Source organism: Camelus dromedarius, chromosome 23 (assembly GCF_036321535.1).
Source record: "Camelus dromedarius isolate mCamDro1 chromosome 23, mCamDro1.pat, whole genome shotgun sequence".
Classification (NCBI taxonomy): domain Eukaryota; kingdom Metazoa; phylum Chordata; class Mammalia; order Artiodactyla; family Camelidae; genus Camelus; species Camelus dromedarius.
In genome coordinates this window covers 19,953,742-21,089,110 of record NC_087458.1, presented here as the reverse complement: position 1 = coordinate 21,089,110, position 1,135,369 = coordinate 19,953,742, and the positions used below count along the sequence as shown (strand labels likewise).

The 1,135,369-nt window shown below is 38.5% G+C and overlaps 14 protein-coding genes, 3 long non-coding RNA genes, 13 other non-coding genes and 2 pseudogenes across 60 annotated transcripts; 21 read left to right on the top strand and 11 right to left on the bottom strand.

Moving 5' to 3' along the window:
- The first annotated feature begins 36,976 nt into the window (after nt 1-36,976).
- LOC135318941 (uncharacterized) lies at nt 36,977-43,464 on the top strand. The gene is made up of 3 exons (XR_010377410.1): nt 36,977-37,200; nt 39,810-40,087; nt 42,896-43,464. It is a non-coding gene; the product is annotated as an uncharacterized LOC135318941 (long non-coding RNA).
- Nucleotides 43,465-47,295: 3,831 nt separating this feature from the next.
- Nucleotides 47,296-47,368, top strand: TRNAG-ACC (transfer RNA glycine (anticodon ACC)). The gene has a single exon. It is a non-coding gene; the product is annotated as a tRNA-Gly (tRNA).
- An 18,571-nt stretch (nt 47,369-65,939) lies between these two features.
- LOC135319002 (uncharacterized) lies at nt 65,940-68,130 on the top strand. Its single transcript, XR_010377557.1, has 4 exons — nt 65,940-66,168; nt 66,531-66,693; nt 67,286-67,358; nt 68,009-68,130. It is a non-coding gene; the product is annotated as an uncharacterized LOC135319002 (long non-coding RNA).
- A 219-nt stretch (nt 68,131-68,349) lies between these two features.
- On the top strand, nt 68,350-100,641 carry KIAA0040 (KIAA0040 ortholog). Its single transcript, XM_010992883.3, has 2 exons — nt 68,350-68,603; nt 97,079-100,641. The coding sequence occupies exon 2, from the start codon at nt 97,211-97,213 to the stop codon at nt 97,508-97,510; it is 300 nt and encodes a 99-aa protein (XP_010991185.1). The 5' UTR covers nt 68,350-68,603; nt 97,079-97,210; the 3' UTR covers nt 97,511-100,641.
- An 8,988-nt stretch (nt 100,642-109,629) lies between these two features.
- TNN (tenascin N) lies at nt 109,630-159,373 on the bottom strand. Its single transcript, XM_064477647.1, has 18 exons — nt 158,961-159,373; nt 157,179-157,553; nt 156,431-156,694; nt 152,755-152,940; nt 151,349-151,438; nt 142,145-142,408; nt 138,450-138,713; nt 137,534-137,797; nt 134,335-134,598; nt 132,310-132,573; nt 127,704-127,967; nt 125,306-125,436; nt 124,100-124,232; nt 123,496-123,647; nt 119,354-119,450; nt 118,364-118,531; nt 112,566-112,729; nt 109,630-110,516 (listed from the first exon to the last, which is right to left on the bottom strand). The coding sequence occupies exons 1-18, from the start codon at nt 159,364-159,366 to the stop codon at nt 110,376-110,378; spliced, it is 3,891 nt and encodes a 1,296-aa protein (XP_064333717.1). The 5' UTR covers nt 159,367-159,373; the 3' UTR covers nt 109,630-110,375.
- A 36,747-nt stretch (nt 159,374-196,120) lies between these two features.
- Nucleotides 196,121-211,614, top strand: MRPS14 (mitochondrial ribosomal protein S14). Its single transcript, XM_010992882.3, has 3 exons — nt 196,121-196,252; nt 206,630-206,788; nt 211,142-211,614. The coding sequence occupies exons 1-3, from the start codon at nt 196,208-196,210 to the stop codon at nt 211,322-211,324; spliced, it is 387 nt and encodes a 128-aa protein (XP_010991184.1). The 5' UTR covers nt 196,121-196,207; the 3' UTR covers nt 211,325-211,614.
- A 7,423-nt stretch (nt 211,615-219,037) lies between these two features.
- CACYBP (calcyclin binding protein) lies at nt 219,038-228,768 on the bottom strand. 3 transcript variants are annotated; one of them, XM_031435735.2, is made up of 7 exons: nt 228,514-228,768; nt 227,465-227,520; nt 224,495-224,714; nt 222,650-222,746; nt 222,329-222,428; nt 220,871-220,968; nt 219,038-219,621 (listed from the first exon to the last, which is right to left on the bottom strand). In XM_031435735.2, exons 3-7 carry the CDS (start codon nt 224,598-224,600, stop codon nt 219,465-219,467), a joined length of 558 nt encoding a protein of 185 aa, XP_031291595.1. In that variant the 5' UTR covers nt 224,601-224,714; nt 227,465-227,520; nt 228,514-228,768; the 3' UTR covers nt 219,038-219,464. The 3 variants fall into 3 exon arrangements, with proteins under 3 accessions (XP_031291595.1, XP_031291592.1, XP_031291593.1); XM_031435732.2 differs by having other exon boundaries at nt 227,465-227,530; nt 228,514-228,676; XM_031435733.2 differs by lacking the exon at nt 227,465-227,520 and having other exon boundaries at nt 228,514-228,729.
- Nucleotides 228,769-233,247: 4,479 nt separating this feature from the next.
- On the bottom strand, nt 233,248-796,743 carry RABGAP1L (RAB GTPase activating protein 1 like). 14 transcript variants are annotated; one of them, XM_031435736.2, is made up of 26 exons: nt 796,591-796,743; nt 740,146-740,316; nt 738,465-738,657; nt 730,365-730,575; nt 727,710-727,884; nt 720,749-720,906; nt 719,434-719,544; nt 704,661-704,727; nt 700,078-700,180; nt 697,058-697,224; nt 680,539-680,680; nt 655,262-655,355; nt 646,909-647,059; nt 481,098-481,211; nt 455,363-455,437; nt 441,991-442,116; nt 439,610-439,753; nt 409,809-409,850; nt 363,277-363,405; nt 264,210-264,302; nt 254,085-254,195; nt 247,452-247,556; nt 245,016-245,099; nt 241,785-241,856; nt 239,510-239,707; nt 233,248-238,469 (listed from the first exon to the last, which is right to left on the bottom strand). In XM_031435736.2, exons 2-26 carry the CDS (start codon nt 740,281-740,283, stop codon nt 238,317-238,319), a joined length of 3,156 nt encoding a protein of 1,051 aa, XP_031291596.2. In that variant the 5' UTR covers nt 740,284-740,316; nt 796,591-796,743; the 3' UTR covers nt 233,248-238,316. The 14 variants fall into 14 exon arrangements, with proteins under 14 accessions (XP_031291596.2, XP_064334076.1, XP_064334075.1 ...); XM_064478006.1 differs by lacking the exon at nt 796,591-796,743 and adding an exon at nt 795,967-796,142; XM_064478005.1 differs by lacking the exon at nt 796,591-796,743 and having other exon boundaries at nt 730,365-730,545.
- Nucleotides 578,117-578,188, top strand: TRNAA-AGC (transfer RNA alanine (anticodon AGC)). Its single transcript has one exon. It is a non-coding gene; the product is annotated as a tRNA-Ala (tRNA).
- On the bottom strand, nt 607,783-613,099 carry GPR52 (G protein-coupled receptor 52). The gene is made up of 2 exons (XM_010992879.3): nt 611,965-613,099; nt 607,783-610,907 (listed from the first exon to the last, which is right to left on the bottom strand). The coding sequence occupies exon 2, from the start codon at nt 610,686-610,688 to the stop codon at nt 609,603-609,605; it is 1,086 nt and encodes a 361-aa protein (XP_010991181.3). The 5' UTR covers nt 610,689-610,907; nt 611,965-613,099; the 3' UTR covers nt 607,783-609,602.
- Nucleotides 796,744-819,816: 23,073 nt separating the features above from the next.
- LOC116148241 (U6 spliceosomal RNA) lies at nt 819,817-819,919 on the bottom strand. The gene has a single exon (XR_004131760.1). It is a non-coding gene; the product is annotated as a U6 spliceosomal RNA (small nuclear RNA).
- Nucleotides 819,920-847,650: 27,731 nt separating this feature from the next.
- Nucleotides 847,651-847,735, bottom strand: LOC116148246 (U6 spliceosomal RNA; annotated as a pseudogene).
- Nucleotides 847,736-886,555: 38,820 nt separating this feature from the next.
- On the top strand, nt 886,556-951,890 carry RC3H1 (ring finger and CCCH-type domains 1). Of its 3 annotated transcripts, none has more exons than XM_064478000.1 (20): nt 886,556-886,844; nt 912,985-913,364; nt 916,508-916,628; nt 917,872-918,111; nt 918,618-918,793; nt 921,411-921,611; nt 924,879-925,011; nt 928,389-928,507; nt 930,191-930,303; nt 933,600-933,881; nt 934,207-934,421; nt 936,048-936,418; nt 936,916-937,083; nt 940,782-940,934; nt 943,091-943,304; nt 943,779-943,869; nt 943,993-944,125; nt 946,169-946,312; nt 947,233-947,348; nt 948,384-951,890. In XM_064478000.1, exons 2-20 carry the CDS (start codon nt 913,134-913,136, stop codon nt 948,532-948,534), a joined length of 3,372 nt encoding a protein of 1,123 aa, XP_064334070.1. In that variant the 5' UTR covers nt 886,556-886,844; nt 912,985-913,133; the 3' UTR covers nt 948,535-951,890. The 3 variants fall into 3 exon arrangements, with proteins under 3 accessions (XP_064334070.1, XP_064334068.1, XP_064334069.1); XM_064477998.1 differs by having other exon boundaries at nt 946,142-946,312; XM_064477999.1 differs by lacking the exon at nt 886,556-886,844 and adding an exon at nt 898,952-899,507 and having other exon boundaries at nt 946,142-946,312.
- ZBTB37 (zinc finger and BTB domain containing 37) lies at nt 944,742-1,004,148 on the bottom strand. Of its 9 annotated transcripts, none has more exons than XR_010377556.1 (5): nt 1,001,231-1,002,331; nt 999,663-999,762; nt 992,339-993,654; nt 982,695-982,737; nt 944,742-944,827 (listed from the first exon to the last, which is right to left on the bottom strand). XR_010377556.1 is itself a non-coding variant. In XM_031435742.2 (5 exons), exons 3-5 carry the CDS (start codon nt 1,002,151-1,002,153, stop codon nt 993,166-993,168), a joined length of 1,512 nt encoding a protein of 503 aa, XP_031291602.1. In that variant the 5' UTR covers nt 1,002,154-1,002,190; nt 1,003,286-1,003,482; nt 1,004,015-1,004,148; the 3' UTR covers nt 976,445-993,165. The 9 variants fall into 9 exon arrangements, 6 of the variants coding, with proteins under 6 accessions (XP_031291602.1, XP_031291601.1, XP_064334073.1 ...); XM_031435742.2 differs by lacking the exon at nt 944,742-944,827 and adding exons at nt 1,003,286-1,003,482; nt 1,004,015-1,004,148 and having other exon boundaries at nt 976,445-993,654; nt 1,001,231-1,002,190; XM_031435741.2 differs by lacking the exon at nt 944,742-944,827 and adding exons at nt 1,003,286-1,003,482; nt 1,004,015-1,004,148 and having other exon boundaries at nt 976,445-993,654; nt 1,001,231-1,002,187.
- Nucleotides 966,017-976,161, top strand: SERPINC1 (serpin family C member 1). Its single transcript, XM_031435744.2, has 7 exons — nt 966,017-966,156; nt 968,181-968,550; nt 968,881-969,096; nt 969,777-969,914; nt 971,568-971,958; nt 973,184-973,248; nt 975,908-976,161. Exons 1-7 carry the CDS (start codon nt 966,116-966,118, stop codon nt 976,082-976,084), a joined length of 1,398 nt encoding a protein of 465 aa, XP_031291604.1. The 5' UTR covers nt 966,017-966,115; the 3' UTR covers nt 976,085-976,161.
- LOC105092781 (uncharacterized) lies at nt 1,004,049-1,008,230 on the top strand. Its single transcript, XR_010377605.1, has 11 exons — nt 1,004,049-1,004,108; nt 1,004,217-1,004,481; nt 1,005,060-1,005,112; nt 1,005,303-1,005,335; nt 1,005,540-1,005,581; nt 1,005,847-1,005,878; nt 1,006,195-1,006,231; nt 1,006,509-1,006,547; nt 1,006,736-1,006,765; nt 1,006,953-1,007,967; nt 1,008,160-1,008,230. It is a non-coding gene; the product is annotated as an uncharacterized LOC105092781 (long non-coding RNA).
- Nucleotides 1,004,701-1,004,780, top strand: LOC116148253 (small nucleolar RNA SNORD74). The gene has a single exon (XR_004131771.1). It is a non-coding gene; the product is annotated as a small nucleolar RNA SNORD74 (small nucleolar RNA).
- On the top strand, nt 1,005,172-1,005,233 carry LOC116148266 (small nucleolar RNA SNORD75). Its single transcript, XR_004131784.1, has one exon. It is a non-coding gene; the product is annotated as a small nucleolar RNA SNORD75 (small nucleolar RNA).
- Nucleotides 1,005,392-1,005,473, top strand: LOC116148248 (small nucleolar RNA SNORD24). The gene has a single exon (XR_004131766.1). It is a non-coding gene; the product is annotated as a small nucleolar RNA SNORD24 (small nucleolar RNA).
- LOC116148263 (small nucleolar RNA SNORD77) lies at nt 1,005,711-1,005,779 on the top strand. The gene has a single exon (XR_004131781.1). It is a non-coding gene; the product is annotated as a small nucleolar RNA SNORD77 (small nucleolar RNA).
- LOC116148254 (small nucleolar RNA SNORD44) lies at nt 1,006,057-1,006,119 on the top strand. The gene has a single exon (XR_004131772.1). It is a non-coding gene; the product is annotated as a small nucleolar RNA SNORD44 (small nucleolar RNA).
- Nucleotides 1,006,368-1,006,432, top strand: LOC116148264 (small nucleolar RNA SNORD78). Its single transcript, XR_004131782.1, has one exon. It is a non-coding gene; the product is annotated as a small nucleolar RNA SNORD78 (small nucleolar RNA).
- Nucleotides 1,006,805-1,006,889, top strand: LOC116148251 (small nucleolar RNA SNORD79). The gene has a single exon (XR_004131769.1). It is a non-coding gene; the product is annotated as a small nucleolar RNA SNORD79 (small nucleolar RNA).
- Nucleotides 1,007,049-1,007,129, top strand: LOC116148255 (small nucleolar RNA snR60/Z15/Z230/Z193/J17). The gene has a single exon (XR_004131773.1). It is a non-coding gene; the product is annotated as a small nucleolar RNA snR60/Z15/Z230/Z193/J17 (small nucleolar RNA).
- On the top strand, nt 1,007,780-1,007,857 carry LOC116148252 (small nucleolar RNA SNORD47). Its single transcript, XR_004131770.1, has one exon. It is a non-coding gene; the product is annotated as a small nucleolar RNA SNORD47 (small nucleolar RNA).
- LOC116148250 (small nucleolar RNA SNORD81) lies at nt 1,008,010-1,008,086 on the top strand. The gene has a single exon (XR_004131768.1). It is a non-coding gene; the product is annotated as a small nucleolar RNA SNORD81 (small nucleolar RNA).
- Nucleotides 1,008,231-1,011,063: 2,833 nt separating the features above from the next.
- LOC105092800 (ADP-ribosylation factor-like protein 5A) lies at nt 1,011,064-1,011,690 on the bottom strand (annotated as a pseudogene).
- A 3,694-nt stretch (nt 1,011,691-1,015,384) lies between these two features.
- Nucleotides 1,015,385-1,036,860, bottom strand: DARS2 (aspartyl-tRNA synthetase 2, mitochondrial). 4 transcript variants are annotated; one of them, XM_010984543.3, is made up of 18 exons: nt 1,036,449-1,036,860; nt 1,036,144-1,036,305; nt 1,035,364-1,035,463; nt 1,034,313-1,034,379; nt 1,032,616-1,032,717; nt 1,032,132-1,032,227; nt 1,030,509-1,030,632; nt 1,029,363-1,029,409; nt 1,028,597-1,028,703; nt 1,027,438-1,027,507; nt 1,026,521-1,026,700; nt 1,025,041-1,025,148; nt 1,023,464-1,023,526; nt 1,021,391-1,021,543; nt 1,019,126-1,019,344; nt 1,018,904-1,019,014; nt 1,017,118-1,017,193; nt 1,015,385-1,016,302 (listed from the first exon to the last, which is right to left on the bottom strand). In XM_010984543.3, exons 2-18 carry the CDS (start codon nt 1,036,265-1,036,267, stop codon nt 1,016,088-1,016,090), a joined length of 1,962 nt encoding a protein of 653 aa, XP_010982845.2. In that variant the 5' UTR covers nt 1,036,268-1,036,305; nt 1,036,449-1,036,860; the 3' UTR covers nt 1,015,385-1,016,087. The 4 variants fall into 4 exon arrangements, with proteins under 4 accessions (XP_010982845.2, XP_010982846.2, XP_031291600.2 ...); XM_010984544.3 differs by having other exon boundaries at nt 1,036,722-1,036,859; XM_031435740.2 differs by having other exon boundaries at nt 1,036,144-1,036,592; nt 1,036,722-1,036,857.
- A 290-nt stretch (nt 1,036,861-1,037,150) lies between these two features.
- Nucleotides 1,037,151-1,050,429, top strand: CENPL (centromere protein L). The gene is made up of 5 exons (XM_010984541.3): nt 1,037,151-1,037,583; nt 1,041,468-1,041,644; nt 1,043,997-1,044,248; nt 1,046,831-1,047,373; nt 1,049,496-1,050,429. Exons 2-5 carry the CDS (start codon nt 1,041,471-1,041,473, stop codon nt 1,049,565-1,049,567), a joined length of 1,041 nt encoding a protein of 346 aa, XP_010982843.1. The 5' UTR covers nt 1,037,151-1,037,583; nt 1,041,468-1,041,470; the 3' UTR covers nt 1,049,568-1,050,429.
- An 8,286-nt stretch (nt 1,050,430-1,058,715) lies between these two features.
- KLHL20 (kelch like family member 20) lies at nt 1,058,716-1,095,514 on the bottom strand. Of its 3 annotated transcripts, none has more exons than XM_064477996.1 (13): nt 1,095,364-1,095,514; nt 1,094,375-1,094,438; nt 1,081,981-1,082,554; nt 1,074,665-1,074,823; nt 1,074,063-1,074,157; nt 1,071,664-1,071,779; nt 1,070,956-1,071,000; nt 1,068,586-1,068,769; nt 1,066,615-1,066,758; nt 1,065,233-1,065,366; nt 1,064,125-1,064,333; nt 1,062,504-1,062,610; nt 1,058,716-1,060,263 (listed from the first exon to the last, which is right to left on the bottom strand). In XM_064477996.1, the coding sequence occupies exons 2-13, from the start codon at nt 1,094,395-1,094,397 to the stop codon at nt 1,060,179-1,060,181; spliced, it is 1,875 nt and encodes a 624-aa protein (XP_064334066.1). In that variant the 5' UTR covers nt 1,094,398-1,094,438; nt 1,095,364-1,095,514; the 3' UTR covers nt 1,058,716-1,060,178. The 3 variants fall into 3 exon arrangements, with proteins under 3 accessions (XP_064334066.1, XP_064334067.1, XP_010982842.1); XM_064477997.1 differs by lacking the exon at nt 1,095,364-1,095,514 and adding an exon at nt 1,094,766-1,094,784; XM_010984540.3 differs by lacking the exon at nt 1,070,956-1,071,000 and having other exon boundaries at nt 1,095,364-1,095,512.
- Nucleotides 1,095,515-1,100,932: 5,418 nt separating this feature from the next.
- ANKRD45 (ankyrin repeat domain 45) lies at nt 1,100,933-1,134,450 on the top strand. Its single transcript, XM_010984537.3, has 6 exons — nt 1,100,933-1,100,988; nt 1,107,368-1,107,737; nt 1,113,700-1,113,867; nt 1,123,023-1,123,117; nt 1,125,171-1,125,309; nt 1,130,675-1,134,450. The coding sequence occupies exons 1-6, from the start codon at nt 1,100,956-1,100,958 to the stop codon at nt 1,130,704-1,130,706; spliced, it is 837 nt and encodes a 278-aa protein (XP_010982839.3). The 5' UTR covers nt 1,100,933-1,100,955; the 3' UTR covers nt 1,130,707-1,134,450.
- On the bottom strand, nt 1,117,637-1,119,310 carry TEX50 (testis expressed 50). Its single transcript, XM_010984548.3, has 2 exons — nt 1,118,987-1,119,310; nt 1,117,637-1,118,079 (listed from the first exon to the last, which is right to left on the bottom strand). Exons 1-2 carry the CDS (start codon nt 1,119,308-1,119,310, stop codon nt 1,117,867-1,117,869), a joined length of 537 nt encoding a protein of 178 aa, XP_010982850.1. The 3' UTR covers nt 1,117,637-1,117,866.
- Nucleotides 1,134,451-1,135,369: the final 919 nt, after the last annotated feature.

Sequence of the window (1,135,369 nt, the reverse complement as noted above, 5' to 3'; positions counted from 1 at the left end):
CGTGCCTTTCTCCCTGACTGGCCGGCTTTCTCCTCCTGTCCTCCCCTCAGCGTTTACCCATCACTTCTGCCAACATGTCTTCCCTGAATCACCTTTTTTGGATAATGAAAGGGTTGCTGGACGCAATTCCATCATGTGTGTGTGTGTGCGTGTGGTGTGTAGGCTTCCCCACATCAACAAACAATCCTTGGACACTATCAACCCAGAGACAGAGTCAGGTAAAGGGCTCAGTCCCACAAGAACCCCTCCGCTTCAGACTCCAGTCACAAGCCCAGGTTGTCGCTTCCGCTTCTGAACAACCGGCTACAAACTGGAGATTCCAGCAACCCCCTCCTTGGGTTTGATTAATTTGCTAGAACGGCTCACAGAACCCAGAGAAACATCTTACTTACTAGCCCGTTGGTTTGTTATAACGGGATGCAACTCAGGAACAGCCAGATGGCAGAGATGCGTAGGGCAAGGCGTGGGGAAAGGGGCACGGAGCGTTCATGCCCTCTCCAGGTGCACCGCTCTCACCAGCTCTCCATCTGTTCACCAACCTGGAAGCTCTCCAAACTCTGTCCTTTTAGGTTTTTATCACCTAGTTATGACTGATTAAATCACTGGCCATTGGTGACTGTTCCAGCCTCCAGCCCCTCTCCCTTCCCTAGAGGTCAGGGGTGGGACTGAAAGTTCCAACCCTCTAATCCCGGGGTTGGTTCCCTTGGCAGCCAGCCCCCATCCCTAAGAGCTTTCAAAAATCACCTCATTCACATAACAAAGACACCTTTATCACTTCTCGACATTTGGGAATTCCAAGGGTTTGGGGAGCTGTGAGCCAGGACCAGTAGATAAAGACAAAGACATATTTACTATAAATCAAAACAGCACAGGCAGGCTGTGTTCATTCTGTGTCAGAGACGCCATCTCTGTCCCTTGCCTCCCCATTCTCTCATTATATCCTTGCTATCTCTACCCACCCCCAACCCTTCTCCCAATCTCCTCCTTTCTCCTTTTTTTCCTGGCTCTCTCTTCCTTCCCTAGATCCCACTCACTTTGAATTCTCCATCTCACCCTTTCATCATCAGAAAAGGTCACTGATGGGTGGCAGCCCCTGCCGGATGCTTCAGTATCCCCTGGACTGGTCCTGTCTGTGGTTTTGAGCCCCTGATTAGCCACAAAGACTGACCCATGCCCTGTGCGGCTCCGTCAACCCTGGAGTGCCCAGTGGTAGGCAGATCTCCAAGACTCTTTGCCATCTATGGGCACTACTGGAGATATTTAACAGGCCCCACTCACTGAGCCTGCCGACCACGGCTCAGTCAGTCTCCAGCTCCCAGGACCACCTGCCTCTCAGACTTGGTCACCTGGGATAACACTCTCCCTTTCTCTCCCTTGAAAATGGACCCAGTGCACATTGTAAGATCAACTCTAAACTCCAGGTGACATTAGGTGAGACCCAGCCAGGTAACAGCCCCAAGAGGAGGGTCATGAGGGAAACTTCCATCCAGCTCCGTTCCACAGGCACACAGAGCCAGGAAGTACAGAGATAACCGCGACAGGGCAGAAGGTACCACAGACCCAGACGGGCGCCTTCCCAGCTGGACGGGGCAGGGAGATCAACCTGGCTGGGCCTTAGGACAACAGGAATTATCCAAGGGGGAAAGCAGAGCGGGGAACAGCATGAATAGGGGTCAGATGGCACAAAACAGCATCACCTGTAGGAGCAGGGCCAGGAGTGGCGGAGCATGCATGTTTGCCTGGCTGTCTGGGGCCCTGAGCAGAGTCTGATGACAGAGCTTCCCACAGGGACAGACCGAGCACTGTGAAATCCCATGGCCAACAGGGAGAAACTTCCCCCCACATCCCCATTAAAAGGGAGACAGAGTGAGTACTTTAAAAGAGGGACAGAATCCCAGCCTTGGAAATCTTTTTTTTTTTTTTTTTTTTTTAAGGTTCCTTTCTCCTGGACCTTCCTGGGCACCAGCAGGCCTCAACTCTGGGGCCATGTGAGAAACAGGGACAAAATCCCAGCCTCTATTCACATGACAATCTTCCATGGAAGGCGCCCTACATGCACAGGGGGCAGAACACTTTTCTTAGTCTTTCCTTGTGTCTTATTTCCTAAAAAAAAAAAAAAAATTCCATAATATCAGACAGGAAAGGCCCTTAAAAAAAAAAAAAGCCACATTTCCTGGACCTATTTTAAATAAGCCACCCTGGAAACCCATACCTCAGAATTGTGTCACCAGAGGAGTGACCTTCCCCCCTGTCCCCTGAATCTCATCCTGCAAGGTGTCTGGGAAAAGCAAACGAAAGGGCTATGATGGAACTTAAAGAAATCTCAGTAATTTGTATTTATCCCTGAGGTGGCTGAATGCTAACAATATGTTCTAACTTAAATGAGTATAATTCACCCATTGCTTAAGACCTCTGGGTGCATTTATAACCATTTGAACACAGATTTAATCATCTCTGTGCCGTGGGGACGAAGAACTGCCACGGGTAAAATTAAAAGTGGATTATTAAGCAAGAGAAACGTTCGCAGCACTAGTAATCAGGGCCATTAGCAAGGACCCGACCCAAACACAGCAGCGTCTTCTCTCCGTAACAACCCCAGTGGCCCACGGGCACACGCCTCAGGAGGGACCTCTTTACCAGTCAGTCAGCAGCAGGGCATCATCGTGGAATCAGGGCCCAAGGGGCCTGCATCTCTCCTCTCAGGTGAGATCTGTGCAATCTTCTCCACTGCCCAGGCTTTCAAGGAACATGCGTTTGACACGTAGAGCCACACATAACTGCATCTCTTATCCCTCTTCCTTCATCCCACCATCTGCATTCAGGGAGCACCGCTCATGGACCAGACCCAACGCTGGCCCAGAGTGTGCCGAGATGAAAGGGCTGGCCCCCCTTGAAGAGATTTAGTCTCCTTTTTGCCTCTTCCCATCCACTTGTACCAAACTCCCTACTCCCCCAACCGATACTCCACACATATGTGAGTGAAGCCCCTCACTTCAAAGGATTTTAAAATGAAATAGAGTCAGTTTTCCAAATTTACGTTTATGTGTTCATGAGGGACTGGAAGGTGTTATACAGTAAAAGAATTCAGCTAATTAGGATGAGGGCTGTCATTTCAATATTGACTATATATATACATATATGTGTATGTGTGTGTGTGTGTATGTGTATATATATATATATATTTAACATATATATATATTAACTCAGACACATTTCAAATGCTTCAAACACTAAGAAAAATAGCAATTAAGGAACTTCTTAGATCCAAAAAGCTAACAGAAACTTCTCAAAGGATTGATTACTACAGAGTCTTCCTTGGGAGGGTGGAGGGGGAAAAGGGCAGCAGACAAGGTTCTGGTACTTTCAGATGAGGATGGCCTTTGGTGCCTTGAGTAAGAATTGCCAAGATCAGAGATGACTCCTGAACACTCATTCATAGCTTGTGTAAAAGCTTCGGGTCTGCTCTTTATGACAAACCATAAGCCCGTTAGAGGTTTCTGGGAAATGAGTATAAATTACAAGAAATGCAATGGCAATTATGAAAATTCAATACACTAGCTGTACAGGAAATTTAAAGATCCAAGGAAAACAGAGAGAACTCTGAGGGAATGTGTACATTATGTCTGGGTGCAGGCAATACCCAGCGTGATTTGTGACCCACACTCACTTTTTATGACTTTTTCCCCCACATAAATAAAACCCAGAGTAATAACCAAAACTTGTATTTACAATCAAAGCCCCACTGAAACAGTGGGCAGCAGTGACTACCTGCATTGCTATTAAAGGTAGCTCGGCTGGCTTGCTGGCATGGAGGAGTGAGGGATCACTGGAGAGGTCCAGATGGAACCACCTGACTTCCCACCCTTCCCCCAACCCCATCAGGTGCCATTCAAAGACCCTGAGAGCATTTATGTAAATCTAATTTTTGACACTCCAACCACCCCAAAGAAATGACCTGAATTTTATCTCAGTTTGAAATGTCCATGCTTGCTATCGGGCGTTTCAATACAGCCATGATATTGACATTTTGGTCAGATAATTCTTTGTTGCAGGGAGCTGTCTTGTGCCTTGTAGAATATTTAGCAGGATTTCTGGCTTCTACCCACCAAATTCCAGTAGGACCACCACCCCCTCTTAGCTGTAACAGCCAAAAATATCTCCAGACATTGCCAAATGCCCCCTGGGGGGCAAAATCACCCTCAATTGACAGCCCTGGATAGGGAGATTTATCAGAAACAGAGTATGGCTTCAATCCAGACTTCATTAAAGCAATATTTTCAGAAGCTTCAGCCAGCCCATTTCAGTCCAAAAGAAAAAGAGCCCCCCAGTTGAACACTGCTATAGGTTTTCTATTGAATTTCTTGTTATATAATTTATAAGTGTCTGAAAAGCATATATCTGTGTTTTATTTTAGTTTCATTTTGCTGGAATTACTCTGGATATTTTTGCGGCATGAGATTAGATTCCAAGGTAGGAAGCAGAATTTGTAAGGTGGTGCTTACAGAAAATGAGACCTACAGTGGTTCAGTTTGTCACGGCTCTCCAGGAATCAATTAAGTTTCAAATCTAGGGTCGCTAGTAAATTAGACCTTTGGCTCTGTTGCTCCACCTGAGGGACAATAATAGGCGGGATTGATTGTCTAAGATCCCCAAATACCTCACAATCTCATATGTCCTAAAGGTTTCTTAAGGAAAAAAGAAATCAAGGGAAAGTTAGGCAGCAAAGATAGGAGGAAGGGCAGGCTTTGTCCCCAGATTCTGCCCAGGTCTAGGATTCTGGCCAAGTAAACAAAGACGGCCAGTGTCACTGCCCATGCTCCCCGGGAGGATGTGGATATCAAAGTCACCTGCCCAAGAGGGCGCTCTGTGGTGTTAGGGAAAGCAAAGGGCTAACCAGAACCCCAGCCAGGGAAAACCTTAACTGTGTCACAAGAATAGAAGTGGAGTAAAAGGGAAGAGTAGATAGTGGTCCATGGAAGAAATCTCCTGCAGCCTCAGCATGTGGCAGAGACACACACCTGCCCCTACCCTTTCCCCAGCTCACCATCCTAAACAAGCTCTTCCAGACACAGGAAGGTGGGAGGGGTGCAAGGAAGGATGCCATTTTGACTTCCAGCTTTTTCAGAGAAGTCACCACGTTGATTTTTCTTTCCTAGTGTCTCAGCCATGCCTGTGGGGCCACTTGGCCTGGCTTTGTGCTTAGAAAAAGCAATCACCATAGCAGATCTTTGTAATGTTACATTACTTGTAAAGGTCATCTAGGATTAAGAGAAGATCAACATGCAAGTGTGACTGGCAGCTCTCTTGGTCATATGGGACAGGTCTGGTTCGTTCTCTCAAGGAAATCTGATGAGGTCCCCTTCCTGCAGGGGCATGTTCAGCCACAGAGCTCACAGAAAGAGAGGAAAATTGGGGGTTCACATCTTGATGCCAAAGGAAACATACTGCTCTCCATCATGACCTTTTTCACCACAATCCTCTTTCAGAAGCAGCTCAAAAAGTGCCTCTCCCAGTAGGGTCTGGCTTTATCAGATTTCCAGACCATATGCTCCTCTTCCAAGACCAGGCCACTCCGAAGAGTCAGCCCTCCAGTTTGGCAGAGTAGAGAGTGTAATTTCTTTCCAAAGGCTTGGAGGGGACTGGGAAGGGACTTGTGAAGTACCAATGAGACGAGCATTCCCTTAATCTGTGGGATCCTTGAGGGAAGAGCCTGGGTTTTCCATTTCTAATCCCCAAATTGAGCCCCAGCCCTCTGGATGAATTCAACATGGAATTGATGTAAATTGAATCAAATAAATCCCATCTTTTGTCTATAAAAGAGTCTCAGTTAACAACTTCAGATATGTTAACATTCAGGACAGATCCCAAAATAGCATACTTGGAGACCATCTGAGGAACAGAGGGAAGAATGCTGGACATTAGGACAAAGGCCTATGTGATCAAACCGTTTCTGCCACTCACTGGTAACATGCCCCCATGGTAAGTCCTCTTGCGTCTCTGAAGCTTAGTGTCCTTATCTCTAAAATGGGAACAAGAACACAGTCCTTCCTACTTCACAGACTGCCATGCGGGGCAAACTTGAAAATGTGCAGAAAGTGCTTTCAAGTAAGTGTCCTCATGACTGGCACTGCGCTACCCTGGGGAAAGTTTTAAAATGTTGAAAATCATCCCGAAATCTCAAACACCTTCCCAGCAGTGTTAGGATCTAAAATTTCACCAACCTACTTCCCTAAAGCAACTTATTGCCTTTAAAAAATGCCCTGGGCAAAGTAAGAGCATAGCTGCTGGCTTCCCAAGAGCGGGAGGGGACAAAAGATGAGAAGCCAGAGAACAAGGACCAGAGGACACAGGAGTGGAACAGAGCAGCCACAGCTGAGGTCCGCCCACCGGTGACTCTCCTGGTGGACAGGGATGAAAAGGACCCGGCTGTGCTGAAAGCCAGCCCTGCATGTTCCAGAGCTACTGGCTAAGGACAGTCTGGTTCCAGTCTACTCCTTCACCCCACCCTACCCTGGGACAGAGAGTCAGGACCAGAGAGACCCTGATGGGCCCCCAGCAGCTACCAGAGATGCTTAATTGCACTCTCTCGGATGTGTGGGTGAGGGCTCCTCACTGAGACCCTGTGTTTATCAGAACTCCTCCCTGGAGACCACACCTGGTTGTGGCTGAGGTTCCGGCTTTCTGGGTTCCGGCTTTCCCTTGCAAAGGCATAGATGATGGCTCCTAGGGAGGGGGGCTCCCATCTGGCTTCTGAGTTGCTGACTTCAGTTGTGCCAGGTGGGGTGTCTGGGGGGGTGGTGCTGAGGGTTGAATCAATCACCAATGGCCAATGATTTGATCACTCCTGCCTATGTAATGAAGCTTCCATATAACCCCAAAAGGACAGGGTTTGGAGAGTTTCCAGGTGGGTGAACACGTGGAGATTTGGCGAGAGTCATGCACTTGGAGGGAGCATGAAAGCCCCTGCTCCTTCCCCACGCCTTGCTCTGTGCACCTCTTCCATCTGACTGTTCTTGAGTTATATCCTTTTGTAATAAACTAGTGATCTGGTTAGAAAAAAAAGAAAAGTGGGGTGTCTGGGGCTAAAGCTGAACTGCGCAGGGGACAGAGAGGCTGAGCACTGCCATCAGCCTCTCCTACATCCCCCTACATGGGGCTCAGGCTCATATCCCCACTTCTTACTGAATGTGAAACAGATGTTTGAAGAATATTCATTTGAATAGGTCATTATTCTGGATGCCTACATGCCTCAAACTTTGCTTAGAAGCCACACATAGGAAAGAGTAGCTGTTTCTGCCCCTCAGAATGTACCCAAGACTTCCTGCCAACAGGAGCTTGGTCTGTCAGAGAAGGCCCTGCCCGAACCCTGTCCCCAACCCACCCCAGGAGCTGGACACTCACCTCTCCCGCAGACCCTCTCTGGGGGCCTCGGATTGGGAGAATAGCTTGTCAGAACCCAGCTCTGATAACATCTGGTGCTTTGGGGTCAAAGGGCTCATAGCCACCTTCAGAGCCACTCATCTGTCCCAGGTCCTGACCTATAAAAAGAAGAGGAACAGAAATCGCCCCATTCACCCTGTCCTCAGCTCCTGCTTACACCAGGGGCGCAGACAAATTTGCGGTTCATCGAGCTGGTTGTTTTCCCTCTGGTGTTGTCACATGGACAGCAACAGATGTGCTGGGGCACTGGAGCCCCCCTGCTGCCGTCTTCCCCATCAAGGCACCATACTGCACACTGACAGCAAGAGTGCGCCTCCCCACACATGCAACCCCCTGCCAGCTAGGCCCTGCAGGGCAGAGAGGAAGACGTGTCCTTCCATGCAGCGTCCCACCTGAGTCAGCCAAGCATTCCTGACCTAGAGCATTCATTCACTCGCTCTTTGACTTGTTTGGGCATTCATTCATTCATTCAACAAACAGCCATTGCACACCCCTCGTCTGCCCCCATTGTACAAGGAACTGCTGGGAAATCAGGGTGGCTGGAGCTCAGCTGGGTGGTAAGTGGGTAACACAGATGCAGCCATGAAGGAGGGCAGGCCCTCATCAGACAGGGCCTTGCGAGACACACAGGAATTCGGATCTATCGTAAGAGTAGTAGGAAGCCACAGAGGGGGACTCTAAACAGAGAGTGAGATGATCATACATGCATTTAAAAGTGCTGGCTGTGGCTGTCAGAGATGATTAGGGAGTGCACAAAGTTTGGGGGGATGTCAGGAGTGGTTCAGATGAGAAATCAGTGGCTTTAGCAGAGTTGGGGAGATGGGTGTATTCAAGAGATGTTTAGGGGGTAAACTGACAGAACTCAAACATGTGGATGAGAGATACCGAGGTCACAAAGAAGGTGTGTAGGATTCTGGTTGGCATGACTGGATGGGCAGTGGCCACACAGGAAGGAAGGAATCACTAGGTGAGAGTCGAAGGCAGAAACCCTATTTTGAACGTCAGATAACGGAGCTCTGAGATATCCAAGCAAGAGGCAGCTGCACATATAGGCCTGAAGTTCAAGGAGAGGCCTGAGCTAGAGATGTTTGGGGATCACATACAGCGCCAGCTCTATGGGCATGGGACCCATGAAGCCACACAAGGCCCCACACTTAGAAGAGTCCCTCTCTTGCTTCAATGCTCTGCTGTCACCATCTTGAAATTTTTGAACAACAGGCTCTACATTTTTATTTTGCATAAAGTCCAGCAAATTGTGTAGCTGGTCCTGAGCAAATGTCATGATATCAATAAGGATACTGAGAGTAATTGAAGCCGCAGACATGGATTCATTTGTTCGTTGCACAAATACATGCTGAGAAGTCAGTGTGTTCCAGGCATTGTTCTGTGCACTGGGGATATAACAGAGAACCGAAGAGACAAAAATATCTGCCCTCATGGACCTTATGTCATAGTAGTTGGAGAAAACCAGCAAACAAGATGAATTAGTGTAATACATAGTATGTGAAACGGTAATAAGACTTGATGATAAATAAATAAATACAGGGGATGTATTAGTCTGCTCAAGCTGCTGTAACAAAATACCACAGACTGGGTGGCTTAACTAACCGAAATGTATTTTCTCACAGTTCTGGAGGCTAGACATTGAAGATCAAGGTACAGAAAACCCAGTTTCCAGGGAGACCTCTCTTCCTGGCTTGGAGACTGCTGCCTTCCTGTTACGTCCTCACGTGGCCTTTTCTCTGTGTGCACAGGGCAGGAGCGGAGAGAAAAAGAGAGTCCCCTGGTGTTTCTTCTTATAAGAACACTAATCCTATTGGATTACGGTCCCACCCTAGAGACCTCATTTAACCTTAATTATCTCTTAAAGGGCCTTTACTCTAAAATGTAGTCACATTGTGGGTTAAGGATTTCACAAATGAATTTTGGGGGACAGTTCAGCCCATGACAGGAGTTAGGGAGTGCTGAGGGTAGAGCAGAGGCTGTCAGCTCTCCACCTATATCTGATCAGCCCACCTCTGAGGTCACCTGCAGCTTCTGTGATGGTTCCCATTCACTCAAACAACGCTTTACCTCAAACTCCAATTTCCTTTATAGAAATGATAAGGAATGAATGCCCCCAGGAGCAGCCCTCAAGCAGTTAGGGAAAGATGTCCTCAAGGCAATGATGGACATACCCCAGCTTCTGAGCAGGATCACTCTGAAATGTGTGTGTTCCATATAGTTTCTCAGAGGGTCTGCTGCCCACAGCAATTTGAATAAAGTCCCATGAAGAACGTGAGGGAGCAAGCCATGAGCGTATCTGGAGCTGCAGTGCTCCAGGCAGAAAGATGGCAAGCACAGAGACCTCGAGGGCACTAGCTCAAGTTCTAGGTGCATCAGTGAGGCTGGGGGAGAGCCGGAGGGAGAGCAGCAGGAAATGAGACCAGCTCAGTAGTGGGAGGCTGCTCAGAGAACAGCACTGGCCAAGAGAAACAGGATGAGAGCCATGTGTATAATTTTCAGCTTTCCAGTAACATTAAACAGGTAAAATAGATTCAATAATACATCTTACTTAACCCAACTTATCCAAAATACTATTTATCAACATGTAATCACTATGAAGGACTGAATTAAGAGATATTTGATTCCTTTTTTATACTCTATCTTCAAATTCTGGTATATATTTTACACTTACAGTACATCTCAATTTGGATACTCAATTTCCATCAGACATATTTAACCTGTATTACGGGCTGAATATTATTTCCCTCAAAATTCATATGTTGAAGCCCTAACCACCAGGACTTGTTGGGGCTGGAGGCGGGGAGGAGTAGGCTGTTCTGTGCACTGAGCATGGGAGGATTCTGAGCAACATCCGTGTTCTCTGCCTACTAGGTACCAGCTGCAGGCATGTGCACACGCGCGCGTGCACACACACACACACACACACACACACACCAGTTTTGACAACCATAACTGACCCCTGGGGACAATACCATTCCCTGCCCCTTGAAAAATCACTGCTCTAAGGACAGGGCCCAGTGATTCAAACCTAAGCCAATTAGCACAGTCCTACGCTGGCCCACAGGTGTTGGTTCAGGGTGAACACAAGTCCCAGTTCAGTTCCAGAAGATTTGAGCAAATGGTTTTTGGCAGCTTCCAGGAATGCGGTATATGGATGAAACTCTTTGAAGCAGAGCATTCTCTTTCTCTCTATGAGAAAAGGCAGGCCCAGAATGAACCTGACACGTGAGGCTGAACAGAGACACTGAAAGAAACTGGGTTCTGATTACATTGTTAAATTACTGAATCCAGCCTGACCTGGATTTGTCAATACATCTTTTTTGTTTCAGACAGTTTCAGGGTTTTCTGTTATTTGATACTAAAAGAATCTTAACCTATAAAACATGGTATGTAGGTTCATGACACTTAGGCCCCAGGAAACTTCTGACTTAGTATTAAAAATACCTACCAACAACTTTTAGTTTTGTAAAAAAAAAATTAAGAAAAGTTGAAATTGCCTCTTTCCATCTTTGACCTCAACTGCATCCATCCCCAAAGTCATCTCAGTTGTAAGTTCAAGTGAATAAAGTCAAAGAGTTCCATCAGATAGCTCCCATCAAAATGCCCTTGATTACCAGCTCATCAAGAATGGTCCTGAGAGACCCTATAGAGCAGAAAAGAAAGATAAACTGGACACTTGAATTTTAGATGTTTGTATTATAGCCTCGCTGTTGATATTGGGGAAATCACCCATCCAGGTCAGCTGGTGTCAAAAACTGTGGTCCACAGACCCTCAGGGGTCCATGAGACCTTTTCAGGGGACCCACAGAATCCAGACTCTTTTTATAAGAATACTAAGATAACATTTGCCATTTCTACTTGCATTGATGGTGGTAAAACCACAGACACCTCAGCACAAATCAAGGCAATGACAACAAACTACACCCATAGATGCATTTTCCCCTCACAGTAAAAAGAAAGAAAGTCACTTTCACTTAAGAATGTCCTTGATGAAAAAATAAAAATTATTAACTTTGTTGTATCTTGGCCTTGAGTGCATGTCTCTTTAATTCTGTGTGACTAAATGGGAAGAATTCTTTAAGTACCTCTGCAGCAACCGAGACACCATCATCTCAGAGAACTCGTGCGATGGTTTGAGTCGCCAGCTGAACTAGTTTTTTTGTTTTTCACAGAATGCCATTTTTACTTGAAAGAACAACAGACAGACCAACTATGGTTTTTCAGACTTGGGTATTTGGCAGAACGTTTCTTAAAAATGAGCCAAGTGAGCCTGTCATTTTGAGGAAAACAATTGACAGCACTTGTAGCTCGTGATAAAAATTGAGCTCTCAAGAGAAAATTAGAATTTTGAAAAACTTGTATCCACCATGCTGAGCTTGACAGCTTTCCGATATTTAAGAATGCTACTGATGAGATCAGCAGTGATGCTTAAAAATGTGATTGTTTGATTTTGTATAATAAAATATGTCAAATTTGGAAGATCTGCATAACTCTTTGAAGGGTTTTTCTATTATAGTTGTGTTTTCTATGATGTCATTTTCTTATTGATCTCAGAAGTAATTTCTACATATTCCAGACAGAAAGCATTTGTCAGTTATGTGCATTTCAAATGTCTTCTGGCACACTGTTGCTTCTCTTTCCGCTCATTTATGGTGTCTTTGATAAAGAGAGTTTCTGATTTCAATGTAGTCAGATTTATCAATCTTTCTCTTAATGGTTAGTGTTTGCTGGTCTTGTTTTCTGAGGCATGAATACATTCTCCTGTGTTATCTGTAGTTTTATGTTTTACATTTAGGTTTTTAACCTACCTGGAATTTTTTATTAGGTAGAATTATATGAAATTGCCCATAGTGGACTGTTTTGGACCTATAAAATAATAGTTCTCTATGGTTCAACACAATATATAAGGCAGGGATATATTTTCATCTTTTTTTCCTGTGAATAATAAATTTTCATATTTACTTAAAAGTCTATCATTGCTCATCGATCTGTGATGCCATCTTTCTAACATAGGTCTTTTTGTTTATCCCAACCCTGATACCATATCATCTCAATTATTGTGGCTTTAAAATAACTTCATATCTGTAGGGCAAGACCTCTTACCTTTTTCCTTTTCTTCAAGAAAGTTTGGCTATTCTTAACTTTTTGTACTTCCAAATAAATTTTAGAATCAGTTTGTCCGTTTCCACCAACAGTTGATATTTTTCTTGGAGTTACATTGACTCTATACTTTGATTTGGAAGAATGGGTCTCTTCACAATGCTGAGTATTCCAGTCAAAGGACACAGAATATCACTCAACATATATCTTTTTTAATGTCTCTCAGTAAAGGATTACAATTATCTTCTAAGAGGTTTTACATATATTTTATTAGATTCACTGCCAGGTACTTTTTGGCTCTGAGATTTCACTTCACCCTACTTACAAGCTAATGTTACACTATTAGTGTTCCATGAATGCTGGTAGAAGACATGAGACTTCTGTACAGATGAAAAACTCTTATTATTCCCAATAAGCAGCTGTGCATTGATTGGTTTTCCTTGATCCAAATCCCGTGAAGGAGCCCAGATGGAGTCTGTCCACATAGTGGGTTTGCTTTGTGGTTAAGGATCACTGAGCTTGAGAGTTATTTTATTGCAAGCAGAGGGGAAGATGTTATGTCATCCCTCAAGAACTCCTGATGCAAAAACCACCTTAAGATCAGACTCACGTAAAGAGTTGCCAGGACCTTGCATTCTTGACATATTTGGTAAGACATGCAGGAGTGTGAGAGAAGTATCTCCCAACAGTATTTCACATGACCTTTTAAAAATTTCATTTTCTGTCTGTTGCTAATGTATAGAAATATCATTGACTTTTGTACATTAACTCACTATTTAACAATCTTACTAAACTCATTAATTCTAATGACTTATCCTTGGATTTTGCAGAATTATCTACATACAAAATCATATTATTTTTGAATGATGAAATGTTGTTTCTTTTGATCCAAACCTTGTATCCTTTATTCTTTTTTTTTTTCCTGCTTTGTTTCACTGGCTAAACTAGACCAACGTTGAGAGAAGGGATGCTGCTAATGCTCTGATCTCATTCTTCATGCCAGAGAACGCTTGAAAGTTTTCACCATTATAAACGATGCTTTCTCTAGTCCTCTTTTCCCTCCCCTTTTTGCCAATACTCCTTATTAAATTAAATAATTACTTTTTATCCCCAGGTTGCTGAACATTTATAATAAATGGATAACCTTTTTCTGCATCTATTGAGATTATTGTATGATTTCCCCCACTCATCTAGTACTGTTAAAACAAATTTAATTTTCTAATGTTGAAACACTGCTTTATTGAGATAAACTCAACTGTGTCATGATACATTATCATTTTTATAAACTGTTAAATTTGATTAGCCTTTCTTTTTACTTATGTCAGTATCTGAAGTATATAAACTCCTCAATTACTGCTTTAGCTTCATCTCACACATTCTGATTGGCAGTATTTTTTTTATTATCATTCAGTTTAAAATATTCTCTAATTTCTATGAGCAATTCTTCTTTGAACCGAGGATTATTTAGCAGTGTGTTTTCCAATTCTAAACATACTCTTTTAATTACCATTTGATCACTGATTCCCCGCTTAACTGGATTGAGCTGAGAAGACCCAATCTACATTATTCACCCTTTTTAAATTTGTTATGGCTCAGCATATAGCCAATTTTTTGTAAATATTCTGTGTACTTTGAAAAAATGCATATCCCGGTCAAGTCAATGATATTTGTCCATGATTTTTTCACCATGTTGTTCAAATATTCTATATTCTTACTGATGTTTTTATCTGCTTATTCAATCAACTACTGAGAAAGGGTTATTAAAATGACCCACTATGACTGAGGATTTGTCTATTTCCCCATGTAGTTATTATTTTTTGCTTGACTATTTAGAAGTCTTGTTATTAACGTACACATAATTTTAAATTATTATATATTTTTGTGAACTGAACTTTTTTTGAATGAAGTGATCCTCCTCAACAGTAGTAAGAATTTGAGCTTAAAGCCTATATTTTCTGATATTAAGATAATTGCACCGGCTTCCTTTTGGTTAAATTTTGATCAATATATCTTTTCCCCTTTCTACATCTTTATATTTTAGATGCTTCTTTTATTAATAGCATAAAGTTGGATTCTGTATCTCATTCAACCAGACCATCTTTTTTCTCTTAACTGTAACACTTATTTCTTTTTGTTATTAACAGACTTCATTTTTAAAAAGTAGGTTTAGATTTACAGAAAAATTGCAAAGATACTACAGAGAGTTTTAATAATATACCACACCCAGTTGTCCCTATTATTAACATGTTACATGCATATGGTCCATTTGTTATAATTTGATGAGCCAAAATTGATACATTATTATTAACTAAAGTCAGATTTCCTTAGCTTTTACCTAACATCCTTCTTCTGTTCCAGGATCCCTTCCACCACTTACTCTTTTCACATTTAATGAAATTACTGATATATTTCTATATGTAATCCTTTACTTTATTTTGTGCTTTCTATTTATTCCACTCTTTCTTTCTTCCTTACTTTCCTTCTTTTTCTTTCTTTTTTCTTTCTTACTCTCCCTTCCTTCCTTTTCTTCTTTCTTTCTCTTTCTCTCTCTCTCATTCTCTCTCCACCACTCCTTCAAAGTCTAAATTTCAACGACATCTTTATTCTTCATCTACACAATGCAAAGTCTTCATAACACTTTACAACTTACTATTTCAATTAAAGCAGTTTAATTTTATCTTGTTTAAAAAAAGTAAAACCACACACAGGATGTTACTGGTATTGTTTTATGAGTGTTTGAATTTGCCCACGTAGGTACCATCTCCTCGCCCTGTAGCCCGTCTCTGACTGTAAGCCTTCCATCTAGGAGTGCTCTCCTTTTGCTGGCAGTTCATCCTTTTCCATTGCCTTTTGAGAGGTTCCCCTGGCAACAAATTCTCTTCATTTTTGGTTTTCTGAAAATGTTTGTATTTTGTTCTTATTCTTAAAATATATTTTCTCTGGGTACAGAATTCCAGGTTAGTGCCTTTTTCCTCAGCACATTGAAAATCTGATTCCAGGTTTCTATGATTTCTTTTGAAAAAAATCAGCTTTCTGTCTGACTGTTGCTCTTTTAAGGTGAGTATTTTTTTCCCCTTCTAATTGATCTTAAAATTTCTCTATTGCTGATGTCCTGAAGTTTCATTACAATATGCCTAGATGTACATTTGTTTTAATTCATTCTTCTTAGGATTTGTGACAATTTTTGAATCTGTGTCATCTTTAACAGTTATCAAAAATTCTCAGCTATTATCTCTCTGAACACTTTCCCTATCCCATTTTCATCTCTCCTTCTGAATGTCAATTAATTTTTCGTTAGAGCTTCACATTCTACGCGCTGCGTCTCTGGAGATCTCTTTCGTATTTTCTATTTGTGTGTGTTTCTATGCTACGTTCTAAATAATTTATTTGACCTATCTTTTAGTTCACTCATTCTCTCTTCATCTCTACCCAATTTGATATTAAACTCCTCCATGGGGTTTTAAATTTTTATTATTATCATTTTCATTTCAATAAATTATATTTGGTTCTTCTTCAAATCTGTGGTCAATTAATTAAACAAGGAAGTCATTACACTGAGGTGGCTCTGTGTATGACAAGCCAGAATCTAAGCCTATAAATGCCTCCAGGTTATGAAATCGAAACACTAAGAACAACCAATCACAAACAGCCAGCTAGGCTTCAAGCCGCAGCCCATTAAATAATTTCCTTTCTTTGCTTCCGTACTTACTCCATACGAGTCTGTCTCCTGCTCCTCCTGGTGGAGCGCTCCGAAGCACTTCCAGCTGGCTGCTGCCTGACTTGAATAGCTTTTTGTTCAAATAAATTCTTTTAAAATTGGTAACACGCCTCAATTTACCTTTTACTATCTGCTCAGGCTCTCACAGTTTTGTGTTTTCTATGGACATTTTAAGCTTGTCTTTTATTTCTTTAAAAGCAGTAATCAGATTTATTTGGGATTATGAGATGGATATTCGCAATATCTGAAGTCTGGGCAGATCTGTTTCTTCTGTCTGCGTATTTAGTGCTTATCCGCTGTTAGTTACTCCTTTTCCTTTTCCTTTTCCTTTTCCTTTTCCTTTTCCTTTTCCTTGGGGGAATTCTTTGAAGGCCTGGATGGAAGTGGATTCCTTCAGAGAGGATTTGCTCTTGCTTTTACCAGCTGGTGGGGGCATTGCCATTCTGGGAATACTTGAAAATCTGACTTGAAGTTTTCTGGGCGAGCTGGGTCACATGAATTTGGCTTATATGTCCACACAAAAGCCAGCTTAAGATTTTAATGATCAGGGAGAGTTTTTAAAAGTATTATTGTTAGCCCCTGTTTCATCTGGTGCTTAGGCATCTTGCCTTGAAATTGTGTGTGTGTGGAAAGAGTACAGTTGGGATTCATTCGGGCTCACACTGATGCTTAGCATGTGTCCCATTGGGGCTCCAGGATTGGGAACAGGCACTGGACTTTGCGCTCTCTCTCTGTCTCCCCCCCCACTCACACACACACACACTCACACACACACACACACACACACACACTCACACACACACTCACACACACACACTCACACACACACACACACACACACACACACACACATACATGCAGGCGCTGGTCCTAAAAAAGCATGGAAACTGAAGCCCAAGTTCAAGTTCAGCAACAGCCCTCAGGGTAAAAACTTTGCTTACTTCTCTTGCTTCCTGCCTTCCCTTAGATGTTGGACTGATAAATCCTTGCTGCTATATTTTACCGGTTCTTCAAAGCTTTTAAGAAGGTTTTTAAAATATACATTAACTAGCATTTTTCATAGTTATTAGCAGGAAGATTGCTCCAGATACCTAGCCGTTAGATTACCAGAAACAGAGCTATGCATTTTCTAAATGTGCAAGTTTGTAGCAAGGAGATAATTCAGAGTGAATTCCTACTAAACAGGACAATGCAATTAACTGTGCCTTGACAGTTTTTCAAAGGGAATTTAGAGAAATATGATGGCAATTGCTTTTATACACAATATACACCGAGGTAGAAATGTCAGGCTGGTAGGGATTGGAGGGTCAACCTCTGTCTGTGAGGCCCAGCAAAAGTAGCTCTTCTCTAAGGAGACAGATTTCATTAATTCTACAAATATGCAACTATTCTGCATCCCGAGGATACAGCAGTGAAAAAAACCAGGTCTCTATCCTCATTGAATATAAATTCGAATAGAGATTCATGCCTGCGCCTTTCTCAGGACCATGTTCTAACCAGCAGAGTTATGCAGCACCATTGAAATAGAGCTATCAGTGAGTGTCAGATTTCCTGGGGCCAACTCAGCAGGTGCAAAAAAATAATAAAGTGAGAAGAGTTTTTTTACCCAGTTTTTCCTTTAGCAGACAGTGCCGCACAGATGATCCATTATTTTTCTTTCCTGTGAGTTAAGTTTTCTTAAATCTCTGGTCTCTCTACCGTGGGCATAATTGGGAGCAACAGGGATACTGAGTCATTTGCATGACAAACTCTGCTGCAGTCAGTCCGCTGCACTTGAAGTTTCTCCCTTTGTGGAAAATCAGGTTTTCTTTTGTCCTTTATAGTCTGTGCCAGATCATTGTGCAAGGTCTCATCCTTACGTCTGGGGAGTGGATGGGAACATGGATATGCTCTTTAGTGAGTTGGAAATGCCCAAACAAATTAAGTTTATTTTAGGATTAGAAGGTCTTGACCCTAATTTCAAGTCCTGACAGCCTGCTTCTACCAGAATACACATGAGCAGAGACTAAGCACCAAGTCGTGGTCTGCTGGCTCAAAGCAGGGGTCCCTAACTTCTCGCCTGCTGGGTGATGTCAGGTTCACACTAAGAGACCCCAGAGACAAAGGGAGAGACGCTTCTTCCCTGCAAAGTCTTGCCCCCAAAGCCCCTATGAGACAATCAGAAGAAAGCAGGGCACGAAATGGCAAGTGCCCTCTCATTACCATTATGTAGATCCCTTGCATGTGAGGAAAGGGCAGAAGGCAGCATTTAGTAGCATGTGCTCCTCAAAAACCTTGAAATGTCCCAAGGTAGGGGCGGGGGATGTAATTGTTTTATCTCTTTCTTGAATCATCTCAAAGTGCACTTACATACTAAAGATTTTTAGAAGTTACGTATTGAAGTAAAGAAAACTATAGAATGGTGTTAAAACATTTTCCAAATTTCCAAAATCATTTGATGTGGCTTTTTCTGTCCACATGACATCTAGCGTTCCATGGAAACACTCTGAGGAAGTGTCACAAAGGAAACATAAGTGTCATTATTTTTGTTAAAGTGACAGGATTATGGGTGCTTTTTTACCCTTTTCAAACCTTTTGTAATCTAAATTGCTTGATGATTTTGCTTGCTTTTCTTGGTGTTAAGGTTCTTAGTTGTAAGCTCACTGATTCAGGCAGAGAAAGAATTATTAAAACATACTGGGTTCCCCATGAAGGCTCCAGGAGGACCAGAATCAGGCTTAACTACCACCTGTCCAAGAGACACATCCAAAATTCTCTCGTAAAACTGATGCTGTGAAGACATAGTTGTTGCTTCTACTGGACACAGACCCAACTGCTTCTTCCACTGACAACACTGATACTGGACACTGGTCCCTGGTGCTAGAACCATTACCATCATGGACTCTGGAACCCGGATCCAGCTTCCACTGGCACCATTAGCCTCACCAAGATGGTGTCTACATAGCCCCAGGTCTTTTTGACTCATAATTTCCAAGTTAAAGCCAACTCTGGGTGACTCCAATTCATGAATTATTAGCCATATGCCTATGGTCCAGCTGTAAGAAAAACTACAGTGATGAGCATCTAGCATCTACAGAAAGAGGAAGACCGCTCTCTGCCCAGGCAGAGAATGTTTCAAAGATAAAGCGGAGAAGGAGAATGGGTAGGCAGCCAAAAATAATTACAAATAGCCTCCTTCCCCTAGTATTTTCCACTCCCCCCTTCTTTCTTCCTTCACATTCTGTTATACCTTGTTCTCCCATCTTCCCACAATACACACATCCTACCTCCTCTCTCTGTTACAAATTTTACAGCAACATGAAAAGTTTCAGAGGCTAATCCACAAACAGCTGCGAGTCTGCAACAAGCTACAACAGCACGTTATCTTATGAGCCAAGCTCACGTAAACCTATGCAGCTGCCATGGCGGGCAGTGACTCAGGTTTGGAAGTTCCAAACAAAACCTCCCGTGTTTTTTTGTATGTCCACTGCACCACCCACTATCCCAATTAGCCCTTCAAGTTTTCATTATATGGTTTGCATTTTTAAAGAAATTTCTATTGGTTTCCACAGCACTGAAAGAAAACTGTAGCCCTTCTTGAAACTCTCCCCTTAACTGGGGAACACACACAGCTGTGTCAGTGTTGTGAAGTTGGGTTACACCTTCCCAAAGAAGTTCTTGGGATTCCCTGAGCATGTCTGAGCAACTTCTTAACTGCCAGGAAATATTCAAGGACCTCACAAAAGCTCCCCAGGAATAGCAACTGGTATTCTTGGAGCCCAACAGTAACAACACAAAAGTTAAGACTGAGGTTGGTAGCAGAATGAACCTGGGCTCGGGAGAAGCAAACGCTCCAGAGAGGTGTGATGTGAAACCCAACATCGGGCAGCCACACCCCTCCTAGACGAGGGGTCCACTCAGGGAAAACATGGGCTATGGGCAAAGAGAGACTATGTTTCCAAGGTCCAGTAGCTCTTCTGTCCAAAATCCTTCTGAAAGAGCTGGTCAGAAGAGAAATGCATTTCCCACACAACCAGAGGGAAAAGTGTTCCAGAGGCCAACAGGCCATCCAGACATACACACAGCATCCCTCGTTGGCCAACATCTGTGGCCAGCCAAACACAGGGATGTCAGAGCTGCTGGCAGAGCTCTGATTATAGCTGTGAGAAACTGTTGTCCCCACATAACACCCTACACAGGGTACTCCCAGGAGACCAAAGGAAGAGTCGAGATGCGCGACCAAAATCTGAGGGAAGGCCCAAAGATATCTGGAGAGTGAAATGCATGGAAGCAAGAGGACTTTCCTGCCTGTCAAGAATGGATGATGGGCTCTGGGTATTGATATCTGAGGTATTACTATACATCCAATTTTATTTCATTGCCACATATCTGGTTATTCCACAATAAGATATAGATCTTCCAGTAATAAGGACTGGAACTCCCTGTTTAAATTTTAATACACCCCTTTGAGTAGCCAGCAGGCCAGAATTATCATTTTATTCATAAACCCCCATTTATAATCCCTTTACAGGGAAAGAACATTGTAACAAACTCCAAACACAAGCTTCAGATGGAACCTTCTCTTCACCCCCCCTTTGTATATGTGGCCTGGCTACTCCATCTGGAGGTAGCCCTGTAGGTTGAGAGTTCACAATCCACACAGCTCTAGAAAGACTGGGGTCACACTCAGCTCGGGTGAGGGACAATGTCAAGGCAAGAACTACTGACACACTTCCCAGCAGATCCCACCTCCTTTTAGTTCTCCCATATATGGCTGATTCAGATTGAAGACCCTCCATAAGAATAAGGCTCCTTAGCCCTCTTTACCTTGTACTGGTACTATTTGGGCACACAAACCATTCCTTTGCCTCTACCGTAAACTTCCGAAGAACACAAGTCATATCTTCTCTTTGTTTTTATCTCTGTAACTCCTAGGATATTGGTAACTACTGGAAGGAAGGAAAGAAGGAAGGAAGGAAAGAAGGAAGGAAAAGAGGGAGGGATGATGGATATTTGCAGCAGCAATGCTGTACTGCCAGAGATTCCAGTGACATATCGAAAACCCATTCATATTATAAAGAAGGTTTACTTTTCCTGGTGAGGAGTTCTTGGCTCATGTTGAGAAATACCTTGAAGGACAAGGTAATTCAAGAGACTCTCCCCCTGGTCAGTTTCAGCAATTCATCCCACTTAAGGTTTCACATTTAAAAAACATAAAAATAACCAATCTAAAGAATGCAGTAATAGGATTGGCCAGGGCCCATGAATCCTTAGCAATGTTCTCACAAAGTCATTGTAGAAACTCAATGTTGTGTGTCTAAGTAGTCCCCTGGGTGAAAACAAAGCTCCCTCCTAGGGGATGTGACTTAGAGCATGAATGGAGTTTTAGCTTGGGTTAGAGAGGTGGCATTAAGAAAGAACTAGTTTCAGCTGACTGATTCCTGGATCCCACGTACACTGCAATCTAGCTTCTGAATATCACCTACTCCAATAAAACTGCTCCAACTAAGGTCACTGATAACTTCCTTATAGGTAAAATCAACAGCCCCCTTAAGTCCTTATTTCATATAATCTTTCTGCAACTTTCGGCACCTCCCATGTACATGCTCCTTCAGATCTCTTCTCTTTTAGCTTCTGGATGCCACATTCTCTTGAGTTTCTAAGTTTCTATTCTAGTTGCTCTTTCTTAATCTCCTTGCAGTCATCTCTTGCCCTCTTCATCTCTAACTTGTTAGTGTCCTCTAGCGGTTATCCTTGGCCCTTTTCCACTTTACTCCTCTGACGATGACTCCAAATCTCTACTTCCCACCCTACTGACCAACCCTGAGTTCTCAGTTGGCTCCTATGACAGCATTAGGCCCTAGTGCATCAATTGTATATAATTAATTTCTCTGTGTCTAGAATGGAAGTATCTATTAACTATCCTGGGGGAGAATTGAGAATATAGTCACTCAAATCATTTCCTGTAGGGCTTAATTCTCTCCAAGAACCTTTATTGAGGCAGGTGGCATTGGACCCATAGAGCCAACTGCTTAGAAGGCAGCTCTACTTGGCTGTTTCACAGATACCTCAAAAACCACACTTTAATACTAAATCTATTGCCTTCTCTCTCAATTCCTCTTCTCCTATGTTTCCTAGTTGGATGAAGACCATCACTACATTACTACTTTCTGATTTTTCTATTTTTTTAGACATAATCTACTATTGAAGATAAGGATAGTGTGTTCTCTCTCACACACACACCCCTGCTCCCAACATACTCTTTCCATCCCTTTATCTACTTGCAATTTAGAATTTTTGTAGGATAAGTATTCTGTGTTTGTATTATTATAATTATGTAAACACACTTCATAACTGAGCCATGTAACACACTATAATGACTTTTCCCTTCTTGCACAACTTTCTGTTTTCCCTGGAGTTAATTATTACCTTTTGTTTGTTAATTTGCTTATATTTCTAGAAATATACCCTTAATTTTTTTCATGTACTCATCAGTAATGCAGCTCCAAATTCTCCTCCAGTTGTGTGAACATCCTAGGTGTATTGGGCTTCCTGTCAAGTTGACTTTCTTAAAGAAATTGTCAATGGATGGATTTTATTGTTGATATCTCACTGGGCTCCTTATGGAAGCCCTGGTGTCAGTACCTTTAGATAATTTTTCTTGGGTTGATCATATTTCCAAAGGCTCTTTTTTATCTCTGATAAAGATGATGTGAGAGTCTAGTAAGAGCTGAAGATTGGGGGTGTCTCAACCTCAGCATGTAAACTTTTACTAACTCACCGTATTTGCAGTATGATATCCCCATACTCAACGCTATATGGTGTCTGTTTTACCCCCTCAAGGGAATAACTCTCTAGTCTTCTGTCAGAGTGAAAGTGGGACATCATTTTCTTGACAAATGGGGAAATAACCTGGGGATCCAACTCTTTCTTTGAAATAATTTGAGCCAGTTCTCCTGGTTTTATATCTTCCTTTACTTCTACTTCCAGAATATCCATGACCTTTGATTCCTGAGACTTTACAGGGCAATCTCTGGTTCAAATCAGGTTCCTATTTAGCTTTTCCCACTGCTTACTTAACATTAGAATTCCACTTTCTCCAGCACGCTAATCAATTACCACTCTTCCATCTACTGCCCAGCGTTTAAGATTTGGTTACTGTTGTGTTTTTCCTGTTCTGTTTGTTTTTATGGTTTATGTATTTATAAAAATCCCATTATCATCTCTTTAACAGAGTTTTGGCAGAGAGAGATATAAAGCATGTGTTCAATTTACCTTCTTTAAATAAAAGCCCACGAGCCTTTCAATTTTACCTCTTTCTACTCTTCTAAACACAGTCTATATGTGGTTCTTCAAATCTACTATTCTCTCTCTCTCCCTCTCACATACACACACACAACACACACAAACACACACACACACATTTTTATGTTGCTCTTTCTCTGCCATATTGACTTTCTTACTCCCCCTCGCCCCACCTCTGCCTGAGGAACTCCTGCTTATCCTTCATCAAGAGCTCTCCCCTCCACCAGGACACTTCCCAGACCCCCTCCTGTGATCCTGTAGCTCCCTAGATACCTCCTCACCACAGCACTTATCTTCCTGGATAATAACTGCTTATTTGCTTTTCTGTCTGGACTTTAAAGACACACTTATGGGTCTCTCACGAGGCCTTCTTCCTCCAGGGATGCCTCTGGCAAAAAGAGAGTTCTTTTAACTAAGTGGGAAATGAGAAACTATATGAGATGCTCCCCTAAGGCAGTGTTCCAAACCAAGAGCTTCAGTGAAAACCATAAAAATAGTATTATTATTATCATCATTATTATTATAAAAGTCTTTCTCCTAGATTAGTTCTCAAAGTTAGACCAGAAACTAACTGTCCTCGAAATGATGCATAGTGTTTTTTATCAAAGTAGTTTAGCACTTATCGATTAATTATGGTAATTTACCATCATTAGCTAGCTAATTAAATTTGAAACTGAACCTCTAGAGGAGAAAGACCAATTTGGAAATATCACTCCAGACAGATGTCCATAGGCCCAGCTCCTAATTTCTCGACCTTCCATTAAAAAATTGTGGGCTCTGGGACAGAATTAGGCCAAGCAATCATCCCATGGGTTCCTCCTCCTCATTATATCATCTGAGCCCAGATCCTCTCCAGAGTTTCAACAGCAAACATCTCTGAAAGTGTCCTCCCAGGTAACGTACTCATCAGAATCACAGCATTCTTATTTTCAGTCAGAAACAAAAGGTCATCTCTCACATAAATACACACAAAATGCAGAGCTTCTCTGGCTTTACTCTTGCAACAAAAAGGGGAATAAAATGGCTAAAGCTGTAAACCACACAAGTCCTGCAGTGTTTGAGGACTCCTTGAAAAGTGGTTATGTCAGTATGTCGATAAAATGGACAACCTAGAAGAAACAGACAAATTCTTAGAAAGGTACAATGTCCCAAGACTGAACTAGGAAGAAATAGAAAATATGAACAGACCAATTACCGGTAGTGAGACTGAATCAGTAATTTAAAAACTCCCAACAAAGGTCCAGGACCAGACGGCTTCACAGGTGAATTCTACCATTTAGAGAAAAGTTAACATCTATCCTTCTCAAACTATTCCAAAAAATTGCAGAGGAAGGAACACTTCCAAACTCATTCTATGAGGCCAACATCACCCTGATACCAAAGTCAGACAAAGATATCATACAAAAAAAGAAAAAAGAAAATTACAGGCCTATATCACTGAAGAACAGAGATGCAAAAATTCTCAACAAAATATTAGCAAACTGAATCCAAAAATACATTAAAAAGCTCATATACCATGATCAAGTGGAATTTATCCCAGGGACACAAGGATTTTTCAATATCCACAAATCAATCAATGTTATACACCATATTCACAAATTGAAGAATAAAAACCATATGGTCACTTTAATAGATACAGGAAAAGCTTTCAATAAAATTCAACATCCATTTATGACAAAAACTCTACAGTAAGCGGGCATATGTGTTTGCGGAATATGCTTCAACATATTAAAGGCCATATATGACAAACCCACAGCTAACGTCATACTCAATGGTGAAAAGCTAAAAGCATGTCTTCTAAGATCAGGAATAAGACAAGGATACCCCCTCTTTCAAAACTATTCAACATAGTTTTGAAAGTCCTAGCCACAGCAATTAAAAAATAAAAAGAAATATAAGGAATCCAAACTGGAACAGAAGAAATAAAACTGTCACTGTTTACAGATGACATGATACTATATATAGAAAATTCTAAAGATGCCACCAGAAAACTAGAGCTCATCAGTGAATTTGGTAAAGTTGCAGGATACATAATTAATATACACAAAATCAGTTGCATTTCTAGACACTAATAATGAAATAGCAGAAAAAGAAATTAAGGAAATAATCCCACTTACCACTGCACCAAACAGAATAAAATATCTAGGAATAAACCTACTCAAGGAGGCAAGGACCTGTCCTCCAAAAACTGTAAGACACTGATGAAAGAAGTTGAAGATGACACAAACAAATGGAAAGATATACTGTGTTTTTGGATTGGAAGAATCAATATTGTTAAAATGACCATACTACCCAAGGCAATATACAGATTCAATGCCATCTCTATCAAATCACCAACAATGTTTTCACAGACCTGGAACCAAAAATGTTAAAATTTGTATGGAAACACAGAAGACCCTGAATAGCCAAAACAGTCTTGGAAAAGGAGAACCGAGCTGGAGGAATCATGCTCCCTGATTTCAGACTATACTACAAAGTTACAGTAATCAAAAAAATATGGTATTGGCACAAGAACAGACACATAGATCAATGGAACAGGATACAGAGCCCAGATATAAACCTACACACTTATGGTCAATTAATCCACAACAAAGGAGATAAGAATATACAATGGAGAAAAGGTAGTCTCTTCAATAAGTGGTGCTGGGAAAATTGGACAGCTACATGTAAAAGAATGAAATTAGAACATTCTCTAACACTATATACAAATATAAACTCAACATGGGTTAAAGATCTAAACGTAAGTCTGGATACCATAAAACTCCTAGAGGAAAACAGGCAGAACACTCTTTGACATGAGTCATAGCAATATTTTTTTGGATTTGTTTCCTAAAGTAAAGGAAATAAAAGCATAAATAAACAAATGGATCCTAATTAAACTTAAAAGCTTTTGCACAACAAAGGAAACCATCGACAAACAAAAAGACAACCTACTGAATGGGATAAAAATAACTGCAAATGATATGATCAATAAGGGATTAATAGCCAATGCATATAAACGGCTCTCACAACTCAACATCAAAAAACCAAACAAACCAATTCAAATGGGCAGAAGAACTGAATAAACATTTTTCCAAAGAGGAAATGCAGCTGGCCAACAGGCACATGAAAAGATGCTCAACATCACTAATCATCAGGGAAATGAAAATCAAAACCACAAGAAGATATCACCTCACACCTTTCAAAATAGCTATCATCAAAAAGAACACAAATAACAAATGTTGGTGAGGTTGTGGAAAAAACGGAACTCTGTACACTGTTAGTGGGAATGTAAACTGGTACAGCCACTGTGGAAAACAGTATGCAGGTTTCTCAAAAAACTAAAACTAGAACTACCATATGACCCAGCAATTCCACTCCTGGGTATATATCTGAAAAAGAAACAAGAACATTAATTTGAAAATATACATGCACCCCAGTGTTCATAGCAGCATTATTTACAGTTGCCAAGGTATAGAAGTAATGTAAGTGTCCATTGACAGATGAATGGATAAAGAAGATGTGGATACACACACACACACACGCGCGCGCGCGCGCGTGCAATGGAATACTACTCAGCCATAAAAAGAATGAAATTTTGCCATTCGCAGCAACATGGATGGACTTGGAGGGCGTTATGCAAAGTGAAATAGGTCAGGCAGAGAAAGCCAAAGGCTGTATGATATTACTAATATGTGGAATTTTAAAACTACAACAAACTAGTGAATATAATAAAAAAGAAGCAGACTCATAGAGAACAAACTAGAGGTTACCAGTGGGGAGAGGGAACAGGGGAGGGGCAAAAAAGGGGTAGGGGATGAAGAGGTACAAGCTATTAGGTATAAAATAAGCTATATGGATATATTGTACAATGTGGAGATTATAACCAATATTTTATAGTAAGTGGAGTATAACCTTTAAAAATTGTGAATCACTATATTGTACACCTGTAACTTTTATAATATTGTACAGCAATTATACTTAGACAGAAAATAAATAAATATAGTAAATCATCAAAAAAAGTGCTCTTGTTGGGGGCAGAATTTGGGGGGAGAGAATAGAAACTGTGGAATGCAAGAAGGCAAGCTTCTAGTTGGGGAACTAGTATTCTCATAATACAATATAGTCAGACTTTCAGATTTATTTCTCTTCCATACATAAGAGACATGACCTTTCACCTGAAATGTGTGGAACTCTCTGCTTCTTAATGCAAAGGAAAGTGGAGAGGAAAATTACCTGGTGTGTGCTGTAGCCCCCCATAAGCACTGAAACTGCTGGAAACATGCTCATGGAACGTTAGTTCCAGAAGCAGTCTGATAAGCCCCCATTTGTTTATCCTGAGATGTAGTTCCCCTATTCCATTAAGGAACTTCCCTACCCTAAACCGTAACCATCATGGCTTTTTCCCCTTAGGAGAAAGGGGAGGTATAAATGTCTCAGGATGCAGAGATTTTTCTAAAAATATCGAAAGACTTCAAGACATTTTCATTGCAAATGGCTCATGATGGAGTCTGGTTATGATACTGTTATATCACATAACATTAATAAATATAACAGTAAGAATAATAGCAATAGTTTTCAGTTTACATTAGAGCTTGTGAAATATTTGAGAAATATTTCATTACCTCCATTTTCACATGGAATTAGGCTCTTGTAGAGGAAGTGACTTCCCAAGGTCACAAAGGTAGTTGGTGATACATCTGAGACTCCAACCTTGGTTGTTTGATGCCAGTTATGACAGAGCTATTCTGAGTTTCTCTATAACCATTGGGATGCTTATGGCTACAGTTAAAAGAGATCCCAGCTAAAAATCCAAAAAAAGAGCAGTTGATTCAGTGCAGTGATTAGTGGCTGAATTGGACTAGATCTCAAGTCTTCTGATTACTGAAACTGTACCACACTACCTCTTAAATATCTGTGATTCATTTTTGTTCTTAGCTAGGTTATCCAGCTTTCATTTCCACATAGGATAGTAGGCACCGGCATAAAAATACACCAGTACTTGGATCTCAAATTCACTACCTTTACTCACTACTATCTATTATTTTAATAACATAGCTTCATTGTTTTCTGCAGCCTTATTATCTTTCATTCCTTGATGTAATTAATTCACCAGGACTTGTTCTGGTCCAGATAATGATGTGAGTAAAGTTTCCCCTTAATGTCTTCTACTCACCTCTTCCTTTCCCTCTGTTAAGGACTTCATCAACTGGATTGACAACCAGTCTCTCTAACTAATAATATTTTATTTAGAATTCCTGTACCTATGTCTATAAATTAAAATAAAGTTGTAATTTTAGTTTAGTTCTTGGCAAAGATCTTGAGATTAAAATTATGGTTGCTTCATACAATGAATTGGGGAGTTTGATCATTTATTTTAAAATCTATGAATCTCCTACATGAAGAATTTGGGGGGGTCACACATACTCTGTGTCTCACCTGTATTTCGAACACTTTTATAAGATTATCCTATTTGTAGGATCATAACTCTCTAAAATCAAAAGCAAAACAATTTTTTAGACAAAATGTACTTCTATGTTTGTATCTTTCTGGTACCACTTGAGCAGACTGAGGCAAGGAAGGAAGAAAGGAGAAGGGGTAATATGTCCCTCAGACCTCCCACTCTATCCCCAACTGTCTCCATCCTGAAATAGATAATCTCATGTATCTGTAATGCTGTTTATCTACCCCTTACCTCCACCCGTGGCCCATCCATTAGCATTCTTTCAACTTCTTAAATCTTATACTAAGCAACTAAAGAAACACAGCCATACAAGTCCCAGATCCCTCTGCAGTACACTCTTGGAATTTTTCCATTTCAGTGCCCTCCAAGTAAGGAAGGAGCATCTGTACAGCTCACAGTCACACTCAGGCCATCTGATGAGGCATATGTCAGCATGCACGGGAGCATCGATGGGTGATTCTGAGGCCCTCCCTGATCTGGAAAGATGTGGTCATCACTCATGTTTCTGCAGCAAGTGACAAGAGGAAGAACAGACTCTGCCATTTATTAGTAAGCGTCCCTGCTGTCTTGTCCTCACACACTGTATTGCCCTGTTTAGAATTGTCTTTTAACCTCAGGAACAGCCTGCATTTAGAATTTCCTGTGCAACAAAGAAAAACCTACAATTTTATCACTACCACCCCTGCCCCTCAGTTTTCTTTGAGAAATCTTTGTGATTGGAAAAAGCTAAGGAATATACATGAAGTCGGAAGAATCTTAAAATGTATTGCTCAAAGACAAATGTTTCTCTAACTTGATTAATAGGTCAAGTAGGCAATTGCTTCCGTAATGTGGTCTGAAGACATTAATCAACCAAAGGTCTGCCTACCTCATACATTTCCCTTTCCCTGGCCTGAAATTCTGCCACTAATTTGCTGGTGGGAGGGCTCTCCTTCTCTTGCTGTGTCGCAGTGGAAGGGACATGAGGCAATGCGTCTAAATCCGTGTATTCCTCAGTTCGCCCAGAACTACCCTTGCTCTGAAATTTTCACATATGTTCAGGAACGTAGAGGGGGTCCCAGGTGGGTGCTGGGGCCTGTGGGGAGGAGGATTTGGGGGGAGAGCTGGGAGACAAACATTTCTAACCTGGAAGACTCCCACCATAATACAATACTCTATAAAATTCAAGAAGAAGCAAAGTTTGCAGTGTCTCTCAGCCTCCTCCAGCTCCAAGAATTTCCCTCTCTTGACAAGGGAACCCTTCTCACCTGGCAACTGAGTAGGAGAATGAGGAAGCAGAGGGGGGAGAAAAGAAAATCAGCAAGCAACATTTTCTGAGGTAGCCTGAAAATAAACGTAGTTAATTTTATACAATAATCCCAGAATTGTAAGTTGCTTTTACTATTTCCAGCATGTGGATCCATGGAGAAATCCTCCTATTAGTCCAACACCAAAGGAGTGATGAAACAATTTGAGAGCTACAATAGGATGTAAAATATGGGGACAGTGACAAAGTGGTCTTAGAGGTATCCACAGCCACAGTTGTTGGTTCCCTCTTCATGTTCTGAGTTGAAGCTGCAGAGCGGCTCCATCTACACAAACAGATCCAGGAGACTGAACTCCCTAATGACTATGTTTACTCACCCCTTCGTTCACTCATCAAATATTAAGTAATCTGTACTCTGAACCAGGAATCCCTACTATGGGCTGGTCACCGGTAGCCCAGATATTAATAACACGTTCGCAACAGTCAAAAAAACCTGAAAATTACAATTGGATGTGGTAAACTATAGTGGTAGAAATGTCAGAGTCTTGTAGAATTAAGAAATGGCATCCAGCTTAAAGAATTTGTTAGAGTGGGGTGTGTGTGTGTGTGTAGAAATAACAAGGCATGCAGAGGGAACAAAAGAGACTTTTCGTTGCTAGAGAATAAATTGTAAGGATGCCAGGAAATAAACCCGGAGAAGCCAGCAGGAACCCCTCATGAAGAACAGCATATGCCAAGTTAAGGAATGTGCACTTCACCCTGTAAGTAAAAACTGGGGAGCCATGGACAGAATTCAATCAAGAGCATATCATAGTCAAACTTAATTATGGAGCGCAACCCCTACCAGCTGTCTAGAAGAGCTGGAGGAGTAAACAACGGAGGTAGGGAGGGCAATTAGGAGGTCACTGTTGTGGTCGGGAGAGAGGTGACAGGGGCCTGAAGTGGGGAAGTGGCTGTGGGGATGACGGGACAGGAATAGAACTGAGAGCTCTGTGGGACGCAAACCCAGCCCTGTTTGGAGGTAGACTGGATGTGAAGGGAAGGAAAGGAGAGGTTCAGGATGGCCCTCAAGGGTCTTACTTAAGTGATTATAGTCAACGGCGGGGCCCCCCACCTAGCTGGAGAGTACAGGAAGGAGGAAGCTGATGATGAATTAAGCATGGCCATGTCAGGGTTGAGGAGGCTGAGTAGAGCCCTCATGTAGATTTCTAGCAAGTCATTCAACAAAGGATCTGAAGGTCAGGCAAGAGGTCTGGATTTAGGAGTGAACAGCAGCAAGGTGACAACTGAAACCATCAAAGTGGGTGCACTGACCCTGAGAGAATATGTAAGATGAGAAGAGAGCTGAACTAATGATGTAACCTTTAAGCAACACCAAAATGTAAGGGGCAAGAAGAGAGAGGCGTGTCCATCCGCAGAAGATCTAGAGGAAGGGTCATAAAGAAAACCCAGAAGAGTGAGAATACATGAAAGCCGGAGTAGTAAAGAGATTCAGTCACCTGCATCAAAGGCAGCAGAAGCACAGCAAAACAGATCTTACACAGCCCACTGGATATGGTGGCTAAGAGATCATTAGTAATTTTACTGGAATGACGGAGCCAGAAGCCAAGCTGAGTGACTTAAACAGAAATGGGAAGTGAAGAAGTAGAGACAGAAAATACAGTCCCCTCTGTAGAGTCTGCTCAAGAAGGGAAGAAAAGAGGTTTGTTGAGAGCTGGCAGAAGATGCGGATTCAAGGGAAGCTTCTGACATTAGATAGAGGCTAACTTGAGCAAGTTGATAGACTCGGGGAGGAAGGGGTGGGAGAAGACCTGGGCTGGAGGGGGATGAATGATGTGACCAAGTTCCAGAAAAGGCAGGAAGCAACAGGATCAGGAGCACAGGGGAAGGGGTTCACCGTGAAATGAGGTGAGAGTCAGAAGAAAGGCAACTGTTCTCCTGGGAGGTTGCTGCACGGAATAGAGCTGGATGGGCAGCCTCTACTGGTGGGGATCCGGGAGAAGTTGAGACTGAGCCGATCCAGGTCTCAGTGAAGGAAAGGAGGTTGAGGGGTTTTCTGAAACCTCTTTGGGGACGAAGAAGACCATGCGTTAACAATGGAAGGGGGACTAAATTTCACCAGCACCCCCCAAAGAATTCTCAGGTCCTTGGTAGGGGTAGATGGCAATCTGACTTAAACTCAGTAGACGCTTCAAAAAGCGTACAACTAGTCCACCTAATGGGGAAGGATTTCAATGTGACCGTGACTTCTACATCCTATAAAACATTAACAGTGTCATTACTAATGCAAGGAAATCTTCTTATGCCAGAGTAAATTTAAAAAAAAGGTGTGAGTTTAGATATGGGACAGTGCGGCTCTGAGCAGGAATTTATGCTTCTCCTAAGCTCACTGCTGCTCACTCACACTCTTTGTCTTTTTCCATTTATATTTCTGGGTCCTTTTCTCATTATGGCCACTATTTACTTGAAAGATTATAGGAGGCCAGCCAAGGATGGAGTATGATTATCATATAAACAGGATTTTAAAATAGCTGGAACAGAGAAGGACTTTACAGGCTGCTAATCACTACAGACTTGGACTCGAGAGAAAGGGCACTTGGGCAGTCGCCAGCCAGCCCTAAGAATGCCCTGCTTGCCTCGGGTGACCTAGAGTGAGTCACCATTCAACTTGGCTATAAGTTGCCACCACGTTTTTAATTTAGCTCTAACATTCTAAAAAAGAACTTAGAAGCAAATACAGAGTGCTTGAAGGAGATGTGGAGTATTGTAAAAAGCGAAAACTTTGGATGCAGACAAACCTGAGTCTGAATAGCAGTTTCTACGCCAAGCTTTATATCCCTGAGCAAGTTACCTGAGCTCTGAGTAAGAGAAGTCACCATTCACGGTAAGTCAGCTGTGGGTCAAGTTATTTACGAACATAACCAGAATATCCCCAACTCTACCAGCTTCCTGGGGCCAGCCTCCCCTACTGTCACAGTCTGAGACCCTCCCTAACCATACTAAATTAGAGAAGTCTCCTGTCTTTTCCAGAATTTCCCGAGTGGGTGCAAATGTTCTTCAAACTCCTGTTGTCAGCTCATTTCTTACCTCTTCTCACCACCTCCCTCCTGAGATGCTGTCCTCTCTCCTTTTCAGGGTTGAGTGGACATGGCCCCTCCCCCTTAGGCCTCCACACAGCACCAACGCAAAGCCTCTCCTGAAGGTCTGGGCTAACGAGGCAATTACAGACCAGAAAGCAGACTGAAGTGCAACGTCACACACCGGGCCAGGCAGCATCTCTTGCTCCATGTACCTGGGATCTCAACCTCCCATTGTGAGCTTTCCCCCATCCCCTCAGCCCTCTCAGGCTCAGGGCCAGGAAACAGACATTTCCTCTTACTTTCTTACGCAGGGCACTGCCAGGTCCCCTTGGTGCACTGCCTCCTCCCCCGTGCACTGCCTTCAACAGCCACAGAAGGCTCTTCGATGTAAGCTTCTACTCTAGGCTCCACCTCAAACAATGCAAAGAATGAGCAGAAGCTTTGGAACAGTGATCTTCCTTGCACAAAGCCCAGATCACAGGTCTGGACAGAGACCACTCTCCCATAAGTAACTCTCATAAGTAATCAGGAAGGGAATAGAAAAGTGGTTCTCTCTCTGTCCTTGCACACTCCTGGGTCCTGAGGTTCTGGGATTCAATTTTCCTGCTACACATAAATCACTTTAAACCCTCACAACAAGTCTGAGTCATATATTATTATCCCCAATTCACAGATGAGGAGGTTTAAGCTTAGAGAGTTGAAATATTTGCTCTGGGTCACAAAGGTATTAAGTAACAGGGTCAAGATTAGAACTTGGTCGGCTGCTCCCTCTTGGGAGTCCAACTAGCTTGAGACCGCCATGCTGTGAGGAAGCCCAGCCAGCCACGTGGGGGGGGGGGGGGGAGACCAGGCACGTGAGTGAAGCCTTCTAAGGCTTTCCAGCCCATGTCAGGCCTCAGGGGACTACATGCAAATGAGTGACCCCAGTCAATGTCGTGCTGCACAAAATTATCTGCTCAAAACCTATTCAAATTCCTTACCATTTCTGTTTTTAAATTATATTTCTGTCTACCATTTCATTGCTACAGTGTGTGTGTGAGTATGTGTGTCCCTATGCTTAACGTCCTCTACCACACAGACAAGCCATTTCTCCACTTGTGTTCCATCTCCATAAATAAGAGAAATGGCCTCCTACATTCATTCACATAAAACAGGTTATGTTCACGAAGCAGCTTCTGTGTGCCTGGCATTGCTCTAGGCCCAGTGGATTCCACCACAGAAAGGGCAGACACGACTCTGCCTGCCCTCAAAGAACTCCAGCTCTAATGCCAGGAAGACAGGCAAGACATAAGGAAATAAATCAATAAAATATAAAAACTAGGGGGTTCGTAGTACAAAGGATGAAGAAAACCAACCTGTGACCTAGGGACAGAACATGATGAAGGAGGGTGGGGTGTGGCAGGGGGCAGTGTCTATTTTTAAAGTCCCCTCTGAAAAAATGACTTTGGAACAAAGACTTGTATGAATCAAGAGAGGGAACTGTGTGGAGAAATGGAGGAAGAACATTCCAGGAGGAGGGCAAAGCACATGCAAAGGCCCTGAGGAAGAACGAGGCTGGGGCTACGCAGGGCAGAGCAAGAGGGCAGAGTGGCTGGAGTGAGGAGGGGAGGGGGTGAGGGTGGGGAGGCGCACGGGGTTCCATACCACAGTGGAGGGTGTGGAAGTCCCAGCACACTGGGGAAGGCGTTGGAGGGCTCTCTGCCGCACACACGCTCTGGCCTGCTTTGTGAAAAGTGGACTCTAGCAGGGAACATGTGGAGGCAGAGAAGCTGGCTGGGAGGTGACTGCAACTGTCTTGAATGGCAGTGACCGTGGCCTGATCCTGGGTGGTAAGAAGTGATAAGACATGGAATGTGTGCTGAAGGCAGAGTACCTCAGTCAGACACACAGAATTATTATTCAGATCCAGTGCCCCAGCTCTGAGATTTGGAAGCCTTTTCATTTTTCAAACTGATGATTAAAAATGCTGAGCTGGGGACTTCATCAGTGCCCCCAGAAGACAGTGTTTGGCATTTCAAGCCTGCCCCCTGAGCACAGAGAGGCCCAAAACACCAAGACAGCTCTAGGGTGGGGAGATGAATGGCTTTTATTTGGTCCCAAAGGAAAGCTCCACATAACCTTGTTCCAGGGCTGCCTCTTGGTTCTCTGCCTGCCTAGGTGGACAGATCAGGCAACTTTCCAGTCAGTGACAAAATCATCCACTGAGTTTGTCCTATTTGCCATCTTAGAGGAGATCTGAGTTTTGTGACATGTTCCTTGGGGAACGATGTAATTTAATTTTTTGAAGCCTGACCAATATTCTTGGAGAAGCTGAACTAGTTTTGGATAAGCTGAAGTAGTTATGCAAATCAGAACCCAGGGTCTTCTTAGAAGGAAGCAACCAGGACCCCTACACGTTTTCCCTCAAGATTTTAAATTAGAGGGAAAAAATGGAAGTCTGACCATGATTCACTGGTGGGAGAAGATCCCAAAGGCCCAAAGACAGGAAGGGCAAAGGGCCACCATGCTGGGGAGCCAGGCTCATCACAGGAGCCTGAGGTGCAAGGGGCTGGGCCAGCTCCGGGAGAGCAGTGGCCGAGGCACTATGCCTCACAGCACAGCTCCAGGGCCCAGGGCTCAGAGAGCTGTGACTTTAGAGCCCAAGCATGGGGATCCTCAATGGTAGTGGTGAGTCTAGACCCATGAAGACAACACGAGGCAGTGAGAAAAACAAGCAGCATGGACCCATCAGAGCCTGTCTTGTCACCTCCTGGTGTTTGAAAGTATCCCTGGATTCCTCAGGACTGAGTGAGCCCCTGGTTTCCACAGACAGTGGGAGAGGGAAGGGCCTTAAGATGAGCTCCTGTACTTTCTGAAAATAAAGACAGATGAGGACCCTAGTGATTAACTGAGGAAATACAAAGCACCATTTATTTGGTAATGGACATATATACGGTATGGTGCATGGTAAGTTATATATATACGGTAAGTTATGGCTGTATGTAGAGAGAGAACAGACTGCTTTACATCATAAAAAAGTGGCACCTGCTATCTTTACTGGTAAGACAATGGTGATTTTATCTGTCTTTTAACTTGCTTTGCAGATTTTCTACAATGAACATGTGTTACTTTTTCAAAAAGAAAAAGGAAAAAAAAAAAGTAAATTGAAGAAGAAACTATTTAGTCCACACCCCTCATCCTGCCAGCAAGTGCCCCTGTGGGGGACCCCAGGAACCTATAACCACTGATGACTTCCAGGGGTTTTTGTGGCTTCTGTGATGGCAATAGGCGGTAATTCTTAGGCCAATGAGTAGCCATCGCCTGCCATCCTCTCGGCAGGAATCCTGGCCAGTCTGCCTTCTGAGCTAAAGGGAGCTTCCCCAGCCCAGGACAGGATGGTGGCAGGACCTCCTCCACCTCCTGTTACTGATCAGGGCTCCCCCAACCATCCAGGGGGCCCCAGGAGGTGATCACTGAGGGATGTCAGACAGGAACTCCCACACAAGCCCTGCGGCCCCACACGTGTGCTTTACAGAGAGAGTTTCACTTCAGGTGCCAGGCATCACACCCACAGAGTAAGAACCAGAACCTCCCTGTGTGATTTGCATACCACAGCCTATCCTCCCGGGGTCACTTGGTTGCCACAAACATTTAATATTATCTTCCCATGGTCAGAGTTCTGAGCTGAAGGCTGAAGGGGACAGAAAGATGAAAACCCTGACAGTCTGCCTTCAAAGAACCTCCTGACCAGAGAGGATGTAGAAGAAGGGAGAGGTAGAAGAGCCTCTGACACAGGAAGAATGCACTGTTAAAACAGACCAGCAGGTCAACTCAGGGTTGACTTCCTCCCACATCAACCAAAAGCATTTCTGGCATCACATCCTGCCTTCAACACTTTTCTCAGGTGAGTCTCCTCGCATCCATTCCCACTACCTCTGCAACGGCTCTGCCCTCTCCAGTTCTCACCAAGACTTGCACACCAGCCTCACACCACCTTCCAATCCAAGATGTACTGCCAGGATTTTTCAAAAATCCCCTGCCCTCCTTTAAAACAGTCAACAGCCTCCTATGACCTTCAGGAGGGAGTCTTAACTCCTTAGCATGGCATTCAGTGCCTTTTCCAATAGAGCCTATCTTTCCGTTCTTTTCCTTCCTGCCCTCTAGCCCCCAGCAAAACCCTACAGCCATCCTCCACTCCTGTCATGTCCCCTACCCCTGCCCACATACGCACATCCAGGACATTCCAACAATACCAGACTCCAACAAGACCATTCCTCAAAAACAAAACAGCCCAGAAGATCCTTTTCCTTAATCTCCGCTTGTCAAAATTCTATTCATTCTTCAAGGTGCAATTTAAATGTCTCCTTTTCCACAGAGCCTTCTCCAGACCTCAAATCAGAATTAATCCTACCTTGGACCATAATAGCGCTTTGCTTATATCTTCCTAATTGCACTCATCACATTATTCTTTGCCATCCTCTGCTTAACCTTGAGCTCCTAGAAAACAAACATCATGTGTCATTCCCCTCTGTATCCGCCCCCAACCCAATACAGGATCTAGCAGACAGCAGACATTCGTTTGCTACATATTGAATCAAAAAGCAAGTCATTCTTAAGTTTTCAACACACAAAAAAAGTTTTTTTTAAGAAACATTATGGCTCAGGCAATGGTCCACAGATCCTAGATGATTAATGAGGTAATATTGGTCCAAAGATTGATATCCTGATATAAATCTTTATAATTTAACTTTGTTCAGTGAATTTACTTACATTGATTCCCTCTTTCTCTCTCTCTCCTGCACCTGCCACACACACACATAGATACATAGATATACATACACACACTACTGATTCTGCAGTTTCCCTAGAGAACCTCGACTAATGCAACAATCAACGCTTGACAGTCTAGAAAACCAAGCAACTCCTGCCAGTACGGAAGGCTTGGTCCCAGTGGGCATTGCATGTCAATTACATACAATTACTCACATAGGAACGTTTTTTCCCTAGCCCTGATATTTCTTCCACGTGAAGGGACATCCATTAGTGTGACACTCCTGACCCTCTCCACCCCTCACGCACCTGGTTGGTGAGTTAAATGGAGAAACCAGAAGAGTTACCCACCCCCTGCCTCTTCCGCCTGTTCCTCTCTGCCTTTTTAAGCTCTAAGCCTTGCCTGAAAAAATGTCCAGCTGTGCCTGTGGCAAGATAGCCAGGTCTGCCCAACTGTGGGCTCAATTAGCAGGGCCACTTGTTTCTCATTATAAGCTGTATCTTCCAACCTGGCCTCTATCAGTATAAAGAAAATACTTTTTTTCTCCTTATTTACTGTCTTATTTCCTGTTCAAGATCCTAGGCAGAGAAGAGACCCCCAGGCAATGTTCCTATCTTGACTTCACAGCTTCTGAAGTGTATCTACTTAAGGAAGAGTCCACAGTGGCTCCTTGGACTTCCCCTAAGGACCCTGGAGTGGCCTTGAGGCTGCTAGTCCAACCCTTCTTGGTACCAAGGAGGATGATCATACTTGCTTCTGCCTGTGGGGAGCTATGAGGAGCAAATCAGAACCTGTATGTGAAAATTTCCATAAAGCCTATCCTAGTATACAAATACAAAGTGAATTATTGTTGTGGCTGGTGCAGTCCTGTTGATGTAGGATCCCAGAGGCCCACTGTGCTAAGCTCCACCAACAATTTTCAGGTAGCCTCGGGAGCTGTCTTACATACATGTGCTCTGCCAACATCTGGATTAGCTACCATGCGCCTCGGCGAAGCCCTTCCCATGACATCCTCCATGTCCCGCCAGACACTCAGTTACCTATGGCAAGACATGGAAGAGCATGCCTCTCCTCCCCATGTGGTGTTACAAAGGTTCTCAGGACTCCTGAAGCAGGAAGCGCCTGCCCAGTGTCTAGTGGAGTTTACAAGAACTCTTTCCATTGCCTCTTGCCGCCAGTTCCCTCCCCGCTAGGGCACGGGGCCCGGGGCTGGGACAGGTTTGTGTAACAGATGCACGCCTCCCCACAGAAACCTGAGGCCCTGTTACCAGGCCAGGATGGCGGTGCTTGGTTCCTGCTTCCACAGGACAAGGAGTCCCCTAGGAGGCTCCCAAGTCTTTGGCTGGATCATTGGACCAATTTGCCAGAGATGCCCAGATATGTCTGAATTCCAGAGGTGGATACAGTACACCTTATATTATAATTAGCAATTGACATGACCAGGCCTCAAGTCCCCTTAAGGCAGCTACACAGAAGCCCTCAATAAAGAGGGCCCTCCTAATCTCATCCTTCCTTCCTGGCCAACCCACTTTCAAACCCAATCTCTGGCCTCCTCCCCTCTCCTTCTCTCTCTCTCTCTCTGTCCCTCTCCTTCCCTCCCTCCCTCCATCTCTCCTTCACACATCCAGGTAGAGGGGGTGGGGTGAGATGGGTGAGATGTGGAGGAAGGCACAAGTGAGAATCAGCCTGGGGATACTTTCCCTCCACTGCTCAAGCAGATAATGTATTGTATATTTTTCCAGTCCTCAGAGAGAGCTGGGAGCTTTTACCCTGTGCTGTGTGCACTCACCTCCCTTGGGAAGAAGGCAACATTCCAGCATAGAGCGATTCCACGCCCACAGTAAGTCCTGCAGCCTTAACTCCCAGGCAGACACGATTTCTGTGGATGGGGCCAGGAGGATGTGAGATGAATGGTGCACCTGCCCCTTTAAACTTGGCCAGAGAGAAACTCTGCTTCCTAGGTGGCAACAGCAATGCCACCTCCAGCTGCTGGCTCCACTCCGTGGAACATTCTTGCACAGTAAGTCTCATCCTGCCTGCCAGCCTGAGCCAGCTGGTTTCCTTCTCTGCAGGTCATTCTCTAGGGATGGTGAGGGGGCGGGGGAGACTGGGCAGGAGAAGGGTGTTTAGAGCATAAAAAGGTTCAGGAAGGGTTTCATTCTCTTCCAAAAAAGGCCTGAGCCAGCAGAGCCTAGGAATTCCCCTTCACAAGCCGGTGGTGTTGACGGCACAGACAAGGGATGCTGTAAATTTAGCACTGATTGTCCCTCATCTGGACCAGAAGAGGTCTCTGATGCCTTAACTTCATCCCTGCTGCTAGAACATATGTGGTTGCAAATTCCTAGGGAATGCAGCCTGGGGGCAAGCTGGGCCCTCACTCTGTGTGGGGGCGCAGGGGCTGAAGCCAAGACACACATCTGGGAGGACACTGTCAGAGGGGGACAAGAGGCCCCCAAGAGCATCCAAGGGGCCCCTAGGATGAGAGGCCTGTGCTGATGTGAGGTTTGGTGTTATATTTCCCCCCCAAATTCTTCCCATCTGTCTCTCCCACTTCGGCAAAAACAAGACATCAAGTAATAGGGAGGAACCCTGGTCCACAAACTTGGCTGTATGAGAAATGTCATACTGATTTATTTACTTTAATTGAAATCTGACGAGGAGTCCCTTACCCTCCAGGCTGGTGGGAAACCCAACCCAGTCATTCCTCACCCCCACCCCTTACGGTTGTGCCAAGGGCCCCAGGGATGCTTCTGAGACCCAAATTTTGGTGAGGCCCCTCCAGCCCACACTGAGGACTGCACTGTACCCTCCACATGACCCCTTGAAATATAACCTCGCTGTGAGTTTCTCACCATCTTAGAGGGGGGACTGGGGAACTGCAAGCCACTCCCCCTGGAGCCTGAGGTCTTGCTCTCCTAGGTGTGCCAGCCCCTCGGAAATTTTGCCAGCCTCCCCCCAAACCGAGAGGCACTGTCAAGGAGAGGAGCAGGGGTTCCCAGTCTTTGAGAGGCTCTCTGGCCAACCCCCACTTCCCAGAAAGAAAAACCTCTCCATCTCTTTTCTCTCACCTCTTTCCCTTCAAAAGTCCTAGTGCTGAGTCACCAACACGGGTCCCCATTTCCCCTCTCCCACACTCCCACACCCCCCACCCCCTGCAAGCATCCCTAATGCAGCATCAGACAGCACTGTCACCACCCAGAGGTGTGTCCTCACCCCGCCTAAGAGAAGAAATCACATGTCTCCCAAGACTATATTATTTGAAATTCTTGGAGAAAAGTCTTGGGAATATAGGTCACTGTAACCAAATGAAACAAGTCAGCCAGTCAACCTTATTTCCAGGCCCTGCATCCCTGACTCTGCCCTGCAGGCCTCAGTCACAGGCCGTCTACCCCCACCCCACCCCACCCCCAGCCCCCGCTCCCTTCTCCTCCCCCCTCTCTCCCTCCCCCGGAGCCCATTCACTGAGCCCCGCAGACTTCCTCAGGAAGGAATTCCTGTGCAGAGTCAAGACGTGTATAATACAAGGCACGCTAATGAGCTGGGGAGGTGGGTGGACTCGTTTGCTTCTCTGAGACAGTGCGAGTCAGCATATCAGATTTTTCCCAGAGCCTGAAGTGTCAGCCAACAATTGAAAGAAAAATGGGATGCTCACAGCTCCGTTTGCCTCCCCGACTGCTACCCAACCACAGGACCCGAAAATCAGGGCCCCGCACGCCTGCCAGAGACCAGGGGGTCAGCTCGGGCCAGCGTGTCCTTATGGGACCTCTCTCCCAGCAAAAAACAGAGTGACACCTCTGGGTCTAGTGACGGCTGAACTGGCAGACTTGTAATGAAACTCTGCTAATGCTTTTCAAGCCATCAGGCCCCACCAACCCTGCCCTCTGACTCTCAGAGCTGCAGCAATCTCCTCCCTCCTTAGATTTACTAAAAGCCTCCTTGCAGTTCCTCTCAGTCACTCCCTCCTCCGGAGGCTGCCAATCTCCCAGTAAGGAGGCCGGCACCTGCCAGTCTGGCAGGAACACCCACACCCGTGGACCCAGGATCGGGGAGGGGGGTGGGGAACAATGTGAATGAATTTAAAGGTGCTCTAGAAAGGAAGACACTTTAGACAAATGTTATTCAGAGGTCAGTGGGGTCACTAGGCTTCTTAGACTATACATCTGGTTGGCTCAAACCCCTATTTTATAGCCTAGGGGAAAATCTTCTGCCTGCCTTGAGATTTCTGCAAATGGCAAGGGAACCTATACTCTGCTCTCACCTCTGCCTCCCATTTCCTGCCCTCACTGAATTCTTATTCTCAGCTCTCCATAATTCTGCACCTCCTTCACACAACCCCATCCTCTCACCTAAAAGCAATCATTTTTACAAGCATTGAACGTTAGCTGAATTCTTATTGATGGTTTGAAGGTCATGAGGGATGGGTTACATTTTCTCACCACACTGCAAACAACCCAACATCTGATACTAGATGTCCCATTTCTTGAACATTCTCTAGGGATTTCTCAGTGGCCATGCCTTCATATGAAGCGCCACGGCTCCTCTCTCCCTCGCTCCCCCAGGAATTCTACCCACTCCTGGCTCAGAGCACAGGCTCCCTCCCTTGCTTTGCATATCCAAAGCTAATCAAGCTGTACAATGGAACCAAAGCCATTTGTCTCCTTTAGAAAGGCCTGCTTTTGAAGACACTTGCTCAAAATGGTGATCCTTTTCTTCTGTTTTTCCAATAAAACAATAATTATAATTCATTAGGAAGCAAAGGAAATTTCTTTCATTTCACTCTGTAAGCTCACTCCGTCATTTGTAGCATTCTCTGCTTGCTGTCTTTTAGGTCCTGAGCTTCTGATTCCATTCATAGCTAAAGAAATGGACTTCCCTACCCTGGATTCCCCCCACTGCACCCCACAACAGGATCAGCTCTCTGGCTCTTATAAGACTTAACCAATTATAACTGCTCCCAATGCCTCTGCCACCAGGTGGTCTAAACTGAGGGGTTAACCTGGGCTTAGGAACCTTTCAAGAAGCTAAGCATAACCGCACAAAATCTGTGAAACCCTAAAACTGTATGCAACTATGTGCGTTTTTCTGACGAGGGGGTTCATAACTTTAATAAGATATCCTCCCACCAAAGGTTTTAGCCACTTATCAGGTAGCCAGAGAACTGGACAGAGCTCTGTATCAACAGTGCAGCCTCCGGTGCTGAGGTAGCCTTAAACCAGGTCACTATTTAATTGGCTGTTTGGGAAAGAGGAGAAATCATTATTCTTAAGAAAGTAAGTTTTCAAAAATAGCTGCTGTGAGAGTTGTAAAAAAAAAATCAACAGGAGTTAGGAACAGGGAAAATGAAAATACAAATTCTTGTTTTTTTATAGAGAGTTTTTTAAAATGTGATTCAGTAAGCGAGTGCCTAACAGCTAATGCCTTTTCACAGACATCGATAAAGTGATTCTGAAATGTAGACATTCACTCCTCTATTTCACATTCTGAAGAGTCTGGTTTTATAATCTTAAAATACTAACCATAAAAACAAAAAGATGAATCAGATACATAGATTTATTGTACTCACTGGAGAAAAACGTAGCTCAGATAAAACAATTGCAACAAATGAACCCAAAGTTAAAGATGGATGGAAGCCTAGAGCCAATTAAAACTAAATGGAAAAGAGATTTAAGTCTGAAAATTGAAGATAAGGATTGGCAATTATCCTACCATCTAACCAAACACACCACTGCTACTGTTCTGGATGACTTGATGTATTTTTAATTATCATATCAAGCATTTGACTGTAGTTAGAAAAAATGAAATTGACCCAAAAAAAAAAAAAAAACCCATCTCTTTTCTCCATAATTCAGCAAGAGAATCATCCCCCTCTGCCCACACAGTGTCCCTACACAGAGCCAGAGTGGTACAGTGCCACTCAAATTATACCATAAATTATAGAGAAACAACGCTCACCATGTCCTGATCTGTGTTTACCTCATATCAATTCTCGACTGAAAGTGGAAATGTTTAGTTTTGCCTCATTTACATTGTTAATAGTCTTACCCTAGATTACGAGAAAACAGATGAGAGAGAAGGCCCTTAGAATGTGGCAAATGGCTTGAAAGTCTTAGCAGAACTTGCCCAGTGAAAGACAGTATTACACTTAGGTCCCAGGCAAGAGGGTCCCTGACCTGGACCTAAGTATTAGAGGGTCTCCCATACCTTACAGCACACACGTGCGTGCACACACACACACACACACACTGAAGATCATGTGAACAACTCTGTCACTCGGGATCTGGTGCTCACAGCTGGCTCAGAGCCACCCACAACCCCAAAGATCCACTCTTGCTTCTAGCACCCGTCAGGCCCCAAGAGGATACTTCACATCTCTTGCCTATGTCCTCAAAACAGAAGGCAGCTGTGTCTGGATGCCAGGAAGGTTTATGGGTTTTGTCCTGCAGACTTTGAACCACAGGGAGAATTTGAGTGACAGAAGCACTTAGGTGTAAGAGGAGAGACAAATTAACTTGTCAGATCCTTCCTCTCGGCATCAATGCAATACTTCTTGCATACCAAGTGGTTGTTTCCTAGTAAGTGCCAGGTGTCTGTTTTCTTCCTTCTCTTTGTATTCTAATTTAAGGTTCCAGAAGTATTCACAAATGATCGCAGTATTTACAACAGATGCAGGTGGCAGCTGAGGAACATTATGCAATATTAAATGAACCACGTTACCCTTAAATTTGTGCAATGAGTGAAGCATGGTATCAATATTTTCATCGGTAACTGGAAGAATATTGAATGTTAAACTGCAAATGGTTTCATTTTTGTAAAAATACTTTAAAATATTTAATTAAATTTCAAGAAAAATCAAATTAAAATTCAGTTTTATTTAAAATACTTACATTCAATACTTCTTCAAGGAAGACAGAGTAGACATACTTAGATACATCTATTTCTTACATTAAAAACCTTGGCTGTTATACATAAAATAAAGATAAGAAGTCACTGAAAGGTAGAGAGACAAAGGCAGACTGACTGGAGACTTCAAAACCCAAAGGATAACAGAGTGATGTGTTCCTTGGGCTTTCTTTTTGCCTCATGAGTCCTACCTAGGCTTAGAGCTGAACAACTCAACAACTCAGAAACACCAACAGGCAGACGACGCAAGCCCCGACAAAAAGCCTTCTCTCTCTAGTCAAAGGAATGGGACAGGGGCAGCCTCGCAGACAGAACAGCTTTTCAGACAGTAACAAATCTACTCCAGCCACACACCGCAGAAAATATCTGTGGCCCCACTCCCACGCATGCCAGCGAAGTTCAAGTGGGAACCTAGACATCCTCCTCATAAGACTATAATTAGGCACCTTAACACCCCCAGGTGGCGTCAGAACAGGTCATGTAGGCTGTTCAGACTTTCATTCTCACTGGCCAGTAATGAGCTCCCCTGAACCCATGGTGTCAGTAGAGACCACTGAGAGCCCAGACTTCCACACCATCCAGTAGTAACAAGAAGCCTCTCTCCCTCGCTGCTCTCTGCGGTGCTGTCAGAGGCGGCCTTGGGGAAAGCCAGGACTTTGACCACTGCCCAGTGGTAACAAGGTCACTCTAACTGCAGAGTCAGTGGATAACATATACAAAGCTGGAATCTCACCTCCTCCTGGCAGTAACAGGGAGCAGCTCTCTCCAGAGTCATTCGTCAACAGAGGACAAGTGGGAAACATGGATTTCTACCTCCACTTTCCAGTAATGAAGTGATGCCTCCTCTTCCCCTGCCAGAGTGGTACCAGAAAAGCCAACAAAAACAGGTTTAAGTAAAATCCAGAGCCTCAGAACACAATATGAAAATTTTCAATTGAAAAATCAGGCATTATACCAACAACCAGAAAGATCTCAAACTGATGAAAAAAGGCAATTAATAGATGCCAACATTGAAATCAAAGAGATATTAGAATGATCCGACAGTTTAAAGAAGCCATGATAAAAGTGTTTCAATAAACAATTGAGAAAATATATAAAACAAAGAAAAATACAGAAAGTCTAAGCAAAGAAATAAATGTGCTGACAAAAAACTACGAGATATAAAAAGGAACCAAATGGAAACTGTAGAACTGAAGAACAATAACCAAAATAAAAGGCTCAGTGGATGGATTCAACAGTGAGCTGGACGATGGAACAACAGGAATTGCTTAATTTGAACAGAGAAAACAGACTGGAAAAAAAAAAAGTGAATGGGGTCTCAGGGACTTTTGGGACTATAACCAAAGTTCTAACATTCACATCAATAGAGCTGTAGAGGAGGAAGCAGATGGGGCTGAAGAACTACTTAGAGAAATAATGCCTGAAAACTCCCCAAATTTGGCAAGAGACATAAATGTACAGATTAAAGAATCCTAGCAAACCCCATACAGGATACACTCAAAGAAATCCACGCCCAGATACATCATAATTAAACTCCTGAAAACTAAAGACAAAGAAAAAACTCTTGAAAAAAGCCAGAGAAAAACATCTTGCCTAGAAGGGGAAAAACAATTTGAATGACAGTGGGCTTCTCATCATAAACCATGGAAGTCAGAAGAGTTTTTATCAAGTAAAAATATTTTACAATATTTTTCAAGTGCTAAAAGAAAAGAGCTGTCAGCCCCAAATCCTATATCCAGCAAAAATATCTAGGATAAAAGAGAAATCAAGATAGTCTCAAATGAAGAAAAGCTAAGAGAATTTGTCACCAGAAGAACTACCCTAAGGAAATAGCTAAAGGAAGCTCTCTAAACAGAAAAGGAACAATAAAAGAAAGGAAGAGCTATCATGCAAAAATATAGGTAAATACAACAGACTTTCCTTCTCTTGAGTTTCTATAGTATGCTTGATGGTTGAAGCAAAAATGACAACACTGGCTGGTATAGTTCTTAATGTATATAGAGGAAAAATTTAAAACAATTATTTTATAAATGTAGAAGGAATAAAAGGAAGTTAAAGCTTCTATACGTCACTCAAACTGGTAAACTGACCACACTAATAGACTGCCATACGTTATGTATATAAAATGTAATTTCTAGAACAATCATTTAAATAGCTATACAAAGAGATACACTCAAAAACACTATAGATATTTATCTAAAAAGTATTTAAATAACCCACAGGAAGACAGGAAAAAGAAAACAAAGAAATGAAAAAAAAAGGGTGAGAAAAAAGAAAATGGCATGTTTCAACCTCATCAATAATTACATTAAATGTAAATGATCAGGGGGAGGGTATAGCTCAATGGTAGAGTGCATGCTTACCATGCATGAGGTCCTGGGTTCAATCCCCAGTACCTCCATTAAAAATAAATAAGTAAACCTAATTACCTCTCCCCAAAGAAAAAATTTTAAAAAGAAATTAAAGAATATTTTTTTTTAATTTTAAACATAAATGATCAAAATACACCAATCAAAAGACGGAGATTGGAAGAGTGGATTAAAAACATGACCCAACTGTATACTGTCTCCAAGCAAGTCACTTTAAATATGACAGTATAAACAGAGGAAAGTAAAAGGATGGAAGGAGATATATAATGCAAACATTAATCAAAGGGAAAGAGGAGTGACTATATTAACATCAGATAAAGTAGACTTCAAAGCAAAGAAAATTACCAGACCCAGAGGGGGATGTTATATAATGATAAAAGGGTCAATCTACAAGGAAGACATAGCAATCCTAAATGTGTATGCACCAAACAACTGAGCTCCAAAATATGTGAAGCAAAAACTGATAGAACTGAGAAAAGAAACAGACAAATCCACAGGTATCATCGGAGATTTCAGTACTCCTCCCTTAACAATTGTTAGCATAACTAGACATAAAATCATCAAGGATATAGAAGAATTCAATATCATTGACCAGCAATATAATCAACATTTATAAAAACACTCCACTTAACAACAGCAGGATACACATCCTTTTCAACTACCCACAAAACATATACCAAGATAGACCTGGGCCATAAAATAAACCTCAACAAATGTGTAGGAAGTTAAATTATACAGTGTGTATTTTCTGAGCACAATGGAATCAAATTAGAAATCAATAACAAAAAGATAAGAACATTTCCAAACACTTGGAAATTAAACAACACATTTCCAAATAATCCATGGGTCAAAGAAGAAGTCTGAAGGAAATTTTTTAAAATATTGAAATGAAAGAAAATGAAAATACAACATATCAAAATTTGTGGGACATAAGTAAAGCAATTTTAACACTAAATGGATGTGTTAGAAATGAGAAAAAGTCTCAAATCAATAATCCAAGCCCCCATCTCAAGAACCTAGAAATCGAAAAGCAAAATAAACCCAAAGTAAGTAGAAAGAAGGAAATAATAATGGTATAAGCAGAAATCAATGAAATTGAAAACAAAGAAAAATCAGTGAACCAAGAAGTAAATTCTCTGAAAAGACCAATAAAATTGGTAGTACCCTAGCAAGACTGACAGAGAAAGAGAGAGAGAGAGAGAAGACACAAATCACCAATATCAGGAATGAAATGGGACGTACTGATACGGACACTGCAGATGTCAAAAGGATAACAAATGAATACTACAAACAACTCTGCACACCTACATTTGACAAGTGAATCAGCTCCTTGAAAAACAAAAACTACCACCATTCACCCAATATGAAATAGATCATTTGAATAGCCCTACAGCCCTACAACTATTAAGGAAGTTGAATTTTTCACTTAAGAACTCCCCAAAAAGAAATCTACAGGACCATACAGTTTCACTGGAGACGTCTACCAAACATTTAACGGAGAATTAACGCCAATTCTACACAATCTCTTCCAAAACACAGAAGAGGAGGGAACATTTCCCCTAAGATCTGGAACAAGGCAAGGATGTCTGCTCTCACCACTTTACTCAGCATAGTGCTGGAAGCTCCATCCAGTGCAATAATGCATAGGAAATAAAAGGCATACAGATTAGAAAATATTAAAATATGAAAAAACTTTCCCTATTTGTGGATGACATGATTATCTGCCTAGACTATCACAAGGAATCTATAAAAATAATAGTAATTTTTAAAAACTCATAGAACAAATAAGTGAATTTAGAAAGGTCACGGGAGTCAAGACAAGAATGTAAAAATCCATTGTTTCATATAGACTAGCATTGAATACACAGACATCTTAATTAAAAATACAATACCACTTATATCCACACATAAAAAGCAAATGGGTGTAAATCTATCAAAACATGTATAGGACTTGCATGCTGAAAACTACACATTGCTGATTAAGAAAATCAAAGAAGATCTAAATAAACAGACATATCATGGTTATGGATTATAAGACTCAAATTAGTAAAGATGTCAATTTTCCCCAAATTTTATATGGGCTTAACACAACTCCTGTCAAAATCCCAGTAAGATTTTTTGTAGATATGGACAAGATTATTCTAAAATTTTTATAGAAAGGCAAAGGAACTTGAATAGCTAAAACCATTTTGAAATAAAGTAATAAAGTAGAAGGAATCAAGCTCTCCTATTCCAGGACTTAATGTGCAGCTACAGTTATTAAGACTGTGTGGTATTTGTGGAGAGACAGACACATAGTTCAATGGACAGAATAGAGAGCCTAGATGTGGCCCACACAAATATGCCCAACTGGTTTTTGACAAACGGGCAAAAGCATTTCAACAGAGGAAATACGGCCTTTTCAGTAAATGATGCTGGAGCAATTCGATATCCACAAACCAACAAACAAAAAAAGAACTTTGACCTGAATCTCACACCTTACATAAAATGTAACTCAAAATGGATTATGGACTGACATGTAAAACACAAAACTAAAAACTTTTAGAAAAAAATGGGAGAAAATTTTTAGGATCCAGTGCTAGGCAGAGAATTCTCAGACTTGACACCAGAAGCACCATCCAAAATAGGAAAAATGATAAATTTCCAAGGACTAAGACGTGAGTGGGAGAGAGAAAGAAGTGTGTGGCTATAAAAGGGCAACATGAGGGATTCTCGTGGTGAAGGCAATGTTCTTTATCTCAGCTATCAATTTCAATACCCTCTTGTGAAACTGCTATAATTTTATAAGATAACATCATTGGAGGAAACTGGGTAAAGGGTACCTGGGATCTCTCTGTATTATTTCTTATAACTGCATGTGAATCTATAATTATCTGAAAATAAAAAATTTTAATTTAAAAGTTCCATTCATTAGTTATCATTTGTGTTCTTTTAATTTTAATATATCATTGTAAAATGTTTTAGGAAAAAACATTTTCAGTAACATACATGAAAAATAATGTCAAATTTTCCCTTTTTAACATTTACTTCCATGTATAACTTGGATGAACATACACTCAAATGTCATTTTGATGACATCATTCCCCTGTTTAACAAATCTTTCTGTGGATTTCCAAAGCCTAAAGCATAAAAACTCCTTAGCTTGGCATTCAAGGCCATCCCTGTTCCAGACCCTTGTCCACCAATCCAGACTCATCCTTCACTCCTGCTCACTGACACATACTCTCTCTCCAATTCTTGATTACTTGAAGTTTTTTAATGTGCCTTGCTGCCTCATGCCTCTTTGCCTCTTCACCCTGCCCCCAAACACCTTCATAGCTTTCAAGACTCCACTCAACCCACCTCTTCTAGGATTTCTTGCCTGTTCCTCCCCTTAAGAGCCCATACCAGAGAGAATCCCCCATCCCTCTGCAGTGGCACCGTAACCTGTACATCTCTCTTGGTACCTGACACTCAGCTGCTGATGTGTCTTTCCCACCTTGCTCTGTGACCACCTTGAGGATGGGGATGTGTAGTGTCTACCTTTGCAGTTCCTGTGCTTCAGAGTGCCGAGCGCGCAGCAGGTGGTCAAAATGTCTGTGGAAAGGCTGACTAGCCAGCTCGCATGACTCCTGCATTCTGTTGGTTTCCTTGTTCTCCCCTTTTCTCATCCTTCTCCCTCCAAATAATTCATTCCTTACTGCCCTGAAGTCCTTTCGACTTTGTTCACAGGATAGTCAGCTGCGTGCATCCTTGCCTAAGAGTTCCTCAAGGACAGGCAGTGTGCATTTTTCAGACACAGCTTAGACACATCAAAAAGCTCAAAGTTTTTTTTTTGTTTGTTTTTGGTTTTTTTGAGGAGGTACTGGGGATTGAACCCAGGACCTTGTGCATGCTAAGCACACACTCTACCACTTGAGCTAAACCCTCCCCCAAAAAGCTCAAAGTTGATTGATAAACAAGCTCTTCAACTGACTGACTGAACAAATGAATGAATGATTTTGAAATACCTTATAAATTACACAACTTAGCTTATTTTTTTACTCCACTCTAGGATCTTTTAGAAAGAGAGAGAGAAGACAGAAAAATACACAAAAACTATGTAACTCACAAGGAAGAGCCCTATGTAGCTGCAGCACAGATGGGAAGGAATGGCTACGTGGTTGGAATCATGAACATCACTGCACAGTTTTTAATTTTGGGGTTGGGTCCTTTGAATTGCTCTTTGAGACTGATGGAAGGAGGGAGGGCGGGAAATCATCACATCATTCCCACCTGTCTAGAGAAGAATCTCAGTGTGAGTCCTATTTCTTGAATATAGGGAAAAAAGAGATACAAAGACATGTCAGATCATCAAATGGCACATTTCAGTTTCATGCACAGTCCCACCCTTAAGGAATTTACAATCTACTTTCCACTGTAATCATACCAAACATTTGCCTTTGAAGTAGATTGATGTAATGAGGAAATAATGTACGGGAAAGAGTGTGGGCTGTAGCTTCCAACGAGCCTTGTCCAGGCCTGGCTTGACCGTTTGCTAGTTATAGGAGCCTGCCACCTAATCTGTTTCCTTGGCAGTAAAATGCTCTGTCAGACCACCTACACATGGGACAGGTGTGAGAATTAAATAAGATAATATATGTAAATTGTGGAGCATATTGCCTGGCACACAGTAGGCCAATAAATTGCAACTGACTGTCCCTTTCCCCATCAAAGGCACCAATCTCTGGATTATGAACTTCAAAACACCTTCAGGTGAAAAATTTTTCTCATTTAAACTATATTAGAAGCCAAAGTTATAATACCAGGAGAATACCTAAGAAAAGCATGAGCTGTGTTAAAAATGTTATGTGAGAAACCCTGCAGGGCTCTCAGTAAATACTTGTTGACTGACAAATGTATTGTCAGATCATAAAATCACAAAGATGGAAAGAGATAACAGCATAAAAAGGTAATTTGGAACCAGCACAGGATAATGATTATACTTCAATAAGTATTTTATTTTTATAAGCAACAGTAAAGGAAACTGGAAATCATTTGGAAAAAAAAAATCAGGTTTTCTTTTACAGCCATAAGTTTATATGAACACCTGAGGCACAGTATCCAAAGTGCTGGCATCTCGCTGGCAAAATCGCTAAATTGGAAGCAGAAGTGTTCCAGGTATTGAGGGGAGTCTGTATTCGTGACATCTGTGGCCACCTCCTCCCACGTGACCCAGGGAACAGGAGACCCAGACGTCCCACACACCCGTGACTGAAGAAGCACCCATTCAAACCTGTCCTGGGGCGTCATGGTTCACGTAACAAGAGTTTATTGAGCTTTGCTGTGTTCCAGGTACCATGCTGGGCTAAGGGACACCAAGAGAGGAAGATCGTGATCCCTGTCCTCAGGAGGAGAGGTACACACGTAAATGATTGCGAGTAGAGACTGACTGGCTATACAAGTACACATGGAGGCACAAAGAAAGGAGTGGTCCATTTAACCTGAAGGATTACAGAAGTATTTCTCAGAGGTGGTAACAATCGAGCTAGACCTTAAAAGATAAGACACTCTACATGGCAACAGAGGGTAAAGGCGGTCCAGGCAGGGGAACCCCTGGGACAAAGGCCCAAAGTCTAAACAAAGAGGTGAACTCAGGAAGCTGTGAACAGTTCCATGAGAACCAGGGCATTTTTTAAGTCATACATAATGTATGTAAAACAGTATTTTACATACATTGTACATACATTTCTTCCTACTCTTGTGAAATTGGCAGCAAATAATTATTCCCATTTTGTTGATGCATGTACCATGAATTTACACTCCGTATTCCATGAACTCATCAGTTGACCTAATTTTTTTAAATTTATTTTATTGTCTTTTTTTAAATGAAGGTACTGGGGATTGAACTCAGGACCTCGTGCATGCTAAGCATGCACTCTACCACTGAGCTATTACCATCCCCTCAACCTAATATTTTTTAATTAAACACTTGGAGTTATTGGTTATAGGTTATTAAATGGCCCTCAGTCATCTATGCCTTGCTCCTCAGAGGGTCTTGAATTTATAGGAGATAAGCTACTCACAGCAATGAAGGTCCTGGGAGGGATGGGAAGGCAGAGAGACTGAAGGATGGAGGGACACAAATTCCCAGTGTGGGCATCTCAATGGTGCAACAAAACAACCCAACATCCTGGAAAAGTAAACATTTTAGAATTGTCAGAAATGTGCTAGAACTGTGAGTAGTACATGAATCAGCTGTGTACACTGTGAAACCTAATACTTGGGTTCTTTATTTCACAATATAAGAATTTCAAAAATTTCCATCAAGGAAAAAAAAAAAAAAGAAAAGAAAGACAAGACATGCCAATTTGTGGAGAGACCCACAGTATCCTAGGGTTTTTTGCCACTACAGATCATCCTACTTATGCTACAGAAGTAGGCAGTATGTCCACAGCAGGCATCACTACATGATCTCAGTATTTTTTCCCACTGAACCTGAGCTAAGGAGATAAGGGGAGGTCAAAGGATAGTGCTAAAGCATCCCCGGTGCTGGTAAAAATAATGCTTTTAGGAACCATTGCAATGGCTCTATGGTTGCATTAAAATAACCACTTCAAAATATCACTACCCAATTTTATGTTCCAGGTCTGCCACGAAAGGGTTATGTAACCTTTTCAAAGGTCACATGATTTCTTTAGGCTTCTAATTCCTCTCCTGTAAAATGAAGACCTGGACCAGATAACCTTCAAAGTCCCATTCGGACAGTTCACAATTCTGACTTTCCTTTCTACCCCATCTGGTTATCCCAACCCGCTATCTGTACTAACAACCACTTGCCCTGGGCAGCTGCGGAAGTCTAACCCCTAGTCCCCGACAGGCATACAGGTGGAACCTTGACCCAAGTAGCACAGCTCAGCTGAAGTGCCCCGTGGGCCCCTCTGATCAGTGTCTCTGCCCCCCACCTCGGGCAAACGTGCACTAGAAGTCAGCCAGCAAGAAAACGATTGCTGCCCTTAAGGTGGTAACTTAAAAATCAATATTTGCCTTGCCCTCTGTGGTTTCATTTCCTGCCAGGAAATGGAGCTCGGCGCTGCACATGGGGCCTGAGATGACAAACACTTCGGAGATAGGTTCTGCATCTAGCATGGTTTCCTTCGCTCTTTGTGAGATATCGCTAAACACTACAGAACTTTTTTCTTTTGTGGGGTCAGGCAGAAAGCTTGCTTTGAATGAACTTTACCTTGGATTTCCTACTTCTGGATGAAGTTAGGTGGAACCCACCCCCCGCCAAACCAAAGTGCTTTCTACAAGGAACCCTTAGGGTAGGTAGGAAAAGAGGAGGCACCCAAGGGTCCCAGCAGCCAGTAGGCAACAGGTGTTAGAAATGCAGCTGCACTGGGCACCCTGCCAGGAGGACCACGGAGTTCCCCTGGGTAGAGCCCACCCCCAGCTCAGCAGCACTGGCTCACAGCCTGCTACTGGGGCAGTAAACTCCATCTGCATTATTTCTAAGGTTATATAAGGCAGGGTTTCAAAGGATGAATTATAAAGCCAAAGACCTGGGTTCAAGTTCCATCCCTGACCCTTACCACCTCTTGTGACTTAAGCTCTCTTAGCTTCAGCTTCCTCACCCATAAAATGATGCTACCAGTAGAATCTAATCATGAGGGTCATTGTGAGCATTAAATAAGACAGTGAATGAAAAGTAATGAGCTGTAATCACTAGCACTAGTGCTTTGCTGAGCTGTACTCGAACCAGAGACCAAAGGAAAAATTAGTACCACTGAACCTGTCTTTGTTTAAAATCTTGATATATTGTTCACCATGAATTCTTTGCATTTTTTAATTTAAAAATGCATTAAAGCATTACTTATCGTGATTACTCACTTAAGAACTCAGTAAATGTTGGTTGCTGTTGTTTTACCATCATCAGGCAATGACTGTATGACAAAAATTAGCACTTAATTATCTAATTTCTTGTATTAGCCAATGCTGTAGGTGCTTATGCCCTGTTTTCTCACCTAATTTGTATACTTCTTAAGGGCAGAAATTATGATCTATGTCTTTTATCACTAAAACGGCTGAGTAATAAGAGATTCAAGTAAGCGCATGTCCAGTGACTGCTTTTAGCCTAACATAGACAATTTCCAGTCCACTGTCCTCTAATTGTTTCATGTGTTTGAAGGTTTTGTTTCTTGATCCTTGAGGGCATGTCTGGCACAAAGATGGGCGACAGAATCAAAGAACTGGCAGGGACCTTTGAGTTCATCTAATCCCATCTGCTCACTTTACAAAGAAATCATCTGATGCCCAAAGAGCCTGAATGATGTGGCCAGACCTCTCAGTGACAGTGCTGGGATGAGAACTCAGATCTCCTGGACTCTTTCCACTCCAGTACTCTGTTAATTTTCTTTTATCTCTCCATGTCCATCAGTATCAAGCACAGAATTCTGCATGTAAGAAAAACTCAATAAACGATGTAGATGGCTGACTTCTGGAACTTGAGTAATCTTTGCTTACAGCGGGAGTAAGGAGTCACTGTCCAGAAACGTGTATGTTATTTATCAACTGTCCACATCTCGTGGCTCAGTGTGGCAAGGTGGTTATGAGAACGTTGGATTTGGAGTTAGATAGCTCTGTGTCAAGTCCTGACTTCTTTACTTCCTAGCTATGTGACCTTGGATGAAATTAAGCTTCTTAATTGAATTTTCCTCATCCAAACTGTGAACATAATACTAGTACTTATCACATGGAATTGTGAAAAATTACACAAAACAAAAACATGTCAAGAGTATGGCAGACTGCCTAACGCATAGTAAAAGCTCAACAATATTAGCTATTATCACTATTATGATATTAGGATATTATGATACTATTATGAAAGTAAGGCCCTCAGCGGTAGGTGGGCTACAAGGGCATAGAGATGGAATTATATGCATGGTTGTGTAATATGCCCACATTTTAATGTAATAGTGGATAAAGACTGGGAATGGGGAGCTAAATTATCAATCCAGCGCCTATGATTATGCTATATCTATTCCATGAAGCCTCGTGAATAACTCTGACCGCCAGTGTATTCTGGGGGATCTCAGTTCCATATAACCATGACAGGGACCCCACACGTACACACACACCAGCTGCCTAGCTCCTGAAACTTTACAGATTTCCAAAAGCAACAGGAGCCCTGGCCAGTAGACTATAAAAAGGGACCTGTCATAGAGTCAAGAATGCCTAACTATAATCCCATTTTTAGTTCCATTTCGAGACAAAACAAACTATATTAGCAAGGATGCCCAATCGATCAGCAGAAGGCCAGACACACATAATAAGACACTCCATGACTTGGAATGGTGCCAGCACAAGCCTGCCACCATGAACAACACATGGAGTAACCCAGGGAAACCAGTCCCACAACTGAGTTCACACGATACTGCACCTACTTTCATTCTCTTTTGCCCTCTGCACAAAGCAGGACTCTGAAACCAAATTTCTATGACTTCACAGGAAGACGTGAGGTGGAAGTCTGTGTGAAAAGTATCCTAGTTTTTAATACTCAGAACTTGGGTGAAAGAAACAGCCTTGGCTATCCCAAATTTCCAATCAAAGACCCTAATATTTTGCATTTTTTCAGCATCTTTATACCCAAATCCACAAACCCCCTCTGCATGTCTGATATTAGCATCTCAGAGAAGCAGCTAAGAGTTTGTTGAAGCCATAGAACTTTAAAGAGCAGTTAATATTCAAAGCACTTTTGAATTTTGAAAGATGAGAGGAAATACAAATAAAATTGTTTTTCATCCTGGGTCACATCCTCTGCTGGCAACCTGAAAGTTCTCTTAAAATTCAAGGTTTCCCAAAAGCAATGTGGTATCCTAAATTTAATCCTAAAATAGGAAAAAAAAAAAAAAAAGGACATTAGTGGATGAAATGGTGAAATCTGAAAAGTCCACAGTTCAATTATTAGTATAATACCAATGCTAACTTCCGAAAGCACCATGGTGACATTAGATGTCAACACCAGGGGAAACTGAGTGAAAGATACATAAGATCTCTGTATTTATCTTTTTAACTTTTCTATAAATCTAAAATAATTCCAGAGTTTATTCAAAAATTTATTTTTAAAAATCTTAAAATTATTCTGGAGCTTATTCAAAAAAAAAAAAGTAAGTCAAGACTTCTTTGCCAAAGAAACTTTGTTTGGTGGATGAGAAGGGTGGGGATTATTTTTCTCTCTCTTCAGTGAAAATTATATTAAAAGGACAAAAATCTCTAGTCTTTCACTAGACGGTGAAACCAAAAGACGGTGGCCAACTCCTTTCCTCCTCAAGATAACATGTTGGGAGGGTAAGGAGAACTGGGATGTGGGCTCTGCAGTCTGGAAAATGGAGACAATGATCTCTCTCTCAGAAGCATCTCTGTGGGGAATCAAGGACACAGTGGAGCCAGCGCACTCGGCATGTGTCAAGGGCTGGGTAGATGGCATGTTCCTTTGCTCCTACTCAGGACATTCCCACCAGCAGCTCCCAGCAGCCCCTCAGGAAACCTTACAGGTGGTCCCTCTGGGCAGAAGGATGGCTCCTCTATCTTGGCAGGCAGAGCTCCCCATTTTCTTGGCCTCAGAGGATCTGCTGGATGGCTTAGCACCTGGACAGTGAGCTATGGCCTCTCAGCCCCACTTCCAGAAGCAGCTGGTATTCTCCAGAGCTCCTGTCAAGCTGTCTGTGCAGGGAGGAGGTGGGGGCGGGGGGGCAGCTCTGTCCTTGCATCACTTTTTTTAAAGAACAGCCCAACCATCACTCTGTGGGGATCGAGAGACCACTTACTTAACTGATTTACTTTTCAGTAGGAGTGAGAAGGGGACAAATGAGTTATGAGCTGAGGCTGGGGGCCCAGCCTTTGCCCCACAGACTGGCACTGTATAACACCGCAAGGGGGGTCATTTCTAGAGCAAATTTTGCTCCCCTTGGCTTGGCCCAACTTTTAGAATGTCCACCCTGACTCACTGTCTTTTGCTTCAAGGAAACTCTCAAATTAACTAGACCTTGTCATTGTGTGACGATGGAGAACCCATACGTTCTCCCTGGGGTTGTCTGGTCTTGCAGATAGAGGCTATTTGGTGAAAGTCCCAAGTTCTTATGTCCTCGCTCCATGGGTTTTTAATTTTCTTGAGTAATCTCTGTTCCAAATCTTCTGCCTTATTAATCTTGGAAACTACCCAAATGTCCCAGAAACTGAAAATGTTTTAGTATGTATTGTCTCCCTGACAGCCTCAACTACCTAAGGTGGCCACGCGCTCTGCCAGCCCATGGGCTTTCTTTAGAAGTGACCAGGGTACCCGTCAGGTATGTGGGTACCATCAAGGACATCTCACATTTTTTTGTTCAGTTAGCACCTGAATCCCCTTCCTATGTTCAGGGAGTCCCTCTCTCTGGGAGGCAGAGCTGGTCTCCCTCTAGGGAGCTGGAAATAGATATTTAGATTAGATAGATATTCGCTTACTAGCCTCCCTTGCAGTGGGAGGGCTGGCCATGAACTAGACTCCACCAATCAAAAACACCTAGTCCAGACTTGGATTTGGAAACTAGTCATACAAGAAAGCAGGAGTCACACAGAATTCATCCTGGCAACGGGAACAGCTCCACCCAGCTTACAGACACAGCAGTGGCGGCAGACTGACGGCAGTTTCCAGCCCTGACTGTCAGTGTGCGTGGAGGCAAGCTGCGGTGTCTGTGTTCAGCAGAAGCTGCACTGGGTCTTCATCAGACCAGCTCTCCAGCACCATTTGGATATTTGCCCTGGCTGTAGAGCCCTGGAGCCTGGTCCTTTGACCTTCCTGGAAATTCTATGAGCCTGAGCCCACTTCACAGGTCAGCCACCAGCATGCTGTTCTTTAAAAATGACAGAGATGCCTGCCCCTAGAGAGCTTGACAGGAGCTCTGGAGAATACCAGCTGCTTCTAGAAGTGGGGCTGAGAGGCCACAGCTCACTGTCCAGGTGCTAAGCCATCCAGCAGGTCCTCTGAGGCCAAGAAAACAGGGAGCCTGCCTGCCAAGATAGAGGAGCCATCCTTCTGCCCAGAGGGACCACCTGTAAGGTTTCCCTGAGGGGCTGCTGGGAGCTGATGGTGGGAATGTCCTGAGAAGGAGAGAAGGAACATGCCATCTACCCAGCCCTTGACACATGCCGAGTGCGCTGGCTCCATGGTGTCCTTGATTCCCCATGGAGATGCTTGAGCGAGAGATCATTGTCTCCATTTTCCAGACCTCTGCAAAGTAGAAAACAATCCATTAGCAGATATCTTGAATTTTCCAAAGGTGCTTCATACCCATCATTATACTTGAGTTCTGAATATATCATTACCCCTATTTTAGAGATGAGGACACCAAGGGTCTGAAAGGCTGAGTCTTGCTCAAGGTCACAAATCAAGGAGGAAAAACCCAGGTTTCCTACCTCTTAGCCCAGTGTCTTTTCCTCTGCCTCTAACTCTCCTATAAACAGATCATAACAAAGAGGAGGCCGTCTCTGAAAGGGAAGCATATTCCCCGCAGATCATCTAAAAACCAAGATACCCACACCCTAAATTTTGGACAGTAGTTGTCGGCTAAGAGAGGAGAGGCTCAGAAAAGAAGACAGATCACCAAATCCTCTGGCCCTGAACAGGCTTCAGTTTGAGTCCCCAACACGGAGAGAATTCCCTTGGCCAGTGACCAACCCAGAGTCCTTCCCATTCCTTCCCGGGACTTAGACTCATAACAACAGCAACAGCAGGAAAAGGGCTTCATGAACATAAAAATAAACAAACTTTCTATTTTTAGCAGGGCTGCAGCTGTGAGAGCTTCATTATTTGCTTTTTAGCTGCAGCACTCTGAGGGAGGAGAGGCAAGGCTGGAGGGAGTAGGGGACGGGGACAACTAGGGACAGTCGCCCTGGGAGCCAAATTTTCCGTTGCTGAACCGAATTACACACAGGCCACAGAAACCCACGTCCAGCCTGGAAGTCTGAGGAGTCTGTAGGTCTGGAAAAACTGGAGAGAGTCAACCAGGAAGCCAGCCTGGGACCGGGCTCTTTTCTGGCCATATATAGAAGTAAATCATCTTTTGCGCACATGGTTTTTAGAGCGACCAAAGACTGTGTTGTCCACTGACTCCATCGGAGGAGTGGAAGGTAATCTTGTAGGTAGAGACCTTTTCCCTCATCACTTAGGTTCTAGTTGGAACCTGTGTGAACGTGGCAGGAACTCAGAAGCAGGCTTTTCTTGGTTTAAACCCGGCCGGGGTCCAGCATTCTCAGTGAGCCTGCAGCGTTTTCTCCCATCCCTGCCCTCGCTGACAGCAGGCAATATCAGGAACTGGAGAAAGGACAACTCTAACGCTGCAGGGAGGGAAGAACTGAAGCTGCGGTCCCTCCTTTCTGTTTGCCTGGAACGGGACTAGACGTTGTGAGAAGGGAGCTCCCAGGCCACCACTGAAGAGGAGCAGAAAGGTCCTTTCTTTTTTTTTTTTTTTTTAACATTTTTTATTGATTTATAATCATTTTATCAATGTCACAGCGCCTAATCTGATTGCACAAGTACCTCTTGAGCTGTGCTAATACCGTCAGCCGTTTAATAACCTTCTCCCATGTCATCTTTAATTAATTACGTTCTTTTCCCCTCTTGTGGCCCTTTTCATGTATAGTCCCAACTATATTTTCAGTCCTTTGTCAGGAGACAGAATTGCAGACCCCAAAGCGGTACTGAGGAAGGAAAGAAAGAAAGACAATGCTTCAGGCACTTACAAGGCAGTAAGTGCACGGCCAGGGCACCGTGCTCTGTCGCGCTGGGAGAAAGCCTCTGCAGCATCCCGGATGTGGCCTTCTGGCCGACGGTCCTCATTTACCGGCAGATGTTTAGCAAGCACCGCACTGTACCGTCCCTGTCCACACACAGCTTGCAGTCCAGTGTGGGGAACAAATACACAAGCAATGTCATTACGGCAGGGCAGGCTCTAAGACAGGTAAGCACAGAGTCCCGTGGGAACACAGAGGACTGGCTTCTACCTCAGTCTTGGAGCGTCAAGCTCTTTTCAGAGGAGACAGTGGCTGAGCTGGCACCCAGGCAGGTAGAGACTGGTAGGGGGGAGGGTTTCTCCTCAAACACTCCCCATGTAAAAGTAGCTCTCAAATAATACCATGACAAGAGGACATAGCAGGGCTGAAATATATAAGAACTTAACCTCAGCACTCAAAGATAGTCAGTTTCTACCTCCCAATAACATTTATCTGGTTATCCAACAACATTACTAAGCAAACAAACTGTTCTTGAATTATAAGACAGTATCATAATCTATCCGAGTGTGAACTTTGACAGGTAACAATGTGAGGTCTGGCAGAGATCACACAGGCTACTGAATCCTCTCACCAGGTGCAGGAATCCCTTCTACAGTGTCCCTGCCAGGTGGTCACCCAGCCTCTGCTTGGATGACTCCAGTAATGCGGAGCTCTCCACAGATCAAGGCAACTAGCTACTTAGTTTTAAAGGCCAGAACTGGTATAGTGCCCTCTACCAGGCTGGAGTTAAGTCTACCAGTCTTTTCACAGTCCTATAAACTCTACAAAAGGCCATCAGATAAACTTTCTTTGAGAGTGGTCAGTTCATTTTTCAAAATCTGCCGTGATTCCAACTACTAACATACAAATTCTAATCTCCTTCTAAAAGACTAAAATAGCCCATATCAAAATGTGAAATTAGTTATCTTTGGTCACCAGGTTTATGGATGATACTTTGTTTTTATCCTTCATATTTTTGAGTCTTTCTCTAGTTTTTTGCTCTAGAGAGCGAGTGTGAGATTAAGAAAGGATAATCAAATAAGTAATGTCCTTTACAAAAAAGTTCTACCATGTTTATCCCTTCATGTTGTACCCAACTTAGAAACCTTTCACTCTCTTTCCTCATCTTCAAAATCTTCTGCACCTCCTACACTGTGACCAACCTACCTCTATCAGAAAGGTTTCCTCAAGTACTCTGGTCCTGACTGCCTTTAAATCCAAGTTATGAAATTGAGTGCTTCATTCATTATAAACAGTATTCTACTATCTGTTAATCATTTCATGGATCAGTTGCACATTAAATTGTAAATTCTTTAAGGGCCATATCATAGTGACTACCTGGCACGCTGCAGAGGTTACTGGAGCTTCTCCATGAATATTTGCTAGTGGTAGATGGATGGAAGAAATTCCACTGGGGTATACTGATTAGCTCAGTTGGTTAGAGCACAGTTCTAATGGTTAGAGCACAACTCTAATTTAAAGTTTTGTATGTCATCTGATCCTATGTTTCTCAAACTAGGGTGCCCACAACTACAGAGGTAAATGGAAAAGTATGTTAAGTGTATATGAAGCTGTAATATATTAAATAATGTCTTCCTAAAGCAAAAATGTCCTGCTTTTTAGGAATACTCTGGTGGAAAAGTGTGAGAAGCACCAGGTGATTCCAAGTGCTGGAATCTCCTCCAAGGCTGACATCCAGATACTGCTTGAGATCACCTTTGCTTCTGGATACTTTCAGACACCAGTAGGTCTATATCCCACCACGAGACGTTCCTGGAATGTATTGTTCATCCTGCATACAATAACATAGAGACCACTGGCTTAAGAGCCAGAACACCTTAGTTGTGGTCCAATTATGCAACCACTATGGGCAACCAGCCTCTTCAAGCCCCAGCCTCTCAACTACTCTGCCCTTCTAACAAACGTTGGGTTAAATTAAATAATACACTTGAAATGTCTTTGTAAACTGAGATTTATGTGCAAGCTCCAGGTGTTATTACTGTTGTCCTTGTCACCCCCAAATCAGCTAATTTGAGTGCATCCCACGGGCACAGAGGCTGCTTCCCAAACCTGTCCAGTTGACTAAGCTCCACTGCTAGGGAGCTCTGAATTCAGAAAGTTCTAGGTGGAAACCTGACTCTAGCGTAAGCTCCACCAGACTGGAGTCTCATCCATTTTTATGTATCTCATGTTTTCATGGTACCTGGAATATATATGTGCTGAATGAATGTGTTTCTAACTATTTATTGGAATCTCTGCCTTCTACCATTTACCTGATCTTTGAAAAATTTTTTAAACTTTCCAAATCTCAGTCTCCTCATCTATTAGATAGATATAATAGTATCTCGTGGTGTTAGAAATTTAAAGGTAATATGCAAAAGCCGCCTGGCACATAGAAAGCAATCAGTCAATGGCAGTTAAAACAAAGGGAGAGGGTGAGTGTACTTGTGCAACTTAGTAAATGAAGGCTAGCTCATTATTTTATGGTTTTGTCAGCCCTTCCTTTTACCTGTCATGAAAGAGGCAGCCTAGGGAAAGGAAGTTTGCAGCAACATTGATGTTCTGAGTCACTGAACTAGTTAAGGAAGCAAATTTCAAAGGCACATTACTTTGTGGGCCCTCAGGGCAAAGGGAATAAACAATTCCGGCCTTCACAACAACTTCTTCCAGAATGAACATGCCAGGCAGGGTGGGCTGGGGTTTTCCAGATGTCTCTCTGACCAAGTGACAAGCAATGTTCTACCTCGTCTGAGGAAATGCTATATAAAACCCGCACAATGGGCTCACTCAAGAAATCAATCCATAAACCAAGAGCAGAAGACAAGGGGAGCCACAAAGAGGCGAGAAGAGAATTCTGTGGGGCTCTCTTGACCCACCCCGAGACCCCCGCCAGAAAATGGAACTCCGTGTCCCTTTGTTTACATGTGCGCTAAGCCAGGACAGCGCTGGAAAAAAACTGCTTTCAAGACACAACGATGCGGGGGTGGGGAGTGGGGGGTTAGTGCTGTGTGACAGAAACAGAAAATGAAAACTGAGCCCCTTCATGCTCCAGAGGTATAAACAAAGGGCCTTCCAAGCCAGCACCAACCTCTCACCAGCCCCGCTGCTGGGAGCGGGGCTCCGTCTCTAGAACTTACTTACAGGAGCACTAGAGAGAGCACAGAGCACTTGGAGCAGACGGACACGGGTTTGGGGGGAGACATGGGGCTTACCAGAGGAGGCACTTCAGAGTTTCCTAAGCTTCCCCCAAGGCCAAGATTTGGAGCTCCAGTCATAAAAGTAACATTTTCCCTGGCATGCCTGATGTAGCACTGAAGACATGCTGGATGGGGCATGAAAAAGAGCTCCCGGGAAAAGTGTACTGTCACTGCTCTTTTTAGAGGAGCTTTTGCAATTAGAGTAATTTATGTCAGAATTAGACAGTTTAGGGAACAGAAATCTAATTGCAAGAGATAAATATAATAACTGGTATGAAACGGGCTCACAAAAATCTGTTTAGAAATCCAAAGCCAAAATGAAAAAGCAATGCATTTGAAAAAGGCAGTAAGGGGTGGGCAAGTGTGAGAAGTGGGCAGAGGTGGGGCAGGGAGGAAGCACTTTCTTAGAATGGCTGTAATTTAGCTGGAAAACTCGCTGGTTTGGGGGTAACCTGCTAAAACTGAACATGCATGAGACTAAAAATAAAAGACAGTATCGGCTGAAAATACTTGGCTAAGGTAAAAAGAACAAGGTTTTGCTACCTTCATGAGGCCAAGGCCACAGAGACAGTAGAATTAGGGAGATAGGCTTGGTGATGCCCATTGGCTCAAATCCAGGCCAGGACTCTTGTCTACAAAGACCACATGTACACACACGCCTGCTGGGCGCCCTGAACTTCCGACCACATGAAGTGTATCTCAGCTTCCTGCAGTGCTCCTTTATGGCTCTGCCATCCACGTGTCTGTCCAAACCCTTCTGGAATCCATTTATGGTGCCAGCTTGCGCCACCTCCGGGAGAGAATCCATCCCATAAATTCATTACCTGCCGCACGGTGTAGTATTTCCGCTGACTTGTCCTGAATTTGCCTCCCTCGTGGTTCCAAGGCGCTGCTACGTTTCAAGATCCAGTGAACAAGCCTGTACTCATCTTATCCGCACCACTTATAGGCTGAGCATCTCCTTCTAACAGTCTGCACCCTGTCAACAGCCCTTCTGCCTTCCAGGAGGCTCCTAAAGCACCCAGGCTGCCACTAAGGGACTTTCTGTAGCCCGTGTACACTTCTAGACCCTCTCCCAAGTGTCGCAGGCAAGAATATACCACAGTTTAAGGCGACGGTAAGATAATGTTCTCAATTTAATATTTTCCATCCCTGAAGAATATGCCCACTTGGGGACAGCACTGTCCTGGGTGCCAACACATTATATTCGACACAGCTTCTAGACTTAGGGAGTTTGCAAACTGATGGAAAAGTGTCTGCAGGCAGCACAAGGTGGACAGATGCTGGCCAAGAGTGTGGGTCAACTTGTCTGAAATGGGGCATTTTCAAGAAAGAAAAGCAAGTGTGGTTAGTCCTGGCCTTCATAACAGGCTATGGTTCTATATTAAATACCCCCTTGATTCTCACAGCACCCTGAGAGGGAAGTAACACATTTGCCCCCAACATATTGATGTGAAACCAAAGCTTAGCAGGTGCTAGAGTGAGCAGGGTGTAGTCACTCAAATCTCCAGTCTCAGTTCACAGATCTGCTTATTTTGGCTATTTTTTTTAATTAGATGTTAATGCTCTGTTTCACTCCATTTAGAGCCCACTAACCTCCTGACCACTCCTAAGTGTCTTTACCAAAAACATGAAAAATAATGAGGATAAAGCACCGCAGGTGCCTAGGGCCATCCATGATGTCATCAGCATTGGGATTTCACTGCCAAGAGAATAAAATAGTAGGTGGGAGCACTAACCTGCTTTCTCATAAGGGATGCATCATCCACCCAGAGTGAGAATGCCCTGGCTGGACGCCCACTCCTTTACTTCTGCCATCATTGCTTCTTCCTATTAATGCCAGTCCCTCAACAGACTCTGCAGCCTTGGTAAGCCCGGGTGAGCAGATCCGCCATCTTGCCTCCTGCTTTCTCTGCCGCTGAAGCTACTGGCCTTCCCCATTTACTAAGACATCACAGAGATACTGCCTTGTGGACAGGCCTCCAGTTTTCTTTCCGCCATTGATAGCCACGTCTGTTAAGCCCTAAGCTCAAGTCAACTACCTCAATTTCTCTTGTTTAGTTTCATCTTGTTCTCTCTTAAAAGCAACCCTAAAACTTGTCGCTGAGGCCACAGCCTATCTGTGATGCTGCTCTAGATTTCCATGAAAGCCTCTTCTGTAACCTCCCCTCAACAGGCCTCATGTCAGGCCTGAAAGTTATCCCCGCTCACGTGTGGAATTCCTTCACAGAAGGTGAATTCCTCCTCTACTTGACGATCCAGTAGATGGACTGAGGGGCCAGGCTTCACCATTAGTTATGTGACTTTGAGGAAGCTACTCTGAACCTCAGTTTCCTCATCTGTAAAACAAGGATGATACTACATCTCCTAACTGCGTTGTGAACGGCTAAATGGTAAGTTATGCGCAAAGCCCTGGCACAGTGCCGAGTGTCCTCAGCAAGGAAGGACATCTCTGTTCCCCAATCTTCATGTCAGCATTCAAGGCCTCCCTCTGCCGCTGACCCAAACCCACCCCTTCCTCAGGGCTCTGTTAGACTCTGGCTTTAAGCTCCAAGAGTGTGAGAGGAACCAACCCTACACGGGTAGACAGGTGTAGGGCCAAAGTGGGACTACAGATTGAAGACTTTGCAGCTCAGTAAGCGCATGTGCTGAGTGAAGCCCCTCAGCCTAGACACTTCCAAGCAGTCCCTCCAGCCCGATCTTCCAACCTCTGCTGGCCCTACCTGGCCACCTGTTAGCCCACCTGCTTCTGGGACCCACCTTTCCCCTCTTCTTGTTCAAATTCAGACTGATTTCCCTCCACCTGGGTTTCTGGGAAGAGGGTCTCATCTAACTTCCATTAGAGCCATTAGAGGAAAACTATTTTTTCTCTTTCCTTAATCATCCCTGGCATTTCTGACTAGAGGGCTGGGTTTTCTCTTTGGTCTTTCAACTTAGTCATTTAGTTTCTCCTGCACTAACAGAAACAGATCTCTTGTTCCTCAGTTGAAACAGCTGGCTGCACCAGTCATTTGAATGCCCACACGCAGAGGCCAAAGGACACTGGCACTCAAGCACGGTAGGTGGAAGGAGGGCAAGACACAGCTCAGCACCTGGGCACTTGGCAAAAACAGTCAAGGGGGCAGCATCTCGAGTCCGTGTCATGGAAAGACCTCCAAGGAGCCCCTAGACATCCCAGGGCCAGGTTCTGTCATCACCCCCCTCTCCCTACACACACAGTAACCTTGGAGACAGTGAGCAAGCTCCCTGCCCTGGGTCATCAGAAACATTGTGTCTGAAGTCCTCCATCCCACGTGGCGTGGCGCAGCTCTTTCATTTCCTAGCTTTCCAGGTGCTGGAAACTTGACCCACGACCTGAGTAAAAAGTGGATGTAAGGCAACTGAGGATGAGAGGGGAAGCACCTCTGAGGACTTTATGAAGGCAGTTTCCCCTCCATCTCTGCTTCCGACAACTCCTGCTGGTGCACAGTGTTCCTTATCACCTCCAGTGAGCCCGGCAAAGGCTTTTCTGAGGTGTTGCGTGCACCCCTCGGTGCACACAGCGATGACCAGGGGAGCCCGTTTCCTTTGCTCAGATAAAGCACTGGAGCCTCCACCCAATATGCCCCATGGCCTCCCTCTCCAACACCTTCCACCTCCTTTCCAAGAAGGCTGCTCTATTAGGAAGGGCTGGGCTGTTTTCACTTAAACCGACTTTCCTCGGTTTAGGGCTCCCGTCCCTGGGAACTTCAGTGCGCCTGTGAAAGCGACTGGGGACTGGCGCCGCAGGCAGGAGAGCGAGAGGCTGCGCCCTGCAGGAGGCGTGCTCCGGGACGACGGGGCACCCACACGTAAGGGCGGGGTCGGGGAGGGGGTAACTGGCGGGAAGACCGCGAGGGTGGGAAGGTGCGTCTGGCTGGGCAGTGTGCGCCCAAGTCCAAGGGCACCCGGCCTCTGCGGGCCCCGGGGAGGAAAGTTTGGGCCGAGCCCAGGGAGCGGGAGAGGGAGTGAGTCTGATTCAGGAAGTCGAGCCTCTGACATCAGGGGCAGGACGGAGTTGGAGTGAAACCTCAAAAATGCGAGGCGTCAGCCAGCGAGAGGGCAGGGAACACAGAGGGCGCCTTTCTCGCAGCCGGCGGCAGGTACGCGCGGCGCGGGGCGGTCCCCGCTGACCCTGCACCCAGGCCTGGACCGCGCAGTACTTCCAGGGGCTTCCGACGAGACATCGGGACCTCGCCCCTGCGCCAGATCGCTGTCTCGCCGGCAGCACCCGGCGGACCCCTGGGCGACCGCGCCTGCAGGAAGCCCTCCGGTAGACTCAAAGGTGAGTCTCAAGACTTTTGTGGTTGTTGTGTGTGTGTGTTTTAAAAACTTGATTTTAATCTGCCTAAGTTTGCAAGGGGACTTCCCACTCACTTCTTTCCTTAGAAGGATGAGACCAGCCCCAGAGATAAGAGAGATTTAAGAATTGTTTCCAAATAGCCTCTTGCCCCTTCACAACTTCACTTCCAGCGTTTCCATTCTTTGTAGGGATTCTCAGCAGCCTGACATCTGCTTCTGTGCTGAGTCCACATGGGCTCCTGGCAGGTTTTGGGGTGGAGTTCCCTGCCTCTGGCTGACAACAGCTGCCGTAGGAGACGCTTGAAAGGGACAGAGGGCCGTTCTGTTTGCTACTGAAAAAGCCAAGGGTTGAGACCCTCCAAAAGCATCCTTGGCTCAGACGTTTCTGAATTATTCCAGGTGAAGCCAAATTGTCTAAGGGGCTAAGAAACTGGCCACAACAAAAACATGGCCTGGAGCCAGGGGTGGGATGGGAACCTGCCTACTATTCCCGGAGCCTTGGGGGAGATCAGCTGTGACACAGACTGCTTCCTAACTTCCCTGCCTCTCTAAGCGGTCCCACTCCCAGCCCCCACCCCACCCATGAAGGCAGAATGGAGGACACAATGAGACCTGTTTCCCTAGTATTTTGAAGAGCTTCACAGGAATACATTATGCAATAATAGAGTTAAATAAACTGTAGACATCAGCTAGTGGGAACAGCGTCCTGCCTAACCGAAAGGGAAACTGAAGCAGACAAGCGCTGCCCTCACTTCACAGAGGACGCTGGCAGCCCATACGCTGGCTACCTTGCAGAGCTGCTCCACGGATTCTGCTGAATGAGGAAGGGAGGTGCACATGAGCATCAGAGGAGCACTTTCCTTCCAAAGCTGTTGCTTTTCATTCACTCAGCTGAAGTCCATAAGAACCTGAAGCTAATTTTAAGGGAGCCTCATTCTGAAGTCCTATTGGATAATGGAAGAGCCTTGGGTTATAAGGAGCTGGACTTGTAGCATTGACACTAGGTTGTTCCTAACCTATACAAAATGGTTTGAGAGTTCCACCAGAGAATTCAGCAAGGATCTTACCATCAACCTCTTAGTCTGATGTGCCTACATTTTGCCTGGTGCTAGGCTGGGATGGCAGCTATACTAAAAAAATCTGATCAAGTCCTTCATCTGAAATTCTGGCTCCCCATCCCCACCCCAAATACAGCTTTAGGAAAGAAATGCATTGCAAAATAAGTGTTTCTCCAGCCTCCAGATTTTGTTAATATTTAGCCTGTGGAATAAAGCAACGATGATTTCTGCCCTTTTCCCTGAAGACCAACCCCAAGAGACTAAGGAACACTCAACAATCCGAGTTACTGATTTCGTCAGAGGGATGTACATCTATCCCATCCATTCATTTCAGAGTTACTGTACCCACTGTGTGCCAGGCAGCATGCCAGGACCTTGGAGTCCAAAGAAAATACAGTTGCTGCCTTTGAGGACCTACAGTCTGGTAAATGAGGTAGAGAAATAAAGTATAGTTCAGAATAGTAAAGCTCATCACAGCAGTAACTATGGGGCGCTGAAACATTCCAGAGGAGGGAGTGAGTAACTCCCCCAGGAATTACCTGCAGATGTGATGGATGAGCAGGTGTTGAAAATGATCAGGTGTTCCTGGGGAAAGGGTGTTTCAGGCAGAGGAAGGAGTGTCAGCAAAGTCAGTGGCGGGTTGGGGGGAGTGCACGTAACAGGGATCCCCCCCCCCCCGCTACAAAGAAGAGTGAGCTCTTTCCTGTCGCAGTGGGAAGTTATTTTTTATTTTTAAGCAGGGAAAGGGTATGGTCAGATTTGTGTTTGGCGAGAGAACTAATGGCCAGATGGAGGCTGGCTTGGAGAGATGGAGAAGAGAGATAAGGAGGCCCTCAATTAAGATAATGGCAGAGGGAACTGAGGAAAGGGCATGGAGTTTAATGGTGTTTAGGAAGTAGACTCAAAGGCACCTGGTGACCAGGTGAACGTGGCTAGGGAGCAGTGAGCGGAGCAGAGGATTATAAGGTGCTGAGCTGTGGATGGAGGGGGATGCATTGTGATGCTTGCCATGGGAATCACATGAACTAGGGAAGGAGTGGGCTTGGGAAGCAGACTGTGGGAGAAGGTGATGAACACTTCAGACACGTTTAAGTTGGATGTACACAGGAGATGTCCAGGTGGAGATACATGGGAGGCAGTGGGTATACAAGGAGTGGGTATACTCTGGGGCCCAAGGACAAGCAGAAGCTGCTCCAGTTTAACTATCCCAGATGCTGCACATAAAAGCAGCGCTGAAGGAAGCTAAAAAGGCCTGTGTTACACTACCAGTGAGACCCCGCTGACGCTGAAGAGTCTTGGATTTGTCAGTAATGGCCTACAGATATTCTCTTCATATCATACAGATGACTCTCTCCAGACTCCCAAGGCTCTCCCCGGTGCCTTGCAGGATGCTACCTAAAATGTTGCCGAGAACCCTGGGTTAATGGCACAGGTGGTACTACAGATGCATTTAACTGAACAAATAAATCCCCAGGAATCCCTCCTCCATGTGAGAAACGAATGCTTTAAAGATCTGTCAGGACCTCTCTAGAACTCATACTGCAAGTCTAGTCATTGCACCTGTGTGGGAGAGGCCTTCCTTCTTTAAAACAAGAAGGACAGCTTTCTCAGACTAATTCTAAACCTCTGTAGAATGGTCCTTTCGGTCTGGCTGCCAGTGTCTGGATCAGGATCTTATGTGACCGGGTGTGGAATTAAAAAAACCTTGAACTTGGAACTAGACAGACATGGGTTCAGTTTTTGCCTTAATCACTTATTAGCTGCCCTTGAACAAGTCTTTGAATCTCTCAGCTTCATTTCCCTTATATTTAAAATGGGGATAATTATAATGCACCAGGGCAATGGTTAGAATCAGAATCAAACTGAAAAAGAAAGTACATTTAATGTGCTACATAAATTGTAAGGTTCTATAAAAATGTAAGGTGTTTTATTATTATTACTACTAATCCTTCCTGCTGAATCAGATGGACTGTGTAGGTGTAGGATCTGGGCAGAATCTTATGCCTGGACTTGCAGCTTTTTAACTGCGTGAAATATTTTAAGTTACAGAAGTCCCCTTCTGTCAGAGCACTGGCGGGCATCTATCCTGGCCACTTTTCTTTTTACTCCTTACCTAGCGAGGCCATTGACCAAAGAAGGGAATGCTCCACTAAAGCTTTTGTAGGTTGAGCACTGCACGAGGGCTCCTGGGAGCTCACAGGGCTGAAAGCAGCCAGGATTCCCCTTGCTAGGCCATGCATGCACCCCATTTGCAGCCAAATCCACCTGGGGAGGGGGCCACTTTTTTCCTAATTCTCACCAATGTGCCAGTTGAACCTTCAGTGACCCTGAATCTGAGCATCTTTTTAAATTTGTTTTATTTTTGTTTCCAGACCAGTGGGTGGGTGCGCATTGAAGTATAGTCAATTTACAATGTTGTGTCAATTTCTGGTGTACAGCATAATGTTTCAGTCATAAGTGTACATACATTCCTTTCCACATTCTTTTTCATTATAGGTTACTATGAGATATTAAATATAGTTCCCTGTGATAAACAGTAGAAATGTGTTGTTCATCTACTTTATATATGGCTGTTAGTATCTGCAGATCTCAAACTCCTAAGTGAGCATCTTTTGCTGGCTTAGATGTCTCTGGTTTTCCTCTGTCCCAACCAGAGAAGCCTGACATATTCCAACCCAGTGAAGCTCAAACTTTATGCCAACATCAAAACTTTCAAGTAAACAGACTTCTGATAGGGGCTGGTTGTTGATGAAGAAAAGGAAGTAACCACAGACGTAGAGACTTCAAATGGAAAAACACCGTAGAAATAAGCCAGCTCCTCCCCCTCACTTCACAGATGAGCAAACTAAGGTTCAGGGAGTGAAGTGTGTGCCCGGGTCAACAGCTGGCTAGTGAAGGGACCAGAATCCTAGTTCAGGAGTAGTGAACACTCTCCAGGGTTTTTGTCACCTGGACCATCTGTGCCTCACACACAGAGACATGCACAGACATTCAAATGCTGGCAGAAAGGCAAAATGAAAAGACTATACTTGAAGACTACATCTTGCCTGAGTGGCCTTCAGGGAGAACCAAGAGCAGATCTTCAAGAAATGTGGGCAGATATCCTTTAAGGCAATCTCCACGCCGCACTCATTCCTCTGTTTCCTCCACATCAATCCTTACTTTTCTCAAGAATTCCCAAAGATCCCTCAAGAAGAGAAACAGAACTGGGTGCCTTAATGAACCAAAACCCATTTAGTGTTTCATGAAACTTGTCATTAAACTGTTTCCATACCAGTGGGTGGGTGCGCATTACACATCAAATATGATACACACTTACCATTCACTGAGAAAGGCTCTAAGTGAATCACAGGAGCTCATGAGACCATCACAAGCACAGTAAGATACAACAGTGGCAGACAGACTTTCTCCCTCTTCAAGCAGCAAAAAGAAAACCTACTGCAAATTCTTGGATAGGCAATCCCCAGGGCCACAGACCAGCTCAGGTATCTGACTTTTCCCCCACATCAGCCCAAGCCAGCTGAACAGAGCACCACCTGGGGACATGAGTGGACCTTTAGTGGAGACCAGGCGAGAGTAGCTGAGTTCCAAAATGAACTCCACACAAACACAAGATTCCTTTCTTAGGGCAACTCCCAAGGGGCCAAGGCAGTGTCCAAACTGAATCTTGGCCATGGGAAGAGACTTACTCCCACGCTTCTAAGCAAACTGCTCCATGGAATTTGTTGCTAAGAAGTGAAAGAAAACCTAATCATTGCCATGTTTCTTCATCAAATTTGAAGACTGTGTTTGTAAGCCTTGCCCTTGGCTGTCTATAACTCCCTCCTTTTAGGATGTTTTGCAGTTGACTTCTATTCTCTTCAAATACAAGCCTAATTTCAAGCCTTAAGGAAAGCCCATCAGCCATTTCTTTTAGTTTTCCAGGCAAATCATAAAGGAAAATTGGCAGAAGAGAAGGGAAAAATATAATAGCAGTCAGGATAGTTGTATGTTATAGTACTCAGTCTTCAAGTTGTCCTGAGAAGGAAAAGTGGGGAGTACCCAGGTTTAGACATGGGTGAGGAGGCTGGGGATTGAGGGCAGAGGAAGAAGCAGGGGAAATTGGGAAGTTTAGTTAGCTTTAGTGTTATGGGAACAGAAGGGCACACAGTGAACACGCTGGGTCTTACCCTAAATGTGGCCGTGGCCACCTTATATGAGAGGGAGAAGTGCTGCACGCAAGTATTCCCACCTCACCCCAAATAAGTTCCTGAGTCTGGGCCCTTTTGCTTGAGGTTTCAGCTCCAACAGGACAAAATGCCAGCTTTCAAAAGCCCCCCGGCTGTAAAGGTCCCGGCCATAGCCTGGAGGCTCCTAACAGCCACTCTGGCGCACTGGCCCGAAATCACCCAAGAACTAATGCTGGGGTCAAAGTGACCTTCCCAATGATCGCAGACTAGGAGCAAACAAATGTCCATCCAACTATTCTAGGCTCCCATGAACCTGTAGTGTGCACACTAGGTTCTCAGTGGCCATTTGTTGAATTCTGGGGCTAAGAATTTGAGGCACACAAAAATGACCGCCACTGCTGCCTCCCGCCCACCAGGCTGCATCACGGTTGTTTACGCAACGTTCTGCTGGGGAGAAGCGGCAAGGCTGGAAGGGGACAGACCACTCTCAGGGCCAACCCTGCAGGCTTACCCCATCTGTCAAGCTCCTTGCTTGTAAGTGACTGATGGCTTCCACCCTCCCTCCCCTCGCTCCACCTTCCACTCCTGATCTGAAATGTTCGCTCCCGCCCAAGGCCGACAATCTGCTGAGTAGCCCGCGCAGCATGGCCATGGCCTAGATTAAAACCTCCAGACTCATCACATGGGTGCCCCCACCCCATCCCATAGCGAAACCTCCCCAGGGAGAGGGGAGCACATTGGCACAGCGCACCACTCAGATGTGACCTGCTTACTCAGGGCGCTCCAAGTTTCCAAATTAGTAAGTCAGACCCTGTGGGATGTTTGGCCCAAAGCTTTCTCTGGTTCAGAAAAAAAAAAAAGCAACAGTGCGCCGTGTGCCTTAGGACACTTGCTGATTTCCAACCACTGCGCTCTTTGTAGTTTTGCACGAAGATATTATTGACCCCTCAGAGCAAAGAGCTGGTTTTTACTGTGTTTTTAAAGGATGGCAGGCCCAGGTTTCCAAAGCTGGATGTGGAAAGAACATCTCATTTCCAGACAGACACTGCATTTCCTCCACCCTGTCTGGGACAAGGGGAGGGGACACAGTCACAGAACATGGGATACGAGGGGGAAGAAGGTTCAATGCACCTGACTGACATTTTCCAGGAATACATTTTCAGTGGTTTTAAAAAAATATTATTCCTTCATTTTAAGGAATACTTAAACCACTGAGGTACATGGTCATTCAACACTTGGTACTGGAGTGAAGGACTGACTACACGCTAACAAGTTAATCAATGACGTTATACTTTTTAAACCATTAATAATGGCAACCATATTATTCTTTTCCATTTACCTACCATGTATCAGCTTTCAAGAAATTTTGCATTATCTCCTCCCACAGGTGAAATTCACAAGATATAAAATTAACCATTTTCAAGGCATTTAGGACCCTCACGGTGCTGTAGAACCACCACCTCCATCTGGTGCTGAGACACTTCCATCACTGCAGAATGAACCCCCAGGCCCATTAAGCAGGCACCTCCCATTGCTCCCTCGTTCATGCCCTGGCAACCACCCATCTGCATTCTGTCTCCATGGATTGGTCTATTCTGATATTTCATATAAATGGAATTATACATGGTATGCCCTTCTTTCCTTTAGCATAATGTTTTCAAGGTTCATTCGTGTCTCAGCATTTACTGGTGCTTCACTCCCAGGTGAGGAGTCTGTACGGGGACCTGGGATCCTAAAACAGAAATGGAATGAACTGGTAAACCACTTTCCAGAATAATGTCTCCATTTCATCTCAAGGTTGTGTTGTTGCCTCAGGGGCTCCTAGCTTGAGGCTATCCCGCATCTGAGGCAGATCACCTCAGTCAGCAGGTGCAAGAAGCAGAGACCTCACGGGAAGGTCTAGACTCTCCCAGTTGGTAGTTCTCGCTCCTCTTTCCCACAGATTTTCAGTGAGATCTGGTACCATCACTTACCTTTGGTGTTGACGCTCAGCTCCTGTCTGCAAAAGGAGAATTGTAAAAACTCTTTGGAGCCCTGCTGGCTTGCTTTAGAAGGCAGAATTTGTCCCAGCCTGGCTCTAGCTGCGCATTTTTTTTATTGAAGTAGAGTCGGTTTATAATGTTGTGTTAATTTCTCGTGTGCAACATAGTGATTCAGTTATACATATATATGTATATATTTCTTTTCATATTCTTTTTCATTATAGGCCATTACAAGGTATTGAATGTAGTTCCCTGTGCTATACAGTAAGATTTTGTTGGTTATCTATTTTATATATGGTAGTTAATATTTTTCCATACACACTTCCTAAACATCTTTGTGCGTGCCTAACACCATACTGGAGGCTGCAGGGAATTTAAAAAAAAACAAAACAAAAACAGGCATAGATCCCACCTGCAGGCCTCCTGTGCCGAGGAGCCTACAAGCCCTTAGCTGCAGTCCTGCCCCCTGGCCCAGAGTGTGAGGAACAGCCTCCTCCCTGGGATTAGAGCCTGTCCTGGGCTCGCTGGTGCCACCATCTCCCCACCCACTGCCCAGGCTCTGGGCGGTGCCGCTCTCAGCATCCCCTGACACCTGCTCCCTCCCTGCGCAGCTGGCTTTCCAGGCTCTGACCTGCTTGCCAAAGCCATAAGCTGCTGCTCGGGGCTCCTACCCCAACTGTGAAAGCTCAACCCACTGCAAGGCCTTCTTGATCTGCACACACCCAAGTCCTGGTCGCCTCCACCTGTTATCGCCCTGCCCTGTTATACTGCCTGTGACCTGGCCCTGTGGAAGCCTGTGCAAAGATTGTGGAGATGTGAGGGCGCAGGTACCAGGGGTGAACGTGGGCACCCTGGCCTGGAGGCAGTACCATTTAGCCTCACACAGATGCTGTTAACTCTGGGTCTTGTCCATCCCATAATCAGTCAGTTCACCAACCAAGCGACAAGCATTTGTTGAGCATCTGCTATGTGCCAACACTGAACGAAGCCTGGGGATTCCTAGAGAAAGAAGCTCTCAAATAGTTTACAGTCGAGTGGGACAGCAGATGTGAAATGCATCTGTGCCACAGTGTCCAAGAAGAATCACACAAGTCTCCCACAATAACTTCACGCATCTCCAGGGAGCTGAGGTAGGAGAGAGGGACGGACATTTTCAACCATGATGATCTCTATGTAACCCACAATTCCAGAAAAAAAAAAAAAAAAAAAACCCAGGCCACTGAATCTTCCTTTCTCTTCCGCTAGCTGGTGGGGGCTGTACACAGGGCAACCTTTGCCTCAGTTTTACAGGCCTGAGCATCCCTCGCTGGAGAGTTAACCAAAGGCATCTTTCCATGCTCCACACAAGAGTCATCAAATACCATGTTCCTTCTGCATCCTTGACCTCCCCACCATCAGATCTTAGGGGGGGTCAGAAGCTCAACCCCCACAGGACCTGACAGATAAGCTCACATTTACAGAACACTTACTCTGTGCCAGGAGCTGCTTTAACCACACGATACAGATTTCCACACCCTGCCCCTGATTTCCACAATAATTCAGTGGCTAGAGTCTACTCTTATTCTTCCTTTATAGTTGAGGGAACTGAGGCATCAAGAGGTAAAGGGACTCTCCAAGGTCAGAGAGCTAGCGAATGGGGGAGGGGCAGCCTCTGGCCTGAGCTGGTCCACCTAACAGAGTAACAAGCAGTGTGGGAATTTAGGGAGGACATGCTATGTGCGCCGGAAGCTGTGGCTCAAACAACTTCTCTTCGCTGGTCACATCTACCTTGTGGGCTTCCAGTTTGCAACCAGTGACCTAGGTTTGCCCTTCTTGCACTATATATATAATAAATATATATATATACACACACACACACATATATACACTATATATATGTATATATATATATATATATGCACACAGACATACACACACATATTCATGTATATATATATATACACGTGTGTGTGCGTATATATAGTATATATATATATGTGTGTGTACATATATATCATTTGGTTTCCACAAACCCTGTGCTAAACGTTAACAGTATTTTTACATGTTAGGCAGAGTCTCTGTGTGTGTGTTTATATGTAAGAGAGAGACAGATCCCTTTGAACTTGTGCCAGTTGGAACCAGCTTTGGTTACCCTCATGGCCCCAGATTTGAATTCAAGATTATCACCAAATTTAGGAATATACAAAGGAATGAAGTGTGTTTGGAGTTGGGAGGGAAGGAGGCAGAAAATTCACTATCCACTTAAGTTTTCTTACATAATAATCTGCTTTCACGGTCAAACGTGGAAAACATCCCCTGAAGGTCCTTGGCCCAGGGCATTGCCAGTCACCTCCTGCCCCGTCCTTGGACATTCAAGTCCTAACAGGTAAGGAGGGAGGCAAAGCTTCCCAGTAGCCGCCCTCCTCCTCAGGCCACAGCCTTGAGGAACCCTCTCCATGGGCCAGGCTGTCCCTGGAATGCCATGGATTAGAGCCACTGGCTGGGAGAGGGCCCGCCTGGAGTAAGCTATTTGAGTGTTGCCATGGTAACAAGGGGAGATGTGAAGTCCCCAGATCTGGGCCTGGTGCCGGAGCCACCTTGATTGGATTCTTTCTCTGAGCCAGCTGTGCTTTCTTAAAGCAGCCTGGGATCCCTTCATGCTCATCCTCACCGCACTTAATCATCCCATTCCCCCACCAGGAGCCAGCTCACATCACACCCTCCTTGAAGCCCTGCCTAGATTCCTCATTGCAATGAAGAACTTCCTCCTTGCTGCTGCCATAACCACGTGCTTGCATTTCCCTTGGGACACTTAACTAGTCATGCTTTATAGTTCCCCTGTGCTGATTCACTTCCTGGCAAAAAATCAATTCCTTGACTTTACAGTCTATGTCTTTAGGTCAACTTGGAGCCCTTTACTCAGGTAGTTGGCAGGTTTCTACTTGTTGCTAGGCAGCATTATCTGGGAGAAAGAGAAAAGGTCCTTGTGCGCACAGTAGGCACTCAACAGAGATGCACTGAATTACCTGCAGCTGTGCTGTAGAGAGGGGAGATGGCAGTTCTTGGCCTCCTTTGTGTCAACAACCCAGGCTCAGGGAAGGAAGAAAAACCCCAGCATAGGGAGCTTCTCCCTCTGGGGGAAAAAAAAAAACAGGGAGAGCTTTTGGCAGCAACAGCAGTGAGGCAGTGAGGCGCTGAGTGCCACACACACATACTCTATTCCATCGGCTTGACAACCGGAAATTACCAAATGGAATGATACCAATTCGTGAAACCAAAACGTGTCAGGAACACAGCCAGTCAGGGCTTTCCAACAACATGGCGATAGCCTCACTTTCAAGTGATATAATCACATTCAATATGGCTCCCCGCGAGGCAAAGGCCTGCATCCGTCTGAGGCCAGCAATCTTGGGAGTCAGGTCTCACTGCTGTCACCTCTGTTTCTTGGCACTGACAGCCTCACTGGAGATTCAAAAGTAGCCAGTCACCAAACGAGGCCTGCAGAGTGTGCCTGTAGTCTGGAATGCCCCAGAATATCTGGCATCTGATATGCTGAGCCCAGGCTGAAAAGAGTTCTCCAAACCCAGAATACTGAAATTCCAGTTAGTGGGTATTTTTTTTCCCCTGAGTATCTTCTATCTGGCCGTAATGCTGATGCTGTGTGTGAACCCAGAAACCAGCGTGGCAGAGCGGACTGAGCACTGGACATTTAGGGGTGGAAGAACTGCCACGTCTCCCTTGATTGTCTGAGAGACCTGGGGCAACTCCTTTAATTTCAGTGAACCTCAGGTTCCTCCTCCATACAGATGTTCATTCATTAATTCAGCAACTATTTTCCAGGAGCAAAACATGTCCCAGATACTGGGGATGCTGTGATGGGAACAGATTCTGTCCAGAAAGGAAGAAAGATGACTAAATAAAACAATGACCCTAAAGCAGGTTGTGGGCCGTGGTAACAGTAGAGGGACAGTGACAGACACAGGGCAGGGGCTCTACCCATAATGAGGTCAGGGAACGTCTCCCAAGGGGGGATGACATTTCAGCTGGGACTAAATGAATCAAGGCCAGGAGACTGGGAGGTACTGGGGTGGGACTGGGGGGAGATAAAGAAGCTTGTGTGAGGCCCCAAAGCAAGAGGGACCACAAATCTCAGGGAGCCTGAGAAATGAAAGGCCTCGTAAACTGGAAGACTGACTGGCTGCCATTGTGTGCTCCTCTCTCGCTGCATTTTAGGAGTTAGTACAGTTTGGAGAGTATCTCTCTGGGAAATCAGAAAACCTGGACCCTGTCCTGGTTTTGGCCACTGACCAGTTTTGCAATTTTAAATAAATTTTGAACATGCATTTCTGTTCTTTATTTTATTCACCTGTGAAACAGGGCCAGAAATCCCTCCCCTCCTCACATTACAGTGAATTGAATGAAGAAATGTTTGCAGAGGCCATTAAAAAAATTAAAATGAGTTACAAGTGCAAGGTCTTTGATAGGACTTTCCCAATCAAAAATAAACCCAAGACCACTCGGGTGTCAGTCTGAAACTCAGAGCGGTAATTGCATCAGGGTTTTTCCCCCTGCCCCCCTTCCCAGGGGATCAGGAGATAAATGGCAGTTTCTTTCTGATTGGTTTGGTGATATTTCATTTCAGTTCATAATCAGATTTTTGTCTAAGGGAGAAAGTATGCTATTAATAAAAAGGTTTTTTTTTTTTTATTGTAATATTTGTGATTACTGAGCCTGGCTGGTTAGGGCAGACTGCCCATGAGCCCAGGGTGGGGCTTAATCCTGCATAACACTGAGCTCTGGGCCAAGGCATACTTTGAATTAGGAGGGATCAGGAGCAAGAATGTAGCCTCTGAAACACTGACGCTGCAACGTCTTCTCTGCTCACCAACGTTCAGGGCTTCCCTGGGGCCCATTACACCAAACCTATGTTTTGTGCCTTCTAAGCCCCCTGTGATCTCACCAACCTTGCCTGTACCACCTCGTTGCCCACTCTTCCTCAGAAGGTTTCTTCACTGCCTTCCCAGTCCCACGCGCTCTCTGTCTGGGGCTCTGTACCTCTGCTCTTGTACCCCTCCCACCCAGCTCAGCCCAGCTTCCCTTCTCCCACCCCCATGTCCAACTGTCCACGTGGTAACACCCAGCATCCGGGCTCACACCACCTTCACCTCCTCCATGCCGTCTCTCCCTTAAAACCTAAGCCAGCGTTGATGGCTCTCCCTTCTAACAGTGCATGGACTTGGGCACTTTTTGATACTTACCTTAGCCTTTGTTTGCTGTTGTTATTTTCAAAAATTAAATTTTAAAGACCACTATCAGTTTATAAAGAATCTCACGTATGTATTATTTGACTTTGACAACAACATGGATAGTGAGTGGTGTCATCTGAGAGGTGGGGAAGCTGAGACCTGGCCAGTCACCTGGCAGGACTTACTGTGTTCTAAGTTTCATTAAGAAACTCTCCTAGGACGGGAGGCAGTTCACCCTCTTCTTTTTTGCCCTCAGGACCATGTTGATCACATAGCAGGTAATTAGCTAACACTTCTTGAAATGAAGTCCATATGCAACTACCTGAAAAATAATTCGAACTGCATATTTCATGGATGCTAATCACTGCTATTAGTACTATTAGCCTCTTCATGTATAAAGAACAACATGCGCTCAGCATTATTTTTATTATAGGAACCCAGGAAACAACCTAAGGGAGACTCACAGGTTCTCTACAAATCTTCCCACCCCCGCCCCTGGGGGTCAATCAGAGGGCAGCCGCCAACACAGGTACCACTCCCTCTGCTCACGCCAAGCAGCATGGCCCCGTGCCGCCTGGCAGAGGATGGAATGTGCTTATCAGAACTCGCTCGGCAGGGTGGACATACTCTGCTAGTCCTTGGAAATCTGGGGTTATCTGGGCAGGTGGGAGGATCCAGGTTATCCAGCACACTGCGCAGCCAGGAGAAAGAGCTGCCCTGGTTGGAATAGGGTGGAGGGGGGGTAAGGGTACGGTCCACCCAGCCATTCTGGGTTGGAAGCAGGAAGACCTTCCGGCATAGGAGCCAATTTCCCAAGAATTTCAGGCCACTCTGACTACCTGGCAGAACTGAAAAGTGAAGTTTTTTGCCATGTCCCTACATCTGCCTGGAATAATACCAATTATGACTCTAAATATTTGTACAGCTTTTAACAGCCTAGGAACTCATTCGCATGCACTGTCTGCTTTGACACAAGGACCCTCCCTGCCAGGCAGGTACTCACTTCCGGTTGGTTGTTGACTTTAGAAAGTGCATGCGTACAGTCAAACCTTCAGAACCGTACCCAAGGCCAGAGAGAAAAGCCAGCCTCCCACCCAGCCCTGCCCCAGGTGTCCTTCCGCAGAGGCAGCCCATGCCATCACTTTCTCCTGTCTCTTCTCAAATTTCCCCCCTTTTTGGAGGTAAAGAAACTGAAGCCCAAAATAACTGAATGACTTTCCCAATGGCACATGCTGAGTTAAGTCAGGGTGAGAATTTGAACTGGCTTCTCACACTACAGTCTATGAAATTCCCCTCACTCATGGCTCCCAGGCTATCTTTCACACAAGAATTCAGCTCATGTGAAACCCTATAAAAATATAAATAAATAAAACCAGATAAAAGTCAAAGCTAGAACTGGAGGCCTGGAGCCCCACGGGCTGTGCACTGACCGCAGGGGTGCCCACCCCTACCAGGGCACTCCACAGGCACTCTAAGCCCCTTCTCTGGCTCTCCAAGCCAACTCCCATCTCCATAGCCATCTCCTGCCTTCCATCTAGCAGGGGCAGGACACACATCCCAACTGTTTTGCTCTACCAAAGTGTTCCCACCCATTGTCCTATTTCTTCAAGACCTTGATAGTTTGAGGGTGGGTCAGTCTGATATTTAAAAATATATATATTCTGGACTGCTCGTGGGAGATAAAGCTGAAGGCTGGTGCTGTGCAGAGCCTGCTGGCAGTCCAGGCCTGAGGCCACGTGCAGAGAGCTGGGAGATAAGGTCAGAGCTCCCTGGCCTCTCCCACCATCCTACCACCTCCCAAATGCCCATGAGCTTTCCAGAGAGACTTCCATAAAGGCCTCCAGGCAAGGATGGAGCAGAGGTGGTGGATGGGGAGGGGAGGAGTAAGGGGGTGGAGCCAAGGGGAGAGAGGGACGGAGGGGGAGAGAGAGAGAGAGTGTGTGTGTGTGTGTGTGTGTACGTTAGTATCTATGGGGAACTCCCCCACGCCCTGCAATCCCCAGCTTAAGCAGTTTCTTCCATCCACACTCCTAAGTCACTTATGGGCAACACCTGCCACCTCTTTTGGGAAGGTCATTTCAGGGGTGAAGAGGAAGTTAACTTATCTGAGGACAAAGGCAGCCAAACAGAGGGCATCGGGGATGGCGTGAAGCCAGTGGCAGTTCCAGAGTTTCTCTGTAACAGGAGCTTAGGGGTAACAACCTACGTGCACAGAAGCACTTAAAGCTGCATCTCATGAGACTGAGCAGATGTCATCTGCATCAAAGAAAGAGGGTACTGAGGCAAAAATGGGGTGCTGCTTGCCTGAGTGGGTGCTCAGTACATATTGTAGTGTACTCATCCATGTCCTCCACATTCACCAACAATTATTTATCAAAACTATAAAAACCAAAACATCTGCATGTGATGTGCAGGATGGAGATGGAAACGCATACAGACAAGAAGTGGAGGTTCATCCTCCAGCAACATCAGCCCCTCTGCACAACCCACCCTCAGACACAGCCTGTGGCCCAAAGCCTGGCAAATCTGAAATACTCCACACCGTGCATTCCGCAGGGGTGAGTTATGACTGGAATGAGAATATTTCTGCTCACTCCCTCTATGACGTGGCCTTTACCTTTTAAGCCTCAATATTACAGTGAGGTAGCTTTTGGCTTTTAATTGCCCTGAACCTTTGTTAACGTTAAATGGAGGGAGGAAATGGAAAGGAAAATAAAACCATATCTCTACTGCTTTTGAGTTGCATGATTGTATATTTTTGCCACCCCATTAGTTTTCAACTATTCCAGCCTATAAACCTCTCCCCCGCCACCACCGAGGAAAATAAATCAGTCATTCGGTTATTGCTGCAAAGTTCACCAAACTCTAAGTTCTCCTCTGTAATATTAAAGAGAATGATGCAACTTTAAATTCAGTCTATTTTTTAATAACCACCTGTGGGAGACCCTGAATCACACAAGCGCTTGGTTGTTTTCTTGCTCTTTCAAAAAACACACCTTCCCTCCAAGCGGATATGACGTGTGAAGACTTAAGCACCAGTTACCGGAGTCAGCCACAGAGTGTCCCCTTTATTTGTGGAACAGAGAAGGCACCGCCCCTCCCCACCCGCTTCTCACTCAGAGACGACCTCAGAGCCTCGGCTCACACGTTCCAAAAATAAAACCTCACCTCGGCGCGTTACCACACCCACAAAAATTGGCTCCAAAATCTTTTACCGAATAGTTTCGAAGAGTGAAAATGAGAACAGTATAACCCGGGTATGTCACTGTAACCATGGCTACAGGTTTTATTAGTACTAATACCAGGATGTGGTCAGTTTGGATATATACAGACGGCAAACACTAGCATGAGTGGTGTCAGAGTGTGTGCCCGTAAATTCTCCAAATTAGAAACGTGGCCCTTAATGACCATGATTCGTAAGGGACCTGGTGGAGAAGGGAGGGGAAGGACGAGGGAGGCAGAGGGCAGCATCAGTAAGAGAAGCTCGGGGTCCTAATTTCAGCTGTGATTCAGCTTTTTAACACAATCCTCTAACATCCTCTAAGTGCAGGTTTCCCTCCTCAGTGGTCTCTCACGTGTCTCATCTGTTCTTCCCAGCAATCTTGAGAGAGATCTGAGATGGCTAATAGCCTCACTTCTCAGTTGAGAAAAGGTCTCAGAAAGCTTAACTGGTTTGCCCAAGGTCAGAGGCTTGGAGGACAACTGGACCAGGACTAGAACCGGGTCCTCTTCACATTCTTTCCCCCGCAGCCTCTGCCGGCCTTTTGCCTTGTGCTCGGGACATTCTGAGATGTATTAATTCCCCTTGTAAACATCCCTCATCCTTATCCCTTATCTGGTTAGCCCAGGACCAGGATCAGTCCATCCAACTGGAGGTTACAGCTGGAAAGTAAGGCTTCCCTTTTGCCTTTTGTCCTCATTTCTTTTTCAAGTCCTCTGCATGGCTCTCCCCTGTACAGACAACAGCACAAAGAACAGGTAAAGCCGTCCCTGCTCCGGAGGGAGTGTGTGGTCCAGGGGCTGCAAGCTTAAAACGCCTCCAGGGAGCAGCAGGGGTCAGGACTGGCGAGGCAGGCAGGGTGCGGACCAGGGTACTGGTTCAGGGAACACTGGTCTTTCTCAAGCTCCAGCCGACTGTGGCTACGCGGGAGATTAGTGTGGCCAAATTTTAGGTCAAACTGAAGATTAAGAATTTTATATAAAATCAGAGGAGGAAAAAAATAAAATAAAGTAGAAGTCCCTGTGGGTCGGCTGTCGCTCCTGTGCTGCCCGTGAGCACGCTAGGGGGGTTATGCCTCTGTGTCCCGAGCACCCACCATCAACATGATACGATATTGTACTTCTCTTCTATTTTTGGTGCTTTTAAGATGTTAGCTCCTGAGGCCCCAGAAAGGTGTCTTAATTCATCAAAAGCGTATCCACAGTGTGTGGCACACGGAAGGCTTTCCGATGTTTGATGGCTGAATGACTGGTGAGCCCCTCTTCGTCCGAGAAGAGAGAATCCAGAGACTGAGGTCCCCAGCAGCTGAAGAACAGACGCTCCAGAGCACAGGGACTCCAGCAGGATCTTCTGCGCTTGAGGAGCTCCATGGCCTTGGGCAAATTACTTAGTCTGTACAATAGGGATTAAAGACCCCGCCGCCCGAGCTGTGGAACGAGGCCACAGGCCACGTCTGTGGAGCCTTGATGACACACACAGAGCTGCGCATTTAGGAAGAACGCAGCAAACGGTGGCTTTTTGATTCAACATATGATCCCCTGTTAACTGTGAAAGGTGATGAGACGGTGCGCCAACCCGCCGTTCCGAGGCTTTGGCCCCCTGAGGCACCTGTGTCAAAAGGGGCCGGTCAAAGCAGAACCAGTGAGCATCTAGCTGAAATGAAGAGGGGAAAGCTGACAGTGATGGCCAGCACAAGGCACCCCCAAGAGACTGGATCCTGGAGGCCAGGAGGGCTGAAAGAGGGGACGAAGCTGGGAACGAATGGAAACAGAGTTAGCGCGAGAGCAGGGGGAAGGCGAGTGGGTCCGGCCCGATTCCCAGGATTGGCTGACGCTCTCTCTAAACCAGTTCACAGGAAAACTGATCGAACTCCGCTTAGAACAAACTTGTTCAGTCATGAATGGATGTTTTCACCTTTCACACAATATGAGCAGTGTAATAATAAACACAGTGCCAAACAACAGGGACCTACTTACTGTACAGCACGGGGAACTATGTTCAGTTTCTTCCAATAACATACAATAGAAACGAATCTGAAAAGAATACACATGTATAACTGAATCACTTTACTGTACACCTGAAACTAATATTGTAAATCAACTACATGTCCAAAAAAAATTTTTAGGTCTATGTTAAATAAATACATACATACATACATACAGTGCTATGTAGTTTTCAGGGCGATTTTAGGGCACCTACTGTGTGAAGTGTACTTAGGCTACATGCTTCACATCCATTATCTGCATACACGTTATTCATTCATTCACTCATTCATTCATTCATCCATTCAGTAAATACCACCAGTCCACTTTCTGCCGGCACAGTGCTGGGTATAAGGGATAAAAGGATGTTACACAGTGGAAAAAACTCCTCACCCTCTGAGAAATGTGCTAGCACCTCTGTTTACAGAAGAGAAAACTAAACTCAAAGTGCTTAAGCGAATGCTGCCCAGACTCCACACCAGTGTTAGCGAAGGAGGCAGAATTCCTGACTGTGTGTTTTCTGGTTTAGGAGAAGAAAAATCTTCAGTTTCCTTGATGATCTAGGGGCGTAAGTATGAGGAAGTTGTTGACTTGCTAAGCGGCTGGGGATATTGCATTTGGTCACATTTAGCACAGTTGGAATTTTCAGAGTATTGGAGAGACATGATTTTTTGTGTTTAATCCTAAGAGTGACTGAAAAACACTAATTATTGTCAGAGTCTAGGACATGGACCCTTTGGAGACAATGTAACTAGGGATAAAGAGAGAGAAAAGGAAGGGAAGAGAGAGGGACAAAGAGTAAAGGGGAATTCAATGGCCAGAGGTTTTAGGCCACCTGCAACAGAAAGTCAGGGAAGGCCCAGATGAAAACCTTTTTAAACCCTTTTCATTGTTCTTAAATTATTCTCTAATCATTTCCCCTGTATCATCTTTGAGTAGAGAGAAGGTGTCTTTTTCCTCCCCCACCTTTCTTAGCATAGCTTAATTAATACTCCATTGATTGAAAGATCGACTCATTTGAACCTAGAGTGAAACGGCGCTTTTTAATTTTCTTTTTTGCTAAACCTGAAATAGAGCATACAGTAATTAGGAAAGGATCCGTTGTTATCAGAAAGTCCCAGCCACAATGAGCTCTTTGTAACCGAGCAAAAGGAAGGTAGGTGATTATTTAGGAGCTGATAAGGCACACTCCCCACTCTCTACTGCTTTCTGTGATATGGGATTTTCTTGATCATTATTTCCTCTTTAAATGCATTACTTGGCTGGAGGGTCTGTCTGGGTGGACGGTGGGCTAAAGGGTGGGTAACCGTCATCAACGTCTGGCCACAGATGTGACTGACTGCCTCTTCCCTACGCCTTTCATTGCCCCTGCTCTCTCCCCAAAGACCTGGGTTGGCCAATTTACGTGGTTTCAGGACCTCTTTTCTTTCAGGACCCTTTGGTTAACCAGCATGACTTCATTCATTCATTCAAGTACATGCCCGATGCTGGGCACCCAGACAGAGTAAGGCAGGCAAGGCAGCATTCTCACTGAGCTCATTTTCCAGAGCAGGAAGACAGTCCATAAATGCACACACTTAAGTGACAAGAGCATCATGAGTGAGTGAAAAATTTCGGAGTGGGAAGAACTACAAAGGCAGGGAGACAGGATGGTGTGGTAGAGGTGGACTGGGGGCTGGGCTTCTTAGATGACTTGGTCGAGAAAGGTGTCATGTGGAGGTGACACTTGAGGTTACATCTGAGTGCAAATGCCTTTGAGCTGAGCTCTGCATGTTATGAAGCAGTGGTCACGCCAAGATCTGAGAGGAAATGTACCAGAGGGACCAACAAGGCCAGAGGGGAGGACAGTTCTGAAGGAGGTGTGTCCTGGGCACGGTGAGTGAGAAGCAGGCACAGGATGACGTCAGAGGGGGAGGCAGGGCCAGCTGATGGAGGCGCTTGTGGGTTATGGCAAAGAGTGTAGCTTTTACTCCACACGTGTTGGGAAGCCATGGAGGGGAGTGGTAGTGAGTGGAGGTGCAGCGGTGGGGGCGATATGATCTGGCTTGTGCGGGGAAAAGAGACTATGATGAGGGAAGGGCAGAACCAGAGAGCCTGGCTAGGAAGCTGTCACGGTAGTCCAGGTGAGGGGCGATGGTGACCTGGCCATGAGATGGAGAGATGTGGATAGATTTGGGGTATGTTTTGGAGATAGGGAGATAGAGCTGATGGGACAAGCTGGGGGGATGGGGGTGTTGTGAAGCAAGAGGGCTGTAGGAGTCTCCGGGGGCTACCGTGACAGGTACCACTGGCTGGATGGAAGGTCCGGAAGCTAGGAATCTGGAATCAAGGTGTTGGTAGGGCTGGTTCCTTCTGAAAGCCATGAAGGAAGGACCTGTTCCAGGCCTCTCTCCGTGGCTTGTCAATGGCCATCTTCCCTAAATGTCAATCTCCATGTCCAAATGTCCCCTCTTCCTGAGGACACCAGTCATATTAGCTCACGGACCCGCTTTACTCCAGTGTGACCTCATCTTAACTAATCACAACTGCAAAAGCATTGTGTCCAACTATGGTTATATTCTTCTCAACATATAAATATATCATATTTATGTCATATATATATGAATCTTTGTGCTTTCTGTATTCTTTTAATTTTTCAAAGAAAACAAATCATTTCAAAATAGTCAGATAAGGGCTGTGGTAGGTTACTGGCTCTATGAGAACTCAGAAGAGAAAGAAATCGATCTGGGGAAGTTTGGGGGCAGAAGGCTAATAGTCACAGAAGACCTCCCAGAGGAATCTGGAAGGACAAGGAGTCCTCCTGTGGGTGGCCCGAGGGAGGAGGTGAGAGGACACTGCAGGCGGGGGAACAGCACACACCAGAGTGTGGCAGTGCGAGACAGCATGATGTCCGGAGAACTTAAGGAAATGTGGCAATAAGGGTGGTGGTGGGAGATGAGGCCAGGATGGCAGCAGGGACCACCACCTCACGAGTGATCTGTCCCCCTCGCTGAGGGATTGTGACCATCATACAAGTGATGAAAAGCCAAAGAGGGGCTGAGCAGGGGGTGCAGGATCCCACTCGGATTTTAGGAAGATGAATTGGAAGAAGGAAAAACTAGAGGCCAGTGTGAGGGCTCGGCCAAGTGCGGTGACAACAGGATGAAGAGGATGGCACCTGTGCCTCTCAGGACCTGTGTGGTGACAACAGGATGAAGAGGATGGCACCTGTGCCTCTCAGGACCCTTCCTCTGCTTCTCCTCCCTCCACCCTCTACACTCAGGCCACCAGAGCTGCCTGCTTGAACCCGCTTCACTTCAGTGCTCTGGGGCCCCAGGTACACGGGTCTCCCTGTCTCCTGAGCCATGCCGAGCTCTCTCCCACTTCCAGGCCTTCTCCCTGCTGCCCCTGCCACCTGCGCACAACTGGATCCTTGTCACCCCTCAACACTCAAAGTGACTTCCTCAGAGGCCACGCCAACTGTTTCCTTTACAGCACCAACAGCAGAGCTTGGTTTCTTTGTTTGTGCACCTGCTTATTATCTGCCTTCTCCCTGTGGAAAGTGAGTGGCTTGACCATACCTGCATCATTCATGACTGTGTCTGCAGGGCCTCGGGCAGGAACTGGCACATCCTAGGGGCTCATTAAATGCATTGGCAGAAGGAAAAGAGGGGAGCGAGCCTGGTGCGGGCAGAGGACAGAGGCTTGTGCCCCACCTGCCCAATGATGCGAGATCCTCAGAGAGAGGGTGAAGGGGCTGTACCCAAATCCTCATAGTACGTGCTTTAATTCTGAAATGGTTGCTTTGAAAAAGAATCATGACTGGAATGGAGTAGAAGTGTCCTTACTACAGGAAAACTAGAGGAAGGAGGGAAAATGCCTTTTAAAGAAGACCTAAAAAATTAAAGTCATGACTCCAGGACCATCCTGAATTCTAAAAAGCAAACAAATCATCACTAGCTGAGGAGTCGAGGGTGTTTCTGTGGCTGACCTGTGCAGTTGGGGTTAAACAATAAGGGTGCACACATTTATCGCCAGGCTTGCCTCTGAGATGCTCTCCATCTGGTGACCCATTTAGTTTTCACAGCAGCCTATTGTTATTATCAGCTCCATTTTACAAACAAGAAAAGTGAGCTCCAGAGAGCGAGATTAAGTAGCCGGTCCAGTGTGATAAGAGTTACTGAAGAACAGAGTCAGGATTCGAACCCAGGGTATCTGGTCCCAGAACCAGCACCCTGAAGCACTTAGGTAAACCCCTCTTGGGTCAAAGCTGTACTACAGGAGAGATGTTAACTGTATCGCATATTTGTGATCATCATTACCAACATTAGCCTTTCGTCACCTGTATGAGTCAGGATAGGCTACCTGCTATAGCAAACCATCCTTAAATCTCAGTGGCTTCCTCCAGCAAAGCCTTCTTTCTCATACGTTCCACTGTTCACTCTGCCAACAGTCATTTGGGAACATCGTCCATCTCTGCTGTCCTGGGGGCCTTGGAGTCCATCCTCCTGGGCCCGGTGCATCTGGCCAGCCAGTGAGCGAGCAGAGAGCAAGCAAGGAGGACCTTGGGGGAGATTTCAGGAGCCAGGCCCACGTACCCTTGGCCAGAGCTCAGTCACACAGCCCCAGAGACGTAAGGGGACTAAGAGGTGAAGACTAGCCTGTGCCCAGGATGAGGGCGTGGTGGGCATCTTGCCAAGTGCTGCCTCAATGCTTAGTTTTAAGGACTTTTGTAGGGGGGACAGACCTGGCAGGAGTGGGTGCTGGTTGTCGGAAGAGTCAGTTGGTTCTGGCCTCAACTCCACCAGCTGTCAACTCTGTGACCTCCAGCAAGTTACAGCCTCACCTGGTCCCAGATTCCTTATCAATAAAGTGAAAGAACCCAACCAGATGACCTGTCTCCAGATTCTTCCAATTCAGGATGTCTACGTATTAAAGCATCACTTTATTATTTTCAATAACCATGATGCCTTATTGATGACCTATTTGTGCTGTTGTTCAAAACTGCAGCCATAATTACAGCATTGATTCTGAGGGAAAGTACTACCTATTTCCCTCCAGCACTCAGTATCTTGTTCCGCGCCACACATGCATGCTTCGGGGCCGGGGAGAGGATCCAACCTGGCATTTAGACCAGTTACCTGAGGCAACAAATTAAATCGGGGGAAACCCAGATATCTATTCCATCATGCCTTCAGCCAGGTTTAAGTTATAAACAAAATACTCCACTAGCAGGTTATTTTCTGTGATCTGACAACTTTTGTACCAAACAGTACTTACATCTATTAGAGAGCATATGAGCCTGCCAGGTTAGCAAGGTGAGAACCATCACTCCAGGGCAGCAGAGTTAGTAACTGCTGACCAAGGTCCCACCCCACGCCCTGGCTGCCCGAGAGCATGGTCTCTGAAGTGTGTGCTATGACTGTATCCTCAGGGATTTTGCAAGGACTGCGTGGTGGTTCTGGGAGCTGGGGCAAGGTTTGGGCAGGCAGGGTGGAGAGACCTGGGGCTGAAGAGGATGTTTTAAACCCCCATGAGGGATGGTGGCAGTCAGCTAGAGCCTATGGGATGGGACTCCTGTTTTATGTCCGAGTCAGAGACCCGAGAGGAGACCAGGGCTAGAAGAGAGAGTAAACACGGCCCGGGAACCTCGCTGGTGACTTAGACAGCCATCCTGGCCAGAAGTCCGTCCTGTCATCACCCGAGATCTTTGGGTGCAGAGATGGAGCAGCACAGTGGTCACCACCACACAGGGTAGCAGCTCAAAGGGACCTTGGGGGAAAGGCCCAAGGGAGGACTCTGCTGCCTACTTACAATTATGAGATGCCACACACACACACACACACACACACACACACACACACACACACACACACACACACACGAGTCTGCAGCTGCAGCAGAGGAATCCTTTAAGGTTCTGAGAGAGACCTGACCCCCCCTGGCCTCACCGCACCCCCAACAAGATTTGGGGTGGTGCAGATTTGGGCCAGTTGGAGATCATTCTGGAGAGGGTCTCAGGGATTTTAATTAGGTACCATCATGAGCCTTATCATTAACGTTTCTAGAAGGCATTTACTCTCCGACAGACACTATTCTCCGGCTTTACCCGTATTATTTCATGTAATGAACAGAAGTAACAGGAGGCTGGTGCAAAGAAGGATGCCCTGCCCCCTTCCTGGGGAGCTCCAGAAGGAACGCCAGTCCGAGGGCCAGGCCTGGACAGAACTGTGGAGCGGCTCTCGGCTCTCAGGGACGGAGCAGATGTCCCTGTGGCAGGAGCCCTCCCTGTACACTCCCGGGGGCTCCAAAGCCTGCAGGGAGGCTGGCGCCTGCGTGGGGCTAGGCACTCTCCGCGGGCCTCACTTTATGAGCTTAACAGCCCTCCAGGCACTGTCAGATGTTCTTCAAGGGACCCTTCTCCATCCCGATTGCTAGAATTACAGCCACAGGCCCGCACACCAGCCATAAGCAGGGAGGCCACCTGTGAAGCCCTTTGCATTTGAATGGGGTGGGAGTCCACGGCTCTTTGGCCATGAGGATTGGCCTTAGAGGGAAGGGATGGGGAAGAAAAGCTCAAGGATAGAATTAGTCCACTGTTATCTGGGGATAACTCACTATTGCACAGACTATGTTTTGTAGTGTTTTACAGTTTACAAAATACATTAAGTGTATTGAACTCTTAATCTTCACAACATCATTACAAGGGAAGCTTAACTGCTTCATTTTGTAGCTGAAGTTTGGTAACTGGCCAAGGTCACGAGAGTTGACCCAGGGCTCAGACCCAGGTCTCCTGGCTCCAGGTTGTCTGTTCTCCATCAGTGCCTCGCCTGAGAGCAGATGGAAGCTTGTGGGAAGAAAGAATGAATGAATGCCTCCTCCTCAGTGAGACACCATGGAGGATATAGACGTGAATGCTGCTTGGTTTCAGGAAAACTGGAAGGAACTTCTCCTCTCTTCTCTCTCCTCTCACCCACCCCCACAACCAAATCAAGGTTGGCTAGCACCTACTGTTGGTTTTACAAGAATAGGTGAATTATTTTTCAAACAGTGTCAGTGATTCCTGAGAGCCAACAAAAGGATGGGGTCCCCCAGGGTGCATTTCTGAGGCTCAAAGTGCGGCTCCTTCTGCAAAAACGTTCCACAGAAGCTCTTTCAATTCATACCACCAAGGAGATATTTGATTGTTTCCTGGAAATGCTAATAATGCAAAGCTCGTAAATACTAATGAAGCACTATAGATTAGCGGAGCTCAGCAAGTAACCTGGGGGAGCCTAGAAGAGAATTCTTAGATTAAAAAATAGAAAGAATACCTTTTAATCAAATTTTCCCCAGACTGGGTTCCCAAATGTTAATGAATACTTTCTTTGGCTGTATGGAGAGCAGACTCCAGTAAGTACCTTTAGGAACCCAGAAGTGAATTATTGACTTAGCTTTCTTTAGCTTGAAAAGAAATCTGTTTATTCAAAGGCTATTTTAGGTGCCACAGGATGGATGAGTTTGAGACAAAGGTTGGAGGTGCAGGAGGACCAGTGACATTGAAATAAAGACACAATTCAAATGCACGCTTCTGTTTCATCCAGCTAAGCAACCCAAGTTGGAATCTGCTTCTCATATTTGTCTGTTGACATGATCCCTCAATGATATTAAGTCTCCTGGAATGTACAAGGCTCCGTGACATCCGAAACCTTTATTCCTGAATCCTAAGTACCTAACACAGCATGTGGCACATAGTAGGTGCTCAATAAATGTTTGCTAAATGGATGAAAGGCTCACTTAAGACATTTTCCAAAGCTTTTCAGACTGTTATCTTTCCCTTGAAGGCGGCAGCTCTGATCTCAACATTCTCCTTTTGCAAAGTCCTCCAAAGAAACACACACCCTACGAAGGCCACTCTCCCCTAGCCACACCCTACCGTCCTCCCCTCTCCCCGCCCCCGAGCTCCAGGCTCACCAGAAGGGCCCCTGCTCTCCTGCCCATGTTCTAGAAGCTTCTCTGCCTGGAATCTGTGAATGTCCTTCCCACACACCTTTCTCTGTCACAATCCCACGCATCTCCCAAGGTGCTCTACGTCCATGAAGGCTGCCCTAAGAGCCTCCGAGGGCCTGACGCCCTTCCTCTCTTGTGGCTGAACCCAAGTGTGGGCCCCTGACTCACATCCGCTCCCCGCAGACCAGCGCGAGCCCTGCACAGGACAGGTGTCAGGCAGTGTGGTTTCTTGCTGTCTAACGTCAAGCACAGAAAAGCAGTGCCAGGAGCACGTGGTCCCCTGAGAGTTTACGAGGAGGGTCCGGTTAGAGGAAAGCACCCAAAGCCTTCCGACAACACAGCAGGGTAAGCCCCCCCTGGATGGGCCAAAAATACAGGGCCGTAGGAGGCTGAGGTCAAGGAAAGGTTGTGGCGGAGGGAGGAGGAGAGCCCGGAGGAGAGCCAGCTGTGTGAGCAGGAGCAGGCAGGGCCACGGCCCCGGGGGGGCCAGGGGGGGCGAGGGGGGGTCTCCTCTGTGAAGAGCCCGTGGGCTTGATGGCGTGTGGACAGACCCTTGCCGCGCGGTGCTCCCAGACCCTCGGGGCTCAGGCAAAGCCTCCAACGAGGAGACAAAACTCAGGATACTCTTCTTGGCTGCATGCTGAGCTTAAGTTCAGGCACCATATGCTTCCTGTAAAGCCCCACTGGGGCAGGACTGGGTTCTTACTGTATGTATCTTCCTGCGTTTGTGAGGAATCTAACAATGGGAAATAAACCTCTTTGTAGTCTTTTTCTACCGCAGACTGGGACCAACATTTAAGTCAATTAGGGAAATAGCGAAGGATCATCAGGTTCTATAGATCCTGGGCTACTTGCCAAAAAGGGGTTAATTCCACAGGAAGGAACAGGACCAAGCCCTGTGAACGGCTCACCCCTTGGGGATCTGGAGCCAAACCTCCCAGAATCCTCGAGGCCAGCTCCGCCCCTCACTCACCGTGTGACCTGTGCCTCCGTCTCTTCAGCTGTAGGGCGGGGGAATAACTGTACCTACTTCATAAGGCTATAACGAGGACTGGGTCAGTCGTGCAAAGTGCCTAGAACAGTGCCTGGCCCACCTTACAGCAAGGTATCAGGCTCCACAGGCCAAATGGCACAGTAGCTGGTGCCAATTTGTACAACTGCACAAACTGTATAAATAATGTCATGAGGAGACGGGTCCATATGCCTGGGGACCAGGACGGAGATGAGGTGGGGCTTGGATGGGCACATGGGCACTGGGTACGTGAGACACTTATCAAGTATGTTATCCAAGGAATTAGACCTCCAAGACAACCGCTAGGACACCACGTGTCACACACTACCCAGGTGTAACACACCACCCACATGTAACACACCACCCAGGTGTAACACACCACCGAGGTGTAACACACACATCTGCACTCCTGTGCAGGACAACAGAATGAAGCCTGGAATTCAGAATGATTCTGGACCCAAGTCCCCCAGTGCTTCCCTCCATTAACCATGCACCATCCTGTTCCTCACTTAGAAGATCTAATTCGCATGAAGGTGATTTAGAAAAGTATTGAGTAAAATACAAACATGAAGTGATGCCATCATCCTTCATTCTTCTGCTTGCCTGGCAGCACTGTTCAGAGGTCTGGGTGTTCATCACAGCTCTGCACGTCCTCAGACACGTCACCTCGCCACTCTGGGCCTCTGAGTCTGCCTATTTAAATGAAAGAGTTGGTCTGGATGATTTCTAAGGTCTCCAGCCTAAAAAATCAATGACTCTTTGATCTTTGCATCCTCGGCAATGTCTTATGCCAAGAGGTCTCTTAATTTCTTTGAATCATGCTTGTCCTCCAAGTCTTGTTGAGACATGAGAACCTGTGGCTTCAAGAACTGAAGGCGCCTCTATGACCTTATCCTTGAGAGCTGAGGCCTGAGATACACGTGGAGAGTGGAGAAGATGCCAAAGGAAGAGGGGCCTCTCTGGACAAGCAACCAGAACAGCCCCAGGACAGGAGTAGGGAGGCATCCAGGGGTCCCATCCCAGTTTCCAAACACCATCACTGGTCAGCCTGCAAAATTCCTTCCATTGCAAAGAAGGCAGCAGGCAGGGAAGGAGACTTGGGAATATTTGGCTGGGGCACAGAAAGCAGGGACAAGGGTAATGAGGGAGAGGAAGGCAGAAACAGAGAGAACTGGTTTCCCACCCAAAGCTCGATGAGTCCTTGCCAGGCACAGGAGTGGGATGGAAGGAGGGAGGAGACATGGAGCAGGGAAGAGGACATGAAGGGACAGGAAGGAAGGCAGGAGTGAGGCAGGATGAGGACAGATGACCTCTTAGCTGGGGAGGTCTGACTCCCCTGTGACAGCCAGCAAGACTTGGAGATTCTATCCTGTGCTTAAGCTTTAATTAGTGTTGCAGGTGGCAAGTTGTGTTCACAGCAGGTCAGATACAGAGCTGACCTACGGGGAGTATGTATTCAACACCTATCAGGTGAGCTGCAGTGGAGAAAAGCTGAGAACTACTCCTGTAGAGGATCCAGGGAGCCAATCCCCAGGCAGAACACTGAATACACACATTAATTTATTTATCCAGCAACTGCTGAGCACTCACTATGTGCCAAGTCCGACATACTATTAATTTTTATATCCTGAGCCCCGCATAGTGTGTACATAGAATTAGTTAATACTTAATTGACTAAATGCATGCATTTATCTTGTTCATTGAGTCCCAATCCAATTTCAGTGAACTCTGGAAATCCTTGATTTCCTCCCCTTTCCTAAGCCTAAAAATCTACGATGTTATTAAAAATTACAGACCATTCCCACTGCATCTCTCTTAAATTATCCGTTTTTCTCTCCTTAGGTGCTATCCGTGGCATGCTCAAGCCCAAAGCTGGAAGAGGAAGAAGTTGCACGTGGGCAAGTCTATGTCCTCTTGCGCCCAGGACTTGCTGCTGAGCTGAGAGGTCTCTCCGGCCCAGCCCAGCCAAGCACCATGGAGAAAATCAGCGCCTTCTTCAGCGCCATCTGGGACACCATCTCAACCAAACACCAGGAGCACCTCTTCAACAGCATCTGTCTGGGCATCCTGCTGGGGCTGCCCCTGCTGGTGATCATCGCATTCCTCTTCATCTGTTGCCACTGCTGCTGGAGCCGTTCGGGCAAAAGCGGCCAACAGCCAGAGCAGAACAAGGGGAAGAAGAAGAAGAAAAAGAAGAAGGCTGAAGAAGACCTCTGGATCTCCGCCCAGCCCAAGCTTCTCCAGATGGAAAAGAGGCCCTCACTGCCTGTCTAGTTAGGCAGGAGGCAGAGGTGTCCTCCCTTGGGGGCTCAGCTGCCTTCCAACCACACACAGGGTAGGGGGCAGAAATCCCTGAAGTGATGCCCTCACATCCACAGAGGAACTACTCAACCAGGGAGCAAACCTCGGATTGAGCATCCTCGTGGAGGGCACTCCCGGGGAGCCTGGGGACAAGTCTTGGGTGGTGTCTCAGCCCCTCCGTGTCCAATCGCAATGCTCTTGACTACAGACTCAGGCATGCCTTCCACCTATCTCTGGCATGTTCCATATGCAAAGCACAAGGAACATCTATCCATATATCTTGACATATCTCCCAAATGCACACATGCACACCATGCACACACCACAAATAAACACACACACACACACACATATATTCAGGCAACATGTCCCTGGGCAAGTATATTCTGTTTATCAAACGTCACTGAACGTCTACTTTATGGAAGGCTCTAAATGAGGCAGAACATTATCTGCTCTTGCAAAAACATCTCATAGGGAGGCCTGGCCGATCCAGGCATACATACACAATTACAGGACCAGGCAAGAAGCCTACTTGCTGTCAGTTCCATTCAGCACTCAGGTTAGAGATGGATGCTTTCCTGTTCCTTTCCCTACATAATCTTTTACTGGAAATCATATTTGGACATTCCAGCCACCTGGTACAGTCCCCATTCCTGTATACACACACACCAAGTTCCTGTGCGTCTGACCTCTCCCCTGGGAGGAAAAGTTTAAAGTGTGATGGATCAAAAGTCATCAAAAGCTATGGTCCTGAAACTCATGACAGGGTCCTGATTACCAGTGATGGGTGTTTAATGTAAACACCCATCATTGCAAAGACCTCTCTTTGCAATGCTAACCCCAGAACCACTCAGCAAAGCTCCCTTCTCCAAGCAAGAACAAACAGCTCCTGGCAGTGACTGCTAGAAGGCTACAGAAACCAGGGGTACTCCATCCACTTCCGTGGACTTCACTGTGCACCTGTGCAATGTACGTTTCACAGATAGAAAGGAGGTGCTACCCCTGAGCCGGGGATCTCCTGTGAGACCACAGGGAAAGAATTAAGACAATCCCTCCCTGGTACAGTCTCACAGAAAGCACACTGGAAACAGTTTCAGAAGGTTGTCGTGGATGCACCGTATGTTGCGGATGGGATGCAGAAGTTACAGAGTTTAAATAAAAGTAGGATGAAGCTATACAGAGATTTATTAATATTTATCTTGAAGCTCAGGCAAGTGCCTTGCACACAGTCGGTACTCTCAGCTGTCTGTGGACGCTGGTGGATACACGATGATGTTAAGGGTAAACCTGTAATACCTCACCAGTTCCCCCAGGTGACCTTCTCTCCTACGTGAGCCCACTAACTGCTGCAACGGATGGAAGCTGGGTATTGAGTTCCGCAGGAGGAGGGCACCTGCGGACTGAGGTCGGGCTGACAAGTGTGCTCTGAGGTCCAGGACATGCAAACTAGGTCCACGGTGAGTTAAGGAGAATGTCTCCCCACTGGACTGCGGTTGGGAGGTCAAATTAATCCACTCATAGGATGAACTGGTTGGTATTTTGATTGTCTCGTGGCCATATCACAAAGATGGACAATTCCCAACGTGGGAGCCAGTTGCGCTGTAAAAGTTTATTTGCAAATCTGCTGGGTAGCTCTCTTGAAATATTTTCCCATGGAAGCTCTTCTAAATGGTGGTGAAATTGCAATTTAATTAATAATGTAGCAAAACTATGATATTTATAGAAGCAAAAACTAAATTCTGTAAGACGGTGTTTATGGAAAAACGTACTCTGCTCACTTGGGCTGGCTGGTGCTCACCTGCCCTCCAGGTAGGGTCCAGGTGTGGTCCTGTGGAGGGGGGGTGTCCGGGGGCAACTCCTGCACCAAGGTCTTCTGACTGGTGACCCTGTGAATCGTAATTCAGTCCTGCTTATATTTTAAAACCAGTCTCGTTCATCCTCTCACCCTAAGTGGCCCTAAGTACCCTGGACACTCAGACCCCTCACTCATAAACCTCTGACAGAGAGAGAAGCACCCTGCGGTGCTCTGTCCCCTTGCCACGAGGAGAGCTGTCATGGAGCATCGGGCTTTCCCCTGCACATACCAGGATGACTCATCTCCCCTCACAACACACACATGCCTCCCCACGTCTCCCACCGCCCACCAGGGTGAGCTGCCCTTTCTGTCTCCAAGTCTCAGCCCCCCTGAAACGGATGACTTGAGGGAGATGTGGGGGCTGACGGCCGAGACTGGTGTCAGATGTGATCTCCAAGAGCGGATCTCCAGGATCGGGGACCGCACAAGTACCATGGTTGCCATGGCAACTGGCTGCTGGTTTGAATTAAGACAGCAGTCAGTCATCATTGCCCTGACAAGGCCTCCGTCTCCAGGTGCAGTGCTGCCTCCTCACTGAACGGACTTGCTGTACCTCTGGGCATGAAACACCCAGAAACATACTTCTCGGTTGCTTCCACAGCCATGTTTGGAGACCCAAACCCTGGAGGAGGCTTATCTTTTCCCCACCCAACCTCCCCTGACAACCTTCACTGGAGTACCCAGAACAGTGCCCGAAGCATGACAGGCCCTCAAATTGCTGTTGAATAAGTGGGTGCATGAAAGGAGCTCAAAGTGATTACTGGGGTCCACTCCAATAAAAGCATCCCCGCTTCGTTCTCATCTGTCCCTCCTCTGTTCCTTTCTCTTATCCCTCCTCTCTGGGCACCACCTGGCTCCATCCCTTTACTCCTCTACACATTACTCCTCCTTCCCAGCCTCTGTCCCAGAACTGCCTCAGGACTGCAGCCTGCTTGGCCCACAGAGGGCCAAAAAGACGGTAAGGAAGAGGCTTCCCAAACCATCACAGGCTTGAGGAGGAGCCCCCAGGCCCGGCACTGCTGAATGGCTTCAGCGAGACTCAGACACCACCAAGAGGCCTTTCTCCTGATGCTCAAAGGATTTGCTGCGGGTTTCTGGGAGGGGAAGATGTAGAGGAAGGGCAGTCACCTTATCACGGAGAACATAAATGGTCCAAGGTGTACAGTATTTGTCAGTATTTTTGTCTTCTAAAAAATTTAAACTCACCAAAAGAAAAAGTTATTTAAATAAAATACTTGGAAAATAAAAAGCCATGTCTGGCCTCTTTACTTCTAGAATCAGACAGTTATTTTCTCGACGTTAGATATTACCCTCTCCCAGACATCACTCAGAATTGATGGTTGCAGCGACTTCCTCAGGGGACACCAGAGGTCCAGCCACCCCCGGGCACTGCCCTCCCCCAGCAGAGTCAGAGGTCAGAGGACCAGGAATGAACGCACGTCGCTGCCTGCAGAGCAGGCACCTCGGAGACTAGGCACCTCAGAGATGCCAGTTGCGGCAAAACACACTGATGTTCCCTGGCAGCACTTAGAGAACATCCCCTTCAGTGAGGTCAATCAATCTCTTCTTAAAGGAAAAAAGGGGAAAACAGCTCCCCCCTCCCTAAAATTATAAACATAGCTTCTTCTTAAAGCTGGTACTGGGAAGGGTAGAGATCAAAAACCTCTAAAGTAGCTGTAAGGGAGACAGGTAGGTAGGTCGGTAGGTAGGCAGAGAAACAGACAGATGATGGGAGACAGACTATATAAAAAGACAGAGAGGCAGACAGACACACACTTGTATGGACGTATAAGCGTACATCTCTCCTTCAAGTCGGCGTGGCTTTGCATCAGTAAGAAATGTAATGATTCAGGTGCTCCTGATTCCTCCCTTGATGACGCTAAGCTGTCATTAAAAAGGAAACCAACCTAGAGCAGCACTGTCCAACAGAACTAGAGTGCTGGAAATGTTCACGGCCTGTCCAATACGGTACCACTAGACATGCAGAGCTATCTGAACTAATTAGGATGAAGTAAAGCGGAAGGTCCAGTAGCTGAGTTCCACCAGCCATATTTCAACTGCTCAGCAGCCTCACGCGGCTGGTGGCTACCATCGTGGAGAGCAAGGGTCTAGAAGCTTGTGGGGGGAGCCATCAAACGCGCCGGCCAAACACCATGTTTGCTGCACTTCAAGGGCGTGGGCAGGCCTGGGCCTCATCGCCCCAAAGGCAGGCTGGTACTTTGTAGTTGCAGCCCATTCCTGGGCTCCCTTCCCCATCATCACACGTTCCATGACAAACTGAGAATGGAGACCCTTCACTCAGCTCTCTGCTCTTCCCTCTTGGGCTTCCAAAACTCTCCACAGCAGGGGAGGGAATGCTGCCCAGGCACCACCTGGGGAAGGAGCAGCTGCCACACACCTGAGGGGATGCCGGAGCTCAGCGCCATCAGCCCCGCCTGCCCAGGCTCAGCCCCGACCTTGGGGATGTGAACGTAAATGTGGACACTGCTCTGAGCGTTCTCAGCTCACCAGAACACGCTGCACCGCGCCCTAGCCCTTTGACGTTAGTAGTATTCCCAAATTCAAAGTCACAGGATTGCAAGACTGCAGAGAAGAGTCCCTTTAACACAGCTTGCAGCCTCTGTCATAGGTTCACAGGGTTGCTCTCAAATACCTGTGATACTTCGCTCAGGGATGGCCGTGTGTGTGTGTTTAACTCCTTCTTGAGGCTGTTTATTCCATGAACTTTTTGACCCCACTACGTGCCAAGCACAGCAGGTGGTAGCCATACAAAGCTGTCTGGAGGGGCTCACAGCCTGGTTTCGGGGACAGACCAGCAAGGAGACCATTAGAGTACGGTGCGGTCACTGCTTCCTAAGAGGGATGCTCCACAGCTGGCATCAGCAAAGGCTGTGGGGGGATCACGCGAAGAGATGCGGAGGAGGAAACTGGAAAAGGACGACACCACAGCACTGCCCACCACCCGCAAGTGCAGCCTGGGTGGCGATGCGGGGGACAGCCTGGTGAGGACCGCCGTGCGGGCGGTGGGCTAGGACTAGGGTGTCCTGGTGCTAAGGCTAACTCCCACTGCCACTGGTCGTGTAAACCAGGCCCCTGACTTAATCTCTGTGGAGAATGAATGACAGTATCTGACAGGGACGAGAGGATTTAACGAGATAATGCATACAAAGCATTGAGCACAGGGCCTGGTTTATTGTAAGTGCTCAGTAAAATGTTCATTATTACTAAGGGCAGGAGGAAGATCATGAGAGAGTCGTGTCCTGGAAGTCAAAGGAAAAGAAACTCAAGAAGAAAGTCAGAGTCCACGGAGTCAAATGATGCAGACAGGTCAAATGAGATGGGGACTGAAAAAAGGATACATCTTCTATTCTTGTTTTTGTGCTGTGTTCCCTAATCTCACCATACGCTGCACTGTTTACAGTATTATTAATACTCCCTGAATTAAGGGCTCCCAGTTTGCAGTATGTGACAGGAGAACTTCTTAAGTACCTAACCTGTCTGGCCTCAAACCCCTCTGCCCACAACCAAGCCGCCTGGGATGACAGCGCCCCCTGGTGGTCAGATTAAGAAACAGCGTTTGAGTCAACGTCTTTTGCACTTACAACAGCGTTTCCCTTAGAACATCAATTCAGCTAAGTCACTGGTCCTCAGACTAAACAGGCTAAAGACTCACTGGGTTTTATGTGACAGTCACAAATCTGTCAGGGTCAATGATGCCATGCTCATTTGCTGGAGAAGGCATTTTTATAACCTTAAGTCTTAATTGTTGTTACAAACATATTTCTGGAGACATATTCCAGACTTCACATCACTGCCTACAAGAAAGTGTCCCTAATCTCGCAAGTCTTTCCCATCACAAGATCAGACCATGTGACAGCTGTGTTCCTGTATTCCCAGCACTCCACCCTCATTCTCACCTGCACTGGAATTAGCCTTTATGAAGCCAGAATTGTAACTCTCTTATTCACCACTGTATCTCCAATACCTAGCACGGAGCCTGGAGCATCCTATATGCTTAATAAATGCACTGATGATGGGGAAAAAAAGAGAAAAAGAATCACTGGGTGTTTCTTACATGTGTAGATCCCTAGTCTCTCTCTGCCCTTCTGCCAGACTGTATATATTCTGGATGGCGCCAGACAACCTGCTCCTCTTACAAGCACTCTAGGCAAATGACACTGGTTTCTGAACTAGAGACTCAGAAACCAAGAGCACTGTATGAGCAAATAAGTTTGCAAAGCACTGCATACTGTGACTCCCATTCCTCCATGGGATCCACAAGGCAGGCATCACATTAAAGGTTCTAACAGGTGCTAGAATAAAGAAACTAGTGTGACTCCACTTCACTCAGAGTTTTCCCAAGTTTAATGGACCATGAAACCTCTTCTTTTAGCACATCTGGAGGGGCAAGGGTTCCAAGGAACACCACTTGGGAAACGCTGCTGTGACGGGTTCCTATAACCACGCCCTGCTTCCTCTGTTCTTGCCTTTCACTGCTTACACTCCAATCCACATCATCCCCAAGGAAACTTTCTGAAACGTGGACAGGTACTTCTTTGACTTTATCAACCTTTCTTTCTCACTCTGCCCTTTCTCTTCCTTCCATTTGTGAGCCATCATAATCCTACCAGTGGCTATTCATATCAGATACACCTCTGAGCTGGCTAGACATACTCCTCTCTCAAGGGGAAAAAAAAAATCCAAAAGTTCTGAGGAAAGTGATGGAAACTCGAGATGCAAGGCCTCTATCTCACCATTCTAGGGTGTTTCTAACACAGAAGGGCACCTTCATTATCTCATTTGATTCTTGCAGCCACTGATGCAGTGAGTACAGCAGGGATTGAGGTCATGCCCATCTCATAAAGGAAGGAAATGAGACCCAGAGAAGGTAAGCAACTCACCCAAACCTGGAATGGAAACCAAAGTCTTCACACTCCTGTCTACTGCCCCTCTGTACACCAGGCATCACCGTCCAGGACAGTCTGCTGACCTGTGCTCCTTAAAGACTGTCAACTTGCAGGAGCACCTCCTTTGGGTCAGAAACTTACTGAAACAATAAAGGGTTCTGCCCACAAGCCTTTAGATACCCAAATGTCTCCTTCAGATGTCCCACCGTGTAGTGTGAGCCCTAACAGTTTCATTGTTCCCTTTTTTATAATCCAAATGCCTGACTTAAGCTTTGATTGCAGAGGCATACATTCCAAAGAGGAATCTACTTCAAAGACCGCCTTCCGGGATAAACACATCGCCAGCCACACAACTAGACAGAGTCAGGCTGCCTCCCTCCACTGCAGCTCCTTTGTTATAGAGATCTTGGTTGATTTCAATAACTGACCATTTGGGCCACTTGGTTGTTTTTTTTTTTTTTCTTTTTTTCTTTTTTTCTTTTCTTCCTGTGCTTTAAATTCCCACTCCCATGTTTTTAATTCACCAATAAAGAGTGAGCCCTCGAAACCCTAGGCCCCCACCCTCGACCCCAATAAAATCAGAACCCCAGGCTCCGGCGCTCTCTCTCTCTCTCTCTCTCTCTCTCTCTCCGTGGCCCCAGGTGCACGGTGTAATTTCCAGGTCTTGTAAGTAATAAACCTTTATTTTTTCAAAGTTCCCTGATGGTTATTGCTGAAGGGTGTCTCATAATAAGAACCACCAGGGCCAGTCCAACCACAACATTGGTTATGGATAGGCCGAGACTGGCACAGAACACACAGCCAGCCTCATCTGCCTCCTTAATTAAACCTAATCTTCCTCACTGGCCAAAATGAAGAACTGTTTTCATTCCATTGTGTTTCCTTCTTTTATTTAAACTGAAATACTGCAATAACTTTGTTTTCTATTTCTGTCATCATAAGTGCACTGCAACTTACCTGTAGGATAGAATGAACAGGCTTTTATGGGCTAATCTGAGGACCTAACTTCTTCATACACCACTGGAATCGGAACTCGACCCACTTCCCGTTTGCCCTGTAGAAAGCACCAGCTAACGGAAGGGCTGTGGGAAGTGGATTCATTTGCACTTTAGGAACTGCCTAAAACCCCTCGGTGGGGTTGGTGGGAGCCCCTCACCTTTCATCAAGCAGACGCCCCGGACCCCTGGCCTGACCAACAGCCCAGTAGGCCAGGTGGGGGAAACAGAGTCGCCGTCGCACTAGGCAATCTCTTCAAGGTGCTTGCTTCCCAGGTACCTGCTTTGAGCAGCAACACTGCCTGCGCAACCACCAAGCCCTGGCTGGACGCTGAGTCGTGCCCCACGGCCTGACCCTCCAGCTCACTTTAACCAGGAAGGAGGAAAAGTGAGGACCCCCCAGCACGTCCCTTTGCGGAGGGAAGGAGAGCGGCGTTGGGGCTAGAGGTTCCCGGTGGGACCACACTGCCACCTGCTGGCCTGGCTGGGCACAGCGCGCTCCCGGCGCCGGGCCGCGGGTCCCAAACACACCGGCCCTCGCTCTTAACTGCCAGGAAGGCCTCTCAGACCATCCCCACCTCCCTGGTGAAGGGCGTAAGGGACCGACTTGGAAATTCTTCCAGAAGAAGACTTCCTCCAGTAAGTGACTACGTTTCACCGAGAGCATTTCATGATTTATACTTGTTTTTCCCCTGCCACGCTGTGCCCCCATTTGCCCTCCACCCGGTCCACCGCCACTCCCTTCACCCTGGACCACACCTGGTCCTTTCCCGTCACCGCATCCCTTTGACCACAATTCCTTAAGTCATTCTTAATCTTTCTCCCTGACTCCTTCAGCACCTTCTGGCTTTAATGATCCTTGAATCCCTGAGAATTCTAAGTGAAAAAGCGGAACCCTTGAAGTCACGTGACAGATGTCAACTCGGGACCCCACTCCCAGAGGAAGCGACTGTCAGGAACAGCAGCTCTAAACTCTGCCACCTCGCTTCCCAACCCTGTTGACTCTTCCTTCTAAATAATATATAATCTATGCTTTTGTCCCCTTTCTAACCGTTTCTGCCGCAGGCCCAGGAAGTCATTACCTATTTCCCATTGCCATAGCCCTTAACTGGTCTGTGAATCTCCACCCTGCCCCCCAGAACGTCCCTCCACACCTCCGCCCATTCCCCGTCCTGCCACCAGACTGCTGTTTCCAAAATACAAGCCCTGCTCCAAGTGTCTCTCCAAGGTTTAAACAGCTGAGTGTTCTCCACCGCCCACCTTTTTCGTTTTAGGTGTGCTTCTCCGCCCTGGTTGCCTGTTAGAATCCCCTGGAGCTTTCAAAAGCTCAGCTGCACAGAACTCCGCTGACACCGGTTGAAGCAGAATCTCTGGAGGTGAAGCGGGACCTGGCTACGTCACAGCTCAGACTGATTCTGATGAGTAGTAAGAGGGCCATCGGAGACGAGCCCATCTCTCTAGCGTGGCTTCCCAGTCCAAGAAACCATCTTCCTTCCTCTCTCAAACACACCCCACTCCATCCTTTCCCATCTTTGCCCTCAGGTGTCCTGGTCGCCAGCTGTCCTGCCTCCCCACCCCCACCCTGGCCTCTCATTTCTCCCCTAGCAAATTCAGGTTCATCTGTCCAGACTTAAAGCTATCTCTCCCACTCGCTCACAGCTCTCCCCATCGCAGGGCCCACCATCCTGGTCTGTCCTGGCCGCGGTCCCCACCCCACTGCGGGCAGGGCTGTGTTCTGCCTTCACGGCTTTGCCAGTGCCTTGCATGGAACAGGCGATGGTTCAGACTCTGTCAACTGCTTAATACACCTGTGCTCGCTCTTACCCTAGTGCCTGGCTTGGCAGCCTGTCTCCTCCAAGACAGCTTTTGTTTTCTTTTGTTTGTCCTAACAGGTAGGAATTGTCCCTTAAGCTTCAAAACCCTGATGGCTCAGAACTTGGCTCTAAGAAAAGCGCTGGACCCTCTGAAAAGCAGTTCTCTCCAGAAAGCTTTTCCTGGGGCCCATATTCAGTTACCAGAGCAGGAGCTGTCAGAGCTGGTGGCAACTAAAATGAGGTTAGGCACGGAAGGTTAGGGCTGGAATGTTCTCCTCAGTCAGACAAGCATCCTTTGAAAAAGGGCTTCCCCCACTCACTTCCCTGCCCCAGTGGAATCCTTGAAGGGTCAGCTGAGGTTTTCTCTGCCCTGCCCTTCAGAGCAGCAGGGGGCCGACAAGCAGAGGAATGCAAGGAACGACTCGCGTTTCCCCCAAGTCCTCTTCTTGGCCAGCGGTGGAAAAATGTCGGGTTGGTGTGTTACCAGGAAAAGGGAAATAAGAACTACCTCGGTTCTTAGTCACCCGAAAAAAAAGAATTTTTGATGAGAGACAAAAAGCAAAAAAAAAAAAATAATAAAAGATAGTACCCTCCCGAGAACTGGGAGCAGGCCAACCCAAGAGAGGGGAAATGACACCATTCCTTTCTTTCTCCAGTTTTTATATCCTGGTTTCATGATTGATTGATTGATTGACTGATTGCCGGCTCAGGTTCCCTGCACCCCGGCACGCCCATCCCCTTTTGGGCAGGTTCATTGGGTCAAGTGACCCCGGGGCCTTCTCTTATGCGCAGCTGCCGCGTTTTGATTTTAACTGGCTTCTTTTGCTGGCCCTCCTTTAGAGAAAGTGAACATTTCTGGAGTCCCTTTTCCTGAGAGCAGGAGTACTGTTATTTTCTGGGTGGTTCCTCCCCTCCCTCTCCCCCTGCCCAGTGCTCATTTCTATCTAACTGCCTCACAGGTGCACCTGAGCAGATAGGCCACGGGAGGTCGCCCACCCAGCAGCAGCCCCGGCCCAGACCTGCCGAGTCAGAAGGGCAGCGGCCCAGCAGTCCTGCCTCCCCAGGCCCATTCCACAAGCATGGTTAGCTTTGGGAGCGCTGCCCACTTTGCGCACCCAAGCCACCCCCTCATCCCGCTCTGAATCATTCCAGGTTTGATCTGCCTTGCAAAGGAGGCTTTTCTTTTCTAAAAAGCCTGCACCCACTGGGATGAGCCCAGGGCTCCTGAGTCACCAAGGTGAGGCTTCTACGTGCCACCAGAAGACCAGAGGCCTCAGAACCAAGAGGTGTGCAGGAGAACCTTTAAAACAGACAAGGAAATTCACTCAGGCTCTGGCCCTCAGGAAGCCGGATCAAGACCAAAGAAATCTGGCTGATCTCTGCAAATATCTGCTGCTCAAAGAGGCTGGTGTAGTCCCCCACCTCTGCCACCAAGCTCTACTTCCACCTCTTAATCCTATTGTATTTTCCTTCCATGGCCCTTATCACTTCTGAGAATTGCACAAGAATCTGCGGTTCATTGTCCGTCTCCACCAATAGACTGTAAGCACAGGGCAGAAATCGGGTGATTGGTTCACTTCTGTAGCACCAGTGCTTAGAGTAGAACCTGGCACATAATAGGGGTTAATCCATATTTGTTGGATGAATGAGGGAGTGAGGGAGTGAGGGAGTGAGTGACAGCACACACACTCCAGGAGTGCAAGGATGGTGTCTGGCTTGCTCACCTCTGTGAGCTCATCCCTGCCTCCCCAGTGCCTAGCAGGTAGACACTTAAATTCTCGCCAAATCAATGAACAACGTGCAAACACGTTTTAACTATCAGCCCCAACACTGGCACCATACTTCATCCAGACTACGCATTACGGGATCCAGCAGTTGCTAGGGCATTGCTCAGTGCATGTGTGTAGGGGGCTGAAAACTTCAGAGGGTGGCAAACACTCTTTTGAGAGTATGACTTGGCATTCCGCCAGAGGTTAAAACCTGGAGAACCCGAGGCAATGAACAATCCCAAAGTCCTGGAGGAGGACTACAGCTTTTAGGGCATTTGAATTCCTTCCTACTCACTCACTTCTCCTGGCTCCAGATACCACTATTTGCCATCACACGAGAGACCACAGCCAACCAAATTCCATTATGATGCACAAACTGTACCTTCACATGCACTTAGGTTAAATTTAGAATTCAAGTGCACTTATGCGGGGAAAACAACACGAGGCAAATTTCTTTTAATCAAGTGGTTTATTATTTTTTTCCTTGAACAGGAATTTAAGTTACTTCGGTGGTCACTGACTTCGCTACAGAAAAACCTTCCAAAGTGATAGGAAAATGAGCCCAAAGGGTCTGACCTTGCCACGCGTCCACTCAAGCAATAAGCCTCTGGTGCTGAGCACTTTCAGAAAACCCAGGGGTCCAACGGAGTGGGGGCAGGGTGAGGAGGGAGGCTGAGGACTTGATGGTATGAAAGGTTGTCACAGAAAAGAGTCTTTAGGAAGAACCAATTATCAAGAGAGTCAGATTATTTAAAGTTGAAATGAGTGAGAATTTATTCACAACATATGCAGATCTATGAAAGTGATTATGCAGATGGCTGGAAAGGGGGCGCTTAAAAGTAGCAGGAACATGGATGCTGGGGTTTCCAGCATGCCGGATACGAGTTGGAATTTAGCAAAATCCAAATCCCTCCTGGTCCCTTTTGGTTCCCTTTATTCTTCCTCATAACACCAGCAATTTTTTTTAAAGGGGAAGATTTACACCTTTTTCCTCAAAACCCAGTGGTAATGGCAGATACGTTCCAGGCTACCTCAGCCCTGTCTTTGGTGCTTCTTTTTAGATAGAAGGTTTGCATTAGCAGAGCTTTGAATACATATATACACCAATTTCCAGAGATTTCGAATTGGTGAAGTACTGGATGATTTTTTTTTCACTTTTTTTCCCCCTAATCCCATATATTTGTTACTGAAGATGGCCCAGGAATCCTTGCAGTCCCAGTCCTGTCTTTCCCATACACACTGTGCAGCTACTTTGTATTGATTTTCAGGTCCCCAATATAGATGGGCAAAAATGTAGGTGACAAGGAAGTAACCTCTATGGTCAGAAGCGTGGTGACATGCTTTGTCCTGCAGGTTATCCAGCCGCCTCAGAAACCAGAGGCTACGAGCATCTCTCAGACTTCCATTAACCAGTCACCACTACCCACCCCGCCCCACACTTCCGCTGCCCCAACCCCGGGCTGGTCTTGTCTCGTGCTAAGAGTGCACAAATGGGTCATCAGAATGTTCTCGAATTTTCTCCCAGTGTCCGCTTCTTTCTGCCCAGGACCTGCTCCCCACTGTAGCCATGGGGGCGGATCTTCAACTCCACAAAAGGAATGGAGAATTCATGTCCTTTCCATGGCTCCCAGTTCACTCCCTAAGTTTAAAAAAAACAAAAGGCAACATCAAGAAGAGGCACTTGGGAGAGGGTAGGGTGGGTTATGGTACAGAGGAATGCATCTTTGCCAGGGAAACCACTCCCTCTCTGCTCAGGAGACAGAAAAAGAAACAGGTGACTGGAATAGTTGTAAGAGAAGTGAGGGAGGACTCTAGAAGCATGTGCCCTCTACTGGACGGCTGAGGTTAGACAGGCTGGCGACTTGGAAGCCCCCAATGGTTGGAAGATGGGGGTGTGTGCCCAGGACGTGGGTGAGGTCGGAGCAGCAGTAAAGATAACAGGGGGTCAACCTGGTCAGCAATGATCAAATTATCTTTGCCTCACTCTTTTTTTTCTTTCCAAAATATTAAGGGCAAAAATAAACATATTAATTGGCCAATTGTGTAAAATCATTTTCAATTTAGACTGTTTAGATATTAGCTCTGGGGTAACGAATAGCCTGCTGAAAACTAAATTTCATTTTATGTCTTTTGACTGGTGAGTGCAATAATATTTAATTCACTTAATAACCTTGCAACCTGGCCAATAAAAAGCCCAAGTGACCAATTTTATGTATTTTAATTTGTGAGGTAAATAATAAACAAGAAGCTAAATGCCTTGCAGACTGTGAAAAGCACATTAACCAGATGAATGTCTTTTATTAGCAAATACGGGGATGGTTTAGGGCATGCTGGCTGCTCACTGCAAATATTTGATCTCTGATCGCAGGCCTCCCCGAGTCGGGCCCCATGCTGCCACCATGATTCATGGGCCCCCCCTCCTTGGCTTCCCTGGGGGCAAGTTTCTTCTTCCCTCTGCAAAAATCACAGAAGGATTGGGAGTCCCTGCTGCCTGGTCCTCACCAAAGGAATCAGAATGTACCTGGTCTTCAGATGTCCTAATATTTGCAGTCATATCGGTACAAGGAGCTTTCTGGGGAGAGATGGCTTCCTGAAGGCTAGGCTCAACACCCAGGATGGGAAATTAGAAACCCAGGAAGGGGACTCTGAGAGTTCATGGAGGGGCTGGATTAATGATGAGTAAGGAACAAAGATGCAATTTTCAAGAAGCTGTGAGGGAGCAGACAGGAGATGCCTGGGAGCTCATGAGGCATGAAGATGACGTTCTCAGGGGCATGAAGATGACGTTCTCGGGGCACAGAGGTTTGAGAAATCACTGATAGGAAAGTTTCAGAGCAAGGGAGGAGCGAGGAGCCCTGGAGAACTCTTGGCACTCCTGAAATGGAGAGACTGGTTTAGCACAAAGCTCCAGGCTCTGGATGAAGTGGATCCGAGGGTGGGTCTGACTTAAGGCAGAAAACTTCACTTTCCCTGTAATCAGAGGACCTAGAAAAATAGCTCTGGTTTAACTTAGAGAACAACCAGAAAAAATATCTGAGGTGTCTGTTATAGATAAAATATTTGTGCCCCCCTCCAAATGCATATGTTGTAGCCGTGCCCCCCAGTGTGATGGTATACACAGATGGGGCCTTTGGGAGATAATTAGGGTTAGATGTCATGAGGGTGGGTTGCCCACAGTGGGAATAGTGCCCTTATAAAAACACGAAGAGAGACCAGTATACTCTCTCCACTATGTGAGGACATGGTGAAATGAAAAGGCAGCCATGCACAAGCCAGAAAGACAGCTCTCAACAGGAAGTGGACCTGCCGGCACCTTGACCTTGAACTTCTGGCCTCCAGAACCCTGAGAAGTAAATGTCTGTTGTTTAAGCCACCCAGTCTATGGGGTTTTGTTACATGCGTGAACTAGCAGGGTGAGATGCTGTGTGACCCCTTTCAGCAGTGGGCAGCCAGAGCGCCCCTATGCTGAGTAAGGGTGCAGCATTGGTGGGAACACAGAGTGTGGAGGGGCTGCAGCAGATGGGCCTGGAGGGCCTTGACCTCAAGGCCGTGGAGCCTGGAGAAGAAGCCCTACTGCCCTAACTTCCGGCATCCAAGGGAGAGGGGCAGCCAAATCCAGCTGGAGGGTGTCGCCCTGGGAACTGAATCTGGGCAGAGCCTGGGGCAAAGATGTTCACCTGTCACCCACCTCACTGTGCTTGGTCTCCCCGTATCTGCCGTTGGGGTTGGCCAAGTGGCAGTTCTTGTACCACCAGCCGCCGTGGTGCGTCAGGGCACAGTTGCTGAGGGCAATGTCGTTGTCTCGGTCGAAGGTTGTAAACTTCCATCCATTGTGGTAAGTAAGAGCGTCCCCTGCAGGAGAGAAGAGGGAAGAGGGGAGAGCCCAAGTTTCACCACTGAGGGGGTGAGGACACTCTGGCCCTAAAGAGGACTCGGCAGGAAAAATCTCCAAGGATTCAGTCCATTGTACCACAAGTAGTCTCCACTTTCTCAAAGTCTCCAAGAAGAGGACACGACACAGATGAACAGATTCTCTTTCCTGGCCTGTCACCCAAACTTCAGACCTTTTTCTCCAATAGCTTTTTTTGTATATATATATTATTTTTTTTTTAATTGAAGTATAGTCAGTTTATAGTGTTGTGTCAATTTCTGGTGCACAGCACAATGCTTCAGTCATATAGGAACATACATATATTTGTTTTCACATTCTTTTTCACCATAAGTTACTACAAGATATTGAATATAGTTCTCTGTGCTATACAGTATAAACTTGTTGTGTATCTATTTTATAAATATTAGTATCCACAAATCTTGAACTCCACATTTATTCCTTCCCACCCTCTTCCTCCCCTACTACAGATCCAATAGCTTTAATAGCAGTTTCACTGTTTCACTCAGAGGCTTCACAGTAAAATACCCACATATCCAAAACCAAACTCCTCGACTCTGGGGGTACAAACAGAGGTCCTTGCTCTCAAGAACATAGTTGCGGGTGGCTGGGAGAGATATATAATCTTTAATTATATATTAAATATATATTAATTAATTATATATTGGGAGATTAAAGATTGTCTCCTTCCTGCCTCACCTGAAACAGCAACCCGACTGCTCCCATTAATTTTCTCCAGTTACAGAAGGGCAAGCTGTCACTTCATTCACAGCCATCTCCTCCTCCCTTCAGAGTTCCTGCAGATAGCCCCCCTCAGCTCAAAATAACACACAGTGGCTCCCTTGGCAACCCCTTTATGAGCACAGCTTACCGAACGTGCATGTAAAGTTCCCAGGGCTGTTTTCTAGGAATCTGTGCAAAGGCTATTTCTTAAAGATGTGTTTGTGGTTATCTAACCTTGGGCGTTGGGATAAGGAAAGGTGAAGCAGGTTGTGGCCTGAGTTGTCAGGGTTTCCCCCACCGCAGATGGATTTTCTACCTTCTAGGAACTGAAGCCACACTAATGTTCAGAGTGTAGATAGCCAGTGTTCTCATAAATCAAAAGTTCAACTTTTCTTTGGTCATCGGACCCTGGCCGAGACAGTGCCCTGATTTATTAAGCTTATCTCCCTAAGGAAGATAAAGTAGAAACGCCAATGGTGGGTAGACTCCCTTCTATTGGAGATTCAGGAGGAAACGCTGAGGAGAGGTAAGTGCCCTTCTAGTATAATAGCGTTGTGGGGGAAGCTCGTTCTTCTCAGGTAGCAGGTGGGAGGGGTTGGTGGCCGGCCCGTAAGAGGTCTGAACCCAAGCCCGGGTGGGGCTGCTGAGCGGGTGAGCACCCACCTCATCAAAGTGCCACTCCAGGACCAACTCTTCTCCTCTAGTGCTTCCTAAGGCAGAAAGATGACCCAGGCAGCTGAGCCATCTCAGACCAGTAGACGCCATTAACACCACAACTCCCTTAAGTCACACACAGGCACAGGACCTCATGTCTGGACCCTGAACACCCTCCACCTGGGACCAGGAATGGGCCAGTGTGAGAATGAGTTGTGCCACCTCTAACTTTATCTTTTGTCCGTGTGCTCAATAATGTCTTCCTTCTTTCCTTTTAAGTGCCACTACTTAAAAATCCACTTCAAAGCTAGGAAGGCACTGGCAGTTGGGGTGGCACAATTCTTCACTGTGGATATTTGGCATCCCTGGCCCCAGCCCACGGAATACTGGTTGTGTTCCTCAGTCACACTTCCGAGGGTCCCCAGGGAGTGGACCATCCCTGGTCTGAGCAGCTCTGAGTCTCCAGCAGGTGAGACTTGAAATCAGCTATAAATGATTGGCTAGCCCACAGAAGTCATTCTGTGCCACTATGAATGTCTACCTACTTATGTTTTCATTATAATCTCTAACTAGATGAACGGCAGCATCTTGAAAGTAGAGTTCATAGACTGCCCCACCTGTCTCACTCCAAGATTCAGAATCCGAAACTAAATGTACATGGCGTGACCTTGCTGGAGCTTCCTTCAGGGAGGAATAGAGGGGTTTCTGATTCAACTTCAGTGGAAGCAAAAGTTAAGGGCAGGGCCCACCTGGAAAGTCTGAGTCGGGTAAAAGCCTGCAACCGCACTTTTCCACCAGAGCTATGCATCCCCAATTCTAAAATGAGCAGTAACAGGGTTACAAGCTGGGGAGAGCTGGCAGGTGCATGGAGATAATCAGAATGTTCACCTTCTATTTGGATGCCATGTCCTCTAAACAGTCCCTCATTATCCAGGACGTGAGTAGCCAGAAGCTTCCTAAATTTCAAAACCCTCCTTGGGGACCAATCAACATATATAAGGAAAATTAAAATGGCACTAACCCCACCACTGTAATTCAGAATTTAATAGTAAGAATGATAGTACATAGGGGAGACTAGACCACTGCCTAAATGCGGTGTGAACTGAAGGCCTCCCAAGGCTTCCCATTAAAAAAGCCATCCTCCAGCGACCAGCACCGTCAGCCTGAACAAGCTCAGAGTGGGAATTACCCCCTAATCACAGTTAAAATGCAGAGTCCCCCGGAGGAGAGTCACAGTAATTCACGAATATGTTGACTCCTTTTCACTCATTTTCCCATTAGCATCAGTTCATTTACTGGATTAAGATGGGCCTCAGAAAAGGTATATTTGACTAATAGAGGAAAGGGGACGGGGCAGCCTGGGAGGGCAGGCCTGAGGCCGATGCAGGCACTGGGTTTCAGGGAGAGATGTGGGCACGGGTGCCAAAGGGAAACAGCCCACTCTGTGTCTTGTCTGAGGAAGGTCCCAAGAATGGAGTCTGTGAAGACTGGGGTTCTTCAGCCTGAGAAAGAAAGGTGGTGACTGATCCCCATGGTCACCAGTGAACAGAGTATTAGAAAGAAAAGTGATTAGATATTTGCCCGAGGAGTCTGATGAGATAAAGTTCATAATTTATGGGAAGACGAGAAACAATTTTAAATAAAACTTCTCCTTGCCCCTATGGACCTCCCCTCTCCCCTTTCGTGTGTACTGTGCACCTGCATTAACCAGGAGGTAACACTCCCTCTTAATCTCATCAAGGGACCCCGAAGGCCCATGACCCGCTGCTTTGAACATGTAGCTCTGGATCGTGTAAACTGTCAATAATACGTCATTTGACTAGAACCCTTTGTTTCAAAAACTTATATAACTGCGCTTTGACCTCTAACAGGCAGAATGGTCCTCAGAGCTTTCTGGAAGACTGCCTCCCGGGTTACAACGCTCAGGTTGGCTCGAATAAAATTTTCCATTTCTTTCTTAGATCAACTATGGATTCTTTTTACCGTGGACAGGTCTAAAGGAGCTTGCAATGCACACCCCTCTTCCCCCTTAACGGCTGGGAGGGCCAATGCAATCCGACTTCAGCTACAGCTAGGGGCCGGGGGAGGGGCGGCAGCCAGCTTAGTCCTACAAAAGGGCATCTTTAAATCCCCCTCATTTGGTTCATATCCTTATAATTACCTAAATTTCCAACTGTGTTTTAACTCTTTTTTTTTTTTTTGCCTATGCCTGACTTCTGCGTTTTGTATTGTATTTTGTATACGATAAAGCGGCGACACAGCCTGCTTCCAGGAGGCAAGAGACCAGGACCAGCAAAGAAAGAAGGAATCCAAAGGGAACCAGAGGACAGAAGTACCCAAAGCAGTACAGACTCTTCTAGCTGCAGTGGCTTTTTTCCAAGGACTGTTTTTCCCTGAATCAATTCTTCGCACACGTTCCCCCCACCCCCCAACCCCTACTCAGAACCCTTGAACAGTTCCCCGCACCCGTCGCCCAAATTTCTCATCCTCCGCTAGGTGCCTACCGCTCCCACTTCGTCTCCTCCCATGTCACCCTGTCACCAAACTCACCCCTTCACTGCCCCTCGGAAAGCTCTCTGGGTCTCGGAGCCTGTCCTTACAGTATGAGACGTCTGTAAGATTATGCAGAAAAGCCAACCTAGCAGCAGCGTCTTTTCAACTCACCTGCTCTGCGCCAGGCTCCCCACTAAGCACCGGGAAACAAGAGCAAATGCAAAATTCATGTGATTTTTAAAAAATTAAATCATGAGACCTGAAACAAACCTTGCACCAGCGGTTGGCCACTTCCGATCATGGCCCCAGACACTCAGCAATGGTTGTTCACAGTCCCCTGCCCTAGGGAGTTCTTAAGTGGAAAGTTTAGAGAAGGCCTGCAAGGCTTCAAGGGTGCACCCCTATTTCCTTGCCTGTGCTCGGGCTTTGCTCACCCCTGGACTCCCCCAAGCCCAGCTACTTTCCTCCCATCTAAGCTGTACCCTTTCAGACCCAACTCCAGCTCCCAGCTGCTTCCTGCAGTCGCCCCGTCCCCAGTGAACCCACCTCTCCACACTCCTGTAGCTCTTTATTCTCTGTACCACTTCTGTGACTCTTTGCAGAAGTTACCTTATATTATTCATCTACTTACATGTGAGTCTGAGGGGAGAGACCATGTCTGACCCAGGCACCCGATTTGGCTGGTAACACATCCCTACACAGTCCCACTGAAGTCAAAACCTTGAAATGCCAAACACTAGACTAACCTGCCAGGCTTTAAAGACCATAAATACAGGTTTAAAGCACAGTATTAAAACAGTAATCGCAGTTTGCCTCTCAAATAAAATACTCAGTGATGTGACTCCAATACTTCCGTCACATTGCTTAATTTTATTCTTTTCCTTCACACCACCAGCTGGCTTAAATCCAGTGAGCAGCTAATCGAGGTTAAGGTTCCCCGACTTTCAGCTGAACTGCTAATTTCTGTGTTGTCACAGTTGTGCGGAGTTAACGAGTCCTACACTTCTTACTGTTTGAATCAGCACTTTCATTCTTCTGTCTTTATTTATGACAAAGTGCCACAAAATATTTAAATCTCACACACACACACACACACACACACACACACACACATACACATACACTACTGCAGTCACACAGCTGAAGTCGAACAAGGGGTGGGCAGACACCATGAACTCGCTCATAACATGGGTCCATCAGCTAACAGACAACAGCCCAAACTGGGGGGGGGGGGGGTAATAAGAGAAGGCAGGGAGGGCATAGCTCAGTGCATGAGGTCCTGCGATCAATGCCCAGTACCTCCTCTAAAATAAATAATTAAACCTGATTACCCCCTAAAAAAAACTTGAAGTTTTTACCCTCCCCTCAAAATAAAAGAAGGGGAGGGTACAGCTCAGGCAGTAGAGCACATGCTAAACATGCACAAGGTCCTGGGTTCAATCCCCAGTTACTCCTCTTAAAAAATAAATAAAGAAGTAAACCTAATTACCTCCCCCCACCAAAAAAAAAAAGAGAGAGAAGGGGTTTTACTGGTGGCGGATCAGTGTGTACATGATGATGATCAAAGATTGCTTTCCCGACTCTATTTACCCTCAACCCCCTGCAGGGAGCAGGGCCTCAACGGATAAGGAGGACAATTCACCTTCGCAAACCCATGGCGTGTGGCAGACCCGTCCCTAGCCACCCCGAGCAGGAGACCCCAGCGGGAAGGGAACGTTCTGTCTTACCTGCTGTGCCTCTGTATTTCCCAACGGAAAGCCTGTACCGCTCCTTGCTGGAGGCCACCTGGAAGGAGTCGTAGATGGCATAGGCTGATTCGTTGGCAGTCTGTAAGTCCACTCTCACCTCGTACCGGGTAGGGGTGCCAGTGGTGAGGTTGTGTAGCTTGTCGAGTCCTAAAAGGAAGGAATGGAATTCCAGTAAGCAGTCAACCCATGTGTGTGAGCACTCACCACTAGCACCCGAGACGTGCACCTCCAAAAGCTGCCTCAGCCTTGACCTCCTTGGCTGATGGGAGCCGTCCCCATACCTTCTCTATGGGGGGCTCACTTTCTCATCCCGTTATTTCTTTGTCACAAAGAATGAGAGTGGGGACCATGTCCTCCCTCTGGGAGGGAACAGTGGGGGATAACCATGGGTAAAGCTGCCCCCGTTGACTCTTTCTCTCTCAAGCAGAAAGCAGTCTATTTATCATCCACTCACCTCACCAAGTGGGAGAGGAGACCAACCACTGACTCTAAGGTCACTGAGGGGATTTTTGTGCCAAGCAAACCACAAACATCATCTATCAGACACTGAGCATCCAGATTATTGCTTTTTAATTCTTCATTTCCCAATTGATGCTTTTGACTATTTCATTCTCTATGAACATCTGCTCCAGAATAGAGCAAAGGGAGAAGGGGAGAAACACCACCATGATGACTGGCATTACCAGCAGAATTTCAGGAACTTGTGTGACCTCCCGGTGAGAGCCCAGAATCCCAACCAATCAACTGTTTTTCTACTCCTGAGATTTCTAAGTTATCCAGGCTCTGGACAGATTGTGTGGGGCTTAGATGCACAAAGACCACCCACCCATGACAGTCCCACCCTCTCCCAAGCCCAGAGACTAGGAGAATCTTCCCAGAGACGTGGCCCCACCAACACTGAGGTCAGCAGGTTCCTCAGAGTGTGGAGGGGAAATCTCTCCCTCCTTTATGGAGGCTCAAAGGTCATACCAAGCCAGAACTCTTTCATGGGGTCCCCAAAGCCTTCCACGTAGGTCCGCCAACGTTTGAAGAAATCCAGCTGCCCAGTGTTCCGCCTCTGGAAGACCTGGAAAGGGAGACGGATGTTTCATTCTGACACATCTGAAGAGACGTGACCAAAAGAAAGAGGACAGTGGTATGGACTGGGGGCCGTCCCGAGGGTGGACAGAAGGTAAAATTCACAGATGGGGTGATGGATTGGAAGTGGAACTGCGAGCAGGGAGGAAGTCAGGACTGCCTCTTGGGGTCTGGGCTTCCAGCGCTGATGGCTAATCACTCAGCCGTTTCTCAGAGAAAGGGGCTCAGAGAAGACAGTACTGCTACTGAAAAAAAAAAAAAAATCCTGCAGGTAGAGCAGGGCATTCAATAAAAAAAAAAGAAAGAAAGAAAAGAAAGAGCCTGGAACTCCAGAAGGCTGGAATGGCGTCTTTCTCTCCACCTACTTTCCTTTGTGTTTACCAAAAGCAGAAGCCCCAACACAGAATCCAATCTCCCTCCTTTCCATCATGCTTCATAGACATGCCTTGAAATAAAGCACTTTATCTTGAATCTGGCGAGGTAAACCTCCTAATACTTGAGCATTCTTGGCATTTTCCCCTGAGAAGAGACATGGAGGGAGGCGAGAGCAGGTTGCCCACGACAATGCTAAGAGCTCACCGCGAACTTTTGAAGCACCAACCCCTTTTTGCTGGCCCAGGAAGCAAGGAATTAAGGCACCAACGCATGGGGGTCCGAGGTGGACCATGGCCCCTCCTTGGCAGGGGTCGGTGAGTCAGTCATTTCTATGCCTGAGCCTCAGTCGGCTTGTTCTCAGACACGGTTAGAAGCGGGAAGGAGGTGTCTGCCTCGGAGGTGCTGGGAGGGCTCGATGAGACCGTATGTGTGCAAAGGACACAGAGCCTCTGAGCAGGACTTAGGGATGGACAGACACGGCAAATAGCAGCTCACCGCACTAACACTGCTGTTCCCCCTCCCTCTTCTCACGTGTGCATCTCAGACACGTCCCATCTCTTTCCTGGCTTCCTTTGTTTCTTTTCTTATTCATTCACTTATGTAACGAGTGTTTATCGAGCATTTGTTAAGGGCTGACTCCAGGGCAAGTGTATGGGTGCCATTCTACAGATGTGAAAGTTCAAAACAGCAAACAGCCAGAGTCCCACAGAGAACTCGTCAGCGGCTGACGCCAGGATAAAACACTGCCTCGTCTTTCCCTGAGGAAGTTGGAAAACCCCAGCTCTACTGAGCCTGCTGTTCAAAAAGCATTTCTTAAGATTCTGAGGCTAACTGTTCATTTCCTAGCACGGCACCTGTTCCCCTCCCCTCCCTGGGACTACTCCTGTATCACGGACAGTGGAATCCTAGGGCAGGTATGGGCACCAATGTTCGGTTCCACACACATCGCATCAAATTCCATTCTCTCTAATGTAATTAGTTACATTAGAAGATCAGGTTCCGTCTGATCCTGCCCTCCGAGGACAGATGCTTTACGAAGGCATTTGGTCTCTGTTTCCAATCAATGAACACAGTGCCCAAGCATTTTGTGTGCATGTGTGTGTTTTATTAATGCTTCAGCTTGGCTGGGGAAACTCCAAAAAATGGCTCTGGTGCTCTTTGCATCATCATTATTTAGATCCAGCTCTATACTTACTAGCGGTGTCCTTGGACAAGTTAGTTAAACTTGACAAGCCTCACTTCTCTAAACTATTAGATCAAGATGTTAATAGCCCATTTGTCATTCTCCTACACCAAAGCTTCAGCAAGGTCATTAATCATGATAAATCATAAAGTATTGAGGCCAGAGTCTGGCACAGACAGAGGTAATAAGTTATTATTATATCTCAATAAAATGTTAGTTTGCATTTTATTCTATCAGATTCCAAATGAACTGACCCACAGGGATCATCTGTGCATCCTGATGGGGCAGACTTCACTGACTCAGTCAGAATCTAGTCCATCCCCTTCTATGAGGTGAAAATGCCTTATAATGAACTATCTGGGATAATGAAAGCCCCTTAGCAAATAAGTCTCAAGGGGGAAAAAAAAAACCTCTGTCTGGTTCTGTACTACAGAGCTTCACTGCACTCAAGAACTTAGTCCTGAAAGACTAAATTGGGAGGAAAAAAAATGAAAATCTCATTTAAATGCCTGTAGAAAGAGCTTCTAATGTAGTCCTTAAGACCTGCAAGATGGAAAACAAAAATGAAAATATTTAAGATACTTAAGTGTTCCCTGATGGTCTTCATTCCACCCTCCCACCCATAGCCTCAGCCACCCTCAAGGCAGAGTTCTTCTGGCCTGTTCATCAAATTGGGTCCCTCCTGCCTGGGATGGAGAAGCATTTCCTTAAAAAGATTTGAGAAGCTCGATTTATAAGAGCCATGTACTAAGACCATCCTTCAGTGACGGAAGACTCTTGAACTCCAAAAAACATGGAGACTGTCAGTAAAAGATTCGGTGGAGAAGTTTTCGGGATTCCGTATGTTTTCTGGAGCGTGGTGGCTTTGAGGAGAACCCTACAGGATCTCAGCTTGTACTACCTTCAGGAGTCTGGGTCAGAAAACAAGGCTTGGGAGCAGGTGGGGGATTGGTGTTGATTCAGACCCAGAGTGATTTTGTTATTTCTGGAAGTGACCAGGTCACACGCATGGGCAAGATGTCCAAGGCCAGCTCCAAGAGGTCAGGGATTTTTGTCTATTTGATTCACTGCTGGTTCTTGAGGATATGAAACAGCACCTGACACACAGGAGGCACTCAATGAATATCTGTGGAGAAAATCACGGGTATTCCCAGGCAGACAGACTCAAGGTCTCCTTCTAACAGTTGCCCTGGACACACATCTCCTTCCCTATGTGAGGCTGGCTTTCAAAGAGGCCACCCGAGACAGTACAAACATCCTGCCAGTGGTCAACTAGGGGGACAAAGGCAGGGAACTGGCTTCACGCCTGAAGGGACAGGACGCTTAGCTGAGAAACAGCAGGTGCAGCCCTGTGAGCCCGGTCAGGTGAAAGGCCTCCCACGTTACATTCTGTTCCATTACTTTCATAAGTCAGTCAGGAATCTCCTCCATCCAACCCAATTACTGCCTTTCAGCCACCGGATGCAGCTGTGCGGATGATAAGTTTTCTTCTTGGTTGCTTATCAGATGGTCTCATTTTATCCACGGCTGCTGGAGTGTCTGTGGTTTCCCAGGCCCCTGAGCGAACGTGTACGTGTGCACAGTTCGAGCTCTCTGAGACCGTGCTTTCTCCTTCCCACAGGGAGTGGTGGATGCACAGCGGGGAAGGCTGCCTTGGGGCAGCGAGAGCCTCTCTCTGTTCAGGCACAGGGAGAAGGGGATCGGGGGTGGGACGGAAAGATCAGATTGAAACTCTCAAAAGCAGCTCATCATATAATTGGACCAGGCGGATGCAATCAAAGAAGATGCCATGTAGTTTCAGCAGACAATGGCCCAAGAGAATAAAACCTCCACGCAGAAGAGGGATGATCAGAACATTGCCAAGCTTCCCTCTCTCAGGCTTCAGCTTCTCCTGTCAAAGCTCCAAAGGCTATGCTTCTGTACTTTGGAGCCAGAGTTCAGAACTGGGACCAAGGACACCAGTTCAGAAGACTGAGCTCCTAAAGAGGCCATGTGTTTCCATCTTGGATGGCCTGAGCTGACCCATTGGGAAGATCAATGATCTAGGAGGCTGGAGTCCTGAAATCTGGTCCCAACTTGGTCATTACCTCATGTGACTTAGCCAAGGCATTTCTCCTTGTGGGCTTCAATTTTCCTATCTATAAAATAGAAATAATAATTTCTTTCACTTACTCTATAGCTTACCTGTGACGGTCGTGTTTATGAGAGTGCTTTGCAGAGAGTAAGATGTAGGTGATATACACGTTAAGGGCATTAGTAGACAGTGATACCCACAAACCTTCCCGATCATCAGCCTTAGTTTAACAAAGCTGAGCTATCCCAGGAGAGAAGTGCTTTGGCCCCGTTCTTACAGTGGGGCGGGATCGCTCTAAAAACAGCTGCAAGCCACCAAAGCTCCTCTCTCCCACCGATGAAGAAGAAACAGAGCTCCCTCGGCTGAGAAACAAGGCACCGCCCAGGGCTCTGTGTGACTCACAATCCAGCCGCCTCCATCCGTGTCCATGTCGCAGTACACCTGCAGGGGCCGGCTGGCGTCCCCGTGCAGGTAGATGGTGTAGAGGCCACTGGCCACGTGGCTGTTCTGCTGAACTTGACTGCAGTCCGCAGGGTGTGGAAAACGGGCACCAACTGGGAGCCAAGCAGAGAGCGAGCAGCATTAGGAGAAGGGCAAGGGTGGAAGGGAGTGGGGCTAGTCCTCTATTTTAAGATAATTTATTTTGTTTAGAAATTATTTCGGAACCTCCTGCTACTTTGCTTCTTCCAACTCTTCACTCACATCTTATTTTTCTCACTCACTCTGCTCTCAACAAACCCTCCAAATGTTCTGGGAACAAGGTCAAGTTCACATCACTTCCTCCCCCAACCCGACTCCCCCAAAATAATACCCCATTTCACTCCCTTCTTGAGTCTCTGTACCATGGATTGGACTTCTTTTGAATCCATAACTCCCCTTCCATTTCCCCATGCCTAGAGAAATCCATAACCCTGTAGGCACTTGCTCCTCCCTGGACACCTTTTCTGGCCTCTCCAATGCTTGTCCTCCACCACATTCTCGTTCCGAGTGCAGGAGTCCACGTTACCTGTGGAAAGGGTAGTGGATACACTCCTGCTCCGGCGATCACCCTTCAAGGCAACCAAGGAGATCGGGAGGGTGACACCCTGCTCGAGGCCTTGCAACTCAAACCTCTGGTCCCCTCTTCCGAGCTGCACCTCCTACCAAACAAAGGAGACAGCAGTCAGTCATTCATTTATCGCGCCCAGCAGCCTAGGTGTCAACAGCACTCCCTGGTGCTCACGACCAAAGCTCCCTGGGAGGGTGGAATTTTGTCTCTTTAAGGGCCACCCAGAACCCCAGGAGGTCCCAGCCCTTCTCCGATCGGCCGTGCCATGGAGACTCAGCATTCCTGGGAGCTCTAGCTGGGAACCAGCACCTGGCACTGCTGCATGGGGAGAACCCACTAGGTCTCCCGGAGACCACTGCCCCCCACCACCCAGATACATGCTGGGACACCAACTACAGCCACCCCTGCCACTCCAGACTGAGAAGATCACAGGGAAGGTGAAACTGGCCACTGCTGTCTGTGAGGCAGGGAAATAGCTGGTTTTTCAACAATCTTTCTTCTGAACCTGTCTGACTCCCTCTGTAAACACAGAGCTAACTTCCCTAGCAGGGCTGTCGTGAGCATTAACTGAGATGATGAGTACATCGAAGGGCTCTTCCTTTTTTCCTCCCTCCCTTCTTTCTTCCTTGCCAAGGAAAGAGAATAATAATTTTCCACTGGGACAAGTTATGAAAATTTGCTGGCCTTCAGGTTCCAGGTGGGAAGTGTAACCCTTGAAATAAGGATTAATTGATTCATTCAATAAATATTTATTGAATACCTACTTTGTGCTTTGTTCCAAGCACTTTAGATAAAATAATAGAATAAAACAGACAAAAGTTCCCTGTTCTCGTGGGGCTAACATTTATTGGGGAAGGCAGACAACAAATAAAATAACATGGGGCAGATGTGTGGCCAGCAGATACGTGATAGTCAGATAGGAAGGAGAAGGCACAAAGGAAGAGGGTGGAACTCCTCTAAAGTGGGACCATACGTACGTTGTTCACAAATGACCGTGTTTAGCCCTGTCGCTTGCACATAGCAGGTGATTGATAAGGATCAACACATTTATCAGCAGGTTGCCATGGAACCAGCTATCAAGCCGGTTGCCCAAGTGAGTTGCTTCACATGGGGGCAGGGCAGGGGCACAAGAGGAAAGACAAGATGCTCCTTAGCATCCAGTACCTTGACAGTGCCGTCTGGGAACTGGTAGGTCAAAACATAGCCATCGATCTGAGCGGAGGGGGGTGTCCAGGTCATTATCCCACTAGACTGTGTTACAGCAGACGGACGAAGGTTTTTGGGAGGGTCGATGTCTGTATATAAAAAGTCAGGTAATTATTATTACTAAGATAACTAGGGGAAAGGTCATTTTTGAGGTGTTGGCTTATATTTTCTCCCTGTACATCCTCCCATTTCTCTTCCTCCCTTCAAGCAGGTAGCAGGCTCCATTCTTCCTTGCCACAAGGTCTCTAGGACCTGTGTTTCCAAAAGTATACATCCACTGAGGACAAGAGGATTAAGGAACAGGGGGTTGGGTAGGTCCCAGAGGGAGTGAACCCGGGCTCCACTTCCCGAGCAGATCCCCGGAGAGTGGTGGATAGGAACCATCAACATTAGCAGACGGGTTCCCTAAGGTGGCAGGGCTCCCCAAGTGGAGTGAGCGAGAACTGAAAAGGCCTGGCACGCAGAACCAGGGGCACTCAGCGAACACCTACCCGGAAAGATGAATAAAATGAGGGATGGGCCCCCGCCCCATGCCTGGCCTTGGGAAATGACCCAAGACTTTACATACAGCCCTGGGGAAGGCATATGACACTAAATTTATTGAGATTTCTAGCCAACAAGGAGAATGGGGGCTTATGATGGAAATGAAGTTGGTATAGAACTAAAAGCTCTATTTCTCACATAACTAAGTAGCAGACTTAGGTGTGCACCCTGTACAGAACGGGGAAGTGGGGGACGTGCTTGTATAAAGGAGGTGAGAAAGGAAGGAAGGGGAGTAGAGATGTGGGAAAAGCAGGGCCTTTCTTCTGGTTCCTACGCACTTTCCCACCCAAACACCAGAGGGAGAGCGTGGGTGTGCGTACGCTGTAAACCATGAAAAGTAAAGTAAAGCTCAGCAAAAATTCTAGTCAACACCACATTAACTGGTCAGATGGCTCATTTTTTTTTTAACCAAACAAGGTATGAGTGGAAATTTCCATTCTGAAAAATCATTATTGTAGAAGGTGATTTTAATTTAGAATTTTCCAAAAAAGATGTCTCCAGGCTATTTTCTTTCCAGTAGCATTTCGGCTGAGAACTGAATTGCAGTGTTTTAATAGAAATCAGGCAGCTGTTGTTTTGAATTAGGATGTTTTGACAAATTCTGAGTTTCTGTAATATCAGCTTTGGTGTGACGTTCTAAAGCGTAGCATCTGGTATGGATTTTATTCCATCCATCACATGGAAAGACTAAATTTCCTGCTTTCAAAATCAAAGCAAAACCTTAACTCTTTATGTGTCTTCAGCTGGCTTCTGCCACCTGTTTGACTGCCCACCCATCTCCCGGGGTGACAGACTTGAGATGTCTGTCTTAGTTACTTCCACAATTCTATGACCAAGAAAGACTGAAACATTGTTGACTTTTAAAATAGGGACAGTGAAGAAAAAAATAAAATAAAATAAAATTGGGACAGTGAAGAAAAGAAAAGATAAGGAAGAAAGAGAGGAAGTAGGAATAAGGGAAAGAGGAAGGGAGGGGGAGACAGAAAGAGGAAGGAGGGAGGGGAGAGGGGAGAAGGAGGAAGATGTGGATTTTCTTAGGACAGCAGCCCTGGGTATTAGGGAGTCTGGAACGTGGAAACAAGTTTTTCTTTCTACACACCTGTTTTAGTTTAAAACTTTTTACTATAAGCATGTGCTACTTTTTTTTATTTAAAACTTCTGTTCATTGTAACTAACAAAAATAATAAAAAATTCAAGACACCTCTAATTCCAGTGGCCGCACATGGGGCACTCGGCCACACAGGGGACGGCCAGGCCTTGCCCGGACTGTCTGAAGAGGCCAGGGTGGGCTCAGTGATCTTGTCAGGTCCCTCCAAGGCCTGTCTCTGTGATGCTCAGCAAGACCAGGGCCTCATCACGCACATAAAATACAAGCAGTCCAGGCCCCTTCGGTCACCAACTGGAGAGGGACAGGGAGGGGAGGAGGCTGCTCCTGCTCCGCCACAGCCCCCCATCTGGAGATGGGAGCAGAAGAGGCCCCTTGCCTCCCTCTTCTCCAGTCTGGAGCTGAGGCCCAGCCGGGTCCTCACGTCCAGGGTGGAGAGCCCGGGAGCTGGGCTGGGTGGTGGGGTGGTGAGGGACCGCCTCCTGCACAATCACCTTGAAGAGTCACACAGTCTGACTTTCACACAGCTGCCGCTACACGCTTTCATCTTAACCTGAACTGTCGCGTCGACGTATTATCTCAAAAAGGTGGAAGAATGCCCTCAAGTGGAACAGCTGTGCTCTCTGCTCCCCTCCCAGCCCAGATGCAGAGGAAGACGCTCTCCTGAGAGGTGCGAAGAGTTCGACGTGTCCCCGTCCCTCACAGCACCTGTCAGGGCCGTGGTGTCGGCCTTGCTGCTCTCCCGGTCTCCCTTCTGGGCCCACACGTGGACCGTGTACTCCACGCCCGGCCTCAGGCCCGTCAGGACGGTGCTGCGCTGCTCCTTGCCCACCGGGACCTCCCTGGCGTCTCCATCCGCGGAGGTGTAGCGCACCATGTACCTGTCGATGACGGCCTGCACCGGGTCCCAGGAGACGGTGGCTGTGTCCTCTGTCACCCGGTCGGTCACCAGGTTCTGGGGGCTGTCAATTTCTTTTTAAAAAGGAAAGGCTGAATTTTAGAGCCCAGGGAGGAGATCCCACCACCCCATCACCATTCAAGTTATCTTTATTAACAATACAATTTCATTTAAAACATTCCCCAGGGAAACAAGCCACCGCATATTAAACCTGGAAGGGATGAGATCTTCTCCAAGTTTATCAACATGGAAATTTTCTCTCCTTCTACAAAAATAAATATAAAAAAAAAAATAAAAATAAAAATCTCTGAGCAACGGATAAGCCACCCAAATTGTGACTGAAACCACTTCTTTCGTTATCTCCATGCTATCTAGTTATTTTGTTTCATAGAATTTGAGAGCTCAGAAGTCATAACTTTCAACCTTCTTGTCTTTCATAAAAGGAAAGGAGAATGGAGACCCAGAGAAATGGAAAGACTTGTCCAAGACCCCGCTGCTTTCTTGTGTTAAAACCTAGACCCTCTTTGCTCTGAATTTTGAGCCCTCCCACCTTCTCGAGGAATTGACTCCCTGTCTTCCATCCCCTCTCTCCTACGTCCTCAGTCTTTCCTCCTCCACCATCACGCCCAGACAAACACGGTCTAGGCTCTCCCTCTGTAACCCCTTAACCGACAGACTTCTTAGGAGAACTGTCTGCGTATCTTAGCTTCACCCCTCACCTCCCATCCACCCATCAACTCAGTGAAGTTTGACATTTTCTACACCACATGCTAAAACCGCTAGTCCAGGTCACCAACAATTTCATGTTGCCAAATCCAGTGGACCCTTGTCATTCTCACCTTGCTCAACCTTTGAGGAGCGTTTGGCTGAGCTGAGCCACTCCCTGTCCTGAGACACTCTCGGCTCTTGGCTTTCATAACCCCACACTCCCCTGGGTGTCTCCCCACTCTCTGATTCCTCCTCTTCAGTTCCCCTTTGTCAGCACCCTGAAAATGTTGGGGCACCCAAGGTTCCCTCTCTTCCTCTCTCTACAAGTGATCTCACCTGTGTCCATAGCCTTAAATGTCAGCCAGATGCTCATGGCTCCCTAGTACGTACCAGTTCTGAGCTTCTGACTTGTATCTACAGCCGCATATCCAAAGCAGTGTATTAGACACTCAACAAATTATTTGTGGGACCAAGAAAGTAGTCATTCAATTAACCAAGGAATCTCACAAGTATCTCAAGCTTAAATATCTAAAAATATTAACATTCCTCCTCAAACGTTTTTATCTCTTAGAAAATGATGCCCCAATCTTCCATGTTGCTCAAGTCAGAAGCACAGGTCATACTTGGTTCCTCATTTTCTTCCTGCCTCACATCTCATCCATCAACAAATACGGTCATTTATGCCTCCAAAATATGTGCCCAAATGTCCCCTTTTTTCCTACTGCTGCCACACTTGTCCAAATCGTTGTCATCATCTCTCCCCCAGCTTTTACCAGACCATTTTCACTAATCTTCTCCCTTCTACGCTTGTCGTCTCTTCCACTTACTCTCCTCGCTGCAGCCTGAATAATCTTTTTCAAATGAATATCGCATCATGTGACTTTTCTTCTAATAAATACAGCACTCCCTCTTTTAGGCACCATGTGGTCCTGTATCATCTGACCCTTCCTCCTTCTCACGTCATTTCATGCCAGGTTCTCTCCCGCCCTCCAGGCTCCAGAAACCCCAGCCTTTCAGTTCTTCAATCATCTCGTGCTGTTCTAGCTTAGGGCCATCACACATACTCTTCCCTCTGCCCCAAATGGCCAGTTTTTCCCAATACCCATTCTCCCCTTCCTCTACAAGCATGCTGCCCAACAGATCTCTCTGCCATGATCAAAATAATCTATCATCTGCACTGTCCAATAAAGTAGCAATTAGTCACATGTGGCTACTGACCATTTGAAATGTGGCTAGTGCAACTGAGATAATAATTTTTAAATTACCATTAATTAATTAAAATTTAAATAGCCACATGCTGCTAGTGGCTACTGTGTTGGATGGGGCAGTATAACAGAATGGTATGCTGGGCACATGGCCCTCCAGCTAAAGACTTTATTTCCCAGGTTCCTTTGAAGTGGGGTCTGGCACCATCTTGGATCTGGCCAGTGGAATGAAGACGTGATGTGTGCAGTGCAGTCACTCTCCCCTTTCCCATGCCCCTTTCTACTGGCTGGAATGAGGGTGTATGATGACCATGGAGATGTAGGTGACGCCCTAGGAATGGCTGAGCAACAATACAGAAGGAGCCTGGGTCTCCTGTACCATGGAGCCACTTACACTCTGACCATTCCACAAAAGAGAAATAAACTTCTTTCTTGTTTCAGCCACTGTTATTTGGATATTTCTGTCAATATGTGCTTAACCATTATTCACCCCAGGCCATCTAAGAAACAGCCATGCGCTGTTCATCTCTATACCCACGCCATGTTCGTCTCCTTCATAGAACTTACTGTAATGTAGAGTTATAAATGTGTTTGTCTGTTGATTGTCTGTCTTTCCCACTGGACTTCAAGACAGTAGGAATCATACTTGTTTTGTTCACCACTGTGTCCCAGGCTTGGCACTTAGAAAATGTTCATTAAAATTTAGCTGCATTTTGAAATGAACGCAGAGCTCCAGCCACCATAAAATTATTCCTTTAAACTGAACACCACAGTTACTAAGTCAAATCCACATAAAATAGCTTGCCATGGAACAATTCTTTAATCCAGCGTTTTTAGGAATTTTATATTAGTTTTACCTTATTCCCTATAAATTCCTATAACTGATAGGCACAGGGGTTAAAAACACAGGTGTTGGAAAAGACATTCATGGGACTGCTTAGTACTGAGCCCATTACTATGCTTTGTTCTTTCTTTAGGTGAACGAAATTTTTACAGCAAACTCTCCTAAAATGGTGCACAGGCCCTGAGGTCACAGTATATTAGCCCGCAGTGATAACCCTAGTCTGTTTTTCTCTTCCCTCCTGTTACCTGTCGGGGCCATGGTGTCGGCCTTCCTGCTCTCCCGGTCTCCCTTCTGTGCCCACACGTGGACCGTGTACTCCACGCCCGGCTTCAGGCCCGTCAGGACGGTGCTGCGCTGCTCCTTGCCCACCAGGACCTCCCTGGCGTCTCCATCCGCAGAGGTGTAGCGCACCATGTACCTGTCGATGACGGCCTGCACCGGGTCCCAGGAGACGGTGGCTGTGTCCTCTGTCACCTGGTCTGTCACCAGGTTTTGGGGGCTGTCAATGTCTGAAAGAAAAAATGCTGATCAACATGCATTACTAACAGGCCACAGAGTGCAGAGACTCATGGCCGTTTTGCTTGGGCTGGCACCCCTTCACGTGTTGTGGCTTTTCCATCTTGCATGCTCTGTGTCATGGACACACACCTTCTCTCCCCAGATAGACTTTGACTCCTCAAGAAGAATGCACAGTAGACCAAGTAGACTATTACCTCTACTAACAGTTCAGCAAAACAAATTTCTTTATTCATTTCATAAGCATACATCAAACATCCACTCTGTACAAGGCAAGAACTGGCAGTGTGCAGGGTCCCGTTGAGAAGACGTGGTCCCTGCTCACAAGCAGCTAATAATTTTGTTTCTAGCATCATGTCAATATAGGCCTCCCATTTCATACAAGAAGATGCTAACTGCCAGATGCAAGTGTAAGCTCCCAGAGGAGGAGGGCTGTATTCTATTCCCCTCGGGGCTCCCACTGCCTAGTAGAAAAACGGGCATGTGGAAAATGCTCAGTACACATTGTTAAATGAATCAACAAAGTTAAAACCCAGTTTTAATATCCTTTAGCATATCATAGGTTCACTGGCAATGCTGGCTTACTCGTTGAATCACTGTACAGAAATAGAGTCATATGTCAAAATACAGTCATATATCTCTTTCTCAATAAGATAAGAATATAACATAGAAGTTCTCCTTATTCTCAAAACCAGAATAATCATATGACTCATTTACAGTAAAGCAAACCACATACATCTACTTGCTCTAGTAGATGTAAAGTCTACTTTTTTAAACTTGAACTTTGAACATATTTGTATTAACATTTGACTTTCACCTCCTGTTACCAATCACAAACTCAATAGGAGACCCTCAACACTGCCCACAACAAAAGATTCATGCTCTCAGAGGAGCAGTGTGGCTGGACATGACCATCCAGCCAGGCCAAACTTGTAGCTTGGAGACTGTCAGGTGGACATGACTTGTAAGGATGCCAGTTAAATGGAAGTAAGGGATGGTGTGTGCAGCCTATTACGAAGGAACACCAACCTGCTCTTCCATAAATCATCAGTTCTGCCAGTGTCAGAACAGGAAAACAAAACTTGACCATCCACAGGCTTAGCACAACAGGGCTAACACTCCCAAAGAATGATGCTTTGTTACCTGTCGGGGCCGTGGTGTCGGCCTTCCTGCTCTCCCGGTCTCCCTTCTGGGCCCACACGTGGACCGTGTACTCCATGCCCGGCCTCAGGCCCGTCAGGACGGTGCTGTGCTGCTCCTTGCCCACCGGGACCTCCCTGGCATCTCCATCAGCGGAGGTGTAGCGCACCATGTACCTGTCGATGACGGCCTGCACCGGGTCCCAGGAGACGGTGGCCGTGTCCTCTGTCACCTGGTCGGTCACCAGGTTTTTAGGGCTGTCAATGTCTGAAAGGAAAAGTGCACTATTAGCAAGCAGCGAAGAGTGAGACCATGTTGCTTGGGGTGAGGCAGTCTGCATTCTTATGCTTTCCCCATCTCCTCTGTGGATATTCAGTTGTTTCATGAACATAGACCTTCTCCCTACAGCTGGACTCTTCGGTGTTCAGGGAGGCAGCACAGAACAGTAGAATGAGCACTAGGTCCTGAGTCAGTAGAGCTGCGTTCTAGTCCCAGCCCGGAGCAGAGGGGCAGCAGCAGAGGGGCAGAAGGAGCCCTGGGCTGGAGTCAGCAGACCAAGGATCTCGGCCCAGCTCCGCCATCAGCCAGGGGCGGCCCTGAACAACTCTGTCTCCTCTGACTGGGCCCCCGTTCCTCACTTGTAAAATGTGGGCCTTGCCAAATGGATTTTAAGGCGCCATAAGATTCTGTGACTATTCCACAAGTCTGACACCATGAATCAGGCGCTAACTTTGGGACTTATAGAAATCATTCACTTCTCTGCCTTTGAGGTTTCTCAACTGTAAAATGGAGATATTGATTCCTGATCTAGCCACCTCAACAAATTCCTCTGAGTACCAACTAAATGAGGAATATAATTCTCATTCATTGTTGGTAGGACTATAAAATAGTGCCACCTCTCTGGAAACAATTTGGCAGCTCCTCAAAAGTTAAACATCGAATTACCATATGACCCCACAATTCCACTCCTACGTGGATTGCCGAAAGAAGTGAAAACATATGTCCACACAAAAATTTGTACACAAATGCTCATAAACATCATTATTCACAACAACCAAAAATGGAAACAGTCCAAATGCTCATCCACTGACAAATGGAAAAACAAAATGTATTATATCCAATAATGGAATATTATTCAGCAATAAAATGAGGCATGGATACAAGCTACAACATGGATGAACCTTGAAAATATTATGCTTAGTGAATGAAGCCAGTCACAAAAGGCCACATGTTACAAGAATCTATTTATATGAAATGTCCTGAATAAGGAAATCTCTAGAGACAGAAGCTAGTAGTTTCCTAAGGCTGGAGGAAGCAAGGATGGGGAATGACTGCTGATGGATAGGGGGTTTGGTTTTGAGGGTGATGAAAATATTCTGAAGCAGACAGTGGTGATGGTGGTACAATTCTGAATATACCAAAAACCACTGAATCATACACTTTAAAAGGGTGAAATTTTATAGTACATAAATTGTAACTTAATAAGTCTGTGCTTTAAAAACAAGGAAACATAAATGAAAGAGCTTTAAAAATTATGAACTGTTATTGTACAAAAGTGCAACCTTAAGATCCTCAGAACGGAGCACACAGCACTCAAAAGAGGCCTGACTGACCCACTGAGAAAGCAATAGCACTTCTTTGCTCCAAAGAGTCGACAGCAGAAGCCATTTCCCTGAAGAGCTTAGCTCACAAATCCTAACATACGTGGTTTCTTTATATTTCTTCCATTTCAAGAAGAAATATTTAATGAGTGACCACAAAGGAAATACACAGCTGGAAGAATAGTGGGTGGATAAAACAAATCACCATTTATCTTTAGAAGATCAAGTACGAGGCCGAATATGAGCTCCTTATTTTGATATAACGTGTAAAAAGGAAGTGAGGGGTAGTGTGTGGTTTAACACAAGTCTGCCATCCTGCTCTTCCATAAATCATCAACTGCCAATGTCACCGCAGGAAAACAAAACTCGACCAGCCATAGACTTAGCATGACAGGAACAACACTCCCAAAGAACGATGCTCCGTTACCTGTCGGGGCCGTGGTGTCGGCCTTCCTGCTCTCCCGGTCTCCCTTCTGAGCCCACACATGGACCGTGTACTCCACGCCCGGCCTCAGGCCTGTCAGGACGGTGCTGCGCTGCTCCTTGCCCACCGGGACCTCCCTGGTGTCTCCATCAGCAGAGGTGTAGCGCACCATGTACCTGTCGATGACGGCCTGCACCGGGTCCCAGGAGACGGTGGCCGTGTCCTCTGTCACCTGGTCGGTCACCAGATTTTGGGGGCTGTCAATGTCTGAAAGGAAAATGGTAATGAATAAACAGTATTAACAGAGTGAGACTTTGTGGCCACGTTGCTTGGGGTGAGGCAGTTTCCCATTCTCACGGTTTTCCTATCTCAGGTGCCAATTTTCAGTTGTTCCGTGGGTGTGGACCTCTTTCCACATCTGGAATTCATGGGTTTTCAAGAATAAGTAGCAGACCCAAAGTCAGAAGAGCTGTGGCCTTAGCTTCTTCATCTGTAAACCTGGGCTTCAGGTTGGACGGACTCTAAGGTTGCTTCAAGCCCTCATGGTCCACGAGTGCATCTCATTTCATAAATTACTAACTTGTTTTGTGAACTTGGGCAAGTCAATGGACTTCTCTGCATTGGCAACATGGGGTTGTTAATAGTTATTGTACACATCTCTCTGGGTGGCTCCAAAAACCAAGAGAAAAAATATCATCTAAAAAAGGGGCTTTGAAAATATTACAGTATTACAGTGTTTACAGAAAAAAGGCAGCTGGAGATAATATCTGTGTATCTCCCACAGAGTTGTGGGGGGCATTCTGTGACTTAATAACACATCCCTGGTGACAGTTTCTGGCACAGAGTGAATGTCCAATGACCATAAGCTACTTTAAATGCTATCAGTTTGTTGATATTTTATGAGTGTTCAAGATTATGTTCCTCCATACCACACACAGAGAAGGTGTTCAGGAATGTATTCACCAAGAAAATAACAGAGCTTCTTTGTTCCACGTACAGGCAGATCGCATCTTACTGTGCTTCACTTTACTGTGCTTTTTACAAATTGAAGGTTTGTGGCAACCTTGCGCCCAGCAAGTCTACCAGGGTCACTTTTCCAACAGCATGTGCTCACTTCGTGTCTCTGTGTCACATTTTGGTAATTCCTGCCATATTTCAAACTTTTCCACTGCTCTTCTGTTTGTTACAGCGATCTGTGGTCAGTGATCTTTGATGTTACTACAGTTCGCTGGAGGCTTCTGTGATGGTTAGCATTTTTTAGCACTAAAGTGTTTTTTAATTATGGCACCTACATTTGTTAGACAACGCTATTGCACGTTTAATAGGCTACAGTGCAGCGTAAACATGTCTTTGATATACACTGGGAAACAAAAAATTCACGTGACTTTACTGTGACATTCACTTCATCGTGGTGGTCCGGAGACAAACCGACAACATCTCCAAGCTACGCCTGTAGCTCACTGCAAAAGCCATTTGCCTAAAGCCTTTGCTCCTAGGTCCTGTCACATAGGTGCAATGGCATGTTCAAGTGGGACTATTCCTACCTGGGCTTAGGCTGCGACCCCAAGAAAACTGGTACCTACATTCCAACCTGAGGAACCTACAGCCAAAGTGGGACCAACAGCTTTGTGGCCCTTGACCGACCAACCCTCTCCAGACTATGAAAGAGGTTGGAAAGCGCAAAGAGGTGGGACTTCAAGAGTGGACTTCTCTGGGGAGAGTTACACTGTGAGTCCCACGGGTGAGATCCAAGCCTCGAACAAGCAGTTGCAGTGGGATCCCTTACAGAGCTGCTTAGGTACACTCTAGGGTCATGGTTCCCAACCAGGGGCCATCAGTGTGCGAGGGGGAGGCTCCCGGCTTCTAATGGGTAGAGGCCAGGGACGCGGCTAAACAACCTTCAATGTGCGAGACAGACCCCTGCAACAAAGAATTAGCCAGCCCACAATATCAACAGCGCCACGGTTGAGAAACCCTGCCCAAAGACTGGGGAGCACCATGGGCTGGTGTCTGACACGTACCCAAAATATCTGAGAGGAGACTAAACGGTGGGCAGCTCTGCTGCAGAGACCAGAGGCTGCAGCCCCGCAGAACATCTGGCTGCACAGACAAAGGACATGTGTGTGTGTTCCCCAGGTCCAGGTGTGGGCCAAGGACAGGAGAGCCCATCTGGGATTGTTTTAGAAGCTGCCCAAGAGGATCACCCAGAGGGGTGAGGTGACCCCCCCCCAACAGAAGGGCACTGGAGTGCACCTCGAGATGTGTGGGCCGAGGTAGGGGAGTAGGTGCCCAGCAGGAGAGGTGCACGTGCCCACGGGATCACCACCGAGAAAGATCTGCGTGAAAGAGGACAGGGGAGGTGTCTCTGAAGAACCAGGGAAGCGCTCCCTGAGGAAGAAGGCGGTTTTAACGCTTGCAGCCCCATGACAGTCCCAAGCCAGCTGTGACTGTTGCCCTCAAGCAAAAGCCCTCCCTCTCCTCCTCCTGACCCCTTACTGCCTTTGCTCCCAGCTGCACCAAACATCAGTGCGTCAGAAGCTGCAGTGAGCACGCCGGAAGGACAGCGCTTGAAGAATAGAAGGGAAGTCCAAGAGGAGCCGAGGCGGCAAAGGGCCCAAGCTGACGGAGAGGAGAGGTTTAAGTTTAAACGAAGGATGTACAATGACACGGATGCAGACATCTTAATCACTAACACGATACACACTGGGGGCTGAAAGTGATGAGATAGTTGCTTATTTTCAGTTAATGAAACACTGATATTATTTCTGCCTAAAACGTTCATCCAAAGGTCAGAAACAAAAATAAGCCCCATGGAAAGGGTTTAAACAAGTGAAGAGAGCAAAGCAGCTGCTTTTGGATCAACTGTCCCTCAGCGTGATAACTCCTTGTGCTTTCTTCATATTTATTCCTTCCCAACCTGAAGCATTTAGGTGTTCGTAACAAAGAAGGTGCACGGGCAGAGAACGAAGGACAATAAGCAATCATCTCAATGTTTAAAGACGAAACTTAGATCTTTAACCAAACAGGAAAAGCTATGCATTCTGGGAGCAGCCACTCCATGGACGTGAGGGGTACACAGCTTACCATGCAACGACACCAGCCTGCTCATCCTTTAACTTCCCTTTCAGCCAAGGTCAGAGCAGGAAAATAAACCTAGACAGACCATGAGCTTAGCAGTGACACAATGACGATGCTCCGTTACCTGTCGGGGCCGTGGTGTCGGCCTTCCTGCTCTCCCGGTCTCCCTTCTGGGCCCACACGTGGACCGTGTACTCCACACCCGGCCTCAGGCCCGTCAGGACGGTGCTGCGCTGCTCCTTGCCCACCGGGACCTCCCTGGTGTCTCCATCAGCAGAGGTGTAGCGCACCATGTACCTGTCAATGACGGCCTGCACCGGGTCCCAGGAGACGGTGGCCGTGTCCTCTGTCACCTGGTCGGTCACCAGGTTTTGGGGGCTGTCAATTTCTTTAAGAAAATGTTTGGGAAAGCCTAAGTTTTGGGGCTGTGTAAGAGATGCCCCCCACCCCATCAGCATGCCATTCATCTTGCAGAGCCCTCCCAGCATGAGGCAATGGTATTCCCATTCCCAGTCGAGGTGGGAGCTGAGGGGAAAAGTAGCCCCTGGTTCTCCTTTTCTAAAGAATACTCATTATAAACTTGACATATGTTCTTGGCTTTCAGCTCCCTAAAATGTGGGGGAGACGTCTTCGTAGGAACATCAACGGCCCATCAAAATAATCCATTAGGCATCTGCCATGACTTCAGGGTATCTAATCTATCATTTTATCTAAAGCTACTTCCTTAGCAATCATTCTGTAAGTATTACCACAAGCATTGCAATGACCAGATCCTAACAGTGTCTTTGCTGAGTCTGGTAAAAACATGGGCATCACCCAGCTTTACTTGGGTCTTCTAGTCAGTTGAGTGACTCCGTGAGCGGCTATCGCCATTGGGGAAAAGCAACACGTGGAGGTCACCACTAGAACTCACTGTCTTTTCTGAACTTTAAGACTTTCTTTGCAAAGTTTCTCAGTTCAAGTCACATCTTTTGGTACCATGTACACCCAAATCCACACCCTTAAAATTCAATTCCAATTGACCATCCTTTTCCTGTTACCTGTCGGGGCCGTGGTGTCGGCCTTCCTGCTCTCCCGGTCTCCCTTCTGGGCCCACACGTGGACCGTGTACTCCACGCCCGGCCTCAGGCCCGTCAGGACGGTGCTGCGCTGCTCCTTGCCCACCGGGACCTCCCTGGTGTCTCCATCAGCAGAGGTGTAGCGCACCATGTACCTGTCGATGACGGCCTGCACCGGGTCCCAGGAGATGGTGGCCGTGTCCTCTGTCACCTGGTCGGTCACCAGGTTTTGGGGGCTGTCAATTTCTTTAAGAGAGATGAAAGAGTGTGGCATTTATCAACTCTCTAATTAGTGAGAGCCCAACACAAAAACAACCCAAATGATGACCTCAACAAATTTCAGAGTCTGTTACATGCCAATGATTGGGATGCTTTAAGGGCTTAATTAAGCAAATGGTCTGAAATTTCCAAGACTGAGCTATTTGCATTTAATAAGAATGGGTTTTCAGACAAAGCCAAGACAAAGTCTCAACTCTATAAACTTTTTCCACAAATTGCCTTTGGTGAAAAAGAATTAGTCTGCATTTACAAATTCCTCCTCCACCCTGGATTTATATATTATACTCTTTCAGTTTCTGACTCCTTGTACCTGAAAGCAATTATACTTCAATAAATCTTTGCATCAGCTCTAATATTTTCCTTAAGAAGAAAAATATCCCAGAAGCAGGAGCTGTCAGTTTTTTCCATATAAAACATTATGTCTGAGGCCAGAGAACCGGGAGACTTTTTAAATGATGATATTTAAGGTCTAGGCTGATAAAAATAATTCTACATGTAGAATCTGCATGGGTTTCTATGCAGCTAAACTAGGTTAAAACCAGGCCTCCACTGTTTCCTGGTTGCCAACTTTGGACAAACTGTATAATTTAAGTTTTGTCTCCTCATCTCTACAAAGAAGGAAATAACAGTACTTACTTCTTGGTTACGGCGCATAGTAAATGCTTAGATATGAGCTCTTTGCTGTTACCAATGTCATCTGAAGTATGAAATACCACTTTCTCCTCAAAATGTAAACACTTAAACAGTCAAAAATCCAAGGAACTGGGCGCAATGATTAGCATGCCTTTATTATCCTGTTTCAAAAACCACCTCCTTAAAAGGCTGAGCCTTCTGTGACAGCGGCTGCATTCAGAAGCCGGGCACCACCACCTGCCACGCTCGGCCAGGCCAGCGTGGTGGGATACATGTAGCCGAGCGGGACCTTGCCAGAAGGAGCACGGAGCGCAGGACGCACCAGACAGCGGACATGTAAGGACAAGCAGCGTGTCTGGGATTCTGAGCAGGCTTCAGTGCTCCAGCCTCATCCTTCCCTACTCCGCCCCTCTCACAGCCGGTCCACCACAAGCACCACAAAGGATGACATACATCATTAAGTGCATATGAAGACACAACAGAGAACCAGCCTGTCATATCCCCACACCTCAGGCCTTGGCAGATGCTGCTCCCACGGCTAACACCCACCCATCCATCCTTCCAGGCCCCGTTCAGGCGCCCCCTCCTTCTGCGGGCTGCCATGACCCCTCCCATCCCAGTCTGTGGTAGGTGCCCTTTTTCCAGGTTCCCATAGTTCCAGGGTTATTTGTTTGCTCTAGAACACAGCTCTCTGCACTTTATCTTTTTCACCTGTCTTCCCTACCTGGGGGATTGTGAACGCCGTATGAGCACAATGTGTCCTTTATCTCTATAGCCCCAAAGCCTAGCTCTGTGCCTGACACCCTCAGCAATGCCACATACCAGTGCTTCCCCAGGACCGGGGCTAATTACTCACACCACCCCTGCCTGTGAGAGGAGAAGGCTCTTCTCTGTTCCCACCTCCACTGTCTCCAAAAGGCTGACCCACATGCTCTTTCTTCTCACAACACTCAAAATCCCAGTAAATGGAAGGCCATGTCCAATATAAACCAGGAGATGGCAAGCTACAGCCCATGGGCCAAGCCTGACCCACTGACTATTTTTATAAATCAGGTTGTGCAGGAGCACAGCCATGCTAGTTCATTCACACGTTGTCTACGTCTGCTCTCTCGTTTCAGCGGCAGAGTTGAGTAGTTGTAACAGACTGTTCAGCACCCAGAGCCAAAAACATCTGCTCTCTGGCTTTTTACAGAAGGTTTTCTGACCTTGACTTTAAACAATCTAGATCTCACCATCCTTACTGTCACCTTCTCCTTCCCCTGGAGATGACAAGGCCCACCTGGACCCAGGAGGTTATGTGTATGAACCACGAACTGTTTCTGTGGACTCAATGTTTGTCCCCACCCCCAGCCCCCCACAAATTCATATTTTGAAGCCCTAACCACCATTGTGATGGTTTTTGGAGGTGGGACCGGTGGGAGGTAATTAAGTTTAGATGAGATCATGAGGTTAGGGCCCACACGATGGGGTTAGCGCCTTCCTAAGAAGGATAGGCCAGAGCGTCCTCTCTCTGCCATGTCAGGAAGAAGGCGGCTGTCTGTAAGCCAAGAAGAGGGCTCTCACCAGGAACCGAATCAGCTGGCACCCAGATTGTGGAACTTTCCAGGCTCCAGAACTGCGGGAAATAAATTTCTGGTGTTTAAGCCACCTAGTGGATAGTATTTTGCTATAGCAGCCCCAGCTAAGACACATTTTAAGGAAGAAGCATGACTATCGACTACGTATGTATATATGTATGTGTGCATGTATTTATGTATTGTGTATGTATGTGTGTGTGTATGTGTGTATGTATGCATGTATGTGTGTGTGTACGTGTTTGTGTGTGTGTGTGTATGCAGCACTCTCTATGTCAGGCACTTACCCAAATTAATTCATGTAACCCTCATGATGTAGATACCCATACGCCCCATTTTACAGACAAGAATTTGAGGAACAGAAGTGAAGGAACTCATCCAGTTAGTAAACGGTAGAGCTGGGATTAAAACCTGGACAGTTAAGCTTCTGAAATCATATTCCTAACTAATTATGTATTCTCAGAGGGTCTCTGCATGAAGTGACTGTAAAAGACAGAACCCAATGAATAAGCAAATCCCTTTCTATGATTCCTGTCAAGTGTTTGGAACCTCGGCGGTCTCCAGGATTAGGCTTCTCTGAGCTCAAGAATAGTGCCAGGGGAGGGTTTCAGCAGCAATGCCTGGGATGTGGCCCAGTGTAGTCTCAGGACACCTGCAGGCCCAAGTTGAGCAGAACAACTGTATGGCATGTGAGCTGTCACAGTTTCTGAAAGCTTAAAGTCAGAATCGGTGCGTTCGGTAAATGTTGACTCAGGAGGCAAACCATTTCCATGGTCTGAAAGAGAGCTCCAGATTATATGCAAAGTGCCTGTACCATCACTGCAAACTGAGATAAGCATTCAAATTCACGGTCAGCCAAATGTTTTGAGTTTTAACATCCAAAAAAATGAAAATTAGAAAGTGTTACTCTACTCCGAGGGAGCTGCCTCTGGAATTCCAACCCGAACAAGCATGACCTTCTGTATCCAATAAAAAGGATGTCTCTTTTGCTTGAGGTTAAAGGGGAAAAAATTTATAATTATTAAACTTGAAATTGCTTTTGCCACGTCCTCTCCCACACCTGCAAGCGTTGATGCTAGGTGGGCATTCGCCTCCTGATTCAAAAATCAACCATCTCCTGGCCATGAGGAAATCTGCTTATTTAGAGATGGGAGAGAGTAGAAAAAGATAAGAACCCCACTCTTCTGTTACCTGTGAGAGCCTTGGTGTCCGCCTTCTTGCTCTCCCGGTTGCCCCTCTCAGCCCACACGTAGACCTCATACGCCTCTCCCGGCTGCAGGCCCGTCAGCACGGTGCTGCTCTGCTCCCTGGGGACTGCGGTGTCCTTGCTCTCCCCGTCAGCAGAGACGTAGCGCACCACGTACTTATCAATGATGGCCCGGACTGGGTCCCAGGAGACCACCGCCGTGTCTTCCGTCACTCGATCAGTGACCACATTGGTTGGACTATCAATTTCTTCATAAAAATATTCAAGAAAGAAAAATTAGAGAAGACACCTGGCTGGCCGAGATCACAGATGTTTCAAGATCTAGTTCATCTGGATGGCCTGGTTTCATAGTCTGTGCAATGCAGGAGGCTCTCTCCATCACCTGTGACAGGTGGACAATGGGCCTCTGCTGGAACCCTAAGGTGGGAAAGGCCCTCCTGATGGAATTCCATTTTTATTTACTTATTTTTAATTCTTTTTTTTTTAATTCTTATTTTTTTAATTTTTATTTGGGGGTTTTTTTGGAGGGGGGAGGTAACTAGGTTTATTTATTTATTATTTATTTTAACGGCAATACTGTGGATTGAATCCAGGACCTTGTGCATGCTAAGCATGCACTCTACCACTGAGCTATACCTCCCCCTCGGACGTTCAATTTTAGATCACTGAGCACATTAGAGAAAACTTCTCCAAGTGTGACCACTTGAAGGACAACTCCTTCAAGTTTGTGTGCCCTCACTAGGCAAATAGGAGACGATCCAGCAAGTATTCAAGAATAATTACCATTTTCCTTCCTAATTCTCCTCTAATCAAAACAGTTCCACCTCTCTAATTTATCCATCCACTTATAAGTTAAAAGGTATTATATAAAGTATATCATATTACATTATAAACTTTTATTATCAACTTCCCAACTTCCAACTTACAGTTTCTAGACCTAGCACTTCCATCTAGACATGCTCCTGTCTTTCCCCTTTCAGAGAAAAATTCCCCAAACTCAGTTCATTCATTCAACAATTCATTGAGCACCCATTTTATGCCACAGAATGTAATGGCGCACGGGAGTCACCAATTAACGAAACAGTCAGAAACCCCTGCTCACGCACAGTTTATATTCCAGAAGGACCAACCCAGAACAACATGCCCTCTACATCCCTGACACTTTACATCCCAATAATATATCCTCAGTCCACAGCCCCGGAAAATCCCTAAGTTTTTTTCACACATGTCCCTGTTAACCCAGGGGTTGTCAACCTTTGTCAACACCGGACACCTATCAAGTACCACCTCCAGAGGGTTTACTTCAGAAGATCTCAAATACATCCTCACAGCTCTGTTTAAAAAACAAATGCACAAAACTCCGCAGGTGATTCCGAAGCACACCAAAGGTTAAGAACTTCCATGTTAAGCCACCTCTTTCCCATGCCGATAATACACGCCCTGGACCCACCATTTATCCTCATTATATTTTGTCTTATGGATTCCATTTATAATTTAGCCTTTCATCCAACATGCCCACTTTCCTTTCCAGCTTATTATCATTTGCAAACGTAATAAGTAAGTTTTCTGAGTACAACCACCCAGGTCACTGATACAGACGCTTGCCCTGAGAACCCTCCTTACACATAGATCAGTATCCTTTTTGGTAAAGACATGGAAAACAGCCTCTTACTCCCAGAAATCTAAGCATTGTTCTTCTTCCCCATGTGCTCTGGTTCTCTTGGCCAAGTTTTCCAGCAAAGAAGTTACAACATTATATAGCTGCATTCCTTAACATCAACTGCAGTGCACCTTTCTTGAGCACAGTGGCTGTGTGTGCCCCTTGTGTACAAGGAAGTGAAATATGTTCCATCACCAGAGACAGTGCATATTTTATTTAATAAATCAACTGACATTTACTGACTATGTATTAAGTGCCAGGTGCTTTCCACTCATAGTGATGACATAAGGCATTTATCAGATTCTCCATGTACTAGTTTGGAAAAATAATCATGGTTATCATTTTTAGATCACTAGTTACACGCCAGGCTCACAGAGATTCAATAATCTGCCCAAGTTAACTCAGATAGTAAAACGTAGCCACTGACTTATTCTTTAAACAATCATTGAGTGCCTACTTGGAGTTGAGGACTCAGCAGTGTTATGAGTTAAATTGTGCCCCTTCCACCAAAAAGATATATCTGAGTGTTAACCCCTAGTACCTCAAAATGTGACCTTATTTAGAAACAGGATATTTCTAGAGGTAAGTTAAAATGAGGTCATTAGGGTGGTCCTGATCCAATATGACTGCTGTCCTTATAAAAGGGGGAAATCTGGATACTGAGACAAACACAAAGGGAAGACAAGATGAAGACACACAGGGGATTGCAATGCTTCATCTGTGAGGCAAAGGATGCCGAGGACTGCCGACCAACACCAGACGCCAGAAGAGACAAGGAAGGATTCTCCCCAGAACCGTCAGAGAGAGTGTGGCCCTGCTGACACCTTGATTTCAGACTTCTAGCCTCCACCACTGGGAGACAATCAATTCCTGTTTTAAGCCACCCAGTTTCTGGTACTTGGTTACAGCAGCCCTAGGAAACTAATAAAAGCAATGAAGAGAATAAAGACTCTCTAACGTGGCGCTCACATTCTCCTGGAGGAGTCAGACACTAAGCAAGTGGTGATGGAATTAGGAAGTTCAACAGGGCAAGGTAAAGGATTTAGAAAATGATGAGCAAAAGATATTTGTGATTTTAGAAAGAAGGTCAGGAAAGATCTGTGTTAGTGAGAAGATAATATTTGAGCAAAGACCTAAATGAATAAGGCAGCTGGCCGTGTACCACCTGGGGAACCTCATTCCAGGCAGAGGGAACAGCAAGTTCAAAGGCCCTGTTCCACGTACGCAGGAACAGAAGGAGGCCAGTGCATCTGGACAGAGTAAGTGAGGGGGGTTGAGTGGCTGGAGGTGAGGCCAATGAGGTGAGGGGGCTGGTGGACGGCTTTGAAATTCACAGTAGTGACTTGGCTTTTGCACTGAATGAGATGAGAAGCTTCTGGGGCATTTGTACAGAAGAATGGCTTGATCTGACTCGTGCTATAAAAGGATCCCTCTGGCTACTGGAGAGAGCACGGACTGTAGCAGGTCAGGAGCAGAGGTCACCAAGGACGCCACTACAGGAGTTTGCAAGTGAGATGACGGGAAGGTGGACAACTGTGGCAGATGGAAGTCACGAGAAAGGATGGACTGGGGAGATTTCAAAGATAAAGCTGCCAGAATCCACTGATGAATTCGATGTGGGATATAATGACTTGTTGGTTTGGGTCTTGAGCAATTTGCACAAAAGGGTGACCACTTACAGAGATGGGAGGTCTGAGGGAGGACAGAGCTTGCAGTAGAGGCAGGGGAGAGGAATGGGTCCAAGAGTTTGCTTTTGGACATGTTAAGGGGTAGAGCCAAGATGTGAACCCAGCTGTATCTACTGAGGATCACACATTTCCACTTCACACCACTATGGGCTGAGCGGCACCATCATCAGCCTCTTCTTACAGAACTACTACTTCTGCGAATGATAATAGCAATTGCAAATACAATTCAGCGTGACCTGAAAATTTCCTACGATCTGAAATCCAGCAAAACTCTTGGATTGGAACTTGGACTGACAACTAGAGAGAGGAAACGGTCCCAGATTGTCGCCTCTGGGAGACAAGCGCTGAGCATGTCTCCCTGGCAGAGCAGACCTCTTGGGACAAAAGGGCAGGGCAGTCAGAACACAGACACCACCAGGGTCATGCCCTGGGCCTCTGGAGGCTCCAGCAGGCTCTAAGAGGATGCTCAGGAGAAAGTGTGCACAGTGACAGAGAGGACTCCCTCCTTGCCCTGTTGCCCTTTTCTGCACAAAGCATGAGCCTGCATGTGACAGGGAGGAATGATTAGAGCCTCCCATGGTGCTATGTCCATCCCAGGAAAGTAGTGCTGAAGTGGGAGTGGGGATATTGGGACTGGAGAAGTGAGGATACTCTTGAAGTCCCCGGCCCTCAACCTCTCCAAAGTGACCCACATCTGTACAACCCACGGTCCCGGAAGTGCCTCCCGCCACCTCTCCTTGCCCCAGACCTGCCACTGTAGCTGCCAGGACCCACGGCACAGACCCACGGCTTTGCAGGCTCAGGGGCCGGTGTGTGCAGCCCTCTCAAGAGCCATCAATCCGCGTGGGTGGACGGAGGAAGCACCCCTGAAGCGCCCTTTCCCCCCAGCAGCCCCAGCACCCTCAGGAGTGGAGAAAATCTGGGAAAAGGCCTCTTGGCTATGAAGAGGGAGAAGGTAGGGAGGAAAAATAGAATCACCCCATGTCAAGGTGACAGAGACCGAGACCAGGGAGGAGATGTGACTTCCCCAAACTCAGTGCCAGTGAGAGGCTGGGCCAGCCTGGAACTCAGGACTCCCTGTCCCCTTTCTCACAATTCCCTAAAAACAACAACTTAAGTCAGAAGGGGGTTCTTCAAAGAGCTGCTCTTCTCCTTGATAAATTTCAGGATGGGAATCAGATGCCAAGACACGTATATAAGAGGAAAGCCCCCATGATGGGACGCCCCACATGGAGGCCACATTATTGGAAGAACCCAGCTTAGCAGGACCAAAACCTCTGTCTCTGCCGAGAAGGAATGTGGGGGATCATAAACAGTTTCTTCCATGGAACAAAGCCTTTCAGTAGCTGCGGCAGCCGGCCAAGTCCCCTCTGAGTCATAGCAGCCACCGCAACCAGGACCCAGGGTCTCCTGCCCCGACCCCAACTTCCCCCTTAGGCTGCAGCTTCACACCTGCTGGACACTAGCAGCCCCAGTGGGACCTTTCTCGGGGCCATTTAAGGCTAGAGAGATTTAAAACTAGACTTACAAGGCTTGGCAGGTAGCAGTCATTTTCGAATGAATGTGTTAGAAAAGGTAAGTCCCGCTTCAAAGAGATCTAACTTACAAAACTGGGTATATAGAGAAAGCTAGTTAAGAGCTCAAGGCACATGGGGCAAGTTTATTCTACTTCATAACCAGATTCACCGCAGGGCTGGGGAGGGTATGGCCGTCATGGGTCTACGCTGGCACATCCAACAGCACCCAGGTCCACACTCCAACCCATGGCCACGGGCATCAGGGAGAGCCCTCTGCATTCACAGCGACCACCTGTTAGTCACGCAGTTGGCAGAGTGGAAGACGGCGCAGCCAGGGTCTCAAATCTACGGGATGTGGGCTTAGGGAAATGGACAGGGGACGGGGCCTATGCTACTGGTTTGAAGGTGGGTTCACGGAAGCAGTGCCTCTGGACTACAGGAGCTATGATTTCCCAGGTCTCCTCTACTGCTTTTCATTTGGCAATAAAAGTATTCAAAAGGTACCATTTGTAGAGAATGTGCTCAGAAGAGATCGTATCAGCCCACCCTCCTGCTGCCCTCTAGCTTTGCTTCTCAGAAACAAACCTAAATTCAAACACCATTCACTAGTTCACCCTGAGTTTCCTAAACTGTGTAGGCTTCAGTCCCCTCATCTGTAAAATGGGAATAATAATGCTTACAATGCTATTGTAAAAACCAAAGATGACGTTTACAAAGCCCCCATGGCGCCTGCAATGCAGTGGGTCCCCAAATGCTGGAGGCCGTCATCATTCTGCAGCTCCTGGGTGTCTGTGTGGGGTGGCTGTGGGAGAGAGAGGAGTTCTGAATGCAGGCAGGAGCTTGTTTTGCACTGTGAAGGAGGCTGCGAAGGAAAGTTTCAGGGGCTGGGCCATTTCAAATGAAGCGCTGTGTTTGGAAAGCAATAAAAAGTGAGAAGCATAATAAGAGTTGCCGAAACTTCTAGTTCTTAGCATCATCTGAGGGGGAAAGTCTGAGAAAAGTGAACAAGTGAATGTGCTAGGCGTACGCTCTGCTGTGCCTGGGAGCGCGTGAGATCATAACAAAGCAAGCAGTCCTTTGTTGCAGACTCACCACGGAGAGGCATGAATCATAGACGTTATTAAATGAATCATAATCATAGGAAAAAAAACAAGAGACGGACTTGCAACTCATTTAATCCAGCCTTTCATTGTACAGATGCAGAAATGAAGTCTAAAAGGAGAGAGAACCACCTCTCAGTTAGGGGCCGGCCTCTCTCGTCATGCGATGGGAAGTGGCCGTGAGGGTCTGATGGAGGAGACGCTGGCCTGGCTGGCGCTCACTTCTCTGGAAGTTGACCTGCTTCTAAGCCCTGCCTTACTGGAAGGCGCTTCAGAGCACTTTGAGTGTGTTCACAGGGTGAGGATTTTCAATCAGCCCTTTTCCTTTTGCGGTGTTAGTTCCACTGAGTGACTTGTTAAATGCAAAATGCCTGAACTGTGCCATTTCCTCCCCACATGTGCTTGTGCATTCGTATATCCCAGTGTGTTTTTCCATCTCCTGGAATGCAAAACATCTGGAGAAAAGAGAGATTCTTTTTTTGCCCTTTACATAATTAACAGTCTAGCCAGGTTTGGGGTGTTTCCTGACCTCAGAAATTATTGTGTCTTTTTTTTTTTTTTTTTTTTTTTGGTTGTTAAGACATATGACACAAATTTATTTGCAATCCAATAAAATAGCCCATCCTGCTTTTTGAATATAATTGACAGTAAAAACACTTCTGGAATGTTCATCTTGTAGTTAGGATAATATACTTGAAAGGTTAACTAGCAATTCAAGGCCACGTGTGATTAATGCTCTAGGAACTCATGGGCAAAGATGGCTGCTATTAAATATGGTCCTGAAGGCCTCAGTGGAGCAACTGAGGTCAGAGCTGATCCTGGAAGGATAAGCGATATTACTGCTGTGAACCCCTGAAGGTTCACAGGAAGGGACCAGGACTTACCTTTGGGAGCATCTAAGGGGACCATATCTCTAGGGCTCAGTGATATTCTGTAATTAACACCCATTGAGCTGAACTAACTGATAGCTAGAGATAACAGTGGAGGATTTTCCAGGCAGGGGAAACAACGTGAACAAACCCACGAGGTAGAGATAAGCCTTCTGTGTTAGGGAACCCCAAGAACAGTCCAGCTGCAGGAAGGCTTCCTGTTGGCAAGTTCTGAGAATAACAATGGTCCACGTTGGACAAGCCCACCCATGGAGGCCGAGATAAAGGGAGTCTACGTCAAAGACACAGGATTCAAAGACAAGGAGGAGTCACAGATTTTTTTTTTAACTTAGGGAGAAAATAGTATGAAAATTAACCAGAAATAATGGACAGAAAAGTAAAAGTCGTGGCATTTTAGTTTTGCATTCACCAAGTTGGACATCCTGGGTTCAAATCCCAGCTCCGTCATTTCCTGACTGGGCAGTCTTGAGCTTTATTTCTCCATGCCTCAGTTTTCTTATATGTGACTTAGAAATCGTAACGGGACCTGCCACACAGGGTTATGATGAGAATGAAATGAGAAAATTCACGAGAAGTGCTTAGTTAGTATAATGCCTGGCACACGCTAGGCTCTCAATTATTTCACAGCTAAAGAGAAAGTCACTGGAAGTGAGGAAGGACTTGCCATTTGCCAATTCACTCACATGTTTCACGAGTCCACCATTCCAGCAGGCTACACAGTCCACATTGCATAATTGGTAAATTAAATTATATTTTATCCTCCGTAACTGCCCTACTATATAACTCCTTCACACTCCAGATGTGCAATCTGTTCGGCAGCCAAAAGAGTAAATTCAGTTCTTGTACTGTCTCACCCTTATTCTCAGCGCCCCAACCAGCTACTGCCAGGACTGAATTGAAAAGAATTACAGAACTTTTCCAAGAAGTCTCAAAATTCAAAGACCCCTTCTTTGCTGGCTCCAAGGATTAGCCTCTACCCGGTGGCATCAGGTTCTAGATCACCGCCTCCCAAGTTGGCAGGAGCACAGTTTAATATGAGCTCAAGCATTGTCTGAAAACTAAAAATTACCTAGGATCTAGCATGTACAACTACCATGATTTCAAATTCTTTTCTGGTTAATACATTATAAACTTATTCTCCAATGTTACTGATTTATAGCAGTGTTTGTCATTATATATTTTCTCAGTCCATAGATGCTAAGTGTGCTGCTACTCCCATGTGAAAGTCTTTTTAATATCTTTTGACATTTTAAAGCAAACTCCCTAAGTGTGTTTGTCAGAGGAAAAAAACACAGGAATGACAAGAAAAAAGCTATAAATCATCTGTCTTGGGTGATATGGAGCTGTGTACCTAGGTTTGAGGTAATAAATGTCTTAAAAATAATCCAGTGATTGAAGCTATTAAAATAAGCAGAAAGGTGTCAGAAGTGGCCTTTCTGCTTGACTCCAAGATCTTGGCAGAAGTTGTCAATGGCAAGAAAAATCTGAAATAAAAGAAGTTTGCCTCCCTTCTCCTACCCCTCAAAATACGTCAGTACAAAAAATAGAGCTGCCAAATGACCCAGCAATCCCACTCCTGGGCATATATCCAAAGAAAACTCCAATTCAAAAAGATACATGCACCCCAATGTACACAGCAGCACTATTTACAATAGCCAAGACATGGAAGCAACCTAAATGTCCATCAACAGATGAATGGATAAAGAAGATGTGGTGTATATATACACAGTGGAATACTACTCAGCCATAAAAAAGAATGAAATAACGCCATTTGCAGCAACACGGATGGACCCAGAGATTATCATACTAAGTGAAGTAAGTCAGACAAAGACAAATACCATATGATATCACTTATATGTGGAATCTAAAATGTGACACAAATAGACTTAATTACAAAACAGAAACAGATTCACAGACATAGAAACAAATTAATGGCTACCAAAGCAGAAGAGGGTGGGGGAGGGATAAATTAGGAGTTTGAGATTAGCAGATAAAAATTAATACATATAAAATAGATAAACAACAAGGTCCTACTGTATGGCACAGGGGACTATATTTGATATCTTATAATAAACCATAACGGATAAGAGTATGAAAAAAGAATATGTATCTATGTGTGTAACTGAATCACTATGCTGTACACCAGAAACTAACACAATATTGTAAATCAACTATACTTCAATTTAAAAAAAGAAAGAAAGATGTCAGTACACAAAGAGACAGGCTCTCTCCATACACAAATCCCAGAGTTTTTATGCAAAGAGGAGTCAGCCAAGCAAAGTATCAGAATGCAAACGTGAGACACATTCACAGTGCCTCCCCGCGGCTCTTACCTGTCCTGCCGTTCAGAAGAATCGGCTTGCCCTCGAGGTCTCCCCTCATGGGGACAACGGTGATGTTATACTCGGTCCCTGGCTGCAGACCTGGAAACGAGCAGCCAGTGCTGGGTGTGAGTACAGGTTCCAGACTCCCAACCCTCAGCCCTGCTCTTCCAGATTTCTCCTGTGAGGAGGAGGGGCGGGGCTGCGCTTCTTAAGACTGTAATTCATCTGAGGCAGACAAGGAGCCGCAGGACCAGTGGAGGGCAGGGCACCACTGAGGGGCTTTTCAGTCATGGGGGGAGGACCAGAGCAGATGAGATGATGTTGACAGAGCTCCCGTTCCTTCCTCGGGCTGCCAAGCATTATTTCCCAGTTTCATTTACAGCCCAAATGTTTTTCTGTTCCCAAGAATCCTTTACCCTCAAGTCTCTTTCCTTCCCATTGTAATAATTAGCCTGATTTTTTCCCTTTCTTTTCTTTTTCCTTTCTTTGCTTTACTTTATCTTTTTTCTTCTTCTCTTTCTTTCTTTTTTGCTTATTTCTCTGTAGCAGCAACTTGAATGACTGTTCCTCATGGCACAAATATTCAGACCATGATGACAAATTGCAGGCAAAGAGCAGCATGTATGAGGCACACACACTATCTGCCACCCCAAACACTGAGCACCCCAGGGTGTCCTCTCAAGACCAAATTCAAGGGGTGGACAGCAGGACAAGGCCCCAGAGGAGGACTTAGCACAGAGCTAAAAAGCCGCAGGCCCCTCACCTGCACCTGCCCTTCCTAAGGCCATGTGCTGAATTCGTGACTGTGTATTACTTTTCTTAAAGAGGGCCCTGAAAACTGTATAAGCTTCAGGTGTCACAAAACACTACCTAGCCCTGCGTGGCCCTGTTTTCTTAGCAGCCGTCTGATTTCCAGCTCTCCCAGCATGAGCTCAGTCACCTGGGACCAGGAGCTCCCCACCACACGCCTCCTAGCTCAACTGCCCCCGCACACGCACCGAACAAACCAACCCAGTCAACCAATTTCTCAATCTCCCTCTCTCTCTGTCTCTCTGTCTCTCTATCTCTCTCACACACACACACACACACACACATACAGTTCTTCCAAAAGGAAAGTCTGTGTGTCATCAAATCCACCCTGAGACACAGACAGGGGCTTCCAGAGGGTTAGCTGACTTGGGAGAACCTTTTGGATGTGTAATGTTACCCAGGAGTGCCGAGATTCAGGAGTCAGGTCTGGGATGCTGGAGCGGAGTCCTCGGGCCCCCACCGTGGGCTCACCTCTGGGAATTCCCAGGGTCAGGGTTCAATGATTCCTGAGGCCCCAGGACCTCCTGTGCACACTTGAGCAGTGCAGATGCTGGCCCCTCTGCACACACTGTCCACAGCTCAGCAACCCCAGCTTTGGCCCTTACCCGTGATGTCGTATCGGCTCTTGGGGTCACTGCTCCTGGGCACGGTGACCTCGGCCACCTCTTGCCCTGTCAGGGTGCCATACCGCAGCTTGTAGTAGTCCACCTCGGTCGGGGGGTTCTCCCACTCCACGTCGAGGGAGTTCTCGGTCTCATCCGTCACCCAGGCAGTGCCAAGCACGGCAAGATCTAGGGCAGGGGGCAGGGCGGGCAGGAGAAAGCAGGTCTGCGACAGGCCGCTGGCTACCAGGTCAGCTCCCTCTCTTGACACAGACAGCAGGCTTCAGCCCCAGGACACAGTCCTTAAAGGGTGTCCTCGAACTGCCAAAGCTGCAAATAACTGCTGGCTTTCACACTGTCGGTGGAGCACAGGCTGTCTTCCGGGGAAGCCTCTTCCCCCTCCCCCCCATCAGATGTCACTCAGCCCTCCCTGTCCACACCACCGTGGGCCGAGCCCTGAACCTCACCTCTTAGGCCAGCTGTCCGACCCACTCGGCCAGGGGTCACGCCGCTCCGAACCAAACACTCAGAGCAGCCCCAACCCCAGGATGAGACGCTCCAGGCCCTCCCATGCAGAGTCTGGGAAGTGCATTTCCACTTTTCTGGGGTATAACACCTGGTAATGCAACCAGCTCCTTCCCCAGCCTCCCAAATTACAGCTCCCTCCCCTTCTCCCAAATTTTCCTCTAAGAGGTGAACCTAGGGAAGCCAGAAAGTAGGGGGACTTTAACTTGGTCCTTGTGACTATTCCTTCTGCACCTTCCACCAAATACGAGCACCTCCACCAACTACCTGGTGTCCTCAGCGGCCCGACCTGTCCATCCTGGGAAGGAATGGAGTTACTGTGCACATTTATTCATGGTAAGGCATTAACGGCTAAATGTTCATCCCTCCACTCCAGAAAAACAATGAAAATACAATGATTAAGACAAAGGACTAGATCGCTGATGTGGCTCTGTGGGAAGAACTTTTGGGTGGTGTTGGAGAGGCAACCCAGGTCTCTGGGAGCACTTTGAATTCCAGTAGCCATATTCCAGGCTGATATCGCCTGGCCTCAAGTTTGGAACAGGAAAGACAAGCCCCCAGACTCTCAGCCTCATTCCCTTCCTCATCTTCAGGGCCTTGGTTCTGAAGGTGTCCCCACCCAGGCTCGCTGACCCCTTGTCAAGGACGTAGGGCAGAGGATTTGTGCATCAGGCGAGGGCTGAACTCAGTACTCTCAAGGTCCCTTGGCTCTGAATGTTCCTGATTCCCTCTGTTAGCGATAAAGAGCCTCCCAGAGCCTTTTCTCTGAAGCATTTCCTCCCGTGCGCTGGCTTCCACCTGCCAGCCTCCAGGTTCCTCCCTCAAAGATGAGAATTCCTTGAGGGAACAGGTCAAGAGTTGAGTAATGAAAATGACTCAAGGATTACAGAAGGGGTCCTATATGGCTTGCAAGTGAAGAAGCAGGAACTTAATGAAAATGTTCAAGATTATTATGGGGCTAAGTGTCTCTCAGGCTGAGGCTCCCCTGAGGAGCAAAGCAGAAGGGGTTTCACTTGCATCAGATTAGACAGAAAGACGGTGTCACAGTTGCAGGATTCTACAAGTCCCTCGAGCAAGAAGCCAAGAGGGGTTGTTAAGACTTTCTGAACAGATGTCACTGCTCTTCCTTGGGAGGCTGTGGGCACTGTCCTGTCTGAAGGCAGAAGAAGCCACAGACAGAAATGGGGAAAGAGAAAAGCAGCCCGGCAGCTGGGAGCCAGGCTGGCCCCCACAGGTCGGCCTCGGTGTCCTGTTACACAGAAACAGCGTCACAGAACATCAGCAGACAAGGCGTTCCGTGGCCATGATAGATTAAGACAAAACAAGACCGTTCCATGATCCTGTCTGAACACAGACACGATCCAAAACATGAACCAAGCACCGTCCACGTCACAAAAACGACTGAGCATCCTCCTTCCCAATATGAGTGGCTGGTCCTTCTCTGCCCATGATAGCCTTACCTCCCTCTAGTCAGCCCTCTTTCTAGGTAAGACTCACTGAGATACCAATCCTAGTTCCTGAACCCCCAGTTCCTGAGCATGTAACCCAAAGCAAACCCCTGCTTCCTTAAGCTTCCCTCAAGTCACCTACTGCAAGCCCAAATTCTGTACCAGTCCTTTCTAACACCGTCTAACTGAGACACCCACGGTCCCCCACGGCAGGTGTGCGTCCACACTGCTCCGGTCACTAAACCTAACTCATTCAACTACAGGGTATTCTGAGGGGTCTTTGGCTGGAGGCATTGACAAAGGCAATCACAAATTGTCCTCCCAGGATGTCCCAGGAAGTCCCTTGTGGCTCTTTCCAACACTGAGCCATCCCTACCCCGCTCTATCCTTACCACCAACAGGACAGGCAGCCTGATGTTTCTGTAAAGACACTGCAAGCCGACAGCCCTTCCACCTGGATCACCCTGGATTTTCCCCAGGAGCTTTGGGCAGCATGGAGGCAGCTCATTGTTGCTGGGTTTTTTGGTTTTTTGTTTTGGTGGAGGGGGCAGGTAATTCAGTTTACTTATTTATTTGTTAGAGGAGGTACTGGGGATTGAACCCAGGACCTCCTGAACACTAAGCACACACTCTACCACTTGAGCTATACCCTCCCCTACAAAGGCAGCTCATTTTTATCAGCAACTGGAACAGTGCCTGGCACATAGTAAATGCTCAATAAAATAAGTTACATGAAGGAATGAATCAGCGTCACTCAATTATCCTTCTTCAGACCCTTGAAGATCTAGGTTGCCTCAGGTACTTTCATGAGGAAACAAGAAGTTCTAAAGAGTAAGCAATGCTACTTGTCCTTCCAAACATTTTGGTAGCATTCAGTGGTGCTGTGGAGACTCTGTCCCTCCAGGTCCATCCTCCTTCCTGCTCTGTATCCCAGATTATGACCTTTATGAAATGCCTTAGCCAGGTTCCCAGGCCCTCTAGTTTCTGGCTGTGTCCAGCCAGTGAGAGTCACCATAAGATCAGAGGGCAGGAAAGAGGCTCCTTCACTTCCTCCTGGTGGGGACACAGCGGACTGCCTGCATCCCCCACCAAAGGCACCTCATCAGGCAGCCCTCTCCTAACGGTCTTTCTGGGTCCCGTCCTGTGTCCCTTCAGGCTGGGGTGAATCCCCCGTGGTGCTAGTCCTAGAGTGTTTCATCATCCAGGTCTTATCTATACCTTTGTAAATAACTTCTTCATTCAACTTTCCCCAACCACTCAGTTTGCTCCCTCCCTTTCCTGCTGAAATGAATCTAATTGATACAAGTGGCTTCTGCAGACCCCCACCCATGCCAACTTGGACTTGCTGAATGGCTTCAGAGGCTCAGTGAGGGCCTGGAGATTCAGGTGTACTCCTTGACTGCTTGTGTGTGGGTGCAGGGTCAATCAGACCTTATTAATCTCAGGGACAGACAAGAACCCAGGAGCACCACCCAGTCCAGCAGCCTCTGTCACTGGCTTGGAGGACTCAATAGTCAGGGAGCAGAGAATGGGGAGTGAGAACTAAAACTTGTACCCAGAACCTAGGATTGCAGTAGCTGTGTTTTTCAACCCCAAATCTAGGCAACAGCCTGAGTAGTAGAAGGGTATTTGTGGGGACAATGGAAAATAAGTGTTTAAAACGGGGCCTCTCCTGGGAAACCTGGGGTACCTGGCTGCTTCCTCACCTGTGGTGGCGAGGAGATGCTGTGGGCTGCTAGACACCTCCTTCTTCACGTTGCGCAGGGTGACTATGTACTTGGTTCCAGGCAGCAGGCCGAGGATCTCATAGCTGTGCTGCTCCCTGGGCACCTGGATCTGCTTCACAGAGAACTCCTTCCCCAGGGGGTAGTAGCTGAGGAGGTAGTGGTCCACGTGGCTGGAGGGCTCCCAGCTCACCAGCAGGGAATCCTCCGTGCTCCTGAGCAGCTGCAGGCCCTGGGGGGCGACCACTGCACACAGAACAGGAACAGGCGTGGAGACGGTGAGGAAAGAGCGAGGGGTGGGAATCTACAGCCAATGGGTACCCACTGAGCACCTACTGTATACTTAATACTACAATGGTGGGTGTGGAGGATACAGAGCCCATGTAAGGCACCATTGTGGGCCCCCAGAAAGTTATTATCTGGTTAGGAGTTAATACTGACACCCTCCCCAACACACACATCTATTAAATCACGTAAGACCAGCATCAGCAGCGCCTTGGAACGTCTCAGAAATGCAGATTCCTGGGCCCCACGTCAGATCTGCTGAATCAGAACGTCAGGGTGGGATCCAGAAGTCTGTGTGTTAACACGCCTTCCACGGGATTCTGATGCAGGCTACAGGTGGCGTCCCCTGCATGGGACGAAGTGTAACTGGTGGCTGAAGGGTGCTGCGGGGACCGCGGGTGCAGGTTAAGGAGAGAGGCGGGCCGAGGCACGTCTGGGCGCTCACCCTGGGCGCAGTCGAGGCCGGTGAAGCCGTCCTCGCAGTAGCACTCGCCCGTGTCGCAGAAGCCGTGGCCGCTGCAGTCGCCGGGGCAGCGCCGCTCGCTGCAGTCCTCCGACATGAAGTCCTCGTGGCACTGGCAAGCGCCGCGCACGCACGCGCCGTGCCCGCTGCAGTTCTCGGGGCAGGCGGGGTAGGCGCAGTCGGCGCCCGCGTACGGCGGGTCGCACACGCAGCGGCCGGCCTCGCAGCGCCCGTGGCCGCTGCACGCGCCGGGGCACGCGGGCCGCTCGCAGTCGGCGCCCTCCCAGCCCTGCTCGCAGCGGCAGCTGCAGGTCTCCGGGGAGAAGGTCCCGTGGCCGCTGCAGTGGCGGCTCAGACCTGCCGGAGAGAGAGGAAAACCGTGCGGCTGCGGCTGGAGGGCCTGTGACTGGGGACCCTAAGAGCAGGCTGGTGATTTCAGGGTCCTGCACGGCTCTTTCGAGAAAGGTAGGGCCCATGGGGGAGACAAGGGATCCACCCTTTTCAACCTGGACCAGATTGGGACCTGCGAAATCTGTATTTTCGGCATGAAAAGTCACAGGAACTACCCTCCCCCTTCCCTTTTTATCCCAAGCTCTTATGTGAATTCTCCTGGTTTCCTCCCCTGTAAATGGTGCTAATAATTTTTACCTTCCTATGAAGGTGCCTTAAATACTCCAGCCTGGTCATGGGGGTAGCATCTTACAGTAAGGAACAGGGATCGTGGGACAGGCAGGAGAAATCCAGGCTGGGAGGGAGCTTGTCCTATTTGGTTGGAAGGCACTGGACCTAGTCAGGCTGGGTCCTTGGGAAATGAGCCCCAATCAAAGCCTGGAAATACGGACCTGCAGAAGCTATAAAATAGCCCAGGCTCATTACAAGGGTAAGGGGTGGGAAAAGGGATTAACCAGGCTCCCCTCTCTAACCCGGGACAGCAAGAGGCAGTTGGAGGGAGAGTCCGTTTGCCGTGTCTTCACCAGCCCCAGCTCCTGCTTCTCAGAACACCCTCTTTCCTTCCCAAAAACTTTTGACATGGAGGCCCCTCTGGGGCAGTTCCACCCTGTTTTATTCATGGTAGCATCCCTAGTGCCTAGTTCTGTGTCTGGCCTATAGAAGGTGCTCTTAATGGTAGCAATTTCTTCAGGCATAAAAATGTATGTCACAGCACCCGCTGGTTATTATTTGGATAGCATGGGCAGTTTATGTTGAAGAAAAAAAAAGGTGATGAGGGCTCACTATTTGTAAAATCAAATTGTAGTACTTTATTACTAATAAAAGAGTTAACCATTTGCTGAATATTGGGCCAGGACTCTTATATACATCATCTGTAGTTCTCAGAATGAGACTGGTTGATAGAATTATCCTCAGTGGACACTTGAGGAAACTTAAGGAATTTGCCCAAAGTCACACAGCTCAAGAATGGCAGAACCAGGATTTGTACCCAATGTTGTCTAGCTCCAAGGCTGTCAATCTTTCCTCTCTAGACTGTTGCTTTCCCTGACAGTAGAGGTTGGATCTACAGGTAAAACGGTACCTGGAAGCATTCTCACCCAGAAGCATTAATCCTAGAGCCCAGACTCACTTTAAGAATTGCTGGTCCCTCTGTACTCAGCCTTGCAGATAACCCCTGGAGCTAGTGCCAGCGATGACACCCCTTAGAGAGAAGTCGGAGTGAGAAGTGGAGAGCTCATGAAGCTGGCAGAACACCTGGTACATAGAAGGTGCTCATTCATTGTTTGTTGATTGAATATCAGACGGTAAACTCACCGGCAGCTCCCAGGCAGCAGTGCTGGGCACTACACCGCTCTTTCACCTCTTCCATTTCTTCCTCCAGCTTCTTCACCCGGGCCAGGAGGTCCTGGATGCTGCCTGCCAGCTCACAGTCCTTCTGTGGTGTCTGCAGGCGGATGTTGTGCCTAAAGATGATGTTCTGTTCCTCAGCGTCCTCCGGGGCCAGGAGCAAGGTCCCATCATCCCTGAGGGATTGAGGGTTGGTTTCCACCTGGACCAGCGCAGACTTGGGCACATCAATCTTGTAGGTGTGGCTGACGGTGACCTGTTGCTCCTTGTCGCTGCAGCCAGGAGACTCAAGAGTGGCTGGGGCCGAGGCCACCAAGAGCACAGAGCCAAACAGGAGCCCCAGGGGGAAGCAGGACATCCCCTGGAGACTCATCCTTGGAGAGACTGGGAGCAGACACTCCAGGAGGCCTGCATCCAGAAAAAAATGCAAGAGAAAGCCATGGAGATTTGCTGATGGAAATTGGCCTTTTTAATGGATTCTAAGAGTCCACAGGAAGCTGAGAAACGAGCAGAAAGATTTCATCCTCTATCTCCTGAGGATCCGAACTAAATTATTTTTTCTTCCTTCTTCACACGTTGCACATTCCTGCCTCCTGTCTTTGCTGACACTGTTCACACTCCCTGGGAGGCCCTCCTCTTCATTTCTACTTGTGTATTTCACCTGCACTTTAATAGTAACTAAGGGAACAGCTTCTTGTGTTGTGGGTCTACTGCGTGCCAGGCTTTGCTTGCCCTCGTCCCTGATCTATACAACAAGCGTAATATCATGACCCCCACTAACCACCCCGGCAATACTGGCTGCACATGGAGCCCAGGCTGTCCCAGGCACCGTTTTAAGTGTTCTACGATTATTACTTCTGTCGTCACAACCACCCTTTGTGGAAATACCGTTAACGCCCATTTTAGAGATAGAAAAAGCAAGGCACTGCTGCCTCAAGTGACTTGCCCGCAGGCACACGGCCAAAAGTGGCAGAATTTGAACCCAGGAAGTCTGGCTCCAGGGTCCATGTTGGGCACCAGGACATCATGCTGCCTCGCACAGATAAGGAGGCAGAGGCTTAAGGGACAGAGCATGTTGACCTGGGTACCACGGCCAGGAAGGGCAGAGCCCGTACTCAGACCCCAGGTCAGTGTCCCGCTCCCCACCTCTGCCCGAAAGCCGGCAAAAGAGCAGAATTTCTAATAAAAATGCCTTCTCCACGAAGTCTTCTCTCACACGTCCCTCCCTCCCCGCAAGCTAGAAACTAGTTCTCCTTCTGCGGAGCCATCAGAGAAATGTACTGGTCCCTCTGTGTGTCTCCTGGTGGTTATTCTTAAGTTGTAATTACTCCTCTGTGCAGCTTGTCTCCATGCAAGGTCTCTTAAGGACAGGACCCAAGGCTGATTGCTCTCGGGCTCCCCCAAAGGCAGGAGCACAGAGTCAGCCTCAGATCTTCCCGTGCTCAGGTGGCCTGATTAGCAAGTCAGGCCAGGCCCCCCACGTCCAACCTGGGCCAGAGCAGGCTGTTAGGCTCAGCCACCCTGCCGCCAGCAGGAGATGTGGGCCTCCAGCACCATCAGGGTACAGGGGACCCCTCTCCCCTAGTGCCCCCAGCCCCGATCTGGGATGGCACATTCTTGATCACAACGAACTAAGGCAGGGCAGACCGCGGGGCCCTGGTGTGTGCCTCACATTCACTCACAGGCACGCAGTCACCAGGACACTTCTCAGTCGGGCTGTCAGCCAGAAACCAATCCACAGAGCTGCCTCTTGACCATGGGCTTCGGTGACCAACTCAAGACTCATAAGCACTTGTACCAGAGACTGAAGCCTGGAAGCCCAGTCCTTACTGGTGGCTGTGTCCACTCAAGCCCAGGCTTTCCCTCCCCATCATGCGAGGCAGCTACGACACTAAGAGGACAAATGGCACAGGTCCGAGGCTATTTGTCCTGCACTTTACTCTCCTCAGTCATACAGTGGGAATGACAATGCTGGCTTGACTGCATTGTATGTGAAAAGCATTCAGTGCCACGCCAAGCACAGAGTAAGGGCTCAGAAAAGGTTTTGAGGTCTGTTTTGGTTTTGATTAACCACTGAGTATGACTTCCTTCTCTCATCTTTTTGTATTGGGAAGAGTGATATCAGTACTGAAAAGCACATACAACATAAATTGTATGATGAATTGTTATAAAGACAATAGCCACGGACCCACCACCTAGGTTAAAAACTAGAATATTGTGGATGGGGAGGGTATTCTACTTAGTGAAATAAGTCAGACAGAGGAAGAAAAATACTGTGTGTTTTCACTTATATGTGGAATATAGCAAATAAAACAAACAAATACAACAGAACAGAAGCATATGCACAGATACAGAGAATAAACTAGTGGTTACCAGAGGGGAGGGGGTGGGGGAAGGGGCAAAACAGGTGAAGTGGATCAAGAGGTACATATAATTAGATATAAAATAAGTCACAAAGATAAAATGTACAGCAGATGAATGTAGTCAATATTTTATAATAACTTTGGATGGAGTATAATCTATAAAAATATCAAATTACTATGTTGTACACCTGAAATAAATGTAATATTGTAAGGCAACTATGCTTCAATTAAAAGTTTTTTAAAAAGGGCTAGAATATTACCAGCATCCTGGAGGTCCCCCACCTGCCCCCACCGGATGCAGCCTCCTCTCCTAACCAGTAGCTGAAGTCAGCGGAATGCCATCAAGAGAACTGACCTGGGCAGATAACTCTGTTGGTCCGAAAAGGAAGAAAACTTCCTAGTCATTAAACCAAATTCTAACTCTGTGTAAAAATTTTAATACTTAATAGTCATCATTTATTTAGTATCAGGAAGCAGAGGAAATAGAGGCTGAAGGGCCCTGGCAGAATTATTGTTAAAAATAACAACAGTAACATAACAATAATATTAAGTGTTATGTGTCAAGTTGCTGCTACGTGTGAGGTTTTGGCCACGTGCATGAATCCTCCTAGCTGCTCTGTAAGGTCGCTACTACTGTCCTCACCCCCGTGAGGAACCAGGTGTTGAAAGTAACCTCACTTACCAGGAGTTGCTCACCTAGCAAGTGGCACAGGCAGGATTCTAACTGAGGTGCATCTGACTGCAGGCCTGTGCTTGTTCTGCACTGATTCAGCATTCTGATGCAAGTAACAACTCAGTTCAGTGCGTACCTATTTCTATGCAATCTCCTCCTTTGGGCAGATGTCCTGTATATTGGACCCAAAGGTCATACCATCCCTGTGAACAGCACCACAGGAAAATTCTTCATGTTCCCCATTTGCCCCACTCACTCCTTCTTGGTTCTTCCCAAAGCATGTATTACTAATAAGAGCAATAACAATAGGGCATCTTTTCTGAGCGCTTACTACGTCCCAGGAGCTGGGCCCGACACCTTGCAGAGGTAATGGAATGGTCGGTGAGACATTTCTTGCTGTCAGGTGATTTGGACAGTGGGTGATAAATGCCCACACATTTTAAGGAAAGCTGCTTTACTGGAGATTTTCTGGGGGTGGGAAGTTGGGGTGAATAGGAAGTGGAAGGTAAGAGACCAGTGCCTGCCCCTTGCCTGGAGGAACTCAGAGATGAGAGTTTGCCTGGAACATGCTGCACAGCAGACACTGGAGGGAGGGCTCGGTGGGAGGGGCTTGTACCCCAGACTTTGGGGAGACAATATGTAGTAAGTCCTGCCATAGGTCGTCTATGCCACAGAAACAAGGCAGCTGAGTTGAGGAGCAGCCCCACAGCTCTGCCCAGTGGGCAAATTACCGGAGACGGTGCCCAGAGGGTAGAATGGGGGCTGTCTGCAGAACCTACAAAAGGTTCCCACAAAAGGGGGCGAGTGGAGCCAGCACTGGGAGCAGCTGCCCTAAGGAGGGCACCTGATAACCGGAGGGAATTACTGCGACAGCCCCTGCTAAAGAAAACTTTCTTTTTCTTTCTCTTCTGCCACTCCTCCCTGCCTCCATCAGCAACCTGGGGAAGCCAGAAAGGGTTGAGCAAGTTGGGGTGGAGGATGGAGGAAGAGACACACCAGTCCAACCACAGTCCCCTGCCCTCCCGCTCATCTGCGGATTTTGCATCGGCCTGAACTGGGTGGCCTGGATGGGAGACAGGCTCTGATACTGGGAATGGACCTGCCTTTCACAAAAGGGTTCTCTTCCAACCCTAAAAGTGACCAGAAAAGCTCTGCAATCCACTTGAGATTTTTGTCAGAGGACGGGGGAGGTGAGGAACCCCAGGAGAGTGAGTTGGAAGGCAGGTGTAGGATAAAAATTACGGTATTTCACAATCACTGCTTCAAAAGTTCAGCCCAGTGATAAAATAGTCACACATATTCTCTGCTTACTTCCTAGGATGGAAACTGAGGCTCAGAAGCAACAAGCAGCGTGCCCCTGATTGTGCATGAGAGGGCAAGGTTGCAGATTGGAACTCAGATGCATGGTGACCACTAACTGAGCCATTAACCCCTGGGTGCTCTGCCATCCCCAGTAACCACACAGATGCATCTGAAAAGCCCTGCTATGCAGCAGCAGCACCTGAGTTTCCACTGTCCAAAACCCCTTCCAGGAAACAAGAGACCTAAACCGGCGGGGTCCAGACCTCTCTGCCAGCTGCTGCCGTCCAACTCCCACCCCCCAGCCCACAGCTCACTACTCTCCAAGACATAAACTGAGTACAGATGGTTTTCTGAAGAAGTTCTGAACGAATGCAAAAGAAAAAAAAAAAAAGCCATGGATTCATGCCATAAACCGCAGCAAGGCTGTGCACAGCCCAGTCTCACAGTGTTTGTTTTTGAAGCCTGGAATAGGAGAAACCCCAGAGGCCCTTGTAGGAGCGTTCGCTGTCACTCATCCTTCTAATTTGTAGCAAGATGTCCTCACTAATTACACCATCTCGGATGCCACGCGTTGAGCTCAGATTTTCCTGGGCAGGGTGATTGCTCGAAAGAAGGTGAGAGCAGGGGAAGTCCTCCACCTAGCACTGCTGTCAAGGGTGATGAGCAGGAGGAAGAGCCTCTGGCTCTCTCTCTGACACGTGGCAGGAGGACCAGCGTAAGGAAGGGGTGACCTCACCATCTCTTTTATGCACAGTGAGCGCAGGCCGAGCGCCACAAGGATGGGGAGGGGCTGGTGAGGGCAGCAAATGCAGGCTAACAAGTTTCTGAGTGGGGATGGCTAATCTGACCCCTCACGGAAAGAGGGGTCAATGCTGTAGGAATGTGTCAGGCAAAGGGGGCTTGCATGCCAGGAATATGCGTGCAGGAAAGCAGACAGCCCCAAGAATCAGTCTCACCAACGGAACATGTCTTGAATTCTGGCTGCAGGAGGGGTGGTGGGTGGTGTGGGGAGATGGGGGGCAGAGGCACATGAACACTCAGGAGGAATGCTGCCTGGCAGTACTTTTTCAAGAAAGGCTTTTCGAGGTGTATACCGCTGCCCATGACCTGGATGGATGGCTGCCCTGGTTCGGCCCTGAGGGGCACACTGTAGACACAGGGCTCTACATTTGTGCCCGATTCATTGTCTCACGCCTACCCCTGTGGCTTTAATTTCCAGCCAAACACTGACAGCTCCCAAATCTGTATCTGAATTCCTAGCCTAAACATCCCTGTAAGCTCAGGGATAGTGTGGCCATGACTGTGTTGATCCCCTCTGTATCCACAGCCCAGTTCTGGCCAAAGTAGTATTTTGTGTATTAAGTAATAATAGGGACTGGTGGTTTTGCATATGTGTTTATTAGATGATGGGTACTGTGCCAAACACTTCATAAACATTATTTTCATTTAATTGTCAAAATCCTAGGAGTCAATTGATATTATTCATTGTTACCGGTGCTCAGAGAGGTTAAATAACTTGTCTAAGGACACACAGCTAATAAGCAGCAAAGCTGGGATCAAATACCAGGTCTATCCATTCTCCATATCTGTGTTCTTCATCTCTCTCTGCTGTGTGTACTGCCTCACATGAAAAAATCCAATGAGAAGATTACCACATGTGAAAAAGAGACCAAATGTCTTCCTTCCTGTCATATTTAAGAGAGGGATTCTTTTGAAAAAAAGAAACCCAAGGCATACTGGGTGCTCAGTAGAACATTAATTGCTTAATAACTAAATCCTATGCCAGTACTTTCTCTGAGCAGTACCAAGGATGACCCCCCTGGGAAGATAAATTTGTCTCATAGGGAAGTTAAATTCTGGTCACTTCTCATGAGAGGCTGGAAAATTCCCTTCCTAGGAAACGCAAAGCAGACCAAGACTTCTGTCTGTAGGGGCAGATATCAACCAAGTCTTGGCCAGAGGAGAAGGATGGACTCTGATCCCAGATGGTCCTCCCCAGTCCTAGGCTGATGGTCTCCACGCAACCTCATTTCTCCAAAGAAGGGCACACACCCTGGTCAGGGATAAAATATGCTACTTACATCAAAGAGATTGGCAACCAATTTCTTAGCCACCATCACAGATCTTTCTACTTAAATTTAGGGCTTTCTCTGTTTCCCTGATTACCTCATCTTGCCCTTATAGTTAACCACAAGCAAATAAGAGTGCTGCTTTGGGTTTTAGAAAAACTGTATTATCTTGGATTTCCAGTGGAATCACTTAAAATAATATTCTGTCCCCAAATGACAGGATGGACATCACTGAGCTATGAAGGAAAGTGATGGAGATGGGTAGCCAGGGGTGCATGTCACAAATGTCACCTTCCCCAAACTCTCTAGGACATACTCTGCCAGCGATCTACAACCTGGGCCCTGGGTAACTCCAGGGTCTTTTGACCCAAATACTCAGCCTAAGAGAGCGAGTTTGTGTGCAACTGAGGAATTGCTCTGGCTCAGCTCATCCTGGACTGGAGACCCTAAGCAACAGATTTCGCCTCTGTATCTCTTCCTCCTTCAGTTTGCAAGTGCACATCATGCACCAGGCAGTACTGTTTCTGTTGGGTCAAACTCCAGACAAACCAAGTATATATGAACATTTTTATTTCCAGTCTTTGTGACCTTGAACTCTGCACAGACATTCTCTATAGGACGCAGAACAGCTAGGTGTGAATGAGAATGAAAAATTCATTGTACGTGGTAAGACTTAATATGGTCACATTCCAGGCATATAAGTGCACACCACCCCACCTCTTCTAGTTCAGTGGAATACACCAAGAGGGTGCCCCATAAATCCTGTGGACACCTCACACTGCTGTGTAACACCCCTTCTCCCAAAGAACTCTTTCCATCAAGTCTGCCTATGCACCATAGGCTGGAAAAGATCGAGGTTGGTTGCTCTGACCCAGCCTCAGGGCTCGATCGCTTTTTCATGGGTGGCCACAGGTTTGTGTGATTATTTTGTTCTATCAACCAAATTGCAATCCAGGTTGTAAAGGCTCAAATGGGTTATGAGAATGGTGGCTACCATTTTCTAAGTATTGATTGTGTGCCAGCCTCTGTGCTAAGCACTTTTAGATGTTCTTCCTGAACATCAGGCAAAGATGTTCATCTGTCCCACAGGAAGGAATCCCTTTCTCACAAAAAGACCTTCCTTTTGCTTTCATGGGAAGGCACAGGCTCATGCATGAGGAGAAGATAAAATGGACACAAAGGCATAGACTCAGGGACCTCGAACCACATCAGACCAAGCACCCAGTCTCCAGAATGACCAAGTATTACCTCATATACAATTAGCCTTCCTCCCCAGGGGCATGAGGGGGGTCTGATGACAAACTCTACTTCAACTGAATGATAAAGAAGAGGGGCACACGATGAAAAAGTTGGAATTCCTTTCTTTAGTTTAACATGCAGGTTTCCACATATTGAAGCAATGTTAAAGTCCCAGCCTGCTGTCAAAGAGGAGAGGCTTTCCCTTATTAATTTCCGAGGACTTGTACCACTCCACCCGCACTCTCTGGGTCTCTCTTTGAAACCAACAGCACGCATTTCGATGATGGCTGGTTGGCATTAGCAGTGAGTCTGCTGTGGTGAAAGCTGGCAAAGCCCCTGCCTGTCCAGGGATCGGGCTTGAGATCTTAGCATCGTCAGTTCACAGACTGGCGGCTCCAGATACTGCCACAGAACCTAAACCGTGACCTCATGTCTGTATCCAGACCCTACAGGAGCCAAGGCTCTGGAATGAGCAGCGGGTGGACAAGAGTTTCCACTGCGTCTGGGCACGGTTTCCTCAGGCATCTTCTTGGGAACAGACCTCAGTCTACCCTTCATTTCAAACCACAGAACGGGGCTGCAATGGAAACCAGAAGCCACATGATGATTTGAAGTCATGCTGTCCTATTTTCCCTCCTCCAGGAGTCAGCTGCAGCCCACAAACTTGGGGACACAGGAGGATTCAAAATTGCATAAAAGAATGTCAGGTGTTTTTCTTTCCCCAACTTCTTCCCTGGGAAAGGGATGCTAGAGCGCGCTTTCCTTCCTGAGTGCCTTCTCCCAACATCACCACCTTGACTCTGAGCCTCCAACAGATGCCCAAACGCCAAAAATCATGGATTTTTTCCACGTAGATCCTGTGCGCTGCCAGCCACCAATCTACAGTCCTGACTGAGCAAATGTCACTTGATACCCTTGTGATACTTTGGCTTCTTCAAGAACCAGTGGACTTTAAGCCCTGTGGTTAACCTATGTCCAGATGTGGGCAGTTTCTCATTTTTATGTTAGGACATGTTCTTTTTTTAATGCTTACATAAGCAACTCAAGTTTTGTGCTTTCAAGCGACTGTTCTCATTTGTTCTATCTCTTTCCTTCCCCCAGCTCTCTCCCAAACACAAAAATGTACGAATAGATGAATAAATTTAAAAGACCTCCAAAAACTAGTCCACCAACATCATTTCTTTAAACGTTTCAAAATGTTTTCTTTGCAGCACTGTGAGGGTAATAGCATGGGCATTTTGGGAAAAGAAGTTGTCCCCTTACAAATAAGAATCAAAACCTGTGAAACGAAATGTTTGAATAAACTTCAAAGCTCTTCCAGCACATCAACAAGCATCATCTTAATTGGTATATACGAAACCCAGAAAAGGGAAACGTTAGAATAGTTTCCTGATCACAACTAAAATAAAAGTTCCATTTTCGAATTTTTTAAAAGTGAGATACAAGAGATAAATTATCCTCCAAAAAGAGGCTTTTGGCATAGTAAAGAAGCCAACAAAGAAATAAAGATGAAAAGACTATGCTAGACTTATAAGAAACATCTTATATAAAAATCTATTACTCCAGGTAGAAATTTCCCTACAACACAGACGCATTTGGCCAGGTAAGGAGACGGTAGTTAGTCCAGTTGTTGGAAGCAAGTATCCTACTGGCTTAGGACATGTTGCTTGGGTCCTGGGAAGTAGTTCCTAATTGAGTTTTCACTCCTCATGGAGGTGACAGAAGACTGGTTACACTGCCTGCATGCTCAGGCTCCGGAAAACTGAGGCACTGGAGTTCGTTCCCACCTGGTCACCTCCCTCCCTCCCGTGGGTAAAACCCTCAGACACTGGCACCCTTACCTTGGAGGCTGCAGGGCACCACTTCCAACACTTCTCCCACCCGAGAGCCAGGCCCCTTGGGCTGCAGACCTTGGTGCTGACTCGTCTCCTCAGCTTCCCTCCCTGGGTTTAAGTCCCATCCAGACCAGGGGAGGAGCCGAGAGGGACTTTTGGGTGTTCCCCTGTCTTCTCGGCAAAGATTCAGTTAAGAGATAATGAGCAACTCTTTCTTATTCTAACTAGCAAAGGAAAAAATACATCTATCCGTTTCCCTCTTCATTTTTACTTTGATTACACAGCAGCTAAAAATACTAGAAGCTGTTTCCATTTAAGTAGATCCAGAATAAGATTATGAAAAGAGTGTGCATGTCTCCTGGCCAAGAACTGGGTCTCGGGGTTTCAAAGTGTGTTCATAAAATCTCTTTCTCTTTTTCCTGTTCCAGGCACTCTGGGATTTATTGCCTACCACTTTTAAAATAGGAAAAGACCTTTAACACAGAAAGAAATGAGCAAAGAACCTCGGGGACAGAGCCTCCTGTGACTCCCCTACCTCCCCCCTCCATCCGCTCACAGGTGTGAGTGGCGGGGCTCTGAGGACACCTGAGAGCAAGAGGAGACCCAGGGATTCCATTCCACAGCAGTCTGACCCCACTCCTTCCCAGAGGCCTCCCACACACCAGCTACAGAAGACCCCCATCACCAGGAAAGCATAGCGGTGCCTTTTCATGCCACTCTTCCTCTTTTGCCATCAGATGGCCAGACCTTTACCCCTTCTGTGAACCAGAGCTATTCCAATAGGTCACGGCCCACCCCTCCTGCTCTCGCTACCCTCACCCGTCTCCTGCCCTGCCTGCGGGAGATTCTGGACTGCAGATCTACAACATAATGGGGGGGGGGGGGAGCCCACATGTTTTCAGTTCACCTCTGGAAACATCAGAGGTTGTCAGCAGGAGAGAAGGAGGAGAGACAGGCCAGAAGAGATGGAGAATCAAGGAATTGCCCCCAAAATTGTGAGGGTGTGTCCAGAGCCAGGTTGCCTGTATCTGAAGCTTGTGTCTGCTACTTGCAAATGATCTCTGACTTCACCTCTTCCATTTATTCATCTCTAAAAGAGAAATAGTACAGTTATGGTGAGGATTAAATGAGTTGATACATGTAAAGAATTTTGACTAGTCCCGGGGACACAGTGAAGGTTCAACAAATGTTGGCTTCCATTACTATTGCAAGCATTATTATTATCATCATTATTTTTTTCTTCTTATATGTCCCATCAAATAGTCTTTGATAATTTCCCTCAATCAAGATGGGTTCATAATTCTCTGTCCTTTGCTCACAACTTCAAACAGTCCTGCTATTTGCCCCTGGAATCAGGGCCAGCTATACGCAGAGGTGACCACTGTGGAGTGAATCAGGGGTCATCAGAAAGTCCCCCAGACCCCAAATATTTCTCTTCTCCCTTGGACCTCTTTTCTCTGCTTTTTAAATAGGAAAGACTCCCCTAGAGGCCCCTAGGATCCTGCCGTATCCTTAAGTTGCTCTCCTATTCTTAATTTCCTTTCAACAATTCTCCCCAAATGAGTGGTCTTTGAAACTCTCTCCATTACCGCATCTTCCGTGCCCTAAATGGGTATAACTAAACCAGTGCAGCTGGTTCCTACGAGGCCGCCCTCCTCCAGCCTGGATCAGTCAGATGCAGGACATGTCACGATCACAAGGAGCCCCACGCACGCACAGTGCAGTCACTCAGTAAGACAAAAGGTGATTTCCCTCTGACGTAACAGTAGAAGAAGGCTGCCCAGGGCTGGTAGGTAGGGCCAGGCCACCTTCCATAGACACAGCCACCACTCTCTAGGGCCATCTCCCAGCCAGTGGGAAGGGTAAAGGAATGAGGGCAGAGAAGAGTTCAAGCCCATTCCTCAAGCACATAAGAACAGCGCCTTTTACTTTATAGTCATTTCAGACTTGCAGAAAAATTGCAAAAATATTACAAAGAATTCCCATATAACCTTCACCCACATTCTCCAAAGGTTAACGTTCTACCACACTTGCTTTATCATTCATCCTCTCTCTATTTTTCCTGAAAACATTGGCATGATTTACCTCTTTACCCTTTACCTCTAAATAACTTCACTGTGTAACGTTTCTCCAAACAGGGACATGATTTTATACAACAAGCTCAATACAATGATCAAAATGTGGAAAGTAACACGGACATAATACTGCAGCCTCATTGACAGACTGTATTCAAATTCCATCAGTTATCTCTCTGATGTTCTTTATAGCAAGAGAAATAAATTTTTACTGACCCAGGATCTGATCCAGGATAACTTAATTACATTTTGTTGTCTTGTCTCTTGAGTCTCCTTTACCCTGAAATGGTTCTTCTGTCTTTCTTTGTCGTCGTTCATGACCTTGACAGTTTTGAATAGTGGAGGTCAGCTGGTTTGCAGAATGCCCTCAGTTTGGGTTTGTCTGATGTTTCTTCACAACTAGGTCTAGGCTGCATTTCAGGCGAGAATACTGCAGAAGGAGTGTATCCTCTGTGCATCTTGTCCGGAGACACTCGATAATCCTCTGCCCCAATGTTGGTGACGTTAAGGTGGTGTCTGCTAAGTTCCTCCACCAGAAATACTTGCCCCCTTTGTAATTAATAAGTGTCTTGTGGGAAGATATTTAGACACCACGTAAATATACTGCTTCGTAGTCACCCACTGGTTTTAGCACCCATTGTTGATTCTGGCCTGAAACAGCTACACAGATGGACAGCTTGATCTCTGCCATGGAGATCAACCATACATCGTTGGTAAGTGCTCCTCCCCCTGGATCATAAAATCACACCATGTCACTCATCTGCCCGAATCCTTCAGAAGCTCTCATTACTTACAGGATCAAGCTTCTGAAGTTCTGTGTAATTGCCTCATCACACCCTTTCCTATATACTCCTGCATCCAAACTCATCTCCCACTGTTTGCAGATACAATGGTCAGCTCTGACCACTCAGCCTCCTCCCAGGCCCTGGTCCGCATGCTGCTCCTCCTCCTTCCGTCATGACAGACTTATTCCTCAAGATGCCCAAAGACTGAGCAAATTCCCTGGACATATCAGGCCTAATCCACGGTGGCAGGCACTGTTCTGTCTGCCTCCTCAGCAGCCTTGCCCTTGCTCCTTCCCAAGAGAATCTGATGTTTTACTTAGAGATCCACTCACCTCCTCCTGACTTGGGGCTTTAGGGACATCTGGGCTCCTTCCCTGCTCCAGGAGGTAGGTCCTGACTGATCTGAGCCAGGATAATCCCATTGTCCTTGACACTCACTGAGTCAGACAAGAACAAGCAACGCATTTGGGATCAGTGCAATGTAAGGAGAGGCTGCTGGCACAGCTTCAAGGAAAATGTTCCTTCACTCAGAAAATAAATAAGCGAACCAAAAAGGAGACAGACATTGTCACATCTTTATATAACACCTGTGTCAGACACCTTGCAGCCAAACTTAAGAGGTTCTAGCCAAAGACATGGAAAACGTATCAGGGATGGCCAAGCAGAAGAAGGAAGGGATCTGGGCTTCTTCTGACCTTCCTAAGCTGCTGAATTAACTGCCCCTCAAGTTTTTCAGAACTTCCTCAAGTCAGGATTTTGTTTCTTAGAGCTGAAAGCATTCTAAAGGATTCCACATTGCTCAGCTAATTACTTGGCGGCAAAGTGATTTATTGACATTCTGCTGAGAACAGAGAGAGAGAGAAAGATGCAGGGAATTCCAGGAAGAAATTGTCACACCCAGGGACAGGTCATAACTTGGAGATGGGGGCAAGGGAGGGCCAGTTTCCAAAGCTTTCTGTTCTTTTAGCTGCATTGTGTTGCCTTTAGGTTGGGAGTCCATGGTGGGTTCTAAACGGCCATGGATTCTTTGCAGCCGTTCTCTGCAGAAGGCTGAGTCTGTTTCCCCCACTGCTTGAACTTGGCCTATCTTTGTGATTTCCTTTGGCCAATAGACTGTGGCTAAGTGACACTGTGAATCTGAGCTTGGACTTCCAGTGGGCTCGTAGCAACTGCTTTCACCCTCTTGGAAGACAAGTGCCATCTGAGGACGAAAAATCGAGGAGAAAGAGACCTCAGCGTCCTAGCTGAGGCCACAGACATATGAATGAGCCCAGCCAGTACTATGTGAGCCATCCCAGCCCCGTCTACCCCAAAATGCCAACCCGCAGAATGATGAGCAAATAAGCAATTATTTCAAGTCGCTGTATTTTGGAGAGGTTTGCTATGCGACAATGGAAAAATCATACAGAGCCTATACTCAAACTAGGGGAGTAATTTCACTTGAAACTAATTTCAACCCATTATTTCGTCCAACTGGTATAACCTATTCCAGAGCAACCTGGAAAAAAACAAAGTTGGTTCGACCAACATGTTATTATATCATTTTCTTTTATTTGAGAAAAATGTAGGAAAAAGCATTCTAACTACAGCTGTGTCCAACTTTATTTGTCCTAAGAAATCACCCAAAACCCAACAGACCAAGGCGCTGGCTTTGAGGGAGCCTGAAGCAGTTGTGTCTAGTTTGGAAAGCTGGAGCTGGTTCCAGCTGGTTTGAGTCTGTCTGAGCTGGTTTGGAAGACATGTCTTAGCATCTTTAATTAGGATTCTGCTAAATCTAAAAAGGAACCGAAACCAACCCTGAATATATCTCCACTGTCAAGATCTCATCTCAGCTCACTCATTCACTCGCTCTCTGCTATAAATTATATCTATTCTGCACCCATAGGAACACCTTCCCTTTGTGGTAGATTCTGAATTCAAACCTCTAGTAGTGTTTACAGAGATGTGCCATCTTTGACTTTAAATGTGCAAATGTTTGCAAAAATAGACAACAGAATATGGTATTCAGCAAACAGGAAGGTTTATTACTGCCTTCAAGACAATGAAAGACCTTGATTCTTCTTCCATCAATATTTCTTTATTTTTTCTGCATGTTCTAGTTAGTGTAATAAGTTACTTTTATAATGAAAACAGCAATGATATCTACAAAATAGTGATCTATGGGCAAGTGATGCATGAAGAGCCTCTTAGAGACCGAACTGCCATTCCCTACAAGGTTATGTAGCCATCACCATTATTTACTCTGAGAACATTTTCTTCAACCCCAAAACAGACCCCACACCCATTAATAGTCACTTTTCATGTCCCCCTCTCCCAGCCTGTGATGACCACTAATGTACTTGTGGTCTCTATTAATTTTCCTATTCTGGATATTTTATGTAAATGGAATCATACAACAAATGGCTTCTTTCACTTAACATAGTGTTTTTAGAGTTCATCCATGCTATAGCATGTATACATACTTCATTCCTTTTCCTGGCCAAATAATACTCCATCACAGGGATATACTGCATCTTGTTTATCCATTCATTTACTGGTGGAAACCTGGGTTGTTTCCCTTTTTTTTCACCTATAATAGATATTACTGCTATGAACATTTATGTACAAGTTTTTGTGTGGATATATGCTTTTGTTTCTCTTGGTATTTACCTACGAATGGAATTGATTGCTGGGCCATATGGTAACTTTATTATGTTTAACTTTTGGAGGAACTGTCTAACAGTTTCCAAAGTGGCTACACCATTTTACATTCCCACCAGCCATATAACTAGAGTTCCAGTTTTCTCAATGTCCTCTCCAATGCTTGTTATTGTCTGTCTTTTTTGTTATAGTCATCCTACTGTGTGTGAAGTAATCCCTTGAAGTTTTGATTTGCACTTCAGTGATTAACGATGTTGAGCATCTTTTTATGTGCTTATTGGCCATTTGTATGTCTTCTTTGGAGAAATGTCTGTTCAAATCTTTTGTCCATTTTTGCATTGAATTATATGTATTTTTATTGTTGAGTTGTAAAAGTTCATTATATATTCTGGACACTAGACTCTTAATAATTTCATGATTCACAAATAAGTTCTCCCATTCTTTGGATTGTCTTTTCACTTTCTGGATAGTGTCCTTTGAAGCACAAAATATTTAAATTTTGATGAAGCCCAATTAATTTTTTTGTTTTGTTTTGTTGCTTATGCTTGAGGTATCATATATAAGAAATCATTGACTAATCCAAGATCATGGATGTACAAGTTTTCTTCAAAGCTTTTTGTAGTTTTATCACTTACATTTAGGTCAGTGATTCATTTTGAGTTAATTTTGGCATGTGGTGTGAGGTAGGGGCCCAATTCCATTCTTTTGCATGTGGATATCCAGTTGTCCCAGCACCATTTGTTAGAAGGACTTTTCTTTCCTCCATTGAATTGGCTTGGCGCTCTTCTTGAAAATCATAGTCATGTGTTTTTTTGAGTATTTACCTCTGCTCACCTGGAAGAAATTTTTATTTATTCTGTCAGCTGATTAGGAGCTCCCAGTCCAACTGTCAGTGTCCACACATCAGTGGGTCCAGTGCCTAACAGTTGTGACTTTTAAGTGCCATGTTCCCAGTAAGTCCATAACAAATACTTTTTGGTAAACTGATATTGAGATTAATCAATTTAGTAAACATAGCATAATTTGTTTCTGATCAAGTTGATTGGTTTGATCCAGGTGGCTCCCTCCGATCAGCCAAAAGGACCAAACTGACCTGTGCAAGCCAACAGTCTTAGGATCAGAAAAGTGGAAAAATCCTTGGGATGACAACTGTCTACCAAGCAGGACCACAGTTTTGCCTGAATGTTTACCTCTCTCCCATGTGACTCGTGGTTAAATCTTGATTTGTTCTAATCTAATCATAGTAATTTAAGTCTCTTTGACATGGTTTGATCTAGCAAAAAATATTTGACTCACTCTTGTCAAATAGGCTTCTGAAATATTTTTCCTGTGTCAGTAGAGTTGGTCCTTCTCCTTCTAATAGCTGTTACCATGCTTGCCTGGAATATGGCGGCATGAGGGGAGCCAAACAGGACACAGGATGACAGCACAGAACTATGAGAGGAATCTGGGTCTTTGATGACATTCTTGAGTCCCTGAGTTAACTCACCTTGGTGCTCTCCTAGCTTGGGACCCAACTGGGTCAGAGTGCTTTGTGACTTGTACTCAAATCATTCTAACCAATACAGATCTCCTGACTTTTCACAGAAAATGCCCTCAAACTGCAAACCTTTAAGGGGACTGTAAAGCTGTAAAACTGAGTACAGTGATTTAAAATCGTCTGATAGGAGTTCGCAAACTTAGCCCCAGATGAAGCTTCCCTGAGATCTATAAGGAAGCCTGTCCTCTAGGCTGATGATGCTGGGGAAAGTATCATACACAAGTTGAACTCCATCCCCAGCACTGAGTTCCAGGCTTCTTCAGGGAAGACAGCTCATCTCTACTGCTTTTCTAAAAAGGAAATAGAGTTTGGGGATTAATGTGTTCAACATATTCTTATCCTCTAAAAATGTTTGGCTATGGGAAGTGCTTTTACATTCTAAGTGGAACAACGAAATCTCAACAGCTTTGGATTGAGAGGGAGACAGGAGAAGCCATACATATGCAGTCTCCTCCCTGACAGTAGTCATCCTGCCCATGGCTGAGACCTCCAGCCAGGGCTGTTCACCAGGTTAGTAGGAAGGAAATTTCAGTTGTATGTTGAAGCCAGCATGTGTGGGTTTTTGAGAGCTTCCTAACTCTTCCCAGGTCCATACTCAGTGACATTACGTTGGTAGCTTAAAAATCAGTGAGAATATTTATGGCATGGAAATCAGCAAAGAGCTTTTTCTCTTTGGAGAGCCAGGTGTTCAATGTCACCAGCACACCACTGGAAATTCCTCTCTTCTGGGAATTAGAGATTCCTTTATACAACCAAGATATCATAACATCTCTCAAATGTCATATCTGTAAATCAAAGAGAAGAGAGACCCCACTGTCCCTCCCTGAGGATGCCTAACTGCTGAAATATGACAGGAAAATTCTATCAATTTCTTTACAAATTGAGTCATAGCCTCCTATCTCAAATTTTCCCTCTAAGGCTAGGTGGTTCAGGCTTTTGTTTTATGGTTTTCATTTTTATTTGTAATACAACGTTGATTCTCCCTAATAACCTAACTGCCAACATTTTCATTTATTTTTTTTTAAATTGTTGTTTTTTCAGAGTATAGGGTTACAGCAAGGCTGCTGTGTGGTAACTGTTCTACTGCAAGCAAGGGCAAAGCCACAACTAATGACAAGGGCTTGCTGTGGAATTGCTGAAGTTGAGTATCTTTTCATATGTAATTTTTGTTTCTTTTTCCGGGAACTGTCCTGGATTTTGTGCATTTTTCTTATCGATTTGTAATTTTTGATGTATCTTGGTTCCTAATTCTTTGCACAACTGAACTACTGATATTTTCTTATTTGTGACTCTCTATTAATTTTTCTTCTGGTATTTTTATACGTAGAAGTTTTTTATTTTAATTTGGTCAAATTTATCAGTCTTTCCCTTTATGATCTGTTCTTTTTACAACTTAAGAAATATTTTCCTATTGTAAGATCAAAACGATAGTCACCTATATTTTCCTATAAAGGGTTTTAAATTTTTGCTTTAACAGACTTAGGCTTTTAATATACTTGGAATTTCTTTTTTCCCTGGGTATAAAGAAAGCATTCAATTTTATTTTATTTCTCTATGTAGATACCTAGTTGTTTTAGCATCATTTATTGAATAGGCCATGTTTGCCCCTCTAATATGCTATGTCATCTCTCATTTATCAGGTTTTAATGTATATGAGTTTACTTCTGGATTTTCTAGGCTGTCCCCTTGATCTACTTGTTTATTCTTATGCCAATATACTCTGCTTTCATTAGTATAATGTTATGATAAGTTTTAATATCCAATCAGGCATTCCCTACCATCTCATTCTTTTCTTCAAAAAAAAAATGTTAGTCTTTACCTGACCTTTGCTCTTTCATATAAACTTAGATTTAGATGGGCAAGTTCCATGAAAAGCCTTGCTGAGATTTGATTGGGGCAGTCCTCAATTTATAGATTAATTTAGGGAATGTTATGGGCCGAGTGGTGTCCCCCTTAAAATTTATACATTGAAGTGCTTATATCCAATACCTCAGAATATGACTGTATTTAGAGAGAGGATCTTTAAAAAGGTAATTAAAGTTAAGTGAGGTCATGAGGTGGGCCCTAACCCAATACAACTGGTGCCCTTACAAGACGAGGACACGAGGACACAGACAACCACAACCACATAGAGACACAGAGAGAAGGCGACCGTCTACAAGCCAAGGAGAGAGGCCTTGGAGGAAGCCAACCCTGTGACAGCTTGACCTCTGGAGGACTTCTGGCCTCCAGAACTGTGAAAAAAACTAATTTTCTATCATTTAAGCTGCCCGGTCTATGGTGCTGTTATGGTAGCCCTGGCAGACCAATCAGAGAATTTTGATAGTCTCCACATTGAGTTTTCCTATCTACAAACACAGGCTCTCTCTCCATTTACCTGGATCTTCTGTTAAGAAAGTTTTACAATTTTCTCCATAGGGATCTTACAGGCCTTTTTTTAGATTTACTCTAAGGCACGTTCTATTTTTGTTTTTCATTCTGTTATTAATTCTAACCATTTTTACATAGATTTTCACAAGTTTCTTTGTGAATACTTTTTTTTTTGGTTTCTTTTTCTTTTATTGAAGTACAGTAAGTTTACAATGTTGTGTTAATCTCTGGTGTACAGTGATTCATTTATACATATATATATACACATATATGTATATATTCCTTTTCATATTCTTTTTCATTATGGACTATTACAAGGTATATGAATATAGTTCCCTGTACTATACAGTAGGACCTTGCTGTTTATCTTGTAAATACTTCTATCATCTAAATAATGACTATCTAATCTCCTCCTTCCCTATCCTTATAATTTTTGACATAGTGGAATGGAAGCACTGAAAGCTGGTGTCCTTGTTTTGACCTTGATCTTCAAGATGATGCTTCTATAGCTGCAAGGATACACTGCATGCTTTTCTGAAGTTTTGCCACCTGACATCCTGCAGCACAAGCTCAGTCAATCCCTCTCCAGCCCCTCTTTCTCTGGCCCCTTCTCACTCCTCTCCCTCCATTACACCCTCTCTGTCCTGAGCCCCATGTCTTGAAAATAAAGTGAAGTAATGTGGTGACCCACACTGAGACGCTGATGACTGATGATTGATCAGGGACACAGTCACATTTTAAGACGAGCATTTAGGTCCAAGGAATAAATGTGACGACTGGGGCCTGAGTGTTAACATCTTCTCAGATCCCAACAGTAATGGGAAACATCCCCAGCCCCTTTACAGCTTCCTTTTAAAAATACCACTTCTCTGGCACTTGCTCACTGGGCATCCAGATCAGACCAGCTCAGAAGGAATCCAGGGAAATTCCAAAGGATGGGGACTTGATGTGTCTCCTTATTTTAATCAAACCACCCAGGTTCACACCCCACTTTGGCCTTGGGCAAGGTGCTTCTTCTGTCCTGCCTCAGTTGCCTGATCTGTCAAATGGGGATCATAGAAGCACGTACTCATGAGTGGAATTAAATGAATCATTGGTGGAACTTACTGGGAACATAGTAAGCACTCGATAAACATTAGCTAAGACCATGGGATAGCCATCTTGGCACTGCCCTTCAGTTACTTAATGGGTTTTTACATTTTTTTCTCTTTCCTTAAAAAAAAATCTCAAAATATGGTAGTTAAGTGTCACCCTATCCTCTGTGTTCCACCCTGCGGCCTGGCACAGAATACCGCTCCAGTTCATTGGTAGGCGTTCATCCAACCCTGCCTGGTGACAATCACACACTACTCTCTTTGCCTTTTTTTCAGTGTTTAGGGTTGAATGCCACTGGCTTTCTATCCACAATGAATGAAATGCCGAGCAAGAAGAAAGCGATTGTAAAAGGACCAAGCCAAACATGACCCTGGAGACGCTGGCACCCTGGGGAAACCCCGGGCAGGGCCCGGGTTACAGCCACATCTCCTAGAAAGTCTGTTGCTCAGTGGGCATGATACGCTTGATGACATTCATGCCAAAGTCCTAGGGTGGGAAGAGTGAGTGACTGGCCTCATTTCTCTTCAGTGATACCTGTCAGGCAGTGAGATTGCTAGACCGTAATGTCTGGGAGGGCAGACAGCTGCCACTCCTGTTCAGCATGTGACTCCAGCACCTCGCACCATGCCTGGTGCATACAGGCACTTAACAAGTAGACACAAGTTTAATTTTCCCTGCATCCTCCCCCAGTTAGGCCTAATGCAGGTCTAGACACACAGTAGGTAGTTAATAAATATCGGTGGGGACTTGGAGTGATGACTGCGCTGCAAAAGCAGCGTCCGCCTCAGTGAGCTGAGTCGCTGACGGGCGATCCCCCGTCCTGCAACACTCTTCTGTTGTCCTGGTTGAAGTGCACACACCCTCGATACGCTGCTGTGGAGGGGAAGGTAAATCGCGAAACAAACACAGCTGTGTCCACTCAGCAAGCTGTTTTGCCCGCAGTGATGAAGACTCAGGTGTTACTGTCATTCTCAGCAGAAGCAAGGCTGTGCTGAGGACCTAAGCTGGGTCACGCACGGTGTGGGTTCACAGGGTATGACAAGGCACCCACAAACGAGCTCAGCAAGGCTTCGGCCCAGGAAAACAGAACCTCTGACACAGAAGGTGATTGGAAGGGGCAGAAGAGCAAAGGCCAGCTCTCAGGTTTGCCTGTAGCTTTTAGAAAAATCAAGAGCTTCCAGGACTGCTGGAAACCACCACTGGTGACCCCAGCTGCCTCCAGCACCAAGGTAGGAAGTTTTCAGGGGACCACCTAGCCACACAAGTGCCCCCACAGCCAGAGGAGCAAGAAAAACACTTCTGTCTCTCGTTCTCCCTCCAAGTCTCAGGCAAATGCCTCTCGCTGGAGGAATACAACTGAGACTGCTGGCTGTAAAGGATTCTGGGAGGGGGGAGGGTCTCAGAATTTCAAACGCTGGGATAAGGGTGGAGTATAGATGGGCTGGAATGATGTTGAGTTGTCAAAGATCATTATGAAAAGCTTTTCAATGTAAATTTAGAAAAACAACATTCGAAGGCAGTTAACCCTTGCTAAGGACTTGAGAAACAATACAATACAAGCATTGTCCTTAAGAGGTACAAACTACTCAGTATAACAAAAAGAAGCTACAAGGATATATTGTGCAGCATGGGGAATAGAGCCAGTATTTTATAATAAACTATAAATGCAATGTCATCTAGAAAATTTTAAATCACTGTATTGTACACCTGAAATAATATATTGTCATATAATAATGAGGGAAGTCAACGATGTCTCAATAAAAAAATAATTTTAAAAGAAAAAATAAATTTCAAAAGAAGGATAAGGATTGCCATGAGAGTTGGAGCCTTTGAAGCGGGCTTTGGATAGAGCCCTACGCCAAGACAAGACTCTGTCAAACAGATACTGAAAAGGAAGGAAAGCGCATGGAAGTGAGTCTGCATGCATTTATTCGCTTGCTGACTCATGCATGTAGCCATCCATTCAGCAGACGTTTTTTGCCAGGCATTGGGCTAGGCTCTTGGGCTTCTAGACAGGAAGGAGACACTGGTTGTTTCTAGGAAAAGAAATAATGAGATTTTTACTACAGGGAGAGCATTCTGAAAACGCGTATGCATATAGACAACTGAAAGGGCCCACACTTCAGAGTCATCAGTGCTTATCTCTGGATGATATGATTGTGGATAAATGTTGTTTTCTTTTCTAATTCTGTCAGTCTTTTCCAAATATCCTGCAATAAATGTGTACAACTTTTTATCAGAAAAAAATTTAAGAAAGAAGATGGGAAGCTCCAACTGGTAACAGTGCAGAAGAAATCCATCACACCTTTGTCCTCTGATGTTTTCTGACTAGGATGCCTTTCCTCTGCTCTCACGTTCTTCCTCTTCATCTGGTTGCCTTCTATTTATTCCTCCATTTTCAGCTGAAACTTTCCTTCACTGAAAAAACTTGCCTGCCCCCTAAAGCTAGGTTAGGTCTCCATGTTTGACACTCTCAGCCCCTGGGGTTCCCTACCTGTCATACTTACAAGTATGGGTTGGATGTCTGTTTTTCTCATCAGAATGTAAGCCCCACAGGGCATGCGTCATACCCACCTGGCTCACAGCTGCTTCCCAGGCACACTGGTGACTCCATAAATATCGCTGGGATAAATCAGCATTGACCATAAAGGATGTAAGACTGAACACAAGGCAGATTAGTAAGGAGGTGATTATGATAGTTTGGACAAGGGAGGAATATTACCCAAACTAATGAAAAGGCAGAGTGACGAAGGGGAGGAAACAGCCCATGGAATTGTTATGGTATCAAATCTGCAGAACTTAGTGACGTCTTCTTGGATTCATCCAATAAGAAGCAGAGGTTGGGGAAACGTTTTGGAGGTAGAACTGACAGGACTGCTGATGGATTAAAGGTGAGGATGCTGCAAAGAGAACTACCAAGAAGGTATCAAGGGTTTTGGTCTTGAGCAGCTGGATATATGATAATACAATTTCCTGAGATGGAGAAGGCATTTGGAAGGCGGAGGGTGGTGATCAAGAGTTCCAACTTTGGATGAGAAGTAAGGATGGGTGAGAAATGTAGGGGGAACTTCAGATTTTGGCTTGGGGCTTACTCTCTTAGGCAGGAAATACAGAAGGTGAACCTAGCTTGAAGAGAAGTATGAATTCAGTTTCGGATACGTTGAGTTTGAGGCGTTCACTGAGATATCCAAGATATCCAATGAGATTATGCAGGTCTAGAATTCATGAGAGATTTCTGGAAAGAGACAGAAATGTGGACTTAGTGGTGGTAGTTAAAGCCATCGGGTGAATGGGAACACGTATAAAATGAGAAGGGCAGAAAGACACTGACATCAAAACCCTTGGGGAACTGATAATTGTGGAAGAAGAGATGTCCTGAAAGGATACTGAAACGGAACTGTCAGAGGGGTAAGAATATCAGATTACCTGAAACGGAGTTCCATTTTGATCAAAGCAAGAATTCAAAGAAGGGAACAGTACATTGGCATGGGAATTAGGTGCAAGATTTTGGAGGTCCTTGATTGCAAGGCAAAGAAGTTGACTATTTATCCAGTGCCTCGTGGTCAGTGGTGATGACAATGTGTATGTTCTAGCTGTACCTGACTGAGCCTCCCAGCCCTGTAGGGAAATTGAGAAACTGGTAGGTCAAGTATCCAAAATCTTGATTCACACAGTCAAGACTTGGAGATTGGGAGTAAAGAGTGGCCCATTACGAATATATTTCTTATCAAACAATGTCATCCAACCCAGGGCACCACTGATCTGAGTTAAGCTGGAGAAGAAAACCCAGACTTTCAAAGGCCATCATTATTTTTGCTTGGTTCTTATAGCCAGTCCCTCAGCAACGACAAAGGACAGAAAACATCCCCCAGGAATCCTTCTGGTCTAGCCAACTCCAAAACCAACCGCAACTCATTCAATAACCTTTATGATGAGTCTCTTTGGCGCCACATGACCCATGTGTTAGTTCGTGTTCCAGAAGGAGCCACCAGACAAGTGCAGAAAAACATCTGTCCTCCTTTCCATTACAGTGTTCCAGAAGAAGAAGAAGATGGCCTGAGGCAAGGGGAAGACAAACACCAGGACTCTTCTAAACCCTGGCAGCCGTACCTTCTACCACATCACTGTAGCCCGGGGAGACGTTTGAAGCTACGCTTCAAAAACAATTGCAAATGAAGGATCTGGCTAACTGTGACCACCGAGGGAGAGGAAGATGAGTTGGATTTTTGCAGAAGCATCAGAGTGGTTGGTGAGTCTGTGGACCTGAATGTTCAGGAAGGCGCCGCAGTTGATGCCTTGGTGAGCTGCGTGTGTTAAGGAACATGCATGTCACAGGAGGGTGCACCGCTCTGTGTGGACTGGAAAAAATGAATAGCAGTTCAGGCTGATGGAAACAGTATCAAAGATGATTAGTAACTGGCTGTGTGTTTATGAATGTCTGCATGAGAGTAAGCTTGGCATAAACACTTTGCAGACACACACTGTGCGGTTGCTTTCAGGAAGCCCCAAGGTTCCAGCCACTGATAGAAGCCAGAAGCTGCAGAGACTTGACCGAGAGTTGAGCTGGACAGGTCTGCTGCCCTCGGGGATATGGGCTAGCCCTGAGAACTCTGTGCTGGGGAGCCTTGTTGGGGAGAATAGGGAAGGTAAGCCCAGCTGAATGGGAGGCTCTTTGATCCAAACTTTTGGCCAACCCTCTCCCAGCCCCCAGTTTCTCTTCTAAGGGAAGGTGAGTGAATAGGCAGAGAAGTCATTTAAAGAGAGAGGCCACCTCTGAAGGATGTAAAAGCCAGAGCCTGAGTAGCTGATGTCCTGGGGATAAGAAGCATGTGATTAATCCCTTTAAGGGCTCTCAAGGTACACCTTGTTGGAGAAGACTGGCCCCTCCTTACTCTTGGCTCAGTGTTGAGGCCCAGTGGGTCCAGTGGAATCAAGGAGGCAAAACAGCCAGACAGAATGTCCCAGGGGAAGACAGACCAAGAGTGGGTCCAGTATAACAATTAAGCCTAAACGTGAGGTCTAAGGCTAGGGGTATGATATCAAATCTGGGGTGAAAGTGGAAGATACACACCCAAGAGACAGTCTCTGCCAGTTCCACCCAGTTCTGTCCTGTCCAACAAACACACAGAGCCCCAGGCACCCTGCTGGGTGCTGCACAAGCCAAAGGTCAAGGGTCCTGCACTCATGGAGCTCACAGTGTTCTAGACAAGGAGGCTACTAAACATCTGCTAATACGCTGAATGCGCCAGGTCCAGGGTGCAAGAAATCAACAGGGGGGCAGCCTTAACCCTGCCTGGGGTCCCCAGAATAAGCCTCCTGGAGAAGTCTGGTATAGGTGCTTTAGTGTGTGTGTGTGTGTGTGTGTGTCTGTGCGCGTGTGTGCGTGTGTGTGCGTGCGCGCGCGCGCATGAGCATGCATGTAATCTATATCCCCCACAGTCCTGTAGAGTATTTTGCGTATGACAGATGATATCAAAGGTTGTTGGGGAGGGGAGGTATAGCTCGGCAGTGGAGCGTGCGCTTGGCGTGCACAAGGTCCTGCGTTCAACCCCCAGTGCCTCTGTTAAGAGGGAAAAAAATAACAGATTGCTGAGTGAACACAAGAATTATTTTTCCTATTTGTATCTTTCTAACCATTCCTCTGCTTTCTTCCTAAATCTTACTCTTCTTTTCCTTTGCTTGGAATGCCCAGAGAGTTTCATTTGGGGGCAAAGGTCCAATACATTGGGTGTCAGCGAGATACAGAAATGGTCACTTTGTGACATGAGGCAATATTGGAGGAGAGGATACCCATGGCCTGCAGTTAGAAGGGAAATCACCACCATCTTAATCATCACAGAACATTTATTGAACGCAAAAGGGCCAGGTGCTGCTTTAAGTATGAAATGTGCTAAATCATTTCATCCTCACAGTAACCCAAAGAGGAGGGCATTATTACAGGTGAGGACTTCGGTAGATGCCCAGAGAGGTCATGTGACTTGCACAAGGGCTCAGAGCGAGTCCACGGTGGAGCCATTGCCCTGTGGCTCTGAGTCTGCAACTCCTACTGCATCCCACCCTCGGGACCAAAAGCTGAGGGCAAAAGCGTCCTGAGCTTGCTCCCAGTGTACCGGCTAGACACCGCTCGTTATTTTAAAACTTTTTTCAGCTACATAGTATCTACCAGTTGATTTTCCCCGATTCCCTCTGTTTCTCTGTAGAAATCGGGAGATCCTACATCCAAGAAGCTTTATAGGTGATCACTTTTGCCTGGGCTTTTATTCCAGGGGTAAGGAACATCAGCTGTAAAAACCAAAGTAATATTAGAATCACGGAGTACATCATTTTCTCCATCAGATAACACCAGCAAGTCAAGGGCCTACTGCTTTCCAGCAGCAGAAGCTCAGGGGGGCCTGGGGACCAGGATAAAAGGCAGGGTAGGACTGGCTTTCTGACCTCAGGTCAGTGTCCATGCTTTGGTGTCACCATCTGAAAAATGGAGCTAATGACCTTTGGGCCACGTTAGAGCACAATGAGGTGAGCAGATTCATGTCTGTATCTGAGAAGTCTGGGTCTTCCCAGAGGAAACAATGATCACCAAGGTTAATTACTCCAAATAACATCAGCAATGACCAGCTGCTGCCAAGTTTCTTTGATTCTTCCCCAGTATTAAAATCAGCATCAATCAGAACCCAACGTATTACTATGGAGGGGTGAAGGATAATTAAAGAAGCAAAAGGAAGAAAGAGAATCCTGTGAAGGGCTTCTGTGGTCCCCATGGCCGCCCCACACAGACAATCACTCTCTGCAGTGAGGTGCCCACGTGTGCTGGCTCGTTCTCCCGTCTTCATTACATCAGCTCTTCCAACTGGGTGGCCGTCCCCCTCCATGACTGCAAACACTCCTGCTCTCCCAGAAGCAGACCCCTGCCTGTGGTTACTGGAAGCATGAGGCTGAGGTTTTGTACCGAGTCCCAGATCAAATCAGAGTGGGAGACACTCAGCTTGAGTCAGACCTCAAGGACAGACTTGAGATGTCTGAGACGACAAGTCTAATTTCTGCCTTGCTGATTACTACAATCTGTGTGGTTACACCGAATTTCACCTGAGCTCCATTCATTCAGATATTTATTGAATGCATACTGTGTGCCAGGGGCTGTTCCAGGAGATGGGGATATAGAATTGCACTAAATAGACCCACGAGCATCGTCATCCTCATCATTACCATCGTCATCCTCAGTGCCCTTCTGGAGTTGACATCTCTAGAGGGAAAGATAGACTAGCTTTCCCTGTAGCAGAAGGGAGTCAATATTAACGAAGCATCGCCCTGTGGTCCTATGAAGGAAGTAAATGAATTTTAATGGCAATTTATGTTTTTCATATTTTTTTAGGGAATATACACTCCATTTCTCAGTGCTGTACAGGATACTAAAATGACCCTACAGCGTGCCTCCTCTGGAGATGTAGCAATTTAGGTATTTACCATTGTACATTTTTCCCTTCTCTTCCCTGAGCTGAAAAGTCAAGAATGCTTGGTCACCATGAGTTACATCCAAGAAGGAAAAAAACAAAACCCCATATGGAACCCTGAAAGCAGATGTCCAGCAAGTCAGACTCAATCCAGTAACTTAGTTACTTGATGACAAGGCGTTTACTAAAGACTGAGTGCCCACTATGCACTGTGCATCGTGAGAAATCCAGGGAAGTGTTATGACATGAATTCTGCCCTCAGAGAGACTAGGCTTGAAACAATTAGCAAATAACACGGAAGATTATATTATCTACTTATGACAGCAAAGAGCAGAGAATGAAAAACACACCCAGAAGCACAATTTTAATTTCCTTTTCCAAAATAAATCAGGACAGAATTCAGAGTCACCCAGTTTGCCTGACAACTGACAAACCCAGTGGGAGACAAGGCATTTCTTGGGGAGAAAGCCATGGAGGGGGCTCTCAGACAGACAGGTAAAGCGGAATTTACAGGAATGGAAAGTGAGTCTGCTCTCCTCTTGCTTCTTCCCAGGCCCCAGAAGGGACCACAGAGATGAAGACATGATACACACTTCTGCTCTGGGGCCACTGGGTGGCCTGCAGGGTCACACCGTGTATCTTCTCCAGGAAAGGGGACCTCTACCTTGTCCTGGCATCATCGGGACACACCCTGTGGCTTTGCAGAGGTTTTCTACCCTTGAATCCCATTAACTTATCGCTCTTTGGTATTTTTTCCCCTATAACTACCAAAAGCAATGCATTTCAGCTAAACTGCTAACATTTTGCCTTTTCATTAAGGTTTGAAATTTAGAAAAACTAGGAAGAGGCGAAAGAAGAAGAGGGATGGGGAATAATGTGAAAGAAAGAAGTTGCTTTCCTATCAACTGTTCATTCCCCCAAGTGAAACTCTATTAAGAACATTGCAAAAGAACACGGATGTGACCTCGTCCCTGGAACCACACAAAACATTTTGTTTCAGCCTGGGCCACAAGCAGCTGGAGGGGAGTGCCTTGGAGGTCTCTGCGTTGGATCCAAAACCTCAGAGTAAGTGCAGACTTTCCTCTGGTAAGAGGAAAGGGAGGCACCCACATGGCTGGCAAGGCAGGAGCGAGCCACAGAATCAGCTTGACAATCAAGGGGACCATGGCCTTGGGCACAGAGGACAGAGGGAAAAGCGAGTGCTGTAGCTCCCTGGGAATTCTGCTGAGACAGGAGATCTGGAAGCCATGAAGGCCAGTAGCCCTGGGGGTCCTGTCTTTCCAGGTGGCCAGGGGGCAGGCAAGGCTCTCTTGGGCATTCCAGGGGGTAGCAGAGGGACCACATCTGCTTGGGTTTCAGCCAAATGACTAAGCATTGTCGTCACCATCTGTGGGTTGTTGGGTCTGGCTCTGGGCAAGCAAGACGCTTGATCCTAGGAATAAGGGGGCTTTGCCTCATCTCTGTCCTCGTGGACTTCACTTTCTTGCCAGGGGGACAAGGCACATGCTTCATGACAGTGTTTTAGGGAGGCCTAAGGGAGCCCTTCACTCTTCCATCGTCCTCTTGAGGCAAATCTGGTTCCTTTCTGTAGGAGACTAAATGTTACCCCCATCAGCACTGCAAGCATGGTGGTCTTTGCCATGCCTGGAAATGGAGAGACAGAAGGGCATTTTTTTTTTTCGCTAAAATACTAGACCAGTAGGTTATATCCATAGCGGCTGGACTTAAAGGGAAATCCATGAGCCATGAAGAGAGAATTTTGTGCCAGTCCAGTCTTTTCCCATGCAGAGTGACAGTGTCTAGTTAGGACATGGTCAAAGATAAGGGTTTGAATCATTTCAATCCAACAAATATTTGTGAGCACTTACTACATACCAGACATTCTGCCAGGAACTTGGGTGTTAAGTTGAAAACAACACATTGTCAAGGAAATTTCAAATAAGTTGGGGGAAGTGAATACAAATATTACATATACATTTATTTTTGGACAGCTGGGGGAACATGTCAACCAAGTACAATATTGAAAGTGTTGTTTGCGGATTATCAGTCCCATCCTCCCTGACCTTGCTTCCCCCCGTAACAAACTTCAGTAAGTCTGTGCTCATCTTCAGATATCTGATTAGAAAGGATGGCCAAACCTTGAGCACACAAATGGTGAGTCACTCCTAATGGAGTCAGATAGGAGGAAAGGAACTTGCAACTGAGACTAGGAAAAGCATTAGACATGGACGAACTGGCCTCGCCATCTCGATAAAGTTGAAGTAGATGAGTGCAACGGGTGGAATAGTGTCCCCCCAGAGTTCATGTCTACCCACAACAGCAGAATCCGGCCTTATTTGGAAATAGGGTCTTTGCAGATGTAATTAAGACAAGGACTGAGATGTGCTCATTGAACTGGCCGAAATGCAAAAGAGAATGTTCCTATAAGAGGCAGAAAAGAACACAAAGACACACACAGTAAAGACGGCCAGGGGCGGATAATGATGCCACAAGCCAAGGAAATGTGGAGCCACCAAAAGAGGAAGGACCCTCCCCTAGAGCCTTTGCAGGGAATGTGGCCCTCCTGAAACTTTGATTTGGGATGTCTGTGGTCCCAGGCTGTGAGAGAATCCATTTCTGTTATTTTAAGTCACTCAGTTTGTGGCAATTTGTTGTGGCAACCACAGGACATGAATCCAGTGAGGAAAAGGAAGCCAGGTCCTCAGGACAGGGAGTGAGCCTGAGAGGAAGGAGGCAGGTAGCTAAGACTGACAGAGGAGTTGGTCATAGGTGCTCCTACACACAGATATCATGCCCAAGGCCATGAGCGAGATGATAAATCCTGGGAGCGGGACGGAAGGGTTGAGAATGACCTGCTGAGCTGAGCCTCATTGGTTAAATAAGATTATCCTAAACCATTTTTATATCAAGCACCAACTTACTTGACATCTCTGAAACACAGCAGAATTTAAGTAATACAGTCACAAGCCAGGGAGCCAGGCCTGGCAAAATGCGTGGGGCCGGACGTCAGGCCATTGCCTCCTTAGCCAGTGCCAACCTGCACACTGCAACCAGCGGCCAGAACGAAGGAGCTGGAAAATCAATAATTCTAGTCCTCCAGTCAGGAAGATACTGAATATACGGCTGGAAAATGAGACTCAGGAGAGAAACAGTTCTTTGTATGCATATTACCTGCAACAAATCAAAACAAATGTGCAAACATCTCCTTGGAACTGCTGGGAAGCAAAGGTAACACACTTTTTATGAGTCAGGATGGTAAGTGGAAATTGAGTACCTTATTCGCTATGACTAATTTAAAGTGCACAAGATGTCAGTCGTACTGCCGTTATGTAGACAGCAGTCTTTATGATTCACGTAAAGATAAAAGGGCTTTTCAGAACCTTGTTTTTCCACAAGATCTCAAGTTCCTCAAACGCGAAGTTTCCTATCTGTCTACCAAAACCCCGGTGGTTCTGGCCTCGGGAAAGTCTTTTCAGTCCCCTCCACTGGGGCGGACTTGCTAAAAGCCTTTACACGGGATTGTGTTGACATGGGACAGATTCTGTACTAACCCCAGTACCTTGTAGGGTCTCCCCCTACCCACCCACCTTGTGACATGCTCCTCACTTGTTGGTGGCAGAAACTACCGTGTGCCTGGTGTTCAATTAAACATCTGATGAACTAAACTGAACTGAATGGAAAGGCTGCCTGAAATAAAGTCTTTACAAGGAAGGACCACCGAGAGGAGCCTGGGAAGGGAGCTAATCCAGTGTGGTTAGAGGCACCTGGGGAGATGGCCAGGGTGCTGCGGAGGGCTGGGCTTTATTGTGTAGGCAACAGGGAGCCACCCAAAGTGAGTAGTTGTAGTGCTTTCGAAAGTTCCCTCTGGAAGCAGAAATGGGTGGAGATTTTGGGGGGAAAGTAAAAAATGGGTTAAGTAAAAAAAGAAATTAGGAATCCAGTTAATACCAGTTCAGGCAGGAGATGAAGAAGGTCTGACCAAGAGGAGCAGAGGTAGGAGAGGGGAAAATTAAAGAGACAATTACAAGTAGAATCAACAAGATTTGGATAATATTTTGGAGGGGATATTTTTGTCTTAACCTGAGTTCCCCCTACTCCCCCACCGCCTGCAAAAGCAGGCTCCGTGACAGAGATTTATGTACAAGAAGTAGATTAGGGCAGTGACCCCAGGGAGCAGGAGTGAAGGGCAAGGACAGAGGACAAGGAATGGGGGAAGCAGCAGGGCGATGCGGTACTACGTTAGCACAGGTGCTCCCCATCTCCCAGACCTTCCAGGAGCCATAGGAGGTGTGTTATCCACAGGCTTCCAACGCCAATTGGTTCAGGATGTCCCCTCGACCGTCTGCAGCCCTGCACTTGGGCGCCGTGCGCGTGTGGGTGCTTGGTACGCCCCTGGTTCCTCAGGTGTCCCGTGTCAACCTCAGAGAAGCCCCAGGGCAAGAAGTGAGAGGTGCCTAAGGTAAGCCCGGGGTGCTGCTCCACGGCACCTGAGTTCCGCTTTATATTTTATTATATTTAACTGCAGCTTTCTCCTGTTTTATGAACAAGGAGCCCTACATTCCTACTTCGCATTGTAGAGACAAATCACGTAGCCTGTCCTGCCCGGGAGTCCTACAGAAGAGGCAAACTCAATCGCAAACACAGGTTCTCCCTGATGATAGGCAACGTGTCATCATCTTTTTCGGAGAACCGCTTTGTGTTTCCCGTTTGCCGCAGGCCGTAGCGCGCGGACGTGCTACTACTGCCACCTCGTGTTCAATTCCGTGCACAGCACGTAGCTCCAGGAGGAGACCCCCTGGCAGGGGCAGCTGCAGCTGCTCCCGCGATTAAGTGCTAAGGCCACCCACACTCCAGGGCCAAGCTGGTACACCAACAGGATTACGATTTAGCTGGTGGTGGTCAATGGGCAGTCTATCCATACACACCATTTCAGAGCCAGGGTTGAAAATGCGCGCGCGCGCGCGTGTGTCTGTGCCTTTCTCTCTCCCTCCATCTCGTTCTTTTCCTTCACTCCCACCTTCCTCCTCTCTGTTCTTGGCTGTCCCCAAGACCACTGAGAGCCTAAGAAGTCCGGTTGTTTTGAGTGAAACCATATTCAGCCTTCCCCGTGGGGGCGGCCTGGCCCTGGAGGGCCCTCCGGGAGAACAGGGTGGTTGGGGAGCACGGCAGGGGTGGAGCGGGGAAGCGTGTTCGGGTGCAGGAAGTTGCTGAGTCAGTCTGGGCCAGACAAGGTCTCTGGGCACTGGCATATGCCAAGTAAATATTCTTACTGCACGACTCTGAGGGCTGCAGCCAGGTTAACCCTGTTAATTCCCAATCCCAAAACAATAAAAAGGAATAACTGATCCTCCCCCCAAAATCAAACCGAGAGGTTAAGAAAATGATCAGTCCTGTATTAGGTATGGACTAGACACCAAAGGAACAACTTATTTGATAGCAGACACAGAGGAGCCAGAGAAATAAAGCCCAAAGGGAGAGTGAATGACTAGTGCTAAATAGGAAGGTAGCAAATGTCCCTGAATCCGTTTCTTTCTGCTTTGTCCAGGGTTCTGACTGTGTCTGTCCCCAAGGCTTAGCACAAGGACCAGATCGTGACCCCCTTGCCTTCATGCCCTCTGACAAACACATTTTCAAATATTTGGGGTGAAGTAATAGAGGCATAAAAAGCCAAGGACAGGTAAATATTTTTAAATAACCTTCAACATTTTTGTGAGTCTAAAAATAAAACATATAAATGATAAGGAAATTGAAAAAAATTTAAAAGCATAAAAACATAACCAATAATCTGGTCACTTATCTGTTACTCTTAGTATTTGAGTGCATTCCCTTCTTAATCTTTTTTTTTCTATGTATCTATCTAACCTATAAATATACCTGTATATTTAAAAATTTGGAACCCATCAGATTTTTTAAACTTAAAGTTATGATAGGTAATTTCTTAATTAATTTAACTCTTCCCCTCATGTTAGACTTTAAGTTATTTATTTGTTCTTACTATAAATAATCCCAGGACATGTGTCTTTATTTATACATTTTAGAGTTTCTCAGGATTTCCTTGGAATAAATTCGTAAAAGTGGCATAATTGGGTCAATAAATAAAAACTTTGAAAAGATTCTTGCCAAACTGCTTTGCAGACAAAGACCAATTTATATTTCTACCACTAGGATATGAAATCATCTATTTCCCCGCACCCATAACCACCCTGAACTTTTTTCGAACCTTTGTTAGTTTGCTAGATTAAATTGTCATCGTTTTAATTTGCATTCTCTTGGAAACTAATGAGGTTGGATACTTGTAATGTTATTAGACATTCTGAGAATTGCCTATTGGGATTTAAGTTTAAAAATATATTCATCTATGTTTTCTTCTTTTTAAAAGCTTTGTTAGCATTTAACTCTTTATCTAAAATTTATTTTGATATATTTAAAACAGTTTTTCCCAGTTGTTCTTTAACCAGTTATTCCAGTACCACTTACTCCATGATTTTTATGCTTCCTTAAATATATAACAGATTGTAATTACACTGGAGTTTCTTTCTGGCCTGTCTAATCTAGTTCAGTTACCTGCCAGTTTTAGCATCAGGACCACACTAATTCAATCACTATGGCTTTATAATATATGACATTTTAATGTCTGGTAGAGCAAAACTATTCATTATTTTTCCTCTTTGAAAATTTCTTAACTTTCTACCTCCCTCCCATCCCACTTATTCTTTTATGTACATTTTAGAATTATTTTAAGAAAATTTGCATTGGGGGTATTGATTGAAATGGCACAAAGCCTGTATTTTAATCAATTGATACATTTTATAAGTAAGGATTCCATGACAGCAGTCAGGCCTTTGTCCTTGAGTGGTTGCTTCTCCAGCGGACAGGGTTGAGTGGGGATTCAGATCATAGCCTTGGCCTGGGACTAGTTCTGTGAGCTTGGCAAGTCAGCTAACCTCTCTGTCCTCAATCTCATCATCTATACAATGGTTCTTGTTACTTTATTAGACCCAGAATCAATGCAGTAACTAGAACAGTCTCTCATGATCAAATCTCAAAACACTTGACTATTAAATTATAACCTGTCTCCCCAAAAAATAACTTTTAAGCCTCAAAGGGAAATGCTATGTGTAAAAAACAAAGGCGATATAACTGGCAGTGGGGGATATCTCCACCCACATCTACATCTATAATGTCCCATTGAATATAAGCATCAGAAGGGCAGGGATTTTTTTTTTTCCTGTTACCCCACCTCATACACATACACCATGGTACACGATAGGCATTTAATATGTGTTTGTTGAATGAATAAATGAATAAATGAGGATGGTTCTTCTGATTTTAGAATTCCAGGGCAGTAAGGCCAACAGCCTTCCCCACTTTCTGTCAAATGCCCAGGGAGAATCGCAGACTCCTCCCCAGAACACAAAAAGTGAGCCTTCTTTGGGCTTTGCCAGGCTTCCCCACACACTGCTGGAGGAGGAGGCATTGGGGGAAAATCTTAGGCTGTTTTTCAAAACCAACACTATTAATTAAAGAATATCCTGGAGTCTTCTCGTCCCATCTCAGTGCTTCCTATCTTACCAGCCATTGAATTGCTTTAATCTCTTCTTAAAGTGAAAAAACAGCCTAATAACATACTAATACTGCTTAAGAGTTTTGCACATACGTGTTCCCAGTGGCATGATTCACAATAGTCAAAAGGTGGAAGCAAAGCAAGTGTCCATCAACAGATGAATAGAGAAACAGTGTTGTATGTCCTTACAATGAGTATTATTCAGTCATAAAAAGTAAGGACATATTGACACATGCTACAACATGGATGAAAATTGAAGATGTTAAGTGAAAGAAGCCAGACACAAAAGAACAAGGGTATGTATTCAAATTCATAGAGATAGAAAGCAGAATGGTGGTTGCCAGGGGCTGCGGTGCAGAGGGAATGAGTCACTGTTTAATGGGGACAGATTTTCAGTCCGGGAAGATAAGAAGTTCTGGAGATGGATGGTGGTGATGGTTATGCAACTATGTGAATGTGCTTAATGCCACTGAACTATACACTTAAAAATGGTTAAGATGGTAAATTTTATGTATATTTTATCACAATTTTTTAAAACTTACTAATGCTGTTTAAAGATGCTTTCAGAACTAGTTTTACAGAAAGTAAAAGGCTGCTGTGTACAAAACTGGCTCATCCATTTCGTGAGCTGATTATATTACTGAGTACAAACTCGTATTGCTTATGGCACAACAGGCCATAAGTCGAGACAAGTTATTGGAATAAGGAATAGCAACTTTATTTGGAAAGTCAGTAGACTGAGAAGATAGTGAACTAGGGTCCCCAAAAAACATCTTCCTGGGGTTAGAATTTAAAGCTTCTCTTATATTAAAAGAGGAAGAGGTAAAGTTCTAGTTCTGGCCAGACTCTGGAGGGGATGTGTTAATTTCTTCCTGCCTGCAGCTATTCACAGGTGGGCCTGGTCACGATGCTTCCCGTGAGCTAAACAAACGTATTTTAGCTTAACACCCACTACCTGGGAGGTAGGGTTCCCAGAGATGAACCACTGTGTATAATTTAAACTTATAGGTATAATATCCCTTTAGTGATTAACTTGTAATAGAATACAAAGGTTGTTCCCTATTACAATTGTGGAAGATGACTGTCAACTGTGGGAGGGGAGAGAAAAGAATTAGAACTGGAATTAGGCATAGATTCCTTCCTGACAGGGGTCCAGGAATTTTCTGATTCTACCATGATAGGGGCTTATGCTGTCCTTTCTTGCCAGTTGGCTTCAGTCAGACCCTTCCCAGTCCATTAGGCATGTTCCAATAAACTTGCACCTCTAAAGAGAGGAGTCTGCACTCAGCTTCCCCTCCCAGAAGGCTCCTGTTCAATAATGTAAACAGCACAGGGGCATCTCACTTAATCAATCAACACATCTAAAACACAGGTCTTTGCCAGGCTAATGTATACTCCTTGATAGTCTTCTACGAGGACGGTAGGTGGGTGGTACTTGTTCTACATCCATACAAAGCATAGGGGCCCCTCAAACGGTTCATTCCAAACCAAGGACATTTGCTATGAAGATGAGCTGAAAGTTCCCTCTACTACAAGACTGAAAACAGCAGTTTTTAAATGGCAATGCTCCTCCCCCATCCCCCCCCCCCCACCAAGTGTTTTAAGCCCTTTTCACCTAAGGCTCCGAAATAGAATATACATTTTTAAAATATATGTATTTTAAAACCCTAGACGTATAAATGTGAACTATATCATCGCCATTATCAACATGATCATTATCACTGTGATAGTGGAGAGAAAGGAGAGATTTGCAAAATCTACAGGAGGGATGACAGAAAAGGAGGAATTGGCCATAATTCTAGGTTTCCGGCAAGTAGCATCCTAAACTAATGGAAGATACAGGAGAAGCAGCTTGAGGGAGACCGATAAGGATTTAAGGGAAGAGAAATTGTTGACAGTAAACTGGTGGGTAGGGGAGAGCGGAAGAAAAGGAGGTGGGTAGGGGCAAAGGTAATTTAAGAAGGTATGTAAAGCGGTCAGAAAACGAGGAACAGGTGAGGAGCGTCACACTGCACTGTAGCACAGCTCCGCTTCCAGGTTAATTTGCCCAAATTCCGTGGGATACCGCGAGAACGCAAATCCAGTAACTATCCCCTCCTTCCTCTCTGCGGGGCCCTCCGCCCCGCCCCCTGAGGCTCAGGCCCCGCCCCTCGTGTCCTCGCGGTATTCGGCGGCGTCAATAAAGTTGCGGCCGTTTGACATTTGCGGCGGACAATATGGCGGCTTCCATGCTGGGCTCTCTGCTGCGGACCGTCCGACAGGTCTGACCCGCGCCCTTAAACCCTCCTCCCCTTCTCCCAGGGCCTCCCAACCCGCAGGTCCCCCACTGTTCTGCCACCTGCAGCGCCGAGTGCTGACCTTTCCCAGGGGTCTCCCTCTGCCCACTTCCCTCCTCCCGCTTGATTCGGGGGGTGGGGGCCGAGCTGCAGAGGTAAACTTGGTATTCCTAAGCTTCTAGCAGACTGGCATTGAAAGCTGCAGATGGACTGCAAAGAAGTGAGTGTAGGTGGAGAGAGAAGGGGTCCGAGGGATGAGGCTTCAGAGACCCCAACAATAAGCCGCCGAGCCAAGGAGACTTGAAAAGAGTACAGCGAGGGAGGAGAGCTTGGTAGTTTGGAAGCACCTGGTCGACTCTCCGCTCAAAGTCAATTAAAAGAAGGGCTGAGAATTGCTTATTGAGTTTAGCAGCGTGGAAGTTGTTGGGACCTTGATCGCAGCAGTTTCGATGGCGTGGTGAGGGCGAAAGCGTTCAAGAGAGAATGAGCGGAAAGAAATTGGAGGCTGCGAGTATAGACAAGCCTTTGAAGACATTTTGTTGCAAAGGGGAGCAGAAAATGGGTCAGTAGCTGGAGAGGAGGTGGGTTGAGAGTGGGTGTTTTATTTTTTAGCATGACAGAAGTAACTGCATGTTTTTGTGTTAAAAGGAAAGATCCTGTAGAATGGAAAAAATGGATGCTTATAGGAGAGGGAAGAATTGCTTTGTGTAGGCAAGAGGTGATGGGTTTCATGTTCGATTGTTTGGTCTTAGAAACATGAACAGTTAGTCTGTAGCAGTGTCGTCCAATAGAAATAAAATGTCAACCACATACCTAATTTAAAAGTTTCTAGTAGCCACATTCAGAAAGTAAAAAGCGGATGATTTAATTTTAATAAAATATTTTATTTAGCTAGGTATTTCCAAAATGTTGTTTCAACTTTTAATCTATAAATGATTTTTGAGATATTTACATCCTTTTTTTATACAAGATCTTCAAAATCAGGTTTGTATTTTACACTTAATAGCACATCTTAGTTTGGATGTTAAAATTCCCACCATTAAAATGGAAAATGTAGTCCTACCAAAACCATAAAGTTGCTTAATGTTTACCTTTCAATTTAAATTTTTAAATTAAATAAAATTAGGAATTGTGTTCCCCTAGTAACATTTCAAGTGCTCACTAGCCTGAAGTGGTTAGTGGCTACTGTAATGGACAGAACAGATCTTTAATAACATGAGGGAGTGCAGCGCACTTAACTACAGATGCTTTTAATCTCATAATTAAAGAGAAAGTGGAGTCATCAGCTGAGCATGGGGATGTGGGAGCAGGTGTTAGGGATTTAAGGAAAGAGGAGATGGTGTGAAATAGTCAAGAGGAGACAGGAGGAATAGTGGCAAGAATTGGAGCCAGTACAGTGAAGTGAGAGAGGGACCAGGGAGTTGACGATGTATGAAAGATAACATCATATTTATGGACCAGGTATTCAGGTTGGATAAGTGGGAGATGGGAAATCAAAAGCTGAGAGACAGTGAAAAGCTGGTAGAATCAATGGATTAAAAGTGCCAGTGGGGTTATTATTAGGGTGTTAGAAGGAGCAAGCTAGAAAGAAATGATGGAGAATGAGATACACACAACTGAGAGAATAGAAAGCTCACACTTACTGGCAATAAAAGACCTAGAACACAGAAGTGAATAGGTAAAGAAGAGTGGAGGACACAAATCACTGGAGGAAAAGAGTTCGAGGAATGGAAATGTTGGAGTATAATTTCATGTATATTGAGATCACTAGGAATTAAGACAGGAAGAATACTGGAAAGAGTGACCGTGAGCCAGGATTTACAGTGAGTGAAAAATGAAAGAGAATGGTGGGAGCTGTGGTAGGTGACTGCAGCAGCGAGGGGTGGTGGGAGTATAGCCCAGCAGCAGGAGAGTCAAAGCTTCCTTTTAGGAAGGAAGAACAGTCTGGAACTGCAGCGAGGAGCAAGGAAGCTTTCTCCCAGTTGTGGGGGAAAAAAAGTGCTATACGGGAAACTATCAGGAGGGATTCAGGATTTCCTAGAGCAAAAGCCTGAAGTGTTAAGAGAAGAAGTTGAGGATTTAGAAGATCTTGATAGTGGACCATGAGTTGAAGAGGGCCCAGTGGAAGAGTTTGAGGAGGTGAAGAGGGATGAGGGAGAGGGGCAGGACTGTGTATATACAAAACAGACTAGAATGCAACCTTAATATATAAAGCACCGTTATAAATTGATGAAGTACTGACAATATAGTAGAAATGAGGGCAATAACAGAATATTTACAGAAGAAATTAATATATAAGACTGATGTTTATTTTAAAAGTATAACTTATAGTCAGAAAAAAATACAAAAAAGAAGTATTTTTCTCTTTTTAGTAAATAGAAACCTCTTAGATGGTAGAGAGGACATTGATTAGAAGTAGTCTGAAAAAGAAGGGGAAAATGTTTTTGTTTTCTAAGTCTCTTTAACTTTCAGTTTCATGGATGAAAGTAGACTTTGCATTGCCCCTGAACATGAATTGTTTCTATCAACCAGAATGATCTCCCTTGATCGTGACTGTTAATCTCTTTCATTTGCTCTTTGGGTTTGGACAGACTTCACCTTCTCTCCCTTCCCCTGCTTCCCAACTGTATCAGAATTGTCAGTCCTTCAAAGCCTTCCTGAAGTCCCCTCTCTGTGACACTCCTTTCCAGCTACAGTGACCACAGTATTCATTTGACTCAGTTATTTGTCAAATTGATAATTGAAATTTCATTAATGCTCTCTTATTTCCAAAAAGATGATTGTAGAGTTGTTGTATTTCCCATGAGACTTTGAAACACTGAAGACATTCAATTTCTTTTATTAATATATTGAAAAATGTTGTCTTTCCAGTCTGGTATTCTCATTTTCAGTTTTATATTCTATATAATGCTGTACATATATTTTTTTCTAAAACAGCCCTTACAAGAGGCCATCATCATTTTCCATAGCTGCAATTGAATTAACATGTAATATTTGCTCTGGTTTGGGAGAGACTTGACTTTGTAGCGGCCTATACTCTCCATGCCTGGGCTGCCAGTCAGAACTGTAAACTATCACCATGTAAACGTACAGTGAGGAGCCTACTGTCTTATTACTGGGTTACTGGACAACTTGTGCTAAGAAATACTAGGTCAGTGATTATTTCATAGTACCCTTTGACCCAGAAATTCTGCTTCTAAGAATTTTCGTGCTGATATGTAGAGATATGTATGGAATGATTTATGTCGGAGATTATTCACTGCAGCATTGTTTGTAATGATAACTGTGAGTTAGGGCCTAGCTGTCCACCAATAGGTTGCAGCTTAATAAATCATGATGTGTCTGTGGGGAGGAAAAAAATAATTTCTTTCCACCCTTTTAACTTTTCAGCTGGGGCCCTTGTAACAAGAGAAAAGCATACAAATCTGTATCTTTTACATGACAAGGGAGGCTTCATAAGGAAACCAAGACCCAAAGAAGCAGTTAAACCTGAGTGGTTTTGTGTTAGGTTTGATGAAGCATGAAGAGCGTGGGAAAAAGTGATAGGACAAAAGGTATGAGCTCCACTAAGGGAAACTTAGCAAGGCCTGTTACTTTCAGATTCTTCTCAGTGTCCCTCAGCCTTCAGAAATAAGGACCCTTCTTTCATCCCGGGGTACAGGAGGGCACTTCTTATGTGAGGGTCTTATAAGCTGCTTCAGGGGAAGGTCAGAAAGTCCCTCCTACACCTGCTGTTTCTCAGTTTCCTTTTGCTTGAAATAGTCACTATGCCAGGTTCCCATGTTTTGAGGTAGTATGTTCTGAACCCAGTCACATCCATATAGTGGAATTTTATAAAACCTAAAAAACTGTGGAAACTTTTAACATATGGATATGGAAAAGTCTCCAAGACATACCTACATATATATATATTTTTAAATTTCTATTTAAGTATAGTTGATTTTGCAATGTTTAATTTCAGGTGTACAGCAAAGTGATTCAATTATATCTATATACATCCATGTTTTCATTTCAGATTCTTTTCTATTACATGTTATTGCAAGAAAATTGAATATAGTTCCCTGTGAGGATGAGTTTTGATGAACATGTTTTGGACGACAGGGTTCAGGTCATGTTCTAAATACTATATAGACTTATACCAACTATTAAAGAAAAACTCTCCCCAACTGTGGGGAGAAAATCAGTTGAGTCAGCAGAGTATTCCTTCCTGAGTGTGCTACAGACATTTCTCACATAACCCTTCAAATAATGGCTCTGGGAAAGGTCTACAACTTATTTTTCAAAACACTCCTTTTCACTCTATATAACTACTTTTTCATCACAATGACACTAAATAGGCTATGGGAAATGATATTTTGCCATTACTGTTTTAGGCGAAGATAACACTCATCAATTTACTCCTCAAGAGTTTCTAATCAGAGAAAACCACTTGAATCTATTCCAGTTGCTCCTGTGCTTGGTTGAGCCTAAAATAATTTGCTGTGCATATAAGTACAGAAGTGAGAAGGTTGGGGAGGTGCCATTTGTGCCTCTTTTTGTTCTGGGTGTGTGTGTGAGAGCTGTTTCAATGTGCTTTGAAAGGCTCTACTTTTTTAATTGAAGTATACAGTCAGTTACAATGTGTCAATTTCTGATGTTTGTTTTTTGCTATTGAGTTGTATGAGCTGTTTGTATATTTTGGAAATTAAGCCCTTGACAATCACATCATTTGCAAATACTCTCTGCCACTCCCTTAGTTGCCTTTTTGTTTTGCTTCTGGTTTCCTTTGCTGTGCAAAAGCTTCTAAGTTTAAGTCCCAGTTGTTTATTTTTGCTTTTAATTCTTTTGCGTTGTGAAACTGACCTACAAAAACATTGCTACGATTTATGTCAGAAAATTTTTTGCTTGTGTTCTCTTATGGGAGTTTTACAGTGTCTTTTGTTTAAGTCTTTAAGCCATTTTGAGTTCATTTTTGAATATGGTGTGAGTGAGTGTTCTAACTTCATTGATTTACATACAGCTGTCCAGCTTTCCCAACACCACTTTCTGAAGAGATTGTCTTTTCTCCATTGTATATTCTTGTCTCCTTCATCGAGAATTAATTGACTGTAGGTGTGTGGGTTTATTTCTGGGCTCTCTATTCTGTTGCATTGATCCATGGGTCTGTTTTTATGCCTATACTGTGCTGTTTTGATTACTCTGGCTCTCTAGTATTGTCTGAAGTTTGGGAGGGTTATTCCTGCAGCTTCTTTCTTTTTCTTCAATATTGCTTTGGCAATTCTGGGTCTTTTGTAATTCCATATCAATTTTAGGATTGTTTGTTCTAGTTCTGTGAAAGATGTCCTGGGGTAATTTGATAGGGATGGCATTAAGTCTGTAGATTGCCTTGGGCAATATGGCCATTTTAACAATATTGATTCTTCCAATCCAAGAGCATGGGATATCTGTCCATTTCTTTAAGTCATTTTTAATTTCCTTAATCAGAGTTTTATAGTTCTCCATGTATAAGTCTTTCCCCTTGTTAATCAGATTTATTCCTAAGTATTTTATTGTTTTGGATGCAATTTTAAAAGGAATTGTTTACTTTCTTTTCTTGCTAATTTATTGTTAGTGTAAAGAAATGCAGCTGATTTTTTTGTATGTTAATCTTGTATCCTGCTACCTTGCCAAATTCTTTTATCAGCTATAGTAGTTTTTGTGTGGAGCTTTTAGGGTTATCTATATATAGTATCATGTCATCTGTATTTAGTGACAATTTTACCTCTTCTCTTCCAGTTTGGACCCCTTTTATTTCTTTTCCTTTCCTGATTGCCATGGTTAAGCCTGCCAAGACTATGTTGAATAGAAGTGGTGAGAGAGGGCATCCTTGTCTTGTTCCAGATTTTAGTGGGAAGGCTTTCAGCTTTTCACCATTGAATATTATGCTGGCTGTGGGTTTGTCATAAGTGGCTTTTATGTTGAGATATGTTCCCTCTATACCCACTTTGGTAAGAGTTTTTATCATAAGTGGATGTTGAATTTTATCAAATGCTTTTTCTGCATCTACTGACATGATCATGTGGTTTTTGTCTTCTTTTGTTGATGTGGTGTATCACATTGACTGATTTGCATGTGTTGAACCATCTTTGTGACCCTGAGATGAATCCAGCTTGGTCATAGTGTATGATCCTTTTAATATATTGTTGTATTTGGTTTACTAATATTTTGTTGAGGATTTTTGCATCTGTATTCATCAAAGATGCTGGCCTGTTTGCTTTTTTGGCATCGTCTTTGTCTGGTTTTTGCATCAGTGTGATAATGACTTCACAGAATGACTTTGGGAGTTCCTTCCTCTTTAATCTGTTGGAAAAGTTTGAGAAGGATCAGTGTAAGTTTTTGTTTGGTAGAACTCCCCAGTGAAGCCATCCAGTCCTGGGCTTTTCTTTGTAGGGAGTTTTTTTGTTTGTTTTGGGGTTTTTTTTTTTTGTTTTTTATTCTGTTTCACTTCCAGTGATGTTCAGTCTGTTTAAATTATCTGTTTCTTCAGTCAGTTTTGACAGGCTGTATGTTTCTAGATATTTATCCATTTCTTCAAGGTTGTCCATTTTGTTGACATAGAACTTCATAATATTTTTTATGATTTTTTTTGTATTTCTGTAGTATTGGTTGTTATTTCTCCTCTTTTGTTTCCTCATTTTGTTTATTTGGATCCTCTCTTTTTCCTTCTTGGTTTAAGCCAGGCCAGAGTTTGTCAATCTTGTTTATCCTTTCAAAAAACTAGCTCTTGGTTTCACTGATTTTTTTCCTATTTTAAAAAATCTATTTATTTACTTTCTCTCTGATTTTTATCATTTACAGCCTTGTGCTGACTTCAGGTTTTTGTTCTTTTTCTAATTCTTTTAGGTGGTAGGCTAGGTTGTTTCTCTGGAATTTTCTTTTTTGAGGAATGCCTGTATTGCTATAACTTCCCCTCTGAGAACTGCTTTTGCTTCATCCCATAGATTTTATACAGTTGTGTTTTCATTGTCTTTTGTCTTGAGCTGTTTTTTAAATTTCCTCTTTGATTTTGTTGTTGACCCATTGGCTTTTTAGTAGCATGTTGTTTAGTCTCCATGTAATCGTTTTTTTTCTCATTTCTCTTTCTGTGGTTGACTTCTAGTTTTCATGCTGTTGTGTTGGGAAAAAATGCTTGAAATAATTTCTGTTTTCTTAAATTTGTTGAGGCTTGTTTTTTGTCCTAGTATGTGGTCTGTCCTAGAGAATGTTCCAAATGTTTTAAAGTCTATTTTGTCTGAATGAGTATTGCTACCCCACTTTCTTGTCATTTCCATTTGCATGAAATATTGTTTTCCATCCCCTCACTTTCAATCTGTGTGTGTGTCGTTCACCCTAAAGTGGGTCTCTTGTAGGCAGCATATTTTAGGCTCTTGTTTTATTTTCCAATCTGCCATTCTGTGTCTTTTGATTGGAACATTTAGTCCGTTGACATTTAAGGTAATTAGTGATAAATGTGTATTTATTGCTATTTTAAACCTTATTTCCAGTTGACTTTGTATTTCTTCTTTTTCTTTCTGTTTTTCCTTTTGTGGTTTGATGGCTTTCTTTTGTATTATGCTTGATTCTCTTTTTGGTTTTTGTGAATCTGTTGTATGTTTTTGATTTGTACTTACCTGGGTTTTCATGCATGGGTATGTTCATCCCTTACTGTATCTATTTGCTTTAGACTGGTAGTCATATAAGCTCAAACATATATATATTTTAAAAATCTACATTTTCTTACTCACCTTCCTCATATTTTATGACTTTGATGTCCTCTTTTACATATTCCTATTTATCCTTTTGTTATTCAGTGTAGTCATAATTGCTTTCACAAATTAAAAAAAAATTAAATCAGTTTATTGGCTTACTCAATCTTTTTATATATTTGCCTTTCCTATTGTAATTTTCCCTTTCCCTGTGGACTCCTGCTGCTTTTCTAGTTAGAGAAGACCTTTCAGTATTTCTTTTACAATAAGTTTAGTATTGTTTATATTTTTTTAGTTTTAGCTTGTCTGAGAAATTTTTATCTCTCCTTCTATTCTCAATGATAATCTTGCTGGGTAGTGTATCCTATGGTACAGGTTTTTCTCTTTCAGGACTTTGAGTATAGCTTGCCACTCCCTTGTCATCTGTGATTATTTCTGTAGAGAAATCAGCTTATAGCCTTATGGGGGTTCCCTTGTAACCAACTCTTTGCTTTTCTCTTGCTACCCTTAGAATCCTCTCTTTAACTTTTGCCATTTTAACTATGACATGTCTTATTGTAGGTCTGGTTTGAGTCACTTTTGGGAGGACCTGCAGTGCTTCCTGTACCTGGATATCTGTTTCCTTTTCACTTTTCAGCCATAATTTTGTCAAATACATTTTCTAGCCCATTTTTTCTTTCTTCTCCTTCTGGCATGCCTATGATGTGAAGATTGGCTCACTTTATATTATCCAGTAGATCTCGTATGTTGTTTTCTTTTTCTTTTTTTTTAAATTTGTCCTTTTGTCTGCTGTTCTGATTGGGTGATTTCCCTTATTCTGTCTTCTAGATCACTTATTCGTTCTTCTGCATTAGTTTGCAGTTTACAGACTTTAGCTCGGTTTTCATCTCAGCAGTTGAGTTGTCTAATTTTGATTGGCTCCTCTTTATAGTTTCTAATTCCTTGTTATAGTGATCTGCATTTCCATCGAGAGCCTTTCTTAATTCCTTCAGCACTTTTATTACCTCCATTTTGAATGTGAGGTATAGTAGCATGGAGAGGTTTGTTTTATTGTTTGTTCTTTCACGGGATTTCTCTTGTTCTTTTAATTGGGAGTAGTCCTTCTGCTTCTTCATTTTACTTATTTCTCTTACTACGAATTTAGGAGAGACAGCTTTCTGTTGTGGTTTTGAAGGTCTGTTTTTATGTGGGAATGACCCTCTGTAGACTGAGTAGTATTTTGGTACAAGGGCTGTTTTTGGTATGGATGCTTGCTACCTTTTTTCTCAGTTTGTGCTGGCCCTAGTCACCTTGATAGTGGGTGTGCTGGTGTAGTGGTGACATGAGCCTGCACTAGATGTTGAGTGGGACCTCCTCTTTTCTCTCTAATTGTCACTGCCCTGTTGGGGGCAGGGTCTACTCCCCAGTAGTTGAAGTAGAAGCCCCCAGTTACAGTTCTAAGCTGCGGTGTGAGGTAGGTGGGATTGGAGTGCTCCTGCTGGGAAGGAGCCACTGTGTGTTCTTTCCCAGGAGCTGTCCACCGTGATGTGTGTGGTGTCGCCTGCCACCCAGTTTGTGTGCACCCACAAAGATCACTGTTGTTGACACTGCCTTTGGGGTCTCCCTCTGTGTAGGAGCACTGGTGATCAGCTCAGATTTCAGCTCTGCCTCCACATGTGTGTGCCCACAACATTTACAGAACCCGGGGTGGCCAGTTTCATGACCTGCTGTGAGCACAGTGACTGAAGCTGCTATGCTGGGCTTATGCCCCTCCCTTCCTCTGTTGACAGTGGCACTCCACTGGCAAGCCTGCACTCTGTTTTGTTTGTACCCCCAGATGCAGCCCAAGCTGCACTCCAGGCTATCTCTGCTCTGACAAACTAAGTCTGCTCTCTGGGTCTGTCCTCTGAAGGCTGAGTTTCAGCACACAGTCGCTGTGTACACCAGCAGTTGTGTGTCACAGGGTAGAAAATACAGCAGTGTGGCAAGGCCCATCTGTGCTGGTCTCTCTCTACCCTGTGGCGCTGTGCAGGCCAGCTCCCGCACTGTCTTCTCCAGCCTCTGAAGCTCCTATCTGTCCCAGCAGACCTCCCAGCTGGTGAAGGAGGTTCCCACATTGAGGGAACATATCCTCTTTCACAGCTCCCTCCCAGGGATGCAGGTCCAGTCCTGATTCCTCTTCTCCCTTTTCCCTTCATCCTTCGCATTTGCATGGGGATCTTGCCTTGCAGCTTTGGTTGTATGAGCTCTTCTGCAAGCTTTCAGTAGGTATTTTGTGAGAATTGGTTCCCCTGTAGATATATTTTTGATGGATTTGTGGGAGGAGGTGAGCACCACATCCTTCTACTCTGCCATCTTGACCTCCTCCCCCTTTCTGTACTTTTGATTTTTGAACCACATATTAGCCTAAGTAAAGGTCAAACAGAATTGTATTAAAAATCTCAGGAAAATTTTCATCTTTCAACCCTTGTTATTAGCACTATATTAATCACCACCATTTTGGCTTAATATATATCCATAAAAATTATTTGTTCTATTATTTTAAATTGTTAAAAGTGATCCAAAATTACTGGGGGGTAGAAAGGTCATGAATAGTGACTAAAAGAAGATCACAGTGTGGGGACACTGGCAGAGCCTGGGTGTGACTGTCCTTCACTTGTTCCTTCTCTCTGTCTTTTAGATGGTTCCTTCATCAGCTTCAGGCCAAGTTCGAAGTTACTATGTGGACTGGAGAATGTTACGTGATGTGAAGAGAAGAAAAATGGCCTACGAGTATGCAGATGAGAGGCTACGGATCAATTCTCTCAGGAAGAATACCATTTTGCCCAAAAACCTTCAGGTTAGCTAATTTAGATGAGTCTCTATACTATAAAATCATTAACTCAAGTCAAATCACTTTTAATACTATTTGTTTTGACTTAGTACCAATGTACTTTCTAAAGAATATGATCAGATACTCCGAGTGAACATAAACAAATGTCCTTATAACTGATTTTGGTGAGTTGCAGATTAAAAAGAACTATTCATTCCTAACTATACTTTGAACCACACCATTAGGTGGTCCTTAGAAAGCACTGACGCATGGTCACCACACGGAGTTGGGTAGTTATTTTTGACCTAAGTTCTCTCCCCATTTCATCCCAGTCTTTCAACTCTCAGGACATTGGGAGGCTTTACCAATGAGTGGGCAGGTGCCCAATGCGTGGCCTACACTGTTCCTTACCCAGCCTGCCTCTCTGGACTCCTTTGCCCACCTCTGTGTGCTGAGGTAGCCTTCCACTTAGGGTTACTTTCTTGTCACACTCTTTAACTTGAATAAGAGTATGTTAACTTGCTTAGCTTCCTGAAACAAAAGGTCCTGCACCTAAGTGGTAACATAAAATGCCTCCATTCAAGAGTCTTATCAGAGACTGTAACTCAAACTCAAGGCTGTTAAACTTATCAAAAGCTCAGAGTTTAAAAAAATAACCATAAAACAAAAAAAAACCCATTTCTAGAAATTGGGAGAATAATATACAGGCCCTTCATCACTATGGATTCTTTTAAATCTTGTCTAAATTAAGCCAGATGAGCAGAAAAACGGAGTGGCCTGGACCACTCTGTTATGGCTTTTACTGTTGTGGTATTAAGCTACTTGCCTAGATTTAGGGAGTGGTAAGAAGTGGCTCCTGAGAAACTCAGCTCAAGATGCTGTGGAGGACATTATTGATGAAGATCCCCAGAGGAGTGTCTGGTAGGAGAACCAGCAGTAGCTGTGCAGAGACTGTGAATCATGGGAACTGATCGTGGTTCTGTGACACCTGCCAACGAGGTTACAAGTCAGATTTATGTACCAGTGCTAACAAACTAACAGACTCTCACAGAATGCTTTTGTTTCATTTCCCCTCTGCCCCAATTTCCTCATTTGTACACAGCCTTCAATCTTTATGTTCGTACACGCATAAAAAATGTGTAGGTATTCTTCAAGATCTGCCACCGTGCAGCTTTACTTCATCCTACCAGCCCAATCATTTCTCCTCTCCAGGTCCTTCTGTAGCGCTCGGTATCTGCCATTCATTGACTTAATCATGTTGTTTTATATAACTCGCTAAGTATTTCATGATAACAACACATGCATAAGCTTTTGGAGATCAGGAACTACTCTTAATGCTTAATAATTGACGTAAATTTAGTGGCTTTTGTATGTTTAGTTGATGTAAATTTAGTGGCTTTCATATGTATTTTGTCATTTATGTACTTCTAATATGTTAGAGCAATTATTTGGCTTCCACCACAGTCTAGTACAGGGTCAATCATAGTTGTCAGATTAAAGTGAATGTAACACACACACAATAATACACTTCTAAGCACATACTAAAAGTAAACTTCTACTGACAAACTTTAGTGCTAGCTACTGCAGTATCTCTAATTTTCTCCCCTCAACCACTTTTGCCCTTACCATATTCATTCCCTGCATTGCACATGATCTTTTGAAAGTGCAACTCTCATCTGACCACTCGTCTTGGCTCCTCCAGCAGTCAGAACCCTTACCATAGATGTCAAGGCTCTGGGGGATCCTGCCCTCCCTCCCTTTTTGGCCTCATCTCAAACCACATTTCTTCCTACTTGATCTTTAGTCCAGAGGTTTCAGGCTTTTATGATTCAAAAATCCATGGGTAAAGTTAGGTTAACTTTACATCTCAAGAACTAGAGAAAGAATAAGCTAAATCCAAAGTTAGCAGAAACAAAGATCAGAAATAAATGAAATAGAAACCAGAAAAACACTCAATATCAATGGAAGCAAGAGAGTTTTTGAAAACATTGCCAAGGCTTTAGCTAGACTAACAGAGTAAAAAGAGATTTACTTAAATAAAATCAGAAATGAGAGAGGAAACATTAAAGCTGATACCAGAGAAATACAAAAGATCATAAAAGACTGATATGAACAATAATACGCCAACAAATTGGCTAACCCAGAGGAAATGAATACATTCCTAGAAACGTAGAACCTACAAGACTGAATCCTGAAGAAGTAGAAAATCTAAACTGACTAATAATAAGGAGATTGAATCAGTAATCAGAAACCTATTAACAAAGAAAAGCCCAGGCCATATGGCTTCATGAGTGAATTCTACCAAACATTTAAGTGCAATTAGTGCCAGTCCTCAAACTCTTCCAGAAAACTGAAGAGGAGGGAAAGACTCCCAAAGTCATTTTATGAGCCCAGCATTGCCCTGGTACCAAAGCTAGATAAGGACACTACAAAAAAAAGAAAACTACAGCTCAGTATCCCTGATGAATAGAGATTTTTAAATTCTCAACAAAATACTAGCAAACCAAATTCAACACCAGGTGGACTACATCACGCTAAAAGAAAGAACAACATGAAAAGGCAACCTACAAAATGGGAGAAAGAATTTTCAAACCATGTACCTGATAAGGGGTTAATATCCAAAATATATAAGGATCTCCTATAAATCAAAAGCAAAAAATAATTTTTTTTATTAAAAAATGGGCAGAGAACCTGAGTAGCCATTTTTCCAAAAAAAAAAAAACATACAAATGGCCAGCAGGTACATGAACAGATGCTCAACATCGCTTAGGGAAATGTAGATCAAAACCACTATGAGCTGTCACCTTACACCTGTCAGAATGGTTACTATCCAAAAGACAAGAGATAAATATCATTGAGGATGTGGAGGAGAGAACCCTTGTGCACTGCTGGTGGGAATGTAAGTTGGTACAGCCACTATTGAAAAGTTTGGAGGCTCCCCCCAAAATTAAAAATAGAACTACCATATATGATCCAGCAGTTCATTTCTGAGTATAAATCTGAAGGAAATGAAATCACTAGGTAGAAACAGAAGTGATATCTGCACCCCTACGTTCACTGCAGCATTATTCACAGTAGCCAAGACAAGGAAACAGCCTGAATGTCCATCAGCCGATGAATGCGATTCTCTGAGAACGTGATTCACTTGCACACAGTACAATACTACTTAACCAGAAAAATGAAGGAAATCCTGCTTTTTGCAGTAACATGGATGTATCTTGAGGGCATTATGCTAAGTGAAGTAAGTCAGGCAGAGAAAGAAAAATACTGTATGATCTCACATATGTGGAATCTAAAAAGCCAAATTCATAGAAACAGCAGAATGGTGGTTACCCAAGGCTGGGGGTTGGAAATGGGGAGGTGTCGGTCACAGGGTACAGTCTTCCAGTTATAAGATGAATAAGCTGTGGGGTTGAATAAGTACAACATGGTGACTGCAATTAACAAGACCTTATTATATACTTGAAAGTTGCTTAGAGTAAATCTTAAATGTTCTCCCTTCAACCCTGGGAAAAAAAGGTAGTTATGGGGTGTGATGGAGGTGTTAACTAACCTTATTGTGGAAGTTATTTTTTATAATATATACATGTTTCAAAATACCATATTGTACATCTTAAACTTATACAATGTTATATGTCAATTATATTTCATTAAAGCTGGGAAAAAATCATTTGGGGAGATAATAGAAATGAATTCATATGTTTTCCAAAAGAGAAATGAGAATGTTTGTAGCAGCTCTATTGGTAATAGCTCAAAACTAGAAACTACCCAGATATCCATCAAGTGTAGAATGGATAAATGAATTATTATTATATTCACACAATGAAAATTAGCACCAATGAGAATGAACAGCACATGTAACAGTATGAAGACTCTCACAGCATTGTATTGAATGAAAGAAGCCAAACAGAAGTGAATAAAAAAGAATGCATGCTCTGTGGTTACATTTGTGTAAAATCAAAACAAGAAAAACTCATCTGTAGTGTTAGCAACCAGGTTAGCTTTAGCCAGGAGGGCAGTGACTGAAAGGAGGCAGAGGTGAGGCTCAGAGTGCCGATAACGTTTCTTAATCTCGTTGCTGGTTATACAGGTATTTTCTGTTTTGAAAACTTACTGAGCTTTACACTTACGGCTTGTAGATTGTTTCAATTAAATTTTGAAAAATTATATTGAGAGCATGTCAAACATTTCTGTCAAACATTTTTCTGGTCTATTTGTTTCTACTCAGAGGTCAAGGTTCACTATGGTGTCAGGGTTCTTTGCAAACTCTTGCTGCATCAGTGAAAACAGCCCTTTGTTCTTTTCCTCTAAGCAATGACTTATCATCTAGAATAGATAAATGCATGTGGTATGTGTAAATGATGTTGTGACTTCCCTTAGGACGTGGCTGATGAAGAAATCGCTGCCCTTCCCCGGGATAGCTGTCCCGTTAGAATCAGAAATCGGTGCGTCATGACGTCCCGTCCACGAGGTGTGAAGCGGCGCTGGAGGCTGAGTCGTATCGTCTTCCGTCACTTGGCCGACCACGGGCAGCTGTCTGGGGTCCAGCGGGCAATGTGGTGATCGGCTCTGGAACCCACTGAGCTTTCGGGAAAACCAGTGCTGGCAAGAAGAGACTTTTCTAATAGACAAAAACCTAGTTTTCTTGGGGATCCAGATTAGGAGTCTTCTCTACCTGATGCTGTCTATGGATAAATTACTTTTAAATTTTAGATGAAGAAATTTGGATGTTTCATTCTGTCAGCGAATTCTGGCTGTCAGTGAATTACCTTTTGTCTTGGACTTAATACATTAAACGTACTGTTCCCAAGCATAGTACAAAGAGTACAGTAATAAATGTTTCTGTGAAAATATGCTTGGTAAACTTACCTTTTCCTTCAAGTTTAATCTTTCAGCAACACGTAAGGGTACCTGTATTTTTTAGGGGCATTATTTCATACAGCAGTGTTATCTTACAGTTAATCCAAGTCATTGAAATGTAGCTCACCCACGGCAATTTTTAATCCTGAGCTGGCTTCCCTACCTGCACAGCTGATTTCACTTTTAGTTCACTTTGGAAGGTAAGCTGATGTTCTGGATTATCTAACTCATGTTCAACCTCTCTGTGTGATGGCTGAGCAAAAACTAGAACCACTAATTGTTTTCTTGTTCCATCTTCAGGGACCCCGTAGAACAAAACCGTTTTTTTAAGCCCTGAAAAATCTATCTAAAGAAGAAAAGTTTTGCTGCAATGGTATATATTCTCTGTATTCATGTTTATTTCATCTAGAACAGAAAAGAATAAAGGTAGCAAAAAGTTTTCTCATGCAGTAACTCGACAGTGCCATCAGCCCAGTGATAAAATGTACGCGGGACAGCATGGAAGCACCTACCTAGCATCGATCTGGAGCTGACACCTGACCTTAAATCAGGAGGCAAGGGGTGAGATTCTTTGCAGAGGCAACATGGAAGCAAAGGCATAAAGGCATCCAACAGTGAAAGCTGTGGTCACTTCAATGTATCAGAACTAAGAAGCACAAGGCAAAGGCAGAATCAAGGAAGATGTCACTTGTGAAGGAGGTAAGGCTTAAATACCAGCAGTTGGGGAGAGTTTTGAGCAAAGGAAGGACATGATAGTTTGCCCTACAGACAAGTGGCAGCGGTGTGGTGGATGGCCGTGAAAGGAAAAGACTGCAAGCAAGATAAACAGCTAGGAGGATGTCTTAATTGTTCAGGAAGAGGAGGGCCTGAACTAAGGTGGTATTAGAGAAGGAGACAAGAGGACAGATTTTAGGAGTATTCTTTAGGAAAGAAAAGACTTAGAAACTTTTAAGAGATAAGAACTTTCCTCTGGGTTCCTGGTAAGGGCAACTATATGGATGGTAGAAAGCAACTCCAAAATAGAAAATTTGGGGGGAAAAAGAATGGATTTAGGGGAAACAGAAGATACGTACTTGAGTTCAGGTTTCAGATGTACAGTGCTTGAGATGCTTGTATCATCCTGATGGAGAAATCTAGTCTGGAAGTCAGGTGAAGTCATGAGAGGGAATTTTCATGATATATGTTGGATTCATATTTCCTGAATTTGTATTACAATTTACAACTGGTGTGCTCTAGCTAATATCCCAACTAGTAACCAGTGTTATTCACATCAATAGAACACAAAACTTGCTGATTTCTAGCATATCACTAGTAACCCCCTTTTTCCTTTTTTGAATAAGAGTCCGAGCATGATCCATCTATTGTTTGGGTTACTACCTCTCACTCCTCCCTTTTTTCTTCATGTCATTCATTTTTTGGAGTAGCCAGGTCATTTGTCCTGTAGGATGTCATTTGTCCTGTAGGATGTCAACATTTGGCTGTTTGCTTCTTCGTGTGTCTTTTAACTTCATCCTCTATTGCTGCCAACTGGTAAGTTACATCCAGGGTTTGACTAGATTCAGGTTCAGTATTTTAGGAATGAATTTTCTCAAGTGTGCTGTGTTCTCTGTCCCATCACATCAGAAGGTATGTAACTGGTCATCCAACGTTTAGTGGTGATTGGTATGTTGAGTCAGGTGGGGTCAGCCTGTTCCCTTCATTTGAAGTTCATCATTTATTAACTTGTCACCTAATGATTTTAGCATTTCACTGATGGTTGTTACCCTGATTTATATTGCAGTAAAGGTTGCAATGATGATTTTCTAAATTCCATTGTTTCTTCTGCTGGAATTAGCTAGAATTTTTCTGTAAGGAATTTTACCTTATTTTCCTTAAATACATTTCTTTAAAGAGCAGATAAATGCATGATTCTCTATCAATTTTTACAGTAATTGAATTGGTGTTCTAGCAACTTCCAAAAGGTACAAATGATTTGTCACTATTATGAATTTGTAGATTTTTTGTGTATGTAATGTTTCAGTCCACTCCAGACATTATTTTGATGCTCAAATTGATCCTCCCACTCTTGAGTCCTGTATCATGTTGGCTTGATAAAGGATATTTGATATTTCCTTGCTTTCTGGTGTAAGATAACCCAGGCTTCCCTTGTATTTTTCCTGCTGCAGAAATTTTTTCCAAGTGTCCCTCTTTCAGTAGGAAATGGCAGTCAGACACTACCTCTGAGCACTTAGGGTGCTGCTCATTGCTTCTGAATTCTGAATTATTGCTTTTAGGCCCTTTTGGTGGGCCTTGCTAGGAAATGTGTATTTAATAAAAATAATGGTAAGTTTATACTGATTTTATACTATAAAAAATATAAGCTTCTAATGACATCAACCTAAGTATTTATTGCCATCATCACATAATACATAAAAATAGTTTCTATATACAACTGCTCCTACTCCTATTAATAGTAGTGATTTCAGTATGAGATTTGTGTGGAGGTTTTTTTGCCCTTAATATCCATCTCAATAGCAGTGGACAAAATACTGTCTTCCAAAGTCACTTGAAAGTAGTATGGTTTTTTACAACTTTATCTGCATTTTGTTTTAGGATTTTTTTTAAGAGTTTATTGAAGTATAGTTCATTTACAGTATTTTGTTAGTTCCAGGTGTACAGCAAAGTGATTCAGATATATATGTATATATATATGCTTATACACACACACACACAGACAGACATGTATACACAGTCGTTTTCAGATCCTTTTCCATTATAGTTTATTACAAGACAGCTGAATACAGTTCCCTGTGCTATATAGGTCTTTGTTTATCTATTTTATATAGTAATACTGTTAATCCCATACTCCTAATTTATTTTGTGTGTGTGTGTGTGTGTGTACGTACTGCATCTTTATCCATTCATCTGTTGATGGATACTTAGGTTGCTTCCATGTCTTGACTGTTGTAAATACTGCTGCCATGAACAGTGGGATGCACATATCTTTTTGTTTTCATTTTTTTCTGGATATATGCCCAGGAGTGGGGTTTCTGGATCATAAGGTAACTATATTTTAGTTTTTTCAGGAACTTCCTTACTGTTCTCCGTAACGGCTGCACCAATTTACATTCCCACTAACAGTATCCATCCCTTTTCTCCACACCCTCTCCAGCATTTATTATTTGTAGACTTCTGATTGTCATTCTGACTGGCATGAGGTGATATCTCGTTGTTTTGATTTGCATTTCTCTGATAATTAGCAGTGTTGGCCATCTGCATGTCTTCTTTGGAGAAATGTCTGTTTATGTCTTCTATCCATATTTTTATGGGTTTATTTGATACTGAGTTGTATAAGCTGTTTGTATATTTGGTGTGCCTCTGAGAGGAGGTGAGCTCAGTCTTTCTTTTTTTGTGGTTTCCCTGGTTTTCAGGTATGTTAACCCACTAGTATATCTGCTTGCTTTAGACTGGTAGTCAGAGGCTCAAACATATTCTTAAAAAAAAAAAATTTACATTTTCTTACTCTCTTGCCTTACATTTTATATTGATGTCCTCTTTTACAACTTCGTTTTTTTCCAGTTGTGATTTTCTCTTTTCTGTAGATTCTTCTTTTCTACTTAGAGAAGACTTTTCAATATTTCTTTTAGGATAAGCTCGGTATCGTTTATATTCTTTCAGTTTTTGCTGCTCTGAGAAGTTTTCTCTCTGCTTCTAAATGATAATCTTGCTGGGTAGAGTGTCCCATGTTGTAGGTTTTCCCCTTTCAGGACATTGGAAACAGCTTGCCACTCTTTTGTGGCCTGCAGCATTTCTGTAGAAAAATCACCTGATAGTCTTTTGGGGGTTCCCTTGGCTGCCTTTTTTTTTTTTTCTCTTGCTGCCTTTAGAATCCTGTCTTTAACTTTTGCCATTTTAATTATATGTCTTGGTGTAGGTCTGTTTCATCTGTTTGGGACCCTCTGTGCTTCCTGTACCTGGAGAAACTGTTTCCTTTAGGTCTGGGAAGTTTTCAGCCATAATTGTATCAAATACATTTTCTATTCCCTTTTCTCTTTCTTCTCCTTCTGGGATGCCTACGATATGTAGATTGGCTCACTTTGTATTATCCTATAGATCTCGTTTTTTTTTTTATTTTGTCTGTCTGTCTGCTGTTCTGATCGGATGATTTCCATTATTCTATCTTCCAGATCACTTACTCATTCTTCTGCATTATTTAGTTTGCTATTTACAGCCTTTAGCTTGGTTTTTCACTTTGGCAGTTGTGTTGTCTAATTTTGATTGGCTCCTCTTAATAGTTTCTAGTTCCTGCAGCATTTTTGTCACTCCCACTTTGGACCTGGGTATGGTAGACTGGAGATGTCTGTTTCATCGTTCTTTCAGGGGATTTCTCTTATTCTTTAATTGGGAGTGGTTCCTCTGCATTTTCATGTTAGTCTTTCTCCAACTGAATTTAGGAGAAACAGTCATCTATTCTAGTCTTGAAGGTTTTTATGTGGGAGTGATCCTTTGTGGAGTGTATGAGTCCATTATTTTTGGTGTAGGGTTTTGTTTTTTGTTGGTATGGATGCTTGCCATGTCTTTCCTCAGGGTGTGCCGGTCATTCCCCTTGATAGGGTATGTGATTGGTGGTGTGGTGACAAGCCTGCGCTGGATGTTGAGTGGAGCCTCCTCTTCTCTGATTGTCACAGCCCTGTTAAAGGAGGGTCAGCTTTCCAATTGTCAGAGTAGTAGCCCCCAGTTCCAATTCTAAATTGTGGTGTGAGGTGGGCAGGATTGCTGTGTATTCTTCCCTAGGAGTTGTCCCTAGTGAGTTGTTCCCCACTGGAACATGTGCTCTGTGACATCACCTGTCAGCTGGTGAACACTTGTTGGCACAGCCCTCCCCCCACCTTCACTCTGGGGACGCTGATACTGGCTTAGATTTCAGCCCTGCTTCTGCGTGTTTCCATGAATCCTGTTGCTGCTGACGCCAGACCCACCTCAGCTAAGGATCGCCAGTAATCAGGTCAGATAACCAGGCACTGCCACTAGCATAAACCTCTGAAGTTGTGCATTCCCCAGGTATTGGCCCCGCTTTCAGCCCTGCCTCCAGGTGTGGGAGCTTCCACGTTCCCAGAGCTCATTTCAACTGAGTCTTGCCTGCTCTGAGCATTCCTAGAATGAGGTTGCTGTGGTGGGGCCCTGTGCCTCTCTTCACGTGCACATTAGCAGTGGGGCTCCATCCTGCACATACCCTCATTTGTAGCCTGGACCACACTCCAAGCCCCTCAGGCTGTCTCCATGCAACCAAACCGAGTCCTCTCTGCAGGTTTGTCCACTGAAGCCCCAATTTCAGCATTCAGTCACTGCACACACAAGGTGTGGGTCTCAGGCTGGGAAGTACAGAAAGGTTGGTAAAGACCATCCGTGCTGGTCTCTGTCCTGCTGGGTGCCGCACTCTCCTGAGCCCAAGGCTTCCTATCTGTCCCTACTGACCTCTAGGCTGGTGAAGGGGCTCCCCAGGGTGAGGAAACCTTTCCCCTTCCCCAGGTCCCTCCCAGAGGTGTAGAGCCTGTCCCTTTGTTTCCCTTTTGTCCCACATGCTTACGTGTTGATTTTTTTTGCAGCTTCAGTTGTGTGAGATCTTCTGCCAGTGTTCAGTACATATTCTGAGAATTGTTACACACGCAGATGTATTTTTTAATGTATCTGTGGGAGGTGAGCTCCACGTCCTTCTATTCTGCCATCTTGATCTCTGCCCCCAGGGTTATTTTTTAGTTAGCTTTTAAATTAGATGGTTCTGAAGTCAAAACTATAGAAAAAAGTACACAGACAGTATTGCTTTTATCCTATCTTTCTTTCCCCTATTGGTAATCGTTTTTAGTAGTTCTGGGTTTAAGCTTACAGTTTCTTTTTGAAATATATGCAAATAGATGTGTGTTGTCACATTTCTCACCTTTTCTGACATTCAGGTAATTAAGTATACCATAAACAATGTCTGTACTTTGATCACCAGGATACAGTAAGTGGAAAAGCATTCTCTATCAGTCTATAAAAATAATCTTCATTTTTTGGTGACTATTAGTGTTTCCTGTGTGGATGTACCAAACTACTAGTTCACACAGTCCTCTGTGAACTGCTATTTCGGTGTTCCCAGTCTTTTGCACCATCATTCCAAATTTTTGGCAGCATTATCCTTGGGAAAGAGCCTAGAAGTAAAATTGTTAAAGGATGAATGCATATATAATTCTGGAAGTTATTACCAACTACTCTTCATTATAAGTTTTAAGCTTCTCAGCCTTATCATTCCATTCCCATATGTGTATTTCCCCATATCCTCAACAGTATATTTTAGTTTTTCCAATAAAAGGTAAAATACAATGTATCTTAAAAACTACTATTTCTCTTCTGAACACGGTAAGGATCTTTTTGTATGTGGAAGGTCACTTACATTTCTTTTTCCATGAACTGTTCATACTTCCGGAATCCTCTCAATGTGTTTTGTTTTTGGTTATTGTGGTTGTTTTGGCCATGTAAATATGTACATAAAATTATCAATATTTAGCTTTATTACTTCTAGATTTTAAGTCATATAGTATATAATCCTCTCACTCTTAGGTCATAACAGAGCCCATGTCTTCCATTACTCATAAGGGCTTCAATTTCACATTTAGATCTTTTGGAATGTGTCCATATGGCTGTTTTTAGTTAGACTTGACTTATCTCAGTAACAACCCATCTCTTCCTCAGTTTTGAGATGCTGTTTACTGTATTCTAAGTTACATACCCTTCGGTCTGTTGTTTCTGTTCAGTCTCATTGGTCTGTTTATTCATGTGCCAACATCACAGCTTTAATTATAGAAAAGTGTGTTCAATAGTTTTTCTAACAACAGCTATCCTATATATTGGGTATTTCTTTAATGTTAATTAACCCCACCAAATTTTACCCTACCACTTTTACCAATTCTCTTAGCAACTACAGTAGTTTTGGATTTCTCCTCTATGCATTTGTGTTCTCTCATTTAACTGCAATGGCAAATACCTCCAATACAACATAATTATGGACAGCACAGCACCTCGCTCTTAATTCTAATACCCTCTTGAATAAAGTCCCCCTAAAAGTCTGACTTTTCTGACATACTCCCAGACAGATAGGTTTTTATTCAGTGGAATAGCTTTACTTACTAACTTTCCCGTGCATAGGAATAGATGGATTTTCATATATTTTTGCTTTATGGTTATTGTTTTTATAAGCCATCTGATCCATGGTGAAACTTACTAATTGGTACTGTAAAAAGATTTTAGTTCCAATTTATTCATAAACAAATATATTTAAGTCTAGAGAAAAATATTTGTGATTATTAGACCATGGTAATGCATATGTGTTACTTAAGCTGCAAATAGACCAACCTCTTTATTACAATTATTACCACCTTGAAACACAGATACAAATTTGCATTTTATGCAAAAATTCAGGTTTTATTTTTACTTACTCTTACACTGGTGGGAGCTGATGTCACGAACTGAAAGGCAAGCAATAACTTGTTTTCTACCTCTTAGCTGAACAAAAATACACACAATATGGCAGTTTCATCAGGCAAAACTTGTTTTTTTTTAACATGTCACACTGGAATGCAACATTACCCTTTTTGAATCAAATGACCCAGTTACTATGGAAACCATCTTTGGAGGAAGGGTTTAATAAGCATACTTTGAATTCTCCAGTAGGAAATGGAGAATTCACTGCCTTTACTTAGAATTGAAGGCTGTGTAAATAGTTATCTGTCAAATCTGTCTGTGCAGCTCACCACCATTTCCTTATTGGAAAAGAAACAACAATATTTCCACATCACAGTTCCCAAAAGGACTTTAAAGTCTCAAAATCTCAAAATTCTGTATCTCCTTTGGCTTGCTTCTCTCTAGATTCCACCCAGGCTTTATTAATGGTTCGCTTCATATCATCATCTCCATCTTCATAAATTTTCTTTAGAACATTCATTAATCCCTCACTAGGATCTGTTTCAGTGTCGTAGGAGGGCTTTCTGTTAAAAAGAAAATGGAGGAGTGTGTATATATATTTATGTAATAAAAAATGTACATATAAATTATTCAATTTAGTGACAAATTTCAGATGTATGATTACTACATATGGAAAGAGACAAATCAGGTTATAGAAAGTACAAGAGTGGAGGTTTAAGAGGAAGAAAGTATAGAAAGATACTCTCACATTCAAAACACGCAAATTTATCTTAATGAAAACAATATACACCTACCTAGAGCATCAAAGTGTGGTTATCAGAAAATAAGGAGTTATTTTGGGACCGTGGGATTTTGTGATTTTTTTTTTTTTTAGCAGGAGAAGTAAATAAGTATTTTTCTGAACAGTTTTAATTTTTTAAGAGCATGTTTCTTCATATAATGTGAAAAACAATTTCATTGAGGGAGAAACAAAAATACATCATACATGGACTGAAGCTCGTTTTTTAATTAGAAAAGCCCTCCTAAGTCTGAGACTCATGAGTTTGGGCCTGGTGGTATAAAACAACAGTCCTCAAAGTGGTCAATACCTCTAGTTCAATCAAGGTGCAAACCAGGCCCACTAAGTATACTTAATTGTTCACTCACCTCATTTGTTGAGTGTAGCTTCTGTACTGGACACTGGGGATACAGTAAGATAGGGTCCTACACTCAGGTAATTCATTCTAGATTTAAAGTCAATTCCAAAGTGCTTAACCCTAAGCAACAACATCCCAAATGCATGCTGTCAGTGGGACGAGTGAGAGAAATGTGGGTGCCTGACTGACCCATTGTAGTACATTACCCCAGCAGAACATTTAGAGCAACGTTACACCTAAAATGGAAGTATTTTTGAATAAATGTTTTTCTGAATAGCCATTATTAAGTAGGATAAAAATATCCTTTTTCAGTCTATACCAGTGACAGTGAAACTCTATTCAGAAACGTCTGGAATTCAGAAACCACGTATGGGTACCTGGACCTCTCCAGAACTACTGAAACGGAATGTCTCAGAATGAGGACAGTATTGATAGAAACACCACTGGCCCAGGGTTAACCAGCCACAAGTACAAAGACCTCCTTAGAAAGCAACTTACTAGACAGATGCCCTCTTCAGGTTGGTCCTGACAGGTGAAAGCAGACGTAAGAGAATCAGGGTAGTCAGTGGATATTAAGAAGTAAATGGTCAAATCGCAGACCGTACAACTCTATTATCTATGAAAATCTATAATCTCAGCAAAGAATACATAACAATCTTAAGGAAAGCAGACTCACTCTTTCTCTTTGCATTCTTTTTCAACCTGAGTCAGGTAGTCCCACCGTGTGTTTTCCACTTTCTTTCTACATAAGATCAAAACTGTGTCTGTCTTGACCTGGAAGAAAAGTGGAAAACAGGTACAACTTAGAACAGATAAGCATGAATATTTAGAAAATAATTATGCATTCAATTAATCAAGTTACTATTATATGTAAGACTATGCTAGTAATACTTTTATGAACAGACCAGAGTCTGAAGATGCAAGGGGAAAGATAAACAAGTAACACTGGAATACCTTCAAATACTAGGTGCTATCAAGATCAAGAGGGTGTTAACGGGGCTGGGGGAGGAACCTGCCTAGGACGGCCTCTCTGAGGTGAAATCTAAGCTGTGGCCTGAAATCTGGGAAAGAGGGCCTTCTAGGCAGTTAAGACAGCAAGGAAAAGGCTTAAAGAAGGGATGATTTTGGTGCATTTGCAAAAAAGGAGGAGGAATGGCTGGATTCTGACGACTGAGGGAGAGAGTAATAAAGTATGAGGGGGTCAGAGACAGGCAGGAAAATCCCATCACATAAGGCAGTTATTGGTGAAGGAGTCTGGAAGATGAGTGAGCAAAAGGAGCAAGAATGTACACTTTTTCAGCAATGATCCACAGAACTCTTTTCCTTCAACGACGGGATTAGGGCTAAAGGGAGCAGGGGGTCACAAGCTAATCTTAAATTGTATTCTAATATCTTTAAGCTGCTACACAACGCCATGTAAACGCAGTGGAATGGCACATCTGTGTACCAGATGCATTAAACTTCACTTATTTAAATTAGGCAGAAAAAAGGGGTTATCTGAATTAGTGAAAAGTATGAATAAGTTTTCTCAAAGATGGTTTGTTTTTATAGCTAACAAGACCAGTGCGCAAGTCCTTTCATGTATTAAGCCTCACATGCAGTGCTTCTAGTAACAGCCACCCTTAACTGAAGCACTTTATACATTTTAGTGTATCATTTCAATCTTGTAAAACAAATTATTATTCCCATTGTACAAATGAGGAAACTGAGATAGAGTGATTAAGTGAGTTGCCAAAAAGGTCACAACTAAGAAGTGATAAAACTGGCATTACAACACAAGTCTGACTCTTAGCCATTTTCAGTTCATTCAATACCCTCCTGATTTTAATGCAATATTCTTATAATTAGTTTTCTAGAGCAAGAGTTGGCAAGCTTTTTCTGTGAAGAGCTAGATAATACTTTAGGCTTTGTGGGCCACATGGTCTGTGGTCTACCTAACTCTGCCATTGCAGTGCAAAAGCAGCCACAAATAACGCATACACAAACAAGCATGGCTATGTTCAAATACAACTTTACTTATGAAACAGGCAACGTGCTGTACTTTGCTGATAAATTTATTCTAGTTCATCTTAATTCTAAATTGGCCAGGTTCGATTCAAAGAGGTTTCACAATGACAAAAAAGATAAAACTTACTTTTTTTGAACTGCCTTCCACAGAGATGGGTTTCAGGAGATTGTTCACAATCATGGAGTAACTCTTCCCATTCAGATTCTTTACCAAAAGATCAAATGACCTACAACACATTAGTGAGTACATCTAGCTGGTTCTGTGAAAGGCGCTCTACAGTTCTTGTGGGGAGAAAAGCCACAGTTTTATTTTACTACATGCATTTGGCCATTCCAGATGAGAAGACTCAACATTTAAAGCAGGTGTAAAGGATAATTCTAAATTTAAGTGGAATTTTAAACTGCAAAGAACCCGTAAGGCCCTGTCCTCCCCATTCCAAGAACTCACCTCTCTGTGAAGTGCACCTGCACATTCTCAGTGGGGACCTGATGAACTCCAGTTAAGGTAATGTAGATTTTCACAAACTTATCTGACTGATCCCATCCTGGTAACAGCAACAAAAAAATGCAACATAAGTAAAGTCTGGTACCATCTCTGAAATAGAAAATGCAGATAGCTCATAATAAAACTCAGTAAAATAAAAAAAACAGTAATAGAAATATGAAAAAGATAAAAATAAAAAAATTCTGACATGGAGAAACTGAGCTTCAAAAGTCAAGTGATCTACCCAAAGTTAGGCATCTTACAAGTAGCAGAACTTGGACTCAAATCTAGGTTTACTGAACACAAAGCCCCATGTTCTTTTTATTCCTTAGAATAAGGAATACAATCATTAAATTCATTCATTAACATACTAATTGCCCACTGCGGATCGGGTGTCCCTGAGGAAGCATAACTGCCACCCAGATTTGTGTGACATGGCAATCAAGGTGTTGAGTTGCTAATTTCCCTTTTTTATGGAAATAATTTTGTTCTATTCCTAAATATAGATAATTCTCCACTAAATTGGATGGCTGAACATTAGTACTGTCTAGTTCCATAATCATTTCTCCTCCTCGAGGCCGTTCAACAAATGCAATCCCAGCCTCAATTCCTTTCCTTGACAAAGTAGAATATAAATTGAAGAGTATTAATTCATCCAAATCTGCCAGTATGACTAACCTATCAATATTTGGAAAATGCTATTTCAGTATATATTATCAAACTGTTCAGTCTCTAACCTAGATGAATTGTTAACAGAAAATATACAAATGTTACATAAAAAGCGTATTATGTAATAAAAATATATATTCATATATTTATTGTATATTATAAATATACAACTTTTCCTTACTTAGTCTACAGAATAGAGATATAGTGTTAATTTTAAAAGATGTCCTAGAGGGTTCTGTAGAACTTCATTTAGCTTTTTCCCATTCATTCAACCTATCCTCCATGTTGGTAAGTTTCTCCCCAAATCGAAATCTAGGTTCCTAGTTAATGTGCCGTAATCCTACCACCTTCAGACTAGTTTCCTACAGTCAGTGAAGTACACAGCCTGTCCCCTGCAGTATACACCGAACCCTGACACATGCTGCTGTTATGACAGTCCTCAAAACATGTGCCTTTCACGTCTCTATTCATGCCTTTGTTCATGCAATTCCCTTCCTTTTTTCATACTTGCTGAACTCATCCTTTAAACTCAAACGTCTCTTCTAATTCTCCCTGAATGTTCCTCCCCTTCAGCAGAATTATTTTTGTCAGCTGTATTCCCATAATACTTTATAAATCTCTATTCAATTATATTAAGTACTTACTATGTGCTAGATACTGTGAGCACAAAGAAAAATAAGATTATCCCTGCCCTCGTGAGAGTTCGTTCCGCAGATTCCAAGTTGCACTGCTTCCAAAGTAAAAGTCTATAATGAATTAAGGGCAAATGGTATTATGACATTGCTATGGTATTAGTGGTGTGCCTGTGTCCCAATCACATGATGATCAGGGACTGGCTCCTGGTCACTGCTGTATATCCACAAATCCAAGAACAATAAAGACACATATTGGGTGCTCACAAATGTTTCTTGAATTTAACCGGCTTCTCTTATTGGTGGTGATTTGGCAAAGTGAAATGCAAAACAGGAAGAAAAAACCAAAAAGCTGTGTTCCATATATACTCAATATGTTTCAGAATAGGTTCCCTCTTGCTACTCATCACTGTACCAGTCACTGAGGTACATAATTGAGTTAGTGGGTCACTACTGAGGAATAGGCTGCTCAGGGGCAGAAAGAGCTGAATGTGGAGGGTAATCATACCATAATTACTGATTTTCACTGTATATCCTGTTGTAATAGGAGCAACCACAGCAGCTGGCTTTTCATTGTCCAGAAGTTCTGCTTTCTTCTGTGATTTCTGCTGCATCTTGTTCTTGATTTCTGTCTCAATCTTGGATTTTTCAGCTGTCAGGGCATCACGTACTCTTTTTCTAGTGGCCTTTTCCAGCAGCACCCTCACTTCTTCTAGATCTTTCTGTAGCTGTATTAAAAAATAAGTTAGCTACGATAAATAATAGTTTGATATTGTACATATTGGTCATTTCAATTTACTGAATAAAAACTAAGAATAAAAGGTTCATTTAAATTTTTTAGGGTTGGGTGGCAACTAGGATTCTTTCCTCCAGCCTACTGAATTGTAAATAACTCAAGCTTCCTCTTTTTTAAAAGAAATCTTAAATAACAATAGGTAATCAAATCAAAATTTTCCAGTTTAGGAGATTGTTATCTGCCTTTGTTTTAAAACATTTTATTTACAAGACACTTTTGTGATTTATAAACATTTTCTGATTTATAAGATGAAGAAATCCAACAAAAAGGAATTCTTGGATTTCCTTTTAACACTAAGTAATAGCCATCAGATAGATATTAGGAATGTTTAAAACATTAAAATGAAAGAGATGAGTGAGTAGGTGACAAATGTGGGGAAATGCTTATCAGCCTGAGACAATCCTCTACTTTCCATCAGTGACTGGTCCTCACAGATCTCCCTGCCCCAAATAATACACACAAAGTGTGAATTATTGAGACAAAAGATAAAAAAATAAAGGCATACTTCTACTTTTAAGAAGTTGTCTGATTTTGAAGCTCCAGGTTAATTTTACCATCAAATGTCTGGGACTTGGTTGTACTGCAGACAGTTTAAAAAAAAAACAAACCCTAGGCAAACAATCCAACATGCAACATGCAACTCCTAGATCACTGAGAAAGCCACCTGTTTTGTCTCATGCCAGTACCTCACCTACCCAAGTTTATTTTTTTCTAGAGACAGAGCCAACATTTTATGAAGTTCAAGAGTTAAAGACATTGTTAGAAAATTAATGGGCTTAACATTTTTCCCCCAATTATCCTCTGATATATTGCAAATGACTTAAGATCTTTATAAACAAGGCATTCATTTTTCTTAAAATGACTTTACATTCTGGTTTGATAATAGCAATTTGACAGGAAGACTCTGACATTATAGCTTAAGGTCATATAAAGATCAACATAAAAATCTTTTAAGCACTTGATAACTGAGTATAACAGAGTTTGAAAGTCTTTATGATTCTTAATAGTCTTAGAAAATGCAAAACAGAAAGAAAAATGCTTGTCTTTTATCCCGAGTCTTTTATCTCATTTAACTCTGATGCCCTTGTTTCCACCTATCTGTAACTGCTAACATGCCCAGTCTCCTGTCCAAACTTTATCCCTGCCTCCCCAAATTCGTATTACTACAAAGAAATATTGCAAACTCATCTTTCGAGCATAGAACCCAAGATGCTTTCAGTTCAAAGCAATCTTTTGTTTTAATGGTTCAGTTCAAAGCAATCTTTTTGGTTTTGATGGTTTAAAAACTTCATACTTATTCTAATTACGGATGATAAAAAATTAAAATGTAAAATGGATATATTTTTTCCAGAGTCAGAATTTAGTTTAAAAAAAGTAGAAAATGTATAAAGTCTAAACAAAAGGTTTTACTTCTTGAATAAGCAATCTTTTTCTAGGAGACTCAGAAAGTAACTCTGAGAATGGAGAAATTCTAAGGCCCTCTTTATAGACAGATGGACTCTACAGTACTCAAAAATAAGATATCCACTACAACAGGCTTGTTTAAGGTAATTCCTCAGTTGTGTGTTATCTGCAGACCTGAAACTAGTAAAATCTATCCCTTTAGTGCTTTTCCTGTACACATATTTAAGATGCCTTAGATACAGCAGTTTCTCACCTAATTTATCTAGGCATTCACTTGCTTTCCTAATGCAAAATCACATTCCCCTTTTATCCCTATCCGTAAACACATTCAAGCTTTCTCTATTTCCAGATTCTTTACTACAAAGCATTAAAACCAAACTGCCTCAAAATAGACAAAGGACTTGAACAGACATTTCTCCAAAGATACACAAATGGCCACCGAGCACATGAAAAGATGCTCAATATCATTAGTTATTAAGGAAATGCACATCAAATCCACAATGAGCTACTACTTCACACCCAATAGGATGTCTAATACCAACAACAACAAAAACTCCAGCAGATAACAACTGTTGATGAGGATGTGTGGAAACTGGAACCTTCATATACTGCCTGCAGGAATGTAAAACGTGTAGCCACTTTGGAAAGGAGTTTAGCACTTTCTCAGAGATAGTTAATACAGGACCCCGCAATTCCACTCCTAGATATATATACAGCCCAGATATTTGAAAACATGTCCACGTAAAAAGCTGTACCCAAGTATTCACAGCAGCACTGTTTGTAACAACCAAAAAGTGGAAATAATCCAAACGTCCATCAATTTATGAATAAACAAAATGTGGTATATCCATACCATGGAATATTATTCACCCATAAAAAGAAATACATGCTTCACCATGGATAAACTTGAAAACATTATGCTAAGTAAAAGAAGCCAAAAAGCAAAGAGCCATATATTGTAAGATTCCATTTATATGAAATGCTCAGAATAGGCAAAACCATAGAGACAGAAGAGGAGATTGGTAGCTTGTGGGGAAAAGGGGTAACAGGAAGTGACTGCTTAATGGCTACTTAACAGGTAGGGGGTGATGAAAATGTTCTTGAATTATATAGTGGTGACAGCTGCACAACACTGTGACTATACTAAAAAGCACTGCATTGTACACTTTAAAATAGTTAAAAACAGTGAATTTTATCTCAAAAATAAAACCTTAAAGTGTCCCTAAACTTACATATCTCTTGAGAAAGCCCCTTACTTTGAACAGAATTAATACTTACGTAGGACTGTAAAGTCACTTCAAAGACTTTCCTCAGGGCACATGGTAACCCAAGGCCTGTAACAAACTTGGGGCAAGTTATCCAGAGTAATACTTAAACACACACGCTTTTTCTTCATTTAAAGCAAATTAAAAAGTCAAATGTGAGATTTCCCAGTCTTGTTCTTACTAAGCAAAAGATTTCAGGAAAACAAACCTAGTTAATGGATACCCGACTCTACTATATACTACAGTATTAAGTATTGGCGTCCTACTTAAGCCAGGAAAAGAATGCAAGTATTTTTATTCCCATTTTGTAACCGCCTAAACTAAGTCTCCAAAAAAGTTAAGCTACCTCTGTTCAGAGTTTAATAGAGCTTAAAAAATATTTACTACCAATAATTACAACTAACTTTCCAATTTATTTTTAAAAAACGCATAGTAAGTTGCTGTTTTGAACATCTATAAGTATTACTTGGTCTTTACAACCCTATGAAATGGATACTCCTGTGGCCCAGAGAAGTACCATAACTCGCCCAAAGTACGTGCAGAGAAAACACAACTAAGAATTAAAATGCTAGGACCGAAGACTTCTCACCTTCCAACTACCCTCTACCCAGGAGCAACACTCAGCTTGGGCAATCAGCTTTAATTTAACGAAGCTTCGTGTCCTCGGGCTGGTGTAACGGGAGCCGAAAGGGTCTGAGGATAACGTGAAGGTGACCAGCTCAGAGCCACCTTCGGACCCACCCGCCGCCGAGACCCACGACACACCCCCGCTCACCTACACCGCCGGCCGGGGCTGAGCGCGGGGTGTCTATCGGCACCTTTCCCGGGGAGGCGGAAGCCCCGCGGCCCGCAGCGGCCGGGTCAGCACCGGGGCCGCTGCAGATGGGCGGGTGGGAGGCCGAGGGGAAGCACGGGAACCCGAGGACGCAGGTAGGCGGCCCGAGAGGCAGGTGCCGCGGGCGGCCGCAGGGCGGCTCGGCACGGGAAACAGGGCGGTGGGGCGGGCGACGGAGAGGAAAGCTCCACAAGGCCGAGTGGGGAAGACGAAGCCGGACCCCTTACCTCTTCCAAAGCTGAAGCCATGGTCGTGCTGCGTCAGGAAGGCCCGGGCTGCAGCGGCGAGAACAGGAAACGCCTCACCGAGCGCGCTCACCCCGCGCGCAGACCTCAGCCGCACGAGTCGCAGTGGCCACAACCCGCGAGCACACCAGACCAAGCGCGAGACTTCAGCCCGCCTCCCGCACGCGGAGCCTCTGGAACCTTCGCGAGTCTGCCGCCACCTTTCCCCCCACCCTCCAGCACTGCCGGCCGAGCTCAGTCCCGCCCCGCCTCGCTCTGACTCCGCCCCACCCGCCTCGCCTCCTAGCAACGCTTAACTCTCGCGAGCAAACCAGCAGTTCGAGAAGAGTGACGCCTCTTCCTCCCTGACCGCGCAATTGTACGTATTATACTTTGACCCCGTTTGCCCCGACAGCGCAGTCGCAGCTCGGAACCGCAGGCTTCTCGTACTTTAACGCAACCCCGGAAATGACGCACCGATATTCGGGGTCCAAACCGGAAGTTGACTAGCGATTCGGCTGTTTCCGTGTGCTCTAGGACCCAGGGTCACGGAGGCCGCCATCTTGTCTAAGGCTAGTCTGTAAACTGTGGGAAAAGGACAAAAACGGGAGAAGGGGAAGCCAATTTATGCTAAAAGGGGAAAGAACGACGACGTTAAGAGTGCAGAACCCTAAAGGGAACAGTTTTATTTTCAGTGGTTGTAGCGCCCTGAAGACGTCACGGTTTAGCATATGCGACATGGTGGCGTCATCACGGACCGCCAAAGGAGGTTGCGATTGTCACGTGACCGGGCCCGGTAGCGCAGAGGGGGAATGACCCTAACGGGGCCGCTTTTTCGGTCCCATTATCCCCTTGTGACTGTTGAAGGACTTTCCTGGTGCCCTGGCCTCCTTCACCTACCATTCTACGAGTTTCTAGTTGTCACGGAGGTTTGAATTCGATACGTGACCATCAAAGAAAACGTGGGCTGTTTCCCTGGGGCTACTTTCTGCGCTCTGGCTCCTGCAGCCTAGCTCAGTAAGGCCCTTGAGAAAGCCCCTTTTCAGATCATTTTAGGCCCTGGCAGTCTCAAAATGTCTGCAACAGGCTAAGAACATACACAGTAACCCCTGAGAAGTCAGCCCACACTCACTTTGTATGTCGACCAAGCTGGCGATTAGAATCAGCAAGTCAGAGAAGGAAAGAAGTATTAGAAAAATGCAGGGCGGACCATTATCTTAGTAAAGAATCCCAAGTGCAGTACAAAAACAAATTACAGCTACACACAACGTGCGTGAATCTCGAACGTGACCTTAAGGAGGAAAAGCCAGACAACAGAAGTTCTTATAGTTCGGTTCCGTTTAAATGATGTCTAAAATAGGGAGACCAATTAAAAATCAGGAGTCTTAGGTGGAGAGGGCAATGACAGAAAGGAGCCACAAGGGGGCTTTTAACGTTAAGCTCATGTTCTGTTTTCTTGAGCTGGATGCTGGTTTCAGGTGTGTTCGCTTTGTAGAAATTTAACTAAGCTGTAATTTGTGTATTTTTTTTTTAAGTATGTTATATTTAACTAAAAGTTATATTTAAGTAGACTCAGGTACATTTTTAATTATACCTAAAGTTTTTTTTAAGTGTTTAACTGGAAGCCTGGCGTTATTTAGGTTATTTAATTAAATATCCCATTGCACTGCGTGAAAACTTGACCTAATGCAGTGATTTTAAATATGCTTTATTATGCACCTGGAGCAACTCTTCCCGCCAGATATCCTAAAGTCACAAATTTTAAATACCACCTGTTGTCCGGTTACTCCCAAATCTGTATCTTCAGCTCCACCACTCCTGAGCTCCAGACTCTGCCTCTGCTTGGAGGTCTAATAAGCACAGCAAATTCATCTTGTCTAAAACAAACAAAACACACGCGTGCGCACACACACAACAAAAATTCTCCCAATTTCTCATCCTTACACCCCAAATCAGTTCTCCCACCTCTCTGAATGGTCACCTCATTCTCTTAATTGCTGAGGCTAAGGAGTCATCCTTGACTCTTCAAACTCAGATCCTACCTCCCATCCTATGGCAAGTTTTGCTGGCTTTATCTTCAAAATACGTTAAGAATAAAACCATTTCTCACAACCTCCACTGCTACCACCCAAGACCAAGGAGCCATTATTTTGTCTGGACTTTCAGCCTCTTAATTGGGTTCTCTGCTTCCCACTGGGCCTTTATGGTTAGTTTTCCACACAGCAGCTTCAAAACCTCCAATAGCTTCCTATTAGGCTTAGACTAAAGTCCACAAACTTCTTACCAAAACCTAGAATGTTCTAAATGGTCTTACATCTCACCTTGATGAATCTCACGTACAGAATTCATCTCTCAGCACTCTCCCCTCTCTCTGGTTTAAACCCTGGCATTCTTGTCATTCCTTGAATCCACTGAGTTTGTTGTCACCTCCAGGTTTATTTTCTGTGTTTTCCTTCTATCTGGAATCATTTTCCTCCAGATCATCACACAGCTTCTTCTGTCTTCCCTTTCTGCCAGCATTTAAAACACCTCAGAATTCCCATTCTTAAGGATCAACAGACTCAATGCTGCTTCTCTCCAGCTGTATCCTGTAACTGTCCTTAACCTCTATCTTGTAGAAGCAAAACTGACTCCTTGCCCTGCTGTCATTAGGAGTAATTGGGCTCATCAGATCCCAAAGTCAAAAACAAAAACCAAAACCAACAAACAAAAAAACCCAAAAACCTTTGCATACTGAGATAAATCAAGACCAAAACAACATCATCAACAAAGCATACACATCAGGGTCATTGTATCTAGTGCTAGTCCCCCAAATAAACGAAACTCTGAACCTGAGCCTTTCCTGTAAAATAGAGGACTCCCTAAAACCAAACACAAATGCTTTATCTCTGACTTTTGCAATACTGATGTCTAAAAATATGGATAATAGTGTGAGAATTGCTGTTTTCCCACCATGAACAAACTAATTATAGACTCAATACGTGGAAACTGCAGTTTTTTTCCCTATAAATATTTGTAATTTTCTGTTGGTGAGCTTGTTCTTTGAAAGCCTGGACTTCCTTGCAAACTTTCCTTGCAAGTAAACTTTTAAAAGATTTTCCCTGAGTGTCCCATTGATTGTAATCAAGTTTTATTAAAGTATAATCTCAAAAAGGTGAAATCCAAATGATAAATGCTGGAGAGAGGTAGAGAAAAGGAAACCCTCCTACACTACTGGTGGGAATGCAGTTTGGTGCAGCCGCTATGGAAAACAGTATGGAGATTCCTCAAAGAACTAAAAATAGACTTACCATATGATCCAGCAATCCTACTCCTGGGCATATATCCAGAGGGAACCTTAATTCAAAAAGACACATGCACCCCAATGTTCATAGCAGCACTATTTAAAATAGCCAAGACATGGAAACAACCTAAATGTCCATCAACAGCTGACTGGATAAAGAAGTTGTGGTACGTTTATACAATGGAATACTGCTCAGCCATAAAAAAAGAATAAAATAATGCCATTTGCAGCAACACGGATGGACCTGGAGAATGTCATTTTAAGTGAAGTAAGCCAGCAGGAGAAAGAAAAATACCATATATCACTTATATGTGGAATCTAAAATAAAAGAAAAAAAAAAAAAGACAAACGAACTTATTTATAAAACAAAGACTCACAGACATAGAAAACAAACTTATGGTTACTGGGGGGAATTGGGTGGGAAGGGATAAATTGGGAGTTCAATATCTGCCGATACTAATATATATAAAATAGATAAACAAGTTTATTACTGTATAGGGAACCATATTCAATATCTTGTAACTTATGGTGAAAATATGAAAACAAATATATGTTCCTATATGACTGAAGCACTGTGCTGTACACCAGGAAGTGACACAACACTGTAAACTGACTGTACTTCAATAAAAATGTATTAAAGCACACTGGAAAAAAGGTGAAACCAAGATTCTTGTGCAAATAAAAAATGAAGATTAACAAGTATTTTATGGAACTCACTGCGTAAACCGATGAGGGAACCAGTAAGTTGTTAAAGCTATCAGAAAGTGCATTTGCTTAACTGGGTGCTTATAGGGAATTTAACAATAGTAAACTATATATAACCTTTAGAGTTCTCTATTCCACTGGAAAGAAAATAGAGATTTTGCATCCCTACTGGACAAGTATAGGTTACCAGGTAGCTTAGGAGAGCCTCTGGCGTTCCACTTGAGTTACGTGATGTCACCTGCTGTGAACTCGGCGAGACCACCAGCGGCCACCAAATCCAGGATTAGCCGAGCAGATTTTTGCAAGATTTTAGAACTGGGACACTGAGATGCTGCCAGTCACTTGACATGTAAACTTGGAAGTTGTGCACTTAGAAGCAGCGAATGCTTCTTCTCAGGGTGAGAAGCAGGAGCAGATAAGCACCACCTGGCAAGAGAAGCAGACAGAGTATGAAAAGAGTTGCTTAGGTTCCTGACGGCGTTCCAGTCCCTTGTCCCCATGCCTCTACAGGCCCAGCGGTTTGGCCTTTGCTATGAGCTAACTGTACTTTTTTCCTTATAATTCACTGCCTTATTATTGTTAAGCTTGCTTGAGAGAGTTTCTGTTACTTGCAACCAAGGAGTCTCTACAGAGGGGAATCTTTCTTTTTGCTAAATTGACTGAAGTCTAATGTCAGATAAGAAGTATTATACAAACGCTGAGTTCAGATGATTCAGAATAAAATCAACCAGAAAAGAAAAAGACACATATGGACCTCAGAACAAATGTTTATTACTGCTTAATGGGGCCAAAGGGGCAACACAAAGCATTGAAAACATCACTGGCTCACAAAAACAGTCACCTTGCCACCTTCTCGGTTGCATTTGTTTGTTTCACAAGGCTTCATTCACACAGAAAAACAAGATACTAAAGCCCAATTCAAGTTCATAACAATTATAAAAGTAAACATTTGTTGGGACAATGTACAATAAATTGCACTTTTCTGAACAAGCATTACATTTACATTTATAGAGTGTACTATACATGATACATGGAATTATGGAAACATCTAATTGGTCAGTACTTATAGAGAGAGGCTGCTCACTAGTATTTCTTCTGTAGTCAATTACCACTGTTTGGGCTAATCAACTCCTTTATCCTGGAACCTATTTTCTTTGGAGAAGCCATAGGAAAAATCATAGAATTCATAAAAGTAGGTGGCACAAAATTACTACTACCTCCTCAGCAAGGGGAAGGTAGGAGTGGGAAGAAAGGAAGTGGGACGGACTGAGAAACTTTTTTCCTTATTCGAACTAAGGATCCATACATTATGCAAAATACCAAAAATAGAAAAACTGATGCAAAGGCTATTGGGCTCTTGGATTCTGGGACCATTTCCAGGCTTTATCCTTGTGCTTTCCTGACACCAGAGTCTTGATGCATTTATGTCCTTATCATTCAGTTTCCTATATTTAATTCCATATATAACATATAGTTATTAAAAGTTACGTTTTAACAGAAAAGATTTTATGTGTTAACTTACTGCCAATGAGATGGAAAGTAACTTAAAATGTTCATTTTCTACTCAATGATTCTTGATTCTTTTTTCTTAAAAGTTTTCAGAATACCACTAATGATAAACCAGAGGTGGAGGTGGGGAGAGTGGGACATGGTGATGAATTCGCAGGCAGCAAATTCATCTGTAGATAAGCTTGACACATGGTCTTTTAGATGGAAGCTGAGAAGGGAACGCCTGACAGCTGACTGTAGTCACTAAGCTACTCGTAAATTCCCACTTTCCTCCTTGCTGTGCAAGATCATCTCCTACTGAGGCGCAGCCCACACCGAAGTATTCATTTTGGTAGCTTTTGAAAGATGAGGAAATTCCTAAGGTAAGGGCTTTGCCTGTGTTGTATGGAAGCCACGATGAGAGAGGAAGGATGTTCTGGAGCAGTTCCACTTCCGTCTGACCATCAGCATGGCAACTAGAGGGAGTTTTGTATCTGGTAGCAGGAAACACAGACCACTGAGCTGTTGTCTGGCCTTCTATCTGATCGCCATGTGCGTATTCAGTTGCATGGTACCTGGGTATACAAAACAGGCAGGGATACTCCATATAAAATTATACCAACCACACACACACACACACACACACACACACACACACACACACACACACCACAAATCTCACAGCATTCAAATCAAACAACAGAGCTTGTCCATGCTCTCATTTACTTGTAATTGAAGCAAGAGAATCGGAGCTATTTTAGAGTAGTTTTTTTAAAAGAGTAAGTTATACAATAGAATCACCTTACTAAGTAATTGAGTTCTTTTTCAGAGAGATAAAACAAACAAGGTATTTAACTTTTTAAAAGCTCCTTTTTTCTCTAAAAGCGTCCCGAAACCAGACAACCACCTTAGCAAAATAGTAGCTAAAGAAATAGTAGCTCATTTCAGCTGAAGAAAAAGAAAAACTCAAACCGCTCCGTTAGTTACATCTGTGATTCTCATCCTCAGTAACTAACCACCTCCTCTCAGGATCTCTCATCTCTCATGCCCTAAATTGTGTAGTCTCTTGTTTTTCTCACTTTAGCCAGAAAATGAAGCCACTAGTTCTTAACTGGAAAATATTTTAAGAAAATGGAGTAAAGGTTTGAGAAAAATAAATATTAATACATAGTATAAGAGAATGAAATTTTTTAAAACAATTAAACAAGATAAATACTATTAAATATCCCAACATCAGTACAAAGATTACTTTTCTACTTTCTTATGGAAATCTAAGAAAGCCAATGAAGAAGAAATTACTAACTCAGTAGCTGGGAGAGGGGAGGAGAGAGACGGTCGCTTGGAAAGGCAGGCCATAGGCCTGTATGACATTCCTGTTAGTGTTTCTGATAGGCACTCATGTACAGAACTTTAGGTAATTGAGAACTTCTTTGCATTAAATTATATGTAACTAAATATAACCAAATTGTGCCATGGCTCAGGATGTGGGAAGCCAGCAAACATATGCACTGCAAAGTTCAGCTTGGTTTCTTTCAGCTTTAAGGAATGTGTTAAGATTCTCAAGATACAAAAGGTAATGACTGAATTATCAACTTGAATTTCATTCCCTTAATTTATTCTGCAGAATTTAATGAAAAGAGAAATCATCACTTTTCAGAATGTTGCAAATGTTGGATTTTTGGAGGAATGTTGATGCAGTGTATCCTAGAAAAAGATTAAAAACACTCTAGAATATTTGAAAATTTTCTGGATATTTGGGCTGGTCGCTCTCTTTCTAAAAGGGATCAAGAAAAAAGAAGCAATTCTCAAATATATTTCAAGATAAGAGAAATTGAAACTAGCTGTTGCTTAATGCTCGGATGCGTTTTCAAACCATACATGGTGACGGACACGTGGTTTGGGACAGCGCTATTATAACATTGTATGAAAAATACCATATTCTTTCGTTCTGTATTTGCTATTGCTACTCACCCAAAAGGCATTGCAGTGAGGGATAATTTAGACTATGGTACCAGTACACATACCTACATATGATATGGAACTGGAGAAGGAAAAAACTATAGATGGCCATTATAATCTTTTAAAAAAGTTTAAAAAAATGCAAAAGATTTATTAAATGTCTGGAATATATGTACCTGGTGATTTTGTTTAAAGAAAACAATGTAAGGGGCTATGAAACTGAGCCAGGGCTACAGGTGAGGGCTGGACCCAGAGCCATCCTATTTCTCTCTCAATTACCATTCAAGGGAAATTAGGCAATTTAGGCATTCTGTGAAATGTAAAAAGAGCTCTGTACAGTAGAATTATGAGATTCACAAAACACAAAAGAACATCTTTAATTTAGCTAGCCATTTGATAAGGCAACTTGTACAAGGCTTCTTGAGATCAAAGCATGAAGTACCAGTAAAGCTAACAAATTATACTAAGTGATTTACAGAAACAAGTACCAAGATGCAATTTTCCAGTCATTATATTTTACAAGAAAAAAAAAAAAGAATTTTGTAAACCACCACAGAGGGAATGTTAAAGTCAACACAGATACTCTGAATGCTGAGTTGTTTTCCTATTGGGTGAAAGGAAATGAAAACTATGATGAAAATGTCAGGACAAAAAAAAAAAAAAATAGAATTCTGTAAGAAAAGTATTATTTGATGAGTGTAATGAAGGATAACAAACAACCACATCAGGTTTACGGCTGTAGATGATATGAACACATACCCACGAACGGGACTTCACTTTGAGAGTTTAATGATCATCTCAGAGGAAAGGACCAACCATAAGCAACCTGTAGTGCATGCTCCGTGCATGCTCCGGAGCGGAGATGGCCCTTATGTGATTTTTACTTCCAAGAGTGTGTTACTTTTAACTGCAACGTATGGCACAGATGAGAATCGCATTGGCACTACAGAGTTTAAGATCCTTGCAAAGAACATGTTCAACAATGAAGCTAAGGATGAGTGTCAACAAATGTTACTATACACAGCTGACAGCAGTTTGGTTGGCTTAAAAGGACCAAAGGCCTCTGTTGTAGCTTAAAAAAAATGGGAAAATTAGTTTTTCCCTTACCAAAGGATTTCCTGCAGGGACTATTTATAAAGACATGTTAAATATAATTGAAAAAAATATTTCCATCAACTTTTAAACAATAGCTTTACCTTTCCATGAGATAAGTATTTCTATAAAGGTTTTATATGCAATCAAAAATGTTACAAATGCATTTGCATCTCTTCATCTAGGGGTACCAAGGGCACATTTTTAGGAAGCTACAGAAATCAGAAAAACTTGCCTAACATTAAACTAAGATGATACGAAGCTGACCTCTATTTCCCACTTCATAACTTTAACAAAGTTACTGTATATTAGTGTTTCTTTAGCAAGTATATGTCAACATTAAATGAAATACTCTGTCTCTGGTCCTATATTCCAGTCTAAGCACAATGGCTGTTCCTGGGTCTTTCTAGGCTTCTCTGGTGAAGGTTCCCTAAAGATGCAACGCACAGAGTCCACTCCTGACTCTGTTTGCCAGAAGTCACAGCTTTCATACATGGGAACTTACAGTTCCTGTGTGGAGTTCTTAAGACGACCTGTTAGAATACCAGGCCCCAAACGATTCATTTGATCCTGCGTTTATGAAAATCAGTTCCTTTTATCTGGTTGGTGTTCTCAATAGCCTATCTAATTCCACAGTTCTTGGCACTTCATCTCCAGATCTCCCCAACAGAAAACAAAAATAAACTCATTCTCTTTGGGAATTGTTCAATCCCAAGTCTGTTCATTCTTTCTTTCAAATGGGATCATCACTATCCAGGGAATCAGTTTCACGAAGAAACCTGCCTGACAGGGGTCACGACCCGCCCCACAGTGTGCTTTATCTAAATAAATCCTGAAAAGTTAAGAGGTTTAGGTTTCAATCTTTTTTTTTTTCTGTGACAAATATCTCCCTATCACTTCAACCTTGGAATAAAAGACACCTCCATTTTTATGCTAAGATAAAAATAATTATGGGTAATTAGTTCTAAGTAAAAAGTATTTAGTTCTGAATTACTGATTTCCAACCAAACATCAGGCATATAAAATGATGTATAATAGTACTATGATGGATCTGAACATGGCCTTCCATGAAGAAGCTCAGAGACAGGTATGCAACATAAATCAGCTTAGTTTAAAGAACATCCCTTTGAAAAGTGTCATACGAGAAAGAGTGAGAGTTACTGAGAGTCTGGCTTGCTCTCTGGCCTCCTTTACTTCCCTTCAGAGGGACGCCAGGGACACGCCTCCCGGGCTTCCGGCGCTCTGATTCTTGTGCTCTTGTGCTCGGGCGAGGCGGGAACTATGTGCTCTCCTTGGGCGGCTGGGCGGCCTGTGGCACCTGCAGCGGCTGCGTGCCCGTGGCCGTTTTGATCGAGTTCAGGGTTTTGCTAAACCAAGAGTTTTTTGCAGCTTGGATTTCATTCATAAGGGCTCCTCTCTGATGTTCAAGTTCCTAATTAAAGGAAGAAAATCATCTGAGTTACGTAAATGTTTTCTCTCTTCCAAAAAAAAAGAAAAATTAGCTTATAGCTTTTTGGAATCCACAGGTCTCTCTACAGCCATGGTTTTCTTCCTACAAAACCCAGGAGAGATTCAGTTTGCTTCTTAATGTAAAAAAAAAAAAAAAAGTGTAGAGTTAAAAAAGTTACCACAAAAACCCAGAATCGGTGCTTTCTCTGAACAGTGAGATGAAACCTCATTTTACCATTTCTTCCCCCTGCAGTTTAGGCCCAAATCTAGGTTTAGGGTGCAACCTGAGGTAACGGGTTTAGAACCAGAAATGAACATAAACGTGTGGATGGAATGAATTTTTACTGATAGCGTGAGGAAGCGTGAGTTCCAAACACACGAGCCTCTGCCCCTGAGAGCGTGTAAGGTCCAGCGTAGGGGCAGTTAAGGGTCCTTACGGGAGCACAGCTGGTGCCACCCCAGGCAGGACACCGCTGGGGGGAAGTGTCACTGATAAAGAGGAAAGGGGAACAGTCCCTCAGAAGCCAGGAGTGTTTTTCTGATTCCGTCATCCTCCAATATGGAAAGAGATCATGGGGAAAGGGATTTGGCAAAATCAGGTAAAGATGAAAAGAAGCTCCACAGGAGAGAATGGGAGTCAGCTAACGTTCAGAGGTCGGGGGGAGGTCACAGAAGGGGCCTGGTCTTTCAACTTTCAGACTCAGCTGCCAAAGGGAGCAATGAGAAAGGACCGAGGCAAAAGAAAAGTCTCAGGGTAAACTAAAAAAGCATACACTTAAGTTCTCACAAGACGTAATCTTAATTATTAAATTGTTTAAAAGTATGTGTTTGTTTATATCAGTGTTTAAAAATAATGCCACGAAATGCAGCTCTGCAGGACTCGTTAGTGGGCAGAAAATGTCCTCGTCATACACAGTAGCATCCTGTGATTCTGAGCTCAACAGGTGTATCCTACAGCACTAGCCTACCCCAGACCACTCGCTGCTCATTTTTTTCTTATTGATCTTTTGTCCAACCACCAACCTGGATTTTACACTTGGCCTCCACCAGCTGCAGTTTGGTTTGTGCCAATTCCAGCTCCATCTCCCTCAGCTGCTTCTTAAGAGAGTCCTTCTCATCATCTGATTCAATTCCCTGGTCCTCTCTGCTTATGGTCGCTACTTTCAAAGCACCCTCCTTGCTGAAAATGTCACTGCAGTGTTTGCATGCCATCATCTTGCCCTGAAATTATTTCAGAGAGAGAACCAACATCAGACTGTATTTCACAGCATGAATCACTTCCTGAAATGATACGATATGATTTTTATTTAGACACTGCTTGTTGTCAACAGGTGCAGGCCCATTTATGAAAGTAATTATTTTTCTTGTCCTACAACCAAAATGGTTATAGTCGGCACAAAACCCAACTATCCGAGACAGGTGCACCTTTTTCTTAAAGTGTCTCTACAGAAACCCTGGGAATAGAAAGTGTTATAGCCTTTCTTTGAAGTCTGTTCTAGAAATTTTATACCACCATTATTCTTTTTTTTTCTTTTTCTTTAATTGAAGTACAGTCAATTACAATGTGTCTACCTCTAGTGTACAGCACAATGTCTCAGTCATGTATATATACACATATATTCGTTTTCATATTTTCCATTAAAGGTTGTTACAAAATACTGAACATAGTTCCTTGTGGTGTACAAAAGAAACTTTCATAATTCTTACTAGATGCTAAGCCCCATGCCAAATGCTCCACATGCATTATCTCATTTAATCCTACAGCAACTGTATAATTATGTACTATTATCACGCCCATTTTTTAAATGAAGAAACTTAAGAGTTAAGTAACTTGCCTATGGTAGACTGAGGAAGGTCATTATGACTAACCTAAATCTACCCTTGCAACAAATAAAGTAGAAGTCCTTTTGTTCAGCTTTAAGCAAGGTGATCATTATACTGTTCAAGATAATAAAAGTAAAAACTCTGCCACATGCCTGGATCGCCCATCAGGCACACAGCACTGAACAGCAGCAACTCTTTTCTAGACAAGAGGGCTACTGTTTTCTTAAAATACCTCCAAAGGGTTTAGAGATAAGAAATATTACAGAATATTTCTATTTTGATGTCCTACCATTACAAGCTCAGTGTGTCCACAACCATAAGTACACCCCTCTCTTCACACACACACAGAGCTCTCCCCACTTCTATGTCACTGTTCATTATTCCACCATTCGGGCCTCAAGACTCTGGTGTCATCTCTCCATTAGCTTCTCCTTCGCTCCATAGTCAGCTGGTCGTTAAATTCTTGCTCTGACATGTGCAAGCCTGTCTCCCAGGCCTGAATCCCGAGAAGTCCCCTTCTCAGAGCAAGGTTTACATGGCTCAGATGTTCAGGTTGTAACTTATAAAAAATATGTATTTATTATGCATTTACTGTGTACCAAGTACCAAACTAAGCATTTTATGAACATTATCATATATAACCTTCAAAATGACCTTATGAGGGAGGTTATATTCTATTTTACAGAATGCAAAATAAACCCGAGAGAGGCTAAATCACTTGTCAATTTGTTAAATGAAATGCTCAAGTGCCTAGAATGCATTTATTTACTAGTATAAACCTGAATATATTCAAGGTTTCTGTAGCCCTGGTCCCAGAGTTGGCTGTGCCAACACTGCTTCTTAAGAATACCAATCCTTTTGGTTTATTGCTGTCTCTCTACAGAATAAGCAATCGCCTTTTTCAAATAGAAAAGCGACATAAGGAGTTTTACCACCAGGGGGCAGCATATCAATAAATGCTGCAGGTTTTCTTTAAAAAACAAATTTCTAAAAATGTGGCGGAAGAATCAGTTACCCAACGCGTTTTCCCCAGCCGAGTTCTACGCTGCCAGTGGTGCTGACTTTTTAAGAGAGCGATGGAGTGATGCTACCGGGTCGCACACTTAAGTCACGTCAATCCAGGCACAGTGGGGATGCATGCAGGCTGCTGAGAGTTCCCAGGTTTCCAATGTTCAAGAAAGCTCAAGGGCCTCTTGGGACAAGGCTGAAATCCTACCTCCTTCCCTGTTGCCTGCCTCCCACAGCCCATACGATGTACGGGAACACAACCTTTCATCTGGCTCACACCCCAGTTAGAAGTGAGACACTGTTTTTAACTTCTAAATCCTTTAAAGCAAAGGTGAGGTGGGGTCGTGTCTGCAGGCTGCCCTGCTGTGGGGCAGGCAGCACATATTGGGGTCCTCCTCTCAGGGACTCACGTAAGACTATGTGAATGGAAGACACCGTATCACAGACCTGTTTCATTCTTCCTTACCTTTACCACCTCCAGCTCCTCCTTGCTGGCTGCTTGCTGTTTCTCCAGTCTGGTACTCAACTGGGAACAGATCTAAAGGGAAGAAAAGAGTTTCTTTACTAGAAACAGAATGACTCTTGTAGCGTGTGACTCACTTCCATGTTACTCCAGCGTCTCTGATGCTAGGAGAAATTCTGCAAGAAGGACGGCAAACGCCAGTCACTCCTGCAGTGAGCAGCAGGAAGCCTGAGAGCGTTCCACGTGTAAAGCACACCTCTGTCTCCACCAGCAGGAAAAACACACGGGGTAGATTTGATTTCTTTCTGTCACGAGCCTTCGTGACTGGTTCCAGTGAGCTCTTGTCCTCACTTTGGGACCAATCTATAGAATCTTTGCAGAATATCTACTTTGGGCAAGGTACTATCCTAGGAGCCTGATGAAAAGAATTCTGAACTAGAAATGTCTCCTGTCTACAGCTACAGAGTTTCTGTTGTCAGCTACAAAAGTTTCCCTAGGAAGTGGCAGAGTGAATTTTTAAAAAGTTAAAATGACCAGAAAATAATAAAGACTTAAAACTCTAATCAAGTGGTTTGGCAACATAGTGTAACATGAAAAGCGTGAAGTCCAGCCCTGTTACTTTCTAGTATTGTGCCCTGGGTCCTTGGGCACATTCACTAATCTTTCTAAGCCTCAGCTTCCTCATGACTGAAAAGTGCTGTGCTGCGCTAATCAATGGGATAACGATACATAAAGGGCTCAGTACCGCGCCTGGCTGATGGTGCTCATTTAACAGCATCTCATCACTATTGGCTCTGAAATTAAGGTGCTAACAAGTATCAAGAACCGATAAGAAAAAAGTGCTTTCAAAGCCCCCAAAAAATGTTTTAAAAAAAATACTGAAGTTCAAGGCTTGCTAAACTTGAGTGAAACAAGAATCTTTTATTTTGGAAAAGGGAATAAAAAAGTTAAAAGATGTCAAATTTTAAGTACAATTTGGACTAAAATCATAAAAGGTCTATCTCTTATTATCAAAACGGTCATTAAAGAAAAACCCCAGTCTACTGGGAAACAGTTCTAGGGACCAGGGACTTCTTGCTGAGCTGTCTCCAGTGTCTCCAGATCGGAGCCTGGAAACACTAAATAGGACTGTACTGGCTGGTGTTAAAAGGAAGAGACTGCAAACCATATACCCTTTTAAGTGAACCCAAACATTCCGAAATCTAGTCAATAATAGCTAATTCCAACTACAGAATGCATTTAGATTATGTTTTATGTTTAATTCTCTTTTAAGAGATGGGTCTGTTGCCTTTTACGTTACTTGAAGTGCCTGCCAGACAACATCCAAGAGCAGTTCCAAGGACTGCTACCTGAGCGGTGCTGCGTCTGGCGGCCACCCACGGCCCTGGGGGCTGCTGGAAGACACTCATCGGCCATGATGGCGAGTTCCACGGCACGTGGCCTTCAACGTTACTTGTGCTGGCTGATGCCTGACCACCCCTTCTCCTCGTTACCCAAATTCAAAACCTCAGGATAACTTTCAGTGTTTCCCCTTCTCTAACAAAGAAAATACTCTTGTGTCTCCCACTCCTCCGTTTTCATTACTACTTATTTGACTTCAGGGCCATATTTTTTTCTCACCTGGGCTCTGCTGTGGGCCCCTTGCTGCTCTGTGTCTTTGCATCTCTCCACTTGAGTCCCTGTTTCTCACTGGGACAGAGTGCCAGTTATATGTCCCTGGTCATGCCACTTTCTGCCAGAATAAAATCCAGACTCCTCAGCCTCTCCCTGAAGACCTTCCTTGAGCTGGGCTCCAAGTCACCTCTGCTTCCCTCATCTGTACTCAAAACTCTTGCCACACGAAACTTCCTGTCGCTAGCCTGCCTCCCGTGCCTTGGCACATGCTCTTTCCCCCTTTCCACCCTCTCCTCCTCCATCTCCAGATCCCCAAACCTCACCTCATCTTTGAAGCACAACCCAAATCACCCCTTCTTCCAGGAAGGGAATCCTCACTTCCCACATATAATAAGTTCCCTTTACTCTTATTTATGGGCAGGATTCACTTCCCCATTCCAAGATTAGCTTCCAGAGGAGAGAAACTGAATGAATTAATTTTTTACCCTCAAAGTACCAAGCCTCACATGTAGCAGGCATTAAATACACGTGTATCAATTATCATAAAAGAGAGTAAGACAGCTCTGAAGCCTTATTTCTAAGCAATCTTCCATGAAGGGGCAGAATCCTAACGGAAGGAGATTCATAACATACAAAATGAACCAGTTCCCCAAAAAGCATGAACAGCATTATTGACAATATTCATACAGCAACAGTGCAACCTCAGTATATTATAATGATTATTTCTAGTTGGCAAGATTAAGGGAGATTTGTTTTCTTTGTGCTTTTCTGCACTTTGTTAATTTTCCACAAGGAATGTAAGTTTCATTTATAAGCAGAAAAACATATATATACTTTTTTTTAAAGTAAGCATTAGACTTTGAACTCCTCTGTGAGGCAGGAGACCCTGGGAAAATTTCTGGATCAGTAGGTAGCATACGGCGCCTTAATAAGTCTAGAAAACTGGAACTTGAACAGTCTGGTTAGGGTCTTGAGCAATAAGAGTAGTCACAGACATGTCCCAGCATGGCTGGCAGGGACAGGAGGACACCACTGGAGCTGGAATGAGGGCTTTCTGGGACCCTCTGGTGTTGGGGCCAGAAGCATCCTCAAGGAGAGGAAGCCCCCATTGAAAGATCACTTTAAGGTTCACAACAGGGGGTATCTTGCTAGCACTGGCCTCTGTCAGGTGAGGCCGTATGGCCATGCGGGGAAAAGGGCTCCCATGTTCTCTGCTGTGACAGCAAAGGACACTGGGATCGCCTAGCTTTCGCCATTTAATACAATCACTAAACTTCAGTCCCTTGGGAAAGTGGCAAATATTACTAGTGTGATCTGTTGGAAATTAGCTTCTGAGTAGGGCAGAGACAGGATCCCAGTGGTAATAAGATCCCTTGTTCCTCTAAATCTATCAAACACTGTAAATAACCAGCAGATTGCTTTGCTCAATTAAACTTCCCGTGTTATCAGCGAGCATGTCCAACCCCTATCTATTTCAGGGGAGAAAATAAGCCAACAGATTTATTCAGTGCGGTGCAGTTACCGTTCTGGAACCTCTGAAAACAAACAAGCAAACTCTCCCCAAAGAAAAACAGCAAAACAATTACTTTCATAGCGACAAAGCCCACGGCGGCACATTACCTGCTTATACTCAGCAATGATCGCCGTGGTCTTCTTTATTTCATATTCTGCCTTCTCTAGCTGTTTCCTGAAGACTTCTTTTAGCTAGAAAGAGTAAGAATGAGAAACACCAAGACCCAGTCAAAATCTTAATAAATTTCCACACACATCCATATTCAACTCTGCCTGATTCACAGTCAACAATGTAAACAACTCTATAAAGTGTATACAGTTTTCCCACTGAAGATGCGTGTTGATCATCTGGAAAACGTAATCATCTCCAGAGATACAGAAATCTTACTTTCTTTCCTATAACGTGTAAGACACGTGAGCAATCCTACTGTAAAACTGCTTATGCTTACTGCTTCATAAATACATGGCTGCATGAGTGTCCACTAAGAAGCTATCTTCATCCTTGTGAGAGTCTAAAACAAAACATCAGGGCAGCATGGCAGGTACTCTGATGCTCTGTGATAAATTACTGAGCTAAGATGTGGGGCCACCTTCTTCACGGTCCCCTATGGACACTGCTGTTAACATCTCTGGGGGCAGGAACAGGAGGCTTTGGGGACTGAAGTCAGAAAAGGATGGAGGAAGATAAGAACTCGAGGTGAGGAGATTCAGGGACTTAAAAAACAGCGACTTTCGAAGAACACATAATGCAGGTACTTGGTACAGGCACAGAGATACTAAATTATAAATGCTAAACTGAAAACCACAGTTATTTCTGTGGTCTGGCAGCTCTAGAATTCTAGGTATAGAAAAAGGGTAAGGCAATAAAAAAGCTCAGGGGCCACCAGATAAAAAAGAAAGGATTCAATTCTCCCAAGTTGTTGACCAAACAAACAGAACTCTGGTTAATCTTTAAATAATCACAAAAAAAAACCCAGGGGATTTCTGCTCTGCAGCGTCCCAAATGATGACTGGCGTATACTCCACACAGATTCACAAATTACTGCAATTTATAAGTGGTCTTTTGATTATTAGATTTCTGAATCCCTTCATGTTTGCTACATTCTACAAGTCTAAGAGCAATTTGTAGTTTATACTGATTCAAACTTGGTTGTTTGTATTGATCTCTGTTCTCTGTCTCACATAGTTCAAGGATGTCAACCATACCCTCCCCGCCTCCTGAGATAAGGCCCCACTGACTCAGGGCAGACTTAGCTGGGGCTTTGGGCAAATTCACTTAATTTCTGTAAACTGTGGTTTACTCATCTGATAAATGAGGAGAATTATCTCTATCTCAAAAGGGAACCACAACAATTGAAACAGGATATACACACATACATAAACATACACACACACACACACAAACACATACACACACGGGACGGGGGTGGGGGTGTGAAGCATGGATTAATTTCATTTGCTAATAGCTTCATTCTTAATCTAAAGTACTGAAGTGGGCCCCAAAAAAGCAGGACGTAAAGAAACAAGCAAAACCCTCAGAGGACCTGGAGCAAACTGGATAATCAGCCCCTGAAAATTTTTGAGTACGTAGAAAGAAGATAATCTTGATCCTGGGTAATCGCCAAGACTCATTTCATCATTTTTCAAAAGAATAAATAAATAAAAGTCATGGGATACTTTTTATAAACCCCGGAAGGTGCTAAACGACACCTCTCTTCACTGGTAACATTATGGGAACTTTTTCTGGTTGCTTGGATGTCGGTCTTTGAAATGCACTGCGTTCTGTTTTATATTTAGTAATATTGATGTCTCCGAATGAAACTCATTAAAGTAAATGAGCTGGTCATGCCGGGCCGGGCTGGCTGAGATGGAGAACATGGGTGAGGCGACCCGCTCCTCCTCAGGGAAGCGAGAAGCTTGGACTCCTTGGGCCCAGAGCCCCCTCCTGTCACCTCTCGGGCTCCTTGGCAATGGCAGAGTCCTCCAGCTGACCAGCCTCACAAGGCACCTGAAGACTGTAGGTGCTAACTCCAAGGCTGGTCCCCAAGACGTTCTTTTTATTCTCCCAGGGAATAAGACTGGAGCCCTCTGCCAGGAGCGACGATGCTCCCTCTTCTAAGGCGTGAATCAGGGAAATTAAGCAGGACTGATGGAGGCAGCGCCCAGCAGAGATCTGTGCAGGCTTTTGGTTAACAACCCTCATAAACCACTTCAGGGAAGTCAGTTATCTTGGAGATACGACACGAAATCTGCAGATCTGTCAAAGCTCCTGGATCCGATTCCGAGTTCCTAACCTTAGAGAAAATGTTAACACTCCTGCTGAGACATCTCAGTGAAGGCAAATTCCTAAAACCTGTTCAAGGGTAGAAATGCTGCCTCCTCTTCGAATACTCTTCCAGAGAAACGACTCAGTGCTACTCACGTGCACGGCTTCAACATCACCGCTGGTTTAGAATGAATTTAACTGTACTTCTCGTGTATAGTATTAACCGGCATCGCGCGCCGATCCACCTGCGTAAAGACGAGCCCACCTATGCCTGTTACCTGCGCCGTCTCCTCCTCTTGCTTCCTCTTCTCTTCCTCAGTCTCCACCAGCCTCTGCTTGGTCAGGAGGAGCTCCTTATTCAGCACGTCTGCCTTGTCCTCTGCCTGCAAACCAGAGCGCATGGCAACCGTAAAGAAGGTGAAGGAAGTGTGTGCACACACTCCCCGACCTCCGGCTCTTACTGTCCCAACATTCCCAGAAGCCTTTCTCCCTCTCGCTCCCCCAGGGGGTGGCTGCTTTCACTGAATGCCGATGAGGTACTGGGCACTTGGCACACACCATGTCTAATCCTCACGACAAAAATTATTTCCCAGATGACGGTCAGGAGGTTTGGAGAGATTAAATAACCTAGCTGGGAAACATGTCTAAGATCAGAGCCTTGATCTCGATTCAGATTCAAGGGGCACCAGAGCCCGGGCTCCTTCTAAAGGCTTCCTCCACCTTCTCAGAAGTCACAACAGCTCTCACTCTGAGACTGTGTGACGGACTGGATGACGGGGTGGAGCCTCACATGGAAGCTTCTGACTGGTGGTGCATAGGGTGGGTTCAGAGAAGACAAGCAGAGGGTGACCACGGACCACAGTTAGGTGAGAAGATTCTAAGACCAGCTGAGGTTACCTGGCCCATCAGGCTACTCACAACAGCAGTGAGAACAGTAAGGAGAAATTAAGACCAAAAGACGCATGAGACAGCCAGCCATGAGGAAAACTGAAGGATGTCCCAGGAATCCAGGCAGAAAAGACCAGATTCCCAGAATGGCCAAGGAAAGCGAGGAAAGAGTACTCTGCTCATAATTTGGATACAGAACCAAAATTCACTACGGAAGCACTCGTGTGTGTGCGTGCGTGTGTGCAACTTAGTTATTAACACGTGACTGTGTCACACTTGAGGGCCCTTACCTCACACTTCAAGTTCACTTCTGCAGTGCAGCGTGGTCTGAGCCCCGTCCCACTCACCCCGTCTACGTCAGTCCCCCACCCCATCTACACTCAGATTTCCCTTGATAACACGATCTGTAATGACACACTGCGCAATTTATTTGCCTTGCCCATTCAACTTCAAGCTCTGGGGGGCAAGAACCCTCTCTCCTTTGTTCATCACTGTATCGTATCCCCAGTTCTGGGTACAGAGCAGGTGCACCACAGCTATTCAGTGAGTGAAGGGATGTGCTTCTCCAAGTCACGGAGAAGGAGACTGGGCGGAGGGGGCCCAGATGAGTTCAGCAGGGAAACTAGTGACACAGGAGCGGCAGCCATCTGAAGGAGCCGTCCCTGGCCGACAGCAGCAAAACGCTGTCCAAGTAGTTGTGAAAACTGGCCAGGTGGCCTTCTGTCTGTGTTTCGCCGTATCTCCCATGTGTCCAGATGGCCAGGCCAGCGCAGTCTGCTGAGTCCTGGCAGAGAAACTGCATTCGAGCTTCCCTGTTCTGTCTTTCAGCTCCTGAGACCCCACATCCCAGTGCTCAGAGCTCTGCTTTCAGATACTTTGGAACTGTCAGGTAGTGAGAGTGAAAAAGTCCCTTTTAAAGACTCTAAAATTTGGTCTGATACGTCAGATTTTAGGGGGTAAATCTACACAGCAAAAAAGCACCCAAAAAGTAGAGGTGGGCATCAAAAAGTGCAACATGTTGCAAGTCAAGTTTTAATAAACTGTAAGATAGCTGATGTAGAGGATGGAAACCCAAAACTGTGAACTCTAGAGCATCAAGCAAGATGACAAGTCACCCACGGAGCGGGAGATCCTCCCCAAGGTCTCTCATGGACGGTCTTCGTGTGGCGAATCAAGAGCAGCTGTCCTGATGGCTTCAGTGTTCTTAAAAATCTTACCAAGTCTGTCCCCCTATAATGGCAGCCCCCTGGTTAAAGTTCCACCCCAGAACATCTGAGCAACAGCCCTGCTAAAAGAGAAGGCTGCAGTTTAACCTCCCCTTAGCGCACCCTCAGCAATTTCCATTTTTTGAAGAGAACAGTCCTTTTCTAATACACATCATGACACTCCGAAACAAAAGTTCTCTAAGTTTGGTCTTGAAGAGAGATTCACCCAAACTATGAGCCTTTTGTGAACTTCTGAATAGTCGATGCCATCCTGACATTCAGTAACAAGCTTCTGAAATTCTAGAGAATGTCTAGGTGTTGTATAGCTTTAGAAATGTCTGTAAAAAACAAAAAAAAAAAAAAAAAGAGGAAAAAACCTCACTTCCCTCAAAACATTTTTAACAAACACTTAAATATTTATGATGAGAGGACCTATTATTTTTATTTACACATTTTCTGTTGCTCATTCTTTACTAAGCCACGGTAGGGCAACCTTCTTCTGTTTCTATTTCCAACATCTGCAGAAATTGGGTCCACGTGGGTCCCGCATCAGAGGAGTCCCAGGAAGGAGCACCCGGAATTTCTCCTCCAGGCTGACCAGCGAAGTCAGAGTAATTCTTTTGCTCATCAAAAACAGAGCTAGATCTGAATCAACCTGGTTCTCCTCCTAAAAATGGTCTTCTGGGTCTCCGTACAGGCAACCTCTCTACCTCACTTGAGTAGAAATCATCTTTAACGTGACAGGACTTTCCAGGAACATAATACTAAACAGATTAGATCCTCAAATTCCATCTTGGAACTCAAATTATAAAACCCTCACGGTAATTTGATGAGACGGAGGAGGCCACTGTCATTACTGCCTTCTCATCACTTACCGACATCTTATAATGCCTTACTGATATGAAAACTTCTGCTTCCTAACACTACCATGACACTCACACGAGAGAAACACGCACTGCAGTTTGTGATTAAGTCATGAGCCAACGGAGAACCTGCTCAGAAAGGCTGAGCTCCAACATCAAGGCTGGGGGGCTTTCAGAAGAGATTTCTCGAAGTCGCCAAGCCAGCTGTTCCATTTACGGCAGAACAGAAGACGGTGCCCCTCATGCTGCACGGGCCCCGCGTGGTCAGGATGGGGGGCCCGGCTGCAGCGGGAAACGGTGGGAAGAGAAAGAACGGGAAGGGCCTGGAAGCAGGGAGCAGCAGAAACTGTGATGGAGATGCTGTATCTTTTTTCACTTCCAAACCCTGAGGAGTCCTTACTTAAAGAGTCTGAGGGAGGGCAAGTTGTCAGAAGAGAAAGCTCTGTCCCAGAGAAAAGGGACGAGCCGCTGGCGCCCAGGGAGCCTGAAACCAGCGCTGAACGGCAAGGGTCAGAGACCACTTATTTCTCCAAAGTACCTCTTACCTAATTAGTGCTTGTTTGCTTTACATATTGTCTCACATACAGTCTGCTTCCATGTTTGCTTAATGTTTGCCAACATTTTGCTATTTTAATCGAGAGATCTGATTTTGATAAACTGGGAACGGAGAAGTCATGGGCAGACTGGGTGAAGGCGGGCGAAGCGGCCCTTCCGCCCTCAGGTGAGGCCCTTCCTTGAGGGCCGGGGGCAGGACACCTGAACCGTGGGATGGTTGTGACGGGCAGATAAACCCGTCTCTGCAGAAACTGCAGAGTCAGATGTGAGGACGGGAGGCGCATGAAATAGCAATTTTCACTCTTTCATCTTCATAATAAGCTTCAACAGGCAGGAGCCAGGTCTTAACTACTTTTTTAAAAAGAGACAAGTATGGAGGGTAGAAATAAAAGAGAAGGAATACTGGAGATCGTCATTCTAAGTGAGGTAAGCCAGGAAGAGAAGGAAGAATATATGCTGTCACTTACACGTGGAATCTAAAAAAAGAAAAACACAAACAAACAAAAGACACAAATGAACTTACAAAACAGAGACAGATTCAAAGGCAGAGAACAAACTCATGGTCACCAGGGGGTAAAGCGGGTGGGAAGGGATACACTGTGAATTCGAGATTTGCAGATACTAACTACTATATGTAAAACAGATAAACAAGTTTCTCCTGTACAGCACAGGGAACTATATTCACTGTCTTGTAGTAACTCATAATGAAAACGAATCCAAAAAGGAATATATGTATGTATATGTATGACTGAAGCATGGTGCTGTATGCCAGAAATTGACACAACATTGTAAACTGACTATATGTCAATTAAAAAAAAAAAGAGAGAGAGAAAAGAGAAAGTATAAATGAAGGAATGAAGGAACCTCTTCTTCAGGGACTGACCTAGTATTTCCATGAGGGACCCAGGGACTCAGTAATCACTTGTATCAGGAGTTCCTTAATAATCATTCCAGACCAATCCACAAAATAGATTTTTTTGGTGGTGAAACAGTTTTTTAAATAATGTTTTTTTTCTGATCTTTAAAAAGTTATAAGATATATTGTTACTTAACCAAGCGTGGTTGAGAAATTTACGATCTTCTTAAAAGATAAAGAATTGAAAAACTAAAAGTATAAAGATGAATATAAAAATTAGATTTACTCTTATCACACAGAGATACTTAGCAGTAACATTTTGATATATTTCCTTGTAGGCTTTTTTCCCATCAGGGTATAGTCCAGCCTTCTTTCCTATGGGATGGCACTATGCCAGCCCATATCCCTTGTAATTTAGATGCAAATGTTATACACAGATAAATTTAATGTTTTAAAAAATATTATATCATTATCTTCCCATTGTTTTTTAAAATGATTCTAAAAAGATATTTTACAGACATTCATTCTCTCCTTCTATTGGACATACACATTATTTCTGTTTTTAATTCTTTTAAGTAACACCTCAGTAAACAACTTTGTACATATATTTCTGACCAAATCTCTATTTTTTTTTTAGGATAGCTTTCCAAGTCAGAGTATATATGTCAGTTTCCTCATTTATAAAATGGCAGATTAAAATACCTGCTTAATGGAGTCATTAGGAAGATTAAATGAGACAATGCTTAGGAATCGTTTACACAACCTGCTTGGTGCATAGTGGATACTCAGTAAATATTTAATCCATTATTTTTGCAACCTCTTAAAGGCTTAATATGTACCGAATACATTTCCCACATGATTTTCAATTTATAACTCTTTCTGCCTTATTTCACTGCATCCCCATTGGGCCTAACTGCTTAAAACTTTTTCGTCCTTCCCGTTTTGCTGGGATATAACTGACACGCAGCACTGTGTAAATTCAAGGTGGACAACATAATGATTTGACTTCCATGCATCATGGAACGGTTACCACAATAGAGTTAATGTAAACCTGTTTTCATTTGGCTAGCTATCTTAAGAAAACTATTGATGGATAAAGTATTCAAAATGGCAGAATTGAGTGTCAGCCAAGGCCATTTGGAAAGCTAACATGGAACCCAAAATGTCATTCTGTCCTGAGTCACCACTATGGTCTCTTTACTACAGAAATACAACAGCTGAGGTCAGGCTGGGTGTGGCCCTGTTGAATGGGGACCCCTCTGCCTTCTTCGGTTCTGAGTCTCTGAGTCACACACCTGTCACACCACCTCTGACAACCTGACGCAGCTGGCGGAGCGGGGTTTGCGGTTAAAGGGCCACCGCCCACCCTCCACCACGGGGCTGCCGCTTCAATCTGCTACATCCTGTGTCCCAAGCAGCACGGTTTTTGTTTTTGAGCTTCCTGGTCTCTCCCTTCAGCACTGTTTTCCTCAACAGCAGTGTTATCTCCCATCTTACTGTGGTTTAAACTTCCAGGCTGCAAAATTAGCTGTTCACGTGGGGAAAAGGAGTTGTGGTGAGGACCATTTTTAAACATTAACGTTCAATTTTAAACATCCAATTATACCTGTATTATTAACGGATTTGTATTTTAAATACCGTCAGCGCACAGCGAGAGCCCAGGCCATGCCTCTTTCACAGGTCCAACAGCCCGAGGCCCCACTGTTCTGACCCTATTCACTTTCTAGAAGTCAGAACACAGAGTGATGTTTTTAAATCTGCACAAGATTCCTTCTTATATTGTCAATTATTTCCAGAGATCCTAACAAAAGAAAAACAGGAAGTCCTAAAGCTGTCAGGACCGTCGGAAAGGACAAGGAAGTTGAACAATTAAAGGGCTTCCTAGGAACAGCTAACGTGCACTGAACACGTACTTCCATAGTTCTTTCCCTCGTTTAATTCTCACATCATCCCTATCGGGTAGACACTTTCTAAAACCTATAGGCAGGTTAAGAATTGCCCTGGGTCACATGATGAGTGAGCACTGATGCCAGGATTCATACCCCGGTGGTCTTGACTCTCAGCCACTAGAATGCCTGTGGACCCAATACTAGGCATATCTCAATGTACATACTTCATATAAAATCCTCACAGTTACTGTAGATGAGAATTCTTTGCGGAACACAAAGTACAGTGCCTACAAATGTTTGGTATCTGTATCCTCTTGGTGACTGATATTCTCAGGTAACTATGCTGGCAGCCCTTGGCTTAGGAAAAGTGCAGATTACGAACACCAGAAAAGCTCAGAGGTATTAAAAGAAAAAAGTATGCTGCACGTGCTGCTTGGAAGGGACTCAAACCTGTCTCAAAGGCTTGCGTTTTCTTCTGTCTCCAATTAGCACAAGCAGTCCCCTCCCCGCCACACCGTTGACCCATTTAGCAGCTCACTCAGTGTCGAGGGCAGAGCAAGCCCTCGTGGGGCTGTTCTGAGAGCCACTTGGTCCTTGCCCCTGCAGGGGTCACCACAGTCTAGTCTTACTTCTGCCTAGTGGATGCCACGTTTACCTGATCCAAGTCATTCCGCAGAGCGATTTTGCTGGTTACGAGTTCATGAGCAAGGTCGTCGTTCTCTTGTTCCAACCTCATGCTGGCCTCCTGTAATCTCCGGTTCTCCCTCTGCAGGAAAAGAGCAACAGCCAGAGGTGGGCGTTAGTGCCTGGACATACTATCAGAAGCCAGTGGAGCTGTGAGGAAAAACAAGCAACAACAACAACAACAGAGTGAACTTCGGAAGGTGTAAGAAGGAGAAGGCGCAGGTGGCACGGGAAGGCAGGACTGCTGTCGGGGAAACAACAGTGGGTTAAGCGAGCGGTGCAGGTGCGGAACTCGACCCAGTGAAACGTACAGCTGTCTCGGAAGCCCTCCAGACAGGAGTGCATCATAAGAACCGTGCCACAAAAAGCAAGATTTCCAAACACACCCCCAGTCCTGTGAGGCTTTCCTATAGACCTAGAACACAGATACAGGCAGTTCTTTGTTTGAAACATGCGCAATGATCCCACCCTTGACCTCAAGGGAAACTGCATGGAAGTGGGGAAACCACTAGGCATTTCTTCAAATTGTTTTTCCCATATCAGGGTTCAAATTGGTTGAGTATGTTTAAGCATATGGTTTTATTTTGTTTCACTATCAACTGACTTTTTCATTCTTTGGCTAAGATTATATTTATTGTTCTGAACACCAATTTTTGTGTTAAAACAACAATTCTTATGATAATGTCTCTAAATGTTTGCTTTTTTTTTTTTTAAACTTCAGATTAAAAGATTCTGGGTAAAATAAATTACTGAGCTGTTTCCACCCCCACCCTACCCCGCCTTGAACTCCCAAGGGAAAAAATTCTGGAACAGTTATACGATAAAAGCAAGTCACTCATTCTTATGAAGCAAGGACTCCCCTTCACTAGCCGTTATGAACAGTACAGCTGTACATTCACAGCTATTTTCCAAATGGCAATTTAGTGTCCTCCATTCCAAAGCATCTTTGCTACTGTTAGCAGTCACAGAAGGTTCAAAAGAGAGCTGACAGGAAAGACATCAATGTGCTGAGACCTTCCTGTTTTTCAGATTTATACTCCTAAAAGTGTTTTCTGCAAGGATGGCAAAAACTTAGACAAAGCAGTGTTCCCCAAGCAGAAGACAAACCTGTGTACGCCCTGGCAGATAGTGTACCAGAGCATCCTGGAGTGGAGGGGGAGGGGAGGCTGGGGATTTTATCTGCTATAGAACAACCTGGAGTTTGTTATATAGAAAGAAGGAAACCTAATTTCTTTTTTCTTTTCTTTTTTTTTTTTATTAAAGAAGGGCTAAGAAACAGATGGTAAGGGCAAAGCTCGAGATTTTCCTGGAGGCAGAAGATCCAAACACAGGGCCAGCAGGGAAGCCAAAGGATGCACCTACACTTTGACTCTAGGCAGCCAACAGGGCCCATTTCTATATTTTCCTTTGGAAAAGGTAGACTGGATAGTTGGGGACGGTCAAAACATTTTTGCAAAAGAGATCTGCTAAAAAAGAAAAAAAAAAACCCCAAATCACTTAATTTTTAAATGAATTAAAGACAGATTTCCATACAGTGTTAAAATGTAAGTGAAAAATATCTCACGACAGAAGAAATGCTTGTGCTACCTCATAGGAAAAAAGACAAGTAATGGGAAAATTCCATTTTCATAATGACATAAATAACATTAACTGTGGGTAATGGATAATTTTTATTGTTGTCTTTGCGCTTTCAAAACATTTCCAAGTTGTCTACAATGAATATATAATATATGTGTTTGAAGTTTAAAAAGTTCTTTAAAAAATAAAAAGCAATTCAGAATTTCAATTTCATTGGAAAGAATAAAATGCCAAAGTCACAGTTTTTTAAAAATCCACTCCTTTTGGTAGCTCATATTCTATGGGAAACCACAGTGGACCTTCCTCTGTGACCAAGGTACAATGTAACCCCTTAATAGTGCTGACCTGCCAGGAACCCTTTCCTAAGATATTCCTGAAAAGACAGCAAACGTATTTGTAGAGGCAAATTATACTCATCAAATCCTCCATCTATAGAACATCTACCCTCTCACAGAAGCATAATAAAAGCGGAAACTAAAATATAAAAAAACCTAGGGTGTCTAGAGCTGAATTTTTCAATCTTTGCTGAAGCAATCCAGATTCGAGCAGAGGCTAGACATTAGTCTTTCATTCTGATACATCTATGACCTCTTTTTGTGGAACCAATTTACATACTCAAACACGCAGCTTCAAAAAAAAAAAAAGGGTTCTGAAACTTTTCCAATAAATTTCCTCCTTGCCAGGGACAAGCAGCAATACTCAGCACAGTTTCATCAGAACCTATTTCATAAGGCAGAGTGTTTAGGCAGGGAAGAGATTTTTCTCATTTCTTGATGAATCTCTTCAAAAGAGACTGTGGTAAGGCTGTTCCAATACCTACTCCTGAGCTAAGTGTCCTGTTTCTACTGAATGTGTACTTGCAGTTCTCTAAGGGACAGAGAGCTCCCTCAGCTCTTTACTTCCACTGCATTAATTTGGCACAAGTGAAAATGCTGCAGCTACCAGTTTTTCAGGTTACAGTCACACATGCTTAGAAGTGAGTTAAAATAACCTTCAGGTAGTCAGACAATGCTAGTGGAAAAGCACTCTGTTCAAAGTACTTAAAAAAAAAAAAAGGCATCAGGTGGGTACTTCATTATTAATTAGAGATAAATGAATGATGGGTTATATTACTTAATACCAGAAATTGACATAAGCATAAGCTCGGCTGAAACTTGACTGGTAACTTCCCATTACGATGACTGTCGCAACCCGAACCTCTCCTCGGAGACACATAGATACGTACCTAAGGGGGTGGGGGTGGACAGAGGAAGATCTGGGAGAAATTATGAGTGTCCGAGGGTCCATAAAAAGCAAAATAGCCTGGGGGCAAGCCTACTGGTTTTCTGCTGTAGCAAGAAGCTTCAGTTCAGTGTCAGCGAAGCAAGCAGCACAGTGGGGAGTGTGACTCCTGCTCTGCACTCACAGACATTTGGGAAAGCAAGCTCTGGGGCCAAAAATGCAGTATCATCCTCCAAAGTATGCACCCCGGGGGCGCCAACGTGTCCTCGGGAGTCCTCCAGTGCTCCCGAGTACTACGGTGAGGCACTGCTACTGAGATGGAGATTTTCTATGAAGAACCTCCCCACACTTACCAAGGGTTAAAGAGAGATGAAATTACTTGGCTGTCTTTTCCAAAGAACCAAAACTGTTTTTAGAACTGGCTGATTCAAGAAAAAGTTTGCCTTTACACTAACAGAAGATGGTTCCGTTTGGGGAAAGGTAGTAATCTTGTTTGGTTCATTTTGAAACACTGGCAAGCGCAGCCCACCCGAGAAAGACGTGAAGTTGGCCCCGTGAACCTCAGCCAATCCGGAGATACCCAACATTCCGTACGTCTGCACAAGTGGATGCACAAGTGCACAGAACAGGCAGACCGCTCCCCTTGCCTTTCAGACAAGACTACAGGAGACAATGCTCACTTAACCCTTAAAATTTCCACCACACTGTCTGAAACCTCCTCCATCTCACACAATAAACAACGTTTGAACAAAAAGCAGACAACAGCTTTCCTCGTTAATTCCCTCCCCTCTTGCATTGGAGATGAACAGCTGGGAAAGTCTGGTTAGTAACTTTTGGGAGGAGGATACTGCATTTTTCAGAGAGACAGACGCCAATATTACAGACATACACAGACAAAAAACTTACCTCCTCAAAGGTCATAGACCAACTACCGTTTTCAATCATAGGTACAAAGACAATTGAAAAAAAAAAAGAATATCCAATGAAATTGCACACCTACTAATACAATTAGGAAATGTCAATAACAAAAAAACAGACACTTGTTAATGCTATTTTGCTATTTTCTTTTTCCTCAGAGTGTCATTTACTCTAAGTTCTCTCGAGGACTGCTAACATTGGGTGGCAGAAAGTATACTTGAGGCAGCCAGTGGGCAAGTCTCAACGCAGGAAGGCTGATACACTAAACTCCTCCCTCTCCATGCTGCTATTTGCAGCTTGCATGACTGATGAAAATGCTGTGTGTGGAACTTCTTGCAACTACGGTGTGAGTTGTTTATGCTGTTATTAAAGCTGGGTGGAAGGAACTTCCTTGTATGACAAAGTTGGAAACTTTGCAGAATAGTTCATCTTCCGGCAAAAGAATGAAATTGCTGGGCAGGGGAATGCAGAAGGAAAAATAGATCCCAGGTCTCCTTGGTGTCTGGGGGTTGGAGCTTGGGCGAAGCAGTAAAAGGAAAGGTGAACGTCATTTTTTCCAAGATGAGAAACTAGAGAAATGTGAACGGGTGATTAGAAGGAAATAAACTCAGCCTTAAAGGAAAAGATGATGGGAAAGGAGGCGGCTTCGGAAACTCCGGCTCAGTATTTTGGGTGTGCTGTCTGCTGCTATAATGAATTCTTGGCACATGCTTTTAAAGACATTTAAGGGTCAGGAGAAAAATGTTTTCCTAAAAGACCCAGTGCAATTTTATTAGCAACAACACACTCAACTCTCAAATCTTTTCTTTTGGATGCCTCTTCCAAAAGAGTTTATAGTCATCACATTCAAATTTCATCAAACAGTTTTTGACATTCAAAGACAAATGCCTAGAGATAAAACGTTTAAATGTCTACATTGTAAATGAAGGTTTGAGAAAGAGAATCTGGATATCTACAATCATTTTAGGTTCTTCTTTTACCCAACATACCCAGTTTTATCTTTCTGGTGGAAATTTAAACAATTTTAAATGTCAAACTAAAGAGAAAATCTTGTCAGTAATAACTAACTGGCAGTTGGCAAACCAGACTGCATTTCTTTTAGCATTTAAAAACAATCTCAGATTATATTCTGGCACAGGGGTCAGCAAACTTTTAATGTAAATGCCCAGACAGTAAATACTTTAGGCTTTGCACGCCATATGGTCTTTGTTGCAGCTACTCAACTCTGTCCCTGCCGTGCAAAAGCAGCCATAGATAATAAGTATGTGGCTGTTCCAATAAAACTTTATTTACAAAAACAGGCAGTGGGCCAGACTGGGACCAAAGGCCATACGGTTTGCAAATCCCTGTACTACTCTAGCAAACAAACTGAATTTTTAAAAAGCAAATGAGTTCCAGATGATGTAGAAACATGTAAGTATGACATAATTTTCTTGGTAATACTCCTTTAACAGGAAACAAAACTTAGCAAAAATTTTCTTAAAATTTTTGGAGAGCTAATTCTAAAGATCACCAATAAAGATTCTTAGAAATTCTTAACACGCGTAACATTTATACTTCCTCTGACAGTTAATTATAACTCAATCAGCAGACAAGCATCATCAGAAACCACCTGCCCCTTCTTAGCTAAGTTGCTCAGAATGCTTCAAGGCAGCTCAGAATTGCATCCTCCACCGTCTTACAAAGTGAGCTCATCGACTTATCCAGGTGCGAAGAGAAAGACTGGCAGCCTTCTGAAGTTTATCATTAAGTTGTCCCAGGCAGATAAAACCATCCTCTTGACTATCACTATTCATTAAAAGCACATGATTTCATAACACAAATATTTCCAAAAGCCAACAACATCTCTGTGATGTAGAAAATAACAAAGTGTAAAGTTATTTTCATCGGAAGAAAAACATTTTTCAAAGATGGATTTCATTTTCTTGACTTCTCTGAGTAAGGAAGGGCCTAACATAGTAAAAAAAAAAATTTTAAAAGGGAGGAGGTGGGGACCTTTTTTTTTTCTAGGTAAGATGTTTAGCGTGATTTAAACTTCCTCACTTACCAAGTTAAAAACAAAGTGTGGTCATTGTTCTAAATTATTTCATTAGATGTGTAAGGATGGCAAATGATACAAGCACAAATTAAGCTTTATTTAAAAGATCCTGTTTGTGTTGTTTGTACTATTTATAATTAAACAGCTTAATTTTAAATTCCATGTAGGGACAACTGCTCTATGAAAATTAGTATGGGCAAGAAAAATTTCCTGTGAACTTACAGGAATCATTTTCTTTCTGTTTGGATTTTTTGATTAAAAAAAAATACTATGTGTAACCTCAAGAAAGAAGTTAAACATTCTAAATTTAATTATACTGAACACAGATAAGATTCTTCAATTAGAAATTATGTATTTATAATACTATCTGTCTCCCAAACCCCAGAGAGTTTAAGCATTCCTGATTCTTTCTAGGATTTGCCCATCTAGAATAGGTAATGACATAACCTTCATTATGCTTTGGGAGATTCACTGAATTTAATTAATTAGCTATGCTTTTTTAAGGCTTAACTCACATTTGTATGAGTAGTTCTTTAATTAAATAAGAAAAGCGTATCATCTTCGAAAGACAGGTGAATGCTGTAGTCTCTAAAAAAGTGCCAACAATGGGTTACATTGTCAGAAAGCTAACCTTCCCCAAACGAAAACAATCCATCTTCTTAAAAGAGAAAAAAATATTTTAATTTCTGAAGCTGGTAACTGCTTATTCGGGACTTGGCTACTAATTTTTAAAATGACTAAAATTTTAAAAATGACTGTGCATATCCATGAATGTTTGCTTTCTAGGGACCTGCAGGAAAATAAAAATACACATGGTGTTTTTCTACAGACAAAGCTTTATCCTGTGCTTCACTTCATTTGAAATCTGTAAGTACATTTACAAACCAAAATACCAGAGTAGATAAATACCACTCGACAAACTTGGCCAGGTCAGACTTCAGAAGGACAAGAAAAGAGGCTTAAGCATAAATACTACATATTCTTCTTCTAATAAAGTTTCCTTTTGTGTCTCAGAACCTAGCCATGAGGATAAACAGAAAGAGTGCGGCAAAGGCTATGAGCAGTCATTACACAGTTCACTGAGTTTCAAATACAAGACCAGGCAGCACCAGCCGTGTGTATATACCCGACGTGCCTATTTATATATGTTTAAGTCTGTGTGCATGTGTATACACAGATGTATACACTACACACATACACACACATCTACGAAAATAAATGTACCACCCGCTTCTGTCAGCCTTTCCCTTATAAACACGAGCACACACAGGATCCCTAGTCACTGATTCGCTCCAATTCTGACAGGAAGGTCTCCCTCCCACACGTATGGCCTCTGCACAGGTATGAATGAGGTTGATAGAAAGAAGACGGCGGGCAGGTGCCAATCCTCTTGCAACATTTTGCTTGGATTTTTTTTTTGTTTGAGATACAATTCACACACCATAAAATTCATCTTTTTAAAGTGTATAATCTGGTGGTTTCACTACATTCTCAAAGTTGTACAACCATCATCACTCTCAAATTCCAGAACATTTCCACTGTGCTTAGGGTTCTAAAATTTAAATGCACACCAACACTGTTTCATCAAGTGTTAGATACAGGTGAGTACAGTGACCTAACCTGAGAATGCAGACAGCTGCCTACGTCAGAAAAATGGACACAAAACACCTGGTTGGACAGACACAGCAAGATTGTGACTGCCGAGAGCGCTGTCTGCAATGTTGGACCTTTAATCCCACCTCTGGCTTCCCTGAAATGGCCCTTTTTGTACCCTACTATGCCCAAGAAAAATAGTATCAAGCTGAAAAATCAGAATATCTTATGGTATGACACCTCTCAGCCTTTTTTAAAAATTGACACAATCTTCCCAAGTCCCTTGCCATATGGCAAGCGAGGGGGTAAACACAGAATTTTAAGCAGTATGGATCCTAATGGTTGATTCAATGCCTTCAAAGATCTCCCCAAGTTCTTCTTGAGAATTTACATAACTAGGCTCACAGTCCAAGACCTATGAATGACAAAGTGCTTATTCCCATGGCAGAGATCTTATTCTTGACTGGATTACATTTGTAAGATGCCAGAAGGTATTTTTCTAAGACACTTTCCTAACTTTAATAAAGACAGTGATAATTAGCTTCTTAAACCAGATACTGAGTATCTGAAAGAACAAACCTATTCATGGTTGGATGCTGTGTTGTCAGCTGTCACCTTGAAAATGTAATTTTAATTTGAGGACTATAACTTTACCAAGTCCAGTACAAATTTCTAGACATTATTAAAAGTGTGTAGAAATAGTAGTTGGATGACGTACTTACACACTATTACAATACAAAAGAAATCGTTATAGAGGGTATCTGATACGCACAAATAGGACATTCAAGCTTAAAAGTTAGTACCTGTTTTCAAAACAAAAAAAGGTTTATTCTACTTTGATCTCTCAGTAACAACTGTATACATCAATAGTCTGTCTATAAATATGCATCATACTATTTATACATACGTATCTTCTTTGACACAAAAAGGATGTAAGAAACAGTAACAAGTTCAGTTCCAGGCTGATGTTAAGTTTACACAGTTTTCATCTTTCATTTCCCTCTCTTCTGTTTTAAAGTATCCTTCCCACATCTTGCTCATAGTGACAGCAGCAGTTAGAAAATTAGAATGATGCAAGCGGTAGGAGAGCTTCATTCTGGATCCTTAACAGTATTTTGTAATCACTACTTCAAGCCTTTCTCAGGCGGCATGTTATATAAGCTATGGTAAAATCGGTTTTATGGGGGGGGCAGGAGGTGGAAATTAGCTTTGAAATTTATCTACGAGCACCTTATAGGGTAATAGTTACCTGCCATTGCAGTATGTGGGATTTTATTATCAGCCAGTTTTATAAACAAGGGGAGAAACTTACTGATGTTAGATTATTGGGCAGCAATACTTGGGAGAAACAGGAGGAAGACGGGGAGAGCTAACCAGTGGGGCAGACACACGCAAGGCGAAGCTGTTCCTGTAATACGTGGGTAATTAGAGGCAGCAGGCCTAATAAGGCTAGTAACGACCATTCATCGAACACCAGCTCTGTGCTGGGTACCAAACATCCAGCATCCCCCATCCTCAGAGCAAGCTTTCAAGGAAGTGTGGATACTGTATGTTTTACAAATAAGGAAAAGGTTCAATAATAGTCCAACACGCTGAGCAATGGCATAAGGGGTTATTAAGGCTCCCAACCTGGATTCCAAATCCTGTCTTCTTTTTTAAAAATTCAGGTTTTGAACTCAGATCTGACTACAAAATCCATATACCCCTTCCACCAGTCCCCTCTGTGAACCTCCCAAACTAGTCAGTTCAGGGACAGAGACAAGTACTGTGTGACTGCAGCTGCCCACGGCCAGCTCTCTGACCAAGCAAGAGCAACTCTCGTTACAAAGGTGGAAGTCATCCCGCGGCGGGGGATTTAGTTAAGTCCCCACAGCACTTTTCCTGGCAGGACATTTCGGCATTGCCGGTGCTCAGTGTACAAATACAATATTCTCTTATCTTAATGTACTGATGTTGGGGGGAACCACCATGCAACTGTAGGAATCCGAAAAATTAAAACATATTGAAGAGAGACAATGATATTTCAGCTGGAAAAAAATAAGTCTGAAATTAGCATTTCCCCAACAGGGCTTCATGGGAACAGCGCAGCTAATTACCACTGAAGAGACCTTTGTGACTAGCCCAATTTTTAAAAAATACTAAAATTAACTAAGATAGTAAACTGAACCCATTTGGATTCTGGAACTGCACACTGTAGTGACACATCACTGTTACTCAGAAATTTGTGGGAAAAAATGTTGCAACAGACACCAGCACTGTGCTCGATACACCTTTGTGGTTTTTATTTTTCCTTTCAAGTGAGTTTGTATTTTTAACATTGGCTACACACAGAGGGAAGTCTGCAACCTTCTCGTGCCCGTCTCGGAACGGCTCGCCTTCTACGAGTCTTTGTGGATGTGAGCGTGCACGGCTAAACCAGTGCTCTGCCATTTTCCTCTTTCCTCATTTTTGAAAATAGTCGATAGCCACTTTCTCTCTTTCTTTTCCCCTTTCTCTCAGCTTCTTATGAAGATTCCCAGTACAAATGCAACAGGTGAAGTTACCTACAAATATACAAACTGAAAGAAAAGAAATATTATGGTTGGCGCCTCAGGAGTCTCCTGAGATGAGAACATACCTGGACACTGAGCACGGTCAGAGAGGGTCTACGTCAATCAAGAAGGAACAGAGGGAAGCGAACTTCCCACAGCTGCAGCTTTGGGGGAAAGAAGGCGCTTTGCTCTGACAGGTGCCCCGTGACTCCCATACCTTGTATCTGTCCATTGGGTCTTCCTGCTGCAGCTGGCTCTCTCGCATGGTCTGATATTCTTTCTCATATTTCTTTAATTTCTTGGTCGGTACCTGCAGGAGTGACAGGAAAAGCATGTTAGACATTCCAGTGTGTTTCCCAATGAAGCTGAAGGAGTGAAAAACAACTAACAAACTGGCTTCCTTGCCAGGAAGCTCTCCTCTCCCTATACATTCTTTACTGAGAAGAGCTTTAACCCAGAGGCTCTGTTCCAGGAAGGAGGTAACGGGCAGATAATCCAGAAGATATTTCAGAAGATAATCTCAGAATATGCCAGGAAAACTCATCGAGGTTAAAAGGAATGCAACACCCTGTAAAACACCCTGATTGTTATCACCTTTTCGGTTCCATAAAGTTCTTCTATAAAACCTCAAGACCCCAGCCCCACAGTCTCTGAGGCATCAGGGTGCTGTGACTCCCCTTTGCCTAAGCAATAAAGTGATTTTGATTTTCTGAAAACTCTGCCTCTTTCAATCCAGTTTTCAGGGTACGGAGGCCAGTTTTGTGGTAACAAAATCTCTGGCATTCTAGTGGAACACATCCAACTCAACGCGGGGGGAAAAATTTAGATTCTAGAGCAGAGTCTGCAAATTTTTTCTGTAAAGGTCCAGATAGCATCTGTTTTAGGCTTTGTGAGCCATATGGTCTAGGTCACAACAACTCCACCGTTGTTGTTGTACAAAAGCTGCTGTTGGTGACACAGTGAGTGAGTGTGGCCATGTTCCAACAAAACGTTATTTACCAAAATGAACTACAGTTTGTCCATCTCTGTTTTACAGCATTGCTCATTTATCATCACTTTTTCTTGTTAATATATTTAACAGTGCTATTAATTCGGTTAAACTGCCTCTCTTTAAGTAAAATTCACTCTTCTACCATGTTAAAAGTGAAAATTATTATTTCATAAAACTTTTAAAAATTGGACAACAAAAAAAAATTTAATGGAGCCTGTGTACTAGAGAGAAAGCAAACTGTAAATTGGCAGGTAAACAAGTGTCTATTTCATAATGACTATCAGGAGAATTAAATCACATAAGTATCTAAAATAATGCCTGCTTCATGGAAATTTTTTAAACTGTGTTTTCAGAGAGCATTCAGTAAAATTAACCCATTGTAATCTATTATATGTTCCATGTAACAGGTTAAGTTTACTTTTAGGCTTTTCTTAGATGATCCAAGTTATATAATCTTTTTAAACATCAGAATCTTTCCTCAATGTTCAAGTCCTAAAGTACGTGACTTGAAATGAAGAAAAAGTACATCCGAGTTTTTAAATGATAACAAGGGCATTACTTTGCTAAATCCTTGGGGACTCAGTCAAGGAAAGGAACACGTGCTGATGTCCCTCAGTATCCACCACGGTACCCATAGCAAAGTAACTGGCCCACACGAGGCCATCAACAGATTGTTTCTTGTCAAGTTCAAAATATGGTATTTTGAAAACACGTACGTGTGTGTGAGAAAGAGACAGAGCAAGAGTGAAAGCACCAGAATGAATATAAAATTATCTTCTTGTTTCCTGGGATGAGGATAGTTTCAGTTCTCTTGAATCTGGCCAGAGAGCATGTTAAATAAAAAGCAAAGACATCAGGTGTCGTCCCCCCGCCACCCACTTATTCTAATCACTCTGTCCCCCCCACCCTCCCCCCGCCAGGAGAACCCCGATGGACTGGAATGATCTGCTTCTCACAACTGGGCGGTTTCACACAGCTCACAGAGTGCAAATCATTCAACAACCACGGGAGGACAACCTTCATCCGGCTCACGGAGGCATGCCTACCCGGTCAAGACAAGCTGGAAGGACACTTTCCAGCGTGTAACCGAATTGCAAAACCAGTGCTGAATATTGCCAGGAGAAACAAATCCTTTATTACTCCATCTCCAGAGACCTTCAGCAGTACACTGGGACCGACGAGAGTGCAAGAGCGAGGGAAACACCACCTGCAGAGCCTGGCCCCAAGGTCATCGATAAACAAGAAGGGAAATACACATGATCATGTGCTGACAAAACGGCAACAACGATATTGTTTTTCCTGACTCTGAGAGGGGCAATTTCCTCCAGTTTTCTCTTCTCTCTGTGCATTAATCATACACTCTGAAAGCCAAAACAGACTCTCCAGATGGAGTGGCCAGTCAGTAGCACTGAAGTGGCTCTGGAGCAGAGGAGAGATGGGAAGATGTCTCAGAGTTCCACACGTAGGCCTAGGAGGAGAGGGCCAGGCGAGAAGGGACAGGGAGCCCACGCCGGCAGCCACTTACCCACAAGATGAGGAGGAGGTCCAATATTTTAGTATTTTTTACAGCTGGATACTGGTACCAGTGGGTACCAGGCTAAAGGTCAGTCCTACGTGGAAGTATTTCTACATGGTTTTAAAATGGACCCATTCACCAATGACTGGATTATATATTGCAAGCTTGTCCCTAGAGAATTTCTTCCAAAACTGTATTTTTTAAATTGCAACTATTACTGAGGGTTTTTTTCTTTTTACATGTGAAAGAGTGTCCTTTTAAAAGTCAATCTTGTTACTTATGTTAGGAGGTTCACTTCAAAGTGAAATTTTAAAAAATGCATTAAACGCCCCTCATAAGCTAATCCTTTCCCATCTGGCTGAGATTCCAGGATGTTTGGCTTCATCTTGTTCAGGGAAACAGAGCAGGTTCCCAGAACAATATGTTGCTAGGAGACCTTCCAAGCTTATTTATCTTGTGCTGTGGGGTGATACTGAGCATCCACCTGTGATTGGCACAAAGTGAAAGAGGAAAAAAAGGCAGAGGAGGAAGGAGAGCTGATAGGAAACTCCTGTTATTTATGAGATAAAGAAAACAGACTGTTATGGCTTCCAAACTATATTTAAGGACAAGTCCATGTTATTTTAGGAAACGTAATATTGAACTTGACTTTTTCTTATCAAAGTAATTTAAAAACCTCTTCACTGTGTAGTTTTAATTTATAGAAACGTTATTAGGAATTATTAAAATTTAAACAACCTATTATCTCAAAAGCAATAATTATTTTTCCCCTTAAGTAAATATAATGTAAGTGTACACTTGAAGAATGAGATTTAAAGCATACGGGAAGATGTGTGTAGGTTAGATACAAATACTATGCCATTTTATATAAGGGACTTGAGTACCCGTAGATTTTGGTATCTGCAGAGGGTCCTGGAACCAATTCCCTGTGGATACCAAGGGACGACTGTAATTACTAATTTGTTTTACCCTTTCTCAGTGTTAATGATGCTGGCCTCAGTTGGAGATACAGAAGGCCAGACTGAAAAAGGTACAGCAGTTCCCCCTTATCCAGAGGGGATGTTTCAAGACCCACAGCAGATGTCTGAAACTGCAGCTAGTACCAAACCCTGCATATATTTTTCTCTATAGACATACCTACAATAGAGTTTAATTTATAAACTAGGCACAGTAAGAGATTAACAACAGTAACGAACAATAACATAGAACAATTATAATGCACTGTAATAAACGGGTTCCTCGAACACGAGCCCTGTCATATCCCAGGAGTCGATCTGATAACCGAGGCAGCTACTTGGTGACTCCCGGGCAGGTAGCGGATGCAGAGCGCATACACCAGACAAAGGGATGATCTGCATCCTGGGCAGACAGACTGCAGTGGGATGGTGGGAGATTTCAAAACCCTCCTCAGAATGGCTTGAAATTTAAAACTTAAGAATTGTTTATTTCTGGGGCTTTCCATTTAATATTTTTGAACTGTAGTTGACTGTGGATAACCGAAGGTAACTGAAACCTGGGAATGTGAAACCACCAGTAAGGGGGGGCTACCGTGTGTTCACCTTTCTTTGTTTCTCACACTCTCTCTCCTTTTCATTTACAGTATCTATGTCCTATTTTTATATATGACTCTGATACAATGAATATAAATGTGTATATAAATTTTGTTATAGATTAATTTTGATGAATTTGCATTAATTATCTCAGTAATCATACCCACCTGCATGATCTTTTTTCATGTTTCTGGTTTTATAATATTATTTTGAACACTCCTTATTAATATCTGAATTTCCTATGCATTAGTTATTTCTAATAAAATATACTTCTTTTACATATATGATTTGGTTGGGTTTCTTAATTATCAAATATGATCTTTATACATTTAACAAGTTCAGGTGCCTTAAAATGGAACAGATCTTAAATTTCTGGCAGTAATTAATGGAATAGCAGAACTCTTAGGTGACAGATTTGGAATACACCTACTATATTAACTTGAGGAAAATGTATACATAGAAAAAGAGGGAAATGACGCAGCACATCAGACTATCTGTGTGGAGATTTTTCAACTTGGCCCATACTCTGCAATATACACGGTATGATCTTTGGCATATGCTGATATTATGAAGTAGTCCATCAATTTTGTGAAAAGTTAGGTTTGAATTTAACTAGAGAAAAGAATCTAGGAGCCACTAGTGTTTCTCCAGGTGGGGGTACTGCTGGCCTTTTGGGTGGAATGCTCTTTGGTGAGTTAGACTCCACTCCCGTCTCTGAGCCCCTAGCATCCCTGGCCCACCTGTCACTTCACCTGTCAGATGTTGGTTGTGGCAGTGAGGATGCACACACACCTTTCCAAACAGAAAGCGGAGGGCACTGGGGGATGGGAGGTGCAAAGGGTAGAAGCTTGGGGAGTGGGATTCCTACTGAAAACCACTGCACTAAAACCTGTCATTGAAGACAAAGGGAGGCCTGGACCAGCACGTGAGGTTTTCAGCATTGTGTTCATACGGGATGCTGCCTGCTTCCCTCTGCTGTTTTTGATCAGCAGTAATTGGCGCTAAGAAAAACACGAAATGCCTTCATGTCAAAGAATTTCCTCAAGTTTTAAAGCTTTAATTTAGAAAATTCTATATTTAAGCCACCCAGCAACTCTGTAAGGTAAGTATTATTTGGATTTCACAAATAAGAAAATGGAAGAGAGGTAACTTGCCCAAGATCATTAAGAGAGTCAGAAATGGGATCCAGGCAGTCTGTCTCCAGAGCCTGCCCTCTTCAACCACTTTGATCTACTGCCTGGGACCAGATGATCAAGGCAAAGCTCGGGAAGTTGACAGTGTAGATGTAATGCCAATTGTGTGCCTAATTACCTTACAGTTTCATAAGTGCAACAGCAGATATTCATAAAAGGTACAAGGGTGATCAAGAAGAAATTTACCGGGGTAGGGGGAGAGCACCTCAGGGGGATTTTCACTATGACTGGTTTATGCAAACTTCCAGCCCAATTAAAAAATACTGCATTTCTCTTGTGTTAAATTTTAACAAGGGGCCAGGAACTTGTAAGAGCTATTTTCTCAGGGTGTATCAATCTGCCTCTCTGTTTCAGAAATAAAAGATACAAAGATACTTATTGATAGATGCAAATGATGGCAAAGTAAATCACAATTTTTAAAAAGGCTGATAAGATCTGGTTAATATTTTCCTGATGGTCAGAGGTCTGACTGCCTAAAAAATTAACAGGCTAAAGGTTTAGCCATTATGTACTGCTCTCACTCACTTCAGATAGTTTCTTAGGATAAATGTGAATGATCCCATTTAACATATTAATCACTAGGCAGGGAGAAAACAGGTAAGAAGTACAGTAGCACGTTTCATGGTGATGGCGGGGAGGGGCAGACTGAGAGTTTCCAATTCAGGGTGATTTCTGCAAGGACCTGTCAAGATCTGGGCAGAAAGTGCATCAGTGGCAATCGAAATTCTAACAGTCAGTCTACAGTAGCCCAAAGGACCCGGGATGCAACAGACAGGAAGGAATCAAGAGGAGAAGACATGTAAGAGGGACCACGTCCCACAGGCTTCATTTAATCCTCTTCACAGCGTTTGGCAAAAGAAGCTACTTCTACTCTTTTTGAGTTTTTAGCTCTAGGAGGAGGGGGGAATAAAGTCAATATTTTACCCCAGAGGACTAGAGGGGAGAAAACTTTCAGAGAACATGGGAGCCTCTAAACGATTACTAACTGTATTCTTTTTCTATGGAGATATAGTTGACATATGACATTATATCAGTTTCAGATGTATAACCTAATAATTTGATATTTGTATATATTGTGAAATAATCACCATAAGTCTAGTTAATATTCATCTCTATTATAAATTTTTCTGGTGATGAGAACTTTTAAGATCCCAGAAGAGAGTAGTAAGAGAGTATCTTATTAACTTTCAAATATGCAATACAGTATTATTAACCATAGTCACCATGCCATACATTACATCCCCATGACTTATTCACTTACAACTGGAGGATGGTACCTTTCGACCCCCTTCGCCCATTTCACCCCACTCCAGCCTCTGGCGATATTAACTGTATTCTAATACTTGAGGGACATAGTAGTTTAAGGAGGTGACGACAAGGAAAGTATTTCTCTCTTGCTGTAACTCTAATGTTAACTCCCAGGGCTTACAGACATCAAGCTGCCAGGCATTCTTTTCCTGAATTCACACAGTGGTCTACAGTGCTGCATTTTCTTACATTTCATCTGATGTGTTCAGTTTCCTCAGTTACTCAAGCCTCATGGCGCACACACCTGTGACAGGTTCCTGTACTCATTCCTGAGTAACTGTACGATGTGAGTCACTTCCCAACATTCATGGCTCACTCCTGAATGCAGTGTGCTCATCAAAGTATCTATGAAAGCTTCTGAAATACTGATTTCTGCTTCCTTTACCATGTTCTAATATGAGCTGTCTGGTCCCAATGCTGGAGCAACTTTAAGAGACTTGTATTTTATAGAAACTGCTTACCTGTTAATTTCTAATTCCTCCTCTCCAGGCCTATAAATCTAATTGTGTGCACTATTTTTATGGAACTCCTTGGCACTGCTGCTCTAGAGCTTTCCTATCAATAAATAATATCTGGAGGTAGAGTAATTTCGTTATTATCTGTGTGTTGACAACTCCTAAATTTATAGTTACCAGCCCAAGACTTCTATTGAGCTCAACCTACATATCCAACTATGAATTTCATATCATCTTTTGGATGTTTCACATTTGAGACATTTTAAACCTGGACACACGACCCACTCCCTACCCTGCAACTTGGCCTTCCATGGTTCATTCTTCTATCCAGATGCTCAAGCCAGAAACCCCAGAGTCACCTTTGACCTCTCCCCCATCAATGATCATGAAATCAGTCACTGAACTCCATAAGGTATGCCTCCAAGTATCTCTGTCTCTTCTTCTGAACCTCATTGGCACTGCCCTAGTTCAAGCCATAATCACCTCTCATCACTGCAGTCACCTCCAAGCTGGTCTTCCTGAGTCCGTGCTTGCTCTGTTCCCAAAGGCAGTCAACTTCTTTTCAGGATGCAAATCTGACGTCACTCCCCTTCCTAAATTTTTCAATTGCTTCTTGTTGTGCTTAGGATAGAGAGACAGACACCTGACACAGCTCTGCTAGTCCTATAGGGTCTGGTCTCTACCTACTTCCCCCCCTCACTTTCTCTGCCTGTATTTTACAGAAGTGCAGTTCACCCATCCCAAGGAGTACATAGAAGGATCCAAAATATGGAGAAGGCAAAAGGCAGTTATTAGAATTTTCAGTTCTATTTATTTTTTTAACCTCATTTTTAAAAAAAAAGTCTGTATTTGTATCTATTTGTTTATTCAAGTACATGTACGTAACTTGTTAAAACTGAACATACGTATCCTGGAGGGATCCTTTAAATTACTTTTACTGACAGAGATGCACCATCAAAAGAGCTCAGGGACAGCCACTCCCCACTCCAGCCACATCCAGTGACGTGTCACAGGAGCTGAGAGAAATCCACAAAGGGACTGGACTTCCCTCAGTTCCTGCGACACGTTACTAAACACTGCCCTGCTCTCAGGGTTTCAAGCCTGCTGCTGCTCCTGCTGGGATGGACCCAGCACGTTCACCTCAAGATTCCAACTAAAAAGGCTGGAGGTGTGGTCGGGCACCTCTATTTTTATAAAGCTCCTCAGGCAATGCAGATGCATTGTCCATCTGCAAACCCACTGAATGAAAACATCAAGTGCTGGAAAGGGGAGAGTGACACACAGGCCAGAGGAGCCCTGCTGCCCTGGCCTGAGAACACCACTGCCAGTTTCCAGGGGAAGAGCCACCTTGAGTTTCAAACAATCAATTCATAAACAAGCTTTAGGAGAGAATGAATCTGTTAAGATCAGGAAGAATCCCAGGAACAACTGATTACTTTTAATGTTCCAAGATATTTCAAGAATCTGTTATATAAACAGCTTGGATATGAGGACAAAATCAAGTTTTAAATAAGGGGAAATCTATACTCTTCAAGAACAATTATTTAAGCAACAGCATTTCTCTTCAGTATTATATGTAGTAGGATGGTTTAGGGGTTAAAGAAAGAGGTTTACATTTGAAACCCTGCTCTGTCCAGTACTAGCTATGTAATTACAGAAGCAAATTATTTAAACTTCTTAATCAGAGCTTCAATTATTTAATTTTTAAAATGAGGGCATAATACAAATAATAACTATCATGATCACCTCCTTTTAGTGAGCACATAGTGCATGCCATGGCACGGGGCTAAGCACGTCACATGTTTTATATCACTTACGCCTTACAAAGTTGAGCTGGGTTTACTACGCCCATTCTATAAAAGGAGTGCACTGAGAAAGACCAAGTAACATACACAGGGACTGTAATAATGGCTGAGCCACCAGGCCTTTTGGACACCAAAGGTAAAGCCTTAATTATGGTATGTTACCTACCTGCCATCTCACTGCCTGTCATCGCTCCAGCACACAGAGCTCTGGAACCCAGGACCCTTGCTACGCCTTGTCAGTTGCCTGTTGCAACTAACTGAGCTGATCAACTGCAAGATGATGGAGATACTTTAACACCTGCCTGGGAGATAGTGAACCTAGGATATCTGCCATCTCACCTAGCACAAAGCAGGAGCTCGGCAAAAGAGGAACACCTTCACCCTGGACTTTCTGGGCAAGCTAGAAAAAGGGGATGTCAAACAGACCCTGTGGTGACTGAACCAGGAGTTTAACTCTGAAAGATGCCTGCTTTAAAATTCCATGAAGTCTCAAGAGAGGGCACTGAAATGATGTATCTTCCTCCTCTCCCCACCTTCTGAAAAAAAGCACTGAGGCATAAACCACCCAGGAAATTTACAGCTTAAAGCAAATTACCATAAGGTATTGGAATCAGTCAGTGCCTGGATGGAACATTTTTTGAGGCCTATAGCTTCATCATAAATGCCCTTTTCTGTGTACTGTTTCTTGTATTTCTTCCTTTCTGTTCCCATTGTTTCACATGCTGATTTGTATAAAAAGTGCCGGGTTCTTTTTTTCATCCACATGCAACCACTGCAACTGGGTCACAGCCAGTCCTTCTATTGGTTTTTAAATCTGTTTCTCAGGTTCTTTGTACTTGAAGGAGAAAAAAAAAAAAGATATTTTGCCTGATTTTCTTTTAAGCAATACAAATTCTTACCTCATTGGTTAACTTCCATTTTAGGCTGAATTATGGAAATTCTATTATTTTTCTCTTTGTAAATATTAAGCAATAATACTGCTGACTAAAAAATGCATAACCTAAAAGTTATGTTTTGAGAGTTATGTTTTATTCAGTGGACTTTCTGAGGACTCGAGCCCGGGAGGCAGCCTCTCAGATGGCTCTAAGAGACTGTTCCCAAGAGGCAGGGGAGGAGCCAGGATATACATGAATTTTTGTAACAAAGACTAGGTAGTCGACACATCAAAAGATGACTGTTAATTAAAGGAAACCAGATATCCCAAGTTAAGGAATTTGGTGCTTTGCTATGTATGGGAAGGTGCAAAAGTCTGGGCTCACTAAAATCATTCCTTTGATAAACACCTAGCTATGTTCTTTCCCATCCTGAGTTTCCTCAAGGTGCACTGTTGAAGGTGACCGCAGTGGCTAATGACTTGATGGCCACAGCATCCTTTGTTTACTGATATGGCAGTCAATATTTGTCATTCACAATATCTTAAGTTGGGCTACCATATTTGATGTTTTTATTTCTTTTGGTGGGAGGTGCTCAAAATCCACTGTAATAGCTCATGTAAAATTCCGCTTCTGAATGAGTTTTTGGTTAGAAATGCATCACTTAAAATGCATCACTTAAGAGTGTTCAGAAAACAACAGAATGACTATCCAGTGCTAAAAATTAAGGCTGGAGGACTGTATGTAATACACTAAATCTGGTTACACGTTGAATGGGATTGGTCTGATTCCGGGAAGTAGATTAACCAGATATAGTCCCCAAGCTGGGCCACAGAAAGCTGATACAGCCACGCAGTCAGAGTGAGCTAATTAAGCTTATTTAAAACTAGACAATGAGACAGAAGGAAAGCATGATGGGGGAGCTAAGTAGGACGCTGTTCTTTATTACCATCAAATGCCACGTTCATCAGAACAGCGCTGGACTTTGCACTGAGGAACACAGACTGAAGCAGGACTTTTATGTCGGTTGTCACTGGCAGGTCAAAAGTAAATACATATCTCTTGCTAAAATCACAGTAGGCAGAAGGCTGTAGATATTTATGCTGTAAGAAATCGAATTCAAGACTAATGTGTCAACCAGGAGCTGTGTTAAACAGTCTGAGTAACTCCGTCTTCGGAGAGATTCACCTTTACGATACCAGACTATGAAAAGGAAAGCGGTGAGAAAGAGAGGGAAATGGGGACCATTTGCTGTATTCATCCACCTCTGAAGGGAGCAGGTCAAACTGGTCAGATGTCACCAGCAGCAGTAATCCACCGCACGATGACTGCACTGCCATTTTTATACATCAACTGTTTACCGCGGAAGAAAATCTCATCCCTACTTTGCATTTTTAAAAATCACCCATTTGCTCCCTCATTTGACAAATATGTATCGATTATCTACAGTTAGCAGGCATAGCCCTCCAGGGACACACGCACAGACGGTGTCCTCTTAAGGAGCTTGGTCTGGCGGGGAGGAAGTCTCTAAAGAAACAATCACACAGTTGAAATAAATCTTGAACTGACAAAGAAAGGTGAGCGCTCTTAGGGAGACGTAACGGTGGAGGGTCAGGGTGCACGCGGCTCTGATTTTGATCGCTTCTCCGAGGAATGACAAGCGGAGGCCAGAAGAGTAAGTCCACCAGTGAAGAGCAGGGAGGGAGGGCGTTCCCAGCAGAGGGGACGACGGGCACAGGGCGGGAAGAGGAAGACCAGCTACATCATTCGCCAGGACTGATACAGAACGAAAATCAAGACCCCGTGTTCAGAAAGTGAGAATCTCAAGGTGACAAGGAGGGCATTTAACCAAATGCAGCGGCCCCGGTCACACGTCCACGAAGCGGGCTCTGGGAGCGAGGGGTGCCGCTGGGGGGACTGCAGGCCAGCTGGAGCCCAGTGAGGAGAGAAGTGGCTAGCTGAGGCTGGAGTGGCCTGAGAGGTCCAGGCGCCAGGGACCAACCCCACAGGCCAGCCTCCTATTATCTCCTTCACAGTTCCACAAACACTTACTAAAGAGCCATTGTGCAAGCTGGGCTGTTACGTGCACACTCTTCTGGGGGCTAAGAGGGAGACAGAGAAGCTAGTCTTTGCTTTTAAGCAGCTTAGGAATAACTGCACAATTTAGGGTAGAACGTGGTGAGTCCCACGAGAGGATAAGCACCAGTTTGTGGGAGATTCAAGGCATAAAATTTACTCATTTGAGGCAGAATGTGTAAATACACAGACAGGAACACTTCAAACTGACTGAAAGTGCCATTCTTCTGCCCTGACAGCAATGACTTGACCACATCACTGTAGAAATAGCACACGTACCAGCACTTCCCTATTCGCCAGGCACTGAATCCTATATGCTTTCCATGTAGTCATTTATTTCAGCCTCACATCTGTGAGGCAGGTACTATTATCATCCTCACTTTACAAAGGGGGAAATAGAGACCCCAGAAAGATTAAATAACTTGCCCAAGGTCACAGAGCTAGCAAGGTGGGGATTCTTTCCAGTCCAGGCAGTCCAGAACCAAAGTCCTTGCTTTCAACTACTGTATGATATGACCACTTACTAACATTGTTTAATTTTGCTTTGTTTTAAAAATCTATATGCTATACTTATGTACCCCTTCCCTTTTTCTCTCTGGTCTTCTGTTGTCACTCAAACTTTTTATGTACTCAGTTAGCTACATATCCTGCTTCAAACTGGCTAAGACATGCACAATGAGAAAAATAATTTTCCTAAAGACATTTCCGTCTTTATTCTCCAGAGCCAGAGCTGACAGAAACAGCAATGTGAAATACACTTAGGTATGAATTTCTAAAGAGGATGACAGAGACAATGCTACTTTCCTCTGCTACTGATGACGGTCCTGGTGGGTCTCTGTAGTGAGGGCCAGCTAGAGCTGATAAAGCTATGGATGATGACTACCGACCCCTTGAGAACTCTGAGCGCTGAATGAGTGGAACTCTGGGACCCCACACATTGGTTCTCAGTGTCCTCATGATCCAGTGCTGGGTCTGTTCATTACAGAATCGGGAATTGCATGTAAGTGCTCATTCATTCAGCAAACATCTACTGTGAGCATGGCCAGGTGGGATACAAAGAGAGCTATGACACAATCTCTTCATCAAGAAACTAGAGAATTTGATTGATGCCAACATAGAATATGAGCCTCATGCTATCAACGTTTAGAGGAGAATGCTTTCACAAATCCACGAGGAAATTTAGGACAGACTTTAAAATGGGGCTGGCATGTAAGCAAGCATCATCTGGAGGGAGTTTTGCTATTGACCATTTGTACGTGTCATGATTTCTCTTTTCTTCTTCTTCCTTTTTTTTTGGGGGGGGGGGATAGATATCAGTAACCTCCAAGGACTGGAGACAAGCATGGCCGTTGGTCTCCTCTCCACTACCTGTCTACCAGGTAGGGAGCATCGTTTGTTAGGCCGTCGTCAACGAGCCCGGCGTGCTTGGCTGCAGGTGCCGTCCTGCAGGTGTCTGACTGCTGGCTTGCCAGAGTCTTACATGCAATCCACGCAAGGCTAGGGGGGCCCATACAGCATTTCTAGCCCATCCAATTTAAAATTACTTGACATCCTTTATGCTAATTAGAAAACCCTCTGGTGTAGATTTAAATATAAGTAGGTTAAATTTATAGCATTTCTCTCCTAATTAGGGCCTTTCCAATGCCAACCAACTACCCCTAGACTGTATTCCCATATCAGGGTGCTATAAACATTAATCAAGTCCAAGGTGTAGACTAAAACTAACACATATTATATCACACTGTGTAAGTTTTAGTATTTTAAGGTAAATTACAGACAGCATAACAGTAGGAGAGGACTGTAAGAGCTACAGAGAGGGGCAACATAAGGAGGGAACAGCTCATTCTGGCTTACTTCTTTCCTCATTCCATAAAGGAAGCAGAAGGAAAGTGCTGTAAGCAAAGGTATGGAGCTAAACACATGGGCCTCCTAACTGTGCAGAACAGCTGTTTGGGGGAGGCGCTAGGTGCCGGGTGTACGGCGCCTGCAGAGCAGGCTGGAAAGGATACACACTGGAGCCAGATCATTAGAGGATCTAGGTCATCACCAAATTGGTAAGAGTGTGAACCTGTTTTGGTAGTTGCTAGTTCAGTGACCGTGATTTCTGAAATAAAAACCAGGCACGTGGTTGTAACAGATGTTTGCATCCATTCTGAACATGAGAAGCAATCTGGAATATGAAAGAACATAAAGTACTAATTTTTTATTGTTTTGGTAAGTTATAGGACTTAGGAGGTTGAATATCTGACATCAGGACTATCTTTTAAAAAAAAAGACTTGTCCCGGTAATGACAAGAAGTCACTGAGGTTTTAAACAGGGCAACAGAATGATGATAACTGTGCCGGTAGGGCTGTTCATCTGGAAGTGGTGTCTATGCTATACTAGAAGGGGGTGGGGGAAGAAGAGGAGGAAGGTGGCAGCTAAAAGACTATTTAGAAAGTTACGAAAACAGTTCAGGAGAAAAGGCCTTTGTTAAGAAGGCGACAGTAGAAATGGAAAGGAAAGACCATTAGAACCAATTAAAGAGAGGTCTTTAAAGCAAGTCTTCCCGGGTCATTTTGGTTAGGCCAAGCGATCTCTCTCCCCGCCTTAAACTTCTTTAGAATTAGTCTGTATCACTCATTTAATAATACATACGAGTGAAATGAGTTTTCCTTGGGGTATGAACTTTCTTAACCCAATCAGGATGCCTTAAGACAAAAACAAAACAAAACAAAAAACACGCCTGCGTTATTTAAATTTGGTATCTCCTGCTTTAATCTAACACAAAGCTGAATACTCAGTAGATGTCTAAGTAGATTTGTTCAGTTATGTATATTTTTCATGTCTCATGGTCCAAATGGATTTTGTTAAGCAGTTAAAATATTGGAATAAAAAAGACAAGATGAAGACTATGCCCGTATATTTTTCTTGAGTCTGGGTATTACAGGAGATATGTGATGACACAGAGTTGATAAGTGGAAAGACAGAGAAATCCACTCAACGCAGGATATTTTTGTTACCTAAGTGAGAAGGCTGTGATAACCAATTAAAAATGGCAGTCTTCCTTGATATGTTTGACAGAACTAATAATTACCTCTGCTCTGTGGGGCAACTTCTAAAGGAGCACATAAGAGACTATTTGAGGAGACTTTTTATGCTATGCAGCTGGATGCCGTCTCCTAAGTTCAAATTCATTTCTTTACTCTTGGGGGGAAAGACATAAGGAAGTAGAAACATCATGCATACTAAATGCTTAACACATAAAGAACAGATACGTGTACACATCTGACACTCAATAAGAGTATGTCTAAGATAATTCTCATCTTCGTAAAAAGGTAACATCCAAGTAACTTTTTAAAAGTTAATTGAATGACTTTTATGTGCAGAGCAAAACAAATAAGAATATATCTGAAATTAGGCCCAGCTGCACACAGGTAAAGGAAAGGCCATAAGACTAGCTGGTTTTCGTATCTGTGTAAGTTCCATCTACTGCTGTTTACACATAAATGACTGCTCTCCAAAGCCTGGGGTCAGGTGGCCTTTATGTTCCCATTTCCATGGGAACTCTGAGGAGGCAAGAAAAATAAGGTATGGGGAAGTGTGTATGTCAAACCTCTCTTCCCTTCCACCCATGCAGCCCTCCTCATTTCCATGGGAACAGGAACTGAGAGACCTCCAGCAGCTGTAGGGAAAGCTCACTCAGACTGCAGCTGTTTGAATGTCAGCCGAGAGCTGCAAATGACAGTTTATAGCAGCTCTTACAATTTTTAAATGATGTTTTCCCTAATATATTCCCCACTGTAATAATTTACGAGGGGGAAACTGACTATAGACGTCACGTGAGGAAGAACGCTCACAGGCATCTTGTGAAGCTTAGCCTGTTGCTGTCTTTCATAACTCCAGTATCATATACCATCTTGAATGACTGCGATAGGAAATGCAGTGACATGAAGAGTGTGCGCATCGAGTCACTCTGACGTCAAAAACTTCCTCCAAACACCGGACGTGGAAAAGTATGGAGGAACTAATTAAACTGGGTGAGGAGAAAGTAGAGGAGAGAGATGGGGAGGAGGGATCTAATTTAACTGGAACAGTTAAATTACATTTTATTACATGACACTATGTGAAGACTGTCAGCTATACCTAGAATTGGAACACCGAGTCCAGTGAAGTTGGTGAGAGATCTGGACTTAAGCATTTGTGAAGAGTTCGATAAACACACAGTCCGGTATCCAAATCTCTTTGGCTGGAGTTCAAATGGAGAGGTATACCTAAATTGTTTTTAGCTACTGTAATTGAAAAGGACAGGTCAGAACTTGCTAAAGATTACTCATAGCATCCAAGGCCTTTAGAACACATATGTAAAGCGAATTCTAGATGGAAATCTGTGTTATAAGCTTTTTAGCTCAAGGGGTAATATCCTTTTCAATAATCTGAAATGAATGCGATCCTTTTAAACATATGTGAAGGTTAAGAAAGGAAAAAAAAATTCTTTTTGTTTTACATGCTGGGAATTCAATTTTTTCTCTGAGATATTTTATCACTCTTTATGGAGATGTTGTTATTCCAAATTGTTCCCCGTATCTTGGCTTCTACTCACATGTGCCTCAGGCAAATACAAAACCTGAACGTTACCTAATACAATTTAACAGGATTATGTAAAGAGCATTAGCCACCAAGACAGGTAGGAATATTAGAATAGACCTTTTGGGGCCTAAATGAGCTTCTTACTTAGTCTTAGCACAATCTCCAAGGTCGGATATTTCTAAAACAAGAATATACGAATAAACCATAGAGGAGCTCCAAGTTAGGATATCTGCCTTTCACAGTTGATTCAAGTAAAGTCTAATGCCGTTTACGTCAGAAAGTACGTAGTGAGAACCTACTCATTATCTAGTTCCAGGTGCTGGTAATACCAAATTTATGGATAAGACAAGAGTTTCTAAGTGCCAGGTATCCATTTTTTTAATGAAATATTACTATTTTAAAATTAATCTCATAAAAAACATGGAGCTCTCTTTCCCCTGCCCTCACTACTACAGACCCTGATGTACATGAGGGCTGTCCAGAGACTGTGTCAATGTCATTTATAATGTAACACATAACTTAAGCTATAAAATGCACACTCATAGTTGAAAAAAATGAAGGCGATCCAAGGTGAATCTATAAATCAGGGACCAAAGTTACTGATAAATTCTGGCACTTTGCATTTCTCCGTAAACTTCTTTCGTTCTCTTTTCATAAGCAAATTTTCACTGGCTAACATAATAGTTAAGACAGTTTCATGAAGCACTTTGCTGCCTATATAAAGTATACAGTGATACAGGCTCACAGCACAGACAGAAAATACTATGGAATTTGACAAGTTAAAGCATACTTTAAATTAATCCAAATTGCTCTTTTTCTTGCTAAAAACCATAATTTCCTGGGCTTTCATGTTATTCTCAATTCTACCATCAACAGTAGTGGCTGGCTTTCTTTTGAAGACATGTTCTACCCAGAAACAAAGTTAAAATCTACAAGCTGAAAAGAAAGTTGGGCTCATCAAGACTTGCTCCTTACCCAGTCTCATGGGGCACATATTAACAATCAGGACTTTTGCAAAATTACAAAATATGACAGTGTCATGGCTCTTAGGGGAATCTCACAAAAATGTTAAAATCCCAAATGATAAATTCATGAATTAAAAAACATAAATTTTGTTATACTAAGTTTCTTTTCAAATGTCCTTTTTCAAAGCTAGTGATTCTTAAACAACAAGTTTATACTGTATAGCACAGGGAACTATATTCAATATCTTAAAGTAACTTACGGTGAAAAAGAATATGAAAACAAATATATGTATGTTCATGTATGACTGAAGCATTATGCTGTACATTAGAAATTGACACATTGTAAACTGACTATACTTCAATAAAAATGTGTATATATATATATATATATACACACACACACACACACACACACACAAAAAGAGTAATGATTCTTGTGATACATTTTCAGATGATTCACAATATGCAAATATGTAAGGATCAGACAAAATTAAGCCAAAGTCCATATTAAGTGATTTACTTCATCTCCTTGACTTTGTAAATTTAAGTGAGTATGTATTTATGTATCTGTTGTTTCTAGTCCAGAAAAAGTCAAAGGTATTATACCAAGACATTCTCAAGATTATTATCTACATGAACTCAGAACAGAGACAGCAGAAACATTCACAAAAATTTTGTGAAACACAGTAATAGAGGCCTTCTTTGAAAACAAAGAAAATGAAAAATCAGAAATATCAATCACCCTCTAAGAAGAGAATCAGTTTTAATTTAAAGGAAACTCGAATGTGAATTGAAAGTATTTTTAATTCAGGTACTGTGTCATAATTATCCCTTTTTGCTGACAGAAAAGCTAAAGGATACAGAAGACATCTGACCCAGGAATCCAAACAAAGAAGAGAGTCCCTGGCTAATCCAGCTGAGGTGAAGGTCACAATACTGAACTGACTATGCTTTGTTCTCTAGTGTAAATAAATACAGACTTTTTGGCTTATATTATCATGGCACTCAAGAAAAAAAAGATGTTTTCCTAGTCACTCTACCAATTTACATTCCCACCAACAGTGCACAAGGACTGTGTAGCGTATTTCTGATGACTACAGAAAACACAGCTAGTATAGGAGAATAATAGCTTATTAATTGTACATTCTTATATCATTTGTAAGTGACCTTCAAATTGAAAAAACTGTACAACCTCCATTGCTTCAATGTTGCTGATCCCTGCTTTAACCGTCTCTGTTAGGCTGTAATAAAAAGGTTTCTAAACCAAAGGGATAAAGCGGAGTTTAATTCTCCTCCAATTTTATAATTTTCCCTAGAGGACTGGGCTTTCCACAGATGGTGAGTTGAACTGGATAGATATTCCAGTCTGACCCAGATGCAAGGCCATAAATGCTGGGATGGCTCCAAAACCCTAAAAATGGTCCCCAGGCACACTTGACAACCAGAGAATCTTCATTATGCAAGAGATAACCCTGACGCAGACTGGAATACTAAGTAGAAAAGCCATCTTCCCCAGGACAGTGGATCTCGACTCTCATGTGCATCAGAAGCTTGTGGAGAACTTGTGAAAGGTAAGCCTTATTCCCAGAGCCCCTGATTGCATCAGGTCTAAAGTGGGGCCCCAAATTCTGCATTTCTAGGATGTTCCCAAGTGATGCCGACACTCTTGGTCTAGAGAGCACTTTCGGAGAACTTCTGCCTTTCGTCTCATGGGGGCAGATTCTTCAGTACTAGTCAGTCATCCACTTTCCTTTTGTAAAGTGTGTTCCCTAAATCTAACCGTGAGAAACCATCAGAACCATCAGACAAACTCAAATTGAGAGGCAGTCTACTAAATAACGAGCTTGTAATCTTCAAAAGTCTCAAGGTTATGAAAGTCAAAGACTGAGCAGCTCTTCCAGACTGAAGGTGACTAAAGACAGAGGCTGAGCACAGTGCCTGGCCCAGAGTTCATCTTTTTAAAAATTCTTCAAAATAAATCAATAAATTTGAAATTTTAAAGGAAAGGACTGACTGTCCAGAGTGGTTCTGATATAATCCTATACAGAGAAAGGAGAAGTACCAGATGCTTTCTCTGGCTCCTTTCTAGTTTACCAACTCAACCCAGTTTACTATCTACCTGCTGATGTGTCACCCAGAGCACACTGAATAGGAGAATTTGAGCCCGTACAGCTCAGAACTGCACTGGACAGGCAAACAACCACATACCAACGAAACATCAGTCTAAGGAAAGTTGCTTTATAATTTAAGCCTTAATGTAACAGCAAGATCTCAAAAATTTACAAACACTTGGACACAAAATGGGAGGCAGACAATGTCTTCACCAAAAGAGGCCAACATATGTAGTCTTTCACATGGTATCTCTGCCACCTGACCGTGGGCTCAACCAGGAAGTAGTCAGGAACAATACATTTAAATGGGTTTTTTAAGTTAAATATTAGCAAAGCCTTCTGGTATAAAATAGGAGTCACCTTTTTGCTGCTTACGGTGCCTAGGGGATTGACGGCAAGTAGTAAACACACACCTAAGTACTATCAGTTTATTTTCTAATTCACTGAGATGGCTACATTTTACCAATTAATCAGAATCTTTCACACCTTTATGCAAAGAGCAGAACAGAGCTATATATGGTATACAGATAAAAACTCCCTGCCTTCCTCCTTCCCTCATGAATACTCCAATTGGCTGAGACAACTACTTCTGGTTCAGCACAGCTGAGTAAGACGTGTGACAATAGCTGCCTGCCTTAATCTCTCTCTTTTTAAAAAAAGTCTAAGTTTTGGCGTGACTGAAGCAAGCTTTGATTTGGCTCAAAGCTCTGGCTTCTATTAAGCTTGAAAAGCCTCACAAAGAAAATCTCTGAAAGAGGATCAGTGAAAACTATATTAACTGTTAGAAGCCATAAGAAATGACCTCACTTATTCAAAGAATTCAAAGCTAGGCTTAGAACGAGAATATTAGAATATCAATCTTACCATTAGCGCTAGGGATTCTGAATTTTATTCTTAAAATAGAATGCGAAAGACATCCCATCAGCCCTCTCCTTTCAAAGAAATGGGAAACGTTCATCACATAAGAAAATACTGAGTTTCGCTGGACACATTCATTCCCACTACCCAGAGAGCCAGAGGAGGTACCAGAGTCCTGTGAAGTGCCCTGAGAATAAACAAAACTATGCATTAAGAGCATCCACGTTGCTTACTTTATCTCTCTGCCATAAAAGAGGGGACGATATTGAGATGATCTTTCAAATGTTTCTGGCTAAAACAAAATCAAAACAACAAAACCTCACTAAAATTGGGGGTTAAAAAAAACCCAAACTATTCCTCACATGGTAAGTTGGAAACAGATAAACTCCTTTACTTTGACTTTGGTGGTTTCATATTTATCTGAATTTCAAAAATGCGCCCACTATTAGATTCTTGGTATTTTTAGTAGGTAATATCCATACTTGGTTATAATTTTAAAGTTCTTATCTGTTAAAATATATACTTAAATACTGATGAGTGAAATGATATGTTTGAAATTTTTATTTAATTCCCCAGCAAAAAAAAAAAAAAAAAAAAAAGCTGAAGGAGAAATGAAAAAAGAAAAGCAAGGAGACTGATGGATTACTGAAGCTGGGTAACAGGCACATGAATATTCATGGTATTCTTCTCCCTACTTTTGTGTGTGTTTAATAATTTCCGTCAAATAAATGAATGTATATGCAAAACAGACTCACAGATTCAGAAAACAAACTAGCATTTGCCAGAGGGGAGGGGGGGAGGGGCAAGTTAGGGGTACAGGATTAAGAGATACAAATGACTATGTATAAAATAGATAATAAGGATGTACTATATAGCCCAGGGAATTATAGCCATTATCTTAAATAATTTTTAATGGTGTATAATCTGTAAAAATACTGAATCACTGTTGTACACCTCAAACTAATATTGTAAATCAACTATATTTCAATAAAAAATTATGAACAAAAATTTTTAAATAAAAAGCTATTTTTAGTGCATTCATTATTAAAGTTTTTGTGTATAATTATGGCAATGACACAATAGATTTTGGTCTGGATTTAAGTCCTTTCCATTAAAAACTGGTTTAGAAATCTAACTTTCCTTGATGTCCCAACCACTTAATATTATAATTAGAGATATTTAACAGCTATAGTCAACCTCAAATATAACATAACTAATTTTCCACCACATTCAGATATACCATGGGGGCAAACATTTAATGAAAGTCCGACATAAAGGCTTATAAATTAAGCTGGTCCTATTTCCTAGTGCCCATGTTGTAAATGACTCAACTATAAATGGATTCCAGTATATTTCAACTTCCGGGTCATAGTTCTCTGGGATGCATTTTTCTTTATCTCCTCCTCAATGTGGAAAATGAAGAAAATAAATGCCAAGTAAATCATCACCCAGCAATGACAAAATCAAGCTCACTAAATTTTGCTTTATCATCAATAGTAATTTACACACTTCCTAAATTTTTTCAACTTTTTCTTTCTTTTTAATTTTTTTTTTTTTTGGTGGGGGGAGTTAGGTTGGTTTGTTTGTTTTTAAAGGAGGCACTGGGGATTGAACCCGGGACCTCGTGCATGCTAAGCATGCACTCTACCACTGAGCAATACCCTCCCCCTATTTCCTGAATTTATAACTTCTAATCTAATCAAAGTACAAAAACTTGTCATGTATTTTTTTTAAACTAATCTGAGGAACAGAAACCTTTTCAATACTGACAGTGGGGAACAGGAAGAGAGCAACAAGTAAAACAGGAGAGTGGTTTCTCAGACAATTTCTCCCCAGCACCCCATCCTCAATCACTTCCAAGTATTCTCTTGTTCACTGAACACAAGTGTTAAAACCCCAGTAAGCAGCAGACTTCCTTTACAAGGTGGAGATCACGGTGGAAAACAAGAGGAGAATTAGGATAAGTATAAAAAAAACACTGCTATATTTGTTTACAAGTTTGTATCCCCCACCAGCCAGCCAGACTCTCCAGGCTGCGGACATGCTCTGCTAGTTCCAGTGCTAGCACTGAGCATGTATACAGCAGGCACTCAGTAAGTATTTATCAACCAAATGCATACATGAATTTAAAAGAAAATAAAATCTCCAAAAAGAGGGAAGGGACATTACAGAAAAGGTTCTCAATAAAGACAGAAAGAAAAATGGCAACAAAGTTGCAAGATACTGCAGACGAATCTGTTTCAATCAGCCAATCAATACACAATCATCGCCAGCACTTCTGGAGTTCCCGAAGGTTCTACTCAGGGCTCAAGGGAGATAATGAAATTAACAGTCATAGTTAAATCTTTATAGGCTTTTTGCTTCTATTATTTTCCTTCTGGAATAACCCCTTTTTCCTTTATCTCAATTAGTGCCTGTCTGTTTCTTTGTTCATCCACCCGATACCTAAGTGAATAAGACCATAAATTGCCAAAGAATTAGTGAAGCTCTGTATGGGGCACAAATCAAGGCAAGTATCACAGAGGTAGGTAAGGCCTGGGCCTAGAAAAGTAAGTGCTGAACAAATGGACAAAGGGAGGTACACTGAGAAAGGCCCCAGGGAATGACCGATTTGAGGGGAATCAGTGGGACGTAGGGTGTCATGCGAAGGGGCCGCAAGGCTGGAGAAGGGCCAGATCCTGAAGGGCCTGTATTATAGGAGTTCAGGTTTCTAGAGACTTTGAATCAGGGCATCACTGAAGGATTTAAAACATAGGAATTTTATGCTCTGGCAGAAATACGGAGAATGATTAGGGAATGAGAAAGGAATCAAGAGGTGAGGACAAATGTTAAGAAGCCAGAAATGAACAGAACTCGGCCACTGAGTAGGCATGAGCAATGCCTAGACAAGTTTCTGAGTTTTTTGGCGGGAGGGTACCATTCTTTGAAACACAGAAGTGAGGAGGAAGAACAGGTTTGGAGGATAAGTTCAGTTTTACATTTTGGATTTAGAACCACATCATTTTACTAATTATTCAAAATATTATTAAGTAAGATGAAATTGTACTGTAATTCACATATTGAAGGAGAAAAATTATAATCATCCAAACAGATGTACAAAAAAAACAGATAAAATTAAACACCTATTAATAATTTACAAAAAACCCTTAAATTAGTAACAGAAAGGACTGTTTTAAACCCAGCAGAAGCTGTCAACCCAAAACTAGAGTAAACATAATATTTAATGATGAAAACTTAGAAACATTTCCTTTAAAATCAGAAACAAGACAAGGATGCTTATTGCCATGGCTATTTTAACAGTTACTGGAAGTTCTTACCGATGCAATAAAAAGGGAGAAAGTAAATACAAGGTTTAGAAATTAGAAAGGTTTACAAGGTTTAGAAATTAGAAAGACATAAAACTATCATTTTTTACAGATGATTGTAATCATTTAATTAGAAGCAACTAAAATAATCTATGGATAAAAGAATAAAACCAGTTAGAGACTTAAACAAGTCTCTTAGACTCAAAGTCAATCTACAAAATCAATAGTATGTCTATCAACTAGCAACAACCAATTAAAAAGCATAAATAAAAATAAAGCCTGTTCATTCTTGCCACAGAAATGAAAAGGTCTCTGGGAATAAATCTAACAAAAAAAAACCTCTGTGGGAAAAATTTTAGATTTTGTTAAAGAACTTAAAAGAGGATCTAAATACAATAGGTGGGAAGATTTAACAGCATTCACATATCAACCCTTCCAAACACAATTACATTTAAAATCCCAAAAGATTTGTTTATTTAAGCCTTGATAAGCTGACCAAAAAGTATTCACACTGAAGAGCAAAGGACCAACAATAGTCAAATTTTAAAGAAAGACAATGGGAAAGGCATATGCCCCTCTTAGATATCAAAGATTTATAATAAGTTTTATTAATTAAAACTGTGTCTTAACAGCTCAGAGATAGACACATAGACCAATGGAACAGAATTAAAGAGCCCAAACACAGGCCCATGTATATATGGGACTTGCTATAAAATTAAGATGGTGTTGTTATAAATCAGTGGGGAAGAGATGGGTTAGTAAATAAGTGAAGATCAGATAACCTGTCTATTAAAAATACAGAAAAAAAAACACTCGATTCCCTACTTCAAACTATAGGAAGAAAAATTTACATAGATGAACTAATACATAGATGAGAAAAACAAATATTTTTAAAACTTTACGTAGAACGCTATCATCTCCATGAAAATCTATTTAAAAAAATAGCTTTTAAAAAGTGCCTGGCACACAGTAAATACTGAATTAAGTATTAACTGTCTTCATCATCATCTATGACTGCTGGGTAAGGAAGAAATTTAAAGTAAAAAGCTAAAAGCACAAATCATAAAAAAAACAGAAACCACAAGCCTTACGGTCTACAAGGCTCTACCCCATCTGGCTCTCCCTCTTTCCCTGTTTCCCTCTCTGGTCCCCTCACCAGGCTGCAGCCTCTACTGTTCCCCAAGTGCACAGGGCACACTCCTGCCCCAGTCTTTTCACGGGCTGTCCCTTCTCCCGTCAACATCCTCCCTCCTACACAGCCGTGTGGTCACTCCTTTGTGCCCGTCAAGGCTTTGGCCAAATGTACCTTTTCAGAGAAATCGACCCTGACCGCCTTCTCTAGCCCTGCGCCCCTGCCAGCGCTACTGAACTCCCTGACCTTGTTCTATTTTTCCCGTAATACCCATCATCTTCTAACATACTATACAGTTTTACTTAGTTACTGTGTTTAGTACGTATCTTCTTTACGTTTTGTCTCCCCTGTGTGCTATCATATTCCTGGAGTTTAACAGTATCTGGCACATAGTAAATACTCATTAAACAGCGAATGAATGAATGAATGAAGATGGATAAATCTAACTCACTAAAATGAAAAACTGGTAAACAGAAACACAAAGTTCACAGATAAGAAAAAAACTGAAAGATGTAACAATAAGCAAGTATAACAAATGTAACCAATAAAGGATTAATATATAAATACCTATATAAGCCAGTAGAAAAAAAGGCAACCCACTAAATAAATGAGCACATCACATGAACAGGCAATTCAAAGAAACCGAGACCCATCAAACACATGAAGAGAGGCACCATCTCACTGGTCATCAGGGAAAGGAGGAAACCACAATGGGAGAGCTCTTTTTTCCTTTCTAACCGCTCCCCATTCCCTTAATCAAGATATAACTGACACATAACACTGTGTAAATTTAAGGTGTACAGAGATATCATTTCACTTACAAATATAAAACTGTCAAAAATTAGAAAGCCTAGAGATACCAAATGCAAATGATGACATGGGTTAAGACAAATTCAGACAGTGCTACTGGAGTATCCACCGGTGTAACCACGTTTGAGAACAAGTGGACAGTAGCTCTCATCGAAGCTGTGCATATCCTACAGTCCACCAAGTCCGTTTTGCAGTATCCACCCTGGAAAAACTCTCGATCAGGTGCACAAAGACATATATTCACAAATGTCTGGGGGAATATTGTTTGTAATAGTAAAAACCGGAAACAATTAAATGTAAATAAGAGAATAAGCCAACTGTGTTACAGTTGTACAATGGATTGCTCGCCCCCAAACCAAGACTGAATGGAAAACATAAGTTTAAAAAGGGTAAGTACAGTATAAAATTACTTACGTAAAATAAGTACAAATACATACAAAACAGCATTTATTACTTATGAAGAAGCAGTATAGCATAGCACACAGAGGTTCTGGAGCCAGGCTGCCTGGGTAGGAATCCTGGTCCTCCCACATGAATCCTATGTGACCTTGAGCAAGTCACCTCTCTGTGTCTCAGTTTCATCATTTGAAAATAAGAATAATAACTGTACACAGGACATTATGATTAAAGCAGTTTATACCTGCGATGGTTAATGTTATGTGTCAGTTTGGTAGACTATGGTGCCCAGATGTTTGGTCAAACACCAATGCAGATGTTACTATGAGATTAACATTTAAGTCAGTAGACTCTGACTAGAGCAGATTACTCCCAATGTGGGTGGGCCTCATCCAATCAGTTGAAGGCCTAAGGATAAAGACCCAGGTTTCTTGAAAGAGAAAGAATTTTCCTCAAGACTGCAACATAGAAATCCTAATCAAGTTACCAGCCTGCTGCCCTGCAGAATTTGAATTCAGGACTGCAACATCAACTCTTGCCTCAATTTCCATCCTGCCAGTCTTCCCTACGGATTTCAGGCTTGCCAGCCCCCACAATCACACAAGATAATTCTTTAAAATAAATCTCTCTCCTGCTTTCTCTCTACTGATTTTATTTCTCTGTAGAACTCTGACTAATACGATAAATGTCAAGTGCTTGAAATAGTGCCTGATCCATAGTAAGTGCCACATAACTGTTAGTTCTTATTATATCCAATGTATTAGAAGAATTAAAAAGTTAAAAGGATGAATACACACCCATTTTAGGATAGCAGAAATCTCTGGAAGAAGGGAAGATAAAGCGATTGAAAGAAACTGAGTGTTTAACTATATCTGCATTCTTAAAATATGATCTCAAATAAAAATGGTAAAACATTAATATCCAGATTTAGTTGGGTCACAAATACATCGATACTTATTCTACAACTATAATGTTTTTGAGCTACAATTGACTGTTGAACATGAGTTTGAACTGTGCAGGTCCACTTATTCACAGATTTTTTCCTACAGTAAATACCACAGGACTACATGATCATGCTGGTTGAGTCCATGGATGCCCAACCACAGCTTCGGAAGAACCACATAAATGGAGGACCAGCTGTAAGACATACCTCGATTCTCGACTGCCCAGAGGGTCTGGTGTCCCTAACCCCCATGTTGTTCAAGGGTCAACTATAGTTCATAATGTTTTTTTAAGCGTGCAAAGTCGAGACAATATAAACTCTTCATTTATGGAGTGTATAAGGGAAGGAGAGAGAGAGGTGATTTCAGTACAAGGGGTCCAAGAACATTCTGACTGGCTTCTCTTGACAAGAGAAAGATAATGTCTTCTGGGTTTAAAGGAAGTCACTAGAAACGAAGTTGAAACTATTACGCCAATTGAGATGACTCCTTGCTGAGAGGCCCTGGGGGAGATGGGAAGGGATCAGACTGGGAACAGGACTGAAAGAATTAATGCTGAACAGCAGGGGGACAAATCTTTTCCTGAGCCTGGAGAAAATAAGTTAAGTTTAGGAGTAGAAAAATGTACCGAGCAGAATCTGATTACCCTACATTTTCTGGAAAGAAGGAAGCAAGGTCATTACTTGCAGCTCCCCACAAATGCCATTTCTTTCATAAAGCCCTCCCTTCTGATTGTGCAATGACAGATGTTCCTTCCCCTTTTCCAGCTTTCTGAAGTATTTTGTGCCTGTCTGATGAAACTGACTGGACTGTCCTATAGTTTGAAAGTGAACCCCTTAGAAGCCTTAGGTACCTCTGACCTAGGTGTGATAGCTCAGTCCTATTTCTATCTCCCAGTGGAACCAATATGCAATGTAAGTTTTAACTAAATGCTTTTTTGATTAACTCTTAGAGGTGACAAAGTCTACAATTAAGCAACTGACTTCTAAATCTTTGTTGATGCTGTATACTCAAATGATTAACATTATTATGTAATTTGACAACATATCATTTATCTAGGCATGGCACTAAGGGTAAGGCTTTGAGCTTTTGTTTACTGGGAAGATTCTAGCAGAATTCAGGACTGTGAAAATCGTGGAGAGGTACTATATACTTAAATAAGCCAACTCTTTAAAACCTGTCATTGCCTTTGAAACAACAGCCAACTATGCAAAAGGCTCCATATGCACTTGACATCGTTTGAACTATTCTGCAACATTCACTGAACACCTACTATGCTTTACACAAACCATCAGCCTAAAAGGTGATTTCGGTTGTTTCTAATATCCAAACACCCAACAGATAATAGTAATGATAATGATGGCTAGCATTTACAGAGCCTTTCCTATGCTGCTCTAAGTATACAACATGTTTTACCTTATTTAATTCTTACAACTTTACAGACATATTCTATTATTGTCCAAATTTTACCAAAGACTGAAGTACAGGGTTCAGTTGATTTGTCTAAAGTCACACAGATGGTAAGTGGCACAGAAAAGTTTGAACTGAGACAGAGCCCATACTTTTAACAACCACAATGAATTTCTTTACCAAAAAATGAAGTTTTAGTATATTTGAGATGGAAATTATATGCAAGTGTTCCAGTTTTTTCAACTGAAGTATACTCAGTTACAATGTGTCCATTTCTGGTGTACAGCATGTTTCAGTCATACTTACACATACATATATTTGTTTTCATAATCATTTTCATTACAAGTTACTACAAAATATTGAATATAATTCCCTGTGCTGTACAGAAGAAATCTGTTTTTTATATATTTTATATATGGTAGTATTTGCACATCTCAAACTCCCAATTTATCCCTTCCCACCCCCTTTCAGTAACCAACAGTTTTAGGATAATGTTGTCTTTGATTTTTCAGTTAGAGGAGACCAGGAAATCTCACAAAATGATCAAAAACCTGGTCCTTATTCAGAAACATCTCTCTCACAGTACATGAGTAGGTCGTGTTCTTAAATTCCATGGTGAGAGAGCAGTGCTGGGAGAGAGAGCCAGTATCCCAAGAACATGTCAGGGAAAGAAATAGTTTAAAAATTGAAGGGCAGAGTGAATGGCTCCAAATAGCACTTAAGTACGGAAAAGAAGTGTCCTTTCCCATATTGATTTCAATAGTGTTTTAACAGTGGAACTGAGAGGATAAATACAATAGCTAAATCTGAAAATCACAATTCCGTCTACATGCCTTTAGTGCCCGCCTGCAACAAACATTATATTACATTACATTTTAGTAACCAGAGAAGGTTCAAAAGGATGCTTCTTTAGGAAGCTTATTGGAGAGGCAAGACATACATATATGTATGTATATATTTACACACACATATATACATACACACACGTACATATATATATGCACACACATATATACACATATACACAGATATTATAACAAGAAATTCAGACAATGAATTACAGTAAAGTAATAAATACATGGTTCAGAGAATAAAGCGACGTTGATGAAGTCTGATTTCTAGCGTATTTGAATAGTTTTTAGCAGTTGGTAACTAGTTGTATAACACGAAAGATTTTCGTGTTGATTTCTGAATTGGTTAATCGATTGACTGATTTAGAGCAGTTCAAGTTCTTTATTTCAATTTACTCTTGAAGTAGCTGTAAAACAGGGTAAAGTGTTTTAAAAAATAACAATCCAAATACGTGGTTGCAGTGACCAGCCTTCCTTTGTGTCTCGTGGAGGCTCAAACTGCACTCTTGGCAGCCCACATGGTTTGAGATGTTCATTAGGTGAAAGAGGCCAAGAATGATGGTATTACTGTCCTTTTTCACTGACGTATAATCGACTTACAATGTTGTGTTAATCGCTGGTATACAGCAGTGATTCAGTTATATGTATATACATATTCCTTTTCATATTTTTTCCATTGTAGGCTATTATAAGGTATTGAATATAGTTGCCTGCACTATCCAGTAGGACCTTGTTGTCTATTTTGTATATAGCAGTTAGTATCTGCAAATCTCAAACTCTCAATTTTTCCTTCTCCCCCCCGCAGTAACCATTATTTTGTTTTCTATGTCTATGAATCTGTTTGTTTTATAAATAAGCTCATTAGTGTCATTTTTTTAGATTCCACATATAAGTGATATCATTTGGTATTTTTCTTTCTCTTCCTGGCTTACTTCACTTAGTACAACAATCTCCAGGTCCATCCATAGTACTGCAAATGGCATTTCTATTCTTTTTTATGGCTGAGTAGTATTTCATTCCATATACATATATAGACCACAACTTCTTTACCCATTCATTTGTCAGTGGACATTTAGGTTGCTTCCATTTACTGTCTTTTATGTCCCAGCCACATCAGCACCCAGAAGCGACTTAACTTCATCATGCAACAGTAATTTTGCTACTTAGGAAATTTAATATTTAAGCACAGGGCTTTGAAATTCTTGCTGTGCTTTGGAAGAGTTGTCCCTACACTATCTCTGATTTTTTCCTATTTACTCTTAAACTCACTCTAATCTAGTTTTTGTCCCCAACCTTCTATCAGAATTCTTTTCAAGATCTTCAATGAACTCCACGTTGATAAGGCCTCTCTCTGTCCACATCTTATTTGTGATATCTGCAGGACCTGACATAATATATCACTCCATCCGCCTTGATACACTGTCTTCATTTAGCTTCCAGGATATGGGTGCTGTTTATACTTCATTTGCTCTTCCAGAGTCATCCTTTACCTTTCCCCATTCCTGCTTTCGGCAGCATGCAGTGACCTGTGTGGCTGACATCAGTAGGTTCCTGTGCCGTCTGCCGTCTAGTGGTATCCAGTCAGTGGGAAGCCCCGGCTTACCTGCACCCCCAACTCTCTCACCCTGCCTTCCAAGCCTGGCTCCACCACCTCTGCCTGCTCTCTGTCTCTCCTCTTCTCTCCACCTCTCTTGCAGACTTCCTATATTTCTCCTTCCAGGATTCCATAAGGATCATATAAAAGAGACGCTTGGCTGGGAGAATATACAAGTGAAGTCCTCACATACAAAACAGTCAGAAGCAAACAGGAAACCCACTGGTAGTGGGCAGTGGGTGATGATGAAGTCCTGGTATGCTACAGCATCCCAGTAACTTGAGTCTCTCACCAGTCACTAATGATGACTTGACACAATCTTGGTGATTCTGCCTGCTGATCTGCTGAAGGTTGATAATAATACCCACATGTGGGTCTGATGTAAGAAACTGCAGTGATGTATGTAAAGTGCTTCACACTGCATTAGGACCAGCCATCAATCAATGAACAGAGCTGTTGCTCCCTGTCTTCTCGACCTTTAATCAAGTGCCAGGCATATTTGCTTTTTCCTTCTCCTTTGTGTTTTTGTCTAGTTTCACCTGTTCACAACGTGCAGAGGCCTGACGCCTGGCCCTTCAGACCTGAGTTCCTTGTGTGAAACCTGGATTACTTTTAAATAATCCTAATTAAGCCATGAAATTTGCAGAAAATAATCTCCTTAAGGGCTATTAATGCGTTCATCTTCCAAAGAGGAAAGTACTCTCATTTTATCGTATAGGTAAGAGTATGTCTGAGAGGTGGGATTTTTACCCTGAAGAACTGTACATCTTTATTATATGCCTCAGCAAGTGATAATGGTGAGTTTGCAGAGCCATATATAAACAAATGAAACTAATAAAGCTAGAGAAGAAATCAGTTATTATGGATTTTGCTGACACTATCTTTGTAAGGGAGAAGATAATCCGAAAGCATGAAATTTAGGCAGATAAAAACATTTATCATCACAAGAAAAAAACTGTACATATGTGTAGTGATGGATGTTAACTTATTGTGATAACTATTTTGCAATATATACATGTTTCAGATCATTAACCTAAAATGAACACAACATTATATGTCAGTATTATTTCAATTAAAAAAAGAGCAGAGTGATCAATTAAAAAAACAACACACACACACATTAGTGTAGTGTTACTAATGGTAATGTTAGTTCGCTTGGGCTGCCATAACAAAATACCACCGTGTGGCTTAAATAACAGAAATTTATTTTCTCACAGTTCCTGATGTTAGAAGTCTGGGATCAAGGTGTCAGGAGAGTGGCTTCTTCTGACTTGTAAACAGTCATCTGCTCTCTGTCTTCACATGGTCTTCACTCTGTGCCTGTCTGTGTTCTAGTCTCCTCTTCTGATAAGGGCACCAGTCATATTGGATTAGGGCCCACTCCAAAGACCTCATTTAACCTTAGTTACCTCTTTAAAAACTTCAGCCACATTCTGAGGCACCTGGGGCTGGTTAGGATTTCAATGTGTGCATTCGAGGGGGAAGGGAGAGAAACACAATTCAGCCCTTAACAGTGGTTAAGCCACAAACTTCGGAGCTAGATCTGTCTGAGTCACAGTTTAGCCACTCATCAGCATTAGAACCTGGACAAGTTGCTTAATCTTTCTAAGTTTGGGTTTCTGCATAAGATTCTTGTGAAGAATAAATGAGATAATCCACAAAACTATTTGTGGAATAATGCCTAGCATACAGTATGCACTCCACAAATGAGTTTTAATGTCCTGGTAGCCTCAGACACACAACTCTACTTACTTGGTACTTAATACTTTTCATATATCTGACTTTATAGATTTTTTTTTATTCCACTAAAATCCTTTAATCATCTCATAAGATAAAACCTTGTTCTTGATAAACACTAGTTCCTGGAGCCCTGGGCTTCCAGGTAAGATACTCAGGTTGCCATGCTGTGAAGCAGCCCAAATCTTCTGGAGAAGCCAAAGAAGGTGTTTCCTTCAATAATTCCAGCTGAGCCCTATGTTTGAATCATCCCATTCCAGGTACTCGACACAAGAATGAAGAACTCGATTCTGATCTGTTCTGACCCCAAGTCTTTCAAGTCATCTCTGAGTCTTTCCCAGTAAAGTCCCAGGTGCTCTGCAGTAAAGTCATGTCCACTATGACCTGTCTGAATTCTTGACACACAGAATCTGTGAGCATAATGGTCATTGTTTTAAAATATGATTGATATGCTTAAGATATGTTTGAAATAGATACACTAGAACTGTAGGTTATAGATAATCAGAACTATAGACTCAGAGAGACATACAGACCATAGATAATATATAATATATATTACATATATAGTACATACATTATAGATGTCAAGAGCTGTAGAATCACACAAACAAATGGGTCTGTGAAGAGTACATAATCAATTCCCTCATTTTAAAGATGAGGAAACTGAGGCTAGTCCTGAGTTGACTGATGAGTGACAGATCTGGGACAGACACTTAAGTCTCTTTGCTTCCAGCCCTGGGTTCACTGAAAAACACAAATGCTTCACAATACAGTTCTATATTATAAAAGCCTCTTATGATTTCTTACTATAATTCAAAACTTCAACTTTTCAGGATAGTCTATGCGCTCTCTATCCATGGCCAAACATAATTATATTTCTGAATACAGATAATCTACCATACTACTCCTGGCATGTGACAGGTACTCAATACATGTTTTTTGAAGAGAAGAGTTACTAAAACAATACAGCTAAAAAAAAAAAAAAAACCTGTAAATGGTGCAGCTTGGATCTCCAGTGATTGTGTGATTTCACTTTTGAAATGAACTTTTCAAGTCATAAAAATATGACTGCCTTCCCTACCACCAATTATTAAATTCTAGAAATCTCACTGAGGGCAATCTTTACAATTCCCACAATAGTGCCTCAAATGTAACTGCTCAACGTTCATCTTCTGATGTATACATAAGTATAACTATATATTTGTAAGTATAAATATATATGCTGCAAATATAATTGGAGGTATCACCTGCTAATTACCCCTAATTTTTTCTTTTCAGTTTGGATCTTTTTGCCCTCTGGACTTATATCTGGCCTATGAATATAAAACTTTGTTTAGCTCCTGTATCACTCTCTTCAGTGATGCCTAAGTGTTATGAAATTATTTTGTTGCGGAAAAATGTGTTACAGCTCAGTTGTGACAGCAACCTGGATCCGGGCGAGAGACCAAGCAGCACTTGGAGAGTTGGAGAACTCAGGTTTATTATGCCAGCAGGCCCAGAGGATTTAACACTCCAAGCTCTGGACCCAGTCTGTAGGTTTACATAGGCCTTTATATAGGCTGCCAGTTTTATACTTTGCAACATCATATGCAAATAAAGTATAACAGAAGTTGACAAACTAGGAACAAGTTTTGTAGAAATAGACCAATCAGGAGTGAGAGAAATAGCCAGTCAGGAGTGAGGGGAATGGGCCAATCAGGAGTGAGGGGAATGGACCAATCAGGAGTGAGCTCCATACAATGAAGTACTACAAATGGACCAATCAGAAGTTAGGGAAGTGGACCAATCAGAAGTGAGAGTAATAACCAATCAGGAGTGAAGGAAATAACCAATCAGAAGTGAGCTCAGGGAACCAATAGAATTTTAGGGGTAAGTAAGCCGTTTCAGAGGCAAAAAGTGAGATAAGAGTCTCTGGGCCAGGGAACCGGATGGTGCTGGCAGGAGAGTAGTGGCCCTGCCTGGGGGGTCCTGCTGGTCTTTTTATGGGGCTTCCCGCCTCAATTTCAGGTCCCATCACTGACTAGACTGGATGACAAAGCAAGAAGGTGAGCTCAGATATATTACCATGAACGTCTTAAAAATTTAGCCAGGTGAGGACAGATGTATAGATTAATGGAATAGAACTGAGAGTCCAGAAACAGACCCTTACATTTACAGTCAATAGTTTGACAAATTTTCCAAGGAAATTTGATAGGTTTTTTTTTCCTTCAAGAAATAGTGCTGGGACAATGGATATCCCTAAGTGGAAAAAAAAAAAAAAAAAAAAGATATGTAGACTCTTATCTAACACCCGTCCATCCAAGAGATAAAAGCAACATACATCAAATACCTATATGTAAGAGCTAAAACTAAAAAATATTTAGAAGAAAACCTAGGAAAAAAATCTTTGTGTTAGATTGGGCAAAGATGTCTTAGATATGACACCCCAGGTATAATCCATTTTCCATTTTAGGAAAACATGGTAAATTAAAAACTTGCTCTTCAAAGGACATCATTAAGAAAGTTAAAACAGAAGTCATATATTGGGAGAAAATATCTATAAATCATATATCAGATAAAGGACTTAGCTCCAGAACATATAAAGAACTCTCATAACTCAAGAAAACAAATAACCCAATTAAAAAATAGACAAAATTTCTGAACAGACACTTTATCAAAGAAGAAATACAAACAGCTAATAAACACATGAAAAGATGTTCAACATCACTAGGAAAATGTAAATAAAAACTACAAATGAACTACTACTGCATTCCACTAGAATGGTCTATAATGAAAAAGGCTAGTAACATTAAGTGCTGTTGAAGAAATGGAGAAATTGGAATCCTTGAATACTGCTGGTGGGAATGTAAAATGGTAGAGCCACTATGGAAACCAGTTTGGCAGTTTTCTAAAAAAATTAAACACAGACTTAGTATACAAATCATCAGTTCCACTCCTAGGCATCCACCCAGGAGAAATGAAAACTTACGTTCACATAAAAACCTGTCAAGGAATGCCCATAGGAACATTACTCATAGGAGCTTAAGACTGAAACAAGTAAAAAGTCCACCCACTAGTAAATAGATAAACAAAACGTGGTATCAATCCCATGGAATATTATCATGCAACAACAGGAACAAGTGACTGATATAAACAATAACAGAGATGAACCTCAAGATCAACCTCAAAATCATGCTGAGTGAAAGAAACAGGCACAAAAGACTACACACTGTTTAATTCCATTTATATAAAATTAACGGAGAATGACAATCTACAGAAAGCAGATTATAATTGACTGGGTCTTGGGGTGAGATGGGGACTGACTGCAAATGATGAGGGAAATTTTGGGAGTGCTAGAAGTATTCTAAAGCTGAGTGTGGTGATGGATGTGACAAGCCTGTAAATAATTATCCTGAGTTTCAACTGGGCTCATGGATACTCATCTAAAGATTATCTTTCCCAGTCTTCCCCCATAGCTTGGTGACACCATATGAATAAGTCTGGCAAAGGTGATGTATGCATTTTGTACCAGTGCTCTTAAAAGAGAAGACATGTGTCCTCCCCTTTCTTTCAACTACTGGCATTGGGATGGCAAAAGCTCTAACAACTCCTTGGACCCAGAGATGGAAGCAGCTTATGAGGATGGCAGAGCCCTCCTCCTAGTCTTGGACCTCTCAATCTTGGGCTGTTATGTGAGAAAACCACTGGATTTTAGGATAGTACAATTACATTTTTAGAAAATGAGGAATGGAGTTCACCATTCAACATTTGTTAACTGTGAAGTATCTTAAGCAGCAGCTATCTTTATGAATGGTTTGCAGACCAGCAAGAAGAATGTTCTTATCTAATTACAGAAGAATTTATGCAACAACTTCTGTTAGTTTTCAATATTTAAGATCTTAAACACTGTAGATAAATATGCTGGGAAATCTATCCTGGACACTGGTATATATCTGAAGTGTATGTATTGAAAGAGTGTTCCAGAAAGTTATTTATAGCTTTATTTATGTATAGCTTGCTTCTCTCTTTTAGGTGTCAATACTCATTTTCTGAAACAATGTATCATCAGTCTTTTACAAATTCATTGGCATTAAAATAGTGCTAAGTAAACATCTGTCTTTTCTCTTTTTCTTATAGTTACTCCAATGAAACTTTAACATAGTTAAATAGTACAAAAACCCTTTTTAGGAAAGCTCACTAATATAAAGAAGGTAGGCACTTCCTTACCTGTCACCTGACTTAACATAGAATGGTGACAGGTAATCAACCTGGAGAGAGCTGAAGGTCAGAAGGCAATCATTAACCCTATAGAAGTTGCAGGGTTAATAAACTTTGTAAAATTTCCACAAAGTAAGGGTTTGGTAAACATATTTACCTTAACAGGAAGATTATATTTTAAAAACAGGTATGTTGTCCTTCAGGCAAGACAAGAGAAGCTGCCTGTCCTAACTGACAGTCCACAGGGACAAACCTTTTACCTCTAAACACAAGATTCAGTGCTGCTACCTTACTCATAAGGCAATGATGTGCAAGTCAAAATCTCTGGGGAAAACAATGAGAATCCTTAGTTTCTTAGACATTTTCTCACATGTCTCTTGTAAATAAGCATGCAGAGCACACTGTGAATCAACCTCTATTTAGAGCCAATGGTATCTGTGTTATATACATTAGAGATACAAGCTTTCACCAAGTGCCAGGCAATAGTTAAATTTTGAATTATTGTGCAGCTTACTGGGTATACCAGATGACAATGAAAACAATCACAGTCAGAAGTTGATGTCATAAAAATGACATATATTTCAGTTATTTTCACCATTTTCTACATTAAAAAAGCTAAAAACATACAGACTATAAATATCTGAGATAAATTTTGTTCTTAAATGAATCCTTTCTTGAAAAATCAGAATTCACAGTTAACTTCAACTGATACTACATGACTTAACTCTTAGATTGATACATCTTTTCTGTAAGAAGTAACCTTATCTGATTAGACACAGCTAGTGCCTTCCCAAACAGATTCAGTTTGTGCCCCACTTAGCTGTCCTTGTTTATACTTTGTTTTTTAATACACTTCTAGATGTGGGTGTGTTCTTTTCTGAGAATACTGAAACTCCTTGAGATCAAAGACCACGTATTTGGCTTTTTTGATATCTCTCGTAATAAGGCATGGTACATACACCCTTGCCACTTATAAATGTACAGCTCCAGCTTGTATAAAGATGAAACAAGTATCCAGTCCTCTGGGTTACTTTCCCAGGGGCAATGGATGTGAGCTGGAATGTTCATATTCTCTTGCCTGGCCCCTTTTGTGAGATAAATACGAGAGGCTACTGGCAGAGAAAAGTAGTAAAATCCACAGAGCAGGACACACGCATCTGTGTCGTGTGGATACGGAGCATATGGGCGAGCACCACATTAACACCTGCCGGCTGTGGACAATGCCGCTGACCCATCTTTTATGTATTTTATTTTATAAAACAATCAGTTCATGGAAGCATAGATGCTAAGCCAGTTCACCTTATATTTTTAATTTATTTTTTCTGTTGGGGAGAAGGTAATTAGGTTTATTTGTTTATTTTTAATGGAGGTACTGGGGATTGAACCCAGGACCTCCTGCATGCTAGGCATGCACTCTACACTGAGCTATACCCTCCCCCTCCTCAATTTATATTTTAAATTTTCAAAAGTAAAAAACCAAATCTTACCTATTTACTCATTTGACCTACAAAGCAAAAACGGGGCCGCCAAGAGTAGGAGCTACTGTGAATAACAGTGTCAGAGACAGCAAGAAGAGGACGTTTCCAAACTGAGCACAGCCCCCTGTATGACTCTGAGCCTCTTCAGCACATCACGGATGCTCCAGGGAGAAAACTGGAATATCTGGAGTAAAACACATCCTGGTTCTGGGAGCAGTTTAAAACTCAGTGTCTCCACTGTCATCTGTATCTCTGTTTTACCTCATCAAGGCAAAAACAGTCTGATGCCTGGAAGCAGTAAAGGTCTCTTACTGTTTAGTCACATGTCTCTATATTCAGCAGTTCAGAAGAATCATAGGAGCAAAAAGGCAGCTTTGATTTTTATAATAAATGATGACTCAGTTACATAATAAGAGTGTCTGAGTGGGCTAGTTTCAACATCTTGAAATCAAAGAAGATAGATGGTATCATTACTAAGCAGATAATATGCTCACAAAATTTACTGTCAGTCTTGCAAGTACCTTCTCAGATTCTATAAACATTAATTAAAAATCTCAAAATATTCTTCACAGGTAAATGGGAACTTTTTTCACAAAAAGATAAAGCTTAGAGAAGGTAATAAAACTACCCAACTCATACAAACTTGCATTTAATTTAGCTACTATATTATTCTACATGTATTCAATTCAATAGTTTGTACTCTTATTATTAAATTGCATAAAGGCATGCTTTCTTAAATAGATGTTTTTATGAATCTTATGGTGCTTTATGCCAATTAAAAATATTTTTGACACAAGAACAAAACAGTAAGTTAGACCATAAAATGAAAAACTTTTGGGCAAATAACATCAAGAAAGTCAAAAGACAATCTATAGAATGTGAGAAAATATTTGCAAATCATATTATCTGATAAGGTTTTGATGTCTGGAATACATAAAGAACTCTTACAATTCAACAAGGCAAATTATCCAGTTAAGAATGGGCAAAGGATCTGAGCAGACATTTCTCCAGAGAAGATACATAAATGGCCAGTAATCACAAGAAAAATGGTCAACATGATTAGTCATCATAAGGAAATGCAAATCAGAACAATGAGATACAACTTCACACATACAAGGGTGACTAGAATAAAAACCAAATAAAAACAAAGAACCAGGAAAGTGTTAAGAGTGTTGGTGAGGCAGGAGAGAAATTAGAACTTTTGCACATTGCTGGTGGGAATGCAAAGTGATTCAGCTACCGTGGAAAAAAGCACGGCGGTTCCTTAATAAGTAAAATCTAGAATTACCATATCAGCAAGCAATTCCACTCCTAGGTAGATACCGGAAAGAACTGAAAACAAGGACTCAAACAGTTATTTGTATACTCACGTTCATTACAGCATTATTCACAACAGCCAAAATGTGGTGACAATCCACATGTCCAACAACAGGTGAATGAAGAAACAAAATGTGTTCATACAGTATATACACACAATTAGAATGTGTTCAGCCATAAAAAAATGAAGCTCTGACACATGCTACAACATGGATGAACCCTAAAAACATTATAGAAAGCAAAATAAGCCAGGCATAAGAGGATAAATATATGATTACATTTATATATAATATCAAGAATAGGCAAATTCACAGACAGAAAGTAGATTAGAGGTGACTGGGGTTAGGAGCAAGGAGGGGAATGGGGGAAGAATTGCTTAATGGGTACAGAGTTTCTGTAGGGGGAGAGGGTGCGTAAAAGTGTTTTGAAAATAAATAGTGGTAAATATAATTAATGTCACTAAATTGACCTAAGAATGACATAGTGAAAAATCAGTTAAAACCTTCAGGCATCTCTTCAAAGTCAAGACACCTACCAGCTTTAATTACTTTTATTTTTCGAACAGGTATTCAGTATTCTTCAAATCAATTGTGTGTTCATCAAAACACGTAATGAATTAAAGATCCCAAAATAAAACTCTTAGTTATGTAGTCAAACTTCATATAATTTAACTTCCTATCTGATGCTGGAATTTCCTTAGTAATATCCCTGAGTGACTACATACTGCTTAAAAGTACACAGTCATTTACTGAACCACCTACAGGCATTCAGAGGAACGTATTAACCTGCTAGTGAACAGTTCTAATTGTTAGTTTTGTTTTTTTCACTTCTGAGTTGAAATCTGTATCCCCAGCAGCCTGTACTTGTTAACCATGCTTCTGCCTTTTACTCCAACTTTCACACCATAGTCCTTCAGAAATAGGAAGCCTATCATTACCGTACCTCCAAAACTTCCCTGTCCCAGCAAGCACTATTTCCCTTGCGACAGGACTTCAGGTCAGTTTTACCAGCCTGACCCTCCCCCCTGGCTACATTCCAAGTGTTTTAGTATCATGGCATCCATTATCATGATTTCCTTCTCATTCATTTTCCACATTTCAACATTTTTTCCAAAATACAATTATATTACTTTTATGATGACAAAATTATGTTTTTTTAAAAAACAGTCTCATCATAGGAGTCATTAGAGTACTTTCTGTAAAATACTGACTAAAATATGCTCCATAACAAAATTTATATTCCAATCCGAAAGGAAGAAGAGCAGAGCAGAGCAGATGAGAAATACTGTGTTATTACTTCCTCGTAGACATGATACTTTCAGGATGTTCACACGCACATTAGAGATCTCTGATCGGAAAGAGCTAACCTGAGTTTCTCACTACAAAGATGAGAAAATTTAGAACTAGAAGGGTCACATGAATTGCCAAGTTTAAATCATTAGCCTAGTGTTTTGACAGCGCCATAGAAATGATGTTTTCCTGGCTTAAAACCTCTACACGGCTGTCCATCGCCCTTTGCATGGAGGCTAATTTCCTTAACAGAGATCTCAGAGCTCTACGTGATCAGGTCCCACTATCTTCTCTAGCTTAATTTTGAGCCATTCCTTGCTCCCCTCACCTGACACTCTATGGTCCATTTATTTAATTTCTTTAAGTTCTTCTGCTCATTTCTGAGACTTGAAATATATTTTCTCCTCTTACTGGAACACTCTTCCCTCACCTCCATTCTCTTCAGTTGACTAAATCCTAGTCATCCCTCAGGTCTCCCCTCACCCCTAAGGCTAGTTCTCCCTGTATGACCCCACAGAACCTAGGCCCCCTATTTGGATTAGATCTCCATATAAATCCCCACAGGACTCAGGTCTCCCTCTCTTCATAAAACTCATAACCTTTCTTGGTGATTGACTGTTTAATGTCTATCCAGCCTACCAGATGGTACACCCTGTGGAGGCAGAAACCTCCTTTACTTGGCTCTCCTGTAGCTTAGCACCAACATTACTACCATTATGGGGCGCAAAGTGCATAGTTAATAAATATTCAATTTTATAAAGGCTTAAGTTGGCTAAAAGTATCTACTAAAATGCTGTTAACATGCTACACTGCACAGAATTCTTTTGGATTCGAATCTCACATACCACCCTTAGCCCTGTTACGGTTCACAGACACACTGTTTCAGCCAGACTTTTCTGGATCCTGATTTTGTCAACCAATATGTTAGCTCTCCATACTGGGTCCTCTGTACATTTGATAAACATGCTACCAAAAAATAAACTGCCTTTATATAATTAAGTGTCCTTCTTTTAAGAAACTGTCCAAAAATAATTTTTAATATGAACCGTCTTTGTATATACCTGATATTCTTCCAAACTGCCAGTTTCTGGACTATGAAGTTTTTTCCATTACACCAGTAAGTTCACAGATGTATTTGAATAAATAGGTTGAAAAATGAGATTCAAGTAAGATGGCAGCAGTTTTGCATTCAGACAATAACATTCACGTTTGGCATATGCCTTCCCCACAGACAGGGAAATTCAAAATACACAGAACTGTTAACTGGTTTACTTATTCATTGTATGTCTGCTTGCTACAGGAAACACAAGGTATGGAGCACAGAGCCAAACATGGAAATTTTGCAATTTAAATAAGCACGTTCACCTTAATATCTACATACCAGGAGAAAGTGAAGAAAAATCTGATAATAACAGTGTCACTCATTGTTAGAGCAATCATTCACCTTCAAGATCCATGCTTCAGAAATTAACAAAACTCTAATTATAGATTTCACGTCTAACTTATCTCCGTCCTCAGAAACTGCTGAAGAATAAAAAGTTCAGGATTCTGATCAACAAAGGGATATATAATCAAAGGAATATTGGCCATAATAACTAATGAGTGAGAACAAAGCATAACACCATGCATTTTGAATAGTGATTAATAGCATTGCCCTAGAGCCAGGGAGCCCGTATCCAAATTCTGACTTTATTACTTTCCAGCAGTGTGTCCTTGAGCTAGTTTCTTAATCTGTGCTTCCACATGACCATCTGTAAAGTAAGCCTAAAATTCTGCTGTGAAGAATAAATGAGTTAAAGAAGAATAACGAGTTGAGTGAATTAAATAAAATTAAAAATTATCTGTGATTCTTCTTATTCTGTGTCATTGTAGCACTATTAAGATGAAGCCGAGACAGGGGACCAAGATGGCAGAGTAGAAGGACCTTGAGCTCACGTCCTCTCACGAGCACAACAAAATCACAACTAACTGCTGAACAACCATCGATAACAATGACTGGAACCTACCAAAAAAGATCTACAACTGAAGACATAAGAAAGGAGACACAACAAGATGGTAAGAAGGGCACACTAGTGATATAACCAAATCTCATACTCCCCAGGCAGGCCACAAACTGGAGAAGTGTATCAAAAGGTTCTCTCACAGGTGTGACAGCTCTGAGCTCCACATCGGGCTCCCCAGCCCAGGGTCCCCACATCGGCAAGAGGAGGCCCCAGAGCATTTGGCTTTGAAGGCCAGTGGGGCTTAACTGCAGGAGTTTCACGGGACTGGGGTAAGCAGAGACTTCACACTTTAAGGGCACATACAAAATGTCATGCATACGGAGCCCAAGGGCAAGAGCTATAACTTCACAGGAGCCTGGACCAGACCTACCTGCTGCTCTTGGAGGGTTTCCTGGGAAGGCAGGGGGTGGCTGTGGCTCACCATGGGGACACAGACACAGTGGCAGACATACCGCAGAGTATTCATCTCCATGAACTTTACTGGAGGCTGACATCTTCCTTGGGTCATTAGCACCTGTCCCACCCAAGACCTGCCCCCACCAACAGCCAGTAGGCTACAGTGCTGGGACACCTCAGCCAAAAAACTAACTGGGTGGGAACACAACCCACAGCCATCAGCACACAGGTGGGCCTACAGCCACCTCAGAAATGCCCAGGACATGGCTCTGTCCACCGGAGGGCCAGGACTCAGCCCTACCCATCAGCAAGCAAGCACCAGCCCCTTCCTCCAGGAAGCCTGCACAAGCCTCTAGACCAGCCTCATTCACTGGGGGCAGACACCAGAAGCAAGAAAACTACGATCCTGCAGCCTACAGAACCGAGTCCACAAATCCAGGCCAGACCCCACCGTGGGACCAGCCAGCCCCTGGCCCTTGTGTGACAAGAGGTAAGCGTACTGCTGGGACACACAGGACATCCCCTACCGAGGGTCATTTTGCCAAGGTTGAGAAACATAACTAAACCTACCACATACATAAAAATGCAAATAGAAATTCAGACAAAATGAGATGGCAGAGGAATGCGTTTTAGACAAAGCAACAAGATAAAACCCCAGAATAACTAATGAAGTGGAGTTAGGCAATCTACCCAAGAAAGAGTTCAGAATAATGATCATAAAGATGAACTAAAAACTCATGAGATGGATGGGATGCACAGAACGATGTTAGAAGTTTTTAACAAAGAATCAGAAAAATGTAAAGAACACCCAAATAGAGTTGAAGAATACAGTAACTGAAATGAAAAACACACTAGAAGGAATCAATATTAGAATAAATGAAGCAGAATGAAGGATCGGTGAGCTGGAAGACAGAGTACTGGAAATCACTACCACAGAATACAATTTTTAAAAAGTGAAAAGGAATGAGGACAGTTTAAGGGATCTCTGGGACAACACTGAGTGCACTAACACTTGCCTTATATGGGTTCCAGAAATATAAGAGAGAAAGAAAAGGCCTGAGAATTTGAAGAGATAATAGCTGAAAACGTCCCTACTCTGGGAAAGAAAACAGTTACCCAAGTCCAGGAAGCATAGAGAGTCCCACACAGGATTAACCAAAAGAGGAACGTACCAAGACACGTACTAATCAAATTGACAAAAATTAAAGATAAAGAGAAAATATTAAAAGCAACAAGGGAAAAGCAGCAAATAACATACAAGGGAACTCCCATAAGGCTCTCAGCTGATTTTTCAGCAGAAACTCTGGAGGTTAGAAGGGAGTGGCACGATCTGTTTAAAGGGGAAAACTTACAATCAAGAATACTCTATCCAGCAAGTCCCCTGTTCAGATTTGACAGAGAAATCAAAAGTTTTACAGACAAGTAAAAGCTAAAAGAATTCAGCACCACCAAACCAACTTTACAACAAATACTAAAGGAAGTTCTCTAGGCAGAAAAGAAAAGGCCATAGAAACAAGAAAATTATGAAATGGAAAAGCTCACCAGTAGAGGTAAACATACAGTGAAGGCAGGAAATTGTCCACACACAAACTAGCAGGGAGGTTGAAAGTCAAAAGTAGTAAAGTCATCTGTATCCACAGCAATCAGTTAAGGGATACACAAAACAATTAAATGTAAAATACAATCTCAGAAACAGTAATCATGAGGGGAGGAGTGTATAAATTCAGGGTATTTAAAATGGAGTTCAAATTAAGAGATCAGCAACTTAAAACATTCATGTATATACACAGACTTCTATACCAAAGCCTCATAGTTACTGCAAACCAAAAAATCTACAACAGATATATACACAAAAAAGGAAAAGGAATCCAAATAGAACACTACAGATAGTCATCAGAAAAAAAAAGAACTACAAAAGCAAATCCAGAACAATTAATAAAATGTCAATAAGAACATACAAATCGACAATTACCTTAAATGTACATGAATTAAAGGCTTCAATCAAAAGACACAAGTTGCCTGAATGGATACAAAAACAAGACCCATATATATACTGCCTACAAGAGACGCACTTCAGATCTAGAGACACATACAGACTGAAAGTAAGGGGATGGGAAAAGGTATTCCCTGCAAATGGAAATCCAAAGCAAGCTGGAGTAGCAATACTTATATGAGACAATATAGACTTTAAAATAAAGGCTGTTTAAGAGATAAAGAAGGATATTACATCATAATCAAGGGATCAAGCTGAAGTTCCCAGATGTGCCAGCTCTCCCTCACTCCCGCGTGCTTCTGAAAGTGCCACCCTCCCCCCCAATCTGGAACATCTTTTCCCTTGACGTGACCACCTGAAATTTTTCTGTTTTTTCTTTAGACTTTTGCTTATAGGTTTCCACGTTTAAATGGACACAGATATACACTGCTGGTGGGGGAAATGATACACCTTTTAAGGACGGCAAGTTGGCCCTATACCTCAGAGTTACAGAACCACATCCCTTTCAACTCAGCAATTCCACTCCTAGGAATTTAACCAACAGATATGCTCACACATTAGTGAAATGATGGTAAATAAAAGATGATTCACTGCACCATTGTTTGTAGCAGCAAAATATTGGGAACAACTCTACATACGCATATATTGGGAGCTGGTTAAACATATTACAGAAATCCATACAGTGAAATACTATGCAGCTGTCAAATGAACAAGGAAATCCTTGATGTACTGACATAGAAAAATCTCTAACACATACTGTTAAGTGAGAAAAGCAAAGTACAGAACATGAATGGGACACCAAAGTTCTGTAAAAAGAAGGGAAAATGCACATAATTCACTTGTATTTGAGTAAAATATTTCTGGAATTATGTTTCTGAAAAACAGAAACATCACTGGGACAACAGGACCCAGTTCACTGGATACCATTTTATGTTTGAGATCTGTTTAAACCATGTGAATGTGCTACTTATATTCAAAAGGTAAAACTGTAAATTTAAAAATCAAAATGCTAAAAAAAGTGTTCACATTTTCATGATAATACCTCTATTTCCCACACTCTCCTCCATCATTCCTTTATTCATTCATTAGAAACTTTACTGACTGCAGATGCTATGTGTCAGATGCTGTGGTAGAGAGGGGAAATAAAAACCTGCAAGGAAACTGAACCTCAAGGTGCAACTCAGAAAAGCAGACAGAATATCTCATTTCAGTGAGCGCCCAGGGTGCAGGATGTGACGGGCACACAAAGGAGAGGCAGGTATCTTACCCACCTCTAATAGTGCTCACATCACTGCTTCATACTGTTTACACGGCTCTTCTCCAGACTAGATTGTCAACTCTTTGAAGATACCTCAAAGGTTAACACAGTGCAGTGCATAAAGGAGGCAGGCATGAACCACAGAATAAGCTATCAGAGAAATCAGCAATGCATTATTTTTTAACAGTTAAGAACCAGTATTTAAGAACTCAGCTAGACTTTAACTGAATTCTACAATCAATTTTATAAGAATTCAATGTAAACGTCCAAGGATAAAAAGATTTTAAAATAACTTCCCCTATCTAACAAGCATTTACGAATGTATTCAATTCTTACAAACATACTATCCACTGTAGACCATGATTATACTTATATGTTGCTTCATTTTTTTCCCCAATACTATCAATAAATACATACAGAGAACATACAATGCACCGGGCTGGGCTGAAGATAAAATGGTAAGCAAAGACAGACACAGCCCTGTTTTCATGGGGCTTATGAGTTAGTGAGAGACAAACAATCACGCAAGATCCACAAGTTTCCTTCTATATGTTGAAGAAGGAGAAGAGAGAAATTACCAGGCATGGCCAGATTTCTCCTTGGCAGCTATAGAGAAAGGAAGAGTTACCTAAAACCTTCATGTCTCAGATCACATAAGTTAAATGTTGTTTTAGGGGATTGTGGAGAGAATTCAGTGTCCTTGAGCTTAGATGGAAAAAACATCTTTATTTTTCTGACTCTCTGAATTTATCAGCTCTTTTCAATTATGAATGCAGGCAACAATCTACTGCAGTATTAGTTATTTTTGTCATCAATAGCTCTTACAGATATCTTCACTCACATTATTGCATATATCTCAAAATATTATTTATATTTATGACTTTCTTGGAATTACAGTAGTTATTCTATTTGCTACCATATCTTGTTATTTAGTATGTTAATAGAAAAGCACATGCTACTGCTTCATAAACCTGATTTTGGGGGATGGGGAGTGGGCAAAATGGGTGAAGGTGGTCAAAAGGCATAAACTTCCAGTTATAAAATAAATACATCCTAGGAATAAAATCAATCCTGGGAATAAAATCAATCCTGGGGATGAAATAGTAATGTTAGTTACTAATACTCTATTGTACATTTGAAAGTTGCTAAGAGTAGATCTTAAAAGTTCTCATCACAAAGAAATAAATTTGTAACTATGTGTGGTGATAGCTGTTAACCAGACTTGCTGTGATTAATTGACAATATATACATATATCGAGCTATTATGTTGTACACCTGAAACTCATGTTATCTGTCAATTATATCTTAATGTTTAAAAATCTTATCTTTCTCTTTTGATAACTATATTTCAGTATCATTAGTTTCCTTTGTAATTTTATGTATTTTATGCTCTTTAAAAGTTTTCTGATAAGGGGTCCACAGACTTAACCAAACTGCCAAAGGAGACCACGACCACAAAAATTGCTAAAACCCTGGGCTTTATATAAAGATGGATCAGGTTGGGATAACAATTTTGGCTCACCATGGAGAAGAGATTTCTGGTTTTAATTACGTTTGGGAGAGATATGAAAAGAGAGCCAATTCACTTTAAGGTTCCAAGAAAAATGAAAACGAGAAAGAGTATTTGCTGTTTGAACTTCAATCAAATTTGATGGTATTTTCAATAATTGTATGTCATTTTCTAATGACAAACTGTGGATATACAACTTTTGTGAAAATGAACCATGTATACTGTTGAGAAACACAGTGGTTGTATATTTTAGATAGCTAACCTAACCATGATATCACATAAAAACCAATTATTATATACGTGGCAGATGACTGTTCAGTAAATACTCACTTCCCCCTCCTCCAGCCTCTAGGGTGGGACATACTTTCCTGCCCCATTACACTGGAAGTGGCCTTTTGACTTGCTTTGGCCAGTGGAACATGGGCAAAAATCACAATGCACTAGCTCTAAGCCTAAGCCTTTACGAGGCATCAAATGTTCCCAACGACCACTCTGGGAACTCTGTCATGAAAAGAGCACACTCTAGATAGGATGCAGAGCTCAGGAGAATAAGAGCTGTGAACAAAAGATCTAACCAAATCTGGCTCCTGAGCCAAGTAAGCTCAGCTATGCCCAGGAATGCCCAGCCATGATCAGCCGAACCCTTGCCACCCACAGACTGGTAAGGCAAAAGATACATGCCTAATATGATGTGCCACTGAGGTTTATGGTTGTTTGCTGTGCAGCAATGTCTGATTAAGGAAATATGATAATAAAATACTCTTTAAAAACTTTGACTGACTAATGCTTTCCATTCTCTCTATCAAAGAAATCTGATACTCTGGGCCTACAGAACTCTTGTGCCTACTAGGCTGTTCCCAAGACTGAATTTATGCTTATAAGAGTTAACTGCACTGGTTCCCAAACATGTTTATGCTCACAATAAAATGAACATAAAAAGAAACCGAGTTGTTATTTCTATAAAAACTAAGTTCAGCTATTTGGAAAGACTTGACAAAGATGACTGGCTAAATACAAAAGTCCTTGTCACATTAAAAGGTGGCAATGCTACCATCAAAGAGGTTGAAAACAGTTATAAAAAAGTCTCTATAAAGTTTGCTTTAGATTGCTTCATAAGTTTATTAATTTATTGCCCCTCTTAAGGAAACTGAAACTAGAAAGCACTATGTATTTTTGAATTCCTATTCAAAGAAAGGGCATTAACGGCCTTATAACAAAATTGCTAATAAATATATATTTATGTTTTAAGTTAAAATAAATGTTTAAGTTAGTACGTACTATTTTTTAATGCTTCATCTAAACGAACTTTTTTTGTTAACCAACCAACTATAGGCCTGGCTGTGTCAAACAAGAGGGCTTGCTCTGTTTCACGCTGCTAGAAATCCTATTGTGGGTATTACAATAAATGGAGCTATGGAATTATTTTTGTTTTGTTGTGAGTCCTGTTCATATGCCAGCTTGTAGTCCTTGCACTGAATTTCAATGCTACAATTTGATTTCATGCTGAGCTTGAGCCCTGAGGTGAGTTTCTGATGCAATACTGGCTTCTCTAACAATGTAATCATCATTTAAAATTTCTGTTAACCAACTCTAAAATCTGATTCATTCCACTTTTAAAATACAAAGACATCATATAAGGAATGAAACCTGAACTTCTTCTTCTGACTTACAAAGTTCTGCATCACGACCTGGCCTCCAACTTCTTCTCCCACCCTCATTGCTTACCACTGTCTACCCCTGGCACCAGGTGCTCCAACCACATGGACACCACTGTTTTGCTAATATATCAAGCTCTTTACCACCTTGGGGACTATCTCTCAGAGTTTTCCTCTGCCTGAGCTACTCTTTTTTCTTATTTTCCCTTGTATGTTATTCAGCTCTCAAATGACACCAGTGAGGCACTCACTGATTATGAAACATAAAGCCTCTAATTAATCACTTCTGATTACACTACTCCATTTTAAGTCTCTGCACAATACTTACCAATGGCTAATAAGTAATATCATTAGCTAATACTTGTGTCTTACCTCTCCCCCAAATAGTATAAGATTTGAAAATGATACGTGTCTTTCTCCTTTACACCTGGACTCCCCAGGCCAAAAATACAGCATAGCACATTAGGAGCACATCAATGAATATTTTTGATTAATTATTAACCTGAATACAAATGTGGGTACTAAAACAAACAGAAAACTAGAATAAGACTTTTCAACCATTGTGGATAAGCTATGATTTTATAAAACAAAAATTTAATGTATTACATGTTTTATATAAACTGCTCCTATAACATCTTCCAAAAAAGATATTATGAATTGACTCACAAATCAACCCCACTCCCAGCATCGAGCATAGAAAGATTATTTCTCAACATCTGAAACAGGATTAAATGCAGAAGAGTTCTAGTTATTGTCACAGAAGCTGGTTTAATAATTTTGCATTTAATAGCAAAATAATCTAAATGATTTTTAGATAGTGAACTTATACAGTCTTGATAAAAGTTAACCTTTTATTTCAAGATTTTGGAATTACATCAGTTTGGCACTATATCAACTAATATACCTATGCCTCTTACTATGTGCTAGGTATTCTTAAGTGCTTCATAGGTATTAACTGATTTAATCCTATAAGGTGCTTATAATATGTTTCCAACTTTACTGATAAGAAAAGAGAAACTCAGAGAGGTCAGGTAAGCTGCCCAAAGTCAGTGCGCTAGCTGGAGGTGAGGTGGGATTTGATCCAGTTTGGCGCCACAGTCTGTGCTCATGGGCTCCACTCTATGCCTCATCACCTCCCCCAACACTCAGATTCTCTCTGGAGTTGTGATCCAGGGATAGCAACTTAACTCTGCAAACAACAGAACTATAAATCTGAACGCTGTGTGGCAGCCATATTCTGCCATGGGAACAGAGAAGCAGAGATCTTGCAGAAAGAGGTAAATATAAGTAGACGCAAGTAGAGAAGTTAATTAGATGGCAAGAGACATGGAGAATGTTTGCCAACGTCAGTCTAGTACCAGCTCTGCTGAACTCCTGCCCTTGCGTTTAAAGGAACACACCCTGATGCCCACATGATAAATTCCTTTTCTCATTTAAGATAGCTCAAGATTTTATTACTTGCAACCATAAGAACCTTAACTCATATCAAAACTGATAAACCAAATGAGGAAAGATTTGGCTTCTTGTATGAAACAGAAGTTAATGAAAGACTACCAAAATATATCCATACTAAATAACAATGAGAACGTCAGATGATAACATTTTTAAAAAATATGGATTAATCTTTTTTGAAATATGGATTAATCTTAATTGGTGTTATAATTTTTATTCTAATCAATGCAGTGAAGATTTAGAAATAACTATTGATTTCATTGTTTTTCTCCATCTCTGGCACAAGGAATTGCTTTGAATTTTTTTTTTTTTTAATTTGGCATGCTAGACAAAATCTGTGTGCCAACCCGATAAGGAGGAAGTAATTTCAGAACCTGTACCCTCATCTCCCAGTTATACAACAGAGCAACTGTAGCTCCCTGAAACAGCTCCCTGCCTTTATTGGCACAGGGCTGCTATTTTGCGATCTGTCAGTTAGGAACATATATCCAGCGCCAACAGAGGATAAACATGTGTTAGTCTGGGTAAACAGCTTTTGTTAACGGACAGTGTTCTAACCACTGAGCGACCAGGTCTCTTACAGTGATGCTGTGACCTAGAATTGCTCGACGTGGAACATGATCAACTCAGAACGGGCCATCTTTTCTCCATTACATTCCTGATATCCAACTTTCCCATTTAGGTTGACACAACAACAATCTTTCCAATTTTATAAGGTGGAAAGCTTACAGTCATTTCCGATTCATCTCCATCATTTCTTCTCCTTGCATAGATCAGTTGCTGCTTCTTCCCAAGTAATACTACTGTACCTATCCACTGCAAGAACTAAACAACATGTGTGGACTAATTTCTTTATTTACACTGCTATTGTTGACAACTGTTTTTACCTGGATTGTTGTAATGCCCTTTAAAATTTTTTTACATGGGCAATACGGTCTGTCAGTGCGTGACTGCCAGGTTACTGCTGCACAACAGATACAGCTACTCAGCAGATGGTTTGGCCCATATAAATCCCTTTTATTAATTCTTCATTGCCTTCCCCTCATCCTGAGGCTCAAACCTAAGATCCTCTGCACCGCTGTTCTGGCAGAAGGCTTCAAGTTTCCTGCAGGACTGATACCCCGATAGTGATTCCCTAATAACAAAGCAATTCACCAGGGTAACACAAGTAGTCCATTTTGTTCACTCCCCCCACCTTCGACATCCCAATGGTGCCTTATCTACTCACCCCACTCCTTCCTTTAGGCCTTCTCCAAACAGATAAAAGGGGAGACAGTTATTAAGAGCTTTTACAATGCTAAATATAAGTGCTGGGGGTGGGTATAGCTCAACAGGTAGAGTGCATGCTTAGCATGCTTGAGGTCCTGGGTTCAATCCCCAGTACTTCCTCTAAAAAAAAATAAGCCTAATTACCTCCCTCCACCAAGATAAAATTTTTAAAAAAGATACAATAGTAAATAAATAAATAAAATATTAAAATAAAAGAAAATAAATAAAAGTGCTCTCATTTAAACCTTGAAGTAATCTAGTAATGTAATGCTACTGTATCCCTCATTCTTCAGATGGGGAAACTGAGGCTTAGAGAAATTAAGTAATTTATCAGTAAGTAGCAGGTGCAAAACTGGAACTGAGGACTGTCTAACTTGAAAGCCCTCCCCCTCCAAATAGCTAACTTCTCGGCCTCTGCACAAGCTGTTCCCCCTGCTCAGAAAGGTCCTACTACGTTCTACTGGCTGGCAAGCAGCTGGTCAGCCTTCAAAGCCTCATTTAATTGCTCCCACTCCCCTATGCAAGTCTGCCTCCACACTGTTCAATCAGTGGTAATTATTCTCCACTTCGTTCTACACTATGATAGTAAATACCACCCCCATAAATATTTATTTTGTTTCTTTTACTTTATTGTGAGGTCTTTGAGGGAAGAGATATTTTCCATTTATACCCAGCACATTGTAGTGAACCAAGAATGCTTGTAATATTACACACTGGCCTCTACTAACATCAGAGAACAATGTCCCCTTCATAACCACTTTATTACAAAGTTGAAATAATTCAGCAGAATGTAAATTAACATTTAACGAAACATTCAAGCTTGCCAGAGTATGCATGGGTTATTAGGCTTATTCACTGTTTAAACATTAAATCATACATTTTGAATTGAAATACATATTCAGAGCTTCCTTTTTGGAATGCACAATAAACACAACAGGTGTGATCTTTTCCCTTTACTTACATTAGTCAAGTATAAAAATAACTAGAAATGGAGGAGGTGGTAGAGAGGAATGCTGTCCAGGAGACAGAAGGCCCTGACTAAGGGGAACTTCAAACTCCCTCCTTCAGTTGTTCTTACTCCTTGCCTGACCGTCTCAGGCTGAACTGAAAGATATGTGAGTTAAGGGGAGGATGGGGGACAGGGCACAATTTTGTCTCAAAATGCGAGAGAGTTAACTTCAGCCAGTGAACAACCAAAGAAAAAGTAATCGGTTGTATTTAAACAAAGGCAAGAATACTGTGTCCAAAGAGGCAGCTTTCTCAAGGTTTCTGAGTCATTCTGATTAGACGGGATTTTCACCTTACATACCAACTTATTCATGCTTTCATTAAAAAGTTCTTAAGTTCTGCCAGTGGTGACTCTAGGCTCTTGTTTAGTTTACCTTAGTGAATACAGTATTCTTATTTTGTGTAATCTTATTTTGTGTGTGTGTGTGGATGATCAGGAAGATAAAAGGAAGTTATGCTTGGCTTCTTTATCCTTTTTTCTTATCTGCCATTTGTCCAAAGGACCTACATAAAGGGATCTGTGATTTTCTCGCATCATCATTCATTTTTAAAGGCTCAATAGGATATAGCCATATTTTCCGAAGTGTGGATCGAGACATTTCTGAAATCAATACTGGCTCATAACTAGCCTTTAAACAATTACAGATAATAGAGCAGAAGGAAAAATTAATACATTGCATGTAGCAACAATAAGGATCAATTAGTCAAATTTTCTTTCAGTCGTGTGTTCAATGTCTTGTGATGTATTTTTTACTATGCGTCTCCATTAAAAATGTCAGAAAGCCACAAGACCACTTATGAACAAGAAAAGAGTCAGTGTCCACATCAAAACCACCATACTTAATGGAATTTTTACCATTTAAGGAATCAAGATACCTCCCATTATGAAACAAAGTCCACTAACAGAAAGATATTTAATTAACCCTGTACTAAGAAAGCTTCTAAATACCCTTTCTAATAGTCAGTATAAATTCAGGGGATTTTATATGTTAGCAAGAATGCAATTTACTTCACAGTGCAGTAATAAATCAGACTGAGAAACAATTTATCTTATACTGTAGAAAATCTGAGCTTTATCTCTTTCATATAATTTAAAGTATTCATCTCAAAGCAAAAAATTTGATAGGTAATCAAAAGCAAATGATAAATACTTTATCTTAGCGTAATTTTAGTACAACTTTCCCAGATGAACTGAAACCAAATATTACCTCCAAAAGATGGTACCAGTAAATAAACTTTTAAATTTCAAATCTGATAAAGAAAACTAAATATCTCCAGAAAGTTGTACAATTACATTTAACACCCCCAACATCTATTTTTCTTAAAAGTTTGCTATACAGAGCAATATTTTGTGTCTTTACTATACCCCTGAGGCTTTCTAAATTAGTGACTAAATTTCATACCAAATAAGCTCCAGGGTTACATTCTTTTTGGGGAAGCTGAAGTTGCATCAGGATATAATGTGGATCAATATATAGAATATTCAAACAACCTACAAATGGAAGATATATGTTTCCTGGTAAGCACATTAATATTCATTCATTCATTCATTCATTCACTCATTCAGTCATTTACTCTCTCGTCCTGTCTCCTGCACACGTGCCTGTGAGCACACACAATGTCCTGTCCTTAGTGAGCACAGGCTGTTCCCTATGACTCAAGTCACTGCCCATCTCATCAGCCGTCAGGCTCCTCTGTCTTCTACACTCTTGTCACTTTACATCTCCCTGGTTTTGTTTCTTCTCCCCTTTAGCCTGGAAAATTCCTACAAGTTTTTGAAGACTCAGTTCAGACTCCTTAAGAGGATCTTTGACAGAACCATTGGGAAGAAATGAAACAGAATTCTAAATTCTCTGGATAAGTTTTCATGGCAGAATATTGTAAAAATTAATGGCTAAAATGAAGTTTAAAGATTATCCACAACCATGAACTAACCTCTCCTGACTTGGTATATATATTTATGGTTAACTAAGGGTTGGTAATAATCCCCATATAATGTATGTAATTATAAAAACAGATATTATGTATATTCAACAGGAAAAGAATGCAACAGGCTGGATGCTTCTATACTAACTTCCAGAAGTATTTATGGCTTTGTGTTTGTTTTGCTTTTGCTTTTTTCTGTCCAGTTGATTCTTTCAAACTGCACCTATAAAACATCTACAATAGTAGAGAGGGTATAATCCTAATGTACATCTCCCAGCTTCAACAACTATCAACACAGTCATCTAGTTTCACCCACATCACCAACCCCTCTACAGGATGATATTGAATCTTTGCAGACATTTCATGTTTAACTACCTCAATTTGAATCTCTAAATCATTTTAAACAAAATCATAATATTACTACAGACAAAAAAAAATTGAATAATTCTCTTAATATCACTAGATACCTAATTAATGATCAAATTTCCCCTGATTATCCTACAGACATTTTTCATGATTTGTCCAGATCAGTAAACAAGGTCAGTACACTGCATTTGGTTGATATAACCCTTAAGTCTTTTAAAATCAACCTATGGGTTTCCCCTTTATTTTTTTCCCCTGCAATATGCTGTTTGAAGACATTGCCATATTATGCTTTGAGGTTGCCATGCCTTAAAACAGAGATTTAGGGTTTCACACTAGCAAGAGAATCATTGTTGTGATGTGCTTGTTTGTTCTATTGCTCATGATGAGCAGTAAGGAACATAACAAGTAAGAGATGACTACAACAATAGTTAGGAAAGTCTGTTTGAAAGGTATGAATCAATGGCCGTTATAAGTACGATATCTACAGAGAAGAAACAGCAAACATTCGAAAGAACTTCATTTTTCTATCATGGCAGGACATGCAAACTAAGACTCTTGCAGAATGGCAAAAACAAAACAAAACAAATATTAAATCCAAACTAAAATTATATTAGAAGTAATTTTCATAAAGCTCGCAGTCATAATGTAAAGACTCTGAAAGTTATTCGATTTTTAAATAGCCCAATTCTTAACATGTCAATGTTATGGCCCACTGGTTAAAACATTCCACTTGAAAAAGGCAGAATTATATGTATGTAAATGTAGGTTGCCCTCAGCTAATAATCACATATATACATACAAGGCAAACTCATGGGACAGAGTGATGTTCTGCACTGTAAAACTCTCAGCCTCACTACCTATGAAAGCATTAACCTAAGGTTTATTCCTAGGACACATTCAATGTACTGTTAAGGTATCATAGTGTTATGTAAATAAATCCTTGAAAGCCTGTGGCCCTTGCTGTAGCCTGTAACAAAGCCAACAGCAATATTTCAAGTTTAATTCCCAGGAAGTTATGCCTCAGTTGCTACAGGAGTCTAACCATCACATGAAAAAAGAAAAACAACAGCCCCAGAGTACTGTGCGAGGCCCCACCTACCATAGACCTGGGCTTGCTGATGGCCACCAGACTAGTGAGGAAGTCTTCATCGTGCAGCTGGCTGAAAACGTGGGCGTCATAGGCTACCATAATGGAGATTTCTTCCATCATCTTGCCAGCTGGCCTTTCCACAGCAGCAGCTGCTGCCCCAGCTCCAGACCAGACTATCCAAGGAAAAATCCTACTGCAGCTCGGTGCCAATGCACACACCCACCTGAGTTTGAGAGGGTGGAGTGTCAAAAATCCAGAAGGGGGGGGGGGGGGGAAGCAGCTGCTATCATAGGCAGATGTCTAGCAGTTCACCCCCAGTAGAAAACTGAGAGGTCTCTTATCTATGGAGGAAGTATATACTATAAACACCTTCTGCATTCTTAACTCAGCAGCTGGAAAATTCAATTTTTGGAAATCTTCTTTCAACTTCAAGACGAGAAATAAAAGTCTCCTAACTGGAAATATGCTACAGCAAAAATGAAAAACCAAAAACCAAAGCCACTAAAAATTGATTTATGTTATGTTCTTGATAATTAGAAATTTTCAAAGTTTATCTTCTTTAGTATTACTTAGAGCAATATTCTTTTTGGAGGAGAAATGAATTTTCTTACTGCTTATTTTTTCACATTCAGAGAAAATAGATGGCAACCCTTAGTTTTTCAGAATTTATAAAAAAAAAAGAATTTATAGAATTCTTGGTGCAACTAAAAATTATCTCCTGAAATATGAAGAAAAGATTCTTTTTTTCCTCTGAGTATTTCTGTTTAAAAAAAAAGTACCAAACTATAAAAATGAAACAGAGACTGTAACATCAGTTAATAACCATTTCCTCTTCTCCTACAAAAAAAAAAAAAAAAGAATATTTTAAGTAGAATTCTTGATTTTGAGAACTTAGTTTTCTGTTGTTCTTCTGAAAGCAACACAGGGTTCTCATTTCTAAACTGATTATTTTTCTCCCATAGATTAAAAAAAAAGTTCTCTTCATCTCTATTTTTAAGCTTAGAAGTTTCTTTTAATTATCCAAATCATCAGATAGTAATGAACTACTGGTTCCTGAGCCACCAGAAGTGTTTTCTTAAGTACAGCTGGAAACCATAAAGGAAACTCATCTCATAATGCCTTGATGAAAAATATGAAAACTGCCCATAATTATCATTACGAGGTTGCCAACATCACCAGAGGTATAATGTATGCTAATTCCATGGAAAAAGTATTAAGCATATTTTTAAAAAAGGGGGGGCGAGGACAGATAAAGCTCCTCCAAAAGCTGTTTTTCCAGTATTTCTAATTAACTTATTCTCTTCTCTGCTTTTCATAGATTATGACGCTGCAGTACTAAGAGAAATATTATTTGTTAGAACTAAAAATCCATTTGGCAATGTTGGTCTGCACTCACATACAGATACTTTTTGGACTTTTTAGACCTAATCACCAATAGCAGTATTTTGTTGTTTAAGTTTGTTTGCTTTTCAGAAAACAAAACTTAGAATAAAATTTATAGTGTCTATTTTTCCTTATTTTTCTAAAGTATTTTCACTAGATTAGCATGATTACTTAAATAGTATCTTGTTTCATTTAAATGCGTTTAAGAGAGTTTTGCAACTGGTATAGCATTCTAGATTACACACACACATGCACACACGCACTCGCGCACACAGGCACACGCGCACACACATGCACATACACGGAAGGGGAAAAGCACTTTATTGCTAGGAAACAGAAGCAAGTCTAATAGGCTTATTTAAACAGAAAATGCAATACTTTAAATAAATCCTCAGGATTAAAACAGCTTCAAACAGTGTCTGACCTTTATTGGAGCTGGTAAAGCATTTTCATTTCAATTTTTCCCCCTAAAATGCAGCTTTGTCTTTTAAGCATTATTTTCTTTAAAAATTCTGCCAGCACATTCACCTACTTAACGCTGACTAACCAGGTAAAAATTAAATGATAATCAGGAGACAAGGTATTATAAGGCGCCAAAGGCAGTTCATACCTTTTAAATTCCTTCTTATCTTTTCAGAAGTACTTTAAAAGATACTGTGAACCTCTTCATGCATTCACTTGCACCAGAAGGTTTCGAATTTTTCTTCCAGCACCATTTTCTAGCTGTGAAAGCAATTCCTCTGGCTTTCACATTTTCCTTTGCTCCAGTGACTCAGAGCTTCCACATTGATATCTGAATCAGGTGCACTGACAAAGACACCTGTTGTGGAAGGTAAAGAAACTACTTCCCACAATGCCTTATTCCCTGCTGGCAACCGCCCAGGGGCAAACAAGAATTATAACCGCATTTGGGCAGTTGCCTGCGCACCCTGGGAGAGCAAGTTCAGTTTAACAATAGGTAATCTTGATTAGGAACAACACCCACAACCAAGTTAAAAAAAAAAAAAAAAAGGCTGGAGCAAACAATATCAAATAGTTTTCGATGCTGTGTATTAAACTTATAAATTATTTAAGGCATCAGGGCTATAAGAGTGTAAAACATTTTTAGAAATACAATCAAAGGCTGTAAAGACAAACAGAAGCTAACAACTTAAAATAATTTTAGAATTCCACACAGGGTCTAAGGTAAACACTTAGGTATTTTATTACCTTCAAAAAACTGTACTAATTAGCCAGAGTGTCTAGAATTATTAACATTTCATGCCTAAGTCCGAGAGGTCCTCTACCATAGTCACAGTGCATGCGTTTTCTAGAGCAAGGACTCCCTAAGTCTAATTTGCACCCTTCATTTTTTGTCACCCTTAAAATGTTCTTCCATACTTCAGAGTCTGAAGTATGTTTTTTCTAATATAGTTAAATGTGTATCTGTGGTCACAGCAAAAAGCATACTTTTTGCAAACCGAAGATATGTTTAAAAAAAACCGAAACAACAGTAAAAACAAAACAAAACAAAACAAAACAAAAACCAGCTGTCTTTGTGCGGCCTTTTTCTCTTTTCCTAAAGACACTGTCTCAGAAAACAACAGCTACAAAACCCTCCCAAACTTCAGGAGTCACTGTACACATCCATGTTCACATAACAATCCTTCACTCCCTTGCAAGAAAGTCATCTTTCTTAACTCTTGCCTTTTCCCAGGTGGACTGAGACCCACTGATCCCCCAGGATTGTTTTCACCTGAGTTTCTGCAGCACGTTCTTCACACTGCGCAGCCGCGTGGAAAAGGGCGTAGGGGTGGGGAATTACCTGCGATCAAGGAGTGTGGTGCCGACAACACAGCTGCTGCTAACATTTACCAGCAGAGGACTGTGTACCAAATGGGTAGCAGAAAACAGGGCATTCGTAGTAGCCAACAGAGGGTCCCCAGTTCAAGCAGGAACCAGCTAGCTGTCTGTCCCAGGGCAAGTCGGTTAACCTCCCTAGGTTTCAATTTCCTCATGGTCATGTAAATTGAGAGGGATGGAACACATCAGAGGTTTTCCCGTGTGCTCATTGTGCTCAGAGTGAGTCAAAAGCAGTGCGTCCTATTTCCCTCCCCTAAATAGGCTCATTGGGGATTTGAGGGTGAAACTACCTTTTTAATCTTTATCAGAATAAAAAACAAAGAGTCATATTAATATCAGATGTTAAAGTGCCCCCCGCCAGGGTTGCTGTATGTGTCCCCACATACGCAATCTACTTTGTACCCTAACTTTGATTTTCTAATATCAACGCTGCTATATTATGAAGACTCCCTGACAGTTGTGACACTTTTTGTTAGTTACTCTTTACAGCCTTTCTATTCAGAAGCTAAACTGGCTACAAAATCATTCTCAAAAGTCTCTCTAGATCTCATTAAGATAAGAGAAAAATATAACAAAATATCTCCAATGATTTTTAAATGCTGTTTTTAAAATTTTACAAAGATTGTACTCTGGTAGGTGATTTTGTTCCAACAGTCATTCTTCTAGGATTATTACTACTTAACAGAAACATACCTGGGTCATACTGAATGAGTGTTGAGTCTAATAAATCATTCCTGGCCTTCAGAGAACGTCTATTCTTAAGTATCAAATTTAGAAACAGCCAGAACAAAAAATCAGAAGAAGCCTGAATAAGGCGTGAACATTTTTCCACTTCTGTGTTCTTCCCAAATGCAGCAAAGCAATGTAGTTTAATTATGGGAGTAGGATTTTTGTTATCCACCATCAAAGCAGCAAAGACATTAAACATGATCACACATCATTAAAAAAAATCATCTCACCTCACAAGAGTGGCTGTAAAGACCCTTTTCCCACGTCTCAGGTTCCACTTGTTGAACATTCTCGTCACAACAGTCATAAAATCAAGACACGATGGAAAGGAGGACAAAACCACCACAGAAATATGGTCCAGAGGGCAGAAAGGTCTTCTGCGTCTCCCACGTGTACAGGCAAAGCCCTGGAGAAACTGTTTGTCCTGCCCAAGTGGCCCTTGTCTAATCATCTTTATAGATATTCCTGAATAATTCAATGTAAACACTCATAAGGTATATATATGACTCAATTTTAAGGGATCTTCATAAAATGTTCATGGTATTGACACAGAGATAAAGAACTCTAAGAAAGACAAAATTCTACAATTACTTTTTTAATCACAGAAAACCAATATTCTAAATAGGTTTCTTTTTACACTTAGGAGTGCACATTGCAAAATCCAAGTCCTCTAAGTGGGGAAACAAAAAATACAATGAGAGGGAAACCATAGAAGTATCACTAGAAGAAAGCTTTTCAGAGTATTTTTGATTTCAGAATATTCCAGTAACATACTGAGTTATTACAAAGGGAAAAGAACAAAAAGTAAAAGATGAATAAGAGAAATCTTAGTTCTCTTGAAAATCACGCAAAGGTAAAGAAAACCATTATTCTTGTGTCAAATTCCAACCATTCAGCTCATTATCTTTCCTATCATTGCTAGTAATTGCTAGGCAAATTCAAAACCTCAGAAAACACAGATTCTTAAAAGAAAAAAAAAAATCCCCAGAGTTAAACTGAGAAAACAAAAACCAGTGGGACATAAATACTTGCCTAACAGTTACACTGGGTATCTTACTTCCTCATTTGCATCTCACTACAAAGAATGAGGGTGAGGTACATTCCAGACAATGAAAGAGGAGTTGCAACTCTTTAACAATTCAGCTTTTTACTTCATTTGTAACTCTAAAATCCAAAGCCAACTGTTAAAAACAAGACAACAGGCCCAAAATGGAGTCCCATGTCACCAAACAAAAACTTTGTTACGTTTTTGGCTCTCCCAGAGATGGAATCTTAAGCCAACCAGGAATCACCTGATCAGCACTAGTTAGAAATGTGCCTGAGAGACCCTGTCATCCCCTGAAGGAAAGTAACCTTGCAGTAACCAATCCACTTTCTCACCTAGTTTAACTTCCTTGCCCTGCCCACTTCTGCCTAACCAAGTCTTTCATTTTTGCACAGCTCCTTGGAGTTCCTTTCCATCTGCTAGATTGGATGCTACCCATTCATGAATTGTTGAATAAAGCCAGTAAGATCTTTAAAATTTACTTACCTGAATTTTGTTTTTAACATAATACATTTTATCTAACCAAAAATAAATGTTTCAAATGCTCCTAAGCATTCACTGATATTTGCTATCACCGGAAATGAGGATGGTTTCAAACACATTTAAGAATATGAGTGATGTGGGGGGAGGGTATAGCTCAGTGGTAGCACGAGGTCCTGGGTTCAATCCCCAGTACCTCCTCTAAAACTAAATAAATAAATCTAGTTACCCTCCTCACCCCGAAAACAAACAAACAGAAAAACCAACAAAAAGAATATGAGTGATGCTTTATCTTGTTTCATTTTGAGCAAAATTACAACTGAATTGTAATTACAAATAACCTGATCTTAATTTCAAAAGCATTCAAATTATTTTTTTAAAGTTTTACTAACAACTAAATCAAATCATTTCACATGGATAATGTTTCAGATTTACAAGCATGAGGAGGGCTTATAAAATTTTTAATACAGCAACTCATACAATCTAGTTATAATAAAGACTAAAATGTACTAAGAATTCATTCATAATAATAAGAGCAGCTAGTACTTAGTAAGTAATCACACATAATCTCATTTAACCTTCATAGTAAGCTGAAGAGCTAGGAACTATAAATACCCTTGCTCTATAGGTGACACCACTGCCTCTCCCACGCTGGGATCTCCTTCACACTCACACAGTTAGGTTATGGAATACAATACATTATGTCTGTCAAGTAACATTAGGACTGAAGAATGAAGTCCCTCTGCAGACAGGAAAGTCTTCATGGAAACAATGGACTGGATTTTAATAAGCAAAGTGAAATTTTTTTTTTTTTTTTTTTTTTTTTTTTACAGAGAAAATAAAATTAGTCTGGCCAGAGTGGTGAACTGATGTTAGGTACAGCAGGAGATAAGGTTTCAAAGGCAGGTTTGAATCTGCCTGTGGTAGGTTTCAAATATCAGGCCAACAAAATATATGGTGTGTAGGCCAAAGGCGGTCACCGAAGACTGCAGGGTTCCTGCTCTCTCCCTCCATCTTGTCACTAGAAGGAGGAAGTACAGTGCAATGGTTAACACGTGGGCTCCGGAGTTCAAAATAAGCTGGCTTGACACAAGGCTCTGCCACACGCTGGCTGCCTGACCATGAACAGGTTGCACAAGCTCTCTCACCCCCGGTTTTCTCATCCACGAAATAAGAAAAAAGTAGTAACAGTGCTGATATTACGAGGAATAAGATAATGCACGTAAAAACCCTTAGTAAGCTGCCAGGCTCTACAAAGTACCTGATTAATGATAGCTGCTGTTATTATCAATATTAATAAAAACGCTGCCTGGAAGGGTAAGATCATTGGCCAAAACTGAGAAGGTGGAATGCAACCTTCAGAAACGAGGCGGGGAGGTGTTCTCTGTATATAAGAACACAGTCGATACCTCCATTTTCTATTTTCTTATCCAATTAATAAAAAGCCAGGAGGGAGAAATAAAAGATATCACACAACTCCAATCTGTACCAGCTCTCCCTACGCAATTCATCTTTTTACATGTTACTTTCTTGGGAACCGATTTGGTAATTTACATGAGTCCTTGTCAGAAATATCTGAGGCAGGTTAGAGGAGGTAAAAGGTTGATAATGGGGTGGGAGGGGATCTCTTGCAGTTTAGCTTTCCTCTCCAGTTTCCTGACTACAATGCAAACAGTTTAATCAATTACCTCTCATTAAATCGAGCAATTGTGACAAGAACAGGGAACAAAGAGAGCATTTGTTGTATAACGATATTCCTCTGTTATAATCTGATCAAGAAAGGCTGTTACCATGGGCTATCACGTGGAAATACATAATCCTTCTTTATAATTGTATTATAATAAGGCTTTCTACAGTTCATTTGTATCTCAGAGTCCAAAGAAATATGCTATGCAACCGTTTAGAGGAGCAGCTTATCCAGAAGCTTAGAACTGACCAGTAAACCTGTAATCCACTTGGGGTGAAGGGGGAAGGAGGAGAGAAGTAACACATATTTAATAGCTGTTGTGCTGGGGTTGAGTTTATCTACACTGTATCTCTTAGTTTTTACGACAATACTGCGAAGCTGGTTTTATTAGCCCCATTTTACTAAAGAGGAAACCTTTGTGCTAAGAGTTTCAGTACTTTAAGTTCATACTGCTAGTAAATCAGAGCCATGATTAAAACTGAAGTATGTGGTTACAAAGGCTCCAGAGTTTTTTTCTGTTTTTTCCACCTACACCAGGCTCATCATAAGATAAATTCAAGAGGGAAGAAAATAAATTCAACTTAGAGATCCTGAAATAGCAGCTTTCAAAATTTCCAAAGTGAGACTCTGAATTTCTCTTAGCATTCTGCATTTAATATTACAGCATTGGATACTGAAAATGTGAACTAAGAACTCACTGCATCTAACAGTATTATTTCTCAGGCATTTGCAAATATAAAGGACAAAGACTGAAGGCAAACTACTGACAAGTGCAAGGCACATATGAACAGTCTGCTATAATAGAGAATACCACGTGGGCTGAGGCAGCATTCTTTGAATGAACTGTCAATGGTCTTTGTCACAATATTAAAAATTGGCTTTTTGTTTGCTTTAAGAGCAGTAGTAAATAGCTTAATTGGCTAATAGTAAAATAATAAACAGGTACGAATAATTTTTACCAGTGGTCATAGCAGCAGAACTGGCAATGCCCAAAGCATTCTAATTGCATTCATTTCAATGAGTTCATTTTTTTATGTTCAGTCTAAAACTTTTTCCCCAAAAGTAATCATTTCAGGTTTAAGAACTATCACAAGTGTCATCATATAGAGTATCTCTCTAATATTAGGAAGATCATAAAAATAGCTAAAATCCTTACGCTTTAATCACTCTTCAAATTAAGCAGGAAGTTGAGACAATATTAGTGCCGACGCAGCTGAGCAAAGGTTTTATTTTCTGTCACAAATTCTAATATGATAACCACATTTAGTCATAAGGACATAGATATTCTGCAAAAGGTCTTTCTTATTTTAAGTGTCCATTTGAGGTCTAAGAAAAGCTTCCAATGTTTAAGTGAAGAAGGCCTGTTTACCAGTTAACCAGATACATAAACAATCAGAGGCAAAACACCCAGCTGTCAAATTGCTGGCTATGCATTCCTTATTGTGTTGTCCTTATTATCCTGCATTAAAATCTTCAATGCAGTTCTTTTTTTATTTTTTTAAATTTGAATAATTTTTATTTTTTAACACTTTTATCAATACAGTTCTTAAATACAAATTTTAAATGTTCAAAACTGCTATGAAACGGCTGTTTTATATTCAACTTAGCATTCATTTAGGGAGAATTTTCATTCTGCAATGTAATACGAGATTATGACTTCACAATACTAAAATGACCAACATTTAACTATTGAAAATCATGGTAAAATGAAAAGTTACCTTCACTAGCTAAGATTGTATGTTTCTATATTAGCAAATCTATATGTGATCAGACCATAAAAGTGAATACAAATATGTATTAAATATTAGTTATTTGCAGAGAATTTTAATTGATGTAAATAATGTCTTTTGCTTCTCCTAATGGCCAACTAATTCTTTGACACCTCGCTAGTTGTATCTTTCTTCCGAAGAGTACAAATAACAGGGAAAGAAAGAAAACCTCTAACTAGTGACTCTACTTGGAGGATATTATTTCTAATCATCTCTATCAAATTACTAGGCTATGGGAATATGTTAAAATTAAGAGCTAAAATAGAGTTTCAGTATTTGAAAATTTCAGTTATCAAATGTTCCACCCATACTTCCAGTTTTCTATTTCCGTGTATGAAGGAGAACTGCCTAAAATGAATGTAACAGGAAAACTGGCTAACAATGTTGGCTAAATAAACTTACTGTTAAACAAAGAGTTGTGGTATTAAACTTTATAAAGAATAAAAGAAACTGACCATTAACTGTGCTTAGAAACACAGAACTGAAGCATTAATAACTGGCTGCTTTAGATAACTATTTTATTCACTATTAACGATCTTGCAAATTATTATTATCATTATTATTTGCTCTGGAAAAACTGAACAGTAAGCTGGTCTTAAAGTTAATATGTAGATGTTCAAAGGGTTTTTTTTTAAACTTCAACCATAACACCTTTTCCTTTGTCTTCTTCCCAATTTTCTATCTCCCATTTTCTCTGTCTCTCTCTCTCTCATACATAGCTCTCTTAAAAGATTATTTTTTGCCCTAAACTATTTGACTCTTTGGCACAAATTGTATTTATATCTGATAATTTACTAAGAATTTGTTTTCACACACATCTTTAAACTTAACTCCAATTATTTTACATTGCTCTCTTTATACAAGGGTTGACAATATAAATGACATATAAACACAGTATATATGGTTTTACAGATTCAAGTTTATAAATGCGTCCTATATTAGCCAATTATAGGTGAATTATTCTATTATTTATAGCTATTGCAGCTTTCAGTAATTAACCATTGCTTTAAAAAAAACCCACAATTTTATGTTAGGGTATCTTTCCATTAAAAAAAATACCTCTGATATTATGAGAGGATAATTAACCATTATGCAAGATGATATTCCAGGAATTCTTTCCTGTAAAAGAAAATAAGCTACAAATTTGCCCAAAGCTTCTCCAAGATAGTGGTTGTTTTGTAAAAGAGCTTCATTCCAAGACAAAAGTTCTTCTGAAAGCACACACAGTTTCTCTTTAACACAGACTGCCTCGGCACTATTAATGTAAGTTGCCTGTGCTCTTTTTATTTATTTATTTATTTTTAAAATTTATTTCTATTTATTTTAATTTTTTTCATTTATATATATATATTTATTGAAGTATAATCAGTTTACAATGTTGTGTCAACTTCTGGTGCACAGCACAATATTTCAATCATACAGGAACATACATATATTCGTTTTCATAGTCTTTTTCACCATAAGTTACTACAAGATATTGAATATGGTTCCCTGTGCTATACAGTATAAACTTGTTTATCAATTTTATATATGTATTAGTTAGTATCTGCAAATCTTGAACTCCCAATTTAACTCTTCCCACTCCCCCTTCCCCCTCTGGTAACTCTAAGTTTGTTTTGTATGTCTGTGAGTCTGTTTCTGTTTTGTAAATAAGTTTTTTTTTTTTTTTTTTTTTTTTTAGATTCCACATATGAGTGATATCATATGGTATTTTTCTTTCTCTTTCTGGTTTACTTCGCTTAGAATGACAATCTCCAGGTCCATCCATGTTGCTGCAAATGGCATTATTTTATTATTTTTTATGGCTGAGTACTATTCCATTATATAAATATACCACAACTTCTTTATCCAGTCATCTGTTGATGGACATTTAGGTTGTTTCCGTGTCTTGGCTATTGTAAATAGTGCTGTGTGCTCTCTTCATTAATATTTTTGTAGAAGTAGTCTTTAACTTTTCAACACCACAGACTAGAAAGGGAGCAGTAAGCAAATTTACTGGTGTTTTGTCTTTACCTCAGGGCAGTTGAATAGAAGCCGAGTGAAGAATATAGGTCTCAGATTTGGGTAATAGTAAAGCTCTATATGCCTTAGTGGAAAGACTGAAACCTCCAACAAGTGAACATACCAAGCTAAGTGACAGGGATCTGACAGGAGATTGCAGTGTGACAGCACCACTTCCCACCTTAAGACCTTAGCTCAGATGACTTTTCTGAGACACTCCTCGCTCAAACAACCAAAAATAAAACCATTATGAGTAACATTAACCATTTCAATTTAATCTCTAAGTATTTCACTCTCCTAAAACCTTCAAAGTATTTCTTCTTTAAAATATTAGCTTCTTAACATTAAAAAGCAATATTGTAGAATTCTGTATCCATTGAATTAGTAAACATATCTTGATTCAGCATAGGGTGTTCTGTTAGAAAAGAATAACTAAAGCAAATGATGAACACAGAGCAATGTTAAGAGGCTGACTGGAGGAAAAAGGACATTCATGTTAAATATACTACGTGTTTTGTTTTGTTTTTGCTACAAAATACGTAGCATATGTAAAATAACAAGAAAAGCAGAAAGCAGAAGAAATTCAAAGTGAAACAAACTTCCTCTTGATTTTAATGGTCCATAAAGAAATATATAAATTTAAAATAAATAAGTCCTTCAACGCTTTACTAGATAGAGGCTTATTTTGGTGGTTGCTAAGCAACTCTCTCTTCTGTAGGGCTAAAGCACATGAAATTAGCAGGTTTTTCAGAAAAAGATAAATTGAAAGCAAAATTAGGGAATAGCATTTGAAAAGCAAAAAGGAAATGCTTTAATTTTAACCAGCTCATCAGGCAATAAGAGAGGTTTAGTGATTTTTCTCAATAACAGTTAAACATTTTGTTTTCCACTAGCACCAAATGAGGCGGTACTTGAGCACATTAATATTTTAATTTTATCAAAATGGTGATCATTACACTCACCTCTACACTCAAAAGCCTACTTATTTAAAATATCTCAAATTAAACCAGATCAGGATATATTCAAATTACTATTACTAACAGTGATCTCTACAGCTCTCTTTCTCTAACAATATTTTCTTCAAAGCCCCAGTTTCAGGGTATGTTACAACCCTGGTTTTTATTTTTTAAAAATGTTATCTTATTGTGGCACAACACTAGTAAAGCTACGGCTTCATGATGCTGCTTAAGTGACTAGATCCCTGAAAAATTTGTTCTTTAATGTCGGCATTCTGGAATAACTCTTTACAGATCTTAGTCTATCAACTCAGTGAGTAAAGTGGAATGCTATTTAATCTATTAGGTATAATAATGGAAACTTTTTTAAAAAGGAAAAAGACATATTAACTGAGGGGAAAATTACTGTAGAATTTCAGCTGATGTTGGGAAAGAAAAGATAGTGAGTAGAATTCCAGTTCTGTCATTTGGAGGATTCAAGGGAAATTCCCCACCCTACCCAAGCACTTCTCCCCTTCCTCATTTTTAATATTATGTTGCAAGTTTTGTGTAAATGGTGTCGGGTTGTAATTGTCAATCCCCTCATTCGCAAAACCAGCTCCTCCTTGAGTTTTCTTAAAGTCCACATTGAACAAACCTTAATGCAGAGGATAGTGAGGGTCAACTTTAATAAATGAGCCAATGAAAAGAACCTACAAATGTGATGAATATCTTCATGGAGGAGAAGGAAGTGCCTTGTGCCTCGGTTGTCATCATGGCTTGTTTTGGTTCTGCAACCAAAGTTCTGCCACGTGAACTTAGACGGGCAGCTTCTTGTTTTATTTTAAAACAACAGCATTGGACTGAATGATTGGTCAAGTACACTTCAGCTTAACAGTCCATGACTCCACTTTGAAGCATACTAGTCTATAAAAATTGTTATCTATAAAAGAATCACTCAATCTTTAAGCCTTCTCAGATGCAACACTTAATACCAAGTTAGTAGGATCTTTTGAATGCTTTCTATTTTCCCATAAAAATAATCTTGCCTCAGACTAAACTCAAGAATCCATTGTGAAGATCTAATTATCCAGGTAAGAGTAAAAGGCCAAGAGTCAGCAAGAAGTTTGTAACGATATGCATGGCTGAGATGTGAGATTTTGACGACCTTTATTTTATTTTCAAGACCTACCAGAGTTAAACACGAGTAGATAACTCCAAACTGCTGAACTCACACTGAGTCATAAAGTCACGTATAGAAAAGTTTCTCAACCTTGGTACTATTCACATTTTGGGATGAATAATTTTTTGTTGTATGGAGTTGTCCTGTGCATTTTAAGTATTTTGTACCATTGTAATAAAAAAAAAGAACAAATCTGACTGCATATTAGATCTGTTCCTTTGGCTTTAACCCTGTGCCTTGTTTTCTAGGGTTAGTCTTGCTAGCTCTGCACTTTCTGTAAAAGAATGTTGCCTATACAGCCTGAAATATACAGGATAGCCTATTCTCAAGGCTCTGACCTTTAAGGTTACTAACACTTTTGAACTCATATAAAGATAAGTTGCAGAATAGAAAATAACGTTTGTTTAGTTGGAGGTTTTACAGGGGCACCATGACCTGACCCACCTGGACAGCTGCAAGAACAAAGGATTTAAAGAACAAAGAATTCCAAGAACAAAGAATTCCTATACCAAGAAGTTTGCAACAACCAACCACACCCCCTCTGCTTTTTAGTATAAAAGGAGAATGAATTCTGACTTGCAGAAGATGGTTCTCCAGGACATTAATCTGCCATCTTGTTGGTATGCTGGCTTTCTGAATAAAGTCACTATTCATTGCCCCAACACCTTGTCTCCTGATTTAATGGCCCGTCATGCGGCAAACAGAACGAGTTTGGAGTCGGTAACATCATTATTGGCCTCTACACACTAGAAACCAGTAGTACTTTTCCCCCAAGGTTATGACAAAATTGTGAAATGTCCCCTGGAAGTTAAATTGCTCTGAGTTGAGAACCACGGATAAAGAGTAAATTAAATTTATGGAGCAGTTATTTTTTATCCCAAACTGACCTCTAACCATCAGACTTTTAAAAATAATTTCTGTGATTACAGACTCAACTGATGTTGCCTCAAACCATTCTGAAAACTGTCAAAGAATGAGTCATTGATTAATAGCTGTGACAAGTTTTCTTTCACTTTGACAAGGTTTTTGCCTTAGAGAATACAACCACAACATTTAAATATTCCTTTTGTTTTTCAGCTTTACTGAGGTATAACTGACAAAAAAAAAAGTATGTATTTAACATACAACTTGATGTTTTGATATTAAATATTCTTAAAATTGGAAAATCACAAATCACCTATGGGTGTTTCATTATTATAGGTATTGTTTATATATCAGTAATAATTATATACATGTTGAAATATGTATTATTCAGCTTCATCAATCAGTTTTATAAAGTAGTGAAAGGGAGCAGAATATGCCACCCTAAAAATGTCTCTTTGGCATAATGACTATTTTAGGGTGATTATGTTCAAGAAACAACAGACAGGAAAAGTTCTGAAAACCAAGTAAAAGTTACCCTCTTGTAAAAGACATTTACACTTACAAGAGAAATCTCCATTTGTAAGTGCATCTCCCTCTCTGTACCAGGAAGAGAAGGATGATTCTAAATCTCTAGAAACTCTTATCACTGGAGAAGGTAAGGACTTAAATCTGCCTAACAGCCTTGCCCTTGTTTACTGTGATTTTCCTGGCAACCTCCAATAAATGGCTGATCCCCTAAACATCTTTTGTCTTTAGCTGGACTTGTTATTTAATAAGCTGGTGGCTTGGGCCATATTGGGAAGTTACTCAGTTTTCCTGAATATCTCCCATGTACACAGGAGGTATGCACATTATTAAACTTTGTTTTTCTCCTATGACTCTGCTTTTATTATAGGAGGTGTCTTAACCAAGAACCTAGAAGGATAGGGGGAAATTATTGATCCCTCCTCCACAGTAGTGTCCATGGATTTCAGAGATGGAGAGTTAATTTCAGAGACAGAGACTTCTTAAGGGTTTTCGGAGTCTTATATTTCTAAAGGTGATTAGAACATACCACCCTAAAATACGCCACTGCGGCATAAGGATTATTTGGAGCTGAAGGCAGCTGAGAAACAGCAGAAACAAGAGGAGATCTCTGCCCTCCCCCATCTGCCTAAAAAGCAGGGCTACATTCCCTTTTGCAAAGGAAATTTCCATTTGTGAAGGTGCCCTCTCTAATAACTCTTATCTACCATTAGTTTCCCTCTCTGTACATTTCCTAGTCATCTTCCCACAGTTCACACCCCTAGAAGCTCCACCCTACTTTCCTTTGTCTAGTCACAGTTTATCACCCTTTGTTAAAATGGTCTAACCGCCTTTTTGGTTTTTCACTTTTCTGTAAAGTTTCCATTCATGTAAAAACAGTAACTCAATAAAGAAACAAATGCCTTTTGTCAGTTACATTCACAGGCCCCAAGAAACCAAACCTGACAGGGTGGAGGAAAGGTTTTCTCCCCTCCCTCATTTCCAACCCATAATTCATTGATATATTTATCATCAAAAAGATGACAATCATATTTATTCATAAGTATATTACTAACATGAGTTCACAGAATACGGGCATTGGCTTTGGAGACTGGTATCTAGTTTTTGACTTACAGATAAGGAAACCAAGCAACTGAAAAAAGCAAGAATAAATTACATTTTTTAAAAATAAGAGGAAGATGAAAGGAAGTAAGTAGCATAAGAAGGAAGAAGAAACAAAGACAAGTAGGAGAAAAGTAATGCCTTTGGTGGGGTGTGGCAGGGTATGGCAAACCAAACCGTGACAAACTGCAGACTCTGCCAGTGGGATCCATATAGGACAAGCATGGGAGAGGTGATGGGTGCAGCTACATAGCTTTGATCAGAGTCAGTGCTTCCTATTGAAACCGAGCAGGACACGGTGGGTACAGATCCTTTCAGTGCAAGAAAAAGACCTCAGCCTCCTAGACTTTCCCTGATTTTCAAAGGGCAGATTCAAACAGTTACTAATTAGGGAAGGTAGGAAATGCAGAAATAAAGAAGCAGTCAAGAAACAACAGTGCAGCAATAGAACAGGGTCCTGGCTCCTCCTCAAGGGAGATGGATATATATATATCACTATACACACACACACACACCACTATATATATATCTATATATCTATATAGATATATAGATATATATATATAGATATATCTTTGAGTTCTTCTGCTGGAACAAAGGCCTCCACCCAGGTGGAGGACAGTAACTTCAGAGTGAGCACAGGAGTCCTGGAACGCATCCCTGCTATCTCACCACCAACAGATCAGAAGAAGGTCAGACATCAGCAGCCCTCACTCCAAATTTTGCCTATAAAAGGGGAGTTTCGGTTTTTTGAGCAGAAGCCACCCATTCTCCTTGATTGACCCTGCAATAAACTTTTTTCTGCACCAAACTCTGTTTCAGTTTGTTTGGCCCCACTGTGCGCTGAGCACTTGCACTGGCATTTCACAACATCACCAAGGGAAACCTGTTGCCGGTGGAGACCTGTAACAGCAGGAGATGGGGTAGAAAGAGCCTCCATGCTTTTGGGCTTATTCCGCTTGATTAACTTGATTTGCTGCTATCAGGTGGGGTGTGTGGTGGGAGGAGAGTATATTGCTTTAAACTTTTAAATTTGGAAAGGTTTTCACATGTGTTTATTCTGGTGCTTTTTAATCTAAAAGTATAACGTAAAAATATAATAAATAAAACAGAGAAATAAAAGGTAGATACAGAAAAATGTAGATGTGGACCACTGGCTGCTTCTGTACAAGTTTTAAGCTGTATTTTAAGTTGGTCCAGGTATTCCAATGTGTTATTGGTCAGTTTGATCTGAGAGCATGTGGGTGGGAATAGGACTATATAATATTTTTAAATTAAGACCACAAATTATCTTCTCATATGAACTGTCCACTTAATGAAAGCTATGCTCTGTTAGTACAAACAAATAAAAATAGGTCATTGCATGGACATCAACCAATCATTAAAAACTGTTTTAAAGCAATTCAAATACTAAAAGCAGTTGATATAACTTTACTTTCTCAAGTGGTCCTTTAGCAAAATTCAGGAGAACACACAGTTACTGAGTGTCTCCTATGCACAGAGAGGAGTGCTAAACACCTGGGGTACCAGAGCAAAAACCTCAAGGAATGTTGATCAGACTTTTAGCAACAGGCTGGAGAAGAAAACGAAAGAAATATCTATACACCATGAAAATAAATGTATTAATCCCTCATATCCTGTAAAAAAAAAAAAATACCTTTTAATTTCATTCCGTTTAAAAGGTCTTGGATTTGAGCCATTCTTTTCACTGCTTTTAACAGTCCCCATTTCTCGAGAGTCTGTATCTCTGTTTAGCAGTTGCAGAAAACAAGGCCCACAGATGAGGACTGGAATGCTTACTTCAGGATTCTATGAAATCACAGGTGGAATTTAGTCTCTTATGCTGTAAGAGCTGGACAGGTCCTCTAACTCAACTGCTTATGTCAAAGCCCCCAAATAAAGCTATTTAGTGGTGAAGTTAGGTGGGAATCAGCCCTCTTGACTCTCACGCAAGGGCCCTGATGGAAGTCAGGCCTGCCTTGCTTTGCTCTCTGCCCAGGATATAGTCACTCCCAGTCTTCCGCAGAGCACAGCCGAACTCTTAGGGCTAAATAAGGTAGGAATGAGCTTCCTCTAGCACCTTTTGGACTGGAGAAGCCCTAGGCTGAATATGTCCATCAGAATGGTCCACGGTCACTGCTCTGGTTCAGATTGCTATAGATTCCCCAAATAAGACCAGAAATGGATTAGTCTCTGCTTCTAATACAAATGATCTAGGCTCAACAGTAATTCGACTCCCCACACATAATACAAACTCAGGCTTTCCTCCAAATATGATTTTAGGTAATTTCTTCTCTTTACTGGGAATATTAGACCTTCAAAAGGGTTAGGAAAAGAGAAGAGGGAACATTTAAAAAACATTTTAAAGAAGCATGTACATTGAGTATTGCAGTCAGAATTTTTAATAGGCAGGAAGTTTTATTTCAAATTCACTGGTGGAATCTATAAATATATTGCTCATTTCCCAGTTGCTCAGGCCATTAAGGGTCTAATCTATTTCCTGAGCTGAAACTAGCTAATGGAAAAATATTTAGAATAGTAATCATCTAGTGAAATGGGCATCTGGCATCTATTCACCCAAAACATATTCTTGGTCATTATTTCCCTTCAGTAATTTATATGGTTTCTAGAGGAATACTCTCACTTCTTACAATGAGGGGTCTTTGCTATTAAACATGGTACGGCTCTTCCCTCTTTGCTTCTATTATGAATTAGAGGACCCCTCTGTATGACATTCTTTAGCTTCAACACTTCTATGATATGAGGTCAGGAAGTGTATTACTTGTTTCCCTACCAAGCAATTCATTCATGACATCACTGAACAAAAAATAAAAACAAAAAACATGAGGTCGATATTACTACCAAAACAACACTGAGATTGTTATGTTTAAGTGATGGAACTCTGTTAAACAAGCTTATTATTCCACCTATAAGAAACACTGATCCAAGGCTGCTGAGCCCAAAATTACTGAAAGCAAACTATGGTGTGCTGACGCTGGATTTACCATGCACCGTCTACAACGTGACACTCACAGTACTTCTGACAGTCTCACTGCCACAAGCTTCCTTCTTCTTTGTGGCTAGCGTATCATCACCATCAGCACACCTCTGACACATCTGTTATTAGGTGGAGGATTCAGATGGCAAACTAATTTTTTATATTGAGCCTAGGAGAAGCATTATTCAGAAGGTAAAAATGCCAGAGGAAAACCCCAAATGCAGGAGAGAGTCAGCCAGGATTTCAGGGTGATCAGTGCCATTCCTCCTTTCCTTTAGCATAGTTTATCAAGAGTGTGAAAATAATCTATCAGAGCCAGGCTTGGGCTTTGGAGCAAAGCTATTTTTGAACTGAGACCTGGGGATATGGCGCTCCTAAATTATGCACAATTCCAAAATCAGAATTTCCACCAGAGGAATTTCTTTTAAATCAGTATCTGTAAGGTATGGCTTATACAGAAGATACATACACACAGTGTATAGTTTTGATTAGATAAAAAGATTACTGGACTTCAAGAAAAACATCCTGCTTTCTTTCAAATAGCATTCTTACATTATACAAGTTACTACCTTTTCATAATTCTGACACCAAACAGTGATAGTCATTTTACACATTTTGGCATAGGGCACTAATATAATTAGCGTGGCTGTTCTAAATGCCTCCATCCACAATAGAATTAGCAATAATACAGTTCCCTTCCTTTTAGAAACCCCTCATTAAAAACAAAACAAAAACGTGTAACTTCAGATCCTTAGGAAAAAATAACAAATTTCTGCTAATAATGACCAGTATCTTATTTAAAGAAATTTGATTATCAAAGCAGAATGGAAACTGTTTGTTCTGTCTGCCATTCACACCCTGCAGAGTCATCAAAATCAGTTGTTTAAATTTTTCCTCCTGGGTTTCACATTTATCATAGATAAATATTTTTATAACGTACTGCCCAGGGGCATTGTACACCAGGCAAGAGCATTTCCTGACCTCAGTAGGCTAGTGACAAACCCCACGAATGGGCCAGGAAAAGAAACTCGCACAACGTAACTTATCAAAAAGAAAAGGCCTCAAAACTCAGCATTAGAGACCGTGTTGCTGCATCTGCTGATGACGCTGCGTGCCTGGGCTCCCGATACTGACTTCCTTGTGACTGTGCTTTTCTACTCAGAGACTGAAGAGACAGAAGGAATTCCTCACGCCCTTGAATCTTCCCTTGCTCTTTGGAGACCTGAACGGAGAAGCTTTTCCTCTGCAGTTCCTAAAAGTTTACGAAAGCCCAATCAATTAATTAAAAATTAAATATTAAAAATTAAATATTTGATTCCCACACCACTAAACTCAAATAATTAACAGAAAGACACTTCTAGTGTCCGGTAACTTAAAAGGTAAACTATCTTCATTCAGTCTCAGATAAAATTGCCATTGGAACAAAACTGGGGCAACTCAAGTAAGACTCTAGAAAAGAGTTACAGTGTCACTGAACTGAACTTTCATGATCAGAAATTGCTCTAATGACAAATTTAAAATCTAGGTCACATAAACAAAGAATTATTAGAAAGGTAGGAGTTAATTTCCTATGATATCCAAAAGAAGAAAATTCCAACTTCCTCTCTGAAAACAGAAAAGATTGTTTAAATTGGAAATGCCAAAAAAATTGCTTTCAAGATTATAATCTGAAAGGAGGGGGGCCCAAGATAGGCATTAAAAAAATGTATTCCCTTCATTAAAATAATAAAATTGTTATCCTACACATTGAGTCCCTGTCCAAAAATAGTAACAGTAATCAAATTGAACTTCTACACAATTAGAGAAAGTAATGAAAAGACAGCAGAATGTAGTTTACTTCTGACACTTATTGGGAATCACACACACAGCCTGACTCTGCATGTGTTCCCTATGCCACAGGCGCTTAAGTTAATTTGCACCATCCCACCACATCCAGGCAGGAGAGAAGACGGCTCCCGTCTCCAAGTCCCCGTAAAGCCTTCCATGTGTGGAGGCTTTAAAATGTTGTCTCCTTCTGCTAGTTTTCTATTACTGTATAACAAATTACCAAAGACTTAGCAGCTCAAAGCAACACCCAGTTATGATCTCACAGCTCTGAAGGTCAGGAGTCCAGGTGGGTTCTGCTGGGATTTACCCAGAGTTAAGGCTGAAATCAAGATGCCTGCGGGCTGGGCTCTTATCTGGAAGCACTGGGGAAGAATTTGATTCAAAGCTCTCTCAGGTTGTTGGCACAAGGTAGTTCCTTGTGGTTGCACGGAGGAGGAGGTCCTGTTTCCTCACCCGTTGGCAGCCGGGGGCTGCCTCCAGCAACTCAAGGCAGCCCTTCTTCTCCTGTCATCCCCTCCATCTTCAAAGCAGCAATTGTACAGGGAGTCCCTCTCTTCCTTCCTACCTGACTTCCCTTCTGCCATCAGCCAAAGAAAGCTCTCCGCATTTAAGGCTCATGAGCTTAGATCAGGCCCACTCAGATAATCCAGGATAATATCTCTATTTTATGGTCAACTGTGACATATAATGGAACATAATCAGAGATGTCATATCTCATCTTATTCTCAGGTTCTAGGAATCAGGGTGGGACATCTTCGAAGGGGATTTAAGAAATTCTGCCTACAAAAAAATTAAGGTAAACAAAATAACAAAAGCCAAATGGTGTTGTGAACCTGTCCAAATGTGAAACAAATTCCTCACACTTGATTATAAACAACATATTATGCAAATGACATAAAATAGTAAAAGTACAAAAGATATTAGTAAAAAATAAGACTTCCTTCTAAGACTGTCCCTTAGCCCCAGTTCCACTTCCAAGGAAGAACAACTGTTTACTAGTTTCCTATGTCTCCTGTGAGAAACCTGCATGTTTGATAAAGCACACATACGTGGGAGGATTTGGATGAACGGCTCCTGAAAGGCCTGAGAGCAGTCCCCTGTTAAACCACCTGGGCCTTACGAAGGTGTTTTCAGAGGGGGTTGGGGGAAGTTACCCTGTGATAAGCAGTCAGTTTAGAGTTCCTAATTATCTGAGGTTGGTAGTGCTTATTTCCGTTTTCCAAAAAATCATGTATATCTTTAAGGTTGTCAAATTAATTTGCACAGGATTGAACAAAACATTTTTTTATAATTCTATTCTTTTCTGCTTTTATCATTTTCCCCTATTATTTCTCATTCTATGCTCTCTTCCCCACCCATCCTTTAATTTTTTTAGGTTATTTTTAGGTTATACATTTATCTATTGAGTTGATTTTTTTTAAAAGAGCCAGCTCTTTTATTTGTCTCATTAATTTCCTTTTTCTAATTCATTAACTTTAATCTTTATTCCTACTTTCTGCTTTATAAGGTTTGTTTTATTGATTATTTCCCTAACTTTTAAAGTGAGATATTTAATTCAGTTATTTTCTTTCTTCATTAAGATTGGTGCTCCTGAAATTCTACTTTTAGCTGTTCCACAGGTTCTGATATGCAGTGTTTTTCCCCCTAGATTTTGTATAACTTGTTTGGTTTCTTCTATGATCCAAGAGTCATTTGCTTTTTTTTTTTTAATTGAAGTATTGTTTATTTACAATGCTGTGTTAGTTTCTGGTATACAGCACAGTGATTCAGCTATACATACATGTATTTGCTTTTTCATTATAGGTTATTACAAGATATTGAATATAGTTTCCTGTGCTATACAGTAGGATCTTGTTGTTTATCTACTTTATATATAGTCGTTTCTATCTGCTAATCTCAAACTCCTAATTTATCCTTCTACCTTTCCTCTTTGGTAACCATAAGTTTGTTTCCTATGTCTATTTCTGTAAGTTCATTTGTATCATTTTTTAGATTCCACATATAAACAATACCATGTGATATTTTTCTTTCTCTTTCTGACTTACTTCACTTAGTATGACAATCTCAGGTCCATCTATACTGCTGCAAATGGCATTGTTTCATTCTTTTTTCATGGCTGAGTAATAGTCCATTACACTTACACACACACACACACACACACACACACACACATATAAACCCACACACACACACACACACACACCATCTCTTCTTTTGGAATTCATTAAAGTTTTCCTTATGGTCTACTTTGTAAACATTTTATTCAGCATTTTAAAAAGTCTATTGTTAGACTTATCATATGACCCAGGAATCCCGCTCCTAGGCATATATCCAGAAGGAACCCTACTTCAGGATGACACCTGCACCCCAATGTTCATAGCAGCACTGTTTACAATATCCAAGACATAGAAACAGCCTAAATGTCCATCAATAGATGACTGGATAAAGAAGATGTGGTATATTTATACAATGGAATACTATTCAGCCATAAAAACCGACAACATAACGCCATCTGCAGCAACATGGATGCTCCTGGAGAATGTCATTCTAAGGGAAATAAGCCAAAAAGAGAAAGAAAAATACCATACGAGATCGCTCATATGTGGAATCTAAAAAAAAACAAAAACAAAGCAAGCATAAATACAAAACAGAAGCAGACTCATAGACATAGAATACAAACTTGTGGTTGCCAAGGGGGTGGAGGGTGGGAAGGGATGGACTAGGATTTCAAAATGTAGAACAGATAAACAAGATTATACTGTATAGCACAGGGAAATATATACAAGATCTTATGGTAGCTCACAGAGAAAAAAATGTGACAATGAATATATATATATATGTTCACGTATAACTGAAAAATTGTGCTCTACACTGGATTTGACATAACATTGTAAAATGATTATAAATCAATAAAAAATGTTTAAGAAAAAAGTCTATTGTTAGCTTTCAGGATACAAAATGACAGATATCAAATAGTTACTTTATTCATTATTTTTATTTGAGTTTTTCTTTTTCTTGTATTTTGTCCACCTGATCTCTTAGAACTAAGAGGCATGAACTAACATTTCCTACCACTGTCATGTAACTGCTTCTCTTGATATTTTCCATAGTTTGTTTCCTAGATGGTACTAATATATTGCTGTTACGAATCACCCTTTTTGATCTATGTTTAAAGTTTTCTCTTCGAAATCTAATCTTGTCTGAAAGGAAAGATGTGCTCCCTACTTTTTTGCTTGTGTTTTCCCAGTAGGCTTTCATTCACGTTTCAGTCTCGCCTGTGTGATCCTTCACGGAGCCCATTAGCCTGCGTCTTCCTCATGCCCAGTCAGGGCCCAGGGAGCTCCTGCTGCCAGCCCACACAGCCCGTCCCATTAGTCTAAACTGGGCATTATTGGTTTTGTCCCTTAGAGAGTTCTTTCAGCTTCGTCTGAGTCTTCAGCTGTGGGGATCTTTCTTCAACTGCACTTCTCTGTTCTTCATCACATACTGTGGTCTGGGGCCGCACACGCCTCTACTTTCTCTGAAGATGAGGTTCATGCTTCTTCTTTTTATTCTTCTAGTGTAGTTAGATGGCACAGTATTTGTTCTTCCTTTAGGAACTAGAATCTGGAATTTGTTTCTGCCAGTTCTCCTCCATGATCCATTCCCTACATCATGTTCTCTGGCCAAAGGCTGTGTTGGACTGTGCTCTGCAGATGTCCCTGATAACAGTATGTCCTGGTCCTCAGTCCTATGAATGAGGAAGGCAGTTTCTTATCTGCCTCTCTGAAATTCTTCCCATGGTTTCTAGGCTGTTCTACACTGTCCACTCTCCCTCTCCCAGAAGCTTCTGGAAATTCTACTCTCATCCCTGACTCATGTCTCTCTCTTCAGTTCAGTTTATTCTTCCTGAAAGTGTGCTTTTACCAGTCAATTCAAAGCTGATACTAAAATTTATGACAAATCAATAGCTAGGCCACACTGTGTGCTCAATTTAGTGTTTCACCTACTACGTGCAAAGCCTTCTCCTAGGCACTGGCGATACATACCAAGATGAATGCCTCAGGAACTCCTGTCTCCTCAAATGTCATGTTTTGTCAGCGTTATCCATCTTTCCCTGGGCCCTCCCTATATCACATCATCTTTCTTAAATTGCCTTTTCCTGTCTAAACGGCCACCTGTTCTTCAGATGGGCATAAAACTGCTATTGTTCCTTAGTCCTTGCCTTGGTTGCAGAGTGAAGGTAACAGAAGTGGAATTCATAGAGCAGTTGTATAAATTAGGATCCTTTGGTGACAAAGAATAAACACAGTCAGCTTTCTCAAGTAACTGTGTGTGTTTGTGTACGTTTGTGTGAGAGAGAGGTGTGTCAGTGGGAGCATCACTGCAAGGTTTCACAGGGAAACATGGAACACAGGTCTGCCATGTGCGTGGAAAGCAGCAATTCAGGGAAAGCAGCTTAACCAGGCCTCACAAGAAGTACAGGAACACAGGCTGAGAGTTTCAAGTCATCCAGGATCAGAGAGCTGTGGAACGCTTTTCATTAGTTCCCGGTGCCTTCGGCAGCAGTAGATTGTTGATCACGTTCCTCCCCACAGATAACCACCCCCACCACCACCCACACACATGATTTTTATAAATTTCACAGCTTAGCTTTTACTTACTCATTATTCTTGCTTACTCATGGCTTCTACTGAGTCATGTCATCTCTGTCTGCCTTTTTTTCTGATTAACTGTTTGACTTCTGTTCCTAATTCTCTCTACCTAAGTTTCAAATTTCCTAAGAGAGAGCATCTGATCAGATTAACTATGTCACCACCATCAGTCAGGTAAAGCACTCGTGCCAGGTCATCTAACGGGTCAGCCTCCAAGCAGCCTGGCTGCTTTAGGTCAAATGTAGATGGTGAGGTCAAGCAATACAGAGCACGGCCACCTACGTGCACTGCCTAGAGTTGATATCGTCAGGAAGGTGCTACAGGGAGGAGCCCTTAGGAAAGTATTGTGGCTATACAGAGACTCCTGGATTTGGCTACCTAGTACCAGTGGTTAAGCTTTCCTCTGTTCTGATGACCAGCATCATGCATTTTACCAGGTTCTCTATAATTTCTAAGAAGCATTAGTTGCTTCTTGGAAGTCGTAGAGAACTGATTATTCTATTGCATTTAAGCTTTTCTTTTATAACTAAATGTAATCACTACCAAGATAAAAGTCCATAAATTATACGACCAAAGGCATAAGAATTTAGTCTAGTCATCTAGAAATTCCTTAAAGTTACATATATAGTATCTACTGCTAGTTTTCCAAGGAGCCGAAGTAGTTAATGTACCTACTTCTGTAAAGGAGCCATCCATTCACTATAATCAAGCACTATTGTGCCGAGAAATTCAGGCTTATTTATAATCACATTTCTGCCATCTAAGACCACATAACAAAAGCTTTTTTTTTATTTCACTTAAGACAATTCAGAACTGAATTTCACTTTGCTTACCACAATCCCTGTGAGAAGAGGTTTCATCACTGTCTTGTAAACTGGGAAAGAAAATAATTCCAGAAGCCAACAATACCATATTCTAGATCAGAGGTACACTGGATGGCTTTAGAATTTCAACTAGGGAATAGCAGTAAACTTCAGCCTGGCCTGACACCTAACCTTAGACAGAAGTGCCTGATTTGGTACAGATAGCTGTTTGCCTAAGCCTAGCCAGATGCCGCTGGAACTGAAGAAGAGGCAGTTATCCACAGGGCCAGAATGTACTCCTTTAAAGCTCCTGTGGGTGGGGGGGCGGGGTGTGTGCCTAACCTGTCCCTGTGTGTGTGATTTGCCTAATTCTTGCAAAATTATAAACTCTGTCAATCTTAAGAATAATCTGATAGCTTTTTTCAGAGTACACAAGTTGAAGATCTATTCATCAAACAAAGGGGATGTACACTTTGATAAATTCCTTATACAACAAACATTATTATAATCATGTTTTTCATAAAAATACTTTCAATTGTCAGGTAATGACCCACAACTTAAAGGTGCAGTACTTAAGTGGTTAAAAAGAATGAATAACCCATATAATGCACACTACAAGGAACACTTTTCATATCAGCCAGACACAAACCATAATAATGTCAGCATTCACATGGTTTTCAACCAAGGAGTTACTAAGCACTTACAATACCAGTACTCCAGGAATTATGCTAGGTATTCAGTATATGGAACTGAATTATATCCTATCTTCCCACAAGGGAAGGAGTTGCAAAGGTCAAGGAAGGCAAACAGATTGATAAATTAGTAATAACAAAACAATGCAAGGGAATGTCTAACTGGCTAACCCTACGGCCAGAGATTCAGAGGGGTATTCAACGTGTCCTATGAGAGATCGACACGTCTCCTGACATATTTTGCATCTCTCCCAAAAGTGTTTACCATGAGAGATCGTGTGGTGTCTACTATCAGGTGTGTAAAGGAGGAAAAGATATTTCTCAGTTTTAATTTTGTGATTATTTTGCATCCCAATGTGTCAATTTGCTTATGTGAATGTTAAATGAGGCAAGGGAGGGCTGGTCAAGGTCCTCATCAACTCTGTTTTGCAATGAGGCTGCCATCAAGAGGTGGGAAGAAGTGGATGCAGGAGCATAAATCTCTGAAATGAATTACTGGGCCAGACAGAGGAGTGATGCTTATACGGAGAATAGGAAGCAATTATATCCTTCAGCTCCTCTCTCATACCTCAAGTATCTCAAATTCCCTCACTCCCTATATAAACCTCCTCACATCCTAACCTACTCAAATTGCCTGGTCACGTGTGACAGCAAACACACATGGAAGAAAAATGAGAAAAGCAATGGATGGGCATGAATTTGGTCCTTGAAATCACCTTGAAAGAAAATCAACATCTTCTTTTAATGTGATGCTAGCTGCTGAAACAGTTAAATCACAGAAGCTGGATTTAAAATTGATTTAAAGTTAAAGCAGTGTATTTTTTTGCTCATGCAAAGTTCAGCTAGCAGGAGAGTGGGGTTGGGGGTTTCTGAACTATGTCGTCAGTTAGGAACTCTGATGGAGATTCTATTATCTTCCACATGTGGTTTCAAGGTCACCTTGGGTGCATCCAGTTGGCAAAAGGGGTAGACAGAAAGCATGAAAGCTATACGGAAGATTTTGTTTTTTAAAGCAGCCAGACCAAAGGAAGACATGTACATCACTTATACTCTCGTTCCTCTGCCCAGACCCAGGCAGGTGACTACAGTTAACTGCAGAGGAGGATGGGAAATGTACTTCAAGCTGTATCAGCAGGAGGAAAAGGAAACAGGTTTGGTGAACAATTAGCCTACCTCTGACAGTGTCTTTCCCAGAATGTTATACTTTATCTGAAAATATACCCAGTTCTTGCATCCTAGGGATGTGAATTTAAATGGTGTATTTATTACAATGAAATTCTACTACCTAAGAAACTTACCTCTCAATTAAATTTACTATGAAGTGGATTGCCTGTGAAAGGTAAATTTCCATTATCATTACACACTGGCTTATTCGAATATGAGTTCGACTACATAAATACATTTCAAAAACCTTTATTCATTACACTGAATAATGGTTCTGTTTCCACTTTGTGTCAAACTTGGTATTTCTAAAACCAAACTCATGATCGTCCCCCTCCTTATACCCTCTTGACTTCCTCAACTCAGAAAAAGATCTCTGGACAGCCAGCTATTCCAGGCAGATGCTTGGGGACAGCTTTATATCTCCCTCACTCTCAAACCCCCAACCAATTCATCAGCAGGTTTTACTTTCAAAATATATCTTGAATCCATGAATGTCTTCCAACTGCCCCTAGCCCAAGCCAGAGCCACGTCTTACCTATATTATTGCTGTTGTTCCATCTCTGCTTCTAACCTTTAGAGTAGTTCTCTACTTTTATATTTTCTCCAATCTATTTTTTCTCACATAAACCAGATAATCTTTTGGAAATCCTTCAAAAGATTTGCATTGTACTTAGGATAAAATCCAAAGCCTTTGAGGACCTGTAAAAATCTGGTCCCTGGTGTCATCTCCAACCCCATCTGCCAGCGCTTATTTTGCTCGATCTCCATCAGCCTTTTAGCTCCTTGAAAAGGTCAAACGCCTCTCTACCTACTTCAAATATTATGCAGTATTGTATAAGCTTAATACAAAAAGTAGTGAGTAAACGAGAGGTGGTAACGCATAGACTCTGGAACCAGATGGCCTGGATTCAAATTTCCGACCTGCCACTTATTAACCAAGTGGCCCTTGTTAGAGACTTAAACATTCTGTGCCTGTTTTCTGATCTGAACAATCGGGTCAATAAGAATGCTTCGTGAGGTTAAGGTGATGATTAAATGATAAACATGCCAGGCATCCAAGGAAGCAAGATGTGACTGCTGTGGCTTTCATTACAAAGTTAATGTTAACCAATGGTGCCTTCAAACAAAGAAAAGGAAGTTACACAGAATCAGAGTGGGGGAAATAAGTAGGAGCAGCAAGCTCCTACTTGGAGTTTGGGGCGTGGAAAGCGTTGTAGATATGCCAGCAAGAGGCAGAAGCACACAGACACCCGTGAGGGAGGCGGGGAGGAGCGGGCTGCATGGGCGCTCGGTGCCAGCTCACAGACGTCACCGACGGTGGCTGGGAGAGAAAGGGCTGCTGCAGAGAGCCCGAGATGGGGCTGCCACCTCCTTGTGCTACCTGCTCACAGACAGCACGTAGCTCACTCAGTCCACCCACCTGCTGTCTGCGGGGAGGATGTCTCTGGGCCTGATCGCAGGCTCAGCTCATCGACTCTCATTGGGAACACCACCAGCCGGCAAGATTAAGCTGTGACCCTTTTGACAGTAGCAAGTATCTCTGGGCATTAAAGGCAAGTTCCAATGCAGCAGCTTTCTGACAAATGCTGTACTCTACTCACAGGTCCTGCTTTTCAAAAGGTAAAATACTAGGTCTTGCCTCATTTTCTTTTGTCTGCTTTCTTTTTTCAACTGTGTTTTCCTCCAAATACTGAGAATATATTACACAGTCTCCTCTCTCGTGTCCATTCCTCACTACCCAGATCCTGGATCCACCTCAGACAAAGTCATTAGAGTTTGGATCTTGTGATGCTGCACCGAATACAGGTCTGATTCTTTTATAAGAAATAAAGTTTAACCCTTTTCTCTAGATATGAAACTAGTCCTTTTTTGTTACCCCTGAAGCCATCTACCCATGGCCCCCCAGGAAAAATTTACATTAAGATGAGTTTAACTACATCCCCCATAGTGACTCAAGTTACATCTGTTGGGATAAAGTGACTATAAGCTGAACCCTGAGATGAATTAAAACAAAAACAGATAAACCAGGCGCAGTGAAGAGTACGCCTACAGCAACGCATTGAGCAGCTAGGTTGTTACCTAGCGGCAGCTTTCACTTGGTTCTACCATATTTCCATTGCTCAGTGTGAGACAGTCTTTCTATCAGATGGTCCTCTCTTTCAAACAGGGTAAACTCATTCTGTCCTCAGAAAAAAGCGTGGGACATTTATCTTGAAAAACCGACTTCAACAGTCAACCTTAACTTTCTAATCAGAATATGTGACTCGAAAGGTCAGCTGCTGCTCTATTTTGGCCAAAAAAGTAGGTATTGTAGGGGAGTCAGTTTGTCTCCAAATCTTTGATTTCAGTATTCTTCTGTGCTACTGTCTTAAGAAGATGCTCATGTTCATTTTGGCAAAAGTATTCTCTTCCCCCAGTGATCTATGTCATCTAAACCATTCTTTTCAGAATCAACAATGTTTGATAGATAACACACAGCACAACTGAAAGAAACCAAAATCTTGTGAAAATGAAATAGAATTAAATAATATTTAATTGAGTTTTTTCCTTCAAATCCCTTTTAAAATCTTGACGGTTATGGAGTAGAAAACCTTAAAAATTTTAAGCTTCCTCTGAACTCTGGAAACCCAGTTTCCTGAAGTATGATAAAAATCAGCATCATAGGCTGGATTTTCTTTGTCATCAGAATATTTCTATTCAAGTTTTATTAACAATTCATAAGCGACCATTGTTTCTGCTGTCAGGGAACCCACACTGATGGTTTACTCATTTGCTTGTATTGCGAAAAAAGAATTTTTTTTCAATTGAAGAAGCAATATCAGCTCATGGAAAAAGAATTGTATAAAATGATATTAAACAAAAAAGTATTAATAAATGCAAGTAAATATATTAAATGATAAGGAAATCTCCTTTCAACATCAAACTCTAAGCTCTCTCCTGAGAAACTAAATTAATGTGTTTTTTTTAATGCACTGAAACATAAATATGCCACGCATGTGCACGGTAGATTCTTACAGGAAAGGCTCCCAATCAATCAGGTCTCCTGGCACCAGTCTCCCTTGTGTAGCCTATTTGAACATGGACCCTCCATGTGATTTGCTTTGGTCAGCGTGACACTGACAAATATGACACAAGCAGAGGCTGATAAGTGCTTATGCGTTGAGTCTTGCCTTCTTGGAAACCTGAGATCACAATGCTGAGAAGCAGCCACGGCTGAAAAAACATGTGGAAAGAGAGATCTTATCCCAAGCTGTCCCCCCAGCTGAATGCAACCACATGAATGAATCCAGAGAAAACAGCAGAACCACTCAGCTAACTCACAGAATGTGAGAAACACTGTTGTTGCAAACCAGTAGGTTTTGGGATAGTTTGTTACATGGCAATAGATAACCGATACAATGTACAAGCATAAATATGCAGATACACTGCTGACATTCCTTGAATTTAGTTTGTAAAGAATAAAATACAATTGATAACTATGAAATACATACGAGATTCCATAGAAAATACAAAACATGATTATTACTTCATACACAGAGAAGAAACAGACTAGTCTGTCATTTGGGATCTATATTAGCAGTCTTTTGATTATAAATTCTATTAATTTGACCATCTATCCTATTTAAAAAGGCTGTGGCATATACATCTTAGCTTCAGTTCTTTCAACACAGTTTTTTTTTCTTACTACAGATAACTGAGAAGTTTATGCAAGTAAGACTAGAAAAGACTTTAAGTATTCTAAAATCACTGAAAAATAATCTAAGATAAGGGAGGGCATCTGGTTACCCAGAGCATCAAGGAAGAAAGCTGACCATCTGTCCAAGTCTTAAAAGTCTTGAAAAGTGGAAAATTCATGAATTTATATTTCATGATCCCTGTAATCTACACAATATCATAGACACCCTTCTTAAAAGATGAATTCAGACCAAGAAACTCACCTATTTCACTTTTCTGTAGGAAGAAACCTGGAATATTATTCATTGTAACATATGAGGGTTTTTCTGTTTATTTCCAGAAGTATTTTCAGAGAGGACTTAAAGCCCAATACTCCTCATCTTAAATGAACAGGATTCATTAACTAAATAAATATTTAATGAGTTACTTCTTTGATCCAGCTACTAGGCCAGGCATTGGATCAGGCCCCAGGCATCTAGAAAGGAGCAAGGTAGAGTTAAACCCTTGAGGAACTCACAGTGAGAGAAACTGACTCAATTATGGTGCTTATGGCTAACTTTTTTTTTTTTTTTTTTTGTATACTAAGGATGCACAGCATTGTGCTAGGGTTCTTATACATTTTATCCCACTTTAATCCTCACAGTAATCTTATTAAATACATAACATTATCTTCACTTTACAGAAGAGACAACTGAGGTACAGGTAACTTGCCAGATAGCACACAGATAATAAATAGAGAAGCCAAGATTTAACTCTAACAAGATGGCTTCAGAAAACCACATTCTTACCTCCAACTATGGTGCTCTAGTAGAGGGACTGCCAGAGCTAGAACAAGTAACAGCCTAGGTTCCCGGAGGAGGTAGTGTCTGTTCTGGGTCTTAAAGGATGAATAGGGGTTTGCCAGACCTCATAACTGCACAAGGAATTGATAAATAATTTAGCCAGTGCATCACACATGTGTTTAGCTTTATTGGTTCTTACAGCATCCTTGTGCAGTAGGTGGTAGCTTCCTTTCATGATGAGAAAAGTCATACTCAGGGAGATTAAGTAAATTTCTCAGGATGGTCAGTAAGAACTGGAGTCAGAACTCAAACCTAGACTTGCCTGCCTCCAAGGCATCTGCCTTTTCCAGCTAGAAGGGACAAGATGTGACAAGGCCAGGAAAGCACAGGGAATACTGATGTGAAAAGGGGGGATGTGTGCCAAGCTGAGCTGGGTGTGGGGTTTACCCTGCAGGGAACAGGGCGCCAGCAGCACTCTTGGAGGCGAGGATTAATAAGATGAGGTTGGTTCTCCAGGCAGAAAACTCTGGACGCAGTGAGTAGAGGAAAGTACAGAAGACAAAAACTAAAGCCAGAGAGACCAGTTAGTTAGTCTGAGGCAGCTCTAATAGTCCAGACAAGCAGTGTCAGGGGCCTAGAACTGAATTCTGAAGGTTCTAACTTCCTACTATGTCAGACAACTTTTTTCAAAAATTTTCCCTCACAGGAACACTGTCTACCATCCGGCTTCTTAAACAATGGTTACCCTAAAATGTGGTGAAATATTTCAGAATAAAAGGCCTTAGGTAAATATGTTTGGAAAAGAAGCTAAGTCCCTTGGTCCTATTCAAATTATGTTGTCGTTTGAAGTAGTCATTCTACTACAATAGAATATAGACTTTCTCCTATCACTGGACATCCTGCTACAACATAACTTACCTACATGCACAACTCACTGCCTCTTTTTTAGGAAAGGAGGGGAATCAGGGAGGCTATGGTTTGTATAAGATATGACACAACACAGAGACAGGCCTATAAGGAAGTTAACACATTCAGACCATACCACAATGCGGTACATAAGGTGAATTAGAACTTACAACAAGCTAACACGCATGCCAGAGAAAACTCCTTGCCAGTCAACTGGGCTGATGGAGGTGGAATTGTGAAGCAAAACAGGATCTTTTAGAAAATCTGAGAGTTTAGGAGAAAACGGGAGAGCCTGAGTATGCTGACAAACACAGGAAACCGTCACGTGTTCTTAGATGTTGGAGATACAGTTCAGGGTTGCCAACTAAGGTTTATATTCAGAACAGAATGTTTTCAGAGCAACTAGCATTCTTTTGACTATGAGAAAGACATTGCTATGAGCTGAATTGTCTATCCTCAAATTTCATGTGTTAAAGCTGTTACCTCCCAGTACTGGTATCCTTCCAAGAAGAGATTGGGACATGGATAACACAGGCAGCGGAGTGACCCTGTGAGGATACAGTGAGAAGACGGCTACCTCCAAGACGGAGAGGGCTTCACAGGAAACCAACCTGCTGACACCCTGATCTTGACCTTCTAGCTTCCAAAACTGCAAGAAAATTAATTCCTATTTTATTATAGAAACCTTAACAAACCACCATAGACATGAAACTGGAGGCAGACATGAGACCCAGGAAAAAAAAAAGTACCACCTATTTAGGAATCAACTTAGTGAGAAACTTCAATGAACAGGAGGAGCTAGTAGGGGGCACAGCGATCCTAAAGTCAGGGGGTAACAGAGGCTAACGCAGTGCCTGGAGAAGAGCAGGAATGAAACACTGCATGGAAGACGCTGACAAAGTCATCAAACCTGGGCCAGACTGAGCCTAACCTGGCCCACGTGACAGAACATGAAGTTCTAGCACCTCTTCCTGCGGTTTGTACTCCAGGAGTCCCTCACATAATGACAGTGATGAGAGGATGACGACAAAACCATCTGAACGACACAGGACAGCAGTTGGGGTAGAAAGTCGCACGGGCACAGGAAAGGAAAAGGCTAGATTTTCCCGACGAAAGAAACCGCTCCCTCCCGCAGGTGGCAGCAATAAAAAGTCCACAGGCCAGAAGAACGGACAATGAGAAAGGAGTGCCTGTTTCATTGCAACTATCCACTACAGCAAGGGATATAATTTGCCCGTCAGCCGTTTGTTCGCCTTTAAGTGGAGTTTCAGAAAGCTTGACAAACAGTTGGAGACATGTGAATAACACTTAAAAATCTTCACTGTCTTTTTTTGGGTGGCTATTCTCATTTACAAGTTGTTTCCATCGTTTCAAAAGGAAAGAATTTTTCATGGTAGGGGCAGAAGGAGGGGAGACAAAGGCATAATTGTAAAATAGTAAGTTCTCCAGAGTATTAACTAGACTCAATTACTTCCCAGCTAAATGCTAAATGGATCCATGAGTCCATGAAAAAAGAGTATGAGTCAGCTAGGTAAATGTAATGTAATTTTACCTACATTCCCCAGAGCAGAGGCACTGACATCTGAAATACCCCCAGGACCCAAGCCTTCCTAACCTAACCTATTCTCAACACCTAAGACGTTGAAATTTACTTCTATTTCTAGCTAAAAAAACAAAATTAAACTATTTCCAGGGAGCAGCAACAGGAGCACAGAGAAACACCATATCTATTTTCTTGTCTAAACCAGATCTCCAACCACAAACTGTCAAGCATCCTTTAAATATAATCTTAATATGCATTCAAGCAGTTAAAAAAAAAACAACCACCAAAGAAATGTGGTTCTCGCTGTAAATAGCTGTGGTAAAATTATTTCTTACCAACTGCTTCCAAAGAACGAAGGCGAGTTCTAACTTTAGTCTCCTACACAGATAAACATAAATCATAACAACTGGATAAAAGGTAATTAGCAAAATACTGCAGAAAGTTACATGAAATATGGAAACTCCCACTTAAGAGCATAACCATTGGTCTTACTAAGCCTTAAAAAGACTGCTGAGAGTGAATTAGCTGCAGGGAAAAAGAATTAAGTGTGAGAAGAGAGAAACCACTAGCTGAAACAGTAGTTCTGAAGTGTCCTTTTTTGTTGTTAATTTTATGTGGAGAGCTAACGATACTGCATCAAGTCTGGGATGCATGTAAGGGCATAATGCTTTATACCTAGGAGGCATTATTTCTTTTTCTTAAAAAAAAAAAAGAGAGATGCCCATATGAAAATCAATTTTTACATCCATTTATCTTATTTTTCTTTGGAGTAGGAAAATTCAATGATTTATTATTTCAAAGGAAAAATGAGGCAACTGTTTTCATGTAAAAGCGAACTTGTTATCAATTCGTTAATTATCACATCAGTGTCGCCTATAACAAAATTAACATTTCCCTGGCAGAAGATTATGACACTTTAAACCAAATATTTCAAATTGTGGTTGTTAATGTGCAGAGGTCTTTACAAGATGGGGTTCCACTGAAAATGAACCCTTTCCGTGGTGCACACAAGGGCACATATTTTAGATTAATGGGGTCAACAAAAGTCTTTGTGTGGCCTCACTGCTAATTCAAAAAGAGCCTTTATTTGGGAGATTACATTCTTGTTTTCACACAGCAACAATAGCCAGGGAGAAATAGCAAACAGCATGAAGAAATTAGAGGTAAATTGCTTTTAATACAAATGTTCTTTATAGTTTTGCTCTAGTGTGAAAGTTATGTTCAAAGTTATAATTCAAATCCATGGTTACAAATATGGAGGTCTTAGAGGGAAAATATTACCTCTCTATAGATAAATGAATTTAGCACTATCCCATTAAAAACATGATTTGTGAGGGGTAAGATCAAACTGTATTAATCCACTTTGGGAGAGTGGATAATTGTCCATCACAGTATATAGGTGACTTAGAGTTTTCTGAGGCAGGTAGTTACCATGGTAACATCTAGTCATTGGTGGCGACCTCTCCTGCATGGGGTGGGATGACGATTTTCTGTGAAAGGAGGATGCTAGGGGAAGACTTTGCTTTTAGCAACTGGGTCCATCCTCTTACTCTTATTTCCCCCGCTCTTACTGCCTCTGCTGTCTTTGTTTATTCCTCCTTCAGTGCATTTCAGACCTCTGTGATTAACATAAAATGGTGGCAGTATTATTAGGACAGAGAGAAGCAAATCATAGGAACCAGCCAGGGATGGCAAAATAGCAACTGGCATGATTTCGCTGCCACTAAGTAACCCGAGCCACCAACTGAGCAAAGGTCAGTATTATCTTCTGACGTCACTGAACTATCTTCAAAATGTAAGCATTTTTGGAGAAAAGATTTTTTTCCCTTGGGTTATCACTGACAAGTCGGTTAATGTCCTCCTCCACCATTCTCCGTGTTCTTAGAGTTCGATGTTTTGGTACCTCCCCACATCCCATTTTCCTGTGACCAAAACTCAATCTCAACCTCATGTCTACTTCTCTCTCTCCTGTACTTAGTCTCTGGTTTGTTGGCTGTTTCTTCCATCTTCCATCGTCTCTCCACACTAACCTCCTTAGAAGAATTGTCTCATCTTCCCTTTTCTATTTACTCACCTCCCATTCATTCCCTGAATAAACGGCTTTTATATATCATCACTCCACTGAAACTGCTGTCACTGAGGCCACTAAAGAACTTCTTCATCATTAACTTTCACGCGACGCCCACTTCTACTCTCAGTACCTTGTGTGACCTCTAAGCATCAGTGACATTTGTTCAACTTCTTCCTTCTTGAAAATAAATACCTTCACCCTTAGCTTTCACACTTCATACTTTTCTGGGTTTCTTTCTGCCTCTTCAGTCTCACCAGCTTCTATTCCTCAGCTGACCTTTTATATGTTAATGAATCTATCCTCAATCCTTCTTTATGCTCCTCTATGAAAATTCATTCATACTGATGACACCCAAATGTCTACTTTTAACTCATCGGAAGATCTGACTTCCATTCTATATATCCACCCGCTTAAGGGACATTTCTATGTACTTGAGTATGAGACTGTTGACTGTGGACCACAAACTTAACATGTCCAACACTTAACTCATTATCTTCCACCCTTGTAATTGGTTCTCCTTTGTTTCCTTTCACAGAGTGATTACTACCAAGTTGCCTAAGAATCCTGAGTGTCATCACTGGCTCTCCTTCTCTGCCCTGATGCTCACATTTAATCCCTAAGATCTGTTGGTTCTACCTCTTGAATATCTCTGGACTCTGTCCATATCTCTCTAGTCCATAACAATACCCTGGTCACTTCTCACCTGGATTACTGCAACCACCCCTGAATTGATCTATTACCAATATACAATCTTATCCATTTTAATCCACTCTCCATACAGCAGCCAGAATGACTTTTCTAAAACAACTCTGATCATTTCTATCTCCTATTTAAAACCCCTTGATGCTTCCCACTGTCCCCAGGATAAAATCCAAACTGCTTACATGGCTCTGTACTAGCTGTCTGGCTCCTCCTCTCTCCAGTCTTCTCTCTACTTCCCTCTTTCCCTCCCTCCTCGAACCCTATTCTCCAGTCATGAACTATGTTTTGGTCTTGAACAACTCCATATTTTCTTACCTCTGGCCCTCTGCATGGTCTCTGCATGGAAGGCCCTTCCGCTTGCCTCCACACACTCCTTAACTCCTGCTAACCCCTCAGGTCTCATCTTAACTCTCACCTCCTCAGAGAAGTTTTCTTGCACAGCTCCTAGCATGCAGTAGACACTCAATAATTGAGCCTTCTTTCCTAATTCCCTTGTTCTAGTTTAACACCAGATGTTGCAGTTTTAATTTTGCCCAAGCTATTTTACTAATAAAAAAGTGAAACAGGTTATTTTTATATTTTAAAACATTCTATTATGAAGATCACCAATAGAATATTTTCAGTCATGTGATGAACTTGGCTGTTATTGAGGTCCACCGTAACTGTGACATTTGTAACATTGTTCCAAATAAAAATCAATGTTAAAAAAAAAAAAGACTTACTCTCCAGCTTTTGGAGAGCAATCCTCAGGAAGGGTTTACCCAGCCGTAGAACTAATATACATGTAGTACATCCACATAGAGTGCTCTAACTTACACTACAGATATTTTACTCTTCTGCTTCATCTTTTTATTTTTATCAGAGCAATGCCCACTAAATGAATTCCATCATGTTTAAAAAAGCCAAACTTTAGTATTTCACTGTCTACATACAGAGCACCTATGTGCAACATTAGAAGGTATGAAATATTGAGTTAAGTCATATACAATGTGTAATATCCTACAGGTTTTGACCAATAAGAATGGTAATTTCATCAATTTAGCCTAATACAACATGTGAGTGATATTAAATAAAAATGTATAAAAAACAGATCAAGAATAACTATAAAGGTTATATGGATACATACTTGAATATATATAGGTATCCCATTCGTAAATTCTTATGCTCTTGAGAAGTACCAATTTTTTTAACAAGTTTATGATTATCCCATCAAAGGTTAATTTTTTTCAGTCACAGAGTTCCCTCTAAAAATCCAATAATGGGGAGAGGGCATAGCTCAGTGGCAGAGTGCGTGCTTAGCATGCATGAGGTCCTGGGTTCAATCCCCAGGACTTCCATTTTAAAAAGAAAGGAAGGAAGGAAGAGAGAAAGAAAGAAAGAAACCTAATTACCTGACCCATCCCCCCAAAAAATCTTTTAAAAAATTAATTTAAAAAAAATCCAATAAAAGCTGTATGTTTTCTCATCAGGAAAAACTAAATGTTTAAATGCTTACATAAAGAAATTCAAATTTATAATGACTCAGCCCATGAAGCCAAGATCCAAGTTTAAGAAGCTCTGCATAACAAAAACTTTAACCATAGGCAAACAACTGAATAATGATAGTCAACAGAAGTTGCCTTTCCGCAAAAGCGCAGGGTATTCATATGCTAAGTAACCAAGTGAATTTTCAAAGTAAAGTCTGATGGGTGAACATATTTTCTGACTGTATCCTGACTGGACCGTATAAGCAGGAGGGAATGTCATCTGCTTATTTTTCAGTGAAAAATATTCCTGATGTTTGGTATCACACGAGTTTCAGGAGAATAAAGATATTTATCTAATCTAATGGGCTTTATTAATAAATCCTTGTTGGTAGGCTCACAGAAACAGATCACACACAGAACTGACAAGTGATTGTTTACCTGTAACTTCTGCATCTATTTTAAATCCAGTCAGCTTACTGAAATCACTGGTTACCTAGTTGCTGGTTAAAGTTAGAGGAAAGTGATTCATTTTGTTGGGTAATTAAATGAGGACATAGCTAGTCAAAGACTATATATAACCATACACACATACTCTGAAAATAATTAAAATCCAAAAAAATTTTATTACTTTTGGCAGAAATTCTATCCTTAATCTTAAACAGGCTGCAGATGAGAAATTGTTGAGTTCAACTTTTTTGCCTATCCCACGCCTGCCATCACTGTGGTCTGTGAATGCTTTGTGTGACATGCAGCCGTGGTCTGTAAGTCCATCGTTCCTTGACATTTCCAGGTGCCGGCATATACTGCTGTAATGATGGCACAATGACTCACATCCTTACCACACTCCCACTGCCATTACTCAGTGTAACACCTCATCCTCCACCACCTCTCACGGGCTGCAGTGTACCAGAATGGGGAAGGGGTTGGGGGGGCCAATGGTGGGACAAGCCTTAGTGTCGTTTCAAAACTGCAAGCTGCTGTGAAATAGATTGAGTGGCCTATGACTAACTTTTTGGTTTGGGGATTACTGGAGGGGAAGGGGAAACATTTAAAATGAAATCAAACATAATACAGTCAGAAAAAAACATCAGAGGGCATCATACATTGTAAGGGTATCTCTTCAGACATACATATATGTGTGTGTGTATGTGTATTTATGCATGTATGTATGTTTACAATCTTGATACAAAAGCTATTTTAAAATATAGGTCTCGATTTAAAAACAATCTTAAACTTTCAGGTTGGAGACCTATGTTCTAGACCCAGTATAATCCCTGAGTACAGCACTATTTATGTCTTTCTTCTTTCAGTGAAACTTCACATCTGCCTCTTAATCACATGTTATAAGTTAAAATGATGTCCCTGTGGGTACTGTTTTAAATATCTAAGAAAAAAGTACTCTCTTTGGATAATGCAGAAAACAAAAAAACAAACAAACCAAAAAACTTAACACAAAACATGAAACAAAACAACCACCCCTTTATTACTTAAAAACTTCATTATCTGTCTGCTCATGTCAAAACAAATCACTCTGGCTGCACAAAGCACTTCCATCCCAAGAACCATCCATTCAGATCATATTTGGAACTTGTTTTCTAACATTCTATGTTTCTGTGTCTTTTAGATCTCATGTTTCTGACTTGACAATTGTCTGTTACCTCCATCCTCTGAGAAATTGCATAAATCATATTGGAAAAGAAATCTTTTCCTGTACTTTTCGTATTTTTGGATCACTTTCCTGGGTTTTTCGTTCTAATGATTTTCCAATCATTCTAGATTTGCCTTGGATGCATTTACCTATACCTCTTAACTCTCTACTCTTTTATTCTTAGAAATGAATGTTTTATTTTAACAGATTCCTACGGCTTTGCCCCAGTTTACAGCACTTCTTCCTGACAGCTGGCTGAAGCCTACCTTTCAAACTTACACCCACAAAATCCAATCAAAGGCACCATGACCACTGGAATGTATTTTCAAAGTCTACAGACAAATGTGCCTTATGCTTAGTCATCTGGCCTAGCCAAATGAAACAGTCAGCCCTAAAGGCTTTAAAAGTTTGCATTTCAGGATGAAGACTTCAGAGGCCTGTCTTTCTTCATACTTGTAGAAAATGATCTCTTTGAATACAGAGTTCATTTGAAAGACAATATATTTTTTTTCTCCTCAAGTTATTTACCTTCAGCATTGTGTTGTACTTTTTAACATTAAAAATTTAGTTTAAAATAACTTAAAAATTCAAAAAATGTGTTACACCAAAAAAGTGTTACAGTAGGTATTGAGCTTAAATGAAGTTGTGTCAAAATACATTTTAAGTAGTAAGTTTAATAAGTCAATCGCAAGTCCATCTTCTAATTGCTCAATCCCAAATCTGTGGAATCTCTTCCTCTCACACTCATGTTTATTTAATACATCATGAAATCCTTCTGGTTCTCTTTCAAAATTATACCCAGGTTCCAACCACCTCCATCTCCATTCCATCTCTGTCCCCACTATTATCACCCTGATTCAATCTGTCATCATTTCTCAGCAAGATTACTGCAACCCCCGCCATCTGATCTCCCTACTTCTACCCTTACCTTCCTATCGTCTGTTCTCAACCCAGCAGACACTGTGATCCTCTAACGTCTCAGACAGATCTTATCACTCTTCCACTCAAAGCCCTGCAAGGGCTCCTCACTTCACTGAAAGCAGAGCCTAAATCGTTATAAGGGCCTACATTTTCTGGCTCCTTGTGAGCTCTCGAACTTCCTCGCCTATTATCCTCACTTTCATTCACTTCATTTCAGCTACATTGGTCTTCTTGCTGTTCCTCAAACTCCCCAGGCACGAGCCAGCCTCAGGGCCTTTGAACTAGCTGTTGACTCTGCTGAAATGCTCTTCTCCATGACTAACCCACTTTCTTCGCCTCTCAGCGAGGTCTACTCTGTCTAACAACAACTGTAGTGTTCCATCTCCCCAACAATCCAATCTTGTTTATTTTGCCCTACTTTTTCTTTTCTCATAGCTATTTACCACCGTCTAAATACAAATTAAATATATTCTCTTTGTAATTGAAGTATGGTTGGTTTTAAATATATTCTTTATGTTAATTGTTTATTGTTTCTTTCTTTCTACAAGAATACAGGGTCCATAAGACCTGGGAACTTTGTCTGTTTGTTCAGAAAGCAAATTTCTATCTTCGTCATGGTTAGGTAAGAAGATTCTCTGGGATATTCCAGAGGTACAAGAATTTGTATCAGTAAATTGGTTCCAAATTTTTTAAAACTGTGTTATCTCACCTTGATACCACAGTTCTCTGGGTAGAGATTTCTATTTCAAATTATTTACAAAAAACGTGTTTACTTTCATCAGGTACATGATAAGGAGCAACGTACCCACAGACATCTGTCAGGTGTGGGATGGGGGTGGGCAAATCAACACCCAGAGCTGTCCAAGCCCCACAGAGAAAAGAAAGTGTTGCCTGAGCAGGCTTTTCTTGCTTTGTCCTAAATAATCTTAAACCAGATGGCAAAAGCTAAACACTAAGTCTGCTGCCATGGAAACCACTATCACAGCATCCCATTCTAGAGCCCCACCTGTAAGATAAATGTTTGTCTTCCTCTTGTTACACTCTGAACCTGCCAAATTTCACTTTAAGTCCTACTAGAAGGTACAGCTACCATGTATACACACCAGCTTGACAAAAATGTCTATGAGAGACTAGTTCATAGACCACACCACACAGTCAAAATCCAGCAACATACAGAGAAAGGGTTTTACATAATTCGTCATGTTATTCCTCATTCAAGTCCCGCCTTTATTGTATATAAATTCATAGACCTTACCTTAATATTGCAAGCCTGCTCCATTAACCTTCTTGCATTTTCCTCTGCCCTGTATCTCTTTGGAAGCTGAACTCTGAAGAACTTCAAAGCACCTTCAAAATCAGCCTGCAGAAGATCTTCCTTTGAGGTCTACAAAATAATCACCAAGAATCATCATTGTATTTTAGCCTGCTTTCAGAACAAACACATTGAAAAAAGAATTTCTATTTTCCTGAATGCACTTTTATAGGCAAGATCCAGGTGAGTTTCAAAAGTTTTTAGGAAGAGATTTCTAACTTCTTTATTATAAGCTGAATCCTAGAAGCAATTAAAGAATTAATTAACAGGCTAATATATTTAATTTATATTACCTGAAGATTAGAATAGTGGATCCTGGCAAAGCTAACCAAGTTATAGCTTTGAGAAAAGAAAAATGCCAAAAAAGGAAAAAAATGTGAACTCTGGAATAATCTGTGACTTTAGCTTGGTGGGCATTTTAAAGATATTTTTACAAAGCTGGCTGAAGACACAGACAATGCAATCAAAGCACATCAGAGTCACATAATTAACACCTAATGAGAGGATGGCTTTTCAACTAGTGACAGCAGCGCTCCAGTGAAGAAAATAAGAAATTGTTCTAGCACCGTAAAGAATGCGATGAAAAAGTAAATGAAGCAAACCACTTAACTACTGAACTTCTCATAAAAACTATTGTTTGCAAAATTTACTTAAGAAATAACAACCGCTTAGAAATAAATACATGAGTGGACAGAAAAAAGACTGAAAGGAAATAAAACATTTCCCTGGAGAGTGGGATCATGTGTTTTTTTTTTTCCCCTTCCTTTTATTTTGCTGTACTTTCTGCAGTAAAGAGTTTGTAAAAAGAAAGGTAATAAATAGTTTAATAAACAACTATAAGCAATCATTGGAAAACACTGAGATACAAATCAGAGACTGAGGCAGACTGGGTACACTGAAGTAGGCCAAAAAGAAATCAGATGCTTTAAAAGTCAGCACTTAGCTGTCAAAAACTGCATAAATAAAATGAAGGGGGAAAAAAAACATGGCGGCTAGAAATCATAGAACTCCACACTAATTCAAAATATTACTTTATTTAAGTTCGAATGTAAAGCTCATTAACATTAAAAACTGCATTGAAAGAGTATAAGGACGTCACAGGAGTTCTAATGAGTCACTGTATCACCAGCGCCCTGGTCCAAGCCTTTGGCATCTCTCAGCTGGGCCACTGCCTGCCTAACTGGTCTCCCCGTTTCTGCTCTTGCTCTCCGCAATCGACTCTCTTTGTAGCAGCTGGATGATACTTTTTCAGATCATATTGCTTTTCTGTGTAAAGCTCTCCAATTGTTCCTGCTGTGCTCAAAACAAAATCCAAAATCTTTACCCCTGCCCACAAGACCCTTCGTGATCTGGGGTCGCTGCCTTCCCCTCCAACTTCATGCTGAATCACATCTCCCTCCTTGGTCTCAAGCTCCAAGCACACCGCCCTTCTTTCTGCCTCAAGTTCATTCCTAACTGCCCTTGCTCTTCACTCTGCCTGGAATACTCTTCTCCCAGAACTCCATGAAAATAACAACTTTTTGTGACCTAGATTTTAGCATAAATATGTGACTTAGGCCTTTTCCGAGCACTTAAATATTTTCCCCCCAGCCCACCAAGTCATCTTCCGCCAGGTCATTTTCCAGTTTCACATCTGTTTTCCTCCTAAGGAAAGGGGCCCTGGCTGCCTTGCTCTTTGCTGTATCCACAGTGATAACACTAATGCCTAGAATATAGGAGGTACTCAATTAAATTTTACTGAATATATGAATGAATTCTACTTTCATTTCTCTTTTGCTATACATATGTAATTTTCTCTCCTCCTTCTAAACAGAAACAGTAAAATAAAATATTGTATTAATTCACAAAGCAGGCATTTTCACAGAGGACTAGGTTGGCCCAACTTTAGATCCACAAACCAGTGATTAGAAAATAGAGCTAGGTTAACAGTGCCAGAGGGAAAAACAAGCCTCAGTACATCTCAGATTTACTTCCTCCCTCACAGGTACTTAGACAAGTGGTGGAGAGAATGTTCAGCGTGACAGAGTGCTATCAACTCACCTTAACTTAGTTGGAAAAGGCAGTTACAGGAAACAACTTCAGCCCCAAAGAGGGCCTCTCCAACTGAAATATCAACTGCTGAATTACTGCGAAAGCATCCACCTACCAGTTACACCGGACATACCACATCCCAAGTATTCCTTTTCCACCTAGAACACTGGTTTAGATGATTATCTCTTTGGTAACTGTTAGGAAAATTCAAGACAGGCTACCTCAAGAGTTTGCAGGAAAACAGGACTAGCAGCTTCCTCATTATTCAAAAGCCCCTAAGAGCACCTCTTCTATTTTCAGTGCAACTAACCTCTAGTCACCTGGAAACAGATGTCCCCAAATGGTGGGGAGCGGTCTCTTGCCTGCAGGCAGCAGCATGGTTACCTTATTTTCTAATAGTGCCCAAAGCCTAATTTCAAGTCCAGCCTCTAAGTTCATACAAAAGCAGAAACATTACGATTAAAGATGAGAAATCACATATCCTCTGCCCTCTGGCTAGGCAGGCGTGGCCACGTACACAGAGATGCTGTTTGGAAGAGGCTCTAGACTCAGGGGAGGTACAGCAAGGAGCTCCCCACCTGGGTGGGGCTGAAGCCCAACTCAGGTCGAGACTCTGGAAACCAGAACTCAGAGCACCCTGTGACTGTCCTTTCCACTGTTGTCAGCGATGCCCAACTCAAGCCCCAGAAGAGAGGAGCTCTGATAATCCTGAGGTAAGTGTGGAAAATGCATTTTATTCAATCCTCTAATCTCAGCCTCTAGAAAGTACCTGGTCAAGCACTTTAAATGTATTCAAGCAAGGCTGCAAAGGATGGAATAAACCCATTCTAATTCTAGCTCTGGCTCATTCACGGTGTCGCATAACTCTCCATTGCTCTCCTGCTTTACAAATGGGAATATCTTCAACCTCAAGTATTTGAGAATGAAGTAAGTTAAGGCACATGAGTGCATTTTGTGAACCCCAAAACAAATATGAGAGATGATAGTTTGGGAAGTTGTCTCTGTGTTGCCCAAATATGCTCAGATACTGGTATGTTAGTAGCTAAAAACAGTATCCTGCTATCACTGACATTTTAAATTCCATAAATCAGGCAGTCTAAGTTGTAAGAATTCATATTCTTCTCATGGACTGAAACAAAGTTAATTTCATTGTGAATGAAAAAAAAAAATGACACAAGACAACCCCATCGGGGGAAAAATGCCAGTAAGCAAAAAACACATTAATAAAAGCCTTGCTTGCCAGTGTTCCAGAAGACAACCTGCAGTCCTACTTTGATTCCGATGGGCTTTCTCCTCCAATTTTCTATCTTTAAGAGACCTCCATAATCATTAAGTATCACCTCAAATGCCTTTGGATGCCACAAGAAGATTACAAGTTTAGAGGGCCAACTCTCCATTTTCTGACAACCTGAAAGGTTTTTCCTTCTATAATTGAGGAATAGATAGCTCTCGCTCTACAAAGATCTGGATGTCTAAAGAATTTATCAGAAAATTGTTTGCTTTTTAATAAATACTTTGTTAAATCATAATTTTTATACATATATGTGTGTATGTCTACATAGTGGGGTCATAGATTTTTTGCTGATAACATGTTCAGTGCCGAAAAAGTGGGAACTATATTTTTCAAAGCCTAAAAGGCCTCACCATCCAGAGATAAACATAGTTAACATTTTGTTATTGCTTATATTCCTTTTTTCTTTCTCTATACATACATCTCATATGTATTTGACAAAATTTGAATCATTTTGTACCTATTATTTTGTTAAATATATGTATTTCACAAACGTCAAGCGTTGATATAATAATATTAGTCCAAACTACAAGTAGGGGTGCTTTCTATGAAACTAAAACATGGCTTCAACCACACATACCAATTTTCAGTGAGCTGATTATGGATATATTAACTTAACTGATGGTTACAATTAAGTTTACAATGACATGTTAACCCTCTCCTCCAACAATGAAGAGAAGTTTGACACATGATCTTGTGATAAGACCCAAGCTTTAAGAATACATACCCCTTAGGGTGGGGGGTTATAAACCAGTGGTAGAGTGGTGCATGAGGTCCTGGATTCAATCCCCAGTATCTCCATTAAGAAAAAAAAAAAAAGGTGAAAAAACTATCTATACCTCTAAAAGAAAGAGTAACAAACATTTCAAGAAGCAAACTAAGTACCCAAAAGAGGGTGTGCTGGCTTCTAGACACTGTCCATCTGTACTCACTGCAGAGAACCCCATCAGGCTAGAAGAAGTGATTTAAACTGGAAAGACTGTTCTTCAACTGGGAAATCCTCAGAGTTTTTCTATATTGCTTTCAGAACCATAGTGAAGGAATAGTCAAATAATTAAAATGCAATTACTTTCCCAACATTATTTGTTAAGTAATGTTAGCCAGAAGGTAATATAAACAAGAATTAGGGAACTTGAATAAGCAAAGAGGTGTTTGTACAATAAAGGAAAGAACTCTACCAGCTCTTGAATAAGAACTAATAAATGGTAACTTTTGAAAAGCAGTGGCTCTACTAACACTCATCTTTTGCTCTCCAAACTTTCTGTCCAATCCTTTTACGTGATGACATGAAACATGTTTACCAATTACATCTCCAAAGGTAACATTACCTCTTTCTTCATTTCTATGAACAGAACTATATAAAAAGATTACCTGGATAATTATAAAAACATTTAATCAAGTCTTATATCTATTTCTTTTCAAGTAGGTAGAAATAAATATCTAGAGGCAAAGGTAAGAGGATGTTAATTTAAGAATCCTTCCCATTGCCCCAGTAAAATGAACTAAGCTCATTGCCAGGCCCACAACAGACATCAACGTATACTTGTTCCATGAATTCATAAAGGTCTGCTTCAAGGATATCTACTATTAAAAAGTTAAAATTTTAAAAATGCAAATTATAAAGTAGATTTAAGGCTTATTTTGATATAAAAATTTATCTTCATATTTTGGGGGGCCTCAGATGTATACACGGTAACTTTTATACTTGAGTCTAACTTCTTTTAAGAGTTACAATCTCTTGAGTAATCCTCGCAGCAGTCAGCAAGAGGTAAAAATGGGAGACAAACTTTCTCCTCTGCTTTTTCATCTCCTCTTTAAAATTAATGTTCTTTTTTTGAAAAGAATTTTCTCTGTTTCATTTTCGTTCTTATTTATGAAGAGGCATGCGGGCATGGGAAATGTAGAAGTATAACTTAAGAAGATAAATTTTGTAAGTACATAATTATGAAATTATGTGCTTCCTGCTCTTCCTTTGTCTGTCCATATAACTTTGTGTTTTAAGAAAGTCAACAAATTATAAAAACAAAAGTAGGATGCAATTTGACAGTATAAGAAATTTGATCAAAATTAAACCTTAAAATGGCTATTAAAGGGACAGCTGGAGCATCTGACTATAGACACATGTCAATCCTCCTTGTCCTGAGAATCCCTTGGATTCACCACGCACAGAGCCCAGATCACGAATACTGAAACGACAGCCAACACTGTTAGATGTTGTTAATATATAATGATCTAATGGAATGTTTATATACGAATTTTTGAAATATTTATTTATTATTGTATAATTATTTTATTTTGGTGGGGAGGGGAGGTAATTAAGTTTGTTTATGTTTAAAGGAGGCACTGAGGATTGAACCTAGGACCTCATGCATGCTAAGCATGCGCTCTACCACTTGAGCTATACCCTCCCCCCGATATGATGTTAATATATAATGATCTGACAATTTCCCATGTCATATAATAGCAAAAAGAAAAAACAAATCTAGGGGGAAAAGGGAGAGAATTTGAACAATAACTAAAAGTTTTTCCTCATTCTCCAAATTTCACATACTTACAGAACATGAACTTTGGCTACATGCCATTGCTAATACCATTCTGAGTGTATTTTTCCCACTGAAAAATTCAGTGCCACGGTATCACATTTTAAAGCGATTAAAAAAGAGAAGGCAGGGTGGGTGGGAATGAACAGCTCTAACATGTGAGTGTTAGCTCCAGATGCTTCTATTCCAAACCTCTCATTATTCTTGGATGACAAATCTTTCTTTAAGGGCCTCTGATAAGCAGCAAAATCTAAGTTTGATTATTTTAGGGGATTATTTGAAAAACAAAACAAAAACCCAGGCATGGTTCTCTTTCTCATCTTCACTATATTCACCACAAATGGCTTTTTCTTCCTTTAGTTATGGTGTCTTACAGGATTTCCATTCTGTTGAGAAATGTGTTTGGAGGTCTGGGAACCGTCTGGAAGCACAGGCTTTAGAACAGGAAGACATTACTTAGCTGGTATCTAGGATACCTGTGTCTCTTGCTTTGGTATTTTAATTTCACCAAAGAAACGTGTGTTTGGCAAGTCTGCACACAGAATTTATGCCTGTGGTGACGTCTAAAATGGAGTGCTTGCACTTGATTCATCAATGGTAAACTATTCTTTACTAGGTGTACCTTTGAAGGAAAATAAACAAAAATTCCAAATGTGCTTGATGTTCTCGTAGTTTGATGGTCCTTCTGTGAATCAGGGAATGATAAATAAGGCTCAGAGTCCATATCTAAACACACTGTCTTGGTAAATCTTCATTTATTTTGACCTGTTCATTAAGAAAATGACCTTGTCTTATATGAAAGAAAGAAAGAAAAAAAAAAAAACTACTGGGATCATAAAAGTAAAATTAGGGATCTGTATGTGTTTAACCCACACACATTCATAATCAAAACATGACTAGAACGCTAAATTTCAGTGCTTGCTCTCTTGACTGGTAATGGAAAGACTGCAACATTGTATATGGCAGGATTCCTCTTAGGACCACCCTGTGCAGATTAGCCATCGATCCAACATCATTAGCCAGTCCAATAACACAAGGCTGAACAACTGCACCTCCCCCTGGAACACAGGCTAAACTTTGAGCAATAACTCATTGGATAGCTGATCCCAATTCACAGCCATATTGCTAATTAAAGGGCATGTGATTTCCCAAAATGTAGAGTACCCTAGTTCTATCGGTAATCTTTTAAGTACAATACTGTGTAACAAAGTCAGATTTCCCAATGGCCCCACAGGCAACCTAGCATATACTTTTCATATATAAGGCAAGTGGCATTAGTACCTGTAATGTTAGAGACCAAAACAACCTGAGGGATGGACCACCTCAGATAACTAACTGGGCAACCAAACTGACTGTATGGTTGTAGCACACAGATATCTGATGCTTGTGAACCCACCTCCCTATGAATTTCATTATTGCAACTTGCTTTACACTAGAGGCAGTTTAAAGTCAGCCCTGATGCAGATTTAAGTATGAGAGATTCTTAGTTAACAATTTTATGTTTTTCTTCAAGATACTGAAAATGTAAATGCCAAAGGAAGGCAGCACTGGATCACTGTAAAGTTACCAATGGAAGCCCCTTGAGATACAAAGTTAAGTAGTCTTAAGAATATGGAGATATATTAGACAAAAACTGATTCCTCAAAGAGATGTATAGAATTTGGTGAAATATATTTATCATTTCGTGGTGTTAGAGCTCCTGAAATAAAATGCTTTTTATTTCACTGTTAAAAAAAATTCCTTTCTAGTAGAATCATGAATCTTCAGTTTTCTCCTTTATTAAGAAAAAAGAATGTGATACAGGGCAACAAAATTCAAGTGAGCATTGATGACCTCACCTAGGCATTAAAACCTAAGTATTAAGCTCTTCTTTCTTGACAATTACATTTCTCAAAAATACCAACCCCCTCCCTATAACTGTATGCTGGTCATTGCATCTAACTTCACCTTGCAATGATAAACAGACTTTCCTCGGGGTGAGAAATCCCTTATGCACATGGCTACTTAATATATCTGTTATGATTATACTGGAGAGACTATATTTACATGCAAATACGTATGTGAAGCCTGAATTAATAATTGTAAGGATAAGTATAAACAGAGATGAACCATACTGGAGGGAGATAAGTAAGCAGAAAGAGTTAAATTCAGTCCAGTCAATATTGTACTTCTGAAAAGACTCAAATATGAGAGAGCCAAATGAGGGAACAGTCTAGAATGGTATTAAATTCCATTGTATACCACAGACAAAGATAAATTATTCTTGTCCAGTCACCAAATAACGGTATAGGACTACTGCAGCCCAATTATATTATAGAACAGTTGCCAGGTGTAGTTCTCAAGCCACTAAAGAGAAACCCCCACACCAGTGATTGTGGGTATTTAATTTTAACCCTTGGTAGGAAGTGAGGAAGGGTGATTTTTCTCTTGTTTAGGAAATCAAAACCAAGCAAGCCAGACTTCCCAGACTTGCAGCACAGACCCACCAGCTTTAAGCCGTTTCAGAGATACACAGTTCGAACATTCCAGGAGAGAAATCTGTAATTTCCTAACCAAGGATTTTTAGGGGGTAAAATTGCCTATAAAAAAAAAACCCCAAAAAACAAAAAAACAATCGAATTGGCAATCAAATGGAGAGGTTAGAAAGCAAACCACACATAGTCTAGATAAGTCACCATAATGTCTGTGGTAAAATTTAACCCTTTGGAGACATAAATAACAGAATGCCTCCATCAAGCACTTGGGTATTCTGCTTCATGGCTGAGCCTAGCCAGCCAGAAAAGCTCTTTTTTTTTCCCCCTGCCACAAAGATAATGCCACTAATGTGGTCCCGGGCTCGGAGAGGAAAGCCTTATCTCCGCTAGCCAGTTAAGGAGTGGCGTGGACCAGGCTCGGACAGAGCCCTAGGGCAGTGGCCGCGCAGCACCTCCTTCTCAGTGAAGTGGGGAGAAGGGGAAGAAAACAGGAGACCGCAAGCCTCGTCCAGGGAAACAAGCAATTCTCACAGAGGGTGGCAGATTCTCTACAAATGAAGTTCAATGAAAAACAGTCTCACCGCCAGAAGCCGAGGCACAAACAGACGATGCCCCATCCCCAGAAGTTCCAGCACTCGACACGCATACTCATTCACCAGCTTGGTCCTCTCGTCGTGCATGTCCTGGGACTTTTTGACAGGAGGTGTAAGCTTAGCAGCTGGGGCTGGGCAGGGCACCCCTTCTTCCATGAGCAGTAAGTAGGTATCCAGAATGAGAGAGCTGGATCTCTTAGCCACAATTTTGAGAACTGTGGTAGGAGGGGAGCCAGGCTTCGGTCTCCCCAGGAGCACGCACAAGCCAGTCTGTGGTGGGAATTTGTCTGCTAACGTCTCCACGAGAAAAACATTTTGGCTAAATCAGCCACTGTGCAAGCGCCCCAAAGTAGACTGGAAATGAAATCAAATGCTGATCTAAATTAAAAAAAAAACGGCAAAAGCAATCGAACGCAAGAGAACGGCCAAGAGTGATGCAGGAGAGTTCACATACGTGTGTAAAAATGGACAAGCTGCTTAGAAAGGTCTAGCATGTGTGTGAGAGAGAGCAAGTGTGTGTGCTGTGCGTGTGTGTGGGTGCGCGCGTGTGCGTGTGTGTGAGCAGACAGCAGCAGCAGTGGCCACGAAGCCAGGGCAGTTGTGAAGCTGCAAGGAGAAAAGGATGAGCTCATTGCAATCCCTGATTCGTGACAAGCAGCGCTGCTGCTGCTGCTGCTGCTGCCTCTCGCTGCGAATCAGTAATGAAGGGGTAGGGAAGGAAGGGGAGGGAAGAGAAGGAGGTAGGTGAATGAGCACGCAGAGTGTGTCTCGGGGGAGAATGCTGTAATAGGAAGCCAATGGCGAGTCTGCCGTTGGACAGATGCGCTTCCCCTCCCAGTCCACCTTCAATCAGTGTTAGGCTGACAGTTTATGCTGTTGAATCCTAAACCCACAGACAGATGAACTAGCTTCTCCTAACGTGATGCTCACAGAAAAATCAGACAGCCTGCCGGCTGAAAGGCTGACCTTTATTCACTCCTGCTTTCTAATAACGGTAACAGATACAAGTCTGGTTTAATACTGCCTATTCAAAGTGGGATGCTCCGATCCTCGGGAGATTCCTGAAATCGCTACGGAAGAGAGGCTTAGAGGGGAAATTAGATAGAGGATGGACAGAAGACCAAGGACTGAGAAATGACACACCCTCAAGTTGAAGTGTTTATGCAATAATGACTTTTTGCAATGTCAGAATGTGCAGAAGTACCCCAGCCTTCTGGGAAGGATAGCTGCAATTAAAAGGAAGATTTTTAAAAATCTATTTTTATTTATTTTTTATTTTTATTGGGGTATAGTTGATGCACAATATTATGTAAGTTTCAGGTGTACAACATAGTGAAAAGGAAGATTTTTATAAACACACAATATGACAAAGCATAAAACCCTGCAACATAATGGTAAGAGTATACATTTAAGGAACTATTCAAGTTGGGATTCTCAAAACACAAATAATTTTCCTAAGCCAAAGACCTTGATAAACACTGGTTAATAGTTCAAAACATGGTGTTTTTTTAAAAAAAAAAATTTTTTTTATTGAGTTATATTTGTTTTACAATGTTGTGTCAAATTCCAGTTTTGATAACTCTCTGATCAAATTAATCCTTCCCTTGTGATAATATAACTGAGAGTTCTCCACAGTTTAAAATTTTACAGTCCATAATTTAAAGTTTTAATTTCCTTGCTGTGAATAATCAGTGATTCTTCACTTATTTGCCCAAATGGGGGCAAAAGGGCAAGAAGATCACATTTAAGGGGAGTTTCTTAACTTTATCCTAACAATTAACTAATATGTATTCAGAATCTTTGTGCTAGAATTCTGTAGTTGGTCTCGTGAATACCAGACCAGTTTCTCCATGCAAGAGTCATGGAGCTGGGAGAGCCAGAGCAAGTTCCTCTGAGCCTTAGTTTCTTACTTTGACAAATAAGAGTTACAGATTCCTGCAGGTAACAATATGGACACATATTTATCAGCATAACTCTGTGATCCTGCTTACAGAAATAGATTAGTCACAGCATTGGGGATAAAGGAAAATATTGCCTTCCTTAACAGAATATTGTTTGGTTTCTTCTTCCAAATCTCAGGAAAATAAAACACTTTTTTTTGGTTAAAAATTTAAAGTATTATTAACAAATATCTTAAATAAGACATTTATATGTTGCTGTCAAGCCTTCTATTTTTTCCAAAAAACGCTTTCTCAAAAAACTATACAAAGTAAAGACTTTAACGTAAAACAATCAAAGCCATTTGAATATGACATATATGTGTATGTATATATATGTGTGTGTGTGTGTGTGTGTGTATTTCAGATCCCTAAGGGTTTAGAGGAAATGTCTGATGGGCTACCAAGGGTGGGAGTTGGTTCAGCCAGCAGTGGGAAGAGGTTCTGGGCCTCTCATACCCAACCTCACCCCACTAACACCACACACAAGGAACAGTGCCATTTTTGTTTTGTTTACATAGCAGAGTTCTGCATGAGAATTTGTTTGTTTGTTTTTGTGGAAAGTTCTGCATGAGATTTTCTTTGTTTGAAAGGAATTTTCATATTTAAGAACAAGGGGGTATTTTGACTTGCAAAAGAAGGAAGAATTAAGTGACTCCTCAGCTAATAGGATTTTTTTTTATGTTTGATCTTTTAAAGGATAGGGGAGATATTTCCATCCAACTGACTTGGTTTCCAAGAACACTGGCAGAAGTATTCTTTTTTAATTTATATAAACCAGAAACAAAAAATTTATTGCCCAAAAGGATTCTGGTGAAAAGAAATAAAATTTAATCAGAAGACGTTGGAACTATACGGTTTGGCTCTGATGCTCACAAAAGAAGTTAAAACTGTATGTACTAAGCATTAAATGTAAAAACTAAAATATGATATTTTAATGCACAAACCAAGTTACACTTAAAACATTTAGGCACATGTAATGAAATGCTATGTAAAAGGCACTACAGACAATGGTCATGTATTTCAGTTTTCCCCATCTCTCCATCATCCTGCTCCCCAAATATGTATATTCTGTGAGGAGGTAAATGGCACAGGTTCGGTCCTGGGCTCTGAGTGGCCCCTGCTAGGACAGCAGAAGTAGTTTTAGGGGGAGGTGGCAGGGGTCCAGAGCACACCCTCCCCAACAGGTATGAGGAACTGGGGCTACACCAGGGCCCCACAGAAGGCACTGGGGATGAAAGCAGTAGGGAGTCTGAGGAAGAACAGGGGGAAATGGGGGCAGGTCCAGCTGATTATTCCTACCAGCCCCTGAACCGAGATCCTGAACCAGAAGGGGCAGAGCTGGCACCAGTGGAGGGGAGGGAGAAGAAGGAGCTGCCGACATCCAAGACTGGAACTGCGCCCTAGGGCTTCACTCGTTAGAGGGTGAGGATGAAAATGAGGAGGGAGCCACAGCCCTGAGCAACCACAATTATATTCCCATGGATCCACAACATGCAGGGTTGGCAAAAAGGGCGAAGGCTGGTGATATCAAACGGTCAGTGGGAAGATGACAGGAGACCCTCCAAGCTGGCAGGTGTCCCCTGCCCAGCAACGACTGCACTGAGAGCTGCTTCACCTCCCTGTGCCCCAGGGCTGAGCACACCCCAGGCTGTAATGTCCATCCTTATGCTCCCATCCCCCTTCCACGGCAAGGTAAATCAGACTTCTTCTCAGAGGCTTGCTTACTCAGTTCCATACATAGGGGGACATCAGCCCAAGCCCAGCCCACCTTAGCCTGAATCACTTTATGGGGAATAAAAGCGCCCTATATACACAGCCCCTCTCCAAAGAAAAAGAACACAAGCAGCATCCTTGCTTTTTAAATTTCCATTAATTTTTCAACCCTGGTCCTGTTTGCAGGTTGTCCCTTGAGAACACGCTGTTGATCAATATGAGGTAAAATAATCCTTCTAGAATATCACTTGATAAAAATGAAAGAATGTATCCTAAGGATCTGTCAAGTCCTAGAAGAGTGACTCATCTCAGGGAGCATTTCCCCTTATGTCTCCCCAGCTCCCCATGTAATTTATTTATTGCTCAATCTGATCAGTATACTTTTGAGACATAAATATTTGAGTTATAAAGTAGTCCAAAAATGAAACTAATGATAGAAAAGAAGCTCTTCTGAATTAACCAGTTAATAATACATGATTTCTCAAATTTCCTGACACTATCATAAAGGAGATTTTTAAAAAATTCTATAAAGGAAGTTCAACAGCAAATTGACAATAATAGGGGACATTTGAATGCATCAGCCAGTGAGGCAGAGTAAGAGGAAAGTAAAGAGGGCCAGGCCATGGTCTCAAAGCCTACAGAACAGCAGCTCTGGAGAGCTGGAAGCAGGTGGGCGGCGGTGCAGCCCTAATGAGAGCCTTGTGCTCAAGTGCTCTTCCTCAGCCACTCCACTCAGTCATGATTTTGGACATGCGCAGGACATAAACAGATCTCCATCGGAAAATGAAAAGCATACTTGACTTCACTTATAGCACTGCAATTAAGAACACTGAGTGCAAAGAAACATGCAGGGTAGTTACTTCAGGGGTTACAAAGGGGAAAGAGGTAAACACTTTCCAACCTGAAGGAGCTTAAAATCAGGGAGGCATTCAAACACAAAGACAAAGCAGGACGTGGACACTGTAAAAGGAGGAACACACTGTTACCACCTAGTCAAGGCTTTGCTGTCCGCGATGGATACAGACAGAAGTGGGCTTATACTACTGGGACTGGCCTGGAACCAAATGCAAGAGTAATGGGAATTAAACACGTCCCTCAGGGCAAAGCAGAGTGTTGCTTATTACATCATCTTTTAGTCACATTTACTAGCTGAATGGCATGGGTAAGTCACTTATCACTGTCTGGGCCTCAGTAAAACAGCAATATCACCTGCCTAGTCACGTTGTCCTGAAAATTTAATAAATTAATGTATATAAAGGAATATCTCATAGTCTCCACACAGGGTGGATATCAGATAACTAGCAATTTCCTTCGTTCCTTCTAGGAAGTCATGCTTCTCAAGGTGGAAAGGTGTGTCAGAGGCTGCTTCTAACTTTAGGGATTATTCAAGCTGCTTGAAGAAAAGGCTAAAATGAAATGTAGTGAGACTGAGCACACAGGTTACATCACAGGGAAGTAAGCCTCATTATTTTGCAGGTGGAACTCATACACCGAGGAAACAGTGCAAAATGAGAAAATACATAGTTAAGTGACATTGCGGTGGGTGGTTCCAGTAAGAAGTCTGTTAGATCTCAGAGGGGAAAAAAAAGATTCCCGCAAAACATTACAGATTTACCCAGGTTTTTTGTTTGTTTGTTTAAAGAATGTTCTGATCTCTTGTGATACTTCAGGCATAACTATCTTAAAGGAGTTTTTCATTTTCTTTTTCTTTTCTGATAGAAAAAAGAACTTTCCCCCACCAAAAGCAATTTAATGACATTCTGAATAGTCACGGTAGCATCGTTCTTACCTTACCACCTATCCTCGTGACCAGATTCAAGAGTAATGCCTTTATTAATGCAAGAACTTCTCTACAGTCTCTTTGAGAGTTGGTCTCTTTGCCTCTTCTCCCTTTTCTTCGTTGACAATTAGCTCAAAGGGATGCCTATTTTTATTACTGGACATTTATATTTGTTTAGAAAGGGCTACCTATGGGAAGCCAGAAATCTGAAACTTCCAGTTACTGAATTGGGTCATGTATTTTATAACAACACAGAATAAGTCTACTTTTTTAATGCGATGTTAGTTAAAATATCTGAACACAACTAATCTCCTTTTCATCAAGCTAACCATCCCTGCCACTGACTGGGCCTCCTATGAGCTGGTTTCTGGACCGTTGTAGAATGCTCACAATCCTACCTCCTGCCCCAAGGAGATGTTTTTGGACAGTATCTCTCAAGAAAGTGGTACCCACATTGATACACTAGATACTCTGGATATGGTAACAGAATCATAAAATAATGCAATGTTGTTAGACCCTAGAGGACGTCCAGGTCTGATACGTTCACCCTACTGATAAAAAGACTGAGGTGGCAGATAAGTGACCTGCTCACAATCATAAAACTTGTTTGAGGCAGAGCCAGGAAGCTAAGATCCCAGAGCCTCACTGCACAGCAGAGAACCTTGCATTTCCTGCTCTGTAACTTGCTATCTTTGAATTAATGCAGCCCATTTTAAAAAAACTATCTCATTAGCAAGACTGTGCTCCCCCATTTTCTTCCACACAGAATTGGTCCAGAGCCTGTGCTTGCCATCTGGCATGAAAGAATCTAGATTCTTAGATTTGAGTTGAGACGGGGCTTCCAAAGCCTGCCTTGAGAGTAGTCACTTCTAAACACACACTTGTGATGACAGAGCACATCTGCCTTCTCAAGTTTTAACTGAGAAGCAGGCTCTTCTTCAATCAGTCAGAGAGGCTACATCCTTGACAGCTCAGCCACGTTGCCCGCATAACAGCGGCTTTTCTGAAGCCACGTGAGTGATGCAGGCTTGATAATGGAGTGCTGTCTCAGTTCATGCATCCTCGTCCCTGGGCAGTCTGTATAAGGCTCGTATTTATTTTCAAGTTTAAGCAGAAGGCATAAATAAATATTAGCACAGCCTGTTTTTTAATTTTAAAATGATCAGGTTAAAATTATGACATATGAAATCTAGACTATTCCCTGATTCTCTTAAGCTAGATCAGAATTTTACTTTTTTTTTTTTTAAATGTATGTGTCTTTTGCCATTGTTGGTGAAAATCATGAGGTGGTATATTCATCCTGATAAGCTGTGAATTGCCTCTACCTCCTTCCCATGGTCCATCTCCAGTTCTCTACTAAATTTGCTATCTCTAGCATCTTCGTGTTACATAGAATAATGCTAGGTGTAGTTTAACAGCTGTCACTGTGAAAAATAATATTTTCAGCGGAGGAGTTATATGGGTCAGCCCACATATTAGCAAGTGAATTTGCTTCCACAAAATGAAAATGTCAAGATGGGGACACTCATTTTTTTTTTGTAATAGACAAGTCCATGTTCTGAAATAAAGATGGTAATAGATTGTACAGCCATACTATTTCCCTCTCCCCTACTTCCCACTCACGGCTTCAAATGGATTCAGCAGAATTTCACAAGTAGCCAACTGGTGAGAGTGGAGGTGATTTTTCCTTACTTTCACTGGAGGTGATCAGTCTCCTATCCACCTCCCTCCTCTGACCTATCTCATATACACATTTGTTCCAAGCAGGACCTAACGAAACACCTTACACATTACAGACCCTTGATAAATATTTCAATGACTGCAAGTATGAATAATAATTACCATTTATTCAGTATCTGTGACAGCCATGAACTATGCCAAACCTTAGAGTATGCGTTACTGCAAGTAATCTTAATAACCAACTATGCCCATTTTACAAACAAGGCACCTGAGCTTCGAAAAGTTAAGTGACTTGCTCAAGATCGTGTAGCTACCAAGTGGTAACTGCAACTATAATTTACACATCTGATTTATAAGTGTTTTAGATTTGAGATATCTGAAACCATGAGGAGGCAGAGTTAAACAGCCTAGATCTTAGAGGCCAATCAAGTTAGCCCAGTGGAAACAAGAGGATTTACATAGTCATGTCTCTGTGAATATATAGCAGGACCAATGTGTCTTGGTTCTAAAAGAAATGACAAAAACAAAACCAAAAACAAAGCAAAAAACTTATGCTCATTGTAATCTTATCCATACCTTTCTTTTTTTTAATTTCCACTGAACAACCCAATCCTGAGATCAGGGCTCCCAATCTGCACACCCGTCTCCTTACTGGACATATGCAGCCTCACATGCAAATTAACCCCAGCATGTCCAAAGTCACCATTTCTTCCCCAGTGCAGTTCCTCCTCCTACGTTTCCTATTCTGGCAAACAGTATCCTTATCCACCCAATCGCCCCAGCAGACACTTGGGTGTCATCCTAGAGTCTTCTTTTTACCTCCACTTACTACTCAATCCATCACTCAAGTCTGGCTGATCTAACCTCATTATCTCTCAAAACTATGTCATCTTCTCCACTCTTGTCTCTTCTGATTTGAGCTCAGCCCTTAGGATGATATGCTGGGACATCCACCATCTGCAATACTCGAGCTCCTGAAGTTCCCCTGCATACACCAGGGAGTTGCGTACCTCAATGTCCTTGTTCTTGCTTTCTCCTTTCCTTGAACTGTGCTTCCCCTCTAATTCACTTCCTTTTCCTAATTTGTTAAAACTCAACTCTGATATTACCTCCTGCAGGAACCCTCCCTCAGCCCCAGGGCTGGGGTCCATGGCCTTCCTGCTGCTCTGGTTCCACCCTTGTTGTCTCTCTCCTAACATGTCTATACTTTAATGAGCCGCACTGAAATCAACACTTAGGGTCTCTCTTCCCTGCTAGAAGGCCCTTAGAGGTTAAGTATCGTGCATTATCCTTCTTTTTTTCTTAAAAACTTAGCAGAGGCAATTACTTAACACACAGTGGCTATCCCATAACCGTTTGTTGAAATGGTTCAGCATTCAACGTGGATAAAATACGATCATTATTCATGGGAGGGATAGATAGGCATTTTTCTGACTAGAGATATTGATGCTTTCAAATTTCTGAGCCTTTTAAAATGTTCTTCCCTCTTTCTGGAATGTTTTTCCTCTGTTATTTTTCCTTTGAAATTTTTTAATAATCCTTCAATTTGCTGTCATGGAAAAAACAAAAGTTGACATGTCAGAGAGACCTGGACTTAAAACTACACTTCATGTGACTTCAGGAAAGTGAACCTCTTTGAGTCTCATTTTTCATTAAGAAAATGAGGCTTAAAACAGTAACATTATGAAGTTGCTAATGTTATTAACATCTGTGACATTTCTAGCTTCGTAAACTGGGATAACAGTAAAGATATTAACTGATAGGGAAAGCACTGAGGACAGGAAAGGATGGAGGATGGATGCAGTGAGCAAGGAAAATGTAGCAATCTGTTGGAGATGTTCCACTGGCCATGGGAAATGTGAATCTGGAGCTGAGAGATGGGTTTAGAAATCACTGGTAGTCATGGGCAAAATGAAATATGGGAATAAATGAAGTAAATGAGGAAAAATATGGAAGTCATGAAGAGATGCTCTCATAGTATACTTGACATTCCTCTTAATCATCCCTGATGTAATTTAATGACTAGTTGGATAATTATACTGCTAGGGAAATCATCTAACCTGCCAGATAGGGTGGGCGCTGCATTAGCTTCACCCACCAGTATGTTCCCAGCACTCAGTACAGTAACTGCCTATGGAAGGAGCTCAGGAGGTCCTTAGTTGATGAATGACTGAATCTCATATAACACTCACCAATGGGCTCGCTAATCACTTGCTTTTGAAATTTGGCGACCTAAATAAATAATAATGTGAGAACATAAATTCCTAATGAAAATGTGCTGAGGTGGGTGTAAGGATAAAAATCTCACAAGTTCTTGTTGGGGCCAGACATTGTGCCATCTGTTTCCATGCACAGTCTCATTTCAGTCCCATAATATGTTGTAGTAAAATTATTGCTAAAGTAAATGATTTGCAGAATCATGATCTGCAAAATCAGTTTGCCCCATCTCGACAACATCCTTGATTTCTCACTTTCCCTCAGCCTTCCAAATCCAGTTTATCTCTGAGTCCTGTCGGCCCTATATACATATTATCTTGAATCTGTCCTCTTTTTCCATCTAAATTGTCTCCACCTTGGTCTAAGCACCCATCACTTCCTGTTTGGCCTTAAAGTAACACCTTAACTTGTCTCCATACTTCTACTCTTGCCTTTTTAAAATCCACATTCCATATATCAGAATTCCTCAATCAAAATGGGCTTAAAACCATAAATCGTATCAAATTTCTCCCTGCTTAAAACTTGTACTAGCTTCCCGTGTAACCCAAATGCCAATGCTTTACTATTCTGTGTATCTACTGATCTGGCTCCTGCCTAGCTCTCTGACCACATCTTCTTCCTCTCTATATCTTGCTCACTCAATCATTTTGCTCCAGTCACGCTGGCCTCCTTTCTGTTCTGAATATACAATGCTTCTGCCTCAGGGCCCTTGGATCTGCTGTTGCCTCTAATTTTCATACGTCTGGTTCCACTGCATCATTCAACTCAAATGTTATTTTGCTCACAGAAGACTTTTCTTGCCATCTTTATCTAATGGAGGGTAATAACACATTAGATCCCTTTGTATTATTTCTTTCATGACATTTATCACTACTTGAAACTGTTTACTTCTTTTTTACGTACTCTCTTTCCCTGCAACTAGAAAGTATCAGGGAGAGGCTCACAGGGGAGAGGAAAGAAAGCTTTTGAAAAATCTCGACTGACAAGTTATTAGAAAAATATAACCATAAAATAAGATTCTTGTCTCAGCTTCATTCATTCATTCATTCATTTTTACTTTAAAAGTTTATTATTTTACAGAGCCTTCTGAATCTCTTTTTTCTTCAGTAACCAATCGTCAACTAAAGGGACCCCTTGACATTTATAGGTGTAGTATTTATCGCTTCAGCTCTCCCTGAGAGACCCCAGGAGACCACAGCACAGCAACTTGTGGGTTTGCTGAGGAATGAAATTAGTTAGTTACTCCCATGTAACAGATGGTGAGTGAGCTTAGCTTATAGTCTTGTTCCTCTCAGTTATTATACATTCTTATGGCAAGGAAGTTATTTCGTCTCACTTTTATAAAGAAACTGAATAAAAAATCATAGTGATATTAAAAAATTAGGAAGTTCAAGAGCATCTTGGAATATATCCTTCATGAATGTCAAGTCGTCTTTTTTTTTCCCTCCAAACCTGTGCCTATGCACATTAAAGAAAGAGACCATACTTCATATTAAATTGGTCTGCCTGGTTAACTGCAGTAATGACATGATTAATAACAAATGTTATGCCTCCAAAAAACCTACTATTAATCTATAACCATCATAAAGACTGGCCACAGACAATGCAGAAACCATTTTAGACATACAAGTAGCTGAATCACTGTGGTTTTGGTAAAGAAGAAAGAGGCTTCTATATTTAAAAACAAAGATATCATATTGGTTTTTAAAGTGTCCTGCGAGCTGTGGATAATATATGCTATATAACTGTCAACTCCTTTAGGGAGGGGAAAGAAATGAAACACAAAACAGCCAGAAACAGCCCTTAAACCCAGTGAGGACAGAGAGGAATAAATGAACCCAGGGGCAAAGAGTAAAAGAGGGAATATTCCATTCTCTGTGTATACACCATGAGCCCAGAGTTGTGCTTGGTGCCAGGTGAATACAAAACCGGTACATAATGTGTTCTCTACCCTCAGTGGCATCATAGCCTTTATGGCAGAGACGAGACCCACAATCAGGACAATTAGGAGATCCACATGACAGTGTGTAATAATGTGCCTGGCAGGCACAGTTAAGGCTGGTAGGCACATCTGAGACCAGAATATGATGAAATTGAAATGCTAGGGGAAGGGCTTACAGCAGACAACAGACAGGTGAATAGTGCAGTGAAGACCATTTTTAGAATGACTGATCTGGTAGCTGAGGGCAGGGGAGTTTCAGAGAGGAAGGTATTGAAGGTAGCTAAGTCATAAAGCTTTTGCAGTAAGCCCAGTGTGAGAAAATGAGAGCCTGGACTGGTGTGGTTGTCATGGAAACAGAGCCATGCTTGAATCTGAGAAGCATCATAAAAGAAAAACAGCCCTTCGTTATCTTTGTGTAACTCTCCAAGTACATGTGGCTTATTATGTCCTCCTTTATATAACTCATTGATACAGAACTGCCAGAGATGATATTCTTCACCAAGTTAGGGGAAAAAGCACACCATGCGGAAAGCACCCATGATGCATGAACACAGTGGTGCTCTCGAAGTTGCTGACTTTGAGGCACAAAGTTTGGTTAAAAGATCAATTGGTTTGGTCACTTTCTCTGAAACTCTAATTATTAATGGAGTCCAGAACATACCGTGTTAAGCAGAACCAAGCAGAAGCTCATCGGGTAGTGCTATTCAGTTGTCTGGGGACAGCCCAGTTATCACTAAATGAACAGCAAGTGAGAGTGTAAGGTCTAGCAAGCTGCCTCCTCTGCAAAAAAACCCCCTCCATATGCAGCTCCGTTCCTTAATGCTGAAGAGGGGACATGACAGGGACGTTTTGGAGAGGATGAGAAAGAGAGAAAGTGGAGAAGAGCAATGAGCCTCTGTACTCATCACCTGGAACGTCCAGCTGTTGCCAAGGCTCCCTGACAGCACCTGGGAAAGGCTGCTCAGTTTGTACCACCCCCACCCCCACCGTTACAGCCTTGGCTAAAGCAGCCTTCATGATTTCTCCCCTTAATAGTCTTCTAACTAGTCTCTGTATGTATTACCAGTATCTTCACATTTCAATCTCCCTCTCACTGTCTCCAAATTTATCTTCCTAAAATATCATATCTGACCCTGTAACTGTTTAAGGGCACCCTCTGGACCGCAGGCTCAGAGGTCAGCACATAACCTTAACTATAAGACACTTTTCAGACAATCTAGGCCTATCCTACCTTTCCAATTACACCTGTTACCTTGACACCTCATGCTCAATGTTCTCATGGAGATTCTTCCCAAACATGATGTATTTCATGATGTTTCTGCTCCTTACACATGCTGTTCTCTTTGCCTATAATACCACGTCTTGTCTTCTCTTGCTAATCTTTCAAGACTCACATGTCACTTTCTCTTTCAAGTAATCCTTGTCATTACTTCCCTCCTCTGCCTTTGCATCCTGTCCCAGGTGTTCATGACCATATTTGTATACACGCCTGCTTCCCCTATTTCTCAGTGAACCCCTCAAAATTAACTACAACATATTCATCTTTTCATCTTCACTACCCAACAGTTCCTAGTCACTGTGGTCACAGATTATTTACATAAACATTGAATAAATCAATAAATGACTGAATCTCAAATGAAGAAGTGAGGTATAATTAGAATTAAATATGAACTTAATTTTTTAAAAATAATGTATTAAACTAGAGGATGGTAAGTAGCTATCTCTTTATTTAATGTCTAAATTTGTAAGAAGAAAGGTCAAAATGAAGACAAGTGAAATGTTTGTGGATTTCTAAAAGAGAGGGAACATACTGATGTAATAAAACAGTGTAACAGCTATAAGAAAATAAACAAAACTCAATGTTATACAGCAACAGTGCTCACTCTCAGTTGGTAGCTCCTTCAGAAACAAATAAATTTGACTTGGGGAAGGTGGAGTCTCGGTCATCAGTCTGGCTAGTTTTCTGTAGGCGGATCAACAGACAGATCTGCATATTTTGCAGGATGGACTCAAATGGAAGTCCAGAAGTTACTGGTTTCATTTAAATTTTGATTTTGTAAAATATATTGGGAAGGGGAGTGTTAAACAAAATAACATTTTCCAATTCATATGGAAGCAAAGCATGTAAGTGTTGATGAAAGTAGTAACTTATTTGCCTATAAGTAATACTTATGCAAAATCAAATTTTTGAAGTTCTGAAACAGCAGTCTCTAAACAATGCCAACATGTACCCAAAAACTAATATTAATATAACATACACTTTTAAGAAAATGTCTGATTGACAAGTTCATTTGCCCAAGAAGGCAGATGCTCAGAATTTACTAATAACAGGACTGAAATCAAACTCAAGAAAATGACATGGAAATCACTGTGGTAAATGGAAGGCACTTCCTTATGTCTCCCCCTTGAGCTATTACATTTAAAGAAGATAAAAACTACAAGTAAATGGAAAGATGTTTGAAATGGAATTAGCCAGGCTAGATAAACAATTAAACCAAAGAATTAAGTTCCAATTTCCATTTGTTTTACATTTGCATATAGTTTTTATTTTTTTCTTCCCCATCAGTGATACCCCGGGTTATAATGCTCTGATCATGGGATACTACAACATTTAAATACAAGTTGAAAAGTCTAGCCAGTCTTCAAGAACTGAAAGTCTAAAGCATAAGCGTTGCACTGTCTGTAAGACAACGGGCCCTAAAGGCAGGTATAACCACTCTAAGGCTTGTGGTCTGCACATAACCCTGGAGAAGCAGTGCAGACTGCAGACAGGACAGACTGAGTAGCTGAACACACACACACACACACAAGCTCCTGCAGGCCCCGAATGGTCCTGTTCTTAAAAGAGGCCTCAGTCCTTTAGCTCTCCAAATACTCGTGTCAACTGCTGTTTTTGCTCTGAAATGTGAACACATTTATTTTCCAACAACAAGGCTTCATCTGCAAGTGTGTACAGCAAGAACTTCTTTGATTTCTTCTCTTTGCCCTAAAATTGCCCAAACATAGCATAAAATACCAAGTAATGACAGCCACAGTTATACACAAAATCCCTTTCCTGAAATTGCTTATTGTATTAAAGTGGTAGTTGGATGAAAAATAAACTTAATCTAAGAGTAAGATTTAATTCTCTATTTTAAAATATATCACCTGTCTGGAAATATAGTACTTTGAAATACTATAGCATATTCTATCCAATAAAAAATAGAAGGTAAGAACTTTCCAAGAGCCTGCTTAAATGTCACCAAAATCAAAAAGGGTCCTATTTGAAAAACACGACCTTCTATTATGTTATAATTAAGGCGGAGGCATTTATAATATAATAATTAAGAATAAATTGATTGGTGGCTTCGACTCCAAGGCTCATCCTTAAAAATGGAGCTGGCTCAACTGTGCAAGGGCTTGCAGAGCAGGTACAAGCCTAGTAGCAGCTAAGCTCCTACTCTGATCCCCACTCCCTCATCCCTCATTCCCCGCCTCCCCATCTCTGGGCTGCCCTCCTTTATACTTATTTTGCTTCCTGGCAGTTCTGTCTGTTCTTAGTACTTAGGTTCCTAAAACTCACCTCAGGCCAGCCTTCCCTGATGGCCCAGGGTTGTTTCAGTTACCTCCTTCTGTTCATCTGCTGAGCTCTCCTCCTTTACAGTGTATTACCATCTCTGGGTAGAAACCCCCACTACCAGCCCCACACCTGCTGGGATCGCCTCTCCCACTTCCTACCACCACAGGGGAGAAATCTCAGGCTGGCAATGTCAAGGAAAGAAAACAAACTTGAGATAAGGTGAATACAATAAGTTGACAAAGAGTTCCAAAAAGAAAGGAGAATAGAGTAAAAGTAGTCAAATCTACAGTTATGCAAATAAGAGAGGAAAAAAAAAAACACCAAAGATGCAAAGATAACCAACTCACCTCTCAATTATCAACAGAGAATGGTGGCACTAATTTCAAATTGAGCATTAACAAAGATTTGAATGTGTATTATAATTCTATCTGAATAGCTCGCTATTAGGAAAAAATTTAGTTTAATGACTGAGGTCATTCAGTGAAGGAATACCTCAGAAAGAGCTAGGAGTGCATTTAGATTTCTCATCTGATTTCCTCACAGCCCCGCTCCAGTCTAGCGCGCCCTCAAAAGTATAACCTTGCCCATGATGCAAAGTGCTACCCATGCAGAGATGCAGAGCTGACCCAGGGAGAGTAACAAATGAACCAAGTAGTTTCAAAGAGCTTTCCTCAAATTCTTTGAACAGCATTTAAGGAAAGGAAAGTAGGTATTTAAAAGCATTTACTTTAGCAAGTAAGCTATAATACAACAGTATTTCCTGAGGGTTATCTCTGTTTAGTAAAAATGGAGGAACAGAAGTGATGATCAGAGGTTAGATGTGAGCTGGACCTGAAAAACATGTAGATTTAGACAGGCTGAAAGGCTATTCCCAGACAGAAAGCAGATGTCTCTGGTTTGGCTGAAGTACAGATAGGTGATAAGGTTAGAACCATCCACGTGAATGGAGTGTGAAAAGTTTTCAGAAATAGACTAAGGTATCTGAACTCCAACTGCAATCTTCAGGAGTCAATGAAGTTCTATTCAATATAGGAGAAAATGGATGGAAACAGAGTGTGAGGCTGTACCTCAGATAATGTTACTTGATAATGTTGATTGAGGAATGTTAATGTTGATAATGTTAATTGAGGGAAATCAGTGCACAACAATTTAAATTAAAAATGTTTAATTTTGGAAACATGACACCTTTGTATTCAAAAGAAAGGAGTTTTCAACATATATAATCTATGTGAAAACATCTGTATTTACTGGATAAACAGTTAACAAATAATAATCAGAAGACGCAAGGGTTAGCGCAGTTTCCATCTTTCCAATGTGAAACTTGAAAACAAAGCACAGATCTTTAGGGAAAAAGCAAAATTACTTCAACTATTGCTTTCGATGAGGTGCAATCTACTTAAATACAACAAATGCAAAAAGGATGAGGTTAATCCTTTGGATCTTTGCTACTCTGTGCCTCAATTCTGGAATTAGGGATGCTTGCTGATCACACAGAAATTCACTTGCCACTTTGAGGGATAAAAAGTAAGCTTCAGACTGTCCCTAAAAAATAAACAGTCTAATTGGAGAACACAGAACATACAAGTATGAGATATCTAAATAAAACCAAAGACACTGAATGATACATTTTGTAATTGCAGCAGACGCTAGTTTCAGGTAGCAAGAGCCAGGAACCATCCTTTAAAGCAGGCAGGGTTTAAGCCAGAACATAGGAGCTAGGAAGGTTCTGTACAAACAGAGAAAAGGGGACAAGATATGTGAAATAAAGATGGTTTTAGGATACAGTGCTAGCTCAAAGACTTGGATGATGGAATGAAAAGATGAATATAATAATCAAGGACACGATGATAGATGTGCAGATTGTTATCTGTGTAAATGGCGCCCCCTAAAGTTGTGCTGTACATGAGCTGCCTTACCCAAACATGAATAATGATAATTACAACGAAAAAGTAGTATCAATGGCCTCTGAAAATTTTATACAGGGTGGCTAAAGATACAAAATTAGAACTTGAGCTAGGACAAAATTTGGGAATTATTTTCCATGGAAAGGGAATTCATGCAATTCAAAAATGCAGAAGCTCCCAAAGACCCATCTATTGCTAAAAAGCTGAGGAAGAAGAGGAACTCACCAAAGGGGTGAGCAGAGAAGTGAGGGTCCTGAAGGGAACAGAACTAGAGAAGAACAGGATGGCACCGTCTCTGAAGAACAATTTTTTCCCCCTGATTAGTCTAACTAGAGAGTTATGACTAAGTAAGTGGGAGGTAAACCCTGAAAACTTCTGTTCTTATATTCAATCTGAGCTGTTTTTCTGAGCAGCTTCTATGTCTTAAGACACAAAATTAACATACCATTTTGTTCATTTGTTGGACTTCGTACCCATGTGACCATGTTTCCATTTCTTCAGTTATTAAAAATTTCAAGTTGCAAAATTAAATGTCTTGTGAAAAGAGTACTGTTTAGTAGATACGAGGGGATTCAGGTGATCTCTTTCTCCTTGAATGAGCTTTGGTCATTTGTATATTTCAAGGGCTTTGTCCATTTCACCTAAGTTGTCTAATTTATCGTCATAAAGTTGTCATAATATTCTCTTATTATCCTTTTTAATCTTCGGAGAATCTGTAGTGATGTCATCTTTTTCATTTCTGTTATTGGTAACTGTGTCCTCTCTATTTTTTTTTCCTGTTCAGTCTGCTTAGAAGTCTTATTAGGTACATAAACGTTTATCACCCTGACATGTGTTCTCTATTATCATGATCCACTCTTTTCTCCTTTTCCTTTTTTTTTTTTTCTGTTTCTTTTAGATTAAATATTTTTTATGGTTCTATTTTATTTCCTTTGTTGGCTTACTAGTTATAACTCTTTGTTTTGTTATTTTAGTAGTTGCTTTAACTTATCACAGTCTACCTTCAAGTGATATACACTTCACACACAGTAGAAGAGCCATACAATGGTCATACTACCATTTCTTCCTTCCTGGCTTGTATTCTCAGATATCTCCTGCTTTTTGAAAGTTCGCTTTATGCCACTTCTCTTTCATGAAAGACCCACATTAGCACCTGTTTTCACTAACTGAAAGGAATCCAAAGAGGACTTCCGCTTTTACGAAAAAAGGCAAAAGTCAAAAATAGCGTTAAGGATTTGTACAGCAAGCCGAGCTGTTATGGAGGCAACACGCACCCAGAGCAGTGAGAGTGGCGCCGCCAAGTGCCTTCCCTGGGAACTACACTCAGCATCTCAGCATCAAGCCACCATAGCTTTGAACTGTTATCTGTGAGCACTTGTGCTTTAACTCGATACATTGTTTTTAACACAATACATTGTTACTATTTTTGCTTAAACAGTGAATTATAAGAAAAAAATTCACTATGGAAAACAGTATAGAGAGTCCTTCAAAAACTAAAAATAGAGTTACCATATAATACAATCCCACTCCTGAGTATATATCCAGAAAAAACTCTAATTTGAAAAGATACATGCACCCCAATGTACACAGCAGCACTATTTACAATATCCAAGACATGGAAGCTACCTAAATGCCTATTGATAGATGACTGGATAAAGATGTGGTGTATATAAACAATGGACTACTACTCAGTCATAAAAAATAAAATAATGCCATTTGCAGCAACATGGATGGACCTAGACATTATCATACTTAATGAACTAAGTCAGACAAAGAAAGATAAATATCATATGATATCACTTATATGTGGAATCTAAAACAATGACACAGATGAACTTATTTACAAAACAGAGAGAGACTCACAGACACAGAAAACAAACTTACGGTTACCAAAGGAGAAAAGGGGGGAGGGATAAATTAGTAGGTTGGGATTAGCAGATACAAACTACTATATATAACACAGATAAACAACAAGGTCCAACTGTATAGCACAGGGAACTATATTCTATAGCTTGTAATAACCTATAATAAAAATATGAAATATATATATATATACATATATATATATATAACTGAATCACTATGCTGTACACCAGAAACTAACACATTGTAAATCAACTGTACTTCAATTTAAAAAAACAGTGAATTGTATTTTAGAGATACTTAATTAATAAGGAGTTCTCTAATTCATCTGTATAGTTACCATTGGAAGTTCTCCATATTCCTTTCTGTAGAACAGATTCTTGTTTCTATCATGTGTCATTTTCCTTCAGCCAGAGGATTTCTTTTAACATTTTAAATAATTCATATCTGGTAGTGATGAATTCTTTCAGGTCTTGTATGTCTTTAAAAGTATTTTTGCCTTGGATATTTAAAATAAATTTTACTTTTTTTTTTTTTTTTGGTTTAGTATTTTAAAGATGTTCCTCTGTCTTACTGCCTACATTGTTTCTAAGGAGAAATCTGTTTAATACTAATCTTTGTTCTTTTGTAGATATTGTGTCTTTCTTCTTTGGCAATTTTAAGATTTTCCTCTTTATCACTTACTGGTTTTGAGCAATTTGATTATGACATGCCTTGGTGTAGTTTTTTTCTTCCTTTTGCTTGGAATTTAACTGAACTTGGACCTTGGCTTTATAGCTTTCATCAAATTTGGAAAAACACCAGCCATTATTTCTTCACATGTTTTTTCTGCCCCTTGCCTCTTGCCTTTCCTTCAGGGACCCAATTACATATCCAGGAGGACTTTTAAAATGTCTCACAACTCAATATTCCTTTCTTTTTTAAAATTCCTTTTTCTCTCTAAATTTTACATAGTTTCAATTGCTAAGTCTTCAAGCCCATTGACCTTTTTTTCTATAATGTCTCATCTGCCATTAATCCCTTTCAATATATTTCTTAGTTTTATCAAACAGTAATTTTTATCTCTTGAAATTGAATTTGGGTCTTTTTAAAATATCTTCCATTTCTTTACTTAACTTTTTGAACATATGAAATAAAGTTATAATTATTGTATTAATGTCATTGCTAATTATAACATCTGGGCCTATTTTGATTGGTTGGTTTTTCTCTTCATTATGGATCAAAATCTGCTTTGACCACATAGATAAAGATGATTCTGAGGTTATAAAGCAAAGTTTCACAACGAAGGGTGATTTTGCCCTCCGGGGGACTTTGGTATTGTCTGGAGATGTTTTTTTCTTTACTAGTGAAGGGCTGCTGGCATCTAGCAGGTAGAGGTCAGAAATCCTGATTAACACCTATACTGCGTAGAACAGTCACCCACAACGAAAAATCAGCTGGCCCAAAGTGTCAATAGTATTGAGTTTGAGAATCCCTGTTGCAGAAAAACAGGATGAGAGGAACCTGGGTCCTTAAATGATCTTATGGAGCTGAACTGCATGCAGGTCTGGACCACAGGCCTATTTCTACAATCTATCACATAAAGAAGAAGGAAAAAAAAAACTTCTTTCTTATTTAAGCCACTGTATTTTGGGTGGATATGGCCGTTTAGCCTCTGCTCTGATACAGAAATTGGTACCCAGAAGTGACGTGCTGCCAAATTAAAACTTGAGACTGAAGTTTCCTGGCTTTGAGGTTGATTGAAAGGCAGGCAAGAAATCATATACTGCCAGCTGGAAACTGGTGACCCTTCTCATGCCGTGTTATTATATGGGGAAAACTGTTGGCCTGGGATCATTTAAAAGGTGGACTATTATGTGTCTGATATTTGTCCCTCTAGAGAAAGTGGTTGGAAAGTGTTCTATAAACTAAACTGATCAAGTACAGTGACTTGAGGTCTTAGAGCTGGAAAATCTAACTTGTCCCTCAAGTAGGAAGATAAACAGGCTCTGCATTTTTTCGTAAGAATACCTCATTAAGACTTAGCTGAAACATAGAGCCAGCCAACAGACAAAAGATCAAAATTAAGGGTGCTGCCTTCCCACCCAAACTTGTGGTTTTAGCTGGCCTCAGCAAAACCACTATTAAAATGGGGGAAGAAGAGAATGGGACACTAAAAACAGACAAACAAATAAAACAAGAACCATGTCTAGAAGAAATCTTGGATCTGTTTAATCACAATGAACTGACTGGAAGCAAAAAACCAAAAGCCTACATTTCTTTAATCACTAAAGCAACTCTCAGGCTCCCAAATCTCCACAAATAGGAAGTGAGCTTTGAAAACTGTACAGCTTCCAAGGAGGGTATACTGAGATGTCACCGTGGAGGACAATGGATGGTGGCACTGCTGCTCGAGATGAGAACCAGCGGGCAGCCAGTGGGCTAACCAGGAAAGCTTCTCCACTGCTAGAGCAGGGAATCTTGGAAATTTCTAGGGACCACTGGTTACGGAGTGTTTCCCGTTCTTCCCTTTTCAAAATGAGAGCTTTCACTGCAGTTACACTTTTCCCTACCACTTCTGCACAATGGATGTGAGATGAGCAGATATCCTGTCCTTGAGCTGTGAGGAACCACGCCAGACCTGTTAGACACGACTCTGCATCATCCGGAGACCTTTGACTCTGAGCAGATGAAGTAACTGATTGGGGCCTTTGAATGTCTCCCTTGGGCGGGAGGAAGTGCTTACATGTGGGAATAAAGGTGATCACAGATACCGAATGGCCAGAGAAGCAGGCAAACTATGACTGACTGTTAATTGTTATCTAAAAAATGTCTCCTTTCTTCCATGGACTTGATTATTTTAACAGGGCACGTAGCTCCTGAGCTACAGGCTGTATTTCCTAGGTCCCATGCGGCTAAGTGCAGCATGGACAAACATTTTGTCATTGGAATATGAGCAAAAGTAATGTATTCAACTTCTTCACTGTTTGCTTAAAAGGAAATTGCTTGTTTTCCATTTTTATTTAAAATTCCCCCCTTCCTCTGAGTTAGAACTTGGATATGGCATGGATCTAGTTTTAGCCATATTCGTAAGGACAATATCCTAGGAGATGATGGAGCAGTAACACATACAGGATCCCAGTCATCGCATGGAGCTGAGCTTCCTGCATTCTGGGCCAGTCTTCCTCTTACTGGTCTGGTATGTATGTGTGAGAGAAAGATTTTGCTCTAAATTCATTTGGCTACACCAAACCCAGATTTCCTTTGTCAAAGGAAAACAGCAAAGAAAGCAAAAAAAAAAAAAAAAAAAAGAACAAGCCTATGGAGTTTCTGGGTACTGTATTTCCAGTAAAAGGAAAATATTTTAACCTTCTCTCCACATGCATAAACCAAGTATCAAATATATTTTTATATGTTTCAGCTGAATTTCCTCTGACTGGTTCCCCTATTGTGGTAATATCTATTGATTTCCACAGTGAGTCATCAACACTGTCAGCACTTTCATGAACAAAAAATTAGTCTGTTTCATGCTGAAAAGCAATGCCAGCAACGCTTGCAGATAAAAAGGGTCATAAAAATTTACTGGGCAGTGACATATGCTCTGACAAACGCTCTTGACAGTATCTCCCTGTGATCAGCTCGCATACAATGACTGGCCAGAGTGAAACAGAGTTTGAGTAAGGCATTAAACAGAATTCAGGGATGGCTTCATACATCTTGAAGGCTATGAAAGAAAAAATGGACAGGTTGAACTCAGGAATCAAATATTATTCTAGCCAGTCAAGAGCAGAGAATATTTTAATTTCATGATCATTCTTGATAGTGAGTTTGTTTTCATCAGCTTACGTTCAATCATTTGTTGACGTGACAAGGGCTCCTAGTTGGGCTGGCTGTTTCTGTCCTATTGAACCAGCGACATTTAAAAATTGGCATGCCTATCTTTAAGCATGCAGCTGAAGGAGTTCAAAGTACACTACCCTAAAACACGGCACCTTGGCGTACTGATTATTTTACTCTGAAGGAGTCTGAGAAAATGGTCCTTCCCCACCTTTCCCCCTGGCTCCTCTCTTCTGCTCTCCCCCACCCTTCTCCCCTGTAGCAGGTCCCTGTAGACCCCCATGTGAGAGGTGCCCTTCCTACAGCTGGAGGGAGAAGCACCCTTATCTCCTAGACAGAAGGACGCTGAAAAGAATTCAAACAGGTCTCGCAAACTGTTTCTCAGTTTATTACATTTAGCTCACACTCCTTTTGGCCTATCATATTTCTCCACGACTATCCACTCTTCACTAAACCTAGGATAAAAACACTCAAAGTTAACCACTTCTTCAGGTCTTCACTTCCTTTTGAAGGCTCCCATGTCATGGAAAACATATTAAATACATTTTTATGCTTTTCTCCTGTTAACCTGTCTTTGTCAATTGAATATTCAGGTACAGCCAGGGACTCTAAGAGGGCTGAGGAAAACTTTTTCCTCCCCTACATACTCGTCAAACAACTTGAATAAAAAATTTCTTTTCAGGGGAGCGTATAGCTCAGTGGTAGAGCACATGCTTAGCATGCATGAGGTCCTAGGTTCAATCCCCAGCACCTCCACTAAAATAAATAAATTAAACAAATAAATAAATAAATAAACCTAATTACCTATCCCCTCACCAAAAAACAACAACTTTCTTTCCATTCACAGTATGATGTCAACATGGATTTGTGAAATGGAAGCTGATTTGACTACAATTTAAGTCTCTTGCTATACAATGTGAAAAATCGTAGAAGTCTGGGCGAGAGCTACTGGGATTGTGCATCAAATGGGAATGATAATCTCTTCTTCACAGGGTAAAAGTGTAAAACACACACACTTCCAGTATAGCGGTTGAGAACACTGATTCTACAGTAAGACAGGCCCAGTTCTCAGTCTGGTGTGTCCTTCACCTAAAGGAGTGACTTTAGCTGAGTTATTCAACTTCTCAAAGCCTTTGCTCCCTCATCTGTAAATGAAGATATTGACTTGTAACAACCTTTACAGGATTACTGTTAAAATAAATTAAAACTTATAGGTCACACATTATGCTAAGTGAAATATACCTGTTACAAGAGGACAAATGCTCTATAATTCTACTTAAATGAGGTACAGAGGGAGGGTATAGCTCAAATGGTAGAGTGCATGCTTAGCATGCATGAGGTCCTCGGTTCATTCCCCAGTACCTCCTCTAAAAATAAATAAGTAAACCTAATCACCCCCCAAAACACCAAAACAAACAAGCAAAAAATGAGGTACCTAAAGTAGCCAAATTCATAGAGACACAAAGTAGAATGGTGGCTGCTAGGTGCTGGGGGCAATAGGGAATAATTATTTAATGGGCTCAGAGTTACAATTTGGAAAGGTGAAAAGGCTCTGGAGGTGGACAGTAATGATGATTGCACAACACTGCGAACGTACTTAATGTCACTGGACTATATGCTCAGAAAAAGTTAAAATGGCAAATTTTGTTATGTATATTTTACTACAAGCTTTTTTAAAAAAGAAAGATATTAAAGGTCATGATGATTAGTTTAAAAGTAAAGCATCAGACACATTTTAAGTGTTTCATAAATAATGAGTGTTACAATTAATTTTATTCATTATTTTTAAAATGCATTTGAGAGCTCATCACAAATGATAAATGCTACACAATCACATAATTATTGATGATAGTCATCAGATTTTTTTTTTTTAAATATGAATCCAACACATTACCTGGGTGTGTGAAAACACCTAGTAAGAATTATGGTAAATACTGAGATGTGTGCATCATACACACCCTCACATACACACGTGCACACAGTAACATCTCACTGGTTCAGAACAAATGGGGAGTTCATATTCAAGGATGGCGCTAAAGGGGAATAAGTAAGACTGTAAACAGTTTGCTGGTATTCATTTTTAATTATGATAGACTGATTATTCTTTTGCACCTAATTTTATTATATTGCTCTGAAAACTCTTTTTTTTTAAGAGAAACAAAGATAAACTTCAACCAAGGAGTTAAACGACAAATGTGATAATTATAAGATGATTCTTACCTATTCATTAAAGGACTCAGATGATTATACGTATCACAGACAGTGTGTGTATACGTTTATACGTATGTGTATATACATATACATTTATACGTATACACACATACGTACATACATATAACCAAAGACTGGCAGTTAGCAAGACAGAAATTTAGAGCCTTAGAAACCATATTCTCTTATCCCCTTATTTTGTAAAGAAGGAAAGTAAGTGTTAGAAAGGTTAGATGATTTAATTAAGATTCTACACTAAACTGGTAGCAGAAATTTAACTAAATCTTCAGAACCTCATTCCATGTATTGCCCTGAAATGCATCACAGCAAAGGACTTGGCTCAGCCATCCTTCCTCACGTCTCTTTTGCATGCTGTTTACTCTGCCTAAAATGCTCTCATCAAAGTTTAGTTGTCTTTGGAAAATCTTTGCTGGTTCCTCCAAGGTGAATTTGGTGCCCTGCCTTTAGGCTCCTGAAGCTCCCTTTTAACAGCCCAAGGCAATCACGCTGAATTAAAACTGTCTACTCCTCTGCCCCCTCCATTAGACTAAGGACAGCTTGAGGACACACGCTGTCATTTCTGGATGCTCCCACACCTGACACTGGACCTGAATGTCTGTTGGACATGTGAACTAACCACCCATCACAGGCTTCTCCAAAAGGAGGCAGGAAAGTTGGGATCAAGAACTCAAGTGGGAAGTTCGCCTTGGAATGAAGGCAGAGGACACCTTCATTAAAGATAGGAGCACAGCAGAGGATAGAGATGGAGAGGGATTTTTTAAGTAAAAGAGAAGAAAGCTCGAGTGAGTTTGTGCTAAGAGTACTTAGCTTTCTCACAAAAACAGAAGGACGTTGAATTTTATTGTTCTTATCTCTTGTCAAGTGACCTCATGTTTCCTAGGGTAGACTGAGTTCATAGTATTTACCGACAACTTGGAACACGGTATGCTTAGTCAACCATCCTCCCTCCTTGGCATTTTATATTGTCTCATGAGAAATGAATAATGAGAAATCACTTCGGCAAATTTATGGTGTTATATACCACACACACAGTACTGTGATGGTAAGTATTTTTTCTGATATAAATCGCTAATCCATAAAATGCATTATTATTTCTGGAACTTTAAATTTCCTTGAGTGCCTTGCACTAGTTAGAAGGCCAAATTTGTGTTTGTTGGCAGCTTTAGCATTTACTAGCTAGCATCCTGAAACCAACCTACCCTCAAACTGAAGATACAACAGAGGAAAGTCAAAAACAAACTGAACATTCAAGCTACAAATTATGTTGGAAGGGGAAATCAATATGAAGGAATACCAATGTCACAGAATTGGAAATGCAGCATTATTAGCTTCTGTGTCCAAAGAAGTAGTGTTTGCTGCCACCAAGAGGGCGACAGGCATTCCTTCATGGAAGTTACGGAACTCACTGAAGGCACAAAAATCTTTGCAGATCCAAAAGAATGTTTATGGGGTGCTTCATTTTTTCAGGCTGTTTTTTAAAAAATCAATTACTTTCATTTTCTTCTTCTTTTTAATTGAAGTATAGTTAATTTACAATGTTGTGTTAGTTTCTGGTGTATAGCAAAGTGATTCAGTTATACAAATACATATTCTTTTTCATATTCTTTTCCATTACAGTTTATTACAAGATACTGAATACAGCTCCCTACACTATACAGTAGGACCTTGTTGCTTATCTACTTTATAAATAGTAGATTGTATCTGCTAATCCCAGACTCCTAATTTATCCCTCCCCCCTCAACCCCTTTCCCCTTTGGAAACCCATACTTTTCTATGTCTGTGAGTCTATTTCTGTTTTGTAAATAATTCATTTGTATCATTTTTTTATATTCCACATATAAGTGATATCATATGATATTTGTCTTTCTCTGATCTACTTAGTATGATGATCTCTAGGTCCATCTATGCTGGTGCAAATGGCATTATTTCATTCTTTTTTTTATGGCTGACTAGTATTTTATTGTATATATACACCACATCTTCTTTAGTCAGTCATCTGTTGATGCACATTTAGGTTGCTTCCCTGTCTTGGCTATTGTAAACAGTGAGGCTATCTATGTACCCTGGGGTGCATGTGTCCTTAATGAATTGCAGTTTTCTCCGGATATGTGCCCAGGAGCAGGATTGCTGGAACATATGGTAAGTCTATTTTTAGTATTTTAAGGAATCTTCATTCTGTTTTCCATAGTGGCTGCACCAATTTACATTCCCACGTTTTTTCCAGCTCTTCAGGCTTCTAACTTCGTGACCTGAATGGCAGCCTCAGAAACTACCGTCATAATTTCAGTCCTTCATTAAATCACCATCTTTAAGCTCAGAAACACCCAATTTTTACCCAAGTTGGTGAATCAAAGACTAGGGAGAACTAAAATCAATTTTCTATTTTCAAGGTGTTTTGCTCTTCACCTCTTGTTCTTTAACCCTGTATGGTTTTCAAATCCTGTCCTGCAGGGAGCCAGCCTCTGGAGCATGAACTGGCCCTTCTTTCTGACGTCAACAGAACAGAAAAGGGAATTGTACTTTGAAAGGTCAAAGGAATCCCTAACAAGTCAGCACAGAGCTAATAGCTGACTTTTTGCTCTCTCTAAATAAGTCCCAATTTTAGATTTTTTTGTTGTTGTTGTTCTCTAATAAGGCTCTTTTCCTGACTTGAAGATATTAATAATGGATGAGTGATGCTTCATAAATTGGGTTTTATGGTTCAAGCAACCCTTGGTAACCCAAGGTGAATTAGCTGAGTCACAATCCACAGCTCAACCCAGGTACTTCTTTTGCCTCTCTTTTCAAGGGGCTCCCCCTAATACACTCCTCAGGAACCCAATCCTCACAGGCCCCTTTGAACAGCTGCTACTAACAAATGGGCACTGAGATGGAGCAGCATAGAGACAAAACAGACAAGTCTGCAATTGCTCATGATGAAAATGAGGACGACCCATTTTCTAAGTGTGACTGTGAATCCTTACTCCAATGGCACATGTGTTTTCTTTTCCTCCTTGCTCCTTCACCATCACACTGTTTGGATAATTTCATTTTGAATGTTTGATCACAGTGTAGTAGCTGATCCTTAGCTGCACACTGGGATCACCTGGGGAGTTTTTTTTTTTTTTTTTTTTAATAATGATGCTTGGGTCCCACCTAGACATTCAAATGAAATTGTTCCGTACAACTCACAATCAGAAACATTTTAAAGCTGACTCGAACATACAGGAGATTCTGATGTGGAGTTAAGACTGAGAAACCCCGCTCTACGTAACACATGAGTGCTCCTACCCTCCTGGTTCTGGAACTGCCTGCATCAGATTTTGAGGGTGGGAGATGGGTGAAAAGAGGCATTCAGAAAAGTACAATTTAAACAAATTCCTTGGGACTTAGGTGATTCTTAAGTACACTAATGATTAAGAATCACTTTGAGCTGTATTGCTGCAGGGACTTACAATAATGTGACATCACTGAAATAAACTGGGACAGTCTACTGCAGATTGGTGGGAAGATTTTTTTTTTTTTTTGAGGGAGGAGGAGGGAAGTCAGAGGAAGATACTTTATTTGCTCACATGTTTCAGAGGGCTGTCAGATACTACTTGAAACAACTTAAGGAAAGGGACTATGTGCCTACTGTTGTATCCCTCTCATTAAGCACAGTGGCTGGGTCACAGCACATGCTCAAAGGCCATTTGCTGAGTGAACAAATAAATGAACAAATGCATTTCACGGGTTCTAGGAGAGTTTTGAGTAGGGAATGGTGGATAAGTTGGTGGCTAACCAGTGGAAGGTTACAAAATGACACGTTATTAAAGGTGAAAAAACAAGGAAGTCCTAAAACGGAATGATAGGGGTCATTTTAGCTGCAGAAGGGACACTGGACAAAGAAGCAGAGAAAGCAGGATGGGACACACAGGGCATGGCTTACGAGAGGGCTTCCAGCCTCCTGATTGCTGGGAAACTGGAAGGCTCTGAAGGGGCCAAAATAAGAAATGTGAAAGGTCATTTCTCCTATGGAATTCCAGACAGACTTCTGGAACTAAGATTCAGTGACATAAAAAACAGGCCTCTAGTAGCAGACGACTACTATGATGGAAGTTTGGTTTAGGAAAGAGGTGTTACAGTCATGCATTTAGATTCTATTTGATATACAAATCAGTACCACAAAGGCTGCACAGGAAATAAAGCAAAAAAAAAAAAAAAGTATTGTAATACAAACCTATTTTCTATTTCTCATGTAATGTGAAATTCTTCCTTTCTAAAAGCCAAACACTGAAGTAAATGGAGTAGGTAGGGACAAATGAATTATCTCTTGAGAGGAAGTTTTTTAAATTAAGTAAGTATTACATGAGCCTCGACATACACAAAAATTCTTCTTTTAAAAATAATAAAGTCTGCCAAAAAAAAAAAGTTAACTATATTTCAACGTAGCTAGGAAAAAGTGGGCTGGAGTTTCCTATAAATCTAGTCTGAATCACAGTGATGACAAGTCTCAATAAACTTAAGAAGATTAAAATCCTATCAAGAATCTTTTCCCTCCACCACCTGAATGAATTAGAAAAAGAAGAACAAAAAGCCCCAAAAAGCAGCAGAAGGAAGGAAATAATAAAGATCAGAGAGGAATTAAATACAATAGAGATTAACAAGACCACAGAAAAAATCAACCAAACCAAAAGCTGGTTTTTTGAAAAAGTAAATAAAATCGACAAACCTCTGGCCAAACTCACAAAGAAGAAAAAAGAGAGCACAAATTAGCAAAATAAGAAAGGAAAATGGAGAAATTACAACAAACAAAATAGAAATACAGAATATCATACGAGAATATTATGAAAAACTATATGGAACCAAACTGGATAACTTAGAGGAGATGGACAAGTTTCTGGAAACATACTGTCCACCAAAACTGAATCAAGAAGAATCTGAACACTTGAACAAACCGATTACTAGAAAGGAAATAGAAATAGCAATTAAAAACCTCCCTACAAACAAAAGTCCAGGACCGGATGGCTTCACCGGGGAATTCTACCAAACATACAAAGAAGATATCATACCAGTCCTTCTCAAACTCTTCCAGACAATTGAAAAGGAGGGAATACTCCCAAACTCATTCTATGAAGCCACCATCACCCTGATACCAAAACCAGGCAAAGACACTACAAAAAAAGAGAATTATAGGCCAATATCACTGATGAACATAGACGCCAAAATCCTCACCAAAATTTTAGCAAATAGAATCCAACAACACATAAAAAAGATTATACATCATGACCAAGTGGGGTTCATCCCAGGGACACAAGGCTGGTTCAACATACGCAAATCAATCAATGTAATACATCACATCAACAAGAGAAAGGACAAAAACCGCATGATCATCTCAATCGATGCAGAAAAAGCATTTGATAAAATTCAACACCCATTTATGATAAAAACTCTCGCCAAAGTGGGTATAAGGGAACATATCACAACATAATAAAAGCTATATATGACAAACCTACAGCCAGCATAGTACTCAACGGTGAAAAACTCAAAAGCTTCCCACTAAAATCTGGGACAAGACAAGGATGCCCACTATCACCACTCCTATTCAGCATAGTCCTGGAAGTCCTAGCCACAGCAGTCAGGCAAGAGAAAGAAATAAAAGGGATCCAAATTGGAAAAGAAGAGGTAAAAGTGTCATTATATGCTGATGACATGTTACTATATATAGAAAACCCTAAAAGGTCCACACAAAAGCTACTAGAGCTGATTGAAGAATTCAGCAAGGTAGCAGGTTACAAAATTAACGTTCAAAAATCAGTTGCATTTTTTTACACTAACGATTAATCAACAGAAGAAGAAAGTAAAGAAACAATCCCCTTTAAAATAGCACCTAAAGTAATAAAATATCTGGGAATAAGTCTAACCAAGGAGGTGAAAGAATTATACACAGAAAACTATAAACCATTGATGAAGGAAATTAAAGAAGACTTTAAAAAATGGAAAGATATTCCATGCTCTTGGATTGGAAGAATCAATATTGTTAAAATGGTCACACTGCCCAAGGAAATCTACAGATTTAATGCAATCCTTATCCAATTACCCAGGACATATTTCACAGAACTAGAAAAAATCATAATAAAATTCATATGGAACCATCAAAGACCTAGAATTGCCAAAGCATTACTGAAGAGAAAGAAAGAGGCTGGAGGAATAACTCTCCCAGACTTCAGACAATACTATAGAGCTACAGTCATCAAGACAGCATGGTATTGGTACCAAAACAGACATATAGACCAATGGAACAGAATAGAGAGCCCAGAAATGAACCCACAAACTTTCGGTCAACTCATCTTCGACAAAGGAGGCAAGAATATACAATGGAATAAAGACAGTCTCTTCAGCAAATGGTGCTGGGAAAACTGGACAGCAGCATGTAAAACAGTGAAGCTAGAACACTCCCTTACACCATATACAAAATCAACTCAAAATGGATTAAAGACTTAAACATAAGACAAGATACAATAAACCTCCTAGAGGAAAACATAGGCAAAACATTATCTGACATACATTTAAAAAATTTTCTCCTAGAAGAAATAAAAGCAAGAATAAACAAATGGGACCTAATGAAACTTACAAGCTCCTGCACAGCAAAGGAAACCAGAAGTAAAACAAGAAGAAAACCTACGGAATGGGAGAAAATTTTTGCAAGTGAAACCGACAAAGGCTTGATCTCCAGAATATATAAGCAGCTCATATGACTCAATAAGAAAAAAATAAACAACCCAACCCAAAAATGGGCAGAAGACCTAAACAAGCAATTCTCCAAGGAAGACATACAAATGATCAAAAAGCACATGAAAAAATGCTCAATATCACTAATTATCAGAGAAATGCAAATCAAAACTACAATGAGGTATCACCTCACACCAGTCAGAATGGCCGTCATTCAAAAATCCACAAATGACAAATGCTGGAGAGGCTGTGGAGAAAGGGGAACCCTCCTACACTACTGGTGGGAATGCAGTTTGGTGCAGCCACTATGGAAAACAGTGTGGAGATTCCTCAAAAGACTAGGAATAGACTTACCATATGACCCAGGAATCCCACTCCTGGGCCTGTATCCAGGAGGAAATCTACTTCAGGATGACACCTGCACCCCAGTGTTCATAGCAGCACTATTTACAATAGCCAAAACATGGAAACAGCCTAAATGTCCATCAACAGGTGACTGGATAAAGAAGAGGTGGTATATTTATACAATGGAATACTACTCAGCCATAAAAACCGACAACATAATGCCATTTGCAGCAACATGGATGCTCCTGGAGAATGTCATTCTAAGTGAAGTAAGCCAGAAAGAGAAAGAAAAATACCATATGAGATCGCTCATATGTGGAATCTAAAAAACAAAAACAAAAACAAACAAACAAACAAAAACAAAGCATAAATACAGGACAGAAATAGACTCACAGACAGAGAATACAGACTTGTGGTTACCAGGGGGGTGGAGGGTGGGAAGGGATAGACTGGGATTTCAAAATTGTAGAATAGACTACACTGTATAGCACAGGGAAATATACACAAAATGTTATGATAACTCACAGAGAAAAAAATGTGACAATGAGTGTGTATATGTCCATGAATGACTGAAAAATTGTGCTGAACACTGGAATTTGACACAACATTGTAAAATGATTATAAATCAATAAAAAATGTTAAAAAAAAAGAATCTTTTCCAACCACAATGATACAAAAATTAGAAACTAATTACAAGAAGAAAATTGGAAAAGACACAAATACTTGGAGACTAAACAACATGCTATTAAACAACCAATGGGTCACTGAAAAAAATCAAAGAGGAAATTTTTTATAACCTTGAGTCAGACAGAAATGGAAACACAATGTTCCAAAATCTATGGGACTCAGCAAAGATAGTTCTAAGAGAGAAGGTCACAGCAATACAAGTCTAACTCAAGAAACAAGAAGAATCTCAAATAAACAATCTAACTTTACATTTAAAGGAAACAGAAAACAAAGAACAAACAAAGCCAAAAGTTAGTAGAAGGAAGGAAATAATATAGATTAGAAGAGAAACAAATAAAATAGAGACTTAAAAAAAAAGAAAAAGAAAAGATTATGAAAACGGAGAGCTGGTCCTTTGAAAAGATAAACAAAACCGATAAACCTTTAGCTAGACTTAAGAAAAAAAGAGGGCCCAAATAAATAAAATCAGAGATGAAAGAGGATTTGCAGCAACATGGATGCACCTGGAGATTGTCATTCTAAGTGAAGTAAGCCAGAAAGAGAAAGAAAAATATCATATGATATCACTTAAATGTGGAATCTAAAAAAGGTAAAAAGAAGACATGAATGAACTTATTTACAAAACAGAAATAGACTCACAGATATAGTAAACAATCTTATGGTTATGGAGGGGTGGGGGTAGAAGGGGGCGGGAAGGGATAAACTGGGAGTTAGGGATTTGCAAATATTAACTAGTATATATAAAATAGATAAACAACAATTTTTTCTATATTATAGCATAGGGAATTATATTCAATACCTTATAGTAATCTATAATGAAAAAGAATATGAAAATGAACATACGTATATATATGTATGGCTGAAACATGCTGTACACCAGAAATTGACACACTGTAAACTGACTGACCTTCAATTTGAAAAAAAAAAGAAATGAAAGAGGACAAATTACAATCACTACCACAGAAAGACAAAGGATTATAAAAGAATACTATGAATAATTATGCACTAAGAAATGAGATAACCTACAAGAAATGGATAAATTCCTAGAAATATACAATCTTCCAAGAATGAATCATGAACAGAAAACCTGAACAGACTGATTACTGGTAATGAGACTGAATCAATAATAAAAATTCCTCAACAACAGTAAAAACTCCACATCCAGATAGCTTCACAGGCGAACACCACCAAACATTTAAAGAAAAGTTAATACTAAACTTTCTCAAATTATTCCAAGAAAAATTGAAGAGAAAGGAATTCTTCCAGACTCATTTTACAAGGTCAGCACTTACCCTGATACCAAAGCAGACAAAGACACTACAAAAAAGAAAAATTTCAGCCCAATATCACTAATGAACGTAGATAGAAAAATCCTCAACAAAATATTAGCAAACCAAATTTAATAATACATCAAAAAAATTCATACACTCTGATCAAGGAGGCTTCATCCCAAGGATGAAGGGGTGGTTTAACATCTGCAAATCAATCAACATGAGGCACCACATTAACAAAACAGAGGCTGAGGCTCCATGGAACTCCAAGTTGAATTGACGACTAGGGACAAAAGAGGAGTGAGCAAAGGAAAATGAGAAGAAGCAGAGAGGGAGATGAAAAATAAGAAGCCAAAGGAGAATGTAAGAAGGAGAAGAAGAGGAAGAGGGAGGGGAGGAGGAGGGGAGAAGAGGGGGGAGGAGGCGGAGGAGGAGGAGTTCTATGTGTAATGATAGCACCTGGGTGCTCTGTAGTACCTACTACGTTACAGGCACAACCACATATTAACTCACTAAACCCTAACAACAAGCCTATCGGATAGGTATTGCTAATATCCCTATTTGAAAGATGGGGAAACTAATTTACCCAAGATCGCTGACAGACTGTCTGAGACGGGATTTAAACCCAACCAGCCTGGCTCCAGCATCCATGCTTTTAATCCCGATATGCGTGTAGTGACATAGGAAGATATGCATAATATATTATTAAATGAAAAAGAGTCTTGTTCAACAGCATTATTTGAAAGAAAATAAATATATGTTCATACTTTTACATTATTCTTCCGGATTTATCTCCTACCTCCCCATCTTCTTATCTGTAATCCTCAAACCCATTAAAAATATTTGTGTATATACCTATGTATATATGTAGGTAAGTAATGTATGTTTACGTGGTCAATAGACTAAAGCATGAGAGAAAGACTTTATACCCAATTTTTATTACGGTTACCTCTGAGGGTAGGATTATGAATGGCCTTTATCTCTGTAATGTTTATAGGCACATAAAAGATACAAACTGAGCTTAGGGAGAGGGGAGATATTCTGTCATTTAATTTTAATCATTGTCTGAAAGCAAAGAACCTATTCTGATTGGAAATTTTCTCTGCCAATATGAAGTGGCTAAAATTAATTCTGACTGATCATCTCCACTCTTATTATAATGTACCAAGTAATATGACTACTTGATGTTTCATGTAATAACTGAATGCGATTTCTGGGACTGTATCTAACCTACCTAGTGAACACGGCCAATATCCCAAATGATTGAATGATGCTACTTACTATAGTGAATCATTCTTTTAGCTCAATAGCTTTCTAGCCACCTGGTAGACTGTTTCTAACCCAGAAGAAAGTAGCTCCCATTCAGAAAGTAGATGTCTGTAAATCATACTGAGCAACAGAGACATTCACCTATGTTTATGCTGGTTAAAAATATTGTAAATTCAGCCTTGCTAAGCCAAAAGACTGGGCAATTTGGGGCCTTGGCTCCCTCAATGATCAACTAAGGGAGAGAATTAGACGGTTTTTCTCTAACACAGTTTATGATCCTCCTACAAATAACACCTGCGCATTTAACGTATGCTAATGAGATAACCGAGGCTAACATTTAGCACAGAGTAAGTGCTCACGAAATGTTGCTTCCCTTTCTGATTCCCCTCATCACAGAAAATACTCCTAATACAGAGAAATCTAAAGTCCCTTGCAGCTATGCTGAAAGTGAGTTGGGCTGCGTTCATAAGCACTTTGAACTATTCCTCAGTTTGTTATTTTTATATAAATAAGTTACATTCTTTTATCTGACAGGTTAGATTAGAAGTTAAAAGTTAGTCAGTGCTGTCGTATGTGTTAGGGGCATTCTATTTCCAGGTCGGGGAAATCAGATCACTTCCATGTATTGCGAGAGAAGATACGAAAGCCCTTCTACCTAGTGGCCAGAGCATGCCCTCTGTGCAGGTCACATCTGGGTTAACATGACCAAAAATAAATGAAAACAATACAAACAAGCCAAACAAAACAAAACAAAAAAAAAAACGGTCAGCCAGGAATGTAAGTTACTAGACGAACTGAGAATTAGGCTGACAGAGTACAGGTCTGATAATCAGAGGGGAAGTCCTGGGTTGGCCCCAAAAGACAGACTAAGCATGTGCTGAGAGCACTAGTAAAGAAAGGTCATTTAAAAAAATGAGGAAAGGCATTTTAGGAAAAATACAGTATCTGAGATTTTTTTTTTTAAGTTAGACGTAACAGGAAAAATCAGAACTTTGTTGGACTTTCTTATACTTACTATGGTTTAATATTGTTTTCAGTCTGAATTATGTAATACTGTCACTGCTTAGGCATTCTAAAAGTCTTACTCCAGCCCTATTCAGAAAGCATTTTAGGAAGTTTTTGCTTTTGATTTGTTTTAAGACAAGGAAAAAAAAAATAGAAGTAGAGATCCATCAATTCATTGAAAGATTCATGCAGTGATGTTTGTGTTACTTTATTGAAAATATTTTAAAATGTTTCCCGTAACTTCTAAAGTAACTTTGTCATAAGAATTGTTCATATCTGAACTCAAAATGATTTAATGAACAATGTGAAGTACAATTTATGAACTTCATAAAAAACAAATGCTTAACACTATAAGAGATGAGGAACAGCAGCCACCTCCTGAGCTGCAGGGGGCCCACGTTATGTGATGTCTTTGTTTTGGATCAAGGTATCTAATGGTTAAGTCTGGCAGCTCTCCTAAAACATCAAGAGGTTCACTGAAGATTCAAGTCATTATCTTTGCGGAAATCTGAACGAATTATGGGGAATCTAGTGACAAATTCTAACTTACCTCATGAATGTAACAGTAATCAAAATAATGATAGCTACCATTCATTAGGCATTACAATTTTCTAGACATTATGTTAAGGACTTTTATGTATCTTCTTATTTAATTCTTACAGCAACCCCATAATTTAGTTTTCATTATTATCTCAAAATTTAGGATCTGAGTGCTGTTAAGTAATTTGCCCAAGGTCATAGGCTAGAGCTGAAATGAGAACCAAATGTCTGAGTCCAGTGTTTGCAAATTTTTTTTTTTTTTTTGCACAGAGGAGATAATCAGGTTTGTTTGTTTGTTTGTTTTAATGGAAGTACTCAGGATTGAACCAGGACCTCGTGCATACTAGGCATGCTAGGCATGCACTCTACCACTGAGCTATACCCTCCCCCAACCAGTGTCTGCAATTTCAACCCTTATGTTTTACTGGGAAAGGATGAGAGTGCATCTTTTTATAAACAAGGCAATTATCACCTTCAATAACAGAACTTCATCTCTGACTGGAAGACAAAAACCATCTAGATTATTTTCACCAACTCTGCAGCAAATGTCTTGCTGTTATCACACTTTCAAAGCTGCACTGATATGTTGATATAAAATCCAACAAGGTAATTATAATTGAATTTTAACATGTCTTATAAATTTCTAGCTATCAGAGAAAGAACTGCAAATTGAAATACAGCAGTTTCTTTTTTAGTCAATGTATTACAAAAGCTTTCTAATAATTCAATCATATGTTTAGGTACCTCCAGGGATGTTATTATGGTAAGATGTATTTTAAGAATAAAGCTGGCATCATTTTGACAGAAAACAGGTTTTAACTTTCTCTCATATCATCCAACTTGAATGAACAGAAACATCTTTATATGTTACTGAAAAGAGTGCTATGATAGCAAGATTAAATGGACTATAAGAAAAGCAAAGGAACAAACTATAAATAAACAGCAAAAAAGGATGGGAGGAGAGAGCATCAGTTCCTCAGAAAAGTCTACTTTTGCGTTCAAGAATCTAGAATGACTCAAAGGCTGTAAATTGAATGATGCCCAGTTCCAAGGTCAGAGAGGTAAACTTTGGTAAACTTAAACATAACAGACTTACCTTTAGGAGAGCCAACGCTACATGAAAGATTATGTTCAAACCCTGAAATAGAAGAAGAGAGTCAAAATCAATATTGTCATTATCACTATTTTATTAAATATTTTTCCAAGATTTCCATATATCTTTAATAAAATCCCTAATTCTTTTCATTTTCACATACAATTACAATTAAACCATGAGTTTTTAAAAAGGTATTTTCCCTCTCTGAGAAGCTTACTGTAAATTTTAGGTGCTATATCATTAATGCTCACATAAAATTATTGTTTTTACAAAAATTATCTTCCTTCAATCTATTTCTGGTATGAGGCTTGCAAAAGTCAAGTTCCTTGATCAAAATGGCAGTGGAACAGAAATCTAAATGTATGAACTGAAATTTATAGGTCTTACTCTGTACATCTGGGTGATATGGTTAAACTGCGGCAGACAAAACAGAACAAAACAGTGTTGCTCATAACAGGACAGGCTCTGAACTCAGCCTAATGGCTCTGAAGAGACGTTGAGATATTGAATTCAAGAGACAGGAATCTTAAATACTTAAGATGACAGAATCAGAAACAAAGTTGCCGTGGAATACACTGTTTCCTTGTCATGGAAGTCATCATATGTGAGGAGAAAGACCTTTTAAGTTTGAGCTGACATCTCCCTTAAGTCCTGGGTCTATTTGATGTGCCCTCTTCAGCTTGGTCACAAGTATAATCTATCTACCTTTCAGATGTGGAGCTGTACTAGATGTGTTATGAAAAGAACTTCGAATAAAACATCCTTTCCTGCCTCCATCGGTCTATGTACTTAAAGTGCATTCCTGTTACAATTTGCTAATCTTTCATATTCAACTACGAAAATATGATGTGATGGTAGAAGGGATGAATGTTAAACACAAACTATTTGGTTTTAGGTTTTGGGTGTACTCAGTTAAGATACCAAAAGCAGCAGGAAGTATAATCAGGCCAGGAGATAACATCAAATTGACGCAGTTCATCACCATGCCAAGCAATGATTCTGGACTGGTTTTGATCACAATTAGGAAACAAAAAAGACTATTATTTTAAAAAAAACAAACAAACACAAAAAACCTGGGTTATAACTAGGCAGAATTTGCTTTCCTAATCTAAATTTGGGTCCTCCCCCACCCCTTCCCCCACTCTCAGCTGCCCACTTGTAGGCCCAGCAAACAAAGACCTGCAGCTCTGCTCCACACCCCGACACCACAACTGCTGGGCGCAGTGAATCCTCACTACCTGAGTGCTTATCCACCTGCCTTCAGGACTAAACCCACAGTGTCTCTGGTTCTTGTTTTTCTAGTCATCGCTCGTAATGTCAGCACCTCTTATCTCTAGCTCTCTAATCCTTGTCATGCTCTGGTCCTTCCTCCTAAGCCAGTCTCCCACTTCCCCTCTCCTTCCCAGACCCCTTCAGGTACCCCACTCCACGTTAAACCCACTCTGCTATATTCTCAACCTCCCTCCCAAACATCCCGCCACAGCGCTTTCACAGGAAGAGTGAAATCTCAGTGATTCTCATAACAACCTGTATTAAGATTCCTCCTTTTCAGAGTATGAACTTGACTGGCCAAAGTTCTAACTTGACTATGTATTTAGCAGCAGGCTAGGATCACCCTCCAAGCTTCCCAATGTGTAGTTTAATGGCATTTTCACCACACAGTGCTGCTATGATGTATATAAGTGCTTATCTGAGACCAAACGATTGAAGTATACTTGCTATCTGAAATTTTCTGGGGTTTATTCTTTTTCCTACGGACCTACCTAGACCAACTTATAGACTCAACGTCAACTTACAGTAAGAAATCCTGTTCTTCAATGATCTCAAAGTCACACTGTTGGACAACTGAGCTATGAAAAACACAAGCAAGAACTTAAAAGGAAAAAAAACCCTCTAAATAGCCAAAATAGCTCTCACTAATACTAAGAAAAAAATTTATTCAAATTTTAACTTCATACATACTTTTAGCTCATTTGGTACTATGATTTTATTGTTTATAGGTATAAGAAGTAGCAAACTATAATACATAGTATGTGCTGGTTGGGGTTAGGGACAGGTAGCTTGTAAAGACAGTTGCCAGAATTAAAATATTAGACCTGACAGAAATAGAAGACAAACTTTTTAAAAATGTAGAGCTGTCTGGGCCCATTTAGTGGGGCCAATAGCCCTTCAACAGCTAACATTATTTCACTGTGATAATCCCAGCAATGTTAATGAATGTTTACATTATGTTTGAAATATTACACTTAAGAAGGAAGCATAGTATGTATTTTAAATAAAAAGTAGATTTTTAAGGTCTGGAAAGCTAAAGAAGTATTCGGTTATCAGAAAAATTTACATATGTAAACTCTTTAACTAAACTCATAATAATAAAGAAGTATTGCATCTGCTTATATGAAACCCCAGACACTACCCATAAAAATCAAGAAAAGTAGAGACTTCACAAGCCTTAAACTAAAGCAGAACAGTGTGGCCAGACTATGCAAACAAAGTATTTTCAGACCTCTAAGTCTTAGAAGTCAGGAAAAACTTGCCATTCTACCAAGTTCTTTACTTCACTACAATGTAATCTGATTTCCTAAGAGGATAATATAAAAAGCAATCTTAGTTGAATATTTTAGAATATCTACTTTCCTCTTTTAAATAAGACTTATTCCCATTTAGGAATACAATTAGAGGTATCATTAAATTATAGTAACATTCCACAGGCCAGCATCTGGGCACTACAAATAGGCTGGTTTTAAGGTTGATAACATCAATGCCAGCTTTGGTCCTCAGCCTGCTAGCCAACAATAAGGTGAATTACAAGTGTACCACCCTTCACTCTTCCAAGCCATCATATGAACTAAATCCCCAGTTAGTTTACTGTCCACCTACTCCTACATGGTCCAACTTTGCCTAATTGATCTGAAATACATTTTTTGAAATACATTTTAAAAAGAAAAAGATGTCATATATTTTCAAGATGCTTCCCCATTTCAGGACTATGTAATCTGTAGCAATTTGTTACTGAGGGGTAAATAAATGTTCCTAATAGGACTGAAAGGGTTAAAGCATTTCAAGAATTATTAAGAGTAAAAATAACCAGTAAATACGTTCTTATGGCTACTTACTATTTATAGTGCAAAGTCTAACTCCAAGCGCCAGACAGTAAATCAGGGTCAATATACACTGAGTATTTTCTATGTGCCAAGATCTAAATTAATTACATTGAAAACAGGTCCTTAGTTAATCCCATGACAATCCAAAAAATTCCATTTTACACCCAGGGAAATTAAGATTTAGAGAAGTCAAACTAACTTTCCCAAGGTCACACAGCTATTAAGTGGATTTCAACCTACATGGTATAACTCTAGAAGTCATACTCTTAAACACTAAGGTAGAGAAGGTGGCTCAGTGAATAAATGAATGAGCCCCTCGGCTGGGTATTATCGAACGTGTCCTCTAATTTCTAAAGGATGAAAGTGATTCTTCGCATTTAAAGGCAAGTACATTTTGAGAGTGGAGAGGAGAAAGATAACAAATAGGTGACTTCTACCAAAATCAAATTTTCTTCTTTGTCTCCATATTGAAAACACTCGCAAAAATTAGCTAGCTGCTGGCAGGATGGGAAGCAATAGAAACTCAGCTTGTGGTGAAAAGAAAGGGTCACCACCTTCCTCCAGTGACAACAGACTGAGATTGGACTTGTGCGCGTGAACAAGTGGTTCCTTAACTGATCAGAAGGCTGCTGTTTCAAAATTCAGTCACAGCCTGGAAAGATCTTCACTTGAAAGAACACCTACGAGTAATTGCCCCAAATTAAATAATTGCTCCAAAGTGCAGATCATTGTGTTCCTGGGTAGGCCAACAACTGAGCACCCACAATCTTGCATAAAGGGAGGCTGATGGCAGAGCACTCCCTGAAACAAAGACACGGAACATTTTGGCTCTGATGAGCAGGCAATCGTGGGCTCAGAGGGAGCTGACAGGCTGTGTGAGGAGCTGTCAAGCACTGCACTGACAGCACTGAGAGCAAGTGCTGAAAAGGCAGTGTCAGCAAGTGGCAAAAGTGCTTCAGCACCTGGGTCCTTGGGGAGCAAAACAGAAAGGAAATAAATAGTACATGGAAGTGGAAATCCACACAACAAGGCAGTGAAAAATGATCAAACCAGGTGAGCGGAGCAGGCTCGCAGGCTAAAGCTAGAGGAGATAGGTGCCGTCCTCCCCTTCTGATCCTGATCCACCCAACTGGGACGCACCACTGCAGGAAGGGGCAGTGACTGAGTGAGGCAGCGTATAAAGAGCACAACAAACGCACTGAGCACTTGCTAAGTATTCAATAAATGCTAACAATTACTATTAGGTTCACACATTTATTGCCTGCCATATCTGATATTTCAATATATATATATATATATATATATATATATATATTCACTAATTCTCTCAACAACTCTATGGCATTTGTGTTGCTGCCACCATTCAGAGACAAGGAAACTGAGGGTCAGAGATACCACACTGTTAGTAAACGGTAAAACCAGGACTAGAATTTATGTCTGTCTGACCCCCCCAAAACAAAAAAACAACCATGCTTTTTCACTGATTCCATCTTTACTGCAAAGTCAGTGAGGTTTTGGTGAGATATGTGTGGTGAATTAAAGATGGTCATAATCCTTTGACACTTCTCCCATTGAGAGGTGGGGCCTTGGTCCTCACCTCTTGAATCTGGGAAGACTATGATACTGCTTTGACCAACAGAATATGGTAGAAGTGAAGCTGTGCCAATATTCTGGGCCCAGGTCTCATAAGAGACTGACAGCTTTCACATCCTGTCTCTTGGAATGCTCGCTCTTGGAAGCCAGCCACCACGTAATAAATGTAATTACACTTAGACTCCTGTGCTCTAAAGAGGCCAAAGAGGAAAGGGCCTGCAGGGCAAGATGCCGTCCTTAGAAACAGAGGCCAAGGATCACTCAGGTGCCAGGTATGTGAGTGAAGATGTCATCCTGAAAGTTTGTCCCCCCAGCCTCAAGAGCCCCCGCTGATGTCATGTAGATCAGAGATGAAGCACATGGCTGAAACCTTCCCAAATTCCTGACTCATTAAATTGTGAACAAAATAAGCAGCTGTTCTTAATTTTAAAAAAATTTTCATTTTGGAATAACTTCAGAGTTAGAAAAAACTTGCAAAAGCAGTACCAAGAGTTACTGCATACCCTTCACCCAGCTTCATCAAATGTTAACATCTTATGTAACCGCAGTACAACTATCAAATCCAAGAAATTTTGTCAGATGTCCCACTCATGTATTTTTTTCTGGTCCAGGACCCAATCCTGGGTTGTACATTGAATTTAGTTGCCAAGTTTCCTTGTTCTTTCTCTTAGGACAGTTTTCAGTCTTTGTCTCTCATGAACTTGACATTTTTTAAGAGTACGGGCCAGTTATTTTGTAGAAGGTTCCTCAATTTGATTTGTCTGATGTTTCTTTATGATTAAACTTAGATTATGTATCCTTTGCACAAATATGACAGCAGCAGTGTCGTGTCAGCGAACCACATCAGGAGGCTACATAGTATCAATAGGTCTCACTGCAAAACCATGATTTTAACATCGCTTGGGTTTGGTGTCGCTTGTTATACACCCATCAGGTAACCAGAGCAGAATTCCTCTGACTTCTCTTTGATAAATTTCTTACTTCTGTGATCTGTAAAATAATGCATTTTTTTTTCCACAGAAAAAAGAAAGTGATAGATAATTACCATGCAAATATAACGAAATAAATACTGGCTGCTCTTAAATATAGGTCCTATGGCAAGAACACTGTTAATGTTAGCCAAAAAGTATTTACTTTATTCTGCTTCTTGTATTGTAATTGCTTTAAAAGTTCAATGTTTCAGGATGACTAAATAATGGACTTTGACGGAGTAATGAGTAATAATGATATGACGTTTTGGGTTTTGGTTTCTGCTTCTGGATTCCCACTAGAGGTCAGTATTGCAGCACTGAAAAATTAAGAAGAAGCTTTAAAAAAAAAAATTCAGGGACTTACACAGCAGCCTTGCATACAAATAAGTCCTAATGTTTTAAAACTCTCATAGCTAAGTCCTCTCTTATATCTACTACTAATTCACTACCGTAAAATACAACAAAACTTGGATGATTCCCACCTTTCCTTTTCCCCAGTTTTAGTAAATAAACATTTGCCATTTTTTAAAAATAGATTCGTTAGTTTTTCATAAGTAGAGTGGTTAAGACGACAGTTCAAGAATGGGGACAGATAAGAAGTAAATGTAACCTGTGAATGCATCTGTCTAGTTGTGGGTAATTTTTTTTTATCTTTGCTTGACTTACATTTTTTTTAATAAAATACTAAAAAGAGGTATATGTACAAGGTCTGAGTCCTTAATTATGAGTGACTATGGGAAGAATTCTTAGAGGTTAGTGATATCTGAAATAAACAAATGTTTCAGAAACATAAAATAAGAGAAAATAAATCAAATTATAGCTTTTGACAAGTATTCATCAAATCTGTGTGCTAGGCATTCTGAGAACTGCTGGGTATATACAAGCATTTACATATTCACAAAGATGGGTAAGTCTTCTCTACACCAAGGGGCTCAAACAGACAACATAGCACTCCTGGGTGTAAAGAAGAGATGTGACCTGGAAAGCACTTTGTGGTTCCTATAAAGATGCCCTATTGGCAAAGAACATTGGCGATCACCCATCTGTTCTTCTCAAATCCCCCCAAGTCACGATGAGCCTTGGATTATGTTGTCCCCTAGCTACAGTTATCAGTCAACCATCCCGGGCTACAGAGATGTTTTTGATGGCCTTCATAGTGACAAAGGATTTTCACCAATTGCTAACTACCAGTTGATCTTGAGTCTCTCCCTCCTCCATCCCTTGCTAGAGTTTCCATTGATCCAACTCACCCAGAAGCCAGAAGGAATAGGGACTCCGCTGTTAGAGTTCTTGTACCTATCCTCTCGCCTTTCTTTTAAAATAAAAATGACCTTTAGAAAACCCTGCAACACATTACTCTAAATTCAATAAATATTTATAGGGCACCAAGTATATGTTCCACATAGCACAGAGGTGTTCTGAAGATTTAAAGTAAATATATTTGTTTCTAAAAAAATCAACATAATTGGGGAGGCAACTTACATGCAGAGGTTAGAGAACAAAGCATTATTTAGCAAACTGTCAAATTACGTTGTAGAGTCCACCTCCCCGCAGAAAAATGCAACAGGCAATCAAGGTGTGGCAGGAATAACTTGAATAAACTGAGAAAGAGCAGTCTCAAGTTTTCTTTGGAAAACTAAACCTTGAACTAATTCCAATGGAAAATGATATTAGCTACTAACATTTATTGAACACCAATATATGCCAATAATTGTTTTCAAAATCTACAAATATCATTTGATTCAAATGTGAGAAATGCAGAAACTGAAGCACATTTGCGCATTGCTGAAGGTTCATTAATTTGCCCAAGATCACACACAAATGGTTGAAGCTGGGATTCAAATGTAGGCAGTCTGGCTTCAGAGATAATATTTAAAATGACCATTGTATACTGTAAATTTTCCTGAAATTTGATGCTATTAATTTAAAGTCAGAATATTTTCAACTAAGTACCATGATTTATATAGCAAACTATTTTTGTTAGTAATTAGCTAACAAAATTAGCTAAATGGAACAAAAGAGCCAGGACTTCAGTTACCATGAAGTAATTTGATTGCTCTAGGATATAATTCGGCTCATTCACAATATGTTAAGCTGTAAAATGGATGGAGGAGCTTGTTCCTTTACTAGGAGCTGACCAAGAGTTAGGTATCTATCTAAAAGAGGCAGGTAACTAAATCACTCATACTAGAAGTTCTTTTCCAAGAAACTACTGGAAATCACAGATCTGCTGCCATAGTAAGGAGGAGACGTCTCTGTTTAAGAAAAGACAGAAGATTTAGTTACTTAATTTGGCCTGAGATCTACTAAATGACAAAGAAACAAGTTAAAGTGAGAGCTATAACAAAGCAAAAAGACCTAATCAGCAAAGGACACTGTAGCAAAAATACAGTAGTTGCTGCAAAAATTCTATAATTTTAGGCGAAAGTTCCAAAAACCCCATGAAATTCATTCCAATTTTTAAACACAGCAATCTAGAAATTCACTGTAGAAATTAATTAATACTATAGACCAAAAGTTTTAGGGCAGGAGTTAAAAGATCTGTATCATAGTTCTGTTTCTGCCAGCAATTGGCCTAAGTGTCTCAACTTCTCTGTAAGAGACCTAAATACTAAAATGGGGAATACTTGCTAAAAATAACAAGGAGGCACATGTGGCAAGTTCACTTCTGGAATCCCATCCTGCAAGATTCTGATTCAGCAAGTCCAGGACAGGCATCAACATCTATTACGTATTTTACCACCCTCCACCGGACTCCACAGATTCTAACCACTGGTGTCCACATTTTTAAAGAGTTAAGAGTAGTCCAAGAAGAGGTCAGAAACACTGGTGTAGGTGAAACTGAGGAGGGCCTTGCACCACAGGTGAGTCAGTCTGTATTGCGCTTCCTCGTTCCACCATCACCATGCTACCTGCGGCCGCCGTCCTGCTTCTGCCCCTGTAACTCATTTCACTGAAGTTGCTGCATAAATGTTCCCAGTGAAATGTCTTTCTGATTATTTCCTGAGGTCTTCCTATCTCTCTACGGGGAACTTAAGTTCCCATTCTCCTTGCATCAGGGACCTCATTTCCTTCTTGCAGGTGGCCGGCCAACTGACCAGAAAGCAAGCTCAGCTCGAGGTAATCATCTCCTTGAAACTCTCCTTGATTGGGAGTCTCCTGACTCTCAAGTCCCTCAAAGGAGATTTACCAATGTCTGCTTATGTTCCTACCATTCCTTGTCCATGTATCAGCTATCAAGATTACTGCTACATTCACTTCATATAGTTGTTTATGCACATTCATTTCCCCCACAAAGATGGGAAATCCTTTCAGGTCAGGGACCATGTTTTACTGCTCTTGACAATCTTACAGTCAATCTAGAGTTAGACATATAATAAGCACTATTTTTGATTAGATTAATTGAGTTGATCCTATTATCAAGGTGATTAGAAATTGGGACGCTTTCTATCCAAGGGGGGACAATCCATGCTTTACATTTATAAATGAGAAAAGAAGGATTAAAAGAAAACAAGACACTATTTTCCCCAATTAAATTAGCTTTCTTCCCACTTCTTAAAAAATAGACTAAACAAACATGTGTGATCCAAAGTCATCTGAAGAATTAGAAGGAAAGGTACAAGAACATTAAAGCATATGAAATAAGTAAGGATGATTTTTCCGCAAATAATTCTCTTTTACTGAACAGCATGAACAGATGTCAACCCATGACTGGCTGCTAGCTCTGAGTGACCCATGATGTGAAGAAGTCTTAGCGCATTTCCTCAAAGGAAAAGCCAGGATTTCTACATTCCAGTATCCAAGAGGCTGAGAATCAAGATAGCTTTGATTCTAGCTCGTCTCCTCTTGTGCCTCATTTATAAAAGATGACATCTGACTTTCTCCAAGACCAAGTTTTTACACCTCGTCCTGAGTTCTGGTTCTGAATTGTTACTTTTGTTTAAGTTACTGTCTTGAGAACTTGCTCAATTCTCCAGACTTTTCTAGGACAGGGACCTTATTTCACTGTTGTTAGCCTCCTCTTTGGAAATGAGATCCTGTCGCCTTAGGTGGGGCTTTAAAAGCTGTACAGGATGTACCTTCTCTTCTGAATACTACCTGAGATCCCGATGGTCATGCCTGATGTTCCAGCTAAGAGCCGTTCCTTCTTTCAGTATGCTCGTATTTACTACTAAAGGTCAACATCTGTACTAGGAGATATAAAGATAAATAATCCACTGTCCAGCCCTTGAACATTACATGCTCTCAAGGCATGAAAAGACTCCCTACCTGGATGGCCACTACCTCAAAGACTCCTTTGCAGGACTCTCCACATTTTCTTGTCTAATGTTGGGTGCCACAGCTTCAATCTTTGATCCTCCTCTATTAACAGTCACTCCCTAGGTGACCCCATCAAGCCCTGTTCAAATGCATACTATATACTGATGACTCCAAAGTCAACATCTTTAGCCTCACTACCTCCTCTAAACTCAGACTCATATATTCAGCTGCCTCAAGATCTCCATTTGGATATCTGTCTAGGAATCTTAGCCATGTCTAAAACTGAACTCTTGATTTTCCCCACAAACCTGTTCTTATTCCAGCCTTTGCCACTCCCATTAACATGGCAACTGCATTCTTCTAGTTGTTCAGGCAAAAAACACCTTAGAGTCATACTCTATTCCTCTCATAACCTACAATCAATCCATCAGCAAATCTTGTAGGATCTACGTGCAAAATATATACAAATTCAACTGTTTCTTATGAACTCTACTGCTCCCACCCGAGCCCAAGCCACCACCCACTCTTGATCTACTGTTAGTGCAACAGCCTTCTGGCTTCCCTACACCTACCTCTTGGTCCCTCACAACCTATTCTCACCACAGCAGCCAGAGTGATTCCTTTAAAAAAGACATTAGGTCAAATCATTTTTCTGCTCAAAATCCTGCCTTTCTCCCCCCTATACTTTGCTTCATTAGGTCAGAAACTTGGACTGACTGACTTCTTCATTGTTTAGAACAGAGCTTGGCACATAGCAGTTCTAAATAAACAGTTGTCAAATGAATAAACAAAGTACAACAGAAGAGGTATGTACATCATATAGAGGGAGCCCAAAGATAAAAGCATGACCTCCTCTTGGGTAAATTGGGAAAAGCTACACAAAGCAGTGGACGCCTGAACAAGATTTTGAGGAATAGAACAAATTGGTCAGGTTAAAGTGTTGAGAGGAAGGCCCTGCAAACCAGCAGCAGGGCACCTGTAAGGGCAAGAGAGGAATAAAGAAGCATGGTGCACTCTGGAGCGGCATGGGGTCCAGGAGGGATGAGACGGAAAGTGTATGTGAGCAAAGACGACTCCTGAGCTAGGGAGGAGGCAGGTGTTCTGCTGCTTGCTGACTTTCCTTGACTCTTGCAACTGTCCAGAACTTGGTCCACCTTACTGACAGCTGGAGAGATACTTGGGTAACAGAAAAGACATAAAAGTCATTAGAGTGAGGTGGGTTATGAGATGGACTCTGGAGCCAGACTTCCTAGGTCTGAATCGATCTCCTACTTTCACCTAACTGGATGACTTAAAGTAGTTATTTAAACTCTCTGCCTCAGTTTCCTCATTAACAGCACCTACTCTCATAGGGCTGTTGTGAGGATTAAATGAGTTATTATATGCAAAGCACTCAGAACACTGCCGGACAGAGTTTAGCTCCACATATCTGAACACATTATTATGGTAAAGTCTTCAAGACTGAACTTCCCAGAATTTTTATAAAGAATTTCATTTACTCAAGTTCCTAAGGAATTTGCTACATATTTTGAATAAAAGCTGAACTATATGTTTCTTAGATAACGTCTTGAAAAATTTTTTCTCCTTTCTCCCAATCAATTCAATCATATCAAAGACTCAGTCTTAAAAGGAAAAGCTTAGATCACTAGGAAATGGAAGTAGCTAGTACCTCGGGAGAAACAGTTCAAAGGATTAATAAACTTTAAAAATGAATAGAGAGGAGAGGTGTTTATATAGTTTTTGTTTCATAGAAAATGATAAAAGCTGACTAATTTAGTCTTTGGCATTTATTCCTCAATGGCTAGTTGCCGTTTTTAAAAATTATTTCCATAAAACAGAGCTTAGCTGCACTGATACTACAGGAAGTCTGCCGCGGACAGGCTGCTGTCTTGCCTTGAACAGGCACTGACACACAGACTGTGCAAGATCACTGAGCTGGACAGGATTCCTGGAGGCGCATCCGGCTCAGGCCTTGAGATTTCAAACCACAGGAAACGGATGCTGATGATAACCAGAGAATGCGGGTCAGATAACCAGGAAGCCGAGCATCCCCTCTCTCCAGTGTTTACTGGCTTCATTGTGTGGACCTGCCTCACATCCAACCGCTGTTCCTCTCACTACAGTACACATTTACTTCCTTTTGTTCTGCCTTCAAAGGAAATGGAGTGCACCTGGTTACAATTTTTCCATGTCACTGAGATACTTTTCAAGTTTAAATATTCTTAATTCTTTTAATCGGTCCTCATATGTAGTAACTGTAAATGCTTTTGTTTTTCACCTATGTATTCTCTTCAAGGCCTTCACACATCTCCTGATAAAAAATAAAATTAGACCGTATACCATAGCACTGGTCCAAATAGTTACAGACTACTTCTGAAGAATTACCTACTCGTTGCAAGAGTCAATTTAAGCCCTAATACCAAACTGCCTACTGCTGCTTTGCACTTGAGATTGGCCACGGGTCTTAGAGGTTGTCCTGCCATACTCACTCAAGTCCTCTTTTAAACAAGGGCTATTGGCTTAAACTACCACAGAATACTTTTCAAGTCTAACAATCCATGATTCTTTATGATTTAAACACAGCAAAAATGTTTGATTTTCTGGTTTCAAATAAAGAACAGATCAAACAGATTTATAGAGAAATAGCTGTCTTTTAAGTGCTAGTTCACCAGAAGATGTAACAAGGAAGGAAGGCCAGAGTCTGGAAACCAAGACTCATTTACAGGATGTGCCTACAGAATGTAGCCTTTTTGAGACTGGAGGAATTTTCAGGCATCTTGCAAACTTAACAAGTTTGTAGTGGGTTTATGAACAAAAGTAAAGATATACAGTCAGAAATGGTATGAAAAAGAAAATTCTCAAGTTGGAGATCTAGGGTATAAAGTTTTCAGTTTTGTTTTCTTTTCTGGATTATCCACTGGGGGAAAAATACTTGTTAAAAAAGCATTACAATCTATTCTTCACAAATGTTGAGAAAAGCAAGAGAATTAAAAATCCTGAAAAAGTAACCAAAGTAGAAAGTTCCTTTTTGAGACATCCTAAACAACAGGACAAAAACCAAATACACAAAAACCAAACAAACAAGGCCCAATAGGATGAGCACTCATTTCAGAGTGGTATTTAGTTGTTTACAGACAGGATGACAGTGAAACCTGTCTGCACAACTCCCATTGGCCCTCGTGACCTCCCAGCAGTCTCACATCAATGCTTCCGAGGGCAGCGAGCTGCGTGAGATAAAAGTAGGATGTTCTTAAAAACAAAGTAGGATATTCTTAGGATGTTCATCCCTCAAGGGATGTAGGCAAAAAGGGCAATATTGTTCTTCCACTTAAGATGGAATTTGGAAAAAAGGTTCTGCCCATTAAATTACTCTCTAGGCAATAATTTTCACTTTTAAAATCAAACTTATATGCCTCAAAGCAAAATTTACTTTATGCCTATTTCAATTTCCTTTAGGACTGAAACTGTGTGACTGGGATAGATGACCCCTCAGGTGTGAACAGCCCTATGGCTGGGAAAATCAGAGGTATTTCTTCCTCAGAGAATAGGTAGACAGACAGTATATCCTGGTGAACCCACACTGGTGCACTGAGTATGCAGGGTTAAATACAATCAACCAGTGGGTGGGGGGAATCCAAACATCAAGACAGAAGCACTGTATATTCAGCACACCAAAAAAAGTCTTCTTTGAGTCAAGTCATTGTTCTAGAATTTATAGTGAGTTAGTAAACTACTGTGCTTAGCTTTTCATTATTTAATGCTGTAAACTTTTAAAGACAAAGTGGATGGGTAACAAATGACAAACAGAAATAAAAGTTGTCGTTCAACTTTGAACTGGTTCCAACTGAGTCTGTGGAGGTTACAGCGCGCGGAGGTCACAGTGCTCGGGCAATAGGTGATTAAGGCTTGAATATAATTTTCTAAACAACGTTACTGCTGAGAGTGGAGAATAAGGAATTAGTCTGCAAGGTCTTCTGGAGAGAGACTCTGGGTTCCTTTCCTTCTCTATAAAGAAATGTAATTCCGATGACTGGTACATGAGATTAACTGTGGGAAAAGGACAACCAGGATCTTTACTGGGTTTTTTTTTTGTCTGTTGTTCTCTACAGCCTTGCTATAAAAGTGTGCTCTGTGGAGGCATCACCTATGAGTGAGACACATGTGCAGGCTCTCAGGGTGTGGATCCTAGAACCGCCAGCTGGAGTCTGAACTGGCATTTAAATAGGATCATCAGGTGATTCAAATGCATAATACACTTTGATACCCACTTGTGAGAGTTCCTTCCGAAAGATTTTATAATAACAAACTCTGACTCTTGACAGAGGTGTCTTTAAAATAAGGTAAAAAGGAACCTCACTGAACCTGAACATAATAACATTTTAATGAAAAGAAAGGACTGTGTCAGGCATACAAGTATTATTTCATTTAATCCTCACAACAACTCTAAAAGATAGGCATTATTATCTTCTTTTTACTGAGGAGGGAACAGAGGTGCTGAGAAGTGAAATGATTTGCTGGAGGCTGAACAGCCTGTAAGCAGCAGTGCCTGGCTGGGAAACCAGGTCTTTCTCACTCCTAATCTTACGCTGCTTCTACACCAATGATCAGGAGAAGGATTTCAGAAAAGGTGCCCAGTGCAGTCACAAAAAAAAAACCAGGTGGGACTTAATCAGCCAACAAATACACGTCTGCCAGTTACTAACTCTGGTTAAGCACCGTGCTACTCTAAGAGGAAACCTCAGGTAGATGAGCAAGAAAACAAAATTCGGACGGAATATAATGAATACTAAGTCTTATGATTCATGTGAATACGAGAGATAATCAGATTTTAAAAAATGATTGTACATAAAAATTAAGCAAGTAAACCACAGGCCACACTCCTGCATTTTTCCATCACATCTATTTTTGCATTTTTCTTTTACACGTTATGTATCTGTTCTGCCTAGTGATTCAAAATATAATCTTCCCACGAACAGCAGATGGCACTATGCATCAGTGAAAGAATGACGAAAAAAGTCATAAAGGTCAAGCTGTCAAAATTGATATCTTTTCAAAAATAACTCAAATTTTCTGATTAGTTTTATAATAGTGACAGGTAATTTAAAAGACTTCATTTTGACAGTTCACTTTAGATGAGGAAGTTACTTTTGATCCAGCCTTGCTGATCAAAAATCGTGCAAGGAAATAACAGAGGGAGGTATCCTACTTTATAAAAAATCTGCTGCAAATCAATTTATAAATAGAGCTTATTAATAGAGGTGTTAGCCTCTATTAATCATAACATGAATCCTAACATGAAACCCCAACCCAGGGAAGATTTCTGGAAGGATAAGAATTCAAAGGGAAAACTGAAGGTGCTAAATTAATAAACAAACAAATCTAATATGCAAATTAAGGACCATAAAATAATTATTATATCTTCAAAACTGATTTCAATCAATAAAGATAATTTGTGGTATTGTCAACTACAGCTCATGCAGATTTTTTTTTTTTTTTTTTTTTTTGCCACCAAACCATATCACAGTTCTTTTCTTTGACTCCAAATGCTCCCAAGCACTGTCCCAGAACACAATAAAAACCTGAGAGGCATGCTAAATCAAAACGAAGAGTGTAAGTGAACTCTTTCTTTCTTTGACCCAGCAAGCCAGCAAGCAAAGAGACATTTCTTCAGAAGCTATTTCATTCCTGGGAGCATAAAGCATCTGAATTATCTTTCTGCAAAGATAGAAAAGAGGTTCCATAGACACAATCCCTATGAAAGTTATAGAATGAAAATGAAAGGTTAAAAGATAAAAAGGGATATAAAAGGTTATACATTATCGATGCTTCCAACTTGTAAGTCTAAATTCCATTAAATCTCTTTTTCCAAACAGAAAACGTGTGGGGGAGAAAACAGGAGACCATGTTTTCAGAAGTTAAAAACAACAATTCATCGGAAAAATTTCCTACAATATTCTCCTCTTTCTCAACCTTTAAACTAGGTATGCGATGCTTTAGGAAGAGGGTGATGTTTTCCACTGTTCCAGACAGGTATTTTTCCTGGGTAAAATACGGCCATAATACTTCTTAAGAGTAACTTACAGACATCTTTGACCTTCATTTGTACAAGTTCATTTTACATCCAAACAATAAATAAAGGAAAAATGAAAACTCATTTCACAAAATGCTCTTGGCTCTAGGTTGGCATTCTTTTCTGGTTCAATTCAATCCTGTTCTACTCTACATCATTGTTTCTCATTGAGCTGTCAGAATCCATCAAAGGGCCCTCCAGTTCTTAACCATGCCCTTAATAACAACCACGGCCTCTTTCCTGAAATATGAATTCACCCACCGCCCTTCATGTCCTCTGCTGACACTTTCAACTAACTACCATCAGCTCTCATGTGGTTAGTAGTCTCTAACTGGTCTCCCTGGTCTCCTTATGCCCCTTAAGTTCATTCATAACAGCCATACCCCTCTCTGAAACACTCAGATCAGACCATGCAATTCCAAGCTTAAAGATTTTCAGTGGCTTCTCACTACACTTGGAACGAAATCCCGTGTCCTCCTCAACATGGCTGCCAAGCTCTTTATTATTTGGGTCCATCTACCTCTTGGCCAACTGCCCTGTGTGATCTAGAAGTTCTGGCTTTATTTTAGTTCCTCCCACCGGAAAGCCTCACACGTGCACTCCGCCCCCCAACACTGGGAATTCTCCTACTCATCTCTCAGATCTTAGCTCCAAATGCTACTCACTCAGAAAGACCACTCCTGAAACCCTAATCTAAAATAGGCTCATTTATTACAAAATCTTGAGGCAGCCTGTACTTTCCCTTTATAACATTTATCAAAATGTATAATCACGTATGTTTTTGTATTTATTTATATTTGTCTGCTCATTAGGCTTTTGGCTCCATGGATGGAAAGATAATGTTTGTTCTATTAACCATGATATCTGTTAGGTGTTCAATATTTATTAAATAAGTGAATGACTGGATGAATGGATAAGACACTTCCCTTTTGTGAGTCTCTCTAGTCCCCTAAATGTTGAATTGATACATTATTAGCTCTTATTTTTAGAGACAAAAGACAAAGCCTCACTTCAAAACAACTTGCAAGCGTGTGCTGCTCCTTTTTTGGCTTTCCTGGCATCCTCCTAGCTGCTGTAAGTACTAGTCTGTCTCATATTCCTATTTGGAATTAGACAGTTGTCTACTTTTCACTCCTTTTCAATGCTTTTGAAAGCTAATTACTCATGAGTCCTTTTAGACTCATATAAATCTTTAATAATCTAACCTTTAAGAATCTAGTTATCCTGCTGACACAATGCAACACACTAACTAACGTATTTTATGAATTCTTGTCCCGCCCAAATATAAGAAACCACACCAAAGAAAAGGCTATAAAAATCTGATTTAAAAAATTTGCATACACTGTATAATGAGTTCCCTCCCTCATAATTCCACAAAAATGTAGTGCTGTTAGACAGTTTGGCATTACACCACATACTCACAAATGTATACTTACTGCAAAAGATAAAAGGAGCAAATGTAGAGGACAGACTTATAAAAGTCACAGTCCACAACGTCAGCATTCATTCTTAATGTCTAATTTTCACTGAATACATGTCAATTGATATTATACAACTATTTCAGTTCTCCCAGAATTACTTTTCTAAAACATCTATTTCGCCATGACATTACCTTGATTTAGAGTTTCAGTGGCTTCCCATTTATATAACTGTGCTTCCCAGACAGCAGATGCCAAATCTGAGGTAGCGGTGAGCTACGTGTGAGGAGGGTTAAAGTCAAAGCTAATATGCTACATCTCCTTGGACAAACAATTTTTACTTAAACATTTGAAGAAAAAAAATATATACTAAAATAGCTCTGGCCCTACTGTGGAGCAAAATGAAAAATACAAATTGAATTTTAATATATAATATGCAGCTTTAAAAAAGCTTTGAGTTTGGGAAACTGTCAGACACATAATAGATACTCAATAAATGTGTCAAAAGGATATCACAGAGGACTTCATTCATTTACTATATAAATAGTGACTACTATGGCCCAGAAATACTGGGCCTGAACAGTGAACCTCCCCCTTCCCACCCCACCCACACTGGTTTGGATACTGTTCCTTGTTGACATGAGCTCATCCATAATGTATCACTATTCTCAACATATTAGGTTGAACCATATTGAATGATTTTTGACTTACAACAATGGCAAATTCCTATGGTTCAACATAAGAAAAGAGTCCTTCTGTCTTATTTGTATGTGATCACCCCAACCTGTCTCCTTCCAAAAATATCTGTTAGTTCTTTGTCTCAATCATCAAGGATGGTGACTAGCCTAAAACAGACCACAATAAATGTTGGCTTAGGGCTCAGCCTGGATCAGTTTGCACACAACAAGCATAAACAAGCATGTGAAAGGCCATATTTTGGGGAAAAAGACTGGTAACAGAGTCTCCTCAGGTTAAGGCATGGAAGACTCCTGTTAGCCATTTAATAGTACTGGAAAGCATGAGATAAAAGAAGTGGGAACGCCAGTCACAGTCATGTTCCCACACCCTAAATGACCAAGGTATTTGCCCTGCCACATGATATTGGGCTTATATATAACAAAACCGTTATAATAAACCATTTATGTAAGTGCAGAATCTTTTAAGCTTGATCACCTATTTCTATTGTCAAAGAAAGAAATAGGCTTAGTTGGAGTAAGAATGCCTGATATCAACTGCAAAGAATTTATTTACTATTAAGCCACACCTCTTTTTTAAAATATATAGACACACATATATATAGCAGTTAGTGATCATGTATCGTTTTCTGGCTTAGTGAAAGTCTGAATAAGCCTCACAAATAGTGTGTACTGAAAAAGACGCAGATTCATTTTATTCACTACTTGACAACTGCTAACACTAAGAGGTTGCATCTTACTCTTCACAAAATGAAATACCTGCCTATTTTAAGTCATAATTTGTCCAGCTGCCGCACCGCCATGAGACAAAACTGATCCAGATACTAATGCTGAGGAAGTTTAACTGTTAAAGTTCACATCTGTTTTCTGTCAACTTGGCTTTGTTGATAGACCCATAGTAACATACGACCAAAACAGTCTTGAAAAAAATCAACAGACCAAGGTTTTTACCCCCAGAGTCAACACTAAAAATACAGCAAGCACAGAAACGTTGCTGGATATTTTCCCTTAAGTTTTGTGTTCCTCTGAATTCATTACCTCGAACTATTATTTTACTTCCTAGAATGTGCCAAAGTAATGAATTCTAAGAAATGAAAAAGTGCACTATCTCACGCTGCCCCATCTCACTCTTCTCAATCCTCCAGAAACAGGACTATGGCTATAATGATTCGATAACTCCCATACGGAACAGAAGGCAGTTCCCCCAATAACTCTTTGCTACTGCTGCTAATGATGATTAAAATGATCAAAAAGTATACACCCTTTAGCTCAAACACATTTCAATGTATAGGTACATAAAACTATTAAATGGGCATCCCTCAAACTTTAGGGAATTTTACAACTTGGGAACATTTGTTGAACATGCAGATTTCTAAGGTCATATCCTCCAAGAATCTTGAATCTAAGATGGGTCTATAGAATTTGTATGTTTAACAAGCATTCTCCCACCTCCCAAGTTATTTCTTCGAAATATAATTCAAATACCATAAAATTCACACCCTTTAGAAGTGTACGATTCAGTGGGTTTTAGCATATTCACAAGATTGTACAGCCACCCCTACTAATTCCAGAACATTTCATCACCCCTAGAAAGAAACTTTGTACCCACTGGCAGGCACTCCCCAGCCCCTCTTCCCCCAGCTCCTGGCAACCACTCATCTACTTTCTGTCTCCATGGATTTGCATATAAATGCATAGAAATCATATACTATGTACCCTTTTTGTCTAGATTTTTTTCACTTAGCACGATGTTTTCAACAGTCATCCATGTTGTAGCAGGTGACAGCACACTATCCCTCTTAACAGCTGAATAGCATTCCATTATGTGGCTATACTACATCTTGCTTCTACATTCATCAGTTGTTATACATTTGGGTTGTTTCCACTTTTAGTTATCATGAATAATGCTGGTATGATCATTAGTATACAATTTTCTTGGTAAACATACTTAGTTCTTAGTTCTTCTCGGTATATATATATAATTGCTAGGTCATATGGTATTTTTAACATTTTGAGGAACTTGAGGACTTTCCAAACTGTTTCTCAAAGTTACTGTACGACTTTACATTCTCACCAGCAATTTACGTAGGTTTCAGTTTCTTTACATCCTCCCCAAGCTAATTTGTGCCCATCTTTTTGAGTATAGCTATCCTAGTGAGTGTGAAGTGCTCCTTCTCCGTGGTTTTAGTTTGTTATTTCCTTGATGACTCCTGATATCAAGCATCTTTTAATGTGCTCACCAACCATTTGTATATCTTCTTTGGAGAAACGTCTATTCAGATCCTTAGCCTACTTTTAAATTCGGTTATTTGTCTTTTTAGTGATGAGTTACAAGACTTCCTTATTTATTCTAGATACAAAGCTCCTTTCAGACATGGTTTGCAAATATTCTCTCTCTCATTCTGTGGGTTGTTTTTCAGTTTCTTGATAGTGTCCTTTGAAACACAGAAGTTTTTGATTTTGATGAAATCTAATTTATCTATTCATTCTTTTGTTGCTTGTGCTTTAAATGTCAGATCCAAGAAACCATTGCCTAATCCAAGGTCATAAAGGTTTACACTTAGGTTTTCTTCTAAGAGCTTTACAGTTTTAACTCTTCCATTTAGACCTATGATCCATTTTTTGAGTTAATCCTTACGTATGGTCTGAGGTCGAGGTACAACTTCATTCTTTTGTATGTCAGTATCTAGTTATCCCAGCAACTTTGTTGGAAAGACCATTTTTTCCTCAATGAATTGTCTCGGCACCCTTGTCAAAAGTCAATTACCAAAAAATGTGCATTTCTGAACTCTCATTTCTAATCCATTAATCCACATATCTATACCTATAACTAATCAGTTAACAGTGAGATTTTTTTCTTTCAATATTATACTATATCATCATGCTGTTCTGATATTAAGAAAAAAGGTCTCACAGAACAAGGAATATGTGCAAAATTTCCATGCAGTAGGCTATCAGACATATACAAAAAGTAACTACACCTAATGGAAAAAGAAATAAGATCTGGGACAAGAACTGGATCATATTTCTAGATAGGTGAGTAGGTAAAGTAATGTCCATCTTCTAAAGATGACCTGTTTTTCAGAAGCCTGATAATTTTGTGCATTTCAAGGTTGACTCATTATATCTGAATGCGATTTCCAGGCAATAGGAAGCATTCAAATACTTTACATAGCTTTGCAGATAATCATTAAAATAATGCATATAAATGGAAGTTACATGCTACCTTTACTGAAAACCCTACCTGGAAAACTATACCATAAAAATGACTTGGAACACTGTTACCACCTCAACCCTGAGGACCATAATTTTTAAGATTATACCCTATATTAAAACTGTGCTACTCCCCATTCTACTTAAATAAATATCTAGCTGGATAATACACTTTTGATCCTTGGAGCTTTATTTAATAAATATTTATCAAATGCCAAATTCGAAAGCAGTCAACACGAATAATTTCAACCCATGAAGTAAATATACCCTAGAAAAGTTTTGTTGTTCCAGATCCACCAAGGACCCTTCTCAGAAAATCTGCTTCCACATACAGTTGAGTGGGCTGTTAGTCATGGGACTCACCCCAAGACCACCCCGTATCACGGGATACTGGACAAGAGATGGACAACTAGCCTAAGGTGACCCACATCTGTGACCTATGACTATGCAAGCTTATTAAAATATGAGCATGACAAGTTAGGTTATTCTTCAAGAGTTTTATCCTAAAAATACATAGAGATTGTCAAGAACTGTTGATACTAGAGTTGAAAGGTATGGGCAGACATTTCTGAGATATTTTAGGCCCTGTACAAACAAAGCTACAAGGAAGTAGGTAAGGGAAGAAGAGAGAACATCCAATTCATAGAGTGATAGAGAGCTATACAGATGAGTGATGGAGTTTCTGTAGGACTTGTCCATCCTCAGGTCTTTTCCTGGACTCCCTCTATGTTTACAGTAAACCCCCACTGCACTGGAGCTACTATGTTAGGGTTTCTGTTTCTTAAAATATTTTAACTAAAAGAGAAGGAATTCCTAAATATATTAATTTATTTTTTTCTCTTAAAACTCAAATGCACAGTTATTTTTCAGCCTACAGGATTTCATAAAAACATTTACATGAAGACAGTAAAAATAACTATACATTAATTCTTTGTTCCCATTTTCCATCAACAAATATTTCACTTGTGCCTACAAGCTGTCTAGGTCTACAGTGCTACACAGAAGAGACATGGCTCCTCTTCTCAGAAACGTATAATCCAGTAGGAGAAACAGGCATTTGAAAAGTAATACATAGTAAATAAATAAATAACCACCCATTACAGGTTTTATCAGAGAAAGAAAAATAGTGAACTACTTAAGAATGGGTGACCGGAGAAAGCTTCTTAGAGGAAAAAACATATAAACTTAGACTTGAAGGAGTTAGCCAGGTAGAGTAAAGAATACATTCAGCAGAAGGGAAAGAATACACAAATGTTTTCAACCTGAAAATAACTTAAGTGCTCCAGAAACAAAACGAACAGCAGTGTTGAAGTACAGTGAGTAAGGAGAAGACTGACCCAAGGTTACCACTGGGGGAGGAAGGAAGGGCAAGATTACAGACCAACTGAAACAATGTGAGTTTTGCTTGGTGAGAAACCACTGGAGGCTTTTCAGCAGAGGAGTGACAGGATCTGATATGGGTTTTATGAAAATTTCTCTGGATGCTACGGAGAATAATGGGATAAAAGGGGTTGAAGTGGGAAGTTAGGAGGTTCCTGAATAGGACACAACACTGGGTTGAAGACACATTTTGCTTTCAAGACATACTTTGCAAGTAAACTTAGTAAACCAATGAGTACAATAATACTTTCCAAATATGTTCAACTGGAAATTGCTCAGAGATACATATATATGTAGCATAAATACAGACATACATTGGAATGATAAACACTGAATTCTGTATAATGGTTCCTCTGAGGAAGGCAAAGGAGGGAGGGGTGTGTCAGGAAGAGGTAATAATAATACAAAGCTAATGCTGTTAGTACTGTTTTATTTCTGAACCAGAGGTAGATACACAGGAGTTCAGTGTATGTCTTTTGCATGTTTTAAATACTTAATCATAAAAATAACAGAATATGTTCAGTTATTTTATTCAATCCATTAATACATAGTTTGACTGCTAGGAGTTTTTCTACAATCAAAAATAGTATAAAGTAACTTCAGTTATTCCAATTCATGATGAACTGAAAGATATTTGTTGGAAAAAAATCTCACTCAACAATTTAAGTCAGTGATTTCTGTTCTGATTATTAGAACTAAATACACAACAACAAATACTATGGGTTACTGAACAGGTTCAAGGTATATAAAGTCTTAGTGAGTCTTCAAAGTAATGTGGGTGTGATTTTATTGAAGTAAAACACCACTTCTATTTTTACTAGTAAATATGTGCTTGTATTTTAAAGTACTAGGTTTAACATGTTTCATTGATTGTCTTTCATAATTATTCCACCCTCTATATTTCTTATTTAAAGATTGACCTTAAATGTTCCCAGGGGCACCTAAACCTGCATCTGGCACAAATATTGCAGAGAAATTGTAATCCAAACATTTCCAGAACAAAGCATGTAACAGTAACATTCCCCAGTTACTCCACGACATCTGTCTGCAAGATGATCCCTGAAGCACAGAAGCTGCAAAACCAGCCATCCTTTCCTCTCACCACTACAGTAAATGAAAACATATAATCAATAAAACTTATCCCAGGTGCTCCATCAGCACATCCTGTTCTCTCGACCTTTGAAATCTGTCCAGAATTCAACCACTTCACCACCTCCACTGCCACTGCTAGGTCCAAGCAACCCAGATTACTGCACCTGCCTCCTGACTGGCTCCCCCTTCTCCCTTTGAACTTGCCCCACGTCATTTTTCAACAGTGCAACCTGAGTGGTCAGGATAAAACATATATCAGAGCATGTCCTTCCCATCAGAACCCTCCTGTGGTTTCCCATCTCAGTCCAGTAAAACCTAAATTCTCTACAATGGTCAAAAGACCCTGTTAAGATTTGCCACATTCCTCTTCCTTCTTTTGTCTTTTTCTATAGCATTTTATTTAACACCTCTGATATACTCTATATTCTACTTGGTTTGTTTACTGTCTGCCTCTTCCACAAGGATAAAAACTTAATGACGGCAAGAGTTTTATCTGCTTTTTCTTTACTATTGTATCCCCAAACTTGAATGGTGCCCAGTATTTAGCAAGAGTTCAATAAACATTTGTTGAATAAATGAATGAATGAATATTACTCTCACAGTCACAGGAAACACAGATAAAGTTTCTGCCATTTTTTAACTTACAGTTTCTGCCTCTTTCTGTAATGTCAAAATTTACAAAAACATAAGAAAGAGCTGTAAGACAACTGCTGTGAGAACCATAAAAACCCTAGCCAGTGGGAAAGATATGAGAATCCAGAAATGAGATTTTAGAGAGAGTTTTTTTCCTAGTCCTGAAGATTTCTATTGATAAGTAAAACATTAAAATAGCCTATACAGTATTCATTGGTCAGTCAAAACATTTTTTCCTTCTCTAATGACCAATTACTACTCAAAGTTTTCAGAAAATTTTACGGTTATGTTCTTAATCTTCCCAACATCAGCCCATCTTGATGTGCTTTAAATTCAATGTGCTACTTGATAAAGGTGTTAGTTAATTCTACTGTAGTAATCACAGTGCAGTAGGTAAGTGTATCAAACCAACATATTGTGATACATTGTGATACAAGCTTATACAATATTATATGTCAATTATTTCTCAATTAAAAATTCAATGTATTATTATTTGAGGGGGGAAAATGGGGGCAAACAGTAAGAATATTATATAATGAATCTATTTAGATAATAGTTTCAGAAAACTGCCCTGAAAGGGGGATTAGATTAGGTGATATTTAATCAGATATCCTGTACTGTCATTTTTTTCTCATCATCCTAAAAAGGAGGGAGAGGCAGGAAATACACTCTAATTTGAAGGGTCAATGATTTCCTTATATTTCATGAAATGCCAAGTTACTATATAAAGCTGAATATATTTGATACTCTAAAAACTGAACTATCTGGGAAGAGTCAGCTTCAAACACCAGCTGTCAGTTAGCTTGTCAAGATTAAAAGAAAGACTGCTTTCCTTACGTCTTTTGAAAGAAGGTGGAAGAAAAAACACTTTTGGAGGACTACTTGACTCACGAGTCAAAAAGAAATAGAAAGAAACTTCTATTAAGGTCAATGGCAAAAATGTTGGTTTTAGCAAAGAAGCATCTCAACTGAGGGAAAAACAAAGGTGGTTAGAAAGGCAATAAAGAACCAACAGCTAGTTAACCCTCTCTTAAGAATCCCGTAAGTCATCTAGTTAACTGAATAAATTGAGAAGCAACTACAGGTGGATGGACCAGAACAGAGGGTAACATTATTAAGTGAATATTTACTATGTATCAGACAGAGTGCTAAGCACTTTATATTCATAATCGCATTTAATTCTTAAAATAAACCCGGGAGATAGGTATTGTTAGCTTCACTTTACAGAGAAAGAAACTAAGACATGCTTTGGTAAAGTAATGTGAAGAAGGTTTTAACTAAAAAATCAAATATCTTAAATTCAATGTTAAGCTGTCTCTGTATTGCTTCTTCTATAAATAAATACAGTGCTGAATTTTCCACATCTGGGTAACTTCTTTCATATAAGCACAAAAGTGATTAAAGTCTTATATCCAGCTCTTAGCTCCCATCTGTATGCAACTTCAGAGATCAAGTGAATGACTTCAGTCACCAAATGAGTTTCATTTTGTTCCATATTCATGAACACTAATCTGATCCAGGACCTGCCCTCTGAAAAAACAAAAGAAAATAAAACGAAAACTGCCCCTGATCACAGGGAAGACTTTTACTGAATACAAACAACTCAAAAGGCAATGTTCAAAATACTTTGCAAAGCTGTTTGGTAGCGTCTACAAAGCCCTAACATACTTATGCCCTAACCCAGAAATTTCACTCCTAGATGTGTACCCACTGAAGTGCATACACGTGTTTATGAAAAGGTAAGTTCAAGAATGTTTATAGCAACACTATTCATAATTGCCCTAATCTGAAAACTACCCAGATGCCCATCAACAATAGAATGAAAGAACAAATAAACTGCAGGGTCTTCACACAATGGAACAAACAAACAACGGCTACTTGCACTATATGGATGACTCACAGACATAATGATGAGTAAAAAAGCTATATGAAAAGATTTTATATTGTATGACTGTTTATTTATATAAAATTCAAAACCAAGTAAAACTAATCTATGGTGTTAAAAGTCAGGATGATTACTTTTCAGAGGAGCAGTGACTGAGGGGGCAGTGATGGGGAGGAGGGCTTAGGAAATGCAGATAAAGTTCTGCTTTTTAAAAAGAATTTTGGGTATTTGCTACCTTAAGATGTTTGCTTTGTTAAAAAAGCATCATGTTTTACACTAATTTTTGTGCATTTCTTTTCATTCTGTTACACTTCAATAAAAAGTTCTTTAAAAACCAATGTTTTAATTGTGGTGTGTTAACAGCATGGAACTGACATTGTAATTAATACTTTTAGTCTTTTTTTTTCTTATCCCTCCATACAGACAGAGGCAGATAATAAAACATATGAGGTTTTGTTCTTAAAAAGATTTTTTTATTCCAATTATTGGCTAAAAGTCAATCTACAGAGCTCCATTCATCTCAATATAAGAAAATGTACTTTCAACTCTAGTTTCAAATTCTATCACCATCCATTCTCACTAGACAAAGGGATTAACCCAAGTCACCACATACTCAGCTTTAAGTAAACATTTTAAATAAAACTATCAACCAATAGGGAGTTCTGGATTCTGACTGCATTGCCAAAGTCTACTAAAATTCTTCCCTCTTCGGCTACTTAATTAACTTCATACTCTTAACCTCAGGATGAATGAAGAAACCCTTAATAGCATTCAGCTTAGGAAAACATGAAATAAGGATATGCTTTCTAAGAGCAACATCTCAAGCTCAATGCCTTTCTCACTTTGCAATAGGATCTTTGGGCAAAACACTCTGTAGACCAATACAATACATGAGGAACTTTGAAAAACCCACATTTTTCCATCTAAGAATTTCCAAGCCTTCCATTTGTATCTAAACATTAATTCATAACCATCAATATTTAAATTGTTTTCTTAAAAGAGAGAGAATATGACAAAAACAAGTATCTATGGAGGATTCTATCTAAGACCATGTTACAATTTCTTCTTGTAGAACATTTTATCACATATGAAAAGAATAGCTTTGATATAAATATTTTATTAAGTACAAGAAGAAGGAGGGAAAAGAGAAAACACAGACAAGCAGGAAATAAAAGTTTATCTAAAAATTTCCTTTGCAAATTAATCCTCTGACAAAGATGAGTTAGTGGAAAGAACGAATATCTTGAAGCATACTACAATAGGGTTCACAATAAAGTTTATTTTAAAACGCTACTTTACTCTGTTAAGGGAAGTTATCGTTTATTTCCCTGGTTACTATGATGCTGATTGTAACCTGCTCTGTATTTTGGAAAGCTATGTAACTTCCTTAAACAGCTGCAGAGCACAGGTTTAAGGAAAGAAAAAGTAACATCAGGTAACATCTATGATGCTGTTACTAATTTAATGAACATTAAGATCTTCAAACACTGTGATTATGAATCAGAGTTGACAACTGATGAGAACGCTTACAAATTTTCTTTTCTTTTCCCTACCATAAATGTTGCTAACTTTCTTAGCAACAGATACCAGAAATTCAAGTATCTTCAAGATGAAATTTCCTGAGGAATTATGAATATGGGTTCCAGAAGACCCAGCGGCAGTGCTCCAATGTCAGGTACGGCACCATTTAGCTAGAGACAATTTTACAAAGTCACCACCCCAGTGTTACTCTACCAAAAGTGACTGAAAAATCCAATTTAAATGGTATGATTAAGCATATGAATTTCATTATATTCTACAGTGAACACTATTGGACCAATCTACTATGAAATTAGATAATTCAGCAAAAAATATGAAGCAATAAGAAGTATTTACAAGTTACTATATATAAAGATGAAATTCTTAAAATGTCATACCCCTATACTTTCCTATTTTTTATAAATACCATGAAATACTAAACTCAGCTCAGTGTGCAATGAATAAGACCTATAAATATTTATTTACCAAAACTAACGTTTAGTATCACCTTGTTTTAAGATTACAGAACTAACAGATATGAATTTGGTTTTTATTTTCAAAGAGTATTGAACTAAATTAGAGGAATCAGAACTGTTCACCGCACCAATTCAGATAATCAGGCAAAGTAGAGTTTTGAGTACAAATGCCCTAATTTGCTTTGTGTTTACTGTGATCACACCATTTTGATTGTGAATAAGGTTTTGGCTCCTAATTCTGTTTCTTCCTTTAGGTTTAATTTAAATAGGCATTTTAAGAACTGATTGGTAAGTAAAACAAATAGGAGAATTAATATGTCATCAATCAGGTTCTCTGGCTGTTGTAATATTCGCAATTTAGGGACTTATTCTGTGACCCTCAGCAAGTCACTCAACCTTTCTTTATCAAAATATGTTACAAGTGTTCTAAAAGTTTACACACTCACAAAACACCCTGCAATCCTCAAACACTGGGCAACTGTCACCTGGAACCTTTGAAGAGTGAAGCCCAGCTATGCTTGCAAATGAAACGGTTAGTGCTGCAGAAGGCTGAGAAATAACAGTGATGCTTTATATAGTTTGTATGTTTTATCTTTTTATCTTTTAAATCTCATTTTTATAATTAAATTTCTAGTTCCTAAGGTGATAAAAGAGTCAGAGTCTTCTTTAAAGAAAGAGGAAACTCTGTGTTAAAATAGCAATACAGTAATACAAAACTGTATAGATTATATTAGGCTTATACCTTTGAGTCTTACTCCAGCTTTTTACATTAAGACAGTTACGTTTTCATATACATTTCTAGTCCCAATAAAAAAAATTCTTCTCATCCAGCAACTTTCTTATCATTACTAAGACTATCAAACATTTTGAAGGATTGTTTATGTCTTTAAAAGAGTCAAGTAAATAAATACAGTCATCTAAGGAACTAAAAACAAGAAACAAACATAGATACCCAAGGAATTCTGCAAATGAATATTTGAAATATTCTACTGTCTAAAAATATAATTATGTGATATAAATGTTTTAGTTTATCACCTTTCTATTATCTGATAGGAGTATCAAGCATCATACAGGAAGAGCTATCTTATGAACTGAGGGTTTAATTACTATAAAATTTTCATTTATATTCACTCTTGGAGTATAATTGCATTACCATTAAAAATACCTGATTCTAATTTCATTTATTTAACTCTACAAGTCCTTTGTATTAGTAATACATAATTACACAGATAGAGGCTTATTGAGAATTTAATGACACAAATTGAATTACCTCATTTTACTCTGTAGAAATTATATATGCCTTAATATTGTCATTTCTCAAGAATAATAAAATTGCAATTAAAACAGTCTACTAAAAATTCAAATAGAACTTTTTGGTCAGTATTTATGGTTTAATGTTCTCTGCTAATTAAAAAAGAAAATGAAGAAAATTGAAACCATTTTAAATAGAAACTATTTTCTGTTTCAGCTTAAGTATGAGGTGGGAGTCACTCTACCTCACAAAGCAGGAGGTCAATGATGTGGAAGACCATGCAGAGTGGGAACTTGGCAGTAAAAAGAGTGAGAAACCACTGGGATGCATACATATGCGCTTCCAGGTTCAGATCAGAAAAGTGGTTGTGCAGGTCCGGTAACTGCTCCTGAAAGTCAAAGTGGAAAACTGAGGGTGAGGAACACTGAAGATGCTTTACTTTCTGCCACAACTGCAATTTACGACAAGCTTGCTATGATCACTCTCAACAGTATTCACTGAATTTTATATGACTACATAGTAGTGACGACAGGGGATGAGAACTGGGGATATGACAGGCAGAGGGAAAGACAGACAGACTTGTCACGGACAAATAACAAAGATCAACTCTTGCTCACTTGACTGTTCTTGTTTCTTGGGAAATGCTGGCTCTGACGGAACACCTGCAGTCTGATGAATATCATGACTCCAGGGTCAAGTCACAGCACCCCCATTCAGGGTTCAATTCCTAACCAGCCAGGAAAGAAACGTATCTTTTCTCTGGAGAACGTTTAACATCAACATCCTCTGGGTTCTATAACATTACTTCGGTACCTTGTGGTACCGAACCTCAGAACATAACCATTTTCCTAAAAATCTATTTTCAACATATTAAAAATGGTAAAGTACAGAAACTGTGCAGGTACATAATGTAGGCAATTGGGTCTCTCCTAAAAATACCTTTAAGCTGGCTCTGTCTTTCCCCCCAAGTTACACAAGTAAATGCTTTTCAAAAGCACGGAAGGCAAAGTATAAAGCATAAGCACAGCTAGTCCCATCACTGAAGGTCAAAGGCAAATGCCCGCTTTAGTCTTGTTTTCATAAACAGACCACAAAAACAAAAACCCACTTCTTGTACAACATGCTCTTTGAAAAACAACATGCCCATCAGGTGCTTTAAGTGTGGTGTCCAAATGGTCATTCAGTGAACAGACAAAAAAGTACTAATAGGAAAATGTGTCTGGGTTTCACAGCACCATGAACTTGCTATTCATTTAGCAGGTACTTTTATTTGACTCTCAAAGCTCTTAAGAATACTGACCTTTGAAAAAGATATGAACTCTTGTAAATGAAAGGTAAAAAAGTGAAGAATCCCAAATATTTACTTGGAAGAATTAAATCTCTAAAAAAGAGCCTATTGCTTTTTTTTTTTTTTAATTTTATTAAATGGAGGTACTGGGGATTGAACCCAGGACCTTGTGCTTGCTAGGCAAGTGCTCTACCACTGAGCTATGCCCTCCCCACAAGCCTACTGCTTTTAATGTCCATAGTTACCAGATTCTTCTACAGTCTTCCCCCACCCCAGTGTCCATCTGTCATTGTGCTTACAGTTCTTCTGACGTCCTCCCCACCCCTACTTCTTTATTTCTTCTTCATACTTGAGGTTTTCTACTCTTCTGCATTTCATTCTCCCAACAAAGCTGTCCTTAATCTCACTGTAAATTCTCCACCTTCTGCTCCCCTGTTCTAGTCTTTCAGTCTTGGCTTCATTTCCCCTTGGACACAGAGGGATCTCCCCACATGTCAATGAGCTCTTACCAGTAACTTCTATTGCCACACCCCATTGCCCTTCCTCCCCAACCGCTTTACCTTTCCCCAGTATGGAATCAATCCATTCATGTATTTTCTTCACATTTCTCTTGGGTTCTCAATACCTCATATAGAGAAAGCCATATAAACATGCTGCAGAGGCCCATTATAAATATAAGATTTACAACCTTAGGCAGAATTTCAAAGCTACTCAGTAATTCCTTTTATCGGCATTCAACAATAATTTTGTCTTTGCTCACAATCTTTCTTATGACCTATATATAAAAGAATATATATTTCTCATACATATCAATTTATACATTTACATTATAAAATAGTGAATATTGACATCTAAAAATTACATAAGAAAAAATTTAGTTATGTCCCTATATTACAATATTTTTGGTGGTTTTTAATTTCATCAGTATCTTTCTGTCTCTTCAAAGTGTTCTCTACATGTGGACATAAATATAGTACTGGTGCTAATTAATATTGAGAAAAATCTTAAAGATTTCAGTTTTTATTCTGTGAATATCTTGATTTCTTTACAAATAATACTTAGCATTCTCTTCATTAACTCAACTCACCAAATTCACACTCCAAAGTGTATTAGAGTTGAGTATTTTAAACGGAAGACTATTTTCATAAATGGTCAAATAGTTAAATAAATATTTTGTGATATTAAGACCATGATAGATATTGGTCAGAAATCAAATCCACTTACATTTTCTGTAACTTTCCACTACATTTTCATAAACCATTGTTGTTCAATTTAATTAGACTTTTCCTGTAACTCAACAAATCCCTAAGTGATAAAAGTTCCTCATATCTATTTACCTGCATTAGTCTCTCCAACTGATAGAATTTGCAATGAAGATCTTCAAAGTTGTTTTTGTAGAGGTCTCGTAAGCCATAGTCATACATGATTTTCACCAACACACAGAACGCTTGTTCCTCTGGCATCTACAGGAAAACACATACATATAGACCATGACTGTGTGGCATTGACCAGAATGTCAGGAACGTTCTTCCATATTAGTAGCCCCCTGCATTGTTGGCTGAAGGCCACGAGTGAAAGAAATTCTTCAGAGCCAGCCTTTCTGCAGTGATGTAGGTAAAACCTGTGTTCCAAGTTTCCAGCTTCCTCACTTCAGATGAATTTCCCTCTTTTGTTAATTTTAATCATCCTGTCATTCATTCATTCATTAAGCCATCTAAAAGTAGGTAATACAGTCACATGTTTCAAAAATCAAAACAATGTAAAATATAAAGGTAAAATCTCACTCCTCTCTACCCTATATACGCTAATCCCTGTACTGCCCTCCTTTTGCATAACCTCCTAACTACTCTTAATAATTTCTCATGTAGCCTGCCAGTGTTTCTTCATGCAAATAAAAGAATTACACTTCTTATTTTATTTTTTCCCTTTCCTACATAAAAGATAGCATTCTAAATACATTGTTATGCACTTGGCTTTTTCCCTTCAATAATATTCCCAAAAGAGGGATTGCTGGGTCAAAGGAAAAAAAAGTGTACGTCTAATTCTGATAGATACTGTCCTCCCTGAATCTTCTTGATATTGCTATTTCTCTTTCTATAAAAAAGTTTTCACATGTTTCAGCAGTTTATGAGCTTCTCTCATTAAGATTTAAATGACAAATAAAATCTAATATACCTTCCCAGAGATATTTTTATCTGAACAGAGAATAAAGTCTGAAGTCAAAAGAGCAAATCTCTAAATTGTGATATCAATAAGCTGAAAGAATTGAGAGGGACATACTCAACATTCTAGAAATTATATCAAGCAAACAGAAAAAGCTGTTGTCCCTACTTAAGATCTTAGGATGTAACTATTATGTAAACATTTACTTTAAATGTCACTTCTTTCAAAGTCTGACCTTGGCTGATTATGGTATTTGACACCTTTGTTAGACTAACTTCCTGCCTGAATAATTGAATCAAGGAGAGGTCTATTTACCCACTTAGAAATGTACTGTTTATTTAAGTTCCTATACAAATTGGCCACTTCTGTTTTCTACTATAAACCATGAAATACATAAATCAGTTACATAAAATTTCTCAAGTTAAATAAGTACAGTTAGCTGCTGTCACTTTGCTTCTCTAAATATTTGCTTATTTCTTTTTTTTTTCCTATGAGTTGGGGGCCTTGGCTTTGACCCCAGCTGTTCAAGCTAGCAGATGTTTTTCAGCTTGTACACAGTTATTTAGAATATAAGCACACTGTATTTTTTACCCCTTTAGCAATCTGTCATTGAAGCCTCAAGGGACATGAACTTGCACACATACAGCCTACAATACATCTCTTATCACCAAGTTCTAAGCCTCTTAGTCTTCCTCTCAGATCTCTACTAAAATGGCGATACAAACAAGCTGCCTGCAAGACAGCTGTAACCAGCCCTAGAGAACCTAATTCCTATAATCGCTCCCTGTTTCTAAGTGAGTGATGATCAGTTAAGTATTTTACCATCTGGTATCTTATAAAAGGGATAAACCTTTATTTCCTTGAATATGGTAAAAATCATTAACACAAATAAAAGTTTCAATGCCCTCCAGCATTCATACATGCAGTCACTGAACATACGAGATGCATGCGCTGTGCTAGGTCCTAGATACAGAAGTCAAGTTTAGTGCCTCCCCACAAAGGACAAGTAAACAGGCAACTCTACTTGATTTTGTGGCGGTTAATGTTGCTGCTAGCATCCTTCAGGACTAGCTTTGGCAATACGGCCAAGATTTTGATTTTCAGTTAGTTCATGTGCCACATGAAAATAGTAGACTGAACCTATAAAATACCATCTAGCTGGGGTAGAATCAATGCTGACCATCTCTGAAGACTAAGGTTGGCCATAATGAGCTCTTAAGGGATCTCAGATACTATCTCATCATGAAAGTGACTAAAAATGAATCCCCGTGCAGACAGAAAAAGACTGCTAACAAAACGAGTGAGAAACTACTGCGAAATAGGTATAACCCTTTGGAAAGTGGAAATGCAACCTTCTCTTTGTAGTTTAAAGACTAAATGGGATCTATTTAGCATGTACTGTTAAGTTTTTCTTGGTATTTCTCTTTCTTCAATTAATGTATTATCTATAGCAGCAACCGGGGTAGCACACAAAAATTTAGCAAAAATGTCAAAGATTTTAAAAATGAAAACAAATATCTAGAAAAAATAAAATGGAGCTAAACAACAAATACTGATTGACACTTGCACTGTAGAGTAAAAAGGAAGTTCACACACTGACTTATAATGGTATTTTGCTTTTGAAGAATAAGACAACGCATATTTAAGAAATATACCTCAGTGAAGTGTCAATAACGGAGTGAAGGCTGATGATATTTTAAAACATAAGATATATGATAAAAATCTATTTTGAAAACTGTAAACAACAATCACTTACTGGTGGCTACAAATGACTTCAATGATGGAAGAAAAACCTACTGATAACAATAAATTATAACTTTGTTAATGCAAATAAATATAATACTAATAATTCCAACAATAAGTCAGGTAATTGGCCATTATCGTAACTCATCAAAAATAGAAAATAAATTAACTGGAGTTAAGAAGTGATGCGCAGCAGCACACTGTTATACTGTATTTCCGTCACACATATAAAACAGATGTAAACAATCTCAAGAGTATAGGAAATAAAATGTGGCAAAATTATCAGTAATTAATTGTCAGTATTAACCACTGTTTTTAATGTAAGCTACTTAATTGTAAGTTTATATCATTTAATTTTTCCCAGCTTCATTGAGAGATAATTGACGTATAACATTGTGTAAGTTTAGATGTATGAAGTGATGATTTATTTTCATATATATATATATATTCACACATATTGCAAAATGATTATCACAATAGTTCAGTGAACATATCCATCACCTCACGTACTTATGATTTTTGTCTTTTTTTTTTTTTGTGGTGAGAATTTCTTGTTTTTTTGTAGGTAAGCAATTTTCAAATATACCATACAGTATTGTTAACTATGGTCACCACAGTGTACATTACATCTCCTGAACTTATTAATCTTATAACTGAAAGTTTGTACCTGTCACCACTCACCCATTTCCTACTTTCCCCCACCCCTGATAACCACCAATCTACTGTTTTTATTATTTTTGTTTTTTTCAGTTTCCACATATAAGTGAGATCATACATGTCTTTCTCTGACTGATTTACTTCACTTAGTATAATACCCTCAAGCTTCATCCATGTTGTCAAAAATAACAGGATTTCCTTTTCTATGGCTGAATAATATTCCATTGTATGTATATATATGTGTGTGTGTGTGTGTGTATGTATGTATGTATATATGTATGTGTGTGTGCGTGCGCGTGCATATATATATATCACATTTTCTTTAACCATCTGTCATTCAATAGACATTTAGGTTGTTTCCATGTCTTGGATATTGTAACAAATGCCACAATAAATATAGGGTGAAGATATTGTTTTGAGTTACTGTTTTTCTTTCCTTTGGATAAATAGCCAGAAGTGGACTTGCTTGATCATCTGGTAGTTCTATTTTTGACTTTTTGAGGAATCTCCATAATGTTTTCCACAGTGGCTGCTCCACTTCATATTCTCACCAACAGTACACAGGGGGTTCCTTTTTTCCATATCCTCGCCGACACTTGTTAATCCTTGTCTTTTTGATGATAACTATTCTAGCAGGTATGAGGTAATATTTTGCTGTGGTTTTGATTTGCACTTCACTAAAGATTAGTGATGCTGAGCACGTTTTCATGTACCTGTTGGCCACCTGTATGTCCAGAGGAAAAGTTTTCAACTTTTCACCACTGAGTATGATGTCAGCTGTTGGCCTGTCATATATGACCTTCATTATGCTGAGGTACATGCCTTCTATATCCAGTATGCTGAGAGTTCTCACGAATGGATGTTGCATTCTGTCAAATGATTTCCTGCATCTATTGAGATGATCATATGATTTTTATCTTTCATTCTAATTAATGTGACACATCACTTTTGTGATTTGCATATATTGAACCATTCTTGCAACCCAGGCATGAATCCCATTTGATCATGGTTTACATTTTTTTTCCCTTTTGACCATGGTAGATGATGCTTTTAATGTGTTGTTCAATCCAGCTTGCCAGTATTTTGTTGAGAATCTTTACATCTACATCCATCAGGGATATTGGCTTATAGTTTTCCTTCCTGGTACTATCCTTCTCCGGCTTTGGTATCAGGGTAAAGCCTGCTTTGTAAAATGAGTCTGGGAGTTTTCCCTTCTCTTCAATTTTCTGGAGGAGTCTGAAAAGGATTGGAACTAATTATTTAAGTGTTCCATAGTATGCACCAGGGAACACATCTGGTCTGGGTTTTATTTGTTGAGGGGGTTTTGATTCCTGATTCAGTCTCCTTACTTGTTATTGGTCTCTTCAGATTTTCTATAGCATCAGTTGTGTGTTCCTTAAAATTTATTCATTTTCCAGGTTCTCCATATAATTTTTCATAGTAGTCTCTTACGACTCTTTGTATTTCTGTGGCATCAGTTGTGATGTCTCCTCTTTTAAAAATTATTTTATTTATTTGGATCCTCTCTCTTTTTTTCTTGGTTAATCTAGCTAAAAGTATGTAACTTTGTTTATCTTTTCAAAAAGCCAACTCCTAGTTCTGTTAATCTTTCCCATTATTTTTCTATTCTCTATTTTATTTGTCTTCTAGTCTTTATTCTCTTCCTTCTACTAGCTTTGGGCTTAGTTTGTACTACTTTTTCTAGGTCCTTGAGGTATAAAGTTAAGTTGTTCACTTGAGATATTTCTCTTTTCTTGTTGTATGTATTTATCACTTTAAAATTCCCTCTTAGAACTGCTTTTCCTGTATCCCATACATTTTGATTTGTTGTGTTTCTGTTTTAATTTGTCTCAAAATGTTTTTTTTTAAATTTCCCTTCTTTCATCCATTGTATGTTCAGGAGTGTGTTTTTTAATTTGCACATATTTGCGGATTTTCCTCTTATTACTAAATTCTAGTTTAATAATATTGTTATAGAAGCTACTTTATATAATTTCTATCTTGAATTTATTGAGACTTTTTCTGTGACCTAACATATGATCTATCCAAGAATATGTTCCATGTATACTTGAGAAGAATAAACAGCAAGTGTTAAATATTTAAGATAATTTCAGCAAAACTCTGAATACATCTGTCTTTATCAATGAAAGCATGTCACTTATACAGAGCAATCTGTTGCCAACAGTAAAGGAAAGAGCCAACAAAAATGTAGAAGGAAAGGACTGGTGTGGAAGTAAGAGGAACCCATGTGTAACTATATTAATACTTGATTTTTAAAATATTATTATAAATGCTAAATATAAGACATTTTTGTATTATTTGTATTTTCTATTGGCTGTTGAGCTCGTCTCTCAATTAATATTAAAAAATCAATCAAGATCTGAGAATCAATACCCAGCTGTACTGTCAAACTTCACTTTACTGCAGGAGTAGGTTCCCTCACTAGGTAATATTTTGGCATCTATTTTTTAAAAAATATATTAAAATGACTAACTTATTATAATGGTTAATATTTCATTGAACTAGACAACCCAATTTATCACTGATATGCAAATGATATGTCTAAATTACAATAAACCACTGAACAATATATTTTAATTTATTTTTTGAAACTTTGCTATTTTTATTGACTTACGACAACAACAGCAGGCATTTACACAGTGCTTAACAATGTGCCAGACACTGGTCTGAGTGCCTTGCATATACCAACTCTTTTAATCCCCACAGAACCCTGTAAAGTAGGTACTAATATCATGCCCACTTTCCATATGAGAACACTGAAGTACAGAGAGGGTAAGCGACTAGTCCAAGGTCACACAGCTGAAGTTGGCAGAGCTGAAATTCAAATCTGGGCAGTCTAGCTCTGGGATAAACCATTAAGCCTTATAGCATCTCAATTTAGGTGTGTTAGCCTCTGAGATGTCCCAATGATCCCACCTCCTGGTCTTCATGCCTTTGTGTAATTCCCTTGTCTTGAGTATAGGCTGACCTAATGATTCACTTCCAATAGCTAGAACACAGCAAAATGATGGAATGCCACTTCCTGGTTAGGTTACAAAAAGACTGTGGCTTCTGTCTTGCTCTACTTTCATGAACTCTTATTTGCTGGCTCTGATGAAGCCAGCTGTTGTGTTGAGAGCTGCCCTTTGGAGAGGCTCATGTGGCAAGGAACTGAGAGTGACCTCTGGCCAGCAGCCTGTGAGGCTGCTGACAACTCTGTGAGTCAGTTTGTAAGTAGATCCTTCCTCAGTTAAACTCAAATGAGACCACAGCCCTGGATGACATCTTGATGGCAGCCTCATGAAAGAGCTTTGAGGCAGAGGCACCCACTAAGCCATGCCAGAGACTATGAAATCATAAGTGTTTGTTGTTTTACACTAAGTTTTGAGGTAATTTGTTATGTAGCACTTGATAGCTAAATAAACCAATAAAAGCATGAGGTTGTTATGCAAATGTGACTTCAAGACACACCCACAGTCCCAAATGCCAATCCAATTGATGTTCCTTAGCCTTCTCAATGTAAAACTTCCAGAGCTGCATAAGCCTCAAGGCCAAAGAACAATACATTTTTAAAAAAATATTAAGGTGTCAGAGCATGATGTGTCTCTTACAGTGAATATCCATCTTTGTTGTGTATAAGAACTTCATCAACAAATCAGTATTATTTTACTGGGAAAAGGGGGAGATAAAGATTTAAATCTTGTAATTTAAGATATCAAATTGTCATCTATGGCTCTCTGAAATACAAAACTAAATACCTGCCTCACATGCACAGATCTGAGAATCAAACATGATGTAATCACTGTTTGGTAACAAATGCTGATAATGATCTGCCATCTGTACTAACAGAGGTCATCACTGAACACAGCCAGTCTCCAAGCTTCACTGCTTCTCTCTGTGATGAACCATAAAACAAAGCAGCCCAGGTACTTCAAAAGTGTTTAAGACTTACCTGAAGTAACATACATCAAGATGTTTTTTGAAGTAAAATTAATGTTGATAATTTGAAATAATTTCGTTATTTAAATTTTCTATTTAATTGTGATTGTGTTTCACACTTGTTTGTAGTCAATCTACCTTTCTCCACGAAGGTAATGAATATTCCACTGATTTTTTTGTTTTCTTCAACAAAGGTGAGACTATCTGAAAATCATAAACTTATGAGTCTTCATTTTTCATTTCCATATTGAAAAGCAAACAGAATGAAAACTTCTGGTTGTTTATTTTCCTTTAAATCAAATACATGCTAAAATACATTTAAATTTAATGTCTATTTGTAAGCCATAAAACATACTGTACAACATATTAGTTTGCTATGTGTGATCAATATAAGCTGGTGGGACCAGGGTCCAAAAGAAAATTGGCTGGGCAAATAATCATTAATTTTAGAAAAAACCAGCAGCAGCTACCATTATTAGAGGCATTCATTCATGACCCCATTTGATCCTTACAAAAATTCTGTAAAGGAGGTTTTATTTTTACATTTTCAATGTTAGACCAGCGAAGTTCAAAGAAGTTAAGTGTTTTGTCAATAACTACACATCTATTAAGCAAAGTCTGGATTTAATCCCATGGCTGCACTCTTTTGGTACAAGATACAAAATAAGACTCTTTACTCTTACACTCATAAGATATTCAGTATTCATAAAAACTCTAGAAGGATGATAATATTATTTCCAGTTTATAAGTGGAAAAAAACTGAAGCTTAGGAAACTTGCCCAAGGTCATATAATTTGAAAGACATTAAATCATAGTTCAGATTCACAGTTGTGCTTTTTACTATCCTTTGAAGGAGTTCAACTTTGAAAGGGCAGAGAAACCTGAGATAGCTAAATGGGAGGATCAAAAGAGAATTTTTTTTAAAAGTAAAATGTCTTGAGCATATTTAGAGGACACAGGGAGAAGATGCTAGGAAATGGCTCCAAAGCACTGATGCAAGAATTAACACAGAACAGGAAAATCTCTTGGGTTTATAAGGAAAAGGTGACTAGGAATAGGAATATGGAAGGACATATTAAAAATATGTTAAAACTCTTGGAGTAAAGAATCACTGTAAGATAATGTGATGTATCTATCGTCCTATCCCTTTATCATCTGATATCAAAAATCTCCTTTCTTGTAGGAAAATCATTCCATTGTTCAGGAGGAACTGACTCATTCACTGAATACAGAGGTGGACTCAAGACCTGGGCTGGGCCAATCAGAGTACCCCACCTTCCTGGCTTCAGTAATTGATTCAAGGATGGCAGTTTCCTAAAGCAGGCCAGTCACAGCCCTTCAGGGTTTGTTTGCTTGTTTGTTTGTTTGCTTGTTTGTTTGCTTGTTTGTTTGTTTTTAAATGCAGGAGCTATAGCAAAAGATGGTCCCTTCTAAATGAAGTTTCAAAGCTGAAAGGATACACAGCTGGGCGAGCCCACAGCCAGGCTGCCTACTCTGTGGCCTGCCCATAAAACTAAGGCAAGAAAATTTAAAACAGATGCGGAGACAGAGATTCCTGACTACAAAATATGAACTCTGGAATTCAACCACATCAAAATTATCTATGCTCTGGACTTCCCAATTATGCGAGCCAATATAGTTCCTTTTTAATTTAAGCTACTTTAAGTTATGGTCATGTCACATGTAGCAGAAAACTCCCAAATAATGTAATGGTAAAAATACCTTTATTTATCAATACATAGAGACACTAGGAAGCCTCTATTTTGTTACTCTGGACTCCACGGAATCTTTATTTTCAGGAAAACGAAAAAAGTAGATCTGCTTCATATTTCTTAAGTCCCCTGGTTAAATCTTATCTTAAACTTGTCTTTTTTGGGAGGAGCACTAAAAGATTTGTAATTTTTAAATCTTATTTTATTTTGAAATATGACATACAGAAAAATATATAAAAGTTAAATTTATACTTTAATGAATAAATGATGATGAAATAAAAACAGCTTTAGAACCAGAACATCGTTAATACTCCTGAAGCTTCCCTATATGTCCCCTTTGAGTCATGACTCCCAGTTTCTCCTCAGAGAAATCACTGGCCTGACTTTAACAGTAATCACTGCATTGGTGTTTTTTATATTTTTTCCATCTATGTAGCATCCTAAAAATAGAGTTTAGTTTTGTCTGTTACTGAACTTTATACTAAATGGAATCATACCAAATGATATACATAATTTGCTTTCCTACTAAAACCTTATATTTATGTGATTCATTGCCATTAAACTCTGTAGTATAAAACATTCCTTACATTGCTTATAGTGTTCCACAATATGAATATAACACAATTTATCCATTTTAATGTCTAATTACAATTCTAATATTAGACATTATAAAAGTGGGCATTTGAGATGTCTGACTATTACAAACACCGATTCTTAAACTATTTTAATAGATCATTTCAGTGAACCTGTTCATAAATTTGACTACAGTATATATTTAGTACATATTTAGGACTGAAACTGCCTGGTATGCATATCTTCATCAGATAAAGCCAAACTAGTTTCCAAAGGAGTTCTGCCTAGTCACAGTTTTTGAAAAAATTAAATACTTTTAGACATTCTCTGTTATCCAAAAATAATTTTTTGCAGTTGGAAAGCTTCCATACAAGGTGATAGTGCACATGTAGTGATTTAACCTTAAAAAGGAGCATAATCTTCTGCAAGTCTAGAAAAGTGTATGTTCAATTAAAAAACTCATAAAGCTGCTTGACAATAAATATGTGAGAGAAATATATTGGGTTAAAAATTACCTAAAATATTTTATATGACTTTTTAGAGTGAAATATATAAAGGACATTATTTATTATACTTCCAACTAAGCACAGGCTAATAATATAATGATGATATATTACTGGTAATTATTACATATTTAACTTCAAAGGCAGATAAACACTATAATGGTTATAAGCAATCTGTTCTGTAACATTTTTTTCCACCTGTAAATGATAAATTTCTTGTAATTCCATCAATACTTATAACTATAGCAGCTGTGTGATAAACACTGAATTCTTCCACTGCTTAAACTGCTGCAAATTACAAAGCTATTATGAAAGCATTTGGAAATTTCCAAGCACTAGGAGAAGATACTTATTGCTTAAAACTATTTAGACATGGAAAAACTTAAAAATGCTAAATTTTTGTTTTTGAACCTACTTTCGTTTTTGGTCTTTCCTTCCTCTTAGGCAGTGACTGTGAAATATAAATGACCATGGGCGAGCATCCCCAAAAGAAGCAGGTTCTGACAATGATTAATATGGAGCTGCCAAAGGACGTCTGGCAGCAAAAAGAAGCAACAGCTTATGTAACTGATAAAAAATTAGTCAGTACGACCCTAACAACGTATCTCCCTGGAACCTCAGTGCATTTGATAAATTGTTTAAACTAGACTGTATTCTTCTATTTGTTTAAACCATGGAGACGAAAATAAAATATGAAAAAGAAAAAATTACAGTTATCTTATTCAAATTGGTTAATGGATGGGTTGGTTAGTAAATGAAATATGCTGTTTAACAGAATTATTGCCATACTTTCAATTAAGAATCACAATATAGTATGTTTTTCGTTAACATGATGCTGACTATCAGTCCATCCTTCCTCCAGGATTCTGAAGGCATCTATATTTCCAGTTATTTTTACAAGTCAGGTACAAGCATGGCAACAACTGCATAATTCTATTAATGCAGAAGGTGTAAGAGACTAGACTGAATTTCTGTTCATCTTGTGACATACTTTGGAAGCAACTTTGTTGAGTAAAGTTTACTATGGTTGACTTTCCATAACCCTTATAATAGGAAAGTAGATAATGTAAAAAAACAAAACAAAACAAAACTGGGTTATTTGAGTTTTCTAGTTATTTGAATCACTGTCTCTCTTTTTTTCAGGGAGGAAGTGTGTCCAAATAAACACAAACTTACGATTAACTAAACTTCTGTTAAGTATGAAGACAGATTTCCTGGAGAGATATCCTTCTCATTGAAACTTAGACAATATATCATAATGTGTGGAACAGGGCTGCAGTCCTAAAATGCTAAACTGTGATATATTCAAAGATTACTCTGTGGAAGACAGAGCTTCACCACCCAAGGCTTGAACATGAGCTTCTTATTGAAGCGATTATAAAAACTCCTTTTAGAAGAACAATGGCTTTGAGCTTTGGTGAATACATCCATGTCATTGTTCACAGTCTCCAGCTCCTTGTGGTAGGAACCTGACTATTCCAGATACTAGATGGGTTTAGTAGTAGAAAAAAGCCCCAAGAATTTGCGGCCATGAAGTGCTTGATTATCACAGGGAACCCAAGAAGATGGGCCATGGGGATGACGAAGAAAGGAGGACAGCTTAGGAGATCAGAAAGACCATAAACAGATGATAACGCCACAGAGAAAGACATGAAACTCGAAGTTAAACAAAGTGAATAATCACAATAGAACCACCATATATCAGTATTATCACTAGAATCATATCATCAGAATTAGGACCATGAATCTATGATAATTGTTCTTCATTTCCAGAACGCAAACCTAAAAGAAATGCTTTTGTTTTAAACTTGCTGGACCCCTCTGCTGCATCTGACATTATACAATGCTTCTTGTCTAACTGAAAATCCAGAAAGTCTTCAAGGATTCTTCTTCCTCATCAGCCCTTCAAATACTCGGCATTCCTGGGCTCTATCCTAGTCTTCCTCTTCTATTTATTCTTCTTACATGGTCTAATCCACTCTCACGATTTCAGCTTTGATTTCTCCCCCACATTAGTCTCCAGTATACAGTTGATTGCTGAATAGCTTTACCCAGATACCCCAAAAAATACTCCGAACAAAAAAAATTCAAAACAAAATGCATCAACTCCCAAAGGGTTTTTCTCCGTTCAGTCTCAATGGACATGTTTTCTGTCTCAGCTCAAAATACCATAATTTACCCAGTCAACAAAGCTAGAGAACTAGGCCTGCTACCTTTGACTTTTTCTTTGTCAGTCCACCCATGAAACCCACCAATTTTGCCTGCTGCATGATTTTAATTGTTTCTTTTTCTCTGGGTCTCAATATTCCTCATTTAGACCGATATTTCCTAACTGGTCTCTCTTGCTACTGCTTGCTCCCTTCAGTTCCACTCTCTACACGGGTGTGATAAGAATTTATCTGAAATGAACATTTGACTGTCATTCCTTTACTTCGAACTGATCAACGGCTCACCATTAGATTTAGAATAAAGCCCACATTGCTTGACATTATTAAAAAGTTTTCATAACTTGGTCCCTGCCCATCTGACCATTTTTACCTCATAACTCTTTCTGCACACAATTTCTATAGCAACTGAATAGAAACTGTCATTTCATAGTGTTCCCTTTATATGCTGTGCCCTTTGGGTTTCCACACACTTGCTCATGTTGTCCCTTTTGTCTAGCAATCTGTGCTCCCTCTTTCCCCCCTCGCCTCCCCAACCTCAATTATTTATGTCTTGGCAAAGCTACCACCTCCTCCAGAAAGTCTCTCATGGTAGTTCTAGCAGAGCTGGGTCGGGTAATTCTCCTCTCTATTCTCTCACTCTGTCACTGTCACTTAGCACAGTGTAAGTTCCTCTATAGTGACCATCAGAAAAATCAACACAGATACATAAAAAGAATAAATACAATAAATACGTGCCTACATTATCTGTGCCCCATCCTCGCCCATAAGGCCTCTGAGAACACAAACGATAAATTATTCATATTTGTAATCCCACTTCCTAGACCAGTACTGACAACTGATTCTCAATAAATGTCCCATTAAATGAAGCTGACGGAGAGGCAAAAGAGAATACAAAAATAAACCACAGAAAAGATAAAAGACTGTCTTGTCACATTCCTTCATAATGGTGCTGGTCCTATTCATATTTGGCCAGTTACATTGACTTCTTTAGTTCTAGAAGGTTCTCGTTAAAAATAACTACAGAAAAGCAATTTATTCCCTTGTAGCCAGCAAAATTAATTCTATTGAGAAACTGTCCTGATTTTGACATCAGATCTCTTACTTCATCACCAAAAGTACATTTCTAAAAAGATATGTCATGTGCAATCTCCATCAGGTAAATGGAGAATGAAAAAGGGAGAACAAAAGCCAAGCAAAAGACAAAATAAACTTGGCAGCACCATGCCATTTATTACACGGAAAACTACTTACGTGCAGCAGCAACACAGCAGCAAGGAAAGACTGTCCTTGACAGTACCCAATGTCTTCATCATAGACAGAGTAGGCCTAGAGAAAAGGTGAAGAGAAAGAAATATCAGAAACAGTCACAGATTTTAACTTAAGTGCTAGCTCACATCGAGCTGCTGCTCATTTTTGTCTCTGGGCTGTCCACCACAATTTCACTGAGCCCTCAACTTGAATGTGTGAGCCATTAGCACAGCGGGATCCCTCAAAACGGCGGCACATTTCCTAAGGCAATTCTAGATGTCCCATCTTCCCCAGGTTCACCGTTAGAGTTTGGAATAGAGAGATGCTCAGAGCACCTCAATTAACTTTTAAAGATCCGTTATGGTTTGTGGTCAGTCAAACAAGTCTGTGGGAGACAGGAGCAAAAGGTGGAAGAGGGTAGGAAGGTTCTACCACTGACGTGGGTGTTCTAATGCACTATGTGGAGGGAGACCTTAATGCTAGCAAAGTGGTGTGACAAATGACCCAAAAAATCACCCTCGGTAGTCTCTATATGTTCTCAACCATCTTCTAAACTACTCTCCCATTTTCCCAAGGCTGAAGTGTAAAAACGACTCCTCCCATCTATACCACTGGGGCCAACCAGAAATATTCAGTATGGCTCTGAATTTTTTTTTTTTTTTCTGAATGGCTGAGAGAGAGCCTCAGGCCACATATACACCCACTGCCACAGGTGTTCTGGCTATTCACCATCTTTAGCATCAGTCTAACCAGGCCTGCTAGTACAGTGCCAAAGAGGCCCGTTCACAGGAAACAGTTCTCCTTGAGAAGCAGCCATTACACTGTTCAACTTAATACTCACTTTAGTCTCTACAGCAAAGGAAGTAAGGTTATATGCTTAACATACACTAACTAGAACTTCAAACTGCTCAGATTATAATTTTTTTAAAAAAAGACACCCTGTTCAAGTTTTCAAGAGGCGGAACCAGTTACAGTAGGTGGACTGTGCTGATCAAAGAGTAAAAAACAGGAATTAGTCAGCTTTCGCTGTGAAAGTCCAAATAGTAAATATTTTAGGCTTTGAGGGATACTTAAACATATCTGCTGCATATTATTTTTCTTTTCTTAAACAACCACTCACAACATAAAAACCATTTGTGACTCATGGGTATTACAAAAGCAGATAGCATGGGGCCATAGTTTACTGACCCCTAATTTAGAATGAACAAAGATCATTCATATACTCCCACATTTATTTTTTAAGAGACAAACACCCCAACTGCACTGCTGAATCCTGGACATGTATCCCATTCCATGTACCCCATCTATCTGTCGTGCTTCATTTTAGTGAGAGGATCTCCATTTAACGTACTTAGTACAATGCACTATGATTTTGTGAGTATAAACATTATTTCTGACCAAGACAATGGTTATCAATGATAGCCAGGAAGGGTGACAATAGGAGGGCAAGTGTGGTATCTGCTACAGCCAAGGTAGCGTACAGGGACTTGAACTTTTTTTTTAATGTTAAAAAAAAACCCTTTCTTCAAATACAGCTTACATTTTAACTGCACAATTCCTTCAGTTGGGTTATTTATGTAACTTCATCATTATAGAATATTTTCATCATTTCAGAATGTTTCTCATGCCTCTTTGCAGTCAAACCACCTCCACCTCAGGATGCTAGTGATCTGTTTATTTTTTTTTTTCTTTTCACAATCTATTATTAGCTTTGCATTTTTAAAGAATTTCATATAAATGGGGTCATATAATATATGTATTCTCTCTTGTGTCTGGCCTATTTCACACACCGTAATGTTTCTGAGATTCTTTCACGTTGTTGCATGCATTGGCAGTCCATTCCTTTTAGTCGCTGAGTAGTACTCCTTTGAATAAACATACCACAAATGGTCTATCCATTCTCCTAATTGAATATTTGGGGTTTTTTTCCCTCTTTGTGGTTAGTATGAATCAGGTTGTTATGTAAGCACACAAGGCTTTCTGTGGATATAGGCTCTCATCTTCCTTGGTTAAATACCTAGAGTTGGAGGTTTGTAATTCAAATGATAAGTGTATGTTTAACTTTATAAGAAATTGCCGAAATACTTTGCAAAGTGGTTTTACAATTATTGTACCCTCACCAGCAAAAGTACGAGTACTCATTGCTTCACATCCTTGTCAATACTTGATTTTGCCAGTATTTTTCTTTTGATTAATTCTGTGATTTTGACTTACATTTCTTGGCTGGCTAATGACATAGAGCATATTATCATGTGCTTTAAGGCAACTGATACATATTCTTTTGTGACTTTCTCTTCAAGTTCTTGCTCATTTGTTTAACTGGGTTTTATACACCTTACTACTGTTGATGCTTGGGAGTTCTTTACACATTCTGTTGACAAGGCCACCCTGACATGCGCATTGCCAGCACTCTCTCCCAGGGTGTGGCCTGCCTCTTCATTCTCTTAGGTGTCTTTTGAAGTATGACTGCTCTCTTTTAACTTTCCTCTGCTAATGCTGATATTATCACACTCTTTTCTAATGAGAGAAAAATTAGATCATGGAATCATTACCTAATGAATCTGAAAGAAGTTTTTCTTCATTACCACCCGTTTCTAAAGCTCAGCCTAATTTTAAAAATTGAAAGATGGATTAGCATCCTTTTACTTATTTAATTTTCTTTGATTTAAATAATTATATTTCTGATTCCTTGTTTGTATTTTTATCCAGAGCTCGTGTGTGTGTGTGTGTGTGTGTGTGTGTGTGTGTGTGTGTGTGTGTGTGTGTTAGGGGCTGGAAGAAGGGTTACAGAGAGAAAAGGAACAAAAAACAAAGAAAGAGGGGAAAGGTTCTGACACTACACCTGATGGTGCTCTGCCACTTTCTTTTCCATGAACAAGGACTCTGGGATTTGCTGATAAGAGACCACGTTACATGAGAGATAAATACACTTTCAAGGCTTCCCATCCCCATGAAAGATGCTGAAGTTGAGGATTCCTTAAAACTGCATCTCTAAAGTCATTCATGCTTCACTGACCCTGATATAACTCACAAAGGTTTGACCCATCTTTATATAAATATATTTTTCATTTATTGAGAACTGTGCTTATTTATACACTCATTTGTGTGATAAGAAAAGTCCAATATAAAATGAAGGCCCACAACACACCAGACAGAGAAGGTATGAATTTAGGGACCCCACAAACTATTCTCTAACTGGAGAGCTGAGGATAAAAGGGCAAGTCAGTAATGTACTGATCTTACTTTCTAGCTGTGTTATGGTTTCAAATTAGGTTAGCAGCAAAAATGACTTTTCAGAGGCCACCTATTGAATTGATTTTATGATTCTCAGTTTGAAAAAACACAGTGTTCTAGCAACTTCTTTCCCCTGGAGTTCTTCCAAGCACTGTTTGGCTTTAGTCTAAGCTTTCTCTGAGTTGAACCAAATTATTTCCCTCTACTCAAAACTTACCGTTTCTCTCCCCACTCCTCACTTTAACTGCTTCTCTGGCCAGATGCCCACTCAGACGGACTTTCATAAACCACCTGAGTACCACTTCTATAATGGAGGAGTAATTTCTACTAGACCAACCTTCCCTCTGGTAACAAATTCAAACTACATCTAGAAAAATACATAAAACAACTTCTTGAAGGCACTGAACAAAAAGCAGGCAGAAACTGGAGGGGAGAATAAACTTGGGAAGAAGAGAATGACACTGAGTAAAATTCTCTCTTTGTGGCTTTGGCTGAACATCATGCACCAGTGGTACCACATTGGATGGCTAAAACTTGAATATAAAATTGCAGACTTATTGGTTTGAAGACTCAGAGAACAAACTAAGGTGACCATAACAACTAAAAAGCAAGAGTGGAAATGCTAAAAAAGAGAAAGCAACAGAAGAGAAGCCTTTTGAACACTTAATGTAAAAGTATATCTAACAATGTAAAACGGATACAAGTATAGACAAATAATAGAACAGAATAAAAAGTCTAGAAGTAGAGTCAGACTTATATAGTCATTTAATCTCAACAAAGTTACCAAGTAATACAATGAGAAGGAAAACTGTTTATGTATGTAAAAATGTAAATTATAAATATTGTTTCAACAAATGTGCTCAATTCGATATCCATGTGAGGGAAATAAATGAACTTTTATTCCTACCTCACTTCACATGCAAAAATTAATTCTAGATGTATCATAGTCCTAAACATAGAACTAAAACTATAAAGTTACTCAGTGGAAACAAAGAATATCTTTACAACTTGGCAAAGGCACAGGCTTCTCAGCCACAGCCACAGAAGTACTAAATTAAAAAAAAAATTAACTAATACTATAGAAATCATCAAAATTTTAAAACCTCCACTGATAAAAAGACACCATTAAGAAAATAAATAGGTGAACCGCAGACTGGGAAAATATTTGCAAATGTATCTAAGCAAAGTCTTGAATCGGAATATACAAAGTACTCCTACAACTCAATGTCAGACAACCCAACTGCAAAATGGACAGAAGACTGGAAAAGACATTTTACAAAGAAATATCTATGAGCGGCCAGTAAGAACGTGGCCAAGTGGAGAGGAGGTGAAGACAGTGAAGAAGTAGGATGCAAAACTCACCTCCTCCCATGAACACATGAAAAACACACCTACATGTAAAACAATTCTCAGTGAAAACTAACTGGAAACTGGCAGAAAGACTCCTGTACAACCAAGATTGTAAGAAAGATCCACAAAGAACCAAGTAGGAAGGAAAGAGACATGATCGCGATGGGGCCTGTGCCCTTGGAAGGAGACTCAGAGAGAGGAAAGGGGAGATTTCATGGGCAGAGATTCTCCCTGGGGAGTGAGTGGTTTGAACCACATATTGGGTGCCCCTGGCTGGCTGGAAGGACTTGTTATTTGTTACCTTTTTGATAACAGCCATTTTGACAGGTGTGGGATTGTAGCTCATTATGGTTTTGATTTACTTTTCCTTGATGATTAGTGATATCATCCATTTTTTCATGTGTGCACTGGCTATCTGTATGTCTTTAGAAAAATGTCTATTCAGGTCCTCTGCTCATTTTTCAGTTGGGTTGTTTTCTTGATGTTGAGCTGTGTTAGTTCTTCATATATTTTGCATATCAACCCATTATCAGATATATCATTTGCAATTATCTTTTCCCATTAAGTAGATTGCCTTTTCTATTTTGTCGATAATTTCCTCCACTGTGCAAAAAGCTTTTTAGTTTGATGTCGTCCCATTTATTTTTGCTTTTGTTTCCTTTGCCTAAAGAGACATGTCCAAAAAGATTCCTAAGACTGATGTCAAAGAGCATACTGCCTATGTTTTCTTAGGAGTTTGGTTTCAGTGATCTTTTCTATTTTTTGTGTGTTTATTCATTTCTGCTCTCATCTTTATGATTTCTTTCCCTCTACTAACTTGAGGTTTTGTTTGTTCCTCTTCTAGTTATTTAGGTTTAGATTGTTTGAGATTTTTCTTGTCTTCCTGAGATAGCTTGTATAGCGATAGACTTCCCTCCTAGAACTGCTTTTTGTGTCCCACAGATTTTGGATCATTGTGTTTTCATTTTCATTTGTCTCGAGGTATTTTAAAATTTCCTCTCTGATTTCTTTAGTACCCACTGGTTGTTTAATAGCATATTGTTTATCCTCCATGTGTTTGTGTTTTTTGTAGTTTATATCTTGTAGCTAATTTCTAGTCTCATGTCATTGTGGTCAGAAAAGATACTTGAATTGATTTTAATCTTAAATTTACTGAGACTTATTTTGTGACCTAGTATGTAATCTATCCTGGGTAATGTTCCATCTGCACTTGAAAAGAATGTATACTGCTACTTTTAGATAGAATGTTCTCTCTCTCTCTCTCTCTATATATATATATATATACACCTATTAAGTCCATCTGTTCTATTGTGTCATTTAATGTGTTTTCTTTCTGTTCTACCTGGATGATCTGTCCTTTGATGTAAGCAGGGTGGTAAAGTTGACTACTACTTTTGTGTTACTGTCAATTTGTCCATTTATGTTTCTCTGTTAACAGTTGCTTTGGGTATTTAGGTGTTCCTATGTTGGGTACATACATATTTATAATTGTCATATATTCTTCTTGGAGCAATCCTTTTATCACTACGTAATGTCCTTCTTTGTCCCTTGTTACAGCCTTTGTTTTAAAATATATTTTGTCTAAGCATTGCTACCCCAGTTTTCTTTTCATTTCTATTTGCATGAAATATCTTTTTCCATCCTTTCACTTTCATTCTGTTTCTTTAGATAACAAGTTAGTCTCTTGTAGGAAGCATATATGAGAATCTTAGTTTTTTAACCCATTCCACCACTCTATGTCTTTTGACTGGAACATTTAGTCTACTTACATTTAATGTAGTTATTGATTAATGTGTACTTATCACTATTTTGTTAACTGTTTTCTGGTCATTTTGTAGTTCATTTTTGTTCTTTTTTTTCCTTCTTTTGCTTTCTCCCTTACTGATTTTTACTGTTATGTTTTGATTACTTTTCCTTTTCTTGCATCTGTATCTATTATAGATTTCTGGTTTGTGGTTACCATGAGATTCATACATAACAACGTGTATGTATATATATAAGTATAGGTTGATGATCACTTATGTGGGAATGCATTCTAACCACTTTGCATTTTTACTCCTCTGTCCCCAATGTTTAATGTTTTTGACATTTTATTTATACATATATATACACATACATACATACATATATATATATATATATATATATATATATTTTTTTTTTTTTTACTTTGTGTATTCCTTAACTACTTACTGTGGCTATAGATGACTTTACTGTTTTTTTCCTCTTAACTTTTGTGCTAGCTTTATAACTGGTTGATCTACTATTTTTACTGTATGTTTGCCTTTACCAGTGAGATTTTTCCTTCTGTAATTTTTATATTTATATTTATGGTCTGTTCTTTTCTGGTTAGAAAGTTCCCTTTAACATTTCCTGTACAGCTGGTTTAGTGTTTAGTGGTGCTGAATTTTTTCTTTTCAGCTTTTGCTTGTCTGTAGAACTATTTGTCTTTCAAATCTGAATGAGAACCTTGCTGGGTAGAGTATTCACTGTAAGTTTTATCCTTTCATCACTACAACTATATCGTGCCACTTCCTTCTGGCCTGAAGTTTCTGCTGAAAAGTCAGCTGACAGTCTTGTGTGAGTTCCCTGATACAGAACTAGTTGCTCTTCTCTTGCTGCTTTTAAGATTCTCTGTTTCTAGTTTTTGACATTTTAACTATAATGTATCTTAATGTAGACTGCTTTGGGTCCATCTTGTTTGGGACTCTCTGTGCTTCCTGGGCCTGGGTGTCTACTTCCTTTCACAGGTTAGGGACACTTTCAGCTGTTACGTCCTCAAATAAATTCCCTTTCCTTTTCTCTCTCTCCTCTTTCTGAGACCCCTATAAGATGAATGTTAATATGCTTAACATTGTCCCATGTGTCTCTTAAATGATCCTTATTATTTTTAATTCTCTTTTTTCTATTCAGCTTAGGTTATTTCCCTACTCTGTCTTCCAGTTCACTCATCTGTTCCTCTGTATCATGTGATCTACTATTGATTCTCCTAGTAGATTTTTTATTTTGGTTATTATATTCTTTAGCTGTTTGGTTCTTCTTTATATCGTCTAACTCTGTTAAAATTCTCACTGTGTTCATCCTTCTCCTAAGTTCATTGAACATCCCTATGATCATTACCTTGAACTCTTTACTGAGCAGATTGATTACTTCCTCTTGGTTTAGTACTTTTTCTAAGGTTTTTATATTGTTCCTTTGTTTGAAACATATTCCTCTGTCTCCTCATTTTGCTTAATTCTCTGTGTTTATTCCTATGTATTATGCAAATCAGTTATGTTTCCCAATATTGGAGAAGTTGGAGAAGTGGCTTTAGACAGGAGATGTCTTATGGGGCACAGCAGCATACTGCGTACTGGTCACTGAAGCTTTATGCTTTAGGGGCACCCCTTATGTGGACGGTGTGGACCTTTCTGTCATGGCAGGGTGTGCTGGTAGTCAGGACTGGCCCCTGACCTGGTTGGCTGCCAGGACTTCCTCATGTGGAGGCTGCCAGCTGCTGGTGGGTGGGGCTGGGTTCTAACATAACTAGTTGTGTGGTGGGAGATCCTGGGGTCTGCAAATTAATTTAAAATGCCTTAAAGTATTAAAATGGATTAATTAATTGAATAGAGGGGTAGGTGTAGGGGTAGATATGTAATTATTAAAAAGGTAACAAAATTTTAATTATAGAATTTGGGTGACAGGTTTATGGATGGTCACTGCACAATTCTTTGAGCTTTTCCATGTATTTGAAAAATTTTCCTGACAGTTTGGGGGAAAAAAATCTGCGTGTTCACTATGTCTCTTCTCTCAGCTCTGGACTATAGACTACTCTTCTGGCTGGGGCCCCAAGAGTACTTTACATAGTCATTCAGCAAGGCACTATTTACTAACCACCTATTATGTATCAAACATTGTGCTGGGTGAGATAGATACAAAGATGAAAATATATAGTCTATGCTCCTCAGCTTAGAGTCTTGTAGAAGAGTTCAGCATATATAATGAAAAAGTGCACGGTTACAGAGCTGCTGATGGATATACGGAAGCTCAGAGGGAAAGGGTGGGTAACCATACTGCAAGGAGTAGAGCTAAAGGCAAGAAAGGCATTTCAGACAAGGTCATGCTGTCTTAACCTTAAAGAAGAGGACATGACCAGAATTGCTGCAAGCTTGGCCTCACATTCTTGAAGGAAGAATTAGAGATTCTTCAGGCATGCTGCAGAGAAAGGGCATGTACAATGGCATGAGAGGGCTTTACCACTGTATTACGTGCCAGACACTGTGCTAAGTGCTTTTTCTGTTTTCGATTAATCCCCACAAAGCCTATGAGATAAGAAAAATGATTATTGGAGAGGGTAATTAACTTGGACAAGGTCATGTAGCTAGAGCCAGGATTTCAATCCAAACTGTTTCAAATATAGAGCTTGAACCCTTTATATATTTATCATATCACTGCTATAGACTGTGTTCCCCCCAAATGCGTATGTTTTGCTCCCCAATGTGATGGTTATTTCAAGGTGGGGCCATTGGGAGGCGATTAGGTCATGAAAGCAGAGCTCTTGTGAATCGTATCAGTCCTCATAAAGAAGACCCAAGAGAGCTCCCTTGCCACTTCTGCCACGCGAGGACACAGTGAGAAGATGGCCATCTATGAACCAGGAGGTGACCACTCACCAGATACCAAATCCGCCGGCACTTTGATCTTGGACTCCCCAGCCTCAAGAACTGTGAGTAAATAAATGTTTTGTGGTTTAAGCTACTCAGTGAATGGTATTTTTGTAATCATAGCCTGAATAGACTAAGACATTCACTTAGACCAACTGTGTGCAAAATTATTCACTTTAGATATTTATGTGTTTGGGTCCATGGAAGAGAGAAAGGCCTATCTTCTGATTTGCTAGGGGTTCAAGAGAAATAGATAATAAGACTCCATACCCTCAAAAGAAGTGACAGTCTGATCAAGGTCAGCTTAATATTTTTCAAACCATAACTTCTGGGTTTAGGGAAGGAGAACTTTTAATTTCTTTATGTAAAATGTTTACTAACATATGACTACAGGCTAAAACTCAGACGTGAAAACATAGATAGTTGTTAAAGCTTAATCTTGTTAGTGCTAACATTTATATATAATGTAAATTCTCCTTATTAAAATGAATATGGAAAACATGACTTTTTTTGCCTTGTGAATAATTGTTTTACACTGATAGAGATGCTAACTTTGAAAATAATCTTCCACAGCGGGGCTTTCTTTACCATCCCAAAACACAGTAACCACTAACTGCTCTTGAATGACCTTAAAATCGTTATGAAAAGTTTTTAGTCTTACAGCTAGATTGTCCAAAGATTTATCTACAATCTTCTTTCTCCTGAAACACTCTCACAGGCAAATCTTTATCAGATTGGTACAGGAAACACAGAATGGTATTCCTCTTTTGTCCCAAGAACGGGCAACATATAGCACTATTTTATCAGACAATCGCACTTAGATAAAGATGAAGGAAGCTCAGACTCACAGGAAGAATGAAAAGAAAATCAGACGATGTTCTCTAACAAGATAGAGAGGCTGCTACGTGGGCATGCAAGAGGGGATTAAACTTCTAAAACAGATTCCCACTTAGCTTCTCCATAAAGCTAAAGTACTGATCTATATGGTGACTTACTACCAGTAGACAGTAGTTACGTTCACCAGTTTTAACCACAATATGTTAAGTGTTTCTCCAAACTCTAACCTAAATATTGATTTGTCTCACTTTTTAATACAGATCTAGGAACAATACTGAAAACAGGAGAGACTAACTCAGATCTCCTCACATTAACGGGAGCTTGACATTTATGTAAAGCAATTTGCCATTAGACAAACTGTTTCATCTGTCACTACAATGAACTTCTGCCAACATGAGGTCAAAACAAACAAACAAATTGCTCTTGGCAGCAGTAGCCCTTAAGTGAGTATGCTAGGGAAAAACAACAAAATATAAAATATGTGTAATAAATTCATCTACAAACTAAAAAGAGATCTATTCTCACACAATCTGAGAGACAGAGATACTAAGGCATTTCTTTTTAAGAAATGCCACCATAAGCTAAATGAAAAGAGGTCACAGGGTGACAACAATCATTAAAACACATGGCTGTGTAAAAGAAACTAGGGTAACGTTTAAATAAAAGATTATTTAATATGGCACTTAAGAATACAAGTACCTTTTCAAATAATTCTGTGGGATTAATTTTTCTAATTGTTTATTGGCCAATAGTGTTTATTTATTAATAATTGTTACCCTTGTTCTAGGTATTTACATATATATTAATTTATTTAATCCTTACAACAACTCTTTGAGGTAAGTACTCTTAATATTCCCATTTTTACAGAGGAAGAAACTGAGGCACAGAGAAAGTAAATAATTTGTTCCAGGTCACCAAGTTAGTAAGGTGCAGGCCAGAATTCAAACTCAGGCAGCTCCAGTCTTCAAAGTAATACCCAGCTCCAGAGCTCAAGGTCTTAGCTTCTGTCACTATATAGCCTCACTGCTGATATATGTGGCAGAGTTCAGGTGAACAACAATAAGATCTAATGCTAAAACATACATTTTTCTTTTTGCTATGTAGTCAATAAATACATATCAACAAATCAGAGAGATGGCTTTATTTAAAGAATGCAGAGGAATGATAATCACAATGCTTAGGAGAGCAGGAACACTGAATCTGAGAAGAGTATCTGGGCGTATTCAAAGATACTGGTAATAATATATTTCCTAAGTTGTATGTACAGGGATGTTATTTCTATGACTGATTTTTTAAAATCATAAATACAAATTATGTTTACTCATTTGAATGTATGATATATTTCATAATTTAAGAAGTTTAAAGTTTTTAAAAAATTAATTAGTAATAGTCCATTAAATGGTTTGTGTTAAGAATTCAGTTTGGGTGACATCTTAAATATAAATATAATGAAAGACACACATCAAGGCTTCACTGGAGTTTAATATAATGATTAAAATAGTGAAATAGACAATGAAAATTACTCTTCTTGAAGAAAACTGTATATATGTACGTTAGATTCTCATAACTTACAGTAGTTATGTTTAATGAAGTTTCTACAAACACCGAATCAGCAGATACTCAATCATTGTCCCCTAGGGGACAGAGCGTGCTAGGCTTCTGCAAGCCCCTGATCACAACAGTTTGCACAACTGATCAATATATTACCTGGTGTTACATGTGCTGCTGTTTAAAGACACTTTAAAAAATATCTATGGTTGACGCATGAGTACTGAACTGATGGTGAATGGCACTGTCACTCATGCCTGAACGAAGTGAATCTGACACACATGCCTGCTCCGTAAGGCGCACTGCAGCCTGCCGGTCTTAGCAACACCAGACAGCACTAGACAATGCTCGGGGGACTTTTTTCACAGCAACATCACCAACACCAAAACCACCCAACGCACAAGGACCCGGCACCAACTGTACTGCAAAAAAGGACACTTGTGTATAGTATGAGAACTGAAACAAGAGGGCAAAGCATTACCTGGTTTCACCTGAATTTGCAATGTGTGCGTCAGGTGACTCTAATTTTTCCACACGGCGCATATAGGCACATCAGTGAATGACCACAAAAGAACCAGGAGCGCTGATTTTGGCGTTAAAAGTAAATCTTAGCAAGTGGGTGAATTTGTAAATGTGGAATTGTGAATACTGAGAACCGACTCTGTGTGTGTGTGTGTGTATCCTGTTGGATCAGTATCTGTATTGATTTCCACATATCTTCTTGAAGATCAGTATCTTTTTAGATACATGTATACACACACACTCATATCCAGAATTGAGTTGCAATGGTTTATTTCTGAATTCATCTATAAAAAGCAAATCAATACAAAGCATTTTCAATCAATAAAACCAAAACTGTTATTGACTAGAATAATAAATTATTTTATGAAGGGTCAAAAATATTAGAAAGATCAAGTAAATGAAAAATTAATGTGAATATATTCCCACACTACAATTTAAAGTTTTAAAATTTGGTTATAAATCAGTATTTTTATTATAAACTTTCAGTATCCAATATTCCTCATCATATTCTTTTCCCCCCAAGCTTTTAGAATATTATAAATGACATGTTTTCTTATATTTTTACTATTCGGTACAGGTAGTCCACAGTAATGAACCACTCATTTACCACTGTTTTCTTTGAATCTCAGCATGTGTTTTACCATGAAAGCAGTATGGTTCTGAGGTTCTCAGATTAGCTCAAATCACGAAATTAGCCCCTAATTACAGTGACCAGGACAATAACTTGTTAATTGTAAAATACTCTAAAATCACTGACTGCTAAAAAATTGACTTAAAAGTTTTCTAGTAGTGGATTTGAATATCAAATACTTCAAATTCCAGTACTGCCATTGATCAGAATTATATAAATTTCCCTAGTTTCAATTGCTTTGAGACAAATATTTATTGAGAGTCTTCTATGTGAAAGACTGGTCTAAGCAGTGAACAAAATGGACAAAACAATCTTTGCTCTCATAAAGCTTATTTTCTAGTTGGAAAAAGACAATCACCCAAATAAATAAATACACACATACAAACATACATTTGAAAGAAACAGGTGCAGTGGCCAAAAGCAGAGCAGGGAAAGAGGCTAAGGAGCCCTGGGCTAAGAGGAGACTGCAGTTTTAAGTAGGGTGGTTAGGGCAGGCCATGCGGAGAAGTAACACTTGCGCAAGAAGTCGGGAGAGGTAAAGAAGCAGGGCATGCAGACCTCTGGGAGAAGACTGCGCCCAGCAGGGGGAACAGGCAGGGCAAGGGCTCTGATGCATGAGCAATCCTGGCATGCGTGGCTGGGGCAGCGTGCACGGTGGGGAGAAGGGTAATACATTAACTTTACAGCCTCACAAACCACTGTAAGGACTTTGGCTTTTACGAAAAATAATACAGAAAGCCACTGAAAGCAGAAAGATCAGGTAAACAATTATAGTTCAGACCAGGGTGGTTGCAGTGGACGTGGTGAGAAATAGGTTCTGGGCATGTTTTGAAGACAGAGTGAAGAAGACTTCCTAATGGGTTAGCCGTGTGGTGTGCTGAAAGGCAGGCACGCACCACCTGTCGCCCTTCGCATGGCTGTGTAAGAGTGTGCCGCAGACCCGGGACATTTCCTCACGAGGAGATAAGGAGCCCTGACAGCTTGCGCTGGGCTTACCGCCTTGTTTGGGAATATCTTTCCCTGTTCTGGGCTTGTTGTGTATTCTTTGTTCTGCTTAAGTGTGTGTGTCATATGGCACCTGACCAATCCCACTGTTACCCGTGTTCTTGGCCAGGAGGGAAAGTGGTCCTTCTCCGCAGCACAAGAGGGGTGCGTGCAGACCATCTCCCCGCGATGGCGGCAGGCCAGGACTTCCTCACCACGGGGGACCAAGACTCACTGCTGAAGCAGATCTTGCTCTCTCTTTTCCATGAGAGTAAAGCATGGCTCCTTCCTGTGCCTCTGTGACTTGGGTTTTTCCTAGTGAGCCCAACACCTGCAAGCCATGCAGTGGGTGGACGGCCTGGGACTGCCGCTCCAGGTGGCAGGCAGCAGTTGCCACTCTCGCAACATGTAGTGCAAGGAAAAGGAAGAAGAGTCCAGGATGGCTCCAGGTTTCTAGCTGAGCAACTGGAGACTGGAGTTATTATTAACTGAGATAGAAAAGACTATGATGATAACTTTATGATATGAAATACCTTTGTTTTCCAAGCAGACCATCTTCAGTGCAGTGACACAGGTAAAACCCTGACTGCAATAAGTTTAGGTAAGAGTTGAAGAAGACTGGTTACAGCAAGTATAGACAAACCTTTTGAGGACTTTTGTGGCAAAGGGGAGCAGATATCTTCACCTGTAACACGATGTAATAATAGAAACCACCAGAAAGCTTACTTGAGAATTAAACACAGTGTCTCACACACAGTGAAGTACTGAATAGATGGTAGGAATAAGCTGACAACAAGGAGGATTATTATGTCCTTCTTCCAAATATCTCACTTGAGCCATCATGAGAATGAACAAGAAGCTGTCTGAATGGGGTCCTGTTCACTACTAACATTCTTACAGATTCTTAGGCTTACTGACTTCTTAAGAATGATCAATTTTCTATAGGTACCAAAAAAAAAAATCCGCAACAAACAACTCACTAATTTTAGAGACATAAGTTGTACCTTTTTTTTTTGCACTCCATGAAGCCAGATACACCGATGTAAGTCTAATAAACCTTTACAAACTCTCACAGGGAAAACTCATGTAAGACAGAGAGGATAATAAAATTCATCTTTAAAACATCATTAAGCTTCCCACTCCCTTCTTGAAGCCACTCGGCAGAGCAAGACAGACATGGCACGAGGGGTGGCCTGGCACTGCGCATCACACCCCAACCAGGATGACAAAGCCATGCGTGTGCAGAAGTGGATGGCCAAAAAACGGACAACTGGTGGTTGACGGGATGAGGAGGAGCACCTGCAGGGTGACACTCTGGGTGTTAGAGTCTGACTGTGGTGAGGAAGCCATCTGTGCAAGAGAAGAGTGACAGCAGCAATGGGAGACTAGTTACATACAGGAATGCTGATCAAATGCTGACAAGTATTTTAAGGATAACAGGAACTCGGTTTCTCAATGTCAGTGGCAAATCCAAAGAAACAGAAAGGTTAATGACCGCCAAGGGCTGAGAGCAGGGATGATGGGATGTGCCCTCTAATGGACACAGGGTTTCTTTTTGGAGTGATGGAAATGTTCTAAAATTAAATAGCAGTAATTGTTGCATTGCCTCCTGGATACACTAAAAACCACTAAATTTTGGACTTATTCAAAGGGTAGAATTTTACGGTACGTGAACCATATCTCAATAAAAATATGGATGCGGAGGTATGTTTGTGTGCATATACATGCATATGTATGTCTATACATATATTCATACATATATATATTTCCTATGCCTGTCCACTAAGACAACTTGTGAGCAATAGCATTCTAATAGCAATGAACACATCCAGCATACAGATCTTGGTTTCTTACCATTTTTGACTAAAGAAAACGGGTTCTTGGAGAAATAGCTAATTGTAGAACTGGGGCAGAGATAAAAGCTAGGTACACCTTTTTGAGCAAGAAAGAAAGGCAGTGCTCTAAGAGTGACAGAGCATGTCAAAACGGCACAGAAGCCAGCTTGAAGGCCTCCCACTGTCTAATTGGGGACAATCTGAGCACCAAAACAAGTAATGACAGTAAGAGAACGTAATCCACTGAATGAGAATTCACAAGTCCACTTGATTATGATAATTAATAAATAAATGGAAAGTCTGACGACCAATGGGATATTTACATAATTTCAAATTATCTCACATAAAATACTTATTAATGACAGAGGGGAAAAGAGTAACTTTGTAGCAGAGAAGCCTGGTAAACTATATCTGATTTATGTAATCAAAGTGATAGTCATCAATTATGGGAAAAACCACAACTGACTGCTACCTGAGAGGAATAAATAAGAACAGATCATTCCTTCTGTGATATTCCTGCCAAAGATGTATAACCTGAATCCAATCATAAGAAAACATCAAACAAATCAAACTGAGAGGCATTCAAAAAAAAATGACTAGCCTATAACCTTCAAAAGTACCACGGTCAATGAAGTAAAGGAAAGAGTGAGAAATTATTTCAGATGGGAGTTAAAAAAAAGAAAAGGCATGGCAATTGAATGAAACCTGTGATTCTGAACTAGATCCCTTTTCTATAAAGGATAATATCTGGACAATTAGTGAAAACTGAATGAAGATTAAAGCTTAGGTGGTAGCAGTATATCAGGGTTACTTTCCTGACTTGGATGTTGTATTAAACTTATGTGGGAGGATATTCTTGCTGGTAGAAAACACCCTGAAGTACCTGGGAGTGATGTGGCATCAGGTTGGTAAATCACTCTCAGAGAGTACAGGAAAAACAAAATTCTGTACTTGCAACTTTCCTGTAAGTTTGAGATTGCTTAAAATATATATAGAAATGTGGAAATATGGATACATAAATATATATATATATATATATATATACACACACATATAAAAATAAATTTGGCAGGATCATTGTGTCTGTTTATTCCAACAATAAAAACCTGGGGCTCAAAAAGGTTATTAAGTTTGCTCTACATGCTGATAAAAAGAAGAGTGTAAGCATAACCGCTAAAAATGGATCCACTGATACGAAATCATCCTAACACTGGTGACAATAAATGCAGAAGGCCAGGTGTACTCACAAAAATCCACTTACAAAGCAATTTTCTTACCTTACATAGCTGGCAAAATTCCTAGACATTAAGTTTCTTTTATATAACACTTTCAAAAAAAAAAAAAAAAAAGCCCTTGGCAACAATTTTAAAGTGAACTGATATACTCGGTTTTTAAAAAAAAAAAAAAAAAAAAGGAAATGTAAAATAACTAAAAAATTTCCTTAATGTCCCTATTACAAGAAACTCCCGTGTGATTATGTTAAATTACTCAGAGTTTTTAGTTTGCATTCTTGGAATTTTGACTTTTAAAAAAAATGGCACATAAAGGACATCATGAAGAAACTCTACAAAATAAAGAAAGGCAGCAGCCTTGCTCTGAAGGAGCTTAACCTGAATAATTTTTATGAATAAAATCACTTCACAGAAGGAGGAAGTGGTAGAAGAAAGGGAGCCTGTTGAGCAGTTATGTGCATTACATTTTCATCTAAAATATTAGTATGGTGACCATAAAAATGCACCTCTCAGGCCTCCAACAGCAAGGAGCATAATTCACCAAGGGTCCCAACTGCCGTGCTCTGAGATTTACCCCTACATCTGCACTGAGGTCGCACCAGCCATGGGCTTCTCCCAACTAATGACTAGCACAACAAGGACCAATAACTTTGCTGCACACCTAAAACTAACATAATATTGTAAATCAACTATACTTCAAACAATTAAAAAAAAAAAACAACACTATAGCAGGCCAGCTTCTGTGAGAAGTGGGATCTCAGAGGTAACCCCAGTGACCTGGCCAAACTTCCCTTAGATGGGCAGAACCATCCAAAGACACTTCCATCTAACCTCTCTTCCTTCCCTCTTCTCTTCCTCCCATGGGGCTGGGCTAGCGTTATGGTCCAATGGCTCTCCCAGTTTCTTCCCTACTTCTTCTTACAGGCATTTCCTCTAATATATTTCTTACGCATTTAATCCTGTCTTGGTGATAGGCTTCTTACAGGACATGGAATAAAACTGTCAGTTTCATCAAATCAAGACAGAGTAGAGTTATGTTATATTGACCCTGGATATCTAGGACTTCACTCTGCTTTCTGGGACAAAAGGAAAAGAAAATGCCAGAGATAGCCTCTTCCCGCAAAGACTAAACACACTGCAGAAATGACTTAAAGGAAATTAATCAGATCATGTTCAAAGCATAATCCATAATAACCTAAATTTTACAGAGTATTTTTAATCTGTAAATCACTGTGGGTAGAAGTGGGTAGGACAAGCTTCACAAAGGAAGTGGGCAACTAAGACTTGGACAGATGGGAAGGAGGAGGAGAGCAATTCAGATTCACACCCTTCCAAGGGTGTCTTTAAAAGATGCAGGAAGAGGTTTGGTTAAGGAGGAGGCTTCAAAGTATAAAGATAGTGCCAACTGCAGAACAATTAGTAAACAGGAAGTAAGTGCCCATAATTCTATAACTAGTTCACTCAGGAATAACTGAGAATTTATTATTCAGGATATTTAAGGCACTTCTGATATAGAAATAGATCTCTTTTTTGAGAAAAATCATAAATTCAGGAGGCACCATAAGTAGCATTTTGTTTGAAGGTTCCTTGCATATGTCTTTGCAGGTTAGTTTAGTTTTTCCTCTTCTATCTAAAAAAGTAATCTTACTTTTCTTCTCTTCCTCAAAGAGTTAATTTTTTTTTAAGAGTGACTGAAATCAAATCTTAGGATATAGACTAATCCCTATATTCTAATTTTATATATTTTTATCATCCTCATAATCCCACCTTTTCTCCTCTTTATTCTAACAATGATCTGATGGCTTCAACTAGCCTTTCAGTTGAGACTACAGCCTCCACAGAAACTACAAAGCTATTTCAAGAAACGCTCCCATGGGACCAAACATATAAAGAAATTTGAAAAATCTCTCCAGACACTCTCAAGAGCATTACAAATCACTTACACTCTTTCCAAGGCTCCAGCTTCACAAACATGACTTTTTCATTGTTACGGTTTCAGAAAACTCCATATTTAAAATAACATTACATCTTCTCAGTTGAGCTCTGACTCACAGGAAGTCTGTCCCATTATTGTGTATATTAAAGAGAACAAAAAGCCACAAAACAACCCCTAAGGTATGGCTTCAGTGGTACCAACAAATGTTTTTGAAAAAATTTGAGCAAAAGCTAAGCACGAGGTAACCCCAAATACATACGCGTGCACGCACACGCGCACACATGAAGTTTTTCAACCTCAGGTGGCTAAGCTTTCTTTATATGTGTATGTATATGTGCAAGTATGCACTTGCTCTTCTGAATGGCTATAAACGTAACTGTCCTTGCAATAAAGCAGAGTAAGACAATTCTCCTAAAATGTAAAATGTGAAGTGAGTGATTTAAAGGAGGGGGGAAAAACTAAATGAAACTCCTACTGAGAGATTGGAGATTTATCAGTATGGTAATCTGGTAAAATCTTTATCCTACTGTGAATAAGACCATTAATGAAAATTCCCCTTCTACTCCGGAAAATCTGAAACTATTAACTGATGACTTGCTCACTGAAAAGTTTGAGGAAAACACTGTGAAAGTCTGATCTCCCATATTTTCTTACAGGAGATAAATAACATCTTGTATAGGGGGAAATCTGGGAGAAAAGTGCCTGCAATAATGCTAAGAATAGCTAAGCAGAGATTTCTGTGGTTTCATAGTATCAGGGACACAGACACCAAAGGGTAGGGCTCATCAAAGAGGAAGAGCTCCAGTAAATATCTCCACTTTTAGCTGAGATCCTGGAAGAGCCACCCTCTAAGCAAGAAACAGTCAAAACTGAGTTAAAGGATCCACCACACTCCATGCCCCTACCAGAGGAACACTGAGTCTGCTCTGGAGTAAAATAACATCAACCAAAGCCTTTCTAATTTTTCATACACAAGATCCAGGATTCTATTGCTTCAATGCAACACCAATCAAAATCCTCAGAGGTATTTTTTTTCCTCTCAAAATCTGCCAAGCTGATTCTAAAGTATGGAACTACAAAGGACCAAGATAGCAAAAAGCAATTTTGAAGCAGAACAAAGTTGTAGGGCCAACACCACTAGACAATAATACTTATTGTAAAGCTACATTAATTATAATAGTGCGGTGTTGGTACAAAAATAGATAAGTAGAGCAATGGAACAGAATGGCCCAGAAATGCAAACAGCATTTTGAAGAGTTATATGCACTCCCATGTTTACTGCAGCATATTCACAATAGCCAAGATATGAAAACAGGCTAAATGCCCATCAATGGATGAACTAATAAAAAGGATGTGGTATATGCACAGTACTGGGATGTTATTCAGCCATGAGGAAGAAGGACATCCTCCATTTGTGACAACATGGGTAAACCCTGAGCACACTATGCTAAGAAAGATAAGTCCGACAAAGACATCTGCTATGTAACATCACATGTGTGAAATCTAAAAAAGTCAACTTGTAAAATACAGTCAGTAAAATGGTGGTTACCAGGAGACGAGGCATCGGGGCGGTGGGAATGATGCTCTTTAAGGGTACAAAGTTGCAGTGGGTAATAAATAAGCTATGGAGACCTAACATACGGTATAATGAATATAGACAACAATACTGTACTATCATCATCAAATTATATAATGTAATACAGGTGCTACACACCAATACAACAGCAATCATAAGTCTATCAAATTAGCATGTTATAAACCTTAAATTTACACACTGTTACATGTCAAATATATTCAAAAACAACAAAAAAGAAATTGAACAGAAAGCCAGATTAAGGAAAAAAAAAAAAAAAGAAGATCTATATTCAGACCCATGTGTACATGGACATGACCCATGACAGGGATGCTGCGGCAATACAATGGGTGCTCAAAAATGATGCTGGACCAATAAGAGATACATATGGAAAGAAAATAAACCTTGACTTCTATCTCATACAAAAATCAATTGTAGGTGAATCATAATCCTCAAATTAAAAAGCAAAAGAGTAAAATTTCTAGATTACATCACAGAATATTTTCTCGACTTTGGGTTAGGTAAATATTTCTTAAATAGGACACTATAACACTAACCACAAAAGGAAAGCTTAATAAATTTGGCCTCTTTAAAATTAATAGCTTCTGTTCATCAAAACATACCAGTAACAGAGTGAAAAAGTCAGCCATAGAGACAACATCTGTAACACACATATATAAAAAAGGATCCATACCCAGAACACAGAAAAAATCTCCTACAAAACAATAAGAGAAAACCCAAATGTAAAAATAAGCAAAAGACAAAAATGTTTGTCATGATAGAGGATCTCCCAATGGACAAGGAGCGTGTGACAAGATGCTGACTCTCAACGGTCATGATGGAAATGCATATGAAACCACGATGAGGTGACCACTCCACAACCACCAAGATGGTTAAAATTCGCTGTTGGGCGAATTGGGGTATGTAGAGTAAAGAACAGCGGACTATAAATTCAGTAAATGCTGTCATTCAAACTAGGCATCAGTCAGAAACCCCAAGGATGAGAGTAGTACTATGAGTAGTCAAAAAGCTAGATAATTATATTGAAAATATTATCAACTCCATGAAAAATAATTCGTCCCTATAACCTCAAATACCTCCCTAAGTCTAGAAAATAACAGAACAATATAAATAATGTATGGTCATACCTAATTTTACAAGAGTCATTGATCATTAGCATTCTTCAAAAGTCATGCAGCAGATCACTCATTATTGGTATCAAAATAACACTTGGAATGCTTTAGTCCTTACATTAAATCCAATCTTGCTTTGAAAGAAAAACATTTGATGAAACAGGGGTTAAGTTTATTTTTGTCCTTCCACAAACCATTATACTATCAAATTATTAGCCCTGATGAACAAAGGTATTGATCTCCATAATATATTCAGTCCTTCCCACTCAATTCACAGCAGTGGCCTCTTTTATAAAAAGCAGTTGCTCTAACCAGAAAATCTGAAAAAGCAATATGCCTCAAATTAAACTGCACACCAAGAGTCACTTCAATCTATACTGTTGTGAACAATATTTAGCTAATTAATTGCTATGACTGGTCTTAGGTCTTATAAAGAGATGTATATCTAAAAGTAAATTGCTAAACACACACCATTTCATGGGGCATGAAACACACACCCAAACACAGTAACAGAAAGCCAGGTGAAGTTTTCAAAGTAAAATCACACTCCTTTATAGCACTGGTATTGAGAGACAAAGCTCATATCTAACATAGAAATTAATCTTTAAATTCTGCATTCATAACGTTAAATTTTATAAATTAAAAAAACAACACTTAAAATCATAGCAAATTGGAACTGGAATAATCTAAGCAGACCCCACACTCTTACTGAAGAGAAAATACAAAAACTGATTTCTGCTTGGAGGAGGAAACAAGACCAGCACCTGATCTCCTGATGTTCAGTCCTTTAAACTGTGCCAGCCTATCTCCTAACTGAAACCAGATTTTACATTATGTGTAAATTAGAAAAGTGCTAATGATACTTGGGCAGGAGGGCAGTGTAGCTTATTTGTCCTCCTTTCAAGGTCACTTTTAAAATATGTTACTGACAGAACTAATAGAAAAGACAGGAGGGAGGGAGGAAGGGAAGAAGGGAAAGAGAGAGGGAGAGAGGAGAGACCAAACCTTCTTATTTCCAGAATCCTGTGAATCCTATTATACTTTCAGTTCCACTTCCACACATAAATTTATGACAACAGAAGAATCTTTGAACCATTTAGATTTCCTCCTAGTCTGAAAAAGGTATTATGAGGCAAAAACTAAAATTGACAGGGCCATTAAAACATGACAGCTAGTTTTTAACAGCCTTCCCTCCAATCTGACAGTTCAGATCGTTCCTCATTTCACCAGAGTCACAGAAAACTTTCCAACTACAAAGTCAGGCTCTTGTATCCTTGAAACCAGAGTTGACTTCTACATTTATTATAACGGAAATTCTCTTAATAATTTCTGTCTCAATTTAAGAGCACAGCATATTATATTTCTGGTATAGGCTCCACTGACGAGCAGCTGTCAGAAATAAATGAGGTCATACGTGTGAAAGTACCCTGTAAACCTGAACTTATTATATAATAATAACACGTGGAAGGCACTGTATTTTAAAAAGTCTGTAAGTGTGTTGCTGATGTAAATAAGATGCACCATTCTTAGTGGTAAATCATGCGATGCATTTCCTTCACAATCAGGAGCAAGACAAGGATGTCTACTATCATTATTTCATTTTAACACTATAATGGAGATTCTGGCCAGTGCAGTAAGACAAGGAAAAGAGTAAGGGAAAAAGAATAAGAATAAGAATTGGTAAAGAAAAAGCAAAACTGTCCTTATTTACAGATTATATAACAAACTGAGTGATTCAAGGTCAAGGTTTTATTAATGCTTATTCAGTTTTGTGCAAGGTATCCAGAATGGAAACTCAAAGGTATAGAGCTGAGAGTGTAAGATATGATGTTAGACATTATTCCAGAAATAAAAATGACAGAACAGGTAGACCACATTCAGTGGCCTTAAAAGTCACACATAGTAGGATAAAGGTTACATGGCTCAACCGGGATACAAAAAGCAAAGGAAATTGGATGTACAAACGTGAGAAGAATATTCAATTCTAAATTACTCATAAATATGTTATTCTACTTGTGATTATCACCACCACCTGAGGTTTCCCTGCATGAGCACTGGACTATTAAATAATGACAGATCCAGAGGAGAAGGAATTATGTCAGTTACAAACCAAGTAGTCCACATGGTAGGACCCCAGTAAATTTTAATTTCTCTAATATTTCCTGATATATTTTGATAATATCCATTTGTCAAAGACTGTTATAAAGTTATGTTTAGGTAATATCTATTTTGGCACAATATTAAAAACCTGATACATTTTTATTTACTACTTTGAAATTTAAAATGTTTTCAATAATATTCTTTTGTTTTTCACATTTTTGCTAAATTTAGTGCAATTTAAGCTACTTAGCAATTTTAAAGTACCTTAGATCTTGATCTTTATATTTTTACTCAGAAAGAGCTTGAAAATTGTCTATCATGTTGCACATGCACACTGTTAATCTAAAACGGTTACACAAGCTGTGTGAATGTACAGTAAATATTTTCTAATGAATTCAGGTTGGATTATTATCTGCAATATCAAAGTAAGGCGTGTCAGCTACTTTTAAAAGTACCAACTATTTAACTTTTATCTTTGTGTTTCATGTTTCAGAAATTTTCCCTCCAAATATTATATAATGAGGTAAATGCTGTTTTTACTACAATGGAGAAAAACTGTAAGTCAGAGGCTGCAAGCACACAGAGCATTCTGTTTTAGTTATGTGGAAAAAAAAGTATATCAATCAGAGAAAATCTGAGAGAAAAGTTACTGATTGGCTGAAAATATACTAAATGCTAGGAGAAAAATGTTCCATATGCTATAAGCGAGATCTTTCTAAATAACTTAGAAACTATACAAATTTTGGTATCTTCCTTACACAAGCCAGAAGCCAGTCTGTAGAATTTCAAAACTAGTAGAATTTTTTAAATAATTACTTTCCTTTTCAAGCATATAATGAATACGTTATACATTTTTGTCATGTTAGATGGTTTTTTGGCATTTTTAAAACTAGATGATATATCACTTTCCAGAAATCAGTACACTCTCAGACTTCAACGACTTATGCATTTCTAGCTCTAAATGATATATCCGTATAAAAATAGATTTCTGATCAGTGTGTACATATATAATCCTGCAAAACTGCTACATCAAGAGAAAGAAAGAAAAAAAGACAAGACAGGAGCAGGCAGAGGGCTAAACCACAAACATGCAAGAAGGAGTTTACTCAAAGTGTGCCATTTGCAGAATTAAACACCAGTCCTTCTTGGTTAGCAATATGCAGGGCAAGGGCTTTTATATGTGTCATTTAAATAAAACAGTAAATATAAAATGATATTGATATGTGCGTATATTTCTGACTACCTACTGGCTAATCTTTACTACTTAACAAAAGAATTATTCAGAAACTTATTACCTAAATTACAAATTAGCCATGGTGTTTGTTTTTCCTCCATATTATTACAAGATTCTTATGTAGTTCACTGTTCACCAACAACCCTATTGGAATGGCAGGGAAGGATAATGCTGAGTGCCCTCACCACACTTTGAAGGGCATCTTAACTTTGAGGATAAAGGGCAAAACTTTGTTTAGTGGAAATTTTGCAACTTTGAGTCTTTGGCCTCGATTAGCATTGACAATATAAGTTAACTACATATATTGATTTGAAAAGTCATTCTGCATCTCTAATATAACTTTGAGAAATTAATAATCTGACACCTATTCTCCACTAATAAACGCAGAGTCTTTTTTATCCAAGCAGTTTACTGAAAATCAGGAAATAGTTTTCTTTCAGAGCTACAAATAATGAGAGAGAAGAAAGATTTCACGATGGGACATAAAAACTGCACAAAGATGCATGATGTGACATACCTCAGAGTATATGAACAATATCAGAGAGCTTGCCAGTATCCAGAAACAGGTGCCACAGTGTTTCTCATTCTTGCTTACTGTCAAAAAAATGAGACAACTGCCACGTTATCTCGTCAGATGGGCAGAGTCATCAGGACTCCTCTGAGCTTTTACTGCAGGAGCCTGAGAGTTCTGGCTCCTTCTGTTCCCTTCCCGTGAGCAGCAGAGTCAAACTGAGGTCAGACCACATATGCCTGCTCCCTCACAAGAAGGCACAGAACACACAGCCTGAGTCACCTTCAGGACTCAGTACTAAGGGTCTGATAGTGTAAGTGTAAAGCAGAGAACGCAGCAGGCTGCAAATAAGAAATGAAAATCTAAAAATCTTTCAGATGGGTTCCTTAGAGCCCTATAAAATAAGCTAGAAAAAAAAGATGTGGAGCGTCCTACCTTGCAGATCTTATAGAGTGATTCCTGGCCATCTCCTCCGGTATCTTTAAAATAATCATGTGCAGGAAATGTACGATGAATATCTCGAGTAATAACACTCTCCTGGGCTGAGTCCTAAAAAAAAAAAAAAAAAAGAGAGATTTAGTCATTCATCTGAAATTTCTTAATTATGAAAAGTAACCTGTACAAGGTCAAAAAATTCAAACAACTCAGAAAAGTACGCCCCTGCCATAAAAAAACAAACAAATAAATGTTGCCTTCCAACCCAGATCCACAGTCCCATTCACCAAAGATAAATACTATCAATGGTTTCTTTTGCACCCTTTCATCCACCTATCTTTAGATGTGTGAATGTATGTCTATGTGAGGGGGAGGAGAAGGAGAAGGAGGGAAGTTGTACACATACATCTCTATCCTTTGCTTTTTAAAGCACAAATAGAAGTAAGCTATCTGCTCCTTTCTTACATCCTTGTAACAGGGTAAGTTATAGAATATTCCTTATCAATATACGCAAATGTATTATAGTCTCTTTAAGAGCAGCTATTAAAAGAATGAGGCACATCTGGATATAGATGTATCGTAATTTATTTAATAGTCTCCTATTAATGTTATTTGCATTTTTTTCTATTTATATCACAAATAATATCACTAGGGACATTTTTATACATACATGTTCAAGACAGGTTCCTAGAAGTAGAATTTCTAGGTCAAAGGATATACGTGCACTTCAATTTAAGGTATGCCCCCTCCAGAATTGTTGTACCAACACATAACCCAAACACAGTGTTTCTCCACACCTGCCCAAAATCACATATTATCTGACTTTTTAATTTTTGACAATATAAGTGAAAACTCATACCACAGTCATTTAAAAAGTAAATAAAGTTATTAATCTTTCCTCCTGATAGGTTAATTACCCAACTTATTCACTTCAGAAAGTAAAAAGCCCCCAAAGTACTATATTAAGATGACATGCACTTTAAAGATAAATCCAGAGGTTTTTTTTTTTTCAGGCAGATTCAAGATCCAAACACTCAAAATTGAGAAAAATTCTAAGCCTTATAAAAATGAGTAACCATTCACTTGATTTTATTTTATTCCTGTAATTGTGTTTGTTTCATTTGTTTAAATGTCAAGAAAACAGGATGGGACGACTTCTACCAAACCTGCTGATGAAAATATTTTGCACGATTTAAGGAAGCATCAATGACTACAAATGCAAATAAAAAGCATTGTTTAGTGTCTTTCTTCCATAAAGATTTGAAGAAGTCCCCTCTTTCAGGTAAAAATCAAGAAAAGAAAAAGACGTTTAATACATGAGTTCCTTTAATGAAAGCTATTTCTCTTTATTTCTCTAGCTGAGATGTACGTAAGAAGGAAGCAGTTGATTAGCACTAAGTCAAGCCAGTGCCTTCTTCGCTGCCTTTTTCATTTCAGCTGCTATATCATGCTGGGTGGTAATTAGATCTTACATCATGTAGAGAAAGGACGAAAACAGAAAGGTTTCAAATATGTTAGCAAACACCAAACATACTACAAATCAGTCCGGGGGAAATTCTGGTGGCTCACAGGAATGGAATACTAAAGCTGAATAAAAATGAAGCTTCAAAAAGTTGCCATAATTTAAGTAAAAGAATACACAGAAGGTTTATATTCATCAAGGTAAATGTAGTTTCTAATGATAAAACTGCAGAGTGAGGTAGGGGGTACAGAATAAGGTAAATACAAAGGTAATGTATAAATATACCATGAAGTGCATGGCTTATCTGGTCTAGTATGGATTCTGAGCAGGGCAATCTGGTACCAGGTGGATGAAAGTTTTCACTGCCCACATTTTCTCCAACAGAAGGATTCTCTTTCCATATGTTAATAGCTTCCAACTACAAATTATTTGAAAAACTGACCAATGAAAAGGTTACTCCTGCCACAGCTAAACTATTTCAAGGGCAAACATGTGCCAAGCAGTTCCCGGGATAACTCTTTGCACTTTTCAAGATGTTAAGGGAGAGAAATCACCGGACAATATATGCCGACTCTACCGGCCACTTGCTGTATTTAAAGGGTACCAACAGTCTGATTCAGAGAAAGGGAAACTGATCAAAAATTTCTAGGAAGTAACTTTGCATAATACTGAGTAATTTTTTTCTATGAATATTTGAATCTTCCTTGTTTGTTTTAAGAAAAAGGGACCAAATCAAATTAAAATAAAAATCATAAACTTTTCCTTACTTAATAAACTTTCCCTTTCTAGGATTACTTTTATTTTTATTGAAGTATAGTCACTTTACCATGTTGTGTCAATTTCTGGTGCACAGCATAATGTTTCAGTCATACATACACATACACATATTCATTTTCATATTCTTTTTTGTTATACATTACTACAAGGTATTGAATATAGTTCCCTGTGCTATGCAGAAGAAAGGATTACTTTTAAATGCTTTTTACACATGTGTTTTCTAGAGCTTTCTTCTAAATATTGCTATCAGTTAGCTAAGGTAACAATTTCTGGAACTTCACTTTATAAACTAAATAAGCTATTTTGCTACATAATTCACTGATCCATTTCATACAAGTGGAGGTCAAGAGGTACACTAGACTCTTACAAATAGACAGATATGAATGAAATTGCATACTAGATAAGAGAAAATAATCATGCTTTCAAAGCAAAAGCTAAAAACACCTCTCAACTACCCATAATATTAAGAATAGAACAGTATATTTTCAGGAATCCACACCTAATCCCCCCAAATTTCACTCATTCACTCATTCAACAAATGTTTGAGTCAGAGAGTCACTGGGTGAGGAAGATAAAACAATTTTTCTCTTCAATAATAATTTCTTTTTAGACTTACTCGAATTACAGCTGTCAATTTTTATAAGAAATAAACTAAGAGAGAAGGACAAAAAGGAAGCCAAATAATTCACAATCCAAATATCTGAAGTTAAGTTTCAAGTGAAAACTTTGTTTTAAATATGGCTAAACACATTTTTTTTTTTTTTTTTTTTTTGGTTTTACAAGGCAAACTGCCTTTATGGCTAAATACATTTTACAGTACAACCAAAACTGATAATGGGGTCATTTTCTTAAAGTGCCCATAAGCAGAGTCTCCTTAAGTCCTGACATTTATCTTCAGAATGAGAAGAGGGAAGAATTCACTCCTTCATGGGCAGCTAATTCACTATTATCTAGAGACTCACAACTTTATCCACAATTTATTTCCCAGTAGACACTCTCCTGTTCTGATCCTCAGTTTAATATAGTGGTTTAGTGGCTCTGGAGCCAGACAAACTCAATGGTTCTACTTCTGGCTATACCACTCAATACCTATAGTGTCTGAGACAAATTATTTAATCTCACTAAACTCAGTTTCATTATCAGTAAAATGGGATGATAATACAAAATGCATGTTGTTTAGAATAAAATATGTCAACTGCTTAGCACACTGCCTAGTATAAATTGAGCACTCATTAAAGAAATAAATAAAAACAGGAATTATTAATTACTATTCCCCTTCTTCCTTAGAATCACATTTAACTGTTTAAAATTTGGGGTGAATGTATATTTCAGACATCCTTCTGTATTGGTACATTTTAAATAATAAATCATTATTTTTCTTTGGATATCATGAACATAATGATTAGGAAACCAATTCCCTTAGAGTTTTCAGCACAATGACGTATTAATCTTATGTGTCCTAATTATCCTTGTTTCTATTAATTCATGATCAAGCAAAAGTAAACAATTATTTGGATGAAGTGATGTTAATATCAACTGATAGGCTCTCTGGCCACAGCTTTACATATATTCATGCAAGACAGAAAGATGTACACAAATACATCCAGAATGAAAACTGGGGAGGACAGCGTAGGGTAGAAGCTAAATTTACCAGTACAGCTACCATTTTCATTCATTACTTTAGAATTCAGTTTCTGAGGATCAGAGAAGGGTTGAAGTCATGGTTAGGGAGTGGACAAATGCCACAGTCACAATTGCATGGCTCCCTTCTTGATCATCACCACCAAGAAAGTAACTGGTAGGCAAAGTCCTTGAGATCATCTCCTATCCTGCCTAAGGAGGGGTCAGGTAGGGCAGCACACAAAAGCTGACTCAGACCAGAATCAGGGAATAGCAGTGAGAGATTTGGAAGAAAGTCTTCAGAGTTGAGTTTTACCGCCTGCCGCAACACATACCTCTGACACACACCCCTGACACTACTATCACATGGAAACAAAATTTTTGTATATTTTAATTTTCAAGGACTTTCTTTCATTTCCAAACCACTAAGTCATAAGACTAAACATTTCTTCAAAAAAGACATTAATCTCTAGTATCATAAAAATCGATAGTCCAACAGAGGATATAATTCAGCTTCTTAAAGATCAGTTTGAAACCAGCTCTAAGAAATCTAAATAGCTCAATTAAGTTTTGATCATTTTAAGTGGACTCAATTTATAGCCTGCGATTGAGAGCATTACATGAGCTGTTCTTCTAATAAAACACACGAACACCGACAACTTTGTAACCCTCATAATATCTATTACTTGCTTGTTGTGAGAAAGCATTCAAATGTCAACAAGTATTAGGAAAACAGGTTTGGGTGACCATATCTCATTATTTTTTATGAAACAACTTCTAGGCTGTCAACAACTGGAAAGGGATGTTAGTGAGGATGACTGTTTTCACATGTGGCCTTAACACCAGATGAACTGCAAAGTAATGCCCTGATTAATGAACACCTTTGGCTGTATCTTAATTTGCTACATTTTTACAACTACGACAGCATTTTTTATTAATCCCTATTGTCAAATCCAAACTATAACTGTATTTTCATTTGTCATCTGCTACAAAATCATTTCAATTTTGTAAATACCCTGTCAATTTGTTAGTGTCATTAGAAATGCCAGTGTAGACCATGCCTAGTCAGTCAGCAAATAAATGATTCAGAGCTTAAAAAAAAATTGACCTTAAAACGTGCCTTCTATTCTTACTCCACAGGGATCCCCCTCCAGTTCTATGCTGGAGCCAGATCTATGGTAAAATATCACAAACTGGTCGGCTTACGTGTCCCTGAAAGCAGATGGGCTTGCAGTGGTGGGTCTGATTTATTTGCCTTGATGTTTGCCAAAAATCCAAAGAGGCAGAGATGAAAGGAGAAAACATAAAAGTTCATTCTAGTTTCAAACATGCTACTAAAATCATGAGCTAGAAACAGTAACACAAAAAGGCTGGAACATTGCTAGCCTTCATTCCTTGCATATGGGGGGAAATCTCAGCACAAGCAGGATAATGTGGAAGCAAAGAAATAAACGTCAACCAAATCATATTGCGAGCAAGCTGCTTCTTGGGCATTGCGCACGCACGCTGCAAATGTCTCAGAATCAAAGCCTGACACAAAGGTCAAAACCATAAGCCACGTGCTGGCTTCAACTAGAAAGAAATCTCTTAGGGGGCCTAGCAACAATGAGACAGGGGCAGGGTGAAGAGAGAAAGAGAGAAGGAAGTGACTTTATAAGACTATAGTCAATATTCATGACAAGTATGTTGGTCCTGAAAGAAGTGCTGGAACTGGAGTGGGAAGTATTTGAATAGAATAAAGCATTACTTTGGGACTAGAAGACTAAGAAGCATTGTAGCCTAGGGGCACAGCCTGGATTTCCCAGAGACCCTATGGAATCTAGGTCAGAGCCAGAGATACCTCTCCATGATGAGTATCTGGGGTTACTTTAAGACTCCAACTACACATGCCAAATGCATCTATGGCCATATTTGGATATGTCCTCATTCCCAGGGTTGCTGACCACTCAATATCCCAAAATAAAGGTTCAACTGGGGTACTTGACAATCTTGGAAACTCGTATCAGTGGGCAATGATAAGCCCTGCAACTCCTATTAGAATGAAGCACAGTAACCAAATTCCACGCTATGATTTTCCAAAGTTAGATGTATTTCTAATTTTGCATTATTTTTAAAATTATTGGTTATGATTTATATTAAACCCTTTTAAAATAAATAAAAATTTTAAGTGCTCCATATTTACTAACCATTGTGTAAAAATAACATTCTTTCGTTCTTTCCCACAGAATTTTCAAGAATTCCTCTGATAATGAGCATTTGATAAACATGCCTATTTTCACTTAATCATTACATTTTATAATTTTAATAACTTTGACCATGTACATACCTAGTTATTGCTTTTATAGGTTGAATATTTTTAAAATAATTTAGAAAACCACTCCTTCAATCATTTTAGATGCTTCTCTGCATCTCTTTGAGCTCAATTAATCTTGAATTGAATGACATAAAAATTGAGTGCACATTAAGAATTAAGCTTTCTACTTGCTATAGTTCAAATTTGTCCATGTATTCAACATATACTTTTCTGAGTACCTATGAAGAATCATACACTATTTTAGGTGCAGAGGATAAAACTGTTAGCAGCCAATGTCCCCCTCAAAAGCAAGTATATAATATTGGTCAGTGAAAAGTACTATGAAAAAAATTAAAACAAGATACAGTGAGGAGTAGGATGATATTTCAGGTAGGTATTTTTGCCTCTCTGAATGAAGGTTCAAATATTCAGTGAACGAGCATTATCAGCGAAGGAAAAAGCATGTGCAAAAGTCCTGAGGTAGGAGCAGAATGGCAATACTCCTCTGGACACTTTCTAGCATTTTGCTGACTTTTATGTTTGCATATGTCTTCAACAAGTTGCTAAAAATAACTCCAATACTCTCTCAGATTAATTTGTGAGTATAAGGAGATATTTTAGCTTATATATTTGAATAGTATGTTCCTAGTTGCACATGTCTATATGAAAGCTTACCATTCAACTATTATCTAACACCATGTACAGGACATTGTACTATGATCTAGAGGATCAGAAAGGTATGAGATACAGTCCATAATGTCCCTACATTGCAAAATGTTAAAATCTACTTGTAAAGACAAAATATCAATATAATATAAATGACATGAGTAATGTCACCTAGAGGAATTCAGTAAAGAGTGGTTATGGGAAGGTTCAAACAGTTAAAGTGGCTTTCCACAGGAGATAGGGCCTGGACTGGGCACTGTAGACAAGATGGGCTCAACAAAATTGAAAAATTTCAGGAAAATACATTGATAGCAAATGTGTGACAAAGGCTCCAAAACAGTAAAGCGCTTGGCATGCCCAGGAAATATGACTCTGACTACAGGAGGGACTTTATAAAGGAGCAAGTTGAGTGGCATCTAGCATAGGAAAGGAAATCTTGAAAGAAGACGTTTTAATTTAACCCTGCAGACAACAAGGAGCCATTTCATCCGCCATGGTCTTGTAGTCACAGTTTCGTGAACTCTAGTTTCAGTTGGGCCTCATCTGCTTTACTACCTAAAATAACTGGTGTGTAGTGAAGCACTAACCTTACCCAAAAGAGGACTGGCCTTTGCCATTGGCGACTAGCAGGTGATCTCCTGGAATGTCAAGTTTAATAGGAGGTCTTTGTTTACATGTGAACCACCGTCACCCAACAGTGTAACAACGTGATGATTACCATGGGGCTTCGGGGCATGCAGTATTAGTTCCATCTATGGAGAGGCTGGAGACTACAGGTCAGTCATGTGAGCAGTATATGAATGAGAGCCCCTATAAAAACTCTGGACGACAGGACTCAAGGGAACTTCCCTAGATGGCAATACTCCACGCATATTGTCATACACACTGATGTCAGGAAAGCTACGTTGTCCATGACTCCAAGGGGAAAGGACAAGGGAAGTGCCTGCTTGGGACTTCTCCAGGTCTCTGCCCAGTGTCTTCATCCCTTGGCAGGCTTTAATCTGCATCCTGGCACCATGAGTATCACAGATTTCACTGAGTTCTGTGAGGGCTTCTAGTGAGTTATGGAACCTGAGGGTGATTTTGGGTGCACCCTGACACAACTGGTGTCAGAAGTGAGGGAAGTCCTGTGTGCTCTACGCTTCTTCTCTAACTTTGAAGCTGGTTAGATTCTAACAAGTTGGCCATCAATAAACATGAAGTTCTCACTGTGGTATGCTCACCCGTAAGTTTTCTCTAGTCAAAGATAACATATCATTGCCTACCTTTTCCTCTGTCTTTGACAAAATATTATTCACACAAAAATAGTCCCCCAATACCACGCTAATTTAGATGACTAAAAAAATCACCTTTAATGTAGAACCTGAAAGGTTAAAAATGTTGGACCATTATTGACCATTTGACTCTCTGTTCACTGAGCTCCTCAAACAACTATATGTAATTAGTGAAGTAAAGATCATTAAATTAAAAGTAGGTCACACAACTACTGATATGATCCTATAATTCACTTGCATAAAGGATCACCTGAAACCTCAAAGGAGAGTGAATATAAGTGAACAATAACTACATCCCTAAGTAAATGTCACTAGTATGCATATTTTTAAAATCCTTTAGGATCAATAAAGTGACTATGCACTGGGATATGGGTTTTGAAAAAGCCAATTAATTGTTGTATCAAGTCAGGTTATATAATTGCCATTTTATTCCTTTTTATAACAGCACATGTTTCTATTAACATAAGGTTTTACTCACGTGGGAGTAGAAGCAGCACTGATCACAACAACAACAAAGGAAACAGGAAGGGCTAAGAACAGAAGGATTTGTTCCCGAGAGGCTATAACAGTTCTACTTCTCAATTATAAAGGTCATTTAAATAAATTAAATATTCTAATTCAATCTAGTAAGTGTACAATAAGGCATTTTTTCATTTTACAAATTCTGGTTAACATCACAACTTTCATTTCTGATACTCTATTAATTTTTCTTTATTCAAGAGGGTCAATTTCTCTCTCTCCCACAGATTTCTCTGGAAGTAGTAGCAATCTTTTTGCAACATGGCACATCTGAAATTTGATTAATTCCTTCTGGAATAAAGCCAAATAATGAGTAGAAACCTCAAGGTTTTTATTCTGCACTGTTTTTCTCTATTATGGACTCAGAAATGAGCATTACTATTCTAAGACTGAGGAGATTTAGGTAAATATATTTCAGCTCCTTGACACAGTGTATTCCTTTTTTAGTTTCTTTGCTGATTCCTCCTCTGCCTACTCTTTATCTGATGGTGTTACATCCTTAGCCTTGTTCTGTGCTCACTCTCCGCACTCTCCCTGGGAAATCATATCCACTGCTGTAACTTCAACTACCATCTGTCTTGTCTCTCCTGGATCTTTACTAAAGTAGATGCCAAACCTTACCGATTGTCAGAATCATCTGAGAAGTTATTTCAGAACCTATATTCCCAGATTTCACCTAGACTTAACCCACCAACATCTCTACAGAACTTCCAGACGATCTGTATTTTTAACAAACACCTATGCAGTCTAAGGCTAAAGTCCACAAACTGTTATTGGTCTAATAGACCTATTATTCCACACCTAAAACTTAACGAGTCAAAAAGTCAGTTCAGAATTTCCTATATTCTGAATCTCAGTGGAGTGAACTTCCATGTCTGAGCTGACATACAGAGAGTTATTCTAGAAGTCTTCTTCTCCCTTTTCCTCCCTTAATAAATTTGTCCTTTGGTCTTCCACTCTGCTTTTTTAAATTACCTGGTGCCCAGGTGTGAATATCCCCACTTGATTGCCACCTCCAGGTAGACCATGATCAGTTCTTATTTGCTTTTGTTTCCCTGGTGCCTAAGATTTCCGTAGGTGCTTCATAAATGGGTGCTGAATAAATCAGAATAAGGGAAGTATATATTCTCTATGATGGAGAGACTCAAGTTTTATCAGTTTTGCTTTGAGTTTTCAAATCTCTTCTAACCTCATTTAGTCAAGAGCAAGTAACAAAAGGAAATAATTTGCACCGAAACCAAAGATGATGACAAAGACTCAGACTTCCAAACCAAAAGTTCACAGCAAAATGCATACCCAAATGTCCTTATTCCTCATACCCCAAATTGAAAATAATTATAGATACTATATAAACTACAGAAGAATCAAAATGGATCTCTCTTTTAAAATAGAAATTAAAAATTCTGCCACTATTAGAATTGCCAAAAATCATCATTACAAAAAGCTGTCTGGAGTTTTCTCACCGAGTTTTACCTCGTTCTACATGAAAATCCATAAAAGATAAAGACACATTCAAGTGCTGTATTTTTAAAAAATTAATCTTTTTACTTTAAAAGTGAGAGGAAATGAATTGCATAATTAATGTGTTCAAAACTCTGCTAGAAGCAAATTACTAAATGTGATGTTTTAGAAATCTCAGGTCTATGCTTCATAGTTTACATGTGAACTCTTTCTCAGTAAAACAGCTTGAAGCAGTAGATGAAGATCAAGGTTAGGTAAGAATCAGGAAGTTCTTTCCTACTGACTGTATCTCTGGATTACAGCAATTAATAGGCTTGGGTTCTTTATTAGTCTTAATATTGTATCAAATCAAAGGAAGATACAAATCCTCCTCTTTTTTGATTTTAGGACCCTTTAGAAGTCATAAATTAAGAAGGACTAACATCTCTTATTTTGTAAGATCATAAAAGACTCATGAGATGAGGATTTGCTTTATCTTTTGAACTGCTAGCTACTTAGGTTCTGTAACACTGACATGAAAATAACAGAGAAACAGTTTACTGGTTGTCATCTGTCTCACTTTTGAAACACCACTCCCTCCCCTTTAATCAAAATATGTGTTTGCTTCTGATTTAAATGCTATGAGGTTCACATATTTTTATGAATATTTTCCTAACAGACTCAAGTTGCTAAGAGAGGATTTTTAAAGTCTGACTTTCTAATAAAGGGAAAGAAAATGCAACTGCTGTAAACATGAAGAAACTATAAAAGTAACCCTACTTATGTCTCATTTATGAAGATGCTACTTGTGAAAGTTACTTTGATTTGATTCAGTGCTGCAGGGGCTGAAAGGAGGTTTCTTCCCAGGCATTTGTCGGGCACTACTTTTTTATTCAGGCCTCGTTCTACAAATAAAACCTCTCATTTTCCCAAAGCTTTACATGGTTAAGTTAAATATACATAATGGTTCCTATGTTGCAAGGGAATTAGGTACAATTGTTAAGTAGTTCATAATATGAAAATAACTAGTATTATTCTTTAGAGAAACCAAGCATTTCTTGGGTCATCTAGGACATGGGTCCCTTTTCTGGCACCACCAACACAGTTCAGGATATTATTACTTTATGCTTCGGCTCTTTCGATGGCCTCTACAGCATCTCAGAGATTTTCTCTCCTTTAATCAGGCTGTGCAGCACTGTCAGGCTGCTCCACCTAAAGCACTGTTTTGTTCCTGAGTAGCATTCAAATCCATCTGCAACACGGTCCCACCTGCTATCCTCAAATAGAAAAAAATCCTTATTCCATTCCATCTGACTCACATCCCATTCCACAGAGTTGGACTATTCTTTCCAACTTGAATACTTCTGTGAACTTTTCTCTCCCTTGGATGGCCTAGTTCCCACATTTTTTTTCCCTACAGAAATCCTGTCCTTTTATAAAGGCTCATGTCAGACTTCTTTCATGGTACATTCCTAAAGGTCCAAATTGAAAATAGTACCTTCTTCCTGTATGCTCTTAAAATACCAAGTTGAATATACTTATATAAAACTTACAACATATTGCCATGGGGTAAGACATTTTACCTCCACTAAGCTCCTGGACACTAGATACAGTGCTTGGTCATAACTCATGCAGTACCCTACATAATAGGGCCTAAACAAAAATACTCGCTGAATAAATGACTCTGTGAAAGGAGAAAATGGTGAACCAAGGCAGAAAAGCAGAGAATAAAGGAGTGTGTGTTTCTTCTTAAGTGAAGGGTGGGTCATGCCCCACACTGAGCCACAAATGAAAACAAGGTTGGGGCAAATTTCCTTGCTTGGGCATTCACTTCTACCCTGTTAAATGCTCTCAACTGGCTCCTCGGGAATAAGGATTATAAAAACCATCATAAGGCAGAATGTCATCTGCCACAGTCAATGCCATAGTTAACATTTCACCCACAAGAAACATAGTTTTTCATTGTTTAAAATCTGCTTTGCCAGGGGTTACCTGGAGGTAACTTTGGAGCAAGTAAATAATCACATCTGTGCTCATGATGCTAAGTAACTTCCTGATGTACAGAAAAGAAGCCTTTACACAGATTTATCATGATAAACAGAAAGCACACATTTTGCTTAAGTCTACCATCAACCTATCATAGGCTGGAATGCTTTATGAAGATGGTGTGATGCTGCAGTTATTTAAGGAGCCACTGAGAACAGCACTCTTCCAAGTTAGTATTTCTTGCTGACTGTGGCTGTGATTGTGTGTTCAAGATCACAAGGGTAAATAGTGCAGCTCTAAAACAGGGCGGGGACAGCATGGACCAGAGAACCTGTCACAAATGTAGCAAACATGACAGCCACAGAGATAGGAAAGAAGTGGTGGCTGATTTAGATTCTTTTAAACAACAAAGATACAGCATTCTGACTCTGTATCAGTCAATAGGACACTTCTGCTTCTGCCGCTAGAGGAATATTATGCACCTCCTGAAAGTCAGGAAAGAGGGAAATGGCATGGGGTAAATGAGGCAAAACAAGTGGTCTGACTCTAACCCTGAAGGCAGGTGAGGCAAGACCACTGTGCCACTGCCCCTAGGGAGAATCAAGGCCCTGTGCGCAAAGTGAGAGGCGGGTGTGTGTGTGTGTGTGTGTGTGTGTGTGACACTGGAGGGGAGGAGGGCTCGACAGTACTCCATGAGTAGAACTTTTGACTTGTTAGCTTTTTGTTTGTGTTTTACTGAAAGATTAAAGTGGGGCATCTGCTACAACAATCGGTGCCCTATAAAGAAAACGTATTCAATTCAATGTGCTCAACTATAATGTGAGCTTTAGTTGTCTCAAAATTTTAGAATTCCGTAAGAGTTAGAAACTACTGTGTTTTGCTCCATCTTTAGGGTTTCCAGATAAAATACAGGATGCCCAGTTAAACTGCATGAAATTTAATACTGCATAGGACATACTTGTTTATATTAAAAAATTAGTTTTTGTTCATCTGAAGTTCAAATATAAGTGGGTGTCCAGCATTTTTACTTCTGCTAAATCTGGCAGCCTTATCCAGATTTCTAATATCACAGTACAGGAAAAATCAATTCCTGAGTACTCCTTATATACCGCTTTGTTCTTGTTTAGGTTGCTTTTAAACACTTGGTCTGAAAGTTACCCTATTTGATATAAACTAGTCACTTTGACTTTTCAAGCAAGCTGTGTTAAATTTACTTAAAAATGAGGAAATATTATTTAAAAGCCACGGATACTGCTATGAATAGAATCAGAAAGATCTGTTCTGAACTACAAAAGACTGAGAGGAAAATGAGGACATCTAGATAACAATGGGTAGACACCATTGTTAGTGAGAATAGCAAGCCTGTGAGGCACAGAAAAACTGAATTGATGACCTGGAAAATAAGATCAAATTAAGACAGAGCAGACTGATCTGAGGTCCCTTAAGACGTGAAGGCAGGGAACAGATAAAGATTCCTTTCAGTGAATAGAAGACAAAGATGCTAAGAACGTTTACTTAGTCAACACTGTCTCTCCTTCGTTCAAATGCCAAGTAAAGATCAATCAATTAACATCTGAAAAACTCTTCTGACCTAAGAAGAAAGTAGCTTCAAAATTAGCATAATGACATAAACCTACAGTTGAGATTTTAGTACTGTGCTATGCCTTCTCAAAGAATGGTTTATTGACCTGGTGTTTACATTGCATATACTGATGGGAAGAAGTATCAGGCACAATCCGGAAGACTTGGGTGTGATGGCCTGGGGACAAGCAATCTTTACGTATAATTCCAATTCAGGAAAAATCAAAAATTACGTGTTGCATATTTTAAACAAATCTTTTTAATTAAAAATTTAAGTAAACAAACATTAGCATCCGCTTAAATATTCTTATTTTTCTGAAGGATTTTAAAATTCTTACTAAAATTTCGTAAACTAAGTAACCAGTAGGCACTACACTGTCTGTTCATAATGGTATACTTTTGAACAAACTGATTATACTGTAAGTTAATTGAAAAATGTGATATTTCTTCTCATGTGATATTCTTTAGGATAATTTTTAATTGAAAACAATCTAAATAGAAACTTCTTTAATACACACACACACGTTCACATCCTTTGAAACAATTTTCAGCAGCTTCTTTTATCTTTTCAGCTGAAACCACAGCAAGAGATTAACATCCAAAGCTCAGGGTTTGACAGCCTACCATCTCAGCCTCTACCAGCTCTAAAGGCCAAAAACGTTTGACCAATACTGCCTTAGGATATAGTAGAATTTCAAGGAGCCTTAAAACTTACTCCCTTCTTAAGAGATACAGATAAGCGGGAAAGAAGAGAGCATCTAACTTCTTTGGAAAGCAGTTTTTAGGGCAACCATGAGACTGAGTTGCCAAATATGGGCTCTAAAGCATGGATACTGGGATAAGGATATAATGAATCTAGCTTCAATCCATATGGCTGTGTTAAGATCGTCTACACTCAAAGGACTATAGACAAAGTATAGCTGGTTAGTTAGATGATATAAACTCCTCATTGAGTAAGACACATTCTTTTTTTCTTAATGACTATTTCTTTTTAAAAGCACTTGGGAAATACGAAAGTTATGGCTCTGGTGAAAGGAATTTTTTGGCTTTATAAACAGAATCTGATATAAATCCTTTCTGTGTATAGAATTAGAGATTTACATAATTTGAGAACAGTAATGTATATAATACAGATGCTACAGCTCGCATTGCTATTTTTGGATCTGAAGAGAAAAATCAGCCTGGATTAAAGCACATTAGATTTAAAATGAAGCACCATGGACTGGAAATCTTTAGATTAAAGAAAAAAGTTCCAGCGTTAAGGCAGAAGAGAATTAAGGAAAACGAGTTTGTCTGTTATGAACAGAACTCTACCATGTCTTCAAAGAAACCCTCCTTCAAACACCTTATGAATTCCACCCTTTAACAATCCACTGAGGCTGCTCATTAAGGCTGCAGTGACACCAACATTGTCAAGCAAAAAGGATATTTTTCAGTGGTCATACTGTGTGAAGTGGACAACATTTGAGACAGCTAACTCTTCCTTTCTTTTTTGTGTGTGTGATAAGAACTTTAAGATCTACTCTCTTAGCAATTTTTTAATATACAATTCAGTCTTATCGCCTATAGTCACCACACTGTACATTACATCTCCAGGACTTATTTATTTTATAACCCATTTCTTCTTTCTTGACTCTCTTGCCCCACAGGCCCCTGAATACCTCTTCCCTGATTTTCCTCTCACCTCTGTACAGCTTTTCAGTCTATGTTGCCAGTAACTATCTTTCTATAAAATTCATACCCTTTTTTCTTCTTACCCAACACCATAATTTTGTGGTTTTGTACATACAAGGCGTCAACTTTAAGCCATTCACTAATGATTCTCAAATAATGTCTACAGGCTTCACACCTATATTTTAAATTGCCTACCAAGCGTCTCCACCTGGTTGTCCCACAGACACCCCAAACTCAGGGTGTCACAAAACAAACTCAGCATCTTTTTCTGAAAGCATTCTTTCACTCATATTCCTGCCCCTTTGTGGTGATTGGCACCACCCTCTATGTAGCCCCCCAAGCAGAAATCCGGGAGTCCTCACAGACGCATCCTCCTGTCTGACTGTTACTGTCAAAATCAGTTACAAAGTCCTATCTGTTCTTTCTCATTATTGACCCTCAAAATCCTTTTATTTTTCCATTTTTATTGTTTTTTGTTTCAGTACCAGAGCTTCCTCAGAATATTATAACCTTTTTTCCTTTGAAAACAGATTTATTGAGATAGAATTGACTTACTAAAAAACTGACCATTTAAAATATGCAATTCAATGGTTTTTAGTATATGCACAGACTTGTGCAATCGCCACCACACTCTTTAAGTCTGGAACGTTTTCGTAACTCCAAAATAAACCTCATACCATTGAGTCATCACACCTCATTAGCCCCATCCCCCTTAGCCCTAGGCAACCCCTACTTTATGTCTCTATAAACTTGCCTATTCTGGATATCTCATATAAACAGAATCACACAATTGTGGTCTTTTTGTGACTCACTTCTTTCACTTAGCATGTTTTCAAGGTTCATCCCTGTTGAAGTATGTACCAGTATTTCATCCTTACTTATCTCTGAATAATATTCCATTGTATGGCTATACCACATTTTGTTTATCCAATCATTACTTTACAGACATCTGAGGTGTTTCCACTTTTTGTCTATTATGAATAATACTGCTATGAACATCTGTATACAAGTTTGTGTGTGAACATATTTTCAGTCCTCTTGAGTATATACTGAGGAGTGGAATTGCTAGGTCATATGGTAATTCTCTTTTTAATCTTTTGAGGAACTGCCAGACAGGTTCTACAAAGCAGCTACTACATTTTCAAATTCCTACAAGCAGTGTATGAGGGCTCCAATTTCTCCACATGCTCGCCAAGATTTGACTTTTTGATTATAGCCATCCTAATGGGTATGAAGTGGTAGCTCATTGTGGCTTTGATCTGCATTTGTCTCCTAGCTAATGATTTGGCGCATCATTCCACGTGCTAGTTGGCCATTTATATATTTTCTTTACAGAAGTATCTATTCGAATCCTCTGCCCATTTTTCAATCGGGTTGTCATTTTATGATTGAGTTGTAAGAGTTCTTTATATATTCTGGATACTAGATCCTGATCAGACATTTGATTTGCAAATGTTTTCTTCCATTCTGGGTTGTCTTTTTACTTTCTTGGTAGTGTCTTTTGAGGCACAAAAGTTTTAAATTTGATGAAGTCAAATTTATCTTTTGTTGCCTTGTGCTTTTAGTTTTGTTGCCTTGTGCTTTTAGTTTTATATCTAAAAAAAACCCATGGTCAAATCCGATGTCATGAAGATTGAACCCTATGTTTTCTCCTAAGAGTTTTATAATTTTAGCCTTTACACTTAGGTCTTTTATCTATTTTGAGCTAATTTTTATATATAATGTGAAGTATGTTCCTATTATAATCTTTTAAGCTTTCTACCAACCTTTGGTCCTGTTGCCAAAATGATTTTTCTTAAAAGAAAACAAACAATTTCTACCCCATCATCACATAATGAAAACCTCTAAGCGGCCTTGTCATATTTTCTGCAGTGACTTTTAACTTTTGGGAATAGAGAATCTGGTGAAAACTATCCCTAGTAAGTGTGGATGTGGATGTACATAAGCATATGTACACTCACACACACACACATACTAACACACACACACTTTTGCATGTAATTTGAAAAGATTCACAAAAGCACTAAAACCTATCCAAAGACCACTAGCCCAAAAAATAAATTCTAAACTCCTTCGCACTCCTTAGGCATGCAATCCCCTCCAGGATCTGCCCTAACCTATTGCAGCCTCCTTGTCTTACAGCCTACACAGGTTAGCATTACACGCTCTCTGACCCTATCCAATATGTCCTGCTACGTTGTAATCACATTTCTTCCCACATGCATGCTATTCCTTTTGCCCAAACATATTTCTCCAACTCACAAGATTGTTTTAAAGATTACGTATGATAACTATGCAAATGTTCCTGGCATTTAGAAAGCATAATGTTTGTTAAATCTGAAAAAAGACTTAGCAAATGTTGGAAAATGTGGACTCTATATTTTATTTCTAGAAATTTGAATGACTTAAATGACTGTGTTATATCTGTTTTTTTTAATTTGATAGTTAATATTGGAAAATCTAATATGTATATGGATGAAAATCATGTAGTAAAAGCAAGATAATTTCCAAGTAATAATAAGCCTAAGGGAAGGTAAACTGACAGCAAAACCATCTCACTTGTATAAGTTTCTCTAATAAGTTTTTAAAGAAGGTTATATTGGTTGAAATATCAATTTGAAAAAAGTAGTAACATAACAGAAGAACTTATCTCAGAAAATCTTATGTTCTCGCTCTAGAAAGAGAGATTCAACTAAAAGCTTACTAAATTTTCACCTATATATGTTCATTCTATTACATCAATGATATTTTCTAAATATCACTTTAAAATGCATCAATTTATTTAAATTTTGTTAAAATTAAAACTACCACTTCTGGGTATATATCTAAAGGAAATAAAATTACTATCTTCAAGAGGTATCTGCAACCCCATGTTCACTGCAGCATTATTTACAATGCTAAGACATGGAAACAACTAAGTGACCAATGAATGAACAGATAAAGAAAATGTGATATATGTATACGTGTATGTATGTATGTGTGTATACATACACACACAATGGAATATTATTCAGCTATTAAAAAGAAGAAAATCCTGCTATTTACAACATGGATAGACCTTGAAGGTATTATACTAAATGAAATAAGTCAGACACAGAAGGACAAATACTGTATGATTTACATATACGTGGAATCTTAAAAAAAAAAAAAACTCACAGAAACAGTGAGTAGATCTATGGTTGCCAAAGTTGGGAGGGTAGGGTGAGGAAATGGGTGAAGTTGAGCAAAAGCACATACTTCCAGTATTAAGATTAATAAGTTCTGAGGATGTAATATATAGCATGATTCCTGTAGTTAAGAATTCTATGTAATATATTTCAAAGTTGCTAAGAGGGTAGATCTTGAAAGTTCTTATCAGAAAAAAATTTTATAACTACATGAGGTGATGGATGTTAACTAAACTTGTTGTGGTAATCATTTCACAATATATGCATATATCAAATCATCATGCTGTATACCTTAAGCTAATGCTATATGTCACCACATCTCAATAAAACTGGGTTAGAAAATCTAACACCAAAGGGAATCAATACCTTGGCAGGGGATAAAGTGTTCTCTTCAAACTACATACAGATCAAGTGTCCACAGTTGTATCAGCTGAGAAGCAACCCTTAAGAATCAGGACAATAGAGCAAACAGCCCCAAGAGTTGGACATATTTGAGAGGAAAAATTCAAGAAGATTGATACAAAATAATTTAAAAGTAACTGGGTGAATTTCAAGGAAGAATAGTTATCAAAGGGTAGTAAGCAAGTATTGCCTTTATCCTGAAGGAACTGCACATGAAATTTGTGGAACTAAGATCAAGGGAAGGCAAAAGAATAAAGAAATATTAGTAGGGAGCCAAGATGGGCTTTCCTTAAAATTTGTAACTTTCTATATTTATAGTCTTAAGGCTTACTTGAAATCTTTAATGAAGAATGTTATAAAACATCAGTATTAACATTTTTAAGCCTTACTAAGGAAATCTAACAAATGAAATTAACAGATTGTGATCATACATTTCACTGAGTTTCCTGTTTAGATTTATCTTATTGTTTTGTCTAAAAAAGGGATTTTGATTGAATTAATTAAATGCCTGATGCTTGATGAATTTCAGAAGTTCATCATTTGTTATATTAAAATATATATTAATCAAGGAAATGGGTAGAAAAAATGAAATCTTGGTAATTACATGCAGGGGCATTGATAAAGCTCAACTCTTCATCAAGGTTCAGGCAAAATCACAAATTAAGAGACTTTGGTAAATAAAATGAAAACTATTTCATAAATTTCATATTATTAAAGCACTCATTCTGGCAACGATGAGTAAACTCACTGATTATTCACTGCAAAAAACAAAATTAACTTCCTCAACCAAACTGCCTCAGTTTGTGACCTTTTGCATGGAAGAAAATAAAATGGTACTTCAAAAGTCATATTGTAAGTAATTATTATTATTAAGATGGAACATCTTATGTTTTTCTCATACTTATTTCTAATTTTTAAAAGTTTCCCAGTTCTATGGTTTAATTTTTTAAACATAATGGATGAAAGAAAATATACAAAAAGACAAATATAAACCATGTTTTCACTTCTTTCATTTTATAATTATATTTACTTCAACATACAAAAAAATGATATTCCCATTATTTAAGCTATTTCCAATTAGAAAATGTTTTCTTCAGCATTTAACCAAGTGTTGGCAATTGAAAAAAAGAGAAGCCAATTGTGATTGGTTAATTAAGATTTCAAAGAACCTGCTGTTCCCTAGAGGGGAGGCTAATTTCTCATTTATAAGCCCATTTATAACTCTAGCCCTGAGAAATGGTCCTAATAAAACTCACAGTTAAGTAGGCCTTCAAATGCACACCAGCCATTAACATTTGGGCTGCCTGCTGCTAGCAAAATATTAATATTTGATGCTACAGCATTTTCATTTTATAAGACTATTTAGCATAAATATGTTTCAGGGTCTTATGAAACAGCTTTCTTTATGTGTTAAACAGATTAAGCTCAGGTTGTAACAGTTGGTTTTTAAACGTAGCCACTAGGAATCTATATATTTTCTAATTAGATTATGGCTACATTCTCTCCAGTAACTGCACTATTTTTAGGACAAAAACAATTTATTGTAGGGTCCTTTGAACAAGAAAAGAGAAGAGGAAAAGAGCCAGGAACACAGTAAGGGAGCAGAGAGCCAACTGAGGGAAATAAAACCACCTGACCTTTTTACAGTGTTTTCTAGTTTATCGAGAACGTGATACATACATTACAACTCATCTAACGCTCGCAGCAAGCTGGTCAGGTGCTCGGGTAATTACCACACCTCACTAAAGGTGAGGAAATAAAGACTCCAGAAGGGTTAAAGTATAACTCAGGTGCATGGCTGGAAAATGCAGAGGAAGATTAGAATCCAGGCCTCGTGATAAGAGAGACTTTGTGCATTCATTCATCTACTATTTGAGCTGTATTAAATCTTCAAAAGCACAGGCTGGTCATGGGGGTGTGTGTGAGAGAGAGGGAGAAAGGAAGAGAAAAGAGAGAAGGTTCCAGGTAGAAGGACTCTGATGGATAAGGCATGAACGCGTGGAACTGTTCACTGGCCCCTCTCCTTCCTTAGACTGTAATCTCTTTGAGGGCAGGGAATGCATTTTTGTTCACTGCTTAACATCCCCAAGACCTACCAAAGAGCACCAAAAATACTGGCTGCACAAATGACAGAGAAAGAAAACAGAAACTACGTGAGAATGGTGATAAGGACATAGAGGAGGAGAAAGTGTCAAGAAAGAGTACTTAATATCAGATATCACAGATACATCTATACAATAACTAAAATATCTCCCTTGGATAGAACAAGGAGATTGGGGCTGACTCTAAAGGGTGGGGGTAGGGGAGAGTAATTTCTAGTGGAGTGATGGAGGCAATACAGCCAATGTTCCAAAGATCAAAGTGATATTCCTCTGAGGTCTAGAGAAAGGCAGGGGGAGAGGAACAAACTATGTACCAAATATCATACACAGGCAAAACGTTATCACATCTAAATAAAAACTCTAAAAAGAAGTAGAAACAACCTAAGGGAGAATCCATTCGACCCTTCCCTTCATCTAATGAAAAAAGTTTGACTGGTTTCTTAGGTACAAGCAATAAAGTCTGAACTTCAGGCTACTTTCATTGTTTGTGCTATTTAGAAAAAAATAAAACATGACCAAAAATTAAATGGCACAACACCAACCAGTTGTTTTGTAATGACACCTAAGAGGAATATTTCCATAGTTAACAGAAGATGCCACATCAGTACCTATAATAATAATGACATAATGTCTTTTCCTAAGTAATAAAAATACCACACCATTTTAATATGTGATTGTTCTACACATGTGAAAGTAAAACTGACACAATTTAAATATGAGCTATATTCTGTAATAATTGAAACTGATGATACGTCCCTTCTGTTTAAGGCTTCAATCTTCACATCAGCAGAACAGATTTCTTTGTTCTTTGCTCCATCAAAGAATGAAAAGATTAGTCCTGAGATCTAAGAAGGTTGTTACTTCCACTCGTTTAAGAACAAGATCAACATGAGCCTTCAGACATGCATCAATTTAAAAGAAATGCAAAGGAGATCTTTAAACTTTCTCATCAAAACGGCAGTGTGGGAAATCAGAGAGTAATTACCATCTTCCTTTTTCAAACATCAGTACTAGGTACTGCATACCAGGAAATGTATGATTATTTGCTTAAAGTTGTTAGTGAGGGCAGTAACATGAGAAAATGATTTACATTTGTGCAATTCTTAATTACACAATAATTATAAGGGAAGCAAATTTATTACTTTCGAGTTCCACCAAGTAACAGAAAGGTCCTGAGGGACCTGCTGCAATGACCAGATAAGGCTTCCTGTAATTAGCATGCCTCTACGTGTGTGTTCATCAGGATGCCCAACTACCGAAGACTGCTCAGAAAGTGCTTTTGTTCTTTTAACCATTTAAAATATTCCCTTTCTAATCTTGCTCACATTATTAGTTTGCACAGGCAATGAAGAAAGAATTCTGGTATCAAAAACAAATTTCAGTTCAGGCACTGTTCACAATCCTTAAATTAATGAGGTCTTTACTCAGTTTGGTTTTATCTTTTTCTAAAAATTTATCTGTTGAGCACTTATTACCCTCAGCTGTTCTGCCTGTTTGTTTCCATTCAATACTTCATGATGATAAAATAAGACAGAGCAAGTTTGAGACCAATAGTGGCCGCTTCTCAAAGTTTCTACCTGTATTTCAAAAGCAGGAACCAAGAAAAACCACTATGAAACAAAGTCTACCATCGCATAGTGTGATAACAGATCACGTTTCTTAAGAGTAAGTTTTTTTAAAGAAAAGACAACAGTACTTGGCATAAAAATTGGCATTTAGTAATTATTATTTTCTGAATTCTAAAAGCAAGGACTTGTTCTTATATAACCACATTATAATGATCAAAACCAGAAAACTATCAGCTGCTTTTAATGGTAATATCTTTTGAAGTCACATTTAACTTCAAATCGCCTCTGACACTGGAAAATGATCTTTAAAGTTTTACATATACTAAAATCAATTATTTAAAAAAGAATAATGGCAAAGTGAAATGAGCAGTGCTTGGGATTCAAGAGTTTCTGCTTTTTCTGTCATGACTAGTTATGTGGCTTTAAGAATGTCAATTAGTCTCTGGATCTCAGTTCACCCAACCACAAAATGAAGGAATTAGCTTCATAATTCCAGGGTCTCTCCCAGTTCCAACAGTGATATGATTCTGTGTAAGGATTACTAAAATTTGTTTTTCAACTCAAAAGTATGAGATCTTCAACTTAAACTCTGCTGCCAAAGCAGTAAGCAAGTTGCAACCAAGTACAGTCATTCTCTCGAGTCTCTAATGTTGAGAAATGAGGACTTTTAAAACTACATGCTCGGACTTCAATGTATTTAAAACACAATGTTTAGAGGCTTTAAAGAAAAATTTAAGATGTTATATAATGTCAGGCCAAGTGTAATAACATCTAATACGAAGGTTTATAAGGAACTTTCACATGTTATCTCATTTAATCTTCTCAACAAGATGGAGAGCTATTATGTTCCCCATTTTACAAAGGTCAACTTCCAAGACAGCACTAGGATTGGGAGCTTTCTTACTCCATGGTCCATGCTCTGACCGTTATACCACATTACCTTAAATGTACATATAAATTCCCTAGATCTCCCTCTGGTTTAGCAGGGAATGTTTTTACAATTAATGTTTTTAATTGTAAGCTGTCACAGTTCCATTGAAGTAAAATCTTGTCCTAGCGTACAACGCCAAAATTCTTTAATTTTTATTTGCAAGCTGTTCCTGAAAAAAAGATTCAGGATAACTTAAAAAATAAATAACTGAGACTAATCCTGAAAAGAAAGAGAAATATTTCTGTTTGTAGCTAAAATGGAGCAAAGTTAGAGCAATGTAAATATGGTTTATAATTCATTTGGTTCTCAACACTGAAATTACATAATTCTTAATGAATTGGGGGTATTTCATATTATCTCAAGATTTTATTGCCCCTCTGAGACTCTGCATAATTCAACTTTAGACTTATGAAGAGTTCTTGTTTGAAAAACTCTGACATAATGTATGACTTAGGAAGACCATATGATCTTGAGATCCTTGTAGGAACAAACATTATATTAATTATTAACTACAACATCTTTATCCACTAGTCACTGATATACAAAGCTCTGTGGTCATTCAAGCTATTCAGAGTAGAAGAAAAATAAAACTCAGTTTTTCTGAAAACCAGCCCAAACCCCTATCCAACCTCTATCACTGTGATACCTTTATAAGTATTGATGACGACTGAATTCTTAGCTTTAGAAAGTATTTCAGGTTGAGGATTTCTATGAGCATATAACACTGGTAACCTTTTATTAGTTCTAGTCAATACTTCAGGACTGCCTATGAGCAACTGATCAACTGACATAATTCCAACATCTTTTAGTTATTGTTAAAAATAAGGATCATAGAATAACAGTTCTGCAGCATCTCAAAGCACATTTACCTTCTATCAATGGTTTTCCAGAACTCACTGTTTTCATAATAACTACAAAGGCCCTTAGCTTAAAGATAGGGGTCACTTTTCCAAAAGCCATTTATAAATCACTGCTCTGGATAATTAAACAAACTACTCTTTAACTTCTTTCCTTTTGTGGGAGGGTGGGTTTCTCAGGATTAGGAATACTTATGCAAAAGATAAAGAGATGCAAGAAATCTTGCCTAGGAGGAGGCAGAAGCTGCAAAGCTTTGAAGTTTCTCTACTTGGCTGAGAGAAAACACTGTTAGATTTTTTAATCCATTCCTGGACACATGCCTAACCTCAATAAATTTGGCTTTCTGAGCTGCAACATCAGAGTTAGTTTTTAACAATTCCTTACAAAACCCAGCAGACATCTGAGGGTTGCCAAGATAAAGAATACAATGAGGCATTTTACATAGTGGTTAAAACAGGCTCCTGAGTCAGACAGCCCAGGTCCAACTCCTAGTTCTTCCCTCATGATCTCTGTTGGTGAGGATTCGATTGGCTAAAAAAAATAGGAAACCCCAGAGAGAAGTTTATTTTTCCTTTTATGTAAATACGCAAAGATTGGCAGTTCAGGGCTGGTGCAGAGGCTCTACTCCCCAAAGCCCACAGGGACCCAGTTCCTTCCAGATTTCTGCTCTACCATTCCTGAGATGCAGCCCTGCTCATCACAGCCTAAGATGTGCATCAACTGTCACATGCCTGCGATGGAAGAAAAGAGGAATAGAGAAGGGAAGAAGAAGGTACAGAGGATGCAAGTCAACTCTCTTTTAAGAAAGCTCCCCCAAATTATGCACAACACTTTTTTTGGCCATAACCAGACACACTTAACTGCAAGGGAGGTTAGGAAATGTGGGCCACGTGCCCAGCTGGAACTGTTATTACTATGAGTAGAAGGTGAAAAGAGATAGTGGGGTACTAGCTAACTCTACCACACTCTCTGTGTGCTCTTAAACACTTTCTGCCTTTCATGTCTCATCTGTAAAATGGAAAAATTAATAGAATCTCCCATCATAACGTTATTATGAACATGACATAATACTAATCAATGTAGAGGGGCTAGCGTAGTGTCTGGCACAAAATACCCAACAAAGTAAACAATCATTTTTCTTCAGATTCTTTCCTTTGCTTACTGACTTCCTTTCAATTGTGATATAAAATATCAGGCACATTTCATATATTAAAATGTCAGGCAAAAGATAAATGAATAAATAAAATGTGCTCTACTCACACAGAGGAATAGTATTCAGCCATAAAAAGAAATGAGATTTTGATATATACTACAACATGGATGAACACTGAAAACATTATGCTTAGTGAAATAAGCCAGACAGAGAAGGACAAATATTGTATGATTCCACTTACACGAAGTACCTAAAATAGGCAAATTCATAGAGGCAGAAAGTATAAGAGAAGTTTCCATGCGATGCAGATAAGGGGAGAGGAGGAATTATGGTTTCACAAGTATGGAGGTTTTATTGGGGATGATGAAAAGTTTAGATCGGTATAGATGGTGGTAAGGGATTCACAATACTGTGAATGTATTTAATGACACAGAATTGTACACTTATAAATGGTTAAAATGATAAATACTGTATTTTAACATAATAAAAAAATCAGGCACATTATATTATAATCATCCTTCAAAGATGCAATTGAAGTCTGATGAACCCTTTTGGGACCAGAAGATTCTAGGAAATTTTTCACATGGTCGGTTTATAGTTCTTTAATTTATGGCAGACAGCAAATGAAAACTACCATTCCTATGAAACACCTAAGCAATAAATCCATAACTATTTCTTGCTTTCCAAGCATGATCAACTGCACCTTTAGAAAAAAAGTTTTGTGTGCACACACACAAAGATGCTCAATAAAATTTTATTTAATTAAACGGAATATTCAAATTCCCACAAAGACAAAAATACATAAATAATCTTTGCGATTATTTCACCAGGAGTCAAAGAAAATCCTATACTCTCCATTTTGTAAACAGAGACTATAAGGCACAAAGAGGAAAAATGGTTTGGATACATCTAAATCTGACACTGAGAGCTAGGTTTCTCTGCCTAGCATTTGTAAGTTACTGGATCATGCAATCTTGAAAAATGCCACAAAACATCAACCATGATACTCGTGCAAGAGATTAAAGCAAAGTAGGATAAGTCCTGACTACCACATGCAATCCTCCTCCTCCATCTTTCCTCCCTACAGCATTCATCATGCCCTACAAATTAAAAGGGGAGTATTTTAAGATGCTAATTCAGGAGAGGTAACCAATTATTACCCACCATGTTGAAAAAGAAACAAAGATGGCACCTGCCCTTTAAGAAAGTGACCTGAACCCCTTCTGATGAAGAGGTTTCAAAGCCTTCTTTAGGTGTGACTACTTGCTCACTAGCCATACTCTTTCCCATCTCTCACCACTCAGGCTCATCTCCTTTCCAGTTACCGATAAGCAGCAACATGGAATCTCTCTTCTTGCTCTCTACTTGGCTTCCATTGGAGGCACGAACCCTAAACAACAATGGAATTAGTAAAAGCTTGATGCCAGAGGGAAAAAGATGCAATAAAAGCTGAAGTATTCATCAACTGAATATCTAATAACCGGAAATAGCACTGAGCTATCTTTGTATTTCTTGGGATGAATTCTAAAGGGACTTAAGAATCCCAATTAGGAATGAGGAATTGTTAATGTAATGCTATACCGTAACGCCAATACCTACCTGTCTGAATGTCAATTTAGGATTTTACATTTACTAAACACGCATAAAGGTTATAGCTTACAGATACAAGGAAAAGGATCCCACTCTAAAGCTGCCAAATCTTCACTAACTTCTCCATGAAGTGAATGGATTTGATCAGCTTGCTGAAGCATCCCACCCATTTTTTATTCCCCCCCGACTATAGCACCTTCCCTGCCTCACTAAATAGTCTGTGCCCAAGTTCTTAACACAAAGCAACTGGGACGTGGGGAAATAAGGCTTAGCTAGAATTTCTCTGGGCTGTGACTGCTGCTTAAGCTACAGTGCAGCACAGCTTTGTTTGATATTATAAATTTAACTTCAGAAGTACCAAGAAAATTCCAAACTCTGTCAAATCCAGAAGAATGAATACCTTGTAAATATTATGACAATCAGCTTAATATTATAACATACATAATTAAAAAAGCATACACAAAAGAACTCAGCGGAGAACAGAAGCAAAGTGGAAGCCAAGAAAAGCCAGAGGGGTCATAAAAGGCAGGCAAAAAAGTAACCAGTCAAAAAAATAAATGTGAAGGCAAATAGCTGGATGTTCAGTAGTCAGGGAATCCTACAACGAGCTTAGGCAATAATTGAAACTTAAGAAGGCAAGATTTCTGGTCAAGATGGCAGAGTGGTAGGACCACGAGCTTGCCTCTCCTCGTGACTGCAACGAAACCACAAACTGAATGCTAAATAACCATTGAAAAAAGACTGAAACTTAGCAAAAAAGATCTTCTGCAACTGGAAACATAAATAGGGAACCACAGCAGGACAGTAGGAGGGGTGTGCTCATGATATAATTGGGCCCCATACCCCCTGGGTGGGCGACCCACAAGCGGATGATTTGTTAAGTTGCAGAGAACCTCACCACAAGGAGTGAGAGCTCTAAGCCCCATGTCAGGCTCCCCAGCTCGGGTCCCAGCATTGGGAAGAGAAAGAGACCCTAGGACATCTGGTTTTGATGGCCAGAGGGGGTTGGCTCTGGAAGCCTCACGGGACTGGGGGAAACAGAATCCATTCGCTTGAGAAGCGTACACGGAAACTCATGTGCACCAGGCCCAAAGGCAGAGGCAGTGATTTCATAGGAACCTGGGCCAGGCCTGCCTGCTGGTTTTGGAGGGTCTCCTGGGGACGTGGGGGATGGCTGCGGCTCATTCAGGGGACATAAAAGCTGGTGGCAGACATTCTGGGAGCGTTAATCTACATGAGCTTTCCTGGAGGCTGCCATCCTGATTGGATCATTAGCACCAAGACCTAGCCCTACCCAACAGCCTGTAAAGAAGCCTCAGGCCAGACAATATACTGGGTGGGAACACAGCCCCATCCATCATCAGACTTCCTAAGCCACAAAGGCCTCTAGACATAGCCCTACCCACCAGAGGTCCAGGACCAAGCTTCACCCAGCAGTGGGCAGGCACTGGCTCCTCCTTCCAGGAAACCTGCATAAGCCTCTAGTCCAGCCTCACCCACCAGGGCAGATACCAGAAATAAGAAAACAACAATCCCAAAGCCTGTAGAAGGAATCCACAAACACACAGAAAGATAGACAATAATGAGGCAGCAAAGGAATATCTCCCAGGCCAAGGCACAAGATAAAATCCCAGAAGAAGAAATAAGTGATGAGGAGATAGGTAATTTATAGAAAGAGTTTAAAGTAATGATGGTGAAGATGTTCAGAGAACTCAAGAGGAGTATAGATTCACAGAGCAAAGTTTCTAGCAAAGAGTTGGAAAATATAAAGAATACCCAACAGAGTTGAAGAATAAAATCACTGAAATGAACAACACACTAGAAGGAACCAGGAACAGACTAAATGAGGCAGAAGAATGGACCAGTGAGCTAGAAGACAGATTAGTGGAAACCACTATTTCAGAACAGAAAAAAGAATAAAAAGGGATGAGGATAGTTTAGGAGAACTCTGGGACAACATGAAGTGCTCTGATATTTGCATTATAAGTGTCCTAGAAAGAGAAGAGAGAGAAAGAAAGGACCTGAGGAAATTTTTGGAGAGATAATAACTGAAAACTTCCCCAACTTGGGAAAGGAAACAGTCACCCACATCCTGGAAGCACAGAAAGCACCACACAGAATCAACCCAAAGAGGAACACACCTAGGCACATAGTCATCAAATTGACAACAATTACGGATAATGAGAAAATACTAAAATTAGCAAGAGAAAAGCAACAAATAACATACAAGGGAACTCCCATAAGGTTATCAGCTGATTTTTCAGCAGAAACTCTACAGGCCAGGAGTGGAACAATAAATTTAAAGTGATGCAAGGGGGAAACTTATACACCCAAGAATACTCTATTCAGCAAGGCTCTTGTTCAGACTTGATGGAGAAATCAAACGCTTAGCGAAGAGATTTTAGCACCACCAAACCAGCTTTACAACAAATGTTAAAGGACCTTCTCTAGTCATCAAACCATAAGAAAAGAGAACAAAAAGAAGAAAGAGAAAAAAAAAGAGAGAGAGAGAGCTACAAGAGATTGCTTTGGCTGTTCGGGGTCTTTTGTGGTTCCTTATAAATTGTGGAACTGTTTGTTCTAGTTCTGTGAGGAATGTTGCAGGTATTTTGATGGGGGTTGTGTTGGATCCGTGGATTGCTTTGGGTAGTGTGGCCATTTTGATAGTGTTCATTCTTCTAATCCAAGAGCACAAGAAATTTTTTCATTTCTTTTTATCATTTCAGCTTTCAGAGTATAGGTAACCTCTTTGGTTAAGTTTATTTCTAGGTATTTTGTTGTTTTTTATGTAATGGAAATGTCTCTGCCAGTTATAAAACTCTGGTTTTTGAAGTGAACAAAAAAAAGTGAATGAAGGGCTGCAAATGGCAAAATATCCTTCTTTTTTATGGGTGAGTTGTATTTTATGGGTGAGTGTATATATATACACTGCATCTCCATTATCTATTTAACTATTGATATGCACTTAGGATGCTTCCATATCTTGGCAATTATAGATAATGTTGCTGTTAATAGCAGGGTGTATGTATCTTTTTGAGTTAATTCTTATTTTGTGGTTGGCTTTATCCCTTTGATAACTATGTAAGTTTAAAAAGTAAATCTCTAAGTATTCTTACAAAAAATGAACAGTACATATATGTAAATTAAAAGATATATGTGCAGTAAAAGAAAAAAGAAAGATCTACCAAGCCATGAAGGACATAGAAGAAACTTAAAAGACATGTTACTAAATGAAAGAAGCCAGTCTGAAAAGGCTACAAACTGTATGATTCCAACCAAATGACGTTCTGGAAAAGGCACAGCTACAGAAACAATAAAAAGATCATGGTTTCCAGGGGTTTGGGGAGAGGGAGGGAGGAATGAATAGATGGAGCACAAGGGATTTTTAGGGCAATGAAATTATTCTGTATGATACTACAGTGGTGGCTACATGTCATCATGCATTTGTCAAAGTCCACAGAATGTACAACATCAAGAGTAAACCCTAATGTCAACCATGGGAAAATAAAAAAAAAAAAAAGAACTAATTCCTGAGTCAAACTAATGCTAAAGGGTTTGGAAGAAAAGTAGAAACCATCAGCGGAGGCACAGAAGGAAAGGCCAGTCAGTTCATAAAAACACAGAAACCAGCAACAAAAACAACTGTAAAAATGGTAGAATGTATTAAACTGGAATCTATATCATATCATGGAAGCACTTCAAAGAGAAAGAAAAGAGAGACTGATTGTGTCAAATGAAGCTGATAAAAGTGTGGATTGAGAAATCTTTTTTTTCCTGTGATAGAATTGTTCTAAAATGGGATTGTGAGGGAGACACAGCTCTGCACATTTACACACACAAAACCCAAAGAATTTTGTATTTAAATGAGTGAATTTATGGCACGTACATTATACCTCAAGAAATCTCTTTCAAAATGAAGGAGTATTTAGCACAGATCTAACCAACAGAGCTGCTCCCAGGTATTCGTCTCACAGGGTAAACGAAAACAGATATTTAGAAAAAAGATGTGTGCATATATATACATATATATATATGCATGTATAAATACTTATTCATCATAACCCACACTTGAACTAAACCAAACATCCATTATTAAGAGGATGGATTAATATTTTGTGATATAATTTACAAGGTCAAATTATTCGGCCCTACAAACAGAATGAATGGCATATTCAAATAAAAACACGTAGCTCTAAAAACATTACTCAGAGCAAAAGAGACAGACGTCAAAGTACACACTGTGAGTTTTTTCATTTTTATCAAGTTCAGCCACCATCAAACTGATGGATGCATGTCGTGAGACTGTGTGTATTTCAACTGAAATGTGACAGAGGGTATACATTCTGTGTTAATGGATGTGATTCAAACATATGGTTCATACCCTGACTTTTCTGATACTGTCAAGGGTTAGGAATTTGAAAGATTTGTGAAATCACAAACTTTACACTGACACATTTCACTATATTTTTATTGTTTACTGATATAAACACAAAAAGAAAGAGGTAAGAAAAAATTACCATTAGACAATATTGGAGAAAATGACATTTTAGTTACAGCCCTCTCCTCTGACAGCCACACCTCCTCCCCACCAACAGTGACCAGATAACTGACCAATCCAGGATGTCAGCTGCTGGTTGGGTTCCAGGGGGAATGTTGGGGTGTCCCCTGGGGCTTGCTGTGGCTGGTGGCTCCACGGTAACTGCGCAGAGCCCTGTGGTGGGTCCGTGCCATGGAGGGGCTGCTGTCCTCTGTGGAGCTTGGCTTTGGGCTGATCCTTAGGAAGCTGAGTGTGGTCCAGGTTTTGCTGCTGCCCAATGGCCTGTGTTCTCAGTTCACAGGCTGGGAGACACTGTTGAGTCTGCCTGTCCTCACCTTATTGATGGGTGTCTCATTTACCTTCAGACTTACTCAGTCTGTTAGAAGTCAACTTAATAGAAGACATGAAAAACAACTGGCAAAAGCACTGACTGCACAGATTGTGGAGAAACGCCACCTCATCAACAAGCTTTGTGTGGCTAAAAAGGAGTGTGCCAAGACGGAGACAACTGTAAAGAATGCCAGGCTACACAAGGAGCCAGTAAGTACACCCAGCCTCGCTGACACTTACAGAGAGTTGATGATGGTCAACCTGAGTTCGAGGAAGGAAATCAGTTTTCTCGTCCAAGAACTGAAGAAAGAGAGATCCCTACCATCCATACGAGAAGAGATGGCAGAGATGCTAAAAGTGCTCAGGTTCGTGGAAGAGGTCATGAGAAGCAGCACATCACACGGGGCTTTTACAAACCAGCCAGGGGACCAAGCACCAAGTCCTGATGGTCCCTTTCCCAGGAATGCGCCCTCATATTAAAGCTGTGCTGTTCCCTCCCCTCCACTCAGGCCTCCCGAGCTGCCAGGCTGCATTCACTCAGTCAGATCTCCGCCTGAGCTGCACAGAGGCCAGTGCATGGAGGGCAGTCCCCTCCTTTGGACCAGAGTTCCTCCAACTTTACCAGTGAGCACAGCAGTGAACTCCTTTATGGTCAACATCTCTCATCTAAAATATATTGGAATTCCCAGAGCACACCACAAAGCATGGGACTTTTTTTATATTCAGCGAATGTTTATATTATCTCTTACCAGTTGCGAAAGAAAGGTTGTAATTGAGACTGATCTTCTACTTAGTTTGAATCTATATTAAGCCTCATTTCTCAAGACAGTTTGGGTAATTATTATATATCAGCAATGTAAATGAAGTGTATACATAGTTATTCTGTGTACAAATATTGCTTTATAATTTGAAAATGTATGCAATTTGTCAATACAATCTTTTACAAGGCCACAGCATTTATTTCTAGAGTTTAATTCTGAAGTCATAAGTTTAAGTCAAAGAGCCTTTTTTTTTACCTGAGTATGTATAGTTTAAAAAAATAAGATGAATTTTTTGAAGATGAAGTTAAATTGTACTCTTATAAGAAATTTTTATCATTTAATTTTTATATTCTGTTATAACAATATCCATAATAAAAAATAAATTTGTTAAATTTAAAAAAAAGAATTTCATTTTCCTCTAATTGGTCTTGTTGGGCTGAGTTTTAAAGTCTTCTCTAGGACTTCAATTTCATTTCTCGAGTTTATTTTCTCATCTACCTGAAACCCATCTATTTGGGTTATACCAAATATATTTTTGGTAAATGTATATTTCTCTTCATTAGAAATAGGTGTCTTCATAGAATTTCTGGTAGTTTGGAAGAAGATGAATGTGCTAGAATCACAGCATGTGTGTCAGCTGCATTATCAGCATTTTAGCTAAGGAGAGGTTATTGTTCCAGTTTAGTCATTATAACACAGTCCTGTTTAACACTGTATGATCTGTGGGTTGCCATAAACTTGGTACAGATTGGAGTGCTAATATAACATGAAATCAAGCGTCTTGTCTGAAGGTCGCTTTTGTTTTGCATTTAACAAATTAGTATGGTGACATTTGTCACTGATGGATTTCATTATTTGCTGAAAGGGTTTTAAGGGGTTTGACAGCATGAATGGTTTGTCCTACAAACTTTAAAGAACTGAGAAAAGCATCTTTGTTCTTTGTACAAAAGCACCACAGATATCTTGATGGACACACAAAAAGAGATGGCTTGTGTAGCTGCAACCTAAAATAAACCAAGAAAATAATTTTTGAGTTACTAAAAAAAAAAAAGAAATTTAAGAAAGCAAAGCCCCTCTATTTTGAGTAGGTGATGTCGTGTGTCCACACACAGCTGGACACATTCATTAAGTGGACTGAAAGTAGGGAGATACTGGGAAAGACCATGTTTCATTACATGTGTCTCAAAAGTAGAACATACGTTCTAGGTTAGAAAATAACTGATTCCAGCTCTTTTATGTTCCTGTTGCTCCAGTGTGGCCTCAGACACCTCAAGCTACCCACCAAACCCATCCCCTTCTATTAATCCCCCCACTAATCTATTAAATCACAAATACACTGTCACTTCAAAGCACACTGTCTACATATCCAACAACACACGCTCTGTCCTTGATTTCAAATAGAATCATTAAAGTTACGGCGAACATTTGATATTCTATGGGAAAATGCTACATTGCCCAAGAGGAGGAGCATGACCTTGTGATTTTTAGTGGAGCATGGGGCGGGGGGTGGAGTTGTATTGTTCTGTGGGAAGTAGAAGACGGTTAATCCCTGGCATGAGTTCCAGGTGGCTCTGCCTTTTTTTCCAGTCGATCACTTTTAAAACAAATTTACCTCCTGTAAGATCTAGAGAGTTCTAAACATACCAAATAAGAGGTTCCCCCTCTCCCAGAATTTCATATGTGCGTAACTTCTCCAACCCAGCAAAAAGTTTCCAAGCCATTTCAGGTGCCAGAAATCTGATCAGAGTCTCTGGCAAGTAGAGTTCCTGTTGGGAAGGAGAGAGGCCCAGCAGCACAGCCACAGGAAACCGGGCCGTGGGAGACAGAGTGCAAGGAAGAGGTGGGAGAAGGCGCTCTGGACCAGCACCTGTGAACAGCTTTCAGAACCCCTCCCACCAGAGACGGGACTTGAAGAGACTATGATGAGTCCCTGAATTGTCCACCCTCCCCACTACTAGATGAACCCCAGAAAGGTGGTCATGCTAACATGTAATGAACTCAAGAGACAGAGAGCAGTATTGCAATTACTGAAAAATTCTTACTATTCTAAAGTTCTTCCTCAGGACTGATAAAGTACCAGACATGAAGACTATCCTACAACTATTTTATGGAAGTAAGGGTTATTCTTCTGGGAATCTCTCCCACAGTGGAAAGCAACAGGAGCAACCCCCCAAAAAAAACCCATTCACTCTTCATTCAGGTACCATCTCCTCCAGAAAGCCTTCCCTGACCCCGTAAGATTGGAATCATAACCCCTTCTATGCTCTCATAACACCTTCTATAAGGTTCTAGCTGAGCACTTAACGCACTAAAAAGCCACGGAAGGTTTCTATCTTCTCAGATTGTGAATGCCTCTAGGAAGAAATTCCCAGCACATGTAATCAGTTAAGTACCCCCAAAAAATTTGTCGAATCAATGAACAATAATCTTTCCTCTCTGACGATATTTTGAATTACATCTGTCTCCCCTGCCCAGTGGATCTGAGATGCTTCAATCAAGCAAGAAAAGAGTATAAAGCGGCAGAAATGGAAAATGGTTAAGAATGTTAGAATCTGTCTGTTAGGGGAGCAGGTAGTTTCCAGAACAAAAAAAAACCAACGCATCTTAGAATCCATAACATGGCTGGGTAAAACGCCTACATGCTACTTTGCCAAAAGTGGGACTCTGAGCAAGCTACTTGCCTATGTTCCACTAGCCTCACCTGCAAAATGATGATAATAATGGTAGCTATCCCACTGGCCTTTGTAAGGATTAAACAAAGCAACATACGCAAAGTACCTGGTAGGGTGGCTGACTCATTCTAAATGGTCAGTAAGTGTTCACTGCGCTACCAAGGAGAACGCATATTACAGCAGAAAGCAAATGACAGCAGAAAGAGGGCAGATCAGGACTTTGGAGACAGATTCTACATTTCCTGGGACTCACCTGCTGTTCACGTGACTTAGAGTTAATAAAGCACAATCTCTATGAGCCTCAGTTTCCTAATTTGAAAAATGGAGACGAGAAAAACTACCTGTTTAACCTCGCCAACTGTGTGAATCAAGTAAAATTACACGTGTGAAACCACTGCAAAATACTACAAGTAGGTGAATTTTTGTCACATGGAGCTCTGCGTGTTTTATTTTGTATAATGTATGTGTGCCTAATAAGCAAATAGTTCTCATCTCTGCTTTCTTCACTGAGGTAATAATTAGTGCATATGTGTACATTATTCTAAGAATGAAAATCTCTTCAAAAAAAGAGAAATATTTGAGAAATGTTCTGCCTGGCAAGTTGTTTAGGTGGAAAAGGAAAAGGATTATTTTAGGACAGACTTCTTTTAAAGCCACATGGATATATTCCCAGGCATTCCCTCAATCCCTTGCATTTTCATAATCTTGATTAAAGCATTTACTATATCCCCGCCTACAGTAGAAAAACAAAAACAAACAAACAAAGATCTCTCTCACCAAATTATAAGGCCCAAAGGAAATACACTACCTTGATTAGGTCTCCAATTTGTAGAACAGTGCCTGGTACTTCAAAGGCCATAATGCTTGCGGAATTCAGGACAAACACACTATAGTCAATTATGAACGGTGTCTTCGCTGAACATGAAATACCCATTGTTTCTACAATTCACTTATAATTATTATGAAAAAAATCACGTGGCATCTCTTGGAATACTTTTAGAATATTGTGCGGTCTCGTGCTGCTATTAAAGCATCTATAAATGTACTGCGGTCCTCTAATTAAGTCGGTGAAGCCCTTGAGGGCAAAATCCAGGCCTTGTATTCTCTTTCAAATTCTGTGTTACTTAGCATCATGTCTCACTATAGAGAAGTTCAATTAGTTGCTAGCTGATACACCACAATATATGTGGCAGCCTGACATAACGTCCAAGGGAAAAAAAGCAGAAATAAAAATTTCACCTTGGTACTTACTGACTTTCTGCTTTTAGTTTCCTATCTAGAAAATAAGGAAACTATAACTGTTGAATATTTTGTAAGAGGAATCATAAGATCATCTGTAATCATCTTTGTGCTTCAGGGCAAAATGATACTCCATAAATAGAAAATTGTATTCAAATGTGAGGAAGCCGGGAAGGCTTGTGCCTGGGGTTCCTGAACACTGACGGATACAAGGCAGAGTTTTACAGGAGCTGGAACAAGCATCCCAGGGAGGGCAATGAAAGTGATAAACATTTTCAAAAAGTCATAATATTTTGTTAAAGGTAATTTATTTTCTACTAGTCATAAGACCTGGGGTGACAACATTTTTTGTATGTGCCTTTCAAAATAATTCTCTTGCTGGCATTAAATAAGTAGCCTGGCTGGACGCTAAATTCAACAACTTTCTCCCATTCATACATTTCTGTACAACTGAACAAACCAGACCAGAATGGGTATATTCTGTGCCACTGTGGATGCTGTCATTAGAGGAAGAAATAAATTACGTGCAAGTATTTGCCCTAATTCTACTGTGAAAACAATGCCTTCATATTCATATCTTTAAACTGCACTGCTGGGTATAGAATTGTAGGGTCCAAATACAAACAGAGTTGATTTCTGGAAACCTTTGGCTAACACAGTAACAAGTACTGTGCTTATTAGATACTAAACACTGTTCTGCAGGCTTTGCATATGCTAATTCACTTTGTCCTCATAAGTTTTAATATCCTCATTTTATGAATGAGAAACTGAGGCACAGAGACATTAAAAGATTTGTCCTAAATCCTACAGAAGAGTAGAGCCAGGATTTGAGTCAAAGACATCTGGCTCATAGTTTTTGTTCTTAGTTAATGTGCTACATTGTATGTCCATGTAACGGCCAACACAGATATATGCAATTACTGCTTGTTAAATTTAATTTTATGCCTAATTTACATACTTACACAAATTGAAACATTTTTTTCACCAAAACCTTTACATAAAACCAAACACCTTTAAGTCTTAGCACTCATAATTCAGTGCATGAGAAAAAACATTCTGTTAAAATACCCTAAAACACTCTAAACTCAGGGGTGGACAAACTGTTTTGGTAACAGGCCAGAAAGTAAACATTTTAGGCCTGTGGCCCAAACATCAGTAAAAGAACTACTCACCTCTGCCTTTGTAGCACAAAAGCAGCCATAGATAAACGTAAATGATGAATTTCAAACTTGACTGTGAAACAAGCGGCCAGCCAGATTTGACCTAAGGGCCTGAATTTGGTCACCCCAGCTCTAAATAAAAACAATATACACAAACAAATGCTCTACTGTGGTGACATTAAAACAGCTGCACCACTAGAACTGTTTTTAAAATAATTTATTTGGTTCAAACTGTGGTTCTCAACCAGGGGCGATTCTGCCCCCAGGGGCAACATCTAGACACCTGGGGATGTCACAACTTGGAAGTGTTACCGGCATCTAAGAGAGAGAGGTCAGGGATGCTGCTAAACATCCTACAGCACACAGGACAGTCCCTACCACAAAGAATCATCGTGCCCCAAATGCCAACAGTGATGGGGCTGAAGAATCTTGACTTTAGAAATGATAATTTATATAGATGATCTGTTCTGTCCCTCTTAAAACAGCTTTTATATTTGGTCCTGAAATAACCCTGTAAAGAAGAACAGGTAGGTACATTTATTTCACTTTCTACAGAAGAAAACTAATGTTCAGAGGAGTTAAATGATGTAAATCAGTTCATAAAGCCAATTATGCATCAGAGCTAAAACTTACACCCAGATGAGCACAGCTCCCTGTGCTATGCAGTAGGTTCTTGTTGGTTATCTATTTTATATATAGTAGTGGGTATATGTTAATTCAAAACTCCTGATTTATCCCTCCCCAACACTTTTCTTTTGGTAATCATAATTTTGTTTTCTATGTCTGTGAGTCTATTTCTGTTTCATAAATAAGTTCATGTGTATCATCTTGACTCCACACATAAGTGATATCATAGGATATTTGTCTTTCCCTGTGTGATTTATTTCACTTAGTATGATAGTCTTTAGGTCCATCCATGTTGCTGCAAATGGCATTATTTCCTTCTTTTTATGGCTGAATAATATTCCACTGTGTGTGTGTGTGTGTGTGTGTGTGTGTGTGTACACACATATATACCACATCTTCTTTATCCATTCATCCATCAATGGACATTTAGGTTGCTTCCATGTCTTGGCTATTGTAAACAGTGCTGCTATGAACACTGGAATGCATTATCTTTTCTGATTAGAGTTTTCTCCAGAAACGTGCCCAGGAGTGGAATTGCACAATCACATGGTAATTCTATTTTTAGTTTTTTAAGGAACCTCCATGCTGTCCACCACAGTGGCTGCACCAATTTACATTCCCACCAATAGTGTAAGAGGGTTCCTTTTTCTTCACATCCTTTCCAGCATTTATTATTTGTAGACTTTTTGACGATGGCCATTCTGACTGGTGTGAGGTGTTACCTACTGTAGCTTTGATTTGCATTTCTCCAATAATTAGTGATGTTGAGTATCTTTTATTTTTTCATGTGCCTGTTGACCATCTGTATGTCTTCTTTTGAGAAATGTCTATTTAGATCTTCTGCCCATTTTTTGACTGAGTTTTTTTTCATATTGAGCTCTATGAGCTATCTGTATATTTTGTCACATTGTTTGTAAATATTTTCTCCCATTTCGTAGGTTGTCTTTTCATTTTGTTTATGTTTTCCTATGCTGTGCAAAAGCTTTTAAGTTTAATTAAGTCCCCTTGTTTATTTTTGTTTTCATTTCCATTACTCTAGGAGACAAATCCAAAAAAATATTGCTGCAATTTATGTCAAAGAATGTTCTGCATATGTTTTCCTCTAGAAGTTTTATAGCACCTGGTCTTATATTTACATCTTTAATCTATTTTGAGTTTATTTTTGTATATAGTGTTAGAGAATACGCTAATTTCATTCTTCTGCTGTCTGGTTTTCCCAGCACCACGTATTGAAGAGACTTTCTTTTCTCCATTGTATATTTTTGCCTCCTTTGTTGTAGATTAATTGATCATAAGTATGTGGGTTTATTTCTGGGCATTCTATCCTGTTCCATTGATCTATGTGTCTGTTTTTGTGCCAGTACCATACTGTTTTGATTACTGTAGTTTTGTAGTATAGTCTGAAGTCAGGGAGTCTGATTCCTCCAGCTCCACTCTTCCTTAAGACTGCTTTGGCTATTCAGGGTCTTTTATGTTTCCATACAAATTTTGATAATTTTAGTTCTAGTTCTGTGAAAAATGCCACTGGTAATTTGATAGAGAATGCACTGAATCTGTAGATTGCTTTGGGTAGTACTGTCATTTTATCTCTCCATCTATTTGTCAACATAGGTCTTAATGTTTTAAAAACCTGTGTTCATTCCCCCATACTTCATAGGATTTTAAGACATGTCTATATAGCTAAACTTGAAAAGGTATTTTAAAAATTGTACTGTCAAAATATAAAGCTAAAAACATTGAATTCCATACTTTAGGTCTTGTTGAGTTGCTTTAAGATTCAATTCTTGGAGGAAAGGTACAAAAGAAATTTAGAAATGTTAAATCGGTTTTCAAAAATATCCGAGAAGAGAACCACCACAATTAAAAGGTAACCTAGAAAGTAGATCCCTCTCCCCTCCCCGCTCCCGTATTCTCTGCTTACTCATTTACAGAGTCACCTATCAGTCTCAATATTCTTTTCTACTCACAGTTCTCAAATTTCTTTCTTAACTCATAGGGTGAGGCACCTATCAGGTGCATATCTCTCGTATGACTGGAAAGATAACTGAATACATTGGATTACAGTGAATATTAAGGCACATTCTTGGTGGAGATGGAGATGTACTTTAGTTTCAGTCCAAAAGAATCAAGGAACTTGGAAGGAAAAAGCTTCCTCCAAAGCCCAGACTACTCTTTCCACTGAAACCCCAATGGGGCTACAACTATCAATCCTAAAATACAGTTTCCATGAAAGGGAATCTTTTTGGACACATGCGGCAACTCACAGTGCAAGAACCACTGGTATATGTAGACTCTGGCAAAATCAAGAACCCATGAGAGTTCCCAGGTCATGCTTTTGGCTCCATCAACTCTAGTTCTCATCAAGATGACTTCACCAGAACCAGAACCAGAACCAGAAAAATTGACTAGTTAGAAGAGGTCTGACACCAGCAGGTTGAACGAAATTACTTCTTTCATCCTATTCTCTATTTTATCTTCACTCTCACTCAATAGTATAAAAAAACTGACTTCTACCATCTTTAATTAGAGACAGATGAACTACAAAGTAATATTTCAGTTCAGGGAATGTTTTAAGTATATTCTCAATATGTTATCAGTCCAGGACAGTTTGGTCTGCAGCACAGAGGAAGTTTATCTAGAGATACTCTATCCTGAATCATCAAAGATGTGGTTAAGTCTCTTAACTAGGCAATGATTTCAGGTCTCTGTCTCTTGCACTCCATATTAAATAATTTGAATTTGCAATTTCTGGCGATCATTTTTTAATGAAGTAAAAGTTCTAAGTGTGTGTGTGTGTGTGTGTAGGTCAGTCAGTATTTGATTTTCTAAGGTCTAGTTGAGACATACTGAAGTTGAAATTTTTCTACTTTGAAATACATAGTTAAAAGTTCTAAGACTTATGTGTTCATGATAATAATGAGCATCAGAAAACACTTTTCAAAAACATATTTAAACAATGGAAAAATAAATAAATAATTTAAATGCTAAAAAATTATAATAATGAAACTTTTGGGGTATAAAATATACGATGAAACAGTATTCTTCAATTTCAGTGAATACTTAATTAGGTAACAAAAGCACAGTTTGAAAAGGATGAGTAAACGACCCACTGCTGGGTGGGTAATTCCTTCTTTCTCTGTCAACAGAGAGCTGGGATGCCGTCTTCAGATTCTCTGCATCACATTCTCTGAGGGAAAAAACACCTCCTTGTGTCTAGAATTTGAGGTTCATAATGAATGAGAAACAAAACCAAAAGAACACACCCACCTGAATCACAAGTCCATAGACTGGCCTCCCCTTTATTTAGCTTCCTCACCAGCTTCACTATTGCCTCACACAACCCTGTGGGTACAGGAGCTCACCTCCCAGCACCACGGTACCAGTAACTGTTCATTACCAGGAGTGATAAATAGAAGGTAGCACTTGGGAAACTATGGGTGAGCAGCAGCACCCTGGTTTAAGAGACATATTATGGTTAAAAAAAAAAAAAAAACCTCAAGAATAGCATCTCTAAATATAACTTGAGAGTTATTGCTCATTATTTTTATGAACACATAAGTCTTAGAACTTTTCACTATGTATTTCAAAGTAGAAAAATTTCAACTTCAGTATGTCTCAACTAGACCTTAGAAAACCAAATACACACAAACACGCACACGCACACTCACACACACACAGAAAGTCCAGCTACTTCTATCTCTTATCAGTGGTTGTTTTCCCTTTGTGTAGAACGATCAGCCAAATCAACTGTGGACGGCAGTAGAATGACAGATGTTACAGACAGAATCTGTGTATCTCTAGGGAAACTTGGCAAACCTTGAAAGTGAGACAAAGTTATATGAGGTAAAGAAGCAATTTATTAAGCCATATGTATTTGATTCAATGAAAATTTTAACTTATTCTGGCAGTAAAAGTATAAAACAGCATAAGGAGTTCCCTCAGGCTGAGGCAAAACCTCATAGCCTTTACAGAAGGCACCAAGGCAGCCGGCGTGCAGCTCCAGGGAGGACCCTTTATATGAAAAAGGTCACAACACAACTGAACTGCAGGAAGATTAACACAGATTTTTAGACATGTCAGGACCTCAAAGAGTAGCAGGAATAAACTGTCCCAGCCTTTAGATGACTTGAAACTTTCTCTGTTCAGTTTTTGGAGAAAACTCTTGAGAGGAGAGAAGAACGTTTTCTTTATTCCTTTAGGTGGAAATGGCTGCAAAAGACTGCAAAAAAATTCTTTGAACTGGGAACAGTTAGAATGCAGGGATTGAGCTAGAGTGCTTCTTCATCTGAAGAAGGCTGAGGTGGTAGCAGTGGGGCTGCCTGCTCTCTGATTCCAAGCTGTTGTGGTCTGTTTGCTTTCCATGGGCTCATCACCTTCCTCAATCAGAATGCAGCCAGTTCTCTGTACAGAGCAATCCTCCTTGTCCAATGTGTAAGCTGAAGGACATGAGACCCCAGCCCCTAAAAATAGTGCCATACTGCCACAGAAAGAGGCTCAGAATTCTCAGGCAACATCCCCAGCTCATCTGAGCTTAGTATGAAGATAAAGGAACCATGGGGAGATCCTAGCTTGAATAGGCTATTTTCATATTTGACCAACAGGGCGGTAAGATGGTGTCATTCAAATACAGCCTCTGACCTGATCTATGTAAAGGAACTATTCAGCAGGAAGTTTGCACCTTGTCTTGGATCACAGCTATGATGGAGATGCAGGTCCACAAAGCAGTAGAACTGGAATGAAAAGGTTGGGGACAGGGTCACAGGAATGAAGAGAAGAATCCTTGAAGGGTGGCCCTGTGGTATATAACATATCACTGGCTACGGCCAGAACTGGCACCTAAGCAAGAGATACACATGTCCATCAGATCAACAGAAGGGACACTTGCATCCAGCAGATGAACGCCCTGCCACTCAGCTTCAATCGAGTCATGCACAATAATTTCAGCAATTTCCAAACTGAAGATATCAGGCCTGCCGTGACCCTGGAAAGTTTACTGGAGAACCTCAAACCTTAGCCTGGGCTGAATTTCTATGTGGTACTTTGGGAAATCATGGGCAACTCAGCATCGTCGACCATGGGCAACTGCAAAGGCTGCTGCACCAGCCAGTCAGGATGACCTTTCCAGATACAGAGATTAGCATGTGGATGCGATTCAGTCCCCCTGTACTAGTTGCGTACTTCCCAATTAATTCACATCATTTAGGAGTGTATATAGATGAGATCAGATTCTCTGCAGACATATGGCATTAAAGAAATACCTTTACATTCCTACAGCTTACTTTCAGTGATAAAGATTCCTTGATTTGCTCAATTCTTTGGATGGCTGAAGAATTGAGAGACATAAAACTCCCCCTACAAACAACACCCATAACTCACTGGTACAAATCTCCAGATTTCTCCTCCGTACCACAAGCCATGCCGCTCTAGTTTCTACTCGACTAAGTGTACACCCGCCAACCAGCAGAAAGCTGCTTTCAAAGCTGAGCTCACTTCATCCATCTACAAATAATTCCCCATTTCTTGAGCCCTCAGGAAAGAACTTCCTCAGGACACAACAAAGAAAATTAATGTGCAATGTCTACTCATTTCAAACTTTAACCTAGTCCTAGAGTTCTAGTCAAATTACATCCTTATCTGGGCTCTGGTTCAGATTTCAAGCTTCTGCCACTATGCAGCCAAATGATGAGAAAGAAGTGGTACAGGGGGAGGAGTGACGAAAACAGGACCACATTAACAGTATCGCAACTGGCCTCCTGTCTTTGGTCATTATTTGCCTTATTTCTCCATTCTGGCTTTCACCAAATTAGTATTTCTAAAAACCTCCATTTCGTGTTTTTATTTTCTACTTTATGCTTATCAGTATATTTTCATCTTTCTAAAATGGACAAATATTAAAAATTATTTTTTAAAGTCAAGAGCAAAACTCTGCTTTCATTATTTCATTCTCAAGGTGTAGTCTCAACTCATAGCCCTCCATTACAAAGGGCCCCAGTACCTCCCTACTCTGGCCATTCATTCTCTTCTCCGGTGAATCCTGCACTCTAATCTAACTGACCTATTCACATTCCTTGAGCACCTATCACCTTTTTACTCCTGACATCTTGCTCTTGCTTCTCTACCACAATGTAGTCCCTGGGCCTTCCCTCATCAAAATCACCTCCACCCACACAGATTCCATCCTCTTTGATGCTATCTACATCTCCTGTAGACCAAAAGTGTTCCTTAAAAAGTCCCACTAAACAATGAGTCAACTGATAATTTATTGGCATAGATTATCAGTTGTTTTCCTATTTAAACACTATATCTACCTGTGTCTTCAATATTAAGGGAAAGGAACATACATTTTTCTTCCTGGCACATAACAGATGGTCAATAAATGTTTCTTGCATGAATCCCTAAACACACTTATAATACTTAACATGTAATTAAATCAAGTGGTAGATAAATATTTGGTGTTTACATGACTAAGAGAAATAACTGCAAGGGCTTTTGCTGTAAAGCTACTGAAGGGTATCCTATCTGTATTACTAACACATTATGGAGCGTTTCAAAGCTTGAGGAATGTTGGTATTACTCAACAGTGCATTAAGCAGTGATGGAAAATAGTTACAATTGCGTATGAAAGATAATTTGTATCTTAGCATAATTATAATCTTTTTTAAAGGTCTAAACATATATTTCATTTGTTTAATGTTTATATTATTTCTTTGCATTGCTTAACTCTAGACAAAGAGTCCTCATTTATAAAGAAAGGAAAATTGTGCAAGAATGCTTGCTATTTCCTCTTGTGTCTTTAACCACAGCCAAGGGAAGCCTATCAGGGCATACTGCAATGCCATCAGCCAGGCACCCTCTCGCTTATTCTAACTGCTGGAAACCTAATTAAGGAGCAATAAACAAATCCCTGCATGCTGGCCTCAGAAACTACAAGTGTAAGCAAAAATACAACAACATGAAAAAGGTTATGTAACTCTCGCTATTTATTATTACCTCAAGAGTTATTAAGCACCAAAAAGCAAAAAGAGTTATGTCACCAAATAAATTTAAAGAGGACTTTTATTTTCTACCTTTAAAACAGATAATGTCTGTGGTAGGATATGTTGGACACCCCACCCCCAGCCCCTGAAAGCATTTTATTTTCAGAGAATCATCACTTTAGAGGGAAAAGGTTAATTTTAAACTTCTAGGAATGTACTATGCCTAAAACTGAAAGAAATTATTTCAAACAAGTACAAGATGTCTTTTTAAAGGAAGGAATTGCATATATAAATCAAACACTTCATCCTAAGGTACATGTTATGCCATATTTGACTTCCAAGTAAATGTACTGCTTTTTGAAAATCTACCATCACAAAATTTCAAGGAGCTCACTTGCAAATGCCATCCAAATTTAGTAGATCATTATAACTCAAAGTGATTTCAGTTTTACAGCCACAAAGTCAGAAAGAGGAAGATTTAACCTAATCATGAATACATTGCAAAACATTTTTGGTTACCTCCTTTAAGGAGAACTTCAGATTAAGCAGATTCAATACTCATTAAAAAAAAAAAACAGACGATTAAAGAAAAGGTACAAAACTGTTATCAGAAAAGACAAATGAGAGAGGCTCAATTTTTTTAAATAAACACCAAGGATTTGGTCCAACTGGCAAAATCCTGTATTTGAAAAATATTGATATTGATATAAATGAAGATAACAAAATGAAACTACCAAAACCCTGCTGAACATGCCTATATAGCAATTCAATTATGAGCCTATATTAGGAGTAACAGAAGGAGCAAGAAATTCACATTTTCACTTAGATGATAGATTTTATTCTTGCTCTCTATGAGGAGAAATACAAGTTGTAATTGCTTGTAGGCCTATGATTCCTGTTGAGGATTTCTGCAACTAGGTACATGAGAAATAATCATCTATAGTTTTCTTTTTCTGTACTAAATTTGTTAGTTTTGGGTATCAGGGTAATACTAGTTTCGAAAAATGAGTCAGGAAGTGTTCCTTCCACTTTTCTGGAAGAGATTGTATAAAAGTGTTAATTCTCCCTTAAATGTTTGGTAGAATTCTCCAGTGAAACATCTGGAACTGAAGATTTCTTTTTCAGGACCTGTTAAGTTACAAGTTTAATTTCTTTACCGGTTAAAGGGAAATTCAGATTATCTATTTCATCTTGGTTGAATTCTAGCAGTGTGTGGTTTTCAAGGAATTGATTTACTGCTTCTAAATTTAAGGGTATAAATTTGTGTACAGTATTCCATTGTCTTTTTAATGTCTGCAGAATCTGGACTGGTATCTCCCATTCCACTTTTGATAATGGTGATTTGTATCTTACCTTTTTAAGTAGTATTTTAAGTGTTTTTAAGTAGTATTTTAAGTATTTTTAAAGTCTTGCCAGAGATTTACCAGTATTATTGATTTTTTATAAGAAATCAGGTTTTTCCATTAATTTTCTCTTTTGTAATACTGAGCTATATATGACAATTAAGATTTGCATATATTTGTATATATTTATAATTGATTATTTGATATATATATATATACATTGTGAGATAATCACCACATTAAGCAAATTAACATATCCATCTTTTAAGATAGTTAGCACATTTTCTTTTTCTGTGGTGAGAACACTTAAAATCTACCCTCTTAGCAAATTTCAAGGACACAATGAAGTATTGTTAACTGTAGTCACACTGCAGTCATTAGCTCTCCAGAACCTATTCATCTTGCATAACTGAAACTTTTTACCTCTTAACCAACATTATTCCATTTCACCCTTTACCCTGCCCCCGGTAACCATCATTCTACTCTCTGCTTCTATGATTTGGACTATTTTAGATTTCAAATCGAAATGAGATCATGCCGTCTGTGTCTTTTTGTATCTGGCTTATTTCACTTAGTATAATGTCTTTCAGGTTCATCTATGTTGTCACAAATGGTAGGATTTATTCACATACATACAGTAACATGTGTATGTATGTGTGCATATATACGTAATTTTTAATTACATCTCCTTTATCCATTCACCTGTTGGTGGACACTTAAGTTGTTTCTGTACCTTGGCTACTGTGAGTTATAATGAAATACACTTGGGAGTGCAGCTATCTCTCAAGATGCTGATTTCACTTCCTTTGGGTATGTACCCAAAAGAGATTGCTGGATCATGTGGTAGTTCTGTTTTTACTTTACTGAGGTACTACCATACTGTTTCCCATAATGGCTATACCAATTTACATCACTACCAACAGTGTACAGGGTTTCCTTTTTTCCACATCCTCATCATCACTTAATATCTTTTGTCTTTCTGATAATAGCCATCCTAATAGGTGTAAGATGATATTTCACTGTGGTTTTGACTTGCATTTTCCTGATGATTAGTGAAGCTGAGCATCTATTCATGTACTCGCTGGCAATTTGTACATCTTCTTGAGGTATATGAAAAGTTTGAGGTCTTATACTCATTTTTAATCAGATGATTTTTTTCTCTTAAGTTATATGAGTTCCTTAAATATTTTGGACACTAACCACTTATAGAGTCTATGGTTTTCAAATATTTCCTCCCATTCCACTGGCTGCCTTTTCATTTTGTTGATTGTTTCCCTTGCTGTGTAGAAGCTTTATAGTTCGATGCAACCTTATTTGTCTATTTTGCTTTTGTTGCCTGTGCTTTTGGTGTCATATTCAAAAAATGACCCAGACCCATTTCGAGGCACTTTTCCCTCCACGTTTTTTTCTAGGAGTTTCATGATTTCAGGTCTTACCTTTAAGTCTTTAACCAATTGTAAGTTGATTTTTTAAAACGGTGTGACTCAAGAACCCAATTCCATTCTTCTACATGTGTATATCCAGTTTTCCCAACACCATTTATTGATAAGACTATCCTTTCCTGATTTTGTGTTCTTGGCACCATTGTCAAACACCAGTTGAACACAGATGTATGGATTTATATCTGGGTTCTGTATTCTGTTCCATTGGTCTATAGGTCTGTTTTTATGACAGTACCACTGTCTTGATTACTGCAGATTTGCAATATATTATGAAATAATGGAGTGTGATTCCTCCAGCTTTGTTATTCTTTCTCAAGACTGCTTTGGCTATTCAGGGTATTTTGTGGTTGCATGTGAATTTTAGGGGTTTTTCCCCCTTATGCTACAAAGAATGCCACTGTGATTATAATAGGGATTGCACTGAACCTGTAGATTGCTTTGAATAGTATGGATGTTTTAACAATATTAATTCTTCCAAGCCATGAATATGGAATGTCTTCCCATGTATCTCTGTCTGCTTTAATTTTCTTCATCAACATTTTATCATTTTAAATGTGTAAGTCTTTCACCTTTTTGGATAAGTTTATTCCTAAATATTTTATTCTTTTTGTTACTAGTGTCAATGGAAGTGATTACATAATTTCCTTTTGAGAGTCTGTTGTCTGTATATAGAAACACAATTCATTTTTGTATGTTGATTTTGTATCCTGCAACTTTAATGAATTTATCAGTCCCAATTATTTTTGTTGTTGTTGTTGTTGAATGTTAAGGTTTTCTCCATATATGATAATGTCACCTGCAAAGAGAGCTAATTTTACTTCTTCTTTTCTGACTTAGATGCCTTTTATTTCCTTTCCTGTCTAATTGTTCTGACTAGGACATCCAATACTACGTTGAAAAGGAGTGGCAAGAGTGGGCATCCTTGCCTTGTATTAGATCTTAGAGGGAAAGCTTTCAGTTTCCCCACGCTGATTATGATATTAGATACGGGATTTTCATATATGGACTTTATTGTGCTGAGGAGAGATCCTTCTATATCTATTTCATTGACAGTTTTAATAAAATACGAGACATTTCTTGTGGGGCAGGTCTAGTCATGAGGAACTCCCTCAGTTTTTGTCTAGGAAAGAGTTTCTCCTTCATCTTTTAAAAATAAATTTGTCAGGTACAGTATTCTTGGTTGGCAGTTTTTTCCTTCAGTATTTTGAACACATCATCCCACTCTCTCCTGGTCTATGTGGTTTCTGCTGAGAAATCCACTGACAGTCTTATGGGGATGCCCTTGGAGGTGATGAGATGCTTTCCTTTTGCTGCTTTCAAATTTCTCACTCTGTCCTTGACTATTCACAATTTGATTGCAATTATGTCTCAGTGAAGTCTTTGGGCTGATACTATTTGGGGACTTTTGAGCTTCATGAATCTGGATACTTCTTTCTCTCACAAAATTTGGGAAGTTTTCAGGCATTATTCTTTCAGGTATTATTTCTGCATTGTTTCAGGCATAATTACTGTTGCCCTTCTAGCCTCTGCTTCTTCTGAGAAGCCCACAGTACATATATTAGTTCTCTTGATGGGGTACCATAAATTCCATAGGCTTTTTTCCCCTCCACACTTTTCAGCTTTTTTATTTCCTTTTATCTACTCTGCCTGGATAATTTCAAATGACCTGATTTCAAGTTTGCAAATTATTTCTTCTGTTTAATTGAGTAAACTGCTGAAGTTCTCTACTGCATTTAAAAAATTCATTCATTGTATTCTTCAGTTCCAGAATGTCTATTTGGTTCCTTTTTATGATTTCACTGTTTTGTTGAACTCTCATTTGGGCCATGTATTGTTTTCCTGATTTCATTGAGTTGTCCATCTGTGTCCCTTGTAGCTCACTGAGAATTATTTTGAATTTTCTGCCAGGGAATTTGTAGATCCCCATTTCTTTGCAATCAATTACTAAAAAAAAAAAAAAAAAATTTCCCTTGGTGGTATCACTTTTCCTGGATTCTTCATGTTTTCTGCAGCCTTGGACTGATGTCTGCACATCTGAGGGACCAGTCATCTCGTCCAGAATTTACGTTGGAAGAGAAAGACTTTCACCTACAGACGGTTGTGAGAGTGCTGGCTGGGTCAGGTACAATAGCTCTGGCTGCATGTGGGAGCACAGCAATGGCCTGTTTCTGGGAGAGTGGAGTGGTGTAGTCTCCATGGAGCTCTGTCAGCGGAGGTCAGCACTGGCAGAGACTGTAGCAGCCAACACTCCGGGTGTCCTCAGTGACAGTAAGGACTGTTGGGGCCTTGGTGGTAAAGGCTTCTGGGACCGTCTTGTTCTTTGTTCCCATGAGGGGGAAGTATTGGCCAAAGAGATCCCTCTTGGTACTGGGTGTGGCCCGCAGGTGCATATATGGCAGCAATAGGATCTGGGGCACTTTTGCCAGTGGTGACACAAATGTCTGGGGCATGGGTGCAGGTGGAGTAGCCATGGCTCAGAGGCATGCAGAACAACTGCAGTTCCGGAGAGGAAAGGATAGGCACACTTACTGTGGCAGTGGCACCAGTGTCCTAGGTGTGGGCACGGACGGAGTTGAGGTCCAGGGCCTGGGGGCTGCAGAACAGATGTACTTGTTGTAAGTGGTAGTGCTGGTGTCCAGGTGTGGACACGTGCTGAGTGGCTGTGGAGACAGGGTCCAGTGGGGTTAACTGGCACTCCTCCTGGGAGAGGGTGGGTACAGCAATGGCTCATTCACTTGGGGTGGGGGGAGATGGGGCAGGGAAGCACAACAACATGGACTCTGGGAAGCTCTGTCAGCTAAGTTGAGGATCAATGAAGATGTAGAGGTCCTCAGTGGTGAAAGCTGCCGGTGTCTACAGAGGTGATTAGGATTGCTAGGGCCCTCCTTTTCCTTGTGGGAGGAGGTCACACCAAGGGGGTGAGGTAACACAGCCAAAATGCTTTCTACAATGCTTTTCTATGGAGGAGTCTCAGTTTCTGTGTTCTGCAGGGTTTTTGCAGCTCCCCTATCATAATCCAGAGCTATTTTCAACACTATGCAGTTGTTTACTCACTGTTTTTGCTGCTTTTGTGGAGGAGATGAGCAGTGGAATCTCCTAGTCTGCTGATATCACTCTCCTCTTCTGTCTTCTTATTTTTAATTTCTTGGTTTCTGTTCTTATCTTTATTATTTCCTTCCTTCTATTTGCTTTGGGTTTGTTTTCTCTTCTTCTAATTTCTTGAGTTAGGAATTTAGATTATTCATTTAAAACCTTTCCTCATTTCTAATGTAGCCATTTAGTGCTACAGATATCCCTGTTAGCACTGGTTTAGCAATCTCTCACATATTTTGATAGTTTGATATGTTTGATTTTAATTTTCATTCAATTCTATGTATTTTACAAAATTTCCTTTGAGACTTCCCCTTTAACCTATAGACCATTTTGCTCCTTGTTATATTTGTTACTGATTTCAACTTTGAATCTATTGTTGTCAAAGAACATTCTCTGTATGACTTCAAATGTTTTAAATTTGTCAAGGTTACTCTTATGGCCAAGAATATGGTCTAATTTGGTGACTGTTCCACTTGTATTCTGCTGTTGTTGGACAGGATAGTCTACATCCGTCTGTTAGATTTTACTGGTTGATTTTATTGTTCAGATCTTTTACATCCCCGAATATCTGGTTAGTAGTTCTATTAGTTGCTGAGAAGAGAGTTCTGGGCCCATTTATATTTTAACATAACTTCTACTTTGTTCTTTTGTCCACTGAATATTCATTAATAAATGTTGAGCAGATATAATGAACGTTATAGTAGCAGCTACTGATTGGCTGATGTTCATAAGCCTGGGGCTATCATTGATTGTTAACTTTCAGAAGTATAGTTATTGGAGTGAGGCTGTTATTGACTGGCTGGTTTGCAAAGGCATGGCCACTGGAGCGAGGCTTTCATTGATTGGCTGATTTTCACAGCATGTGTAGCAGTCCAGAGTTATTTCTAATTAATGATAGTTACTTATTCACAACTTGGGACTTCAGGCAAGAACAGTCTTTTCCTTTCTTGAAAGACATAAAAATTAAATACTTTTATCTCAGTTCCTTTCAGAAAAACCTACAGGAAAGACTACAAAGGACTACACAGATCTGTATTTCTGGAGGTGTCATTTTCAGCTACTATTGCTATTTAAATGATTTAAGTGCCAATTACTGAGGTGGAAAAAATAGCTCTAACTGCCAAATTTTGATATTTTATTGAAGAACATTGAATACGTGATATTTAGTACATCCTAATAGAGTCAACATTGGACACACAACAGAATCATTAAATAAAGGACAACTGGCTGCCCTAACAGTGAGAGAATATGTGTTTCTTGATCAACACTTTAGATTTCAGGCAGTAAGTACCATGGACATTTTTGAAATAGAACAAAGACATGATTACATTAGTATTTAGACAGGCTGGTGGGTAGAGTGGTTCAGAAAGTAATGACTAAAGGAGGAAGATTAGTTTAACTATAACAGTAATCCGGGAAAAACACAAAAAATGAAATCCATCCATTAGTGTAAGAGTACTTTCTTAAACAAAGGTCAGGAGAGAATAGAGAAAGGGATTAAAACTGTAACAGAGCTTGGTGCCTGGCTGGTTTTAGCCTCGAGAGCTTCAGACTGATATAGTGCTCAATTCCTATTTAATAGCAGAGTTAATTCCTCCATACTATTTATAGGAAAAAAACCTAAGCCTCTGGAATTACTCTTAGTTTTAGGGATTCGGGAGCAAGCTGGCTTGGCTCTTCAATAGCTTTGCTTCTGCAGCTTTTTCCACTCCTTGCAATCTCAAGAGCTGTTACTAAAAGCCTACAGCTTTCACTTCATCTCTGCTTAACTCTAAACTTCAGCTTAGAATGGTGACCGAGTTTGTTCAGACTTGTTTTTTCTTTGCCAGCATTCTATGTCTGAATACCTATACAGGACTGCATCACAATATTTAAAATCTAGTCTCCTCTTTTCAAGCATTTTTACTCTGTCAAACCACTCCAACAACCTCCACAAACCAAGAAAATTTTGAGTTTTACTTTCTATAATTTTCATCATGAAGAAAATAGAAATAGTCAAAATAATGCACAGCCTGTGGAAATAAGGCTGCTGCCTCTATCTCCTTTTCAGAGTTACGTGTGTGTGTGTGTGTGTGTGTGTGTGTGTGTGTGTGTGTGTGTGTGTGTGTGTGTGTTTTAAAGTTACATGTTTATGAAGAGTGAGGTGCAGGACGCTAAGCGATGTTAGCAAAAGCTGCCAGCACGGTAGCTTTTGGCTTTACCAGCATTGCAGAGTTGGTGATAACCTAACAGATGGATTTGAGGGCAATAATCTAGTTTTCACAGCTTCACTTCACTGTTCACAGGGGACTCAAGGACAGCGGTTCAGGTATATTGACAAAATGACTTAACATATGCTATATAACATCCACTTATACTATTTGAGGAATCAGTCATTGAATTTTTAAATCTTCATGGAATAAGCACAGTAGTAAGAAATTTTTATAGTTGTGAGATTTTTCTTTTTTCAATCTAGGTCAGTGTTATAGCTTTAAATGATTTTTTAAACCTTTTCAGCACTTTCTAACGAAGCTTATAAAATACCAACTGGAGACTCAGGTATCCTTTTAGTGTTAAACATATGCAGCTAAAATAACAACAAATAGTCACTGAACGTTAAACTTAAAAATGAGAAAAGTGACAAGGAGAAAGAACCTGAACCTTCAGCTGTAGTTAAGCTTTCCAACCAAAGTGAATTATAGTTAGGCAAGATGAGGGGACTCCAGTCAAGAACTGAAATATTGAAAGATGAGTGACATACATATACCCCTGCAAATTTATGTGGAGATGATAAAAGTATATCTCAGAAACAGATGAAGAGTAGAGGTTTTATTGTTCTGAAAAACTTAAGAGAATAGTTCCATTTGGAAACTGGCATGAGAAAATTAGATTGACTATCATTATATTTATCTCAAATACTAAGCACAAAGCAGGATGTGTCCATAAATAAACAAGTTCAGAGTTTCTTGATTATTCATATTCATAGTCTTAAAAGTCCTGGTAGACAGGACTTTTAAAGTAAGCATTATAGAGCACGTGAACAACAGAAACTAGTTTTACAAACAAAGAAGACAAACAATTTAATTGATGTTATATGGCAACAAGTTTAGAAATCTTAAATTGTTTGTCTTTATTCTGTGGATCATGCTTTCTACTAATAACCTTCATTCTGGGAGATGACTCACACAGGTCCTAAAGTGAACATGTGTGACATCAACCCGAGAAATGATCCATAAAGTTACTTCTAAACTCTAAGCTCCCTCGCACAGGGAGCAGCACTCATGTCCAGCCGCCAGGAAGCACTGACGAATTTAACAGGTATTTTAGCCTCCTAACAAGTTGGTGTTTTGGGACATATTTGTACAATTAAGGCTCGTAAAAAGAATTAGAAAAAAAATGTGAGAAATTAGAACATCTAATCTAATGTCAAATGATAGCTGGTGACAGAATGCTAGAGAGCCCTTCACAGAACCTAACCTGCATTTTAAGATCTCTGTTGACTAGGTAACTTGTCTGTTAATATTATAACTTGTAAAGTTAATGTTGCTGAAAGATAATACAAATATGATCCTTTTCAAATATAATGTCATAGGTAATAAACTGATGCGTCTGAAGTCAGTTTAAATACTACGACTGCATATCTCAACTTTGTAGAGAAATTTCCCATCTCTAAAACAGCGTAGGTTTACACTCAATTTTCATTCTTTTAAAGTAAATCAAGCTCTATAGTATAAGAGTATACTCTTTTCACCACCTCTGCCACCAAAACAATAATAAATGCTGACATTCACCGAGAGCTTGCTTGGTATGTGCTGGACACTGTGCAGGGACTCACCACACTAAATCTAGGAGGAAGCTACTGTTATTACTCTCATTTTTTATCCACAAAGAAACATCACTGCTAGCACAATCAAGAACAAGGATTTGAATCCAGGTCTGTCTGCTTTTAAATCACTGTGTTACAACTCAATTTTAAAAAATGAACTTAATGAAAGTCTACTGGCTTTCCGTTCACTTAACTGCTTTATCTTAATCCAACAGATGCAATTTAAGAAAAACAAATAACCAAACAAATCAGCTCTGTGGTACTTTCCCTTTCCCTTAATTTTTTGTAAAGCAGTTCTAATTGCTCTAAGTCCCCCACTTCACCTCGATCAAAGAGGCATCTTTAAAAGAGGCTACTATGCAAAAAGGTTCAGCAAAGTTCTTATTCCCTTTATTATGTATGGCGCATTGCAGGAAATGAAAGACCTGATGGATTTAGAGAACTGAGTAATAACCAAATTATACCGCCAGCAAATATCCAAACTGTGTTTCTACTAGCACTTCTGCTTCATATAGCTATTTTCCAAAGCAGCGGTCTGGTGTGTGCGTGTATCTGGGACTCTGCCTTAATATATTTATACTTGGTGAGTTAGCAATCTGTACTACTGTCAATCTATAAGTTAAATGTTTCTAGATGAAATAAATGTCAATAGATGGTCTAATGTGTCCCCTTATACACTGGGTTATAGTATACTCACTTTGAAGACCACAGAATGAAAGAAGCAGAATTTTTCTAACTTCTTATCTTATTAGGATTGCCTCCAGACCCATCTGCAAAGGAGTTCAAATGTTTTTTTTCCTAGTACTCATGAGAGTCAGTGGAATATCCAATCTCATAGTAACTGAAAGGGTTTTCAGGACAAGTCTGGAAAAGCCTTCCTTTTTTTGGATTTATACTTCGATCTATCCTTGAACTTTTATGATTTTTTACCTTTAAGAGAGAACTCCTTTCTACTTAAAAAATTCTACTTTTATGCTAATATAAATTCTGCACAGAATTGAAGCAGCCTGTGTGAAAAAGACAAAGGCAGAACATCACAAGCATAACCCATTGATAATACTTCTTAAATACTGCCATGTTCCAAGCAATATGCTAAACATTTTACACGTATTATTTTATTCATTCTCAATCTAAGGGAGGCTTGGAAACAATTAGGCAACTCCCACAAAATTATGTATGTAGCACAAGAAGAGCAAGAATTAGAACCCAGGTTTACATGATGCTAAGCTCTTAATCACTCAGCTTGACCTCCAACTAAGCCTAACTATGTATGATTTTTCCACAAAAAGATTATAATAATAATATGTGCTTACTATGTGTCAGTATTAACTTAATTATTCTTGAAAATAATACTCTAAGTAGGAGTAGTTATTATTCTGATTTATAAATGAGGAAACCAAAGCATAAAAGGTCAAAAACGTGTCCTAGGCCACAGAAGGCTAAAAAGTGATTTAAACCTATGCCCTCTATCTCCAGAGCCCAGACTCTCAACCTCTACACTAAAGCAGTATGTTTTTCTCTAACAATTTCAGCTTACTAAAAGTTCAGCAGACAAATTTACCATGGCCTGGTACTGATATCACATTACAAAATAAGGTTGTAAGCATGAAAAGATACATACACATACACACATATGTGCTATCATTGGCTCTGTATTTCTAAAAAAACTTACTTTTGTTGTTCTTGTTGTTGTTGTTTGTTTTTGCAGGTGGGGAGGTAACTAGGTTTTATTGTCTATTTTTAAAGGAGGTACTGGGGATTGAACCCAGGACCTTGCGCATGCTAAGCATGTGCTCTACCACTTGAGCTATACCCTCCCCGTGGCCCTGTATTTCTAGATCATTTGATGTTTAAACAAAATTATCTCTAAGTTGTATTCAAAACTTCCATATTGCAGAAGTAAAATCCTATTATTTTTTTTTCTATAAATTTGACCATTTTCCTCCCAGGGAGTTCAAAGCAGTTCTTCAACAAATAACATAATTTTATAACGCAGAGTGAAATATCATTACACCCACTTTGTGGGTAAAAAAAAAAACTAAGTCATAGGAAAATTAAATGTCAGGCTGCAATTCAACGAGTAAACGGCAGCACTGGGAATAGAATACAAGAGTCCTAGATTAGTGGTGTGTCTATAAGGTTATACTTTGATAAATAATTTTATAACGCAGAGTGAAATATCATTACACCCACTTCGTAGGTTAAAAAAAACTAAGTCATAGGAAATTTAGTGGTGTGTCTACAGAGGTCATACTTCAGTAGATATTTATGGGCACACACTATATAGGATACATGGCAGACAATGTTAGGTTTGGAAAAATGTTAAAAAATTCATTCTTAAATGGCTTATAATCTGGCAGAAAAGAAAAAGGCAGCTGTATGAAGAATCATAAGGGAAGGATGAAGTAAGTACCAATAAAAACTGGGAGATATTTGCAAAGAAACCAAAAAAGGAAAAATTATTCTCAGGTTGAAAAACAGGGGAAAGCTTCAAAGGGAGTTAGCATTTAATCTGGACCTTAGAAACAGTTAAAATATTCACACATAAAGGCAGAGAAACATGATTCCAGAGAGCAGTATTATAAGCAAAGAAACGGTTTTCCCAAGAGTAGTTCTGAGACTTGCACCACGGTACACATGAAGGGGCAGTGACATGTAAGAGTGGAAAAGCCGGCCTGATGCAGACGGTAGGGCTTTTTCAAGCAGGCTAAGGAGTTTGGAGTTTTCTTCTAACCTAAGAAGAACAAGGAAATTACACAACAGAATGTGAGCTTCAAGGAGACTGCTCTGGCAAAATTTTCAGAAGACTGACTAGGGAAGGGGGTAACTGAGTGCATACTTACGGAATGACAGTATGCTTGGGGTACGGAAACCACTGGATATGTATGGAAGATCTTAAAATTTAATCTTATTGGACAATCTGGAGAGTTGAAAACAATAACTTTCTATACTCTTTAAAAGGTCTTTACACATGCATCAGAAGCATACTTTGCACACTGATCACAAAGTGGAAAACTATGTAAAACTCACATGACGACAGATCATTAGGGCGGTGCTCTAAGGGAGAACCACCGTCGTCCTCTCTACTCAACAACTAGGCTCCTTCTCCTTTGCTGGCTGTTGAAAATTCTAAGTTGCAGATGTTTGAGAAACACTATATACAGATTTTAATAATGCAAGTGGGAAGTCTAAAATATGACAATTACCAGCAAAATGGAAAGAGGAAATGGGTGGGATAGATGTTAGCGGTCAGGTTATCTTTCTGCCCAAACTCAGTTAGGTGCCCATCCTACAAACTTCCACAGAACACTGCACACTCTTGGCTCAGCACTTCCACCAGATGGCCTGCATTCCTGTTTGGGTATCCCTTACTTCAGCTCATACCAAATCAGAGACTGCCTTGGCTTACAGCTGTATTCCTAATACCATGCACAAATTCTGGCTTCTAGTGAAAAACAAACATTTTCTTCGTATTTCATTGTAAAGAAAATCAGTTCATAGTCCTTTGAAAAGTTAAATAGGACTCTTTGCACCTCATGGTACAATATTTAAAATTCTATCAGGAAATACTCAGCAATAGGAAAGTGGTTCAATATACACAATAAAAGCCTAATAAAATATTATGCAGTCCTTACACATTAAGTTATGGGAAAATGTTTAAGGTCATGCAAAAATGTTCATAATGATTTGCTAGGTGAAATTTTAAAACATTAAAAGTAGAGCCTAGCATATACAAAATACATATATGATTAGTTAGAAAGATAGCTGTACTTTCCCCATGAAGCATAGAGTTTTTCCTGGAATTTAGGAAAACTAGATTTTTTTCTTTTTCTATGTGAAACGTGTGGCTCTCTATCTCTGGTTTTGCATATTTTCATTCTGAACAACCAACCCTTTATCAGCAGAATGAAATCTTTCCATTTCATTCACCCACAGCTCCATCTAGAAATGTGAAAATAAATTTGTTACATATACGCTTTCTCTGATATCTGAATGTTCATTATCTGAATGACTTTTATTAGCCATCTCCTCATAGAAACAGAGCTGCCAACTTCCTTCTCTTTTATTCTTCTCTTTCCATTTTTAGTTGCCAGTGTTCTGTAAATGGAATTCTTTTCTTAAAACAGAGGCCAGTTAAAATGCTGTTTGCTTTCCTGACCAATATCTAAGCTTAATGTCCAATGGCACATTAATAAGAGTATTAAAATTTCTTGATATGCACACAATACACTTTGCAATATTATGAAACGCTACTACGAAATACAGTGTAGAAAATGGCAGAATCTGATTTAGAAAATTTCATAAAGAAAGGAAAAATCTAAATTTTCTTTCAGAATCAGGAAGTACGAGAATTGACGGTATGGTGCATTTATTTAGCATCTCTGCTGAGAACTGACTATAGAGGACAGAGGAGACAGCCACACGGACATGACTACTTCCCCCAAATCTTTTACCATATCCACTAATGGGAAAGAGGGGTGGCTCCTTAGGAAGACGGGTTCTTAGTAGCAGTGAGTTCAAGGCCATGGGCTCCACTGATTTCCCCAGTTAGCTTTCTGTCCTCTGAGAGGAAGAAATGTGCCTTGATATCCACCTCAGGTTAAAGAAAGGTGATCATTAGTACAGATGTAGCTCCATGTTTCTCAGTCTTACTAAGCTACTTTGCACTTGGTTCAACCTCATAATATGAACTGTCATAGCAACTCATTCAACTGCCTCCCACATACAAGTTTGTAGTCTATTTTTAATTGAAACTTCATTTAAGTCATGGAAAAACTGACAAAATACAAAAGCTCAGCTGGAAAAGCATTTCTGAAATTATTTTTATGGCTTGTTGGGGGAGAAAGGAAAGGTAACTCTATTTCAAAGAAGTCAATAAATGAGATTGTTGGCCTTTTAAAGTTAAAAAAATAGCAAGATAAAATTTCAATATCTATGTTCTGTAACTTAAGAATCTTCTTGGCTTTACATCTGTTTCATCCTATATTAACAAAATTGTTTTAAAGTGCAAAATAAATATACAATATCTAAATCTGCCTTCTTCCTTATTAAAAGAAAAAAAAAGAATTATTTAAAAGGTCTTACTGTGAAACCATACCAGGCAATAACTCAGATACTCTATCTTCTGCTCAAAAGAAATAACAATAGTTCTTGCTAAATGTTAGAGTATTTCCTTAAAGTGACTGTGCAATACTTTTATTTTAATATAATATACACTTTTTCCCAAAAGATAGTTTTCCCTCCTCTAGCCAATAACTTAAGCTATTATCTAAAAGGAACTATCGTTCTGATCTAAAAGTTACCACCTGTTAGCCTTATTACTGCTTGTTTTGATGAAAATCAATTTTTTTAAAATAAAAATGTGTAATCCTCCCCACATTAGAGAAAAATGCTTATTTTTCTTGCTACTTAATCCATCATTCTCAGTCATCCTGGAAATGCGTCACAGTTTCATGGAAGGCACATGTTCATTCTCTCCCTCTCTGTCTTCTCACCTTCCCTTCCTCTATCTCTCCCTCCTCCTCAATCTATTTACATACACACACACACACACACACAGAGTTGCAGAAAGTTAAAATTATTTTTGCTATGGAGTTATTCATTCTCCAACTGCCCCTTAAAGGAAAGTGCTATAAAAATTGAGAAAAGGCCATACACTAAATTTCCAGAGTTCTTTTTTCCCTGATGCTGAATTACTCACTTGAATAAATTCTCTGAGTGCAGACCTCATTAATAATTAAAATACTGATGAAAGGATATTTGCAAAAAGGAAAAAATGTTATGATAAAAACCTGAGATGAAATGACAAGATTTCCTACAGAAAACACATCCACATTATTTTAGCATTTATGAATTCGTTTAACACGAGGCTATCACATTCACTTAATATTCATTAAGTGCCTACCACATGCAGACACTATTGTACAAGAAAATGAAATTGAAGAAAATGTGGAATTTTAGTACAAAATCTTTCTGATTCTTATAAAATTATACACATTCAATTTAATTGTTAAATATGCTCGATTCTTCTATCAAGCCCATGGAAAAACTGAAGTTTTCTAATTCAGTGAAAACATGAGAATCAATTCTGAAAGATGAAAGCCTATTGTGAGAGCATTTTCATAACTACACAAGGAATATTTTTACCTCTGGAAATAATCCTTAGTCATTTAGGAACTATGTTTTATAAAATTAATAATTTCCCCTCAACTATGAAAACATGACTTTCAAGAAGGACAAAGTTGGAAGAAACTGCGAAATGGCGGGCTGTAAAATTGTAAATACAGAAGACATAAGATGTTGTGACTGCATTAAACACCTCAGTTGTTCCAAAAGGATTCTGAACACCTAACAGGCACTGGGTGCATCTTCTGGGGTCCTCTCATAATACTAACTATGTACACTAAAAACAAACTTCCTTTGGCAAATCAGTCACCTACTAATTGGGAATCTGCACACTGGCTAACACATTGTTCCTGTGCATGCCACAAGCAATCATTGCTGATGGAATACATACAACGTGCAGAGCATGGAATTCTCTGAGATCCTAAAAGCCTAGACCTGCAAAGTTCTGGGCCTCAGGGACCATTCTGAAATCGTGAGATATGGAGAGAAGATTTCCTTTTAAAAATGACTGCGTACAATCCTGAAAAAACCTAGAAATGTGGGGGGGGGGGGCTATCATAGAAATTTTGCTTGATTTTATTTTAATTTTGACATATGTGCAGTGGAGGAAAGACATGGCAAACATTGCAGCCCATGAGATAAAACACAAATATTAATTTAGAAAATTCAAGGTCTGGTAAACTAGAATAGTGCTAAATATAGCATTAGGGGTCTTTATAGCAAATACCAGTTATTCACATCAGGAAAGTGTCACTTTAAAGTTCTGAAGTCCCAAGGAGAGAAGCAACATTCAAGCATAATTTCACGTAACAATCATGAAAGCATTAAGACATAGAATTATGACCTAATTTTAAGACAAAAACTCAATCTACTGGAATAGATAAAGGTGATAAACTACTAAAAGCAAGGGCCATAGCTAAGACATTATAAAACCTTTGAATCTCATTGTGTTTCACAAAGATATGCACATGCACACACATTTCCGAAAAGACTCAGAAAACTAAATACAATTAAATTCTACAGGCAGAATGAATAACCATTTCTTTGCCTATTTCTTCTAAATAATAATAAATCTTCAGTAAAATCTAATTCTGAACATCAGAATCAAATAATGCTTAAATTCAAGTGAAAATAAAAGCTTTACAGAGAAAAATTAAATTCATATATATTCTTAACTCTATTACAAAAAAAAAAATAAGCTAGTAAGCGCCCTTCAGAATTGTCTACTTTTAAGATCAAATACCTAAGTAGAACACCAGCATTCATAATCAATGTTTTGTCTGTTTCCACATTAAGCACAAAGGTAAGTATTTTAACTTTTACTCTCCAGATTATATTGATGTCTTTTCCCTAAAGATACTGTGTGTTCATATTGCATTCTGGTCAAAAGTCTCAAATATAACTTTAATAGGTACTATACAGTTATGGAGATAATTATTTTCTGTGTATTGTTTATTTTTGGCTTTCACCTCATTCATTTCTTTTTTTTTTTTTTAACCTTAATTTTGTTGAGACTCATAGGGTCATAATCTTTTCAATTTCCTACCTACACCTGCTAATGGTCAATTATTTCCTTTCATCCCTGAACAACCCCATGAAATCAGAAGTTTCTCTTAAAATATTTAAGTAACCAATTCACTCTTGCTTATTTTTGATACCATATACAGAAACACTTAAAAACAAAATCTTAGCAAAAAATTCAGGAGATAGAGCACATTAGCATCTTCTCTCCCGACAATGTTAGGGAAAGAATTGGGTTCTAATAAAGGGTATGCTTGGTGGGAAGTGAGAATGGAATGATGACTTATACAAATACATGGCTTATAACAAGTGTGAAGCCAGAAAGGAACAAAAGTGTAATTTAGAAAGCTTGGTTTAAAAACAAAAAAAAGCAAAAAAAATAGAGAGAAAGATTCTCCAAGTTTTTCACTCCTATATATTACTCCATACATGATACATAAAGCATTTATATTTTAATTATAAAGAATTTTAGCTGGTAAATAGGAGAGGGAGAAAAAGATTACACCATGGAGCCAAAAAAGGCAGGCAGGGCCATATTTATTCAATGATCAAGTGACAACAGTGCTCTCTGATGATGAAAGGCCTCCTCAGAACTTTCCCAGTGGTCACCTTTAGGCTATCTTTCTGAGTAGAGTTGGTAGATTTAGCAAATTAAAATGTAGGACATCTAGTTAAATATGAATTTCAAATAAACAGTAAATAATTTTTTAGTGTATGTATGCCCCCTGCAAAATTTGGAATAGACACATACTAAAAAATGATGAGTTGCTATCTGAAAGTCAAATGTAACTGAAAGTACCCTATTTTATCTGGCGACACTGGTTCGGATTCTTAGTATTTGCCATTTACTGAATCAAGTTCATTCTGAACTAATGTCAACAATAGTGTTAAACTTGAAATCACAGGATCACAAGTCCAAACAGGCTAATAAGAATTGCCATTTTAAAGACCACAGATGCCAAATGTCTAATTTCCTGTTTGCTAGTAGAAAGAATGGAGACTTGGGTGTTTAAATTACCATCCTGTGTGACCCTGGGCAAATCACTAAACTCCAAGGCTAAAATTTCACATACTACTGAAAGATTTTTTTTAAAAAAGGGTTGTAGAAAAAACTGGAGATGTATATAAAGCATCTTATACTACCCCTCCAGTGAGAAATATTGATATTACCTGAACACATTCTTGCAACTTTACAGTATATATCCACATGGCATTGTCAGTGAAATTGATTTTTATATTTCTATTATAGGTTTCCATTGAGCTCCTGAGATCATATATACATAATAACAAAGGTAGTTATAAAATACATACATTAATTAAATTACAATTATATATCATATATTTAGGATCATGTCAAAGGCAATAACAAAAAACATCCTCTTCTGCTTAGCAAAATTTCTTTTGGCTTACTGATTTAATAATTCCATTTCTAAAAATTAATTGTTATCTTTATCTTTCTAAATCAGCAAAGCTTAAGTATTATAATTATTGCACTAGAAACTATTCCTAGTTTTTCAAAACTATTAATTTAGTTAAAAATCTACTAATTTGTTTATTATAACAATTTACTACAATAATTTACAAATAGGTCAGGCAAATGTTGCTTTCAAGTCAATTACACTCATGGCACTATTTAAGTACTTTGTTGACAAGTCAGTCCCTCAACTAGTGGTTATAACAAAACATTATAACCAATCCTCCTATACCCCTGTTGTACTTACTTAAAACTCTGCACAAAGCCCCAAATCCACCTAAATTTAAAATCCACTGTACTGTCAGATCTGTTCTGGGTAACAATTTAAATTAGAACTACTCTGCTTAACTTGCCGCATTAATATAAAAGCAGCAATGAGCTCTCTTTTGGGGGGGGGGGGGAAGTTACAGGAAAAAGTAGGATTAAAAACTGAAAATTGGGTACCTCTATTTTTAAAAGTAAATTCTCTACAGAAAAGAAAATTCATATTGACAAGGAAATACCAAAAATAAATTCCAGAGCCAAAAATATATTATTTATGAAGTATTTACACCTTGATAAGCTAATAAATTAATAACAACAAGCCTGGCTATATTTTCAAAAGATGTTGTCTGTGAATGACAGGCTAAGCCATACACATTTTTTTACTTTATTTGTTAAAAGTATTTAAGTGTCTATTAGGTACAAAAAGACCAAGGAAAACACTCTTAACGATCCTAGTAAACTATTTGTAAGTAAGCACTTGATAAATGTTAGTTCTGTCACCCACTTCTCCTCTGACTCCATTCAGGTATTATGAGGAATCCAAATGTGAATATAATATAGGTTCAGAAATATACACAATGGAAAGTTAAATATTAAAAGTATTCAAAGAAAACTACAAATCAAGTTCTGTGGGGCTTCAAAGGTAGAGGAAATTATATTCACGTGGAGGTAAGGCATCTGAACTAGGTCTTAAAACACACGTAGTGTTCTGACAGATGGAGACGGTCAAGAGAACTTTAACAATACACACAGCGGTCCAAGCTAACAGTATGAAAACCGGGAAGCATGGGGGATATGCAGAAGTGGAAAAGAATGGAGATGGGAAAGAGCAGAGGTCTGCAAAGCTTTTCTGAAATGGGTCAGATAATAAATATTTCAGTCTTCATGGGCCATACTGTGTCTACCACAACCACTTAGTCCACCCTTATAGTACAAAAGCATCCTTAAACAATAGTCAGTGAATGCATGTGGCTGTGCGCCATTCAATTTTTATTTATGGACATTGAAATTTTATTTCATGAAATTTTCTCGTATCATAAAATATTATCACTCTTTTGACTTTTTCGGACAATTTAAACTGTAAAAAACCATTAGCTTTTAGGCCATATAAAAGCAGGCAGTGAACCATATTTGGCCCACAGGTTCTAAGCTGTAAACCCCCATTTGAAATCCTCAATAACTGGTACTTAAAAATAAAAGTTTCAATTTTCCAAAAATTCATACCTAACAATATTCAAAGTTTATTACTTTTTCTTTCCCTACAATTGAGTTCCCTTTATTTCAAAGAACAGCAGGTCAAAAAAAGTACCCCAGGACTTCACTATTTAACCACCCTTAATTTTACCTCTTAAATCAATAGGCCTATGTTCCCTTGATTTTTTTTTAATATTTTATTTATTTACTTACTATTGTATCATTTCATTTTATTTTATCTTGGTCGGGGGAGGTAACTAGGTTTATTTATTTTTAGAGGAGGTACTGGGGATTGACCCTCAAGCATGCTCAGCATGCACTCTGCCACTTGAGCTATACCCTCCCCTATCCTTGATGTTTAATTACACTCAATGTTTAGGCATCAAATTACTTTTCTTAATTCTTCTACTAGGTCTCATGAAGTGTATTATTGCTTCTTCCTCATTTTCTTTGCTTAGCTTAACTAATTACAGTTATTACTTTTTAGTTTTCTTTTTGATACACAAACTTTTCTCTTTGTCCCTTGAAGCTTTCTTGACAACAATAATTGCATTCCATTTCACTGTACTTTTGATTTTAAGATACTGTAGTCATTGTCTCCACCTTTTGGATCTGAATACTTACAGAATCTTATTTAGAATCCCCAAAGCTTTATTTATTGAAACAGAAATGATGTCCTTATCCTAAATTCATCTATTTTTGTCTCCTAGGATTATTAAGGTCTTTGGTCACGGTAAAAAAAGTTTCATCCATATGGACCTCATAATGATAAAACAAAAAGCTTACCATATTCCAAAGAGAAAATGGTAGACTTAAGTTGGGTAAGGCAGGAAAAATTAAAATGTCTGCTGTTAAACTTGCTAAACTAATCAAAGATATTACCAATCAAAAATAAAAGGAGCTACTCAGTGGGACACAAATCCTTTACCTATGTGCCTGGTAATGCAAATATACCAAAGTTAGGAGAAGAAAACCATTTTGAAAACCATTTTTGAATTATTTTGTCTCAGTGGATTGAGAAAAGAAAATAAAAGATACAACATGGCACACATATCTTGGAACAAACTGTAATAAAAACCACCTCTCACCTTCAAATATAAAGAGCTAATGTACTTAGATTTTATTCTTCACCTTGTAATTACAGAAATCCAATTTTGTGTCCTGCAACAGGACACAATATTGCAAAAGGCTAAATATTATCCACAGTTCACCCAAGTTCAACTAATAACTGTTTGGTCGGTGGGGCAGAAAGGAAGTACCTGTTTATGGTAAGTGACTCACTCTTTAGGAAATAAAATATCTAATGTAACATAAAAGTCCTCCCCGGGGAAAAGATATTGCTGATGACGGTAATTTTAATAATGGCTGTTAATGTTGATTGTGTGTTTACTATGAGCCATACGCCGTTCTTTATTCTTTACATGTAATAACCCTCATAACATTTAATTCTCACAACCACCTTATCAGGTAGGTGTTATTATTATTCCCATTTTATAGATGAAGAAACTGAAACTCAGTGAGTGTAAATAACTTGTCTAAACTCACAGAATTAGAAAAAGGCACAGGCATGCCAGAAACTCGAGCACTCTGGCTTCAAAACCTGAACTCTTTAACAACTATGCTATTCGTTAAATACGCAAAACTGTATTTAAGGCAGAGGATTATGGCTTTACAGACTGAAATTCAAATCACTTTAATTTTCAACGGTGGGAGTTTACATATAATTTCAAGTACAGTAAGGTTTAGCATCTAATCATACTACAAACATTTCATATTATTACTTAGTGACAAGGCTAATATTTACTAGTCAACAGATGGTTGAAAGCTGTTTTAAAATGATGCATGTGTATTATTTTGAAAATGTGACAATTCAGTGTGATGAATACCTTAAACAGGCATGAACTGGTGAATGGCAGAGGAAAAAGCACTGCTACCCTTCAGAATTTAGATCAGTGGTTCTCAAAGTGGGCTTCCCTAGCCAACAACATCAGCCTTGAGGAGTCCAGCTCCTGGTTAAAAACCTACATGTGACTTCCCAGACCTGACCAAAGGCAATTACAAAGACTTTACCAGGGAAACTGGGGAAAGCTGCATTGCCAATCCTAGACTTGGTGCACACCCAATGTATTGCAGTTTCTAAAAGGAGTTGTACTCAAAGACTCAGGCCTCATATTTACAATCCTAGCCCAGGAGTCTTCATTCCTAGATCCCCAGGCAGAGGAGGGGAACATCACACACACACACACACACACACACACACACACACACACACACACACACACACACACCCCTTGAAAACATTTCCCCCACTACTCAGTACTTTCCCACTCACAGTCCTTCCCACTCATCCTCCCCAGACCCCATTTGGAGCCTTTTCTTCAGGGTTCCCTCAACAGTGTGCTTTCTACCTGATCCTCAACCAGTGAACCCTTCACGGGGAAAAGGGGAAAAGGGGAATCAATGTTCCCACCATATCTGGACTCTTGCTTATACCATAGCAGTAAGTGATTAAGGCTTTTTCATTTTTGGCTTGTTGCTTTAATTGCTACTCCGACACTTGGCAGCTCAACACATTCTCTTACCAGCTCAGCTGAGTTCCAGAGAAGCGTCACTTGGAAACTTAGTTAAAAAATGCAAAATCTCAGGCCCTATCCCAATTGGATGAAATAAACTCTGGGGGTACAGCTCAGCAATCTGTGCTTTAACAGGTTCTCCAAGTGATTCTGATAAACACCAAGCTTTGAGAATACTGCTTTAGAGAAACCCTCTCCTCACTTCTAGGTAAATAAATGATTCCTGGTTATTTCTTGGGACTTTTCCTAAGAGCACTTACAAGAGGAACGACCAAATTCACAGATTAGAAACTTGTGAAAGAAATAATGTAAGGTTTATTTCTGTTCCCTTTCTCCATCATCTTTCCAAATGGTTTGCTTCAGTCTTTAAGATCCTTATGTTAATTCCTTCTAGGAAATAAGATAAATTCTTTTAACTTACATAGTTATATTTTGACTGATAATATTTCAAAAGAGAAAACTGTTTATACCTATACATTAAAAATGCATACAAATTATCTTAAATGCAACAGAGTACATGAAACAACACTTAACCTTATTGTCTTAGCTTGGGCTGTTATAACAAATTACCATAAACTGAGTGGCTTAAACAACAAATATTTCTTACAGTTCTAGAGGCTGGAGTCCAAGATGAGGGTACCAGCATGGTCTGGTTCTGATGAAGGCTTTCATCATCTGGTTTACAGATGGCTGTCTTCTCACTATATCCTCATACAAAGGAGAGAGAGGCTAGCTCTCTTCCTCTTCCTATAAGGACAATAACTTCATCATAGGGGCTGCACCCTCATGACCTAAATCACCTCCCAAAGACCCTACCTCCTAATATCATCCTATTGGAGGCTGGGGTTTCAACATATGAATTTGAGGGGGAGAGGAACATATAGTTCATAATAGTTATGGTATCAAGTTAAACTGTGGCATTCAAAATTCGTATTTTTTCCTTAAAAAAAGGGAGGGATATAAACTACCTTCTTTCACCTTTTCACCATTGTCATGAGCATGATCTCAGTGAACCAAATTTATTCATAGGATGCACGAATGGTTCAACATACACAAATCAATGTGATACACCATGTTAACAGAATAAAATATAAAAATCATATGATCTCTTAATAGATGCAGAAAAAGCATTTGAAAAATTCAACATCATTTAATGATAAAAACTCTCAACAAATTATATATAGAAGAAACACATCTCAACATAATGCCTACAGCTAAAATTATATCAATAGTGAAAGGTTAAAATCTTTTCTTTTAAGATCAGGAACAAGATAAGGGTATCCTGTCTCAACATTCCTATTCAGCATAGTATTGGAAGTCCTAATCAGAGCAATTCGAAAGAAAAAGAAATAAAAAGCATTCAAATTGGAAAGAAAGAAGGAAAAGTGTCTCTGTTTACAGATGACATGATCTTATATACAGAAAATCCTAAAGAAGTCACCAAAACAGCTGTTAGAATTACTAAACAAATTCAGTAAAGTTTCAGGATAAAAAATTGATATAGAAAAATCAGTTGCACTGATAATATGCTAACAAGAACTATCTGAAAAAGAAATAAAGAAAATAATCTCATTTACAATTGCATCAAAAACAAAAAAATACTTAGGAATAAATTTAACCAAGGAGGTGAAAGTTTTGTACATGGAAAAACTACAAAACATTGATGAAAAAAACTGAAGACATGTAACTGAAAAAAATATCCCATGTTAGTGGATCAAAAAATTAATATTGTTGTTAAAATGTCCATACTATTCAAAGTCATCTATAGATTCAATGCGATCCCTATCAAAATTCCAATTTCATTTTTCATAAAAATAGAAAAAATCCTAAGGTTTGTACAGAGTCACAAAAGACTCCAAATAGCCAAAGCAATTCTGAGAAAGAATAAAAAACTAGAGGCATCACACTTCCAGATTTCAAACTATATCATGAAGCTACAGTAATTAAAACAGAACAGCACTGGCATAAAAATAGACACACAGACCAATGGAACAGAATTCAGAACCAGGAATAAGCCACGTATATACAGTCTGCTAATATTTGATAAGAGAGACAAGAATACTCAATGAGGAAAAGAGTCTCTTCAATAAATGGTGTTAGAAAAACTGGATGTCTGCATGCAAATGAATGAAATTGGACCCCTATCATAAATCACTCATAAAAACTAAGTCAAAATAGAGTAAAGACTTAAATGTAAGACCTGAAACCACAGGACTCCTAGAAGAAAATACCGGTAAAACCCTTTGACATTGGTCTTGGCTAAGATTTTTTTTTTATATGACACCAAAAGTACAAGTGACAAAAAAAAATCAGGACCACATCAAACTAAAGCATCCATGCAGCAGAAGAAATATCAACAACATGAAAAGGCAACCTACAGAATGGGAGAAAATATCTGCAAACCATATATCTGATAAGGGGTTAATACCCAAAACATATAAGAAACTCATACAACTCAACATCAAGAAAACAACCAACCAGGGAAGAAGAACTAAACAGACATTTTTCAAAGAAGACATACAGATGACAAAAAATACAAATGATCCATTTAAACAAAATGGGCAGAGAACCTGACTAGACATTTTTCCAAAGAAGACATAAAAACAGCCAATAGGGATATGAAAAGGTGTTCAGCATCACTAATTATCAGGAAAATGCAAATCAAAGCCACCATCAAAATTTTAAAATGAAGTATCACCTATCAGAATGGCTATTATCAAAAACACAAGAGATAAGGGTTGGCAAGAATGTGGAGAAAAGGGAACCCCGTGCACTGTTAGTGGGAATTTAAATTGGTACAGCCACTATGGAAAGCAGTATGGATGTTCCTCAAAAAAATTAAAAATAAAACTACTTTATGATCCAGCCATTCCACTTCCGTGTATGTCTGAAGAAAACAAAATTATTACCTTGAAGAGATACCTATACTGCCGTGTTCACTGCAGCATTACTGCACCATTATTCACAATAGCCAAGACATGGAATCAGCCTAAGTGTCCACTGATGGATGAATGGATCAAGAAGACTGATTCACACACATGCATACATACGCAATGGAAATTATAGCAATCCGGCCATTTGAGACAACGTGAATGGATCTTGAGGCCATTATGCTAAGAAAAAACATCCGAACAAGAAAGACAAATACTGTATGATCTCACATGTGGTATATAAAAAAGTCAAACTCAGAGAAGCACAGAGTGAAAGGGTGGCCACCAGGGGCTGGGAGGTGGATGTTTCTTTGGTGAATCCCCAAAGAATATGTAAGCTTTCCTTCTTGGACTTATTACATTCCCTAAAGAAAATTCTTCCAGTCTCTTGCCTTGACAATATATCCCTGATTACCAACATCCCATGGCCTGGCAGAGAAGACTGGAATTCTTGACATTCGACGTCAAAAAATTTCACTTTCTAACCCTGATTTCAATAAAGCGCCCAGCTGCCGCCTGCCTTTCACTGTTTTGTGGTGTTCTTAGTCCTGGTACCCTTATTTTACCCTCTGCAGAAAATACGTCTTTAGACTTTAGCCACATAAGAGAGGCACTGTAGCCCAGCTACATGGTGCGGAGGATGGGATCTTGGAAATAAACTGCTTCTTAAATAGATTTTAAAATCAGTTCTCCAGTTTTTAACCCCATTTTAACTCCCACGTCCAGAGGTACCTAGCGTTTCCAATTCTGAGTGGTGTGAGATCCTGGTATGTAAATCAGAGGTTTCTCAGTGTCTCCACTGCCAACTTATAACTGAGCTCTCTCAGGTCGGCTAAGTTAGCTAGTGCTCATGCATCTGTTTTCCACCGCCCAAATTTCATAATGTATCTCCTTTACCATTTTCTTTGACTTTGTGAGTTTATTTAAAGCATCTTTATTTTCCTGTTACAGAGGCTTTGGGGAAGACTTGAGCTATCAGCATGTGCTTAATCTGTCACATCTAACTAGAAGCCCTTTTTACTTTTTTTCTTTTTGCTGTATTTCAATAATGAATCAAAATTCACAAAGCAAGAAATTAAATTTAGTCTGTAGCTGTCCCTTTCCAAACCTAGATTCCTATAAGCCAGAGAAAAGTGAAAATTTTAAATCAACTGGTTATTTCATCTAAATAAACCAATAAACTTACATGACAAATATTTTACCATGATTTAAAATGGACAAATGTTTTGCATAATTTAGAATGTGACTAAATTATCTGCTAAATTCCAATGCATCCAATCAAAATATTTTTCTTTTATGGCTATGATTGAATCAAATGAATTTCTTCAGCCTATAATAAAAATTCTTTATTTTCTGTGGAATATAAATTGTATTTGCCACTATCATTAACTTGCTGACACATTTCAAACCATCTGGGCCACCTAAACTCTTAAGTTTTTAATAGGTCGTTTATAGTTAGACACATTATATTCTTGATAATCAAACACTTTTTAAATCAGATGCCTAAAAGAAGGCCTGGGTAATCCACATGCTATTTTAATTTTGAATACAAAATTTCTTTCAACGTGCTAACTGATAATATAAAATATTTATCAGAGTTTTAAACAATCTTAAAAAAACAGTATAAAGAATTAAATATGATGCAGTTATTTTGTGTTTTTTCTATGGCAGTCAAGAAATGATTATTGAGAAAGTAAAAAGTCGTCACAGTTTAAATAATATATTTGATGGTATTAAATAATTAGCTCTTATCATAAACCTACTTTATTCTTAATAATAAAAATTCACTCTGCATCAAGCTGCTATGGCTGCATAACATCACCGAAAAATAAATTCCTCAAGTTCTGCCATGAGGGATGCTGCCGACCTGAAGACTTTATTTTGAGAATAAGGAGAAAAAAATAGGTTATTTTCCAGTTCATAAATGTCTCATCAATACTTAGAATTGCTTCCCAACCTATAGCAAGAGCGTTGCTCTCAGAGTCCTGGGGACGGAGGCTTTTCATTTGCCTTTCATTTCCTTATCCCTTTAATAAATGGAAACATTCCTGATAAGAGCCATTTCAGCAGGGCCCACCTCAGGCAAATGGGCTCCAGCTATAAATAGTAAAATCTGCCATCTGCTCTTCTATTCTTGTGCTGAATGCAGTGCTGGCACTGTGTTCACACTTCACTGGTGCCAGGCCTGATGCTGTATAGCCAGCAGCCACAGAAAATAGTAGTGCAAGACAGAGATAATGAGGTGAAGACCAGAAATGGCACTACTATAATTAACTGCTGTTTTGATATTCACCACAATAAAGCACACACAATGGTGTGGAGAGAGCCTAAAGCCACACTTTGCCTTCGCCTCATAAATGGGTTTGAAATCAAACTGTTGTTGGAGACCAGTGATTTTACATCATTGAAGATTAATTAAAATGTAAAGAACCGAAGCAAAGTTAGCAATATATGTTTGTCGTGTTAGCAAGAGGCTCCACAGTTGTACCGTGTACTTTTTATTCTAATGATATTTAATGAGGCATTTCTTTCTATAATCGTGGGTATTTTCCTATTCTGTTTTAAAGAGATAAGCTCTTTAATGATGAAAGATTTTGCCGCACCTGACCCTTACTCTCTCAGTTCTGAAACCCCATGCAAATTTTCATTTCATCCACAGTTCTCATTATTTCTTTTGGGATAGTTTGAATCCTCAGCTGCTGTTAAGATACAGATCTTTCCTCAGTGTTTCACCATTACATACATCCGACCTGTTTTAAGTAGAAAGTGACTGTCAAGGGAGTCATTTGCACTTTGTACTCAGAGAGGAATGTGTACAGGACAACTGCCATATTGTATATCCCTATATTAGTAACACTGTTACTCCAGTATTGGTAGTTACTGAAGCCATTAGCTTATTTATAGAACCAAGAGCCAACTCCAGGAGGCACCATTTCCTCCTGGACTAAGTGCCATTTATACAGAACACAACACGAATGGTTCCTAGGGCTGTGCAGCAGGGCGGTATTAAGTGTGTATCTAATGCCTAAGATGAGATGGCAGCAGAGTAGACAGATGATATAATGCGGTGGCTCTCGACCCTGGGCACACAGCAGAAACACCTGGAGAGCTAGTGAAACATACCCTCGCGTGGGCCTCATCCCAGACCAATTCAATCAGAAACTCAGATGATAGGCTCTTGGTATTGTTTCTTGTTTTGGATTTGTTTTGGGTATGTTTTATTTGTTTGTTTTTAACTTCCCCAAGTGGTTTTAACATACAACCAAGGTTGAAAACCACTGGCCTAGTAATATTAATAACTGACCCAAAGTCTTTCAAGACAGAAACAAATGATTTAACCCTCTGACACCCTAAAAATTTTACCTCAATTTTTTTCCTAGCTTTCACATTTTAAAAAATCAGTAATATTCTTGATTGGTTAATGCTAACAAACATCAAATATAAAACACTATGTCAATGCAAAATAACATCTAAAACAATGTCACTTTTGTAAAGGGATAAAATAGACGATTGGGGAATTACAATGTAGCAAAGTTAAGACTATGAAATATTCTTTGGTGGTGGAACACTTTGCTCCACGAGAAAAATTAATCTACTGAGTGACGTACCATCTGGAAGTCTAAACACATAGCAATTATAATGGCTTACCTAATTTTTTGCTTCCTGACAAGGAGAGGGGAAGGTTAGCAGGTACAGCTCCGGCTGACTGCTGTCACGCACTTCTGCAGGGTCTCTTTCTCTGAATACAGACCCACCTTGCCTTCCTAGAAGCTGTATCAGTAGAACTGGAGGGACATTATTTGTTCGCTCTAGATCTTGATGTTTTACTGCCTGTGTGGTCACTTGCGAGGAGGGAATTTCTGGCTCTCTTAGAAATAAAGATGGAGGATATTATAAGGCTTTTTAAGGACACAAAAATATTGCAAAAAAAAATGTCAGTATTTCTTTCAAATTACTTTTCATGGGTCCTATTTAACCAAGCCCTGCTTCTGCATTTCCCCCTATAAAACAGATTTGAAATGAAATAAATATTTCCCATGTTTGACTTAGTGATATAATAGAGCCAAAGTATTCTATGTTAAAGTTAGATTGCCCCATAGTACTGCACTGATGGCAATAATGTTATATTTTGGTGAAACATTATTCATGTCAGTATCCAAAACTCCCCCATTAGTAAGATTGCAGGGATCCTCCAACTGGTTTCTTTTTGGGAAGAATTCACTAGCTCCACATTTTAAAGGAATTGTGAGCTAAAACTTGAATACAGACCTAAATTTATTAATATGAATTCTATAGTATCTATCATTCAAAAAAAAACTGTTCAAATCCCTGGGTTCAAAACTCAGCTTTGCCACTCACTAGGGCTAGCTACATAACCTTTTCAAGCTTCAGTTTCCTCATCCATGAGGATATTTACAGTACCTAGTTCATAAAGTTGTTCTGAGGATAAAATAAGGCAAATAGCACTCACCACAGTGCTTGGCATACAGTGCACACTCAGTAAATGTCATCCAACACAATTACCCCTTATGATTTAATCAAACTGAACTGGTCTAAATTTTGCCTTTACATTAAGCTGAGAACCACTGTTCTTAGGATGTTCTTCATGTCAACATGGAAAGTTTTCATCTTCGAGCTTCAGTCTTGGTCTCTTGACTTTCATATTTGCCTACATTGTTAATAAGAGCTCAATTTTTTTTTTGCATTTGAATATTGGCAAGTGATCTTCCAAGAACCATTATTCCTGTTTTAATTAACAAAGATTTAGCAGATGCCTAAGAAATCTCCTCAATGGATCTATAACAATAATATAAATCATGTCCAGAGTTATGCATTTAACACCATTGTAAGTAATAAAAAAGACTACCTCTACTTACAGTAAACTTCACCTGAGTATGTCAGTCAACATGCATTAAACGCTCACTATGCATAGAGCACATCAATACAATAGGTCTAGTCATGGTGAGTTACTAGAGTTAAAAAATATTATTGTTCTTAAGGAATTTGCAATTCAACGAAAAATGAAGTAAGCATGGTGGCAACATTAACAAAAAAAGAGAAGGTAACCAACAGCAGGTATGTTTATTAAAGACCACATGTAGAAAACTAGCCATTTGCAAATGAAACAAATCAATCTTCCAACTACAGTGTAACACTTAGGAGCTCTCAGAACTAACAGATGTATGACCTCCAACTACAGACAAGCAGAAAAAAGAACTCTCCTGCCAAGTGGGAGCAAGCTTTATGGGACAGTTTTCTGCTGAATCAGTCACACACACACACCCTTTTTAAAGCTAGAATAACTCAAGTACCTTCTAACTGATTTCAAGATTCTGTCTAATCTTATTAAAGGAGTGAATAGTTTTACTTTGCAAAGGTATTAGATATTTCAGATGAATTTCACTTGGCCTTAGTATTTGTCCATTCCTCTAGATTATCTGTAATTATGGGACCTACTGCATAGGATTATTTTGAGATATAAATGAAATAATCCTTGTTGAGTTTAGCACAACATTCAGTGTCTAGCAAGTGCTCATTACTGACTACTGATTCTTTTTCTCATTGTTATTTGGTAAATAACGTGTAATAGTGCTAGCAGTTTTTATGGAATGACTTGTCATGGCCCTACTGGTCCATAAAATACCTTTGTGCACGTCATAAAAAGCATCCCTCCCCACTGGCCTGGCAGGTGGTATAACCCCAAGCCAAGCTGCACATGTGGGCACATGTGGGTAACTGAGTAGAAACCTGCCTCCTCCCCAGGCTCCCTTCTGCTGGGTATCAGCCCTGAACAGAGTACCTGCAGGTGGATAGGCAGAAACACTACCTGAACAAAATGTGTAGGAGAGGCCGACATGAGGGAAGAAACATTAGAAAAGAGGAATATTAGGAAACAAATCAAAGAAGTTTATTCAAAGGGATGGCATGTGTGACCGTTAAAGAATAATGTATTTCATAAGCAAGATTACTTAATTAGAATAGAGATGAACTCAGACACAACAGGAAAAGAAGAAAGGCATCCGGATGGGGAAGAGAGGGTCCACAGTAAAATCCTGAAGGGACATGGTATACCTAGAACCATACAGATGTAGGTATAATGAGAAATTCAGATGCTATGGATAGAGTATGAACTGGCATGAAGAGGGGAACCAGATCCAGCTCCTGTAAGTTGTAAGTCTTCATACAATTAGTCCTTTCCGTTATACTACAAAATGTAATATATACTGGTGGGCTGATACTCAGGAACGAAGTATCTGTAAACTCATTCACTGGCACTACATCAGCTAATTTCCACAATGAGAACCTCAGAACCTTTGAAGGCAGATTTGCAGAGGCTCTCCAGCAAACTCACACACTGCACCTAGGCACCCTGGATTGGTTAGTTTTGTGAGTGTCTCTAACAACTCTACTTAGTCAAATTTGCCAAGGATCACTAGTTTTCCCTCATTTCCTTCCTCTTTGCTACCTGTATTTATCATCTTTAGCACATTCTGGCCAAATGCGTATCATTATTCATGACTACTCTCCTCTTTACCAGACCATTCTGATGGTACCTGTCATCGGGTTCTTGGGAACAATGAGTTAACTCTCTCATATCCTTCAAGTTGTCACTGATTGTTCCTTTAACAATCTGACTTTCTTTCTCAACCTCTCCAGTGCAAATGATTTCCTGTGCCACCCCCACTCCTCAATTCTCTCATCCTCCACTCCTTAATTTCTCCTTGCCAATCACAGACTACAGTTCCACCAACTTCTCATATTCAAGGCCCAGCCATATACTTCTGCCAATCTATTCCCACCCTCATAATCCTCCCCCTTCCTTCAAAAGTGACCTTAATAGCCACACTGACCACTAGCACTTCCTGAACTTCAGTGACCTTCATTTCCACCCATTCTAATCACCTACCATTACTTCCATCCTAGTAACTAGGACCTGCTTCATATCTCAGACTCTGAGCTCTATAACCTTCAACTCTCTTTCCTCTATCTGGATAGATTCCTCACTCTACTAAACAGCCACCTAATCTCCCATTAATTCATCAAAACTCTTCCGGTTTTACTTGCCTCCTACCCAGCTCCACCTGCAACCATTTCTGATACATCATCAATAGCACCTTCTGTTCCTTTTCCTCTTGAAATTCTGAGAAGCAAAACTTACTAACTTCCAACCTTGGATATTTTCTGGTCTATTTTCTTTATTGTCAGTTCCTTTACTCCCATTTCCAAGATGCTAAGCACCGCTAAAGTCACCAAATCACACTTCTTGGGGCTAAAACAAGGGCACATCTAACCTCAGTATGGCTTTTATTATGGCTGAGCAATCCATGCTGTCTTTTCTTGTGTCCCCATTTCCCATAATGGTCACTTAAAATCTTTTCTACTCTCTTCAGCTCCAAACTCCACCAGACCTACTCTGGGTCTGAGCAGATGACCTCACCTCTACTAAAAATCTGAAATTCTCTCTACTTCCCTCTTGATACCTCACTATTTGTTCTATTTACTGGATATTTAGAAATCATTCCTCCTGCTTTTCAGTGTAAACCCTGGACATGTGATTCTTTACTCAACCCTTTCCACCTTCCGTTATATCCTTTATGAGAACAACCTCTTACACTTTTCATTCCTTACATAGATTCTTCCGCAGTCAAGCAAACAAATAACCCCCCTTAACCTTAAGAGCCCCTCTCAAGATACCATCTCCCCACCCTTTTCTTTTATGGTTTAAACCATGACTGACTGGGCTTCCACAGTGAGAGAAAGGCAACTAGGGAGCATGTGCCATAATCTGCTTGGATGTAGAAAGGAGAAAAAAAAAAAAACTTTTCACATTTATTTTAATTTAATCTATTTTATTTATACTTCTGTACAGTTTACAACATGAGTGCAAAAGCATATGTGTGTAACTCATAAATATATAAATACATGAGTACAGTGGAATATGTAGATAACTTCTAAATAAATGTACAAAGATTAAAATTGTGTGCTCAAATATATTTTACTGACAGGGTACGCATTCAAAAAAGCTTGGAGAACAGCCAGTGGCAGCTCAGAGCTGGAAGGGAATATCTGAGGCCTCTCTTGTCACCCAGTCCAGGATTTAATGCCTCCAATTTCTTTCTGGGCATGGGTTTAAGAACAGAGGCAGAAAATGCTGCTGAATTTAAACCTTCCTTTACAAAGGAGAAGAAGAAAGGACAACAGGCTGGAAAAAAAAAATCCCACTGGTGCGATTAACTGAAAAGCGGGCATAGCAATCAGAGCTTCCCAGCACGAGAGCACAAGCAGAGCACCGCAGGCAGACACAAACACACATGCTAATTATATGGGGGGTGAAGAGGGCAACCGGCAAAGAGCATCAGAACTTAATCCGGGGGCCTCAGGACCCTTTCAGAGTTCCTCAAGGTCAAAACTATTTTCCTGCTAATACCAAGATGTATTTACCTTTTTCACTCTTCCTCTCTTGAGTACACAGAATTTTTCTGTCACATTACATGTGATAATGAACAAAGTGAATGCAAGAAATGCTTAGATTCTGTTTTACATTAAGCCAGATATTAGAGATTTTCAAAGACGTAAAACGCCATCACACTTCTAAGTTATTTTTATGTTGGAAAAGTTATTTTTCATTAAAAAAAAATGCTGTGGTAACATATAGTGAGCTTATTGATGTTGTTTTAAACAAAGAAACATTCAAAAATGTCTCAGTCCTTCATTTCTAAGATGGTAAATATGAATAGATGAAACCCACATAAACAAAAACATTTTGTGGTCCTCAGTAACATTTAAGAGCGTAAAGCGTTTTAGTCCTGAGACGAAAATGTCAAGAACCACTGCCACAGACACATTAATGAGATTCCCAGGGCCTGGGCTGCAGATGTGGATACAATCAAAAGTATGCCATAAAAAAATTGTGATTAAAAAGAATGAGGTTTTAAAAAAAAGAATGGGGTGCCTTGTAAAAAAGAAAAGAAAAAAGGGAAGGGAAAGGAAGGGTAGGAAAAGAAAACTCACCATCTTGCTCAAAAAACCAAGGTTAGCTAACATTACAAAAACTACAACCAACCAACCAAACAAAAAACAGGAAAGGTAAAATTCTCTGAGGGAAAAAAAAAACTCCACTGAACCTTTGCAGCTGTTAGGACTGTAGGTTCTGCCTTCATTTTCTTATATAGAGATTTTGGCCACTTATGAGTCTACTTAACAAACAATCAGAGTGTAATGTTTAAACAAGTGGGTGTCATTATATTACATGATAAAAATTAGTAATCAGTAAAATCAGTAATTAATGAGGGTAATTAACTCATGGCAAACTCCCTTCATCTATCTCATGGGCTTTAACATCTACATAGCTCTCTCAAGATCAAGCTTCTGAAGGAGTTGACTGTGGTTGCTGCTGCACCTCCTTCCCATTTTTGCTCCCTTACAGTCTGGTTTCTACCCCAACCTAAAACCCTTAGCTTTGAAAGGTGGCAAATGAACTCCACCAACAAAAAAGATAACCTCCTCCCCTTTTTTTTGGCTTAAAATGTAGCGCAAGCTTAATGATTTAAAAATCAAACAGCACAAAACAGCCGATGATTCCTCTTTTCACATGATTCCTCTTCCAGAAGCAACTTTTTTCCTCCTAGTAATAATTAGTGCTGTACCTAAATACCCATAAGCTTATGTAGCTGTCTCCTGATTCATGCATTTTAGATTTTAGGTACCTACTCTGATAGCTGAACCTTCATTTTTAAATGGATGTCAGCATTCATTGTTAACACTTGTTAGTTCTCAAGATTCTCTCTTCCTTTGACTTTCATCACACTATGTATCATCCCAAAATATACCATTAACTCATAGAAACATGTACAATTCACTTTGTTTAGTTTCATAATTTTTCATGTGAGGAGTGCTTAAAATGTAGTCTCTTTAATACACATCTAAGTTATTTGCACTAGACACTCATTGTAAATAATTTTATCTAAAATTAGTGTTAGATAATTTCAGTACACCATGAGGAGAAATTCCGTACTAAAATAGACAAGCTATAAATAAACTGAAAATTTTAAATATTTTTTACATCAGTCAAAACTTGATGCCAGTAATACACCTTAGCCTACACCATATGATTTCCTAGAACAGTTACAACTCAGAACAGTTACTAGGCTCCAAGTTTATTTCTTAGTTAGCAAATAATTCACTAAATGTCAGACAATATATTTCCAACTAGGTAAAAGAAAATAATACTTAAAAATACACTGAAAATATTATTGAGGGATAGTGTCGAATCACTGCTTTAAAAGAGTGTAATGGGTGCTAATAACTATCTAGGCCTTACGTGGAAGATTAAAATTGAAATAAAAGCGTAGTTTGGTTATAATAGTAACAAGTGTCATGAAGTCTTCCTTTAATGAATTTACATGATGTGCTATGACAGAACGCATTCTCAAGGAGAACTGTGACTATCAGAGAGACTTGAGTCCACTACGTTAACGTCACTACAGATGAAGAACAGGATGTAGAAAACCAGCACTACACACATCTCTGTATGTAAAACATAACTGCCCTGAACAACATTTTATACACGTGCATGTTTAAATATTCACTCTTCCCAGCAGAACAAGCTAGCCTAAAGCAATGTCTTCAACCATCTAGGCTCCAGAAAAGGATACATTTATCACCACGGTCCCAGAAGTCCCTCCAGTTCACCAGGTGAGCCATACAGTTCCAGATACTAAAGTTCCAATTTACTGGGCTACTTTATTCTTGGCCTGCCACCCCCACGTAAATTTAGAGAGGCTTAGAGAATGACTGAAGGCTTACAGTATGGTCATTAGGCCCTGAAAACGTGATGTTTTAAACAAGCAAGATGGTCAGTTTCAGTTGTCCCCTGTACATCCAAGAAGCAAATGTGATAAAGCATAACATGTAAATTCCAGCCCAGTCTTCAGCACAGACTTCTACAGCTCTGTTCTGTATCATCCCTAATACAGTAAAAGGGGCTAAAATACCTACTACCACACGTTTCAGAAGTTATGTGAAGTATTAGTTAGAAAATTAACAAGAACAAGTTTGCCAAAAGCCAGTAACTAGAATAGAAGTGAAAGCGGTCATACCATCCTTACCACTGTCTCTAAGAGTAACGCCAGCTCTTGGCTATTACCATGAACAGAATACTGGGCCAGAAATGTTGTGTTCCAGGTGGTTAAGCCTTATCTTCTCATGAGCGCACCTGTGCTATGAATAAATACATGGAGAAATCCTTTGTTCTTACCAACTAAAATTAAGATTGGTTTACTGTTCATTAAAAAAATCATCTAAAATACTTCACAACATGATTAGTGATATAAAGAAGCCACATGCTACTGAGAAGTCCAACAGGAGAAAAGTTAACCAGGGGACTGGATCTGGATGGAGAGTCAGAAAACATAATCAAATGGAAGAAGCACGCTCAGTGTAACTAAAATTACTCCAGTAACCACGAAAAAAAAAAAAAAAGCATGACATTTTAATTTCTCTTAGGTGGAAATGATGGATTAATTTATTTTAGTCCCAGTGCTCTAAATCTGTGCTTTTAAGAGCAGGCTTACTTTAATCGTAAACAGTTAGGATTACATGTGAGCTTCCTAGATTCTAACTGAAGAAAACTGCCTATTTATCAGAACCTATCCTTTACTGAAAACATACATCCCTGCCTAGGTGTTTTGTTAGTAATGAAACGGATCTCATTCTCCTTCACTTGTAGCCTTCTATACATTATAAATACATTCATTCCTTGACTTTATACTTAAAATCTATGCTGTCCTTTTTCTCTCACATTCTTCCCTATAACCAAAGCCATGTGGCTGCCTTTTAGTGACATTCTAAGCATTTATTCAAACAAGAAATACTATAACAGGTTAGGAATATGGAGTCCCCTAACTCATGCCTACTAGTTAAAACTTCAGAGTTCTAACATAACATTTTCATCAAGATTCTACTCTTCCATCTTACCTAAAGTCTTGGTCATTTAATAAGAAAGAAAATATGTGGCTACTGACACATGGGAATATTTTTATTGTGGTTTGACAACCAATTTAGTGCATCTTGAAAAATCAACTAATTAATGTGCTGAATTAGTATCTTATCAGAATAGTCTGTTTAGCTATAGTAAGCTTTATAATTAATACATGACTTAAATTTCTTTGTCTACATGTAACCAAAACATGGCATGTAGAGTCATGGAGAAGCCCTGCATCCATTTAATGAGTAGTTCCATAGAAATGTGGATGTTTCCTTGTTCAGCACCTATTTGGGTTGTGGGATACCTGACCTCACGGATGAATTTTTGTTTGTTGATCCTTTGGCAAAGGTGAGAGGAGCCACAAGGAGCCCTCAGGTCTAATTTTTAAACAGTGTCTGCCCAACTTTTCCATGCTGTTTTGATGAAGAATTATTTAATTAGAAGAAACAGAGTCCACTTAATTTAGCACAGGCAAAGGGAACTTACTGAGAGGATACAGGACTCTTACTCAGAACCTTTGTAAATTCAGAAAAAAAAAAATAGCTGAATCCCACAAAAGGTAGCTTCTAGTTTCTCCTTCATTCATGTACCTATCTATTCATTTAACCAATATTTATTGAGTATCTACTATGTGCCAAGCATTGTCTTAGGACCTGAGGATAGAACTGTGAACAAAACAGATGAAAAGAAAATCAACGCACTTATGAAGCTTACATATTAGTATAGAAAGAGAAATGGATGAAAAAGAAAGTAAAACATTTGAGGGGGAAAAATTCATTGCATTTGATGAATGTACGGCACATGTGTAAAAGGTGGTTGAAAAGCTAGATTGAGACAGGTCTTGCAAATGAGGTTGAAAATTATTGTCTTAGGTCACTTAAGATGCAGTAGAAACCTGGTGGAAGCATTTAAACAGGGTAATGGCATCATCAGACCAGAACTTAAGGAAGACTAGAGCTATGAACAGGGATGTAATGGACTAGGGTGTAGGGAGGGGGGCAGAATGTGGAGACAAAGAGCAACGATTGCTACCTTCCAGGTAAGATGATGGGTTGGCTTACTACCCATTTGCAGTAAGTATAGAATGGAGGAGGTAAATTTGATGGTGGCTGTTATGTAAGTAGAATGGATATGTAATACTTTAAAAATTGTCAAACACGACTGACCGTGCCATGAACTGAAATAGTCAAGACTGTGTAGCAGAGGCTGGACGGTTAGAGAGAACAGAGAATGACTCTTGGCTTTGAAGACACTTGGTTTGAGGTATCACTACACTTCAAGTACAGATATTCAGGCAATGCAGTTTTTGGAGGACAGGACACTTAAAGACCAGAAATATATGTTTGGGAATCACTGAATAGAGAGTAAAGGTAAAAATACAAAAGGACTTCTAAGGGATGGATTAGATGGAGGGAAGAGGACTGAAGACAGCTCAATGAAAGATGACTTTATTTAAGGTTTGAGAAAAAGGGATAATAAATGCTCTGTCAGACAGTTAAGAACATAAAAACCCCCAGCAATCTCAACTTAGATTACCGTAGTGCATTTTTGTACATTACCTGAAGAAAAGGGATGAAGAAGGAGGAAGTAGAGGGTTAGGGGATTATATTTATAAATATACACAAGGTTGAAACATGATAAAAGAGAGGCAAGATTAATGTCTTTAATTTATATAAGCTGTTACATTACTAGGCCACATGCATTTCCCTTCTTCAGCAGGGATATAGAACAGGGTATTACAATTTATCTTACTCAACAGTACCCACTGGGCTCGTTTTGATTACATTGAGATTTCTAGGCTAGGGTTCACCATTTTGAATGTCAGGCATTAAACCTAAAATAAAAAAGGGTATCTGAGCAAAAGGTTCTCATCATTATTCTTCAAGCCTTAATTACCTTTCTCCAACACTATCTGAGACTAGCTATTTTTACTCAGAGATCTTCTAGCCAAAGATGCTCTAATTACCTTGCCCTGAATAGACTCTGCTCATCCCTATTTATATAGTGCTTTGAACATTTAAAATTTGCCAGTAGTTTTTAAAAGACGGTATAATACTATGTCACTCCAATTTAATTAAACACAAATGTCCTCTTTTTTTTTTTCATTCCTAACAAAATGAACACAACTAAACAGGGCTTGCATGTTATATAAAAGTAATAAAACAGACATTGTATATCAGAGTCACAGTTCTTTACAGTAATGTGTGTTTAATATCATTATTTCCAGGATGAGAAGAAAATAAGTCTTCCAATAAAAATATATGCCATTTGTTCAGAAAGGGCAATTATTTCCATGAGATATCCTCAGACTAGATGCGTCTCACAGATGCATTACTATGAATAACTTTTCTGAGGAATGATGCTGTAACAATTTCTCTAGCACTCCCAGGAGAAACCATCTCCCTCAAATAGAGAGCTAGGTAGAATACACGATTGCAAACAACATGCCAATTCATCATATGTCATCAGATCTTAACCACTTTTTCTCTGGCTATGGCACCATTTAGCTAAAAAGCAATCAGGACTCTTCCAAAGAGAACATTGCAGAAATGATGAAAAACTATATTAAGAAGTAAGAAAATAACCTTGAGATTCAGTATCAAAGTAGACTGCACAATTGTATTGGTTCAGAGGAAAAGCAAAGGACTGTGAAACAAAAGTACGTAAAAGATTTACTAAGTACATCTCAAGATACATTGAAAATCTGGTAGAAAACAACTTTTAAAAAAAAAAAAAGTTCTCTGCCAGGGTGGTAGAATTTAGGGGAAAAATAGCAGATAGGGACCTTGGGCCTTGTTTCACAGCAACCTGCTGCTGGAGGTGGGTGAGGAAGAGATGGGCTCCTCCTGAAAACGGCAAAGTCTTTACTGCCACCATCACAAATACAAGTATGAAATCATGAAAAAGAAATGCTTTTGTTTATCCAAGATGTCATAATACTTACACAATTTTTAATGTACTTACAGATCTTTTTAAACTTTTGAAATGCAGCTACGACATGCTAGGTAGTGAAAATCCATTCATGATAAAGCATGCCTTTATTGATATGACTGTGTTGTAGAGGATACAAGGACTGAATCAAGTGTGGTTTCTGCCTTTAAAAAAAACTTCTAACTAGGTGAGTAATGGCTTTATTTGGCAAATATGAAATATAGTATGTTAAAGATACTTAGCAGTTGAATCAAAATTCAGAGACATTTTGCTATCTACCATTAAGCTCTAGAGTTTACTGACCCCAGGGGTACTCATCGACCCACTCAACCAATTCACTAAGGATTATCAAGGCCACTGTAACTCTTATATATTTCCCCCCTCTGTTTTATATTGTTGTTGTTATTTTTACTATTACCACCTTACCACAAGGATGTGCCATGAGAGTCAAACAGTTTTGTTTTGGTTTTTTGGTTTTCTTTTCTCTTCTTTCTTTCTTCCTTCCTTCTTTCTTTCTTTCTTTTCTTTTCTTTTCTTCCTTCCTTCACTTCTTTCTTTCTCTCTCTCTCTTTCTCTCCATCCCTCCCTCCCTCCCTTCCTTCCTTTCCTTCTTTCTTTTTGGCTTTTTGATTGCAGCTAGAGTAAAAAGAAGCTGCTGTATGGAAGTTTTTAAATTACCAATAACATTAAAGTAAGAGATGGAGGTCATCTATGAGTAAGAGATGGAGATTATCTGTGAGTATCAAATACCTATTATAACTGTCCCTTAAAAACAGATAATAAAAATCGATAGAATAGGGTGTTAGAAGGTATTCATACTTTTTTATGTCTATATATTTCCTATGGTATTTCTGTTGCCTTTTGTTTAAATCTGTGCTGAACTCTACGAATCTTCAGTGATACAATGGAAGCATCAGTATAACATGGCAACACTGTATCAAGCATAATTCTGATCATTATTTTTTTTAACTTTTTATCAAAGCAATAAATGTACATGGTTTTAAAATAGAACTACTAAGCTTCAGTGAAAAGCTGCAGTATTGTGTCCCATCCCTCTCCACTTCTGATTCTTATTCTCCTGAGGAAATCATTTTCAATTCTTTAGCTTTTTCTTCCAGTGTTTACACACATATTTCTAAATCACATGCATATCCTTCAACAAGCCCCACTAAATATTACAGGTGTTGGCAGGGCATGCAGTATATACATGCCACTGAGGTGGACCAGTGGCCTGGCCAGTTCTTGGGGAGCCTTTCCTTTTGGAATGGTCCGTTTCCCCAGAGAGGAGTCTTTCAATTTCTTGACTATGTAAGTCTAGTTGCTAATATTCTGCCTGGTGTTCTAGGTGCTTACTCTAATTGCATGAACTTTTTTGTATACCTGTTGCTTATAAAAGTTCACTGTCTCGGGAAATGTGTTTCTATATACATTTCAATAATTATGAAGGGCAGCAAGTTGGGATGCACATGTTTATTAACATAACTTTCTATTTATAATTTTCAGTTTCTGCACATGAAATACATCTTTATTTCAATTAATAGTTTTCAAGGAATCAGTAGTAAACTAGCAGAACTTTAGATACAGAAAAACTGCGAGTATCTTCTAGACCAGCTCCATCATTGTTCAAAATTAAAAGTTAAAGAAAAATTCATAGATATTCTTAGAATTCCAAATGGTATTTTCTCTCAAAAAGAGGGCATATATAGTATAATAAACATTTTCTAAATGGATATATTCTTCCCTACTGAAAACCTTTTCGGAAGAGAGAGCAACCAAGTGTTCCAGAAACACGTACAAAAAGAAACTTATGCAATTTGGTGACGAGACCAAGTAGTTTATAAAATGCAGAATTTCAAAGGACATGGAAGCTTTTGTGTCTTCCCAAGCTTTGGCCCCTGCTCTAGACTTTGACTCAGAAAACATTAAGAAACCTAAGAGAACACTTACAACAGGCAATGCTTGTTCTTCAGTTTAGATCACTAAGGCTGCTCTTCTAAGAAACCAGACCATGTCTTCCACTCAATTAATGAGCTTACAGGAAAAAAAAATTACAAAAAAGCAACTTGGTATTCAATTTCAGCTGCAGGTAAACTGTGGCATCACAGTGATTCATCATTCCCATTTAACCGTGAACCAGTATCTATTAAATCTTTTATAGAAGCCCCAAGTCCTGATGAGCATTGAGTTGTTTTTCAGTGGGACTGAGGGCTATTGTGCCTCCTCTTTCCTTCTCCATCACAGGCTAAGCTTTGGCAAGAAACAAAACTATGAATAGTGAGACCTGTATCAGAGGGCTATGGTGACCATTAAATGGCAATGCATGTGACAGTGCATGTGAGCTTCCTGTCCCATAGGCTCTTCATGAACCTTAATCCCTCTCCTTACCTCCTAACAGCACCTCCTACACCCCACTTTTATAATCCTTAGCATACTACTGTGATTGTCAGTCAGTTCCTTTCTCTATGAGTGCTTGCATAGTAGGACACTATATTCCTCATCTTTATATCTGGGCATTTAGCATAGTACCTGGTACACAGTGAGGGTTTGGGTGAGTCAACTGTATTAACAGAATCCACTGACACCTGAATTGAATGGTACATAAGTAGCAGCATGTTAACAGTAAAATGAACATTGTCCCACTTATCAGGAGACCTGCCACAAGCAATTTACTTTGAGTAAATCACTTAACCTCTCTGGACATCATTTTCTCACTTGCAAAATAAAAGGTCTGGGCTAAAAGACCCCAAAATTCCCCTTTAGCTATAAAATCTTGTAATTATATGACTGTGACTCTAAACAGCCCAGAAGTTATGAGGGTCTAAAATTTATAATATTATAATATATGAACTTAAAGAAGAGTTCTAGGAATGGAGATTAAAAAGATAGTCAAGAAAGTGGTAAGTGATGTATGTTTCAGGTTTGATTTTACTGTCTCACACTAAACAAAACTGTCACTGTTGCCACCAGCACTAACAGCAATCACTGACACGCAACACGTTTCAGGCACTGTGTTAAACTTATACTGTGTTAAAGTCATACCGACTGTATATATACACTAATTTTAAAACCTTTCAGGATAACAATCATCTTTCTACTGTACTATGACCTTTAAAATTATTAATTCACATAAAAATGATCCAGTATTTTAAACCTGAATTTCTAAGCTCTGTATGATTTCATCAAGAATATATGAACTATATTATAATCTAAGCCACTTCCCAGACGATAATGTGTTCTATGTGACAACTGATCTTGCATATAGGAACTCATTTTTAATGTCTTCCCAGTTCTACTGTGTACGTTGCATTGTGATGTTTTACCCTTTCATAAGATTGAAAGAAAAACAACTTTGGGTGAATAATTATTAATGGATAGAAAGAATTAATCTCTAATATTATCCAAAAGGAATTTAGAATAAAAGAAAAATTTTTGTTGTAATACAATCCATAGCACATCACCAACTAATATTGGCTTAGAAATTGTTCTTCTGAAAAGAGAGACTTCTTGAAGTGATAAAACATATAGAAATCAGTTTAAATTATTCTGTGAAATTTATCTTGTGGTCTGACATTAGATAATAGAGATCAAAGAGTCAATTCTTAGCTTTTCTGAGAAAGTAATGCTAAATTAAAACTCTGTTTCCATTAAAAAATGCTTATTCCCCATATACATAAGATTCAATAAATCTTAGATTAATCTACTGATTAGATTTACTGGAATCTACACAGTAATAATGGGAAATCATTAAAAGAAAGATTATAAAACATATTTGATTTCAACAAGCTCTTTTTATCGATGAAAATACCTAACATGTGAATATTAAATAATCACATATAAGTAGTATTTATGAAACCACATGGGTATTTCTATAAATAGGTTTACATGTAGATTCCTACATAACCTCACTCTTCTTTAGCTAAATTATTATACTCTTATCAATTATCATATTTCAATACTAAACAAAAAATTAGTTCTAAAACATTAAAACGGCTAAATTATGACATCTTTTCTAAACATGATTTAGAACTTTTAAAAACATATAAAATATATAAAACTGGTTTTCCAAATGTGATGAAAGCAACTAACTTATCCATGAAACTAACAGCATCTTGAAATAAGTCAAGCCTGTAAGGTAATGTGCTTTCAGGGATTTTATTTTCCCTTCCAGGAGATAACTGCAGTAGCCACTGTGTAGTTAAGACCTCTGAGATAGAAATCAGTAGCGAATTTAATGCAAAAGCAGTCACTGTCAGAGCTGCTAATACTATAACACGTAACTCTCTGACATTAAAAGAGATACTCAAACACAGATGAAGTGGCTAATCACTTTTTTTCAGTTAAGCAAATCAATAGCCAACCTACAGAGGGTTCCTGGAATCTTTTGTTCAAATGACAAGGTTGCTGTTCTTTCTAAGCAGTCTTTGTTGGACTGAGACAGAGAGAAAGAGCAAGGCAATCTGCGAGAAGCTGCCAAAGACAAGAGGGCAAAGAGTGGGGGAGAGGGGAGCATAAAGAACTGGCTCAGAGAACTGGAAATGAGTGTAACAGGAAGACCTCAGGTGATCAAAGGAGGGAAACAAAACTCATACGACACAGAGAGACCAGAAAACCAATGGAACAAAGTGGTGGGGGAAAGGGAGTACGTGAAGACGAAGAATTTACGCAAAACACAGTGGAGGTATGAGAGAAGGGCTGGAAACAAAAACGCAAGGCAATGGGATGCAACACAGCTTCTGTGGTTCAGAGCGCGCACTCCAACTGTAGTTCCTTAACTTCCTTGTGCCACTTCTCTCATATAAATGAAGTCATCCTCACAAAACATGACGTATGGACATAGTGCTGGGACACAAAAACACTTATCAAAGTTCCCTATTATTATATCTGATAAAAGAAGCTATTATATGTAGATAATTGTTATATGATGAAATATGATGGAAATAGGTTAGTAAAGACAGCTACAGGTAATCAGAAGTTACTATATTTGTGCTCAAACAGAATTCCATGACAAATATTAGAAGTAATGTAGAAACCTATTATGTTGCAATCCACGGTTCACCCTGGGATATTCCTTACATGTGGTAGAAGTAACCAGAGAAATACTTGCCCAAAGCATGTATGCATGTAAATGCATGTGTGTGCGTGTGCGTGTGTGTTGGAGAGGAGTAATAAAATGTATATACTAGGACTCAGATGTACAGAGAACATAAAATTTCATTGTTACAATAATTTATGTAATTTTTCTCTTAAGCATACATTTCCTCTGACAGTGGTGGCTGTGAATAAGGTTGAGGGTTGTTACAAATTTACCAACTGTTGGTAACTCAGCCTCTGCCAGCTCAAAACAGCCTCTTTTAGGTAAACAGTCATTCAATTAAAAGTTCAAATTCTTTAAAGAATCTCTCCATTTCCTCTTCTTTCTTGGGATGGCAGCTAATTACAAGAAGGAGGTTGAGTTGTCATGGTGAAGGGGAGACAGGTGCTGATTCACTTGTAGTCCAGGCCATCGGCTGGCTTCACCTTAGACATGTCACTCTACCTACTCACTGTGCATCTTACGCTTGTGCCTACAAGATTTGGCTGGTCTTTCTGACTGATGACCTTGAATACTGCTATAGCCTATGGTTTTGAGAGCCTCTAGTTCTGTGGTCCAGATACTCGGCAGCAACCATGCTCCCTCGTTCACTGGCTTTGGCTAGTCTACCAGCACTCTTAGAATTTCTCTGTCTCTAGAGAGTCAGCTTCTTCAGGCAATCCTGCTATTCTCAGATTCTCTCCTGAAACTAACTGGTTGTTCTTACTATCACCATCGCTATCATCATCAACACCTCCCTGTCTTTTACTGTGATTTTCAGCCTCTGAAAAGGGGAATGAAGACACTGACTTACGGCTCTTCTCAGTGCTGGAAAAGATTTCTTCTGGTCTGGTGGAAACTGCCTGTATCATCCTGAGTCCTTCATACAGCATTTGCTTATAGTGAAATTATGTACAGATTTTCAAACTTTGCTCTTAATACACGCTGAGGAGTTTGGAAAATTTAGAACATCTTTATTTCTCTCAGAAAATCCAGAATGTCATGACTCCTACAAATTTAAAACTCAGAGTTAAAAATACTAAATTTTGATCCAGTAATTCTACTCCTAAGAATTTATCATATTAATAAACTCATATGCATGCAAAACAACATATGCTCAGGGTTATTCACTGTAGCCTTATTTGCAAAGCATAAGATTAGGAACTGAAATGTCCACCAATCAGATAAGGTTACTATAGCTGGTAAGAATGAGGTCCTTTCATATATACTGATATGGAACTGTAGAAAAGATATGTGAAAAAAAAAAAAGCAAGGTGTTCAAGAATGCAAACTATGTATTTTTTGTGTGTACAGAACTCAGTGACAGAGAGTAAGGCTGGAGGCCAGCTGGGGAGAAAGTAGGGGGAGGAGATATATGTAAAATTATATCCTTTTTTACCTTTTGAATTCTGTTATTACACATGTATTTCACATTAAGAAAATAAGGTATTGAAAATAAAACTCAGAGTGAACAAATGACGCCTTTATTCCAGGCTGTATCTACCTTCATCCTGAAATAAATACTGCGTGTCAATGATTCCATGGATGGATGGGGAGAGCCCTGGAACAAACAACAGGAACAAGGCAACACTTGGAACAAACAAATACATTTAATCTCCCCCAAAGATTCCTCACATCCCCATAGAAACTAGGCAAAGTCTCACTCTCTGACACTTCCATTCTATGAATTTATGAAACTGGAAGAAGGTAAACTGGAATGATGAGATTTCATGGCATACATCTCAGAGGGAGACCAGGTTCCATCAAACACTCACAAGGTAGAAAGAGTTCCATGGACTACAGCACTCACTGAAGCCTTACAACCCAGGCTGGAGAGCCCCACAGGCTTCCAGGGGGAAACAGTCTCTTCCAACAGTAGTTTAAAAAGGCATTCGAAAAGACCAAAGATTCTGGCTGCTAGGAATTCTTTCTAATGGCCAACATAAAATGTCACAATAACAATGAAAACTGAGGGAAAAAATTAACTTTATTAACTTTAATCATCTAAACTGGAGGCAAAACAATCTAACGGTTAAGATTCTAAAACCAAGTATAGGTCCAAATCTCCAGAGGATCATTTCATTTCACCCAGAAATCCATTAAACCTCTTGTAGATTATAACTAGTTGGTAGAAATTATCTCAGAGGAACTTTTTTCCCCAATAAAAGAACACAATAATAATTCAACTGAGGATGAATATGAACAGTGTCAAGGTGTACCAACCAGTTCCATAGTGCTTTAAATAGCAGCAAAACAAAGCAAACTTCCTTCCCTACCATGTTCTTATCTTACAAGAGACAGCACCTACTGGCCCAAGGGAAAAACAGTACATCAACACTAAAGCAGACCGGCTGAAGGTGGCTGTGGCTTTATCTGCAGGAGCCCATCAACAGACATAAGCCCACTTAATTTGACCTAAACCCTTCCAAGCCTCTAAATGAGTAGTATTTCCAAAAGGCAAGAAACAGATCAATGCCATTTTCTCTCTTAAAAAACTATACACAATCAATGTTCTAAATATATGCTCATAGAAATGCTAGACTCCAATGAAGAAAAGTCACAGAAAAATAAAATTATCTCTTAAAAAATAATGTCTAAGTGTAAAACGGCAACTTTCAAGAAGTGTTTAAACTCAAATATAAATATGAAACAGATTAAGCTTGAGATTAAACGTCAAGTTTGAAGTTCGAATAAACTTCAATAGTTCGCTTAAAAATAAAAATAGATTTTACAGCTAGAGATTGCATTCTGCCTATAAAACTATTATTAAGTGTAATACTGGGTAAGGTTATGAATCTCAATAGATCAGCAAATAAAGAACCTTAAAACAATTCTTTACATCTATTTAGATCATACTATTTTTGACACATTTTAAGATTGTAACTATATTTCACGAATGTCATTCAATAAATATTTATCAAATACACATCATGCCAGACTCTGGAATTCAACAGTGAGCAAAAGAAGACATAGTCCCTGACCTCATGGAGCTTGCAGTCTAGTGAGAAAGACAATTGAATAGGTAATAATACTGCAGTGTGTTAAGGCTGAGATGGGAGTACCAGGTGCCATGGGGACGCAAAGCAGGTACACCTGACCTGTATGGAAGAGTGGGCGGGGCAGTGAGAAGTGAAGGAATTTAAGCCCTTCCTAAAAGGTTTAACACAAAAACCAAGACTTTAAGGATCACTGGGACTTAAAGGGAAAGAGGAAGAAGGCTCCAAGTTTGTATAAGAGAGGAGAGGCAGGGTAGGGAGGGAGAAGAATTCAGTGCATTTGAGAAACTAAGAACACTTAATTCATTTTTCTTAGAATGAATAAAAAACATTCTCCCTTCACTCCTCAATTTCATTTGCTTATTAATTCAATTAATATTTTCTGAACTCTAATAAAGTTAACTCATATATCAGGACCCACAAAATAGAGGCCGCCTTGCCTCACCGGCCCAGCTCACATCACAATGTGGGAGCCCATGATTGGGTTAACAAATTGTAACAATCCCAGCTGAGTATCTCCTTGAAGACGTGCTTAGTACCTGCCTTGAGGTTTTAGCAATGACCCAGGCCCCCGGCTATAAACGCTGGGCGTGCCTGCTGTTAGTCTTCTATCCCCAAAACAGCCTTGGGCTGGAATGGTAAAAAGCTGCAGACTCAGAGCTGAGAAGGCTGATTAGCCAATGACGGGTAAGATCCCCTGAGGGGGGCAACCTAAGACAGGCAGAGCCGCCTGAGTCCAAGTTGTCAAGCAGCTGATTCCTGTACGTTCCGCCCTGATAAGCTGAAAGGCCCACCACGAACATGATTCACCAGAAAGGGTCTTCTGACCTTGAGCCAAACACCAACAATGAACAAAGCCTTTGTACTCATTGTGATCCCACCTTGTCCTTCCCTAAATTCCTGCATTCCTCCTTTGACTGTACTCAATAAATATGAGAGATCTGAAAGGCTCATGGAGTTGGCTCCTGACTCCCTCTAGCTCTCTTGACTTTTCCACAGTCTTGAGTAATTCATTCCGTCTCGGTGGGACTTCTGCTGGCCAGAACCCACAACTGGTGACGAACCCACATCACAAATCTAAACTTAGGTTTGCCTGCCTACGCTTATGGGAAACACCTCACTGTCAAGGAAACCTAACATATACCAGTCACAACCCTCCAACCCAGCTTCAGCGGGCTTACCTTACCCTAGAAAACAGGACCTGCTTGCCTAATAAGGAAACCCTTGACCTCCTAGCCAATCATATCATTTCTGAGTTGTCTCTTCTACGTTCCATAAAATTTGCTTTTGCCCAAAATCCCTCCAAAACAGAGCTCCGCTGTACTCCTCCAATGCATGGATTGTTTTCCCTTGAATAAAGGACATCACACTCGTCACTAAAATGTTTTAGTTTTGTCATTTCAAAGCTCCTGCGATTAGCTGCTCTGTTTAACAATCAAGGTATCTTTAGCTTTTTCAGATTATAAAACCCAAATAAAAGGAAATCAATACATCCTATAAAGGCTCTTTCTCTTGGGATGACTACACTGCACATGATCGGAATGCAACCAGAAAAACAATTATTGTAAAACTGATAAATTCCGAGAAGGAATTAAGTCTTCAAATAATTGGTTTATTTACTGTTCCATTTTTCTTATTACATTATATCTGAATTTTCACAATATGTACCTCTTACATTTCAATAGGTCAGAAATCTGTCACCGGTCTCACTGAGCTAAAATCAAGGTGCCAGCAGGGCTGTGTGCCTTCTGGAGTCTCCAAGGGAAGAATCTGTTTTCTTGACTTTTTCCACTTTTAAGGGCTGCCCATGTCCCGTGCTTGTGGCTCCCTTCCTCCATCTTTAAAGTAAGGGCTAGTCAAGCCCTTCTCATACTGCATCACTCTGACTCTCTCTTCAGCCTCCCTTTTCCACTTTTTAGGACTCTTGTGATTATCCTGGCCCCACCAGGGTAATTTCTGTATTTTAAGGTTAATTCCATCTGTTACTTTAATTCCCCTCTGCCATGTAACCTAACATATTCAGAGGCTTTGGGGATTAGGAATGACTGGGGAGTCATTATTCTGCCTATCACAGCACATTAAAACAAATATTTAAGTTACTGAATATCCACAACATTGAGGAAGCTGCAATCACCACTGCCTTTCTCCTCCTGTGATTTACATCTACTGGGGTAGATAAAAAATGTGTACAAAATCATACTGTTGTCAAGGAAAAAAATGCATCCTAAAAGTACTTTAAGTAGGTACTAGATGACTACAGTCATGAAAAAGAACATTTATAAGAGCTTAAAGGATACAATTCAATAACAAAAAAACAAACAACCCAATCAAAAAACAGGCAAAGACCAAAACAGACATTTCTCTGAAAAAGATATCCAGAGGGCCAACAGGCGCATAAAAAGGTGCTCATCATCACTAAGTACCTGAGAAATGCAAATCAAAACTACAATGAGGTACCACCTCACATTGGTCAGAATGGCCATCATTAAAAGTCTACAAATAACAAATGCTGTGGAGAGGGTGTGGAGAAAAGGAATCCTCCTACACTGTTGGTGGGAATGTAAATTAGTGCAGCCACTATAGAAAACAGTATGGTGTTTCCTTGAAAAAAAAATAGACTTGCCATATAATCCAGCAATCCCACTCCTGGGCATATATCCAGAGAAAACTAATTCAAAAAGATACATGCACCTCAATATTCACAGCAGCACTATTTACAATAGCCAAGACATGGAAGCAACCTAAATGTCCATCAACAGATGAACGGATAAAGAAGATGTGGTATATATACACGATGGAATACTATTCAGCCATAAAAAGAATGAAATTATGCCATTTGCAGCAACAGGAGTGAACCTAAAGATTATCATACTAAGTGAAGTAAGTCAGAAAGAGAAAGACGGGGGGGGTATAGCTCAGTGGTAGAGCACATGCCTAGCATGCACGAGGTCCTGGGTTCAATCCCCAGTACCTCCATTAAAATGTAAATAAAAATAAATAAGCCTAATTACCTCCCCCCCAAAATAAATAAAAATAAAGTTATAAAAAAAAAAAAAGAAAGAGAAAGACAAGTGCCACATGATATCACTTATGTATGGAATCCAAAATACGACAATGAATTTATTTATGAAACAGAAATAGACTTAGACACAGAAAACAAACTTTAGATTACCAAAGGGGAAAGGAGGTTGGGAGAGGTATAAATTAGGAGTCTGGGATTAGTAGATACAAACTAGCATATATAAAATAGATAAACAAGCACCTACTGTATAGCACAGAGAACTATATTCAATATTCTGTAATAAACCATAATGGAAAAGAATCACTTTGCTGTACATCAGAAACTAACACAACATTGTAAATCAACAATACTTGAATAAAAAAAAGTTTAAAGAGAAGATGGCATAAGAAATAGGTCTTAAAGCACAGATCAGATCCGTAACAGGCAGAGATGAGAATGGGGTGATATTTCAGGTGGGGGCTTTGTGTGACTAAACTGAAGGAAGATTAAAAAGAAAAAAAAAAAAAAAAAAAAAGGAAGACCTAGTAACCCATCCCTGCTGGATGGAGAAAAGGGCATTCAATGAGAAGCAGTGGAAACAGAAATTTCGAGAAAGCAGTCAAAAATTCAAATGTGGCAGCGATGAAGGAACACAAAGACACAGAAGAGGGCACTGGAGTTTTAATTAGTGGATCACTGGTGAACATCAGGTAAGCGCTCAGTCAAGTGCTGGTGTCAGGAGCCAGATGACAGCTCTTACAGAACAGGCTAGCAGCAAGAGTAAGTGATTCTTTTGATAAATCTAGATTTAAAAAGCAAAATCTTCTTTGAAAGAAGTCTGAGATGACAGTAAGATAAAAGGTTTGGCAGTAAACCATATACCAAGGGGAAGAAATCAGTGAAATGGACATATGATTAAAAAGCCAGATCAAAGATACAGGTTGAAATCCTCAAGTCAGTACCTAAGGGTGAAGAACTTTATAATAAAGTTACTAACAATACCTCTTAAGAATCTGTTCTAAAATTTTAATTTTGGGGGTAAATAGTAAGGCAGGATTCACCTACAAACCTCAGTTTACAAACAGACTACAGGGCTAAGTCCACTGAAAATACTGTCTTCCTTCTTCCCAGATTCAAATATGAAATGTCCTAGGAAATTCCACAAGCAAAATAACAGTTTCTCTGGCAAAATTAGAACTCCAAAAGAAAGTCTATAGCAGTAACGGTCACTACCCAGCACGTAAGAAAATATAAACTCAAGTTTTTCCAAGTTTTACTGATGGTTCCCTTTAAAAGAAGAAACATATATTAACTGCTTGAATTCTTAAGATAATAAGGGCTTCCAGAGTCTCTCCTCAATGACGGAGAGCATGGGAACAACCTAACGATTTAAAGACACAAACTGTTAGAAACAGGAATCACAGACCCTAGAAGCTGTCTCTCTTTGAACACAGGCTGAGATAGATTTCTTAAGGTGTTATTCATAAAGTATAAGTCATAGCTACATTATGTCCATCTTTTTTCTCCCTTCTGATAATGTAGTCTTTTCAATGCCTCAGTCTAAGAAACCACCAAGAACAGAATTAAGTATCTAATTGTGTTGCAGTGAGGAACTACATCTGACTTAAACAGGTCTGTTTCATGTTCCAAGACCACTGTAGTCTGTTTCTGCATTTTCTACAAAATATGAAACAACACTGGCACCAAAGGAATTACAAGAGCAGTGGTGGTAAAGCTGTGTCACACAAGAGCCAGTGATCACAAAGCAGAATGGCGGCCGAACATGCCCTCTTCACCATGGTATTTTCTCACACTTTTTTCTAAACTTCCTGAAGGTGCAGATAAACATTTAAAAAGTGAATTACTGAAAACACTAGTAATAGCGGGGAAAAAAAAAAAAAAAAGAAAGAAAATGGCAAATATAAAAATTTGATTACAACAGAATAAAATGTATAAAGAATAAACATAAAGTACTGAAAATATTAATAGCAACTTTAAATTTTCTAGTGAAATCAAATATAGATTAATACCTATTAACAAACATAAACAAAATGTTAGAAAACATCACATTATAGTGCTCTATGCTGGAATTTGACACAACATTGTAAAATGACTATAACTGAATAAAAAAAGTTAAAAAAGAAAACATCACATTATAAAATGAAGGCTACTACTCTTATTAAAAGTATCATTTATGACTGTAAGTAACTTACTTCATTTCATTAATCACAAAAATATTTGGACAGTTTTGATCACATATCTGAGCAAAAATCACTCACAAGCAAAGATAGTATGACAAACTATTACTCTAAAAAACAAAAAGCTCCATACTGAAGTCTTCAGTACATGAAAAATGGGCACAATAGGGATTATCCCACTCAATTTGTGCTTTCTGAATGATCACTCTGCTTCAGTTAAATGAGGTAATATTATTTGCTTCCTATTGCTCTCCCATGTTTTAGAACATACTACAGAAGTTTTACTCCTGAAAAGTTATTCACTTCAATTAGTTTCTAAATATTAACCTTTCCCATCCTCTCTTGCAGTTAATATTGGCCAAGTGAAAAATATAAGTCCTAGACAATAAAATATTAAGTCAAAGTGTTCTATGACAGTTAAATGGGAAACTTTTTTTTTTTTTTTTTTTTTTAAAAACAGGGAAGCTTCTTCCCTTCTTTCCCTCTTTCCTCTGGCTGGAATGCAGACTTGATGGCTGGAGCTTGAGCAACCATCTTGAATCTCAAGGTAGAAGCTATGAGATGGCAGGGCAGCAACAAACCAAGAAATGAGGTTAGGCTCTTTACACCAAGAAGTTATCTCACTTGTCTTAGATTGTCTACCCACAGATTTTATTTCCATGGAAGGAAAATAAACTATTTTATTTAAGCCACTGTAATTTATGGTGTTTGGCCTTATGTTAAGTGAACTTGGTCCTAACTGATACAATGTACATATTATCCTAACAACTCCAAACCTGGCATATACTCATAAAGTCTAGACCAGTGCTGTCCAACAGAATGCCAGAAATAACCTGCATCTCTGCTGTCCAATTCAGTTGCTGCTGCCATGTGTGATTACTGAGCAACTAAGATTTTTTTAACATTAAAATAGAATTTAAAATTTTATTTAATTTCAATTAAATTTAAATAGCCACATGTGGTTAGTGTTTATTGTATTGGACAGCACAGCTTTAAGCACCAAGGAGCATCAAAACTGTAACTGAGTTAATTTAAAATGATATAAATTTTCTCCTTAACCTATAACAATATAATAATAGTATAAGTATTATTTTCACGAGAGATGTGCCTATAATTACATTTTACTAGAGTAATTTTATTATGTCTACCTTGAGCCATACCTGTAGAAACTCAGAAAATGTTAGTTGTGAAGATGAAGGCAACTTGACACTGGGTCTGAAACAGACTTTCTACTTTAGTACAAAAAGCTATTCTAACTTTCTTCTTAATTAGAGACACACTGCTCTTAAAAATGTGATAGGATTGAAATACTTTTTACATTTCTTTTTCATTCATATGTTCTCAACTCAAAGCAGCTAGAATATATAAAGGAATATCTAGAAAAGTACAATGTCTTTTCAATTCATTAACAACTGGCTTAATATTATACTGGAGAATATCAAAGCAAAATTCTTACTCAAATTTCAATAAAACTACTTCCCAGCATGCAATGAAAAATTTTGGTCTGCTTTAAAAACTCGCAGATACTTTTCCTCCCCAATGCTAACTACCTACCTTTGTGTCAAGAGCTACAAATATTATGGATAATGAAGCACAGTTCTTAGGTTATTAATAAACCAGAAAATTCACAACAGAACGGTACTCCAAAAAGGTCGCTGAGTTTTTATCCTCAGCTTTTGTCTGTCTTCTTCTTTCCTTTCCCTTCAAACAGAATTAATCTCTGTGATCATCAAGTGCTTGGTGTGACAGATATGCTTCTCACACAGCATTTACTATACTAGGTCATGATGGTTTTCAAAACTGTCTCTGCTCTACACCATGAAATTCTCAAGGACAAGAGAGACCTCAGAAGGGTACTGTGGCAGTGGAACAAAACTATCCAGAGGTAGCACAGAGGAATTTGGTCTTCAGGGCAGAGGAACAGAAAAGGAAGAATGCAATCACAGCTCACAATCTCGCATTTCTGCCCAGCACTGGCCTTGGTTACAATCTGCTTTAATTCAATTCATCCTGTAATTCGTTTCTGGGTATACTTTTGTATGCTTAAAATTTCTGAATTGCAAAAATCACATGAAAATTAGTGAATAAATGAGATAACAAATTTAAGCATATGATGGATTAATCCTAAATAAAGTTCTTAAATCACTTTGGTTAACATTACACAATTTGCTATTCTAAATGGCACTCACTGTTTCTGGTAAGATTATCTAATAACTGCAACCTCTGCATAACCCTTTTGTTTTAAATAATTTATACAGAATCAATTAGCTATTATATAAATACCACCCACATCCTTAAAACAGTGACAAGAGCAGATGAAGAACTGACTTTAGAGTTATGAAAAGATGTCATTTTAAAAAATTCACTTTGAATGACATACTTTTAAATTTTAACTTCTGCCTTAAACTAAAATGACAAACAACTCATTAGTTACCTGAATTCCTTTTTTTTTTTCTAAACTTGAGAACCAGCTCTGTATCCTATACATGGAACAGGCTAGACTTACGACACTAAGTATATGTGATAGCAAGTAATTCTAGAGATATAAATGAATCCCAGAGAGAGTACATACACTGGTCAGAAGAGCCAAGAGAAGAATCAATACTGGCATCCATTCACCATATAATATACCTACCCACCTTTTTTTTTTTTTTTTAACCTCTAACCAATTATACAACTAAGACCCCTTCAGGGCTAATTAGGGATTAAATGAAGCTATGGACGTCACCATGGATGTATTATAATAAATCATGCACCTTCTGCTTGAAGCAATGGGATAGAAGAGGGAAACATACAAAATTATACCACCGCTTCCTCATTAACCAAATACTACATTGGCAGTTGAAGCAATCCCATTTCAGATGGGCACTTCATTGCATCTTTGGCTTTAAAAAGCTGTCATTCCAGAAAGGATTGAGAATTTCCATAGCAATTCCAAACTTTAAAGTACTATTTCTTAAAGTGTGGTCTTAGATGCAGATTCCTGGACTCCAAATCCCCACTAAAAGGAACTCTGAGGAGTGGAGCCCAACTTTTAGCAAACACTCTTCCACAAAATTCCAGTGCTTGTTTAAGTCTGAGAACCACTACGTAACAACAAGCTCTTCCTGTGACACTTGATATGTGCCTTAAGAAGCACCAGACACACAGCTATAACCCACACTTTCAAGATATGATCTCCGGATCGGGAGTAGCAGTGTCACCTGGGCACTTGTTAGAAATGCAGAATCTCAGGCCCATTCCAGCCCTGTTGAGTCAAAATTTGCATGTTAACAAGATCCCCAGGTGATTCATATTTACATTAAAGCCAGAACTGCTCTGGTCTAGAGCAGTTATTCTTGAATGCAGGTGTCCTGGGGCACCTTATATCAGTCAGACAGAAAAGTGTATTAGGGATATGGTGGTAAAACACCTGGAATATACTTTACAGTAAAATAGGCAATCAAAGCCAAGGCCCTGCTGAAACACAGGGAAGATTTTGAGTGTCTTTTGGTGAATTTTTAAATGTTCGTGATAATGTTTCTACCTAGCATTTATATTAGTCATGGAAGACATAAGTCATTCCAAATACAATGAAGCTCAGACAAAAGCTGAAAATGCACATTTCATAAGCAGCACTGGTTTGTCAGTCACTTTGGGCCCCAACTTAAGACCCACTTAAGATATAACCAATAATCGAGACTATTCATTTAAGTCAGCACATTCTGAAAGTTGCTTTCCCATGTATGAATGCACTGGCAGCTGAAGTATAGTTTCTTATTTAATAAAAAGGTTTGCTGAAAAGAATCAAAGAAAAATGTTAAGAGATGGCCTTCCTTGAATCTTTTTTGTTTTGTTTTGTTTTAATAAGGTAGGGCACAAACCAGAGGTGACTAAAGTCCATAAAGATACACTGGAAAACTGGACAGGCAAGTTAAGAACTAACATTATTCTATGTAAATATCATGCTACCTGACAAAATATTACGTTGCCATAACTCAACAATGGGAATACTATCTACATATTCAACTTATAAAATATACTATGCAGATGTGATATAAAAACTTTAAAAAATCTCTGGAGAAATGATCTCCAAGCAATCATTTAAGCACTAACTGATCCCTATAATAAATTTTATGTTGAGTCAAGTACAAAATAAATGTCAAGTAAATGTCAATATCCTCTTGTATAAATATAATTTTGCTATTATCATGCACTATGTCAGGGTCCCTCTTGTATACTACAGTATTAACTGATTATTTCATCAGCCTTAAATATGAAATATGTATCACAGCTTGATATGGTACTGTCCAGATGTCTAGCACCTTTCCTCCACCTGAGTACCTTTAGAACTGAATTTGAAAACAATGTTACAAGAAGCAAATACCAGAAAATTATGTGAAATAGCTATCATGTATTTGTTGACTTTAAATCAACACCAAACTCAAAAGTTACATTATTTCCTCTTCAACTTTCTATAACAGAAATTATATAAAAACCCAATACTTAGTTCATTCGTCAGAAGTCCTGAATGTTAGACAATGATGATTACTATATGTACACATCACAGCAATGGCTACAGCCAAGAAAATAACTCCAAGATGCTTAGAAGTACAGTGGAGGTTATTTGCTTACAAAAAGCAAAATCTTAGTTTGCAGTATTATTTGTCCATATTTCAATAGTCTGGCTACTATTTATACATACAGGTTAGCTGCAAAGATTTGTGAAATAAACCTACCGAGTAATAACTTCTGCATTTTATCTGGTGCCCCCAAAATAATACTTTAATTATAATAATGTGGCAAAGGTCACATGCATAGCTCTGATATCTCAACACACACAGTTCTGCTTCTGCAACTATGGTACTCCAGAAACACCAACCCCAGACCCAGGAAAGAGGGGATACTGCCACAAATCTTGTGTTTCAGAGGATCCTAGTATCACAAATGGCCCAAATTAAATCTACTGAAGAACATGTGGATGCCTTCAGCCACTCAGATCTGGTACTCAGATGGACACAGTCTGACCCAAGACCCTAAACATCTATTCTTCCAAGTAATACTCTTCAAGCCCCAGAGAAATGCTTCTCCACATCTCTTGCCCTTCCTCCTCAAGATAAAAGGGGATTATGTCAGAATACCCTGAAGGTTTCTGGGCTACACTGCTGCTGAAGACAGAGATAGATACTGCTTTGGAGCAGCAGGAGGATTTGAGCGATGAAAGCACTTAGGTAAGAGAAAAGACAAATTAATTAACTTGTCAAATCCTTCCTCTCAGATATCATGAACGCAATAAATCCCTGCTTAACCAAGTATCATTTCCCAACAGTGCCAAAGTCCATTTTCTTGCTTCACATTTTAATTTGTGGTTATACAGGGACTCAAATTAACATGGTATTGGCAAGAGTTGCATATAGGAACCAAAGAGTATTTTACAACACTAAGAAATTCATAAATCTCTTCTGTTTGCCCTTTACATCAACAGATAATTTTGCACATATTAGGAGGAAAATAACCTGAACATAATTATCATTTAAAATGTTTACATTTGCTTTAATTTATATTTTTATAAAAATGTATTCAAATTCTGGTGAAATATATGAAATATTCGATCGGTCAGTAAATTGCTCCAAATTCTATTAAAATCTTATTAACCAAACGAATACAATTAAATTAAAAATAGTATAGGCACAATTAACTAATTTTAGAGTACTTGATACTCTAAAAAAATTAAATTTAATTTAAATTCAGAACACATAAGATTAGAAAAGTATTGTAGGTGAGATATTTTTTACATAGAAGACTAGGAGCTTTGCTGAAGTTTTCTGTATAAAGTATCATGAATGCATAGAAGTTAGAATTAACTCTGAACCTTCCAAGGTTATTCTGCTAAACTTTGTTGGAGCCAAAACCAAAATTCGTATCTTCTGACTCCCAACCTAGTGGTCTTTCAATTTCAATTTAGGAAGATTTATAAAGTTCATCTTACATGGGATATTTAGGTTTACCTTTGTAATTTCTTGACCTTCAGGTAACCCATATATAGCAAGAAGAGAACAGCCAAAGACTTAATCTGCCTTTATGTGTCAGAAGTCCTTGCCTGGTGTCCTTTCAAATTCAAAATCTTCAAAAGTAGACAAAATGATCATGTTTACCTTGTTTGCCATTAACTTTCTGATGCCCAGCACTGCAAACTTTTAAAAACAGATAATGTCCTTAGCATTTTTTAAAAAAACAAGTTGTTCAAAACAAAGCAACATATAAGTTCAAGATCTTATTATTAGCTACTTTTAAAACATGGTACCGAGGTGGGGGAGGGTATAGCTCAGTGGTAGAGTGCATGCTCAGCATGCATGAGGTCCTGGGTTCAAATCTCAGTACCTACATTAAAAATATATAAATAGACCTAATTACCTCCCCTCCACTATAAAAAAGCAAAGGAAAAAAAAAAAAACCACGGTAACAATGTCTGGCAAGACATACAATGATTGCAAAAGATAATCCAATCAATCATTTAACATATAAATAGAAAAAAATGCACAATGCGAATCTTGAATAATCTAGCACCTTGCTATTTCAAGTGTGGTCTCCGGATCAGAGCATTAGCTTTATCTAAGAGCTTATCAAAAATGAAGCATCTCGGGTAACACCTCAGATCTACTAAATCTGGATCTGCAATTTAACAAGATCCCCAAGTGATTTGTATCCACATTTAAGTTTAAACACCACTGGACTAGTAGGTTCATCAAGGCACCTCCTTGTATATGACAGCTATCATTCAAGTATTTATTATGACACACATTGTACTGCTAGACACTTCATGTGTTCTTTCAGTTACTTATTACATCATAGTAGATACTATTCCCTATTTTATAGATGACAGAATTAGGGGTCAGAGAAGGAAAGTAACATGGCCATGGTCCAAAGCTAATAGGTGGGTAGATTCTGGATATAAATCCATGTTATTTCAGTTATACATTGCCTCTGCATCCACTGGCCTCCTGAAAGAAGCAGCACTCTTAACTGTTGTCAATGTCAGGAATATCTTAAGAGGTACTAAGAAGGGAATAAAGCAACAGTATCATGACATCTTCTATGAGATTCTCTTTGGTTTATCAAAGTGCTTCTGTTATGATGAGTTTTATGGAGAGGGGTAGACATAGAAGGTTGTAAAGAATGACAATCTAGGTGAAGAAACAAAACTAGCTCACATAAACTAACACGACAACCATAAGAAATTAAAAAAAATCAACGAATGCAAAATGACACTTTACAAACTGAATACTTAATATCCACGGCAAGTACTGAATAAGTGTATTCATTTTAATATAACATTTATTAACCACCTAATATATGATAGGATTACATTAGGCACCGAGGATCTAAACTTAATTATTTAAAAAATAGACTCAAAACCTCAAAACAACCTCAAATAACCTCAAAAGGTTAGGGACTATGAGGGAAATAGTACAATCATTTAAGTATAAAACAAAATGGCAAGCATTATGTGATAGTGCATACAAAGCACCACAGGAACAGCTTCTTCCACCATGCTTCACAAAGAAGAAAGTGAGTTTAGTCAGAGGAGTCTATAAAAAGTTTGGTAAGGCCCTGAAAGAACTGATGGATATGGATTAATTCCATGGGCATTTGTTTTCTAGTTTACAAAACAAAGGAGTTAGAGGAGATCAGTAATCCCCGAGAACCTGTAACACCCTATACGGGAGCTCAGGGGAATGGCTGACTGCAGGACTCTTTAACCTGCTTCAGTTAGAGCAGCTCAGCCATTATATGTCACATATATATGTATCTAAAGGAGATTTTGTTGGCTTTAAAGTAAGTTTGAAAACTTAGAAAATTTTAGCACTGTGGAATTACGTATGCCAAATTATGCTTACCTCAAAGCACGTCTAGCCTGCCAGGAGACTATCTCTATTAACTGCTAAGGAGCCTCTAAGGTAAGAAATCACTCTACGGGGGAGAAAAAGGCTGTAAGTGCTCTAAGCAGGGGAAAAATTATCAGGGCGTCCTGTTCTATGGATGCCCTTGAACCTATGCTGTGTCCATCTCCCAGTTCTCCCTGGGACTTGTCCCAGAGCTCAGGACAGCAGGTGCTACACAAAGAACAAGAAAACAAGATGTTGCTCAAGAAATTTCTTTGAGATGCTTGGAAGACAAGACAGGAAAGCTTTGGGATCCATGAAGTGGATTATAACAAACCCACTTCTGGGGGGTGTGAAGAGCTGCAGTTAACTAAGGTAACACGGGAGGCAGCATACTTTGGCAGAGCTCCAGAGAAGGCAGCGCACACCTGGCATATGAGGAATTTTGCACACCAGTATGGTTCACAGAGGTCCTGTGTTGTCAGGAGACAGTACTCGCAGCACAAACATCAACTGGCAGCGGCCTCCCACGAGGCAGAGGTGGACATCACCAAACCGCTGTGACTGCAAGAGCGTGACGGCCAGGGCAGAAGAGAAAGAAAGGTAGACAGTACAAACTGAGTTCTTGAGTATACACGCAGTGGGGAGAACGGATAGGGCAGAATCAGAGGAATGCCGAAAACCCTGTGACTATTTCTGTACCATAGTTTTGCTCCTATTATGGTTAGGAAACATAATTTGGTGACTTGCAGGTAGTATAGGAGACAGTATGCTGGAAAATACAACAGCAAAGAGACATGACTGGCCAACACTTTTGTTTATTGTACTTGACTTTCGGAGGGAGTAAATTTGCTAGTTTGTCATTTCTACTGCAGGGAGTTCAGTTCTTAGCACTACTTTGGAGATCATAAAAAACTGTCTATCTCCAACTATTTGAAAAGGTCCATAGAGTGAAACAAACAACACGGATGTTATTCCTCTGACTTCACGACAAACATCAGAGGCCAGGCTAAATCCTCTTTATTATAATTATTGTATTTTTCTTTCCCCATCACAATTCTTGATTACACTCACAACATCTTTATCCCTCAGCTAAAAGGGATGTTTCTTTCTGTTTTTCTTGTTTAACATCAGTAACTAAACAGTAAGACCTTGGACAAACATTTTTTGAAAATTCACGTAACAAAATTCAAGAAATATCAATCTTCATTTTCAAATTTAAACTAAATATTAGTCTAGAAACAACCATGGATGACGTTGTTCTTGATGGTGAGTTTTTCAAAACCACTTAATGGGCTAGCTCATGGCTGAAGTTCTGGGTACCAGACAGAGCTCTGCTCTTGTAGGCCTGAAACAACTGGAGCTTTTTTTCCTCTAGGCAGCGTAGTTCTACAGTACTTGGCTCTCCTGGCTTCAAAGGGGTAAATAAGGTCTGTCTGGCAGTGACAATCTACAGTGAAGGTAGCTGAGCCACTTTCCAGGATGCTGTCAAACAATGAAACTGAGTGAATCTCTGTTTCCTTTCAGTACTGGTCTAGTGAGCAATTATGATGTTCCTGTTTTGTTCCAGTCCAACAGCTTTAAAAAAAAAAAAAAACTGTATGTTTGGTTCTAACTCACACCGACACAATCAGTGTCTCAAAAATGATGAGTTTGGGACTTAAAAGGGGCAGAGAACTCATGGTGAAATTCATCTGCAGAGGCCCCAAGATCCAGCCCATCCCTAAGGGCAGACACTTCCAGCAAAATTTAATACAATGACTCTCAATCTTATGAGTGCAGAGGGAAATAACCTGCAGAGCTAGTCAAAAATTTGGGTTCCACAAACCCACATCCCACATACTCTGATTTCGCAGGTCTAAGGTGGTTTCGGGCAATCCTCAATTCTAGTAAGCACCACCAGCAAATCTGATGTAAACCGTTAGCAGCCTGCACTTCTGAGAAATGCTAGATTAGTGACTAATTCACATCCAAGAAAAGATCTGATTTACTAGAAAGTGGTAAGGATATCTTTGCTAGAAAAATATAGGCAACAATATGAAATTTTCTGATATTTGGTAACCAAAATAATACCCCTTATTATCAAGTATCCCTATAAAATTATATACACATGCAAATATTTGAGCCTATTATCTAGAACAATAAACTAAAGCAGCACTTACCTGACATTCAGCAATTTATGAGATGCTGTTATGCAGTCAAAACTATTATTTCTAGTATCAGATAAAAAGACATGAGCATAAACACACACAAGCAGGTGTTTGGTACAGTAACCTCAAATAGGTATGCTCTGTTCTCAGCTTTTGTATAAAACACTTTGCTAATAAGCATCTAGAAATTCAGGAGAAAGAATCATAAATTCTTAGAAATATTCAAGCAAAACTCCAAAATAATCAGCAGTGCCATCAACTCAAAAGCAAAAATAGTCTCATGTTTTATATAATGCTCACCTCTAAAGTCAAGACACTCAGTCTGTCCACAAATACTTATTGAACACCTACCATGTGTAGTGAGCTGATTTGGGTGACAAGAACACAGTGATGAATGTGACTAAGTCCCTGTCCCCATGGAACTTAAGGTTCTAGAAGGAGGAAACTGGAATCATTTTATATATATATAAATATATATATATAATATATTATATATATACACATACATACATATATATATACCTATGTGTATATATATATATATATAAATTGGAATCATTTTTATGTATTACATATATATATGTATATATATATATATATATATATATATATATATATATATATATAAAATGTCTAGTCTTTCTTCCCTGGGTTTTTAAAATTTTTTCTTTAGATTCCCTAGGGTAAAAATGTCCAATATCAGCCAAAGGACCTAACCACTATTTGAAATTCACTGTTTAATATTTACACAAAAATATCTGCCCACTCCATCATATGGATCCTGTTTAATTTTACTTCATCAATAATATCTGTTTGAACTAGAAGTAGATAGTAACTATATATTATGCTATAACACTGCAGGATTACAAAATCAATGCAGAATGTGAATCCATCACTGAACAATGATCAGGATGAATTCTTACTAAAAAAATAAAGCACATTTTAAATATATACAATTTTATTTCTCAATTATATCACACTACACCTGGGGGGAAAGATTATAAAATTGGGATGTCAGACAATAAGGGTGATATCAATTTGCATTTTAATATTTTAAAGTAATTTTTTATAAATATGGTTGACAGAAAGAAGAAATAAACTACTATTAAAAGCCTTGATAAACCACAAAAAAAGCAGAATTATCTAATATAAAATCAGCCTACCTGTACTTAATTTTTTGTGTTAAAACTCTCTTGCAGAATTTTAGCCTAAGTCATCAGAATACCCCTACGATAAACTGGGCACCGTGGTATCTCTTGCACACAAAAGAATTTTAAACTTTCTATTCAGTTATCTTTACTCATATATAACAAGTTTGTATAACCATTAGATTTAGAAATACAAAAGAAACTTTTAAAATACAACGTATTGTAGAGAAGTATGATGAAGAAAGGCAAGAACTGACCTAAAATCATAATAAAAATATTTCAGATACAAAAATACTAAAATAACCTCCATAAATAATCCTACATTTTATAACTGTTAAATGGCCAGAAAACAAAACTCTTCTAACTCTAAGATTCCATGATTTTATAATATTTCAAAAATGCCATAAAGTTTTCCTACCTAGGAAAATTGGCCAACTTTAGTCCTCATCAGTTCTCTGACTTTGAAAATCTCTACAGCAACCCTCTATTAGCTTCCCAGGGACAGAAGTCCAGTAAAAGAAAAAAAAAATAGTGGCTCCAGTTTTATATACATGTCAGTATAATGTTAACTGCCAAATAAAAGAGGAAACAGAGAGAGAGCATATATTGGAGTGGAAAGGACATGGTTCTGATGTCAGACAAAACTGGATTCAAATTCTATAGATTCTGCCACTCAGTAGATGTGAGATAACCTAGTATTTAAATTCAGAGGCTTGACTTCCTTGCCTGTGAGACAGACTTACCAAAAGAGTTAAATAAAACAATATATAAGAAAATGTTTTCACAATGCTTGTCATAGAGTAGCTATACTAGAAATGTGATTTCTCTTCCCTGCTGTAATTTTATTCTCTGTGCTAACAAAGATGAGAATGATGGCTAAGTGAAATACCGAAGGAATCTGCAAATTTATTTTCAGCATCCCATGCCTATGTCTCACTTTCAGCTAGGCTCAATGATAAACCAAGGTAGCTGTTAAAAGATCACTGTTACTGCTAATCTTTGGAAAACTGTAAACTACCAGAAAGATGATACATGATTAGGGAGAAGACAAAGTTTAAGCTATCAATAAGAAAATATAGATTTCAGATATAGTAAGTTTGATGCTTCTTCTAGTAAAATTCTAGACAGATGGTTTATAAGACTTAAAAAATAAAGATACTCATCAAAAAACTAAAAATAGACTTACCATATGATCCAGCAATCCCACTGCTGGGCATATAACCACAGGGAACTCTAAATCGAAAAGATACATGCACCTCAATGTTCATAGCAGCACTATTTACAACAGCCAAGACACGGAAGCAACCTAAATGTCCACTGACAGATGACTGGATAAAGAAGTTGTGGTATATTTAAACAATGGAATACTACTCAGCCATAAAAAAGAATAAAATAATGCCATTTGTAGCAACATGGATGGACCTGGAGATCATCATTCTAAGTGAAGAAGCTAGAAAGAGAAAGAAAAATACCACAAGATATCATTCATATGTGGACTCTGGAAAAAAAAAAAAGAAAAAAGAAAAAAAGAGGACACTAATGAACTCATCTACAAAACAGAAACAGACTCACAGACACAGTAAACAATCTTATGGTTACTGGAGGGAAAGGGAATGGGAAGGGATAAACTGGGAGTTCAAGATTCACAGATGTTAACTACTATATATAAAATAGATAAACAACATGTTCCTTCTGTGTAGCACAGGGAATTATATCAATATACTGTAGTAACCTATAATGAAAAAGAATACGAAAACAATAACAAAAAAAAGATGTTTCACTGTGTCCATCCCTAAGAAAAAATGGCAACAATCTAGCTATGTTTCTCTTTGTGTATGTGCAGACATTTAAAGGTTTTTAGGAAGGGACAGACTAGGATTTCAAAATGTAGAACAGATAAACAAGATTGTACTGTGTAGCACAGGGAAGTATCTACAGGATCTTGTGGTGGCTCACAGCGAAAGAGAATGTGACAATGAATGTATGTATGTATGTTCACGAATAACTGAAAAATTGTGCTCTACACTGGAATTTGACACAACATTGTAAAATGATTATAACCCAATAAAAAATGTTTAAATAAACAAACAAACAAACAAACAAATAAATAAATGTTTTTAGATAACGAAAACCTGAGAGACTATACTTAATTTCTGCAGGGCTGACAACAACGACTACAGCTGTTCTTGCTAATACTTACTGGACTCTTTTATATGCCAGGCACTATGACAGGCAACTTATATTCATTATCTTATGTACCCCATGAAGCAGGTATAATCATCAGGAAACCAAAGTTCAGAGAGGTTAGGTAACATGGCCAGTATTACACAGATAACAAGAGACAAAATAAAAAACTAAAACCCGAATCATTTTGACTCTGAAATGCTGAATGAATGACTATGCTTCACTCTCTTTTGCAAACATCCCATGAAATAATTAAAAATAAGAGGGAAAAAATGAGAACTAGCTATTCATACTACATAAAATGGGAATTAGCTATTAAGCAGAGTTAGAGGTAGATATACAGCTATATTTAAAATGTGCCAACTAAATAAAGCAAAATCCATTTAGAAGGAACCTTTTTGCTAAGTTCTGTTCTAGGAAGTCTGCTTACATCATGATAGCTGACTTGAAAGACAACAGAACAGCAAGCTTTTCAAATCTGTAACAAGATTCAAGAAGATCACATAGAACTAGAAGGAAGGGCTAGTAAGACAAAATTTCACAGGAATGACTGTTAAACCCTGCAATTAGGCTCAATAAATTGATTTTCCAAGTTCAGAATAGGAAAAATCAGGATGAAGAATAGCTCAAAAATGACAGACCTGAAACAGTTCACTACAAACCTAGGGTGACCCTGCTGTTGAAACAGCTAAGTATACCTGGGTCCACACTAATGAAAGCACACTGTTTAGCTTCTGACAACTACTAGTCCCACGGTACGAGGTGAGAGCACAATGGGCCAGGGAATACTGGGTGTGAGTTCAACAATAACCCCAAAGATCTCAATTTTTGTGTCTTCCTTTCAATAGTGGCCTACTGATACTGTAGTCTATTTGGCTCCATCTCACATATAATTAAAAAGCTTCTACCTTCCTGTGTATACAGAGGACAGTAGCAGGTCAGAAGTCTATCATTATAAGGATCTGAAATGTGTCAGAGGCCAAGCATGTTGTTGTAGCTGAGGGCAACCAAGACAATGAAACATTTGAACCACCAAACAGCCTCCCACCAACACACCCTCCCTATCCTATATCCCTGTTTTATTGTTTTCACGGCATTTATCACAATCCAAAATTGTCTTATGTTTTACCTGTCAATGTCTTAACTTGGAATACTTTTTTTTTTAACCTTTATTTTGGGCATAAGCCCTATAAGACAAGAGAGCTAATCACTCTTGTTCACCACCATATTCCAAGTATCTCAAAGTGACTTGCATCTAAGAAGCACTCAAAAACATTTGCTGAGTGAACAAACGAGCAGTGTGGGGAAATAAAGATGTTAAATCTAGGAAGAGAAGAAAGATATGAGTAGTTTTCATGTATCAGAAGACATATGAAAAGAGGAGATTTATTTCTGTTTTCTCCAGAGAGATGACGCAGCATCAAATGGTAGACACTTCAAGAAAAAAGGTTTGGGCTCACAATTCAGAAACATCTTCTACGTCGCAGACTTGCCTAACAACTGGAGAGGCCATCTTACTCATCATGAACGGATTCCTAGGGCTATGTCCGTAAGTCATCAGTTAACCTAAATCTCCTATTATTCAAAGTACGTTAAGAATGTAACAGAACTATACATGAAGACTGAAAGAAAAGAAAGTAATCTAAGTGGCTACTCAGAGATGGTACTCAAAAGACAGTGAAGAAAGAATCAGCACAAATTGGATTCTGAATGAAATGCGGAGTGAGGGAGAAGGCAAAGTCCTTATAGTCTTTTTTCTTCAATGAGCATTTATTAAACACACAGAGCTGTAAGCTGGAGAGCAAGGAAGATACTAGAAAGGTACCAATGAAATTAATAAGAAAACAACACAACACAAAAGGAGATGGTCAGTTTAAGGAATAAGAGTTGGCAATAATGTATTCTTTTTGTTATTGCTCAGGTTTCAATTCTTATGAGAAATCCAGAATGAAACGGCTAAATACATGTGACTGGAGAACAGGTACAAGGCCAGATTTAGAGAGAATCTCACCAAAGGACAGTAGTTCAATCCCTGAGAATGGATGAGCTTTTCTGCAGAAATATTCAAAGGGAACAATATATTAGGGATGGGCAGAGCATCGGCAGTATAGCTCTGTAAGGGTCACTTTTAAATGCCACCCAATCGTTCACTTGTCCTCATGCAGAACTGCACTTAAATAAAAACACCAAAGGTCATTATCTTTCATTTTCTTAAAAATCTCCACTAAAAGGCTTAAAAATCTCCCTGCAAAATATGTTCCAAACACTAAAGATATCTGTAGGAAAATCTTCCTATTGTTAAATGTAGTTATGGAATACAATTGGTAAAGTTTCTTATAATACATGCTACCTATAATCATATATTAAATTATATTTTGATTTGCTAAAGGGAAATAAGCAGAAGGGCTTAAACACTTCTTGGCCTTTAAAAAGTTCACAAGTCAATATACAGTATAAGCTGAGAAAATAACATATTCTCTTCTGATTAAATACGTCTCAAATTAAATACTTCTCACATGGTGAAAAATGGTTTCTGCATTTCCATAAATGCCCTTATACTATACAACAAACAATACCTTTCTGTATCAACTTGAGATATTACAATTCATGCAATTTAAATTATGAAGACCTAGTTGTATTTTTCCAAGTTGTGATTTGTTGTTGTTACTGTTCATTCTCTTCTCATTCTTACTCAATAATAAACAAGGTTAAAATAATAATAAAAATCAGGAAAACTAGGTTCTATAGCATCTTTATAATTTAGCCATTTGGAAGTCTAGAATGTACAAAATTAGTAAATATTTTACAATTGGTATTCGAGAAGAAGAAGGAGAGGCAAATGTTAAATATTCTTATCAAAATAATATGTTACTAAAACTGTTGTTTAGAAGAAATCAACATAAGTGTTGAGGTAAGCTGTATTTCTAATGAGGTCTACTGCTGTAAAAGGAACAGGACTAATCTCATCAAAAAGGCCTATATTCAGTTATTTGTATGAGCATAAAAAGAAATGAATGGCTCCCCTTGATGTACACTACAGGAAATTGTATTCCACCAATATCCTAAAACACTTACACTACACATATATTCTAGTAAATGTCAACATAACATAAATTATACAAAAGAGTTAATACAGCAGGCCTGAGACTGTCTATCCTTAGAACAGCCTCCTTGCAAGGCTGGTCCTTGGCTAGCTTCTGGGAACTTGGCTGATGAACAGTTTCCTACAATGATATGAAACTTCCCCTAAATGATAAGCATGGCTCATTATGCCTGGACTGTTCGTGCAAACAATATGGTTTATGTTAAACATCTGTTTTACTTTGGCAAGTCTGGAATTTTGGTACGTGTTAGGCAGAGGATGCCTGTATGACCAGCCCTGAGTAAAATCCTTGAGCAATGGGGCTCTAATAAACTTCACTGGTACACAACACTTTGCATGTGCTGCCACAGCTCGCTGGAAGAATAAAGTGTGCATTGTATGACTCCACTGGGAGAGGACTCTTAAAAGCTTCTGTCTGATTCCCTTTGTTAATTTTGCTTTAAATTAACCTTTTGCTGTCATAAATCTTAACCATAAGTACAACAATATACTAAACCTTATGAGTCCTCCCAACAGAACACAAAACCTGGGGATGGTCTCGGGGACCCATGACAAAGTTAGTTTGAGACTGATTACTAAACATCAGTTACCTGGATTTACACATTAAAGATAGTTATCACATTTGCAGATCCCAGAAGTTTAATGACTATATTGGAAGATAAAATGAAGTTTCAAAAAGGCTGGAACAACTGAGCCAACTCTAACAAGATGGAATTTAAGGGAGATAAGGATAGTCTAAAATTGTTTTTAAAAAACCACAAACTACTGTACATATAGGGAGAATGAACACGTAATTAAGTAGGTATGAAAACGACCAAGGGGTTTATTGAAAATAAACTCAATATGTTAAATGGTAAAACAAAACTAGCAAAGATACCTAATTTATTCTATGCCGAATAAAAAGCAGTACAGCACAGCAAAGGAAACCATAAGCAAAACAAAATGACAACCTATAGAACAGGAGAAAATATTTGAGAAAGATGAGACTGACAAGGGCTTAATCTCCAGAATATATAAACAGCTCATACAACTTGATAATAAAAAACAAACAACCCAATCCAAAAATGGGTAGAAGACCTACACAAGCAATTCTCTGATGAAGACATACAAATGGCCAATAGACATATGAAAAATTGCTCAATATCGCTAATTATCAGAGAAACGCAAATCAAAATTACAATAAGGTATCACCTCACACCAGTCAGAATGGCCATCATTCAAAAGTCCACAAATAATAAATGCTGGAGAGGCTGTGGAGAAAAGGGAACCCTTCCTAACTGATGGTGCGAATATAGTTTGTTGCAGTTATATTGGAAATTCCTCAAAAGACTAAAACTAGACTTACCACGTGACTCAGCAATCCCACTCCTGGGCACATATCCAGATGAAATCTTAATTCAAAAAGACACATGCACCCCAATATTCACAGCAGCACTATTTACAATAGCCAAGACATGGAAACAACCTAAATGTCCATCAATAGATGACTGGATAAAGAAACTGTGGTACATTTATACAATGGAACACTACTCAGCTATGAAAAATAATAAAATAATGCTGTTTGTAGCAACACGGATGAACCTGGAGATTGTCATCATAAGTGAAGTGAGCCAGAAAGAGAAAGAAAAATACCGTATGATATCACTTATATGTGGAATCTAAAAAAAAAAAAAAGACAAACAAACTTATTAACAAAACAGAAACAGATTCACAAACAGAGAAAACAAATTTATGGTTACTGGGGGCAGGGCCAGGGAAGAGGGCAGGAAGGGATAAATTGCAGATACGAACCTACATATATAAAATATATATTTGCAATTCAAGATTTTCAGATACTAACTAATATATATAAAACAGATAAACAACAAGTTTATACTGTGTATCACAGGAAACTATATTCAATATCTTGTAGTAACTTATGGTGAAAAAGAATATGAAAATGAATATATGTATGTTCATGTATGACTAAAGCACTATACTGTACATCAGAAATTGACACAACATTGCAAACTGACTATACTTCAATAAAAATATATATACAAAAAAAAAAAAAAAAAGCAGTAGGGTATATAACCAAGGGAAAATAAGAACCTCATTCTCCTCTGTTACTGTCATATGACATACAGAACATTATATTAAGCCATTTAAAGAAGAATATATTAGAGCACATTCACGGAAAAGCTGGCCATAAGCTTCAAAATCATATTTTACAAGGAGTGGTTCAAGACTAAGAGAAGACTAGAGATAGGAGCAATGGTACTACCAACATATACAGAAGGTTCTTGGGTAAAATACAAAGTTTAATTTTTTCTGTATAATCACACTGAGAAGAAGTCAGAAAGACATTCATTTCAGTTGAATATAGATACAAATTACCCAAAATCCTTTTAAATCTTTTTAAATAGTCCCAAATTTCCTTGAGGAGTAATAGTTCCTTAAAAATTAAAAATAAAATCTATAATGAATCTTGATGGAAGATGAAAAAAAGAGACATTAGCTATGTAGAAGGGATGAAAATTAGAGAAGGCAGAATTTCAAGATAAGTTCACAACAATTGTCCTTTTACAGAGTCTGTAATTATGGAAGGGAAAGTGGTGGACATATGAAGTAGAGACACTATCATAACACTCAAATTATTTCTATAAGAAACCCTTGAGATCTTAAGACCCTCCAGTCCACTGACTGCTCTGAGAAAAGCAGGAAGATCTAATGGCCCTCTGAGATGGTTCATTTAAAATCAACTAATACCAAACCTGACAATTTACTATTTTGTAACATCCAGCTTTACATGAAATTTTCCTTTCATTCATTTAGAAAAAACATACAATAAACAAATTATAAGGGTGCTCAGCCAGACTACATGGGTTCAAATGATGGCTCACCTACCTCTGACATGGAAAAGCACTGAGTGCACAGAAAGCATATATAATAATTGTTTGCTTTTATTCTAATGAACCAAATGAAGTGTGTCTTCAATATCAGTTTTAAGATTATTCATTTTCTCACCCATTTGACTAAACTTCAGGAAAACCAAAACATTCTGATGACTGGTTTTAAACAGCATCTGACAATGTCAAAAAACCATAAAACGCCTTTTGCTGTAATAAATCTTAGCCATGAGTGCAACTACATCACTAATTTTCTAACTTACATTTTATCAAGAGCCTACGAATAATGTTATATATCAATGCAGAATTATAATTTCTCTTAAGTCGTACACATTTTTGAGTTGCATACAAGTTCGTTCTTACATAGCTAGATCTTCTGTTCTTTTGTTTTACTGCTTCGTAGAGTACCGCAAAAGAGGACTACTTATTTACAAGTAAATCAATTTTTCAGACTTTAAGATTATGATTTATTGAAGGAAAGTTTAACAAATGCTTTTGATGTTTGAAAAGTACATCCAATGTTAAGCATTACTGACTCCATACTTAAAGGTAAAATAATGTGTGATGACACTACATTAGCAGTTGAATAAAAAGACTAGGAAGTAAGTTTTACACACAAAGAACTTTAGCCAAAGAGGAAAAGATTTAAAAAAGTATGTAGATTAACTGTAAAAGGTAAGAATTAATTAATTAGAAAGAGTACGTCTGCGTTTCATTTAGAGTGAGGTAATCAGTTGACAAACCACTGGAATCACAGAGGAGGAATCAATATCTACAGTTTTACCCGTATCAGAAATTTTCCTGATACTTGGATGAACCAGGCTGCAGTTAGCAATCACTCCTTATGAAATCCTTAGCAATGACAAAAGCACAACATTCTGTTATTGTGAGTACCATGTATAAGGTATACATAATGTTTTTACACCAGGGGTCAGGAAATTTCTTCCTGAAAGGGTCAAATAGTAAATATTTTAGGTTTTATAGGACATAAAATCTCTGTCACAACTAACTCTGCCATTGCAGTATAAAAGATGAAATCAGCCATAGATTGATTCATAAATGAATGGGTACAGCTATGTTTCGGTAAAACTTTTACAGTAGTAAGCAGTGCACTTTGTCAACTCCTATCCTATACTATAGTTATCTACATTTAGTCTGTATATCCTCTATTAATAGTCTATATGTGCTTGGAGAACTGAAAATCTGTTTTACTTATAAATGTCATTATCTTGCATAGAATTTAGTAGAAAGTAGATTCCCCAATAATCAGGTGACAAATATTAGGGGGAAAAAACAGCAGCAGTGGTCTAGGATGATATCTGAGTTGGTAGAATATGTCCCATGTGCAGCCCCTGAAGCTACTTCTATGCATGTAAATATTCTTGCCCTGATCTCAAAGCTTATACTTTATACCTAATGATTTCATTCCAATTATGTTTAATCCACATAAAAGAATATTTTCTTTTTAATATACTGCATCCTGAAGTTTTTCTGTATTTTTCTCAACAACACATTTGTACTATGTTGAATACTGAACATTTCCTTTCCTTTTACCTAAAAACTTCTCAAATATCCCAAAGTATCCTCTGAGACTAAAGCATCCAAACACATGGCTAAATATTCATCTTTTAAAATGCATAAATCCCTCCAATTCTTCCATCTATTGCATTGTTCCTAAGGCTCTTCTGCAATCTCTTCCTCAAATTTTGGAAATTAGGTAATATGCCCCCTTGTTTGCTCCCCACAATTCAGTAAGTTATTCTTTGGACTTAAAAAGGTCCTAGAGTATCTGCAGAACCACAACTTATGTCACATAAAACACAATCAATAAATATTTATTGTCCTAATTTGTTGATACAGAATGTAAACATATCTGGTTAATTCAGATTTCAATAAATTGGATTTTGCAATGACTCAACTCACAAATCCTTTTAATGAGTATCAAATTCTCACAAAAATTTTAAATGTTTAAGACAATAAACTTTTGAAATAACTCAGTAGAAATCATTTGTATTAAACTGATGCATATACTAGAAACTAAGGAAAGGTTTCATCTAAGGACATTTATAAGGCAATCCTGTGTTAGCCTAATTTGAGTTCCTTTTCCTATAACCATTATTATAAAATAAATAAAACTGAATTATATATTAATAGGGTTTTATTTGAAACATCACTAATTCAGACTGATCTCTCTAATCCCCTGAGTACAATTTCTTAGGCTACACAAAAAACATATATAAAGCACTGTAGCCAAAAATGTCAAAACCTTTCCATCATAATGCTTCAGAAAAACCCATCCCACTATGACTTCAACAACATTGCAAATCCACTACAAAGAACATTCAGAACATAAAGTGCACAGCTATGCCATGTTTACTTTTCAGAAGTAGTTATATGAATACTGTAGTGTGTTTTTGACAATTCTTCATCATTAAGGTTATAGTTTTTTAAATACATAACTAATACTGTTCAAATTAGTCTATATATCTCAATACATTCAGCAGATGACTGTCATGTTTTTAAAAAGAAAGGTAAATTTCCATTATCCTCTATGGATGAGAAATTGTTTTAAGAAATACCAAAACAATGAGCAGTCCTGATAATACATCTCATTTAAATTTCCATGATCTCAAAATCCAACCTTCAGTTTAAGGTAACCTTTCCTACTTCATAAATTGAAAAATAAAATTTCACATGGAATTTTTCCTATATCAGCTAAGTCTTCATTTTCTACTCAAGGAAGAAAGGTCATGTTACTCTATTACCAGCCATTTATAAATATATTATTCAAAAACCTTAACGTATAGGCAAAACCACTGCTACAGAAGACATGGTCAGTAGTACCTCTGTCTGGCCATATGATCTTGCTGGGTTCATTTAAAAATCTTATCTCAGATTTCTATATGTGAAATTAGATAATGCTTACTCACAGAAGTTTTTAGAATACATCTAATTCATAATGTCATGGGTATTATACATGTTCAAAAGCATTTTAAGCTTTTTCAAATTTTAACTTGCAGCATTTTCTAATAACTACCTAACACTCACACTTGACAGGAGAGGCAGGTTACTGGTCTCCATTTTCCTCGTGGTACAGGGAATCATTTGAATATATACCATTTTAACATGCCAAATCTAGGACATCACTGGTAATCTTACCAAAGAATGTTACTTCAAATCCTAATATGTCTTCTACTGAAAAATGTGTACCTTTAACTATGGCAAAAGTAACTGAACAGTCTACAATGGCTGCAAGTTGAGGATGCTGGGATTTTGTCTCCTAAGTCTGCGGCACGATGAAAGCATTACAGCAGATACGCACATACCCACATGCACACTCCTTTATTTGTCCCACAGATAAATGCTATCACAGGATGTCCTGGACTTCAAAATCCATAAAAGTAAATCAAGATATAGTCCTCTAATAAATTTTAACAGTTTGCTCAATTTTAAGTGTTAAATCACACTTAGAAACTGAGAAAATAGGGCTGATTATGTGAAGCTGATGACTGCAATAACAGAAACTATCACAAGATCTATTTAACATTACATTCTAAATATGAGTCTTCAAAATGCACTTTTCCAGATTTATTTCCAAGTAAATACACCTAGGAATCCAGTAAAGTTTTAAGATCTTGCACATGTAGTAAGTTTAAAAAATTCTGCTAGGGCAACAGAAGTAGGAAGTGTGATAAATCTGATTTTGGGGATGTCAAGTTTTTCCTCAAAATCTATTTGAGGAGAGCAAAAAGTGAAATGAATAACTACTTGTAATTTTAATTTCAATACAAATTATATTTTAAAATCTAACTTATGGAAAGAACACTTCACAAAAACCTAGATGCACATTATACAGAAGTTTCCTTGCAAATAAGAAACTATGTTCTCTTTTGAAATTGGTAACTTTAAGCAATTCTAAAAACAGAATTTTTAATCCTCTTTTCCTTACCAAACTAATAAATAAAAGAAAAATTCAAATATAATTTAACTTGTTAAAATATTAAAACCAGGATTTTTTCACTTGCTTATTCAAAAATTACCTTTCAATCTTCCCCAAATCCATCACTGATAATATCTATTTTACCAATTTAGGATTTTTAATTATAAAATTCCTGAAAGAGTAAATGAAATAACTGTGAAGAAGCTATTTATTATTATAAAATGTACAATCTAATAATACCTATTTTAAAACTTCATATTGTATTAGGAACATAAGTAAATGTTTTAAAACTGCATTTTACACAGGGTATATACATGAATGCATGTCAGGCATAACCTCAGACAAATGCACGGGTCATTTCTTGCTACAGTCTGCATTGCAAAGATATATTCTGAATTTTAAAGAACAGCATAGACAACTTCGAACTTGACTTTCTGTATGTGGGCATTCTACCTAAAATAATACCACCACTTGAATTTATAAAGTATATCTGGGCATGTTTAACTGTCATCAACCTCATTTACACTTATTTAAGTAGAAAACATAAAATAAAATTGGAGTCAAATTTCTAAAATCAAAGATAAATGTGATTCCTCTTGCATAAAGCAGCATTTGGGGGAAGTTTTAGAATTTAAGCAAATATTTCCATTCAATAAATTCTATCACTGTGCACTATTTTTCTTGATATTTATCACCTACATATTTTAAAAATTCACAATATCAGAAACTAATCTGGTCCTATTTACCTATAGTGAAGATTACTGACATCACATACGCCTTTCACGTTAGTATCTATCAGACATAACTGACTCCTGCTAAATTTATTACTCTAATTTTCTTCACCTTCATAGATAATCTTATATAAAAGTAGAAAAAAGTTACCATGAAAGTTATAGATCTTTTCTCATGGTAGCTCACAGTGAAAAAAAATGTGACAATGAATATATATATGTTCATGTATAACTGAAAAATTGTGTTCTACACTGGAATTTGACACAACATTGTAAAATCACTATAACTCAATAAAAAATGTTTAAAAAAAAGTTATAGATCTTTCGTGATGGAGGACTGAAAGCAGAATCTTGCCTATCTGGGAAATGCAGTTAACACACCAGCTGAACGATAATTCCCTAATGCAGGGTCATCCTTCTGTTATTTAAAGATATTAAAAAAGCTGAAAAGGTGTCATCAATGATGCATTTTAAAAAAAATGGTGCCCAAAAAAGGGGTATAGTGATTGAGATTAATTTCAGATTCAGCAAATAAATTTCAAACTGATTGTGATGAAGCAAAATTAATTCAAGAGCATCTAATATCATAAGCAGGGCATCAAACTTCTCTGAAAATAACAAATATTACAGAAGTCAGAAATCTACATAAACTATCTTCAAAAGAAAATAGTATTGAGACAAAATTGGATAATGTTACTTGTAGAAACAACAAAACCGTTTTGTGAAACATCAAAATATTTTTAAACAGTTAGCATTCTTTTTAATGAAACAGTATTCTGATTATAAAAGAAGTAAATGCTCACTGTAAAAAAATTTAAAAGAGATTATTAATAAAGAAGAAAAACCTGATCGCATCGCTTTTAATATTTTAAAAGACGACCGTTTACACTACTAAAGGAACTTTAAAACACTTCAAATTATAGTGCAAAACTAACATTGGGTAAAACTTTCACTTACAAGAAACACTGAAAAGAGGATCTATTTTTTTTTCCCCTTTTCAGGTCATATTGTTTTCCTCAACATCTATATATTTGGTTGTGGATTATGCCACTTTCCACAGATTCTTCTTCATCTTTAAGTTTTGCTCAGGGAAAAGAGCAACTGTTGGAACCTGTACAACAGAATATAGCATCAGCTCAGTAACATAAGCTCCTATGCAGTGTGATGGTCCTACCTGGACACAGATGACGCTATGCTCAGCATGTTATACCAGTAAATTCCCCACATCTTAATCTTTATCTGTTTATCACCTATTTATATCTTTTCCACATCTAATGATTAGCTTCTAGGGTAGAGAGAGACAGAGGAAGGTTGTTTAAGGCAGCGACATCATTTCTAATCTTACATAATGAATAAATAGAGCAAATCTGCTTATTAATCTTTGTTTCTCCCGGGTAACACATATATGACAAAGTATCTTAAATTCCATTTTAGCAAATGAGGAAAACTAAAACGCAAAGACAAACGGCAAGATATTCCTGAACATTCCTTTCCCACTATTGCTAACCTGATAAAAGAAAAAATGTTTAAGCATATTTAATACAATAAAGTAAGGAGGCAGGTTAACCTCAAAATTATCCCTATCTCATCCCAACATCTGCTTGCTGGACCTCTTTAATCTCAAATGATGTCTCATGAATAACTATTTGAGTGTAAACAGATTTGAACAAAAATGCTATTTTAGAAAACTCTAATTGTTATAAAACACAATTTTCTTAAATTGGAACTATTGATCTTTAAGTTGTGATGGCAATAAATACAGCAGTCACAAAGATAATAAAACAGCAGCTACCACATTCCCAACACTTTGTATGTGTCAGGAACCATGCTGAGCACACAGACTACATTATCTCATTTAGTCCTCAAATCCGGCCTAATAGGAGGGTACAAGTCTCTGGATTTTTCCAGATGAGAAAACTGAAGACTTAGAATATTTCATACCTTATCTAGGGCCAAACAGCTCATGAGGGCCAGGGTTCCAGTGCAGGTTTCACACACTGGTAGGTTATAAAGCCTTCCAACACTGTGTAACTTCAGTAACAACTCCACAGATAATAGAACCTTTAGCAATAGACCACAGCATTATGGTTTGGCTGTCATTTATAACCAAACTGGATAATTACCACAGAATACAATATGATGATAAGAATAATGGTTATGCTTTCTATTTTTAAAACACATTAATCTAAAAAAGACAGAGTAGTTTCAAAATAAGTCTTATCTTACTCTATAAACACATATTAAAATATGTCAAAAGGAAGTTAAGTAGCTTGCCCTAGAGATAGATGTACCTGAAACATTATAATCAACGAAGAATTTAAACCTAGATCTGGCCTTAGAGAGGCTCTCCTTTCAGCCACAATAAAGATTCCCTTCTCCACTCTTTTTCTTCACAAAATTTTTTTCAGTAGGAAATTTATAGAGACTTGAAAAAGCTATTGAATGAAAACTTAAGAAAAATGAGCAAAAGTAATGTCAAGGAAATGTCATGCCCCAGGGTTTCAGTTTGATCATAGACTAAACTGGCAAGTTTGGGCTTATCAGATTGCTGCTTTAATAAAACAGAGTTTTAAGATCAAGGGAAAAGATATCACAAGATTAAAAAAAGAACTGAAGCAAAAGATTTAAGTGAGAAAAAAAGAAAACTCAAAGAGGTTTTGTAGGGAAAATATAGACAGACACACAAAGGTTTGAAGGCTTTGGGGGCGCTGGCGGTGGGGAGGCAGTATGCATAATGGTTAAGTGTACAGGCTTTGGCTTCAGCCTCAGCCCAACTGAGTGTGAATGAACCTCTTCCACTGACTGACTGAACGACCTTGGAAAAATCACTTTTTTTTTATAGTTTCCTCATCTTTAGGATAGGAATAAAAACAGTACCTATCTCAAAGGGTTGTAGTGAGGATTTAATGTTAAAATATATGTAAAACTTAACACAGTGCCTGGCACATAATTACTGTTATTAACTGTCCTGAGGGAGAGCCACAAGAGGAAAAGTCAATAAGCACAGCCTCAGGTTTTCTGTACAGAGGACTCACTGGATCTTTTCTAACTATACCTACACACCAAACTTAAGGAATCAAAACTTGATTCCCAAATAATACACATAATGTTGAAGGTTCTATTTATGTCAACTGAAAAGTTGGCAGTATTACATTTCCTCAAACTCTGTTTTCCTTGAACTGGTCTGAACTTAAAAGGCGCATTTCAGCTTATCCAAGATGCCACTGGCAAACAGGGGACAAGAATTAATATAAACAACCCAAACCTCAGAAATGCCAAACAATTAAATTCTGATCCTCCAATAAGTTAACGCTTATTCTAAGTAAATGCTTTATTAAACTGAAGCAAAGTCTGGTTTTGATATGTAGAATACTGTTTTATTCTTTATTTTAAACCTTTCTTACATGTCTAAAAATATACAAGGGTTTGGAACAATCTCAATAAAATGATGACATTTCTTTTACCAAAGGACCTCTGAAGTCAAACCACCAGTGTGCAAACATGGTCGGCTTCCAATTAGAAGAGTCATAGGCACATTTCACTAAATGCATTTCATAAAACAAAGAAATCAAAAATGCTGAGAAGAAAAATACCCAGTAGTTTCATATAAATTTTAAAATATCTGCCAGGCAGGAAACTTATGGTTAAAAAAAAAAGTAAGATTTAGATGTTTTAGCACTTACTCCTGATTCCACTGCTAATTTCCCAAATGCCATTTTGCTACATCTAAACCCCTGAAAATTTATTACACAATTCCGTGTAGCACACTAAAAAATAAATTAACCTCTGGATATGAAAACAGATCATTACAAAAGAAGATACTGACAGTTCTTAGCTGTATTTGATAATTAAGTATATTGTATTTTCAGCAGCACTAAGAATGCAGGTTGGCCTAATATAAATATCTAAATACAACTACACAAAAGTATTTTTCTCTTAAAAGAATTTTTTGTATATTTTTTTCCAACGTTGATGACTTAAGAAATATTGATCTATATATTGTGCTAAGAAAACATTAGGCACAGATCACATAATGTAATTTACATTTTTCTTTGTTGTAAAAAATATAGTATGTGCAAATGCATTATCATACAAATTGGTGGACACAACAATAAGCTCTGTAGACCTACTACAAAAAGGTTAATATTTTACTCAAAAAAGAAAAAAAAAAAGACACACAGACACAACAAGTAGCTCTAAGAGTGACACTTCACTTCTGAGTGGGTACTCTGCATCAGCATTAGAATTATTTGTGAATTTTCTTAAAAGAAACAAAGCTTAACTATAGGAAAAAAAAAAAAAAGACATCACTTTGGGCACATGAACTATTTCAAAAGGAACCAAGAAAAATGTTTCCCAAAGCCATTAAAAATATTTCAAACAGTCTATAGATTGCTTTGTTGGAAGGAAGGAATTATTCAACATTATGACTGTTTTATATAGCAGATTCTTTCATCAGCTAAGACACTTCTGGATTAAAGTACCAAAGGATGCAGATGAAGACAAATGGAGGAAAAAAACAGGCTGTTAGGAAGGAGGAGGGAGCATAATTTTACCCAGAAGAAACAAAAATATCATTTCTTTTTGTTCACAGCAGAAATTTTGTGCTGCAAATATTATGAAAACACAAGCAAAAGGGTTGTGTTGCAGGTAACAAAATACATGCTTACTATGCATCCTCCATGGAGAGACCATGTAGATTAGTGAGTTTAAAAGTACACTTTGATGCAAAAGGTTATACTTTACTACATATATAATATGTAGCATTTTTCTATTAAGGGCAGTTTATATTAAGTAACTTCCATAAACACAAAAAGAGTGAGAGACAGAGACAGACAGAATGAGAGACAGAAACAGAGAGAGTCCAGTCAGATAGAGAGACAGACGCCAGGGGCTTTGTTCATGCCCTGTGGAAGATCTGAGATACTTTTTCATCCTTAGTGCTTAATTTTTCTTATTACTGCTCACATACTACTATTATCTTATGATATTACCCTCTATACATCCTTTTCTTTATTTTTTTCCATGAAAAAAGGGGAGATTTATAAAAAAGAAACCTTTAGTCTCTTCCTCTCATAGTCAACCATTCAAGTAAATATTTCTCTAGTGGCAAATTTCCAGATGAATTAAGAATACGATCCAAAAACCACTGTCAGATTACATTTGATTTACTGCGTAGCCCTGTTCAAATGGAGCAGGAATTAGCCCGTTTCCTAGGTTTGGGGTCTCGTGCTTCCTGATCCTTCACACACATACAAGATGTGCACATCGTCTCAGAAAGTCTTCGGAGGCCTAGCCGGAAAACACTGTTGGAAAGGCTGTATATTACACAGTTACAAAAACTATTACTTATAGCAAGCCAGGTTGTTAGGAAGGACAGTGTTGGATTGTCCAAGACGCGGGAGCTTTCTAGAAGAAAGTAAATGATATAGGGGAGCCACAGCATGTAAAACACACTGGTTATCCGAAACAAAACCATAGCGTAGCGACGGTCGGGGCTGTGTCCAGTCTCTCCAGAGGAATCCACCTCGTGGCTAGGGAATCGGGCCCTCCGGTCATTTATCTCTTTGGTGTGCTGCCGGCAAATTTTGAAAATGTGGAAGTAAGTAAAGCAGACAACAAAGGCAGCAGGAGCATAAAGTAAACAAACAATAAAGCCAGTAAAATAGGCACTGGTGAGCCAAGAGGAGGCACACCACTCAAAAATGTCTCCGTGGTAACCAGGTTTCCCCCAGCCAAAAAAGGAAGGCAAGAAAATTAGGCAAGAGTAGATCCAGATTAAAATAATGCAAATTCTCAGACGGCAAGGGGTGACCAGTTGATTGTAGGAAAGAGGCTTGGTTATTGCAAGATAGCGATCCACACTTATGCAAGCCAGACATGCCATAGAAACACTTTTTAGAACTGAGATGATATATCCAAAAACCTGGCAAGTCAGTGACTCGTGAATACCTGTAGAGTAGTGGAGAAGTGAGAGAGTAGGAACCAAGCAGCTAACTCCAACGAAAAGGTCAGCATATGCCATCGTCTGAATGAAATAGCTGGTTGTATAATGGTGTAAGAGTGGAGCACAGTGAAAGACAAAGATGACCGTTAAGTTCCCAGCAATGATCAGAAACGTCAGCAAGACAATAACAACTGTCTCAAAGATGCAGACATCCACCATACTGTAGTGGCCAAATCCAAGCGGGCAGGAGTGACGTTCAGACACATTCAAAATGCCACTGCTCGTGTTCAGGCTCCTCCATTCAGTCCACCCGGATTCATTCATGGCTTGGAATTAAGGGAACCTGCAGCCTTGGCTACAGCAAGCAGGTGCCCTGCCCAGCATCTGCTAGACTCTGCCCATGAGTGTCTCAGAATCAGCTTCGGTAGACAGTGGCAGCGCTCCTGTCACAGCTGAGCATCCCAGAGAGGACTCAAGTCTCTTCATCAGCCTCAGTGCAGCAGTAACACACCTCAGCTTTGGGGGAGAAGGGAGGGGAATAAGCTAGAAAGGAGGTGAAAAAAGGTCACTTGATTAGCTTCCTCTACTGCTCTCAAACAACTTTTTGCAGACATAAGGCACTTCTAGAGAAAATGGACCTACTACTTTGCACTACAAAAAAATTGTATCTGTAAAAGAAAAGAAAAAAAAAAAGCAATTGCCAAGGGAAGAAAAGCCACTGTGAGCCATTTGTTCTCAGAAAGGTAATGTCTTAGGGATCAACTAAAAAGAATGAGAAAAGAAAAAGTCTTAAATATTCTCAGGCTGTTCCAACTGTCATGAGCAGTGAATTCATATTTTAGAATTTTAATAATTAAGATCTCAGATCTGGCTGGAAAGCTAAGAAAAAAGTTCACTGTGGCAAAGTGTCTTTGAGTTCAGCTCAGGGTTTGGTGCTGCTGGGTCAACTTTATGATCTATTTCTCTCTCATTTCTCTCAAAAGCTAAGAACCCCCTTCTCCAACAAGCTCAATTCTAGAAGACTCACATCTCTATTTGGGCACAAAGGAGCAGAACAGAGGTAACAGGCTCCAGATTGCCCTAAAACTCTCATGAGAGAAAAAAAGCATGTTTCCAGTAGGGAATATAACACACAATGGGTCAAAGCTGACAAAATATGATAAATTTCTGAAGTTTTAATTCTGCATGCATTTTTTTTAAGCATTCAGATGAAAACAGTCCATTATAGTTACTGGTGCTACCATCAGCAACGTAATTTATACTTCTTCCTTTCCAAAAGGAAAATAAATCATTTTTGCTATTAATTTCAGCTAAAATTAACCTTCATTATGTGATACGCCACCTTCCTTACAATGGTGCATGGTCATAACTTATTTCTCAGCTTTGCAACCACACCTATGTCTCACAAATATATGTAAATATATGAAATTCAGACAATAATAGAAACTTTCTTATGTACTCCGAGCTTATTTATTTATTACTTAGGTATTGCTAAGTAGGCTTTATAGTCCATATATTTCTACATCTTTTCTAATTTCACTAAATGATTAACACATTAAATCATTACTTCAGTTAAATCTTTTGAAAGTGGAAAATTTACCTTGTTTGTTATATTTTCAGTTATATAGCAGCCATATGTTAAGAAAATGCCACTTCTATTTCTGTATTCTATTTTGAGCAAGTGCTCAATTAATACAGGGGCCATTTAGGTAGGTTATAAGATGTTCCTGTTTTAAAATACTTCTAAAGCATCACGATGAGTTTAAATCTTATAGTCTGAAATACTGAAAGGCTGACAGGATAGAATCCATCCAAAAGGCTTCCAAGGTCATTCTGATATCAGGTTAACATTTGTCAAAAGTCTTTTTTAAAGTATAGGCATTTCAGAGAGTCTCTTGTTAGTCTTTGTTGTCATACCTTTTGAAGAAGTAACATGCATTAGAAATAAAAACATTTCCTTCAGGAACAATGCAGCAGCTTAACAGAAAGCATTCTTCTGAAAGTTATTTTCTTGTGCACCACCAAGTCATGCAGAGAAGTCCTTTTTCTTTCATAACAGCCACAGGATATTCCTCCTTGTACATTCCTAGTTTCACTTATCACAAAATAGTTCTCTTGTTACAGGAATAAAACAATGCTTCTCACCTACAGTCACTCTTATCAGCTGCTAGGCTGGGCTGCTTGATTCAGAAGTCCGATTTACTGTGATGCAGTTACCAAGATGCTGTCGGTATATTCTTAACAATCTCTCAGTATCACTGCCTCCACCTGAGCCGAAGCCCTGCTCCTCCTCCTCATCCTGAGCTGATGCAGAAGAACTCACCATCAGAAAGGTGACTCGGTCCTCCTGCCCCAATCAACAGCACAGTCAATGGCTACTGCAGCTGAAACTGTCACTAGGTAACAGTTGCCAGGCACATGCAGGCTTATAGACTTACTCGGCAAGCTCCGATCAAGATTGACAAAAGACAATGGAACTGACCGATCTTTATAACATATTAATGACATGCAAGAATCTCTAGAGGTATTCTCCTTATGGCATGTTGTAAAGATTATTTCCTATGAGCAGGACAGAAAAGAAAACAAACAAACAAAAAAAAACCCTGGGATACACCTTTAAACCCTGTAGAGAAACTACCACAAGGTACTATGGCACTAAAAAGTCAGCAGTAATCTAATACTCATTGGCAGAAAAAACTTATTAATTATTAAAAAATCAGCTAAGTCTTCATGAACTCAAGTGATAGAGCTACTATTTTTACTCTCTAAAATATATTATATTTTGATTAATAGAAGTTAGGTCATTTTAGAATCTCTCCAATCCTTGCCACACCCACACTAAATTGCTGAATTTGATGTATTTAACTATACAAAGCACTGGAACTAACACCTCTGTACTAAAATCTACTTGGGGAAATATTTAAGGTCAAATACGACCTCAGAAAAGGAGGTATTAGAAATAAATGGAACAACTGCTTAGTCCACTTTTTATACTGACAGAAAAAGAGTCAAAGAACTGTGTCATACAGTGCCTGAGTTACTCACACCCAAATCAGAAGACAGTGACTTAAGCTCATTTATCTGATAAAGGTTAAAAACATTTCCATTTACTTAGACTTACTATAGACCTGAATGTTTATTTACTATTCGAAGCATATTTCTTATGGGGTCAACAATTTTCTTAAAAGTGACTTAGAACTAATTTACAAATTATTTCAGAAATAAATCAGGAAATTGAAGATGAAAATGAAAGATAACCAACCTTTGTTAAGCATATTCTATGTGCCTAGCATGATGCTATGGGCTTCATATATTTTTTCCCTCAATAAAAATCTTAAATCTTTATGAAGTCGCGACCCATCATTATTATTCACAGGAAGAAAGTGGGTACCGAGAGAGGGTAAGTATAACTTGCCTACAATTACAGGACCATGAAACTAGGAAGGAAACAGGTCAAAATTGTAATTCTTAACACCATTTTGATGAACCCTTCTCTCATTTCCTCTCCTTTCTACTTATAGCAGCTAGTCAGGAAACATCTTACAAGAATTATTTTGGATTTCAAAAAATGATTTCTAAATAATAGAAAACCCTATTCTTTCCTCCATGCTGAACTGTCTTTCAGGAAGACCATACCACTGTTAAAATCTTCAGGGGGTTAGGTGATATAACAGAATGCAAGCACATTTCTCATTGTCAGAAAAAATTTATAAAAACAAGTTAGAATATTCAGTTGAGAACCATATTAAGATTTAAAAGTAAATATTTAAATTTAATTTTTAAAAGGCTAGAAAGTCCTATTTTACAGGGAAACTTTGACATTTAGGGATACATAAAAGCATGAAAATCAAACAAGACTGGATTTAACTAACATTCTCTTTTACAGTAATAATTAAATATTCAAAATAAAAATTACATTTGATGAATATTAATGAATGTAGACAGGTCTTACATTTCATACAAAGAAAAGTTAAATACTAAGCTTTACTACAAAACCTGAAAAATAAAACACTATCAATCATTAAAGCTACCTTGTTGACAAAATCTAAACAAATCATTTTAAAAGTATAGACTGTACATCATTTTTCAAGTTTTGAATTGTAATATTTTTTAAATAAGAGAAATGGCAAAAAAAAAAAATCTCATTCAGGGAAATTCAAATACTAGAACGCTTTAGTTTGACACATTTATTTCCAACAAATAATCTGACTGGTAGAGGGATTTGAGTCTAAGGCTACTGTAAATAATTCCCAATTCTAATGCTGGCAAGGGTATAAGATAACATGAGAGGGAGAGTTCAAGGAGCAGCACATATAATCCACTAGGCTTCCTTCTTTTCTTCCACCAACTTCCAAAACACACCTTCAGATGTTCTAACGAGGTAATTTTCTTCTTTTCTGAGACTGACTCTACTAGCCCTTCACTTTTCTTCCTTTCCATTCTTTTTTCTGATCTGATTATAATAGAAACTAATTTATAATGTGAAGCTCTAATAACAAGAGTATTAATATTATGTATTTACATAGCTCATTACATAAAGCACCCTTTGTTTTCATATTAGGCATAATTCTCTTCATTTCAGGGGTCATTAGGTGTTTTATCATTGCCACTCTTAGTACAATCATTATCAACCACCCCTACTCCTTTCAACAGATGAATGCTAGTCAGGAACTATCTTAGAGGAATTATTATTTGGGATTACTTCAGAATTACTTCTAACAGCTGAAACTGCATAACTTTTTGAGATGATACATCACAGGTATTTAATTTTTCATTAATACCTTATATATGTCTTGTATGTTCTTTTATATGTACCAATACTTTATTATTAAACATTTAAGCAACTACTCAATTGGATCTAAACAGCAAAGCAAGTGAGGATCATTAGCTATCAGTGGTAAATAGGATTAACAGTAGGCAATGATTTTCAAGGAGAACTGCACTGTCATAAAAAAATCATTATCATCATAAAAAACAAATATAGGATAAAGTAAAAGTTTTCTAAACATATTTTAAAAGGTACAAAAAGGTGTTATGAATTCAGAATTTATTTATTTCTTCAACTATTCCTGCCATCTGTTAACTTTTCTCCATCTCCACTGTCACTACTCTGAGCAAGCTACCATCATCTTGTGTGTGGACTACTAAAGCTGCTTTCAATCTGGTCTCCCTGAGTTGTCTGTGGCCTCTCTTCAATCCACAATGTGCAAAACAGACAGAATAGTCTTTCCAAAATGCAAACCAGATGACATCACTCCCATTTAAAATACTTCAGTGGTTTCACACTGCCCTTAGGATGAAATCCTAACAGTTCCTATAAAACCTGGTCTCCATATAGATATCCAATCTAATTTCTCTTCTATTTAATCGGGATTGGCTAGACTGGGTCTACCTCCCCTCGCTCCATCCTTCCCCCAGTCCCGTACATATTTGCTATGGTCCTTGCTGCCTCGGGACCTTTGTACTTGCTGCTTACTATGCCATCACATTCTATTTTTAGTTAATTTGGATTCCTCAAATTCCTAGATTAGACCAGATTCCATACTTATAGTTTATATCTACTTTCATTCAATTTTGTTTTCCTGCCTGGACTGCAAGCTCCATGAGGGGAGCAGTGTCTGTTTTGTTCCTCATTATACCTCCAGTGCCTACACCACAGACTGGGCACAGAATAGGAGTTGAACAAATAAGTGTTCAGTATAATTTTAACCTAAAGCATACAAATTAGTTTGAAAAGTTTATCAGAAGACAAAACACTAATAACCAGTTCTGTTAAGCTCAGAATATGCAAAGTTCCTTGCAATCAATCTCCTGTATGACATAAAAGCTTCACAAGAAAGCTATAAAATATATGACCAAATTGCCAGGGGAAAATAATTGGCCTCCTAATATATTAAAATTAAGGGCAATGTTATTCATCTATACTTCTACTTAAAGGCAATTCAATATGAATACTTGACTATTGCTTTGAAAAATCGTATCTAGCAAGAGATAATGATTATTTACTTACCATTTTAAGAATGACAAATGCCACAAAATGCAGTATCAATGTATTTTAAATGTACTATCAAATGTAATACCAAAGCAACCTGGTCTAAGTGCTAAGAAAAAAATAAACCCTCTAAAGTGGCACATATTAAAATCCACCGATTTCATGACTCCTCAAGAATAGAAAACAAGTTTATATTGTTAACTTCATTTTATTACGAGACAAGTTATCAACAATTAAAGATATTTAACAAATGTTAAGTTAGTGGCATGACAGAAGAAAATTTCCTCAACCTGATAGATACTATGGGAAAACCTACAGCTAACGTGATATTTAACAGTAAAAGAGTAAATACTTTCTCCTTAAGACTGGAAACAAAACAAAGATGTCTTCTCACCACTTTTATGCACAATGTTCTGGAGGTCCTAAGCAGTATAACAGGCAAGACAAGGGAACAGTTAAGTGATACAAGAAAAGGAAGACATGACTGTATACAAAGAAACACCAAAAAACATCTACCCAAAAGCCCATTAGAATTAATGAGTAAATTTTGTCAGGATACGAGGTTAATGAATAAAAATCACTGCATTTCTATGCAACAAACAATAGTAAATGAAATTTTAAAATAATAAACTATTTATAATAGCCTCAAAACAAAGAAAACATAAACAAATTTAATAAAAGATGTATAAGACCTCTACCCTAAAAACTACAAAATGTCACTGAGGAAAAAGTAAAAGGTCCTAAGCAAATGGAGAGACACACAATCTTTATGGATTAGAAGACTCAATATTTTTAAGAATGTTAGTTTTTCATAAATTTATCTAAAGATTTATTACCATTCCAATTAAAATCCAAGTAGGTTTTTGGTAAAACTAACAAGTTGAATCTAAAATTTATATATAAACACAAAGGACCTAGGATAGCTAAAACAATCTTGGGAAAGGATTGAAAAAAAGTTGGAGGACTGGCACAACCTGATTTCAAGACTTATGATAAAGCTACATTAATCAAGATTTGCATAAGGAAAAATAGATTACTGAAAAGAACAGAGTTCCAACATAAACCGACTGAATTTCAACAAACTCTAAAACAAGCCAAGGGGAAAAGAAAATCTTTTCAGTGAAGAGGACTAGAAAAATCTGAATATCTGGAGGAAGATAAACTTAGACCACTTCCTCATAACATACACAAAAATTTATTTGAAATGATCACAGACCTAAACACAAAAAGTAAAACTGTAAGTATATACTTCTAAAATAAAGCTTCCTAGAAAGAGTGTCTCCACATGTGACTAAACAAAGATTTCATAGGATACTGAAAGCAATCACTATAAAGGAGAATTTAATAAATCATACCCAAAATCAGAATTCTGCTTTTCAAAAGATGTCATTAAGAAAATCAGTAAGCAGGACTGAGAGAAAATACTAGTAAAACATACAACTAACAAAAGACTTGTATCCAAAATACATAACTGACTCCTACAACTTGTTAATAAAAACACAAATGACCCAATTAAAAATGGAAAAATACTGGCATAGACACTTCACAAAGGGAGATATGCAAAAGGCCGTTCAAGAAAATGAAAAAGTGCTCAGCTCAACAGACATCAGGAAAAGGCAAAGTAAAAATCACAATAAGGTACCACTATATACCCACTAGAATGGATAAAATTAAACCACTGATAAATACTAAACATTGGAGAGGATGCAGGACAATTGAAACTCTTATAAATTGCCAGTGGTAATGTAAAATGGCCTAATTTCAAAATTTTTGAAACAGTTTGGAAGTTTCTTATAACATTAAACAAATCTATCCTATGACCCATCAATCCCATCTAATAGAAACAAAAACATATATCCACAAAAGACTTGCATAGTAATGTACAAAGCAGCTTTATTTTTCATAGCCAAAAACTAGAAACAACATATACATCCATCAACAGAGGAATGGATAAACAAACTGTGATATACCCATACAATGAAGTTCTGGAATAGGCAGGGGTGTGTGTGTGTGTGTGTGTGTGTGTGTGTGTTAAGGAAACTTTCAGGGATGATGGAAACAATCTGTATATTAACAGCTGTGGGTTACATGCATGCATACATGTTAAACTCACCAAAGTACAACAATTAAGATCTGTGCATCTCACCCATATGTAAGTTACAGCCAAAAAGAATGATAAAGATGATAGCATTTGCTTGTTTCAAGTGCTCCATTTCTGAGCAAAACCACCAAATTAGAACCCTAAATTATCTGAGTGAATTTTAAGCCATTGCCAGGAAATAATATATATTGTTTAAGAAAGGAAAATACCAGAATCCTCCAAAGCAATGCCCCATCAAGGATAAAAGCCACTGACACGTCTAAAACAACAGATACTGCTGGACAAAGTACATTTAACCTCTGCTTCCTTTCACATTCTCTCAGTCATTGTACCTGACTCACGGCTCAGTGTTTGAACTCACAGACACAACAGCCCAGATGCAAGTGAGACGCTGAGTGAGAAAAGACTTCTTATTAAATGCCGGTTATACAACACTCTGAGACTGCCTCAGCTAGCTGGGATCTAACACGACTGGCCGAGAAGGCAAAAATCTTTGAGAGAATCCATTATTTTTAGTTAATCACAAAGGAAAATGGACAAAGAAAATACTAATTTATGTATATGTCTAACTCTTAGTGGGGGAAACCCTCAAATATAAAATATATAGTTAAAATCAAATTAATTGGTCAAAAATAGTATACAGAGCAACAAAATAAAAACATGCACAGGAAGATCTTTCTTTCCATTTCCCCAAGCTATGTTATTATCTTTAATAAACATGTATTAAGTCTGAAGACCAGGAAAGACTGTGACCTAGAGAAGAGACAGCACAGGCTTTGGATTGAGTCAGATTTGCGTCTGCACTGGCTGGGGCCTTGGGCGTGTCACGCTCTCCATGTGCTGCAGCTTCCATCTTTAAAATCAAGGTAATAAGAACTTTTAAAGTTTCCTGGTTCCTTAAACCAGGAAAAGTGCACGGCAATTGTTCATCCAAAGCTCACTGATAGTAAAGTTAAACATACTCTTTACTACCAACAGGCTTTTTGTTTAATCATTTCTCCTTAAGAAACCACACCCACAAGCAACCTGTTCAGATTAGGAAATTAAAAAATAATACCTTCATTCTTCTCTTGAGTTGCCATCCCCTCCAACATTTTTTTTTTAAAGCACCTTCTTAAAAGAAATACATTACCTGAACCTGACTGTGCATATTAGGAAATCTATGTGATTAGCAACACGGTAATATAAAAGTTACCAAACCTTAGTCCATAAAAATCTCAGTTACATGGATCCTGCAATTCCCAGAAAACTGAAGGTTTCCCTTTTTAATTTTTTCATTTTATTTCATTTTATCTAATTTTACATTTAAATCTGTATAAGATGTATCATCTACTCCTCTGCCTTCTTAAGCTGAGAACTCTGAACATAATTTAATGTTTGCCTGGTAGGCTCGTATCATCACTGTTAATGTCAATTAGAATACTGTCTTGATACAATCATACCTTTGTAGCTGCTGTATTCAATGTACATGAATATCAAGAGGGACTTTAATTTCTACAAGTAACCAGGTGCCTAGAAAAGAATACATAGCTTCCTATATTTTCTGACTCTATATAAATACAGCAGTCCTCTTCCTTCCTCTTCTAATTTGCTATCTTTAATTGTCTAGAGGATTAAATATCATAAACTAAGCTTATAAGAATTTTTTCTTCAAGAGTAAACAGAAGTACTGCTCTATGAGTAAAGTGCCAACACTCAGGCTTGAGCTGTCAGTTATTTCCAGGTAAGTGAGGTGGTAACTATTTTAGAATGGCAATGGACATAATAAACACAATCCAAAATAACACAAGAGAAAAGGAAATTCCAAGCTTTCTTATATCTTTCATGTAAGAGCTATCTATCAATCATGTTCTCCTTTTCCTTCATCCAACAACAAATCTGGAAATTAAACTGTTCAATAAAATTTTTATATCAATGAAATCCCATCAAATATTAAATATTATCTCACAGAATGGGTTCAATACAGTCACCTCCCTTTAACTTTTGTACAATAAAAACATAAAGGGGAAAAGTTGAACCTTAAAGTATTTCCTGGGAAAGTCTGTTAAAATTATATGAAAACAGAACAGCATAATTACATTTTAAATAATGGGTTCACATTATAGGAAAGAAATGTTGATTCAAATTCATTTTTAATTGAAAGAGATTTTTCCCTTATAAAAGAAAATTGCTATTTTTTAAGATATCTTATTGTTATGGCAACTGAAGTGCTAAAAATAATAAAGAAATATCAAAGTTGTTATAGCAACTGGAATTTTAAAAAGCCATGAAGTGTAAAATAATCAAACCTTTACTTGGCTTGAAATGCAACATCTATGACTCAGTTTTCAAAGAAAATTTGAAGTACTCATGCTCTTGTCTTTACAAGTTGTCTCTGGAGTCCAAATTTAAAAAAAATAAAATAAAAAAACTTCAGCATAACAGTTGAAATATTTCTTATATTTCTAAATATCTCTCATCATTCTATGCATATTCAACAATGCAACTGCTAACCATGACAAGTTACCAAACTTCATGAATAGTAGGAAACATGGATTACTCAGTAATTGCATGTTGAACTGAATTCAACTATTCAGAGTTTGCACAAAATCTGGATTTTTCTGGTTTTCTAACTTGTTTCTTACCTCCAGTCTTCACTGCTCTGCTCCAGAATACACTAAAAGTGGGGGAAAAAATTACTCACTGTCAAAGCACTCTGTCCAGATTCATCCAATTAAGAGTTCGAGTGAATTAAAATTTTATTGAAGGCCTACTGCAAGCCAGGTACTTTACAAGGTTCTAGGACCTTTTCTCATAGAGTTCAAGACAGTCTAGTAGAGAATGAACCAAAACCAGTCGCCATCTCTTAAATGTATAAGTGCAATAAAGGAATATAATGAGATTATCAAGAGAAAATTCATGAAGGTCCTATAAGCAGTGGTAAGATCTTTGAAGGAGTTAAACCAGGAAGTAGCATTAATTTATTATTTTCTCAGAGATGCTGAGATTAAGAAATTAAAATTTCAAATTTACATGCTTTGCACTAGAAAATCAAGATAAGTCTTTGCTTTCAGTTTCCTTTGTTTCTTTCTAGTAACTAATGACCAAGATTCAGGTAACAACCGTAGTAACATAGCAAACAGTGCTAACATAGCACATTTCTCTAGCATTTATGGACTTCAGAGAATTAGCTGGAAATAGACTCCTTGATACCCTTCTGCTTTATTTGTATCCATCTGCTTTTTAGTACTTTCCCCCCTAAAACCATTGGCTTATTTTTAAACTAGCAGAGATTTATCTTGTGAGCTAGTGATGACGACCTGAGAAGCTCACACTGGGCTCAGTGGGAAAGAGGGCCATTATTTGCCTTAGAACTAGAAAGGGGAGTTGCAGTACTTGTTGGCTAGGAATGTCTCCTGTTACATATAATATGGAGTCCGACAACTCCACAGAAAGAGAATGATTACAAAAGCACAAACTCTTCCCTTACCTACCTTACCCAGTAAAGAAAATGAATAGTGATGACCACTACTCTTTTGATCCTGAGGCCAATGCAATTCTATTGCTTTTTATTAAAATAAATAACTGTTATTGTCCTTTACATGAACGATTTGCAGTATCTTGCTTTATTCTTAATCCATATTAGTATTATCCAACAAAATCTTTTTAAAGCTTTTACAAAAAAGAATATAAGCACTCAAAAACACTAGAAAAGGAACCTAATTTAATGTCACACGGCTGTATTAAGTGCTTAGACTGTATGTATAAAACAAAAGTAAATTATTCAATAGTTAATTTGATTATATTTAACAATATAGTAATATATATCCATGTAGTACCTGTATGATTAATTTTATAACAGTTGTTGGATTTCTACTTGTTTATGCCACAGATATAGTGTCTACATATATGTATATAATACACATTTTATAATATTTCTCAAACTGGAGTCCAAGGAATCTTTGAGAGTTTTTCTTTAGGGGTCCACAAATATTCTACACTACTTTTTAATTTTCAATTTTTGTTTCCACAACAATCTAAAAGCTTTACTAGAAGTAGATTCTGATAATCTGACTGCGATCTCATAACAAAGTATTATTATGCAATACTGGTGCCAATATTTGTTAAGGCATTTACCACTGTGTTGGAGCCAAGTAGTTCTTAGTTTGTGCAGGCTGAGAAAATAGAACATAAAGAGGTTTAATATGTAAATGATGTAAGTGAAGGTCACATGACCTACCACCACACCATACAAATAAATTTTTCCAGTGGGTTGGAAAAGTGTGCTGGGAAAACTTAATCATCTGAAGGCACATGGCCCCATCAGCATGCCAAGCTCAAAAAAAACTGTGTTATAACTATCAGGATCACAGGCACACTGTGAGCAGCCATTTAGTTTCAGGAAAATAACTTCATCCATAACATTAGTATGGCAAATGCACATTTTTCTTGATTCTATAGTTTGCTTCTATTAGATTTATTATAGTCATGAAAGCTAAAAGTATAGAGTTGAATTTTATATCTCATATGTTACATACTTAGGGAATACTGAAATAATATTAATAGTCAACACTGGTAGAAGGGGATTGTTGAGGATTTCCTTCCCCATGAAATGCTATGGCGTATTATTCAAATTAAGTGCTCTGGCAATATAAGTGAAAGGGAAGCAAAGCTAAAGAAAACATTTAACTAGACTAGTAAGAAATTAACAATTTTTTAGTCTACAGTGCCCATTAAGCTTATGGAAAATATCCAATTACAAATCATTTGAACAGATAAAGTTATAAGAGAGAATATAATTATCATAAGATGCTCATTTAAGCATACATTTGCTTTTACATGAAAGCACTAAAGAAATGTCTTGATTGTCACCTCCTCCTCCACAAACTTCCCTTACACCCCATTTCAACCCCATGCCCTGCACTGTCAGCTCCAAGGCCTAAACAATACTCTCATTTTTCTTTATATCGCTCATTGACCCTAACACACAGTGCTTCAATTGCAGATATTCAGAGCATGTTTGTTAAAAGGTACTGTATCTGTTGACCCAGAACTTCCCCCCAAAGATCGCATAATGCTTTATAAACAGACATCACTGACTTTATAAATATGTTGTATGGCTTACTCAAGATCACATTAAAAATATGATTGAAGAGGAAATGTCAACAGAAAGGAATTAAATGAAAACCCTCAAACCCTCAGGCCAGGGATATACTGACCACAAGATCATTAAAATTCTGTTTCAGGGACCTAAAATAATTTACTTATCAATTTAATTCACCAACCCAAAAAGGTTTAAGTATATTTAACCATCTCATCACTAGGTTATGAGATCTTCTGAAAATATATTTCATTACTGTTACCCTGAGTGGCAAGCAGAGTGCCTGGCACATGTTAGAAAGTGATATTTGCTAAATAAATCAAATTGACTGATCTGTGTTTCCTTCCTGCTGAATATCAACACAAAAGATTATTTTATAAATGTAGAGTCTAATCTAGAAAAAAACAGCAGGATTCTCTTAAAAATATCAGAAATTAGGCTGGCTTAAACTCATTCAGGACATCAAGCTTTTCAAAAGAAAGCTAAAAATATTACACTGTCTCATCATCCTTGGGTCATGTTACAGGGGAATGAGGAAAATGAGAAATCAAACGAATTGACCTATATCTGCCAGTACAACTTTATTTTTCACCAGGCAGTTTCAAAGCTAAGTGGCTAAAGTGATTAGGTAGCACAGGGAACAACTCAGAATATTAAACCTTTGACAGAAATCACTTTTAAGAGACAGAAATGGAGAAAGGAAAGAATAAACCTATTATGTTGTTTTCAAGACATGCCTAAAAGAGGAATAAATGTTGCTAAACTGGCAGAAGCTTGGTAAGAAAATGTCTCTATTGAGAAGTATTTGAGGTCAAAGAAAATGTAATTAAAAATTGAATTAGGAGACTGAAGTAAGGATCAGCGGTTGGCTTGGGTAATTTTTGGCCCCACTAAGCAGCACCACACAACAATGTTTACAAACTCCTGAGTTGGGGGACAGGACTTTAAATAAAATGAATATTCATATAGATAACCACACACACATATCCACAGAGATTAACTGTTCCTGTTAATCTAATAACTGACATCTCCACAATGCCAGCTTCAACCCAGCAATGCTGGGGATGTTTACAGAGGTGACCGTAACAGAGGCTGAAGCTTGCTAAGTGTGGCTCTGCAACATGAACTCATACTACAAACGTTACAGTCACTGCTGTTTCCATTCAGTCTCTCCTACCTATCTCTACCTTTAGAAGCTGAAATAACCTGATACACAAGCAATAATATAGAAAGATGATTCATAGAAATACAGGTATTTAAAATTTGAAGATTTTTTGAAAAAATATAATTTTATTCAAAGAAAAATATACTTTGGGACAAAAGTAGAGTCTCAAAAGATTTAAATGGGCCAGTAAGGCAGAATTAATTGGGTATTTAAAAATCAGAACACTAACACCAAGTAGTTTATAATCAGTATTTACACTAGGAAAAAGTACGCATAGAATTTTATTCAATACCCAGTACTCTGAAATCTTGTATAAAATAACAATGATATATATAAATACATATGTATCTATAGAATATACTTCTATTCTTTTTTCATTATAGGCTATTGTAAGATATTGAATATGGTTCCCTGTGCTATACAGTAGGACTTTCTTATTATCTATTTTTTATATAGTAGTATCTGCAAATTCTGAACTTCCATTTTATCCCTTCCCACCCCCTTTCCCTCCATAACCATGTTTGTTTTACTGAATCACTATATTGTACACCAGAAACTAACACAATATTGTAACTCAATTATACTTCAATTAAAACATAAAATAAAATTCAAACTTGAATTTCAAAAACAATAGCAGTGAGATAAATCAACCTGATTCTTTTTTCTTTTACCATATTTTTTCCAGTGCTATGCCTTTTAAATAATATCAAAACCTTGGAGTCATAATACTCCAGTCTTGCAGCAGACTTCACAGGGAGAAAATGTGCATTATAATGTATTTATAATACAAAAGTTTTTAAATGTTTAGGAAGGAAACCATTTATCCAACATCCCTAGTATGTCTTTATAATTGTAAATTTAATAATCCTGTTTAAATGCTTACATATGCAAATATCACCAAATTTTTGTACCAAAAGGTGGCTACAGAAATATGAAGGTTTCTAGTTATAGCAATGGGTTGGAATGACATTTTCCTTAATAACTCCTTTTATAAATGTACCGCCCAAGCTGAATGTCATTATGGGACTATTTATAATTTAGAACTTTCTGTCAAGATGATTTTATGCCCTGACATGACACTGAGTAGGCTGGAAACAGTTGTATGCCCCAAAGGGAAATGAAATTATTGGTGTCATTCAAGAGCAAAGGTATTAAATATGAAGTATTTCTTACAGAACTTCGTGAGAATGACAGTGGCTAACTGATAGTAACATACAGTATAATTATGCCTTTCAAGTAATAACAGTTAAAATTACAAATATTATTCCACCAATAAAATTTCTCCCCTCTAAGGACATGGAAATTAATTATAACTCTAATCCTTTGAGCATCCTAATAAACTAGATGTAAAGCACTACTACAGTTAAGGTTTTTGTCTGCACAGAAAATGGGTATTAAAAAGTTTTGGAAATTTTCAGACAAACCATTTACCCAATACCCCTCAAATGTCTTTCTTTGCATTTATAAATCTTAACCTTGCATAAAATGAGTTTACCAACATGAACAAAATCAAGGGGAAAAAGTCAACTACTAGGTAACCTGAGAATTAAGTGTATTTGTGGAAAACACCAGTCTAAACCCCATCGTTAATAAAAGACAATAAACAGGACAATCAGGCTAAGGTGTTTGTTTCCATTTCGTTCTATTTATTTTTTAATCTATTAAAATAAAAAATATTAGATTATGTCTAATTTGCTTCTTATATTTTGGGGGCTTTTCAAAAGAATTCAAGTTTGTGAGAATTCTGAGCAGAACTGTTGCAAACGCTCTTCACGTCTCAGCCAAATGCTACTGGAAATGAGAGGAGAAAGCTCTAGTTCACTTACTCATCGCACAACACGGAGAAAATCACTTGACTTCTATCATTGCCAAATGTCTAATTTGTCTCATTTATAAAATAAGATGGTTACCATATGAAGAGTGTACTAGCAACACTAGATACTCTGTTAAACTTCCTGAGAGCCCTGAAATTCTCACATTCAAAATGGCGCCTATTAAGAATATTATAAGTGTGAACTGAAACACAAACACTGTAGACTTAATAGTTACAGAAAACTACTACTAAGGAATAACATACTACAGGATCTGCTGGTTATTACAGGTCAAATCCTATATACAGCAAATGCCATAACAAATTCCAATGAAAAAACTCAGCATGACAAGAAGATTCCCAGTGCTGTGGGTGATGACCTACACGTCTCAAATAATACTCAGTATATAGCAGTGTTCCTTACCAACTGAAACAGAAAAAAATAAAAATAAAAAAAGGTAATAGAAAGTCCCTACTATTTGCTTACAATGACCAACAAAGATGACCTAACCATTCTATTCTAAATGTTAAATCATATTCCTAACATTGACTTATTTTATTTCTACAAAGGTTGCACTCCAACTGTATACTACAATTTTACAACAACAGTAATGCTAATAAAGTGTTAATCATGGGCACAAATAGAACATAAAGGTGTACTGTAAATGATGCTACCTACAGGTCAATAAAATGCATTAAAGGCTGGAATTAACTCCTGTTTTTATTTCACAGTAGCAATAAGACACTTCAGAAAGAGTATGATTTCAAGGAGATTACTGTATTGAATGTGGTTTAAATTACTCAGCACCTGTTCCCAGCAATTTTGATTTAAAATATAGTTATTATTTATTTATGTAAAATATGATTGAGTATACATGGCTGAGACGACTTACATTAAAGTCTGAAAAGTATAGAAAACATTTCTAAAAGTCAACACGATACGTATTTTTACCATTACCAAAATGTATTTAATAACTAAAAAAAAATACAGAAATAACATGGACTCAAGGGAATAAATGAAGGTTAAATCTGCAGTTTACTAATTTTAAATGCCAGGTTGAGAATAGCAAAGCAGCATAAGTTAACTATGAGCCAGTATCTCTACTTACCCTAAGGGCATGAAGTCTGAGAGTAAGACACATAAAGGTTATTACTTTCACACCATAAGCATGTCTTGTTCTAGACTAACACTACTGAATACAGCAATTTCACAACCTCTCTTTGGCAGTGGGTCAGGACAGAAAAAAAAAAAGACACATCCTATATTCTAGGTAGGCCAAAAAATGTAGACACACATTTTTCCTTCATTCATCTTTCAGTAAACTTTTTCTTGAAAGCCTACTATATATCATGACTTCTTTTTGAATTCCTTTGATTTTGGTCAGATACATCTTTTCTCATAAACTGAAGTGACTTTTCCTTTAGGAAAAAGGGTACTTACTTCTCAGATCATTTGCCTTTGGCCTACATATCCCAAAATAATTTTTTCTTTCCTGTTTCTGAAAAGAGACAAAGTTTAGTTCTAAACAGATGTCATATATAAATCAAAAGTAAAATGAACACTTAGTCTGCCTTCTGTACTTAAATTACCTACAGAAGTTGCTCCAAAATTAGATTTGAGGACTTGGCAGAAGACAGAATATAGCTTTTACAGAACAGTACTCTATGCTAGGAAAAGAAAGAGGGAGGAAAGAAAGGAAGGAGAGAGAAAGGAAAGGAAGAAAAGGAGCAAAGAAAGAAAGAAACGTTCACAAGACTTCCATAAAGGAACTTTAGAAAAATTATTAAATATATTTATAATGCATTTTTATCCCAAAGCATATTACTTAGCCTTTAAGTAGCCCCATTGGCCCAGAATTCTTTTAAATGTTTTTACTAGTTGATTCAAAATGCAAAGAACAGGTACACAGCACCTGTACTATGGAAATACTGCAGTTCACTTTGAGATAAAGAAAAAGCAGTTTTATTCATAGTACATTTTCCAGAAGAGAATAAAGAAAAGTCCAAAAGACATCAGGTGATAGTGACAAAATATTTATTTTTATTCATTATCTGTCGATTCAATAAAGTGTTAAGTCCTTCCCACAATGTCAGATGCAGTCTAAGGATACTATGGAGAAATGTTGGTGAGGTAAGTATATATTGTGCACTGTCATAGTCACCTATAAGCAAAATAAGATAGTGTTGTCTAGAGGAATTGACCCAGAACTTAGTGCTGCAGATCCAGCCTATAGCATCTGATCTTGTAATTATCACTATGCATCCTATACAAATAAGGTCTTGTTCTTTTGATTTCTCATCTGAAAAAAAGGTAATACACTGATTGTTTTGTTTATTCCACGTGGTTAGTTGGAATATTAAATGAGAAAATATTTACAAAACATTTGGGCAAAAAAATTATAAAGTACACTAAAAATGTCATTTCTACCAATTATACTTAAAGGAAAATATTTTAAAGCAGATTTAAATCCAAGAAGAATGGATACCTGACCAACATAAGACTACTTCACGTAACTTCATTTGGGCCTGTATTTTCACATCAATAAAGGGAGGAGAGTTATTACTGGCCTAACTCAGCATTATATGAGGCTTTCATAAGGATAAAATCACATATAAAAAATCTTATAAACTATGAAGGGCTATTTCTATGAACTTAATGTTTATGTCCTACTAAAACTCGTATTTTGAAATTTCAATTTTGAAATATTAGGAAATGGGGCCTTTAGGAAGTGATTATAAACACGGTCCAAGAAAGTGTGCCCCTTCCACCATGGGAGGACAAAGCAGAAGGTACCACCTATGAACCAGGAAGTGGGCTTCAGACACTGAATCTGCCCGTGTCATGATCTTGAAAGTCCCAGCCTCCAAAACGGTGAGAAATAAATTTCTGTTGTTTATAAGCTACCCACTTTATAGCATTTTGTTGTAATAGCCCAAATGGACAAAGACAGCTATGAAATAAATATAAATGATAATTCTTAGTATTATGAATTTAATTTTCTATTCTTAAAACATTTTTTGGATGTTGTTCAAATGTTTAAAGATCACTTAAATCTGATAACCCTTATTAATCAGGCAAAGGCAGCCTAGATACAAGGCAATAGGCAGGGAAGATATTATTGTTTGTTAGATTTACAATATACAAGTCTCCCAACTGAAAGAAACCACAAAGAGCTCTTTTTCCCTATGAAGAGTAATCTAAAACTTGTGTTCTTAAACCAGACAGCTCTACTGTTTACTATGACTTTGGGCATCTTATATAAAATCTGTGTGCTTCAATGGCAACCTCATACAGGAAGATTAAATGAGTTAATGAGTTAATAATTAAATAATAAATACTGAAAATTATTAACTGTCAGTATTATATATCATTAGTATTTATATTTAAATATATGTTGATTTCATACTGTAACTATAATTTTACAAATTACAAAATTTCTACCTTTTCAGCACAGTATGCTAGTAAACCTCAGCAGAATCACTCCTGCTTCCCTTCAAAAGCACTGAAGCTTGATACGTACAAGAGCTGTACTTCTGGTCCGACAGGGTAAGCCCCACAACAGACCAAGTATGAGCTCTAGACTAAATACAAAGAAACCCAACCCACTGAGGGCTTTAGAGAGAGAAAAAGAGCAGGCAGACGTTGGAGAGGTAGTCCAAACTTGGAGAAAGGGAATAGCTGAGGTAAGTCTGCATTTGGAATAATGGGGAAAAGAAAAAGCCAGAGAATGAGAACCCTAAATTCTGTGTATAACATCTTCCCAAGTCTCTGGGTAATCCCCAAACCAAGCATACATATGTCAAATAACAAACTGGTAGGTTCAAGTAAAGAGACTGAAGTGAGAACTGGGCTGCTGGTCACCATAGGCAAGACAGAGTTTATAGTTTAAGTAAAACAAAGTTAAACGCTTGCTCAATACTAACATTCACAATTTCCAGAAGAGAATCCCCAAATCATCTGACAAACAAGTACCAGAAAACTGTAACCCATTTGCAAAGGGAAAAGCAATCAACAGAAGCCAACCTGAAGATGACTCAAATGTTGAAATTATCAGACAAGGACTTTTAAGAAGCTATTATAACTATGCTCAGTGACGGGGAAAAAACTATACTTGCAATTAATAAAAGGAGAAGAAATTTCAGGAAAGAAATTGAAAAAAAAATCCAAATGAAAATTCTAGAACATAAAAATGCAATAAAAATTCACTGGATGGACTAAGAATTGAGATTTAAAAAATAAATAAAAGGTTACATAAACTAAAAGAAAGATTAACAAAAAGTATCCTGTCTGAAGAAAATAAAAAGCTAATAAAATAAAGAGTTCCAGGGATGTGAGTGGACATCAATATATATGGAATCCTAGTAGTAGAGGAAAGAATCAAGGAGTAAGAAATGTTCAAAAAAAAAAAAATGCCTCAAATTTTTCCAAATATGGTGAAAGACACGAATTCATAGGTTTCTGGCCACAAGCAGGATTAACATGAAGAAAGCCATGCCTAAGCATATTATAGTCAGGTTTTTGAAAAGAAAAGTGAAAGAGAAAACATCAAAAGCAGCCAAAGAAAGACAACATACAACATACTGGGGAGCAACGATACGAATGATGCAGGGCCAGCTATACAATTTGTGGGTGTCAGTGCAAAATGAAAATACGAGGCTCACTGTTCAAAGCTTTTTTTTTTTTTTTTAATGGAGGGAGGTAATTAGGTTTATTTATTTAGTAGACGTGTTGGGAATTGAACCCAGGACCTCATGCATGCTAGGCATGCACTCTACCACTGAGCTACACCCTCCCCCTCATTGTTCAAAACTATTAAGAATTTCAAGACAGCAACAGAAGAAAATGTAACCGATCACAGAGCCCTTCTAAATTTGGGACCCTATGCAACTGCACAGGTAACATGCCCATGATATCGACTCTAAAACGATCATTTACTTTCAACAGGAATGGAAGCCAAAGGCGGGGGGGAGCAACATACTTAAAATGCTGAAAGAAAAAAAAACTGTCAACCCAATAGTGTATATCCAGGGAAAATACCCTTCAAGGATAGAAGCAAAGTAAAGACATTTTCAAATAACGGAAAACTATGTTGTTACAAACAGACCTACCCATAAGAAATGCTAAAGAAATTATTTCAGGCTCAAGGGAAATGACAGCAGAGAGGAAATACGGATTTTCAGTAATGAATGAAGAAAACTGAAAATAATAATAAATATCAGGATATTGTTCTTTATCCCAAATGCATTTCTGGAAGTTTTTTAAAGAGTTCTCTGGCCACAATGTTGAAAACGAGCTGTAGGGAAGGGGGGTTGTGAAAAAATAGAAGTGGGCAGATCACTTAAAAAGTTACTGTTGTAACAGTAAAAAAAACCTACAAAGTATTTTTTCAGTTTGAGATACCAGTAGAAGATGAAGCTTAGCTTAAGCTTCATTCTTTCCTGGAAGGGTCCCACCAATATGTTCACAACATTATACGCGTTGATAAAATTTGCACACACACACACACACACAAAAAGACTATTTTCCTTAAAAAGCTTCCCTTCCCTCTCCTCCAAATTATATATGCTTCTGGCACAACAAAACCTGAATCCACATTGGATATTCAGATAAAACTAAGGAGCATAAAAGGGAGAGTAAAGGGTATATTAGAAATGAAAATTATAAGCTAGTTTGTAAGTCCTGTTGGGTATTTAGCATAATCCCAAACATGTCTCGAATGATGAGTGTCATTCAAAAAAGCACCCTCACAAATTAAATTAGTAACATTCAATCTAATGGTTCTAAATCAATAATCTAGATAAATACATAGTATGTTTAAGATTCATATAATTATGCCTCTCAGTGATTAAATATGTCATGAATAACATCTAAACTCATTTTCTTTCGGGGAATGATTTAAAGATAATACAAATAAAGAAGCATTGGCGGTTAATGCATTTAGTGTGTGTAACTTCACTTCCACAGCAAAGGCACTGGCTAGCTTTTCCCAGAGGACTGTTTGGCACAATATCCTTCTGGCTACACATTCGCCCATTTCCAAAAAGAGGAAAAAAAAAAAAAAAAGCCCTCCAATAATCTTAAACTCTGTGTTGAGCTACTATTTTCATGATAGAATATTTCAAATTAACATGGTTGACTTTCACTGTAAGACTCTTCTCCACTATAACTCGCCGGAAGGAATGGGAAACAGGACTTATCTTCCTGGAAAGTAAGATGTATTGCAGTTTTAAATGTGATGGGTCGAGGAGTACAGGAATGAAGAAAGATAGAAGTAAAATTTAATTCTTGTTCCTTAAACTCAAATGGAAAACCTAAAAGGCTCCATACATTTTGAGAATTAAAGAAGAAGCCTGAATCAAAAGTGAATGTGGACAGCCAAAACCCAGGGGAGCAAAATTGTTCAAAAGATTCATCTACTTCTTTTGATTCTCTGACTTTCCTTCTTCTCCATCAAGTAAAAGCCAAGTATCAGTTGATTTATTTGTTCCATAAACCAAGGAAAAAAATCATAAACCTTATCTGGCAACTATGTGTAATCCAATTTATATGTACTTACATAGTATTCTTTTCATCATGAACTACTGCATAACTATTTTAGTTTTTAAACTGTATTGTCTCATCTGTCCATCTTTAATCTATTAACGAGGGTGATCCATGATTATAAAAAATTTTAACTATTTTATAATAAATAGTAAACTATATTGTGACTTTTTTAGTATATTTATCTTTCTTAACTAAACCATAAATAATTACACTCATTCACTGAGCTAATAATTATTCTAAAACTATTTCAGAAACATTTTACAGTTTAAGGTCTAGGACCTAGCCTCCTGCTACTTGAACTGTGGTTGGTGGACTAGTAATAGTGTTGGTGGCATCATCTGATGGGTTACAAATGAGAATCGCAATCCCCATAGCAGACCTACTGAATCATAATCTGCATTTTAACAAGATCCAGATGTACAGTGAATGCCCATTAAATTCTGAGGTCTGTCCTAGATAATGTTTTTGACCAAAAAAAGAAAAGAAAAAAAAAAGGCAATGGTGAAGTTAAAACTGAGTGCAAACAAACCAAAAATAGATTATCAAGAATTGACCTAGTGCTTTAACAATTAAACCAAAACTTGCAGAGGGATATAGAACTGGCCTCTTAGACTGTATTCTAAGTTTATACTCTACATAAGATCAAAGTGACACAATGTTGGCATTTAACTGTACTGACATATTTTCATGGGACTAAACACTCTTTGGAGTGCCCCCTGAAGCATCACACAATCTTAGACAACCCTTAAAATTACCAAGATAAGACAGGGTTTCTCTTGTTTTTCAAGGATGTTTCACTGCTACGGGCATTGTTAAAGAATATCCCTGTCTCCAGAATAAAGACATAGTCATGATTTAATTATAACCATTCTCTCAAAGTATTAATATGCCACCAAAGGACCCTACATTTAAGAACTGTTAGTGACTTAAGACAGCAAATGAATTTGGTACAAACTAGATAGAATTTAATACCAAAAGAATCTCTCTTAAATGGTAATAAAATCACTCTATGAAGAGTTCCACAAACAACGTAAGTAGAAATAACATCCACTACCTTGCTGAATCCCAACATGACCTGCTACCTAAGAAAAGTAAGTGACTGAGTGCCTAACTTGGAACAGTTCAGCACCCCTTTGGAGTTCAGCACCATTTTCATCCATTGCCACGTATACACCCAGGAGAGTAGGTATCCACACTGGTGAGCAACCCAGATGAACAAACAAAACAGGTTCTACACATGTGCTGCCATGCCTCTTTAGTGTTTAGTCTCAGAAGGCAGTATTTATTGATGAAAACTTTCATAAGCCCACAGTTTTATCACAATATACAGAAGAAATATTCGCTACAACTTTATGCTCCAAGCAATGTTCAAAGTAAAACATTAAAAAGAGAATTAGAAACCACAGATAAATTATGAGTAAGTCCAGTTTTTATTTCCCGTTGTGACACACATTTAACCTTGGGCTGAGTATTCAAACTTTCTGACTTCTTGTATTGTTTGTTTTCTGAGGGGGAGGTAATTAGGTTTCTTCATTTATTTCCGCTTGGAGGAGGTACTGGGGATTGAACCCGCAACCTCCTGGGTGCTGAGCATGCGCTCTACCGCTTGAGCTATATCCTTCCCCCAAATTTCAGACTTCTGTGTTAACTTGTAATACTATTACCTGAAATCAATCTAATCCGTAGATAAGTCACAAAGATAAATATTCCTAAATCAATTCTTTAAATTAATGTATTAAATAATCATATGAGAATACTTCAAATAAGTGAACATTTGAGTAAATGAGTTATGCAAATTAACACAAATCCACACACCCAAAGTTCAAAGAAAACCCTTAGACAAAAATTAGCCCAGACATAAAACCTGAATAAAAGCTATGACTCCTGGCTTTAATACTGTTCTTGCTCAAGAAACTGTCTTGCTCTCATCAGATGTATCACATATAATATAGACAAACTACAAGTCTAATAGAAATGCATCTACCTTTAAAGAAAGCAACTACTCCTTCATTCATAAGACTACGCTTGCCCTAGCTAAGCACGCCATGAAGTTTGTAAACATCAGATTGTGGAGCACCAGCAATCTTTTGTACAAGATTTACCATCTTGGTCTATAACTGATTTGAAATAATAGCACAGAATAAATTGATTCCCCAGAGGGCCACAATTCAAAATAGCTTCATGAAAGTACGCTCAGAGTCTACCGTGTGCCAATGGGTGGGAGTGGGCGGGTGGAAAGGATACGAGGGAGGGTAAGTCTACAATTCAAACCCTTACTGAGGGTAGTTCTCCAGCTCTTATCTCTCTAATTTGTCCAACTACTGCCCATTTTAGAAACTAATAAACTTCTGTATATGTTTTAGGACAAATATCAAAAGATAGGAAGTAAAATTAACAAAAACAACTAGGAACAATTATCAAGTTCTCATTAGCAGTTCATAATCAATTTGTAAATTAAGAAATATCTGATATGCTGGATATGCTAATCACCACAGAAACACAAACAGGCCTGAGAAACAAGACATATGATACGTATGTAAAGCAGATACCTTTATGAAGGACTTTCTCATAGTCAGTAATTCTCTAAGATGACTTTAGTAAGTCAGGTCAAAGAAACTGTTAAGCTAACAGAAATGCCAGTATGATTTAAATAGATAAATTCACTAATAGTTGTTCAATATTTATGTTTATTTTGATCTTGCATAATTGTTTAAAGTTATATATAATATATATACATACATATTCAAATGTTGTCTACTAAGATTCTTTCTATGTAGCATGGTTTGCTCCATAATTTTAAAAAGATGGTAAGATTTACAAGTTAACAAGACTTGCAGATCAACCAAAATATTCTAACTCCAAAATTATTGCTATTATGTAAATTTACATCTGAAAACAAGTCAATTAAATATCACAGTTTATTACTACAAAATAAAATCTGCTAGAAATCCTTAAATTACCCCTTTCACCTGAGACATAAGCAATTAAATAACGTTGCTAGAGGCTAGAGAGCAAGTAGCTGAGTCTACAGTTTCTTTCCATAAAATAGCCTGAGCAGGCAGCTGATGAGCAGTTTCCTTTTTAATTAGAATCATTTCCTGATTAATTAGTCCCAGAACTCTTAATGCAAGACTACACTGTGCCACTGGGATGAACAACAATTCCCCTCGTGGTATTACTAAGTGTCATCTTTTCCCTAGGATCAAGCTCGATCTGTTTTCTGTTTAAACGGGAAAGGGTCTTTTCTCAGTGAAAGAGAGCTAGAAAAACTATAGCTCCATGTGGAGAGGTACCTCACCAGTCTCAACAGGAAAAAAGAAGGTGCAGATTATCTAAAGGAATTCCTTCATCTCCTTAATTTAAGGTTCTGCTACAGTTTTATTTACTCAGAAAATATTGATTTTTAAATAGTACATAACAAAGATCAATTTCCCTTCTGACTGCATGATAAACTCTAGAGGACTGAACGGGACAGAAATTTTATAAACATACCCAAATCATCTTTGCATATACTTGAGCTTTAAAAAACTTCTCAAAGTAAAGATCTGAGGTCCCTAGAAAGTTAAGTAAGAAAGCCTCAGACTTCAATTAAATAATCTGTATGAAAAGAAGGAACCTTACTTAGAGTACGTAAGAACCAACTAGACAGATGGGTAGAAAAATTAAGATAAGCTTTCAATTAAAAATTACAATTATACTTTTTCAAATAAGAACTGAAGGCTTAAAGCATTCAATGGAATTGCTCCTTTTCACATCATTTTTTGCAGGTATCAAGATAAAGGCTTCATGATGCTGTCTTCAAAAAATCATTCATCTATTAAAAGATTAAGTAGCTGTTATAAACATGTCAGAGATCATCCTCTTAAAGGGTAGAAGTGATTGAATTATTCTGACAGTAGTAACAAGTAAAGCTCTCCCATAATATTCCAATTCAGGAATAAAAAAGTTTTGAGCAACTTTTACCTAGTCTATTCATCATTCATTAGAAATAAAAATGTTTGTGTGTAAAAAATTAAAGCCTGTTATAGGCTTAATAGAAGCATAAGTGATAAAATTAATTGTAAAGCTAGAAAAAGTAAAGATTTAATACAGAAAAAAAGGAACCAAATAAGAATCATAATATGTTATTATGGTATAACTATTCTTTTAAAATTGTAACATATTGAATTCAATACAATACTTAGTTTGAAACACTCTATGGAATGGATATATTAATTAAACCAAGAGCCAGTTTATGGAATAAAGCTTTAAAATCTGAAAACATTTTATAGCAATAATATCCCCAACATGGTATTTATCTAGCACATTCTAGAAGAAGTTCAAGAAATTTCACAAAGAATCTGAATTTTTCTAAGGCCTACAATAACCTTAAATTTACTCAGTGGTTCTTTTGCTTCTTTTTCCATTTGTTTATTTTTTGCTATTTGATGGAAAAAGCAGGATCTAGGATGAGTCTGCCATAGGAGACATACTCCTGCCACATTTGGGGGTCTCCATGTGTGCATATTATCAATTACATATCAACTCCATAAGCTCAAAAGAAGTAATTATTTATCTTCCAACAAAAAAGAATAAATTAAAAAGATAACTTTTCAATGACTAGTCTTGTGTCTGGTCCCTAAGAGCCACTCATTAAATGTGATGAAAAAAGTGAGACTTCAGTTAATCAGCTCTGGTCCATAACTTGAAGTGTTCTATTTAAAAAAAAAATTCGTAACTTCTAATCCAGTTCTTCACTTATAATGCCACTGACCCCTACTTTTTTCCCAGTCATGGAACACTGACCTATAGAATTTAATTCATATAGTCATTCAACAAATATTTATTAAGGGCTAATGCCAGGCTCTGGGGATACCAAGTACAACAAAATGACAGTTTCTCTGCTCTACCATGACACAGTCCACTGTACTGTCAGTTTAAAAATCAACTAAAAGTCACGCAAGTAAGAAGCAGCCTAATCTGAGAAATTCACAGGGAACATGACACCTAGCAAATATAAAACGACAAATAATAAAAACCACTTTTTCAGAGCTACATTATGTGCAGTTAAGAAAGGGAGGTAGGTAATGAAGAGAATGAAAGACACAATGGAGAGATAAAGAAATATAAACTACAAAGAGATACAAAAAGAGAAAGAAAAGATGCCAAGAGATTCATGCAGTAATCAAGCAAGAAACTACCCAACAGAAATGTCACCAAAACACAAGCAGAATCCTGTAATATGTTTGGGAAGGAGGGTTTTTGGTGCCTGCCTCATAGGTATCTGCTGCCTCATTCTTTTTTTTTTTTAACCTTGAGGCTAATTAATGGTAAACATATCTAAACATAAATGTGAATGGAAAGGTAAATCAAAGCAAAGCAAAGCCCTGGAGAAGACTCATCACACCGTATTACCCAATAAAACACACATATGCTCCTAAGTATGTGCAGATAAGTCTAACAAAGTTATTATGAAATTGGGATCCAGGAGTCACAGTATAATCCTGGGTTCTTGAAAATATCAGAGCTTTCCTGTTATCCTTAACTGTCTAGATGTAAATACAGCTTTTACGCCCCTGATCTATGCTCAACAAGCCCAAAAGTCTTCCCTCAAAACCGTGTACACCTACTCTAATTCATTAGAAAGTCATCCTTTCCTTAATTTACCTCAAAACTATTTACTATGTTTAAAGAATAACAAAAACAATACTTATTACTAGAAACAGAACATTATCACTTAAGTACATGAAAATAATTAAGAATATATTTTAAATTTTTTACAGAAACTTATTGATGCTGGGGGTAAAACTTTTAGCCTCAGACTCACATATATAACTGTAGTTTTTATACATGCAGGTGTCAATATTGATATGATAGAAAACGAAAGACCTCAGGACATGAGGACCAAGAAAATTTGATTAAAGTTATGCTGTGAAAAAACAATAAGCAAAGGTATAATTATGTAGTAAGAAACCACTGCCTTTATTACGCAAGAGAAGAGAAAATAAAAAGTACATTCTTTTAAAAAATTCTTTTTTTTTTTTTGGCAGGGGGAGGGGGGAGTTGGTAATTAGGTTTGCCTGTTTATTTTCAGAGGAGGTACTAGAGATTGAACCCAGGAACTCACGCAAGCTAATCATGAATTCTACCGCTTGAGCTATACCCTTCCCTGTTAAAGAATCTCTTTCACGATTCTCAGTTTCCTTTAATAAAGACCTCTATCTTTATCTACATGTTTAAGGCATTTACATTACAACACACTGAGTACTCTTCAGTGTCCTTGCCCCTCTTATTTTTTTGGTTAATAAATTTTAAAGATCTATAAATTTTCTGGAGAAATTTTTATAAATTTTATGGTTACACCAGTAATATACCAGTACAAGAGTCTGTGACTTTCATAACATCAATGGTACAGACGCAGCAGGAATAACCTCATTCTATCAAAAAGCTCATTTCCTACAAGCAGACAAGGTGATGACAGAGAACAGAGCAGCCATGTAATTAAGCAATGCCCTTCCTCTCAACAAAACTAGGGTTGAGTGTTATTTGACTAAGATACTGCATTGACTTTTAAAAAAATAAACCATGTAAAGAAAGAAGCAAATACCTGTCTGGCTAAATGATGTACAGAGTTTAATTTAGTTGTGAAAAACTTATCAAATTAAATATATATATAACTGATACCATAATTTGACTTTTCAATTAAATTACTCACTCAATGTTATTTGATCATAAGAAAAATACCAATTTAAACATTTCCTCTTGAGAATATCCAGTAATTATAATTACAGTACGTTCCACTAAAATAGAGTAAAAATTTTCCTTTAGCTACATGTTTTACTAAAAGCCATCTGCTACAATAATACTCGGGAGAACAGAGAGAAGACAGGCTTTACTCTGAGCAATACCAATAATCTGACAAGAATAAACACAGTGAAGTTTTATGTGTCCATACAATGCTCAAGAAAGCAGAGAACTTGCAGAGTCTTAAAACAGGCCACTCTCGTTGTTTTTTATTTATATTCCGAAAAGGATTTTTGGCAGCCAACTACCAAAGTCATACTTCCAACTTTGCCCTTTTTGCTGATAGAGGTTTGAGCCCAGGCTCTCTCTGTACTTGGTCAAATTAGACTTCTTCTTTGCAAGTTTATACTGTTTCATATTTAATCGATAGATGGTATTTTTCAGTTCACTGATTTTAAAAATTAACATGCATTACCATCCTAGCACAGTACCTGGCACATAACAGGTACTCAAACATTTACTGAATAGACACTATATTATTACTTGTTAAAATTCTATTACATCAACCCTAGGGGACCAATTAAATATATCATTTTGATGTGACATGTTTTCTGAGGTTTTTCACTTCACATACTTATTCTAATGAGAATAAAATTGTAGTAACGCTCTTCCCATTTTACAAGGTGACCAGCACTGACTCACAGACAGTGGATGTGATGTAGCTGGCCGACTGAGGTGGGAGTGAGGGAAGGAAGGAGCACACTGACTTCACTTCCTAAGGCTTCCAGGATAAGCCAAGCTAAGTCACTATGTGGCAGCTGAACCATTACGTAAGCTACTCCTATGTTCTACTCCCTTCTCCGATCCTACGCGGACATATTTAATTCCCACCTCACGTATCATCTTCCCCATGAGGTCTTCCTTGGTTCACCCAAGCAGGGCTGTCACTACCTCTTTTGTATTCCACACATTTGATTAAGATGCCTATTATAACCTGAATCATAATATACTTGACCTATCTGTGTACAGGCCTGGCTTTCCCTGGGCCATGCTCCTCAAGGTTGTGAGCCCTTTTTATCTGCAAAGGCCTAGAAACCACACAGAGCCTGGCCCATAAAAGATGCTCAATAAAGAGTTACTGAGTGAATGAGTGAGTTGATAAGTGAATGAGATTAATACCTGCCTTGCAGTCTTGATTATATTGGCAGTCATTAGGAGTGGTTTTTAGAGAAGATCATTTGACTTTATGATACAGTTGAATATGCGTAATCACTAAAACGATAATTCAGATAATCACTAGTCACGTTTTAGGGTGCCATGATATTTACTAGCCAGGAAAAAAAAAACACAGAAAAAGACAAATGTAACACTTCATATTTCTAAAAAGATTACTTCTCAATTCCATCAGCTGCTGTTTACATCATGTGCTCTTGTGAAAATTATGTGACAAGTTGTCCAACACATTAAAGTAGAAATATACACTAACACCAATATCCATTATTACTATTATCACATATTCGTATCTTGACTACTTACTAGATGCCAAGCACTTTGTCATTTTATTTAATTCCCACAATTCCAGTAGGTAGGATTATTATCCCTGCTTTACAAATGATGAAACTGAGGCTTACAAAGTTGAGATAAGTTTTCAAAATCACAAGATAATACATGAGAAGGGTGAGACTTAAATCCAGGCCGAACTGAACTAGAACTGAAATCCTTTAAAAAGAAACTCTGTGTGTGTGTGCGTGTGTGTGCGTGTGTGTGTGCGTGCCCGCGCGCGCACGTGCATACTTCTTGAAAAGAAGATCTGTCTGGGAAAAAACCAAGTTCGAGTGGTAGAAAGAAATGGCTTATCAATTAAGAACTTGTTTTAATTTTAACAAAGCATAAAGTATGAATGTTATAAATTAGATTACTTCTACAAAAAAAAAAAACTATAATCTGATATTTGCTGTGTTATATAAGTAGTGATCAGCAGACTTGATAAACTATAATACACATGCCATGTAATTACTGAACTTACACGTACAGTTCTGTAAAGCTATATAAAATTCAGGTTGCCCTAAAACATACACAATCTCCCTGATGTCATAAGGCTCATGTGTGAAAATGTGATCATTACTCAGTGGCTCCTCAAGCCAGCAATTAGGATTTAATCCTCAATTTAGAGGATTTAGGCTTTATATTCTGCTTGTTTTCCCTCTATGGGGCAGCAAGGTCACAATCCTTCCATTGTCCCTTCAGATGACCTCAATATTGGGAAGAATGCTAATTTAATAGAAATAACATCAGAAATTTCAATGATAAGCAATAAAGAACTTAGAATTTTCTACTTTATGGATTTACTAACTCTGTAACTGTGTGTTTCTTAATCTCTCTGAACCTATTTCACTGATGGTGAAAATGGGAATTACACCACTGAAGCTGTTCAGGTTCACATGGAAAGGGCATATGAAAGTGCTAGATGTGATGCCCATCACACACCCACCAGTTCTCTCAGTAAGCATTTTCTAGCATTTACTAGAGGGCAGTCCTAGGGTTGCGTGCTAAGAGTGCAGCGGTGAGAAAAATCCAGACACAATCCTTGCTGACTTCGAGTTTACAGTCTAGAGTGTCCTCATGGGCCATACTGGACTTCCCCCAGCCTCTGACCACGGCAGGACCTTTCACATCTCTGGGTCTTGGGCATGGCATGGCCTCAGCCTAAACACATCCTCCTGGGCTTTGCTCCTGAGCAGAATGGGCGACCTCAGTCTCTGTGCCGCCTTATCAGCTTGCTCACACCTCTGGCCAGCACTCAGCCATGTTACCACGTTCCTCTGCTTTCCGGAATGCCTCCCCCATTGGACTGTAAACTCCCACCACACAGGATACCAGTGCTGCTCACCTTGGTATCTCTAGTGCTTAGCATAGTGTCTAACACAGAAGACGTCTTAATGTTTGATAAATTAAAGAACGTAGTAGTGGCAGAAGTAAATAGTAGGGTGTTACACATATCTTGTTTTCCTTCTTTTTATTTCTCAAATGGATGTCCTGAAATCTGCACAGGCATCAAGAACCCATAGTAAACAATGTATTTCCTACAGTCCTTTTCTGTGCCATTCATTTAACATTGAAACATACACTGCTTTACAATGTTCCTCATTCTGTATCACTAGTGAGTGCTTACCACATATTAGGCATGCTCCGAGTACCTCACATGAATTATCTTACTAAATCCTCACGACAATTCTGTAAGGTATGCATTATTAAGCCCATTTTACAAATGAGAGAATTGAGACTAAGGATTGTTAAGGAACTTGCCCAGGGTCCCAAGCTAGGAATCAGCAGAGCCTGGAATCTGAGCCCAGGGTCCATAGTGAGCACCAACATTTCCTCCCGAAGTGGAGCTACCACTTTTACCAGGGCAAGTTGTACCCAAAAGCCTCCTGGATGCTGGCGGTGGGGTCAACATAACTTCTCCATGATTTAAATGCAACAGCTCTTCTGGATGATCCTGCTTGGTCCTCAGCTCCAGATAGTCTGCAGACCCTGTCCTGGGTCATCTTCACCTGAATCTAGTCTAGAGCTTTTCATCCTCTTTAAACCTTTTGTCCCTATAGTCTTTTCCTATCAGTCAAAAAGATTTGCAAAATTGTATTTTCTGTCGATTACACTACAAAAACAACAAGACCTGAGCGTGTGACTATTCCACACTGTAACCCCGGCCCTCTTCCCTGTTCAGCATTACTCTCTAGCCTTGACCTACTAAGATTCAGGATGACTCAATCTACATCCCCAACTAGTCATTATAAAACTCTCTATGCCAGTAATTCTGAGTGGCTCCTACCTACTCCCTGGCAAAAAAAAACAACACAGGCAAGCACATCAGAACCTGCTGCTCAAATTAACCCACTGCTTATAGCTCTCCCCAACTAGATGATAAAATTCCTGGGAAAAAGACAGTGTGCTTATACTTTACCAGCTTTACTCACAACACAATGTAAGGCTTATAGTTTAGGGGTTTAAAAAAAAAAAATAAATGACTATAAATAAGTCAACAAACGATATCAAATCCCTCTTCAGAGGGACAAAACCAAATTGTCTTGATCATCCAGTATATGCCAGGCCCTATAACAGACACAGGGTATCCCACAAAGTAAAATAGTTGTGGTCCTTGCTCCCCAGGAGTTTAGAGTCTGCTGGTGAAGTAGACATTAATCAGCTAAAACCACGCTGTGACAGGTCCCACCCCCGAGGCAACGGTCCATATGCTAATATTATGGAGTCACAAAATCAAATATATTTGAGAGCTGGACAGGTATTACAATGTATGAAGAACAGAGAGTAAATAATAAAAAGCAGTAAGTCTATGACAAAACAGAAAGCACAAACTTGAGTCAGAAATGTATGCTCTTTTTTAACGTTCTGTACTGCAGATTACACAAAGCATATTCGAGGCTGGATGCAGCCTGCTGGCTGTATGCCACCTCACCTGAAAAGACTGCTTCAGAACGTGAGTTGTTGCTTCAAACTGTGGACTTGAGCACTGCTACTACAGGATTAAGTGATAAACAGACTACTTTTTCACAGAAGCCAAATCTTAAGTAGGTTTTCTAGAAATACTTCATATTCCTTCTTCCCTATGGAATCCGATGTCTTTGGTAGGATTTTTATAAAGCAAGTCTGTTTGATCAAGCTGAACTATTTCATTAACTGACCCTGAAATCTTGCCATTCCTTTAATAAGAGAGGAAAAATTAACTGGACCAAAGGGGGGCACTACTAGCTGCTGAACCATGACCAGAAAATACCAAATATGCAGGCACCTCTTATGGAAAATCCTCTGGGTGTACATGTTCTTTCTACTGAGTGGCTGGTTAAGCTTATAGACATTCACCACATACACCACAAACACTTGCTGTCTCATATCCACCCAAAAGCACAGAGAAAGAACACAATCATCTTTAAAATACTGACATTATTCGTCTTATTTTTATTATCTTGGTTATGAATCAAGGAAGACAATGAAATTAAATATACCATTGTACTTCCTCTCACAGAAATGTTATGACTTGAGAGCTTGAACAAAAGCACAGAGTGAAAGGAGTCTGGGGATACTGTATTCAATGAAAACATTTTTTCTGTCATTCTCTCCCTTGATCTTAAACTTTTCCCCGCAAATTGTATATTCAAAACTACCCCGGTGCTTGGTATACATGGCAAAGCTTTTATCACATGTATATGTGTGTATGTCTGTGTGTGTGTGTGTGTGTGTGTGTACTGTGTTGTCAGGGGCTTATAAATAATATTGTGGGAGACTATTTTTATTTTTCTCACAAAGTTTGAAATCTTGAAAGGTATGAATCAACAAAGCCTCATAGTGTAGGAAGGGATAGAGCAGTAGCTGCTACCCCATGAACAGCCATTAAAAGTACATAGTTTGACACAACATTGTAAACTGACTATACCCCAATACAAAAAAAAAAAAAATAGTACACAGTTTGTTAATTATATGAAAAAATTATCTGATGCCAAAAGTTATGGTCTCTGGACATTTTTGCTCAGATACCTTGGTCAATAAAAATGTCTGAGCATAAACTTCCAATATAGGTATATGTATTTTATTATTTATTTGTATTATGCACAGATGCTACTGTATTAATATGAATAAGCATAGACATGTAGACAGAATGTAAAAACGATAAAAAGAATGAAAAAAACTTTCACTTCACAAAAATGCTACAAAAATACTATTAAGTAACAAATATGAGTCATTTAAAATTTTTTTAGTTTGTATATTTTTTCAATTGAGATAAACTTCACATAAGATAAAATTCACCATTTTATAGTGTACAATTCAGTGGTTTTTAGTATATTCACAGTGTTGTGTAACCATCACCACTAATTCAAGAATACTTCCATCACCCCAAAAGAGCAACCCCATACTTGTTAGCAGCCTCTCCCACTTCCTCCCTCCCCGAGCTCCTGGCAATCATTAGTCTATTTTCTGTCTCTACAGATTTGTCTACTCTACACATTTCATATAAATAGAATCATTCAATATGAGTGTTTTTTAATATGTTTGTTTAGCACTTTATGAAATGACAATTTGAAAACTTCTTGAAATTAGTTTTTTGATTCATGATTTTAATCATGATCATATCTGAAAAAGACTTACAAAGAGCCATGGATCCAAGCAGAGGTGCATCATTTGTTTCAGTCCCACCCAACAATCATTTTGTTGAAATCTGGCTGGAGATTACTCATTTTCTCAAAGTATTCTTAAGAATAAATCAGAATGTGTTGCATTTTCAGACTGTGTTGTAACAATTAGTCTCAAATTTTCTACAACTATTTGCACAAGTTTTAAACATGTCTGAAATTTCTAATTGCAGGTTTTAAAGTAAGAAAATGGTAAGAGTTTTATAATAAGGCATGCATGTAACTTTCAGTCACAAACTCAGTGATGTTTAAATTGCCTAATGTTTCAAATGTCCTTCTCTATAACATGAATTTATTCCCAAAAGCAGTCACTTTGTCATCCATTATCATAACATTAATTTTTGCTTGAAGGATAGATTAGTATTTTTTTAAGCAATCTTTATATGTAACACCCTGTGACAGCCATCGTTTTAAACCACTCATCTATCTATTTTTTTGGACATAAGCAAAGGAATTTACATTGGAACCAGAGGCTCCTGACAGAATAAGGATCTGGGCAAACTATCCACATCATTTAAGTATAAAGTTACACAGGTACAGAAGGCCTTACAATTTCATTTTAAGTTGATTTTAAAATTATACTAGCATATAATTATACTGTGTACAGCTGTATATAAATCTCATACCATAAGAAAGGTTAACTGAAAATACTTGAGATATAAGGATATTTCAATTTAGTAAATAGTTATTATAAAGTCACTCGAACGAAAAATGACAGCCAAGGCATAAAGTGTTCACAGACGACTACAGTGCATTGTTTAACGCTCTCCAACAAGTGTTCAAAACAAAAGGCAGAGCTATTCACTGAACAACACCAATACAGTTTTTAAAGACGTTCAAAGCATTTATGACTTACTGCAGCTATGAAAGCAGGATTTACTTAATACATTGTCCCATAAGAATAATATGAAAAGCTCTCCTACCTTTGTGATGAGAAGTCGGTACCTATCCAGCATTGCCCGGTTGTCATGGCAGCCTGCTAATAACTGCCATACCTCTGCTCTCAATGCTTCAGGAACACCACTCTTCACCAGAGTGGACAGCCCTTTCGGTCGTGCACCAAGGTTATTGTGCCTGAGAAAACAAGAAAATAAACCATTCATACTCCCTTCACCAATGTGAACTGCTGCTGTTATGGAAAGTATATTAATGAGTTTCTTTAAAGGTGTAAGCCTGGATCAGGAGAAAAGTGGAGGATGGGGCATGAAATAATAATATTAGCATTTAAGTTCAGTGGTATCTTCAACTCTTCTTCCTTGATCATATCTTCTTTATTGACAAACCATGTTATTCCACCCACAAGAAAGGTTTTTCCTTCCTCTCATTTACTTGTTTTAATCATCCTATGAACTTATTCATAATAATGAATGCGTTAACTATGTATTTCTAGGCAGCATTTCAAGGCATTAAAAAGAGCCACCTGAATCCACTGAGATGAACGTACGGCAAGCTAGCTAATGGCGTGTTTACGGCAAGGGTTGGGGGCAAGGGATGCTGAAAGCGAATCAGAGGCCTATCACACCTTGACTGCACCCCTGCATCCTGGCCCAAAGTGCACCCTACAGAAAGGACCTGGCCCTTTCTGACAAAACTTACACAACCTAACCAAATTACCAGCAACATACACTTGTCAGCCTTACCCATTCCCAAGGGTGTTTAGAATTGGAACAAATATCTCTTGTCACGAAGTCAATGATCACACAGTAGGTATGCTACTATGATCCTCTGCCCAGCTGAACAAGAAACTGAACTGTAGTTCCCAGTCTATGCCTAGCTTGAACCTGGAGCTATGGTCTACAACTTTTTGCTCTGATTTTATCTCTTCTTGTATTTGCTCCTCACTTTTGATGTCTTAGAGCTGATCCTACTGTAACCATCCAAACTCCAAACCTTAATGATGTAGTCTGGTTTGGTCTAATATCATCCCAGCCTCTGGTTTCAAGTTTTAAGCCTAAAAAGTCATAGAAACAATTATGGCTATTTTCTAAAATTGGCCTCCCATCTACTTTACCTACTTCTCTATCTTTACACATTCTTCCAACTCCAGCCCAGACCTCAGTTTTGGCATGCCCTTCATCTGAAAATATGTTCCATGCTTTCCTCATTCTCTCATAATCCTATCTTGGGAAAACTGTAATAACTTCCATAACTCAAAAGTTTGAGTAAACTCATCTCAGCTCAGTGATATTTTTAATAAACTATCAAATTTATATCCATTCTGCTTTCTTTCAGCCTCTTCAAGGAAAACGTGTATATTGTTGAGTTAGAGAACTGACCATACTGTCAAGGCTTAAAGCAAGACAAAGTAAAAGGAGGCAGAGCTTATATGATTTAACATGCTATTGCACCATTAAAGAACATAATTATGCGAGCTAAGTGAAAAAAGCAGGTTTCAAAATAGTATATATGGTATTCTTTTAAATACACATTCTCTCTCTCACACTCTCTCCCTAACACATACTATTTTGAAACCTGCTTTTGACATGCATAGGAAAAAAATATGGAAGAACAAACTCCAAAATATCTATGTAATAAAAAGTATTCCTTTTATTTTCCTGTGCTGTTTGAAATATTTACAACAATCTTGAATTCTTTTATAATCATACACATACACACACAAAAGTCATTTCAAGTATTTTAATTTCTCTCATGGACTCAAATTAAAATATAAATTTAGTTAATTTGGAAAAACACCATAGCTACATATATGCCATAAAGTATTTCAAGTAGAAAGAGTATTAATCATTCTTGAGGAGACCTACACCTGATTAAACTATGTGACACCTAGACGTCCTTCCAGCTGCCACTTCTTCGCTATCCAGCTAAATTTAAGATTAGCAAAAGAATACCGCACCACGAGAGCCTGGATCAGTCATAAAAGGATCTTTTTTTGTAATTTATTATTTGGTCCTGATAACACTTTTGAATAGGAAAAACATATGTGGTGTGAGAACAGCAGAGTTTCTGTATTGTTAGTGTAAAAAGAAAAACTCTGTTCACTAAAAACAACAGTGTGCAAATGGTCAAGCTCATTTCCTATGAAATTAAATGGAAAATACTCTGATTTATGCGTCCCACAATGTATAACATCATACAAGAGGAATTCAAAGTAATTAAATATATTACACGTTACATGTTATATAGAGATCAAAGTCATCACTGTGTATCTACAGCAATTAAAACTCCAATAAATAACTTCCATGTAAAAGAAACCTTCATTCAGCCCCTCACAGCACTCTAGATACCATATTGACACCTATCTTGGGCATCACATTTCTCAAAAGAGGTGCTGTATACTCACTATCCCTATGTCTTCCCTCTGCATTTATTCCCCAATTCAGCTCAACATGGCTTGTCTCTTTCTCCTAGAAAGTTTTCACTTAAGTAATAGATGATTTCTCTCCACGCTGCTAAATTCAAGGGACATTTTTCCAATCATTTCACTGTTGACCACTTTGTTTCCCTTGGCTTCAATGACAAAGCATTCTCTTTTTCCTTCCTCAGAAACCCCACTGCTGATTGCTTCTCCCCTGTTAGCTTCTTAAGTGTTTTAAGCTCTCTCTCTCCACTCTCCCTCAGTGACCTAATTCTCTTCACTCTCGTCTCTGGACTTTACCACCCATGCCCATGTATTCTGAGCTCCAGAAATCAACATGCCCAAATTAGAACTCATATTCTTTCTCCCTAAACCTGGCTCTTTTACAGGATATCCTGTCTCAGTGTCTGTCACAATTCATCCAAATTAGAAACCTAGGAGTTATTGTTGACATTACTGTCTGCCACGTGATCCATTACTAATCCATCAAGAAGTCTAATGCATTTTATTTTTCTAATCTCTCCAAAATCCACACACTTGTAACACACTTCTATCTCCACTGCCACCAGTCCTAGTTACTGTACAACATCTGCAATGACCTGCTCATCCTGCTATTTCCAACACTGCAAGCAAAATGAGGACAAACAGTTTAATTATATGTTATTTTGGCTCAAATTACTCTGTACAATGATTTATATAAGATTTTGAATCTGGAGTATCTCTTCCTACACATGCATACACACAAATTAAAGTTAATATTCAACAGTCTCTAACACACATTTCACCATATTATCCAACTCAACCAATGTTCAATGTTTCTAGCTGACCTTCAGCCATCTGTTTGGCCAGCCATAACAGAAAAAAATTCTTCTCCCCTCTCTTAAAAACCTAGACACTATTTATCTTTACAGACTGACACTTAAAAAGAGCTAGGTCATTCCTAACACTACATGATTACTAGCCTTATTTTACTGATTATTCTGGTAATGATACAGTATTTAAGAGATTCTAATGGATATTAAGCCAAATATATAGTATATATCTATGACCAGAGAGAATTCAAACTGTAGAAATAGAAATAATGTTAATAAAACAGAAATAATCCAAACTACATAAATAATCATTGTTTCAATATTTCTAACAAAAAATATAACTACATATGGCCACTGCTTTAATACAACACTAACTGCAGCTATCAGGAGATTTGGAAATAGGCAACTAGTATGACACATGCTGAATTCTGCACTAGGAACAAATATCTGATTATTCAAAAAGTCACACATAAACCAGGCACATACTAAACATATAATAATTATGCAGTTTTTGATGAATGAATATAAAGTCCACAAGGGCAGGAATCTCTGCCTTTACTTATGTATCCCAAGCACCTAGAACAGTGCCTAACACATAAAAGGCATTGAATACATTTATGAAACTAAATTAATATGATCAACTACTAAGGCTAAGCAAAAGAAGAATGCTTTTTTAAAAGCAAACATTCTCACTGATTTTAATAGGATCATAAAGCTGCTATATATTCAGCTAGTTACCTTCAAAGAAGCATCTTTTCTTGAAACTATCTGGGCATGTAAGAACTTTTTCTATTTTTAAAGCTGTCCAGGAGAGCATTTCAAAGGGAAGGGATTATTTCTAACAAAAAAAAAAAAAAAAAAAGAAGAAGAAGAAAGAAGAAGAAGAAGAAGAAAGAAGACGAAGAGGAAGAAGAGGAAGAGGAGGAGGAGGAGGAAGAGGAAGAAGGAGAAGAAGGAGAAGAAGAAAGAAGGAAGAAGGAAGAAGAAGAAGAAGGAAGGAGGAAGAAGGAAGAAGGGAGGAAGGAGGAAGGAGAAGGAGAGGAGGAGGAAGAGAAAGAAGAAGAAAGAAAAAAGAAAAGAATTCAAGAGATGAGAAGAAAAGCCACTGAATGACACTGAGTGGTCACTGATGGAGGCAGGGCAACTCTGATAGAGGGGAGGTGGGAGCAGGTGGCTAGAAGATACGAGAATGCGAGCACAGCAACTTGACTGATTTTAAAAGTTTTTCTCAGAAAAGGGAATAGCTAGAACTGAAACTTAAAGATGGGGAACAGCAAGTAAAGGTGGGGATTTGTCCTTCCCCAGTAATGGTAAGACCTGATAGGTAACCCTAGGTCTTACTTTAAGTTAAACAAGCTACATTAAGAAGAGTTTCAAGAAAAGAGACAGATTAAAGGTCATTAGGAAGATCAAGAGCACTTTGTTTTGATTTACATTTTTGCCAGGTTTTTTTCATTAGTTGAAAAAGGACTACTATATTGATGTGAAAAGGAGGGAAGCTATGGCTGTTCATGCTTACTGATTCTAATCCTTCCTGTTTCCCCAGAGTTTAGTTCTAACAAGTCTTGTGTTATTTTTTACATGTCTGTGGCACTTTTTCCCTTTCCTGTGTGTGTGTGTGTGTGTGTGTGTGTATTTATTTATTTACTTACTTACTTACTTATTTATGGGGGGAGATAATTAGGTTTATTTGTTTATTTCTAGAGGCGGTACTGGGCATTGAACCCAGGACCCTGCGCATGACAAGCACACACTCTACCACTTGGGCTATACCTTTCCCCATTCCCCTGAGTTTAGATTTTGTTTTGTTTTCCTTATAGCTTGCTGATGCTCAGCTAGGCTGAGAGACCACAGATTAAGAATACATTTGCCTACTTTGATAATAAGTACAGCCATGAAGAATACAATCAAAATGCATATTCAATGCGTATCTATTTGCTGATAGTCGAATAAAAGAGAATGAATAGTCTGAAGACAGTTTTATTTATATATAACAAACCAATACTCAATATTTACCTCAGAGGTTTGCTTATTTCTTTTGGTCAGAAAAACTTCTGCCACAAAAGCTGACTTATATCTAAGTGTTCAGGGTCAGCACTGTGTTTTCCTAGTCTTTAAAAATCTCAACAACTTGGACATAATTTCAAAACCAGAAACAGTTATCCAGAAGTAATTCTGCCCAATTCCTTTAATTTCTTAAATAGCTTAATATGCAAGTCCATGAGCACTACCCTTCTGAATATATTCAACATATAAAAGAAATCTTGCTACCACTTTCAGTTTGGTTTTCCCAAGTCCTCCCATCACAAATGTTTCCTCAGTTCCTTTCTCCCTGCCTTGCGCCCTCTCCTTCTCTATTTCACTCACTTTTTTCATGTAGCTCTTTCAAGACGCCTTACCTCCAATCTTGCTTGAAGACCTCCATTACCGAATTTGTTACAGTCTGTTTTCTATCTTCTTTTCCATAGTATGCTTTTTTTCTGATAATTTCAAATTAGTATTCGTTTTCCTTTATAGCTAATAGTATATTTCATTATCTGAATTCTTATTTTATCCATGTAAGTTTCACTTTATTTTAATACAGGGGTCTAGCTGTTTTGTAATAAGTTCAAAATAGTTTCACCTACATTTCATTCAAAAGTTCCTTGAGAACACAGGCTGTCTCCTCACTTAAAAGTGTCCCCAAAGCACAAAATGTATTGTTTTCCATTATAGGTGCTTTACCTAAATCAATCTCAGAAATATCTTCATGTAAGTACCTAGCTAGTATTCCTAAGGCCCCTTGAAAGGTTCTAAATCTAAAAAAGGTTAATGTTCAAAAAAGATATTCCAAGAGTAATTTTAAAATTTCTCAATCCTCATATAATAGGTATAAACTTTTCACAATTAGGCAAATTTTACCCTTTTCATATGAATTGTCATGACACAACCGCAATAATGAGCCAAATAAAATAGAAATACTTGTGAAAGATCCAGCAAGCTTTCTAAAGGTCTAAAAATCAGTTATCTTAGTTCTTTAAAACAGTTCCTTCAGATTCTTTCACTGAGTTCCTTGAAGTCCACTACTAAACATATAAATTTAGAAAGATTGTATTTTATTTCTGAAAAATAAAGTACACTGAATTATAGCTGAGAAACCCTGTCAATTCTATCTCAGAATTGCTTCTCCATTTAAAGCCTCCTCTCCATACATAAGATAAGGCCTAGGAGTTTGGTATGGACCTCAGCAATCCACGCAATTATCTCCTAACTAGCTTCTCTACTCAGTTTCTTCCTACTCCAAAATTACCTTTCTAACAATAAAAAGCATCATAGAAATTTCACCTTAAAAATACTTGGTAGGGGTTCTCTTTCTTATGTTGATAACTACTGAAATTGGATGATGGGCATATGAAGATTTATTGGGTTTATTTTTTTTTCCTACTTTTGTGTAGAAAACTTGAAAATTTCCATTGGTTCCTCAGTGCCTACAGAAGCATTTATCCATTATATCACAACTATCTGTTTAAATGTCTATATGCCTCTATAAGATGGCAAAATTAAGGGGTAGAAATTAACTCCTGTTTGTTCATCTTTAAATCAGCAGGTTCTAGAACAGTTCCTAAGAAAAAAGTAGATGATTCTTTTAAGATGGTTGAAAGAATCAGTTAATTGTCATTTTATAAAAAAGAAATATAACAAAATGGTTGAGAAATCTGAAACAACCTCAGTGTTTCGTTTATTCTGTTAAAGTGGCCTGCTATGAAGATACTTTCCCATCCTTCTTGACTATGAACCGCAAAGGCAGGCACTGTGTTGACCTATGCATCTCCTAGAGCCTAAGAAGATGCTTCATAAAAGTGTACTGAACCAAGTTATAAATCTCGCATTTTATAAACAGAGCAAAGATCTCAACTGGCTGTTTATTTAGTCATAAAAGTATTTTGTTTTCTTGTCCATACTGCCGTTCTCATGATCTCTCTTTAAACTCATACTAGAAAGCCCGGCAAGGGTATCAATTTTCCTATGTATTCTCTTCCTTACTAAAACGTCTACCTGCTTCTATAAAAACTAATCCAGCAACCTACCTACATTATAGAAATGGCAGTCTGTCCAACTGGTTAAAATAAGCTCTGGCTCTGGAGCCAGACTGTCTGGATTCAAATCCTGCCTCTGTCATTTACTTGCTGCATGATCCTGGGGAAATTATTCACCGACCATGGGATCCTGAGCAAGTTACCTGTTTGCTGGCATTGTTTGCTGTGTACTTTTACACTAGCCACCTGACATAGCTGAGCCTCAGTTTTCTCGTCTATAAAATGAAGATAATAATCCTACCTCAAAGGGCTGTTGTGATGACAATTAATTAAGGTATCTGAAGCACCTGGCACAGAGTAAGTACACCTAAGTCAGCTGTCACTTTCGTAGCCATGCCTGCCTTTCCTCCTGCTATGATGAATTTTCTGTGCTCCTAAATACAACTCCTCCATTAGTCAACAAGACCATCTCTTACTGCCTATTCATCTACTTCTCTTATAACCATGTCTCCTTCCTCTGGCATTATCAAGTTTTCTCTCTCTACTAGATCATTTCCAACAGCATTCAAACATGCTGTATTAGCCATCTTAATTTCTGGAATAAGCTCTCACCCCACATCCACTTCTTAATATGTCCCTTACTCTTATGATCCTTTTTCAGCAGAACTACTCTGAAGAGCTATCCATCCCTGCTGGTTACTTTTCCTCTTACACACGGTCCAATCAGGCTTTCACTGCTACCTCTCCATTGAGAGGTTCTTGTCAGAGTCACCAGGGACATTCAAACTGCTGGACTCAGTGAAATTCTCAGGCTTTCTCTGACTTGACCTATCAGCACTTGATTGCTCCCTAGACTTAGTTCACTTGATTTCTGTCTTGGTTCTCCTCTTTCCTTATTGGTGGTGTTTTCTTAACTCCACACAGTCTTGCCTACTCAGCTTTCCAAGAGCCAAACGCTGGAGTGGTTGAGGGCTCAGCCCCTGGATGACTTCTCTATCTACATTCACTCCTTAAGTAAACTCAGTATTAACAGTAATATTAAGATATATAAACATATAGGTTTTGATTAATAAAACAAATTAACATCAACTATGTAAATATAAAATTTTCAATAAGAAAAATAAATTTTTACCATCTTCCTAGTAATTCTCCCCAAGAATATAGGATCTTCTCAGGACAATCCTTAGACACATCACCTGTTCCACTTGAGAGTTCATTGTCACTCTCTGCAGAAGAAACACAAAAACAACAAACATTATATTATATATAATACACATAGATATATATTAGTTACATATTATTACGTAAGAAACATGACTATGTGTCTAATAAAACAACCAAATAATACTTGTGCTTATATTATTACATTCATTGCAAAAATAACAGTATAAACTTCATTAATATATTTTATCTTTAGTGCCTAGATAAATATTTTCAAAGCATCAAGTTTTTATGACAATTCTTGTCAACCGTTTTTTTACACAGTATAAAACTGAAAATACCTATAAATAAGTATCTTTACCCAAAGGGAGCAAAATTTAAAATCTAATGGTAACACAATTAGAAATTCCTATATGGTGCATTACTCATCAAATCGACATAGTCAAATATTAATATTTTATTAATATTATAGTTATTAATATTAATATTTGGTGAGAAAAATAAGTACTAAAATCAAGAATCAGACATATATATCAATCTATGACACTGAGAAATATTTATATTATGATATAAACACAAAAAAACAGAAATCTACCTTTTTTTAAGTTCTTTTTAAAGATATATTGGTAAGTACAAGATATTTTTGACTAAGGAAAGATCAAACTGGCCTTTTAAAATGGCAACTCTGTAAAACATCCCAAAGTAATAGTTTTAGAAATAATAAAATAGGTTGAGTTAGTTTATAATCGTCAGTGAAAATGAGTAATTCTAAGCCCTGTAAATCTTGTAAAGTGGTAACAGAGTTGATACAGAAAAGAAACGTAATAGGCACAATTTATCCACATTATAACAAAGCCTTTGACACAGTACTACATAGAAAAAGGCTGGAGAAGTATTGACTGGATGAATGATAAAATAAGCTAGATAAGAATCTGTCTGGCTGATAGCAAGTACCAAGGTTTTATCGATGCTGTGACAGTATAATAGAGATTGGCATTAAGTGAATCCCACAGGGATCTGTGTTAAAACCAGTATTACTCAGCATGCTACAAATCCAATGATTCAAGCATAAACTAATTCATACCGGTGGATATATTCAACACCAAAAAAAGTGATAAATAAAGGTTTATTTAGCCAGGTTGAAAGATTTGATCACGTCCACTTTATCACATGTTTAGTAAAATATAACCAAAATATAGGCACACACACAGACAAATGCTTCAACATCTTTAGGACAATATGAAATAAACAAGAAATATGAAAGCCATTTTTTCCAAAAAGTGAACATTATCCTGCATACCGAGATGAAGGTTAAGAGGATATACACTAATATCACTGCTCTAGAAATACCTCATATAAGCAACTCTATGAACTCTGTAACAAGTTCATCATGAAAATAATAGAAAGGAAAAAAATGTGCAGAATACTGTATATATGTATTTACATGCAATATAATGTGTATGTGCAGTCGAACTGTAATAATTCTACCTAATAAAAGTGAAAAAGAAGAAAATAATATTTATCAAAAAAATAAAATAATAAAGGAGAAATTCTTTTTAAGCTACAGCAAATGAAATACGACTAAGTTCTGAAGGACTAATGCAAAAAGAAACAACTAAAGTTTTAATATTAAAATATCCTAATGTAAACAATAATCCCTTATAATCCTTACAATTTTTCAATTAAATTGAGACACTTTTGAGAGTAACATGAAAATGAATAAAGGAAACCTCATTTAAAATGAAATCAGAAAGCCCTGAAGGAGGAGTTCTCAGGCACATATCACTCACTGCAGGTTACAGACCCCAGCAGGAAAAAAGATTTCCTCCTGATCCAGCAACGGCAAGCTGCCCAACATCGCCAGCAAATGAAAACCACCACAGCCCTCCCCAGTTTCCTCCCTCCCTCTATAAAAGCAAAGCCTTCTCCTCTGTTCTCGGGACACACCTCTAGTTCACCATAGTTCACTTGTCTCAAATAGCAATTCTCCGCTATCCTCAAATAAACTCATTTTTCTGGTGAAACAATTGGACTTTTTTTTTAAGGTCAATAGGAAAAAGGGACACTACTAAAACTTACAGTTACACTGGAAAACAGGCTAATAGACTTACTCAGGCAAACAGGGACTACTGGTCACCCTTCTTATAAATTAGTACCAACTATGATATAAGTACTTAAAATACAAATTGATATTCGATTAAGCAGGGTCCAAGATGATGCCATATTATACTCTATTTTGCAACACAGTAAATAATAATATGCCAAGGTTCCAAATTATTTGATGAAGTTGTGCATGCTAAATTGGAGACCAAAAGCTAAGGAACACTATGAAAAGAAAAAAGAAAAAAGGAAACAAATATTGATGCACATCATTAGTCATGATTATAATAAAAATCAGAAAGTACTATTAATACAGAGAATCTTTCAGATTATTAATTATTCTTATGGGGAAAGGATTCCCTAAGCATGAAACAAAACCAAGATGCCACAAGAAAAGGTAAGAAATCTGACAACCTATGAATTAAAAACCTCTATGAAGTAAGGTACAAAATATATTTTTAAAAAAAACAAGCAAAACAACTATTTTCAACATATGACAAAGCTATTTTATCTAATATACTAAAGTCTTACTAATCAATAAAATAAAGAACAATCCAACAGAAAATTGAGCCAAGGATATGAACCCAGTACAGGCCACAATATATAAAAATACAACTAGCCAATAAAGATATTAAATAAAACCCTATCTTGTTAATAATTTTTCAATGCAAATTAAAACAATGAAACATAGTCACCAATTTGACTATGCAGTATAAAGAACAATAATAAAGATTAATAACACCTAGGACTGATAAAATATGGGAAAACAGGCAAGAAGTTTGGGGTTTAGATAAGAGCAATCTTTTCAATTTATTAAGATTCTGAATTAATATATCATTTAACCCAGCAACTCCACTTCTAGAAATTTATTATCCAGAAATACATATGCCAAAGAGATACACGTGAAAGGATTTTCATTGTATCACTGCTTGTAATAAGAAATTAAAAACTATCATCATTAAAAGTTTTATTAACTAAATATAGTATATCCATTCAAAAGAACACTATCCAGTAGCTTAAAAGAATTGGGTAGATAATTATATGCTAATATTAAAACCATCCAAAATATATTGTTTTGTGATGAAAAGTAAGAAACAAGAGTAATGTACTATTTTATTTTAATGAATAATATTACTTATATGATTACAAAGACCTTTTAAAAACAGCTGTATGCATATACACAAATTATTAACAGCAATTATGTTCTGGCACCTAACAGTACCTTATCACATAGTAGGCACTCAATAAATATTCAGGGAATGCATCTTTCACTTGAAAGTTTTATATTTCTATAATTTTTTATCTTTTAAAATAATTGTGCATAACTAATAAGCATGGGGAAAGGATTTTTATCTTTTAAGTAATCCCTGTTACTATATAAAACAAAATCTATTTTATTATTATAAACTTCTACTAATATGTCATAAAATCATCAGTAATAACAACAATGTCTTAACTTCCTGACAATCTTCCAAGTTATTTTCCACTACAAAAAGGAAATCAGAACTGTAAACAACTAGATTGGCAAAGGAGAACCCCAAGGAGAAGGAAAGAAAATGAGCACACTGAAGTGGAACCAGTTCCCTGATGGACAATTAAGGCAGAAACGACAGCAAGTCAGGGGTCAAACGTCTGGATGAAAAATAGGACTTAGTCAAGGAAGATAGGAATCCCAGCCCTTTGCTGAATGTCTGCCTTTTTAACTTATATTCTAGGCACTATTCTAAGTTTTATAGGCATTAACTCACTTATCCTCTAAACAACCTAATAAGGTAGTCACTACTAGTTTGCCCATTTTATTTTTTTAATATATATATTTTTACTGAAATATAGGCAGTTTACAATGTGTCAATTTCTGGTGTACAGCACAATGCTTCAGTCATACATGAATACACACAGATTCATTTTCATATTCTTTTTCATCATAAGTTACACGATATTGAACATAGTTCCCTAGTTTGCCCATTTTAAAGATGAGAAAACTGTGGCACAGAAAAGTTATGTACTACTGAACATGAGTTTTTAAATCCTGGTAGACAGGCAGAAAGGGGGCTGAAGAATAGTAAAGTTTTTGTATACTAGATAAGACAGTTTCTAGGTAGGCTGAAAGAAATAAACCAAGAAATAAGACTGAAAAAAGACAGTGGAGACCAAAGTGCAGTAAAAAGTAGTGAGGAGGCTGACAAGTAAAATGTGACAAAGAAGAAAAGAAAAGAAACAATGGAACCTTGCAGATACATAAAAGGGTAGCTAAAGGTTTTGAAAAAGCAACTGTATCCCATTTCACATAGAAAAAAGAGAGAGAGAATAAATGAAAGAAGGTTGGGATTCCTATTCTCCTTGGCTAAGTCCTACTTTCCCATTCAAAATTCTGGTTAAGGGTTACCCTCTCCTGGCTAGGCTAAGTGCACCCCCCACCCCAGCACTTACCACACCACATTACAGCTGTCTGCTTTCCTCTACATCTTCTCCCATCAGACTCAGCTTCTTGGCAGTGAAAACTATTATTTCTATATTCCCAATGCCTACATTAGTACTTGGCCATAAGAATGTTACAAGTTTCCTAAATGAATAATCGGAAGAGAGGGGAGGAAAGAAAATCCATTTCAACTAGGGGAAAAAAAAACGTATGCCTTGAAAATTAGTGACCTTTAGATTATCGGCATCTGTGTGCGGACATGGGTAAATGAGAACCAGGTCCGTTCAGTCATTTATAATGAATCCTGGAGCCAAACTGCCTGCATTTGAAACCCAGTCTCAACACTTACTAGCTGTGACCCTCCCTGGTCAAGTTACTTAACCTCTCTGTGTTTCAGTTGCCTATTTCTAAAATGGGAATAATAGTAGTATCCAAAAATAGAGTAGTTGTAGGAATTAAGCAAGTTACTCTATGCAAAACGTATACTAGAGTGCCTCGCAAAAGGCAAGAGCTATATAAATGTTAGCTATTAAAACCATCTTCATTCAACAAATATGAAAGCCTAAGATGTAGAATGCTGGGGTGGAAGCTGGAGTGCAAGGTTTGAGGAATGAATGAGTGGGAAGTAAAGACACCAAATGTAGATTTTTCTTTATCCAAAGTCATGAAATATGGGAGGTAAGAGAGTAACACAGCTAAAGGGAACTCTATTCAGGGTCAAGTCGAACATCACACTTCCTTTATCAACCCCCATTTCCCACCAAACTGGCCAGTTCTTCCCTTTGGACCCTATACAGGCTCCTACAATAACATCTAAAAGATTTCCATGAAAACATGCCAGTTTGCATTATTTGCTCATGCACTTAGTATCTATAACATTCATGTCTCTCTCTTAAAATCCAGGCTCTGTGAGAGCTGGGGCTATGTCTTATTTGTCTTTATGTATTAGCCCTTAGCTCACAGTAACACTCAATTGTGGAATAAATGGAAGGACTGGTTTGTTACTGCTTTATTTTTAGAATATGTTCATACATTTAAAGTAATTGGGAAAGGAAAACAATGGAGAGAGAAAGATGAGAAATCACCTGTAAAATTCCCTGCAAGACCTGAAGCGCCCAGGTTTGTGAGTGTTGCCTGGTGAGAATGACATTTCATATTTCAACGGCATATGAGGCTTTGGAGAAGTCTGAAGGTGTTCACAGAGTTAGCGGAGGCCATTTGTAGCTAATAGTTTCAACTTCCTCTATGAAGTTTAACTTTGGGCGAGGTCTGCGAAAGACTCTGCTTAACTTAGAGAGTACGATTTGGTAGAGAGTCCTCTAACATGCGTAACTTCAATTCCTTCTCATGAACATTTTCCTCACTGATTTCAATTTCCCTGCAGTTGCTGGTCTCCTTCAGAAAGTAGGACCACACAGAGCATTTTAGATATCATCGGACTCATACATAGGACTACTATTTTCTTTTAATCTAAACATCAGTGAAATGGAAATAATAGTTTCAATCAGATGGTGTTATAAAAATTATATGGAAATGCATGTGAGGTACTAAACACAGTGCTTGGCACACAGTAGTACTCAAGTGTTAGCTATCGCTTCTCCTATTAATTGTTACTGAGTCCTTAGGTTCCTGCCCAGCAGCACTTCAAAGTAACTGAAAAAGCATTCCAGGTTTGTTTTTTTCTTATTATCCACTGATTCCTAGCATGAGAGAGCAGAAACCAATTGTGCAACACCAAAAGAAAATACAATAGATGTAAATTATTAGATCAAACAAAACAAAAATGTATAATACTTCAATCAAAATAATTTAAAGAGGGTCTCAACTTCGGCCACTCCCTGCTTTGAAAAAATACTGTGTTTCTATTACGAATGTTTTTTCATCTTAATCATAAAAGGAAAAGTTCAGAACCAGTATCAACAGACATCATAAAAGGAAAAAATAATATAGGCACATACATATGCAATGCTTTTTTTTTTCAAATAAAGTTAAAAATAAGTTACATAAATTAGGAACAAGTAAGAACAAAAAAATCTCATTCTTTTTTTCTTTCAACTGAAGAAAGATGGAAAGTAACACAGATTAAATGTGACTATGGAGGGTTTTTAGAGATTTTCCCCTTAATTTCATTCTTTCTTAAGTAACAAATGTTTGCTGAAAATAAAACAGGCAACCACATGTTGCTATAAACTCTCTTCTAAACGCATTGGGGAGAAAAAAAAAACCAAAACTTTACTAATTGTGCAAAACCTATACAGGAACACAGGTCTGTGTAATGATACCTACCAATCTAGAACAGTACAACAGTGATTCATTTCGGTTACTTAATACTAAATAATGTCATTTTTGACAGCCAAACACTACAACTACATTCTTATGACTGTGAATATAATATAATCCCTCATTTTTCACATGACAGAGTCAGAATATTGCATGGTCTATATGGAAGCTGATATACAAATGTAAATCATCAAAGGAAAACAAAATATATTCCTTAATTTCTAAAATGCTGTAACATTTCCCACTGTCAAAAGAAGCTGATTTATTATAGAAAAAAGATTCAAGGTAGAGAAGCTCACAAATTGCATATTTCTTTCTGAATAAATCATCGTCACTGTCATTCTGAATCTAATTACAAGTTTCTAATTAATAATCCCTGTAGTTGCAAAGCATAAGTGATTAATAAAATGTATCATTAATCGTTGAAATCTGTCAAACATACTCAAGAGACCCAGGGCAGCCAATACACCTAACATGAAGGACAATTAACAACATTAAGCAAGCTGCTTTCTTAATCATAAGACTAGCAATTCGTGTGTGTGTGTGTGTGTGTGTGTGTGTGTGTGTGTGTTTCCTTTTTTTTTTTTTTTTTTTTTACCTTTTTCTGGAATATTGACTTAGAATTTATTTACATTTTGCATTTCAGGGTTTTTTTTTAAATACATTTTAACTTTCTGCCCATTTTCCCTTTTTTAAAATGGCTTTATTGAAGTATGACTGACATACAAAAAGCTGTAGATATTTAATGTATAAACTTGATGTGTTTGGACAGCCTAATATTGTCTTATAGCAAAAAAAAAACAAAAAACAAAAAAACCAATGTCCATTTGAATGTACTATCTATAACTTTTTTTCATAATAAAGAGGTGGTGAAGAAGGAAAGAACTATTTCACAGATTTTTAAAAAGAATGTAAAAGAATATTATATTAAAAATTATTTTAAAACATATCATTCAAAGGATGGCTTTTTAAAAGGCAGCCAATCAATCAGAGGGGAAAAAATTAAGGAAGGGTAACAGAGCAAAGAGGAGCAAGGGAAGAACTCATCAGGATACGTGGAAAGGGAGCTCACTGACATCTACCGTGTGGCACAACATACACAACATACTCAAGAGTCCTCTGAGCAGAACACCCTCTTCAACCAAGAGTGCAGCTCTGAGAGGGAAAACGCCCACAAAACCAGCCAAAGCAGCCCCATGAAATCAGGCAGTCAAGGAAGTAACAGTGAGATCAGTTCACTTCTGCATTCGGGTTTTTTATATTCCCCTCAGAGTCTGTATTTCTGAATATGAACACAGTTGAGTTACTGAGAAAATTACATAACTAGACATAGTAAAGACAGAGTAACATTCTCTTCTTCCATCTATTTATCTGTATGTACATGTATGTATAACGTGTATACCTGCACACACATGGATACACACACTGTGTATGTGGAAAGGAAGAAGAGGGAGGGAAAAGGAGAGACAGATGAATGTTTCCAAAAAGGGGGGGGGGGGGTAGTGGGAAGAGAATGTCAAATCTGGAGGAAAGGGTTCTCTTTAAAGGAAAGCATATTATATAATGAAGAGACTGCCAAGTATAAAACACAATGGAGAGGGGGGCAGAAATTGCCAAAATAGATCAGTCTTTAATACAGACTGTCTCTTACACATAGGACTTTAAAATTCAAAAGTGGCAGCAAAAGTATTTGTGAAAACAACAGAAAATAGTACAGTTTTGAGAAAAACTCAAGTGCCATTTTGGTGGGCCTGTCAAGCATTCTCTGAATGGTCCTATGACAATACATCTCTCTATAATGGTCTGAATCCTTGCCTGCCTGCTTTTCTAGACTAACTTAAGAAAGAGACTGTGTTCCAGTCGTCACTGTATTCCTCCCTACCAAAATACCTGGCAGTTGGTAAACATTCAACAAGTGTTTGATGAATAAAATAAGAAACACAGTATTTTCAGAATCTACATATCACCTGCTTACACGCTATCTCCATTTGGATATAATAAAATCTAACAAGATTTTAAAATAAAACTCTTACTTTTCTTCCCACACCTGTTCCTTATTCCCCACCTCACTATTTCCATAAATGACAGCAATATCTATCCAGCTGCTCATCTGAAAATCCACACATTATTCTGGAAATCTTTTGCCCTCAACACTTATTCATTACCCAACCCTGCTGACTCCACCTCTAAAATGTTATCTCAAATCTACCTACTTTTCTCCCTCTCCAAATACAACTTTAATCCAAGCCTCCAACATTTTGGCAGAGTATTCCAGATGGTCTCCCTGATTCCATCCCTGCTCCACTGAATGCCACTCTCCATGGATGAAGCTTGTGTGGTATTTTTAAATCATGTATCAAATCTTTGTCTCTTTCTAGCTTAGAATCCTTCAAAGGCTTCAAAAAGAAAAGAAAGAAAAGCTCCTCACTGTGGCTTGCAGGAACTTACATGATGCCCCTGACTACCTGTTCACAGAGCTCACACTACACCCTTGCACACCCTCCCCCGCCCTTCTGTCCTCCTTCCTCTTCTTCAAACACACCAGGCACACTTTCATCTTTGAGCCTCTGTACTAACTGTTCCCCCTCCTGAAATATTCTTTCTCCATCTTCCAATGGCTGGCTTCGTCTTGCCACTCAGATCTCAGTTTAGATGCCACCTCTTCAGAGAAATTTTTTGTCGAACACCCAATCTACATTAGCTACCCAGACAAACCAAGTATTATTAGTTCTTGATATTTTTCTTTATGTATCATCTGTCATTTCTCCCCCAATCAAAAGCAGAGAAAATTTATCTTATTATGTCAGAGGCCTTCAAAGATCGCCCCCAGGTTCAATGATTTAATAGGAGAACTCACAGAACACAGCATCAAGTTGTACTTACAACTTATGATGTATTACAGTGCATGAATGCAAAGCAAAATCAGCAAAGGGAAAAGGCACACAGGATGAAGTCCGGAGGACACCAGGCACAAACTTCCAAGAGTCCTCTCCCAGGGGAGTCTTCTGCCAAAGGACACACTTAACTCCTCCAGCAATGAGTCGTGACAGCACATGTGAAATGTTACCCACCAGGAAAGCTCATCAGAGACTCTGTGCCCAAGATTTTCACTGGGGCTGGTCATGTAAGTACCCCTGCCTGAAATTCCAGGCTCCAGAAGAAAAGCACATATTCAGCATAAACCATATTGTTTGTACTAATAGTTCAGGCACAGTGAGCCACTCTACCCAGTTAGGGAATGTGGGAACCCTCCTGAAATCAAAGTTTACCAATACCAGCCAAGGGCCAACCTTCCAAGCAGGCTCTTCTAAGGACCGCAGTCTGACGCCTGCCACGTTAACTCTTTTCTACACACTTATTCACCCCTGTATCACCTATGTTAACTTCCATCAACAGATTTTAAAAACAAAAATATGTTGTCCTAGTCTGAAATTAACATTTCAAAGAGATTTCCATTCATCAAATATTTACTTAACACTTGCCACATGCTAGACAATGGGAACTCCAAAAAGAATAAAATACCATCTGCCCCTTAGGAACTCACACTCTAGAAGGTGAGAGAAATGAATTTAAAAGACCATATTTATAACAAAGTATTTTAAGAATTATTATAGTGGTGTGTTCCAAGTGCTACTAGAGCAAGATGGTAGAAAGACTAACACTGCCTCAGTGTGTAAGAAAGAAAACTTTCAGAAAAAATTGAGAGACAGAAGAAACAGCCTACTTTATCTAGAAATGGTCAAGGAAGATTATCTGAAGAGGTAACACCTGAGCCGTGAGCTGAGCCCTACACGATGAGGAAAAGGCAGTCAGTAGTTCTGATGAAAGCACCTTCCAAACAAAAAACAACACATGCAATCACACTGAGAAAGATCCATTAGCGGGGAAGCTCTAAATACCTAGCATATAGTAGACATTTGATAAATGGCAGCTATATTATATATACACATAATATATATTATAATATTATGTCCTCTTCATGTATTAAGAAATTGACGATTTAAGAGATTAAACGTATGAAGTCCATAACACTGGTACATGTGTGTCTTATTTATATCTACCTTATTCATTTACCAAAAAAAGATTTGAGCCAGAAGTTAAAAATAGTACAAGTAAAATGAAGCAAAAATCAATTAATTCTTCATTCATTCAAATATATACTAAGTACTACATGGCCAAACCTAAAAAGGTAAAACAGACATGCTTCCTAACTTTGAGGAATTTATGTTGTAGTAGGAAAAAAAGGAAATGGGTAGAGACACACGAAGCAGAGCAGAATACATGCTGTAATAGAAACAGGAACAGAAAAGGCCAGTGGCTGGAGTGGGGTAGGAAAGATGCCTCAGATCAGAACACCTAAACTAAAGCAACATACATTAGGTAAATGAAAAACTCTAAGCCTTAACCTGCTCCAAAAACAAGGCAAAGAAGGGGGAAAGTGAAGAGTTACAACCACAACCCTTACTGTTAAAAAAAAAAAAAATCATTAAGAAAGTTAACTTTTCCCAAGCTGTGTGAACAATTTATCTCCCAAATCTTTTATATAAAATACCGTGAATATTAAATCACGTCTAAGAAGATTTTTTTTGGTGTTTTTTTGGGAGGGTAGTATTAGGTTTATTTATTTATTTTAACAGATACTGGTGATTAAACCCAGGACCTCGTGCATGCTAGACATGTACTCTACCTCTGAGCTATACCCTCCCCCTGCAAGAAGACATTTTTAACATAACTGTAGAAATATCTCTTATACCAACCTTTGATTAAAGCAGAAAATTAGCATGACATAAAAGGCCCTCCATTACCCAGTCTCTGTATTCTCTCTAATCTCATTTCCTAACATTTCCCACCCTTACAGGTGAACTATACATCTTTTACTGCACACATAATGCTGTTTCCCATCACTGAAAGTCTCCCTTTGCCTAGAAGGCCTCCCTTACCATGGCATCCAGATATTTCTAGTTTGATAATATTCATTAATCAAGAGTGAGCTCAGAGGCATAATTTCCAAGAAGTCTTCCGAGAATTTTGGGGCCAAACTAAGTTCCTTTTAGTCAACTTACATTATACCCTGTTCTCATCTTATTAAAGTTGGCCCTCATCATCTGAGCGTTCTGCATCCTTGAATTCAAACAATCACGGATCATCGGAAGGAACCTGAGCATCCAAGGATACTGGTATTCACAGAGAGTCCTGTAACTAATCCCCCACAGATATCCAGGAATGGCTCTACTGAATTTACTATATTTTACTAAAATTATCTATTTATGGGTCTTTTTCTTCAATGGGACTTTAAGCTCCTCAAGCATAAGAGTCATGTCTTATTTTTGTGTCCACAGCACTTAGCAGAGAAGTGGGTGCTCACTAAACATTTATTAAACTTTAACAATCTGTTATTTGATAGACTCTACTAAATAACAAATCTGAGTAACAGATGGTTTTCTAATGATCTGAACTGATACAGAAACCATACCTGAAAAGCTTAGAAGGATAAATCATTAATGTTTCCTTTAGAAGGAACATACTGAGTATCAATCACCTACATTTTTCACAGTCTATAGAACAGACTCTTTAAAACCGAGATCATAGCAAGTGCCAAACGTGCCTGTGGTGAATAACAGAAGATCCAGTTGCTCTGTACACTTCTAAGGTGAATGAGTGGCAAAAATGGAACTGCACCACAGAAGTCAAAGAGACTTCCATGCATTCCCACTTAGACTGAGGACCACTAAATCTCAGCACAGGTGATCTTCTATAACCGTTGGCCCTCAATTCTTTCTACCTCTACATCATTCACATATGTAGCCCATTCTAATCAATGCTGTTTTTCGATGCACAGTGAATTGTCAACTCAGGACATACACATCTGAAGTAACAAGGCACTCCCATATGTTGAGAATTACTGTTCTACATGTATCATTTCAATCTGAAAACATCACATAGGATCTGACATATTAATCTTTTATGAGTATACTTATAACTTATAATACATTTCTTTCCATTTAAAAAAAAGTGATAAAGGCCAACTAGTCTACTTAGGCAAAATATCATCCTCTTTTCAAGAAAAGTAGTGAGAATGAAACTCAAGATTTCTTAAATTATGGAGTTTTAATCCCTTAACTGGATAACATGACACTAATTATTGAACACAAATCTTACTTTGAAAATGATCATAGGTGCAAAGTCTTCAAGAGGTATCCAAATTCTAACTACTGGAGTTCAACTTAACCTTTCTCTGAGTATCTGTACCTCTAATATCTTGCATTTGTTTTACACATGTCTTCTTCCATCTCTAGACTGTAAGCTCCTTGAAGATAGGAACTGATCTTAAGCATTTAATACAGCATGTAATATATGTCTTGCACATAACAGGCTCTAAATATAACCAAACATAAGAAGGATCAAAGAACAGAATCTGGAAAGGAAAGGTAAGTAGGACAGAGCAAAGCTTGGGAATGGTACAAGCAAGGAAGAGAAAACTAATACTAGAGAGTCATAAAAGTTATATGGAGAAAGATGATTACAAAGACTATTAAGCAGGTTACAGCTGGGCAATTCTGAAGAGACATAAAAAATCTAATACCTTTATTTCTCTGATATAAAACGTGTTTGTGGCTTTTTGTACAAAGAGAAAGGACAAATTAAAGCTCTAATTATCTAAAACCAAACTTCTGTTTTATTTTTCAAATACCACTCAAAAAAATTTTAATGTGCTCAAATGGGTACCACTTAGACCTTTTATTGAATAATTTGCCTGTCTCTATTTACAGTATGATAAAAACACTCCCAGTACTGTGTTATGTAGACCTACTGCTGACACACATTTTACAAATATTTACTCCAGCCCAAATAGTAAATCTGGTGTATGTTTAGCACTAAATTTTCAGAGAGCTCTGTTTCTTTCTGTAGTTATAAGAGATCTGAGTCACTCAATTCCCAACGCCATATTCAAATCTAGAACGTCATATCCCCCTGGTGTAACAAGAGTCACGATTTCTCCAACTGAAAAATTAAGCTCTTTCCTTCTAGATAGTAACCGCTGCTAAAGGGAATGGCATATGAAATACTTTCATAATCTTTCCACAAATAGTAAATAAGCACTCAGTCTTGCTTCAGCTAAAGGAGTTAACCGTTTACAGAATGCAATTATAAAGTAATCAGGAGCCTTGTTTCTGGTCCTTATACTGTCACTTAATCAGAGGATCTCAATTTCCAGAACTATAAATGAGATAGCTCAGTATAATTAAATTCAAATAACATTTATTAAGTACATACTGTGTGCAAATACATAATGCCTAAGTTGTTACCAACCTTCACCATTTAAATATTTTAATGATTTGAGGTTATCAAAATTGTCCTGATTTAAATAGATTATATAAAGAGAACCCAATAACTAGCACCCTCCTCCTCAGGGCCTCCTCAGACACCTACCTCCCCAACCCCTGCCCAAAGACAGGCACTTGGGAGTCACAGTGGCTCTCAGCAATTTCTGACTTCAACCAAAACCCCAGCATGATGCTGATACCTGAAACGAGGGCTTAACCTCCCTAAAAATCAATTCTTCTGGGCTAAAAAAAAAGGATAAAATACCACCTTATAGGGCTGGTGTGAAAATTAAACAGATAATTCACATAGCTTTCCATACATAATTTTCATTATTATTAATAAAGGGAATTCCACTTCAGGAGAGGGCAAGCAGTAGGCGACTCTAAGGTCTCTTCTAATTCGACAATTCACTGAAAATATGCAGCTGTACCACCATCACCAGGATGTACGAATGATCACGCCACGGTGGTCAGTACAGTCTTTTAGTTTGAATCTTAATCACTAAGTTGGCAGCAAAAGGGGGTGAGGTGGCCACACAAGTGCTCCTAGACACAAGGTCTCTGAAGTGGGCTTTGCGTAACTACAGACCATTTACTCTGGAAATAAAAGGCCAGAGAGGGTCAGTTAACCCAGCACTGAGCCTCTGAGGATGGCAATTAAAGGCAGGTATGAAATCACTCACCTTCTCCACCATTCCTCCAAAATCGGTCATTTTCTATTTCCAGGACCAGGACCCTAGTTCATGATTTATCTCCTCAAATTAGATGTACATATCATACATTCTTCACTGTTCTTAACTGCATTTTACACACCTTACTACCAGCTTAACCTTCCTAACTCAAATCTTTGCTCATGCCATGCTGAGCTCAAAAATCCCTCTAAGATTCTCCACTGCTTCACACAAAGTCTACGCTGGTCAGTGTTTCTAGTGAGTTTCTCCAAGGCCAGCTCTCCACTGGCTTCTCCAACCTGACATTCACCTTCTCACAGGCATAGACTCTGCACCCATTGAATTCATTCTGTTTTCACTAATGTCAAAATGCTATACTTCCTACTTCCTACTCTTCTAAATCCCACTAACTCTTTCAAATGTTCCCTGTCTTAGTTCACTTAAAAGTGAATGAAAGCTAGCATTCACTGGTGACCCACTGGGTGGAACCCTTTGATAGGCTCACAAAGATGAATAAGGATCTGAGCATCTCAGAAGGAATTTACAGTTGAGTAGGGGAGAGAAGACACACGTTAACTATAACTTAATATGGAATATCATAAATGATGCTAAAGATGTGTGAGTAAAATTACAGTGGAATTCTGTAGTCAGGGAACAAGAGATCACTTCTGACTGGGGATAAGGATGGTGAGAAAAGCATCATTTAAACTGATACAGTTGAACCCTGGTATCAGTAGGCAGAGATGGTAGGGCTCCACAAGTAATGGAAACAGCTCAAGAAAAGACATTAGACACCCACAGCAATCAGTGCTCTTAAAATTCATTTGGCAATTCATCACATACTGTTTTAAAGAGTTGTTTAGATAATTTTTCGGTTAGCTAATACTGCATACATTTACATCTTTTAATGGTCCTAGTCCAACAGGAGAAATGAGATATAAACTAGTAAATTAAGGGAAGTAACAGTAAGTATCTTGCCTGGTTATGGTGACAAGTGAGATAACGTGTGCAAAGTGGCTGTTATATAACAGACGCTTGGAAAAATGACAGTTCCTTTCATTTTTGTTACAAAACTCTTTAATACAGGCAGTTCTAAGATGGTCCCTAAGATTCATGCCTCCTGGTATACACACCCTGTATAATGCTCACCCTTGAGTGTGGGTGAGGCACGAACATGGTGAATGACACTGCTGTGATCACGTATTACATGGCAAAGGTGATGGGATTCTGCTGATATAAAGTCCCTAACCAGTCTGGCCTTAAGTTAATCAAAGGCAGGCTATCCCAGATGGGCCTGGCTTAACCAGGCAAACCCTTAAAGAGCGCTTGGGTCTTCCATTAGAGAAATTCTCCTGCTGGCCTTGAAGCAAGCCCCAGTAAGTGCTACAACTGCAAGGGAATGAATTCTGTGAGTTTTGACGAGAACTCCAAGGCTTAGATGAGACCAAAACTGCGGCTTCATGAGGCCATGTAGAGAGGATCCAGCTAAGCCATGCCCACATTCATTATTAATCCATTGAAATTATGAGATAATAAATGTGTATAAAGATGCTAATATTTTTCGTAACTTGTTATAGAGTAATAGAAAACTAATTAATACACTCTCCCCCTCTGCTTCCTCTCAAACACCTTCCCTTATCCAATGTTTTTTTAATCATTTTAATTTGTTGAAACAGATAATGTACAAATGCAAGAACGAAACAATATTATAAAGTCCTTTCTTCCCTCTCACTCTCTCTCTCATATATGCACACATCCCAATTTTATTAATATAGGAAGTATCTAGTTGGAAAATAAAACAGTATCTAGCATGCCAAAATTATTTTATTGGAACATATTTCCTCATCTGTAAAAGGGATATAATAATAGTATTTATATGAGAATTAAATGAATTAATATCAGTAGGCAATTTAAATCCTTGCTACTCAAAGTGTGATGTAACCAAAAGCAATGGCATCTGGTAGAAATTTTATTTTTTGTTTTTTTTTAATAAGGCTTCATTTTAACAAGATCTCCAGGTAATGCATGTGCACATTTTGAGAAGCACTTCTTTAATCAGCACTTGTCACACGTAACTCCAATATGATCATTATATTTCCTTTAAAAAATTCATTTCCTTTTTATATCCTCTGTCTTCATTTAAATACAAAGGAATTTCATTTGCAAATTGATTTACATGGTAAAAGCTGCTTGTGACTGTCTTTTCTCTAATCAGACTATGAGTTAAGAAATTAAAAGGAAATAAACCTCTAGCTGAGTTTTAGACTACTTTGCTCTCTAGTTATGAGTTGGAACTAGTATTAGACAGCTAACAGTCACTCAGATCAAGAGGAAACTTTTTTAGACAGCATTTAGCAAATACAAATACAAAAACAAAAATGCAGATTATACTAAACATAAAAAGCATAACCAAGTGTGAAGTTTGCTTAAATTACTGTAAATCTCATCTTTTACAAATACTTGAACATGTGTTTTAAAAGAAATCACACAGTATTTGCCATCAGTTATCTTCCTGTAACTCACTATCTATCTCACAAGTAACTAAACACAAGTCTGAGGTCAACAAACATAAAACCAGGCTGAAGTTCAAATGAAGCAATACCAAGTACACCTCAAGTTTCAAAAGCAGGGGCAATTCAGAACATGTGGGAGTATACAAAGGTGACAAGGTAATTCAAAAATAATCCCTATAATGTCACAGCGATGGACTTAACTTTCTGCTAAGATTCCTTGCATTCAAATTAATACCCTTTAACACACTTCATTTTTTGAACAGCATTTGAAAAATATGCAAAGACACCTTAATTCATTTTACTTTAGATCTTTCCCAGGAAATTAAGAGCAATTTTAGTCCTTTTAAATCTGCATCCCTTTTTAGTTAAATTACAGGCTAAGGTAAGACAATTTAGAGTGACTTGAACTTCCACTTTTGCTTTGACAGGCAAATTGCTGAAAATAATTAAATAAAAGAATACTCCAGTTTCCCCAGCAGGAAAACATTTCTATGCCACCTCCAGCTCTAACTTTTGATATTTGCGTTGACAGAAATGTCAATTACAGACCTAATAATAAAGTGTATTGAAAATGTATGAAACGTCTGATCTATAAAAGAAAAGAAACCATTCCTACTCTGTGATTTTTGTAGCTTTTTTAATATAGGTAATGGCTAATAGATTTTCAAAAGACAAGGTAACATCTCAAACAGTGAAAAATTGTTAAGAACAGAAGCGAAAGAAATTTAGGGAAAAGCAAAAATCTGATGCCTTACTCTTATTCAGACCATATACATGAGAATGAGAAATTGAAATCTTCATGTTTTTCATATTTTCAAGTACAATTTCAGAAATATTATCTGTTTTTCTCTTTCAAGTTTTTTTTTTAAATTTTTTTTTGGGGGGGAGGAAGGAATTTATTTTATCTATTTAATTTTAGTGGAGGTACTGGGGATTGAATCCAGGACCTCATGCAAGCTAAGTACGCACTCTATCACTTGAGCTACACCCTTCCCCACCCACAGGTCTTTCTTAATATAAAAATCATTTTGAGGCACTGAAAAAGGAAAAATATTTATTTATTATTATAATTTTATTATAAATACAATTATTATTTATTATTTGTTCATCCATTTATTATTATTCTGCTTACTGAGTATGCAAAAATCTCATTGAGAAGGTAGTATCTGAAAAAAGATTAGAAAGAGGGGAGGGAGAGAACCATGTGGCATTATCTAGGAAAAAAGGAGTTCCAGCCAAAACAGCCCAGAGGCAGAGTACTCCTGGTGTGTCTAAAGAATAGCAAGAGGACAAGTGTGGAAATCTGTGGGGCACAGAATGACAGGAAATGAGGTCAGCAAGGTTAAAATCAGAGAGCAAAATCACGTATGGCCTTCTAAACCATGGTAAAGGCCTCTGGCTGAATGAAATGAAAAGCCAATGGAGAACTTTTAGAAGAGAAGTAATGTGATCTGACAAATTTCAAAAAGATGAGTACAGCTGATGTGTGGAATACAGTCCAGCGGGGTGGGGACAAGGGTGGAAGGCAGGAGATCAGTTAGGAGGTGTTACAATAAGCCAGTACAAGAAATGACAGGGCCAGAGAGAGGTCAGATTCTGGATTCTGAGATTTGGAGCCCAGGAGTTGCCCTTTACCAACAAGGTAAGACTAAAGGCCTGGTTGTGGGAGAATCGGCCTTCAGCCGCTTACTCCACCTGGAATACAGATTCTCTCCACAGAACAGAAGAGAGAAAAGCAAACTCATTAAGGAGACAAAATTCTGAAAACACGCCCCCATCATACACATGCATGGTCTCACGTCCACATGGACCTGTGACTAGTTGGGGCCCTCTCTTCTGTTTCCTGAGCATGTGCACAGCCTTGCACATGTACTCAGCCTTCCAGACCAACAGTGATAGGAAGAACCTTATGAAGACCTACTCATTCCTCACATCTCATTACAATTTGGCCAATCTGTGGCTTTTCCCAAAAAGAATTACAACCCCATGCTACTGGCAACATTGGCCTTCCCATTCTTTTGCCACAAAAATCACTATTGTTTCCAACAAAACCCAGAAATATGGGGGCTTTCTATGGTTGCTCTAAATCAAGTGAGACCCCTCAGGCAATGAAAGGAAAGTTACTAATTTTCACGGCTTGCCCTACCCTAGCAAAATCACCACAATAAGCCAGTGGGAATGAGGAGAATGCGGAGCAGCATGAAGGGTGAAAAACCACAGACTGTTCTCACCCAAGGTTCAGTAGTTTTGCTTAAATAAATGCTTCTCAGTTTTGTATATAATTTGGTCACTTTCTCAAATCCTTAACTGGCTGATTTTTGACAATTTTATTAACTTTTATCATTGCTTTTTTGATAAATAGATTTGCCAAGCTCCTCAATCAAGCCATTCTGCATTAAATGCATTTTAAATATAATTTGCCTGAGCAACCTACTAAAAAAAAAGTCACAGAAAATATTTTTAAACATTTCTAAGTATAGAAGCTCCCAGTATGCTAAAATCACTATTTTCTTTTGGCTGTTAACATGCCTTTGTTGAAGAGCTTACTCACGTGGATTTAAGTAGAAAAAGCCTCTAAGCAGAGTAAACAGCATTTACAAAGACACAGAAGCACCTCGGGGAACTGTATGGTTTACTGTTGGGTGGGTAACTCTATTTTTAGCTCTCTCTTTCCAGCTACAGATGAGTTCAAATCTCCTACGTCCTTAAAATGCCCTTTGCTGGCCAGGTGCAATCCACTACAATGAGGCATTTACCCCATCTTTATTAAAATTACCCTCATAGAGAGGTTCATAATCTCTCAAAGTTACCAAATCCAAGTAACAATCTTTGGTCCTTATTATACTGAACCTCCCTGTTCCATTTGTCAATACTGCACATCACTCCCTCTGTTCAAATCTCAACTCCTTAGTCTATTACTACATTGTCTCAGGTCTCCTCATATTGTTCTGATCATTTTTCTGCAGATCCTTTAGCTGGGCTTTCTCTTCCTATCCCTTAAGTGTTAGTGATCCCCTAAACTCTAACCCACCCCCTCCCACATTTTCTCCCAAGGAAATTTCAACCATTATCATTGCTTCATGCTGGTGACTCTCAAATCTTTCTCTCTCACAATTTGAGACTATTTCTAACAACTGAAAAATAGTTCCACTTTAATGTTCCACAGTTAGTTCAAATTCATCAATGTCTAAAACTGAATGACTCATACCCCCACCCCCAAACCAACTCTTTCCTCCAGTGTTTTGTATCTCATTTGTTGGCATCAAGATCATCCAGTTACCTAAAGTAGAAATCTAAAGAAAATCTATGATTCTTTCTCTCCCATCTCTACTGCTCTCCGTGACATCCAATTAAGTTATAAGTCTCACTGATTTTACCTCCAGAATATTCTCAAGTCTCTTTTCTGCCCCTCATTCCTTATATTCTGAAATAGCCATTTTTGACACAACTGTGTCAAAAGAACTCTGTCAAAATGCCTACATCAAAAAATGAAGCTTGAACCCAATTTATCTCTCTACTAAGACTGAAAAATGATGGTCTATCCAATACTCCCTACATGATTTTAAGATCCTAGCAGTGACTGTTGCTGGATATTTTGTTGATTGAGAACAAGTCAAAACTGGGATCACTGGGTTTGCTGTTTACTTTCAAATGTATCAGTTTTCTAGTAATTTGCTTTCCACAAGTGGTTCTTCCCTTAAAGTGCACCTTCGCAGAACTTTCAAATCTCATCAACCCTCGAGTAATTTTCACTGGATCAAAAAAATACATTTCTAAGACTTGAGTCTGGAAATTGAGAACTGGCATTGAGTAACATGTCAGACAGAATGCAAGGGAAATAAACTAAAGGTGTAATTGTGTGTCTGAAAGACTTCTTTTGAAGAGAATATTTTGGCTTCCAATAGATTTTTCTACAACCTGTCCTTTAAAGAAGTATGTGTGGCTTCTAGCTGACATACTTGAAATATTCTATATCTAAAGTTTTTTTTTTTTAATGCACCAGTTTATCTGCATGTTTGAAATCACCCTTCAAAATGCTTTCACATTAAACAGTGCTGTTTGGAAGACAGGGTCTTTTGTTATATTTTTCAGATGATATTGCATTATGTCCTATCCAAAGTCTGTGATTTTGGATAGATCTAGAATATGATCTAGAAAATATAAGATCTGTAATATCTTGTCTCTTAAGGGAATACTAAAAATACTACCTTCTAAGCAATTAGGAGTGGAGTTAATATCAATTCATTGGTTTAAAGAAGAATACAGGCATACCTCATTTTATTGCACTTCACTTTACTGAACTTCCCAGATACTTTACAAACGGAAGCTTTGTAGTAACTCTGGGTCAAGCAAATCTGTTGGTGCCATTTTTCCAACAGCATTTGTTTGCTTCAAGTCTCTGTGGCATATTTTGGTAAGGCTCACAAAACTTCAGACTTTTTCATTATTATTCCATTTGTTATGGTGATCTGTAGTCAGTGATCTTTGATGTTACTATTGCAAAAAGATTATGATTCACTGAAGGCTCAGATGATGGTTAGCATTTTTTAGCAACAGAATATTTTTTAATTAAGCTATGTACTTATTTTTAGACACAAAGCTATTGCATACCAAATAGACTGCAGTGAAGTGTAAACATAACATTTATATGCACTGGAAAACCAAAAAATTCTGGTGACTTGCTTTATTATGATATCCCCTTTACTGCAGTGATCTGGAACAGAACCTACAATAACTCCACAGTATGCCTGTACCTTGATTTTGTGTGTCATGAAAATTCATGGGCTTTAAGATAAGACTACCATAGATTTGAATTCTGTAATATCATACTTATCAGCCCTATGACCTGAAATAATTTACTTAAATTTGTGAGTCTATTCCTCATATATAATGTAAGGATGATAACAGTTATTTCTCATGGCTAATGTGAGTAAAATATGAAGCCAGGTCTATTAAATATTTAATACATTACATGCCACAAAGCAGATGTTTAATCCATGTAAGTTACTCATCCTTCTTTTAAGTTAGTGGATAGAAGTGAGGAATTTTTATTTACTGTTAGAATAAAAGGCATAATTATGTGATACTAAATTGTATAATGTATTTTTACTGAGTAGGGCTGGTCATTCTATAATTATTCTTCTCTCGAAATTCTAGTTCCATATATTTTTCATTTCTAAAGAAATGTCATTTTTACAAGGCATTTCCTGAAATCTTGTATTCAAGCAACTTTCTGGTAGATACTCGCCTCACCTGCTTATTCTTCACCCTGAGCACACAGCTCAATTACATCCCCCAACCACCCCTATGGTTCTTGTCTAGCAGAAAATGATGTGCACAGCTTCTAGGTCTGACTCAAAATTCCCCTGCATGTGATCTCTGGTCTTCTCCTCTTTATGTTGACTGGGATAGAAATGACCACAACAATGTTGCTGGAAGTCTTTTAAAAAATACAGTGGAGTCACACAATGGAAGTAAGGGCTGAACTCTATGATCAACAGAATACTAAGGAACCGATGTTGTGTACCTCCAAGGTTAGGACAGAAAAGGCATTGTAACTTCTACGTCAGTTTGCTGGTGAAAGTTAGCCATCATACCATCAGGGCACCCAAGCAGCACTACGTGGAGAGGAAGTGAAGCCTTTTGCCAACCACCAGCATCATTTTGGCAGCTATATGAATCAGCCCCTTGGAAGCTTCTCAAAGCTTTCAGAACCACCCAATGAAGTCTTCAGATGACTACATCCCCTCAGGAAATATCTGACTCTTCCTAAGAAACTTTTGGCCAGAATTGCGCGGACAAGCCACTCCCCAATTCCTGATCCACGGGTACCGGGAGATAATAAGTGTTTTTCAAAACACACACACACACACACACACACACACACACACACACACAGAAAAACCTCTGACCTATACCTCCAACCATGTGTGAAACTTTAAATGGATCACAAATTCATTAAGGAAAAAAAATGACAAATTGGACTTCATAAAAGTTAAGCTTTTGCTCTTCAAAAGGCATGTAAAAAATGAAAAGGCAAATGACAGAGTAGGAGAAAATATTTGCAAAACATTATCTGATAAAGGACCTTTATCTATATACAAAGAAATCTTAAAAATCAGTAAGAAGACAACTCAATTTTTAAATGGGCAACAGATTTGAATAGACTCTTGACCAAGAAATATACAGACAGCAAATGTCATATGAAAAGATGCACAACATCATTAGTCATTAGGGAAATTCAAATGAGTATCACAAAATACTATTATACACCAACCAAAATGGCTAAAGTCTGAAAAACTGATAACGCCAAATGTTTATAAGGATATGAAGCAGCTGACCCCTCTGCTGCTGATAAGGAAGGAAAACGGTACAGCTACTTTAAAAAACATGTTACTGATTTCTTATAATGTTATAAACATACACTTACCCTAAGACCCAGCCATTCCACTCCTAGGTGTTTACCCAAGAGAAATGAAAGCATATATTCACCAAAGACTTGTTGTACTCAAATATTCATAGCAGCTCTATTCCTAATAGCCAATAGCTAGAAACAGTGCAAAGGTCCAATTACTGGTGACTAGACAGACTGACAGATCATGGCATATCTTTATACAAGTTTACTACTCACAATAAAAAGGAACCAACTATTGACACAATATATATAAAAGTTATACACATATATGTATCTCTAAAGTATTGTGCTATGTGAAAGATGCTATATACAAAAGACTGTGCTGTATGATCTGTTTTACATAAAATTGTAGAAAAGGCAACTATGGTGACAGAACAGAGATCAGTAGCTGCCAGAGACCACAGGTGAGGGTAGTGTAAAGGGGCATGAGGGGAATTTAGTGGGGGTAGTGGAAATGTTTCATATTATGACTCTGGCGGTGGTTATACAGATGTATCCATTTGTCAAAGTTCAATGAAACATACACGTAAAATGTGTACATTCTATCGTATGTAAATTATACCTTCATAAAGATTTTTTTTGGTTTTGTTTTTTGTTTTTTTGAGGGGGAGGTAATTAGGTTTATTTATTCATTATTATAATTTTTTAGTTTATTTAATGGTAGGACTGGGGATTGAATCTCAGGAACTCATGCATGCTAAGAGCGTGCTCTACCACTAAGCTACACCTTCCCCACCATAAAGTGTTTTTAATGAAACACTTAGAATAATGTCTAGCATAATAAGCACCCAACAAATATTAACTAAAAATACTATTATTTTTCTGGCAATCCAAGAAAGGAATGGTTTCATAGAGAGAAAGACTGAGAATTCTAAAATACTTTTTTCAAAAATAATACAAATTCAGAAACTTTCTTTTAATAAACCCTATCCTCTAAGCAGATAATACAAGGGTTTAAAGTAAAGATTCAACATTTAGCTCTAGTTTCTATAAAAAGTACTGAGCACAGAGCCAAATGAAGCATGACTCTCATGAGGTTGGTAAGCATCTCTCAGCAGCACTCATGTAGTAAACAGAGCAGATATCAGCTCTTTCAAAACAAGTGAGTTGATAAGGCAACAACAAAAAGACAAGTCAGAACTGAACAATGTCAAATGAGGAGTAGGACATGACATACCACTAAAAACATCTCAGAGAACCTGAAACTTCTTATTGAACACTTCACAAATACTTAAAATAGGAAGCAAGACAGCAAAGTTAGGCTGTCAAATTTAAATAGTTGCATCAGTGACACGGAGGACTATGCAACCAAGGAAACCAAATGGACCAAGTTCTCTTCCGCATCTAGTAGAAACTAGTCTAAGAGTATCAGAGACTAGGAACAGTCACCACTCCTCCCCAAACCCACCACATAGGCACACAGACAGTCACACACACACACACACACATCCATCCATCCATCTTTGAGGATTATAAGTACAGCAGCTATATAAAGGGAGGGAACTGAGCACGTTTCACTTCTCACCCTCTTCTGCTTCATCCTCCTGCGGTGACAGTGGACCCCCTCCACTAGTAGGTGTGACTGGTTCCTCCTTCTCAGACTCTCGCTGTAGACTCACCACTTCGTATATTGCATCTCCAGCACTGGTATGGCCTTTTCTCTCAGACTGAGAAAGATATAAACACGTGTTTCAACATTAGAAATCTGAAAGGAGCACTAAAAGGTAGTATTTCAATGGTCATTAAAAAGAGCTGAAATGAAGAGCAGCACATCATGTTTGATCTACAACATTTCTGAAATTGAGAAAAAATTTTAAAGTATGTTGTTCTCCACATGATATTCTAAATGTAGCATTATTTTAACTAATACAATGAAACCTACTAACCATTTTGAAAGCACTCAATTTCTTTTATCAGAAAAATCTTCCTTGGCATATATCTGGAGAAAAATATAACTCAAAAGACACACGTACCCCCATGTTCACAGTAGCATTATTTACCATAGCAAAGACATGGAAACAACCCAAATGTCCATCGACAGATGACTAAATAAAGAAGATGTGGTGTGGAGGGGGGGGAATACTACTCAGCCATAAAAAATAATAAAATAATGCCATTTGCAGCAACATGGATGGACCCAGAGATCATCATTCTAAGCCAGAAAGAGAAAGAAAAATGCCATATGATATCGCTTATATGTGAAATCCAAGAAAAAAGAAGACGCAAATGAACTTATCTACAAAACAGAAACAGATTCACAGACACAGAGAACAAACTCATGGTTACCAGGGGGTAAAGGGGGTGGGAAGGGACACACTGGGAATTCAAAAATTGCACCTCTTGGGGAGTGATAGAAATGTTAACTGTCTTGATTCTGATGGTGGTTTCATGGGTGTCTACATCTATCAAAATTCATCAAATTGTACATCTGAAATATGTGTAGTTTATTGTACAGGAACCATACCATAATAAAGGTGTTAAAAAAGAAAAGAAAAGAAAAGAAAAACCTGAGGCACCACAGATTCTAGGGCAGACAGATAAGAAAGTAATGCTAGATTCTAAGGACTGACTACCTCGCCCTGAGGTAAAGAGAGACCAGCTACAGTAATCAACTAATTTATAGAAGTAGACATTTTTCACCTTATAAATGGTTTACATTCTAAACCATTAAGAAGGAAAAATTAAGGCAACTGCCAATTAACCAATGTAGCATAGCCTACAGAAGCCCTAGATAAATCCGACCCTGCCTGTCTCTAGCCTCATCTCACAAAGAACATTTGTTACTACATTCCAGCCACTCTGGCCTTATTTCAGCTCTGGAAACTTTCAACTCAAGGCCCTGGGACATCTTTTTCCTCCTGCCAATACAGCTTTTCCTCCTACTCTCTGCTATTCCCATTAATCCTGGATCCTTACCTCTAATGTCACTTCTACAAAGAATCTAAACCAAGTCCCCATGGTTCTGATTCTCATCATGCCTTGTCCTTCCCCAACACTATACTTACTACAATGTAACTACACATTATATTTTTATATTATTATGTTTACTTGTATAATGGCCATCTCTTCCACAAGAGAGTAAGCATCATACAGACAAGGATTATGTTGATTTTCAATCAGAAATAATACAGTACCTGACACATAGTACGTACTTGACAAATATCAGTGGAATGAATGACTAGACTAATGGTAAAACGTGAATTCTGAAGTCAAATAGACCTGAGTCTGAACTTAATTTCACTATGAATAAGTGTGTGGTCTTGGACAAAATATTTAACTCTGCTGAATCACAGTATCCACATGAATAAAATGGAAATAAACCATCTCCAACATTATTAAGATGATTAAATATAATAATGCTTTGAACATATACCAAAGTACCTGGAATAAATTTATTATTATTACTACTATTATTTTTATTATCACCATTATTATTACAACACCATGCTAGGCACTAAAGAACACAGAATAATACAAGTATAAATATAGATATTATCTCTAATATCTACCTGCACTGTAATCCATCTAAATTATGAAAATATAACTATTTTAATTATTCACTCTTTTCAAGAATTACTTCTGAGCCATAAATCAAATTTCAAGTTCACTTTTGAATTATTTAGAAAATAATAAAATTGTCACTGCATTAAAAATAGAAAAAAAAAAAAAAAGACAGCCATGGTAAGTTAAGTGGTTATGTTTAAATCAACCAAATATTTATTGCATTTCTACTATATTCAAGAAACAAGGAAAAACAAATCCCTAGAACAACCACTAAAATAATCACAAAAAGAAATATAATAAAAATAAAATACTAACTAAATGTTCAAATAATCCAAAAGATGGCAGCAAAGGAAAAAAAAAGAAATGTAAGATAAGAAATAAGCAGAAAACAAATACTAAAATGATAAACTTAAATTTTAACATATCAACAGATATGTCAATTACACATCACCAAATATAACAATTAAAAGAGAATTCTGAACTTACATTAAAAACAAGACACAACTATATGCTATCTACAAAAAAACTCACTATAAATACAGCGGTATAGTCAAGCTGAAAGCAAAATGAGGTTAGAAGATACACCATGACAACAATAATCAAAAGAAAGCTGAAGAGACTATATTAATATAAGACAAAGTAGACTACCAAGCAAGAAAAAAAAATCACTAGGCATAAAGGACATTGCACTATGTTAAAACAAGCAATTCAACAAGAACACTTAAGAATCTTATAAGTGTATGCACCTAGCAACAGGCTCTCAAATGTACAAAGCAAAATTTCATAAAAATGAAAGGAGATAGACATACCCACATTTATAATAGGTGACTTCAACATTCCTCTCACAGTAATGAAAAGAAGACATACAACACAACATTACAGAAGAACTGAGCATCACCAACAACAGGATCTGATGTTTATACACCACTTTACCCAATAACAGCAGAATACACAGTCTTTTCAAAAGCATGTAAACATTCACTAAAACAAATCATCTCCTGGGTTATAAAACAAACTTAAAGAAAATTTTTAAAACCAAAATTAAAAAATGTTTACTGAACATAATACAATTAAATTGGAAATCAACAACAGAAATATATCTGAAAAATCCCCAAATACTTGGGAATAAAACAACACTCCTTCTAAATAATCCATGGATTAGAGTCAAAGAAAAAGGCTCAAATTAGAAAATATTTTGAACTGAACAAAAATAAAAATACAACAAATCAATATTAGTGGAAAACATCTAAAAAGTGTGCATAGGGAGATACTATATATATATACACACATACACACACACTATATATATATATAAATGCTTATATATATTTCAAAAGAGGCATCCCAAAATCAATAACCTAAGTTTCCACCTTAAGAAACTAGGAAAAGAAGTACAAAATAATCTAAAGCATGCAGAAGTGAGAAAATAACAGTAACAGCACAAATCAATAAAATTGGGAGCTCCAAAAATTAAAAATCAATAAAACCAAAAGGTAGTTCTTTAGAAAGAAAAATAAATTGATAAATCTCTAGCTAAATTCATAAAGCAAAAAGGAAAGATACAAATTACCAACACCAGGAACAAAAAAGTGGCTATCACTACAGAACCCATGACATCAAAAGGATAACACTGCAAACAGCACTATGCACATTAACTGTGCACCTTAGATGAAATGAACCAATACCTTGAAAGCCACAAAATACCCACACTTACCCAAGAAGAAATAGATAACCTGAAAAATGCTATCTCTACTAAACAAATTGAATCTGTAGTTAAAATCTTTCTGAAAGTGAAAACTCCAGGCCCACACGGTTTCAACGACAAATTCTACTAAACATTTAAAGAAGAAAATGACACCAATGCTAAAAAAAAAAAAAAAAAGTATCTTCAAGAAAATATAAGAAAAAGACTAATTCCCAACTCACTGCAGAAGGCCTCCATTCCTCCAATATCAAAGTAAAGAAGACATTACAAGAAAACAAAGCCACAAATCAATATCCCTCACAAAGACAAAAACCCTAAAATAATCGCAAATCAAGTCCAGCAATACACATAAAAAATAAAATATTATGACCAGTGGGGATTATCCAGGGAATGCAAAATATGGTTCAATACTGGAAAAATCAATGTAACCCACCATATTCATAGACTAAAGAAGAAAGACTACAGGATCATATCAAGTAATACCAGAAAGAATTTTAAGAAAATGCAGCATTCACTCTTTCATGTTAAAAACTTTCAGTAAACTAGGAATACAAGGGAGTTTTCTTAACTGGATAAAGGATATCTACAACAAACCAACAATTAATATCATACTTAACAGTAAAAAACTAAATGCCTTCCTCCTGAGAGAACAAAGCAAGGAAGTACATTGTCACCACTCTTAGGCAAAACTGCATGAAAATCCTAGCTAGTGCAATAAAGCAAGAAAAGGAAAGAAAAGGCACATAGATTGAAAAGAAAGAAAACAGACCATATTCCCAAGCAATACAATTCTTTATCAGCAGCTGACAAACTTTTCCTACAAAGAACTAGATAGGAAACATCTTAAGATTTACAAGCCATATGGTTTCAGTCACTGCTACTCAACCCTGCTATTGTAGAAGGTTTTCAATAATAGTAAAATATTTCATTTTCCTCTACAAGCATAATTTTCTTTACTACTATCATCTTACGTAGACCTAAATATTATACCTAGCAACTGAGTTTCAAATACAGAATTTTTTAATAAATTCTGGAAAAAGTTGTTGTAAAAGACTCAGGAAAAAGTTTTTACCTTCCCCCTAACTGCCTAAAAGAACTTAGATAGAGGGCCTGTTCCAGCTATCAGGAGAGATATCTGCAAAGAATATGGGCTAGGTGTGGTGGGGGAAACTCAGCAGGGCCTAGAGAGCAGAAACCACTCTGTATCCCACTGTCTCGGCATGGCCCAGCAAACTTCCCTTTACCAAACCTTTGCTTTTCTATCTCCATATGAGTTACCTTTTTTCTCTTTCAAGTTGCAAAACGCTAACCCTAACCCTAACCCTAACATTCTCTTTCGTCTCTAACGGAAGATGGTATTTAAGGTGAGGGCTCCGAATACGGTGACAAGTTGCTCCACTTTCCTGTGTCTTTCCCATGTGTGCATGTTATTAAACTTTTGTTTGACTTTTCTCCTGTTAATCTATCTCATGTCAATTTAATTCTTAGACCAGCCAGGAGAACCTAACAGAGTAGAGGAAAATTTCTCCCACCCCAACACCCTCCTTGCCTGTTTCATGAGATTCTTTCTCTTTTCTGAATCCAAATTTTATTCCTGGCAGACTCAAAAAACAGGTAAAGTACTTAGAACAGTGCTCAGCACACAGTAAGTGCTATATAAGTGTTACTTCTGGTTACTGTTTTGTGCTGTTACATGATACAACACTTTGAGGCATGAGATACTTTAAACTGTGCTACAATATGCAGAATAATTAAGACACAAAGATGACTTCCACATCCTGTTCCAGTGCTATTCTAGAACTCTTTCTGGGCAAATAAGTATAATGTTAATAATACTACACAGAGCAAGCATTCAATCCTGGCAACAACCCAAGCTCATCACTTGAAAGGTCACTCTCTGGATCTTGGTAGGTTCCCTCTTATCACTCCGACCTCAGACATTTAAATGTCTCTTTCTTAGAGAGGCCTTCTTTGACAACCCCATACCCACTCAATCATCATAGCACTCTGCTGCTATCCACTGTCTTGCCTTTTGTTTGCCTGCCTGCCTGCCCGCCTGCCCGCCCCCTCCATGTATCGACCTTCCACTAGAATGGAAGCTCCATGAAGCAGAGACTTGATCTGCAGTGCTTACCATTATATCCCTCAACGTCTGTAACAGTAATCTGTCACGGAGTAGGCAGTTAATAAGTGTTTATTAAATGACTTAACTAATACATAAATGAGCAAACAACTCTAAACACAGTACGCATTACTTTTACCTCCATTTTACACATAAAGAAGCTGAAGCTCACAGATACAGCTACCAAATGACAGAATAGGCAATTAGCCTCTCACCTACTATCAGAATCAAATCGTTAATATTTTGGCTTACTTTATAGTCTACAGACATTATCTTATATGCTAAAATATATTTCGGGGGAGCAGAATTTGTCACCCCAAAATATGCCACATTAGCATGAAACCAAGCAGAACCTTGTGGGGCCCTCCCAGGTACAAATCCTTTCCGTCTCCTCCATTTCTTGTTTATAGGAAATAAGCTTCATTCAGCCTCCTAGACCTTCCCTGAGTTCAAAAGGGCAGATTCAAACAGTTGCTTATCAAGGCAGGGAGGGAATGCAGAAACAAAGGAGGAGCAGCCAAGAAACAATAGTGCAGCAATGGGCAGAGTCTTGGTTCCTCCTCAAGGAATATACATAACAGTATCTTTGAGTTCTTCTGCACAACTAAAGCCCCCACCATGCTGCGGATGGTAATTTCAGGCAGAGCACCATATTCCTGTAACATTGCCCTGTTACCTCACCACCAACCAATCAGAAGAAAGTCTGCTTGGAAGATAAACTCAACTCTGATCACATCCCAAAATGATTAACTGCAATTAACTTCCCCTTTCTCACTTTAAAAAACTTCCACGGTTGAGCAGAATCTTCAGAGTTGGTTCTTGGACATGAGTCTGCCTTCTCCCCAGGTCTCCTGAATAAAGCAACCCTTCCTTTCCAACCAACGAGTATTGGTTTTCAAGCAGTGAGCAGCCAAATCTGAGTTTGGTAACAAGCATAAGGATTACTATTTTGAGCTAAAAGCAATCAAAACCCAGCAGATTCAGGAAAGCTATTTTACCTCTCCCTCAACTGCCTAAATTTACATAGTAAAGGAAGCCTGTACCAGGAAGAGAGCTTTTACCAGATACCTTTTTATCTAAGAAAGTTATCTACATAACAAGGCAACCTCTGTTTCCCAAACATCTCCTCTCCCTGCCTTCCTCTCCTTTGTATCCCTAGACTCCTCCCTTTCTTTGGCTCAGAATGGTATATAAGCTTCAATTACCAGTTGTCTTTTGAGTCTCTATACCTTTATGGGGCTCCCATATGTACATAAGTAAATTTTTCTGCTAGTAATGTCATACTTATTTAATGATTAGACCAGCCAAAGAACCTAGACTGGAAAAAGGGAACATTTTTCCACCCATACAATATTACATCTCTTCTGTGATCAGAAAAAGGACTCACATATATCCTCAGAGCGACTTCTTTCAACCATCACTTTGTGTCACTCTGCTATGGTCCCTCCTTTGTCTAAATCCCACAGCATTCTGTGTATTATTTTCATCTAGTATTTATCATAGCCTTCTTTATAAAATAGTAATTTTAACATATTTCCTTACTAATAGGAGGTGACACAAAGTTCCTTTGGGGCTAAGGGTTATATTTTAAATATCTTATCCTTGTTGTGCCACTACCACAGATGCTATAAATTAACTTTGAATTAACTTGACTACAATAGTCACGGATTTATTTGTGCTAAAAATCTCTTATACAATTCACTAACTCAAATGTCATAGAATTTTAGAGATTAAAAAAATTCAGCAATACTATTAACCCACATTCTTAGTTTATAATAAGGAAACCAAGGCTTACACAGATAAATGGGCTTCTAATAGGTTTATTTTTTTATTACCTACTGAGAACAAGCTTCACCTGACATTTATTTCATATACAAATTCAAAACATTTCATGTACTAAGTCCAAAATACATGATACACACTACACAGCTGTATTGGAACAGGCAATTCCTTTTCAATCAAATGTAAATTTCACTATGTCTTTTTAGGCCAGATGCTCCAATAACTAAATACAACTTAATTTGTTATTATTATTAGAGTTTAAAAATCTCCATAATAAGCAGTGACACATTTTTTCCAGAAAATTTGTTCATCATGATAATCATATATGCTAAGAGAAATTATTTAAATTATTTAAACCTTACCAATTCTACAACATATACTTTGTGTCTCAGGAAATGTCAGTCTGCATTAAAATACTCTGTGCTGGCCTCCAAATGTTCTGGATTTTCTAAACTTATCTAATGTAAATAACATTTCTTAAGATTATCTTTAAAATGAATATTATATAAGCACTTCTTTCTTCATAACATTTTTTATATAATTGCCTCAAATTGTTTTTTGTAGCTTATCACACATCCCCCAAATAAGAATTCAAAAACCACCCCCTACATGTTTTCCTCCTGCTGACTCAGTTGACCCCTTGATAACTGAACTCTGTTTTACAATAACTTCATCTAATCAGCTAAATCTGCTCCTATTTTTCTTGAACTCTATCCTATTCATAGAAGCCTAATTATGAAATAAAAGATCACTGAGTTCACTGAAGTAAGCGTTGCATTTTCCAAGCGATCTCCATTTGCTTCCACTCTTTCATACCTAATATAACTTTGCTGTTACCAATTTTTACTACATTTTGGCACCAGCACAAAGTCAAAAACCTTTTTATAAAGAACAACACAGTTAAGAATGTTGCATACCATTATTGGGGGGGGGGAGCTGTTACCTCTGTTCATAGAAAGTCATTTCATTTCAAAATTTTGAACAGGTAGTATTTTAAGAGTTAATACCATAGTCTTAAGTGCAAGAATATTATCTGGACCTAAAGAAATTACATCTGACTATGAATGAGCAAAATTTTGTTATTAAATGTCAATTACATTGCTACTTCCCCATCATACTCATGTGGCTCTCCTTGTCACATTACTCTCCAGGTGAGAAGCCTTTTGTTTTTACTTACTAAATTTTCAACACATTAAAAGAATATAAATCTTTAGATAAGAGGATTATTCCTCACTTACAGGCTACGCGGTAATAATGTTTTCTTAAACTCCACAAAAGAACGATAAGGGAGAAGAATGCTAATACTTAATGAAAGGATCCCAAGTCACTTTGCCTGCCTTCTTGCTTTGCTTAACAACTATCGTATTACTTCTAAAATGCATTGCCAAAGAGTATAGGTAAGTAAGAACCCTGTATTTTCTGGCTTAATTTCAAATATTTAAAAACTAATTTTTCAGAATACATCCTTTTCATTCAACTAATAATTCCTCAAGTTTTTGACAGTTCCATAATAAACCACCTATTCTTATTTCAGCACCCAGAATGAAATAGTGCTTCAATTTTCAGTTCAATAGTGTATTCAATTTTATTTCCTTTGATACAGTGTCATAGTGAGACACACTTTATAGAACAATAAAAGCCAAATTTGAGAGTAAATGGTAGCCCCTAAGTATTCCCACTATCTTATAGTTCTTTAGGCTAAATACAACCAGCAGAATCCAAAATTATTCTATGATTTTAAAAACTATAAAACAAAGCAAAACAAAAACACTACTATAAAGGTTATATTCTAGTAACTTTCCTATCAAAGAATCCTGCCAATAAATATCTTATGGATGACGGAATGCATAGCATTTATTTTCAGTAATAAGAAAATGAAGAAATAATATTTCATCGAATTATTTTTTAAGTAATTTATTAGTGGAGCAACAACTAATGTCACTATAGTTTAAAGTTATGAGTATCTCCAATATGAATTCTATTTGGGGGTACTTTAAAACTGTCATTTAAAAAATCACTTTGAAATAACATGATAAGAACCTAAAATCTGAAGGAACAAAACTTTCCAAAATTCTAATTTTGTTTTCAGCTATTATAGAAGTCCTCCTATAAATTAAAAAAAAAAAATTTAAGGAAATATCAAGTGAGGCATAACTTCTTTTCTTATTGATATATAATTGACATAATAACACTATGTAAAGTATACAATGTATTGATTTGACACATTTATTTATTGCAATATGATTACCACTGCAGCATTAGCTAACACCTCTACTGTGACATATCATCATTTCTTTTTTGCTGTGAGAACAATTATAATCTAGTCTCTTGGCAACTTAAGAATTTGTAATACAGTAAAGTCATCCCTTGGTATCCATGGAAAGACTGGACCCACGACCCGTCCATTGATACCAAAATCTACAGATGCTCATGTCTCTTATATAAAATGATGTTAGTCCAACTGGCCCTGAGTATCTGCAGGTTCTGCATCCATGAACTCAACCAACCAGGAAGGGATCCATGGACTGATCCACAGACCTGAATCCACCCTTGTACAACCCACAGACAGAGGGTCCACTGAACTGTTGACTATAATCAGTATGCTGGCCATTAGATCTCCAGAACTTTATCTACTAGTTGCCAGTTTGTACATAATTTCTTAACTACACCATTTCTGCAGAAAGAAATCAGTTCACTTTTTAAAATATTTGTTATGCCGTTCCTCTAAAGGTTGGCAACAAAAGCTTTTCAGCACTTGACTTCATATTTTGATGGGGTATTGATTCAGCAGAACCACTAGCAGAAGTGTTTAACTTTCAAACTTGGGAAAAAGCAGAGAGAGGTTAAATTTTCTCAATATTCTAATTTTATATATAAAACAAAATAAAGTGTATCCTAAGACTTGGATTTGTATTCAGCATCTCTTTTGTTCCCAGTTATAAGGGGTGAATTATAACATTCTGTCTCCCACTCAACTCTCAATCAACTGCAGCCTGACTTCTGCCCCACTTCTCCTTTGAAACTGTCCAAGTTTTACAGTCCAAGATCTTTGATTCGTATTTACCACTCAGATCCCTAGCTAACCTCCCTGCGGTACCTACTGCGGCAGGCATTCTCTCCTGCTGGAAACAATTTCCTCCCTTGCCTTTCCTGGACTCATTTTCTTGGGATTTTACCCCTAGATCTGTGCTTATCCCTTGACAATCACTTGGCTCAATCTTCTTCCTCTGCCAATCTTATAAATGTCTCCTCATTCAACACTTGGCCTCAGGATAATTTCACCTACTCCAATTCACAATTCTCAAGCATCAACCACTTTCAAAATCTTTATTTCCCAAGTTTAGGATACAAATATCCATCTACTTACTAAACCTGGAAGTCCACAGAAATGTGAAATTCAGCATATCTGAAACTACGCTAGCTTTCCTCGTAAGCCTCGAAACAATTCTCCCTGAAAGTCTCTCAGTCAAGAAGGTCAACAACCACCCAGTTACCTGGAAGTAACCTTAGGCTCCTTGTTTTACCTCAACCTCGCATCAAATCAAACACCAAATCTTGATTTTTACTTCCCTAATGCCTCTCAAATTCATCATCTCTACTGTCCCCACTGCCCCTCCCTTTCTTCAGGCCATGATCATTTCTTATCTTGGCCACAATAGCCTTCTTACTTCGTATTTATTGCCTCCAGTATCAATATCCTTTTCACCGCTGTCAGAGTGACCTTTCTCAATTATAAATATGGTATCATTCACAGCTTAAAACTCTCCCAACCTAAGGATAACGTACTAAGCATGGTAATGATCTACCTATTTAGAATAATTAACCACCATGCCCACCAATGCTTCAGCAATATCTAATTTCCTACAGATCTCGCACATATCATGTTGCAACAGAGCTTTTATCAACTGACTCAACTGTTGTCTCTGACTGAAATGCCCTTCTCTGCCTTACCACACTTCAAAATCCTGACCTTTATACCAGAGTTAGTTATTCACTTATTGATTCATTCATTCATTTCTTTTAGGCTTAAAATACGAAGGATTCTGCCCAGAAAAAGAATACAGACTAGACAAACTAGTAAGTATTAAGTAACATTATTACTAGCAAAAATAGCTAACATTTATTGAGCGCTAACCGGGTAACAAGCACTGTCCTAAAAGATCTTACATGAATTCCTATTTATTCATCATGACAACTGTAATACTGTAATATAATAAGAAATACATATTTTGGTCTTCATCCTGGCTCCTGAAACAGCCATAGCAATATAGGTGAAAGAAACATCTTTTGTTCTATTTGGTGTTCATCTCACCTGTGAAATAATTCCAGAGCAACAAGGGTAAAAGGAGCATCTTATGTTATTCCTAACAAGCTTCTTTCAACCACACCAGAGTTTAATGTTAATGAGGTGACTGATGGAAAGTCCCTAAGGACACTGAGGGACAGGGAGGAAGCTGGATGCCAGGGGAATCAATCACATGATTAGAGGGTTGTAACTTTCAGTCCCACCCCCCAACCTCCAGGGACGGGAAAGGGGCTGGTACTTCAGTTAATTACTAATAGCCAAAGATTTACTCAATCGTGCCTACAGAATGAAGTATTTATAAAAAAACAAAAAAAAAAAACAAAAAAAAACCCTAACTTAAGGTGTTCTGAGAAATTCTGGGCTGGTGAACAGGGAGTTGCTGAGAGGGTGGCAAGCCTGAAAAGGGCATGGAAGGTCACACCCCATCCCCCATACCTGGCCCTATGCATCTCTTCTACCTGGCTGTGCCTGAGTTCTATCCTTTTATAATAAACTAGTAATCTAGTAAGTAAACTGTTTTCCTGAGTTCTATGAGCAATTCTAGCAAATTATCAAACCTGAGGAGGAGGCTGTAGGAACCGCCGATTTATAGCTGGTTGGTCAGAAACACAGGCAACAACCTGGACTTGCAATTGGTGTCTGAAGTAAGGACAAGGGAGACAGTCTTGTGGGACTGAGCCCTTGACCTGTGGGGTCTGTGCTAACTCCAGGTAGTCAGTGTCTCAACTGAATTGTAGGACATCCAACTGGTGTTGAGTTGGAGAATTAACTGGTATAGGAAAAACACAAAAACACCCACCCATCTGGAGTCAGAAGTCAAGTGGTGTGATAGTAGTAAAGTAAACAGAGTTTTCTTTTAACAATTCTATGACGTGGTGTAATAAAAATTTCCCATTTCAGAGATGAAGATTATCCTAAGGTTAAACATGTAGGAAGTGGTAAGATGGAATACAAACCAGAAATCTGACTTCAATCCAATGTAGTCAGCACCACTTCCACACTTTGCATATACCGTTGCATGTATCACCTAGTATAATCTTTTTACCACTACGTTCTTCCCCACTTAAAGACAGAGAACATACATTACTCATTTATATATTCCCAATATCTAGCTTAGTGCCTATCGAGTCATAGGCACTCAATAACTGTGTCACAAACCAAACTATGCAGTGAAAACCATTTCTAAAATGAAAACTGGCCATCTCAGCAAACTAATTTCACTTCCTGTGATACAGGCCTTTGGCCCTACCTCCTCAATTTAGTAACACTTCATGTCAAGCAGGAATGCCCTCTTGATTTCCTAATCTTGACCCCTAATACAACCTAGCCTAAGGAAGCAGTCTTATCAAACTCATTAATAATGAGGACAATGTGACTGGTAAAAGTTATTAAAGACTACGTCCTGGTGATATTTGTATTTCAACAGGTAGAAAAGCTTTAAATCAGCACCTAATAGTAAAATATCAGGCCGTCATTAGTATTAGAAAGGCTTTTGGAGAAGGGATCTTTTTGCAAGCAGTTTTCAAACAACTCTATATAAAGCATAAAGCTAATCTCCCCAGATTAGCATCACAGATCACGAAACAGTTCAGAACCTGCTTTCTCAGAGGAGTAACCGTGCACTGCCAATGCTTCAACGTTACAAATCTTAGATTTTCTTTATACATTCTTCACACACTGTAAACCTACTGTAATTAGTGATGTCGACAAAGATGATGCAAGCAAAGAAAGACAAGTTGAAGTGAAATACAACAAAAATGACCAGACCTCACATGGAAAAGTTTTCGGGGAAAAAAAAATATTAATTTTAGTGTTGTGGCTAGCATAAGCATTTCACAAGGACAATTTTTAGGGTCAAACTGCTTAGGTTTAATTCCTGCTTTATCACCTAATAACAATCTTCCTGTGACTAACTGCTTATCTGAGAAATGAGAATAATAATGGTACCTACACTTCAAAAGAGTTGTACTGAGGATATATATCATGTAGTACACTATTTAAATAACAGTTGCCATCATTACTACTGTTTACAGTAATAGTCAACAAGAATGGAGAGATATCAGTGAATACACAGAAAACTGAGTAGCAAGCACAGGAAAAACTTATCACAGAACTTAACATAGCTGACATTTATAGAATGCTCCACTCAGGGGGAGGATATAGCTCAAGTGGTAGAGTGCATGCCTAGCATGCACAAGGTTCCTGGGTTCAATCCCTACTATCTCCCCCAAAAATAAATAAATAAATGAACCTCATTACCTCCCCCTACCAAAAATTTAAAAAGTTAATTTAATTTAAAAAGGAAGTACAATACTCCACTCAACAACTGTAGAATACACATTCCTTACATGTACTCTCGGAACATTCACCAAAATAGACTGGGTCATAAAGTAAGTCTCAACAACTTAAAAGGATTCAGATCACACAGAGTATACCCTCTGGTCAAAATTAAAAATCAGTATCAGAAAGGTTTAGAAATCAAACCATATACTTCTAAACAATCCTTATGCCACAGAAGAAATAACACGGGAAACTGGAAAATATTTCAAATTGAATGAGCACACAAAATACCAAGTTTTATGGGTGTAGTTAAAGCAGTGGTTAGAGGAAAAGCTATAATCTTAAAAATGAAAAGGTGTTAGGGAAAAAAGGGGAAAAAAAATCAGTGATCTAATCTTCACATGAAAAAACTTTAGAAAGAAAACCAAGTTAAATGCAAAGCAGAAAATAAAAAGGAAACAAAAGGAATCAACAGAAGATAAAACAGAAAAACAATAGGGGAAATCAATGAACCCAAAATCGGATTCTTTGGGGGAAAATAAAGTCAATAAAATTAATAAATTTTTATAGCTAGGCTGATAAAAAAAAAAAAAAGAGAGAGAATATGTAAGTTACCAATATCAGAAGTAAAAGCAGATTCCATAGATCCTAAAGACATTAAAAAGAAAAAGGCAGTGTTTCAAGCAATAAATTAAATATCTTTAAGCTGAAGATTCCTTGAAAGATATAAATTACCAAAAATGACTCAAGAAGACATAAAAATAATAGTAAACAAAATAACACAATATCTACTGAAGAATTTAAATTATACCACTAAAGTTAGAAACCATCTTCTTATTTGATATTCATTTAAATCAGTCTCACATTTAGTGGAGCTGAACATTATAAGTGAATCTAATTTAATCTTTTTAATTCACATGAAATGGCATCACATAGTATCTTTAATGTTTAATTACTAAGAAATTCTTATCTTATGGTACTTATCATTCAGTCATTTAACATCAGCAGTTTTAAAAGTCTGAAAATAACATTTAATAATAAAAATCCACTCTAATGTATTATTCTTGAAATTTATATAAATTTCAGGGTTCTTGTTTATCTTGCCACATATATATATACGTAGGGGAAAGCTAACTTTTGTGGGGGGAAGGAAAGCTACCTTTTTATCAACTCTCAAAGAGGAAAAATTCTAGCAAAATAACTTATTAACTATCACTAGAATGATGACAACCACTTTCTATACAGCTCCTTTACTCACTCTTATGTAACTCTGGATAATCCTCTGGCTCAAAATGACAAATGAATTCTTTGATAATCATTAACAATTAAGCTACCAAAAGAAAAGAAAAAAAGAAAAACATTTCATAATAAACTGTGAAAAGATACTCAGGAGACTAAAGTTTTGAATACTGTTCATATAATCTTCATCAGAATATGCTACAAAAACTAAAAGAAAGAAAGAAAACAGTCCACACAGTAATAAAAGCTATGTTAAACCACAGTTCCAAAAATTTTATGAAAAATGAAAACCACAGCAATTTCAAAACATCTACTACATGAAGCCTAACTGAGCAACAATGACAAGTATTTTTAAAAATGAAAATGGTTAAGTGGCTTTTACATTTGTTCACTGTACTAATGCTTGCTTTTACCACACTGCATTCCACACATAGCATATGAAGTAACAAACATTTTTAAAATTGGGAGAGAGGAAGCACTAAATAGGATGTAAAGGACTTCCATTTTTTAAACATTTTACCCTGATTTCATAAAACAGACACTATTAGAATTCAAATTATTTTTCACTTCTTTACAAGACAAAAAATATGTTTTACCTAATAACACTGTCTAATTTAAGGATGTCATAGAAACCCTAATTTTGCTTATTTACTATGAAAAGAAATTTATAACCTTACTGTAAGTCAAACTATACATTCATATAATATTATAGGTAGAAATAGCTATTATAATTGGTCAAGTATTATTTGGAAATTTTTTCATTATAACTTTATAAAGATATGTTATTTCTGTGCCCTTTTTGGTTTTAAATAACTGTATATAAAAGGAAGAAAAGTTGTTTTAGACATAGATTCAATATTTCTATTAAGTATGTTGATACTTTACAGGTACACATTATAGGTTTCTAACAATTTTTCTACATAATTACCAGTTTTCTTAACTTACATTATCTACATACAGATTTTTCAAACACTCCATTGGTTGACTCATGTATCATTTGATTATTTGAGGAATTTTACTGCTTTCTATTGTTATTTAAGGAATTATGATGACATTAAAGAAAAAATGGTAGAAAAAAATATATGCAAAGAACAAAAAGGTCCTACCTGTTTCAACCTCATGAAGAAAGTCTCTGTGAAAGTCTTTCTGCTGAAATACCAAAATCGCTCATTTGCAGGGTACACACGTACTACTGTCTCCAGGAGAAAGCGGACAGGCTCCACCACCTCCGTGACTACCATGTCCACTGCCACAGTCATGTACACTCGTTTATCTGTAGTAGAAATTTTCTGTGGTTTATGCTGGCTTTATTATTACTTGATTATTTAAGAAAATAAAGTTAAAGAACTAAGGTTCTTTATAACCACGTAACCTTCCCTGTTTAATTTTAAATGTCTTATTGTCACTTTGAATAAATAGGTAATCAAGTATCTCAAGTATGTTTCTCAACACTCTGATCCCATCTTAATCAGAAGTCCAAATCTCCTCTGACAACTTTAATTTTTTCTTCCCCAAATCAGGTCCTTAATACAAAAAATGAATAAAATTAAAATTTTAGAACTTCTTTTACACTGAAACTATCTTTTAGATTTCCCAAAAACCCTCTGGAAAATCACAAAGACTTGCCTTTTCATCTTATAAAAAAGAGATACTAGAAATTACTAGGTTTGTTTGATGAGTTGCATGGGAAGGACTAGCAAATCCAAGGAGATACTCAACCTTCACTATGTTAAATTTGTATGGGAAAATGTCATTAAAATGAGTATTTCAATGTTCTATGCTTTCAGGGAAGTCCCTGAAGATTTGTCAGTACCCTTATTGTCCATAATATATACTGTTTATCCTCAGGAAAATCAGTGGCCAAAGCTCTAATGAAATGGTTCTGTGCAGTTTTCATACATATATATATATGTACACACGTACACACACACATACTATATATATATAATAGATAGCATATATATTATGTGTATATATATCTTGAGTCCTGGAAAGTGATTTTAGACTGCAACATTATACTGTTATCAGTCAAAATTTCAGTTAATATTTAGAATGTTTACTTGGCCATAGCCTGCCTTTAATTTGAATCCAGGATCTTCGAGGCCAGTGTCTATTGGTTTTCTTTAGTTTCACTATGATAAGTTGAAATACGGCTTTCATTTTATTTTATTTATCCTGCTTGAAATTCACTGGGGTTTCTGAATCTGTGGTTTGGTTTTTCCATATTATTTTGTCATTTCTCTGTTATTTTTAAAATATTTATTTCAATTTATTTTGTCTACCACTTTTAGTTCTCAGTTAAGGGAAAGTTCAAATAACCAAGCCTACCATTAGAAGAAACTTTCAATGGTATCTTTTCAAACCATTATACAACATCTAGACTCATCAACTATACTTCTATTAACATCATCACATTCAACAAAAAGGTATTACATTCTTACTAAATACAAGCACTCTACCTGCCAATTCAAGAAAAACTAGGATTCTCTGGACACTGAACTCAACCCAGAGGACCTCAGAGTCTCAGGGGAGAAATGCAGAGGGGTAAGAGAGAATCATATAAAATACGGAACACAATGTACAACTTGTTACAGTGAAGAGGTCCAAGACATTCCATCTCTCAGGGCTGCAACTTCAGTAGTTCTTGATTCATAAATCCTGAGTCATTTATAATTTCAAGGACACCATTTAAAAATTTTAGAAATTAGGTCAACATTTTTGATTGGCATATGAAATGATTTTAGATTTAAAACACATTAGCTTTCACATCAGCATATTATATAGTATTATATAGTTTCTTTTAATAGAACAAATGAATTTTAAAAATATATTTTTAAATTGAGGACCAAATAAGTATTACAATACAAAATGAAACTGAACTATGTGTTAACATTAAAAACAGATAAAAACGTGTGCTTGCTTTGGCAGCACATATATTAAAAACAGATAAAAACTGCTTTTATAAGTTATTATTTGAAATTTCTGCATTTTATTCTTCAAAATTATCAACTGGCTTATTTTTTCTATTTTTTATGTTGATTTTTTGAATGATTATAAGGAAGAAGTTTACAGACTGGTATTCACAAGCCTGTATCCAGAAATAACAAACTGTGGGTGTAAAGATTATTTATTCCTAATATATGAAAAGCTAAATTTTACATAATCATCTTTATTTTTTTCTCTTTTTAGCCTTCAGTTTGAAATAGCTTGATGTGTGATCAAATGCATGCAACTTATGAAACTGGTAAATACTCTTGTTAAGGAAATTCAAGAATAACTATCATTTAATGCTCTTCCTTAATATATTTCTATATCAGTATTCACTAATGCTCCTGTCTTTAACTGAAAGTCTACTGTGAGTATAAACTAAATAATATAAAATTAAAGATCAAACAAGCTGATCCTTCACTCTCTCGATATAAATTATTGATTGAATCACATTAAAGCATTTAGTGTAAGATTATAACTCAAGAGGTAAAACTAAATTTCAGTTTAAAGGCAGACAGTAGAGGAGCAAAAAAATAAGATGGGCAATTAACAGATATCTGGATAAAATGGGAATAAAAATAAATAACAATGGGAAAAATGACAAATGTGACTATTCACAACTTAAAAATTCTGCTCAACACTAGACATATTAAACAAAATGAAAAGGTTAACAACTAGGGGAAGAGTATTTGCCAGAAATGAAATCCTAAGTATATTTTACTAAAATCCTAATGGTCAAAAGACTAGACTGAAAAAGTAGTAAGTAAGAAAAGATAAGCAATCTGTAATACAAAGAAAAAATTAAAATAGTTATCAAAGACATACAAACATTCCAGAATTTGTTTTCATCATTTCTTTCATATTTTTCCATCATTTCCCCCTCAAACAAACAACTCTACAATGGCATATGAAATACAAAGCCCAAATGCTTTCTATATAATGTAATAAAATTAATTCACATATTTTTAGGAGAGTTCCTTTTGAATAGTGGAGGTTTTCCTCAGATGCCATAAAGTATGAAAAGAAGAATTACTCCATTTAAAATAGCACCACAATTTTTTTTTAAACATAGCAAAACACTCTTCACCATAATGTAAATCTTAAAGCAAATAATAAGCAACCTTTTAAGAAAATTTACCTTTGGGGGTTTCTTCATTAAGTGCCAGAAATATTGGTGCATTGGGGTTCCACATGCCAGTGATAACATAAGCTCTCCCATCATAGCTCTTTCCCATGGATTCCTATAAAAGTTCAAACAGGAATCACTAAGAACGTATCCAACAGGAAAATCACCATTTTAAATTATACCCTACTTTAAGCAATCAATTTATTAAAATTTGGATTTATGATCAAACAGGGGACATACTTTCTTTGTAAATTATTTTCTTTCTATAGAAACATTTCTTTAAATATTAAATTCTCCTACAGCTTTCTACAGAGTTTCAATTTAGAGACACATACTCTTGGATAAAAGGAGTTATATACTCTTACATGCTGACTCACAAAAACATAATATTGGCATGAAGTTATATTTAACTTTACCTCAGGCTGGTTGTCAGAGTCTCATACATACACATACAAGATGCATGCAGTTTCTATTAAAACTACAGTATAGATCTCACCGAAGACAGTTAGGGTAGCTATACTGAATTAATAACTAATCACAGGAAAAGAAGTTAGAATTTTTCTTCTAGTTTTCTAATTTTTAATGTTTTCTTGAACTATTAATTTACTTTGTCACAATACCTTTAAAGTTAATATTTTTCTATTGTCTATATGTCAGATATATGTACACTTACTTACAATCATAAATCAGTATTAGGGGACTAATATTGGATGGTAATCAACATCCAAGGTTATTAACTATCTCCCTCTACCTTTATTCTTACTCCCTCCTTCTTCCCATCTCTCCTTTTCCCCTTTGTCTTCATTTCCTCCACTCTAAGACTTTTACCAAGCCAGCTCTTGACTCACTAAAGGAGGCAGCAACTACTACAGTGAAAGCAAGGCTACACATAGTTGTGTGTGTGTATGCAAGTGCAAGTGCGGTATGGGAGAGCTTAGATGTTCTCCCACAGGAGAACAGCATACAAATATGTGCATATGAAAAAGAGTATTATCTACAGCAGTTTCAATTTTCTGTACCATTTCCTCATATTATGACTAGAGAGGGCTAAGTCAGACTAAACAAATTTTTTTTCAATATTACCCCCACACAGACACTTCTCCAAATCCCTACTAAATTATTTCAGTCATTTGGTAATTACTATACATATTTTTCTAGTGTAGTGGTGATATTTCACTAATCAGATTTATAGCTTGAGTGCAGGGACCCTGAATTTCAGAAATGAAACACACTCAAGGCTATGTAAAGAAAACCCACTCAGTACCTCCAACACACTCATATATTCATATTCATTCTCTTTCTCTTTCTCTGTCTCCCTCCCTTCCTCCCATATGCCTATCCTCTCTCCCTACTCTCTATTTAGACCCCCATTCAGAAAAAGAATGAGCACCTGATTCAAAAAAACCCAGTCCATTTCTAGACAAGAGCCTGCGCTATGCCTGAGCCCAACAAGATGAGCTAGACCAATCAGATTCTTTCTTTCAATTAACAAGGAAAGTGAGCATTTAGCAGTGAAGCTGAAAGGTTTTGATAAAAAGTCAGGTGATGACAGGCCGCACACAAAACGAACTTAGAATTTAACACAGGGAAATACAGGAAGAAGAGCAGAGTATCAGGAAACTGCTAAGTGGTAAGGGAAAAAGGGAGAAAACAAACACCCAAAAAGAATCCTTAAAAATAATTAATCACGCAATCAAAAAATAAAAGCAGATACTAGAACTCCAGTTGAGAGGGCAGAGAGAGTGAGCTACAGAGAGAGAAGAGCAGAGGGGAGGCAGGGAAGGAGATAAAAAGGGGAGGAGAGGGAGAAAGAGAGAGAAGGAAAGAAGCAGGGAATGGAGGGAAGGAAAGGGAGGGAAAGGGGGAGAGAAGAAGGTGCAGAAAGAGAGAAGAGGGGTGGAGCACCAGGCTGGGAGAGCAGGGGCAGCAAGAAAGAAGCTCACAGAAAGAGTAAGCCCCTGCTGGGAGGGGAGACAGACAGGAAGAGACCAGAGAGCAGAGACCACTCTGCAGGCTTAGGTACAACTTCATGAAGATCAGTAACTCTTTTAAGGTGCTCTAAGAGATTCTTTGTCTCTTGTAACCAAAATAGCCTAACCAAAAAAACAAGAGCATATTTTTATTTCTTTTTAGTCCCCACACACACGACCACAGTAATACTGTCTTACACATCAAAAGCCCTCAATAAAAGTTCCTCCTCATAAAGTCATTTTTATTTATTGTTATTGAACTAGACATTCTAGACATTTCTATTACATAGCTTAGCTGGCTCCCATCCACTCATCAAGAAAATTTCACAATCTCTGCTTTAGAGTTCTTTCCTGAACTCTCCTAACAAAAGTGACAAGACTACGGACAGCAGGTAAAGGACATCTGGACAACAAAATACCTCTGCCCAAACTAAGCCAGGATGGAACCACCAGATGCCTTTTATAAAATTTTTATTTATTACAGTATTATTTAATTATTTTATTGGGGGGGTAATTAGGTTTATTTGTACCCCCAAAAAACCAAACTAACTTTACTTACATGTGATTTTGTTTATATGATATATATAACATATATATAAGTAATTTTGTTATTTGACTGAATAATACATTTTCATTTATAAATAACTTTCTCTTTCATGTAGATCCTATATTAAACAAAATTTATAAATTTATAGAAAAGTCTCAGTTCTCCTTGCTTACAAGAAAGTATTCAGCATTCAGGGAAGTCAGCACTGCCTAAAAATTATTCAAGTCAAATAGAATAGTCTCACAAATTCTGAAATTAAATTAAACATAATTGAATGCTTTTTCAAAGTTTGTCAGAATAAAGTATACAGTGAAATTTGTTTTCAAAGTGCACCCATATTTGGATATGTCATGGAAGAAGCAGAAGTATTAACATCGTGCTCTAGAGGGCAGAACTTAGACAAAGTAGGCAGTTACAAGGAACATGATTTCAGGAGACTACAAAGATATAACACGTAATAACCAGAACCATCCCATAGTCTTCATTATGAGGTAGCAAGCTCCTTCTTATTAGATGCAGTCCAGCTGAAGCTCAATAACCATGTATTAAGACAGTATCAAGATTAACAGCACTGAGTAATAACCAATCACAACTGCTGGTAACTGTCCACACAAACCCTCCCACTTGACCAACTATTTGTTGTACAGGTAAGCCCATGGCTCATTCCACGAGCTCAATGCTGACGAATCCTCTGATTTCAATACAGACTCTTAAAGGTGGAGGACTGCACTGCAAGTGAAACACTTTAGACTCAGGAGGATCAGAAATTCTATCTTCTAAACTTAGGTTTTATGGAAAAATCTCTGCCAGTAATTCATCTTAACCTTTTAAACTCTGAAAATCATTGCTAATTAGGACCTAGGAGCTTGTAAGTGTTTAATGTTCATGAAACTACCTCCTCTCAGAATTTTCAAGGCTCCAAAATGCTACGTCTTGCCTCAAGAAAAACTACTTGCATTACTGATATGCTGTAAAGAGGGATGGAAGAGAGATGAACCAACAGCTAATTTTTTTTCACATTCAATGTAACTGGCTGTCCTTACCTTACCTATCCATGCAGTGCTTCCCCTACATTTCTGTGGCTCGTTGTACCAACTCCTTGAGAGCACTTAGCCCATTACTGTCATTATAAACTTAGAAGATTTGTTTCCATCAAAAGATTATGAACCCACAGATGGTAAGAACCATGTTGTACCATATCTTCAACTCCAGCACTTCACACAATGCTTGGTACCCAACTAGGTGCTCAAAAAGGCGGAATAAACCACTAGAAAATCAATGTGATGTTACTATGAAATAACTCAAAGAAAAAGTTGATATAATTGGTGACATTTAACTGACATTTGCAAAACACAGTTGAAAGGAAGAAAACGTGTAGTGCTACACATAAAAATCTCAGTTAAGTAAGTTAAGGACTTTATACTTATTCTAAGATGACTATTTCCTATAATATTTCTAAATCACAAAGTAAATGTTTCCATTAACTGCAATATTAGCAAGTATTTCTGTTTAAAAGTTAAGATGGTCTGCTATTTTTACATCAAATATCAAGCCTTAAATATATATTAACCTTTAAGGGCATTCCTTAAATAAACACTATTTCTACCGTAAATATACTTTGCTAAGGACAGGTAATCAAGGAGGAAAAATTCAGAAAGGGAAATGCTTTAAATAGAAAATAAAAACATCCCTCACAGTACTCAGATTAATAATACTGCATTAAAATAAATGAAAGGCACCATACTCACTCTGGATGTGCCTATTATAATCATGTACTTGTTATTTTTGGCTCAAAGAAAGGACATCTTCCAAGAAGCCAAACAGATGAATAGATGGACATTGCAAAAACACTATCCTTTTATTTGCTTTCAACTTGCATATTATTTTTTGATGGAAATTCTCCTCTCCCCTTCAAAAGTAATTTTAAATTTGGGATTCCAAATTAAATTATTACTATCATACAGCTGAAAGTTAGAAACAATTTTGACAATATGACAAAATCTTACAACAGAAAATACTTTAAAAATATAAAATAACTATCATCTATACTTGGTTAAGGTGCTTAAGATTATCATTACCATATCCAGTAAGTGCATGTCACTGTTCTTCACATTTCGACCTGGGCTTAATAACATTCCAAAACATCTGAAAATATTGGGGGGAAAAAAAAGGAGAAATAAGGTATCAAGAACATACAGAAGCCCAGTGAGCAAAAAGCTTTTTATAATAACTATACAATCTAAGTTCTGTACTTACAAATAGATTTAGTGTTTTAAAAAAATAACAAATAAGACTTCATTAAGATACATGACAAAATTATATAGAAATAAGTAATCTAAACTACCAGATCTTAATTTTTGCACATAAAAGATTACCAATGATCAGAAACTGTGATAAAAATAGCCACAACTTGTTAACTGAAACAAAATACAGTTGTGAGATATGAATTTGTTTCTAGGTAAAAATGAGATTTTATTTGCCTTAGAGTTATTCTAAACACATAGAGCAAGATCAACTCAGTTAAACAAAAACTGAAAATTAAAAAAAAAAAAATTAGAATGAGACACTGTGCTCTCTCTTTGCATCAAGCCAGATTAATAGAAACAATTACCCTGGCCTTCAACAGCCACATTCACTGAATAGCCTATGAAACTCATTACTAAAAATCAGTATTAAATTAGTGAAGATATTATCCAGCATACTGCATGCTATTAACTACTTTATTCTGTGCTTTCTGATGCTAGGGAAGCTTTAGGAATCCTATCAACACTATCACTTTTTTTGTAAACGATTTTCATAAGCTACAAAATTCAGTTAAATCCAACTTTAATATTTGTTAGGATATTATTGTTAATTCATCTTTATAGGTAAGAAACATAACATCCAGAGAAGTGAATTTACTCAAATTCATATGACTATTTAATAGGTCTTGCACTCGAGAGGCAATGTGATCTGTCCGCACGATACCTCTGCCAACAATGCATATCCACACTTACTACAGTGAATTTATTGTAGCTTTCCATAATTTCAAAATATGCTTTGGAGCATTTTACCCAAAAAGTAAAGAATGGAAACAAATATAAGATCTTTTTAATTTCAAAATAGTGGCAGCTGACCAGTCAATACCGAATCTGATCTTCGTTGTTTTCTAAAAGTTTACTTTTCTAGTAGCATGACTTTTTCTTCCATAAACAAGGTAACTGATGGGTCCTATCCAAATATGAGCTTAGTAAGTGGTAAAACAATATATACTTCCTGTGAATACCTGAGAATACCTTGTGCAAGCCATCCAAAAACAATCAAGTGTACAACAAAAATAAAGTTGGTAAACTCTGTAGACAACTTCCAAACATATTATTGTACCAGTGAACAAAATATAATCTACTATAATGGAAGTGATTATAATCTAATATTCATAATTTTAAAATAATTCCTATACACTGCTATGAATTCTCTCCCATGAATTTCTATAATAAACACTGCCTACACAAATTAAACATTAATTAATCATGCAGTTCATGATGCTGTTTCTTCTAATTGTTCCATAAATTCTTTGTAAGAATAAAAAATATAAAAGATATCTTTTTCAGATATAAAATTTAGTTCCCCCAACTTAAAAAGTCAGGTCAACGAGGACAGACTTGTCTCACATTTCCTACATACTTTGCATCAACTTTCATTTCTCATGGGTTTTTTTAAAAGCAATTTTCTATATTATAGGGCTTTTAATCTATAAAACTATTATATACTCATTGTAAAAAGTTAATGAATACCAAAGCATATGGGAAAAAAAAATTTCTCCCTTCTCTCTCTAACCTCTGCCCCCTTAGAAACCAATACTAAGAGTTTAGTATGCATTCTCCCTACCTTTCTTTTGCTCTTTTTGGAAATTTACAGTTTTATATCATTTATTTGTCAAGCACTTACAGGTAAGTGGTAAAATATGTACAGTTTTCTTAATAGTCCTATCTTAAACTCCACTACACAAGGAGCCTTAGAAATTAAGGTTTTCCTTAAATGGCAACATGTATCACCTTATTTTGATGATTTTAGATGCACTGCTCTTCTCCTGGGTTATCAGTTTAAAAAAATCCTGCCACCAACCAACAGTGCAACCTTAGAGAAAGCACCTAACCTGTTTGGGCCTCAGCTTTCTCTTCTAGAAAATGAAAGAGGAACAATACATGAACTCTAAGGGTCCATCCAGCATTGAAACTGCATCATTTTTTTCTATCAAGCTGTATTAGTCATTTCAAAATTATACTTCATTAAAGCACATCAGGTTTCCTACGGAGACAAGCAAGGTCTATTAGGAATAATATGTCAGTAATTAGGTAGATATTATTATTAGTACCACAAACACCTAGTGTGAATATTAAGTGTTTCACTGGGGAGTTCAAAGCATTGAATCTTCTCTTATTAACCCTACAAATAATGTAGAAAGCAAACTGCTATTACACTTATTTTCTCAAGGAGCTCACAGTCTAGTAGGGGAGGAAAATAAGTAAACAGTCAATTACAGCCAGATATATGGTAAGTTCTATGACAGCTGTTAAGTACAGAATGTTAACAAAGCAGAGAGAAGACCCAACATTATAATACAGCAAATACCTAACGACCCAAATTTTGAAATCAAGCCTCCTGAGACTGAGGTGATGATGATGCTACCATAATAATTATTATCATACTAATTGTAGTAGCTGTTTATTGAATGCCTTAACTTTAAGTCAGACCTTTCTATGTTGTTGCATATACATTTCAAAACAACATCCATATAACAAAAAATAAAACTGGTTTCCAGAAAGTAGAAGTCATTTGTCCAAACCACACATCTATTCAGCCCACGACTATGACTTCAAAACTGCAGTCTTTTACACATTATACTCTGCCACCTCCCCAGCCTGTCACTAGAAAATATTACAAATTCCCTATGTGATCCTGGGCAAATCACACACTTCAAAATTTCACTTTCCACATTTCTGAAATATAAAAATTATCTGCTTACATTCACTATGTTAATGTAAGGCTGAAATGCAAAAACTCACAGTGAAAGTAAACTACAGAGCAGGTGCCAATTATAAAATTATTATTACAACTACTATTAAGAAGAGAAGTTCAGCCTTCTATACTGCCCAGTGAGTTTTTACTCAAAAGAGTTTTAAACAGTTTTTAACACCAAGTTAGCATCCATACAAACACGGAAAACTCAGCATATCTTGCGTGACTCTAGGCTTAACTGGTAGAAAAAGAGGTGAGAAAAATAAAGGGTATGTTAATGTCCTGAAAAAAGAAACTAATTTTTTTTTTTTTACTTTTTCTTTTCGTCCATACAATCATTAGAATTCTACATACCTCCATGAAAACTATGGGAAAAAATGAAGAAAGGAGGAAAGGAAAAGGAAACAAGGCAGGCATCTGACCAACATCAGTTAAAGAATACTGTCTCTTACTAAACTTCTGTTATTAAAAGTGAAAAAAGTGACAGTATGACAGAGGGGGTAAACAGAACTACAAAGAAGAAAAGCTGTAATTCGATCAGTGTTTCAGAACAATATACAAAAACTTTAAAAACTAAATAATTTCATAAAACGGGGATCCTAGTCAGTCTCAACCTAAAGAAATTAAAAGCAAAAGATGGTGGGTAAGGTACAGCTCAGCGGTAGAGCACATGCTTAGCACGCACGAGGTCCTGGGTTCAGTCCGTAGTACCTCCATTTAAAAAAAAAAAAAATTTAAAAAGTCCCCTATATAAGAGTTGTTGGAACGATAAATCCTGGAGAGGCTGTGAAGAAAAGGGAACCCTCCTACACTGTTGGTGAGAATATACTTTGTTGCAGCCATAGTTAAAAAACTAAAAATACACTTACCATATGATCCAGCAGTCCCACCCCTGGGCATTTATACAGAGAGAACTCTAATTCGAAAAGATACATGCACCCCAATGTTCAGAGCAGCACTATTTACAATAGCCAAAACATGGAAACAACCTAAATGTCCATCGACAGATGACTGGATAAAGAAGTTGTGGTATATTCATACTGTGGTAGAATACTAAGCTATAAAGAATGAAATAATGCTATTTGCTGTAACATGATAGACCTGGAGATCGTCAGTCTAAGGGAAGCCAGAAAGAGAAAGAAAAATATCATATGGTATCATTTATACGTGAAATCTGAAAAAAAAAGACACAAATGAACTTATTTATAAAACAGAAACACATGGAGGGAGGTAATACCTCAATGGCAGAGTGTGTACCTAGCATGCACAAGGTCCTGGGTTCAATCCCCAATAACTCCATGAAAAATAAATAAATAAAAACCTAATTACCTCCTCCCCCTCCAAAAATATTAAAATTTTTAAAAAATAATAAATAAATTTCCTTAAGAGCTGAAAAAATATATTTAAAAAAACAAAACAGACTTACAGACATAGAAAGCAAACTTATGGTCACCAGGGGGAAAGGGGATGGAAAGGGATAAATTGTAAGTTTGAGATTTGCAGATACTACTATATACAAAAATAAACAAGTTTCTTTTGTACAGCACAGGGAACTATATTCAATATCTTGCAGTAACCTATAATGAAAAAGAATATGAAAAGGAATATGTATATGTATATGTGTGACTGAAACATTATGCTGTAAACCAGAAATTGAGACATTATAAACTGATTATATTTCAATTAAAAAAAGAATAAAAATTTTTAAAAGAGTGGTTGGGACTGTTTTTCCCTTACTAAAGGGACCAAGCAGAGAAAGATATACAGGCATTCCTCACTATGAACAGTAGTGTGGAACCATAAAAAATAACCATACAAGCTGAAACTATGCAATGTGACTCCATAATCATTGGGGAAAATTATGATTGCTCTTGTAGCCTTTAAATATTTTTGTTAAAATTTTAAAAACTCTTACTGTCAGTTACAAATATATATGGAAATGAAAAAAAAGTGAAACTATTATTTATTTAGTACTCTGTAATTTAAAGCACTTGGAAGCACTGAAAATTAAAACATTTTATTTCTCTGGAAATGGTTATTAAGACTAGATAGTCTTTGCTTTCTTCTTGTGTAATCTACAATATGGAATACGTATTTTCTTTCTATGCCTTGGCAAACAGTCATAGTCCTTTCTAAGTCTAGATCAGCTTCTAATATTTTAACCTTTGCACTTTCATCTCTCCAAGAGTTCCTTTAATATGAAGTTTTTGCTGGGGTCACTTACCCTGAACATTCATCCTTTTCGTCACAACCACGTGCCTTATTTATGCTAGTAAGTTCATCTTCACTAAGTTCCCCTGGTTGCCACTGAACAGTGGCAGTGTCAACAATCCCATGGTCAGCTATTACATCTGTAGCTCCATTCATGTCCTGTTCAAATCCTGAAGTTATTTGTACGGTGCAGTGAAAGTTTTGCCAAACTACACGTGTACCACTCACTGTTGCTTCCTCTAATGATGTGTGAATGTTTTTGGTTGTCTGCCTTCATGTCATATTTCTTCCAAAATTCAGCTAAAGAAACTGCATGATCTCCAGTTTTCTTGTAATTATCATTTCCTTTCAATGTGGCATCTAACTTCAAAACTGTGGCTTGCATGCTAGCAAAACTAACTGGAATTTTTTTTATTGCAGTCTTCAAAGTAGAAGTAAACATTCCACTTCAACTATAAGCAGTTTTCTATTCCTTGTGAAATGTAATCTATAAGATGCTGAAGTGCCTTTATTGTGTTTTTTTTTTATTTGAACAGGGAAAGTTTACCATAAAGAATTATTATCTGTAACAGGAGAGTGACTACAAAGAGAATTCCAAAGACTACCCTAAGGCTGTGGAAGAGTGCCCCAAGGGAAGAACAAACTTGGAAAGACAGTCCTCTCCCTAAAGCTGGTATTCTGACCACACTGGAGAAGGTATGACTGCAGCCCAGTGGATGACAAAGAAGCTTGCTGGACTGCCCAGGCAAAGCTGGACCATAAGTGAACAGGAAACAACCCTCTAGGGTGCAAGTAGACAAGGCGGGCAAGCAGGGTGAAGAAAATCAGGACTTCCAGAGCCAGCTCTTGGGCAGAGCGGTGCAAAGCCTGCGGCCCACAGTGCCTGTGTCTGGAGAGCCACGGGAAGATCTCACTGAACCAGGACCAGGACTGCTGGTTCACAGAGGGAATGTGTGCACTGTGCACACTGCTGGAGCACAGCATCACTGGATGTCCCAGAATCTTGAAGAAAGAGCACAATCACAGCACACCAGAACCAAGAAAAGAAGTCCCTTCCTCCTGCAGTGTCTTTCCAGCACCCTCTACTGGCACAGTTTAATACTGTCCTTGTTGCAAAGAAGAAATGTATAAAGTTGCACTAATGTCTATCAAGTAGGAAGACAGATTTGGAACCAAAAGACAGTAAGTTGATAATTGGCATAGGATATAATTTAAATACCCCATCCAGTCTAATTACTTAACAGTCAGGTTAGAAATCAAAATCTCTTAAATAAGTAAATTAAGAAATTATTTTCCTAATATAAATCAAGACTGTAAATTGGTACAGCCACATTAGAAAACAGTATGAAGGCTGCTCAAAATGTTAAAAATAGATCTACCATATGATCCAACAATTCTACTTCTGCATATAAACCAAAGGAAATGAAAATCAGATATCAAAGAGATAAACGCACTCCCATGTTTACTGTATTATTTACAATAGCCATGATACGGAAACAACCTAAGTGCCGGACGACAGATGAATACATAAAGAGGATGTGGTACATACAATGGAATATTACTCAACCATGAGAAAGGAGGAAGTTTTACCATTTGTGACAACATAAGTGAGGACGTTATGCTAAGTGAGGTAAGTCAGACAGAAACAGATACATCCTGTATATTATTTATATGTGGAATCTAAAAAGTCAAACTCAAAAAAACAAAGAGTAAAATAGTGGGTACCGGAGAGTGGAAGAATAGGAGAGACGCTATTTAAGAGCACAAACTTGCAACCAGTAGTAAACAGTCCTAGAGATCTAACACACAGTACAGTGAACATAAACAACACACTGTATTATAATCAAACTTGCTAAGAAACTAGATCTTAATTCTTCCAACCACAAAGAAGAAATAACTGATAATTATGTGATGTGACAGAGGTGCTAACTATTGCTACAATGGCAACCATATTACTATATGTAAATGTATCAAATCAACATGTCCTACACCTTAAATTTACACAAATGTTGTATGTCAAATATATTTCAATTTAAAAAACAAAAAAACTACTTCCACATTTGAACAACCTGGAACTCTCCTCAGCTCGGACCTGGTAGCCCATTTGTCCACAACTATCTTGATCAGTCACCTTAAGTTAAATAAAGCTAAGTAAAGATCTTTTGCCAGTAGAAAAATAATTAATTAATTAAGAAATTATTATCATATTATACAAGCAATCTATGATTTACAAAAGGATTCAAAAAGAACTCCAACAGAGGTCTATAGATTTTACCAATACCAATTTTCTTATTTGTAATACTGTACTACAGTTATGTGAGATGTTACTATCTCAGCAAGCTGGGTTAAAGTGTACATGGGGTCTCTCTGTACTATTATTTTAACTTCCTTTGAGTCTATTAATTATTTAGATTTAAATTATTGAAATTTAAAAGTTCACTTAAAACAATTAGCCCCAAGACACCTAGAATATATAAACTTATAAAAACATGCAACAGAAAGTAATGTTATGTTTTCATCGCTAACATTAAAGAAACGTATTTCTTAAAATACAATGCTGAAAGAAAACAGTGTTATATACATACTCCTAGGGTGCCACCTCCCTCTGCTGGGTGCCAGCAAAAACTAGCAACAGAAAATACTGAAAATTCTGTCCTTATTACAAGCTTCAGTCCAAAGGCTGAGAGATAGATACAAGCTTCCGATTTCTCATTCTCCAAAGCACCTGATAATGCTGATAGCTCTTTATCAATTGTCACTTGAAACAACTATCAGAGAATAATGAACATATTTTTGTATAAATACATCCTGCTCTTCTAAGGTAAAAGAGTCATCTTTCTATTTGCCTTATAAGAAAACTCAAAGAGGACAAATGAGTAAGTTCAAAAACAGCTTTTAAAATATGTGCAGACTAGGGGTCACCTCACTTTTTCTCCTTTTCAGGATGGAGAAAAATGATGTCCATTAAGAAAAATTATTAGAACATCTAAAACTCCTGATTTTGTTAAAAGGTGGTATAGATACATTAATCTATACAAGAAAATAAAAGATGCAAATCAAACAAACATCTAGGCAACTTGAAGTCAGTGACTTGAGCTTCTTTCTAAATAAAACTATTTAACAACTTGCTAGGCAAAGGCAAAAATAAGTGCTACATAAATTCAGCAAAAGAGCCTCAAAATGGTCTAACATTCAATTATATCAGCCCCAAAATTATAAACAATTCAGGTTCTACCATCCATCTACTTCAGTGATGTCAAATCATACTACAAAATTGTTTGTTCTGTGAGAAAAGAGCCCCAGCTGATTTTTCTTTTTTCCAGTACTCCCTGGCTTGGAAATAACTCAAAAAAAGGCAACTGTCAATCACTCATGCCATGAGGTATGGTACTTAACACTTCAGCTTTTCATTATGCAGTTTCTGCTCTAAGCCAGCACGCACAAATTAAGAACTGAAGCAGATTTTAGTATCAAAACAGGCACACCTCTGAATCGCTCTACAAATGGTCGAACTGCCTTCTAGTAATGTTTTATATTTTATATACACACATACATGTTAATGTATATGTAATGATTGTACTTCCCAAAATTAGGATCAGATAAAAGTGACTCATGGAAATTCTTTCTTTCTAGCAGTAATGGTCCGTGTTACTCAGCACAAAGTTGTACAGTTATAAGAAATCTAATAGTTATACTTTGCTTGCTGTATCAATACTTCATTCTGGTTCACATAGCAAGCATCAGGGCAGATTCCTGGGAACAAAGTGATGTGACAGACATAAAATCATGAAGCCAAAATTTTCTTCCCAACTAACCTCCCACAAGGTCTAAAATTACGATCACTGGAACTCTACTTCTTGTTAGGGAACTATTAAGGAGGCCCATTTTCCAAATGTATATGGTATATTTGCCCTGAATCATTTTATTGCAAATTACAAAGTAATACTTGGCAAAAATCAACTGATCAGAAAATTAATACTGCAAAAACTGAAAATTTCCCCCGTAACTTTTCAGGTATCAACCATAACCAACAATCTATTCAAAGCATCAAGTGGGTGCTATATAACAATGCTAGTTATATCGTAGTTTAAACACGAGATAAAGCTTTAAAAATCCCTATCAATTTAGTAGTATGTAAGAAAATCTTTTGCACGATTTCTACACATGGTAAGACCAAAACATGAAAATGCCAGCTGGACAGGGACAGAGATGATTGCCATCTCTACTCTGGAAACACTGGAAGATCCTGACCTGATCAGATCTGCCTTAACATTTTAACTGGAGCCTCTCGACAATCAGGCTTAGGCTGCTCTTCTCACACATCTCAGATTACAATCATCTTGCTTTGTCCTCTCAGCTGTCATTGTTGCTTTTCTCTTCTACAAACCAATCAGCTTTTCTCCCAGGGCATAGCGCCCCTGGGTGTGAAGTCACTGAACAATCACTTGAATGCCCCACCTATACTCTGACTTTCAAATTCTGCTAGAAGTAACACCAAAGAATACCAATCTATTTATTTTCTAACTGGTTTCATTAATTTCAAACTTAGCATATAATCAAGATTTAATTCAGTATAATCTTCAAAAGGATACACTCAGGAGTCAGATGGCCTTGGTTTTAAACCCTGGCTCTATCATTTTCCGGCCAAGTGACCCAGTTAGTTAATCTCATTAAACCTCTGTTTTAGCTTCTGCAAAAAATAAGGTAATAATTACAATACCCTTCCTCATATGTAGTTACGACAATTAAATTTTACAAAGGCCGTCACAGTAAGTCAACACTGGCTGTTAATATTATTTTCTTTCTTACGTCTGGTTCCTAATTTAAGCTGAGTACGTAAAATCTAACATGGGTAATTGAGAAAAGAAGAACATTAGAAACTTTCAAAATATGAGAGCAGTTCTCACATATCCTCTAAACAGATTAGGATTCTATCAGGTGTAATGTTCTGTTACTCCCTCCTTATTACAATGAATTCAGTCAATGCTCTAACTTTATAAAAAATTTTGTATACTTTTTACTCAACAAGTTTTTAAAAAGAGGCAGTAGAGATTGAGAATATTTACTCTGGACCAGACAGACTTGTATTTAATTATATGACCTTGAGAAAGTTATTTAACCTCTCTTTGCCTCTGTTTCCTTGACTGTACAATGAAGATAACAGTACCTACACCTCATACGTAGCGCCTAGAACAGTGCTCAACACAGAGAAAGTGCTAAGTGAGGACTAAGTAGCTAACTACAAAGCTCCGTTCCTAGCACTGTGCCAGATACTAGAAATCCTGGGATTAATGACACAGTATTTGCCTTCAAAGGGGTCAAGACAGATAATCACAGTTTAATTTTTCAACTGTCTACACATGATGAATGCTTGAACCCTTGAATGCACAGAGAAATACCTCTTTCATAATAAAAATTACTATTTTTAAAAATCCAAAAATTCTGAAAATTAGCATCCAGAGCAGATGATAGGTGCACTGGGTTTCGTGTTATTCTTTCTGCTTTTGAGTACATTGGAAATTTCACATAAGAAGTTGTTTTCAAAAATGATAAGTCATTTTCTTTCAGAAGATAAGCCAAAATTATGTAATTTGAAGGATTTTCTTTCACACCGATGTCTTTATACTACAAATTTAACTTTGTCAGCAGTAACTCTTAACATATCTTTATATTATGTTATTCAGTAACATTGAGTTTATTTTATTCAATTTCTCTTTTTTTTTTTTCTTTTGGTCACGAAAAATAATGCTTTAAGAGAGAAAAAAGTAGATTAGTGGTTACTCAGGGCTGGAGAGAGGGAGGAATGGGGAGTAACTGGAATGGATTTATTTTTTGGGTTAATGAAAATGTTTTAAAATTAGGTAGTACTGATGCTTGTACAACCCTGTGAATATACTAAAAAAAAAAAAAAAAGGAATTATACACTTTAAAAGGGTGAATTGTACCTCTATAAAGTTGCTTTAAAAAATAATGCTACAATGAAAAAAAAAAGAATTCACTTGACAAGACTGCCACCTACAGGATTACCTTAAATTTCACCATTTACATTCATTACATTAAATATCACATATCATCCAATAAAAAGCAAGGGTTTCTTATTCAAAAAAAAGATAAATCCCAGCATTTACAAAATACCCCATATCACAGAAAATTCTGTCTGCAATGTTGAACAAAGTATTCCTGAAGTAATCTCAGTCAATTTTAGTTTGGATGTTTAAAGGACATCTGATAGAATGTGTGAAAAGGAAGCAAAAAAGTTTAACAGATTTGGTAATTATTGCTGGATATATAAACCAATAGTTGTTAGATATTATCATCGACATTAATTACATTAAAATAAAAACAATATAGCAAGTGGTTATATACGGAGTGGATTTTTTAAACTATCTTCTGGCTTAGGTAAAAAATTTCTAATGATAGCAATATATACTGATTCAAAAAGTGCTTTATCTCAAACAACTTAGGCAGAAGTGGAGATAATATGCTCTGGAAAAAAATGCCTTAAAACTATTCAAAAAGTAGCTTAAGTGATGATGAAGACACTGATGTTGAAGATTATTGAGGAGAGTCTGAATATAGTCATCTTACGAATATTAGTGGGCCAAAAGCAATATTTCTAAGTTATTATGATGTGTAATATATTTTAAATGTATGTGTAAATGTTTGGCTAAGTTAACAAAGAAACCCTAATCAGGCATTTGCCTGTTTCACCTATATTCACCAAGGTTTTTATATTCAAGTTAATCAAACTTGGAGCTTCTCATTGGAAAAATGAAGGATTGCCATATAGACAAGCACAGTACAGGTCTCTTAGCAGAGGCATAGTATATCATTTAATCATAAAAGTCCAAGATTTTTAACTAATATTCAAGTCAACACCTAATACTTCTTTGCCTGTATTACTACAAAATGATTAATGGAGAGCTGCCTTTTGTTATGCCAGAAGAGAAGTGCTGGGGACACTGCATAAGGACATAAGGTTTGAAGGGGCTCCCACTGGCAAATTGTGGGGCAGTTTGAACACCAAAATAATTAAGCACCGTACTGAATTATAAACTACTGCGGGTGGAGGGAGGGATTCATAAGTCTGTATCAATAACAAAGATTACTAAATGGAAGAGAAGGAAGAGCTCTGTTACAGCAAAATGTCAAGTGCTGACTAGAGAGCATACAAAAGATAGAAAATTATTTATTACTTTGCATTCATCACAATAAAGATTGGATAGCCAAGAACCATGAATGAAAGCTAAATCAAGGAGGAAATTTTGATGAGACGCAGGATATTTTCATGGGTCTCCCCACAAAATGCTTACTAGCTGCAAGGGAGGAGAAAAAAAGGAATTGCAGTGCAGAAACCAAACTTCTTGACTGGTAATCAAAATTAACATCACCAGAAAGAGACAGATGATTATCAAGTTCCTTCACATATAATACATTGTGAAGGAAAGAACATCACCTATGCAGCACTAATCTGAATCTAATCATGAGGAAATACTAGATAAACCTAAAATGTGCAAAGTTGTATTAAAAAGACAGGAAAAGGATGTAGTCTTCAAAAATGTCCATGTTGTAAGAAGAGAGAAAGACTGTGGCAATGTTTCCAAATTAAAGAAATCTAAAGACATATGGCAACTAAACACAGTATCTGACCCAAGTGTAAGTTCTGAACTGGATAGGGGAAAAGAGTGTTACTGGGTTAACTGACCAAACTAGGGACAGATAGTAGGTTAGAGTAAAAGTATTGTATCTAAGATAAATTCACTGAAGTTGATACATACAATAGGGCTAAGACACCATGAAGTATATAACTTACTCTTAAATTATTCAGAAAAACAATTACGTGTGTGTACGTTTGTGAGTGTGTGAATGTAGGTAGGGAGGGATGGAAAGATTCAGAGATAGAGAAAGTGGGTGCAAAGCAAATGGGATAAAATGTTGCTAAACAGACAACTGAGTAGAGAGCATATATAGGCATTCTCTCTACTAGTTTTATTTTTTTTTAACATTCTGTAATTTTGAAATTGCTTCCAAATAAAAAGATTAAAATATTGCTATCTCTACTGCTAACAAAAAAAAAATCACATCATCATTCTTTTAGGACTAAATTATTCAAAATCAACAATACCTTTAATCTTCATCTATTTTAATCAATTTTAAGAAACAATCAACTTTAAGATTTACAATTTTTTTACACAACTAAAAGGAATAAAAAGATGACAATTATAATTATAAGATGCCATCAACTGTTAAACATACAATTTCAGAAATGTTAAATATGAAAATATATGCCTCCTCTTAAAGTTGATGAAATGCAGTTTTTATATAAGGCCAAACTTCATAAACAATGAAAAACATGCATGCATCACTGTACCAAGATGCTGAACAGAACTTTTCCTGTTATCTGGATACTGGCAGCAGGATCCAAAGATAGGAGCAAAGAGCTAAATATCTCACATTCTACAGAAAGTTTCACCTAGATTTAAGAGGGACAGGGGTGACCATGATGCCATCAGCCAGCACCTTAACTGACCCCAACCTCTATCCCAGTCTAGAGAATGTGCAGGGGAGGAGAGGGAGTGTCAGAGGACACAGTAGCCTTGATGAAGAGGCTCTCTTTCTCTTGTGATTGCCACCAATTTCTTCCACTCCTTCAAGTCAAGTGAATGGGTATTTGTTTTTATTTCCAGTTTTTTGCCACTATAAACAACGCTGTAATAGACATCCTTAAAAATACATCCTTAGATAGAGTATTTTTATTCCCAGTAGGATAGATTCCCTAGAATGGGACTGATGTGTCCAAATACAGGTATTTCTTAATCTTTACCGATGTTACCAGCTTGCTTTTCAAAACGTATGCACACACTCTTTACCTTTTTCCCCTTATCCCCACCAATTCTACGTGTTACTTTTCCCAATCTGATATCTTACTGTTACCTTAATTACATTTCCCTTAATTATATGTCCCCATGAATTGGGACATCTTCACACATATGTTTGTTAGCTTTCCTGTGATTTGTCTAGGCATACTCTCGCTCATTTTTCTCTTCTTTCTACCAACTGTTAAGAAACTTTTGTATATGATAGATATTAACCTTTCATCTGTCATCTATATTACAACACTTTTTCCAGAAATATCATGTTATTGATTTTGTTTATAATATCTTTTGTCCTATGAGTTGTTTTGTTTTTATACGATCAAATACAAATACAAACACATGCACACACGTGTATCTATGAGCGTGTTTATATATTTACAAGATAGATCTCTTAAAGATTCTGAAATCTCAGTAAGTAAATAGACTTTCTAATAAACAAAAATGATTGAGAGGTTAGGGTGTTTGTCCTATATGTAAATAAGGGAGAGCAGGAAAAAGCCCAAACAGGGTTGAAGCAGTTATTACTGAAAAAATAAAGACATTTCATGTTTATTTTCCCCATTGAGATTTTCAACGAAGCAGTTATATCTAACTTATTTAAGTGGGGAAAGCATTATGATTCTCATTCTCACTTTTAAATGGAGAAACTGAAGTATGGAGAGAAGTCACAGTAAATAATACAGCTGCGATTCAACAGTATGTCTCTTGAAACACAGTAACAATGTCAATACAAGTTTTTGGTAGCATTTAGGAGCAAGCTGCTTACCTTTCAATAGCTAATTCTTTGTTAGAAAGTTGCTGCACTGTAATCACAACCTTCTTCTCTATTCCTTGTTTTAATTTGAAATAAAATTTATCTCTATCCTTAGGCACAGGACTGAAATATACAAAAAAAAAGGAATTATCAAAACAATAAATAAAAATACTTAAAAATATAACCTATTTCAAGGGTAAAATGAGACAACAAAGTATTTAAGCTTAAGATGTACTAAACTCTCATCTTGCCAGAGTAACAAACTACAAACTTCACTGTCAGCAAAACAGAGTTGGAATTAATTTTTAAACTGGCTTTACAAGAACCTTATAATTTATCTCTAACCAAGATTAAAAATGAAACTTTTTAAATGACATTTCAAATTTTAGCTTTTAAATGTTAACAAATTCAGGCACATGGCTTATTTAATTAATTACTTTGAAGACTGTCACATTTCTGATTAAGCTGGTTGTGTGGTCAAGACTGCCTTTAACACAGGGAAACCCAAGGCAAGACAACTGAGAAGAGCTTACTTTTAAACACCTAGAACTTGAAATGATGGTGACAAATCCAAGTAACTATAAATAAAACATGAACAAAGGGATATAGATCAGGGCAAGTTAATTCTAGCTTAGGTCAGACTGACAATTCTCATGAAAACAATAAATGTCTAAAATATAGGTCGCCTTATCTGAAAAGAAAATATCTTGAACAACTTGTTTGACCTGAGATTCAATTTCTATACCTGAAAAAAAAAATACAGATAAAATACCTACCTAACAACTATTGTTAGAAATAAAGGCAAAGTAAAGGCACACAGGTTATCGTTAAAGAGCGTAACTATTTCCTTTTATCTGTTTATTTTTGAACTAAAGAAAAACATTCCAAACATACAACAGGAGGAAAGGGTTAATTAAATGATAATCAAACCATACAATATACTACTAGTAATCAGTAACAATTTCTTTAATCCTAAGAGTACTGCAAGAGAAAAATTCTTCTATCATGAACTTAAAAAGAATTATATATATACAACTGTATAAAACTACACCCTAGAAATCAAATATTAAAAGTGATTGTGGCTGACAATATCATAGCTTTTTATTCTTTTATTATTTTACTAAATTTTCCATAGTATAAGTATTTTTAAATATGAAGAAAATCTTTTACATAAAATATCTGAAAACCATGACAAAAGTGAACCATGCGTTCACTGGCGAAATATTTATCAGCCTAAAGCTTTATACCAACACTGTATAGTTTCTGGAACCTTTATATCAGCTGATATTACATTTCAGACATTTTTATTCTTTCCAAATAACCTCACCTAAAGTTTCCTTTTCCATCATCTTCTTTTACCTCCAAGGAGACACTGAATGTAAACACATCACTGTCGGGGGTAGGAATAACTGAGTCTTTGACATCAGAAACTTGTCTAGAAGAACGTTTGAATGCTGTACAGAAACTATATAAAATTCTGCTTACCTAAAAGAATAAAAATGAAAATAATATTAGGCAAAAATTTTAACTGTATTTTTATAGATTTCTCTACTAATTCTTGAATCTATAGCCACAATTTTTTTAGCAGATAAAGCACATATAGTCTAAGCATATATATGTAGTTTATAATATATAGCATATATATAGTATAAGCATATATACACATAGACACACAGTTGACCCTTGGACAACATGGGTTTGAATTGCACAGGTCCACTTATACACGGGTATTTTTCAATAGTAAACACTACAGTACTATACAACGACAGTTGGTTGAATCGGCAGATGTGGAACCGTGGATAAGAAGGAACCACGGATATGGAGGGCCAACTATAAATTATACATGGATTTTTGACTAAGCGGACGGTCAGCGCCCCTAACACCCGACCCTGAGCACGTTGTTCAAGAATCAACTGTAGCTTGCGTCTTTCAATCTGGCATTTAAACATTGTAATAAAGATGTTTATCTTAAACTCACAAAAGCAGCTGTATGTATTTATAGATGTTTCTAGGACTCATAAATTGAAATGAAATGAATCCTAAGATAATCACTCAAATGGTGCTGGCATCTAAATCTTCCTAATGAACACTGAACTTCCCAATGAACACTTCTATCCTGAGGCACAGAATAAATACTGTTTTTAGGAGTAAGCAAATGTGGTAACATGGCTTCAAGAGCTTCCAGTGTTGTTACTCAATGTTGTTGTGGTATAAATGTGTCACAGAATGAATGAATACTAAAATGTTCTTATCAAATTTATTAGTATTAAGCCACTCTGGTGACTACTTTATACACACACACACACACACACAAAATGAGATAGATAGGTAGGTAGGTAGGTAGGTAGGTAGGTAGGTAGGTAGGTAGTCCCAATGGCTTATACTCTTTTCCTAAAGAAGGACTCTAAAATCCCATACTTTTCCAGAAGTTATTCTCTTCCCTGGTTCCAAAAGAAGCATCATACATCTCAAACTTGTAAGCTTGAAGCACAAAAGACCTTCCAAATCTCTCAGGCCACCCATGGGTTGAACAAATGAAAACATGAAATAAGAAGTGTTTAAACAATGGTCATATTTTCAAAATCTCACTTTGGGAGGTACTAGTTACAAAACTTCTCTGAATATTAACAAATTCTTCCCTTTAGATAAAGTGAATTCAAATTATTCTTTGAATTATAGTAGTCTAGGATTATAATATTTTACAATCTGCTTGAAATAAGAGTGCTCTCATCAACAGTACAATTTCTTAAATGGGAGACTTTCCTCAATTGTCTATTTTTGTTATATTAATATACTCTACCTTTTCTCATACACACAGTCTACGCATGCAAAAACAAAATGGTCCTCAAACTTCCAATAGCCACTCTTACGTCTAGTAATTAATGATTACCCCAAATTGCCTCTCCAATGCCAAATTAAGTTTTCTAAATTAACTGACTTATACACTTTACCTGTATAAGAATGCTGCCTGTCAGCCTAAAGTTCAACTTCAGCAATAGCATCAAATTTCTATCACAGTGCTCGTAAAATTTTTTAATATGTTAATGTGTTATCCCATTATAATTTTACATAAATGAGTAAAAACAATAAAGCAGCAAAAATTGATATTAGTCAACTGTAGACCTCAAATCCCATAGAATTAAGACAATGATAAATTTACTCATTCACTCAACAAATAGTTTTTGAGTGCCTTCTGTGTGCTAAGTTTTATCCTCGGTGCTAGGGATACAGCAGCGAACATAGAGCTTACATTTCATCACGTGTAAGTTGAATGTGCTTGGGGTAAATGGACAGGAATAATCAGGCAATCCAAAAGAAGAAATGTTCAGCCTCAAATGAACTCTTGTTTGACTTAGCTCAATGATTTAAGTGTTATAGAGGGAAACAGAATCAAAGTACATGCTAGAAATAAGTCACTGAAGATTATGCCTACAAGGTAAAGCATAAAAAGGGACTTTTACTTTCAGTTCTTTGAGTACTCCCCACATCCTAACCCCAAATAAAGTGTGGTCTATTATTTACTTTTTACATATCTTTAAGAGAACATTTTAAGGATACTTTTGAGAAAACATTATATATGAAAATAGAATACCTGTACATAATTTTTGATACATTAGTAGAGTCAAATCCCAACTGTATTTATCCTTTCTTCTTCTGTCCCATATCTTCTATTTCATTTTCTTCCTATCAGAGCTGTCAGCAAGCCTGCTACATTAGGCCACACCAAAAAAGTCAAAGAACTTGGCATATTCTAAAGTAGATGGGCAAGGCTCAGGGATGTCTTTTTCAAAAGGCTAAGTATACGGGGCTGAACTATAGTGACAGAGAATGATGGGAGGGAAAATCAGGTTACACCCTTCTCTCTTTTTGGAGGAAGGACGTAACAGTACATTAACTTCATTAACAGCAATCAAACTGCATTTAATCCTGACCGTGTCTTAGAAGTTGATATTTCCAACAGCAAGATTAAAGTCCTTTGAGACTTCTAGAGTCTGTGAATATGCTAGAATGATGATCCAGGAATTTAGTAAGGTGGAGTAAGTTCAGAAACAATGATTATCAGTGTCTGTAGTTACCGGAACAAATGGGGTAACCAATTTCATCAGGAAAAGAAAATTTAAAACATAATACCATGGAAAACATTTCTATACATGTCACACCATATTTTATATATACACATATGTATATATGTATATATGTATATATATAAATAAAATAGTATGCACACATACACAATAATCCAGAATAGGCATTTTCTTTGCAGAAGTCAAAAGTTTTATTGACAAATAATACAGTACAATTTTTCCCTAGAAGGTAATAGACACAGAAAGGACTAGTTAAACACAAAACTATCTGTTGGAGTTGCTGTTTTTGAAGAGGTGGGGAGGAGGGCACATGTAGGTACATAGAAAGGAGATACGCCAACTGGTGGAATTCTGAGTAACTTTTATTTTCTTTTGTATTTCAGTATTTTCCAAATTCTCAAATATGCATTACATGTTAACAGTCCCAAAACTGAGATTAAACAAGGTATTTACTTAAAATAAATAGCATAGCCAATTTTTCCAAGATAAAGTCTTTTCACTAATACTGGCGAAAGAGAATCAACTCTTCTAAAAATGTATCAAGAAAATGTTCACCCCCAAAATAAATGTAGAAAAATCATTCTATAAAAGACACCCAGAAAGATATGTGTTAAAATTTTAAAGACAACTTGCTCAAATATATTACTCACTGAAAGGAGCTAAAATAAGAGGCATATTATACAAGAAACCTTTTTAAAATTAAAAAGGTCAACTTATTAAGAAGAACACTAACAATATAACTTACAAATTAATTTCCAAAGTAAAGCATTTTTCTAAAACACTATCTCCATAAATATGTGTTTAGAAATAATTTTTTTCCATTCAAGGAATAAGGTTTTCTTTTAATATTGGCCTATCAGCAACCCCAAGAAAAACCAGTACATTAAGAATAAATATCTTCCTAATGATACCCTTGAGATTTATCATGAAATACCTCTGAATGTCTTTAACACCTGATGATAACAACCTGCTTCTATTATGCAACCATTATGAGAACTGCTCATAATGGTTAAGTATATTATACTATAAAAACTTCAAAATCTGTTTTGAAGAAAATGGTTACACTGCCTAGTAAAAATAAATTCTTAAGGAGAGTCAACTAAGCCTTTTAAAGTATCTTTAAAAAACAGTTTTGTATAATATATCCATAAAGATGCAACAGAATAGGTGCCTCCTCGGCTTTTTTCACTATGCTTTCTGATACTCTGCTTTGTCTGCAATTCTTCAGCCGAAGTCTACCACATCACTCTCCCTGCACAAAGATCATCAGTATCAGGGTATTTCTGGCTGGATTCCCCAACTCTTTAGTCCATAGAGAACTGAGATCCGCTACAGCAGAGTCCTACAGAAGAATATCCAGGGTAATAAGTCAAATGTGTCCTAACCCTTCTGTGGGGGAACCCCAATCCTTGTGACAGGTCCAACAAAGCCGTCACACTCACTGTGCTTCCCCTCTACCACTGCTGGTGCCTGCTGCTTGTGGCGCTTAATGGTGAAATAAGAGCAAATCACAGTGACCGCTGGTAGTGGCAGCCATGCTGCTACTCCCTCTTGAGAAGATGTCTTCATGCCTTTAACTGACAAACTTCTTCAGACCTCATCCAAGGAGTCTGCAAACAACGGGAAACAAATTAGCAACAGTGCTGCATAGCACATATTTAAGCAATAAGAATGTCTGTCATCTGTTCTTGAGCTATCTTTGTCAACTGTCTGTGCCTATCGAGAGGGACCCAAACAATGAGGACTAAAGTTGTCCTTTCACCACAGAACAAGAAACTTCTAGGAATCAGATAACCAGACAACCAGCAAATCCAACAAAAAAAGCTTCAGATTAATTAAAAGAGTAATTATTCTTTAAGGAAGACAGGAAAATGTCAGACATCTTCTGTAAAAGGCATGAGTAGAATGCAAAGGTTGCTGGAATGCAAGCTACAGGACTGAAAAATCCCTTTATAAAGCATAATTGAAAGATAAAACTCCACATTCACTTTTCAGAAGAAAGCAACAGGAAAGTTGTTACTGAAAATTACATGGATCTTCAGAGTCAGAAACTTGCTTCTGAAACCAGTTCTATCATCTATTCTCTTAGCCTTGGGATAAAGAAAGGGTAACCATACAATTCATCAGCCAAACCACAATACTTTTGAGAATAAAAAGAAGTGCTTTAATAGTATACCTGGACAACAGGCATAAACCAGGACTGCTCCAGGCAAAGAGGAGCGTAAGATCACTCGACTAAATACTATCTATGTTATGGAGATGTTATGAGTATCAAGTAAGTGCTTAGCAGAGTGCCTGGCTAAGTTTTATATTTATATTGGGTTATTTTCCATTCAGAAATGATCTCTAGTAATAAAGCTGAAAGACAATTATCATGCATTTCTCCTTCAAACAGTGAATTTTATCACCTACGTCCTATAATGCAAAACTTTGAAAAATTTACTCTAAAAAAATTAATACATGGGTATCACTTTCTCACAACCTGCAATGCACCAAACAGCCTCTCTACAAATAATATTTAATACCATATCCAAAATGGTCAAGCCAAGAATTCCCCAGCTTACCCACTGTTAAAGTTCTCAAAAATGACAAATATTTCTCCCACCCATAACCAGTGGATGCTATAATCCATAAAGAGAGTTTCATACCATCACAGTATTGAAAAATGCTTGCAACCAGGTCCCTTTCAGTTTCCTTCTGCAGCAGTGTTTCTGACTCTCCATCAGCAGGTTCTCCAATTCTTCAGAGTTCAATTTCTTGCTGTTGAGCACCAGTTATCCAGAAACCACACAGGTATGTTTAATGATGGCTGCCAACATGAAATGCCAGGACTCTACCATCTGCTTCCCCACCTCTGTGGTGGAGTTGTAAGGATCAGAAACAGAACCCCTAATTTACAAACACACACTCATTCTTTCAACTTATTTATATTCATTGCCTCCTATGTGCCAGGCACTCTTGTACTCATTCACTCTCCTATGCCTCACACACTTGGCTAAGTAGTCAGCATATGTATATGTGTATATGTCTATGTATATGTACGTATGTATGTTTGTGTGTACATAAACGCTGGGATGATTTAGAACTATCTAAAAAAACAAACAAACTTGAACTTCTTACACAGGCATGCTTCTGACAAAGAACTTCTATGGCTACAATCTAAATTATGTGTGTGTGTGCATGTTAATTTTAGTGTAAAATTAATCACCAAGGTATAACAACCAACAGACCCCCTCAAGCTTAGTATCAAACACACAGAAATCTACATTTCTATGAATTCCACAGTGTGGCCAGAAATAAACTCTCAGAACTCCTGTTAATACAATCATTTAAGTTTCATGGTAAAGAGAAAATAGAGCAACTGCGGCTTTCAGCATTTTGTGCTGACAATTTATATTTCCAAAAGCAAACACACCTGAGACCTTGTCCATCCAAACACGTTTATTAATGCCTTTGGAATGGTTACATAAGTCCTGAAGTTCTGAAAGTGCAACTTGTATTTAAACTGGGGAGAATTCAATAGATACAGAAAAGAAGGCCATTCCCGCATTTATGTAGCAGCCATTTGATTCTTACATACTTCTCCAGTCTAAGAATAATCTACCACTTAATAATTGCTAAGAGGAACTTACCGGCATCTGTAAAATACTACAAGTTGATACCCCTGCTTTATGTGAGCATTTGTTTTTTTTATTAAACCAGTTCTCTAGAACAAAAGACAGCCTCTGAGTGAAAGCACATAACAAAAGATCACCAGTGAGAACCACAGAGGTCTATGAAACAATCTTAGTGCGGTATCTAAGTAGAGATACCCAGCAGAGAAAACTTTTTTTTCAATCACATGGACCAATCAACCTGGGCAAAACAATAAAAGGGGTACAAAAATATTCCTCCTTTCTAAGCCTGAGCAATCACTATCACAGTGGGGTGAGAGGACACCCCATCGAGGGGAACTTTTCCGTTAATCTGTTAAACTGAGAGTGCCCTACCTACAGCACCACTTTAGTGCACAGAGTTATCAGATTTAGCTTTCCATATTCAGTTCTGTGCCCTTACAAATATTTTGTCTTTAGACATATACTCCAAATTTATGTAATACGGTATATGGTCATATATACAAAATTACATGACAGTGAGATTAGGGTTCAAAAATATTACCCTGGTTCATCTCAATAGCAAATTGCTATACTATATTATACTTACTGCCTCTTTAATTTCACAGGAGAAAACATGTATCTGGAATTCTTCTGAACCATGGGAGCTCTCTGTAAATGCAAAGCAATTGCTCTCTGTTGTTCCATCATGTCCACGTGCACAGAATAACACCTTATAGATTGGAAAAGATGCTATCTCCACGTTGTTAGATTGGTCTATGATTCTGCAGAACAGTGATGAAAAATGAGATAAAATATTACCAAACTATCAAAGAACAAAGGCAGTTTTATTACACCAATAACATATAAACATAATTATCTTAAAAATCACAAAAATAAACTGGTACTAACAATGCAAGGAAACAAATTATCTTCATATTTTTGCTATACACATACAAATTCTTCACCTTCTTCTGACAATTATTTCATTTTTGTGTCCTATGATACAATTCAATTACTCTCAAAGCCAAGTATACATTGCCTGGTAAAATCAATGTCACGCATCCCTAAATGCTAGTCTTGTTCTGTTATGACAAAAGGAATGCCAGTAAAAAAAACAGCACAGGCCATCCCTGGAGAGTTCATTTCTATTTAAATAAAGCAGCACCCATAAGTTTACCCAAGCCCCAGGTCATTATTCAACCAAAACCTCTTTTACCCTAAAAACGGTCAGAGTGGTACCAAAGATGAATGGAATTTAAGAGATAAAAGGAGTTTGTGGGATTTAGGAGCAAATATTTCTCTGACTTTTCCTGCACAAATCCTAAGCCTTACATTGATATAAAAACTAAAGACCACTTCAGGATCTCAAATTATGAAACTAAGGGATACCCACTAGGAATACAGTCAATTTGAAACACTAAGTTTCTGTTAAGGTATGTCTGGTACTTTGAAACTAAATAGATAACATTAAAAGACATTTTGATATTCTTAAGAGATTTCATACAAACAATATATCTACAAAACTCTTTGCTGAAAAACTCAAAGCATTTTTACCTAAACCTTGTAAACTTATATTGCGATTATGTTGGTACTCAGAACTTTTCTCGCATTCTAAACTTTAGAGAATGAGGCAAATTAGAAAGGGATTTAAAAGAATAAATCAGCTTTAAGGGAGTATTACAGGTTCAGGACATATTCGACCTAAATTCCTAGACCTGGTTCACTTATTTGTTCATTCAGCAAATATTTACTAAAAACCTGCTATGGCCCAGATATTGCTCTAAACACTGAAGTTGCAGCAGGAAATAAATACCAATAACTTGCTCCTATGGGATTTATATCTAGTGAGGGAGATAAATAAACAAACAAATATATAATTTAATATCAAGTTAAGGAAAAGCGCTATGAAGGAAAAAAAAGGCCCAGTAGAAAGAAAGAAGGATAGTTACAATACGATCAAAGGAGGTTTCTTTTAATAGTCTGGCAGTTTCTTACAAAACTAAATGTACTCAAACAATATGATCCAGCAATTACACTCCTTGGTATTTACTCAAATTTAAAGTAAAACTATGTCTACACAAAACCCTGCACACAGATGTTTACAGAAGCTTTTCTCATAACTGCCAAAACTTGGATGCAAACAAGATGTCCTTCCACAGGTAAATGGATAAATAAACCGTGGTACATCCAGACAATGGCATACTATTCAGTACCAAAAAGAAATGAGCTATCAAGCCACAAAAATACATGTAGGAACTTTAAATGCCTATTATTAAGTAAAAGAAGCCAATATGAAAAGCCTACTTATTATTACACGATTCCAACTATATAACATACAGGAAAGGGCAAAACTATGGAGACAGTAAAAAGATCAGTGGTTGCCAGTGGTTGTGAGGAGGGACAGATAAACAGGCAGAATGTAGGATTCTTAGGACAGTGAAAGTACTCTGGATGATACTGCAAAGGCGGATGCACATCATTATGTATTTGTCCAAACCCATAGAACGTACAACACCAAGAGTGAGCCCCAACATAAACTAAGGGCGTTGGAAAATTATTACATAAGTTCACCAATCGTAACAAATGTACCACATGGAAGGGGATGCTGATGATGAGGGAAGTGCGTGTTTGGGCGGAGGAAGGGGGGTGCACATCTAGGATACAAGAAATCTCTGTACTTTCTGCTCAGTTTTGCTGTGAACCTAAAACCTCTGATAAAAGATAAAGCCTATTAAGAAAAATAGGGAAAAGCAAAGGAGGTTTATTTTGATAAACGGTTTCTTGAGTTGAAACTGAAAAAAAGTTTAAGAGCCCCTGGAAAACCAAGGAAAGCTTTTTTAGGCAAAGTAAAGCATAATCAGATTTATATGTAAATAAATTCAAAGTTCAGATGACATTATATATTATTTCTAATGAAGCATATGACAAGAAGCCATTTTGCTTCTTTCCTGTCTGACATAAAGAGCTTAAAATCTAGGGATCAACCTAGTTTTTGAACCACTGTTACATAACAAGGTAAAATACAAATTACGAGTATTTTTACAGTTATAATTACATTTATAACATTCTAAGCATAATTTTACAAATGCCCCTTGCAAATAAGGAGCACAGTCTAAACCTAAACATGTTTACTATGCACATCTACAGAGTAAAAATGAATTCACAGTTAAGTCCTAGGCCTCATCTATGATAAATATCATCACCACGACCCAAAAAGCTTCATACATGTCTAAGGGGGGTAAAAAAAAGGATTAGCGCTTACCTCACAGAACCTTCTGGAACATTTGGCACATACAGAGTAACAGGAAAGGGGTACTGACTGGAACATTTCATAGTTGCCATTGCCCGTAAAGCCTCCACTTCATTACGTGGGGAAGAAACCTTCATACATCCTAAGTAGGTCAGTTTGTTAAATAAAACACTATCTTCTTCAGCTATTCCACCTGGAGAAGATGGTCTATGTTTAGAAATTTCTGAAGAAAAAAAGAACGAAACACTCAAAAGTTAATGCAAAACTTCACAGTATCATTTCACCTGCTGCCCCCCAAAAAATGAAAAATTGCAAATAAAATTTAGGTCTCTGTTTTCATTTCATATAATGTTTATCTCACATCTTAACTTAGAGTTCTGGAACTAACCATTTTGCACTTCAAATCTCTCCAAGTATTATATTACTTAGCTATAACTTCTCTAGAGAAAAACAAGACAATTCTAAACTTTATATTTTAAAAAATAAAAAATACGGAGGTCAAACGATATAATATAATAAGAAAAAACTAAAGTCAGTGTGAAATAGCCTAAAAATAAGGAGAATTAAATAAAACTAAAATCAGTTAAAAGTTTCTCTGGAAAAGATCCTGCACAGACAGCACCAAATTTATTGAGCAGCCTAACTTCCTAAGCAACAATCAACAATACGAAAATGTTCTATCACATACCAACACCAACAAAAGTCTAGCTCCTTATCTTGCTCCTTCCCAGCTTGCTGGCTTCCACAAACTAAGTAAGTATTCCAATGAAAATTTTTTTCCTCTAAATTACTGTTATTTTGATGAATTATCCTATGATTGCTTCCCCCAATTCTCCTGTCCCAATTAATGAGTTTCTTTAAAAAAAACAAACAAAAAACTATTCACTTTAATTCTAAACACAGCATGCATGTATGTAACTGCATGCATGTAACATGCATGTATGTAACTAAGCACAGCATGCAAGTAACTATGGTTAGAGTATTAATCTGCATATGCCAAGAAGAATAAAGTTCTCCCTTTGCCACTCTCCCTATCTCCACCCAAAAACCCACATTCAGGTGGTCTCTACTCTTCCCCCATTACCCATATCCATGCTGCACAAAAGTATGCCTGTCTCACCCAAACTAGATCCTTGCAGCATGCTCAAATACTCATTACCATGATTATACTTACAGGATATTAATAAATAATAAACAAAAGCCATTCCCTACCTCCCCACTCCAGTTCCCAAATATTATACTAAACTATTATGCAACCTCACCACCTAGTTTTCTCTACTGAAAAACAAAAGCCATTCAAAATGAAGTACTTCATCTACCATGTTCTTCAATCACTAAAACATGTTTTTTCCATTTTCTAATCAGTTCAGTGTACTATATTTCAAAAGTGATAAATAAAAAACTGAAAATACATTTTAATGCTGAATGCCAACATGTTTAAATTTTATTATACACACACACACATATATATATAGAATGCATTTTTGTTAATTTAGCAAGTATACTCATGCAACAACAATTATATGCAATATTCTATGGTAAAACCATGCTCAGTGATTGATGAACACGGTAGGATCAAGTAGCTCAAGTGGTCTAACATGTGTAATTGGAGTCCTACAAAAGGTAAGAGGAAAAAGTAGGGAAAAGGCTTTTTAAAGAAATAAATATTTTACAATCTGTGTAACTCACAGAGTCATGAAACTCTGTATGCTCCAAATACAAAAAAAGTAAATAAATGGATCCAAAAAAGACAGATGATAAAGTAGTAGACATGGCATTTAAAATAACTATTATAAATAAAAGAATTAAAGAAAAATACCCAAGAAAAGAAGGAGAAAAATGAAAGATAAAAAAGAACCAAAAGAAATTCTAGAGCTGAAAAATCCAAGATCTGAAATGAAATATTCCCTGGATGGACATAACAGCTAATCCTAACTTGCAGAAGAAAAGAAAAATGTTAAAGAAGTTCCTTAGGATAAAGGAAAATGATACCAGAGGGAAACAGAAGAGCACCGAAAGTTATAAAATATGAGAGAAAGACTTTTTTCCTTGCTGTTTAATTTAAAACACAACATACTATTTAAGGCAAAAAAAAATTAATACTTTGTAGAATTTGTAACATATGTACAAGTGAAGCGAATGACAAAAAAATCACAAAGTCTGCAAGAGAGAAAATGGAAGATCACCATGTACATGAAGTGGTATAATATTAATAAAACAGACTTGTTTAAAACTTGGCTTATAAACCCCAGAGCAACCACTAAAATAATAAAACAAAATTATGTAATGAATATGCCAGTAATGAAGATAAAATAGAATATTAAAAAATAATCCAAATTAAAAAATGAAAAAAAATAATAATCTAAAGGAACACAGGAAAAGGGGGGGCGAGGGGACAAAAATCGAATGGGACAAAGAGAAAACAAACAGCAAGAGAGAAGGTACACTTAGATTCAAACATATAAGAAGTTACATTAAATGTAAATGGTCAAAACAGGGCTCATTAGTTTTTTCTGTCAAGGGCCATATTATAACTATTTTAGGCTTTGTGGGCCAAGAGAAAAAAATCTAGGATATTAGGCAAGTATGAATATAAAAAGAGAGAAAACAACTTTCAAAAAAAAATTTTTTTTACAAATTTCAGAAAACTTAAGCACACTGAAATTTAAAATTCGTATAACTTTCATGTATTACAAAACAGGATTCTCCTTTTTGATCTGTTTTCAATCCTTTAAAAATATAAAAACAATTCTTCCTTACAAGTCATACTGAAAACAAGTAGTGGGTAGGACTTGGCCCATAGGAAGTAGTTTGCTGACCCCTGATCTAAACATACCAATTAAAGACAGTTCATCAAACTGGATTAAAAAAACCAAACTCAACAACAGGCTATGTATAAGAAATACACACCTTAAATAAAAGACACAAAAAGGAAGGAAGGAAGGAAGGAAGGAAGGAAGGAAGGAAGGAAGGAAGGAAGGAAGGAAGGAAAAGAAATAGCTGTATCAAGCAAACACTAATTATAAGAAAACCAGAGTGGCTATATTAATATTAGAATAATCAGATTTCAAAATAACAAATACTAACAGGAGAAAAAGAGATATTTCACATGATAAAAGGGTCAATTTGTCAGGAAAACGTAACTTAAAAAGTGATTGTGCCCCTAATACCAGAGCCTGAAAATAACTGAAACAAAAATTGGCAAAACTGAAGATATTCAAACTTAACTAGTCAGGCTGAAGTAACAAGTCTGCTATAGCTTCGCCTATTAACCAAAAACATTGGGCAGAACATGAAAAGTAACTACCTGATTCTTTTTTAAAAAGCAAATAATAATAGATTGGAGAGAGCAGTCAAAACTTGAAGCACTACCAGTACAGTGTTGAATTCTCTTTTATATTTTTTCATCCTTTATATCCCTCATTAGACCTAAGAGCAGCCCAAATTGCAGAACTGTGAAATGAGCAAGAAAACTGAGAGAAATCCAGTCTTTCTAATTAAAGGACAGAAAAAAGGAGTCCTGGTAAATCAGAGAGTGTCTGGGGAATTATAACAATTTTTCTCTCTCCATCTCCTTTTTCCCTCCAAGTTCTACCACAAGGCCAGCCCCAGTGATGGAGCTGCACTATAATGGGCAGGGAGGGATGGGGGAGGGATGGAGTAGTGACACAAGCATCTAAAACTCAAAGAAACGAAACCTGTCTCCAATGGGTAGAACACCAAAGCGAAGGAGCTCCGCTCCTCTGGTCCAAAAAGGAGACAGAAACCTCTGCTATTTTTTTCTTTCTTTTCTCTCATCACTTTGTCCTAAATTTGACTTCAGGCATACAAGACCACACAACAGCACAAAGGAACAAAAACTCTAAGTGAGAAATTTGTCTCTTCTACTCAGGGGAAGAAGGAAAACAGGCCCCAAGAGCCAGAGAGTATGGGTGAAATCCTGAGGAAGAGAGTTGGAGAACATAATCCTCTAATTTTGTGTATGAACTAACACAAGTCTTGGGTTCACCACCATGCTGTACATGTTTGAAACAGATCAAAGAAGATAGAAAAGGCTTTGGAATTGACTAACTTTGGAATCAGAAAGCAAGAAAGAACATACAGTCTGGTGGTAACCAAGTGGACTGCTTGCTAAAATAAAATCAACATTCTTCAGAGGATTTTATCTGGAAAGAGAATCTCAAACATTCAGAAAATCTGGGAAACAATTCAGTTACTCAACCAACAAAACAACAGAAACAGAAACAGAAAATGGTGACCAATTCTCAAGGGAAAAAGCAATCAACATACACCAGTCTCAAAATTATGCAGTTGTTAGAATTATCAAAGACTTTAAAATTGGTATTATAACCATGCTCTATGATATATAGGTGAACACATCTGAAATGAATGAAAATATTGAAGTCTGCAGCAGAGAAACAGAAAACGTAAAAAGAACCAGGGTAAATTTAAGAACAGAAAAACAGGACATCTAAATTAAAATTTCACAGGATGGGCTGGGAACAATGGAGATAACAAAATAGTGAGTCAGTAAACTGGAATATAGGTCAATTATCTAAGTTGAAGATAGAAAATTTGATACATTGATAGGAAATTATCTAAATTGAAGAAGAGGGAAAAAAAGATTGCAAAACAGTGAAAAGAACCTTAGAAATTGTAGGACAATATGAAACTAATGCTTTTGTTGTCTGAGTCACAGGAAAAGAAGAGAAAAAGATTACTGCACCGCAAAAAAAAAAAAATTCTAAAAAATGTCTGAAAATTCCTCAAGTTTCATGAAAGATATAAATTCAGATTCAAGAATCTCAATGAACACCAACAAAGATAAATGTGAAGAAAACTATACCTATATAATTAAACTGCTGGAACACAAAAATATTGAAAAATATTGAAAGCAGACAGAAAAATAGCATGTTACAACTAAGGGAACGATAAATGATTCAAATGATTGCAGATTTCTCATGAGAAACTATGGAGAAGAGAAGACAGCAGAATAACATCTTTAAAGTACTCAAAGAAAACAACTATTCAAAGAATATTGCTCCATAAAAAGCCAGGGGTTAGATGCTTCAATGGAGATATAAACAATTATAATAGCTAGTGATCCTTTTAGTAACCTATTAGTGGCAAACACGTATCATCCTGGGCACCACCTAGACCCTAATCCCACCCACAACTACATGTATCGTAACAACAGCCTTCATGTAGACAAAACTCCTTATGACTAGTGGAGATCTTGAGTTATGCAGGCAAATAGCACAATATTTTTAGCAAGCCAACACTTTTAGATCTAGTAAAATCACACACCAACATAAGAAATTCATTTCCTCCTAAATATAAATTCAGTCCTATTTAAGTCATACTTTTAATTCCATCATTCCATCCTCAGCAGAAATATGCAAAGAGTACCAAAGAGCATGGGAGGAAAGACTCATCCATATATCTAAACAATCTTTTAGTACACTGCAGTAAATTAGCAAAGATTCCCTATACAGTTGAATTCAAGTAGCCAGAATATAAGTTCACCAAATGACAAAAAACCAACACATTATCATGACGTTTAAACAAAAGCTCCAGATTTATCTAATTTTATCATTGGCAAACTACATTCCTTTAATATTCAATTTGGCCCATTTAAATCTAGATACTTTCCAGACAGATCCTAATAACTGAAGTGCTGCGTGATTTTAAACCAACCACAACAACTCTGTTAACAAAAACTGTGTTGACTACAATTATGAAGAGGCAGCTGAAATGTCTTGTCTTAGTTCTTTCAGCCTGCTATGTAACAAAATACCACAGACTAGGTGGATTATAAATAACAGCCATTTATTTCTCACAGCTCTGGATGCTAGGAAGTCCAAGATCAAGTCTCTGGCAGATTCAGTGTCTAGTGAGAGACTGCCTTCTAGATTAGCATCTTTTCACTGTGTCCTCAATTGCAGAAGGGACAAGCTAACTCTCTGGAGTCTCTTTTAGGACATTAATCCCAATTATGAGGGCTTTGCCCTCAAGACCTAATCACCTCCCAAAGGCCCCACCTCCTAACATCATCACCTTGGAGGCTAGGATCTTAACATATGAATTTTGGGGAGAACACAAAACATATGACTTTTTATTGAAAATGAAAAAAACAATACATAACCAGAAAAGAATGCTAAAAATTTATTTGAAAAGCAAAGGAAATTCTTATCCACTGAGACCTTCAGTGAAAGTTACATTTTTTTAAAATGTATTTACCTAGTGTAATGGGTGTTGAGATCACAAAAAGGTACATAATACATGGTCCCTATCAAATAGGCTCAGAAATAAGAATATAATCTAAGCCACTGCAAAGGAGAATTGATTCCAACAACCTATCAGAGCTACATTAGAAGATAAAAGTATTGCTTCTTTTTTTTTTTTTTTAATTTTTATTTTTAACTTTTTTTTTTTGGTGGGGGGAGGTTACTAGGTTTGTTCGCTTGTTTGTTTTTAATGGAGGCACTGGGGATTGAACCCAGTACCTCCTGCATGCTAAGCATATGCTCTACCACTGAGCAATACCCCATCCCCAGTATTGCTTCTTTTTGATTAATCTATTAACCAAGAAATAACTATGTATCAGTATGCTTTGGGTTTTGGGGGAGGGTTAAGGATTTAAGAAATTCAAAAGATAAAATAAAGCACGATGAATAATATAATCTCTCATGCTCCCTCAATCAAAAACTACAAAAATTAATACTTTGTAAGGTTTGTTTCCAAACCTGTATCTTTTCAAATCATATAGCTATAGATATAGATACATATCTTAAGTCCCCCTGAACTTAAATCTAGCCATAAATATGAATACACACTGAGACCAATGAGTCTTTACAGTGAATCATTAAACCGGGAGGTGTTTTGGGGGATCCCCAACACATTGCAAATTATCTTCTCCATTTAGCCATATTTATTATGGTACCTTTCTCATTCAGATGATTTAAGCTTTTATGTATCAAAATGCAACTATCTTTTCCTTTGTGATTTGGCTTTTCCTATCCTGACAATCACAAAAATATTTTATTTTCTTCTAACAGGTTTATTGTTCACATTTACATATTTGATTCACTAGGAATAAATTTGGGGCATAGTGTAAGTTAGGGCCGTCATGGCCCCATTGTGCAGCACTTTGGCCTGTAAGTACCCTACACCAACATTCACAACTGGATAGTGAATGCCTTAAATCAATCAGGATAGTCTCATCTCCTCTGTCAGAGTGACTTACTGAGGAGTCTGAAGGTAACCAAGGCCTCCACCTATCAGTTCACGTCATTCCCCTTGACCACTAGAAAATAGTTCAGTTGGTCTATTCAGAGTAAAGCTCACAACTTTTGCTCAATGGGTAGAAGATCAGAGCCCTTCTCTTTGCCACTAGGCATGAACAAATCACCTGGCCTTACTTATGAATTTCTGCTATCTACTTTGTGACCATAAAGGAGGCCATTTAAGGAGAAAGATGGCAGGAGAAGACCAAAGTTGAGTAGTTTACAAAGAAATATTATCAGAGCCCAGATCAAACCAAACCTCCAGTGTTTAAACCAGCTGAAGTAGGGGCTGGTTTGGTTTTGTTTGGCTTTGCTTGCATCCAAAACCATTTTGATTTATAAGCTGGTATTCCTACTATACATCCTACTCATTCATGCAAGAATTTTTTTTTTATTACACTAAAGGAGTCGATACGCTATTTTACTTAGAATTTTCACAAATTTTAATTTGAAATAACTGTAGTCACACTGAGTAAAAAGGCACATCATATGAAAGAATGTGTCCATTACACTATTCTTTGATACTTAAGAATTTATTCATTTGTTCAGTAAGTATTTATTGAGGGCCTACTATATGCAAAGTACTGGGGGTAAAATGAAGACTCAGACATAGTCTCAGTTCTCAAAGAACATTGTACTTCTACCTGTAAAATCAGTCTCAAACAGATACATAAGAACCAAAGTGAGAACTCTCAACCAGAACTAAAAAGCTGGTGGCCTTGATCTTAGGAAATGAAGCTAATAAAATTTTCTAATTTTCATCTTAAAGTTTTCATTATCACTTTATCCCATTTCTCTTATGATTTCTAAGAATTCGATACAGTACCTGTATTTGACGGATCCAAAATTAACTGAAGAGATGGCTTATTTGTTTGGCTGGCTGAAACATCTCCAAATGAATGGTCTGAAATCTCACTGGAACTTGAACAATCAACAAGAAGGCTGCTTTGCCCTTTCTCAGAATCTCTCAAAATCTCTTCCATGGCTTTTTCCAATTGTTCATCACCATTAGAAACTATCTACAGACAAAGAAAGACAATTCTGTTTCAATCGTAATATGGTTCTGGACTTAATGAAAATACTTCATTTCTAGGATAAATTTAAACAATATAAACATTTAAATTTAAATATAGTTACTGAATACCAAGAATTTATACAGTTGTACCTAAGATAATTAAACATAATACAAAGTCCTGAATCATAAAATCAAATAAATTAGAGGATTATTAGTTTCTGAAAAGGATTCTTCAGAAACACTTCAGGCAGTTTCCAACTATATCACATCTAAGATCTTATTTACAGAGACTTCCTTTTCTTGTTTTTTTCTTTTTATTTTTTAGTAACACATACTAAATACCAGGTAACTAAGTGTATGTTTTAAAGGGGAAAATGGATAAGTTTAAATAAATGGTGTGTAGTGTGATTACCGTTTAAAACGGCATATTTTTTGCTATCATAGTGTAAACTGATTTCTGATTTCTTCACAGATTTTGCTTGCTAGCTGCCAAAGAGTATTGCTAATTTTCTTACATTTAAGTTGACTCATCTTTTTCTTAAAAGCAAGTGAGACACAAAGCCTAAGTAAATAAATCATGCCTTAAATTAAACACATTAATATGAAAATACAGTTAAGTGAATTTAAATAGTTATTTATTTAAATAGATATTTGAATAAATTTAAAGAAATCCATTGATTATTTTAATAAAATTTTTATAAAACAATATCCTCAACACAATATAAAATGAGTACTCACCAATCTGATTTTTATAAAATTTTATTAGATTGACATCTTATTAGATTAATATACTAACATACCTTTGATGTCATAATTAATATTAAATAAAAATCATAAATAACATGTAGTATTTTTTACTAATTTTTCTGTTCTTATTTCTAGAAGATGGTTATGAAATTCTCATACATGTATACTTGGCTTTGTTTGGCTCTTTTTCTTTGAGTTAGAAAAGGAAACATAAAAATGAAAAAGAAAAAAGACTACATCCAAATAAAAACTCAACTGCTAAAATTACAAAACATATATTTAAAAAATATTCAGACAAGTCAAGTATTAAATCACATACAAGAATGTTACCAGCTAACTTAAAACATAAAAATCATAAAGTCTCTAAAGTGAAGATAAAACATAACTATGTATTTATATAATTTTTAAAACCCAACAGTAAGACAAAAATATCCAGATAAATTAAATGTATGCAAGATTTAACCATTAAGTCTAACTTGACAATTACTCTTTCTCTTCTTTTTTCCCTTCTATTCCTTCTTTCTGAATTCTAAAGTAGGAGATAAACAACCAAAAGCAAAAAATTTTCAAAATATACAAACCAAATAATTAGTCTCTGTATAAACCATTCATCAATTCTATTCTCAGTGTCAGGACTTAAGAAAAATCTTTGAATTTTATATATCTCCCGAGGTAAGTTATACCTAGTTTAAAAAAAAAAACCCATAATTTAAAATAATATCATTTGTAGCAAAGAAAAAAATACCTTCAGTTCAGGTTTTTCATCATCTTTTGTAGAAAGATCATCTGCATGCTGAGGAACCAAAACAAATTCTTCACTGTTCAGTGCAGTCACAGAATCCGATGACCCACTAACCTTCTGTAATGAAGCTCTGACCTCCATTTCAGTTCTGTAAACTTCTCTTCCCACATCCACCTGGTCAAAACCACAAGGATTAAGAACAAAAACTACTGAATAAAAACATGAACTATTAAGTACCTGATCAATCTTTGGCCTTTAAAAAATGGTTCATGCAAAACAGAATTCTGCTGGCTAGATTATCTCAAAGCTAGGGAGGCTCCCTTCTCGGACTGGGCCACATAATGGAAATGTACTCTCTTTACCCTGAGTTTCCAGACTAAAAGAACCATATTGTTCCCCGAAAAACAACACAAACCCACCCATATCTCAACTAAAATTCTGGATTACTACTGTTTGGCTCTCTCTCTGTATCTCCTAGAAATACTGGTTTTGATCTTTTTAATAAATAGAGGAAATAATTGAGCGTAATACTAGAAGTGTCTACAAATTCACACACACACAAATAAAAATATATTCACTGAAATTACTTTATAGTTAAATCTAAATGTCTGCAAAAACTTATCAAGACCAACTATTGTACCTTAAAATATTTTTTCTGTCTCACTTTAGTTGACTGATTAACACAGAAATCAACACCCAAAGCCATGTATTTTTCTTTTCCATACACATTACGACTTACGTACAGGGAACAACAACAATAACAAAAACAGGTAGGGGACAAAAAAAGCTTTCACATTGCATTAACGTAGCAAACGATGTTTCAGTAATTAAATAGCAGCGTGGTTGGTTCTGTTTTCTGGATAGATCTCTACACCACAGAAACTCAACATCCTCTTATCACTTCCAGAAATGCAAATATTCACACAACTAATTTTAACTGAACACATGCACTATATAATAAGACACTACACTCAGCACTGGGGTCACATGAGTGAAGACACAAGCTGCCTCACCTCCTGGAGCTTGTATCTAGTGAAGAAGAAGCAAGTGAGCAAATGAGGTAAACCGAAATTATTTTATAGGCTATGAAGAAAAACAAAAGAGGTTGATGCAAAAGATCAGCTGTAAGGATCATAGGAACAACTTTAAGTAAGGTGTTAGGAAGGACTCTCTGAAAGAGGAATATTTGAGCTGAAACCTGAAAGACAAAAAAGAACCATATATTAAACAATCTGCTCAGTAACCAAAGGGGTAATGTGACAGAGAGGCAGGACAAGTAGGCCGGTACTAAAGAACACAGGTCCTCGTAACCATGGTAAGTCTTCTGATCTGTGCCAAAAACTCCCCAGAAATGTTCTTTTTCTCTTTCTAATTAAGTTACTTTGTTCATTGCCTCATATAAATATGGCTGCAATATCTCATTTTGCCATTAGGTGACACTAACACCATTTCTTTTGGGGAAAAAAAAAATTACTTCTCCCTTCCAAGTTACACTTCAAAAAATTAATTACTTCCTAATGTTATCAAAAATCAAAGTTTCTAATAATATTAAAATAAATAATACTGCATACTCCAAGGCTAGTTTAATTAGCTAGCCTTCATTTACTTGTTAGGCATATAAACATCCTTCCTTTTTAAAGCCATTCATTCAAGCACAGTCATCTGTCCTCTAAAGGTTTTTCTCATTTTGTGTATTACATGTTTCTGAAAATGCAGTATGTGTTAGAAGCCGTTTTTACCCTTCAGGCTGACTCATGAATCCCTGACTGCCAAGACATCACATATTCCAGTTGTTTTTTTCTGTGGCCAGTCCTTCTCCAAATGCTTTTAGTTGCCACTACTCTACTTGACATCTAAATGTTGGAAATTCCCCAAGTTCAAGTCCTGAGCTTTTTCTCTGATTCCCGCCACACATTCTAAGTAATACCTCTCATTGCCATATATTTAAACAGCATCTATATGCTAAAAGTCTCCTGAATTTCTATCCCAACCCAAATGTTTCCTTGAAATTCCTGATTTTGAATCCAACTCTTTACTTGATACTACCACGTTGAATTCTTACCAGTGTCTGAAATGTGACCCACATGGAATTCCTAATGTCTCCTTCAAAGTTGTTCCTTATTCAGATTTCCCATTTCAGTAAATAACACCACCTTCTACCAAAGTTGCTCAAACAAGAGATCTGCATGTTATCCTTATCTTCATTCCTCTCAAGCTATATTCTCACCCACTTTATAAGCCTCCTTACCCATCTCCTACCTCCAATCTTCCCCTTTCTAATCTACTCTTCACAGAGCTGCCAAAGAAATCTTTTGGAAAATAAGTTGGATTACATTAAAACTCCAGATTAAAATCTTTTCACTAACCTTCAAATAAAACCCAAACTCCTCACCAGGGCTCACAAGGCCTGAAATACACAAGGCCTCTGCCACTTTATCATTACAACTCTTCAGTAACAGAAAGTTCTTTTTCACTTTAGGGTCTTAGCTCTTATCTCCTAGCTTCATAAGGCTGACTCCTATAGGTATCAGCTTTCATTCAACCGCTCAATAAACATTTAATGAGCCCGTATCACGTGACAGAAACTATAATGGGAACTGGAGATTATATGATTAGTAAGATGAGCGCAAGCCCAGTCTTCCTAGAGCTAACATTCTTATGGATGTGATAAATAAGGAAAAAGAAAATAAATCAGGATCACATACTGGAACAAGTACAGCAAAACGTGATGATGAGAAAACAGGAGGCAATATGGGCCCAGTTGACATGCGGACTTACTAAGAATAAGCAAACCACAGAAAGAACAGGGAGAAAGAATTTCAAGTAGAAGAAATAGCAAATAAAAAGGCAAAGATGTAAGAAAAGGCTTACAGGAACGGAAAGGAGGCCAGGATAGCTATATAATGAGTATGGGTGAGAATACAGCCGTCCTTCAGTAACCACGGAGGATTGGTTCTAGGACCCGCCACAAACACCAAATCCATGGATGCTCTGAACCACTACATTATATAGTCTCTTCAAGTTTCTTCATCTGTTCCTTGAGACCCAGGGTTGGTATCAACAGAACATCACTATGCACAGTTAACTTTCTCCACATCTCTCCTCCATCAAAATTTATCTGTCTCTCCCCTCAAAGCATTCTTCTTAAATAAAGGATAGTTAACCTGATAGTTAATTCTGAACTAGCATGTTAATGAATACTAATGGTTGCTCAATTTAAATAAGATGTCCATTTTTAATAGAGGTTTTCTTTAGCCCAACAGAATGTCAGATATTCTGCCATGCTAACTAGAAATCTATTAGTGTATCATACGTAATTTTGTGACCTCTGCAGAACACAGGCCAGCACTTCTCATTCTACTCAGAATTATGACAGCTGTCATTACAAGCATAAAAACTCCCGCCTTGAAGGGCCTTAAGGATACTCTCAGAAGTTTGCCTGATGCTACCTTACTGAATTGGGCATTGCTTTGAACTCAATACAAAGATGACATACAAACTTACAAATTTACACACAAACACAAAAATTTGGGAAAGCAAAGTCAGTATTTTAAAATATTTCTACCAGTAAGTAATAAGATTTAAAAGAGAAAAGAATAGTCTTTTCAATAAATGTTGTTGGAACAATTAGATATCTACATGGAGAAGAATGAAGCTGGACCCCTACATCACACCATACCCAAAATTTAATTCAAAATGGATCACAGATGTAAATCTAAGAACTAAAACTATAAAACCCTTAGAAGAAAACATAGGAGTAAATATTCATGGACTTGGGTTAAGCAATGGTTTCTAATATGACACCAAAAGCACAAGTGGCAAAAGGAAAAAAATTGATAAATTGGACTACATTGAAATGATACCATGAAGAAAGTAAAAATAAAATCCACAGGATGGAGGATTTCTGGTCAAGATGATGGAGTGGTAGGACCACGAGCTCGCCTCTTCTTGCAACTACAACAAAACCCCAAATGACTGCTAAACAACCATCAAAAAGAAGACTGGAACCAAGCAAAAAGTTCTTCTTCAACTAGAAACATAAAGAGGGAACCAAAGCAGGACAGTAGGACGACTGTGCACGTGATATAATCAAGCCCCACACCACCTGGGTGGGTGACCCACAAGCTGAAGAATAATTAAGTCACAGATGCCCTCCAAAAGGAGTTAGACTTCTAAGCCCCATGTCAGGCTCCCCAGCTCGGGTCCCAGCTTTGGGAGGAGGAGGAGACCCCTAGACATCTGGTTTTGAAGGCCAGTGGGACTTCACTCCAGGAGCCCCGTGGGACTTGGAGAAACAGAGACTTCATTCTCTTAGGAAGGGTACACAGAATCTCATGTGTGTCAGGTTCAAGGGCAGAGGCAGTGATTTCATCGGAACCTGGGCCAAGCCTGCCTGCTGGTTTTGGAGGGTCTCCTGAGGAGGTAGGGGACGGTTATGGCTCACTCAGGGGACATTAAAGCTGGTGGCGGACACTCTGGGAGTGTTCATGTACATGAGCTTTCCTGGAGGCTGAAATATTGATTGGATCATTAGGACCAAGACCTAGCCCCAGCCAACAGCCTTTAGGGAAGCCTTAGGCCAAACAACGTACAGGGTGGGAACACAGCCCCACCCATCAGCAAACTTCCTAAGCCACAAAGTCTTCTAGACATGGCCCTACACATCAGAGATCCAGGACCAAGTTTCACCCAGCAGTGGGCAGGCATTTACTCCTCCTACCAGGAAACCTGCATAAGCCTCTAGTCCAGTCTCATCCACCAGGGCAGATACCAGAAATAAGAAAAGAACAATCCCAAAGCCCGTGGAAGGAATCCACAAACACAGGCTAGACTCTACACTGGGACTCTACAGGCTGGACTCTGCCTGGACCTTGGGTGACAAGAGAGGAGTGTACTGACGGGACGCATAGGATGTCTCCCACAGAGGGCCACCTCTCCGAGGTCAAGAAACTAACCTATCTAAAAATACAAATAGAAAGATAGACAATATGAGGCGGCAGAGGAATATCTCCCAGGCCAAGGCATAAGATAAAATCCCAGAAGAAATAAGTAACAAGGAGATAGGCAATTTATTTGAGAGTTTAACGCAATGATGGCAAAGAGGTTCAAAGAACTCAAGAGGAGTATAGATGCACAGAGCAAAGATTTTAGCAAAGAGTTGGAAAATATAAAGAATACCCAAAGTTGAAGCATAAAATCACTGAAATGAATAACACTCTAGAAGGAACCAAGAATAGAGTAAATGAGGCAGAAGAACAGATCAATGAACTAGAAAACAGATTAGTAGAAATTACTACTTCAGAACAGAAAAAAGAAAAAAGAATGAAAAGAAATGAAGATAGTTTAAGGGAACTTTGGGACAACATGAAGCATGCTAATATTTGCATTATAGGACTCCCAGAAAGAGAAAAGAGAGAGAAAGGACCTGAGAAAATTTTTGGAGAGATAAGAACCGAAAACTTCCCCAACTTAGGAAAGGAAAGAGTCACCCAAGTCCAGGAAATGCAGAAAGTTCCACACAGGATCAATCCAAAAAGGAACACACCAAGGAACATAGTAATCAAATTGACAAAAATTAAGGATGAGGAGAAAATATTAAAATTAGTAAGAGAAAAGCAACAAATAACATGCAAGGGAACTCCCATAAGGTTATTAGCTGATTTTTCAGCAGAAACTCTGCAGGGAAGAAGGGAGTGGCATGATATATTTAAAGTGACAAAAGAATATTCTATTCAGCAAGGCTCTTATTCAGATTTGATGGAGAAATCAAAAGCTTCATAGATAAGGAAAAGCTAAAAGAATTCAGCACCACCAAACCAGCTTTACAACAAATGTTGAAGGAACTTCTCTAGTCATCAAACCATAAGAAAAGAGAACAAAAAGAGAAAGAAGGAAAAAAAAAAAAAAAAGACCTACATAAGATTGCTTTGGCAGTTCGGGGTCTTTCATGGTTCCATAAAATTTTCGAATTGTTTGTTCTAGTTCTGTGAAGAATGTTATGAGTATTTTGACAGGGGTTGCTTGTATCTGTAGATTGCTTTGGGTAGCACGGCCATTTTGATAACGTTGATTCTCCCAATCCAAGAGCACAAGATACCTTTCCATTTCTTTGTATCATCTTCAATTTCTTTCATCAATGTTTTACAGTGTTCAGAGCATAGGTAACCTCCTTGATTAGGTTTATTTCTAGGTATTTTGTTATTTTTGATGCAGTGGAAATGTTTATGCCAGTTATAAAATTCTGGTTTTTGAAGTGTAAAAAAAAAAAAGTGAATGTACGGCCACAAATGGCAAAATATTCTTCTTTCTTATGGGTGAGTTGTATTCTATTACATATATATGCTGCATCTTCTTTATCCATTCATCTATTGATGTGCATTTAGGATGCTTCCATATCTTGGCAATTATAAATAATGTTGTTAATAGTGGGGTGTATGTATCTTTTTGAATTAATTCTTATTTTGTGGTTGGCTTTATTCCTTTGATAACTACATAAGTTTAAAAAGTCAAAGCTCTAAAGTTTCTTAGAAACAATGAACAGTACATATATACATATTTTTAGTATGCACAGTATGTGTATATGTATTTACATGCAATAAATTATATATATGCAGTCAAACTGTAACAATTCTACCTAAAAAAAATGAAAAATTTAAAAAAAAAAAGGCAAAAAATCCCCCCCCCCCCAAAAAAAAATCCACAGGATGAGAAAATACCTGCAAGTCAAGCTGATAAAGACCTGGTATCCAGATTATATGAGGAACTCTCACAAATCAGTAATAAAAAGACAAACAATTCAACTTCTGGTATCACCTAAAGAGCATGGAAATCATTACCTCTGTCCCCAAAACAAGAAAAGGTTGGACAAATTGAAAATCAACAGCTCTTCTTAGATCCATCAGAGAATTGAGGTCACAGGACAAACTGCCATGCCAAATCTGGAGGCAGTCAAGACAGAGACAGCAACTAAGATCTGTTTACCTGAGCAGAAGGCACTGGAGTCATAAACTGAGTACACTTAAATAGTACTTTTGACAAACTGCTGGAAGCTAAGTATGGAATTTGGGTATGGGAGGTGAGAGTGGATTGTGGAAGGGTGGCTTCAAATTTTTTGCTTATTAAGTTGGTACTTAATAGTAAGTAATAATAAAGAAATTTCTAACATAAGAAAAGAGAAAGCTGGAAAAGCCATACTGATTTTAGACAAGCAGACTTCAGAACTTTATCAGAGATAAAGAGAGATATCATATAATAATAAAAAGTCAATTCTCCAAGAAGACATAATAATCCTCAATGAGTATGCACCTAACAAGAGAAAATCAAAATACATGAGACAAAAACTGATAGAACTGAAAAGGGAAATAAACAAATCCACTATAATAGTTGGAGACTCCAACATGTCTCTAAAATTGACAGATCTAGCAGGCAGAAAATTAATAAAGATACAGATGACCTGAAGAGCACTGTCAGTCAATTTGATCTAATTAACATTTATAAAATACTAATATAACAAAAAAAGAATACATTTTCTCATAGGGAACTTTCACCAAGGGAGACCATACTCAAGGCCATAAAACACTCTGAAAATTTTTTTAAAGAATAAAAATCATACCAATATTATCAAACCGTAATAGAATTAAACTAGAAGTCAGTAATAGATAGCTTGGAAATTCCAAAATGTTTGGAAATTAACATACTTGTAAATAATCATGAGTCAAAGATGACTCAAGAGAAATTTTAAAATATTTTGAACTAAACAAAAATGAAAATACTACTTAGCATAAGTCGTGGGATGCAGTAAAAGCAGTACTTAGAGATTTGTTGCATTGAATGCATATACCAGGGAAAAATATCTAAAACCTGTAACTTATGCTTCCTTAGGAATCTTAGGAAACTTAAGAAAAGATCAGATGAAATTAAAAAAAAAAAGCAATTAATAAAATTGAAACAGGAAAACAATACAGAAAAATTTAATAATAAAAACCAAAAGATGGTTCTTTAAAAAGATCTATAAAATTGATAAAATCACATAATATTCTAGCCAGGCTAAACAAGAAGAAAAGAAGACACAAATTACTAACATCAAAAATGAAAGGTCATCACTACCAATCCCCTGGACATTAACAGGATAATAAAGAAATACTACAAATAATTCTATGCCCACAAATTTGGTGACTTAAATGAACTGGACCAGTTCTTTGAAAGACATGAAGTACTAAACTTCACACCAAGGAAAATAGGTAACCTGAATAGCCCTATATTCTTAAGTAAATTTAACCAACAATACATAATAAGCTTCCAAGAAAGAAAGCACCAGACACAGATGGCTTCACAAGTTAATTCCACCAAACATTTAAGGAAGAAATACCAAGCTTCCACCATCTCTTCCGAGAAATAGGGAAACACTTCCTAACTCATTTTATGAGGCCAGCATTCCGCGAATATCAAAACTAGATTACAAGAAAACTATAGACAAAATATTGTCCATTAATGTATAAAAAGAATTATACCCCTCCAAAAACACCAAAAAAGTTAAATTAAAAAATATTATACCCCATGCATGAAAGACTGGCTTAATGTAATCAAACAAACCAATAAGCTAAAATAAAATCATGACCATGACAATTGATGCAGAAAATCCATTTGACAAAATCCCATACCCATTCATGATAAAAAAAAAAAAAACCTCTCAGTGATATAATAGATGGTATTTCCTCAAGTTGATAAAGAACATCTACAAAAAAAAGTAGTTAACATCATACTTAATTATGAGAGACTAAAGAGACTGTACCCCTTCCCCTTAAGACTGAGGACAATGCAATTATGCCCTCTTTCACCACTCTGACTCAACTTCGTAAGAAATAAAAATTATACAGATCAAAAAGGAAGAAATAAAGCTGTCTTTATTCACAGATTACATAATCACCTATACAGAAAATCCCAAAGAATCTACCAAAAAAACCCTAGAACAGTGAACACAGAAAAGTCACAGGATACTGGGGCAATATACAAAAGTCAACCTCTTCCCTACACACACAAAATAAACAATTGGAATTAAAAAAATTTTAAGAGCAGTATCATTTTCAGTAGCACCAAAAAGTGAAATACTTCGGTAAAAATCTAACAAAATATCCATAGGATCTGTCAATAGAAACCTACAAAACACTTGTGAAAGAAATTAAGGAAGATTCAAATAAATGCAGAGATACTCAATTTCCATAGACTGGAAAACTCAATATTGTTAAGATACCAATTCTTCCCAAGTTGAGTACTTAGATTCAAAAAATAATTTGCTAAGACTGAATAAACAAACTGAGCACTCAACTAGCTGCTCAAGGACAGGGATAATGTCTCTTTTTATTTTATTCATCAACACACCCCCAGCACAGTGCTGACATACAGCATGGGCTCAATAAACATCAGTTTAATAAAGTCAATTATTTTGGATATAGCAGGTTGCACTCCTGTATCAGGTAGGAAGTTTTACTGATGGATTCCAAAGTCATTTAATCTTAAGATTCTCATTCTATATGATGTGTAGAAGAATTCCATTCCAACAAGTCAATTCAAAATATAATTTGCTAAGTCTACTATTATGCAGCAGTATGCTATGCAAAATGTTACTTTCTCCTTGTATACAGTGACCTACTATTATTTCAAATCAAAAGAAATAGCAGTTGGAAAACTTTCTGGAGTCTTTTTAAATAATATGGAGTTCACTGTTCTGTAAACTCAAAACTAACATGTTTCAACTCAGCATATAAGACAGAGCAGCGCATAAAAGCAAAACTGCTTTTAAAAGCATTTATATAAAGACTGCCCTATTATAACCCAAAAATTAGAATGTAAAATCTGACAAAGGAATTTTACGTCTCTTCAGGCACAGAAGGGGACACACACACACACACACACACACACACACACACACACACACACACACACACACACACACACACACACACACACACACACACACACACACACACACCAGGACTGGGAACTGCTCTAGGCATAAACATTTTTATTTTTAGGGCATTTTAAAAGTATATGAGAATAAGAAAACTGATCAGTGCCACAGAAAATCTGATAAATGTTTCTTCTATTCATCCTCTTCTACCCTCCTCTGAACCCAAAGGAGTTTAATAAATTGGTAGACTTGAATAACTTAAGCACACACTTATTCTCCACACCTATAGTAATTCTGTCTAATGAAATAGCTTTTACTTCTTACTTCAATGCCACATCAATTTTGTCAAATGAGCAGTATGATATCTAAATTAACACCTCACTTGGAAGCCTAAAACTACAATTTCACGTGTACAAGAAACAGTAAAACAACATTCAGCAAAGTCTAACTGGAAGCTATCTTCTTCTCAAAATAACCAAACACATTCAAAATTATAAAATCGTGATGTACATGGTCCAATTTCTTTCTGTGCCAAATGTGGTTAGCCTGCTTCTTGCTTTTAGATTATGTATTTGTACCTACTCATTTTCAAGTGACTCCTGAACTAAAATAGAAAACTGAATATATGAGTGTGAGTCAAAACAGGATAATCTGGGAAGATAATTGGGCATGAAAATTAGAATAACTATAGTAGACCCATTACAATAGTGGAAACAGGAAATATTCTCAGTCTACAAAAAGAAAATGAGGATAAATAATTTAAAACATCATTTACCAACCATAATCCTTCTGTGCTTTAAAGAACTGAGTCACTCCTGGGAAAAAACGACTATGACCTATGTTTACTAAATAGTCCATCCAACATTCTACTTCTCAGGCAAGAGCCACACCAACAGGTGGGTATGTATGCATGCATGTGTGCCCCTGCCCCTGAAAAAGGCATGAAAGAACCTTATTAATTCACATTAATTTAGTGGATACCTGTTTATATTTGTCTAGTAATAATCTCCAAACCTTTTTTTCTGAGAATAAGCCTTCCCTCTACTCAAACCACATGGCTTTTATAGAAACCTCAACCCTACAGCCAAAGAGATCCAAAGGTGGACACTGAATCCAAACTAGACCAATGAACCTAACCCCTTTCTATCAATTATTTTTGAATAATCACGTTTAAATTGAGTTCCTGTCACATGAAGCATACTAATCCTAACAAAATTATATGCTAGAAAAAAAGATGTACAAGATATATTTTAATAGGTTGCAGATGGCCATATGGTTTCATGTAGTACTTGTGAAAACAAAAATCTAGGTGAAGGAAAACAAGAGAACCTGAAAATTTGACAATAATTTCCCAGATAAACAGTATAGTGGGTGTGATGAAGAAAAAAAAATAAGTAGAGAAAAGACTTATTTGAAATAATTACATAAAAAAAGGATAATACAAGTGATGCTTACAATCAAAGGATGGTTTAAAAGGCAAAGAAGAATGTTTTATAACCAAAATAGGAAACCATCATAGTACACAGGGGAATTTTAAATAGTAGGCACATTATGATTGTTGCTACGTAATATTCCCATGTCACAAAAACAGGCTGCAAAACAGGAAAAAATTTTTATTTAAAAAATCTCTATTAGGATGGTGAGATGTGAAGGTGACTGTGGTGGATCCGATTACTGCTACCAATTTTTCACTCCCTCCCTATTACAGAATTGTACATTAATGCCTCTTGCCATGTTGACTTTGTAATGTCTCCAATTAGAATAAGTCAAACATGTACAGATAAATGTTTGGTTTTTAATTTACGTTCAAGTAACTAGAGATTAAAATCTAACAAACTAAGTACAAAAAGGTATAAATTTTTCCCATCAGGATTAGAAACTGTTACTTAAGCCAGCTAACTCTGCCAATTTGCCAAAGAGTAAGATGTCACACATGTATTTTACATTCTAGGAAAACCAGATTGTTAGCTAACACCTACATAAGAGCTTATATAAAAACATCTCAAGTACCTATTTTAGTTTGATTTTTCTCTCGCTTCTTACTCTTACTTGCCACAAAATCTCAAATTCTTAATAAAAATAAATGTTAATTAAAATAGTTTACATTCATTATCTTCTCTTTAGATAAAGAAACACTTGGATTAAAAAGTATAACCCTCACATCTGTTTCCTATGAATAAATCACCATCAGTCTGAATCTAAGAAAATACTTTTTCATAACCAATGATTCTAAGAATAGCAATTACTTCTTTAAGGGTTAAATACATAAATAAAAGTGGGAGAGGAAGGTTAAATTGGCTCTCACAATAATGGAAGAATATACTATTCAGGAACTAATGAACAGAATTGACCGTTTAAATAAAGGAAGATGCTTTGGAACTGAGGAATAATGTATGAATAAAATTCCTTCTAAGACATGTGACTCAAGACCCTATTGGTCATGCAGGTAAAAGAACATGAAATTCAGGTCTGATAAAGTCCCACAATCTTAAGTGTTTATATTAAAGGCACTGATTTTTGTTTTTACTTTACTTAGTAGTAAGAATTTTAAAATATTACTATTATGCCATTAATTCTCATTACAATGTAATGCACACAGTTGATGATCACAAAATCTCATTTCCTTCTTGATTACTATAAATATCTTCATTTTGGAAAGACTTATTTTTATGTAACCTAAACAATCACTTTAATAAAACAAAGTACTACGCTAGATTTCAGAGTTAAAAATTCACCTACTTAAAACAAAAAAAAGTTCACCTGTTCTAAATTTGCTCCTATTAAGTCCTTGAAGCTAAGGATTATTTACTGTCTCTCCCACTCTAAAAACTAAAAGTAATATCACAGTCTGAAAAGTCACTGTAGGACTGGTTTAGTACATTAAATAACTCCGTAATTATCTAGACAACAATGTGTTTATTACTTCATGAAACTTAAAAGGCCTTTCCTTCTCTGTGTGTTATAAACAAGATCTAAATCATGTATACGATGGATTCATGTATACATCTTCATCATTACACCACAATTACAACATCTTAGATAAGGAAAAGCACCAATTATTTATTAAGAACCATTCAATCATTTTGTAGTCTCCAGATATACCCAACACTTTAGTACTTCTCAAGAACAGGCAAAGGAATCCCAAATATGGATAGGGAGAAGAGAAACAGGACAACTCGTAATAAATATCTGTGTTCTGACAAAGATAATTCGCTGATTTTAATACACATACCCAACCACTGTAAATATGCCCACCTGGAGGACTTACGATATGGAACTTTATCTAATGTATACAGTATCCATTCAACTAATAATTATTAGGTATATCCTCTGTGACAGGAACCATGGCAAACACTGAAAATACATTCATATAATATGGGGTTCTGTACTCCCCAGGAACAGGTGCCAAATATGTGCCCAGAACTCCAAGAATATCTATACAATATAGATGACAACAGATTTTTAAAAAGCAAGAGACCAGCAGTACTGTGTTATGTTTAAGAAACAGGTAATCAAGCAGTATGGTAATGAAAGGAGTTATCTGTGTGCATCAGAGGGGTTATTTGTGAATAAGCAAAATTAAGAAGGAAACAAATTCTGTGGTTTTTCAAAGTAGATTAAGTGGAGCATTGAGGAATTCTTTCTCCCACTGACCACTATGCGTGAGATGGGGCAGTGTCTGAGTTTGGAACTAAAACGACTTACAAGAGTTCAAGCTCACTGAAATACTGAGAGTGAAGGTCATTAAAGCCTAACTGTTAAGAATCCAACCAATAGAGTCAGACACACAGACACACCTGGGTTTAATCTTGTTTCCACCATTTACAACCTTTATGACCTTACGTAAGTAAATCTCTCTAAACTTCATCTAGTTTAAAACAGAAGAAATAATATTCACCTTAGAGTTGTTGGAAAAGATCAAATAATATGATGTATGTAAAACCACTTGTCACTCTGCTTGGTACATTTTTAAAAACTGAATATGTATTAGTGATAATCATTTATTGCTCTTTTCTACTACACAGTGAACTCTGCATCAGTCATTGCAGGGGCTGTAGCAGTATCACCTCCCTTCATTTTATTTAAAGATTTAGTTTGATCCACATCCATCTCTTTTTACACATCTCAAGTTTTACCTTATGCTATGACCAATACTGTGCTAGCAGAGACCTTCCACTATAAAAATAAGCAGAGAAAAAAAACCTCATATCCAAAAAGGTACCACAGTTCAAATTATGAACGCTAAATTGAACAAAGAAAGCAAATTTCCTCTGAAATAGATTTACTGAAAGATACAGGAAAACATTTATAAAATTTCTAATGATGCTCTTGGGACAATTCAAGAGACAAGTATATATAAATGAAATTATAGCAGGAAGTTATGAAGGGGAAACAATCTAAGATTAGGAAAATTGCACAGAGACAAAAATAACAAGATTACCAAAGAAAAAACCACAGCAGATATGGCCAACAGATTAGATATTTCTTCAGTAGTTCAAATTAATAAAGATAAAAAAACTCAAAAATTTGTCCCAGATAGGATAAAAGGCTTTTATGAAATATAAATGCCAAGAGAAATATGAAGATCAGATCCAAAAGAGGCCATCTAAATTAAAAAAAATAATAATTGCAGAAGAAAACAGAGAACTGGAGTGAGAACACTAATGCTGAAGCCAATAATAATAATTCTTGTACTATTTCTTAGCATTTTACATATTACAGATGAGTAAACTAAGGCACAGAAAGGTTTAAAACCTTGCCCAGAAACACTAGGATCATAGGAAGAACTGGAAACCAAGTAATCTGCTCCTCAGTTTGTGGCCTTAAACCACCATACTATGTCCCTCAAAAAATTATTAGAAGGAAATTTTTCTAAGTTGAAAGGAAACCTGAATCTGGACATCTAAATACTTTGAGTACACAAGGAAAAATTAATTAAAACATGCTAACATCAAGATATAGACTAGTTCAAAGAAAAAAACAATTTTAGAGAAAAAAAGGAGAATTATCTACACAAAGGAAAAGAGGGGAGGAGGGTTGGGAAGACCAAGGGGAGTTGATTAATCTCAGACTTAACCCTTTCCTCTGGAAAATAAAAAGTCAAATTATAATAATGCAAACAAGCTTTCACAGGGAAAAACAGATCAAAACTCAAGAAACAGAGTGGGAAGGTATAGCTCAAGTGGTAGAGTGCATACACAAAATCCTGGGTTCAATCCCAAATATCTCCTCTAAAAATAAATATATAAGCCTAATTACCTCCCCACCAAAACAATTTCAATTATTTAATTTTTTTTTAAATTCAAGAAACAAAGATCACAACCCATACTTATACACATTCAAGACCAAGTATTTCTCAACTGGAAAAGAACTCAGAAAATAGATCATTCATATAATATATTCTTCCTGAAAATAATTACCCAAATACTACAAAAAAACAGTCATCAGAACAGCATGGTATTGGCACAAAAACAGACATATGGATCAATGGAACAGAATAGAGAGCCCAGAAATAAACCCACATACCTACAGTCAATTAATCTTCGACAAAGGAGACAAAATATACAATAGAGAAAAGACAGTCTCTTCATCAAGTGGTGTTGGGAAAGCTGGATAGCTGCGTGCAAATCAATGAAGTTAGAACACTCCCTCACATCATACACAAAAATAAACTCAAAATGGCTTAAAGACTTAAGTTTAAGACTTCACACTATAAACCTCCTAGAACATACATAGGCAAAATACTTTCTGACATAAATCTTATCAATGTTCTCCTAAGGCAATCTACCCAGGCAATGGAAATAAAAAAAAATACAGATGGAACCTAATCAAACTTATAAGCTTTTGCACAGCAAAGGAATCCATAAACAAAACAAAAAGACACTACAGAATGGGAGAAAATATTTGCAAATGATGTGACTCATAAGGGCTTAATTTCCAAAATATATAAATAGCTCATACAACTCAATAACAAAAAAACAACAAACCCAATACAAAAATGGGCAGAAGACCTAAATAGACACTTCTCCAAAGACATCCAGATGGCCAATAGGCACATGAAAAAAATGTTCAACATTGCTAATTATTAGAGAAATGCAAATCGAAACTACAATGATGCATCACCTCACATCAGACAGAATGGCCATCACCAAAAAGACTATAGATAATAAATACTAAAGAGGGTGTGGAGAAAAGGAAACCCTCCTACATACACTGTTGGTGGGACTGTAAATTAGTGCAGCCACTATGGAAAATAGTATAGAGGTTCCTTAAAAAACAAAAAGAGACTTACCATATGATCTAGCAATCCCACTCCTGGGCATATATCCAAAGAAAATTATAATTCGAAAAAACACAAGCATCCAATGTTCATAGCAACACTATTTACAATAGCCAAGACACAGAAACAACCTAAATGCCCATCAACAGATGACTGAATAAAGAAGATGTGGTATGTATACCCAATGGGATACTACTCAGCCATAAAAAAGAATGAAATAATGCCATCTGCAGCAACATGGATGGGCCTAGAGATTATCATATTAAGTGAAGTCAGTCAGACAAAGATAAATATCATATCACTTATATGTGGAATCTAAAAGAAAAATGATACAAATTCTATTTACAAACCAAAAAGAGACTCAGACATAGAAAACAATCTATAGTTACTAGAGCGGAAAGGGCAAGGAAGCACAAATTAGGAGTTGGGGATTAACAAACACATATTACTATATACAAAATAAACAACAAGGACCTACTGTATAGCATAGGGAACTACATTCAATTTCTTGTAATAACACATAATGGAAAAGAATCTGAAATGAAAAAATATATATATATGTATGTACACATATAACTGAATCACTTTGCTGTACCCCTGAAAAGAACATTGTAAATCAAGTACACTTCAATAAAAATGTTTTCAAAAATACAATGAAACTAAATATCAATCACAGTTTATATCAAGTAGAGCGGATTCCAACTGCTCATTTATTGTTAAACATTCCCCAACCTTGACTTGAACGTAAGATATTTTTGGTGCACCGCTCCTTCCTCAGCACCTAAGAATGTCTGACACATGGTACACACTAAATAAATATGCACTGAAAGAACAAAATTAAAAGACACTGAACACTTGGGGCAATAAAGGTATCAAAGCTATAATCACGGATTGTTTAATATGCAAAAAATGATAATATTACATATCAAAATTTTACTGGTCTTATTCCAGAATACCTTTATAGTAATATTATTGTACAAACTACCACAATCTGAAAGTGTTAACTGAAAAACTGTTAAAACTAATACGAGATTTCAGAAAAATAACAGCTCTTAGGACACTAAGCACACAAAATAGTGCTAGTCATTATTACAGATGTTTCTCTACTTTCACATATTTCATAGTTTTATACTTTATGTATTGACACTCTCAGCCTGCCTTTCTTATGCCAAATGCAGTAATTTACATCCACACGGCAAAGATTATTTCCTGTTCTTCTATGGTGACATCATCTGTCCAGAGGAAAAAGGCCAGATCTCCTCTGCAGCAGTGCCCATCAAGTAGAATCCCTACCCTCACCACTACGAAGAACAAGTGTGTGATCCCATCCAAAGGCTTCCGAGACCACCAGGCAGTAAGAAAGTGAGTGGGCCTCCTTCCCCCAGGGGCCCTGAATCTCCAGAAAGAATTTCAACCAGCTACAGGGTTTTCCTCAGCCAAAAAGAAGTATCTGGCTGTTATACAGAGCTTTCACACTTTCTGAGCTATGTATAAATAGGATATATTCATTCTCCTACCACCCACCGACACACACACACACAAATCAATCATGTTACTACTAGACATTTAATTTTTAAACATTTTCTCAAATATAGTCTCTGTGAAGATGGGAGATTATTATTATTAAGCAAACTTGCCAGATATAAAATACATTAATTCAATAGCATTCTTTTAGGCCAGCTGTATCTAATTACTCTACACCAAAAAGGAGGTGGGTGGAACCCATTCATGATAGCCAGTAAAATAAGTGTCTAAGAATAAATTTCTTACATATACAGACTTATACAAAAAATAATAGTAAACTCTACTGAAGCCCAAAAAACTCCAACAAGTAAAGATAATGTTTCATAATAGTAGAATTCAAAAAACAGACCACTATGTAACTACACATTGTAAAGACGCCAGTTCCCCCAAGTTGATTTACAGGCTCAATAAAATTCCATCAAAATTTTAAAAAGAAGTTCTTGTGAAATTTAAAATAATCTAAGCTTTAGGATTGTAGTTAAGGGCATGAGCTCTAAAGCCAGACTGCCTGGGTTTGAATCCTGGTTCCTCAGGTTAATGTAATCTCAAACTAAGTATTAAACCTATCTGCATCTCAATTTTTGCATCTCTAAAATCATGATATAACATCAACATCATTGGGCTGTTATGAGGACTGAATGTGCCGGTACATGTTAAAAAAAAAAAAAACTGACCCACAGTATGCACTCCGTAAATATAAGATGGGACCAATATTGAAAAGAAAACATGGTGGGGAAACAATCAGCAAAATGTGGGGAAGAGGAGAAGGTATATAACTAGACAAGTTAGATTCATTAAAATTATGTAATACTAGTATAAGAAATCACAGGCAAATTAAAGAAACCGAACAGAGAATTCAAAACCCTAAAATAAGAATCTGGTAGAGGATAAAAGTAGCATGTTACAAATCACTGGTGACAGAACAAGTTTATCCAAAACATTAGTGGAAGGAGGAATTATCCAATAAAAGGCGGTGGGACAACTATCAGGGAAAAAATTGAATTTGATCATTTAATCCCTACCTGAAATCAAACTCCAAATAAATGTTAAAAGGATTTTGGTTCTTTAGGGGGTCGGAAGGGACAGATTGGGATTTCAAAATCTGTAGATACTGACAGGCATATGCAGGATACATAAACAAGATTATACTGTCCAGCACAGGGAAATATATACAAGAGCTTGTGGTAGCTCACAGAGAAAAAAAATGTGACAATGAATATATGTATATTCATGTATAACTGAAAAATTGTGTGCTGCACTGGAATTTGACACAACATTGTAAAATGACCATAACTCAATTAAAAAAAAATGGTAAAAAATAAAAAAATAAAGGATTTTGGCTCTTTGTTAAATGAATAGGGAGAAAAAAAAACCCTGACTATTTCTGGTTTCAAGATGGGGAAGAACTAAGCACAATGCAAAGGAAGAAATCATAAAGAAAAAGACTAATAAACCTAACTTCATAAAAAGTTAAGACTTCTGTATATCAAATAACCTGAGCAAAATTTAAAGGCAAAAGTTTGAAACATGACAAAATGGTATTATTCTAAATATATAATAAGCTGTTAGAAATAAATAAGAAAAAGATGAATACTCCAATAAAAAATGAAATAAAGGACATAATGACCAATAAACATTAATTTTTTTAGCATCCTTTCTATCTCTCCCCCAACTATATAACAGCCCCAGTCCCTAGTGTCTGGAGTGGGGAGGAAAGCATACAGATGCAAGGGGGCCTTCTCTAATGAATTCTAAGCCAATTAATTTAATACCTTTTACTTTAACACTTTGTTTCAAGAGGGGCACTAAGTCTTTAGCCAATTAACACAGCATTTTCGGGAAAGAATATAAGAACTTAACTGCCTCATCAGATTAAATCACAAGAGAACAGACTAGAGAGGAGAGAGAAGCTATCCTCCCTCTGGACAGTATGGCATATAGACATGAGGCCTATAAGAAAACTCAGGTATCAGGGAAAGGGCAAAGAATCGTTCTAAATGAAGTGAAAACGTTTTTACTTCACTAGAAGCTAAAGAACCTGAAGAGACATGCTTTGCAGTTAATGAGATAATTACATTTTAGTTTTTATCAAAAATAACAGTAAACTGGAAAATAACACTTAAAATACTTTCCAGAGAACCAGTCACTAAGACATATAATAGGCTAGACAAATAAAGCAGATAAAGCTAAATTCTATACCTATGGTTGATCTCTATCTACTTGTGTAAAAAAGTTACATAAACACATACTTTCATTGTCCAGGTAAAGTAAATGTTAGAAAATTATAATGTCCTATACAAATCTTACTGAAATTGTTCAGATGGAAAGAGAGGTAAAGTTTCTCTAGGAATGAACATAATTTTTTTAAAGACCTACAGCAGTTTATAAAATGCCTGCATGACAGTATTATGAGTTGCTAGGTAAGAAAAATAATCATCTTTATCTGGCCAAAAAAAAATAATTTTTATATTAAAACTTAACTAGTCATGCAAGAGGAAGGAGTAAATAATTAAGTTATGAAAAAAATACATCACTGTCAAAAAACAATTATTCAGCTTTGTGGCAAAGTCATCCAAAATGATAGTTTATCTTCTCTTATTCTGAAATAGAATAAAAATGAAATTAATACAGAAATAAATGTTGGAGAACTTCTTGAAACTGATAAGTTTCTTCCGAGAAGATCCAGCTATTAGAATTTATGAGCACCAGCAACTAATGTGAAAAAACCAGATGATCAATTACCCTAAACTGAAATGAAGCAGAACTCTAAACAACAACAAAGTCACAGGTAAGCCCAAAGACAAAATAGGTTTTCCTGAAGGTAGTAAAGAAAATGAGAGGAAAGTTAAACGAAATATGATAAAAGATACCTTTCTTTAAAATGTTTACTCCACCTGGGATTAGACAGTGGTGCACAACTTTGTGGATATACTAAAAACCACCAAATGTTCACTTTAAAATAGTGAGTTTTATGGTGAATTTTACCTCAAAAAAAAATCACTATAACTGACATTTATATGCAAAATCTTCCAAGATAAAGAAATACATGCAAATGACTGTTACTCATCAGAAATTTTGTGTTTAGCAAGAATCTACTATTAAACTGTACTTTCTATATCTTCCAAGATTTCTCTTCTCAAAAAAAAAAAAAAAAGAGGGAGGGAGGTATAAGTGCATATTTTGTCTCCCTAATAAGCCATGAGATTTGAATATCTTATTGGACATGTAAACTCTTTGCTAACATTCTCTCTAAATAGTCTCTATATCCGAGAATCTTGTGAGAGTCTGTTAGTTTCAGTTTAGAGTGGCCAATCATCTGGTTTGTTCACATTAGTCACTGGTGCTCAGTCAGTTCTAACAGGTGGATCCTCTCGTGTGGGAAAACTACTCATGCCTTTGCAGACCTAAGCTGGGAGCTGTGCTGCCTGACCCCACTGACAGCTACAGTTACGTTCATACAAGAAAGAATGTGACAAAAAGAAGAGTCAATTGCCCTTCTGATTAGGAGTTCTATGTTCTAGGCAAGACAAGTTCTAAGTTGTCTACCTCAAATAGATAACTGTCACTTCTCTAAAGCTTCTACAACCTAGAAACAATGCCATACCCATATGAGCCAGATTCCTCTTTTCCAGGACACACTGGGCAAAAGGCACCTAGGGGACATCAGAATGACATCTGGTTATCCTGAACCCAAACTGACGTTGCTTTTACTTTTGTTCTACAAAAATAAATAAGAGAACCCCCCAAAAAATACTCTAATATACATAATTTGTATTTCGTATGAAAATAGTATAAAAAGTAAGTATTAACCTGTTATCATGAAGTTTTATTTTTATAGAAAAAGCATAATTGACTTGATTGTAGACTAAGTACTCAATTCAGATAGCCATCAGTGTCAGGAAAAAAATCTAGCCACCTGGCTTACATTGCCAGCTGAAGACAACGCTATTGACCTGAATTACTGGCATCATGTGTATGATAATTATCATTTAGTGAGTATCTATGTATTTGTAATACTTTCAAAATCTCTCCAAGGTAGCTGTTATCCTCGCTTTATAGGTAGGAAAACAGGAAAAGAACAGTCATTAAGTAATTTGCCCAAGGTCACAGTGTTAGTGTTTAGCTGAAGCAACACTCAAAACCAACTCAACCATACCCCAAAGATCCTTCTATCCATTCCACTATGGAATGATGCTTCTCAAAGGAAATATACACAGTAATTATATCTAACATTTATTGAGTGCATTTTACATTCCATCTCATTTAACCCTTATAATATAAGATAAAGTTAACATTAATCTGTTTTTATAAATGAAGAAGCAACTGAATGCTAAATGATTTAAGGTCACAAGACTAGTATAGCAGTTTGATCAGAGAGGCCATATGCTTAACCACTAAATACACACACTTGCTGCCACTCATTAAGCTCATTATGTAGCAGGCACTATGCTACACACACACACTTCTTTCTCACGTAATCCCTCCAAGAACTAAACAAATTCTAAATTTTTAAAAGTTCAGCAACCATTACTCCTCAACTAAAACAGACTTTTTATTTTGCCATTTCAGTGACTTGTCAATGACTTTTTAAGATGGTAAGTTTAAGAGAAAAAGTAGCCTAAATCCAGAAGATAAATTTAGAGAGTCCTCAAAACCTTAAAAATAAATTTTTACTATGTGGCCACAACTTTTATCAATTGCGTTATCTTTCTTCATCCTCAACTATAAACACATTCTAAGCCTGCATGATTAACTCTGCCTTTCCTTTAGCAAATATATAGTCAGAAGCTAGCAGTTACCATTAGCATTTACCATTTTACTATTTGTCAGTTGCTTTGCAAAGTTTTATATTTGTTAATTAATTGTTAATTGGGATTAAAAAGCATTAGGTAACTCACATAGGAACCACACAACCAATAAGCAATGAAAATGAGACGCAAACCCAGGACTACTCCAAAGTACCGTACTCAAAGTATGCCATGCCTTAAAATCAAGGGACTTTCTCATAACAGACGTAACTAGATTGGAAAAAGGGGGGAGGGGAGCAGAGCTCCTGTATTTAAGAGTAGGAAAAAACCTTAGAAATCAGAAGTTAGTCATTCCATCTTTGAATTATTTGAGAAACATTTAAGCAATCAATTGGTTAACAGCAAAAAAACAATAAAATACCAGTACAGTGGACAAAAACTAAAAGTTTCTATAAATGGCCATGTTTTTTCAACTTTGAGAAAAATAGAGTGAGAATATATCATTAAATTCTGAAAACAACACCCAAAAACAGAAAAATAATTAAATACTTGTCCAAAAGGTGTCAATTTTTTTAACGTACATGACATAGATTTATTACTTCAAACACTTACTAGAAATCTACTACATACTTAACACTACAAACTGGGAATTTAGAGATGAGTCAGATCTGTAGGCTGTTTTAGGCCCTCGTACCTACACAGTGCAGAGGGTCCCTGCAGCTTCTCCCATTGCCCACATTAGCTTCTCTAATTGCCACATTAGACTCTTACAGCAAACCATTTATCCAAGCCAGTTACTGAACTGGACACAAAATCAAAATGAGAATATTTCAAAACACAGGAATTAAAGGAACAACACGTTCTGCGTAACCAGTTCACAAATGGCAGCATTCATCTAGAGGAGTCTGAACAGCTCCTCTGGCTCCTTAAGTCACATTCTAAGTCACAAAACATGCAGCTTCTATGTAACCTTAACAGAAAACACAATCAGTCTTATCTGAATTCAAATACTCATAGCTTTCGAAACTTCAATCAAAAGAATAACAATTTTCAACTTTGTACTGAAACATAAGATGGAACAAAGACGTAAAAGAAAATATAAAATACTTTAGGTTAGGTGAACAAAGTGATCTAATCGGTTCCCAAGTCTGACTATTGTTACTCTTTAAAGCCACAGCCAAAACTTCAAATATAAAAAAGCGCTCTGTCTAAAAGCAAGTACAACTGTACGAAATGTTCAGTCTAATTCTGTCAATTAATAAGTTACAAGTTGGTATATATCCTCCAACATGACAGCCTCACTTACTTCGTTAAGTTGGGAAGATAAATTCTGGTTATCCCGAGGCATTTTTACTTTACTAACATAGTTGAGACATTTAAGTTCAGTTTAACCAAAGGTACTATTTTCTAATCTAGTTAAGTTACAGCTGAGATAAAAGCGAAAAAAACAAGTATTTTTACCACAAAAAAAAAAAGCATAGATTATAAATACAAATAAAAAAGGACTGTTCCTAAAGGGTATGAATAGGTTACGATAATAAACCTACAGCCATAAACATAGTAATGCTAGTTTATACAAGCAACCCCTTCTTGATTCCTGAAGTTTACACTTGGGAGTTTAATCATTGTGAACCAATACCCAAGCACAGTGTGACAAATCAAAGGGTTTCTCCCCCTCAACTTAAACTCCCCAGCTTTTCTGTTTAACACACAGCTAAATGTTATTTGTTGTGCTTTTTTCTAAAGGTAAAAAAATAAGGCAGGAATTCTCTCCTGCTTCTGAAGAAAGGAATTCAGATAAAACCTCACATATCTGATACCAAAATCACCTCCTCTAAACCAAGTTCTACAAATGGGAAATTGTTTCCAAGAAAATCAAGAAACCAGAGTAGTGAACTTTACATCTGAACTTCACTTTTTTCCCCCAAATATCAGCAAGTAACTTTCCTCCCACTAGTCAAAGCCCATCATGGCACCTTAAATTCTCTGTCCCTGACTTTATGTTTTATTTATGTATGTCACTGAAGTAATTTGTACCTAATATGCTAAATATCATTAGCCTTTCATAATACCCCTAGCACACAACTTCAATAACACCTGATATTATGACAAGCTAGAAAATGAAAGTTTAAAAAATGGAAAGAATGGGGCCTTTTACAATTTGTCATAGTCTTGTCAAAATATGCCAAACTTCTGTAAGCCAAGAACATATTTCCATGTTTTCTATCAGGAGAATAAACAGTCGGAGAAACACAGAAATGAAACTCATATTTGATACATCCAGAAATAAAACTCAAATACTACATCTGAAGTAAATTCTAATCCTATTATGCTTTAGACATAGCTTCCTAGTAACTACACACTGTACTTTGGGAGTAAAAAGTTCTTAATATATTCTCCTTGCTTCACAAAAGTACAACAGTATCCCAAACCCCAGGTCACAAAGGGATGTATTTTTAAATGGTGTGGAAGGTTCACATGTGCTCTAATAACAATAGGAAAAGGAGCGGCCAGAGAGCAAGACTATCTGGGCAGTGAGGATATCCAAGAGCGTCACAGGAGACCAAGGCTGGGCTCTATGAAAATATCTCCATTTAAATGCAGTGAAGGGCATTTTCCAGCAGCCTAAATCCTCCTTCTAGTACCTATCTCTTCACTTTCTGGCTTCTAACCAGTAACACATAGAAACCCCTGTAGAACTGCTCTCTTCAGTTCAGTTTCATTATGAAGTATTTTCTACCTTTCAAATGCCAAAATTTCAGATTAGTATACTTCATAATACAAAGTAACTTCTGCAAAATAAATTCTTTAAATAAAATTTCTTAACCAGTGAAAGAAAGAGAAAAAGAGAGGGGAGGGGAAGGAAGAAAAGGAGGAAGGGAGAGAAAGTGGGAAAGGTTTAATGCAGATTATTCAGGAAACTAAGCAAAGCCGTATCTTAAATGGCTTTCTTCATGTACATTTTTGAAACCAAATCAGTAAACAGTAAGTGGTCTGAAAAGAGCTCGAGTTTTTTACCCAAAGAACAACATAATTAAGTACCTAGAATCTCAGCCCTTCTTGCCATTTCTAACATCAAACAGACTATATACAACTAAACCTGTGTTTTAACCTTACTTCATTCGATAGACTAAGGGACCATTTATTCTGTTACACATACTCAAATCTTAATGAAGTACTTTAGAATCTCCCTTAATCTGAGTATCTGAGTAAAGGAATGTACAGCAAGAGGCCAGTCAACAAATATTTACTAAACAATAATTATGTGCAAGGCATCCACAGAAAGTTTAAGGCAGGTCAGTGCTCTCTGGGTGTGTTGCTACACAACGATATAAATAACACCTTTCCTTCAAAATATCAACACGTTATCTCAAATTAAAGCTCCTATTTCAAATGACACAAGACACTTAAGAGAAACTAGTGTTCACTAATACATGGTTGACCCATAAGCTTCTTTCCCCCAAAATATGGAGAATATTATTGAGACTTCATTCTGACAAGAAGATGAAGTCCTAAACCTGGTGGTCTGTGTAATATTCACACAGTCAAGTTTGCAATATAAGGGCACATCAGCATAGAAGTAATTGTAGCCTTTGCTTTCTTGAAATGAGTAGATCAAAGAAGCAACATTAATCTGAAGGCATACATGTCTTCTATTAACAGTACAATTTAGAATGCAGCAGGCATCACATACTATGTGTTTAATGTGGCAGTTGTCATTTTAAAAGATTTAAACATTTAAGGTCTAGTTTGTTGAAAGTTACTACAACTCACAAATAACAGTTATTTTACTACTATTATTTACTAAATACTTACTATGAACCAAACAGTATTATTTTAGTTACTATCGTTTCTGTTCACAACAATCACTGAACTAATTGTATTCCCACCTTACAGATGAAAGAACACATTCAAAAGATCAAATATTTTTTTCTAGTTAATACAGCTAATTAAATACAGAGTCCAGATTCAGAGCAACCAAATCCATCTCACTTGGTAGCAGTCTCCTAGAACAATTGCCCGTAAGTTGGGTGCCCAGTAGTGGTCAGGGTAGGGACCAGGTTAAATGGTTTAAAACATGCCTGCCCAGTTCCCTGACCAGTTTCCATCTGAAGGGCCTGTGGCTACGGCAGGTGTCATGATTCATCGCACCTGCTCTTCCGTCTTCTTACTTCTGTATGTGGGGGCTTTCACTTCTTGCTAGGAAGAACCCAACACTGGAATCCTTACCCCATTTCTCAGTCCACCCTTACTAGTACTAAAGCTCAACACTTTATTTTGTCCCACATCTGGCTCCTTGTTTCTGTTCTCAATTAGTTAATAACCTGGAAAGGTGGAGAACTGACTTCATTAGACCCTCTTGAAACTCCAACGGACGTGTAGCACAGTCAGAGAAGTAGAGGAAGTCAGAGATCAAGCAGCTGTCAAAATGAAACACACTAACAACATCAAAAGAACCATAGGGACAGGTATTATCACTTACAAAATAAGTCAGTAACATAAATCTTCTTGAAGTTTAACTATAAAATTTCAAAGATAATCTATTTTTGAATATGCACTTAATCTATGAGATCTTCATACCATGTGATCTAATACTCTGACCACTTTGAAAAAAGAAAAAAACTGAAGTCAATGTCGCCAACTTTGCTGCTGCTATGAAACTGGACTCTATCAATGCACTCAGTTCTACATTCTAATCTGAAACTTTATAATCTGGCCCATCTTTCCCTTGATATAAGTGCCTTCCTAGACTTTTGCTTACTTTGATGAGCCAAATCTGATCCTTTCCCTCTGTACTGAATGCTCCTGACTTGGTTATTCTCTGTTAGTCCAGGAACTTCCCTGGTTATGCCCCAAGCATCTTCTAGTATTGTTCTCTGCTCACTGGCTGATAAAGACCTGCAGAGCACTAAGCAAGCTGATCATGGCATACTACACAATTATAAGACCAGAGCAAAGCCAAGGAGAGAGAAAGCAACAAGAAAGTGGGAGGGAAAGGAGGAGGAAGAATGCAATGCTCCATGATCTGATTGACCAATCTGTTTTCTCTCTGCCAGTATACATATATCCCCAGGCACAAACTGAGCCGTGAAGGAACAGTAAGACAACGAAGGTGAATCTCTTCTTTCCCCCCCGTTATCCAAAATTAATAGACCCAGCAGGAAATTTTTTTTCCTTTCTGGTAATAAATATTGCTATATTTATATAATCAGTGTGTAACATAATGTAACATTCACATGAATTATTAAGATAAAACAGAATTTAAGAAAATTTCAAGCTGCTCTAAGGTATATTCTGAACTTCTGGCAGGTAGTCATACTTTCCTGCCTTTGAGGTTCATTGCAAGTAGCTTAAAAAGCCCTATTTTACACAAATTTGGGAGGGTAAAATCCCAAGTTGGATTTGTCTAATTAGCAAATCTGAAAACTTTCTCTAACCTTTCCAGAAAAGTCTATCACTACCTCTACAGTGCTTCTACAACATTTCACATTAATTTATATTCCTACTTAGCATTTATCATACCACATAATTATTTGTGTCTATCTCATTAATTACAACTAATTCCTCCCATATAGCAATTAAACATCTATTCACCTTTTATTTTCAACTCCTAGGAAAGCATTAGGAACACCATACACCACCTAACAATATCACATTTGTTGAATGAATGAATAGGTTAAATGTACACATTTCAAAGATCAAAATAATTTCTAACAAGAGCATGTGAACACAGTGAATTTTTAATATGTTAATTACATTAGACAAGCCATACAAATACAAAACCCAAATTCACTTTAAACTATAATGGGATTTGAAAGGCTAATTCACTCAGTCAAGAAACCACATTCCATAGACTTACTATAAAGACAAAAGCTGAACACTTACTGCACACCGTTCTCTTATATAATCTTATATAAGGTTTACTCTTTCAAATCAGAGAATTCTGGTCATGAAAAAAGAAAACTATGATTAACAAGGAAAACTTTTACAAATGATGCCTGCCATTCCGTTTATCCCAGTACATCTTATTAAGGGCAACTGATCTTAAGACATAACAAATCAGAGTTGCAGTGTATTATTTTAGCTTTAATTAACCATGCTCTACTTCTAGTTCTATACTTTAAACCTATTTGGTTCTATATAGGGCAAGAATAGCTACATTACACAGAGTCACAAAGAAAACCTTAATTACCTCAGTGGGAAAAAAGGCTACAATGCCTATATGATCTTCCTACCTTTTCAAAACTTTCCACAAGATGATCAGAATTCTCAAGATAGTGTCAATGAAAAATGAATGAAAAGACTACTTTTAAAAGGATAAGCAACGTTGTCTCCCATGTTTTAAAAAGGACTCTTATTTATTTCAGCATACATTTTGCATATTCTCTCAATATTATCTGAAAATTTTTATGTCCTACATTTTATTAAATATGATGCATACCTGAATGTTCACATTTCCATTTAAAAATAGACCACAGGCTACCAATAAGGTGACTAGTGGCATTTCATTAATGCCTCCACAGTACCTAACACATTGTATTCAATTAATAAACATGTGACTAATTAAGTCAACAAATATTTAAACTTCCTACATCCAGACACTGCTCTAAGCAAAAGCTATTATTGGTAAATGTAACAGATATGGCCCTTGCCTTCAGGCAGCCTTCAATTTTGTGAAAAGGCAGAAATTCAACAAATAAACACACAAATACACACTCATCAAATGTGGAAGTAGAATGAAGGAAAACATATTGGTGGGGGTGGGTAACCTGCTTTAGATTAGAACATTAAAAGAAGGTTAAGGATGTCTCTCTAAGAATAGGACATTTGATATAAGATTCTCCATTCAAAGATTTGAAGAAATGATCATTCCAGGTTATGGCAACAGCATGTGGAGAGTCCAAACACAAATTTCAGAAACTGAAAACAGCATAACTTGATTACAGAAAATCAGAAGAAGAGTAGATTTCTTAGAAACTGACAAGGGGCGAGATCATACACACTTTTGTACCACATTTAAAATTTAAAATTTTATTCTAAGTGCACTGAAGAAATCAAAATGAAGCATTAGTGGGGAGGTATATGCAAGAAAGATCAATATATAGAATGCCAGAAGGCTTTAGCCCTACATCAAAAGCTTGGTAAATAAACGTAACACATAGATTTCAAGTTAACATGTTAAAATAACATGTACTTGTGTTATATTTTCATGATTCCCTACTTTAAATAACTCTTTAAATTACCTATCATCTATCAGGCATGATTTCACTCTCTCCCCTTTCCCTTTATATGTCCATACAAGCAGAGATTCAGTTGAGAGGTAAAGTGGTCAAATACACATATAAATAAAAGTACATCGATATGCAAAAAGACCACAAATAACAAATGTTGGCGAGGATGTGGAGAAAAAGAAATTCTTGAACACTGCTGGTGGGAATGTAAATTGGTGCAGTCACTGCAAAAAACAGTATCCAGCAATTCTACTACCAGGTACATAACTGAAAAAAATTAAAACATTAATTCAAAAAGATTTATGCACCCCAGCGTTCACAGCAACATTATTTACAGTAGCCAAGATATGGAAGTAATCTAAGTGCCCATCAAACAGATGAATAGATAAGGAAGATATGATGTGTGTGTGTGTGTGCGCACACACACACACACACACACACACACAATGAAATACTACTCAGTCATAAAAAAGGATGAAATTTTGCCATGTGTAACAACATGGATGGACTTAGAGGATATTAGATTCAGTGAAATAAATCAGAGAAAGACAAACATATATGATACACTTATATGTGGAATCGTAAAAATAAAACAAACCAGTTAATTTACCAAAAAAAAAAAAAAAACCCAAACAGATATAAAGAACAAACTAGTGATTACTAATAGGGAGAGGGAAGGGGGAAGGGTAAGATAGGGGTAAGGTATTATTAAGTACAAACTACTATGTATAAAGTAAATAAGGCACAAGGATATATTGTACAGCACAGGGACTAAGCTGAATAGTTCTGCAGGTTGTGGTAGAATGGGAATAGGGCTCTATGCAGAAGATACAAATATTCTGAAACTTTAAATTTTAACCGTATGCATTCCTTATTTTTTAAATCAAAACACTGGTTGTAATTATTACATTTCTCAGTTAGCCATTTAAAATGATATAACGGCTTGCAAAAACATTACCAAGTCTTTCAGAAATTACTTTCGCTTAATTTTTAATGAAATGAAGAAGTGAGTATTAGCCCTTATTTTGTGAGATTAACTATCCTTACATCTTCATCTATTTGAAACTCAACTATGTAGAAATCTACCTGGGAGTTTCTACCTACAATATTCTACCTACAATACCTAATACGCTATTCGATAAACATCTTTCATTGTCCAATGAAACATCTTTCATCTCTACCAAAATAAGTTTGAGTATTAGTGTCACAAAAAAAATCTAGAAGTCAACACTTAACTGTATTCGAATTTTTTTAATTTTAACCAAATTTTAAAGTAAAGGTACAGAACAATCCAGTGATCTACCTGCAAAAAGCTGTCCCAGATGTATACGAAAATACAATTACAAGAACACACATACTAGATTTGCTTTCAAGGTAGGTGAGGTATCTAAACATCTAACAATAAGGAAACAGTTCCATAAGGTATTAAGCTGCCACAGAATTGTCACAGTAAGATATCCAAAATGTACTAAGTTTTATTGTAAGCTCATTTCTTTTTTTAAATGTGTGTATTTAGTAAACACTGTATGAGAAATAGACTTTCACTTTTTATTTATACTCTTAAATATGTTACAATGATCACATACTATCCAGGATTTTAACATAAAGGTGAATTTTTTCAGTAAATAATTATCTGAATGTACAATTTTATATTTACTTAAATAAAACCAAAAAATCATTTTAATTATAAGTAAAACCTAAAAGAAAGAAAACTTTGTCACCTTTCAAAGTACTTTAGCTCAATAATCCTCAAAGCAAGCTGCATACAATTTTCTGCATCTCAACTGGGGTATTTACTTACTGAATAGTCCCTAACTAGTGGACTCTGAAGAAAGATCTGAAAATTATAAGGCATCTCAAGATAGCCTTACACTTCCCAGATCCTGGCATCAGAAACAGGAGGATGGCAGACAGCACTGACCAATCCCTCCTGATTCGTCCTATCCCTACAATCACATTCCAGTGGAGCCTATGAACCCTAAGAGGCCGAGGATGGTTGCCCCATACAGCAAACATGAATATGAGCTGGGAAGGGTTGCCACCGCAGCTCCACCCCAACCTTGATGAACTGTGGGATCACCTTCCACACCACTTGGTTGAGCATCTTTTTAAATAAGGTGGATATTCTTGGCATACAAGTGCCAAAATCAAGAACTGAACACCTTGACTACCACAAATTGAAGAAGGAAATAAAGAGCAGTAGGTCTTCCCTAAAAGGAAGCCCTGAGGTGAGTACAAAGAGATTAACACTGCAGAGCTTCATGAAACTTCTCTACAAGAGACCCTAGACAAGAACAGCTGCCAGAAGGCTTCAGATTTTAAAATATTTTTTAATATGGAACACCTCAAGCCAATCTGCTCAGCCTCGACCTGCTATTAACCGTTAACAGTAGTTACATTTGGAAAGAGAAGAGGAAGTAGGGGGTGGGGGGTGTTACATACAGGGGAGCTTTCATTTTTACTACATATATTTGTGTATTTACGGGATATTTTACCAAGAGAATACGGTCATGTGGTACCAGTGTGATTTTTAAAATTCAATAGAGACTGAAAGTATAAACATCCCTCAAAAATCACACACAAATTAGTGTGAATAAGTTTAGCAGAAGCTTTCTGGAGGGAATACAGTGAAGAGCAGAGACTGATAATGACTGTATGAAATGATAGAAAAATAAATACCATGTAATAACATTTGTTAAGCACTTACTACAGGTCAGGCCCTTTATATGTATCAATTCATTTAACATTCACACATCATTAACCCCTCTTTTAGCAAGAAGGAACCTGAGGAACAAAGAGTTTACGTATGTAACCTTCCCAAAGTCACACAGTTATTAAATGATGGAGAGAGGATTCTAACAGTCAATCTGATTCTAAGGGGCTCATTTTTAATCACTAAGACACAATGTCCCTCACATTACCTCTAAGAGGAGAAAAGAAAAAGATATGAAAATTATAGCATAAGAAAATGAACAACCCGATTTAAAAAATGGGCAAAACACCTGAACAGATACTTCCCCAAAGACATACAGGGAGCAAATAAGCATCTGAAAAGATGCTCCACATCATAAGTCACCAGGGAAATGCAAATTTAAACAATGAGATACTATCCAGAATACTGACAACACCAAATGATGACAAGTACGTGGAGCAACAGAAACCTCTCATTCCTCATGGGAAGGCAAAATGATACAGCCACGCTGGAAGACAAGCTGGTGATTCCTAACAAAACTACATATACTTTTACCATATGATCCTTGGTATTTACCCAAAGGAGTTGAAAATTTATGTCCATACAAAACCTGCACGTGTCCATTTACAACAGCTTTATTCATAACTGTCAAAACGTGGAAGCAACCAAGATGTCCTTCAGTAGGTGAGTGGATAAATAATAAACAATCCAGACAATGGAGTATTATTCAGTGCTAAAAAGAAGTGAGCTATCAAGACATGAAAACACATGGAAGTACTTTAAATTCATAGTATTAAGTGAAAGAAGCCAATATGAAAGAGCTACATATTGTATGATTCCAACTATGTAACATCCTAGAAAGCACAAAATTATGGAAGCAGTAGAAAGATCTGCGGTTGCCAGGGGTCAGGGCGGGGGTGCGGGGATGAAAAGGCAGAGCACAGAGGATTTTTAGGGCAGTAAAACTATTTTGTATGATACTGTAATGGTGAATACATGTCCATATACATTTCTCCCAACTCATAAAACGTACAAAAACTAAGAGTGGATTTCAATGTACATCATGGACTTTGGTGATTATGATGTGTCACTGTAGGTTCATCAACTGTAACAAACGTACTACTTTGATGCCCGATGTTGATAGTGGAGGGGGTTGTGCATGTGGGGGAGGGGGCAGGGGTATATGGAAACAGTACCTTCTGCTCACTTTTGCTGTGAAACTAAACCTTCTCTGAAAAAAATAGTCTACTCAAAACAATTTTTTTAAATAAAAATAATAGCATTATGGGGTTAAAAGCAAGAAAATGAAACAGGGCTGCTTGCATAACTTGAAAGCCATGTTGCCGCTTCCTTCCCAAGGTTTGCTTATATTCCAAATGTATAGATAACCATAGCCTTTTCTGGCCACGTTTCTTTAGGAACTTGAAATTCCTGAGAATGCCAGGTTGGGAGTGGGGGTGTTTGCTTCTCCAGGATCAACAGATTCAAATTCACCAACTGACCACTACTAACCTAATAAACAGTTTTCTACACATCTTTGGTATTCTTGCTGCCCCACCAAATTTTAATTCCTATGACAAACAGTTTTTTCCTTCACCCTCTGCCATTGTAGCTGGCTTCTATGAAATCCTTCTTTATAAAAATTTCCACTCAAAAAGATTCTTTTCTCTTCCTTTTAATACCTTTCCCTTTGGCATTTTACAGGCAGTAAGACTGAGGAAAGGACCAAACCAAAAGAAAAATAGAAGACAAAGGATATACATCACCTATCACTTAACCCAAGTTCCAATAAGTCACTACAAGAATACTTCCACTTACATCCTAAGGGCCTAAACTTCGTTATTTGGCCATTCTAGTTTCGAGAAAGGCTGGGGAATGTAGTCTTTAATATGGATGACCTTGAGCCCAACTTAAAATGCTATTACTTCAAAAGAAAAGGCAGGTGTTAAGGGACAACAGCAGGTTCTGCCACGCTCATTCTTATGTCCTCTCCACAACAGCTGACACGTACGTAGCTGGCACTCAGTAAGTATTTTATCATTCAATTCAACTGAAAAAAAGCAAACATTTATTAAGAGCCTCCTGTATCAAGTTCAAAGTCCTCTGTTTCAAGAGTCCTTCATAAGCTAATAGCATCCTCCTTATACAATCTTATTTATTAATATTTAAGGGACAATTTAGTGTGCTCCATAAAAGAGCAGACCTTAGAACCCAGCTGCCCGAGTTTAATTGCCAATTCTGCACCTTACTGAGTGTGATCTCAGATGAGTAACACAATTTCTCTGTGCCTCAGGTTTCTCACGTGTAAAATAATGAAAATAATAATAATTATATTGACTTTCTACATTTATCCACAGATTAAATGAATGAATACATGTAGTGCACTTAGATCATTAACTGCAACATAGAAGACACTCAATAAATGGCCAGCTACTGTAACTGCTCAGCATTATCAGTCAACTAATCGTACCACGGTCTTTATATTATCCTCTAGACTTTATCAGATCCCAGAATATGGTGATCATTTTTACTTTTGTCCTACCTTTTGAATTCAAGGCAACTGTTTCAATATTTTGATCTCAAGATATGTAGTTTTCCTGTTTATACTATTTGGCCCCAACAATAAAGCCTTTCTATTTCCTCCTCTTTATCTGATGCCCACAAGCCTCATCTCAAATCTCACCTCCCACACGAAATCTTCACTGTTTATCTTACTAATTCTGGTTAAATAGTATGCATTGGAGGAGACTTTCAAACACATATACTCAGTTCTTTCCCCCTAGGATGAGTGGTAGGTAAAGGCAAATGGCCAGCTTCTCTTCATATACTTCAACCCAAACAACATACTAAAATAGAGTGAATGCAGCAGCAAATATGAGAACGTCTGTCTTCTACTAAGGCAGACATTAAAGAGATGTGCAAAACGTAAAACCACACTCTCTTCTCACTAAATTGCTTTCTTTCAGAAACAGTTACTTTTCATTAAAAATATGTCATTTATGTTAACATGCAGTGGGTTTATTATTATTACTTCTGATGAATGAGCATTTTAAATTACCAATTTTAATTTCTAATAGAGTAAATATCCCCATATACATAGCCAACATCTTACCTTTAGTCACGCTATTCCCTTTACCCGAAGCCCTCTTACTCACTCATCTAGCTATATCTAGATGCTACCAATCCTTCAAAATTCAGCTCAAATCACACGTCTTTCATCATCTCCTACCCCTCCTTCTGCAAATGATTTCTTCCTACTTGAATTGCCAATGCACTTTACCTGAATGTCTCTCAAGATTAACATCTCTATATGATTTATCTTCCTTGAGGGCAGGTTAGTATTTATCTTGTATCTCTAGCTCAGCTCACAGTGGGCATAAAACGAATTTTTGCAAAGAACACTTCAAAAACTTAACAACCAGTGACAAATTATATCTCAAAGAACAAGAAACAAGAATATAAAAATAAATACAAACTGACTTTTAAAAACTAAGAATGGGTAGACAAATGTAACTGAAGATTTAAAGAGGACCTAAGATGACACTGGGTCCAAACTCCTTTTTTTTTTCACTACATATATATATATATTTTTTTTTTATTGTAGTATAGTCAGTTTACAATGTTGTGTCAATTTCTAAAGTACAGCACAATGCTTCAATCATACATGAACATAAAGACATTCATTTTCATATTCTTTTTCACCATAAGTTACTACAAGATGTTGAATATAGTTCCCTGTGCTACACAATGAACTTGTTGTTTATCTATTCTATATCATTTAGTATCTGCAAATCTTTAATTCTCAGTTTATCCCCACCCACCCCCCCTCCACCCCTGGTAACCACAAGTTTGTTCTCTATGTCTGAGAGTCTGTTTCTGTTTTGTAAATAAGTTCATTTGTCTTTTTTTTTTTTTTAAGATTCCACATATAAGTGATATCATATGGTATTTTTCTTTCTGGATTATTTCATTTAGAATGATAATCTCCCCATTGCTGGAGAGATTATCCACCCATGTTGCTGCAAATGGCATTATTTTATTATTTTTATGGCTGAGTAGTATTCCATTATATAAATACACCACAACTTCTTTATCCAGTCATCTGTCAATGGACATTTAGGTTGTTTGGCTACTGTAAATAGTGCTCCTATGAACACTGGGTCCAACTTCTGTCTAGATTATCCCTTCAAAATGCTTCTCCCAGAGTTCTTAGTTATTAAAAAGAAAAATAAATTTTAACTACCTAAGCAGAAGTGGAATTTATTAATAAGGTATCTCCAGAAAAGCAAGGAACTGGACTTATAAAAGGCCACACAGCCAAGACTATGCCCCAAAGCATGCCTCAACCTTTCCAGTGATGACACCACTGCTGCTGCTGGCACAGATGTCATAGCTTGCACAGCCCACCCTACCAACAGTCTAGACATGGGATGGATGCCACACTTAGAACACTGCCCCTGCTGCTTCTTAAGCTAAATGAGACTGTGGTTACTGCTAACACTCCTCATCAGAATTGTGAGTATCATTCTCCTTTGTATTACTAGCTGTCAAATAGAGGAAAGGTGTTCAAATGCTGAAAAGCCAAAAATGAGAAATGCTCACTATTCCTAATAACCCTAACTGATGGCATTCATGCAACCATGTTACCTTAAATAGCAATTATTAAAACTATATGATACTTAAAGTACTGTACCACAGATAACATTAATTGGTGACAAGGGAAAAAATTAACTGTCCAATAGAGCAATTAAATTTTGTCACCACTTTACCCCAAGATCAATCTCAGTATCACCAAGAGTAGGAACACCAAATATGTGTCTCCAGATACAACGTATTGTGACATACACAGCACCAACTATAAATACTGGCGCCCAAAATGTTTTTATTTTTAAAACCTTTAGACATAGCTTTCAGCTTACAGGAAATAGAGAACAATGAAATAAATCAGACAAATTCAAAACGTGGAACATGTCACAGGACAACTGGCTAGGTGAATAGTCATGAGAAGAAAAAGGAAGAAGTGGAGAGATGTGCTGTAGATTAAAATAGACGTAAGAAATTTACAACTAAATGCAATTGCATAGACCTCGATTAAATCTTGCTTTGAACAAACCAGCAGTATAAAAGACACCTTTATGGGCTGGATTGTGCCCTCCCCTCCAAAAAATTCACGTATTGAAGCTCTAACCCCCAATACCTCAGAATGTGGCTATATTTGGAGGTAGGGCTTTCAAAGAAGTAAGTTTAAATGAGGCCATTAGCATTAGCCCTAATTCACTCTGACTGGCACCCTTATAAGAAGGAAATTTGGACAGAGACACCAGGGATGTGCACACACAGAGAAAAGACCACGTGAGGACACCGAGAGGACAGCCATGTGCAAGCCAAGGAAAGATCCTTAGGAGAAATAAAACTTGCCAACACCTTGATCTTGGGTTTAGTCTCCAGAACTGTGAGAAAATAAATATCTGTCATTTAAGCCACCCAGGGTGTGGTATTTTGTTACAGCAGCCTGAGTAAACACAGATATTTCAGGTATAAATGGCAAATTTTTAATATGGGCTGGATTTTGGATGATATTAGGAAATTATTCATTTAGTTACGTGTTATACTGTGAGAATGTGATTATGGTTATGTAAGACAATGTTCTTACTTTTGAGAAATACATTCAAATATTTAGGGGTAAAAATAAATCAATTTCTGTAATCTGCAGTGCTACAACAAAAAAAGAGATGACGCAAAGATGGGAAACATAACTACTGTTCAATTTAAATTGTTACGTGGATATTAAGTAAACCATTTCCTCTCCTTATAAATTTGAAATTTTCCATAAGGAAATGTTAAAAGAAAGCATACCTAGATGATACCATTTTAAAGAGAAGAACTGTTCATACAATAGAACAGAGATTCCAGAAATGAATGCTTACAACTAAAAACACTCAGATGAGGAAACAAAAGGAATACAGTAACAGAGAAAATTAATTAATCATTCCACAAATATTTGTCGAGTGTGTACTGTGCGCCAAGTACTGTGCATACAGAGGTGGACAAAAGAGACATGGTCCTGCCCTTAAGGGGCTTATAATCTACTAGGGGAAAGAGATGTAACAAAATAAACACAATAAGCATAAATAGACAGAAGAAAAATATATAAATATGTAAGTTTTCAGAAAAAACACTTTTTTTAAATAAGTTCCTCTTCCATCTCTAAAAGGGAATTCCTCAGGACCGCATTCCGGGCCTCTTCTACTCTATTCATTTAGTCTCAGTTAGCACATTTCAAACCCAGACATCTTTCTCAAGTTTTATAACCTTATGTTAAGTTGCCTACACACATCTACAATGTTCGCCTCACAGGTGTTAAACTCTGTTAAACCCTGAACTCATATTTTCTTTCTCCAAAACTCTGTTCCACCCCTACTCTCTTGGTAAAGCTGTCCAAGAATTATGACTCCTCCTCTCTCAGCCCTATATCAAATACATCACAAAGTCCTAATGATTTTACCTCACAAAAACTTGTATCTGCCCACTCCCCTCCAACTTCACTACTTCCACTTCAGTTCACTTACCTGGATTATTGTAATAATTCTCTAAATTATCTTCCTGACTCCAGCCTTACTTCTCTCCAAATTCATTCTGCATAACCAGGCCAAAATGATCTCTCTAGAACAAAGAACTGTTGTCATATTTCTCTTAGAATAAAGCCCAACTTCTTAAATGATCTGTAAGACCCAGCATCATCTGGCCTGCGCTTATCTTTACAGCCTAATTTTTTACCATTTGCTCTCCCTCCTCCCTCTTACACACTGCTGTCCAATCCATACTGAACTTCCATTTCTAATTCTTCCAATTTGCCTCATTCTTCCCTGCCTCTGGGCCTTCGTATCTGCTGTCAAGCTCTAGCACTCCCACATCAATTACTCTGGCTAATTCCTACTCCTTCTTAGTTTGGACATAATCTGTCTCCTGGGTAAGGTGCCCCTCCTATGAGCCACTCCTGCAGCTTGCTCATATGGCCCTATCGTTGTACTTACCACAGAGCACAGTAAATGCTTACATCCCCATTAAACTATAAATTCCATGAGGGCAGGGTCTCTTTCAGTTCATCTAGTATATCAAAAGCCTTGACTGAATACATTAACTGTATCAGCTATGATTACTAAATTGATCTTCATCTTCATATGACTTATCTTCAGTTGGACCCCAAAATTTTGTATAATTTTTTTCAATCTAAAGAGTCCTGACATCTTATTCTGTGGGAAGATTACATATTTTAAGATTTAGAAAACTGTAGAAACTTCTTACAAGTGTCATTTTATTTTCACTTCAAATATGAAACTTACAAAACGTTCCAGTTTTCAAAGCAGAGCAGTTACAGTCCTGCTTCCCCTTTCCTCCTTACTCTAATTTCCATGACCTCTCAAACACTGTATTAATAAGTTTGCTATAGGGAAAGCACCTTCACAGATATATGTATAAAGATATTACACCACAGAAATGACATCATTTTTAAGACTAGAAAGCTGGTAGCTTTATAAATCAACCTTTTATCTAAGGTAAACAGGCAGCATTTAATACTATCATGCTTTTGTTAAATAATAATAATTCTAATTACTCTCGCCAAACATGAAGCATATTTCCTTCAAGCATCACCCAAAAACTAGTCCTGAAAAAAATTAGATCATAGGAGTAATTTTCCCAACTAAATAAACCTAGTTTGAAAAAAATAGTTAGAATTATTTGGGAAGCAGAGCGTCCCAAGATTTCTCAACAATATTCAACTATGACCAAAATGTGTTACACTTAGAGTTGTCAGATAAAACATGGAACACTCAGTTTAAACCTGAGTTTCAGAAAAACAATTTTTAGTGTAAGTACATTCCAAATATTGTGTGTATTTTTCTTTGCTAAATCTGGCAGCCCTATTTTTACTAACAAAATTAACACAGCTAGAAAATTTTAATTTTATTTATACTTTTTTCATTATAAAAGTTACATAAATTTAGGAAAACAAAAAAATTTCCATAATCCTATCACCACTAACCCAATTAACATTTTAGTGTATTCCTGATCTTTTTCTTAGGCTGTATTTCCTCTGCTATCAGCTGTCTGCTCATTTCTTTTACCTATTTCAAAAAATGTTTTTGTTCGTTATAATAATAAAGCTTTCCCAAGCTTTCATTTTTAGTGTAAAGAAAAGCAACAGATTTCTATATGTTAATCTTGTATCCTGCTACCTTCCTGAATTGGTTTCACGTATTTCTGTTTTGATGATCAAATTAATTAAGATAAGTTCTCTGGTGTATTCAAGTACTAGGTTGAACTAATCTCTCTGGCATTTACTCTAAATACCAGGAAACTTCAGTCATTTCAACTTTTTGATTAATTTTAATTATGAGAGTTATGATTTATATAAAATGAACCCTAAGATAATATACGTATAAATGAGTTTACATTAAAAGTAATGTTTATGGTAATTTCTGGAAGGCAATGGAGATTGTAGATATAAACCAGTTTTTCTTTTGGTCCGTGTGACTAGAATTTTAGACAGTTAGCAATTTCATTTTTGCTTAGGAAAACTTCATTATTATAATGAACAAAAACATTTTTTGAGATGAGTAAAGGAAATGAGCAGACAGTTGATAGCAGAGGAAATACAGCCTATAAGTAACTGTCAGAAGAATGTTAGATCTTCTCAGTGATCAAAGAAATGCTTATAAGCTAAATGGAATACTATTTTATACTATTTCAGACTTTTTGAAAGTAGTAATACATAATGCTGGTTAGATTATAGTAAAGCAAGTATATTCAAAATATTGCTAGTGGACTGAAATTTGGCAAGATGTATCTCAAGGTTCATGATATTTCAGAAAGGAAAAGTTTTTTAAAAACCCCTTTAACAATCACATTAAAAAAAAAAATCTTAAGAATAAACCTCACCAAGGAGGTGAAAGATTTATACGCTGAAAACTGTAAAACCTTGTTGAAGGAAACTGAAGACAACTCAAAGAAATGGAAAGATATCCCATGCTCTTGGACTGGAAGAATTAATACAGTTTAAATGGCAATACTACCCAAATCAATCTACAAATTTAATGTGATCCCTATCAAATTACCCAGGACATTTTTCACAGAACTAAAACAAAAAATCCCAAAATTCATATGGAACCACAAAAGACCCAGAACTGCTGAAGTAATTCTGAGGAAAAAGAACAAAGCTAGAGGCATAACTCTCCCAGACTTCAGACAATACTACAAAGATCCAGTAATCAAAATAGCACGGTACTGGCACAAAAACAGACATATGGATCAATGGAACAGGATAGAGAGCCCAGAAATAAACCCACACACCTACAGTCAATCAATCTTTGACAAAGGAGGCAAGAGTATACAATGGAGAAAAGACAGTCTCTTCAGCAAGTGGCACTGGGAAAGCTGAACAGCCACAAGTAAATTAATGTAGAACATTCCCTCACACTATACACAAAAATAAATTCAAAATGGCTTAAAGACTTAAATATAAGACATGACACCATAAGATTTCTAGAAGAGAACATAGGCAAAACATTCTCTGACATAAATCATACCAAGGTTTTCTTAGGGCAGTCTACTGAGGCAACAGAAATAAAAGTAAAATTAAACAAATGGGATCTAATTAAACTTATAAGCTTTTGCAGCCTACAGAATGGGAGAAATATTTGCAAATGATGCAACGGACAAGGGCTTAATTTCCAAAATACAAACAGCTCATAAAACTCAATAACAAAAACAAACAACCTAATCAAAAAATAGGCAGAAGACCTAAATAGACATTTCTCCAAAGAAGACTTCCAGATGGCCAATAGGCACATGAAAAAATGCTCAAAATCACTAATTATTTGAGAAGTGCAAATTAAAATTACAATGAGGTATCACCTCACACCAGTCAGGATGGCCATCACCAAAAAGTCTACAAATAATAAATTCTGCAGAGGGTGTAGAGAAAAAGGAACCCTCCAACACTGCTGGTGGGAATATAAATTGGTGCAGCCACTATGGAAAACAGTATGGAGGTTCCTTGAAAAACAAAAAATACACTTACTATGTGAGACAGAAATCCCACTTCTGGGTATATACCCAGAGGAAACTCTAATTTGAAAAGATATATGCACCCCAATGTTCATAGCAGCACTATTTACAATAGCCAAGACATGGAAGAAACCTAAGTGTCCATCAACAGATGACTAAATAAAGAAGCTGTGGTATACTTATACAATAAATACTACTCAGCCATGAAAAAGAATGAAATAATGCCATTTGCAGCAACATGCATGGACCTAGAGATTATCATACCAAGTGAAGAAAGTCAGGGAAAGAGAACTATCATATGATACCACTTATATGTAGAATCTAAAAGCATACAAATGAACTTATTTACAAAACAGAAAGAGATTCAAAGACAAAGAAAACAAACCTATAGTTACCAAAGGGGAAAGAGCAGGGAGGGATAAATTAGGAGTTTGGGATTAACATATACACACTATTATATACAAAACAGATAAACAAGAAAAACCTATTGTATAGCACAGGGAACCATATTCAACATCTTGTAATAAACTAAAATGGAAAAAAAATCTGAAAAAGTGTATATACATATACATATAAGTTAATCATTTTACTATACACCAAAAATTAACAACACTTTCAATCAACTGTACTTCAATTAAAAAAAAGAAATCATTTTGCAGATCTAACCTCTTTAATAATCTAGATACACCAAGGAACCTCATTCTGCAATCAGAGTTAACTCTCCAGTGCTGTCAATAGTCCTGTAAATATAAACATGTACTCCCGGTTTCAACAGAGGACAGAGTAAGAAACTAATTAAACAGCTCAGTACAAATTCATCAACACCATTAGAAAGAACTAAAAACTTACATCAAGCTAATAGCAGGCTTTGGGATTTTAGAAATAACCTAACTCAGTCTCTTTCCTTTCCCATCCCCCATCATTTTGCAAGGGAAGAAAACCAAGGCAAAATGAAGTGAAATAACTTTCAAGAAAGTTTTAAAGCTGTTTAGGGGGAAGAATATTTGCTTCATTCTATAATGACAAAATTTTATTGAGTGCTTTATTCAACACTCTAGAGATAACAAAAGTGAAAAACCAGTTAAGTCCTTGCTTACACGCTACTGGGGGATAGGAAGAAAGGCGTAAATACAGGAAGGAAGGAAGTTTCTGTGACAGAGGTAACTATTTTGAATTAAACTACATACGACAACGTGGCAGCACAACCTAGAGGATCAAGGACCACTTCAGATTAGGTGGTTTGGGAAAGATTCAGAGAAAAATGTTTAATTTTTTTAGGGAAAAAAGCTGAGATCTGAATGACAAGGAGAAGTCAGCAACAGGAAAATCTAAGGGGGGAGCACTCTGATTAGAGGTTCTCTTTTATCCAAGTGTACAGCAAGGGGTGAAAGGGAGGGTGGCAATGCTTCTTTTGATCAAAACGTATGCCACTTAAGTATAAAAGATACTACAAACAGATTCAATGATAAATACGAAAAAACTAACGGATTTTTTTTCAAATGATACACAATTAAGATAAAATACTGTTAGTGGAAAGAGAAAGAAAAATACCATATGATATCACTCATATGTGGAATCTAAAAAAAAGAAAAAAGAGGACATTAATGAACTCATCTACAAAACAGACTCACAGACGTAGTAAACAATCTTATGGTTACCAGAGGAAAGGAGGTGGGAAGGGATAAATTTGGGAGTCTGAGATTTGCAAATGTTAGCCACTATATATAAAAATAGATAAAAAAACAAATTTCTTCTGTATAGCACGGGGAACTGTATTCAGTATCTTGTAATAACCTCTAATGAAAAAGAATGAAAACAAATATATGTATGTATATGCATGACTGGGACATTGTGCTGTACACCAGAAATTGACACATTGTAACTGACTATATTTCAATTTAAAAAAAGGTAAAATACTGTCATAGGAAAACATCTAAATCATGATGATTTAATTTAATCTGCTTTGAAAAGATACACAGGATAATTAACTAACTTGTCAATAATCACATTTGAAGGTAACATAGCAAAGACACTCAAAGATTTACCGACAATTTTTGAATCCTTAGAAGATATTAGTGAAGGAATCAGGACAAAATAATTCTAATACAGATTTTCAAGTAAGATGGAAAAATTAACATGAGTCAGAAACTTCAGTTTTCAACTTACCTGTTCATTTTTGACACAGGCATATACAACAGCCTATGACTTTTTTCCAGCAAAACAATTTATCTTAAATAAATGATGCTAGGGATACTGGATCAGAGAATAAGATGTTTTAGTCAGTAACTCTGCTCTTTTTAAAAATCAGTTATTTTTAATACATATATACATCACTTTCCCCACTATAGTCAGGTTCCTGAAATACATGGTTCATGCCTTAAACTTCTTTACATCCTTCCACAGCACTAACATGATGCCTTGCAAAGAGATGTAATGAAATGGTAGATCCCAACAGGAGTAGCAGCAGTACAGATCTCAACAGCTTGTAGCATTAAAAGGGAAAAGAGGGGAAAAAATACTTCCTTCCTAGAAATGTCTTAGCACATTATCACAAAGGAACAATTAAACAGCCCCTAAGCCTTGAATAAACTGGACTCAGCTTGATGAAAAATCATTCTCTAATCAAGTAAGTAGTTTAGTATTACAAGCATTTTAATAACTAAAAAGTAAATAAAAATTTTAAAATTAAATTCAAATCCACTCAACCGGTTTATTAAGTTTTAAGCCAGAATGTAGATGTTATGCCACATATGATCCAATCTGGTTCCATTGTCAGTCTTCACATAAAGTCACAGGCCCTTCCCATCCATGCCTCCTACCTGAGGTCAAGAGCACTGGTGCAAAATCTCTACCTTCATTCCCCAGTCACCCGGTTCTCCCCTACCCTATTTCTTGGTTTGCTGCTTTCAAATAAAGTCACTAATAAACAAAGAATACTGAGGATTCTGGCTAGGTAATAGGGCTGAGAATACCTACCATCCATGGAGCACCTTCTATACACCAGGCACCTATTTCTTGAATTTCACAAAGTCATGAGGTTCTATTACTCTCATTTTACAGATATGTAAATCCAGAAGTAAGACTACTTACCCAAAGCCACACAGCTAGTAAGTCTGTCAGATTCAGGGTTCTTTCCTTCCCAGGAAATAGACCAATAACAATCCGACCATTAAAAGGCCAAGATGACAGCAATAACAGGCAAGGTCAGAAAGCAGCAAATCCAGCAAAAGGAATGCTACAATCTTTTCCACTTTAAACCCACTGCCATCATAACAATTACAAGCTTGACAAGGGTTGAAGAGAGTTGTTTAGATTGCTAATCGAACTTGGAGACTATATAATTTACTGCCATCTAGTTCAAAGATTATATTGCTATATACTAGTTATTATTCACTTTAAGAGATTTTTCATTTAAGAAGTTTAATGATAGATCCAATTTAGCTCTAATATAGTTTACAAAATCACTTAAAAACTATTATTGAAAGTCCTACTAAGTGCCAGGCACAACAAGAAAGAAAGGAAGAAGGGAGAAACATTTATGAGAACTTAACTACATGCCAGGAACTGTGTTATGTCTCCTCTACATTAACTTATTCAAGATAAATAACTCTGCGCAGGAAGATTATCCCCGTTTTGCAGATAACTTCCCCAATGCCACCCAGAGCCAAGATTCAAACCTAGGGGAGACCAATTTCAGAGTTCTAAACAAAACAGATTTTGCTCTTGAAAAGACTAAAGTCTAAAGCAGAAACAGACAAGCTACAATGCAATGCTACCGGTATCACAACAGGGAATAAAACAGGATGCTCTGAAAGCACGTATGAGATTTCTCACAGTCTACAGTCTCAGTGAAGGCTTTCAAGATGATAATATCTATGCTGAGACCACACCTATACGCCATCCAGAACAGAAGGACAACCTGGTCCACATTTTCTGAAAATACCTGATACCCAAATGGTCAAGAACCCTATCTCTGACATCTTACATAAGTAAATAATTTCTAGCCAGTGTTATATAGCAAATACCATGCCGAACTATGTCTAGTACCCTGTAAAATCTGCAGTTCCATGTGTCATACATAAAAAGAAAATTAAATCTAAGGTTATTCAAAGCTCTTTGGCAATCAATCATTCTGGATAAACAATTTGATAATTGAACTAAGAGCGTAACCTCTGGTTTTCATATTATTTCATATAAAAAAACTTTTCTAAGATAAAACTCTAATGCCTTCATAAATGTTACTATACAGACCATATATTTAACTTATAAGAGAGAACATGACAAACTTTCATTATTATTCTATACCATTAGAAATACAATTGATACCCAAAGCTATTAGGTGTGCCAGGCTGTTTTCCTTTACTGTCTATGGTTTTTAGACTTGAGTTATATATATACACATATATATAGTTCTCCTACTTCTTAACTGCTATCATGTCAGCAATCTGTCTTTATCAGTACGTATGTTTATGACAGCATTTTACCTCTAAATTATTCCTTCTTTTAATCTGCTACCTCAGAAACTATAAGCATATGTAAAATAAAGGTAAGTTCTCAGTGAGAGCTTTATTTATAAGTTAATTACTTATAAAAGCTAATTACTTACAAAAATGACATCTACTCTGGGGTTTTGCAATATTTCAGAGATGAGGAGCTGCCACTGAGCCTACATAGGTAGAGTTACAATTTCAAAATTTTGTATCTCTGTGTAAGATGTCTCTTGCCTTCTTTAAACTCAAATCATATTCCAGGCAGCCTTACTCAAACCCCCGGATCAGTTACGTAACCCTTTGACGCTTTCCTGTAAGACCTCTCCTAAGCTGCTCCATCCTTGCTACACACCACTGTATTTATGTTTCTCCAATGACTGTCAGCTCCTTAACAGTCTCTTATCTCTGTTTCCCTAGCACTGAACCCATACCCTGCCTTAGAAATGTCTGTTGAACAAAACAATGTCAGAGAATGAAACCAACTGTATAAAGGGCCATAAAACCATAACATTCCATACAATAAAAACAACCTTTCATATTCATAATATTAACTTTCTTCTGAAAATATACACTTAGTAAATCTAAATTTAAGAGAAAATCACAAATAAAGTGTTAAGTACAGCATGTGACAACATACTACTAAGCTGTTTTACCCACTGCACCCTCAAAAAAATCTGTGTATCTCAGGAGAGAAAAAAACAAAATACATATCTGTATTTTTCCGAGGTGACCATATACGTCTGTTTATCCTAAATACAAAAAAATTTACATTTAAAGGATGGTGATTGTTAATGATCCAAGAAAAAATTTTAAAAATGTTATTTGGAGTGTATCTAGCTATTCTGAGGTATTACAATAAAAGTCACCCATTACAAAGACTCATAGATTCTTGATGTTGGAAGGGTCTTAAGAGATCATCTAATGTTTTTTACAAATACTCCTCCTCATTGCAGGAAGAATTCAGGTTCCTTGAGATTATCCAATCCACTTTTTACTCAGTACACCCCTACATCTCTGCCTCTTTTTGCCTTTGACTCACTGATCCTCTGGACCCACATAAAATATGCCTTCAACTTTGCAGACAGCAGCCTTTCAAAATTCATTTGTTTGACTTATTTTATAGCTCAACTTACTTTAGTGATTACAGAGTAATATACATGCTTATCTATTTCAACAATTTCTTTGGTTTCTCAAAAATTATCTGGTAAAATGAAAACACCAGGCACATTTATAGGTGTTTTTCTGTAAACCTTACTTTTTTTGGTTCTCATAACCGCCCTATGAAATAGGCAAGGCAAGTATTCCATATAAGGAATCATCAATACAGAGTAGTGGTTAAGAGTCACTATAAGGCAGATTTAGGAGCAAGAAAGACCTGCCTCGTGCGAGATGTAAGATCTTAAGCAAATTACTGAATTTCTCTAAGCCTGTTCCCTAATCTGCGAACTACAAATGATACTGTAAAAGTTCCTACCTCAGGCACTTATTGCAAAGATTAACTAGATAATGCACATTATCTTATATAATAACTAACCCACTGAACACTCAATTAATGTTAGTTCTTTGTTATTATTATTCAAAAAGAAAAAAACTGGCAAATCACAGAGAACCTCACAACAGCACTAGATCAAGAATTAGGTCTTATGTTTCACCTATCCCGTCTTCCACAAAACCAAAAAATGTTTTTAGTTATTTGCAGCTTAAAGACTAGTTTTCTCTCACCCACTCTGGCAAACCAAAATTTCTAAAATCTACTCTTATAATCATCCTCTTCCAAATGAAATTCTCACAAGTACCTAAAATCGCCACAGTTCTCTACTTAGAAAAGTAAATTCTCTGTGGACCTCAGTTCCACTATGATGAACCTAAAAACATAATTGAAATTATAAGCATTAACTGCTAAACAAACTGGTTTCTCTAACCTATTATTAGACTATCTTTTAAAAACTTTATCAAATGGTAGAGATCATGGTATTATTGTTTGTGAAACCAAGCACAGCAGGAGGAACCTGTTTCATGTATCAAAACTATCGACAATGTTGACAAGAAATATAAAATGCATGTCAGAATTTGCTTAAAAAATTAGAGGCCTACACTTAGTGAAAAATTAAGCTGCAATATTCACGCATAAACATTTTATAGGTTCAATAGTATTTGAACTAGTTGGTGGTCCTAGGATTTGAACAATAATATCTAATTTCATTTTCCCATTAACTTTACCACCAAGCATGGGCTAGTGTTAGAGTTGAGTCTAGAATATTGAGGGGAAAAAAAATGGATGGAAGGAAAGAAGAAATTAACTTACAATTTAGTACCATCTTGATAGGTATACATCTTTGCATAGAAAAACTAAGACAAAAGCAAATCAAAACATTAGTCCAAACTTGACCATTAACAGCAGGGCAAATATGAGACAAAGATTTTAAATGAAAGAATATAGTTCATGAGTGAAGATCTTTGTGGAAATAAAATAATAAATGTATGAACTCTGATGGCAAACAGCTGCTGAAACAACTAAATTACTGTGAAACAACCTAAGAAACCATGTCGTCTGCCAGTATATGCACAGGCTCCCTTCAAGGGCTGACTTCTCACCCAACTAAAATACAATCTATTCAAAGTGTTATACCAAGATAAATTTACTAAAGAGAAACAAACTACTCAAGGAAATACCTAGTAACCACTCTAACAACCATTTGCATTTTATACAATGCCTTTAGCAGGAGGGCTCAAAAGGACAAAAACAACGTGAAGCACAGAATACTCTACATTGTTTACCAAAAACTCCTGTTGCATGTCTCTTAAACCTTCAAAACTGAAAACCGCAAGTTTGTATTTTTTCTAAAAACAGTGTTTGTTATTTGCATCCCCTGTGCTGAAGTCTAATTTTTAAAGTCTGTAATTTTGCCTACTGATGATAATGAGGGCAGAATATGGGTGTACATATGGGTAGGAGAGAGGCTGGGAAATCCTTCACTGGTACATGAATGAATTCCACACTTGCCTTTTAAAATGTGCTCCTTTCTTGGAAATTTGGCATTAAAAAAAAAATCCCTTTGGGTTTGCATACTTTCATATGTGTGACTATTTCACATGATAGTCTTCAAAGAGCCAGACCACTTATTTTTAGTCACTTACCAGATAGACTGTATTTTTACCACAAATTTCAATAACTGGTTGGAGGGAGACGGGTGTATGTGTATATACATACATACTTACAAACATACGCATCCATGTACATGTGTTTATCTTTAGAACATGTTTGCATAGTTTATATTAAGGACATCAACACCACACTTGGCACCAGAAAAAATGATGGTAGAAAATTTGGAAAAATTTTAATAAACTATATTTGTGTAACCTAATACATCTCAAAAACAAACAAAAAAACCACCTCTGTGCTGACATGATTAGCTACTTCATTCAATTGGTGTGAGGTATCTGAGGCATGCTGCATCTGAACTCTTATCATGCTATTTGGGGTTTAATATCTTGTACAGCAATTCATATGAAACTGCTAAAACCTTCTAAAGCGACAGGACACTATACATATCAAAAGGTTAAATCAATGAGGAAAACAGTATGGCAGATACATAATTCATGTTTATTTTGGAACCAAAGTTCACCCCAAAAATTCCTTTTCAACCATCCCAAAGTAGCCCAGCTTTTTACCAACCAGACAGTATTTACCATAGCAACTTCATTACCAAGATTACCAAAACTTTCCACACACTTTCAACAGTCTGTATGTGTTGTTACCCAGGCAACATTCCAAGGGGGCTTTTACCTTTACAGAACTGGTGGGTCAGAAAAGAAGTAAAGCTTCTTCAAATTGACTGTGCGTCATTTTAATTAGAAGCAGCGAGTGTGAAACCATCAGCAGACAGAAAACCCTGAGAACTACCACTAGTGCTTCAATTTGATTAACAGACACAACTTACTGTCATTTGTCTCCATTTCTAGCCACCTAATTCCCCGTGGAACAAAGCAAGCTCCATACAGGACTTCAATACATCCCAAGCATACAGACTGTCAAAGACAAATGCTGCTATACAAGATCTTGTGGTAGCTCACAGCGAAAAAAAAATGTAACAATGAATATATGTATGTTCATGTATAACTGAAAAATTGTGCTCTACACTGGAATTTGACACAACATTGTAAAATGACTATAACTCAATAAAAAAATGTGTAAAGAAAAAAAATGTAAATGCTGAAATCCAAGGAACGTCTTTGAGTAAAGAATCTACCAATCCCTCACAACTGGCTGTCGTGTGAAATACCCTGCCTTGCTGCCCTAAATTCTGAAAATTAGTCAGCTCAGCTGCGGATCGGTATAAACTGTCTTTCTGCCTAAACCAAACTTGCCTCCAAAAATTAAGATCCAGTCATTTAGAAAGCACATTTTAGAGGGTACTCCGAAAAGACTTTCAAAACTGCTTCCTGTTCTGCTACAGCCAATTTGATGCTATTTGGCAAAACAAAAAATAATGATACCGCCTTACAAAGGAAGCATTTTCCCTTTCTTTTCAACAATTTTAGAACTGGTAAACTCAAGATTGTTTCCCTTACACTAATAATTTTTCCCTCAGCTTTTAGACTAAGGATACTTAAGTGCTTTCTGGGTCATAGTCTAATCAGGAACACAGCATATAAAGCTTATTTAATGCTAAGAAGTACTCGATGACTCCAGAGACAAAAATGAAAGACAAGCTGAAAAGTAAAAAGGAAAACTGGCATTCAAGGCTCTTCACCATCTGGTGCTGACGGACTCTTCCTTGCCCAGCCCTTTCCCTCTACGCCTTTGATCACCCTGGCCCCTGGCCTAGAAAGGCCTTTCTCTGTATACTATTTGTCCTATTTCCATATGTCCAAATCCTACCCATTCTTCAAAGGAAGGTTTAAATGTCACCTCTCTCCTTATCCTTACAACTAAAGTAATCTCTCCCTCCTCTCTAAACTCTTTACCGCCTTATCTTTATCTCTTTACCACACATTACTTTCTGCCTTACATTATCTTTGTTTCCACATTTAATCCCCCACATGAGCACAAGCCTCAGGGTCAGGGCTCACGTCTTATTCATCTCTATTCAAACTACTTAACACAATGTCTTACACATATTAAGCACTCTAACTGAGCCACATGCATGGCCCGGGTTAGGAAAAGAGAAGTCCACTAGAAACAATTCTAGATTAGGAGTCTGCAGACCTGGCTTTGCTAATAATTAGCTATATGACCTTGAACTTCAATCTTTTAGTACCTTCATCCACAAAGTCAAGACGGTGTCTTAAATCAGTTTTTAACTATAGGCTCTTATCCATTATCCGGCTGTAAAATAAATTTAGGGGTCAAAATCCAGCATTTATTTTAACCAAAATGAAATAGAATAGAAAATATCAAAGTGTGTTGAAGGTAGTGGTGTGGTGTACTGTAAATGTTTAACAACTGGCTATGAGAAGAGAGAAAAGCTCTCAATTGTTAATATTTGCTGATTTCCCTGGTATAAATACTCCCACTGCAGCCAATTTCAAGTTACCAACATGGTGTCACTGAACGTGCAGGTAGGTGGGAAGAGAAAGGCACAAAATTGCTCTTGCAAGCCAACAGATGAGCCAGCTCCGGCAAGGTCCTAAAAAGATACGTGTTGCTTTGCCAAACTTTCCTTACAACTTTGCATATGAGTGTGAAAGTGTGTGTGTGTGTGTGTGTGCGCGCGCGCGCGTGCGTGCGTGTGTGTGTGCGTGCGTGTGTGTGTTGAATTCGGGTATAAAATGTATTTTTTTTTACTTTGAGTCACAGTCAAAGCAGTTCATAAATGTTCAGCTAAACAATCTACTAGTCTCTTCTATGTGTACTACACAATGCAGTAAATCTCACTCTTACTTACACATGTAATCTCTTCACCACCAAAATCTATATTCATCTTCAAAAATAAGAGTAACAGAGATGCCTATTGATATCACCAGAAGGCAAATTACAGGGAGTGGAAACGTGGCTTATCAGCCAAAGGCCAAGGTTCTTAGCCCTTGTTCAGTTACACACAACAGAGGGATACAATACCCTCCTACTAGCAGCAGCAGCTCTTTTAGCAAAGGGTTAGGGGAGAGGAGGGGAGAGGAGGGGAGAGGAGGGGAGAGGAGGGGAGAGGAGGGGAGAGGAGGGGAGAGGAGGGGAGAGGAGGGGAGAGGAGGGGAGAGGAGGGGAGAGGAGGGGAGAGGAGGAAATCTTGAGTATGAGTAAAAATCCAGCTACCTGTGATATAAGCCCATGCCCCCACCCACTAAAAATCTGAGTACAGAGAAAACTCATGCTACAAAAAAGTAAATTTCGGTATCTGATGCTTCCCTGTCAAACTCTGCAGCACAAGCTTGCATCCTTCAAAGAGACTTCCACTACTGAGAATTCCCTACTAGAATTAAGTTTTTGCCATGGACTAGAGACACATAGTACTTGTTGAATTTAGAATAGGCATGGGGAAAAATAGCACAGCAAACAGTTGTTAGACTTGATATTCTGAGAAAATCAAGCTCTTACTGAAAAAGAAATACTTTATTTTCTTACTTCTTATTTAAGCTTACTAGACTGGGTGAGGAGAAGGGAAGTTTCTTGAACATATTTTTGGCTGTATTATGTCTATCACAACAACACAGTCTGTAACAGATTTTTCATGAGTGTTTATAAAGAATTGTGTTTTCTATTTTTAAGTTTACTTAGAAAACAAAAAGGCTCAAAATTTCAAATAGGCTAATAATCTTAGCCCAAATCTAACTCCAAATCAACTGAATATATGCCTAGAAGTTTCCCAGGAAAATCCCCCAAAATTACACCAAAAAACACCAAGGGATGACAAAAAGGAGTCACCACGAGCACAAACTTGCTATACTCAAACAATTATGGCACCCTATCTGTTGAATGAGTGCAGTATGGGAAGTAAATGAAGTATAAAGAAGGCAATGTTGAGATGCGGGCTCTGCTTACTTTCATTAACTCTTTCTTATTAGGGTCTGCTGATAGTCATTGTACTTACCCAATTTCAAATACTGACCATCAAGTGAAAATTATTCGCCACTCTGAAAAGCCGAGTTAAGTCAAGCAATGTCTTTCTCCATGATCACAATATTAGACCTCTCCTTAAACACTGAGTATGTTTTACCATATCTCAGGCTCAAGTCTGTACTTTCTTTGCCTCTACTATTTGTGGTGGCAAATGCTCAGAAGACAAACTCTGTAAGAAATTCCAGAGCTGTCTTTGCAGTACCAGAAGCTGGTATAGCCCTGGGCTGCTGGCCATACTCCGACCCAGTGCCTAACCTATTTATATAAAGCAAGAGCCATACACATGCAGCAACTCATTAAAACTTGTGAGACATAGCAAAAAAAGCTTTGTGCCTGGGAATCCCATAGCCTACAGTATCTATGTCATTGTCCAAACACCCTCTATCCAGGAACAATCATCCCTACAGGACTTCAAGACACTGGCAGGCTGAAATGCAGACCCAACCCAGTTCCACACCCTCAATAAAAAAAAGTTTTGCTTCTTAGTTACTACTCTCTTCAAAGCTAATCTCTAGAAGCCTGGCTATCTCCCACTCATAATATTTTCACTTGGCACAACAGAATTCCTTTTGACTACTCCAAAATAATGGATAAAAGGACTATCAGCTTTAATGCTGTATCATCTGAGTTCAAACAAATATACAGTAACTGAACGAGTTCAAGTTTGGGTTAAGGCAAAGAAAAAATTTTAATTACCAGTTTTTAGAAGTCACAGATTTAGAATTGGCTGAGCTGATAAATATGAAAACTGTTCCACATGCCTAATAAAATTCTGTTATTCAAATTAAAAGCATCATAGTAACTACTAGAGTGAAAAGAAAATGATCTGAATCATGAAACAATCAGCAAAGGAACAAAAATTCTAGGAATTATAATATATAAAAATTCCCATCAAATAACTACATTCACTACACGTCCCAATAGCACTGGACCTACCACCTTGTTTCTAGCTTTCTAGAACACAATATACAGTATATATACATATAAACACTGTCCCACTACATCCACGTCTCCCCAGATGACTTGTTAATACCTAATATCAGGGCAAGTTTTGACTTGATTTAATAGAGACACCAGGCTAGCTCAGTCTCAACTAACTCCCCAACCAGGTAAGCATTTAATACAATTTGATGATAATGAATAAATTAAATTCATCTGGTCTTTCTCCTCTGTAATTTCATTATCAGTTTCACATGGGACTCTGTTGAGATAATGAATCACAGGCCAGTTTTCCAGTACTAGCAACTTGTGGACCAATATTTTCCATGAACAAAATCCTCTTCCAATAGTCTACAAACGTGCGGCAGAAGCCATAAACTATTATGAGAAAAGTCAGAAGGTTTTCATGATGCCGTGTTTTCGGAATCGTAACAAGCAACTATCTACCCCCACCATGTACAAGAAAATTTAAATATTTTTTTTAATCCCTAAACCTGCCAGTACCAAAAATGCAGACATTGAAATCAGTTTCCAAACAGCGCTATAATCTGTCAGGCAAGCAAAAGTTTTCCCCACCATTAGAATAATGAGGTTGACATTTCTCAACATTTACATGAAACTCTCAATTCTGCAAGTGACCACCAAAATTTTGGTACATTTTCTATGATCCTACCTGAGAGGTACAAGGAGAATGCACGAACTGCCCTGGGATCAGAAACAAACCCTGTCAGCCCAGTTTCCTAGCACCCGGCCACCTCCCGCTGGCCGGTGGCCCCTTTCCACATGCTGACGCACTGCCCAGCCCTGCACCGTTGGCGACCAGTGCAAAGTACTAGCCGAGTCTCAGAAACTTTGACTCAGTTATCAGGACACTGAGCACCCACTACCTGGACAGGAGTTGTCTGGCATGGCCAGGCGGTCAACTTTAAAGCGGGGCATTCCTTGCAGGTAGAGATCTGCCCAGGATGCAGCCCATCCCAGACTGCAAAACCACAAGCATCGACAGCAGGAGCAGAGAGCAAAGTGCCGGGCGGAGACAGGGGGAGCGCGAGGGCGAGACGCGGTCACGAACAGATTGCCTGAATGTGGGTACGAAAATATCCTAAACACACGCCCCCCGGACGTGGGGCCACTGGGACTGCGAACGCGGCAGCAGACACGGCACAGCAGCGGGCGACGGAGGCGGCGGCAATGTCACAGGGCACAGCTGGAGACGAGCACCCAAGTCAACACCCCGCCCCCCCAGGTGAGGGGTGACGACCCCACCCGCCTGCCTGCCCGCCCGGGCCGGGAGGAGCCGCCACCCAGGAGAACCGCGACGTCCGGGGAGCGACCGACAGTCCCGAACCGCCCCGAGCCCTCCTCTCGGGGTCCTCTCGCATCCTGTCCCGGGCCCGGCTCCCACCACAACCCTCCCCCGGCTCAGCCCGGGCGCCAAAACCCCCAGCCCTGCCCGCGGCTCCGAGCCGCCCGTCCGCCTGCCGGCCCCTAGGAGGCCTCCCTCGCCTCACCTCCTCACGTCTCCGCGGGCAGGGCCGGAACAACTCCGCCAGGCGCCCGCGTCCCACCCGCCGGCCCGCGCTCTGCGGCCGGGCCCGTCCCGTTCCGTTCACTCCGCGGCCGCCCGAGCCCTGGGAGGGCGGAGGGAGCGGAGAGAGGAGGGGAGGAGGCTCGCCCGGCAGGAAGAGGCGAGGGAGGGGCGGGCAGAGGAGGCGGCTCGGCGCGGCGTGCGCGCTCTTGTGGGCGGAGGCGCGCACGCGCATACACGTCCCCGCCTGGCCGCGGTAGGGCTGGGGGCGGGGAAGTCGAAGACCTGAGAGACCTGGGTTGTTAAGAGAAGGGACCCAGGAAGGGGCAAGAGGCGCTCGCCGCTTTTCAGCACTTCCCGGAGGGCTAGCCGCGCCGGGGAGGCAGCCCGCGCGGGCTCGCTGAGGGCGGCCGCGAGCCCCGGGCGAGTTGCGCTGCCCAGCGGATACCGAGCTTTTAGCTAATTCTGAGTTAGGGGCGATTGTGTTCTTGCTCATAAACCTAGCCGAAATATATTTTCATTCTTAATGCCCAGTAATCCTCAGGGAAGTCACCTTAAAGAATACTAACTTTTCTCGCCAGTTGCTCTTTTCTGTTCCCCTTTCAAGGTGTCTCGTGTGCTTATGAAGCGCTCCTTTGCTGAATTGTTCCCTGGGACTCGGGGGATTGAAGAGGGGAAAAAAACCTGTGGGGAATTAACAGGAAAACGCTAAGGACTAACGTATTTCTATGAAGAAAACGTCCCCTCACTTGCACCTTTTTATCCTTTGGGGAAATTAACTTGGGGGTACAAACTACTAGTAGAGGTAAAAATAAGGCAACTCTTTTTCCTCTGCTAAGAATGTACCGATCCTTGAACTGTAGACATCCTTCGGAGATCCTGCAGCTAGAAGTGACCAGGAAATTTTCCGAATTTCCTTAGCGCTTTGTTTCTATAGGTTTGTGGCACCTAATATATTCAGCCTTATCTAGCTAAATCTGTGCAATATTTTACCTCACCAGAGAATCTTTGAAGACCTGCTTCATTTCTATCTTCCATCATGTCTAGCATAGTGTCTGTCTCATAGAAAGTACTCCGTAAATGTGTGAATAAGTTAAGACACTGCAGTAAGAATTAAGTGTATGTCCAGTGATTTGAGCTCTAGAATGACTTCTTTAGTTTAAGTCTCTCTTCTGTCACACTTCGATTCCCCTGCACTCATTTCCTCACTAGATGCAAAAGCTACCCTAAGAAATACATTTTTCCAAAGAGACGTCTCAAGTTTTTCTCCCACCTTTCCCCCGCCACCGTCCCCTTTTCCTAATTTAAATGTCTATAGATGCTGGGACATATCAAGAGTATTGCAACTATTTTGCGTTTCCCCTCCCTGCTGGGCTCCTTCCCAGAAGGTCCTTTAACCTCTGTATCCCAAGAGTCTACCAAGCTCTGGGCCTGATTCAGTAAATGCTGGACATTAGATATTTAATAAAGATTAGAATAACTCAAATCATTATATTTATTAGAATAACTCAGATCATCTATATTAATACATAAGCCAACAAGTAGGTACTAAGCCTCTCTAAATAAATGTTACACAAGGCACTCTATGAAAGTCAGCGGGTGAAAAAGGCAGTTTCTGCCTTCTAATATCTGCTAACTGAAGAGTTTTGACAAAAAGGGTAGCACTATGGTAATTATCTGCACTCAGTAAGAAACAGCCCCCCAAAAAAGGAAAAAAAATTTAAGTCATAAATCTAAAATAGGTTTAGTGTTCCCAAATTCAGTTCCATATGCCTTTAGCAGCAACAATAATGTCCTCCATTGGCTGTTTCCAGTTAGTTCTCCTATTAAAGTAGAGCATAGCATCTAAGTCCCTATTATAGGATTACTGATGTGCCAGCTTGCTACAAAGCAAAGAAAAACTCTGTCCCGTGGCCACGTGTTACACCTCTAATCACCAGGGGTCATTCTGTAAAACTGAACTGTTCCTCACAATAGAACTTAGATAAGAGATGTCACAGGAGAACCCAGATAAGGGACAAGTCACAACAGAACCTAGGTAAGAGGCAGTGAAGGTGATTTGGTACAAGCCCATCCTCACCACCAGGAAAACAGTTCTAGGTACATGCCGAAGAACTCACAACAACGCCTTCCTCATATACTGTGTGCTGCTCACTTCTCTCCCCACTATGGCTTCCTTAGCATTAGTCCTACACTAGCAGCCCTGGTCCATGAAAGGACTAAAGCTCTCATTTTGAGGGAAAATGTTATAAAATATTCTAGTATGATTCATAACATGACAGAAACTGGTGGTCTAGGTCCAGATCTAACCCACAAACACATTTTGCTTGGTTGGCATAGTGCTTAAAAAATAAGCCAAAGTTAAAAGCCAGAAGATTTCATATGCTTTTCAGGCTTCTCTTTAAAAAGTCAAAGATTTGGTAGCAGTCGGCTTATATTTTCACAGAATGACAGGAAACTACAGGACAAGCATTCTCTCTTTTCCCAAAATCTCTACAGTCCCTATTGTACCTTACACTGCCCTGTCTCCTTCATGTGGGTCTGCAGTTCCCCATTTAAAATATCATAATATCAAAAAACAGGAAACAAGTTAACTGTTGAACAAAAATGGAAGCGTTTAAACTATGGCATTTAACAGAATAGCATATTATATTGCTTTTATCATGAGCATTACTGGTTGACTCGCAGATGTCCATTTCCACCCCTCTGCAATTGTGAGGCTGCTAATAATTTGAATGGGAATAGGCCCAGTTCCACCTCCAAGTGCAGACTCTGACTAAGGTACATAGTCAGCCTAATCAGATCCTCACCTTACTCTGTCAGTGATAGACCTTAACACAGGTCTAAATTGGTCCAATCATAAGCCAGGTCAGATCTTGTGTTTGCTGGGAGAAGAAAAGTGTTCTCTCTCTTACTCTAGCTGGTGTAATGGGTATATGTGAGTCCTGTAGTTACTGCAGCCACTTTGCTACCACGAGGGAAGCCAGCCTGAGGGAAAAGCTGACACATGGTGGAGGAGCTCAAACCCAGATTGAAACCTGCTGCCATCCTCTGGAATTAGTAAATTCCCTGAGCCAGTAAATTTTCTTAGCTTTAAAAAAAAAAAAAAAAGTTTGAATTTGGCTCTTTATTACTTGCAGCCAAAGCTAAATTTTCCATGCAATTACAGAAGAAGAAGCTGTAGTTGCATTATATGACCCTTCTAAGGATACACTTTCAATGGAATAAATAGGTGACAACCAACTTGGTAAAATCTTAGAAGGTCTTGACAGGAACTTGACCACTACCCCCCAAAAATCCTTCCCTAACCAGATTACCTGATGCCTAAGAATCTATCACTACAGTTTTTTAAAACTTTGAGTTAAATCCTGTGCCCTATTCAAATCAACTTACCCTGAGAAGAGTACTTCATGACTCTACTCAGTAATCTTGTATAAATGAGTTTCATATGGTTTTTGAGCAGCTTTTTACTAGTGGGAAGGTAGAAAAAGCAACACTGGGAGCCTGAGGAAGGAAGGAATCACAGAGAGCAAAGATGTAACAGAAGAGACTATAGATTCAGAAGACAAACTTTTATATATCATAGTTCTATGTAGGGCTAAAATTCAGAGTAATTAATTTAATCATACTAAGCCCATATGATAAATCAAACCTATATTACAATCACTCTTATAAGACTGAATAAGAACCAAATCTCCAAGGCTAACTGTAAAAAGTCAAAGAGTGGGCAGTGGCCAATTCCTGGGAATCCCAGCCCCTTCCCCGGGGTAGTTGGAATGGTCCTTCCTTTTGTTAGCATATGAAGCTACCTAGCTTATAAAAATGCAACACCTTGCCTCGAGGCTGCCTGTCTTACTCCCTCATCTTTGGAAACAGCCCACACTCTGTGGAGTGTGTATCTACTTTTACTCTAACCTGAACACCCAACCCCCACACCTCATGGCCTTTGAAACAGCCTGCACTCTATGTAATATGTATCTCTCTAAATAAATCTACCTTCACTCAAAAAAAAAAAAAAAAAGAACCAAATCAAATACTATGTAAAATTTCCTCAGCAGTAGAAGAGACAGGCAGATTCATAAATGTCTCTCTGAAGAATAGCAATGTACTGCAAACTTTTGCAGTTTGATAAGAAATAAAAAGGACACCTCCAAAACCTTTTTCCCATACCTTGTGGCAGATGTCTGAAATTCATCTCACCATCAGAATCCTTTTCTTCAGTCTGCGGCAGTGATCCTCTTTAATATATAACAAAATCACCTTGGGAGTTTATTTTTAAGGTGCAGATCTCAATTAATTTTTTTATTTAAGTATAGTCAGTTTACAATATTATGTTAATTTCTAGAGTATAGCATACTGTTTCAGTTTTATATACATATTCCTTTTCATTTTTTTTATTATAGGCTATTACAAGATATTGAATATAGTTCCCTGTGCTACACAGTAGGACCTTGTTGTTTGTCTCTTTTGTATATAGTAGTTAGTATCCGCAAATTCTGAACTCCCAATTTATCCCTCCACCCCCCCTTTCCCCTCTAGTAACCGTAAGTTTGTTTTCTATGTCTGTGAGTCTGTTTTAAAGTGCAGACTTCTATACTCAACCCCTGTAAGATTCAGTAACTCTGGGATGGGACTCAGAGTTTTAACTTTTTGTTACAAAAATGTTTAAGCGACATAAAAAGTAGAATAGTATAATGTCTTCATGTGCCAATCGCTCAGCTTGAACAAGTATTACCATATGGCCAATCTCCTTTTCCACACCCTTCACATGGATTTCACCCATAAAAAATATAAATATATATACTTCATTACATAGTTCTAAAAGATAAGGATTTTTTTTCAGCCAATAAAATCCAGAATGTGGAAAACTCTACAGGACAAACAACCAAGTTCCTTCAACAAATAAGCTGCATTTTAAAAAATAGGAAGGAGGATATGCTGACATTGCTTGACTCCTGATTTTGTTTGTTTTTACAGCTTCATGTGGTATAATTGCCACACAATGAACTCTACATATTTAAAGCATACAATTTGACAAGTTCTGACATATGTATACACTTGTGAAACCATCACAGCAGTCAACAATGGCGAACATATTTATCACCCAAAAAACTTTTCTGTGCCTCTTTGTAATTTCTCTCTCCTACTCCCCCATTTTCAGGCACCCCCTGATCTGCTATCACTCCAGACTAGCTTGCATTTTCTAGAGTTTTCTATAAATAGAATCACACAATATGTACTGTATTTGGTGTTGCTTCTTTCAGTGGTGTTGTTTTGAGATTTATCCTTGTTCATGTATCAATAGCCATTGCTTTTTAGGCTTCCAGTCTCACAGCTTGCTCCCAGTTCCGGTACCCACGTGAGCCCCTGGGCTTCAGCATGTACTTGGCTTCAGCTCCCTCTAATACTCCGTTTTTCTGTTTTCCTTTTTCTAGAACCTGAGAACCTCCCCTTTCTTGCTTTCAAAGTATTGAAATTGGCTACATTTTTTTCAATTTTAAGGTTATCTTCTAGCATTTTTATATTTTTGGAAAGATAGTCTTCCATTGTCAGCCTACTTTGCCATTTTAGCCTGAATTTGATTAATTTTTAAATGTATTTTTTTTAAAAAAAAACTATTGAAAGGAATTCCTTTTTAACAATAGAAACTATTGAAAAGGAACTCTTTTTTTAACAATGTAAAGAAACTGTACAAAGAGGGAGCCTGCCTCTGTGCTGACGCGGGGTCAGCCATTTTAGCAGAATTCTTGCTCCCCGATGCATTCCCAACACCAGGCACACAGACACAGCTTTGGCAGTGACCCCAAATTCCCTTGAAGTACTTGCCACAGGCCTAGAATTTAGATTTTGGATATATAAGAAATATTCCTTAAATACACATGTTTTGCAGAAAAGCAGCTTCAAAAATTACAAATACTTTCATGGTAAAGGGAGGAAAATTACCACTTTCCTCTTCTGAGTCAAGGGAAATCCACACTCTCCACCACCTCCCACCCCTCCCCCAAGACATTCTTTTAGTCCCTTTTCCCTTTGCCACATTTAAAAAAATACAGAACACTGCAAATTTGAAGAAAAAAAAAAAAAGATTTATGTCAAAGTTCTACAAGAATCTATCTAATATTAAGGTAATTGAGAATTATGAAATGGCAGCACAGTTGCTTTAGAAAATATGAAAAGATTTCTAACATCTTCTCTAACACTTCTCTAAGTTTAGGAAGATTCTCACTACTCTTTAATTCTCTGATTTGACAACAATAACAACCTCTTGTGGAAGATCGTTGTTTTTTTTACATTTATTTCTTCCACAAGGTTTGAACATCCTGTATTAATTTATTTCAGGATTCTATTGATGAATAAAACTAATATAGGAATTATAAATTTTTTGTTTTATAAACTTGGTCTTGCAATACTTATTTTCTCCTAAGACATAAACCTACAAATTCTGAAATGTTTCCAACTAACTGAACAGTGGAAAATCTGTGTATTTGTTACCTTGAGCTAGTGTGACTTGTGAGGTATAGTCAAAACATAACTGTTCTCTGGAAATTAATTCAGAGGGGTGAGTTTTTCCCTCTGCCACTAAGAAGAAAATTCCAGCTAGTCTCATGACGTTTCTGCTCCCTTATCTTACAATCACATTAGATCATAAAATTCAGCCTCAACTTGACATTTAGAAAGGAAAGGCTTAGAGCAAATGAATGTGGTCAGCTGCTTCTCTCTTTCCTGCTTACTTCCTCCCTTACTCAGTAGCCACTGTTATGGATTCTCCGAGTTGGAGTACAGGGAAGGAATAGGGAAAAGGGAGCAGAAAGGTCTTATTTGGCTGGCACTACAGGGAGATGACTTTGTATTCTCTGGGACTGGCAGACGTATAAAACTGATTATTTGCCCTGTGGGATCTTTTGTGAGTTCTTCAGAGGCTCGGTGCAACTCCTCCAACAACTCCTGATATGGGCCATATATTCTATTCCTCTTGCTGCCACTTCCTCCTTAACCTCAGATTTCTCGGATACCCACATTATACACTTAATTCTGTTAGAGCCCAGTTGACATTTTAATCAGTTCTCTTGGGCAGGAGTCAAATAGATCTCCGGACTGACTCTCCCCTGTGTGGCCCATGGCTGCTCTGAAAGAAGCTTTATGCATCCTTTGTCCTGACAAACTCTGAGAGAGCTTACTGATCCCGGTACAACTGGGTATATCTTCTCCAGTAACAAAGAGCCCGCCAAGCCATCTCTTTCTGGCCGTCTAGGTTTTCCTCAGGGGGAGCCAGACTTTAGTCCTTTGTACCCCATCCTTCCCACCACAGTTCTCTGAATAGTCCTGTAAGGTTCCACTAGGCCAGAGGTGAAAGGAAAAATACCCCCTCCTTTACCTTAGTGAGAGGGGCACAGGATGCACAGCATGGCTGTCTCTAAAGAATCTCTCTACCAATGCAATCTCACTTTCCAGCTGTCTGACCCTTGTGGTTTTTAAGAACCATCTAATCAGTGGAAATTTGTTTGAAATTTCTGGTTGGTGGTCCGATACTTCACTCTGAAAATCACACCTGTTGCATTGGAGTACTTCAGTCAACAATTTCCTATGTAACTTCCTGTTACATGTGTTACAGCCTCAGGATTCAAATAGCCAGGTTTTTCAGAGGTATGATTAACCAAGAGAAAATCAGCATACTTTCAAAAAGTTATACTTTAAAAAATAAAATCCTTTATTAGAACAATAGGAATGCAAGTTGGTAATAATAATCCCAAAGTGGTCACTTACATTGAGAGTAAAATTTGGTATTTCTCTCTCTGATTAGTAACTTTTATAAATAGTTTCTTTGAATTCCTACATCCTCTTCCCCACTCCACCATGAATACTTTCAGACCTAAGAAATCTTCCTCCCTGGGTTCAATCCCTCATACCTCCGTTAACAAAAAAAAAAGGATAAAACAAAGACAAAAACAAAAAATGGGAAGGGTATAATTCAGTGTTACAGTGCATGCTTAGTATGCATGAGGTCCTGGTTTCCATCCCTAGTACCTCTATTAACAATAACAAAAACAAACAAACAAAACCAGAAACCTTCCTCTAAAAAACTCTGAATTAATTCTTTTTCTTGTTTAATCCCAAATTCCTAATTTACCCCACCCACCCCTTCAATCTTTTTTTTTTCAATTGATGTATAGTCAGTTTACAATGTTGTGTCAATTTCTACTGTACAGCATAATATCTCAGTCATACATATATATACATATATTCATTTTCATATTATTATTCATTATGTTACTACAAGATATTGAATATAGTTCCCTGTGCTATACAGTATAAACTTGTTTATCTATTTTATATATAGTAGTTAGTATCTGCAAATTGCAAACTCCCAGTTTATCCCTCTCCACCCACTGCCCCCACTGCTAACCTAAGTTTGTTTTCTGTGTCTGTGAGTCTGTTTCTGTTTTACAAATAAGTTCATTTGTCTTTTTTTTTTTTTTTTTTCAGATTTCACATATAAGTGATATCATGTGGTATTTTTCTTTCTCTTTCCGGCCCACTTCACTTAGAATGACAATCTCCAGGTCTATCATATTGCTGCAAATGGCATTATTTTATTTTTTATGGCTGAATAGTATTCTACTGTATAAATGTACCACAAGTTCTTTATCCAGTCATCTGTCGATGGACATTTAGGTTGTTTCCATGTCTTGGCTATTGTAAATAGTGCTGCTATGAACATTGGGGTCCATGTGTCTTTTCAAATTAAAGTTCCCTCTGGATATACGCCTAGGAGTGGGATTGCTGGATCATATGACAAGTCTATTATTAGTTTTTTGAGAAATCTCCATGCTCAAACCCTGCATTCGTCATCTCAGAGTAAAAATAAACTTCCAGGATATGTATTTGGCTGCCCTTTTAAAGTCAAATATCTCTTTAAAAATCAAACGCCTTTCTAGATACATGTATGGTTGCTTCTACATATTTTAACTTTCTCTTATCCAAAGACTTTCCTTTTCTTCTAAGTGGGTAAACATAAAGAAGAAAAGACAACATGCAGGCATATAATAAGACTTGTGTCCCTGAGATCATTCCTTATCACTTTTTTCTCTAACCAGAGTAAAATATAATAACCTTTACTTACCCCCAAAATTCTGTGTTTTGAGAGATACTACTTGAAAGTCTTCCTCTTCCTTCTTGATCAAAGCTTTCCATATCATTCTCATATGGTCATTTTAATAATAAACATTTTCATTTATTAGCTGAATAAATATTTATTAAGCACTTCTTAGGTAGAGGGTGCCATTCTAGATAGATAGATAACAGTAAACATGACAGAAAAAGTCCAGGCCCTTATGGTTAAATGTGGTAAACACCAGCTGTTAACAAATAAATAAAGAAATATTACAATAGAATGTCAGGTGGTGACAAACAGAATGAAGAAAAATAAAACAGTGTAAAGGGATAGAAAGTGCCATTGTAGAATAGGTCATCAGGGAAGGCCTCTATGGAGAAGTGTAAGCAGGAAACCTCATGATGTGAGGGTCAGTTAATACAAATTGCCTGAGATGGCAGAGTCCTTGGCATGCTCTGAGAACAGCAGAGAAAGCAGTATGGTTGCGGCAAGTGATTAAAAGAAAAACGGTAAGAGATGAGATGGGAAAGGTGAGGAGGGGTAGCTAGTGGCCAAGAGGACAGAAGGCCTTATAGACTATGGCCCATCTTTACTGTGTACAACTTAGATTTTGTTCTGTGTTAATGGGAAGCCATTTTGAGTGGAGAAGTGACAAGATCAAGTCTGTACTTTAAAGATATCAATCTGGCCCCAGGGTTGAGAAGTGATGTAGAGAAGCAAGAGGAAAAACATGGATACCAGTTAGAAAACTAGCTTAGAAAACCAAATAAAAGATGTTGGTGGCTTGAAATAGAATGGTAGTAGAAGAGGTGGAAAGAAGTGGTTGAATTCTGGATGTATCTTGGAGATAGTGCCAACAGGATTTGCCAATAACCCTCGAGTTAAAGGGTCAGGGCTGATTTTTAAGAGCTTTGGTCTAAGCAACTAGGTGAATGATGGGAACATTGGGGAAGGTACGAATGGAGTTGGTGGACAGACACATAATCTAAAATTCAATTATACATTTTAAGTTTGACACCAGTTAGACGTACAAGTCAAGACTTTGACTAGAAAATTAGATACATGATCTTGGGTACAAGCTAGAGAATGTAGATTGTTTTCTTTCTTTCTTTTATTAAATCTCAAATTTACAAGAAAACTGCAAGTACAGCAAAACTTCTTTCTTTAGTCAATTGAGTAAGTGTTGACTCCATGTCTCAGTGAGAATGCTAACCCCATCACCCCTAATACTTTAATGTGTTCTTCCTACAAGTAAGGACATTTTCCTGAATAACCGAATAAACCCACTGAAATCCAGAAATTAAGACTGCCATATTACTACCATCTAATTCTCAGACTTTATTCAAATCAGACCTCAATATTTTTTATATCAAGAGGATTAATTTCAGAATTATGTGCTGATTTTAGATCAGTTTTAGAACAGTTCCTTAGCCTTCTCTTGATTTATGACCTTGCCACTTTTGAAGATTATAGGCCAATTGTTTTGAAGTATATCCCTCAATTTGGATTTCTTTGATGTTTCATTTCAATTAGATTCAGACTGTGTATCTTTCTTAGGAATATCACAAAACTTATCTTGTATTCTTCCTGTTGTATTCTATCAGATGGTACACAATTTCAATTTCTCTCACTATTGACGTGCATTTGAATTGCTTTATTAATTTGGTATCTTACAGCTTTCTCCACTTTATTCTTTTCCACTTTGTAATTAATGAGTATTTTGTGGAAAGGAACTTTGAAACTGTGTAAATATCCTACTCATCAAACTTTCAATGTATTCATTTATTAATTTATATCTCTATTGACTCATGGTTTCTTATTTTATTTAATGGGTTATAATCTCTTTCCATCAATATTTAATTTAATGCTCAAAATGTCCCAGATTTGCCCATGGAGATTCCAGGCTGGCTTCTGTGACATATGTCCATCATTCCTGGAGCACTTTGTTTTCTGGCTCAACAAGATGTTCCAAGCTTATCTTGTACTTTTGCTGCCCCAGTACTGGAATCAGCCACTTCTCCAGGAACCCTGGTTATTTTTGTGAAGAATGGTATTTAGAAGCCAAAATGAGGGAATAGGTGTGCTCAATTGTATTGGAGTGTTGTACACCCAGGCCCTTTTAGTGGAAAGAGCTAGGGAATATAGATAGAGATACAAAAACACATGTACACTCTTAGATCAATGTTTATTTCTATATCTTTTTATATCTATCTATCTATCTATCTTTCTATCTATCATCTATCTGCATATATAACCATGAATTCACACAAATACCTCCAATAGTAATCCAACACCACAATATTTATTCTAGTTTTCTTTTTTTCCATCTGACAGTGGGAAAACTGGTTCCAACTTTTTAATACATTTACTTGTATAATCAACTCCCCTGTGAGTAAACAATCTTCCAGAGTCACCACCACTCCCTTTCCTGCATAGATACCTCCTTACCCATTCAGGCTCTGACCTCTATACCTGTCTACCTCTACCATGTCAATGCCCTCCTCATACTGTTGATGCTTTGACTCCTCATGCATGGCCAGTTTTCTGTGTGGAACTCTAACAGCCCATGTCGAGCTGCCCCCATGGATGCCTGCCTCCCTTTGCTCAGGCTATGACTATCCATACTAGGCAGACCTCTTATGTAAGTATCCTCGATTCCCAGATGGCCCCAAAACCCCTCCCTGAGTCTCCCCAACTCATGTCCAGTGCCAGCCTTCCTTTGTCCTATCTAATGGCTTTGGGAAGGGAAAAGAAGGAAAAGAAAGGAAAGAGAAAGAGTCATATATATGTAGTTTGCAAAGCCATGAAATTGGTGAGATCTCCTGAGGAATGAGGATAGATAGAGGAGAACTGAGCCTTGAGGAACTCCAACTTTGACATTTACTTGTCAAAATAATGAGGAGGAATAAACAAGAGATAGGGGGGAAACCAGGAGAGAGAAGTTTCTTGGAAGCCAAAGTAGCATGTGTTCCAAGAAGATCAACTGCATTGAATTCTACTAAGAAGTAAAGCATGATGAATAAGAATTTATCATTGGGTTTAGTGGTATAGAGGGCAAAGGGATACTTGACGAGTGTAGTACTAGTGAAAATCTGAGGGTGAAAAGCCTTATTGTAGTGAATTCAAGATAGAATGAGGGTTAATGACATGGGACAGCACATATAGAAATTTTTTTTGAGTTTTTCTGTAAAGAGGAGTAAAGAAATGAGCCAATGGCTAAAGAGGGATTTCTTTTATTAAATGAGAGACATTAAATGTATTTCTATGTTAGTGTTAATGATCCCACATGGAGTAGAAAATTGATACAGGAAAGAGATGGGATAATTTTAGGAGCAAAGTTCTTGATGGGCAAAAAGGACTAGGACCCAGAGCACGAGAGGAGTGGTTGGATTCAGACAGAAACAGGACCAGTTCAACCTTCATAATAGGAGGGTACATGAGATGTAAGTAGGGGGGTGGAATTTGTGATGAGAGACTGTGAAGGTTCTGCTTCTTTTGTCTCATAAATAAAAAGCAAAGTCATCAGATGAGAGGGAGAAGGGAGGCTGATGTTTGAAGGGAGTGGCATCCTCTAGAAGAGTAGGAGAGAAAAATGACTAGGGAAACATAAAGAAAGGCTGGGCAACACTGAGAACCCATTTGAACCTTGAGGTCATGATTTTAAAGTGAGTCCAGTCAGCATGATGATTTTTTTCTCTCTACTGCAGGCACTGAGTAGGTGGGAAGTTGTATTACAGCAGGCTTGGAGTTTTGCCAAGCAAGTACCAAAGGAGAGGACAAGAGTACTAAGGGCGTGAGCTATGGCTACAAACCATCTCCTAAAAGAATTTTTAAAATATTAGCCATATAATGTTTTAAAATGCATTTTAATAAAAAATTTAAATACTTATAAAGTAGTTTCACCACAGTGATATATGCATGTGTGTAGGTATATAATTCTACATAATATAAATACATGAATAAAATATGATCTTCTTAACTATAATTGCCAATCACATTTGGAGATAATATCGTTCACATGTACAGGAATTACAGACACTAAATAAATTCAGAAGTCAACAGTGTCATCATCAATATTGTCACTATAGCACCATGGGCTCTGCAATAAATGGCTATTGTTTCTGATCTCTGAACTGAATGCAGTTTAGGAAATTCTGGACTAAATTTTTCCTTTGCATTTAGAAGGGTATTAACTGTTTTGACTTATCTCACCTCTGTTCTGTCCTGAGGCACCAACAGTTTAAATAGCCATTAGTTCATTAATTTTATTATCTTATTTTAAAGATAGTGTAACTAAGCCAAGAAAGGAATCCATTGGTACTAAGTGAGATAGTTACACGTATAATAAAAATGGCTTCGCTTTTGACATCCAGATGTGTCTTAGGCCTCAGTCCTTTTTAGAACTGAGTGAGTCAAGGTCTTTGTATACTCATTCATTCTCTCACAATTACTTGAACAACTGCCTTATGTTGTCTCAGTGGGGGAAGATAAATATTAACATGCTATGATTTCTACCCTCAGGAGGTTTTCTCAATAGTAGGCCGGATGAGACATACACACAAATAATTATATAAAGCAGTTTGTGATGAGTGTTATATTGTTGATATAAATTGAATCTATAGTTACACTGAGTGATCGTTCATTTCCGGTAAACAAAGACGGCATTAGGGAAGACACGGGCTGGAACCGGGACTCGGAGGATGGCAGAATTTTGAAAGACAGAAGAGAGAGTAGAATAAGAGCGTTTTCCAGGCAGAAGGCGTAGCAAGAGCAAAGACATTGGAGGAAAAGGGGTGGGGGGAATGGGTAGAGAGAATAATATATTTAGAAATCATTTGGCAGCAAGAGCAAAAACCCACTCGATAAAGTCTAAAGTAGAATTCATTTTAAAATAATTTCTCACAGATTCAAGAATGGGTAGGAAGTATATCTGGGCTGCACAACATGTGGAACCAGGAATCAGAAAGTTAAGAACCAAGGTTAATCTTTCCTTCATTTCTATTTTTCATTGTCTGTTTCTTTTCTCTTTCTCTCCACCCTGGTGTGTCAGCTTGAGCCCTCCAAGAAGTAAACATCAGGATGTACACATAGGAGAAAAAAAACACCCTATCTCCTAGCACTGGTTCCCAATAATCTCTCTGAGTCTCTGTGATCCATTTCAATTTCTTGGAAGGGAGAATTTGAATGGCTCAGTCTAGGTCAAATAAAATCGCATCTCTACTTTTCAAAATGCTCAAGTTGGAATAAGAAGGTCTAGGTTTATACTGTACAACACAGGGAATATAGCCAATATTTTATAATAAATATAAATGTAGTATAACCTTTAAAAATTGTGAATCGGCGAGAGGGTATAGCTCAGTGGTAGAGCATGTGCTTAGCATGCACGAGGTCCTGGGTTCAATCCCCAGTACCTCCTCTAAAAAATAAGTAAGTAAAAATAAACCTAATTACCCAAAAAATTTTTTTAAAAAATGAATCACTATTTGTATACCTGTAACTTATATAATTTATACATCAACTATACTTCAATTTTTTGAAAAAGAAGATCTGGGTTTGAATTATGGGTCTAATAAACATTGTTTATGTGATTTTCTTAGGTAATGGTTACTCTTTGTATGTGTTGCTGCCTTGTCTGTTAAAGGAGAATTAGTAATACTTTACAGGGCTATTGTAAGAATTAAGCAATATAATAAATATGAAAACCTTTAAAATTGTAAAGCCTTATACAAAGCAAAAGTGAAAGGATTTAAAGGGAGAAAAAGTAGTCCAGATTCAATAAGTCAGGTTTTTTAAAAAAGCAGAATGCATAATGAATCAGAGCAAAGAATATGGAGTCAGAGAATCTGTTAGGAAGCTATACAAATAATCAGTTTGTGAGGATGTGGTACCAGCTCATGGCAGGGATGAAAGGCAGTGCTGGTAATAATACAATAGTAATAGTAATAGAATTAACTAATTATAGGAATAGAATTAAGATAGAATAGTATTAGAATTAGGACAGTAATGGATTTAGATAAGAAAGTAGATGGAAAATAATTTTAAAACTTTATGCAACATGAGCCAACGAACCCAGGCAGATTAACTCCTCTTTTGAGTAATCCTCCAGACTCTAGATAAATCTATGAAAAAGGGAAGAGACTACATTTCATTAAGGAATACTCTTCTGGAAAGAGAATTAGGCTCCTTGCATATGAAACTCTTCTGAAGGAAAGACAGAAAAATGTTAAAATGATACTTTTGAGCCAGAATTAGCCTCTGTGGAGAGGGGGAATTTTTTAATGAGAAGTGTTAAGTATGTGGTCAAGTATAATACTTTTGACTGGTACCAAAAAATTATCTATTATTATTAATATATTCTCCAGTGGTTATGCAATGGTGGCTAATGTTTGCTGCTTTGAATTAAAGACATTGAAGATTTCTGTTAAATATATATGTATTATCTAGGAGTAATTCGGCAAAGAAAGGTGGCTTGTTATAAAATGCTAGCAGAGAAACCCACTAATAAAAAGGGAGTTGTTATTGGTGTTGTTTTTAATGGAGTACTGGGGATCGAACCCAGGACCTCATACATGCTAAGCACACACTCTGCCACTGAACTATCTATCCCCTTCCCCACTAAGAGGGAGATTTTTAAGGACACAAATTTTGTTGGAAAATATCACCTTAAAACCAATCAGTTTATCATAGTATCTGTCCTGTCACCTGAAATGACCAGAAAGAAAAGCAAAGTAGGACAGGAGAATTTTGCTGCAGAGGTGGGGGATCACGAACAGTCTCAAGCTGAGACTGACGACTTCTGAGAATTGTTGTACTGTCACAACTCATCCCCCGCTCTGCACCCCTGGCTGCTATGTTTAATATGAAGCAGAGCACTGGGAAATACCTCAGGAGAATTGCACACTGAATTTTAGGTTCTTCTAACAGTAGAGGGAACTAGAAAGATGCATTTTTATATACTGAGATAGGGAAAATTTCAGGAGTAGGTGGAAGGGGACAGAACTCAGAGATAATTTTTGGATGCATAAAGCTCCAGGCTCCAATTAAATAACCAAATGCAAATGTCAAGTAAGTAGTTAGATATATAAAGTTGGATTGATGAGACTAGAGTTTAGGAAAGGAGCCTGAAACAGATGTAAAATTGGGATTGCCAGTGTATAGGGACAATATTTAAAGCCATGAGACTAAATGAGATCACCAAGAGAAGAAATAGAAATGGAGAGGAGAAAAGGACCAAGGACCGATGCCTAGAGCAGTTCAACATTTAGAGGCTGAAGAGATAAGGATGAATCTCAAAGGAAACCACAGCTGAGTGGCAGGTGAATAGTAGGGAAATCAGGTAAGTACAGTGTACAGGGAGCCAAAGGAAGACAGTGTTTCAAGGAGAAAGGAATGATCCGCTGGTACTGAATGCTGCTTATACGGTTAAGAAGACAAGTAGTGAGCACTTCAGTATCAGTCCCGAGTTTCAAGGAAATGAGGATAAAGATTTTTTTTTTGTTTGTCTGTTTGCTTTTAAAATCACGATAGAGATGATAATTCCTTACTGCCTCTTAAGTAAATATATGGTACTATCTTCAAGAAGATTATAGTCAGACTGTTCATTGAGTTTACTAAGTTGCCCAAATGGTCACATTTACTGAGTTCCTTTTGTGAAGAACAGGCTGTGCTAGCTGTTGGAGAAACCAAGATGAGTAAGATACAGGTCCTGCCTTGAAAAATAATTGCCACCATATTCTGAACCCATACCATGTGCCCAGGGCTGTGTAAAGCACTTTTACAAGTGCTATTCTCATTGAATAATAACAACAACCCTATTTGGCAGGTATGTTTTATAATCATTTTTTTACATTTTGTTTTTTACTGAAGTGTAGTTGATTATCATTTTTAAAGTGAGGAGACTGAGACACAGTCAGGTTAAATAACTTGACTAAGTCATTCAAGCACTAGTAGTAAGAGTAGGAACCTGGTCTCTCTCTCTGTGTGTGTGTGTGTGTGTGTAAGACTTAAAACAACCATTTCTTTAACTTATGGTTTTACAGGTCAGCAATTTGGGCTGAGCTTACACGGGAAACTCTTCTGGTTCAGTTTGACTCATTCATGTGTCTGCAGCAAAGAGGTTCTGCTTCTGGGTTTTAGCGAGCTGTCAGCAGCAGGGAGACGGGTAGCTGAGCTGAATGTCTCTCGTCCTCTAGCAGGCTAGCCTGGGCTTAACACATGGACTGTCAGGGTTATAAGAGTGAAAGTAGAAGCATGCAAGGTCTCTTCAGGCCTAGGTTAAGAACTGGCACTCAGTATCACCTCTACCACATTGTACTGGTCACAGTAAATCACAAGGCCCACATTCGAGATATAGGGAACTTGCTGTATAAGTATGTTCACAACATCTTACATTTAGTAGGTGCTCAGTAAATGCTTAATAAACAAATGGAAATAAAACTTTCAGTCCTAAAGTATACAGACTCTATTCAGTGTAGTCAACTGGTAAACATTATTCCTCATCTGCAAGGGGCCAGAAGCTTTAAAGCATCCAATCCCATCTTTGGTTTCAGAGTAGCAAATGAGAGGCCAAAAAGGTGGAGTAAGAAGCAGCTCCACTGGAAGTCACAGTGAAGAAGCTTAGCTGGCCCCCAAAAAGCTCCTCTAAAGAGAGGCAAGGCATCATCAAAAACCTAGGCCATGTACCCGGCCCAAAGCTGGCCTGAATTGCAAGCCACGTGCCCTTCACTTATGAAGAAAGACTTTTAGGCCTTTGTAACGGCATAAAGAAAGTCTCCTTTTACTCGTTTTTCCTCCAAAAGTTAACAGCTTTATTAAGATTGAAATGATGTAGAATGAATTGCGCATATTTAGAGTGTACAATTGATACCTCTTGATATATGTATATACCCGTGAAACCATTACCATGATCAAAATAATGGACATATCCATCACCCCAAGTTTTCTCATGTTCCTTTTTAATCCCTCCCTCCTGCCTCTCCCTTTCCACCTCTGCCCCAGGCAACCACTAATTTGCTTTCTGTCATATAGGATTAGTTTGTATTTTCTAGAATTTTATTTAAATAGAATTATAATCTCTCATTTTTGTCTGGCTTCTTTCATTCAGCATAATTATTGTGAGATGCATCAATGTTGTTGTATGTGTCAATACTTCACTCCTTCTCATGGCTCAGTAATTGCCCATTGTATGGCTATATCACAACTTATTTACCCATGCTATGTGTAATATGGACTTCTTGGGTTGTGGGAGCCAGATTTTTAAGCCCAGTTTTGTTTGACTTGAAAATCTGTGATTTTATTTATCATGTAATACACTTTGTCATGGATTGAACTGTGCACCCACCTCCCCAAATTCTTATGTTGAAACCCTAACCCCCAATGTGACTATAGTTGGAGATAGGGCCTTTAAGGACGCAAATGAGTTAAATAAGATTATACATGTGGGACCTTAATCCTCTACAACTGGTGTCCTAATAAAAAGAGGAAGAGACACCAGAGCTTACTCACAGTCTCTCTTTCTCTGTGTGTGCATAGAAAAAAATGTGAAAATAGTGAGAAGGTGGCTATCTGTAAGCCAGGAAGAGAGCTCACCCCAGAAATCAGCCCTGCTGGCACTCTGAACATGGACTTCCAGCCTCCAGAACTATAAGAAAATGTCCGTTGTTAGGCCACCCTGCCTGTCTGTGGTGTTTTGTTACGGCAGCCTAAGAAGACTAATACATACTTCAAGTGGAAGAATTAATGGCATCTCAATTTCAACAGATGCAAAATGAACCTACGAGCTTCTCGCACCAAAATTTGGTCCTAATTAGTACACATAATCTCTCTGAACAGTACCACCATTTAACCTGTTATGGACACCCTAAAGCTAGATGCTCTTCTTAACATTTCCCTCTCCCTTACCTGTTCTATTTTCCAACTCCTCTCTCAGTTCTGTCAATTTCACTTCTGGACTATTCTAGAACCCAGACACTTCCATGGAAAACTCCACTGCCATCTCTCTACTTCAAGTTGCCATCCTCTTTTACCTGGACTAGACTCATAACATCCTAACCGATCTCTCCCCATTCACTTTTGCTTCCCTCTGATTCATTCTCCCCACTATACCCAGAGTGCTGTGTTCAAAACAAAAGCCAGATATCAACTTTCTACCAAGAACTGTTCCCAGTAATCCTAGAATAAAGACCAAATTCCCTAACTGGTCTACAAGGCCCTTCATAACCTTCCTCTCTCTCCAGGCTTACTTTCACTAGTTCTCTCCCTCATTCTCTGTACTTCAGCCACACTGACCTTTCCATTCCCCAAATATGCCAACCCCTTCCAGCCAGAGGGTTTTGGTAGATGCTGTTTCTTCTATATGGACTCTCTACCCTTCTGGTTGACTTTTTCTCAATCATCACTTTACCAGAGAAGCCTTCTGAGACCTCTCTGCCTAAGGCAACTCAACCTGTTACGCACCTAAAATTACAGTGGTAATTTGTGTGATTCTTTAATTAACGTCTGCTTCCCCACTGCCTACCACACATATAAATATGACCAAAATCCTATCCTGAGTTGTAGAAGTCTTCTAAAGATTCACAGATACACTAAAACTATGTAAAATTCTTCATTCTACATAGCCTTGGCTAGGTGTATTTTTTTTTCTGCAGAGAAGGGTCACAGTTTATATCACATTTTCATCCATTAGGAGGAAATTAGACATAGCAGTTGGTCTATTATTTCTGGTCAACTTGGAACTCCCTATTTAAAAGCAGGAGAGGGGACATACCAGTCAGAATGGCCATGATTTAAAAGTCTACAAATAGTGAAAGCTGGAGAGGCTGTGGAGGAAAGTGAACTCTGCTACATTGATGGTGGGAACATAAGTTGGTTCAGACACTATGGAAAATTGTATAGAGACTCCTCTAAAAACTAAAAATAGAGTTGCCATATGATCCAGCAGTGTCACTCAAGAGAAAACTCTAATTCAAAAAAATATATGCAGCCCAATGTTCATAGCAGCACTATTTACAGTAGTCAAGACATGGAAGCAACCTAATCATCCATCAATAGATGAGTGGATAAAGAAGATGTGCATATACATATATATACAATGGACTATTACTCAAACATAAAAAAGAATGAAATATTGCCATTTGCAGCAATGTGGGTGGACCTAGAGATTACCATACTATATGAAGTAAGTCAGAAAGAGGAAGACAAATATGGTATCACTTATAAGTGGAATCTAAAAAATAATACAAGTGAACTCATTTCCAAACCAGGAACAGACTCACAGACATAGAAACTAAACTTATGATTACCAAATGCGAAAGGGAGGGGAGGGGTAAATTAGCAGTATGGAATTAATAGATACACACTCCTATACACCATACTATATTCAATATCTTGTAATAAACTATAATGGAAAAGAATCTGGAAAAGAATATATATATATATTATTTTGTTATTTCTATTCTATAATATATATTATACATATAAAATATATATAATTGAACTACTTTGCTGTATACTTAAAGCTAGCACAATATTGTAAATCAATTTTTTTAAAAAGGCAGGGGAAGGGAAAGATAATTAAAGAGCTACTCTGCATTATAATGTAAAATTCTAACTCCATTGTGTGCGAGGGCTGTGTTATATAGAAAAATTAAGAAAATGTTTCTTTTCTTTCTTATTGATACTGCTCTGGAAATTGATGTTTGTCCTTAGGAGATCAATGTGTGTATGTATGCCTGATCTGATGATTGTCTCCTAAGTCCTCAGAATACCAAAGCTCTTTGTAGACTCTAGACTTTGTAACTGAACTTAGTGTAGAAAGGGCACCTGGAACCCCATCCCTTTCCTGTGGTATTATAATAGACTGAAACATGTGACATGGGGAAATGTGCTGCCCTGGGATACTCAGATCCACAGACTATCAGGAGGGGGAAGGAGATTGTGGACTATAATCTATGATTGAAACAAACCATTAGCAGCAGAAAAATGAAGGGTGTTTTCTTACTGAACAGAGAATGCCTTTCTGAGTAGCAGAGTGCAGTTGGGTGAATCCATAATAGATGTGGAGCCACCCCTCTTACCCTTCATTTTCCAAAATATATCAAGGAAAGCGATTCCAACGAGTGGGCAATGGAAATCGGAGGCTTGGGTTGTGCCCTGCAGAGGGAAGAATAGAGAGTTCTGGAAGTGCATAGGAACAGCATCTAAGGAAGAAAGGCTCTGATGGAATGCTTCCATAGGAGAAGACATCTGAACTGCATTTTGGATTAATAACATTTTTCATAAACTGTCTAGCAAAACCAATAGAAATCTTGATGAGTAGAGTTTAGGGAACTGAAGCATAAATAGGTGAATATATTTCCCCAAAGAAAATATAAAGCATATGGTCTGACATCTGATTTGGCAACAGGACAGTATAAATGAAATTGGGACTCTCCAGAAGAAGAGAGCATATGGTCACTCTAAGCCTAGGGTGTAGCTTTGGAGAAGGCTGTAACTAAAGTGTGAGAGGAATGAGCCAAAGAAAGGGTGACTGAACACACTGAGATTAAGCAAATGTCTAATGTCATCAACATTGACTGCAGAGAGTTAAAAATAGAGCTAAGATATAGAAGCCAACCAAGATCCCCTGAAGAGTTTCTCACCCACTCTCCTCTCTCTGGTGTGATAGATATTAACAGCCTTCAGCAGCGCCCACCAGGTAGGCTTTAGAAGTGGGTGATGATAGATTTTGAGACACTAGTGGACATGAGTGTCAGCAAAATACAGTGAAGTACTTGGGAAACAGGCAGCAAATACTGCTGCAAAGATACCACATTTTCTCTCAACTCCCACCTTGTGACAAATACCACCATTGTAACTATTTTATTTGATAGTTTTTATGTTCATCAAATAGAAGAAAAAGAGAAAAGATGTACTTTCTAAGAGTGACAATCTTTTTTAAAGAGAAAACGGATTAGAATAATTGCATTTTAGTACTACCCACTTGACTTCTGCCTATATAAGATCTAAACTCCTAAGTGTCTCTATTTAAAATAAATAGTATAATATTATTACTATGGTAGTTCATGGGATAAGAAAAAACAGATTTTGAAAATCTAAGGACTTCTTGAGAAGGGAATAAAAGAGTAAAAATGAACTAGAAACCTATTTAAGTGAGGAAGTAATCTGTACAAACCAAATAGCTAGGTGATGATGACAAAGCAAATAATGACAGTTCTTGGAGGGAGTGATAAATTTTTTAAATTTGAATTTACTTCTCTGCGTTTCATGACAGAATGAAGTGGTTAATCTCATGCATTCACGCTGAAGAAAACGTACACCTTTATAGGAGCAGATAATATAAAAAAGAAAAAACACAAGGCAAAAAAATATATTAAAATGTTTAGCCTCACTAGCGACCAATAAAATAATGAGCTACCTTTTTGTTTATCAAATAAATAAAAATTTAAAAGAACAGTAATGCTCAGTGTTGTTGAGGGTGGAAGAATACAGTTTCATAGGTGACTAGTGGGAGCATAAAGGGTATGACTTTACAGGGAAGCACTTTGGCAAAATATAAGAAAAGTCTCAAAAATGAGCATAGCTTCTGATGTAAAAATTTTACTTCTTATATTTACTTTTGGGAAATAATCAAAAAGATGTTCAAAGGTAGACACATAATTTTATAGTATTATTTATAGAGCAAAAAATGTCCAAGAGTTCACTGATGAAATGGGATGATACTTCAATACATTATAAATTGTGCAATCATTTAAAATGACATCTATATGCATATATGTGGAAAGAAATTCACAATACTAAAAATAAAGTAGGTTCTGAAATAGTATGTGTAGTCTGACCTCAAATTTTTAAAAATTCCATAGCTACAGACATGAATGCTTACCAAAAAGAATACCAAAACGTTATCAGTGGCAGAATTATGGGTGCTTATTTCTATTTAATTTCTTGTGTCTTCTATTTTCCTTTGATAAAGATGTACTTTTTATGTAATAACATTTTTATTGAAGTATAATTGATACACAATATCATATTTGTTTTAGGTGTACATCAGAGTAATTACATATATTCATATATATTGAAATAGTCACTAGACTAACTCTAAAAAATATGAAATGTTTCACAAATTTGTATGTCATCCTCACATAGGGACCATGAAAATCTCCTCTGTATCATTCTAACTTTAGTATATATGCTGCTAAAGCAAGCACTATAAAATCACTTTAATAACCATTTTATGAACAGGAGTATCCTCACTGAGCATCTTCTCTCCAGAGGATGAAAAATCATAGTGCAGGAGTATGAAGATGTCCTGAAGGTCAAGTTGAATGAGAGGTACATATGTTCAAGAGGGATGACTAACTATTAGGAGAAAAAAACAAAGAACTTTTACATATGCTCCAAAAATGAATAACTGAGCAAAGACTTTTTAGGTCACTACTTCCTTCTTTTTTTTTTTCACTGTAAAAATTATTCATCTGGAAGGGGGTGGGTATAGTTCAGTGGTAGAGTGCATGCTTAGCAATGCACAAGGACCTGGGTTCAACCTCCAGTACCTCCATTTGAAAAAAAATTATCTGGAGATAGAGCATTCATAAATTGGGGGGCATAGGATGGGTAGAGTGGGGAAACTCAAATATTTTCTGTGAGCAACTTTACTTCTGTCTATGTTTATCTTATTATCAAGGGAAGATGGTTCATGATAGTCTCAACCACCAGAAATATCTCAGGATTTAAAAAATACAGTAAGAATAATCATTATTGATGCTTTTGTAGCACCTTTCAAAATATTAAAAAGGTTTCACTAACATCAAATGGGGTCTGTAATAAGCCTATGAGCCGAATCAAATCAATATGATTCATAGGGTCATCATGAAACGCAGGTTTCCAAATTGCTTACACACAAAAGTATCTGTTTCAGTCAAGGTTCTTGGTAGCAGTAACAGAGAACAACTCTCACTGATTTAAGCAGATCAATAGTAGATTAAAAGGGTATAAGGGTATTCTTCTATAATTTTTTAAATGATATTAAGTGGCTCACAGAATTGCTGGGAGGGCAGAAAAGCTAGCCTTGAAGCAGGAGAGATAAATCACCCACAGAACTAATCTGATGGGGGAGTTGGCTTGAATAACCAACCATCCTGGTTTTCCTGGGGCTGAATGGTTTCCAGGAATTCAGAGATTTCCATGCTGAAACTGGCGCAAGTGCTGGGGTAACCATGAGAAGGTGGTCCCCCTACAGTTGGTCAAGCAGTAGACCACACAGTCTGCCTTTTAGCCTCCTCTACATTGGAAATTGTAGATTGCAGTAATCTCTCCTCCCAGTAGGAGAGAGAGAGAGAGGGAGGGCGAGTGTTGCTTGTATCCTCAGGTCTGAGTCAAAAGTCCAGCAGATACGTCTGATTGAAAAGCCTCAGTCACAAGCCTGCATGCTAGGTGCAAAGGATGCAGAGACAATGATTATCTGACATCTTTGGCCTCCATTATGGGAGACATCTTTCCTTACCACCAAAATGTACAAGGTGAGAAATTCTCTAAATACGGGAAAGCAGTTCAGGTGGCCCAAATAATGACCAATTTCCACTACAGTATCCAAATTATTTTTAATTCTCTAATATTTATTTAAGAACACTAAGGCAACCATTTGCCTAGCATACAGTGGTTTCTTTGATTTAAAATTAATTTTTAACAAAATCTAAACTCAGCAGAAGGAAAGAAATAATAAAAATTAGGCAGGATATAAATAAAATAAAGATTAAAAAATAGAAAAAAAAAATCAATCCAAGGGCTGGTTTTTTGAAAGAGTAAACAAAATTGACAAACCTCTAGCCAGGCTCACCAAGAAGAAAAGAGAGAAGATACAAATAAACAAAATAAGAAAGGTGCTTAGCATGCACGAGGTCCTGTGTTCAAGCCCCAGTACTTCCATTAAATAAATAAATAAATAAATAAGCCAACCACCCCCCCCCAAAACCCCAAAAAACAAATAAACAAAAAAGTCAGATTAACAGCATGTTATTGTAATACTATCTTAATTACTTGGCCACACAATAGTTTATGCCTGCTGTAAACTTTCAAGTATATGATGAACATAATCCTATGTTTAAGTTGCAAAAACTTAATTGTTCTGTCTTTTCTCTCTCATAGTGGGTTGTTCTCTTTCCATTATTTACCCAGGAAAAATTTTTTTCTCTTTTGCTTTTAGTATTTCTAGAGGAGACAAGTACTTATACAAAGGCTATGGTGTTTGCCAAGAATGGATTTTAATGGAAACATTTAGCCTAAGACAAACCTTTAGAGCAGTAATGGACAATGTGTTCTACATAACCTTTTAGCCTTCACTCTTACATTTATTGTGATCAAGTCATTTGAGCAAAGGGTTTCAAGTCAGTGATCACGTATTTTTCTTAGCTATTCATTTCTCTTACAAAATCATGTTGAACAAACCCATTAAGTTTTTTTTGTCTTCTCTTCATATACTGAACTCTATAATGAGAATGCCTATAATTAATCAAAAATACAGTTTTTACTGATAGATAGCAAAGAACAAAACAATGGATCAAGAATTCTGGTCCTGACTTTCATGGTGTAATTGTAAGGTCTTGACTGTAATACTTAAATTCTCACATGTCAGTGTCCTCAATCTAAAAATGATAATAATATCTGCACTGTCTAGTTCAAAAAAATATATAAGAAAGCATTTATAAAACTATAGAACGGTAAATGCAAAACGTTATTATTGAATTACACTTCCAGCGTTTAGTGCTAAAAATGCAGAATGCTTCCTTTGATTTTATCTAGGAAAAATATCTCTGAAAATCAAATTAAAATTATAGAAGCTAAGAGATAAGTCCTTTTAAGTTTGTGGTTATGTTCTGCATGGCAGATTTTTAAGTGGTAATTATTAATGCATTTTGCGGGGAGGGTATAGCTCAGTGGTAGAACGCATTCTTAGCACGCACGAGGTTCCTGGGTTCAATCCCCAGTACCTCCATTAAAAAAATAAACTCAATTACCTCTTCTCAAAAAAAAGGAAAAAAAAAAAGAAGAAAATTATTAATGCAGTTTTCTTGTACTGTTTCCTAAATTCCATTCTTTCAAAAGTTTTCTAAAGTTGTATTTGTAGTCTCCCTGAAGTCCTGGGGATGCTCTTCTGAGTTTTTTATTTTTTAAATCTAAAATGTCCAAGATAAGATTTCATACGGGAGACAACTATTAATACAGGAAATAGAAAGTAGTGGAGTTGCTCTACTTAAAATAATTGCCCCCTAATGGAGACATAGAATACAAACTCCATTTATAATGAGAGGGAACAAATGGAGAGGAGGAGAATCTGTCGAAAGAGATTTGCTTGACAAATATACCATATCTGCTTTGTGAAATTACCAAGTGCCTAAGGACTAGAAAAGTACTCACATACCCCCTATGAAGAGGCTCCTTTGTTTTCCTTGATCTCTGGCCCTTAAATAGTGTCTGGATATTCTCATATTAACTCTCTGAAGGTATGAACTTTTTATAGATTAAAAACTGCTGATGTAGGACAGCCATGTGATTAATCGAGACACCAGAAATACAAGCAAGCTGGCAAAATGCTTATTCTGGCAGCTTTGTAAATGGGGCTCTTCAATAGGAAAAAATATCTCAACCCTACCCCTTTACAAAAGTTCTTTCTATATCTCAGCCTTCACTATCTAAACCTAAATAGAATTCCTTTCTATTTTCAATCCCCTTTCAACAAAGTGAAAGCTGAATATACACACCAGATTTTGTCTTTTGTCCATCAACACTCCAGTTGAAGGCAAACTACACTGCCTGTTAATCTCAAGTGGGATAAACCCTTCTGACTTTTCCCTCACACCTACTCTGAGTGTGTTTATCACAAAAGTTTAGCTTAGGCAAATGATCTAGTTTGCAGAGATGGTACTGCCTGTTTCTCTGGGTGACCTTGAGCAATCTCTCAGATTCTTTTCCTAGAGAATGTGATATAGTTAATAAAGATCTACGTGATCTATCTTATCCAAAATAATTTTTTTTGTTGTTGGTTGATTTCTTGATTGTCAGGCAGACCTTAGATTCAAAGTACTAAAAAGAGCAGTTCTTATTTGTAAAGTTAAATATTCAACACAGGATTGTTTATAACTAAGAATATAAAGGAATTTGACTTAGTTTTTCATGAGACTAAAATGTGCAAAATCCTACACATTAATACAAGTAAAATGCAAATGATGCCACGCTATGTCCCAAAGGAACTATAAAGATGTATAAGAAATAATTCCTGATTGCAAGGATCTTATAGCCCAGTAATTACTTGCTACAACCTTCTTTTAAAAGATGCAGTTCAAAAAACAGTTGAGAGTACTCCGTGTACAAGGCATGATAAAAATAAAAAAAAATAATAATTAATAATTAATAATAATAGTATCTCTATTGCAGTGTCCTAAATAGTATCTCTGAAATATTGTGGTTATCAATTAACTTTTTGTCTTCATCTTTTAAAAGTCAACAAATTTTATAAGATATATTAAAACAAAGAACATTCAACTGTAGATGACTTCTCTGTATGTACCTCCATACTCTAAACAACATGCTTGTGTTGTTATATCACATTCTTTTAGGTGTGGGCGTTCTCTGTTGTCTTCCCTCACTCCACCACAATTAAACACATACACACGCAATCAGTTCTCATTCCTCATCATCATAATATAGGGATTAGATAAATGTATAGTGTTTGTATTATTATGAGTATAGATGCTTTCAGAGCAGAGTAGTCAACTATGATCACTTTTGCAAAATGTTTTGCTTTCACTGGAGTTAATAATTTCCATGTATGTTTAGTTAATTTTCTATGCACTAATTCAATCAAAATTTCTGTCCATTGTTTAAATTTATTAATGTATTCGGTCAATTTCATCTTCCTAAATATTTCTGTGCCAGAGCCTCTGACCTGCACCAACTTGGACTGGCTGCATAGCTATCATCCTAGGATCTCCCTTGGCAAACATCTTGGAGATTTCTTTCACTTCTCTCTGAGGATAAACGTCCTGTTTTGAGGGAACACAACCTTCAGTAACTCCATGAGAAAGGATATGTATATGGAAGTAAACTTTTTTGAGATTTTGCATGTCTGCAAATGTCTTTTTCCCCCCTCTACATATTTACTGAGTATAGAATTCTAGATTAGAAATAATTTTCCTTCATGATTTTGAGGCCATTTCACCATTGATTTTTGTCTTCTAGTATTGCGTCTGAGGAATCAAAAGACATTCTGATTCTTGATGTTTTGTATGAGACATCCCCTGCCCCCACTTTTTTGGAAGTTTATAGGATCTTCTTTTTGTCTGCAGTGTAATATCATGGTAATGTGCCTGGGTATGGGTCTTTTTTTCATTCCTGGTTGTATATACTCAGTGAGATATTTCAATGTGAAAACTCATGAGCTTCAGTTCTGGGACATTTTTGTAAATTACCTTGCCAATGCCTTCCCAGGTGTTTTCTTACTTCTTTCTGTCGGAACTCCTATTATTCAATTGTTGGGCCTCTTAGACTTGTTCTCTGGGTTTTTTTTTTTTTTTTCTTCTTCTCTTATTTTCTAGCTCTTGCTCTTTTTGATCTACTCTGTGAAAGATTTCTTCAACTAGATCTTCCAAGTTTTCTGTTGAATTTTTCATTCATGTTACCATAATTTTCATTCCAAGGAATTATTTTTGCTATCTGAATATTGTTTTTATGTAGCATCTTGTTTCATGAACATAATATCTTCTCCTGTATTTAAGTTTTTTCCCTCCTTGTGTAATTGCTATTTCCTCAATTTTCTTTCTTGTATTTTTTCATTTTAGTTTTTATCTTTCTGTTATATCATTGCTTCAACTTTCCAGGACTCAGTTGCTCATATGCTCATGTTTAAGAGTAGGACACCAAAAGCCGATTGAAAACCTTAAGCATATGTCAACTCTGAGTTTTAGGGTGAAATGATATGGCTGAGTTGGTTGTTGAGGAACCCCTGAATTGTTATCTTTAGCTTTATTCATGGACTGGTCTGATTCCCCAGAGAAGGATCTTCCAATCTCCTGCCTAGAAGGTCTAGGCCTGACTGCCAGTAACTTGGAACCAACTGTGGTGAGAGGACTTGGGACTCAGTGCTCAGCATACACTCACATTCCCCCTTGTTTGGTACAGTACTGCACATTCAGCTGTGACTGATGACCCTCAGATCAGAGACTTTATTTTGCCCTCTCCAAAAAAAAAGTCTCTAGTTTTTTGTGGGGGCATGGAGTAGATAATCAGCAGCATGGAGCAAGTGATAAAATTTAGCTCTCTGCTTCTTCATTATCTTTCAACTAATCTTCCTTTAACCTTCCCTCCACTTTTATTTCCATTTCCAGAGGTACCTGGTCCTGCTAATTCTTGGCATTTTAAGCATTTCTGCAATGCAAGTCAGTTTAGTTCTTGGCTTTCCCTGCTACTTTAGGAGTCTGCTTTCACTGGACTCCTGAGACAGCAACCACCAATCTATTTGCTTCTTGGCATGCAAAATGTCATTAATTTTGTTTATTCTCCTGTTTTCTAGCTTGTCAGCATATGGCCTTAATTTCTTTTTCTTTCTTTTTTTTTTTTTTTTTTTTTTACTAAGTTTTTGTGAAATTTTAGGCAGGAGCAAAATTAGATACATGTGTTCTCTTTTACTGAGGAACCCCCCCCCCCTTTTTTTTTTTAACCTGGAGACCAGTGAATTAAAGGAATTTAATCAAAACCAGAACCATTGGAGAGACACCATCAAAGGCTAACATAGCTCTCCTCTTGTTCCAGCAGGCCCTTATGAAGAGAAAAAAGTTGCATGTTGCTCCACATAAAAAAATGAAGGCCTGTTAAAATATGGGTAAGGTAAAGCACTACTAATCAATGAAATATTTCTTTTCAAATAGACTGTACCGTTAGTAAAAATTCATACCTGCTTTTTTATTAATATACTTTATTTTTAGAGCAGTTTTAAGCTTACAGAAAAATTGTATAGAAAATACAGAGAGTTCCCAAATACCCTCTCCTTAACCCTACATACTTTCTCCTATTACTGACATCTAGCATTAGTGGAGTACATTATTACAATTGATGGACTAATATTGATGCACTATTAAAGTTCATGTTTTCCTTTAGGGTTCTGTCTTGGTGTTGTACAGTTATTTTTTTTAATAGTGTGTAATGTTACATATCCAGCACCACAGCATCTTACAAGATAGTTTGAGCACCATAAAAATCCCCTTTGTGCCACCTATTCAATCCTTCCTTTATTCCTCTTTCTAAATCACTGGAAACTACGGATCTTTTTATTGTCTATACAGTTTTTGCCCTTTTTAGAATGTCATTTGTTGATACTGTACAGTGTGGAGCCTTTTTACCCTGGCTTCTTTCACTTAGCAGTGTGCATTTAAGGTTTTTCATATCTTTTTGTGTCTTGAGAGCTTATTTCTTCTCATCGCTGCAAAATAATCCATTGTATGGATGTATCAGTTTGTTCATCCACTCACCTACCAAAGAACATCTTGGTTGCTTCCAAATTTTAGCAATTATGCACAGAACCACTGTAAACATTTATGTATATGTTCTTATGTGGACATAAGTTTTCAACTCATTTGGGTAAATACCTAGGGCACTGTTGCTGGATTAGATGATAATATTATATCTAGCTTTTTAACAAACTGCTGATCTGTTTTCCAAAGTGGCTGTCTGCATTCCCACCAGAAATGAACAAGAGTCCCTGTTGTTCCTCAGCACTCCCCACATTTGGTGTTGTCAGTGTTTGGAATTTTAGCCACTCCAAAAGGTATGGAGTAGGAACTCGTTTTAATTTGCAATTCCCTAGTGACATATGATGCTGAGCATCTCTTCACACATGCTTATCATTTATGTATCTTCTTTGGTGGGGTGTCTGTTCTGATTTTTTGCCCATTTTTAAAATGGATTATTTGTTGTCTTATTACTGAATCCCAAGTGTTCTTTATATATTGTGGCTACGAGTCCTTTATCAGACATGTTTTGAAAATATTTTCTCCAGACAAATGGCTTGTCTTTTTATTTTCTTAACAGTGTCTTTCACAGAGTAGTCTTGAATTGCAGTGAAGTCCAACTTATCACTGTTTTCTTTTATGGATTGTGCTTTAGGTGTGATAGCTAAATAGTCATCACCAAACCCAAGGTCCTCTAGATTTTCTCCTATGTTTTCTTCTTCTAGGAGTTTTATAGTTTAAAATTTTACATTTAAGTCTGTGACCCATTTTGAGTTAATTTCTGTGGAAGGTGTAACATCTGTGTCTAGATTCAAATTTTGCATGTAAATGTCTAGTTGTTCCTGTATCATTCGTTGAACAGACTATCTTTTTTCTATTGAATTGCTTTTGCTCCTTTGTCAAATATTAGCCACATGTGGGTGTATTTCTGGGATCTCCATATTTTTCCACTGATCTATTTGTCTGTGTCTTCTGCAATACCACACTGTCTTGATCACTGCAGCTTTATAGTAAGTCTTAACGTCAGGTAGTGTCAGTCCTCAAAGTTTGTTGTTGTTGTTGTCCTCCTCCTCCTTCCTTCTCCTTCTTCTTCCTCTCCCCCTTCCTCTCCTTCTTCTCCTTCTTCTCCTTCTTCCTCTCCTTCTCCCCCTCCTCCTCCTCCTTCTTCTTCTTCTCCCTCTTGTTCTTCTTCTGTATTATGCTGGCTCCTGAGTCTTTGGCCTCTCCCTATAAGCTTTACATGCAGTTTGTCAATATCCACAGAGCAACTTTCTAGGATTTTGATTGGGACTGCATTAAATCTATAGATCAATTTGGGAAGAACTGACATCTTGAAAATATTGAGTGTTCCTATTCATGAACATGGGCTATCTCAGTTCTTATTTAGATCTTTGATTTCTTTCATCAGAGTTTTGTGAAGTTTTCCTCCTATAGATCTTATACATATTTAATTACATTTATATCAAAGTATTTCTCTCTCTCCCCCTCTCTCCTTCTCCCTCCCTCCATCTCTCAGTTTCTGGCTCTGTATTTCTCTGTCTCTCCATCCCCCTCTCAGTTTGTGTCAAAATAAATGATGTTTTGCTTTTAGGTTCGAGATCCAAATATTTCTTGAAAATACATAGGAAAGCAATTGGCTTTTGTATGTTAACCTTGTATCCTGTAACCTTGCTATAATTGCTTATTAGTTTCAGGAGTGTTTTTTAATTGTTGATTCTTTGAAATTTTGTACATAAACGATCATGTCATCTGTGGACAAAGCTGGTTTTGATTTTTCCTTCTTAATCTGCATACCTTTTGTTTCTTTTTCTTGTCTTGTTGCATTTGCTAGAGTGTCCATTATGATGAATTGAAGAATAAGAATGGGAAGAGGAAATCTCGTTTGGGGAGAGGTTCCACGAGTAATTTAATCAGTCCCCAAACTATGAAACCAGCATGCCTACAACTCATATTGCAAAAATACAAACAAGACAATCTGAGCAGTAGACTCCATGTGCACCATTGGCATGGAAAACAGGAGCATCTCATTCCCTTTCACCACCATACCCAAACTTCCCAACATGACTCATGTGGCATCAAGAAACATTCAATATCTAGGTGAGATCTCAAGCATGTTACTACAAAATAAATGGCTCAAACTTGGGGCATTTTATAAGGAAGAGGGGTCATGGAAGATTTATCCAGGAAATAAAATCTCCATGGGTGGGAGGAGGTTTTTCCAAATAGAGACAAGTTAAAAAAAAATATCCCATTTAGTGAACTGTGAGTTAGAATAGCATGAAACTGGCAGGACGTGGCTTATATATAGATAAGCTGACCATACAAACCAGTTTGCCTGATGTAGTTGTTGCTTGTCTTCTGAGTGTAATTATTAATGGTGTCCCTTTCATTTTCAAAATTGTCTCAATTTGAGACATAAATTACATGATCACTCTATTTATAGGGGAAGTGGGAACAGTGGGGAAAGACCCCATATGCTTAGGGAGTTCTCCAGAAAACTCTCTGCTTACTCATGTAGGCTACAAGATTCCTCATTCTTAAAAATGAAAGAAGAAAAGAAACCATACAGTTTGGTTAAACATTCATATATGCATTAATAACAGGGCTTCCTGAAATCAGAGGTGTTAGAGCCATTTTTGTTCAAAAAGCTGTCAGAGGCACTTTAAGCTATCAAATGGCTTTTAAGCTAGATTAGCTCATATCTCCCAGCTCACTTTCAGCCTGATTGGAAAGTCCCTCTGAATTTAAAAGTCCTTCTCTGGTCTTTGAGAAATTTTCCATGCTGTAAGGAGCCAAATGTAGCAATAACCTGCTTCAGACCACAGGAAGACCCCTAGATATTTACATGATCTAATAGTTTATGTTTAGAACTAAACATAACATTTTTTTTCCACTCAGGGCCTTCTTCCTGTTACTATTTTGAATATTAAATGGAGTCCTCAGTGGGAGGAAATACTGAGCTGATGGCAGAAAAAGTCAATCAACAAATAATTTTCAAGCAACCTCTTTGTAGGTCCTTGGGAATATTGTCCTTGGGTACAAAAGCTAGCAATATGGTCAAACAATAAATATATTAAATAATTGCTGGAAAATATATTACACAAATAGTGTTGTGGAAGTACAAAATAACCTGATAATTATGTAATCTGGAAATTAAGCACAAAAAGAATTAGAGAAAAGGGAACTGAATTTTTAAAATAACATTTGGAAGAGATTTAGTTAAGAGAACAGATTGTGTGTGTGTGTGTGTGTGTGTGTGTGTGTGTGTTGGCAGTGAAGTAATGAGAATATATCTGAAGTATTCAAATTAAAATAGCAATTCTCAAGTTAAATGGAGCTATCACGTTGATATTCTGAAAAAAATCAATGATGAGAAGTAGAGTCATAGTATTATAAACTCTAGCTACCATAAATCTGGCACTACCTAAAGAAATGCAGGAAGGAAACATAGTAGGAGATGCCTTATTTTTTAAGGAAGATTAAGAAAAATCGGTTAGATCTTTTAGAAATTAAAAATATCATAACTGAAATGAAAACCCCAGTGGAAAAATTACTTAATCTAGCTGACACTCATTTATAAAAGAGCTGTATGACTGTGTTGCAGGATTGTTTGGTCATTGTAAACATAATGCATTTTAATCTGAGGTTTTGGTTGTAGGCAACAGAAATCAACTCTGGCTGACTCAGAAAAGGAATTTATTGAAAGGATACTGGATAACTTACAGAATTTACTGGAGAACTGGAGAACCAGACTCTGAGCTACCTAACCATAAAAAAAAGATGCTCATAATAACTCTTTGGGATTGGTACAGTGAGAGCACCATTCCTACTGACACAAAGCACTATTTGCAACATCTTGCACCACCAGTATCACTAACACCAGACACAGTGTCACCAAATGATAATTCTACCACTCTGTTCCGTGGAGTCAATCTTTCAGCAATCTCCCCTGAGTTCCTCGCAGTTTCATTTCCACTAGTACCTCCCAAAAGTTATATGTGTCATAAATACAAAGGATGCTGGAAGAGCAAGTGTCTGGAATGGCCAGCTTCTCTAACAGAAGGCAGAAACCCTGTATACATACAAAAAGAGCTTCAAATACTAGCAAACCAAAAAGAAAAAGGCAAACGTCACTGCAATTCACTCTCGTAACTGCCCAACAGAAGCAAACATACTTCTTCTCATTCTTTTACCAGTAAATGCCTCTGCTCATTACACTGCAACATAGCCTTCAATAACTGAAAGCATGTTCTCCATCTCCCCAAAATGGGGACACTATCAGTTGGTGCGGGGGGTGGTAAACTATTTTCTGTAAGCTAGTTTTGTAACCAAAGTTGTAATGGAACACAGCCATACCCATTTGTTTACATATCACCTACTTTTGTTCTACAGTGGCAAAGCTGAATAGTTGGAACAGAGACTATGTCTCACAAAGCCTAAAATATTTACTATCTGATCCCTTACAGAGAAAGTTTATCAACCATTGAATTAGTTCATCCAACTTCAAGTGCACAATTCCTGAATAATGTCTATTATTCCTTTAATCTTATCATTATCCCATCACAATATTCTCTAACCTCTAAACTAACTCATACAAACACGCACCAACTACACATCCAATATATAACAGTGGGGGAAATAGAAAATATTTTAAATAATCTTAATATATAAATCTATACTTTATTAATTAATTCAACAACTGTTTATTGAATACTTGCCATGTACATGCAGCTATTCACTGGAGTTATGGCCATGAACAAATGTTCTATTAGGAGTGACAAGCAATAAACATTGTTTAGACAGTGATGAGAAAAAAGAAAATGTGTGGGGGAAGGAAATATATGGAAGAGTTGCAATTTTAGACAGAGTAACCAGAGAAGGCCTCGGTGAGAAGTTGACATTGAATAAAGACCTAAAAAAGATGTTGAGATGAGATGAGATGGGATGAGATGAGATGAGATGGGATGAGATGGGATGAGATGACATGAGATGGGATGAGATGGGATGAGATGACATGAGATGGGATGAGATGGGATGAGATGACATGAGATGGGATGAGATGGGATGAGATGGGATGGGATGGGATGAGATGGGATGGGATGAGATGGAATGAGATGAGATGGGATGGGATGAGATGGAATGAGATGGGATGAGATGGGATGAGATGAGATGGGATGAGATGGGATGAGATGGGATGGGATGAGATGAGATGGGATGGGATGGGATGGGATGAGATGATGAGACAAAATGAGATAGGCAGGTATCCAGGGAACAACCACTGAGACAAGGTGAACAACAAGCACTGAAGCCCTGAGGAAGGAAACCAGTGATGGTGAGAGTAGTAAAATATGAGGTCAGAAGGGTGAGAAGGGGCCAAATGATATGGAGTCATAAAGTCATTACAAAGATGTTGACCCTTACTCCAATGCAACACAGCAGGGGAGAAAGTACAGGTCTATGCTACAGTTCTTCCTGAAACTGATCATGAGAGCACAGGAGATATTTATGAACCTCATTCTTAAAGGAAGACTCCATATTCTCTTTGCGTTCAGCTAGATACTTACCAGATACTCATCCTTCATTCTCGAAAGATCTGAACCTTTGATGGTCCCACCTGTATAATTTGCTGTAGTCTTCCATTAACTTCTACCTCAGAATGTGTCAATAACAGAAGGAGCCCCAAATGATCACCTGGTTTCCATCTATACTACTCCTGCCACCATTATGTAGCAACAATCCTATTTCCCCCCAATATTCAACATCAGTTACCTCAATAAATCATCATAATTCCCTTTCCTGTCAATTGGACCAGTGGTAAAAGTAACTGGAAAAAATCAGACAGGAGTCTGAGTTACAAATCTGAGGCAACTGCTGTTGTATTCCCTGGTAGAAGCATTCTTCTTTTGATTTCTCAGAATAATGAGTAACCAGAGCTGGGAGCTGCAGGTACAGGAAGCAAAAACATTTTGAGGAGACGAATATGCATTTATTTAGAAACTATCAGCAACTGGCATGGACTCTTTAAAACCACCAATGTCATAAAATAAAAACAAGCTGGGAACTGTACCAGATTTCAAAACATTAAAAAGACATGATAACTAAGTGCAACGCACTTAATCCTCGATCGGAGGCTGTGTCAAATTTTTAAAAACTGCTATAAAAACAGTACTGGGACAACTGAGGAAATCTGAATACAGACTGTATATATACACCAATGTGAATTATCCCGAGTGTAATAACTGCATTGTACTTATGTATTGCATGTACCATAGCTAATGCATGCTGAATTATTTAAGAATGAAGTTTTATGATTCCTGCGACTTACCCTCAAAGAAATCATTAAAAAAAAAATGTGTGTGCATGTGTATAAATAGTGCAGTTGAAAGAGAAGTGAAGCAAATGTAGCAAAATGTTAACAGTCATTGAATCTAAGTGTTTATGAACTCACTCAACAAATACTTGGGTGGATGGGGAAAGAGGCTAAGTGACACCTATAGCACCAGACACTTTGCCTTGTTGTTGAGATCCTCCTCTGAAGCGGGTATCTTTCGTGAGCATTCTCATAGGACACAAATATTCTAACATTCAGGGCCCATTCGGAGAAATATGTCCTAATATTGCTTTTCGAAAAGTCCTTGTAAGCACTTCAATTATTTTACTTTCAAGTCTCTGACCATTCATCAAAGTACTAGTTATTGCCCATGAATCAGTGTACATAATTACCTTATGTTACCTCTTATTCTAGGCAATAGAATAATGTATATTGAAAATGAATAATGTAATGTCCTGCTTGAAATGTAACTGATGGGGGTGGGAGGGTTTTTCTCCTGCATTGTTCTTCAGGATCACCTCTGAATGTACCTGTAGCCTGGTCCACCTCCCTAAAATCCAGACTCACTTATCCAAGTGAAGACATTGCCACTTGGATGAGTAATGGATGTCTCAAACTTAATTTTTCTGAAAGTAAACCTCTGATCTGTCCTTCTGGCTAAATAGAACCGTGAGCCTTCTGGTTGGTGCCAGTAAAACCTGAATATATGTAAGCCAGAATGGAATTTTTTTTTTCTCCTTGGTAAATGATCATGGAGGATTTCACATGAAGCCCTAGGTATGGGCTGAGGAAGAAGCAGCAGAAGATATGCTGTAAATGTGAGTCATTTGTACATGTCACTTACTTGTACTTTCCCTGTTCGTGGCCCAAAATAGACCACTTACACTTGATGATGGGCTGCTGCTAAAAACATCAGACTTTATGGCTAGGTAGATCGTGTAACACCTGGTCCAGGGAGAGCCCCTCAGAATTCATGGCCCCCTGGCATCTTATGGTCATGTGTTCAGTCTCTACAAGAGACTTGTATCAAAACAAGAGTTGCTTAACAAAAATAGACTAGTTACTTGCCAAAACAGTATAGTTTTTCTGTTGATTCTCCTATTAGAATTTTGATTCTCCTATTAGAATTTTCCATCATCTCCCTACAGCTCCCAGACCTGCCCTGATTAGCTGGAGAAAATTCTTTTGCTCTGGCGCCCTCTCAAAGCTGAAAATGTGTTAACCTGAAAATGGATCAGAGCAGCATACTCATGTGATATATGTTGCCTCTAAAATCCAAGGAGGCTCACCAAACATTGGGTCTCTTTCTTAGTGATAGGTAGAGAAGCAACCTGGTCTTTTTTTTTTTTTCATTCATCAAATATTTATTTGTTTGTTTGTTTAGAGTTTCGTGTACTTTTTTTAAAGGGTGATGATCTTTTTTTTAAAACCCTTTTTATAGTCATTTTACAATTTTGTATCAAATTCCAGTGTAGAGTACAAATTTTCAGTTATACATGAACATACATGTATTCATTGTCACATTTTTTTTTCACTGTGAGCTACCACAGGATCTTGTATATATTTCCCTGTGCTATACAGTATAATCTTGTTTATCTATTCTACATTTTGAAATCCCAGTCTGTCCCTTCCCACCCCCTTGGCAACCACAAGTTTGTATTCTATGTCTATAAGTCTGTTTCTGTTTTGTATTTATGTTTTTCTTTTTTTTAGACCACAACCTGGTCTTCATTTTAGAGGAAGTATTCCAACTTATCCAGGCTGAAGTGCAAGCCCATGATGCTGAAAGCGTATTTAATTATAATGTTACATAGAGGCTGTGCTAAGGTTTGTTAGGAGAATCATACCATGAATTTAAAGCTAAACTAATCTATGCTCTCTTACTTAAAATTATGTAATATATTATATGTAATGTGTACATAATAAAATACATACACATATATGTGTCATTCTTTTAGAAACAGCGTGCGGCTTGCTATATTGATCCCTGTGGATACTGAATGCATGCCCTGAGGTACCTGTATCCACCATAAACTCAATATTAACTAACTAGACATAAAGTCAAGCATCAACACCCCATCATCAAGTCAAAACAACGTAAACAGTACTACACTAAGTCACAAGGAAGTTACATGTATAGGTGGCTCACACTCCCACCATGTTTTTTTGAGTTCACTGCCACACCTACAACATCCCACTTTTGTGACCTTGTGGTTATTTCCTTAGATCATTTGCCTGAGGAGGGGAAAAAAAAAATCTAACCAAGTTTATAGAAAGCTCTGTACACTATGGTAGCTCTTGCCCTAGAAGGATTTCTGTGATATTCAGCTCCATTTAGGTGAACTCTGAAGGACAGTGGGAATGAAATATCCTTCCTGTGGGGAAACCTTCAAGAACTATAACTCGGTGGATATTCTGTGCCTTGCAACTGAAAACATCTAGATGAGATGAACTTTCCATATAACATTGCTTCAGACAAAAGAGCTCTGTGAGTCAATAGTATGACACCCATTGGACTCACAGGTCTTGTCTTGCACCCCATCACCCAGAAGCAGTTGATACTGTTCTTACACATCAGTGACGTGGCCATTGAAAAGTGTTATTTACATTGCCAATGGCAGGGACTATGCTATATTGAGTGAAGCTAGGGTGATCCTGCAGGATAAGGTAAACTCTAAACCTTTGACTAATTTATGGTGCACTTTCTGCTTTCTGGGAATGAAAAGAGTGGAAATGGGGGTTATGCCTCCCACAGTGTAACCACTGGTCCTTGCACAAAGTGTTTCTTTCCTGTCCCCGTGACTTTTGGCTCTGCTAGTTAGCAGTTTTAATAATTAAGGCTGAAGTATATCCAGCAGAGACACAAGAATTTTGTGAAGTGGACAAGTAGAATCACCTTTTAATCAGAAAATAAAGAACCCCAATTCAAGTGAGAAGACAGGGCTAGAACCAGCAATTTGAGAATCATCAGGCATCAGACATGAAGGTGTGAGAGTGGATTAATCCTCTGAAGGAGATAACAGACTGAGTAGCCCGACGAAGACCAGCTGTAGATTGGCTGCGAAGACCAGCTGTAGATTGGCTGTGTCCCGGGAAATCTGTGCCCAGGGAAACCCCGCAGTAAGAAGCTCGATGAAATGAGGACAGGTTGATGCAGTTGTAAAAAGCAATGGGGCATTTCTAGTTTTAAGTGGTATTTGGCAGCCCCTGACTCAGCCTCTCCCAAATGCTGCCTAAAACACATAAAGAGGTAAAGAAAAATGATAAAATTCATAACAACACAGAGCGTAAAGAATGACAGGCTGCTTATTGCCAGGAGGAATGACTCCAATTTATGAGGCCAATGGAGTTGGATTCAGGAAAACAATTGGTGGCCTGCCCGTACTCTGCTTCATGATCCAACCATTTGAAAAAAGATAGGATGTCTGAGCACCCCTCCCCCATTGTCAGCCCGCTGATTTAGGAAGCCAGGATCCACAGAGAGTTACAAACTGAGTAGCCAGTCCTCTTTTGTCTCCAAAATCCCAAATTATGCTTTTTAGTTATGGTACCATTAGAGGCTGGCATCTTCCTGTGTGCATCCGAAGGCTGCCACTTCCAAAATTCAGTGGGGAAGGATGGGATAGGAATGGAGAAGCAGGTAGTGGTCCTTTGCGCCCTGGCAGATTTGTCCCCATGAACAAAGTCCACAGGCAAATTGTTGGTCACAGTGTTTGTTGAGCTGATAGCAGATCATGAATGCTACTGGTTCGGTTTTGTTTGTCAGAGAATCAGTTAGTTCCTATCCGTCAGGCTGTAACATTAGGACCACAGTGTCCCATAGTGGTACAGGAGAGCCAGGTAAGAAAAAAATACTGGGAATCAGTCTGGATGCGGGTATATCAACCTGGCCTCTAGTTAAAGGTCTGAAAGTAGAGCCAAAGGAAACCCACACTTCCTGTCTGGGAATATGATGGTATACTGGGTACAGATGAGACTACAAAGAGTGGGGAAAACTCTCCTAACTGACTTAAGGTCTTAATAACTCCCCCCAAAGAGGGGGCGGGCGTAACTCAGTGGTAGAGGGAACACTTAGCATGTATGACGTCCTGGATTCAATCCCCAGTGCCTCCACTAAAAAAAAGTAAATAAATAAATCTTATTACCTCCCCACTAAACAAAACAAAACAAAACAAAGAAAGAAAGAAAAAGAAAAGGAAAGAAAATGACAGCTTTCCAAGGTATCTGTTAGAATGTAAGCTCCCTGAGTTGCAGGAATCATCTATATATCCCAACATCCTGCAGTGCCTTCCCAGGACAGAATCAAATATTAAAAAAAAAAAAAAAAACAACCAAATCTAGCATCATGAAAAGCTATCACGTGCTTGTGTGTTCTACTTCCTCAGGTTAGCATTCCTGGCTTTGTTTCCAGAACCTTCTAGCTAAGTTCAATCTTTGAAGATGATCCAGTTCTTGAATTCACCCTCTCCTACAGACTTCATGTTTCAGATTATTGTTTGCTTCTCAAGACTGCTTGGCAAAGCTCTTAGACTTGGGCTGCCCTTTGCTCCCTACCCACAGCAGGTGGCCAGCCCTGCCTATTGGCATACAACTTGCCCCAAATCCTGAGAATTCTGGTCCATGACAGACAGCCAAGCCTTTTTCTCACCCAAGAGTGATACAAAAAAATAGTATAGAAAAAAGGGAAATGAACATAGCCCTGAAGATTCAGAAGTTTTACTTATCTCTGAAAGTGATTTTCCCTTAGAAAACAGCTTGACATCCTTAATAAGAAAACAAGAAGTTATGACCTGTACAAAACAGATTCAGAAGGACAAAAGAAAAGGATATGATACAAAACCCAAACAGAATTATGAGTATGTCTGAGGAGTGGCCCAAAGGAATTAGGACAGAAGCAATAGTAAGTCAAAGACAAACTGAATAACAATGTCTGGACCTAAAAGAAGATTTAAAAATAAAGAAAAATGTGATGTAAAATTAATGGAAAAAGATTCACACGTAGACATATCCTGGAGGAAAAAAGTCAGATCACAAGGATTTTATAAGCACTCAGGCAGATTAAAAAAGATTGCTTATAAATGATCAAAAATCAGGTAGTCCTCATTTAGAGCTTCCACTTTAACAAAGCTTGTAACAAAGTTTAGAGGGATAAAATTTGAAATTCAAGCTATTGTTTAAGTGTGAACCAATGTGTTTATGTGTGATGGCAAGAGAAAAACATGAGAGGTTTTAGAATAAAAATATTATTCATGTTCTCTTCTTTAAAGAAATCTTGAGTATATTTTAACCTAACTAAGAAATAAATCAAAATGAGTTCCAAATGAGGAAGTTACACTACAAAATATGGGCAGCGGACTTTAAAGTCCATTAAACATCATTCAGTCATTCAATTAACAAACATGTATTGAGCCATTATTATGTGATAAGCATTGGAAATACAACAGTGAACAAGACTGTCGTCTAGTAGCTAGTGGGAAATAAAGAAAATCCAACAAATGGTTATAATCAGATGTGTGCTATGAAACATACAATAGAGAGAACTGGCCTATTTTAGGGGTCAAAGAGGACAAATTAGAAGAAGTGAAATTTTAACTGCGATCTAAAGGATTGCTAAGAATTAGCCAGACAAACAAGAGGAGGGGAGAGAGTGTTCTAGACAGAGTGAAGAGCTCTTCTAAGCCTGAGAAGCAGTAGAGGACATCTGAAGAACAGAAACACGCTCACTGTGGCTGGAGCTTAGAGACCAGGCTAGAGGGGTAATCCGGGCCTGGATAATGACTATAAGCCATGCTAAGGGGTTTGGTTTTTATCCTAAAGGTGAGTCATGAGATATTATGGGAAAATTTAACAGGAGAGAGATGATCAGATTTGAGAAAATTCAGGAAAAAATTTTTTTCCATGTAGATAATGGATTGGAATCTAGTGTAGATAAGTGGGTAGATTCAAAAGATATTCCACCCCCCAAAAAAAAAACATTTAGGAGACAGAATCAATACGATATGGTGAATGTTTAGACACTGCAGAAAAGAGAGAGGAGGAGTTAAGGATAACTACTAGTTTCTAGCAGGGGCTGCAGGGTGGATAGTTGCGCTGTTACTAAGAGGGGAGATACTAGAGGCAGATCAGGTTAGGGTGAGAGTTCAGTTTGGGACATCTTGACTTTGAGGAACCTAGGAATCATTCAAGTGGTGATTCAAGTAGGCAACTGGGTATATGAAACTGCAGCTAAGGAAATGTATCTGTCTCAATGTACAGATTTTTGAGTTAAAAAAAAAAAGTTGTCAAAAAGACTAGCACAAAAATGTTCATAGCAGATTTATTCATAATAGCCCCAGACTGGAAACAACCCAAATGTTCATCAATAGGAGAATGAATACACACATTATGGTATACTCATGCAATAGAATACTATTCAGCAATAACAAATAACAAACTATTGATACACATAATAGATAGTTTCAAAAACATTGTGTTTAGAAAAAGAAGCCAGACACAAAACACTGTACTTTATTGATTTAATCCATCTAAGTGAAGATTAAAAAGATGAAAAATGTATCTATAGTGATAAACATCAAAAGAGTAGTTGCCTGGCATTGCTGGACATCAGGAAGTAGAAGGATGAGGAGGAGGGACCTGAACAGAAAGGGGCTGGAGGGAACTTGCTGTGTTGATGGAAATGTTCTCTGTTTGTCTTGACTTGGGTGTTTGTTACATGGGGGTATACAGTTGTCTTAAAATTCTCTCTGTGCTTCTAAAGCCAATGCCTCCATTTGAGCACTAGATCCCGTTCATTCTCATCTTACCTCATAAAGGACATAACTCTAAAAATTCTACCCTCACACTCCTGCACAACAGCTCTTCTGTCTCTACTGGATCATTCACAGGAGCATAGGAACATGCTATAAAACATCCCATCCTGAGAGTGAGAGAGAAGTCCTCTATTGACTTCACATCTTCCTCCAGCTCCCACTCCATCTCTCTACTCTTGTTATAATAAAACTCTTCAAAAGTGTTGACTGTATTCTCGGTTTATAAGTTCTTTGCCTATATTCTCTTAAACCTACTCCAATCAGAGTTTTGCCATCAACATTCAACTCAACTGCCTACCAGCATCACCAATAGCCTGTATGTTGCTAAATCCAATGGTCAATTCTCAGTTCATTAATCTGTTTTTTCCTTGAAACATGTGCTTCATTTGCTGGGAATAATGAAAAATTGTGAGGATAGAAAACAGTGGAATTACAAATGTGGAAAATTGTAAGTCATGGGTATCACCTTAGTAGTGGAGCAAAAATTAGCCCTGGATTGAAGGTTACTCTGGTCTCACCTAATAAAGTTAAAAGCGAGCTTCAAAAGGATCAAACTATTTCTAAGTAACTTAACTAGGTCCAGAACGAAGCTTAAGAATAATTATAAGAATGCAAAAATATCCAGCATCCAACAAGGTAAAATAGCAATGTACAGCATCTAATAAAAAATTACCAGACACAAAGAAAGCAGGAAAACACAATCCATAATAAGTAGGAAAAAAATAATAAATAAAAACATACTGAGAAATGAGACAGATGATACAGTTATAGACAAGAACATTAAAGGTCATTATAACTATATTCCCTATGTTCTACAGGGTAGAGGAAAGATTGAATAATAAGCAGAAACATGGAAAATAGTAAAAAGACACAAACTGAACCTCTAAAAAGAGGGTTGGAAATAACAGCAGATTATACACTGCAGAAGAAAAATTTTGGTGAACTTGGAGGGATAGTAATAGAAACTATCCAATATAGTTTTTCTGTGTATCTTTCCAGATTTTTTTAAATGCTGAAAAAAATAAACAAGAATCATCAGTGAGACAATTTTAAGCAGCCTAAGACACATATAATTGGAATCCCGGAAGGAGATTTAACTTTAAATATAAATGTACAGCAAGAATCATCAGACACTCGAGGAACATCTCTAACATGGAAGAGACCCAATAAAAATAGTCAAAAAAAACTTGGAGAAAACTGAAAAAAGTAGGTAACAGAAAAAAAAATTGCCATAAAAAAATAACTTATCCTCAAAGAGATAAAAGAGACAGCATCCATGAAATAAGAGGATAAAGCTATTTTTTAAAGGATGACATTTAGAGAATAACAACAGCAAAATACTTAGGAAATGGAAAATACAACAAAAATTTTAAATTAAGTAGGAAAGTTAGAAGATAAAATCTACCAAAAAAGTAAAATAAAAACATAAACTGAACTAAAATGAGAAATTTTTTTAAAAAAGAGAGAAAATTAAAGGAGTCAGTTGAGCTCCAACACCAAATTTGGAAAGAAATGAAAAAGAAAATAGCATATAAAAAATTAGAAAAAGAATAATATAACAAAATTTCCTATAGTTTAAGGACAAGTTTTCAAGACTGAGTATACATAACACAGGAAAAAGCACAACAAATGAAAAAGACCCACATCAAGGCACATCGTTGCTGAATTTCAGACCTCAGGTTAAGAAAAGATCGTAAGTGCTCTGAGAGGTTTAAAAACAAAAAAACCCAAAAAACCAACTCACATGCAAAGGGTTAATAACCAGAATATCTTGAGGCTTTTCAACAGCAATAGTTGAAGCTAGAAAACAATGAAGCAAGAACAGTATGAGGCAATATTATTTCTAACCTAGATGTCCATCCCTGCCAAACTGCTGGTCATGTGCAAGGGTAGAATCAAGATATTTTCTGGCAAACAAGGTTTTTGAAAAAAAAATGACTGCCCATGCACCCTTTCTCAGGAACTGAGAACGTGTGCTGGAGAACGTGTCACCAAAAAGAAGGAACAAACCAGATGGCGCTCTCAAACTGGGTCACCGAGGAGGCTGTTTAGAAAGGTGTGGACAGGGTTTAGGGAAAGCAATGAGGAGCAGCGTAGCACTCTGGGCCAGCAACACCCTAGGCCTGAAGGTGCGCGGGAAGGGAGTGGTTACTGGAACCCAGAGACAATGCTGTTTGAAGAGGGCCACCTGATGGGATCTGTGGCTTTAGACAGAGGGAAGAAGTTGGGAAAGCAAACACTCCACCTTCATTTTCCTCCCTCAGATGGACTGCTGAGCCTCCCACAGGCCAAATCTAATCGAAGGCCAAAGAGAAGGGCATATCTCAGAGTTATTGCAGGTTTGGTTCCAGACCACTGCAATAATTAACATCTAAGCCTTCACTGAATCATACACAACCTCTTTGCTAGTGAAGGGTTTGAAATATCCCAAGAATTACCAAAAATGCGACATTAGAGTTACAAAGTGAGCAAGTGCTGTTGGAAAAAATGGTGCTGATAGAAGCGCTCAATGCAGGGTTGCCACAAACCTTTGATTTGTAAAAACACATTATCTGCCAAGTGCAATAAAGTAAAGCACAATAAAACAAGACATACCTGTACATAGCAGAGTGGCAAAGGGAGGAGAGGAGTTGTAGGGGAGAGTAGGTCAACTGGAATTTTGGACTATATCCAGTACAGTAGGAGATATAGGATCCAGGAAATGGAATCCAATAAAGCACCAAGGCAAAGGGATTTCTCAAATTGAAGATGAAGCAAAGACCTGGATGACTACTATGTACCAGAACCTAGATTGGAACAAGACATTGGAGAATTCTAGGATGAATATCTTGAAATTTAAAGAAAGGAAGAAAGTGAAAAAGAAACCAGTGGGTTACCTGGTATGTTTAATATTCTGAAAGGATACTTAACAATTTTTCTTAAGAGTTGGGAGAGTAATTTGTCATAGCTGTACAGCAAAATAAGCAAGGGAACTAGGCAACTATTAACTGAGGAAAAATAAAAAGTAGTACCAAGAAGGAAAATTTAGTCTTCATACTTTGTTCAACCATGAGTCATAATAAAAGTCATAATAACAAATACTGAGTATTCATCTAACAATACGACCAGATGAGGGGATGGAAAGAGGGAAATATATTTGTGTCTGTGAATGTGGGGCTGGTAAATAGTAACAAATAGTTAATATTTGAAACTGAAATATTAAGGAACAGTAGTATAGGCATGTTTTTTAGAAATATGAGCATAAATACCAGAGCAGCTGGCTAAAAGACCTGAAAGCAGTGACTTGTTGGAAATGGAGGGAGGGGGTCAGTTTGGGGGGAGAGATGGGTCCAGAGAGTGCATTTTTCATTACAAGCCTTATAATACCATTTGGCTTTTTAGACTATGTATATGCATCGATGTGATGAAAATTGACACTAAATAGAAACCCCAACATACTGAAGATTTTTCTTTCGTTTAAAGCAGAATTAAAATGTGGCCAACTCCTTTACTCCAGAATAGTAACATACACAAAACCTTGTTTGTCCCAACTTCTTCCAGTTCCATGATTTCCAAATTCCCCTTTCTTTGTGCTCTAGGCCCTCACATTTTACTAAATGAAGATTATTTACCATCTTCACAAAGAATGGAGAAGAACTAATAAAAAATGGTAAGTATAAAGAGGCCTGAAAGGATGGGAATCTAGGGCAAGTCTTTCTGGCTGAAAATTGTTAGAACATGAGATATGAAAAAAGAATTATAGAATGTGGGGATCTTCTTCAGAAATTTCCTTCCTTGAGAGATTTTTAATAAATACGTTCTGCAAATGCTGTCCAGTATCGCAACAACCAGTCCTTTGATGCATTCCCTCAGCCAGTGAATTCAATATTCAAACAAAGCTAATGCTTAAGCCAAAATGTAACAAAAACTAATAAAATAATAGTAAAAGCTAACAATAACTGAGCAGTTGCTAAGTGACAAGCATTGTGCTGAGCCCTTTATTTGCACTTTATCACTTGAATCTTCACAATCATCCTAGGAGTCAAAGTTGACTGTTTCCCCATTCTACATATGGGAAAATCCTTTTAAAGGATGAGTAATTTGTTCAAGGAAGTGGCAGTCCGAATTTAAACTCAGATCTGCCTTACTCAAAATCCCAAGCTCTTATAAATCTTGTAAATGTATTTTGAGCAAAACTAAAACTGACAGTCTGGAGGAATGGGTGTGGAGGAAAATTAGAAATCGCTCTGGCTGCCAAATCTCGAGGCAGGGCTATAGGAGTGGAAGAGAAATTTACTGAGGACCAATTAAAACCACAAAACAATGATGTTACTTTACAAAAGAATGCCACAGCAGAATGCCATGTGAGCACCACTAGAAAAACCAAAATACATGTAGATTATTTCAACACTTATTGAAGGACCTCTGAGTTGGTCACTGAGTTGGATGATGGGAATATAATTTCTTCATATATATAACATAATATTCTTAGAAATAAAGAATTTATTGAAGAGTTGCTACAAATTGGAGATTCTTTTCTATTCTGAGAACATTCAATAATCAATTTCTTAGAAGAAACTAATTGTTATACTGCGGCTGTTTCAGTAGAGGGCACTAGGTGATCAAGATAGTTTTGTACGTCGGGTCCCCAAATAGTTAATAGAAGCATCTTTTTAGAACTGTGTAGTCATGATTTGAAAAAGCATATCAAGTGTTCCCAAATTGGAGTAAGCCATGAACCAAAGAAAAGAGGTTTGATATATGAATAGATGAGATCACTAAGGTTAATATTCTAGATGCTTGCACAATTACAGATTTTTTTAAGAGTGATTCTATTTATACAATGATTTTCACTACTTATTTGCAAATCTCTATTAGGGCCACCAGGAAATGTCAGTTTAGCACTGAGCTCTTATGAGAGAGATGGCTTAGGGTAGTGGACTAACTATGGGCCAGATGTCAAAAGGCTAGAGTTTGAGAGCAGTTACTCACCTCCATCCCCCTTCTGCCATTGGCTTTTACTAATTATGTGGCCTGGGGGCAAATTATGTAATTTCAGATTCCATACCCTTAAAATATTGATAATTTCTCAACTGTTTATGAACGTGAAAATGTGTTCTAAGGCATTATAAATATGTAAGGTATCATTAACATATAAAAAGTCAAGCTGTTAGAAAAAAATAATTCCAGAAACTTAATGCAATATATCCTTTTGATTCCAGGCCTATGGAGATTGGCTTTGGAACTTTCGACCATAGTGTATATCCTGCTAGTGTAGACAGCAATAAAAGGCAGAACTCTACAGTCACAACTTCAAGATACTTTCTCTAGCCCCTCTTAAGATTTTGCAAGTCCGTTTTCCACCCCAATATTGAAGAAGAAACACAAATTGACTGATGAAGATTTGCTAAAAGATCTTTTAATCATGCACTCATTTCTAACAAAAGATGAACTCCCATTAATTTGCATAAACAAATTTCCCAGTTTTCAGGGAGAAAAAACATCGAGCTGGTACATTTTTCATTAAACACACACATACACTCACATACCCTATTTGCATGCCTAATTAGCAGTGTGGTCACTCACCACCACTTCCAAATTGCCTCGATGAGTAACGTTTCCATAAACAAATTAACAGGGTATGATTATATTTTACTGATGTATGGGAAAACTGAAGAACAGAAAGATCAAATGATTTGCTTAAAATGACACAGTATCAACCACGGACACTCATCTTTTTTAAATCATCCTAGAACCACTGGAAACTACTTCCAAACTAGTTCTATCACACACAACTACTGAAAAATTAACATTCTAGTTTCCATTCCATGTACCTTGTTACTCATTTGTTTATAAAATTAACAAGTGTATTCTGAACAGCTACTCTATGCCAGGCCCTGTGGAAGGTACTGGAGCTACAATAGGGAGGGAAAAAAAAAAAAAAAAAAACAAAAAAAACCCAGCACAGTCCCTAAACACTCATGAAGTTTATAATCTAGAGGGGGAAACAGACCAAAAAAAATGTGAGGAGGAACATAAAATAGCTGTGAGTTGTGAACACTCCATGAAGAAAGGAGATAAACATGAGGTTAAAATAGAAGTGGACAGAGGAAAACGATCTTAGAGAGAGAGCTGAGGAAGAATCAGGTCAGGAAAAGACGGTGACATTTAGGCTGAGGCCTGAAAGAGCGACAGTGTCATGAGGGTTGCTGCTCACTTGACAGAGGCAATAAATAGTACGTGCAAAGGTCCCGAGGGGAGAAAGGTCTCTGTGTGCCTGAGGAACTCAAAGAAAACCGGATAGTCAGAGGATAGTGAGCAAGGGCAGAGTGACTTGAAAAGTGAGGTTTAAGAGATAAGGTGGGGGTCAGATCTCGCTGAGTTTCAGCGGCCAGGGAAGAGTTTGGATTTTATTCTAAGTGCAATATGAAGTCACTGAAGGATTTTAACGAGAGTAATGACATGACTGGATTTGTATTTTAAGAAGATTCTTTTTGCTATTGTGAGAAGAATGGGTTGCAAAGGAGCAAGAGGGGCAACAGGGAGAAGGAATGAGAACGTCATACAATAATAGTCTCAGATAGAGGACAAAGCACTCAACAAAGGTGATGATGGAGATGAAAAGTTGTTCCTAAACCTGAGGTGTATCATAGATACTCATAGTTCTACTGGTTATTAGTAAAGTGTTTCTATGCATAATACACAAGATACAAGCTTTCTACTTGACAGGATGAAGTTCTTTTAACTCTTTTGAAGAATTCAATTCACTAAATATTAATTGAACACCTTCTAAGTGTATAGAAATGAAATTTGAGAGGTTTTGTTCCTCCTCAATATGTGTACCGCTTTGGAAATCAAAAGTTCCCTGAATTAAACAATAACCTATTGCTTAAAATAATACTAAATACTAAGGGTAGAAAACAAATTCTCAAAAGAAGGACAGAGATTTAAAAAATAATTCGGACTATTAAGGTATCTTTATGGGTCTAAAACTGGAGAGTCTTTCTGGGGTTTTAAAGATACATAAAGTCTAGGTAAACCAAAAACTTCAGATAAGGAAAGGATTTGCACAAGATCACTGTGGCAAATATTTTGGGGAATTTCTGCTCAGCTTAAAATAATTGTCCCTCAGAACTGACCCTCCCTTTATAGGAATGAGCCCTGATAGCCATGTTTTACTGATTCCAGCTCTTGTGACAAGACTGACTAGACTGCACCGGATGCTTGACCCAAACCAAGTCAGGCCGATCAAACTCTCCATCTCAGAAATTCTGAACTGGGATTCACAGTAGGTAGGTTGGTGTTTTATGTTTTTTTTTTTTTAATGGAACACTTCATGAATTTGCATGTCATTCTTGTTCAGGGGCCAAGCTAATCTCTGTATGGTTCCAATCTTTTTTTTTTTTTTTTTTTTTTTTGGTTTATGTGCTGCCAAAGCAGGCACAGTAGGTTAGTCTTTAACCATGGCTGAAACTATAAGATCCTGTAATATCAGGAGCTATAGATGGGCAGAGAAGTGGGGAAAACTGAAATGCAGAGAAAAGGAGCAAGAGAAAACTCCTGATTTTTTGGTTCTAGAGCCTACTACACCCTTCCAGAGCCTCTCACTGCATTCTTATCCTTGAATTATGTAAGAATTATGTCCTTAAAATAAGTACGTTGTTTGCTTAAATTGCCTAAGGTTAGTTACTTAGAACAAATATGCCTTATCCAAGCCCAGTATAGTCATGAAAATGGGAATGATCATGATGAACAGGCAGGACTGACTAAAGCAGAAGGTGACTCCATACAAAGAACATTAAGTAGGAAAGAAAAGGTCTAAGGCTAGGCACCCTCTTTAACAAGCATACAGCTAGTAGAATATGATAAACAGCATACCAGAAGAGCGATGATCTTTCATGGATGCTATCAAAGATGCTTCAGGCAAAGAATGTAAACTACATTGTCGGACAGGAAAGGGAGGCATGAGTCAGGCACTCTCACACTCAGGAGAAAGTGTTCATTTCTGGGGATTAATTTGGTAAGATTCTTAAACTGGACATATGATTTTCAATAAAAAGAATTTATCAAGCCCTTACTATGTGTCAGGGACTCTTCCATATACTAGAAATTAAGTATTAAATAAAAAAGGCAAATTTTCTGCCTTCTTGGAACTTACTCTTCCAGGAGCAGAGAGCAGAGAAAGGAAAAACAAATAACATGGCTTATAATTTCTAAGAATTTAACAAAGTAAATAATTCAATAAATGTACATAGATGCGAGCACAAGGCTTGTGGCATATTACAATGTTTATTTACAATGTTAAAAAACTAGAAACAATCTAAATGTCAAATACTAAGGGATTGATTGCATGAATTATAGTATATCCAAATAATAAAGTATTATGTTACAATTCAAAAATATTTTAAAATAGTAATTGCTAATGTTCACTTAATGCTTACGATGCACAAGGTATTCCTCTAATGTTTTATATATAGTAATTTACTTAATAAACACAGAAATTCTGAAGTCGATATTTTGTTACCATCTCCATGTTATAGATAAAGAAACTGGCACAGAGAGGTTAAGCAACATGCCCAAAGTCATACAGCGAATAAGTGGGAAAAGTGAGATTTGAACCTAGAGACAAATTTGACTTTAGAACCTGTGCTCTTAACTACACCATCTCCTGAAAAGCATTTCAATATGGGGAAATACCCATTCTATAATTTTTAAGTTTAAAAAATGCAAGATATTGATCTAACTTGATATTTAAATTTTAAATTAAATTGTGTATATAGTATAATTGTGCCCCCCCAAAAAATTAGAAGGAGATATTCCAAAATATAAAAAAACTATTCTCTCTGAATGGTAGGATTACACTATTTTGTTTTCTTTTTTATCTGCTTTGTATTTCCAAAACTGTTTTTCACTTAACAGAGATTACTTAGTAAAGGGGTAAAATTTGTGCTGAGGCTTGACAGATGAAGAGAAATTAAATAAAAACTGGCAGAAAAGTAAGTGGGAGGAGGTTTAGGTTTGCTGCCATAATCCCTGTGGTGAATCAGAAAGCAGGGAAAATCTAGTTTCTAGAAGTTACTTCTTCCAGGATATTTTTTAAAAAGAGATTTGATGATTGACATTTAGGGCATTTCATCTGTCATTTTTACAAAATGAAACTGAGACCAAGAGAAGAAAGATTACATGTCCATACAAATTACTGATGGAGCTGGAAAGAAAAAAAAGTTTTTCTGAGACTCCAGGCACTTGTCTACATTGCTAATAATACTGGGGGAAAGGTTTCTCTAGGATTAAAAATGAGTTTTTTGGAGCATGTCCAAATGCTCCAAATGGAGCATGGAGAGTAACATTCGGATGTTCAGACTGAATTATATTTGAGCAGAGCCTTATCAATGCAGAATGAATGAGAATGACTAGACATTTTATCATGCGCATTGTCAACCATTCATAAAGTAGCTAATACTAGTAGTTGGTTTCCAGTTATTCAAGAATTGGTATTTCCTGCTGCCATGGACGTCTGACAGTAATTTGGTAGTGGTTTAAAAAAGGAAAGGGAAAAATAGTCTTAACTTAATATCTATATATTTGACACAATGTTCCATGTGGGAGTTACCTGACACAAGAAGATGGCAGGCCGTTACACTTCGCTATTCCTGTTACATTTCCAGTCATATAATGCACTCCTGAATGATGTCTCTAAAGCCAAATGAATAAGATCAAAAATGTCTCTCCAGAAAGCCCTAAAGTAAAGAATCAGTAGAAATATGTCTCGGAGAATATCAAAGTAATTTTGTGATCTCTGACTAGTCATTCAACAGGTATTTGTTAAAAGCCTGTAAGGGCAGGATAATTGTGATGTGAACCTCCACTGTACAGACACAGTCACTGCCCTCAAAGAGTTTGTCTCTAGTAAAGAGATAAGTAAACAATTATATATGATTCAAGGCAAATGTGCTTAAAGTGCTATGAGTGATATGAACCATATTTTAAATCATCACAAAAGCGGGAAGAATTGCTTGTAGGCAGGTCAATTGAGCTGAGCTCTGAAGAATGATAGAAATTCAATAAACAAAGATGAGGGGCAAAGAGTGCATTATAAGCACTCCACCAGGTATGAATATAGAAAAACACAGCATATATTAATGTTGATACCACAACGCAGAGAATTCTGAATTCCAGACACACTGCCAGGAATATACACCCTCAGTTCTTTCCCCCTATTCAGCTCCAACAAGCTGAAAAGTAGGCCAATGACCTCCAGGCAGGAGATATGAAAGGCTTTGAAATGTATTTCCAGGACTGTCTGAACTGTCCAAGAGGAAAGACCTAAAATATCCTTAACATAATGGCCAAATCTGTACTGTAAATTTCACAGTTGGCAAGCCTTCCTCATGGGCTCAGAACTTACAATCAGCTCTTCAGTGGTTTAAAATAGTTGAGTAAAGATCACAGTTATCTCAGGAAAGCCTCTAACAAATATGTAAAAGTAACTGGAGGGAAAAAAAAAAAGACCATGTGGAGAGAAGAATCCTCTAAAAATAAATCCTCATTAATCTCAGAGAAATAAGATAAAACATTGTGTCCATAAAACAAGAACATGATGTCATATAAAAAAATTCATGATACAAACAAACAGACAAAACAAAAATCAGCCCTTGTAAATTAAGACATAAACAACCCCGATGGAAAATTCAACATCTGGAAGATGATGCTGTAGAAAAATAAGTAAAGCAAAGAACAAAAAACAGACAGAGAAACCAGGAAGGGAAGTGGCGGTGGAGTAGGAATAAGAAGGTTCATCCAGATGGACCAACGTCCAAATAATGAGGGTCCCAGAAAGCAAGAATAGAGAAAATGGAAAGGAGGGAACATCAATGAACATATTCAAAACGGATTGAAAGATGTGCGAGTTTCCAGATTGAAAAGACATATAGCATGCAACATGACAGATAAAAATTAACCCATATAACAGCACATCATGAAACCTAAAGACAAGGAAAAATTCTACAAGCTTACAGAGGTAAAAATAGGACCTCTTTAAAAAATAGTAATAATATGGATCATGAATTAGAATAATTTTGGACTTCTGTGGTAGGCAGAACTCTAACCTCATGATTCCCCATCCCTGGTGTGTACATGTGTTCTACGAGTATGTGTATATTGAACATGATGGATTTCACTCCCATAATTTGGAATGTGTTATATGGCACGGTTAACTTTAAGTAAGGCTTGACTTAGCATGAAAAGGACCTTTAAACATGATGGGGCTCTTCCTGACAAAGGAGATTCTCCACTGTTGGCTTTAAAGACAAGAAGGCCACATGGCTATAGTGGCAGACTAGCAAGGATATGGGGGTCTCAGTCCTACGACCACAAAGAACTGAATTCTGCCAGCCCCCTGAATGAGGCTGAAGGTGATTTCAGCCTTGCGGTATCCTAAGCAGAGAACCCTGTCCTGCTGTGCTCAGATTTCTGACCTACGGCATCGTGAGCTAATAAATGGGCATTGTTTAACCCACTTGGATTTGTGGTGATTTATTAACAGCAGTAGACAATGAATACAGCTTCTCAGCAACAATGGAAGCTAGACAACAATGGAGACACCCTCAACACTCTGAAGAAAAGTTACTTGTAACCTAGAATTATATACCTAACCAAACTACCAATTAGCTGCTAGAGTAAATTAAGGATATTTTCAGACATACAAGTTCTCAAAAATTTACCTCCCCTGTATTCTTTCTAAGCAAGCTACTGGTGTGTGCTTCACCAAAACTAGGGGAGAAAATAAAACAAGAAAGAGGAATATGTGGTACATAGGAAGAGGTGTGAAAATTCCTGGGATATTGGTGAAGGGAGATGCCAGGATGACATGCACTAGACAATAGTCCGCAATGGAGCAGGTTAGAATGCTCTAGACACATTTCTCCATGAAGATTAAATTAAAAGAATACCTAATATAGCTGTAGAAACGGAGAGGAGATTTAGATATCTGGCAGAGCACTGGGGTTGAATTATTGATAAGGATCTAGAAAACTAACTGCATAACAACAGCATCAACAAAGACAGCTATTAATTCCAGAGGGAAAAAAAAAAGTACAAGAATGGTTGTCATAGTTTATTACTTGACTTAGCTAAAAATAGTTTTTACATGGTTGTAATAGAACATCTTACCACAGTGAGCTTGCAGTAAGACCTAGGCTCAAAATTAAGAAGTAGTTGTGGAATCTAAAAAGTAAAACAAACCAATGAATATAACAAAACAAACAAAATGGAAACAGACTCACAGATACAGAGAATAAACTAGTGGTTACTAGTGGGGAGAGGGAACGAAGGAGAGGGGCAAGATAGGGGTAGGGGATGAAGATAGTACAAACTACTATGTATAAAATAAATAAGCTACAAGGATATGTTGTACAGCACAGCGAAAATAGCCAATGTTTTACAATAACTTTAAGTGGAGTATAATCTATAAAAAATATGAATCAGTATGTTGTACACCTGAAACTAATATAATATTGTAAAAACAACTACACCTCAATTAAAAAAAATTAAATAGAAAGATAGCACATTTACAGGTCTATAATACCAAATGAACTAATTAAAAGCCTGAAAAGTTCTGCCCCTATAGAGACAGAATGGGTGAGATGTGATGGAACTGCTCATTTTTGTCTCAAACCTTACAAAAGTATTTTTCTCTTTAGGGATGTGTATCCTTCATGAAAACACACACCAAGAAAAGAAGGCAGCTGTGAAAGGGATCTTTATAAGTTAATCAGATGTAAAAGGTTTTCTTGAGAAAGAGACTCCTGACACCCCTCTGATCATAATAAAGTGTTTTCATGTCGTATCCATTTTAAAAAGCAAAGAACGTTTTTAAAATTTGTCAAATCATAAAGAGTATTGCTGTAAATTTTTGAGCAGAATAAACCCGTTCATTATGGCAAGTGGGGATAACAAGTAGATTTAAAATATCTTAGGAAATAGACTCAACAGAACCTGGTTGCTAGATGGCTGGGAGCAGTTACAACACAGAAGGTATGAGAAAGGAGGGAAGAGTGAAGGATGGTTCCCAGGTTCCTGCCTTGGGGTACCTGGGTAAAGGGTGGTACCATTTTTGGAAACAGAAAACATAGAAGAGGAATAGAATTGGAAAGGCAGAAAATAATTCAAGTTTGAATTGAGACATGATCAAATAAAGACATCCAGGCAGAGAAGACAGGTGGCAACTAGATACAGAGAACAAGAGTTCACAAGAGAAATTTGGCCTGGAAAAAAGGGAATTGGGAATGTAACAAGATAAATAAGATGATTGGGGGGAAGGGAGCAGAAGAACCCTACTTTGCTAAACCCATTTAGAGGGGCTAGGCTTCAAAAGTCTATGGAGATGGGGTAGGGTGGGGGTGGGGATAGCTCAGTGGTAGGCACATGCTTAGCAAGCACAAGGTCCTGGGTTCAATTCCCTGTACCTCCATGGAGGAAAAAAAAAGCCTTTGGGAAGATAGAATGGTATCACTTATATTTGGTATCTAAAAAAATGATACAAATGAACTTATTTACAAAACAGAAACAGACTCACAGACATAGAAGACAAACGTATCAAAGGGGAAAAATGGAGAGATAAATTAGGAGTTGGGGATTAACAGATACACACTACTATATATAAAATAGATAAACAACGAGGTCCTTTTCTACAGCACAGGGAACTACAGCCAATAGCTTGCAATAACCTATAATGGAAAAGAATCTGAAGAATATATATATATCTGAATCACTTTGCTGTACACCAGACACTAATACAACACTGTACATCAACTATACTTCAATTTTTTAGAAAGTCTATAGGAAGTTTGAAAATTATAACTTGGAGAAGCTGAAAAATGCTGAATTACTCTAAGGAGAGGATGTACAAAGGGTTAGAAGAGAAAGACTGGCTGGCATTTTGAGAAGGAGACAAAAATGTTTAATTGGAAATTTAAAGTTATTTGTTGTGTGGTATGCCTTATAACCCTTCACCTTTTCTTTTCCATGAAATCTTTAGTGAAAACCGGCTTTCCCCCTCAGTATTTTGTGGAGCAGATTTGTTTTGGCAGGATATGACAATAAGTGAACTGTGTCTCAAGGTTTATACAGGGAGAAGCCAGACATGGTCTATGGAAGGATGGCTACATTACTGTAGGCATCATCAGCGAGGTATCAGAGGAAGCATTTGCAAATCTCTGGTGAAGACTAAAACCAAGCAAGACCCAAAGAACTCACCGTGGTTACATAGGGAGATCTCTGATAATCTCAATTCTTTTTTTAGTGGTTTGTTGTTGTTCCTCTGTTTCTCCATTACTGCATTTTTTAAAAATTGTATTTTTTAATTGAGATATAATTGACATATAACGTTGTATTAATTTCAGATGGTCAACATACTATAACCTCAATTCTTAACAAAAAATACAAAAGATAAAAAGTAGGGTGCTAGCCAAGAACAAATGTAAGAGATTGACTCCAACATGAAGTTATCAGGAGAGCTGAAACCAAATGAACTAAGCCTTGTGAAAAAATACTAAGGAGGATGTGAAAGAAAAAAAAGGACTAACCCACTTCTGGAGTTCAATGGCTATGTCATTTATTAGTTTCTGCCTTTGTGTCACAAGGAGCCCATCAACTGTGATTCATCCATACTCTACCCCTATTCTGCCCCCACCACCTTCACACCCTAGGCTCTTATTCTGCTTTACTTTACATCCTAGCACCTATCAATACCTGAAATTCTACTGTATATTGATTAATTTGTTGTCTGTTTCCCTTAGTTAAAGGTAAATTCTGTGAGAAGAGGAACTTCTGTCTTCAATACTCTGGAATTGCACCTGTCATGTAAAAGGTATTCAATAAACATGTATTACTGAATGAACTAAATCTTAGCTTGTTTTTGCCTTTTGTCAAAAATGACCTTGGGATTCAAACAAGTAGGAAAAATTGGTGAAGAGGGAATTCAAGTCCAAAGCAGCTTAAGTCTGTACCAAGGTCTTTGAAGTAATGATAATTGCAATGATTTATTGAGCACCAAGTAGATACCAGGCACTGTATACTAAACACTTAACCTACCTTCTCTAGTATAATCTTCAAAACAAATATTATTATTTTGTAGATAAAGAAGTTAAGTGCCCAGAAGGTTAAGGAATTTGCCCAGTACAGCCGATGTCCAAGCCAAAGCTCAAAACTAGGTCTCTCTTGACTTCAGAACCTGTGTCCTTAAGCACTCTGTAACACTGCCTAATGAAATTAAAACATTTCCATACTATATTTAAATCCTTTGGGACCCAACTAATTATATATCAGGATCCTAAAATGATTGAACTGCTTTTTTGTAATTGTGAAGGAATTAGGAAAAATGGGCTAGGTGTGAGAAGGTTAGTGGTGGGTAAGTGTGTGTGTATGATTTTTAAGAAGAATAAACTGTATAATAAGGGACCACAAAACTAGATAGTTTCATTGTACTATGTATTTAACCGTCTTGGTATTTGAAATACCTTTAGACTAGGCATTTAGGTTTGTACCCTACCCTCCACTTCCTGCTGTCTTGTCCCAGCCATTTCATATATTTTGATTTCCTGCTGGCCCCCAAAGAAATTTCAATATGTAGCCCTGGAAACCATAGAAATCTGTCCCATGAGAAATTTGAGGATACACATTGTTTAGGATCACTTTTAAAAGAAAGAGTAATTGATCACTAAGAGCCAGCAGAGGTTTATTATAAATCCACAAGACAAAATTCATTTTCAAAGTTATTATATTGATTCTAAGTGACAAGGAGGTGGTGTCCACAAAAATAGAAAGTGTGCATTTTCAAAACCTACATTTTATTTCTTTTATTTTTATTTTTTTGGTAGAGGAGTGGAATTAGGTTTATTTATTTATTTTTAGAGGAGGTCCTGAGGATTGAACTCAGGAACTCATGCATTACTTGAGCTATACCCTCCCCCGTCTCTCTCAAAACCTACATTTTAGAATATCTTAGGGGCAAATACACAATGGAATGGAAACGATGTTTGCCTCTGGGAAGGGAGTGAGAACACCAGAGAACAGAAGAGGTGGGAAGACTTAGTTTTCATTGTCTGTCTGAAATACCTTTTGAATTTTACAGCTCTAACATTCTGTGGATGATGGAGACTTTGTTGACACAAAGGCAGAAACCACTGAACATAAGGAACAAACTCCAACCAAATGAGCCTAGCCTCCAGAGTTTCCTGAAGATTCTCTGAGATGGTGCTGAAACCATCTTCCCAGCCTTTATTGTGACACAGAGAAATGAACTTACTTTGTTCTTAATTACCACGTGATGCTGAATTCAGCTGCCTGTTGAAGCTTGGTTGTTCCTTACACATGACTCAGCCACCCCTTGTCTTCACAAAGCATCTTGTCATGTTGAAGCCATCAAGTCACCACCTAACAGAGATTCACTCCCTCCCTCTTTTAAAGTTTTGGGTTAGTTGACTAATGTTCTTCAGTTTCCCAGCAACAATGAGAAACAGGCTTTTAGGCTATGACGTTCCCTCTCTTTTGTTACCTTTGGTTTTCCACAGACTTGAAACTTGAGAGAACAGAATTAAAGTTTCAAATCATTATGTTATTTAGCTATGTTTTGAATGATTTTGATATATCTTTGCTTAGAAAATACTGACTTTCTGACTTTTTAGCAACAACAAATTGCATCAAAAAATGTTACTAAATTTCTCTACCTTTTCCAAGGAGTAAATTGCAATTATTGGAGATAAAATAACATACATAAACCCTAGTCAAGGAGAGGAGAGTGAGCGAGATGGTGCATGGTGGTAGAGGAGGAAGGCTGGAGATGGGAGTACTTTAGCTGGTATCTTATTTTCCCCAATTATTTTTTTTAAGCATTAAAAATATTTTTACTGACAACAACAAAATACAATTTTAGAGCATATAGTATAGTCAGTATTATACACCACTGCTATAAATATTAAAATAATGTACTAATAAAATAGTGTGTGTGTATGTACGTGTGTATATATATATATATATACATATATATATACACACACATATGCCTAAGACTTACCTATTTTAGTGATCTCACTAGTTTCCTCTTTCTCCATAAATAAAGAGTGAAAAGTCAGTGAGAATTTTTGACTATTACTTTTCTATGCTCTGTTAACCGAAGCTGAAATACATTCTGAGTGTGTTCTGTCTCCTGAAGGTACTGTCTTTGAATTTTCCCCAAATTTAACACCATAAATCTAAACATAACAGTTTTGTCTTCACACCTAAAACCTAAGAATGATTGTTAACCAAAGTAAATATATGCAAAATGCACAAATGCAAAAAATAATGTGGAATAAAAATACTCAACCCCCTGGGGAGCTTATTCCATGCATCCAGTTTCTTGGAGGCTAATTATCTGGTTTATGCTCTAAACAGATCCTTTGTTTCTTCTCACTCCAAATATAGTTGCACTTCTGCCACTGAACCACTCATTTTCTTCTCCACATAAGAATCTAGGAGAAATGAAAGGGAGAACCAATATTTTAGCTCTTGAACTTTCAAGCTCTTGAACTACACAGTACTTTATATAGGATAGTGGATGCTGTGATCTGCTACCCCAACTGCCACAAATATTGACTGCTGGTCCACAATTTTAAAACTCTCTAGAAATTGTTGTTCAGCTGATGATAGCCACGTCCTGAGAAGTTCTTGCTCCCTTCCTGGGAATAGTGCTTACCCAATAACTGGTCAATATGAGGTTATGAAGTATAAAGGTCTGGCCTCAAGGTGGGACAACTCTGAAGGGACCCAGCTCCAAAACTTCTTGTGCGATCAGCTGAGGCCCCTGTTGTGACTGCATCAAAGATCGACTTTTCCCATTGCCCTCACTCCCTGACAGGTGTTGTCCTTGAGAGTACTTCTCGATAAACCTTTCTCCACAAATCACCATCTGAGAGTCTGCTTTTGGGGAAACAATCTAAGGCATATGGGTTGATTTTACCCCACTGGAACTGAATTGCTTTAATTCAGAAGTAAATTCTAGTAATATGTCTGTACTATTTTTTTCACCATTCCCTTTCAATTTGACAGTGTTTTTTGTTCCCTTTAAGTTCCTGTAACAGCATATTGCAAAACTACTCTATGACACAGAATGTTAACAATAGTGGTAAAATGAAAGCTGGGTTATTCCTTGCCTATTTTATAGCTACCCAAAACAACATTCTTGACTTTCTTTGTGAGTTAGGGGAGAAGATGGAGTCCATGAAACTAAGTAAAGCTACTTTCATGGAAATCAAACGCATACTCTTGGCATTATTTTACCAAGCTCTGCCCAACTAAGCTAATGAGTTCAGACAGAAAGCTTGAAAGTGAGATTTAAAGACTCCTTCTATAAATCTTGCCATCCCTGTTAGTGAAAACTGTCAAGAGTAGTGTAAAAATTGCTCACAGACATAGAAAACAAACTTATGCTTGTTTGTAACAAGAGGTAACAAACCAGGGGGGAAAGAGGTGGGGAAGGATAAACTGGGAGTTTGGGATTTGCAGACACTATTATATATAACATAGATACACAACAAGGTCCTACTGTCTAGCACAGGGAACTATATTCAATATCTTGTGATAATCTATAATGAAGAAGAATATGAAAAGGAATATATATATATGTGTATAACTGAATCACTATGCTGTATACCAGAAACTAACACAACATTGTCAATCGACTATACTTTGGTCAAAATTTTAAAAAATATATATAGAAAAGAAAAGTAACCTAAAAATCATATTTTTGAGAGCTTTTACATTTCTCCAATAGATTCTAGTTGAAGATGGCAGATTGATCATATGAATTATCTTCTCTCCTGCCTAAGAACCCCGCTAAAATTAAGAGAATGGGAGAAGAAACAGCAGCAGATAAAAAATGTCAACTAAATTTTGAAAAACTGAAATCATATGAAGTAGTAGTAACTGATTCTGCAGAGCAGAAACTGAATAGACCTGAAAAACAACAACAAAACATTCTGTGACCCTCCAGTGAAGCGGCTGACTCTCGTCATCCTAAACTAAGTAAATAGAACAAAGGGACTCAGAGAAGGCAGAGATGACTTAAGAAAAAGAAAATTCTTTTAAAAACTCTAAAACTTTCAGTGATGTGAGAGATTATATGACACCCATTTTAAAAACAGAAACAGAATTCCATAAAAAATAAGCAGAGAATACAAAAGCCATCTTACAAATTAAAAATAGAATAGCCAAAATAACACTGTGATTAGACGTGTTGGAAGAGAAAGTTAATAAATCTCCCAGAAAGCAGAGAAAGATAGAAAAGAGGAAATAAAAGAGATATAGAGGATCAATCCAGCAAGGCCAAAAACCAAGTGATAGAATTTCTGCAGAGGGAGAGAGTAAATAGAGATGAGCAAATTATCAAAGGAAGTAATACTAGAAAATTCCCCAGACCCAAATGAAGAGGATTCTACAAATCAAAAAATCCCAGGGACCCTGAGCAATGGCTGAAAGAAACATTCACAGAAAAGTTTGTCATTGTGAAATTTTAAAATGCCAGAGATAAAGAGAAGACTCTAAAGGCGTCCATAGAGGAAAAACAGTTTCTATTCAAAGGAGCAAGAAAGAGAATGGCATAAAAATTCTGTTATCAGTATGAATGCTGGCAGATAATGAAGCAATGCTTTCAAATTCTGAGGAAAAAATACCTTTCAAACTATAAGATAAACTAAAGATATTGTCATTGATTTAAGGAGCCAGAAAATTCATTTTCTGTCTGTCTTCCTCTGGCTTTTACTAAGGATGTTCTCAAACAAAAGAGGACTACAGGTCAAGACAGAAGGACAGGGAAACTGGGAAGGAGTGCAATGCCACACGGGAAAAGCAGGCCGAGGGCTTCGATACTGACTGAAACAAGACAGAGCCTTCCATGTATGTGAGTCAGGACAACAAGAAGACTGACAGTTTTTCTGTCATCTGTGAGCATTTGGCGAAAACTAGTGACAGGTAGATTGTATATCTGTTTGAGTAGTTATAACAATTTAAAAATTCTTCTACTTTTTATTTTTATTTTAAAAGTTATTTAAAATTTTTATTTTAAAATTAATGTTCTTTAAAAGTTCCAAAAAAAAAAAAAAGGAAAAATAGCCACAGTTTAGAGAACTAAAGTAAGCAATATTTACATAGAACTAAATATTTACATTGAAATAAAAATTACAATAGATTATATTAGAAGTGTGAGCAGTGGGTGGAGAGACTGTCAAAGGATTTAATCCACATAGTTATAAATTCCATAAGATCAGGGACTTGTCTGTTTTCCCAGCACAAAGAGCAGAGTCTGGGATATACAGGTGATCAATATTCGTTGATTTGTTATCACCTACCATACCAGGAAGTCAATAGACGCTGCTTTAAAGTGGCAAATCAAGAAGCAGCTTTATAAAGATAACTTCTAGGCATATGGAGATATGTATAAATCACACACACACACAGAAACAGCTCCTATGATTTAAAAGAAAAAGATTACTTCTGAGGCAGTCACTGGGAGGTAGTCTGAAGAGTTGGGGCAAGAAACTTGTCTTTATAACTTATTTGTTGCTATTTGATTTTTTAAAAATTATGTGTATGTAATAAATATTTTGATTAAACTTTTAATGAAATAAAGTTGATAAAGGTTAAAATAAAACACTTTTCTTATAAAATTTTTTTTTTAAAGGAAAGTGCTGAACAATAGAAGCTGAACACAAAGTGATCACTGGCCCTTTATTACAAAAGATATGCCAAACGGAACCCCACTTGCTCTTTGGGCACCTTGACAATCAGTTTGCTAGAAAAGGTAAGGAAAGCTGGGCAAATAAAATTCAAGTTTTAGTGCACTGCTCTTGAATGGCATGAGCTTATAATGGATTTAGAGAATGCATTAATGGTGATTTATTTTGTATGGCTTCCGATTTAACTTAGCATTATGACAGTAGGCAAGGTTAAATTATGTTTTACTATGCAGCTATGGCTATTTAAAATTATTCTACTGCTGAGCAAATGATATGTTTATGCATTTGGTCCTGTTAAAAAAAAATCTAGGGTTCTTTCAAATGGAGCAAATACAAGGTAGATTTAACTAATTCCCTTGCCTTAGCTTTGGTGTTACATAAACCTTAACAATTCTTATGGCTTTCTTTTCCCACCCTCCCCTCAAATTACAATGTTTACCACTTTCTTTCTTTCTTTTTTCCCCCCTTCTAACATTAGTGACATATGTCTTTTGAATTGAGCTTTTAGTTAATCTTTGATTATAGTTTGTAGAACAAAGCGTATGATAAATTGCTAGTTAAGTGATGGGTACCTAGGGTCTCTTTTATATCATTCTATCTACTTTTGTTTGTATTTGAAAATTTCTATACTAAAAAGCTAGAATAAAGGTGGGCTCCCATTAAAAGAAAGAATTTGTTCATATCTATCCCTTATTGTTCAGTGAGTCAATTTAGCAAGGCAAGAGTCCATTTTCTTTTCAACCTTCTCCAACATAAGTTCCAGTTTTGTTTTTGTTTTTAATATAAAGAGCAGCCGAAGTGACATCGCTCTTCAGCAAAATAGGCCTCGGCCTGCTGCACACCTGAAGGAGAGACCTGCCAGGGAAACCTCAGCTGGAAGCCGTGGCACACTTTCTGGGCATTGATACTAAATCAAAGCCCCAGTTAATGAGCAGGACTGCTTTGCTGCTGAAGCACTTGTCTTGCGAGTGACAATAAGATTGAGGGTATGCTATTAATAGACTCTAACGCTCCCTTCTTTTTTCTGGCCTTGTTTGTGACGAAAGCCCAAGTGTTGATTGTGGAACCTAGATGAGTCGTTATTTGTGTAGTTGTTCTCTCACTGAAACTCTACTGGGTGGTTTTAGTTCAATCAAAAATGATGGCTGCCTTTCTTGCTCTAAACTGTTTGACTGGGTTGTTTACACATTCAGTTGTGCCAAACCTGATCTTCCCCACAAAGGCTGTTTGTTTTTGCCGATCCTTCAGGTGATTCATCTGCTACACACACATAAAAATTATAGCTCACAAGGTTGTTGTTAGAATTAATTAATGTTTGCTGAATACTTTATGGTTCTCAGATGAAAGGCACTAAGGAAGTGCAGTGTGTCTACATAAAATAATAACATCAGTACACATTGTAAAGAACGTTGGGATCTTTCTGACTGAAAGGTGAAGTATTAACTTCAGGTTATTTTTATTAGTGTTTGCAGGAGAATCAAACAGTATTTGGTGGAATATAATGAAACTCAAGAGGTTTTCAGGTGAACATGTAACTGACAAAGGCAGATAGTCAATATATTTCTGTTGTAGACTGAGGAAATACAACAATTTGGTTTTGAATACCTAAACATCCAAAAAAAAAAAAAAAACAAAAAAAGGAAGGAAGGAAGGAAGGAAGGAAGAAAGAAAGAAAGAAAGAGAAAGAGAAAAGAAAAAAAGAAAAGAAAAAAGCACATACTCAATGTTCAAAGACAGCAGCCTAAAAATCATAATAGAGATAAACAACTATAAACTGGCCCAAAGAGGGCTATCTGAAATACCTGATCTTATTTTACTCTGAATAGTTTTACCGTAGTTGGCAGAAGACAGTTTAAAGAAAGAGAGGAGGGAGGAAAAACTGCGTAAACATCAGTGAACACAGGAGAAACCTGAGGGTTATTTTGAACCCATCCTTTATTTCACTCCTCTTGATAATGAAATCCTAATAACATTTCCTCCTAAATAGCAATTCCTCCACCTGCCTCACCCCAGTTGGATCCCTCAGCATCTCATATCTGGGCTGCCGCGGTGGCTGCCTGGCTGGCATCCCTGAACACTCTCACCCTCTGCACCAAACTCATCGTGTGTAAACCCCCTCCCTGCCTTTCAGGGCATGTTAGCATCAGTTCCCACTCCACCTATCCTGAATAACTCTCTGTTCAGCCACACTGTTTTCCTGGGAAGTTATCCCCTCCTTCATAATCTTTAAACCACCAAGATGTACTATCTTTCCCCTCCACCGATCTGAATTAAACTCATTCTTGACATTTCTGATCAACTTTGAAGTCTTCCCTAACCATTCCAGCTCTCAAAAATACTTTCTCTTTTCTGACCTTTTTCACATCTGGGCATCTAGATTTTGTGCCACAGCCTTTTGTGTTTGTCACTCTTACCTACTGGATGAGACTGTAACCTCCCTGAGGGAAGGCTGTTGTGGATATCCATTCTGCACGTCCACAGACTGAAGCACTTACAAGGAGCACAGTAAACGTCTGCCTGATTGTCTGATCCTAACTGTGGTCCAGTGTTGTCTCCCTTTCAAAACAGGAAGGGGGCGGGTGCTGCTGTGAAGAACACTGGCTTTGGAGTCAGAGCTGAAATGAGAATTCCACCTCTGCCGCTTATATTCCACTTCTGTTGCATGAATGTGGGGAAGATTTTTTTTTTCTAACATCTAAGGAGTGACCAAGACAAATACTACACGTGTTCATCCAGCCGCTGCCCCGTGGAGAAGGACATCAGATCTGGCTACGAGAGCCATCAGGTTGTGTCCTCCAGCATGGGGGAAGGAGTATTTCATAGGCCATGTCCAGAGTCTAAAGGAAATTTTTTTTTACTTCCCTTGCTACAGTTCTACTCTCACTAATAAACTCTTTGGTTTTCCAAGTGCCTTGATACAGGAAGAGTGACTCCCAGATAGAAGGTTAGCATTTCCAGACACTAGGAAGGAATATACCACTTGACATCATGGCTGTCCTAGGAGTTCTGTGAGTGTGAACTGTCTTTAGGGCATTCATCATCAATTACTGAGAAAATCCAGTTTATGAAAAAAGCTGAGAAACACTCACAACAGTCACTGGGCAATGGTGATCCTGCCAAGTACTCTACCAAAGAGGGCCTGCCAGAGCAGCTAGCTCGTCAGCCATACTTCCACTCAGTCCCTACACTGTTACACACATCTGCTTGTCAAATCACCTGTCCCGATTTTGGTTGCAACAGAGGAGTCATATAGTGCAGTGGTCAAGGGATTAGACTTTAGAGCTACGTGGCTTCAGTTTGAAACAAGACTCTACTATTTACTAAATCACTTTAAATAGCCAATGCTTCTGTGTCTGTTTCCTCATATGAAACAGGATGCTAACTGCATCTACCTCACAAGGATGTCATGAGACGCTAACACACCCAAAATACTTCAAACAGTGCCCAGCATGTAAGTGCACAATAAATAATAATTATGCAAAAAGCAAGTTCCAGGTAGGACTATGATAAAAATTAGTTTAGTCCTAGTTTACTGACTCATTCTGGTAAAATATGAGAAATAATTTAAAGAATTTGTTGAAATTTTGTAAATATTTCTTACTTCTCCATTTTTGTCAGTTTCTTTTGGGCCACAAATTTGTTTCCTCATAGCAATTAACAGTAAGTCCTTAAAAACAAAAAGGACCTCTGGGCTTTTTTTTCCCTGAGGTCATTAAGGATGGTTAGAGAAAGCTGAAGAGGTAGTTTCTCAGATGGCCTTGTAGGGAGAAACATAGATGGGTTGATGGCAACTGTGAAGAAGAAAGGAATACAGGAAGAATTCCATAAACCTGAGGGAAGAAAGGTGTTCAGAGATGTCACTGGATATCAAGACATGCTCCATGCTCTCCTGGAACCAGTTTCTGACTTAACTAAAGATTGGCTTAATGATTGCTCTCAGCTCTACAAAGAGACAGTCTTCAATCCTTCAGTAGATAAAGTTGTTTGTAATACAAGCAAGCTCTTAGTTAACTACCCAAGAATGTGCAAGACATGCTTTTTCATGGATATTATCCTAGGAGATTGAAATGCATTGCATCTAATATATTCTTTGGAGGATTTAGAACACAGATGGAATTTTAAAAAAAATTCATCCCAAACTGCAACAAACATTTCTGGGTCTTCAACATCTTGCGAAGGTTCGAAACCAAATTGATCTTTTGGTTTGATTCCAAAATCTCCACTAAGGATACTTTAAAATGGCTGGTTTCTCTTATCCAACTATACTGGGTGTTTTTTTTCCCACCTACTCTTTGACAGCAGAGCCTAAGAGTCCAGATTTTGTACTGGACTCTCAGGGCTCAATTCCCAGCTCTACCAGTTTTTTGATGAGTGACCTTGGGGCAAGCAATTTAATCTTTCTCTTTCAGTCATCTCCTCATTTGTAAAATGGAGATGATGATGATGATGATAATAATAATAGTAATACTGATTTATAAGTCTATTGTAAGAATTCAATGTCAGTACATTTAGAACAATGCCTGACACATAGTAAACACTCAAATAAAATTAGTTGCTATTGTAACCTTTATTGTTATCATTTACTGAATTATCTAAAAGTGAGTTTTCATACATCTTCCCTAAAAGCCAAAGTATGGTGAGTGTACAACCTTAAAAGATACTGTAACATAGATTTATCTGCCTAGACCCCCTCTTCTAGTTTGTGTGGTCTGGAATGATTAATCAAGTTTCCTATTTTCCCAACCACAATGGTGGGAACATGTCACAGGTTGGGCCAATCCATTTCAGTCCTGGACATTCCTGTGTGTTGTGCTGAGGATGGGGTTGAGAGTAGGGAATCTCTCTTGCTTTTGCATTATGAACTATCAGAATACAGCACTGGAATACTAGCCATATCCTCCATCTCCTTTCTGCTACAGAAGAGAATGATGCCGTGAGACAAAGAGCGATAGATAGTCCCAAGAGATGCAGAGAGAACAAATCTCTCCCTGCCTAAATAATCCAACACAACTACATGAGCCTATACTTTCACCCTTTTAGTGAAACAGTTTGAGTTAGACTTCTGTCATTCACACACACACAAAAATGTTATTTTCCAGGATAATTTCAATTTCAAACTTTCTTTTTTATCGTTTCCACAAGTAAAATGACTAATAATCAAGTTACCATGTATACTTTGTGCGCCAAGCACGGTTCTAAACATATTACATGTTGTAACTTATTTCAACTTCCCAACTATGCTATGAAGTAGGTTAATATTATTACCCTTACCTTACAGATGAGGAAAATGAGAAACAAAGAGATTAAGTAATTTGCACAAGACCACATAGATAAAAAGTGGAGACAGGATTCAGATCAAGGTAGTCTGAATCCAGAGTCCACACTTCCTGTGCCTCACTATGTGTCAGATGGGCACTGATCATAGATATTGGTAGGAATTAAACTCTATGTAGTACACCCTCAGAAGAGGATGGGAGGTGGCACATATAATAATACATGTGTGGTAATTTGAGAATGGGAAAGAGTGAAGGAAAAACAGGTCAATTATACTGCTTTATCTACTAAATGGAAAGCGTGCCAGGAAATTAGAGTAATCAAGGATTCTCTAGTTTAGATTATTTCCTTAGATACTCTTCTCCCCAAATTCCATTCATTTCCCATGCCATTTTACGTTCTGTAACCCTTTTCCAATTTTAGCAAAGTCTGGCACAATTTTCTTTCATTTCTGGGATTCCTGAAACGCTTGATACTTCTACTGTTTTGCTTCCCTTTTACTCTCAATCCCACTGCATACTGGCTTAATTGCCATACCTCTTCCTTCTGAAACAGCCCTGGAAAAAGTTGCCAAGAACTTCCTACTTGCCACGTCCATTGAGCATGTCCTGGTAGATATATTGCTTGGCAGATACTTCTGGATTTTTTTTCACTGTTTATCTAGCCTTCCTTGGCATCATCCCTCTTGCTGTTTGGGCCACCACCTCTCCTCATTCTTTTCTTCCTTGCTGACTATCCTTTTCAACCTCTTCATAACGTCCTTTACCTTTTTATCATTAAATATTGATAATCCAGCTCAGCTTTTTAAACTCAGGTCAGTGTTATTTCCTCCAAAAAGCCTTTCCTGTCATCTACCCCACAGAGTTCACCAAAACTTCATCTGGTCTGTATCTGTAATTTTCCTCCACTTCCGTTGCCCCTCGTGTGCTCTATCATTATTTATTTGCTACTTATCTCTCTCCTGGTTTGGGTTGAAAATTCCTACAAGGGATGATGTTTTATTCATCCATGTACCCCAGCATTTAGCACATTTTCACCACAGAGTATGTTCTCAGTAAATGTTACTGAATGAATGAACGGACTTGCCTGATTTTCAATTGTGGAATATCTGTCAATTATGAGTCTGTAAAACAGGAGAGACATTATAAAGGATGCCCAGAGATATAAATTACCCACTAAGTCAAAGGACACTTGGATACCCAGTAGTAAGCATTGGTACCTAGTATGTCTGAATATTTATTTTCCTGCTAAATAAATCACTGGTGATGCGTGTGTGCTTGTGGGTCTATAGGGAATTAGACAAAAGTAGGCCTGCAGTATCTGGCACAAAAATCAAAACACCTATTTGCCAGTCCTGGCTCTATCACTTAGTCTGGTGATCTTGGGCAAGTTTAGATAATCTGAAGCTTGAATTTTTTTTTATTATAAAAGTCTCTAGGCTGCCTATCTCACAGTGCTGATGTGTAGATAAGATGGAAGAAATATGAAGATGCTTTAAAAACTGTTTTAGGTTGTTACATTGGTTGCAAAAAACATAAACACACTAAGATTATGTCAAGTAGTGGATGGTTTACTGAAAATATACCCAAGGAGGGGGAGGGTATAGCTCAGAGGTAGAGTGCATGCTTAACATGCACAAGGTCTTGGGTTCAATCCCCAGTACCTCTGTTTTAAAAAGTAAACAAATGAATGAACTTAAAACTACCTCCCCCCATTAAAAAAGAAATTTTTAAAAATTTAAAAAGAAAAAACATTTGAGGAAATTTTATTTTTTTCAATTTTTTTAAACTTATTATTGTATTATTTCTTTTTTTTTTTTTAATTTTTAAAGGGAGGTAATTAGGTTCTTTTTTTTTTTTTTTAGAGGAAGTACTAGGGATTAAACCCAGGACCTCATGCATGCTAAGCATGTGCTCTACCACTTGAGCTATACCCTTCCCCACTGAGGAAATTTTAAAAAACAAAATAAAAGCAGAAATCTCAGCCACAGATTTCAGCCAACCAGGGAAGCAGGAAGTGGCCCAATCATGGGTCACACAAGAGTAATGGGAGTCTGAAGACAGCTGAAGTGGACAGAGACTGTAATGTGGTTTCTGAACTGCAAGTTTCTTCAGAGTCCAATACAGATAAAGCAGGAGCTTGCTAATCTCTCCGAGTGCTCTGCAAACCACATGATGTCTTTTCTCTCTGTCTCTGTTTCTCTCAGGGTGACTTTCTGCCTTTCTCTTACTACCAAATAACTGACCCACTAAATTCATAGATCAAATACCAGACAGATTGTTGCTAAGGACCTCATGGCAAAGCCCTCAGCTCCAGGTTCTCTCCTAAGAAGTCAGTCAGCCAATAGTTGGCTGTTCTTGGGTCAGAGGCACTCCCCAGGTCCAGTTAGTGGTACCCATGGTGACAGAGCCAAGAGGAACAAACACATCCACTTATTTATGTACCAAGGCTCTTGCTTTAGATTAGCCACAGTAGAATGCCACTAGACTAAAGGGACGAAGGGAGAAAGGAGTGTTAAAGGAGCCTAGGAACGAGGGTTACTTGGTGGAAGCCTGCCCAGCAGCAGCTGGAAGAATGGAAGAAATGGCTGATGCCCAAGAGGCCACTGAAGCAGTTGGAAGGGGTTTTGATGAGAAATAACCAGGCTTCTTTTTCCTCTTGCTCTCCAAACTCCTCCCATTAATCAATGATCATGGTGATGGTGGTGGTAAGGGTGGCTGTCCCTGCCCCCAGGCTATGTTTCCGTTTTACATCTCTAACAGCTTGTCTTGGATGTTTTTAAGTTGGTTAAAAACGTAAGTATCACTGAGTCTCTGAGTAACCTTATCAAGGTTACCTGAGGTTAGAGTCTAAATTGGAAAAAATGTCATGGAGGTTTCTGCATCTCATCAAAAAATTATGAGATGCTTTGCACATATAAATGCTTGCCTGTGTACATGGTAACAGTCATACCACAGTATTAACCATTTAAGAAAGAGTCCAAAGCAGAGAGACTGTGTCTTTCAAATTGCAAATATATTTGAGTAGACCAAGTGAGTAATCTTAGGGGAACTATGTGACTGTGATTTTGAACATGCAAATTGTGATAGAAAGGAAGTTAGTGGATAGTCTAATAGACGTGGTGATTTAACCAAATTTTGGGAAATCACTCACACTAATTTCTTTGTCAATATCTGGAGTGTCAAGTTCAAAATATCATAAGGTTGTTGTCATTTTTTTCAAGTTAAATATCCTTTTCTTTTATTAGTAAATTCCCTGAGAGGAGAAGACAGTGCTTTTGGCTCTCTATTCTGATGATGCTATGACTTTTAAATTTTTCAAAATTTTCAAATTGTGTGTATATAAAAGAATGTGTGAAATTGTACAGTTAAAAATAATGCTAAAATGACATGTATATATTCACTACCTAGGCCAAGAAACAGAATATTTCTGCCCAGGAACTGCCTTATTCCTGATTAATTTATCAACTGTTCCTGTTTTCTTTATATTCTTGATCACTTGTATATAAATCCTTAAATAGCATATTATTTAGTTTTGAATGGTTTTGAATATTATTTAAATGGAATCATAGTGATTATATTCTTCTATGATTTGCCCTTTCACTTGGTATTATTTGTGCGAGTCATTCATGTGTGTATAGTTTGATTCTGCATCTATATTCATAAATTGGCCTATAATGTTCTTTCATTTTGTTATCTTTATTGTGTTTTGAAATCAAGACTATAGCTTTCTTTTAAAATGAGCTGGGAATTTTCTGTTCTTTCTCTACTTCCTGGAAAAACATCTATAAAACAAGAATTAGTTGCTCCTCAAATGTTTAGTAAATTCACCCATAAGAACATTTTGACCTGTTTTTTTGTTTTTTGCAGGGAGAGGTCTTAACTACCATCTTAATCTTTAAACTTCAGGTTTACTCAAGTTCTTCTCATGTCAATTTTGAAATTTTATATATTTTTAGAAACTTTGTATTATATCTAGATTTTCAAATTTATTACATGAATGTTGTAATTTTTTTACTGGCTTGTAAGCACTCTTACGTCATCAAGATATCAAAAATATTTTGACGAGCTTTTCTAGTTGTTCTCAAAATAGGGTTGCTGTGAGCTCCCCAGCCCATCACTATTATAAATAGATGTTTGATTCATTTTTAATCTGCCCACTCTTGATTCATGCTTTAAAGCTTTATTTATTCCTAGAACCATTAAACTTACTTATTGATGTTTGGTGTTGCATAATTTTAACATCTGAAGATTCTGTGGCTCTGACTCTGCCATGATGGCTCAGGATGCCTTATTATCTTGAGTGATGATTACTTATTGACATTATTATCATGGTTGTTCTACTGTGAATAATTAGGCTTCTCCCTTTGAACATTCAAAGGAAATTCCTGAGGCTTGAGATACAAGTGGGTTCCTCCAGGGGAAAAAAAATTGCTTTTACTTCTTTCAGGTGAGTGGGCATACTAATCAAGAGCCACTTTAAATGAAAAGATTGGCTTGAGATATTTCTGGCCTACTCAAGAAGTGGGAATTCAAACTGTAAACCTGCAAAAGGGTTGACTGGTGATAATAAACTCTCAGGGGAAATTTTTTCCCATCTATTCATCACCAAACTTTAAAATAGATAATTTTTTGTAGTCCGAAGAAGAGGAGAGATACTCATTTCTAGTTCACCCTAATAATGAGGGTACAGCCCTCTGGGTCCTGGCTGTAGGAGGGGAAAATCTCATGTTAGACTTTATATCCTGAATCTCACTTTGTCTTTTGTGCTGCTAGCCCTTCAGGGCCATGGAAACTGAGTTTACTAAAAGAGGCAAATTCAGTAAATGTTCTCAAGGAGAAAACTCTCAGCATTCCTTTCATAGCTCAGAGCTCCTGATTTTATTCAAAACTTAGCCTGAATATTCCTCACTTTCTTGCCAGCTCATGTATGTATATAAAATCATTTTTAAGAAAATATTTTAACCAGCATTTTTCATTGCTTTCAGCAGGAGAGTCTATTTAGGCCACTGATAGTTTTGTTCTGTGTTTATATTATTAAAAAGGATTATATTACACATGGTTTCACAACCTGTTTTTTTATGCTCATAATGTATAAAAAATACCTGTACACTTAAGGAATATGTGTCTGCAATCATTATTTATTCACTCAACAGATACTACCTGAGGCCATAATATCTGAGACATTTTTTGTCCTAAGGATACAACAATAAATAAGACACACAGTTCCTATGTGTACAAAACTTAAATTCTAGGAGAGGGGAAATATTAAACTTATGCAATTAACTATATCATTATAAACTCTTATTATCAAGAAAAATTAGGGGGTACTTTGAAAGAGGCACTCAACCTAGACTGAGAAGTCAGGGAAGAGCACTCTGAACAAAAGACATTAGAAACTAAAGGATGGGATAAAAGATTAACATACAGTAATCACTTGCATTTCTTTACACTAACAATGAAATATCAGAAAAAGAAAGTAAAGAAATAATCCCTTTTAAACAATAAAACAATAAAACACTTAGGAATAAATCTGACCAAGGAAGGGAAAGACTTATATGTGGAAAACTACAAAGCATTGATTAGGGAAATTAAAGATGACTTGAAAAAATGGAAAGATATCTCATGCTCTTGGATTGGAAGAATCAATACTGTTAAAATGGCCAAGGCAATCTACAGTTTTAATCCAATCCCTGTCAAATTACCCATGACATTTTTCACAGAACTAGAACAAATAATCCTAAAATTTATATGGAATCACAAAAGACCCAGAATTGCCAAAGCAATACTGAAGAAAAAGAACAAACCTGGAGGAATAACTCCCAGGCTTCAGACAATACCACAGAACTACAGTAATCAAAACAGTGTGGTATTGGCACAAAAACAGATATATGGCTCAATGGAACAGAATAGAGAGACCAGAAATAAACTCACACACCTATAGTTAATTAATCTTCGACAAAGGAGGCAAGAATATACAATGGAGAAAAGACAGTCTCTTCAGCAAGTGGTATTGGGAAAACTGGACAGCAGCATATAAATCAATGAAGTTAGAACACTCCCTCACACCATACACAAAAATAAACTCAAAACAGCTTAAGGGCTTAAATATAAGTCAAGACAGGATAAACCTCCTAGAAGAAAACATAGGCAAAACATTCTCTGACATAAATCTTAGCAGTGTTCTCCTAGGGCAGTCTACCTAGGCAATAGAAATAAAAGCAAAAATAAACAAATGAGACCTAATTAAATGTATAAGCTTTTACACAGCAAAGGAAACCATAAGTAAAACAAAACAACCTACAGAATGGGAGAAAGTATTTGCAAATGGTGCAACTGACAAAGACTTAATTTCCAGAATATATAAACAGCTCATACAACTTAATAAGAAAAAAACAAACAACCCAATCCAAAAATGGACAGAAGACCTAAACAAGCAATTCTCCAATGAAGACATACAAATGGCCAACAGGCACATGAAAAAAATGCTCAACATCACTAATTATCAGAGAAATGCAAATCAAAAATACAATGAGTTATCACCTCACACCAGTCAGAATGGCCATCATTCAAAAGTTCATGAACAATAAATGCTGGAAAGGGTGGGGAGAAAAGGGAACCCTCCTACATTGTTGGTGGGAATGTAGTTTGGTACAGCTGTTATGGAAAACAGTATGGAGATTCCTCAAAAAACTAAAAATAGACTTACCATATGATCCAGCAATCCCACTCTTGGGCACATAGCTGGAGGGAACTCTAATTTGAAAAGATACACACACCCCAATGTTCATAGAAGCACTATGTACAATAGCCAAGACATGCAAGCAACCTAAATGTCCATCAACAGATGACTGGATAAAGAAGTTGTGGTATATTTATACAATGGAATACTACTCAACCATAAAAAGAATAAAATAATGCCATTTGCAGCAACATGGATGGACCTGGAGATCATCAATCTAGGTGAGGCAAGCAAGAAAGAGAAAGAAAATTATTCATATGTGGAATCTGAAAAAAAAGAAAGAAAGAAAGAAAAAAGAGGACACTAATGAACTCATCTACAAAACAGAAACAGACTCGCAGACATAGTAAATAATCTTATGGTTACTGGGGGGAACGGGTGGGAAGGGATAAATTCGGGAGTATGAGATTTGCAAATGATAACCACTATTCATAAAAACAGTTAAAAAAACAAATTTCTTCTGTATAGCACAGGGAACTATGTTCAATATCTTATAGTAACATTTAACAAAAAAGAATATGAAAACAAATATATGTATATATATGCATGACTGGGACATTATGCTGTACACCAGAAATTGATACATTGTAACTGACTATACTTAAAGAAAAGAAAAGAAAAGAAAAGAAAAGAAAGGAAAGAAACTAAAGGATGGACAGGAATTAGCCAGATGCAGAATGAGAAGAGCTTCCACGCAGAGGGATTAATACGGAGGAAGGCCTTCAGACAAGAGGGAGCATGTCATATTTTGCAAATGAAATAAACCAAGAGAGGCTGAAGCAGAGATCAAAGCGGAAATATTGAGGCATGAGCTGGAGAAATAGGCTGGGGCCACATCATACGTGGCCTACTATTCTGCATTAGTCAGCTTTGGTTGCCACAAAAGAAAAATACCATAGACTAGGTGGTGTAAACAACAGAAATTAATTTTCTCACGTTTCTGGAGGGTGAAAGTCCAAGATGAGGCCAGCATGGGCAGGTTCTGGTGTGGGCTGTCTCACTGGCTGGCACATGGCCACCTTCTTGCTATGTCCTCACATGGTGGGGGGAGAGCTCTGGTATCTCTTCCTCTTCTTATAAGGGCACCAGTTCCGTCAGATCAGGGCTCCACCATTAACCTTAATTACCTCCTTAAGAGCGCTATCTCCAGTACCATCCATGGGAGGTTAGATCTTTAACATACAAATTTTGGTGAGGACACAATTTAACCCATAGCATATGCCACGGATTTTTATTTCCTTTTAAGTGTGATGAGAAGCCGTTGGAGAGCTTTGTAATGGGAAATGTCATGAACAGTTTATGTTTTGAAAGAATCAGTATGATTCTCATATGGAAGAGAGAAGAGGAAAGACCAGCTAGGAGGCTATTGCAATAGCTGAGAAGAAAAAAATATGGTAGCTGGGACTTCTTCGGTGCTAATGATAAATAGAAAGAATTCAACGCATTCTTAAACAAATTTAGGAATTATCATTGGCACTATTTAGTGATTGGATGTGAGGAAGATCTAAGTGTTTTCAGGATGTTTTTAGGTTTATGGCGTGGGCACACAAGTGGATGGTGGCAGAAACACAGGAATTGCAAGTTTGGAGCAGGAAGAAGATAACCCTAAGTCTGTTATGAAATGCTGAGTTTGAGATGCCTACTATACGTCTCAGTGAGATATATACAGATCAGAAGTTTGGCAGATAGATCTAGGATAAAGATATACATGTGGGCATCATCAGCTGGTTTTTGAAATCATAGGAGTGGATGAGATTTGACAGGAAGACAGAACAGAATACAGGAAAAAAAAAAGTGGCCTAAAACTAAGCTTTGAAAAACATACTTTCCTCACAACATTTTATTATGAAATAATAACATGAAAATATTTTATATTATGAAAAAAAATTAACATAAAGAATCACACCGTGATTATCCATATACCTACCACCAAGATTCCACAATTAATATTTTACTGTAGTTGCTTTATCTCATATCTATTTATCTGTCTATTCCTCTAACCATCTATCAAGCCATCTTATTGTTTGTTGCATTTCAAAGTGAATTGCCCATATTAGTACATCTCACTGCTAAACACTGCAGCATGCACATCATTAACTAGAGTTCAATATTTATTTATAACTCTTTTTAAAATTGAAATTTCTGTAAAATGAAATGTGCCGATCCTAAATGTACTGTTTGGTAAATTTTAACAAATGCATAGTTGCCTATTTAACACAAATTTCTATCAATATATAGACATCATCATTAACCCAGAAAAGTTCCTCAAGTCTCTTCCCAAACTCTACCCCCACTACCCCAAAGGCAAGTTATAGTTCTGACATTTTTCCAGCAAAGATTGTCTGTTTTAGAATTTCATATGAACAAAATCATACAGTATACATTCTTTTCTTGTGTGTAAGGCTTCTTTCATTTGGCATAATGTTTTTGAGATTCACCCATGTTGCTGCATGTATAATTAGTTTGTTCTTGTTTATCGATGAGTGTTGTTTTATTTTATGGCTATACCATGGTTTATTTAGCTTTCCTCCTATTGATGGACACTTAAACGCTGTTTCCAGCATGGGGTCATCATGCATGAAGCTGCTATGAACAATTCTGTGTAAGTCTTTGTGGACATGTTTTCATTCATTGAGTAAATATCTAGAAATGGAACTGCTCATAAGGTCAGAGGGTTGGTAGATGGTTTGTTTTGTTTATTTTTCTGTGATAGAGTCTTTATTTTACACATTAGCATCATAGCAAGAGAATCCATCCTTTATGTCATCCTGATCTGAATCCCTACTCAATATGTTTACATAAATACTCTTTCATGATCATTTGTGTTAAATATAAATAAACATAGAAAACTTCTTCTGCAGACCAATCTAATTTGAGAAGCAAAATGATGTTTATAGACTTGTAAGCCTTCCCCTAAATCAAATTTATTTCTGGATTAAATATGTCTGACATCTTTTCAACTCAATGACCTGACTAGGCAAATCCAATTTAAAATCTGCAAAGGCCACTCAAGGAGTCAAGAAACTCTCTTGCATGGAGAGGATTTTTGGATCCTTCTATAATAGTGTTTTTAAAGTAATTTTTAAATTGCAGTAAATAACACAAATTAATTTACCATCTTAACCATGTTTAAGTGTCCAGTGGTGTCTAACATGTCTGTTAAACTTTTTCATCTTGCAAAACTGAAACTCTGTACCCATTAAACAACTCTCAAATTTCCCCTCTCCCCTGTCCGCTCTCCCCTCTCCAGCAATGACCACTCCTCTCTGTTTCCAAGAATTTGACTACTTAGACACCATAGAATCATACAGTATTTGTCTTTTTGTGACTTAGCATAATATCCTCAAGGTTCATCCATGTTGCAACATGTGACAGGATTTCCTTTTTTTTTAAAGGCTGAATAACATTCCATCCTGTGCATATATCACATTTTCTTTATCCAATCATCAATAGATGGATATTGGGTTACTTCTACCTATTGTCTTTGGTGAATAAGGCTGCAGTGAACATGGGTGTGCAAATGTCTCTCTGAGATCCTCCTTTCAATTCTTTTGAACATATTCCCCCAAGTGGGATGGCTAGGCCATAGATGTTCTGTTTTTATAAGAAACTGCCAAAACCTTTTTACAGTATCACTAACTATACATGAGAGAACTGGTGCTCCATATTCTTGCCAACTTTGTGTGGTCAGTCTCAGAACACTAACATTTACATGTCTAATAAAAGACATGGATCTATTAAAGGAGATTGTGAAGTAACAGTCAGACAGATAGGAGAAAAACCAGGTGTGATTTTATAAGAAGGCAAAGGAAGAGATTTCAAGAAAGAGTGACTGATCAAGATCTTCTTGTGTACTTTTGCTCTACCTCCAATACATCTTCCACTCTATAATTAATGAGTAATTTTTCAGCAAGCACATTTTATCATGTCCCTCTGCCTTTCAGACCTCACAATGCTATTAGAGTGGGGTTGCCAGGTTTAGCAAATAAAAATACAGGATGCCCAGTTAAATTTAAATTTCATATAACTTTTTAATAATTTTTCAGTGTCTGTGCTGTGCAATATTTGGGATATACTTATACTATTTTTAGTGTAAATAATATTTTATTGTTGTTTATCTGAAACATAAATTTTAGGTATATATCTGAAATATAGATTTAATTCAATATCCTGAACTTTTATCTGGAAAAACTATCAAAATAAAGTTCAAAATTCCTTCTTTGGCTCCCAACGTCTACCTGCCTAACTCTGCAGCATCTTTTTGGCAAAGCTCTCTCTGAATCTCTACACTTTCTCCAGCCAAACGAAATTTCTGTTAGTTCCTTAAACATACCACACTTCTTCTGCCTCAGTGTATTTGCATATACTGTTTTCTTTGGCGGACACACATTGATCTAGCTTATTTCTACCCATCCTGCAGCTTTCAACTTAAATGCTACTTTCTTGAGGAAGCCTTCTCTGTTCATCTTAGGCTAGGTCAATTCTCACTATTAAATATGCCATGTACTTTGGCCTTACAACTTGTGGTTGTTTGATTATTTATCTGTATTCTATCTTTCGTGCTAAACTATAAGCTCCCAAGGAAGAGACTCTGCCTATCTTGCTCACTGCTGTATCACCATAGCATTGTCACTGGCTTGCTTGATCGCTTGTGATAACATAGATGCAAATTAATTTTTTTCTATGACTTTTATATCACCATCCTAGAACATGTGATGCTCGATTAGATGTCGCAGAAACAAAACAAATCTCTGCAGAAAAGAACCAGAAGTGAACACTTCCATTGTCTTAGTTGAAATATTTTGGCCAAAATTTTAAAAACAATTCTTTTTCCATGTAATTTTAGCAAACAGGACCTTGCCCCAGATGAAATGTTGATTAGGAAGATTCCTGTTAGCAAAAGGAATTCAAGAAAAAATAAAAAGCACTTTGCACTTGTAATAATTTTTAGTTAAGAGAGATATTTATATGGAGATTTTCCCCTAGAGAAATCTGTGCAATGTTAGCTTTTCATATTGACTCTAAACATTCTTGGCAGAATGAGGAAAAAAATCAAATCAAAAGCTTGAGAGGAGCACTTATTATTTGACTATAATCAATGAACTGAGTAACAGAAAGAAACATATAATTTAGGATACCTCCACTTCAATTTAAGTGAAATGGATACAGATGTACTCTTAAGTTTTGAGACTCTAATGACTAGGTTCATGAAATCAGGGCCCAAAGAAAGAAAAGACATGGATAACTCCATTAAACTGAGTAAAAGGCAACAATATGAGAAACGGGAAAATGGATTATTTCTGCAAACATTTGATTTCTCCACCCTTCCCCTTGTACACTGAACTATCTCAGTGGCTAACTTAAGCAGAGAGGGAATATTTTGGAAGAACACTGAATGGCTCACAGTTTTGATGGTAAGGAAGGGAACTGAGGGAAGCTAGATGGCCAGAACCAGAGCTAAAGTCAGTCCTGAAATGACCTGGTAAGGGTACTACTGCCATGGCCAGTGGATGCTGGACACCACCCCCAGGGACTGCTGCCACTGTCCCACCAGACTCTGGGTATCACAGATGTGAGTGAGATGATTTCTACTTACCTCTGCGTAACTCAGTCCAGATTCAAAGTCCCAAGTAAGAGCATCCAGTCTACCAAACTTAGATCACGTTCCCTCACCCTAGGATTGTTGTGGGAGCAGCAGGTGGGGAGCCAGGGGGCGAGAGGCAGAGGGCAGAAGGTAGGTAAGTATCTGGCCTCCGTGGTGGGAGAAAAGATCCTGCCACTTGCAAAAATTCCCAAATGGAAAATTCCCAAACAGTATAAGAAGGGGAGGGTAAGATACTGAGCAGCCAAAAAATTGTAAATATATATTATATAAGTTCATCTTTCAGGAATATGAGGAGATATAAGAGAATCTTGCTCTAACCAACAGATACTACTATTGCATGATTTCTACAACTGTAGGCAGTGGGTTACTAAATTACCAATAACTTGATTTAAACATATCCATACATACATGCACATGCAAACACACAAATTGATCCACTGACTTTTCTTCTAAGTTTACTACCTGTTGAGAAAGGGAAACATTTTCTTTGTTCCGGATTAAATAAAGGTGTCCTTAAACTACATGTGTAACATAGCCCCTAAATCTGACGATAATATATTTTGGTGAAATTACAATTGAAATGCAGCAAAATCAGCCATGTGTAGAGCCATGAAGTCCCATTTAGAGGAGTCCTTTTAAAAGATGCTCCCTTATATAGCTTCTTGCTGAAAAGGGGGAGCAAACGTGGGGCATGGTTCTCCTTTTCACATGGGTTCCTGAATGAGCCCTTGTGCTCCTTTTATTTTATCTGATATTTGTAAATCAAAACATTAGGAAAATCAGCCCACCTCTGAACTCAGCTTCACGTTTAGTCTTGCTTGGATAGTCATCTGTTTATATGACAATTACTCAGACTGGGTTACTGACAAATATTATGTCTGTGCTGTTGTTGCTTTAGGTTACTAATTCCTTGGAAGGCAGAAGGTCTGTCTATTTAATTAATTGTGTTTAACACCAAATATTGGTTATTATAAGGTTTTTAAAGCTGTTGTTGAACATAATAGTAATAAAATATTTTCCCTGGCTATAGTAAATAAAATCTCCCCTCATGTTAAGACAGGATTGATAAACAAAGTGTGGGGGCCAAATCCAGCCCACCACCATCTCTTTTTGTCTGTTTTTGTAAGTAAAGCTGTATTGGAATGCAGCCATGCTCATTTGTTTACATATTGCCTGTAGCTACTCTCCTGCTATAATGACAGAGTTGAGTAGTTGTGACAAAGACCACATAGCATGTAAAGTCTAAAATATTTACTATCTGACCTTTTACCAAAAAAGCCTGCTGACCATTAATCTACATCAGTGGCTCTCACCTCAGATAATAGAATGGGATTCCCCTATAAAATCAAAAAAAAAAAAAAAAAAAAAAAAAAAGAAAGAAAAGAAAAGAAAAAAATCCCTGCCCCCCATCCAAAACCCCAAATCAAAATCTCTAGGGTCAGAGCTGGAGATATATAGCTTTTTAAAGTTTAAAGCAAAATTGAGAACCACCAGCCTAATGCAATACACAGTACCTAGAATAATTTTAACCATCTTCATCCACTGAGTATCTACTAGATGTCAGGCTTTATACTAGAGGCTCCACATGTATTTTCTCATTTTAATCTCCATAAAAACTATCTTAGATACGTTTTACAATCCTTATTTTACAGTAAAGGAAACTGAAGCATTCTGAGGTTAACTTGTACAAGCTAACATAGCTAGTAAGCAGTGCAACAAGGGTTTGCACTAGGTGTTTGAACCCGTCCAAGATTGACAACAGAAGAAAAATATCCAAGTGGTGAGGGGCTCTTCTGACTCTTATCCCCTGAAGTTTGCTTTTCCTCCAGGGAAGCTGTAGGAATTTCCCATTACTGATGCTACTCTGACCTGCATAAGAATGATTGGCCTAGGTATGGTGGCTGCAAATTCTCTTGTTGATAGACAGTAGCACAGCTGAGAGAAGACTGGAACATTCAAACAAGATGTTATTCAAACCTAGAGGGTAACAAAAGGGAAATAAACTAAATAAACTCACGGAGTAACATCAAGCTGAACATGCACCTTCAACGAGGAGTGTACCATGGAGACATCTTCCTGTCTAGTTCATAACCTGCCTCCAACTGGCAAAGCTCATCTATAATCCCTCACCTCTTGGAACATCATAAAGAACTCTAACGACTCCCCCAAGTCCAGATCCTACAACGTAAAGTTTGGGGCAAAAGGAAGTTTCTGCTCCATCTTGCTCAAAGCATACCTTTCAAATTCTGGTTTCCTGAACAATTTACCCATCAAAGTTCAACTTTTTCTTAACTGATTACCCACGACATGATAAATACTAATAATGCCCAAGAAATATTGCATTTGTGCTAGAGGATAGCATTTGGTTACAAAATGTATTTGACCTCAATATATCTATAATTGCATAATTAGGCAGAGCTCTAAATGATGTTCAAATCAATAGCCCTATAAACAAAGAAACAAAACCCTTTCATTCTAATCATGAGCCTATTAAATTCCTGGTGTCTGTTTTCTGATAACTCTCGGTGCGGTGTGACTCAGACTTTTGATAATCAGTTTTTGATAATCAGATAATAATTTTTATAATAATAAAAATTCTAGTACCCTATTTATTGTTGCTAATTTATAACCCCCCCCAAAGCATTACTATTTTATAATACAAGGAGTAATTAGAAAAAGAAAAGCTTCAGATTTAACTGGGTAGATTTAAAATTGTACCTTCACAAGGGTGCCTTTTATTTCTATGTGTGATATTCTAAAAATGAGCATTTATAATTGTTATAGGCTGTGTTGTGTCCATCCATCTGTGTTCCCTCCCCTACTCCACTCCCACCACCAAGCTCATGTTATAATAATCCTAACCCCCAGTACCTCAGAATGTGAGTGGATTTGGAGATAGGCCCTTTAAGGAGATAATCAAGATAAGGTCATATGGGTAGGCCCTAATCCAACATGCCTGGTATTCCTATAAGAAGAGGAGATTAGCACCCAGACACACAGTGAAGACGGTGTGAAGACAGAGGCAGAAGATGGTCATTTACAAGCCAAGGAGAGAGGCCTTGGAATAAACCAAACCTGACTACACCTTGATTTTGGACTTCCAGCCTCCAGAATTTTGAGAAAATTTCTGTTGTTTAAGCTATCCAGTCTGTGGTATTTGTTACATATTTGTTGTATATTCAAACTAATACAATAATGAAAACCAACAATATTCCGGTGAGTTTTGCCCAAGTGAAAAGTGGAGTTGCTCTCTGCTATGACACTGTTCAAATTAGTGCCCAGAATGTGCCTCTTTGCCATAAGTTGTCTAATGTCTCTTTCATAAAGGGTACCATCAAAAAAGAGAATTACAGACCAATATCACTGATGAACATAGATGCAAAGATCCTTACCAAAATATTAGCAAATAGAATATAACAGCACATAAAAAAGATTATACATCATGATCAAGTGGGGTTCATCCCAGGGACACAAGGATGGTTCAACATATGCAAATCAATCAATGTAATACATCACATCAAAAGAGAAAGGACAAAACCACATGATCATCTCAATAGATGCAGAAAAAGCATTTGATAAAATTCAACACTGATTTATGATAAAAACTCTCACCAAAGTGGGTATAAAGGGAACATATCTCAACATAATAAAAGCTATATGTGACAAACCTATAGCCAGCATAGTACTCAACGGTGAAAAACTCAAAAGCTTCCCACTAAAATCTGGGACAAGACAAGGATGCCCACTATCACCACTCCTATTCAACATAGTCTTAGAAGCCCTAGCCATGGCAATCAGGCAAGAGAGAGAAATAAAAGGGATCCAGATTGGAAAAGAAGAGGTAAAAGTGTCACTATGTGCCACCGACATGTTACTATATATAGAAAACCCTAAAAGGTCCACACAAAAACTACTAGGAATAATCAAAGAATTCAGCATGGTAGCAGGCTACAAGATTAACGTTCAAAAATCAGTTGCATTTCTTTACACTAATGATGAATCAACAGAAAAAGAAAGTAAAGAAACAATCCCCTTTAAAATAGCACCTACAGTAATAAAATACCTAGGAATAAATCTTACATAAAGGGGTGCTGTTTACAATCACCCTGGGATAAGTCTCAGGAGATCAGCTGAAACTCAGATATTCTCAATTTATGGAAGGTAGGCCAGTTTAGAGGCAATTTCAGGCAGGACTCAGAAATCACTTTGGATTGTTACCAGAATCTAAGGCAACCCCTTAGGTTTAGTTTGCAGTTACTGACTTGGGCCTGTTTTGGAACTGGACTCTAAAGATTAAGGGTAGGTCAGAAACTATTGGTTTCCTCGTATTTCCTTAGTATAATTGTTTGAAACATCTTCTTCTATTTCTTATTCTATAGATTTATCTTAATGAACATAGGAGTGTGGACTTGGGGGAGAAAGTAGATTACAGAGAATCTATGTATAGGTGAAGAGGAGGGTGAGGAGGATGGAGAGGACTGAATTGGCCTCCCACTCATACTTTACCTCAAGCAATTGAGAAAATCCAAATGACTCAGCTCCAGTACTCCCTATTTTGTGCATTTATTTGTGTTCAAGGATGTCATTCTCCCCCATACAGAGATGATTGACACTGGAGAAGTCTCAGGTCCTTGTTGTGGTTTAACCAGGTTTTTTTATTTCTATTTTTCTATTCTCTCCACCCTCCTGTATTGAAAGCTGATTGTCAATGCCTCTGGGTCTATACCTAATATCATAAACAGTGTTGAAGCCTGTCAAAAAGTAGGTTCTATGACATTAGAATAAAGATCCCTACTATTTTTTCCTTTTAACTTTCACAGAACTTTATTTTTTCTATGCAGTAATCACCAAACTACACTCTAGTTGTTGACGTGTGCTTCTCACTGTATTCCTCCTACTAGATTAAGTTTCTTTAAGGCAGGGACACATGACTCATTCATCTTTGAATTTTCTTCTCCTGTTCCAGTCCTTCCCACTCCCTAACCCGTCCTCAAAAATATGGTGTTTAACTGTAACCAACAGTTGTTGGGTAGATATGTGATCTATCTAACTTTTCATAGTCTCTGTTTCGTCTCTTGAAGTAATTGGGGTTGTATCTAAGGTGTTTTCTAGCCTTTATACAACCACCAATGCTTTACATTGACAATTACACATTCCAGAGCAATTTTTAAGCATGTGGTAGTTTAAAAAATCACTTAGAAAGCATAGGTTATTCTAAATAAATAAACGAACAAATAATCAAAGGAAGAACAATATAGTACAAGCATGTCAGAAAATACATTGAAAAATTCATAAGGCCTCATTCTAACTGATTTGTGTATGATCTAAAAAAAAGCATTTTTTTTAGGGTTCATGCTAAGAGCAAGACCGTATTTGATTACTTGTCATTTTTATTTGACCAGTCAAAAAACTAAAGGCTATAATGGCATATGCATAAAGTAGATTCAAAAAAAAAATTTGAGTTCTTACTCTGTGCCATCTACTGTTCTAAGTCCTTTACATGAAATGATGCATTTAATTTTCATAATATATCAGTGATGGAAGCCGAGGCAGAGTCTAAATTTCTAGAATTAGATATTAAAATATAAAATGAAACTAAATTGTTTAAGTTGTTTTAAAGCTACAAAATATTGATTTCTAAGCACAAATGAACATAAGACATATAAGCTGTTTGTCTTCAGTAATTCATTCTTAATGGGTTATCTTAGCTCAACATACTTCTCAAGCACTATTTCATTGTATTAATACAAATTTCACTGGATTAAAACAAATTATACAATTTTTAAAGTTTAGAAGTTCAAATAGAGTTTAAATTTCAACAGTGTCTAATCTTATTCATATTCACTCTCATCACTCTAAAAAAATGTTATTATTATATAACAATAACATAGCAAAACATTTTAAATAGCAAAATTAGGAAGAAAGCTTAATTCACTAGCTAAAATTCTTAGAGTTAAATTGGGAAATAAAATCCAGAATAAAAAGTTTTTTTTTTTCTCACTGAATTTTATCTTCCTTCTAAATACTCAGTCACAAGGAATAAATTATTCTCTGTATTTTATACATCTAGCCTAACAGTGGAGTTTAGCATATAAACGACTTCTTGCAGATCAGTTTTTATTGTAAAAACTTAAGTGTTTTCTTCAAAGCTGCTCTTCTCCTTTTTCTGCCAAATGTTTCCATTTAATTATATCATTAAAACGAATTTCGGGATGCCACTGTATTTTCAACTGAAATATTCATGAAATAAAAATAAATTTAACTTAAAAATAATATTTTTAAAGGGAATCCTGAAGCTGTACCAATTGAGGTACAGCTATTAATAGTTCAAATAAATTATATTATCTAGGTTGCTTGTAATGAAAGTTGGGTTACTTGCTTCACCTAAACCGGGAAGTTGGCATGTTTGCCTAGCAACAGCCACTAAAACCTTCTGTTGTGGAAGGTTCCCTAGGAGTGAGAAGGGAGGAGGAAAAGCAGGAGAACAACAGATTAATCTGTTCCTAGCGGGGGACTGAAACCTGGCTGAGAAGGGAAAGTCTATACAAGAGACAGCCTTTAGATTAGCACACACTAACCTAATCCCTCCGTGGTAGCTAGAATTTTGCTCTTTGTAGGACTGGGATTTACTATTCAGTAGGTTGAAGAGAAGGTTACAGACATAGCCCACTTCAAAGAGAGTAAATTCCAATCAATAGAAAGATATCAATAGCTCTTCTAAAAAGAAGCTGAAATCTAAGTAGCAGGAGGGTGTTAGCAACTAAAAAAGGACTCTTCCCTGCTCAGAGTTTAGGAAGGTGTGTGATACATTATTTACAAATAATATAAAATCATTATCTGTTACAGTGTTTGAATTTGTCACATTAAAGGCAGACACTTCTCTAAATATATTTCTCTTGGTATTGGTGATGTATGCAATAAAGAAAGGACAAGAAAGCAAAATCTCTGCTCTCCTGACCAAGACCTGAAGAAAAAAGGGGGGTGATAATACAGAAGAATATTAACCAGTTGCTTATTTGAGAACCATCTCTTTACACTATTCTAGACGATTTATTTTGAAATTAGTACCATATGGCATGAGAAGAATTCTATTTGTCTCCCTTCTGAAACGCAAGTGTTTAGCTAAATTTAATTGTCTTGAAGGGGTCTCCCATTATCCAAAACTAAATTCTTTTCCACAAGGGAGAAGAAATTTTCAATAATCACAAGGCTACCTTTTAGATCCGAGAGCTTTTCTCTGGGCCGAATCTTTTCCTGTCTTCCCCTCAGATAGCTCTTTTAATAGTTCATACGGGCCTGGAGAGACGTTTTGGAGGCAGTGAGTGCCCAGGCCTTTGGGCTGTTTCTCCCTGATGGGAGACTGAACTCTTTTGGGACTCTGTCAGAGGAGTCACTAGGACAAAGCTGTGTGCCCAAGTACCTGAATAAAATGAGATAAGAACAAACTCTTCCTCGGTGAGGAGGGGAGATATGGAAAAGAAACAGGAGTAGAGGGACGAGCTGAGAAAGCTAAGAGGGTAGAAGTAAGCGTGGGACTGAATGGAAACGTCAGAAATTTTCCAGTTCACGCTCGCCATCTGGCCACTTGCCCGCTGGGCGCCAGGCCCTGGTGGACCAGTTCTTCGGCTCTGGCACGGGTGCGCTCCGGGTCCGCGCTCTCAGCGTCGCCACCCGCCCTCCGGGGCGTTGGTGGCGGGTGACTCAGAGCTTTGCTCCCGCGCCCGCCCCGCCCCGCCCCTCCGCTTGCCCCGCCCCGCCCCTCCGCTTGCCCCGCCCCCGGAAGGAGGAGCCTCGCCTTGGTCTCCGCCCCAGTCTCCGGGGCGGGCCGGAGCCCGAGGAAGAGGAAGGGGACGAGGACAACGAGCGAGCGACGGGGCGGAGGAGGAGGAGGAGGAGGAAGAGGAGGCCGACCAACAAGATGGCCCCTGCTGCAGGAGCAGCCTCAGCAGCAGCAGGTGGGAGGCCGGAGGCGGCGCTGGCGGTGGCGGCGGCGGCCGTGGCCCGGAGGCCTGGGACAGAGTCAGAGTCGGCGGTGGCGGCGGCGGCGGCGGTGGCTGCCGCGGCGGTGGCGACGGCCGCGGGGACTCGGAGCTGAGAGGAGCTGCTGCTCGGACCAGCGCGGTGAGCGAGCTGCAGGCGGCGGCGGCGGCGGCGGCGGCGGCGTGGGGAGCGGGGTGGCCGCGCGGCCCGGCCTCCGTCGGGAACAATAGGCAGCCGCGGCGGGGAAGGGGCTGTCCTCGGTCGCCCTCGGCTCCTCGGCCGTAGCGTCCGCTTGCCTCAGGGCCGCCGGCCTCAGGCCCGCCCGCGGCCGAGGGACTTGTCAGTGGCCAGCGTCCTTTAGGCCTCAGGCCTCCGCGTGCCGCCTGGAGGGCCTGCTGGGGTGGGTAGGCCGTGGGGAGGTGCAGACGCCGCTCTGGACGAGGGGAAGGCGAGGGAGGCTCCGGCCGGAGGGAGGGGGCCACCCGGCTGCCCAGCGCCTCTGCTCTGTTGGTCCGAGGGCCTGGGCTGGGAGGAGGGTGCGCACGGGAAATGCTTTCTGGACCCCCGGTCAGTGGGGGTGGGGGAGGCGAAGGCGTCTGTAAACGGGAGCGGTCTCTGCCGCCCTGCACCTCTGGGCTGCTCCCTTCCCCTTCCCCTTAAGCGCTCCCCTTCCTCGGCCGAGTGGGTTTTACGACGTCTACTTCCCTGGAGCTACTGCAGATCAAGCTTGATAAATCTTTTCTTCCTGGCGGCAATAGAGAGGTTGTGTATACAGGTGTCTTTCAAAAAATTTTAAGTGCAACAACAACAAATGTACAAGGTAAAATGTGATTATCAACCAACCAGGGGTGGAGAGAGAGAGAGTGAGGGCTGAAAGGTGTTACTCTTTAAACATCTTTAGGCATCAGTTCTCTCCAAACATCAGTTTTGCCCACGTCCTAGCTGAGAGCGTAACAAGGGTTCTTTTGGAACAGTAAATAATGTAACTCTTGACATCCCAGAATAGTCCCCGAAGCTGGAAACAAAGCCACTTACAGGCAACGCGAAGACAAATTGTAATGTTTGAATAGAACTTTTCTTCAAAGGAACCGTTTTGAATTATTAATGTGCGGCGTAAGAAACAACCTTAACTAGCGTAAGATGGACCTAATGAAGCATTTCTTCAGAAGACAGAAGAGGTTCCTCTCCAGGGTAGAACTTCTTGTGTCTTTTTGAAATGATTTTCAAAAATTGGAAACAACTGTTTCTGTTTTGAATGTTAAGGCTTATCAAGAGACAGCTCCTTATTATATTTGCCCTACATAGTGGCGTTTGAAACTTCAACAGTTAAGTGCTGTTTCTCCTAAACTTAATTTTTTCACGACTTCTACCATGTATATTTCCAAGTGAGGGGGAAAATTTTTCAAGTTATTTCTATTTCAGTTTCTATATAGCTATGCAGACATTTATATTAAAATTCTTTGGTTGCGTCCAACGGACTGGTTTCCACTATTTAACATGCAATTGCATGGTTCATCTATTTTGCTTTCTTAAAAGGACCTGTGCTGTGCAGAGAAAATGCCAGTTAACATCTTTTCACCTATTTTTAGGGTAGATTTCTAATTAGAATTGTCTACGTCTGTCGTAATTCAGTGTTTTCAGGTTATATGAAGTTTAGTGAGAGGCACTAGTCCTTAGCTCTTCCACAAGACTTAACAGTCAGTAGACTAGCAACTGAGTAAATGTGGAGCTTGAACTATCTTAATGTTGTTAGGATTGAAGTATAGTGGATGAATTTGAATGACTTTCGTTTTATGCCTAGTATAATAATGTGGATGTTTGGACTTGTTAGGATAGGGAAAGAACTTTCACATAACTCCTGCTGATGTGAATTTTCTGGGAGTGATTTTGAGAAAGGACACTTTTTAGCGCTCAAAGTCATGATTTAATCAACGAATCAGTCGATTTTTTTGGCTGAATTTTGTTAGGTCAGTACAGAATGTAAGCAAGCTCTATATTGTAATGATACTTAAATTTATCTGTGATCCTAAGCCTCTTAGAACAATTGTGGTAACTTACAAGTTTTTAGATTCTAAGTGGTCAGTGTGCTTTGTTGTGAAAACAAATCTTACCATGTTGTGTCAAAGGACTAATTCACCTCATACTTACTGTTTTCCTAAAAACACGGATTTTTAAGTGTTATGGTTTTGTGTTTGAAATTAGATGCTGACAGCAATTTACGGATTGAGTCTGGGTCCCAATTTCTGTTTAATATTGAAAAAATATCTTTGTGAATTCTGATTTTATTTGTCATAACTATTTTAAGATGTGATTCCTCAATTGTATCTTCAGTATCAGTGTTTATTTCAATTATGTCAGTTCAGGTTTTCTCAAGCAATAAATATTTAAGGATTTCCTTCTAAGAGGTTTTGGGACAAAAGCTTAAGAACTAGATTTGCATTTTCTTGGTAATATTAAAAGTTAAAATATGTTTGATTCATTTGGAGAAATTTGAAAGGGTTTTTTTGTGTGTGCATAAAATTTTTTAAATTACAGTTTTTTTAAAGCGTATTTGTTGAATGAGCAAAAATATTATTTATTCCTCCTAATTAGGCTGTAATATTGGTATTCTTCTCATGAAGAAGGTGAGGCTTAGGAGAAGCTAAGTTAACTATAACTACCAAAAGATCGCTTAATAGGTAAGAAAGTTTTCTCAAACCCAGGTCTTTGACACAAATTAGATGCTGTACTACTGCCGCCATGTGTCTCAAGGTTAAACTTTGAGGCATCTCCTGTATTGGCAGATTTCCTTTTTTTTTTTTTTTTTTATAACTGGGTACTATGTTTTGTAATACTGTACTTACTTTTAGCCCTAGCATCCTATCTATTATCATTATTTATACCCTGCCAAATATTCACTTACTAGTTTGAGAAATATTCATTCATGTGAATTACAAAAGAAGCATTTATTTTTGCTTTCAGCAGATCTGAATGCTATAAATATGGAAACTCATACTGTTTATATAGGGCAGATTTGTGGTGTTGCTACAATTGTTTCATGGCTTTAATTTGTTACATAAGCAGTTACTAAATTGTGCCTTTGAAATAAATACTTATGAAAGTTTAAAAATGACTTCAGTAACATTTAGCAATGTTAAAGTCGGGTCAGCTAATGTTTGAAATTCTTCATTTATAACTTATTGAAGCCAGAGACCGTTTAGAATTCTGCAGCATCTTTTATCTTCAGATGCTAGGGCTTGAAATGGAGTTTGGTGGGGTCTAATCAGTCTGTTCTAGCATATATCTTGAAAGTGGTTTGCACCTAATAAGGTGAAGGATAAACTGATAAATGATCCTTGTTTGGTGGACACTTCGGAGCAAGATGTTCCTTGGCAGGATGTGCTGGCCTGGTTTAACTTTGGCCCTCTCCATGCTAAGTTCAGGTATTCTTTGGGGTTGGATTCAAATGGATTTAAATTCTCGGATTGACCTACAACAGAACAGGCACAGATTTCAAAATCAGCTGTTCCTTAGGATCTTCTTTAAGATTTCCTTCTCTTTTGTTTAATCCTGGAATCTAGGCTGGCTTTGGACAAGCTTTGGAGATTATAGCAAAATATTAATCTTGTCAGGCATTTATATAAAGGAATTTTTCTTACTCCAGAGTTTCTTAATGTAGATTCTGTTCATTTTCAAGTGTGAAGTGTACTTAATCTGAAATAATGTTGCCCTGCATCCCCAAGATAGTTAGCTTTAGCATATTTATTTATCTGTTATTGGTCAGATTTGTGCCTATACACACCTTATATTCTTGTTTACTCTTTATATAATATGAGACATTTCTTATCAGTTCACAGCATTTTTTCTGGTTGAGGTTTGAGAAAGGAATTCTAGTAAAAAGTTTGAGTTCATATTACATTTACAATTGAACTAACAATTACATTCTGTCACAGAGGAATAAATGTTTTAAGGTTCACTTATTTTTTTTTGAAGTTATTTATAAATGTACATGAGAGCAATATTCTTTTGATGTTTGTCCAGCATTTTAGCACTGGTTTGTCAGTACACACCTCACTATAACTGCATATATATGGTAATAATTTAACTTGTAATGCAATCTAAAAATCTCCAAGATTTAAATAGCATTTTAATGTGGTAGCAATGTTTTTGAAGAAGAGTTCTAAATGAGTCTGTGTATCTTAACATAATTTTTTTAAATAGAAGTTTAAATCATGTAACATAAAATTAACCATTTTAAAGTTGTTGTTCATTGGCAATACATTCACAGTGTTGTGCAACCACCACCTGTATCTGATTCCAAAACAATTTATCACCCCCAAAGGAAACTATGTACCCATTAAGCAGTTACTCCCCATTCCCTTCCTCCCCTAGTCCTGGGCAATCACTATTCTACTTTCTGTCTCTATGGATTTAACATAAAATTATTTTGAGCCAAGATTGAGAAACAGTGTTATGTATATTTGAAAATGCAGGAAAAAACTTTGGGATATGATTGTTGGGAATCAAAAACCACTTCATTCTTTGCATTCTTCTCTAAGTACAGTAGGCATGCTGCCAAGGATTCTTTGTGGAAGATAAGTTTGGAGTCATAACATTCAAAATTTTAGTTTTGGTCACTCCGAAGAAGTTGTACTCAGACTGTTGACTCATTAATATTTTCTCATTGGGTTGTGAGAATTAACTAAATTTTAATGGGCTTTGCAAATGTAAGCAATGAATGCTTTCTTTAGTCTGTTGTCTGTAGCTTGTTTGCCTTTTGGTTTTTCTTAATGTGTAGAAGAAACTTGGAGTATTAATAGACAAGGACTTATTTGAGGCTGTATTATAAAATGATTGTTAGATTGAGACTTGTTAATCTTTATAAATCTAACTCTATGACTTCTATTTAGCTAATCTTTGAGGCTGTTCAGCATTAGGATTTGCCTGACAAATTGCTTGTTGAATAAATCTTCGAAACCTTAGTCTTGGCTCTGTACCTGATTCCCTCCAAAAACACAGATGCTGTTACAGAAGTAGTTGGTTTGTAGCTTTTAAAAATTGGTTAGTTGGTTGACTGAGGGAGAAGATAAAAAGCCTTTTTTTTTCCTGGAGTGAAATATAGTAAAGTTGGACTTTTGTAAATTTAGAATTACCGCTAAGTTTGAAGTTTCAGTTTTGGGCTTCGGAAGTAATACTTTTATCCTTAAATTCAAAATGATACTACCCCTAATTAAATTTAAATCTTAAAATTTATGATGAGAAGTGAAATACAGATTTTATATTATTAAGGAAAGTTGTGTAAATGGTTTACAGATTCAGAAGCTCTTAAGGGTAAGAATTTAAAGCTTGATACTAATTTCTCCCTTTTAGGGAAAATTTATTTAATTGATAAATTTAGGTGTAAGAAAAACTATAAAAAATTATGAGGAAGAATTATATAAGAGTATTTAGAATTCAGTGCTGTAAAATTCCTGCTTTTCTTTAATGTGACTTTTCAGGAAAATATCAACTCTCTTTGAGAATAATTTATATTTCTATGTTTATATATACCTCATTACTCTTTGATAGTAACATTTATTAGAAAATGAGTGCACTAAATTAATACATTCAATCATAAAATAACATCTTTAAATAAGGTTATGTTTAGAGATCTATGCTTATAAGTGTAGTTTAGTGGAAAATTTTGTGAATGAAACAGGATCATTATATTCTTAGCTTTATTATAGAACAGTACATCATCTATCCAGATCCCAATTTGAAATAAGTAGACAGAAGGACCTTTATCATGAAATTAATTAACTAAATCATCTACATTAAGGCACTGGCTTAGAAGCTCTCTTGATTTGTTTGTGATTCTAAGAAGTTTATCTGTTTTCTAATTCCACAGCAAATTAAAAGGTGCAAATTACATGTGGGAATAGAGGCAGTCTCGGTAAGATGGACAGCAAGTGGGGTAACAAGATAAAAATCACGTTAGCTTGGGACCATTTAATACAGGAACACCTCATTAGGCTCTGAGTGTATGATTAATTAATTATTGTGTTGTGCTGTATAACCTGTTGTTCCTGTGGGAAAATTCAATCATGTTTGTAATTTTGGTAATCATAAAACTATATACAGAGTGTATTAGAACAGACTTTGGAGTCGTATATCTAGGTTCCCATGTTTTTTAAATCAATTAATTAATTTTTAGTGGTGGTACTGGCGATTGAACCTAGGACCTTGTGTATGCTAAGCATGAACTCTGCCACTGAGCTATACCCTCCCTGCTAGGTTCCCATCTTAAACGTTATGGTCCTTCATATCTAAAAACAGAAATGGTAATACTTTCTTTTAAAGAATTGTTTTGAAATTTAAATGAGATAATAAGTATCAATTTAGTATAGTAGCTAACATATAGTACCCATTCGACAAATGCTGTTTTCTTCCTTAAATTCTGTTTAACAAAAATTGCTTCAGAAGGATAATCATCTAGACTATTTGAAAGAGGTTTGCTGTGAAATGTTAGTATTCAAGCTGCAGATAAATTTTATATACTTTAGGATTGACTGAATGTGTACTTGTGGATTTGGTGGTGAGAAGTGAAATTCCATTCTCATTTTCTTCCCACATCAGTCTTTCATTAATATGGACCTGTGCTGTTTAATACCAGCCACCAGCTACGTATGACTACTTAAATTTTAAAATTTTAATACTTTTTTTAAGAGCAGTTTTAGGTTTACAGAAAAATTGCACTGAAAGTATAGAGTTTCCATATATACCTTCCCCACAGTTGCTTCTGTTAACATCTTGCATTAGTGTGGTGCGTTTGTTACATAATTGATAAGCCAGTATTGACAAACTATTAACTAAAGTCCATAGTTTACATTACGGTTCACTCTTTGTGTTGTACAGTTCTGTGGGTGAGATTGTCTTCTTTCACTTAACAATGTGAATTTAAGGTTCTTCCATGTCTTCCCATGGCTTCATAGTTAATTCTTTTTACTGCTAAATAATACTCCATTGTATGGATCAATTTAAGTTTTAATTGATTAAAATCAAATAAAATTTAAAACTTAGTTCCTCAGTTGTACCAGCCACATTTTAAGGGCTCAGTAGCCGCATGTGGCTGGTGGCCACCATATTAAAAAACACAGATGTAGAATGTTTCCATCATCTCAGGAAGTTCTATTGAAGAATGCTAATATAAACCAAAGTTCAGTTCTCCATTTATAGTCATTCTCACAGAGAACTTACCTAGTTGCATGGCCTCAATTTTTCCTCGAGCCTACATTTTTAAAGCTTTTGTTTGTGTTACCAGCAGCCCTAAACTATGTTTGTTTGTTTAAATTTTATTTACTATTGAAGTGTAGTTGATTTACACAAAAGTGAGTTTCAGGTGTACAGGAAAGCAGTTCAGTTATACATATATGCTAAACTAGGTAAATGGGAAATTTAAAATCCGTTATTTGCTCAAAGAACCAACCTTTCCAATTGTTGTCCATTATAATATGGTTTCCTTCCTATCAAGGCATCATCTTTTACTTTACTCTTTTTGTCACTGAAATCTGGAGTCGTATTTTTCTTTTCTTTCTAAACCCTTTGAATATTTATCAAAGGTGTATGGATCTCAGAGCTAATAAATGGCACAGTTGAGATTAGAATCTAGATCTCCTTTTTCTAGTTCACTATTGGGACCTCCACTAGTTGGAGTTGTTTTTACAATCAATTCTAAAGTTGCGGTCACTTTGAAGAGCTTATTGGAGACTACTTGATTATGTACTATGTAGTTTTAAATATTGTAAATCAAAACTATAGAGGTTATAGCTATAGATTTAATAAAAAGTGGTGTATTATTATTTTTGTTCTTTAAACAATTAGAACTTGAAGAAATTTATCTTATTTAGCTGATTTCTCCCTATGATTCTGATGGAAAAATATTTTTTCCTCTATGTGTGACCCATTTTAGATAATAAAAACTAATTTCCAGTACTAATATGAATTAGCTGGTAGGGATGAATAGAATTTAACTGAATATTGTTGCTATCCAAAATTCTATTGACACCGATTTATATTTGTATTCTATTTGAATACTTTGACTGTAAAATCCAATTTGGTTCCCATATGAACTTGTATCTTCTGAAACGTATCATGTTAAAGTTTTCATAGCTTGAAAAATGGAGAGCCTTGTATCAGTCTCTTTTGCTTTTCTTTTGGGGTAATCTATACCTCGGCTTTTGCTGATAGTAACCATACTGTGTATGGTCTTGATTTGATCTTCTCTGTGTACTGATTATACTTGCTCAAAATTCCATTTTTGCGGAGACATTCTGTTAAAGAGTAGTAGTCTTCTATGTTTAAGTACTGTATTTAAAAGGAAAAAAACCTTGGATTTTAACCTTCATTTTGAAATGCTTTCTCTATAATTACTGCTCGTAAAACCCATGTTTCATATGTCAATTTTTACATTAACTACTGTTTTGATTGAAACTGTCACTTTTTCTTGAATTTAGCCTCTTTAAATTTATTTAAGACTTTTTAAAAATGTAAGGTTCTCCATATATTTAGAAAAATTGAGTTATGGGTTATCTGAGTCTATTTTCCTGGAAATGTCCTTTTATTATATTATAAAATCTGCTCAAAAGGGCACAAAGTTCCTTTCAATTTATTCTCTTTCTACTGCTTTAGAAAACAGAATGGGAGTGGGGAGAGGGCTTCTTTTTTTTAAATAAAATCCTTAGAGTAGAAAATGTAATGTTTAAATCTCTCTTTTTTTTTAACATTTTTTATTGATTTATAATCATTTTACAATGTTGTGTCAAATTCCAGTGTTCAGCACAATTTTTCAGTCATTCATGGACATATACACATTCATTGTCACATTTTTTTCTCTGTGATTTATCATAACATTTTGTGTATATTTCCCTGTGCTATACAGTGTAATCTTGTTTATCTATTCTACAATTTTGAAATCCCAGTCTATCCCTTCCCACCCTCAACCCCCCTGGCAACCACAAGTCTGTATTCTCTGTCTGTGAGTCTATTTCTGTCCTGTATTTATGCTTTGTTTTCGTTTGTTTGTTTGTTTTGTTTTTGTTTCTTAGATACCACATATGAGCGATCTCATATGGTATTTTTCTTTCTCTTTCTGGCTTACTTCACTTAGAATGACATTCTCCAGGAGCATCCATGTTGCTGCAAATGGCATTACATTGTTGGTTTTTATGGCTGAGTAGTATTCCATTGTATAAATATACCACATCTTCTTTATCCAGTCACCTGTTGATGGACATTTAGGCTGTTTCCATGTTTTGGCTATTGTAAATAGTGCTGCTATGAACATTGGGGTGCAGGTGTCATCCTGAAGTAGATTTCCTTCTGGATACAAGCCCAGGAGTGGGATTCCTGGGTCATATGGTAAGTCTATTCCTAGTCTTTTGAGGAATCTCCACACTGTTTTCCATAGTGGCTGCACCAAACTGCATTCCCACCAGCAGTGTAGGAGGGTTCCCCTTTCTCCACAGCCTCTCCAGCATTTGTCATTTGTGGATTTTTGAATGACGGCCATTCTGACTGGTGTGAGGTGATACCTCATTGTAGTTTTGATTTGCATTTCTCTGATAATTAGTGATATTGAGCATTTTTTATGTGCTTTTTGATCATTTGTGTGTCTTCCTTGGAGAATTGCTTGTTTAGGTTAAATCTCTTTAAAAGCATTTAAAAGTAACTTAGAATATCACAAAGCTTAGAACAGATAATATTCTTAAGAAAGCGTTGTTGAATATTGAAGTTGCAGTGTCTATTCCCCTTATGGTTGACATGCATTAGTTAATTCATTGTACTCAGAATGTTAAAATAAAACTTAAAGCTTCTTAATTGTATCATGACAAGATGGTGAGGGGGCAGAGGGGAAAGAAGAGGGGGAACAAAATTCTGTCAACAGAGTCTCCATATTTGAGAGAGATTTCAGATTCAGTTGTTGATTTTTTTTCTGTTTTGTTTTTAAAATACTTTTTTTAAGAGCAATTTTAGGTCCACAGTAAAATTGAGAAGAGGGTACCAAGATTTCCCATATATTCACTGGCCCAACACATGCATAGCTAGCCTTATTTCAACATCCACCTCCAGAGTGCTACATTTGTTACAATAGATGAACCTACATTGATGCTTATAGTCCATGATTTACATCAGGGTTCACACTTGGTGTTGTACATTCTATAGATTTGCACAAATGTATAATGACAGATATCCATCATTATAGTATCATATGGAGTATTTTCACTGCTCTAAAAAATCCTCTGTGCTCTGCCTATTCATCCTTCCTCATCCCAACTCCTAGCATTCACTGATCTTTTTATTGACTCCATAGTTTTGCCTTTTCTGGAATGTCCTATAGTTGGAATCATATAGTATGTAGCCTTTTCAGATGGCTTCTTTCACTTACTAATATGCATTTAAGTTTCTTCCATGTCTTTTCCTGGCTTGATAGCTCATTTCTTTTTTTTAGTACTGAATAGTATTCCATTGTCTGGTTGTACCACAGTTATTTATCCATTCACTGGTGGACCTCTTGGTTGATTGCTTCCAAGTTTTGGCAGTTATGAATAAAGCTGCTATAAACATCCATGTGCAGGTTTTTGTTTGGACTCAAGGTTTCATCTCCTTTGGATAAATATCAGGGAGAGTGATTGCTGGATTGTATGGTAAGAGTATGTTTAGTTTTGTAAGAAACCACCAGACTGTCTTCCAAAGTAGTTTTGTTTTGTATTCCTACCTGCAGTGACTGAAAGTTCCTCTTGCTCCACATCTTTGCTGTTATCCATGTTCCAAATTTTGGCTGTTCTAATAGTGTGTAGTGATTTCACATTGTTTTAATTTGCATTTCAGTGATGACATATGACATGGAGCATCTTTTCATATGTTTCTGTGGAACATAATATTGTATAATTGGAATCATGCAATATGTAGCCTTCTCAGATTAGCTTCTTTTTCCTTATCTTTTTAATCTGCCACTTCAGTTTCAGTTTTACCTCACTTATAGATATTTTAAAGGATGTGGTTAATTTCGGAGGCATTCTTTCTTCTAAAGATTAAGTACTAGCATTTAAAAATACAACTTATCTTGTGATGATAGTTTCTGCTCTCTTTCTTCAGGGACTTGCCATTCAGCTTTATCTTTTATGTAAATTGTCCAACGCTATCTCTAGAAATACGAAACTTGCTACAGTCAGGTAGAGTGGTGATATTTTACAGTCATTCAACAATTTTTGAGCAGATGTGTGCCATGCAGCAGCATACAGCAATATGAACTTTCTCTTATAGAAAGAGCTTAGAATGTATTGGGAACATCAGAGAGGCACTCTAATACTGATTGGGCTATAAAAAGATTTCTTGAAAGAGCTTCGTGAGCTGAGTGGGACTTAAAGGATGAATAGGGACTTAACATTCCAGCTTTAGAGAAATACTTGAGTCGAAGAAGACCTAGAGGGGAAAAGAATATGTTTTGTGCAGGGAAATCTTCATACTTTTGTTACTATAGTTTAAGATATGAGGCAGATGATGATGAAAAATAAGGCTGGAGAGGTAGGTGGGGGCCACATGCCAGGGATCTTGTATGGCACATTCAGGCACTTGGAATTGATCCTGCTGAGGTACTGTCTAAGAGTTTTTCTGTTGATGTTTGTTTTTTAAAGTGATGCTTGTTTTTAAAATACATGCAGTAAAGGGCAAATTGTAGGAGCATATCTTTTGGGGGGGGTAATTAGGTTTCTTTATGTATTTTTTAATTAATTTTTAAAATTTTATTTTTTAGTGAAGGCACTGGGGATTGAACCCAGGACCTTGTGCAGCTTAAGCAGTCAGTCTATGGTTGAGCTATATCCTCCCCTCCAGGAGCACATCTTCATGACCTTTTACATGTATACATGTGTGTAACCACCACCCAGATCAAGGTATACAGTGTTTCTAGCACCCAAGAGTTCTATTCATTCTATTCTTTCCCAGACAGTATCCTCCCCACTGCCTCCCACCTGTCCTAAGAGTTAATTCTGACTTCTAGCACTATAGTTTGTTCTGCTTCTTCTTAAATAAAATCATACATCATGTATTCTCTTTGTGTCCTCTATAGATTAAATCCTACAGTAGGTGCTTTTTTGTATCTGGCTTTGTTCATTATAATGTCTGTGAAATCCATGCTATGTGTAACAGTAGATCAGCCATTTTATTCTTATTGCTGTATAGTATTCCATTATATTAATTTTTCACAGTTTATCCATTCTATTGTTTATGGACTTTTGGGTTGTTTACAGTTTGTTTTCAGCTTTTTATGAATAAAGCTGCTATGAATGTTAATTGCATATGTCTTCTGGTAGACATATGTAGTCATTTCTCTTATATAAATACCTAAGAGTGGAATTTTGGGGTCATTAGTAGATTTTTGTTCAGCCTAAGTAGATACTGCCAGTTTTCCAAAGTGAATGTGCTGTTTCACACTATCAGCATTGTACAAGAATTTTATATGCTTGTATCATCTTTAACACTTGGTATTGTCAGTTGAAATTTTTTAGCCATTCTGGTAGATGTGTGGTGGATTCCCATTGTCATTTTAATTTAAATTTCCCTCATGCATAGTGATATTGTGTAACTCTTTAGTAAACATATATACTTTGGGCCATTTTGTTATCCTCTTTTGTGTAATGTCTTTTCAAGTCTGTTGTCCTTTTTTTATTGAGTTTTTTGTCAAAGAAGAAATCCATAAGTGGATGACCAGCAGCTGTGAGGAGGGTGGAGGAAGGCAAAAACAAAGCTGGAGACAGAGATCAGTTAAAAGGCTACTGTGTGATCCAGGTGAGAGAGACTGTATGGTATATGAGGGCAGTGACTTTATTTCATTCAGGGCTACATGTTTAGATCCTAGGATATGACACATAATAGGTGCTCAATAAGTATTTTTTTGAGTAAATGAATACAGATTTCAATCAAAGAAGTAAAGATGGAAAGGAAGATATAAATGTAAGAGATAATAAAATTTGTAATAGGGGTGGAAAAGGATGGAATCTAGGATGATTACCCAGATTACCAGGTGTGTATATTGAGTGTCAAGTTGTATTGTAGTGTAAACAGAAATAAAGACTACAGAAGGAATTACCAGTTTAAAAATAGGGATAAGCTTAGTTACCATATGACCTTGAGAATATTACCTAACATCTATGTTCAGTTTCTTCAACTCTAAAATTAAGCTATAAGGATACCTAATAGGGTCATTGAGAGGACTAAGTGAGATAATGCATTTAAAACACTGGGCACATAGAATATACTCAAAAAAGAGTAGAGATAGAAGCAAATAAAAATCCCTGTCTTTACGGTTTATTACATTTTCCGGTAGTAATGGTGGGTCCATGCCATAATAAGTAAAACATAGCATATTTGATGATGAGAAGTATTGTGGAGTCAAATTAATCAGGAAAGAGGGGAAGCATAGTTTGTGTGTGGTACTAGCGTGAATGGGGTTGAGGGATCAATTTTAAGTAAGTTGATCAAGTAAGGCCCTCCCTAAGGGAATTCACATAGTACTGTGTGTAGGGAAATGGGGAAAAGGTTCAGGGTTAGGAGAAGAGAGGGACAAACTATAATCTGAGATAAGAAAGCAGGGTTCCCTGTTTTTACCAAAGAATAGAGTAATATTAGTAGATTTATTTTTTTTTTGTGCAACCCACGGCAGTTAGACTTATCCATCCGGCAGTTAGACTTATCCCATCCTTTATCCCCTCCTCCCTGCAACACACACATTACACAAACCTAAGCATTAATTTATTCCCTAGAAGATCATCATTACATATTTTGGGGATGTGTTTTGTATTTAATTCTGATATAGTAGCAACAGATCAGTAGGTTCTCTTACAGTAGCTACTACTTGGCAATAGCAAAATATCCCCTTTTACAATTTACCTACTTGTTCCAAAACACTATATCTATATATATTTCTATATATCTGTATATCTGCACGCGCGCGCGCACACACACACACACACACACACATACATTGCAGATGTGGGCTTCTGTGTTTGGAATCTATGTAGCAATTTGTTCAGTCTTTTAAACTCCTCAAAATGAAATTTTGCCTGGGATAACAGTCTATAACTGAATCTAAAATGGAAAGTGAAACCATTCTTCTTTTTAGCATTTTTCAAGTATGTGCAATTGAAAGTCATTGTGACTTTGTTTTTTGGAAATAGTTGAAATTCTGGCAGGTATAGTCCATAAAAATGAACAGAAAGTAGTGAAAAAATGTTCTTAAGCCTTGGCTAGTAGATTATTTGGACAGTATATTTTAATACTACTACTATTATTATTATTTTACTATTATTAAATATGTTAGATTATATCTTTAACACAGAAATTCCCTAGGTCAGAATACAGGTTATCATCCAACCATTTCAAAAGAGGTATGTTGCATATACAGCTCACCTGCCTGTTTTCTCTTTGTCGCTGAGTTCCAGAATCAGCTAAACCTCTGTGGTAGCCACCAGGTGCCACAAGGAGTCCAAGACACAAAGCTCCCTTAAGAAAAAAAAAAAAAAAAGAAATGAGTTAAAAGTAAATGAGTAGAGGCTATTAGTGTGATAAATGTGCTGCTTTATCTTCTTGAGTAAAGAGGGGATTCTTTCTTCTTAAGTTTTATTATTGACACCTGTTTTTGTTCTAGTTCGGTACCAGAAATCTGCTGCATTCAAAATCCAAATGTCATCACTAGGGCAAAAATGAGTTCATATGAAGAGTAGCTTCTTAACTGTGGTCAATTTAACTAGAGTGTTTTGTAACCGTTTAATAATATAAATGTAGGAAAAACAATCTAACAAATATGTTGAGTAAAAGAATACAAAATACATCCTGATGATTTTGTTACATAAAATTTTAAAACAGGCAAAACTAATCTATAGTATTAGAAGTTATGATAGTGGCCTTTGAGAGGAAGACTAAAGGAGCAATGGTTGGGAGGGATGGTGAGGGGGCCTTCTGGGGTGCTGTTAATGTTGTATATCTTGGGGATGCAGGTATGCTCACTTTGTGGTAATTCATTGAGTTGAACACTCTTGATCTGTATACCTTTTATGTATGTATGTTATTTTTCAGGACATTTTAAATATCTTTAACTATTTATAAAATTAAGATTCATTCTCTGTTTTTGTCCAATGATTATTTCTCAGTGAAATTTTCTAATAAAATATTCCTTGTGGTTCTTGCCGAAAGAAATACAGTAGTTTCTATAACCTGACTTTTTTTTTTAATAAACGAATAGGCTTAAATAGTTCCAGGATTCTCGTACTAAATCTACTTTTTTTTTTTTCAATAGGTTGGTTTTTAAAAAATTTTTTTTTAAAGAGTGATGTATGTATTTAGGTTTTTGTGTGTGGGATGGGGGTGCAGGGAGGTAATTAGGTTTATTTATTTCTTAATTTTTAGAGGAGGTACTGGGGATTGAACCCAGGATGTTCAATGATAAGCATGCTAAGCATGTACTCTACCACTTGAGCTATACCCTCCCCCCCAAATCTGCTTAATTTAAAAGTAATCATGCTCAAATTAAACATAAAATAGATAACATTTAATTTAGATAGATGTTTACTTATGGCTGACTAATAAAATAATTATTAAGAAGTGTAACACAAGTTGGAAGACAATGTATTATAATGGAAAAAGTACAGGATTTAGAATTGGACAAATGTTCAAATTGTGACTAGACTAACTAAATGAGCTGAGTAACTTTTCAGTTTTCTTTCCTTCCTTCATCAGTAAAGTAGAGGAGATATCTATCTCAAAAGGTTGTTGGAGAATTAAATAAGATTTGTAAGTGCTTAGCACTCAATTCCCACTCCTCCCTCCTACAGTCTTGGGATAAAGGGCGGAAAGATTTGGGGAGTATATAAAGATAGTTGTAGGTAGGGTAAAGCAAGTATAACTTGCTGAAGATGGTTAAGGTGATGAAGATAAGGAACTTTAAGTCTTTAGATTGTAACTAGTAAAGACTAACAACATCTAGCTTGGACATATATGAATCATTAGTATTAAGAATAATACTGCTCTGGTACGTCAGCATGGAGCACTGTTGCATAGTTGACAATTTAAGTGTATTAGATTGGAGTATAGTAAGAAGTTTGAGATAGATTTAAATTGAGCCTAAGTGATACATATTTTTAATTCTAAAAGGATTTGTTCGCCAAAAACCCCAGCCCAAAATTCAGCACCCTTTCCTCCCTGAATGCTTGCAACATTGTTTCCTGGTTGGTTGATGCAAAGGCAAAAAGATACCCTTTCAATGGTTAGAGAGAATCAGTTGCTTGAATGATTTCATGTCAGTGTTGTATTTATGGTTTTACAATAAAACGACCTTTAGGAAAAACAAAATAAAAACAAATAAAAGGATTTGTTGTCTATGCTGTGCTTTGAAAATGTTACCCTTTTGGTACCTTGAATGCTCTTCCCTTTAGTTACTGATAATTTATGCTGCAGGAATAAAGAACTAAATTTAGGCATGTTCTGTTTATGAAGTATTTAAATGTATTAGTAATTTTTAGGCCTTAAAATAATAGGATAGAGTCACTCTATTAAAAGAGTGTATTTCAGTTGAGAGAACCTTTCAAATTCCAATGTCAGTGTTATATTCAGTATTAGTCTTTTCTCAAAAGGCTATGATGAAATATATAAATGTAAAATTATTATGTCTTAATTGTAATATAATTACATATAAACAATCAAAATAACGTATTGAGTAACATTAAGTTATTTATATCCAGGTAGTTGTTTACAATATAGGATTACATTTCAATCCATATATTTCGGAAGGAAATATTTTTACAATCAAAATTGGGTCTTTCTTCACAGGGTGTTATTGCTGGAAAACCTTGAGCCTCAAAAATCTCAGACTGTTTCATCCATAAATTAATTGATATTCTGCTGAGAATTGTAACACTGAGTAGTGTTATAAGAGGCCTTCATTTATTTTTCTTCTTTTTGTTTTTATTTCCTGGTTTTAGCTTCATTTTTCAAGATAGTTAAATTTTTTCTCTTCTCTGATATTGCCCTGCATGTTGTTGCTATGGAAATGTCCCAGAGAAATGGCAAAGTAAGTTAAAGCCAAGAATAATAGTTAAACTTATCTCATGGGATAGGGTGGGGTGGGAGGAGATCCAAGATTTTTTTCTTACTGACAATAAGATTTTGTTTGATGTAATATCTTACTTATGCAGCTTATTCTTCAGGTTCACAAGAACTGAGTCTTGGTTCAGCTCAACAGTTTATTAGCTTTGGACAAGTTATTTAATAATGTTGAAACTCAAGAGTTACCTATAAAATGGGTATAATAATGCCTCAGAAGAGTGACTGGGCCAGAGGGAATACTGGATAAGTTTTTAATGTCTGTATTTCTCCTTCTAAATCAGAGGCAGATAAAATGAACCTTAATAGAGGAGATGGTAATAACATTTTAACAATTTTTTAAATGTCACTTTGGAGCATATTTAAATGAAATCTTCAAAGCGGTGTAATTTAGCTGTTTAATAGGGTTGTGCTGTGCTCACAGAACGATTTGTAAAGTATTTTTAAATTATTACATTAAAAATTTGAAAACTAAGACTTTTTTATAAAAAGACTTTAATAATTATTTAACAGATTTTTTGAGCTATAATATACGTACTATAAAATTCCACTTATTTTCAGTGCACAATTCAATGATTTTTAGTAAATTAGCTGAATTATGCAGCCAACACAATTCAGTTTTAGAACATTTCCGTCACCCCTAAAAGCTCTCTTGCCCTAATGACTATTAACTTTCACATGTAAGTGGCACAAATTACAGAATTTAAAAATACCACCTTGGGAGTTAGGCTGGTCTGAGTTTGAATCATAGTCCTGCCATCTGCTAGTTTTGTGTCTTTGGATACTTCTCTGTACTTTGGTTTCTTTATCTTTAAAATGGAGATAATAACTACATTACAGTGTTGTTTTTAACATTTAATTGATTAAATACAGTATATAAATAGGCACTGAAAGTGCTGGCACCTAGTGGGTGCTTAACAGATACTTGTAACAAATACTGATACTGATGGTATAGCTTATGTTGTGATTTAGATTTATGGTAGACATTTCAGTAAGAAAAGCATCTGAAAACACCTAACATAATGCCTGACATGTGGTTTACTTTCAGAAAGCCAAGCTCTGTTACGTATCATGTCATAATTTTGTGTACAGTAGTTCTTCTGTAGTTAATTTAATCACACTTAAACCTCGAGGCTTGCAACATGTAGTTGTTATTTTGCAACAGAGGCCTGATTAGAGTTGAGTAACTACAAGGCAGCTACAAGAAGTGGAGTTTGATATCTGCAAACTAGTCACTTAGCTAGTGGAATGAGTCAGTGTTCTTATTATTTACTGTTCATTGGAATAATTTTTTCATACTCTGATAAAATCTTATTTCTTTGTAAAAAAAAAAAGCTCTGAGAAAAGTCTAATGATAATATTAAAAATTAATTTTATTAATATGAAAATATAAAGATGTCTTAAGTGATGGTTTTTATCCAGAATTTAGAAGTTGGGATAAATTAGTAAAACGTTAAATGTCAAATTCTGTACAGTAGCTCCATGTAATGACATGAAGAAGGCATGTAACCAAATAAAATAACTTTTTAATACTTTCTGTGGGCAGTCTTCCTGGTGTAAAAATGTGTATATTATTGGGGAAGTTACATGATATTTTTTAATTTGGTTTTCTTCAAGGTAGACTGATTGCTAATTATCATGTGTATTCTGAATTACCTATTAATTATCAACAGTAAAATCACTAATAGTTGCCATTATTTAAACTGATGGGAAGGTTAACGATTGCTCTCATCATTGAGCAGCAGCAGAGTCACTCTTGGATTTTTTAAGAAATAAAGAGGATTCATCATTCATGCTCTGTTTCTTTTCTTTTCATTTTTTTTCCTTTTTTTAAAAAATTGAAGTACAGTCAGTTACAATATGTCAGTTTCTGGTGAACAGCACAATGTCCTAGTCATGCATATACATACAGATAACTTGTTTTCATAATATTCTTCGTTAAAGGTTATCACAAGATATTGAATATAGTTCCCTTGCTATACAGAACAAGCTTGTTTGTTTTTATCTGCTTTTATATATAATAGCTAACATTTACAAATCTCAAACTCCCAAATTTATCCCTTCCCACCCCTTTTCCCCAGTAACCATAAGATTGTTTGCTATGTCTGCATGTCTGTTTCTGTTTTGTAGATTGGTTCATAGTGTCCTTTTTTTTTTTCTTTTTTTTTTTTAGATTCTATATATGAGTGATATTGTATGGTGTTTTTGTTTCTCTTTCTGGCTTACTTCACTTAGAATGACATTCTCAAGGGCCATCCATGTTGCTGCAAATGGCATTGTTTTATCATTTTATGACTGAGTAGTATTCCATTGTATAAATATACCACAACTTCTGTATCCAGTCATCTGTCGATGGACATTTTGTTGCTTCCATGTCTTGGCTACTGTAAATAGTGCTGCTATGAACATTAGGGTGCATATATCTTTTCCAATTAGAGTTCCCTCCAGATTTATACCCAGGAGTGGCATTGCTGGATCATATGGTAAGTCTATTTGTAGTGTTTTGAGGAATCTCCAAACTGTTTTCTATAATGGCTGCACCAAACTACATTCCCACCAGCAGTGTTAGGAGGATTCCCTTTTCTCTACACCCTCTCTGACATCTGTTGTTAACGGACTTTAGAATTATGGCGTTTCTGACTGGTGTGAGGTGATACTTCATTGTAGTTTTGATTTGCATTTCTCTAATAATTAGAGATATTGAGCATTTTTTCATGTGCCTATTGGCGATTTGTATGTCTTCATTGGAGAATTGCTTGTTTAGGCCTTCTGACCATTTTTGGATCGGGTTGTTTGTTTTTTGTTATTACGTTGTGTGAACTGTTTATATATTCTGGAAATTAAGCCTTTGTCAGTCGCATCATTTGCAAATATTTTCTTCCATTCTGTCTGTTTCTGATTAGGAAGGTTCTAGTAGAATTATTCCTAATGAGTTAGATTTGGGCATATCTCTAACACATAACGATTTATTGGCAGGCTTTGAGCACATGTGCTTTAATTAATAGAATTTTTTTTTTCCTGACAAAACCTTGCTCTGAGGAAGTTTAAAGAATCTGGATGTTGGAATTTTAGTAATTTTATTTCATATGTTTACTCTTGACTAAAAGAATATTTATTACATCCACAAAGTCATATATCGTGTGTGGTTTAGAAATGTTTTATGGTTGAAGATGATGTAAACAACTGTCTTTGAGAAGCTTGGAGACTGTTGAATGTTTGGAAGGATGACTTTTGAGAAAAATGTTTAAAGAATGAGGAAGTAGAAGTTCTTCTTAGAGCTAATAACTACAAGTAATGACACTTTGAGTCTCTAAAAAAATATTTGCTTTATGATTTTGATGATTGAAATAGAATCATCAAAGTGTGACTTACTACTCTTAATCATCATATTTCCCAGGCAAAGTCAAACTTTTAAAATACTATTTACCCCTTAGTCTCTCAAACCTATCTTTATGGTCAAAAGAATGTTTTTATTTTTAGTGAAGAACTGAGTGGCTGATTCTGTATGTTTATCTATCCAGTTCGTTGTATTTGTTTTTAAGAACTGTTTTACTGTAAAATGTAAGAGGTGTAAATCAAAATAATCAATAAACAGTCTATAAGAGGAATAGAAAAGAGTTTTATTTGAACCAAACTGAGAACTACAACCCAGAAGACAGCCTCTCAGGTAACTTTGAGGAACTGCTCTGGAGAAGCATGGTTTTCAGCTGTTTTATGTCGTCAGAATACAGAACATCAAACAAGTCAGGGATACATTCCTTCAAGGTTTCCGAAAAACAGTTCAGCACCTACCCAGTGAGTCAGTATGGCCTTGGCATCTGGAAAAGGAGTCTTACCATCAAAGGAGTACGGGCGTTTTAATATTTATTTTTTAAGGTGGACATTCTTTACTTCTGGTCATTGTGCCCTTTCTTAATAATTAAAGCAGATGTACAATGTATATTTAATAGGCCACAAACAGGCTGTTCTAGTTAACATAAAATTTAAGTCAAATCATATATAAGCCAGAATGACTTCAGTATGTGAAAATTTCTTTTAATCAGAGGTTAGCAACTATATATTTCATTTTACTAGGTTAATACAAATGGAAATGATACATAAAATTAATAAGTTATACTAGTTCTTTGAAACATAAATTCTAGAGAAGTTATTAAAATGATTTTTAATGAATTTTGAAAAGAACTAATAAATTTTCATGATTTGGCTATCCAAATGTGTAAAAGAAGGTCAATTTAATAAGGAAAAATGTTTGAATAGTCTTAATATTAATTTATTTATCTTCTCTTGTTTTCATTTTTTCAAATATTTTGCACTTGTGTAAGTAACAAATAATTATGTACATTTTGTAAGTTGCCCAATTATGTAACTGCTGTTAAGTTTGTTCAGTATTTTTCCAGACCTTTTTCTTCCATCGATTTATATTCATTAATACCAAGACTAATATGTAGAACTTTTTAAAGATACTTTTAATATTTAATATGTATTTATATATCAACCTATTTGGATAAAAAAGGAAAGTATTCATCTGAGGAGGTGAAGTAGGAATGAGAGCTAGAGAGATGGGAGAGGTGGGAGGATGACACTTCACTGTAATCATTTTTAAAAATGTTTGACCTATGTGATCATATATTACTTTAAAATTTTTATATGACTTAAAATTTGTTATAAGCATTAGTCTGATGAGATTGTGTTGTAAATACAGAGGAAATATGTGTTCATTTAAATTGGTGTTTTTATTTTTCTATAGTCTCATGTTTTCAGCAGTTGTTTTATTTCAATGTCTGAGTCATTGATTCTTATTTCCCTTCCCCTCCCTCTCCAAACAGAACCTTCTTTGAGAATCTGATAAAAGTCATGGATTTTATTCCTAGAAGAATGAGCATGTTATATATAAACAATATTACATATTATTTCCAAGGTTATTAATGGATGCCTTGATCTATGCCAAATATTGTTAATTGTAGCTTTAATATGCAGTGATCTTTTTAAAATCTTTTAGAGGTTCAGTGAAGGGTTTATGTCCAAGGTAATCCAGTTGGGAAGCAGGGGACACTAAAACTAGGAGTCAGGAAGCTTGGTTTCTAATCCTGGATGGCTGCATGACTTTAAGTGAAGCTATTTTATTTGTGTTTTGTCTTTCGTCTCCCCCATGTCAAATTGGTGTAGTGGGAAGTGCATAGGCTGTAGTGTCATGTGCCTGCCTGAGGTTTATGTGTCTTGACTTTGTCATTTACTACCTGTGTGACCTTGGACAAGTTCTCTGAATGCTTTTTTATTTCTCTATGAGAAGGAAAGTAATTCCAACTTCTTTGGGTTTTGGAAATGAAATAAAAAGAGGTGTTTGAAAAGCCTAATAACACATGGATCAGGGTATAAATAAATCAGATTATCTCATCTTGAAAAATTAGTCTAGAACTAGATGTTCTCTAAGGTATATTTTATCAGTCATTTCTCTTATGATTCTGTTTTACACAATTCTTGATATAAAAGAATAATTTGGGAAATTTGTTATTAGCAACACTGATCTGAAATCATGTGGGAGAGCAGTGAGTTATTTTAAGTCTGTGAAACTGACGTTGACCGTGTTTTCTGCCTGTTTTCTGTTTTCTACGGGGTTGGACATGTACTCAAATACTTGCTGCAATTTAAAGATTGGTGAAAGAATAATAAAGATTAGAGTTTCTTAATCTGGAGTCTTTAAATACCCTAGGGATCTATGAATAGATTTTCACAGGTCTCTGAACTCTTTGAAATTATATGCAAAATGTTTACTGGGCCTGAGTTCTAGTGAGGAACGAGCTGTAGCTTTAACAGTGAACAAGGCAGATTAGGCGTTTGCTCTTGTGGAGTCTACATTCTAATAAAGATAGGCATTGAGTAAACAAAGATATAAGAAAGAAAGTACAACTTTCAGATGGTAGAAATGTTTTATAGAGAATTTAAATATCCTGATGGACTAGAGAGGAGTTAGAGGTTCTTTTAGAGTCTCAACTGGTCTGGGAGTTCTGAGGAGTTGACATTCTTGATGGCATCTAAGTGATAAAGAGTGGCCTTCAATTCAAAGGTTAGACAGAATAGCTATCCTAAGCTTATCTGAAGATGAGACAAGCTTCTCTTGAGTAGCTGGAGGATGTTGGGGTAATGGGGACAAGTGTTAGGAACTGAAGTTGGAGAGATAATTACAGGTCTTTATCATTTTGGGCTTTGTAAACCGAAGTACAAAATCCAGATTTTATTCTCAATGTAGTAGAGAGTGATTTCAGGATATTAAACTGGAGAATGATGAGAAAAAGAAACTCTAGAGCTCTGATGACTCACTCCAGCATTTAGGATTTTAAGAGATCAAAGCAATAAGCCAGCGAGTTGGGGAAGGATAAGGGGAGTGTGGTTCATCGACACTTTCAAGAAGGAGAAGATAGTCATCTCTTTCATAGCTTGTCGAGAAGACAAGTAAGTTTAGAACAATGACCTGACCATTATTAGATTTGTCAGCAAGTTTGCCAGAGAAGAATTATTTTGAAGCCCATAGCTATTAGCAGCTTTGTGACATTGATTTTTCTTTCTTTTTTAAAAAAATGAAGTATAGTTGATTTTTTAATGAAACTGCAAGTAATTCTTCCTTCTTTATAATCAACTTTTAATCTGTGAGTGGTGATATGGTTAAGAGTTTGGATTTTGAGCAGAATGTCTGGGTTAATACCACAGCTCTATTTGTTTTTAGCTTATTTAGCCTCACTAAATCTCCATTTCTCATACACCTGACAGTTGAACAGGGGTTAGGGATGCTGACCCTTCATGCAGTTGTGTGTGTGTGTGTGTGTGTGTGTGTGTGTGTGTAACTTATAGTCAGCCCTTATGCACATAGTTCCTCCTCATCTGCAGTTCTGCACTGGAGGATTCAGCCAACCTAGATTGTGTAGTACTGTAGTATTTACTATTGAAAAAAAAATCCGTGTATATGTGGACCCTAGCTATTCAAACTTGTGTTGTTCAAGGGTCAACTGTATCTGTAAAATGGGATAACAGTGCTTACCTGCCTATTACAGTTTTGCTCTGTGTAAAGCATTTAGCACAACATGTGGCGCATAGCTATATAAATAGTAAAAGTTACAGTGATTGTGCAGTGAAACGTTTATATTTTGTGCTCTTTTGGGTTTCTGTAGTTTATAGTGTTTGAGGGAATAAAGTGCTGTTTCGACTATACTTCATGATTAATTAACAAATTTTAAATTCTCTGCAAGACCATACTAGTAAAAAAACAAGAAACCATTAGTTCTGCTTTACAGAGATTGCCTACAAAGCATCTGATTTTGTGTTATTAATATAAACTGCCATGCTAATCTATAGAAAAGTTAGTATGGATGATACTTTATCAACTTAATCAGCATCAGCAGACATTTTCTAATTAATATCCAGTTCTCATTCTGAATATTATGTCTTCTAAACACTTAGTTTTTTATTCTTTATTTTGGAGCATTCTGTAACCCCAGACACAGTTGTAGCATTTGACTCTGATTATTACATACTGTGTTTTCTTTTTTCACACTCTGGATGATAATCTCATTTTATTAAGTAGTTATAATTTAATACAAACATACTTGTAACTACGCATTCTATTTACAGGTGCATTTTATTAAAATTTATAATTAAAACATTATAGAAAGCAGAATGTGGACAGTTTCTCTTAATCCCCCCCCCCCCTTAATAAGGCACTGGGAGTTGAACCTAGGACCTCATGCATGCCAAGCACGGGCCCTACTACTGAGCTATGTCCTCCACACCCCAAATGTGGACTATTTCTTTCTTTACTCTTTCTTGTTATTTCAGGGGCCATTTGAACGTGCAGATAATTTTTAGATCATAAATATGAAATTAACTTGATAATTGTGTAAGGTCTTAAATTTTTTTCATTGCCCATTTGTCTGATACACTTTGCAGAAACTCAGTCAAAGCTGAGGTTGCTCAGAAGGTAGATACTATGTGCTGTTTCACTCTTTCCCTAACAATTCAGTCTGTCACATAGTAGTGCTTAGTAAATATTCATTGAATGAATGGATAAAATTTTTAACATACCTAATGGAAGGTGTTCTTTCATCAATAATGGGTTTGCATTTAAGGTTGAGTTACTTTAGTAAAACATGAATTAAACATAATGCTTGAAAAATAAGGTGTGTAGATAATTTGCTTTTCTAGTTAATTACAGCTTAAATGAAGTTTTTTTTTTTATCTTTGTAAGCAGTCTGTACTGGGCATAATCAAATCTTTAAGAATTTCTAATACTGTGTTACTTTACTGTTCTGTGCATTGGTTCTCATTTTTAGAAGCTACAGCTAGATTAAGTACAACAGGTATTGTTTAAGATACACGCTAGAAGTTTTAGGCTAGCTCTTATATGTAATGAAAATTTATATTAGATACAGGTGATGGGTTTTGTGATTTGGTTTTTAATCCCCCACCAAAAATAAGAGAGTAGACAGTGAAATATGGTTCTGGTTAGCTGTGATTGTTCTATCATTCTTAAATTTTGGAATTAAAAAAATCTTTTGATGTAAATAATTTTAACTGTGTTCTAACACAGCACACTACAGCAATAAGTATAAGCCATAACAGAGGTTTATAGGTCTTTATCAGTAAATAAAACTCTTAAAAATAAACCTTTAAAAAAAAACCTGCAGTAGCGTTTAATCTCATTACCCATACCGAATTTGATGATAAAGTACTTTAAGGTAGTTTTAATTTTAGGCCAATTAAAAAAAACTCTGTATTAAGATACGACATACGCTGAAATTATACATCATAAGTATAGAGCTTGATACATTTTCACAGTTGAACAGATTAATGTGTGCAGATCAGAATATTATAAGCTGCCTTAAAAAGGCTAATTTTTAAGTTGGATGCAATCGTGGACTTAGATAAACTTGAGACTTAGATCTAACTTTATTACTAACTTACCACCTTTGGCAAATTATTTCCTCTTTCTGGGGTCTACTCCCCACCTCTAAAATGCGGGGATGAGACTAGATGTTTTATTATGGCTCCAACTTTGTAAAAGTGCAAAAAGATACGCTGTGGTGATATAAATATGGTATAAAAGGTTATAGATAGTAGAGTGAAAATGCACAGTTTAATTGAAAAGGAAGATACTCATTTTTTTTTCTTTGTTTTCCAGGTTATATTTCACACTATGTGCTGACTGTATTTACAGAAGATATTAAAAAAAAAAAAGATAAACTTTTTTCAAAGATTTTGATTCCAGTGGAATCTTTGCTTTAGATTTTGTGTGTGTGTGTGTGTTAGTGAATTGTAACTCCAGAAGCAATGCCTGTACAGGCTCCACAGTGGACGGATTTCCTCTCCTGCCCAATTTGCACTCAGACTTTCGACGAAACAATTCGAAAGCCCATCAGTTTGGGTTGTGGCCATACTGTCTGCAAGATGTGCCTGAATAAACTCCACCGCAAGGCTTGCCCGTTTGACCAGACCACTATCAATACAGACATTGAACTCCTCCCGGTAAACTCAGCATTGCTGCAGCTAGTGGGTGCTCAGGTAGGACGGGTAACGTACTATACTTATTCTGTGTGTGTGTGTGTGTGTGTGTGTGTGTGTGTGTGTGTGTGTGTGTGTGTGTGTGTGTGTGTTCTTCCCTCCTGAGAGAAACACGTCGAGTTAAAATTGAGTAACATTGCCTTCTATTTAAATAGATAAAATTCTGTTCAGTACTGTGCATATCTTTCGTTTCAGTATGTTAGGAGATTTATTGTGGTACTGCAGTATTTCTCAGTCATTGTACAGTAACATTCATTCAGTCTGGCTCTCAGACTTTGTCAACAACCTTAGCTATTCAGATAATGAGAGAAACCTATGAGGTAATTCACAAAGTCTTCTTAATGTTGAGGAAAATATTCACAAAACTATTGCATTTTACTTAATAGGAAAAGTGAAGCTGCTTCAGACAATTTTACTTAGTAGGCACTAACTGAAATGAAAGATGAAGAAAGTAACAAAAACTATAGAAGACAGCCTTTGGGAGCCATTAATCTAGAGTAGGAGAAAATATCCCTGGTAGGTTAGTCTGGGAATTCTGAAGGTAATATTCTGAAAGTTTTGTGTCAGTGTTTTCAAATATCTTTAGAAGGTTTCACAAAGCCAAGGGAGGCAGGCTTTTGAGAGCTAGATATGATTCACCTAAATAATCTGTCACTTAAATTAATTTGTGTAGTGTGAGTCTAAAATATCACATGTTTCCATAAATCATTTTCTGATTAAATGTCCTTAAAACTTTGGATCTGGCCCTACTAATATTTGCTAGATCGATCTGCCTGTAAGTTGATAAAAAGCAGGGTAGGTTGATATTATGTATGTTGGAGATAAAGAGAGCAGTTCTAGAACAGCTTATTCAAACGGAAAACTTATTTACAAATCCGACTTGATGATGTTGCCAACAGCACTACAATGTATTTGTCAAAAGGAAAGTACAATTGATTCTTTTTTTCTTCATATATTTAATTTTTCATTTCATAATCATTTCTGTTTATATTTTGAAAATCCCCATATGGATTCCAAAATATTTTGGAAATATTTTAAAAATAGACTTATTGGAGATAACAGTTTTAGAGATACAATATTTTAATAACAAATAACCAAGACTTAACTTTTTTCCACAAAGTTATGTGAAGATGAACTGATTCTTTTTCTGCAGAATTGAGTAAGACCCTGCCATCTCTTAACTGCAACAACTAATGTTTACAAAATTTGAGAATAGGACATTTTAATACTTAATGGCCATTACTTTAACCCTAAAGACTTCTATTAAAAAGCTATCAGAGCTAATAAATGAATTAGCAAGGTACAAGATACAAAATTAACATGCAAAAATCAGTTGCATTTCTGTACACTAACAATTAATAATCCAAAAAGAAATTAAGAAAACAAGTCCACTTAGCACAGCATCAAAAAGAATAAAATACTTAGGAATAAATTTAGTGAAGGATGGGAAAGACCTTGTATGCTGAAAACCTCAAAACATTGCAGAAAGAAATTAAAGGATACATAAATAAATGGAAAGACATCACATGTTCATGGATTGGCCAACTTAATATTATTAAGATTACAATACTATTCAAAACAATAGATTCAATGCAAGCTTTTTCAAAATTCTAGTGATTTTTTTTTTCAAAAAATAGGATAAACCTATTCTAAAATTTATATGGACTCACAAGAAACCCCATATAGCCAAAACAATCTTGAAAAAGAATAATAATGTTGGAAGAACCATGCTTCCTGATTTAGAAACTGCAAAGCTGCAGTGATCAAAACTGGTATGCTGGCATAAAGACTGACATTTAGATCAATGGACTAGAATAGACAGTCCGTAAATAAACCCACATTTACGATCAGATGACTTGCCAAGATCATTCAGTGGGGAGAGGGCAGTCTTTCCAACTAATGTTCCGGGGGAAACTGGATATCCATATGCAAAAGAATGAATTTGGACCCCTTCCTCACATAGTATACAAAAATTAACTCAAAATAGAACAAAGACTGTATGTTTAAGAGCTAAGACCACAATACTGTTAGAAGAAAACATAAGCATAAAACTTTGTGACCTTGGAATAGGAGTGAGGTTTTTTAGATATGACATCAAAAACACAAGGAAAAAAAGATAAGTTGAGCTAAATCAAAATTTAAAACTTAGTGCTTCAAAAGACTGTCAAGAGAGTGAAAGAACAACCCACAGAATATGAGGAAACAATTGTAAATCATATATCTGATAAGAAACTTGTATCTAGAATGTATCAGGAAATCTTACAAGTCAATTATAAAAGGAAACATAATTTTTAAATGGGCAAAGATCTGAACACCTCACCAAAGAAGATATACTGATGGCAAATGAGCAAATAAAAAGTTGCTCAGCATCATTTGCCATTAGGGAATTGCAAATTAAAACAATAATCAGAGGTACAAACTGCTATGTATAAAGTAAGCTACAAGGGTATATTGTACAACATGGAATATAGCCAACATAATATAATAACTATAAATGGAATATAACCTTTAAAAATTGTGAAAACAACAGTAATGAGGTATCACTACACACCAGTTCAAATAGCTCAAATCCTGATAACACCGAGTGCTGGTGCTGATATGAAGCAACAAAGACTCTCATTTATTGCTGGTAAGAATATAAAATGGCACAGTCACTTTGGAAGTTGTATGGTTCTGTTTACATGAGATGTCCAAAACAGACAAATCTACAGAGATAGAAGCTATGTTAGTTTTTCCCTGGGGCTGGTGGGGGTTTGGGAGGAAATATGGCAGGGGTGACATTAAAAGAGTATGAGGTTCTTTTGGGGGGTGATGAAAATGTTCTAAAATATTGAGAGTTGCATAATTGTGAATATACCAAAAGTCATTGAATTATATACCTTAAGTGAGTCAGTTATATGGTATGCAAATTATATCAATAAAAATGTTACAGAAACAAAACAAAATTTTTTATGTAATAATTTTGTGCATATGTATAGAAAAGATCTTTTGAGATAATTCAGTAAATTTAGTAGTTTTCATGTTACCAGTGTATAAAATATATTCAGTAGGAATGCATAAAATATACTCAGTAAAATATTTGATTTTAATTAGTGAGCAATCAAACACACATTTCATTTATTTATTTTTTTTTGGACCTCTAGGTCCCTGAGCAGCAGCCCATTACTTTGTGTAGTGGAGTTGAAGATACAAAGCATTATGAGGAAGCCAGGAAATGTGTAGAAGAATTAGCACTGTACCTGAAACCACTCAGCAGTGCTAGAGGTAAATTGGATGAAATTATCCACGCTAAGCAAATGTTTATTAAAGGTGCTTTTGTCCTCATAAAAACTGTGGGCTATAAGTAAATGTTAACAAAATTTATTTAGTGTAAACCAAACCCACTGATGTTAAATAATACCATTACAAGCTACATCAAATAAAGTAGTAAGTTTAAAGTTTATGTGATGTTGGAAAGAGTATTTGAATGACTGGATAAAGAAGTTGTGGTTTATTTCTATAATGAAATACTACTCAGCCATAAAAAGAATAAAACCATGCCATTTGCAGCAACAGGAGAGACCTAGAGATCGTTGTTCTAAGTGAAGTAAGCCTAAAGAGAAAGAAAAATACCATATGATATCACTCATATGTGGAATCTTAAAAAAAAGAAAAAAGAGGACACTGTGAACTCATCTGCAAAACAGAAACAGACTCGCAGACATAGTAAACAGTTTTATGGTTACAAGGGGGAAGGGGGTAGGAAGGGATAAATTTAAGAGTTTGAGATTTGCAAATGTTAGCCATTATATATAAAAATAGATTTTAAAAAACAAATTTCTTCTCTATAGCACATGGAACTGTATTTACTATCTTGTAACAACCTTTAATGAAAAAGAATATGAAAACAAATATATGTATGTATATGCATGACTGGGACATTGTGCTGTATACCAGAAATTGACACATTGTAACTGACTGTATTTCCAATTAAAAAAAATTTTTTTTTAAGTAAGTATAAATACACTGGTGGTTTTAGAAGGGTTATCTATCATTTGACAACTTTCAGTTGTCTGCCTTCTATCCAGTTTTCTGTGGTAATCTGTTGGAGATGTAACAAAATTGGAAGTTGCCATTGTTGCCTTGCCATTACAGCTTATTTTTTCATTAGGAAAGCAAGATTAACCACTATGAAATAATATGTGAGACCTGTTAGGACCTCAAGATTTGGGATATAAACTAATTATTAATGTTGTCTGGCCTTATTTTCTTTATTCCTCTATAATTAGAATGAATAATGGTAATTTAATGTCATAATGAGTGTTATATTTGCTTGAGTTAATAGCTTTTGTATACTTTTAAAATGCAAGCTAGGCTCCACTTGTGTAATTTTATTTATTGTGTAAGTATTCTGGTAGAACCCCAAACTATTCACATATTTGTAAGTCAGTCAGCCCATCAGAGAAAATTTTCCTGGACTCTAAAATTGCATTGTAAACCTATAAATAACTTTTTATTCTCTTTAAAGGAGTGGGTCTGAATAGCACTACTCAGAGTGTTCTGAGTCGCCCGATGCAGAGGAAGCTGGTGACTCTGGTCCACTGCCAACTGGTGGAAGAAGAAGGCAGGATTCGTGCCATGAGGGCAGCTCGATCTTTAGGTGAACGAACAGTTACAGAGCTCATTCTCCAGCACCAGAATCCTCAGCAACTCTCTTCCAATCTTTGGGCAGCAGTCAGGGCTAGGGGCTGCCAGTTCCTTGGACCAGGTATATAATTAAAGTTTGATATTTACAATATTAGTAATTCTAAACTTACTGTGTAAGAACTGTAAGTGATGTACAAAGGCTAGTTCTTTGCAATATTCTGTTATCAAGTAGTATCTTACTTGACAATCATGGCTTGGGTAATTAATTTCATGTCAGTTTTTCAGAACACTTAAAGCTTTTTTCTCTTTTTTTACACTTTTTTTTAATTGAGTTATAGTCATTTTACAATGTTGTGAAATCTTTTCTCTTAATGCCAAAGTTTGTTCATTTTGATTGAAGTTTTCCTGAAATATATTAATCTCTTATTCACTTTCTTAAATATACAGAATGTAATGTAATACAAAATTGTCCCAGAAGGGTTAAAAAGTGTAACTGTGAATGTCTGTTGTTGTGTTGCCAATTAATTAAGTGGTACCTGCAGAAATTATTGAATATTGCCCTTCTAAGAAACAGGTTTGTCTTACCTCTGTACATGATAAGTTTTGGTTTTGCTCAACTTTTCCTAGCAATGCAGGAGGAAGCTCTAAAGCTGGTTCTCCTGGCCTTGGAAGATGGTTCTGCTTTGTCAAGAAAAGTATTGGTTCTCTTTGTGGTACAAAGGTTGGAGCCACGGTTTCCTCAAGCCTCTAAAACTAGCATTGGGCATGTTGTCCAGCTCCTTTATAGAGCCTCTTGCTTCAAGGTATGAACCTACGTTAAATTTCAGCTTAACAGAAAGCATCCTTTCCCCAAACTTAAGTAGTAAAACTTTGAGTTTAGTAAAGTTGCCTGTATCTTTTCAGAAATTTTTAACAATTTTTTCTTTATTCTTTTAAAGAACGTAGATGATGTCCTATTAAATCTTGTTGTGTTGGATTTTGTGTATTAGATATTCAATAGGATAGATCAAATCAAGGCTTATAGATTTTTGTTTGAAGAGACTATTAAGCCATGTCAGTTTTCCACCGAGACTGAACAGAATTGATCTAAAGAGAGAGTCATTGAGGCAGGAGTGTTTTATTTCACTCTTTGTTCCTGATGTAATTCCACGTATAAAGTACTGAAGCTCCATTTGCCATTTCAATGTATAGTAATGCATCTCGAATCAAATCAACACTCTTTCAAACATTGGTGCCCACTATATTTCATTTATTGTTCATCCTGTTTTCCTGACTTCTGAATGTCAAGGCTTCTTGCTTTTGACATGATATGTAACAGGTACTTCTTGGGCCAGGGAAACATATCTCTAAAAAATTGTTAATTCATACAAGCTGTAAGGAAGTCACCACATTCCCTCATCTGACACTCAAACTAAAAAACAAGAACAAAACAAAACAAAACAACTCCCACATTAGCCATCCTACTATATTCTATTCTCTCATTTTTTGAGAAGGTTAAAATGGGCCACCAGGTCAACAGCACATACAGATTTAACTTAAATTTTCTTTTAAAGCTCTAGCTAAATGCCAATATTAATTCTGTTTCTTTCTAGAGTCAGATTATATACAGAAAATGGGATGTGGACTCCAGGTCTATACTCACCCCTCTTGTTTTTCTTAGGGACCTCTCAGAACCTCTAGCCAAAACAACCCCGACTAGTCCAGAGATTGTCCCTGAATAACTTACTTTCGTTACAGTGGTTGTAATAACATTATTGTACAGTGTGATCCGGGATACACTTCAGAATGTCCCTTTGCTTCCAGTGTTACTTCCCCATTAACCGGACCAGATAGATACAATATAGGAAGCTTAAAAAGTAAAAAATAAAAAAATCCAACCTTTCCTCTGGAAGAATAATAAGGGACTCAAAAACCCCAGAATACCCAAAGTGAACCTCTCTCAATCCTAATTAAAAGCATTAATAATAATTTTTAAAAGATTGGAATATGTAAAACTCCAGTTATTTTTCACTTGGGTCATGATTATTTCCTTTTATTTCATTGTCCACCTACTTTCTTCTCTTGGAGGTAGTTCATACCACATTCTCAATTATGAAAAGATTTATCTTCTCTTATCACAATGGGTCCATACCCTAAACTTTATTAAACTTTATTCACTATGGCAGAGTTTCTGTTAAGTGTCTACCAATACCCGTTTCATCTTCTTCATGGAACTCAGCTCCAACTGCATTGTCCATTCTTCCTAGTAGGCGTTTGTATCCATATTGCTGTGTTTTAGCTGTGTATTTATAGCATCTCTTTTATTTCCATTGGAAAAGCCTTTTCAGGCTGCAGGATAATTCTGGTCATTCTTAGTACAGTACAGTTCCAAGACTTCAGACATTGCATATCTTGTAACTCTGAGTGTTTTTAGTTAAAGAGCTTTTGAGAGCCAAGCCCTGGGAATCAGTACATCATATAGAAAACATGTTCTACATTTTAGTGAGGTTTAGCCTATATTGAGAGGGTGTTTTCATACATATGTACATACATTTGGTCTTTTAGATTTGCCTTTGAATAGGGACAAGATATATTTAGTTTTTGTGACTATAGTCATTGATTTTTTAAAATCTATTTGATCTCTCTGTGGACTTACCTAACAAAATTTAAGTTAGATCTTCTAATAAGAATGGAATACATTAAAAAATATAATGTAAGTATGACCTAGATGTCCTGACTAAAATAGCCTATAGTTTCTTTGATGGGTGGGGAAAAAATGGAAATTTTCTACTAGAGGTATTTGAGTCTTTATGGGAAAAAATGATTTACAAGGCAAAGTATGTTCTAAAATATGTTAGGATGTAATCCTAGATTAGAATAATTATTTTACTTTGATTTATTAAGCTTTTGGCATAAATCCAGCTTGACTCTAAATGTGAATTGTTAGGGGTGATACGAGTAGTACCTTCCTCAACAAATTTAAAGAATTAAATTAGTTCACGTGTTAACATAACACTTAAGATAACTTAACACACTGACTGGCACACACTGTGTACTCATATGTGTCAATTGTTTTTATTAATAAAAAGCATTATTATGATCTTCATTATGATTATTGTAGTCCAGCATTTTAGATTTGCACTTTCTGATGGTGACCTAATCTACTCAGCTCCATGGAGAATTAAACCAAGTGCGAATTAGTCATCTTTAGAATCACACCAGCATTGAAGCTCTTTCAGTTGTGAGTACCAGCTAGCTCGATTCCAGGCAAGCCCAAGAGTGATAACCCACAGATACGGAGAAGAAACATACATTATTTCTCAGAATAATTGTATGAGTATTTTCTTTGTTCAGAGTATTTTCTAATCTATATGTGGTAATATAAAGTACAAGCCCAGTTTATTTCTTACCTGACTCATGAAATTATGTGTGTCTTATCAGGTCACCAAACGTGATGAAGACTCTTCTTTGATGCAGTTGAAAGAAGAATTTAGAACCTACGAAGCTCTGCGGCGAGAACATGACTCCCAAATAGTGCAGATTGCGATGGAAGCAGGCTTACGGATTGCACCGGACCAATGGTCCTCTTTGCTTTATGGAGACCAGTCTCACAAATCCCATATGCAGTCCATTATTGACAAGGTAGACCCTTTTTTGTCCCTTACTTCTTGGACTAATCTTGGAGTTTTGGTAACTTATTTACTTAACAGATGTATATTGAAGTGAATACTGTATGGCAGGCACTTGTAAATTACATTTTCTGTCATTGAGTGTTATGTCATAACTAGGCACATCATAATACCAGTTTGTTCGTATAAAGATTTTTTAAATTGGGGTGTAGATGCTGTTGTTCATATGCGATTTAATTTGATTAGTGCTGTAATGCTTTATCTAGCAGTGTCTCCCATTCCTTTGAGAGTCTCCCATCTCTGTTTGATCATTGCCTCTCTCCCTTTTATTATTCTCTTGAGTTTTGATCACTGTGTTAGTCAAACCCATTTTCAAAATACCTTTGTTCCCTTCCTGTAACAGCCATTTATTAGCTTTGAAGATGTATACATTGAGATTTCTTATTCTTATATTTCTCAGTAATTTCACATAGTAAGTTACCAACCATTCTAAATTTGATCAGATTTTCAGCAACATTTCTAATTTATGTATTGTTTGTTACGATGAAAAGATCACTCAAGTACATGTGAATTGTAGGTCAGACCCTGCTATTTAATTTTGACTCTAAGAGCTGTATTTAATTCTCTTAAAACTAGACTAATACTTAAACTGGGTTTTTTTGTAGTTCAATATGAAATACATGAAAGAGCTGTTAAGAAAAATTCTTAAAGTGCCATGTAAATGTATTATGTTCAATAATTTTTTGAACTTTTACTATTTCCCTTAATTTTTACTCTTTTATCTTAAATATTTTTTAACTACAGAGATTATTATACATTAGAGTTCACCCTACATTTAATTTAGAGAAATAATGTCAATATGTAAGAGTAGCCTCAATAAAATATTTAACACTTATGAGAGCTTACTCTGTGCCTGGTGGTTTTTAAATAATTCGTTTAATCTTCTCAACAGTCCTGTATTATCCCTTTAATACAGAGGCAGGGGGAAGTTAAGTAAATTTCTCCAGGATCACATAGGTAATGAGAAACAGAGCTGGATTTGATTGGACGTTCTGACTCTAGAGTCCATGCTCTTAATCACTAAACCTCTTTTCAAACTCTTCTGCCCCTCCTCCCTTTTTTTCTATTCCTAAGGATAGAATTCTTGGAATAGATAGATAGTAGATTGATGTTAAAGGAGAATTGGGAAATGTACTTTATAACTGCTTAGTGCAATAACTTTAAGTGTAATGTATATTATTTGTTCTGCCTGTAAGCTTCCTGCATACCTTTAACAAAACTTTACCTGCAACTTCTACGTCTGAAATTATGCAGTTGACTAACTGTGACATACTGAAACCTTAACAATGATCTCTTAAAGGAGTAGCTTTATACCTTTAAAGAGAAACTTGACTTGCTTTTATGAAGATCCTACAAGGAGGTTAACCTTCTTGTCCGAATTGGATTATGTAACTAGATTTATATCCTGTAGTAATTTTCCCACATCATGAGCAGTAATTTGAATTTAGTACCTGAAACTTTCATACAACAAACTGTTAAATGAACTTTGCAGTGTGACATCTTATTACACAGATCAATAGAACTTTCTGTTATAATGAAAATGTTCTGAATATGCATTGTCCAATACAGTGATCACTAGCCCCACATGACTGTTAAACACTCAAAATGTAACTTATGTAACTGGTAAACTAAAATTTTAATTCATTTTAATAGCCTAATGTTGCTAATGACTACTGTATCGGACAGTGTAAATAGAGAATTTATTAAAAGTGGTAAGAAGACAATTATGCTATAATAAAGACAAACATGAATTAACAGTACACAAAGAGGAATATATCTAACTGATGAGATAGATTTCGGCCCCAGTGATAATTAAATGCACATTTAGAACAGTGACATACCAAATATTGCCTGTTAAGTTAGTAAAGAAACATATACTCTCGTTCATTGCTGATGGTTTGTAAAATGCATTACAATTTGTCAGTAATTAAAACCTCAAAATATTCATGTCCTTTGACCAAACTTAGTATTCCCAGGAATTTATTTTAAGGAAATAATTCAAACTTTCAAAGGTTATGAACTCAAAGGTGTTAATTGCTGAGGTATTTATAAAGGACAAAATAAAGAGATGGATAAAAAAGTTAAGATATATCTACTCAGAGCACTGTTACATGGCCATTAAATTGCAGTTATGTCAGGACAGATACTCTTTTCAACTGATAAATAACATTTAATTTCTTCTTGAAAAAATGCTAGTGAAATATTTCTCTTAAGTCTTGGTGGTAGATATATGGGTATTATGTTAGTTGCTTTTCTTTGAAGTATTTCATAATAAAAATGGTTAGCTATATAAAAATCCTTTTGTTGTAATATTAATGGGAGGCAAACCCATAAGTTTATAAATGGCTGATTATAAGTATATAAAAAGCATGCAGAGATGAAAAATTGAATTAAAGGCATGTCAACATAGTTGTATTATTTTCCATTTTTTTAAAATATGTGCTTTTTTAAAAATTACCTTTTAAAATGACCTTTGGGGGAGAAAAATTCTCTTCTATATTAATAAATTACATAGACAGTTAAATGTTTCCAAGTAAGAACCCTTAGTTACTATCATGTAGTTAAATTTTTTCCTTTAAAGTTCATATGTATTGGCTAACCTAGGAGACTTAATGCAAGTATGTGTGTCATTAAGTCTTAGGAAAATATACAACCTGATATCTTCCAAATCCCAAGCTAATGTAGGGTTTTTCTGAGCTAGAATGGACTTTTGAAATCATTTAGTCCATACAACAGATAGATTTCAGATTGAGTCTGTAAGGGTTATATGTAGTGTCATAATCTTTGATCTATAATAGAACTTGAATTCAAGCTCGGTTTGAGTTCGGTTTCATTGTTCTTGCTACTGTATAGCATTCTCTCTAGACTATATTTCCAAATTTGAATTACTTGGAAGGACCCCCCGCAAGAGTCAAACTAACATAGTGTTTTAAGAACATAAGACATAAAGAATATTTCCAAATTGAGGATTTGAGAAAGGTCTCACATTTGAGGGATATGAGGACAGAGGGAAGAGAGTATACAATATGCCAACCTGTGGATGCAGAGAAGTTCAGGGTTCAGGTAGCGAGTAATACAATCTGGCCAAAGCATGGGATGTGCAGGAGGATAAAAATTAGATTTAATAAATTACAAAAATTATTGTGATATTGTAAGCAACCTTTATTTTTAAAGGATTATCTAGCCTTTGGGGGGAAGTTAATATTTATCTTTTTTTAAGTTGCAGACCCCAGCCTCTTTTGCACAAAGTGTTCAGGAACTAACAATTGCTCTCCAGCGGACTGGAGATCCAGCAAACTTGAACCGACTAAGACCCCATTTGGAGCTATTAGCAAACATTGACCCTAGCCCAGGTAAACCCAAGAGAAGTTACTGGACTATCCCATATGTGCCGTAATGCTATTTAATGATTCTTTTAATTACCTTTTGTTATATTTTTCTAGAATTTCCCAGAGTAGCAGTTCCAGAACTTTTCTACAGTACTTATGTTTCTGACCCCAGTCTTGACTATTTCTTTATTACTTCAACTAATATTTATTTAATACTTTTTACTGTGCTGCTCATAATCATCCAGAAAATAGGTTCTCTCTGGGATCCTTTACGTTTCCTCATTCTCCCATGACAAAATTGTGCTGTATTTTACCATTTTCATCTCTTTTGACAAAACTCAAGTTTTCTCATTTTTTTTTCTAAATCACATATCTTTAGTTGCATTTTTTTGGTCCCAACTTTCCCTTTTCTATGATATCTTATTCCATCACACATCCTCTGTTGCATGTCTTTGTCAAGCCTTTTCCTGATCCTTCTCCTTGACCTAAAAATCACCCTGTCTTCATTTTTCACCTAATTCTTAGCATCTCAGATGTGTTAGCTTGTATTCTGTTGCTGTCTCTGTGTTTATTCTTACTACTAAACTAAAACTCTTAACATTCACTAGTAATTTCCTTGTTTCTAATTCCAAACTTTTTCTCAGTCCTTAAATTACTTGATTTGTCTTCAGTACTTCGTAATGTTGTTTACTGCTTCCTTGACATAGAAACTCTCCTGATGCCTTATCTTTCTGTGATCTTAATGATTCTCTTCTGACCTTTCTGAATGCTGTCTTATATTGACCACTCTTTGCTCTGCTGTCCCCTGAAGAGCAGGCCGTTTGTGTTCTTGGATTTTGTTTTCCCTGCACTTTCTATTGATGACAGTCATTCCCAGCTTCAGGTATTATTTATTAATAATAGACTCCTAGTGTCTGTGTCGCTCTTAGCTCTTCATCATTCCAGACCCACTTCCACAGATGCTTTCTGAGATTCTCTGTCCTCTCTGTGTGGCAGACTCCCCTTCACTTGATACCTGCTCTTCATCCTGTGTTCCCTCTCTCTGTAAATGACCTCATTCTCTTGAGGTGTAAGCTGAAAACCTGAGTCTTTTCCTTTCACTTACTCTATATACCATTTTAGACAACAGGATTTATCTGTTCCTTCATAATATGCTCTATTCTGTGCCTATTAATAGTTTCTCAGTGAGGGCCTCGTTCCTTTTCCTAAGACTAAATGCCCTCCCATTTTCCTCTACTCTTAATTCTTCCAACCACTCTACTTACTACTGTAAAATAAGTCATATCTCTGATCTTATGTCTATTCTTACAAACTTGCAGTGACACCCCATTGCTTATAGAATAAGATTTGGAACTCTTAACTATGACATTCAGAGTAATAAATTTACAACCAGAAATACTTAATCAGACAACATAAAATGTATTCCTAGAGCGCAGTGATTTTTTGTTTGTTTACTTCTGTGCTTTGATAGTTCTGAGCAATCAGAAGAGCACTTCCACAAGCTTACCACCCCATCAATCACCAATGTGTCTACCTACATCTGTGCCAATACAGTCTGCTCTCTTATATATGACAGTGGATAAACTGTACTAGCTGAGGCTACCCTCTCTCCTCATGTACTAATATCTTGTCAAGTATATCTGTCCAGCTTCCTCTGTTATGTCATCAGTTTTCCTCCTCTACTGGAGTATTTCTATCACTGTACAAACGTACTGTTATTCCTCTCATCATAACCCAGTTTTTTGTCGGTGGGAGGTAATTAGGCTTATTTATTTTATGTTTAGAGGAGGGACTGGAGATTGACCCCAGGACCTCATGCCTACTAATCATGTGTTCTACCACTTGAGCTATGCCCTCCCCCATCATAACCCACTTTTGACATTATTCGCCATCTGATTACCACTCCCTTTCTCTCCGTTTTATGACGCTCTCTTGAACTCACTCTGATCAGGCATTTTTATGTCTTCCGCACAATCAAAATTGCTTTTGTCAAGGTCACAAGTGACTTCCATGTAGCTAATTCCAAACATCAGTTCTTGGTTCTCTTTGTATTTGACCTGTTAGCAGCATTTAACATTGTTATTTACTCTCTACTCCTTGTGAGACTCCTTTCACTTGGCTTCCAGGCCAGCACACTCTTCTAGTTTTCTTCTTACTTTATTGGACCCTCGTTCTCAGCCTCTTGCTGATTTCTCTTCATCTCCATAGCTTCTAACCTTTTTTTTCCCCCGTAGCCTCCAAACTTTGGAGTACTCCGAGAATTTAATACTTGTATCTCTTCTCTTTTCTATTTGTACTCATTTCCTAGGTAATCTTATCCAGTCTCATGGCTTTAAATAGTATTTACATGAAATGCAAATTTACTGTATCTCATCAGTTCTGAAGCCCACATGTTTTCAGATTATAGCATTACTGAAATTGGGATTCATTTGTACAATGATGTGATAATTAGCAATCTTTTTTCTATTTTGATAGCATATAAAATAATGGTGTGTGTTAAACAGTTGATGGTGTTTTAGAATCTGTGTAACATATATACCACCCAGACTTTCTTCCTGGATTCTTTTGTATATCCAACTGACTGCTCAGTATCCAATAGCTCTATTTGAATATCTAATAAGAATTTCAAAAGTAATCTGTCCAAAAGTGAAATCCAATTCCTGTCCTCCACTTTCTCACCATTCCTGTTAGTGGCAGTTCCATCTTTCCAGTTCCTCTGTCCAAACATCATCAACTTGTTTTTCTCTCGTAAGGTACATCTGATCTATCAGCATATCCTATAGGCCCTACCTTTAAAATCCATTCAGAATTTATCTACTTAGCACCTTCACTGTTACCACCCTAACCTCTATTCATGGATTATGGAATAGCTTCCTGTTGTCTGTCTGGTTGTAGCATAGGAGCCAGAGTGATCCTGTTACCCCTCTGCTCAAAAATTCTCCAGTGCTTTCCATTACTCAGTAAAAGCCAAAGTCTTTTTTGATCTGGTCTTTACCTCTCTCCAACTTCTTCTCTTACTCTTTTCCCATCTAATTCATTCCAAATTTCACCTCCATGAACATGCCAGGCATACTCCCATATTAGGGCCTTTGCATATCTTCTTCCCTCTTCCTAGAAAGTTTTTTCTCCTAATAAATCCACAAGGCACACTCAAGCCCCACTTTAATGTTTTTAATCAAATGTAACCTCAAGGAGGCCTTCTCTGGATACCCTGTCTAGAATTTTACACATACCTGTCCACTTCTTGCTTTGCTCTCTTCATTCAAACCCTCATTATCTGAATATTTTATATTTGATTATTAATCTTTTCATTAAATTGCTGACACTAACTCCTTTATTCACTTAATACTGGGCAGAACATTGCATAACATAGTTAACATTTTTTTTAATTTGTTGTGTAGATGCTCCTCCTCCTACTTGGGAACAGCTAGAAAATGGGCTGGTTGCTGTGCGTACAGTGGTGCATGGGCTGGTTGATTATATCCAGAATCACAGCAAAAAAGGAGCAGATCAACAGCAGGTGAGGAGAAGTAAGCCATTGCGGTTATCCTCACAGATACAAGCAAAGCTGACAAGATGATGTGCTTTGAGAATCCGTAGAAACTGGAAATTAAACTAGAAATTGAAAACCTATTTTTAACTCCCTGTTCCATTAAACATCATGAAGAATGGAACAAAAATAATAAGATTTATAGTTTAGAATGATTAGCAGCCAGTTTACTGGGTTAGCCTAGTAATTTTATCTGACAACACTGAAGTTAAATAATCCTTGTTGGTCTAGTGTTGTGCTGGAGTCACTTTTCACGTTGGATATGCAGCATTTGATCCTGTGCTAAAGGTTATTCCATTTATATAAAATTATTCTCTTTGGTTACTGTTACATTCCAGTTTGACGATAGGTATCACTTTTTAGTGCTAATGCTGTCTCTCTCCAATACTGTTCACATATTTTGTAAATGCTTTTTCTCTGTTAGTATTTAAATGTTCTTCATGCATAATGTCTTATGCCAGTGGGCCAAATTTTCCTCCAATATTTTTAAATGAAACATATGGCAGTAAAATATAATAGCCTATATTATGGCAAGAGTTTTCAGTTTTACTCCCAATAATTTCATTTTGCCCTCAAGATTTATGTTAGGTTCACTGCACCCTTTATTTCATAGTAGTAAGCTTGAGAAATTAAAACTGTGTTACTAATTTATCTGGCTCAAGTAAATATTAATAGATAATTCAATATTTTTTTTCTTTGAAAGCAAGAAATATTAAAAGTGTTCTGCTGTATAGATGAATAGATCCACATAGGGACACACTTTTCCCTAAGTCAGTCTAAGCACAGATCAGAACTTTACAATTAAAAAATTTAGAAAATTAAAAACTTATCTTTTAATAAGGGGATATAGTTCAGCAGTAGAGTGTGTGCTTAGCATGCATGAGGCCCTGGGTTTTATCCCTAGTACCTCCACCAAAAAAAAAAAAAAAAAAAAAAAAAATCTAAAAAACTTATTTTTAACTCCCTGTTCTGTTAGACCTTGTGAAGAATGTGATAAAAAAATAATACGGTTAACTTTTAAGTTCTGCCAATAAATGATGAAATACATTAAATTTCACTTAGCTTAGTATTGTGTTTGATATCTTATCAACTCCCAGATCTGTCCGCCTGCTTTATCCCTGATTTGTAAATAATAAGTTTCATTTATACCTTTGGAGATACTTTAAAGTCCTTGTCATATTCTTCTGCCTGTCAAGAATTGGTTACAGAATATTCTTCAGTTATAGGACCTACTGTAGATTTGTAGTTAGCTATAAGGAAACATGATTATAAGTATAGCTATATTGAATATCATCCAAAGAAAATACTTAGAAGACAGTTTAAATAGTTGAAAGTCCTAAACTCCAGTGGTTTGTCCATTATAAAAAAAAATACAACTCTCATGAGATTGAATCAATAATTTATCTGATGTTACATTATGTTTGATAGTGTCAACATATCAGAAAAATCAGCATTACATTTTTTAATTAATGAGTGAATTTTGGGATTCTCTAAGACCTCAGACAGAATGAATTACCAGCACTTTTGCTCTTGGCAGTATAGATAATTATATGAATTAGTATGAATTATTCATCTAGATTACTAAGATCCTAAAATGGCAACACGGAATTTACTTCTTTTTCTTAGAAGCTAATGTTTTAATTTTGATCTTAGCCTCCACAGCATAGCAAATATAAAACATACATGTGTCGAGACATGAAGCAGAGAGGAGGATGCCCTCGAGGGGCCAGCTGTACATTTGCACACTCACAGGAGGAACTGGAAAAGTAAGTGTGAAAGTCATTAGACAGCCTTCTAATAACTTGTTATTGAATTAAGGTAGAATTATTAAGCAGAATTACTTGCTGCCACTGAGAAATATGAAGAGAGGTAGTTGCATTCTCTTTAATGAATAAGAGTGTTTAGAAAGTAATACAAAATTTAAAAAAAAAAAAAAAAAAACCAAAGCAATTTCTTTAGCATTCATTACATTGTGCCTAAAAATAGAAAGTTGCTTATGGTTAATTGTATCTAAAAGTGAGTTTTTTTCATTCCCCCCAAAAAGTGAAACTCTTAAGAATTTTCATCAACTTCAACTGATTGATTTTAACTAATTGAATAATGCATTTCCAATGGGGAAATTTGCCCTTTGCTCTACTCAAGAAATTATTTATTGCCAAGCTCAGTTTCACAGATTCCTTCTAATTTCAAGGAGCAGATAATTTCAATGATGTTAAATTTCTAGCAAATAATAGAAAGGAAGGAAAACCTCTTAATTATTTTATGAAACCAGTGTAACACTGACACCAAATTTGACGAAGCACATAAAGAAGTACAAATACATCTCACATATTAATTTTTTTAATCCTAAATATTAAAACTTAGAATTCAATAATACATTAAAATAGACACCATTATTAAGTGCAAAGGTGGCACAATATAATTACTGTAGGTTGGAGAACAGAGTATAATAACCATGTGATCATACCCAAAGATGCCAGAAGGCATTTGAATAATATCCAGTGTCCACGATAGATGAAGATCCCGTAGTGGTACAAACACATCATAGACTAGACACTTTGCCAACATGATAATTACATCTCAAATCAAAAGCCAGCATGATACCATGATGCTTAATTGATAATAGATTATTAGAGTCATTCTTGTTAGAATCAAGAGTAAGAGAAGATTTTCTAATAGTAAAACTGTTATTTAATATTGTACAAGTAGTAGCTAATGTATGTAACCAAGAGAATAAAATAGCCAAAATCATTACATGGGAAAACTCAAGAGAAATACTAGAAACTAAAGAAACCAGAATTTAGTAAGGTAACAAATCAAAAAATTACTTTACAAAAAAGAATTAGTCTCATACAAATTAAAATGGTAAATACAGTTAAAAAGGTGACATTAAAGATCTCTTTTGCATTAGCAACAAACAGAAAAGATAAATACCAATAATAAACTAATAAGAAAGATCCAGGATCTGTATTAAATGAATTAGTAAACTACCTAGGAACATAAGAGAAGAACTGAATAAATAAAGAAGGATACTATGTTCTTAGATGAGGGTTGGAATTATAAAGGTTTTATTTTCTTTTATAAATAGTATATTCAGTGAAATACCAATTAGAATCTTAACATCATGATTTTGGGGACCTAACAAAATCATTCATTTAGAAGTAAAAATATGTTCCAGCAGTTTGGAAAATTCTGAAAAAAAAAAAAAAAAAAAAAAAAAAAAGAACTCTTCAACAGGGACTAGACTAATAACTGTTAACCTGTTTTATGAGCAAAAGTGGGAATAAAGACTGGTATTAGCATGGGAATAGCTAGACCAATGAAATACAGTAGAAAATCTAGAAGAAGCTCCAGATACATATTGGGAACTCAACATACATGTTAAAGGTAGCATTTCACATCAATAACAAAAAAGATGACGGTGGAACAACTCTATCCATTTGAAAATTAATTATAGCTAGATTCTTACCTTTATACCAAAATGAATTATAAAATTATCAGATTTACATATTTAAGAAAACAGATGACCGGGTAAAGAAGATGTGATATATTTATACAATGGAATACTATTCAGCCATAAAAACCGACAACATAACGCCATTTGCAGCAACATGGGTATTCCTGGAGAATGTCATTCTAAGTGAAGTAAGCCAGAAAGAGAAAGAAAAATACCATATGAAATCGCTCATATGTGGAATCTAAAAAAAAACAAAACATAAATACAAAACAGAAACAGACTCATAGACATAGAATACAAACTTGTGGTTGCCAAGGGGGAGGTGGGTGGGAAGGGACAGACTGGGATTTCACAATGTAGAACAGATAAACAAGATTATACTGTATAGCACAGGGAAATACATACAAGATCCTGTGGTAGCTCACAGCAAAAAAAAAATGACAGTGAATATATGTATGTTCATGTATAACTGAAAAATTGTGCTCTACACTGGAATTTGATACAACATTGTAAAATGACTAGAACTCAATAAAAAATGTTAAAAAATTTAAAAAAGTGCTACAAAAAATATTTAAGGAGAAAAACTATAGAATACTTAAGAGATTTTTGTTATTGTTGTTACATAATCTTAAACATCAGGAAAGAATTTTTGAGTGATGACAACCCAGCATCTATAAAGAAGAATATTACTAAATTTGATTACATGAAAATTGAAAACTAAGATATGGCCCAAACACCAGAATTAAAAAAAAAAAAGATTGGTGGGGAAAGGACATACGAAAGGCTGATATCCCTAACGTAAAATGAGTTCCTGCGAATCTCTAAGAGAAGAACCAGGAGATATATGGATCATGAACATAAATAGGCAATTCACAGAAGAAACACTAATGGCAGCAAATGTGGAACTATGTTAGTTTCACTAATTGTTAAAGAAATGCAAATGGTATCAAAACTTGATATTTTTGAACTGTCAACTTATTAAAGGCTGATACTAACCGGTGTTTAATGAGATACTGAGAAAAGACCTTTCTTTTATTATCAATAGGAGTTATAATAGCTTTGGAGCCTTATAACAATTTCAGATGTACATACATTAGACTTAATTAGTAATTCTGCTTTGGGCTGTTTACACAAGGGTTCCAGTACATGTACATAATTTCCCATTAATGCATTGTTTTAATACCAAAAAATTAGGAACAACCTAAAATATACTGACTTAAAGGAATATTCAAGATTATTAAATAGAGGAAGGAATTTACTAAGTGGTTATATGCAACCCTATTTCTGTAAATAATAATCTTATACATCAGAATTTAAGCCAGTGGATAGAGAGCAAAGTCTATATTATATACCAAACTGTTAACAGTGATTACTGCTGCTGGATAGTCCTCCCACCCCCACCCACCACCAAAATGTGTGTGTGTGTGTGTGTGTATACACACATACACAAGTTTTCAAATTGATAGCTAGAGCCAGTGTTTCAAGAGAATTTCTAAAAAATGTTGTGCTTTGGAATCTTTTCCTTTTGTTTCTTCAATATATTTTAGTTCTTGATTTTGCTTTAATGATTTTTGTTTTTGGTATATGCCTTTGCTTTTTATATAGATTTCGTAAAATGAACAAACGCTTGGTTCCCAGAAGACCCCTGAGTGCCTCTTTGGGTCAACTTAATGAGGTGGGCCTGCCTTCAGCAGCTATCCTTCCGGATGAAGGTGCAGTGGATCTGCCCAGCAGAAAGCCCCCTGCTCTGCCAAACGGAATTGTATCAGCAGGGAATCCAGTAACACAGCTGATCCCACGAGGGACAGACCCCAGCTACGATTCTAGTCTGAAACCAGGAAAAATAGATCACCTGAGCAGTAGTGCCCCTGGATCACCTCCTGACCTGTATGTTGTTTTTCTAAACTTTTATTTAAGTTTCTTTACAGATATAAAAAAAAAAAAATCAATGTTTTGTTTTGAAGGGGAAGAAACTCATTTGGGGGCTGTATTTTGTTTTTTCTGTTTCCTGTGCTAATGATTTTTAAGAAACAATTAACATAGGTGAAGTAAGATCAAAGTTTGCGAATTTTGTAGAAAGGATGACTGTTGGAAGAAACCAGATAACTAAATTGTGGCTTTTTTTTTTTTTTTTTTTTACATTTAACAATTTGTGTACCTTGTAAATATTTTCAAGACCTTAAACTTGACTTGCAGAATCTTGTTGCTATAGGCTAGAATCTGTCCCTAAGAGTATTTCTGCCTTGCCTGTGAATCCACATCCTGTACCTCCACGAGGGCCGTCAGACCTGCCCCCTATGCCTGTCACCAAACCACTTCAGATGGTTCCACGAGGTTCTCAGTTATATCCAGCACAACAGGCAGATGTTTACTACCAGGATCCTCGAGGAGCGGCCCCACCATTTGAACCAGCACCTTATCAGCAGGGTAATGATCTTTCATTTACGTCGCTCATTTTTCTTAGGAGTTATGAGAATCATTTCAAGTAAGAGTGATCATATTTACAGTAGCCTCCTCAAGATAAATAAATGCATTTTTTAGTACTTGGAAAAAACTGAGATTATATGATCAACTAAGTAGTATGAAATAAATGAAGTAGCAAAGCTATGAAAAGCAAATTGCCCTTACTAAGAGCAAAATTGTATGCTAAATATGTTCACATATTTATGGAAATAAGTCACCCAGGTAGATAATGAAAATTTGCTGAGGCTATATATATATTCCTGACCAAAATTTTCTTCAAGCATGAAAAAAGACTTTAATATTTCAGGGGATATAAGACTTTATGGAAGAATGCCCTAAGCGGAGGTATTAGAAATAGAAAAAAAAATTTGCGAATGGATTGCAAAGAGTCGAGTCTGGAGTCGAGGAGGAGTAAGGAGATTGCTGTTAATCCGGGTGTGAGTGTTGAGGTCTGAATTAGTGTGGTGGGAAAAAAGAAGTATTTTAGAAAATAGATAAATGTGAAAAATTAGCCAATTTTAATAATATTAGGTATGGAGAACGAAGAAGAGGACTGAGGCTTCATGCATACAATTCATGTGCAAAAATGAACACTGATTTTTAAACTGAAGTGTTGAATTTCTTTATCAGAAATGGTATAGCACTATTTTTAAACTGGGATAGATTAAACTTGTTCTCCATTTCCTTTTTCCAAGACCATCTCAATTTTGAATCAGAAATGTCTTTTCTGATTTCAAAAAAATAGTTTTAAGTTGGTATGGTGTTATTAATACATATAAGAATATGGTATAAGTTTTTGATCTGTATCTTCCTTTTGACCATTCATTGCAGGAAAAACACAACTACTTTTTCTGAATTGACCTTAAATACATTGTATCAATTAGGGTTCAGCTGCAAATAACAGAAACCATTCTGGCTATATTAAGCAGGAAGAGGTTTAATGCAGAGCATTTGGGTGCCCACAGAGTTGAGTACTGACAAAGCAGACTTAAGCCAGGCCTCCAGGAGTGAATCCCAGAAGCAGCTGCTGGAAGAACCTGTTTCAGTGAAGTAGCAGTAGAAATAGGGAACTTCTAAATGCCAGCACGAGGAGCTCATCAGTTGAGGCAAAAGCCTGGAAATGGGAAGCTACTGCTACCATTGTTGTGTCAAGAATTCTAGAGCTATAGCTACTAGACGTGCACCAGCAAAATGCATCTTTTGTAGGCCGCATCTCCTTCCAGTTAACTCAATTTCACATTCAGAACTAATGCAAGTGAGTGATTTATGGAACCTAAACTTCAGGGAAATGTAGGTTTTTGCTTTCCAATGTTTGCAGTGTCTTAAGGCACATCAGAAAGACAAGACAATTGAGAGCTAGTTTACTATTGTAGACCATAAGTAGATTGGTGATTTCAATGGCTTTTAGGGATAATTTTTGCTTGTTATTTTTCGTAAAGCAAACCTGACCACATAAGCAGAGGGAAAAACATCTAAAGAAATGAGTGGATTAGTAATTCTTTAGTGTTGAAATATTTTAAAAAGAAAAGTCTTGTATAGAAAATTAAATTGGCCCGTTGTTGCTTTTCATTCCTCTTTTGTGTTGTACAGGTATGTATTATCCTCCACCACCACAGTGTGTGTCTCGCTTTGTCCGACCTCCACCATCTGCTCCTGAACCTGGTCCTCCCTACTTGGATCATTATCCACCCTACCTGCAAGATCGTGTAGTAAACTCTCAATATGGCACACAGCCACAACAGTACACAGCTGTGTACCCACCACACTATGATGGCCGTCGAGTATACCCTGCTCAGTCTTACACAAGAGAGGAGATTTTCCGAGAGAGTCCTATACCCATTGAGATTCCACCTGCAGCAGTACCATCCTATGTACCAGAATCCAGAGAAAGATACCAACAGATGGAGGGGTACTATCCGGTGGCTCCTCATCCAACTCAAATCAGACCTGCGTACAACAGAGTATGCCATATTTTTTTCTTATTATTATATTTAATTTGATTGTTGCTTTCGGTGATTTCTTTTTAACATCTTGCCATGGTAATAACCCTTTGATCAGTTAATTCTTTTTTTTAAATAAAGCATCTTCTCTCTCTCTCTCTCTCTCTTTTTTTTTTTTTTTTTTACCTTTTCATAATCTGCACAGGTTTTTGTTTTTAAACTGTTAAAAGGGAAAAAATTCCCACCCCACTCCCACTAACCCATCTTAGTTTCTGAACTGTGGGTGGTTTTATTAACATTTCTAGATCTGTTTAGAAATTACAATCTCTGGCCAAGAAAAAGAAACTAAAAAAATTTAGCTTTTTGGGAAATCCTGAGAGTTTTAGGGGGCTTTATTTTGTTTTGCTTTGTTTTATTAAGTCTATTTAAGTATACAGACTGCTTTTTTAAAACTTGCTAAATGAATCAATGTGTTCTGAAATTCTTTTTCAATTTTTATTGATCTTTGCATTTTTCAGGAGCCTCCTTATAGCCGGCTTCCTCCTCCTCCCCAGCCCCATCCTAGTCTAGATGAGCTACATCGAAGACGAAAGGAAATAATGGCCCAACTAGAGGAAAGGAAGGTTATCTCTCCACCTCCTTTTGCACCTTCACCAACGTTGCCTCCTACCTTCCATCAAGAGGAAGTAAGCATGTCTTTTTTAGTTTCATTTATCATTTTTTCCTTTATCAGTGGTTCATTGTGTCCTGTTTAAGTAATCTTTGCCTATTCTCAAGGTTATGAAGATATCTTCCTGTGTTTTCTTCTAAAAGGTTTATTATTTTATTTCACATTTAGATCTAAGTCCATTTAGAATTGAATTTTGTATATAGTGTCTTAGGAGTCAAGATCTGTTTTTTCCTTGAGGATATCTCATTGATCAAGCACCATTTAATTAAAAGACTACTCTTACCCCAGTCCCCTGCAGTCACCTTTATCATAATCAGGTCACCTTTGTCATAGTCAGGTCACTTTATATGTTTTTGGATTCTCTTCTGTTTCAAGATCTTTTTCTCTATCCTTGTACCAACACCACATTGTCTTAGTATAGTTTTATGTCTTACTGTGGTTAAGTATGTTTTCCAGTTTTAGTCTTCACAATTACCTTTGCTGTTCTTGGTCCTTGGAATTTCCAAAGACATTTCAAAATCAGCGTGTTGATGTCCACAGAAATATCTGCTGCAGTTTTTATTAGGATTACATTGAATCTCTAGGTCTGTGCAGTCCAATATGGCTAATGAGTGCTTAAAATGTAACTAGTCCAAATTCACCCGTGCTGTAGGCATAAAACATACACTGGATCTGAAGATTTCGTACCCCCCCAAATAATATATTTCTAATAATTTCTATTAATATTTCTATTAATTACATGTTAAAATGATAATACTTTGGATATATTAGATTAAATTAAATGTATTGCTAAAATTAATTTTACCTGTTTCTATTTTTTCATGTGGCTTCTAGAAATTTTTAGATTACATATTTAGGTCTCATTGTGTTTTCATTGAACAATGTTGCTTTAGGTCCATCTAGAGAGAAGTGACATCTTTCCAGTATTAAATCTCCAAGAACGTGGAGATTTACTTCCTTGGATCCTTTTAAATCTCTCTCCAAAAATATCGTATCTCAGAGTTTTCAGTGTCTTACACATCTTTCATTAAACTTACTCCTAGAAAACTAAGGTTTTTTGAAGCTGTTTTAACTGGAATACTTTTTGAAATTTCATTTACCAAGGCTGCTGAACACAAGGGTCAATACACAAAAATGTACTTAATTTCTCTTTATTAAAGCAGCCTTAGTAAATGTCCCTATTAATTCTAGTATTTGTTAGTAGATTCTTTTGGATTTTCTATGTCCTCTTTGAATAATAACCATTTTACTTTCTCCTTTTCAGTCCTTAAGTCTTTCTTTCTTTCTTTCTTTTTTTCTTTTTGTGCAAGCTAGATCCTTCAATATAATAATAAATAAAAGAATGATAGGTATTCACTTATTTCCAGTCTTTGAGCTAACGGAGCTTCTTGTAGTTTACCACTATGATGTTTGCTGTCAGTTTTTTTGTAGATAATCTTTATCAGATTAATGAAATTCCTCTGTATTCCTCGTTATAGACTGTTCTTGTAGATGAGACCTGTCAGGGTTTATTTAACTCAATAATGAGGAAAACAGCAACATGATAAAGTTGATTCAAAGAATAGGATAGACAGGTTAATAATATAGGTTGTGAAAGGCAGGAAAAAAAGAACACCGAAATAAAGTTGCTAGAATAAACTGATTAATGTACTACAGGGTAATAAACCATAGTTTGGGGGTTATCTTCTTAGTATTTTTACAAGACGCTGCTAACGGTTATGAATGAGTGTTGTCTTACCTTTTTAACGTCTACAGGGTCTACAGTGATGTTCATCGTTTCACTTCTGATATTCGTCATAATTTCTTCTTGTACAGTATTCACATCACATGATTTTTTTTCTTAAACTGTATACTAGAGACATCCTAGAGCCTTGTTATGCCATACCATTTTTTAGGAAATAATGGAAAGCAATATGACACTGAAAAGTGAGCTAATTTTGGAATGAAATATATTTGTGAGGTTCAGCTATATCACTCAGTGTGTGATCAGTGTGTAAGTTGCTTACCTTCCGGAACCCTGAGGTTCAGGTTTCTCTATTTGTAAATCAAGCATAATAAAACCTACCTCATAATGGTGTGAAGATTACATGAGACATAAGGTATCTGGCATCTAGCAGGCATTCAGTAAATAATGACTATTTGTATTATTATTTTTTTACTTGTAATAAAAATTATAATAAGGCCTGGCCATTAAGGAACTTCATCTAGAATTAGTTTAGTTAATGACATACAAAGCTATATAATTAAACCTTAGTTCTGATTATAAACAACCTACATATAGTTGTACTAAATTCATACATAAAATATATAACATAGAAAATTTCTCCAGAATCTCATTTTCTGTGTCATTGTGAGCTTATTATATATTTCAACTTTCTCTGTTCGTGAACTAACATACAGTTATCATTTTTAATAGGATCATTTAGTAATAATATCTTTAGGCTTTGTGTTTTACATTTTTTGTGTGTATTTTGTTTTTATTTAATTATCCTAGATGCAGTAGTGCAGTGTATAAATTTATCTCGTTCTTTTTAATAGCTGCATAATTCATTGTGGTTGGGGGAAAAAGCACTCTTGTTAGTAGATCATGTTTAAAAGCTAGCTGTTCTATGTGAAATTTGGTAAGTGGAGGGGAAATAAAAAAAGGAGACAGAATTGTTTTTTAAAGTATGATCAAAAAAAGGAAAGAGGGAAAAAAAAGAAAACAAAAAAAAGGAAAGAGGTTATAAACAGTAGAAACAGGAGTTGCAGTTGAAAATGAGTAGTACTTGTGACAGCAGACCCCCCTGCCAGTGCAGAAGACCAGTGGTGATGACTCAGAAAATAGAGGAGGTTTTTAATATAGGGGAAAGCATGAGCCACTTAAATGTACCAACAACCCCCTAGAGTATTAGTATGTTGGTATATATATCTGTGATAAAGTGAAAGCAATTTAATATTGTTCAGCACACTCTATACTGGTATAGCCTCAGTCAGATCACCCACGTTGTCTTGTAAGGACTTGAACTTATGAGATAGTCTATATATAAACACACTTTGTAAACTGTAAAACATTACAAAAATGTAAATGTTGCAATTTTAGTAAAAATACATTAGACTTAGAATACCTATTTTGTTATTACATAATTTCAGAACTCACCCTGAGAAAAGAAAATCAGGCCATCTTATCCTTTTCACTTCATTGAATCAACCTAAGGATCAGAATTCAAGATATGAATTATTGCTATTAAAAGATTCCAATAAAAAAGCTGTTATATCATCATGTACTATATGGAACATTTTAAATTACATTTTAAGAGTTTTTAATACCCTTGTTTACCTAGAATGTTATTGAAAAATACATTAAGGAGGATCTAGCAAAACTAGAACGTGATACATGTATTTGCCTGGGTGTTAATTTCATCTGATGAGACAGAGGATGAGCAGACCTCAAAAATCCTAATTTGATTGCTTGAAAGATATTCAGATGCTTCTTTATGACCCTCTGCTAATGAAATATAAAGGCTGGACATCATTTTTCATTTGTTTTCTATCTTTCATAGTCTACAAAAATCTTCTATTGTGACACAAATCAAATAACTATCATTATGTTGCCTCAGCATGATGTTCTAAGAAAGAAACCCCTGCCCTGTATGTTGTTATTCATAGACCCATTTCCTTTTTTTTTTTTTTTTTTTTTTTTTTTCTTTTCTCTCCCCCCACCCCAATCTATAGTTTTTGGATGAAGACTTCAAGGTATCTGGGAAATACAAAGGAAATGATTATAGCCAGTACTCACCCTGGTCATGTGACACCATCGGCTCCTACATTGGAACCAAAGATGCAAAACCCAAAGATGTTGCGGCAGCAGGGAGTGTGGAAATGATGGTACGTGTCATAACTAATACAAATCAAGATCAATCAAATAAATGAATACAAATCAAAGATAAACCCCAGTTATAGACACAGATAACAGCTTTGCCTAAGTTTCAGGCCATATTCTATACTATGTGATTGAATTATATTTAAGCTATGTTTTTTTGTTTCAGGTGTAAATAAAAATCTTTTCATACTTGTCTAGACAAGAGTATTTGTTATATTTCTATGCAGCCAGCGATTAACCCAACAGCTGTTTGGAATTGAAATTATTTTGCATAATTAATTAAGATCTTGGTTTTTTTAAAACAAAAAATAATGTAATAACCAGTGTATCTAATACCCAAGCTTAAAATGTGTCACTTTTATCTTAGTTGCTTCTTTATCTTTTAAAGAAATAAAACTTTACATAAGTAGTTAAATCCTCCTGTGTATACCTCCCTAATCTCATTTTCTCCCTCCCTCCTTCCCTGGAGGTAACCTCTATCCTGAATTGAGAGTTTATCAATTTATAGATAATTTTATACTACTTCTAAACAATTTTGTTTTGCATGTTCATAGACCTTATATATATGATACACTTCAACTTGCATTTTCATGCAGCATTGTTTTTGAGATGTATCCAAATTTATACCTATAGTTCAAGTTCATTCATTTTAACTTCTTTTATCAGATAATATTGTATGATAATTGTTATCATGCAATAAATATGTATAATTGTTTATTCATTTTCCTGTTGATGAACATTTAGGCTGTTTTTAATCTTTTACTATTTTTGAGTATGTCTCTTTGTGTGTATGCATGAAAGTTATGCTTAGAGGTTTAGTATTGGTAGGTTAAAGGTATGCCTTGACTATTATTCTTAAGCTATTTGCCCTTAATAAATCTAACAGAGGTTCCCTAGGTTATTATATAGGTTTTCATAGACAAAGATTTGTCCAGCTGTTTAAGAGAAGACCAATTCTTGGTAATAGAAAAGGAAGACTTAGATGACAATACCACTATAAATGAGTGAAGTCATATCTGTAGCATAAATATGATTAGATGCCAGCCAATTAAAAAAAAGTAAAGAGACAGAAAGAAAGGGATATAGAAGAGGAAAAAGCAAAAATGAACCTTTTGTTTTTCTATGGTAGGATTAGGGAAGCATCGTTTTTAGTCCATAGAAAACAGCCTCTCTGAGAACAGGAATGAGATGAGGAGGTGGAAATAGAAACCCTTGCTTTGTACTTCGCTTTCAGAAAGGGTTATTATAATAAAGTAACATAAACATTAGCAAAATAGAACTCATTTCCTTAAATCAATGAAGAATTAAAATGTTTGCCAACCTAACCTAGATGTAATTGAACATTTCCCAAATGGATGAAAGTCTAGCCCAGTGTTTTTCAAAATTAATGTGCATATACATTACCTAAGGATCTGTTAAAAATGCAGGTTCTAATTCAGTAAAGCTGGGATGAGACATGAAGGTCTGCATTTCTAATGAGTTCTCAAATGATGCAGAGATGCTGCTGGTCCTCGAACTATCCTTTTGAGTGGCAAGGGTCTAGCAATTAGATTTCCATCTATCCTAATACTTAATTGTTTCTGACTGGAATCCTTTTGAAAAGGCTACGTTGGCGCTTATATTTTTAAACTGTTTTTCCAACTGTTGAGTTTTGAAAATTAATTGTGTAGAACATGATGAGTCTTTTTTTTAGAGAAATAAATTAGAATAATGTAGAGGAGGGAGGGTATAGCTCAGTGGTAGAGTGCCGGCTTAGCATGCACAAGTCCTGGTTTCAAGTCCCAGTACTGTTAAATAAATAAACAAACATAATTACCTCCCCCCCAAAATAAATAAAAATAGAATAACACAATATAAACACAGGAGTACATTACATGTAAGGGTAAATATCTCTTATGAAATTATGTATGTGTGTGTACATATGTACATATATTTGAATGTATATATGTATTGGGTCATGATGTAAAATATAATTCTTATTGTAGGTTTAAAAAGGTCAGAGGTTTCAAAAGCAATGTTCTATATGACAGCTAAAAGCAACTAATGATTTTAGTCTTATCAATAAGAATGTTATACTCTATTTTAACCTTATTACAGAGTGAGAGGAAATTATGTTGGAGATTTAAGTGTGGGGTGGATTTTTCATTTTACTTTTTATCAGAATGTGGAGAGTAAAGGAATGAGAGACCAGCGATTGGACCTTCAGAGAAGAGCAGCAGAAACCAGTGATGATGATCTCATCCCGTTTGGAGACCGACCAACAGTATCTCGGTTTGGTGCCATCTCTCGAACTTCCAAAACAATATATCAGGGTGCAGGCCCAATGCAGGCTATGGCACCTCAGGGAGCTCCCACAAAATCTATTAACATTTCAGGTGAGAGTCTCAGAGGTAAGCTGATGTAGAGGGTTCATATTCTTGACTCCCAGCACCACCTGCTCCCCGTCTACCATCAGTGCTTTTCATAATCTTCCAAGGCAGTAGTCTTCAAACTTCTGTGGTATTATCCCTGTAGAAAGTTAATTATAACCCAGGGAATTCTGGGGGTACAAACTAAAATTAAATGTCTGTAATATGAAGATAACCTATGCATTTTTTGGTTTCATTGCTTTTGTTGAAATAGTACATCTCATTTAAAAAGAAAACTCAAGCAAAAGGAAAAATTACAAAGGCTAATGTTTTAGTGAGGAAAAAACAAACATTGATACCCTATTACCATTTTGGTAGACATCTTTCAGGATAGCTGTGTGTATAATATGCCTGTGCCTTTTAGATCATGGCTACCTTAAAAGAAGAATCAAATCTATGAATTACATCAGACCACTGTAAATTACTCTCACTGTCTTGCAGATTATAGTCCATATGGAACCCACGGTGGCTGGGGAAGTTCTCCATATTCACCTCATCAAAACATACCTTCTCAGGGACACTTCAGTGAGAGGTATGAGTAATTCTTTTTACTTTTACAGACTTTTAAAATTATTGAACGTTTTTGTTTTTCTGGTCAATAATATTTAAAAAAAAATTTTTTTAAATTTATCACACACTTTCTTTCTCATGAAAGGGAGAGATTATCTATGTCAGAAGTGGCCAGTCATGGAAAACCCCTTCCATCTGCTGAGAGGGAACAGCTACGACTAGAATTGCAGCAACTAAACCATCAAATCAGCCAGCAGACCCAGCTACGTGGACTAGAGGTACAAGCCTAGAGATACTTTTTCATTCCAGTTTTTGAGAAGTTCTCAAAGAGGTTTTAAAAGGAGGAAGTTTTGAGGTAAATGAACATAGAATTTAATGTTCTATTTCTTAAGAGGTAGTATAGATGTCCATTTTTCAAAGAATTTAAGTACTTTGAAGTCTGGGACAATATGAAAGAATTTCTATTACCTGAGAATAGAAAACATAGTACATTTTGTATGTTTTATATATTAATATAAAAGGAATTTTATTTTCAAATCAAAGCTTCTCTAAAATATTATATAAAATACATAAAAGGCATTTATATTTCCTGATGACACATTTATGTTGAGGGTTTTTTTTTTGTAATCAATAAATGCTTTTAGATTGAGATTTGTTTTTAATTTCTTATATTTTCTTCAATTTTTAAAACTTTCTCACTTTGTTTCATCCTCAGCATCTTTAGAAAGTAGAAGCTTAGAACTTTGACCTTAAAAAAAAAGCCTCTGTATAATAATAGCATCTTTCGTTAATGCAGTTCTTTCAGTTTATAAATTACTATCACTTATCTTACTTGACTCTTTCATGTCCCTGATAGATTAGATAGGTGGTATTGTCCCCGCTTTTTTTAGTTGAAGGCTATGAGTTTCACAGAGGTTGAAACATGAACCCAAGTCTTCATACTCCAAATTCAGTGTTCTTTCCACCGTGCCACCTCATACCTAAGAGAAACAAAATATTAGAAAACAAAGAATTCTTAAAATCCTTTTTAAGTGCCACATAAGGAAGACTAGGTTTTTTTTTAATATTATCCTTTATATATTCTTTGAATATGGAAAATGAAAGACATTCTAGTGATAAATACATTGCTTCATTCTGGAGAAAAAGATACTTTTAGAACATTAGTCTTTATCTTTCTACCAGGATCTTTAATAGTAAATAAGGCATTACTTGGAAATAAATTTGTAACTGATTCTGTCTTAGCCTTTCTTATTAAGAAGACCAATAGGAGGGACTTTATTGTTGTTTTGTTTTGTTTTTTCAGTTTTTCTTTTCTTTTTTGGAGGGGTAGGTAATTAGGTTTTTATTTATTTATCTTTTTTTTTTTAACAGAGGTACTGGGGATTGAACCCAGGACCTTGTGCATGCTAAGCGTGCATTCTACTACTGAGCTATACCCTCCCCCACCCATTTGTTTCTTTGTTTTTTGAACATGTGTTTGGCTTGTGCTCTTATATAAGCAGTAAGGTTTAGAAGTTAAAACCTATGTAGTTATGTTTGTCTCCTTTTTCCATTGCTTTATTTAAATTGGTCCAAAACTTCTTGCTGATTCCTATTATTTAAAAAAAAAAAAAGGAATGCTATGTTTATTATGTTCATGTTTAGTTCACTAATTTGTTAAAGATTTGGACCTTTTACTCCATAAAGCATTGTTCCTTATCCTGTTTCATGGCTTTTTGTCTTAGTTGAAATTTCTAGATTCATTTTCTGTCCCAAAAGAACATCAGCATGTGGGGAGGGGAATAGTTCGGTTGTAGAGCACATGCTTAGCATACATGAGGTCCTGGGTTCAGTCCCCTGCACCTCCATTAAAAAATAAAGAAATTAATTTAAGAAAAAAGAGAATATCAGCATCATTTGGAAGTATGACATATATTTAATTCACCATGGTTAAAAATTGCCATTACCGAGGTTTCATTGAAATAAATTGTAGAATTTATTTCTGAGAAAATTCAATTTAAAAAGAGGGGAAAGGAAGCACATTTATAGTTGACTTCTCTTTCAAATAAGAAAATAAAAAGAGCAACTTATACCAAAGATTATATTACTGTTTAAGAAGTTTAAATCTTCTATCTTTTCCTTTGTTTATTCCACTGGTATTCAAAGAAAGAAACAGTACCTTATAGTTGCATCATTTTCCTTGCCAGTATCTGAGTGATAAGCTACTTGAGGCTGTGGTCTGGAATTGGACCTGGTCCTTCTGTGCATGGTGTGAAATGTGTTGAGCTGTGTGCGTGCTTGGCTTTATGCACTAGGCTGTTAGTAACAGGCTGCTGTTGCAGAGGGAGGCGAACACCCTGGCAGGCCAGTCACAGCCCCCACCCCCACCTCCAAAATGGCCTGGAATGATCTCAAGTGAGCAGCTGAGCTTGGAACTGCACCAGGTGGAAAGGGAAATTGGGAAGAGAACCCGGGAGCTGAGTATGGTAAGTGTTACGGTGGGAAAAGAGAGGGAAGGTGAAAGGAAAGCCTCTGTGTAGTTGTGTCAGAACTTGTGGCTCTAGACTTCTAGAATCATCTCGAGCTATGGATTCATCACCCCAAGGCACTGCAGTGAATGATTAATACTTAGAATACGTGTCTTGAAGATGGGCCGCCTCCTTATTTTATCACTCCTCATTCCCTTTTTGGTTTGAGTGTGTTCTTTGTCTTAGTTTTCTGCATTACAAAAAACTTTCAGGGAAAACAAGGCAGTTATCTGGAAGTTACTAAATTTCTGTTAAACACACTGATTAAGGAAGCAAAGGGGATGGTGTTTTTTGCAACATTATCATGTTATTCAAAGACGTATTACCAAATAACATTCTAGGTTTCATATCCATATTGAAGATGTATTTTTTTGACATGAGTAAGATGCTATCTAGAAATTCCTTCCTGTGGAATTGTGTCCATAGATGTGCTTAGGGTTTGTTTGATAGTGCATGAACATTCATATAAGTAATTTGAATCCTAGGGGATTAAACCATTCCCTCAGGTTGCATGGTAATTGATTTTTTTGTTGCATAATTTTCAAATTCTTTTTAAGCTAATAAATGGGGTATTTTGTTGTTCTGTTGTCAGTAAGTATATTATAGATACTTATTATGTTTTGACTTGCTTTTTCTGATCATCAGCTTTTCTGTGAGATCATCTTTTCCCATGTTAACTCTAGGCATTTTCCCCGTTGTTATCAGTACTCCATTATGTTTTTGTGTGTGTGTGTCTTTTAGTCTGCCTGTTTCTTTGGTCATTTTGCAAAATTAAAAATGATTTCTGGTTCATCATTTTGTATTATATATATCTGGTCTCTTTTCCATTAGCATCATTAAATAGAAGATAATTGAATTTATTTCCTTGTCTTTCAAAGGAGAACCAGTGTTCTCTGGACATGAAAAGCAAATTGAATACAAGTAAGCAAGCAGAAAATGGACAACCAGAACCACAAAATAAGGTTCCAGCTGAGGACCTTACATTGACATTCAGGTAAAGAACAGGACCTTTTCATAATCTTATCCAGTCATTACAGAAGTACTCTCATAAATACAATTTAATTTTTAAAATATCATTATTCTATATACACTGAGGAAAGAATATTTTTGCATAAATTTAGGAGTTAATGAAACTTATTTTAGACCAGACACAAGATTGAATTATCTGTTAATACTAAGAAAATGCCTAACAAATAAAATTTCCTGCTTCCATTTCCTTCTTCCCCTTGTTTTTTAATTGACTTAAAACCAGTGTTAACATATTGATGTATACCCTTCTGGTCTTTTTAAAGTATATAGGCATTTAATCTCTTTCACCCACTTACCCAGCACCCTTTCCCCCTGGTTTTTAATTTGGTCTATCCCGTGTCATCCATATTCTTCTGTGGGTATGGAAGAATACATATCGGCTATCGTGAACAACCCTGCAGTAAGGAGTATTATAGCTAATTCTTTGTTTGCAAATCTTGCAGATCTCTAAGTGTTTTGCAGCTTAGAGTGTGTTGAGGCTTTTGATGCATGTCCTGAGTTGCCCTCCTGATGATATGTAACAATTTCTAATGTCCTGTTGCTTTCAGGCTTAGGTTTTGGCTGTTTAAATCCATGCATAGTCATGAGTTCAAAATAATTTCTTACACTAGTAAACCTGCTAAAACATGAGGGTCAGCACTTTTTCTCAAAAGCCAGATAGTAAATATTTAAAATTACGAGCCTTATCGTCTCTGTTGAAACTCTCCATTCTGCCATTGTAATGAGAAGGCAGCCATAGACAATATGTGAACATATGGGCAGGCGCTAGTAAAGTTCTGGTAAAACTTTATTTACAAAAACAGGCAGCTAGCTGGCCTTAGTTCGCTAGCCCCTATGCTAAAGCATGGATATAGAGCTGTAAATTAAAGTTTGAAAGCCGTTCATGTATTTTCCATACTGCTAAAAGAAAGTCCCTGTTGGTTTTATTCTAGTAAATAATCATTTTTATCTCTCTCCTTTATAAAATTTCAATTCCTTTTTTTTTTTTTAATGTTAACAGTGATGTGCCGAATGGATCAGCCTTGACACAAGAGAATATCAGCCTCCTATCAAACAAGACCAGCTCTCTGAACCTATCAGAGGACCCTGAGGGAGGAGGGGACAATAATGACTCCCAGAGATCAGGAGTTACACCCAGTTCTGCTCCCTAAAATGAGGAGTCCTACTTTTATCTTCTGCTCCTAACCAATCTGTGGGGCATAGGAGTAGGAGAATGGATAACTTCTAAACTTTTTCTCTGAGAATGGTCAGAGAAATCCAGAAGTACCGGAGGCAATGTGCACAAACACCACTACTAAAAACAAACCCTGCACATAGTTCACATTAATGCATTTTTTAATTTAAAAAAAAGAAAAAGAAAAAGAAAATTAGCAGTATCTGCAAGCAATTCAGATTAAATTTGTTTTTGTTCTGTGAATGAACTTTATTTTAATAACTTTGGACGCCTTGGATCCAGGGCTTTAAAAAAAAAAGAAGATATTATATATACACTCTGTTTGATTAATTGTATGATCTTAATGAAGTAGGTTTTTCTCGTATTTTGGTATTATTACATACCCAGTGTATAATTCCTTACACTCAGTCTTTTCCAGCTCTCATAACCCCATAAATCTACATACACAAAAAGCACCGGCCTTTCTAAGAATTCTGTGGTGCTTGAGAAACAGACAGTTATAGACTAGTTATTAGAAAATGTGCAGCAAACCATGCTGTTATTCGGAAACCATAATTTGCTTTCTCTTTCTGGGTCACACTAGCTTCATGTGTAGGTAGGTTTTCCATGTGGCATTAAAACTTTTTGTTGTTCAGGAGGGCTTTATTCCTTGGTTTTGTTTTTATTTCAGCTTTTCAGAGAGGTAATTGCCAATTAATTTTTGAAGTCCTCCTTTCCATATTATGGACTCTTTTCATTCTCTTAATGTAATCAGAAAGATGAGTCAATTTTTAGGTTGCTTGATTAGATTTAAATGGAGACTGTTTTAAGGATGAACTGTGATGTATTAACACTGAAAATACATGCTTGGTTTATTACCTATGTTGAGCTGATGGTTGGAAATCTAGAGCTGTGCTTCTCCAAGCTGAACTTTTGCTGAAATCGTAGACTGTTATAAAAACCAGGACAATCAACCATGTTTTAAAACTGCAACACTTGATTTGAACTTAAGATGAGCAGAGCCAGATTTTTTCAATGAATGTTTTTGTTTTACTCTCAGAAACCAAAAGTATAAAATCCCTATATACTGGAGCCCTTGGCTTTCAAAGAGATTTGGCAAATAAGAACTGCTTGGATCTTGTGGGTAGTTTATGAATTGATGACTTGTTGCTGTTCAGAATCATTAGCACAAGTAGGTAGTAAGTACCTAGAAGTCCCTTTCTGTAGACTTGGCTTTACAGTATTGAAAAGGTTCTTCATGAAGATGTTGAAAAGAGTAAGGAGGGATTTTTATTATTTAGTTCTGCTGCACATATTCTGATGCCACATGTCTATACTGAACTAAGACCCTATAAAACATGTTTAATGGGGATTCTTTGATACAGTCACCTCCCTATCCCTGTTTGCCTGATTTTTAAAAAAATTTCACTTTCTGGATTATACTACTAAAACAGAAAGCACTGGTTATGTAATAAGTTACTGCATTGCTTTGGTTGGGTAAAAGCAAGAGTTTGTATTTTTCTTGTTTCTTGTTTTCTTAACCCTTGACTCCTGCTGAGGTCATAACAACCTCAGTCTAAGCTCTGTATCCATCATACTGTTAAATGAAACAAATGGGGGTGGGTGGGGGGAGGGTAACATAGTCCTGCCGTTGCCTACCAGTAGGAGAGTCCAAACAGAACACTCTTTTGAGTAGCAATTATTTAATTTGCCCAGTCAAGGCACCGTGTTTATATACTATTTCACATTGAATTTGATTATGCCCTACAGACCTGGCTGGTCAAGGATTTGATATACACATATTGGCTTGGGATTCGAGCTTTCTTTTTTATTTAAATAAAAATTTATATATATTATATATATACATATATACATAGCTATATCTGTATATATATTGGGTATGTTTTATGGATTTTTTCGCATGAGCGCAGCTGTTGCGATAAAATGACTGATTGGGAGGTAGAAGCACTGAATGAAGATGAGGCATTTTGTCAGTTATATCCATATTTTCTTTTTTGTTTTTTTTAAATACATTTTTTTGCCTTTTTTTTTTTTTTTTTTTTTTTGCTTTAAAACCCTCTTACATTTACTCTTTAAATGCTTCTTGGATTTTTTGGGAGAAGGAGAGAAATTTAACGTCTGGCAGAGTCCCAAGATTTTTCATTTCTCTCTGTAACTATAAAAGGCAATAATACTCTTGGCCTCTAATCTTCTGTAGGCAGATTTGGGCAAATTATTTCTCCTTTGGACATGTTAGCTAATTCTTAAATTTTAGAAGCAGTTGGTTCAATTTGGAACTCAAAATGATTCTGTTATTGAAAAGGAATTTATGGGTATTGATTTTGTTGAAGCTTGGAATAAAAGTAAAATTCCATTTGGGGTATCTGTTGAAACCCCTAATAACTCAACTTCTGTAATTCTTATTTATTTCCTTCAGATACACTGATTCTTGCTTTCACCGTTTTGATTTTGTAAGCTAGGCAGGAACAGGGATTAACTTACATAGTGTTACTGTTCTGAATACAACCAGAGAAGCCACTGTTTTGAACTGATTTAAAATAGTCCCTGTCATGTTAGGTATTTTCATAGAGTGGGGATGGTGGGGGTGGGATCTCTTAAATTGTAGCCTTAATTCTAGCTGTACCTCTCTAAGTAGGGCCCCACACTCTGGAGGAAATCTGGTTGGGTTGAAAGGCAGAAGAAAGGTATATTCTCCCATTGTGCCTTTAACTTAACCTATTTTAAATTGGTTTCCCCGACTTACCTCATGAAAATTCTTACAACTTCCTAGTACTCACAAGCAGTTTTAGGAATTCAGTAAAACCTCCAAATTTGGCAGGTTTTTTCTTTGTTTTCTTCCTTTTCTGTGTGATATACCTTGTGATATCATAAGCTTGTAAGTGTAAATGGCCTGTTTGGGCAAAACTGCTTCACTCCTTAACTGCTTTTTTGTGAAAAATCTGTGAAAGACATTGATTTTTCTGGCTTTTAAAATTTTTCCTTTAGAGACAGTCAAAAGATGAAATCAGTCAGATAGGAAATAGTTTTTATGTTTTGTTTGTTTTTTTTTTTTTTTACTTATTCAAATATTAATTTCTCCTGAAGATGACTGCTTTTCACTGAATTCAAAAGCAAGACTCAGCATCTCCGATGAACATGAACAGTTCTGAGAGGGTTTAAGGTAGGAGAAATAAGAGTTGTGTTCACTCTTGTTTGAGTAGCAAAACCAGAATTTTATTGCACCTAGGAATTTTAAGGAATTTTAAAGTACTTTTGACTTTTTCTTTCCTCATCGTTCTCTGGAAAAGTGTAGAACTGAGAATAAAATATCTAGATTCAGTTTTCTGACTTAAATGTATTTCTTTTGCCTTACTTATAAATATTGTCGTAAGTTCAATAGATAATTTGCAGAGGCTGTGGATAATTTACAGAGGCTAAAGTGACCAAAGATCCATTCCTTGCTACTTTCCTAATCAAAAGGAAAATCACTTACAAGTTTCTAGTAATACTCAGATAATAAGACACTATCTCAAATGCCAGCTACAAAATATTCAACTACTCAGAAATGTATAAAAATTTATTTGGTACAGCGTTCATGTGGTTGATTACCTTCTCCCATTTTATTTCCCTTCCCTTCTAGTCTTTCCCATGTATTTATTTATTTTTGCCTAAAAGAAAAAATTGGTATGACTCTTAATTTGCTACCTTGAATATGTTTCTCCATCAGACTTTCCATAGATCTTCAGGGTTGGAGCTGAAAGTTCTTTTTATTTTTTCTGGCCCTTTTCTATCTTGCAAGTTGCCCTTGATTTACCCACTGCCCTCCCCAATCTGCAACAGTGACAGTTTGCTGCCTCAAAACAGAGCATTCAAATGAATTCGCTTAGCCAATAACTTCTGTGAAGTTGCCTTTTCTAATGGTGTTATTACTCAGTGATGCACAAATGTGGTATTTGCCCTACTGGTAGGCAAACCAAGGTCTGGTTAGGAACGGTAACCTGCTGTTTTCTTTAAAGGAGAGCCAAAGACTTGTGCTTTACTCTGTTTTGGTTTGAGAGGAAATAGTAGCCATTTTGATTGTGAAACCTTTTAGTATCTGTGAGTTGATTGTACTGTGTGCAAGTAGATTTATCTAAAGTTAACTGTTGAAGTTAACTGGCCTTACAAAATGTAAGAGTAATGAAAATTCATCAGTTTCTCTAAACCAGTGAATGTCATCTTTTACGATATTGTGTATAAGCAGTCCCTCCTACCTTTTGCTGAGATTCTCTTGTCATGATAGCATCCTTTGTTTTTGTTATTTAACTTCTGCCTATAGGAAAATCTACTGTCACTATGGTCAAGTCATGGGACTGAGTAAAAGAATTCATCAGCATGTGATTGGTGAGAAATAATTAAGTCAGTATATGTTGGATTATATTCAGATTCAGAGAAAAATTGACTCATTTTCACTAAGGAGTACTCAGTTGCTATTGCCTGTAAACAAATGGTGACGGATGCATCTTTTTCGACTTTCCTTTTGCTCATTTTAAAGAATATAGAAAATCTGTCTGTAAAAAGCATCTGTAATGATTTATATTTCTCATTAAAAGGAAAGACCCAGTGACTTTTTAGGGGAAATTAATAACCTGCCTGGAAATTTAACTTCAGTGTTTACTTAGATTTTTACCTTAAAAGAGTCCAATTGTGTTTATTTTTTATTGGTGATATACAGTTACAATGTTTGCAAGGTGATCTCCTCCCTGAAAAAAACCTACCTATCCTTTTAGATAAAAATTAGAGCTACTAAACGAAAGCAGATTTCACTTTCCACTTTAGGGGTTAGACAGCAAGCAGTCTCTGCTGTCTCCAGCTACCTGACTGCCCATTTTGCTGGTCCACTCTCATAACTCTCTACCTTGGGCAACTCTGATTTTTATATTTATTTGTTGCTTCAGCTCAACTTTACAAAATTTTCCTGCTGAAATTACTTATTGGGAGTTCTAAATGGATTGCAGTTAGTATTTTTAAAAAATTCTTATTTCAACTATTCTGAGCCACTTGAAAAAGGTACTGTTAATTGTAGTAAATGCCAACTAAAGATTTGGTCCTTAAGATTCCATTTCTTTGACTGTTAGAGATGTTGTAACATATTATATTCTAATTCGTAAGTAATACTAGCTATGACGTTAATGAAAAATGAAAAATAGGAAACTACCACCACCAAGAGGAAGTAACACCGCTAAGTAATAAATGTGTTCCCAGGGGGTGGACCTTCAACCATGCACTGAACAAGCAGGTAAAGAGCCCTTTGAAATCCTATTGTGGCAAAGGAGCTTTATCTCACCACTGGAATCCTTATTTTCAGGGCCTCTGAATTTTCAGCGAAACACTGAATTTTCCCTAAACTTTATTCCCAAGCGGAACATCCCTAGAGTAACAACCTTTATTTTCACACACACACACACAAATAAAGCACGTTATTGTGAAAAAGAGAGAGAACTTAAAATACGCTTCAAGACAATATTGTGTCCAAAAATGTGTAGTTGGAAAAGTAAAATCCTGTGGAGCTTGTTAGCCTAATGTATGTTATATACCAGATAAGGTGACTTACTTTCTTATATTCAGGTCTCACATTTCTAGCTGGGGTTTTTTGTGTGTGTGATTTTTTTGTTTTTTGTTTGTTTGTTTTTGTTTTTAATTTAATCTCTAGACAGAGCTCACAAGTCTTTGGCATCCATTCTAGGTTGTACACTCAGAGTCGTCTTATAACTGGAAACTGTCAGGTGGCCCCCTACCCCAACCCCAGCTGGTGTACGAAAGGGTCAAGAAAAGAATGGAAACAAACCATTGGGTGGATAATTGGTAGCCCTTTTTTTTTTTTTTTTCTGGACTGATTTTTAAAAATCACCATTTATTAGCATAATCTCTCTCCACTGATTGGCTGCCATTCTCACAATAATACATCTGAACCACCCTGTAAACTGTCCCGCTGATTTCAAGGCATTTTCAGCTTTTGCTTATCATTTTTACGTCCTCTGTTCAACTAAAACGTTCTGAGAGCTGCTTTTTCCAGGTATATTGCCTAGATCTCCTTTACATTCCCCCCCCCCCCCCCCCGTTTCATCCTTTCTCTTCTTTCCACTTTCTGGGAATGAAAAGAAAAAGGGCTTTTTTTTTTTTTTAATTGTATTCATTGATCCATTGGCCCCATTATCTTAACTTTATGATCAGTCTATAACTTGCGGGAACAAGAGAAATGGATAGAGTGAATTCAGATAATGAACAAAACCTTTCACCCACTTAAACATTTTCCAGTTGTGAGATTCCTCTTCTTGTGTGTGGTCTCTTCCCCACGTTACTCCTCTTACCCTTTTCCCCTGACGATGGTCAATTTGGTCTTTAGGCTCATACCAGTCTCCCGGAGACATTCTGCAGTCATTATCACCTTTTTGGGTGGATTTTATTTTGTTTTATTTTGTGGGGTTTTTTGTTTTTTGTTTAGTAACTTTTTAACATTGATGCATATTTGCTTGGAATAGAGCTTGTGTAATTTACCAATCGTATTGATTGTATGATTGTGCCCTGCAGAGGTATATTTAACAAGACAAAAATAATCTAGGTTAATAAAGGAGCCCATGAGATTTGAGTCAGAGGTTATAAGTAACTTCATGAAATCACTTATAGTTTTAATAGTGAGAATTTGTATCTTCTGTTCTTATAAATTAGTGCTAGACAAAATACCATTTTTAACAGTTTTCTTGCATTCCTACTTTTCTCCTTGCCTTAGCTCCCTCTTCTTTATCGCCTGCCTCTCCCCACCTATTCAGAAATTAAAATATTGAACCTTAACGGGACAACTGCTTTTTAAATTGCTGAAGTTTGTGAAATTTTACTTTTTCCAAGTGTTTCCAACTTTTCTTTAAAAAGTGAAGACAGATAATGGGTTGGAATTTCACAAGCTGTGTATAATTCCTTTGCACCAGGCAAACTGTGAGATCTTATTTGAAGACTGTCTTTTGAGAGTTCTTTTGGAATAGGAAAAAAAAAAAAGAATCCTGTTTGATACAGACCATTTTCCTCTCTTTTTAAAATCTGTTTATATTTCCAGTTTTTAAACAGCTTTTTGAAAAGTGAGGTGGAAAAAAATAATAGTAGGAAGATGTTTAGTGCAGAAAAACTCTGGGTCAGAATAAGCACACATTCTGCTTGTTGCAGGGTGTTGAGAGGAGGAGGCCCATCTTTTTCAATTTTGTATTATCTGTGTGCATGTTGTTTATATCAAAGATGCCACACTTTGTTAAAATGCTATTCCTTTCTTGATTATCTTGGAAACTGACTCAGCCTCATGTTGCTCCTAGTTAGTGTTTAAGGCTCCCATGAGTTGCAGATAAAAGGACTATTTTAACAAGTAGAAGGAGGTGATTCACCTTTTGGTTTGTAAATATATGGAAGTGTCTACAAGGTCTTTATCTGCTTTCTGTCAGCATTTATATTAAATGATAAATTAATGAGGAGAAACTCGCAGTCTTTTTTGTAAATGAGTCTGTGCCATCTTATTCTATCCTTGGGATTGTTTTTTTACGCCTTTTTTTTTTTTTTTATGAACTTGTGTCTGTTTACTTTTTAGGTGAGAAATAGGGAAGTAGGTAATGTGCATAAGCAAACACATTACTTAGAGTAGCCAGTTTTATACATAGAGCAGAAATTAGCCTGACCTTACACACACTGCAGTTCAGAGTCCATTTCTTATATAGTGATTGAACGTTAGGAGTGAAGACAGCATCCAAAGTTCTGGTTTTTATGGATTTTCTTAAAATCAGGAACTTTTTATGCTTAGTAAGCAACACAGCCTTGCTCTGGGTACCTCCCTGACACAAATATTTTTTGTCTTTCCATTCTTACTCATTTTTCCTAATTATCTTGAAATAAATCCCCAGCCATTAGTCATTCCTTGCAATTACAAGGTTTTTCTCTTAGAGACCTCTGTAAAATACACCTTAGCATGAAGAAGAAAAAGGGAGAGGGGAGAGGACTAGTCTAGATTTAGAGGAACTTTAGAGATTAAAAAAATGCAAATGCAACATACAGACTTTGGATCCTAATTCCAAAAAACCAAACACACAAAGGCATTTTTTATATAATTATGGGAATTTGATTATGTTTTGAGTATTAAAGCCAAGGAATGACATTTTTATTCAGTGTCATAATAGCAACATTGTTACATAAGAAAATGTCCATATTTTTTAAAGATGCATAAATGACAATGGCTGGAGTTTCCTTTAAAATAACTAAATATTTTTTAAAGGAAAATAATACACATTGCCAATGAATAAACATTACTACTACCGTCAGTTAGCAGTTAGGTGTCCAGTGGTACCATATCTGACCTCAAGGGAAAGGGCCACAGTAAAAAAAAAAGGTCAGAAGGTATGAAGGATGGTAACTACTGCAACCATTCTTGAATGTCATAAAATCTAGAGTGGGAGTTCCCAAACCAGACCTGCTGTTTTTACCACTTACCTAGGCCTACCCTGCTTAAAAGCAATAGGGTGCTTTCTGACCTCTGACACTGAGACTCATTGATTAATGTGAGTGTGTTTTTTGTGAGCATTAGCACTTCAATCCCAGTAACCAGCTAAGTGGCAGTGATCAGTTAGTAAATCCATCTGCTTCCCAACATGGGGGCTTATTTAGTTAATGGCTGCCACCCTTACTTGGAACACTTAGCACATCAAAAGTGAACCGTCAACTACTCACTGAACACTTAAACTCCAATATTTACTAAAGCAGTTTACTGAGTACTCCCCATGTGACACAACACTGAAGGACAAAGAGGAAATACTCTCTACCCTCATGGAGCTTAGACTCCAGTTACAGAACTTGACGTGTGTACAGTTTAAGGATGGGTACCAATCATACACAAAACACTAGACAGAATTACCAAAGGATTACTGTCAACCACAATTATCCTCCGAAGAGAAGAGCACGGAGCTGTGAGACTTACACAAAGAAGACTTAACCTTGCCTGGCTGGGCAGCAAAGACTTTCCTGAGGAAGCGGCATTGAAGGTAAGACTTGAAGAAAGGGTTTGGGGGTGGGGAGGTAGGACAAGAGACTCCTAGTCAGAGAAAACAAGATGTGTGAACTCTGCCAAAGAAGGACTGTGTTATGGAAATTGGAATGTCACTGGGACCAAAGCAGAGGGAATGAGACAGTGGTTTTAGATGAGGCAGAGCCAGAGCCCAGAGGCCTGCAGACCACACTAAGGTGTTTAGATTTTATTCTGAAAGTCAAAGGAATCCAAAGAAGGCTTGTGAGCAGGGCAATGAAGGGATCACATTTGTGTGTCTGCGCACATTTATTGGATAGCTTCTACGTCAGTGCTTCTCAAACCTAATGTGCACACAGCTCAGCGGGGGCTCTTCATACAGCGCAGGCACTGTTTCAGCACGTCAGAGTGGGGCCGAGATGACTAACATGCTCCCAGGTGACGCCGGGACTGTTCGCCCAAAGACCACACTTGTGAGTGGTGGGGTTCTTTCTACATGATGGGCAGTTTTAGAAGCAGAAAGGTCCAGTCTCTGCCCATCAGACTTAAATGTTAGTCGAATGAATGAGATGTAAGACATAATTAGCACTGCCTAGACTGCTTAAAGGAAAACGTGCGAGGCCGGAGAAAAAAGATGACTCAGGAAAGGGTTTACACCCAAATAGTTGATCCTGAAAGGTACAGAAGGATTGATAATGACAAACCAGGAGGGGAGCGGAGACTCCAAGCCTGGGAGCACATACACAAAATCACAAAGGAATGTCACCTGGCATGGAACTTGGAGGAATTGGGGATGACTAGAAAAGTTAGGCTGAGGCCAGGTCTTGGAAAGCTTTATGTACCATTCTGAGGTGTTGTGATTTTATCCCGTAGCAATTAAAAACCAGGAAAGATTTTAACCCTGAGAGTGATGTGATGATTGTGATTTGAAGTGGAACAGTGCTCAGTTTGCAGTAGACTTACAACAAGCGGTGAGGGCCTGCACCAGGACGGTGGAAATGAAGAGGAGGGGAGGTGCTTCTAAGACAGTGTTTAACTGAGCCACAACTTGAGAACAGCACAAGCATGACTGACATTTCTAAACACCCAAACGGGTGCCATCAAACATGCTGCCGAAGTCAGCTGTGTCCCATTATTCCCCTCACCAAGGTCTGCTCCTCTATTACGAGGTAAAAGGGGGGAAATTACCTCTGCAGTATCAAAGCCCTTAAAATACTCAGTTTCCGGGAAAACCTACAGTCACTTCAGTTTATCATCACCTTCCAAGTCCAAAAATGTTCAGGTTATTATGATCTAAAAAGTGCCCTCTGATTTCCCTCATTCCCTACGCTTGTCCTTGTCATCATCTCACGGGGCATTTTGTTATCCTGACAACAAGGTAGGCAACCTGATGAACGCCTGGACGCAGAGCGTGCGTCAGGCTGCCTCTCCAGAGTGGGCTAGCTCGTTTCCCCGTGAGCAGATCACAGGTTCTGTGTCCCTGGTTGGCTGAACCGCCAAAGCCACCCACAATGTGATTCCTGACCCTTCTTTCTCTTCAGAGAAACCCAAGCGACATCTGTTGGTTTTCAGCATTGGCCATCAGGGAAGGGCCTGAAACCAACTATGTCCTGATGGGATAAAAGCTGCCAAGCTGCACTCATTCCAAGACCTTCATTTCCACCTCAACCATCAAATGGACTTGGTCACACTTGTGAGAGCAGCTGTTGGCAGAGGTGGGTAGGAGACACCAGTCACGTGATTGACCTGTGCTTGTCGAAACAGACACCCTTGGCCTTAGCTTTACTATGAGTTTCTTCTTGTTGCTTCTTTTTCTGTCCAACTCATCCCCTATCTCTCCAGGAAACTTTCTCCCACTATCTCTGCCTCTGCTGTCTTCCCAGATTCTCTTTCCACCTGCAACGTCCTGAACTAATGTAGAAGCAGTGAGCTTTGACTCCACGCAACTCTGTCTGGCTCAGCCTCCCAAGAATACCCTTGTCTGATAATTTTGTTCATACAAGGTGTCAATCCCTCTGGATGAGTGAACATTTTTACTTGATAATCTTAACTTTCCATTTGGGAGGAATTTAAAGTATTTTCTTGTTAATAAGTCAGCAAAACTACTCTGAACCTGGGTTTCTTTAAACACAAATATTTATAGAGTACCTGGTACATTCAACACCCAGTGGCATGCGCACTGGGCATGATCCATAATATTTGTTGTTTTGATTTGGTTTCCCTGAAATCAAAACTGAACTGACAGTTGTGAGAATTTGGATAAATTTCAGTAAGATGCTTTGAGAATCTACCTGAAAGCTGTCAAATGATAATGCAGGATTTATTTTGATAAACTTTTTTCACCTTAATTAAAATGTCATAACCACTGGGTAAACTAGAAACCCAGGAGAGTTGGAGGTGACTATTTTTTTGTACTAGATGTTTTGCCAAATTTCTGTGGAAGAGTTAAGCTTTGAGTTAGTTACTCAGTAACCACGGCAGGAGGTCAGCTCCACTGTTTGTTCTCTGCCAAGGTCTTATTCTTGGATGCAAAGAAAAGAACAGAACAGCCCAGGGTATGAGGCAATGGCGAGGACCAACTGAATTACCCACTAACAGGAGTTCCTACTGAGCTAGAGGCCGGGCTAGTGAAAGAGGAATTTTTTATTTTATTACTGACCTTACAGGAAATATTTGTAAAGAGAGGGTGATTGAATGCTGCATTCTTTCTTCTCCATGGCTCCTCAGACTTACTCCTAGCACAGCAAAGCGCAGAGACCCTCTGAGCTCCTTCTAACCTTTCCACTCAGAATAGAGAGAAATAGTGCAAAATTGTATCTGATGAACGTTCTTAAGTCTGTCTCCAGTTTCAGAAATGGTTAGATGTTTCCATGAAGAATTTGACTTTAAAATACACCATTATTAAAACACTACAGAAGACCAACAACTCTGTGTATGTGCATAGAGACAGAGAGAGAGAGAGACCCAGATGAGTATGTCTAGCGTTCAAGCTGTTTCTTCCTCCTCAAACGAGTCTAAAGTGAACCAAGAGGAAAGGGATTCAGGGTCACCACAATCTAGACAGAGAAAACCAACAGGAGCTGTATGCAATGAGAACCACAGGCTAGGATGGTGCTAAAGGCTCCAAAAAACCAACTGAAACTCTCATTTGGAATGTGCATCAAAGACAAATGCTTTCTAATGAAATAGTGGTAACAAAAGGAACAGGTGGCAGTCCCTGAATTTGTTTCTGGTTCCTGGATTTTAAGGGGATCCTGAGGAGAAGTTGACAGACTACCCAGAGGAGAAGAACCAGATGGTGACGTATCATAAACCCTGCCCCAAGAAGAACAATTGGACACTGTGATTTTTAACCTGGGAACACAGGGATATTTCTTTCTTAGTTATCATGTAGGAGCCCAAGACTTGCGAGCTAGGCAGACAAGGGTTTGGATCTCAGCTTTGCTAGCTTTGTAATTTGGGGCAAGTTCTTAACCCTTGTAAATAGCAGTTTTCTCATCTGTAACCTGGGCATAATATCTTCTTGGTAGAGCTGACAAGAGAATTATATGAGCTAATGCCTGTAAAGCACTTACCATAGACCCTGGTGTTTTATATAGTAAGTGTTTTTAAATGGCATCTATTATTATGATCATATTTAAAGATTTTGACCTAAGCTAATGTGAAATAGTAGTCAAATTTTAGGCAATGGAATATTATACAGTCATTAGAAATTATTTTGCCAGGCAGGGCACACCTAAACACCTCTGTTCCCCCTGCAGACACTGTCCTGTGCTTCTCTCATTCTCCTTTTCTCCTTTGTCACCAGCCAGGGGCTCAGGCTGCGTCTGGTTCCCCTTTCTGTGCTGCCATCACCCTTGCATCCTACCATGGTGCCCCTCTCTCCGTAAGCCTCTGTGCAACAACACTGACATGCTTTTTGCTCACAAAGTTAAGATCTTTTTGAGGAGGTGATACACTGACATGTTCAAAAATAGGAAACTAAATAAGAAGGTACATATTGACAAGTGTCACTCCCACCTCTGTCTGTCCACACCTACCCCTGTCATCCCCACGTTGTGATACAGAAGGTAGCATGCTATAAACACTGCTCTGCAGCTCGCTTTTTTCTGCTTAGTTATCCTAGAGATCCTTCCGTATCAGCACATGGAGAACAGCCTCCTTCCAACGGCGGAGGGCGTGGTTTTCCATTACAGGGGTGTACTTGATTCAACTAGTCCCCTACAAGTGGCAGTTGTTTCTAATATTTTACTATTACAAGTCAGGTTACAATTGGTAACTTCATTTATACCCTTGCAGATATGTCTATAGGATACACTTCCTGAAGTATGATTTCCAGCTCAAAGAGTAAGTTCATTTGAAATTTTCGTATCGCCAAATTTCCCTTCAAAACGTAGCATTCTGCACTCCCACCAGCAATGGATGAAAGGACCTATTTCCTCACACCCTAGCAAGAGAGTGTGTTGTCCAACGTCGTTAATCCCTGTGAGTTCTAATGGTTTCAATGACAGTCCTTTTTAAGGAATCAGATGGGAAATGACAGGAAAAGAACAGTGTTTTAAAAGTCTTGCAAAGGGGTCACGGAGGAATGCTAAAATTAGCAGGTGAAAGTTTGATGAAAAACAATATGCTTTTCATACTCTCAAAGTATCTTCCCACAGAAAACTTATTTAATAAAAAGGGAAATATTGTCATGTTACAGCAGAGAAGGAAACTCGACAGTCACAATCTTAGCCAAGTAATCAAAATTAACATCACCAGTAATGGGACAAACTGACACCATATGCCTCCTGATAGGATGCACTGAGAAGGATGCAGTATTATTTCTGTAGTATTCCTACTAAAAAAAAGTGTAACTTGAATCTAATCCTGAGGAAAACTCAGATATACACAAATTGAGAGGCATTCTTTGAAAATAATTTGCTCCTGCTCTTAAAAAATGCCACAGTCATGAGAGACAAAGAAAAGAGAGCAACTATTCCAAACCAGAGGAGACGAAAGAGACATGACAATGAAATGCAATGTGTGATCTTGGACCAGGAATAGCGGGGAGAAAGATTTTTTTGGCTATAAATCAATGTTTCCCAAAGTGTGGTCCAGACACCCCAGGGGGTCCCCAAGACCTTCCAATGTGTGCATGAAGTCAAAACTATTTTAATATAAACTATTTAAATAATATTTAGATGTTATTTAGCAAAACTATAAAGGGATACTGAGGCCAAAAAGTGTGAGAACCACTACCATAAAGAACAGTGGTGGGACAATTGGCAAACTTAGAATACGGTTTATGGACTTGAGAACAGTACTAAATCAATGTCAGTTTTCGGTCTTTGACCACATACTGTGATCTTGTAAGGGGATGTCTTTGTTTTTAGGAACCTCACACTACGTAGGTGTAAAAAGGCATCGTATCTGCAAATTACTCTCAAAGAGTATGGAAAAATAATATGTTAGAGAGAGGGGGAAGAGAGGAATATGAAACACAAAGCAAATGTGGCAAAATGTTAATGTGAACATTTGGTGAATTGGGAAGGGTATACAAGAATACTTTGTGCTGTTTTTGTAACTTTTCTATTAATCTGAAATTAGTTTAAAATTAAAAATGACTTAGGTCTTAGTCTTGCAAATTTCTTACAACATTTTTACCTCCTGATCTCCTTCCCCTCCCCTGCTCCCAGCTCCATGGACCAGACCCCTCTGTCTGCCCGTCCCCTTCCCAATACACACGTCAGTCGTAGGACCAGTAGCATTGATGGGGATGTTTATCTTCATGTCACATCCCCGGGCCCAGCACCAACCATGCCTGGTACATTTAGGCATTTACTAAATATTTGTTAATTAAATGATCATATGGCTCAATGAACTAATGAAAAGAAAATTAAACCCAGCCCCTGATGGCAGCTCTTCACGACCTGGCCGGGTGCTATCTGCACCCTTGTCTCTTTCCCTGCAAGTGCTCACCAGGACCCCCTGCCTCGTGCAGGGTCCCCTCATCTGCCCTCCACCAAGGACTTTCTTTACAAGCACAAGACTCACAACTCCTACAATCTGAAACAACAGGTCTAAACAGCACGTTCCCATCTCAGAATCTTTTTATTTCCTGTTTCTTCTACGTGGAAAGTTCTTCGCGAATGTATTTATGTGTTTCCCTCCCTCATTTCATTCTGGTGCCTTAACGTCAGTTCATTAGGGAGGCCTTTCCTTCTGTCCTTCCTAAAACGGTAACTTCCCTACCTCCTCCCATCACTTTCTGTTCCCCTGCCTTATGGTATTTTTCTCTGTGGCCCTTATTAATACCTGACTGACATGTTATAGATTTATTTGCTTATTACATATTGATTCTTTGTGTGATGGCTGCATGTCTTCGTGCCTGGAGGTCCAGGGTCCTAGAACAGTGCCTGCTGACGCTGGTCGTGCCCTTGTGTTTACTGAACACAAGTGGTTGAGCGGGAGACTTTCCAGTTGTCTTCAATCTGGAGTGACAAGGAGCCTCTGACTATTCTGGGGCTTTTTAGGACAGTTGTGGGTTCGTTACCAGGTGTGGGTTCTGGCCGGCAGAAGTCCCACTGAGACGAAATGAATTACTCAAGACTCTGTGGAAAAGGTTAAGAGAGCGAGAGGGAGTCGGGAACCAACTCCATGAAACTCTCAAATGCTCCCACATTTATTGTGTACAATCAAAGGAGAAATCACTGACAGTTGTGTGATGGAATGCAGGAATTTAGGGAAAGACAGGGTGGGATCGAGATTGTAGAGTCTGGCTCAAGGTCAGAAGACCCTGTATATTTTGGTAAATCATGTTCGTGTTGGCACCAGCGAGCCTTACAGCTTATCAGGGCGGAACGTATGAGAAGCAGCTGCTTAACATTTTTTCTTGGACTCAGGCGGCTGTGCCTGTCTTAGGTTGCCCCCCTCTGGGGGTCTTACCCGTCCTTGGCTAACCAGCCTTCTCACTTCTGAGTCTGCAGCTTTTTATAACTTGTTTACCATTCCAGCCCAAGACTCGTTCCTTTGGGGGCCTACAGTTTATCTTTAGAGAATTCACGGGAAGAGGGGAGCAAGATACATTCTTATAGATATGTTAGAGCAGACCACCAGACCAGCCAGCTCCTTGCCTTGGGGATAGAAGACTATCTACCAGCAGGCACGCCCAGCGTTTATAGCCGACGGCCTGGGTCGTTGCTTTGCAACAAGCAGGGTGCTGTCTAAAACCTCAACTACGCAAGCAAGGCAGTTACTAAGCACATTTGCTCTTCTTTAAGGAGACAAGCGGCTGGGGTCTGTTACAGTTTGTTAACCCAATCATGGGCTCCCACAGACAGTTCCTTGGTAACTGTTCACACTGTACATGGGAGCCCTTGAGGTATCTAGGGTCTAAATCAGCCAAGAACTTAGACACAGCTTCAGTCCAGGTAGAAGTTTCTTGTCTAATGAATAAATAACTCTTGAGAATTCCTATGACTGTACCAACTTCAAGGAGTTTTTAATCACACACAAGGTGGCATAATTGTGTCCTGTAAACAGTTGCAGCAATCCTTGTGTTACTGTTTTTGACTATTTAGGAAGAGGGAAAAGTAAACCCGCCCTCTATTTCCATTACTTTGAATTCATTTCATCTCCCTAATAACTAAAATGAGTAAAAGTAACGATATGAATAAAAAATGTAATGTGTTCTGTTTGCTTTTAAAGAAGCATTTCAGCAGTTGCATGTATGTTTTTCACCTGCCCCACACTGTCTCCTGATCCCCCAACTGAATTTGTCTAAGTTTTTCCCAACCAGCTCATCCATCTTAGAAATATCACTGGCAGCTATTTGAAGCCCCTGCTCCTGTGCCCACCTCCTGCCACTTCAGGGCTGAGTTGGGGAATGATTTCATTTGTGGACCACAGGGGTAACCACTGGGTGTCCTCGTCTGCGTCATGGACACATCAGCTCCTAGAAGCTCGAAGGTAGCACCTGTTTCAGGGTATTTCTCTTCTCTCTCCTCTGATTAGATAACATGGATTCTCTTTCTCGCCCTTTCCCTAAAAAGCTACGTGAAAGAGGTTATTGCCCTAAGAAATAGGAGGCTGGGAGTTTCTGGACATTCAACTTGGCTAGTTATATACTATTTTATTTATGCAGAAAATATAGTATTTTCTATCTTCTGGTTTGGTTAACCAGGAAAAAAAAAAAAATTCCTGCAGACAAAATTCTCCTCGGTCTGGTAAATTCTGACTGAGTTTGAGCTTGTGAATGTGTTCTTTTTTGCCTTTTCTATGAAGATGGAGGGTGAGGGGCTAACAGTAAGAGAGATGAGCCTTCTTTCCCTGGACCTGACTGAACTTTAAAACTTCTCTACTAATCAAACAACACTGGGCTCTACGCTTTGCTTAACCCTGGAAGCTTGGTCATCAGCCTTTGACCTCAGCCTCCCCTCCTCACCAGATCCTTCCCCCACCCCAGCCTCTGGAACCTTGCTCAGATTTAGAGGAAAGAACCAGTTCAGAGGGATTGCTTCAGACCACACTATCTCCACTCGCCCAGGCCTGTGGAAGATTAGCAACCATGTTTTCCAATGGGATAGGAAACGTAGCTGCTGGAAAAAGGTAAGAGGGGTGAGCTTTCCCTTTGCATGCCCTCACTGGGTCTCCGGGCCTCTGAAGGACTCATGCAGACGACCTCAGCGCCTTCGAGAAGGCCAGACCCTCTCCCTGGTGGTTATAATCAAATACTTGTTTGGAAAATGTCATTCAAAGCGCTTTCCCTCCCACCCCCTTCTTGGGATAAGGCTTCTCCCTAAGCCACACCTTGGATTCTTAACCCAAGAAACAAAGAGGATGTCTTCCCTTGTACAAAGGTGCTGTACCAACGCCAGCCCTCACAGCAGGCCAGCAGACACTCCAAGGGGAATTCCTGGCCCTGCCATACATCTTAAAAGAGGGCAAATTTAATCTGTGAGGATCTCCTAACTCCCTTTTTGCTCCTCCTTCCACTTGATTCCCCCTGCTCCCCCCCCCCTCCATCCCCTCCCAACCCCCTGCCCAAGATCTCAGTGACCTTTGACAAAGGACTGCGGCCCTCAACACCACACGCATTCCCTTCTTGATCTGGGTTTTTACAGGAAGCTAGAAGTGAGGCTGAGGCTTGACCACCTTGGTTTTGCTTTGTGCTTAGCTGAGCTCCCAGGGTGCCCTCAGCCTCCACTTGTATTTCCAAATGTAGCTGAGGGACAAAATGCAAAACAGAGGCAAGCAAGCTGGGGAGAGGAATAGCAGGGTTCTCTCTGCTTCTTCACCCTGCTTTCCACAACTCCCTCAGTTCCCCTACTCTCCCACTCTGTGCCTGTGTTCTTAAAAGGGCTGCAGGGTTGACCTCAGGTCATGCAAGAAGCCAATACCCATTAGCTGCCCTCAGCTTCCAGCCAGCCTCACACGTGCCCAGGAGACCACCTTGATGAGTTCCTTCTGCACTATGTGTGTGTCTTCTTCTGCCAGGGGGAGATTGAGAAGACTCCGTACCCACATACAGACTCTCTTCTCTAGACCTAGGGCCCCAAGTCAGCCAGAGGAAGCTCCTGACCTTTCATGTCTTGTGTACAAAAATATTACAAGAGAGTTTATCTCTTGATTTGCTTAATTGGATGACCCAATTCTCCTAATTTGCCGATCTCATTGTCTCATTTTTTTGGCTGACTTTTTGAAAAGTGAGATTAGTTTCATTTACTTTAGTGAACACATGTTGGACATTATTAATATTTCCAAAAAATGACGAAGGCCTGAACTAAGGCAGCGAGAGAGCAGAAGCAGAATGCAAAGAACCTAGGGTCTGAATAATGAGGAGGGTGGGAAGGAGGAGTCCAGGGTGGCTCCCAGGTTTCTGCATTGGATGACATGGTACCTGAGGGTCCCATCTGCTGAGTTGGAGGACATAGAAGGAGAAGCAGGTGTGTAGGTGAGTTACAAGTCCAGTTTGGTCATATTTCATGTAAGAATCTGTAGGACATCCAAGTAGAAATGTCCAGCAAACAATTGGTCTGGAACTCAGTGGAAAGTTTAGGGCTGGAGCTGGAGATTTGAGAGTCTTCAGCACACAGATTATGCCTTTGCTTCATTCATTCCTTCTTAGCTGTCTTGTGTTGCTGAAATCCATCGGCTGCATCAATCAAAATCCTCCTAATCCTTTAACATCCAGGTTAAAGTCCACCCGTTTCTGAGGCCTTCCCTAAACAGCTTCTGTAAATGGCTCCTCCTACTGTCCTAAGTCTTCACTGGGCACTAAAATTCCCTGCCATTTTTTATGTGTGCATGTCCTGTCTCACCAATTGGAAGCTTTGCATTCTTTTCTTCTCCCGGCATGGGGCCTTGGGCACACAACACTCCCAATAATCATGAGTTGCTTCAATAGTTGATTCATATTCAACATGACCATGTCCAGGCATGTGGAACTATCCGCTTCCAAGGAGCCCAGGACTGCACTTGTCCTGGGCCCTTGTACTTTTCAAAGGTTCTGGACTTCCTCCTGGTCACACCAGGTGGGCTGGTACTCTGTGCTTTCCTGGGGCAAATCTTTGGTGGGCAGTGGGAAAGGGGGGTCTCAGCCTAGCTTAACTCAGCTTTCTGTTCCCCTATAGGAGAGTATATCTTCTCTCCTTGCTGTTCATTGGCCTCTGGGGCTATGTGACCTGTCATTGGAGCCCTGTGGAGGACATCTGCACAGCCAAGCCTCGGGACATTCCTGTGAATCCCATGTGCATTTACCGTTCTCCAGAGAAGAAGGCAACTGAGGGGGAGGGCTCACAGCAGAAGATCCCTGAGGCCACCAATCGGCGGGTCTGGGAACTGTCCAAGGCCAATTCCCACTTTGCTACCACCTTCTATCAGCACTTGGCAGACTCCAAGAATGACAATGACAACATTTTCCTCTCACCCCTGAGTATCTCCACAGCTTTTGCTATGACCAAGCTGGGTGCCTGTGACAACACCCTCAAGCAGCTGATGGAGGTACAGTCCAAAGCTCTTCTGCCCAACTCCTTGCTGGGATATTTAAGGAAATTATCTATGTGTTGGTCTAGAGCCTTTTAGAGAATCTGGGTGGTACCCTACTCTCTTTGTGTTTCTTATTCCCTTTCTCCTTCCTCTCCTTTATTCTTTTTTTATCCACTTATTCATTTAGAACACATGAGCTGAGCATTTATGCTGTGCCAGGTACACTTGAAGGAACTCACAGCTGAGGGGGCTGCTGGTCAGGGGCTGCCTGGTACTGTGTTCACCACCCATCTTAGCCAGGCTGCCCACCAGACCCGCTACCATTTTTTCTTTTGGCTTCTACAGGTTTTTAAGTTTGATACCATCTCCGAGAAAACATCTGATCAGGTCCACTTTTTCTTTGCCAAACTGAACTGCCGACTCTATCGAAAAGCCAACAAATCCTCCGAGTTGGTGTCAGCCAACCGCCTTTTTGGAGACAAGTCCCTTACCTTCAATGAGACCTACCAAGACATCAGTGAGGTGGTATATGGAGCCAAGCTCCAGCCCCTGGACTTCAAGGTGAGTTGCACATGTCATCCCTGACCTCAGAGTTCTTCCTCTCCACACAGAGATTGAAGGAATGGAGAAGCCGGATCCAAATTAACACTTCTATGCTAGTTGAATGCAGATGGGGGTGTTACTATAAGTCAGAACCTCTGGAATACATATTTTTGCTTGAAAACTGAGAAGTCAGTGGTATCTATGGATTGTAGAGGTTGCTCTGGAAAAGTTGTATAAAAATCCTGCAACAAAGAAATCTACTGACTTTATTCGATCAGCGTTTCTCAAACTTCTTTGACCACATGGGCAGCCCTCCTGCCCTGCAACCCCTGCATTGCTTATTAGCTTCCCACAGAACATATCTTATGAGCACTCATTAAAGTTCAAGTTTCCAAAATTAGAGAAGGTAATATTTGTTTTGTTTTCCTTTTCCCAGACTTCTTTCTTTCTGTTTCTTTATTCTTTCCTTTTCCTCTTTCTCTTCTTTCTCTTTCTTCTTTTAATACTTATTGACTATATGGTAGATTCATGACACTATTCTAGATATGTGAGGTTTCCCCAGTCTGGGTTAGAGTGATGCCTTAACCAAATGGTGGGAAAACACAGAGGGATGATGAATAAAACATAATGTTGTACGGGGAAACGGAGAAGCCAATGGAATAGCACAATTGGGTAGATTTGTTTCCTGTTCTCCACAGCAAAATGCAGAGCAATCCAGGATGACCATCAACCAGTGGGTATCCAATAAGACCGAAGGGCGTATCACTGACGTCATTCCCCCAGAAGCCATCGATGAGCTCACTGTCCTGGTGCTGGTCAACACTATTTATTTCAAGGTACTCAAATGGCCCTTGGGAGACCTCAGGGACAACTTCTTTCCTTCCAGCTCACCCTCTTTCATACCATTGGGTATATGTAGGTAGATCTTTTTGAGAAATGGTACATGCATGATCTGGGCAGAAAGACAAATCTGCTGAATCTAGAACCATGTCTAGGGCTATGGCTGCTGGACTGAGGTCCAAAGGGGCCTGGTAGTGTCTCTGGGCCTAAGAGTGGTAATAAATTCTCATATACACGCAGCAATTTCTGCTGTCCAATTAACTCCATTTTGAAATCTGGAACAAAATGACAGTCTATTGACAACTCTCAGTGATGAGATTTTCTCCATCATCTGGAGCAGCTTACCATGACTCAAAATTCCTCTCGCTTGAAGCTTCTGAACCTCCTGGTGCCACACTGACCTCAAACTTTGCAGAGGCCTTGTGATATGATCGTGCAAATGGCCTTGTCTTTCTCAGAGTCAAGAGTTCTAAAGAGGGTTGTAGGTTGACTACGTTTAGGAAGGAGGATGAGGGAGAGGTTACTGGGAATAAATAGACTCAGGAAGGCCGCCAGCTTAATGCAGGTTGAATTGTGACACATTTATCTTCCTGGGTCATGTTCCATGTGCGTTCCTTCTCCCCTGCAGGGCCCAAGGGGTTAGCCAGTTACTGCTGTTCCAATCACTGTTGCTTGGGGTTCCCCTCACCCCAAGAGTGGAGTAAGGTGCATTTCCACAGTGTGTATTGTCGCCCTTTGCAGTTTATGGAACACTTTGCCATTTATCCGTCCTCCTGATCCTTATAACCTCACAAACGAGTACTTGGGCTGCTCAGACAGATTACTTAGTTTAATTCTGACTCTTCCATTTCTGACTGTACAAACTTGAATGAGTTACTTGAGATCTATGGCCCTATTTCTGCTTCTACAAAATGGTAATAATGATACACCTGTCTCAGAGGGTTTCTGAGGGGATTGAGTAAGTTAATGCATGTAAAATGCTTGGAGCAGTGCCTGATACACAATATTTGCGATAACCAGCTCCTAATTTTACAGATGAAGGTCCACCACTCAAAGAGCTAAATAACTTTCCACCAAATCAAAGAGCCAGAAAATGACAAGGAATTGTAGTTATAGTTCAAAGATGTCAAAGGAGTGTCTTGTATCCCCTCCCTCTTTGAACAGGAAGTTAGCCAGGACTCACCCTCTACGTGGCAGGACTCCCGGACAACCCCTGGGGTTGTTACCTGTGTCTGGATTTATTCATCAGGGACAGAGCCCAGCATTTTGGAGGATGGACTTTGAGAAAGAAGCTAGTGGGAGGCAGAAAGCAAAAGGCAAATAGTTAAATTCCAGAAGAGGCTTGCAAAGAAGGCAGTAGGTTTTTCTTATTTTTAGTTTTTATTTTTCTTATTATAAAAGCAAATAGTCACTGCTGAAAATCCGGGAAATACAGAAAAGTTCAGAGAAAAAAAGCCACTCACGATTCTGTCACTCTGACACAGTCATTGTTAACCTTTTCATGCATATGCCTCTAGTCTTTGTTCCTAACAATTATACTTACATATTAATTTAATAAAATAATGTGAATATTTCCCATGTCAATATTCTCCTATGAATGTTTTTTGCCTTCTTGCTTTGTGATTCTCCCACCTGGCGTCTTCTTCCAGGGCCTGTGGAAGTCGAAGTTCAGCCCTGAGAACACGAGGAAGGAACTTTTCTACAAGGCTGATGGGGAGTCATGTTCAGTATCCATGATGTACCAGGAAAGCAAGTTCCGCTATCGGCGTGTGGCAGGAGGTACCCAGGTGCTCGAGTTGCCCTTCAAGGGTGACGACATCACCATGGTGCTCATCCTCCCCATGCCTGAGAAGAGCCTGGCCAAGGTGGAGCAGGAACTTACCCCAGAGGTGCTGCAGGAGTGGCTGGACGAGCTGGCAGAGATAGTGCTGGTGGTCCACATGCCCCGCTTCCGTATCGAGGACAGCTTCAGCGTGAAGGAGCGGCTGCAAGACATGGGCCTTGAGGACCTGTTCAGCCCTGAGAAGTCCAGGCTCCCGGGTGGGTGCAGGAAGGACTTTCCTCCCCTCCTTGCCCCCAGAGTGGTCTGACCAAAGGCAGAAGAGATGGGGAAAGAGTGGAAGAGAGCTAGTCAGGACACCTGGATTCTAACACCCAGTTCTACTGCTAATTTGGGGAAATCTCTTCCCTCTCAAGGTCTCAGTTTCCTCTTCTGGAAAAGGGGCACTTGGCTCTTGGATCTCTGCAGGCCCAGCTGGCACTGGAACTCGTTGAGTCCAAAACTGATAGAGGAGATGGGACCAGATAGAGAAGAACTTGAAAAGGCATCAAAAAAACTCAGCAGGGAGGTTACAGCTCAGTGGTAGAGTGCGTGTCTATCATGCCTGAGGTCCTGGGTTCAAACCCCAGGACCTCCATTAAAATAATTATATAAATAAATAAGTAAATGAAACCTAATTACCTCCCCTCACCAAAAACAAAACAAAACAAAAAAAAACAACTCAGAGCAAAGAGACAGATGTGACTAAGAGCTGGGGACATCTGTGTCTCACAAAATAGGCATAGCTAACACTTCATAGCTCTTCACCTGATATTCCAAAGGGCTTATGTGTTTTCCTAGGTCACTTGACAGACACAGCCAACCCCTTCCAAGTTGTGATATGTCAGTAATGGTGTTAAGTTGGTTTGGTTCCTCCAACCCAGCATCCTTTAAAAATATGCATTAAAATATCTTTTTTTAAAAAGAAGTTTATATCCCCAGTACCTCCTCTAAAATAATAATAATAACAATAAATCTAATTATCTCCCCCCTAAAAGAATGGAAAAAAAAGGTATTTACAGGGTTACTGAATTTACCTTTAATGATCTGTCATTAAACTAGGTCTGAAAACCACTCCCTCTCCCAAAATTGTTGCCAGACTGGAAGGAAAGACATTCCTACTAGATGGAGTGAATTTTCTTTAAGAACAGAGTCCCCGCAATTAAAAAAACAAAAACAACAAACACAGAGTCCCCACCTCCCTCCCTCTACCCTCCCAAGAGCTGAAGCATGAGATTGAATTCAGAGGAGCCAGGCTGAATAAGCCCAAAATACTTCATTGTTTTTTACATGTATTTATCTTGAGGGTATCATTCGATGAGGGGCCAGGATTTCTGTTTTTCAAAAAAGCCCCAAAGAACCTCTTAATTTAAACTGAACTCCTTCCTATGGGTTGAAGCCAGCCTTCTCCCAGTTTCACAGAGCCTCCTCTGGTCTTCCTTCTAGGTATTGTTGCGGAAGGCCGGAGTGACCTCTATGTCTCAGACGCATTCCATAAGGCATTTCTTGAGGTAAGTACACCTCTCTTCGCTCTCTTCTTATGCTGCTTTTTTATTTCCAAGCTGCTTTCCTATTCAACACATTGTGTCCCGTGTGATTAGTAACTTGGGCGTTCTTGCTCCACGGGCTCTTAGGGTGTGTAGGTAGCAGGTGTGTGAACAGTAGGAGACAAATGTGGAAGAAGGCATGTTTTCAGTGTCCCCCAAACCCTAAACCTGTAGCACCCTCCTCCATGAGGCCTGCAACAGTATAGCCCTGCCTGGAAGCCCTCATGTTCTGATTGTTCCACCCTGCGCCCCACTACCTCTCCTGAAGCAGGTCGAGCAGGAACACAGACATTAAGGGTTAGCCGACACAGGAAAAGCAGCCAGCAAAGGAACTCAGAGGAGAAGAACCAGGAGGGGACAAGCGCATAGAAATCCAAGTTTTAAGAAAATGGAAAGCATCTAGTAAGAAGATTGAAAAGTGACCATAGGTGACTTTTCTCTGAGGAATTTGAAACAGAATAGTGGGGCCACATGCCTAATTGTAGTGGCTGAAGAGCCAATGGAAGGTAAGAAAGTAGAGCTGATGAGTGTCAATCATGTCCTAAGTGTGTTCCAGAAAACTAGGGCTCTAGACTACATTATAGATAACAAAAAATTCAGTGGTCAAATAAATGTATATCCTCTTCTCGGGAAATTAACAAAAAGCAATGCACATTGGCTGGTTGAAGTCCGAGAGGTTCCACAGTGATGAAAATGGTTCAGTATTGCTTATCCTACTATTGCCCCAACTAAGATGCCCGTGGAAACTATTACTAGAGTAATAACTGCGTAAAGCCTGCAGAACTTCTGGCTCTCAAGCAAGTACTGAACCATGAATCAATAGTATTAGCTCTCTGGGGAGCTTGACTCGGGATGGGGCCTCAGAATCTATATATTTACCAAGCTCCTCTAGGGATTTTGACGTACGACCGGGTTTGGGAACCACTTATACAGACTGTTGTTTGGGGGAACCAGGCAGTAAGGGAAATGTGATGTGCCAAGCTTAGTGAAGGTCACAGGATTGAAGAAATCGCAAAGAAAGAAGATGGTGGTCAAAGAAAGGTTTCAGAGCATGGTGCTAGTAAATAGAGTTGCAGAGTCCAAGCTCAGGGAGAAATACGTAATTAGGAGACAAAGGGGAGGGATTAAGGAACAGGAGGAAGTCAGAGTAATTGTAATGAGAGTGAGGAAATGTGATAGCTTGAAAAAACAGAAGGTTATAGTCTGAGAAAAGGATAACGTAATTATAATTCCAAAGATAAAGATGTTCTGAGGGATGGCAAGTTCAAGGTCTAGATGGGACTGGATTGCTTAAGTGAAGGTAGTGCTCACTGGATTTGATGAGAAGAAAGAAATGGGAGGTTAGGGTACTGAATGGGTTTGCTACCAAGATATTTTAATTGTCTAGGTCAAATGACAGTAGGAGTTAGGGTTGACAGAAAGGACATGGGCTAGGCAACAAAATCCTCAATGTGGGGATGTCAACCTTCAGAAAGTAGATGTCAGCAGCCTGGAGGACAACAGCAAGAGTAGAGGGATGTACCTTTAAGACACCGAGGTCAGAACACAGGATTTTACATGAGTACTGGATTAATGGTTTTGGAAGTAAACACAACATCACTGACACCCTCTTCCATATGGATTAGGGAAGAAAGAACACTTAGAAAGACTGCAAGGGAAAATGAGTCCTGAGTTTTAACCATGTTCGAAAATATCAAAGGACCCCAAATGGAAGTAGTCAACTGAGCCCTCCTTGAGGGCCTTGAGTTACTACTAAGAAGGAGCAGAGGTCTAGATTCATCTTGGAACTAGAGCCCACTAAACAATGATTATAGGTTCCTCCATGGGTCTTGGGAACCCAAGACACAGGTACCCCATCTGACTGTAGATCTCCTGAGAAGCCATTGAAAATCAGAATCTGATTTGAATAAAGGTATTCTGGTCTTGCAAAAGCTCCAGTCTGCTCATAGATTCAGTGCTGGAATGATCATGATGTAATGAAGGGAGAGGTGGTGAGGAGGGTGGGAGGCAGAGAGCATTGTCAACCAGCTCCTCAAAGTGCAGGGGTCTGAAGTGCTTTCATTAGAGGTGGGGACAGGACAGAGTTTTGGTGATAGTCTGGATCCCCAAGCAAAATTTTCTAAAGGTCTGTCCCTCCAGACCTGTCTGTGGTGGTTCAGCAAACTCAAAAACCATCATTTCAGTCTGTGACTCCAAGAACTATGCATCACATCCAGCCAGAGGCCCCTCCTGTTCTCATAGGCCCTGGCTCAACTATAGTGCTCCGATTGTGAGTCAAAACCTCTTTTAGCATCTAGGACAACACCGTGTACAATCGTGCCAGCCAGAAATGCGACCGCCTCGTACACATCCAGATTTCTGGTTCGGAGATGATCTGAATGGACCCTGGCACTTACCATCCAGCACAAGGCTCGGATGGATACAAGTGCTCATTTCAATATCCAATGGATGAAAGAAAGACTAAAAGTAGGGTTCTGGGTGGAACGTGACCTGATCCAGGTGTACTGCACACTGGAAAACAAGTGGCATTTTGAGGAACTGCTGTGTCTGTGGATGTAGACACCTGCCTGTAATGAACTGCAGAGTAGCTAATGTAGCAGTTTGTTTCCTGTTTTCCCCGCAGGTAAATGAGGAAGGCAGTGAAGCAGCAGCAAGCACCGTCGTTGGGATCGCTGGACGTTCGCTGAACCCCAACAGAGTGACCTTCAAGGCCAACAGGCCCTTCCTGGTTCTTATAAGGGAAGTTGCTCTGAACACGATTATCTTCATGGGCAGAGTAGCCAACCCTTGTGTTAACTGAAGTGTTATTCTTTGCACTTCTTTCTATTTTGGTTTATGAACAGAAGTGAAAATAAATACTACTCCCATATCTCACAATTATGAATGGACTTTGCCCCCTGACGTGAAGACAAGGAAAGGAGAAAGGGAGAGAGATGCTGCTGGGCATTTGGTAAAATGATGTTTCCAGTTGTTCTCTGCCAGCGAACACACCCAAGTCAGGAAACTGAAGGGGGAAGCTAGGTCACTGCTTCACCAGGGAAGACGGGAGGCATCTGAAAGGGCACGGGGAGCTTTAAATCTAGGTAATCCCCTCATGCTAAAAAAACCCAAAATTTTAAAATGAATTAACTCCTATATACAGAAAAGACGGAGATTCAAATCTGAATATTAAACCGTTTAATTCTCAAACCACTCACATGCATAATGTTCTTTTACACAGTGTTAAAATAAAGAGGAAAATGTATTTTTATACAAACAGAATTTCAAGTATACATTAATAGACTTTTCAGATTACTAACCAAGTTGCTAAGATTTCATTCACATTGTTCTTAAAGCTGTTCAATGAGAAAGCTTTTGCTAAACTGCTTTAAATATGTTTATATAAGCCCATATCTTCACTCTTTCTCTGAATCTCCCCCCACCCCACCAACCCCAGTCTCTGCCCACCCTCCTGCCCTCCCCCCTCCCCCGACACAACAGGGCTCCTGGGGTCCTAGGAGACATGCAACCCCACCAAGAACGATTGGCTTGTCATCAGGGGAAGGGCAGAATCTACAGGAGGAGAGACTGAGGACACCTGTTAAGTTAAGGGAGAGAACGAATCTGATACTTAGAAATGACACAAATCAGGACCGTGTCTTATAGCCTGTATGTATTCACTTGACTTTTACATTAAAAACAAGTCTCAGCCTCCCAGAAGTTTCTGATTAATTTGGTAGCTGAGAAAATAACAATATTGGGTATTTCCCCAGAGAAACTTCTAAAATCAGGGTAGGTATTCTGAAATTTTTCATTTGGTTGTTTCTTTTTCCCTTTGGCAGGGGGTGGGGGCAGCTTAAAAACGGCTGATTTGTGTGTTTACAGTAGGGAATTTGGTGAATTTCACAGGGCCTGCCAAGAGTTCTCCCCCTTCAGCTCTCCTCCTGAAGTAATCTGGCTTCAGGGCCAGGAACTGCCACTCTCCTTAGGAATTAAAGTGCATTTTTTCAGTAAAAGTGGGGTGAGGGGGGTGTGGTTTACACTTACGTGATAATGATTAAAAGAGGGTGGGGTGAGAGAAAATCCTATTCCTATATATAGATATTTATAATTACAGTCATAATAAAAACAGATATTCTCTAAGGAAATAAGATGCACAAAGCCAGCCCAAGCGCCCTCAGAGGTGCGAGAGTGCTGGGCGGGCTCACTGACGATACTTCTGAGGCATCTTCATTAATGGAGTAATCACTTCAGATGAAAGACACAAACCTCAAATGTTAGTTTTTTCAAAGGGAAAAACCAGACTGGTAAGTTCTTACAGTTAAAAACTCTCTCGTTCCCTTTCAGGGATAACAACATTTTAGAAATTGATTGTCTGTTTTAATATGAATCCTTGATTAGCAAATTGTGAAAAAAAAATGTTAGATAAGTTTGTTGCTTACAAATGTGATGGTAGCCTTTAAAAATTCCGGAAGAGGAGGCATAGCTGGTCCTTGCTGTCAATTATCAGCCGAGGGGAAGTAAAACTTCCTGTCATCTCTTTATTTGATAGCTACCACCAGAATCTTATTTTCTGACTGTTTTCCTTTAAATGCTTTACTATTTCTTGGGGGAACAAACCCAAGAATTTTCCAAAGAGAAGTAAATGCTACATTATTAGCTGTATGAAGTGATGAGACAGGGGAAATTGTCCTGGCCTCTGAGTCCAGTGTGATCTGCTTTTCACAGTGACCAGTGGGAAGGCACAGTGCCAGGGACAGGTAGATGGGAGACAACTGTCGCCCACCATGTAAGCACCATAGAGAACAGCTGGACAGATTCCTTTCAGACTGTGTCCATTTGCAGGAAACCACATTTCAGCTACATTGACTTTTCTAGCTTTGAACCCTCCATCTTGACTGTTCTTCTCAGAGGCAGAACACAAATGGGTCCCACCTGAAACTATGAGAAGCCAGGAAATCTAAGTGCTCTGTACGTGTACTTCTCCCTTTACTCACTCACACTGACATGCCAGAAATTGAGAGTTCTGATTCTAAGATTTCTTAAAGGAGAAGCCAATGGTTCCTGACTGACCTGGCAGATCTATTTAAGTTCTGTCTTTCGATCACAAAAAAAAAAAAAAGCAACAGGCTAAAACTGTGAACACAGACCATAGAGGATGAAAAGTTAACGGACTGAAACACTTCCTTTGCCTACAGTATGGGAATGTTCTTCTCTTGCGGTGAGCAGGGGGATGGGCAGTGTGGTGAACCTGCAGTCAGGCTAGCTGTCGTTTAGCTCTTTCAGAAAGGATTTCTTAGAGGTTTCAGAGGAATCAGCAAGCCAATTAGGGCAAAAGAACTTGGCTGAACGTCACAGTCCTGACAGAATTCCTCACAGGGAATTGTTTCATTCCTTGCATAAAATATAGCACAAGTTTATATATTTATTTTTTACCATTACTTCCCCATCCTCCTCCTCTACTCTCCCTCCCAAAATCTTAAAATCCAGTGCAGTACGATTTGCATAAAGTTCAACAATGTTTCACAGTACTCCACAATGTTTTTCACTATGAAAACCCTAATGGACTACTCTCTGGGTGCATTTAAGTCCCAAAGGCTATTGCTGGTCTACTCCACCTAACAGCAGAAAGCCTTCAGAAGCTGTCTAAGGCATAGGAGGCGTTTTCTCTGACATTGCAGCAGATACATGCTAAGAAAATAGCCAGGCCTTAATGTTATTTTAATGAAATTTAATAGCCTGATGCTAATTCAGTCCTCTGCACTAACTATCTTTCCTTCCACCCACTTTTTCTTCTTGAACACATCACCTATTTGAAATTTTAAATTATCAATCATTTGTAGGCAATGTATGATTGAAAATTTCTACAGTGCCCAGAATTCTCTCAGAAGAGAGACTGCTACGTCTGAACTTGCTCTTAAACACAAATTTCTTTCATAAACTAGAAATCACTTGGTAGCTAGTTTGAACAGTGGTTCTCACTTTTTTAGGGATAATCAAACAATTCTCCCCTCCCCATGACCATGTGCGAGGTTGCCATAGGCAAGTATCCTTATACCTGGGGTGGGAAGAATGAAAGACATGGAACCTCATTTGGGAATTACTGGGTCAGGTCTCTGACATCCTGGAACAAAGATGCTAAAATGACATATTTCACATTTTATATAAAATTCAGAACTATTTACGCCTTAGATAGTGCATTTCATTCACAAAGAAACAAGAAAAGTGAAATTCACTTTACACTGTAATCCCACTTAGAAGACAGGCTAAGAGACAAATAATCAAATGTATCACCATCGTGCCAGGAAGGACTGTTCTTTTTCTTCATTAACTTTAACAATGCTACCTATTTATTTTACAAAAGGAAATCCCCCTAGGCTTGGGCTTGGCTCTTCTAAGTTCAAGTGCTCTATTTCAGCTAGCAGAGTTGAAAAATCTCCACTCAAATCACATATGCAAGGGAAAGAGGATTCTAGGGAGCAGACTTTGAAAACTTGTTTTGCTTACTTATGCATATTTTGTGTTGCCATCCACCTAGAGGAAACTAGGTGGATGGCAACACCTCTCTGCAGAATTACTTTGAGGACAAACAGATGAGCCATTTTACCACTTGGCCCATTGTGGGTTTTAAAGTCAGAGCCATGCCTGAGTTACCAATAAAGGTATCTTACAACAACAACAAAAAAGAACCAGGTAGAGGTCATCCTGCCAGAGACCATTCAGGATTACCTAGACAACGATTCTCAAGTTTGGCTGCCCACCAGAATCACCTGGGAAGCTTTTAAAGCCTAGGATGCAGAGCCGGCCAAGTAAACATGAACGTCTGAAGGGAGCCCGAGACGTAAGTAACTTGTTAAATGCTCCAGGTGGTTCTAATGTGCAGCCAAGATGAAGGACTACTTGCCTAGGTCAACTGGCTCTGTAACAGAAAGCATTAAGGCCACTGTTCACCCAAGCCAGATGGAAGGAAGGTAAGAATCTATGCTTCCTCCCAGACTCATAGGTTTGACATGCCTCAAAGAAGTCACTAAGGCATTTCTCACTTCTTTGTTTTTCTATTTAATTACTTTGGCTGTAATAGGCTGCACTGCTGACAATAAATTATTGATTTAGGTAGAACTGCACCTTATGTATGTGTCTGTAGCAAAACAGCCGAACAGGCCTAGGCCAAGACACCGAGCACAAACAAAAGATAAGCCAGAGAAAGAATTTTCCTAAGCAGGAGCTAATTCCTGAGTCTAGGATATTAGTAGCATAGCTTAAAGGCTGACAATTATTCTATAGTTAGAAAAAGAATAGTTGTGGTGAATAGATTCACACAAATTTACTGCCTCGTCTCCCTACAGGATTCATACTGTCTTCAGGCAAAGGTTACTGTATCAGTTGTTACCAGTGAGTACTGCTTGTCTCATTTGGAATTTCACACTGCCTGTGTTGTCACTTACCCTAACCAGTCACCAGGAAAGTAAATACTTATTTGCTAGTACCTAAAACACAGATGCCAACCTCCAAAAATCTGAAAATGGATCGCTCTTTCACTTTTCACTCCTAACCAGAAAATCCCTGTTTGGACATTATAACCAGCTAGTGCATTAGAATAGAAAGGTGGAAAGCATTATTCCAAGACTTTTCTTAAAGGGCCAGTAGTCCTTCCTCAGCTGTAACAAATGCTCAAAAGTCAGGCTCAGTGTACTGGTGCCCCAAATAGCAAATCAGTTGAGTGCTACAACTGGATTTAAAGATTAGGTGGTCTGCCTAGTGGCATTTTACTACTGAAACTGAATTTCCTGACACTCACAACATTCAAATGAGGCTATCTTGACTATTATGATAGTTATTGGCATTAAAAACAGAAATATCTCTCTTCAGAGTGTCTAAAAGCAAAACAGGTCATCCAAAAATCTGTGTCATGCATACGTCAAGATACTGGCAGAAGGCTTATTATCAGGAAAATATGGTTTATATTCCAGTCCCCCAAAATGGACTGCAAATGGCAATCAAAAATTAAAAAACTCAGGACTTAAATAAGATTTCACATCATTAAAAGGAGTTGGGTGCATCTTCAAAAACAACAGAAGGACTCCCACTTCCAGGGGCTACTCTTCCCAAATACAAGCCAGTGGGTAAAAGCACTAAACCCAAGTGTTGTGACGCTGTTTGATTTGTGCAGAAAAGCTAAACATTCACATCTGAACATGATGACAAGGAGAACCAAAAGTACTGCAGCCTCTATACTTTGGGTCTGGCTTTCCTTTGCTTACTACAGAAAGCTTCACTCTTTCTTCAGCCAAGTGCTCAGAGGTAGAGGGGCTGAAGCGAGTACAAAAGAGAATGGGGTGGGCACTGGCTGAGGAGTCCAGCCTCCCTGCCCAGCGGGTTACAGGGCAATCTTGGAATATTCTCAGTTTTTAGCGGGAGGTAGAATTTTCTACACCGATTTACCTGCCTTCATCAGACACCTTTTTCTCACATACACACATAAAATCACATACACATAGCTGGCAACTCACAATGATAATTGCAACTCGTCGCAACAGCACACCTATCCCAACAGCGACTTCCAATGTAAATTTTATATGAACCCCCCAGCTCTTCTCAGGTAGATGCAAGCCAAGTTTGTTCTTTTGAGATCCCTCCTTCCGCCAGGCTTTTAACCATACGTTTCACCTTAACACCTACATCTTTTGTCTCCGAAGAACAGCTGCACTGAGTGGGCGCAATGTGTTATAACATCTTCGTGAACAGAAAGTGCAAGAAGTAATTTTCTTGGCCAAAATACAAACAAAGCAATGAAAAGCTCTCCTAGCCTACTATGCCAAGACTTTGATTTTTATAATCAATGATACACAGCTAACAAAATGCTTCTAAAGCTACCAAACTCATAGTGGATGAGTAAATATATTTATAAACATACATTTATGAAAAAAGATATTAAGAAAATAGCCAAACTTCCCACAAAAGTTATTTGCATGAACTATCTTTAGTATACCACTTTGTGTTCAATGCACATGCATATACAATTGAATTATATTAGTGTTACTTTTACTGGACCAGCTTTCCAAAAAGAAAACAGGCTCATTTTTTTAAAACTTCAAGTTACATGATTTAAAATCATTTTTGTAAAAATATCACAAATACCATATAAATTCTAAATATCTCTGCTATCTGACTGATAGCCATTCTGGAGGTGGATTTCAGCCACACTCTCAGTGACCCCTATTTTAGCATCTTGGCTTCCAGAGGAAACACATTTTAAGCTTTGTTCCTTGTGTTGTAATTCTGTTTTTGCAGTGGTTCTTAAAGAACCACTATAGTTAGGATTCTATTCCTTTAGAGGAAATTCAGTAGATCACCTTCTAATAAGTCAAAAACACCTGCTTTAAGATGTGCTAAAAGCAGAAGTCTAAACTGCTTAAGGAATTTCTACTCACTCAGATTGCTGTGATTGGCTTGAAATGGTTTAGACTTGTGATGCTGAAAAGAAAGAATAAATATGCTGTCAATGTGCAGGTTCCCTTCTGACTCTTCTCTTGCAATTCAAGACCACAGTACAGTTGCTCCCTGACCAACATTTGAACTGTGTGGGTCCACTTATACCCTGTTTTTTTGCAATAGTAAATGCTACAGTACTACGTGACCAGCAGCTGGTTGAATTCCCAGATGCAGAGAAACTGCAGACATGGAGGCCAACTGCAAGTGATGGGGGATTTTCCACCCGCAGAGGGTCAGTGCCCTAAACTCTCACATTGTTCAAGAGTCAACTGTACTTAGTTTTCGTACAACCACCACATGAGTTTAAACTTAAGAGTCACAGAGAATCCAGAGGAGGGCCCAAAGAGCTAGACGATACCAAATGAGAGACATCTCCATAGATTATCAAAAGATTTTTCAAGTGTCCAGTATTTTTGCTGTAAGCATCTTTGCTGCAAACATTTTCACAGCATAACTGGCTGTAAGACAATTTTGCCACAAAAATAAAATTACTGGATAACAGTTTTTGGTTTGGCAGTTTGGTTTTGACTGGTTGAAATGGGTTTCAACATTACTGATGGCTTTACTGAGCTGACAGAGGCTAATGATTTGCCCCGAGAGTTGGTTTCCTATTTTGCAACATACTATGTTGGAGGATAAAGGGGTCAAAAGCCTCAAAGGTGCACGGTTGAACCCACATTTCCTATAGAACTTTGGAATATCTATGAACAGACATGTGACAAGATACCAAGAACAAACTACAGTGCAGTGGCTTTCACAACTCATTACAAATATACACATCCTGGTATTCAGAAACTGATACCTCTCTTAACGAAGGGAAAAATTTAAGCAAAAAAAAAAAAAAAAGCAATGCTGAATGAGCAGATGAATCAACAAGCAAAAAAAAAAAAAAAAAAAACAAAGAAAGTATAAAATATTATGAACTAAAGAAAGACCTGAAAGACAAGTGCTTAGGTACAACCCACAAAATAAACCAGTTACTTGCGCAGGATTGCCATGAATCTACACACATTTTAAATGTATTCAAATATTTTGTATTTTGCAATCAAGTGTTTAATTATTCATTTTTCATATTTCACTATATCCTTTTATTTTTTCAATTTGTTTTGCAGGGAGAGGTAATTAAGCTTATTTATCATTAGTATTACTATTTTTTTCTTTAGTGGAGGTAATGGGGATTGAACCCCATGACCTCATGTATGCTAAGCATGTGCTCTACCACTTGAGCTATACCCTCCTCCTGCATTATGTCCTTTTTAAATGCTCCTGTTTTATGTTTCATTATCTTTTATAGCAAAATTGCCTTATGGCCAATTAATTACATGGTGAAAATGTTTGCAAAAATGCTTGTGGCAATAGTACCTCAAACCAATTTTTCATTCCCTGGGAATATATTTTCAAAGGCTTTCTCTGTCACAATGAGCAGACTTTGAGGTACAGCAGAGTAGCAATATGGATAAAAAAGAAAATGTTAATGCCCATTTATTTTTCCCCATCAAAATTTGCTCTAATCTTTACATGATAAAATCTAATTAATCCTGATGCCTAAATGACTCAAACACCCCATCCCTGGTTATCCAACTACAAATGCAAAAGTCTTCTTTTTCCCTTCCCAGCATTTTCTAGATTCCAAAATTGAATCTTCAGCCCTGAGTACTCCTTTTATTTCCTGTATCTGCAATTCCTGAGGCCTGACCCAGGAACAGAGATCTCTTTACTAGATGATAATTGGGGATAACCAGCAAGAAGCCCTCACAACTAATTCTCTAGGAAGCCACTGCACATGGAATGGATAGTTAATACCAAACTTTTCTTCTCTTAGAAAGTGTATTGATTTGGGGATGATCAGTTTTAGAGCAGAATTTATTCTCTGCCTTTATTTCTTCTAAAGGCAATGGAAGTCTATTTACAAGCCAGCAGGAAGTTTAAATAAAGCATCCTATATTTGACAGATTTAACCAAAGATCATAAAACTTCAGTGATCTGTTATTTTAGATCAAAGAAGCTGGTAGCAACCGCTAATTTTAAAGGATTAACAACATATAAAATTGGGCGATTGATTTTCCCATATGAAGGGTTAATAAAAATGGAATGAACCTATTCACCTTCTAGCACAAATCTGTGCCAGAAGTGGTGTGGTGGCAGTAAAGATGGACTAAGATATGTAGGCAAAACTTTCAATCATCTCGAGTATGATCCATCCAGCCACTCAATAGAAACTCCTATCAAAAGAGATTTAGCAGCCATGTAAATTTTCCATACCACAGGAGTTTTTGCCTATCTGTAAACTTAAAACACAGTTGACATCTCTAATGAATCAAGATCTATAACAGTAAGCTTTTTACTCCCTCTGGAGTATTCGTGGTTTAGCATGTACAGTTACTGTGGCTTCACAGAAAACAAAAAGGCAAATACTCACAATTTGGAACTTGGAACAAAATTAAAAGTAGAAACTTTACTATAAGATAAATGGAACTCAGGGGGTGGGAAGCTAATGAAATCGTTCCAGACATTTGTCTCATTCTCCTTCTAGCCCCTTTACTGACCTACGGGAGATATAATAAATGGTTTCTATGGCACAGACAACTGACCTAAATCAATGAATACACAAGAGTTAAGACAAATCAAAAAACCTAATGCTACCTACAATAGATTAAAGATGACCCCAAATCCTTGACACACCTTAAATAAGTGGTAAGGTATTCCCTTTCCCCTTGAATCTGAGCTGACCAGTGACTTCTTTGACCAATAGTATATGGTGGTGATTCTATGACAGAGCTGGGCCTGGCCTTTAAGACGACTGGCACCCTCTGCCCAGCCTCTTGGAGGCCTGAGCTGCCATTCCGTAAGTCTGACTACTCTGATGGAGAGATCAGATAGAGAGTCTCTGAGACTCCAGAGAGAGGCTAGTCTTCTACCCCTCCCTGCCAAGGTGTCAGGAATGTGGGTCAGATTGTCTTGGACACTCCAGACCAGCCCAACCACCTGCTGAATACTACCAGGTGACCTGAGGTGTCACCACAGGGAACAAGAAACTGCCTACACAAGCCCTTCCTGAATTTCCAATGCACATCATCATAAAACATGGAAAGTACTTGTTATTTTGTCACTGAAGTTTAGAGTAGTTTGTTACACGGCAATAGATAACTGGAATGCTCTCTCTCAATTTTTGCCTTGGTAGTAACTCACTCACTCATTCACAATTGGACCTGCCAAATGGGTGACTCCTCTGAATTAGTGGGCAATATCCCCAGAAAATATTCACCATTCAACATCTGCTCAGAGATCAACTGCGTTATCTTTTGAAGAAATCTTCCAATCACTTATTCTTGAATTAAAAGTTCACGAAACACAGTACTGTTACTGGCTATTGCATATGCTAGTTCACTCCAATTCTTTGTAAGTAAACAGTTAATATGATGTACTGGAGACAGTCTAGGCTTTGGAATCAGACTGGTAAATACTGGCTCTGCAATTTATTCATTTGGTAATCTTGGGCTCAACAGTTTCCCATCTAGAAAATGTAATATAATTACACCTATTAAATGCAACATAGTCTATTAAGAGTGTCAACTCTAGTGTAAGACTGCCTAGGTCAACCAACCTCTTTGTGTCTCAGGTTCTTTCTCTCTAAAGTGAGGATAATAAGAGTATCTACCCTAATGGGATTGTCATAAGGATTAGATGAATTAATTAATGTGAGGCACATAGAACTGTGCCTGGCACATGGTAAACACTCAAAAAAGAGTCAGCTATTTTTAGTTACTACTGGTACTACCTCATAGGATTATTTTTAGGATTTACTGCAATTATGTCACTAAAGCACTTAGTATAGTTAACTCTGTCCCCTTCTTTTTGACCTTTTATCTCTGTAGTAAAAAGTGCAGCTTTTAAAAAAACATACATCCAGCTCCAACCAAGTGGGTTTAGGACCCTCAAGTATAGAAAGCCGCATCTAAACTATGCCTAAAATCAGTTTTGTTACACAAATTCCAAGCACATTGCCTGGTACCAAGAATTACTCAATATTTACTTAATGGAACAGATTCTCCTGTATGCTACCTACCACTTAGGGTAAGTGAGTCCGTAAAACAGGAAACATTTTCCAAAGAGACAGATACTTTGACTTCTGGCATTATGGATTAATTCAGATTCTAAGATTCACAGCCTATTAAATTGTGCTGTTGGTCACATGAGATGCTGAACACATTATCGCTCAACTGGATGGTAAATTCTAGCTTCTTCTACAGGACTTACTGAATAGACATGAAAAAAGTAAGCATTGGAAAAGTTTTTTTCTTTTCCCCTTAACTGCTTTGCCTTTATAACTTAGCTTTGTTGTTTAAAGCTTTCACTATCTGAGCTACTGGGCCTTCTTAATTATGTTAAGATGGGAAGTATTTATTGTACAGATAATGGGGAAGATGTAAGATAAGTAATTTATATATGTGCCTTCTACATAATGTACATTTCAGGTGACATTTGCCTTCTAAGTCACTGCTGTTCCTCACAACTGAGGGAAAAGATAGTCTGTCTACACAACAGAAGCAACAGTGTGTACAGGTATCGTCCAGGTACTGATTTCACTGTTCCTATCAACAATTACATCCTCTGGAGTGTAATTAAGTAAGGTTTCAAAGTACACATAATATCCAATTTTGGCTTGTCCTGAGCAAGAAAGCTTACTTAATGCAAAGTAAAAAGAGTGGCCCTAGGAAAAGTACCACTTAAGAGTAAAAATAGTGAAAACAGAGAAAGACACCAGGAAGGAGGCAAAACAACATAAGACTGATAATTATCAAAGAGGTCGCAATGCTTGGCAAACTCCACTGTTTTCAACAGATCCATATGGAAATGGATGCAGAGGTTTCACTGGGCTATCTAAATCCAATTTCTTTCACAAGTCCTATGTCCTAGATTAATCAGAATCTCAAATTAACTGGAAAAGTATCACTACAAAATCTCAAGAACCCACTATTACTGTAAGTGCTCTAAGACAAGGCAGATCTAACAGAGGCAAATAATCTGAAATCTTTTAGATGAGGATTATCTACTACTCAGAGGGTGTAACATACAAAACCTACTAATAGCCAACTCAGAAAAGTGCAACTTTAAGAATAAAATGCCTACTGAAGAGACGCCCTATACGAGGCTAGGTCGCTCATCCAAACTTTGCATGTGTCAGTAGAGCTCACAACAAAGTAAGAATCAAACCCACTGTATTGTATCAGCATGGCCTAGAACACTTTGTCCAGATAAAACTCAGAAGTCCATGCATTGTTTCCAATTATATTCTCCCCGTGGAAGGAATTCTGTTTACCATCATCCTAACATTTTCCGTTTTTTCCACAACTGGCATAAATAAGCTACTGAACAGGAAGAATGAACAAAGCAATTATATAATGACCCAATATATATTTAGAAGAATTACAGACAATAACAGAAATTGGAAGATAGGTCTAAGAAGAATTTTAAATCCTCAGCTGTTTCATTGTTTTAAAATGTTCATTTTAAAAAAAGCAAAGATTTTGGCTTTTTATATTCCACGTGGAACAGAGTAAGTTTACTTGAGGAAATTAAAATGAAGATGTATAGTGCAGGAAATGGGCAGAGGTTTCTAATCTAGAAAAACAGTACTTTGGATAAGAATCAAACCACTTATTCCTAACAAATTAATTTTTAATACTAGTGGGAATAATTATAACTCAGAGAAATGGCAATGCTTATAAAAACATTATTTTTTTTACAATATTTTATGTAAACATGGTATCCATTTAACCCTATATTAATATGCATGGGAATGATTTTTAAAAATTAGTTTGTTAAATCTGCAACTACCATCCTAAACTTTAATCTACCTGCACATTTAAGGCAAGGACAAATCATAAGGCCTATTCCAAACACTTTAAAGCAATGGGAATCAGGAAGGAATCAGGAAGGAACACAAAGACGGTTATGAGAAAAGGATCTAGAAAAAGATGGCAGCCTCTTTCAAGAAACAGATGCATACAGGGCAACAGGAATGTAAAACCTCAACCAAGCTATTATAAAGGCAAAATGGCAGGTGTGACAAGTTTGAGGGGGTAATTCTTTCAATTTAATTCTAGAGTTGCCAAACCTTTTTTGTCAAGTTCCAGAAGGCAAATATTTTCAGGTGTTGCAGGCCAGTGGTCTCTGTCACAAGTACTCAACTTCGCCATTACAGAAGCCGGTAGCCATAAACAAGCCCTAAACAAATAGATGTCCCTCTATTCCACTATTGCTTTCTTTATACAATAGGTGACCTCAGGATTTGGCCAGGGGGCTGTGGTTTGCTAAACCATAATCTAATTCCTAAATCCTTGAGATATACTTTGCTAAGGGGCATCCTCTCAGGGTTTAAAGGATTAACTTGGCTTGATTGCTTGTTGTCCTTTTTCTCAATCTCCAAAATACTGAATGAATAAGTGCAAAAAAAAAAAAACAAAACAGTAAATGAGTTAAGTACACAAATAAGGAGAACATTTGGGGAAGAGAAAAAAACCAGCTGAAAAAATAAAAACTTCCAGGATTCCAGATCCTTCTTGATTAAATGCCTTTCCACTATGACTAAGAAGACTTTTCTCTTTGTTCAATTAAATTTCCTTTCCATTACCCATTGCTTTCATTTCTTTAAATTAGATTTTCTAGTCAAACAAAATGCAGTTTTTACCAGTTAAAACAAAATTAGTGTTAAGTAACAGCTGTAACTTTTCAAAAGTTACTTCTTGACCAAAGACTATTCATTCAGTTACTAAGGATGAAGTTCACTACTTCACTCTTCCATAAGACCACTTCCAACCAAGGCCAGATTTCAACTATGAAGTCAGTAGGAAAATGGTTTATTTCTATTGTCATGCCATCTTTGGAAAACCCTACTTCAGTGATGTAGAGGGAACTGGAAACATTAAAAATAATAATAATAAAAAAATAAGAAGAAAACTTCCCTTAACTTCTATATCCCTTCTTTTCCAATCTTTATCTTTCAGGAATTAATTTATTTTTACATATTCAAGATTAGATCTGACCCTCTGGTATAATGGAATGGCTTGGGGACAGTATGCAATTCACAGAAAATAAAACTCAACTCAGTTCAGAGGTAAATATGGTTCTGAGTAAAGAGAGAACAAGTCATTAGAAAGAGCCTTCTGCCTAAGTACAGTATTACTGCTCACCCCAATGCCATATTTTATACTGGTAGAGTTCTGAGAGAATAAAAGGTACCTCTTAGAATGAAAGTAGACCAATATATTGTCATCTCTCTTCTTCTGGTGAGAATATTGGGTAGCTCCTTTGCTATTAAGTGCCACTCAATAAATGAAAAGAGTCCCAGTGTTTGCTGTTTCACGGCGGCATTAAAGTACTTAACAATGATTTAGCTCTCATTGCTAATGCAGTTCCCTTCACAAGGTGACATGTGCAAGTTAAGATTTGGTAATGAGTTTTCAGCATTAGCTAAAGTCCATTTAGTACATCCTTAAGAGAGGTATCCTCTGTGCACACACCAATATAGCTATTCATTTATGTAGACAGAACACTACTAACTGCTATGACCCTACAGTGATGTCAGCTAAGAACGAGGACAACATCACAGTGAACCTGGATAAGAACCTTAGATAGCTGTGTACAATAATAATAATCTCTCTTCTAACTAAAACGGGGAAATTGCTTTCAGAAACTTAAATGTGTTTAAAAGCTAGGCTGGCTTGAATGTTCATGAATTTCATGGCTCTGCGCTAGGCCCATTAAGAGGAGAGAACCAGCAAACATGACTGTGCTGATGTGGCCTAGACCATCTATCAAGAAGCACTCTATTCACAGTATCAGTACAGCAAAAGCCTATTAGCAGTGACTACAAAGGGAGGGGGAACCCACCAAACACTCACAGCATTTCCACAGCTACCAGACAGTCCCCACTTCACTTCACATGTTTGCTGCCAACCCTGGATGGAGTACTGACAAATGCTGCAAACTTTCTTTACAGAAATGACTGCACTTTCTCACAATTTGGTGAAAGTTTAAAAAGCTCTATTTTCTCACATAAAAATCTAAGAAACTAACAAAGCAATAAGCAACTTTCCAGCATACTACTTCTCAAAAGTAGGATGAACTTAATTTTTTTTTTTTTTTTGGTAAGTTTAAAAGCTCCATCTAAAGCAGCATATTCTGTACCTCTCACCTCCCTGCCTGTTTAGGCATGGCAAAATCTGTCCACTGAAAGCCTTGATTACCAGCTGAAATGTTTCCCTAAAGATTTCACTCTAATTTCTATGCCACTTTTTCTATGCCCCAGAGCATAGGTGGTCCCTAAGATGGCCCTAGGTGACAGTTTTTACCTTATAATGCTACTGCCCAACTAAAGAGGGGAGTGCCATAGTCTATGTCTTTTAAAAATAAAACACGGCTTCAGCATGTTTAAGGGTAGGCTCTAATCAAATGGTAGCATCACTACACTCCTATTAAAAGATGCATTCCTATGTTTTCCCAGAAGAGAAAATAACCATTCCCTAGTGATACATATGGTGCAGCTGTATGAATATGCACGAGTCTCGGATTGCTTAAGAATAACCCTTTGCATTCTGACCTCCTATCATCAAAGCAATGCCATTCTTTCCTACCCACTTTTCCACACGCCACAAAGCATTCTCAGGAAGGGAGCACGCAACTAGCATTCTCACAGATGGCTCACCAGTGCAGGCACGGCCAGCCCCTCTCCTAAAAACTCTTTTACAATCATCTATGCCTCTGCACCAAAACAATTTCTTAAACTACTACATATTTAAGTACTCTTTTAAAAAATTAATGATCAATTAAGAGAAGCTAGCGATTTTTCTTGTTTCTATTTGCACTGTAACTTGTAAGCATTCACTTGTCTGCATCTTTTAATAATCCTCCTTCATTCTCTGCATGCAAGACAGGGCATCTAAAGCTCTACATGTTTGGTAAATTCTTTCTGACTCTCAGTGCTGGATTAGGAATCTGAAAAATACCCAGAATTACCAAAAAGGTCCCTTGAAGTTTTAAAAATCTTAGGAATGATTAAGTAACCAAACCTGACCAAAACTGATCAATTTATTGCAACCTGATTGTGCAGTATGTTTTCTGGTAAATGCCCTGTAGTGTATCATTAAAAAGCAAAGCTCTTGGAGTCATCAGCAATTTGCTGATGGTTGGTTTATGAATTACTAGGTTTGCAGACGCAAGACATTGATTTAGTGAAGTTCTTCTATTGGACTGAAAATATAAACTATCACGTATGTAGAAGGAAATGGAATTGTGGTTGCAGTCAGAACCATAGTGTTGAATTTCTTCAACCACAACACTGCAGAAAAAATGTGTTTAAAACATCATATAAAAGTTATCAAATATGGAGACCTGTGGATTTAAAAATACAATCCAGGCTCATTTCACTGTAAAGTGACATTTTCGATGTATAATATTGCTGTTATGTGAAACTAGGAGCCAAAGAGACTAGATGAAACTTTGGTAGTCAGCCTTACACGTTAATTCATCTGGACTAGAGCCATTTCCTAACATCCAAAGATACACAAGCACCGTGGCTTACCGACACCAATCAGGAAGTTGCAGTACAGCTAGCTCCGTGCTGCTTGACAATCGCAAAACAAAAACACTTCCTTCCCTGTTCCCCTTTTCCTCCACACAACACTCGGGCCCCCAGATGCAGGAGTACCTCTTGCAAACACTTTGCTGCTCATCTCACTTCCAGCTGCCTAAAGTGCTTCTGGAGATGCTGCTCCCTAGTGTACTGCTCCAGGATGGCTGCTTACACGAAATGATCAGGCAAAGTACCAGACGCCTAGTCAGGGCAGAGATTAAGTCTGACCTTTCAAAACAAAAGAACCATCTTTTTTTTCTTTTTCCCCTGAAATATGAAACTTCATGTTGTGGACAGGGAAGGAAGAGGAGAAACTCCCCCTCATCATCACCATCACGATTGCTTCCTTTTCTCTTTTGGCTGGCTGGTTCAGATGACCAAGGCTCCTTGCTTCGTTTTTCAGATCCGGGCAGACAGCCACCAGGATGATATGGACCAAAGTACAGTGTTCAGAAATGACTGGTAGATAAATGACCATTTATCAGTGTTTTGTTAAAAAATTTTTTTTCTTACAAAGTTAACAAACCAAGGCTGTTGATCCCTGAATTAGAAAGTTGATTTGCTTGATTATATTCCAAAGTGTGAGGTGGGAAGGAGGAGGGGACGCCTCTAGTGCTTTTGCGTATGTTACTGATCCTCTAGTTTGGCAACATCTTGGGAGCATCTTCTGATCTGGTGACGTGGCATTTTTTAAATCTAAGTACCAGCCCGTGGCCCTGACGCTGGCTACTTACGGCCCAGAGGGGAAGAGGGTCTGCCCCCTCCCCCTCGATGTTTCAGTCCGGCCCAGTAGTGGACACAGAGCCCTGGGCGGTTTCCCCAGAAGCAACTGTTTCTTCTTGTGACGGTGACTCTTCCTCAGCTTGTCCTCGAGATGTGACAGTTGTTTCAGGGGAGATGCTATGAGGCCCCTCCAGGGGTATACAGCCAGGGTGATTTTTGCGAAAGTGCTGATTCAAGATGGCCTGGAAGGGGAAACTCTTGCCACAGACATGACAGTGAAAGGGCTTGTTGCCTGTGTGCTTGCGGATGTGATACTCCAGTTGATCTTTCCGGGTATACTTCTTGCCACACATGCGGCAGACGAACGGTGTGATCCCCATGTGCAGGCGCATGTGGCGGTCCAGGCTCCCCTTCTGGTTGAAGGATTTGGCGCAGTAGATGCAGGTGAGACGGGGGTTGTACCGGAACCACCGCTCAGATACTTCCTGCTCTCGGAGATACTCCACATAGCCACTTACTCCCATCATTGCTGACTCTTCCACCTGCGCCAGGTGAGGAACGTAAGCAAGAAAGAACATACATTATTATGTATATATATATTAAAAGACATCAAATCTGTTTTTACCTCTGTTACTAAATCACAAGCCTACTTTTAGTAAAGATACAAACAGGAAATTATTACCAAAAGTAAAGATGTTAAGGTAGAAATTAAAACAAAAAACCAAGGACACTCTATTCCATTACCATAAAAAGAGCAGGACAGCTGAGTTACTTTCTGGCTGATAAACTGCAAGCTTATTAACCCCCTGTTAAATGTTCCATTTTATAGTGATAGGAGAATCTCAGCCCACTCTGGTGAGTGGGCTGAGATTTGGACTCTATCCATTTGGACTCTAATTTGCAATTACAGTCTAGACCATCAGGTAGGTCCTTGGGCAGTGTTGGTTCAATAGAACTGTCTGTGGTGACAGAAACGTTTGATAATCTGCACTATCTAATACAGTTGCCACCAGGCACATGCAGCTCTTAAGCATCTATAACATGCTAGTGTGACTGAGGGACTGAATTAATTTTAATTGCTTTCAATTAATTAAAATTTAAATTTAAATAGCCACATGTGACATGGCCAAAGGTTACTATATCTGACAGTACAGAATACATTATGACAAGCACGTTATAAATTATATTTATGGCATTATCATTAATACCAAAATTTAATCCAGCAGTAAAATAAAAATGTATATAACTTACAGGCAACAGTACTCCTTTTACTCCAAAATATTTTATTTGTTTATTTGTTTTTGTTTTTTGGGGTGGAGGTAATTAGGTTTATTTATTTATTTATTTATCTATATTTATCTATTTATCTATTAATTTATTTAATGGAGGTACTGGGGATTGAACCCAGGACCTTGTGCATGCTAGGCATGCACTCTACCACTGAGCTATACCCTCCCCCCAAAATATTTTAGTACCATACTGACATATTTTCTTCACTCTAAAGACTAATCAAAGCTTAATCAACCTCAGAAAAAATTGGTAAGAGAGCTGGGAAGGGAAACTAGACTGAGATGTGAATTTGCTAACTTGGTTATTCCTTCTTGTAATCTTTTCACAATTCGATATTCACTAAGTATTTACTGACTGACTGTTGTCCACTAAATACAATGACAGGTACCGCAGAAAAAGAAGTGTAAGACTTGGTTTCTGATTTTTGCCCCTGAACAAAAAGATAAAACTTCTGAACAAAAAGGAGACAAAACAAAAGAGAAAGAGGGGAAATACATACTCCTAACAATGTTGCTAACTCACTTTTCAAACTGCTTATACTAAAGGTAAGTGTCCAGGAAATACAGTGCACAGACATATTATCATCTAATTTTATATATCTATTTGTAGTGGTTTTGAATTGATTTGAACAGATTATTAAAAGTAAATAGAATATACTGTGATTTATATATTATCTCTCCAAGCTCTCTTAGTTTATAAAGTATCTCCCCATAAGGTAAATTTGTTACATTGTGAAATAAAATTACTTAACACATTAAAAAAGCTATTACTATACAAGCAGCATTAAAACTCTGCCATTGTTAATTAGATAACTCTAAGTTATTGCAAAATAATGTTTTCCTTTTCTGATTTCTTTTTTTTTATGAAGGTCGAATGACACATAATTTAAAACTTTTTATTAGACAGAATAGTATGTTGAATCCCCACCACACAACAATTATCAACTCACGGGTAATTTTATTTTTCCTTTATCCTCACCTATTTCTCTCCTTTCTCATATTATTTTTGAAAAAAAAAACCCCAGACATAATTTCATCCATAAATATTTTAGTATGGTACCTCTAAAAGACAAGGATTCTTAGTATAACCAAAATACCACTAACACACCTAAAAAAACCCAGTAATTCCTTAATATCCATTAAATAGGATCTTAATTTCATTTACCTAATCTGAACATGAACAGTCTAGATAGTCAAAGGATTTAACATATGAAGTAAACATGGTTTCCTCCTATCTGAAAGCTGGGAGCGGAGGGAACAATACATTTCTTTGAATGAATAATTTAAAACCCTTGGATTTATATATATTTTGCATTCAAAATTCTGTATTAAAATATCACCATTCAGAAATTACTGACTTATTTAGCTGGCTGACTTCTGAAGTTGTTGTGTGTGCATGTGTGTATATTCTGTATACAATGTTTTAAGTAAAAAAAAAAACAATTATATATATACATAAGCATTTTAAATATGTAGGAGGAAATTACATATGTTTAGCACAGGTAAAGTACTAACGGAAAAAGGAGAATATGTAAATGTTGACTCTAGATTAACTGGACAAACATGAATTTAATTATCAATTAATCTTGTAACTTCTTCTTGAATTTCTAAAAATGTGTTTTGTCTCCTTTCATATATGTTAGCTAACAGTGTTCTTCAGTTTTTCCAACAGAATAGAGGCAGTTCTCAGCAGGTTTGGGAAGCAGTATGTGAAGTCCAGCATTGAATATTAAGGCTGAGGTTTTAGATGATTTCAATTTGTCTTATATAACTTTTCTTTCTGCTCCAATTCCCTGGATAATCAAAACTGAACTCACATAAAGAATGAGGGATTATTCCACTAAAAGGTCCTTGCTGACCACGGACAAAGCACAGTATAACTTCTATGAGGCTGTTTCCTCATCCATAAAATGAAAAAGTTACATGTTTTGCCAGCTCCATTGGATTCTCATGGGAATAACACATGGTAACAGTACCTTGGGGTATCCTGAATACCTGCTGTTATGCTTCATAGCAATTACGTGTGCTGGAACCTGGGTTCAAATCTGCATCCTACTTATTGTTTGATTTGGAGCAAGTTATTTACTTTGTCAGCTTCTTTATCTGTAAAATGGATATAATAACAGCATCTACCTCATAGACTGCTCTGTTCATTGCATGAATACACTAAAGTGCTTAACATAGCTCAATAAATGCTAGCTATTATTAGACACTACAAATTCACAATTATTCCTCATCCTGAGGGTGCCAATTCCCTAAAAAAAACTGCCTAACATTAAGGAAACTAATGTCATACCAGTATTGTCCACAAGCAGAAAGTAAATGTATTTTAGCTATCTGTGATGAACCATAATCAGAAAACTCACACATTTTAATATACTTCACCTAAAAATTACTACAATAAAGTCGCAATAAAAGAGCAAGTAAATGAGCATAAAATATAGATTAGGTCCTTGTCAAAGGCAACAATATATCTTTGGTAGTTTTATTCATTTGAACTCTAAAAAGCAGCAAGGACAAAAATGGCTGCCTCCTGGTTTTCTCTGTCACTAACAGGTGGATCATTTCACTCCTCCCACTTTGCAACTCCCTACTATTTTGTAAGTCCTGTGAGCCCAGGGACATTCCACATTGCTGAATACCCCTGAACTTGATCAGTGCTTGATATGTAATAGGTGTTCAATAACTTTTTTTAATGAACCATTCCATATAATGAATAAACTCCATATAAATGAATGCTTTCCATATTTTCTAAAACAAATACCAGTCCAGATTCTTGCCATGGCCTTCAAAGCTGTCAACCATTCTAAAATTGCAGTTATTAACCTGAGACTCAAAGAACTGAAGGGACTTCAAAAATCATCTGATTCATTTACTAATTTTATTTAGAGATCTCCAAAACTGAGGACTTCACAGGCAACTAAATAATTCCTCATTTACTGGCTGTCTCTTTATTGGGCACCTACCCCACAGTAATCTTAGTTACTCAAAACTACTTAGAGGCAAAACAACTCCCATTTAGTGGGCACCTGATGAGACAATGTCAGATACAATGAAGTTTAGAAAATGTGGACTCTGCTCTCAAGGCGATTTCAATCTAGAAGGAGACAAATTATTGCAAATAAAAAATGAGTAACTTACAAGAGTCATTAGAGAATTAGGAAATATTATACAGTACCATCTGTAAATGCTACTGTAGTGTAAGAAGGGGAGATCAAAGAGGTCTAGGCTATTCAGGACAGAGGGAACTAGGAGCTGGGCCTTGGGTGGTCCCAGATGCCTGGAAACAACAGGGTATCTCAGACTCAAGGTGCAGAGACAGAAAAAAGTTTGATTGTGGTTCTGAGGCACAGAGAAAGTCTGCCTGTTTTGGACAGACAGTGAATGCTGATGAATGGTGGGAAAAGCTGAGTTAAAAAGATTATAAATTACTTGGAAAATTGGGCCAAGTATTTTAACCTCCATGTGGTAGAGAAAGGGAAAAAGTCATAGAACGTTTTGAATAAAGGAGTGACCTTAGTAGCCTGTTCCAGTTAAATCACCCTCATAATCAGGAAGCTCTTCAAGCCCATCAAAATTTGTTCTCACAATAATGTACGTCCATGTTCTGTTTTGGTTCTCTGTGGCAGGGAAAAAAATGACTGGTGAGTAGACTCACCATAATAAACTTTAATACATGTTAAGGCATACATAAACTCATCCCTTAACATCCATTCCAGATGACACTACTTATCTCCTATTTCTTTTTATTTTTTGGTGGAGGGAGTTTATAGGGTGTTTATCTATCTATCTATCTATCTGTCCATCCGTCCATCTATCTACCTACCTACCTACCAATCTATTTTGATGGCAGTGCTGGGGACTGAACCCAGGACCTCGTGTATGCTAGGCACACACTCTATACCACTGACCTATACCCTCCCCTACCTCCTATTTCTTTATAGCCTGTAACTTCTGCTTCAGTCAGGTAAACACTCTTGTAGAATTCTAATTTTTATCTCTATCCCATCTACACGTGGAATAAGTTATCCTTTTTGTAACCACTTTAAAAACCACATTTAAACTCTTTTGAAGAACACTTTCCTTAAGTAGATATTGATTCCTGTAAGTGCCTTTTAAGCATTCCTATTCCCATTACACTGTTACTGAAGTCTATACAGTCTTATCTATATGTGTTCTGCATATCTGTTAGTCTGTCTTATCCCCCCAGTAAATTGTAAGGTCTGTCTCACTGCTGTATTTATTTTCACAATAATTACAGTCAAATAGTAATCACATCCTATTTGAGAGATGAGGAGAAAAAGTGCCCTAATTATGAGTACATTCCTCCAAGCTCCTAGCATGTTCTCTAACACCTTATTAAAACTAAAAAATTCTCCTGTAATGGTTACAGTACCTTTTCTGGTACCAAACGGCATAATATGCAAGTAAACATAATTTGTAACAATGTCTTGCAGCTGTAACTATACTATGTAAACAATAAACATCCAAAGGTTTAGATAAAAATTAAACAAGATACTATCAGTATAGTGCAGAAGATTAAAAATTAGCTACACAATCTTAATCCACCAGTGTTTCTTTTTAAAGAGCAACAGTGTTTACAATTTGTGTTCTACTTGGTGAGTTGAGCATCTTTTTAAAAATCAATCTTCAGTGACACAGACCTATGAGAAAAACACAAACAAAAATATCAACCAACTACGTACATATACTATTTGCTGAGGAGAATCGCAAAGAAAATAGAAGATACCATTCCTGTCCTTTCGAGGACATTTTAGTTTGAATAAACGATTTAGGAAGAAAATAAATGAAAAGATACAAGCCTATTAAAAAGCAAACAGGACACAAAACTGTATAAGCCACGTATTCACAAATATGCAATACTGTATAACTTAGTAATTATGTAGTCTTATATGCACAATGCACAAAATCAAACTCTCTCCATCCCAGGTCCTAAATTACCTGCATGTAGTTTTTAGGGGTTATTTTTATTACTCTCAGGACTATAGACTAGTTTCTACAGTCAGCAAAGAGTTCCACAATCTTATCTTTTTCTATTTCCCAAACTCTGCTGACACCAAAAGTATATTTCCAGCATGCTCACAAGCAAGAATAAAGAGAGAAGTAATCAAAAGAGTATTTATTTAATAGGGCCACTGTTACCCCTCCCACCTCTCTCCTTCCTTAGTCATTACGCTGCGTTCACACACAGTGGCAATTTCTTCAAGCGCCACGGTAGTCCTAAATCCACAAGCACATACCTGGGAGCTGGGCTGCTTAGGCTCATCCATTCTGGCAGGAGACTCACTTCTGGCTCTGTGTCTCTCGGTCAAGGGGACAACACTGCCGGAGGGGCTGAATCTGTTGGAAGAGGAGCACAAAGGGGCCTAATAGACAAGTAGTGCCAAGGAACATAAAAAATGGTGATGTCTATATTCTTTACCCCATGGCCGAGGAAGGGGGAACAAATTGGACAACAGATTTCTAAGAAATACTTTCATGGAGTCCCTATAGAATCTGGTATGAAATTTTAAAAAGTTTGCCTTAGTAGATTAAAGAAATACATAATGACATAGTGGATTTGACCTGGGGAAGCTAAGGCTAAATGTAAGCTTCTCACTTTACATAAGTACTAGGAGACCAAGAAAAGAACAAATTAAAACTGGGTGTGTAATTTTGTTTCTTCTACATAACTCTTAGGTTTTCGGTTGATCTCTTCTCCAAGCCCCACGATAACTTGTTGTATATTTCAGACTGTTGACGTAGATAATGGAGATTAAAAATTTTTGCATTTGAGCTATTAACTTGCTACAGTTCTAACTGTAGTGGAGGGACAAAAGTGCTAATTTAGGGGGACAATAAGTATTATGCTCAAGAGTATTTTAACTAGTAAGGACACAAGAAGGAAAATACTCAAATGGAGACCACCTGACGTGAATACAGTATATACTCGCCGAATTTTGGTGACACGTGTGTCTCTCAAGACCAAATGTGAACCAAAGTAATAGCTACTTTAGTTACCATTGTTCATATGGTCAATTTAAAATTTTTAAGAAAGGAAAAGAACAAATATTACCAAGTTGGTAATATTTCTTTCTTTTAATTGAGACTTTCTTTCAACTTACTTAGATTAAAATTATCATTATTTCCACCAAAAAGAAATGTTCTAACAACTGCAATGTATTAGAAAGAGAGAAGTGGGCAAAGGGCATAGTAGCACTGGTGAAAAAAAGACTCTCAGGTTTGTGGTAGCAGTTGTCATCAATAAAACAGAAAAGATACCGTCAAATGACAAGCGAAGAAAAGTAATGAAAAACATTCAAAAAGCTTTTCTTTGCAATTACTCTGATTACACTGATTTAAACAGGACAATCACTGCTGGTACCATAATTCCTCTAATTTGGTAGATGGGCACAAAGAAAACAGTGCGACAAAGCAAAGTGAAACTCCCAGAGGCCACCTACCTGTGTGAGAACGTACCAAGGAAGGGCAATGTAGTCAGATTCCCAGCTGAAGATCAGCTCTCTTCCTGGAATTCCGAGGAAGCCCTGGCAATTACTGATCCTAGTGTGACTGTAGACGCTATTCTGATTCATGGAAGTGTCTAACTTTACCATAGTTCTCACAATACTGTGAATACTTCAGGACTAGGAGCTTCCTGCTTTAAAAAAAATTAGAACGCGAGTCTTTTGGCACACTTCCAGTTTCCCCAATATCAATATAACTTTGAGAACATCAAGTAAGGAAGATGCTTTTTGTATCACACAGAGGGCCTGCTTTAGTGATGTCTGAACAATAGCTATTAGATGGCAAACAAAATAAAACTTACCTGTCAATTTCACTGCTTGTTGGCCGAGCCACCTTGGCTCCTGAAGATCCTAAAGTATAATTTTCCTGTCCTATAGAACCATGGCCTGTGGTGTCAATCACCATGGCTGTGACTTCCTCTGCACTACTCCCATCTTCTCCGGAAGGCTGATTCTCAGGCCCAAGCCACTCCTCCAGATTTTCAGTTTTGATGTGCACTGCTCCAAGAACCCTAACTTCATCATCACTCCGGGCCCCTCGGTCTGCTACTCCTGTCTCCACGTACCACTGTCCTGCTCGGTTGATCCGAAGAATGGGCTCCCGGCTCTCTACATCAGAACTCTGTTCAATTATCTGGGGGCTGGTGGACTCCTCGGGAGGACTGAGCTCCCTGATATCCAGCACGGCACTAACCTGACCTCGCCGGCTTGCCTTTGGGGTGTTTTGTCGGGGGCTAAGGGAGCGGTTCAGATTTGGTGTAATACTATGAGATTCTGGAGGTCTCTCTGGATGCTTTGTCCTTGTTTGACTTAATTCAGCTTCAACCTCAGCCACATTAATTTTGAAATGAATGCCCTCCAGGATCTGTGTACATTTGTCTATAATATGCTGCATCTGCAGAAAACTGGCAGCTGTCAGGTAGCTGATGATATCTGCCAGTTGCAGGCATATCCGCCCCGTATAACAGAAAGAAAGGAGCTGTTCAAAAACAGTAGGGTTCTTGATAACTGAAATGGAGACAGTACTCATCTCATTCAAGGACATGTGATCTCGGAAATAGGGGGAGCTGGCAGCCAGTACCACTTTGTGAGCCCGAAAAGCCTGTCCTTGCACATTGACCACGATGTCACAGAGACGGCCCTGCATGCGCAGCTGGTTTAGATGGCTCAGGACAGAGTTGCTGAAGTCAGGGATCTCCAGTTGTATGTTGCCACCTTTCTCCATGGTCGTACCTGAGGTTGTAGGCAGGCATTCAACCCTGCTGAGAGAGGAAACCATATCATCATTAATAATGATAATTTCACTCCCCTCAGGCTTTCCAGTTCAAACCTATTTTAAAACACTACTTGGAGAAGTTTCAAAATTTCCAAGTAAAAAGAGATACGTGTTTAAATATGGAAAACAAATACCAACAGGTTTATTAGTTTAGGTTTCACAGCAAGATACTGTTAAAACAAAAAAGCGATTGTTAGACTTCTAAAAATTCAACCTAAGCCCGTACTTTCCTTACTAATAAGCTATGTAATCTCAAAACAGACATTCAACAGAAGGGGAGAAAGCAGCTGTGAAAGTTGTTTAAGTGTTAATCGTAAGGTATTTGCACACAGGATATAAAGTCCTGTGTTTTAATTTTTTTCTGGAGAAGGAAAGAAAGCTTTTAGAATAAATGCAATTCTATATGGATGGGCTGATTAGATACTCTTCTTAATATTTTACTACATGCTGCATGAGTTATGTTTATTATTGCATGAAGTGACTAATATCCCACATGAATGTAAGCCATTATTTCTAAGCTGAAGAGTCAGAGCCCCCACAGAAAGGCTTTGGGTTTAGGACTCAGGCAAAATTTAGATTAGGAAGAAAAGCCGAGTTGTGTTGGGACTCTAACAAGATGCAGACAACCTGAAGTTTACTCTCAGGACTAGGAAAAGGTAGGCAAACCTGCCTCTATCTAAATTGAAAGTTGGGAATTTCAGAGTGGTAATGATACTTTGGTTCTGAAATTTAGGTCCCTAAAGCTGATAAGAAAACAGCATTTACCAAGTAGCTTCAATGTTGTTACATTAAAATATTTTTTAAAAAAATAGCTGAACCACTTAAACCTGTTAACTACATCCAACAGCCTTCACTGGTTGAGAGTAGTTTGTATCAATCCCAATAGGAAGACACTGACTTGAGCCCAATGTGTTTCCACTTAATCTGTAAATTTATAGACATTTACATAGTTACTTAAGACCTGAAACTTCGGGAACTTATCCTGACACGCTCATAGTACTGCCCCGTATTTACAACACACTCATCAGTAAATAGGGTAGTGTACACACTGCTTTCAAGAACCAACTTAAGCCAATCTGACCTTTTTCCAAAGCGTTTTTGTTTGTTTTGGAACTTTTAATCCAATAAGAGCCTCTGTCGTTGCCATCATGAATTCAGATGTTTATTTTGGAGCCTACACCAGCGCCTTTTTTGTTTGCTCTTTCCGGCAATTCCCCAGTGAGGAGGAAGCCCCTGGAGTAAGGTCTTTCTCTACCGTCGGCACTGCAGGGGTGCAAGCTGTAAGAGGGAGAATCGGGAACGGCATGGGGTTGGCCACTCCGATACTTGGGTGGCTTTCGTCTGCGTTAGGAAGCGTGGGGAGCGGGGAACTGGCAGAGGGGAGAAATGTCACCGAAAAGCGGGGGTGGAAAGGGGAGCAAGGCATGTGGCGGGGAGCGAGCAATCAGGTGAGGGTAAAGCACCGGGAAGGGGGCGGCGCCCCGGGACCCGGTCCAGGCAGTAGGCGTAAGCAGGCGGGGAGCTGCCCAGAGGTGGGTGTGTGTATCTGGGTGTGTCCGGGCTGCCGTGGGGGAGGGGGCCGCCCAGTCCGGGGTCCTGAGGGAGGGGCCCGGCGAGGGGGCGGGTCCGGCAGCTCAGCCCGGCCCGGGGCCAAGGGGGTGGAAGGTCTCCGGGTGCCTTGAGGCGGGGTGGAGGGAAGTGGCTGAGCGCCCCAGGAGCAGGCTGCGGCGGAGACCCGGCAAGGCGGCCCCAGGGCAGGGCAGCGGGACCGGCGTGCGGGGCCCGAGCCCAGTCAAGGAGCAGCACCTACCTCCGGGGGTGGAAATGGGCCGGAATGGGCCGGAATGGGCCGGAACACCGTCCCGGAAGTGAAACCCCCCACCCCCTCCCCCGGAGCGGGCGACGTGCCGGAAGGAAATCACTCACCCTTACACCGCCCCCCTTTCCCCTCCCCCAGCGCTTTCCGTCCCTCGCGCCCCCTCCCCTCTCTTCTCTTCCTCCTCAGTCGGTAGGAGGGCGGGAGCCCTGCGTCACGTAGGCTGTCGTGTCCCCGCCCACAGCGGCGAAGTGGGGCGGGGCCAGAGGCGGGTCAAGGGGCGGGATTAGAGGACGGGAGGGAGGTGCTTCTGGAGGAGGAGGAGGAGACAGAGGGAGGAGAGGTGCCGGAGTCGAAGCGGACGTTGGCGGAGAGCGTGCGTCATGACGTCATTGAAAAGCGCCTTATATACAAGCGTCTGGCCGCCATCTCGGTCTTTCCAGGCTACGAGTCGGTCTTTGGTATGTATGTCTTCGGTTTGCCGTTAAATGGGTTCTTCGCGCGAGGCTAGCAGCTCTTAGTAATTAAGTCCCCTTAAGCTGGCTTGCATTTCCAGGCCAGTCGTAGGCCGTTGAAGGACTCACAAGATGGAGATGGCGGAGGATTGCGCATTGGGTGCAGGCGCGATCTAATTTGTGCGTGCGTTGCTGGGGGCCGAACTGCGAAAAAACCTCGGCTCTAGGCCCTGCCTCTGATGAAGCCTGTGTTGGTAGGGACATCTGAGACTGTTGATGAATGCCAACGGCTCTGATGGCGGTGCATGCCGAGTCACCGAGTGGGTCTTTGTTAATGGCTTCGGCCCCATTTTCCTTTAGCCAAGTGCTCTAAGGAAAGGCGCTAACTGGGGAAGTCCACGTGCTTCTCTAAATTGCTGCATTCCGCACTGCATCATTTGTATGACTGGTTCTTTAATTTTGTGCAGTGCTCTCAGGAGATTAAGGGTGGTGTAAATCACTTGCATAGAGGATGCGAGGACGACATAGTCCTTAAACTTAGTTTAGAATAAAGTAAATTTTAAAAGTTGCTAATTTTTCCCTAGGAATGATGCTAGGCATGAATGCAGTTTGGCTTTTGATGGCTTCTGATGAACAGGTAAGAAACGGCTAAATGCGGTGGGAAGAATGCAATCTGCTTAAGAGGTCTTTTTGTTAAGCCTGTGATGGTTTAAGAGTAGTGGGCAGAATGGATTTCTGAAAAATTTTATTCTGAGGCTTAAATGGTAAGATGTTAACGATTAACTTAGTGGCACAGTATGTTGCATTGGATATTCTTTGTTTTATAGTTACGTGCCAAATGGATGAGACCTGCTACTGGGGTGAGTTACTGAAATACCCTTAAAAAGGGAAGTTGGGTTGAAAAGTCCACTGAATGTGCCACAATGATGACATTTTATTTGCTACTCTTGACTGTGAGGATGACGAGAATTATTACCACCATTATCCTAACTGAGGCACACAAAATGGTGATTGAGAGACCGTTGAGACTGCACCTAAGTTTACATGAAACTGTTTATTCCCAGGTCCCACAGCAGAGGCTTTACGCTGTATTTATGGGCAAACAGGTGAGAAACCTTTTTATACTCTTTACCCAGCACTTTACAGTTCTTTTTTAAAGGATTACAAATTGTTGATGCTTACAATAGGGTTTTCCTCCCTTTCTAAAACTTCTAGGGAGGAATTTGGATAAACAGATACTATGATGGTTGCATAGTTCAACAGATTGAAACATGAAAGAGATAGACCATTTGTCTGATGTATCTGGTTTAGTAAAGCTTTTATTAATAATGTAAGCAAACTGCCACTACTAATTTAGCTTCTCTTTTGTAGGCGCTAAGCAGAATTAGCTGGAAGTTGAAGGGGTAAGTAAAACTAACTGAACTAAATATTGGTAACTGGGCAGGCATGACAAATGCCACTAATGGCTTTTAAGAGTTGCTTTCTAATGCACAGGAACCAGCCCTACCATGGAGTGTTTAAACTGTGCTAAGTGGCAGATCCTTGTCCTATTACCTTACGACTGTTGATTTGTAAGAGCAGCCTGTGTGATGATAAAGCAAATACTGACTAAACATGAAAGTTTTAATTAGCTCTATCTGATATCAGGCACTTTTGTGGGGAGATTTGTGGGGAGAAAATTCATCTTTGGCTATTTATAAAAGTATTCTTATTTCTTAGGTGGACTTGAGTTTTTGACATGTCTGGAACTTTTTTGGTGAGTATTAATGTTTAAAACAATTTCATAGCTCAAAAGTTACTGAGAACACTGCTGAATTAGAATGCTTAACTATCAAGCTAACTTCCTGTGTTTGGTTTGCAAATGCATGTTGAGCATACTCTAAACAGGGTTTTTGTAATGATGTTGAGCAAATGTCTGACCTGAAATGAGCATGTAGACAAGTCTAACACTGAAGAACCCTGTGTCAAAAATTAATAAAAAAAAACTTACTTGCCATTAATAATTTAGTAAAAGGTGTCTCTTTCTCTTCTAGCTACCGGGTATATGATTTTATCTGGATGGCTTGCTTGGGGTAAGACATGGAAACAGTTCTTTGGCTCTTGGCACTGAGGTTTATTGTTTCTGAAATGTGCTGGTCTTAGTAATTGTTGACATGTGTCAAGTGTTTTCTAGTGGTGCACAAGCCACTGGACAGTTGAAGTAAACAGTCTTTAATGTTAACCTCTTGTGAAGCATGTCTAAAGAAACACTATTTTTCAGGTGCGGATTTCGGGGAGCTTTTGTATAAAGGTATGTATCTTATCAGTTGTAACTAGTTACTTGGCAAGATGCTGTTAATGATGATTTTTTTAAACTAAACAGATGGGAATCTCTCTGAGAAAGAATGAAGATTTTTTTAAAAACTGAAACAGTGTATGGAAATTTTTTGAAATCTACCTGTAACTACCTATTAGTAAATTTGATTAAATTTCTGCAGGTGTGAAGAGATGGGTTGCTACAAGACATGGAAGAAGGAGTTTTAAGCAGAGGTACAGTAGTCTCAAGTTTGTTTGGTGTGTTACGTGGTTTAAAGCCGATACAATGATGATAACATAGTTCAGCAGAGTAACAGTGATGAGCAAATACTGTCTTTCGCTCCTATCTGACGTATCTGGCTGCAACTATATTCTGTTCATACCCTTGAAAACGGAAACTGTCTCATAGGAATGTTCAGGGATTTGGATTAAGTATGGTGGCTCTTAGGGAAATGTTCTGTAAATTTCATGGTTAGGATATATGGTCATTTGGATAAGCATAGGTTAACACATTTTGGGGAAGTAAATTTTTATTACATATTAATCTACGTATTCATACATATTAATTTATAGATTATTCCACAATTTGTTATTTAGCTGATTTTAAATCGATAGTCATTTTCCAGAGTGGTTTTAGATTCACAGCAAAATTGCCTGTATACCAGGACCGTCTTCACACACCTCACCATCTAGAACTGGAGTGGGACTTAAAATTAGGAACCTACATTGATACAACTTTACCCTAAGTCAGTTCATTGGGGTTTGCTCATGGTGTTACATGCTTCTCTGGGTTTGAACGAATGTACGATGACAAAGGTCCACCATTGTACAGAACAGGTTCACTGCCCTAAATTTTTTGAAAAAGTTAACATGGGTTATTAAAAATGGGAAAGTGAAGTAGGGTAAATTTTCAAGGCTTTTTTTCTTTTTCCATTTTTAAACAGGCAGACCTGTTACCCTAAGATTTAAGGGTAAGTTAGTCTTTGGTCTATATGATAAGTTAGAATGTAACCAATGATGCGATGATTCTGCCAAATGAATACAATGATATCACCCATAAAACCGTTCCATTTTGATTTCTGAGGTTACTTTACTAACAAGTATCACACAAGTTTTTTAATGCTGTGATCTAACATAGTCTTTCTTTTTCAGGGCATTTCACAGCAGCAGTCAAATGCAACTTACCAGTTGAGAGAGGTGAGTGAGCCTTGAAAATATTAGTACTGTTGTCTTTTGTTCCAGAATACATGATGATCTCACCCCAACTTGAACTCTCTCACTGATTACTTGATGATAATCAAAGATCTGATGTTCTGTGTATCTCAAATGCCATTAGAAATGAAACCTAGAAATGGGACTAAAAAAGGTTGCTTTGCTTTGTTCTTGCAGGCAGCTGAATGGATGCTCCTGGGATAGAAGAGAAAACAGCTTTGAATTCTAATAAATATTTATAAACCATCTGATGAAGCGTGCTTATTTCAATTTAATGGAATGAAGGAAGGAAAAATAGGATATTTTTGTAATTAAGAACCAATGGCGTATTTTCTGCAGAAATTTTCGAAGGCTGAATGAAATCCCTGGGTCAGTTTGTCACCCTTGAAAACCCAAGTATTGGGAGTTGTAACCTAAGGCTGGGAAGCAAAAGATGAGCTTGAATCATCTTTGTACTGTGCAAGAAAGTTCTCAAAGATTGAAAATGTTGAATATAGGACTTTAGGGATACTTAATTTACAAAACTCTGGGACATTAAAATAAGTATAGAGAATTGCAGAGAAAAGTATAAGCTCTCCACGTCAACTAGTAGTGCTGACATGGGAAAATCTGTTTGCTGTACTAAGCACCAGGGCGATGATCGGTCTGGGAAATAATTGGTGGGTACCAAAATTGGTGTAAAGAAATGGACTGGATTCAGTGAAAACTACCTTAAATTTAGGAAAACTTTTTTACAAAAGATTTTCGAAAAAATTTTTCGTGATGGGAAGTAGTTTTATTTATTGATAGGGAGCCAGTGAGTTACTAGTTAACCCCTAAATTTCTAGTATTAGCTCTGGCAACATTAAAATATGAACAGCTGCCAATCAAACTAATTTGGCACTACAGAATAGGCACGTTAAGTTTGATTTTAAAACATTAAACTCTCACTTGAAATAGTATTCTAAAAACTAGCTGAAATCAGTTTTCTAATTTTTTCCAGTTTATTTCTGATACTTATATATGCTTAGGATTTACTTTTGTAAAGCAAGTTGCAAATATTAAGATACTAGTCATCCCTTGGTATCTGGGGGCGGGTTGGTTCCATGACCCCCTGTGGATACTAAAATTTGTGGATAATTAAGTTCCTTTGCAGTAGTAAAGATGGCCGTCCAAGGGTTTTGGAACTTGGATTTTGAATATAATACCAAATAAAACACTGATCTCCCATGCCTAATTGGGTATATTTTATAGAAAACTTTGTGTCAGCATTTGTAGTATATGGTATTCCCGATCAAAATCTTAATGAAATGTAGGCTATTAAGAGTCATTTCTTGAATACTCTAAAACATTGACAGTTTGGATTAATTAGCCTTAAGGATTTTAGAGCATAAAATACATAAAGGGGTGATGTGCTTAGACCTCAGCAAAATGGCACAAGCTTAGCATGTATGAGGTCTTGGGTTTAATCCCCAGTACCTCCATCTGAAAACTTTTAACGTTAAGATTTGTTTACAGTAAATTCAACTTTCAGGTAATTGGAAAGTAAGCAAATGTAAAAGGTATTTTGGGTCAAGTTATTAGTAACAATACAGCATGTTAACCAATTTTTGAGCCAAATTCTTAAAAGCATTAGAATTTTATATGTCAAGTGCATTTATGTAATGTAAGAAGTTGACCAAAAACCCTCAATATTCCCACTCTAAGATTTCAAATGATCTTTGTTGCTTGGAAAATATGCTTTGCTTTTTATCTCAAATTCACTTTAATGTTTGACAAATACCTAAGAGTCCAGCTGAATTACTTGATAATATTTATGTGGTGCTACTTTTCTGGGTAGACAGTTCATACAGCAGTGTTCAATTAATGCTAAAAAAAAATCACTTGATAATTTTAATCACAATGATTAGTGGATTTACACTTAATAGGTATACCTTGGAGATACTGTGGTTTCAGTTGCAGACCATGATAGACCCAACATCACAAAGTGAGTCACACAAATTGCTTTCCCAGTGCATATAAAAGTTTATACCAAGTGTGCAATAGCACTGTATCTTTTTTAAAGTGTACATTTTAAATAGTATAGTTGGTTTTAATATTGTGTTAAACATACTTTTAAAATATTTTATTGCTAAAACCCCTAACCATCATCTGAGCCTTCAGTGAGTCGTAGTAACATCAAAGGTCACTGATCCCAGATCACCAGGACAAATACAGTAGAAATGAAAAAGCTTGAAATATTTTAAGAATTACCAAAATGTGACACTGGGACATGAAATGAACAAATGGTATTGGAAAAATGTCATGGATAGAATTGCTGGACTCAAGGTTGCCAAAAAACTTTCAATTTGTTCAAGACAACCCATCTGTGAAGCACAGTAAAGCAAAGCCCAATAAAGCCAAAGTGTGCCTGTACTCAGTAACTTAGAGGCATAAGGTCCAATAAAGGGAACAAGCTGATAGTTGCTCAGTGTGTAGTTCTCCCCATTTGTACTACTAAGCCAAGAATTTGATAGGCAATCCACACATCTGGATTACATGTTTCTAAAAACAAACAGGTACAAAATGTCAAACTTTTTTTTTTTTTTTAAAGGGCAGCTGAATGATTTGGGGGTTGGTTAGTACAATACAGAGAATACAGGGGGTAAGTACAAAATGGTACTAACACTAACGCCAGTACTCATTACGGTTATAAGTAAGCATATTGTTAATTTTTCTGTTACTTACTTTTTAGAACATAAAGCCATTAACTTGAAGTTTACACAAAATACTTACGTATATACTTACACGTTCATAAGTAACATTACATTTTAAAATATTGGAAACTGAGTATCTGCGCTGACTTGAATTTTGAATTAATGGAACAAGAAGACAACATTCAATTGAGGATCGTACTGTTAATAAGACTCTTAAAGTTGATAATGTCTTCCTTTGTACTTACCTCAGCCTACACGGGGTCCTGAGGATTCATTATGAGAAAAATGTCAACAGCTTTAAGACCTTGCTTTGGAAGGAACTAAAGAGAAGCAGATTGGAAGGTGAGACTTTATTTTGTTTTCAAATAAGTGGTCTTAATTTTTCTTCTTATAGAAAAAGTTTGAATCAATTTATTATAAATATATCTAAACTATTAATTTTTGTAGCTTTCAGGTAAAGTCTAAAGCTTCGTTTATACAAAGTCAATGAGAAGAGGTCGGTAGAGATAATTGCTCTTAAATATGACATCATCCATTCAATTCCTTGGCGTAATCCCTGGTCAGTAAGAGCTCAGCATGCCTGGATATGCCACTAGTGATCCTTAATATATTAGAAGTTATTTTCAAAAACTGGGGGATTTCTGCTGCTGTTGTGCATTCTTTAACATCTGTTCATTAGCAAAAATCAGCAATCCAGCTTTCCTTAGGTTCTCATGGGCTAACATTTTATAGAGTTCTTCAGTTACAGATCCTTTCTCTATACTGTCCACAACAACTGTTACAAACCGTGTTAGCATAGTGTTCCAGGAAGAATGAAGATTCTTGGCCTCCAACATCCCACGTTAGGAAACGTGTATTATTAATCACTCTCTCTTCTACATTATTTCCTATTGTAAGGCATGTATGTACAACTTTATTCATAGAAAACTGGTAAAGGGTGGTAGTTCTTCCTGCATTATCCAGCCCAACAATGGTAACTTTGTGCCCCTCCTGGTGGTTGAAGTTTCCCTATCCTGGTGTAAAGAATACTCATTTTTGGGCAGCAGACCACCCCACCACCCCACCCCTAGCCACCAGGGCTGCCTGGCCTCCTGGGCTCAGGCAGAAGGGGAGGCAGCCATGCGGGGAGCCTCTGCCTCTGCTGCCGTTTCCCTCCAACTGGCTTCCTAGGAACTGGTAGGAGGCCAGAAGGCAGACTGCCCTGCTGCCACCCCAGGCCCTGCGCCCCGGCACTGGCCCGTCTAGGGAACATCGCCACTCTGTTGTTGTGAGAGCCACACGCGGCACTGTCCTCCCCCAGCTCCTCTCTAGCGGCTGCAGTGGCTGCAACCATGTGAGCAAGATTTATATATATTCATAGGTATATTCCTTCTATATATTCTTGTTCCCTCTTTGAGACGTGTCATTTTCTGAATCAAAATAACTTTGAGAGCCATAAAGATTACAAATTTTGATAAATCCTTTTATACAGCATTACATGGTTTATCATTTTGGAATTTCAGTTGTTATTAAATCTCGACCTTGAGTACATGTTGTTTTAATACTTTTTGTGTGACAATTGGGAAGCACATGCCACATACCAAAGTAGGATTTTTTTTTCTAGAAAATCATGTGCCATTGTTTGAATTACAAGCTGAACTACTTGCTTTTTCCACAGAACATCATTTTTACTTGAAGAAAAGACAAACATTAAGATTATTCATATTTGGGTATTTGGCAGGTATTTTCTCAAAAACAAACAAATTTGGGGGAAAAAAGGATGGTATTTGTTGCCAATGATAACATTCAAGCTTTCAAATGAAAATTAGGATTTTGGAAAGCTTGTAACTGTCACTGTGCACTCACAGCTTTTCCATACTTAAATGACTTTGATGAGATCAGTGGTGTTATTAGTGAATTTGATTTTTTAGGTATTGTATAATGAAATGTGTCAACACTTGGAAAATTTGTATAACTTGGTGAACCAGTATTTTCCAGTGATCAACGTATGGTGTTACAAAATCATGCATAGAAGTTGTATTCAAAATAATGATAGGCCAATGGATTTTAGAAAAGTTAATACAATTTCAGATTACACTGTGCAACTAACCTTTAAGAAACTTGTCAAGTTTTGATGTAATATCAAGGAATATCCATAATTATCAGAGAAGGCTATTAAAATGTTCTCTGCTTTTTTTGTTGTTGTTGTTTTTATTGAAGTACAGTCAGTTAACAATGTTGCGTCAATTTCTGATGTACAGCACAATGCTTCGGTCATACATGAACATACATAGATTTGTTTTCATATTCTTTTTCACCATAGGTTACTACCAGATATTGAATATAGTTCCTTGTGCTATACAGTATGAACTTGCTGTTTTAAAATGCTCCCTGCTTTTGTAACCTCATATTTATTTGAGGCCAGATTTCTTCATATATTTCAACCAAAACAGATGGAATGCAGAAGGAGATAAGAAAATCCAGTGTCTTCTATTATACCAGAAATCAAAAAGATCTGCAGAAACAATGTCACTCGTCTCATTAATTTTTGTTTGGGAAAATAATTATTTTAAAAATAAAAATACACTATTTGTGTTAACATGTCATGAGTTCCTTATTTTTAAATGAAGTAATAAATATTTAAGAAGTCGTAATCCCTGCTACAGTAAAAAGAGCTATGTAGAGCTCTCTGGGTCCTCGATAATTTTTAAAGTGTAAATAGTCCTGAGACCAAGAAGTTTGAGAACTGCTATTCTAGGTAAAGAAACAGGAGCCTAGAAAGGTTAAGTGCTTGGGCCAAGGTTGAGTAACTGGAGAGTGGTAGAGCCAGGAATTAAATGCAGGTATGTCCAACTCACACAAGTTCTTTCCATGAAGTCCACTGTCTTGTACCTGGTAATTTCTGACATCATGAACTGACTCCCTTTCCATGAAACAAGAAAAAAGTATCTTTAAGGTGGCATATTTAGGATGAATTGTGCTGAACGAAAAATCAGCAGCAAGGAATGTAATCAGTGTCACAGGTGGTTTTGGTTCTTCAAAGGGGAATTCTGGGAAAAGACGAAGCAGCTGTATAGGTGCCTTGCTTCCATTCAATCAAAGCCCAAGAGCATAAGACAATCCCGTCAAGACTCAGTTTCTGACACATTGCTTCCCAACAGGGAGAACTTGTTCATAAGACAGAGCTCTCTTGAAGCCAATAATAACTATCGGTGTTACAGCTGGCAGTTGCTTACGTTGTTTTTAAAACTGGGGACTTAGCAGAAGTCTAAGTTACCTAGGAAGTTGGGGAGATAGGATCTAAAGCAGAGACTCGGCTTCCAGTTGACAATTAGTTTGTGTATTCCAAAACCCTGGTTGTGTTATTTCAAACTTTATCAGTAACTAGTTACTTAGTTTTTTAGAAAATATTTCACTGAACATTTCACACCACCTCAGTGATCAAGATCTAAAATAGTGACATTAACCTGGATTTCAGAATGGGTTTTTTTGTTTGTTCCCTGTCCCCTCCCCAATAGGACTAAAGAACAGCTGAGTGATGCCCAAAGTGACTAGGTCTCTGAGATGCCAGCACGGGACTGTAATACTGCTGGAGACCTGGGGCCTCTAGTATCTGTAGCCTAGAAAATATTCATTGGATTTTGGATATCCTCAACTCTCACTTCCATGAAGAAAGACAATATTTTGGTCAGAATTAGGCTCTAAACAGTAGTGAATTTATCATATCTAGGAATTATTTAATGCCCATGTGGGATAGATGGATGTAAAATTGCATTTTCCTACCTAAAAGGGCATCTCTAGAAATTCTCTCCACTGACAAAGGGTGGGCAGAGCCGGACACCTTTCTCACCATAAGAACTCTGCCAGCAAGGGTTTTTTTGGCTCTAGAATATCCACAAATGGGGAGAGATGGGTTAAAGGACAAACTTCAGGGAAGAGCTCCACCTAACGGTGAACGAGCTTTCTGCAGCAGTGAGGGACGTCACACTGCACAGCCTACTGAGCGTCACAAGTTAGACCTGGGAGTGAAGCTGATTTTATTTTAAAATAGAAAAAGATTATAGTGTCGCACTGCTTAAAGCACTGAGACAAACAGGCAAGGATATAACACTTACACTTAGTGTTTACAAATTAGAAATCAGAAGACTATCAAGGGAAAAGTGAAAAACTAGAAAGGAACAATTTCATTAATCAAGGCCTTGTTCCCATAATTGTTTCTGATGTTAAAACAACTGAAGTATAGTTGATTTACAATGTTGTTATACAGTTACTGATTAATCATAAGCCTTTATTTGTGTCAACAGAATGTATAAGAAAATCACAGTGAGTTTCAGTGTGTACTTTTTTTGCATTTGAGGTTGGTTTAAGATCAATTAATAGTTCCAGTTACTTATACCTGAGGAAGAGTGTTATTCGGGGATTGATGATTTTTTTTTAAAATAGAAATATAGGCAGAATGCTGATTAATGAAATTACTGTTTGCCTTTTACCACAGATGTCAGTTTTGTTTAAACTATAAAATACAGAGATATACCTGTATCTGTTTCCAGATGGATAATATCATTATCTTACATTTGTCTAATGCTTTATAGTTTTTCAAAGCATTTCACTCACATTATCTTCCACATATATCATCTCCTAGGATTCTGGCAAGAAGAGCCCCGTGAGGGAGCCAGGGCAAGTACTGCTTACATTTCATATAAACAGGTAGGGCGGCGAAGAGAGTTTTATACACTTGCAAGGTAAAGTACTGATTAAAATTTTGTGACTTTTATTTCAGTGATTTTTTTTGCATTATATCGTGTTGCTTCTTACTGGATTGTGTTGATAGTTGGAATGTCATTATCTAGCTTATATCCTTTGTAGGATTTTCTTGACAAGGCTGGTTGAACTGACCCCTCCCATCAACTGACGAGTCTAAAGGGCTAAGAAATTTCCCACACTTCACATGTGGTTTGATTACCTCTGTCCTGAGAGAACCATTACTATCTGGGTATGAAAAACATGATTAGAAAACACTGCCATTATATTACTCCAACAGAGAGCCATCTTTCACATCTCTCTGAGTAAAAAAACTTCAAAAAAGTCCCAAAATAATCCTAATAATTCATATTATCAAGTCAAAACTGGATACCTTTAAAAAATTTTTTTATTATTTTTATGTACCCAAATATATCAATCTTCTAGTGCCTCTGGGTTTTGGGGGGAAGGGGCGGTAATTAGGTTTATTTTAATGGAGGTACCAGGGATTGAACCCAGGACCTTGCGCATGCTAAGCAAGCGCTCTTCCACTGAGCTATGCCCTCCCCTCCATACCTTTTATCTCTTTCTTCACTGTGGTAAAGAATGTTGCCTGGATTCCTTCCATCTAAAGACCTGAAATCAGATCTGTAGCAGAACTCCGGATCTGATTTTAGCCTTGGGGAAGCACAGAGGACAAAACTCAAAAGCTCAGCTTTCTGGGTGGCATGGATGATTCAATGAGCTCTTTTCTGCTTCTGGGTCTGTTGGCCAGGAGACCTGGATGTGATAGGGCTTCAGTTCCTCAGGAGGGATAGAGTCTGGGGCATTGCTCATGAGGTCGTGCCCCCGGAAAGATTTGGGGAAGGCTATGACGTCTCTGATGCTCGGTGCTCCAGTGATAAGGCACATCAGTCTGTCTAACCCTGTAAAACACAAAGGTAACAGATGAGAATGTAGTCTAAGGTAGGGAGTGACTTAGTTTTTCTGTAAAGGTTGCAGGGAACTTTTAAATACAAATCCTTAATAAAGTGCAGCTGAGCCCAGTTCCCTGCCTTTTTAGGGAACTTTTATTTGTTTGAGAGGTTCTTTTCTATCCCATTCTAGAAAAGTGCTAATATTCACATGCTACTGGGATTAATCTTCATAGCAAATAATGAGTCCTTACGAGGGCTTAGCAAAGGTTGAACAAAATTAGGTGCTATGCAGGGGACTCCAAGAACACAGAAGGAAGTCCCTGTTGTTGAGGGCCTACAACCTAGGTGGGCTTCCTAGAACTTCTCACACCTCCTTGTTTGATAAAACGAGCAAGGTGAGCGACCATGGCCATCAGAGGGGCCCTGGCATATTCCTCCTTCCACACAAGCTGAATTCTATGGAGCAGTGCTCTCCACGTCCCTATGACTGTGTCTGTGGGCCTCCAGGGATCCGAGCAATATTCACCTACAACTCTGCAGTTTTATTCTATTGAAAAATCTTTAAAATGCAAATTATCAGTTAAGTTTTATAACTGCTGTATAACTGCTTAACTATAGTTTAAAAATAGATCACAAATGAAAAACACCAACTTAAATTCTTACTGGAACTCTTGGGCTTGCCTCTTACCCTCTATGCTCCTTCACACACACACACACGCCCCACCCTGCCCCAACCCCACCCTCTTCCCCGTAAGCTGAGGGCCCAGATTTCAGACTTGGCGCTAAGGAATGAAATTTAGCTTGTGAATGGACAGGCTGTTTACCTAAGGCAATTCCTCCATGAGGGGGCGCCCCACAATCCAAAGCCTGGAGCAGATGGGAGAGCAGTTTCACATCTTCCTGAAATTCAAAAGACACTTCAATTTAAATACACACTGAGGGTCTACTAAGTGGCACATAATACAGTTAGGCACTAATCAGAAAATAAAGTCTAGTCCAAAAAAATAACTTAAGAGGTTTACAGTTTAGCAAGAGACTATGACAAGTCACAGACGCTAAAACATGCAGAGAAATGCCTGGGGCTCATAAATGCAGCTATTGTTCTGCTGATAATGCAGAAAGAGTAAGAGCAAGTAAGGACGTGGAGATGTGGACTCAGAAAGGCAGGAATGAAAGGCAGGAAGAGATGGTTATTAGGAAGGCAACAATGTCAGATGCTACTGGGAGGTAGACAGCTTGTGGGCCACCAGGCCTCTGGATTTGGTGACCCGTGCCAAGTAACTTCTGTGGGGCCATGCGTGTGGAAACGTTGAGACTGTGTCTGAAAATGCTCCCCTAAGGAAGCTACAGATCACAATTAAGCGGGGAGCTTTTAGGAACAAATACCAAAACCCTGTACCTAGAGCTTTTAATTTAATTGGCCTGGTGTGGAGCAGTGGGTGTTTCATTTTTAACACTCTCCAGGTGATTCTGTTCTAATGTGCAGCAGGGCTGAGAACCACTGGTGTACAGGGAAAAAGCAGAAATGATGTATTTTCCTTGACATTTTGAGGAGTTTGACAATGAAAGGAATGAATAAAATAGACCAGGACACTGATGGTTGGAGGCTTTGACTTGGGAGAATGTTTAAGGGAGTTCACAATGTCCTTAAAGCGAAAGGGAGAGTCTGGTGTTTTGAATTCTCCAGTCCTGCTTTCAGAAATAAAGTTCTTCCATCCCGCCTCACACCTGTTAATTAATCCCACAAAATGATCTTTCAGGATCAGACTCTCTTGGACCTTTTCCTTCCTGAAGCTTACCCCAGCCTTCTGTAGAATCATCAACAGACTGCAGACTCTCAGGCCTGCATCTGTACAGACTCTTCTGTTGAAAATCCTGACTACCCCACTCTATCTTTAAAATCTACCCCCACTTCAAACACTAAGTGATATAAAATCCTCTCAAACCTCTCTTTCTCTAGCATTATCTACATTTTCAGTCATCTTTTTTGAGCAGTGTAAGCGGTTAGACGGTTAGGAGCCCGGGCTCGAGAGCCACCCTGCCCGGATTCAAATCCTGCTCCACTTACTTCTTTGCTATGTGTCTTCGGGCAAATTAATCTGCCTGAGTTTCTCATCTTTACAATGTGCAGAATAAAGGTATTTATGCAAAAAGTAACTGTAAGGATTAAATGTGTCCATCCTATGAAGTACTTAAACAGTGCCTGGCATATATGTAATATGCATGAATAAATACCTATTACTATTATTTACTTTTCTTTATTATAATTTTTTTTACTTTTTTTTATTGCGTTATAGTCATTTTACAATGTTGTGTCAAATTCCAGTGTAGAGCACAATTTTTCAGTCATACATGAGCATACATACATTCATTGTCACATTCTTTTTCGCTGTGAGTGACCACAAGATCTTGTATATATTTCCCTGTGCTATACAGTATAATCTTGTTTATCTATTCTACATCATTTACTTTTCAAAGTCTTACACTAAAGGTAGAGAAATAAGTGGATATTATTCTATATCTAGTGAATCTTCCATTCATAACACAATTTTAACAAAACAGACAAACATTCTGGTTAGACAAAAAGGCCAGGTTAGAAGATGCCGTTACCTTTAATATTGTTGCCAGGATGTAACGCTGCAGCTCTGCATCATGAATTCGGATAGAACCGCCTCCTATCTCACTGCCATTTAGAACCAAGTCATAGTGTTGGCTACGGACCTAGAAGATTCAAAGAGCCTTTATGTTAGGGAAGGTCTCTGGCTTTCTGTTCTGAAGTTCTTTGACTTCGCTCCCACATTTCCTTATCATGGGGAAGTATAGATATGGTACCTTTTGGGGCTCAGTGTAGAGGAGGTGGACGTCACTGGGGTGTGGAGCAGTAAATGGGTGGTGGGCTGACTCCAGTTCTTTGGGATTTTCCTCCTTGGGGAGGAAGAGAGGGAAATCCACCACCCAAAGGAAACAGAACAGAGCTGGGTCACGGAGCACCACTCCTCCTGCTTCTAGAAGGTCGGCGCACTCCAGGCGTAACTTTCCCAACAAAGAGCACTGCAAACAGGTGATACAAATGGTGAGTTAACTGCTGTGACAGAGTGGGTGGCAGATGACACAACCTGGATTCTAAAGCCAGGCCATTCTCTGAGAAAGGATTAGCCAACTTACAGATGAGACACTCTTACCCTCTGAAGAGATAAAGATCTGACAGTGCTCTCACTGCAGCGTGGCTGAGAACAACCATCAGACTCGGCGAGTACCTGATGACACAATGACCGAGAGCACAGGCATCAGAGCCTGATTAACCTCGGTCTATGTCTCAGTTTGGCTACTGACTTAACTTCTCTGCACCTTCTCCCAGAGTAAAATGGCAATAAAAATATCTACTCCAAAAGACTGCTGAGAAGATCGAGTCGGATAAGATATAAAGTACGACACAAATGGCAGCTGTCGTGGGTATTATTTCCTTACTGATCCTGCAGGGTTGTGGTCGGGATCTGAAGAGAGCCTGGCATGTAGTTAATGTGCGATAACTGCTGGCGATTATTAGAGAGGCAGTAGGGATTACAGGTTACTTTAACAGTGTGATCTTTCCAACCAGACTTTGTGGGTTAGAAATCTGGCTCCTCCACCTCCTAGCTGTGAGTGTGAACCAATTCTGAACCTCCTGTGCCAAAGTTTTGTTATCTTTTAAAATGGTAACAGTATCAGTGCTTCTCTCAGTAGGGTTGGCATGAGGATTAAATGAGTTAATATACACCAAGCACTTAGAACAGTGCTGGGCAAACACTGCCAACTAGGCCAGGCAGGGCATCCCCAAGAAAGGGCAGTTAGAACAGGAGGCGTGCCTGGAGACACGCACAGGGTACCACTCTGGAGCCTATTCTGCCTGAAATCCACAAAAGGCACCTTCGTTATGACATACTCAGAATGCTGATGTTAGTCCTCATGAGTCTGGTTTCTAGCGTTCCCTCAAGAAGCCCCAGAGGAATGAGAGCAATACCACCCTGAGAAGAGAACACGAGCAGTTTCGGTTCACACCAGGGGAAAGGTTAATAGACAAATGAGTTTGTAGCAGGATTTTTATATAGTAGAAAATCCCAAGTATTTTTTCTTTTTTAAGAAATGAATTAAAAAAGAAAGAAAGGAAGGAAGAAGGAAATGCATTGACAGTAAAATTTGTAATAAACTGGTGCATCCTCCAGCAAATTTAACAATGCTGGCTCATGGCTCATTACACAAAAATAATGTTGTTAGGTGAATTCATTAAAAAAAAAGACTGTAATATCAAAAAATTGTAATTTAATAGCTTTCTTCACTCTACTGCAGGGAAAGGGAAGGACAGTGGATTATGTTTAGCTTTGTAGCTGAGCTGAAACTTCTCCTTTGGAAGAAACAATGATAAATAAGCACAGTGCAAATATAAATTAGAAGAATGACCTTGATAAAGTGCTAATCAGACACTATAAAGACCTACTACAGCGTAAGAATGAATTTTGAACCTGTCTGACCTTTATAGTACATTTTCAATATTCATGTTTGACTTTAATACCACACTTTGTATATTTTATAATGATTTCTAAAGCTAAATCCAGCCTTCCATGTATCTCCTTGGAGATGGGATGGTGACTTAGCCAGTGTGTGGCAGCACGCACCACCTTCTGACCGCTGCTCCTGAGGAAGAAGGTCGGGCCAGGGGTGTCTGCCAGCCCAGCAGTGCTCCAGAAGTCTATCTGTCCCTCCACATTTTCAGGAATGCATTACGTACAAATGTTTGGGACCACCAACTTTTCTTAATCTGCAAAACCTCAAAAATGAAAATATTTTTTCACAGTCATACAACGAATACCAACAGCTGTCTACTAAGTGGCTCTTGTAATCAGAGCCAGATCTAATCCATGTGAGCAATGCCAATGGAGGCTGGTCCTGATGAAAAAAACTCTAGCTTTTATACAGCGCATTCTAAAGTGCTGAGAAACATTCACTAGTATGAAAACTCGTGCAGAGCAGCTCCATTTTATGAAATTAACAGTCACTTTCAAATGTATACTGTACACACAAGAGAAGAGAGGCATCAGGTGCCGGGAGGTAACTGCTTACTGCTTTCTCGCGTTCTCCAGCAGTTAGCAGGACCACATCCTCCTCCTGGACCTCCAGCAGTCTGATTAGTTGCAGCCCTTGCTCCTCCATTATGAGCTTACCAACCGGAGAATTCCAGTTTCTGCTGGCTTTCAGGAATACAGGTAAGACCTCCTGTGATAAGGAAAAAGACTTATTATTCACATTGAAAGAAAACTGGGATTGATTTTTCTTGAAGTACAAAGATTTCTTGTTCTAAAAACAACCCACATTCCCTCCCTGAAGCCCTTCAAAATGGTATTAAAGTAATGTAAAAGTGATCTCACCAAGATGGGGGGGGAGGAGGAAAAAAAAGAACCGAGGGTGGGACGGGATATCAGCAAGTAGGAGAATCTGCTCATTTGGGGGCAGGTTTCATGTGAATGGAATATGAATTACCAAAGAAGCCAGATGCAGGAAGATACAGAGGAACTAGGTCAGGCCTGTGTATATGAGCCTTATCTCTCACTGCAGGAAGTTAGATAAGGTTTAAAATGGATAAGTTAAATTAAAAAAAAAAAAGGCAGCATGTAGACATTATTTCTAAGAACAGAGGCAATCTGGTATGGGACTGGAGTGGAGTGAGCTAGAGTAAACACTTCTGCACTGAATTATTAATCCTTCTTTACTATATGTTTTTTAAAACATGCACATAGCATACTGCTAAAAATAAACATATTAAACACAATTTAAGCCAAATCAAGTTAAAACATATTAATGAATTTAAAACTTTTACTAAAAAATAAAAAATTCAGGAAATTAGGAAATCAAAAAAGAAAAGAGGAGAAGGAGGAAAGAAGAAAATGTAATAATAGTCCCATCAACTACAGGCTACCAAAGTTAACCTTCAGGCTTATTTCCTGGTCCTGTGGTTCCTAAATGCAGATTTAAATACTAGTAAAATAAAAATAAAGCAACAAAAGTGGGAGATTATAAGGGTTGCCAATTTTGAATTTTATCAGGGGCATAAAACAAAACCAAAATATCATTTATTATTACCATCATTTCATAAAAGAAAAAAAATTTCCATAGCAAAAACAAGAAGTAAGGAACAGTTCTTTAACTTTATGAAAAACTTTACACATTTCCCTGAGTTTTCTTATTTTGCCTTGACCCATTTTGGAAACCACTATCCTTATCTTTCTTTCCTTTTTACTGAAAAAATCCCTTTGAGCTTGATGTATGAGACTGAGTTGTGGTGGTGGGAGAGGTGGGTAGTCCACTTTCAACACACAAATACAGTGTTTATACATGGTTAGGATCAGTGAACCTGTAATTCTGTACCCTCCTTTTCTTACAAGTCATTATAACCCAAACATTTTCCCTACATTACAAACTTTTAGGAGACAGAGTTTTAAAAAGGAACTTTAATACTGATCCCTTTAATTCTACCTGAATTTATTTAATCACTGCCATATGGTTTCATTTTTTTTTCCTGTTATAAATAATTCTGTGATGAGCGTTAAGTGTCTTCATACCTAAAACCCTTTCTTTAAAGTACAGAAAGTTATTGACTCCAAGAACATGACTATTTTTCAAGTCAGTGATTCCAAAACGGCTGAGGCAGTTTACACTTCCAGTGACAATGTAAGAATGCCCACTCCTTGCACCTGCTCCTCTGTCTTTTAGTTCTAACGTTCGCGAAGCCAAGAACACAAAGTGTGCCATTCAAAGGAAAGGTGAATTCAGAATTTTAAAAAGGGTGTGGGAAGAACAATCAATCCATACAGGCTTTCTTTCACACCTGCCATGCTTTCATTTAAACCTTGGGCACACTGGGCTCTATTTATTTTCCTAACTGCCCTAAAGTACTGCTGTTTATTTTAGAAGGCTATGATTGAACATTCATATTCTGATTAATGGCGAATCAACTAAGTTGAAGTCTTGGAGTTATATCCAGGGGTAAGATTAACTTTAAAAATAAAAGGAAGAAAAGTTAGAAGAATGATCTAACATAGCCAGACCCTCAAAACTAATGACAGCATAAGAGCACAAGCAATTATTAAAAATACTGAATCTCTAAAAGAAAGGAAAATAACTTCTCTAACTCCTTACCTGTTTGAAACGGTCGGCTGCAGATTTTCTAATGGACTCAATATCTTTTCTTTTTAAGTATTTCTGGTAGGAAAAAAATCAAAGTAAACTCATCAATAAAACATTTAGTTTCATAAACATGTTAATAATATCGAATGGGATACAAATGTATTTTGTGTCTTTCCATCACAATAGTACGAGTCAATAAAAATTTTATTTCTGCTTCCAAATAACAAAATTTTAAAGCTTGTTATAAAGTTTATTTTTTTTCGAATAATGCAGGTCTTATTGGAAATAGCCATGGATGTATTCCACAAAAGACCCTTCATATATAATATGTGGGAAAAATGTTCAAAATGAATCTCTACAACTAAATAGTGAAAGATAAAATAACTTTCGGGTCAATAAGAGGATTTGAATTTGATTATTTCAGGTCTCTTAAAATTAATTATATCTTACTTCTTCTAAATTATCTCAGTATCTTTCTAAGTGAGACACAATGGCTGTCATCATCACTAATACTCATGGGGCACTTAACTAGGGAGAGGACATACAAAAAGGTGAAAGCATGGTTCATGACCCTACAGTCCTTACAATCTACTTGGAGAAGAGAGGACATACTCAAATTGGGGTAAATAACAACAGCAAGCAATATATATCATACTGAGCTTACCTGGACACATTCATGGTGTCTGGACTAGAGTACAGACACCAAATTACTTCCCACTGAACATACGAAGTGAAAAAAAAAGTAACGAGACTGAATTCTTATCCCCATTTTAAATATATTAATATGCTTATGTATCGAAATGAGTAGTCTTTTGAAATAATAGTCTTACTCAGAATACTTTTGGAACTCTTATTATTTTCAAAGCAGGTGTGCTAACTACAGAAAATAGACATGTCCCATGACTTTAGAGTCAATGCCTGTCCAGCCCAACCATTCTCTCTTCTTTCTACCCTCATTTCCCCTCCCTTTTGCTTTTCACAGCTCCCACCTCCTTTCTCTTTCCCTGTTATTAATGGAATATTGACCTCAGAGCCTCAGAAGACCACGAACCAACATGCAAGGGCTATGCTGGAGTTGACATGGGGCTGAGAGCCTTTGGACAAACTGAGGCTGCAGACAGACTATGAATACTATTTTACACTCAGCACTGGTGGAAATAATCCCAAATGAAGTACAGGATATTTTACAGCATTGTTTAAAAGGGGAAAAAATAAAGCTATAGATCTTGAGAGTGTAAATGCATATTCATAAGGTTTTACTGTTCTCTACGTATAGTTTTAGGGACACGGTTAGACTTTATATAAAAATATATATCCTTGGTGAGGGAGAGGGTACAGCTCAGTGATATAGTGCATACTTAGCATGCACAAGGTCCTGAGTTCAATCCCTAGTACCTCCATTAGGAAAAAGAAAAAATTAAATAAATAAACTTAATTACCTTCCCCCACAGCCCCCCCCCCAAAAAAAATGGAGAGGAAAAATATATATCCTTTTTTAAAGAGAACTGTTCTTTCTGAAGTTTAAATGTGCCAATGTTTACTTCCCAAATATACATTTTAGAGAAAATATAGAATTGTGCTCCACTTACTGCTCCTTCAGGGATACATATGGCTTTGACAGTTCCTTGGGGTTTACTAAGTGCATCCTGAAGAAATCTAACCTCTGTGTTTCTGAACACATCACTGATATCCACAATCTGGAATATGGGTAACAAAAAGGATAACTAAACATGAATTAATTGTTATCTCAAAGTATTTTACAAACAAGATTTAAAAAAGTAAAGTAGATCTTGTTAACATTTTTAGAATGCATTCATAGAGTGTTTATCATGGTTTGGGCACCACGACAAGTGTTAATGTACTAACATATTATTCATTAGTATTAATTCATTTCATCTACCCAACAGGGTACTAGTATTATCCCCATTTAATAGATGAGGAAACCAAGGCACAGAGAAGGACATAGCTTGTCCAAGATGACAGAGCTGGGAAGTGAGAGAGCCAGGATTTCACCTAAGCAGTCTGACTTAAGAACCACTATTCCATATCACAAAAGAAGGAACAAGGAGTAGTTAAGTTGGTTGTTGTAAGTAGGCAGTTATGACTTTTTGTGTGTTACATTTTTTTTCATTCTAGGAATTGAGCACTGATACAAAACAGAAACAGACTCATAGACATAGAATATAAACTTGTGGTTGCCAAGGGGGCAGGGGGTGGGAAGGGACAGACTGGGATTTCAAAATGTAGAATAGATAAACAAGATTATACTGTATAGCACAGGGAAATATATACAAGATCTTATGGCAGCTCACAGTGAAAAAAAAATGTGACAATGAATATATATATGTTCATGTATAACTGAAAAATTGTGCTCTGCACTGGAATTTGACACAACATTGTAAAATGACTATAACTCAATAAAAAAAAGTTAAAAAAAAAAAAAAAGAAGAAAAGAATTGAGCACTGCCTATTCACGGACCAAGCGAAATTCAATTGCTAAGAAATCTGCACTGGGAACTGACATACAAAATGTCACCAGCATTACAGCAACAAAGAAAGGGCTGCTGGCTCTCTAAGAGCAAATAAGAGGCTTGCGAAGGGAAGCTGCTCTATATAAATTCCACCCTTATCCTTAAACATGCATAGATCTTAACAATGTGAATAAATGTTTCCATATGTTTGAGTTCTTTATAGACCAGAGAAAAGGAATAAATAACTCTTAATCATTTGTCTTCCAAGTGCCATTTTAGCTTAAGAAAAGTTGAAGAGGAAAGAACATGTTTTTTTTTCCTTTCAAGTTATCATTCATGTCCATATAATTAATAACTTGTCAGTAATAAAAACTTTATGGCAAGAATGTTGCTTTTGAAAATGGATCTTGGAACAGCAGATAGAAAAAAGATACTGTATTGCTAACACACTATTATTCTCTCCTGCTGTAGCTGGGTAACAAAAAGGAAACAAGCTAACAGTAGCAACAAAAAATATAATAGTGTGTATAAGAGGTTGTAAACATCACTTAAACGGTGGTTTAAAAAGACTTCAGCCTGGAAAAGTGAAGAAAATTACCTTCATCCCAAAGCGAGTGTCTGGTTTATCAGTTCCATAGCCGGCCAACGCCTCAGCAAAAGTCATAGAAGGAAAAGGAACCACCACAGGATCTTTGTCATTGGGCCACGAATACTGGACCAAACCCTCAATTAGACTCTGGATCCCGGTTTGGTCTACAAAAGACATCTCTATGTCAATCTGAAACCAAAACAACATACAGAAACTAACTTGAACAGCCACAATATCAATAGGTCCATATGCATTTATACATTTCTCTGGTTTCAGGTTACCATAGGATTCTGCACATAAAGACTTAATACAAAGGGGCGGGGGTGTAATATACCTGTTTAGTACATCTGTTTTAGGTCAGGCACCGTGCTCATGCCTGTCACACATCACCTTGTTTAGTTCCCATGGCTGTCTCATGGCCTGAGGCTCAGAGAGGCTAAGTAACTTGCCCAAGTATGTATAGTTAGTAAGAAGTGAAACTACATTTGATCTCAGGTCTGTCCAACTCCAAAGCATTACAGGTTTTGTGCTTCATCACACTGACTAATATGATACCATACAGAAATGCAATCATAGTTTTGATGACTCTTGACTAGATAAATGGATATCAATATACAGAACTGTTGGTTCTTAGTGCACAAGAGATTTGTTTCAAGAATTTTACCGTATTATGATCATTAAAATATAGTAGGAATCTCTTGTCATTCCTTAGCTGATGACCATAGTCCTTATAAAAAGGACACATGAAATGGATCAAAAAGTAAATAATTAGTGCCTTAACTGCAGGTTAGTTTAATTCAATATTTGATGGATAAATGTAATGAGAAGTCATGAGAAAAAAGTATATATAATTTCTGTCCTGGTTTTGACAGACTTAGCTGTGGCAAGGCTGCATGAATAAGAGACAAGTGCATATAACTTAGTACCTGAGTAAATTCGGGCTGTCTGTCTGGTCTCGAACCTTCATCTCGGTAACATCGGGCAACCTGAAAATACCTGCATTTGAAAAACAGCATTGAGTCATGATTCTGGGAAGACACCCACACTTTTCCCCAAAAGTCCCTGGCAACACAGGCTATGAAGTCAATTAATAATGATACCTAAAGGACATAAGAAATTTGAAAATTCTTTCTGATGCGCTAATCTAATCAGACACATAGTTGACCCATGAGAAGTCAACTACTCTCTACATTGTTGTTAAAATATACAGTGGTACCTTTGGATATTCATGTATTACACTGACAGGCAAGGCAGTCCATGCTTCCTTACACACACTCTTGCTTCAGCCAAACTGAAATACTCATTGCTCCATGCATACACTTGAGCTTTCCTGTGCTGTGGGCCATTCCAGCTCTCATCTTCATCTGCTGAAATGCAGCTGTGTCCCAGAAGGCGTAGCTCACAAAGTTTTTAATATTTCCCAAAACAATATTTTCAAACCTCATAATACAACTAATTTGCAACTCTCAACATCCTTACTTTTGGTTTATGTCACAGTTTTTTTTTTTTTTTTTTTTTTTTTGGCAGGGGGGAATTAGGTTTATTTATTTATTGATGGAGATTCTGGGGATTGAACTCAGGACCTCATGCATGCTAAACACGAACTCTACCACTGAGCTATACCCTCCCCCTATACAGTTGGTTTTTGTTTGTGTGTATGTATGTATGTATGTATGTATGTATGTATATTTCCCTTAATGGAGGCACTGGGGATTGAACCCAGGACTTCATCCATGCCCAGCATGTACTCTACCACTGAGCTATATACCTCCTATCCTGGGTTTTATTTATTATTCTATTTTGTCCTATTAGATTCATTAGCTCCTTGAGAGCAAAACCTATTTTTTTGTTTGTTTTTGTTTATAATCCCCTGCCCCATCTACTAGCAAAGAGCTTTGTACATGGTGGCCGTCCAATAAATCTTTACATAATGACTACACGTTTTTAGGGTATTTTATAACTATTTTCCAAACTCTTATACATTTTCTAACCTTCTTTTAGGACACCAGACAAATCTATTTCCTTTTTCCCTTCCGCCTGCCCTCTTTCCCTTTTCTGACCACGGCTAGCATGAAGAAAGCTCACCTGTCTAAACCACCAACCATCAGAAGCTGCTTAAACTGCTGAGGACTCTGAGGGAGAGAATAAAACTTTCCAGGTTCCCTGGATGGTATGACAAACTCTTTTGCACCCTTTGAATGAGAGAGGGGGAGAGCAGAGGTATTATTAAAAAAACAAGTCCAAGAACTGGTGCAAGTCGATACTTCAGCTCATCAATGAAATCAACTATAAAGAGCCAAGTTCCCACAATACCAGAGACCGTTTCTTGCTCATCCTTTAGTCCCCAAAAGGCTTGCACACACTAGACTTTAAATAATGTTTGTACATTGTAAGTATTAAATGTACAATTGCTTGTTGAAATGAACTCCCAATGCTGTTAGTAGCTAAAAGGATTTTGTGCATTAATTCCGATTCAGGTAATTCCTAACTGCTTTTCTAAATTTAAATTATAGTTTTATAAGTTCATAAGAGTGTATAAATAGATTAAATGTCAACATTTAAAAATGCCAGTTCTTAATGAACAAGGGATTTATTTTTAAGGAACCAACTCAATATTGATTTGCAGCCATAAACCTCAACAAAAGAAAACACATGGAGGATAACAGGATTCTGACCTAAAATACTGACCCATGTCATTTTCTCAACTTTTGAGAAGACCTAGTTAATGTGACCATCCTAAGGCAGTAAAATAAATTTTAAAAGGTACAACTAAGTGAATATAAAAAAAAAGTGGTCCAGTTTCATAACTAATAGGACATTATGAATACGCTGATTTAAGGAACATACATACCCCTGGAGTCCTCTTAAACAATGTTGGTGTTTCTACATCCACAAACCCTACAAAGAGAGAAATATCATAATTTGATAGGAATTGATCAAATATGTCATCTACAGGACAGTACAACAAATCTGAGGCTACTCTTTTGTTAGGAATTTTGACTGAAATAAGTTACCAAGCCTACTGATACTAGTTTCTGCAAACCCAAGAAGGAAGCTAAAGATTTTCATAAAATCCTATTTTCTTCATAAAGTTGATACTTTTAGCATGAAATGATTCTGTTTGATGGATCGTCTACTGAACTATTCTGGTTTTCTCTCTTTTTTTAAGTTTATTTTTTAGGGGGAGGTAATTAGGTTTACTTATTTATTTTTAGAGGAGGTACTGGGGCTTGAACCCAGGACCTTGTGCATGCTAAGCATGCACTCTACCACTTGAGCTATATCCTCCCTCCTATTCTGGTTTTCTACATGTTCTGCTATCACAGCAAGAATAACATAAATATAGTAGAAAAATCCTCAGGACTGATTGAAGAGTAGTTTCAGTCACATGACATCTCTGAGCTTCCAACAAATGATGTACAAACATGATGAAAAAAACTTACAGATAACAACCAAAGGGCTGGTGCACCTTCAACAATGATGGGAAACACTTAGACAATGTGACAGATGCTTTCACCTTCAAAAGGCTGTGTTTGTGACCCAGTAGGGAACCAAATTATGCTTTATGTTATTTAATTTAATTTAAGCTCAAGGACAAAACACTTGGAAATTAACATTTCTTTAAAAACTACCTTACACATAATTCTTATTTTGTGGTTGGCTTATTCCTTTGATAACTATGTAAGTTTAAAAAGCTAAAGCTCTAAACGTTCTTAGAAACAGTGAACAGTACATATACGTATATTTAAAAAAATATGTGCAGTATATTTTGTATATGTATTTACGTGCAATATACTGTATACAGGTAGTCAAATTTTAACAAGTCTACCTAATAAAACTGAAAAATGAAAAAAAAAATTCCTTACACATTAAGTGAATTTCAGACCTCTGGCAACAACTGACCCAATGAGGCTAAGGAGTGGGGTGCAATAAAATTGCTAAATAACACAGAAGAGACACTAAAGAGCTCCAGAGAACATCCAGGCACTTCCCTTACCATGCAGATTACAGAGATATTCCCGCATTTTCATGACCATCTGAGACCTCAGTCGCAGGTTATACTGCATTTGGCTGCTACGCAAGTCTAAGTAGCGATACTGCAAACGAAGAGCCTCTGTTTTCTAAACAAATTGAAAGATTTTTATGTTTAAATAGTTTTCGAATATTAAAAAGATGTTAACTGTAGATACAGGTTCTGAATTTTCAACGACTTTAGCTCTACCTTTGGCTTCCACCACTTGTGCTACACCACCATCCTCAGCTCCTGCAACTTCTGGGTTTGTTCCTAGTACAGATTTTACATTTTTCAGTAAGTCACCCTTCACTGGTTGCAAGTTGCCTACCTTACTAAATATTATCCATTCATTTTTAAGTCCACAGTTGAATCTTGAAATTTTTTTTTTTTTTTTTTTAAGATTTCGAAGACTACACCACAGTCAGAAACAGCCATGACTTTATCACCTGAATGGGACTACAAGTGTAAGAAATGCATGGGGACAGCAGAGAGAACCTCCATGGCTGAACCAGTAGGAATGGTGAGGAGGTCTGCTTATTTTCAAGGCTCTACATCCCTGCATCCCTCTTGTGCTGACAACTTTTTTTAAAAGTCCTTTCCCCTGGAGTAGCTTATTTCTTTGATATAAGAAATAGAAGAACTACCTGTTACTTCTCTTTCTGAAAGCTTATAGGTGGGGGAAAACTGTATTATTTCCTTTTTTCCCCCACAACAAGGTTAACTCTGTAATTATATTGCTTTTTCTAATTATAAGATTAAGTATTGGGAACGTAAATGTAGACTAAGTGGCCATGCAAGTAATTTAAAAATTCCTTTCTAGATTAGTTTACAAATTAGATACATACAGGTTTACAATTGTAGATAATTTTGACAAAGCTGAAAATTAGCTGGGTTTAGTTACCCAGTGCTGTCTAGCTGCCTCAGAGAATATCCTAGATTACCGTAATCATATTTATATACTTGGGAAGTCAAGCAAACATTTTATCACCGTTAGAGGCTTAAACTTAATACATGCAGAATCTCCTATGCCATTTGGCCATTTCTAAGCTAGATGTAAATTTCCTTTCAAAACATAAGCCAATGGCAACAAAAAAACTTGAGCAAAACAACATTCAAGTCTTAAATACAATTGTTAAAAAAAATACAAATTAAAATTATAATTAGATACTACCACACACTCACTGGAATGGTGAAAATTAAAATAGTAACATAAATATTGGTGACAATGTGGAGCAAATGAAACTCATGCATTGCTGGTGGGAGTTTAAATAGTAAAATGATCTTGGAAAACAGTTTGGAAGTTTCTTAAAAAGTTAAATAAACATCTACTCTATGACCCAGGAGAAAGAAAAAAAAAGACAGTTGTGTTTCAAGCTGTCTGAAAAAACATTCTAGGTATTTAGGAACTAGCACAGCTTAATGAACTATTGCTATTCAAGAACACTTCACCAGAAAATTGCAGAACAGAATAATTCATGATATATCAATATTCAAGATGCTTAATTTTATAGAAGTTTAGCTTTTTCTTTAAGAAACTCCGAAAACACTTTACTGGTCATCAACATTTTCTAGATATTCTACTATATTAATAACAGAGGATGGCACCTTCAAAAAGTCCTTGATTTCAAAGGGCAGCTTCTTGCAGGAATTCAGAAGTTTAGCTGTTTTAACTTTGATTTCAATCTCACCTGTTGGCATTTTCTTAGAGAGACAGAGAAAAGGTCTATTTTTAAAATCATTCATCAGGACAGGTACACAACAAATGTTTGTAAACAAATATATTGATTCACATATGTAATATGTGTGGGTGCTTATAGTGTGTAGTCTAAAGCCTAAATGTGTATGACTTTGACATTCTTATGCATATCTCTGGCTGATGTGCTCATTAAAAAATGCCATAATAGGCATATATATGTAGGTGTTTGTGCTCGTAGTGAAGACTTTTTAATCTGTAGGTTCATTTGTAGAACTTACAGAGCATTAGTGCCTGACATCTAATAGGTGCTCAGTGTCTGTTGCCTGAATGTATAGACAGATCGTGCAAATGTATACAGGTGAAATTGAAACAGACAGTTTCTAAATGACTAACTGGATTCTCTTGTCCTGGAGGTCGGGAAATTACTATCCCAGACACTTGCACCACAGACTCCACAGGGGCTTCACACAAAATCTTCTTCACAGACGCAGCCGACTACAGAATAAGAGGGGAAAACAAACAAATGAACTTAGAGGACTCTGTAGCAACTGTAAATTATGGGTTTAGAAAAATGTTAGTACTCATAGCTTAACTGCCATGAATAGTGGGGCTGCCCTTAATGACTTTATTAAAGAATTTGGTAAATTACATCCCCATTTTGACTCCACATATTATAGCAAGAAAAACTATTAGTTAAGATTTTTTTTTTTCCTTAAAGGAAAATAAGGAAACAAATGATTAATGCAAACAAGTCCCACATACTTTAAAGGCAGCTGTCTCCAGGGTTAACCTTAGGAGCAGTTAAATCGAATAGCAATAATGGAGTCCAAAGTGAAGGAGTTCTCCTGGGTTAACTATGCTCGTCTCTGCATCCTGATCCCTGAGAGACAATCCATTGCTCTTTACTTACTTCAAACATTAAAAGCTGAGTAAATCTTATTTTCCTCAGGCGTACAAGCATTTGTAAATATTACTACCATAGAAACCAATGTTGCCCAACAAGCATGATGAGAGTCTACTTTATCTAAATTTAACTGTAATTATTTTTTGAGTGGGTAGGACCTTCACATGGTTCAAATTCAAAAGGTACAAGTAGATGTACAGTCTTTCTTCTATCCTTGTCCTCCAGCCCCTCAGTTCCCCTCCCCAGAGATACCCAACATTAGCTGATACTTATGTGTCCTTCCAGGACACACTTGAAACATACATACACACACACACACCCTTTTTAATACAGCTAGTGTCGCCTTACATGCTCTTCTGTATCTTATATTTTTAACTAAGAATATACCTTGGATTTTTTTCCATATTAGTACATAAAGAGCTTCTTCAGTCTTTTTTCTACGGCTATAAGGATTACATTATTTTTTTATACCGATCTCTTACTGGGGAACATCTAGGTTGTTTGCAATTTTTTTTCCTATTAAAAATAATCCAGCAGTAAATAACCTTGTATTTGTGTCATTTTGCATTTACGTAAGTCTATGTGTAAGATAATTTTAAGATAATTGACTAGAAGTGGAATGAATGGTTCAAAGGATATATGCATTCATAATTTTGATATTGTCAAATTGCTCTCCATGGATCTAATGCCAATCTGGACTCCCTCCAGGAATGTATGAACATTTGTTTTTTCCCAAACACAGTGTGTTGTCAATCCAATGCATCCAAAATAACAATTCTGTGTAGTTTTAATTCACATTTCCCTACCTATGGGTGAAGCTGGGCGTATTTTAATATGTCTATAGACATACAGAAAAATAGCCATTTGTATTTTCTCTGAATTTTATGTTCATATTCTGCATTTGTATTTCTACTGGGTCACTGGTCTTTTTAAAACAAATTTTTTAAATTGATTTATAGTAGCCTTTTAGATATTAGAGAAATTAGTCCTTTGTCTGTGGCACGATTTGCACATATTTTTTTCCCAGTTTGTCATTTGTCTCAGTGTTGCTTCTTGTGGTTTTTAGTTTTCATTAATAATAAACTTCTTCATTTAAAACCTCAAATATACTTATCCTATATGTTTAGCTCATTCTAACCACAGCATCAGAGGCTTTCAGATAACAGGAGGAAACTTTTATTATTACCTCATCCTGAGGAATGACAACTTGAACAAGCCCATTGAAGTCTCTTAGGACCAGGAAGATATTCTGCCTGATTAATGAAGAAAATGAATATATTAGGATAAAATCTCTGAGACCAAAATTTAAGCAGGCAAAACAAATTAAGCAAATAAAAACCCATGCAATTTCCTACTTTCCTTTTTTATAATATATAATTGCTTTCATAGCTACATTCATACAGTTATCTATGTAGCTTATTAATGAAAAACACTTTTTTTCATTTACAGTTTCAACTTTTATTAGCTATATGTACAGTTTACTAATGCTATCCAGATGGCTTATTAATGAAAAGGTAGATTAAAAAAATTTCTAAATGCCATTGGCTTAAGTCTTTAGAAGAAAATTTTATTAAATTTGGAAACTTTCCACATATTAAAATCCAAGGAGAATATTTTAGGATATTTGAGACATCTAATTGGACATTTAAAAAATTAAAAAAAAAATTTGGGGGGGGAGAGGTAATTAGATGGACATTTTCTAAGTATAGCAATATAAAATCTTTTCCTAAAAATAAGATGCAATCTAAAATCTTCTAAAGGAGGTCCAGTGCTAACTTAATACCTCTGTAAACCATCAAAAGCTTCCCCAAATCCCAAAATTTTAGTATTCAACCTACATTCCTCATACTGTTTAGGGTCAAGAAGAGGTATAGAAGCCTCCTTAGATTTTGAGTTCAGGAGATAAAAGTCACCAAATGTATGGGTCAAATATTCACTCTTCTGGGACATATTCTTTAGGGAGGTCACACAATCTATGTATTTGTCTTCATTGTGAGTTAAAAACACTATTCAGGTATGTTCTGGAATACAGAGATGAAGAACAACAAAATGGGTTCTAACATAAAGGAATCACTGTTCATGTTTTTAGGCTTTTTCTCTACCTAAATTTAGAATAAAATAAGCTTTTTTTATGTTATTGAAGCTTGCCAGCTTACCTGAGCTTAAAAATAAACAAAGGTTTGGAACTGCCTTGGGAAAACACCACCACAATACATCCTTAAACTATCTGTCTCTACCTTCGGTATTGAATCCATCCACATAAGGTGACTTCTTGACCTAAGTGAGAAGAACGCAACTCTCCACACGTGTTGGTCCGGGCAACGAAGCTACTGAGTTCTTAAAAAAAGAAGAAAAAAGCAAGATTAAAAATATATCATTTACAAAATTGCTTGTAAATAGACCCTCAAATCACATTACCTTTAGTATTTCATGTCAATGGGTGAAATTTATAGTCGAAGAATGTAATCAATCACTATTAAGTTTACCTGCAAATATGTCAAAAACTAAGTGAATAAACTATCTTAATGTAATTTTTTGCCTTGTGTTAAGAAATCTAAATATTTTTGATCACCCAGCATACGCACTGACGTAAAATTACCCTATTCTTAATACTGCACATTTCTTCCCCAAATGAAAAAAGTATCTTGAGAATTACTTAAGTTTGATGGTGCAGTAACTAGTTTTAGTATGACTACAGAGTGAAACAGTCACTTGTACACAATAAAACTCTATTCAAAGTATTCTCAAGTATGAACGAATTTTTTAGGCTTCTTATTAGTAGCATCAACTAAATGAATAGCCTATTCATGTGGTCACTTTTCCGGTCCTTTTAAACTCCAGGGGAAAAAATTAGTTATATATTTCTTATAATACATTATAAGAAATTAAGAGAGTGAATGATCTGAGTATACTCATAAAGCTACACAGTCAAGATTAGGGGGAAAATGGAATAATCACTGGCTGCAGAGAACAGGAGGAAGTGCTATTCAGAGGACAAAGCTCTTCAATGCATTCACCTGGAATTCTCCTTTGTGAACTCAGTACCAGACTTCGGGAGAGAGAACTCCAGATGAGCGGCTTGGTCCTTCCGGTGGGTTTGGATAAAGCCCAGTATAGCCGACTTAACCAACAGGAGAACATGTTGGAGCAGGTCTGGCGGGACGCTCAGGAATCTCACGCTGCGGATTTTGGACCGTGGTCAAGTCAGTTTTGCAAATACACACAAATCTCTTAAAATGCTAAGAGTTTCCACTCTCTTCTCCAATATTTAAGCCCTTCTCCGCTGAACATTTAAGTATATATGTCTAGAAACTAGACAAACCTGCAAGGTCTTTGGGACCCTTGGGGAAGTTTGTTAGGGGAAAGACCTTCCCCCACCCAATGCATCAGTTTCCACTTCTATTAACAAAGATGTGGCAGGCAGTGACAAGAGAACGACTCCAGACAGCAGCGCGAGGCGGGACCCCTGCAGAGGCAGAAGGGGCCAGTCAGCAGGCGCACGCCCTTCCCCTCCATACACCCTTCTTCGAAGGTTCCTACAGGCAGAACCGGAAAACAAGGAGGAACTCAGCCCCGCATTTCAAATCTCCCAGACCTGGCGGCCGACCTAGGGTCTTCAGAAAGAGGAAGGCAAGCAAATCCAAAATGGTTTTACGGCCCGAAACTACACACAGATTTCAGCTAGCAGCCAAGCGCTCCTTAACCAGCCCCAAGAGCACCCAAGATTAAGGGAGGGATTCGACCAATCAGAGCGGAGGGGGACGCTGCCATCTTTACTACGGGCAGAGATCTGAAGGAAAGCTTCGCGCCGATAGAAAAGCGCGGAAGATAACGTCGTGCGATAGGCAAGTTGACGATAGTGGTTAGTCGCTCCCGTGCCCTTAGTTAAAATGGCGACCGTAGTTGCTTCACTGACTTGGAATCGGCACTGCGGAGGCGTCTGCGTCAGGCCGCAGAGGCGTCTTGCGTCAGGCCGCAGAGCGAGTCGGGAAACGATTTTAAACAGAGGCGGCGGCAGGACGCTAAATTGCCGCTTTCTCAATGGCGGGATTTCCGAGCTGGCCCTAGCTCCTGAGGGCTGAAGTGGAGAGGGGCGAATAGGGACACACTGTCCTTTGCCCTTTCCCTCCGCGAGCAGAAGCCAACTCCGCAGGAGCGAGGGCCGCGGAGCTGGGTTAGCGAAAATGTCCCTCCAGGCGTGAAGTCTCAGGGCTCGGCTGGAGTCGGAGGGAGCGGAGGTCTCCCAGCTGGGCCCGTCTGCGTCCTTCGTGAACTCACCTGTGGTGGAGCGAGAAGGAATTTGGGAAGGGCCAGGGGTTCCTCCGGACTTTCTCTTAGCTGTCATTTTGGCGGCTTTTTTACTTTAGGGGATTCCAGTCTCGTCGTAGTTTTGGATCCAGAATTGAAGAATGATTCGTGAAGGGAATGGATGACAGCGTCAACACGACATTTTATCGGTAAGATGCTTCGTTATTGGTCCAGGCGTGGCAGTAAACTTTATATTTTGCCCCGTTGTGTGGTCGTTATCGTTACAGTACTTGTGTTTTTACGACGTGCTTAGCATTGGCCTAGGCATTAGCGTTGGGGCGATTGGAGTTAGGTGCTGGTGGCGATGTACGAAAGTGATTTTTAAGCCCAGGTCCCTTCCTTCACGGACTTACCACAAGAAAAACGGCTTAGTTGTAATTGTGTGTTTTGAACTGCAAATGCAAGAGGCATTGACTGGAGAGCTGGCTCTGCAGATGCTTGGAAGCTTCTCCCGAGGAGAAGAGGAAAAACACAGGCATGAAGAGCAAGCAGCAGGGTGATGAGCAGTCTAGATTAGGGGGCGTATGCTTGTATGTAAGGCGCTGGTTCCTAACTTTTTTTTTTAGTTCAAGTATAGTCGATCTACAATGTTGTGTTAATTTCTGGTATACAGCATAGGGATTCAGTTATGTGTGTATATATATTTTCTCTCTATATATTAATACTCCTTTTCATTATAGGCCATTGCAAGGTATTGAATATAGTTCCCTGTGCTACAGTAGGATCTTGTTTATTTAAAGTATCATATACTGGGCCTTTCTTCACTCCCTTCTCCCACCATGTACACACGCATATAACATTTTTCATCCAACCTTAGAGGGCTGTTAGATTTTGGAAAGACTGTTCATTCATGGATCTTGGGGTAAGAACTCCTGAAGTAGTAGAAAATAAACCTGAATAAGATCAGATAATGTGGTACCTTAATCCAGACGGAGAAGTTCTGACTTCATTTGTTCAGATTTGTGGATATTGTTATGGGATCTCAAACAAGGTAATGACAAGATTAAAGTGGTGTCTATGGAAAGACTAGTCATTGATTGGAGAAGGGGGTTACGATTGGGAATAAGTGGCTGTAGTTAAGAGTGGAAGTGAAGGCCAAATCTCAGAGGGCTAGTATATATCCTTTTAAGAAATATGTCAGAATTTGATGATACATTGGATGTAAAAGTTAAGTTGAGGGAGGAGTTAAAGAGAAGGTGTATTTTAAATGAGAAGAATGGAATTATTACTGAGAAACAAGGTTGGAAAGGAAAGATTTGTTGTGAAATAATGTTTAGCTTTGAATTTAATGCGTTTTAAGACACAAAAGCTTAATGTTCTACAGAAAAATGGAAAGGCAGTTGTAAAGATATGAAAGTAAAGATTTAGGAGTTATACGCAGAATGAATGTTTTCATATGGAGAATGAGTGGTTTCAGAGTCTGGGAAGACACCCACTGTTGGGACAGGAGAAAGAACAGGAATCAACAAGTAAATCAGAAAGAACTGTAGGAAATAAGGAGGAGAAAAATTAAGTCTGAAAAAAAACAAGATTAACAGGAAGTTTGGAGGAGTAAGGGGGAACAAATTTGATGAACCAAGTATTAGGCCCTGGTTTTGGCAAAAACGTTGGTGATTTTCAAAAGTGCCGTTTCTTTATAATGATGGATACAGAGGAGAGATTGCTGAAGATTTCCAATAAAATATTTATTAGTAAGTGGAGGCAGTAGTTGTATACCACATTTCCAGGAAATTGGTCTCAAAAGGAATGATATGAATAGGATTTAAACCAAAAATTTTTAGTGTTAGGACTATTAAAATATGCTTGGCAGTGGAAGAAACGTATCCTGTGGAGTAGAGACTAGAGATGATAGAGGTTTGAAATAAACACGGGAGGTGGTGTCAGAGGGAGATGTGAAGGGATATGGAGATATAGTCTGTTGGTTGATGGATTAGCTTTAGAAAGCAAGTAAAGGGACCTCTTTTCTTAGAATTGGAAGGAAGAATATTGGGACAGTAAATTATTGAGTCAAAATTTATTTTTAACCTCTTAATTATTGAGCAAGGCAGAATTATACATTATTGTGTATGGAGTGAGAACGTAAAATAGGTATAAATCACTTTCTAATATTTAATGCATAGATTGGGCTACTTCACATTACCACAGCATTAAATACTCACGGGAAATGTTTTCTCAAAGCCAGTCCTTTCAGAGCTAATAGTCTTTCTCACCTAGAGAGACTTTAAAATCTTTTTGGAATTTACAGCATTTCTCTTTTAAGGAGTCAAATTTAGTAGGGCTTATTTTGCATTGACATTGATCCCTGTTGGAAGGCAATGTGGAAGGGGATTAGACCACCATCTCTGGTGTTAGACTGTCTGGGTTCAAAGTTTGGCCCTTGCATCTTTATAAGTTACTTCATTTCTTTGTCTTCTCATCTGTCAACTGGGAGTATAGTAATCCATCTCATAGGATTGTTTGAGGATTAAATGAGACAATTTTTGTTAAGGGCTTGGAAGAGTACCTGGCACATGATGAACACTCAATAAATGTTAGCAGTTATTCCAAATAACACATTTGAAAGAAACACTCTATGTGAATGAGACTAATTAAAATTCTCTTTTGAATAGACAATTCATTATGCATTTAAAGCTAGAATGCTTTAGAGTAGCTGCAATTTGAGTTGTCTGTTATTATGATCTTGCTCTGGGCATTATCTGAGTTTTGAGAACTATATATTTAACTTATGGAGTTTTGTGCAAGATATAGAGGGTGTCCTACTTTGATATAATGAAATTTAAATGTAGTATTAAATAAAAGTTCATTTATGAGAAAAAAAATTTAAAGGGTAACTAACTGTGCCAGTACTTGGGAGTAATTTTTATAGCTTAAATCATAATTCCTTTCAATGAAAGATGTGTTACAATTTTGGAGTTCTGTGAAATATTTCTGTTCTATTAAACCAATACTTGCTTAATTAAGGAGCAGTCAGCATTATATTAGGGTAATTATAGAAGAGAAACATAAAGAGCATGGTTTCAGTCAAAGTAGTTTAGTCTTTTTGGGAAGAAAAAACGTGCACACCAAAAAAAAGTACAAAGAATTATATGAATATGGGCCAAAATCAGTGGTATAGATTAAGTGATCGAAGAGAGCTGTATGAGCTTGTGTATTATTAATCTCCAAAGATTTTATAGAACATTCTTGAAGGATTTTATAGAACATTCTTGAAGGACTTTGTTAGTCATCTAGAGGGCTTTGGGCTTTTTTCAAAATAGTTATCCCTGGGGTCTCATTCTACAACACCCTTCCCCCAAGAAGTGTTTTACATAGGGTTTCTGGGGGAAGAAGGCTAACAAACCCCTACTGTTTAAAAGGGGGTCAAATTCAAACTTGGTCGTAATGGAGGTGAAATGGAAAAAGAACACTTCACACAGGGAATATAATGATAAAGCACATGGAGACAAGAATGTGTTTATGTCTAGGGCAAGTAGGATAAGGACAAGCTGAATTACGAGAGATCTTAAATACCCAGCAGGAGCGTAGAATTTATCTCATCACTGTAAGATTTTTGCACAGGTGACTAATAATAAAGTGCCATTTCTGAAGAGCTGATTACTTTCAGATAAGGAAAATCCTTAGTTGTGATAATAAGAACCTGGCTAAGAAAGTAGCTTTGGGAACAGATGACAGAAACTGTTGAAGGAAAAAGAATGTGCTTAATGACTACATGTTAAAAAATTTGAAAGTGGGAAACTATTTAAATTAATTTAGAAAATTGACAGGAATCTAAAAAAGGACCAGCTAGTTTTTGGAAGGAGGAGGATGGGAAGGAGTTGAATTTAGTTTTGAACATACTGTGTTTGAGATATCTGTAAGGTGATCATAAAAATAGTCAATAAGAAATACAAGACTTGGTTAAAAAGTCAAAACTGGGGGCAGGGACTGGGAGGAAGGACAAAGAATTCTTTTATAGTAAGGAGAGAAATCAGTGAAACTATGAGCGTGAATTAACTTTTTAGTGTTTAGAATTTCTGGTTTTATTTATTTATAGACCATGGATTCTTACAATGCACCAGAATCAACTCCTAGACAAAATGCAACCTCAAGGCTTAAAGATTACTTTATAGGTGCCACCCCTCTGCAGAAACGATTAGAATCAGTCAGAAAGCAGACTTCATTTGTCCCGACTCCACCTCGAAGGAAACTTCCCCAGTGTTCACAGTTACAGGTATGTTTTTTTGTGTTCCTTTGTGTTACCAATAATTGAGAATACCTGTGAATAAAATGTTTCAATTTGTGTTACTGTTTGTAGTATTTTCAGTATCTTCTTACCTCCTTAGGTAATAAAATAAATTAGAAACAGCTAAAGCAAACAATTATTCACACTCTCAGTGTCACCTCTGTTATGTATTTTAAGGTCCTTCAATCTGGAATATTTCCACAATGTTTCTTTGTCTTCTTTGACATTGACATTTGTTCCTCCCCTCCCCATTTTAAATAGAATATTCCTCATTTTGTATTTGTTTGATGTTTTCTTTGGACTGAAGTTATGTATTCCTGGCCGGAATACTGCATAGGTGCTGTTGTGTCCTTCTTGGGGAATAACATCTGGTAGCACACGGATGATGTGAGTTTTGATCATTCTGTCAAGGTGTTGCCCAGTAATTATGGTTTTATTCACCTCTGCAACTAATAAACTGTCTATGGGAGGACACTTTAAGATAATACAAATATCCTGTTCCATGTCAAAATTTCGCCTTACACTTACATCCGTTATATATTGATAATTTTTGCTTGATCCTGTCTTTATCATGATGGTTGCAAAATAATGGTTTTCCATCTCTATTTGCTCCTTATTTACCAACCAGCCTTTGGCATTCTATTGTAAGTTCTCACTTCTCCATTTATTTATCTAATTGTTAGTAATGGACTCATGAATTTCTGTTTTTCAAAATTTTCTAATTCCTTACTAAACTATTTTAGTGTTTAAATTGTCCCAGATATGTCTGGTGGCAACATGCTCTGTTTTGATCATTTATAAACAACCTTGAAGGTATATAACATTAGCAATTTGTAATTTTACTGAAACATGAAATAAAGCCCTAGTCAGTACAAGTTTGGTGTGTGGTTCTGAGTCACTTAGCAGGGAGCCTGGCTTATCAGTCACCCACACCTTCTTTGTAACTTTGTTTTCTTATCTGTGTTATCTGGGTCTAGTATCTTTTGGAATATGAGAAAAATTTTCCTTCTTCGTGAAAACTTTCTTAAAAAAAAATTACTGGTGCTAGTAATGAAAGTGATGGTTCTTAACCAGAAAACAGAAATTGTGTGTAAATTAAAGACTGGAATGTCTAGTTCAGTGTTTCCTTTTCTCTATGATACAAGTGATTTTGCTGTATCTTTTGACAGTAATAAGTAAAAAGTTTATAACTTTTTGATAAAAGTTTACAACTTTTCCATGAATACTCTCATCAGAACAAATATTTTTGTCAAATGGACAAACTGTACTGAAAGTTCCAAAAGATAGTTGGGGCCAAGAGACTATGTCAGAAAGTGTGGATTTTATAGAAAAATTCAATTCAGGATAAAACTAGGAGCTTATGTGGAGGTGTATGTGAAAACCCTCAGCAATGCATAGGGCTACTATAAACGAAGTATTTTGTTTTTGATGGTACCTGCGGTTCTAATAAAGCATGGCCAAAATACTCCCACGTATCTTTTTATTTAATCTACCGAATTAGAGTGATAGAGTGAATTTATTGCCGAATAATTTTAGAAATTACTTAATTAAAACCAATCAGATTAGATGCACCAGGAATCGTTACTATTTTCAAAATCTATAATTTGAAGTTTCTAAAAGTAAAACAAATATTCATCCAATAAATATTTACTGAACAACTGTTCTAGATGGCATTGCTCTAGGTGCTAGCTAGAGATGTAATAGTGAATAAAATAGGCAAAATCTCTGTTCTCATCAAACTCATGCTCGAGTAGGGAAGACAGACAATAAAAATCAGACAAGTATGTAATGCCAGATGGTTATAAATGCTGTATAAAAAAAAGCATTTTTAAGGAGATGCAGAGTGACAGAGTTGGAATGGGTTGCAGGTATTACTTTATTTTTATTTATTCTTTTGCTTTTTGTTTGTTTGTTTGGTTTGGTTTTGGGGGGAGGTAATTAGGTTTATCTATTTACTCATTTATCTTAATAGAGGTACTGTGGATTGAACCCAGGACCTCTTGCATGCTAAGTGTGTGCTCTACCACTGAGCTGTGCCTTCCCCACTGGTGCTACTTTAGATAGGGTGGCCTCTTGAGTAGCATTTGGGCAGAGGCCTAAAGAAGGAAAGGAACATGCCATGTGAAATCCATGAGAAGAGCATTCCAAAGGGAAGAGAAGGTGTAACAGGTGGAAAGGCCTGTTCAAGGATGTTCAAAGAGTCCTGCAAACTCCAGTTTGGCTGGGGTGCAAAGATCAGGCACCCAGAAATACAGTTTTATTAAATACTTAAAATACTATGATTAAGTTCTTATGAATATTTCCTAATTCTTAAACTTTTTTTTGTCTTGATTTTTTTAGGAAGATGTTGATCCTCAAAAGGTTGCATTCCTTCTGCATAAACAATGGACTTTATATAGTTTAACTCCCTTATATAAATTCTCCTATACTAATTTCAAAGAGTATTCTAAACTTCTGAGTGCATTTATTGCTGCTGAAAAGCAAAAAGGACTTGCTGTGGAAGTGGGAGATGACTTCAACATCAAAGTGATTTTCTCTACTCTCCTAGAAATGAAAGGAACACAGAGGGACCCTGAAGCATTTCTTGTCCAGGTATATTGTATAAGCAAGCAATACTTGCTTCCTACGAGAAAAGAATCTGCATTGTCTTGGTTTAGAAATTGTGGTATTACTGTTTTTAAAATTCTTAAGCTTGTTTATAATCTATTTGTAAACCTATTTTATGTCTTGTTTGACCAAATTATAGAAATTAGGTGTGACCAACTTTGCATTATGTGCATTATGGCTTTTTTTTTTTTTTAACTAGTAATCAGTGTGTTAGATGGTTTAACTCATGTCATTAGGTTATTATTCATGCCTGCTACTTCTGTTTCTGCTGAGTTAACTCATTTTAGTCATCGACAAATGAAGTTCTGAAATAGTTGAAAAGTCATGATTTTGTTTGTGTGTTTATTTGTATAGATCAGGGGTCAGGCCAGATCTGATCTGCTGCTTGTTTTATAAATAAGGTTTTATTGAAATAGATCCCTATTCATTTTTTTACGTATTATCTATGGCTCCTTTTGTGCTACAACAGCAGAGTTGACTAGTTGCTACAGAGACCATATGGCTTGCAGAGCCTAAATTATTTACTATCTGGCCTGCTACAGAGAAGATTTGCTGACCCCAGTATAGACCACTGTCCAGATAGTGTCTAGAATTAGGTTCAGCTGTATATTACAGAAAGTCTAAATAATAGTAAATTAAAGAAGATAGAGATTTGTCTTACAAAAAGGTGTCGAGGTAAGCTGTTTAAGACTGGTAAATGCTTCATGAAATTACTGATAATCGAAGCTGCTTCTCTCTTCCCTACCATCCTTGGTGCATGGCTTTCATGCTTGCTGTCACATTGTAATCTAAGTTGGCTCGTGGAGCTCTGAATATTATGTGTAAGTTCAAGGCAAGAAATGGGAAGAAGATGGAAAGGGCAAACAGGGTGCCTGCCACTGTGTAGATCTTTAATGAGACTTGCTGAGACTCATCAACTTCTCTTTACATCCCAGTTGAAAGGGAGACTAGAAAAATTTTCTTTTTCAGTGGGTGCTTTGTCACCTTAAGTAAAAACACTGTATTGCTGTGGAAGGAAAATACATGCTGGGTAGGTAATTAGCAGCCTCTGTCAAGTGAAGCAGTTGATGCCCAAAGAAGTTACATGGTTAGCATGTCATCAGGCAAGCAAATGTTCTTGTGAGGAATAGAAATGACCTCTTGAACTCCTAGGTTAGTGTCCTAATAGCTTTCATGTTAAATCTCATTTCTTAACAGGGTTACAAGACTCGTAAGTTATTTTAAAAAGGGGTAGACATCTGGGCTTTAAGGTATTTGGAAGGCTTATAACTTCTTGAACAAGAAGGAGCTATATGGTAAAAGTAATTGTTTAAATGATCATCCTAAAGGGATATGATGTAGGGCTGTGATCTCCACCTCCTGGTCAAACTTTAAAACTTCTGTGAATATCTGGAAGGTATGTTTGTTATGTAATTTACAAATTTAAAGTTTGAGGAGTTAGTCAATCTGCTGGAAAATATAATCATGATTCTAAAAGATCTGAATGGATTGGCACAATGGGCGAAATTGAGATTAAAATTTTAATAGGGATAAGTTTACTGCCTCCGTATAGGTTGGGGGGAATTCTCCAGTTAACAGCAAAAATGAGTATGTAGGGCTAATTTATGTAACACTGTCAACTAAAACCCAGAAAACTATTGCAGTCTAAAATTATATTAATAAGAGTATAATCTGGGTTAAAGATGGTGTCAGTCCTGTAATCACACCTTTTTGAAGTAATTATGTGTTCTTATGAATATGTCTCCCCTGCAGAAGAATTTCAGAAAAGAGTGTCCAGATAGTGTGAGAACTTGAACGTATGTCATAGGAGGAATGGTTGAAGAAACTGGAGATAATGAAATTGGCAGTATGTATGATAGGGATCAAGTATTTAAAGGTTTTTCTCTGTAGAAGAGAAATTAGATATGATTTGTTCTATGTGCTCATAAGGAAGAAAGCAGGACCAGTGGTTGGAATCCACAGGGCCTAACATATGTAAGAGCATTTTAAGTGGATAGAAAGAGCTGCCTTAGGAAATAGTGACGTCTTCCTCAGTGGAATAATTCAAGCGCATTGGATTTGGTGACCTTTTACAGCCCCTTCTTTAGAACTTTGGTTGAGATTTTGAGATTCTTTTTTTCTGGATACTATACCTGGTTATACCACATTGGCCTCCTTTATTTTGCATTTTGATTGCACCAACATCTTGCCATATACCATGTCCTGATAAGAATATTAGGAGAAAGGTCAATTAACTTGGTAAACCCTAATAGTGATCAGGAAGACTGTGCCCTCTGTGGTTTTTGGCAGGTAATACAACGTATCTTCTTATTTTTAAATATACTAATTAATGTTGAGAAGATATAATTTAGAAGTAAAGGTACTTTTAAAAAAATTTACCTTATTTTTATTGTGTGTGTGGAGGTAGTTAGGTTTACTTACTTATTTTCAGAGGAGGTACTGGGGATTGAACCCAGGACCTTGTGTATGCTAAGCGGGCGCTCTACCACTTGAGCTATACCTTCCCCTCCTGAAGTAAATGTACTTTAGAATTTAATGAACCTGTTTGATTTTCTTCTTCTTTGCAGATCCTATCAAAATCTCAATTGCCTTCTGAACACAGAGAAGGTAAAGTGTTGTGGACTGGTTGGTTCTGCTGTATATTTGGAGATAGTCTTCTGGAGACTGTTTCAGAAGATTTCACCTGCCTACCTTTATTCCTTGCAAATGGAGCAGAGACTAATACAGCCATAATTGGAACCTGGTTTCAGAAAACTTTTGACTGTTATTTCCGTCCCTTAGCAATCAGTGCGTTTAATCTTTCCTGGTTGGCTGCTATGTGGACTGCATGCAAAATGGACCGTTATATGGCTACCACTGAATTTCTTTGGTCTGTACCCTGTAGCCCTCAAAGTCTGGACATTTCTTATGCCATACATCCAGAGGATGCCAAAGCTTTGTGGGACAGTGTCCATAAAACACCTGGGGAAGTTACTCAGGAGGAAGTTGACTTATTCATGGATTGCCTGTATTCACATTTCCATAGGCATTTCAAAATCCATTTATCAGCCACAAGATTGGTTCGTGTTTCAACATCTGTAGCTTCAGCACATACTGATGGAAAAATAAAGGTTAGTTTGAGCAAATCTAGTTAAGTTTTTTTTTTTTTACTTGTTGCGTAGTTTTCCAAATGTATGGCAATTTTATTTTCCACGTGGAAGAAACACAATGGAATGTCTTCTAGTTCAAGACAGAGAGATTTTATTTTATGCTTTGTAAATGGTTTGCTGAAAAGTTTTTAGTTTTCTAGATGCAGCTTTATAATCGAAGGATATTGTATGCTGTGTTCTGTAGACTGGTAATAATATGAATTATTCTGTAGGAGCTTTGAAGCCTTCAGAATTGTTTCTTGTCAACTTTGAAATAATTATCAGAGTAACAGAGGATTTTGTGTGTTACATAAGAAAATTATAGCAGAAACACAGAACTAAAATATAATCTTTGTATTTTAGGTTTTTCTATCCCTACAGGGAAAGAAATAATAGAGACATTGTTTTACTGTCTATGAAGTCCTCATTAGGAGAAATATCAGAAATAAAATGAGAGTAGGCACTTAAATATATTTAAATATATTATGTTAATATATTTAAACTATATTAAAATACAGCCATAATAAACACTCAGTGAATATTGGTCTTGTCCCTGTCCTAGGTGTTTAACATACTTTAATCTTTAGAGAAACCCTGTAGTTAGGTGTTTTTATCTGCATTCACTTTATTTTTAAAACAAGGAAACTAAAGCCAAGATAGGTTTAAATGACACAGCAAGATAGCTTAGTAAGGGGAAGAGTCAGGATTTAAACACTTAACCTCTTAGGTTCCAAGAAGTTCATACTCTGTCTATAAGTACTACATTAGTGCTTTTCAAACTGCAAGTCATAATGCAACAGTAGGTTGGGAAGTAATTTTGATGGGAAGAGACCAGCTTTAAAAAAACAAAAAAGAAAAATAGAATAGAAAATATAAAAATGAGTGTATTACATGTGGTTAGGATATACATTGCTTATACTGGGTCGTGATGTTAAATTTATTTCTTACTGTGGTTTGCAGTAAAAAATTTGAAAGATTGTACTATACCATGTTACTTTGACATTATAAAGAAAGAATTTACATTTTAGCACCTCAGAATTCAACTTCATGAAGTCTGCGTATTTTTAAATTCTATTTCCATATGCTCTCATTCTATTAGTGAACTACATTTAAAAACTAGTTTATATCATGTGTTCTTACCCATTTATGAATTTAAGGGTGGTCCTGTTTTTTCTGGTCTATTTTAAGAAGCTCTCTTTTATTATTTTTTTTTTTTTTTTGAGGTGGGGAGATAATTAGGTTTTTACTTACTTGTTTTTATGTTTAAAGGAGGTCCTGGGGATTGAACCCAGGACCTAGTGTGTGCTGTGTGTGTGCTCTACGACTTGAGCTATACCCTCCCCGCTAAGAACCTCTCTTAATGATGTAAGACAGTAACTGTGGCTCCTAGGTTCAAGTAATGCCGTGATGGTAGCTTACACTTATTAAGCACTAGCTGTGCCATGCATTATTGAGCATTTTACACATACTGTCTCATTTAGTTTTCACAGCAACCTGTCTGCATAGATTGTAAAGAGGAAATTGTGGCACAGAGGATGAGTAGGCTTCCTAAGATCACACAACTAGTAACTGGAATTGGAATTGGAACCTACTCATCTGACTCAAAAGCTTATGCTTTTAACTGCAACGCTGTATTGCCTGTCAAAAGTTTGAAATTAATGTATTCACCAGATTTCTGCCTCTGCTTAGTTTCTACAAGACACTTGTGGAATTGTGTATCCCTTTGAGAAGAAGGAAGCCATGGAACTCTTTGTAGAAAATGTAGATGCTCAATTTGCATATAAGTCCAAGGGGTTCGTAGATACCCCTATGCCTCTCTCTTCAGGCAGATAGCTCACCCATAGAAGCCAGGATAAACAAGAACCCTAGTCTAATTACTCCTAAGCACTACTGACTAGTAGTTGTAAATTTATTACAGTCAGTTGTCTTCGTTAAATAAAGTCTATTTGACTTAGAACAGCAATGGTTTGGGCTCATGTTTGTATCTTAGCTTGTAGATAATGGATTTTAAAATAAGCCTGGAATATTTATCAAATATCAAACTACTTTGTTATAGTTAATTCTATTTTAATTTTAAATGTCTTTTTTTTTTTTTTTTTTTCAGATTCTGTGTCATAAATACCTTATTGGAGTTTTGGCATATTTGACAGAATTGGCGATTTTTCAAATTGAGTGAGGCCTTGTGGGGACTATACATTATGGATTCTATACTTTTTTCTCACTGATAATCTGCTGAATTGCAATGCTGAGAGGGACTGCAGAAGAAATGGGCATCTCTCTCTGCATGTTTTCCTTACAGTGCCTTGGAAATACCCAGATGACAGTCAAGAAGTGTCTAGAAGAACAAAGAAGGTGGTAGTAGATGAACTACAGCCAGGTGCTCATGTAACAGTCATGATCGTCTGGGAGCCAGTCTCTAGAATATGCCGAGTTCTTAATTTGTTGGCCATCTTTCTAAATTTATATATGATGTTTATTATGTGAAACTTTTAGGATTGAAGTGAGATATCTTTAATGTTGACTATTTCTGATTTGCATCTTTAAAACCTTTAATCACTAATTTTAAGCGTTTTAGACTTACACTTAGAATTTGTCTTCTGTAGGCATTTTCATAGCATTGTTTTGCTGTAGAGAACTGGCAATCAAAATCCTTCCCAAGGGAAACTAAAGTTTACTATACATTTTTTTAAGCCACTAATATGCTTCTGTTTTTAATACTGTTCAATTCTTACTGCAATGTTGAATTAAATATTCACTTTTAAAATGAAGCATGTGTTTATCGGTATCTTGGTGACAGATTTTTAATTAATTTCTCAGGAATGGGAAGCTTTAGGCTTTTTCTGTAGCACAAAGGTTACACAACAACTGTACGGGATCATACAAATTGTAGAGTTGAAAGACACCTGTGAGCCTCTTTTGAGGGCAGAAATTATATTACTTAACTTTCGTGTTCCTATTTTGCTTTAGCACAGTGCTTGGTAAATATCTGTAGCTTGCTTAAGTAAATTAATTTTAACCAACTCTTTGATTTTACAGATGAAAACTATGAGATCGAGCAACTTTGACTTGCACAAGATGTTATATCTAAAATTCTTCTTTTTACTCACTGAGCAGAGGAAGATTTTAAATAATATTTTTAAAAATCTTGTTTGAAAGAAAATAACTTTAATGGGCTGTCATTCAAAACAAAGATTAACTTCTGGAAGGGGGTATTATTTCACATATACTAGGAACAGCAGAGGTAGTGGGAAAGCATTGGCTTTGGAGTCAGACATTCATTCATTCAACTAACTCTACACTCCTGCTGTGTACTTAGACCTACGTTGGGTCTATAAGGCGTATAGCAGTGAAGACAAGAAAGATCCCTGTCCTGTGGGAATATATTCTAGTAGAGGAAGACAAAAGAAAAATCATTTCAGATGGAGATAAATGCTGTAAATAAGGCAGCACAATAGGAAAGAGGGTGACTGGGCTGGGGCCTACTTTACATACAGTTGTCCAAGAAGGTCTCTCTGAGGACGTGACATTTGAGCTGAGTCCTGGGTGATGAGAGGGAACCAGCAGTGTGAAGACCTGAGGAAGCCTGTGCTGGGCAGGAAAGACCTTGATGCAGGTAAGAGCTGGCTTGTGTGAAGAGTAAAGGAAGTTTGTGTGGCCGGAGCCTGCTAAGTAAGGGTGGAGTGGCACGAGGTGAAACTAAGGAGACTGTGCAGCAGTGACTTCTTTCATGGTGTTGCATCTCCCAGTTTGGGGCTGGGCATGTGGCTGCCCAGAATAAAAATGACATTTCCTAGCCTTTTTCATAGGTTGATACAATCATATGAATAGGTTCTGACCCATGGCATATAAATGGAAGTGTCATGTAGAGCTTCTAGGAATCTTCCTTAAAAAAGCCCCTATACCCCTTGCCCTGTGCTGCTGCTGCTTCCAATTTTTCTCCTTAATGTGTCACTGGGATGAGGGTCAGGTCCTAGGGATGGCAGAGCACGGCCTGGAAGAAGTCTGTGCCCTGAGGGCTCTTGGACTGAACTCCAGCACCAGCCTCGGGCGGTCTTCCTCCAGACTTACACATCAGAGATGTAAGCTTCTATCTTGTTTAAGCTATTGTTACTTTGGTTCTCTTGCTCATAGCCAAACTTAACGCTAACTGATACAGAGGCAGGGTCCACATCATCTAAGGTTTAACAGGTACTGTGAAGAGACTGGATTTTATTCTAAATGCAATAGGGAGCCACTGAAGTTTTAGTAGAAAAGTAATATGAAGAAGAGTAATATGACCCAATTTGTATTTTATAAGATTTTATAAGACATGGAGAATAAGTTGTAGGTGGACAAGAGTAGAAAAGGGAACAGTTAAAAGGTTGTTAGAAATGGTACAACCTCATGGAGAAGTTACCAATATCTAGCAAAATTATGTGTCATTTATCCTTTGACCAGCAATCCCACTTCTGGGATTCTATCCCCAAAATTCACTAGCAAAAATACAAAATGAAGCAGGAACGAGGCTGTTTATTACAACAAAATTTGTAATAGCAAGACTAAAAACAATCCAGATGCTCAGAGAGGGATTGGTTGAATATGGTATAGCTGTGCAGTGAATTACTATGTAATTATACAAGGGTTTGAGGAAGATAGTTAATACCACCATAGAGTTATCTCTAGGCTATATTGTTACATGAAAAAGCAAGATGTGGATAGATAGAGTGTATAGTATGCTATATTTTATGGAAGGAATGGGGAAAATATGAGTGTGTGTATATTTGCTTACTTTTTGAAAAAACTTTGGAAGGCTAAACTAAAAACTAAGAAAAGTGGTTACTAATGGAGGTGAGGGAAATTAACTGGGTAGAGGGGACAGGAATGAAAGTTAGGACTTATCTGAATGTTTCTTGTTTATAGTTTGAAACCATTTAAGTGTTTTATGTAATTATGAAACAAAATTAGATCAAAAAGAAGAAAAGCAATCCCTAAAAATTGAAAACAAATGAACCTATGTTAAGTTTGTGCCATAATCACACAAAGGATTATTTTTAGTACCTCTAAATCCTTGTGTTTTGACTATATATCTTCAGTGGGCTATATCCTAGGAAAATAAAAGCAGCAGAGGAATCTTAAATTGCATTGACTTAAATAGTATTGATATTGTTATTTTACCACTATTCATAGTAAGATAAAATACATGTAATTATAACAATGTTAAGACCTAAGGTTTCCAGTATAATAGAAAAGATAAAATCAAGTGAGCTAAGTAGAAACTGTAATATTAAGTCTGAATTGGAGATACCAGCATGAACTCATTTATTTCTGAAATGCAAACATTCCTAATTTTGATGAAGCCCACTTTATCAAATTTTTTTTTGTTTCACATGCTTTAGGTGTTGTATCTAAGAAATCATTGCTTACCCCAAGGTCCTGAAGATTTACTCCTAAGTTTTCTAAGGATTTTATAGTTTTAGCTCTTAAGTCTGTAATCCATTTTGAGTTGACAATTTGGCAAGAATTTAGGTCTGTAATCCATTTTGAGTTTTTATTTATGGTGTGAAGTAAGCATTCAAGTTCATCATTTTGCATATGGATATTCATTTGTTCTAGCACCACTTATTGAAAAGACTGTTATTTTCCCATTGAATCGTCTGTCACCTTTCTTAAAAATCAGTTGGCCATAGATGTTTGAGTTTATATCTGTACCCTCAGTTCTGTTTTATTCATCTATATGTCAGTCCCTATGCCAGTACCGCACTGTAGCTTGGTAGTGTTTTGAAATCAGGAGTGTGAGTCTTCCAACTTTGTCCTTTTTTTAAGTTTGTTCTGGCTATTCATTTTGGTGTTTGGCATTTTCATAAGAATTTTAGGATCAACTGGTCAATCTTTATTATAAAGTTAGCTGGGATTTTGATGGTGATTGCCTTGACTCTGTAGATCAGTTTTGAGAGTACTGTCATCATAATGATATTAAATTTTCTAGTCTGTGAACATGAGATATCTTTTCATTTATTTAAATCTTTCAAAATTTCTTTCAACAATATTTTATTATTTGATACAACATTGTAAAATGATTATAAATCGATAAAAAAATGTTTAAAAAAAAACCCCACAATGTTTTATTGTTTTCAGCATCCAAGTATTGCACTTTTTTGGTTACATTTATTTCTAAATTGTTTTTTATGCTATTGGGAATGGAATTGTTTGCTTAATTTCATTGTTGGATTGTTTGATTCTAGTGTATAGAAATATAGCTGATTTTGTATATTGCACTTGTATTCTATGATTTTGCCGAACTTGTTTATTCCAGTAGTTTTTGGAATGAATTCCGTAGGATTGTCTATATATAAGATTCATGTCATTTATGAATAAAGACATTTTTACTTCTTAATTTCAATCTGAATGCCTTTTAGTTCTTTTTCTTGCCAAATTGCCATAGCTAGAATCTCTAGCACAATGGCAGATAGGTAGAAGCAGTGAGAGTGAACAGTCTTATCTTGCACCTGATCTCAGAGGGAAGGCGTATTTTACCACTAAATACGATGTTACCTGTAGGTTTCTTCATAGATACCCTTTATCAGACTGTGCGAAAGTTTAGTGCCCCAGCTGCCTGTGTTGTTCAATGGCTAACTGTTACACATAATGAGAATACCAGGAGAGAGAAAGGAATAGAAGAAATACCTGAAACGGTAATGACTGAGAATTTCCTCAGATTAATGTCAGACACCAAACTACAGATCCAGGAAGCTCAGAGAACAACAACAAGCAGTTTAAGTGCCAAGAAACTATGCCTAAGCATAAAATATTCAAACTATAGAAATTCAAAGATAAGGGGAAAAAATCCTGAAAGAAGCCAGAAGGAAGAGAACACGTTACCTATACAGGAACAAAGTTAAGAATTACATCTGACGTCTCCTCAGAAACCATGCAAGAAAGGAGAGAGTGGAGTGTTAAGAGAAAATAAAAACCTATCAATGTAGAATTCTGTACCCTATGAAATTATCCTTCAAAAGTGAAGGAGTTGCAAACATTTTGTTGGACAAGCAAAAGGAAATTTCATCAATAGGAAATTTGTCATCAGTAGACCTGCCATGCAAGAAATGTTAAAAGAAATTTTTTAGAAGGAAAATAATACAGGTCAGAAACCTGTATCATTGCACCTGTATAAAGTAAGGAAGAGCATCAAAGAAGGAATAAGTGAAGGTAAAATTTAAAAATTTTATTTTTCTTATTCTTAATTGATATACCATGACAGTATGTTCAAAATAATAGAACAATATGTTCGAATATGTATGCTTATTATATATAATGTACATAATATAAGTGTTTATAAATAATACAAAATATATATACATTTAAACATATATTTATGTATGTCTATATATAAATGAATGACAGCAATAATACAAGGGACAGAATGGGCTTCCAGATATTACATATGTCCTGACTGATGCAATAGAACACTTACGAAGTATTTCTAAGTATTATTTAATTTCAGTGTCTTTATAGAGATGTAGGTTTGATGACTCCTTTCACAATGGAGGATACACACATATACATGGAACAGAGAGTGCAAAGACTATGGAAGAATTTCTAAAAATAATTGAGCAAAGGAACAAAAAAGCAATTTAACCAAGTGAGCACATGGAAGGACAGAAAAAAAGAAAGCTCCAAGGTATAATTGTAAACATTAAGTAAAATGAGAACGAGGGAAACTTTCATATGGACTAGGTACTAGGTAATGTTAACAAACTGTCAATTTTATCAAGTGTGGTAGTGTTATTATAAGTAGACCTTATCTGTTAAAATTAAGTATTCAAATGTGAGTAAAATAGCATGTGCCTGGGATTTGCTTTAAAATACTCCAGTGGTGGTGGAAGAAGTAAGAGTGGGAGGGAATACATCAAACAAGATTAGCAAAGTGGTAATCATTTTTGAAGCTGCATGGTGGTACTTGGGCATTCATGGATTTGTTACATTCTTTTTTCCCCCCATGTATTTGCTTCTCCCAGAGTAAGAGAAGAGGGGCAGAGAGAGACACCCACGGTGAAAGCAGAGTGTGTTACGACCTAATTTGGAAATGATGTACCATCACTTTTGTAGCATACACTCAGACTCACAGACCAGACCAACCTTGGTGCAGTGCAGAAGGCTGTTACACAGGGCATGAATGCCAGAAGGCAGGGACCACCACTGGGGGCATCTTGGAGCCTAGTACCATACCCACACAGACAAAAAGAGATGGGAATAAACGTCAGGAAAGAAAGTTAAGAGAGGAAACTATTGGCATATGAGATCCATTAGGATGGTACCTGCCTGCTGCTTGGTTCTCCTGTCTTATTTCTGGACTTGTCTTTTTGCATTTTACTATCCTGATAAATCAAACTGCTTTAGTTTCCCTAAACTCTCCATTTTATCTCATTGCCTTTAATTCTGTGTATTTTGCAGATGCTGCTCTGTCTGGGGTGCCCTTTCCACTCTTGCTTACTTAGCAAGCAAAACTACAACTGTCTTTCAATCTTTTCTCAGTCACAACTTCTTTTCAGATCACTCTTTGAGTCTCCATCAGGCCAGACTATTGAATCACTACTGCTGGGCTGTGAGGTCAACCTTTGAACAACTTGGGTTTGAACTATGGGTCCACTTACACACGGTAAGTACTACAATGCTTACCGCGTTTGAGGTTGGTTGAATCTAAGCTCATAGTAACTATTATTCAGGGTTCTCTAGAGAAATAGACCAATAGGATAAATTTATCTCTATCTAACCCTATCTATCTATCTATTATCTACCTACCTACCTATCTATCTTATCTGTTGATTTATTATAGTAATTGGCACGATACAGTTCTGGAGGCTAAGTCCCACAGTCTGCCTCTGCAAGCTGGAGAACCAGCAAAGCCAGCAGTACAATGCAATCCGAATCTGAAGGCCTGAGAACTAGGAGCTCTGATGTTCGAGGGCAGGAAGAGATGGATGTCCCAGCTCAGAAAGAGAAAGAGAATTCCCTCTTCTTTTGCTTTTTTTGTTCCATATGGCCCAAAACGGATTAATTGATGCCTGCTCACATCGGTGAGTGTGGAATCTTTACTCAGTCTACTGAATCCAATGCTTATTTCTTCCAGAAACATCTTCATAGACACACCAAGAAAAAAAATGCTTTACTAGATCTCTGGGCATCCCTTAGCCCAGTCAGCTTGACACGTAAAATTAACCACCACAGTGATTTGTACAACTTTCCCCAAAGTCTAATTTTCTCTTGAAAGCTTGGATTTTATCATTGATGATAAATGCTGTCAGTTTTCCTTGAAGTGACAGCCTCCCTTTGCTCATTTTCCAGAAAATGTCCACCAAACACCCAAGTCTGAATAATCTGACAATCATTCTTTCAAAAAGTGTCTTGTTCAGCTTGCAACTCAAAACAATCACATAAGATTTTTCTTGTGACAGGCACTGCATTTTGGTATGTAGCAGAAATATTCCATATATCCAAGGGTTGAGATTTCTTAAGTGAAATTGACAAAATTTTTTGAACTGTGAGGGGATGGTGGTGATACCATGACTGGTAGTACAGTTTGGTGCCAACTGCCTTGAATTGTGCTAAAGCCTGGGCAGTTTATCTACCATTGTTTTTGCATCCTCAGTGCAAATGTAAAAAAAAAAAAAAAAAAAAAAAAGAAAAAGGCAAAAAACTTCCTAGGATTACTAAGAAAAAAGCTTTGACTCATAGATACTCTGAAAGAATCTTGAGGACTTTTCAGAGGTCCACAGAGACATTCTGAGAACCACTAACATAGACGCTTGATCAAACTCAGGTTTGAAATTGTAAGTTTTTTGAAGGCAGGGACTGTTCTGTTTAGTAGGAGTCCAAGTGTTCATTGATCTAAATTCACCCTGAAGATATGTGTCACCTTTTCCTAAGAATTCAGAATCCCTTAAGTAAATATTCTAACTTTCTAGGATAGTGGTATCAGTGTTATTGTTACTGGAATAGCCCCAAATATTTAATGTTAGTATAATAAATACAATGCATCTTCTACATTTAAAAGAATGTAAGTTCCTAACCATAAATGACTAAATAACTGAAAGGTTACTATTGTTAAGGACCCTCAAGACAACTCTAGTTGAAGAGTTTTATCATTTCTAGGAACTATTCTTATCATTTCCAGAACAGAGACCTCTGTTTAAAAGCAATTTGCAGAGCTGGTTGTCACAAACTATTTAAAAAGACAACCAGCCAGTGATACTCAGGTTTCCTGGGCTGTTTTTGTCTCTTGCTTTTTCTCTCCTCTCTTGCATTTCCTTCCTTATCCCCGCCCCTGTCTTTTTTTTTTCCTTTTCCCATCTGTTTACTAAGTTAATATAAAGTCTGAAAAGCTTTTTCCCCACTCTCAAATATTGTTTAGGAGGCAACTTTTCTAGTTTACAGTTGTCAAGAACTAGTCTCTGCAGTGTAGAAAGATGCAAGTAAAATATAGGAGAACCAAACTGGGGAACAAGGACATCAGAAATAGGATGTGGAGGGAAGGATGGATTTGGAACTGGGGGGTGTGAATTTGAGGTTCAGCTTCTATCATGTCATTTAAACTTTTCTAAGCTTCACTTTATTTATTTATAAAATGAAGGTGACCACCAATCCAACCCAGCTCTGGGTTTACTTTCCAGAGTTGTGGAAATCACTATGCAAATAAGTTAATATTCTGTTCCACACCAGTGGGCCTCTACTCGTGAATCACTGTCACGTGATCTGCTCTCATCCCTGCTTACGAGAGTCTAATCCCTAGAATTCTGTTCCTGTTCTCATTCCTCTCCTTTTCTTTAAGTATACACAACAGTGGAGTCTAGGGAAGTGTGTGATACTGTCTTGAAGGTGGACTGTTAATGATGTAGTACTGTAAGGATTTCAAAAAAAATTTTATACTTTTTCAGTGTTGCAAAGCAGACTTACTTAAAATTAAGGTCTATTAGTACATTCAGTTCCAGGCCACGTTTCAGGCAGGTCTGCAGTGGCTGTGCAGCACAGAAAGAGAAACTGAGCAGGAGTTTGGGGAATGATTTCAAACGTCGGTTCTATCATTGACTATTTACTCTTAGGCAGGACTCCCTTGGTTTTCAGTCTCAGGGTAGAGAAATAAATGGATTTGAACCAGAGGATTATTAAATCTCCTTCCAGCTCAAAAATTGTATGAATCTAATATAATAAAAATTCATTATTCTAGCTGTCAATCCCTTTATTCCTTCAGGTTGAAATTACTTAAAACATTACATATAGGAAATATAAATGCTATAGAAGCAGAAAGTCTAACTAGCAAAGATACAAGCATAAAAAAGCATTAACCAAAATTTTTTATGGTAAGTACTACCTTTATTTTAAAAAGTTATACATGCTAGAAAAAAGCATAAATGATACATGTAAACAATTATTTACCAAATACTTATTTTCTTTTCCTTGTAGAGGTGCAAATGATCTTTAAATGTAAACACAAAAGTTGCCAAACATTTTTGTAGTGGGTAGGGGGGAGGTTATTCCTTTTGGTTGTGGTTAAAGTCTTATTCAAAGGTTTCCTGCAAAATACATTGAAAAAACCTGGTCTGTGAACACAGTAACAAAACAAACTTTAACCTCTGAAATCTATCATTTTTTTTTCCTTAAAAATCATTAACTTTTTACCAGAAAGTGCAATTTGAGAGTAGTAGTAACAGTGGCTTTATAGAATGAGGATAATGGTATCTAGTTTTATAAAAGAACCAAGATATTATTAATAAAATGCCTCTATTGAAATTATTCTCATTAGCATACTATTACATGGACCGAAGAATTCATTCCCTTGGAGGCTGTGATTACAGGTGAGCCTCAGCTTCAGCAGGCCTGAGCGTCAAGTGTGAATTGCATATCAGTATTCACTGCTGGGGAGAGGACGTGTCTCCCTGCTGGTCTAGCAATAGGAAATAGAGAAGGAAAGTTGCTTCAGGCAGTAATGTTTTTGAGCAGAAACTCTTGCAGAGTTGCGCATGATTCTACTGGGGGATTCTCAAGACAGTGTAAGAGAACTGTATGCTGTTTTTGTAGAGGCACTGAGCAGAGCTCTAGCTCTAGCAGAAACTGTATGAAAATAAGACTTTAAATACAGCAGAAAACAAGTTCATATGGAAGGAAACAATTTATGAACTTCCACTGATGAAAACTTTAGCATTTGAGTCCTGGTTTGTCGATTTAATATTCCTTTTGAATTGTTCTTGATAAATGAGATGTTTCCTTTGTTTTGTTTTTTAGCTTTTCAAGTCTTCTGGTGCTTGGTACAGAATGATGGCTAACTAAAACACTTTGCACACTTTGTCACTGGTAGTCCCTGTAAGTAATGAAGTCATGTGGATGGAGTGCTTAGAATCAACAACTAGATCATATGTAGCCCTCTTTCCTTATTAGTTCTTCCAAACGTAATCAATAGCTTAAGATTTCACTGTTTGAAATTTTTGTCTTTTTTTTGTTTTTCCTTTTTTTTTTTGGTAGCAGGGAGGCTAAATCAAAAAAAAGAAAAAAGAAAAAAAAGGAAGAAAATAACCAACAACAAAAAATCCATGATAAATTAAAACCAAAAAATAAATATTCTTCAGCACAGAACTGAAAATTATTGTGCAAAGGTGGCATCTTGCAAGTGAAGTACTTTCATTGTATTTGTATTTCCACATGTTGAGGCACCGGCAAAGAATAAAATTTGTTTAGTGTTTTCTAGAGCTATACAAAGCTCCAAAGTCAAAGTTCTCCAGAATACAGAGAAGCATATACACGACTGTCTTCCATATGTTCACCATATATGGGATTCACAATGTGTCATTTTTATAACTCCTACACCACCCCCAAGCCGGCGGTAATTCATCCCACCATATAACCTGCAAAGAAAGAAACACAATCAGATTTCACATGGAAAAAGCTCTGTTTCTTCCATAATGTAGAGGTTAATAAACACATTTCTATGTTTTATATCACAACTAATATTTTTAGGGTCATATGTCTCTTCCAAAGAGTAGGAGCTGGAATTGAGCACTGGCAAGTAGCAGAATTATTTCAGACACTGACTGAAATGCTCTGACTTCTAGGATACTGTTTTAAGAGAGCACCATATCCATTGTTTGCATTATAACTTTGTAACTCTATTCATAGACTGACTACTAACAATTATACAGAATCACATTTTCTATATTTTTGTATCTAATTTTGACCCTGGCTATAATTTCCCACATTTTCCCTTTGCCTAATTATTAATTTTTATCCTTTTGTTTTGTATGTACTCTTAGAAGCCTTCTCAAACCATTTATGGAACAAAACTGGACATGATTAAATAAAGTCATCATCTAGTTTGTGACATGTGAACAGGATCATCTTCAAAATTAACGATTTCCATGGAAAAGAATATAAGATCCTCTGTCAGCTGTAAGGTGTGATTTTAAATTGGCTTTAAATCTGGACTATGTAACTACAAAAATTTAGATAGTAATCTCTCAACAGATGATCCTTAAGAATTTCAAGAATATGACTTAGTCAAATATTATGAACATATATTAGTAATAGTTACTAAGAAACAAGTCCGTACATAGGATCATAGCCATTAATTGGCAGAAATAAATTTGGCTGTGTTCCCAAATTATGCTTACCCAAATTCCTACTGAAAATAGAAGGCTGTATATGGAAGGACACATTCCACAAGTGAAAGGCTCCTAGTCATGGAAACTGCCATTCTCTCTCCTCCCTCTGTTAGGTTTTGCTAAAATGTTACCTTTTCAGTGAGGCCTTCCTGAGCCACCTTTTAACATGGACACTCCTCCCTGGACTCCCCACCTCTCTGCTCTTCGCCACAGCACTGCCACCTCGTGTGGCACTGTTTATCCCTCATTGTAATGTCAGCTCCAGGAGGCCAGGGGATTTTGCTTTGTTCACTTTTGTATCCCTAGGGTCTAGAACACTCAGTAATATCTTTACTTTATGAACAAGGTTGTGAAAATGTGATGCAGAAGCAAAATGTGCTATAGGGTCATTAGTTTGCCTTTAGTATTGGTGACCGCTGAGCCATACAGAGCACAAGAAACATACAGAATCCAAAGAATGTCATTTTGATATCTATCAAAGTTGTGGCTTTCTCAGAGATGAAGACTATAAAAAGAACCCAGGAAATTCATTAGCTGAATCTTCTCTAGACCAATGGAAAAAAAAAAATCTGGGTGGGTAGTTACAGGCTCAAAATTGGAAAATGTATACTTAGAATGCAGTGGGAATGGACTATGGGACTGCCCCTTTTGGAACAGTGACTATAAAACAGAGAAAAATGAAAAAAACTTTCAGAATGTTTGTCTGCTGCCTCAGATGTCCTGTCCAGACTGGTATCTGTGGTTAATGTACAGCCTCAGCCACTGCAATGGTTGCCCTAGACTTGTTTAGGCAAATAAGCTGAACTTACTGAGAAAGGAACCTATAAATGCTTGGAAGGTAAAACTGTTTTCTTAGAAAGCTAGTATTTAGAATAGATATTAGTTAGCACAGGTGTAAGGTCCCTCAAACCCATGGTGTAAATATTTTATATTAATTTTGAGAATTAATTATATAGTTGACATTTTTAAGTTCTTCTAGTGTTTAAGAGAATGGCATATTAGAGCATCTATCAGATTAGTTTGTGAATCAAGTATAAAATGTGTGATTAAGCAAAGATTTAGACTGAAGATTTTAAGTTGAAAAGTTTAAGAGAATTTTGCTAAATTTGTAAAAGTTTTTGAATATTTAAAATACATGCAAGAGTCACCTGATTTATGTGTATTTACAAGAACTAAAGTACTTAGGGATGATATGTTAGACAATGAAGGATTTAAAAGCAAAGTAAAGAATTTTTTTTTATGTTTTTGCTATTTCTAATTATAAAACTGGACAGTTACCAAAGAGAAGAATTTTGTAAGATGCCAGACACTTTAGAGCAATGAAGTCAAAATAAACCATCAAATATGGTAACTCTGAACCTTTTTCAAAGTACTCCAAGAAGTAGTTCCATGTACTGACCATCCTGAATTTGACGGTCACAGACTGTCTCCAGCCCATGACTTTCTAGGCAGCAGTGAGGTGATGTGCAACATAGCTTAAAGGTTACCTCCATGTATTGGCATCAGGATCAAAAACTTCAATGGTCTTCAAGTATGTTGTGCCGTCAAAACCTCCCACAGCCATTAGCTGTCCATTCACTACTGCTAGGCCAACCTACGGGACCAAAACACAGTGGCTGCTGAAGAAACTAGAGAATCACTAGGAAAATTTAGACAGTTTCTAGATAAATCTCTTTAATAAAAGATAATTCTTTATGGCCTTACATGCTGGTTTATTTGAACACAGGGGAAAAGTAATCACAAAAATCTAATTATGGGAGCTACACTGCTCTCAGTTCTTTAGGTATTTGCCTGTTACTATGTTATTCAGGCCCTCCAGAAAGCCACACCAGCCCGTGTTGTAGCCTCACCTCCTAATGCACTCTGTGCAGCAGTAATACTGGATTGCTAGACCAAACAGAAAATACCAAACATTTTTTAATACCTCCATACTTTTGTACTTGTTGTTCCCTGGCTGGTGTTTTCCTTCCCTCTTCTAGAAAACCTTATTCTTCATTCATGGTCTAGCTTACCTGTGACTTACTCTGGTAAGTGTCTTCACAGTTCCAAAAGCATTAAGCATAACTCGCCCATGTTCTCCTACAATGCACATGCCAATAGTGTACAATTTGTTTTCTCTAGTAAGCTGTAAACACTTCAATTTCTTCCACTAAACTGGGGGCTTCTTGAGGAGCAGAATCAAGTCATAGTAATTTTTGCTTTCGCAGCACACAGTAAGCACTTAATAAATATTTGCTAAATGTGTGAAAATACAATCAACACAATGTAGCTGTGAAAACAACAGGAATGTGACAGACAAGCTGTTCGTTCCCAGTAGAAAAGAACCTCAGGCATGTGAATGCTTTGACTTGCTGATGCCTACTGGCGGTGGTCCCTGATCTGCGCAAACCAGAATTCACTCCCTTTTATCCTCAGACTATGGAGTCTTTGGCTGAAGCTGGGTTCTCCCACCTGTTATCCTATGTTGATGGGCTCCTGATAGGATCAGTGGGTTATGGGTTACTTTTCACTCTGAGCCAAATGTCCCAGGACGCATAAATTCTATACTCTGCCCAGGAAGTTTCCTGTAGTTATGGGTCAGTCGTGGTCTAGAACATGACATAGGGCAGCCTGATCTGGCCTATACAATAGATGGCATAGACTCAAACCAGTTTGGGGAGTTTGGTGGTGGAGCCAGATGTGTCTCTGCCTAAACATTTGTACTGGTGTGCCAACTACCTAGAAACATCAGGTAGGAACACTTAGCTCTAACAGATATGGCTGGATGCATGTATCTATGAGATACCAATGAGTACGAATGAGGTTAGGTAACGAAGTAGATAAGACAGGGAGAGGCTTTTCAGAGGAGGAACTGATTACAAGATAAATCATAAAAAGTCATTCTCTAATTAAAGATGTGATTGGATATAGGATATTTAACTACTTGAGGTAACAGTAATTAAGAGAAATTAACTTTTTTTCCCAGTACAAAAGTAGCAGGGGTTGTTTTACCTACACAGTGCATCTCCTTACTGTCCCAATGTTTTGTACTTTACGGGTCAGAGTCTCCTTGTGCTCATCCCTCCCTTGGTGCTTGTTTCGCCAAGTCTTCAGCAGCTGGGCACTTACCCCACTACGGCGGGACGTCATAGCAACCACCGGAGACCACTGGTTGGTCCTGGGGTTGTACCTCTCAGCACTGCTGAGCTCTGTGGTGTCATCTCTGCCCCCCACGGCATAGATCATGTCCTGATACACTGCACAGCCTAGGTGTTTCCTCCGGGTTCCCATTGGGGCTATGGTGTGCCATCTGTTTTCCTGAGGATTGTAGCGCTCCACTGCAGGGAAAAGAAAAGCCAGTGAGTGACCGTTCAATCATTCCCTCTCACCTCTAGTTTTCTTCATAGCCACTTTGCTTTGTGATAACATATATTTTCAATAAGCTATCTGATTTTTGCTTCAGAGGACTTATCTACCTTTGGACAATACCACTATACTCTTCATCAGGGACTGGCTTCTTTTAGGAATGGTTGCTGGAAAGGGCACGTGTTGGAGTCGAGGTACCTGGTTCTAGTTCTGGCTACATGACTCATTAGCTGGGCCACTCATGGCCTCACTCTCCTTATCTTTAAATGAAAGGATCAGACCATATGATCTGTCAGCACCATTCCTTACTAATAGTTTATTGTCATAATCAGACAACCTCGGTATTCCTGTACTCTACTGCCTATATTCCTACTGTGTTCTGAGCCACTGGAAAGAAGATGTGTAACAATGAATCTGATATGAGTGTCACAATGACAATATTCTCAGGCAAAAATATCCATTATTTCTAAATAGAAACAACTAACACATAATCCAGTTTATAGCTACAAGTTTTTATTTATTTTTAGATTATAATATAGAGGGGGTTTTTTGGTTTGTTTTTGAGGAGATATGGTTGGGGGGAGAAAAATAATCATATTAAGAAAATAATTTAAAAAATGCATTATAAATTCCCAGCAACTTGCAGAGCAAAGGGAGAAAAAAGAGAAAGAAATACTTTGGGACTATACTAGCAGACTACGGCTGCAGAAGGAGCTGGGGAAGAGCTGAGAGGTGTACTCCCCTAAAGTGGGAAATCATTTTTCTTAATTAATTATAAGATAACCTGGACTTTTTATAATTTCATAGAGGAACTCTCCTAAGGAAAACATGCTGCTTTGGGGGAACCAGACTGACATTGGAAGGGACTAACCTGTGTTGAGTGGAGATGTCCCATCAGAGCCACCCACAGCATATAGGAACCCTCCTAACACAGCCACGGCCACGCCTAGTCTTCTGGTACTCATAGAAGCCACTCGAGTCCACTTGTTCTCCTTTGGATCATACCTGCAGGGAGAGTAACCAAAGACTGCATGCTTTTTTTTTTTTTTTTTTAATTAAGTGACGCCTTTTCTGTAAGGTATGAAATCATGCTAAACATATGCTAGATACATAGACTTGTTATGGTCAGATGCACAGTGAGAATCTAACATGTTTTACTTAGTTATTAAGAAAAAAAAGTCTTCAATGTTTAAAAAAAAAAGAAATAAAAAAAAGTCTTAGAACTTGTGCCTTAGTTATTAAGCTATTTTCTATACTCTGACTTAAGACGCTGGGGCTAGAACTCTGAACACTGCATTTTTCCTCTGCCAAGGCGAGATTATAAATTTATGCTGTTGCTGCTATTATCTTCCCAGAATCCTCTTGCATAGAGTTTTATTCTCTCCCTCTTTTCTTTTAATGGAGGTTCTGGGGACTGAACCCAGGACCTTGTGCATGCTAAGCATGCACTCTACCACTGAGCTATTCCTCCTCCCTCCACTCCCCCAACCAGCCGCATAAAATTTTGAAAGTGAGGAAGTAAGTTTCTTGATAGACAGATAAAAGGGAACTGGCATTGCCTTTAAGAGTTACCTGCAACTTTATCTCTATTTAAGAGAGTTAAGTGCTTCAGCTTAAATATGGTAACCTAACTAGTAAATGCTATTTCAAAAATTCATTTCTTTTTAAGAAGTGATAATGAAGTATAGTGTGTTCTTGCCAGTAATCATAGCACATAAGACTCCAAAATCTAATCTCTAAGATAGAAAACTAATGGGGCAAGAAATTAAGAACAAAATCTATTTCACCAAAATTAACTGATTTATAAATCCCACCAAGATTTCCCTAAGTTCACTTCAAGAACCGATAAGAATCCATATACAAAATACTTTGGAGTCTTTATAAGATGTGCTAGACAAAGTATTATTACTTTAATCATTTTTCTGGAGGAAGTCTCGGCAAAGTCATTCCAAGTACTGGGGAAAAAAATCAGAACATATTTTAGACATGGTATGCTTGATATCATATATAAAATATAATTTAAAATATGATCCCAATGCTTCAATGTTAGGCTCAATCAGTGTAACACATAATTTAAAAAACCTGGTTACATTGGTCATCTTCCTAGGCTTTAAGGTTAACTGGAAACTATTTCCTTAAAGCTCATGGGAAATCTACTAAATAGTGAATCCCCTTGTGCCCTTGAATTGTTTCTTTTAAAGAGCCCTCTGTATTCGTGTAAATAAAAAAATTTGAAAATGACAAAAAAATCACCTCTCAACAATGTTGAGGCAAGACACACCATCCTGGCCACCCACAGCATAGAGAAAGCCTCCAAGCACCGCCACACCAACACTTGTCCTGCAGGTGCTTGTAGGAGCCACGTCACTGCTCCATTGGTTTGTTTTGGGGTCATACCTGCAAAGAACACGTCAGGAACAGAGTTTATATTACACAAAGAAAGTCTGGTTATGTTTACATATTCAATGAGATATAATACCAACATAGTCTTTCTCTAAATATTACCTGATTAATAACATGAAACTCTAATTTATGTTTTTATTTTTTGAAATTGTTTTACTTAAACAAGTTATATATGAATATATTTTCTTAAAAAATTTTTTTCCAGGATGTTATAGATAAAGCTAAAGTTCCCTTTGAGTTCCACCCAATTTCTGGTCTCTTCCCATTTTGATTTGGTGTATATCCTTCAAGGCTTTTCAGTAAAATACTTTTAAATAGATATCTATCCACATATATATTTCTTTATATTTTAAGCATGCTTTCTTTGCATAAATAATGCCATACATTAGGCATTGCTTCTTCACTCAAATACTTTTTTAAAAATTTTTTTGGTGGGGGGCAATAGGTTTGTTTGTTTGTTTAGAGGAGGTACTGGGGATTGAACCCAGGACCTCTTGCATGCTAAGCATGTGCTCTTACACTGAGCTATTCCCTCCCCCTCACTCAACATATTTCTGAGATCTGTTCATGATAATAGATATAGCTCTAGATTTTTCCTTTGAACTACTTCATTATAGTGCATGTGTCATATATTATTTAAATCATATTCTTATTGATATTATCCTTAAGTTGTTTCTGACATTTTGTTATTAAAAACAATGATTACCCTTATATATTTCTCCTTGTGCAAATGGATGATGAGAAGCAGAATCATGAGGCATAGGGTATATTCATTTTTAATTTTAAAAACTACTATCAAATTGCTCTTTTTGTATCTTTATCCATTTTGTTTTTAATTTCATTAATTTTTTTTCCATTTAATTTCTTTCTTTCTATTTTCTTTGCTTTTTTCCCCATCTTTCTTATTTTCAAATGAATGCAGATAAGTTATAATATATATGTTTGCCTGTGACTACTACTTTAGTTACATTCCACACATTTTGCTACATATGGTCTCAACTGTTACTAAGTTGTAAATATTTAATCATTTCCACTTTTATTTATTTAACTCATCAACTTGTTTTTAGTGTGTGTGTGTGTGTGTGTGTGTGTGTGTGTGTGTGTGTGTGTGTGTGTGTGTGTTTTTAAACTTCTATGGAGTTGATCCCTCTGTTTTTTCTTTCTTTTCAGCTACACAATCTATATCTCTAGATCTTGATATACTTCAGGGCTTCATGTTTGGGAAGTGTCAAGAATTACTGTAAATCAACACAGCTGAATGAAAAAGGGTGTGTGAGAGCAAGAAGCTAGAAGTCATTAAAAAATCAATTACTGTAGGTTTCCAGTGTGCCAGGCTTTGTGACAGATATGGGAAAAGACATTTCAACAAACAATTATAGTCAATGTGGTAGGTACAAGTCTGTTCAAAATATTTATGAAAGATCAGAGGAAGAAGTAACTAACTTATTTTTACAGTGCCAGGGAAGGCTTTATATAGAAAGTAACATTTGAATCTTGAAGTGATATTCCTATTCTGGGGGAAGAAGGAACAGTATGCAGGCAAAGAGGCATGAAAGAGGATAGCATGTCCAAGGGACTAGAAGCAGTTTGGAGGGTCTGCACTAGCATGTTTAGGGAACAGTGGTGTGCCAGGTGAGAAAGACTGGGAAAACAGGCAGAGGTCGGATCATAAAGGACTTGTACGTCACACTAAGTGGTCTAGGCTGCCAACTAGTGCCGCAGACACGATATAAAGCAACAAGCCACATCTGCTTCTACTTAACATCTCAAACAAAACAAGATGAATGGTAGAGAGAAAGATGTCCAGTTGTCCTTACTTACCTTTCAACACTGTTGAGATAAGAGGACCCGTCATGGCCCCCCACTGCATATAAGAGGTCGTCAAGCACACTGACCCCGACTCCACATCGCCTTTTGCTCATTGAAGCTACCATTCGCCACTCGTTGGTCTGTGGATCGTATCGTTCAACACTGGAAATGGCATCTCCACTGCACCAGCCACCAACTGGGGAAGTAACAGAAACGGTCAGGAGAATACCTGTCCTAAAGTATAGAATGTATCACTCACTGCTAATCTTTAAATTGTGACCTAATTCTTTGACTTACCAAATGCCTCTGGAAGCAGGTTAAAAACATGTTATGATTTTTACTTACTCCACTGGGATTGCTGTATCTTCAGTTTTCTAAGTAAGTTAGTATTAGGTCATTTCACAGAGGAGGGCAAGGACACCAAATCAGGTTGGGAGGGAATGTGGCATTTAATGGAGACAACATTGCATTTAGTTAGAAAACTAGGACTTGACTGTTGCCTCTACTAAGCTATGTAACCTTGGGGAAATCCTGCAAACTACCTTATTTATTAAGAAAAAACAATTTAAAAGTGACATTTAAGATCAGAAGACATTTTGAAGAAATCACATTTTTCATAAGGAATACTCAGAACAACAGGTTCAAACTGAGCTCCATAAAGGCTCTGAGTGCTCCCTGAAAAAAATGTAATTGTAGCAGATAAATTTAGTTTGTTATTCTTTAAAACCATTTCTATTTTAATCTAAAATAAGAGCTAGATTCTGGAGCTTAGAAAGTGAAGACTAAGGATATCGTAACCTCAAAACATTTGCAAACTAATGGCTTCTAGGGGGTCTCCTGAGCCAGACTAAAATGGGAATCAAGTTTCTAACCTTCTAGACGGATCTGAAAACTCAATTCCTTGTTTCAAATCTCAATGTGCTGCATACATTTTATTTTATTGTGGTTTCATTTAAATTAGGATATTCAATGAATACTAAATCACAGTAAGTTTTGTACATATTAATTTCCTTAACTTTGAATTCTGTTCTGGATGTATGCCAGGAGTTTCAGTACCAGAGAAACATCTTCCAAAATAAAGTTTGCCTGCAAATCTGACAGTTATAAGCACTTGAGACAAATCAAATAGCCTAATCATTAACCCTCAGGCACAGTCTTATAAAGGAAGCCACTAAGTTCAGCTTTTTATTGGATTACATGGCTCCAAATCAATTTAATATCACTTCATAAACTGTTCTTCCATACTAAAAAAGAAAAAAATAGGCCATTAGGAAATCAAATTTAAATCTTTCCTGTGAACTGGGGAAACAAGAAAAGGAAGGGGTTGTTCAATTCCACTGCCTCATGGCAATTTTCTGTGCATTATGATTTCCAAGGCAGCAGGTGTTGGCATTACTGGGACAGAATTATCTAAGTTATTATTATAAGCAGAGTATACTGTACTTAGCGAAATAAGGTGTACACACAGTTTTTGCTGCGGGAACTCTCAATTTGTGTTAAAATGGTGTACTTAAGGAAAAATACTGCTAAAAGAGGGACATACAGTTTTATATGTGTGAGATGTTAACTCTAAAAAGAATTACTTCAAAGGCAGATTGGTCAAAAAGTGTTACCTTAAAATAGGCAACTTTCATAAAGTATCTGGAATAAGGATCACTGAGCTGTGAACACACACAAAAAATCCCAAACAAAATAGAAATACAGAATTGAGAAGCATCAAGAAGCCTAATGGAAAACAAGAGTACAAGCCGGAAGACATCAGTGGGAGTAAAGTGCTCCCGAGTGAAAAACTACTGCTGTTATAAGCTGGCTCTGAGGCTTCCAGGATGAAGAAAGGAAGACTCATTTCACCAAATAAGTGAGAACTGGTAATTTGGCATTTCAGATAATGAAAACAAAATTGCAATAAACAAAGCAAAATGAGAATTAAGTTTTAAGTAGAGACAGATGTGTCAAGATCTAAAATAATGTCAGTGGAACAGTATCACTCAAGAATGGGGTTCAGATCTGGACAGCACAAAAAGACTGCGAAAGCAGGGAAAACCAAAACCAGTTGTAAAGGAAAAGACCTAATAGCTTTTCTCTACAAGTGAAAATGAAAACTTTAGTGTAAAAGAGGTGACAGATGATTTAACTTTTCTTCTTTATGTATTTCTGTGCTAATATTTCTATACTGCATGTGTATTCACTTCTATAATCAGAAAAACAAAAAGTGTTATTTAAAAATAGGTTATCTTTCATATACAAAGTGACATTAGTAATCCATTATTGCTTTCTAATTTTCTTTTTCCATTAACCATGATGGGTCCTCCACATGAGGACTTAGCAAGAAGATGAGAAGATGGCAGTCTTTGAAGAAGGAGGAAGCGGGCCCTCACCCACCGAAATCTTCTGGCACCTTGATCTTGGACTTCCCAGCCTCCTGAACTGTGAGAAATAAATTTGTTGTTTATAAGCCATCCAGTCTATGGCTTTCTGTTGTAGCAGCCTGAAGGGACTAAGGTAGACCTAGTGAGAAGTTTTACCAAATAGAAAGTTGTCATTCAAGTGACTAAGGGAACTGAATTTACATGGACAGAAGTGAAACATCTGAGATTCAAAGTTCTCAGAGATGCAGGGGCAGAGAGTGGGAGCAAAATGACATAGCAGGCTGTCTTGGGCTGATAGCTAGCTCAGCAGAGCTAGGACAGAGTGGAACTGTCTAACGTAAGATAATGTTTTTTGACAGTTTTGTGTAATTATGAGGTGACGTGCACGTTGGAATATAAATTAATGCATATGATCCATTTAAAAAAATTTTTATTAGTCCTCATGCATGCTAAGCACGTGCGCTACCACAGAGCTATACTTCCCCCATATGATTCATTTTAACAAAACGTCCACTGCATGACATTATTAGATTTATATAAAAATACAGCATTCTTTTGGAGAGAACCTGTGTTGGATCATGAGTTAAGAGTCAAGATACACAATAGGTTATTATGTATTTCTTATGACAGTGGACATCCCAACTGTCCAAAGGACTATTCAAATGACAGTTCCTCATGTGGGGAAATACTCAGTTTAGTCACAGTATATTAAGATCCAAACCTGCAAAGAGTACTTCTCCACATCGGATAGGTTTCCGTGGTCTTGTCCTTGGTCCTTGCATTAGTGGTCGTTCTTGAGGCAACAGGAGATAGTTTTTAGCCTCATCTACCAAATCTCTGTGGAAAAAATTCTGCCTTTATTCCAAATGTTTAAACAATATTGTTAGTTGAATCCCAATATGGTTTAGGTAAATGTGTCAGATGGCAAGGCGAGCAAGCATAAATCAAACCAAACCATGAATACCAGCCAACATGAGAAAGGTCACAAACAGAGCGATGACGGCAGTGACACCATGAGTTGTAAAGTGATTGGTGTTTCCATCATCACTTCATATCTTAGTGCAAATTTAGTCTAAAACTCAACATGTTTGAGGCTAATAATAACTTATGGGAAACTAAAAGTTACAATTTAATTACCAGCCTGCATAGTTACTGCTTTCTAAAGAATGTTATTAGATTCTGCAGGACACTGGCAAAGGAGCACAACAGCCATGGCACTAGATATTCGCTGGATTAATTTAAGTAGTAAAATAGGTAAAAAATTGGATTGCTGAAATGAAACTACTGTCATTTAATATTAATTTGCCATCTGGTATTGTATGAATGGTTTACTCTCAACAAGTCTATTGAGGATGAACATAGTTTTTTTTTTTCCCTGTTAACGTGCTTTATGAAAAGAACATAGTAATTACATTTGTTCAAACTATTTATGTACTTATTTCACTTGAGTCCTTTGAGTGATTTAGTGTTCGACAAGTGCAAATTCAGGCTGTTGCTCTGTTCGTTCTCAGCTCTGAAAGTGTTTCCTAAACTATGCTACATTTTCCTTTCTCTAGTTATTTTATGTTACAACGAGTAATTTATTCCTGCTGCACCAGTCCCAGGCATGACCCAAAAATGTACTTCCAGTACATGGCTTTGGTAAGGCCCCTTCTGAGTTTATTTATGCTAAAAACAAAAACAAACAAACCCCCCCCCAAAAAACCCAAGCTGATGACCAATAACCTTCCCTAGCCTCCTCAGCTGAAAATAAAGACTGTGATCTCCTAATAGCTATTTTTACATCAAGTTATTCGGGGGTTCCTAGAAAGAGTGCTCTAGAGTTGACTTAGCGGCTAGCATAGAACTAACAGTAACCACAGAACAAGGGCTTTATACACGTTACCTCCAGTGACCGCCGCCACAGCCTAGGGAACAGGCATCGTCACTATCCCTGTTTTAGGGATGAAAGCACTGTACCAGAGAAAGGGTCAAGTAATCTGACTAAGGCCACACAGCTGGTAAATAATAGGGCAGGATATCAGGGAGGGGCTTCTTTTAAAAGTGACTTTGAAAGTATCTTTACTTTCTGTGTTGGAATCAGTATAATCTGACTTACACTTTATAGGGGAAGAGCACCTCTGTTATTGTTTCTTCAGATTTCAGCATCCGTATGTGGTTTCCTTTCTGCTGTTATAAATATTTGGGGGACTTAATTGGCATTTGTCTTTTAAGATAAACATCTAAAACCCCCTCTAACATCTCCTGTTAAAGGAACCGGCTTCAGATCCTGGAGGAAATGGGAATGACTGTATACGCCCTCCATCTGTTCTAGGGATTCCTGACTCTAGAATCAGTCTCTTCAGTCACTGAGAGCCAAAGGCTGGTGTAGTTTAAGAAGTCTGAGTAGTGACTTGCTCTTTGGAGCTCTTATATATGGAACATGCTGGGGGAAAATGGTTAAAAACACCACATGGTTTCAGATTTGAACCTAAATCTTAAAAATCTGTCAAACTGGGATAAATAGTTTATTAAATTTTGTATATATTACAGAGAGAGCCCAATAAAAAAGTCATTCTGTTAGTTTGCTTTGTAAACGCATTTAGAGTTTCTTCCAATCAAAACAATATTATAAAACTGCTTCATGAAGCTCTAGTGGAAATCTTTCCCACAGCTCCTTCAGGAGTGGGGTAGACCTTTAACTCTGTCCAGTCTCAGAGAGCAAGGCTGGTCCTATCCCCGAACTAGGCACACGGGATGGAATGAAAAAGTGCTCCTGACATACTTTTTGATAGAATCAACAGCACTATTTAACTTATTTCAAGAAAACATGTACTGGCATAGAACTGCCTCTTCAAGTTCAACCCTGCATTAAAATCTTAGAAATCTACCTCTTTATTGCCACTTCCACACCAGTAAACACCATACATTAAAAAAAAACTAATGGAATGGAATACTGGAAGTTCAGTCCTCTCTTCTTCCATCTCCTTGTGACCCTACTAGCCCAGGAGAAAAACCTATTAAATACTGCCTTGATCTCAGCACTAAAAAAAACAATATTTGGGAACAATATAAAAAAGGAAACTAGGAGGAAACAGGCATGTTTGGCTGTTGATTTTTTCCACCCAGGGCCACTCATACCTGCATTCTTCATCACTTTTGATGAGGGGGTCAGAGCCTACAGTGCCCACCAGGAACTTGGGACTCAGCAAAGGCAGACGAACATGCTGCAGCACCTGTGAGACAGCAAACATGATTAAAGGCACACACTCCCATCTACAAGATATTTAAGAGGATACATAACCTATGCTCCCCTATTATATTCCCAATTGTTCTGAGATCTAATTGAATTAATGAATTGATCTAACTAATAAAAAATGAAGGTGGGAAGGCATAAATACTAAACTAAATTAAAATTTATTCTAACCACCAATTCAGTAATTAGAATAATCAGAAAATTGAAAGCACACTAACATCACTTTAGAATGCTACTTTATGCTTTCCACAATATGTTGTAAATTCTTCTATAATTAATTTCTATGATTGGACTCTCATTAGCAATCCAGAAGAATATCCTATTAAGTTGCTAAGGACTATAGTCATAATAAGAACATTAAACATTTCATTAAGTGACCACTTATGATCCACTTAAGGACAGTGATAATTGTTTCTTTTTTGCAAGTCAAATACATATTATTTCATGCAACAAAAAGCAGTTACTTCGAGAAGCATTTCCATCATACCTGGGGTAATTGAGGACGTCTTTCTTGAATACTGTATTTCACCCAGGCCATCACTGCATTGAACACCTGTTCTTCACTGCGAACGTTTAGTTCATCACTAGATATTATATCAATGAGTTGATTGGCTGGAAGCAACATGAACTCTTCACTTTCCATCACCTGTTCGAAGTTAGGTCAGAACAAAAGAAAAAACCCCTGTGATCAGATTTGACTCACTGTTTCAATATTTTTCTTCAGGGTTGTAGGGAAAAGCTCTATTCCACGATGGAGCTGAAGTTCAACATAGTACCAGAGGACAAGAAAAGTATAAAAAGAAAGCAAGGACAGGTGGAGCACAGAGGACTATCAGGACCATGAAGCTACCTTGTACAACACTACAATGGGGGGTATGTTATTACACATTGGTCAAAACTCATAGAGTGTACAATACCAAGGGTGAACCCTAATGTAAATCATGGATTCTGGGTGATAACATGTCAATGTAAATTCATTAGTTGCAACAAATGTACTTTTCTGGTACAGGATGTTTACGTTGAGAGAGGTTATATGTGTGGAGACAGGGTATAGGGGAATGGCACTTTCTGCTCAGTTTTGCTGTGAACCTAAAACTGTTCTAAAAAAGGAAGTTTATTAACTTTTTTAAAAAGGAAACAAAGGAGAAAACAGAGGACAATTTAAATTTAGGAAAAATAATAATTTATGATTCACGTAATTTAAGAAAAGCGATACTTTTTTCCCAAAATGAAGTATCAAAGTAAAAACTTATATTCAAAATACACTAATTGTATCAAATTATAACTCCAGAAATATAAGAGGCACATTAAAAAAATCAGGAAAAGCTTTCAGAAGAAGATTAGTTGCTGAAAGGGCAATGTCTTGGGCAGAAACACCAAGGGGCCAGTTTGAAAAAAGAATGAGGGTGTCAGCAATTCTACAAGCAAGAATTAATACAATGACAAGCGAGTCAGACCTATGAAAACCTCTGAGGACCAAACCACTCTGATATATTCATATGTGTGTGTGTGTGTGTGTGTAAAACTCCAAACACACCAATAACCTTTCTTTACCCAAATCTTAGGGCATCATCACAATGCAGATGAAATGGCAGCAAAGATAGTCCCTTCTTGTGCAGTCCAGCCACAAATTCCAAAATCTCATAAATCTTGTCATCAGTATGTAAAGTGAAAAGGACAGTGCAATGCAGAGGAGGGCAACAAGTCACCGCCGCACTCTGTGGGGTTTGTCCTCTCATTCAGAAGATTGTGCTACATGTGACGTCTATTAGTGCAGGAAAGTGAGCTCTTAAGAGTTCAAACTCCCACCGTGCAACCTCTGATGCAGAAGATGTACCCTCTCAGGTCAGGGTTATTTTTCATGCTCATCGAAAAGTCAGAATATTTAGCAGGATGCAAGATAAGCCACAACAATGTAAATATCTGATTAAGATTTTTTTCCCTAACTGCAAATCTCAAAATAAAACAGTTAAGGGCCATAAAGTCAGCTGTACTTACAGCAGAAAATACCAGTGAGCATTTCAATTTTTATGGCACAAGTCTTTGTATCTTCTGACTGAGAGACTTTTTGGGATTCAGGAAACTGAATACGAAACTTTTAAATTTGAGGTGAGGTTGCTTGGCCAGGTCGCTTAGCAGTTAGAATGGCTGCATTGTACTCTCTGTGGCAGGGTTGTCAGAGTTAGCAAAGAAAAATACACAGCATTCTTATGCTAAGAACCATTTGTTGTTCATCTGAAACAAACTTAACTGGGCACCCTGTGTTTTATCCGGCAGCCCTATACCGGGGGTTATAAAGTCAACAGCCAAATTGAGGGCCTAGCTCCGAGTGAAGTGTGCTGGCCTTCACGGCACGCGGAACAGCAGCCATGGCTGTACCTTACTCTCCTCTTCGCTTCTTGACACTCTGATTTCTTGACTTAGGTACAAGTATGGTACGTCTATCTTTGTGCAGTGCCGTAACATTGTCTTTGGATCTTGTCAGAGTATACATTTTTCCCTCCAATTTACTGATTATCAACCAAATATTACATAAATAGCGAGGATCACCAAGTTTAAAGTTTATGAATTAACAAGGAACTTACTGGAAACCTTAGATGCCGAGAAGACACAGACATCTGTGTGAGCAAGTATTTTCTGGCATTAAGAGCAAAGAGTAAAAATAATATTTTTAATGAACAAATTCTGGTTAAAATATCACTTCTCCTTTTTGTATCAACAAGAGAAAAATATTAATGATCTACCAGTAGGGCAAATCTAGCACTGAAGTCTGTCCTTGAACCAAACAACCAGGTTAAGAAAATAATGCTTTAAAATACCTGCTTTTAAAATAAGAGTTTGCAGGAGATCTAAATTTTAAGTCCCACACTATTATGGTAATGAGCTTACTTTTTTATTTCTTCAGATAAATATAGATGCAATTTGAAGAATGAATAAAGCTGAAAACAACAATGAATAAGGAAGGTATTCTAGATTTGTTGTAAGAGAAGTGAATGGTGAACTCAGTGCTGTTGAGTTGAAAGAAAAATTTTAAATTTATGTTTATGGGCAAGAGGAACGCTGTATGAATTAAACTAGGCTTAATAAAGCAGAAGGAAATTAGAGATTTGTTAAAAAATAATTTAAATGAGTCACAAGTGCTAAGCCCCAAATGTTGGCTTTTTTTTGCATCTATACAGAACCATTCTAGTCTGTGAACAAGGGTGAGGTTTCATCATGGGATTTCATTATATGTCAGGTTCACTTCGGAGGCAGGGTTAGAACTGCTGGGGATTCTAAACCTTCTCTATTGTTGTGAATAATCTTTAGATATGTGTACCTACCTTAGATCTAAAACACAAGCTACAGTTAAAGTGGAAAATTTTTAAAAATCAACTTTATTTATTTATTTTAAATGTCTAGTTCAGTAAGTTTTGATAAATGTATATACCCATGTAACCATGACCACAACCAACATGTAGAACATTACCATCATCCCCAAAGGTTCTAAAGCAGAGTTCTTAATCTGGGGTCCAATGACTTTGGCAAATTACTTTGGAATTCTCAGTGATGGCAAATCTTTATTTTTTGGAGAATGGATTTGGTATTTGAAAATAGCGGAACAAAGTTAAAGAAGTTGTGTGAAGAGGATAAATTATTTTGAGTGAGAAATTAAGTGTGACTATAAAATATTGACTCAGTTAATTTTAGTGAGGTATAAACTCCATTTAGTTGTGGTGTATTCCTTTTTTTGTATTTTATTGGAAATCAATTTACTAACATTTTGTTAAGGATTTTCCCATTTAAATCCATGAGAGATACTGATCTGTAGTTTTAGTGTCTGTGGTTTTGATATCAGGGTGATTTTTATCCTTATTCGGCAGCCTCCTTCACCTTTTTCTGAGTTTGTGTAGAATTACTATTCTTTCTTTCTTAAAAGTTTGACAGAATTCACCACCTGGGACTGGCATTTTCTCTGAGGGAAGGTTTTTAAATTATGAATTCTTCCCTTATTGTCCTTTTTAATGTTTGAGGGATTTATAGTGATGTCATCTCTTTTATTTCTGATTCTGGTAATTTGGGTGTTCTCTTCTTTTTTCCTCAGTATAGCTAGAGGTTCATCAATTTTTTTTTTTCAAAGTACCATTGATTTTTGCTCTAACCTTTGCTCTTTTCTACCTCCTACTTACCTTGGGTTTAATTTAAAAAGACTATAAAGCAACAAAGTAATAAATGGCAACAAAGTAATCAATAATAAATAAATGATAAGTAAGTAAGGAATAAAGGACTCTAACCCACTAATTAGAATAAGATTCTATGAGGACATAATGCCAGTCAATCAGAACAAGGACAATTCTTCATTATGGCAGAATGTAGATAGAAAAATGGGAGTTTGGATTAGATTAATATTTTTATCAACTTCCTGAATTTGATACCTGAGCTGTGGTAAAAAAAAAAATTCTATGTAATAGAATATTCTTGGTCTTAGAAAATACACATTGAAGTGTTCAGGAGTAAAGGAAAATGATGTATGCAATATACTCTCAAATTGTTCACAGAAAAATACATAATAAGGAGTGGCAAAATGTTAACAACTGGTGAATCTGGGTAAAGGGTAAATGAAGGTTTTTTCTTTTTTCTACAACTTCTTATAAATTTGAATTTTTTCTTTAAAAAAATTTTTTTTCAAATAAAGTTTAAAAATTATTTTTCCAATCTAACAGGTCAAAAAAATGTTGTTTTGATGTATGTTTCCTTAATTATGTATACGGGTGAGTATCCTTTCATATGTTTATTTTACATTTGAATATCTTTTTTACACACTGCTTCTTCATATCCTTTGCCTATTTTTCTACTATATTTTTAATGGTTTTTCTCATGGAATTCGTATGAGTCTTGTAGGAATTAAGTGTTTTTTCTGTCATGTATGCTTCAAATAGTTTTCTGAGTTTGATATTACTTAGTTTATGGTGTTTTGGTTGTTACTGTTGTTATACACAACTTTTAATTTTTATGCAATCAAATTTATCAACTTTCTTTATGGCTTCTGGGTTATATCCTGCTTAGAAAGGCCATTTTTACCCCCAGCATACTAATGTTTCCTTCTTGAACTTTTAGAATTTTTTAGGTTTAATTTATTTATCCATTGATAATCCCATTTGTTTAAATTTATTTTTTCCCTCAAATCACCAGTTTTCCTAATGACATACATTAAACAATTTGATTTTCCTCCACTGACTTAAAAAATCTACTTCTGGACTTTTCTGAGCTCCACTGATCTGTTCTTTCTTTAGTTCCAAACTGTTTATTCTTTTTAAATACTTCTTAAGGCCAATGATTCTAACATTAATTTTCAGGAACTTCCTGGCTGTTCTAGCACAAGTAGTTAACTCTCGGTATCTGAGGAGGACTGGACCCCAAGGATACCAAAATTGATGGCTGCTCAAGGCTCTTATATAAAATGGCATAGTATTTGCATATAACCTATGCACATCCTCCCATATACTTTAAATCATCTCTAGATTACTTACAATACCTAATACAATGTAAATGCTCTGTAAATAGTTGCTGGCACTCAACAAATTCGAGTGTTACCTTTGGGAACTTTCTCGAATTTTTTTTTTCTTTTTTGATCCATGGTTGTTTAAATCTGCGAATGGAGAAGCAGTGAATATGGAAGGCCAACTGTATTTATTTATTTATTTATTTATTTATTTATTTATTTATTTCCTCCTTTTTAAAACAATCCCTTCCTTTGCATTTCATGGCCCCCACATTGCTGGTTTTCCTCTTCTCTCTACTCTAATTATTCCCAGTTTCCTTTGCCAGTTGCTTTTTCACTCATCATCCTTCAATACTGGAAAAATTTTTAGGGCTTTTCTTTTCTGTCTTCCTACTAACTGACCTCAGTGGCATTGATTTTTTTTAACCTTGCTCATGGTGCTTTTTAGTTTAAAAAAAGTTTTAAATTTGTATACAATAAAATTTATCCATATTTTCTCTTAGGGTTCTATCCCACCTAAAAAAAAAATGAAGCCATAGCTTAATTATTATGCCTTAATTACTATGTTGATGACTCCTAAATTTTAATCTCAGTCTAACCCCTTTTCTAAGATACAGACTCATATAACAGTGACCTGCTCGGTATCTCTACTTAGATATCTCACAGGCATCTCAAACCAAATATACCTAAAATGGAACCCATGAGATAACCTCCTCAAACTGTTCCCCTCTCCATTACATCTGTAGTACAGGTGCCCAGAAATGGGACTGCTGAGGCAAAAAGCGTGAGCAGAAAGTGTGTAATTTTCATAGATGCTGCCAAATTCCCTTTCAGAGGGGTTGTAGCAATTTATACTTACACTAGCAATGTAGCTATTTCTCCATAGGGTGTGTAGTAAAACTTCTGGATATTTGTAATCAGATACATTACAAATTTGAAATCTGATAGATTAAAAAAATAGTACTTTGGTGTAGTTTTAATTCATGTTTCAGTTATTATGAACAAGCTTGAGCAGATTTTCATGTTTAGGGCAATCAGGATTTCTTGTAGACTGCCCATTTTTCTGTCAGGTCACTGACCAACAGGAGCTCTTGGGGTACTAAGGAAGTATCATCTGACATGAGTTGCAAATATTTCCCCCCAGTTCGTCTTTGATTTTTGTCTTGTTATTGTTTTGTTTCACCATGAGTAAATTTTTAATTTTTACATAGCCAAATCTATCAATATTTTCTTCTATGCTTCCTTAGTAAATTAGAAAGGCCCTCTTCGCTTCACACAAAGGAATTGCTTCATGTCATCTTCTACTATTTCATGGTTTCCCTCTGTACTTTTAAATCTCTGATCCACTGGAGGTTATCCTGGTGGACAGAAGAGTGATATTAAAGTATAAAATGGACCACATCTTTACTTTGCTTAAAACCCTTTAATGGTTGTCTATTGGTCTTAAGATTAAATTTCAAATTCTTAACATGGTCTATTAACTCCAATGTGATCTGGCTCTGTTCTTTCTGTAAAATCATTATGTAACATTCTCCCCTTTGCTGTCTGGGTATCATTGGGTTTCTTTCAGTTCCTCAAACTTGTTTTGCTTCTTCACGTCTCAGAATTTTGTATGAACTGTCCCAGAACCAAAGTTAAATTTCCATGTAATGCAGTGTTAAATCATCCAGGGCTGCTTCTTTGTAGCATCTATTAACTGTAATTAATTATTTGTGTAATTATGCATTCAATGGCTACTTTCCCTGCTAGATTATAAACTCCACTAGAAAAGACACTAGGCATCTTGTTCACTTCTGTAGCCTCTGTTCCCAAGCACAGTGGCTGAAGCATAATAGCTTTATAAATATGTATTAAATGAATGAACAAATGAAAAATAACAGGCTTAATGAAAAATTCTTTTGATAACAAATAATTTCCTTTTTCTGATTATTAGCTTACCAAATAATCTCTGATCTAAAATTTATTCTTCTGAACAATCCATATAATCAGGAAGGAAATACTTCATGTAAATGACAGATACCAGGAATCCTATAAGATACAGATCTCCTTTGAATTGATAAATTGCATTCTGGCTTATAAATTATCCTTTATGAATATGAGTAGGGAAATCAATCCCTAAACTTTAGTTTTTGCTAACAGAATACGAAACTGTCCTCTAAAATAAAAACGGCTTAGAATTTATAACTTATTTCTCTGATGCAAGTTAGAATCAGCAGTAAATACCTAAGCAGGTATATGTCAGTTAGCAGAATGTGAACTCATAATGTTCTCCTGATAAATACATTGTGAATGCATTCAAACCACCAAGTACTACAACTCACCTCTTGAAAGTTATGTTGAGTGAACTTGTCTGCTATCCTTAGCAACTCACGACACGAATGTGTGTCAGCAAAAGCCCGAATGCCCAGGCAGTTAGAAGGATCCAGCTGTCTCTTTAAGAACTCACAACAGGCTTCCTGTATTTCTGCCAGCTGGAGGAGGCAAGCAGCTGGCAGAAGGGTCTGGACATTGCCCTCTTCCACGGTTATCTGGGAGGTGTACGCAAAGTCTATCAGCAGTTCCATAGCCCTCTCGTCTATGTCTCGGATCACTACTTCGGTCTGACGGCTCTCTGCCAATTCTCCTGTAAACATAGCTCGGAAGTAGGGACTGCAGGCCGACAGAATGACTCGATGGGCATATATCTTCTTAGCGCCCACAACTAGCACCACGTCGCATAGCTCCCGGTGCTTTCTCAGAAGGTTAATCACTTCCAAGGTTTGTCGAGGGTGCTTGTCTGAGATATAGGGCATGCGGGCAGGTTGGGGAACCCCTTCTGGCAGTTTGTTGGGGTCTCCAAGGGTGCAGCGGCTTGTTACATCCATTCCAGTCTCTCCTGGTCGAATATTGGTACACCTACAGGAATGTGGGGGGGGGGAGAAAAGAGAAGATGGCAATATTTTTAAATGCTCATTCCTACATTTCATGTATCATTTCATATATAGAAATTCAGGTGCTAACTAACCAGGTAAATGCCACAAACTTAAATTATTGAGAAATAACTGGAACTAAGGTATTTGGATTTTCATAATCATCACACTGTATCTATCAATGTGCAGGAAAAAAAAGGGAATCTATGGCCCTCGGTTAAGACGGTAATTTTCTTTTAACAAATATTTATTAGTTCTTATAATTTACAAAGCATTTTGCTATGGACTGAGGAAAATTCAAAGGAATGTAAACAGGCATCAGGGAACCTAATTAATTAGAAGGAGAGATACATGAATAGCCAGAAAGAGAGCAACCAGGATAAAGAACATGGTTCAGAAAAGCAAAATCTATAAAGTATTTGTTTATACTGGAACACAGCCCTGACCAGCATAAGCTATCAGGTTACTACAAGAATATATCTTTTTTGTGAAGTAGGAATATTACACTGGGTTTTCCTGAAGCTTAGGGGAAATATACTACACACATGCTTCAGATCGTTGTTTCTGTTTCTAATTCTATACTTACTAAGCAGTCTTCTGATGTATAATTCTTCCAAAGGTATTATATTATTTAAAGGGAGGTAGGTGACTCCAGAGCCCTGATCACTGGATTTTAGGCCAGCCTCATGTGAGCCTCAGAAATTAATCATCTATGTACTGATGTTGTCTAATATCTAATATAATATCTAGCCTGCAAGGGGCAGTATCAGTTTACTGGCCCTAAAGCTGTAGCACTGACAAGACCTACAGTATAATAAAGCACTAGAGTGCTTGAGAGAGTCCCCAGGGAAGGAGATGAGAATCTAAAAGGACATTTTGGGAAGAAGAAACCACGTTTACATTACAAAGACGTAACTTGAAAACAACAGATTCTTCCTTTCCCCAACAGCAACCTGTTTTTCCAAAGTGCTTATAAATTCAGTCTTTCTATGCTTGGCCTCAGCCTACAGGTAACTGTATTCTAGACTACAAACTGTTCATAATTCCTCACATGTGGCAGAAACAGCACTGTTTATGCTTGTCAACTTAAAGCTGAAACATAAAGTGGAGCAGTTCAACAATAATTTTTACCACCCACATAAACAATAAAGAAAGCTTTCACAGCCATAAAAAAATGACAACATAACGCCATTTGCAGCAACATGGATGTCCCAGGAGAATGTCATTCTAAGTGAAGTAAGCCAGAAAGAGAAAGAAAAATACCATATGAAATTGCTCATATGTGGAATCTAAAAAAAAAAGAACATGAATACAAAACAGAAACAGACTCATAGACATAGAATACAAACTCTTGTGGCTGCCGGGGGGTGGGAGGGGTGGGAAGAGATAGACTGGGAATTCAAAATTTGTAGATACTGACAGGCATATGCAGAATAGATAAACAAGATTATACTGTATAGCACAGGGAAATATATACAAGATCTTGTGGAAGCTCATAGCAAAAAAAATGTGACAATGAATATATGTAAGTTCATGTATAACTGAAAAATTGTGCTGTAGACTGGAATTTGACACAACATTGTAAAATGACTATAACTCAATAAAAAAATGTTAAAAAAAAAAAAAGAAAGCTTTCAGCCACAAGTGCTTAATGGTGCCTTGTTTGTAGTAGATGCTGAAAGAAGAAATCACATGGTTTACAGTGGTACACTCATGCTTTAAAAAAGAATCACTAAAGACCAACTCAAAAATTGCTGTTATAATACTGACATTGTATGTTGAAATTAAAGCGGTTTTTGTTGCAACCTTAATCATGTACACAAAAATGGTACTGTTGAACTCAGATGTAAATGGTTTTTCATTTCACCTAAGTATAATACGAAAGCTAGTTTCTACATATCTACTTAAAAAAAAACAGTATGGCATAGCAAAAAAAAAAAATGCTGCTATGATTGCATTAGTACAAATTCTGACTTTTAATAGTGTGTCATTTCCATACTCTTACCAACTCGTCAGCTGTCTGGTTTGCAAACTTGGAAGGAATTCTCTTAAATGTGTTTACTCTCAAAAGTTCTGTTCTCTCTGCTCTCTACACACATTCTTGGAGAAGCTCATTTAATTTTATGGTTCCCATCACCCATATGTGAATGACTAATGGATTCTTATCTCCTACCTGGATAAGTTCTGAATTCAAATCCATACGTATGTCCCACCATCACTCAAATATATCTCAATGATATATCTAAAACGGATTCCTTCCCCCAGGTGTCTCTCCTCTAGTCTTCCCCGAGATCAGTAAAAGGCAGTTTCATTCTTCCAGTTGCTCAGGACAAAAATCTTGGATCTCCTTCCCTTCCACACACTCTCAACCACAATCCACCAGCAAATCCTGTCGTTCTACTTCTGAATAATACGTAGAATCCAACCATTTCTCTACATATCCACTGGCCCCACCCTAATTCAGGCTACCCTCACCCTTCTTTATATTATAATAGCCTCATAAGTGGCCTGCTTGCTTTCAGCTTTGCTGATTTATATTCTCTTCTCTAAACAACCAAAATGATCCTTTGGAAAAGTCAGATTATGCCACTCCTCTGCTCAAAATCCTTTAAACACTCACAGGAAAAAAACAACTCTAGGTTTATTATAGCCTATTGGGTTTATGGACTTCTATGACTGTTCTCCTGGCTCACTCTGAATTCATCTCCTACTGCTTTCCCCTTGCTCATGGCGCTCTAGTCACATAGCCTTCTTTGCTATTTCTGGGACATGCCAAGGCCTCTCTTGCTTCAGAGCCTTAATCCTTCATGAAAGGTTCTTCCCCAAATATCTACAGAGCTCCTTCCCTTATTTTTTCAGATCTCTGTTCAAATGTCAATTTATCAGAGCACCTTATACGAAACAGCATCTCTTACTTCTACTATCCTAACCTCTTTACTTTGCTTAATATTTCTTCATATATAATTACCTCCTGACATAATATATTGGCTTTTTCCTCCAACTAGGACATAAGCTCCATTAGAACAAGGCCTTTGTTCTCTTTTGTTCAATGCTATACTTCAAAAAGACCTGGATCCAGTGCTCATTAAATAGTTGTCAACTGAACTCAACTTTTCTTCCTTCAAAACTAAGCTATACCCTCCAAACTTTCTTGTTGAATTCTCTTGAAAGGATGCCAGGTTTGGAGCTAGGCAAACACAAGTTCAAACCTTAGCACCATCATTCACTAGGTGTACTGTTGGGCAAATTACCTAACTTCTCTGATCTTCAAGTTCATCACTTGTAATGCAAGGAAAATTATATTTACCTCACAAGGAGAGTGACAGTGTTAGGATTTGTCTGAATGCAAGTCCTCTGACTCCAAAGTCAGTGCTTTATCCTGAACTGTCCTGGTCAACTGGATCAAGCATTTGAAACAGAAATGGCCCTGGCAATCTGCTTTACATGGCTGTTACTCTTAGAGGGAAGAAAAAGCAAGCACACTGCCACATGGCTGGACTCTGCTGCTCTTTTAGAAAAAATGAGTAAGAACAGGGATCACCTGTGGGCTGAGACTTTAAAGGGTACCTCATTTTAAATCTTCTGAGAAGTTGTATTTAATTCTAGAAGTTATATTTAATTCCATACATTATTTCTTCCATAGTTGTATTTGCTTTTGTAGATGTTTACTTTAAAAAAAATCTAAGCCCATGTCCTCCATCATCCTCATCACATCCAAGGGTTCTACTGGCAGAAAAGTTTTCTTTTTTTTTCTTTCTGTACATTTTTCTGGGCAACTTACAAGGCAAATTATAATAAGGGCCCTGGAAACAGATTGTACTCACACCTTGTCACATCTATTTTCACAACTACTTTGTTTGGAGTCTGATGGATTAAGCACTTTAATGACTTGAGGGGTAGGGTAGTAAAATGAAGTGCAAACTGCTCCCCAGGACAGGAAAGAGCCCTAGGAAATCTTTTAATTAAAGGCTTGGGGGAACAAGCCTGACTGTCCAAGTGAAAATTCATCGAGAGAAACTACAGAGGATCTCAGATTATTTGCTTTTTCAGTCTGTGGGTTTCTATCCCAAAACTGAACCAATGACATAACAAATGTATATAAAAAGAAATTGAACTCAGATAAAATTTTTATTAACTTAATTTGCAAGACTAATCTACATGTGTTTTAAGGTTAAAGGAGGAAAGTGGAAGGATTATTCTGGACTCTATCCACAGTTAACAAACTAGGGAGACCAAACCGAGCTTTTGCCTTCTCCTACAAAATGACTGCCAATTCTAGTAAAGTGTCAGTCTTTCTAAAACCAAAAAGCTACAAAATCTTTTAATGATAAGTTTAGCAGATTTTGTATTCTTTTAGAACTTATGAAAAGCATAACTTCAGGATAAATTCTTACCATCAAATCTCCCAAACTTTAACATAGCCTTGATTTTGTTCTTCTACCAGCCATAGACATCAGGGACAGCTGACTATGTTCCCAGTTTTAAAGATGAACCCCGAATTCTCTTAAATCAATTAGTTGATGGCATTCTCTTACCTTAGCTGGTCACCAAACTGTCAGAAGAGACTTACATTCCACGATTTAAGGGAGAGTTTCTTGTGCAGGGCGTTAGTAAGGAAGAATGCATGTTCTACATGGCCAGTGGTGGCCGGGGGATGGGAGAGCAGTTTTAGGTTAGGATGAAGTTGATGGTGCAGAGATGTCTGGAGAGACAGAGAGAACTCGGGTCCAAGATGATCCTATCAAGCCCTGCCTCGACCAGCCCTGGAGGCTACCCTATCTCTAGCCTTCTTATCGTGTAAATAAAAGATTTTCCTATTGATTAAGCCAGTCTGAGTCAGGACTTTGTGTTACTTTCAGCCCAAAACATTTTGATAACAAAAATACAGCAGTTAAAATGTGAAACAGTAAAATTAGTCACATATTCTAAATTTACTAACCAATTTCAATATAGAAAATTGCCCTTGCCTTGACTCCTGTATACAGAGGTTCTTCCACCATTATTATCAGATTTTCCAAATATGGTATTGATAGATTTAGAATTATGGTTTGAATCTGTGCCTCTTCTTTCAAATGAAGAAAAAATGTTGGAAGAAGACTAGATACTCTTTCTTCATTGGCTGAATGCCCAACTCCTATTAAGCTGTTATATTGAGTTTTAAAATATTGTGCTTCTCTAACAGCAGCAATATGGGAAGTTCTTGGTAAAAATGCACATCTTTAAGAGGGGCTAGAGAATCCAAATATCTGGGAGTGTGGCTCTAGAGTCTGCATTTAGCAAGCAGGTTATTTTAACACAAATTAAAGTTTGACTAATAACCTGCTAATAAGTTTGACTAATAAATAAAATTCCTTTCTTAGTGGATGGTGGTTTTTACAAAAAGAATGCACTGACCTAAGTTGAAAGGAAATAGCAATGTGGAGAAAGAATGATTCAAAATGCAGCTATAAAAAAAAAAAATTTAAGGGCAAAGTTATTGTCAAACATAAAATAAAATTAGAAGGATTCACATTTACCAAAATGTCAATAAATCTAAAAAAATCTGTAAGGCAGGCATCAGATATTATATGCCAAATTATTTTAAGAAATCATAATTGCTACATTTGAATTTCTATACATAATGGGAAGAAGCTGCTATTCAAGTTTTTCAATTGTTGCTCTTTCACATTCTGGCGGAAAGGGCAGCATTTGTTTCAGAGACAGATGGTATTTTTAAAACATCTGTTTAGGCCTGTTAATTATAAAAGGCAAGGTGAGGGCCCCTTGGGACGATAAAGACCATTAGAAGTATTTCGTTTGCAGTATTTTTTGGCTTGTTTTGTTTTGAACTTGAACTTGAATATCATTAGGAGGGTTTGGGCCCTTAGTTCAGCACAGTCCCCACTACTGTCTTATGTGAGGCTGTGCCATGAATTTCTGTGAACTTCCCAAAGATATACAAGGATTTTGTTTTTCAACCACTGTTCTAGAGATAGCGGGATCATAACAAAGAGAATTAAACTACTCAGTATAATTAAGTCACAGTAATTTCAAAGGGAGAAAGTTTTAGCGGGAGAGAGAAGAATGGACCTTAGACAAAAGGAAGAAGAGCCCAGCATAAGAGATGAGGAGAGTGTGGAAACAGATATATTTATTTTGGGGTAAGGAGGCGTCAGGAGCTCAAGGAAGTTCTTGCCGGATGGCCTCTATTTTTAATGTGAAGTTGGGAGTTGGGGGAGCAGGTCACTTGCTGCCACTGAGAGGAGTGCTAACAGGATCACGAGAAGAATGAGTACGGGTGCGACACAGCTACTGGCGGGATGAGTAGGCATTGATTAGGGACTCACAGAAATAGTGTCAGCTGTCACTGCTGGTCCCAACGATATTAAAGACTCTGAACACAGTAGCATGAATTGCCAGTGGCTGGTTTTATCCTGCAGTAACCAACAGCCCAAGTTAGAGAGTATAAATGCTTGCATTAATCTAGAGTTGGGAAATGCCACGGACAAACTCGGGAGTTGGGTGGTAGCTAGAAAATGTTTGAAGTGGTTGTAGGAGTAAATTGTGTAAAAACACAAGGGGCAAAAAGCATGTTGATTATGAGTGGATCAAGGAAAAGCTGCAGTTATTGTCAGAAAACAAGTTACGGGGACCTATGATTTCTGAGTGATAGTAGGCATGAATTTTTGAAGTGGGTGAACGTGAAAGTCACAGGAATTTAGGAGGTCAAGGAAACGTAAGCTAGGTAAATGGAGGGGTTATTACTGAAATCTCCTTAAATGATAGAAGAATCAAACCATGTGCACAAAGGAAGAAAAACCAAAGAACAAATCAAATATCCAAAATATTCTTCATGTTTGCTAAAGGAATGTTTCAATTTTTGGTAAGTACGTTTAATAATATTTCCACCCACCCAAAATGTGCGAGTCAACTTAAATTTCAGAGCTATCATATCACTTGTTCCTCAGACCTACTTCCAAAGAAATATTCTTAATTGAGGAAAGAGTCATTTTCTGTAAGTGGCTACGATAACTTGAAATCAAGCACAATAAAAGGTTTAAAAAACATAGCCTTCTAAATTTACATCATTTAAAATTAAGCTTTATCTCTTAGTCCAAGACCTGCAGAATCTTTCCTTCGCTTAGAATTGTGCTTCCTATCTATTAAATGAGTATCTGTCCTTTTACACTTCAAAAATTTTGTTTTAATTTGCAAATTAACAGCCTGCTCATTAAAAAGATTCAGCTGAGTTGACTCATTTGAAGTCCTAAGCACACTTGAATGGGGAGAGCTAGAGATTTGAGCACACAAATCCTCAAAACAGACAGAACACCTCAAAGTGCCAATTCTGCTTCTTAGAAGAGCACCCACTATGCACTACATTCCATACCTGATTCCAGACCAAGAAGCCAAGCTGTCAATCCCTCAAGAATTGACATGAAGGAACTGAAAATAGGTCATGAATGCTTCTGCCCTAAGACATCTCCTCACTGTTTATTGGATGAACGGAGGGTCAGCACTGGGTGCCTTGGCCAGCAATCAAGGCAAGATGGAGGAAGGGCAAATGGCCACGCAAGCAAGCTGGTCTCCCTTATGTCAGGAAAGCGAGTCTTCCTAGGATACCTCTCAGCGACTTCCACTGACAGCTCACTGGCAGCATGTGTTACACAGCCAACCCAAATTGCGAAGAAGGTTAAAGACAGCAAGCATAATATTTATTTTTCTTGTGTCTATATATAGTAGAAGGAAAAGCATTGAGCAAGCCAACCTACAGTGCATGCCACACCAAGAAAGCCAAATCAAGCAGGTGTATCTCATACTACTATTTTTAAGCATACATTTTAGACTGACTAGACTAAACAGGAAGTTCTAAAGACAAGAGATTTGGATGGGATTTGACTTTTGATGTTGAACTCAAGGAGCTCATCTTTCTTCACTGTGAGTGAACAGTATCAATAAAAACTCTAGATACAATTAAATTAAACAAGACCCAAAGAACCTAAAGGTTCTTACCTACTTTAGAATCTTCCCTGGGTTTTCATCTTAGGTCACACCTTAAACTCCCCTGGTACTCCCTAGGATTCTGTTTTTAGCATCCTCCTTTTCCGTTGTACCCTCACCCACACCTACAACTTCAAGAATCTTCAGCATATTAATGACTCACAATTTTTTTTTTTCTCTTCAGCCCAAACAGCTCTGCTGCCCCCGACCTATATTCCAATTACATGCTATCTTTACCTGGCTGTTTCCTAGACACAGTACCATTAAAATATATGAGAGAGAATCTGTTCTGGGCTTACTGAAACCTGTGCCTTTTCCTGTGTTTTTGATTATAGCAGCACCTAGTTTCCCAAGTTGAACTCTTTGGAGTCATTTATATCGTTACCTTTCCTTCACTCTATATTCACCAAATCCTTTTGATTTTACTATTAAACAACCTCAGTTCCATTCTCTTCTCTTAATCCCCACTGCCACAGATCTACTTCAGGTCCTTATCAGCTTTCATCAAAACTACCACAACTCCCTTAAATTAGTTTTTTGACATCATTTCTTCTGTCTTTCTAGTCCATGTCCTTTCTTCTTAAATATCAGTCCAAAGAACAAACCTGATTTGTATAACAATGCCCATTGGCTCTGAAATACCTAAAGGGTGAAGTCAAACTCTTTCCCATGGTTGTGGCCTCATTTTCCATGATTTTTTCCCCCTTGTTCCCCCTTCTTTCTCCCTCACATATTCTGCACTCCAGATATACTTACCATTCCATATATGTCATGCACTTCCAGGTCCTGGTATCTTTTTTTTTTTTGGTGGTGGCACAGCTGTTCCTTCTGTTTATAGTGTCCTTTATTACCTCCCTTCTTTAATTCTTATCCTTTAAAGTACATTCTTTAAAGCAAATTCTTATCCTTTCTAGAAGATGCAGCTCAAATATCACCATCTCTGTGAAGCTTTCCTCATCTCCACAGAGCAGAGGTTTACATCTCTATTAAAACCCTGTTCATGTTGCATTACGGAGTCTGCTCACGTCTTTCCATCACTTCATCCGTATATATGCAGTATACAGGCATAGAACAAGTACTATATAAATGGTAGTGAATAAACCATTCATAATAAAATCAAGCTCAATTTCTTACTTATATATTTAAGGAAAGAAGGAAGAATTACATCTCAAAATGCTTTAGTGTCTCTAAATTTTAAAAATGATTAAAAATAGTATCTTGGGAAACAGGCACATTGTTGGTAAGACTGAAGATTGGTATAATCTCTACGGAGGGGAATCTGTTAATATTAACAAAAATTTTAAAATGCACATACTCTTTGGGCAATTCTACATCTAGGAATTTATTCTATATGTACACAATTGGGCAAAAATCACATACAAGGATATTCACTGTAGAACCAGTCATAACAGCAAATCATTTGAAATAACTTAAATGTCTTTCAATGGGACTGGTTAACTATGGTACCTACAGACAAGAGAATACTATGTAATTATTAAAAAGAATAAGGTGGGTCTATATGTGTTTGTCATAATCTACAAGATAATGTGTGAAGTGAAAAAAGAAAGATACAGAAGAATGTACATGATATGCTGACATGAGTGTTTTTAAAAAAGCGGAGATATTTTATATATGCTTGTACATGCATTACAATACTGTGAAAGAATGCATAAGAAACCGCTTACAAATGGTTCCCCTGGAGAAAACTGGGAGCCAAGGTCAGCATTGGGAGACTTACTTTTCATTAAATATCCTATTTTATCTTTTAAATTTTGTTGCATTTACACATAATAGCTAGTTAAATAAATGAATGCAATGAAGCTTTGCTAATAAAATGCCAATCAATTTCATAAAACTTTATTAAGCATTAGGATACCCCTAACAACAATTTTCAATCTTTTCCTGTTCAAAGTCTCACCCCACCCCCCTGGGAAAAATCTCCAGATGCTGTTCAGCTATTGTCATTCAAACAATTATTCAGTGATCATTAGGTGCCAGGGATGCAAAGATACAGAAGACATATGATACTCAAAGAGCTCATACTCTAGGGAGAATGAACATTTATTTAACTAATCTCAATATAAAGAGTTATTCTCATCCAAAGCTTCTCCAATAACAGCTAAGTATAAACCCAAAATTACTTTCCAGAGACTGCTTTTTGGGTCATAGCAGCAAGAATGACAGCCCAATGAGAGGGTAGGGAAGTGTGACCATGATTAACATAGGTAGCAGGTAAAAGTAAAACCAGGGAGCAATGGTAAGCCAAGTTCTGGCCAAGTGATAGTGATGAAAAGAAACAGCAGCAATTTAACAATTAATGGCACCAGAATTCTCCAACATGATTTGTAATAATTGACAGTATCATATAATAAAGCAAGATTTTTTTAAAAAAGGGTAAGTATGAATGATTAAACAAATATTTTATACAGAAATTACTGATAAACCAAAAACATTCCCATGCTGTGCCTTCTCTTTTTAAAAAATAAAAAGCTCTTATTTTAACAATTACATAAGTTATGACATTTATGGCAGCTGAGGATAAGAAGCAATCAGTGGTTTCTGCAATCATTTTAGAAGTTGAAGTGATGAAGCATTTAATATATGTGTTGTTAACTTCATGTACTTTCAAATAGTCCTACTATAGAGTAAAATATAAGTAAGATAATGGCATTTGTTATATCCATATCATCTTTTAATCTGGAGATCTCAAAGCATTTGCAAGCATTCATTAATTCCCAACATCTTGATCATATACATTAGAGAAGTAAACTGGGGCACAGAGAAGGTAAACAGCTCAAGAGCAATCAAAAGTCATAACAGATTTGGAAAAATGTATTCTGCTTCTAGCTCCTGGTTCTAAGTCCTACTTCCATCACGAAATGTTTCTTCTCTTAAAAGGGACTGACAGAGCTATTTATATTTGATGTTAAACAACAGATGATTATACACAGTTCAATAAATGGAAAATGAGTTTTAAAAATGAAGAAATAGAAATGGGCTGATTTTGTTTCAGTACGAATTTGAGTCCTATGTGTTTGAACAGATTGAGAAAAAGAATTACTAAATTCTAGGGTTGGGAGGGTCTGTAATTGTCTATATTTTCCCACACACTATTCTATTTTTCCATAGATTAAGTTATTATGCACAATACCTTCTTTAGTCCTCAATCTTCCCTTCAATGCAGCTATTTTAATTAACAGAACAAATGTATTATTGAACATCAATGAAATAATCAAAACCATAATTAGATATTCACTACAGTGTATTATAAATAACCATTATTCTTATATGGCAACAGAACCCTCTACATTCTATAGGGAATTGAAGACTATAATAAACCCATACAGTATTATAGTTCACTTAATGATTATCACAAAAAATTAAGATGTAAAAAGAAAAACTGAAATGTTAATAACTACATAAAATTCATAGCACTGTTTAGAAATTTAAGTTCTATATTTTATTCTATTTAAAAAGCTATTAATTCCTTCTGTATATCACAGGGAACTATATTCAATATCTTGTAATAACATTTAATGAAAAAGAATATGAAAATGAATACATGTGTATACATGCATGACTGGGATATTATGCTGTACAGCAGAAATTGACACATTGTAACTGACTATACTTCAATTTAAAAAATAGTTTAAAAAAGCTATTAATTCCTGATATTTCTTTTGACTTATTTTAGGACAAGAATCATTAGTTCCAGGCAGAATTTGGTAAGATTTGAAAATCTTTAAAAATTTTTAAAATGAAGCCTGGATTATTACATGCTGAATTTCATTTAGTAAAACTGAAGGTTTTCTTCCTAGATGCCTACCTGCGCATTGGCTTTCCTTCCATGCACCATGAAAAGCACCCTTCACCACACTCTAAAGCCGAACCTAAAGACAACAAAAAAGCAGTAACTTAATAAAAATAATTTCTGACCTTTTCAGTAACAATCTCTATATAATCATGTCGTTCAGTGAAAAATAACTGTATATCCTATTAGACCACAGGTAGATGCACAATCATAACCCTTACCTAGTCCCTTAAGACAACTATCCTTACTCTGAACGCCAAAACGATTATTCGTGAAGGCACGGGAAAGTGAGCTAAAAACAGTTCTAACAGCTAGGTTAGTCTTTTCTCTCTTCAAAAAGTGCTTGGAGCATTTAACTTTGACCTCACTATTAAGTATCCCTACAGAGCATTCACCAGATACCCACAGCAGTTTTAACGTGATAGACTGGAAAGGGAACATGTTATGTTGGTTTAATCTGAAGGCTGAAAGCTGTCAACTTGTCCGGAAGCGACAGGAGCAGGAGTAGGCATTTGCCTTAAAAACAAACAACTCTGCTTCGGATAGCCCGGTCACCTAGAACAGGGCAGAGAAACGAAGGCTCCAGACTAACAACCTCTTTACAAGTCCTTCCTTCAGTCCCCAAAACAATGTCCATCACCCACTTGGCATGATCTCGCTAGGTCCCGAGGGTTAAGTGGGACGTACAGTATCCACTTCCTTCTCCCCGAATTCCAACCCCTGTCTAGGGAAGCTGTCCAGAGTGTGGAGCCCACGCCCTCGGAAAGAACGGCCCAGCGCTTCCCTGGCTCCGGGGCAGGGCTGTTAGCCAGCTCGATCGCACTCTGGTGCCCCGCAAGGCCCAGCCCCACTGCCCCAAAAGCACCTTCTTGATGCCAGTTGACAGGCGACTGGCGAAGCACGGCTCCCACCCCACTGGGCAGCTCCGCAACTTGGGAGCACAGATTTGCAAAGCGAGTCCTGGGCGCTGTCCAGTGTCCCCTGCTCCAAGGCTGCGAACCTACCGGCTCCGACACTTTCTTCGCCGCCGCAGCCTCCTCTGCCTCCTCCGCCCGCCTCTTCCTTTGGGCCTCCTTCTCTGCCGGGGCTAGCGCAAGCTGGGTGCCGCTCCTCGCGCTATTTCCTCCCCGCCCCTCGCCCGACTTCGGCAGCAGGAAGTGGTTCCATTACTAAATCGTTCCTCCTAGAACCCACATACTCCGCCAAGAGGTTCCGGGCGGATCAGGAAGTAGCTACACCATTCGTTGGGGATTTGGGTCTGTCCTTGTATCCAGTTCCTTGTATCCCGAGGGTAACTACCGTACAAGTTCACCGCTGAACTGCCAGTGTTTGAATACTGAAGCCTCCTCTTTTCTTCTTTGTTTTCTCCAGCAGAATCCAATAGAAAGATGAGAGGAATCAGGGGAAGCTAGGAATTTTTATTTATAGGTAGCTGGTAGGTTTCCTAGTGGCACAGTCTTTTCCCTAATTGTAGACTGAGTGATTGACAAATGCATATGTCCACTGAAATAAAGTCGTACAACGTAAGAGTTCTGTGTTAAGTTTTATTTGAGGGCAAAATGAGGGCTATAGCTCTGGAGACAAGACTTCAGATAGCTGTTAGGAACTGCTCAGAAGAGGGGTGGGAGTGGGGAGGACTCAGTATTATATATGATTTTAGTGAAGGTGGGGTACATACAGTCAAGTACATATTTAGACGGAGGCTTGCTGCTAAGTCACGAGGATCAGACGCCACCATTAATGATTTTAGTGCTTTTCTAGATGTGAGGAGATATGCAAGAATTTGGGCTCATAAAATCTGAAAATATCTAACTATCTGAAGGCCTTTTCTGCCGGTTTTCCAGTTTTGCCAGAGCAGAGTTCCTCATTCCTGATATCCACCCTGAACTCCCTTCAGGGAGTGTTGGAGGTCAGCGGCTGCAGCAGTTCGTGATTTAATCCAAGCAGAGGTAGGTAGATGACAAGTGCCAAAGTGATTTAATCCTTTTAGAGGCAGATAGCAAGAGCCAATTTTTAGTTGGCACATACATGGGGTTGACATATATCTATTAGGCCCCTACTGCGTGCAAACTGCTGAGGATCCCCAGGCAAATCAGAAATAGACCCGACCTTCCAGGTTTCCCCCAGTTTAGCTTTCAAGACACCAGAGTTTTATTCAGGATTCTAAGACTATGTCGGCTTGCCCTTTCATTTAGTATTCACCACCAGACACTTCAAACACTTCTGTGAACTCACTTTAGTATTAAAGGAAAGAAAATTCTTTTTCACTTAGTCCTTTGTCTGATTTCCCTTAGCACACAGCCACCCGAATTTTGCTCTATGTTTAGAAAACAAACAAATGATAGGGTAGGTGATACAATTTCAGTAACATTAGTGAAGACTGTTGCTGATTTCCTGATAACTTCATAGGCTAAACACAAACTTAACCAGATTTTCTTTAGCTGTTCTTCATAAGGGATCTACAGTTACATATAAAATAATCCACAAAGTACAACTCATCTTATTCTTCCCAAATATGCTACCTTCCCTCAATTTCCTTATTTCTATTAGTTCTCCCAGTTCCTTTCTCATTTTATGGATAAGCAAGCTCTTTATTGCTGTCATATGCATCTTTCTAAATATCACCTTCATCCTCTTCCTCTTCTACATAAAAACTTTCAATGGTTCCCAATGGCTACACAAATGAAATGAAAACACCATGCCTGACATCTGAGGGTATAATCTGATAGTAATAATAGCAGCAGCATTTTTCAAGTGCTGATCACAGCTAAGTGCTGTATATCATCTCACAACAACCATCCAAGAGGTAGGAACTATCATCAAGGCCCCATTTTCTGGAAATTAAGACTCAGGTATAAAGAATTTAAGTATCAATCCCACTTCTGGGCATATATCCAGAGGGAACTCTAATTAAAAAAGATACATGTACCCGTGTTCATAGCAGCACTACATTAATAGCCAAGACATGGAAACAACCTAAATGTCCATCAACAGAAGACTAGTTAAAGAAGTTGTGGTATATTCATACAATGGAATACTACTCAGCTATAAAAAAAGAATAAAATAATTCCATTTGCAGCAACATGTATGGACCTGGAAATCATCATTCTAAGTGAAATAAGCCAGAAAGAGAAAGAAAAATATCATGTGATATCACTCATATGTGGATTTTTTTTAAAAAAAGAGAAAAAAAAGACACTGAACTCATCTACAAAACAGAAACAGACTTGCAGTCATAGTAAACAATCTTATGGTTACCAGGGAAAGGGAGTGGGAAGGGATAAACTTGGGAGTTTGAGATTTAAAAATGTTAGCCGATATGTATATATAAATAGATTTTTAAAAAATTTCTGCTATATAGCACAGGGAACTTATGTTCAATATCTTGTAATAACCTTTAATGAAAAAGAATATGAAAATAAATATGTATGTATATGCCTGCCTGGGACATTGTGCTGTATACCAGAAATTGACACACAGTAACTGAAGGTACTTCAGTAAAAATAAAAGTAAAAATAAAGCCATCATATATTTTCCCCCTCCATATTATGGGGCATTGATGTTACAAGTAACAGAAATCCAATGTTTTTATTAATTAGGAAAAAAAATAACTCATTGACTTACACAATTGAAAAAGGAGGGGAAAAATGGCTTTGGGCATGTCTAGCTCCAGGGCTCAAGTGATGGCATCAAGATTCAGTTTCTTGTTCACTTCTTGGCTCTTTCATGGCTCTGTCAAGCTCTCTACACATGGTGGCAAGATAGTTACTGGCAGCTCAGGGTGACATCCTCTTAACCTGGGCTGAAAAAACAATGCCTACTTACTTAGTGCTCTGGCCAAAATTCAAGATTAGCTTTGATTACACTGATCTATGTGCTATGCTTCTTCCTGACCTAATCACTATGGCTTGGGGTGTAGAAAACACTACTTGGACAGGACTTGATCTGGAGGGGGATCAGCCTCACCTAAACCATATGGGCTGAGAGTGGGCCAAAGGGGTTCCCTCCGAGAAAACTGCACCATAACCAGAAGAGGAAGGATGGGCAGGCAAAAACCATGGATATTCAGTACCTCCTCCTTCACTTTTTTTTTAAATTGAAGTATAGTCAGTTACAATGTGTCAATTTCTGGTGTACAGCACAATGTCCCAGTCATGCATATACATACATATATTCATTTTCATATTCTTTTTCATTAAAGGTTATTACAAGATATTGAATATAGTCCCCTGTGCTATACAGAAGAAATTAAAAAAAAATTTTTTTCCTTCACTTTTCAACTGTGGAGGTGAGCTATACACAGAAACAGCCCTTTAGTCGTACACCAGGAATGACATTAATATTATCTAATTACTGCCAAAAAGATGGCTCAAGATAGATTATTGTATAATTAAATTATCATTTTGGACAGGGTCTTTTAATATGTAATTCGTTTATATCTAACCAGTGGCAATCCTGTGGTGATTTAAGCCAGACAGACCTATGTTCAACTCCTGGTTTAGCCCTTTCCTAGCTGTGTGGTCTCAGGCGACTCAACTTTGCTGAGTGTCAGTTTGAAGAAAAATAATACCACCTTCACGGAGCTGCTCTGAGGATTAGAGATGATTTAGCATATGATAGACCTTCAGTCAAGGGAATATAATTATTTATAAACTACATTAAATTACCTTCAAGTAACTTTCTCAGCTAGTTATTTCATTATAATACTGTTACATGAAATACATGAAATACTGCTATTCCATTAGAAATTAAATTGTATAAAGAACATGAGTTTTAGTCTCTGAACTATGGAATTTAAGCAATATAATAATAATTAAAATAATTTAAATTCTTTTTGGAGGATCCATTCTCCTAGGGTAGAAAAAAATGAATGCAATCAATTTGGAAACCTCTCTACCATAATTTTTTGGAGCTGACCTAATTTCAGAGGGGCTTGAATAGCGCTTATCTCATCTGCTCCTTAAGTCATTTGTACACTCAGCCTTCACTGTCTTCTCTGGATCCCCATCGTTAGTACCCATAGGTTGTTGCTGATATGTCTCTGGTACATCCATTTGTCCCCTTCAGATCCAATGGCTCTTCTCCATACTCTAATTCCAAGCTTTGGGTGGGAGGGAATAGGAGTTACAGGTGATCACAGGTGTCTATGTGCTGCATCTGGGCCACAGTGGAGGCAGGAATCTCCTTCATCAGGCTGTTTCTAATGTAGTCTGCTTAACTGAATCATGCAGCTATTTCTGACAAGCAGTTAAGAAGAGAACAAGGCCTCTTTGCTCTTAGGTTTCCCAGATCTGAATAGATCTTCCCACTCTTTCTAGCATTCAGAGCACTAAAAATAATTCTATTTACTTTTCAGATAGTTAACTCAATTTAAGACTTTCAAGAAACAACTGTATTTGGGAATCCTTCACAACCAATGAAGATTAATTAAAAACAGTCATGCACTATAAGTCATCTTCCAACCATACATTAAAAAACTCCCCAAACCAAAGACTATGAAAAAAAAAGAACCTATCAAAAGTGAAATACCTAAAATGTCTTGCTCCTCTATTAACTTTGGTTAAGAAATGAGTGTTTAGTAGAGCAAATGTGCTGCATGGGTGACTGCAGGAGCAAGCTGGCAACTGACAAAGCTCCTAGATTATTGTTCTTGTCTATAATGTCAAACTCTGGAATTTGACTATCACAACTTATTCAAATAAGAAATTTTCAATAATTATAGTTCAAAATTTTTTCAAAATTATTCTTGTATTCCAGAAGTTCAGATCTACAATAGTGATATTTTACTTGGGCTTTAGGCCAACTATCCATTTTAAAACTAGGCTATTCAGCCTTGAACTCAAATGTTTAGAGTTCCTCTAAAATATTAACTCGTCCTTAATAATTTCCTTGTAGAAACAGGAGAGAAATGAAATGTTTTCCTTCACGTTTGTCTTCAGTACAAACTCCCTGGTCTTCATTTCTGTGATCGGTGTGAACATTTATATAATTTCTGGGTAACTTTAGTCCCTCTCTGCTGGTTTCTTCAATGCTCCTGTCCCACCTCTACCCTCCCCCCTTTAAAAAGTCGTGTGTTTTGAATCTTAAATTCCTGTATCAAAAGAGATATAGTTTCCAAGTTGCTACCACTCCTGCCATAGTTGGCACTGGTGAGGTCTTAGGAACCGCTACTTGTTGGTGACAGTGGCCATAAACCATAGGAGAAAGACCCCCAGTAGACCAGAAAATCAATCAAATTGTCCGTTATAATTAGAATCTTTCGTAGTTTTGGAATGCATCTTCATATTTCATGAAAATGCTTTCGTTCAGAGGCCAAAGATAAGACTACAACAGGCCTGCAAAAATGTACCACATCGTATTTTTAAATTTTATTTTTTAAGTTGTAAAATAAATATACACCACGTTACAGAAAACTTACAAAATAAAGGGGGAAAGTCCGGCACGTCACTGTCCGAACACAGCGCTTTTAATCGTTTTGATGAACGCCCTTCCACCTTTTGCTTCGCGCTTCCAGCTCTTTGTAACCTTGACCTTCGCGCGCCGCCGGAGCCACGGCGCTGGGGGCGGAGCTGCTGCGCGCGGCGTGCGCCGTCACCATGGTAACCGCGGAAGGCTGGTCCCGGGGAGCGGTGAGTCCCGGGTTCCTGGGCCCAGGGCCGGGGGTGGGCGCAGCAGTGGGCATGGGGGACAATGGGCATCTCCCCGCCAGGCTGCTCGGCAGGGGCTGGCGGGGAATGGGCTTCAACCGCGGCGTCCCCAGGCTTTGCCTTTGTCCGAGCTTTGCGTAGCCGGTCCCGCCCCGCGGCCAGTTCCTTGGCTTCAGGCCGAAAGGCGGATTCTGGTGCCCAGTAGTGACCGCTGCACCCTGGGCCCGACCTCCCTGTTCTCGAGGCGGGGCTGCCACCCTCTGTATCCACTCCCTCGGGCCTTCCTATTGTTTAACCCTGGAGAGCCCAGGGCCGCCCTTTGAGGCCTTCTCCTAAAGCTGAGACTTAAAATCCTCAAGGGACGACATTTTTTTTAAGAGAAAACTCAGTTGGCTTAAAAGGCCCTTCAGATTTATTCCGCTACCACAACTTCAGGCCGGCTGGTCTGCCTCCTTGCCCATTGTGTATGCTAATCCCATTGCCTGGACTTCCCTTTTCTCCTCTTTTTAAAACTCCTGCTCTTTGGTACTGAAGTGTCAACCTCTTCTGGGAAGCATTTCCAGGACCTCGGCACTCGGAGTCTAATTTAGAGGTCCAACCTCTTTACGCTCCAAGCACCCTTTCCTTATCTGCATTCTGTCCCTCATCTCATTCTGTCATTGCTGATTTACTTGTGTCTTTCCCACCAGACTGTGACACCGATGGGGTAGGGATTTAGGAGATTGTCTGAGACTAGTGCCTTAGCAGCCTCAAAAGAGCTCACACTTTATAGTTGAAAGGAAAAGTTTACAGACTTGTTTTCCTCCCCTAATTCAGTAAGGCAGAGCAGGTGCTGCTCTCATTTCACAAATGAGGAGAGTGAGTTCGGAAAAGTCGCATAATTAATAAATACCAGAATCAGGACTAAAGCATGGGCCTTCTGACCCATAGTCCAGTAAGCCATTCTGCCTTCAGCGTTCCAGCCCTCCTCTCTCCCCTCTCCCCTCTCCATGCTCATATTCTCTGTGAACTTTCGGTTATGTGTAGTGGGTTGCAATTTCCATCCATGTTACAACTTTCCCAGGCAAAGAAAATGTAATTTATTTTTGTGACTGATCTAGTTTCTTTCATGAGCACTCAGTTGTTATTAGGAAAAAATAATGTTAAGTTGGTTTTAAATTTAATCTGTAAATGGCTTCCTTGTCAAATGTTTAATTTCTCATATAAAGACATTTAAGTTCTCAGATAAATGCTCCCTGATTATCTCTTTGAGATGGTGTCTTGGTATGTGGATATATTTGGGTGGCTCACGAGATCTGTGGGGAAGTGTCTGGGGTCCCTTTGCCATGTCTGAGCTCAGGTACCTTGTGAACACTTCTCTCCTGGTTTGGTCAGAGCTTAGTAGCTCTCCCTGGCTCTGGTGCTCCCTGTCTCACTCGGTTACACTGAGCTCTTGCTGTGTCTTCCCTTCCTCCCCGGTGGGGGTGGTTTGCCCGGCTGCCCTCCCTCCCTACAGAGCTTCCTCACCTTGCTACAGCAGCCAGGTTGGGGCAAGCCTCCTCTGCAAGACTGTCTGCTGCTGCTAGGTCACATATATGTTCTAAAGCAGTGGTCCTCAATCTTTCTGGTCTTAGGACTTTGTTACACTCTTAAAAATGATCGATCCTGGAACAGACTCACAGGCATAGAAAACAAACTTATGGTTACCAGGGAGGGGAAGGGGGTGAGGAGGGATAAATTGGGAGTTTGGGATTTGCAGATACTGCTATACATAAAATAGATAAACAACAAGGCCCTACTGTATAGCACCAGGAACTGTATTTAATGGTTTGTAATAAACTGTAATGAAAAATGATGTATATAACTGAATCATTATGGTGTACACCAGAAACTCATACAACATTGTAAATAAATTGTACTTCAATTAAAAAAAATAAACAATAAGGTCCTACTGTATAGCACAGGGGACTATATTCAATACCTTCTAATGGCCTATAATAAAAAAATATGAAAAGGAATCTATATGTGTATATATATATGTATATAACTGAATCACTGTGCTGTATACCAGAAATTAACACAACATTGTAAATGGACTATGCTTTAATTAAAAAAAAATAGATTGGCAAAGAGGGTATATAGCTCAGTGGTAGAGTGTGTGCTTAGCATGCACAGGGTCCTGGGTTCAATCCCCAGTACCTCCAGTAAAATAAATAAATAAATAAATAAATAACCTCAACCTCCCCACCCCAGAAATGTAAAAAATAGAATGGGATTTTGTAAGGACAAATAATATTTTATTTAATTATATATATACAAATATACTAATAAATGTGTTGCTGAAAGATCGGCCCCCGTCCCCGATGAGTCAAATAACCCAGAGACAAGGTCTTGGAGCTTAGAGAGGCAATTTTATTTCTTTGCCGGGCAAAGGGGACTCACAGCAGGCTAGTGCCTTCAAAGCTGTGAACCCACCTTAGGGATGGGGTTGGGTGGTTATACAGTTCAAACAATAAAGCCTTGATAACAAGCAACAGAATCATTTTCTCATCAGAAAACTTAGAATGGCGATATGATGCCTCTAGGAGACCAATTCTATAGAGGCCAGCGGTTAGATCTCTTTATCTCATAAGCACTCAAGGTGTGGTCTTCTTGGTAATTCAGGCTATTTTTTAAGGTTACAGTCCTGTGACCTTCTCCTTGGAAAAGGACTCAGAGACCAAGTTTGATTATTGCTTTCAATTCCTGGAATAAAGTAGAAACAGTAATATCAATTGCTTTAGTTTTAACAGTGGGCCTGAAACTGTGAGTAGCAACCAGTCAGTCAGGTCAGTTGACCGTTTTAAGGGCAAGCATAAGAACAAGCAATCTGTTAGCCTAAGTGCAGCCATTTTTTTATTAATCCTCCTTCAACTGCAATGTGCCCAGGACAAAAGTGTCCATTACAAGTGAACAATTAATTGTTACTTTATTAACAGATGTTATATATTTTACATATATAATTAAAACATGATATCATAAACTACTATATACTATATATTACAATAGAAATAATATATATGTATTTGGACAGGACATCCACCTCATGGTCTGAGTTAGCTGTGCAAGCTCCAGTTATCATGCTTGCAATCCGGTGAGAAGGAATGATACTTTTCTAGACGTTGCATACTACGTATCTACTTACATCCTATTGTCAACTACTTGGATATATGGCTGTACCATATAGCAAGAGAGACTGGGAAATAGTTTTATTCCAATATAAATTTTGGTTTGAAAAAAAGTGTGGTTTCTGTTAGTTTTGTCTAATAAATTAGTTTTGTGGTTTGAAATTAAAAAAAAATTTTTTTAAGTGTGGTTGAGAGAAGAGGATGGGATTTTATTCCTAAAGAAGGGGAGATTAGACTTTGAGAAAGAACTATGTCTAAGTACTATACTTACCAGGGGCCCATGTGATTAGGGAGGCTGGATGAGCAGAAACCAAGGGAACTCTGGAGGGTCAGACCACAAGAACCACAGCATGTTCTCACAGCAGAAAGTTTGATTAGTGTACTGTTGCTGTCACTGGTGATGAATGACCTTCAACTCCCCTCATGTCCTTGTGTCCCATGTTCAAGAGTCAAGGTCCCGGTTGCTTGCGTGTAGAAGCTAAAAAAAACGAACTCATAGATGCAGAGAACAGATTGGTAATTGGCAGAGACAGATGTAGGTGGTGGGTAAAATAAGTGAAGGTGGTCAAAAGGTACAAACTTTCAGTTATAAGATAAATATGTCCTGAGCATGTACCAAAAGCATAGTGACTATAGTTTACAGTAGTATATTGAATGGAATACAAAGCTGTATTTTATTTGAAAGTTGCTAAGATCTTAAAAGTTTTCATCACCAGAAAAATGTGTAACTATACGAGGTGTTGGATATTAAACTTATTGTGGTAATCATTTTGCAATATATGCATATATCAGGTCGTTCTGTTGTACACCCTAAACTAATGCAATGTTATATGTTAATAAAAAGAATAATGCAAAGATGAACAGCAACATAAAAAAAGAGTCAAAATCCTAGGACCGAGTAGCTAATTAGCTGAGCCTGACTTATGTGCCTGCCCCCAAGCTTGTGCTGAGATGGAGAGTGGGAAGTTAGCTTTATCTTCCGTTAGAATAATTTGCTAAGATGGAGATTGAGGTTCTTCAAGGAAGTATGTGTGTCGGGGGGTGGGGTTGGAGGGTGGAGAGTTGGATATCAGGCATTCAAAAGGATTACAAGTTTCCTGTATATTTATTCTGTAAAATGAATGAATTGAATGAAACCATCTCAGATGAGTTGGACCAAATCTTACAGTGGAGTCATGGTTGATTGGCTAATTCAACTCCCATTCCCAGCCTCGTCCACCTTGCTTACTTCTGTTATAGAGGCAGGAACATGGAGAAACTTCCCTTTTTTTTGCTTCTCTTACATAAAGGGCACAATCTGGCCTTTGAGGTACAACTGGAAGTTTGTCGGGCCTTGTTAGGAAAGACTTTGTTTTGCTTTCCTCTCAGAAGGGTTGGATGCCACTAGTATCCTCTGAGGGATTTCCCCTTTTTACTGGCGTAAATGCTGACATGATGACAGGAATTATGACAGCCATCTTGTCACCATTAGGCAACAGCCATGAGGATGAAAGTCTTAATACACAATGATGGAATAGAAAGAGCTCAGATCTCTATTTTTGAGCTGCTGTACCATCTCCACCTTTAAATTTCCTGTTTTGTGAGGTAATAATCTCCTATTTTAAAAAGTCAGTCTTACTATTTTTCTGTGATTTGCAGCCAAAGCATTCCTAGCTTCAACAGATTACAAATATTATATGCATTTAGTGAAGGTAGAGATTAATATAGGGCTATAGTAGATACAGATGTTATTCTAACTAGATTTCCCTTCCTTCTGACTTCTGAATGACCAAGTCCTGCCCATTCTTTATAGCTCAGCTTAAATATCATATTCTTTACTAAATGTGTGATTCTCTTTATCCGATTTCCTTCATCTTCCCTCACCCTCTCCTCAACACTATCCTGAATCTTGTGTTCAATCTTGCTTTTCTTCTTTTAAAAATAGTGTTATTGCATCTACTTCTATTCCTAAAATGTCTATTTTAATTTTAATTGCTTTGAACTTTACAAAAATATATCTTGATAGATATAATCTTTTGGATTTACTTTTTTTTTCAGCTAATTTATGGCTAAGATTCATTCATATTGTTGTTGTGTCTTAATTATGTATTGCTGTGCAACAAATTATCCTCAAACTTGGTAGCTTAAAATAGCACACGTTCATTGTCTCAAAGTTTGTCTGAGTCAGGAAGCAGGGCACAGCTTAGCTAGATCTTTTACTTCAGGGTCTCTGATGAGGCTACAGTTAAGGTGTGGCCTGGACCACAGGCCTCTGAAGTTCAACTGGAGCAGATCCATTTCCAAGGGTAGGGTCATGGGAGCCATGTCAGAAGCTTCCTACCACATAGTATATCACTGTAATTTCTTCATTTTAACTACTATGTACTATTTTGTGTGAATTTGCCACAGTTTATGCTCCTGTTCACAGGCATTGTTTTTGTTTTTGTTTTTTTCTTGCTCAGGATTTTTGGTGTTACAAACAGAGATGCTACAAACATTTTTATACGCACGAGGGGACAATGCTACTCCTTTATCAGTCATTCCCAATTTAATATATGTTCTGCCAGAGTGAGTAGTATTAAGACTTCCTTGATTGATTCTACCTGGAATTAATCTCATCCCTTCTAAACTCCCGTAGCACCTCATCTCTTATGATACTTAGCACTTGTCATCTTTTATTGCACTTATTTTGTGCATGTCATATTTTCTCCTCTGAAGTAGTAAGTTGTTGAGGGCAGGAAATAAATTTGATTCTTCTTTCTAATTTACGTAGTGCCTACAAAGCACTTAGTATGTTAGTAGGCTTTCAGTGAGCATTACTGAGTAAATGAATTCTGTCTAAATGTCAGTGCCTAATTTTTAAGGTCTTAATAATCTGGCTCCAGTGGTTCAACTGTATTTCTCATTTCTCCCCTACATGGACTCTTGTTTAGGCAGATGAGTCTCTTTTACATTCTCTTTCAGTCTTTTCCTAATGAATCTCACCCACATTGATTTCTTTCTCCTCCTGTTCCTATTGAATTTACTGTTTACATCACACATTCAGCATTTTAGTGTATATTCAGGCAGTGTATTGGTGCACAATAAACTTTATTGATAGAACAGATGAAGTCTCTTATTTTATAACTATTTTCAACCAGCCAAGTATTTTCATTTCATTCATATTGTCAGTTGCCTGATAAAATAAATACTGATTTGTTTGAGAAGATTTCTATTACTTTTTTTTTTTGTTCCAGGTATTTTTGGAATTAATGGAGTCAGAAGGACCCCCAGAGTCAGAGAGTTCAGAAAAATCAATATTTTTCTCACAGCAAGAAGAAGAGGAAGAAGAAGTTGATGAAGAAGAAGATGAAGAAGCCAAGGAACCAGAGGAAGCTGGCACCGTTAATCCCCTCTTACAACCTGCGCTCACAGGGGATGTAGAAGGTTTGCAGAAGATTTTTGAGGATCCTGAGAACCCTCACCATGAACAGGCCATGCAGCTGCTCTTGCAGGAAGACATCGTTGGAAGAAATTTGTTGTATGCAGCTTGCATGGCTGGGCAAAGTGATGTGATTAGAGCTTTGGCAAAATATGGTGTGAATCTGAATGAAAAAACCGCCAGAGGTATTTTGTCTTTTTTTCTTCATCAGTATTACTTATGACTACATAAAGATGCTCTGTACTGTCTTTAAATTTGGATAAATTTGATGTGCCTCCTTTATATTTTGCATAGATTATGAATGCATACGTATACATGAGTGTGCGCATGCATGTTGCTATAGTATAGCATAGTAGTTAAGAACACAGAATTCACTGTTTATTAGCTGTGTGATTTGGACAAGTTACCTGATCTTTTTTGTGTCTCTGTTTCTTCATCTGCAAAATGGGAATAATAATTGTATTTTCCTTATAGGCTATGAGGATTAAATAAGATAATAAATATAAATATCTTATCACAATACTTGGCACATATAAGTTGGTGTACAGTAAGTGCTCAATAATATTATCTCTTTCCTTTGAAGATTTATAAGTTTTTGCAGTTATTATCTAATTAACTCTTTAAATTCAGTCAGTTTTTTTTTTTTTTTCAGATTGCAAATATAAAACGTGGTCATTGTAGAAAATAAAACAATGATCTTCAGCAGAAAGGGAAAGTGCATCCTGCTTTTTTCTTGCTGCTTTTAAGTAAAATGCTGGAGGAGAGAGAGATTGAGAAAACTGGTAGATTAAAAGGAACCAGGACTTGATGATTTGGGAAATTCTAGGTCTATTATAATGGAAAGTGTGCATGAACTGGTCAACCTAATTTTACCAGTCAACTTGGCAATTATCATTTTAATCATCATAAAATAATGACTTACATTAAAGTTTACCAGTAAGTTTCTTGTTTGGTTGGTATTGATTTAGTTCCCATGAGCTTGTTCACCTGAGAGAACAGATCAAATCAAGGTTTTTTGTTTTTGTTTTGTGCGAACATTTAAGTTCTACTCTAAGCAAATTTCAGTTATAAAATATAGTTATCAACTGTAGTGACCACGTTATACATTAGGTCCTCAGACCTTATTCATTTTATAACTGAAAATTTGTTAACCCTTTTACCAATCTTTCCGTATTTCCCCCACCCCTTGGCTCCTGGTAACCGCTTTTCTACTCTGAGTTCAACTTTTTATTTTTAGATTCCACATATAAGTGATACTGTGCAGTACTTGTCTTTCTCTGTCTGGCTTATTTTGCTTAGCATAATGCCCTTCAGTTTCATCCATGTTGTCACAAATGACAGAATTTTCTTCTTTTTTTTTTAAGGCTGAATAATAGTCATTGTGTGTGTGTATGTGAACACTACTGGTTTTGGGAGCATAAGAAGCCATTGGCCTAAAAAAGAACTTTTGGGTGAAGAACTGTAGGTAGATGTCTCTGTAAAGTAAGATGAAATATGCCGTTTATCTATTGGTGATACTCAGAGATGTAAAGGAAGGAGAATGATTTTCTAGGGGATTGATGGGTCATGTTTGCATTCAGGATTTCCTGTCCTTTTGAATACTGGAGAATGGGACACTTTTTGATCCAAAGGAAGGAGGGTAAAACAGTTCTTAAAGCCTCAGCTCTCTGTATTACTGACTTCTGGCCTATTGGGAAGTGCCTTTGTTTCTGACAGAGCCAAGGACAGGCCTGTGCAGTCTGCAGTTATTAATGACGGAACCTCCTCTGGTTCTGGCAAGGCTTTGGTCTCTCAGCCTGGCCGTACTCAAACAGGCGTGATCAGAACTAATTACCATTTTAAACTCTGTCTTCCCATAACAATCAGCAGATGTTTATTAAGGAGGAATAGCCAGGCCTTGTTCTGGGAAATGGGGATAGAAGGATGAATGAATTCAACAACCTTGGACAAGTTCACAGTTTAGCAGATGTGTGAATAGCTAATTAATATATGTGGGACAAGATACAGTGTTAGCTCAGAGGAGTGATTAGTCAACTTTATCTAAAAGTGCTGGGCATGGTCAGGGAAGGTTTCACAGAGGAGGCAATGTTATAATGAATCTTGAATAATGACCAAGAGTTTGCCAGACAAAGGTGGAAGGTTAGGGCAATGCAGGCAGTATAGTAACCACAGTGTTATCAGTGTTACAATATTGTGTTGTAATATTGTGTTACAATATTGTTATCTGGTATACTTATCCACTAGTTTAGGTAATGAAATACTGGCCTTTTTATGGGTACAATAGTTTTATTTGGTATTTTTAAAAATATAAAATTAGAGTCATTTATGGATTAAGAACAGTATCAATGATTTTGATGCAGGAAAAAACGGACGTGGGGCGTGAGGAGGACCGTGTCCCAGGTCTCGGTTGAGCCCCTGGGATGCGCCCACCAAGTGTGGGTCCTTGACTTCACACAGGAAAGAATTCAAGAGCGAGCCACAGTTGAGTTAAGTTAGATTTATTTAGAGAGATACATACTGCATAGAGTGTAGGCTGTTTCAGAAGGCAAGAGAAAGGCCACAAGGTGTGGGGGTTGGTGCTCAGGTTAGAGTAAAAGTAGTTACACTCTCCATAGACAGAGTGAGGCCATCTCCAAAGAGAAGAGAGTGAGAGGTGGCCCCGAGGCACCGTGTTGCCAGTTTTTATGGGCTCAGTAGCTTCATATGCTAACAAGTGGGAGGACCACTTTAGCTACCCTGGGGAAGGGGCTGGGATTCCCAGGAAGTTGGCCACTGCCCACTGGTTGACCTATGGTGAGCCTTGGAGCTGTCATGGCGCCTGTGGACATGTTACTTATCATGCTGATATATTACAACGAGCGTATAATGAAGCTCAAGGTCTACTAGAAGTCAGATCTCCCACCATCTTGAGCCTCAACCCCTGGCCCCCTGGGGGTTGAATCTTCCACCATTTTGATGTTAATTGCTGCATCCTTCCTTGAATGGCTGTTCCCTGCCCGCTTCCTGTCTCAATTTAATTGCTCAGTGTGTATAAAAAGACAAACTGAAGTCTGCAAATTTAGATGATCTGTATCGTGGTATTGCAAAATTTCTGTTACAAGAATAATTCTCAAGTTCAAAAACTTCCCAAACAAGTAGAATGTGAATCTCACAGTTTTGAGATTGGATAAGGAAACTGAAATGGAATCTCTGTATACGAGGAAATTAAAAAAGACAAATATGAACCAGCAATGTTTTCTTTGGGGAAAAAGATTATAGCTTACTTGCAGTAAAAAAGATTGCACTTCTATCAAAAAAGCAAAAAGCTGTTCAGAGATATCTCTCTTTTCAAGTTAGAGATGAGATAATTTGAAGAAAAATATTTAGTATTGGTTTATAACTACTTCCAACTAATTTTGAGTGAGAAAAACTTCAATAGCTGAAAAAATCTGTACAAAGATACCCTAGTGATACCACTGACACGCTTAAAAAATCAAATATTTCATTTGCAGTTTTCATGACTAATTACAGTTTCTTCATTTTACAGTGGCTTTTAATCTTTAACTTTCATTAGTTTTGTCTGACAATTTATATTGCTAACAGAATGACAGTATATCCTTAACCTTCCTATTTAATAGTTATGTTTTGTCTGGTATTTTGTGGTTATATATTTTTGTATTTAAATATATTAAGCAGTTTCACTAATTAAAAAAATGAATTCTGAACTCAGTTTTATAAAATACCAGTATAAATGCTAAGTAAACATAAACTTTATACTGATATTATTTTATTCTGCTACTGTAATTACTATTTCAAGCAAGAAAAAAAGCGTATGCACGGTTATAGAGGCATGAAACAACATGATTTGGGGAATTCAGAGTCTGGCACTGCTGGTGGTAGGTAGGTTGTGGAAAATACTCAACGGAGGCGAGTAGTTTGCTCCATGGCCTGTTACTTTTTTGTAATTATCATCATCACAGTTTGGGATTTTAACCTTATCAATAACTTTCATTAATTTATAGCAACCTTGAGAAAAGTCCTTATCATCCCTGTGCTTTTGTTTCCTTATGTATGAATGAGAACAATGCTAGTGCCTATATCATAACATTACAGTGAGGATTAAATTGAGTTGATTCTTGTAAAGCACACAGAACAGTCCTGCATGGAGGAAAATATTCCTTATCTTCTTGTCTGATCTTTTGCCTTAGTCTGAACTACCTGCTCAGTTGACTCTCTATATTTAGTAACCAATAGTCTTCCACACAGAGATTATTTTTCTCTTAGACACAATCCCAGTTTTTCAGAATTCCGTTTACGGTCCCTTTCTTCCTGCCGGGATTTCCAACATGTAACCCTTCTGTATCCCCCACCTGGGATCCAACGCCCATTGCCAGTGTTACAGGAGAACTTTAGGAAAATCCCCTTCTTGTCTGGATGCTTTTGAAATCATCTTAATTAAATGTTTTCCTTCTCCAGGGAAGGCTCTGGGGTTAATGTGCTATGAGGATCTGTGTGTTTCCTTCTAGAAAACACGTCATCTCCCACAAGGGAAAAAAACATACAGAAGTTTCAAATTCCTTGGTAAAAGTCTCCCTCTGCCCAGAAATCTTGTTTTCTTGTTTTTTATCTGTATCTTAAAAAATAGGGAAAAAAATTTGGTGTTACCACTGGCCTTGAGAAAAGCAGTATGATGACCCAGAACATTTTGTTTGGAATGGCTTCTTGTTCATGCTATAGCAGTGTTTTGTCTGTAGAGTGTCCCCCTCTCCCAGCAGATCAGGGGCCCGGGGCCATTCGTCTGACTGATGATGTCCATCTTCAGCCAGAAGGCAGGAACAATGAGGATGGTATCTAGGTATTTCTTGGCCCCCCTTTTTGTAGAGGAGAAAGGCACAACACAGTTCTTGAGCCAGTCTCTCTCTTTTGGTGTTCTGAAATTTCTCACTTGTGATATTTAAAAAAAAATAATTTGGGCCAAAGAATGGAGGTAATTCCAGTTTGGGCTGATCCTTGAATAGTTCTCTTCATGCTCTTTTTGATTCCTTATTAACCCTTTATTATGATTTATGATATCCTCAAGACAAAGGCAGGTTACAGCTTGGTCTCAGACAGACCCAGGATTGTGGGGATGTGGTGGATAGGGAGCCCAGGAGAGGTTTCTGGAAGGAAGTGGAGGAATCATTTCTTCTCTTGCCTTTCTCTAGCCCGTGGCAAACATTTGGGTGCTGTCCCTGCTCCTTATAAACCTTTTATTTGGCAACAGACCAGGATTTGAATATGGCTTTGGCTATTTAGTGCCAGTGTGACCTTGGGCATGTATAGTCTCTGACCTTTACCCTCCTCTGTATCCTTTACAGGAGGCTAATAATACTATCACATAGGGTTATTGGAAGGGTTAAATGAAGTAGTAGCTTATGAAGTGCCTGGTAGTTAATAGATTTAATACAAGCTGGTTCATTCTTTTGCTCAACTCTTCTTGTAATAATACTACATGCTTCCTTGGCCAATTAGGTGAGTCATAAATATATCCTTGTGGGTAAGTTACAACAATGAACTTTTGGCTTGATTCTTTAATACCAATCTGAAAAAATTTTAAAGATGCCACCCATGTTTTTCACCTTTACAATTATACCTCATGGGAGTTGCCTCAGTAATTCTAAGAACTAACTTCCTAATTTGATAAGTCATAATTTCAGTTTTAATTTCAGATGACTAATTTCCAAACCCAAAGCATATGCAGTTGTAGTAATTTGTATGATTGTGTTAACAATAACGTTAGAGTGATTAGAGTTTGATGAAAATCCCTTAAAGTCATGAGTCTAATTGTGTTCCAAAATAAATGACTGTTGGAGATTGCCTTCTGCCTTAGAAGACGCTGAAGACTGCCTGTGTTGGTATCTCGTGTCCATCATTCACTGGCTGTGTTCCTTGGGTAAGTTTAACTTCTCTGGACCTCAGTTTCCTTATCTGTGAAATGGATATTATAATGGATCTGCCTTGTAGGGCTTTTTATGAACTAAATGAGTTTCCTGTATGTCACACACTTAGGACAGCGCCTAGCCCGTGGTCATTGTTCAGTGCTTGATGGCCCTGATGATCTTCTGCTCCATAAAACAGCCTAAAACAACGTTATCACCTTGCTCTGACCATCTTCATTCTGTCTCTCAGGTTACACACTTTTACACTGTGCCGCAGCCTGGGGTCGTTTGGAAACATTGAAAGTGCTGGTGGAACTGGGTGTTGACATAGAAGCTCTGAACTTCCGGGAGGAAAGAGCTCGAGATGTTGCTGCTCGGTACTCCCAGACTGAGTGTGTTGAATTCCTGAACTGGGCAGGTAAGGAAGCTCGTAAGGTAGTGGAAAACTGACCGACTGATGGATTTTCCTCCTATGTTACGGGGTTATAGGCCATGTCTTCAACAGAGCAAAGAGGTGATTAGTATTTTCATCTTCCATCAAGTTTTTTTATCTATAGCTATAACCATAGTCATTGTTGGTGATAATATGTGAAATACGCCTTTTTTTCCTTCTTGCTATTTTGCTATTGGCCTAAAACGTTGTGCTTAATAGCAACTATTCTAGAAGCTGGTTGATTTACCAACTTCTAACAATTTTTCTAATTCTTTACTATAAGAATATATGTGTAATATATGTTCAAGGCCATTTTGTGAGAGACCTAGGCAGAGGGATCATTCCTTAAATGCTTTAAAAATGGCATATTTGAGTAGTATATTTGATTCCCCAGGTAGAAATAATTATAATTTAAAGTCGTTTGCTAAGCAAAATTAATCTATGGTGTTAGAAGTCAAAATAGCAGTTATTTTTATGGCATGAGGGGGACTTCTGGGCCATAATGTCCTTTCTCTTGATCTGCTTGTTGGTTACATGGTATGCTCATTTGTGAAAAGTTCACTGAGCTTATAAAATTTGCACTTTTCTGTATGTATATTATGCTTCAATCCAAGCTCAATAAACTATATACTATTTTGAGTTTCATTAATATTTTTCTTGCATCATTTTCACGGCCCTGTAAAACAGAGCTTAGAGATTTCAGGAAAATATACCCGTGCAACTCTGTATGTGTACAAACATTGGTTAAAAAACCAGTACTAAGGAAGTTTGTGACATTCATTTCACATGGTTATCTGCGTTTGTGTTTTTAGCAAGCATTTATTAAATGCCCACTAAGAACACAGCGTTGTGGTACAACTGGTTGTTTTTGCCCTCTGGACATTTGTGAGGTGGGGGATGATAAGCTATAGATGCATCCTACAGTTCAGTACCAATATCAGAAAGACTATATTTAAGGGTTAAAATGAGCAGAGCAGGTGGGACCTGCCATGGGGTGGCAGGAGAACAGGAAGACAGAGTGTGTTAGAGTTGAGGTGGGCCTTGAAGAATGGGTGGGATTTGGATGCACAATATAAAGGGAAAGGGTGTGAGCAAAATCTTACAGTTGGGAATGAAAATGATATGTTGGGGATACAGTGATGCGATTGCCTTACTGGAACAGCAAGTCATAATTTACACAGGTAGGCTGCAGGACCAGGCGGGCAGGAGTAATAAAGGAGTACGTACATGTGCTCTTGAGTCCGATTGCTTGAGTTTACGTACTAGTATCTCCACTTGAAACCTGTGTGACCTTGGACAAGAACTTAAATTCTTAAGTGTCAATTTCTAGTGTACAGCGCAATGTCCCAGTCATGCATATACATACATATATTCATTTTTGTATTTTTTTCATTAAAAGTTATTACAAGATATTGAACATAGTTCCCTGTGCTATACAGCAGAAACTTTTTTTAAAATCTATTTTTATATATAGAGGCTAACATTTGTAAATCTCAAGCTCCCAAATTTATCCCTTCCCACCCCCTTCCTTGGTAACCATAATATTGTTTACTATGTTTGGGAGTATGTTTCTGTTTTGTAGATGAGTTCATAGTGTCCTTTTTTTATATATATATATATTCCACATGAGTGATATCATATGGTATTTTTCTTTCTCTTTCTGATTTAACTTCATTTAGTATGACAGTCTTCAGGTCCATGCATGTTGCTGCAAATGGAATTATTTTATTCTTTTTATGGCTGAGTAGTATTCCATTGTATAAATATACCACAACTTCTTTATCCAGTCATCTGTCAATGGACATTTAGGTTGCTTCCATGTCTTGGCTATTGTAAATAGTGCTGCTGTGAACATTGGGGTGCATGTATCTTTTCTAATTAGAGTTCCCTCTGAATATATGTCCAAAAGTGGGATTGATATTTAAATCCTTTATACCTGATTCCTAATTTCCAGGAAAGGGGGCCTTGATCATAGTTCCTACCTCTTGGACGGTTGTTGTGAGATGATACACAGCACTTAGCTGTGATCAGCACTTGAAAAGTGCTGCTGCTATTATTACTATCAGATTATACCCTCAGATGTCAGGCATGGTGTTTTCATTTCATTTGTGTAGCCATTGGGAACCATTGAAAGTTTTTATGTAGAAGAGGAAGAGGATGAAGGTGATATTTAGAAAGATGCATATGACAGCAATAAGGAGCTTGCTTATCCATAAAATGAGAAGAAAGGAACTGGGAGAACTAATAGAAATGAGGAAATTGAGGGAAGGTAGCATATTTGGGAAGAATAAGATGAGTTGTACTTTGTGGATTATTTTATATGTAATTGTCCAATTGTTCTAAATGTTTTCTAGGGACAATATTTGTCAGTACCTTCAATTTTATGATTAGATATATAAGTAAAAAGAAAATAGCAAAGACTTTAATTGATCCCCTCATGAATAGTTACTATAGATGAAATTTACATTATATACTTTAAAATCCATTTTTGAAGTGTCCCATGGGACTTAAAAAACACAGTCCAGGAACAAAGTTTGCTATAATTTTTCTGAAAGTTTGGGGCTTATAGGTGTTGAATTGTATTGATTTCCTTCTCCCTAATGTCCACCTGTTTAGTTTGGGTCCTTATAGTCTTGGGGGAATTATACCTACCGTTTCTTAGTGATGAAGATAGAAGAAGACTATAATACTATAAACCAGTATTGTTTCCAGATCAGTGACGGAGTTTTAAGGATTGGAGCTTCATGGTAATGTAGCTGTGTAGTGTCAAAAACACAGACTATTCAACATAAAATTTAATGTTTGTTTAATTCAGATTTAACAAGAATATAAACTGCTTCCATTTCTTGCTTGGGGGACTAGAGTAGGAATCACCTGGAGAGATTTATGGGGTTCAGGGCCCCAGAGACTTACCCATACTACTGAAAATGCCACTATTTGAGATTAATTTTTTGGAGTTTCCGGGGTTTGTAGACATTTTAAGTGTTCAAGGGTCCTCCATTAAAGGAATATATATCAGTGTTACCTTGGAGGGAGTTAGCTGACTGTTCAGAACTCTGAAGGTGAGGAACAAACATTCATGGAAATGTGGGAGTAGGGTTGTGTTAAGGAAAGGTAGAAGGAAGGGAGGGAGTCTGGAAAGTGGAACTATAATAAACTTTTAATAATCCATCATAACCCAAGGCAGTTCTTTTGAGTTACTCGCAAAAACATCTCTGTTACTCTACAAAGGATTGTTCTTGTAGAAGTTTTTTCCCCTTTTATTGATGGAAGGTGTGTTATTGATCTGGTGTATTTTTCTGGGATTTTTAAACATGTTGTTAATAAAATCAGTTCTAGTCTCAGACCAGTCTCTCAATTTTTGTTTGAAAAATACGGAAACCTTACTTTAAAAAATTGAGATGGCTGATCAATAAAAGTGTGGATATATTTTTAAAAACTGAGGCATCTTAACAAAAGTTTGAAAATTAAAAAATGTTGATTCTTAATTTCTTATTTATTATACTAAAGATAGAAATATTTATACTTTAAACAATGAATCTATTCCTTAATATTTCCATACTATTTTAATAATCTGAGATGGGAAGTTTAAAGCCTCATTGGACCATAAAATTTGCTCAGGAAACTAAGAAAAATCACAAATATTATTTAAATCAGGGATTTATTGAAACACTAAATCAAGATTCTATTCTACAGATTGCTTAATGATTAGTAATCTAACACATTAAAAAGAACAAAATGCTTAAACATGAAGCAGTGGTGATATACAGTCTTTTCCCCACTACTTTTGGTAAGCATGGACCCCATTTTAGCTGAATAGAAGTAACTTTTCAACCCAGACTTTGTTGGAAAGTTTCAGTAAAAAATGTGGCAGAAAATTACAAAGGCTCCCAGAGAACCATTTTTATCCTTACACGAGTTCTCTCAATAGATTTCCTGTGTAGTCGCCATATTGGGCTGAGCCATATTTGCATGAGGACATGTCTAGTACCCTCTAGCTCGTTGTCCTCCTTCAGTCTTCTTTTTCTTCAGTTTTCGATGCTTGATTTTCTTAGCTGAAGGATAATGGGACACCTGATTCAGGTACTTGTTCATCATTGATGTTGTGGCCACTAGTCTGCAAAGGATTTGGTCAATGTCATACAGAGACTGGTTTTCTAGATCATTGCCAAATGCGTCTGAGGTTTGTTTCTTCAGCTAAAAAGAGAAAAACGAATGATAATTATAAGTGTTTTCCTTACTGTAGTTCAAATTAAATTTGTTTTCTAGATATATACGCTTAAACTCCAAACACTACACGTTGCTTATTTATAAAGAAGAAAGGTTACTGTAGAAGAAAGGTCTAAATACGGAAGAAATACTCTTTTGTAAATGCCCCCGTATAAGATTATAGTATCATCATCACCATCAGCAAACGTTTAATGGGTACTTTCTATGATTAGAACATTTGACTATTAGTAAAATATTTGCCTTTACTAAACAGCCTTAAAACGTAATGTGATAAAATCATAGTCATTTTATAAACATCTAATTGTTGTAGAGGTCAATGAGCTTTTAAGATTGCCTCAAAATATGGTGTCGTTGGCAAAGTGGGAAATTAGTTTAAGAGTGTTATTTTCCAGAAAGTTATCCTAAAATTAGAATTCAGTTTACAGCCCATTAAAAACATATCTGCCAACTTCTGCATACTTGGCTTTCTTGAATAGATTGAGGAGGAATCTAATGAGATGTCTTGTTCCAGATCCTTCATTTTATGGATCAGGCAGCTGAGAAAGATACAGTGACTCACCTAAGGGCCCAGACAGATAACTTCTTTTCCTCTGCATTCTACTCACTGCAGCTCACTACTTTCTTGATGTGTTTTGTAACCTGAAATAATCTGTCTAAGCTAATAGATTATTTGAAGGACTTTCTAATTCAGTACACATATGTCAAGCATCTCATAGGTTCGAGACACTGCGCTCTATGCCGGGGGTGAATGGTGGGAGAAGGGAAGGATACAGAGAAGAATAACACATGGTTCCTTCTCTCAAAGAAGCTGGTAACCCTATGTTTTAACTCTTTGATATTCTTATAGCTATTACGAGTTGTATCACCAATTCACCTTTTTTTTGTGTTTCTTCCATTTCATCCACAGGTAATGCGCAGACAAAACAGACAAGATTAAAAAGAGAGCTTGCACTGAGATAGAAATAAGATGTAAACTACCGTGAAATATACCCATATTAGCAAAACTGCAGCATAGTTTGTCCAGAGGATAAGGTAGACAGTGAGACGGAGAAGGCTTAACTTTCAGATAATGCATTTCTTCTGGAAAGATCTCCCATCCAACCTTTGTCCAGATAGTACCATCACAAATGCAGACGCTCTCCCTGAATAAGCAGATAAACAGCAGAGGAAAAATCAGGGATAGTCCTTGCTTGACCATCTTTCTTTCGCAGCTGGAAAAAAGATTGTAGTAAAAAAATTGGTTAGAGACAGAGCGGAAACACACTTAAGGTACTTTTCCTAGCCAGCAATATATACACTGATGATCATTGTGACATCATCAGTCATAGTGATTCAGGGATGAATTCAATGATGTCATAAAGAAACACATTGGAAGTAAAAGATATCCCCTAGCCAATCATCACTTGTGTTTCTTAGGAATACTTCTTGCCAGAATGGTTTGAGCCTCTTTAATTTTCTGAAGAACAAACACTTTACTAATATCTTGCTAGCTAACAAATTTAAATTGTAATGATATTAATAGAACTTCATGCATGCAGGAGGTCCTGGGTTCAATCCCCAGTACCTCCTCTAAAAATAAATAAACCTAATTACCCCCCGACCCCCACCAAAATAAAACAAATAATACAATGATAAATTAAAATATTAAAAAAAATAATTTTAAAAACTTCATGGAAAAAACTTACTATATCCCTTCGAAACCTTTTGGAGTATGGCACCTTCACAGCTACTTGAAAAATAGCTATAGCTCTGCCATTTCATACAGCCTAGCATCTGCTTCTGTTTTATCATTCTGGAATGTCTTTCCCTGCAAATAGTTAAGCAAATACCGAGTGCCTCCCCCTTTTGACTTATGTCTTTTTGGTGGAGATGCAGTACTGTCAGCAGATGAGGCGTGGGAAATTTGGTATGGTATGTGAAAAAAGATGAGACACAGGTACATAATAAGGTGAGACAGACCCTGCCTTTAAGGAGCGTATAATCTAGAGGTAGAAGCAAAAAATAAGATAATAAAAAAATTACAAAACAGACTAAACCTGAGAGTGGAATCAAATCATAATCATGTAACTGTTGGTAGAGCAATAGTTTCTACCTGGGGGAACTAGGAGTTTCACAGAAGTGCCTTTTAAGTAAGCTTTGAAGAATGAGTAGAAATTTGGTGGGTGGTAACACAGAGGGCATCTTAGGTTGAGGGAACATAAAAAGCAAAGAAATTTTGTATAAACATTTATACCACAGATACTTATTGAATACCTCCTGTGTGCTAAATCCTGTTGTAGGAGCTCAGAATACCTTCACAGCTAGGCACGAAACCATCTTTATGTTCATGAAGTCTACTTTCAAGTAGGGAGACACAGAAAATAGAATCTATCCAACCCTATATATCTATGGAGCGCTGGAGAAAAATAGAGTGGTAAGGGGGTTATGAAGTTGCCAGCAAGTGAATGAGTGTGTGTGATTTTATAGAAGACAATCAGGAAAGGCCTCTCTGATAAGGTGACGCTGGAGCAGGGGCCTGAGGAACTGGAGGAGCGAGCCCTGTTGACGTCTACGGGCAGAAGGAACAGGAAGTAAATAATGGATGGGCTCCCCGGAAGAGTGCTGGAAGGGACGAAGCTGGAAAGATAGTTTGCAGCTGGATAGATCTTGGCGGGCTTTGTGTTTTATTCAGTAGTCAATAGGGAGTCATTTATAGAGTTTTGAGGAGAGGAGTGACATAATAATAAACTTACTGCGTGTTTTACTGTGTGCCAAGCACCTTGTCAGGATATTTGCATTTATGTATGTATATATGTATGTATTTATTTATTTAATGGAGGTACTGGGGATTGAACTCAGGACCTTGTGCATGCTAAGCACACGCTCTACCACGAGCTGTACCCTCCTCCCCAAGATACTTGCATGTATTATACTACATTTTGTTTAATTCTTACAGCAACCCTATAAGGACTGTACTGTATTTCCATTTTATAGATAGAGAAACTGAGATTAGAGGGGTTCAAATATTGCCATGGTCTCAGTATTTGTGTTCCTGCCAAATTCATACGTTGAAATCCTGATGCTCAATGTGATGGTGTTTGGAAGATGCCTAGGGCATGAAGGTGGAGCCCTCATGAATGGGGTCAGTGTTCTGATAAAAGAGTCCCCACAGGGTTCCCTTGCCCCATCCACAATGTGAGGACACAGTGAGAAGGCGCTGGCTCTCACTAGATTGCAACCATGTTGGTGCCTTGACCTTGGACTCACAAGGTCTTTTGAGAATTTACACCAGTAGAAACATTGCCAGTTTGGGCACAAAGGGACAGAGAGACGAAAAAAGAGAGAAAAGGCTGCTGGACTCCTAAAACTCTACAGGCAGGAAATAGACGGACAGAACGATTCAGCTGCAAAAACTTGCTATCTTTCATGAAAAGAGGATGACTCAGGCTGGAGCTGCAGGCCCAGGGATGGAGCCTTATACCACAGAGGATTATTCCCTGACCTTAACACCTAATCAGATTTGCCCTGTGGAATTTCAGGATTGCTTGGGACCGTGGTGACTCCTTTTCTCCTTCCATTTTCTCAATTTCTGAATGGCAGTATCTGACTGTATTTTGGGAGCAAAGAACTTATTCTCTGGTTTCATAGGTCTGCAGGTGGAGAGGGCTTTTACCCCAGGACGAATAGATCATACCAGAGTCTCACCCATACTTAGTTTAGATGATTTAGATGTTGAGATCTGGGACTTCTGAGCTGATGATATTTTAGATGAGCATTTGACAGGACTTAATATTGTAATGGGTTGAGACTTTTGGACGCTGGCATGGGGTAAGCATTTGTATATGGGATAGATGTGAATCTGGGGAGGCCAGAGGGCAGACTGTGGCAGGCTGAATAATGTCTACCAAGATATCTGGGTCCTAATTCTTACCTCATATGGAATTTTGTAGATCCTTAAATTAAGAATCTTGAGATGGGGAGATTACCCTGGATTACCCAGGTGGGACCTAAATGTGATGACCAATGTCATTATAAGTGAGAGGCAGGAAGAGATTTGACACAGAAGAAGAGAAGTTGATCTGATGATGGAAGTAGAGATTGGAGTGATGTACTTTGAAAATGGAATAAGGAGCCATCAGCCAAGGAGTACAGGCTGGTGCTAGAGGTTGAAAATGGCAAGAAAATAGATTTTCCCCTTAGAGCCCCCAGAAGGAGTTATCCCTGTCAACATTTTGTCTTTAACTCAGCAAAACTGATTTTAGACTTTTGGCCTCTAGAATTGTAATAGGATAAACTTGGGTTGTTTTAAGACACCAAATTTGTGGCAATTTATTATAACAGCCACGGGAAACAAATACATCAATCATTAAATTAATTTGAGGCTAATCTACCATTACTATATTCAGTTTTCCTGTCTAGGAATATAGTAAATCTTTCTATTTGTATGAGTCTTTTATTTCTCTCAAAGTGTTGTAATTTTATTTAAACAGGTCTTGCAAATTTTGAGATGGGTGCTATAGAGAATGGAATTATTTTAAACACTTTTTTTTAAAAGAGGGAAGCTATTTTGAATTTTTTTTTTTTTTGGAAGAATTAAGAAGGATAAACCAAGTGACAGTTTTTCTATTGGAAGTGTTTTTGTTCCTTTCTCCTGAGTACATGTTTTAAAGAATATGGTTTCTTTGGGATCAGGTATCACATTTTATATTTATTTGTCCTTCAAGAAGTTTAGCATAGTTCTAGGAACACGATGAATGCTGTGCTAGTTGAGTGTTAACCTTTCTTGGAATCCCCCAAGGGAAACAACTGCAACAAATCTCCTACACGGTCTTTATAAAGCTCTGGACATATCACAGTGCATTACAAACCGCTGAACATGTTTTTTTGGTCTTTGTCTTAATACTGTGCATTTTACTGTCTCGTTCTTTCAGAGGCAAGGCTGGAGTTGAAAAAATATATTGCAAAGGTCTCTGCAACTGTTACAGACACAGAAAAGGGACCAGGGAAGCTCTTTAAGGAAGACAAGGTACTGCATTGTGATTATAGTTTGTTCTGAAGTCTTTTGAGGTTTTTGCCTTGTTACCTGTAATTTCTACACTAATGCACTAGAGGTAGGTGGTGGTCCTCACTGCTCTCTTCTCTCTCCCCACCTTCCTTCCTTTTTTCCTTTCTTGGTAAACTGCTGATAAGAAACCAATAAAAATTAAATGGAATGATACTGCAGAGTGACTAAGAGATGTACTCAATATTACACCCAACAACACAAATGAATCTTAGAAATGTAGTGTTAAGTGGGAAAAAAAAAGCATCAAAGAATACATAGACTTTTATAAAGCTCAAAACCAAGCAAAACTAAGCTATATTGTTTAGGGATGCCTGAATATGTGGTAAGAGTATTTTAAAAGAAAAGCAGAGGAATAAGCACAGATCGTGATTATCTCTTGGAGGCGGGCAGGGGGATGAACTAGGGAAGGGCACAGAAGCAGCGTTAATACCACTAGCAGTGTTCTTGGGATCCACTGATACTCATTTCATTATTTTGCTTCAAAACTTAGATCTGCATCATATACTTTAGAATTATGTATATACATGTTACATGTTTTATAATGTATCAAATTTTACAGATGGTGAAAAAAGATACACAGATGTATAGATGGCTAATTGTAAAGCCAGCTTGCCACATTTACTGTATACTAAGTACATGTGAATTAGTTTATTAATTTGAAAAAAAAGATATGCTCAAGGTGTCAGAAATTGTATTGGTTTTGAATTACTTCCTGCATTTCTGTGTAGGATATTCTGTGAATTTTCTGTGACTTATAATTCTGATGAGAAAGAATTAGCTATTGCTAAAGTGTACAGACATCATCATGTCTGAGAACATGATAAGGTACAATTGTTTGTAAAACACTTTACAAAATCTCTTATGAAACAAACAAAATATAGGCAAAATTCTATTAGAATAGCTATCACAGCTATTAGATCTGCAAAACATTCTGGCACAAACAGTGCTTTGTCAAACTAATTAATATAACATCCTTTTTTAATTTCAATTTTTAAATATTTGGTTATTTGAACTAGAAAATCTGATGTCCATTTAGTAGTGATTAGAATAAAAGTGAAACATCTAAAGCAAACTTAATATTTTCTCTTTTCCCTTTCCAGTCTTATCACCCTGTGATTCTAATAACAATTTTGCGTTAATCTCATCATACTGTTCCCTTCACTTATATAAACATATGTATGCACACATACGGCTTTGTAAAAGATTTTGTTCTAATACAAGTGGGATCACACTACACAAATTTTTCTTTAATTTGCTTTTTTCCTTTTTAAGAATATGTTACGAATATCTTTCCAAATCCACTTGGTTCTACATTCTTCTGCATATACTACTGCTTATTTATTAATATTGACAGGACATACAATAAATTTATTCATGTCCCTTTATTGTTACAAACCATAGAATAATAAACACCAGCAGTCAGATAGCAGCAGTTTGCTGTGCACATGCAGAGGGTGGATTGGCAGTGCACACTGAGAGGTTTTCAGTGAGCTGGAGCTCTCCTTGCATTTCGTGCATTTCCTCCTCCTGTGAACCACCTGAGAAGGAATAAAACATCAGCACTGTCTCTGGGTTGCATGCAGTGCATACCATCCATCTATTCTTTTCCAACCTTGCTGGACGTTTTCTTTATCCCCAGGGCTCATTGAAAGTAAAGAATTAGAGAGTAGGGTAGAGAAATGGGGAAGGACGGCTTCATGACTCTAGATGAGAAGTTTCCTTATCCTCACATTCCGCTGATGCTAGAGCTGCTGTCCAGGATTGTAGCCCCCAGCCATGTGTGGCTGTTTAAAGTAGAATTAAATAAAATTTAAAATTCAGTTCCTCAGTTACACTAGCCACTTTTCTAGTGCTCCCTAGCTGTGTATCTCTAATGGTGACTGTTGGGTAATGCAGATACAGAACTTTTCCATCATCACAGAAAGCTCTGTTGCACAGTGCTGGGTTAGAGAGACTGTAGAATTTTATGTTTTAATAAATAAGTGGAAAGTAAACTCTTTGCTTCTGTCTCTAGAATACTGTCCTCAATGCATGCCGTGTGAAAAATGAGTGGTTGGAAACCCACCTGGAAGCTTCCATTAAGGAGGTTTTTGAGCAGAAACAGCAACTGGAGGATATTGTGACTCCTATCTTCACAAAAATGGCTACACCACGTAAGTTTTGGATAAAAATGGTTCGAGTGTCAGAAAAGATGAAAATTAGGTTCATTGTTGTTATGTCCAAGATACTCTGACTTCAATAGTCTTCATTAAGTAGTCGTTAACCTTATTACAAGCACTAATCTATATAACTCAGTTTCATTAATCATTTCAATACTTTTAATAACTAAAAATAACGACTGAGTTATTTCTATAGAGAATGTCTAATACTAATCTTATTACCATCATTAATCATTTAATTTTATTTAATTTACTATGGTTTTGACCAATGATTTTCAACTACAAAGGCATGTCCTCCAAGGAAATAGAGTGGCAGATTTTGAAAAGATATTTTCAGTATTATAACTCTATAGCTTGAAAAACCTGTTGTGGGAGTACTGTCCTGTCAGTGGGGAGGGTGTACTATCAGAATTTTGGTAGCAGGCATACCGAAGATTTAAAAAATGTCAACTTTATTGAGATAGAATTCTCATACCATAAAATTCACCATTTAAAAAATATACAATTCAGTGGTATTCAGTATATTCTCAGAGTTGTATAATAATCACCACTCTCTAATGTTAGAACATCTTAACACCCCAAAAAGAAACACCTTATCTATTAGCAGTCACTTGCCATTTCTCCCTCCCACAAGCCCCTGGCAACCACTAATTTATTTTTTATCTCTATGGATTGCCTGTTGCGATCATTTCATAGGTAGAATCACAGTCTATCACCTTTTGCTTCTTTCACTTTGCATAATGTTCTTCAGGTTCATTCATGTTGTAATATGTGTCACTGTTCCTTTTTATTGCTGAATAATAGTCCATTGTATGGATTCAAATTTATCCATTCATTAGTTGATGGACATTTGAGTTTCTGTTCTTTTGACTATTATAAATGATGCTGCTGTGAAATTTTGTGTACAAATTTTTGTGTGGCTTCATGTTTTCTCTTGGGTATATTTTTAGGAATGGAATTCCTGAATCATATGGTACCTCTATTTCTAACCTTTTGAGGCACCACCAAACTGTTTCCAATTTTCCATTCCCATAAGCAATATATATGAGAATCCCAGTTTCTCCACATCGTTATCAACATTTGTTATTGTCTTAAAATTTTTTACTTTAGCCATTCGAGTGGGAATGAAGTACCTTAATGCAGTTTTGATTTGTGTTTCTTTAATTACTGATCATGTTAAACATTTTTTCATGTGCTTACTGGCCATTTGCATACTTTCTTTGGAGAAATGTCTGTTTGAATCCTTTGCCCATTTTTAAGTTGAGTTGTCTTCTTGTTTCTTTTTTTTAATGAAGTATAGTTGATTTAAAATATTATATTAGTTTCAGAAGGTATACAGCATAATAATTCAATATTTTAATAGAATTTAAAGTTATTACAAAATAATGACTGTATTTCCCTGTGTTGTATAATACATCCTTGTTGCTTACTTATTTTATCCATAGTAGTTTATGTCCCTTAATCCCCTGCCACTATCTTGCCCCTCCCCCTTCGCTATTCCACTGGTAACCACTGTTTTATTCTCTGTATCTGTGAGTCTATTTCTGTTTTGTTATATTCATTCTTTTTAAAAATGTTTTAGATTCCACATGTAAGTGATAACATAGAGTGTTTGTCTTTGTCTGACTTATTTCACTAAGCATGATACCCTTTAGATCCATCCACATTGTTACAAATGGCAGAATTTCATTCTTTTAATGGTTGAATAATAGTCCATTGTATATATGTACCACATATTCTTTATCCATTCATCTGTTGAGGGACACTTGGGTTGCTTCTGTATCTTGGCTATTGTAAATAATGCTGCTTCGAATGTTGGGGTGCTTGTATCTTTCCAAATTAGTGTTTTCATTTTCTTTAGATATATACTCAGGTGTAGAATTGCTGGATCATAAGGTAGTTCTATTTTTAGTTTTCTGAGGAGCCTCCATACTGTTTTCTACAGTGGCTGTGCCGATTTACATTCCTACCACCAGTATACTTGGGTTCCCTTTTCTCTGCATCCTTGCCAACATTTGTTATTTGTAGACAGTTTGATGATAACCATTCTGACAGGTATGGGGTGATTATTAATTGTGGTTTTGATTTGCATTTCCCTGATGATTAGAAATGTTGAGCATCTTTTCATGTGCCTATTGGCCATCTGTATGTCTTCTTTAGAAAAATGTCTGTTCAGATCTTCTGCTTGTCTTTTAATTGAGTTGTTTTTCTTTTTTTGATATTGAGTTGTATGAGCTGTTTTGGATATTAATCCCTTGTCAGTTGTGTCATTTGCAAGTATTTTCTCTCATCCCGTAGGTTGTCTTTTTGTTTTGTCAATGGTTTCCTTTGCTGTGCAAAGGCTTTTAAGTTTAATTAGGTACAATTTGTTTATTTTTCCTTTTGTTTCTTTTGCCTTTAAAAAAATATTGCTATGATTTATGTCAAAGAGTGTTCTTCCTATGCGCTCTTCTAGGAGTTTCATGGTTTCAGGTCTTTCATTTAGGTCTTTAGCCCATTTTGAGTATATTTTTGTATATGGTATGAGGAATCACTCTAATTTTATTTTTTTACATGTAGCTGTTCAGTTTTTCCAGCACCACTTATTGAAGAGACTGTCTTTTCTCCATTGTATATTCTTGCCTCCTTTGTTATAGACTGATTGGCCATAAGTGCATGGGTTTATCTCTGGGCTCTCTTATTCTGTTCCATCGACCTATGTCTGTTTTTGTGCCAGTACCATGCTGTTTTGATTACTGTAGCTTTGTAATATAGTCTGAAGTCAGAGAGTGTGATACCGCCAGCTTTGCTCTTTTCTCTCAAGATTGCTTTGGCAATTTGGGGTCTTTTGTGGTCCCATATAAATTTTAGTATGGTTTGTTTTAGTTCTGTGAAAAATGCCATTGGTATTTTGATAGGGATTGCATTAAATCTGTAGATTATTTTGGGTAGTAAGGACATTTTAACGATGTTAATTCTTCTAATCCAGTTCATTGTATCATCTTCAGCTTCCTTCATTAATGTTTTATATTTTTCAGACTATAGGTCTTTCACCATCTTGGTTACATTTATTCCTAGGTATTTTATTCTTTTTGTTGTGATTTTAAATAGGATTTTAAATGGGATTGTTTTCTTACTTCCCCTTTCTGATAGATCTTTATTAATGTATAGAAAATTAACAGATTTTTGTATATTAATCTTGTATCCTGCAGCTTTACTGAATTCATTTATTAGTTTGAATAGTTTTTTGGTGGAGACTTTAGGATTTTCTGTGTATAGTATCCTGTTATCTGCAAAATAGTGACAGTTTTATTTCCTCCTTTCCAATTTGGATAACATTTATTTCTTCTACTTGTCTGATTTCTGTGGCTAAGACTTCCAATACTATGGCAAATAGAAGTGTTAAGAGTGGACATCCTTGTCCTGTTTTTGACTTTAGAGGGAAAGTTTTCAGCTTTTCACTGTTGAATATGATGTTAACTGTGGGTTAGTTATAAATGGTCTTTATTATGTTAAGATGTGTTCCTCTATGCCAACTTTGATGAGAACTTTTTATCATGAATTGATGTTGAATTTTGTCATATGCTTTTTCTGTGCCTTTTGAGATGATCATCGGGTTTTTACCCTTCTTTTTGTTAATGTGCATCACATTGACTAATATGCATATGTTGAACCATCCTCACACACTGGGAATAAATACCACTTGATCATGCTATATGATCCTTTTAATGTATTTTTGAATTGGTTTGCTAGTATTTTGTTGAAGATTTTTGCATCTAGAGTCATCAAGAGATATTAGCCTGTAATGTTCTTTTTTTGCAATGTCTTTCTCTGGTTTTTGTATCAGGATAATGATGGCCTCATAAAATGAATTTGGGTGTCCCCTCATCTTTAATTTTTTGCAATAGTTTGAGAAGGATAGGTTTTAGCTCTTCTTTATATTTTTGGTAGAATTCTCCTGAAAAGCCATTTAGTCCTGTCTTCTGTTTTTTGTTGTTGTTGTTGTTGTTGTTGTTGTTGTTGTTGTTGTTGTTGTTGTTGTTAGAGTTTTATAGTTTTAGCTCTTACATTTAATGATCCATTTCAAGTTTATTTTTGTATATGGTGGTGAGGTAGGGGTCCAACTTCATTCTTTTGAATGTGGATGTCTGGTACCTAAGATTTTTATGTTTATCAAAAGGAGCTGTGGGTTTTTTTTTTTTAAAGGTTAAAACACTTAATCTACTCTAGGTAGTACGACAGGATAGCCTTTGCCATCTGTACCCAACATCTCATGAGCATGCACATAGCACTCTCCAAGGTCCCCTGAAGGAATACAGGTGCCTTTGCACTGTCCTTGTCTTTAAGGAGTCCACCACCCAGTTTGTGAGTAAATATGCATACTTGAAAAGATAAACTAAATGCTGTGTCTGTTCAGGAAAGCCTAAGTGTGAAGACAAAGTATCATGAAGAAAGAGGAATTGCCAGAAAGGATAGGTAACCAGGATGGAATATGAAGAGAATTCTGGAATGAAAGCACAATATGATGATGAAAAGTTGAAATATGGGAATAGGGAAGTGGTCAATATCCATCTGGCTACTTATAGTTGAGTTTGAGTTCAGAAACAGTAGAAAATAAGGTTGGAAAGTCAGCTTGTGATCATTTCATTGAAAGTACTGAATTGTAAGCTTAGAAGTTTGGACTTCATTTTCAGGGCAGTGAGTTGCCATTAAAGGCTTTGTTTGGGGTAGGAGAGAAGAGGTATTAAGTAGTGGAGGGTAATTTGACTTTCCTTGCAAAATGAATTGGAGGGAAAAGAGACCAGAGGGCGTGAGACCAGTATAGTTCAGGAATGAGATGGTTAAAACCTAAATTGTTGGTTATACAGTTTTAATTGTCGCCTTCTCCCCCTGTGCCACCACTGCTGTTAGCCTGGCCCAGCAACCCTCCCTCCTTCCCTTCTCACCTCTGAGGAAGATATACTTCTCTCCTCAAATCCCCTCTTTCGCCTCTAAGCACCCAGTGTCTTGTACCTTCACGTTATAGAAGTGTTAGATCTGGATGGAACCTCTGAGATGACCCCCTCATTTTACAACGAAGAAAGTGCAGACACATCAGTCAGGTTAAGCAGTTTATTCAAAGTTACCCTATTCAATGGCAGAATTAGGAACAATAATACTGATTATATGAGGAGTGTGATCTCACAGCTTTAAATATTTAAAAAAAAAAAAGATTAGAGGAGAATACTTGAATTGACATACCAACACCAAGTTTTCATTAATGCCTGTTCAGGCTGGGACATACTTATTTATTTCATGTCCATTGTATTAAATACTAGCTTCTTTTTTGTTTTCTATTGCAAGCTGATTAAATGTAATTTAAAAATCTGCTTCCTTTCAGGTCAAGGGAGAAGTGCCAAATCTATATTCTAAGCCATGGTCAGAAAAGAAGTCAAGATCATACCTTCTACTGAACATATATTTTATAAAAGACCACATTTTTCTTCTATTATTTTTAAAGGCAAACCTATTCATGCCGACAAAAGTTAATAAAACAGATGTGGGGTTTTATAAAAGTGTTTTAAATATGAAATTAAATCACCCTTGTTTTGTTTTACTGCATTCAGCATGCTTATGTCTAGACTCTCTGGCCTTGCCTCTGCTCTCACAAATCAGTTTCAGGTCAGTTCCAGTGCTCCTTCCAGAGAGCACTTGGGTCTGAATCACTCACAAAGACCATGTGGATGCTCTAAGAGCCACTTAGGGAATCTAACAATTTTCTGTGTAATTGAGGAAGGAAATTTCTATTCACCTGAGGAATTCTATTTAAAAAAAAAAAAGACATATTGACTATTTCCAGAAGAAAAATTTGTTCTCCTTCTCTCAAAAGGAACGCTATGGGCTGACACCCTGGAGCAGGGAAATATTGAGAGTGGTTTGGTCAGGTCTTCTGCTTATACAACTGTTAATCCCTATGTCCAATTAAAATTCACTTTTAAAATGGGATATAGTCTCTTAGTAAATCTTTTTTTTTTAATCTTTAACCTTCTTCTGTCTTTAAATTAATAAACACATATCCACGTAGTTTTATGTTTAGATTTCCCCCATGCTCTAGGTTTGCTTGTGTAGTTATTATGACTGGCTCTATGTCATTTTTCCTTCTGCTTTATAGCTCCTGGATTTTCAATATCATTGTTGGTTTCACATTGGTGATTTGGAATGTCCTTTTTATCTAGTTTCTCTAGAGATTCCCTGAACCTTCTACTACTCTGTGACTTTCTGAGAAAGTTTTATAGAAAGAAAACGCTTCTCTTCTTTGTCCCACCCTGAAAGCTAGTTTTTCATTCTAGAGGGGAAGGAAAAGACATGAGCGATTCAGTCATTCCTTGTCAGTTGACGTTTTCTCAACCATGGTTTTGAGGTAGCACTGTTCTGAACTTGTCTCACAAAGTTTAAAGTTTTGAGATCTTTTTTTTTTTTCTAATCTATTAGCAATTCAGTTTCAGTTTCCTGAAGCAGAAGAACAGAGCAATAACCGTCACTCCCCTCTCTGGTAAATCCAGTGGGTGTCTGTGGAGCAGTGCAGAGGAAGAGACCTGCATTTGCTCCATTCTCTTAATGTTGTATGTTGTGAGAAGTCCACTGTCTTTAAGTGCTGCAATAATTAGGGACAAGGCCAGGTGCTGTTTTTGTTGTTTCTACTGTAATTCTGCATTTTCTGAGCCTTGATCTTGAAGGTGACATTGCTTTCCAGGCATGTGGTCCTGGTGATTAATTAGGGAAGGAGTTCTGAATCTCACTTCAGAGATTCCTAGGTAAGACGAAGGCACTTCTGGAGATTCCAAGTAGAAAATAAACCTCTCTCCCTGTTATTCATGGTTAAGTCTTTTTTTTCTTAAACTTTGTGCAGCTTTTGGTATATTTGCTAATGCTGCCTTCTTGAAACTCGTATTGGTACTTTTATGTCATCATGGTTCCTTGACTTTCTTACAAGCTATTTTTCTAACTCTTTCCATCAGCTGCTATGAATATGTTTGTGTCACCCCACCCCCACCCCACACCCCCAAATTCGTATTTTGAAGCCTAATGCCCAGTGTGAGTGTAATAGGAGGTGGAGCCTTTGCAGATGATTAGGTCATGAGGGCTGCGCTCTCAGGAATGGGATTAGGCCCTGAGAAAAGGGGCCCTAGATAGTCCCCTTGCTCCTCCCACCATAGGAGGGCACAGCAAAAAGACAGCCATCTAGGAGGCAGACGCTCACCAGACAGTGAATCCACCGGCGCTATGATCAGGGACTTCCCAGCCTCCAGAACTGTAAGAAATAGATGTCTGTTGTTTGTAGAGTACTTGGTTTATGGTGTTTTTGTTACAGCAACCTGAATGGTCTAAGACACCAGCTGCTCCTTTTCATCTTGCCTCCAGCTATGGGAACTTTTCAGGAGTCAATCCTGTCATCTAATTTTATATGTCAGTTGTAACTCAATGAAGCTGATTAAAAAGTCAGTCCTGACCCTTGGTGAAGCAATCTGTAATTCTGCGCCCCGTGACCTCTGTCCCCAGTGTCAGGAAGAACTTAGTCCCTCCTCCTTTGGGGCACCCGTAGGGTTATCTGTATTCTAGTTGGTCGTTCACGTGTTTGCCTCCCCATGTGCACTATGAGCTTTTTGAGGGTAGGGGCTTTGTCCTGTTTTCCTTCATACCTAAAGAGCCTATAACATAGTTAAGTAAGCAAATAATAGTTGAGTGAATTCTTTTTTGGTTCAACCATATTAATAGAATTCACTAGTTTTCATTCATTTGTGGAGCTTGTTCATCTTCATAAAAACAACTCCTGAATTCTTATCTCCATATTTTGCTTGTGCCGGTGCCCCATTTCCACTCCTGCTCCTCCCGAAGACAAGCCACACGCACATCCAGGATTCTGATTGTGTATCTAGTTTCTTCTCTAATCTTCTGTTTTCTAACCTTCATCTTGAATGCGGTATTACGTTATAGGCATGTGAACCTGGTGATTACCAAGGAATTCCTAGATCTCACTTCAAAGATTTCATTGATGTGAGGGTCTGAATATACATGCGTATCTACAGATCTATTACTTTAGTATGTTTTGAGAGATCTTGTGACCTACTGTTGCATTGAATTGTAGGTGTAGTCACAGGAGTGTTAAATGCCCTTATGCTTTGAGTTGAGCTGTTATACAGGTAGCTGCATGACTTTTTCTGAGTAATTCGTGGAGTAAATATTACTTCAGTGTGCATACTAGTCAATTAAATCACATCATTTGAGAGGTAGTCAAGCAAAGACTACATTAAGTGTTATGATAACTTCTAGACAGTGGTTCCTTAGGTTTTTGTATTTCATGGATTGGAAGAATGTAAAAAAATAAAGGGAGGAGATTGTTATGACACCATTAAGAAAACAACTAATATCTGCTACCACCATCATTTAATGAAATAAAAGACAATTTAATACCAGAAAAGAAGGGAAGATATGAGCTCAGTATAAGGCTCTACCCTTTAAGTTGAATAATTAAGTTTTATTATAGACTTCTGTGTTTTTCATTTTGCCATATATGATGGAGCTTCTGTCATGAATCACAGCTGACCTAAAGTCCAGCCTTTGGGAACTACTGCCCTAGACTAAGCCAAGGCCGGCAGACTGCCATCTAGGTTAACACGATGCCCCGAGTTGCAAACGGCTGACAGTCCGCCCAGTGTTTAGTCTAACATGTGACAGATTGTGTTTTCCAAGATGGCCACGTCTCCCATCCCAAATGCTCTTCTCACAGTAGGGTCATGACATTCCTCACATAGAGAGGTGGCTCTCTGTTCTCTCCTCTGGAACCTGGGCAGGCCTGTGACTACTGTGGAAGTAATGCTATGTGATTTCCATAGATCATAAGAGATAAAAGTGATAGTTTCCACCTAGTGCTCTTGAGATGCTCGCTCTTGGAAACCAGCCTGTGGAGAGACCCCTGTGGATGGGAACTGAGGCCTCAGATCCTCGCCCTGCCTGGCTGGGCCCCAGCCCGCGGTTGTCAGTGATGTGAGTCTCTTGGAAGCGGACCCTTCAGCCAAGCCACCCACAGCTGATGCTGTGCGGGGCAGAGACACGCCTCTGTTGAGTCCTTCCAGAATTGTAGATTTCAGCCAAATAAATGACTCTTGTTGTTTTAAACTGCCAAGTTTTGTGTCTGTTTGTTATGTAGCAATGTATAGCATACAAATTTTGGAACCTTGAAGTGAGAAATTGATGTAATAAACCCTAACATATGTGGCATTGCCTTTTGGGGACTGGGTGGTGGGCAGAAGCTGGAAGGGGCCAGAGGAGAGTGTTAGTGAAAGCCCGCAGGGTCTTAAATGGATTATGAGCAGAATCTTTGAGGCGTCTAGGAGGCTCTGAGTGGGGATTGATAGGAAAGAGAGGAAAATGTTGTTAGAAGCTGGAGAAAAGGGGCCATCGTTATGTGGTGGTGGTAAGTTTGGCCACACTGTTGGCCAGTGATGAGCTTGATGATCCTGCTAAGGACTTTTCCAGACAGTATCCACGTGCCACCCAGCTTCTCCTACTAAAATATGAGAGGGGAGAGATGAGCTGCAAAGGAACAGTTCAGTTTTCAAATAAAATTTGAAAGAAATATAAAGGATCAAGCACTCACTGGGTTTGAAAGTAAAAGTATTTCTCATTCGTAGCCTTTCTAGGTGACAGAAAGTTCTCAAGCTAAGAAACGGCCTCTGAGAAAAGAGAGATCCCAGGCAGGGCTGTGAGGTCGCCTGTGAAGACCTCAGAGATGTCTGAGGTAGTGCCTCATGGAAACCTCCAGACTCGGAAAGGCTTTCCTCAGCCCGACTTGAGGTGGGCTTTCCCAGTGCAGCTGGGAAGGTGGCCTCGAGCTGCTCTGGGCAGCCATCACCGCAGCTAAACGCAAATGGAAAGAGAACAGCTCTCTCCCCACAATGGTATGTATATCAAGGCATCATCATCTGATTGGTCTTGTCTGAGTCCCCTGCTCTGAACCAATCACAGTGTTACTGGGATGGGAAGCTATGAGAAACGGACCTGTCATGTGCCTATCAGAAGATGGGGTTGGGGTGAA

Excerpts from the sequence above, each read along its gene's own strand:
- KIAA0040 (XM_010992883.3), top strand. The coding sequence starts at position 97,211 with ATGGAGAAAATCAGCGCCTTCTTCAGCGCCATCTGGGACACCATCTCA.
- TNN (XM_064477647.1), bottom strand. The coding sequence starts at position 159,366 with ATGAGTCTCCAGGGGATGTCCTGCTTCCCCCTGGGGCTCCTGTTTGGC. Across the intron at positions 125,437-127,703 it reads CGACACCACGGCCCTGACAG|ACATCGACCCTCCCAAAAAC; the intron begins GTGCTGTGAGGG and ends TTTTATATACAG. Across the intron at positions 110,517-112,565 it reads GGGAGACCAAGCACAGTGAG|GGAGTGAACTGGGAGCCATG; the intron begins GTGGGTGACAGG and ends TTTTAAACTTAG.
- MRPS14 (XM_010992882.3), top strand. The coding sequence starts at position 196,208 with ATGGCGGCTTCCATGCTGGGCTCTCTGCTGCGGACCGTCCGACAG. Across the intron at positions 196,253-206,629 it reads TGCTGCGGACCGTCCGACAG|ATGGTTCCTTCATCAGCTTC; the intron begins GTCTGACCCGCG and ends TCTGTCTTTTAG. Across the intron at positions 206,789-211,141 it reads TTTTGCCCAAAAACCTTCAG|GACGTGGCTGATGAAGAAAT; the intron begins GTTAGCTAATTT and ends GACTTCCCTTAG.
- CACYBP (XM_031435732.2), bottom strand. The coding sequence starts at position 228,534 with ATGGCTTCAGCTTTGGAAGAG. Across the intron at positions 222,429-222,649 it reads CAGGTGCACTTCACAGAGAG|GTCATTTGATCTTTTGGTAA; the intron begins GTGAGTTCTTGG and ends AATGTGTTGTAG. Across the intron at positions 220,969-222,328 it reads TGGAAGGCAGTTCAAAAAAA|GTCAAGACAGACACAGTTTT; the intron begins GTAAGTTTTATC and ends CTTTTCTTCCAG.
- GPR52 (XM_010992879.3), bottom strand. The coding sequence starts at position 610,688 with ATGAATGAATCCGGGTGGACTGAATGGAGGAGCCTGAACACGAGCAGT.
- RABGAP1L (XM_031435736.2), bottom strand. The coding sequence starts at position 740,283 with ATGGAGGTCAGAGCTTCATTACAGAAGGTTAGTGGGTCATCGGATTCT. Across the intron at positions 727,885-730,364 it reads GTTCCAGAAGGTTCTGTGAG|AATCATAGACCAATCTAACA; the intron begins GTAAGCGCTAAT and ends ACTGTTCTGCAG. Across the intron at positions 264,303-363,276 it reads AGCAGGCTTGCAATATTAAG|GTACCGACCAAGAAATTAAA; the intron begins GTAAGGTCTATG and ends TCACTCCTGCAG.
- RC3H1 (XM_064477998.1), top strand. The coding sequence starts at position 913,134 with ATGCCTGTACAGGCTCCACAGTGGACGGATTTCCTCTCCTGCCCAATT. Across the intron at positions 918,112-918,617 it reads CTGCCAGTTCCTTGGACCAG|CAATGCAGGAGGAAGCTCTA; the intron begins GTATATAATTAA and ends AACTTTTCCTAG. Across the intron at positions 928,508-930,190 it reads AAGGAGCAGATCAACAGCAG|CCTCCACAGCATAGCAAATA; the intron begins GTGAGGAGAAGT and ends TTTTGATCTTAG.
- SERPINC1 (XM_031435744.2), top strand. The coding sequence starts at position 966,116 with ATGTTTTCCAATGGGATAGGAAACGTAGCTGCTGGAAAAAG. Across the intron at positions 969,097-969,776 it reads TCCAGCCCCTGGACTTCAAG|CAAAATGCAGAGCAATCCAG; the intron begins GTGAGTTGCACA and ends TGTTCTCCACAG. Across the intron at positions 969,915-971,567 it reads TCAACACTATTTATTTCAAG|GGCCTGTGGAAGTCGAAGTT; the intron begins GTACTCAAATGG and ends GTCTTCTTCCAG.
- ZBTB37 (XM_064478001.1), bottom strand. The coding sequence starts at position 1,002,207 with ATGGTTTCCTCTCTCAGCAGGGTTGAATGCCTGCCTACAACCTCAGGT. Across the intron at positions 999,763-1,001,230 it reads ACAAGCAGTGAAATTGACAG|ATTCAGCCCCTCCGGCAGTG; the intron begins GTAAGTTTTATT and ends CTCTTCCAACAG. Across the intron at positions 993,655-999,662 it reads CTAAGCAGCCCAGCTCCCAG|GTGGAAGAGTCAGCAATGAT; the intron begins GTATGTGCTTGT and ends CACCTGGCGCAG.
- DARS2 (XM_010984542.3), bottom strand. The coding sequence starts at position 1,036,267 with ATGTTCTCCTGTTGGTTAAGTCGGCTATACTGGGCTTTATCCAAACCC. Across the intron at positions 1,019,345-1,021,390 it reads CTGGAGAACGCGAGAAAGCA|TGCTCTTTGTTGGGAAAGTT; the intron begins GTAAGCAGTTAC and ends ACCTGTTTGCAG. Across the intron at positions 1,017,194-1,018,903 it reads TCCTGGCAACAATATTAAAG|GAAGATGTGAAACTGCTCTC; the intron begins GTAACGGCATCT and ends TTTGAATTTCAG.
- CENPL (XM_010984541.3), top strand. The coding sequence starts at position 1,041,471 with ATGGATTCTTACAATGCACCAGAATCAACTCCTAGACAAAATGCAACC. Across the intron at positions 1,044,249-1,046,830 it reads CTGAAGCATTTCTTGTCCAG|ATCCTATCAAAATCTCAATT; the intron begins GTATATTGTATA and ends TCTTCTTTGCAG. Across the intron at positions 1,047,374-1,049,495 it reads ATACTGATGGAAAAATAAAG|ATTCTGTGTCATAAATACCT; the intron begins GTTAGTTTGAGC and ends TTTTTTTTTCAG.
- KLHL20 (XM_064477996.1), bottom strand. The coding sequence starts at position 1,094,397 with ATGGAAGGAAAGCCAATGCGCAG. Across the intron at positions 1,074,158-1,074,664 it reads GACGTCCTCAATTACCCCAG|GTGCTGCAGCATGTTCGTCT; the intron begins GTATGATGGAAA and ends GCTGTCTCACAG. Across the intron at positions 1,071,780-1,074,062 it reads AAAAGTGATGAAGAATGCAG|AGATTTGGTAGATGAGGCTA; the intron begins GTATGAGTGGCC and ends TTTTTTCCACAG.
- ANKRD45 (XM_010984537.3), top strand. The coding sequence starts at position 1,100,956 with ATGGTAACCGCGGAAGGCTGGTCCCGGGGAGCG. Across the intron at positions 1,107,738-1,113,699 it reads GAATGAAAAAACCGCCAGAG|GTTACACACTTTTACACTGT; the intron begins GTATTTTGTCTT and ends TCTGTCTCTCAG. Across the intron at positions 1,113,868-1,123,022 it reads TGAATTCCTGAACTGGGCAG|AGGCAAGGCTGGAGTTGAAA; the intron begins GTAAGGAAGCTC and ends TCGTTCTTTCAG.
- TEX50 (XM_010984548.3), bottom strand. The coding sequence starts at position 1,119,310 with ATGGTCAAGCAAGGACTATCCCTGATTTTTCCTCTGCTGTTTATCTGC. Across the intron at positions 1,118,080-1,118,986 it reads GGAAGAAACACAAAAAAAAG|CTGAAGAAACAAACCTCAGA; the intron begins GTGAATTGGTGA and ends TTCTCTTTTTAG.